Source organism: Aquarana catesbeiana, linkage group LG01 (assembly GCF_042186555.1).
Source record: "Aquarana catesbeiana isolate 2022-GZ linkage group LG01, ASM4218655v1, whole genome shotgun sequence".
Classification (NCBI taxonomy): domain Eukaryota; kingdom Metazoa; phylum Chordata; class Amphibia; order Anura; family Ranidae; genus Aquarana; species Aquarana catesbeiana.
The window spans coordinates 535,406,086-536,559,518 of record NC_133324.1 but is presented as its reverse complement, the minus strand read 5'-3'; the positions used below and the strand labels follow the sequence as shown (position 1 = coordinate 536,559,518).

Here is a 1,153,433-nt window from a genome sequence, read left to right as displayed (position 1 = left end):
TTTGCTTTTTCTTTTCTTTTTTGAAATCATTTATGATTTTGTCATGATCTCTTATCCTTAATCTAATTTTTGCAGAATAATGAAGGCATCCACTTTGTTATTCAGTTCAGCTTGACCGGGTAAATAGCCCCACCACCACCCCCGCACTTGTCACTGGGTTGTTGATTTTCAGTGTTTAGCCACGTTCACTTGTGTGTGTGTGTTTTATTATCTGTTATTCCATTCCATTTACCGCTGCACTCCCCTATCCATCCCATACACTTTCACCTAGTATCCCACCCTCACTTCCACGCTGTGTCTTTCTCCCCTCCCTTTTCTGTCCACACCTTCACTTTTTCCCTTATCATCCTTCACAATTTTCCAATCACCTGTCACTTCCTTGTCGTGCCCCTCCATATGGTCTAACATCCCCTCCCCCCCCCCCCTTCCCCCCCCCCCCTCTTTTCTGTTTGTTGTTTTTTCACCTTCCCCCCCCCCCCTCCCCCGACCCTACACTGTAGTCCCGTTTTGTCTTCTCGCTCACTTGTCCCATCCCTATGGTTTGTTGGTGCTTTTACCCTATCAACTTTTTGGTACATTTTGAGGTTGCATGGTGAATTATTGTCAGCAGGGCATTGGCTATTTTCCAGTCTTATTGCACTTCACCACACTTCTCTTATTCACTCTTTTCTTTATTCTTCTCACCCTTTTCCTCACACGCCTTTTCCTTTCCCTTCTTCCCGTTCCTCTTTTTTCCCCATGCCCCCTCTTTCCTTCCCCTTTTTCCCTTCCCCCCCCCCTCCCCTTTCTTCCCCCCCCTTCCTTTTCCCCCCCTCTCCCCTCTCCCCTTTTCCCTCCCCCTCCTTCCCTTCTTCCCCTCTCCTTTTTCCTCCATCTCTTTCACTTTCTAGCAATGCCCTCCTGCAGATCCATGGACTCATAATACAATAAGCATATTGAATTCCATGGTTGGGAAACTTTCCAACTATATGGTATGAATCAACTGACCATCCAACATTTTCCATTTTTGATTTGTAGTATTAACGTGAACCCTATCTGGGTGCGGTCCTGGACTGCCCGTCCTGCCCCCTCCCTTCCCTCCCTCTTCCATACATGGGGGGCTGGTAAGCGTGACCCCTCGTAAGGCTCATCTGGTCCGTCACTCGTCCCCGGTGGGAACTGGTCCGATACGGGGGAGACGGAGGAGTGAAGAAACAAGTGTATTCATCTTAAACATTTTGGTAATGCCAAGAATGACACTGTAGTGTCACAATTTCTGTGATAGGTAACTATACAATTTATTCAGTCGCATTATATGGGCATGCCTGCATGGTTTTTGGCACTACGGAAATTGGATGTTATGTTTGATATGTGATATATGTTACCCCCTTTCTTTTAGTGCGGACAGCCATCCTCTGAAGAAGACCCGGGAAGGGTCGAAACGCGTCAGGATTTTATATAATTATTATTGTCCCACACATATTGTATGGCCTACTGTCTTTATTAGAGGCATTTATTGTTATTCAAAACGCTTAATTGGGGAAATATAGGCTGCCCTCGTATACATTGTGTCATACATTGGTTTTCATTGCAAGTTGCTGTTTGCTGTATATGTATGCCACACTCAGTTCGTGTCCTGACTCTAACAGTCAGTATTTATCTTTATGAATTTTTCCCTTTTATCGCTATTTATATATTTTTTTGTACCAATAAAATTCAAATTTTGTAACCATCCATTGTATTCTATTGGCTGCTTTAAAGCCCCGATAGGGGGTTCTCTCTAGTTTTTTTTCATGCACTGTATGGGGTGTGCAGCCTACCTGTCTACACTCATGGGAGTGCTTTTTATTGTTGCTTGGTAACAAGAATATATTAGAACCTACCGCGACAGCCCACCTACGTGTCGCGGCTGTTGTATTTTAGTAGGAACGTGAAAGTAAGGTTACAGATGATTTCGTTGTCGGTTTTGAGGAATGTTAGTGAAAATTTACCAATGTACAGGAATGTTGTATTGCTTACCGTTCTTTGCACGTTAAAGATGAAGGATAAAGTAATAACTTTTGTTTATAAGTATCTTTTCAGATCCAAGGAGTTTCTGAAAGTGACTGGGTCGTTGTAAAGAAGCTTGATGGACGAGACCGCTGGATCCACGCCAGCCACTGCAAGAAGCTGCTCAACTACACCAAAGGATGATGAGCATCTTTGTTTATTTATATGTTTTAGTTTAGTATATTTTGGCAAGGGTAACAATGAAAAGCATCCCAACTTATTGTTTAAAGTGTATTCTCCAACTAACTAAGAAAGCGAACAGGACCAATTGTTGGGTCTACTCCGAATCTCCACCAAGCTTTAGTACCCCAGCGGTACATGCTCTATATGATGTTCATATTGGTATGAGGCGTTTTGACAAACTAGTAAGAAAAACTCCAAACAGACACTTGTCAATAGAATTTAACGATACATTTCTAGAGGGTAAAATTAGTTATAGTTTTAACAATAGCTCTGGTTCTTGACAGTTTTGGTATCAGGACAACTAGGTAGCCCACAAGTGTGCTTCAACTTTAGTTTGGTATTTATGCAGGTCTACAGCTTATAAGGTAATTCCCCCTAATGCAAGAGGTTCATGTGTCCTGGTGAAACTCGTCCCAGCATCTTATGTCGCGGCCGATCGCAAGGATCTGATAACGCAAGAGAAGGTAAGAATGGCATGGACAGCTAGAAGGGAATTGTTCACCAACCCTGACCAGGTCTGGGCATGCTTTCCTGCTTGTACAGGGTGGGGGTTTGAGCTTATGAAATGATTGAACAATTTCTCATCCAGTGTGGATAGGATGTTTAATGTAACTGTTGAAGCTACAATGAAGTTCCCACAGGAATAACAGCAGATCAAGACCCTTCTATTAAAAGATGGCCCATGATTATCTGTTGGCATCCAAGGGGGGTTTCTGTGAATTCATAGGTAAAGATTGTTGTACCTGGATCAGGGATACTAGTGACAAAGTTCAGGCCCATATCGGTTCGCGGCAGAACATGCAAACAGGCAAAAAATTTGTGCGAACACCGTTAAAGTCTATGGGACTCGAACTTGAAAAACCTAAAGTGCTCATTTTAAAGGCTAATATGCAAGTTATTGTCAAAAAAATGCTTGGGGACCTGGGTCCTGCCCCAGGGGACATGTATCAATGCAAAAAAAAGTTTTAAAAATGTTTTTTTCGGGAGCAGTGATTTTAATAATGCTTAAAGTGAAACAATAAAAGTGAAATATTCCTTTAAATATCGTGCCTGGGGGGGTGACTATAGTATACCTGTAAAGTGGCGCAATTTTCCCATGTTTAGAACAGTCCCTGCACAAAATGACATTTCTAAAGGAATAAAAGTCATTTAAAACTGCTTGCGGCTGTAATGTAATGTTGCTCCCCAGCCCATTACTAGGCCCTTTGGGTCTTGTATGGATATTAAGGGGAACCCCGCAACCAAATGTAAAAAAAAAGGCGTGGGGCCCCCAGGCCCTATATATTCTGAACAGCAGCAGTATACAGGCGGTCCCTGGGTTACAAATAAGATAGAGACTGTAGGTTTGTTCTTAAGTTGAATCTGTTTGTAATTTGGAACAGGTACATTTTGTAAGTGTAGCTCCAGCCAAAAAATCTATTTTTAAGCTTTTTGGATAACATAGGGAAGGGTTATCATCACACCTGTAACATTTGTTTTGCTGTCTGTGCCCCTGTTCAGAAGATTTCACCTCACTTTCTGTCCCAATGACAATTGGATTTAGAAAATGTTGGGTTATTAGGGAAACAAGGATTGGTGATAAAGCATCAGTGGAGACACAATTTTCCCATATTAACTCTTACAGGAGAGAATTTCCCTTCCTAGGGGTAGATTTCCTCTCACTTCCTGTTGTCTCCCTCCATTTCTAAGTAGGAGTTGTTTGTAAGTCGGACGTTCGAAAATAGGAGACCGCCTGTATATACTATACGGCCTGCCCTATACACCCTGTGGAAAATCGGGCCTTAGGTGTTGGTGGTACCAGAACACTGTAAGCCCTCACAGTTACTCTTGGTGGGAGCTGGAACAGTCCCTGCTGTGAAATATTATATCAAGAATTGTAATTATGCGCCCCTGTTAAACAGGAGCATAAAAATTGGGCCTTAGGCGGTGGTGGTGGCACAATACTGTAAAGCCTCACAGATACTTTTGTTGAGCACAGGAACAGGCCCTGCTGTGAAATATTAGATCAAAAATTGTAAATACGTGCCCTGTAATAAATAAGCTTAATATTGTAGAAAAATCTTTCAATAATGACTGATTTTGAGATGAATTTCCTTAATTATGTCTGAGTCAGCTTAAATCAAACTGTGTGTTTTATTGTACACACAAAAACTTGGAAAATACTTACAAAAATAGTACATTCATATTCATAATTAGTGTTGCTTCATATATGATCAAAAAGATTCAAGTATAGGTAATTTGTTTCAAAGATCTGAAAAGAGTTCTTAAAGTCATGTGCCTTTAAAGATGGCTGATTAACTCTATGTGTAATGAAGAATAGCTGAAGAAAGTCTGTGTACTTCTGAAGATGGATATATGTGGGAAGCAAGCGTCTTCAAGGAGCTTTATCCTTTTATAAACTCACATTCTAATTTTCGCGCCGAAAGATATACACTCCCTTTTCCTCTTCCCTCTCCTCCCTCCTTAGAGTGGGGGCCGAGAGAGTAAGTAATATGAACAGCATAAAGAAGGGGTTGTGACCTGTCCGTACCATTGTTTTTAGAGTGCTGACATGTCTCCATCCCAATTGGTATGAAAAGCGGAAAGAGAACAAAAAGCGGGACTTTGCATGAGACATGTCAGCACGTAAATAACAATTAATTGGTCAGGCTCAAATAGGGTTGGCCTGTATCCAATGCAAATCTATAATTCAGAAGTCAATGATAATAGGAAACAATGGGCGTAATCACAAAGGATTTACATCTGGTATTCATGAAAAATATCATTTTAATTCATCATTAGACATAAAAATCAATATAAAATCAAGCAATAGACATAATAAATACAAAAAATACAGTTACTGTACAGATGGTTGTTAAGATATGGGCATCCACAAGTTGTTAACTCAACGCTTTTCTTGGCTTATAACCAATCATCAGGAGTTCAGATGCGTAATAACTAAAAATAAATAAAGTAATGGGGCAGTCATTAGTCTAATGATTGATACATAGGTACTGAAAGAAACATAAACTAAGATAGTACTCACAGATTGAAAAATAACCACTACAATGGGACTGTCTGGTGGTCTGGGTCAGCAAAGTCTCCCCCAGGGTTGAGGCCAGGACCAGCCCCCAAGAAAACCAAGGGACAGAGGCAGCCGGGACACCCTACATGGCCGCCATCAAGCAAGAGAGGGAGAACCGGGCTGTGACACATGTGGAATGCTGTGAAGGGAAAGGAGAATTATGAGTGAAAGTGAAGGTATGTGAGGAAAAGCCATCCATGGCTGAGCAAACAATGGTGATTGAGCAGGGAAAGAGTGGAAAATGGAAGGAGGTACAAACTTATCAGTGAAGAGAATGTGTGCGTGTCAAATGGGTGATAATGGGATGATGAAAGCATAGATGGCAATGGACAAATAGAGGGGATTTACCTGTGAGGTGCAAGTGGTGCACAAGCCGATCATCCCAACACAGGCCAAGGCGGCATGTGGAGCGAGCCAGCCAGAGGCCGCCGCTATATACCCCGGGCGGGGGGAGTGTCCTCGCCAACGTCATGAATGGGTGTCAGTGAGGCGCGCAGGGGGGAGAGAGGGGATTCCACCCACGATATAGGAAATCGGGGTGGGCTCCTATCTCCCTGCCGCCATGACCCCAGGTGGAAAGAATCACTGAAGCCCGCAATGCAGCGTCATCAGACGCCGCATGCGGGACATGAAATCATGACGCCGATGCGTCAAGGTCACGGCCCGCCCCCACCATGGTGTGGGGTGGGTGAGGGGCCATAAACTTGGCGCATCACAACCCCAGAACTAGGACCCAATGAGACTCCAGTCCCACCTCCCATATCTAGAGTAATCAAGTGAGTAATTGAAAAACGTAAAATCAGGTAGTTAAAGCATAAGAGGTGGAAAAGTAGTATGCACTGAATTAAATCAATATGCATGGGATAATTAGCAAATAGATAGCTGATATAAGAAAACGAGAGAAAAAAGTTGTAAAAAGGGTAATAGAGTTAAAGAATATGTAAAAAAGAGAATACGGTAGATACTGAAATACGGTAGGTCAGGTCACGGTAAACGGGTGTTTTCCACCCAATACTTTGTATATGCAAAAAGAAGGTGTGGTAACCTGTCCGTACCATTGTTTTAGAGTGCTAACATGTCTCCATCCCAGCATTCCACATGTGTCACAGCCCGGTTCTCCCTCTCTTGCTTGATGGCGGCCATGTGGGGTGTCCCGGCATAGATGGCTGCCTCTGTCCCTTGGTTTTCTTGGGGGCTGGTCCTGGCCTCAACCCCGGGGGAGACTTTGCTGACCCAGACCACCAGACAGTCCCATTGTAGTGGTTATTTTTCAATCTGTGAGTACTATCTTAGTTTATGTTTCTTTCGGTACCTATGTATCAATCATTAGACTAATGGCTGCCCCATTACTTTATTTATTTTTAGTTATTACGCATCTGAACTCCTGATGATTGGTTATAAGCCAAGAAATGCGTTGAGTTAACAACTTGTGGATGGCCATATCTTAACAACCATTTGTACTGTAACTGTATTTTTTGTATTTATTATGTCTATTGATTGATTTTATATTGATTCATTTATGTCTAATGATGAATTAAAATTATATTTTTCTTGAATACCAGATGTAAATCCTTTGTGATTACGCCCATTGTTTCCTATTATCATTGACTTCTGAATTATAGATTTGCATTGGGTACAGGCCAACCCTATTTGAGCCTGACCAATTAATTGTTATTTACGTGCTGACATGTCTCATGCAAAGTCCCGCTTTTTGTTCTCTTTCCGCTTTTCAATATGAACAGCATCTCTAATTAGATTCAGACACGTGAAGAGTGGAATTCCTTCTACACAGGATGTAGATGAAATTCCATTTACACAGGAAATGGAGGGGCAGCCAGTCTACAGAAAACGCACAATTTCCATGTCAAGATATCAATTACCTTAGAAATAGAAATACCTTAGAAAAACATATATAATATTACAATGTACATCAAATATAATTAGACTACTTCTGGAATTTAAACTTAATTCAAATGTTACTTTGTGGAGATTATTAACTCAAGGTCTGCCATTCATACAATTATACTATAGGGAATTCATATTCTAAATAAAATATAATAAAGCCAATTAAAATGTAGATATTAAGAATATAACATTCCCCTCTGAAATATGAATAATAATCATATTTTCAAATTTTAATTCATCATCATCCATGTCACAAACACTCTGACTTTGATCCAATAACTCCAAATGTATTTTCATTTGTAATTGAGCCTGCAATTCCAAAACCCATTCTTCTTCCTTTAAGCTTATTTTGCAATAAATCATCTCCTTTCCTGATTTCATTTCTAATTCGATAATATAATTTTTCATTCTAAACATTAAACATAACTGGAATATAATGAATAACATAATAATAATAAAAAGAATAACTCTAGGATGTGATCAAATATTTCCTGCTGCTGTAATTATTGAAGTTTTTCCCCAAATTGATACACGATTACTGAATTTTTTCCACCAATTACTTCCTGAAAGTTCTGACCATTGATGTGATATCTCCTGCAAATTACCTTGTTCATGTTTAAACAATATTTCTGCATTCTGAAGTTCCTTAGCCAAAGCTATCAATAAGCCTTTATCCTTCTGAATTACATTTGCCTATTCTTCCCAAGGAAATTCATCTATCTGAGATATATTGTATTGTGTGGGAAGAGCACTTATATTTTTCATAAGCATATTTGTTAAATTTGTTCTAAACCTGTTAATACTTATTGCTACAATGTCTCCTTCTATACAAGACAAGCCTTGATTTAGGTTTTCTGTATTTGTAGAAGAAGAGAAAGTTTTAACCCTTTCTGTATCTGACATGATCTGAAAACAAACCTTCTTTTTATCTACACAAGTAATTAAGAAATTGTTTCAACTTTTTCTATTCTTGCTGAACATAATGTATGATTATGATAACAAGAATGAAAAATATTTTTGTCTTGATTAGGTAAACAGATAACTTTAGACTGAAATTGTAAACATGATGACAGATCTAATTGTTCTAATTCAGAATTTTCATTGTTAAATGCAAAATCTGTATACTGTAATTTATAGTATAATAATTCTGCATTGCTGACAGGTAATCCCAAGTGCAGTGATTGGAACCAAAATTTGTCCTGCTATTGGAATCATAGAAGATGTTTGAAACTGTCAGGTGTGTTTTTGACCCTAATTAGAACCCCTCCCCCACCCCCTCAAATGTTTGAAACTGTCAGGTCTGTTTTTGACCCTAATTAGAACCCCTCCCCCACCCCCTCAAATGTTTGAAACTGTCAGGTCTGTTTTTGACCCTAATTAGAACCCCTCCCCCACCCCCTCAAATGTTTGAAACTGTCAGGTGTGTTTTTGACCCTATTTAGTACCCCTCCCCCACCCCCTCAAATGTTTGAAACTGTCAGGTGTGTTTATTAACCTAATTAGTACCCCTCTCCCACCCCCTCAAATGTTTGAAACTGTCAGGTGTGTTTTTGACCCTAATTAGAACCCCTCCCCCACCCCCTCAAATGTTTGAAACTGTCAGGTGTGTTTTTGACCCTAATTAGAACCCCTCTCCCCACATTCAAATTGATCAATGGGCCATCAGAGGGGGTGAGTAATCTTATAAGTGGGCCTTATGTTTTTTAGAATAAAAATTACAAACACACATATTAATAATATTCGACTGCTGTTGTTCAATAATGTTTTTGTGTAATCTGATATCCAAGTTATGTTTAAAAGTACTTATCTTAATTTTTTTTTTTTTTTTCACTCAACAGTTTCCTTCCAGTACTCAGGAATGGCAGACTGTGTCCTCCCAGTTCGCTGACCGTTGGGACTTTCCCAACTGTGTCGGGGCGATTGATGGGAAGCATATCCGTATTGTGCCACCACCCCATTCGGGGTCTTATTTCTATAACTACAAGGGGTTCCATAGTGTAGTTTTGATGGCGGTGGTCTCGGCACATTTGGACTTTCTGTTTGTAGACGTGGGGAAGAACGGCCGGATGTCTGATGGAGGAGTCTTTGCACAGACCGAGCTGTGCCAGCGTCTCCAGACTGGTGGCCTGGGATTGCCACCTGATGACCAGAATGTGGATGGACTCCCCTCAGTTTTTATCGCTGATGAAGCGTTTGCTCTCGGCGAGCACTTGATGAGGCCGTTCCCCCAAAGGACACTCACCCATGAGAGGAGGGTATTTAATTACCGGCCGGTTCCGTTTGTTCCTCTCAGCCATAAATCTGGCGGACTATAAATTAATCATGTCATACTGGCTTGCTGCATACTCCATAATTTCTTAAGAAGACATTCAGCTACATATATGACCTCTGTTGGGCCGGACTTGTACTTGATCAACCACTGACAGGCCTGGAAATTGGCCGTATTGGCCTGGCCCCCCAAACCGCACGTCAAGTGCGTGACTGATATGTGAGTTATTTTAATGGTCGGGGGGCCATTGCTATTCAACAAGGGCTATAATTTTTCCAAAAAATAAATAAATACATTTTGGCTCAAATATATTGTTTTTCTTCTTGTTTGCATTTAGTTTTGTCTGTCTCCTAGTGCACTTGTAGTAGTGGCAAGTGTATTTACCTTTAGTTAATAAGGCCCTTTGTCACTGTAACCACACCAAAATTAGCAAAACATCTTATTGATAAATAATCAGCCACACACATTTTAGTAGTAAAAACATTTTACTGTGTGCACGTTGAAAGGTGCATTTTTTGGGAACTTTTTTTTTTTTTTTTTTTGAAGGTTTTTAAAGGCATATTTAAACAAAAATAGACCTTGTTTAAAAAATTACAATTCACAACAGTGTTTTGAAAAACATACAAAAAAATAAAAGAACCTACAAAGTTCAACATGTTAATAACGGTGCTGGTGATGTCACCCTTGTAAATCCTAAATTTTTCAGATGCTCAAAATTGTGTATTAAAAAAGGGTCAAGTCAACATGTGCTATCTCCCATCGTGGGGGAGCAATGTACGTGTTTTGTGTGTGCAATCCCTTTGTTCCTCTCACCACAAAAAAATTTTGAAGATGAAGGGGTTGCAAACACAAAACAAGTACATTGATATCCTCTGATGGAAGATAGCACATGATGACACACCGTGTGCATCAGCAAAAATATTTTTGAAGGAAAAAACTACAACAAAATTGGGAGAAGAAACAAACTTGACAAGGAAATGAAGAACACGATTGATGTTTTTAGGCAAAACTTTATTATATTCTGCCCAAAACACCAATCATGTTCTTCATTTCTTGTTGCATGGAGTCCAGGCGAATTTTCATGCTGTGAATTTGGTCACGCATTTGATCAATTTGGCCATTCCACAACATTATCTGGCCAATAAGTCTTTGGGCACTGTCTGTGCTGAATGGCTCTGCCGCTTGGCCTTCCACAACCAGAAGCTCACCTAAAATGTGTGTAACAAAAAAAAAATGGGTTAAAATATGCACGCCTAAATACATTACCTTAAGCTGGGGTGTCAGTCACTCACTTGGTGGGGTTGAAAGCTCGCACACTTCCTCCACCTCTCCTTCCTCCAGCTCGTCGGGTGGGCGTGGTCTTGGGCTGGGGGTATCTTCAGCCTCAGGCTGGTGACTTGGGGGGTCCTGGGATCCTTGGACTGTTGTCTGAGTCTTTTCCCCCTATGATAATTCAACAAAGGGTATAGTTAAAACATAGTGATATTTTAGATTTTTCGAATTAATATGAAACGTTGGTTATGAGTTGTGGACAATTGCCTTTTTTTTGTCCTCAAAAATTTAGAAGACAGGATGAACATTATCTCTGAACAACAATTCTAAACAATACACATTTTCATCCAAGTTTCACAGATGCAGACACCTCAATGATCTCCTATGTGTATTACCCCTCAAAAATTTAGTTATGGTCACAGTACACTAGTGCTCGTGAGTCCAGATGTGGAACCAGCTGCTGTGTCCTGTCCTTACATTACACTGAATCATTTTTGAAGAAGCATTATATTTTCAAACACATCTATACCACATCACCACATTTTGGGAATACGACAAATTATCAAGACCTAAATGTATGTCCAACCCTGTACCATCGTATTTGGCGAAAAAATAACGTCTTTTTCTTTCGTATCATATGTATTTTACAAAGAACGGTCTTTACAAACGATGCTGTATAAACGTAAAAAATATGGATCAGCATGCAAGTTAAGTATCTCAATAGGAAAACACAACAAGTACTTACTTTTTTTAGGCAGCTTCTTTATTCGGAAAATATTGTTCTGGCTCCCTACTTTTGATGTCAGACCACCGCTTCCTCAATTGTTCTTTCGAACGTTTAGTGCCAAATTTAGCTTCTAGAGCAGTGACAACTGAGGACATTATTTTGTCCTTACGCATATTCGGCCTTGTGTACGGTCCTTTTTTCCCATCGTAGTCCTCCCTTCTCAATATGGACACCATCTCCACAATCTCTTCAAAAGCCATGTTGGTGGCCTTATATCTCCTCCGGGATGTGGATGGTTGTGGCTCCGGGCTTTCCTCTGCGTTACTTCCACTGAATCTCTCCGCCATCTTCCTCGATATACTCCCACTGCGCAACGAAGAGTGAAGGGACGGGGACAAATCGTAACTAAAGAACGTCAGGGGCGGGCGACGCAGGCGGAGCATGACACATGCGCAGTGTATATCAAGCTATTACGATGGCCTACGTATGTCCGTGCGAAAGTAGCAAGCGTCAGAAACGAAGGTGAGATTAAACGTGGGGGTGTGTGTGTGTATATATGTGTCCCCTAGATTCTTCACAAAATAATCCTGGGAGTTCTGACTGACATTCCAGTTTTGATCTTGTGTCTTGTCTTTCAGCAAAAATGAATCCCTTTAAAGAGGCTGATTTTTTTTTTTTTTTTTGGCCAGATTTATCGATTTATATCAGGAAAACAAAAACCTGTGGGAGGTCAAACACCCACTATATTTCAATGGAGCTGTAAGGAAGGCAACACTGGGCACACTTTTAGAATTTGTGAAGACTCGAGTCCCCAAGGCAGACCTCAAGTTTGTGGACAAGAAAATTTGTATCTTGCGAAACATGTATAAGCGGGAACACAAAATCCAGGAGTCGCTCAGATCCGGAGCAGCAGCCGACCAAGTTTATGTAACCAAGTTGTGGTACTACCACAAAATGCAATTCCTGGATGACCAAACAGAAGCAAGGCAATCACTTTCGACCCTTCCCCCCCACCCTACCCTCCAGCCTTCCCTCCAGCCTTCCTCCCCACTCTTCCCTCCAGCCTTCCATCCACCTCCACCCCAGCTGAGGAGTCCCAGGAAGAACTGGGCCTTTTCAGCCTTGATGAAGTGGATGCGCCCAGCTTCAGCCAGGTAGCCTTTTTTGTGGAATTTGTGATTGTGTAAATGTTATTAATGATGTTAACGTCTAAAATTTTGAAGTGCTTCATAACAAATGACTTCATCACAAATATTAATATGTAGACATATCACTAGACAGTAGTGGCCCAAAATATACTTCTGCATAGGTGTGCGCAGCCTCTTGCATTAGGGTGTGCACCCCAAAGCTCAAATACATATGCATGTGTATATGTACTGATGGTGTCAGTAGGGCAGTGGACAGTGTCATTAGTTCTATTTTATTTTTAAATCAATTAATGTATTTTGTAACATTTTTTTGGGGGATGAAATATCAATGGTCTAAACAGGGGGGAATATGCACCACACAAGGCGATTAGAGTGTGCCTATGTACTTCAGATATTGTTGATGAGCTGGAATAATGGTGGGGTCAAATAGATAGCCTTTACTATTTGTTTATAATTATATTTGCAAGTCATGAGCTGAAAATTGTGTGTGATTGCGTAACACAAAATTACAACTATATCCCTTTTTTTGACACAGGATGACCTCAGCCAGGAGGAGGCCTTGACCAGTGGGAGATAGGAGGAGGCCTTGCCCAGTGGGAGAGAGGAGGAGGCCTTGCCCAGTAGGAGAGAGGAGGAGGCTTTGGCTGGGCCCAGTAGAAGCCACACGGAGTGTCAGGTGCCTCCCCTCCGCATTATCACCAAAAGGCCCAGAAGAATGACACAAACTGAGGAGGAATCCCTAGCCCTCATTCGTGAAGCCAGCCAAATCCTCAGCACACCACCCAATACAGAGGAGGCGTATGGGACATATATGGCCACCAGATTGCAGGAACTGGAAAAGGGGCAACGCCTCCTCTGTGAGGGTTTGATTTTTCAGGCCTATCAGAAGGGCTTGAGAGGGGAGCTTACTGCTACAACCTATCTAGCAGATGAAGCCACTCCTCCTCCTCCTCCTCCTGCCCCAAGTACACCACCAGAGGCACAGCCTCCAAGGAAGGCTGCAGCGAAGCGTGGAGGGAAGGCTGCAGAGAAGCGTGCAGGGAAGGCTCCACGGAAGACTCGAAAGTGATTGCCTGGTTTCTGTCTGGTCTGACTGTGCTCCCTAGTCGCAAGATACCAATTTTCTTGTCCTAAAACTTGATGCGTGTCCTGGGGGACAAAAGGCTTCACAGATTCCAAAAGTGTCTCCAGTGTTGCCTTCCTAATTTTTTGTTAACCAAAAAAAATGGATTTTTTAGTTACCTTACATTATTGAATATGTGTTTTGATTCCAAAACGACATTTTGTTGGGGAGTAGGCAGGTACAGGTCAAAAAGATTATGGGGTTGATTTAATAAAAGCAAATAGACCGTGCACTTTGCAAGTGCAATTGCTCTAGAGCTTAGAAAATGAGGTAAGGCTTGACTTTGCAAAGAGTACCCAATCCTGTGCAAGGAAAATTAAAAAATCAGCATTTTTGCTTGCACATGATTGGATGATGGAAGTCAGCAGAGCTTCTGCTCATTTACTAAGCTCTGGAGCAACTGCTCTTGCAGAGGGCAACTGCAAAGTGCACAGTCTTTTTCCCTTTAGTAAATCAACCCCTATGTGTGTTTTGTTCCAAAAGGCTAAATCATTTCGAAAATCAAGTGCAAAGTACTAGTGAAAAGTGCACTTTAGAAATTGCACTGCAAGTGCACTTGTTGGAAGTGCAGTCGCTGTAAATCTGAGGGGAAGAGCTGAAATGAGGGTAAGCTCTGCTGATTTTATCATACAATCATGTGCAAGAAAAAGGTTATTTTTTTTTTGTGGTTCCTTGCATGTGCCCCTCGGATCCACAGCAAAGGCACTTCAAAATGCTCTTTCTGTGCAATTCCAAGTACAATTTGCACTTGTAGTGAAAAATGAATTTGCTTTTGGAAAATAAACCCCCCTATGTCTAATTAACAAGGGACACCAACCTCATTAAGGTTCATTCAAACAACCCAAAATATTAAGGTTATTGTGGTAACTTGAAACTACAAAAATAAAATAAAAAAAAAAAAAAGTTTTGTACAATTTAGCACACATTGTAAAATAGATAGTGTTTAAATCTAAAAAAAAAGATGAGTCCAAAGTCTAATTTAATACTTTTTTTATGGAGATCTGGCTTTTAAAAAATATCATATTAGTCATGGCATGAGGATAAATCATGAACAAAGTACTTTGTGAGAACTCTGTGTGAATAAAAAGCACCAAAACAACTTAATTCCTCTTGCATTATAAAGAAAAAAAAAGCGCTGTATTAAAAGATCACAGAAGAGGAATGTGCTAGCTTCAATACGAAGGCTAGTTTTACCAGACCGAGCGCTTACATCTTCTAATTGCTTCAGAGCATGCATCAGTTTGAGTTCGTCGGACTAGCACACAGACGACCGGTTTGTCCGCTAGAAAGAAGAGTCCATCGGATAGATTTAAAACATGTTTCAAATCTAAGTCCGTCCAACTTTTGAGCAAAGTCCGCTGGAGCCCACACACGATCTAATTGTCCGTCGAAATCCAGTACGCCGGACCAAGTATGCCGTAAAGTCCAATCGTGTGTACGTGGCATAATATTTTGAAGATGTAAAATAGATGGACCCATTATATTAGCTGTTTTAATAACCATTTTTTCTAAAATTTCATTTAAATTTCTCTGTATTTTAATCCCATTATTACCCACTAAACCAGCTGTTTCAAGATCAGACTTTAAAGTATTAATATCCATACTATTTGTTATACTCCCAATTGTGCCAATCCCTCCTAAAATACCTTCAACAATACCACGCTTATTTCTCTTACGATTTCTACTATTAATTCCAAACCATCTTTCAGTATCCAATTCCATATTAACCAAATGTCCTTGACATTGTGGAAACCTTGTAGAAATTTTCCATTCTGAAACATTAAAGTTCCACAATATAATGACAAACTTTCCCTCTCTCAAAAGAGTTCTGGATTGGAAATGGTTAATTTGAAATGGATTTGCAGAAACTCTTTTCTTACCAACACATGGAGTTTTTCTAGGAGACATTACAACAACACTTGCCTTCGCACATTTCATTGGATAATTTCCTATTGATATGCAACATTCATATATACCAGAATCATTCAACAATACACTCATTTGCTGATAAACAAATGTATTATTGATCCAATTCACACTACCAAAAATTCCTTTATGAATTTAATAGTAGAACTGTGAAGAAAACTTCCCAAAAATTCACCGTACCTTCTCCAAGTTAACAATGAATCTTGAGGTAAACATATTTCTGTTTTACATATCAAATGCAAACTATCTTTATCTTCAATAATTTTTAAAGATTGTGGGAAAATATAAATTTCTGGAATAATCATGTTGACTACAGAAATACTAACTTTAACCCTTATTTGAGCTAACTTTCTTGTTACTTTAAAATCCCATGTTCTTACAGCATCCCCTTTTTCATCTCCAATTATATTTAAATGTTCTGGATCTAATATTTTTACAAAACTTTGTAATAGGTAATAATATTGCTCTGATGAGTAAAGTAGTTTCCCAGACCTTATCAGGTTATGAGTAACATCTCCAGACCAAATTGTAGCATTATTACCTTTTACAAATACTGACCAGACACTCCTTCTCAATATATTACATTCAAAAGTTCCGGTTCTGTTGTTTTAACCTATAAGATCCCTGCATTTTAACAAAATTTGTTTTAGATTCTATTTTAACGTTGACTTCAACATTATTACTATGAATTAAATATAATTCCATACAGCAATCATATTCCTGTCCTACACATACATATCCATACAATTCTTCAGCTGTATTGTTATTAACCTATCTAGAATTAATATTTCTGTCATTTGTATTAAGATCAATATCTTTATCACTTTTGTCATCTGTATTAATATCAATGTCTTGGTCTCTTTTGTTTCTGAATAATGTAATGACTTTGTTGTGTAAATCTTCAATCCTGTTAACCTCTGCATAGCTGGAACAGTTTGTGATATATTTTACCACAGATAAAATTGTCACTAGGGAAAAGATGAATCCTGTGATGATGATAAATCTTCTCTCTTTAACACTTTTCTTTTCTTGAACTGACATCTTTTCTTCTTTTTGGAATCCATGATTCCTCCAGGTTAAATTTTTATAATTCATTCCTAGGAAAAATAAAAGCAGCATCGTTTATCTCGGAATATTAAATTTGTTGTACCAATATTTTTATTTATACATGCTTTTTCACTAAATAGAGAAGTCTTTGAACTAATACTATTACCCCTTGAACATCCAAGATGTCAAATGGACCTTCTCAATTACTTTGCCATGGTCCACTTCTCCTGAAACTTTAGTTCCGCCTGTGACGTGTATCTCACCATCTCTGGGTGTGGCCTTACACGTGGCAACTCTTTAATCACCATTTTTCTTTCTGTCTAGACTTGTGCTAACAGCATCTAATTTTGATTTAAATAAACCTTTCCATTCTTAGTCATCAATCTTGATAGACCGCATATCTTGTACAAAAGATAATTTTGGTTTTAATAATAAAATAACAAAATGTTACAAGAATCAGATATATGTGTGTGAATGTAACAGCAGTTCTCATGCTGTATATGTGTCTTGTGTTTTCTGCAGAGAAAGTCTGTTGCAGCATCTGCCGGAGTGCATGTCTGCCCAAAAACTCTGTTACAAGCATTCTACTGCTAAAAAACCAAACTCCAACCCTATTCCTATTCAGGTTGGTTTAAAAGTTCCTTTTTGTCTTGTATTCCCACAGAGAGCACGGGCTTTCAATGAGTAGTATTCCCTCGCTCTAAAATTCCTAAGGGTGGGGCTATGAACTATGAGTAACCATTTAACTTATACAATACAAGTTTCTTTAAACATCTAAAACTAATACTACATATCAGTATATATACAAATTATTTCTTAATAATCTCCTAAACAAGAAACATTGTAATATAAAGAAATTATGATCTTTTAACTCAAACTTAGAAATGTGTGGAGGGACCATTTTTTTTTCATACAAGTAACTGCATGTGGCAAAATACTGTTCAAATTGTCCTGTATCATTTATAACCAAAACACTGTTGTGCAAAAGGAGCACAAAATACTAAAACGATACAATGTATGTTGATGTAATGAAATGTCATTTTCTGAATGACATTCAATACATTCTAAATAACACACTAGTATCCCTTCTCAAATCACAAGCATTGCAGTACAATACACTTCAGAGGGACAATAACAGTCATTGCTGTGTATTGCCAACAAAAGTTCATTGTGAAACACAAACGACAAAGTAATTTCTTTCTGTCATTAATTCAAAAGAAGAATACTTTGTAACTGAAAAAAAACTATACCTACAAACTGTGAATGATATGATACATGAAATCTCTGTTCTAGTCCCAAGATTTTACACATTACCTGCATGATTTTACCTATAAAATGGAATCCTCTGTCACTACTGAGGTTTGTTGATATACCCCAAACTGGAAAAACATGATTAGTCAACATCCTAGCAGTAATTAAAATATCTTTGCATACTGGAAGAATCTCAATCGAAGTTTCTGACCCTTTGATCTAGGATTCGACAAGATTTAATTACTCTGTCTACTGTCTCTTCCATTTTGTCCCAATAGAATTTCTCTTTAAGAATTTCAAACCATTTTTGCTTACCAATGTGACCTAAACTTTCATGGTTGAATTTAGTGAATTCCACCTATAGGTGTTGTGATATAACAAAATACAGAAAATTTGTCTGAGTCATGATATAAGATCCTGTTTTCACAAACAAAGGAAGATCCAATGTCACCCGATGAAGAAGAAAAGATTGACGTGTCCCTCTTTTGTTCCTCGGAAAACGAAGGAAAATCTTGTATCTGTTTTATTCACAACATTAATTTTGACCATATTCAGGTTGAAATCACTAATTCTCCATGCAAATCTGCATCCTTTGCTAATTTAATGTGTCTACTGTTCTATTGCCTACAGCTAACTCTCTGTTGTCTTAAACAAAATGTATTCAGTTGCTAATTGAGTACAAAGCTGTTAATTATCCCCCTTTTCAGGTGAACTAAACCTGTCAATGTTCCATCTGAACAAAACAAAAAATGAAAAACATAATAATCATAACAGGGAAAAATTTATAAAAAAATTAATAATCCAGAGGATTATCCTTGAAAATACTAAATATATATCAAATAAAAACCAAATTTCTGAATCTCAAATCATAGCCTTATTCAAAGCAAAGAAACATTAACCAGAAAATCCTTACCATCCATGCAGTTCATTTAAGGACTGCTAACATTGTTTTTCACAGTGTTATATGGTACATAATGATAGCTTTCCTGTCTTAATGGACTATTTGCAGTTTGCAATCTTTGCATTTGGGTCTTAAAAGGGAAATTAGTTTGATTATTATGGCCTCTATACCTCAAATTACTACACCAGCGCACAGAATACACTTCATAGCGTCTTGGTATCGTTTTCGGATAATACAACCTCTTTTGTATATCGTTATTATTAGCCATCACACAAAACCTGGCTATGCAACCCTCTCTTTTGCAAACAAAACCTTCAAGAGTTGCTTTTTCTGCATATACCTTTCTTTGAGTATATGGCGATGAAAATTTACATTTCTGTTGAATATTACTATTATTCAAATCAACAGACTTCACGCTCTCATTGTCTGAGGAAATACTAACAATAGACTCATCAAAAGTCTCCACTGTTTCAACTCCTGAATCAGCATCATTAACCCTCGCATCTAACTTTGTCACATGTTCAAGAGCATGCATCTGTGCTAAACTCTGAGCATGTGCAGAAGACTAGAAGACTGAGCGTCTAATAATTGCGCTTTAAGCAAACATATAATATTCTCCTGTTCAATCTTTTTTGAGTTAAAAAAGCAACACAACTTTCTTTTTCTTTAAACAATTCCAATAGTGCATTCATTTTATGTTCCAACTCACCTTTCTCAATCAGTAATTGTTCAATATGTAAATTCTCCTGTGTTTGTGCAATTTCTGTTACGCTTTGCCTTTGTTTTCCTGGCGTATCAAAAACCATTGCATTGAAAACAGTAACTAGCTTCATTACATTGCTTAATTTTCCCTTTGATTTAGCTAATGAGAATCTAGCCTTCTCAATTTCAACATTTGCTTGAAAACATTGATTATACATTGGCTGCCATAAATCAGCGTCAGAGACGTGATTCGCTAAACCTTTACATTCTAAATTGCTTTCGTCAGCCAATACATTTATAAAATTCATATTTAGCTACTCACCGAATATAAAACTTTTTCCGTTTTCCAGTGGACTTGAATTAAACTGTCTGTCAAGACTTCTGTATGTCTGAAATTCTCTGGTCTTTCACAATCATCAATTAATCAATTATAGGTTCTTTCAAAATTTGCGAAGTTAATTTCTGTTCATCACTTTCTGATCAACGGAAGAAAGTGGAAAAAAAACTTCTGATGATTGATACTGGCTCTGGCTAGCCAATGTAATAATGAGCTTAAAATTGTAGAAAAAGCTTTCAATAATGACTGATTGTGAGACAAATTTCCTTAATTATGTCTGAGTCAGCTTAAATCAAATTGTGTGTTTTATTGTACACACAAAAACTTGGAAAATACTTACAAAAATAGTACATTCATATTCATAATTAGTGTTGCTTCATATATGATCAAAAAGATTCAAGTATAGTTCATTTGTTTCAAAGATCTGAAAAGAGTTCTTAAAGTCATGTGCCTTTAAAGATGGCCGATTAACTCTATGTGTACTGAAGAGTAGCTGAAGAAAGTCTGTGTACTTCTGAAGATGGATGAATGTGGGAAGCAAGCATCTTCAAGGAGCTTTATCCTTTTATAAACTCACATTTTAATTTTCGCGCCAAAAGATACACATTCCCTTTTCCTCTTCCCTCTCCTCCCTCCTTAGAGTGGGGGCCGAGATAGTAAGTAATATGAACAGCATCTCTAATTAGATACAGACACATGAAGAGTGGAATTCCTTCTACACAGGATGTAGATGAAATTCCATTTACACAGGAAATGGAGGGACAGCCAGTCTACAGAAAACACACAATTTCCATGTCAAGATATCAATTACATAGGAATACCTTAGAAAAACATATATAATATTACAATGTACATCAAATATAATTAGACTACTTCTGGAATTTAAACGTAATTCAAATGTTACTTTGTGGAGATTATTAACTCAAAGTTTGCCATTCATACAATTATACTATAGGGAATTCATATTCTAAACAAAATAAAATAATGCCAATTAAAATTTAGATATTACGAATATAACATGCCCCTGTTAAACAGGGGCAGAAAAATTGGGCCTTAGGTGGTGGAGGTGGCGCAACACTGTAAAGCCTCACAGATACTTTTGTTGAACGCAGGAACAGGCCCTGCTGTGAAATATTAGATCAAAAATTGTAATTGCGTGCCCCCGTTAAATGGGCAGAAAAATTGGGCCTTAGGCAGTGGTGGTGGTGCTCTGAACAGAAAATATTCCTAGAAGCAATCATCATGAAGACTGAGGAGGAATAGGATAGTCACTCAGCATAATAGGATAGTCACTCAGCATAGGCAGTCTTCAAGGGATCCCACATCCATAGAAAAATCAATCCGTTACATCAGCATCAGGTGCTTGGTAGCTGGTGATCCAAGACTGATTCATTTTTATGAATGTGAGCCAATCAACAGAGTCTGTGGACAGGCGCACTCTGTGATTGGCTACAAAGCCTCCAGCAGCACTGAATGTGCGTTCAGAAAGAACGCTGTATATCGGGGTGGGGCGAGCGCCAAAATACCATCCCTTCTATAGGAGCACCATCCCGTAAATATATGCAAATATGTTCCTAAAAAGGTATATAGAACTGAATGGGACTTTAATTGTGCCTCTAAGAAGTATAAATAGATGAAAAACAATTAATAAAAAAAATTATTTTATATTATTCAGTATAACAACAGTTAATAATATATTACAGTCAATACGGTTGAAATAGATTCAGGGTGTGCAAATCCCCAATTTTAACAGCATTATGGCCTACGCGTTTCGTGCACGAGGCCGCTTCGTCAGGGCCTTTGAGAATGGCACAATGTGATCACGTGTAGATTCTACAAATGTAACATCAATGAATATTGCATAGATTTATAAAGTTACATCAGTGAGGGCTAGAATATAAAATATATATAGACATTGATGCATAAATTCATACAAAGGTATGTGTTTAATGAGAAATTGTTAACAATGTTTACCAAACAGATCTAGATGTTTTATAAAGTATTCAAAAGACAAATATAACTGCATTATCAGTCCACTAGGGGTGTGTATGGCGATGCTAGTCAACGTGTGAGATTAAGCAGTGATCAACTCTATACTGTTAAATGTTTAAACAGGTAATGCTGTGGTTTTATATAAGAAGGAAAAGAGAATGTGTGTATATATATAAATATGAGTCATATTATTCTATCAAAGAGTTTTTTTTCCCACTCACCCGGGAACTGTAATTGGAGGGTACCGGCTCGGCAGGACAATGTGAGGCCTTTGTGCTTGTGGGAATACTCCAACCCCAACCCTCCTCAACCGAGAGGAAAAAGGGCAGGCCCCTATATATGCAGATGAAAGAGCATGGTAAACTACATGGTTGAAAGATGATAATAGTAATAATAGACACCTCCAAAGACAAATGAAGGTGTCAACCACAACTGAGGAAAAGCAGAACAGAGTAGATGTGAGTATGTGGAGAGTGACAGGGGAGAAACAGCAAGAAAGTGAAAACTTAGGCAAGTCAAGAACGGTGGGGTGGGGGGGAAGAGGGTAAGAGGGGGAAAGAAGAAAAAGAGGGAAAGAAGAAATGGGAAAAGGGAAAAGAGTAGGGGTGGGAAAAGGGAGGGATGGGAAAGAAAACAGGGGAGAGGGAAAGAGGCAGCAGAGAGGGAAGGGGGAGGGGGGAGAGAGAAGAAGAGGGAGAAAGGGGGGGGGAGTGGGGGAGGGAGAGAAGGGGAGAGGAGGAGCGCGGGATGGGAAGGGGAAAGAGGGAGGGAGAGCAGAGGGGGGGAAAGGGGGGTGGGGAGAGAGGGAAAGACGGAAAGGTAAAAAGGTAGGGAGTGGGAAAGAAGGGAAGGGAAAGGAGGGGGGAAAGGAGGGAGAGAAGGACAGAAGGAAGGGTTAAGAAAGGGGGAGGGGGGAAGGGGAGAAGGGAAAGGGGGGAGGTAAAGGAGGGAGAGAGGGAAAAAAGGAAAGGTAAATAAGGGGGGGGAGGAGGAGAAAGAGAAAAGAGGGGGAAAAGAGAGAAAGGTGATGTAGATCAACAAACTGAATATTCATGGTACTTGCTTACCAAGTGGTTGTGTAGAGATGTACACTAAATTTAAATGAAAAATAAGAAATATAAGTGTAATCCTGGAAAACAGAAAGATTTTTGTTGCTTGGATAGTTGTTTTCCCTTTAAGGAGAAGGGGGAGTGTATCACTGAGTCTTGTGAGGACGGTCAGAGAAGAGGCATCCCAGAGTGGAAAGAAAAAGACTGATTTCACAGATTGCTGGGAATTAAATTTAAACAAGCAACCATGAGTTCATGGACAAAGGCTCCCTGAGCATATAAAAAGAAGAACTGTTACGAAGCAATGCCCAGAGTGAAGGAGAGATTTACATACCTTAAATCATGCAAAAGCCATGTCTCCTCAGCGTTCCGCATACAAACAAGCAGGTGAGCCGCTGAAGAGACACTGAGAGAGACACAGCTGCTCTAATTGTCCTGGGAGGGGTGGATCAGTGGGAGGAGATTCCTGGGGTTGTTCGAGTCGCCCGGATAGCACGGAGCTGGAGTAGGCTCCGGGGATCCGGAGGGACAGGGACAGTCCCATCCCGGTCCGTGTCCTCTCCTATTCTCTCTAGGATGTAAAAAGGGGAGGGAATGCGGGTCCCTCTCTAACACCGACTGCAATGAATTGGTCAAAGGAAGAAAAGATCCCGCAATGTAGGGAGGAGGCTGGACTTGGACGGCATAGGACGGCTTTCGAAGAGCCTGGGCTGGCGACGCTGCGCTTCTCATAAAAAAGGGGGAGACAAGCCACATAACCGCCCACCCTGTGGCGGCAAGTGGTTAATGTCCCCAGGTGGAAAAATTTATGGGAGCGCCTCTGGGGGACATGGTGAAACACCATGTCCTCGGGCAGGGAAGAGACACGAGTGAGGCCAAAAGGCCCCCCGTGCTGGGAGTCGCTCCAAAACAGGTGATCGCGCTATGCCGTCCAAGTCCCGCCTCCTCCCTACATTGCGGGATCTTTTCTTCCTTTGACCGATTCATCCAAATCGGTGTTAGAGAGGGACCCGCATCCCTCCCCTTTTTACACCCTAGAGGGAATAGGAGAGGACATGGACCGGGGTGTTTCCTGCATGCATTGCTTGGCATGCGAACCCCATGGCATCAGTGATGAGATGGGCTTATTCCTGTCCCTCCGTATCCCCGGAGCCTACTCCTGCTCCGTGCTATCCGGGCAACTCGAACAACCCCAGGAATCTTCTCCCACTGATCCACCCCTGCTGGGACAATTAGAGCAGCTGTGTCTCTCTATATAAGACACTTTGTTTCAGTGTCTCTTCAGCCGCTCATCTGCTTGTTTGTATGCGGAATGCTGAGGAGACATGCTTTTGCATGATTTTAAGGTATGTAAATCTTTCCTTCACTCTGGGCATTGCTTCGTAACATTTTTTCTTTTTATATGCTCAGGGAGCCTTTGTCCATGAACTCGTGGTTGCTTGTTTAAATTTAATCCCCAGCAATCTGTGAAATCAGTCTTTTTCTTTCCACTCTGGGATGCCTCTTCTCTGACCGTCCTCTCAAGACTCAGTGATACACTCCCCCTTCTCCTTAAAGGGAAAACAACTATCCAAGCAACAAAAATCTTTCTGTTTTCCAGGATTACACTTATATTTCTTATTTTTCATTTGAATTTAGTGTATATCTCTACACAACCACTTGGTAAGCAAGTGCCATGAATATTAAGTTTGTTGATCTACATCACCTTTCTCTATTTCTTTCTCTCTATTCCCCCTCTTTTCTCTTCCTCCTCCTCTCTCTCCTCCCACCCCTCCCTTTTTACCTTTCCTTTTTTCCCTCTCTCCCTCCTTTCCCTCCCCCCTTTCCCCCTCCTTTCCCTTCTCCCCTTCCCCCCTTTCTTTACCCTTCCTTCTGTCCTTCTCTTCCTCCTTCCCCCCCACCCCCCTCCTTTCCCTTCCCTTCTTTCCCCCTCCCCCCTTTTTACCTTTTCCGTCTTTCCCTCTCTCCCCCCTTCCCTCTCCCTCCCCCACTCCTCCTCCTCCCCTTTTCTGCATCTTTCTCCCTCTTCTTCTCTCTCCCCCTCCCCCCTTCCCTCTCTGCTCCCTCTTTCCCTCTCCCCTCCTTTTCTTTTCCCTCCCTCCCTTTTCTCATCCCCTCCTCTTTTCCCATTTCCCCTTTCCCTCTTTTTCTTCTTTCCCCCTCTTCCCCTCTTCCCCCCTACCCCACCATTCTTGACTTGCCTAAGTTTTCACTTTCTTGCTGTTTCTCCCCACATACTCACATCTACTCTGTTCTGCTTTCCTCAGTTGTGGTTGACACCTCCATTTGTCTTTGGAGGTGTCTATTATTACTATTATCATCTTTCAACCATTTAGTTTACCATGCTCTTTCATCTGCAGATATAGGTGGCCTGCCCTTTTTCCTCTCGGTTGAGGAGGGTTGGGGTTGGAGTATCCCCACGAGCACAAAGGCCTCACATTGTCCCGCCGAGCTGGTACACTCCAATTACAGTTCCCAGGTGAGTGAGAAAAAAAACCCTTTGATAGAATAATATGACTCATATTTTTATATATATATATATATATATATATATATATATATATATATATATATATATACATTCTCTTCTCCTTCTTATATAAAACCACAGCATTACCTGTTTAAACATTTAAGAGCATAGAGTTGATCACTGCTTAACCTCACACATTGACTAGCATGGCCATACACACCCCTAGTGGACTGATAATGCAGCTATATTTGTCTGTTGAATACTTTATAAAACATCTAGATCTGTTTAGTAAACATTGTTAACAATTTCTCATTACACACATACCTTTATATAAATGTATGCATCAATGTCTATATATATTTTTATATTCTAGCCCTCACTGATGTAACTTTATAAATCTATGCAATATTCATTGATACTGTATTTGTAGAATCTACACGTGATCACATTGTGCCATTCTCAAAGGCCCTGATGAAGCAGCGAGACGCGTAGGCCATAACTCGGGGATTTGCACACCCTGAATCCATTTCAACCGTATTAACTGTAATGTATTAGTAACTGTTTTTATACTGAATAAAATTAATGTATTTTTCATTAATTGTTTTTCATCTATTTGTACTTCTTAGAGGCACAATTAAAGTCTCATTCAGTTCTATATACCTTTTTAGGAACACATTTGCACAGAAAGAACGCTGATGCAGGACAGGCCAGTAGCTCAGTTGCATATTGAGCAAGCTCTGGCTAGTGGTCCATCCTCAAGACCCAGTAACCCAGTGGATGTTCTGGTGGAAAGGTCTCCAAGTCTGATTTTGCCCCTAGATATTCCTGCACCATGTAATTCAGACGCTGGCGATTGTTGCTGGAACTGATCAGACCTGGGCGCTGAGGACTGAAGAATTGTCTGAAGGCATCGGTCAGCCGGCCACCTTCTCCACCGCTCTTTCTGTGACTGAACGAAGCCTCAGCAACACATTGTCCAGCACCAGGAAATTGTAACCTCCCAGGCTCTGGAAACGCATTGCACAAACCTTTCTGCAAGGCTTCCCGAAGATGTTTCATCCTCTGCTCCCTCTGCGAAGGCTGGATAAGTTCTGCAACCTTACCCTTGTAATGTGGATCAAGAAGGGTTGCCAGCCAGTAATGATCCCTCTCCTTGATACCACGAATCCTAGGGTCCTTTCGCAGGCTTTGCAGGATCAGGGAGGCCATGCAGCGTAAGTTTGCAGAGACATTCGATCCGGAGTCCTCTGGGTCACTAAGGATCACATGATCTGCAGCCATCTCCTCCCAGCCACGTACAAGTCCATGGGTTTCTTGGAACTGTAAATGATCCCTTAAAGACTGCTGCTAAAGATGAGTGCCAGCCTCCACCTCCATGCTGACACAATCCTCCTCCTCCTCTTCTTCTTCCTGTGTGATCGGCGGGCCTGCAGGAATACTAATATCTGGATAAAGGGGGCCTTGGGAGGTAAGGAAGTCCTCCTCTTCCTCCCGCTGTTCTGCCTCAAGTGCCCTGTCCATTATTCCATAAAGCGTGTGCTCCAACAGGAAGACAAGAGGGACAGTATCACTGATGCATGCACTGTCACTGCTCACCATCCTCGTGGCCTCCTCAAATGGTGACAGGACAGTGCATGCATCCTTGATCAGTAGCCACTGACATGGCGAAAAAAAGCCAAGTTCCCCTGACGCTGTCCTGGTGCCATACTCACACAGGTACCCATTGATGGCCCTCTGCTGCGCGTGCAGCCACTGCAGCATTGTCAATGTTGAATTCCACCTGGTGGGCATGTCACAAATGAGACGGTTCTTTATTTAGATCATCTTTATTTAGACGGTTTAGCAACTGGGGTAGGGAAATTTGCCTGCTAAAATCCAATGTTGGTGTACCGCTAGCAGATTGGCCGCAAGTATTTGGGACACCTATTTCTATACCTTCATTCCTCTCAGTGCAGGTTTCTGAGAGGACTGGAGGTATAGTGGGGTTGGAGATCCCAGCTGATGAGGAGCAAGGAGAGGTCCGCCTTGTTTTTTGATGTGGGTCGTTTAAGTGCTGTTGCCAATGGACTGCATGGGAGGTCGTCATATGTCTGGTCAAGCATGTGGTGCCCAAGCGGCTGCTGTTTTGGCCACGCTTGATACGCTTCAGACATATGTTGCAAACAGCAATGGTACGATCTGCTGCACACGTGTCAGAAAAAGGCCCACACCAAAGAACTTTTCAAAATATGTGGGGAGTCAGCAGCGCCCTGCACCTGCTTAGCTCTGTGGTGTGATGCAATAGGGTGGCTGCCCTTAAGCTGCCCCCTGGAGGGCATCCTGCCTCGTTGGAGATGTGCCTCCTCCTCTTCTTCTCTTCTATCAGTCACCCAAGTAAAGTCAGTGACCTCATCATCCCCTCCCTCCTCGTCACTGGAGCAAACTTGGCAGTATGCTGCAGCTCGGGGAACATGACTGCCAGTTTCTTGACCTTCTTGGGCACCCCCTCTCTCTAGGCTCATGTTACTCCCTTCCTCAACCTGGGTACCCTCACCGGAGCCTTCAAATCGCTGTGCATCCTCCTGCAGCATGTACCCGACACTGTGGTTGAATAGTTCAGGGGACTCCTCCGTGCATGATGGTTGGGCTAGGGAAGGAGTGACTGTTGACATGGAGCCGATGGTATAGGCCGCTTTGGCAGCTGCATTGGCAGGCAAACTACTCTGATCCTGGGTGACAGAGGATGAGGAGGGCTTTGTTATCCATTCCACCAACTCTTCTGCATGTCGTGGCTCAATAACACGGCCAGCTACAGAAAAAAAGGACAAGCGTGCTCCACGGCCATGTGCTGAGGATGCACCGTGTCCACAACCAGCACTGTCGACTGTAGACACAGAGCTTGCTTGCCCTCTTTTAGTGGCCTGTGATCGTCTGCCTTTCCTTGGTGGCCTTCTGGACATGCTGTAAATTTTTGTTTAGCAAAACCACACTACACTGTATTGTGTACTGTGTACACCACCAGAAAAGTAGTAGCAAGTGCACTAGGGGTGCACGGTACTGTGTACACCAACAAAAGTGTAATAACAAATATGGGTGTACTGTATGTATTGTGTACTGTGTACACCACCAGAAAAGTAGTAGCAAGTGCACTAGGGGTGCACAGTACTGTGTACACCAACAGAAGTGTAATAACAACTATGGGTACACTGTATGTATTGTGTACACCACCAGGAAAGTAGTAGCAACTGCACCAGTTGTGTACCGTACTGTGTACACCAACAGAAGTGTAATAACAACTATGGGTGCATTGTATATATTGTGTACTGTGTACACCACAGGAAAAGTAGTAGCAACTGCCCCAGGGGTGCACGGTACTGTGTACACCAACAGAAGTGTACACCACCAGAAAAGTAGTAGCAAGTGCGCTAGGGGTGCACGGTACTGTGTACACCAACAAAAGTGTAATAACAAATATGGGTGTACTGTATGTATTGTGTACTGTGTACACCACCAGAAAAGTAGTAGCAAGTGCACTAGGAGTGCACAGTACTGTGTACACCAACAGAAGTGTAATAACAACTATGGGTACACTGTATGTATTGTGTACACCACCAGGAAAGTAGTAGCAACTGCACCAGTTGTGTACTGTACTGTGTACACCAACAGAAGTGTAATAACAACTATGGGTGCATTGTATATATTGTGTACTGTGTACACCACCGGAAAAGTAGTAGCAACTGCCCCAGGGGTGCACGGTACTGTGTACACCAACAGAAGTGTAATAACAACTATGGGTGCACTGTATATATTGTGTACTGTTTACACCACCAGAAAAGTAGTAGCAACTGCACCAGGGGTGCACAGTACTGTGTACACCAACAAAAGTGTAATAAAAACTGTGGGTGCACTGTATGTACTGTGTACACCACCAGAAAAGTTCAGCAGGGAGAGCTATTGGAGGAATCCCCCCTCCCTCCATAGATACACACATCCTGTGATATCCAAGGCAGACAGACACAATAGAACATTGGAATACAGCCCCAACCCAAACTAGCACAGCAAATAGTACACAACAGCATGAGACAACACACAATATAAGCACACACCATTATGAAGCAGTCACTATTTATAATATGGCACATACAGGGTTCCCAGAGTTTTGTGTTTTGGGGGGATATGGACTTGAATCCAAAGTAACAATACTTCCAGGGTCCCCAGGTATACAGCTCACAATGAGCACAGTTCCCCCAAATGCCAGGGCCCATAATCGGTAGGCAAGAGGCTGGCATTCATTCCCTTTCAAAAGCCTCTGTCCCGGCTAGGTCTGTCACATTTCTCCCCTTTCGGCAGGAGACTAACACAGGAGACCCCAGATGGGTTGACTCCGAAGTTAGTCAGTAGTTCCAGTCTTCTAATGCTGGTATCCACAAAGTACCCCAAACAAATTGTTCCAGAGTATTACTCACCCAGCCAACCTCTGCCTCTCTTCAGAGAACATGCCCGCCGCTGGGGAGAGGCCTGGACTGGCCCTTCTCCCTGGAGTCCTTTCAGCTGCTGGAAAAAAGACAGGGTGACTGAGCTCACTCCATCGTGCTGTTGGGGATCTGGGCCCACTGTCCAGCATCCCTGGGGTATACAGGTGGGGACTGAAGCCCCATCCACCCTTACAGAAAATTTGTCCTCTGTTAGTTGAGGGCAGAGGCCAGCAGCACTCTACCCTGTGCCAGCCCTTCTGCTGGAAATCCCACACCATCTGCTCCGGCTAACTGTTGGGGAGGGAGGCTCCCTGGAACTCTGTAGTTGTTGCTGGTGCTGGGCAGAGGTTGGTAGCACTCTGCCCGGTTGCCAGCGCTTCAGCTGGGTTGGTGTCATCATTCTGGGGCGCTGTCTGTTGTTGGAACTCCCTTTCACTGGTATTGTCTTCCAGGTGCACGAACCCTTATTGGGGAGGGAAAATGGCTGCTTCTCCTCCCTGCATCTCTGAAATCCACTGGGAAGCGATTTCCACTTTCTCACCATGAGGCTCCGGAACTGCCACAGGTGTGGGGCAGAGGTCTTGGACCCTCTGTCCGGTGACCAGCGCCTCAGCTGGGGAAGTTACTTGCAACTCCACAGATACTGCTGTTGGTGCTGGGCAGATCACACTGAAGTTTGGCCCTGATACCAGCTCTTCTGCTGGAGGCTCATCAGGTTGTTCTTCCTCAGCAGAAAAGTCTACCAAATCCCCTGTCTCTGCAACTGGTGTCTGGGGATAGAAGTTCACAGTCTCATGTCCATGGAACCCAGAAGATGCTATCAGTGCTGGGCGGAGGTTAGCAGAACTCTGCCCTGTTGTCAGCACTTCAGCTTTGGGGATGGCAATCTCCAGATTTTCCACTGCCGATTCTTCAGCCAGGGTTTCAGAGCTGTCAGCTTGTATTTCCTGATAGTTCCAGGTAAAGGGAGCACCACCCTGCTGCTGAGCAGCGTCTAGCAGCTGTCTGTAGGTGATCTCCAGCTCCTGAACGGCCAGAAACTCCAAATCTTCCTGTGCCCAGTGCCCTTTCGAGACATTTAGTCTTCGCTCTCTGTAATCCATTATTTCCTCCAAACGCCACTCCCGATCACTCCCAAAGTCAGGGTCCCTGGACAGCCTCCAAAACAACAATCCCAGGCCATCATAGTCAAAGCCTTCCATGGGGCTGTCATCCGCTGGCCACGGGCACTCTTGAGCTACATACCACCGGAGGGCTCTGTAGCTCTCGTCCAACCGCACCTCTGCCCAGATCAGCCTGCTTAACTCTGCTGTCCACTCCTGCTTTGGTTGTTCCCCCAATAACAGCATTCGTACTTCATACTGCTACCAGTACCTCACATGGATGGAGGGGAGAACTTTTCCCTGGCGTTGCTGCTCGAGAGCTAGTGCTTTCTTCCAGAGTTTGCAGCGGATAGAATCAGACCATCCCAGCAGGACCTGCTCTGATACTGGTCCTCTATGCTGTATCTGCATCTCTCGCAACCTCCTTCTGAATTCCTCTTCCATGGTGGCTGGTATCTGTACCTCTCCTTTCAGTTGGTGCTGCTGTGACTTCTGCTGCTGCAGCACCTCTTTGCTGTAGCCAATTTGCATTCACACCCGCTATAACTAGGTCTATGATCTCTGCTGTAGGGTTAGGACCATAATGTGCCAGCCTTATTTTAACAGCCCGATCAAACCATGGCTCTTCGGGTGTCCTGTCTGTTATGCTGGGCCTTTTGGTTATGTTGGGTCTTTCGGCTCTATTTCGACTAGTTCTGCGATAATGTCCCTCTTCTCACGGTTGTTGGCCGGTCGGCCCGGTTCTCCAGTAAGTCCTTGAGGGAAGAGAGCTTTAGCCGTTCATACTGTGCTTCCATTGTCCTGTGTCCTCTTGTAGCTGTCCTTCTGGGCTGTGGGAATGATCCCACTGCTTGCCACTAGTTTTAATGACACCCCGGGTATGAAAGGGGTTAAAGTCGTTTAGGACATTCCATGCCCAAACACTAAGGCAGCTACCGAACACTTCAATCAGCCGAACAAGGAACCCATACAAATAATTCTCCCCCAAGTACAAGACAAGATGCTCTGTCTTGAGCTTCAAGCTGGAATGAATCTTTATTCAAAAACATGTTATACAGATCCTACTTTAAAACACTTCCCCCCACCCCACTGGAAAACAGGGCGGGTTAAACTGTCCAATGACAATGGACACACAGGTCAGGTGTGTTTAACGTCTCATCAGTACACAGTCTTATCAGCAGGGAAAGCTGTTGGAGGAATCCCCCCTCCCTCCATAGAGATACACATCCTGTGATATCCAAGGCAGACAGACACAATAGAACATTGGCATACAGCCCCACCCCAAACTAGCACAGCAAATAGTACACAACAGTATGAGACAACACACAATATATACACACAACATTGTGAAGCAGTCACTATTTATAATATGGCACATATGGGGTTCCCAGAGTTTTGTGTTTTGGGGGGACATGGACTTGAATCCAAAGTAACATTACAACCAGGGTCCCCAGGCATACAGCTCACAACGAGCACCATTCCCCAAATGCCAGGGCCCATAATTGGTAGGCAAGAGGCTGGCATTCAGTCCCCTCCAAAAGCATCTGTCCCGACTAGGTCTGTCACAGGAACAGATATGGAAGCACCAGTGACCCTAGAGGAGCTAAAGCAGTGGCTGGGATGCCTAGCCAAAAATCACCAGGCCCGGATGGGCTCCCAGTAGAAATATATAAAAGATATGGCGAGGTATTACTCCCAGAATTGCTGAAAACATTGGGGTGGGCTTTAACCAGTGGGAGACTCCCTACCTCAATCTCGGAAGCCACCATTACCGTAATACACAAGGAGGGGAAGGACCAACTGGATGTCTCCTCCTATCGCCCAATCTCATTATTATGCACTGATATAAAAATCCTGGCTAAAGTTTTAGCAACCCGCCTAAACAGATGTATTCAAGGGCTTTATTTCCAACAGATCAACTAGCATTAACATCAGAAGAGTCTTCTTGAATCTGCAGATTCCTACTGATAACTCCGGCTCTAAGGCCATTTTGGCCTTGGACACTGCCAAGGCCTTCGACAGTCTAGAATAGGACTATCTATGGAAGGTGCTAGTGCAATTTGGGTTTGGCCCCTCTTTTATTAGATGGGTGAGGCTACTCTATAGCGAACCAAGAGTAAAAATTAAAATTAACAACGAACATTCAAATGTGTTCAAGTTGGAGAGAGGGACGAGACAGGGCTGCCCCCTGTTTCCCCTATTGTTCACACTTGCAATGGAACCCCTAGCAATTATGACTAGATCAAGGCTAGACATACAGGGGTTCCGGCACCAGTCAGTAGAGGACAGGATAGCACTGTTCACAGATGACGTCCTGTTCTTCCTTGGGGATGTTGAAACCTCGTTAAATTCAGAGATACAAATGGTTGGTGAGTTTGGGCGTCTTTCCGGTCTGGTCATCATTTGGGATAAGTCGGCTTTGTTACCGATTGACCCACTTGGCGATCAGATACTACCAGAAATTTCCCAGCTGAAAGTAGTGGCCAAGTTGAAGTATTTGGGTGTTTGGGTGTTTGGATTACGACTGATATAAATCAGTACGTTAATAACAACTTAGCCCTATTGTTACTGAAATTAAAGCAAAAGGGAGATACGTGGTGCCGATTTCCCCTATCTGTTGCAGGTCGTTGTAATCTAGTAAAGATGATATGGCTACCTCAGATATTGTATCTGCTCCACAACTCTCTGACCTGGATAGGCCAGAAGTGGTTCAAGAGAATAGAATCCCTTTTTAGGGAATTCATTTGGAAAAATGGGAAAAGCAGGGTTTGAGCCGTTTAATTCAGTTATATGAGGTAACCTCATGAAGTCATTTCTAGACCTAAGACGGGAATTTAACATATTAAACAAGGGGTTTTTTTTAAATACCTGCAGATTAGGCACGCCATTCATGTACAGTTCAGGTCTCAGTCTATGGAGTGGACCCAGATCCCCGTACTCCTAAAAATAATAAACTCAGCCTCAACTAAGGGTCTAATTTCCAAGTTGTATGCTAGTTTGGGGGATAGAATTATTAGTGGAGTGGGACCTCTTAAGAGTAGAGAGGGGTGGGAGAGAGACGTAGGGCCAATAACTATGGAACAATGGGATAAGATTTTAGAACAAGGAGCCCCTCGATTTCACCTTCGCAGAAGGTTTCTCACCTGTTCCTCAGCCACAGAGTCTATTATACCCCCCAAAAAATGTTTAAACTTGGATGGAAACAAAATGAGTGCCCCAGGTGTAAAGCGACAGGGGACCTTATCCACATGGTGTGGAGGTGTCCAAAGCTTTTCAGATATTGGGTGGAGATAACTGGTAGGATAAATAAAATCTGTAGGAGTTCATTGGAACCTGAGGCCAAGACATGCCTATTAAGGAGCTTGGAGGAAGAGTCTTGCCCGGTACTACCGTAGCAGTGCTGAGATGCCTGTTCCAAGCGAGAAAATGAATTGCACAGAAATGGCAGGGACACACTCCCCCGACTGTGGAGAATTGGATTGAAACCATTAATTCAATGGTTTGTAGTGAGAGAGTGACATATATTAGACAAAATAACCTCCGAAAGTTCGAGAGAATGTGAAGACCTTGGCTGGAGGAGATGAGGTTCCCTGTATGAGGGGATGGGGGGGAGCTGAGGTGAATCCACTCCCGCTCACCACATGTCCCCATCTCCCCCCTCCTTCTTCTTCTGTGGCCTCTTTCCTGTACTCTCTATCTGTCTGTGGAGTGGATTTTCTCTCTCTTTTCGGCTATATAGATAGACAATAGACAAGAAGACATGTATAGATGATGATTGGGTGATGTGTGGTAGGGGGGTGGGATTTGGTTGGGAGGGAGAGAGTGGGAATATAAAATAATAACAACGTTTTTGTCCTAGGTGAAATTACATGTTAATTCATGATGCTATATGTTTTTAATTTTTGCAATATGAAAAACAATAAAAAGGAAGGAATTAAAAAAAAAAAAATGTAATGGCCGTATCTTCTAAATGATTAGTCTGACATGGTCATGAACAGGTGTGACCAGATTGTGTGGACTGCAAAGAGGAAACCAAAACGCATGTAAGGTGAATAAGAATAATGTTTATTTAAGGTAAGTGATATAAATAAGTAAACACCCCAAATGCAAATAGTGCTCAACCAGCCAACAGAAACCCACAGACAACAGATAATATATACAGCCAAAGGGAAGTACCGAAATCAAACACGTTAGCCAGGCCAGGGTTATACACAGGGGATCGGCAACTGAACAAGGGCAGGATAGGAGAGGGAGATAATGGATGGAATCAGGCTTACAAGGGAACTGGAACACAGGAGCGACAGGATCAGGATGGGATCGGGTACAGGCTCAGGTGCAGGTTCAGATACAGGATACAGGTCACAGGTACAGGTAAGGGCGCAAGGAAGAAATATACCAAGGCAAACATGTGAGGGCTTGCCGGGTATTTATGGGACTGCCAGTGATTGTCCTCATGTAACACCTGAGCGCAGGGAGTGTTGTCTGCCCCATACTGCTAGGAAACACCTGCTGGTGGACCTCAGTACTGCACGCCAAATGATAGATCTTACCAGCGGAAGGACCCTTTCCTGACAGTACCCCCCTTAAAGGAGCGGCCTTCGGACGCTCCAACTAGTTTTAATTGTCCATAGTTTATGGCATCGAGCAGAACGGTGGAAGAGAGTACTTCAGGCTGGTCATCAGGCACATCCGGGCAGACAGCAAGCACTTCTGGGCAGACAGCGGCCACCTCCGGGCAGACAGCGGGCACCTCTGGGCAGACAGCGGGCTCTGGGTCATTGAGCTGGGCAGCGGGCTCCCTACTGGCAAGCTGTGTAACAGGCACTGACTCAGCAAGCAGAGTAACGGGCATCGGTTTGACAGACTGGGGAACCAATATCAAGACAACAAGCTGGAAGGCAGGCACCAAGACATCAAGCTGGAAGGCGGGCAACGAGACATCAGGCTGGAAGGCAGGCACATCAGACTGGAAAGCGGGCACATCAGACTGGAAAGCGGCCACATCAGGCTGGAAGGCAGGCACCAAGACATCAGGCTTGAAGGCAGGCACCAAGACATCAGGCTGAAAGGCAGGCACCAAGACATCAGGCTGGAGGGCAGGCACCAAGACATCAGGCTGAAAGGTAAGCTTCGAGACATAAGGCTGGAAGGCAGGCACCGAGAAAACAGGCTGGCAGGCAGGCACAGAGACAGGCTGGAAAGCGGGCACATCAGACTGGAAGGCAGGCACATCAGACTGGAAAGTGGGGACATCAGACTGGAAGGCAGGCACATCAGACTGGAAGGCGGGCACATCGGACTGGAAGGCAGGCACATTGGACTGGAAGGCAGGCACATTGGACTGGAAGGCAGGCACATCAGACTGGAAGGCAGGCACATCAGACTGGAAAGCAGGCACATTGGACTGGACTGCGGGCACCGAGATATCAGACCGGGCAGCAGGTACTGGAACTTTAGAATAGGCAGCAAACACCATGCAGAACAGCAGGTGCTGGCACACCAGGCTGAACAGCAGGTGCATCAGACTGGATAGCAGGTACTGGAACTTCAAACCGGGCAGCCGGTACTGGAACTTCAGACTGGGCAGCAGGCACAGGCCCTGGCACAACAGGCAGAACAGCAGGTACTGGCACAACAGCCTGAACAACAGGTACATCGGACTAGACAGTAGTCACTGGAGCGTCAGACTGGAACATTGACACTGTGATGTCAGGCTGAGCAGCAGCCACTGGAACCTCAAACTGGACAGCGGGCATAGGCATTGGCACAACAGGCTGAGTAGCAGACACTGGCACATCAGGCTGGGCAGCAGACAGTGGCACATCAGGCTGGGCAGCGGACAGGAACACATCAGGCTGGGCAGCGGACAGGAACACATCAGTCTGGGCAGCAGACGGTGACACATCAGGCTGGGCAGCAGACGGTGGCACATCAGGCTGGGCAGCAGACAGTGGCACATCAGGCTGGGCAGCAGACAGTGGCATATCAGGCTGGGCAGCAGACAGGAATACATCAGGCTGGACAGCGGACACTGGCACAACAGGTTGAACGGTAGGCACATCAGACTGGTCGGCAGGTATTGAAACATCCAAGTGGAACATGGACACAGGAACTTCAGATTGGGGCACAGGAACTTCAGGCGGAGACACTGGCTGGATAGCAAGCAGAGGTTTGGCAGAATCAGGTGGGTTATCAGGTTCAGCTGGAATGCAAGCAAGTTGGGTTACTGGCAGGATCGCGTGAGTGGGGAAGAACTTCCATTTCTTCTTTGGCTTAACTGCTGGAGATCTGTTGGTGGCTGTAGGACTGTAGGTAGGAGGTGAGGCATACTGAAACAAAGGGCTGGGATATGGCAAGGAAGGGGGAACAGCGGCCAGAGGAAGTTTTTGTGGGGAAGTTGCAGGTAGTAGAGAAGAGGCAGGTAGGTTAAAGGCAGGATAGGTGCAGGAAGTAGAAACAGGGTATTGATACTTGGTGGGGAGCAGGGTATATTGGACTGTAGCTGAGGTTGTTAGGGGTGATGGGAGAAAGGACATCTGAGCCGGCAGGTGTTTAGTAGCAGGTCTGGGTTGTGGAGAACTGACAGAAGCTGGGCATAACAGGTCTGAAGTACAGGTAGCACAAAAGTGGGCTCCCCCGTCTGACCAGGGACTGCACTTCATCTATACAATCTTTCAACAACTGTTTGGGACAAACCGAATAGTGCTCCAAAAAGGATGCAGAGTCATCCTCCAACAGCCATACTAAGGACGCAACCTGGTTAATGCTTAAGGGGGGAGAAAAGTCATCATGACCCTTTGGAATACAGGGCAGAGCCAGCTCTGTACACATTCCAATCAAAGGCTGAACATCCTCAGTATACTGTCCTGATCGACCACAGAGTGAGCTAAACGGATAATCTCCAGCAGCTGATCACTGGACCACCCTTTCAATGTCTGGCGGAGATATTCAGAACTCTCTGTTGCCAGCAGAGCATAATAAACAATTATATCTGAATTCATCCCAGCAGCGTGAAACAGAACCGAGACGGTTCCCCTGTGCAGCCACTTCTGGTCAAAGATGGCCTTGGTATACTGTCATGAACAGGTGTGACCAGATTGTGTGGACTGCAAAGAGGAAACCAAAACGCATGTAAGGTGAATAAGAATAATGTTTATTTAAGATAAGTGATATAAATAAGTAAACACCTCAAATACAAATAGTGCTTAACCAACCAACAGAAACCCACAGACAACAGATAATATATACAGCCAAAGGGAGGGAAGTACGGAAATCAAACGCGTTAGCCAGGCCAGGGTCATACACAGGGGATCAGCAACTGAAAAAGGGCAGGATAGGAGAGGGAGATAATGGATGGGATCAGGCTTACAAGGGAACTGGAACGCAGGAGGGACAGGATCAGGATGGGATTGGGTACAGGCTCAGGCTCAGATACAAGATACAAGATACAAGTCAGGGCACAAAGAAGAAAGATACCAAGGCAAGCATGAGAGGGCTTGCCGGGTATTTATGGGACTGCCAGTGATTGTCCTCATGTAACACCTGAGCGCAGGGAGTGTTGTCTGCTCCATACCGCTAGGATCCATCTGCTGGTGGACGTCAGTACTGTGGCCCAATGATGACATAACACCAGCAGGGAAAGACTCTCCTGACAGTTCCAAACTGCCAGGAGACACCTGCTGGTGGACCTCAGTACTGCACGCCAAATGATAGATCTTACCAGCGGACGGACCCTTTCCTGACAGATATAGAATTGTAGGTCATGATGGAACTATTTGTAACAGCTTAGTGATTATGTATGTGTTCTTCCTATGTTTGTGTGGGTTTTTTTCTTTGTGAAAAGCTAATAAAAATGATTACACAAAAAAAAGAAAAGTAGTAGCAACTGCAGCAGGGGTGCACAGTACTGTGTACACCAACAGAAGTGTAATAACTATGGGTGCACTGTATGTATTGTGTACTGTGTACACCACCAGAAAAGTAGTAGCAACTGCACTAGGGGTGCATGGTACTGTGTACACCAACAGAAGTATAATAACAACTATGGGTGCACTGTATGTATTGTGTACATCACCAGGAAAGTAGTAGCAACTGCACTAGGGGTGCACGGTATTGTGTACACCAACAGAAGTTTAATAACAACTATGGGTGCACTGTATGTATTGTGTACTGTGTACACCACCAGAAAAGTAGTAGCAAGTGCACTAGGGGTGCACGGTACTGTGTACACCAACAGTAGTGTAATAACAACTATGGGTGTACTGTATGTATTGTGTACTGTGTACACCACCAGAAAAGTAGTAGCAACTGAACTAGGAGTGCACTGTACTGTGTACACTAACAGAAGTGTAATTAACAACTATGGGTGCACTGTATGTATTGTGTACACCACCAGGAAAGTAGTAGCAACTGCACTAGGGGTGCACGGTACTGTGTACACCAACAGAAGTTTAATAACAACTATGGGTGCACTGTATGTATTGTGTACTGTGCACACCACCAGAAAAGTAGTGGCACTAGCAACTGCACTACAGGTGCATAGTACTGTGTACACCAACAGAAGTGTAATAACAACTATGGGTGTACTGTATGTATTGTGTACTGTGTACTCCACCAGAAAAGTAGTAGCAACTACACTAGGGGTGCACTGTACTGTGTACACCAACAGAAGTGTAATAACAACTATGGGTGTACTGTATTGTGTACACCACCAGGAAAGTAGTAGCAACTGCACTAGGGGTGCACGGTACTGTGTAAGCCAACAGAAGTTTAATAACAACTATGGGTGTACTGTATACACCACCAGAAAAGTTGCAACTGCACTATGGGTGCACCGTACTGTGTACTGTGTACACTGCCTGAAGTATATTAGAAAAAGTACACCAGGAACGGCCTGCAGTCAGATATAGCTAAACTAGATACAGTGGATATATATATATATATATATATATATATATATATATATATATATATATATATATATATATATATATATATATATATATATATATATATATATATATGTATATATATATATATATATATATATATAAAAGACTGTCTGTATATATATATATATGTATATATATATATATATATATATATATATATATATATATATATTGTAACGAGCCCCTTGCTCGCTCGGTTCCACCCTCCCAACACTCCTCTGCAGCTATAGAATCAGATTGCAGATCGCAACATCTGATGGTTCGGTCATCCGATGCTCTGGGACTAGAACTACAGTTATGTGCCGTTCTAATCCAGTTGTGTAGCTCAGAACAAACACCAGGCAGGCTGTATGTAAGTTCAACAAGGAATCTCTCTTTATTGACAGGAATACAGTCTCTTTTATACTCTTTTATATTACTCTAACAATACAGCTGTAACCTAATTAACCTAATTAACATGAGCTAATTAACTAATCCCTTTAGACAGCCTAGATGACTCAGACATGACCTTTAGGCCAGACTGGCCGTCTTGTAGCTCAGAAAACACAATCAACATTATCACAATAGCAGAGTTAATTAACACAAACAACAATGGGGATCTAATGACTCTTAGATCCATACTAGAGACTTATTTACAATACACATTCTAGCAGGCAACAGACAGACAGGTGCTGGAATTGACATCAGCATCTCCTAACAGTATTTGTCCCAGCATTATGAATCAGCCACTATTTCTAATATGGCAAATCCAGGGTCCCCAGAGTCTGTGTGTCCTGGGGGACCAGGACCTGAATCCACAGTAATACAACCTCAAGGGTCCCCAGGCATACAGCTCACAAAGAGCACCATTCCCCCAAATGCCAGGGCCCACGATCGATCGGCAAGAGGCTAGCATTCAGTCCCCTCCAAAAGTCTCTCTCCCGGCTATTAAATACACTGCAGCTAACTGAATAACCTGCCTGCCTGAAGTATATTAGAAAAACTACACAACAACAATATTATATATATATATATATATATATATATATATATATATATATCCATTGCATGCTAAACTGCATGAAATGGATATATATATATATATATAGATATAGATCTATATATATATAGATCTAGATCTATATCTAGATCTATATGTATATATATATATATATATATATATATATATATATATATATATATATATATATATATATAACTGTCTGTATGTGTATATATATATATATATATATATATATATATATATATATAAAATACACTTCAGCTAACTTAATAACCTGCCTGCCTGAAGTATATTAGAAACAGTACACCAGGAACGGACTGTAGTCAGATATAGCTAAACTGGATACAGTGGATATATACATACGAGACTGTCTGTATATATATATATTAAATACACTGCAGCTAACTGAATAACCTGCCTGCCTGCTCAATCTAAATGACACTCTCTCCGTCCACGCCAACAACACACTACACTGGGCCAATGTACAGGCAGCCTTATATAGTGTGGGGCATGGACTTAGTCCGCCTGAGCCATGATTGGCCAAAGGCACCCTGCCTTTGGCCAATTATGGCTCTCTTAGCTGAGGGCGCTGGGATTGGCCAAAGCATGCAGGTCATGGTGCATGCTTTGGCCAATCATCATACAGCAATGCACTGTGCTCCCACAGTACATTATGGGCCGTCACGTGCCACTCGAATTTGTTCGTTTTTTGACGAATGGGCGAACAGCCAATGTTTGAGTCAAACTCATATTCTACCCGAACAGAAAGCTCATCCCTACTGGGATTCTTTGGGGATTTTATTTTTTATTTTTCAGCAGATCATGGTTGAAGGAAGTAAGGGTATATATGCTCATGTTGTTTTTGTTTCTATTCCTTCTATATGTTGTGATGAGGCGCTACTGTTGCCTGATTGGACAAGTGAACAGAGCCCGAGCAGATGACCACATCTTCCTCTCTGAGATGAGACGCCCTGAAGCCCAACCAACGTACAAGACTTAGAGGATCCCAGACCGACTGGCCTTCATGTCCTCCTCTAAGTCATTCATACTAAGTCAAGCTGCGTTTTCCTTTTTATGGACTTAAGGACTGATTAAGAAGAAGATCAAGATTCACCAAGGGACACATGGGAGCATATGACAAAGAGGAAGGCCTGTTGTGGAAATTTTATTATGTGTGTTTTATTGATTGTCATCTGTCCCCCTCTGTCTGATTTAACCAAGGAGCACTCTAGCAGAGCGCACTTGGGTTGAGTTGGGACCAGTGGTAAAACCGTCAGTATGAAAACCTTCTCATGGGCTTGTAGACGTGTTCTCTGTGTGGGGGGCGTTTGCCAGTTTGTAAATATTGCACTGGGCTACTTGCCTTCAAATATGTATGCACATTGGAGAAGCGAAGTCCGCATAACAAGAATAACATATTATCTCTGTTGTGGCTATGCTATCCCTTTTGGATACTTAGATGCTTTAATAAGAAGACATTGCTGATGCCTTGTTAATATACTTGTACCGTATAGTGACAACAGCAGTAGTAATGTCCCTACAGATCTTCTCAAGCCTGTAAGAACAAGTAGAATGATCTTACTAGATACTGGTTACTCTGAGCAGTATTGAGTGGGCTCCATGCTGACCAAGGTGGCGGATGTGCATGCATGCGGCTGGGCGGAGAGCAGTGTACATGCTTTAAGTGGATGAGATATGTGCACTTCTCCCTCCCACTCTTGTGGATGCCCTCCCCTTTAGTGTGGTCATTTCTTGTGTGGTCATTTCCTGTGTTGTCATTTCCTGTGATGTCATTTTGCATGGAGGAAGTGATTGGCTGTTGGGGCCATGACTTCCTTTTTGTCATTTCCTTTTGTTGTCCATGAATAAAAACCAAGTGTCTGTGCTCGGGAGAGGCAGTCGAGCGATGGAGCTAAGAACATGAGGATGGTGACTATGTCCCTTTACTTGGGGAAATGCGGGAGGCACAGGATTATTGAGATGAAGTATACCAAAAGGCTGAAAGGGTGCTTAGTAGCGCAGGAGACATGGTTTGCGCATAGCGTAAAGCAAAATCTTCACATCAGTATGGGGCTTAAATCTCCACGGTCATCTTTGATATATGTGTGCATATTAATAATCCCCCCTTAAGCGCCTCTTCAGAGTAAACAATTGAAAAGTATATAAATGATCCTCATAGCTGAGATCCTCCATCACCCATATTCATTTTATTGCCCTTCACTGAACTCTTTCTAATTCAAGTAGTCGCTCCTGAAGACTAGTGACCAAAACTTAACTGCATATTCCAGATGAGCATGAACCAGCAGTAACCTTTAGCAACCAAACTGTTAGCAGTAATGATGTGCTGTAACCTCTAGAAACCAATCAGTGATTGGTACTAAGCAGTAACCTATAGCAACCAATCAGTTAGCAGTAATGATGTGCAGTATCCTCTAGCAACCAGTCAGTGAGCCTGGATCAGAGTGTGGACTAGTTCTTAATGTTTACAGTATTAAAGTAAATAAAATGTTTGCCCAGGGTCCAATCAATATTAAAGATGGCCCTGGCTACGTACAGAGTGCAGGGTTTAGGGTGCACTACGTACAGAGTGCAGGGTTCAGGGGTGCGCTATGTATGGGGTGCAGGTTGTAGGGGTGCACTATGTACAAAGTGCAGGGCTCAGAGGTGCGCTACGTACAGAGTACAGGGCTTAGGGATGCGCTATGTACAGAGTGCAGAGTTTAGGGTGCGCTACGTACAGAGTGCAGGGTTCAGGGGTGCGCTACGTATAGGGTGCAGGGTTCAGGGGTGCGCTACATACAGAGTGCAGAGTTCAGGGGTGCACTACGTACAGCGTGCAGGGTTCAGGGGTTCTCTATGTACAGAGTACAGGACTGAGGGATGTGCTACGTCCAGATTGCAGGACTTAAAGATGCGCTACGTACAGAGTGCAGGGCTTAGGGGTGTGCTACATACAAAGTGCAGTGTTTAGGAGTGTGTCATGTACAGAATTCGGGGCTTAGGGGTGCGCTACGTACAGAGTGCAGGGCTGGGGTGGCGTACTGGTACGGATCCCTGTATTTTTCCCCTGCAGCAGCTGAATGCTGAGTCCATTCGTACCAGTTGTGGTGGGGCTGCTTCAGATGGCTAGTCCAGCACTGTTCCACCACCTGACAAGGCAAAATGCATTGTCTTCTGTGCACAGCACTGTGTCATGGTGGTATGCAGCTACGGTGTGCTGAAAAAAGTACTGCATGCACTACTTTTTTCAGCACAACGCAAGGCCCCACCTCGCAGCAAACATCAGCCAATTAAACTTTATAAAATGTCTGTGAGGCCGCTGTCCTCCCCGCACGCTCACTCAGCCCGCAGCAGTGAGGAGGAGGCGCTGGGGATGCTGGCGCCGTGAGGCGATGTCGGTGCGGCCTGGAGAGTGGTAAGAGGAGAAGCCACCTATCCTTAGCAGCTGCGGGGGTCGTCCCGCATCTCTCCTGCTGGCGCCCGGAGCCTGGAAAGCGCCAGGAGCCTGGAAGCATTGGACGGAGAAGCAGCCCAGAGCGGGTCCATATGACGTAGGCTGGGGAATCCCAACAAGGTAAAGCTGCAGCTGGAGGGGGGTGGGCCGCTACAAGGCTCCATTGAAACAGGAGCAGGAAGAGGAGAGAGGAAGTGAGAGTGCCTGTATATGCCTGCATTCCCCCTGCATCCCTTCTGAACCTCCTCTGAAACGGGAGCAACAGGAAATCAGGGGAAAGACGGTAAATTATTTATGCATGTCCCTAGGAGAATGTCACTGCTGCTTGCTCATGAAATACCTGGATTTAAAATTTAAAGATTCAACTATATGTGTTACAAGATTGTAGAGACAATTCTCACAATAACAAATAATCTAAGGAGATGTGTTTGCCTAATCGCAGATGAACTGTGCAGATGAACTGTTTACATTTTTCCTCATAGTAACATATCTTTTTGAATCCTCTCTGATTCCCATGATTTATATAGGCTTAGAGGCTCCAATTAATAGTTCTTCTTGGTCACTTGGACTATATAGTGAACGCATACTATTGGGATAGAGGGGTAGAGAGGTAGGTGCGAGATAAGCCTAAGAAGAGCTGAGTACTCTAAGCTTGGGTTTGGTTGTTAACACGGGCTCAGTAATAGCCACCTACGAAGCATCTTCCCCTTAACAAACGACCAGTCAATATTTGGGCTGGCAAAGGTACATCTGCTACCCCGGTACTCAGGGTGTAAAGGAACTAGGTAGCAGTCCTGCTACAGTACTAAGTAGTAAGCAGTACTAATTAGACAGGCTCTCACCGCGGACTTCCCTGGGTCCTTGGTGAGTCCCTGTGGAGCCAACACGGAAGCCCGTGCCTACGTGGATACGGGTGGTACAACCAGCTGCATACGAGTGAAAAGGGGGGGACCTGAAGGAGCTGGCCATTATCCCTCCCACACATAATCTTTCTATGACCTTCAGGATACCCTCATAGGTTTGAATTAACACACCTGGGTAGTGTGGAGAGCCCCGAGGGTGGGAGAGATGAGGGGAAAGTCAACTAAAGGCAATAAGGGAGCTACAGCCGCACCAAGCCCAGGCGGGATCCAGCGATACATGTCCGCTGAATCCAGCATACTGGAAGAATCACAGGGAAGCCCCAGATTGGGAGCATCTTCACGCCCAGGAACAAACAGACAGAAAGGGGTAGTAGAGGAGAACAAAGGGAAAACCGCAAGACCAAGGACTAGCGGAAGCCATCAGATGAACGGCTCTGAGGCTCAGGAAGGCCCTCACGGGAGAAATGGGGATGAAGAACATTCAGCAGGAAAAAGACCCCCACTGCAGCCTGCACAGGAGGAAGCCCCACACATTAAAGAAATGCTCGCTGAGATGCTCCTGAAAATGGAGATCTCTTTGAAAAAAGATATTGCGGCTGTAAGAACAGATATCGGGCACGTGCTTAAAAGGGTGGAGGAGACGGAGGATAGATTGGCTGAACACGAGCAAAGGCTAGAGGGCATGAGTATGCAAATAAGAGACCTACAAAAGGCCAACAGAAGTCTCCTTTACAAATTAGAAGACCAGAAGAATCGCAGCCGACGCAGAAACCTACAAATCAAGGGCCTTCCGGAGAAATATTTGGTGTCAGTATTACAGCAGCTGCTAAACCCATTATTGGACAGAGAAACAACAGCCCCCCTGAAGCTAGATAGAGCCCACAGAATCGCACGACATCTCCGAAACACATCAGAGAACCCAAGAGATGTGATAATAAAGTTTCATCATGAAGAAGAAAAAGATAAAATTATGGGGAATCTGCGATGGCGGCCGGGCTTAAGCTTCAAAGGGGCAGAACTACAGGCTTATTCAGACCTGTCAGCAGAGACCCTTGCAAGAAGGAGGCTGTTGAAACCGCTGACATGCCTATTGAAAAGGACAGAAATATTCTAACAATGGGTGTTTCCAGCCTGCTTGATCGGGAAAAGGAACGGGCGAACGGCAGTGCTAAGATTCCCAGAGGACCTAGAGGACTTTTGCAGCAAGTTGGATATTGCCCACCCACCGATTCCCAGTTGGGGTGTCGAGGAGAGTATAGTACCAACGCGAAATACAATAGGGCGGAGGGATGGAAGGGGCATAACGGATAATTTAAGCCAGTATCCATGAAGCATAGCCGGGAGAAGCAGTTTAGTGCTAATGTGGGTTGGGTGGGGGGCGGGGGGCACCAGGGTGAATCGGGGGGCATCCGTGACACGAGCCCAATAGGAAATATGGGTATAGGGTGGCACCAGACCGAGGGAGACCACCCGACCCATATAATGAACAGAGGGGTCTGCCCAGCCATAATAGGTGACCTGTTCCAGACTTGGGGGGAGGGGGGTTGGAGGGAAGGGGGTCAGGCAGGAAGGGTGGGTTTAAGGGTTGGGTGTTTTTTTTTTTCTTCCCTCTCTCTCTCTCTCCTGTTGTGCCTCATGGGTCTGGCCAGACGCTCCTTCCTTGGGTGAGATATGGGAGTAGTAAACTTTGTCACGTATAATGTAAAGGGACTAAATACGAAAAAAAAGGTATAAAATCAATCAGGAATTGCAGTTTTTGGGAGCAAATGTGGTGTTTTTACAAGAAGCCTATATTACGCACTCAGGAAGGGGAGCGGCATCGCATTTGTTCCCAAAGTGGATCTATGGGGACGCAGGATCAGTACACTCAGGGGGAGCGGCCATTGGGTTTGCTAGAACAACGATGTTTGCAGAAGAGGAGCGACTGGTCGACCCAGGGGGCAGGTTTCTTTTTGTGAAGGGGAAATTGTCTGACACCTGGATCACAGTGGCGAATATCTATGCCCCTAATAGAAACCCGGAGAACTTCCTAAGGAGAGTTTTGTTGAAACTTGAGACCTTTAAAAAAGGCAAACTAATAGTCGCAGGGGACTTAAACTTAAGCATGGACCCCGAGATGGACACATCAAGGGGTGGGACAAAATCTGCCACACAAGGCGGGACACTCAAAAAAATGCTAACGCGCCTTCAGTTAATGGACGCGTGGAGGATAAGTCATCTAAAGGAATGTGATTATACTTTTTACTCTTCTGCGCATAGATCATTCTCGAGGATAGACTATATTTTAATAGAACATCAGTTGGTCCTGTATTTGAAGGCAGCAGAAATCAAAGCCATCACCCTGTCCGATCACGCACTGGTGAAAATCCAAGTAGAGATCGCCGGTGTGGTTCGGCCTAGGATGAACTGGAAACCTAACGATTCCCTTATCCAAGACCCAGACGCAGTCGTGAAAATAGTGCAGGAATTGAAAAACTACTTTGAGATAAATGATACAGAGGACATATCCAGATCCACCCTTTGGGAAGCGCACAAAACCTATATAAGAGGGATTTGGATTGCTATTGGAGCAGGGAAAAAAAAGAGAGGGGGGAAAAGTTGACAGGTTTATATAGGGACATTCAGGAATTAGAACAAAGTACAAGACCTAGGGGGCTCCCGGAAAAGCAAGAGCTAATAAAGAAAAGAAGAGATCTGGACAAGTTATTGGATAAGGAAAGGAAGTTTGCTTTTGATACGATTAATAGAGATATGTATCAAGAGGGTAATAAATCAGGAAAGTGGATGGCAAGAAGGATTAAAGAAAAAAAGAATAGGACCTTTATACCTAAAATGAGAGATGAAGCGGGGAACTTAGAATTTTCTACTCCTAAGATTGCTAGAATATTCCACTCCAATTACAGTGCCCTATACAAGGTAGGGTGGAACGAGGGGTCAAGTGAAAATAAGAAGGGAAGGATAAGGGAGTACCTGCGGGGACTAGACCTTCCCAGGGCAGCAAGGGAAGAGGTTGTACGCCTCGATACCCCTATATCTCAGGAGGAGGTAGAAAAAGCAATAAAGAACACTGCCCCGGGGAAGAGCCCGGGCCCCGACGGATACTCCATAGCTTACTACAAAAAACTCTCTGAAATCCTAGCACCCAAACTGTGTAACTATTTGAATGCCCTAGGTGAGAATGAAGAGTCCCGAGAACAGTCCCTGTTAGCCTATATTACCCTTATTTTGAAAGAAGGAAAGGACCCCACATCTCCCGGAAGCTACAGACCAATCTCGCTGTTAAACGCAGATACAAAAATCTTCGCTAAAATACTCGCAGATAGGTTGAAAGCCGGTTTGAAACAGTGGATACATAATGACCAGGTGGGATTCGTTCCCGGAAGGGAGGGGAGAGACAATTCTCTGAAAACAATTTTCCTAATGCAGGAAGCGATTAGGAGCGATATCCCAGCGGCCTTATTATCAATCGATGCCGAAAAGGCATTCAATAGAGTGGATTGGGGATTTATGGCTGAAACCCTGAAGCATCTTGGAATTGGGGAGAGGATGATGAGATGGATCCTATCACTATACAGGCATCCCAAGGCTAGAATTAGAGTAAACGGGACCCTGTCTTCTCCCCTTGAATTATTTAATGGGAAAAGACAGGGTTGCCCCCTCTCCCCGATATTGTTTATTATAACCTTGGAGCCACTCTTAGCGGAATTTCGTAAGAATGTAGACATTAAGGGAATAAGGGTTGGAGCAGGGGAGCATAAAGTAGAAGCATTTGCCGATGATTTACTGTGTTACATCACTTGTCCTAGAACAACAATCCCCATGGCACTCAAGGAATTTGAGCGCTATGGTAGATTGACAAACTTTAAAATAAATATGAGTAAGTCCGAGCTCCTAAATATTTCCTTGTCAAAAGAAGTTTATTGAGTATACAATGTTATAAAGATACATAAAGTAAGTTTACAAGGATCTATAAAGTAAGCTCATTGTTTTACAGTAGGGTTTATATAGGTAAATATCATGAAATTTCAAATATTAAACATTGGGTTCACGTAAACCTAAATTAAAGATATATATCATTTCCTTAGTTACTTTTGTAGGTATTTAAATGATTTATACCTACTATACATATTGTTTACAAGTAGAGTGTATATAGGTCAAATAAATTCTGATAATGAGCTTTAATCGTAAGGTGGAGAAAAGGAAAGAGAGAGAAGAAAAAGGGAAGAAAGGCAGAGGTATGGTCCACAAGGTTGTCCCGCTCGTCAGTTTATTATTCTTTTTAGTTCTCTTTGAAGCCTTAGAATGGGTATCTCTGTAAGTCATTTAATCTGTTACCATGGCAACAGGACAGAGTCATTGAAGTTTGACAGGAACTGTTGTTTTATCCAAGGATGCCAAAGTTTTTCAAATTTTGGAATTTGATTTTGATCGATGGCTACCATCTTAGCATGGGACATTGTATTATTCATTCTGTGAATTGTTTCTGCTAGTACCAATGTAGGAGATTTCCATGCCTTGGCCACTGTTTGTTTTGCAGCCGTTATTAGTTGGATCATAAGTTTGAATTGAGAGAGTGTTAACCATTCCGGTTTTAGATTAAGTAAAGTTAAATATGGATCTGGTTGTATTATTTTTTTAAATATTTTAGATGCAATCACGAAGACTTCCTTCCAGAAGGTTTGGATTACTGGGCACGTCCACCATATGTGTAAATATGTGCCTATTTCTGGGCATCCTCGAAAACAAAGAGCTGAGGTATTAGGTGAATATTTTGCCACTCTAGCGGGTACAAGGTACCAGCGAGTTAGGACTTTATAATTTGTCTCCAGTGCTAAGATGTTGGGTGAAGATGACTTAGATGTGAGCCATATGTTAGACCAGTCCGTGTCTTCTAAAGTTCGTCCCAGGTCCTCCTCCCAACTCTGAACGTAGGAGGGTCTATTAAGATTTGGTACTCCATATAATTGATTATAAAGTGATGAAATTGTACCTTTAGCAAATGGATCTTTTGTACAGATTGATTCAAAAATGGATAGTTGGGATAATGGTGTATCCCCCTTTAGGAATGGTGTATAGAAATTTTTGATTTGGAGATATCTAAATATCTCAGAGTTTGGTAGATCATATTTTTCTCTAAGCGATGGGAATGAAAGGAATGATTTAGATGCTATGAAGTCATTTAGTGTCTGAATGCCTGATGTTGTCCAAGCTTTAAAAGAATTTGGGTAGATCCATGCCGGATAAAAGGCCGGATTTCTGATAAAAGAAAGGAGAGGATTGTGTGGAGATTGTAACTGATATTTGGTTTTTAGTTTATCCCAGAGAGATAAGAAGTGTTTAGTTATGGGATTATGAATTTTAAAGCGGTCTTTAGGATCAAGCCATAATAAATTTGATATTAATAGAGGGTCATTTTCTGAAGCCTCTATAAATACCCATAATGGGATTTCCTGTTTTGCATGGTATTTGGACAGACTGGCCAAATGTGCCGCTCTGTAGTAGTTAGTAAAATTAGGGTATCCCAGGCCTCCTTTATTTTTGGGAAGATGTAGTGTGTGTATAGGTATACGTGGTTTAGAAGAGCCCCATATAAACGAAGTTGCTCTTTTTTGTACTATTCTCAAAAAATAGGAAGGAATTGGAATAGGGAGGACTCTGAATAGATAAAGCAATTTGGGTAGAATAGTCATTTTGATTGCATTAATCTTCCCCATCCAGGATAAAGGAAGTTGCGACCATTGTTTTATTAGATTTGTGATCTGTCTTAATACAGGAGGATAATTGGTTGAGAATAAGTCAGAATGAGAGGCTGTTAAATGAATTCCAAGATATGGGATTGATTTTTCTGCCCATGTGAATGGGAGTGCAGCCCTAGCCGGGATCAATTCCATGTTTGTGAGTGAAATATTAAGCACTAGGCATTTCTTAGGATTAATCATAAGGCCGGATAGGGCTGCAAATCCATCAAGAGCTGGTATTAAGTTAGGACCAGAGACCTGTGGTGATGATAGAAAAAGTAATATATCGTCTGCAAATATACATAATTTGTGTGTAATACCTCCTACTTCAATGCCAGTTATAGTTTGGTTTGTTCTGATATATTGGGCCATGGGTTCGAGTATAAGGGCAAATAATAAGGGAGATAATGGGCAACCCTGTCGGGTACCTCTTTCGATATTAAAGGCTTCAGATTTGTATCCAGCATATTTTATATAGGCTTTGGGTTTATTATATAATGCTTTGATCCATGTTAAAAAGTGGGGTCCAAAACCCCATTTTTGTAATGAATATTGCATATATTGCCAGGATACTGTGTCAAATGCCCTCTTAATATCGAGAGATAGAAAACATAAAGGGATTTTCCGTTTTTTAGCAATATGTGCCAATAACACTGCCCTGCGTATATTATCGCCTGCCTGTCTACTTGATCTCTATGTATTAATTTTCCTATAATGCTATAGAGGCGTTTTGCTATTATTTTTGCTAATAATTTAATATCGAGGTTTAACAGAGAGATAGGCCGATAATTCACACAGGAAGTATCATCAGAAAGGGGTTTTGGGATCATACAAACAATTGCCATTAGTGTTTCTTGCCGAAAAGAATGTCCATCTAGAAGTTTGTTAAAAGTTTCAGTGAGAATGGGAGAGAGTATTTCTGAGAATGTTTTATAGTATAAAGCCGAGTAGCCGTCTGGGCCGGGTCTTTTGTTAAGTTTTAGGTCTTTTATGGCGTTAGCAACTTCATCTATAGTTATAGGCTCATCCAAACTGCTTTTTTGATTCTGAGATAACTCAGGTAAGGTTATTTTTGAGAAGAAGGATTCAGCCTCTGTAGGATTAAATTCATTGTTTGTCTTGTATAAAGTTGCGAGATGTGAGTGAAATTTATGGACTATTTTAACTGGATTACAAGTGTAAACATTTTTTGATAATTTCAAACGTATTGGTTTGAAAGATTTGTTAGTTGAATTTAATGCCCGAGCCAAATATGTACCTGGTTTGTTTGTATTCATGTAGAAATTGTGTTTGGAGCGTTTGAGGGATTTATCAACTGACTCAGTGAGAAATAGATCGTATTCCAATCTAGATTTTTCCAGATGAGATTTTGTACTCTGAGATGGATTATCTTGAAATGATATGTAGGCTGCATTAAAATTGAGTTCTAGTTTTTTTGCTAGATTTTTGCGTTCCCGTTTAAATAGTGCCATTTGTCTTTGTATTGTACCACGCAAGACAGGCTGATGAGCTTCCCACAGTGTTATTGGGGAGATGTCTGTTGTATTATTAATTGATATGTATTCCTTTAAAGCTTGTTCAATGGCCATCTGATGTAGTGGGTGTTTGAGCATTATGTCCGGTAAGTACCACGTTGGGTCATGCGCTTTTGGTATGGCTGAGGCTATAGTAGTGTATACTGCATTATGGTCAGACCACGGAATCGGAATTATATCTGATGCAATAATTTCTGGTATCATTCCTATTGTTAGAAAAATATGATCTATTCTGGTGAAGGTTTGATGAGGGTGCGAGAAATAAGTGAATTTCTTTTTCATTGGGTTACTTTCTCTCCATGAATCTACCAGATTGTATTTGGAAAGAAGTTGAGAAAAAGGTAATCTAGAGGTTATTTTGGATGGTGTAAAAGGTGATTTATCTAGAAATGGGAGGAGGACCTGGTTTGAATCCCCACACATTATCACTGTTCCTATTTTGTGTCTATTAATCACTTGTAATATATGTGAGAGGAATGGTGTAGGTTGTTTGTTAGGAGCGTAGTAGGAAATCACCGTGATTGCTGTATCCATTATATAACCCATGAGTATCAGGTATCTACCTTCTGGGTCTTTAATTTCTGATGATAAGGTGAATGGTGTGGATCGGTGAAATGCAATTAGAGTTCCCCTTTGCTTGGTACAGGCAGAAGCCGTGTAAATTTGTTGATAAAAAGGAGAAATATATTTTGGAGTAGAATCTTTGGTGAAGTGTGTTTCTTAGAGGCATACTATGTGAGCCTTCTTGTTATGGAAAGTACGGAAGGCTTTGGTCCTTTTTTGAGGGACATTTATTCCCTGAACATTCAGGGAAAGTATATTCAGTGGTGCCATGGCAATAGATCAAATAGTTTTGACTTACTTTTTGTTATGCAGAGCTGACTGCGCAGATCAACCTGTGTGGACTGAAGAGATGAATAGATAGAAAAGAAATCAGTGAATTCTGGAGTAAAGGGTAAACAAAAAACATATGAGATTAGATGATACATTGTATAAATTATTTTTTGCAAGTAATCACAATTTACCCGTGAAAGAGAATAAATATCTCTCTCAGGGGAATAAGTGCCTTCGTCACACTCCCACATAATATGGTTGGGAGAATGAGGAGGGCTAATGGGGGTACACGGATCTTCCGCTTACAGGAGAGAAGTGCTATGTCAAAAGACATCAAAATGATGTTTCATTAGTTGGAGTGCAGAATATAGTTTTTGTTGAAATTATTTATTCCAGGGTGGTTGTATATGGTTAGTCTTGCCCTAGGCTAAATAATTCAGTTAGAAAGGTACTGTTAATAACTTTGGTATTGATGAAGATAGTTTGAATTATTTTGGGATTTTAACCCTTTTAGAGTAAACAATTACATATTTTATTCATATGTAACTGTTTAGATATGTTAACTCATAAAATTGAGGTTGTATTGCTTCAGATTAGAATAAACAAAAACATAATTCTAGGAACTAGTTAGGTAATAATATATTTGTTTTAAGAAAAAAAAAAAAAAGCTTCCATTACTTCTGGATTATTGAACATATTTGTCCTAAAAAGTAATAAATCTATTGTTATTACCTGATAATATATAACTGAACAAGAATTTCCTTATTTCACTTATATATTCTAAGGCTATATGAATCAGAAGGAAGTAATAAGAAATATAACTGGAATGTAACATGATCCCACACAGTGTGTGACTATCAGAATGCAGTTACATTCAGTTATAAATATAGTTTTTTTTATAGAGAACCATCTCTTAGTATAATAAATGAAGAGATATCAGGAATTAGGATGTCAGTCCATTGAATCTTCTTGGTCCATGGATGATGTGGCATAACGGCCTCTTTTGTGAGAATGATGATTCCCATTTTGTTCTGGAATTTTCTGGGTGCTGCCTGAAGGTGAAGATGATGCCATTCTTCTGCGTGTGGGAGTGTTGCTGCTTGTGGGTTCTGTCAGATTTAATTTTAAAAGGGTTTGTTGTAGTTCATCTGCTGATCTGCTTCTGTAAATTGTACCTTGGTAGTTAAATCTGACTGAAAAGGGGAAGCCCCATTGATACATAATGTTGTGGCGTTGCAGTTCCATTAGTTGGGGTTTCATGGATCGTCTTTTAGTAATAGTAAGTTGGGATAGGTCAGCAAAAATGTGATAATTGTGTCCTTGAAAATTAAGTTCCTTTTTTTCTCTTGCAGCAATTAGTATTTGTTCTTTCGTTCTGTAATAATGAAATTTTGTGATTATATCACGTGGGGGTCCATCTTTCTTTTTGGCTGTGAGGGCTCTGTGTACTCTGTCCAGTTCTAAACGTTCAATAGGGATATCTGGCTTTAGTTCTTTTAATAGAGCAGTAATAGTAGATTGCAGGTCTGTCACAGTTTCAGGTATTCCCCTTATGCGCAAGTTTGAACGTCTGGTTCTATTTTCGTAATCTTCGAGCTTAGTATTAAATTCTCTTTTTTTAATTGTTCCAATTCTGTTATATTTTCTTGGGTTGTAATTTCAATTTCATCCATTTTTATTTCTAAGGCTGCGGTGCGGTTTCCCAGCTCTCTTATTTCTTTGGTTAGGCTGTTTGTTATTTGGTCTGAGGTTTGTTTTAAAGCCTTATGAAGCATCTTTTCAAATTGTAATAATATTACTGGGGATACTGAGGAGGCTTGTGGAGAAGTTTGTGAGAGGATTTGTTCTGTATCTGACTCAAATGGAGAGTCTTGCTGTGACATTTTCTGTCTGTGAGAGCGCCCTGATGCTGTATCTTGTGAGGTGACTGGAGCTGCTTCAGCTGCAGTGAGTGCCTGTGAGCTCTTTGTGAGGTGATTTTTATTTCTGCCACGGTTTCCTCCCAGTACCATATTTCCTGCCCAAACTTTCACAGTTTGTTCCCTGGGGCAAAAAGGTTCAAATGGATACCTTTTGAGCCTGCAGGCTCCGCTTTGTCCTTCTCTTCTCTCCTCAGCGGTGTGGAGCTCTAACAATGCATGTCTGCTCCGCTAGGCTCCGCCTCCTGCCCCCCTCGCTCCTAAATATTTCAATCCCTAAGCGGGAGCAGAGAGCAATTCAATCTGGTCTCTCATTCGCATGGTGTGAGAGGGAATTAGAGTATTTGGGCATAAAACTACTACCCACACCGGGGGACTTGTTTGCAGCTAATTATATTCCCCTGCTTAATGAAATCAAAGACCTACTTAGTAGGATGAGATACAGAGCTTTGTCGTGGATCGGTAGGATAAATGCTATAAAAATGTTTGTGTTGCCCATGTTAATATATATCTTCCAAATGATTCCAATAGCCGTTCCCCCTTATATTTTTTGTTAAACTACAGTCTATAATTTTAAGATTTATTTGGGCACACAGGCGCCCCAGGATAGCATATGACAAACAGGGGGGGTTGGGTGCAGTGGATTTTAAAAAGTACTACCAAGCCATTATCTCTAGGATAACTGATTGGTTGTATAGCAAACATGAGAAAAGCTGGGTGAATATAGAAATAGCACTGCGCGGGGCAGACATAGAAAAACTGATATGGATCCCCCCACAATATAGGGAATTGGGAAATAGAGTTAATTTTTTGACTAGGAACACATTTAGAATTTGGGATTGGGTAAGCAAGAGATGCCACTGGGAATTTAACTCACCACTGATACCACTGATATCACTATTGAACACGGATTATTTTTTACCAGGGAAGGAGGAACACTTATATTTCACGAGATGGGCAAAAAAAAGATGCAATACAATTACAGGATGTGATGAGAGGTAACAGATTGTACACTTACACTGAAATTACGCAGGCTTGGGGGAACAAACCATTGGATAAATGGAGGTACGCCCAGATACAGCACTTTGCACGGTCACTGCCACAACCACTGAGAGGAAGAGACCAACTAAGGGTCATAGAAAGGTTATTAAGCACCCCCACTAGTGTGAAAGGAAGCATTTCTAAATTGTATAGAGTACTAAGGGGGGAAGCGAGTAAAGGGCACCCCACTTTTCTGGAGAAGTGGGAAAGGGAAATAGGAGGCTTAGAAGATGAGGCACATAGATGTAAGATTTTAAAGATGATATTCTTAACGGTAAAAGACTCTCGGTCACACAAAATGGCTTATGAGGCAATAGCGAGGTGGCACAGGACGCCCCAGAAGGTGCATGAATACGATGCTGAGGCTCCCCCAACTTGCTGGAGAGGATGTGGAAAAATTGGCACCCTCGCGCATCTTTGGTGGGAGTGCCCTAAAATCCAGGCGTATTGGGAGGAAATTATGGGTGAAATACAGCATATAACGGGGGAGCAGGTCAACAAGAACCCATGGACGTGTCTGTTTCATGATACGGAGAAAGAGATACCCCAGTATTGCAAGTCAGCAGTTCCATATCTCCTAAACGCGGCTAAAGCACTGATCCCATGTTGTTGGAAGGGGGCGGAAGCCCCAAGGTTAAGGTAATGGATAACAAGGGTAGAATGGGCAAGAAGAATGGAAGAATCAATTCATTCGATGGAGGGTCTACGAGATAAATACCTTAGGATTTGGGCAAGATGGCTTGGGTATAGGAACACGGAGAGGTATATGACAATTATGGATCCCTGAGGACTTGGGGGAGAGAGAGGGAGAGGGGGGAGGGTGGGAGGGTTTTTATTTTTTTTTTGGTGGGGGGAGGGGGTGAAAAACAAATAAATAAATATTTGTATTTTCGGCAGATAAAAAAAGTTAAGAAAAGGAAAAGGGAAGAGGGGGAAGGGAGAGGGGGGGAGGGGGAGGAAAGGAGAAGGGAAAAGGAAAGGAAGAGGGAAATAAAGAAGAAAAAACCTTTTTAAAGTTTTGTATTAATAAGAAAAAGGGAAAATAAATATTTTTCTTTTGTGCCACACTGATGCGAAAATGAGATGGGGCGCAGTTCAATGACTCAGCTGAGTTAAAATCTCTCTTAAGTCCTGCTGACGTGGTTACAATAAGAAGAAAAGAAAAAAAATAAATAAATAAATAAAATGTCTGTGTGACATTTCAATAAAATTTGTTTAACCACTTACCCACTGGGTACTTAAACCCCCTTCCTAACCAGACCAATTTTCAGTTTTCGTTGCTCTCACATTTTAAATGACAATTACTCAGTCATGCAACACTGTACCTATATGAAATGTTTGTCCTTTTTTTCACACAAATAGAGCTTTCTTTTGGTGGTATTTAAAGAAAAAAGACAGAAAATTCCATTAAAAAAATGAATTTTTCATTGTTTTTGTTATAAAATTTTGCAAATTAATAATTTTTCCTCATACATTTTGGCCCAAATTTATACTGTTACATATCTTTGGTAAAAATAATCCAAATCGGTGTATATTGTTTGGTCTTTGTGAAAGTTACAGAGTCTACAAGCTGTGGTGCCAATCTCTGAAAATTGCTCACACCTGGTGTACTGATGGCCTATCTCATTTCTTGAGACCCTAAGGCCTCATTCACATGAGGCGGACTCCGTTTCCACGGAGCCCGCCTCGGTCCGCCGGCTCAGCGGGAGATCTCTCCGTTGATCTCCGCTGAGCCGGCAGATGGCAGGTCCCTCTCTGCTCACTGAGCGGGGAGGGGCTTGTCAGGCGCCGCTGCTGCCTATGGAGGGATCGGATGAAAACGGACAACATGTCCGTTTTCATCAGATCTCACCCGATCCGAAACGCCAACGACGGATTCGGACGTAGGGCCATCCGTCTGCTTTTTGCAGATCGGACGGGGTCGGATGTCAGCGGACATGTCTCCGCTGACATCCGTCGCTCCATAGGCTAACATGGAGCGCCCGTTCAGGTCCGCCGTCAAAACTGACAGGCGGACCTGAACGGTCCGATCGTGTGAAAGGGGCCTAACAAGCCAGGAAAGTACAAATACCCCCCAAATGACCCCTTTTTGGAAAGTAGACGCTCTGATGTATTTAGTAAAAGGCATGGTGAGTTTTTTTAAGTTGTAATTTTTTTCCCACAATTCTTTGCAAAATCAAGATTTTTTTTTCTTTTTTTTTCAGTTAAATTGTTATATTAGCAGGTTATTTCTCACACACAGCATATGCATAGCACAAATTACACCCCAAAACACATTCTGCTACTCCTCCTGAGTATGGCGATACCACATGTGTGAGACTTTTACATAGCTTGGCCACATACAGAGGCGCTACATGCAGGGAGCACCATCAGGCGTTTTTGGAGCATAAATTACACATATAATTTCTTGACTACCTCTTATGCCCTGTACACATGATCGGACATTCCGACCACAAAATCCATGGGATTTTTTCCGACGGATTTTGGGCCAAACTTGTCTTGCATACACACGGTCGCACAAAGTTGTCGGAAAGTCAGATCGTTCTGAACGCGGTGACGTAAAACACGTATGTCGGGACTATAAACAGGGCAATAGCTTTCGTCTCTTAATTTATTCTGAGCATGCGTGGCACTTTGTGCGTCGGATTTGTGTACACAAGATCGGAATTTAACCGATCGGATTTTGTTGTCGGAGAATTTTATATCCTGCTCTCAAACTTTGTGTGCCGGAAATTCCGATGGAAAAAGTCCAATGGAGCCCATACATGATCGGAATTTCCTACAACACAATCCGATCGTACTTTTTCCGTCGGACCGTGTGTACAGGGCATTACACTTTTGAAGGTCCTGGAGCCCCAGGACAATGGAAACGCCCCAAAAATGACCCCATTTTGGAAAGAAAACAACACAATGTATAATCTATGAAACATAATGAGTCTTTTGCACATGTCATTTTTTCTCTACAAGTTTTTGGAAAATGTGTAAAGAAAACAAAAATGCATTTTTTACACAAAGTTGTTCATTTATACAATATTTCTAACACATAGCATGTACATACCAAAAATTACACCCCAAAATAGATTCTCCTACTCCTCCTGATTATGGCAATACCACATGTGGGAGACTTTTACACAGCCAGGCCACATAGAGAGGCCCAACATGCAGGGAGCACCATCAGGTGTTCTAGGGGCATAAATGTCAAATCTAATTTGACTATCAATTACACTTTTGTGAGGCACTCTAGTGGTATGGATGTGGCATGGATGAGAACTGATGTGGGATGGATGAGCATGAATGAGGATGGATGAGCTGTGGATGGGGATGGCTGAGTATGAATGGGATGACTGAGCATGAATGAGTATGGCTGGGTATGGCTGAGTACGGCTGGGCATGGCTGGGTATGGCTGGGTATGGCTGAGTATGGCTGGGTATGGCTGAGGATGGCTGGGTATGGCTGAGTATGGCTGGGTATAGCTGAGTATGGCTTGGTATGGCTGGGTATGGCTGAGTATGACTGAGTATAGCTGAGTATGGCTGGGTATGGCTGGGTGTGGATGGGATGGCTGAGCATGGATGGATGGATGAGTAATGCTGAGTATGGATGGATGGATGGCTGAGCATGGATGAGTATTGCTGAGTATGGATGGATGACTAAGCATGGATGGATGAGTATTGCTGAGTATGGATGGATGGCTGAGCATGGATGGATGAGTATTTCTGAGTATGGATGGATGGCTGAGTATTGCTGAGGATGGATGGACGGATGAGTATTGCTGAGGATAGATGGATGAGTATTGATGAGGACAGATGGCTAAGTATTGATGAGGATGGATGGGGATAGATGGGATGGCTGAGCATGGATGAATGGATGGCTGGATGAGGCTGCAATGTGCACAAATCAGCGCTGTGGGCACTACAGATCCAGCCCACAGCGCTGCTGCATCTGATCTTCTCCCCTCTTCCCTCTTCTCCCCCGGACATGACGCCGGTTTGTTTACAAGTGATCACTCCTTTATTTGACAGAGTGATCATGTGGTAAACGGCCACTATCAGCGCCATTTACCATGATCCGCCAGGTCTGCAGGAATGGATATTCCCGGGAGCGCGCCCCAGGGGAGTGCGATTCTAGGAGGATGTCAATGTACGCCCTCCCAGAGTTATCGACCCGCTCTGTAGCCATCATTCAGCTATGGCCCGGTCAGCAAGTGGTTAAAAAAAAAAAACGACAAGTAATAATTTTTTTTATTCTGGCTGGTGGCTCCCCTGGGCACTGCGATTTCTACCTGTACGTTGTTCCGATCTTCCTGGTTTACAACAGCTCTTGTGCCCCCTACTGCTCTGTGCTGTGGTTGGACACAGCAAGAGTCTGTCAGCAGGCCACAGCCAATGATTTTGGCTGTAACCCTGCTGATGGGTTTGGCCGACAATCAGTATGGCCAACGTCAGTATAGACTTCAACAAACAAATGATCAAGCTGTATTTAGCCTCCCGCAGAGCTAGACACTGGTACAAAAAAGTGTCTATATATTTATTTCAATTGGCTTTATGCAATGGGGGTAATTTACTAAGACGAATGCGCTGCACCGGTTCACACCTTAATTGGTGCGCCGGAAAAGTCATTGATTGAACATGCGAACCAGCTCACGCAGACGATAATAAATATGTAAACTGCAACTGGTGCTAGGGTAACTGCAGTTTTCTCATTGATAACAGCGCACGCCCAATCCAATTGGTTAACTTCATCTCATTGGATGTCTCTTGTTTGGCAATTAGTAGGTGTTCTCAGTGAATTAACTCATTTGATGCTAATATCATTCCTATTACTTCTAATATATCTTTGAAATGTGTTTTTTTCTATTTGTACCCAAATCTTTCAATACATTACAAAGAACAGAGAAGTGTTTCTAAACCCAATAAATGAATATTTTCCGATCTTGATCTTTAACCACTTCAGCCCCGAAAGAATTTACCCCCTTCCTGCCCAGAGCACTTTTTGCTATTCGGCACAGCGGCACAACTGACAATTGCGCGGTCGTGCGACGTTGCACCTGAACAAAATTGACGTCCTTTTTTTCCCACAAATAGAGCTTTCTTTTGGTGGTATTTGATCACCTCTGCGATTTTTATTTTTTGCGCTATAAACAAAATAAGAGCGACAATTTTGAATAATAAATATACCCCCAAAAATATATAAAAAACATTTTTTTCCTCAGTTTAGGCCGATACGTATTCTTCTACATATTTTTGGTAAAAAAAAAATCGCAATAAGCATTTATTGATTGGTTTGTGCAAAAGTTATAGCTTTTACAAAATAGGGGATAGTTTTATGGCATTTTTATTAATAATTTTTTTTTTACTAGTAATGGCGTCGATCAGCGATTTTTATTGTGACTGTGAGGTTATGGTGGACATGTCGGACTTTTGACACATTTTTGGGACCATTGTCATTTATACAGCAATCAGTGCTATAAAAATGCATTGATTCCTGTATAAATGACACTGGCAGTGAAGGGGTTAACCACTAGGGGGAGGGGAGGGGTTAAGTCAGTACTAGGGAGTGATTTCTAACTGTAAGGGGGATGGGCTAGCTATGTCACTACTCTGATCACTGCTCCCGATGACAGGAAGCAGAGATCAGTGACACTTGTCACTAGGCAGAACGGGGAGATGCTGTTTACATCAGCATCTCCCCGTTTGTCCTCTCCGTGAGGCGATCGCGGGTATCCCCGCGGCGATTGAGTCTGCAGGACCCGCGACCCAACTGACAAAGCTCCCGGCAGACGCGCACGCAATGGCATGGCGGGAAATTCCCAGCCATGCCATTCTGCTGACGTACATCGACGTACACCGGTCGGGAAGGGGTTAAAGGTGACCATACACTGCAATCAGTTAGAGAATTAGATTTAGTGCAAGAGCCTGTTTGATTTCCAAAATATCGAGTTGTACAGAGATTGGCCATTCAGATTGCATAGTGCATGACCATCTTAAGTGCCAAATTTGGAATGTAGATGTGCCATGACCCACTTGTATTTTCCTATTGATATCTCTTGGGCATTATACAAGGCACATGAGAACCCACTTTTTTTCAAGACATGCCTGAGTGATCAGGAATCTTCAAACTACGGCTCTAGGTATATGTTCAGGCAGCACAGTGGTGTAGTGGTTAGCACTTTCACCTAGCAGCAATAAGGGTCACTGGTTCAAATCCCGCCCATGACACCAGCTGCCTGAAGTTTGCACATTCTCACTGTGCCTGTGTGGGTTTCCTCCAGCTACTCCGGTTTCCTCTCACTTTCTAAAAGCATGCTGGTAGGTAAATTGGCCCTAATATGACAGAATGTGTGTTAGGGACCTACACAAACGCCACCCCATGTCAAAATAAAAAAAATTATTTTCTTAATTTGCAAATAAGGACCATCTCTTCCACACAGAAAAGTGAGCAGGGCATGGTGGTGGGAAGAAATTAGTAGCAGCACAAGCAACTTCCTGTAGGGGCGTGATGTCATTGCTGTATGCTGTCCGCCGCTTCCGGGAAATAGATATGCGCCACGGACACATACCTATGCGCACACAGAGTACGGCACTCACGCATCTAGCTGCAGGAATCCATATTTGGATGTAAATTAATACTAAAACAGGTGCAGATTTCCAGGACTGGACTAACAAATGTTTATAGTGCAAGGCAATGAAATCCTTTCTTCTTTTTGCTTGGGGATAGAATGCAGAGGGATTAGAAGTCTTGTCAGTTTTTGGGGATATCTGCACCCCTAATAGGGTGAAGACACCTCCCAAATTTTGTCACTTTCCCCTTCAAATTAATTCTCTTCCTGTCACATAGCCAAACAGGAAGTGAGGGTAAAACTCTACCAATACCTTTCCTTGGGGACACACAGGTCAATCTAAATAGTTTCCCCATTAGGTAAATTGCACTCTAGCATTTTGCTCTGTACACCCCAAATTATTATTAGGTATCTTGGACTTTGGGGTTTATTTACTAAAGAAAAATCCACTTTGCACTACAAGTGCAATTGGAAGTGCAGTTGCTGGAGATCCGAGGGGGACATGCAAGGAAATTTAAAAAAACACCATCTTTGCTTCTACATGATTGGATGTTAAAATCACCAGTGCTTCCCCTCAGATTTTCAGCGACTACACTTGTATTGCAGAGTGGATTTGCCTTTAATAAGCCCAAAAATACCTAAGAATTTGGGGTGTATGTTATGGATTATATGTTTCTTTAAATGCAAATCTATGGTCTATGGTCTCTGTTGTACTTCTTCCTGTGTGGTGTTTCCTGTTCCTGCTTGGTCTTTCAGTAAACATAGCTTCTGTACAGTAATGGCTTGTGCTGTCTCTTTACATATATCACATCAAACATGATGTCAGAAGATTTCTGAATCTGTGCTCTTTCTACACACTTGATGCTGAGAGCCTGCTAGTCTTGATGTGAGTGTTCTTGTAACTGATTGTGCTTCCTAACAATTGCAGTCCTGTCTTGGATGCTGAGTATTTGCAGCAAGGAAAACAGAATCATGGCAGCTAACAGCAGCATTCCACTGCCTGAGGTGATGAGAGTGAGTGGAGATGTCAGCAGTAACTGGGACAATTTCAGGGTAGAGTTTAAGGACTACTCCCTAGCCACGGGGTTAAATGAGAAGCCTGCAGCAGTGCAAGCAGCCACACTGAGGAGGGTGATGGGCAGTGAATGCCTCCATGTTTACAAGCATAATCTGAACCTCACAGAGGAGCAAAAGAGGGACACCAAAACCATTCTGGATGCATTAGAAGCTTTCTACAGACCCTCTAAAAATGTCATATATGAAAGATATGTATTTGGCTGCTGCAAGCAAGAAGACTGTGAATCAATAGATAGGTTTGTCACATGGCTAAGAGAAAAAACTGCAAGCTGTGAGTATGGCTCTCTGAGAGATGAACTTATTCATAATAAAATAGTTTTGGGTATCACCAGTGAAAGCACATGCCGCCACCTATTGAGGAAACATGATTTAGATCTACAAACAGCAATTGAGATATGTCGCACTGCAGAACTTACTGACAAACATATGAAAGCTATGGAGCAGGATAAACTGATTGACAATATCAATGCAGCCTCCAAACAACAGCAAAGCTTCAAAAACCACCAGCATACATTTCAGCACAAGGGTCACCTACACAACTCACCTGGGAGGAAGCCTGCATCATGCAAGTATTGCGGCAATGTGCATGTACGAGAGAAAGAAAGGTGTCCTACATATGGGAAAATCTGTATTGCATGTGGTAAACCAAATCACTTTGCAAGAGTGTGTCTCTCCAGTAAAATGGAAGCAAGGAAGCTGCACACAATTGAGCAAATGTCAGATCCGGAGGACGCACACCTGCTTAGCACTGATATGGTTTACTCCTCAGAATGCATTGGTGCTGTAATCACAAAGGGTAAAAAATGGTTTGTAAACCTCAGATTAAACAATATAATCCAACCCTGCCAGCTGGACTCGGGTGCAACGTGTGATGTCATGAGTATAAAGGACAAAATGAAACTGGCACCCAGAGCACCCCTTCAGCCTAGTAGCACCAAACTAAAGTTGTATTCAGGGGAACTAATGGAATCATTGGGGCTATTCCAAACAGAATGCAGCATACGTGATTGTATACACAAACTGAACTTTGAGATTGTTGACGCCGATCAGAAATCGCTATTATCCGGTTCAACTTGTGAGCGCCTTGGACTGATGCTGTTCACCATTCCTGCTGAGCTACATAATGTTGATAATCAGCCTGCAAAATCTCTGACTAGGCCACTCACAAAACAGCAAATTCTTCATGCCTACAGTGATGTGTTTGAGGGCCCGATAGTCTCTGCTCCAGGAGAGGTTCGTTTTGAACTTGATCCTACCATTCAACCTGTACTATGTGCCTATCTCCATTAAGCCACAGGTTAAAGCTCAATTAGATAAATATCAAGCTGAGGGACATCTAACTTCAGTATCAGAGTCTACAGATTGGATCAGTAACATTGTTGTTATCAGAAAGCCTAAGAAGATCAGAATATGCATTGATCCCAAGTTTCTGAATATGGCCCTGAAATGGTCACACTACTTAATGCCAACACTTGATGATATTTTGCACAAACTACCTAAAGCATGTGTCTTCACACTTGTTGATGCTAGAGATGCCTTTTTACAGTGCAAACTGGATGAAAAGGGTAGCTACATGACCATGTTCTGGACTCCTTGGGGCAGAAAGAGATGGCTTAATCTACCATTTGGAGTCTCTGTGGCACCTGAGGTATACCAGCGAAAGCAGCATGAACTATTAGGTGGTCTTCACGGAATTGAGCCAATAGCTGATGACATTCTTATAGTTGGCTGCGGTAATACAGATGAGGAGGCTGAGCATGACCATGATGAAAAGTTAATAGTGCTACTGGATCATTGTAGGCAGGTGATGCTGAGGCTTAGTGTAAAGAAATTGCAGTTCAAGGTGGAAGAAGTCCGTTTCCATGGACATATCCTGTCTTCACAAGGCTTAAAAGCTGACCCAGATAAGATTAAAGCCATTGTGGACATGCCACAGCCTGCTGATGCCAAAGTGGCTCAGAGATTTATTGGCTTTGTTACATCCCTAGCAAAATTCCTGCCACACTTCTCTGAGGTGTGTGAGCCATTTAGGCAACTTCTGGATAAAGATGCAGTTTGGCACTGGCTTCCCAAGCATGACCGGGCAGTAGAGGATATAAAATGCTTGGTCACCTCCGGACCAGTGTTGAAATACTATGATGTTGCAAAGCCTGTTATGATACAAAGTGACGCCAGTAAAAATGGTCTAGGTTGTTGCCTTTTGCAGAAAGGTCAGCCAGTTGCATATGCATCCAGAGCTCTTTCCTCAGCTGAGCAAAATTATGCTCAAATTGAGAAGGAATGTTTGCCAGCGTTTCCATCATTATCTTTATGGACGGGATTCAATTACAGCTGAAACTGATCACAAACCTCTGATAGCCATATTCAAAAAGCCCCTTTTGTGTGCTCCCAAGCGTTTGCAGAGCAACATTGCAGCATTACAACCTCAATGTTGTCTACAAGCCAGGATGTGAAATGTATATTAGCGTTACCCTGAGCAGAGCTACATCAGATAATGCGACACCTGGAGGTGAGCATGAGCACCGTACAATTTGTCTGCTGCAACAAGAACAAAATTTCTTTGCTGATATCATTTAAGCGGACTATCTTAATGTCACAGATCAGAGACCATATCAACTCATACAGCACACTAACAGTGATGCAACTTTACAAACTTTGAAGTCTATTGTTTTGAGTGGGTGGCCAGATGAAAAAGAGGCAGTACCTGGAATTGTAAGGGAATACTGGTCCTTTAGAGATGAGATCAGCATACAAAATGGTATCTTGTACAAAGGTCCAAGGGTCATCGTGCCGAAGTTACTGAGAGCAGAGATGTTATTACGCATACACTCCAGCCATATTGGTGGTGAAGCATGCTACAGACAAGCTCATGATACTCTTTAATGGCCCAACATGCATGGTGAAATCAAAGACTTTGTCAGTAATTGTCCCACCTGCAATGAATATGCCCACTTACAACAAAAAGAAACCATGATGTCACATGAAATACCTACACATCCGTGGCAGATTATCAGTATAGACTTATTCAACTACGCAGGCAAGGAATACCTGCTATTAATTGATCATTATTCAGACTTCTGGGAAATAGACCTTCTTCCCCACTGAAGCTACACTTAAGAGATGCAAGGCTCAGTTTGCACGTCATGGCCAACCAGATACAGTGATCTCCGACAATGGCCCTCAGTTTGCTAGCCTACAATTCAGAAAATTTGCCACTGAATGGGAGTTTGAGCATGTTACTTCCTCACCACTTCATCCACAGGCTAATGGCAAAGCTGAATCAGCTGTAAAGATTGTTAAAATGTATGCAAGAAAGCACAAAGTGATGGTAAAGACCCATGGAAGGCCATTTTACACCTTTTACAGAAACACTCTGTCAGGAGAGTTAGTAGACCAGACTGTGTGGACTGCACAGAGATAACCAAAAACGCATGAAAAGTGAATAGTAATGATATTTATTAAGATAGGTGATAAATAAGAAAATACAAACAGTGCACAACCAACCCAACAACAACAGTATATACAGCAAGAGGTAGTACCAGAATCACAGATGTCAGCCAGGCCAGGGTCATACACAGCAGATCAGCAGAAAGACAAGGGATGTTCCGGAAACATAAACATTAGCCAGGCCAAGGTCATACACGGGAGATCAGTAGATGAGGGACTGGGAACCAACAGGACAGGGAGAGGATGGATCGGGCTGAAGGGTAAAGGAAAGGGTACAGGAACACAGGAGGGACCGGGTCAGGATAAGAACTGAACAAGGTCAGATCCAGATTAAGGATTGGGTAACAGACGAACAAGGTCAGGGCTCAAGGAGAGAGATACCAAGGCAAGCATGTGAGGGCTTGCCGGGTATTTATGGGACTGACAATAATTGTCTTCATGCAACACCTGAGCACAGGGAGTGTTGTCTGCTCCATACTGCCAGGATCCATCCGCTGGTGGACGTCAGTACTGAGGCCAAATGATGACATAACACCAGCAGGGAAAGATTCCCCTGACAGTTCCAAACTGCCAGGAGACACCTGCTGGTGGACCTCAGTACTGCACGCCCAATGATAGATCTTACCAGCGGATGGACCCTTTCCTGACAATAACCCCCTAAAGGAGCGGCCTCCGGACGCTCCAACTAGTTTTAATTGTCCGTAGTCTATGGCATCGAGCAGAACGGTGGAAGAGAGTATTTCAGGCTGATTGTCAGGCACATCCGGGCAGACAGCTGGCACATCCAGGCAGACAGCTGGCACATCCGGGTCCAGGTTGAGCTGGGCAGCGGGCTCCCTACTGGCAAGCTGTGTAACCAGCACTGACTCGGCAAGCAGAGTAACGGGCATTGGTTTAACAGACTGGGGCACCAATATCAAGACAACAGGCTGGAAAGTGGGCACATCAGACTGGGAAGCGGGCACATCAGACTGAAAAGCGTGCACATCAGACTGGAAAGCAGGCACATCAGGCATTAAGCAGAAAGGCAAACACTGAGACAACAGTCTGGAAGGCAGGCACTGAGACAACAGTCTGGAAGGCAGGCACTGAGACAACAGGCTGGAAGGCAGGCACCGAGACAACAGGCTGGAAGGCAGGCACCGAGACAACAGGTTTGAAAGCTGGCAAATCAGGCTGGAAAGCTGGCACATCAGGCTGGAAAGCTTGCACATCAGGCTGGAAAACAAAGACATCAGACTGGAAGGCAGGCACCGAGACAACAGGCTGGAAGGCAGGCACCGAGACAACAGGTTTGAAAGCTGGCAAATCAGGCTGGAAAGCTGGCACATCAGGCTGGAAAGCTGGCACATCAGGCTGGAAAACAAAGACATCAGACTGGAAGGCAGGCACCAAGACATCAGGCTGGAAGGCAGGCATCGAGACATCAGGCTGAAAGGCAGACACCGAGACATCAGGCTGGAAGGCAGGCACTGAGACAACAGTCTGGAAAGCGGGCACATTAGACTGGAAAGCGGGCACATCAGACTGGAAAGTGGGCACACCAGACTGGGAAGCGGGCACACCAGACTGGGAATCAGGCACACCAGACTGGGAAGCGGGCACCAAGACATCAGCCCGGGCAGCAGGTACTGGAACTTCAGACTGGGCAATAGACACAGGCGCTGGCATATCAGGCAGAACAGCAGGTGCATCGGACTGGATAGTAGTCACTGGAGTGTCAGACTGGAACATGGACTCTGGGATGTCAGGCTGAACAGCAGGCACTGGGACCTCAAACTGGACAGCGGGCACAGGCATTGACACAACAGTCTGAGTAGCAGACACTGGCACATCAGGCTGGGCAGCAGACAGTGGCACATCAGGCTGGGCAGCAGACAGTGGCACATCAGGCTGGGCAGCAGACAGGAACACATCAGGCTGGGCAGCAGACAGGAACACATCAGGCTGGGCAGCAGACATGAGCACATCGGGCTGGGCAGCAGACAGGAACACATCAGGCTGGGCAGCAGACAGGAACACATCAGGCTGGGCAGCAGACAGTGGCACATCAGGCTGGGCAGCAGACAGAAGCTCATCAGCTGGGCAGCAGACAGAAGCTCATCAGGCTGGGCAGCAGACAGAGGCTCGTCAGGCTAGGCAGCAGACAGTGGCGCATCAAGCTGGGCAGCAGACAGTGGCACATCAGGCTGGGCAGCAGACAGTGGCACATCAGGTTGGGCAGCAGACAGGAACACATCAGGCTGGGCAGCAGACAGTGGCTCATCAGGCTGGGCAGCAGACAGAAGCTCATCAGGCTGGGCAGCAGACAGGAACACATCAGGCTGGGCAGCAGACAGGAGCACATCAGGCTGGGCAGCAGACAGAGGCTCATCAGGCTGGGCAGCAGACAGAGGCTCATCAGGCTGGGCAGCAGACAGAGGCACATCAGGCTGGGCAGAAGACAGTGGCACATCAGGCTGGGCAGCAGACAGTGGCACATCAGGCTGGGCAGCAGACAGTGGCACATCAGGCTGGGCAGCAGACAGGAACACATCAGGCTGGGCAGCAGACAGGAACACATCAGGCTGGGCAGCAGACATGAGCACATCGGGCTGGGCAGCAGACAGGAACACATCAGGCTGGGCAGCAGACAGGAACACATCAGGCTGGGCAGCAGACAGTGGCACATCAGGCTGGGCAGCAGACAGAAGCTCATCAGCTGGGCAGCAGACAGAAGCTCATCAGGCTGGGCAGCAGACAGAGGCTCGTCAGGCTAGGCAGCAGACAGTGGCGCATCAAGCTGGGCAGCAGACAGTGGCACATCAGGCTGGGCAGCAGACAGTGGCACATCAGGTTGGGCAGCAGACAGGAACACATCAGGCTGGGCAGCAGACAGTGGCTCATCAGGCTGGGCAGCAGACAGAAGCTCATCAGGCTGGGCAGCAGACAGGAACACATCAGGCTGGGCAGCAGACAGGAGCACATCAGGCTGGGCAGCAGACAGAGGCTCATCAGGCTGGGCAGCAGACAGAGGCTCATCAGGCTGGGCAGCAGACAGAGGCACATCAGGCTGGGCAGAAGACAGTGGCACATCAGGCTGGGCAGCAGACAGAGGCACATCAGGCTGGGCAGCAGACAGTGGCACATCAGGCTGGGCAGCAGACAGGAACACATCAAAGTGGAACATGGGCACAGGAACATCAGATTGGGGCACAGGAACTTCAGGTGGAGACACTGGCTGGATAGCAGGCAGAGGTTTGGCAGAATCGGGTGGGTTATCAAGTTTAGCTGGCATGCAAGCAGACTGGAGCAGGTTGGTTGATATGGAAGCAAGTTGGGTTACTGGCAGGATCGTGTGGGTAGGAAAGAACTTTTGTTTCTTTTTTGGTTTAGCCACCGCAGCTTTGTAGGTAATTGCAGGGCTGTAAGAAAGGGATGTAACTGGGCAAAAGGAATACCAGGGAACAGTGGCTGGAGGAGGGGTTTGTGGGATTGTTACAGGTGGAAGAGAAGAGGCGGGTGGATTGAAAGCAGGATAGGTGCAGTGAGTAGAGACTGGGTAATAGTAATTGGTGGGAAGCTGTGTATACTGGACTGTAGCTGAGGTTGCCATGGGGGACTGGAAGAAAGATTCTTGGGAAGGTAGGTGACTAATGGCGGGGCTGGATTGCTGTGGCTTAGCTAAATGCAGGAGATCTGATCATGCTTATAGCACAGGTTGAACAAAAGTTGGTTCACATACAGCCTGTCTAATCCAAGATTGTACTGAACAAATGCAATCGGATAACACCTGCTGGGAACAAGAGGAATACTGTTCATCAAAAAAAGCCGGATCATCCTCTAACAACCATACCAGGGATTCAACCTGGTCACAACTGAAAGGAGGGGAGAAATCGTCACAAAGCATGACAAGACTGGCTTTGCACATAATTGGATCAAAGGCTGAACATCCTCAAATAACATATGACCCTGATCTACTAGAGAATGGTTTCCAGCAGTTGGTCACTGGTCCAATCTTTAAGACTCTGGTGGCAATATTCACCATCCTCTGCCGCCAGCAGAGAATAATAGACAATATCATTAAAGTCCATCTTTTGGGCGCTCACCGAACCAGGATGGGTTCTCAGTGCAGCCACGTCTGGTCAGGGATGGCCTTGGTATACTGTCAGGAGCGTTAGTAGACCAGATTGTGTGGACTCTACAGAGATAACCAAAAACGCATGAAAAGTGAAAAGTAATGATATTTATTAAGATAGGTGATAAATAAGAAAATACAAACAGTGCACAACCAACCCAACAAACCCACCAACAACAACAGTATATACAGCAAGGGGTAGTACCAGAATCACAGATGTCAGCCAGGCCAGGGTCATACACAGCAGATCAGCAGAAAGACAAGGGATGTTCCGGAAACATAAACATTAGCCAGGCCAAGGTCATACATGGGAGATCAGTAGATGAGGGACTGGGAACCAACAGGACAGGGAGGGGATGGATCGGGCTGATCGGGCTGAAGGGTAAAGGAAAGGGTACAGGAACACAGGAGGGACCCCAGTACTGCACGTCCAATGATAGATCTTACCAGCCCTTTCCTGACACACTCCAACTGAAGGTATGGATAGTAGTCTGGCACAAAGACTGATGTCAAGGAGATTAAAGACCTCCTTACCAGTAGCAAATAGGCTGTTTGAACCCTCTGTCATACAAAGCATTACAGAAAAGTTAAGGATTAAGAGACAAGTGTCAAAGGCGTGATATGACACTTCGTCCAGAGATTTGCCAGAATTGAATATTGGGGAACGAATCCGTATGAAACCATTACCTGGAGTTCAAACAGGCAAAAGGTTGCACCACGCTCCTATCTTGTGGACGTTGAAGGAACTCTCTATTGCCGCAATTGAGTGGATTTGAGAGTGGCAGAGCAGCCTGAATCTCAGTATCCCGTTGATAGATCGGACTCACCCGGTATCACAAGGACATACTCACCCATTGACAGTGAGGCATGTAAAGCAGCAATGCCTCATACCAATGGCAATGACAGTTCTGGGCAAGCAAGTCTACCAGACAGCTGTCAAGTGCAGAGCATGCCAGTACGTGATGAGAGGAGCCCAGTAACTTCAAAGAGGTCTAAAGGAATCCTTGCACAAGGGCCAGTCTTCACCCGTAGTGGTAGATGTTCAAAACCACCTATGAGACTTAACCTATAGAATGTGTTATTGCTGTGTTTCTTTTGAATTTCACAATGTTCATTTATTAACACTAAAAGGGGGAGGAGATGTTATGGATGATATGTTTCTTTAAATGCAACTCTATGGTTCATCTCTGTTGTACTTCTTCCTGTGTGGTGTTTCATGTTCCTGCTGGGTCTTTCAGTAAACATGGCTTCTGTACAGTAATGGGTTGTGCTGTCTCTTTACATATATCACATCAAACAGTGTACACAACAAAGTGCTAGAGTGAAATTTGCCTAATGGGGGCACTAGTTAGATTGACCTGTGTGTGTCCAAGCAAAGACATTGGTAGGGTTTTACCCTCACTTCCTGTTTGGCTATGTGACAGGAAGGGAAGCCAATTTTAAGAAAAGGAACACAAAGCCCAACCTAAAAAAACAAGCAGGGGTTCTAACACTCACTTGGTTTCCCTCAAATGCCCACAATTAGAATAGGATTGTCTTGAGCTAGATTTTGCACAGTGTTCTAAATCAGTGCTTTTCAACCCTGTCCTCAAGTACCTCCAAAAGGCTAAGTTTGCAGGTTTTCCTTCATCTTGCCCAGGTGCTTTAAATCACAGTCAATGGCTTGGTATTTTGGAGATAAATTCCCAAAACATGTCCTGTAGGGGGTACTTGAGGACTTAGGCTGAGAACCACTGCGCTAAAATGGAAAATTTAATACTTACCACTCTGTAATTTTTCTTTCCTGGTGCCTATCCATGGCAGCATACACACAATCCATGCATATGCTACCATGAAGGCAACAGGAATATAGCTTGTAGACAAATCACACCTTTTTTGTTTTGCCATGTCAATCAGCCTAGTTAAGCTGCAGCTGGGAAATCTGTTGCATGAAAAGTAACAAAAACACATAAAACATAAAAATGATATAAAAATTTTATTGGTCAACAAAACAGGACTTGGAAAAGAGCAAGGAAAGCAAAAAACACATGTATGTTAATTTGAGACACTAACAGAATATGGTTTTTGAGGTCTGACCATTTTGCATTGTAAATTAACATGAGTTAAAAGGACTGTGCCCACAAATGGATATCCATTAAGGATTTAAACATTAGTCACAACATCTTGAGAAAGATTTTGCAAAAAAATGCAGCACAGAAAATTATATTTCAATGATTTTTATTAAAGTTTTCATAGAACAATAACAAAGATCTCGACTTTACATTGAGTATTACACAATAGCCGCAGTACATCATATATACAACTTATACTAGGAGTCCACTTCTCATGTTTTCAAAACCAATAATCCTGTACTAATATATACTGAACCTTATTTATGCTAGTGCTTGTGGTGTATAAAACATGTCCCACTGTGGTTATACCACTGTAGACCTCGTGCTATACCCTCTGACCATGTGTATGCTCCTTAATATGAGTCTCGGAGTACAGCCCCTCCCCGAGAAACACCAGCTCCCCATCTGTTGGGAGGAGTCTGGCCCCCAAGTCTCAGGGCCCCCCTCCAGACTCCATTAGGTTAGTGTCTTGCCGAGAGAAGAAAAGGGGGTAAATACTGAAAGAAGGAAAGGGAGAGGACTCAGAATTAGTGGGTATTAGAGTTGGGAAGTGGGGGTCGGGGAGAGGGGGGGGCTCCACGCTCCAGATCAGTCCTGCAAAAGGGGTCCTAGGTTGTGATTGTCCTGGGATCGTTTGTCAGGTATCTGATCCATGGATCCAATACTTTATTAAACAATTTCATTTTGTCCTGTACCATTGCAGTTAGCCTTTCATTTAACATAAGCCATGACAATTTGTGTTTAAGTTGGACAAATGGTAAGGCCGCAGACCTCCAGTTCCTTGCTATAGTAATTTTAGCTGATATGAATATAAATGTAAGAAGTCTTCTTTGATGCCTTGATGCTTCCGCTATCCTTCCACCCAGGAGTGCTTGCTTCGCAGACTTCGCCAGATTAATCTGGGTGAGGGTGTATATAAAGTTGTAGAACCTGATCCAAAATCTCCTGAACTTGGGGCATGTCCACCATATATGGCATGCTGTTCCCACCTGGCCGCATCCCCGAAAGCACTCCGGGGTGGCTCCGGGTACAAAAGTGGCCAGTCTAGCCGGTACCATATACCATCTCAATAAAACCTTATAGCTAGCCTCTATAATAGAGGTATTGGTGAGCGATCGAGAGGCTGAAATTGTTATCGAATGCCATTCTTCAAGATCCAAAGTTTCCTGAAGATCTCGTTCCCATAAAGTCATATAGTTCAGTTTAGTCAAGACATATGACAGCATCGTATATATAGCAGATATATGACCCCTGAGTTTGTCATATTGTTTACACATATGTTTCATGGGAGTCATGATTTCTAAATCACTTTTACGAGCTAGGGTTTGCATATAGTGGTGTATTTGATTGAACCTGTAATGTTCAGTATTTGGCATTTGATATTTCTCTATCAGGGTTCTTTCGGCTAGCATACCTTTGTGGTCGCAGAGGTCTGCTATCCGTATTAGGCCCTTGTTGGTCCACCATTTAAATGCGGGGGGGTGAAGCCCGGGGTAAAATCTCTATTTCTTAACCGCCTCACGCAGATATACTGCGACAGAAGGGCTCGTACAGGCAAAACCACGTACCTGTACGTTCCCCTTTAAGAGGCGGCCAGCGGGCAGGCGGACTCGATCGCCGCTGGGATACCCGTGATCGCCTCACGGGGAGGAAGAACGGGGAGATGCTAATGTAAACAGCATCTCCCCGTTCTGCCTAGTGACAGTGTCACTGGATCTCTGCTCCCTGTCATCTGAGCAGAGATCAGTCACATGTCACACACAGCCATGCCCCTCACAGTTAGAAACACGCCCCTAGGACACACTTAACCCCTACACTGCCACCTAGTGGTTAACCCCTTCTGCCACTGCATTTGTATAGCACACATAGCTGTATAAATGACAATGGTTCCAAAAATGTGTCCAAAATGTCCGATGCCTACGCCATAATGTTGCAGTCACAATAAAAATCTCTGATCGCCGCCATTAAAAAAAAAAAAATATTAATAAAAATGCCATAAAACTATCCCCTATTTTGTAAACGCTATAACTTTTGCGCAAACCGATCAATAATCGCTTATTGCGATTTTTTTTACCAAAAATATGTAGAAGAATACGTATCGACCTAAATTGAGGAAAAAAATTATTTTTATATATTTTTGGGGGATATTTATTATAGCAAATAGTAAAAAATAATGCGTTTTTCTCAAAATTGTCGCTCTTTTTTTGTTTATAGCGCAAAAAATAAAAAGCGCAGGGGTGATCAAATACCACCAAAAGAAAGCTCTATTTGTGGGGAAAAAAAGGACATCAATTTTGTTTGGGAGCCACGTCGCACGACCACACAATTGTCATTTAAAGCGACACAGTGCCGAATCACAAAAAGTGCTCTGGTCAGGAAGGGGGTAAATTCTTCAGGGGCTGAAGTGGTTAATAGAGGTGCTAGTGGATTGTGGGGGGACTTGAATTTCTGAGTCCTTAAGAGTCTATCCCAGATCTCTAGCGAGAAGGAGAGAGTAGGACATAAAATTACCAGTCTTTTTTCATTGGTAGCCACATAATATGTGAAATTGGGTTAGGGTGACAGGAATAAGATTCCATTGTCATCCATATTGCTTGGGGTTGTTGGGAGTGAAACGTAGTAAGTTGGGCCATCTGGGCCGCATTAAAATATTTCTGCAAATGAGGCAGTCCAAGTCCCCCTTTCTGTTTTGGAGTGTACATTGTGCCTTTACCCTGGGCCTCTTATCTCCCCATATAAACTGGAGAATCTTTTTTTGAAATGTCTGTAGGTCAGAGCGGACTAATGATACAGGTATAGTACGAAGCCTTCGGTAACATATTCATTTTTATCGAGTGTAGTCTGCCAAACCATGATGGGGGTGTATCTGCCATCTGGCTAGATCTTCTGTCAGCCTTTTAAATAGAGCAGGGTAGTTTTGTTTATGTAAGGATTGTATGGATGAGGTCAATCGTATTCCCAAATACGGAAGAGCTTCTGGCTCCCATATAAATTGGTGGGATCGTTCAAGCGCAGTCTGGGTGGAACTCTGCAAAGAAAGGTTCAGTGCTCTGGATTTACTGTGATTGATTTTAAGGCCCGAGATTTCTGAGAACGGTTGTAGAATAGCATATAATTTGGGAAGGGAGATGATAGGTGATGACAAGGCTAGCAAGAGGTCATCTGCAAAAAGTAAGCACTTGTGCTCTTTATCACCACAGATAATGCCCTTAACATCTGGACAGGTTCTAATCCTAATGGCCAATGGCTCTATTGCTAGGGCAAATAACAACGGGATAACGGGCATCCCTGCCTAGTTCCCCTTCCGATATCAAGTGGTTGGGATGAATATCCTCTGAGCATCAGGGACGCTGTGGGGGTTTCATACAGTGTTTGAAGGAGGGCCAGAAACTGTTCGCCAAACCCAAAGCAACGTAGCACGTCAAATAGGTAATCCCAAGATAGGGAGTCGAACGCCTTCTGGATGTCCAACAAAAGCAGCCTGCCCTGCCTAGGTCCATTATTATCCCAATCGGATGGATAGCCGAAATCAAATTTATGATTCTGCGGGTCTGGTCTGATGCTTGGCGATTTGGGACAAAACCCGCCTGGTCTGAGTGAATATATTGTAGGAGGAAAGAATTTAATCTAAGGGCTAGTACTTTAGTCATTATTTTTAGGTCCACATTAATCAGGGAGATTGGGCGGTAATTAGCGCAATCCCCATGATCCTTTCCCGGTTTTGGTAAAACATGTAGATATGCTGTATTCTCGTGTTTGGGGATTTTATTACCCCTTCTCAGGTTGTTAAAATAGGAACATAAATGGGGGACTAGGATCTCTTGATATTTTCTATAATAATGTCCTGAGAATCCAGGGGCTTTAGATGGGTGTATAGTTTTGATAGCCATCCTGATCTCTAGTTCCGTGAATGCTTTGTCCATCAGTTCAGTATGAGCTTGTGTGAGTTGGGGTAGCAGAACATCTTGAAAGAATATTGCTGCCTTGGTCTGTGAATATTTATTAGGTGGACTGCACAGTTTAACATAAAATTTATGAAATTCTCGAAGGATCAGTTCAGGATTTTGAGTGGGGTGCCCAGTGGGTAACCGCAACTTAGGTAAGGTTGTGGGGGAAGGTCGGGGTGTTAACTTCCTAGCCAGCATTGTGGTTGGTTTGTCTCCCAGTGTGTAATATTTATGTTTGGACCAACGGATATGTTTCTCCGCTCGGGTGGTCAGGCTTAAGTTTAGTGCTAGTCTTGTCCCTTGTGCCTTATGTCAGTCTGGGGGGGTCTTATGTTGTTCTTTAATTAGTTTATCTAGATTCGCTTCTAATTGCTTAATCATTTGTTCTCGGGTCCGTTTCGCTCTGGCTGCTACTTGGATTAGCTTGCCCCGTATAGTCGCTTTGTGGGCCACCCAGTTAATCGTGGGGGATGTTTCCGATGACTTATTGGTTCGGAAGTAGGCCTGCAGCTCTTTTTCTATTTCGGTGTATATGATGGGATCATTCAATAATTTTTTTAATTTAATAAAAATTTTTTTTTACTGATGTCATGTATGGGAGCAAAGGGGTATTCACCAAAAGATGGTCTATTCGGGAATAAGTGTGATGTACCTGTAAAAAGTGAGTGTAGTCCCTAACAGTGGGGTTTTTTTCCCTCCAGGAGTCAATCAGGTCATAAGAATGAAGGAGGCATGCTACTATGCTACTACCAGTTGGTGGTCGTTTGAGAAGCGTTTTGGTGGGGTTTGATTTATCCAATATCCTGTCTAGTGGTATGTTGCTGTCCCCTCCCATTATCACCTGACCCTGTACTCTGGGCATCAATATCCCAAACATTTTGCTATAGAACTGCACCTGCCCAGAATTAGGGGCGTAATATGAGATGAACAACACCAATTGGTCGCGCAAACGTCCTACTGTCATTAAATATCGGCCTTCCTTATCTTTTATTACTGTGACGGGCGTAAAGGGGGTCCGTTTTGAAAAACAAACTGCCACACCTCCCTTTTTTTCTGGACCTGAGGCTATGTAGTTGTCAGGTCACCTTGAGGCTAGATGACAGATGCACTTTGTAGGAGTCGGAAGTGCACCGCTAGGTAGTGGACCCTAGGACTGACTGCTGCGGATTGAACCCTGGGAGGCTCAGGAAGCAGGTCTACTGGATCCCACTGGGAGCTAGAGCATAGATTCCCCAGGGCACAGAGTCTAAGAGCCAGCAGGTGTTCACCAGAGCCCCTAGTGGTGAGGATGGACTGAGCTGCAGTCTGGCTCCAGGTCGCGGCCCCCAGGGTCTCACAGCTCACGCTCACGGTAGACTACAGGAGAAGATGAAGGAGGCAACAGGCTGGAACAACAAGGAATAAGCCAAATGTCAGGGCGACTAGCAGACAAGGATAAACATAACACGCCAAAGGTCAGGGTCACAAGCAGACAGGGAAAGTCGAGAACAGGCCAAAGTCAGTAACTGGAATCAGACGTAGGAAACACAGCAAGTACACACGAAAGCTAACACACAATGGTTGATCAGCACTGCTGGTTTGCAGTGCACAGGTTAATATAGGGTTCCCTGATAGGAGCTGGGGTGGAGCCATGCTAGAGGAGAGTTTATAAAAGCAGTCAGGTGAGGTCAGCTGGTCTCTAGAGATGAACACATGGAGACAGGTAAGCTGACAGACAAACTCTATTGCATAACCATGACAGTACCCCCCTCTTATGAGGCCTCACCCTCCCCCGCCTGGGCCCTGGCTTAAAGGGAAACTCCAGATGAAACCTCCTCAACAGACGAGACGCAAAGATCTCAGATGCAGTGATCCAGGACCAAACCCTTCCCAATGTACCAGGTACTGAAGAATGCCTTTATGGCGCTGGGAATCCAGAACTTTACTAACCTTGTACTTAAGATTATCCTCAGAGACCGAAACCGAGGTCGGGAGAGGACGAGAGGACTTATTGAGGGCTAAAGGCTTCTTAGGAATGGGTAAAGGCATAAGAAGACCATCAGGAGTCTGAGCAGGGTCCCCCAGACCCTTAAAGATGAGCTGGACATCCAGCACAGGATCATCTGACTGGGCAGAAGTCAGTGGATCCCTGAGATCAGGTTGGTTAGAAAGTGATGTGTCACAGAAGTCAAGCTGGATAGCTTCACTGGGCATAGGCTGAACTGGTGCAGAGGCCGACTGAACAGCATTGCCAGGTGCAGCGACCACCAGAATCCTATCACAGGGCGTAGCAATTCAGCCTGTGTGTGCGTCCAAGGGGGTCCAGGAACAGGCAAAGGTAAACAACCACGCAAACTGGAGTGAATGATCGGCTCAAGTTCACAGGTGGGCTCCTCATCCAGAGTGCCACATGACCCAGAGAGTGCCTCAGCCTGACTATTGCAGGAGACATTCCAGGAATCGCTATATGCAGCGGGAAGAGCAGGAGATACTGGGATGGTGGCAACAGGAAGTTTCTCTTTTGGGGTAACCTTGAGTAGGCAGGAAGAGGAATAGGAGGAACCCCAAGCCAGGATCCATCCAGCAGTCCAGTCAACGTGTGGAGAATGGAACCGTAACCATGGAAGACCTAAAGATATCCACTCCTGGTGGAGTGTCCCTACCGACATCTTAACAGGGAGGGTCTGGAAGCGGATAGGACCCCCTGGGAAGACAGTGCCATCAATCGCCAAGACCACCAATGGCGTTGAAAGGGGCAAAAGGGTAAGTCTCATGGAAGATGCAGTTTCCCGATCCATGAAATTGCCAGCAGCTCCGGAATCCAGATGTGCCGAGACCGTACGAGAGGAAGCGCCGACATGAAGGAACACAGAAAGAAGAAGACGAGAAGGTGAAGGTGATATTTCAGGGTCTAATGCTTCACCTTCCAGATGTATTAGCCCCGAGCGTTTTTCTGGACGAAGAGAACAAGTGTCACGAAAATGACCTTTGGCCCCACAATAGAGGCACAGACCCAGAGTTCTGCGCCTAGCGCGTTCTTCAGGAGACAACTTGGTCCAGCCCAGCTGCATAGGTTCCTCAGTGGGCAGGGGGTGCTCCTCGGATCGAAGAGAAGGGACTTGGGGCAAAGGCTGCCAAAGGAACGGGGGAGTGCTGGTGTCTTTTTTCCAGGGCCCTCTCCCGAAAGCGAATATCGATCTTGTTACACAAGGTGATGACACCGTCCAGATCAGCAGGAAGGGATCTTCCTGCTAATTCATCCTTCACTCTATCAGAGAGGCCATGTAAAAAGGTTGCAACTAGGGCCTCATTATTCCAGCTTAATTCAGCTGTGAGGATACGGAAATAAAGAGCATACTGTCCCACAGAAGTGGAGTCTTGACGGAGACGTAAAAGAGCGCTAGCCGCTGAGGAGACACAACCCGGTTCCTTGAAGATATTCCGAAAAAGTTTCAAGAAATCAGACAGGCTAGAAACCACTGGATCATTCAGTTCCCACAGAGGGGCAGCCCAAGGTAGCACCTCGCCGGACAGGAGGGTTATAATATAGGCTACTTTCGCCCGATCGGACAGGAAGTTTTGGGACTGAAGTTCAAAATGAATTGTGCACTGGCTAAGGAACCCCCTGCAAGCCTTGGAGTCCCCAGAGAACTGGGCCGGAGCTAGCAGTTGTAATGAATGTGTGGCTGTGACTGGTGCAGCAGCAGATAGCGGTTGAGGTTGTGGAACCGGGGGTCCTAATGAGGCCTGAACCTGTTCAAAACGGGATGCCAAATCCTGAAGGAATCGCATCACCTGGGTCTGATGCGATTCCTGGGTCTCAAGTCTGTGAACTAAGCCCTGCAACGGATCATCTGCGGGTAGCGGCACATCAGCAGGGTCCATGGCTGATCAAACTGTCAGGTCACCTTGAGGCTAGGTGACAGATGCACTCTGTAGGAGTCAGAAGTGCACCGCTAGGTAGTGGACCCTAGGACTGACTGCTGCGGATTGAACCCTGGGAGGTTTAGGAAGCAGGTCTACTGGATCACTAACACAGGTCCCACTGGGAGCTAGAACATAGATTCCCCAGGGCGTGGAGTCTAAGAGCCAGTAGGTGTTCACCAGAGCCTCTAGTGGTGAGGATGGACTGAGCTGCAGTCTGGCTCCAGGTCGCGGCCCCCAGGGTCTCACAGCTCACGCCCACAGTAGACTACAGGAGAAGAGGAAGGAGGCAGCAGGCTGGAACAACAAGGAACGTAAGGAATAAGCCAAATGTCAGGGCGACTAGCAGACAAGGATAAACATGAACACATGGAGACAGGTAAGCTGACAGACAAACTCTATTGCATAACCATGACAGTAGTATTGCGGGCATTTGCTATTCAGATATCGGGGGACCAAGGATTTAGAAAAGCGGGTCTCCTGCAGTAGGATTACATCTGCCTTCTGCGCATAATAAAATTGAAAAGCTTTGGTTCTTTTAGTCGGGGAGTTAAAGCCATGCACATTATGGGTGATTACCGAATAATCAGTGGGGTATGTCTTAGCCATCGTGGTAGGGCAGTGCACTCTTACCTTGTGTCACATAGTGAGTTGATGAAGCATTTGGGGTAGGTGCCATCAGCTTCCATATCGACCAGGACCAGGCTGGGAGATTGGAGCGTGGAGCCAGGGGTCGGAATGAAGGGAAGGATGAGAAGAGAAAGGGGAGAAAAAAGATTAGGTGAATAAATGAAAATTGAACATTCGGCCTCAGGCCCAAGTACTCTCTTTTGATTAACCTTATTTTGTTAGCATTATTCTGGGGTTCAACCCCGCCCGGATACAATGTCCGGAAGTGTGTGTGCGAGGGTACCCTCATCTTAAGAGGAAGGTAGTCTCGCGGTTGGGTGGCATGTATAGCCGCTCCGACCCAAATAACAGTTTTCTATAGTAAAGCAAACAGGAACTAACTATTTCTGATTCCATCCTGTAAAAAAAAAAAAAAAAAAATGTTGTGGTCTGCACCAGCTTCCCCCATTCACGAGGGCCACGAGTCCAGAGCAGGCGGCTTCCCCATCGGTTTGCCCGCCCTGGACTCACAGGCCCTGGGGGACCGAATTGTTCTGCCCCGGGGATGTGGGTACAGTACCCTATCAACCTGAAATAAAACTAGTGGTAAGTGATGAACAACAAACCAACTTTGATCATTTTAACTTTAATCTGGTGTAACCTGCACTGTCCTTGTGCAACTGGGGTGTTTATAATCTACTGTCTTTTGTAGACTGTGACCCCTCCAACTTGAAGAAACTTCGGTGAGACTTTGGCACTCTCCGTTCGGGAGAAGTGGTGGCTACCATATTCAGGTGATTTGAGAAGGTTTTCTGGCCTGCATGTTCTTTTGGTCCTGCTACAGCGGTGAGAGGGGACGATTTGCTTGATGGGAGGGGGAGGGTGCGTGTGAGTCCTGTGTGATGATTCCCAGGTTCAGCAGTAGGTCTTCTCCATCTTGGAATGTTGTGAAGAAATGAATCTTCCTTTGTAGGTGAATGACAACTTGAAGGGGAATGCCCATCAGTATTTTTATCTGTTTGCTCACCAGCTGCTGTAGTAGGGGCTTCAGGTTTCGTCGTTTTTGCACCGTAGACTGGGCTAGATCAGTGAAAAGTTGAATAGGTGCTCCAAGTAAAGACAAGTCCTGTCTGTTGCGGGAAGCAAACATCAATTTCACTTTTATGCGATAATAGTGCGGTTTGACTATGATATCACGTGGTAGGCCATCCTTCCTTGGGGCTGTTAGGGCTCGATGGATTTGATCGATCTCCATTTCATGCGTGTTAATGTCAGGAATCAGATCTTTCATTAATTCCCTCATGGCTCCTTCCAGATCAGTATGGGTTTCAGGGAGGCCCCGTATACGCACGTTGTACCTGCGGGACCGGTTTTCCAGGTCTTCGATTTTAGTATGGGCCTCTTCTAGCCAGTCCTGGAGGTCAGTAATCATGTTGGAATGCTGATTGACCTTCTTAACTGTGCTGTCCATCTTTGTTTCAATTATCTCAAACCTTTCTCCTATACTGTTTATGTCCCGTTTGAGATCAGTGGTAATTATGGAGCACGCTTTAGACAACTCCTGCTGCAGCATTATAGAAAAACGTGCGAGTAATACTGCATCTCCTGCATAATGTGCTGGCTGAGGTGCAGGGATGTCTGGGCTGGATTCACTAAAGATGATATCTGTCATTTCGGCCATATTCCTGTCCATAGAGGACACTAGGGAATCTGCAGGCCCTGGAATGTCCCTGTATGTGTCTGCCGATGGGGGCTGTGATAGGGACTCACCCTGCTGCTCTGGTGATGATTGGGAGGAGAAGGGGTCTCTGATGTGTTCTGGCTGGAACTGCTTGGCCTCCTCCTTTTGTGGGGATTTCTCCATTGCTGGATCTGTGTCTCCTTGTGTGTCTCCACGTCCCGTCACCATCTTTGATAGCGGCCTGTGTCCGGGGGAAGGCCCGGCCACTCTGTTGGTATTAGGCCGCTTATACTGCCTTTTTTTAGGCTGTCCTGTCGCCCTACGGTTCATCACCACCTCTGGATTGTGTTTCGGTAATTCGTCCCGCTGCTTGTGCTATTTTTAGCTCTTCTTTGGGGCGGAGCATGCGGAGCTCTTTCAGAGCACGTCTGACTCCGTGATCCCGCGTATGCGCACTCCACAGCACAGACAATTAAATCAAAGTGAACAACCTTCAAACGACGCACACTGACAACATCAAAAATATTTCAGGGGAAAATATCCCCCACCTAAAAAAAATACAATAAACCAAAGTAAAAAAAAAGGAAAATATATCATCTAAATATATAAACTCATGCTGATGGTGTAAAAAAAAATGGGTGTTAAAAAATGAATGAAGCTGCTATACACATAGTGCTAGACACCTGAACATAGTGATAAAATATAAATACAGTGCTCACAAACAAAAACCCATAATAAGTGATAACAAAAACATAAAGTCCATATGAAACTGTGAAGGTGCTTCACAAATAATGTGTAAAAATGCAGGGAATGCTTCACATCTGGTGTGCAGAAAGTGCAGAGAAAATTTTGCAGAAAAATTTTCAGGTGTACCCAGACACCCCCACATGTGTCCCCACTTACCAAATTACAATGATACCCAGCTTTGCAGTCTGGGAGTCAATATAGGCTTATAGCGATATCCAGAGGATGTTGCAGGATGGCAGGTTCACTGATGAGATGATAAACGATCCTTCAACGTAAATACTCAGCCATACAAAAACAGGTACCCAAAAAGGAAGGGGGGACCAATAGTGAAGTATGTTAAGACTGAAAATTTATTGCGCACAAAAGGTCATACTTACAAAAGTAAGTTAAAATCAGACATTGAAATGATCAGAGGATGCAGCAAACACCTTTATTAGCTTTCCCACGAGACCGGAAATGACATCGGTACCAGAAGGGAACCACGTCAATGCATTTCGCCCTCCCACAGGGCATCATCAAAGGACCTATCTTCCGATTGGAACTGACTGCCTTATATCACAAAAGAGATAGGTACACTCCCCCTACTCCACCAATCAGATCGGCACAGTGGCCATTTTGTTGGTTGGAAAAACGTGTCACCCCTATGGATAGAGCACACTCCATAAGAGGGACTAAACCACCATGATATTGGTTGGATAAACCTAAAAATAAACAGACGTCAGTTCCGGTGTCGTGGGAACAAGTGACAACATACTCAATCCAATGCTTTAATACATAGATAAAAATCACAAGAGGCAAAGAAATAAAAAAATGAAATAAGTGAAAATAAAAATAAAGTCATAAAGAAATAATAATGACAAATAAGAAAAAAATAAAGATAATAATAAAAAGAAAAAGAAAAGAAAAAGAAAAATAATAATAAAAAATAAAAAATAAAAGTTAAAAAAAGAATGAAAATAAAGATAAATGAAAATAAAAATAAGAATAAACAAAAAAATTTTTTATAATAATAAAAAAATAAAAATAAATGTAAATCAAAATACATATAAAAATAAAAATAAAAATAGAAATAAAAATAAAATAAGCTCCCAATGCTCTGGTGGTCCTGCCCACGTACTGAAGTCCACAAGGACAGGACAAGAGATATGTGACGTGGGTGGTCCCACATGTGATGAATTTGATCTTAAAGGACTCACCAGAGGAGTGGGATGTGAAGTCAAGTATCTTCCTTACTCTATGTTTGGATGTTCTACACATTACGCACCTCCCACAGCTGAAAAAAACAACTTGGTCCAAAAAGGTGACAGTCTTCTAGGGGGGATCAACCACATTAGGTGCCAACTTCAGCCGTAAAGTAGGAGGTTTTGTGTAGATAAACAAAGGTTTATCAAGTAGGGATTAAGTGAGATCGTTATCCTTTAACAGTAAGTGCCAGTGCTTACGAATAATTTTTTCTACTTGTCTATATTGCAGTGTAAAACCTGTCATGAAAGCATATCCAAAGTCTTTCTCATTTGCCTCTCTTTTCTTAAAAAGATTATCTCTGTTCATATTCCTTACTGAGAGCAGGGTTTTGTTCAACTCTCGTAGGGTGTAACCCTTTTCCATGAATCTATCAAAGAGTACCCTCGACTGTAAATCAAAATCTTCAATCCTGGCGCAATTGTGCCTGACTCTCATGAATTGACTCTTGGGGATGGAGCTGAGCCATCGAGGATGGTGACAACTCCCCAGAGGAACATAACCGTTACGATCAACTTCTTTAAAAAAGTTTTTGGTGGGCAATTGATGATTATCCTTAAAAATTACAAGGTCAAGGAAGTTAATACTCACACTAGTCACACTACTTTGAAAAATATTTTGGTGTTCAACTATAGAAATCCTAATAATCATTTTTCCGAAGTGTTTAGATCCCTTGTCCAACAGGACCTTGAATGTCTGCCCATTAAACATAGTAGGCGCAAAACTGACCTAGAAAGGGGGCTCAAATCTTTAGAAAAAAACAGATTGTGATCAGAAGTGCTGACAAAGGAGGTGGTCTGGTCATTCTCAACAAATGTGACTATCTAGCTGAGCTTAATAAACTTGTCTATGATGCCGAAACCTATGAAAAATTTGGGGGTAATCCCACCAACAAATTCAAAGCTAAACTCAAACGCTTGATTAAAAATGCCCATAGGGTGTAACCCAATTGGGCTGTCAGTTCCAGTTCCAATTGGAAGATGGGTCCTTTGATGACGCCCTGTGGGAGGCGAAATGCATTGACGCGGCGCCCTTCCGGTACTGACGTCATTTCCGGTTCCATGGGAACGCTAATAACGGTGTTTGCTGCATCCTCTGACTTCACACTATTGGTCCCCCCTTTCGTCTTCCTTTTTGGGTACCTGTTTTTGTATGGCTGAGTATTTACGTTGAAGGATCATTTATCATCTCATCAGTGAACCTGCTATCCTGCAACATCCTCTGGATATCGCTATAAGCCTATATTGACTCCCAGACTGCAAAGCTGGGTGTCATTGTGATTTGGTGAGTGGGGACACATGTGGGGGTGTCTGGGTACACCTGAAAATTTTTCTGCAACATTTTCTCTGCCCTTTCTGCACACCAGATGTGAAGCATTCCCTGCATTTTTACACATTATTTGTGAAGCACCTTCACAGTTTCATATGGACTTTATGTTTTTGTTATCACTTATTATGGGTTTTTGTTTGTGAGCGCTGTATTTATATTTTATCACAAAGTAAAAGAAAACTTGCTCGAAAACACATCTGTTTTGCAAAGGCATAACAAACAAAATACAAAGAGAAAATACACGTGTTACAAACTCGATAAGGACACCCAACTGTACTCTCTTGCCGGCCCCACACACAATTTTGCCTCTTTTCAGGGCAAGGTAAAGCATGCTATCTACAAGCTTTATATAACATAGGTTTGTGTGCTAATGAGGCAATTGAAAACACATGCGCAGTCCATGAAACACACAAAATGCAAGTTCACCCAGTGTAGAGACTGGACTTCAAAGTGGGTACACCTGTTAAGGATGTCCTTAAATTACTAACCCAAAAAACACACTCTCTGAGCATGCCCAGAAATATCCAAGTGCTGTTAACACACAAAAAGCACCAAAAAAAGCAAAGTCCCTGAGCATGCCCAGACCAACCCAAATGCATTTCACACACCAAAAGGCACAGGAAAAAAGCAAAGTCCCTGAGCATGCCCAGACTAACCCAAATGCAGCTAGCACAAAATAAGCCACCCCTTGTCCAAAATTAAGCAGATCATCCAGCATGTCCTTATTTAAGGTTAAGAAAAAACTGTATCAAATGCTTACCGTAATTTTCCTTTCCTGACGCCAAGATATGACAGCATACATATGACATATGATATAGTGCCGCTCCTATATCCACCCACAGGACCTGTTTAGCTCTATAAAAGTCTGACTGAGAGATACCTCCCCCATTCTCCGTATAAAGCAAAATGATCAGGAGGGAGGGTTCGTATGCTGCCATGTCTTGGTGTCAGGAAAAGAAAATTACGGTAAGTATTTGATACAATTTTCCATTTTTCCTGATGCCAGACATGGCAGCATACATATGATACATAATGAGCTTTTGAGAGGGAGGGTTTAATGCTACAAACTTAGTCTTTATTTGACAATAGACATAAAAGCTTGGATGGTTTTCCTCCCAAACTCTACTGTAGTAAGAGCTGCTGGATCCACCCTGTAGTGTTTTAAGAAGGTATGATGTGATGACCAGCTAGCTTCTTTGCAGACTGTCTGCAGAGACAATCCTGCCCATATTGCCCAAGAAGATGACATCACCAGAAGATGAGTGATGAGCTCTAACCACCTCTGGAGGATCCTTCTTGGCTCTATATGCCCAGTGAATATGTTTAACTATCAAGGCCGAGGTGGTTCTGGCTGAGGCGTCTTTCTCTTTAAATATTCATGATGAAAAAGAATGGGGGAGGTAGCTCTCAGTCTGACTTTTATAGAGCTAAACAGTTCCTGTGGGTGGATATAGGGGCGGAGCTATATCATATGTATGCTGCCATGTCTGGCGTCAGGAAAAGAAGTTTGAAATAAGTACTGGACTGCATCAAAGATGCAACAAAAACGGATCAAAAACGCACTGGAACGCATAACAAAAGCACATGCAGAAAAACATCTGGAACGCATCTGGACTGCATTTCTATGGAGTGAACTAGCCCTAAAGTAGTAATTTGGGGGGGGGGGGTTACTCTGCCTGTAAAGTGGTGCATTTGTAGCATGTATCCAAAATGCTGCTTCAAAGATGTACGGCTTTAGAGAAAACGTACAAATAGACATGGCAGCTGCAAGATTTTAACACAAAAACAAAAATAGCCTGCTCCCCCAATACTTACAAGGCCATTTGGAGCTGTAAAGGCTTAAAATGAGAACCCCCCACGTGAAAAATACCACCCCAAAATCACTAAATATTGTGCCTCTCCCACACACTAACAAACCCCTAGCCAAACACACAGCAAGCCAGCCCATAAAAGGGGGGTGTATGCTTGGGGGCAGGGGGGGCTCGGGAACCCCAAAAGTTAACCACCTTGTATACATATTCAGGGGGACAAGAGCCTCTTCCACACAACCCTAGGCTGGGGTTGTGGGGGCTGCAGACAGGGGGCTTTACGGAATGTGGAAAGCCCCTTTAAACTAGTGGGTACAAGGTGCTTTGTGGTTGGCATTGGGCTGAGCCAAACATGCCCCAAAGGCAGCCACCTATGTTGAGTGCATGTGGCCTTGTATGGTTCAGGAGGAGGTTGGGCGATCGCTCTTCTTGCCCCTTTTCTAGCCTGTTGTATGCCCTGAAAAAAGATGTGGTTTGGATTGGTGAAGGCAGCCCACAGCCTTTTGAGAATGGAGTGGAGTGTGGAGTTCCCCTTTAAAAGCAAAAGCTAGCCCATGAAAATCATATGAATTTGGGGGGGGGGGGGGACAAGAGCATTGGAGAATGTAGTGTGAAGTTCCCCTTTAAAAGCAAAAGCTAGCCCATGGAAATGAAAGGGGTTAGAGGGGCGAGACAAGAGCATTGGAGAATGGAGTGTGGAGTTCCCCTTTAAAAGCAAAAGCTAGCCCATGAAAATCATATGAATTGGGGGGGGGGGACAAGAGCATTGGAGAATGTAGTGTGAAGTTCCCCTTTAAAAGCAAAAGCTAGCCCATGGAAATCAAAGGGGTTTGAGGGGCGAGACAAGAGCATTGGAGAATGGAGTTAGATTAGCGAGAATCTTTTTACATAATTTTAACAAGGCGCATGACACATGTTGGCAACGTAACATGCTAACATGACCTGTGTGCAAATATCATTAAAAAATACATATAGGTAAACCCAGCGTAAACAAAAAATTGTCACGTTTAGAGTTGCGCCTGTTCAACCCACGCAATTGCATTTGCGTTGCCTTACATTTACTAAGATTTTGGCTGCGCAATGAACAAACGCATTTGAACGAGCGCAAGAGCCGCTTGCGCATGTGCAGTTTATAAATTGATCTCACATAGTTCTAAACGTACTTGCAGACACAGGAGGCTTGCTCAGAAAAAGTTACTTTCTCATTCTATTTTGGGCATATTTGTTACTCAGCAGTTGTTACTATACTTCCTCACATCACCCTATAATATTGGCACCTCCATCTTCTGTTAATATTGAATAGAAGATGCTGTGCGCCATGTCCATAGTGGCGCCCAGATTTTATTTTCCCATGCGCCGAGATCACTATAGTAAATGGGGATTAGTACTCTGTTACCAGAGCAAACGTTTCATAAATATTAAATTGTACTTTGCGCCTCGGCGTGCACCTCTACTGATGGCGCAAACATTTCGTAAATCAGCCCAAATGTGTTTGTTAAAAATCTACTGGAAGAACTGGATTCTTCCTTAAATTTCAGGAAGTGGCCATCTCAGCCCTTTTGTATCCAGAAGGTGCTGTTGCCCAAAGCCAAAATCCAGGGCTATCAGTTACCTGGCTGCATGAGAGGCATTTTCCAGATGTACTCCAACCTACAGTCTAATCCTTTTATGCTGTGATTGCTCTATGCAGGTTATAGCTGGAGATGGGCAGTGTCTTCCTAACAGATACCTTTACCAGGATTGTCAGTCTTCTGCAGTCCCTTATAAAGCTGTACACTCCTTACCTTCTTGCATTTCCTATGGCCAGTTTTTTTGCCAAGATATGTCACTTCATCTTTGTAGTTAGCCATCGCAAAGAAGGTAAGGTGTCAGGTAATTTTTTTTTTCAGGTGTATAGGAAGCTGACTAATAGGCACTTGCTATTAAAGTAGTTGTAAACCCTTACAGACCACTTTTTGCTACAGCCTACGGCTACAGCGCGGTCGGCTTATCCTGGGAAGGCGTCCATGGAGGTCCTCCCAGAATACTGCTCTCGCGCGCCCCCTGGGGCGCGCACCCCGAGAACTTCCGTGACCGCCAGGTCCAGAGGACCCAGAGCATCACGGATCACGGTGAACGGCCGCTGATCGCGGCCGTTTACCATGTGATCGCTCCGTCAAATGATGGAGCGATCACATGTAAACAAACCGGCGTCATGTCATGACGCTGGTTCCTCCCTCCCCTCTGTGTACCGATCGGTACAGAGGGGGAGGAGAGGGGGAGGGATCGGATGGTAGCAGCATTGTGGGCTGCATGTGTAGTACCCACAATGCTGCTCTGTGACAAATACAGTCACATCCAGCCATCCATGCATCCATGCTCAGCCATCCCTCCATACTATAATACCCTGCAATACCCCACAATACTCTGCAATACTCTGCAATACCCCACAATACTCTGCAATACTCTGCACTACTTCGCAACACCCCACAATACTCTGCAATACCCCACAATACGCTGCAATACCCTGCAATACCCCACAATACTCCGCAACACCCCACAATACTCTGCAATACCCTGCAATACCCCACAATACTCTGCAATACCCCACAATACTCTGCAATACTCTGCACTACTCCGCAACACCCCACAATACTCTGCAATACCCTGCAATACCCCGCAATACTCTGTAATACTCTGCAATACCCCGCAATACTCTGCAATACCCCGCAATACTCTGCACTACTCCGCAACACCCCACAATACTCTGCAATACCCAGCAATACCCCGCAATACTCTTCATTACCCTGCAATAGCTGCTGGTACCAGCATTCTGGTTTTGGCTGTGGCATTCTCCTAGTCTGTCTGTCCACCTGCAAGGTGATTGAGCAACCTGAAATAAGCTAGCCAAGCCTGCAGTATCATGCTTGTGATAGAGTGTGTAATACCTGAACAAGCTCCCTGTTTGTCTGCCCTTCTCTTCTAGATTGGATTTTCATATGTATGACCTCAGATCGGATATCGACTATTCTCTGAACTTTGCCTACCTTTTACCTAGACTGTCATTGAACCACTCTGCCTGTCTGTCAACCTCAAGTACTTGTTTGCTTTGCTCAGTTCATGTCTGCCCTGGTGTGGTAGCCAGGCACTATAGCATTGTGTACAAATCTGGGGACAACCAAGTACCAGTAGGCCTGCTTGCCTTATGGGCTGCTATAGGTGAAGAACACAGAAGCTAGCTTTAGTATATTACCGCCTACGTTAGGGGTAAGCATGACATGGACATACACCCAGCTATTCATGTCTCACAAACAGTCAGATGAGGCCTTGGGTGCTGGCACAGTAGTAAATCTTCTGTGCTGCAGAGCGATGGCTAGTGGAACTCCCCTTTGATTAGTTGTTTTGGACATTACGGTTTTCTGGCCAGGTTTGAACCTGCAGGGTCAGTCTATTGAAATAGGTAGAGATGTATGTGACCTGGGTGGAGAGGAAGCCCTCAACATTTCAATTAGTCTACATTCAGAACTTCTGAGAGGAATAATGTACACTTCATCTTTGTAGTTAGCCATCGCAAAGAAGGTAAGGTGTCAGGTAATTTTTTTTTTCAGGTGTATAGGAAGCTGACTAATAGGCACTTGCTATTAAAGTAGTTGTAAACCCTTACAGACCACTTTTTGCTACAGGGAAGCCTAAAATAAGGCTTACCTGTAGCTACCCAGGATATCTCCTAAACCTGCACGGTTTAGTAGACATTCCCTGTATTTGCATGTGCCGACGTCATCGGCACATGCGCACTGAAGCAATGGCACGTAGGTGCCGTTTGCTTCAGCGAGTGTGCCGTTACCGACGGCTCCCGTGCGCATGCGTGGGAGTAACATCACCGTGGCTCCGGCCAATCACAGCGCCTTTATCTTGCAGGTGTTAGTTTTTTTGTTTTTTTTCAAAGTGGGTTTACAACCACTTTAACCACATGCCAACCGGGCCATAGCCGAAAGACGGCTACAGCGCGGTCGGCTTATCCTGGGAAGGCGTCCATGGAGGTCCTCCCAGAATACTGCTCTCGCGCGCCCCCTGGGGCGCGCACCCCGAGAACTTCCGTGACCGCCAGGTCCAGAGGACCCAGAGCATCACGGATCACGGTGAACGGCCGCTGATCGCGGCCGTTTACCATGTGATCGCTCCGTCAAATGATGGAGCGATCACATGTAAACAAACCGGCGTCATGTCATGACGCTGGTTCCTCCCTCCCCTCTGTGTAATTATGGCTTACAGCTCATGAAAACCCCAAATCCACAATCTCAGAAAATTAGAATATTGTGAAAATGTGCAATATTCTAGGCTCAAAGTCCCACTCTAATCAGCTAATTAAGCCATAACACCTGCAAAGTGTTCTTGAGCCTTTAAATGGTCTCTCAGTCTGGTTTAGTAGGAATCACAATCATGGTAAAGACTGCTGACCTGACAGTTGTGCAGAAAACCATCATTGGCACCCTCCATAAGAAGGGAAAGCCTCAAAAGGTAATTGCAAAAGAAGTTGGATGTTCCCAAAGTGCTGTATCAAAGCACATTAATAAAAAAATTATATGGAAGGGAAAAGTGTGGAAGAAAAAGGTGCACACGCAGCAAGGATGACTGCAGCCTGGAGAGGATTGTCAGGAAACGGCCATTCAAAAGTGTTGGGGACTTTCACAAGGAGTGGACTGAGGCTGGAGTCAGTGCATCAAGAGCCACCACACACAGATGGATCCTGGACATGGGCTTCAAATGTCGTATTCCTCTTGTCAAGCCACTCCTGAACAACAAACAATGTCAGAAGCGTCTTACCTGGGCTAAAGAAAAACAGACCTGGTCTGTTGCTCAGTGGTCCACATCTCATTTGGAAATCAAGGACCCAGGGTATGGAGGAAGAATGGAGAGGCACACACTGCAAGATGCTTGAAGTTCAGTGTGAAGTTTCCACAGTCTGTGTTGATTTGGGTGGCCATGTCATCTGCTGGTGTTGGTCCACTGTGCTTCATTAAGTCCAGGGTCAATGCAGCCGTCTACCAGGAGATTTTGGAGCACTTAATGCTTCCTTCCGCAGACGAGCTCTATGGGGATGCTGACTTCATTTTCCAGTAGGACTTGGCACCTGCCCACACTACCAAAAGCACAAAAACCTGGTTAAATGACCATGGGATTACTCTGCTTGATTGGCCAGCAAACTCGCCTGACTTGAACCCCATAGAGAATCTATGGGGCATTGCCAAGAGAAAGATGAGAGACATGAGACCAAGCAATGCAGAAGAGCTGAAGGCTGCTATTAGAACATCCTGGTCTTTCATAACACCTCAGCAGTGCCACAGGCTGATAGCTTTCATGCCACGCTGCACTGAAGCAGTAATTGCTGCAAAAGGGGCCCAAACCAAGTACTGAGTACATATGCATGCTTATACTTTTCAGAGGTCCGATATTGTTCTATGTACAATCCTTGTTTTATTGATTGCATGTAATATTCTAATTTTCTGAGATTGTGGATTTGGGGTTTTCATGAGCTGTAAGCCATAATCCTCACAATTATGACAAATCACGGCTTGAACTATCTTGCTTTGCATGTAATGAGTCTATCTCATATATTAGTTTCACCTTTTAAGTTGTATTAGTGAAATAAGTGAACTTTTGCACGATATTCTAATTTTTTGAGTATCACCTGTACATATGAATGCTGCGGGTCCGCCGCTATTTACATATCAATGCCGCCGCTATTTACATATCAATGCCGCTATATACATGTAAACACAGGGTCTGCAGGTGTGTCATCTGTACACAACAATAGGGCAGAGCTGGGCGGCTTTAGTAACAGAGCTTCACAACCTGAGATATCAAGACACAGCACGGGACTAAAACCTCAAGGGATGAGGGACTTTAAACTGGGATAGTTGGCAAGTATGAGGCAGCTTCTTTGGGCGCCACAACAATGACAGGGCCCAGGGCAGCTGTCCCTTTTGCCCTGCCTTAAAGACGGCCCCTAATGCAATGTGGACTTGCTGCAATAGTGCAACAAACTTGTGAAGCCTGGCAAGTCTAGCAGTAGCTTAGCAAGTCATTTTCAAACTTGCAGCACAATTGCTTGTTATCTGGGTGCTAGCATCTCCTTACTAACACAAGCTGGAAAGCCCTTTCCAGAGGAGCCTGGGCAAGGCCCTGAGTGCAGTTACTGTGACAGATCAAGAAAGGTCTCACAAGCTGTATGCTTTACCTCCAGTCTGATCCATATGTAGCACCCTCTAGTGTGCCACTAGTGGTAGCGTAGGCAAATTTATGTTCTAGAAGTTTGGAGAAATTTCTAGAAAATAGAGGGCAGAGGACGGGGGGTTGATCTGCATACTTGGGAGAGCTTGGCCAATCTCCAGGCAGTGGGCCTGGCAGGGTGGCTGAGCAAGCCCTTAAATATGAATAAATCAGGCCAGCAGGGGAGTCGGATAGAAGAAGGAGACTGGCGGTGGCCCTAGAGGGGAACCCCTGGTCTGGGGGTGTGCTCTGTCTCGGGCTGGAGCTCGGAATGGCTTGCGAGGATCCTGACAGCATTACGGTTTGAAAGGAATCTTACCTAAAGAAGCAGCGGGAGCCAGGGCTGGTGCAAGGATTTTTGACACCCCAAGGCGAAACCTCATTTTGCCGTCCCCATTGGCTCCACCCCTGACTCCACCCCCTTTGCCCTGCCTATGTAACCCATGTGACCTATCTGACCATTACACTGACCCCTACACTGGCCTACCTACCTGACCCCTACACTGGCCTACCTACCTGACCTACCTACAATGACCTACTGTTGGAATTCAACATGAATTAATATCATATTTCTGGATTTTGTACATATATTTTCTTATTCCCAAGACCAGCCATGCTGACACTTGCAGTCCCACAGTTTTAAAAGGTACAGAGGAATGTGGCCCCAAACAGAATCTGCATAGCAAAAGGGCTTATCTCCAGCCCACCTGGTGTGCTAGAAGCTTCAAATAGTTTGATGACAAAGACGGCTAAGGGCGCATGGACTGCAATACTGACCCCAGAGGCCAATTATGGCAGGACAGTCAGTAATATAGGGAGGATTGTCATGTGAACACTGATTGGTCCAAAGCAAATGGGACTGGCAATGGGGGTAGTTTAAATGAGTGAGTTTTGTAAAAAGGATTGTTACAGAGAGCTTTTTCTCTTTCTTGCTGCAAAGCCTTACCATGAGGATGTCTCTCTGCCATCTTGGGACTTTGCTCTGACTGATGGCTTGGGCCTAAACTCCATGCGGCACAGAGCTCTCTCTTTCAACTTCTTGAGACCAGCCAAGGATGTGATAAGTATATTTTTGTATTGTGTTCTGATTGTAAACTATGTAACATTGTAATACCTTTTTAATACTTTTATGTTAGTTTCCTAATTCCTTGGGAAATAAATAAGACTTGATTACTTACTAAGCAGATGTGTTTGTTATATCATTGTGCTTATCAGACTCTTATAGATTAACAATTATAGGGACTAGACAAATTGATACATATATGCAATAGTTATATAGGATGTAATAGATTGTATAATATTGCATAGATTATTTCACCTACCTAACCCCTACACTACCCTACCTGACCCCCCTGACACCTACACTGACCTACATGGCCACTACACTGACCTACCTGGCCACTACACTAACACCTACACTGACCTACCTGATTCCTAATACAATGTCGGTGTTCTTCACTCACTGGGGCTCTACATGCATCCGACGACCCTGCCAGTGCCAGGAACAAACTGTGCCTCCAGCTGTTACCAGCCACTGGAGCACCCACTACTCATGCTATAGCACATGCTGCTGCTGTAGAGGAGAGGCCGAGAGGGAGAGCGGGCTCTACAAATGGCAGAGACTCCAAGAGGGAGAGACAGGCAGGTGACTGATCATAAAGGCGGCGCACAGGGGATGCGTGCTTCTGTTCTGTCGGGACACAATCCTCCAGTGCTGCGCTGCACCTCTGACAGTACTTACGGACGGGGCGGCTGCCGACTGAGTCAGTTACATTCTGCAGACAGAGGCTTCCCCTGCATACAGTCACCACCGCACCGAAAACCTACATAGCGTGGAGACCGGTGGGAGATGGAGAGTAGGGAAACCAGCAGCCTGGCTGCCTAGTTTGCCTAGTGGTAGCACCAGCCCTGGTGGGAGCATGTGAGTACATCAGCACACCTAGGTATACACAAGTGGAGAGACTGCCACATGTAGCAAGCTTTTCTGAAAGACAGAGTTGTGCTTAATCATTCCTTCCCCTTGCACTGGGGAGCAGCCAGGTGGGCAGGTGAAGAAGCAGCCAGATGGGCTGGTAGTTCCTGCAGTCAGTAGAGCTGGGATCAGTGTCTACAGTTGAGTTGGAGATACTCCGGTATGCAGCCTCCAACACTTTTTGCTACTTTTTAAGGGACTGAGAGTTCCTAGTCCTTAAAGGGTAAGTTCAAATTTGTACACTTTTTTTTTCTAATCTCCAGCTCCCCTATGCACCAATATAGCATTTATGTACTATTTTTACAAAAATATCAAAGCTTTCCATTAAATCTAGAGTCACTTACTTGTCTTGTCTAAATCCATGTTTCCAGATGTTTCCAATAGTAATAGTCTTCTTCCTGATCAGACTTTAGGTCATGATATGGGAAGTAGTTGACCAGCTGATCTCTTTAGCACACATCCTGCATCATCCACCCTCCCATTCCCAGGTGCGTGTTTTATAAATGAAATGCAATCAATCAGTGATCACCCTTCTCACTAAATACACATCAGATTACATAGTGTATGGCCATCTTTATACAAGTACATAGCAGGGAGTGGACAGAAACACTCAGCTGTCAAGCCCCATTCGCAACTCTGCATAGCACTCGCATTCCCACATTTGTTTTTTTTCTTAGGGTGGGGGGGTGGCATTTTGGAGCATTTTCACTCATCACACATAGGGCAGCCCATCCACTTGAATGGGCTGCCCTACACACAGCAATTGCCCCAAAGAAGCTTCTGAACTTTTTTTTAGAGGGGAGCTTGGTGCGTTTTAACTGTGATTTTTGGTGCAGCGCATTTTTAAAATGCAAGGAAACGCACAGATGTGAATGGAGCCATGTTGTTCTTTTGTTACTGCACCAATTTCACTTTCATGCCCCGTTCACATCTAGTATAATGGGAGCGCACATTTTGTGTCTCGTTTTTCCTGTGACATGCATAGGGCAGCCTGTTGACTTAAATTGGCTGTGCTATATGTGGTTAACCACTAGCCGACCATCCGCCGCAGTTATACTGCAGCAGGCTGCGCAAATCGCCGTAGCTGTACGTCGCTCCTTTAAGACGTCACAGCAGGGACGCGCACATGCCCGCCGCGTGTCCCCGGAGCCAATGTGCGTGTCCCCGGAGCCAATGCGCGTGTCCCCGGAGCTGATGCACGTGCCCGGTGGGCGCGATGACCACCGGGCACCTGCGATCACTCATGACAGAACGAGAACTTGGATCTGTTTGTAAAAATACACAAATCCCGGTTCTCTCAGGGAAGAAGAGACCGATCGTGTGTCCATACTGAGTATGAACACTGATCGGTCTCCTCCCCTAGTCGGTCCCATCCCCCCTACAGTTAGAACACACCTAGGGAACACAGTTAACCCCTTGATCGCCCCCTAGTGTTAACCCCTTCCCTGCCAGTGACATTTATACAGTAATCATGTGGCTATTTTTAGCTCTGATCGTTGTATAAATGTCAATGGTCCCAAAATAGTGTCAAAAGTGTCCGATCTGTCCACCGCAATGTTGCAGTCCTGATAAAAATCGCAGATCGCCGCCATTACTAGTAAAAAAAATTAATAATAATGTATCAATGGCCCCATGGGGTTGCTACGTGTTACATCATCCACAAATTTCACCCTGCTGGCCAGACATCCATTGTAAGCACACTTTCCCAGACAATGAACAGTCTCTTGCTTGTTTTTGTTCTTTTTATTAGGGGATTGAACTTGGTTGGGAAAAAGGGGCATGGGATGCCCATAGGATGAATAGTTCTTAGTAGAATAAAAGTAATTGCATCAACACGTCTTATGCCGCGTACACACTACCGGTTTTGCCACCGGAATAAACTCCGAAGGTTTCTCAGACGGCATTCCATTCAAGCGGTCTTGCCTACACACTGTCAAACCAAAGTCCGACCGTCCAGAATGCGGTGATGTACAGCACATACGACGGGACTAGAAAAAGGAAGTTCAATAGCCAGAAGCCAATAGCTTCCGTCTCGTACTTGCTTCAGAACAAGTGTCGTTTTTGGTCCGTCAGAACAGCATACAGACGAGCGTTTTCCCGATAGGAATTGGTTCCGTCGAAAATATTTAGAACATGTTCTATTTCTAGGTCCGTCAGAATTTTTGAAAAAAAAAGTCAGATGAGGCACACACACGATCGGAAAAGATGATGAAAAGCTTCCGTCTGACTTTTTCTGTCGGACATTCCGCTCGTGTGTACGCGGCTTTAGTAGAGTAAAAGTAGTTGCGTTTATACTTCTTAGTAGAAAAAAAGCATGGTTGACTCTAAACTTGACAGTCTCCTCCTCAGCACACTACTTTTGGATCACTAACTTCACTTCTCCAGCACACTACTTTGGAGCACTTGCTTCACTGTCCAAATTTAGTCTCCTGTCACACCATTAGTACATGACTAAGCCTCACTCTGAATAAGTCCTAGTGTCTTTCCTTTTAAAGGCTGGGGTCTGCAGTACCCCTTTTTTGGAAGCAACCGATTTGATTGAGAAGAATAAATGTACTTGATGGACTACTGATCCCAGCAAGTCTTATTGCAAATCCTGCCCGCAGCGACTTGACACATTAACTCCCACAGTCTCTCCCTCTGGTTCTACATCCAGCTCCCGCTCCCCTGGCATGTCTCTTCCAGAGCTTTCCACTGGCTTTTCACTCACCGGCACCTGGCCTGGATCCCTCCTGGATGACTTTCTCCAGACATGCCCCCTGCTAATCCTAGTTGGGGATTGGTCAGGGCTCCCACATGCACCCCATGTCACTCCAGCTCTCTGCCCTGCCTCCTTTCTAGGACCTTCTCCCTGGAAACAGAGGAGGCGCCCAAAAGCTGAAGCACATGTCTGTCACCTACTGCTATACTAAACCACTCCCCTGCCCCCAGATCAAAACAAACAGGCCAAGCTCACAGTATAGGCCTGCCTAAATTTACCTGCGCTGGCAGCTTACACAAAACCTACACCTAGCACCAACCTACCTAAGGTAGAGGGTGCTACAATAATAAAAATGAAATAAATCTATCCCCTATTTTGTAAACGCTATAACTTTTGCGCAAATCAATCAATATACGCTTATTGCAATTTTTTTTTTTTTTTACCAAAAATATGTAGAAGAATACATATAGGCCTAAACTGAGGAAAAAAATTGTTTTGTTTTTTTTTTTAAATTTGGGATATTTATTATAGCAAAAAGTACAAAATATTGTGTTTTTTTTTTCAAAATTGTGGGTCTTTTTTTGTTTATAGCGCAAAAAATAGAAACCGCAGAGGTGATCAAATACCACCAAAAGAAAGCTCTATTTGTGGGGAAAAAACACATAAATTTTGTTTGGGTACAACGTCGCATGTCCGCGGAATTGTCAGTGTGAGTATTACCTTCCAAGATAATTAAAAAATCAGTGTTGTCATTAAAAAGAGAGAGAAATCGTAGCTGCACACACATCCACACAATCAGACATACAAACAGCTCCAAGGATAAGGATTAGTTGAAATATTGGTTTAAAATAAACTGCATATACTACCATCCTACTTCCTATTTGAGCAATAAATTGTAGCTACGCTATGAAGAATATATAACTGTTAGCCTAATGGAATGTAGATGCATATGTTTAAGCAGGTAGGTATTGCATGGGCCATCCTATGTCCTTAATCCAAATTGAAATTGACAGTCCAGAGTTCATCTGAGGTGCTTGAGACTAGGGGCTCTCATTTACCTACAGGAGGCAAAGGTGGCTTATGATGCAGATTACAGTATCCGGTAAGTAAGGCTGTGGGGATACAAACTTCTTAGGAGGTATACTCTTTTAGAAGTTCACTGATCCATCTGATGTAGGATGGGGAGGGAGGGACACAGCAGGTGGAGTTAGAGTTGTCAGTCTACAGCTGATCAGTAGGCTCAATTGAATAATATCAATAAAAAGGTACTCTCACCCATGCATGTGTCTCCTCGTGTCTCCACCCATCCCCTCCGGTCTGAGCTCCGCTCTCGAGGTCGCCGGGTTATCTCCTCAGAGAGTTAGTCCAGGTATTGAATCAAATGTCATCCTCGCCTCAAACAGGCTTCCGGCTGTTTCGTTGCGTTTCGTTAGCCTATGACAGCTAACCTCTGAGGAAGTTAGCTGTCATTGGCTAACAAAATGCGTCAGGATTATGTCAGCACGTTCGTGATGACGGAGGGGTCGTAGCGCCAACATGAACAGCATACTGAGGCAGTGAGCCTACTGATCAGCTGTGGACTGACAACTCTAACTCCACCTGCTGTGTCCCTCCCTCCCCATCCTACATCAGATGGATCAGTGAACTTCTAAAAGAGTATACCACCTAAGAAGTTTGTATCCCCGCAGCGTTACTTACCGGACACTGTAGTCTGCATCATAAGCCACCTTTGCCTCCTGTAGCTAAATGAGAGCCCCTAGTCCCAAGCACCTCAGATGAACTCTGGACTGTCAATTTTAATTTGGATTAAGGACATAGGATGGCCCATGCAATACCTACCTGCTTAAACATATGCATCTACATTTCAATCAGCTAACAGCTATATATCCTTCATAGGGTAGCTATAATTTATTGCTCAAATAGGAAGTAGGATGGTAGTATATGCAGTTTATTGTAAACCAATATTTCAACTAATCCTTGTCCTTGGAGCTGTTTGTATGTCTGATTGTGTGGATGTGTGTGCAGCTGCAATCTCTCCCTCTTTTTAATGACAACGTTGTCTTTTTAATTATCTTGAAAGGTAATACTCAGATTGTTATTTTTGCTACTATGGTGTTTTTTCTATAATAAAATTTAATCAAATCAACCGTAGTGTGCATTACTGTGACCCCCTTGGAAGGCTTTCTCCTTCCTCTTTTCTCATATGCAGTTTATGTGGTCACATGGACTGCGCCATGCAGTTGATACTGCATCGTGAAAGGTTGAAGTAATCATTATATAATTAAGTTAGTTGTATACTTATAGAGCGGTAGATCCGGGCACCACAATATTTTTTCATGAAGTGGTTAATGGGACATTTTGGCGTTTTGTGGTTTGTGTGTTTTTTACTGTGCGTTTTGCATCATTCGCCCCTTGTTTTTTCACATGGCAAAATGCGTGTTTGCTTCTGTGTTTGGTGTGCCATTAAAAATTAATGTCACTGAAAGCGCAACTAGTAATTTTAGGTGTATAGACATGGCCATACACTATGCAATCTGATTGTATATTTGATGAGAAGGGTGATCACTGATTGATTGCATTTCATTTAAAAAACGTGCACCTGGGAATGGGACGGTGGATGATGGAGGATGTGCGCTAATGAGGTCAGCTGGTCAACTCCTTCCTGAAGAAGACATTACTAATGGAAACATCTGGAAATGTGGATTTAGACAAGAAAATTAAGTGACTCTAGATGTAATGGAAAGCTTTGATATTTTTGCAAAAAAAGTACATGAATGCTATATTGATGCATAGGGGAGCAGTAATTTAGAAAAAAAGTGCACAAAGGTGAACTTACCCTTTAAGGGGTTTTTGCATCTTTGATCATCAGAGACTGTCAGTATTTAGGAGGAGAACAGTGCAGAAGCGTGTACATAGGGAGGAAGTTGTGCCTGGTTTTGTTGCAATCAAGCTGAGCATCCCATAATTCCTATTTCCCATCCAAGTTATTACCCCTAACAAAACAACAAAAAACAAGCTCAAAGACTTTTCCTTGTTCCTGGAAAAAACATGGAAATCACTTCTTGCCTGGCTGTGCAGAAGTGGGGAACCCAGTCATTTGTGACCTCTGTGGGGGTAGTGCTACATATATACAGTGGGTCTATCGCTGAAGACAATGGCAATCATCGCAGTAATTCCCCATTGGCTAACCATGCCATGGTTCCTTTGGTACCAGGTTATCGGAACCCTGTCCCTTCTTTAAGATGAGATCTTCTGTTGCAGGGTGAAAAACTCTACCCTTGTTCATCACTTTTCCAGTTGTTTGCCCTGAGAGGAAGATATGTGGTTGTTTTTCTCTAAGCTGATATCTATAAATCCTAAAAAAGTATTTGAATAAAGCTTGTTCAATTTGGACTGTTTTGTTTTCTTCTGCTTCAGTCCTCAGGTCAGGTACATTTTGGACTTCATCTGATCTTCAGCTCTGTTAGAGGGCAGATCTCTGCAGTCCCTGTCATACCCAATGACTCCTTGGGTGAACTATCTCTTACTCGTGCAATACTTTGATGAGCAGCTGCACCTGAAACTCAAAACTCTACATGGGATTTCTACTTGCCCTGGACTTCCCTGCCAGCTCCAGATGAGATTTTCAGTCCAGCTTGGGTAAAGACTGAGCTATGAAGACAGCTTCTCTAAGATCAGAGTTTTAGGATAGGGTTAATCCTTTGGTGATCGGCAGCTCCAGGTGGGATCACCTTCAATCCAGTTGGAGAAAGGATTGAGCCATGATGACAATCTCTCTATGGGCTACATCCTCAGCCAGAAAGTTTGCCTGGACCAGGGCCTTTAGGACTCTTTGGTGGCTTGCTGCTCCAGATGGGATCTCTTTCAGTCCAGTTTTGAGTAAAAGCTTGGTCAAGAAAGCAGCCTAAGGGTTTTTTTTAAATCAGTCAGGCAGTTTGTGGAAAGAAGTGCCATAATAGAAAATGTTTACATATGGTACCTTTGTCTCAACAGCATAAAAGAAGAATTGAGAAGGGGAGGATATGGTGGACTTTAGTGGTACCATACAACAACTGAATTAAACAAACATATGTGAAATATTTTTAAATTAATTTTATTACAAAAATATACATCTTTAACAATGAAGTTTTGTTTAAAAACCGGCAATGATAATCAACAAAGCTCTAGTCCTATGGTCAAACCGGCGTGTGGCCACTAGATCATTATCACCATCTGTGTATTGATTGCTTTACATGTTTCGCAGATCACATTTACCACTACTTCAGGAGATATAATGTACATATACACAAGGATTATAAGGCGATTATCATATAACTTTGAGATAAAGAGAACATACATTAGTCAAACAGTTTATAACAATGTTACACATAACATAATATGGTGTAAAATTATAAGCACCTGCTGTGGGTGCCCCTCAAAAAAAGGGAACATCTTACCCAGAAATGCAGAGTTGCTGGAGGCCCAGAGGAGGATGGCCCACCCCGGAGGGCATGGGAGCCCCTACCAAGGCACAGGACACCAAATATAGATCTGGTAAAAACTAGATTCTGTTTTAAATGGTAATTTAGTTTGGCCAGAGTACCATAGATGGTCAGCCATATCAAATAATCATACCCCATAGTCTATTAATGGCTTATTATCCATAGAGGCAACGGTGGATAGCGCTATATACCTTTCCAACGGGTATCAATGATCTCTCTCTCTCTTAAGGTGAGATAGTACATCCAATGTATTCTTATACATTGGCACATGTGGCGATATCTGCTATATGTATTGATGTATCCATATTGTGATATATTTTGGTTCTGTTTTTGGAACACTGTGAGGAATTTCTGAACAGAGTCCCAACTTCCACTTCAATGTAGGATATACCTGTCCATGTTAAATCAGGTTAGGGAGTCTCTAAACAAGACATTTCGATGATGAGACAGTGGGTCCAGATCTTAAGATAATGAAACTGTGCTTTTATTCCATGCACTACAGTGGAGAAAAACAACACAGTTCTCGGCTACTATAAGCGAGTAAAAGTGAAAGTGTTTCTGCTGTAAAAACGTCAAGTTTAACAATATATACGTATGAATATGCATAAATTCTAGGAGTGTTATAGGTGTGATCGTATAGTTTGGTCCAATCAGCATTCATATCTTCTTAGTAGCAAGGGAACAGTTAAATGGGTGGTTAAATCATGTGATTAATAGAAAGAGAAAGAAAACATGGGCGCCGCCAGGACGGTACTGGATCAGACCAGCTAGATAAGACTGTCCATTTCTCGAAGCAAAAAGGGAGTAAACTGTTGCTTCTTATCTGGCGGTGAAGGTCATCCTAGACTGACAACTCTGTCTATAGAAGAAGCAAGAAAGTGTATTACAAATTCTTAAAGTGATAGGTATATATTTAGATAGATAGATAGATAGATAGATAGATAGATAGATAGATAGATAGATAGATAGATAGATAGATAGATAGATAGATAGATAGATAGATAGATATAACTCAACATTATCAGACCCCTATAATTCTACTAATTTCCCTCCTCTTAACCCCTATGGAGGGGTCACTACCATATCTTCCCTACCTAGTATGATACCAGAGGGTCCACAGTACTACTTCACATCTATGTGGAGTAAAGTCCTTCTTATAGGGCGTACACACGGTTGGACTTTGTTCGGACATTCCGACAACAAAATCCTAGGATTTTTTCCGACGGATGTTGGCTCAAACTTTTTTTGTCTACACACGGTTGCACAAAGTTGTCAGAATTTCCGATCGCCAACCACGCGGTCACGTACACCACGTATACGACGAGACTAGAAAAGGCCGGTTCAGAACCAAGCGCGGCACCCTTTGGGCTCCTTTTGCTAATCTCATGTTAGTAAAAGTTTGGTGAGAGACGATTCACGCTTTTTCAGACTCGTGGCTTTCAGATCGTTTTCTGCCGTTCAGTTTGTGCTTGTGGGTTTGTATCTGCTCTTCAGTGCGTGCAGCAAGTTCCGCGTGACTTTAGGTAGTCATTGTATTCTTGTTCGTTCGTTACTGTTTTTCAGGTCGCTCTTTACAGGCCTTGCTGTTCTTCAGTGCGTTCTGTTACTTCGTTCTGAGCAGCCGACCATTTTCTAGCCATGTTTCGTATGCGTACTCCTCGTAGAGTTCGTGCTGTGCGGGGACTTGGTGTTGGGGTCCTGACCTTGACAGGGTGGGGAGGAGTTCATGGACCAAGAATTGGTTGCTTCAGCGTGACCAGTTCTGTCATATGCCTTTGCTCCGTGAGATCCGTGAGAATAATCCTGATGATTTCAGGAACTTTCTCAGGATGACGGACCCCGTGTTTCACCGTCTGTTGGCTTTGCTGACCCCCTATATCAGCAGGCAGGATACCTGCATGAGGCAAGCCATCACTCCGGAGCAGAGGTTGGTCGCTACCCTGTGGTATTTGGCCACAGGGAGAAGCCTGCAGGACTTAAAGTTCTCGACAGGCATCTCCCCCCAGGCTCTGGGTATCATCATCCCAGAGACCTGTTCTGCCATCATCCAGGTCCTGCAGAAGGAGTATATGAATGTAAGATTTTTATCCTTTTATATCACATTTTATTGTATTGAATGTTTGCTAATATCTTGTATTTCTTTCCTCATTCCCTAATTACCATGATTGGAATATGCTGTGAATGTCCCCTTTGTCCTCATTCATGCAGGATTTTTATGTAATTATTATTTTAGGTCCTTCATACATATTTGCCTTCAATAACCTCCCCAGCATGGTGTCTCCTGCCCTATATTCACCTCATGTAGTCACTTAACAATGTATTTTATCAGCTCTATAGTAGTGCTTTACCCCAAACACCCCCTAAAATGTTTTGAAATGTTATTTTTGATTTAAATTCAGGCAGAGTGCCAGAGGCTTTTTTTTGTGGTGTCCCCAAATAATTTTTAGTAACCCTCACTCCCCCAACTGCTAAGTCAACTGATCCCAATTCTCTATCTATCCTCAATCATCTATCTGCTGACTTTGCCAAACCCATACACACTATACCCACCTCTTTTGTGGTCAGATGTATGGAGGAATTCCCCAAAGCATGTAGTGCAAGGGCCTGCCTGTATACTTTCCAATGGTACTGTTTAAAGTATTTGTGTCCTATTATTATCTTGACAGGTAATAGCAGAATGTCCAAATGTCCTCAAATGTGTACAATGTGTATTTATATCTTTGTATTATGACACTTCTTACCTGTCCAGTGGGCTGCCAATAGTGTAACTAAGGAGGGGCTGTTCCAAGTAATACCCATTATTTAGGCATTCATCTCTCAATGAAGTGAAGAGGGTTACCTGTCCAAGATTTCCACACACCCCCTATAATGTTAGAAATGGCCCATGGGGGGGGGGGGGATATGATAGGTGTACCTTATACTTTGGCCTTGTTAAATTCCCCTTACTAAATGCTATCTGGAGGTTGCCCCATAATGTTTGTGTCTAATCTGCTTGCCATGTTTCTGTGAAAAAATAGTAATGTTTATTGTTTTTTCCTCAACAGTTTCCTTCCACGCCACAGGAATGGCAGACTGTGGCCTCCCACTTTGCCCAGCAGTGGGACTTTCCTAACTGCGGAGGGGCAATTGATGGGAAACACGTCCACATCGTCCCACCACCCAACTCGGGGTCGTACTATTATAATTACAAGGGGTTCAATAGTATAGTGATGTTGGCGGTGGTGTCGGCTAATTACGACTTCTTGTATGTGGAAGTGGGGAAGAATGGCCGGATGTCCGATGGTGGAGTCATCGCCCAGACGGAGTTCTACAGGCGTCTCCAGAATGGCAGCTTGGACTTGCCAGCTCCAGAGGACAATGTTGAAGGACTCCCATTTGTGTTCGTTGCTGATGAAGCGTTTGCGCTGGGGACCACCTGATGCGGCCATTCCCAATGAGGACCCTCACCCCGGAACAGAGGGTTTTTAATTACCGGCTGGCCAGAGCCCGAAGAGTGGTGGAAAACACATTTGGAATCCTGGCCAACCGGTTCCGCCTATTTATGACACCCATCCATATGGCGGAGTATAAACTGAACCATATTATACTTGCGTGCTATGTTCTCCTTAACTTTTTAAGGAAACATTCGGCCAACTACGCTGGCTCAGTTGGGCCTGAGGACGGAATCATACATCAAACCACACTGACGGCGCTTGAAAGTGGCCGTCCTGGCTTGCCCTCCCTGAGTGCCCGTGATGTACGGTTACGCTACCTGGAGTTATTTGCGGGTAGGGGGGCTATCAATATGCCAGCAAATATGTGAAGCCTTTTTATAATAAAAAACAAAAAGAAAGTCTTTGTGGACATTTACTGCTTGTGTTTGTTTTAGCTGACCCTGACAGAAATGTTTTGAGTGCAGAAAATGGCGTGATTGTGTAACCTTATACAAAGCACTGTTGGCTGTTATTTACTAAATGCAAAAACACATTTCACTACAAGTGCACTTGCAACTGCACTGAAACTGCACTTGTAGTGCAAAGTGGATTTGCCCTTAGGAAATAACCCCCATTTTCTCAGAAAACAACAATTACATCACCCCAAAAGTGTTGTAGCGTTGAGACAATAATCCACACATTCTTGATTAACAATCTTTTTAATACCTGCACAATCACATGTGCATTTACCAAAGGTTTTTCAAACAAACCAACATGTTTGTTGTATAACAATTTTTGTGGTGGCATTATCAAAAATCAAAATGTCCATTTTATAGAAAACAGGCCTGTGTAAAACCAACAAGAAAGACACAAATCTTGAACTTACAAACGTCACATTTGGTCGAATTTGAAGGCAATATCAGACATGAGTATTTAGGAACTGTGTTTGATATTGCGTTCAGATGGGGGGAAATCACCCCTGGAAAAGCCAAATTTGGAAGATGCACACAAATTTCCCAATGTCAACATGTGCGACCTGCCATCACGGGGGATCAAGGGACGTGTTTTGGGGGAGAAACCTCTTCCTCTCAGCTACTTTATTATTGAGGAAGGGGTTGCACCCCCAAAACGCATCCATTGATCTCCCGTGATGGCAGATAGCACATGTTGGCACACTGTGTGCATCCTCCAAATTTGGCTTTGTCAAAAATCACAAAAAGATTTAGCACATTGTAGCACACAAAAGAAGAAATTGATTTGGAGGGGTTTTAAACTCGCCCCAAAACATCAATGATGTTTTTATATTTTGGAATAACATCATTGATGTTTTGCTTGATGATTTCCAATTGTAAATTACATCCCATGATCTCCCCAATCAGGATCTGGGCACTTTCGGATGTGAAAGGATCTGGATCCACAACATCACGATCACCTAAAAAGAGAGGAACCCCAAAATAAATTTGGTTTAAAAAAAATGCCGCCATCCATCTCTTATCTGAGCCTGTGGTTGCAGACACTCACCTGTTGTGGTGCCAATTTCCACCACGTCTTCATCCTCCTGCTCAGCTTGTGTTGGGGGGATTTCCCCTTCTTCCAGAGGGGGGGGCTCTGGTCTCCTCGGATGAGGGGTGTCCTCCGAGTCTTTTCTCCCCTATGTAAAACAAAAAAGGTATACTTAGCACACAGATATTTAATGTCAGAACTATAAAGATGAAACATTGCTTGGAAGTGGGGTACAATTGTCAATCTTAGCAGAGTTCCAAGATGTAGCTTTTTTAGTGTCCTTTGTCAAGCTGCAATACTTTACCTGTTTAGTACAAGCTTCACAGATGGAGACCCCCCTATAGTATACACTGGAGCACCTGTGTGGCCCCCCTAATAAAAATGGTGTTCTGGGGTCCCACACTAGTGCTCCAGTGTCCAGATGTGTAAACAGCTGCTCAGTGTCCTCTCCTTACACAGAATCTAGTTTGCCTTTCATTCTAGTAACAAAGCCATCTACACAACCCAATTCTTTGAAGACAAGTATAGGGCGTCAAAATGGTGGCCAAATGCATATGGGCTAAACAATGGTATTTTATAGTTGGAACGAAAAATGTTTGATCCGAACGAATAATGTGCCCATGAACATGAAAGTTGCCATTTTAAACTGTACAACAGTTCCTAAAAGCACATGGAGCAGCACGAACGTAATAAAGACAAAAAGAAAAGGAACACAGCACAACTACTTACTTTTTTGCAGCACTCTCCGGATCTTTCTGTACTGCTCGTGTTCTCGTAATTTGAGGTCCGACCACCGCTTCCTGAGCTGATCTTTCGATCGTCGTACCCCGAAATTCCGATGCAGACTCCTGACCACTTTCACCATGATCTTGGCCTTTCGGATATTGGGGTTGGGGTAAGGCCCATACTTTCCATCATAGTCGGCCTTCTTCAGGATGTCCACCATTTCCAACATCTCCCCAAAGGACATATTTGAGTCCTTAAATCTCCTTCTGGATCGGGACGTTTCAGGCTCCGGCCTTTCCTCCTCCTCCTCACTACAATTAGCACGCACCTGCTGTCTATCCACCATGTGCTCTTCCCCCACTGCGCCAAACGAAAAGGGGCGGGGAATAGACTAGAAAGAACGTAAGGGGCGGGCGGAGTTATACGCATGCGCAGTGTGTATAAAGCGTAACACACATGCGTATTACGTACGATCTGTGAGCGGAGGAAGGAGCATCGGAGACGCCGATCGTGATAACGAAGGTAAGATCTAAACTTGCGCCTATACTGCTTCGAAATGGAAGCCTATATTGTAACAAGATTAGGGGAGTTTTGCCTGACATTAGGGTTTGTCTTGTGTTGTGTCTTGCAGAGAAAATGGATGGGTTCAACGACCACAATTTCCTGCCCCTGTTCATAGACAAATACAGGGAGCTGCCCTGTCTGTGGCAAGTGAGACACCCCCATTATAATCATAAACAGAAGAGGCAGGCAGCGCTGGAGAAACTGCTGGAGTTGGTGAAGCCGGTGGTCCCCACAGCAACCATCCCTTATTTAAAAGCCAAAATTGGTGGCCTGAGGAGCACATATCTTAGGGAACGCAAGAAGGTCACAGATTCCCTGAGGTCCGGAGCTGCAGCAGATGACATTTATGTCCCCAGGCTCTGGTACTACGAGAGACTGCGATTTCTGTCAGACCACACTGAAGTCAGGGAATCCCTCTCTACTCTTCCTTCCATGCTTCCTTCCACCCCAGCTGAGGCTTCCGATGTCCAACCTGGGCCTTCCAGCCAGGAAGAAGTGGAGGAGCCCAGCTGGAGTCAGGTATAGCATTCTTCTACAGATTTCTGGGCAATAAATAAATGATGTTTACTAGATGTTATTATTGATCACTAATTGCTGATTGAAAAAAGTGTTTTACATATCAATAGACAGTAGTGGGCACCCAAAATTGGGACAAGAATGAAAACTGCTGGGCTCAGAAGGATAGTCTGTTATATTTGTTAACATTCAATTTGCAGCAGTCAGGAGGTGAAAATTGTGTGTGATTGATGAAGAAAAAACTAAAACTATGTCCCTTTTTCATACACAGGAAGACCTCAGCCAGGAGGAGGTTGTGGAATGTGGCAGTCAGGAGGAGGCGGGGATTAGTGGCAGCCAGGGAGGCGGGGATTAGTGGCAGCCAGGAGGAGGCGGGGCTAAGTGTCAGCCAAGAGAAGCCTGGGACCAGTCGCAGCCTGACTGAGTCTCAGGTCCCTCCCCTCCGCCTGCCATATAAACGAGCCAGGAAGGCCACTCCGAGTCCCATGCAGGATTCAGCGTTCAGGCTGATCCAGGAGGCTTCAGCGTCCCTCAGAGCCTTACCAACTCCTGAAGAGGCCTTTGCCTGCATGGCTGCCACCAAATTGCAGGGCATGCAGGAGGGTCAACGCAAGCTATGTGAGGACCTGCTTTATAAAGTCCTACGTAAGGGGGTGAGTGGGGAACTAACACCCAAGACCGACGTGGTTGAGTTGGACCATCCTCCTCCTCCTCCTGCTGCCACAACTCCAACACCACAGCCACTGCGTGGAAGGAGGCGTGGAAAGAAGACCAAAGAGTGATGGCCCTGGGTTCAGTCTGGTCTGACAGAAGATGCAGTCTCTCGTATGACCACAGCCTGGGGACACAGATGTCATCTGCTGCTGTTCATGATCTCTGGGACTTCTGGACCAGACTGCCCTCCCTTAGATAAGGACTCCTCAGGCCACCAATTTTGCTTAAAAATAGTTGATGTCTGCCCTGGGGGTACAAGGCTTCACCCACTTCTGCAGTTTCTCCAGCGTTGCCTCCCTCTTTGTTTAGTTGTGAGCCGTTAATAAAATTTTTTAGGTAAATTATACTCTCCTGTGTGTGTTTTCATCCAAAAAGGACAGTTTGTTGGTGACGATTCAGGTACATTTCTAAAGTACAATGAGAAATTAACAAGAGACAACAACACCAAACAATCTCCTACAGATTAAATAGAACAACATATCAATGGTGTTGTGGGAACTTGTCACAAAAAACACACACAAACATTTTCGGGAGTACAAATCAAAATCGCAAACAAAATAAAAATAAAATACAAACACAAAAAAAGAATCTACATTAAAGCCAAAAAATATATAAAAAATATACAAAAATATGTTGTCAGATGTGAGAAATCAAAATATATTGAGGGAATCCCGATAAATAGTAACGAAATAAGTTTGTGAGAAGTGTGTGTGAATATGAGCAGCAAAACTACTTAATTCTTGTCACATTATAAAGAAGAAGAGAGTGCGCTGTATTAAACCATTTTTAACATTGCTGCGTGACGAAAGTGCTGTATCCATTGCGAACGCTAAGTTTACCAGAACGAGCTGTTCCGTCTTGGAATTTCTTCTGAGCATGCGTGGCACTTTGTGCGTCGGAACAGGCCACACATGGTCGGAATTGACGCGATCGGATTTTGTTGTCGGAAAATTTTATCTCCTGCTCTCCAACTTTGTGTGTCGGAAAATCCGATGGAAAATGTCCGATGGAGCTCACACACGGTCGGAATTTCCGACAACGCGCTCCGATCGGACATTTTCCATCGGAAAATCCGACCGTGTGTACGGGGCATTAGGGTGTATGTGGATACACATCTTTACTAATTTGCATCACCCATCTCGGCATCTGACTATTTGATAACACTCTATCTCTTTCCTGGGGTCATCTTCCTCAGTTCTAACTGCCAATCCTTTAACGATGATTCCTTTGAGGACAAACAATATCTGTTGAATCCATGAAAATTTACCATTTCTAAACAAAGTGTAATCTGGGTTTGTCATATTTCCTATCATAATGTCACATTGTATACCTCTTTCCCTTACTAAACAAGGGGATATTCCCAAAGGCCTTAAGTTCTATTTAGCATAAAATGTATTTTCACAATAATAGAACATTTGTGGTATTTCTAGACATACTGGTATTTTGGGCAGCTTTGTATGGCTTAAACTCAAATTGAAAGTAAATGGGTACCAGGTGTGTGTCTTTTTTTGAACTGTCTAGCCTATGTGAACAGATCTATCAAGTATTCAAATTACTCCTTATGCCTGTTAGCATGTGTAATTTGTACAGGTGATTTTCCTCTATAGCTTTGACTGCTAAGATCCAGCAAAGGCATAACAGTAGTTTACTCATCTTTTGAAATTAGCTGTACTTTCTTGCAATGGCTGGCGTATATCCACGTCACTTTACAGCTGTAGCAGTTGTCAGGAACACTTGGTAGGGTCCTTAAAACTTTGGTCCCAAAGATACTTTCACATGTTCTTTTGCTAGGACCCAATCACCTGGCTGTAAATCATGTGTTCCAGTTACTTGCTCTGGATCTGGAATTGAATCAAAAACAAACTTGTGCATCGCAGTTAGTTGCTTGTATTAGACAATTACATAAGAAAACATAATCATTACACAATACAGCAGTCTGATGTGGAAAATACAACCCTGTCTTAGGTGGGCCCCCAAACAAAATGTCATAAGGGCTCAAGTTCTCTGACCTATAAGTAGGGGTAATCCTGATGTTGTAAAGAACCAGAAGCAACAGTTCTGGCCACTGTTTCTTTACTGACCCTTCCTCCCGTTCCTGCATTAATTTAGCTAGCCTTTCTTTAATGATTCCACTATATTTTTCTACCTTCCCTGAACTCTGAGGCCCCTTTCACACTTATACGACTTCAAAGTCGCACGATTTTACCGCGATTTCGCGGCCGTGATTTTGCCGCGATTTTACCGCGATTTGGGAGCAGTACTACTTTGCCACGTTTTTGGCATTAACAAATGAAAACATGCAGTAGTTGGTATGAATCATAAGGGGGAACTCCATGCCAAGTTTTAAATGAAAAAACCGGCGTGGGTTCCCCCCCCCGGGGCATACCAGGCCCTTAGGTCTGGTATGGATTGTAAGGGGAACCCTCTACGCCGAAAAATCGGCGTGGGGGTCCCCCCAAAATCCATACCAGACCCTTATCCGAGCACGCAGCCCGGCCGGTCAGGAATGGGGGTGGGGACGAGCTAGCGGCCCCACCCCCTCCTGGACCGTACCAGGCCGCATGCCCTCAACATGGGGGGTGGGTGCTTTGGGGCATGGGGGGCGCAGTGCGGCCCCCCCACCCCAAAGCACCTTGTCCCCTTGTTGATGAGGACAAGGGCCTCTTCCCGACAACCCTGGCCGTTGGTTGTCGGGGTCTGCGGGCGGGGGGCTTATCGGAATCTGGGAGCCCCCTTTAATAAGGGGGCCCCCAGATCCCGGCCCCCCACCCTATGTGAATGAGTATGGGGTACATGGTACCCCTACCCATTCACCTAGGGAAAAAAGCGTCAATAAAAAACACAGTACACAGGTTTTTAAAATAATTTATTAGGCAGCTCCGGGATCTTCTTCCGACTTCGGGGGTCCTCTTCCGACTTCGGGGGTCTCTCCGCCGTCTCCTCCCGGTGTCCACATCTTCTGCCGGCTCCTCCGCTATCTTCTGCAGCTCAATTGCTAGCGGTGGTCCGGACTTCTGCCTTCTTTTCTTCCAGAGATGTTGACACGACGCTCTCTCCAGCCAGAATGGTCTCTGTGCGCTCCGCAAGGGACTTATATAGGCGGTGGCCCTGCCCCCTTATGAGGTCACTGTCCCGGGGCATGCTGGGACTGTGCCGTCATAAGGGGGCGTGGTCATCACCCGGTGACCACGCCTCCTAAAACGTCACAGACCCAGCATGCCCAGGGACTGTGACGGCATAAGGGGGCGGGGTCACCGCCTATATAAGTCCCTTGCGGAGCGCACAGAGACCATTCTGGCTGGAGAGAGCGTCGTGTCAACATCTCTGGAAGAAAAGAAGAAGGCAGAAGTCCGGACCACCGCTAGCAATTGAGCTGCAGAAGATAGCGGAGGAGCCGGCAGAAGATGCGGACACCGGGAGGAGACGGCGGAGAGACCCCCGAAGTCGGAAGAGGACCCCCGAAGTCGGAAGAAGATCCCGGAGCTGCCTAATAAATTATTTTAAAAACCTGTGTACTGTGTTTTTTATTGACGCTTTTTTCCCTAGGTGAATGGGTAGGGGTACCATGTACCCCATACTCATTCACATAGGGTGGGGGGCCGGGATCTGGGGGCCCCCTTATTAAAGGGGGCTCCCAGATTCCGATAAGCCCCCCGCCCGCAGACCCCGACAACCAACGGCCAGGGTTGTCGGGAAGAGGCCCTTGTCCTCATCAACATGGGGACAAGGTGCTTTGGGGTGGGGGGGCCGCACTGCGCCCCCCATGCCCCAAAGCACCCACCCCCCATGTTGAGGGCATGCGGCCTGGTACGGTCCAGGAGGGGGTGGGGCCGCTAGCTCGTCCCCACCCCCATTCCTGACCGGCCGGGCTGCGTGCTCGGATAAGGGTCTGGTATGGATTTTGGGGGGACCCCCACGCCGATTTTTCGGCGTAGAGGGTTCCCCTTACAACCCATACCAGACCTAAGGGCCTGGTATGCCCCCGAGGGGGGGAACCCACGCCGTTTTTTTCATTTAAAACTTGGCGCGGCGTTCCCCCTCTGGATTAATACCAGACAGCTGTCAGCACTGCCTGTCGCTCATCGGGAAAGGAAAGAAAAGTTTTCCTTTCCCGAATAGCGAGGCCAGGCTTGTGCTTACAAAGTCGTACTGAAGTCGTGTCTATATTATTCAGGCACGACTTGCATGCTACTTCAGGGTTTAACATTGAGGTCTATGGAGTACAACTCGCATAGAAGTTGGACCAAAGTAGTGCAGGGACTACTTTCAAGTCGGCACGACTTAAAGTCGTGCCAATATGAATGGTAGTCATTGAAAATCATGGAGAATGACTTGTCATACGATTTTGCAGTACAAAATCGTGGGACAAGTCGTATAAGTGTGAAAGGGGCCTGAGGATGATAGGGGCATGGAAGGCCTGCTCAAATGCCAAGTCCTTGCATATAATTTGCATAATCTGTTCAGTGAAATGTGTTCCCCTGTCACTCTCTATGGTTTCAGAGACTCCAAAACGGCATATTAATTCGGAAAGGAGCTTCTTTGCTGTTGTCTTGGCATCTGCTTTAGCCACCAGGAAGGCATCTATTCAGCTTGAAAACATGTCTATACACATTAAAACATATTGATATTGGCCTGACTTGGGCAATTGGATTTAATCAATCTAAAGTCTTTGAAAAAGGAAAAGTGACTTGGCCAAATGTCTTTGTGTTACTCTGGTCTGTTTTCCTGGGTTATTTTTAGCACAGTTTATGCATCCCTCAACAAAGTCTTGACATGAATTTCTGGAGTATCGAATAAACTATCCAGCCTTGCTTATATTTCTCTCCATTGCCTTAGGGCCTACATGACTCGGGCCATGGGCTAGTTGCATGATCATCTTCTCCGTTTGAGGTCGGACACATATTCCATTTCCTTGCACAAAAGTCCTTCTTGGTTCTTCTTTGCTCTCTCCCTTTCCATGATTTCATTCCAATCAGGTGCAGATTCTTGCAATTTCTTAATCAGTCCTTTTACTTTGAGTATTTGTTCTCTTCTTTTCCTCAATCCATTAGGGCTTCTTATTCCTTTGAAAAATCAGTGATTAGGGTCAATGATTGCTTCCATTGGTGTTTCAGCAGTCTTTCTGGCAGTATGATCAGCCAACTGATTTCCTTTTCTTCCATGGTTTGTCCTCCAGTATGTGCCTTGACCTTCAGGATGGCTACTTCCTTTTGTTGTGGAAATTTTATGAAGATCTATTTTAATATGTATTGTCATAGTGTCTCCCAGTGTTAGTTCTCCCGCAACCCGCTCCCAAAGAGCTGACTGGGGCAGACTGACGCTGGTTGAGATCCGTTAGGTAGTGTAAAACTTCCTAAGGTTGTAGAGAGGTGTTTGCGGAGTGAGGATATGTCTGCCGGTGAAAGGGCCCCTGTGCAATGCACAGACGTTCATCTGGGGGGATGTGTTCGCTCTGCAAAGACATTATCGCTTTAGCGGATGTGCGCTTGTGTCACCCCTGTATGCCTGATCAACATATCTGCTCCCATCAGCAGGAATGGTAGTCATTGTTAATTGGTTGTTGTATAAATTAATTTTTCCTGTGTTGACATTCACATCCTGTGTTGTCACATCCTGTGTAGGAGGTGATTGGCTATTGGGGACAGGGTTTCCTGTGTGTGACTTCCTGTTTGTGACTTCCTTTGTGTGTGTGAATAAAAGCAAGACCCCCTGCCCAGGAGGGGGCAGTCGGGCTGAGATGAGGACGTAAGCATGGTCATGTCCGTTTACTGGGGAAATGCGGGAGACATGGGATAAGTAACATGCATTATACCATTAGACTGAAATGGGCGCTTATTATCGCAAAAGAGTATAGCAGAATATCGACGACAGTTCATTGGCGGGCCAGGACCTTAGGAGTGAACAGAACCTCCTTCACAATCGGATCAGTAGGCTGTCTGATGTGTTAGGTAGGTTCTGCTTTGCAAAAGAACAAATTTTTCATCTTTTGGTATAACGCTGGGATTTTTATTGTATGTTTGTTATGTGTAAGTAACCGTATGTTGTGTATGATTTGTCATTATTTATTGGGATTATTTGCCTCTGCTATGGGACCCATTTGATGCAATCTGGAATGTGTGTGTGACTGAGCAGTTTGTAAGTAACTGATGATTGTTTGTAAGTGCCATGAGGTTTAGCCGGGGAGGGGCAGTCAGGCTTGGCTGTCCCATCACTTACAATGGGGAAAGTTGGCTACTCCCTGTGAACAATAGCATGGGGGGAGCTCTTTTGTTTTAAGATCATGTAAGCAAGCATCACTGCTGAAATGTTATGTTCCTATGGGTTGCTGATGTGAACTTTGGGAACAAGAGTATGTTTGAGCCGTGTTATTTTGTGGTTTATGTGGCGTTGTTGTTTGATTGGAGACCCTGGATTGGCCAAGGTCCCTAGTAGTATATAGCCTAAAATGTTTGTAAGTGTTCATGTGGTGTCTCAAATGTGTAATTTTGTGGAGAGAAGTTTGTGTAGCTAGTGAAGAAATCTTGTTTTGTGCTGGTTCTGGCGAGATCAACAACTGCATTTCATGTGTTTGTGTTTTAGTGTGGCTCTTTTGTCATTGGCCATTTTGCTGTCTGCCATGCGGCCCAGCTGTCGTCTGCCATTTTCTTGTGGTCCCCGTGTGGCGGTGGCGTGATATTTGTTTGTTGCAACTACCATTTTGTGTCCGCTGTGTTTTGGATGAAATTGCTCTGCTTTTAGGCCAGATTTAAAAATGTGATTTTGGTTTGTAGAGGCGCAGTTTAAGGATTTTGTGCTGTTTGGCCTGTGGGTCATTCCAGAGTGGAAGTTGCTCCAATTCCTTTGTGTGTGTGTAGCCATGCAGTCTGGGCATCTTGTCTCTGGGCACCATTTCCTTTTGAGTGAATTTAATTGGCTGTTTTTGTACTTTTTACATACTTTTCAGTGAAAGTGTTGCGTTTTTTGTATTGAATTTTGTTTTTTATGAAATCTCTACTTTTCACTGAATTTACTAGCTTTAACTGAGTTTTTGTACTTTTAGCGGTGTGTGTTATTTTTATTTTTAATTGTTTATAGCCTGCAGTAGAAAAGAAAGGCTTTGGCTGACCTCCTTGAGCCATCTTTTTGCAGGAGTTTCAGTTTTTGGCTTTTGTTGCGCCATAGATTTTTTTTATGTCTTGATAGTCATAATATGAAATTAGGCTTCCCCTCCCCCTCCCTCTTCCTGTTCATTGATATTTAAATAAACCAGTTAGATGGGTTTTTAGAGCTGAGAAGACAGGAAGTTCTTTGCAGGTGTGCAACAGAAAGTTGGCGGGAGGAGCTTGGGGTCTTTTGACTCCTTTTTGGAAGTATGTTTCATTTTTACATTTAATTCCAGTTGTTATATACTGTAATACAGTTTTGGGTAGAGAGCAAACAGGAGGCATCCAAGTTATTGTTGTAATATCTGGGTACAGATAGAAGCCATAATATTGTTTTGAATAGTGGAGGATTTCATGGTGTTTTGTAGTTTGTCTGACAACACATTTATAAGGCTGCCGATAACCGGTTGTAAAGCATGTAAATGAGAAGAGTAGTACGCTAGCATACCGGGAGGCCGTGTAAGTTAATTGGAAACGCCGGGTGCCAGTACTGTAAAAATAGTCACTACGCAGTACTGCTCCGAAAGTTAGTGCAAGGGTGCCGTGGATGCAGGGACCATCATAAGCAATTCAAATCATTATGGGTAATGGCCGTCCATGCGTTGGAGAAAAAAAATGAGGCTCCACACCAGTCAGACAGCTGCACAGTACATGAGGTCTGGGTTTGGGGCTCCGGACATGAGACCCTTTAAAGATTGGATATGGTCAGCGGGTACAGTAAGGTGTACTCCTTTGGAAGGTACTTTTGATGTCTGGAGGTACGAGACCCCAGAATAAAAATACCTTGGAAGTAGTTCAGCTATGGCTTCAGAAATCTGTAATGAGTGGGTTGATGGATGTGTAATACACGTTTGTGTGGTTAAAATTATCATGCCTGTTTTTGAACTTTGTGTGGCTGGTCCACACAAGATGTGTGGACCAGCCCAACACTGCCCCAGTGTTTGTTCTCCCGCAACCCACTCTAAAGAGCTGACTGGGGCAAACTGACGCTGGTTGAGATCCGTTAGGTAGTGGAAAACTTCCTAAGGTTGGAGAGAGTTGTGAGGATATGTCTGCCGGCGAAAGGGCCCCTGTGCGATGCACAGAAGATCGTCTGGGGGGATGTGTTCGCTCTGCAAAGACATTATCGGTTTAGCGGATGTGCGCGCGTGTCACCCCTGTATGCCTGATCAACATATCTGATCAACATATCTGGAGTGCCATGACATACACCTGCAGATAAGCTCCCATCAGCAGGAACGGTAGTCATTGTTCATTGGTTGTTGTATAAATTCATTTTTCCTGTGTTGACATTCACATCCTGTGTTGTCACATTCTGTTTAGGAGGCGATTGGCTGTTGGGGCCAGGGTTTCCTGTTTGTGACTTCCTTTGTGTGTGTGAATAAAAGCAAGAGCCTCTGCCCAGGAGGGGGCAGTCGTGCTGAGATGAGGACGTAAGCATGGTCATGTCTGTTTACTGGGGAAATGCGGGAGACATGGGATAAGTAGCATGCATTATACCATTAGACTGAAATGGGCGCTTATTAGTGCAAAATAGTATAGCGGAATATCCACGACACTTTGGGAGGGTGACTGCTTCAAAAAGTTCTTGAACATATTTCCAGTTTTGAATTAGTTCTCTTGCAGCAGTTGTGAATCTTCTGTTCTTCCTTATGGGTCCATAATCATGGACTATTTAGAGAGCATACTTGCTATCAGTGTAGATGTTGACTGTTTGATCCTTTGCGGCCTCACAGACTCCGGTGAGTGCTACCACTTTGGCAACCTGCGCTGAAAGTGATGAAGTGAGTAATTGGGTCTGAATCACTTCCTCCAATGTTGTCACCGCATATGCCGCTCTTGGGACTCCATCTTTGTACAAGCGTGAACTGTCTACAAACAGGATGAGATCAGGATTTTTTATTTTTTTTTTAAGTTCATTGGGTTTTTCATAGTACAATTATATAGAGTACATTAGCTTAAGAGCAGTTATATATATGTATTCAATTCAACAAAGGAGGTGGAGTTCTAAGTAGGGGAGGGGGTTGGGGGAGGGGGGAGGGGAGTGGAACAGGTGAGTCCTATTTACTTATATAACAATGGTAAAGCAATGTGATACATACAAAAGTGAGAACTTATACCATAATACCTTCAGGAGTGGAAGCATAGTTTGCATATGAATGACTGGTGATCACAGATAATTGCCTAGCCATATCAATAATAGCTACGGGAGTTGCTAGTTTTAGACATAAGAGAGTCATGGACGTCAAAGAGCTGCAGGAGTCAGTGAATGTCCTATGGTGGTAGAAAAGTAGAGGGGTCGGACAGATTGGATACTTTGAGGCTGCCCAGTGAATTGGTGAGATCTCTTTTCAAATACCAGTCAGGGTAGCGGAATGGTTGCATGACTTCTTGCAAGACTTTCTGGGTTAGTGCCTTCTTCACAAGATGGCTTCACGCCATCTCGTGAAGAAGCGTGAGGTAGAACGAAAGTTCAGCGTAATAGTGTCCAGCCTCTCTAAGTAGAAGAGCAATAGCATAGCCCTTTTCACTGCCAGTAGAGTGGGTGATATTGGTGAAAATAGTCCTACAAGCAACCAAGAGACATAGATGGGCCCACTGTGGAATATTTAGGGGTCTTAATGCTGGTGAAGAGGACGCTGGTGGTGTGTAGCCAAACAAACATAGTAGACAATCTCTCGGAATCTGTGTTTTATTGATTTTGCAAATGTGGGCAAGTACAGAGTCCCAGTAGGTGGTGATGGCTGTGCAGTCCCAGAGACGGTGTAGCACCGTGGGGCGAGATAGGGAGCACCAAGGGCATTGCTCTTGGGTTGGGTCTGCTTTGTTGATGCGGAACTGGTAGTAGGCTCTGTGCATGAATTATAAATTGTGTTTCACGCCACGTTTCTGATGTAATAAGTTTGCGAACATGTCTGTATCCCTCAAGGATTTTTTCTGGCAGTTCATTGTCACCAAATAGGTTAGACCACTTTCGGAATGATTTAAGGTGGTATTTTTCTGATTGGTGTTGAATAAGATAGGAGTAAAGACTGGAGATGGAATAATCGTTTCTCTGAAGCACAGTGTCAATGAAGGACTGTTGAAAGGGATCGGATTTAGATCCACAACAAGACCTCAGATAGTCAGTTAATTGATGATAGAAGAAGGTGTGTGACAGTGGCAAGGAAAATTCCCTCGATAGGGCATGGAAAGGTTTGAACTCGCCAGGTTTGTCATGGTATATAGAGGTTACTTTCATGAGGCCCTTGGTTTGCCATTGATTAAATGCTTTGTGGAGAGTGGATGGGAGAAACATAAGGTTGCCTTGGATTGGTAGATAGCGTGAGATGCTTGATGGTAATCCCAGTAGTTTCCGTACCTCTCTCCAAGCGGTGACTGTATCTCTACTGAGTACACTTGATTTGAGGTGAGGTGGTAGAGCGTTAGGGGAAGGGCCGCCCATGCTTCCAACACCTTAACAATTTTAGTTATTAACAGGGGATAATTGAGTATATATAGGGAGGAGGGCTCACGTCCTATACGGATGCCCAGGTATGCGATATATTGGGTTGCCAGAGCAAACGGGGATAAAAGTCTCCATTTAGCAGACAACCGTGGGTGGAGTGCTAGAATTTTGCTTTTATAAAAATGTATGCGAAAGCCAGAGCTTAGTCGAAAGGCCGCATAAAGTTCTCGGAGTCTGTCCAAGTCTGTGAGGGGGGTCGGTGGAGAATAACAGTATGTCGTCTGCGAATAGAGCGGAGCGGAGAACTTGGTTACCCATGGTGATGCCACTGATCCCGTCGTGTGAGTTGAGTATTCTGGATAGGGGTTCGATGGCGATGTTGAAAAGTAAGGGTGATGGGGGCATCCCTGCCTCGTTCCCTTCGTTAAGAATATCGAGTCTGAGACGAAGTCAGGAGTGACAAGACGTGCAGTTGGCGATGCGTAAATTTGTTGTAGAAATCGCATGATTAGGCCCGAAAATCCGAGTTGTTCCATTACTCTGAACAGCCAGGACAAACTAACCTTGTCGAAGGCTTTTTCGGCATCCAGTGATATAATAGCGACGTCTTGATCAGGGTGTGTTTTAGCGTGTTCTAGTGCCATTAAAACCTTACGTATGTTTAGAGTGGCTGAGCGTCCTGGAACAAACCAGATTGGGCTGAGTGTAGTAAAGAGGGGAGTAGGGGGGGCTAGGCACGATGCAATGATTTTAGAAAAGATTTTGACATCCGCGTTAATTAGAGAAATTGGGCGGTACTAGCACGGTAATAGAGGATCTTTCTCTTTCTTGGATATAAATTTGATGTGTGCCTGTGTTCCAGTAGGGAGGTAGGGGCCCCCATCCCACATGGCTGCATAGACATGTTTCAGGGTGTCTGGAATAAAGTCATTGGTCAATTTATAGAATTCAGCCGTGTAGCCGTCTGGGCCTGGGGCTTTGGCTGATGTCATACTTTTGATTGTCAGCCAAATATCGTCAGTGTTGATAGGAGCATTAAGTTCATCTAGCTGTGCATTTTGAAGTTTGGGCAGACGGGTCTTAGCCAGGAGAGCTTCCGCAGTAGCTTGGTCAGTCTGGTCGGCTGTTTACAGTTCTGTGCAATACTCTTCAAGTAGGGTGCTGATTTCAGCAGGCGAGGTAACCAGGGAACCAGTCGGATCTCTCAGGCTAGAGATATGGGTGGGTCACCTTGGTCATAGTTTGGCTAATAGTGTGCCTGCCTTGTTACCAAACCTGTGAAAATGCAACGTAGAGTATGATATTTTAGCTGCTTCCTGTTGTTCTGCCCAAAGGTCAAATGTACGTTTAGCTTGACGCCACGTTCGTATATTATCAGGGGTGCGGTTCAGAGTTAGGTGCTCGTGTGCCAAACGTAGAGCTTCACTGGCTTGTCTGTATTGTTGCCTGGCATGTTTTTTAAATTGGGTGGTATAGGAGATGATTTTCCCCCTCAGGTAAGCTTTCCCAGCTTCCCAAAAGAGGATCGGTTCAGTGATGTGAGCTCCATTAGTGGAGGTGTATTCGTTCTATGCTTTATATAGCATGTGGCGGAAGTCTTCATTCTCTGCTAGATATGAAGGAAAGTGCCATGCGTGTGAGGGGGATGAGGGTTTAGCATGTGTCATGTGTATTACGATGGGACTGTGATCTGAAATTCTGGTGTCTGTGATTTCCAAATCGCATAGGGCAGTCATTAGTGCAGGGGAGGCAAAGAAATAATCGATGCGGGAGTTATGTGGAGGCGAAAAAAAAGTATACTCCTGATCCGTCGGGTGCATTAGACGCCATTTGTCTACATAGCGCATGGAGGTGATGGATTGTGCTAGAAGAGTTGAGTCAGGTGTTGGGGGGATAGATTTATGTGTTCTGTGAGTTGGGTTGCTTGTACGGTCTGCTAGTGTGGACATGACAGAGTTGAAGTCCCCAACCAACTAGGTGTAGGGTTTCAGGGGCAGTAAGTATCCACTACACCATGTCTTGCAAGAAGGAGGTGTCTGGAGCATAGATGTTGGTAATAGCAACTTGTTTAGTCCCTAAAGTCATGTGTAGGGTTAATTTGCAGCCTGTTGAGTCTGCCATAACATCTCTAACAATGTGTCTTAGGTTTTTGTGTATCAGAATAGCCACTCCAGCTTTACTGCCAATTGCCGGTGAGCCATACACCGAGCCTACCCACAGTTTACGAAGACATGCTAGATCATCTGCGGACAGGTGTGTCTCCTGTAGGAGGGCCACATCCATTCGGAGATGCTTCAAATGTCTAAGGATTGACATACGCTTACATGGAGAGCGAAGCCCCCTAATGTTCCATGATACAAACTTTAGGTGATTCCCATCGGTTGAAGAGGCGATGTCTTAGATAAAGTAACGTATTGGATTGGAGGCTTGCAATGGAGCCCCCCTGTAGGCAGAGCATCTGCAATCTGAGAGTCACCAAAGTATCGTAGGTCTCCTGAGGGTATAAGTACAAAACAGGTAAACACGGTCAACACACAGTCATAACTGGTATATAGAAAAAATAGCATAGCAAAATTTAGGTGAGAAAAACACCTAACACATATTAACGACTTCACTTTTTCCACATGAGGTTCAACTACCTAGCTTGACTCCCAACAGTTATTAGCTCCTCATTTGAGGGTGGGCTACGAGGAGAGGGGGAGAAGGAAGGTGGGGGAAGGGTGGTGGGCGACATGGAAGCCAGAGGGGTGGGGGTTAGGGAGGGAGCGTATCAACTCCGGACAGGAGGGCAGGTGCTAGTGGGTGAGAGCTCAGCTTATGAGTGAGTTCAAGGGGGGATCAGTGGAGCTGATTAGCAGCAGGAGCCTCTACGGCGATCTCTAGTGTGAGTAATAGAACGTCATGATGGTAGCAGAAACACAAACATTGAAATATTAAACAAAACCAAGCATAAGTAGGCTTAAAAGTAAGTTGTTCACCTTCGTGCGTTTGGACGTGGAGGATTGCTGGGTATGCTAAGGCGAACTGGATTTGGTTGTTGTGTAGAGTGGTACAGATTGGAGAGAAGGCTTTACGCTGTTTCGTCACCACCATTGAGTAGTCCGCAAAAAACAGTAGTTTTGCACCTTCAACGGACAATGAACGCGTGCGGCGGAACTTCTGCATAATGGCGTTCTTGTCAGCATAGTTGAGATATTTGACTATGACGTGACGAGGTTTGACACGACTTTCTGAGTATTGCCCAATGCGATGCACCCTTTCAATGGTGCAGGGTATGCGGAGACCCAGTTGCTCGGGAATGATCTTGGCACAGATATTTGTGAGCTGAGTAGCGGAAACTGATTCAGGGAGTCTAATTATGCGTAAATTGTTTCTTCTTGAACGATTGTCCTTTAATGGGGAGATTTGCTGCATTTCTTCTTCCATAAGTTTTAAGCAGATGTGGTCACCCTCCTCTTCGAGGTCTTCTTCTCTCTCTAGGAAAAAGCTGTCAGGATTGATTGTAGTACATCTTTTCACTTCTATTTCTCCTAATTCAAGCAGGATTGGTTCATACTTGCTCAGCCTTGCTGATGACAAATGTTTTGTCCTTGCTCTTTTCAAGATTTAATTAGCAAATTTCTTCATAACATCCGTTGTAAAGCATATCTTCGTTTTGTACAGCACCACTGGCACAGGTTGCAGCTGCAGTTTTCTTTTTGTGTTCTTGCCACGACATGGATCAAAAAATTGTACGAAGAACCCCCTAACGGGGCTTTAGAGCAGCCAATGAATACAAAATAAAATAGTCAAAATGTAATTTTATTGGTATAAAGGGTAGTATAAAACAAATAAATAGATTCTGACCTATAGAGTCAGAACATGAACTGGATTACAATATAAGATAAGCTCGCTGCGTGTCGCTCATGTGTCGCTCTTCCCCTTAGTGGAGGGGGAGGGAGGAGGGGAGTAGAGAAGCACCCGCACCTGATGAGGTAATTAATTAGCACTTCCTTTTAAGGCACCTAGTTTCAGGGGAGGCTCATTGATCCTCTCCTTACTTTGGCAGGAGCATGGATGCAACCACCGTTCTCATTGAGTGAACCTTGTGCTAATTGATCTAAGCTCTTCCGGTCCTCAGTACTAGCATCACCGTCACTCCATCTTGGGTGCAGTGTGTGCCTTTTGCTGTCCGTTTTTCCTTCTCCCCCCATGTGTGGGGGGTAATATATGCGTGATCCCTCGCAAGGCAGGTCTGGTCTATCACCCGCTCTTTGAGGAGTTGACCTGTCACTGGGGAGGCCAAAGACACAGGAGAGATTATACCCTTTTCATCATGAACACTTTGAACTATCGGGAACTCTGTGACTGTTGACAATTATCCTCTGAAGAAGACCCAGTTAGGGTCGAAACGCGCCAGATTTTCAAAAATTTATGATCCTGTTGTCAAAAATACATTGTATTGCACATTGTTCCCAATTACAGGCACTGTCCGTTGTGTTTTTTATCTGCCTTATCTTATATTGTAATCCAGTTCATGTCCTGACTCTATAGGTCAGAATCTATTTATTTGTTTTATACTACCCTTTATACCAATAAAATTACGTTTTGACTATTTTATTTTGTATTCATTGGCTGCTCTAAAGCCCTGTTAGGGGGTTCTTCGTACAATTTTTATGCATCTTTATGGAGTGTGCAGCCCATTTGTCTGTACTCATGTGAGTGTCTCTTGTTGATTATGCCACGACATGGATCTTTGTGCATCCACCAACTGGATCTATTTCATACACAGTCTGAAAGGGTTTGTGGTCAACAGGGCAGGATGAGGAGGTTCCACACCTTTTAAAAATACAGGATATACTTAAAACGTGACAACATACTTCTGGAAAGCCAGCCTCCAGGGAAAGACTGTTCAGACAAATTGGACACCTCTCAGTTGAACTTAATGCAAAGGTACTGGCACCAGTCCCATCTTTGCCTTCGTCACCATCTTTTTCTTCATGTTGCTGGTCTCTAGCATCAGATGAGCATAAACATTTGCTCCTTCAAACTGGAAAGCAAAGAGTTCTTGGCTCTCTTCATCCAAGGCGACACTGAAGAAAGCATTTGCCAGTTCTATTACGGTGTACACACATTCCTGTAGGTATGTCATTGAGCAAAGTACTAGGATTTGGGACAACAGGAGTGCCTTCCTCGATGATTTGATTGATGGCCATGTACCATTCGATATACTGGCTTTTCTCCCTTTTTGACCTTTTTCTTTACAGGAAACAATGGTGTCTGTGCTCTACTTTCTGTTTTCTTTATGACACCTGCTTCAAGTAATTCTTTTATTTGTACTCGTACACCAGTGAATTGATCTGGTGACAGTGGATACTGTGGTATGTGTGGGATTTGATCTCCTGCTTTTATATGGACTTTACCGGAGGGAAGAGACCTAATGAGTTACTTACAAGCCTATGTACAGTATACACCCAACGGAGTAGAAGTCCATGTTGGAGAATTAGATGAAGAACTTATATGTGGATTGACAGCAACTGAGTTGGAGCAAGAGATTGAAGGTAATATTCCACCTGAAATTGTTGCTCAAATACCTGATATTCTCTGGGCCAAGGGAAAATCCCGGAGGGACTTGTAGAAGTCCTACATCATATTTTCCCTTGGCCCAGAGAATATCAGGTATTTGAGCAACAATTTCAGGTGGAATATTACCTTCAATCTCTTGCTCTAATTCAGTTGCTGTCAATCCACATATAAGTTCTTCATCTAATTCTCCAACATGTACTTCTACTCCGTTGGGTGTATACTGTACATAGGCTTGTAAGTAACTTAGTAGGTCTCTTCCCAATAGGTTGCATGGTACAATGTCAGAGACAAGCAGCTTATGAAACATATTGTGGCTTCCAATTCCAATTTGTATGGGGGGTGTTTCCTTGAGAGGGGTAGATTTCCCTCCCACTCCAACTGCTAGTGGCCCAGATGTAAGGGGGATGTCTTTTGGTAGGCGGACTTTTGAATTATAGTCCGGGCAGAGCCAGAATCGACTAAGCATGAAATTTCCCGATCACTTAGTTGTGGAAAGCGTAATGTTACAAATGCGCCTTTACCATCCATCTCAGAAATGCACAAATGACCGTATATACTCGAGTATAAGCCATCCCGAGTATAAGCCGAGGCACCTAATTTACCACAAAAAACTGGGATAACTTATTGACTCGAGTATAAGCCGAGGGTGAGAAATGCAGCAGCTACTGTAATTAGAAAAGAAGGTCAACAATGCCCATCTGCAGCTGCATGCCTCCCTGTGTCCATTGCATACCTCACTGTGTCCATTGCATGCTTCCCTGTGTCCATTGCATATCTCACTGTGCAGATCTGCCTACCTCACTGTGTCCATTGCAGCCTCCCTGTGCAGATCTGCCTACCTCAAGGTGTCCATTGCAGCCTTCCTGTGCCAATCTGCATACCTGATCAGCGTGTCATGCAGTCAGACGGCGGCCAATCCAGTGTACAAAAGCCGTGCCTCCTTCTTGTCCTCATCTGTGAAAGGCAGAACACTAAGTTTCCCAGCAGTCAGTGTTCAGCCTATCACGGACATCCTCTCATCCTTGTTCGTGGGATGAGGATGAGAGGATGTCCGTGATAGGCGGAACATTGAACACTGACTCACTGCTGGGAAACTGATGTTCCCCTATCACAGACAAGGACGAGGAGGTGCGGCTTTTGTACACTGGAATGGCCACCATCTGACTGCATGACACGCTGATCAGGTAGGCAGACGGCAGTGACTCTAATATAAGCCGAGGGGGGCACTTTCAGCACAAAAAAACTGTGCTGAAAAACTCGGCTTATACTCGATTATATACGGTAACTTCTGTGTGCTCAAAAAGTTCATGCTGCTTTACTAGTCATTTATCACCATCTCCCTCTTTCTTCTGCTACGTCTCTCAGGCAATCTGCATTTTCTTATTATGGCAGTAAAGTTAGTACTCAGTCACATCCACATTTACTGTCTCTGCCATGGATTGGACACATTTAAAGTAATCAAAACATCCTCAGCCTTTTCTTGTCTCACATCCAGCAATCCTCATTAATAATTCAACAACATTCTGTCCACTTTCTTCTAGTGCAATTCACTTTCATGTTTCCCATCTACTTCTTTAAACCATCAATAACCTTCTGATTTCTCTCTTTTATAAACACACAATACTACACAGGAATGTGAAGGGGAGGGGCACCTCACTCCTTTCTTACACAAGCGCAAAGGGGGGGTGAGGAAACTACAAAAAACGAGCAGGCTTCTCTCATCAGTATTATACAATCATACATACGTAGCAGTATTTTTCTGCTTCTCAAATATTTAGATAACACTTGCATTGCCTGGTCTAATTCTCTTTTGGTAGACTTATCAGTGATATGCATTATAAAAACATTGACAGGCTCATAACTAGTTAAAGTTTCATCACGTTTCATACTTTCAAAAATCCAATATTGTACACATTTAATCCCCTTAACCAAGTCTGTCAATCTGCCATAAAAATTTACACAGAAACCCAGGTTGATCATAACTCCTTCAGGTATTGATCTGGTCCAGCCTATAATAGTCTCTGTGTCATTTCTTAACCACTGTCCATATATTTCTGTCAGAGAACCTAATTTACTTGTGACATTTTTTTTTACCTCTCCCTGCATCGAGAGGTCCACGGGAGAACCGTGCTCCCATTCTAGAGTCCTCACTCTCGAGTCTCTAACAATTTGTGGGTCGTCACCCAAAAATGTATATTATATATATATTTCACCTGGCCACACACAGTAGCCATCAAATGGCACTTATTATACTTGGCCATACAGGCCTGTACACTTGCATAGGCATTACTCACCACACAGGCTCACTATTACAGTCCTCTGGTCAGACCATCTCACAAGTCTCATAAATCTATTGACACCCCAAGCATAGAAACAAAACATCAACATTGATAATTATTATCGGCTCTATTATTTCTGCAACAGGTATAGTAAAGGAGTTATTTGGGTCAAATTGTGTAACATCAACATTACTCTAGTTTACACTTAATTTTACCTTAATCTCACCATCTCATCAACAGCATAAGACTCCTTCAGCCAATGGACCCCAGACACCGACTAATTACTCACCACGGAGGGCAGAATAAGTAAGAATAACAGTTTTACTGTGGCCACTTGTCTGCTCAACGTGAGTTTCTTGTCTCTCTGGCCGGGAGCCCACTGGACTATATCTGAGTCGACAGCACCAATCTGTTAAATCAGGTTATGGAGTCTCTAAACAAGACATTTCGATGATGAGACAGAGGGGGTCATTTACTATAGTGCCGAAAATGATCCTGCAGTCCCAGAAAATAGCGCCCAAATAAGACCAATTGAGACTTCAACTCTCAGAAAAACTGAGCGCTAATGCAAATAGAAAGCAGCGTTATTGCGGCAAAAATCCCCAGGAAACGTATCAATTGGAAAAATTTTTTTTAAAACTGCAGTTTTTTCAGGAGCAGTGATTTTAATAATGCTTAAAGTGAAACAATAAAATTTAAAAATTCTTTTAAAAATTATGCCTGGGGGGTGTCTATAGAATGCCTGTAAAGTAGCGCACCTTTCCCGTGTTTATTACTGTACCGCAGCAAAATGACATTTCTAAAGGAAAACATTTCATTCGTGGTTGTAATGAATTGCCGGTTCCCGGCAATATAGAGTTAAAATCAAAGAAAAAAATGGCATAGGGGTCCCCCCCAAATCCATACCAGAACCTTTAGGTCTGGTATGGATATTAAGGGCAACCCTGTGCCAAAATTTGAAAAAAAATGGCGTGGGGGTCCCACCAAAATACATACCAGACCCTTATCCGAGCACGCAACCTGGCGGGCCACAGGAAAAGGGGGGGACAAGAGAGCGCCCCCCTCCTCCTGAACCGTACCAGGCCACATGCCCTCAACATGGGGAGGGTGCTTTGGGGCCCCCCAAAACACCTTGTCCCCATGTTGATGGGGACAAGGGCTTCATCCCCACAACCCTTGCCCAGTGGTTGTGGGGGTATGTGGGCGGGGGGCTTATCGGAATCTGAAAGCCCCCTTTAATAAGGGGACCCCCAGATCCTGGTCCCCCCATGTGAATGGGTATGGGGTACATTGTACCCCTACACATACAAAAAATAGCCGGTTTTTGACAATACCTTTATTGTAAAATAGCTCTTCTTTCCCCGCTTCTTCCTCCATTCTTCCTTTGGTCTTCTCCATCTTCCTCCAGCTTCTTTTTCCCCCGCTTCTACCTCCGGTCTTCTCCATCTTCCTCCGGCTTCTTCTTCCCCTCGTCCGTCCTCCGGTCTTTCTCCTCCGCTGCTCCCGCTGAACATTAAAAAAAACGAACCTCCTCCAATGCTGCGATGGGGCAGAAGACGTCACTCCAGGACCCAGCCTCTTGTGACTTTACCGCATGGGGCATAATGGGTCAGTGATGTCACAAGGGGGCGTGGTCTCCAGATGACATCATCCGGCAGCCACGCCCCATAGTTATATATGAAATGTGCGCTACGGAAGCGGACAGATCGGCTGGCCGCAGTGTCGGAGGAGGTTCGTTGTTTTCATATTCAGCAGGTTGGTGGCGGGAGCGGCGGAGGAGAAAGACCGGAGGATGAAACGGGGGAAGAAGAAGCCAGAGGAAGATGGAGAAGACTGGAGGAAGAAGCGGATGAAGATGGAGGATGAAGTGGGGGAAGAAGAAGATGGAGAAGACCGAAGGAAGACCGGAGAAAGAAGCGGGGAAAGAAGAAGAGCTATTTTACAATAAAGAAACTGTCAAAAACCGTCTATTGTCTTTTGTCACATTTAACTGCTTTTTTTGGTGAATGGGTAGGGGTACAATGTACCCCTACCCATTCACATGGGGGAGTCTCCTTATTAAAGGGGGCTTCCAGATTCCGATAAGCCCCCTATCCACAGACCCCCACAACGACCGGGCAAGGGTTGCGGGGATGAGGCCCTTGTCTCCATCAATATGGGGACAAGGTGCTTTGGGGGCTACTCCAAAGCACCCTCCCCATGTTGAGGGCATGTGGCCTGGTACAGTTCAGGAGGAGGGGGGCGCTCTCTCATCCCCCTCCTCTTTTCCTGCAGCCTGCCAGGTTACATGCTTAGATAAGGGTCTGGTATGGATTTTGGGGGGACCCCCATGTAATTTTTATTTTGATGCAGGGCTCCCCTTAATATCCATTCCAGACCTGAAGGGCCTGGTATGGATTTTGGGTGGACCCCCACGCAATTTTTTTTATTTTGATGCGTGGTTCCCCTTAATATCCATACCAGGCTTGAAGGGCCTGGTATGCACTGGAGGGGGGGACCCTATGCCGTTTTTTTTTCTAGATTTTTGATTAGCCGATTTTTTGAATTCCACACCATAATATTATTGAATAATTACATAAAATTTGCACACATTTGAAGAGTTAAAATGATGGAATAAACCAAACTGATGTGCATTCACTAAATATACTGCTGAGTACAATGTATGTTTTCAGGAAGTGATACCATTGGTGGGATTAAAACCCATGGCTTTAACCTTTGAAGGTAGCAGAGCATACCACTACGCTATGGAGCTGAGCACATTCATACATAGAAAATACTATTACTAATGTTTGATTCTTTTCATTGTATACAAAAATGTTTTGCATTTGAGACATTAATATTATGGTACCAACCATGCTCATGTGCCATTGGGTAGGGATGAGCCGAACGCCCCCGATTCGGTTTGCACTAAAACTTGCGAAGGGGCCAAAAATGTATGCGAACATTGTTAAAGTCTATGGGACGCGAACATGAAAAATCCAAAGTGCTCATTTTAACCGCTTGGCATCCGCGCTATAGCCGAATGACGGCTACAGCGCGGACCTGAATTCCCGGGAGGCCGTCATATGACGGCCTCCCCTGTGCACGTGCCCTGCGCGCGCCCTACAGGGCGCGCGTGGAGCGCGCTGTGATCACCGAGTCACTGAGACTCGGGTGATCACCGATCTGTGTAAGGGGCCGGTCCCGGCCCCTTACCATGTGATCAGCTGTCAGCCAATGACAGCTGATCACATGATCAAAACAAAAGCTCTGTGATCGTTTTTTTTTTCTCCTCGCGCTGACAGTGCGAGGAGAAAAAAAAGCCGATCACCGGTTCAGCAGCAAGGGACATCGGTCCCGAAGAGGAGGAGGCAATAATGCCTCAATTGTGCCACAATTGTGCCAACAGTACCCACTGACAGTGCAACCTGACATTGCCACATCACAGTGCCCACAGTGCCCACCAGTGCCACGTATCAATGCCCATAAGTGCCACCTATCAATGCCTACAAGTGCCACCTATCAATGCCCACCATTGCCACCTAACAATGCCCACCAGTGGTGCCAATCAGTGCCACCTAGCAGTGTACAAGATCAGTGCCCATTATTGCCACCAATCAGTGCCCATCACTGCCACCCATCAGTGCCCATCACTGCCACCTATCAGTGCCCATTGGTGCCGCCTCATCAGCGTACATCAATGAAGGAGAAAAATTACCCTTTTTAAAAAATTTTATAACAAAATATAAAAAAAAATAATTTTTTTTTTTAAAAATTCGGTCTTTTTAAATTTTTTTAACAAAAAATAAAAACCGCAGAGGTGATCAAATGCCACCAAAAGAAAGCTCTATTTGTAGGAAAAAAATGATAAAAATTTCATTTGGGTACAGTGTTGCATGACCGCGCAATTGTCATTCAAAGCGCGTCAGCGCTGAAAGCTGAAAATTGGTCTGGATAGGAGGGGGGTTTAAGTGCCCGGTAAGCAAGTGGTTAAAGGCTGTATGAAAAAAGGAAGACACACATAAAAGAGATAAGAAAGGCTGCGCACCCCGGAAATTGAATTAAAGAAAAATAATTTTCCCCATGGGGCTTTAAAACAGCAATGCACATAATGAAAGGAAGTTCTTAATAGATGTATAAAAAGTTTTATCCAATATCATGGTTGGATATAGCTCTATCCTGCCGGCGGCGTCCCGTGTTCATCTCCGGACGTTTGACGGAGTGCGCATGCCTGTAAGGGCCCGGCTTGCGCACAACGTCATGACGTCACGCGCATTGCGGCGGAGATGACGACAGTGGTCGGGGCCTGTAGGCCTTCCGGGACGCCGAGGGAGCCACACAGGGGCCGCTCCATCAGCGGTTCCAGTGCCAATCCCTCTGGGTTTTTTTTTTTTTTTTTTTTTTCTTGGGGGCGGTGTGGGTGGGGGGTTTGCACTTGCACATGATTATCCCATTTGCCTGAATTTGGATATAAAGGGAGACTGGAGGCCTGATAATCAGATCATGATCTCCTACAGGCCAGGATGAATGCTACTGCTGCCAGGTTCTTTCTACACTAGAGCCCTTATTTTTGCATGATCGCCACCAAGCTTATCACATTGAACCTATCAACAAGTCCAACATTACCTCCAGCCTACACGATTTATACAACTGATAAGGTAAACTTTTTGTTATTTCACTTTTATTCCACACAGCACTCTCCTACATACACACACCATCCTACATACACACTTTCACATTTTGATTGGCTTTTCACTTTTTTAGTTCACTTTTCATTTTTGTTTTCACACAGTAGGCACCAAGCAAGCACCATGTCATGTTACCACACCATGCACCACCTCATTCACACCATTCTCCACCACACAATGCACTCCTCTCCATTCAGGCCATCGTTGTTGCTGTGTTTTTTTTTTTTTGTTTTTTTTTTTTTTTCACACACACACATCTTTTTCCCTCTTTTTCACCCATTCTATCCTTCTTATTAACCTATCCATTACAATAGTATAATAGACCTACCATACCACTGCATTGTTGGATCACACGATCATTAAATCTTATCGATTACATTTATGGAATGGAATTAACATTTCAATATATTTACATAGTAAAAATCCTATCCAACGCCAGTCTCCACATAGACAAATTGGAAACACTCAGTACATTACCAAGTTAATTATCAAACTTCCTCTAACTAATACATGGCTATTCTTGGGTTTCTGTTGCAGGTGTGGGCTCCTCCCCCTCATCTCCCCTTCCCCCCCCCTCCCGGGGGGCGCGCTAAGTGTGGCTCCTTGTAAGCCCCCTGAGGCTGGCTCTCCTGGGAGAGTGAGGGTGGCCCCCCGAGCCCTCCAGTGTTTCCATTGGCCCTCAGCACATATCCTGGACTAGAGAACACCCATTCCACCATTCAGCGGTAAAGACTCATTATCTTGGTTTAATCCAAGTGATGCACAATAATATATATATTTATCTATTTGAATTTAATTTATGTAATTCTTTTTTAGATCCAACTGTCCCCCTGAAGAGACCATATACAGGTCGAAACGCGTCGGGGCTTGCTATTTATGTAACATGTAACCTAATTATGTGTATTAATATGTGTTTGTTACTGCACTGGGGAATAAGATGTGTGTTACTGTACCAGATGATTTTCTATACTGTACTTCAAACCATGATATTGGATAAAACTTTTTATACATCTATTAAGAACTTCCTTTCATTATGTGCATTGCTGTTTTAAAGCCCCATGGGGAAAATTATTTTTCTTTAAGTGGTTAAAGGCTTATATGCAAGTTATTGCCATAAAAAGTGTATGAGGACCTGGGTCCTGCCCCAAGTGACATGTATCAATGCAAAAATTTTTTTTAAAATGGCTGTTTTTTTGGGAGCAGTGATTTTAATAATGCTTAAAGTGAAACAAAAGTGTAATATTCCTTTAAATTTCGTACCTGGGGGGTGTCTACAGTATGCCTGTAAAGTGGCGCATTTTTCCCGTGTTTAGAACAGTCTGACAGCAAAATTACATTTCTAAAGGAAGAAAAAAGTCATTTAAAAGTGCTAGCGCTAGTGCCGCTGTTCTGCCGAGAAAGTTCCTCCCGGCGGATGAGGACTCCCCTGTACTGCGCAGGCGCAGCGCTTGCGCAGTACGAGCCGCCGAAAACAGCTGAAGCTGAACAGCTGTGAGTCAGCTGTACAGGGCACCTGTAACAGGGCCGCTCGCCACGCTTCGGGCACGGCCTCGCTTCGTTCGGCATATTTTTAGTCTAACTCTAAGTCCACTTGGATGGTGGGGCTTGAACCTGGACTCAAGGCAGAATTTTTTTCAGGAGCAGTGATTTTAACCACTTCCCACCCGGCCTATAGCAGATTGACAGCCGGGCGGTGGTTCAGTTATCCTGACTGGGCGTCATGACGTCCAGCAGGATAACATGCCGCTGCACGCCCGTGGGGGCATGCATCACGGCGATCGGTGGAGCGGTGTGTCAGTCTGACACACCGCTCCACCGATCTTGGTAAAGATCTTGGAGGCTCTTTACCACTTGATCAGCCGTGTCCAATTACAATGTCAATAGGAAGAGCCGTTGATCGGCTTTTCCTCACTCGCGTCTGACAGATGTGAGTAGAGGAGAGCCGATCGGTGGCTCTCCTGACGGGGGGGTCTGCGCTGATTGTTTATCAGCGCAGCCCCCCCTCAGATGCCCGCACTAGACCACCAGGGAAGCCGCTAGGACCACCAGGGAAGCGAGCAACATGTGGATGGCCAGGTATGTACCCCGCAGGCATCCACATGTGCAAATTATGCCAGATCTGTGCCAATCAGTGCCCACAAATGGGCACTGACTGGCACCATTATATTTCCGTAATGCCCAGCAATGCCACCCATTAGTGTCATCAGTGCCACCAGTGTCATCAGTGCCACCCATCAGTGTCCATCGGTGCCACCTGTCAGTGCCCATCAGTGCCCACTCGTGCCACCTATCAGTGCCACCCATAAGTACCCATCAGTGCCACCCATAAGTACCCATCAATGCCACCTACGAGTGCCCATCAGTGCCACCTATGAGTGCCCATCAGTGCCGCATACTAGTGCCACCTATCAATGCCCATCAGTGCCACCTATCAGTGCCCATCAGTGCCGCCTATCAGTGCCCGTCAGTGCCACCTCATTGGTGCCCATCAGTGCCGCCGTATCAGTGCCCGTCAGTGCAGCCATATCAGTGCCCGTCATTGAAGAAAACGTACTTATTTACAAAAATTTTTAACAGAAACAAAGAAAAACTTGTTTTTTTTCAAAATTTTCGGTCTTTTTTTATTTGTTGCGTAAAAAATAAAAACCACAGAGGTGATCAAATACCACCAAAAGAAAGCTATATTTGTGGGAACAAAATGATAAAAAATTTGTTTGGGTACAGTGTAGCATGACCGTGCAATTGTCATTCAAATTGTGACAGCGCTGAAAGCTGATAATTGGCCTGGGCAGGAAGGTGTCTAAGTGCCTGGTATTGAAGTGGTTAATAATGCTTAAAGTGAAACAATAAAAATGAAATATTCCTTTTAATATCATGCCTGGGGGGTGTCCCTAGTATCCCTGTAAAGTAGCGCATCTTTCCCATGTTTAGAATAGTACCACAGCAAAATTACATTTCTAAAGGAAAAAAATGTCATTTAAAACTGCTCGCTGCTGTAATGTATTGTTGGATCCTGGCCATATAGATAAAAATTATTGAAAAAAAACGGCGTGAGTTCTCCCTCCAGTCCATTACCCGGCCCTTTGGGTCTGGTATGATTATTAAGTGGAACCCCGTATCAAAATAAAAAAAATTGCGTGGGGGTCCCCCCAAAATCCATACCAGCCCTTCAGGTCTGGTATGGATATTAAGGGGAACCCTGCATCAAAAAAAATTGCGTGTGGGTCCCCCCAAAATCCATACTAGACCCTTATTCAAGCACGTAACCTGGCAGGCCGCAGGAAAAGAGGAGGGGGACGAGATAGCCCCCCCTCCTCCTGAACCATACCAGGCCACATGCCCTCAACATGGGGAGGGTGCTTTGGGGTCCAAAGGCCTCATCCCCACAACCCTTGCCCGGTGGTTGTGGGGGTCTGCGGGCGGGGGGCTTATAGGAATCTGGAAGCCCCCTTTAACAAGAGGGCCCCCAGATTCCCGCCCCCCCCCCATGTGAATGGGTATCGGGTATATTGTACCCGATACCCATTCACCAAAAAAAGCAGTGAAATGTGACAAAACACAATAGCCGGTTTTTGGCAATTCCTTTATTTAAAATGTCTTCTTCTTTCCCGCTTCTTCCTCAGGTCTTCCTCTAGCTTCTTCTTCCCCCCGCTCCTTCCTCCGGTCTTCCTTTGGTTTTCTCCTTCTTCCTCCATCTTCTTCTTACCCCACTTCGTCCTCCATCTTCCTCCACTTTTCCTACGGTCTTCTCCATCTTCCTCCAGCTCTGGTCTTTCTCCTCCGCCGCTCCCACCACCGACCTGCTATGAAAATGACCCTCCTCCGACCAGTGGCGGCTGGTGAAGTTTTAGGATGGGGGGGCCAGACCCGCCCCTCCTTTTTGACCCCTCCCACTTATAAGCCCCACCCCTTATAGCATCCACCCACTCCATCCCCTGTATTCCACTTGCTTCCACCCATAGTGTCAGGAGTATACAGCTCAGGACAGCTCATCGCAGCTCATCACAGGACAGAGTATACAGCCCAGAATCACAGCAGAGTATACAGCCCAGAATCACAGCAGACTATACAGCCCAGAATCACAGCAGAGTATAGCATATAGCATTTCTCACAAAGCTTGGTATATAGCGGGAATATGCAATTAGTGGACCTCCAGCTGTTGCAGAACTACAAGTCCCATGTGGCATAGCAAGACTCTGACAGCCACAAGCATGAAACCCAGAGGCAGAGGCATGGTGGGACTTGTAGTTTTGCAACAGCTGGAGGTCCGCTAATTGCATATCCCTGGTATATAGCATATATCTACAGTCAATGATGATGGAGCAAGGTCTCTATATATAGGAAGGAAGAAGGTGTAGGTATATATAGCTGTATACACTACTACAAAGAAAATATACACACATTGTGAGTACATCTGTCTTGGGTAGTGTATAGCTATATACACCCACCTTCTTACTTCCTGTATACAGGTCAAATGTACTCACAATGTGTGTATATAGTGTATACAGCTAGCTAGCTATATATATATATATATATATATATATATATATATATATATATATATATATATATATATATATATATATATATATATATATAAAAAAGACACCTTCTCCAATGCAAATAAGTTTTACTGAATCTTCAAATGATCAAAATTGTCATGTACATCAATTGCAGCAGCTACTGTATACAGTTACGAGCATCCCTGCTCTTCCTTAGGCTGTATGGCTTTGTGTGAACCATCTATGAGTAATTCCCTCTTTTATTCAAAATCTCTAACACAGGTGGGTGTTACCCCACAGGTGTGTCCCATGCTTCCAAAATGAGAGGCACTGGGAGTAAGACATTAACCCCATATCAGTTCAAAATTGTTTTCTACTTAGGCAACTACATGCCTACACCAGCCAAATAGATTGAGAAAGAGATAAGATAAATCTTTCAACTTATACTGTCATAATCAAAACACCAATAGGTATTATATAAACATATATTATTTCATCATCTAGATCAGTGGTTCTCAACTCCAGTCCTCGGGACCCACCAACAGGCCAGATTTTAAGTATTACCTTGGGGAGATGCAGACTAGAATACTGCAATCACTGAGCAGCAAGTGATATCACCTGTAATGTATTTCAGCTATCTTGCAAACCTGGCCTGTTGGTGGGTCCTGAGGACTGGAGTTGAGAACCACTGATCTAGATAAAAGTATTTTAAGTGAAAAAAAATTGCATAAAAATGCAATGGGTATGTACTCTACAGATTCCAATCAGGACTTCATAGAACATTCATCCTTCTGATCAATTCCCACTAATTCCCATGTGTCAAGATGCGACTATCTGAAAATAGAAAATGTAAAAAGTTGCTAACTGGATCATCATAAAAACAGGTACAAATCATAATCCCTATTCATCCCATCTGGATAGAGGGATCCCAACCTGTTGATCCACCAAACCTGTCGCTGCTTAAGTCTCAGTATCCTGTCACCCCCTCTTTTGTCTCAGGGAACCTCCTCAAGCACCATGAATCTTAAATCTGAGTCCTGGTGTCCTTTCTCCAGGAAATGTCTTGATACTGGCAACCCTGGTTGTTTTAATCTAATGGTGCTGCGATGCTTTGCGATTCAGTCTTTAATCTTTTGAGTGGTTTCACCGACATACAATAGTTTGCATGGGCAGGTCAGAATATAGATCACATAGGAGGATTGGCATGTGAAAAATCCTCCAATCGTAACCTTATCTCCATTTTCAGGATGGACATACTGGTCACCTTTGAGTAAAAGCTTACATTGAATGCAACTCAAGCAGGGAAAGCACCCTTTCCTTTTCTTACCCAGGAATGTCATTTTTGATAAATTTTCCCTTGGTCTATATTTTGATCTCACCAGTGCGTCTCGCAGTGTTTTATTCCTTCTAAAGGCTTTAAATGGTGTTTGTTGAAAGACCTCGATCTGTGGATAGGAACGTTTTAAAAGGGGCCAATGTTTCTTGAGGACTCTAAAAACCTGCTCGCTATAGCTGTGAAATTGCATCAAAAACGGTAATCGTCTCGTCTGTGGTCTATGTCTCACTGAAGCTATACCCATCTCCTCCTGCTCTATCTTTTTTACTTTTTGTGAAATAATGTAATCGGGGGGGGCGTGGTCTCGGCATGGAGGAGTGAAGCCGCATATACAGAGGGCTCCCGGTCCGCGGCTCCTTACTAGCCCATCCGCACAGCTTTACCACATATTTTTTGGCTTCTCAGCACACCAGAGCAACTGAGAAGACTACACGGCAGACCTACGTGCCTCGGAACATCCATGGAGAGATTTCTCAAACCGAAGCAGCCGGCGGTATCAACCCCGGACCCTTCCAAGATGGCGCCGGGAGCGGAGGAAGGAACAGAGCTTAGCGCGCCTGCAGGACGAGGAGAAAGACATAACAACGGTAATGACATGCTGCCGTTCTCTCCGACTAGCGACCTCTCCCTCTGCCTCCCCCGCTCATTGTCCCTCACATCTTTTGATAGTCCAGGAAGGGAACCCGGTGACTCGCTCCAGTGGGCTTCACAGGACATACAGCGCTCCCAGCAGCAGAGCCTGACACTCGGTGTGCCTTTGCCTACCTCACTGCAAGCCTCCAAGAGCACTGCCCCACTTTCTCTGCCCTCACAAGAGCCTTCATCCATGCTTATTGGAGAGCAGGCACTGTGGACACTTCTACAAAAATTGCCCACCAGAGATGACCTGGACTCTGTTGCACTTAGAATGGAGGCAGCGCTCCGAGGGGAAATCACAGGGATTAAACAAACAGTAGCAGAAGTTTCCACACGAGTCGCAAATGTGGAGTTAGACACTACAACCCTTCGGCAGGATGTCACCACCATACAAGATGCGCAGGAAGCATTTATAGACCAAATCGCACAGCTGCACTTGTTGATAGACGATTTGGAGAATCGCAACCGCAGACGCAACATCAGAATCCGTGGCTTGCCTGAAGCCACTCAGCAAGCAGACCTAAAAATGACGGTGACTGCCATTTTCAATGCCTGCCTAGAGCGCCCGACAGAAACACCAATTGCCATTGACAGAGTTCACAGAACCCTCGGCCCCAGAAACACAGAGGAAGACAGACCCAGAGACGTCCTTTGTTGCTTGCATAACTACTCTATCAAAGAGGACATTCTCCAACGGGCCTGGCATAGAGGTCACATCGACTTTGACGGAGCTCAGATTTCTCTTTTGCCAGATGTCTCAAGGAGGACCCTACAGATGCGCCGATGCATGAAACCCCTGCTGGAGAGTTTTGGCGAGCAGGGAATCACCTATAAGTGGGGCCACCCTTTTCATTTGATCGCACGGAAGGGAGGTCGCTCATACGTCCTCCGACACCCCAGAGAGGTTCCCACCTTCCTCAATTCCCTTGGGTTGCCCTCATTGTCACTGCCCAACTGGCTGGCTTTCGTACTGACTCCCAACATCAATACCCCAGGGGTGGATCCTTCTGGCAGGCCACAAAGGCACCGACGCAATCGCCGATCCCAACGCAGAAGACCTCAGGCTCCTCAAGACAACGAGATATGATCCCAAGGAGTTGAATTGTTTTCTAGATGGATGACGGTCTTACATCTTGCCTGTTGTCCCTTCTGCATATGTGAGAGTTACCTAACCTTGTCTTGCTGGCTCTCCACTGGTTCAGCCAACTGGAAAATCTTTTTTCCTCAGGAGGGTAGGGAAGAAAGGGAGAAGAGAAAAAAGAAGGGAAAGAAATGGTTTTTTTTTTTTTTTTTTTGGAAAATGGCCTCCGACACAACTGATCTGACTTCCTAGTTTCTCCTTGGCCGTTGGCCTCATGGAAACGCACCATGTACCCATTGCCCTGAACTGCTGTTTCTGAGTCAAAGGGCAAAACATATAGTCCTACAGACTAGACTCACCTGAGGGTGTATGTTTGAGAAGAGACAGAATTGTGTGGCCCTATCACTACGGTCCAGAGAAAACAGGCTGTACGCACATCTGCTCTGGGCCCTCCCACCCGTTGCGTCCCTCTACTTAATCCAGAATCTCAGCACAAAATCATGGGTTTTCCTATGCCGTAATATTTTTTGCTTGTGGGTCCGCGACTGGTGGGAGAGTAATCCTTAAGATGGGACTCGGAGGAGCTGGTGAATAGTAAAAGGGTACAGTCAATGGTTTAAAGTTTAATGTTCGGGTATAACACCTGGTTGTTTATATTCAGTCCTAATGACCTCTAAGGTTGGGTGCCTACTTGGTGCTGGTGTTGTGTTGTCGGTGGTCCCCCCATTGTCCCTCCCCTCCTCTCCCCCCTCCCCCCTTTCCCCCCTCCCCCCTTTCCCTTCCCCTTTCCATTCCTTGGCCCTCCTCCCTTCCCCCATCCCCCCTCCCTTTTTTTTTTTTTTTTTTTTGTTTGTTTTGCTTTGTTCCAAATGTTAAGAAATGTTATGTTAATCTGATGGTTACAAAGTGATATCTCATATGTCTTTGTGGATCTATTGCATTTAAAAGAAGCTAAAAGCTAAACTGCGACGCCGGAAGGCATCGCTTCCCCTGAGAATTGGGTTGGGGGGGCCCTGTGCTCCGGGAGCCCGAACTCCGAAGTGCCTTACCTCTTCCCCCAATAGGCCCTAGCTGCCCAAATAGGCAGTAACCCTCCATTTGGAGATTTAGCTTTCCCTCTCCCCACCTCTCTTGTCTGCCACTTCTTTCTTTTTCTTGTTTCTAGCCTCACTTTTGTGTCCCCTCCTACCCTTTGCCTGCTCCTCTCCTATCCTAACCCGCTTTCTTCCCCCCCCTCTCCCACCCCACTAACAGTCCTAGTTGCTGGCGAGGCCCGGCGACCCGACCCGCCCTGCTCGACATGCCTCTGAAATTTGTGTCCTGGAATGTGAAGGGCCTTAACGCCCCAGAGAAGCGAACCAGCTGCCTTACGGAACTATGGAGGCAAAGACCTCAGGTAGTATTTTTGCAAGAGACCCACTTTAGGGCGAACAGCATCCCAAAACTCTACAGTAAACATTTCCCAATAGTGTACCACAGTGCTTCACCCTCCTCTAAGTCTAAAGGGACGAGTATCCTCCTGGCCAAAACTTTACCATGGCAGCTGGGGGACCTCCATGCTGATCCCGAAGGTAGATACCTTTTTGTCAAGGGTACCCTTCAGTCGCAGACATATACCTTCGCAAATCTGTATTTACCGAACGTGGACCAGCTTCCAGTGCTTGAAACATGTTTGGACGCCCTGGCGTCTTTCACAGAGGGAACTTTAGTGTTGGGGGGAGACCTTAACATCACCATGGATCCTCAAAAAGACACATCGACGGGCTCTTCAGCCCTGTCTTCTAGATCCAGGAACCGAATCAGGGAACTGTTGCATTCCCATCGATTGGTTGACATATGGCGGATTCTCCACCCACAAGAGAGGGACTTCACCTATTTCTCGGCAGCTCATAACTCATACTCCAGGATCGATCTCTTCCTGGTTTCCCACGCTACAATCCCATCTGTCTCAGGTACACAGATTGGGCATATTGCACTCTCAGACCATGCCCCGATCTCGTTGACTTTAAATTCGCAACGTTCGCCTCCCAAATCGGCCACATGGCGACTAAATGAAACCCTGATCCAAGACCCTGAAGTTAGAGCAGACATTGTACGAGAATTGGGTCTTTTCTTCGAGAGTAACAAGCAATCAGTCCCGAATCCGCTGACTATTTGGTCAACACATAAATGCTATATAAGAGGTATATTCATCAAACATGGACACAGACTCAAAGTGGCCAGGGTAAAAACGCTATCCGAATTACTCGCAAAACTCCATGACTGTGAAAGACGTCATAAAAATCACCCAGATAGGGCCACTGAGGCAGAGGTAACCAACCTTAGGGAGCAAATCAGAGAACACTCCCTATTCCATGCTAAAAATAGCCTCTTAAAAGCTCGCAGAACCTTTTATGAGTTCGGAGACAAGTGCAGCAGAACACTAGCAAATGCCATACGGACCCAATGTAACAGATCCTACATCCCCGCCTTATCCTCCACCACAGGAACTAAAATTCATGACTCTGCAGAAATGGCAGAGTCCTTCAGGGTGTTCTATGAAGCACTTTACAATTTACATTCCCACCCTTTGGAGGAACAGAACCAGAATAAACTAGAAGCCATAGAGACCTACCTTGCGGCTGCAGATCTGCCCTCTCTCAACGAGGGGGAAATAGAGCTACTATCACAGCCTATTACTGCAGACGAATTTACGAAAGCTTTGGCTGACACTCCGACAGGGAAAGCACCTGGCCCAGACGGCTTCACAATCTCTTATTACAAAAACTTCCAAACTCAACTGACAGCTCACTTTGTTACTGCCTTCAATGCAATAGTAAATAGTCATCCCATCCCGCCAGATATCCTGCAAGCCAGCATATCTGTCATCCCCAAACCTGAGAAAGACCCACTTCTGTGCGCAAGCTACAGGCCTATCTCCCTTCTTAACTGCAATTTGAAATTATTCACGAAAATTCTAGCCGAACGTATAGGCTCTGTTATACAGCGCATAATCCCACTAGACCAAGTGGGCTTTATTCGCAACAGAGAGGCTCGAGACAATACTATTAGGACAATAAATGTGGTGGCAAAAGCCAAACGCCTCAACATCCCTTTCATCCTGTTGTCTACAGATGCCGAAAAGGCGTTCGACAGGGTGAACTGGACTTTCCTCTTGGCCACCCTGCGACGCCTTGGCATGCCGGCCACCATCCTATCCTGGATATCCTCCATATACTCTTCCCCCTCCGCAACAGTAAGAGTAAATGGGACGACCTCTAGCCCCTTTAAAATAAGTAACGGTACGCGACAGGGGTGCCCACTTTCCCCGCTCCTTTTCATAATTTCCCTAGAGCCCTTATTACAACATATCAGGCTTAACCCGGACATCAGAGGACTCGAAACGAGCACCTATCATCATAAAATTGCCGCCTATGCGGACGACCTGTTATTTTACATCTCTGAACCACTTACATCTCTACCAATCTTATTATCAGCAATACGCCAATATGGGGAGTTATCGGATTTTAAAATCAACCTTCAAAAGTCAGAGGCGCTGAATGTCACCCTTACCCCAGGTTCTCGGGCTTCCCTTTGCAGCAACTTTCCCTTCCGGTGGACTTCCCAGGCCATCCAATACTTAGGCACTAAAATCCCCGCTGACATACACCTCACATATCAACTTAACTTCCAACCACTCCTGAGCGTTTTTGCCTCAGACTTAGAAAGATGGAAGGGTCTGGCGGTCTCCTGGTTTGGTAGATGCAATGTTTTAAAGATGAATATCATGCCGCGACTGCTCTACCTCTTCCAGGCACTGCCTGTTCGGATCCCACAGGGCTTCTTTCGTAGGCTACGTTCAATCTTTATTAAATATGTCTGGCAGGGCAAACCCCCAAGGCTCAAGAGAACTCTTCTACAACGGCCGAAATTCAGAGGAGGCGTTGGTCTCCCTGACCCGGCTCTATACTACACAGCAGTTCACATGAACAGAGTGGTGGATTGGTGCAGGCACGCCTCTCATAAGCTGTGGGTTGGGCTAGAACAGGATACAGTACCGTTCCCCATTGAGGGTCTGCCCTGGAGTGGATCTCACTCTTCCAGATCCTCCTCTTCCCACCCATTGATTGAGCCAACCCTACAAGAGCTTCGCAGATACTTCAAGATAGCGGAAAAGCCCAGCTATCCTTCTCCACTGACTCCCATAATTGGGCATCCGGACTTCTTACCAGGCCTCTCTGATAGATCCTTCCGGCTCCACCCAGATCGGAGTCTAGTTAGAGCCTCCTCTTTTTGTGGGCCTTCAGATTGGAGCGAACCCTCTAACATTTATCCTAACTTTAACTCCTCCACACTGGGCAGATGGAGGATCGCACAATTGTCACACTTTCTCAGATCCCTTCCAGAGATCGAAGGTTTCTGCAGACAACCCACTCCCTTTGAAGAGTTATGCCTGGGCGAGGAGCCAATACGGAAATCCCTTTCTCACTCTTACAATATATTAATGACCCATACGTCCCAACAGGACCCCCCATACCTTAAGAAGTGGGAGAGAGATCTTAACATCACGTTTACAGAAGATCAAAAGACCCGAATCCTTTTTTTCGCACATAAATCATCTTTATGTAGCAAATACCAAGAAATCACCTTCAAAATATTGACGCGATGGTACAGGACCCCTTCTGTGCTAGCGTCCATATTTCCGGGACACAGCCCCTTATGCTGGAGATGTGGAACACAAAGAGGTACAATACTTCACATTTTCTGGGAGTGCCCGGCCTTGACTCCTTTTTGGAGCCAGGTTTTGGGAATCATTCACAAACTTACTGATGTGGCCCTTCAGGATAATCCAGCAGCAATACTACTGAATCTGACTCCAATGTCCAGCAAACGCTACCGTAAATCTTTACTGAAACACCTCTTGAATGCGGCCAGGGCGTGCATCCCCAGCATGTGGAGGCAGCAATCCCCTCCGACAGTGATACAATGGTTTGGAAGGGTCTGTGATGTTCAGCGAATGGAACGCCTTACAGCTGCCCTCAGGGAAAAGGAGGAGGAACATAGCACTAGATGGACACATTGGGATCGGTTTCGCTTTTCAGATGAATACAAGGCCTATCTGTAGGCATTCAAACTCTGGTTAATTGGGGCCCACGGGTCGTCGGCCTCGCCAGAACCCCATACCCACCCCCCTTTCCCTCCTACTTCCCCACATCTGCTCCTTCTTATTTCTATCCCTTTTTACCTCTAATGACACCAACAGTGTCATCCACCCTTTCTTTCTGTTTCCCCATTATTAAGGAAAAACCCCGGATTGCAGTACCCCACTTTGGTGCCACTCCTATACCAATAGGATTGAGAACCATATTATATATAGAATACAACACTTAGATTTAATTAACCATAAGATAGTAACAAAATAATTGGCCAATAGAGATAAGCGCATATTCCCCCATGGGGAGTTTATTGTTTACTAGTTAGTCTAACTGCTTTGCTGGTACACCCCCATTGGATGTATGTTCAAAATATGTTTGGCAACTTCGGACAAAGGGTTCTCTCTTTAACATTGCTTTAAAGTACAGGCCAGAGTCGTCAAATTACGACTTCCTACTTCAATGGTAAATTTTAAGGGAACCTTTTCCGTTATCATGCCGATGTATACTTGAATTGTTCGTAAAAAACTATTAACAGAAACATACAAATAACTGCCATGTTGTACTCCTTGTCTAATTGTACATTTTGCATTCCTTAAATAAAGATTTAAAAAAAAAAAAAGAAATAATGTAATCGGGATATCCTCGTTCCTGAAATTTGTAACACATTTCCTTCATTCTTAACTTCCTCACAGTTTCATTACTGACTATTCTCCTGACCCGTAATAGTTGGCTTCTTACAATGGAGCGGAACATATGAGGGGGATGAAAGCTGTCAAACAATAATAGTTGGTTCCTATCTGTCGGCTAGATATACAAATCGGATTCCATCCGATTGTTATCAATGTAGATCCTGGTATCCAAAAATGGAACCGATTTCACCCCAATGTTAATGTTGAATTGAATCTTGTGAGAAAAATCGTTCAGCATCACATAAAAGGCAAGTAGCGATTGCATGTTGCCCTGCCATATGGCAAAAACATCATCTATGTATCGCCACCAGGTGGCGCAATGGCTCTTGAATAATTCATTCCGAAAGATATATCTGTGTTCAAAGTCATTCATAAATGTGTAGGCATATGGCGGGGCAACATTAGAATCCATTGCAACTCCTTTCACAACTATTATTGTTTGACAGCTTTCATCCCCCTCATGTGTTCCGCTCCATTGTAAGAAGCCAACTATTACGGGTCAGGAGAATAGTCAGTAATGAAACCATGAAGAAGTTAAGAATGAAGGAAATGTGTTACAAATTTCAGGAACGAGGATATCCCGATTACATTATTTCACAAGAAGTAAAAAAGATAGAGCAGGAGGAGATGGGTATAGCTTCAGTGAGACATAGACCACAGACGAGACGATTACCGTTTTTGATGCAATTTCACAGCTATAGCGAGCAGGTTTTTAGAGTCATGAAGAAACATTGGCCCCTTTTAAAACGTTCCTATCCACAGATCGAGGTCTTTCAACAAACACCATTTAAAGCCTTTAGAAGGAATAAAACGCTGCGAGATGCAATGGTGAGATCGGAATATAAAGTAGATAAGAAATACCGTGCAGGGACTTAGTAACTCTTATAGATCAAAAGCTGCAACAATCAACCGTCTAATATCTAATGGTGATAGCCAAATAGTAAAAATAAAAAGTTGCGCTAAGTTGTTGAAACGAAAAGTGGATTTCTTAAGTGAACCTAAAATAAATCCTAATTGCAAATAAATCAATGCACATCACTCAATTAAATGTGAAAATAAAAAAATCACTAAATACTTCAAAGTGTCCATAAATAGTGGTGTAGTGTGTCTTCCTTCATGTGGGAAGAGACCACTAAAACATATATATATACATAAAAATGAGTATATATAAAACAAGTCCACAATAAATCCCAGGGTCTTGATAGTGGGCTCAGTGCTTCATTGTCAGAAGAAACAGAAGACAACTCAAATGTGCAGTATAGCTCCGTATGTGATGACTCTTACCGGAGATGATGGACCCCCTTAAGAGCAGGATCAAACGAGCAGGCAGACATAGCCCTCTGCAGGGACACACAATCCTCCGGTATCTCCAGTCTCTGGTGGTCTCAGGTGTTTGGTGGGAAGTGTCACCGTATAGCTTTAAATGTTTGTCAGCTCAAACTCTCACTCTGAAAGAGAAGGCACACTCGGGCTCCAAGCCACAAGTGAGCAAAGAGAGAGAGAGACTCCGATGTATGTGTAGTAGGTAAAATAACAAGTCATTTATTGCTGACAAGTGGTAAATACAAAAATTATTACATGAAAAACAAGGATAAATAAAGCCGGCTAGCTAAACAATCAGGGTAAAAATCACCCGTGTACTGGGTTACATGCGGCGTAATAACGTGATTGCGTCAGCACAACGCACCGCCCTACATGTTTCGCAATACCTTGCGTCTTCCTGGGGCACGGGCGATGTGCTGACACATCACTCAAATAGAATCCAGCAGAAACCAAGCCTCGATTTCAGCCTGGTATCGCGTTGGCTAGAATAAAAACCAAGCCTCATTGTCGATTGGGCGCCATATTGAGCCTCGGAGAGCGCATGGACCGCAAATTGGGGCCAAGCCTCGTCATGGGATCCCATTGGAATAAACCTCCATATATATCGGCAAATAGCATGGTGTATTATGTGGATTACAACCACCTCGTTAGAAGTGTACATCTCAAAAAAGGTCCCAATTCAACGCATCCCCTGAGGGAGACACTGGCATAGAGGGAATTTCTTGTCGAAAAAATCGTTTTTTTGTTGTTATATTACAGAATAAAATCCTTAAACATATACATCGCCTCAATTCTCTTTAAATGGCCATAACATAAATAAAACGTGATGGACCTTTCAAAATGGTGTAATAATCAGGTATCATTAAGAATTATCAATTAATGCATTTATTTCTATGTCTGTATTCAAACCGTAAGGTTTGAGACACCTCATTTTATATATGCATCTCATTTCGAGCTTTGAAATAGCTCGCCTTTTAGGTCCCCCCCTCCACGGGAGTTGAAGTTTATCAATCCCTATCAGAGAGGTGCCATTCTGATTTTTTTTGGTGAACTTCCAGGTAATGTCTAGAAAAAGGATGACCTTTAAAACCTCTTCTAATATTCCCTATGTGCTTATTCAACCTGACCTGCAATGGACGTACTGTACGACCGACATAATCAAGCCCACACGGGCAGGTCAGGAGATAAACCACACAGGATGTAGAACAGGTAATAAAATACTTAATGGGAAAGACCTGATTTGTTCCCCTGGAAGTAAATTGTACAGTCTTTCTAGTCTTGATGGCATTAATGTAACAAAGGGCACACTTATTGCATTTATAAAATCCAACTAAGTTTTGAAAAAACATTGGTTTATAAATGGATGGATCGCATACAGTAGGGGCTACCAGTTGTTTATTAGGAGGGGCCCCCCTAAACACTACCTTAGGTTTATCGGGAAGTACCGAATTTAGCACATGATCATTCTTGATTATGTGCCAATGTTTGTATATAAGTTTCTTTATAGAAAAATGCTGTTGAGAATACCGTGTAACAAATGGGCAAGAAAAATTGTTATTGGGTTCGCAAGTCAGAACCACAGATTTTTCCACCAGTAAAAGATCCCGATCTAGCACTGTAACCTCTGCGATTTTATCGTCAAGTACACCCCCATCATAGCCCTTATCTTTCAGTCTGTCTCTAAGTATTCTGCTCTGAGAGTCGAAATCGTCAATTTTTGTACAATTTCTTCTCATGCAAATAAATTGGCTTTTAGGGACTGAGTCAAGCCATGAGCTGTGGTAACAGCTATCTCGGGGTATGAATGAGTTTCGGTCTGTTGTTTTAAAATAGGTGGAGGTGACCAAATTGTTACCCTCACTCTGAATAGTAAGATCTAAAAAATTAATGGTATGTTGACTGGCCTCATATTTAAATTCTATGCCTCTTTCATTGCTGTTGAGTTGAACCATGAATATCTGTAAAGACTCCAAAGTGCCATCCCAGAGGAGGAGGACGTCATCTATATAGTGTGCCCAAAGGACCAATTCCGGTCTCCTATCGGCATAGATGACGTCCTCCTCCCATTTCCCCATGAAGAGGTTGGCTAAGCTGGGGGCGAATTTCGCCCCCATGGCCACACCTCTCGTCTGGAGATAATAACTGTTACTATGCCAAAAGAAATTATGAGTAGTGGCATATTCCAGGAAGCTCATAATAAACTTTCCCTGTTTCCTAGACATGGTGGAATCCTGCTTTAGGAAATAATTCACAGAGAAAAGACCCCAGTCATGGGGAATTATAGTGTATAGAGATGTTACGTCAGCTGTAACAAGCCAAAGACCTTCTCTATACTCACAATTTTTGAGAAGATTAATAACATGTCTTGTATCTTTAACAAAGGCAGGTAAAGATCTCACCAGTGGCTGAAGAAAACCATCTATGTATTTACCCGCTCTTAAGGTTAGAGAATCGATACCACTAATGATGGGTCGACCGGGAGGATTTATTGGGTCTTTATGTATCTTGGGAAGATAATATATTATTGGGAGAAGGGAGGAGACAGGTATGAGGAAGGATTTTTCTTTTATATTGATTACACCAGACTCAAAGCCTAATTTGATAATAGACTCTAATTCCTTTTTAAACCTAGAGTGTGGGTCCGAAGGGAGCAATGAATATGTTTCCCTATCACCAACTATCTTATTCAGTTCAGCAAGGTAGTCTGATTTATCCAGAATCACAATCCCTCCCCACTTGTCCGCAGGTCTGATCACTAGCTCCTTCTGATTACATAGTTGATCTAGTCCTAACTGTAGATGTTTGGTCATTTTGGCTTGTTTAACTTTGAGGTGTTCCAAATCCCTAAGTAGTACATCTCTAAAAACCTTAATTGATGCAGACAATCCACAAGGGGGGTTGAACAGGGAGGCATTAGCAAGGCCAGAATGTCTGATCTCAGTGGAGTTGGTAACTCTAGGGTTCATAGGATTGGATAACATGTATCTTTTGATATTCAGACTTCGTGTATATTTGTAAATGTCCATGTACTGTAAGTCTCAAATTTGTTAAGAGGTCGGGGGGGGGGGGTGCAAATTTAAGGCCTTTGTCTAAGACAGAGATCTCTGCATCAGTAAGGATGACCTTACTTAGATTAAAGATTACCTGTCTATTCATTGCCTTTTCCTTTTTGCTCTTTGATCTCCGCCCCCCTCTGACTCCTCTCTGTGTTCTATAGGTTTTTGTGTTTTTTGACCACCCTGGGAAAACCCCAGTGTTGTACTGGGCGTCGGTCCTCCCACTGAGGCTGTCGTTAGGGGCCTGACTGGTAATCCCTCCTCCATGAATGGGGTGGTTGGTACCAGGGAGATCTGTCAGTTCTCCTGTCCCTATTGGGAGTGCGGTAATCCCTAAATGGTTCCTCTCTATGTGGGTAGAAATCCCTTTCATATTGCCCTTCTCTTTCCCCAAGGGGTCGGAATTTATTATGGACAGGAACTCCATATTCAGAATATTGGTCATCTGAATACTGTCTCCCTGGTCTGTCATATTGATATGGGAGGTAATCCTCCCTATATGGTTCTCTACTGTAACCACTAGGGGGGTGCCCTCCTTTCCATTGTGCATGTTCAGGATATTTTTTCTTTTTGTTTTTCTTTTTAAATCTCTGATTAGGGGATTTTGGGGGACCTTTTGTCTGAGGACCCGGTGTTCTAGGTCTGTGATGTCTTTCAGGTGATCGATAAGAAACCCTCCTCTTATTTATGGGTTGTTGGTATTGTCTGGATCCTGAATTGTGGGGATTGGTAGTATTATTCCCCACCGAATCCGGAGGGATTCCACCTGGTGTTAGGGGGGTGCCTCTGAGTGCATTAATGGTGCGGTTTCATTGAATAGTATCTTACTCTGCCAGTCAAAGACAAACCCATTTTTATAATCCCCCACATCTCTGTTGTATTTTTTTTCCTCTTTTTATTCTTTTGTTCCACCTCCTCTTTTTCAAGGAGTTTTTTAAGGTTACTAGAACATTCCTTATATTCCTCGCTGGTGATATGAGGTAGAAGTTTATCCTTAATAGATTTTATTTTGGTGTCTAACCGTGCTAGTTTACTATTCTTTCTTTCTTTTAGAAATTCTAAAAAGGCAATGCCTGCAGTATTAAAATATTTGAACCACTCTTCCAATTCCAGCTCTCCCCTTTGAGGGCTCACGCCCCATCTTAGACTGCGGGGGACCATGGCATCAGCCACGGACTGTTCAAGGAAGGCTACATCCCATTGGGTATGTATCTCTGAAATCATGAGATTTTTGAGTCTTATGAATAGACCTCCTAGGTCGCCCTCCGGTTCACTAATAGTCTCAAAAACTCCAGTTTTGCTCTCCGTCCTTGAGGAACGGTATTCAAAAACGTCCATTGTCTCGTAGTTCCCCACTATTAATATGAGGACCCTAGGCAAGGAAAAAGAATATAAGGTGCTAAGTGAGAATTAAACTGATAAAAATCGAACAAAAAAAGTGTACTCTAAAGTAGAGACAGAGTCCTACTGCTGGTATAATGATATTACAAGGCAAGGATAGTAAGTAGATAAGAAATACCGCGCAGGGACTTAGTAACTCTTATAGATCAAAAGCTGCAACAATCAACCGTCTAATATCTAATGGTGATAGCCAAATAGTAAAAATAAAAAGTTGCGCTAAGTTGTTGAAACAAAAAGTGGATTTCTTAAGTGAATCTAAAATAAATCCTAATTGCAAATAAATCAATGCACATCACTCAATTAAATATATGTGAAAATAAAAAAAATTATGCACACAAGGTCAATAAATCACTAAATACTTCAAAGTGTCCATAAATAGCGGTGTAGTGTGTCTTCCTTCATGTGAGAAGAGACCACTAAAACATATATATATATATAAATAAAAATGAGTATATATAAAACAAGTCCACAATAAATCCCAAAGTGAGGCTTGGCCCCAATTTGCGGTCCATGCGCTCTCCGAGGCTCAATATGGCGCCCAATCGACAATGAGCCTCGGTTTTTATTCTAGCCGATACGATACCAGGCTGCAATCGAGGCTTGGTTCCTGCTGGATTCTATTTGAGTGATGTGTCAGCACATCGCCCGTGCCCCAGGAAGATGCAAGGTATTGCGAAACATGTAGGGCAGTGCGTTGTGCTGACGCAATCACGCTATTACGCCGCATGTAACCCGGTACACGGGTGATTTTTACCGATTGTTTAGCTAGCCGGCTTTATCCTTGTTTTTCATGTAATAATTTTTGTATTTACCACTTGTCAGCAATAAATGACTTGTTATTTTACCTACTACACGATCGGAGTCTCTCTCTTTGCTCACTCGTGGCTTGGAGCCCGAGTGTGCCTTCTCTTTCAGAGTGAGAGTTTGAGCTGACAAGCATTTAAAGCTATACGGTGACACTTCCCACCAAACACCTGAGACCACCAGAGACTGGAGATACCGGAGGATTGTGTGTCCCTGCAGAGGGCTATGTCTGCCTGCTCGTTTGATCCTGCTCTTAAGGGGGTCCATCATCTCCGGTAAGAGTCATCACATACGGAGCTATACTGCATATTTGAGTTTCTGTTTCTTCTGACACTGAAGCACTGAGCCCACTATCAGGACCCTGGGATTTATTGTGGACTTGTTTTATATATACTCATTTTTATTTATATATATATATATATATATATATATATATATATATATATATATATATGTTTTAGTGGTCTCTACTCACATGAAGGAAGACACACTACACCGCTATTTATGGACACTTTGAAGTATTTAGTGATTTATTGACCTGATGTGCATTGATTTATTTGCAATTGGGATTTATTTTAGGTTCACTTAAGAGATCAGAATATAGACCAAGGGAAAATTTATCAAAAATGACATTCCTGGGTAAGAAAAGGAAAGGGTGCTTTCCCTGCTTGAGTTGAATTTAACGTAAGCTTTTATTCAAAGGTGACCAGTATGTCCATCCTGAAAATGGAGATAAGGTTACGATTAGAGGATTTTTCACATGCCAATCCTCCTATGTGATTTATATTCTGACCTGCCCATGCAAACTATTGTATGTCGATATTGTTGAAACCACTCAAAAGATTAAAGACCGAATCGCACAGCATCGCAGCACCATTAGATTAAAACAACCAGGGTTGCCAGTATCAAGACATTTCCTGGAGAAAGGACACCAGGACTCAGATTTAAGATTCATGGTGCTTGAGGAGGTTCCCTGAGACAAAAGAGGGGGTGACAGGATACTGAGACTTAAGCAGCGACAGGTTTGGTGGATCAACAGGTTGGGATCCCTCTATCCAGATGGGATGAATAGGGATTATGATTTGTACCTGTTTTTATGATGATCCAGTTAGAGACTTTTTACATTTTCTATTTTCAGATAGTCGCATCTTGACACATGGGAATTAGTGGGAATTGATCAGAAGGATGAATGTTCTATGAAGTCCTGATTGGAATCTGTAGAGTACATACCCATTGCATCTTTATGCGATTTTTTCACGTAAAATACTTTTATCTAGATGATGAATGAATATATGTTTATATAATACCTATTGATGTTTTGATTATGACAGTATAAGTTGAAAGATTTATCTTATCTCTTTCTCAATCTATTTGGCTGGTGTAGGCATGTAGTTGCCTAAGTAGGAAACAATTTTGAACTGATATGGGGTTAATGTCTTACTCCCAGTGCCTCTCATTTTGGAAGCATGGGACACACCTGTGGGGTAACACCCACCTGTGTTAGAGATTTTGAATAAAAGAGGGAATTACTCATAGATGGTTCACACAAAGCCATACAGCCTAAGGAAGAGCAGGGATTCTCATAACTGTATACAGTAGCTGCTGCAATTGATGTACATGACAATTTTGATCATTTGAAGATTCAGTAAAACTTATTTGCATTGGAGAAGGTGTCCCTTCGTCTATGTTAATGGATATCGGTGGAGAACGGGGAGTCCACTTTGACACTATTCCAGTCTAACACTAAGGATAAAGAAAAGGCAGTAACCCACCCAAAGTTTGAATATATATATATGTATATACACACACATATATACATACATACATACACACACATGACATCCAGGCACACAGGGGTCTCTTAATAAGAGTGCGGTCCCCCTAATCCACATGACAGGGGCTTCCCCATTGTGAGTACACTGTTCCTGCTCAGGACACACAGGCCCCCCCCATTAAATGAAGTAAAGCCCCCACACACACACACACACACACACACACATACATCCATACAGGGTCTGCTACCCCCCCATGTTCCATCACACATGTTGCATTGCTTCACCCACTCTGCACTCATGTTCACCATTGATGGTAAACAGGGATCAGTGTACACAACTGTGACAATAGGGGCCACTGGCTCTTACCCCTCTTGCTCCAGCAGAAGTTTTATTCTCCAGGCTGCACATTGTACTCCCCAGCACAACCTGGACTTCAGGGGGAGACAGGTGCAGAGCTGAGTGACAGGGCAGCAGACCAATCGGCTTCCAGCTGCATTTGGGTAAAACAGCAGCCAGCCAGACCTCCTGCTGGGAACTATGCAGATAGCAGTGTGGGAGAGACACACATTGCTGTTCTCACTTACATGAGGGAGATGAATAAAACAAGTCACAGTCACACATGCAGCCCTATTTGCTGGCGGTCCTGTAAACTTATGCCAACCCCTGCCCTGAGTTCTCTCACTGCTAGTTCAGGAAGCGCAGGTGCCGCCTCTGGCTCTCTCTCTCTCTGCAGTCTGCACAGGACCGGCCCGCTTACTCCATCCATCCATCCCCCCTGTCCTCCGAGGAGCCTCTCATGTGGCCCCCTACTGAATGGTCACTCAGTCCACCCCTGGTTCCCACGCACACACACACACCCTTACCTTCAGTGTGCCAGAGTCATACATGCAGCCTATTTGCCAGCGGTGCTGTGAACTGATGCCAACCCCTGCCCTGAGTTCTCTCACTGGTGGTTCAGGAAGTGCTGGTGCTGCCAGGCTGTCTCTGGCTCCTTCTCTCTCTGCAGTCTGCACAGGACCTGCCCACTTACTCCATCCACCCCCCCTGTCCTCAGGCTCCGAGGAGCCTCTCATGCACTCCTCTCTCTGAATCCTCCGCACGCATGCACACGCACTCCAGTCGATTCCTCCCCCTGTGACCGGGAAACCAGAAGTGATGTTAAAGCACCGCCCACTGTCCTCTCCTCTGGTGTCCTCCTGTCCCAGTCAACTCCACCCCCATAGTACAGCCCACTGTCCTCTCCTCTGGTCCCCGCCTCGCAGTCGAAGCCAATCCTAGCCACTACTAATAGCATACTGACGATTCCCAGGAGAGTGGGAGTGTGTGCAGGCGCACAGCTTGCGCCTTGCACACGCCCTTAACACGGGCAAATCAGCTTCCCAGTCTGCAATCAGCTGATTGCAGGCTGGGAAGCTTCCCATAGACAGCCGCATGTCTGGTGCATGGTCACTCTTAAAGTGACTTTCTTTTCATCTTGAGGGGGCCCAAGCGCCCCCTATGGATGGGCTGCCACTGCCTCTGACGCAGCAGCCAACCGATCTGTCCGCTTCCATAGCACACATTTCATATATAACTATGGGGCGTGGCCACCGGATGATGTCATCAGGAGACCCCACCCCCTTCTGACATCACTGACACATCATGCCCCTTGCGATAAAGTCACAAGGGGCTGGGTCGCGGAGTAACGTCATCCGCCCCATCGCAGGAAGTTCGTTTTTTGAATGTTCAGTGGGAGCGGCAGAGGAGAAAGACCAGAGGACGGACCAGGGGAAGAAGACAACATTTTTAATAAAGGAATTGTCAAAAACCAGCTATTGTCTTTTGTCACATTTCACTGCTTTTTTTGGTAAACGGGTAGGGGAACAATGTACCTGATACCCATTCCCATGGGGGGGTGGGATCTGGGGACCCCTTATTAAAGGGGGCTTCCAGATTTTGATAAGCCCTCCGCCCGCAGACCCCCATAACCAAAAAAGGGGGGTAAAAAAAAGGGGGAAAAAAAAGGGGGGAAAAAAAAAAAGGGGGAAAAAAAAAAAAGGGGGGAAAAAAAAAGGGGGGAAAAAAAAAAAAGGGGGAAAAAAAAAAAAGGGGGAAAAGGGAAACACACACACACACACACACACATTCAATAATGTACTTTTATTTTGCCAGCAGAAACAAAAATGTACGTACATTCATTTACTAGCTTAAAAATAAATAAATACATTCTACAGGATATATAGTGCTATATTTAGCAAAACAGTTAGCAATTGGATTTTAAGGGCCCTGCTCATAGGAGCTTACAGTCTAAAATTTGTCTAAACCTTACAGTGGATACAGCTTTACTTTCAGTGTATAACAGGCAACACATCACATTTTTATCTGCAAGATTATAGAAACATACTTAATAGTCATTCTTACAAAGCATTCCAACATAATATTAAAAAAGCCACATGTTCAAAATATAACACCCGCCACCACCTCACAAACGCATACATACATTGGTGACCATGTTCTGCTGGAAGCTGCATTTCTGTGTACATGATTAAGCAATGAGATCAAAGAGTAGAAGGTCAGCACATGCTCCCAAACCATGTTTGCATGGTCAGACAGGAACAATACACACGCAACATTGACAGCATGGCCACATAAACCCACATTTGATTGAAAAAATGCACAAGAATTTCAGCACACAAGCAGCCCTAGTTGGCATTTGCCAATAGACACAATATCATTCCTTCTTCCCCACAATTCACAGCAAAAAACCTGACCTTCTCAGGCCAAACAAACCCCCCTAATGCAGCCCTTTATATAAGATAGGTTGTATTGTTAGCACACTGACACACACCCAATAGAAGTACATGCCCACCAGTATCTTTCAATCTGTCTCTTCATGTATGTCTAAAGTGCTGGCACCTGATGGGCAGGAACAGTGGAACACATAATACTATTTGCAACTGTGTTAGTCCTTGGCTATGTGCATCAAATCTCCAACTACAAGCCAAAGATTGAAGCCCATTTGCATGCACATAAAGCAACAATTTTCTAAGTATATGTACCTGTACAGTGTAAACCCTACAATTTTAAATGTCCCTGGGCACGATTAGTGCTAACAAACATTAACATCAACCCCTGGCTGCAATGAGTTTCCAATCTAAAGTCCAAAACAAACTTTCTTACATTAGAGACTATTTTGACAAGAGACAAATAACATACCAGCATGTCTCTGGATTGTGATGAGATAAGTCCATAGCCATGCTCGGTTTCACAAGCAATATACAATATATTGGCCTAAGTATTGGGACGCCTGAACTGTAATGGCATCCCAGTCTTAGTCCGTAGCGTTCAAAATTCATTTGGCCCACCCTTTGCATCTATAACAGCTTCAACTCTTCTGGGAAGGCTGTCCACAAGGTTTAGAAGTGTGTCTATGGGAATGTTTGACCATTCTTCCAGAAGAGCATTTATGAGGTCAGGCACTGATGTTGGACGAGAAGGCCTGTCTCACAGTCTCCACTCTAATTCATCCCAAAAGGTGTTCTATCGGGTTGAGGTCAGGACTCTGTGCAGGCCAGTCAAGCTCCTCCACCCCAAAACCACCCATCCATGTCTTTATGAACCTTGCTTTGTGCACTGGTCCAAATCATTTGGTGGAGGGGGGATTATGATGTGGGGTTGTTTTTCAGGGGTTGGGCTTGGCCTCTTAGTTCCAGTGAAGGGAACTCTTAAGGCATCAGCATACCAAGACTTTTTGGACAATTTCATGCTCCCAACTTTGTGGGAACAGTTTTGGGATAGCCCCTTCCTGTTCCAACATGACTGCATAAAGCAAGGTCCATAAAGACATGGATGAGCGAGTTTGGGGTGGAGGAACTTGACTGGCTGCACAGAGTCCTGACCTCAACCTGATAGAACACATTTTGGCTAAATTAGAGCAGAAACCAGGCCTTCTCATTCAACATCAGTGCCTGGCCTCACAAATCCACTTCTGGAATTATGGTCAAACATTCCCATAGACCAGTGTTTCTCAACTCCAGTCCTCAAGGCGCACCAACAGGTCATGTTTTCAGGATTTCCCTCAGATGGAACAGCTGTGGTAATTACTAAGGCAGTGAAACTGATCAAATCACCTGTGTAAAATAATGGTAAGCCTGAAAACATGATCTGTTGGGGTGCCTTGAGGACTGGAGTTGAGAAACACTGCCATAGACACACTAAACCTTATGGACAGCCTCCCTAGCCTTCCCAGAAGCTGTTTCAGCTGCAAAGGGTGAGCCAAATCAATTTTTAGCCCTACGGACTAAGACTGGGCTGGCCATTAAAGTTCATGTGTGTGTAAAGGCAGGTGTCCCAATATTTTTGACTAGTGGATCTGGTAAGATTTACAATGGTGGTGGAACCCTCCTACACATAAATACTACATTTAGACATAGTTATAGGACCTGGGAGATGAGACAACTTCTCTACATGAAGCAGCATGTTTGGGAATCAAACCCAGACACTCAGGGATGCTCAGCAGAAGTTCAAACCTCTAAGGTACGGAGTTGCCACATGTGAGAACCTCCTACTAGGGATGAGCTTTGAGTTCGAGTCGAACCCATGTTCGACTTGAACATCACCTGTTCGACCGTTCGTTGAATTGCGAATGGGCCGTTCGCACCAAATTTGAGTGGCGCGTCATGGCCCATAATTCACTGCGGCATTGCTGGCTGATGATTGGCCAAGCATGCACTATGACCCGCATGCTTGGCCAATCACAGCGCCGTTTGTACAGAGAGCCGTAATTGGCCAAAGCCAAGGTGGCTTTGGCCAATTATGGCTCAGGGGGTTTAGTACATGCCCCACACTATATAAGGTCGCCTGCGTGGCGGCCTTGTGTAGTGTGTTGCGGCAGGGAGAGAGATAGACAGAGTCATTTGATTTCAGTTAGGTAGAGTAGGCAGGCGAGTCAGTTAGCTGCACTTACAGTGTATTGTGTGTGTGTATATATATATATATATAAAACGGTATTCACTATAGCGCTGGTGAGAAAATACTCCCAAAATCAAATTTATTATAGTTCCCTGAAACCAAACAGTGCCCAAACCCTTACTCTGCTAAAACCTGGAGTAGTGCACATGGAAATAATGTTTAGAGCATGACATAATTGCCTAAATGGTACTGAAATATGTGGTATATTATTTAAAGATAATCTGCTTTCAAACTGTGTGAAAAAGTGATTTCTACACTGAAATATCTCTAAAAGTCTGAGAAGTGAAAAATTCCCCTTTTGGACAACTAGGTGCCAACACAACTGAGCATGCTCAGACCTGAAAATAACTCTCATTTTAACTCAAGTGTCTTTTTTAGCCGGTGCTATAGTAAATACCAAAATGAGAGCTAATTAGAGCGTGAAGTGAAAATCTGCTCTATTTTAGTCCAAATCAAGTGTCAGCCATTGATTCTAATGGAACAATTGTAACTTTCACAAAAAAAACCTTTTAATGTTGAGATGAAATGTATCTGTATCTGTGAAATAAATTTTCCTTTGCAACATTGTTGCTTCTACTTAAAATATTTTGATTTTAAGAATACTAGAATGTGGAATGTTTTTTTCTCTTGTCACTTTCACTTGTTACTCTCAATCTCACAACAATCTTTAAGCTGTGTGAAGTTGGCACCCCTATCTCCGAAACCAAAGCAGCAGAAACTTTTATTTTTGCGGTACAAACCAGCACAAATGCGGCACAAACGAATGGCGCGTTTGTTTTTAAAATTCAGCAACGTGGGGTGCAAAGTGGGCGGGGTTTCAGCAACTATAACGCACAATATCTCCACAACCAAAGCGGCACAAACGTTTATTTTTGCGGCACAAACCAGCACAAACGCGGCACAAATGAATGGCGCGTTTGTTTTTAAAATTCAGCAATATGGGGTGCGAAGTGGGCGGGGTTTCAGCAACTGTAACGCACAATATCTCCGCAACTAAAGCGGCACAAACGTTTATTTTTGCAGCACAAACGCAGCACAAACGAATGACGCGTTTGTTTTAAAAATTCGACAATATGGGGTGCAAAGTGGGTGGGGCTTGCATTAATTGAATATTTAATATCTCAGAAACCGAACCGGCACAAACGCTCATTTTTGCGGCACAAATCAGCACAAACGCGGCACAAACGAATGGTATATTTTTATTCAGGTTTTACAAACATGGGGTGCCAACTTCACACAGCTCAACCTTTACCCAAACTCACACAGGTGTCTTTATAACAAACAAACAATACCATTGCTGATGCAAATTTAAAATGAATCACAATTTTGTGTGCTTTTTATTATTTCCAAATATTCATAATTTGAGCCCAAAAAATGTGATATGTGTACCAACATCAGAAAGCAAAATGTAACTCCCAAAAATTTGAGGGTAATATTTTACTCTCAACCACAAAAAAACACCAAATATCACAGAATAAATCAAGAAGAATAACTCTTGAGTAATGTAATTCCATCACTTGTATGTCCAAAGAAATGCAGTAGTTATGTGTTTTTATGTGTAGTTATGTGTAGGAGGTTCTCACATGTGGTAGCTCCGTGGCTTAGAGGTTAGAACTTTGAACTTCTGCTTAGTATCCCCGAGGGTCTGGGTTCAAATCCTAAACATGTTGCTTCATGTAGAGAAGTTGTCTCATCTCCCGGGTGCTGTCACTATGTCTAAATGTAGTATTTATGTGTAGGAGGGTTCCACCACCATTGTAAGTCTTTTCCAGATACACTATTAAGCCAAAAGTATTGGGACGTCTGCCTTTACACACACATGAACTTTAATGGCAGCCTAGTCTTAGTTCGTAGGGTTAAAATTTTATTTGGCCCACCCTTTGCAGCTAGAACAGCTTCTGGGAAGGCTGTCCACAAGGTTTAGTGTGCCTATGGGAATGTTTGATCATTCTTCCAGAAGTGCATTTGTGAGGCCAGGCACTGATGTTGAATGAGAAGGCCTGGCTCGCAGTCTCTACTCTAATTCAGCCAAAGGGTGTTCTATCGGGTTGAGGCCAGTCAAGTTTCTCCACCCCAAACAACCCCACATCATAATCCCCCCTCCACCAAATCATTTGGACCAGTTCACAAAGCAAGGTCCATAAAGACATGGATGAGGGAGTTTGGGGTGGTGGAACTTGACTGGCCTGGACAGAGTCCTGACCTCAACACAACAGAACACCTTGGGGATGAATTAGAGAGGAGACTGTAGGTCAGGCCTTCTCGTCCAACATCAGTGCCTGACCTCACAAATGCACTTGGAAGAATGGTCAAACATTCCCATAAACACACTCCTAAACCTTGTGGACAAGAAGAGTTGAAGCTGTTATAGCTGCAAAGGGTGGGCCAAATGAGTTTTGAACCCAATACTAATACTGGGATGCCATTACAGTTCATGTGCGTTTAAAGGCAGGCGTCCCAATACTTAGGCCAATATATTGTATATTGCTTGTGACACTGAGCATGGCTATGGACTTAGGGCTGGTTCACACCACAGAGATGCAGAGAACATGTGTAGGGCTGCCTGGTGGCTAATTGGGTAGCAGTTCTGTCTAGCAGCACCTGGGATGTTGGGTCAATTCCCCAACATGCTAATCCTTGTGTTGAAGTTTATATGTTCTCCCTGTGTGGGTTTCTCACCACAATCCAAATACATGCTGGCACTCTATTTGTCTCCTGTCGAAATAGGTTCTAATGTAAGAAAGTTAATTTTGGACTTTAGATTGGAAGCTCATTGCAGCCAGGGACTGATGTTAATGTTTATTAGCACTAATCATGCCCAGGGACTTGGACATTTTCAAATATTAGGGTTTACACTGCATGAGTACATTTGCTTAGAAAACTGTTGCTTTGTTTATGTGGATGCAAATGGACTTTGATCTTTGTCCTGTAGTTGGAGATTTGATGCACATAGCCAAGGGCTAACACAGTTGCAAATAGTATTATGTGTTCCTGCTCATCAGGTGCAATCACTTTAGACATACATGAAGAGACAGATTGAAAGATACTGGTGGGCGTGTACTTCTATTGGGTATGTCAGTGTGCTAACAATACAACCTCTCTTATATAAAGGCCTGCAGTGGGGGGAGGGGGGGTTCGTTTGGCCTAAGAAGGTCAGGTTTTTTGCTGTAATTTGTGAGGGAGAAGGAATGATATTGTGCATATTGACAAATGCCCAACTAGGGATATTTGATGAAATTCTTGTGCGTTTTTTCAATCAAAAGTGGGTTTATGTGGCCATGCTGTCAATGTTTTGCATGTATTGTTCCTGTCTGATCATGCAAACATCGTTTGGAAGCATCTGCTGACCTACTCTTTTTGATCTCGTTGTTTAATCGTGTACACTGAAATGCAGCTTCCAGCAAAACATGGTCACCAATGTATGTATGTGTGGATTGTGGGCTGGTGGTGGGTGTTATGAATAAGTCTTTTGTAATATGTTGGAATGCTTTGTAAGAATGACTGTTAAGTATGTTTCTATAATCTTGCAGATAAAAATGTGATGTGTTGCCCGTTATACAGTGAAATTAAAGCTGTGTCCACTCTAAGGTTTTGTGAAATTTTAGATTGCAAGCTTCTATGAGCAGGGCCCTTAAAATCCCATTGCTCAATGTAGCCCCATATATCCTGTCCAAATTTTTTTGAAGCTAGTAAATGAATATAATTTTTTTTTCTGCTGGTAAAATAAAAGTACACTATTGAGCTTTGTTGTGGTGTTTTTTTTCTTCGACTTTTCTTTCTCTTTAGTTTTTGTGGGTGGTGGTTTTGGGAAAGTGCAATATCTCTTATATTTTATTTCAATATGTATTTGTGCACCAAAAAACTAATCTCTTTGCCCTGGTTCACATCGAAGCTATTTTGAAATCGCGCTACTTCACTTGAAGTAGCATGATTTCAAAGTAGCAAGGTCAGCGTGATTTCAGGTGCGACTCGATAGACATCCGTGTGGCTTCATACATAAATGTCTATTGAAGTCGCACCTGAAATCGGCAAAAGTAGTGCAGGAACTACTTTAGAAAATTTGTGCGCCGCCACAAAAAAAAAATTGATTGCATCGATTGGAACAGTGCCATTGCTGCCACTAGTCATGCGATTTGATCTCTCAAATCGCATAACAAATCGCTCCAATGTAAACCCTAGGCTTCTGCACACCTGCAAGTTAATGATAAAAGGTGGAATCTATATATATATATATATATATATATATATATATATAGCTGTGGAGAATTGCAGGTAATGAATTCAGCTGGTGGATAGACAGTGTTGTATGTGGCAGCTTTAGTTCACATTGGTGCGATTTGACATGTCAAAGCGGTGACAATTGCGTGGTTTTAATTGGTGCGACTTTGGGGTGCAATTTGTATTGATATCAGTGCAGAAACCTGCACAGATGTCTCTGAAATTCCCCCTGCAGTCGGGACTGACATGCGGGAATGAAAGTGTGTGATTTCAGCTGAACGATTTCCTCCTTCTGTCAGTGTGAACCAGGGCTCAAACTGGGCTTTTTGTTTTTGTCATTCACCTGCTGCTAACCCAGGGACAAAATTTCTTATTGAACGCCTTTAAATATCATAAGTAGAAATACAAATTTGCATATCTGCAAATAAACAAAAATAATAAAATTCTAATCGTGGTTGCGATCAAATATTCGCAGCAGCGATCAAAAGAGTGTGGTTTCACATTCTGACCCAGAAATAAGTCATTGTAATAACCTGGAAGTTTCTGTGTTGGTCAGGATCTCAATCTAGGTGGACATGGCGAGGTCCCTTTTTAGCAAAGAGGAGGTGCTGCTCATTTTCCGGATAAGGGTATGATATGTACTTGTGCTTAAGCAATGTGGGGGTGGATGTGGTACTTAGATTTGGTGTGGGTGGGGTTCATTGATTTGTTTGGCATCCCTACACATTTGCTTCTGGCTCATGTGCACACATCACTTACTGCATTTGTTCTGCTGATGTAAATGCAAGTATAAATGAGAGCTCCTTTCTATTATAATATATATGACTTGTTTCACAGTTGGGCGACTTTGGACCTCCGAGTTGCTTGACAAGTTGTACCCCATGATTCTCAATGATAACTAGGGATGGGCCGAACATCCCCCCTGTTCGGTTCGCAGCAGAACATGCGAACAGACAAAAAATTTGTGCGAACACAGTTAAAGTCTATGGTACACGAACATGAATAATCAAAAGTGCTAATTTTAAAGGTTAATATGCAAGTTATTGTCATAAAAAGTGTTTGGGGACCTGGGTCCTGCCCCAGGGGACATGTATCAATGCAAAAAAGTTTTAAAAATGGCTGTTTTTTTGGGAGCAGTGATTTTAATAATGCTTAAAGTGAAACAACAAAAGTGTAATATTCCTTTAAATTTCGTACCTGGGGGGTGTCTAGAGGTATGCCTGTAAAGTGGCGCATTTCTCCCGTGTTTAGAACAGTCTGAAAGCAAAATTACATTTCTAAAGGAAGAAAAAAGTCATTTAAAAGTGCTAGCGCTAGTGCCGGTGTTCTGCCGAGAAAGTTCCCCCCCCGGCGGATAAGGACTCCCCTGTACTGCGCAGGCGCAGCGCTTGCGCAGTACGAGCCACCGAAAATAGCCAAAGCTGAACAGCTGTGAGTCAGCTGTACAGGGCGCCTGTAACAGGGCCGCTCGCCACGCTTTGGGCACGGCCTCGCTTCGTTCGGCATATTTTTAGTCTAACACTATGTCCACTTGGATGGTGGGGCTTGAACCTGGACTCAAGGCAGAATGTAGTGCGCAGGCGCCGTGTAGAGCTGACGATCAGCTGTTCAACTTCATAGACTTTAGGCAGCTCCGTAGTCGTTCCTACTGTGCATGCGCAGTACAGGGGGGTCCTTATCCGCCGGGGGAGCTTTCTTGGCCAGACACTGGCTATTAATGAATTGTCAGACCCGACAATACACATAAAAGTTCATTAATAAAAACGGCCTGTGATTCCCCCACAGTCCATTACCAGTCCCTTTGGGTCTGGTATGAATATTAAGGGGAACCCCAAACCAAAATTTAAAAAAAAATGCGTGGGGGTCCCCCCAAATTCCATACCAGGCCCTTCAGGTCTGTATTTTAAGGGGGACCCCGTGCAAAAAATTAAAAAAAAATGGCGTGGGGTCCCCCCCAAAAATCAATACCAGACCCTTATCCGAGCACGCAACCTGGCAGGCTGCAGGAAAAGAGGGGGTGACGAGAGAGCGCCCCCCCTCCTGAACCGTACCAGGCCACATGCCCTCAACATTGGGAGGGTGCTTTGGGGGTAGCCCCCCAAAGCACCTTGTCCCTATGTTGATGAGTACAAGGGCCTCATCCCCACAACCCTTTACCGGTGGTTGTGGGGGCCTGCGGGCGGGGGGCTTATCGGAATCTGAAAGCCCCCTTTAACAAGGGGACCCCCAGATCCCAGCCCCCCCGTGTGAAATGGTAAGGGGGTACAAAATTACCCCTACCATTTCACAAAAAAAATGTCAAAAATGTTAAAAATGACAAGAGACAGTTTTTGACAATTCCTTTATTTAAAGTGTTCTTTTTTCCATCTTCTATCTTCCTTCAGTTTCTTCCTCCAGCTTCTTCTGTCCGCCCCCTCTGACGTCACGGGGAAAGCCTCGGGGAAGTCCCCGTGCGTCAGAGGGGGGCGGGTCACCGGGTGGCCCCGCCCTCCATTATTTAAGAACCGGCAGAAGACAAGAAGCGTCACACAGCGGGAGCCTCCCATGGATGCGGAGAGGCCAGGGAAGAAGACGCCATGGAGGAAGATGCCGGATGAGAACACCGGAGGAAGAACCAGAACAAGGGTTGTGGGGATGAGGCCCTTGTCCCCATCAACATGGGGACAAGGTGCTTTGGGAGGCTACCCCAAAGCACCCTCCCAATGTTGAGAGCATGTGGCTTCGTATGGTTCAGGAGGGGGGGGGACTCTCTGCCCCCCCTCTTTTCCAGCGGCCTACCAGGTTGCGTGCTTGGATAAGGGTCTGGTATGGATTTTTGGGGGGACCCCACGCCATTTTTTTAAAATTTTGGCACGGGGTTCCCATTAAAATCCATACCAGACCTTAAGGGTCTGGTATGGATTTTGAGGGGGAACCCCCACACCTTTTTTTTTTTTGGCATGGGGTTCCCCTTAATATCCATACCAGATCTGAAGGGCCTGGTGTGGAATTTAGGGGGACCCCCACGCCATTTTTTTTTTAAATTTTGGTTCGGGGTTCCCCTGTGGGGAATTCCCATGCTGTTTTATCAATGAACTTTTATGTGTATTGTCGGACCGGCAATTCATTAATAGCTGCGAGTAGTTTTAAATGACTTTTTTTCCCTTTGAAATGTCATTTTGCTGTCAGACTGTTCTAAAAAGGGGAAACATGCGCCCCTTTACAGGCATACTATAGACACCCCCCAGGTACGAAATTTAAAGGAATATTACACTTTTATTGTTTCACTCTAAGCATTATTAAAATCACTGCTCCCAAAAAACGTCAGTTTTTAAAAAATGTTTTGGCATTGATACATGTCCCCTGGGGCAGGACCCGGGTCTCCAAACACTTTTTTATGGCAAAGAACTTGCATATAAGCCTTCAGTGAGAACTTTGGATTGTGCAGGTTCGAGCCCAATTAACTTCCACTATTCCAGCATCTGTGATCTGACAGGCATTATTGCCGGCAATAGCGCTGCTTTCCATTTGCATTAGCGCTGACTTTCTGAGAGTTGAAGTCTTTCTGGCCTTTTTTGAGAGTTATTTTTTGGTACTGCAGGATAATTTTTTGGCGCTATAGTAAATGACCCCCATTGTGTCTGAGTTTTATTCACTACATGTAGGAGATTAAGGACCTTTGTGGTATTATCTCTTGCTTCCCATGTAGGAACAAATCCTACCTAGTCCAAATGTGATTTGGGATATACTGTTGGATCCTGTTTGCCAAAATTTTAGTAAAAAGTTTAAGGTCTAAATTAAGTAGGGAAATCGGGCGGGAGCTTCCACAGGATGCTGGGTCCTTTTCCTCTTTCGGTATTACAGAAATATGGGCTAGCATTGTATCCTTTGTTAATGTTGCTGACGACCCAAGAGCATTAAATAATTTGACCATATATTGAGCAAGAGAAGGGAACAGGGTCTTATTATATTGAGCCGTCAGACCATTAGGACCCGGTGCCTTACCCAATTTGGTAGTTCTTACTGTTCCCTGAAGTTCTTCCATTGTTATGGGGTTTTCAAGATTATCTCTATCTGCGTCTGATAACCGGGGCATTAATGACCGTGAAAGATACAAGTCTATTTGAGCTTGAGTAGGAGGCTTAGTCTGCAGGTTATACAAAGATTTGTAAAATTCTTGAAATTCCCTAACTATATCATATGGTTTTGTAGCCTTAGGCCTATTAGATGGAACCAGATGTGGTATGCAATTCAATAATTTCTGCTCTCGTAGAGTCCTAGCCAGAAAACTCCCGCATTTGTCCCCAGACTCATACGAGAACTTACTACAACTCTGTAATGCCGCCTTAGCCTTAAAATGGAGGAGATCTGAAATTTGTATTTGTTGTTTAACACGAAGATCTTTCTCTAAAGATGGGGACAGGGTCCGTTTATGATGAACCTCCAGAGTGGCCAGTTCTTCCAGCAATAGTTTTAGCTGTTTCCGTTTAAACCTGGCCCCATGCTTAATTAACATCCCTCTGATAACTGCTTTATGTGCTTTCCAGACAATTCTTGGATCACAGTCTGGGGTATCATTGGTGGTAAAGTAAAAATCTAACTCCTTAATTACGTTTTTCCCAAATTTCCTTGATAAGCTGTCCCTGGGAGATATATTGCTTTGAGAATTACCAGGTTCCTCTCGGCCCAGATCATTTAAGGTTCCACTTCCCGCAGAAGAAGTTTTGCTGTGATGCCCCCTTGTTTCTAAAGATGTTAAACTGCAGCTTTTCTGTCCAAGCGCAGAAGCACCCTCTGCTCGCCTTAATCTGAGGTGCAAACGAGGTCAAGGCTAGAAATGCTGCTCTTATTTTCAATATGTTGGATACTTTCCCTCTAGTGGAAAGGACCATCTCCCCTGAATCCTGAACTCTCTGCAATGGGCGCTCCACCCCTGAGCGCCTGCATCGGATGTAATTATTAGACATGTGCAAGATGAAAAAATTTGTTTAGTTTAGTTTCGATTCGTTATTTAACTAAATTTGTTTAGTTAAATTCGTTGCATTCATTTTCGGGATTCGTTTAGTTTCGTATTCGAATTCTAAAAAATGCGACCGCATTCGAAAAAACTATCAAATTCGAAAAAATTCTACGGCATTCGAAAAAAAACTATCAAATTCGAAAAAAATTCTACCGCATTCGAAAAAATTTGACTGAATTTGAAAAAAGTAAACTATATATAACCATTTTGCGAAATTCAAATTTCATATAGAATGAAATCGAATTCCAATAGAAAAGATTAGAACAGAAAATAAGAATAGCATAGAAAAACAATAGAACGGAATAGAAAAAAATATATTCTATTCTATTCTAATCTTTTCTATTCAAATTTGAATTCATTCTGTACCAAATTCCAATTCCGGAAGATGTTTTATATATGTTCTATTGTTTTCTCTATTCTAGTCTTTTCTATTAGAATTCAATTTCATTCTATTTCTATATAACCATTTTCCAAAATTCGAATTTGGTATAGAATGAATTTGCATTCAAATAGAAAAGATTAGAATAAAATAGAAAAAATAGAAAAGAGTAGCTTAGAAAAACCATAGACCAGCATAGAAAAAAATAATATATATATTATATAACCATCTTCGAATTTCGTATAAAATGAATTTGAATTCAAATAGGAAGGATTAGAATACAGTAGAAAAGAATAGACTAGAAAAACAATAGAATAGACTAGAATAACATATAATATATATATTATATGTTATTCTAGTCTGTTCTATTGTTTTTCTAGTCTATTTTCTATTATTTTCTATTCTAACCTTTTCTATTCAAATTCAAATTCATTCTATACGGAAGCCATCTTCCGAAATTCGAATTTCGTCTAGAATGAATTCAAATTTCAATAGAAAAGTTTAGAATAGAATAGAAAAGAATAGCATAGAAAAACAATAGAGCAGAATAGAAAAAAATATTATCTATCTATCTATCTATCTATCTATCTATCTATCTATCTATCTATCTATCATCTTCTGAAATTCGAATTTCATATAGACTGAAATCAAATTTGAATAGAAAAGATTAGAATAGAATAGAAAATAATAGAAACGAATAGCATAGAAAACAATAGAACAGAATAGAAAAAAAATATATAATATAATTATATATAATCAGCCTGAAACGTAATCTTTGTCTGAACAGATGATTGTAACGATTTTGTTTGGAATGAGTCTACTTGCTTTGTAATCTTTTTCTAAAGATTTGATGGAATAAAGCAACACATTTTTAAGTGCAGCAACCTTTGGAACTTATAAAATTCTATTGTTTTTCTAGTCTATTATTTTCTATTATTTTCTTCTATTCTAATTCGATTTCATTCTATATGAAATTAGAATTTCTGAAAATGGTTATATATATATATATATATATATATATATATATATATATATATATATATATAAAACCATTTTCTGAAATTCAAATTTCGTATAGAATGATTTTGAATAGAAAAGATTAGAGTAGAATAGAAAATAACAGAAAACAATAGAATAGAAAAACGATAGAATAGAATACAATATATGTTTTTCTAGTTTATTCTTTTCTATTATTTTCTTTTCTACTCAAATTCGATTCAATTCTATATGCTATTCGAATTTTTAGTCTTTACTTTTCTATTCAAATTTTTTCTATTCTAATTCAAATTCATTCTATACGAAATTCAATCTTCAGAAGCCATGTTCCGAAATTCGAATTTCGTATAGAATGAATTTGAATTTGAATAGAAAAGATTATTATAGAATAGAAAATAATAGAAAAGAAAAGCACAGAAAAACAATAAAACAGAATAAAAAAAATTATATATATGTATTCTATTGCTTTATGATTTTATATTCTATTTTATTGTATTTTTTAGAAAATCGGTTTCTATTGTTTTCAAATTTGATTCGAATTTGTTTTCGAATTCGATTATGTTTTGAATTCGATTCGAATATGTTTTCGAATTCAATTCAAATTTGTTTTCGAATTTGATTCGAATTTGTTCGCTTTTTTTTCGGATTCGTTTAAATTCATTACTTTTGTAATTCGGAAATTCGGATGCATCCAAATTTCCGAATAATGAAAAATTTGTCCGAATTTCGATTCAGAACGAAACGCAATGCACATGTCTAGTAATTATGTTCCGAGAAGGAGAACCCAAATAATGGGACCAGGAGAGATTCTATAGTTTCGTCCACCAGCGTAGGCCCCTGGTCATTCGCGTCGACAACAGAATTGTCTGAGATAAATGATGTCTTTTCCATTGAGTTAGGAATCCTGTCTGGAAGTGCCTCAGATGCCAGTGAAACCACGGGACTAGCGGTATGCACGAGGACATCATGCCTATAAGGCTCAGACACTGTGGGGCTGATAAATGGGACCTCCGTGTGGTCTTTGACATTTTTTGAATAATGGAAGAATAGGAACATGGAGGTAAGCGTCCTGCAGTTCTATCCATATCAACCAATCTGCTGGTTGTATGGCTTGGATGATTGTATGCAGTGACTCCATCTTGAAACTCTCGCGATGGATGTACCTTTCGAGTTTTTTCAAATCTATTACAGGACTCCAGTCGCCTGTTTTCTTCTGCACCAGGAAGAGGGTGGAATTGAAAACCTGTAAATCGTTCTGATGGGGGGACAGGTGCTGCTGCACCTTGATGCTGAAGTGACTCCATAAACTGGTATAAGGCCAGAGCTTTTTGTGGGGAGGCCGACATCTGTGTTTCTTTGAAGGATGTGTGAGGAGGCTGCCAAGAAAAGGTTCAGAAATGACTGTAACGAATTGTTGATAGGACCCATACGTCCTGGTATCTGGCGGCCCAGACTGGGAGGAAAAACACTATAGCCAGACCCCTACTGGGGGTGTCTCCGCCCCTCTGGCGTCAAAAGGACTACCTCCCCTCCTGGGAAGTGATGAAGCTCTTGTTCCTACTGGTGCCCAAAGAGGATGTCTGAGTGCCTCTCCATGATCTTTTATTATTCTTAAAGGGGCAGGACTGCCTAAAAAGTCTCTGGAGCTTGATTGGTGCAATCGACACAAATAATTTCTCGTTCTCCGGACCTTCTTGTCCTGAGGAAGTAAGCTGGATTTTCCCCCGGTTACTTGGGAAATTGCTTTATCAAGCTTCTCGCTGAAGAGGGATATTCCATCGAAAGGAATATTGAACTAATCTTGTTTTGATGCAAGATGAGCTGTCCAGGACTTCAGCCACAGGGCTCGTTTTGCCATGACTGAATGTAGTATTGAGTTAACAGAACAACGGATCGTGTTAATGGGTGCTTCACCCACAAAATCCGCCGCCAACTTAAGCTCCTCCAGAGCTTTAATTATATTGTTCTTGGGGACATCTTGGCGGAGGGCTGTTGCTATGTTTTCCGCCCATGACCTGATAGCATTGGAAATGGGCGCTAGTGCAATGGCAGGCCTGCAAGCTGATCCTGCAGCTAGATAGCTCCTCTTGAGAACAAGATCAATTTGTCTGTCCAAGAGATCCTTAAATGATGTTGAATCCTTCATCGGTAAGGTCACGTCTTTTTGCTAGTCATACAACTGCCGCATCCACCACAGGCATTGAGCCTAAAGACTGTGTATCCATATCTGCTAAAGGATAGAATCTGGTTAAATGGGCTAAGGAAAACTTGTCTGGTTTACTCCACTCGCCTCTATAATTTCTTTGATTTCTCCCATTAACGGGAAGAAAGCTTGTTTTTGACTTCTGAGTTGGTTCTTCCGGGTCCACCCAACCAACAGCATTTTTCACCCCTCAACAAACGGCTGGGCCAAGGAAACCCTGAAAACAGATGGTTCAGATTCCTCTGAAGATTCCCAAAAGGATCCTTATGCCGCGTACACACGACCGGACTTTCCGGCAGAAAAGAATGATTCCGTCGGACATTCCGATCATGTGTGGGCTTCATTTATTTATTTCAGGTACTTATATAGCGCCGTCAATTTACGCAGCGCTTTACATATACATTGTACATTCACATCAGTCCCTACACCCTCAAGGAGCTTACAATCGAAGGTCCCTAAACTCACATTCATACATACGAGGGACATTCATCTGACTTTTTCTTTCTAAAATTCTGACGGACCTAGAAATAGAACATGTTTCAAATCTTTCCACCGGAATCAGTTCCTATTGGGAAAATCGCTCGTCTGTATGCAATTCCGGCGGACCGAAAACGACGCAAGGGCAGCTATTGGCTACTGAACTTCCTTTTTCTAGTCCCGTCGTACGTCATCGCATTCTAAACGATCGGACTTTGGTGTGATCGTGTGTAGGCAAGTCCGTTTCAGTGGAACTCCGTCGGAAAGACCGTCGGAGTCTATTCTGATGGAAAGTCCGGTCGTGTGTACGCGGCATAAGGAGAACAATGCTGTGCTTCCTGATGTAGGTAGCGGTTTACTGTGAAGGGCACGGAGTGCCGGGGTCTAGGTCTTGTGCCTGAACAGCCTGAGAAGCCGGGTGGGCGGGAATAAAGGCCACCAGTTCCGAGAAAGAATCTCTCATGGTCTGCATGAGCAGATCGACCACCTGTCGACTCTCTAGTTCTCGGTTGGCTGCGTAGTCCCTGAAACAGTCCTTACAGACCAATTTATCAGGGAGTGGTACAGCACCACATGCCCAACACTTCTTGGTTGACCTTAGAGATGGGGGTGAAGGAGAGAGACGACGCCTTTGAGACCCAGATCTTCTGGAAAATGTATGACTTGATAGTAATTCTCTCTCTGGACTGTCGTCGTTGTCATAACGTCTTGAAGACTTTCTGGACCGCTTTACGGGAACAGGGCTGAGACAAACAGTTTTTGTTTGTCAGTGGCGCACTCTTTTTTTGTATACTCACAAACGGATGGTCACATACATATTGGACATAAGAGGATCTTGGCTTTGTGACGAATGGCTCATGGCGAAAAAAATGGGCAGGAGGATCAGCTGTAGGAAGATGAAGTAAGGGAAAGAATAATAAACCATTGCAGAAGGCCAACAGAACCACTGTACCAAGAGTGAAGCAAAAGAAAAAATACTATCCTACACATACCTATTTGCTGAAGCGATTTTGGACTGCAGGGCACACACTGGATATACAGAGCAGCCCTGAGCCCAAAATGGAACCAAATATCTTTTTTCAAATATAAATTTTTATTGAATTTTTCAAAGAAAGGGAGTACAGAAAAGGTACAATACAACTGTGGCTATAATAGGCAATCAAACGTACATATTGGTCTTCAAGAAAAGGCTCAGATTCTATCTACAATGTGGGTGGCATAAAATATGATAGAAAAAAACATATTAAATCATCGTATACAATCACCCAATTTGACCATAGCCATTCCTTATCTCATATACATATATTTATCATATTGCCTTAGTCACAGGGCTGCACACATAGTCGGATTATCTGTGTCCCGACCACATTAGCAAGACCGGAGAAAAAGTCAGGTATCAAATTAACTGGAGGTAGAACCATCAGTTAAGGGAGTAAAGGATAGAGAAAGCCAGAAAAAGAGAAGGGAAGGGGGAGAGGGGGGAAGGGGTATTGTTCAACACCAGCATGATGGATGAGGTAGTGGTCTTTCAGTCGGTCAGTTTCGGTGTGACCTTTAAGAGTTTAGTAAGGTCTGCCCTTCATTGTGTGGTCTGTAAATTTTTGTATGACTGTCTCTAATGTTGTCCAAAAGTGTCGCAGTAGTGGGCAGGACCATAAGATGTGAAGGAGTGTCCCTTTGTCTGTTTGGCATCTCCAGCATCTGTCTGTTGTAGTAGGGAAGAATCTGTGTAGTAACTGAGGTGTATAATACCACCTTGCTAGGGTCTTAGTCTTGTTTCTTGTACAGATGGATGATTTTAGAGAGAATCTGATAATGTTTTGTTTTTGTATGGCAGTGAAAGTGCATTGTAGGTCACTTTCCCATTTTTGCAGGAACATCAAGTCTGTTTGTTCCACTGGGGTGTTAAGCAGAGCATATGTTTTTGAGAGTATTTCGGGTAATATCCCTTTGTCTCTGCAGTAGTCCTCAAATGTTGTCAGGTCGCGTTTGAATTGCACCGGTTCTGGTATTGAGTGTATGAAGTGATGTAATTGGATCATCTTCCAAAATGAAAGCTGGAAGCCCCCCCCCCGGTATCGCTCATCAGTGATTGGATCGAAGTCCATTGATCCCCGTCTAGATGATGTAGAGCACAGTCTTTACCCGCTGTCCAAAGTGTCTCATATTCTGATCGGTCTAGTCCAGGCAGAAACGCCAGGTTGCCTAGAATTGGGGATAGCAGGGACTGTCTCGATGTCAGGAAGGTTATATTGATCATTATGGAGACCACATGTAGCGTGGCACCTATTATAGGGTGTGTTGTCATGTCTGGAGGTAATTGATCATAGCACCAAATCGCTCCCTTTAGCACCCTACCTGGGTGCGTTCTACTTGAATCCACAATTTGGTTTGTTCATGTCTGTTCCAATCAATAATTCTCCCTAGGTGTACCGCTTGGTAATAGTGTTTTATGTCAGTAAGGACCAGTCCTCCGTAGTGTTTCGGTAGCGTCAGGTAACATTTGCGTAGTCATAGTTTTGTATGGGACCATATAAATTTTGTGAACATCGAGTGTACTCGTTTAAAGTATAGAGGTGGGATCTTAATTGGCAACGCTTGGAACGGGTAAAGAAATTTCGGGAAAATGCACATTTTGATAAGACTGCATCTGCCGAACCAAGAGCGGAGTCCTTTGTTCCACTCCTCGAGCAGCCCTCTTGTTTTAGATAACATTAGGGGGAAATTCAGTTCAAATGTGCGTGCCAGGTCACTAGGGATACTGGTTCCTAGGTAGTTAAGATGGCTGTCTGACCATTTGAAATTAAATTTCGTTTTCAGGGGAGTCAGGTTGTCAGATGTCATGTTAATGCCCATAGGTGTGGTTTTGTCAAAGTTAATTTTTAGATTAGATATGTTCCCATATCTCTTGAATTCTTTAATTAGGTTTGGGAGGGAAAATAATAGATCATCTGCATATGCAGAGATCTTGTATTGGGCCTGATCTATGGTGATTCCGGATATATCCGAGTTCCGGCGTATCGTACACAGGAAGGGTTCTAGTACTAGGGCAAAGAGAAGGGGCGACAAGGGGCAGCCCTGCCCGGTATCATTGGAAATGGTGAAGGGATCAGAGAGGACTCCATTAACTTTGACCTGGGCCGTCGGTATAGAGTAAATATTGGAGATCCAGTGTAGCATGTTCTCACCGAGTCCGTAGTGTTTGAGAACAGAGGACATAAATTCCCAACTCACCCGATCAAAGGCTTTCACAGCATCTGTGCTGAGAAAAACACATTGGGGTTGATTTACTAAAGGGAAAAAGACTGTGCACTTTGCAAAGTGCAGTTGCCCTCTGCAAGAGCAGTTGCTCCAGAGCTTAGTAAATGAGCAGAAGCTCTGCTGACTTCCATCATCCAATCATGTGCAAGCAAAAATGCTGTTTTTTTAATTTACCTTGCACAGGATTGGGTACTCTTTGCAAAGTCAAGCCATACCTCATTTACTAAGCTCTGGGGCAATTGCACTCACAGAGGGCAACTGCACTCTGCAAAGTGCACAGTCTATTTGCCTTTAGTAAATCAACCCCACTGTGTTTTGGTCACTGAAGCCCTATGTATTAAATTAAGTACCGTTGTGGTGTTGACCCTAGCCTCTCTTGAGGGAACGAAACCTACTTGGTCCAAGTGTATCAGGTCTGTCATATAATGTGATAGTCTGTTGGCCAGTATTTTAGTAAAGCGTTTGAGATCTATATTCAGAAGAGCTATAGTTCTGTAGCTGCCGCAGGCGGTTGGATCTTTTCCCTCTTTAGGTATGAGGAAGATATGTGCTCTTAAGGTATCTCTTTGTAGGTGGCCTCCCTCTGTAAGATTGATGAATAGTATGTAGGGGCCTAGTACTGGTAGGAGGATTTGATAGTATTGAAGGGTAAACCTGTCTGGGCCTGGTACCTTACCCAGTTTCTTGCTTTTGATGGCGCATTGTAGTTCCATCAACGTGATGGTTCCTCCAATACCGCTCCAGTTTCTTCTGAAAGTTTGGGGGGAATTTCTGACAAGTTGAGTCCCTTATTGCAGTGTCAATAGTACGCTGCTTCGGGAGGTTATAGCGGAAGAGTAGTAGGCCTGAAATTCATTGGCAATTTGGGTGGGCATGACTTTCCTATGTCCCGAGGATGAGATAACTTGAGCAATGTATGCGTGTAGTCTCTGTTGTCTAACTGCTTTGGCCAGAAGTTTCCCGCATTTGTTTCCTGATTCGTAGGAAAGTTTCCTACAGGATTGTAATGCCGCTTTAACCTTATATTGTAATAGATCTACTGTTTGTCTGCTGAGAGTCAGCAATTCTGTTTCTAGTGAGGTTATTGAGTTCCTCTTGTGTTTAGTTTCTAATTCATGTATCTTATGCAACAGTAGTAATAGTTGCTTTTCCCGTTCTCATTCAATATGTGCCCCGTGCTTGATCAGGACCCCCCTGATTACACACTTGTGGGCTTCCCAAAGTATCCCTGGGTCACAGTTGTCAGTGTCGTTGGTTTGAAAATATTGGTTCAGTTCTTTTGTAATATCTGTCAGCACCGTAGGGGTCTGTAGTAGGCTTTCGTTCAGCCTCCAGAACTTTGCTTTAGTCGTCGAGGTCTGTGAGAGGGTGTAGCGCATGGTAATGGGTGCGTGATCTGACCAGGTGATATTACCTATCACTGGGTCATGCGCTGCCTCTAGTTGGCCATGTGGTATCAAGAAATAATCGATGCGTGAGTATACTTTGTGGGGGGACGAAAAGAATGTGTGGTCCCTTTCCCCTGCGTGGTGAAGTCTACATATGTCTATCAGTTGGGCTTCATGGAGATCTCGAGTTATGCATTTGTGTATACTGGTTCGAAGAGATGAGGTACCGGAGGATGTGTCCACTGTTGGGCTCAGGGGTACATTAAAATCACCTCCCAGAATCAAATGCCCTTCTGCAAAATCCATCAGGAGGGTCAGTGTATTGTGTATAAAGGAATCTTGTCTGTCATTTGGTGCATAGACCGTAGCTAGTGTCACCAGCACATCTCCTATTAGCCCTTTAACGAACACATACCACCCCTCTGTGTCTACTTTAGTGTCACGGCAGGTCCAGGGTATTTTCCCTGCAAGGAGTATAGACACTCCCTTAGATTTTGCCGTTGGATTTGTGGCATGATAAGTTGTCGGAAAGTTTTTTCAGGCATGGCGGTGCGCCTGTTTTGAAGTGAGTTTCCTGTATGAACGCTATATCTGCTCTAGCTCTTTTAAGATAGTTACATAGTTACATACAGTGGGGACGGAAAGTATTCAGACCCCCTTAAATTTTTCACTCTTTGTTATATTGCAGCCATTTGCTAAAATCATTTAAGTTCATTTTTTTCCTCATTAATGTACACACAGCACCCCATATTGACAGAAAAAAATCACAGAATTGTTGACATTTTTGCAGATTTATTAAAAAAGAAAAACTGAAATATCACATGGTCCTAAGTATTCAGACCCTTTGCTGTGACACTCATATATTTAACTCAGGTGCTGTCCATTTCTTCTGATCATCCTTGAGATGGTTCTACACCTTCATTTGAGTCCAGCTGTGTTTGATTATACTGATTGGACTTGATTAGGAAAGCCACACACCTGTCTATATAAGACCTTACAGCTCACGGTGCATGTTAGAGCTAATGAGAATCATGAGGTCAAAGGAACTGCCTGAAGAGCTCAGAGACAGAATTGTGGCAAGGCACAGATAGAAAGGGGAGAGCAAGGATAGCTCTAGAAAGAGTAAAGCGGACAATATGTACTATAAATTGTCCTGTCTAGTACTAATTGTTAAGAAACAATTGTATGCAATAATTCTGCAATGAAACACTCCAGCTATCCCCGGGAAGGTGCTTTGACCTATTGGAGAGGAGGTTAGACTACGACTGGGGGAGTCCACCCGGTCTCGCTCAGCCCTCCCAGCCCTAGGTTAATACTTTGGCATGTATTACGGGAAAACAGAAAAACAACATACAATCACATATGTAAACATATGTGACCCCAGTTTTAAATCATTAATCATATATCTATTTTTAACTATTTTTAAACGTTAGGTGGGAAAACATTTTGCTCAACACTGGCGGAGCCCTTTTCCTTCATTTAAACTCTCCAACTTGGTCGGTATTTCTTACAGTCCCTTGTCGATGCCCTCCAACATTTTGTTGTGATGTGGGCCGACCCAATTTCCATAAATAGCCAGTGTGGCTGTGCCCCCCTGGAAAAGGGGACCACGCCCACCCCCACAAGGACACAACCACGTCCCCCCCGGGAAGGGAACAACAGCATCCTCCCAGGGAAGCGTGGGAGGATGCTGTTGCAACCCACGGACCTTCAGGTCCAGCCCCTGCCCCCATTGAGGGATCCCCCCCCCCTCCGCATAACCCAGTTTGAGATGACCTCTGGGCGACACCAATGGTTTCTGAATTCCACCAGTATAGCCCAGGAGGCTACTCCCATCATGCGTAGTATAACCATTAGCTTATTATCTAACATAGATCACATTACATTAACGTTGAGTTGACACACCATGAGGGGGGGGGGGGGGCTTGTGGACTCCTAGAGAGTATTTCTGAGATGTATGTGGTTAACTGTAGTTGTCCTCCTCCAACACCTCCTAGCGGGCATGGGGGGGGCAGCCATTGGTTACAGAAAACATTAAGGCTTTAAAACCTTCTTGGAGTACACTCTGACGGTCCATTTTGCCCTAGCCCCCCACGGTGATTAGACCTTCGTATGGTAGCAAAACAACCTGTATGGAACAAACAACTGTTATGCCGTGTACACACGGGCAGACTTTTCGACCAGACTAGTCCGACGGAACAAATCCGTCGGACGATCCGACCGTGTGTGGGCTTTCTTCGGACCTGCAGCAGACTTTTTCAGTCGAAAATCAGACGGACTTTAGATTTAAAACATGTTTCAAATCTTTCCGACGGATTCGAGTTCGGTTGAAAAATCCGTTCATCTGTATGCTAGTCCGACGGACGGAAACTGACGCTAGGGCAGCTATTGGCTACTGGCTATGAACTTCCTTATTTTAGTCTGGTCGTACGTCATCACGTACGAATCCGTCGGACTTTGGTGTGATCGTGTGTAGGCAAGTCCGTTCATTCGAATGTCCGTCAAAAGTCCGGCGAAAAGACCGTCGGACCATTGATGCCGAAAAGTCCGCCCGTGTCTACACAGCATTAGGTGTAAGTGGTTCTGCAAACCCGTGTCTGACCATTAGAGTCACAAGTTTTCCCCCTAAATATGTACAGACTCATGGATCATGAAACCAGGTTGTCTTGTTCACAGTATGTGAGTGTCCCCCTACACTGACACGTTTATTAACCCCCAGCTTTCCACTGATTGTGCCTTTCATGATCACCTTCGGTTCCTGAATGTATTTGTTCAGTCTGCAGTGTGACACAAAGAGAGTTCTAGTTCAGGAGTACCATTGTGGGTCATTTGAGGCTCATGTGCGGGGGGGGGATGTTTCCTTTGTGTGCCCACCCCAGGGGCCGGTTTCAGGTGTCCATAGCACCAGGCAAAATTACAAGTATGGGGATAGTTTCCGAGTCGGTTACCCATTCTTATCTCTATCTCTAATCCCCAATGTCCAACCACCTCCCACAGTCCATAACCACCCCAAGTGTCAAATCATTGGCTTGAGGTTAAACTAAGGAGCAGGGATCATGGTGAGTTTTTGTCCAGGGGGGAGTTTCCACCTTGCATAAGTGGCTTCAAATTGGGTCAAGGTGTCAGGAGGCTTCAACAGGGAAGCATAACAGGTGGGCATAACTAGGGGAGTAATGGGGATGAGGCAATAGTGGCAGTATTCAAGTATGTACAATCTCACTGCTGCGGCAGCTGCTGCTAGGTTTCCCTGGCTTCCTCTGGCGATGTGATGCGGGATCTGCGCCGGTTTCTCTATGGTCTCGGTGAGTGGGTTTAGCTTTAGCAGTGCTCTCTGCTGCAAGGTGGCTCTTGAGAGATCCAGCAGGATCTGAATGACAGCCTCATCAAATTCAATGTCTCTCACCTTCCATGCTTTCCGCAGGATGATTTCTTTGTGCACATACTGATGGACCCGGCAGATCACATCCCTCGGGCGATTTGGGTCTGCGGATCATGGCCCCAGCGCTCTGTGTATCCGGTCAAAAGACATAGTAGCCGGGAAGTTATCTCCTGCTATGTTCCTGAATATGGCTAGAGTAGTTGCTGCCAGGTCTTCTGTTCCCGTGGCTTCGAGTAAGCCCCGGAGTCACAGGTTATTCCTCCTGCTGCGATCCTCAATTTCTTCCAGGTGCAGTTGCTGGGTGAGTACTGACGCTGCTTATGTGGCCTGGGTGTCTTCCACTTGCTTCAGTCTCTTCTCCAGTGCCGTCACCGTGGCTTCTCCTGCTCCCATTCGTTCTGTCAGGGAGGAGATGTCCATGCGCACCGCCGCGATGTCTTTGCGGTGAAAGGCTTCAAGTCTGCTGGCCAGGGATTCTATGTTGGCTCTCATGACCTGCAGAGGAGCCCTCAGCTCCATGTTCGCCGTAAGGTGAGGGGTGTAAGGTGCGGGTGGGCTGAGTCCTGAGAGTCAAAGCGGAATACCACTGGTGCATCCAGGTCTCTGTCCACGCTGAGTGAAGCCATGGGTGGTATCTGTGAGTTGCACGGCATTGAACTCACATGTCCGCCAAGCCTAGTGCTATCTGCCATCTTAGGGGCCAGAGATGCCTCCTGGGAGCCGGGGAAATATTTATGAATATCTCCGCTTGCTTGTGGTCTGGGAAGTGGTTTCTTGCTGTGTTTCCCTCTGCGCTTCCCAGCAGAGTACATGCTGTTTTTTCTGAGATTTATCACTGATGTTAGGGTTGGAAAGGCCAGGACGGACCGGGAGCTCTGCAGAAACACGTCGTTACTCGGCCATGTCCAGACCACGCCCCAGAACCAAATAATAAAGACAAGAGGGGTAGGGAAAGGTTAATTGAAAGACCTGACCCCTTCCTGGCAACAGCAATTGATTTTAAAAGCTTTTCCCTAAGTTAAGATGGTGGCTGCAGCCTCACCGCCCAATGTGCCTGCGCATTAGCGGCAGGGGAAGGTTCTGTTTAGAGATTGCCTTCCGACGTGTCATTCCAGGCCACGCATGCACACTGAGCCTGAGATGTACGTTGCGTCACGCCAAGGGGAAGCCACCATGCCCCTCCGCTGCTCAGTACTCACTCCCCCTTTCCCCATTGCCCATGCAGCGGGCGGGGAACAGGACCGGAACCGCCATGGCCAACGGTAAGACTCAAAGAGTCGTGGGGGAATGAAAAGTGGGGCGGATGGCACCCTATCCTGTGATTCTGACTTGGAAAAAAAGGAAAGAACAGTACACCCGGGCCGCGCAGGTGCGGACCGGGAATAAAACTCTTAAAGGGGACAAATTTTATTTTATTTTTTATATTCTATCTTTCAGTAAGTTTTCCATCTAAACCTTGATATTTACTCTAGAACATTAAAGAAAACAAAAAACCTGACCTGACCAAAGGAAAAGGAAGCTGATCCTCCCGCCGTATCCACCAGCATTCGTTCATTCTTTGAAAATTCAGCAGACTGCACTCCTGTGAGGAAAATCTGCAAGACCCCAAAAGAGGCACAGAAGGGGTTCCCAGTCTTATTAGCGCTAATAGTGGCTCAAGAACAGGGACTGCGCACGGGAGAGGCTGAACCCTGCGGACGCTGCCGACTGCAGAGGTATGGATGTACTGCTACTCTTCACCAGTTCCAGAGGTATGAGGAAAAAAAGGAGAATGTTGGGGGAGGGGCTATGCCATTTAATTTATGCTATTCACTAGTCCTGAAGGCGGAGTAGAGGCGGAGCTCTATCACATGTATGCTGCCATGGAGGCACCAGGAAATTAATATTCTTGATATCACTAGAAAAAAAATGCCTTTTAAAATATGTTTGCCATAACTCCATCAGTATCACCAGCAAAGCAGCTTCATTATTATCCCATTAAAGAAGAAGAGAATGTGTGGTGCATTTCGACATTTCATAATTTGCCACGTCACGAATGTCAATTGTCCATTACGAACGCTAGTTTACAAAACCGACCGCTTCCGGCTCATTCCTTGCTTCCGATCATGCGTGTTTGTACTTTTGACTTTTGTGTGGCAGATTTGTGTACTGACCATATGAAAATCAGACGTCAAACTGTTGTCTGCAGAAAATCTACTAGCCTGTCATCCAACATTTGTTGGCCGAAAGTTGGACAACAATTGTCAAAAGGAGCGTACTAACGGTAAGATTTTAGGACAACAGTCTGTCAACAGACAATCCCCTGCCAACAATCGTACTGTGTGTACGAGGCTTAAGAGAGGATTATAACCCCTGTCAGATTCTTTTTCAGCATCTGTGTCCCATTGCCGAGATTTCTCTTCACATCCTGTCCCATATCAAAACAGGAAGTGAGAGGAAATCCCTGCAAATTAAAGGAATTCCTTGGAGACCACCAAGCCACCAGAACTATTGTCCCCATTGGAAAATTTCCCCTTTATTACTTTTCTGCAGACAACCCAAAATATGGGATTTTCTTTTACTTTCACTGATAATGGTAAACTGGACAAATAGAGAGGGAGAATCTCCCGAATTGGGGCACAGACAGCAATAAAAACTGACAGGCGTTCTAATTCATCTCCACTCCATCCAACGCTAAAAAAAAGGTTTTGCCTTTAGTTATACTTTAACTGTTTTTAAGGCAGCTTTGGCCGTGCACAGGTCCCCCTGCAGAACTATTGGCCCCATGTATAAATATTAGATTCAATTAAACAAAGCTTTAACATAGCGACAAATACCTTTATTTTAGTCACTGAAATCTAACTGGACTCAACTCAATTTTTTCTTTTTTTAAATAAGTATCCTAATCCTGGTGTGTCAACTATGTAAATTGAGCAGTGAATAAGTAGATCAGATGACTGAGATAGAGAGGCCAAAAATGTGTGATTTGTCATTAATAGGACTGGACCTTTCAGTTTAACATTGGGTAGGTGTCAACCCAAGCTGACTGAGCCCTGTCATCGTGATGCCCACCCTGCACTAGACATTTGCCAAAGTTGCTTTGTTGTTTGTTTGTTGTTTTATTGGGCACTGACCCCAATCAGTTTTTGGCACACATTCTATCTGAAAGTAGCCATCACCTAGCACATTATATAGCATTTTTTTATTTTTAATTGTATAAGGTTGCAAGGTCCTCCCTTTGGTTATTGTTGACTGCTTGCAATACTGTTCACTTCTGCATATAGGGAAGAACTTCTTGACCCTGAGCACTCTGCTTTGAGTTGAGGAAACAACCAGCCACGCACATGTTGCTAGAACAGTATTTTATAAAAAAATATATATTTGTAAGTGTAATTTGACGGCTATCCATTAAGTGAAATGTCTAGACACGTCCTATAAACGCCTAACATTCTAGAAGGAAATAGACTGGAAAGATAATGGACGCCTTTTTATATATTTTTACCAATTAGACTACGATAAAAATCCCACATACTACTCATCTTGCATTCTCGCTGCTGACGTCATCTAAAAGAGTCCGGCGCCAAATGCTTTAGTTGTGCGCGAAGGTCAAAGTATGTTCCTCTACAAACATGGCGGCAGCTTTATGTCAGTGCTACCGGGTGAGTAAGGATGGAAGCGACAGTTTCGCTGCTGGTTATGTTATTTTGTGTTTAATTGCTGTTTTCAAGACTTGTATTAATTTAAAGGGATTGCCGTTGAGAAGCGTTGAGCCAGTTCGGTCGAACCAACGTTAAAAAGCAAATCTGTTTTATTCTCGGTGTGTTGTGTTATACATATATTAGCATTGCGATAAAATGTTCCATTACGTAAGATTAAATGTATCCATCTTCCAGTGGGTATACACAAAGGTTTTGTATAGGTATTAGTCTCTATTCACAAGTTCAGTTAGCAGCCACTTTGGCGCACATGTGTTACATGGCATATTACCGATGTCACTGGGCAGTAAAACAACGGGCGAAGGGTGCCTGTTTTCTGGACACAGGGAAACTAGCGATTGCTATGATTCGGTAATTTAGAGAGCTGTAGACGACAACTGTGTTTTGCTTATCTTTGTTTCTGTGCGTGGTCGGCATTGTTTGGAAGCCAATAGGTTTGTGTACACCTGACAGTCACTGGCTGTGTGACTTGGACAGCATGCCGTATAGATGTTTCTTCTAGCACCTCCTCTTTGTCTATTACTTGACTGGAGTGCAGAGGTGTCAGGATTGAAGTCCGTGGTGGAGTAGATGGCCATAGCTGGACACGTTGTGTAAGGGATGTGAATAACTCAATACGGGAACGAGTTTAAATGCATATTTTGCTTATATCGTCCCCTCAGATTTTCCATTTTAATTTTCCAGTAGATGTTACCCAGACTACATAATACCGTATTTAAACATTCTGAACAAGCATTAAAAACTCCCTCACTTTTTTTTTTTCCATACAATTGTATAGAAAAGAAAAACCAAAGAATAACAGAGAAAAAATTGAAACCCTAAGAAAAAGGTTACAAGATCTGGCAGTATGGGGTAGGTAATGAAACCGGGAATAGGCAGCCAGCAGTTTCTCCTTGCTGCACAAATATAGACTGCCATAAGCCATAATATGTCACTTGCAACGCACAGGACTGCCGGTACCTACACCTGTGACTTGTATTATTGGTTTATAGCCCTTAGATCTGGTTCATCTTAGCTGCTACCCACGCTTTCCATGCATTATATCTGACCATTGCAGGAACATCAGTGTATGATGCTGTGACATACAGTTCCCTGCCCAGCTGATCCAGTCCATTTGGGGAATTAAGGAGCCCAGATGTCCACTATGAGTTGTATGGCCGTGTAAGGCCTGACACCACGGCAGTTACCTGGGACTCCTTTCAGACCCCACACACCCTGCTTTTCATTCTTGAGCTGCATAGTCAGTACCCTAGATTTATGGTATTTCAGTGTGCTTGATTTTGATGTGGCTGTACACCCGGGCATGTCCTTTAACAACGTTGTCGACTTTTAATTGTCTATTGCCTATTAACTGTGATTACAGTTTGTCTATATTTTTTTTCTATATACTGATCAATAAAGTTTTTTTTTTTTTTTTCAAGGAGAAAACACTGTCCCCTGTGCCCCACTTCTCATTCTATGTGAGTTAGTACTCCTCATCACTTGCTATAGTGCTAAATCTTACCAGTGAGAGCTCGATGCTCTGTTTTTATCTCAATTAGTAGGTAGTGAAACAGAATGCCATACGCAGGCAGTATAGTTATAGGGATATACACAATCCTTACACAATTATACAATGCTAACCAGAGGACAGCTTTGACTCGGCCATCTTTTGTGCATTGCTATCTGGGAACTGTGCAATAACTCTCTGTAATTTCCACTGAAAGACTAGACGTGCACCATTATGTGTATTACATCGCAGGACACTGGTCACTGACACTTCAGCATCCTAGTAGAACAAAATGAGTATCCCCAGATCTAAAATCAGAAACTAGACCCCTTACCAACCAGAATTGGGAAAGGGCAGAAGCAAACTAGATTATGTGAAAACTACAACCAGTCTCAAATGTACTTGAAAGTTGGCCTCCCATCTATGGATTATTATGATTATACAGGATTTATATAGCGCCAACAGTTTACGCAACACTTTACAATATAAAAGGGAGACCATACAGTTTATAATACAAGAGGATTAGAACCCCATACACACACTAAACAACTTTTGTTGTCTGATTTCCTTTTAAATTTTACCAAAACTATGTAGTGCAAGGGTCTGCCTGATTGCATACAAATTGAAATGCTTAAGGTTTGGCCTTACATTACATGGTTTAGGTAAATCTGAAGGAAAAAATCTACAGAAAATTTGTATAGTGTGTGTATCCAGCTTGAGAGGGGCCTGCTCAGAAGAGTTTTCAATCCAATAGTGTGGGGCAGGTTGTACGAAAGGTCATAACTGTGGAATGAGCTGAAGGAAGTGGTAAAAGATTAGCTGCAGGCATGATAGGCTTCCCTGAAGTGATGAGTTTTCAAGAATTGCCTGAAGGCAACTAGAGTAGGAGATAGCCGGAGTTTCAGAGGTTTGGAGAGGCTCTGTTGAAATCCTGGAGACAAGCATGGGGGGAGGAGATGAGATGAGGGAGCTTGAAAGTAGGAGGTCTTGAAAGGAGCAGAGAGGACAGTTTGGGTGATATTTGCAGACAACATTGGTGATGTAGCTCAGGGGCAGAGTTGTGAATATCTTTGTATTATGTGGTTAGTGTTTTAAATTTAATTCACTGGGCAATCGGGAGCCAGTGTAGGGATTGGCGGAGAGGGATGGCAGACACGGAGTCAGACATCCCAACCTGCAAAAACTTATTTCAGGGAGGTGGCGCTTCGCGCCGCCGCCTAACCCCCCCCCCCCAATTAAATGCAGCCTGATCAGTGCCAATTAAATGCATCCTGCTCACGCAGAGCTCAATTACAGATTTGAATATCCCGGCGGCCACTGTAGGAAAGTCCCGCCTCCTATGATACACATCACTGATTCAATGTATCATTGGATCAGTGTTCCATCTATCTAGGAGGCAGGACTTTGTTACAGTCCTCCACCTTGCACAGACTGGAATTCCCTAGCGAGGACGTCATCACATCCGTCTGCAATGCTGGGACAAGGTCATCCAGTTCCCAGGGTGAAGATGTTAAACTGTGCCCCCCCCATCATGTGTAGTAGGGGGTGGGATCCAACTTGTAGCGACACGTGTAGCACGTCTCATCAAAACATATGTAACATATAAATTTAATAGCAGTAGACATTCTATCCCGCAGTAATATATTGGGGTCACTGTGAGGAAAAATGCCTGTGTGTTGGTGTTTTCACTGGAAGGAAAAGATGCCCTGGCGTCTGTGGTATAAGTCTAAAGGTGAGTATATACAGTTAGCTCGCTTATTGTTCAGCTGGTGGGCGGAAGAGGGGGGGGGCAGGTTCTTCCCAGTCACACAAGTGAGGTGGCTAAAGGAATCCTCCCTACTGTGCCATTGTATTCTGACAGTAGGGACACCCCACCGTCAGAATACACTGATCAGTGGCTTTGGCCACTGATCAAATGTAAGTTTTCTAGCATGACCATTCGACAGAAGTCAATCTACCGATCAAATTATGTCTAACAGGAAGGGGGAAAGCAACACATTGAAATTTTGCTGCTCCCTGCTGAACTGGTTTAATTTCAATCCGTCTGTACCCACCTTTTAGGAGGACTGATGTGGTGGTATGAAGGAGGGCTGGCAACTAGGAGAGTGTGGAGCTCTGTGGGTGCATTTAACTAAAGCTTGGTACACTTTTTTTTTTTTTTTTTTTTTGTAGTGTAAATCTAAAGGTGAGTATACTTACTTAGAATGGATTTCCCCATAAGTGGTTAGCCTTTCTGCCCATGTTCTCCCTGTACCTGTGTGGGTTTTCTCCAGGTACTCCGGGTTCCTCGCACACTCCAAAGACATGCTGGAAGGTTAATTGAATGCTAAAGTTTGTTTCATAGCCAGCCTAAAATACAGATTTTTTGTAACATATTAGCAGCTACAAAGAGATATCTAAAAAAAGTTTATACTAAGTCACTGCAGAGATTTTTAGACATTTCTCAGTGACATTAAAGAATAAGTGCAACTGATCATAGGTTTTGAAATTAATTCAAGCAGACCCTAACCTCACACAAGCAAACACCTAGCCCTCAGTAAATGTCGAATAAAGATTTCTAATGATCCTGGGAAACAGAGAAGTCGTCCTGGTCTGTGCTCTCATTAGAGTTGCTGAACAGATTGACAGACAGGAAGTTTCACAAATCTAGTATTGCTGGCACTAATCCAGCTTGTTCTACAAATAAGTTTTAGCAATTCACCTTAATGGCAACTGCCATGGCTTGAATCAAGAGCATTTGAGCTGGCCTGGGGAGAGTTCTGGTTCCTGTTGGGCAGGACAGTGATCGGTGCTGCTGTGTGCAGAGTGATAAACTTTCTCTGCCAGCTCCTCCCATCTCTACTGCTGCTCAGACCTACAGGCCTCGATCCAGCCAAGCACACTTTAAAGCGGGGTTCCACCCAAATTTTAAACAATATCTGTATGTATTCTCTTCCTTGCCTAGATGCTGACATGCCGTTTAAAAAAATTAAAATCGCCGTAATTACCTTTTTATTTTTCTGTTCTTCTTTGCACTTCCTGGTTTTCCTCCCATGGGAGTAGGCGTGTTTTCTAGCCTCTCCCAGACTCCTGGGAGCTAGTCTCAGGCTTCCCAGGATGCCACTGAGCATGTGCGGGAATGAGCGGTGAATGCTGGGAGCACAGCATTCACCACATCCAGGAAATAAATGCTTGTGGGCTTCAAATGCCCACAATGAAGATGGAAACCGCCTGCAGTGAATAATATAAGTTATTTTTTCCGACGAAATCTGACACAGGCGGACATATTACACACAATATGTGAGCATGTAATGCTGAGAAGAAAAGTTTGTGAATGAACTAAAAAAAAAAAAAAAAAAGATAGGTGGACCCCCGCTTTAACTGCATCCAAACAAGGGAACGATCATTCTTCTCCTGTCTGGACACTAGCATAGTTGCAGAGAGGAGGGACACAGTGTGCACAACCTCAGCCCAGCGTGTGGGCTGTAGCAGAGTGTCGGGCATGGAGTGGTATGACAGCCAGATGATTACAATGAAGAGATCTTTAGCATGTAATGAGCATAGGGCCTGACCCCCCCCCCCCCTCCTGACAAGACCCCGCCCACCCCTCCTCTCGGCTCTGTCCTCCTGTCACTCAGCCACATACAGAGCGGCCGTACTCCATTCGGCCGTTCGGGCTGCTCTGTATGTGGCTGAAAGACAGGCTGAGCCGGGAGATTGCCCGGCACTCGACTTCTGCGACTTGTGGGAGAGTTGAGACATCTGCTGGGTGGATATGTCTGGCGGCAGCATTCATGATGGACTGAGGGGATAGCCTATGGAGAGGTAGGCCAATGAGAAGGGAGTTGCAATAGTAAAGGCGAGAGATAACAAGGGAGTGAATTAGTAGCTTGATGGTTTCATTTGTTAGAAAGGGGCCTATTTTAGAGATGTCACAGAGTTGAAGTCTACAAGCTTTTGACAACGATTGGATTTGGGGCTGAAAGGACAGGTCAGAGTCTAGGATTACACCTAGTACCCTGGCATGAGGGGAGGGATTGATTTTGATGGAAAAGTCGTGTAGAAACTGTCAGTATAGCTGGAAGTGCTCTGGGGTCTCAGCTCTCTCTACAATGAGCCATAGTACAGGCAACCACACTAAGGCTCTGTTTCCACTAGTGTGACTTGTCATGCAACTTTATATGTCCAAAGTCGCATGACAAGTCACAGCCCATTGATTTAAATGGCACCTGTTCCCATCTATGCAACTTTGAAAATCAGTGACTTTGAAAAAGTACCTGCAATGCTTTGATGCGACTTTGATCCAGAGAGTGTAAAGTTGCTTCATAGTCACACACTTAAGCTGCACTCTAGCCTTAGTGTCGGTTCACACTGCCGCGACGTGGGATCCGACTTGTCAGCCCTCAAGTCGCCCCAAGTCGTTTGACTTTGGGAATTACATTATAGTCAATGAGAGCCGTCTTAATGTACACTACTGAAGTCGCTCCGACTTCTTCAGAAAAGGTTCCTGTACTACTTCAAGGCTACTTCTAGGCGACCTGTACCCATAGAATTCAATGGAAGTCGGATCATCATCTATAGTGAAGCGACTTTACAGGAAAAAGAAAAGATCATGAGGGGGAAATCCACACCAAATTTTAAATAAAAAACCGGCATGGGTTTCCCTCGAGCCTACCAGGCCCTTAGGTCTGGTATGGATTTTAAGGGGAACCCCCTATGCCGACAAAATGGCGTGGGGGTCCCCCCAAAATCCATACCAGACCCTTATCCAAGCACGCAGGCCGGTCAGGAAAGGGGGTGGGGAAGAGCGAGCACCCCCCCTCCTGAACCGTACCAGGCCGCATGCCCTCAACATGGGGGGGTGGGTGCTTTGGGGAAGGGGGCTGCCCTGCGGCCCCCCACCCCAAAGCACCTTGTCCTCATGTTGAGGAGGACAAGGGCCTCTTCCCGACAACCCTGGCCATTGGTTGTCAGGGTCTGCGGGCGGGGGGCTTATCGGAATCGGGAAGCCCCCTTTTAATAAGGGGGCCCCCAGATCCCTGCCCCCCACCCTATGTGAATGAGTATGGGGTACATCGTACTCATGCACCTGGGGGAAAAAAGTGTCCATAAAAAAACACACTACACAGGTTTTTAAAGTAATTTATTAGGCAGCTCCGGGGGTCTTCTTCTGACTTCGGGGGTCTCTTCCGACTTCTCCGCACTCTCCGGCCTTTTCTCCCAGTGTCCGGTTCTTCTGCTCCCTGGTTCTTCTTGCGGGCTCCTCCGATATCGTCTTCATCGTCTTGTTCCCTCTTCTCTTCTGATGTTGACATGACGCTCTCTCCCGCTGTAATGCTGTGTGCGTGGTGTGCAACGACTTATATAGGCATGATGAGTGGTCACCGGGTGATGTCACCCGGTGACCCCGCACCTTATGACGTCAGTCCCAGGGCACACGGTGACCAAGCCCCATGCCTATATAAGTCGTTGCGCACACGGCATTACAGCGGGAGTGAGCGTCGTGTCAACATCGGAAGAAGAGGAGGGAACATACATACCCCATACTCATTCACATAGGATGGGGGGCCAGGGTTGTCGGGAAGAGGCCCTTGTCCTCAACATGGGGACAAGGTGCTTTTGGGGTGGGGGGCTGTGGGCTCCTCCCTTCCCCAAAGCACCCACCCCCCATGTTCAGGGCATGCGGCCTGGTACAGTTCGGGGGGGGGGGGGGGGGCGCTCGCTCGTCCCCATCCCCTTTCCTGACCGGCCGGGCTGCGTGTTTGGATAAGGGCCTGGTATGGATTTTGGGGGTGACCCCCATGATGTTTTTTCGGCGGAGGGGGGTTCCCCTTAACATCCATACCAGACCTAAGGGCCTGGTATGTTATTGGACGGGAATTCTCTCTCGCACTCGCTGCAATAGGAAAATGTGTTTTTCCTATTGCAGCGAGCGCAAAATGTACAATACCCTGTCGGCATTCTCGCGGGCAGGTACTGTATGTCACAAGAGCTGATTAGCTCTGATTGGCCACAGGCAAAGTCTCCTGTCCTGGGGGCGACTTGAAGTCGCCTCCAAGTCGCCTTGCGAAGTCGCGTTGTAAGTCGTGTTGCATCAGTGTGACCCGACCCTTAGGCTATGTTTCCACTAGTGCGACTCCAAAGCTGTGTGACTTTCAGTGCAGCTTTGATCCAACTTTACATTCTGGATCAGAGTTGCATCAAAGTAGTGCAGGCACCTTTTCAAAGTCTCATAGATAGGGGGAAAAAAATAATTTTTGACTGAACTTCCACTTAAAAGTTGAAGCCATGTAACGGTTTGTAAGAAGGGTGTCTGTGTGCAGTGAGCATAACATTCTTACCAGGCTTACCTGTTCTCTGTGTCTCTCAGGCAGCTAGTAACCAAAACGAGGCTGTACAGACAGGAAGTTATCCTTCTCTGACTAAGGATAGGAGGGATGGAGGCGGGGCTGGGCAAGACAGGGCCGGTTAGAATGAACAGTAGGCATGCCTGTGTAGGAGAGAAGGACATTTTTCAGGAAGTGAGGCAGAATTCAGATAAAAACAAATAAGGTTGTCTCTGAAGAACAGGAAGAAGCTGATTGTCTTGCTTTTTTTGTAATACCTTAGATTACGAGCATAATTCGTTCCAGAAGCATGCTTTTAATCCAAAGCACTCGTATATCAAAGCGAGTTTCCCCATAGGAACTAATCCGTTCCACAGCCACTGCTGGTCTATGCAGTACTGTATGTGGCTAGAGGTGCGGGGACACTGGTGTATGCAGCACCGCATGTGGCCAGAGGTGCAGGGGCGCCGGAGACACTCTGAAACAGAGCGTCTCAGGCACCTCTGGCCACATGCGGTATTGCACACCCCAGCGGCTTAGATCCTGCTCTTCTTGCGAGACAACGCATTGCAAAGCGAGTCAGATTTTTTTTTTTTTAGCTCTTATTGTGAAACGCTTGTAAACAGTGTTACTCGCAATCTGAGGTTCACTGTATTTTACAGTGGGGACCAAAAAAAAAAAATTGCAAATTGTTTGCTAGCACCCAGCAAGATGGAAGGACATGGATAATCCAGAGGGAATGATTGTCTAGCTTTGTCAAAGATATTTTACATATAATAGAAACATTTTAATTTTTTTACCTGACTTCCCCTTTAAGTTGTTCAGGTTGGTGAGATTCAGTGAGGGCTTTAAAGTGGAGTTCCACCCAAAAGTGGAACTTCCACTCATCAGATTCCTCCCCCCCCTCCGGTGACACAGTTGGCACCTTTCAGGGGGGAGGGGGGTACAGATACCTGTATATTACAGGTATCTGTACCCACTTCCGGCATAGATAGCCGCAGAATCTGCGGTTATTTACGCCACTTCCTGCTCCCTCCCCGCTGCCTGCTGGGAAACACACGGGTCCCAGTGGCAGCAGGGACCATCCGTATTGCGCTGCGCGACTCGCGCATGCGCAGTAGGGAACCGGGAAGTGAAGCCGCACGGCTTCACTTCCTGATTCCCTTACCGAAGATGAAGGCGGCAGCACCCGAGGACGGAGAGACGCTTCGGCCTCGGGTGCCGACATCGCGGGCGCCCTGGACAGGTTAGTGTCCATGTTTTAAAAGTCAGCAGCTGCAGTATTTGTAGCTGCTGACTTTTAAAAAATTTTTTTTCGGCGGCGCTCCGCTTTAAGTATGGGAGTGATCTGCGCATGTTTTATAGGGGAGGGAAAGATGCCACTAGAAAAGGAGAGACTGAAGATTTGAGTGAGCATAGGATAGAATAAGAGGGTGACAATTGGTTGGGTGGGCATCTGAGAAGTTTTATAACTTCTTCAATAGTAGCCAGCTCAAAAGAGGAGAGTGACTGTGCTGTTAGGCAGAGTATGTTGAGTGAGGAAGATGTACACACAGTGGAGGTGTCATCACGTATTTCATCAATCTTGTCTTTGAAATGATTGGCAATCTTTTAGGCAAAATCTTGATCGAGCGAGTGGGACAGGCACCAGCAAGGCCCAGGTAAGGGTCAGTTGTATACTGAGTTAGTGGGTAGTGAGTTAGTGGGTAGAGGGGGTGGGGGACGAAGCAGAGAGTTGAAGGATGAGAGCAGCCGATGGGGACTGGATGACAAGGTAATAATAAGAGAGACAAAGTAGGCTTGTGTGGCAGCAAGGAAGCCGAAATTGTATTTTAGGGGGGCAGATTTATATAGGGTGAAGTCCCACAGGCATTTGGTTTTACGCCATAGTTGTTCAAGAGCACAGCAATGTCTCTTGAGATTTCTCGTGTTGTCAGTTTGTCAGGGTTGTAACAGTCAGGGCCTGATTCTGCGTGTAGTTAGAAAAGCAAGGGTATTAACATTGGAGTGGGTGGAAGTGTGTGTCCATTTGTGCTCAAAAGATGAGGCTGAGCTGTAGCTGGGCTGTTAACATTGACAGGGATGTTGAAGTCACCAAGAATGACAGTGGGTATTTCAGAGGAGAGAGTGAGTAGGGTAGCCAGGCAGTGAAGTTATCAAAGCGCTATACTGGTCCAGGAGGCTGAGAAATGGGAGAAAACAGACAAATACACTGCATCTCAAAAGAAAAGGATGGAGAGGAAGGACTTGGAAGGTGCTTTGTGGGGATAGCAGGAATCCACCTTCTTTCTGTCCATTGGGTCTGGGGGAGTAAGTCCAGTGGAGGCCTCAATAGGAGAGGGCAGCAGGAGAAGCCGGGTCAAAATCTTGAAGCCATGTTTGTTATGGTGAGTATGTTAAGGTCATACACAGATGTGAGCTTGTTACAGATGGAGCGGGCATTCCAAAGCCGCATGAAATTGGGGGGCTGGTTTTAGGAAGCAGGGGGATAGAAATTAAACTGAGTGGATTGCGGCTGTTGCCAGAGGAGGAGGGATGCCGGATATGTGGTTTGCAGTTAGAAAGTGGAGGACCAAGATTTGGAGAAATGTCCCCTGAGACTAGGAGGGTGAGAAAGGTAAGATGGGAGTGGGATATGTATGAGTGCACATGTCTAATTGCCCTGGTGTTTAGGTCAGCATGTGGGTTCAGCAATTGGGAGAGGGTAGGAGTGAGGGTGGTGTGTGTGTGTGTGTGTGTGTGTGTGTGTGTGTGTGTGTGTATGCTGTGGGGTAGAGAGGATGGGTAGAGTAAGGACAATTTAAGGATAAAAGACGCCGATGTTAGAAGGAGCATGTTGGGCCCCTTTCACACTGAGGCGGCGTCGCCTATGGGGATTTTTGAGTAGCGAAGTTTGGCGCCATTCCACGAGCGTGTGCAATTTTGAAGAGTGACATGTTGGGTATCTATTTACTCAGCATAACTTCATCTTTCACATTATGCAAAAACATTGGGCTAACTTTACTGTTTTTTGTGCAAAAAAAAAAAAAAAAAAAAAAAAAAAAACTTTTTTTTTTTCCAAAAGAAGAGAGAGAAATGTCAGAATTGGCCTGGGTGCTCCAGAACGCTTGAAGTTGCTCCCTGCATGTTGGGCCTCTGTATGTGGCCATGTTGTGTAAAAGTCTCACATGTGGTATCGCCATACTCGGGAGTAATAGCAGAATGTGTTTTGGGGTGTAATTTGTGGTTTGCATATGCTGTGTGTGAGAAATAACCTAATATGACACTTTTGTGGGAAAAAAAAAAAATCTTGATACAGCGAGCGAGTGGGACAGGCACCAGCAAGGCCCAGGTAAGGGGCAGTTGTATACTGTCCTCCTTTTTACTGTGGTCTCTCTCTCTCTCTCAGCGGCCTGTCTGGGCACATGAAGCGGCTTTGGTTCTCACTGCACCTGTGGTTGGCCTCCTTGTAAAAAGGACAGGTTGTCTCACTGGGATGGTTTCTTTTTTCCTTGTTTTGTCTCACGGCAGGCCAAGAGCTCTGATCCAGTGGCAAAAAGGAAATGCCCTTCATGTAAGGCAAAACTACCTGAAGGATGATGGAAGGCCTTATGTCAAACCTGTATTGATTTGCTAGTTAAAGAATAAGCTTCTTCCGCTTGCAGCGATTTGATTGCATCCGTTAAGAAAGAACTTGATGTGACTATTCAATCATTTCGCTCTTCTCTAGCAAACTCATCCCTGAGTCAGCCAACTGCCTCTCAGGGCTCACTATTAGTCCCGAAGGTGGAGACTGAGGCATCTATTACTCAAGAGGGACATTCCCCCCCTCCCAGTCTAGAGAAGAATCTGATGAAGAGGAGGAAGGAAGGAGAAAATTTACCTTAAAAATATAAGTTGTCTTTAGAACAGGTAGCTGGCCTGTTAAAAGCAATCTATACCACACTGGGTCTGGAAGAGGGAAGAAAGGAGTTATCTCTGCATGACAAAATGTATGCAGGACTTGGCGAACAAAAAAATAGCAACGTTCCGGTACACTGTTATTTCTGAGGCTATTAAGAAAGAGTGAACAGAGCCAGAGAGAAAACCTTTCTTTCCTATAGCCTTAAAAAGGCGTTTTTTGTGGACCCAGCAGCGGTTTGGAACAAAAGTCCCAAACTAGATGCCGCTTTCTCCCAAGTCTCGAGATCAACAGATTTGGCATTCGAGGACATGGGGGTATTAAGAGATGCCATGGATAAGAGGATGGATCAGCTACTTTAAAGGGCTTGGCAATCCATCATGGGAAATCTTAAACCTGCTATGGCGACTACTGCTTTTTTCTGATGCTTTTTGGTCCTGACCTAAGCCCCGTAAACACTATCAGATTTTCTGCTGATTTTTGTCTTCAAATTTACCAAAACCATGTAGTGCAAGGGCCTGCCTGATTACATACAAATTGAAACTCCTAAGGTTTGACCTCATATTATATGGGTTTTGGTAAATCTAAAGGAAAAAATCAGCAGAAAATCTGATAGTGTGTATGGGGCTTTAGATGCAGTTCTAGATAGGGAGACTTCTTTTTATCAGCTGTCCTATTAAAAAGAAAAAACAGCCAGTTAAGCGTTTGTGGTTTTTTTTTTTTTTTCGTTCCTAAAGGGCTCAAGAACAAAGTACCAAACCCCAGGAGAAAAGAAAAAAATGGGCGTTGCAGAAGGGAAAAGAAAAGAAAAATGTCCTTTTCCATCCTCCCTGTGGCCTCTGGTAAAACGCAATGACATACTTACCAGTGGGGAGGCTTCAAAGTTTCCTCCCCCTTTGGGCCAGCGTGACAAAGTCAATATATTTTGGACATGCTGTCCCAAGGTTACAGAATGGAGTTTTTAGATCGCCCTCTAGAAAGATGCTTTGTGACAAACCTACCAAGGGATCTAACAAAGGCCCTGGCTATGAAGAACCTTTTAAAGGATCTGAGGCACCAGAGGGTCATGATACCAGTATCTCCAGAGGAACAGGGTCAGGGATTCTATTCACACATATTTCTGATAAGAAAACCATCCGGAAACTTCCGTCTAATTCTCAACCTGAAACCATTAAACAAGTCAGTCCTATCCAAAAAGTTTTGTATGGACTCAATCTTCACGGTCAAGAATAAATAAAATAGTTTGAGCAGTGTTTAGAATCGAAATTTCTGATCAATATAGTTACATTGCGTTGAACCAGAAGCTATGCGGTGGTAACAATCAGATTCTGTATTGGCTCGACATGTTGCGCGCCACATGCGCTTCTTCGGGAGCACAGAACTGAATACTGTAATGAACAATGTATTTACAGTAAATAATTCATCATGGTATAATATGGTTAGATAAGATTAGATCAACGGTGTAGTAACATAATACACATCAAAGAGGCTGCCCCTAAGACCCAAAGGAATGTGTCTGTCCTACAAAGTCCCGGCGATAATCAGGCAATGTGGGGACGTATGTAACATAGTCTGAGATTAGTAGTGAAGAGGTAGGTTAGATTACGATATGGGATACAAACTGCATGGTCAGACGGGGATGAGAGGGGAAGGGGGGAAGGAAAAGGAAAGAGAAAAGGAAAGATGAGGGGGAAGTGGGAAGGAGAAGACGACAAGGGAGAGGGGGAGAGGGAATGGAGAAAGGGGGGGAAAGGAAGGAAGGGGGGGGGGGAGGGGAAAAAGAAGGTTGCTACGTACGGGTGTTGGTATTCATGTTTAATCAAATTATGAAATTAATTGATAAAAGTGGGTGATTACTAAATATAGAGACTGGGCCAGTTGTAAAACTAGAATTGTAGGGTGTATTATACAATGTTAAAAAGTTATTAAATAGTAACATGTAATATATTTGGGTACCCCTTAATATTCCGTGTTTAAAATGATAGTCAAATTTAAAATACGCATTACACTTACCCTAAAAGGCTTTATAACTATGTCTAGTAAAAACAGCAACCTCTTAGCATATATTGGTAGCTCTCAATAGTTGGTTGACATCATCAATTTTAGTTTGATTGACAGAGGGGGATCTGGTGTCAGTCAGAGATTGACGACGGCTTGCACCGAAATTCGTATGGGACTTGTTGATTAGGATAATACTATTCCTGATCCCCAATTCTGCTGAGGCTGTCATAGAAGTAAACCCATAAGGAGAGACAAAAAGCCATGAATATAGGGTGTCTGTTAGTAGCTGGAAACAGTATCTAATAGGCAGTTATGAATCAGAGCTTACCTTATATTGCAGTTGGGGGTGATAGGTAGCAGGGGTTGACAGCGTAGAGCCACACAGCCGCCTCATAGAGAGCGACTGGTAATGTGGATTGTACAAGGGGAGACGCTGGAAGCGTCTCTTGTACATCCGCCCCGCCTGTAGTCACCAATCGGCGATGCCGACGTGACGTCATTCAGGCCGGCCGCCGACGCATGCCTCAATCTCCGGCGTCAACCGAACAGCTGACGGTGCGCCGGGGAGAGAGGAGGCAGTTGCGTCATGGTGTCCCAGCAACCGAGTACCCGAGAAGGCAACTGCGCCGGTCCCATTCCTCCGGCGCGAGCCGAACAGCTGACGGCGCGCCGAGGGGAGAGAATGCAGTCGCGTCATGGTAACCTGGCAACCAGGAACACATAGAGGCGTACTGCGCATATCTCACCCCTCGGTCAGGGCCCGGCAGCCGCCAGCTCGCTGGGGAGGGAGGGGGGGAACCCAGGCAGCCGCGTCCAAGTCGACCCAGCAACTAAGAGAACCTAGTTGCGCCAATCACCTTTAGGGTGGCGCTGGGCGGCCGCACATTGCTGAAAACATCGCCAGGCGATGCAGGGGGAGGAAACGCACCATGGTAAAGGGGCAGCATCTGGATATAAGTGTTAATATAGTAAGAATAACATATTGAATTAAAACATGGTAGTAGTTTGAAAAAGTGGCTAAATTATTGTAACAACAATCAAGGTGGAGAGACTGGCGCCAGTCAAGAAATTCCCTACTCTTCAAGAAAAAAATCATCCCCACCAATTCCCCAGTGAGATTCATCACCAAATTCTCGCAACAGCATCAGAAACTTCGGGACATACTTAGAAAACACTGGTCGATCCTCCAAGAGAACCCCATTATCAATAAATACATTGGTCCCTCCCCTCAAATTACGTTTAGACGAACCAGGTCCTTGGGTGACCAATTAACCTCAAGCCACTTTGTAACCACTCCCAAACATAAACAATCGGAATTAGGAATCTCCCAATGTGGCAAATGTTCCTTCTGCCCATGGGTCGAAGAAGGGAAATCTTTCCTACTACCAAATGGGGAAATGTGCCCAAATTTTATGCAGACTGTGACACAAAAGGAGTGGTGTATCTCATGCTATGTCAATGTGGCACGTTTTACGTAGGTAAAACTATTAGACACCTACGCTGTAGAATCAAGGACCATGTCTATTATTCAGGGGAGGGTAAAATGGTGACAGCAGTTAGTAGGCACCTCGACCTCTACCATAGGTTTAATGTCTCCCTTATTTCATTCATTGTACTAGCAGTGGTTCCAACAGATCCCAGGGGTGGAGACTGGGACAAAGTAGTTTGTCAAAAAGAAACCATGTGGATAGAACGGCTGTGTGCCACTTTTCCCCCTGGAATCAATGAGGCCCAAACCTACAAACCCTTTCTCTAAATAAGTATGATCTCATTCACCCCCCTCCTTTGGCTTTCTACACTGTCTAGCTTTTTGTCGTCCTTGTCTAACCATAAAATTATTCAATAACTCATTGTTATACACTAATAGATATAATACCTTATTTCTGCCTAGATACCATACTGTTGATTGTTCTGTCTTTTTGGCATAAGTATAAAATCATATAACAACTCATTGCTATTTATCAACATGAGTATATGCTTTGTCTTTGTTTGTTTTTTGACTGTTTATTTTCTCTCCACGTTGATTGTTACAATAATTTAGCCGCTTTTTCAAACTACTACCATGTTTTAATTCAATATGTTATTCTTACTATATTAACACTTATATCCAGATGCTGCCCCTTTACCATGGCGTGTTTCCTCCCCCTGCATCGCCTGGCGATGTTTTCAGCAATGTGCGGCCGCCCAGCGCCCCACCTTTACCCTAAGGTGATTGGCGCAACTAGGTGCTCTTAGTTGCTGGGTCGACTTGGATGCGGCTGCCTGGGTTCCCCCCCTCCCTCCCCAGTGAGCCGGCGGCTGCCGGGCCCTGACCGAGGGGTGAGATATGTGCAGTACGCCTCTATGTGTTCCTGGTTGCCAGGTTACCATGACGCGACTGCCTTCTCTCTCCTCGGCGCGCCGTCAGCTGTTCGGCTTGTGCCGGAGGAATGGGACCGGCGCAGTTGCCTTCTCGGGTACTCTGGGACACCATGACGCAACTGCCTCCTCTCTCCCCGGCGCGCCGTCAGCTGTTCGGTTGACGCCGGAGATTGAGGCATGCGCAGTATGCATCGGCGGCCGGCCTGAATGACGTCACGTCGGCATCGCCGATTGGTGACTACAGGCGGGGCGGATGTACAAGAGACGCTTCCAGCATCTCCCCTTGTACGATCCACATTACCAGTCGCTCTCTATGAGGCGGCTGTGTGGCTCTACGCTGTCAACCCCTGCTACCTATCACCCCCAACTGCAATATAAGGTAAGCTCTGATTCATAACTGCCTACTAGATACTGTTTCCAGCTACTAACAGACGCCCTATATTCATGGTTTTTTGTCTCGCCTTATGGGTTTACTTCTATGGCAGCCTCAGCAGAATTGGGGATCAGGAATAGTATTATCCTAATCTACAAGTCCCATACGAATTTCGGTGCAAGCCGTCGTCAATCTCTGACTGACACCAGATCCCCCTCTGTCAATCAAACTAAAATTGATGATGTCAACCAACTATTGAGAGCTACCAATATATGCTAAGAGGTTGCTGTTTTTACTAGACATAGTTATGAAGCCTTTTAGGGTAAGTGTAATGCGTATTTTAAATTTGACTATCATTTTAAACACGGAATATTAGGGGGTACCCAAATATATTACATGTTACTATTTAATAACTTTTTAACATTGTATAATACACCCTACAATTCTAGTTTTACAACTGGCCCAGTCTCTATATTTATTAATCACCCACTTTTATCAATTAATTTGATTAAACATGAATACCAACACTCGTACGTAGCAACCTTCCCCCCCCCCCTTTCCTTCCTTTCCCCCCTTTTTCCCCTCCTTCCCCTCCTTCCTCTTTCCCCCCTTTCCCTTTTTCCCCTCCTTCTCCATTCCCTCTCCCCCTCTCCCTTGTCTTCTCCTTCCCACTTCCCCCTCCTCTTTCCTTCCCTCTTTCATTTTCCTTCCCTTCCTTCCCCCCCTTCCCCCCTTCCCCTCTCCCCCTCTCATCCCCGTCTGACCATGCAGTTTGTATCCCATATCGTAGTCTAACCTACCTCTTCACTACTAATCTCCGACTATGTTACATACGTCCCCACATTGCCTGATTATCACCGGGACTTTGTAGGACAGACACATTCCTTTGGGTCTTAGGGGCAGCCTCTTTGATGGTTATTATGTTACTACACCGTTGATCTAATCTTATCTAACCATATTATACCATGATGAATTATTTACTGTAAATACATTGTTCATTACAGTATTCAGTTCTGTGCTCCCGAAGAAGCGCATGTGGCGCGCAACATGTCGAGCCAATACAGAATCTGATTGTTACCACCGCATAGCTTCTGGTTCAACGCAATGTAACTATATTGATCAGAATTTTCGATTCTAAACACTGCTCAAACTATTTTATTTAACCATCTAGCTATGTATGGAGTGCATAATTTGTAAAACTGTGTAACCATGAACTGAATTCTATATGTTTCTCTGTTTTATTCTTTAATATTTTCTTAATAAACCAGAATTTTAATCATATATCTAGTAATTACTGTGCCTATAAAGTCTTGAGCCCATATCTGTCCATTTTCCTCTAATCAGTCAACCTGAGGGATGCTTACCTTCATATTCCTGTAGCACCTCAGTCCCAGAAATTCCTGAGGTTTGCGGTGAATATGGGCAAAGAGATTATACATCTTCAGTTCAGGGCCCTTCACTTCGGTCTGTCGTCGGCTCCGCGTGTATTTACAAAAATAATGGTGGAAGCCCTCGCCCCTCTTCGACTCCAGGGGATAGCGGTAATCCCATATCTGGACGACCTCCTCTTCTTTGCCCCATCCATGGAAAAGTTGCAGGGGGATCTGGACAGAGCCTGCAGTCATTTGGAGTCGCTAGGATGGATAGTGAATGTTCAAAAATCGCATTTCATTCCAGCTCAGCAAGTACTTTTTCTGGGATACTTGATAAATTCGGTAGAACAAAAGATTTTTCTCCCAGAAGAGAAAAAGATCAAGGTCCAGAGGGTAGTAACGACACTTCAAACGAATCAGCTGATTTCAGTTTGAAAGGTTATGTCGGCTTTGGGAACATTAACCTCTTCTATGCCAGCCATCCAATGGGCAAGGCTGCATTTCAGGCCTCTCCAGAGGTTTCTTCTGAGAACATGGAACCACAGGACAGAGAGTCTAGATACAAAGATAAAGATCCCCACCAGAGTCAAACGTTCACTTTGGTGGTGGAAAAGTCATGTAGTACTATAAAGAGGTCTTCTTTGGTCCTTTCTGCCCTAAAAAGTGGTCACAACAGATGCCAGTATTGGGGGATGGGGGGCCCACATGGGTCAGGATTTGGCACAGGGAACGTGGTCCTAGGCCGAGGCCAAAAAATCCTCAAATTGGAGAGCACGAAAAGCGGTCACCCTAGCATTAGCTGTCTTATCTCCAAACCTCCTAGGTTGCCATGTCCAGATTTTGTCGGACAATGCCACTACCGTAGCCTACCTGAACAAACGGAGGCACAAGAAGCAGAGCTCTTCACTTGCTGTCAGTAGAGATTCTGGAGTGGGCAGGAAACCACTCACTATCTCTATCCGCAGTCCATCTCAAGGGCACGTTAAATGAAGTAGCGGATTATCTGAGTCAATAGAAGGTTCAGGAAGCAGAGTGGAGCCTGAACGCAGAGGTGTTTGCGTTGATCACCAGAACTTGAGGCCTTCCACAAGTAGACCTGTTTGCTTCAAGGCAAAACACGCAGCTCCCACAATTTTTCCCCCTTCAGAGAGATGACGGCTCTCGGGGTAGAGGCTCTGGCACATCCGTGGAATTTTCGCCTGGGGTATGCTTTTCCTCCTTTCCAGTTGATTCCACTGGTGTTGAGGAAAATACAAAAAGAGAGAGTATCAGTAATCTTGATTACTCCATTTTGGCCAAAGAGAGCTTGGTTTTCCAGGGTTCTACAGTTGGCAATCAAACCATGTTGGCATCTTCCGCTCAGTCAGAATTTGTTGATTCAGGGGCCAGTACATCATCCAGATGTAGCCAGGTTAAAGCTCACTGCCTGGTATCTGAAGAGCAATTGTTGAGAAGCAAAGGCTGTTCAGAACAGTTAATAACCACGTTACTTTCCAGTAGGAAAAAGGTAACTAGAGCTATTTACGCCAAGGTATGGAAAGTCTGTTTCTTTCTGTCATTCAGAACATAGGGATGTTAAAGACATAGTCTCAGTATTGGAGTTTTTGCAAAAAGGTGCAGTCAAAGGTCTTGCAGTCAGCACTCTTAAAGTGCAAGTGGCCGCATTAGGAGTTTATCTGGAGAGATCCTTATCTTCAGAAACTCTGATCATTAGCTTTTTCAAGGCCCTTTCCAGGTCAAGACCGGTCCCGGTGAAGCATTTTCCAAATTGGGATCTCTCTGTGGTTCTGCAAGCTCTTGCAAAAGAGCCATTACAGGCCATATCTCTAAAGAACTTAACTTTGAAAACTATTTTTCTTGTCGCAATTACTTCAGCAAGCAGGATTAGTGAACTGCACGCCCTATCGGTAAAAGAGCCCCTTTTGTCAATTTTTTTCAGCTAGGATTGTCCTTAAAGTAGATTCAGGGTTTTTGCCGAAGGTGACAAGTTTTCATAACAGGTCTCAGGAGATTATTCTCCCAACCTTTTTTGTTCTAACCCTTCGGGGGAAAAGGAAGAGCAGTTTCACAACTTATACGTGAGACGTACCCTATTACATTATTTGGAAGTAACGGGAGGTTTTAGATCTTCAGATTCATTATTCGTTCTTTTTTCTGGAAGCAAAAAAGGCCACCAGGCATCAGAGATCATTGGCTAGATGGCTTAAGACAGCTATTTCTGTAGCCTATTCTCAGATGGATCTATCTCCCCCGCTGGGAATTAGGGCTCATTCAACAAGCGCCCAAGCCACTACATGGGCAGAAAGAGCTGGTGCCACCCCAGATCAAATTTGTAAGGAGGCTACGTGGTCAAGTTACTTAACGTTTGTCCATCATTACAGACTGGATCTCCTGTCAGCAGGGGATCAGGCTTTTGACAGGTTCTGCAGGCTGTGGTCCCTCCCTAGGGGGGTAAGTCTCTATTATCCTGATCCTCTCAAGTGCTGTCCTGAAAGACGTTAAGGGAAAATTCAAGTTACTTACCGGTAACTTGTTTTCCAAGAGTCTTTCAGGACAGCAGCATCTAACCATATCTCGATTATGTGTTCCAGTTTCAAGGCCAGAGGTTCTCTACTATTGGCAATGTGTGGAAAGGAGCCTCCTTTTTAAAATTAGGTGGAAGGGGTGTTTCCTATTGGCAAGGGGAGGAGTCACTCTCTCAAGTGCTGTCCTGAAAGACTCTTGGAAAACAAGTTACCGGTAAGTCTAACTTGAATTTTCTGGTGTTAAGCAGTGCTCTAGGTACACCACTATATGACAGACGTTCATACTAGATCTGCTCAGTTCTCTTGCTGGATTTCTACAATCTGTCAGCATCAGTCATTGTTCGCAACATTTCTGTCTAGCTTTCGAGGGTAGCGTTTTTGTAGCTTTTCGTTTTTGTAGCTTTTCTGTTAGCTAGTGCTCCCATCAGGATCTGTCATGTCTACAGATCCATAAGGGCTGAGGTTTCGTTTTTAATTGTCGTCCCACAATCTTCTCGCCCATATATCATGCATGCACATTCACCATTACACCTTTACTACTACCCACCACGGTCTGTGGGTACCTCAGCCCTGAGTGTTCGTTCTTAATTACCTGTCTTGGCGCTGCAGGTTGCTCGGGCTCACTTACTGCATACACTAGGGTGGTGTTGTCATTAGGTTCACATTCACGCGCTGTTGGTCTTGTCATTTCTACACCACATCCTCATACTTGTCAGGTATGAAGGGGTGGTGTTTTTCATTTTCTCTAGTTTGTGTTTCCTTTTGATCAGGGCATGTCGCGCGTGTCGGAAGCAACGAATTCCCATTCATCTCTCCACGCCACATGGGGGTCGTGCATGGTAGCACCCCATCATTTAGGGGTGGGACCATACCTAAGTTTATAGCTAAGTTTATCGCTGGTGTACCCCTTTCCTGGCCTCAGCTGGGGGGGCAGTACTCTTCAGGTGGTTGTTCCCAACTCTGTCCCAACCTCGTCCATCCACCAGAGCAGAACATGTTTCCATGTGTGATTCTTTAACTCGGATTCATGCGGTACTTAATGCACTCTCAATGTCCATGCTACAATATCGCTAGACAGGATGGAGGTGATCATGGCCCGCTCTGCTAGAGCTGAGGTGTCAGCTGCGCCCCCGGCTCCTGCTCTTCTCAGTGCGCCTGCAGGTGATGTTGGAATTTCATTTCAGTGGCAGCTCCTTCATCTTTAGCGGGTTACCTTTAGTGTTCCTGCCCCTTTTTCATCTCTGCCTATATTAGGTAGGACATTCTGGTAGGCAAGATGTTAACCTGGCCTCTCGTCCAATAGCATCTCAGGACATTCCGAAGATCAAAGCTTTGCTTGCGGAGAGGTCTCGGTGGTGCTCAAAGCAAGGATCCCAGGCATAGCCACGAAACTTGGTGTGGCAGAATTTGTTCTGGCATTCGGTAGATTTTGTCTGTTCTGTCAGACCTGGTAGGACGGTAGAGTCAGAGCCATACTTGCATTAGGTGGTAGACTTGGTGCTCAAGCACGGCGGGTTCATTTTCTACGGTTACCATCAATTTTTGCAGCAAGGTGGCAGCCATTTGGGCATAATTCCAGGTGATGACATCTGGGAGCAATTTTGACATGCAACTTTTCTGCAGACATTTCACCAGCCAGGAATCCCCTGTGTGTGTGCCAAGTGGCAGTCATCAGCCCAACTTGGATTTTCAGTAGGCTTTTACACAGGCGTCATCACTCTCCTGTCCGTCTTTTGAATGTAGTTACTGGGCTTCAGTTGTCAGTCATGCTTTCATTGTCAATAAGTTGTTCTAGGCCAGAAGTTTCCAAGGGCTTTGCGATTTTGTCTGGTTCTTCCTCCACCTCTCTGCATGGAGGGTCGGGCCCATTAGGGTGGTCAGTGACCTTTTTTCAACCGATAGCGGTCGTTTTGTGATTTGACTGTGCCTAGCAGAAGAGCGACCAACTCTCCTAGGAAAGAGGGTGAAGCCGTGCCACATCCAATAAATCAATAACAGAAAAAAGAAGGTTCCCCTAAGTGGACTTTCCCGGCACTTGCACAAAGGTAGAATATATAGGAGAGTACAAACTAATATAAAGTATAAAAGGATATTTTTATTTAATGAAGAAATACATTTGCTAAAAACATTGTGGATAGCCTAGGTAGCAAAAACATATTACATAGTTAACATAGTTACATAAAAACAGTAAGCAATGATAAGGTATACAGAGAAACTCTTTTCAAGCCCGACGCGTTTCGGGGTGCTTAATAATTTTTCTTCAGTCCTTCTTCAGGGGCATGATTGAAAAGAGGGGTTCATCTAGATTAATTGAAAAAAGTAGTACATAAATCAGATGTTGTAAAAAAACTACCAATGGATAGCCATTTGAAGGTTAAATGATCAATTGATCACCTACCTGAAAAAGTTTCATTGGTTACTCTGAAAGAGGTTTTAAAAGACCACATGAAAAGGCAGGATGTGTTAGAAGGGGTGGTGAGCAGCTGTATTGTTGTGGGTACGGGTGCTGTTCTTGGGTGGTTAATGCTAGGTGTTGATGAGCAACATGTCTCCACAAGGAGGTATACAGATTCACCTACCCTGCCCGACCCGGACGCGCATAGGCCAAAGCGATATACTGGGGTCGAGAAAGACAACCCTAAAAACAAAAAGTTAAGGTACCATAAGAAAAAAAAAAAAAAAAAAATCCATTTTATATGCCTTGAAAAGAATTTGGGGACAGGCTAATATGGGGGGTACTTAGATAATGAAATAATCAGAGTATTTTATGTATAAACAATACTTTTAAAGGCTCATTGCAGAGGGAATATACTTAATATATGCCAATGAGTATAAATTTTATAAGGCTTGTCAAGAGCTATACAATTCAATATTTAGAACCTTTGATTGTTATTAACTCGTTTAGCATAATAGTACTGCTACCAAACAAAAATAACATGTAAAGAAATAGTACGGGGTTAAGGAGAATGTGGAAGGTGTATAGGAGGTGTATCTAGTGCTAAATTAGCAATATGTGCTGGATCTGACTTTCAAGAGACACAGATATTGCAGTCTAGAAAGCAGCAGAGAGGTAGCAGCAAGTAGGGATATAATCTCTTAGATGTAAAAATAGAAAGGACAAAGGGAGAGTATAGCCATATCCCCGAATCTAAAGGTTTGAAAGTAATAAATGAATACCTGGAGTTAGTAGTTTGTAAATTCGGCTAGCCACGCATCCCAGCATCCGGCATATGAAGCGCCATATCTGGGAATGAGTGGGGCCGGTTTAAATGGTAGACGGGCTCCAATCAGCTGGCGTTACGGAGCCCGTCATCTGGGAAGCCTCATAAAAACCCCCCGAGGCGAGGATGCGTGGCGACGCCCCTACCGCGCATGCGCAATGACGTTGGGGCGACGTCGCGCACACCTGTCCCACCGACACGGAAGTGCCTCTCCGGCGGACTGAGCATGTCCGCCGGAGTGGCAATATGGAGGCAGTGGGCGTGGATGGAAGGACGCCCTGGTACCTCCTATAACGCTGCCCTGGTATGACTCCTGGGCGGCTTTCCGTGCCGGGCAATCGCTCGGGCCACACGCACCCCGAGGAGGGCAGGGAAAGAGGAACTGAGTGGAAAGATAGAATTACATTAATACATGCTCCTAACAAGTTAGGAATTGTTTTTTACATAATTACCACCCCCAAAGAGGGCAATCATATTTAGTGTAATTTGATAGATGATTGATAATCTAGATGAACCCCTCTTTTCAATCATGCCCCTGAAGGACTGAAGAAAAAATATTAAGCACCCCGAAACGCGTCGGGCTTGAAAAGAGTTTCTCTGTATACCTTATCATTGCTTACTGTTTTTATGTAACTATGTAATATGTTTTTGCTACCTAGGATATCCACAATGTTTTTAGCAAATGTATTTCTTCATTAAATAAAAATATCCTTTTATACTTTATATTAGTTTGTACTCTCCTATATATTTGACTATGCCTATTTCATATAGTCCTAGCCTCAGTTCCTCATTCCCTCGGTTGAACGTTCGTTGAAGTATTCGTTGGTGGGTCTGGCTGTCCAGCACATTCTACAGTTAGGCAGGGGTTTTGGCTATCCAAGCTGATATTACAATGCGTTCAAACTACTTCCATCAGTCCTGCCTCTGGCAAGTTTGCGCATACTTCGGCATTGTTATTTGCCAAATACTGGCAGCAAGTGTGTGTTTGTTTGTTTTTTTTGTTTTTTTTTTGTTTTTTTTTTTTCGGAGGGTTGGCCACAGCCTATTAAGGTATATCTGGGTCCCTTCTCGTCTTGTTCTTCATGCAGGTGGACATGGCTAGGCCTGTCTTTCAAGTTCCACGTCCTGGGACAGTTTCATCAGGAGGTATTGCAAATGCGCAGCCGGAGTTTCTCAACTTAATACCAAGTAGAACTGAGGGCAAGCCGCTTGCCCCTTGCTCACTGTAGGTCATGGTTTAGGCACATCCTGGTCACAGGTGATCGATCTGGCCAATGGTTCTTATCCAGAATATTCCGAGGGCTTCTACCAAGGGTTGGAAGGTTTCATAGGTTCATGTCTCTGGTTTGCGCTGCATATTGCCTCTGCGATTTGGCCTCATCTGCCAACAATATCAAGTATCTATCAGGTGACCAGCATTTCAGGCCTCTACAAACTCCTGACAGTCTGTCCATTTTTTTTTTTTTTTTTTGCAGCTCACCCTCTCAAAGCCATGTCAAGGGGTATTTGGAGAAGTCAGGGATGTTCTCTTTTTTTTTGGCACGGCTACTAGTTACCTGCCAGGTTTATGTGGTGTTTCAGACTTCCTGTCTCCTACCCTTGGCGCAGATCCCAGTTAGTGCTCTAGGCAGTTCCCCTTTATTATGCTTACAACTTCCCAATATTTAGTAAAGATGGACAAGCCAGGGGTCCGTGGTAATATTACCACAGTAACGGATTAAAGCGTTTGTCCTCCTCTGCAATTATTCGTCAGCTCTTTTCTCCCTTTCCCCATGCATCCTCTCACTACAAGCAGTTCTTACGTCCAGGTTTACTTGCCAAATTAGGCTCAAATCCAAAACCCTTTTCTGAATATTCGTCAGGATCGGAGGCAACTTTTTGTAGGTCCCAAACAGGGGGTCCCTTCTTATATTATCAAATACATGGGGCGCTGGAGATCCTCCTGTTTTTAGCAGTTACGTATGTAAACCCCTTTTCCAAAGTCATCCGGTCATTTGCTATTTTATGGACTGATGGTTGTTGCCGGCTCTTCATTTAAAGCTTTCACATCACACCTACTTTTGTGTCTTTTTTGCCCTCCTTTTAGGCGTATTGACCAGCTAGGCCAAGGCACACCTCAGGTCTTGGTAGTTAGGGTTATCGCCTTTCCGAGTGAAGACTGACTACAACTTTAGGTAAACTGCGTTGGTGAAACTGCAACACTCATGACAGACGCTCAAGAAAGGGACATGGATTGGGAGTGGAGTCAGTCCATCCCAGCAAAGAATTACTGGTCAGCTTATAGCCAGGCCAGCAGTAAAATCCTGTGATGCCCGCTTCTGGCTATATATTGTACAAGCATAGTCGCATATTTGGTGCAGCTAGGGTGACTGTGACCCAGTAGACTCGTCAATACAACAGGGATGGGCAACCTTTTTGAGAGCTGGAGATCTACCTGAACAGCATAAAAGTAGGGGATGCACCGAATGCAAATTTTGGTGCTGAAACCAAAAAAGCAGGATGCACTTAGCCAAAAGCCGAAAATGACAGTATTTAAAAAAATATTTATTTTTATATAATTTTATAATACTCGACTTTTTAATTTAATATCAATTTAAAGTCTGGCCATCTCTTGTATCATGTTTGCAAACTCCTACTTAAACATAACACACTATTAATAGTATTAGCAAAATTTCCATTCAGTGCACCTGTAGCAGACATGATACAGGAGATGATTAGAGACTGCAGACATGATACAAGAGATCAATGCAGCCTCAGCAGGGCCTGGATCAGAGCGGTGATCTCCCGCTGTGTCGCGGAGCTGGATTTGAATTTCCCGGCTATAGTAAGTGTCTCGCCCCCTGTGATCACGTCACACTGATTCAATGTCCCGGCGTTGGATCAGTGTGCCGTCTATCACGGGGCGGGACACTGTTACTGCAGCCGAAAGGGCAATTCAGCTCCGTGACCGAGGGAGATCGCCGCTCCAAGGGGAGGAAAGGATGATAGATGACACCCCCGCAATGGATGGCACCCACCCCCTTTCGGTGCCTTTATCTGCACCTTTTTCTTTCGGCCGCATACCAAAAACACAGTTTTTGGCCGATATATCTTTCGGTGGCGAAAATTTCAGTCTACATAAGACATAAGAAATAAAAGATTCTCCTCCTCGCCCTCCTCCCGATATGTTTTCTTCTACATATTTTTGGTAAAAAAAAAATCCCAGTAAGCGTTTGGTTTGTGCAAAAGTTATAGCGTTTACAAAATGGTAGGGTTGTCCCGATACCGATACTAGTACTTGTACTCGGGCAAATGCTCCCGATGCTTCCCCGATACCTAAAAGTCAGCAGTGATCGGCGCATGGGGGAGATACAAGCTTCTCCCCCAGCGGCTTTCAGCTGCTTTAGTGACACAGCGGTGATCGCTCACCGCTGACTGTCACTGCATTATCCTCCATGCCCCCTCCTTTCCTCTGTGCCTCTCCGCTGTCCACCTCCGTTCTTCTCTCCTCCTCTGTGCCTCTCCGCTGTCCCCTCCGTTCCTCTTTCCTCCTCTGTGCCTCTCCGCTGTCCCCCTCCGTTCTTCTCTCCTCCTCTGTGCCTCTCCGCTGTCCCCTCCGTTCCTCTTTCCTCCTCTGTGCCTCTCCGCTGTCCCCCTCCGTTCTTCTCTCCTCCTCTGTGCCTCTCCGCTGTCCCCTCCGTTCCTCTTTCCTCCTCTGTGCCTCTCCGCTGTCCCCCTCCGTTCTTCTTTCCTCCTCTGTGCCTCTCCGCTGTCCCCCTCCGTTCTTCTCTCCTCCTCTGTGCCTCTCCGCTGTCCCCCTCCGTTCTTCTCTCCTCCTCTGTGCCTCTCCGCTGTCCCCCTCCGTTCCTCTTTCCTCCTCTGTGCCTCTCCGCTGTCCCCCTCCGTTCCTCTTTCCTCCTCTGTGCCTCTCCGCTGTCCCCCTCCGTTCCTCTTTCCTCCTCTGTGCCTCTCCGCTGTCCCCCTCCGTTCCTCTTTCCTCCTCTGTGCCTCTCCGCTGTCCCCCTCCGTTCCTCTTTCCTCCTCTGTGCCTCTCCGCTGTCCCCCTCCGTTCCTCTTTCCTCCTCTGTGCCTCTCCGCTGTCCCCCTCCGTTCCTCTTTCCTCCTCTGTGCCTCTCCGCTGTCCCCCTCCGTTCCTCTTTCCTCCTCTGTGCCTCTCCGCTGTCCCCCTCTGTTCCTCTTTCCTCCTCTGTGCCTCTCCGCTGTCCCCTCCGTTCCCCCCTCCTTCTCTGTCCCCCTCCGTTCTCCCCCTCCGTTCCCCCCTCCTTCTCTGTCCCCCTCCGTTCTCCCCCTCCATTCCGCCGTCGTCCTCCTCCTTCCTTTGTGAATAGACAGAGTCAGCTGACTCTGTCCATTCACATAACTGAAACATTGTAATCTCTTGTGATTACTATGTGTCAGTTTATGAATGGAGAGGAGCCGCTGTCTTCTCTCCATTCATTCTCAGTGCAGCTGAGACTGCAGAGAAAGGGACTGGGGAATCTCTATCCTCTGTCTTTCTCTGTCTCAAGGGGGAGATATCAGAGGTCTGTTAAGACCCCTGATATCTCACCAAAGCCCCCCAACAGGGCTGATTTAAAAAAAAAACACATATTGCAATAAAGAATAAAAAAAAAAATTATTGTAAAAAATAAAAATTGTAAATTAAAAAAAAAACAAAACAAAACTCACCCCCACCCCCCCCCCAAAAAAAAAAAAAAGCACTGTTAAAAAAAAAAATAAAAAAAAACACTGTCACGTGACATAAAAAAAAAGTATCGTTATTCGGTATCGGCGAGTACTTGAAAAAAAGTATCGGTACTTGTACTCGGTCCTGAAAAAGTGGTATCGGGAAAACCTACAAAATGGGGATAGTTTTTTATGGCATTTTTAGTAATAATTTTTCTCCAATCGTCTTCCAGGGCAGATAGGCTCCTTCTTCCTGCATCAGGAAACGCATTAGTCCACCATTTATAAATTTGTTAGTCTCACCTGTGTGCCTCAGTTGTTTTGTGTTTCCTCCGGATCTACAGGAGCTGCAAACGTTTGTTATTTTATCCAGTCTCTGTGCTTTCTGCAGGGGATTCCCTGACCAGCATCCCATTCAGCCCAGGGGACCTTGGGAGGGTGAGCAGGGGCAGCAATCTGAGCCTCGAGGCTCTGCCTGAAGTCTCGCCCCTACAGAGGGATATGCAACTATCCCCCCAGCTGCACCACAAGCCGTTGACATTTTTCCCCACAGCTACTGCTCCTCGATGGTGGAGGGTCATCTGGCTGAGCTGGAGCAGGAAGCAGAAAGGGCTCTCTAAACAGAGGATCCCGGTGGCCGGCCAGGTCGGATGCTTCTCCACCCTGCCCTGCGGATCCTACATGTCAGGACAGCTCCAAGGTAAGCCCGAGCACTCTGGAGTCACCTCTGTCTTTACCTCCCTACAAACCGTACAATTGCATTGTACACCGCCAACCTCACTCAGGCCCTTTGTGCTTACTTGCAGGCAAAGGCCCCAGAGGAAAAAAGGGCGCAGACCACAGCAAGGCATGCGCCCCTTGTGGTAACCGGTTTTTCCTTGAGTGAAAAAAGCCACTATGCCAAAAATGCATAAAATGGTGGCTAAGGAGTCAAAAGGCTTCCTTAAGGACATGCTTAACTCCTTCAAAAAGGAAATAAATAAAGAGCGCTATTGGGCCAATACACTCAGCAGTAGAGAAGCTGGAGGTGCCAGCAAGCTCTAGCCAAGCCAGCACCCCATCTAGTCGATTCGGATAACTCCGAACAAATCTCAGAGGGCGGCTTATGCTGGGATTCCGAGGAGGATGACTCGGCATCAGAGGGCACCCTATTTCCCTCAGAAGACATAGATAATCTTCCAAGGCTCGGTCTCATCTGGTGCAACTTGTCATGCAACTTGGGACTGCAGTGTCGCATGACAAGTCATACCCCGTGACTTCCAATGAGTACCATTCATATCTGTGCGACTTCAAAGTGGTCCCTGCACTACTTTTGGTCCCACTTTGATGCGACTTGAGGTCCATAGACCTCAAGAATACACCATGGTTTCAAGCATCAAAATCCCTGGCAAAATTGTGTCAAAAAATCGTGCGACCTTCAGGTTGCAATTGTGGAACCTAGCCCAAAGACTATAGCAGACACACAGGGTATCGAAGAGCAAAAAGCTGCAGTGCTTTCCCTGCACGACAAAATATACAAGGGGTTGCAGCCCAGAAAACCCAGGAGAAGCTCTTCATACCAGGTCAAGCGCAGGTATCTATTTGCAGAGGAAGACACCAAGACTTGGGCGAAAATGTCCCAAAGTGGATGCCTCCCTCGTGAGAGTCGCAAACAAATCCGACTTGGCTTTTGATGATGCAGAGCATGAGAAGCAGGGGTGGCGATTTTGAATCCAGCAATGGCTTCCACCTGCACAGCTCGCACCCTAGTAGCTGTCTGTCTCAACTGCAAGCGTTGCTAGGATAGGAGACACGTCAAGGGAAGAATCAGTGAGGACCATTCCCACACTAACCAGAGTGGCAGCTTTTCTAGCAAATGCATCTGCTGAAATGGGAAGATATCTTCTAGGGCCATAACCTTAGGGAAGAGAGCCCTGTGGCTGAAAGTCATAGGAGGGGTCATCGCCTTTAGAAATAGGATGTGTGGGGTCCCATTCACAGGAAATTTTCTGTTCGGGCCAGACCTGTAAACGATCCTGGACAGGACTGCAGCAAAGAACAAAGGGATCCCCCCAAGCAAAAAACAAGCAGGGGAAGGTGCCCTTTTGTCATTCCAGGCGATTTAAGCCGTTCAACAGAAGAGCGTGGGTATGCATGGCCACAATAGACTTGCAAGATGCGTACTTGTATGTACCCATAAAGAAAAGTAATCAAAGATACCTAAGGTTCACAATCCAGGGGCCGGTGGCCACCCTGCATCTGAAGTACACATCTTTTGCCTTTCGGCATCTCTTCTGTGCCCAGGATCTTCTCAAAGATTATAGCAGAAGCGCTAAAGGGCCTGAGACAGCAAGGCATAGGCGTGATACCATACCTAGACTATCTGCTGTTCATTGCAGATACAGCAAAGAACCTAAAAAACAACCTATGCGCAGGTATTTCTTATCCACAAAACCTGGGGTGGATAGTACAGAAAAATTGTAGCTGACCCCAAGCCAGAGGTGGTATACTTGGATTATATGCTAGACGCCAGAGTAACCAAAACCCTCCAGACGGAAGAAAAGAACGAGGCAGTACTAGGACTGATGTCCTCAATCCCAGCCATCACATGGGTACAGCTCCACATGAGGCCTCTACAGACTCTCACATTTGACCCAGTGGGATGGTGATCCATCATCCTTTAGAAATGTCCATTCCTGTACCTTGGTTGGTCAAACAATCTCTTCAGTGCAAGCCAACCCTGTGAGGATTACAACAGACACCAGTACCTTAGTATGGGGGATCTCTGTACACAGGGGAGATGTAATTCCAGATGGTCTCGAGCCTCCTAGTATATGAGGGGATTAAAAGCCGTAGAGGAAGCATGGAGAGCATTGCAACCAGCTATCCAGGGGAGAGATGTCCGAATTCAGTCAGACAAATGCCACAACAGTGGCATACCTGGACAGGCAAGGAGAGACCAAATCTCCTTGTTTGAGCCTGACAGAAGCAATTCTGTCATGGGTTAAGACAAACATCCAATCAACCTCGGGCATACACTTGAAGGGGACAGACAACACGTTGGCAGACTTTCTAAGTTGAAAGACCATAAAACAGACAGAGTGGTCTCTAAACCAAGCAACCTTCTTGTGGATCACGCAAACCTGGAGAGTGCCCGAGGTAGATCTGTTTGCCTCAAGGACAAATGCGAAACTGCCAAGGTTCTTCTCGCTGGATACCACAGATGGCAACATCAGAGTGTATACGTTCAATCAAAGCTGGGCACACCAGCCGTGTTATGCATTACCTCTGACCGCTCTAATATCAAAGGTGAGCCAAAGAATCATGGAAGAAAGGGCAACAGTGATACTCGGAGCACCTCACTGGCCCCAGGAAACATGGTTCAGTCACTCGAATAAACTGTCTCCAGCCGCACCAGATACAGCAAGACCTACCTGACCTCCTCTAGCGAGGGCCAGTCAACCACCCGAATCGTAAACTCATGAAGCTTTCAGCTTGGTTACTGAGAGGGTGAAGCTGCAAAAGAACTGTCGGACAGAGTGATCAACCCCATTTTAGCCAGCAGAAAACCCCATAACTAGAGTGAGAAGGAAGTTTGTCTCCTGGTACGGAAACAAACAGGTTTCCAACAGAGAATCATCCTAACGATTCGGGATTTCCTGCAGGAGGGAGCAGACTTGAACTTCTCTCGGAGCACGTCGAAGGTACAAGTGGCAGCACTCTCCCCCTGTCTGGACACCAGATTAGCAGAGGACCCATTTTTAAAGCTATTCCTGATCTCATTAAGTGGAGCCAGACCCGCTAAAGTCGGCAGAACTCCGACATGGAACCTCTCCACAGTGCTCAGAGGATTCCTCTCTCTGCCATTCGAACCACTAGAGGAGTGCTCAGTTAAAAATCTTACACTAAAAACCGCACTCTTAGTGGCCCTAGCATCAGCCAGGGGGAGTAGGTGAAAGTCTCGTTTTTTTTTTTTTTTACAAGATGGAACCCTACTAAATGGTCCTCTCGCCAAACCAAGTTTTTCTACCAAAAGTCTCTTCTACCTTTCACGGATGCAGAATGTGGTTATCACATCTCTTCCTAAGTCCATGGATAGCAGAAAAGAGACACACACCACAAACTAGACGTAATGCTCATAGCTTATCTCGAGAAAACAAAGGGCTGGCAAAGAACTGCTATGTCATTTATCCTCTATGCAGGAGTCAATAAGGCAAAGCAGGCATTGAGACTCACAATGGATAAACCTTGCCATACAGATGGCCATTTGGGGGCAAAACCTTGCCCACCCAAGTAGGGTCAAAGCCCACTTGACCAAAGCCTGGGCAACCTCAGTCGCAGAAAAGGCAGGGGCAACTCTGGAGCAGATCTGCAGGGCAGTGACATAATCAAGCTTCAGTACCTTCGTGAGACACTACCACAGCGACCAGCTGTCAAGACCAGACATTGGTCGCAAGGTGCTCCAGACCTTATCCCCATCCTAGTAAGTATTGCTTGATGCATCCTCTCAGATGCTGCCCTGAAAGGCGATTGGAGAAGGGGGCTGTGTGTGACACACTGATCACTGCTCCCGATTACAGGGAGCTGTGATCAGTGACAGTGTCACTAGGCAGAATGGGGAGATGCTTGTTTACATTAGCATTTCCCCGTTCATCCTCTCCGTGAGACGATCGCGGGTATCCCCACGGACATAGAGTCCGCGGGACCCACGATCACGCTCATGAAGCTCCCGGCTGGCGCCCGCCCGTAAGCCGCCTCTTAAAGGGCAACATACAGGTGCGTGATTCTGCCTATACTTGCCCTTCTGCCACATATCTGCGTGAGGCGGTCGGGAAGCGGTTAACTAGCAAGGCCTAACTAAATTGTAATGCTTTTACTGCTTTTATTTGTACTGTAAACATGAATAAACAAAGGACGGTGGTGGCTTCAGAATCAGTCAATCACACACATGTATATATTCAAATAGAATTACAGAAATGACGTGTGCAGAGCCATGCGGCAAGCATGCTGTGAGACAAAGTGTCTCACAATTTGAACACTACTTATATGGCTCTGAACACAATCGTGTGCACAATTCCACTGCTACCAATGACTCGAGCCGTACTCTTTCATGGCTCAGTGGGCTATCATTTTGTATGTTATGCTGTGGTTGCCATGTACGCAGATCTGCCTGCTTGGAGTGTTTAATGGAGTCGCCATGAGGTGGCCAGTCCCCTGGCGAGGCATAAGCAATCATCCCTAAAAGAGCAAACGGATCTGCCGTGTCCAAGGGAAGGTTTCCGCAGCCAATGGTCTTCCACAAACGTCTATATGTGCGAACACACTCGCATGAGCGTATTACAGCAAAACTGACACTGGGGGACATCTGACAACCATATATTAAAAATTTCCACAACAACTATTCGAGGTTGAATCTGGTAAATATCATCAGACTCGGATCAAATTTTGTTATTTTAAAGAAAAAATAAATTAGAGACTGTTTTGCCGATTTTCAGAAATCGACATTTGTCTTCGACCACAGTGATGGGAAAATTCGAAGGGGCAGAATGGGAAAACTTCTTGGTCAAAGAAATTTTCAGACAGGGTATGTGGTTTTCATTCAGAAATTACATTCATTTTAAAACTTGTTAAAAGCAAGTGAAATTTTCAAATGATATTCTTTCATTCAGCGAATGTACAAAGATTTTTAGTATGAATATTCTCGTCCGAAAATCGCCACATGTATGGCCAGTATAAGGCTCAGTTCACACCTAATGCAGTTTGCTTTTTATAATAATAAATACACCCAGAAGTTGGATATATGGGCATTTTAACTAGGAGTCAGGCATGAAGCTACACGGGGGGGGGGGGTGATATTAATCTTTTATATTAAAGTAGAACTAAAAGCTGAGACTTTTTTTTCATGGATATTGTCGTTGTAAATTTAATGCACAATACTGGTAAGTTTGTGTGGGTTTTTTTTTTTTTTTATAGAAAAAAAACTTGCTACACTTACCTGCTCTGTGTAATGGTTTTGCATAGAGCAGCCCTGATTCTCTTCATTTGGGGTCCCCGATCGACCCTTCTGGCTCCTCCCTCAGAGTGCCCCAATAGAAAGCAGCAAAGTATAGTATAGCGCTCCCCTATAGCAAGGTAAAAAAAAAGTCCTGCCTTTTAGAACCACTGACTTCCTGCCCAGAACTAAATGTCCCATTGCTCCTCACACATTCACAAGTTCTTATTGACATGTATGGATGGTGTACTGAGCTGTATGTGTGTTGCACTGTATTTCCTGATATGTAAACAAATAATACATTCTATATGCAGGTGAACGAATCGGCTGGCCGATTTTTAATCGATTATGAAAATAGTTGACAACTATTTTCGTAATCGATTAGTTGTCGATTTCATCAATTAGTTGTTTCAGCCCTAGTCCCAACAGCAGGAGGTCAGATTTTTCTGCAGTGCAATAAAGACTTTTATTCTCAGAGTTGCCAGGCTGCACAAATATAATTATACATGACATTGCCACTGACTCCAAGGTTATTTTGAGGGGACAGAAAATTTACACTGTTATACAAGCTGTACACTCACTACTTTACATTTTAGCAAAGTGTCATTTCTTCAGTGTTGTCACATGAAAAGACAGAAGATAATATTTACAAAAATGTGAGGGGTGTACTCACTTTTGTGAGATACTGTATTAAATCTTCTGCCCTTGTTTTAACTTTGGATAGTAAAACATTTTTTTTCTGCCAGTAAATGCGTTTCACAGCCCACTTCCTGTTTCGTCTGGGGAAAAAAGCCTAGGCGTATGACATCATGCACAGCTCTCACTCTCGCGAGAGTTTGCCAGGAAGGGATGGGGGATGAGTCATAAGAGGGCCAATAAGAGCTGCACAGCTGGAGGTATGCCTCTGTGTGTCTGTAAATCCAGAAATGATTGCAGCCAGACTCAGTGGAGGGAGATTTATGCAGCATATTTGGCAAGTACACAATCACAGTATATATAAAATAATAGGCAAAGTGGTTGGAGGGAAGCTTCAGAATGGCAAAGATGTTTTTATTACAAATTATGTGAGCAGACTGCAGCTCCTCTTTAAGTGGGCCTTGGAGGTTCTACGATACTACTTGCTGGGGTGCCACTTTCAACTCCTAAAAATGAAATGGATGGCCCAGGCTAAGTATCTTAATGCAAGGGTTACCTGTTTGGTTCCTGGCCCTCCAATACTTTTCGTTTAAAGTGGAGCACAGGGCTGGTTGTAACCAGAAAAATGCGGATGCCTTTTCTAGAACCCACTGTTTAATAGCTGGCGTTTGACGATTACGGTCACTGAAGGCTGACCTGGGCAGCTTGTGCTTGGACATTAGGGAGTGAATGGTTCGTCCCACTGATTGTTCAGTATATTGCATCCACCCCCAGATAATCCTCAGTCTGAGGTAAAGCTGTGGTCTCATAAGACAAATTGCAGCCCAATAGCGTAAAATGGTTTATTGGACAAGCAACATAAAAAAACCACATACACTGAGTGAATGTGTTTAAAAACTTGATAATTACAGTTCAGTCAGCTCGAGCACCGGATAAGGTAACCGCTGTCCGCTCTCAGAGATTGCAGATAGCATAAACCCCCTCTGTTCTCTCTGGCAACCTTTCTGACGCTAGTTGAACACCCTGTTCTTTTTCCCTGTTACCTTTTATAATCCAGTGCTCAAGCTGACTGAACTGTAATCATCCCGTTTTTAACACATTCACTAAGTATATGTTGGTTTTTTTTTTTTTTTTTTGTTTGTTTGGTTTTTTTTGCTATTGCTTGTCCAATAAACCGTTTTACCTGGTTACGCTATTGGGCTGCAATTTGTCTTATGAGACCACAGCTTTACCTCCTGTTGTAATATGTTCACCGATTTATGTGGGACATTATATTATTATATGTATGTACACATACAGTACAATATAAATATTGACCAGGCCAGAATTCAATTGACAATGGTTGATTTGTCCGAGCCAACTGAATTTTAACATATCAAGGACAGCTGAAAACCCTTTGATGTGTTCATCTTATGCAAGTCTACCTAGGTGTGTGAGGTATGGCCTGTTAACCTAATTGAACATTTCAAAGGGTACATTGTTTAAAGGACCATATAAGAAGTATTTATTGATGGTAATTAGACTTGAGGGGGTAACAATAAGATCAAAGAGTATTTTGGGTTGACTTAGCAGAAACTCCCTCCTAGTGTACTAGTATTTCAGGGGGGACTATTCAAGCTGGCAGTCAGTCCTGTCTGTGTGTTATTATGAAGGCACAAATCTAGGAAAAATGGGACTCTGAGCTATATACTCTCTAGAATTTTTGTCATCTGTGGACTTTGTTCTGTGTTGGAAGTCAAAGTGCATCTCTCTGGAAGAATTGGGTTGCTGCAGAAGAGTACTTACATCATCATCATCATAATTACTAATTATCTACCTACTATATATCCTATCACTACATTGGTGCCGTGACTCGGATATATAGTGGGTAGATAATTAGTCACGGCACCAATGTAGTGATAGGATATATAGTGGGTAGATAATTAATTAGTAATTATTATGATTGATCATTATGATGAGAGGAGGATTAAGGAGATTTCTCCATCAGGCTTTACACTTACCGACATCTGGTAAGTGTCGATTTCATAGGGAGCGGGATTCGTATATAGAAGATTCAGCTGTTTAAGAGTTGTCTTTTCCGCAGAGTGTGACCCTATCGACCTAATTGAACTGCATATTCTATGCTCGTTCCCTTAATCACCAACACAGTTAGTTCATATCTATCAACAAGTTGTTTTATGAGCGCTGCTTGTTTTTGTTACTTTCATGTTTGGATCTTATCTTGAAGATTCTTTAGCAGTTGCCTACAGACTGGATTTTCTTTTTTCTTATTAAATGGCCTGATTTAAATAGTATGGGAAAGACACATATAAGGAAAGGTAAAAGTGCTGCTCACCCCAATAGTACAAAATATGAGGGTTCCTCCAAAGGGGGTTTTTAGGCAGCAAGGTAAATGATTCGATCAAATAGTATGTGTGTGTGTGTGTGTGTGTGTGTGTGTGTGTGTGTGTATATTACAATTAAAACCTCTTTTTCCAAAGGGTAATAACATGATAGTTAAAATATGAGCTCTAGTAAGATAATAAGTATTCCAGATACAAAATTGCAAACAGAGAATTATACAAAAACATTGCATATCAGAATGTCAGTGGTATAAAAGCATGACGCGTTTCAACCCATATAATTATGGTCGTCTTCAGAGGATTCTTTTGCTGAAAGAGATATTATAGGTACACATGTCAAGTTTTAACAGTACATAAACCACAATATATATGGAATACAGACATGTGATATATTTACTCAACAAAAAATGTATCCCGGAAGAAGAAGCCTCCTACGTAGAGATCCCTTTAAAAGCTTTTTCATGAAAGATCCTGCCCGCTCCACAGTCAGACTGCAACCAAGAGGAAGAATAACACCTCCCAAGTATGGCTTACAAGGAGTCACGCGTATAAGTGCCCTCCAGTCGGTGCCAGGCGGGGTGAATCATCTGTAGCAGATACCCAAGTGGAAATTTAGATGGTATGTCCAAAGGAATGATGAACAAGGACCATAAAATTGCAAAACGGAGCAATAGTTTGTGTATCGATCTATCTGTGTAAGTATTAATATCTTCATGTAATATTTAAATAGTGTGTGATGTGCATAACATTGAAGTGACTATTGGAATCAAAGTGGGAGGTGAGAGGATAAGAAAGGAAAATTAATAAGAACAACGCACAAAGGTTTGTATGTGTGAGTGAGAATGGTGGAAAGAAAAAAAGAATGAAAAACCGTGAAAAGAAAAAGCTGACAGTTGAGAAAATAGTGCAAAAGAGCAATGCATATGAGGATGTGTAGTGTGGAATGGACAAAAAAGGGGGAAGAAAATATAAGGAAAGTGAGTGAAGGCGTGGAAAAGGAAATGAAAGAAAGGAGAAGCAAAAAAAAAGGAAGGGGGAATGTGGGTGAAGTGAAAGTGGAGAAAAAAGTGAAGAATGCCAAAGAATAGCAAACAGCACATGTGTGACTAGGAAGTGATCGCGATGTGGTGAGTGAAAGAAAACAATCAATTCAGTTTTACATTGTTATTAATGTGCTGAAAGCATATGTTAAAGCGATTTATACAAGCCACGTTGCTATAGCCCAGACTGAAATTGGCCTAAGAGGCTTTTAGGCTCTATGATGTAACAAAAAGAACCATCAAGTCTGTAAAAAGAAGTAAACACAATATGTAAGTTGTGTTGAAGGAGCACAAAAGGTTGGCTCAGTGTGGCAGTGTGAAACCAAATTGCTGTAGTATTCACTTAACAGGAGCTGAGAGCACGTCTGAACCGTCCTGATGGAATGATGGGGATCAACTAAGGATCCTCCATCAGTCACAGCTTATATGGGATGTTGGAATGATATTAATTATTAGGGCATGTGTCACAGGTGTGGGATCCCTCCTCCTTACCTGACCAAACATGGAGGACTCGGCCGCCAGACTGGCATGCCTTGTGTGGTTCCCCCGGTGTCCTGGAAGGCCGACTGCCCCGAAATGACATAATTTCCGTCGTAATCACGTGACGCCCTGATGTCACGCCGCACTAGCAGGGCCCCGCACGTGCGCGATCGGTAGGAAAGGCTCAGGGACGCCGCCGGCAAGGAGAAACAGTCCCCAAAGTGGCGGCCGATGGTAGTCAGCTGCCTAGTGGGGAAATAAGGGAGCACTAAAGGTGGAGACGGGCTCCCCCCCTTGCAGGGAAGACACACTAGAGGGGACTCTCGATCCAGGGGCCATGATGACCATCACAGCGGCAAGAACCTCTAAAAGGCAGAAAAGAGGGGGGGGGATATCTTTTTCATAAGGGAATATCCTTACTCATGAATATACATGTATTAACCATAAACAGGTATATTACCAGTAAATATTATTATTGTATTGGTTAAATATTCAAAACATATCAGACGGAGATATAAAAGGAGTGCGTACTGTCGACCTACTAGTGTATTCATTGATGGATGGACATTGAGGTGACCAAGAAATCAAAATACACTTTTTACCATGACATATAGTCAAATCATTGAGTCTTCCCAGAGGAAAGGCCCCTTAAGGTGGCAAAAGAAATTAGATTCATTTAACCCTGGGAAAGAGGTGGCTTGCAATCTAAAGATCCATCTTTGCTCATGTTGTAGCAAGATTATGTTCCAATCTCCGCCTCGATTGGGAATGTGAATTTGATCTAGTGCGGTGAAGGAACTATAGGCATTTTGTACTTCTGTGCAAACACAACATGCCTACCAATTGGGAGATGGTTATTGACAATCTGCATACTATACATATGTTGGGATATTCCACGGCAGAACTCCTGTTTGGTCTTGCCTATGTAGTATGCCCCGTATTCACTTACCATGAGATATACCACACCACGTGTGTGGCAATTGACAAAATGTGAAGGTTTGAAGGTCTCCCCATTGGGAAGACAAAAAACTTTTTCTCGTCGTATAAAGGGGCAAAATGAGCAAAGTCCGTCCGCATGGGAACGAGCCAAAAACTGAAGAGTGTCTTAGTCTTTTTTGTTAATTTTTGAATTTGCTTTGGACAAGCTTGTCCTTAAGCGAAGTAGCCCGTTTCAAAGTAATTGAGGGGTTAGTTGAAACAAAACTATTGACTCTAGGGTCATCTGTAATTATGGTCCAGTGTTTCTGGACTATGGTTCTAATTGCATTGTGCTGTTTTCAGAAACGAAGAACAATTCTAGTTGGATCCAAACTAGAACTGCTCTTCCCCTTCTTTTTAACCACTTCCCTACCCGGCCATAGTAAAATGACATCCACAGATGGGATCTCCCATCCTGGGTGGACGTCATATGACGGCCTGGGCTTCCCAGCCTTCTAGGGGACGCGCCCGCCGCGTTGCTCGAGACCCGGTGCGTGTGCCCGGCGGCCGCGATGTCTGCCCGGCACCCGCGATTGCCCGTTAACCGGGCCAGACCGTGGATCTGTGTGTGTGTGTGGTGTTTTTTTTTTTTTTTTTAAAATTGGGATATTTATTACAGCAAAAAGTAAAAAATACTGTTTTTTTTCAAAATTGTCGCTCTTCTTTTGTTTATAGCGCAAAAAATAAAAACAGCAGAGGTGATCAAATACCACCAAAAGAAAGCTCTATTTGTGGGGAAAAAAGGACGTCAATTTTGTTTGGGTACAATGTCGCACGAACGCGCAATTGCCGTTTAAAGTGCGACAGCGCTGAAAACTAAAAATTGGTCTAGGAAGGAAGGGGGTGAAAATGCCCTGTATTGAATCGGTTAAACAGTAAATCACATCTAGATTGCACAGCAGTTTTTTTATAAGCTTTACGCAGGCAAGATCAACTGTAGCCACGTGTTAATAGTCTAGTTTGGAGGTTGCGAGCTTCCTCCTTGAAAAGGACATCCCTTGAGCAATTCCTGCGTAACCGCAGGTACTGCCCATATGGGATGGAATTTTTCAGTGATATAGGATGAAAACTTTCCGCATGTAGCACAGTGTTCCCCGCAGTGCTTTTGCGGAACAACGTGCTAGAAAGTTTGCCCTCAAAGTTACGTCTAATCTGGACATCCAAAAAATTAATTATCCTGATCATAGGTCGTAGTGAACTTTAAGTTATGTTCATTATGATATAAAAAAACTCCAACAGCAGCTCTTCGGGTCCCTCCCAGATGACGAAGACGTCATCAATGTACTGTAGTCACGTGGAAATGTGGCTCATGTACACGATGAGGTCCTCGTCACCTAGGAGGGATTGCTCCTACTCCCCCAGGTAAAGATTGGCGTAGGCTGGGGCACAACAAGTACCCATGGCCACGCCCTGTACCTGGAGGTAGTGGGTGTCATTAAATGTAAAGAAATTTATGATGAAGAATATAGTCGAGTCCATAAATAATGAACTCGCTTAACGTTCTATCATATTTGGAACCCTGTTGGAGAATTTTTTGTATAGTAGTGATTGTTGAGGGGGATCGAACTTTACAGGGCCTCAACGTCGATGGCAGCCAAAAAAGAATTCTCCAAGAGGGTTAATCCCTCAATAGATTGTAAGAGGTGTATGGTATCCTTCAGAAAGGAGGGCATGGATAGGACAAAAGGTTGTTCCCCACTTGGCGGCCGACTACCATCGGCCGCTACTTTGGGGACGGTTTCTCCTTGCCGGCAGCATCCCTGAGCACTTCCAGACGTTTCTACCGATCTCTCGTGACGTCAGGACGTCACGTGATTACGACGGAAATTACATCATTTTGGGGCCGTCAGCCTTCCGGGACGCCAGAGGAAACCACACGAGGCATGCCAGTCTGGCGGCCGAGTCCTTCATGTTTGGTCAGGTAAGGAGGAGGGATCCCACACCTGTGACACATGCCCTAATGATTAATATCATTCCAACATCCCATGTCAGCTGTGGCTGATGGAGGATCCTTAGTTGATCCCCATCATCCCATCAGGACGGTTCAGACGTGCTCTCAGCTCCTTTTAAGTGAATACAACAGCAATTTGGTTTCACACTGCTTATGCCACACTGAGCCAATTTTTGTGCTCCTTCAATACAACTTACATATTGTGTTTACTTCTTTTTACAGACTTGATGGTTCCTTTTGTTACATACATCATAGAACCTAAAAGCCTCTTAGGCCAATTTCAGTCTGGGCTATAGCAACGTGGCTTGTATATCACGTTAACATATGCTTTCAGCAAATTAATAACAAGGTAAAACTGAATTGATTGTTTTCTTTCTTTCACTCACTACATCTCTATCACTTCCTAGTCACACGTGTGGTGTTTGTTTCTCTTTTGGTATTCTTCACGTTTTTTCACTTCACCCACATTTCCCCTTCCTTTTTTCGCTTCTCCTGCTTTCTTTCATTTCCCATTCCCTTTCCACACCTTCACTCACTTTCCTTATTTTTTTTTCTTCCCCCTTTTTTGTCCATTCCACACTAAACATCCTCATATGCATTGCTCTTTTGTACTATTTTCTCAACTTTCAGCTTTTTCTTTTCACTGTTTTTAATTCACTTTTTTTTACTTTCCACCATTCTCACTCACACATACAAACCTTTGTGCGTGTTCTTAATGTTAATTATTATTTTTTTTTCTTTCTTATCCTCTTACCTCCCCCTTTGATTCCAATTGTCACTTCAATGTTATGCACATTATTTAAATATTACATGAAGATTATATTAATAGTTACACAGTTCTTGTTTAGACCACTCTGACCTCCTCCTGTGTGTGTGTGTGTGTGTGTGTGTGTGTATTGTTCAGGCCACTGTGCTTTTGGGAACCTTAAGTGCAGCAGAAATTTTTTTGTAACCTTGGCCAGATCTGTGCCTTGCCACAATTCTGTCTCTGAGCTCTTCAGGCAGTTGCTTTGACCTCATGATTCTCATTTGCTCTGACATGCACTGTGAGCTGTAAGGTCTTGTATAGACAGGTGTGTGGCTTTCCTAATCAAGTCCAATCAGTATAATCAAACACAGCTGGACTCAAATGAAGGTGTAGAACCATCTCAAGGATGATCAGAAGAAATGGACAGCACCTGAGTTAAATATATGAGTGTCACAGCAAAGGGTCTGAATACTTAGGACCATGTGATATTTCAGTTTTTTCTTTTTTAATAAATCTGCAAAAATGTCAATTCTGTGTTTTGTCAATATGGAGTGCTGTGTACATTAATGAGGAAAAAAAATGGACCTAAATGATTTTAGCAAATGGCTGCAATATAACAAAGAGTGAAAAATTTAAGGGGGTCTGAATACTTTCCGTTCCCACTGTGTGTGTGTGTGTGTGTGTGTGTGTGTGTATATATATATATATATATATGTATATATATGTATATATATATATATATATATATATATATATATATATATATATATATATATATATATTATACTATTGCTCCGTTTTGCAATTTTATGGTCCTTTGTTCATCAATCCTATGGACATACCATCTAAGTTTCCTTGGATATCTGCTACAGGTGCGTTCCACCCTGGGGGGCACTTATACGTGTGACTCCTTGTAAGCAGTACTGAGGTGTTTTTGTCCCACTTGGTTGCTGTCTGACCGTGAACTGGCAAGATCTTTCATGAAAAGCTTTTAAGGGATCTCTATGTTGGAGGCTTCTGCCTGGATACATTTTTGGTTGGGTAACTATATCACATGGTCTGTATTCCATATATATTGTGTGTGTGTGTGTGTGTGTGTGTATATGTATATATGTGTATGTGTGTGTGTGTGTATATGTATATATATATATATATATATATATACATAGTATATGTATATAAAAAAATAATATTCTGATAACTTGCCGTGTACCCTATAATATCTTGTTTTTGACCAGAACCAAGGTCCGGTATTTTTATATCTGCCCCTGGTCAAATCAAATTGAATATAGAGTGTGCACGCCGAGGTAACTCGCGCTGAAACAGTTCAGAGTAAAATTACTTTCTGTTTATTATTTCCTTTTTTCGAGACTTATATACTATTTCATTAAGATTCGTCAGATAAGGCTGGCGTATGCAAAACCACTACATACATACATACATACATACATACATACATACATACATACATACATACATACATACATACTTTAGCTGGGTCATCCATATGAGGAAGTAGCAACTGGTCATAGCTATGTTCTTGCTTCTTCTAAAACGTTGCTGTTAACTTTTGAGTGTATTTTCGGAGCAGGTGCAATTCTTCTGTTAACTCTTGCAGTTCTCGTTCAGTTCCACAGCAAGGGAGGGGTAAGCTTTGCAGACATCTACTGGATATGTTTTTAGGTTGATAAGCAGAAGCTGATATGTCAGGCATATAAAGCACTTATATTGGAATAGACATTTCATCATGATATTCCAACCACATCCATTACAATCTCTTTCAGCAAACTAATCCTCTGAAGAAGACCCTAATTATATGGGTTGAAACACGTCAGGCTTTTATACCACTGACATTCTGATATGTAATGTTTTTGTATAATTCTCTGTTTGCAATTTTGTATCTGGAATAGTTGTTATTCTCTTGCTAGAGCTCCTATTTTAACTATCCTGCTATTACCCTTTGTATAATGCAATTAAAATGATCTTTTTCTACACTTACTATTTGACCGAATCAATTACCTTGCTGCCTAAAAACCCCATTTAGGGGCAAGTTCCCATTTTGGCCTGATTTTTAATTTTATTTCACTGTGCCCTCAAACGCTTGGTGTGTTGGCCCCTTTGCACGATTTATTTAATCTTCTAATTTTGCCTTACCTGGCTTTGAGTGGTGGTGCTGAGAGGAGAAGACAGGCTGTGAGGAAACATGCCTGCAGGACTGAAGCAGACCCAGTGAGGTCTATCTACTAGTCAGGAGGCTTATATTCGTTTGGACTTTTGCTTTTGGACTGTGTTTTCTTCCCCTTTCTCTTTGCTTTATTTGCGGAACAAATAAACATGGGTAGGAAGCCCTTAACCTTGCATACTGCTGGATTACCTTTCTGTAAATTCTTCACTTTAAGCTTATTGCCTACAATTTTATATATCGCTATTCGATAGTTTAGCAAGCACCATCTCCTACAGTTGATTCAGCTGCGGGATCGGGGCGCCACCAGTGCAGAGCTTGCTCAGGGATGGCAGCAGACAGGTGTGAGTGCATCTGCATGCACAGTGAGGCAAAGACTTTTGGAGGATGGCCTGATGTCAAGAAGGGCAGCAAAGAAGCCACTTTTTCGATTTTGGGGCGTCCGGAAAAAAAATTTCAGAAGAAAAGGTGAGCGCTATACCATCAGTCCTGTGTCAGACCATTCATGTGTGAGATTGCTTCTCAGCCAAGGGAGTGGGCTCACTCACAATTTTTCCTAAGAACACAGCCATGAATAAAGAATGGTCCAAAAACATCCTCCGAGAGCAACTTCCAAGAACAGTTTGGTGATGAACAATGCCTTTTCCAGCAGGTTGGAGCACCTTGCCATAAGGCAATAGCTAAGTGGCTTGAGGAGCAAAACCTCTAAATTGTGGGTCCATGCCCAGGAAACTCACCAGACCCTAATCCCTCCGAACTTGTGATCAATCCTTAAGAGGCGTGTGAACAAGAAAAACCCCACAAATTCTAAACAACTCCAAGTATTGATTATGTGAGAGCACTAAAAGCTGAAAATTGGTCTGGAAGAGGGTGTAAGTGCCCTGTATTGAAGTGGTTAACCTCCCTGACTGTATTCCCGAGTGTGGCTCGGGGTTAAATTTCAGCACCATTAGCGGTAACCCCACACTCGAGATTGCATTGCAGGATCCTGGTGCGGTATACTTACCTTGTCCCCAGGATCCTGCGATGTCCCCCGCTGTGTCTGCGGGCTGTGTCGTCCTCCCAAAGCCTCTCTGTGCCGGGCTCCGTTCCCTGCGAGCGTCGCAACGCACGGGGGTGGAGCCTGGCGGCAAATTAAAAAAACTGTAAAAATCATAACACACAGTACTGTAATTAGGGCTGTAACTAACGATTATTTTCATAATCGATTAGTTGGCCGATTATTGTTTTGATCGATTATTCGGTTAATAACCTTAAAAAAAAAGTGTGGTGTATAATTTAGTTAATGTGTAAAGTTTTAAAAAAAGGTAATTTATTCTTAAATATATCTATGCAGTGGTAAATATAAATAACCAACTATATGGTTAGGGAGCAAAATATTGAATCCACTCTGAGCATAACAGACAGAAGAGTCATACTGTATATACTATTAGAGGAGATATATACTGTATATACTATTAGCGGAGATATACTATACTATTAGAAGAGATATACTGTATAAACTATTAGAGGAGATATACTGTATATACTATTAGAGGATATATACTATTAAAGGGTGAATCTGGTAAATATCAGACTCGGTGATCAAATTTTTTTAATTAAAAACAAAAACAATGTCTTCCTTCAAAAAAAAATGTCATTTTTAAGAACGTTCATTCTTCATTCAGTGAAGCTACAAAGATTTTTCGTCTGAATATTCTCGTCTGAAAATTGATCCGTGCGGCCAGCATAAGGCTCAGTACACACCTATGCAGTTTGCTTTTCATCTGTTTCTGCAGGGCGTTTTGATTTTTGTGCATGTGATTTTGCTGCGATTTGCGTTTTTGCATTTTTTTGGCCAATTTGGGCAGATTAAAAAACACATATTGCTGCAAAAACGCATTACATGCTTTTCTGCAGCTTCCCTATTGAAGTATATTGAACCAAAAAAGCACCGTTTTGCGTGAACGTGTCCCATAGGAAACCATGTGAATGAACTGTAGTGCGTTTCTGCAAAAAGCACCAAAAAAAAACACATAGATGTGAACCAGGTCTAAGACGTTTAGTAACATAATGGGGTGAAAAAAACTAAAATTAGCCCTTTTATAGTACAAAAAAAGCAGATAATCACTACTGTAAGGGGTTAATTTTTGTTTAGTGTAGAACTGTGAAAGTAATATTTGCAGTAGCGATTATTTGCTCTTTTTGTACTATAAAGGGCTCATATTTTAGTTTTTTTTTTTTTAACCCCATTATGTTACTGGCCGATTAATCGATTATGAAAATAGTAATCGTATAATTTAATCGATTAGTTGTTTCAGCCCTAACTGTTATGTATGTATGTATATATATATTTTCTTTATGCCTGGAAAATTGAGATTGTCCATAGCAACCAAAAAGTGTCCCTTTACGTCAAAAGTGGCTTTAGACCAGCTAGGAAACAGCGATAGTAAATTAGAACACTTACAGAATTGAGCGATAGTGAATCGTGGGGAAATTTATGTTATTATATTATTTTTTTTAAATTATTTAGATTTATTATATTATAATTTATGATTTTGTGTTTCAAACTTCATCATACCCGGGATATCTACTAGACTCTTGGTGGACAGATTTAAGTGTGTTATTGCTAAGAATTACAGGCCTACAATATAAAACACCAAATTTCTATGCAAAATAATTGTACCGCTTTGAGACGCAAAATAGACGGAAATAATCATACTGCCAGGGAGGTTAAACTTACTGTGTGGTCATTTTGTGCTGTGTACTTTTGGGTCATTGTCATGTTGGAAGGTAAACCCATTGACAACTTTCTGGCAGAGGGCAGATTTTCCTCAAGAATTTGATTTTGTTATTTTTTTTTCTATCCTGACAAGTGCTGCGGTTCCCTGCTCCAGAGAAAAACCCAAATAGCAGGATATTACTACCTCCATGCTTTACTGTAGGAATGGTGTTATTTGGATGGTGAGCTACATTGAATTTCTGTCAGACATATTGTTTGGTGTGTAGGCCAAATGATTCAATTTTAGTCTCATCTGACCACCTTAACCACACCTTTCTGAAGATTCTGCCGTCACATGGAAAGGTTTTACGGTCAGATAAGGGGAGTGGTCTGTTTTTTGTTTTTTCCCTGACATGTTGGTGTTTTATATCTTTCATTTAGGCCCCTTTCACACGGGACGGATCCGTGTTGATCCGCCCCGTGTTTATCCGCTGCTCAGCGGGGATCGCTCCGCTTTCCCCAGCTGAGCAGGCAGATGACAGGGCGGGACCCGCACACTGTGCAGGGACCGCCCTGTCAGATCTCCGCTCTCCCCTATGGGGGATCGGAGGAACACGGACCGTCTGTCCGTGTTCCTCCGATCCGCTCTGCAGACGGATAGAAAAATAGGATTTTCTTCCGTCCGCAGAATCGGACGAGAGCGGAGCCGGACAACATCGGGTGTTAGCGGATGTACATCCGCTGACACCCGCTATCCCATAGGGATGCATGTATGTCCGTATTTCATCCGAAAACGGATGGATGAAATACGGACATACGGTCCGCATGTGTGAAAGGGGCCTTAGGTGTTATAAGTTGCACTAGTAAATACAGCTGGCTTAAACATTTGTCTGCGTTCCAGGCTGCAAAACAACGAAATGTGATTGTTTTAAAGGGGGTGATTATTTTCTATATAAACTGAAAAGCGATTTAATTTTAGGTTATGATTTCCAATATCGTCCTTGAAGGTTGAATTTTCCTTTTATACCCACTGTATATACTCACTGGCCACTTTATCAGGTACACCTGTTCAATTGCTTGGTAACGCAAATTGCTAATCAGCCAATTACATGGCAGCAACTCAATGCATTTAGAGACATCTAGACTTGGTGATGACTTGCTGAAGTACAAACCGAGCATCAGAATGGGGAAGAAAGGGGATTTAAGTGACTTTGAACGTGGCATGTTTGTTGCTGCCAGACGGGCTGGTCTGAGTATTTCAAAAACTGCTGATCTACTGGGATCTAAATGCACAACCATCTCTAGGGTTTACAGAGAATAGTCTGAAAAAGAGCAAATTGCCAGTGAGCAGAAGTTGTGTAGACAAAAATGCCTTGTTTGTCAGAGGAAAATGGGCTGACTGGTTTGAGATGATAGGCAACAGTAACTCAAATAACCACTTGTTACAACCAAGGTATGCAGAATTCCATCTCTGAATGCACAACACATTGAATCTTGAAGCAGATGGGCTACAGCAGCGGAAGACCACACCGAGTGTCACTCCTGTCTAGGGCTGAAACAACTAATCGATTAATCAACAACTAATTATTATGAAATTAATAGATTACTATTTTCATCGATTAATCGGCCAGTAACATGGGGTTAAAAAAAACTAAAACAAGCCCTTTTATAGTACAAAAAGAGCAAATCGCTACTGTAGATGTTACTTTCACAGTTCTACAGTAAAAAAATGAACCCCTTACAGTAGTGATTATCTGCTTCTTTTTTTTTTTTTTTTCTACTATAAAGGGGTAATTGAAAAAGGTCAGGAACTTTTTGTTTAACGCAAAAAAGGTGCTTTTTTTGGTTCAATATACTTTTTATTAAAAAAAAAAAAAAAAAAAAAAAATTCTATTTATTGGTTTTTCTTTTAATACAAGTAACAATACACAAAACAGCACATTAAGGTGACCAATGGACACCTTCCGTGGATGGCTAACATATTTCAGCTGTCTAGTATATTATAACAACCTAGAACTCCCCCCTCCTCCCACCCCACTACTGAAATCCCCCAACTTGAGTCACAGCTTGTTATAAAACGGATTTAGGCATAATTAATGACACCATATAGAATCTTAGTTAGACTTTATGTATTCACATCTTATATCCATGCAATTCTCTCAATAATCATAGTAACTATCGGTTTGTTCTCCTGCTATTTTCCACCATAGGCATAACATAACAAATAGGGCATATGTATGGTTATTGTGTAACATCTATAGGCCAACAGGGGTTACATCCGTCTCTCTCCCTCTACATGATCAAGGGTCTCTTTTGGTGCATATAACAAGTAATACATGTTCTCTCTTATCCCACTGTGGTGCTGGAGTTGTACAAAGTGTGCCAGACTTTATCAAATTTATTCAAGCAACCTCTCGCTTCGTAAGTGTGCTTGTAGTGGGGCAGCATAGCATTGACCAAACCCTTCCAGAATTCCACTGTTGGAGCTCCAGGCTTTTTCCAGTGTAGCAAAATGGCTTTTCTACCATAGAATAGTAAGATGTTAATCATGGTTCGCAGAGCGCGAGATGGCACTACTTCATCTACCAGGCCCAGCAAACGGACCCTTACAGTTGTCGGTATAGGTACCGACAACAGATCAGCTATACATGACGTGAGATCTGACCAAAACTTCCGGACCTGAATACAACTCCAAAAGATGTGGCCAGTATCTACCGGAGAGTAAGAACATCGCCAACATTCTGCTTGAACACCTGGAAAAATCCCAGCCAATCTTGCCGGAGTATAATAACTCCTGTGTAGAAATTTAAAGTGAATCAAGCGATCCCTTGCGGATACGAGATGTTTAAAGGGTTGTGTCCACATATCTTCCCATTCCTCCCCCTGCACATCCTGTATCTCTGCCTCCCATTTTTCCCGACATCTAGCTACTCCCTTCGGGGTACTTTTGAAAAATTCTTTATAGGATACCGATAACTGCTTTGCCAGCTCTTCACTTGATAATATTGACTCAAGGGATGAGGGCAGAGATTCCGCCCCCAACTCTCTAAACTGAACCTGAAATGCATGTCTGAGCTGTAGGAATCTAAACAGATACTGGTTTGGGAGGTCATGTCTTGATTTTAGTTGAGGAAATGTCAGCAGTTCTCCAAAGCATGTGATATCCTTTAATGTTTTTATTCCCTTAATCGCCCATATCGCTGGGTCTGGAAGGTTATAGAAGTGAGGCAGGGCTGGATTCATCCATATAGGGGCCGACTGTGAAACCCCCCCCCGTAACTGGGACTTGCCAGTCTCACCGCCACCTCCCCAGGCTTTAATTGTTGCTTTCATTGTAGTCGTCAATGGTAGGTCAGATCTGGTTCCTCTAAACAGGGAAAATCTAAGACTTTCATATGATCCCAGCTGTGCTGCCTCCAACACCGTGGGCGCATTTCCATCATCCGCCACTAACCATCTACGTGCATAAACCATTTGCCCAGCTAGGTAATATTTTTGCCAGTCCGGTAGTGCTAGTCCCTTGATCAATCGGTTCCTGCAGCGTTTTAAGACCAATTCTTGGGGGCTTGGGAGCCCAAAGAAAAGAGGATACTATGCTATCGAGTTTTTAAAAAAAAGATTTTGGGACCCATATTGGCGCATTTCTCAGGAAGTAGAGAATCACTGGGAGGAATTTCATTTTTAGCAAGCTTATTCTGCCTATTGGGGATAGCGGCAGATTCGTTCAGGCCTGGACTCTTTGCCTCAGTAACGTTATCAATGGCAATAAATTAAGGTGCATATAGTCCTGTACGTTAGGGGTGATCTTGACTCCTAAATATTTAAGGGAGGTAACCCACTGGAGCGGGAGGTCCGGGTCCGCCATGTCCCGAGCCTCCATGTCCAGAGGTAGTATAGAAGATTTGCTCCAATTCACTTTCAGGCCTGAAAATGTTGTGAAATGGTCTATGATTCCCAACGCTACCTTTAGGGAATCTCTCAGGTCACTAAGGAATAGTAGCATATCATCGGCATACAACGCTACAGTTTCTGTGATTGTGCCTACTTTAATCGTCGTTATCCTCTCTGACTCCCTGAGTGCCACTGCCAGTGGCTCCAAGGCGAGCGTGAATAGGAATGGGGACATCGGGCAACCCTGCCTTGTTCCCCTCCCCACTGTGAAGAAGTCTGAGATCCATGTGCCTAACTTAACCGCTACTTTTGGGGATTTGTAGAGCATGGAAACCCATCTCCTGAACCGCGGCCCAAATCCCATGACCTCCAGTACCTTGAGCATGTACCCCCAGTCGACAGAATCTAATGCTTTCTCAAAGTCTATTGAGACTACTACTCTGGTTTTTGGGGATTTATTCTGAATCTGTAGATGGGTAAATAGTCTCCTCAAATTGGTGTCCGTTGACTTACCCGGCATAAAGCCTGTCTGATCAATGTTGACAATGGACGGTATAATGGTGGCCAATCTAGTCGCTAGTATTTTGGTTAGGATTTTCAAATCCATGTTCAGGAGGGCAATAGGTCGATACGATGCACATTCCAGGGGATCTTTTGCCTGGCTTCAAAATGAGGACCATATATGCTTCTAGCATGGAGTCTGGTAGGGTTGCATGCTGATGGCAGTATTCTAGTAGTGTATTAATCCTAGGGGCTAGGGTCTCTACATTTATTTTATAGAAGTCCGCAGGCAGACCATCAGGCCCAGAGGCCTTATGCGGAGGAAAGGCGAAAATCGCTTGCTGGTTTTCTTTAACCGTGAGTTTAGTCTCTAATTAACTGAAATCGTTTCCTGATAATTTCGGTAAAGGTAAGTCCGTCAGGAGGGTGTTTAAATCTAATTCGTCATACTGTGGAATAGGAGCATAAAGGCAGGAAAAGAATTTAACGAATTCTTGCATAATCATTTTGGGTTCCCTAATCAAATCTCCTCCTATATTTTTAATTACCGGGATATTAACAATGGGATGATAATCAGCGACTAGCATCGCTAAGAGCTTCCCATTCTTATCTCCCTCTGCGAAAACTGTATGGGCCCTTCTAGTGAACTCAGAACGGGCCTGACCCGTGATATGCAGGGAAAGGGAGCGACGCGCCTCTAATAATGTTTTATATACTTCCCCTGAGGGAGATTTAGCATATGCTTCTTCACTGTCCTTCACCTTTGTCTCTAGGTTAACATTTTCTTCATTGTCCTGTACTCTTGCGGTTTTAATGGCTGAGATAAATTCCCCTCTAGTGACTGCTTTAAAAGCATCCCACACTGTCAGGGGATCCGCGGATTCAGGATTTACCAACCAATATGTGGTCATAGCCTCCCCTACCTGTGCCGCAACCTGATCATGCTGCAGCCAGCCAGGGGAAAGCCGCCACCCTCCCCCACTTAACCCCGATTCAAAAGACAGAAGAAGAGAAAGAGGGTTATGGTCAGTCAGGCCCCCGGCCAAATAGTCTATGTCAGTCACAAATGGTAAGATAAGGTCATTTCCGAAGGCCATATCAATCCTAGCTGCGGATCCATGGGACAGAGATACATGTGAATAAATTCTATCAAGGGGATGTTTCCATCTCCATAATTCCTTATATCCTGCCACCGACACCCATCCCACTAAACCAGCGGAAACCGCTCTATTTGGATTGGAAGAGTCCAACCCCCCCTCCAGCACGGCATTGAAATCCCCCATTATCCCTACAGGGAGATAAGAAAAAGGCGCCAACCTAGTTAGATCATATAAGATTTGACCCTGGAAAGGAGGGGGCACATATACATTTACCACCACTAGTGTCTTAAAACATATATCCATTACTACTGCCACATAACGACCCCCCGGATCTGACAGCACCTAATGGATCGTGCATGGAATGGACTTGCTAATTAGGATTGTCACTCCCCTCACAAACGTGGAGTAGGTTGAGTGCAAAGCTCTTTGAATCCATGGCCTGCCGAGGGAGAGAATCCTGGCTCCATCCAGATGTGTCTCCTGCAAGAGAACAATATGCGGCTTGTGTTGCCTAAGATATTGGAACACTGAGGCTCTTTTTAGCTTGTGGCTGAGGCCTCGAACGTTCCAAGACACTATTTTAACTTTGCTAGCCATATTTAGTTGACTTGTCAATTGTTTGCCCCCATGAAAAAAACTGCATTATGACATTCCCAGTAAATATACTATAAAGTAAAGCATGTGTATATACCATTAGCATTGTTACTATTTTAAATCGAGCTGTGACTCTAACAACAAAAAAATAAACAGAACCCACCCCTGCCATTATGCTAGAAACAAAGTCCAGCACATAAGCTTGATCCCGAAACAAAAAAACAAAAAACTTGAATTGAAATCCCACCGCCGTGGTCGAAAGTCTGGCATTTCCGTTGACGAATCCGTATCCTCATGGTTTGCTCCTAACAACAAGAACTGGAGCCTTGATGGTAAAGGTGGCTTTTTGCCATACCAAAGAATTTGCTGATAACATCATACAGTATTTTTCCCCCTGCCAATAAATTTCCCGAATCAGCGTACCTGGACCCCTCTCCCCATTTCAATCGCTGATAACGTAAGCTTCTCTCGGCCAAGTGGTACCTCAGACATGCACAGGATTGTACATGTGCGTGTGTTTGGCAACAACCTCTGTCTATGGTGCAATCTTGAACCAGGTGCTGAATGTATCACGGGGGGAGTCAAAGTGAAAGAAGAGCTTAAGTGTAAAACATCAGGTAGTATTTACCTTTACAGGCTTAAAACTTGGAATTGACTGGCTGTTAGAACTCCTTGTCCATCCATTCGCAGGCATCTTCCGGGTTTTCAAAAAATTTTACCGACCCCTTGTATTGAATTCTGAGTTTGCTGGGATATAGCATACTGTATCTTATTTCCTTTTCCCGCAGGCGTCGGCGGATCTCATTAAAGGATCTACGTTTATGTTGTGTTGCAGCTGAAAAGTCAGGGAAAAGCATTATTTTTGTATTTTCATACCGTAGGTCTTGAATTTTCCTGGCCTGTGTCAGGATCATGTCTCGATCTCGGTAGTTCAGGAATCGGACCAAGAAAGGTCTTGGGAAGGCACCTGGGGGTCTACTACCGGTGGGTACTCTATGTGCCCTCTCTACCACGTATGTAGGAGGGAGATCCTGTAATGACAGCAGCTGCTTAAACAGGAACACAGCAAATTGTGTGGTCTTGTCACCTTCAGCCCCCTCTGGCAGACCGACCACCCGGACGTTATTCCTTCTCTGCCTGTCTTCTGCGTCATCTGCTCTGCGTTGTAGTGCCTGTACCTGCTCCCAGAGTTCCGTTATGCGGCCATCATGTGTATGAGAGACATCCACATCTGACACTCTGGTCTCCACAGTGGTCAGTCTGCTCCGGATCTTGTCTAAATCATGCCTTATGAGTGTGCATTCTGAGGATAAATGATCTATCCTCCCCATTAGCTCTGCTTTACTGGCACTGATCGCTTCAAGAATGGGTCCTGTGATTGCCTCTGCATCCACCGCCATGACCGGATCCCTCTCCGGAATGCATACCGCTGTCCCCTGTGCCTGTGTCATCTTACCCGCCGTCGTTTTGGCGCTCTGATCTTTCCGGGAAGAAGACAAGATGGCGTGGACGGAGCTTCTTCCAGCGTCTCCTGCAGAGCGGGCATTCCGGGCGTCCGTGTTAGCCTTAGCGGTCTTTTTAGTGGTCGATGAGGGCATCGCTGAACTCGGGGCACCTTCACCTACACTGAGGTATGGGTTAGGAGTAGTTGGAGATACTCCAGATGGTTGGATGATGATAGGGCGACGGAGCAGTAGAGGAACGTGCTCTGCCTTGATCACATCCGGCCGGAAGTCCTTGGTTCAATATACTTCAATGGAGAAGCTTCAGAAAAGCAAATTTTTTTTTTTTTTTTTTAAGGTTAGTAACCGATTAATCGAAACAATAATCGGCCAACTAATCGATTATGAAAATAATCGTTAGTTTCAGCTTTACTCCTGTCAGCTAAGAACAGGAAACTGAGGCTACAATTTGCACAGGCTCACCAAAATTGGAAAATAGCAGATTGGAAAAACATTGCCTGGTCTGAGTCTCGATTTCAGCTGCGACATTCAGATGGTAGGAATTTGGCATAAACAACATGAAAGTGTGGATCCATCCTGCCTTGTATCAACAGTTCAGGCTGGTGGTGGTGATGTAATGGTGTGGGAGATTATTTTATATATATATATAGATATATATAGAAATTTGTAAGTTCTGTATTTAATTCTATTCTATTTTGTATGTATTGCACACTGCCATCACTGTGCACACAGCTAACAGCATTACAATTGTAATGTAATATTAATGTGATACCTACGTAATCATGTGCATAAAAACCTTCGATTGCGTCATAATAAAGCAGAACAGTTATTTGGAAAGATGCTGAGCGTATCTTTTGTGTCTGTTCCCTACTGCAGTAGTTATTAATTTGGAACCACTAATCAATATGAGGATAGGAGTTGCCTATCATCAATTTAACCGAGTCAGCATGGCGAGCCAGCCAGGAGAGGTTTCCACGTGACCCTGAGTATCCGAAACGAGGAGCTTGAGACGATCCGGGAATTTCTGATAATCAGCCGGCTGAGGTAAGCCTTTTGCTTACATTTGAATTATCAGACTTCCTTGATCGGTAAGGCATTTTAGGGACAAAGGGTACCTATTTTACTCCCCTTAATCAAAACTGTATTGATTGGTGGTTATATGTTATGTTGTCCCTGGCTATTGTCCATCGGAGTGTTATAGATAAAGGGAAGAATAGTGCTGTTCACAGGTATATATAGTACATCTGCTAGATAAAGTAGTTTAGAGGCAAGAGGGTATAGGCACATGTAGAGAAGAGAGAAGACTGGCCAGTCATTATGGGCATTGAATTAAGTAAGGGAATGAAGGGTAAGAGACCCTCAAAAATGCCCAGCGCAAAGAGGAGCGCTATATATGAACCGAAGGTGCGGTTCCGCCTATACTGAGCCCCTAGATTAATGGTTAAAGTGGACAGGGATCCACAATGGGTAACCAAGGTCCACAGGGACTAAGAATCATGCAGAGTAAACAGCTAGAGAAACAGTTATCTATGTGAGCAGGATGGATCAAGGGTGACAATAACACTAGACAGAAAGGGACGTTTTCATGTTAAGTTGTGGGATGAATTTGGGGTCAGGCACTACAACTTTTAGTCAGAAACAGAGAAATGAGAGGTAAAACAGAATACTTTATATGTTGTCAGAGAGGGAAGATGGGATGAGCACTCTGGCTGCCCGTCTGATCATAGAAGCTAGATATAAAGGATTTCTGAACAAAATAAGGAAAGCAGAATTTAGGCAGGGAAATATTAATGAGAGTTAAAGGAAAGTGAGAGAATGATATGCATGTGTTGTGTACAAATGGGAAAAATGTAAGCGATTTTAGAGAGATATTGGTGTATGTGTGTGAGAATGCTGGGACCTTTAGTTCTATTGCTTGTGTGTGTCATATACGCAGATGTGACCCCCTCCTTTGTGCTCTCCTGAAAAAAATGTGGCTGAGATGAGGTTAGTGATAAACTGGAAGGACACCATGCCAATTCCATTTTTTTTTGACAAAACATTTATAACAAAATGTGCCGGGTTAACTAATCTAATGGTAAACAATGTGATCACAATTATTTTGAATCTGTTTTCCAAACATGGTAAAATGAAGGTTACATTTAACCGTGTATTACACAAATTGATTATCCTTTTGATAGTGGAAACAGTGCATTTAAAAAAGGGAAATTAAGTAAAATTAAGTAATAATGAGTGTTCGTTTCTAATATGAGTTTAACAATTTTATTAATAATATAGATATATTGAAACTGGTTTAGACAACCTTTGGTTGGAAATGAAATCCAGGTTATTGGGGAAATTTGTAAAAATGGGATTAGTTTAGATTAAGATAACAATTTTGTAATTTTACATTTATACAATAAGCCCTTATTGAGAGAAAAAAAGATTAAGATGAGGTTGTTATTTGGAATACAGCTGCCATAATATTTAACAAAGCCAAGATGGATGGGATACATGAGAAGTTTTTCTACAAAATGAAATTTTAAGGTTTTTGATGATAACTTGATGTGCGGTCCATGATGTGAGAGTTATAATAAATACAAATTTAAATATAACAGACCCATCACATCAAGTCCACACACCCTGTTAAGATAGATGCCACCTGCAGCCAGTTGTTTTTTAGTTTTTGGTGCTTTCTGGTCCATCATACAGATTCTTGGTCCTTTTTTGTTTTATTTATTTTTATTTTTGAAATCTAAAGCAGAATGTGTGGATTGTGAAATGATGTGCCCCTTTTCCTTGTAAGTACAGTGATATAAGCAGAAGAATATTTTGGATTTATGGACATCAGGATATTATCATTTATGATAAAATTGCCAGGAAAAAGTTGTCTTTTGAAACCTGAAACTGGAGTTCTTACACAAACAGCATGATAGAAAACAAGCCATTGTAATATATTTATGCAAGCTGGACCCAGTAATGAAGGGTTCATCCCGATATTAGAGCTGCAGCTTTTATGCAAAGGTGCTATTAGACAAAGTTAGATATTGTTTTGGTCAAACATTTAATTTTTAATGGTCCGACATTCTGTGCAGCATAGATACAGCTAATAAAATGTTTGTCTAATGAAAGGTTTAAAATATGAGTTTATGTACAAATCTAACAATGAAAAATGCGTACATTTGAATCCAGCCACCTTATTGCCTCTATTGGACGGGGCTAGAGACAAAGGAAGACACGTGTTAAATTGATGGTGTAGTAATCAGCTGCTGTGAGCCCAGTGCGGGACACAGTCCCTGAAGACCCAGATATTAAATTTTTTTGTAGATTTGAGTATGCAGTTTATCACCCAGAAGGATACTCTGTATTCAAAGTCATTGGATCCTTTTTCCCCAGCTCAAGAAGCAGAGCTCCATGTTTTAGCAAAGCCTGTGAGCTATAAAAAGAGTGTATATTTATATATAGGGGTGCGCATCTTCACTGGCCTCACGATTCGATTCGATTACGATTATCAAGTCAATGATTCGATTCGATTCGGCGATGCATCACGATGCATCACGATTACAGCGCAAGTCCACAGGTGCTCATGGTTTTCATCAAAAAAAATTAAAGTAGTCAGGAGAACTCCATTTTTTTTATTCTATCTGTTCTTAAGAAAAAAAGAGACAGCAGAGGAGCTCCAGGCTCTCTTCCTAAATACTAAAGGAGATGATCAGAGACTGCGGACATGCTACAGGAGATGATCAGAGACTGCGGACATGCTACAGGAGATGATCAGAGACTGCAGACAGACATGCTACAGGAGATGATCAGAGACTGCAGACAGACATGCTACAGGAGATGATCAGAGACTGCAGACAGACATGCTACAGGAGATGATCAGAGACTGCAGACAGACATGCTACAGGAGATGATCAGAGACTGCGGACATGCTACAGGAGATGATCAGAGACTGCGGACATGCTACAGGAGATGATCAGAGACTGCGGACATGCTACAGGAGATGGTCACAGACTGCGGACATGCTACAGGAGATGGTCACAGACTGCGGACATGCTACAGGAGATGGTCACAGACTGCGGACATGCTACAGGAGATGGTCATAGACAGCGGACATGCTACAGGAGATGGTCACAGACTGCGGACATGCTACAGGAGATGGTCACAGACTGCGGACATGCTACAGGAGATGGTCAGACACTGGGGACATGGCACAGGAGATGGTCAGACACTGGGGACATGGCACAGGAGATGGTCAGACACTGCGGACATGGCACAGGAGATGGTCAGACACTGCGGACATGGCACAGGAGATGGTCAGACACTGCGGACATGGCACAGGAGATGGTCAGACACTGGGGACATGGCACAGGAGATGGTCAGACACTGGGGACATGGCACAGGAGATGGTCAGACACTGGGGACATGGCACAGGAGATGGTCAGACACTGGGGACATGGCACAGGAGATGGTCAGACACTGGGGACATGGCACAGGAGATGGTCAGACACTGGGGACATGGCACAGGAGATGGTCAGACACTGGGGACATGGCACAGGAGATGGTCAGACACTGGGGACATGGCACAGGAGATGGTCAGACACTGGGGACATGGCACAGGAGATGGTCAGACACTGGGGACATGGCACAGGAGATGGTCAGACACTGGGGACATGGCACAGGAGATGGTCAGACACTGGGGACATGGCACAGGAGATGGTCAGACACTGGGGACATGGCACAGGAGATGGTCAGACACTGGGGACATGGTACAGGAGATGGTCAGAGACTGGGGACATGGCACAGGAGATGGTCAGACAATGGGGACATGGCACAGGAGATGGTCAGTCACAGCGCCCTCCCCCCCCTCCCTACTTACATGCTGCTCTGGCAGCCTGTAATGAGCAGTGGGGCCGGTGTTCTGCCGGTTGTCACATCTCAGGATCTGCAGTGAATTCTCCCGGGAGAGCACTCCGTGCATAAAGCTGTTTTTAGTGTGTGTATATTCCGGTCATGTGACTCTCGGCCGCGCCTCCCTCCTCTCACGTCTCTCCTGATGTCAGCCCCGCCCGCCTCTCTTCCGACCTGATAGCTCCAGTCAGTGGGCGGAGCTGACACCAGGAGAGACTGAGAGGAGGGAGGCGCGGCTGAGAATCACATGACCGGATTATACACACACTAAAAACAGCTTTATGCACGGAGCGCTCTCCCGGGAGGGGGCGGGGCCAGACATCGATTTTTCGGGTCGCATGCATCGATGCCGCATCGGGGACACCCGAATCGCGATGCATCGATGCTGCGATTAATTTCAGCAGCCCTATTTATATATATATGGTCGAGATATCGAGCGCTTTTGGTTCCATTTGAAGGGCCAGAAGTTTGTTTTTACTTCGGCAGGTAAACCAATAAAGCATGCCAAGTTAATTTTATTGGCTGTTTTCAGCCTTCCAGGTTCTTGCTGAGGTAGCCATATTAACTTTCACACATGGAAGCAGACCAGGTGACTAAGGATGCTGCATTTACAGCCCCGGACACTTGATGGGTCTGTGCAACTCAGATTCCACCCTAGTTCTGGCCCAGTATAGCTGGGATTAATAATTCAACTTTAAGGACCCCAGAACGAGAAGAACAAGTGGTCCACAGGGGGCAACTTCTTATGAAACAGGACTTTGGAAAAAGGTGATCATTTATGTCTGCCAACCATTCTTTTCCCTCCAGCTTGACACATGGACCCTGTCATCAGTCACAAGCAGTTATGGCTGCCTTAGTAAATGAGCATGGGATAGAGCCAGGGTTCTCCACAGTTGTTTTTATAACATACCACTTCTTGTTTTACCTGTTACCAAAGGTGTTACCAAAAGCTGAACATCCCTTCCAGAGATTACAAAAAAAGATATATCCAGATGCCCAAGTCAGGATCTTACGAGTATGCATTTTGTCTGTATGGACATGCTTTTTGGATGTCCAGTGGCAAATGCTACTGCAAAGGCCACAGTAAAAAAATGTTATCAGAAGTAGTTTGTAAGTACAGAATCTACAGAGAGTAACAGAGGAAATCATTTTTTATAGGAGAGTCCTTACTAGAAGTTTTGAGGTTTTATCCCCCCCCCCCCCCCCCAATGTCTATAATGTAGTGGACAAAGTAGAGTAAGAAACTAGAAAACTTTTGCCTGAATGTTTTCTTATATTTTATGAAGCCCCTAAGGGGGATTTTGGACTCTCTCCCTATGGGATTTGGTTTGGGAGTGTGTTACTTGCTTATATTTTGTCTCAGCAGCTGAATTCGGATCTCACAGAGAATGCTGCTGATCTTTTAACGTTTTTGACAAACTCGTGTTTTCTCCCCAATTCCAGATCCTAAAAGTTTGGAAGGATCTAAAACTAAAGCCAGGTGACTTGTGGATTGTTAAGAGACATTTATATATAAGGAAATGTTTGGAGACTCAATACAGCATCTATTTCATGTACAGTTTTTGCAAAACTTGAAGGAAAAGTCACCTGGATCCACACCAGACACTGCAAAAATGACTAAATTAAAGAAATCTGTTTGATTTGTTTCCCTATTGTGAGCACAGTCTAGGGTACTTTTTGATTCAATTACTTTAATTGTAAGGGGATATATATATATATATATATATATATATATATATATATATATATATATATATATATATTTTATTATTATTATTTTGAAAAGTAGTTTAGCCATGTTAAAGTCATATTTTGTCTTTTGTACATTTTTCATTTTATGTAGAATTGTCTGTGTTTACATATGCTGATTAAGTCAGCATTCCCACAATTCAGCTGGAAGGCCGTTCTGGCCACAGGAGTGTACAGCCAGTACTCTGTAAATATGTCTTATCAATCATTTTGTTTTCACAATGAAAAGTAATTTTGTAATGAAAAAGTTGCTCAGCTATTATTTTCTCCACAATGGAGTTTTTTGCCTCTTTTGCCAGGACTACCTCCACCTAAGCATGTGGAGGTTCCAGGTTGAAGGTGATAGCAGGTATGGTTAGTGATCAAAATATTGAGCAAAAGAGGGGAGACTGTAATGGAAATTTGTAAGTTCTGTATATAATTGTATTCTATTTTGTATGTATTGCACACTGCCATCACTGTGCACCCAGCACTAATAATGTTTTCAGTACATGTTTACATTCTTTCGAGTCCTGATTAGAATTAGCCTGCCTATGTAACGCCCCTTGTTACCATAAACGTACAATTGTAATATTAATGTGTTACCTACGTAATCATGTGCATAAAAACCTTCATTTGCGTCATAATAAAGCAGAACAGTTGTTTGGAAAGATGCTGAGCATATCTTTTTGTGTCTGTCCGCTACTTCAGTAAAAATGTGTGTGGGTAGGGGCAGTTGGCGCTACCTGTATGGGTGTGTGTCAATTATGTGTTAGCTGTATAGTTCAAAATTACTTGTGTGTTCTCCTAATAGTGAACTTTTTAACAACAAGGTTGGTCTTTACTGGAAAAATAAATAGTTCACATTGCATTTACAAGGCATGAAATATTGCAGTGGATACAATCATGAGAGGACAATAATACAGCGGCAGTACCCAGTATATACCATTCATAGTAGAAAAACACATATCCAATCCCAACTAAGTCGTAGGCAGTGTTCTCTTCCCCCGTATTTAATAGTGCAAAAAAGGGGGAAGGATGGGAGGGGCAGCCAGAAACTCCCCATGACAAGACTAGTCGTCTTCAACATATGTGGAACAGATACATAGACGTGCCTGCATGATAGTGTTATTTACATAGGATCAGTCCATGACCTCCACACCCTCTCAAATTTTTGGGGACATCCTCTATTCATATATGTTAACTTATATAATGGTAATACGGCATTAACCGAGGCCATCCAAGACCCCATTGTGGGTGGGAGGGGGGAGGTCCACTTCAGCAATATCTCTTTTTTGGCATAAAAGAGTAATAAGGAGAGTAGAAGCTTAGTATACCTAGGTCTTTGGTCATCATCCTGTATGCCCAGCAGGGCCAGCTCTGCCGTTCTAGATAACTGCAGCTGGAGACGTATGTCTAGAAAATCGAAGATATCAGACCAATACCGAGAGAGTCTAGGACATGTCCAAAACATATGTAAGTAGGTGCTGTCTGTGGATTGGCATCTTGAGCAATTTGGGGATCTCTGCGGGTAAATTCTGTGCAGTCTCTGAGGCGTAAAGTAAATTCTATGTATGAACTTGGTCTGAGTCAATTTATCTCTGGAAGATATCACTAGTTGGTAGTTATCCTCAAAGCATTCCTCCCAAGTTTCCCTGTCCAGAGATGGGATATCGACCCTCCATTTTTCCCATAGTGCATCTATTTTTTTAGAGTCCACTCGCAGCAGCGTTAAGTATAGTGCTGAGAGAGGTTTCTGGAGGGTTTCCTGAGCTAGGAGTCCTTCCACCGCATCCACCACAAGGACAGGCGGTGTCAGGAATTGAGCCCGGAAAGCGTGTCTTAATTGATAGTAGCGGAACAGCATCCCCATAGGAAGGCCATGCCTCTCTCCTAGGTCCCGGAAAGAAAGCAGGGCCCGGAGGAGACAATATCCCTCAGTACCTTAATCCCATGACGGGCCCACAATTGTGGGTCTGGAATTGTCCTAAAATGTGGGAGGGACGGATTTCCCCATAATGGGCAGTAGGGGGACCACTTTTCCGGAGCTAAAAAACGTTTTCTAGCCACCCCCCATACTCGCAAGGTAGCCTTAGTGGGGCCCAGTAGGGCCGGGCTAGATAAGGCTCCCCGATGCACCAAATTTCCAAGCTCCTTAAAGGAACCCACAACTGCCGCCTCCAGACAGACTGCAGCATTGGCCTTAGACTGTTCAAACCACCATCTAATTGTTACCAGCATGGCCGCCCAATAGTACACTAACCAATTAGGTAGGGCCAAACCTCCACAACTGACAGGGAGTTGAAGGGTCGATCTAGCTATCCGAGGGGAGGATCCTCTCCAGAGGAAGGATCCTATGCAGGCATCTATCTCCCTGAAAAAGGATTGGGGTAACCATACAGGGCAGTTTCGAAAGGAAATATTTGAGCTTAGGTAAGTAAATCATCTTTAAAACGTTTATGCGTCCTAGCAAGTTAAGAGGGAGATCAGTCCATTTGGTGCAATGGTCTCTTAAGCGTGAGTATAGGTTGAAGATTCAGCCTTCGATAGGATTTCAGGTCGCGCGATATTTTAATGCCTAAATATGTAAATTCCTCAACCCACCGCAAAACAGGCTGTTCCCTCAATTCCCTGGCCTGTGCATCCAGGGAGAAAAGCACAGACTTCGACCAATTGATACGGATCCCCGAAAAACGTCCGAACTCATCAAAAATTTCCAGGGCCGCCTGCAGTGAAGAGTCCGCATCCTGCAAATATAGGAGGGCGTCGTCTGCGTAAAGGGATATCTTCTCCTCCAGAGGGCCAACACGAAATCCCCCAATACGGCTAGATTCACGCACCAGTGTTGCCAGTGGCTCGAGAGCCAGGGCAAACAGGCTGGGGGACAATGGGCAACCTTGCCTGGTTCCCCTCTGGAGGAGAAAGGCATCCGAAAGGGAATCATTCACCCTGATTCTAGCTCTAGGAGCTCTATACAACAAGCCCAACCAGTGGAGAAATTTGGGGCCCACCCCAAACCTACGCAGCACCTCCCATAGATACTCCCACTCCACGGAGTCAAAAGCCTTCTCTGCATCGAGAGAGGCTATGACTCTTGTGCCCGCATTATCATGAGTGGCAGCCAGGTTTAGGAAAAGACGGCGTATGTTAATGTCGGTACCCTTTCCCGGCATAAATCCAGTTTGATCTATATGAACAAGGTCCTCTATCACCGTGCCAATCCTCCTGGCCAGAATTTTAGCCAGGAGTTTGGCATCTGCGTTAATAAGAGAAATAGGCCGGTAAGAGGCACATTCTTCAGGGTCCTTGCCGGGTTTGGGCACCAACACCACAATCGCCTCAGAAAAGGAGTCCAGTAGTGTATTCAGGATGACAGACTGCTGCATCAATGACCCAAACCTAGGCGCCAGGAACTCCTGATAGACAGAATAGAATTCAATAGGAATTCCATCTGGCCCAGGGGCCTTCCCTTGCTGCATAGATCCCAGGGCTTCTTGTACATCCTCCAAGAAAATATCCTGGTCCAACTCAGCACTTTTTTCTGGTGTCAGAGAAGGAAGGGGGACCTGGTCCAGATATTGGGACAATTGTGAGCAATCAAAGGCTGCTCTAGAGGAATATAGAGTTTGGTAGAATTCCAGAAACCTCGCACTGATATCCGCCGGGGCTGTTAGAAGTCTGCCACCTACATCCTTCAGTCTACCAATGCGAGTAATGGCATGCTGTCCCCTGGCGAGCCAGGCCAACAACCTACCATTTTTATCTCCGTATTCGAATACTCGCTGTGCACTATCTAACATAGATTTCTTGGTAAGTTCAACCCTGCAGAGGGATAGTTCCCTCAAAACGTCCTGCCAGTGAACATAATGGGTCTGATCGGGATAACGTACAAATTCCGCCTCCCTCTCCCTAGACCGTTCCTCCAGTAACCACAGAGACTGCACAGACTGTCTTTTTTTAGCAGATATACGGGTCATGTATTCACCCCTCAACCAAGCCTTAAAGGCATCCCATTGTACCATGGGCCCAGCGGATTCAGCGTTGTTTATCCAAAATCCACATAATGCCTCCTGAAGTTCTTCCTGGATCTCCGGGTCCGCAATCCAGAACTTAGATAGTCTCCATATCCGCACACCCACCACTGAAGTAGGTCGGATAGTTACTGAAACAGGGGCATGGTCTGAGATACCTCGCGAGAGGATCTCTGCAGAGACCACCCTCCGTAAAAGTTCGGGGGAGGCAAAAGCCAGGTCTATGCGAGACATAGTTCGGTGCGTAGTGGAGAGGCAGGTGAACATCCTGTCAGAGGGATGAAAATGTCTCCAGAGGTCTGTCATGTGGAAAGTAGATGCCCAACGGGCAAGGTCTTGTTGCTGGGAGCCAACAGACTGCATCCTATCCATTCCTCCATCCATAGTCATATTAAAGTCTCCTATGAATAGGACATTGTTAACGTTGAACAGTGTGACTTGTTGCATCAGATTGTGAAGTAGGCCCACTTCTGCTGGGGGGGGGAGATGAATTCCCACTATGACAATGGGGTTCTCTTCAATCAGAGAGTGTAGGATAATATATTTACCCCCGGGGTCGAGGCGAACATATTGGAATTGTAGGGTCCTGTGAACTAATACACTAATACCCCTGGCATAGTTGAAATATGGAGCATGATAGTGGGAGCCAACCCATGCCCTCTTTAAACCAAGAGTGCGGGAACCAACGAGATGCGTCTCCTGTAGGATCACCACTTGTGGGTGGAGTTTACGTAGGTAATTAAGTACTAGGGATCTTTTCACTGCCGAGTTTAATCCCCTCACATTCCAAGATACCACTAAGCAATCCGGCATGACCCAGGTATAAGTATAATAAAAGGAACAAAAAAATACAAAAAAAAAAATTACAAAACCACATTTCCTCGAGTAAGGAAGCACGGCCCCAGACCCCCGGAGGGGACAAGAAACCCCCCCGAGGCCTCCGGAGACGCGCTCCACAACATCATACAATATATCCCTGCATGAGACATGCGCGTAAGGTGAAAACTTAACATAGCACATTAGACCAACCATAACCTGAAAATAAAAAAGAGTTAAATCCACTAAACAGCTCTTGTTCCCCAACAACAACCCATCCCCCCCACCCCCCACCCCGTACCCCCCGGAACATTGAGGAGCACATGAGTCCCATAACCCCAGAACAGGTAACTGGTAACTTAAGTTGAGGTCGTGCAACCAGGGCAAACCATCACAACAACCCTAGAAACAGCGGAGCAGGTGTGTGAAATCTTATCTTAGAGCCAGTGGAGTGATTTTAAAAGGAGAACAATAGTAAAATCGTTGCATTCTTCTCCTGTCCTAACAGGGGCACCTTCTTCATAGACCGTTACATTACCGTAAAATAAAAGAGTGTGGAGTACAAAAAATTTGAAAACCCCGTGAGAATAAGTAAAAAAGAAAAATAAGGAAGCAGTCCAGCATAGGCATCGGAGAGTGGTTGCAGCTTTAGGTAGGGCTTCCGCAGCACAACATTAAGGCAAATAGTACCAGAGCTGGTTCTACTAGGCCGCAATCTGGATGTTAGTATGCATTCCACCCGGCGACACCACATAGTTAGGTACATATATATGTAAGTAAGCCAGGAAAGACTACACGAGGAGGGTCAGTTCCAACAGTTCCAGGATAGCAAAAGTTAGTAGGACAGTACAGGATTGTAAAGTAATAAACTGTATGTTATCACAGGGAGACCTATGGTGGAAGGGTCTCCAGCCACCCGGATGCATCCTTAGGGGAGGTGAAGAAACGGACCATCTCACCGTCAACCACCCGCAGCTTAGCAGGGAATAGTATACTGTACTTCATCCCTCTCCTTCTCATCGCCGCCTTGACTGCGTCGAAGGAACGACGCTGCCTCTTGAGTTTCAATGGTATAGTCCGGGAACAGCAGCAATCGCACATTTTTATAGGGGAGCTCACCTGCGGCTCTGGAGGCCCTGAGTAGTTCATCCCTGTCCCGAAAATTTAGTAGGCGGAGGATGAAAGTACGTGGGGGTGAGCCCTCAGGCCCCGGTCGGGGCGGCACCCGGTGGGCTCTTTCCACCACAAAGTATGGGGAGAGCTGAGCCGTTGGCAACAAGGATCGCAGAAGTTCCTCCGCAAACAGGGCCGGGGAGCGCCCCTCCACCCCTTCTGGGAGCCCCACAATCCTAAGATTGTTTCTCCTGCTGCGGTTTTCCGCATCTTCCGCACGATACTCCAGGGCTCTCACCTTCGTCTGAAGAGTGCGGATGGAGGCATCATGATTCGTGATCGTGTCCTCCGCCTCCCCAATCCGCCTCTCAGTCTCCGAAACCCGCGACCTGATCTTGTCCAAGTCTTGTCTTATGATACCCACATTTAGCTGGATCTCCTCTATCTTTGAGGCTAAGGTAGTCTGACAGGAGGCGACGGCCGATTGGCAGGAGTTTATAGCCTCCATAAGATCTATCAGTCCCGGCGGAGTATCAGCAGGGCCTGCCTCGTGTTCAGTCTGCGACGCCATGTTGCTATGGCGCGCAGGGGATCTTATGGAGCGGGCTGTCGGGCTCTCTTCCTCCGGGATATTCAGGGGGAACTTCAATTTCTTACCCCTCTTTTGGTAGCCCGGTGTCCTGGAAGGCATCCAGATAACGCAGGGGTCTTCTAGGTCACGTAGTAAAGCAGTACGGATTAGATTAGCGGATCACACTCCGGAGAGCTCGTAAGAGACTGATTCAGTGTGTGTGAATGCGCTACCCCTATAGTAACCACCACTTGTTCTCTTCCTATTAATCCGAAGGAATTACTTACATAAAATAGAATACAAAATCATATGCATAATCTTATAGCAAACAAAAAAATAACCATATATTGTACAGTACATAAAAAATCCTTCAAACGTGCTGCCAAAAAAGTCCTTTGGTAATTAATTGTGACTGGTGTGCTCCTATGTTCCTTCAGTGATCATATGTGACTGAGTGAAAAACCTCCACCATTCAGATTGGCCACTCACCAGATGTTTAATAAAGATGCGCCTTTGGTTCATTCAAGGGATAACCACTCCACCTATGTAACACTCCTCACCGGCTAAACTTGGACTCCAATGTTCCTCATTGGAGAGCATAAGGGATAAAAAACGATCATAGCGCAATATGCTTGAACTATTTATTTAAAATTACAGGAAAAGTATCAACTCACATTTAAAAGTGCCCTCGAGCTGGCACAAAGCTTATCCAGCAGTTATGGACGGGTACTGGGCTGTTTGCATGGTCCGCCTGGTGTTGTATTGCGGCCTCCACGCTCGGCTTGCGCTCCAAGCCTCGTTCCCGTTCACGTCCGGTCACCTGATGTGAAAAAACTCCCAGCAGCCTCTACGCGTTTCGCATCATAGAATGCGTCATGCGTCCGCTCAGTCCACCATCTTGGCCACGCCCCCCCTAATAGTGAACTTTAAGTGTGTTCGGGCAAATCCGTGTAATAAAGTGTATATGTGCCCAATGGGATAAATATCCCGTACCAAAAAGTGCATCCAAATTGAACTGGTTTAGCAGCAAGGTGTGTATATGTATATGTGTGTGTGTGTGTGTGTGTATATATATATATACACACACACACACAAGTATAACAAAAAAATCACCAGTAGTATTATTAATAATTATAAATAGTAGGTGTAACTGCACACAACTTTCTACTATTGTATAAGGGGTAAACCTTATTTTACAATTCGTTCTTACAACTCCTGCAGTGGCTAATAGAAAGTCTAAGACTTTCTATTAGCCACTGCAGGAGTTGTAAGAACGAATTGTAAAATAAGGTTTACCCCTTATACAATAGTAGAAAGTTGTGTGCAGTTACACCTATTATTTATAATAATACCACTGGTGATTTTTTTGTTATACTTGTGTGTGTGTATGTATGTATGTATATATGTGTGTGTATATATATATATATATATATATATATATATATATATGTGTGTGTGTATATATATATATATATATATATGTGTGTGTATATATATATATATATATATATATATATATATATATATATAATATACATACACACCTTGCTGCTAAACCAGTTCAATTTGGATGCACTTTTTGGTACGGGATATTTATCCCATTGGGCACATATACACTTTATTACACAGATTTGCCCAAACACACTTAAAGTTCACTATTAGGAGAACACACAAGTAATTTTGAACTATACAGCTAACACATAATTGACACGCACCCATACAGGTAGCGCCAACTGCCCCTACCCACACACATTTTTACTTTTTATCTCATCCCTGAGGGGGTGAGTAAGGGGAGGCTGCAAGCCTTGGTCTGTGAGCGCGGAAATCTCAAACCTCTTTGTTTGCTACTTCAGTAGTTATTAATTTGGAACCACTAATCAATATGAGGATAGGAGTTGCCTATCATCAATTTAACCGAGTCAGCATATATGTGTATGTATGTGTGTGTATATATATGTATATATATGTGTGTGTATATATATATATATATATATATATATATATATATATATATATATATATATATATATACATACACACACACACACTTGTATACTATATCTATCCATGTATACCCCTCTCGTGGCTTTCTCCTGCTCTGTTTTTCTATTATCAGCATGATAACTTCTGCCAAGTTCTCCAACACAGGAGATAAAAACAGCCTGAATTTTGTGTCAGGGAGCTTGCTATAAATTATTAGAGAGCTAAACTATTAGGCAGAGACTTGCAGAGCTGTTTCCTTATGTGAATTGGGGGTGTGTGCCTTTCCTCCAGTCAGCTGTCTTTGCTGTATGCCCTAACTTCACACTCAGTGCTGAACAGGAAGAGACATCTGTAAAGGGATCTGCACTTTCTAAGAAAAGAATATATAAAGCTGAAGACAGCTGATATATGCATGTAAAACTTATGAAGGGAGATTTGTTTAATCTCCGTGCATCATCTGAGGCTGTTCAGTTCACTGGGTATATGTGAGGGTTTACATCCACTTTAAGTGAAAAATGGACTATGGGTTGAGACACTTCAAAAGGCTTTAGGTGTAGACATAATCCCTAATGGTGTTCTGTAGCAAGGAATCTGTACCAGCATACTGCAGTATGTCAGTTTTCTTATCTCCCTGTCTACTCAAAATAAACATTTAGAAGGTTATCCCTTTTGTGCTGAGGGAATTTGGAATGACCTATCATAAACTATAACACAATCCTTCAGTTCTCACCCATGGTTTGTAGTAATTAAACTGTGACGGGGCTTATGGAACCCAGAGAGCTCTGGAAAAACATTTTCCAGCTCCCCCTGGGCCCTTTTATGTGTAAGTTACCCTGTGTCTATTAGGGGGCAGGGGGGTGACCGAGAATCCCAGTCTGGTCTGTCCTAACCAGACTCGCAGTACAACCACACCGGACTTAGCATTTCGTTTTACCCCTGGTCTATGTGTGTGGTTTGTGTTTAACCCCTTGCCTAATTGCACTCCTGCGCAAATCGCCGTAGCTCTATGGCGGGCGCTTTAAGGAGTATAGGGGGCGCGCGCTCGCCGCTTCACGTAGGAGCCAATGCGCATGGCCGGCGGCTGTGATGGCCGCTGGCTACCCACGATTGCTCCTGAGAAGGACAGAACGGAGATCTGTCAATGTGAACAGACAAATCTCCGTTCTGTCGGGTGAGGAGACTGATCTGTTCCTACTGCTTGGGAACAACGATCGGTCTCCTCCCCCTGGCAGTCCCATCCTCCCACAGTTAAACGCTCCCTAGGACACACATTTAACCCCTTGATCGCCCCCTAGTGTTAACCCTTTCCCTGACAGTGACCTTTATACAGTAATTGGTGGCTGTTTATAGCACTGATCACTGTGTAAATGTCAATGGTCCCAAAATCGTGTCAAGTGTCTGAAAATTTATAATAAAAATGCCATAAATCTATCCCCTATTTTGTAGACGCTCTAACTTTTGTGCAAACCAATCAACATATGCTTATTGTGATTTTTCCAGAAATTTATGTGGAAGAATACATATCGGACTAAACTAAAAGGAAGAAATTTTAGTTTAGTTTTTATTAGGGCTGAAACAACTAATCGATTAATCGACAACTAATCGATTATGAAATTAATCGATTACTATTTTCATAATCGGTTAATCGGCCAGTGACATAATGGGGTTAAAAAAAACTAAAACGAGCCCTTTATAGTACAAAAAGAGCAAATAATCGCTACTGTAGATGTTACTTTCACAGTTCTACAGTAAAAAATGAACCCCTTACAGTAGTAATTATCTGCTTTTTTTTTCTTTTTTACTATAAAGGGCTAATTTTTGTTTTTTTAACCCCATTATGTTACTAAACGTCTTAGACCTCGTTCACAACTATGTGTTTTTTGGTGCTTTTTTGCAGAAGCGCACTACACTTCATTTACATGGTTTCCTATGGGACACGTTGACATCTATGCTTTTTTCAGCTGCTGCGTATTTGGAAAGGGTCAGGGACTTTTTTTTTTAACGCAAAAACGGTGCTCTTTTGGTTCAATATACTTCAATGGAGAAGCTGCAGAAAAGCATTTAATGCATTTTTGCAGCAATTTGTGTTTTTTAATCTGCCCAACAACAAATTGGCCAAAAAAACGCAAATCGCCGCAAAATCACGTGTGCAAAAATCAAAACGCACAGCAAAAAGCACAGCAGAAACAGATCAAAAGGTGTGTACAGAGCCTTATGCTGTCCACATGGATCAATTTTCAGACGAGAATATTCAGACAAAAAATCTTTGTACATTTGCTGAATGAAAGAATGTTGTTTGAAATTTTCACTTGTTTTTAACATTCTGTTTTTAAAATGAATGTAATTTCTGAACGAAAATCACATCCACTGTCTGAAAATTCCTTTGACCAAGAAGTTTTCTATTTCCAAATGTTCCCGTCACTGTGGTTGAAAATGAACCTCGACTTGACCCCACTAACGATTAGAAAATCGAACGAACGTTCTTAAAATGAAATTTTTTTTTTGAAGGAAGACATTTGATCCCTGAGTCTGAAAATATTTATCAGATTCTCCCTTTAATAGTATGTACAGTATATCTCTTCTCTAACAGTATATCTCCTCTAACAGTATATACAGTATATCTCTTCTGTCTGTTATCCTCAGAGTGGATTAGATATTTTGCTCCCTAACCATATGGTTGGTTATTTATATTTACCACTGCATAGAGATATTTCAGAATAAATTGCCTTTTTTAAAAACTTTACATATTGACTAAATTATAGCCACACTTTTTTTTTTTAAGGTTATAACCGATTAATCGATTAATCGAAACAATAATCGGCCAACTAATCGATTATGAAAATAATCGTTAGTTGCAGCCCTAGTTTTTATATATTTTTTTGGGGATATTTATTATAACAAAAAGTAAAAAATATTTTCCTTTTTTTTTCAAAATTGTCGGTCTTTTTTTGCTTATAGCACAAAAAATAAAAACTGCAGAAGTGATCAAATACCACCAAAAAGCTAAATTTTGTGGGAAAAGGACGTTCAATTTTGTTTGGGTACAGTGTCGCATGACCGCGCAATTGTCAGGAATACACAGCATGCCGTAAAATGTCTACCCAAGGCTATAGGGCAGTGATGGCGAACCTTGGCACCCCAGATGTTTTGGAACTACATTTCCCATGATGCTCAACTACACTGCAGAGTGCATGAGCATCATGGGAAATGTAGTTCCAAAACATCTGGGGTGCCAAGGTTCGCCATCACTGCTATAGGGTATTGTAAAAGCCATTCAGGCATAAGGCAAACTTTCAGGGACCTCTGTCTCACTCACAATTTTAAAATCTACTCATCGTTCATTAAATCTGACAGGGACATGACACAATATTCTGTTTGGAGAAGAAAATGCAGAACAAATCAATGTAATAGATATCGTATACAGGTAGGAGACGGCTATCTGAGAGATCCCATGTTTGGTATCTCTGCACACGAAATTCAATGCTGGACAATCTACCAGTTTCCAGAATGCAACCTGTAAATATTTGAAGATATTAAATAGGAAGTAAACACTGCTGCCTTTTTTTTTTTTTTTCCTTTCTTGTGACCTGCAAAGTAAAGTCTTAATGAGCGAGTATGTATCGCATACTAGCACATTATGTGAAACTTGCCTGCAAATGAAGCCCTCGTTGGAGGGGCAGATAGTCGTGGGGCAGGTGAGTGTCTGATTATTAAGTCAGCAGCTACACTTTTTTTGTAGCTGCTGACATTTTAAATGGATGGAACTTCGCTTTAACTAAACCCTGTGACAATCGCTTTTGACTGTTTTTTAGATTGTGGTAAGCTGAAAAATCTTTGGCTGGGAGTGTCATTGTTGCGTATGCGTGATGGCATGGTGTGAGTTGACCGGCCACTTGTCACAAGTTGGTGAAAGATGGCAGTGGTCTGACCTGCGTTTTGTCACAGAAGGCAAAGGAAAAAAAATGTTTTTTTTACAATAGCTTTTCTATGAAAAAGGATAATTGCAATGCTGCCTGTCTCACGGTCCACCAAGTGTCAATGTTATGCTGCAGTTAAATAAAATAATACATTTGATGAAATATGTTATATAAATGTGGCTAACACTGCTCTTGCTATTATTCTAGGTATGGATGCCCACTGTAAAAAATCTTGCAAATTTCTGGCACGTTGTACCTTACAGCAGTAATAACACTACTCGGATGTATTTACCTGCGCCACAGCTTAAACAGGTAAAGTGACACACAGACGCAAGAAAAATAAAGCACAAACACATTTGAACTTTGCTATAATAGACTGTATTAGTTCAATACTATCTACCATGTTGTAGCCAATTCATATACTCCTGCTTTACATCCTCCCTGATTTTCTTGTCAGTGCTGCACTCGCCTTATCCAGCCTTTCATTGCAGGTGTGCACCTTCTGTGTAATGTCAACAGAAGTGCAGGCTTCCTTTACACATTTAGTAGTCATAAAATGTTCTTTACCCTCCTAAGACCTATGTTGGCTAGCCTGTTTAAGAAAGATGTATTTACTTAACTATTTTCAGCCTGCTCCTGTCTGGTCAAGTAATCCCCCTGTGTCGGTCAGCAGCTACTGCAGGGGAGAAAGGAGAGCACTTAACAGCTTGGAATGTCTAAAGGAAAAGAAATGTAATCTCCAAATATGGAAAGGCTTCTTTATAGTAAGAGCTGTGAGAATGTGGAATGGACTCCCTCAAGATTTGGTTCTGGCCAGCTCAGTAGATTGCTTTAAAAAAGGCCTGGATTCTTTACATATTATGTACATAATATAACTGGATAATATTTATAGGTAAAGTTGATCCATGCAGTATCCGATTGCCTCTTAGGTTATCGGGAAGGAATTTGTTCCCTGCTGGAGCAAATTGGATCATGCTTTATTGGGGCGTTTTTTATTTTTATTGTTTGCCTTCCTCAATCGACTGTGACAGAACGGCAGTCTGCCTATGTAAACAAGGCATATTGCTGTTCTGTCAGTAGGGGAGGCATGGATCCTGTATTCCTGCAAAACTTTTCTTTTCACTCATGGTTAGTGTTTGGATGAAGCCATTTATTATCAATCAACTGTGTTTTTACTCTTTTTTTTTTAAATCATAATTGCAACAGAAACTGCCCAAACGGCCCTGATCAAAAGTTTACATACCCCAGTTATTAATACCGTGTTTCTTTTTCATACATCATGGGACACAGGCTAATATTCTTTACCTGCTGGGTTATACTTCATCTCCAGGTGAATGGACACTGGTAGACCAAAGGTTTATTGACAGGAAGTGAGCCCCTATATAACCCCTCCCATACAGGAAGCACTTCAGGTTTTTTTTTTTTTTTTTTACCAGTAAGCAAGGTGAATGGCACGGTTTGTTTTGAGCTCTCTGAGCTCCAGGTCTCTAGTCCCACAAATGGTTCAAAAAATGAATCGAGGGATTAACCGATCGGATCCATTTGACACAGGCTTTTATGCTTGGATAAATGGTACCCGAGCCTCGCAAAGAAGACTCTAGATCCTGCAAGGTTTTGCCTGTAATATGGATTTGGGAATAAAGGTGCAGCGCTAATAAACAGTATGGAAATGAAACCAAATGAGGATGCTTAACGTTTAAACTAGAGGTCGACCGATATATCGGCCGATATTTGGCTTTTTTAACTTAATCGGCATCGGCCGATTGTGCTGATAAAAAAAGCCGATTCAGCGGGACTTGCAAATGACTTCTGTAATAGAAGTCAATTGCAAGTTGTCTGAAGTTTTCTTCTCTCCTCCTCTGGGCAGCCAAGTCTGATGATAAGATACATTGTATCTCTTTCAGGTTCTTTTATCAATAGACTGAACTCCGTGGAGAAGTTTTCAGTTTAACCATTTAAAGACTAAATCTTTTCTGACACTTGTTGCTTACAAGTAAAAATCCTGTATTTTCTGCTAGAAAATCACTTAGAACCCCCAAACATTATATATATTTTTTTTTAGCAGAGACCCTAGGGAATAAAATAGCGGTTGTTGCAATATTTTATGTCACACGGTATTTGCGCAGCGGTCTTTCAAACGCAATTTTTTTAAAGAAAATACACTAATGAAATAAAAAAAAAAAAAAAAGCAGTAAAGTTAGCCCATTTTTTTTCGTCCAAAAGTTTTGATTACCTGTTTTTGTGTATTTAATATTTAAGATATCGTTGTTATTTTTTTTTAATCTAAATTATACATACAAGTGAACTGATTGGAGGTTTGTCTTGTTTAATAAATGTTTAAATATAAAAAATTTTCTGTATCACTTATTACTTAAGGCTGCTCTCACACTGGAGCGGGCATGCGTTGACGGTAAAACGCTGTTAATTTTAGCGGCGCTTTACCGTCATTTTAGCGGCACTATTCGGCTGCTAGCGGGGCGCTTATAACCCAGATAGCGGCCGAAGAAGGGGTTAAATGCGCCCCTGAAGCGCTGCTGCCGAAACGCTTTGCAGGCGCTTCGGCAGCGGTGCGCATTCATTTCAATGGGCAGGAGTGGTGGAGGAGCGGTATACACCGCTTCAAAGATGCTGCTTGCAGGACTTTTTTTTAACATCCTGCCAGCGCATCGCCTCAGTGTGAAAGCACTCGAGCTTTCACACAGACTGCAGGGGAGCCGTTTTACAGGCGCTATTTTTAGCCCAAAAGCGCCTGAAAAACGCCTCAGTGTGAAAGGGGTCTAACTGTTAGATTTTATGAGATGAAGGGAAAAAAAAAAAAATCGGCCTAATATATCGGCCCAAAAAAATCGGCATCATATATCGGCCATCGGCCACCGCGATTTCTAAATATCGGCTTTGGCATCGGCCAGAGAAAAACCCATATCGGTCGACCTCTAGTTTAAACGTTAACACCATATATAAACATTGAGGATAGACCATCAAATATAAAGTGCAATAATTGACATATGACAAATACATTAAATATGAAGTGCAAAAAAAAAAAAGAATATCTGAACGTAAAAGTCCACTGTAAAGAAATTGGTGACAATACACTAAAACTTTAAAAGTCTATGTGAGTCGTTCAGACTTTGCGGTGATCATACACTAATGATTGGAAGACATCAGCCAATATGATGTATTGTAAGTACACTCTCCTCCAGGGGACCCAGGTCAAATATAGAGAGGCTCCAAAGTTAATCGTGGTATGGATACATGCATAAAAGGTCAAAGGAAATAAAAAAATCACATAGTGTGAATCCACTTAACAGGAGATTTAATATAAAAATGAATGGTTACACTCACATTTAGGTAGAAATACAAACACTTCAAAAATCCAGATGGTAGGGGGCGTGGCCAGCAACCGAAGGAAATGGCCGCATAAGGAGATAGCTCCGTGCTCTCCAGCTATAACGGCCCGTACGAAGCGACTAAGAACGCCGGCAAACACAAGACACAGGTGTCTGAGAACCCCGCCAACCTCATAAAAGGGATGGGTAAGAGAAAACCCCAAGGGGGCCCCCGTAAATTGACGGACTTTTTTGGCTCTGCCAGCATGCCGATTACCCAAGATGGCGCCGCCGCTCACAGGCAGCTGCGCGCCAGGCAGACTGACACACGAGGTGACAGGAGAGACACAAGCATACCCCCATCTATCTCTCCAAACCACAGCAGCCGCTCATCCCTCTGCAATACACCTACCCACAGCCCACAAAAGGCAGCTCCCAACCGCTCCTCCACCCATACATATGCAGGAGAAAGGGAGGACTACATATCCCAGAATAGCACCACTGAGTTCTATGACCAAATCCATGAGTTCCCAACCACTGGGCAACCCCTTAGCGACACCACAATGAAGGAGATGCTGGTGTCCCTGCGGGGATCAATGCACAGAGATCTTATGGATTGTGTTTCACAATTGAAATCGGATATAACAGAAGTAGGAGAGAGAGTCAGCCATGTAGAGGACAAAATGGCAGAATTCACGACTGCTCATAACGAACTAGTGGACGCACACAGCGAGAAAGATGATGAATTAGAGGCTTTAAAAAACAAAATGGTGGACTTAGAGGACAGATCTTGCAGAAATAATATAAAATTGCGTGGGGTGGCGGAATCTGTACCTCCTTCTGACATCCGACGTTATGTTCAGCAACTGATTCAGGATCTGCTTCCCGATACACCTAATGGTGAAATTATAGTGGATCGGGCGCACAGGCTACCTAAGCCACAGCATCTACCAGATAAAATCCCACGCGACGTCATAGCTCGCATACACTTTTTCCACGTAAAGGACGACTTGATGTGGTTTGCAAGACAAAACTCCCCACTGCCCCATCCTTAAGCATCGCTATTTATGCCGACCTCTCCCAGCACACCATGCTGGCCCGGAAAAAGTTAGTGCCACTTACAAAGTTAATGCGCAAAAACCAACTTGCATACTCATGGGGCTTCCCCACTAAGCTCCTTGTTACCAAAAAAGGCCGCACATACGCCATTAGATCTCTGGAGGAAGGTCTTCAACTTACAAAAAAATGGGGTTTTCTCACAATTGATGGAGATGATGCACCTAGCACCAAAGCCCCTGGACGCATATCACCTGAATGGAAATCAAGCAATGAAACCTGACTTTGCTCATCTACTCCATATGTTAAGCCTTCTAAAGGATGTTTACTGACCTGAAACAAGGGTCGAAGCTGGACACAGAGCTTATGCTATATTATTCCCACATTGAGGATTATTTCCTTGCTTTTTTATGCTACATTTCTTGATTGTTGACGTTCTTTATTTTCTCTTTTTTATTTTACCACCGACAACTACCCATGGTCAATCTGACAACCTCATGGAATTCACTTGCTTCTCAATGCCACTACAAGCAGTTGGATGTACCTTTTCTAAGGTCATTATACCCTCAACTACAGGTACTCTTATGCATGACCATTCACTACGATTTCTAAAACTGCCTATACATAGCAATCTTTCATTCCGGATCAATGGTTCTTAACTTTGTGACTTTGAATGCTCACAGTCTCAACAGTCCCTTTTAAAAGGAGGGCCATGTGGCAACAAGCAAACCCTAAAGAGTGATGTTTTAATGCGTTCAGGAGACTCATTTTGCTCAACGGAAACACCCATTATGCATGAACAAAATGTTTCCTCAGGTCTTTACAGCCTCTGGCCCAAAGAAAAAATGCGGAGTGCTGATTGCTATTAATCAGAATGTAGCATTTCATTTGCATGATTTGATAAAAGATAAAAAAGGGAGATATATTATACTAGTTTGTGAATTAAACAATACCATGTATACTATAATGAACCTATATGCTCCGAACTGTAGACAATTACCTTTCTTGCATATTCTTGTCAAAAGGTTGACAATGTTAAGAAAGGTTTAGTACTATATTATGGTGATTTCAATTGTGTACCCAATAAGCACTTAGATTGCTCAACACGTAGCGAACTCCAATCCTTCTTACATTCATCCGACTTTTATATGATCTATGGCGTTGTCAACTCAGGGGAAAAAGATTTTACTTACTATTCAGCTCCCCACAAGTCATATTCAAGAATCGATTTATTTGCATCTGACTTGTCTATTCTTAATAATGTATTATCAGCTAAAATTCACTCAATTACTTGGTCTGTCTCGCTTTCACTTAAAGAACAAAATTCTGCGACACCAGTGCATTTGTGGCGCAATAACATATCTATACTTAATCCCAAACATAGGGACAGATTGCGTGATCAGATCAAAGATTTTTTTTTTTCCTTCATAATGATACCCCAGATACTACCATATTCACTTTGTGGTGCTCGCACAAAGCGTATAGCAGGGGCCTACTTCTCCAGGCAGCCTCAAGGGAAAAAAAGAGGAAACTACAGGTACTGACCACATTATTGACTAAACTCAAATCTCTTGAAATGCAGCATAAATCTAATCCCTCTCCTCAGGTATATTCAGTATTGATTCAAACCAGACAGGAGGTTCGATCGTACTTAATTTCAGAACATCAATTTCACCTACAGAGATTCAAGGCCACTTACTACACCCAAGGAAACAGAGCTGGCAAATTCTTAGCGGCCTACATCCGCAAGAAACAGCAAAAATCTAAACTTTCACACATTACAGATCCCACTACGTCAAAAACGGTATACCACCCCCTAGATATAGCCAATGCATTTTGCAAATACTATAAGCAACTATATAATTTAAAGTCAGATCCCAACCTACTGACATTGCGATTAACGACTTTCTTCAATCTGTCGACCTTTCTTCCCTAGACAATGAAAAGCTACACTACCTAAAGTCTGCCATCACAGATAAAGAAATCTCTCAAGCCATACAATCCCTACCTTACAATAAATCACCAGGCGCTGATGGCTTCTCAGAGTATTATAAAGCTTTCTCAAACATCCTAGTGCCATATATGAACAAACTCTTCCACAAAGCTACTACCTCTACCTCATTCCCGGAAGAAATGCTCCAAGCAGTTATAGTGGCCCTCCCAAAATCAGGGAAAAAAAACAGATGCCCCTCAATTTTCGGCCCATATTCCTTCTTAATACAGACTTAAATGTATACTCAAAAATTTTAGCTAACCGTCTAGCAGAAGTAACCCCTCACCTAATAATAAAAGCAGATAAAGTGGGATTTGTGAAAGGTAGGCAGGCCCCAGATGGAACTTGAAGAATGTTCAATCTTCTCAGTTTGTAAGGTGCCCACAGTGTTCCTGACACTTGATGCTGAAAAAGCATTCGATCGGGTTCACTGGGGGTACCTATATGCAACACAACCAGTTTGGCCTTAGGGGCCCTATTCATTCAGCCATCTCTGCATTATACACGGTCCCAACTGCACAAGTATATACTTCTAACGCCATGTCTGATAAATTCTATATAACAAATGGAACTCGCCAGGGTTGTCCCCTATCGCCACTGTTTTTTTTTTTTTTTAATTGGTGATGGAGCCCCTGGCGGAAGCTTTCGGACAAGACACCCTCATTACTGACATTAAAGTATCAGACATAGACCCTAAAATTGGATTATTTGCGGATGATGTGGTATTGACCTTAACCTCACCAGCAACTTCTCTTGATAGAACACAACAATTACTTAACGAATTTGGAAATATTTCATATTAAAAACTTATCAACCAATCCTCTATTCTTCCTATACACATTCGCAACAATAAGCTTCATATATTGAAGACTAAATTTCCCTTTCAATTGGCCACAAAATATTTGAAGTACCTAGGGATAAATCTCTCCTACCCCTCCAGCTCTGTATTCGACCATAACTACCCTGCCCTAATAAATACAATAAAGAATGACCTAGCACATATTTCGTCACACGAACTCACCTGGCTAGGGAGGATAGCCGCTTTCAAAATGAATGTATTGCCAAATATAATATATTATTTCCAAACTATTCCTATCATTTTGCCTGAACACTTCTTTACTACGGTTGACAAACTCTTAAGGAAATTTGTATGGGCTGGTAAACTAGCGAGACTCTCATACTCTATATTACAAAAACAAAGACAGGAGAGGAGGAACGGGATTTCCTAATCCTATGCAAATATTATACTGCAGCGTTACTGGACCAGGCTAAGTCATGGTTCAATCAGACAACAGATAAGTTATGGGTACAGATAGAATGAGCAATAGTCACACACAGATCTACCATCACTTCTATTAGCTACGTTAACATCTAGACCATTACATTATCCTAAATTCCCTTCTATTGACGCAATGGTGACCGCGTGGAGGACTTTAAACGTACAAATTGATAGCAGCAAATCCTTACATAAGACATCACCCTAGGTATGTACGAATATCTCATCCCCTCATTAAAAATAGATGAGAAAACTTTCCCTAAGAATACTACATATACCCAATTCATAGCCAAAAGTCCACTAATACCATTGTACGCAAATATCCAATTACACCACTACCACATCAAAAACCCAAATACCTTTGTTACCTTAAGACCAGACATATGGAACTACCTAACCACCTCCTTTATCAAACCTAAAGGACTCTCATGGTTCTACAAAAAATTGCAAAACACACACACCCAAACTAAAACTATGAGCATGTTAAACTGGGAGGGAGATCTTAAAACTAAGTTTGCTCTAACAGACTGGCTCAAAGCTACTCAATCTAACTATAATTATTCTCATTACACTAACCATTGGGACTCGTCTCTCAAAATATTATATAGAAGCTACCTAACGCCAATGAGATTATCACATATATTTTCAAACGTACTAATGACTTGTTGGAGACAATGTGGCTCTAAAGGAACGATATTTAATATATTATGGGGATGTAAGTCTGTGAAGAGTTTCTGGAACTCAGTTTTCTCTTTACTAGCAAAAATCACAGGAATCATTCTTACCCCCACACCTGCTCTGGCCCTTCTCAACTTAGGGATCGATACTGTACCCATGAAATACAGATGCATAACCATCTACATCTTGATAGCAGCACGCCTATCTATTACTTTGAAGTGGAAAACAGACAATATACCTAGCATAAATGATGTAATACAGTAAACACTCAATACCTTTTATGAAAAGTTTTTTGCATATTCGTCTAATTCAATGAAAAATTTCCAGGTTAACTGGATACCAGGGTCTTCAAGATTTCCAGAGACTCCTCATTGATAGACTGATACAGATACATTTTTAAAATGGTGGTAATTTTATGTTTGTGCTTCTTTTTTTGTTAATGTTTTATTTTTTGTTTAAAGTGGTGTTCCGGCCGAAATTATACTTTTTAAATAAAAATACCCCTATAATACACAAGCTTAATGTATTCTAGTAAAGTTAGTTTGTAAACCAAGGTCTGTTTTGTTAGTTTATAGCAGTAGTTTGTTATTTTATAAACTTACAGCAGGCCGTGGCCATCTTAAGTGTGGGCATCTGAAGCCAGACTGTATTTCTTCCTGGATCTCATCCTTGCAGATCTTGCACATGCTCAGTGCAGCACAAGCAGTGTAATAGGTTTCAGGTGGTCAGGTTTCCATAGCAATGGCAGTGTCAGAGGTAGTTGCCGCCCCTTCCCAGAAGGCATTGCAAACAGGAAATGATGCGATGGGCCGCGGCCAGGGAGGAGGAAGTGAAAAATGAATACAGCAGATATACAGTAGGTGCTGAGAAAAAAAAAATTTAAATATCCAATTCGTTTACAGTGCACAGTTTAGTGAGGGATGCTGAAGAGTTGTAAAAGTGGGTGGAACTCCACTTTAACTATGTTTACGCTTGACTAAATTTCCATCCTACTTTATTATCCTGCTCTACATCCTATTCTTTATTTCTCTTCTGAATTATATCCATATGCACCTATAATGTAGACTAACTGCAATGAAGTTTTATAGAAAACAGGCAATTGTTTTGTCACCCCAGATGCGTAGGTGTAGGGGTGGTGGGTGGATACCCTCTCCCTGGGCACAGTTTGTTCCCAGTTGGGGTGTCTGGGGGGGGGGGTTCCGCTGTCCGCCCTATATTCGACACTTGACAGTGGTTTAAAACAATCTAGTCACCTAAATTTAATTGTAAAATCTAAACTGTGATGCAGCTCTTTTCCTTGGAAACCTTCAAAAGGTAATATAATGTATGACAGCTGTATTTGTATATGGATGTATTCATTCTTTGTTTTTGTGAAAACGTTAATAAAAAAACAATGAAACACAAAAATCCAGATGGTAACGCAGTGGGAGCAGTAGGCACGACCAACGAGCTTCATCTACAAAGATATTATTATTATTATTATACAGGATTTATATAGCGCCAACAGTTTGCGCAGCGCTTTACAACATGGGGGCAGACCGTACACTTACAATACAAATCAATACAAGAGGGATCAGAGGGCCCTGTTCCTTGGAGCTTACAATCTAGAAGGGAGGGTCAAGTGGAAACAAAAGGTAACTGTTGGGGATGAGCTGATGGAAAAAAATGAAAACACATTTGTTAGGTGTGGGTAGGATGGGCTTCTCTGAAGAGAAGGGTTTTCAGGGATCGTCTGAAAGCTAATAAAGTAGGAGATAAGCGGACAGATTGGGGTAGGGCATTCCATAGGATTGGAGAGGCTTTGGAAAAGGCCTGGAGGCGAGCATGGGAGGAGGTGACAAGGGAGCTAGAGAGCAGGAGGTCTTGAGAGGAACGAAGAGAGCAAGTAGGTTGGTATTTAGAGACTAAGCTAGTGATGTAGCTGGGGGCGAAATTGTGGATGGCTTTGTGCGTAGTTGTCAGAATTTCGAATTTAATTCTTTGACCGAGCGGAAGCCAGTGGAGGGATTGACAGAGGAGTGGCAGACACAGAGCGATTTGGTAAGGTGGATGAGTCTGGCAGCGGCATTCATAATGGATTGAAGAGGTGATAGACTATGTAAAGGTAAGCCAATGAGAAGGGAGTTGCAGTAGTCGAGGCGAGAGATGACCAGCGAGTGAATTTAGAGCTTTGTTGTGTCATTGGTTAGAAAGGGGCGTATTTTGGAGATGTTGCGGAGGTTGAGGCGGCAGGATTTGGACAGTGATTGGATGTATTGCTTGAAGGAGATTTCAGAGTCTAGGACTACACCTAGAACCTTGGCATGTGGGGATGGGCTTATAGTTGTGCCATCGATTTTGACAGACAGATCAGGGGAAGAGGCATATGGGGGAGGAAAAATTTGGTTTTGGCTAGATTGAGTTTGTGGAAGTGGTGTGACATCCAGACTGATATATCTGAGAGTAAATTAGTGATACGTGAGGAGACAGAGGGAGTGAGCTGAGGGGTAGAGAAATAGATTTGGGTGTCGTCAGTGTAGAGGTGGTATTGGAAGCCATGGGAGGCTATCAGTTGACCCAGGGAGGCGGTGTAGATTGAAAATAGTAGAGGTCCAAGAACAGAACCCTGAGGGACCCCAACAGAGAAAGGGAGAGGAGGAAGTAGAGTTATAAGAAACGCTAAAGGTGCGGTTGGATAAGTAGGAAGAGGACCAGCGAAGTGTACAGTCATGGAGACCAAAGGCGTGTAGTTTTTTTTTGAGGAGGGGGTGGTCAGCCGTATCAAAGGCAGCAGAGAGGTCCAGGAGTAGGAGTACAGAATAGTGTCGATTTGGTTTTGGCCGTTAGTAGATCGTTTTAGTTTTAGGAGAGCAGTTTCTGTGGAGTGTTGAGGGCGAAATCCAGACTGAAGGGGATCAAGAAGGCCATTATCAGCGAGGTGGATGCTCAGTCGGTTGTGGACCAGGCGTTCGAGGAGTTTGGATAAGAAGGGGAGCAAGGAGATGGGGCGTAGGTTGTTAAGATTGGATGGGTCCAGTGAGGGCTTTTTAAGTATGGGTCTGACAAGTGCATGTTTTAGAGAGTTAGGGAAGATGCCAGAAGAGAGGGAGAGATTGAAGATGTGGGTTAGAGAGTGTAGCATAGGGCCAGAGGGTGAACGTAGCATTTGTAGCATTAGCAAGTAGTTTAGCAACTTAATCTGTAGTGGTGGGGTTGAAAGAGGGAAATAATAATTGTGCTTGTGGGCATGAAGTGTAAAGCGTGAAGGGTGTCGGCACAGTAGAGATCTCTGCGCGAATAGTATCAATCTTCTGTTTGAAGTGATTGGCGATCTCCTGGGCAGTGAGTGAGTTGGCGGTGGAGGACGAAGTAGAGAGTTGAAGGTGGAGAAGAGTTGACGGGGACAGGATAAGTTGCTAATGAGAGTGGTAAAATAGGTCTGCTTGGCAGAGAGGAGGCTGGAATTGTATTTTTGGATGGCAGATTTATATTGGTTGAAATCTCTCTGGGACTTAGTCTTACGCCACAGGCGCTCAAGAGCACGACTACGTTTTTTCAGACTTCTAGTATCATCTGTTTGCCAAGGTTGAAGGGGTCTGGGCTTGATTCTGTGTGTAGTGAGGGGGGTCAGTGAGTTTAGTGAGGCTAGAAGTGAAGCGTTGTACACAGAAGTGGCTAGGTTGGTGCAGAATAGGGGTGAGATTTTGTCATAGAGGTTGTTGATAGAGTAGAGAAGAGAAGGGTTGAGATGACGTAGGTTTCTGCGGGTAACTTTAAGGTGGTTGGAGGGAGAGGAGGTGAAGGAAAGAGAGAGTGAAACTAATGTGGTGATCAGAGAGAGGCAATGGATAGTTGGAGAGGTTGCATGGAGTGCAAAGGTGAGAGAACACGAGGTCAAGGATATTGCCTTCTGAGTGAGTTGGAGCATGTATCCACTGCTTCAGGTTAAAGGAGGATGTTGGGCTAAGAAGTTTGGAAGTGGAAGCAGTGTTAGTATTGATAGGGATGTTGAAGTCCCCGAGAATGATTGTGGGAATTTCAGAAGAAAGTAGGGTAGCCAGGCAGAGAAGTCTTCAAGAAAGGTTGATACTGGTCCAGGGGGCCTGTAGATCACAGCTATCCTTAGAGAAATTGGAGTGAAAAGACGAATGCAGTGTGCATCGAAAGAGGAGAGTGACAGAGAGGGAGGTGGCTGAAGTACCTGAAAGGGTGCTATGTGGGGCTAGAAGGATTCCGACACCACCTCCCTTACGTCCGCTGGATCTGGGGGAGTGAGTCCAGAGAAGACCACCATGGGATAGGGCAGCAGAAGATGCAGTGTCAGATTCGTGGAGCCAGGTTTCGGTAATGGCGAGTAGGTTAAATGAGTTGGCAATAAAGAGGTCATGGAGAGAGGGGAGTTTGTTGCAAACAGAGCGGGAGTTCCAAAGGACATAAGAGAAAGGGAGTCTGGTCTTGGGAAGAATAGAAATGGAAACTAAATTGTGTTGATTGCGGCTGCTGCCAGAGGGTGCAGGGTGATGGGTGCATGGGGTACAGTTAAATGATGGAGGCCCAGGGTTTGGGCATATATCTCCAGAGGTTAGGAGAAGCAAGAGGGTGAGGGAGGTAATATGGGAGTGGGATTTATATGAAGGGACATGCCCTAGGGTCTTGGAGATTTTTAGTGTGTGTGGATTTAGAATTAGCAGGAATTGGTGGGTGCAGTAATAAGGACAGGACAGAAATGACGGATATATATTTGAGTTGTCAAAAGCAGTGGTAGAGTATGCATGTTACAAGGAAAAAGAGCTAAAGGAGTAAACAAGTTCACCTGATGTCTGTGTGCTGTTTTTCAAAGTGTTTATCTTGTGTCCCTTCGCTTTGTGCGTTCGCTGAAGTGCAGAGTCAGAAGTGCATTCCACTTATAGAAATCGCCACTTTGAGAAAGAGCCAAGTTGCAAATGTGTAACCCCTGCAAATGCTTCCCCCAAGAGAAGCTTATATATATATATATATATATATATATATATATATATATATATATATATATATATATACATACTGATAGGGGTAGGGTGTGGGTGGATTTCAATTAGCAATCAAGAGGTTATAAAGCTTGGCTGGTTAACAGGGCAAAATTCTTAAGTCAGAAACAGACTAACAAGAGGGCACTAAAGTTAAACGGGCTGTAATTTTGGGTAAGACAAGGGAGATAATAAAGCATTGTAATATGGACATGTCTACAGACAGTTAAGTAAAAATAACATACCAGCATTATTAGACACATAAGAAAAAAGATAGCAGTGTTTCAGTTTTTGGGTGGAGTTGCAGCAGTAGGAGCATACCAGAGTTAAGAGACATAGGAGACAGTTTTCACTAATGCGATTCTAGCTGGAGTTGCAGCAGTAGGAGCATACCTGTGGGAGAACAAAGATGATATTTTCAGATCCGATAGTCAGATGAGTGATAAGTGCAGAGTCAGAAGTGCATTCCACTTATAGAAATCGCCACTTTGAGAAAGAGCCAAGTTGCAAATGTGTACCCCCTGCAAAGATATTGTCTCTCATATTGGCTGATGTCTTCCAATCATTGGTGTATGTTCACTGTGCCTTATTGAGTCATTCAATCTTGTAAGCCTCAGTGTTATTGGTGGCGGCTTCTTATATCACTTCTCACGCACTATAAATGTTTGTTTTGGAAGTTGAATTCTAGTCCAGCAAGATTTATTTATCTATCTACACTTTTTCACATGGACTTTTAGAGTTTTAGTGTATTGTTCACTAATTTCTTTACAGTGGACTTTTACGTTCCGATATTTATGGTTTTTTGCAGTTTATATTTGATGGTCTATCCTCAATTTTTACATATATATGGTGTTAACGTTTAACCTCTTCAGATCTGCTCTATAGCCGTATGACGGCTACAGTGCGGATCTGCTTTGCCGGGAGACCGTCTATTGATGTCCTCCCCTTTCAAAGCGGGCCACGCCTCCCTGAAGGGGACGTGCGCTGTGATCACCCGAGTCAATGAGACTCGGGTGATCACTGATCCGAGTAAGGGGCTGATCTCTGCTCCTTACCACATGTTTATCTGTCAGCCAATGACAGCTGATCACGTGATGTAAACAGAGGCTCGGTAATCGTTTGGCTTTTTTTCTTCTCACGCTGAAAAAAGAAAATCGCCAGCTTCTGTTTGCAGGGACATCGGTCCCAAAACGGAAGAGCCTCTGCCCACCAGTACCGCCTGCCAATGCCAGCAATCAGTGCCACAAATCAGTCTCCACAGTGCCCACCAATCAGTGCCCACAATACATCCGTGCCACCTATCAATGCCCACCAGTGGTGCCAATCAGTGCCTCATCAGTGCCACCTAGCAGTGCACTTTTTAAACAGCTTTTTTTTTTTCTTCTTCTTCCTGCTAATTAAGGGGGGTGGTTAATTGTTCACAGGTGTATAAAAGTATCTATACAAACTCCCCTAGGAGCTTTCTCCCTGATTGTGGCTTGCATGTGGATTTTGTGAACATAAGTGGAACTTTGAACTAAAGTGGAGAGTTAATAACCAGGAGTTAAGACAGGAGTCTTCTAACCTGTAAGTAACATCTTAAATTTCCTTTAAGTAATTGTATTGTAGCTGGGAAATGAGTGCTAGCAGGGTTGAAGGTTTTGCTCAGTGCACAGTGTGCCACGTGTATGCAAAATTGGTGCAACAGCTCCAGGATGGATACCGCTTTGACAGATGTGAGCAGGTTGCCCTTCTGGAAGCTCGCATTAGAGATCTGGATGAGCAAGTTGCAACACTGGGCAGAAAGGACAACCTTGAAAGGGGTCCTCTGCTCGCTGAGCAGGTGGTTAGTGGGGTTGATGTGGAGGGTGCAGGGGCAAGTCAGGATTATCAGATAGGAAGATGGGTTAATGTAGTTGGAGGGAGTGGAATGGGCTTGCAGAAAAGGAAGACCAGTCCTGTATTTGTGCATCAAAACAAATTTGCCAAGTTGGGTGAAGATGTGGAGGTGGCAGCCCTAGATGTCACTGCTACCCCTAACAGCCAGTAGAGCAGCCATCTAGTAGAGGTGGTGAGGGGAGTGCAGGTAGGCCTAGACAGTTGGTGGTTATATGGAATTCTATAATCAGAAGGACTGATAGAATAATTTGTCGCCAGGATTGCCTCAACCCAATGGTTTGCGGCCTCCCTGGTGCTAGGGTTCGGCATGTGGTGGACCGGGTGGATAAATTACTGGGAGGGGCTGGGCATGACCCAGCTGTCTTGGTCCAAGTTGGAACCAATGACAGTATACATGGAAGGTGGAGGCTCCTTAAGAATAAATTTAAAGAACTAGGCTGCAAGTTGAAGGGAGGGACCTCCAAGGTGATATTCTCTGAAATATTGCCTGTGCCATGCGCAACACAGGAAAGGCAGGGGGTAATTCGAGAGCTGAATGCATGGCTAAAGACCTGGTGTAGGGAGGATGGATTTGGGTTTCTAGAGCACTGGGCTAACTTTTCATTGGGGTGCAACCTATATGCTAAAGACGGTTTGCACTTTAATGGAAGGGGGTCTGCTGTGCTGGGGGAGAGGTTTATGGGAAGGCTGGAGGAGTATTTAAACTAGGATTGAGGGTGAACTAGAATGACAGGTCACTTAGGGGTCAGACATTAATGGAGGGTGGAATGGGGATAGATGGGTGGAGGGTTATGGCAGGTGACAAGAAATTTCCCATGTTGCAAACAGCCATTGGAAACTATAGTGCCATTTGTACTACTAAAAATATGAAAAACACCAGAGCAAAATGTAATAATGCATTAAAGTGTTTTTACACTAATGCCAGAAGTCTGCCAAGCAAAATAGGTGAGTTGGCAGCTCTGGTGCATGAGGAGAGCTATGATGTAATCGATATTGCTGAAACTTGGCTTCAATCCTCACATGACTGGGCTATTAATATTTCTGGCTATGCACTCTTTCGGAGAGACAGGGTAAAAAGGAAAGGTGGCGGGGTCTGTCTCCGTGAGAAGTGATCTCAAAGCAAGTGTGAAAGAGGACCTGGTTGATGGAGAGTGTGATGAGTATGAAGCATTATGGGTGGAACTGCATATATATAGATGGGCGTAGTTCAAAGTTATTCATTGGAGTTTGTTATAGACCACCCAATGTTAACAAGGAGGTGGAGACTCAGCTCCTTGCACAGATGGAAAGGGCTGGGACAGTGATAATGTGGGATTTTAACTACCCAGAGATTGACTGGAGTAATGGCACTGCTGTGACAGTTAAAGAGCAAACATTTATAAACCTATTACAGGACAATTTTATGGTCCAATTTATTGAGGCCCCAACTAGGAATGAATGCAGAGCTTATTACTAATGTCCAGATAAAGGAACACCTGGGTAGCAGTGATCATAACATGATTTCATTTGATGTTAACTGTAAACAAGAAATACATACCGGAAAGATAAAAACACTTAACTTCAAGAGAGCAAATTTTCCAAGGATGAGGGCTGCTCTCCAGGATATAGACTGGGAGGGAATATTTGCATTGATAAACATAGAACAGAAATGGGAATTCTTCAAAAAGACTGTTTGTTTGGGACCTCACTGCAAAGTATATTCCCATGTGCAATAAGTTTAACCCCTTCCTGCCGACCGTACGCAGATATGCGTACTCGGCTTTCTGGGGTTATACCTGGATGATGCCCGCAGCTGCAGGCATCATCCCGGTACCGTAATTTACAGCGGGCGATCGGCTACCCGAGTTTAACAACCGATGCGGCTAAAAGCCGCTCAGCTGTTATACCGGAGGAGCGGGAGGGGACATCCCCCCCCTGCGCCTCCCGCCGCTCTTACCGGGCCTCCCATGCGATCGGGAGGCCCGGTGTCCAATCGGCTGCCTCCGGCGGCTGTGGGCAGGCTGGAACGAAGCTGTGGGCGGCTTCGTTCCAGCCCTCTTAATGTAAATGCAGAAGCAACGTCATGATGTCACTTCCCGTTTACTCGGCTGCCAATGACGCCGGTTTTAAAAAAAAAAATACAGTATTCAGAATCGCCGTTTTCGGCGATCTGAATACTTTGAAGTGCAAAGGAGGGATCGGGGGACTCCATAAAGAGTACCTGTCACCACCTATTACTGTCACAAAGGATGTTTACATTCCTTGTGACAGCAATAAAAGTAAAAAAAAAAAAAATAAAAATTTTTTTTAAACACAATTTATAAAGTATAAAAATAAATAAAAAAAAAAATTTTTTTTTAAAGTGCCCCTGTCCCCGCGAGCTTGCGAAGCGAAGAAGACGCATACGGAAGTCGCGCCCGCATATGTACACGATGTGATCGTCAGAGCAAGAGCAATAATTCTAGCCCTAGACCTCCTCTGTAACTCAAACCTGGTAACCGTAAAAAATTTAAAGCGTCGCCTATGGAAATTCATAGGTACCGTAGTTTGTCGCCATTCCACGAGTGCGTGCAATTATAAAGGGTGACATGTTTGGTATCTACTCGGCGTAACATCATCTTTCTCATTATACAAAAAAATTGGGGTAACTTTACTGTTTGGATTTTTTAAAATTCATGAGTGTCCCTTTTCCAAAAATGTGCATTTAAAACACCGCTGCACAAATACCATGTGATATAAACTATTGCAACAATCTCCATTTTATTCTCTAGATTCTCTGCTAAAAAAATATATATAATGTTTGGGAACTCCAAGTAATTTTCTAGCAAAAAATACGGATTTTAACTTGTAAACCCCAAATTTCAAAAATAGGCTTAGTCATGAAAGGGTTAAAAGGCTAAAAACAAAACCTATGTGGCTCACGATCAAAGTTAAAGAAGCTATAAACAATAAGAAAAGCGCTTTTAAAAAATATAAATATGAAGGAACACTAGTGTCGTTTAAACGTTACAAAGAATTTAACAGAATATGTAAAAAGGAAATCGAGGATGCAAAAATTCAAAACGAACGACAGATTGCAAAAGATAGGACAAACCCCAAAACATTCTTTAAATATATTAATAGTAAAAAGGTCAGGTCAGAGCATGTAGGCCCTTTACAAAATAATCTAGAGTGGGGTGACTGGGGACAAAGAGAAGGCAAATTTATTAAATACTTTCTTCAGCTCTGTGTATACAAAAGAGCATGGGGGAGCTCATATCCATATTAGGGGTGGTAGTGACACAGCCCCGAATGATCCACAATGGCTCAAAAGTGATATGGTCCAGAAATATTTAGACAGAATAAAGGTGGATAAAGCACCTGGACCTGATGACATCCTCCCATGGATCCTAAAAGAATTGAGCTCTATAATTGCAAAGTCATTGTATCTAATTTTTAGGGACTCCTTAATGACGGAAATAGTATGCAGGGCGAACGTGGTGCCTATTTTTAAAAAGGGATCAAAGTCTTTACCAAGTAACTATAGACCTGTTAGTTTAACTTCTATAGTCGGGAAGATACTGGAGCATTTAATAAAATACAACATAGACGAGTTCTTGCTGGAAAAAAACATTTTAAGCAACGGACAGCATGGATTCATGAAAGACAGAAGTTGTCAGACAAACCTTATTTCTTTTTATGAAGTGGTAAGTAAAACCTTGGACAGAGGGGTGGCTGTGGACGTGGTATACTTGGCAAAAGCATTCGACACCGTTGCCCACACACGGCTCATGTGTAAGGTAAAGTCTAGAGGGTTGGAAATATCAGTTTGTAAATGGATAGAAAACTGGCTAAAACACAGAATTCAGAGAGTAGTGGTTAATGATTCTTACTCTGAATGGTCTAAGGTTATCAGTGGTGTACCCCAAGGTTCAGTGCTGGGACCCTTACTTTTTAATATCTTTATAAATGATATTGGGTCTGGGATCAAAAGTAACATTTCTGTCTTTGCAGATGACACCAAGCTATGCAGTGGAATAACGTCCTTACAGGATGTCTCCAATTTACCAGCCGACCTCAATGCACTGTCTAATTGAGCAACTATGTGGCAGATGAGGTTTAATGTTGAGAAACGTAAAGTTGTGCACTTGGGGGCTAAGAATATGCATGCATCCTACATGCTAGGGGGAGTACAACTGGGGGAATGCGTGGTGAAGGATCTGGGGGTTTTGGTAGATCATAAGCTCAATAATAGCATGCAATGCCAAGCTGCGGTTTCCAAAGCGAGCAAAGGCCTTTCTTGTATTAAGAGAGATATAGACTCCAGAGAAAGAGATATAATTTTGCCCCTGTTCAAATCATTAGTAAGACCTCCTCTGGAATATGCAGTTCAGTTTTGGGCACCAGTTCTCCAAAAGGGTGTCGGGGGAACTGTAGAAAGTGCAGAGAAGGGCAACCAAACTGATAAGAGGCATGGAGGAGCTCAGCTATGAGGAAAGATTAGAGGAACTGAATTTATTCACTCTTGAGAAGAGGAGAATAAGGGGGGATATAATCAACATGTTCAAATATAAAACTGGTCCATATAGTGAACTTGGTGTTGAATTATTCTCTTTACGGTCAACCCAGAGGACACATGGGCACTCTTTACGTCTAGAGGAAAAGAGATTTCATCTCCAAATACGCAAAGGTTTCTTCACCGTAAGAGCTGTAAAAATGTGGAATAGGCGCCCGCCAGAGGTGTTTCTGGCCAGCTCAGTAGATTGCTTTAAGAAAGGCCTGGATACTTTCCTAAATGTACATAATATAACTGGGTACTAACATTTATAGGTAAAGTTGATCCAGGGAAAATCCAGTTGCCTCTTGGGGGATCAGGAAGGATTTTTTTTCCCCCTGCTGTAGCAAATTTGAGCATGCTCTGCTGTTTTTTTTTTTGCCTTCCTCTGGATCAACTGAGGGTATAAAATTGGGTATATTGGATTGTACGTTATTTTTTATTTTATTTATCGTGTTTAAGGTTGAACTGGATGGACTTGTGTCTTTTTTTTTCTTTCTTTTTTTTTTATTTTAGCTGTCATACATAGAGAAATAAACAATTTCATTAAACCATCAATCATATGAGTTCCAACAAATCCATTCAAACTCCTTCAAACTCCAATTAACATCATTACTCCTATCTTAAATACATCTACAGAAAAAACAATAACTAGTTATTTGAGATAGTCCCCATTCTCTTTCGTTAGACCTGCTTCTCTTGTATGCCCTGACAACATACTTTACTAAGAAGAAAAACCTCTACATATCTGAAGAGGCAAAAGAAGAAAGTAAGAAGCCCCATGAGGGAAAGAATTCCTAAAAAAAAAAAAAACACTGATAGGGGAGAGGGAGTTGGAGGGGAGACGTACCGAGGAAAAGGCGAGTTTACTATACCATCATCCACGGAAGTGAGGTCACCCCCAAGGCCCCACACTCCTCTCTTTTTCAAATACTCTCAGGCGCAAAGAGGGAACTCCCTTCCTCCGAGAATTTAAATGTATTCCATTGGCCCCAAGTTTCTAAATATGTCTCCTTTCGATTTTGAGCCGATAATAGCAAATCCTCCATCCTATTAACCTCTTCAATTCATGTGACCCATGTAAGAATTGTGGGAGGGTATGTATCTCTCCACTGCTGTACGATACAAGATCTAGCCACGTTAATAAGCTGGCGCAAATTAATTTACTATGTTTCCCCCAGTATGTTTGAGACATGTAACAAAAATAGGGCTGGATCTTCTGGGGGGTTATACTCAGTAAATTTCTGTGCTATCTGCCGTATCTCCCTCCAGAAGTGCTCCAGTTTTGGGCAGGACCAAAGAAGGTGGAATAGAGTCCTTCCTCCTGACACATCCAACATTTGTCCGGGATCTCCGGAAAGAATTTATTAAGTAATGAGGGTGTACGGTACCATCTTGTCATTATTTTAAAATTCGTTTCTTGGATTCTTGTGGATATTGAAGATTTCAAAGCAAGATTTACTATCTGCCTATGTTGTGCCTGGGTGAACGTCCTGTCTAATGTCATTTCCCACTTCCTTATATATGGAGGGACATAATCCTCTTGGGGGGCAACCGGTAGTGCATACATTTGCGAGATTAAATGAGAGCAAGGCCCCGTCCCCTCACATAGTTGTTCTAAGGGTGTCAATGTTCGTTGAAATCTGTCTGGAGGTGGGAGAGTGTTAAGGAAATGTCGCAACTGGGCTCCACTCCAGAAATCAAGACAGAAATGGTCGTTGGATGAGGTTAGTTCAGGTAATGAGGGCCATGTCCCACTTGTGTCTTTTTTCAACCTGACTAACTATGCTGCCGATCAGTGCCCATCACTGCCACCCATCAGTGCCAGCTATTAGTGCCCTTCAGTGCCACCTCTCAATGCCCTTCAGTGCTGCCTATCAGTGCCCACCAATGTCACCTATTAGTGCCACCTTATCAGTGCAGCCTATCAGTGCCCATCAGTGTAGCCTCATCAGCGTACATCAATGAAGGAGAAAAATTTACCTGTTTGCAAAATTTATTAACAAAATATAAAATGGATTTGTATTTTTTTTTTTTTTTATCGTTTTTTTTAAATATTTTTAACAAAAAATGGAAAACCCAGAGGTGATCAAATACCACCAAAAGAAAGCTCTATTTGTGGGAAAAAAATGATAAATATTTCATTTGGGTACAGTGTTATATGACCGCGCAATTGTCATTCAAAGAGTGACATAGTTAAAGCTGAAAATTGGTCTGGGCAGGAGGGGGGTTTAGGTGCCCAGTAAGCAAGTGGTTAAAAGTTAAGCATCCTCATTTGGTTTCATTTCCATATTGTTAGCGCTGCACCTTTATTCCTAAATCCACTTTACTTGCAATTGTCACTTGCGGTGCTAGCAGCTGTTCTGACAGCGTGGTATTTACCACCTTTTTGCCTGTAATGTGGCCTCCGGGCGCTGGACCTTCCTCCTCCTTCCTCCTCTCTTGTGTCTGGCTGTTTTTTACCTGTATGATGGCGCACGGCGGTGCGTCATTTTGCCTTTGTTGACCATGGCGCATGTGTGTTTGCTGGTGCGCCATTGGGCTCAGCATTTTGTTTGGCGGCCATGGCGCACGCAGCTTCGCCGCACATGCGCCATTGCCTTTATCTGGGCGCGCGAAAATTTGCGGCGTACGCGAATACAGTCGCACCCATTCTCCGGGACCGCGCACGTGCATGCGCACACACGCATGGAACGTTCTGGCGCACAGTCAGCTTATTTAAGCTGCGCAGGCCAAGCATGTGGGACACAGCAGGCTCTGAACAGACACTTGCAGTGGTTAATTTTTCCTTACCCGGGCCACGTGAGTCACCAGGTGTTGCTTGGCAGGCTAAAGGTGCTTAGCAGGATTGTTGCATATGGGCTTGGTGAGCCCTATTAAAGGGTCTCCCTTCTGAGGTGTTTTAATTGCACCCAAGTGCTCTTTGTTTGCAGGCGTTTAATGTCTTCCAAAAATAGGAGTGGGACTAACACACCACAGGGAAGGGCACACCTGCGTCATCAGTAGTTCCTGATGAACCTAGTCGTATACCTAGTGTTGTATTCCCTGGAAGACCAGAGGCTCCCGGGCAATCTGAGCCGCTGCGCCTATCTGGTATTGTGCCTACAGTCAACGCTGCTGCTTCACCTTTTTATCACAAAGGATGAACTGTCCTCGGGCCCAGCCGGGTTAGAGCACAGGATCGCCAGCATGATTGCCTCCATCCCGCAGGATGGCAGGAAGCGTGACAGATTCCCCTCCCCGGAGTCTCCTCGTTTGGAGCAGGAATGGGTTGAGGATGGGGAAGAGCTTAAAGCTCAGGATTCGGGGGGTGCCCAGCAGATGAGTCTGCTTCTGAGCAATCTGGACAAGAAGATATTCACTCGATGTCTGCCTTTCAGTCGCAAAGGTTTTTGATCTTGACTCTGACCGAAATGGTTCGTTCTGCCTTTAAGTTGCCTCTTGCAGAGGTGACTGAGCCTCCCTGGTCCTCTTTGGGATCTCTGAGACCTTTTTTAGATTCTGTTGAAACAGGCGGTGTATGCTGATTGGGAACATCCTGACAGGACTTTTTTGATCCTGAAAGGTTTCCATTTTATATCCCATGGATGAAAAGTTCGTTAAAAAATGGAGCATGCCAGCCGTAGATGCAGCTGTTTTTTCCTTAAACAAGAAATTAACTTGTCCGGTAGATCACGCACCGGGCTTGAAAGACCTTGTTGACAAGAAATTAGGATTATTAAAAGCTTCCTTTTCCTTGGCCAGTTCAGCTATTCAGCCAGCTGTTGCAGCAATTAGTATTTGCCAGCCCGTAAAGGATCAGGTCAAACAGCCTGATAGGCCTAACCAGGAGGATGATCTGCCTGAAAGTAAGACAGATATTTCTCGTTTAAAAACCCAGGGACTGCTTCCTTAGATGTCTCAACGTCAGGGCGGTTCCGCTGCCATCAGGGTGCTAGGGCCAGGGGCAAGGCCGGGGCCGGAAAAGGCCCTGGGTCCAAAATTCTTCTAAACCCAGCACCAAGCCCTCCTTTTGAGGGGACGCCCCCACTCTATCGAATGGGGGAAAGGCTGCTGCACTTTGCGGACATTTGGAAAACAATTCAGGACGAGTGGGTCACCTCAATTATTTCTTGCAGTTACGAGCTGGAGTTACGAGGGATGCCCCCTTTCTAAGATCCAGCATTCCCTTGGATCCACCAAAAAAATTATTGCTTCAGGCACTACATCAAGGAGTGATTGTAGAGGTTGCGGTATCCGAAAGGGGCACAGGGTTTTACTCCAAACCTATTTATGGTTCAGAAACCAAATGGGGACACACGGCCCATTTTGGACCTAAGATCCCTGAACAAGTATCTATTAATACAGTCCTTTTGGATGGAGTCTGTCTGCTTAGTAACCTCTCTCCAGAGGGGAGTCTTTTTAGCCTCCATCGACATATAAGATGCATACTTACATGTACCAATCTTTCAGCCTTATCAGAGGTTCCTACGTTTTGCAGTAGAGGAACGTTATTTTCAGTTTGTGGTTCTACCCTTCAGGCTTGCTACAGCTCCCCGGGTTCACAAAGGTCCTAGCACCAGTACTGGGTCTTTTAAGAGCCCAAGGGATCCTGGTGCTCGGGTATCTGGAGGACCTCCTGCTCAGAGTACAGGCTCTAGAACAGAGCATAATATACACAGTGAGGTATTTGAAAAGCTTAGGCTACCTGGATACCGAAAAGTCAGCCTTGAGACCAGCTCAAAGTCTAAAATATTTAGGTCTGATTCGAAACACAGCCCAAGCAAGAGTATTCTTGCCACCTGTAAGGATCTGTGCCCTGAAGGATCAGGTACGTCAGATAAGGGGCACCAGACAACCCTCCATTCAGCTCTGTATGAGCCTTCTAGGGAGGATGGTATCCTCCGAGGCAGTGCCCTATGCCCAATTCCATTTCAGGCCTTTACAACAAGACGTCTTGTTGGCTTGGAACAGAGGAAGAAAAGCTCTGGAATTTCCAATGTGATTATCTCCTCAGGCATGCTTAAGCCTAAACTGGTGGTTGCAGGATCAGAACCTGCGAAAGGGAAAATCCTTTCTCCCGGTAACTTGGAGAGTACTGACTACAGATGCCAGTCTCTCAGGCTGGAGAGCGACCCTAGATGGTCTCACAGCTCAGAGGAAATGGTCAAGGACAGAGCAGACCCTGCCCATCAATGTCCTAGAATTACTGGCAGTCCATCTGGCCCTACGGTCCTGGACGGTGGAGCTTAAGGACTGCCCCATCAGGGTTCAGTCCGACAATGCCATGGCAGTAGCCTATATAAACCACCAAGGCGGTACCAGGAGTCGTTCAGCTCTGAAGGAGGTGAACTACATACTAGCCTGGGCAGAGGGACATGTGCCAATAATATCGGCAGTCCATATCCCGGGAGTAGAGAACTGGAAGGCAGATTATCTCAGCCGCCAGCAGATCTGCCCGGGGGAATGGTCCCTACACCCAGAGGTGTTCCAGGAAATTTGCCAACGTTGGGAATGGCCAGAGGTCGACCTACTGGCATCCAGGTTCAACAAGCTACAGCAGTTTGTGACTCGAACAAGAGATTCTCTGGCAGTTGGAGCAGATGCTCTGATAGTTCCATGGAGCCAGTACTCCCTGGTTTATGCTTTCCCTCCGATCCCTCTTCTTCCACATTTGTTGCGCAGGATTCGGAGAGAGGGGGTTCCAGTCATTCTGGTGGCACCAGCTTGGCCCAGAAGGCCCTGGTTTCCAGATATTGTGAGACTGACAATGGATGGGCCATAGACGCTTCCACGTCGCCCTGATCTACTTTCGCAAGGTCCTATATTCCACCCCAATTTACAGTCTCTAAATTTGATGGCATAGCTATTGAAGCCAGGGTGTTAAAGGACTGTGGCATCTCGGGACCAGCGGTGTCTACTCTAGTGAATGCTAGAAAATCTGTCACTAGGAAGATTTATCATGAGGTCCAGAAGACTTTTGTATTGCTTGGTGTGAAGCCAGAAAATGGCATCCTCGGAAATATATGATTGGGAGAATTACCTCTTTTCTTAGTCAGCTGCGGAAATCAAATTGGCTTTAAGTACAATCAGAGGTCAAGTTTCGGCCCTATCAGTATTGCCTTCTTTTTTCTCTGAGCCTCGTTCGGCGCAAGAGAGATGACTGCATTCTTTGGACGTTGTCTGGGCAGTCAAGGTTTATTTGTCTAGATCTGCAGAGATCCGAGGATCAGACTTTTTTTTGCTTCACCAAGAGCACCCAAGAAGGGGCAGGCAGCATTCAAAGCTTCCATTGCCAATTGGGTCCGTCAATTGGTCATTCAGGCCTATGGTCAAACATAAAGCTCCTCTCCTTTTAGGGTGAGAGCTCATTCATGTAGGAACCTCCTGGGCTTTTTGCCATCAAGTATCTGTGGCTCAGATTTGTAAGGCTGCTACCTGGTCTTCAATGCATACATTCTCAAAATTTTATCAAGTGGATGTTCGAGCAGCCGAGGATTCGGCTTTCGGCCGCAGTGTACTGCGGGCTGCCGTATAAGTTCTGATGGCTATTGTTTGGCAGGGTGTCTCCCTCCCCTCAAGGCTATTGCTCTGGGACGTCCCAGCAGGTAATGGATATTAGCTTGACTCTGTGTCCCATGATGTACTCAAAGAAAACGGAAAATTGTATACTCAACTTTCCGTAATTTTCCTTTCCTGTCGCATCTTCATGGCAGCATACACCTATGGGTTGTGGCTCCACCTCTGCAACCTGATAGGACCACGTAGCTATTAAACTCTGAGAGGGCACCCACCCCAGTATTCTCAGTATATATGGAAAGGAAAATTGCGGAAAGGTGAGTATAAAATTTTCAGTTTTTCCTGTTGTATCATGGCAGCATACACCTATGGGGAATAACTTGCAAACTGGGTGGGTATGAGCAGAAGATAAGTTTATTTACAAGGAACAGAGGTGTTGGACTGTATGATTGCTCTCCCGAATTCTACCGTGGACAGCCTAGCAGAGTCCACTTTATAATGTGAAATAAAGGTGTTCTTTGAAGACCAAGTGGCTGCTTTGCAAATGGTTTCTGAAGACACCCTGCAGTAAGCCGCCCAGGAGGTCGTCATTGCCCTTGTGGAGTGTGCCCTTAAGCCCTCAGGTATTTGTGCGTGGTTAGATGAGTAAGCTCTTTTAATGGTCTTCACCATCCATGCTGCGATGGTGCGAAAGGTCGCTGCTTGTCCTCTCCTAAAGCCATGTGGGATGACTAGGAGATTCTCCGTCTTTCTCAGGTTACTGGTTGCCGAGAGGTAGGCCAGGATATTGGTTTTTACAGCGAGTGGGTGTGGTTCACCCTGTTCTGTAGAGAGAGTGGGAAGGAATAGCTCCTGGTTAAAGTGGAAGGAAGACGATACCTTCGGGACGAAGCGATCCGATGGCTTTAAGACTACCTTGTCTGGGTAGATGGTTAGCTATGGTTCCTTTGCCAGTAGGGCCTGCATCTCCGAGACTCTTTTAGCCGATGTAATTGCTATTAGGAAGGTGACCTTAAGAGTTAGCTTCCATAGAGAGATGCCCTCCATCGGAAAGAATGGTTCATGGGATAAGGCCTCTAGCACTACCGAAAGGTCCCATGTCGGGAAGGAAGGTTTTCTAGGTGGCCTCATTTTTACTCAGGCCTTTTAGAATTGATTGACAAGGGGCTCCTGTGCCCACTTCACTCCTGTCATGGTGGACAGGGCTGACGCTTGTACTTTCAGGGTACTAGACCCAAGGCCTTTAAGCCTAGCTGGAGAAACTCAAGGATCTAAGCCACTCTTGGAGAGGATGGGTTCCAGGATTGCTGTTGTGCGACTACGAGAAACTTTTCCCAGATCCTTTTTTATAGGTATTGGTGCATTTTCTGGCTTGAAGAGTATCTACCACTTTCTGGGAGCAACCTTGGGTTAAGAACCTAGCCCTTTCAATCTCCAGGCTGTTAGGTGCAGCCTCTCCGGGAATGGGTGAAGGAGCTGTCCCTGCGAGAGTAGATCTGCTGTCATCGGGAGCGGCAGTGGCTTTGCTGTGTTCAGTTGGAGGAGTGTCGTGAACCATGGCTGTCTCGGCCAAAAGGGGAGGACTGCTATCACTGTAGACTCTGACCTCTTGAGTCTGAGTAGAAATCTTGGAATAAGGGCATCGGTGGAAAGATGTAGCCCAGACTGAAGTTCGTCATGCTGCAGACAGTTCGTGCCCTCCGCCGATGGGAAGGGAACTCTTGCCAGATACCTTTTGGCACTTCGTGTTGGTGTCGCTGCCAGGTCTATATCTGGTATTCCCCCAAGTTTTTGTTATGAGGGAAAAGACTTGGTGGTTTAAAGCCTATTCGTTGTTGAATACAAAATTCCGGCTTAGAGAGTCGGCCAGTTGGTTTTGAACTCCTGGGACATACATTGCCGTTAGTCCCGACAGGTTTAGCTGTGCCCACTCGAACTGGGCGGATTTCCTGCATCATCTCCAAAATATTTGAGACCACGTATTGTCTTGAACGGCCTTGGACTATGTAGTGATGGTAGTGTGCCCCCCAGCCTTTCATGCTAGAGTCCGAAGTAATTACTTCCTGGGGAAGGGGGACTATATGCTTGCATCTCTTCAGATTGCTCAATCTGGTCCACCACCAGAGTGAGCGTTTCACTTCTTTCTGGATCATGATTGCCTGAGACAAAGTAGCCTTTTTGCTTTTTGGATTAGACTGGGAATTTTCTCCTGAGGGAGTTCTGTTGTGTTGAGGCGGGTATCTAGTTCCACCCCCAGGAAGATCATTCTCTGGGTGGGCTGTAAGTTGCTTTTCCCCAGTTTATAATCCAGCCAAACTTTTGTAGGGTGGTGGTCAGAATGGATCGATGCAGTGGAAGGGAACCTCGATTGTCCGCAAGGAGGAGGATGTCGTCCAGGTAATGATGGACTCTTAAGCCTTGTTCCCTCAGTAAGGCTATCACTGGCAGCAAGACTTTGGTGAACGTTCTTGGGGCAGTGGAGATCCCGAACGGGAGACTTTGAAACTGGAAATGGTGATTGCCTACTGCGAAGCGGAGAAACTTTCGAAATGCAGTGTGAATGGGAATGTGCAGATAAGCGTCCTGTAAATAGACGGAAAGCATCCAATCCCCGATGTTCATGGCCTGAAGAATTGACTGTAGGCTTTCCATTTTGAATGTTTCAACTAAGATTGACCGATTGAGATTTTTTTAAGTCCAGAGCGGGACGCAGGTCCCCTGTCTTTTTCTTCACCAAGTATAATGGGGAGTAAAACCCTGTTCCCCTTTGGGATAGTGGAACTTTCACTATGGCCTCCTTCTGGATCAGACCTTGAACGTATTCTGTAAATAGCATCCTTCTCTCTCTCGAGATGCCGGTAGTCTGGTTGTACAGAATTGGTCTCTTGGTGACTGTCTCTTGAATCTCCATTTGTGCCCGAACTGGACAGTATCCACCGTCCATGTGTCCTTTATTGTTTCTGCCCAGACCTGCATGTACTTCATGAGCCTGGCCCCTACTATAGCTGGTTGGGCGGACGCACCTTCAAAAAGACTTTTGATCCCCTGTGGTAGGGGTCTTGGATTTCTGGCGCTTGAGGAATGATGACTGGGGGTTCTTCCAGTTCCTCCTATACTTTATATTTATTTTTGTTTTTTTTTCTAGAAATTTTTATTGAAATCATGTATAAGTACATGTTTATAATTTGAACAACGTATATATCATACAAGGAAACAAAAGTGTTGTTGACAAGTCATTCAGGTAATCACCTGTACCAGAGAGAGACAGGATGCACAACAGTCAGGGAGTCATAGGAGCCCAAACTCCATTTGGCACATTGGTAACGTATTTAATCGTTCTATATCTATCTGTGTATGTATATGTGTGTGTGTGTGATAGATAGATATATATATATATATATATATATATATTTTTCGGTTACCCTGCTTTGTCTGGTACATTAATGATGTCAGGGGCCCGAGTTCGAAAACTAACACGGGGAAAAAATGAGCAAGAAAATATGCATATAGACTGAAAAGAGAGGGAAAACAAGGGGAGAGCAGAACAGGGAAGGGGGAGAGAGGGACACTGTAGAGAGGAGTCTGCAGATTATATATTAACAAGTGAAAGTAATGAGTCCCTTTGCCTCTGCACCCCCCGCCCCCCCAGCCAAAGTCTTCCTGATTAAGTTTTCGTAAAATATATAAATAGTGCTCAAATCAGCACTTTGTTTAGGAGTTGGCGATTTGGAAGTAATCCCTCGTTTTTAAAATTGAGTCCAGCATGCCCATGTGCTTGTGAATTTTTGTATCCGTTCTCTTCTATTTTGGAAAGTTTGGCGAACCATTCTCTAATTGTTGGTGGGGTAATAGATCTCCAGTGTGTCGGAACACAGTCTTGCTGCCCTCCTATACTCTTTACCGGGCCTGTAAGATTTTTCCTCCCTGTATTTATCCGGGAGATTTCTCCTAGAGGCAGATGGCCTTTGTTGTCTGGGCCTTCAGTCTGAAGGGATAAGTCCCGACTTTCCGCCGGTAACTTTGGAAATGGCCGAGTCCGGCTTTTCTCTGAAAAGGTTCGTGCCATTTGAAAGGGATTTTACACCAGTTGGACTTTGAGGAGGGATCTGCCTACCAGGGTTTCAGCCAAAGCGCCCTTCTGGCCATCACTGAACTCTAACATTGCTTTTGAAGCGGATTTTATTATATTCACGGAGGCTTCTGCGACAGTCGCCTGCAAGACTAAGCTCCTGGAGGGCTGAAATTACCTTCTCCTGTTCCACCCCCTCTGTCACCAGCTTCTCGGCGTTAGAGGACCAGCTAGCGAGAGCCCTACCCACAGCTGCCAGTGCCACTGCTGGTCTACAAGCGCCACCTGCAGACAGGTAGGCTCTTTTGAGATCCAGGTCGATCTCTCTCTCCAGCAAGTCTTTAAATGTGACTGCGTCCTCTATTGTGAGTGTTGGGAGGCGCATCAGAGAGGAGTCGACTACTGGCGGTGATACTAGTGCGTTAACGTTAGGTTCTTTAACCACTTCAGCCCCGGAAGGATTTACCCCCTTCCTGACCAGAGCACTTTTTACAATTTGGCACTGCGTCGCTTTAACTGCTAATTGCGCGGTCATGCAATGCTGTAACCAAACGAAATTTGCGTCCTTTTCTTCCCACAAATAGAGCTTTCTTTTGATGGTATTTGATCACCTCTGCTGTTATTATTTTTTGCGCTATAAACGGAAAAAGACCGAAAATTTTGAAAAAAAATGATATTTTCTACTTTTTGTTATAAAAAAAATCCAATAAACTCAATTTTAGTCATACATTTAGGCCAAAATGTATTCGGCCACATGTCTTTGGTAAAAAAAATGTCAATAAGCGTATATTGGTTTGCGCAAAAGTTATAGCGTCTACAAACTAGGGTACATTTTCTGGAATTTACACAGCTTTTAGTTTATGACTGCCTATGTCATTTCATGAGGTGCTAAAATGGCAGGGAAGTACAAAACCCCCCAAATGACCCCATTTTGGAAAGTAGACACCCCAAGGAAATTGCTGAGAGGCATGTTGAACTCATTGAATATTTATTTTTTTTGTCCCAAGTGATTGAATAATGACAAAAAAAAATAAATAAAAAAAAAAAAAATTACAAAAAGTTGTCACTAAATGATATATTGCTCACACAAGCCATGGGCATATGTGAAATTACACCCCAAAATACATTCTGCTGCTTCTCCTGAGTACGGGGATACCACATGTGTGGGACTTTTTGGGAGCCTAGCCGCGTACGGGGCCCCGAAAACCAAGCACCGCCTTCAGGATTTCTAAGGGCATAAATTTTTGATTTCACTCCTCACTACCTATCACAGTTTTGAAGGCCATAAAATGCCAAGATGGCACAAAACCCCCCCAAATGACCCCATTTTGAAAGTAGACACCCCAAGCTATTTGCTGAGAGGCATGTTGAGTCCATGGAATATTTTATATTTTGACACAAGTTGCGGGAAAGTGACAATTTTCTTTTTTTTTTTTTTTTTGCACAAAGTTGTCACTAAATGATATATTGCTCAAACATGCCATGGGCATATGTGGAATTACACCCCAAAATACATTCTGCTTCTTCTCCTGAGTACGGGGATACCACATGTATGGGACTTTTTGGGAGCCTAGCCGCGTACGGGGCCCCGAAAACCAAGCACCGCCTTCAGGATTTCTAAGGGCATAAATTTTTGATTTCACTCCTCACTACCTATCACAGTTTTGAAGGCCATAAAATGCCAAGATGGCACAAAACCCCCCCAAATGACCCCATTTTGGAAAGTAGACACCCCAAGCTATTTGCTGAGAGGCATGGCGAGTATTTTGCAGCTCTCATTTGTTTTTGAAAATGAAGAAAGACAAGAAAAAACATTTTTTTTTTTTTCTTTTTTCAATTTTCAAAACTTTGTGACAAAAAGTGAGGTTTGCAAAATACTCACTATACCTCTCAGCAAATAGCTTTGGGTGTCTATTTTCCAAAATGGGGTCATTTGGGGGGGGTTTGTGCCATCTGGGCATTCCATGGCCTCCAAAACTGTGATAGGCAGTGAAGAGTGAAATCAAAAATTTACGCCCTTAGAAAGCCTGAAGGCGGTGCTTGGTTTTTGGGCTCCCGTACGCGGCTAGGCTCCCAAAAAGTCTCACACATGGGGTATCCCCGTATTCAGGAGAAGCAACAGAATGTATTTTGGGGTGTAATTTCACATATTCCCATGGCATGTTTGAGCAATATATCATTTAGTGACAACTCTGTGCAAAAAAAAAAAAAAAATTTGTCTTTTTCCCGCAACTTGTGTCACAATATAAAATATTCCATGGACTCGACATGCCTCTCAGCAAATAGCTTGGGGTGTCTACTTTCCAAAATGGGGTCATTTGGGGGGGTTTTGAACTGTCCTGGCATTTTATGCACAACATTTAGAAGCTTATGTCACACATCACCCACTCTTCTAACCACTTGAAGACAAAGCCCTTTCTGACACTTTTTGTTTACATGAAAAAATTATTTTTTTTTGCAAGAAAATTACTTTGAACCCCCAAACATATATTTTTTTAAAGCAAATGCCCTACAGATTAAAATGGTGAGTGTTTCATTTTTTTTTTTCACACAGTATTTGCGCAGCGATTTTTCAAACGCATTTTTTGGGGAAAAAACACACTTTTTAACATTTTAATGCACTAAAACACACTATATTGCCCAAATGTTTGATGAAATAAAAAAGATGATCTTAGGCCGAGTACATGGATACCAAACATGACATGCTTTAAAATTGCGCACAAACGTGCAGTGGCGACAAACTAAATACATTTTTAAAAGTCTTTAAAAGCCTTTACAGGTTACCACTTTAGATTTACAGCGGAGGTCTACTGCTAAAATTACTGCCCTCGATCTGACCTTCGCGGTGATACCTCACATGCATGGTGCAATTGCTGTTTACATTTGACGCCAGACCGACGCTTGCGTTCGCCTTTGTGCGAGAGCAGGGGGGGACAGGGGTGCTTTCTTTTTTTTTTTTTTTTCCTTATTATTTTTTTGCTTTTTTATCTTATTTTTAAACTGTTCCTTTCATTTTTTTTTTTTTTTTTAATCATTTTTATTGTTATCTCAGGGAATGTAAATATCCCCTATGATAGCAATAGGTAGTGACAGGTACTCTTTTTTGAAAAAATTGGGGTCTATTAGACCCTAGATCTCTCCTCTGCAGTCAAAGCATCTGACCACACCAAGATCGGTGTGATAAAATGCTTTCCCAATTTCCCAATGGCGCTGTTTACATCCGGCGAAATCTAAGTCATGAAATCCTCGTAGCTTCCGGTTTCTTAGGCCATAGAGATGTTTGGAGCCATTCTGGTCTCTGATCAGCTCTATGGTCAGCTGGCTGAATCACCGGCTGCATTCTCAGGTTCCCTGTTGGGACAGGAGAGCCAGAGAAAAACATGGAAGACGGTGGGGGGGGGGCATTCCCTCCCACTGCTTGTAAAAGCAGTCTAGAGGCTAATTAGCCGCTAGGATTGCTTTTACATGAAAGCCGACCGCTGGCTGAAAAGAATGATACCAAGATGATACCTAAACCTGCAGGCATCATTCTGGTATAACCACTCAAAGTCCAGCAACATACCAGTACATTGCTGGTCCTTGTTGGGCATACATTGTAAACTTTTTTTTCATGCAGCCTGTGGGCTGAACGAAAAAAAGATCTTGATCGGTGGGTATGCCCACCATTAGAATACCTCCCTTCATCCACCCACTTCTAATGATGGGCATACATGCACAGTTTTATATATGCCGAAGCATGGAGGCATCCTCCCACAAAAGGCAGGAGCAAATCGCTCCTCCACCCACTGCTGCCCCCACGCTTCGGCATATATGCTGAAGTATGTAACTGTGGTGGTTAAATCACCTCCGACAGCGCTGGAGTCACGGCTTTATGTATCGTGGGAGCAAACACTGTTGCTGTCAAGATAAATAAATCCGCGCTGCAATTGAATGGCGTACCTGCTAAGCAAATGATGGTTAACAAAAAACAAAGTAACATTACAGTATAACAGTAATACTTACCATACCTGCAAAGCAAATACAAAAAAAAAACATAGTAAAAAATAAAACATTTAACGCAACCTGTGCCTACCTAAAATATATATATGCCGAAGCATGGGGGCATCCTCCCACAAAAGGCAGGAGCAAATCGCTCCTCCACCCACTGCTGCCCCCACGCTTCAGCATATATGCTGAAGTATGCAACTGTGGTGGTGAAATCACCTCCGACGGCGCTGGAGTCACGGCTTTATGTATCGTGGGAGCAAACGCTGTTGCTGTCAAGATAAATAAATCCGCGCTGCAGCTGAATGGCGTACCCAACACATTAAACTATAAAAAAATTACATACCTGAAAAGCAAACATGATAAAACATAACAATAAAACATTGCAGAATAGAATACAGTAAAAAAGAGCAGAACAATAGAGAGAAAATAGAGAGAGAACAATAAAACGACAACTATTTTTGGTTTTTTTATTTTATATTTTTTTTGTGTATTTTTTTTTTTTTTTTTACATTTTTTTTATAACTGTAACTTTTAAAACTGTAACTGTTCCAGGTTTGGGTCTCTCAAAATGCGATGGCATCTTGGGAGACCCTGTGAAAGTGTGTCCTAGTCTGTGCAGTGCTGTACCCTATGCTAAAACTCAACTAGCGTATGGTAGCGTTCAAAACATTCACCAATGCAAAGACCAGGATTGCCAGGACAGGAGGGACAATAATACCGGGTGTCACGCCTAAATCCGCGCTTGCTGCAGACACGACATTTTCTTTGGGGGGCTCGTTGGGTAGGGGTACTCGGGATGGCATAAGGAAAATGCCTCTCATGCAGCCGACCTACTGCATTTGGTTGGGGAAGGTGAGGTGGAGCACCGTCTGGAAACAGAAGGCCTCTGACGATCTCTTCCTGGAATTTAAGGAAGGATCCAGTCCGTCCTGAAGCTCTGTATAGCACATGAGCGTTCAGCAAAGCCAATTGAAATAAGTATACAGACACTTTTTTGTACCAGCGTCTGGCCTTACGGGCAATTAGGTACGGCGCCAACAACTGGTCGTTGAGGTCCACCCCTCCCATATTTTGGTTATATTCGTGGACACAGAGGGGTTTCTCCACAACACCAGTCGCCGTAGTAATTTGGGTCGTCGTGTCTGCATGAAGGGAGGTAAGAACGAAAACATTCTTATTGTCCCTCCACTTCATAGCGAGCAAGTTATTACACTGCAAGCAGGCTCTCTCCCCCAGCCTAAGACGGGAATCTACAAGCCGCTGAGGAAAGCCCCGGCGATTAGGTCGCACGGTGCCAAATGCTCCAATTTGATGATCAAAAAGGTGACTAAAAAGTGTCACGCTCGTGTAATAATTGTCCACGTACAAGTGGTACCCCTTTCCGAATAAGGGTGACACCAAGTCCCACACTATCTTGCCAGCGCTTCCTATGTAGTCAGGGCAGTTTGTCGGCTCTACGTGACTATCTTTGCCCTCGTAAACCATAAATCTACATGTATAGCCTGTGGCCCTGTCACAGAGCTTATACATCTTAACCCCGTATCTGGCACGCTTGCTGGGAAGGTACTGTTTGAATGACAAGCGGCCAGAAAATTTAATCAGGGACTCATCAACGCAGACAACTTGATGGGGAGTAAACAAGTCTGCAAAACGTTGGTTGAAGTGGTTTACGAGGGGCCGAATTTTGTAGAGCCGATCGTATTCAGGGTCTCCACGAGGACGACAGAGTTCATTGTCGTTGAAGTGCATGAACCGCAAAATCTGCTCGTATCGTGCCCTGGTCATGGAGGCAGAGAACACGGGCATATGGTGAATTGGGTCAGTGGACCAATATGACCGCAACTCACTCTTTTTGGTTATGCCCATGTTGAGGGAAAGGCCCAGAAAGATCTTAAATTCGGAGACCGTAATCTCCAATCTCTGGCAAGGGAGGACTGGGGAATAGTGGCGATGTGTTGACCAGCGTATAAATTGCTTTGGTCCACAATAGATCTATAGAGATCTTTGGTGAAAAACAGTGAATAAAAATCCAGTGGCGTAAAATCAACTGTTTCCACCTGAATTCCGGGTTGGCCAGTGAATGGTGGCAATACGGGTGCTGCAGAAGTGGTGGGTACCCAATTCGGATTGGCGAATGCAGCAGGAAGGGCACTATGGGCACGACGGGCCTGTGTCCGTCGTCTTGGTGGCAGCGGGACCCTACAAGTGCTTGCCACCTCACCAGCTTGAACTGCACTTATGGGACTCGCCACGTCACCACGTGATACTGCAGTGCTGGATGTACGACCAGGGTGTACTAGGCCGCTGGTGCTTGCCAGTTCACCAGAAGGAATAGCGGCACTAGTACTGCTCTGCTCCATACGAGGGACCTGCGGTTCTTGCACTTCAAGGACAGAAGTTGTTCGGGGTCTGGTACGCCTGACCCTAGCAGGGACCACAACTCCGTCGTCAGAGCTATCTGTCATGGAGCCGCTGTCCTCTACAGGATCGTATTCTGAGCCTGAACTTGACAGATGAGTGACTTCCTCTTCACTATCTGTCATGCTCAGAAACGTGTAGGCCTCTTCACTAGTGTACCTTCGATTTGCCATTTTGGGCTCTAAATTTAGGGGTACACTAGTGAGACTCACAGGCAAAAAAGCTCCTGACTGTCAGCGACTGATTCAAAACGCTACCAAAAAACTGTTAGCGATCGCAGGGATCAGGCCTGACTCTGCGAACGCTGCAGTTATGTGTGCTTAGTGTTTTGTGACAGTTATCGATCGATACTGCATTTGGGTGGGCTGGGCAGGGCTGGGCCGAGGAGCAAAACGCAGGTGCTAGCAGGTATCTGGGCTGATCCCGCTAACACTGCATTTTTTTGGGGACCCTAAACTGCTGGGGAGTATAGATCTGATCGGATCAGATATCGATCCGTTCAGATACTATAGCACTAAGGGAGGTGTATGCTGCGTGCGTGGGTGTTAGCGGTACTGGCGCTAACCTGACGCTGCCTGGGGCGACGCAGACCTTATCTGACCCTAAAAACTTAACTTATATCACCGCCGGGCAATTAGGGGGTTAAACCTTTATAAGGTAATAAACGGCGGGTGCCCTAAAACTATAATAAACTATAAAAAACTACAAAAAACAAACCAACTAACCAGCGTCACCCGTAACAATTATATGGTGATCACTGGTGAAAGGGTTAACTAGGGGGCAATCAAGGGGTTAAAACCTTTATTAGGTAGTATATGGGGGTCCCTGTCGCTATAAAACACTGACGGCGAACCTATATACTTACCTCCCTAACTAGCGTCACCTGTGTCACTAATACAGCAATCAGAAAAACGATCGCTTAGTGACGCTGGCGACGGGGGGTGATCACGGGGTTAAAACTTTATTAGGGGGGTACCCTGGACCTAAGGGGGGGTACCCTAGACCTAAAGGGGGCTAACCTAACTGCCCTAACACTTATAACTGACACAAACTGACACCAATGCAATAATCAGAAAAAAAAAAACCTGCTATTGGTGTCAGTATGTGTGGGGGTACAGGGGGGTGATCAGGGGGTGACTGGGGGGTGACAGGGGGGTGACAAGTGTGCCTGCGTGTTCTACTGTTAGTGTAGTGTTGGTGCACTTACTTGGATGTCTTCTCTCCTCGGCGCCGGATCAAAAAGACCGGCTCGAGGAGAGATGACATCACTTCCTCCGCTTCTGTTTACATTCACAGAAGCCGAGAAAGCCCATCATTGGCCAGGAGCGATCGCGAGGGGGGAGCCACGAATGAGTGGCCTCCCCCTCACCTTCGATCGACCCTGACCTGAATCCGACCGCCGCTGGCACCGGGGGGGGGGGGTCCGATCGGACCCCCCACCCGCGGGCAGGCAAGGACGTACCTGTAAGTCCTTTTGCCTGCCCGTGCCATTCTGCCGACGTATATAGTTGTGCGGCGGTCGGCAAGTGGTTAAGCGGGTAGAGCTTTACTAACCTATTACTGAGACTGTTTGTTTTTTTTTCTGGAGCTTTTGCCACTCATCTTTGATTAGATCTTCAAGTTTGTCGATGAACGGGAAGGTCTCCGGGTCTTTTTTAAGGTTTGGAAAGTATTTCCTCAATTTTTTGAGTCGTCTTTTTCTTCCACCCAATCGATTGCTTCCTTCACTGATTTTACGAATGATTCAATTCGTAAGAAATCAGAGCCGGTGGATGTCTCTAGGTCATCATTATCAGATAGGGGATCCGATTTTAATTTTTTTTTTTTTTTTTTTTTTTTGAGGGAGTAGCAGAAGAGGTGCCTTGTACAGGTCTGTTGACCTCGGACCCTGCAATTTGGAGGGACGATTCTCCAGTTGGCTCCCTTGTGTCTAGCTCTTTGTCTCTGGTTGCCTCGTTGAAGCAAGTGCGACAGGTTAGCTTGCCCGGAAGCGATGTGGCGCCGTAAATCCAGCAGGAGTTCCCGGATGGACGAGGACGCTGGGTGGGAGATTTCCTGCGCGTAGGAGATTTCCTGTGATAGGAGTGACTATGCTGTGATTTTGAACGGCTTCTCCTGTGACTTGAGCGGCTTCTGCCGCGATCTGAGCGGTTTTGCCTGTGGCTTGAGCGGCTCCTTCTTGAGGGCTCCCTTCGTCTTCTTTGTGACGATCTGGAAGACCTGGTAGGGCTGTTCAAATAGACCGCATTAGTGAAAGGCTCTCTTTTTTTCCTTTTCTTCGTACTTGCCAATCATCCCCTTACCTATTAGGCTGTTGATGGTCTACCGGGGCAGCGGCCTCCATGAAAGATGATTTAACCTGACCTGGAACATATAGGTGAATCAGCATGCATATATAAGGAAGGCAGACTGAGCTGAGAAAAAGGAGCTATGGAGCATACCTGGTGGGTGGAGAGAGGAGAGAGAATGCAGAGTTACAGACCAGATAATTCAGCAATGAACAGATCGTTTCTCCCTTTGCAGAGCTCAGGAGAGAAACAGACAGACAGCGTTTTTTAAACCTGCCTCCGTCACAGCGGTGATGATGTCAGGCTCGCGCATATGCACTAGCGTTCCGTAGTGTCCGGCGCCATCTTGGAAGCTGGAAAGAGGATGCAATGGGCGAGATTCCGCTGTCCGCGCATGTGCAGAAGAGTTGAGACGCTCTGCGTTATGCGCGGAGAGGGACTACAGGGCTCAGAGGCGCTGAAAAAAGTAAGAAAAAAATGTTTTTTTATTATTTATTTATTTTTAAGTGCTCCGAAAGGGAAGGCTGGAGGCCGCTGCAGGCAGTAAACCTATTTAAGGTTTGTAAGGCGTTTTACCAACATACCCCTGAGATCATCAGAGTGGGGTTCCTTCCATTTAGTTTGTTTAGAGGCTGTACAGGTAAGGACTTCCACCCAGGAGAGGCTTGAACCTGGCTGGGGCGAGAACGGTAAGGGATGCATGTTCGGTCCTAGACAGGTGAGGGGGGAAAAAAGGAGCATATTGGGGCGGGTGCCCTCTCAGTGTTTAATAGCTACGCGGTCCTATCAGGTTGCGAAGGCGGAGCCACAACCCATAGGTGTATGCTGCCATAATGCGACAGGAAAAGGATTTTACAGGTAAGTATGATGTAAAAATCCTATTATTGCCCCCTTTAACATCAATGACAGCTTGAAGTATTTTGTGGTATTTGTGGATGAGGCTCTTTATCTTCTCAGATGGTAAAGCTGCCCATTCCTCTTGGCAAAAAGCCTCCAATTCCTGTAAATTCTTGGGCTGTCTTGCATGAACTGCATGTTTTGAGATCTCCCCAGAGTGGCTCAATGATATTGAGGTCAGGAGACTGAGATGGCCACTCCAGAACCTTCACTTTATTCTGCTGTAGCCAATGACAGGTCGACTTCGCCTTGTGTTTTGTCATGTTGGAATGTCCAAGTACGTCCCATGCGCAGCTTCCTAGCTGATGAATGCAAATTTTCCTCCAGTATTTTTTGATAACATACTGCATTCATCTTGCCAACAATTTTTACCACATTTTCTGTGCCTTTTGTAGCTCACACATCCCCAAAACATCAGCAATCCACCTCTGTACCGTTTCATCATAGACCTTGTTGACTCCTCTCCAAATGTAGCGTTTTATGGTTGTGGCCAAAAAGCTCAATTTTGGTCTCATCACTCCAAATGACTGTGCTGGAAGGTTTGAGGCTTGTCTCTGTGCTGTTTGACGTATTGTAAGTGGAATACTTTGTGGCATTTGCATAGTAAAGGCTTTCTTCTGGTGACTCCACCATGCAGCCCATCTTTCTTCAAGTGCCTCCTTATTATGCATCTTGAAACAGCCACACCACATGTTTTCAGAGTTCTGTATTTCACCTGAAGTTAATTGTGGGTTTTTCTTTGCACGCTGAACAATTTTTTTTTCCTGGCAGTTGTGGCAGAATTTCTAGTTGGTCTACCTGACCGTGTTTGGTTTCAACAGAACCCCTCATTTTCCACTTCTTGATTAGTTTGAACACTGCTGATTGGCATTCTCAATTCTTTGGATATCTTTTTATAACCCTTTCCTGTTTTATACAGTTCAACTACCTTTTCCTGCAGATCCTTTGACAATTATTTTGCTTTCCCCATGACTTAGAATCCAGAAACGTCCGTGCAGCACTGGATGAATGATGCAAGGGTCTGTCAGGAGTCCAGAAACTCCTTGACCTTTTATACTCGCATGCCACTAATTATAAGCAAACAAATCACAGGTGAGGATGGTTACCTTTTTAATAGCCATTCAAACCCCTTTGTGTCAACTTGTGTGCATGTTTTCAGGCCAAAATCACCAGGGTATGTAAACTTTTGATCAGGGTCATTTTGAGTAGTTTGTTGCCAGTGTGATTTAAAGAGTGAACACAGTTGATTGATAATAAATGGCTTCAGCCAAACACCATGAGTGAAAAATGTTTGTGTTACGTAGTTACATAGTGGGTGAGGTTGAAAAAAGACACAAGTCCATCAAGTCCAACCTATGTGTGTGATTATGTGTCAGTATTACATTATATATCCCTGTATGTTGCGGTCATTCAGGTGCTTATCTAATAGTTTCTTGAAGCTATCGATGCTCCCTGCTGAGACCACCGCCTGTGGAAGGGAATTCCACATCCTTGCTGCTCTTACAGTAAAGAACCCTCTACGTAGTTTAAGGTTAAACCTCTTTTCTTCTAATTTTAATGAGTGGCCGCGAGTCTTGTTAAACTCTCTTCTGCGAAAAAGTTTTATTTCTATTGTAGGGTCACCAATACGGTATTTGTATATCGAAATCATATCCCCTCTCAAGCGTCTCTTCTCCAGAGAGAATAAGTTCAGTGCTCGCAACCTTTCCTCATAACTAAGATCCTCCAGACCCTTTATTAGCTTTGTTGCCCTTCTTTGTACTCGCTCCATTTCCAGTACATCCTTCCTGAGGACTGGTGCCCAGAACTGGACAGCATACTCTAGGTGCGGCCGGACCAGAGTCTTGTAGCGTGGGAGAATTATTGTTTTATCTCTGGAGTTAATCCCCTTTTTAATGCATGCCAATATTCTGTTTGCTTTGTTAGCAGTAGGTTGACATTGCATGCCATTGCTGAGCCTATCATCTACTAGGACACCCAGGTCCTTTTCCATCCTAGATTCCTACAGAGGTTCTCCCCCCCAGTGTATAGATTGCATTCATATTTTTGCCACCCAAATGCATTATTTTACATTTTTCTACATTAAACCTCATTTGCCATGTAGTTGCCCACCCCATTAATTCGTTCAGATCTTTTTTCAAGGTTTCCACATCCTGCGGAGAAGTTATTGCCCTGCTTAGCTTAGTATCGTCTGCAAATACAGAGATTGAACTGTTTATCCCATCCTCCAGGTAGTTTATGAACAAATTAAATAGGATTGGTCCCAGCACAGAACCCTGGGGAACCCCACTACCCACCCCTGACCATTCCGAGTACTCCCCATTTATCACCACCCTCTGAACTCGCCCTTGTAGCCAGTTTTCAATCCATGTACTCACCCTATGGTCCATGCCAACGGACCTTATTTTGTACAGTAAACGTTTATGGGGAACTGTGTCAAATGCTTTTGCAAAATCCAGATACACCATGTCTACGGGCCTTCCTTTATCTAGATGGCAACTCCCCTCCTCATAGAACGTTAGTAGATTGGTTTGGCAAGAACGATTCTGCATGAATCCATGCTGATTACTGCTAATGATACCGTTCTTATTACTAAAATCTTGTATATAGTCCCTTGTCATCCCCTCCAAGAGTTTACATACTATTGATGTTAGGCTAACTGGTCTGTAATTCCCAGGGATGTTTTTTGGGCCCTTTTTAAATATTGGTGCTACATTGGCTTTTCTCCAATCAGCTGGTACCATTCCAGTCAGTAGACTGTGTAAAAATTAGGAACAACGGTCTGGCAATCACTTGACTGAGTTCCCCAAGTACCCTCGGATGCAAGCCATCTGGTCCCGGTGATTTATTAATGTTAAGTTTCTCAAGTCTAATTTTAATTCTTTCCTCTGTTAACCATAGAGGTGCTTCCTGTGTTGTGTCATGAGGATAAACACTGCAGTTTTGGTTTCTGAAGTTTTGTGTTATGATTCAGTTTCTCTGAAAAATGGCCAAGAAATCATAAATTCTGTCAGGGTATGTAAACTTATGAGCACAACTGTATGATTTAAAAAAAAAATTATATTCGGTTAATGCACTAACATTTAACATAAATACTCACTTACAAATGTTTTTATTTTGGTTAAAAAGTTGTTTAATGATCACACCTGTCCTGATATCCAGGTATTGGATGTCCCGCCTTGTGACTATAAAATCCCTGTTCATTGCTGGATCTGGAGCGTGTTATTTGAGGAAGGGGTTAAACCCCAAAACATGTAATCTAATACCGCTCAAGCTCAGGCACTTGCTTTGACTTTCTTCACGTTTCCTGCTCTGACCCGTATGATACATCAACTTTTGCCGATGTCTGTCTGTGGTCTGAGTGCATGACGCGGCCGGGGAGGAGTCCTGTGGTGTCCGGACACCCTGAAGCTCAGCCTCGTTCCCGCTGCTCCCCCAGAATCCATCTTTGGTCCCACCAATAACTGCAGTGACTCTGGTCACACAGTGATCGTACTTCTCAGATCGATGCAGAGCCTTTTTCCCCTTTGATACTGCCCGGCATTCTGGCTTTGTTTACCGCTCTTAGCTCCTGGAGGTTTTTTTATATCAGTCACTTCCTTCCATAGCCCTTACACCTGCGGGAGAGCCATTTCTTAACCACCTTTTTGGCCCTAGTACCGGCGGCACCATCATAGTGAGTTTGGCCTTTTCGATTGATATCTTCAATCGTACTGTGTATTGGTCATATGATTCGTCAGCAATAAACTGTTTTTAATTTTGTATGGATTTTCATCTTCATTTGATATGTTGTCACTCCCTGGATCTGATCTCCCCGATTTTTGTTTTTCTTGTCCTTATCTCATTTGGTCATTTGAGTGTGGTAGCTGCGGTCCAGTGTGACTTCCTCTTAAACTTTGGCACCTTGGTTTAACTTTTTTGCGCCTGGCTCTCTGTTGGAATATTTGTCCATTGTGCCTACAAAAGTCCCATGTTTTGGAGGGTATTTTTCATTTTCATGGCACTCTCTCAGCTCCCCACCATATATTTATTTTTTTCCCCACAAATGCAGCTTACTTTTTGTCACTTGCCGCTGTTTTTTTTTTTTTTCTACTAGAAACAAAGAACGCCCTACAGTTTAAAAAAAAACAAAAAAACAAGTGTATGTGGATATGTAACTTTTCTTGGAAACAATTGAAAAATAAATGAACAATTTTTAAGTGCAGCAACCTTTTGAATTTTATTCATATATATGAGGTCGGTGGGAAGACCTGTTTGCTGGCACTAACCTCAAACCGGGTACGGTTCTCCTCTACACTATAACAAATATTTATTCCTTGAGAACGGGCACCGGTAAGTGTTTGGAATCGTTAAAAAAATGGCTACTAGCGGCTCCTTTCCATATTCCGAAATGGATGCTTCTAAGATTTTTGCTGATACAACAGGATCAAGGGACTTCTTGACTCAATCATCTGGAATACAACTTACTTGAAAAATGGAGAAACTTACCCAAAGGGCCATTACCATGGAATTGCATGAGGTAACTTTGGCCGAATACTATAAAATGCAGATGATACCAAGGGGACTAAGAGTCCGACTGATCCCGACGTTGTTTTCACAAAATGTGGACTTTTAAAACCAAATTTGCACAAATTCTAAATAAATGTTCCTTTGACATCATGACTCTCACAGTACAGTTCCTGCAACAGGAAAGAACTACTGTTCAACAAGAGATTTCTGAGTTGGAAAAACAACTTAAACAATGCTCCCATCAGGAGGAATTGCTGGTTTTCAAAAAAGCTAATTAAGAAACTAGATGAGTTTCGTAAAAATCAGCTACGTAAAAACTAAATTGGAATGAGATTGTGAGGACTTTAATAATGATCGTGTCTATAATTGGTCTAACCCCAACTATTACCGCACTAAAACCTATAGAAAAGGCCAATGGAAACAATTCATCAACTCATCTTCTATTGCCTCTTCTGGATCGTCAACCAATGTATCCACTACTACTTTTTTACCTACAACTACGACTGAGTCCGGACCAGGAGGGGAGGCAGGAGATCCAAGAAAAGGCGTAACCAGATGAGTAACTACCAGGTGTCCGAATCGTCAGACTGTTAAGGAGAATGTGGTACATAATAGAACTTCAATTTCCTTAACTAATATTGAATTAAGGGTTTTGAATAAGGGACTGGGCTTTTGCCCTAAAGAAAGAATGAATGATTTTATTCTGAAGCAAGACCTTTATAGGTTCTGTAGATAGTTAAGATTTAAAGTGTACTTCTCAGGTCAACCTAATATTATAACTAAAGAATGTTTACCGCTATCAATTAAAAATATGGGTTTAAAATAAAAATAATACTAGAGTACCCCCCACTTCGTGATCTGCTATTGAGGTGTTCATTGAAAAGGTGGATAATGATATAAACTTTTTTAAATGATAAAAATAAAGACCATATACCTAACAATCTGAGCAGAGATGAAATTGTGGCATTGAACTCCTTGTCGGCTAGGCGCGATATAACTATCAAACCAGGCAACAAGGGGGGAGCCATTGTGGTAATTGACACCTCAAAGTATGGGTCTGAAGTGTTGAAACAGCTTACAGATGTCGGCATGTACAGGAAATTGGATATGAGCCTGGTATTTAAAGTACAAAAAAATTAAAAATGTTCTGACATCTGCTGTGAAAAATGGGATCATTGATGACGAGACTGCCAATTTCTTAACCTCTGAACATCCAATCATGCCAGTGATATATATATTTTACCAAAGATCCTATTATTCTCCCTGGGCGTCCCATCGTCTCTGGGATGGGATCGGTGACCGCTCCATTGGCACAATATCTTGACAGTTGTTAAACACCGTTGTTGTTTAATGCTAAATCATATATACGAGATACTGTCTTTTTTTTTTTTTTTTTTCCTTGATAAGGTTCAAAATATTGAGTTTTCACCGGATCCCATCTTCCTGACATGGGATGTCTCTAGTTTATATACCGTGATCCCCCCCCGTGAACTAGGAATCGAGGCATGTCGGCGGTTGTTGAATCAATCTGGGTTATATGAAAAATAACACATTGAGTTTTCCTTGGATTTACTCAATTGTATTAGATGAAAATTATTTTCTTTTTAAGGGTACTCCCTTTTTACAGCTGAGAGGGGCAGCGATGGGCTCCAGTGTTGCACCCCCATATGCAAATGCGTTCATGAACATGATTGAGACAGCTTTTATATTTGTTAATGATATGTTTTGTAAACATTGCCAGGGATGGTATATATTTGTGGAAGACATTTTTGCAGTGTGAGGTGGCGACATTGATACTCTTCTGTTATTTGATCAGTATCTTAATTATCTTGTTCCCGGTCTAAAATTTAATATTGAATCTAGCAGGATATAAATTTCTTTCCTTGATACTATGTTGAGGATTGATAATATGACAATTATGAGTGATTTATATGTTAAAACTACTGATCGGAATCAATTACTACATTTTGATAGTTTTCATCCATGTAGTATATTTAATTCTATCCCAAAGAGGCAGCTAATGAGGGTCCAAAGAATAGTCACTGATCCCCAATGTTTTAGTCTCATCAGAGACTAAATGAAATGGAGAGGAAACTTCTAAATGGAGGATATCCTGAAACATTTGTAAAAAAGGAACGGTCAAATCTGAGTATTAGGACGACCAAAAAAATCTCTTAAAAGAATCCCTTTTGTCACATATTTCATTTTCACATGTAATTTTTAAGATTATCAAAAAACATTTTAATTATTTAAGAATTTTGGAGTCCACATCACCTGTCCAATACAATCCCAACAGTGAAGCATGGTGGTGGCAGCATCATGCTGTGGGGGTGTTTTTCAGCTGCAGGGGCAGGACGACTGGTTGCAATTGAGGGAAAGATGAATGCGGCCAAGTACAGGGATATCCTGGACGAAAACCTTCTCCAGAGTGCTCAGGACCTCAGACTGGGCCGAAGGTTTCTCTGAAGGTTTACCTTCCAACAAGACAATGACAGCTAAAATAACGAAGGAGTGGCTTCACAACAACTCCGTGACTGTTCTTGAATGGCCCAGCCAGAGCCCTGACTTAAACCCAATTGAGCATCTCTGGAGAGACCTAAAAATGGCTGTCCACCAACATTTACCATCCAACCTGACAGAACTGGAGAGGATCTGCAGGGAGGAATGGCAGAGGATCCCCAAATCCATGTGTGTGAAACTTATTGCTTTCCCAAAAAGACTCATGGCTGTATTAGATCAATAGGGTGCTTCTACTAAATACTGAGCAAAGGGTCTGAATACTTAGGACCATGTGATTATTTCAGTTTTTCTTTTTTAATAAATCTGCAAAAATGTCAACAATTCTGTGTTTTTCTGTCAATATGGGGTGCTGTGTGTACAAAAAAGATGAACTCAAATGATTTTAGCAAATGACTGCAATATAACAGTGAAAAATTTAAGGGGGGCTGAATACTTTCCGTCCCCTGTGTGTGTATGTATGTATGTATGTATGCGTGTGTGTGTATATATGTGTATATGTGTGTGTGTGTGTGTGTGTGTGTGTGTATATATATATATATATATATATATATATATATATATATATATATATATATATGTAAAATTTATCGTACATCACAGGACATAGAGCACCATAGTAATTACTATGTGGGTTATAGATGAAAACTAAAAATCACAATAACCGGTAACTGCAAGTACAGTGCCAAATATCCAATAATAGTGACTGTACAACAATAGCAATTGTGCAAATAAAGTGCAGGCTAATGCAATAAACTAGCAATATATGTGCAAACAACTATTGTGCAATGATGGCAAAATAAAGTGCAAATAAAAGTCCAGGACTTCCAATAGTGCAAAACAGTTCTTTGGGCAAGTATATAGAGTCCAATGTGTAAAAACAATCTCTTATAAAGTGCAACGTAATCCATATAAGGTGCTGAATCCAGACATGCGGGACAATTCATCCGATGTAAAGTGCATGTGCCACAATCCAACTAGTATCCTCCATCCAGTGTGGGTGATAACATTTCCCCCAGCCTCTCACCTCATATATTGAATAAATGAGCCAAACTGAAAAATCCACACCGGCCGATCGGTCCCTGGCAGATCGATTCCCCGGTTACTCAGGAGCAGGGGTCTTCAAACTGCGGCCCTCCAGGTGTTCAGGAACTACAATTCCCATCATGCCTAGTCATGTCTGTGAATGTAAGAGTTTTACAATGCCTCATGGGATGTGTAGTTCTGCAACAGCTGGATGGCCGTAGTTTGAGGATCCCTGCTCAGGAGCAATCAAACTCTCAGGATGACAACGCTCAGTGACATGGAAAAAGGAAGAGGGCGGCTCCATGGTGCAGTATTTTGCTTACACTTTTAATATAATAGTAACTTACAATTGCTGTAACCGATAAACAGCATATACAAACAGGAGTCTTTCAATCTCGGCCGCTCCTGGAAGTGACATCACCACGGCTCTTTTCGCTGATGCGTTGCGTCACTGTCCATGTGATTTTCTCAAAGGGTTTAGAGCAGAGTGTACAGAGGTGACTTATAAAGCGAGTCGCTGTCATGGTAACCAACATCGCAATTAGCATGACCTAAATTACTCTCCAGATTCCTAAAAATTCCTAAACGAACCCACCTAAATGATCCTAACAGTTTCCTTGGAAATAGTTTAAAAGTTCATAACTAAAAAAACAAAAATAAATACGATCGTGGTCTCTATTGATTTGATATATATAGTACTCCATCTAGTGGCCAACTATATAATAACTCCTCAGAGCTGAAAGAACAGCGAGGGCATCTATTGGATATAATTGGTAACTGCTAAGTAAACATAACGACATCTAATGGATGTTTAAAAGAATGCAATCCACAATCCTACATTATTAATCATGTAAGGTGAAGATAGATAGATATATAGATAGATAGAGATATAGATAGAGATAGATATAGATATATATATCTATATCTATAATGATCATGGTCCCTAATAGCTTAACCTATATTGAACTCCATCTAGTGGCCAGCTCCATATTAACACTCAAAGCTGAATAAACAGTGAAGGACATCTAGTGGTTAAAGTAGATAGCTGCCAAATGAAACATATGACATCTAATGGATAATTATAAAAATGCAATCCACAATCTAACGTAATCCATATAATGAGTGGACCGCATAATACATCCCTCAAGGCAAGGAATGCAACATGGGCATCAAAAATAAATGTAATACAATTGAATATAAGGTAAACATATTAAAAGTATCAAATATTAAAATAAAAAACCCCGACATCTAATGAGCATCTATTACAAATAAAAATAATACAATCCCAAGGAACAAAGGGAGTTAAAATCAATAATTAGATGTAAAACAATTCAAATCAAACTCCACATTGTGTCCTAACAGTACTAAAGTAAGGAGCTCCATCGAGATTCAGCCTGGCTTAATTTTATAATTTTGTTGTCCCCCCCTCCAATGAGGTTTGTACTTTTCTGTCCCCCACACTAATAAAGAGGCGAGATCTCTATTATGGTACTGATCATAATGTCTGGAAAGACTGTTTTGGAAATCCATTTTTTATGTTTTGTGTATGTTCTTAGTCTTTTCCATAGCTCCCTTTTTTTTTTTTTTTTTTCTTCCAATATGTTGGATCCGACAAGGACTTTCTAGGAGATGAACCACCCCTTCAGTCTTACATGAAATGAAGTCTTTAATCTGGTACTCTCTCCCGGTGACTGAGGGTTGGGGCCCCCTGATATGTAAATTTGGCTTTTTAGGTAACACGACTCCCAGATGGCAGTCAGCTTTTATGATATTCCAGTATTTTTTACATATTTTCTCGATCTGTTTGTGCTGGATATTGTATTCCATAACCAATGGGAAACCATTCATACATTCTTTATTTTTTTTATTGAATCTTGGATTAATTTTTCCCTGTCAAGAGGAAAAATCCTTTTATTTTTTCTTTGCTGAAACTCTGTTGGTACCCTTTTTGGACAACTTTCTCCAATAAATTCTGCTGGTTCAGGGACACGTCATTCTTCAGTTTTTCCTTAACCTAATCAATTGGCCTTTGGGTATGTTGTCCAACCATGCAGCATAATGACATCTGTCCAATGGGAGGTAGCCATTCCTGTCCACCAATTTGAAATGTGTTTGTGTCACTAATCTTCCATTTTCTTTTAAGATCTCCAAATCTAAAGTTAATTTTCTCATTGCTTATTTCCCAGGTTAATTTAATATTTTTTTTAGTGTTCAGATCAAAACCAAAGTCTGTTAGACTTTCTCTATCCCCTGCCCAGATTACGATAATATCCTCAATGAATCTTTTGAATAGGAGGAGTTGCTGTGGTTTCTTATTATATAAGGCATTCTCCCATTCTGCCATATATAAATTGGCCACACTGGGCACGTATTTAGTGCCCATTGCTATACCACCGATCTGTTTGTAATAAATTTTTCTCATACCAGAAATAATTGTGGTCCAAACTATTTCAGGCAATTGACGAGAAATTTCCTTAGTGTACGCTTCAATCCACTGAGGTCTCTTAGAGCCCATTCCGTTGCTTGTATTGCCTCTTCATGATTGATTGTGTACAGCGACGCAACTGCTGTGGCAAGGTATACAGATCTATCATCAAGTTTAATATTATCCAATAGTTGTATCAAATGTTTTGTGTCTCTAAGATACGAGTTGGTTTTCCTTACTATTGGCTGCAAAAAACAGTCAATATATTCTCCAATTCTTGCTCCAACTGAGTTTATTCTGTTGACTATTGGTCTCCCCAGGGGTTTTTCTTTATTTTTATGAATCTTGGGGAGGGTATATATAATGGGAATCCTACATCCCAGGGGCTGAAGGTATCTCCCTTCTTTCTTGTTTAACAATCCTTTTGCCATACCCTTTTCTATCAAATTAGCCAATTCATCTTTAAATCTCACTATTGGGTTGCCAGGTAATTTTTGATAAGTATCTTCATCACATAATTGACGGTCCAGTTCTTCCTTATAAGCTTTCTTCGATTTTATTACTATAGCCCCTCCTTTGTCTGCTTGCCTTACTACAACATCTTTTCTCCAAGTCTTTTAATACCATTTTTTATGTCACCGGGATCATATATCTTCTTAATCTTCAAAACATGAAGATCTTTAGGACCATCCTTTAAAAATCTTCAATATGGCCTTCATTGCCAATTGGGGGGGTTGAACAGGGATTTGTTTCTCAGGTTGCTGAACTGAATCTCATTCTCCACAATATTTCTCATTATATTTTCTCCAGGTTTATTAAGCATATATTTGTTTATATGCAGACTCCTAGCAAACGTGCTAATGTCTACATAAGCATTAAATTTGTTCAGGTTCCTTTTGGGGGCAAATTTAAGGCCTTTATCCAGTACTTTAATCTCCTATTTCGTAAGTTCTGCTCCACTAATGTTTATAATCCCTTCATCAGTCTTTTTCTTCTGTTTCTTGACTCCTGCTCTGCATCCTCGCCTCAGTTTCCATTTCTTCCAGATCTGTTCTCTGACATTCTTAGTGTTCTTCTTACTCTCTCCTCCCTGTCTCTGACTTTCTGGGGATCCTGATTTCTCTTTTCTTCCAAGTTTGTGATCCGGGCTCCATCTGGTTGATTTTCTAGGTCCACTCTCCTGTTTATGACGCCTTGGAGAGTCTCGGCGTCTCCTCTCTAAAAAACTACAAGGAGTTCTATCTCGCATTTCTTTCATATCGATGTGGATGTTTCGGAGTTCTTCCACTTTCATATTGATCTCTGGGTATTCTTCCTCCATCATTACTTCTGAGATGTTCATAACGATTGTGTGTGGGAATATTATACTGATTTTCATATACTCCTCCTTGTCATTCATCATAGTGGTGTTGTCTGTCATCTCTTCTTCTATTTTCAAACTGATAGTTTTCATCCTGGGTTACATGATTTCTCCATGGTGGTGTAGGAGATCTTCTTCCATAGAACGGCTGTTGAAACGGTCACTTCCTGCTCTGGAGAGCTATTATTGGATTCTATCACAGGTTCTTCTAATATATTCTGCCACTTAAAAACAAGATCATCTTCATAATCCTTCATATCTTTGATATTTTCTTTTCTTCCTAGCAGCTGTTTCTTTGTCTTTCTGTTACATATCTCTGTGTAGTTTTTTTGACAAGGCAATGAATTCTGGGCGTTCTTTTGATGTTTCCACATTAGCTTTTAATTCAGAGATGGTTTGATCAACAGGAGAGTGGACCTCGAAGATCAACCAGACAGAGCCTGGATCACAAACTTGGAAGGAAGAAGACAGAAATCAGGATCCCCGGAAAGTCAGAGACAGGGAAGAGCAAGTAAGAAGAACACAGAGAAGAACGTCAGAACAGATCTGGAAGAAATGGAAACCGAGGCGAGGATTCAGGAGTCAAACAGAAGAAAGAGACTGATAGGAGAAGGGATTATAAACATTAGTGAAGTAGAACTTACAAAAGAGGAGATTAAAGTACTGGATAAAGGCCTCAAATTTGCCCTCAAAAGGAACCTGAACAAATATGTAATGCTTATGTAGATATTAAGTTTGCTAGGAGTCTGCATATAAAGAAATACTATTGCAATAAAAAGTATGTGAACCCTTTTGGAATGATATGGATTTCTGCACAAATTGGTCATAAAATGTGATCTGATCTTCATCTAAGTCACAACAATAGACAATCAGTCTGCTTAAACTAATAACACACAAAGAATGAAATGTTACCATGTTTTTATTGAACACACCATGTAAACATTCACAGTGCAGGTGGAAAAAGTATGTGAGCCCCTAGACTGAGATCTCCAAGAGCTAATTGGAGTGAGGTGTCAGCCAACTGGAGTCCAATCAATGAGATTGGACGTGTTGGTTACAGCTGCCCTGCCCTATAAAAAACACACACCAGTTCTGGGTTTGCTTTTCACAAGAAGCATTGCCTGATGTGAATTATGCCTCGCACAAAAGAGCTCTCAGAAGACCTACGATTAAGAATTGTTGACTTGGGGGGCGTGGCCTGACCTGGCATGAAGATGGCTGCGTAATTCAGTAGCTCCTGCTATCCGACGACCTGTCATCTGCCTATCGGTGATACAGACGCCCCTAGCTCGGATAAAACATGGGGACAGCATCCCGGAACACCTCGACCTCCCGATCCCGCTCTCCCAGGGAACAATCGGGCACCACAGGACATAATAACATCCCTGAAATGTTCCGGTCGGCTAGAGGCAATATGGCGCCTCCCCGCCACAACACCTCAGAGGCCACGATCTCCTCACAACTGGGCCCTATACCACAACCCTTGCCGTCTAGCCAGACGAACGGGAACACGACGGAGGACCGTCCCTTACCTCAGCTGAACATTCAGGACTTAAGGATGATAGCCGCAGACATCAAAGACACTCTCTCGGCCGATATCTCCGAGTTACGCATTGACATCCGCGCCCTCTCTGACAGAGTACAGGCGGCGGAACAAATGGCGGACCGTCAAGATCTGCAACTACGCAAAACAACGAGGCATGTCAATACCCACACGCTTCAAATGAGGGAAATGCAGAGACACCTCGAGGATCTTGACAACCGCGGCAGACGCCATAACTTGAGGGTCAGAGGTGTGCCCGAATCTATTGAAGGCGACCAGATTACTTGCTCTACAATCAGCCTATTCAACGGCCTTTTACGCAGACCATTGCAGACGCCTATTGAATTGGAGAGGATTCATAGGGCACTGCGGCCAAAAGGGAAAGACACTGATCCACCACGGGACATCATCTGCTGTCTCACAGACTTTCGAGTCAAAGAAGAGATACTTAAGCAGGCCAGAGGCGTACCGCAGATCGTACATGAGGGGAAGATTGTTCAAATATACCAAGACCTGTCGGGCATCACCCTCTAACATCGCCGTGACCTGAAACCCCTGCTAGATGCCCTACGCGCCAACAACATCACCTACAAATGGAAATTTCCGTTTTGCCTAGCCGCCACCTCACACGGCCGCACAGCTTACCTTAAAGTACCTGAAGATCTCCCAATTTTCTACGACACTCTGCACATACCGAGAGTGGAGGTACCCAACTGGTATGCAGAGTTTCGACGCTCCGCAGTCCGCAGAGAACACCCGCATGAGGAACCCATGGAAACCTCTAACGCCGGCCAAAGGAGAAGATCCCCTTCTATCACACCGCCTCATGGTGCACACCGTTCCAACCGCCGCGATCACAGCCCCCACTCTCCCACCTCCAGGAGAGCTAGGAGGGGACGCTGATGCTCATCCCAGTCGGTTGCGACCGTCTGGGCCCCATTGCCTATCTCTCTCCCTGGCTGGCCTTTACAATTGCTGACCCAGACGCAGCTTTTTTCACTGTTATTTTATTCCGTTATGTTTTGATTCTACGGTTTTTACTTTTTACTTTCTTCTAACACTGCCATACCAGGCTCTTTACCTCCCCGGAGCAACGTGTCAGGACTATTCAACCCATGTCCCAACCACCATGCTCGTAGGATGCTGCCACATAATGTCCCCATTCTAACCACGGAGGTCGGAAGCAGACTTGGCTTACTACAACTACCAGAATGCACCGCGCTAGCCTTCCGGTACCTGGGCATGACCTTCCAGGCAACACACCAGCTTCCGGCACCCCATACACCCGTCATCGACGCGCCGGATGCAGAGGTTAGCTGACGACCCGCTTCCAACGCTGGGCACAGTTAACTACTTACCAGACGACATTGGCGCCCACACCCGGCTCAGCGCAAGACTCCTACAGACCTGCAGTCACCCCGCTGCCCCGGACTTCTGACATCAGGGAATGATGCGCCTTGACCAGACTCTCCACGGCTCGACAACACCCTGATGCTCACTAGTGGAACTATGACATTGCATACTACACGCCCTTTTGCGCAGGGTACGGAACTAAGATGACGGTTCCGGCGCACAGTCCTACGGGATCACACCAGGCTCGTTGATGCATTCGAACTCTCCGGACTGACATATCTACCGTCCATAGCCTAACGAGTATGACACTACCTGCTTCGCCCCAGGCCCGAATCTACCTACCTCTACGGGAGATACGGAGGACTGAATTTCCCGCACCACTCAGGTACTCTGCTCTGACACCCACAGCTTATCTCCGAGGTCCTACGGTTGGCTCTACAGGACACCGCAACACTTTTATATGCGCCCCCTGCACGTTACTTACTGTATATCTTACCTCTAACCTTAACTTTTCTTTTCAAGAATTCAGTTTTGTATGTTTTGTTCTTGGGTAAGTTAATACCTCAGGTTATCTACTACAATATTTTTGTAATGTTAGTATGCAGCCTACAACAATACCGGGTACATGACATCGACTACTGTGAAGTCAGGTCTGATTGACCCCTACCCCACCATGCACCCCAACCGGTCTTCTCATGTGGCCTTACACCCAGACTCTCCAATTACAACACTAAGGGAACATAGAGACAGGCCCTGAAATCTACGGGCACCTACATAGGAAACCGAACTGGAAGACAGGACTTCAGCTTCCTACTGATAGATGCACACTTACTGAAGTGGCTGTCACGATCCCCCGACATACGTTTTAGGTACTAATATATACACTGACGCACCTCTCTTTCACAGACCCCTGCCTTGTCCCTACTCTACCACCTTACCGGATCTGTACACATTACACCGAGACTTTGACATATACCAAGCACCACCTTACTCAAACACCACTGGTCACAGGATGGCAGGCTACACCTGTCTCCATACCGCAACTACCCGCTAACCCACTTGTACCGGGTCTCCGCCAACCCCCACACAGTTGCAGTGAAGTTCACCAATCCGGACCCCACGGATTGGGGACCATCAGTGCTCTGTACCTGTCCGAATATATTATCCTAACGAGACAGCAGACTTTGTCGATCCCTCTGCTGCCTCATCGGTTTCTCCCCTGTGCCACGTTCGAAACGATTTAAGCTACTGCTGAAACTTTGAATAGCACACCTCCCCACCACATAATCCCTCAGTGTATACCCACCCCTACCCTGACGGAGGTCATGGACCCCACTGACTTAACCGCGGCGCAAGCCCCTCTACACTCCACACTCACACTGCGCTCTATGAATATAAGGGGCCTTAACACGAAAAACGGTCTCTCCTACTCACCTCTTTGCAAAAATCCAACACCCATATCGCGCTCATCCAAGAAACACACTTTAGATCTGATGCAATCCCCAAACTGCAGAACAAACACTTCCCTACTGTATATCACGCAACCAATAATGAAGACAAATCGAAAGGAGTATGCATCCTCATATCTAAACACTGCCCATTCGTCGTCACTGATGTGCATCGGACAATTTGGGGAGATTTTTGTTCCTCAAGGGCTCTCTGCAAAACAAGACCTTCACCATTGCTAACCTATACGCTCCCAATTCCAGACAAGTACCGTTCTTCCGCCATACCCTACAACTCCTCACGACTTTTAGCACGGGCAGCCTTCTAGTAGGAGGCGATTTCAACGTCCCTCTCGATCCCTCCCTCGATACATCCAATGGCACCTCATCCTCTACCTATAGGGCTTTACGTGCAATAAAAACACAATTCAGGGAACTATTACTTCATGATGCCTGGCGTACACTCCATCCCACAGATAAGGACTTTACCTTCTTCTCCCCACCACACTCCAAATACTCCAGAATAGATTATTTCTTCATCTCCCAATCCGATCTTCCCGTACTCCACAAGTCCTCAATTGAACCGATGATACTTGCGGATCATAACCCGATCTTCATAACCCTGCATGTTCCTAGTAAGACTGCCCGCTCTCGCATATGGCGCCTAGACAACTCCCTACTCAGACACCGAAATCTCCCACAAGATTTCCGAACACTTAAATAACTATTTCTCAGAAAACTGACAGGGCGACTCTGCTCCAGAAATAGTCTGGGCTGCACACAAATGTGTCATAAGAGGCACATTCTTATCACAGGCCGCGCACAGAAACAGACTAAGGAAAGCAAAATTGGAGAACCTAACCACACGGATTTCTGCTTTAGAACGTAAACACAAGGCATCTCTAGCTCTAGAAGCACTGACTGAACTGACACAACTACGAACCGAACTCTTAGACGAATTACACAACATCAAACGGAAATACATGCTTACACAAAAATGCTTTTACGAGTATGGCAACAAATCAGGGAAGATGCTGGCTAGAGCACTACAAGCGAAAAAGCGGCCCACACCATACACTCCATTGTAGACCCCTCGGGTAAAACTATGGTAAAATCTGATGACATAGCGGAACAATTCGTACGCTACTACACCAACCTGTACAACATTCGCACCCCCCAATCATCCCTCACTCTGGCAGACCGGAACGAGGCAATACATAACTTCTTATCCCAATACGCACCCTCGCCCATCTTGACCGAGGACTCCGCATCTCTAGACGTCCCCTTAACGACGGCAGAGATCACTCTTGCACTAAAACAGATGAAACCGGGTAAAAGCCCCGGCCCAGATGGGCTGACGGTCGGGTACTACAAATCATTCCCTGATATACTACTACCTCACCTGGTTACGGCCTTTAACAACCTCTCCCCTAGGACCACGGCCCCCAAAGACATATTAGAGGCCCATATCACCCTTATCCCCAAATCAGGGAAAGACGACAAATTGGTATCTAATTACCGCCCCATTTCTCTACTTAACGTAGACGTTAAATTATACGCCAAAGCCATAGCAAATCGCCTTCTACCCCTGATCCCAAATTTAATCACCACAGACCAAGCCGGTTTTGTCCCCGGCAGAGAAGCTAAAGACAATACTACCAAAGCTCTAAACATACACCATTGGCTGACTTCCACTAATACTAAGGGCTTCTTTCTATCCTTGGACGCGGAGAAGGCGTTCGACAGGGTGGCATGGGACTTTATGGAAGCTACCCTACAAGCCATAGGCCCCCAGCCGAGACTGATCAACATGATTATGATCCTTTATTCCTCCCCCACAGCTAAAGTCCGGGTGAACGGTGGACTGTCGAACGCCTTCTCCGTGTCCAACGGTACTAGACAGGGATGCCCACTATCCCCCTTGATCTTCATACTAACAATGGAACCCATGCTACGCAAAATTAGAGATAACCCTGACATCAAAGGCGTCCAAATCAATTGAACACACTACAAAGTAGCCGCATACGCGGATGATATTCTCCTTTTCCTTACAGAACCGACCACTACCATCCCGAACCTGCTTAAAGACTTTGCCCTCTTTAAATTCTTATCAAACCTACAAATAAACTTCTCCAAATCCAAGGCACTCAATATCTCACTAGCACAAGAGACGGTCACACAATGCAAACATAGTTTTCCTTTTGGATGGGAAACGCAAGCCATAAAATACCTTGGCATTAACATCCCCACCGCTTTGTCAGAATTGTTCAGGCTCAACTTTTTACCAATCCTACAAACCATCGAGAGTGACCTCCAGAAGTGGCAGGCTGGACCATTTTCATGGTTTGGAAGGATAGCTATCTTGAAAATGAACGTTCTACCTAGATTGCTCTACCTTCTCCAAACCATCCCAATACTGCTCCCGCACTCCTTCTTTGCCACGTACAAAAGGATCTGTAGAAAATTCATCTGGCTATCCAAACAGCCTAGACTGAACTGGCACAGACTGACAACCTCCAAATTACAAGGAGGATTGCAGGTTCCAGACATACAAATTTACTACCAGGTCTACCATCTTGTGGATTGGCACGTACACGGCAAAGAAAAAGACTGGGGTGCATTTGGAAAATGCTTTTACCGAGATCCCATTGAAACTCCTCCCCTGGATCAACCCAAAACTAATCCCGAAAACTGCCACTTTGAACCCCTTAATCAACTCCACTCTAATAAACTTCACAAAATCGTGCAAAATTCTTAAGATCCAACCCACATCGTGACCACTGACACCTATTGAAGATAGCCCGGAATTTCCACCGGGCATCACCATAATCCACCCAACCAAGGAACCACACAGACCCCGGCTCCTAGCGCAACAACTATTCCATCAAGGAACTCTATTACCATACACAGCTCTGATAAAAAAATTTCCAGAATATCGCATCCCCTTCTATAACTATCTGCAGATCCGTCACTTCCTGCACAGCCTCCAACACAAAGACAACATTCACAGGAAACTTACACCCTTCGAACTTCTATGCTCCAGAAACGAACCCCAAAGACACCTCATCTCGACCATTCACGCACTTTTCTCCACACATCAAAACTGATACACTGATAAATCAATGGGAGACTGACCTGAACACAAACTTAACCACAGATGACTGGAGAAATGTGCTCTACCATATTCACAAAGGGTCCGGCAACGTAGCAACACAAGAGTGCAGGTTCAAAATCTACTCAAAATGGTACAGGACTCCCGATAAAATTAACAAATTTCTACCTACTATATCCCCAAATTGCTGGAGATGTAACGCAGCCAGGGGATCCCTTCTTCACATTTGGTGGGAATGCCCGCTCATTCAATCCTATTGGGCTGAAATTCACAGCCTAATCACTCAGATCACAACATACGCCCCAGACTACACCCCAGCGCAATACTTACTTCATCATACTTCGATCCTCCAACGTGTATACAAGAAGTCGCTAACACTTCATCTCATTAATGCGGCAAACCTATGCATCCCTGTGCATTGGAGACGCACATCCCCTCCCTCGATCCCAGAGTGGATCCGGAGAGTGGACAGGATAGCTGATATAGAGAACCTCATACACCAAACTTCCGACTCACCATCCAAATACAAGGATACATGGGCATGTTGGACCCATTTCAGGAAATCGCATTCCGCATGCAGACAAACCAACCTACCTACCATCACCTCAGGAGATGACACTGGCCTGATAGCTCGTTCACACACAAACCAATAACTATACGTATCGTCCTATCCCTCCGTCTTCCCACCCCCTATCCCCCTTTCTCTGACTCGCATAAGCCCAGGCCAATTGAATAGCCTACTCCCTTCTACACGCCACCTGAATTGACATTGTGGAGTCTCGCACTCTACACGATGCACAGTACCGACATGCCCTAATATTAGGCAAATTTTAATACCTGCACTGGGCACAGTTAGTACCCTATAGGGGTGCCCAGGGATGTGGGTAGCACTATTACCGTCGGTCCAGATCTGTTACAATACCAATACCTTATATCACGTTAATATCTAAAAACTACCTTATAACCTCTTGCGAATACTATGGAATCCACTTCACATCTGGTATGCTCCCTACACATAACCAGAAAATCCCATGTAAACCAGAGGAAATGTTCTTGTTATTTCTCATTTTTGCCTTTGTAACATGAAATGTATTTGCCAACGCATTATTACTGTAGGCCTCTGTAATTCTGTTTGAAATTATCATCCACTTGATACCGTGTAGTTTACCCTTTTTATGAAACTATAAGTGGATCGTGGACTACTCCTCTTGTGTAAGTCTACCACTGTACTGAGATTTGTAAGCTATGAAAACCCAATAAATGGTTTTTTAAAAAAAAAAAAGAATTGTTGACTTGCATAAAGCTGGAAAGTGTTAAAGTATCTCCAAAAGCCTTGCTTTTCATCAGTCCACAGTAAGACAAATTTTCTATAAATGGAGAAAGTTCAGCACTGCTGCTACTCTCCCTAGAAGTGGGCGTCCTGTAAAGATGACTGCAAGAGCACAGCGCAGACTGCTCAATGAGGTGAAGAAGAATCCTAGAGTGTCAGCTAAAGACTTACAAAAGTCTCTGGCATATACTAACATCCCTGTTAGCGAATCTACGATACGTAAACCACTAAACAAGAATGGATTTCATGGGAGGATACCACAGAGGAAGCCACTGCTGTCCAAAAAAAAAAAACATTGCTGCATTATGTACTGGCAAAATATTCTGTGGACAGATGAAACCAAAGTTGAGTTGCTTGGAAGAAACACACAATACTGTGTGGAGAAAAAGAGGCACAGCACACCAACATCAAAACCTCATCCCAACTGTGAAGTATGGTGGTGGGGGCATCATGGTTTGGGGCTGCTTTGCTGCATCAGGGCCTGGATGGATTGCTATCATTGAAGGAAAAACGAATTCCCAAGTTTATCAAGACATTTTGCAGGAGAACTTAAGGCCATCTGTCCACCAGCTGAAGCTCAACAGAAGATGGGTGTTGCAACAGGACAACGACCCAAAGCATAGAAGTAAATCAAGAACAGAATGGCTTAAACAGAAGAAAATACGCCTTCTGGAGTGGCCCAGTCAGAGTCCTGAGCTCAACCCGATTGAGATGCTGTGGCATGACCTCAAGAAAGCGATTCACACCAGACATCCCAAGAATATTGCTGAACTGAAACAGTTCTGTAAAGAGGAATGGTCAAGAATTACTCCTGACCGTTGTGCATGTCTGATCTACAACTACAGGAAACGTTTGGTTGATGTTGTTGCTGCCAAAGGAGGTTCAATCAGTTAATAAATCCAAGGGTTCACATACTATTTCCACCTGCACTGTGAATGTTTACATGGTGTGTTCAATAAAAACATGGTAACATTTAATTCTTTTGTGTTGTTAGTTTTAAGCAGACTGTGATTGTCTATTGTTGTGACTTAGATGAAGATCAGATTACATTTTATGACCAATTTGTGCAGAAATACATATCATTCCAAAAGGGTTCACATACTTTTTATTGCAACTGCATATGCTTAATAAACCTGGAGAAAATATAATGAGAAATAATATTGTGGAGAATGAGATTCAGTTCAGCAACCTGAGAAACAAATCCCTGTTCAACCCCCCCAATTGGCAATGAAGTTCATATTGATTTTTTTCAAAGGATGGTCCTAAAAGTTCTTCATGATTTGAAGATTAAGAAGATGCATGATCCCGGTGACATAAAAAATGGTATTAAAAGACTTGAAGAGAGAAAAGATGTTGTAAGGCAAGCAGACAAAGGAGGGGCTATAGTAATACAATCGAAGAAAGCTTATAAGGAAGAACTGGACCGTCAATTGTGTGATGAAGATACTTATCAAAACTTACCTGGCAACCCAATAGTGAGATATAAAGATGAATTGGCTAATTTGATGGAAAAGGGTATGGCAAAAGGTGTGTGTGTGTGTGTGTGTGTGTGTGTGTATGTATATATATGTATATGTGTGTGTGTGTGTGTATGTATGTATATATGTGTATATATATATATATATATATATATATGTACATGTCTGTGTCTCTCTCTCTCTCTCTCTCTATATCTATATCTATATCTATATCTATATCTATATCTATATAGCTCTCTCATATATATATATATATATATATATATATATATATATATATATATATATATATATATATATATATATATATATATATATATATATATATATATATATATATATATACAGAGAGAGATCTAAAGATCTCTCTCTCTCTATATATATAATAATCTCCTTACAGACACAAAACATTTGATACAACTATTGGATAATAATAAACTTGATGATCTGTATACCTTGCCACAGCAGTGGCGTCGCTGTACACAATCCTCAATCATGAAGAGGCAATACAAGCAACGGAATGGGCTCTAAGAGACCTCAGTGGATTGAAGCATACACTAAGGACATTTCTCGTCAATTGCCTGAAATCGTTTGCACCACAATTATTTCTGGTATGAGAAAAAATTATTACAAACAGATCTGTGGTATAGCAATGGGCACTAAATACGTGCCCAGTGTGGCCAATTTATATATGGCCGAATGGGAGGAGAATGCCTTTATATAATAAGAAACCACAGCAACTCCTCCTATTCAAACGATTCATCGATGATGATATTGTAATCTGGGCAGGGGATAGAGAAAGTCTGATAGACTTTGGTTTTGATCTGAACACTAACAACAAAAATATTAAATTAACCTGGGAAATAAGCTATGAGAAAATACAATTTTTAAATTTGGAGATCTCAAAAGAAAATGGAAGAATGGTGACACAAACACATTTCAAAATGATGGACAGGAATGGCTACCTCCCATTGGACAGCTGTCAGTACGCTGCATGTTTGGACAACATACCCAAAGGCCAATTGGTTAGGTTAAGGAGAAACTGTAGAAAGAAGGAAGTGTTCCTTTAAACAAGCAGAATTTATTGAAGAAAGATTCACCAAAACGGGTACCAACAGTTTCAGCAAAGAAAAAATAAAGGATGTTTCCTGTCGACAGGGAAAAATTAATCCAAGATTCAATTAAAAATAAAGAATGTATGAATGGTGTCCCATTGGTTATGGATTACAATATCCAGCACAAACAGATCGAGAAATACTGGATACTGGAATATCATAAAAGCTGACTGACGTCTGGGAGTCGTGTTACCTGAAAAGCCACAGTTTACTTATCAAGGGGCCCCAACCCTCAGATTTCATTGTGAAGAATGTGTTGGCTCCACCTGAATTTTTTTTTTTTTTTTTGAAGGGAAAGGATTCTACCCCTGTAAAACCTGCTATACCTGTAGACACACGAAGGAGAGTAAGAAGAAAAAAAATGAGTTTTAAATCAGCTGTCACCGGGAGAGAGTACAAGATTAAAGACTTCATTTCATGTAAGACTGAAGGGGTGGTTTATCTCCTATCTCCCCTTGAGCAAATATAATAAACGGTAATAAATGTATCAAAACATTGGTGCAAAAAGCATGAACGTGAAGAGCTGCAATATATGATACAAGTAAATAAATTTAAATGATAAAATGAAGAAGTCCATATACATGAACACCCAAAAGTGATTTGGCAATCCAAAAATGTCCAATTATATGAAATCCCAGGTGTATGGGTCCACCACCATAAAGTGCCTGGCCGCTTACCAGAACCCCATGACCCCCCGTTACAGAGGGTCTAAATGGGCTTTGAAATCCTGCTATTCCGAACCATCAAGGAGTCAGGTGGAAGCTGGAATAGGACATCAGAAACTGTGGTGCAGATGGATGGATCCACAAGGAAAAAAGGCTCATCCCTCAACGAAGAATTATCATCATAAAGGGAAAAACAGAAGAGGGCTCAGATAGTGTAAAATCAAATGATATTTATTAAATATAGTAAACACATATAATTTGGAAAAAACATCCTCTGAAGAAAGACAGTCTGTGGCACCGGCCGGATGCGTTTCGCAAGAAAATTGTTAAATTTATTTACTTGTATCATATATTGCAGCTCATCACGTTCATGCTTTTTGCACCAATGTTTTGATACATTTATTACCGTTTTTTATATTTGCTCAAGGGGAGATTGGATCACTTTTCAAACCTTGCACCTGTTTTTTGGTTTATCATATGCACATATGTTTTCTTGCATTTTGTTCTCAATGAAGTTGGGAACACTTTTTAGTTATACACACTGTAGTTTTTTTTAAGCGCGAGTCATTATTTTCCCAATATTACATTTGTGTGTTTGTGTCACATATAGGACTCTGCAGCGCAGTTTTTTTTTCACTTTTTCCGGTTTATCTCCTAGAATGTTCTTGCCGGATCCAATATATTGAGAGAACAAAGAGGGAGCTATGGAAAAGACTAAGAGAACATACAAAAAAACATAAAAAATGGATTTCCAAAACATAGTCTTTCCAGACATTCTGATCAGTACCATAATAGGGATCCATCCTCTTTATTAGTGTGGGGGGATAGAAAAGTACAAACCTCATTGGAAGGGGGACAACAAAATTATAAAATTAAGCCAGGCTAAATCAAGATGGAGCTCCTTACTTTAGTACCGTTAGGACACAATGTGGAGTTTGATTTGAATTGTTTTATATCTAATTAACTTCCTTTGTTCCTTGGGATTTTATTATAATTTGTGTTCGTAATAGATGCTCATTACATGTCGGGGTTTAATATTAATATTTTATACTTTTAATATTTTTACCCTATATTCAATTGTATTACATTTATTTTTGATGCCCATGTTGCATTCCTTGCCTGGAGGGATGTATTATGCGGTCCACTCATTATATGGATTACGTTATATTGTGGATTGCATTTTTATAATTATCTATTAGATGTCATATGTTGAATTTGGCAGCTATCTACTTTAACCACTAGATGTCCTTCGCTGTTTATTCATTTTTGAGGAGTGTTAATATGGAGCTGGCCACTAGATGGAGTTCAATATAGGTTACGCTATTAGGGACCATGATCATGTATCTATTTTGGAGCACCTTACATTATTAATACATCCATTAGATGTCGTTAAATTGTTTATTGGCAGTTACCAATTATATCCACTAGATGCCCTCGCTGTTCTTCCAGCTCTGAGGAGTATTATAAAGTTGGCCACTAGATGGAGTACCATATAGGTCAAATCAATAGGGACCACGATCATTATTTATTTTTTTAAGTTATGAATTTTTAAACTATTTCCATAGAAACTGTTAGGACCATTAGCTAGGTGGTGGGGTTTAGGAATTTTTAGGAAGAGTAATTTAGCTCATGTTTATTGCGATGTTGATTACCATGACAGCGACTCGCTTTAGAAGTCACCTCCGTACACTCGGCTCTAAACCCTTTGAGAAAGTCACGTGGACAGTGACGCAAAGTGTCAGGGAAAAGAGCCGTGGTGACGTCCCTTCCAGGCGCGGCCGAGATCGAAAGGTTCCTGTTTGTATATGCTGTTTTTATCTGTTACATCAATTGTAAGTTACTATTAGTTATATTAAGTGTTATCAAAATACTGAACCATGGAACCCTCCTCTTCCTTTTCCATGTCACTGAGCGTTGTCATCCTGAGAGTTTGATTGCTCCTGAGTAACCCGGGGAATCGATCTGCCAGGGACCGATTGGCCAGTGTGGATTGTTCAGTTTGGCTCAATTTATTCAATATGAGATGAGAGGCTGGGGGAAACTTTATCACCCACACTGGATGGAGGATGCTAGTTGGATTGTGGCACATGCACTTTACATCGGATGAATTGTCCCGCATGTCTGGATTCAGCACCTTATATGGATTACGTTGCACTTTATAAGAGATTGTTTTTACACATTGGACTCTCTCACAAAGAACTCTTTTGAACTATTGAAAGTCCTGGACTTTTATTTGCACTTTATTTTGCCATCATTGCACAATTGTTTGCACATATATTGTTTGCTAGTTTATTGCACTAGCCTGCACTTTATTTGCACAATTGCTATTGTTGCACATTTTTTGCACAGTCACTGTTATTGGATATTTGGTAATGTACTTGTACTAGTTTTCATTTTGATTAGTAAGCGCCACATTCCCATTATTTTTCATTTATGCTTAGTGTGTGAACACCTTTTTTTGTTGGCAGCTACTTGATTAGTTTTAGATTATTTGTGGTTTGCGCATTAGTATTCCCTATACACATATGTGGGTTATAGGTCACCTTCAGGTGATGGACCCTGGCACACCCTAAACAGGAAGTTGCCTCCCTATATAACCCCTCCCATACCAGGAGCACCTCAGTTTTTTCGCCAGTGTCTAAGGTGTTGGTCACGATTGAAGATGTGCTCTGAGGAGCTCCACTGGAGGGATCCCTGCTGAATTTAAATAGCCTCCATAGACCGGATCCATCCAAAGTGCCACCGAGGCCAAGGTGGAATGTACCCGGGCCTCGTATACGAAGCACAAGGCTTTGCCTGTAACGCCTCTCCTCTCCTTGCAGGGCTGGGCCCCGGGACCCAAGGCTTTGGTTATGCTTACATTACTTAAGGTATTTTCCTGGCGGGGTGCTATTACAGGTCCAAGGGAGTGGAACCCCGATAAAAAGGAACCCAGTCCTTGAAGGTTTGCTAACGCAGCCTGACATGATGGGTGAAGGTTGGATGTGTCTGTTAATTCAGCAGAATCCTGCAGCGAGGATGAGGTAAGGGAAGAAGCCTAGAACTATAAAAGTCCACCTATGGTTTTCTTCTTTAGGGAAAAATGTTGTCATGCCTTAATTTTCCACTAGAGGGAGTATATGCACATACCTTTTAATCTGTTGTCTTCAGCACAGTGTCAGTCTGCGTGTGGCAGCAGCAGCTTGCACAGTGAGGATTCCTCTCGAGGTAAGAGATCTGCCATTCTGCATTTCTCCCGCCTGGAGGGACCAAGAGGGTTAGGGAATCAACAATGTTGTAACCCCCCCCCCCCCAGAGGTCCTGGTTTTCAGCTCCACAGGTTTTTTTTCTACCTGCTTGACATCATTGGGCTCTAACCCCCCCCCCGTTATGGGTCCGCGTGGGAGTCTTCTTTTGAAATTTTCAAACGAAGGGGGGGTGGGTTGACGGAGGGGGCGAAGCCTAGGCACGGCACCGCGTGTAGGACGTAGCATCCACGAGGAGCGCAGGGTGAAGACATTAACTGGAGCAGTCTCTCCTCGGCTGTATAGTGAGGAGAAGCAAGCCTGGCTACACTCTGGACACAGGAGTGGTGGGGGTGGTGGGGCACGTAAGGGCTGCAAATGGCCATTTCTAATATAGAAAGGAAATTTTTTCCCAGCGCTAGGCTAAACTTGTATAGCGGCATTACACTGTCAGACTATGTTCAGCGATTAGTGCATTTAAAATGGTGCCTCTGCTTTTTGTGCTTGGGACTATGCCTACCAAAAAAGACACCACAAAGACCAAAAAGGTACCAAAGATTCACCCCCAGGCGCTGGGAACTCCAGTCGTGCCTCTACACTGTCATCCTCTCCTGAAATATCAGATGTGGCAAGCCAGGGTGAGTCATTGGAACAGATTGGTGGTGCAGCTGCTTCTCACATCTCAGCCCCTGTAACGTGACTGAAGATGCCTTTTCCTCCGCCCTTTTGGGCCTGGAGGGAATATTGGAGGCTTTAATCGCATCCTCCATCCAAAAGGATAGGAAGCGTGTTAGATCCCTCTCCCCCACCTTAGACCCTTTACCAAGGGGACAGCAGGTAGAGGATGAGGTGTTACCCTCGGGCAATCAGGAGGAAAGACAAACCGATTACTCCTCTCCGTAGGAAACAATGGTGGATGAACCCTTTTCAGCCTTGCAATCTGAGAAATTGCTGGTACAGTCCCTTACGAAAATAGTTTGTTCCACTTTCAAGCTACCCCTAACGGAGTCAGCTGAAAGTTCGGTTTCTTCCTTGGGTTCCTTAAAAGCTTCAACGCCGTTGCATGCGTTTCCTGTCCATGCATTACTAGAACAGCTTATTTATGCTGAATGGGATCACCTGGATAAGCATTTTCTCCCTCCAAAGAGATTCTCGGTTCCCTATCCTATGGAGGAGGAATTCACCAAAAAATGGAATGTACCAGCAGTTGACGCTGGGTTTTCCAGTGTGAATAAAAGTCTAACTTGTCCAGTACACAATGCACAAATGCTTAAGGATCCAACAGATAAAAGGTTGGAATTCCTGTTAAAGTTCTCTTTTTCTTTGGCAGGTGCCATTACTCAGCCTGCCATCGCTGCAATAGGCATCTGTCAATCCCTAAAGGACCAATTTAGACAGGCCCTTAAAGAGGTTCCTGTACAGCAAGCCCAGGATTTGGACAAACTGCCAAGAGCATTATGTTTTGCCATAGACTCCATTAAAGATTCTATTCATCAGGCGTCCCGCCTTGCGCTTGTGCTAGTACACATGCGTAGAATCCTGTGGTTAAAAAATTGGTCAGCCAAAGCACCATGCAAAAAGCTCCTGACTGGTTTTCCTTTTCATGGGGATCGGCTATTTGGGGATGATTTGGACAAATACATCCAAACGATTTTCCAGTGGGAAAAGTACTCTTGCCAGTCAAAAGAAAGATTAAACGTCCTCCTTTTAAGCGGACTCTTCCTCCTGCACCAGGGGCATCCGCATCTAGGCAGTGGTGATGGCCCCCGCTGTCAGACTCTAGAAGGAAAACCTCAGGGTCAGGCCCAGGCTCAAAAGAAGTACTGGGGCCGGTAACCTGCAAGACAGAATTCTAAAGCCTCATTATGAAGAGGCGCCCCCCTCGCCAGGGTCATCTCCACGGTAACTCTAGGGTACAAACTGGAATTTCAGGATTTTCTCGCTTTCTGCTTTCAAACGTTCCCAAAGATCCAGGGAAAAGGCAATCTCTGTTTCGGGCACTAGACCGATTAATGACTCAGGGGGTGATCATACAAATCCCCACAGAAGAGCAAGGTTTGGGGTTTTATTCAAACCTTTACGGTACCAAAACCGAATGGAGATGTCGGACCCATTCTAGATCTAAAAAAACGAAATCCGTTCCTGAAGATCAGCTCCTTTTCGCGTGGGGTTGATCAGGTCAGTGGTTTCTGTCCTTCAAGGAGGAGAACTTCTGGCATCTATCGACATCAGGGATGCATGTCTGCATGTTCCTATACATCCTGCTCACCAAAGGTTTCTACGGTTCAAGGTAGAACAGCAGCATTTCCAGTTTGTAGCTGTGCCCTTCGGGCTAGCTACAGCACCCTGGGTGTTTACAGAAGTTCTGGCCCCACCTCTAGCCAGGTTAAGGGCACAGGGCATAACAGTCTTGACGTACCTAGATGATCTATTGCTAATAGACCAGTCGGTGGCACGTTTGGAGCAAAGTGTACGCATTACAACCAGTTACCTGGAAAGTCTAGGTTGGATTCTCAACCTAGAGAAGTCTTCCTTAAAACCACTAAAAAGGCTGGAGTACTTGGGTCTGATCATAGACACAGCCCAGAAAAGGGTGTTCTTGCCTCAGGCAAAGAGCTACGCCATAAGAGAGCTGGTGCAGATGGTCAGGTCAAAAAGAGATCCCTCCATTCGCCTTTGCATGAGGTTGTTAGGAAAAATGGCTTAATTTGAAGCGGTTCCCTATGCCCAGTTCCATTTGAGACTGTCGCAAAACAGTATCCTGTCTGCTTGGAACAAAATGGTTCAAGCTCTAGATTTGCCAATGCGGCTGTCCCCAAAGGTGTCCCAGAGCCTCAGTTGGTGCTCGGTATCCAGGAATCTGCAGAAGGAAAGAACCTTCATACCAGTTACCTGGAAAGTGGTAACGACAGATGCCAACCTTTCAGGTTGGGGAGTAGTACTGGAAAAGACAGACAGCAGTCCAAGGACAGTGGTTCAGAACCAAAAGAGCCTTGCCCATCAACATCCTAGAGATTCAGGCAGCGCATCTGGCTCTGAAGCCCTGAACATTCAGGGTACGGGATTGTCCGACAATGCCACAGCTGTGGCCTATATCAATCCGCAAGGGGGCACTAAGGGTCACGCAGCTCAGAGTGGTGGACCATATTCTAACTTGGGCAGAAAAAGATGTTCCTTGCCTATTGGCAGTCTTCATTCCTAGGAATAGAGAATTGGCAGGCGGACTACTTGAGTTGCCAGCAGTTGTTCCCTGGGGAGTGGTCCCTTCACCTCGAAATCTTTCTGGCTATATGCTTAAGATGGGAGATCCCGGATGTAGATCTTTTGGCATCCAGGTTCAACATGTAGTTGGTCAAATTTATGTCAAGGACAAGGGATCCACTGGCATGCGAGACAGATGCATGGTGACCCCATGGGGTCAGTTTTCACTGAGTTAGGCTTTTTTCCCTATTCAGTTGCTGCCACAGCTTCTTTGCAGGAGCAAGCTGGAAAGAAAGCCAGTAATTCTTGTAGCCCCACAGCATGGCCCAGAAGGTCCTGGTATGCAGAAATTGTAAAGATGGCGGTGGAGGATTCATGGTCCCTTCTACTGCGGCCAGACCTACTCTCACAGGGGCCGATATTCCATGCTACCTTACAAACTCTAAATTTGACGGTTTGGCTATTGAAGCCTACATTCTGAAGAGACGTAGTCTCTCCAGGTCAGTGATTTCTACCTTCATTAATGAAGCCGACTTCCAGAGTCATATAAGTCTGGAGGGCTTATGTTTCCTGGTGTGAATCCAAGGATTAGCACCCTCGGAAATATAGCGTAGGTAGAATTCTTGTTTTTTTCTACAAGTACAAATGAAGCTGGCCTTGAGTACTATTAAGGGCCAAGTCTCGGCTTTATCGGTCTTATTTCAAAGACCGCTTGCTTCGCATTTTTTGGTCTGGGGTTTTTATACAAGGGGTAATGCGGCTTATTCTGCCAGTTAGACCACCCTTGAACCCTTGGGACTTGAACTTACTTTTTTGTCGGTATTGCAAAAACAGCCCTTTGAACCGTTACAACATACTCCCTTGGTCCTTCTGACAAGAGAAATTGTGTTTCGGGTTGCTATACCCTCTGCAAAAGGGTATCGGAGTGGGCTGCTCTTTACTGTAAAGAAGCCATATTTAATTATTCACGAGGTCAGGTTCGTGTTAGGTCCTCATCCAAGTTTTCTGCCTAAGGTGGTTTTAGGCTTTCACCTAAACCAAGATATTGTCCTACCGTCGGTTTTTCCAAAACCATGTTCTGGGGTAGAGAACGCACTACATTGTCTTGATGTAGTAAGAGCGGTCAAGGTCTATTTAAAGACTGCTCAGGTCTGAAGGACTGAGGTCTTATTATGCTGCCAGAGGGTCCTAGGAAGGGACAGGCAGCATCAAAATCCACTATTGCTAAGTGGATTCGGCAAGTTATAATTCAGACCTAATGGTTAAAAGGTAAGATTTCACCTTTTCATGTCAAAGCGCACTCTACTAGAGCAGTTAATGTTTCTGGGGCAGTGCATCACCAAGCATCCATGGCTCAGATCTCTGCTTCAAAAAAACCTTAGAGCTAAATCGCTGTTTAACCCTTTTGGGGGGCCAGCATTACTGTATGATGATCCACATTTTTATATTCATACCTAGATTGCTTTAGAAAGCATTGCAAAGATAACTCACTGTTTAACCCTTTGGGGGCAAGGAAATCCAAAAGGTAGATCCATTTTGTCTCCTTTAACAAAATCTTATCCCAATCTCCCCTCCTATTGGATAACTCCAATCTGTAGATAATCATACATTGGAACCCTCTGATGGATGCTCCATGTGTATCCCTAAAATGTATAGCCACTGGAGACTTATCTTTTGTGGATATACTAGTAAGATGCTCCCCCTTTTTTTTACGAAATTCTCTTATAGTTTTTTTACACACCGTTGTTTTTCCCACATGGGGCAAATAATTTGATATATTATGAATGTAGTGGAACAATTCACAAATTGTTTAATTTTGTACGTCTGTTTCCCTGTAGAATCACTGAATGTATTATTCCTAATGACGTACTTGCAGATACTGCAGTGCCCACATGAATGCATGCCTGATATATGGAGTAAAGGCCAAAATGGGATTCAACTTTTCCCTATGAGTGTACTCACTGTGGACCAATGCATCCCCTATTGTTTGACTGGCCCCCCAGCCCCTCCATTTTACTTACCTGAGCCCTGGAATTTCACCCAGCAGGGACGCGCTGTCCCTCTACCTGGGGTTCTCGGCTCTTGATTGGATAGATTGATAGCAGCGCAGCCATTGGCTCCCGCTGCTGTCAATCAAAGCCAATGATGCTGGCGCCGGGGGGCGGAGCCAAGTCATACATTTGGCGGCCATGGATGCCGAACGATGGACTCAAGAGCACGCCTGCAAGGTAACTCCCCCGGGAGAGCGCTTCTCCTAGGGAATTATATGATGCGGGGAGGAGCCGCGAGAGACGCCAAGGTACCCTAGAAGACCGTGTTCTGGGCCACTCTGCAAAATGACCTGCACAATGGAGGTAAGTATGACATGTTTATTAAAAAAAAAAAAAAAAACAATCAAAGCTTTACAATCACTTTAACTATCAGATTTGGGCGGGGGCCCAATATCTGTTTTAGTCTGTTATCCAACATGAGGAGATGCCAGTATTTACCCAGCACTGTTTTCAGATGGTCCCAGTGGGTAACATAGGTGGTTACTAGTCCCATCCTATCCAGTTTCTCTTTGTCCTACTTCTCATCCTCCACCTCCAACCCCAGTATTTTTTCCCTCTTTTTCTTTAATGCTTTTAGTTTTGCCTGTCTAATAATGGAATTGGGGTACCCTCGCTTATGAAATATTTGACTCCATTCTCTATGCCCATTGTGGCTTTGAGGAGCACTGTACCCCCTGGGAGCGGGTCCATACTGGTCCCTGGCTGGTTGGCTTTTAGAGCCTTTGAGTTGGGGGGGGGGGTGGTTGTTTTGGAGAGGGTGGGCTTAGCTCTCTGCTGGGACTGCATCCCCTACCCTCGCTTGGCTTACGAGGGTGGTGTAATCTTGTCCCAGTATACAGTTTGTGAGATTTTTAGTTGAGTCTAGGTGGGGGCTTCTCGGGGAGATTATGGGGATTGTAGGGGATTCCTCTTTTTGGGAGTGTACAGTCTTTGCTTTTTGGCTATAGTTAATCTTGATTACAAGCCCCCTTATATACAGGGTGAGTACTACACCTCTTTACTAGGTGGGATTTCCATTTTTCATTCTTTTGAATACATACAGGTAGCGAGGTTTCAGAGACTGGGAGAAAGAGAACCATGTCATCTGCATAAAGTGCTGCTTTCTTCCAAACTGCCCACTGAATGTCCCGTACCTCTGTGGATGCTCTATCATCAGTGAAAATAGGCCAGGGGTTAGAGGACATCCCTGGCGGGTGCCCCTATTTGCCGGAAATAAAAATCAGATGCCATCCAATTAAGTTTAAGCTCTCGTATGAAGCCAGCACACACCTGTGCCATTAGTGTAGTTGCTTCTTAACCTCCCTGGCGGTTTTCCCGAGTGTGGCTCGGGGTTAAATTTCAGCACCATTAGCGGTATCCCCAAGCCACACTCGGGATTGCATTGCAGGATGCTGGTGCGGTGTACTTACCTTGTCCCCAGGATCCTGCGATGTCCCCCAGCTGTGTCCGTGGGCTCTTTCCTCCGCCCGAAGCCTCTCTGTGCCGGGCTCCGTTCCCTGCGAGCGTTGCGATGAACGGGGGCGAAGCCCGGCGGCAAATTCAAGAAAGTGAAAAATCATAATACAGTACACTGTAATCTTACGGATTACATTACTGTATGAAATTATTTCACATCCCTTTTGTCCCCAGTGCTTTGTCCAATGCCCTGCATGCAGTTTTATATTTTTATATATATATATATATATATATATATATATATATATATATATATAATATTATACTGTTCTTTCTGCCTAGAAAGATGAGATTGTGCATAGCAACCAAAAAGTGTCATTCTACTTCAAAAGTGGTTTTAGACCAGCTAGAAAACAGCGATGGTAAATTAGAACACTTGCAGAATTGAGCAATGGTGAATCGTGGGGAAATTCATTTTATTATTATATTATTTTTTTATAATTATTTCTATTTATTATATTATAATTTATGATTTTGTGTTTCAAACTTCATCATACACGGGATATCTACTAGACACTTGGTGGACAGATTTTAAGTGGGTTATTGCTAAGAATTACAGGCCTACAATATAAAACTCCAAATTTCTATGCAAAATAATTGTACCGCTTTGAGACGCATAAATCCTGACATAATCATACCGCCAGGGAGGCTACAAACCTTGCATAAACCCCCATTTTAAACAGTGGCATGGGCTCACCCTGCCACAGGGGGCGCCTAATATGGTACAAGCCTCAGCAGGCAATGTGGGCAGGCGTAATAACAGCCATACAGTCTTTTTTTAAAAGCGGACTTCCACCCAAAAGTGGAACTTTTGCTTTAAGCACTCCTCGCCCCCTTACATGCCACATTTGACATGTCATTTTTTTTTGGGGGGGGGGGGTGTAACGAGCCCCTTGCTCGCTCGGTTCCACTCTCCCGACACTCCTCTGCAGCTATTGAATCAGATTGCAACGTCTGATGGTTCGGTCATCCAATGCTCCGGGATTAGAACTTCAGCTATGTGCCGTTCTAACCCAGTTGTGATAGCTCAGAACAAACACCAGGCAGGCTGTATGCAAGTTCAAACAGGAACCCCTCTTTATTGACAAAATACAGGCTTTTATACACTCAAAGTGTAGGTGCAGACCTCCTGCTCATATTACTCTAACAATACAGCTGTAACCTAATTTAACATGAGCTAATTAACTAATCCCTTTAGACAGCCTAGATGACTCAGACATGACTGTTAGGCCAGACTGGCCGTCTTGTAGTTCAGAAAATCCAGTCAACATTATCACAATCAACATAGACTCTTCTTCACACAATAGCAGAGTTAATTAACACAAATAACAATGGGGATCTAATGACTCTTAGATCCCATAGTAGACTTATTTACAATACACATTTCAGCAGACAATAGACAGACAGGTGTTGGAATTTACATCAGCATTACCTAACAGTTTCTGTCCCAGCATTATGAATCAGCCACTATTCCAATATGGCAAATCCAGGGTCCCCAGAGTCAGTGTGTCCTGGGGGACCAGGACCCGAATCCACAGTAATACCATCTCAAGGGTCCCCAGGCATACAGCTCACAAAGAGCACCGTTTCCCCAAATGCAAGGGCCCCCGATCGATCGGCAAGAGGCTAGCATACAGTCCCCTCCAAAAGTCTCTCTCCCGGCTAGGTCTGTCACAGGGGTGACTAGTTTTGAGTGGGGCTTCCTGTCCTACTTCCGACAACGAGCCGCCTAGGCGGGGACTCCTCTTTCTCTAGGCGGCCCCTCCCTCTCGGCAATCTTCTGGGACATGTCACAGTTTCAATGGAGGCACCATGGAGAGGAGCGAGGCTCCGTGCGGCCGAATCGCTGGACCGTGGGACAGGTGAGTGTCTGTTTATTAAAAGTCAGAAGCTACACTTTTTGTTGCTGCTGACTTTTTTTAATAAACGAAAAAAAGCCTGGAACTCCGCTTTAAAATAAGGTGTTCTAGGTGAGTTCTGTTTTTCTTTCTACTAGGACATTGTTCTTGACTCTCACCCTATGATCCCAGTTCTTTCTCCTTGTTGATCGTGGTTCAGGTTGTGAGTCTTTCTCTGAAGGGAATTTGCTTTTTAATTCCACCTTTCTTGTTAGATCAGGTTCACCAGCTTTTCATGCTTTTATGGCCTTTTGTTTTTGTTTGTTTTTTTTTTTTGTTTTTTTTCCCCATGCCAAGACATCCCTCGCTGGTTATGTGACATTTCTTCTTGGTGCTTTTTGTTTTTTACTCCCAGTTTTGTTATGTTCTCCTTGTTAGGTGTGGGGTTTTCAACCTCATCTAGTGCTAGCTTTGGTCATTGACCTTCGGGCAGCTCTCTAGATCTGTAGGCAGTCCCAAGTTCTTGTTCATTTTGAGCCTGTTAGGGGATGTTTGCTGTTGCCCACCCTTGAGTTTGACTGCTTTTGGACATCCAGATGGTGAAGACTTCTGACTTCCCATGATGCTCAATGTATGAGAAAAAATATTTTTGTACTTGCTGTAAAATCTTTCTTGCAGTCCATTGAAGAACACAAGTCCCACTCCCTATGTTTATGTTCATGTTCTTGGTACTGCTTGCTACAAAACTGAGGCATGCTGGTTGTAGTATGACTTATCCAGGCGTCGACTAGGCATCAGTATAACACAATGGGGACTACTTTCTTCAATGGACTCTAAGTAAAAGGCCTTACAGTGAGTACAAGAATCACACCTGCTTTGGCCTGTTGGGTGCATTAGAGATCAGTTCTCATTAATAAAAATGACTGACCGACCTTTCCCTATTTCTTCTACATAACACTTTTTTTTTACACTCAGCATGTAACTTATTGAAGTAATTCAGCTCTTCTTTCTCCTTGCAGTGGCGGTACTATTCTTCTCACAGTAGACGAGGATTTCTAGCTGGGCTGCTTGATAATGTTAAGCAAGAGCTTTCAAAAAACAAAGAAATGGAGGAAAACATTAAAAAATTTCGAGAAGAAGCAAAGAAATTAGAAGAATCTGAAGCTCTGCAACATGCTCGCAAGAAATTTGTATGTTTATGTGCTTTTTGAAATGTCTATTTTTTTTAAAAAATGCTACTTTTAGAATGAACCTTACCTGGGCTAAAAAGGTTAAAGGTTTGGTACCAGTAGTGCTGAAGTGCAGATACCAAGTACCTGTGTAAGTCTTTGTATTGCCTTTGAAGCCCCCTCGAATGTCTAAAGCTGACCATACATGCATTGAATTTCAGTCTATTTGGCAACACCCAGATTGACAAAAGTTGATTTTGTCATGTTAGACTGTTGGAAATGTTTTAGCCAAACTGCAACTGCATCCAAGCAGGTGCTGGCACGGTTTGGCAATTCTGGCGGCATGCAATCCCAACTGTCAGAACAGACCTCAGTGGGAGATTTGTCAACCTGCACTGTTACAATTGATGGGGGAATCTGTTAGATTTCTTCTGTTAAGTCAGTAGGTTGAAAATAAGACATTTTAAAGTGTATGGCCAGCTTTATCCCAGGCTTTTCGTGGAATGTCCATGTCTGCTTGAATCTAGGTTAAACCTAGACATTTTAATAATTTTTTTATTTAACTGTCAGCTGACAGAACTGTAGTGCAGACATAAATTATCTGTTTAATGCAGAATCGATTTGCTGTAAATGTTTTTAAAACACCTGTCTACAGTAAAAAAAAAAAAAAAAAATATATATATATATATATAAAATATATATATATATTATAATTTTTTTTTTTTCTCTAAGTTAGACACGCATGCATATGCAAACAATCCCCAAGTTACAAACAAGATAGATTCTGTAGGTTTGTTCTTAAAGCGGTGTTCCAGTCGTTTTTAGGTTTTTATTAAAAGTCAGCAAAGTGTAGCTGCTGACTTTTAATAAACAGTCCCACAGTCCAGCGATGCGGCATTGCAAGTGTGGGCACCCGGCTGTGACAGCTTGCAGGTTCACAGCTGGGTGCGCATGCGCAAGACGCGCCTTCCCAGTGGCCGGGCAATCTTCTGGGACCGGTGACATGTCCCAGAAGATTGCAGGGAGGGAGGTGGAGGGGAGGAGTCGCCTAGGCGACGAGAGCGGCTCGGTACCTGTCAAAACTAGGTACCCGCTCTCCTCCCCAAAAAAAAAAAAATTGTTGTGTTAACAAAGATTCTTGATCAAGCTTCAGTGGAGACACCTTTTTCCCATGATAATTCTTACAGGAGTGAATTTCCCTTCCTAGGGATAGATTTCCTCTCCTATCCTGTTGTCTCCCTCCGTTTGTAAGTATGAGTCGTACGAAGGTCAGATGTATGTCACGCGGGGACTGCCTGTCTGTGTATGTGTGTGTGTATATGTATATATACCGTATTTATCGGCATATAACATGCACAGGCGTATAACACGCACATTCATTTTAAGAGGGAAGTTTCAGGAAAAAAACTTAAATTTTAAATAAGGAACTTTGAAGCAAAATAAGGGTCAGTGCCCATCTGCAGCCTCACCATTGCCATCAATGCAGCCTGATTAATGCCTATGTGCAGCCTCACCATTGCCATCAATGCAGCACCCTTACCATTGCCATCAATGCAGCAGCCTCACCATTGCCATCAGTGCAGCCTGATCGATGCCCATCTGCAGCCTAGATGGGAGAGGGAGGGGGTGGGATGAGCGCCGACAGATTACATACAGTGAGAATCTCCTATGATAGACAGAACAGTGGTCCAATGGCGGCCCAGGAGACGGGACTTCCTATTAGAGGCCGCCAAGTAAACAGGAGATTCTCACTGTATGTAATCTGATGGCACTCGTCCTGCCCCCCTCCCTGTCCCCTCCGAGGCAGCTAAAATTGAAGTATTGGCGTATAACACGCACACGCTATTTGCACCCGATTTTTATGGTGAAAAAGTGAGTGTTATACGCCAATAAATACAGTGTATGTATATATATATATATATATATATATATATATATATATATATATATATATATATATATATATATATATATATATATATATATATATATATATATATATATATATATATATATATATATGTGTGTGTGTGTGTATATATATGTATATATATATATATATATATATATATATATATATATAAATAAATAAATTCTATTAAACATGTCGCTATTTTACTAAGTAAATATATTTCTAAAGGTGCTATTGACATGAAATTTTCACCACGCGTTGCTAACGCAATACATACACACACAGTAACCAAAACAAATAAGTTCAGAAATTAAGTTGTGTAATATAATGGAATGACACAAGGAAAAAGTATTGAACACATGAAGAAAGGAAGGTGCTTAGAAAGCAATCCTGCCCCTTGCCAGTGCAGATTACCCCCTTAGCACTGACCGTACACACATATGCAGCCTCAGCTTTAAGGGGTTATAGAGCGGGCCGTTTTTCTGTTTTTGTTTTTAGAGCAGGCGGTCGGATCTTTAAGGACAACAACCGATGCGGCTAAAAGCCGCTCGGCTGTTATCCTAAAGAAGCGGGAGGGGACATCCCTTCCACCGCTCTTCCCGGGCCTCTTGTCCCACTGGGAGACTATCCACGATCCGGCACTTTCGCTGGTTAGGATGAGACTGGAACAAAGCTGTTTCAGGCTTCGTTCAAGTCTCCTATGTAAAAACACGGAAGCGACATCCCTTCCAGTTTACTTGGCGGCCAGTGGTGCCGATTTAAAAAAATTACAGTATTCAGAATCGCTGTTTTTGGCGATCTGAATACTTTGAAGTGCAAAGGAGGGATTGGGGGTCTTTTAGACCCCCAATTTCTCCATAAAGAGTACCTGTCACCACCTATTACTGTCAGCAATAAAGTGATCAGAATTACTTTTTTTTTTTAAAGTGACACTGTAAAAACAAAAAAAACAAAAATGTTTTTAAAACACCCCCCTCCCCACGAGAAAACGCATGTAAGTTGCGCACACATGTAAACGGTGTTCAAATCACACACGTGAGGTATCGCCTCGATCGTTGGAGCAAGAGCAATAATTCTAACAAAAGACCTACTCTATAACTCTAACATGGTAACCGTTACATTTTTTTTAAAGCTTCGCCTTAGGAGATTTTTAGGTACCATAGTTTGTTGCCATTCCACGAGTGTGCGCAATTTCAAAGCATGACATGTTGGGTGTCTATTTACTCGGCGTAACATCTTTCACATTATACAAAAAAATTGGGCTAACTTTACTGTTTAGTTTTTATTTAATTTATGAAAGTCTTTTTCCCCAAAAAAGTGCATTTTGAAAGACTGCTGCACAAATACCGTGTGACGTAAAATATTGCAACCATCACCATTTTATTCTCTAGGGTCTCTGCTAAAAAATAAATTAAAAAAGGTGTCTCGTTACCAAGGTGTCACACAATCATTTCATGATTGGTAAAAGCAAATGGCTCTCAAGACCTTCGCAACCTTATTGTTGCAAAACTTACTGATGGCATTGGTTAAAGAAGGATTACCAAACATCTGAACGTTTCAATGAGCACTGTTTGGGCCATAATCCGGAAGTGGAAAGAACAATTTTACCATAAACCGGCCATGACCAGGTGCTCCTCTCAAGATTTCTGACAGGGGAGTGAAAAGAATTAGAAGAGTTGTCCAAGAGCCAAGGACCATTTGTGGAGAGCTTCAGAAAGACCTGGAATTAGCAGGTACAATTGTTTCAAAGAAAACAATAAGTAATGCACTCCACTGCCATGGCTTGTATGCACGCTCACCACACAGGGCTGTAGATCATTTTTTGTTCGGGGGGGGGGGTTCAGCAGCAGGTACTAAATAAATTATTTTTAAATAAAATTGCGCCAAAATTATAAAGACTGGAATACGGAAGAACGATGTGTTGCCCCTAGTAAGCAATCGCATCCTTAATTATGTTTTTTTCTTTTTTTCAATGACAGACACAGCACTCCATTATTCAGAACCATAGGGTTACATCGCCCCCTACAGGAGTAGGACACTGGGCAGAAAAAAAGACTTGGCTACGCCTGTGGGCAGTCCTAGGTGATGTACTGGATTGGTGTCTGCCGTCGCGGATGTGGCCCACCTTCCGGGGTTGGTGGCGACACTCCCTGTCCTATCAGTTAGTGAGGTTGTTCCTCCACAACTGCAGTGGTGCACAAGAAGGTGCTGGTTGTCTCCCTTATTACATCTGTGCGGGAAACTTTAAAGATGGAGGATGTGGCTACGGCGGAGGTGCTGGTCCCCTTGGTACCCATAAACTGTCTCGCACAGCAAAAACGGTCCCTTCTCCCTCCTATTTTGGAATATTTGTTCGTATAGACTGGGAGTGTCCAAAGCGTCCCTTTGTGGTTCCAAAGACGCTTTGCTGTGAGGCACCCCTTTGTGGGGTCTCTCCTTAGAGTGGACTGCTCCACCAGTAGTGGATCCCCCTGCCTCCTAGGTTGGGTAAGGCGTCCATGATTCTGGTAGAGGAGCCTCCGACTTTTAAGGATCTGGCTGACATACCTGGAGGGGGAGCAGATTCCCTCTGCTTTCGCTGAGTTGGCGGACCAGTTGGTCTGGGGGCTGCAGTTTGTAAGCGATGCCTCTTGGACGCAGTTCCCTTGGTTGCTGAGCTCTCTGTTTTCTGCAGTGGTGCTTAGACATGTATTGGGGCTTAAGTGTTGGTCTGTGGACTGTGCTTCTAAAAAAGCTCTGACTGGGTTGCCATTTCAAGGCAGTTGTCTGTCTGGGGCTACCCTGGATGACATTAAGAGTCTCACAGGAGGGAAGTGTAAATGTCTTCCACAGTCTGAAATGGGGGGGGGGGGGAGAGCCTTGTAGCGGATGAGGTCCTTCTTAGCACACAATGGACCTAGTCTGGCGAGCCGAGCATGGCTCCCTAGACCCACGGACAAGGCCCCTTCAGCATGAAGGCGTGCCCTTGTCTATGTCCTAGTGTTCCTGCCTTGAACACCGAAAAGGGTTTCTTCCTTCCAATTGGCATCTGTCACCGGACTGTTGGCAGTTCTCCTTGGCGCTGTGCAAGCCCTGTTGCTTCAGGGTATGCTTGTCCTGGTTCCAGTGGGTACAGAAGGTCAGAATGGAGTGCATCCGCACGGTGGTGGCCTCCCTTCATCATGGGGACTTTCGGGCTTCTGTCGACATCACGAATGCTTATTTACGCACTCCAAAATGTGCCCGACACCAACACTTCCTCTATTTTAATGTGGGAAAAAAACATTTTCATCTCACGGTGTTGACTTTTGGTCTCGCCTCCACCCCTCACGTACTCAGAAAGGTGTTTGCCCCAGTTCTGGCGTGGTTACCTCAGCGGGGGATTGCGGTCCTGGGCTGCTTGGACGATCTTCTGCAAGCATAGTCCTTGGCTGCCCTGAGGGGTGCTGTAGCTCGCTATACAGACCTCAGTTTTCAGTTGGCTTCTATACTACCTGAAGTCTGCTCCGGCTCCTTCCAGAAAATTGGATTATCTGGGCCTGACTCTGGTTTCATCTCTGGCCAGAGTGTTTCTTCCTCTGGACAAACGCCAGAAGTTGAATGCTGCGTTTCAACTACTGTTGTCTTGCAGGTGGGCCTCCCTGCGGTCCTGCATGTGGGTGTTGGGCCTGATGGTATCTATCTTTGAAGCGGTTCCATTTGTGCAGTTCCATACAAGCACCTTTCAAGTGAGTTCCTGGCGTAAAGAGCCAGAGGTCTCTGGACTATCAGATTCAGCTGAGCCAGAAAATCGGGGGTCCCTGGTCTGGTGGCTTCGCTCTCCGGGATTTCGGCAGGGCACATCCTTTCTCCCCTTGTATTGGACAGTGGTCACCACCAATGCCAGTCTGTCCGGGTGGGGAGGTGTCCTGGGACTGGGTTCTGCTCAGGGTCATTGGATGCTGGAGGAATCCGGACTACCGATCGATATCCTTGGACTTCGAGCGATCAGACTATGTGTGGATCATGGAGGTCGACTTCGGGGGCTCCTGGTACGTATCCAGTCGAACAAAACCACGGCGGTGGTCTGTCAATCACCAGGGCGGAAAAAAGAGTGTATTGGCAGCCCTGACAGTAGCCAGCATCCTTCGGTGGGCAGAACGCCTTGTTCCGGCCCTCTCCGCCGTAGGCATTCTAGGAGTGGAAAAATAGCAAAAATGGCAGATGGTTGCCTCAGTCGGCTAGTGTTGGTCCACGGGGGTGGTCCCTTCACCAGGATATGTCTCCAATGGGGCACTCCCGAGGTAGACCTGTTGGCGTCCCGGCTTAACAGAACGGTACTGAGGTTTCTGGCAAGGTCACGGGCTCCTCTGGTGGACACTGCAGACGCTCTGGTGACCCCTCTCCTCCTCTCAAAATTCTGCCGCAGTTTTTGTGCAGGATCGAGGCCGAAGGGAATTCCGGTCATTCTAGTGGGCCCGAATGGTCTTGGTACGCCGACCTGGTGCGCTTGGTCGCTGACGTTCTTTGGCGACTGCCTCTCAGGGAAGTTCTACTGTCCCTAGGACTGATCTTCCATCCTGCTTCAGTCGCTGGTTTTGAAGGCCTGGCTGTTATGAGCCAGGTGCTGAAGTTACAATGCTGCTGGAGGCTAGGAAGCCTTCCTCTGGGAAGATTTACCACTGGACATGAATAGCATACATATCCTGGTCTTAAGCGCTTGCCATTTATTTTCTTTCTCGATGGCTCAGATTTCGACCTTCCTTCAAAGGGGGGTTGAGCAGAACTTGGCCTTGAGTACCATCAAGGGCCAGGTGTCGTCCCTGGCGGTTTTCTTTGGCATCCCCTGGTCTCGCACTCCCTGGTGCGTACTCTTAATCAAGGTGTTTGACATCTGCCTCCACCCTTGTGGTCGCTTTTACCACCGTGGGATCTACACTTGGTGCGTTCGGTTCTACAGGAGCCTCCTTTTGGAAATATGCAGGCTGTTCCTCTGCTTGCTCTGTCCCAGAAGGTGGCTTTTTTGGTTGCTATCGCCTCTGCTTGCAGATTGTCGGAAATGTAGACTTTTACCATGTCATACTACTTACCTAGTGATCCACAAAGATCAAGTGGTTCTTCGCCCTTGTACATTGTTCCCTCCTCTGATTCCTTTTGATTAAGTATGTTGTATTGCCTTCCCTGTTTCCCAGGTCAAAATTGTCTAAAGGATTTGCATGCCCTAGATGTGTTCGGGCGATTCAGATGTATTTGGCAGTCACAGCGCCTTTTCGGAGAATCAGACTCGCTGTTTGTGATCACGGATGGGCCAAAAAAGGGGCTGTCTGCTTCTTCTGCGACCTTTCTAAATGGATCAGACAGACAATGACTCTGGTCTATTCTGTCAGGGGTTGGGTTCCTCCTTTCCTTGTTACAGAGCATTCTACTTGGGTGCTTATTGCTTCTTGGGCCTTCCATCATCAGGCATCAGCTGCACTGGTTTGCAAGGCGGCCACTTGGTCGTCGGTGTACACTTTTACAAAATTCTGCAACTTGGATGGGCTGGCATCTGAGGATGCTTCTTTTGGCTGCAAGGTGTTTCAGGCTGCTATTTAGAGGGTTTATTCCCTCTTGAAGGGGTATTTGTTCAGGTTGGGCTCCAGTTTGTTTCTGTGTTGAGCTCCTGTTAACTGGTTGGCTTTTGTGTTTAGCCTTAGGATTTTTCGTTGTCACTGCTTTGGGATGTCCCTATGGTTCTGAATAATGGAGTGCTTTGTCTCAAGGAACGAAAGAGATAATTGGATTTTTGACTTGCCGTAAAATCCATTTCTCTGAGTTCATAGACACAGCACCCACCCCTCTAAGGAGTTTTGATGCTTCTGACACTGTTACTAAACTGAAGGCCTATAGCAGAGGGGGGGTGTATATCACCTAGGACTGCTGATAGGCGTAGCCAAGTCTTTTTTCTGCCTAGTGTCTTACTCCTGTAGGGAGCGATATAACCCTATGGTTCTGAATAATGGAGCGCTGTGTCTGTCAATGAACTCAGAGAAATGGATTTTACGGTAAGTGTAAAATCCAATTTTATCAGGTCCTTTAGGAAATCTGACCTGATTTCAGTTTTTTCCTTCTTCAAATTTTCTTCCATCTTCCAGTTTATTTTTTTCCTCCTTCCAGTTTTTATGAACGCTGTTTGCTATTGTCCAGTACTAGTGTCCAAACTGAATAGGTGCAAAATGATTGTGCTGCCTACCTACAAGGAGATGGTGCCCTTTGTACCTCCTCAGTAAGGTTGGCTGTTTTTTTTAAGTTTTACAGATAAAAAAAAGGGGGGGAAATGCACTGCCTACCACAGGATGGTGCACTGTAATAGCCAATCTTACTGGGTAGGTACAAAAGGGCAGGTACAAAAGGCACCATCTCGTGGAGGGCAGCACGCTCACTGTGTTCACATGTGCTTAATTTTCAATTAATCAAAGAATTTAAAAAAATAAATAAATAATAATAAAAAAAAAGCAATTGAACAATTACCAGCCTTGAATACACTGACTTTTCTTTAGGATAGGTTCACATCTAAGCGGGTGCGAGAAGGTGTGTAATTGCACACCTTCTTGCACTGGCAGAGAAAAAACACACTACTGCTTAGGAGATGCGCATGTTTCATGCACCTCATTCAAATTGAACCACCCCTACAATCTGCAGTGGGTGTCAGTGCTATCTTAACGACACTCCAAACAAAGGTTGCTAAACACTGTGTTTGCCCGCACCAGATCGCATTTTCAAAACGACCATGTGAACTGGCTGAATCGCACCAATGAATTGCAGGCACCTTTTTTTTAAAATCCAACCATGCAAATTAGTTCAGACACTGCGTTTGTGACCTCCTTTTGGGGAGTTGCTAACTTTGAATTGACACCTGCAGCAGATCAAAAACGGTGGGATTGCAATGCGGTGCGGGAAACGCACAGGAATCGTAGCGTTTTCTGTACCACATATGTATGAACCAGGGGTAAAACGGGGCCAAGGCATGCCACTGAGAGCAGCAGAAAGTCCAGCCTGGCTCTGGCATTGGCAGACATGTTGTGATGTCAACTGCTGTATCAGTAAGCCTGTGAGCACCACAACAAGCCTGCCAGTGCCAAGCTGGACTGTCAGTAACACCAGCAATAGAAAACTCCGCTTAGCCTCGGTCAACTGTCAGTAACACAGGCAATGCAAAATTTAACCCAGCCAGCCTCAATCACATACTTTGCCAGTTGCCACACAGAATCAGTCTCTCACTGACTCACGATTACCTAGTATGAACAGCAGAATGCCAGCAGCAGCACAGCAGTCTGAGCAGTGGTAAGTCTGAGGACACTATCTGAGACTAGGCCAGAAGAGAAAGAGGGACATACCTGGACAGGACAGTAGCAGTTCATCCATGTGGTGGGGCGGCTACACAGCACTTTAGAAGCACTCTGCGCTCCAGGGCCCAGGCAAAGCCCCTCGCCCAAGGTGGGAGTGGCACTGCAAGTCAACGGGAATACATGGTGTGCGGTGGGCAGGACTACACACACAGCTGGCTCCCACTGTACTGAGCAGGGACACCATGTATTTCATTTTAGCCCTGGGTGGGTTTGAATACCCCTGATCCCCCCTATCTATGCCCCTGTCACCACGCAAGACTCCATTGCTGAAAAAAAAGCATGTTGAAGCTCGTTTAAAATTTGTTGCACAACATTTAGACAAGCTGTGAAATACTAGGAGAATATAGTCCAATCAGATGAGACCAAAATTGAATTCTCTGGATGCCATAATACACACCATGTTTGGAGGTCAAATGACACTGCACATCACCCCAAAAAACACCATACCAACGGTGAAGTGGGAACATCATGGTGTGGGGCTGTTTTTCAGCGTACAATACTGGCAAACTTCATATGATTTGAAGGAAGGAAAAATAAGACATTTGTAATAAAAATCTGCTGTCATCTACCAGGATGATGAAGATGAAACAAGGGTGAACATTTCAGCAAGACAATCCCAAACACAAAGCCAAGGAAACTCTCAATTCAAAGAAAATAAAGCCGCTAGAATGGCCCAGCCAAATTACATGACCTTAAAGCCAATAGTAAATCAGTGGAAAGAACTAAAGATCAGAGTTCATAGAAAAGGCCCACGGAACCTTCAAGATTTGAAGACTGTGTGGAAGAATGGTCCAAAATCACACCTGAGCAATGGACGTGACTAGTTTTTCCATACAGGCAGCGTCTTGAAGCTGTGATTACCAACAAAGGATTTTGTACCAAGTATTAAATTTCATTTAGTGTGTTAAATACTTTTCCTCTGTGTCATTCCATTTTATTACCCATAAATTCATTTCTTATCATACATCACGGGACACAGAGCCATAGTAGTTACTATGTGGGTTATAGGCCACCTTCAGGTGCTGGACACTGGCACGTCCTAAGATAAAAGTGCACTCCCTATATAACCCCTCCCACTACTGGGAGTGTCTCAGTTTTTTCGCCAGTGTCTAAGGTGTTGGTTACGAGTGAAGATGTGCTGTACTGAGCTCCTCTGGAGCAATCCTTGCTGGGGCTAGGCATGGAGCCGGATCCATTCAAAGTGTCTTTTAGGCCGAATTGAATGGTACCCGGGCCTCGTATCCGAAGAAACAAGGTTTTGCCTGTAACGCTTCTCTTTTTAGAGAGCTGGACCCCGGGATCCATTACTTTTGGTAGTAAGGCCATAAAGTTTTACTGGCGGTGGTGCTATTACAGGTTTACTCAAGGATCCCCGGCTCCTGAAGGTTTAATGGAACCCACAGTGAAGGGTGAAGATTGGGTCTGTTGGTTTAACCACAGAAAACCCTGCTGCGGGAAAGGTAAGTGGAGTTTTTCTAAATAATTTTTGAATTTTCATATGAATGTCTCCTTTAAGTTAGTAAATGTTATGTCTGTCACCACTGGGGGCTGTATAGAGCACATACCTTCTCACGCTTCCTCCAGAGAGCTCACGATGTGTCCGGAGCAGCAGCTTCCATTTCCTCCAGCAGCAGCAGACCCCCGATAAGTTTTGGGGGAGTTTCCTCCCCACCAGATGCCCCCACCTGTGCTATTTGCTACCCCTCTTCAAGAGGAAGAAGCACTGAAAAAAAAAAAAACGGCACGCCCGCACTACCCGGCGGCTTCCAGGCTCTCCATGTCATTTTCTCCCCTCTGTAAGATCCCATAGGATCAGAGGCCTGCGCTCGCAGGGGAAAACTCTTTGTTTGAAAGAGAGGATGGGGGCATAGGCGACGGAGGGGGGCGGGACTTAGCGCGGCGTTGGCGTCCTCCAAAGCCCAGCGCAGGAAAGAGTGTTTTTAAAAGCACTAGTGTTATTGCTGCAAGCTGCGGAGGGACACGAGCATAGAGGGGCGTGAAAGAGGTTGGTGACAAACATTCTTTTTGACACAAGTACTATAGCATCAGGCTGAGCATTAATGGCAGCGGCAGTGGCTGACTATTGCTCAAGCAATGGATGCGATTTTCTTCTGGTAGAACTTCTGCTTTGTGCATCGGGCTATTTTCAGAAGGGGGGGTTGAATCACCCCCAAAAAAGGAGCTAAAACGGTCTCCCTCAAGCTCTGGAAATCCTACTCTTCAAATGGCATCCTCCCCTGAGGGGGTGCCTGGTCAGAGTGAGCATAGGGGCCATTAAATACTTGCAACTGTTCAACACTGCAGCCCCTGTTCATTTTACTCTTTTTTTTTTTTTTTTCCTCAGCCATGGTAGGTTTTTAAAAGAAGTTTAGCGACTTTAATTGCATCCCTGAGTGGTTAATCGCATGCCAGTATGGTCAAGATGCGACAGGTTCTCTTCCATTTTCCTAAGACCCTCAGATTCAGGAACTAGGAGCAGGAGAAGACGATTCCCTCAGGGGACCATGATGAGGCAGACTCCACCTCTTCTGAGGTGTCAGTTGCGGGAGAGTCAGCTTTCACAAGCTGTAAGATTGATGGCACAATTTCTTGCTGAATGATCCGCTCCACATTTATGTGCCCTTAACTGAGTGTTTGGGTTCGCTAAAGCCTCCTCTAGCTGTGCATGCTTTTTCCTGTCCATTCTTGTTGGGAATTTTTTTTTTGTAACTGGAGGATCACCCAGATGAGCATTATTTTCCATTCTAAAAAGTTTTCAGTCTTTATCCTATGGTAGAGAAAATTCACTAAGCAGGGTATACCAGCAATTGATGCAAATATATCCTTTGTGAGTAAGTTTGACTTGTCTGGCAGACATTACTAAAATACTTAGGGATCCAATGGATAAAAGGTTGGAATTCCTATTAAAAAAAACAAAACAAAACAAAAAAAAAACCTTTTTTCTCTGGCAGGTTGAGTGTCTCAGCCTGCGCTGACAGTAATTGGTTAATCGTTGAGAAACCAGTTTTAACAGGTGTTTAAGGTTATCCTGCTCAGCAGGTCCAGGAGGCAGCTTTATGTTTGCAGTAGTTGCTTTGACAGATTACGCCTTCGCCATTTAAGAAGCTCCTGGCTAGTCTTCCCTTTTGCGGTAAGACAACTATCTATCTGGGGATATTTTGGATGTATCCAAAGAATTTCTAGCAAAAGAAAGATACCCCTTTTGCCTTTTAAGAGAAAGAGTAAATGTGGTTTTTGTTTCAAAGCTCCTTCTGTGCCAGGGGCATCAGCCTCCAGGCAGTCACGACGGCCTCCGCCGCCAGGTTCAAAGGGTAATCCTCAGGGTTAACCCCAGGGACAAAAGAGGTCTTGAGGATGGAAGCCTACAAGATACTGTAGCCTCCTTATGAGGAGGTGCCCCCGCTTGCTCAATATGGAGAATTCTACAGTTCTCAGGGATCTGGCAGAAGAAATGTCAAGACGAACGAGGGACTTCCTCAATGGCTCCAATGTACAAACGAGTTCCAAGAGTTTCCATCTCCTTGTTTTCTCAGAGCAAATGTTCCTAAGGATACAGAGAAAAAAGAAAATTTTCTCTATAGAATTGGTCCATCTTTTGGCAAAAGTGTTCATGGTGGCCCCATGTAAGAGCAGAGATTGGGATTTGGTTAAATCCAAACGGACATTCTAGATCTTAAAAAATCTAAAATTCAATTGCTGAATATAATCTCCCCCTTTTCGCATGAAGATGCATATCTCCATATGCCTATTTCCTTGCTCATTAGTAATATTTTCTTTCAAAGTAGAAAATCTTCTTTTTCAGTGTGTAGCTCTGCATTCTGATCTAGCTGCTACACCTCGAGTGCAAGGTTCTGGCTCCTTTTCTAGCCAGATTGAGGGCCCAAGGTATAACTATTATGGTTTACCTAGTCGATCTGTTTCTTGTTAGATGACTCGGTAGACCGCTTAGACCACAAGTGTGGTCACTACATTCGACTACCTGGAATATCTAGGTTGGATTCTCAACCTATGAGGAATCATCTTTAAAACATTAAGAAAATACTTGGGTCTGATCATAGGTACACCCAGAAGAGGATATTCGTACCCCAGGCTAAGATCAGCGCCATAAAGGACTGATCTAGGTATTTGGAGCAAGATTTTTTTTCTCCTATTCAATTTTGCGTGAGGTTGTCGGGAAAGATGGTAGCTTCATTCGAGGCCGTTCTTTATGTCAATCTCATTCTAGACTGCTGCAAAGCAGGATCCTATTGGCTTGAAACTGAGAATTCAAGCTCTATATTCCCAATGTGTCTGACTCCTAAGCCTTCGGCCACATTAGCCTGATGGCCCTCGATCTCATCCGATCTTGGAGGCTAAGCAGGGTCGGGCCTGGTTAGTACTCGGATGAAAAACCACCTGGCAATACCATTTGCTTTAGGCTAGTGATGGCGACCTTGGCACCCCAGATGTTTTGGAACTACATTTCCCATGATGCTCAACTACACTGGAGAGTGCATGAGCATCATGGGAAATGTAGTTACAAAACAAATGGTGCCAAGGTTCACCATCACCGCTTTAGGCTTAGTGCGCCGGAACCTCAGTTTATGGTTAACATCCAAAAATCTGTGAAGGGGAAAATCCTTCTTTCAGTTACCTGGGAAATAGTATCAACATATGCCAACCTTTTTTTGTTCAGGTTGGGGGACAGTCCTGAAAGAGGCAGCTGTCCAGGAGAAATGGCCTTGCCCATTAACATTTTAAAAAATTCAGGCAGAACACTTGGTTCTGAGGGCCTGAACGTTCAGTTTAAGGTATTGTCCTGCTAGAAGTCAATCCGTTTATGCCACAGAAATGGCCTATATTAATCACAAAGGGGGCACAAGAAGTTGTGCTGCCCAGAACAAGGTGAATCTTATCCTATCTTGGGAAGAAAACAATGTACTTTGCCTATCGGCAGTTTTTCAGTCTAGAAATAGAAAATTGGCAGGTGGACTACTTGAGTCGCCAACAGTTTTTTCCCGGGAGAATGGTTCCTTCACCCTGATATCTTCCTGTCAATATGTCAAGGATGAGGGATCCCAGACATAGATCTGGTTGTGTCCAGGATCAACAAAAAAGACTGACAACTTTGTGTCAAGAACAAAGGATCCGTTAGCATGCAGAACGGATGCCTTGCTATTCCCGTGGAATCGGTTCTCACTGATTTGTGCATTCCCTCCTGTTCTGCCTGCATCCACAACTTCTTCACAGGTCAAGCAGGAAGGGGAAGTCATTGATTCTTGTGACCCCCAGCGGGGTCCAGGAAATATTGGTATGCAGAGATTGTAGAGATGGCAGTAGGGAACCCATGGACCCTACCTTCACGGCCAGACCTTCTCTCGCAAGGTCCGTAGTTCCATCCTACCTCACAAACGATAAATTTAACGGTTTGGCTATTGAGGCCCACGCTCTAAAGAAGCATGGGCTGTCGGGTTCGGTATTTTTCTACCTTGGTTTATGCAGAGCCAGCCTCCATGGTTCTATATAATGGAGTCTGGGAAACGCATGTCCCCTAGTGTGTGACCAGGAGCTGCACCCCAGGAAATAAGTCCAGGTAGAGTCCTTGATTTCTTTCTGCAGATGGGGTGAGAAATAAAGCTGGCCTTGAGTGCTTTCTAAGGACAGGTCTCGGCCTTATTGGTATTATTTCAGCGACCACTTGCTTCGCATTATTTGGTCCGTAACTTTATTCAGGAGTAACTTGGCTTAATCTCCGGTTAAGTAACCCCAGGACCCTTGGGACTTGAATTTAGTTTTGTCGGCATTACAAAACAGACTTTTTTTGGGCCGATACGACATATTCCCTTGGTCCTTTTTTGACAAGGAAACAATTTTTTCTGGTAACCATATCTGCTGTAAGAAGGGTATCAGTATTGGCTGCTCTTTCTTGTAAAGAGCCATATTTTTGTTCACAAAGATGAGGTAGTATTGCTTCCTCATCCTAACTTTTTACTATAGGTAGTATCAAGTTTTTATCCAAACCAGGATATTGTTCTACCGTCTTTTTTCCAGAACCCTGTTCTTTGGAAGAAAAATCACTACATTTTTTTTGATTTGGTGAGAGCAGCCAATGTCCGCTTAAAAGCTATTGCTCAGATTCAAAAAACGGATGTTTTTATTCGTGTTGCCTGAAAGTCCTAAAGGAGGACCGGCAGCATGGAAATCTACTATTCTAAATAGATTCGACAAGTAATCGTTCAGGCTCATGGTTAAAGAGGTGGATTCCACCCTCTCAAATCAACACACTCCTCTGGGGCTGTTAGTGCTTCCTGGGCAGTGCATCACCAAGCCTCCATGGCTCAAATCTGTAAAACCGCAACTTGGTCTTCAGTCTATACATTTACCAGATTCTATCAAATAGATGTAAAAGGTCATGAGGATATCACCTTTGGGCGCAGGGTACTGCAGGCTGCAGTATTAGTCCTCTAGTCTCTTATTGACCTACTTTTTGTTGTCTCTCCCTCCCTTCAGTTGGCATTGCTATGGGACATCCCACATAGTAACTACTATGGCTCTGTGTCCCGTGATGTACGATAAGAAAATAGGATTTTTAAAACAGCTTACCTGTAAAATCCTTTTCTTTGAAGTACATCACGGCACAGAGGTCCCTTCCTCCTTTGGTATACACGTGTATTGCTTTGCTACAAAACTGAGATATTCCTAGTAGTGGGAGGGGTTATATAGGAAGTACACTTTTTATCTTAGGGCGTGCCAGTGTCCATCACCTGAAGGTGGCCTATAACCCACATAGTAACTACTATGGCTCTGTGTCTCGTGATGTACTTCAAAGAAAAGGATTTTACAAGTAAGCTGTTTTAAAAATCCTATTTTCTGAACTTATTTGTTTTGGTTTCTTTGTATGTATGAATTGTTACCAACATGTGGTGAGAATTTCATGTCAATAGCACCTTTTAGAAATATATTTACCTGGAAAAATGACATGTTCAATACTTATTTTACCCGCTGTATATATTATTATGTATTTATTTATTTATACGGTTTTGCAAGTGTGGAGGCTCTTGAGCTTACAAATGTATTAAGTTCAGCTAGTCTTTTCGTTTTACCCATTTACAACAGTCTTGTCATTCTTAAGCAGGTCAGTGGGCTACAGCTAGTATGCTGGAAAGTGCCCAATGTCTACACATCTATGTGTATGGCTATACCATATGACACTGATGCATGTTCCAAAACCTGCACATATTTGGATTCCCTGTACTTTCCTGTAGAAAAATAGATTAGTGCTGATATGTTGAGTAGTATTCATTTTACAATATGCGCTACTCGCATACATTTCTTTTGCTTTTTTGCCTGTTTGCTAACCTTAAAAATAAGTTCAAGGTATTTTTAAAACCAATTACTAAATACATACACAGAACCCTGCGCAGTAATAACTGACAAGGTGTTTATGGTAGGGTGCTACACGGGTCCAGGGACGTGGACCCTAAGAAAGGGGGATCAATTCCCTGAAGGTCTGCTTAGACTTTGCCTGTCCCCGATGGGTGAAGATTTGATTTTTATTTTGTAATGGACAGATCCTGTGGTAAAAGTGTGAGTTTCCCACCCAACCCCCCCCCCCCTTCCTATTAGGATGTCCTTGAGTTAAATTGGTGATGTCTGAATCATGCCTGCAGCTACAGGCATCATTCAGATATCAATATTTGCAACCAGCGATTCCCTCACATGTAAATGCCACTCTAGCTGCTATTCAGCTGCTGGATTGCTTGTACACGCCGTGGGAGGGGATGTATGCCCCCGCCTCCCTCCAGTGCCACTCTGGACTTTCCCCTGTGATTGTGGACCTGGAGAACAGATCCAGCGGCAGAGCCGGATTACCATAGGGCTGGTTATGTCTATGACCCTGGAAGGCCAGAAGCGAAGTTCTGGCACTGGCAGACTACCCTTTAAAAAAAAAAAAAAAAACTCATGCTTTCCAGGGTAGAGGAGATGTCTGGGGTCTCATTGACCCCAGATGTCTCCATAAAGAGGACCTGTCATGCCTTATTCCTATTATAAGGGAAGTTTTACATTTTCTTGTAGTAGGACTAAAAATGATAAAAAAAAAAAGTTTTAAAGCACTCCTGTGCTCCCACGTGGAAGCAAACGCATATGTAAGTCGCACACGCATTTGAACAGTGCTTGAACCACACGTGAGGTATCGCCACAAATGTTAGCGAGTGAGCAATAATTCTAGCACAAGACCTCCTCTGTAACTCTAAACTGGTAACCTGTAAAAACGTTTAAAGCATAGCCCATGGAGATTTTTAAGTACTGAAGTTTGGTGCCATTCCACGACTGTGGACATGTTGGGTATTTATTTACTCAGCGTAACATCTTTGACATTAAACAAAAATTGGGGTACATTTTTTTTTTTTATTCATGAAAGTGTTTTATTTTTTTTTCCCAAAAAAATAGCAATGTTAAAAATTGCTGCACAAATACCATGTGACATAAATTGCAGCTATCACCATTTTATTCGCTAGGGTCTCTGCTTAACAAAAAAAAAAGTATATATATTATAGTTTTATTTATATATAATATTTGGGGGTTCTGAGTCAGTATTGAAGTGGTTAAGCTACAGTGTTCCTCCTTTTTATTATCCATTAGGGGGCAGTGGTGTACAAAGGAACTGTAAGTTCTGGTTAAGACTGCACATTCTGTCTGACTACAATTTGTTTTTGTGGATACCCTTTTATTGTATTTCTTTACACCACCCGAAAGCTCTTTTTATTGTACTGTTTTTTTTACGGGCCTCATATACTAACAGGGCATATTTTTTGTCCCTGCCTCCCGCCATTTCATGCATGTGCGACCAGTAGCATCTTGAGGGGGTGCAAACGTGCATGTGCTGCATATTATCAGAGAGGCAGAACTTGACGGCCATGATCCCGACATCGGTAAGATGACTGACAATTGGGTACAGAACTAAGAGGAAACAAGGTGATTTTACAGTTCTGATCTTGTATACAAAAGGGAAAGGACAAGCGCAACCCCCATAGTGTAGTAAATAAAGTGAGCAATATTTATTGATGATTTAAAAACGCATTGTCTTGTGCAAAGCTGATCCTGGTATAGATAGTAGCAGTGCTGGAGCAGCATCACAGAAACAAATTGGACAGGTTCTCCTTCCCTTAAAGGTTCAGGATGTGTGAGGACACTGGCAGGTAGATGGTCTCTCTGGGCAACCAGCGCACTGTTGCTTTTATGTGCCGCAGAGTCCTCTCAGCTGATTGGGTCTACTTTTTTTTTTTTTTTTAAGCAAAGGGCCCCATTGTTTATCAGCAGGCCATAGGTTGCTTCTAATCTGATGCAGAGGTGAGTGTACAATGGGGGAGGACTTCTCCTGCCTCTGTCAGTTTAGGGAAATTCTAGATGTAGCCCCTGATGCCATTTGCCCGGAGAGTCGGGGGTTTTTAGGTGAGTCTGAACCATTTTCCCTTCTCATATATTTTTAGCTAGAAGATGGTAGAAAGTTGCCATAGGGTTTCAGCAGCTGTTCTTGGAAATACCCGCCATTGTGAACCAAATGGTCAAATTAAGGCATTTTTTCTTCTCTTCTCCCCTTTCATTTAATGGGAGGAGGAGTTGGATGATGAGAGAGGCAAAAAAAAGGATAACGAGTAGGTGGGTATCAGCGCTAAAGTGAATAAAACCTATAAAATGTGAAATGGCAGCCGGCACAGTTCGTTGATCATCAAACAAGATAAAATATAGTCCAAAATGCAGCGCTTATTCAACCAGAAAGAGTTCATTCATTGAAGATGAAGAAAATATGAAGAGCCCTTCACCGCTTCCAGTGTGTGAGGAAAAACAGCGATAAACACCCAAGTGTGTGAAATCTGCTTACCAGACAATGATTTAACATGAGCATCAAATCACTAATCACAGGCAATGTGGGTGTCGCACTCCAAGTGAAACAAAGCCTCTATAGGATCAGTCATCCAATGGGAGATAATCACTATTCATATAGTTTCCCAAGTCCGGGCAGGAGTCATAGGATATCAAACCTCAGCATTTCAGCAATCCCCAAGACATAAAAGGAAAAAACAAGGCAGCAAACAATAGTGAAGCCTGTAAGGCAAAAGGAAACAACTTTATTTGTAATTCACTTAGTTATGCAGTAAAAAAAGAGAAGTATAAAATCTGCGGTTCTCAGCGTGCTTGCATCAGCCAGTCTGACATGTTTCATCCAAAGGGGATATCATTAATCAGAGGCGTGGCTAAATGATGCAAGCACGCTCTGTATATAGTAATCCAAAAATAAAATGGGCCAGGTGCCGTAGCTCATCAGAAGCATAAGTACCCGGAACTGTATGCAGAGTATGTGTGAATGGGCACCCGTGCTTGCGCGATAGGGCAACACATCCTGAGCTGAAACAAACCACTGACGTCATTCAGGGGTAACCCCGGAAATGAGAATGGCCATCATGTAGATAATAAAAACAAATAGGTGGCTGCACATGCGCACACTGACCAAACATCCTGAACGAAAAAAACAATGACCACTTCCGAGAGGCTATCTTGACGACCGGAAGTGAGGTCGTTGAGCCGCAAATCGCGGCATCTGCGTTCCAACTCGTGCATGCGCACGTCAGCCGCACTAAATAATGAGAGAAAGGCAGTGACAGCTTCCGGGAGGCTGACTCAAGGCTATCGCTGACCGGAAGTGATGTCACTGAATCGCAAACAACGGCAACTGTGCTCCACCACCTATACCGACTGCTCTAGATAAAAAGCAGGCCTGTCGACATGTTTTTACAGAAAGATGTCAGCCTGATCCACTCCCAAAAGACCTTAATTTTGGATTTACTGAGATTTGCCATGACATACAACTACTTTTGGTTCGGTGTGACACATTACCTCCAGAACCGAGGTGTTGCCATGGGTTCCAAGCTCGCACCGAGCATGGCAAACTTATTCATGGCTAAATGGGAGGAGGATGTTGTCTATGCCAACAGGAGACCGGAACTGGTCTTCTGGGGTAGATACATAGACGACACCCTCGTCCTTGGGAATGGCGACATGACATCATTGTCTTCATGCAACAGCTCAACGATAACACCTTGGGCATATCATTGGAATTTGAGATTAGTACTAGCAAGATCCACTTCTTGGATTTAAGTATTGAGATCAAGAATGGTATATTTAAAATATCTACCTACTTTAAAAGCACCAACAGGAATGGCTATATTGGGTAGGGTAGCTGCCATCACCCCCAATGGTTAAAGTCTGTACCCAAAAGTCAGTTCATATGCCTACGGCGAAACTGCACATATAAAAGAGACTATTTGGAGCAAGCATTGATTTTGAAAAATAGGTTTGTTGATAAGGGCTATTTGACAGCTGACTAGGAGTTAATAATTAGAGCCGTGGATGATATGGACAGGAATTCCTTGTTCAAAAATAAGGAAAAGATGCCACTTAGAGAGAATAATTTAATTTAAACTTTTCCATGGTCACAACTTACTCATATCAGTATTGCGACATCAAGAAAATTATGACCAAACACTGGGGGGGTGTTAAAAAAAAAAAAAAAAAAAGTTCTGGGACCCATTTTACCAGATTGCCCACAGGTCATTTTTAAAGGTATACCTCCTCTTAAACTTCAAGTGGCACCGAATATTCTGGACGCTCCCAATAGTTTCCTTCTTTCAGAAGTCCAAAGGGTATTTTTCATGTCGCAACTGTAATGTTTGCCATTTTAACAAAATTAAAGAGGAAAATTTGTCAATTCAAGTCCAATGCGAGACAGGTAGGTTATATGACATTAACACATTCATCACTTGTACTTCTTTGAATGTAGTTTATCTTTTGATTTGTTCATGCGGCCTGCAATATGTAGGTCACACTATACGGGCGATAAATGTCAGAGTTAATGAACATATTACCAATATAAAAAAGGGCTTTCCGAAACATAGTGTTTCACGACACTACCTTGAGTGCCATAAGAAAAATCCGTTTGGAACTAGTTTTTTTGCTATAGACAGATTTAATCCCCATTGGCAAGGTAGATTGGCAAAAAGGGAAATTTCTAGACTGGAAACTCGCTGGATTTACGATCTGAAAAGCTATACTCCATTTGGTATGAATGTGGATTGGGATGTGAATTGTTTTAGCAGCTAGAAAAAATTTCTTGTTTTAAAACTTTTTACCATTTGTTTTTCTTTTATTTTTTTGATATTTCATGTTTTTGGATTGCACTTCGTTCTCCCTCTTGATTGGCTGAGACACAGCAGCGGCACCATTGGCTCCGGCTGCTGTCAGTCAGCAATCTGGCCAATTGGGAGAGAAGGGTTGGGGCTCTGTGTCTGAATGGACACGGGGCTGTGACTCAGCTTGGATGCCCCCCATTACAAGCTGCTTGCTGTGGGGGCACTGAACAGGAGGGAGGGGCCAGGATCACAGAAGAGCGACCCGAGAAGAGGAGGATCCGGGCTGCTCTGTGCAAATTCACTGCAACAGCGCAGGTAAGTATAACCTGCGTATGTTTGTTTGTAAAGTCATTTTTATTTCCTATAAAAATAACAATCACTTTAAGGGGAAATGAAGATAGTTTCCACAAACACTGAGTTTGAGCTGCATGAATATTCAGCAGACTTCCCTTGTGCTTAATGTTTTTGTTGGGGATGCTTTTCAGCAAATTTGCGCTTGGGTCTTTTTGTTCATGCTCCTGTGCAAACTGTTACCCTGCAGGATTCTTTTTATCACTTTGGTAGAAGAATAAGGGTGCATCTCTTAGGACCCCTGTTTCTTCTACTTCTACTCCACAAGGCAATCATTCGCTGCTCGCAGGCTGTTGAACCTAGTACAAAGCCTTGGGGCCAGTCCTGTAGAAAATCCTGATCCACCAATCTAACATATTGAACTTTTTTTTGTTTTTTTTGTTTCAATATTTTTATTGAAGAAGAAATGGCAGGTTACAAATAATACGACGTCGAACTATACGGCATATATACTTGTAATACATCATTACCAACAAAAACAGGAACATGAACCAAAATGTTACATATATAAATTCTCTAGGATACGTACATCTGTGGAACAATGTTTAGGTCTGAAACTAAGGCATAAGGTCTGTAGCTTTTCCTAGGGACCGGGTGTTAAACCTATGCCACACGCACCCCCAACGGGAACTAACTGTGGGTGGGTGAGGTTGGTATTACCTTAGGATCATGCCTTTAACTGGCTGGTCTCTCTGTTATAGCCATCTTAGTGGTAAGTCCTATTGTTGTTATGGATAGTCAGTGTGATTTTCTTTGACTAAGATCTGTCTATGGAGATAGTGTATGTGTGTGGGGATGCAAAGACTAAAATAAAGAGGATGTTAGGAAAGGAAGGAGGGGGGAGAATTCAAGACCAGGTGTGGGGTTTGTATGTGAGGTAATATGTACCGTCCCGTCCCCCAGGCCAAGCTATGAAGATTTCAACATAATGTTATATTCTGTTTCTTTAAAATGTAACCAGCAAGCCCATGTTTTATAAAATTTAGTCGGTGTATCCCAAGCTTGATGTATTAAATCTTCCATCTCAGCTATTTTCCCTTTTCTATGGAGCCATTCAGAAGTGTTGGGAGGGGAAGTAGTCCGCCAGTGCATGGGAATGTAGAGTTTCACTGCATTTATGAGGTGTAGGGTAAGAGATTTTTTTATAGGTTGATGGTGGTATAGATGTATGGTGTAAGAGATATTGGGCCGGCGTGAAGTCTGGGGTATAGGTTGTAATCTGCGAGGTAAGTCTGTGAACTTCTGTCCAGTATGGTTGGATTAGGGGACATTCCCACCAGATGTGTAGTAGAGAGCCGTGAGTGGTGTTGCATCTCCAGCAAAGTGGAGATACATGGGGGTGGAATTTGTGAATTCCGTCTGGGGTTCTATACCACCTGGAGTATATTTTGTACCCATTCTCTTGTGCGGTTACATTTATAGATCCTTTATGAATGTGAGTATAATGTTATGCCAATCTTCTTGTGTAAGGTCTGTGGATAGTTCTCTCTCCCATTTTTGGCGTGTCGCATCTTCCATGGACGGTGTGTCGGGGAACATTAGAGAGTACATGTCTGAGATGACGTGCCTCTGAGGGCTGTGACTTGTGCATAGGGCTTCGAACGGTGTATGGTCTCTATACTAGTGGGATTGTGGAGTCGAGCTCTGTAAAAAATGTCGGATTTGGAGATATTTGAAGAAGGGTATGTCCGTGTCAGGAAGTCGGGTTAGGATGTTTTGGAAGGATAACAATTTTCTTTTATCAAAGAAGGATTCTGCTCTGATGGAACTAGGTGTAGATCTATCATCAGTGTCAAGGTTTGTGATAACTGGAACCCGGACTTTCCCCCAGGTAAGTTGGGTCAGTGGACCGGGTGAGGAGGCAATGTTCATTTTTTTACAGACTGTGCGAAAAGCCTGTAACGTGGGGCCTGTCAGGGGATGTGATCTGTTTTCCTGTGGCGTTGTGTGTGGGCTTATCCATGGCAGGTGATGAATAGGCAGGGAGGAGAACGTCCCCTCGATGTCTATCCATGCTTTAGTCCTGGAGTGTAAGTGCCAGTCTATGATTCTAGCTAAGTGGCATGACCAATAATATTTTTGTATGTCAGGGAGGCCGATTCCTCCTTTAGCTTTGGGATCACCAATTTTCTCCAGCTTATACGTGAATGTTTGTCGGCCCAAATAAATTGTAGGCAAAGCCTTTTATATGTATCAAAGAATGCCGGCGGTAGTTTAATCGGGATTGTTTGTAGTAAATAAAGGAGTCTGGGGAGGATGTTCATTTTTATAATTGCTGCTCTTCCGAACCATGAAAAAGTGCCTCTGTTCCAGTCTTGGATGTCTTTCCTTATTGTTTTCAGAATGGGGGCAAAGTTTTTAGGATAGAGGTCAATTAGGTTACATGGAAGCTGAATCCCTAAGTAGGTTATGGCTTGAGCATCCCAACCAAACGGGAAGTTGGCTTTACAAAGGGTCACTGTGGAACCTGGTAGGGATATGTTAAGGGCTTTAGATTTGGAGAAATTTATTTGGAGATTGGACAGTTTCTTGAAAAGGGAAAAGTCTTTTTTTAATAAATTGGGAAGTGTGGTAATGGGGTCTGTTAGGAATAGGAGGATGCCATCGGCGTACGCTGCAATTTTGTATTGTTTATTGGTTATTTTGACTCCTTTGATGTCCTGGTTTGACTTAATCCTGCGGAGTATGGGTTCCATTGTGAGTATAAATATGAGGGGGGATAACGGACATCCCTGTCTGGTTCCGTTCGACACGGAGAAGGCATCCGACAGAAGACCATTAACCCTGATTTTTGCAGTTGGGGATGAATAGAGGGCTAGAATGTATTTAAGCATACGTTCTTTAAACCCCAGTTTGCGTAAGACTTCCGTCATGTAGTCCTAGGCCACTCTGTCGAACGCCTTCTCCGTGTCGAGGGAAAGGAATAAACCTGGGGTGTTGGAGGATGACAGCCAGTGGTGAATATTAATGGCTTTCAGGGTATTATCCCTGGCTTCTCGACCGGGGATGAATCCCACTTGATCTAGGGAAATCAGCGAGGGGAGTAGGGGAAGTATACGATTTGCCAAAATTTTTGCGTAGCGTTTCATATCTACATTTATAAGCGAAATAGGTCTATAGTTGGAAACTATGGTAGCGTCTTTACCCGGTTTCGGTATCATCACAATGTGGGCTTCCAGAAGGTCCCTACCTGGGATGATGGTCCGATATTACCATTAGATCAATTGTAGCAGTCAGAAGTGAGTCTAAGTCACGTTGAGACAGAAAAAGGTAGTCTATCCTTGTATATTTATTGTGGGGAGGAGAATAGAATGTATAGTCTTTAGCGTTTGGGTGCAATGTGCACCACGCGTCATGTAGAGCTAGGTTGGCTAGTTGTGTTTTGATTGCACGGAGTGCACGATAGGTAATAGAGGATGCACCTGAAGATGCGTCCATGGAGGGATTGAGGGCTAAGTTGAAGTCGCCCCCAACAACCAGCAGACCCTTGGAAAATGTGGTGAGGTTTTGTAGGGTGTCGCGAAAAATGGGGACATGCTGTTTATTGGGAGCGTAGAGGTTGGCCAATGTCATAGGCTTGTTGTGCAATTTGCCCTTCAGAAAAATGTATCGTGCGTTGCTATCAATCATTGTGTCGTGGATCTGTATGGGACAATTTTTGGAGATTAGGATGGAAACTCCCTTGGATTTGGTATCTTTATTGGTGGCATGGTATACCGTTGGGTAAGATGAATTAAAAAGTTTGGGAATAGCGTCCGATCTGAAGTGTGTTTCTTGGAGAAAAAGCACATGTGCTTTGGCTTTTCTTAATAGTAGAAGTAGTTGCGATCTTTTTTCGGGGGTATTAAGTCCCCTTGTGTTTAAGGAGTATAGCTTGACCTGGGGGGGGTCACCTTTTCTAAGAAGTGGCATATCGCTATCGAGTGTTTACACAGTGTGTATGTGTAAGAAGTGTAGATGCTGTGTGAGGAAGCGAGGGGGAGGGGGTAGGTGTGGGGAGGATATGGGGGAGGGGATAGAGTAGGAGGCTGATACTCCTAAACCATAAACCGAGCAGGTCTGGGATCTAATCCAGTACCTGTATTAGGTTCGGTAAGGTACAGAGTGAGGACAAAGAGAACCTGTCTGAGAGGCCCTCTCCGGTCCAAACTGCTGTGTGGGGGTTGAGAAAGTCTACACAGGAAAGATGTAAAGTAAGATTGTGGTAAACCGCTACTTTCTATGCCAGGGACAGGTGAATGTATGCGTTTGGGAAGCGTTATTTGCGTTTTTGTCTTTTCTGTTTTTGTTTTCATAAGAATCTTTGGTGCCGGATATGTGAATGATATAGATGGATATATTTCTGATTTTGTAAGTCGGGCAGACCGTTTAGGTCAGGGAGGAAGTATTAATCCAACATAGGTGCTCAGTATTTTTATCTGCTATTCGTGTATACATTGAAGAACGGATCATTCATGGAGGTCTGGTATAATGGAATTCGAACATTTAAGTCTTGCAGAAACAAAATCAACAACTGGTAAAACAATAAAACAAACATAGCTTTGTATGTAACCGATAGCGGACCTCTGTATACTAAGAGCGTAACCTGAACAGGTGAATGTCTTGAGGGTTCTAACTCTCGTCCTTAATGTGACCATGAGCAGTAACCCCATGATCTGATGTATCTCTATTTTATATATGGGGCGAAGGGGTGTTTTCAAAGGAGTGGGGCATAAATATTCTCCCTGTTATTTGTGGTGTAAGGGGTCATAGTCGACCATGGGAGAATTATGCTATGATTCCCTCTAGCTTGTATGATATGTCTTCATCTGCTGGGTAATATATGAAGCTTGCCCTGATAGTCAGTGTTATGTGTGCGAAACAGGTCAAACTTAAGTAATAAAATGAGCTAACCTGGGCCCATGGCGTCGCAAAAAGATGGCAGTTTTTCGGGTATTCTCAGTAGTGCTGTGCGGCCGTGATAGGTAGCAGAAAGACCAAAGGGGAACTTCCATCTGTATGGTGTGGCTTTGGCGCGAAGTGTGTCTAGGAGTGGTTTCAGATCTCTTCTGTTCTGCAAGGTAATGCATTCTCTCTGCCTTTGGGTCTGAGTGCACGGTGAATGCGCTCCATATCTATGTTGGTCTGTGCTGGCCTGTCCAATATATTGTTAAATAGAGCTGTAATGGCGGCAGGAAGCTGGTCATTTTCTACTGATTCAGGCATTCCTCTGACACGGAGGTTCTGTCTTCTGCCTCTATTGTCCAAATCCTCCACATGCCTCTGTAGGTCCCTCAATTGAGTTGTGTGGGCATCCACCTTATGGGTCACTCTGCGGAGGACCGTGTGATGCTGGGCTGTAGTTTTTTCCACATCTTGTACTCTGTCAGCAATGGCGCGAATGTCAATACGCAGTTCGGCTATGGCTGCTGACAGAGTATCCTTGATGTCTGCCGCTGCCGCTCTAAGGTCTAGGAGGCTCGGGTGTTGCTGTGTGAGCACGCTGTGAGCTCCGGATTCCGATGTGAGGAGGCTAGAAGTCGCTCCAGGCAGTGGCGGTGTTGAGGTCTGTGAGGGAGTGTGGCGGGACGCCGCCATGTTGATTCTCTGTGTGCGGAACAGTTCGGGGATGCTCTGGCTCATACCGCTCTGTTGATGTCCTCTTGGTGAGCGGGAGCGTGAAGCGGAGGATGTCCGTGAAGCTGTGCCCATCTTTCGGTGTCCGGCAGTGTGGTCGGACGCTTCCCTGGAGCGGAGAGGCTGTGAAGTAGTGGGAGCTAGTCTCCTAAGCGTCCATCTTCCCGTGCAGCCAGGCCACGCCCTAACATATTGAACTTTTAAGTGCTTTTTTCAATGAAGTGGATTACCACGTTTGCAAGAAATACTGCTGTGGCAGTACCTTGATCACATATCTCTACAGGTGGTTGTGCCAGTTCTAGTGAATGATAGGTTTGCGATTACTACTCGAACCTCCTTTTCATTCAAAGAACAATGTCAAAGGACAATGGGATTCCTGTGTTTGGTTCCTTAGTATCTTAAGTTTATGTAGGTACAGTCCCAGCCCTTCCTGTCCCACTGCTTTGGCTGTGCTTGCATGGTGCGCATGAGTGCCACCCTCTGTTCATGGTATTGTTGGCCATCAAAGGTGCTGCCAACATGTCCCATTTTTTTCTCTTCACCAAAAGTTCTTGTGATTTGCAGTGGAGGACGATGCAGGGTCCTGTTGTGCGGTCTGTCCACAGCCCAAGTATTCTCGAGGGTCTTGGGACTGTTTCTTCCTGGGTACTGAGTACACAGGAAGGACCTATTCTGGGGTACTCGGAAGATATTCTGTAAATTGGGCAATTTAGTTCAGCATCGGGGACACAGCATATCTCTCACAGTACACACTCTGGGGAGATTGGCTGTATTCAGTCTCCAGAAATTGGTATTGGTGCTAACTCAGCAATTAAAATATCTTGATGCTGTCCAGGCAAGTGTAATTTCTTCTCTGGAGAAGTGCCTTGCAATAAGGAATTGGGTGGTCTCTTTGAGTTTTCCCTCAATTTGCCTCTGCATGAGAATTTTGGGGAAAGATGGTTGCCTCCATTCAGCGTGGGTATTTTTGCTCAGTTCCTTTCCAGATCTTATAGCAGAATCTTCTGTTGGCATGAAATTCTCCAATGTCCCTACACCAGGTCCGTAGACTGGTGAAAATCTTGCCTGAGGTAGGTAGGGAAATCTTTGCCTCCCTTTCATGGAAGGTGCGGAGAATGTATTCCAGCTTAACAGTTTGAGGAAGCTTTTCAGTGCAAAGAACAGCGTCTCTGCTGGAAAGTGGAATATGCTGGAACTGGAGCTATTCATGTGGTTCTCCTGCATTAGTCGGCTCAGTTGCATCAGCAGGCATCACTGAAGGTATTCTAGGTTCACTGTTGTCATTGAGGCACGCTGGAAATAGACCTGTTGATATCCAGATTTATTGAAAACCGGACAGATTTGTGGCCAGGTCCAGGAATCCTCAGGCATTTACAGTAGAACCAGTTCTCCCTGATATTTTTTTTTATTTATTTTTTTTTTTAACCTTTCCTCCATTACAGCTTTCTCCACATCTGCTTTGCAGGATCTGGGTGGAAGAAACACCGATGATTTTGATCGCTTCAGCTGGCCATGGAAAACATGGTATCCCGAGCTTCCATCCTTCCTTGCAACTGCTGGATTTGATGGCTATAAAGACCAGAGTCTTGAATAATGAGTGTTTGATGCAGTCACCCTTGCTTTTGGGAGCAGGGCGGCTGCTTCAAGGAAGATTACCACACTTCCTATGTGGCATGGTGAGAGGCTAGGAAGTCCTTCCTTGCATATGTTGTGGACAAGTTCCTGGTTTTCCTCCAGTATGGAGGACCCTGGCAGTCCTATTTCTTGGCCAATTGCTTCTCATTGTTTAGGGTGTGCCTTTGATCACAGGGTCACACATATGGTTCTTTCAGGCAGGTCACCTTTATTACCATGCAACCTCAAATTGGTGCTGTCAGAGACCACCTGTTTTGAGCCACATCAGAGACTTCCATTAGTCTTTTGGATTTAGAAGGTTCTGTGCTTGGTTGCTAGAATAATGTCAGATTGGTGGCTTTCTGTCAAGAAGCCACTAATGGTACTCCACCAAGACAAAGTGGTTCTTTGATCTTAGCTGTTCTTGTTGAAGGTGGTTGTCTTCCCATTGGATTTGCAGCATTGTTTTGCGTTCCTTTCTTCCCAGGGTTTAGTTGCGAAGAGACAAGTCCCTGAACAGGTTGGATGGGGTTCAGACTGTCAAATGTAATTGAAATGAACTGCTGCAGTTAGATTTAATATTTTTTTTTTGTCCTTCAACGGTCAAGGAAGGTCAGGCAGCTATTAAGTCGGCCATTTCCTGTTATATATTTCAACTCCTTTCTCAAGCCTATGTCTTGAAAGGTAAAGCTCCACCGTCTCTGGTTCATTCTACTAAAAGTGTTTCCTCCTGAGCTGTCAGGCTTCAGTGGCTTAGAATAAATTTATAATGGATTCCGCGCTTAGGATAGTGTGGGTTGCAGCCCCCCTTTATTGGGTTTCCAGAAGGAACTTACAGGAGTAGGTATAAAAAAATGGGGTGATTGGAGCTACCCTATAAGTGATTATTAAAAAGTGGTTTGAAGTGTTGGACTACACTCCTACACCAAATTACAAGTGAACGTACTTCCACGTAGCAGTGTAAAAAATGAATAGTGAAAAATATATTAATCCATAACTAAACGATATATATAAAAAAACATATAATGTATATGCAAAAATCTAGAAGGTGAATATGTGTTAGAATATATCTGAATAGGGCTAACTCAAATTAATAGTGGGATGTGTGCCCACCCCACCTTGTAACCCGACCAGATTTTACAAGGTTATAATTCGTTATAAGTATATGATATGATAGTGTATACACAATATTAAAGTGCAATAATATCCAACCCTTCCCATACAAATGCTAAATGTGTAAGCGTACTGTTAATAAAGTGCAGTTAGATCCGCACCTAAACAAAAATATGATAAATGTCCAATATGATAATCCAAGGTCCCAATCAAAAATAAATCTGCACATAAATAAAAAGAAAAACAAACAGAAAAAAACAAAAATGTAAGTAGTCCCAAAAAATCCAACAATGCGTGAATCAAGTGACTTCGGTGCACAGCAAATAGTGTGACTGTAGTGCTCCCCCAGTGGGTCCCCACTCACCAGACATAGTTACCCCTACAGGGGTAGTACGCATAGAGTGGGTGACTGTGAGTGGATCTCTTCCTAGGTGGCTGTACTAGCCGTGTGTTCCTCCATCGGGCTTTTCTCCTTCTTTAATCAGACTCCGAAGTGTGCTTTGTTCAGGGCTTCCCAGGTCCTTCCACAGCCACAAGCGGCATACTCCTCACAGAAAAAAAGCAAGGGGTTCCCATAGTGCAGTATTTAAAATGAAGTTTATTAAGCTAATATATAAAAAATTGGATGTTTATGACATCCACTAGCCATCATATAACCCCACACAGTGGCACTTGCTGGGCATACTAACTTAACTTACCAAGTGGTACTGTGTTTAACCAGCCTGTGGGTATTTATACATAGGTAATAGTGCTAATTGCCTCATAGAACAATAGTCTCTCCACAATATAACTAATGCCATCCCTACCCCTTTCCTATGTATAGTTCCCTCCGGGGATTTGAACATTCGGGGACCACACCCACATTCAAGCTGCTCTTTTAGGATGGGTATTTAGCAACGCTGTGAACAGTAGGATAAACATTGTGATCATTTAGAATACATGGTTTTTGGTGGCATTACATATGTGGAGAGAGAAGATAAGATTTTGTGTAATTTTCTCTTTATTCATATACACTCTTGTAGATGCTATATAATGCTGCACCTTTTCCTTTATCCTACTAATTCTGTTCCCCTTTTGTTGATCATAACTTACTATATGGGGTGAACCTCACTGATAACTATTCTTGGTAGATTACAATAATTTAATTTTAATTTTATTTTTATAATTTTATTTTTATTTTTTTCTTTAGTACATTTTTTAATTTAATGTAATCTGGTTCTGATCTGATAATGGCACTGCTGGGATTTTTTTTCATATTTTGGTTTTTCTCATATTTAGTTTTTTTTCTCATATTTTGTTTTATTTTTTTCATATTCTGATTTCATCTACCTATGTGTATACCCCTATAGATACACCTCCAGTCATCGGTAAATATACCATTAATTGTGGACACACACAATCATATAGGGCACTACCTGGGACTGTTCCAGTCCTTGTCTTACTAATTAATAGTTGGTTACCTGGCCCCGTTAGCAATATATATGGATTGACTATCTATTACTAGTCATTTTTTCTATAATTCTTGATCATCCATATTATATATTTTGGCTGCACCTTTAGCTTATATAGCAACAGTTGCTAATACCCCAGTCTTTATATTGTATTGGGTTAGAATGTAGTACCCAAGTTAACCACCCGGCCGTCTCCCCCCCTCTTTTTACTATTTTTATTCAAACCTCTTATTTTATTTGTATTTTTATTTATATAATTTTTAATTTTAATTATCCTCATTTAATTCACAGTATTCCTCAGCAGGTCCACCTATATGGTATGTTACTATATCTTGTGTGCCCCATTTATGTATATGCGCTATGGGTAATCTGTGTGTTATGCCTCGTACATGTTGTTGTCTGTTATGTCTTATGGATGAACGGACTTAAGGTATTTCACTATTGGAAGTCTGCTGGCTCGGCCGTCCGTATCCTTAGCCGTTGCTAACCGCTCATTTGTTTGCAAATGGGGGGGAGGCACCGATGTGTCCGCTCGTCCATATGAGACGTGAAGAGTGGAGTGATGGCACCACCTTTGAGAACGTCCGGTGATGAAATGCGTAAGGCGGAGCCACGCTCTTACATCACACCCGGAAGATTATTGCTTGGAATGCAGATGGTACGCACGCCACGGACCAGCTCATTGCTTACCATTTTCAATACGGTTCCTCGCTTCTGCTTACCAGCATCTGTTTTTATACAATTTTTTATATATTCGCTTAATAAACTTCATTTTAAATACTGCACTATGGGAGCCCCTTGCTTTTTTCTGTGAGGAGTATGCCACTTGTTGCTGTGGAAGGACCTGGGAAGCCCTGAACAAAGCACACTTTGGAGTCTGATTAAAGAAGGAGACAAGCCCGATGGAGGAACACACGGCTAGCACAGCCACCTAGGAGGAGATTCACTCAGTCACTCACTCTGTGCCTACTACCCCTGTAGGGGTAACTACGTCTGGTGAGTAGGGACCCACTGGGGGAGCACTACAGTCACACTATTTGCTGTGCACCGAAGTCACTTGATTCACGCAATATTGGATTTTTTGGGACTACTTACATTTTTGTTTGTTTTTTTTCTCTGGTTTTTCTATTTATTTATGTGCAAATTTATTTTTGATTGGGACCTTGGATTATCATATTGGACATTTATCATATTTTTGTTTAGGTGCGGATCTAACTGCACTTTATTAATAACAGTATGCTTACATAGTTGGCGTTTGTATGGAAAGGGTTGCATATTATTGCACTTTAATATTGTGTATACACTATCATATCATATACTTATAACGAATTATAACCTTGTAAAATCTGGTCTGGTTACAAGGTGGGGTGGGCACGCATCCCACTAATTATTTGAGTTAGCCCTTTTCAGATATATTCTAACACATATTCACCTTCTAGATTTTTGCATATACATTATGTTTTTTATATATATCTTTTAGTTATGGATTGATATATTTTTCACTATTCATTTTTTACACTGCTACGTGGAAGTACATTCACTTGTAATTTGGTGTAGGAGTGTAGTCCAACACTTCACACCACTTCTTAATAATCACTTATAGGGTAGCGCCAATCACCCCATTTTTTTATACCTTCAGTGCAAGGCTGCAACATGGTCTTTGGTTCACATTTTTATTACGTTTTACCTGGTGGATGAGCTGCTGAGCATACTGCCTTGCTCAGTGTTGTGCAGTTCTTTTTTGGGCCTGTCAGTGGTGGCTGTGTCTCACTCCTCTCATGAGCATAGTTTTAGGACATCCCTTTGAATAAGGATTATTATGGCTGCCCTGTATCTTGTGATGTACATAAAAGAAAAATGACATTTTTGTATAAACCTGTAAAAATATTTTTTTTCCCAGTACATCATGAGACAGAGATCCCTCGCCTCCATGTTGTGATCTATGGCTTTCTACAAAATGGAGGTACTTCCTGTGCTGGAGTGGTTATATAGAGGAGAACTTCCTGTCTTTTGCCAGTGTCTGGTCACCTGTAGGTGATGCTTAACCAGGAGCGTATCATGAAATCAGTGGGCTCGTGTGCAAGATTGAAAGTAGGCCCTAGGCGTGGAATTTCACCTTAAACCTAACTAGCCTTAAACATGCCCCCTCTCTCCTCCTTACACCTACGCTGACTAACCTGTGTAGAAAAGATGTATATAATTTACCGATTATCAGGTTGCTCTGGTCCACTCCTGTGTGAGTCAGTGGCAGCTGCAGAGGAGAGAGCGCTGATAATGGCCGGTAAAGCCTGGAGCGATTACATCACTCATGGGTTCCCATGTTCTGTTGTCGGCGCTCCCCCCTGTCCCCTCTGTATGGTTCTAGCTGACATGGGAGATCATGTGACTGCAAAGGAGCAGCTTGAAAATAGTTTAGTCAATATAGGTGTTAGGAGGTAGCATTTTAGTTAAAACAGTAAGACTAGTTACACTCAAAAGCTCCAGGCTCTTGCATAAATATATAAACAAATATATTATGAATTTTCTCACAAAGGTGAGTACACCCCTCACATTTTCTCAAATCGGCTTTCAGGACCACCTTGGGAGAGAACGTAGCTCTGCCCATTTTCCAGGAAACACGTGCAGCATTTTTAAGCCCTCTTCCACCATGGCCTCAGTTATTGTGTTTCCTTCGCCATGGTGGAAGCTCTGCAGGAACTGGGGGGCTACTCTCTCCAAGGGGAGGGGTATTGGCTCAACTCAGTGTGTGTTTTCCTAAGGACCATCCCAGCCCCCCCCCCAGTACGGGCGGGGGGGTGCTCTGGAGTTCCCAGCCTCTCCAGCTCCGTGAAGCAATGGCCCTCAGGAAGCTAGTGTCCTTGTGCCCGGGATCTGCGGTATGGCTCACGAGGCCAGGCGGGCGGTTGCTGGTGTAGCTTTCCCCGCACGTCGGTCCGGAGTCCTGGCCGGTGAGTGATGTCACGTTCGGTGACGCGGCTTCCTGTAGGGACGGACCTTCGATGGTTCTCATCACATGGAACGCTGAGGTTGGAGGTCCATCAGCTGGTGTTTTCGGTTCTGGCCCTCGTGAATGATGCTGGATCTGGAAGATTCAAAGCCAGGCGGCTTCTGTCAGTTCCCCGTTGGGCTTGCTGCAGAAATGGACGAGGGGCTGACAGTCCAGGCGCAAGCAAGTGCCTCAAGCACCGGCAAGGCCCAGGTAAGAGGGGTACCCACCTTCTCCTTATGGGCTGTGTATTTAGTGTTTGTGCCTCCCTGTGGGGAGCCTGCGGCTGCAGGGCTAGGGGTGACTCTGATCGGACCCTGCAGCCCGGATGGGAGTTGTTTCCTTGCTGGGCTGACACCTGAGTTGCACTATTTCCTTTTTGTTTGGTGGAGGGCTGTCTCACTAAGCGGTGATGGCTACAAGGGTGAGAAAAGCTTGGCTGAATCCTGTTTCTATTCCTTAGGTTAAATCGTCAGCAAAAGCTAAACCTCCTCCACCAGCTCAAAGGAAATGCCCATCTTGCAAGAATCCTCTCAGAGATTTGTGGCAAAAACCCATGTGCAGAACCTGTATAGCAGAGCTTGTTGAAGAGGAAACATCCCAACAATGCAATGATCTGTTTTCCTCTGTACGAGAACTTACAAACTCCTTGAGCTCAGTCAGATCTCTGCTGGTCAAAAGCCCGGAAAGCCAGGTTGAACCCAAACAAACACCATCCAGCCCCTGAGCATCCACCTCTAGGGCAGCAGAGGCTATTGACTCTTCCTTCTCTCAAGGACTTGGACGAGGAAGATGATAGCCGGGTGTCCAGGTACAAGCTATTGCTGGAGGAGGTAGATGATCTCTTAAAAGCAATCTAAACCATTCTAGAGATCCAGGAGGAAAATGTGCAATTGTCGCTACAGATGTATCATGGGTTGGATGAAACCAAACGCAGAGTGTTTCCAGGTCCACAGTGTCTTCTCTGACACAATTAAGAGAGTGGAAAGACCAAGAGAGAGGCCTTTTCTTTTCCAAAACCCTCAAAAGAAGGTTCCCCTTTGAAGAGAAGGAGGTTTGGAACAAAAAAAACCCAGAGTGGATGCCGCGTTCTCAAGTATCCCGTCGTGCGGACCTAGTTTTCGAAGATATGGGGGTACTAAAAGACGCAATGGATAAGAGGGTGGATTCCCTCCTGAAAAGAGCGTGGGATTCCACATCTTCCAGTCTCAAACACGCTATGGCTTCCACGGTTGTAGCAAGGAGCCTGGAATGTTGGATAGAAAAGCTTCAGGGTCACGTAGAGACAAGTACATCACTGCAAGACTTGCTGGAATCCTTTCCACTGATGCTGAAAGCGGTAAAGTATATGGCTGATGCTTCAGCAGAATCAGTAAAGATGTCGGTGAAATTTTCAGCACTGGTAAACTCAGCTAGGCCTGCTATTAAGCCAGATGGCTTAAGACTTGGTCTGGTGATACAGCATCAAAGATAGTTATGTGGACTGCCCTTCTCGGGCCACCTACTGTTTGGTCCAGATCTTCAGACGGTACTGGACCGAACAGCTGACAAGAAGGCATTTCCTTCCAAGAAGCAACAGCCGCTCAAAGAATTTTTGTGCTGTTCAACAGCCCCACAAAAATAGGGACCAGGACCAGAAGAACCGCTGGGTCTCCCAGAAGGGCAAGGGAAGAGGGGGAGTACTCTTCAGACCCCCCGATCAGCCCCCTAAAAACAAGTGACAATCTCATTCCAGTGGGGGGGGGGGGGGGGAATTATGTTTTTTTCACCCACAGTGGGGAAAAAACAACTACAGACCTGTTCGTAAAAAACAATCACCCAGGGGTACAGTTTGGAGTTCTCGGAAACCCCTCTGAGCAGATTCTATGTCACCAATCTTCCAAAAGACAAGGAAAAAGCTTCCGCAAATGGTGAGCCTGCTTCAGGATCTGATACAACAGGAAGTCCTTATCCAAGTTCCAAAACATCAGGAAGGTCGGGGTTTTTATTCTCACATCTTCCTAGTGAAGAAACCCTCGGGAAAGTATCGTTTGATACTGAATTTGAAGATTTTGAACAAGTCCATTCGTTATAAACCTTTCCAGATGGACACAATCTACTCGATTTCGAAACTGTTCCCAAATTTCTTTGGACCTAAGGGACACTTATCTGCATGTCCTGATAGCTCAAGCATCCCAACGGTTTCTCCGTCTACCCCTCAACTTGGGGAATTCCATATGGCACCTCCAGTTCAGAGCTCTGCCTTTCGGACTAACATCCTCCCCCGGGATCTTTACAAAAGTAATGGCGGAAGCACTGAAGCCAAGAGGCATATCCATCGTCCCGTACCTGGACGATCTATTACTTTTTGCAGATTCCAAGGGCCAGGTCCTGACAAACCTGCAGGTGACTCAGGCTCACCTCAAGAGCATAGGTGGGCTCCTAAATTTGGAAAATTCAAATCTGGAACCAGCACGGGAGTTGACGTTTTTGGGCTACACAATAAACTCTGTGCTTCAGAATGTCTTCCTTTCACAGAAGAAGATAGACGAGGTCCAATCTGCAGTAAGACAGATTCAAACCAATCTGTCTGGGTAGCTATAGCAGTGTGGGACTTCTCACGGCGTCCATTCCAGCCAGTGGGCCAGACTACGTTTTCGACCGCTCCAGATGACTATCCTTCAAAGATGGTCACACCAGGAGCCTCTAGAAACAGATCAGGATCACCTCAAATTTAACAGGAGCGCTCTGGTGCTGGTGGGATTCGACCAACCTAATAAAAGGTCTCCCCTGGGTCTTTCCCATGGACAAGCGTCTCATGACGGACGCGAGTGCCTGGGGTTGGGAAGCCCACCTGGATGGCCAGACCACACAGGGTTTCTGTTCCAAGGCAGAAGCTCGGAAGTGCTCAAATTGGGGAGAATTAAGAGCCACATTTCTCGGACTCCTATCCTTTCAACAGGTAGTCAGGGGTCAACATGTGCAGGTACTCTCGGACAATACAACAGCGGTAGCCTATGTATTGAAACAGGGAGGAACCAGGAGCAAAGGGCTCTTAGAGCTAGCCAGCCAGTTGCTCACCTGGGCAGAGCGAAATGTGGCGTCGCTGATAGAAATCTATCTGAAGGACTCCCAGAACTTGCTAGAAGATCTGCTAAGCAGAAGGAGAGTGGTAGAAGTGGAGTGGAGTCTGAACCAAGAGGTCTTCTTGAAGGTCATGGAAATTTAGGGACTACGCCAAATAGATCTGTTCGCGGGCCAGCAGAACTCAAAAGTGTGGATGTTTTTCTCACTTCACCGGGAAGATCAGGCCATAGGCATTGACGCGTTTGCCCATCCCTGGCATTATCAGCTGTGCTACACTTCCCCCACCCTCCAGCTGATACCACTGATCCTCAGGAATTATATTATACAGGTTTTATATAGCGCCAACAGTGTGCGCAGCGCTTTACAATATGAGGGCAGACATTAGTTACATTACAATTTGGTACAAGAGGAATCAGAGGGCCCTGCTCGTTAGAGCTTACAGTCTAAAAAGGAAAGGTCAATTGATACAAAACGTAATAGCTGTAGGGGGGATGAGCTGATGAAGTAAAACAGTGTTAGAAGCAGGATAAGCTTCTTTGAAGAGAAGGGTTTTTAGGGATCGCCTAAAGATGGATAGATTAGGGTACAGTCGGACAGATTGGGGTAGGGCGTTCCAAAGGATGGGAGAAGCTCTGGAAAAATCCTGGAGGCGAGCATGGGAGGAGGTGACAAGGGAGCTAGAGAGCAGGAGGTCTTGGGATGACCGAAGAGAGCAGCTTGGTTGGTATTTTGGGACTAGGTTAGTGATGTAGCTGGGGGCAGAGTAGAAGAAAACCCGAATCTGATCCTGGTCACTCCCTTCTGGTCAAAGAGGTCCTGGTTCGCGACTCTGCTAAATCTAGCTGCAAAAACTCCCTGGGAGCTACCATCCAGGAAAGATCTACTAACACAGGGGACTCTGAACCATCCGGAAGCAGATTGACTACGCCTGGTTTCTGAAAGACCTAAGAGCCAAGGGCCTGTTAGAAAAGCTAGTGAAAACCCTGCTCTCCAGTAGGAAGAAAGTGACACAGGACACGTATCTTTTCCAAGTATGGAAAAAGTTTAACTCCTGGTTCTCTTTTAGGGGGTTTCCAGGTCAAAAGTATAGTTTCAGTCCTAGAATTCCTCCATGAGGGAATGAGGAAGGGGCTGGCAGCCAGCACCCTCAAAACCCAGGTGGCGGCTCTTTCAGTTTTCTTTGAAAAGATTCAATCCAAAAAAGTGTTAATGTCCAGATTTTTTTAGGGCTCTGGCATGGAATAGACCGGTAGCCCTTAAAGTTTTTCCCAGTTGGGATTTATCCATTGTGTTGCAGGGTCTCAGGAAGCATCCTTAAAAGATTTAGTTTTTTATAGTGGCCATCACGTCAGCCAGAAGGATCAGTGAGCTTCAGGCCTTGGTGGTCATGGGACCTTATTTGACAGTTTGTTCGGATCGGGTAATCCTTCGGACAGATCCGGCATTTCTACCTGAGGTTGCCACACCTTTTCATCTCTCTCAAATAGTATTACCCACTTTCTCCGCTCCAGCTGATCCAGGAGAGGAAGCTTTCCATACACCGGATGTAAGGAAATGCCTGCTACAGTACCTAACGGTCACCAAAACATTTAGGAGATCAAATGCTCTCCATCTTCTCGGGATCCTGCAAAGGGGAAAAAGCTTCCAAGAGCACTCTAGGTAGGTGGCTTAAATGGGCACTCATAGAAGCATACCAAGATAAGGAAGAAGTACCCCCTGCAGGTATTGCTGCCCACTCTACCAGATCAATGGCAGTTTCCTGGGCCGAAAGGGCCGGTGCCACACCTGAACAAATATGCAAGGCTGCTACCTGGTCCAACTTCTCTACGTTCCTCCAGCACTATAGGTTGGACCTGCTGTCCTCCACAAATCAAGCCTTCGGCAGGAAGGTGCTGCAGGCAGTAGTTCCACCCTAGGATAAATTTCTCAGTTATCCTGTCCAAGGCTGTCCTGAAAGGCGATTTGAGAAAAACCTAGTTAGATTTACTGGTAACGGTATTTCGAAGAGCCTTTCAGGACAGCCGTTACTACCCTACCTGTTGTCTTAGACGGGTTTTAAGTATCTGTCATGGTTGTTTGGTGGTTTTCTGTGGTTTATTTTCCAGCATGTCGGAGACCACACAATAACTGAGACCATGGTGGAAGAGGAGGGTTTTTAAAAGGCTGCATGTGTTTCCTGGAAAATGGGTGGAGCTACACTCTCTCCAAGGCTGTCCTGAAAGTCTCTTAGAAATACCGTAATCGGTAAATCTAACTACTTTTTTTTGTAAATGGCTTTATTATATCGTTTCATGTGACAACACTGAAGAAATTTAACTTTGCTACAATGAAAAGTAGTGAGTGTACAGCTTGTATAACCTTTCCAGAAATCCAGCTGTGTCTTCACCCGAGCCGGTTTTTCAATCGGCTATCGGATGCTGCCGCTGCTATCTCCACAAAGGGAAACCGGCAATGAAGCTGTGCGGGAAAAGGGGGGGCCGAACTTCCAGCTAAGTTCGCCGCTCACTGAGAGGCTGAGCCAGGTGCCGGTCCAGGGTCGTGAGTGGATCCCAAACATTCAGTGGGGACGGAAAGTATTCAGACCCCCTTAAATTTTTCACTCTTTGTTATATTGCAGCAATTTGCTAAAATTGTTTAAGTTCATTTTTTTTCCTCATTAATGTACACACAGCAACCCATATTGACAGAAAAACACAGAATTGTTGACATTTTTGCAGATTTATTAGAAAAGAAAAACTGAAATATCACATGGTCCTAAATATTCAGACCCTTTGCTGTGACACTCATATATTTAACTCAGGTGCTGTCCGTTTCTTTTGATCATCCTTGAGATGGTTCTACACCTTCATTTGAGTCCAGCTGTGTTTAATTATACTGATTGGACTTGATTAGGAAAGCCACACACCTGTCTATATAAGACCTTACAGCTCACAGTGCATATCAGAGCAAATGACAATCATGAGGTCAAAGGAACTGCCTGAAGAGCTGAGAGAATTTTGGCAAGGCACAGATCTGGCCAAGGTTACAAAAAATTTCTGCTGCACTTAAGGTTCCTAAGAGCACAGTGGCCTCCATAATCCTTAAATGGAAGACGTTTGGGATGACCAGACCCCTTCCTAGAGCTGGCCGTCCAGCAAAACTGAGCTATCGGGGGACGAGAGCCTTGATGAGAGAGGTAAAGAAAGAACCCAAAGACCACTGTGGCTGAGCTCCAGAGATGCAGTCAGGAGATGGGAGAAAATTGTAGAAAGTCAACCATCACTGCAGCCCTCCACCAGTCGGGGCTTTATGGCAGAGTGGCCAGACGGAAGTGCAAGACACATGAAAGCCCGCATGGAGTTTGCTAAAAAAAAAAACACCTGAAGGACTCCAAGATGGTGAGAAATAAGATTCTCTGGTCTGATGAGACCAAGATAGAACTTTTTGGCCTTAATTCTAAGCGGTATGTGTGGAGAAAACCAGGCACTGCTCATCACCTGTCCAATACAGTCCCAACAGTGAAGCATGGTGGTGGCAGCATCATGCTGTGGGGGTGTTTTTCAGCTGCAGGGACAGGACAACTGGTTGCAATCGAGGGAAAGATGAATGCGGCCAAGTACAGGGATATCCTGGACGAAAACCTTCTCCAGGACCTCAGACTGGGCGGAAGGTTTACCGTCCAACAAGACAATGACCCTAAGCATACAGCTAAAATAACGAAGGAGTGGCTTCACAACAACTCCGTGACTGTTCTTGAATGGCCCAGCCAGAGCCCTGACTTAAGCCCAATTGAGCATCTCTGGAGAGACCTAAAAATGGCTGTCCACCAATGTTTACCATCCAACCTGACAGAACTGGAGAGGATCTGCAAGGAGGAATGGCAGAGGATCTCCAAATCCAGGTGTGAAAAACGTGTTGCATCTTTCCCAAAAAGACTCATGGCTGTATTAGATCAAAAGGGTGCTTCTACTAAATACTGAGCAAAGGGTCTGAATACTTAGGACCATGTGATATTTCAGTTTTTCTTTTCTAATAAATCTGCAAAAATGTCAACAATTCTGTGTTTTTCTGTCAATATGGGGTGCTGTGTGTACATTAATGAGGGAAAAATTGAACTTAAATGATTTTAGCAAATGGCTGCAATATAACAAAGAGTGAAAAATTTAAGGGGGTCTGAATACTTTCCGTCCCCACTGTATTGTCACAATTTTGCCCCAGCCTGGACTGGCCCTATGACGTCAGCTGACAGTGGGCTTCAGCCCACTGGGGGACTGAAAACGGGTCACAGGAATGCAGGAACTGCACTCCTGTGATCCACAGGTAAAGTACAGCCAAACAAGGATATATAAGGAAAAGAGAGGAAAAAAAAAAACAACCAGCCAAACAAGCTTTGGCTGCACTTCTGCTTTAGTGCAGTGGTTCTCAACTCCTGTCCTGAGGACCCACTAACAGGCCAGGTTTGCAAGATAACAAATACATCACAGGTGATATTTGCTGCTCAGTGAGTGCAATATTCTAGTCTGCATCTCCCCAAGGTAATACTAGGTAATAGTTAAAATCAGGCCTGTTAGTGGGTCCTGAGGATAGGAGTTAAGACCCACTGAGTTAATGTCATTAGTAATGTGCAGCAGTCAGGGGTTAATGTGCTGCTACTGCCAAAATTCACTGATGCATTAGTGACCAGTGGCAGTTAAGCAACACTTTCTGTTGCATTAGTGGCTACTGGCAGCATTTAATAACCCCCTTCATGATGGAGCATAAAGGGAGTAATTGACACTGACACTAATGCAGCACAAAGGGTTAATTAACTGCCATTGACCACTAATGCATCAGTGACTAGTGGCAGTAGCCGCACATTAACCCACATTACTAATGGCTTTAACGCCCCCCTCCGATCACTGTAAAAGCTCAAAATAACATTACACTGTTGCTATATCAACAAGTCATGTTTAGGGAAATCTGCCAGCCTGCTCCTTTTGTACAGTGCTCCCCCCCCCCCCCCCCCCCCCCCCTCGGGGCCCAAGTGCAGAGAACATCCTGCACCCATGGATGATGCACTACTGCGCATAACCTTATGTAAGGATTAATATGGCATGATTAGTATAAGAATGGGAACTGTTTTCTGTCCCTGTACCTATAAATGTTCAATTTTGCCTCCTTTTTATAAAACTCTCTAAAGAACCTCCGGATCTACTCTACCAGTGAATTGTTTGTTTGCATTCTTCCTCTTCTTTTTTTTTTTCATTTTGCAAAGCTAAATCACAGTTATACACCTTAATTCAAAGCCATCCAGAGAGATGTTATAGCACTCAAAAACATCAATACAGGTGAATGTGCATATTCATAGAATTACATGTATGAACAAAATTGCAGTGAAAATACAGTAAGGCTGTGCGCATACTAGTCTGAGTAAGATGTTCATTTTTAAAATGCTATCATGGCCAAACCAGGAGAATGGAGAATTCCAGTTAGACAAGTCTCTGCGAATTTCTGCAAGGAAAGGGGGAAAGTTGGCTGAGAAAATTCCCTTTAGAGTTCGGGTTAGCCAGATGCCTAGGTAGACAATATTCTGAGATGCCCACTTAAACGGAAAGTGTGATTTGAGTGCAGCCAGTGTTGATTCTGGGACGTTGAGTGTTGATTCTGGGACGTTGAGATTCAAGTCTTCCGAATAATTATTATTATTTATTCATTTTTTTTTTGTTAATTTTTAAATTCTACAGGTGCCCATAGATAATATCATTACATTGGAAAGTTAAATGCGGGGATTGGTGAGAGAGAATAACAGATCATCAGAATATCCTGCCAATATATGTTCACCGTCAGGTGATGGGAGGCCACAGATATTAAGGTTAGACCTTATACGACACGAGCGGTTCTAGGGCAAGGAGGGTAAGCGGATCATCTGGATCCTATAAACAAATCCTATCTATCACCCTATTATTAATCTTACCTTCTTATTGCCGGAACTCCTTATTTCACCACACCCAGATTCTGTGCAGGGAACAATGTATAAAAAAGTGACCCAACACAGATGATTAGATCTACACACTGCTTCATTTATTGGTCCTGGTGCAGCATATTTATAGTATACATTCAAGATTTAGCCCACCCATAAGATATTATCAATCCAAGCCATGCCCAACACCTCCCCCATGTACATACAGTTATTCATAGCATTTCTCCTCTGTCAATGTTCAGACAGTTTTTATAATTGCTTTTATAACAATACACATATTGTTATAATATGGCTTATGAATGTCCATAAAATTTCCAGTATACAAAATAGTCCATTATTTCACTCCTAATTTAATTTCCTAAACTTTTAAAAATACCTCCAAGGATTTAATGCTGTAGTCATCCATGTAAACAGAAGATTCTCCACCCCAAAAACTTGCCTCTTTGTAAGGACAGAACCTGACATCCACAGACAAAGTGGAACTGATGCATTGGGCTGGCACCTCGGATCTTTCTCACGGTGTTCACTGGAAGTCATCCTTTGGGTTTGTAATGGCTCCCCCTCGAGGTGTCATTCCCAGGAACATTTTTTTCAGCAGGAGTCCCCCTTTACTCATCTTTTAGGGCCTTCTTACCCATTGGAGGTGTCAAAAAGATTTTCGTGAATTCAGACAAGTCCATTAAGCATGCAGAAATAAAATGTTAGCAACAGTTTTCATTATATAGATTCAACTGAACATTTTTCTCAAATCCAGTATTACAGCAGGACTGTAAGCACTTTTAGAACCTTTTATCCTTTGGACCCAAGTGCAACCCAAGGGTCTCAGAACAGAACATTTTACCCAAGCACATATTCTGACTCAGAAGTTAGTTTCCTAATTTTATAAATGTATCGGACTATCGGCAACAAAATAAAACATTAATGAATAAGCAACATTATATTAACACTTTACAGTTGAAATTCTGGAAATTCAAAAAGTAATATATCCAAAATTCACACTGTTAACCACTTCTTCAGTACAGGGCACTTAAACACCTTCCCGCCCAGACTAATTTTCAGGTTTCAGTACTCTCACTTTGAATGACAATTACTCTGTCATGCTACATTGAATCCAAACAAAATTTGTATCATTTTTTTTCTCACAATTAGAGCTTTCTTTTGGTGGTGTTTAATCACCGCTGGTTTTTTTCTTTTTTGCGATATAAGCGAAAAAAGAGGGAAAATTTTGAAAGAAAACTTTTTTTAGTTTCTATTGTAAATTTTTTCCAAATAAGTCATTTTTCTTCATAAATTTGGGCCAAAATGTATAATGCTACATATCTTTGGTAAAAATAACCCAAATTAGTGGATATTTAGTCGTGTGTGAAAGTTATAGAGTCTACAAGTTAGGGTGCAAATCACTAAAAATTGATCACATCTGATCACACCTGATGTACTGAAGGCCTATCTTATTTCTTGAGACACTAACAATCAAGGAAAGTACAAATACCCCCCAAATGACCCCTTTTTGGAAAGTAGACAGTCCAAGGTATTTAGTAAGAGGCATGGTGAGTTTTTTGAAGTTGTAATTTTTTTCCCACAATTCTTGGGAAAATGAAGACTTTTTTTTTTTTTTTTTTTTTTTTTACACAAATTTATTGTATTGACAGGTTATTTCTTGAAAACAGCATGTGCATACTTGCAACCACACCCAAAAACACATTCTGCTACTCCTCCTGAGTATGGCGATACCTCATATGTGAGACTTTTACACCTGGCTACATACCAGTGGCCCAACATGCAGGGCACACCTCCAGGCATTCTAGGAGCAAAATTACACACATAATTTCATGACGACCTATCTCCCTTTTGAAGGCCCTGAAGCACCACGACAATGGAAACGCCCACAAGATGACCCCATTTTGGAAAGCAAACACCCCAACGTATAATCTGAGGCATAATGAGTCTTTTGAACGGTTCATTTTTTTTCCAGTTTTCAGAAAACATGGGATAAAAACGAAAACGCATTTTTTTTTCTACACAAAGTTGTCGATTTTTATTAAGATATTTTTAACAGATAGCATGTACATAGCAAAAATTACACCCCAAAATACATTCTGCTGCTCCTCCTGAGTTTAATGATGCCACATGTGTGACACTTTTACACAGCCTGGCCACTTACAGAGGCCCAACATCCAAATAGCACCTCCAGTCGTTCTAGGAGCATAAATTACACATATAATTTCATGACTACCGATCATATATTTGAAGGCCCTTCATATTTCTGACACATAACATGTACATACAAATAACAAAAGATTACCTGTGGTTTTAGTAGTGTAGTGGTTCACAGAGGAGAGCAGGCATGGATGTGGTCAGCGACAGCAAAAGCAATCGTCCAGGCAGCAATACTGTCCATAGTTAGTTCAGGCAGAGATACTGTCAAAGAAAAAACAGGAAAGGCGCCTCTTAGTAAACTGTATATTTAATAATATAATTTCATTAAAAGCACTCGCATTTAATACTTTGTTAGTCCGGTATAGGGAGCCTCAGTATAGGCATACAAGATTGCAGTCGTATTCCTCTCTTGCTGCCGGCTGGTCTGTACGGCGTAAGCTTCTGGGATTCAGTGATAATCCAGAACGAGGCTTGGACATCCGCCGAGCAGTCAATTGGGAGGCTGGGACGCTGGAACGCAAATCCAAATGTATGTACTGTACTGTCGTTAAGCGACGCGTTTCAGAGCATGCGCATTAGAGCGCGCTCCTTTCTCAAGCTAGGGAGATTACAATACATTGCAGCCTATTTAAGTGCTCTCATAGCACCGCTAATAAAAAAAAAAAAAAAAAAAGCACAGAAGGCAAAGATTTGGTGGGGCGCACTATACGCCCACTAAGGCAAAGATTTGGTGAGCACAGAAGAAAAATAGAAGGAGGGAAGGATAAACATAGTGTCCCCCGCCATTTCTGTGAACACCACGCAAAATCCACTGAAGGTCTTGAGGTATGGGTTATTGAACAAACACCAAAAAACCTACCCATAGCTGAAAGGTTCTATAGATTATGTGAAAGAGAAACCTTCTGGATTTATTCCTTGGATGCCCTAAATCCCGGCGGAATCAATGAAGAATTAGAAATATCTACCATTTTATAATAATATGCGCCACTTGCTTTATGTTTAATTATATAATAAGAATTCTGCCATATTTTCGAGCTATATTATTGAAAAATTATGCCCTGATATGAGTACTTGAGATTTGTTTTAATACTAATTTTAATAATTTTAATAATTTTATCATATATTTTTTAATTTCACTATTATCAGTGTTATACACTATGCTCACATATATGTGCCCATAGAAATATTGTCATCTCCATACACTGCATATAGGTGTTCCCTTCCCCATATAAAGCTCATTATTTTATAAGCCAATATAGTTTGCTCATACCCATCTACTATATTTGTTCAAACACCCGTAATAATATGCATAATAATACCAACAACACTCAGTCAAAAATTGATTATTTAACTTTTAATTTGATTACTACATACACAAAAACATCTCATGTATGTATATAGGAAATTAGTAATTATAAGAGATTAGTTGCATAGTATGAATATTTAGTTCTATCCCATACAAACACATAAATTATTCCATCTGCTTTTATAACCTTACATTCCTTTTATTTTCTTTGTAATTACAATTGTCTCCATTAGGCGGCGGTGCTATGAGAGCACTTAAATAGGCTGCAATGTATCGTAATCTCCCTAGCTTGAGAAAGGAGCGCCCTCTAATGCGCTTAACGACAGTACAGCACATACATTTGGATTTGCGTTCCAGTTCCCCAGCCTCCCAATTGACTGCTCGGCGGATGTCCAAGCCTCGTTCTGGATTATCACTGCATCCCGGAAGCTTACGCCGTACAGACCAGCCGGCAGCAAGAGAGGAATACGACTGTTTGACACAGGAGGACGCAATCTTGTATGCCTATACTGAGGCTCCTTATGCCGGACTAACAAAGTATTAAATGTGAGTGCTTTTAATGAAATTATATCATTAAATATACAGTTTACTAAGAGGCGCCTTTCCTGTTTTTTCTTTTGCATACCTGGAGCGGCTTCACCTCCCTTCTAAAGGCTGCCCTGCTCATAGACTGCTTGTATCTCACAGAGAGCGTATTGCTCAAAAGGACATTTTTTTGATAACATTGAGATATACTGTGAACAATGTAACCTGCGCTGCTTGTCTTTCTTTTTAAGAGATACTGTCAGCACAGCCAAAGCATTGGTCCAGGTAGCAGGCAGAGATGTCCAGGCAGAAATACTGTCTATAGTCAGTAGAGGCAGCAGGCCGAGATATGGTCAACACAGCCAAAGTATTGGTCTAGGCAGCAGAAATAAACACAGTCCATAAAGTCTTGGGTCATTACAGGCAGCGATATGGTCAGCACAGCCAAAGTATTGGTCCAGGCAGCAGGAAGGACCATCAAGCTTAGGGCCAGGGGTAGAGGCTTCTCCCACCCAAATCTCTTTGAGGCCTCCGAGCAACCAGACCCTGTTCTGGGAACACAGAAAACCAAAAACTGATTTTCTCTAGTCAGGACGCTATTCTGAAGCCCCTCACATATGTGAGACCCCTGTGTACTGAAGTAGAAGGGCAAAAGATTGGTCCAAGTGGCAGGCAATAACATGGTTGATTTAACAGGCTGAGGTCGGTGCATGTGGAAGTCAGAAACGTGGTTAAAACGGCAGGCAAAGACATTGTCCATAAACAGGCCAGGGTCAGTCAACATGGAAGGTAGAAACATGGTGGCAGGCAAATGATGCACACAGGTAACTCATATCTGATGGATGTGTAATAATTTTTGAAGCAATCACCGATACACAGGCCAGGTTGGGAGGAACATTGGGGACAATAATGACTTGTATCTCTTCTAGCTCCTCTACTTGAGTATACACAACATCGTCTTCTTCCGGATTCTGCAAGGGGAATGTTATAGGGAAAATGTTGCTTATGAAGTTGACTCACACTATCAGAGTGAATGCTTCCTGGGGCGGGTCCTTGTTGATAAATAAGGGCAGTGACAATATTTTCAATATATTTGAGGTAGGTGATGGGTTGGTTTTCGGGTGATTTTTTGATAGCAGACAAATTGAATTGAACATGGCCATATGAAACAGATGAAATGCAACTTTTTTTATACCAATAATTGGACTTGCGGGTTGGCAAATATGGTTGCAGCATCTGATCATTTTAAATCCCCCCCCCCCATACAGATTGTAGTCATGGACACATTCAGGCTTTACTACGGGGCCACGTCTTCTCTGAACTGTTGTAATATGTTGGCCGATTTATGTATAATGTTGTATTGGAGTGCCATGTTGACCAGAAATTCAGTTGAATTGTCCAAGTTAACTGAATTTTAACATAGCAAGGGGACAGCTGAAGACCCTTTGATGTGTTAAACCTAATTGAACATTTCAAAGGGTGTTCAGGTGGTATCTGTTAATCTAATTACACATATCTGAGGGGACTTGTTGATGTTGATATTCGGGAGTGCAAATTGGGGCGGTTTATGACTGCAGCTGTTCATGGCTGGGGGTTGTTGTCTGTCTGAAAGACTAAAGTATATCAAAGGCCTGAATGGAGACGGCCAATCAAATTGCTCAGCCATTCAATGTCTAGTGAATATAACATGGCGTTCAGTCTATAGTGTATAGTCTAGTCTTGTCTGTGTGGTACTATGAAGGCGCAAATCTAGAGAAAATGGGACTCTGAATTATATACTCTGTCGGATTTTTTGTCATCTGTGGACTTTGGACTTTGTTCTGTGTTGGAAGTCAAAGTGCATCTCTCTGGGAGAATTGGGTTGCTGCGGAAGAGTACTTACTAATTATCATACCCACGATACTACTATAGACCGAACGCCATGTTATATTCACTAGACATTGAATGGCTGAGCAATTTGATTGGCCGTCTCCATTCAGGCCTTTGATATACTTTTAATAATATAGGGAGCGCTAAAAGCTACAGAAAAATTGTTTTGAGAAAAAAGAAAAAAAAAACACAAAAACCAAAAAAATTATAAATGTGCTTAATTAAATAATAAAAAAATATGAATATAAAAAAGTGGCAATCACAATAGGTGAATAACCTGAAAAAAACTTAAAAAAACAATACTTTGATGACAATAGTAGTGATTAATTGTCCCAATCCAGTGAATAATTCAAAACAAAAGTGATATCTTCAAATATGTGCCAAATTCTTGCCGTTGATATAAAGAATTCCGTCACCAAAGAAGAAAGAATACACCTTGAAGTAATAGATATCTGCTTACCAGATACCAATGACCCCTTTACTTAAAAAGAGAGTCACTAGCGCTTCTACAGGATTGTACCTGCTCACATGGAAGGCTGAACAACTGGATGATGCCTTAGGCATGGATCCCTCCCGTCCCACTCATTCAAGATAAGGATATAAGGGAAACAAAGTCTCCATAGCGTAAAACCATTTAATAAAAATTAAAATAACATTGAAATAGCCAAATGGCCGCTTACATTTGTAGGTGCCTACCCGTAACGTATGTCAGGGTAAGATTGGTATCAAAGACCCGTCGCATCGCATCATGTTCGACGTGCGTTCCACCCAGTACGAAGGGACAACCAGAGGATCCGGATGTTGGAAGGCAAAAAAAGACACGTGACCACGTACCGCTCCGACGTACGTTTTTCACCAAACACCCAGCATTAATGTGGACCTGGATAAGGGATTTAAACAACTCAAACATGACACTGAAAAACAAATTAGGCAGTGGTGGGATATTGTATCCCTGGAGATGTATATAGGCAAAAATCTAACCCCCAGGAGTTTAAGATGGGATATAAGTCCCAATGATGGGGTTGAGGACTTGAGGCTACTTGATGAGTGGTATCAATTCTTCAACGCCTGTGAACAGAAACTAATGCAAATGATGGTCAGAAGGCGTGAAGCCAAAAAAGCTGTCTTGGAATCTAAAATCAAAGAACTCAAGACAACCATGGAACCATTTATGTCCTCTAAAGAGTATTCAGATAAGGCTAAGGAATTAAGTACCCATCTAGCTAAATATGATGGGGAGATTAAAGATAAAAAACTTAAAAAATATTTTAGAGACACTAAGGACTGCGAAGAAAACAGGGTATACAAATGGCAAGAAAATCTACAGTCAAACCCACCCCAAGAATCATCAGCTGAGAGGGAAGTTGAAGTACATAATACTGTAGCCAATATGGCAAAAAAAATTAAACGGGGCCCAAGCACACCCCAGAGGGCCCACAATAAAGCAGTCCACAGTCAAAACAATCACCCTAAGACAAATCCCCACCCTTATCCACCAACTTATAATTCACCCTATTGGGGATCTAATTACAATAGACCCGCCCCTTTAGATTATAGACCTCCCGACTATGGATACTATGCCAACAACCGCAACCAGTACCCACCGAGACCACCTAGGGGACAATATAGAGGTAATTTTAGAGGTAGACCGGTGCATAACCCCTATCCACATCAGGGAGGGGGGAATGGAGAGATTGGAAAGAGCAATACAGAATCCCAACCAATCCTCAACAGAGTTATATAGAAAAAGTAGAAAGAGAGGAAGAAGAGGCAGAGGGAGAAAGAAAGAGAAACAATTAAAATCTGTTATTTAATTTAACCACTATAGAATTCTCTGATTCAGAACTAGAAGTCCTGGCACAGGGACTGAAATTTGCGCCAAATAAAAATATAGACAAGTTCAATTTATTTGTAGACATTGAAAAATATATAAGAAAATTAAATATCAGAAAACACTTCTCAGGTCAAAATGTTAACCCCATAACTAAGGAGACAGAGGACCCATTTGTACACAGTACCCTGAAAAATAATTCTGTATTCAACCCTAAAAAAGGCTCTAACCACCATATCGAAGTATTTAGGACTATGGTCCAGGATGAAGTACGCCTAATAGAAATATCAAAACATCAAAATAATCAAAAAACATGGGAGGGCATCAAAAAACTGGAGGAGAACAAACAGATAGTGGTAAGACCTGCAGACAAGGGGGGAGGATTGGTAATACTAAGGAAAACTACAACAAAGAACTAACGAGACTGCTGAATGATACTACAACATATAAAAAGCTAAAATGTAACCCTACCCCACAATTAAAACAAGAACTATTAAAATGGATCACCAAAGGAACCACTAAAAAAATATTAAACCAGAAAGAAGCAGAATATCTTAATTTAACCACACCCAGAATTCCGGTACTCTACATAGTGCCAAAGATACACAAAAACAAGGAAAACCCACCAGGCCACCCAATAGTGAGTGGGATTGGCTCTCTGTACTCTAGGGTGGGGGGATACCTTGATATTTTCCTCCAGCCTCTGGTCCCACAGAGCCAATCCTATCTCAAAGATAGCCGAGAACTAATCACATTGTTACAACCCATTGTTGCTACTGATCAAACTTTATTAGTAACAATAGATATTGAGTCCCTTTATACCAATCTACGGCAAATAGATGTGTTAGAAGCAGTTAGGTGGGCTTTCACAAATAAATCCACCATAAAAAAATCACAAATCAAATTTCTGATTGAAGGACTATCTATGGCCATGGGGAACAATTACTTCTGGGCTTTAAATGATTATTATAATTAAACTGGCGGTGTAGCCATGGGAGCTTGTTATGCCCCTAGTGTGGCAAACATTACGCTAAACAAATGGGAATTAGAAACCATTTTCAAAAACAGACCCCAATCACTTTTGTTGTATAAAAGATACATCGATGATGTTATTATTCTGTGGGAGGGAACAAAGGAAAGTTTTTTGATATATTTAGAATATATGAATCTTAATAGATATAACTTAAAATTTACAGCAGAATACAGTTTAAGCAAAGTGAACTATTTAGACCTAACACTCTCCAAACAAGGTAACACCATTAGTACAAAAACTTTCTTCAAAGAAACAGACTGCAACGCCTATGTCCCTACACATAGCTGTCATCATCCGCAATGGATAGGGGCTGTACCCAAAGGGCAATATATGCGCATACGGCGAAATTGCGATAATGATTTAGACTACTTTACACAAGCAGAAATTCTTACCACTAGATTTATAGAGAAGGGCTATTCTGCCCATGTACTGGACAAACTGGTTCTACAGGTGTCAAACATGGACAGGCAATGCTTATTGGCTCCCAAACCAACAAAAGAATTTAAAGGCGATTGTGCATTCATATCGGGTTTTCATCGTCAATACAGAACAGTAGAAAGCATTTTTAAGAAATTCTGGCCAATCCTGTTAAAAGATAAAGATCTCCAGTCCTATCTACCAAAAAAAACAAAATTCATTTACCGTAGGGCCACCAGCCTTAGAAATCGAATAGCCCCCAATGTACCTGATCCACCAAAGAAACCACTTACTTTTTTAGATGGGTCTGGTTTCCATTATTGTACCAGGTGCAATGCTTGTAAAATAACTAGGAAACCGGGCTCTAAGAAAAAGAGGTCTCAATTTAAATCTGTAGTAACCCAACAACAATTTAATATTAAACCCCTTATTACATGCGATTCTGACCACGTAACTTATGTTTTGGAATGTCCGTGTTCCCTACAATACGTGGGCAGAACCACATGTCAATTAAAAGTAAGAATTAATGAACATCTTGCAAACATTAAAAATGGTTATCCTAACCATAGTGTCTCAAGACACTTTAAACTTTATCACGATAGTGATCCATCATTATGTACATTCTGTGGGATTGATAAAATCTCAAGAGATTGGAGGGGTACCCATATGAAAAGGGCAGTATCCAAAAACGAAACGTATTGGCTCTATAAGCTACAAAGTATGCAACCACATGGGATGAATATAGACCTAGATCTTAATTGTTTTTTAACTAATGATTAGTTTAGGGTACGTACTGGTTATATTATTGAATATGGTAGTGGGGTTGATTTGTTGTAATTTTTTGCCAATCCCACTAATTTTAGGTAGATATAACATTATTTGATGGGATTCTTAAAATAGGGAGTGTAGGTCCCCCAAATTGGAATATATTACTATTGGACTAGTGATTTGACCTATGAGACTCTACAGTATTTTAGCTTTTTTTATTTTTCATGCTAAATGTAAACCGAGACTGTGGCTGCATAGAAGTACAGGGTAAAATAAAGGTTTTTTTCCCTAGTAACTAAGGCACCTTAAATAACTAATTTTTATTGGATTCTCAACAACAACTATTAAATTTATTAAAGTTATTATATTTGTCAGCATGGGACATTTCCGCCTGCTTGTTAATGACCGGTAGGGGGAGCACCATATGATTACATGATAAAGTGCTAAGTAATATTACTTGCTTAGCCTTAGAAACCATTGGATCATTATGACTTATGGCCACTAGAGGGAGGTTTTGCTTCCTGGCTATTTGTGTATTCTGATCGGAAGCACAACTTTATTGATACGAGCGGAAGTTTTTTATCACTCTAGTTATACCCGCCCCTTTTTCTTCTGATATATACTCGTAACTTAGTGACCAACGTACGCTTCCCTGAAGACGTTCACAACGGAACGTACGTCGGAGCGGTACGTGGTCATGTGTCTTTTTTTGCCTTCCAACATCCGGATCCTCTGGTTGTCCCTTCGTACTGGGTGGAACGCACGCCGAACATGATGCGATGCGACGGGTCTTTGATACCAATCTTACCCTGACATACGAGCAGCCCCAGTGCCGGGTAGGCACCTACATATGTAAGCGGCCATTTGACTATTTCAATGTTATTTTAATTTTTATTAAATGGTTTTACGCTATGGAGACTTTGTTTGTTTCCCTTATATCCTTATCTTGAATGAGTGGGACGGGAGGGATCCATGCCTAAGGCATCATCCATTGTTCAGCCTTCCATGTGAGCAGGCACCATCCTGTACAAGCGCTAGCGACTCTCTTTTTAAGTAAAGGGGTCATCTGGTAAGCAGATATCTATTACTTCAAGGTGTATTCTTTCTTCTTTGGTGACGGAATTCTTTATATCAACGGCAAGAATTTGGCACATATTTGAAGATATCGCTTTTGTTTTGAATTATTCACTGGATTGGGACAATCACTACTATTGTCATCACAGTATTTTTTTTTTTTAAGTTTTTTCAGGTTATTCACCTATTGTGATTGCCACTTTTTTATATTCATATTTTTTTATTATTTAATTAAGCACATTAATCTATAATTTTTTTGGTTTTTGTGTTTTTTTTCTTTTTTCTCAAAACAATTTTTCTGTAGCTTTTAGCGCCCCCTATATTATTATTATTATTCATCTTTGATCTTTCTGTTCAAATTTGGGGAGCAGCTTGGTATATGTGTTTGTTAATTTTTACACTTTTCACTTTTGGCAATTCTGTATATGATTTTATATGAATCACTTATGTCTTTATAACTATTGAAACCACTGGCGCGGAGGTTGTTGTTTTTCTTTGATATACTTTAGTCTTTCAGACAGACAACCACCCCCAGCTGTGAACAGCTGCAGTCATAAACCACCCCAATTTGCACTCCCGCAAATCAACATCAAGTCCCCTTAGATATGTGTAATTAGATTAGATTAACAGATACCACCTGAACACCCTTTGAAATGTTCAGTTAGGTTTAATACATCAAAGGGTCTTCAGCTGTCCCCTTGCTATGTTAAAATTCAGTTAACTTGGACAATTCAATTTCTAATTTAATTATTCAACTTCTAATATTAAATGTACAGTACAAAGATGGCAATATTATGTGTTAAAATTAAGTCTTATTCTTTTGAGAATTGTGTAAAACATTTTGTCCAGATAAGTTGTTAAAATCCTAGCTGTGCATTCTGTATACACACTAGTGTCAGTCCAAAGCAATTCCAGAAATTTGCACAAATTGCCCTCAAGAATTGCACCAATGTAAGCACTGGCAACGCCTACTAAAATGATGTATTTGAGGCTCAAATGCAATGTAAAAATACCCATATTCCTTTTTTGATAAAATATATATACATGTAAATAAAGAGGAAATACCGCGCTGAAAAAATTATTTTAAATAAAATAAATGAGAAATGAAAATAAATAAGCTGCAGTTCAATTTTGTATGATATATATACAAACGCAATACACTAAAAGGAAGAAAGACTGCGCTAAAAAAAATAAAAAAAAGGAAAAAAAAAATAAAATAAGCATAATGTGACAGTCCATAGAATGTGAAATACAATGGTAAATCCCCACATAAAAGGGGATACCATCAAAAAATATCCTTTACGGAAATGGCATTCAGTGAAGTGAATCTTGATATGATTCTTTTGTGCAAAAAACACCAGTGACAGTGAACCTCCACTGTAAAGAATACGCGCTTACCAAAAGGCAATACGGTGGAGGTTCACTGTCACTGGTGTTGTTTTTTTGCACACAAGAATCATTATATCAAGATTCACTTCACTGAATGCCATTTCCGCATTATGCTTATTTTATTTATTTTTTTCCTTTTTTTTTTTTTTTTTTTGCGCAGTCTTTTTTCCTTTTAATAAATATATAAATAAATAAATAAATAATATATATATATATATATATATATATATATATATATATATATATATATATATATATATATATATATATATATATATATATATATATATATATATATATATATATATAATATACACATTTCCCTGTTGCACAAACCTGTGTGGTTCCATGTGAGAAAAGGTCTTCCCATCAAAATTTCAAAAAGTGACAATTTGGATGTTTTATTAGGAGTCATCCTTATCTCTAAGACAGCAGTTAAATATGTCTCCCATTTCACAAATGTTCCACCTGTCTCTAATCACTTCCTCTTTTTTATTGTCCTGCTAATTCTCTCTACAATGCCTGAACTCTGCGGATGACATGAAATGAAAAATTTCTACTCATTTGCTAGTGGTTTTGAGACTGTCTGTGTTACCTGTGAGGTGAAAGCTGGACCTTTGTCTGTAACTATGATTCTAGGACAGGGGTCTCCAAACTATGGCCCTCCCAGTTGTTCAGGAACTACAATTCCCATCCTGCCTAGTCATATCTGTGAATGTCAATTTTACAATGCCTCATGGGACGTGTAGTTCCGCAACAGCTGGAGGACTGTAGTTTGGAGATCCCTGTTCTAGGACAACCCCATCTGTGAATAGCTTCTTTGGGGAGGTGTTAAATGTTCTTGTTCAATGTTTCTGCAATGTTAACAAATGCTCTCTGTGTCCTATACCATACGGGTGCACTATGGTGAGGTAAAGCTTTCTTGTTCCAATATTAAATATCAGCCTGTGTGTTAGTGATCAGAAGTTCCTGCAAAAGTTGATGTCAAGCGGAGAGAGATGTTTCTGGAATTGTGGGGTTTCTAACCTGGCCAAAGAGACACTAAATTGGGATCCTAAGGGCAGTTGAGTAGCCTTTGTAGCTTCTGTCTGCCAAGGCATTTTTCAAAGCTACAGGATCATTAGAAGTGATATGAGCTTTGCATTTGAACACTGCAATAGATCTTGGCTTGTATCGAACATCCAAAAATCAGTGACTAGTGATGCTCGTGTTTTCCCTTTCCCATTTGCAGAAACGAAGCATCGTCGCTTCTAGGTGAATAATGTATCATACTATGTGCATATTTGGAATCCATGTAAATATTGGCATCTTGTCCTTTAAAAATTGACATGTCCGTGGAAGTGCAATGAGTTCGGCTGCTTGAGCGGGAGGGGCTCAGCACTATGTTAGAGAGCTGAACAATGGGATATCCTGACAAATAGGTGTTAACAGCTTCTGGCATTCCCAGCTAAAGAGTCGGACATAGTTGCCATAGTCATGGTCACAAAAAAGAGGCTTGGTTAGGAACTACTGCATATACGCAGAAAAAGCGGAAGTAAAGTGCACTACAACTTAAGCTGACATGGTGCTGTCTTATCAAACAGAAGTTTTTACAACACTAAATGTAAATAAGAGACAAAAGGGCTTAACATTAACCGGTTCCCGACCGGCTCACGTATATATACTGCTGCAGAATGGCTCTCCTGGGTGAAACCCCGTACGGGTATGGCTTTCCCTTTAAGAGCCACCAGAGGGCGCACGCCCCTGCTGCACGGCGGGGGACCCAATGCGATTGTGTGCACGAGAGCCAGCATGGGGATTTGTGTGTGTAATCACACAAATCCCTGTTCTATCAGGGGAGAGGAGACATATCGTTGTTCCTACTTAGTAGGAACAAACAATATGTCTCCTCCCCCAGTCAGTCTCATCCCCATACAGTTGGAACACATCTAGGGAATACACATTTAACCCCTTGATTGCCCCCTAGTGTTAACCCCTTCCCTACCAGTGACATTTACACAGTAATCTGTGCATATTTATAGCACTGGTTGCTGTATAAATGTCAATGGTCTCAAAAATGTGTCAAGTGTCAGATTTGTCCATCGCAATGTCAGTACTGCAAAAAATCGCAGATCATCGCAATTACTAGTAAAAAAAAAAAATGTCATAAATCTTAAAATAAAAAACCGCAGAGGTAATCAAATACCACCAAAAGAAAGCTCTTCAAACCAAAATTTAGTTTGGGTACAGCATTGCATGACAGCGTAATTGTCAGTTAAAGCGACGCAGTGCCAAATTGTAAAGTGCTCTGGTCGGGAAGGGGGTATAATCTTCCGAGGCCGAAGTGGTTAATCTAGAATGCTAACGCTTTAGTGTACTACCTTTTTTTTAAGAATCTCTCTTAATGTATGCTGTTTTCTTTGCTAAAAAAAAAAATCCTCTTTATACTTTCTATAAAACAATACACTCTATTCGAGCAAAGATATGTATTTTTGAGCATGCAACTGTATTATGCAAGCTGCACACCCAAAAATAATTCCGTTTGCAACCTTGAGACCATTCCATGCCTTTACCCTTAAGGGGTTATCAAAAACACATTAAAACATCTACTTAACAATTATACAGTTACTACTTGCAAGCATAATGAGCACTTATACGCTATATACAAATATTCATAAAGGGGAGACCTCCTTATTCCCGCATCTTTTCAATAGCACACTACCTAGAATCAATAAAATCTATAACAAGGTAATGGCACCTATCTATAATTCTCTAACTCTTATAATTGTTTTCTTATTTCATCCCTATGTGTACCAATGTATTTTATAAGTATATTGACATGTACTACAAACATATCACACAAGGGATTCCCCCTTTCATATATTATTGTACCCTTTTTTCCTTGTTCCTTAATGTTCATTCTCTTTATAAACTGTTTGCCAGTTTCACTCTCCTGAGATATTTGCCAATCAGAATATAAATACCTGTTCCTACCCCTATCTTAGAATCCACTGGTGTTTTTTTAAAGCTGAGGTACTGTAATTAACCACTTGTCGATCAGCCGCCATCATCATGCAGCGAGCTGTCTTAGCTGTACTTCGCTCCTTTAAGCGGGATAGCTGGCGCGCGCGCCTGCTGCACTGCCGGTGGGATGCTCGGGACCGGCGGTCGCGATGACCGCCGGCCCCGAGCGATCGCCGGCACGATTGGCAGAACATGGACGTGTGTGTGTAAACACAAAAATCCCTGTTCTGAAAGGAGATGCAGATCGTGAGTTTCTAATAGCTAGGAACCACGATCTGTCATCTCCTATAGTCAGTCCCCTCCCCCCTACAGTTAGAACACAGTCAGGGAACACAGTTAACCCCTTGATCGCCCCCTAGTGTTAACACCTTCCCTGCCAGTGACCTTTCTACAGAAATCAGTGCATTTTTATAGCACTGATCGCTGTATAATTGTCAATCGTCCCAAAAATGTGTCAAGTGTCCGATGTGTCCGTCATAATGTCGCAGTCACGATAAAAATCCCAGATCGCCGCCATTACTAGTAAAAGAATAATAATAAAAATTCCATAAATCTATCCCCTATTTTGTAGACGCTATAACTTTTGCGCAAACCAATCAATATACGCTTATTGCGATTTTTATTACTAAAAATATGTAGAAGAATACATATCTGCCTAAACTGAGAAAAAAATAGCTTTTATTTTAAAAAATTGGGGATTTTTTTTATAGCAAAAAGTAAAAAAAATTTTTTTTTTTTTTTTATTTCAAAATTGTCGCATTTTTTGTTAGCGCAAAAAATAAAAACCGCAGAGATGATCAAATACCACCAAAAGAAAGCTCTATTTGTGGGGAAAAAAAGGACGTCAATTTTGTTTGGGTACAGCGTTGCATGACCGTGCGATTGTCAGTTAAAGTGATCTATGTATTGTAGTGTATTGCACCAACACCACGGTAAAGAGAACCTGTCACATCGCCCCCCCACATAAAAGCTGTCACCCAACAGTCACCACATCAGTGTGTACAAAAGATATGCTGCGCTAAGGTGAAAATGTCAATCTGGAGATCATTAATGCATATGAGGTATACTGAAAATACCGCATAAGCGGCTTATCCAGCCACAGCAAGGCACCATAAAGTGCACCAGTCACCATCAGTGACTGTCACCTGTCACACATCACCCATCAGTGACCGTCATTTGTCACCAGTCGCACAGCCCATCAGAAAAAATGTCCAAAAGATTCTGTACAAGTGAGGAGGCGTTCCAGATCCTCTCCATGACTGATGAGAGCAGTGGGGAGTTCTCATCAGATTCAAATGCCAATTCTGATTGTGAATCAAATTCAGCATTTGAACCGATCGATAGTAATGGATCAGGAAATGAATCAGAGGAAGAATGGATCCCTCCTAAAAGAGCATGGCGCTCTGGAAACTAGGCAGCCACCAGCAATATACCCCAGGATCAAATTCCCAGGCCCAGTACCAGCGCTGCCGCCAGCGATAGATGCCAAAACCAATGGCCCACTACCAGCGCTGCCACCAGCAAAAGGCCACAAGAAATGCCCAGGCCCAGTACCAGCACTGCCGCAGCATCACGCCCAAATGCCCCAACTACCAGCACTGGAGTGCCACGTCCCCCAAGAGCCAGGGCCGCTACATATCCTCCAGCTGGTCTTGCCAATCCAACATGGCTGCCTTCCGACTCAGAATCAGCAAGAATTCCCCCTTTCACCGCACAGCCAGGTGTGCAGGCTACTAATCAAATTTTTCTGAAATTGATTGTTTTTATTTATTTTTGCCCAACACTTTGCTGCAACACATCGTGGACCAGACCAATTTATTTGCCCAGCAGCATATTGCCAACAACCCCTAATCATATGCCCGTCCATTTGAGTGGAAGGTTTTGACTCTGGAGGAGTTCAAAGTGTTTATGGGCCTCACCATAAACATGGGGCTTACAAAAAAAATGAAGGACTTGCCTATTGGTCCACCAACCCCATCCACCACATGCCCATTTATTCTTCCGTAATGTCCAGGTCCCGATACGAGATAATGCTCTTTCTTCATTTCAGTGACAACACCCAGTGCCCTCCCCGCAATCATCCAAATTACGATAAATTATATAAAATTCTACCACTCATTAATTTCTTTTCCCAACGATTTGCAGAACGCTGTCCCCGATAAGCATATGTGTAGATGAGTCCTTTGGTACCCTTTTCAGGCCGTCTAGGAATAAAACAATACATTCCTAGCAAAAGGGCCAAATACGGAGTGAAATTTATATAAGCTTTGCGAGAGAGTCGCGGGATATCTGTGTGCGTTCCGCATATATGAAGGAATAGATTCCCAGCTCCAGCCCCCTTAGTGCCCGGCCTACATGGGCACAACTGGTAAAATTGTATGGGACCTGGCATACCCACTGCTGAAGAAAGGTTACCACATATACCTGGATAACTTCTACACCAGCCTGCCCCTTTTCAGACACCTATACCTCGCAGAAACCCTGGCCTGTGGAACCTCCAGAAAGAATAGGAAAGGCCTCCCACAAGCCATAGTGAATAGGAAATTGTGAAGGGGAGAAATAGCAACTTTGAGATGCAACGAAGTGCTGGCCTTGAGGTGGAAGGATACCAGGAATGTGTATATGATGTCCATCATCCATGATGACACTACAGTTGAAGTTCAGAGAAGACTAGGTCCCATTGTAAAGCCAACATGTGTACAAGATTACAATCTGTACATGGGGGGGCTTCACCCCTATTTATCAATAATGAGGTCCCGATTCTGTTACAGGAAAATAACACTCTATTTAATTCGTAAAAAAGGGGATAAAATACCGCACTCTGAACAAAGTAACAAAAAACTTGAAAACAAAGCAGCAACTAACATATGAAATACACACATACAGTGGGGACGGAAAGTATTCAGACCCCCTTAAATTTTTCACTCTGTTATATTGCAGCCGTTTGCTAAAATCATTTAAGTTCATTTTTTTTCCTCATTTAATGTACACACAGCACCCCATAAGGACAGAAAAACACAGAATTGTTGACATTTTTGCAGATTTATTAAAGAAAAACTGAAATATTACATGGTCCTAAGTATTCAGACCCTTTGCTCAGTATTTAGTAGAAGCACCCTTTTGATCTAATACAGCCATAAGTCTCTTTGGGAGAGATGCAACAAGTTTTTCACACCTGGATTTGGGGATCCTCTGCCATTCCTCCTTGCAGATCCTCTCCAGTTCTGTCAGGTTGGATGGTAAACGTTGGTGGACAGCCATTTTTAAGTCTCTCCAGAGATGCTCAATTGGGTTTAAGTCGGGGCTCTGGCTGGGCCATTCAAGAACAGTCACGGAGTTGTTGTGAAACCACTCCTTCGTTATTTTAGCTGTGTGCTTGGGGTCATTGTCTTGTTGGAAGGTAAACAAAGAGTAACAAAGAGTGAAAAATTTAAGGGGGTCTGAATACTTTCCGTCCCCACTGTATATACCATCAGGTGGAAAAACAATAGCTGCGCTAAACAGTAAAAATATTTAGTGATACATCAATATGAATATAGTTAAAGGTGAGCAAAAATATGAAATGAGCAGATATAATGTTTACAAAAGACAGCCTAATCAAAGACAGGTAAAAAAAAATTTTTAATGAAAATGTATATATTGTAACAACAAAGTGATAAGGAATGAAAATATGACTTAAATGAGAATTTAACATAAAAGTCCAATGAGCTAAATGCTGGATATTATAACAAAATAGTGCAGTCTTCCATTAAGTGTAAATCACCATGAGAAATGCACGCTTACCAGAGGCAAGCAAAGAGAAGCTTGGGGCTATACACCCAGCCAGGGCCTTGTCTTGGGGGATCGGAGGTATACAACACAGAGGACACCAATCCTGGACCGGCAAACCGCTCAGATATATGAGATACCCTCAGGTAGTGTCACCAAGAAATATAAAAAAGGGGGCTTCCCATGGTGTAATACCGTTTAAATAATTTTATTAAAAAAGTAAAAAGAGCACACTTACAAGCATGGAAATGACAAAGAACATAGCCAGCCTGCCGACTTGCGAGTGCCCGTACGCTCCAAGAATCTCACGTGATGACGTCAGTGCATCCTGTCCGCCCGACGCGCGTTTCCTCATACAATGACGTTGTCTGGGGCACGGCGACGCATTTTACATAGTTACATAGTAGGTGAGGTTGAAAAAAGACACAAGTCCATCAAGTCCAACCTATGTGTGTGATTATGTGTCAGTATTACATTACATTACATATCCCTGTATGTTGCGGTCAGCATTGACACATCGCGTATAAATACACAACATTGCTAACCAACTCTATTTAATTCATTTGGCCATTTATAATGCCTTCATAATTCACACCAAATCCCCAGATAGCCCTGCCCACTTCCTAAAATTTATAGAAGTTGTCGCGTTCCTCATCTACCATCAAAGTCCCCGCCCCCCCCGAAAACTTTCACTCTGATGCTGTTAGCCGACTTCATGAACGCCACTTCCCGGACCACATTCCACCATCTGAAGCAGGCCGAAGACGCCAAAAAAGATGTCAAGTATGCAGCAACAAAAGATTTTGAAGAGATACCAGCTACCATTGTCCCCAGTGTTCCTCCGAACCCGGCCTATGCTTCAGACTATATCACACATCCCTAAAATATTACCCCATATTCTTAACCATTTCCCCATTTTCATCATCTGTGCTGACCATTTCCCATGCTTCCTCAAATAACCATGCCTCTGCCTTCCACGTGAACTGACCCTGGCCTGTTTTTTGACTATGCATCTGCCAACCATTTGGACTGCTTCCACGTGAACTGACCCTGGCCTGTTTTATCAACTACGCTATTGCCTACCACATGGACTGATCTGTTGCCCTGCTACTGTAGTACACAGGGGTCTCGCATGTGAGGGGCTCCAGAAATGTTTTTCTGAATGGAGAAAACAATTTTTTTTGTTGTCTCCGGGTTTTGTAATTTCCGGATTAGGGTCTGGAGTCCGGAGGCTTCATAGAGATTTGGGTGGGTCGAAGCCCCTACCCCTGTGCACAGGTCTTATCTGATTGCGGCCCTCAGCCTGCTGCTGACTTACTGCCGCCATCCCCCTGCCTGCAGCGTAAACTGACCACACCTCTGCCGGCTACCTGGACTATGGAAATAATTAGCTGTAGCAAGAGGTAGTATGTTTTTGAAGGGCTGGAGTGGTACAATAATGAGGGCAGGCAGGTAACGGTGTACCTGGACCAATATTATGGCTGTGCTGGCTGTCTCTGCCTGGACATTTTCTATGGACAAATGCTTTGGCTGTGCTGACGATATCCTTGTGCTGACTATAGACAATATTCCTGCCTGCTGCCTGGACCAATTCTCTCCTCTGGGGACACTACTAAAACCACTTTTTTTTTTTTTACCCTTTCCTCAATGAAATTTATTTTGGAGTGTAATTTTTGGTATGCAAATGCTATGTTTTTAGAAATATAAGGGCCTTCAAAAATAATAGGTTGTCACGAAATTAGATGTTAGATGTGTAATTTTATGCTTGTAGAACGCCTGAAGGTGCTACTTCAATGGTGGGCCTCTGTATGTGGTCAGGCTCTGTAAAAGTCTCATACATGTGGTATCGCCATACTCGGGAGGAGTAGCAGAATGTATTTTGGGGTGTCATTTTTGCTATGTACATGCTATGTGTTGGAAATATCTGTAAAAATGGACAACTTTGTGGAAAAAAATGCGTTTTCATTTTTTTTCCACATTTTCTAAAAACTTCTGGAAAAAAAAAATGAACCGTTCAAAAGACTCATTATGCCTCATAGATTATATGTTAGGGTATCTGCTTTTCAAAATGGGGTCATTTTGTGGGCGTTTCCCTTGTCCTGGTGCTCCAGGGCCTTCAAAAGTATAATAGGTGGTTGAGAAATGAGATGTTTGGGGTTGTCATTTTTGCTATGTACATGCTATGTACATAGGGTTATTTTTTTTTTTTTTTTTTTTTTTTTTTTTTTTTTTTTTTTTTTTTTTTTTGCTACTTCAGTTTTTACAATGAGAGGGTTTAAATCACCATATTTAGGTCATTTCTTCCCATTATAACATCACATCATGGTAGCAGATATAGTATTCTTATTTCCATTAAAAAAAACTTTATTTTAACATTCCAATATTATATGGGTGAACCCCAACTATTCCTTAACCCAAATAGTATCTTAATACCCCTATCCCACCTCCCCCCCACCCCCCGAATTCACCCCCCCGATTCTCCCCTCCCGCCCTGGTCCCTCGGAAGTACCTACTCTAGTATGTGCGTCCTCATATGAACTTCTCCGCATACGTCCATGTTTTTTTAAAGGCTAACCATTTCGCCCATTTTGTTCCCTCCCGGACTTCCTCTGTCTCTACCGAAAGGTCTTCAACGTCCCCGGCCTCTAAGATATAGATTCCATTGACCCTGATTAACCATTCACGAATACTTGGGCCTGCTTTCTCTTGCCATTTTTTTGGTATTAAGCTTTTGGCCATATTTAAAAGAGTGGGCGTCAAAGAGGCATTGTACTTGCCCGTCCGACCCTCCGTCCCGTGAAACAGGCATACCCAAGGATCTTCTCTGATCACGGTCCCCGTTATCTCTTGTATTGTCTTGAGTACTTCTTGCCAGAACCTTTTAATTATTGGACACTCCCACCAGAGGTTATTTTTAACAAAGATATGTAGCCATATACATTTTGGCCAAAATTTATGAAGAAATATTACTAATTAATAAAATTTTATGACAGAAACGGAGGCATTTTTTCACCAAATTTTCAGTCTTTTTTTCTAGCACAAAAAATAAACCCACTAGTGATTAAATACCACCAAAAGAAAGCTCTATGTGTGAAAAAAAGGACGCAAATTTCACATGGGTACAGTGCTGCATGACTGAGTAATTGTCATTCAAAGTGTGAGAGCGCTGAAAGCTGAAAATTGGTCTGGGCAGGAAGGGGGTGAAAGTGCCCTGTAGGCAAGTGGTTAAAGAAGTTTCCTCTTCTTTAACCCTTATCCTATCCCTCTGAACTCTGGCCGCCACTTTAGCTATAATCTTTTGTATGTTAGTTAACTCTTTACGTTTAGATCGCAAAGCTAAAACCCCTTTCTCCCATATGCACCATACCAATAAAAGTTTTTCTTTTTAACGCCTTATGTGATACCATAGATACAATTGAGATCTCCCCCTTACCTGTTATCCTGTAAGGAAAACTTAGCAGGTAATGTGAATGTATATATAAGAGCACTTACTATTCTTGCGATATCTGGGTGTGTGGAAGGGAGAATCCTAATCTATTTTTGTCCCTATTTCTGACTAAATCCCTAACTGTCTGGACTCTTTAACTTACCTACGAGCACCAATGCTACCAATGGGCGTGTACACTTTTACAGCATTACCCAAACGCTTAAGGCCAACCTGCGTACAACAATATACATGACCCAGGCTGCCACACCAAACAGTACCCAACTTCTTTGGATGCGTCTGTCCTAGTGGGGGTGTGGGGGGTGCAACCCAGGTGCAATTTAGTAGTTAATCAATTTAGTCACCTTAGCGGCCGGCCGCACCCCCTCCCAACAAAAAAATACTCAAGCGAAACAACTTTTTCTCTTTTAATAATTAACGCTCTTAACCTAGTTAGTTCCTACCAAACCTGAGTATTTAAACGCTGCCACCAAACTGATAGGATTCTTCTGGATCCTATAAACTCTAATCCTATCTATCACCTTATTATTATTCATCTTACCTTATTATTATTGCCGGCACGCCTTATTTCACCACTTCCAGATTCTGCGTAGGGAACAATGTATATAAAGGTGACCCAGCACTGATGATTAGTTCTACTCACTGTTCGATTCATTGGTCCTGGTAAAGCATAATTATAGTATACATTCAAGATCTAGCCCACCCATCGGATATTGCCAATCAAAGCCATGCCCAACACCTCCCCCATGTACATACAGCTATTCATAGCATTTCTCGACTGTCAATCTTCAGACAGTTTTTATAACTGCTTTTATAACAATACATAGGCTATCACATTACTTTGATCAAGGCGTTCGTTTTTAGACATGTGCACTGCTGAAAAATTTGTTGATTTTTGTTTCATTCGTTTTTTGTTTTTCGTTGATTCGAAAATTCGGAATTCGAAAATTTGAAAATCTGAAAATAAGAAAATCAGAAAATTCTAAATTAACTAATAACTAACTATTAAATTATAGGTTTTGGAATTTCCTTTCAAATTTAGCTGTTTCACATAACGAATACGAATTTATCCGAAGTTACAAATTATCTGAAATAACGAATGACGCATCTAAACGAACATAACGAAGTAATAATAATACATTTTTATTATTTGTTCTGGTCCATTCCTTTTAGATGCAGCATTCGTTATTTCGGATAATTTGTAACTTTGGATAAATTTGTATTTGTTGCGTTCACTAACAGCCAAATTATTTTGCATTTTTGTTCTTTTGCATTTTCGGCTTTTCATTCTTTTTTGATTTTCGAATATTAAAATTTCTGAATGAACGGAATTTATCTAAATTCATTAAACAAATTCAGGTCTAAACGAATTGTACGTGTCTATTAGCTTTGTGGTTAACACAAACCTAAACAAGACTTCTATCTTCTCAGTAGAAACATCTCTTCAGAGCAACAATATATTTAAAGGAGTATTAACCCAAAATAATAAAAATATATTAGGGGGCCCTCAACCACCTCTTTCAGACATCCCTGGCGTGTTGTACTCTTCAAATGAAACTCTGTCATTTGACTTTTTTGGAAGCCGTTGGATGGGAATGCATTGTGCGTACCCATGGGGTCATAAATTAGTCAAGACCGATCTGCCGTAGTATCGCCTGCATAAAACCCCGATCCGCTCTATCGAACGCTTTTTCAGCATCTGTAAAGAGACGCAAAGAGAGGATGTTTCTATGATGAGCCAAGTGGATGGCATTAAGGGCCCGGGTCGTATTATCTTTAGCCTCTCGGTCGGTCTGGAACGAAGCCTACTTAGTCATTGGGAATAGGCTTACCTATATAGGGCAGTAGTCTGCTGGCCAATATTTTAGTAAAGAGTTTAACATCATTGTTTAACCACTTGACAACTGGGCACTTAAACCCCCTTCCTAACCAGACCAATTTTCAGCTTTTGGTGCTCTCACATTTTGAATGACAATTACTCAGTCATGCAACACTGTATCTATATGAAATTTTTGTCCTTTTTTTCACACAAATGGAGCTTTCTTTTGGTGGTATTTAATCACCGCTGGGTTCTTTATTTTTTGCGCCGTAAAAGAAAAAAGACCGAAAAATCTGTAAAAAAATAAATTTTTCTTCATTTCTGTTATAATATTTTGCAAATTAGTAATTTTTCTTCATATATTTTGGCCAAAATTTATACCGCTACATATCTTTGGTAAAAATAACCCAAATCGGTGGATATTATTTGGTCTTTTTGAAAGTTAGAGTCCAAAAGCTATGGTGCGAATATCTGAAAATTGATCACACCTGAAGTACTGACGGCCTATCTAATTTCTTGAGACCCTAACATGCCAGAGAAGTACAAATACCCCCCAAGTGACCCCTTTTTGGAAAGAAGACATTCCAAGGTATTTAGAAAGATGCATGGCGAGTTTTTTGAAGCTGTCATTTTTTCCCACAATTCTTTGCAAAATCAAGGTGTTTTTTTTTTTTTTTACTTTTTTTTTTTTTTTTTCCACAAAATTGTCATATTAGCAGGTTATTTCTCACACACAGCTTATGCATACACAAATTACACCCCAAAACACATTCTGCTATTACTCCCGAGTACGGCGATACCACATGTGTGAGACTTTTATACAGCGTGGCCACATACAGAGGCCCAACATGCAGGGGAGCACCTTCAGGCGTTCTGGAGAACCCAGGCCAATTCTGACATTTCTCTCCTACATGTAAAAATCATCATTTATTAGCTAGAAAATTAAATAGAACCCCAAAACATTATATATGATTTTTTAGCAAAGACCCTAGAGAATACAATGGCGGTCGTTGCAACTTTTTATCTCGCACGGTATTTGCGCAGCAATTTTTTTAACGCGTTTTTTTTGGAAAAAAAACTGTTTTGTGCTTTACAAAAACCAAAACAGTAAAGTTAGCCCAATGTTTTTGCATAATGTGAAAGATGAAGTTACGCCGAGTAAGTAGATACCCAACATGTCACCTTTCAAAATTGCACGCGCTTGTGGAATGGTGTCAAACTTTGCTACTCAAAAATCCCCATAGGCGACACTTTAAAATTTTTTACTGGTTACATGTTTTGAGTTACAGAGGAGGTCTAGGGCCAAAATTATTGCTCTCGCTCTACCGATTGCAGCGATACCTCACATGTGTGGTTTGAACACCGTTTTCATATGTGGGCGGGACTTACGTATGCGTTCCCTTTTGCATGCGAGCACACAGGGACAGGGGCGCTTTAAAAAAATTTTTTTTTTTTTTTTTTATTGTTCATTTTACTTTATTTTACTTTATTTTAGTTTGATGCTTTTTTCCAAAAAAAAAAAAAAATTTTGACCACTTTTATTCCTATTACAAGGAATGTAAACATCCTTGTAATAGGAATATGGCATGACAGGTCCTCTTTACAGTGAGATATGGGGTCAATAAGACCCCACATCTCACCTCTAGGCTGGGAAGCCTGAAATAAAAAAAAAAAAAAAAAAACGATCCTGGCTTCGATCGTAGAGGTGAGTCGGTAGAAGCGCGGGAGGGGGGACATCCCCTCTTGCCACCCGTAAAAACAATCAAGCAGTGGAACAGCCGCTATGATCATTCTTATGGTGTAGGGAATCGCCAGCTGAAAAAGCTGATATTTGAATGATGCCTGTAGCTGCAGGCATCATTCAGATATCCCCGCACAAAGTCAAGGACGTTGTATGACGGCCGGCGGGCGGGAAGTGGTTAAAATGCTTTTTTTTTTTTTAACACAAAGTTGTCCATTTATACAATATTTATACCACATAGCATGTACACACCAAAAATGACACCCAGAAATAGATTCTCCTACTCCTCCTGAGTACGGCAATACCACATGTGTGAGACTTCCACAGCCTGGCCACATACAGAGGCCGAGCACGAGCATGGCTCAGCATGGCTCAGCATGGCTGGGTATGGGGGGGTATGTCGGGGCATTGCAGAGTATTGCAGGGGCATTGCAGAGTATTGCGGGGGCATTGCAGAGTATTGCGGGGGCATTGCAGAGTATTGCGGGGGCATTGCAGAGTATTGCGGGGGCATTGCAGGGTATTGCGGGGGCATTGCAGGGTAATGCGGGGGCATTGCAGGGTAATATGGGGCTTTGCAGAGTATCGTGGGGGTATTCCAGGGTAATGTGGGGCCTTTGCAGAGTATTGCACAGCATTGCAGAGTAGTGGGGATGGCTGAGCATGGATGGATGGCTGGATGTCTCTGTGCAGCGCTGTGGGCACTACACATCCAGCCCACAGCGCTGCAGCCATCCATCCATCCCCCTCTCCGCTCACAGTGTACCGATCGGTACACAGGAGGGGAGGAGAGGAACCGGCGTCATCAGATGACGCCGGTCTGTTTACATGTGATCGCGCCGTCATTTGACGGCGTGATCACATGGTAAACGGCCGCGAACAGCGGCCATTTACCGGGATCCGTGATGCGCCGGGTCCTCTGGACCCGGCGGTCACGGATGTGCTTGGGTGCGCGCCCCAGGGGGCGCTCGAGAGGGGAATTCTGGGAGGACGTCATAGTACGCCCTCCCAGAGTTATCCAACCGCCCTGCAGCCGTCATTCGGCTATGGGCCGGTTGGTAAGTGGTTAAGAGCGAAATAGGTTGGTAACTAGAGCACTGCATGGCGTCTTTTCCATCTTTGTGGGAATAGCCATGATTAACACTCTTGGGGTGTCTAAAGGGAATGAGTGGCCATTCTAAAGAACGTTAACAGCTGTTCGGAGTGGTTCAGTCAACACCAGTAATATGCCATCGAGAAGCCGTCGGGGCCCGGCGCCTTGTTTAGCTTTGATTCTTTCAAAGCTGTGTCAAATTTCTTGGGGGAGGTAGGTTTAGCTAAAGCCTGTTGGGCCTTATTTGGAAGTCTGGGTAAACTTGAACCCGGTAAATGAGCAATTTGCCTCCTTCGCTCTTCCAATGGGGGGGGGGGGGGTGGACCAATGCAGACGAGTTGTACAAAGCATTGTAGTAAGCTTTACAACTGTTGTTAGCTATTGAGTGGTGTAAACCAATTTACCTTTACCCGAATCTATACAAGGGATATACAGTTTCAATCTGACATCTCTCAATGCCTTTGCCAATAATGTATCGGGTTTGTTGCCCCATTCGTAAAAAGTCTTTTGGACTTTAACAAAATTGGCCTTTATTTTGTATGACAAAAGTTTGACCAGTTCATTACATTGAAGTTCTGAAGGGTTGCAGCTGCTAATGACTGTTTTATGGACCCTATCTGAGTAAGCAATGTCCTCACTTCCTCTGTTCCTCTGTCGCTTTTTTAACTGGGTGCCCTGTGAGATCAGGACACCCTGGATGTAACACTTGTGCATTTCACAGAGAGTTGGGCCTTATTTGGAGACGCATCCAAAATAGGGTCCAGTTTGTCACTGAGATGACTGCCCAGTATCAAAACTCCTTCTGAAAATCTAGAAAGTGTCTCCAGGAGAGATTCCAAAAATATTGTTTGGTTAGTATAAACAACACAGTAAGTGCAGCGCTAAAAAATGTGAGAGCAAAAAGGGTTCAGCTGCTTCTTCAAAAAGACATTTTCATGACTACAGTTTGGCAAAACATTTCAGTTGCTGGAAAATGTATTCCTCCAATATATAAACAAGTCTAAAGTAGAAGTTTATCCATAGAGAAAGAACGGCTGATCTGGAGGATTATAAGTTCCGGGGAGACTTCCAAATTCCCTGTGCTGGGAGAGACTGCTAGCAGCAGTCATGGTTTTTTGGTAAGCAAGCTACCTCACTTTTGGGTGTTGACCTGAATACACGTTGGTTTTGGATTTGGAAGATTGGTGTCACAGCTTTTGTTTCCTGCAATTCACTTCTTCTCCTGTGGAGGCATATTCATTTATGGATTTTCTCATTGATCACTATGGGACATTGCTTTAGTTTTCTTTTCTTTTTTTTCTTTTTTTTGGTAATTTTTTTCTTTTTTATGTGGTTTAAATTTCTGTATTTTATAATTCTACTTATTATTGTATACATCATTGTTTGAGCATTTCATCATTTTATTTATCTTAATTGATATGATATTTCACATTTTTTAGCGCTGCACTTACTGTGTTGTTTATTCTATTGGAAAGTTTTTTGGTATTGAACTTTTGGTGCTGGCTGCTTTACACTTCTATATTTATTTGCTAATTATTTAGCACAGTGTTGACCCTAGGGTCTCCTTTTTCTCCTTTTTTTTCTCTATTGTTTGGTTAGTGTTTGGAGCATATACATTAAGGAGGGAGAGATGCGGGTGCTATGGTGAGGCTGGGTATCCGGTCCTTAGTAGCAGTGGAGAGATGGCACTGAAGGCAGCACTTTGCAGAGAAAGGCGCCTCTAAGTGCAGTGGTTAAAAGATTGATTACAGGCACAATGGTATTAAAAATACTTACATTATAGTAAGAGGTCATAGGCATATAATTTTTCCTCATGCAGATCGCTGTAATCCTCATCTGTCTGGAGGTGGGGGTGGGGGGGGAGCCGTTTTGTAGCTGTCAGAGTCCCTCGTGACGTGGATTGGTGAGAAGGTGAAGAAGGGATGAGGCTGCATGGGTTCTGGAACCAAGCTGGAGTGCACGTGGCCGATGTGACATCAGGTGAAGATGGTGGGTGGTAACACGTTTCAGAGCATGCACAGCTCCTTTGTCAGACCTACACCCATGCTTGCTCATGAGAGGTGAGGGGGGGAGGTGAGAGGAGGGGTTGGTGTCTGCTGATAGGCTGGGGGAAAAGAGGGGCGGAGTGTAGCCCTGTTGATGGATGTTGGTTTCATAAAGGGCCAGAGACATGTGACATATTCAGCACATTAGATTTAGGAAGGAACACAGGGTTAGCGCAAGATTAGCACAATGTAACAGCATAATGATATGGCGTGTGTGTGTGTATATTATATTATATTATATTATGAGTGCCTGCCCGTACATACATATAGGGGGGATAGATTACTAAGTTACTAATATAAAATAAAATGAGTACATTCAGTGTTGAATGTCAAGTACATTTGATGCTGAATGGAGATTGCAATTGTCAAGTACATTCGATGAATGGGAAGAGTTTGGTACACTCGCTGTTGAGTGGGGGAAAAAAAGCATAGATATAGATATCTATATTATAGATATCGATATCTAGATCTAATAAAGAAGAGCACCTACATTGAAATAAATAAATTACCAAGTAAAAGTACCATCATCCCAAATGTCTAGTACAAAGAAAAGGGCAGGGAGTAGGGAACAGCCGCAGTTAGCTGCTTCTGTCAGCGGATGTCCCAACCCTCCACACACGAGGGGAAACAAGGGGGGACTATAGCGGTACTGAAGGTAGTCAAGAATTTGATAGAGGAAAAATGAAAATGAAAAACTAATATAATAAAATTTATATATTTTAATGAAAAACAATGTTTAAAAATTATTACAGTGTCACATACAGTCGTAATTCATAGCAAGAGCAATCTATACAACCATACGAATTGCACCCAATAGTAACAGGGGGTACATATATGACTTAGTTTCTCGACCGGTTTCGCTGTATTCACCGCTTCCTCAGGAGAGTACAGTCTAAAAAGTAACATGAAAAGCATATAATGAATACAAACAGGTCTGCAAATACATGATAGCTTCTTAATATAGTTGCAGCAAAGTCATAATGCATAAAACATTTACATACAAATTGGATACAAAAAGGGCAGGCTCACCCGTTCAGACATTCTCTGTGGGAGTGTATAGTCCCATATAATTCCCCCCGCGGCGAACACAGGGGATAGCGAACAGCCTCTGGTAAGTAAAACAATTGAATCATTGATTTATAGAAATCAATAAACCACAAGGTAAAAAGAAAAAAAAAAAAAAGTGCATTAAAGGGGTACCAGTGACATAGCTCTAGGATTAAAACCAGTGTGCAGGAGCAAAAGTAATAAGGGAGGAGGGGGGGGGGGAAGGGGGAGGAAGAGGAACTGGGGGGAAGGAAATTGGGGGGGGGGGAAGAAGGGGGGGAAAAAAAAAAGGGGGAGGGGGGGAGGGGGGGGGGAGGAGGGAAAGGGGGGAAAGGGGGAGGGGGAAGGAGTTGAGGGTCAGATAATACAGCGGGACCAGATGCTTTCAATAGTGTGAAAGGCAGGTCAACCTTGTAAGAAAAATGCACACAGGTGTTAGGAGCTACACTTACCCCTACAGCATTAGTCAGTTGAAAAGCAGATGAATTGAGATGAAGGAGAACAATGTGGTGAAGATTATATGATATACAGAGGTTGAAACAAGCCAGGCGCCTATTGGGTTAACAATGAGAGCCCACCAGGGCTGGAGCCATTAATGTGTACTGAAGAAAGTGATCAACTGCAGCGGCTGTAATTAAAGTTAATGGAGATTAACATCCATGATAGCACAAGGAGGTAGCCTAAAAATGAAAGAGATAACCCCCTGAAGTAAGCATTACCAGACCATAAAGGTAAATTGATAATGTGTCAAGCAATATCAAATTGAAGGATATTGATCCTGACTAAAAAGATTAAAATATCCAGTGACAATAGATAGGTCTGAATTAGCACTATAGACAACCCTGCACGGGGAGGTAGCAATAAGCAAAACTGATATGGACCAGGGGAAAGGCATACAAGAAAAAAGAACACCACTGGGAGCAGGAGAAAGGAACCAGGAAGGGGAAGGGGGAGAGCAAAACTTACCCAGAATGGTGGGCTTCAACTGGCGCGGCATCTGGAGGCTGTAGGCTCACACAGCGGCCGCGTCCGGCCGCTATATGAGCACCACAACCCGAAAGACAGGGACGGCGTAGCGGAGGCGGTCCCTGACGTAACCGGGTCTGCTCGCCCGCACTGCGCAGGTGCACAATGTGTGCTACTGCGCAAGCGCGCGCTCCTGTCAAAGGGAATCGGATTCCCAAACAAGGAGACGCAAGCGGCCGGGAGGCTGCCAGGGCGAGCATGTATCCGCCGAGTAGGAGAAGGACTGAGACGAACACAGCCCACAAAGTCTGAAAACGGGGGGAGGAGCCTAACCTTGAACAGCAATCTGAATAACAAGGCAATATGAAGTAAATTAAAAAGAAAAAAGAAAAACACATATAATGCATTAATAGTTAAAAGTGTAAAGATGTCAGTCAGCCACAACTCAGGGAATAAACCTCAGACAGACAGGTACTAATACTGAGACCTAAAGTAAAATAAAAAATAAAAAATAATAAAATATAAAAAAATAATAAAAAATTAAATAATAAAATTAATATAAAAAATTAATATAAAAATAAATGAATGAAATAAATAAAAGGGAACAACTAAAATGAAAAGGGGGTGAAAAGGGCAGGGGAGGGGGGGGGAGGAGGGGGAAAGGGGGGGGAGGGGGGGGAAATGGTGGGGGATGGTGGTGTGGCGGGAGGATGGGTGAAGGGAAGGGGGGAGGGGAATAGGGGGGGGAAAGGGGGAGGAGAGAGGGAGGGGGGGAGGGGAAGGGGAAAGGGGAAGAGCCAGAGGAAAGAGAAAGGGAAAGAGAAAAAAAGTAGGACAGGATCTCATAAGAAGGCCCTATAGGACACTGACTCGTTTAAGCCGGGCGGAGTGGTGGCGTTGAGTCGCTCGATCCAGAGGGACTCCCTCTGGAGTATCGAGCAATCCCAATCGCCACCCCTGGGACTGGGTTGGACCACCTCTAGTACCAGAAACTTGGCCACGGAGTTGTCAAATCTATGATAAAGGCCGATGTGTCGGCCGATGGTAGTCAATTTGCCATTTTCTGAGTCGTAGAGGTGGTCACCAATTCTCTGCCTAAGTTCCCGAATAGTTTTGCCCACATAGAAGGCTTTGCACACACACTTCATAAGGTAGATAACCCCTTTTGTAGCACAGTTAGCAAAAGTCCGTGGAACCAAAATTTCCCCATTGGGTAAGGTTACCGATCTGCTTTCAAGGACCCATGGGCACCGGGGACATTCCCCACATTGAAAGGTGCCATTGGGGCCATTCCTCACAGATTTAGTAGGGTTGTAGTGGCTGGTGGTTAGTCTATCACGTAGTGATCGAGCTCTACGGAAGACCACCTCCGGTCTCTGTCTAACATATTTAGTAAGTGTATGATGTTCGGTCAAAAGATGCCAATGTTTGGCCAAGATATTCTGAAGTACGTTATGGTGTGCAGAGTAGGTAGTAATGAATCGTACAGTCTCTGTGGGGGTAAGCGGTTTCCTATCCTTAAAGAGGAGAGAGGTTCGTGAACGTGACAAGGATTTATTATATGCTTTGCGCAAGGTGGTCGAGGAATAACCTCGTTGTAAAAGGCGGTCGCGTAGTGCTCTAGCCTGGCGTTTGAAATCGCTGTCGTGTGTGCAGTTCCTGCGTAGGCGCAGGTATTGGGCATAAGGTATGCTCTGTACCAAAGAGTTCGGGTGAGCACTTGTGGCGAACAATAAAGTATTCCCTGCGGTGGGTTTTCTATACAGGTCAGTTCCTAAAGTCCCATAAGGTTGTTTGATGATTAATAGATCTAAAAAGGGGATTTGTTCAGTCTCAATTTTGAAGGTAAATTTGAGATTTAAATCGTTGTTGTCAAGTTGACGTAGGAATTGTAGAAGTTTGTCCCTGGTACCCGACCAGACCATAAACAGGTCATCAATAAAGCGATACCATAAAAGGATATCGTTCAGAAACTCCGTGTATTGGTCATAAGCATAAATCTGTCGCTCCCAGCCACCTAAATATAGGTTTGCATATGCTGGGGCACAAGACGTCCCCATTGCGACACCCTGTATTTGTAAAAATAGTTGACCATTAAAAGTAAAATAGTTCTTAGTTAGAATGAAATACAGTAGTGTCAGTACAAACTGGTTAAGGGGCCAGGTCCTTGTGTCTTGTTCAGCTAGGAAGGATCCAGCCGTCCGTACGCCCAGCTCGTGGGGGATACTGGAGTAAAGGGCCTCAATATCGACAGCCACGAGCAGGGCGTCCGGAGGGATCTGGATACCTTCAAGGTGTTGCAGCAGGTCGGTAGTGTCTCTAATATAGGATGGGAGACTCCGGACATGGGGCATTAGAAAAGCGTCAACAAATTTACTCCCATTGTCTGTTAAAGAGCCTATCCCCGAAACTATGGGTCTTCCTGGAGGGCGGTGCACATCTTTATGAGTCTTGGGTAAGGAGTAGAAGGTGGGGGTACGGGGAAATTTGGGGACCAGGAACTCCATGGTATCTTTGTCTATGAGGCCTGAAAGGTAGGCCTCAGTGCAAAGAGCCTGGAGTTCCTGTGCAAAGGAAGATATGTGTGTGGTGGAAATGGGTCTATACCAGTGTTTGTTGTTCAGAATGGCAAAGCACATAGATTGGTATTGGTGGTTGGTCATAAGGACAATATTCCCGCCTTTGTCTGATTGGTTAATCACGATATCAGAACGTTGCTGCAAAGACCGAAGAGCTCGAATTTGACTGGGGTCTAGGTTTGGGGAAAATTCGGGCCATTTTTGTTTCTTAAGGTCACTAATTGTGGCTCGCAGGAAAGACCAGATCTCAGGGCAGGTATTCAGATCGGGGAACCTGCGGGATCGTAAACGGAAGGATTTGGGTAGGGGTGTGTGTCTGAGGGCGATAGATGGACCAGACCTGTTGGGTGCAGGGGGGGCAGGTACATGTGTCCCTGCGGAAGATTCGTTTGAGGAGGAGTGAACAGGATCCTCGCCATCCTGTGAGGCTGGGGGATCTCCAGTATCGCCCTCGTCGAACAGGAGCATCAGGTCGCGGAGCGCCCTGAATTCCTCCATAGAGAAACCTTTGGTACGCTCAGCGAGCTCACACTCCAGTCCCGTGTTGATGCGATCCTTGTCATAGATGAATCTAAAGGTTAAGTTTCGTGCAAACAAGTACAAATCCTTAATTGTTTCAGTGACCCTAAGTGCATCAAGAGGACAGAAACCCAGACCCAATTGTAGTACCGAAATTTCCTCGCTATTAAGTGTATAGGGAGTAAGGTTAATAACGTTACGATCCATATGATGTGCAGGGGGAGAATTTATTGGGACGGTGGGGGTTTGAGAACGTAGGCATCTAAATTGCTCTGTTGTTTTTTGAGGTCTAAAAAAAAGCATCCTCGTTAATTTTCGTGTATTTATTGGTCATTAAACCAGAATTTAGAATTTTTGGAATTGTGCCGTGCAGTGTGGAGTGACCAGTTGCCCCTTCCAAGGGGGTATTGGTATCATGTGTGGTTTGTGTGGGTGGTACCTGGGTAAGTTTAGGGCCTCTTTTGTCTTTTTTGGGGTTTGTGGGTGGGGTGTTACCCCCAAAGCGAAGTCTCTTACGTGAAGCGTTAAGTGCAGATGAAGTGTTGGGTTGGGTGGTGTTTAAAGAAGATACCGTGGAAGAAAGTGATGAATCTGATTCAATATCAGTTGTGAAATTTCTATTATTGGTGCGAGGGGGGCCTCGTCTACCTCGGCCTCTCCCAGGCCAACGGTAGGCCAGGCCCTCAGTGAAGGCGGCTTTATCTTTTCCAAATTTAATCTGTTTTTTGACAATAATATCCTTATTCATAATTTCCAAGCGTTCCCTAAGTTCTTTCCATTTAGTTTTGAAAATCGTATTGTCAGTCAAATGGGAGTATTCGGTATTGAGTCGCTCGATATCGTTATCAAGAAGAGTCATGTCGAGGGTATATTGGGTAATAAGTAGTCTATCTATCTACCTTATGAAGTGTGTGTGCAAAGCCTTCTATGTGGGCAAAACTATTCGGGAACTTAGGCAGAGAATTGGTGACCACCTCTACGACTCAGAAAATGGCAAATTGACTACCATCGGCCGACACATCGGCCTTTATCATAGATTTGACAACTCCGTGGCCAAGTTTCTGGTACTAGAGGTGGTCCAACCCAGTCCCAGGGGTGGCGATTGGGATCGCTCGATACTCCAGAGGGAGTCCCTCTGGATCGAGCGACTCAACGCCACCACTCCGCCCGGCTTAAACGAGTCAGTGTCCTATAGGGCCTTCTTATGAGATCCTGCCCTACTTTTTTTCTCTTTCCCTTTCTCTTTCCTCTGGCTCTTCCCCTTTCCCCTTCCCCTCCCCCCCTCCCTCTCTCTCCTCCCCCCCTCCCTCTCTCTCCTCCCCCTTTTCCCCCCCCCCCTATTCCCCTCCCCCCTTCCCTTCACCCATCCTCCCGCCACACCACCATCCCCCACCATTTCCCCCTCCCCCCCCCTTTTTCCCCCACCCCCCCTCCCCTTTTCACCCCCTTTTCATTTTAGTTGTTCCCTTTTATTTATTTCATTCATTTATTTTTATATTTTTTATATTTTATTATTTAATTTTTTATTATTTTTTTATATTTTTTTATTATTTTTTAATTTTTATAAATCCCCCCCCCCCCTCCTTCACCCCCTTCCTTTCCCCTCCCCCTTCCCCCCCCCCTTCCCCCCCCCCCCCTCCTCCCCTCCTCCCCTCCTCTTCTTCACCTTCCCTCTTTTCCCTGATTCTGCCACTTTAGGTCTCAGTATTAGTACCTGTGTGTCTGAGGTTTATTCCCTGAGTTGTGGCTGACTGACATCTTTACACTTTTAACTATTAATGCATTATATGTGTTTTTCTTTTTTCTTTTTAATTTACTTCATATTGCCTTGTTATTCAGATTGCTGTTCAAGGTTAGGCTCCTCCCCCCGTTTTCAGACTTTGTGGGCTGTGTTCGTCTCAGTCCTTCTCCTACTCGGCGGACACATGCTCTCCCTGGCAGCCTCCCGGCCGCTTGCGTCTCCTTGTTTGGGAATCCGATTCCCTTTGACAGGAGCGCGCGCTTGCGCAGTAGCACACATTGTGCACCTGCGCAGTGCGGGCGAGCAGACCCGGTTACGTCAGGGACCGCCTCCGCTACGCCGTCCCTGTCTTCCGGGTTGGGGTGCTCATATAGCGGCCGGACGCGGCCGCTGTGTGAGCCTACAGCCTCCAGATGCCGCGCCAGTTGAAGCCCACCATTCTGGGTAAGTTTTGCTCTCCCCCTTCCCCTTCCTGGTTCCTTTCTCCTGCTCCCAGTGGTGTTCTTTTTTCTTGTATGCCTTTCCCCTGGTCCATATCAGTTTTGCTTATTGCTACCTCCCCATGCAGGGTTGTCTATAGTGCTAATTCAGACCTATCTATTGTCACTGGATATTTTAATCTTTTTAGTCAGGATCAATATCCTTCAATTTGATATTGCTTGACACATTATCAATTTACCTTTATGGTCTGGTAATGCTTACTTCAGGGGGTTATCTCTTTCATTTGTAGGCTACCTCCTTGTGCTATCATGGATGTTAATCTCCATTAACTTTAATTACAGCCGCTGTAGTTGATCACTTTCTTCAGTACACATTAATGGCTCCAGCCCTGGTGGGCTCTCATTGTTAACCCAATAGGCGCCTGGCTTGTTTCAACCTCTGTATATCATATAATCTTCACCACATTGTTCTCCTTCATCTCAATTCATCTGCTTTTCAACTGACTAATGCTGTAGGGGTAAGTGTAGCTCCTAACACCTGTGTGCATTTTTCTTACAAGGTTGACCTGCCTTTCACACTATTGAAAGCATCTGTTCCCGCTGTATTATCTGACCCTCAACTCCTTCCCCCTCCCCCTTTCCCCCCTTTCCCTCCCCTCCCCCCCTCCCCCCCTCCCCCCTCCCCCTTTTTTTTTTTCCCCCCTTCTTCCTCCCCCTTTTTTCTTGACTAACTTCAGTACCGCTATAGTCCCCCCTTGTTTCCCCTCGTGTGTGGAGGGTTGGGACATCCGCTGACAGAAGCAGCTAACTGCGGCTGTTCCCTACTCCCTGCCCGATATCTAGATCTAGATATCTATATCTATCTATCTATCGATCTATCTATCGATCTATATATAGATCGATAGATAGAGATATAACCTAAGGTGATAGAGGAAGAACATTCTAGGCTTGTCTCGATACTAGTATCGGTACCGAGCATTTGCGCGAGTACTTGTACTCGCGCAAATGCTCCAATGCTTTGTCCGATACTTGGGCAGTCACAGAGGGGGGGACAGGAGCACATTAGGGGACAGAAGCACGGAGAGGGAAAGGAGGAGCATGGAGGAGGACACGGGGGGGGGGGACTGGAGGAGGACACAAGGACAGTCAAGGTTGATCGGTGCGGCGGTGAGTTAAAAACGCCGATCTCCCTGTATAGATTTCAATAAAGCAGCTGACAGACGCTTCTCCTCCTCCCCCCACGGCTTTCATGAGCATCGGTTTAAATTGTAAAAATAATTAAAAAAATAAAATAAACACACTGACACCATACAACCCAATCGCCCCCCCCCAAAAAAAAGCATTGTAAAAAAAAAAAAACTACTGACAGTCCACGCTTCATCAGTGTTGCATATTAGTGCCACTGTCACTTGACATCAAGAAAAAGTATCGGTAATGGCGAGTACTTAAAAAAAAGGATCGGTACTTGTACTGTTTTTTTTATAATACAGTTTTATTTATTTTCAAACACCTTCATTTCTACACACATTCCATTTCTTAGTTATAGCTTTTATCTACGTACATCCAGTATTTAAAAACAAACCCCCACCAAACACCACTTTTGTGTTCCCCCCCACCCCCCCACTTAATATTTAACCACTCCACGGCATACATTTAAATGTCTTCAACAAAATCACCACTACAAAATACATTTCCCCTTTCTTTTCCCCTTCATATATTCCCCCCTCACTTCCCTCCCTCCCTCCCCCCTCCTATTCTATCCCCATGCTCCTCAAGTGTTGCAAGTATCTTATTTAACCCCTGTATGGGGAGTGGGAAGGAGAAAAAAAATTTACCTCCTTCCCTCATGCCTTACACCTTCAATCCTCTCTGTGAACTTTATCCCTCTCCCAATTCTACCCGTGATACTTTCCCCCTTTGCCATTTCTCTATGTGATCTCTTCTCTGAAGGAAGTCCAGAGGGGGGGCATGGGGGTAGAGGAAAAAAGGGGGTTTCTTTTTATTTTGAACCCCCCCTTCCTCTCAAATATTAGGGATAAATGGGAAGAGTGGGAACCCTTCTCCACCCACTCCCCCACCTCTTCTACGCCAGACACATCCAAATGGGGCAAGTACACTTGAAGGGAGCGGCATGGCAAAATAAACATATCCAGTCTACTCTAGAGGTCGACCGATATGGGTTTTTCTCTGGCCAATGCCGATATTTAGAAATCGCGGTGGCCGATATAAGATGCCGATTTTTTTGGGCCGATATATTAGGCCGATTTTTTTCTTTTTTTTTTTCCCTTCATCTCATAAAATCTAACAGTTAGACCCCTTTCAAACTGGGGCGTTTTTCAGGCGCTTTTGGGCTAAAAATAGCGCCTGTAAAGTGCCTGTAAAACGGCTCCCCTGCAGTCTCAGTGTGAAAGCTCGAGTGCTTTCACACTGAGGCGATGCGCTGGCAGGATGTTTAAAAAAAGTCCTGCAAGCGGCATCTTTGGAGCGGTGTATACCGCTCCTCCACCACTCCTGCCCATTGAAATGAATGCGCACCGCTGCCGAAGCGCCTGCAAAGCGTTTCGGCAGCAGCGCTTCAGGGGCGCATTTAACCCCTTCCTCAGCTGCTAGCTGGGTTATAAGCGCCCCGCTAGCAGCCTAATAGCGCCGCTAAAACTAACAGCGTTTTACCGTCAACGCCTGCCCGCTCCAGTGTGAAAGCAGCCTTAAGTAATACAGAAAATTTTTTACATTTAAACATTTATTAAACCAAACAAACCAATCAGTTCACTTGTATGTATAATTTAGATTAAAAAAAAAATAACGATATCTTAAATATTAAATACACAAAAACAGGTAATCAAAACTTTTGGACGAAAAAAAATGGGCTAACTTTACTGCTTTTTTTAATTTCATTAGTGTATTTTTTAAAAAAAAATTGCGTTTGAAAGACCGCTGTGCAAATACCGTGTGACATAAAATATTGCAACAACCGCTATTTTATTCCCTAGGGTCTCTGCTAAAAAAAATATATATAATGTTTGGGGGTTCTAAGTGATTTTTTAGCAGAAAATACAGGATTTTTACTTGTAAGCAACAAGTGTCAGAAAATATTTAGTCTTTAAATGGTTAAACTGAGAGCTTTTACACACAGAGTTCAGCTCATTGATAAAAGAACCTGAAAAGATACAATGTATCTTCTTATCAGACTTGACAGGCTGCCCAGGGAGGAGAGAATCCTCTCCACAGATAACTTTCAGGCAACTTGCATTGACTTCTATTACAGAAGTCATTTGCAAGTCCCGCTGAAGTTATAATCGGCTTTTTTTTATCAGCACAATCGGCCGATGCCGATTAAGTAAAAAAAAAGCCAAATATCGGCCGATATATTGGCCGGCCGATATATCGGTCGACCTCTAGTCTACTCTATTATTATTATTATACAGGATTTATATAGCGCCGACAGTTTACGCAGCGCTTTACAACATTAGGGCAGACAGTACAAGTACAATACAATTCAATACAGGAGGAATCAGAGGGCCCTGCTCGTGGTGAATCTCTGGTGAATAGTATCGCCATCCTTTCCATATATCATTACATTCTTCATATTTATCTTTAATCAAATGTACCCATTTTTCGGCTTCCATTATTGTATCCACTTCCCTTTTCCAATCAGTGTGGGGCAACTAGACTGCTTCCACTACCTTGGTATCAATGCCTTTGCCGCGTTAAATGTGGGGTGATACTTCTTTTATATGCTTTATTCGAGCCTGGCATCCCATGGAACAAAAAGTGCATAACAGAAAATTCTATAGGTCTTAAAGTCAGCCTCTTGATCCATGGGGCCACTGCTTCCCAAAAATTTTTAACCTTAGGACACGTCCACCATAAATGGAGAAAGGTGCCTCTTACAGCACATCCCCTCCAACAGCAAGCATCCACCTTTGGAAACATTTGTGCTAAACGTGCTGGGGTACGATACAATCTGGTCAAAAATGTATATGCCATTTCCTGTGTATGGGAACTTATTGAGGAGCCATGGGTTATTTTAATCATCTTTTGTATTTGTAAAGCTGAGAACCTCTGTCCTATTTCTCTTTCCCATTCCCTAATATAATAGGGTGTTGATATATTTTGGGTTTTAAGTATCAATTTATACATCCTAGATAGTTAATGTTTAGCCTCTGGGTTATTTATACACCATGACTCAAAGGTAGTGAGGGAGTTTAAGGGTCTCATCAAGGACTTCCTTTTATTAAAAAAATCTACTATTTGAAAATATCTCCAGGTGGCCATTGGAATATCTCCCCAGGTCGATATAAGATCCGTTAAGGGTACTAATTTGCCCATTGGGGCTGTCCTAGCACATGTGACCCCACCATCTATACCCCAGCCTTCCAAATTTCTCCCATCCTCCCCTGGATGAAATCACGGCTATCCCTCCATTGGTGTTAGTGGCAGTATTACGGGGGCAAATTTACCCAGGACATTTAACTTGTCCCATACCAATAAAGTTGTCTTAGTCATTGGCGATATCCACTCCGACAATCCTCTATGCCCAGCCGGAATCCAGGGGGCCCCTTCTAGACTACTATCTGCTATTGTCTTCTCTAAATTTACCCAGAGTTTGAGGAGTCATGCCGCCAATTCATTTTTCATACTAAGGACATAGCTTTAAAATACATATTTATATCTGGGAGTCCTAACCCCCCCTCTGATTTATGCCTCCTTAAAATATCGTATGACAGCCTTGGGTGCTTATCTCCCCACAACAGGTTCTTTTTTATCATTGACTATTAGGATTCCTCATCCTTGAGGGCAGCAAGGCCTGTGTCTTTATACCATTGGTCTGGTTATCCACTTGTGCCCAGGAGCGTTTTTTCTCTGCTATAATTGGCGCAGACCTAAGGGTCCCTCCCCACCTTTGGAAGGACCATCACATGCCCCATTAACCACTTAAGGACCAGCCTCGTTTTGGATTTTAGGTGTTTACATGTTTTTAAAACAGGTTTTTTTGCTAGAAAATTACTTAGAACCCCCAAACATTATATATATTTTTTCTAACACCCTAGAGAATAAAATGGCGGTCATTGCAATAGATTTTTTTTGCACCGTATATGCTCAGCGGTCTTATAAGCGCTGGAAAAAATGCACTTTTTTGAATAAAAAAATTAGACAATAGTAAAGTTAGTCCATTTTTTTTTTTATATTGTGAAATATAATGTTGCACCAAGTAAATTGATACCCAACATGTCAACCTTCAAAATTGCGCCCGCTCGTGGAATGCCGTCAAACTTTTACCCTTAAAAATCTCCATAGGCAACGTTTAAAAAATTCTACAGGTTGCATGTTTTGCGTTACATAGGAGGTCTAGGGCTAGAATTATTGCTCTCGCTCTACCGATCGCGGCGATACCTCACAGGTGTGGTTTGACCACCGTTTTCATATGCGGGCGCTACTCACGTATGCGTTCCCTTCTGCGCGCGGGCTCGTCGGGATAGGGCGCTTTAAAAAAAAAATTTTTAATTTTATTTTATTTCTTTTTTCACTGTTTTAAAAAAAAAAAAAAAATTGGATCACTTTTATTCCTATTATTATTATTTATTATTATACAGGATTTATATAGCGCCAACAGTTTACATAGCGCTTTACAACTTGAGGGTAGACAGTACAAATACAATACACTTTAATACAGTAGGAATCAGAGGGCCCTGCTCCTTAGAGCTTACAATCTAAGAGGGAAGGTCAAGAGATACAAGAGGTAATAACTGTGGGTGATGTGCTGACTGAAAAGATAAATGTACAGTTGTTAGGTGGGGGCCAGATAGGCTTCTCTGAAGAGATGATTTTTTAGGGATCGTCTGAAAGTGGATAAAGTAGGGGGATTGGGGTAGAGCATTCCAGAGGATGGGAGAGGCTCTGGAGAAGTCCTGAAGGCGAGCATGGGATGAGGTGACAAGGGAGTTTGAGAGCAGGAGGTCTTGGGAGGAGCGAAGAGAACGATTAGGTTGGTATTTTGTGACTAGGTTAGAGATGTAGCTGGGGGCCAGGTTGTGGATGGCTTTGTAAGTTATGGTTAGTATCTTGAATTTAATTCGGTGACTGAGTGGCAGCCAATGGAGGGATTGGCAGAGGGGTGTAGCAGACGCTGAGCGGTTTGTGAGGTGGATGAGCCTGGCAGCAGCATTCATGATGGAATGTAAACATCCCTTGTAATAGAAAAAAGCATGACAGGTCCTCTTAAATATGAGATCTGGGGTCAAAAAGTCCTCAGATCTCATATTTGGACTTAAATGCAAAAAAAAAAAAAAAGTTGTTTAAAAAAATGACAAAATAAAATGTGCCTTTAAGACAAATGGGCAGAGCTGACGTCATGACGTCGCTTCCGCCCTCCTATGGTATGGAGACGGGTAGGGGCCATCTTAGCCTCACTCGTCTCCATACATAGGAAGTAAGACGACCCGATCGCCTCCGCCACTACCGACGGCTCCAGTAAGTGGCGGAGAGCGGCGGGAGAGGTGCCCACCCCCCTCTCTGCGAACCCGCTGCAGAGACCACCATTATCGTGTACAGAACCGCCGGCCCTAAAGATGGATACCTCGGTTGTGGTAGCAGCTGCTGCCGTTACCGAGATATCCATCTTCAAAGTAATGACGTATTTATACAGTGGCTGGTCGTTAAGTGGTTAATGCTTCGGGGGGCAATGGGCTGGACGCTGTTAGAGTTGAGGTAATCACACAGGGGGTGTATTAGAACTGAGAAAAACTTTTTATAATATATATTCGTAAAGCCGTCTGGGCCTGGACTTTTACCTAATGATAATGCCATTACTACTTTACCCAATTCCTCCACCGTTATTGGTTGCTCCATTTCCAAAAGCGCTGCTGCCGAAATAGCAGGACGCTCCGAGGCCCTTAGGTATTCTTGGCTCTTATTCAATGCCTCTCTGTCCACTGCCCCTACTGAATCCGAATCTATATTATACAAAGATTTATAATAGCGTTGAAATTCAGCTGCTTTCTTTTGGGTATCAATTATTTGTTTATTATTCGCTACTAATTTATGGACATGCCTTGCCTCCTGTTTCTGCAGTTGTCTGGCCAACAACTTTCCCCCTTTACTGCCCTGTTCGTAAAAACAATGAGCAAAATACCTTTGCTTATTTTTAACTTTCTGATCTAGACATTGAGTTAGGTTGAGTCACAGTTCCTCCAATCTATTGGCCTCCCCTGGATTTCGCCTGCTTTTGTGTTTAATCTCTAATTTATGTATGTAATCTAAGAGATTTATCATTTCCTTTTGTTTCTCCTTTCTAAGACGTGAGCCTTGTGCGATCATTTCCCCTCTAATGACCACTTTGTGAGCTTCCCATATTGCTTGGTTGGACACTTCACCCGGTATATTGATTTAAAAATATATCAGTTTATTATGCAGGGTTTCAAACACCCTTTTAACATCCAAAATTGACTCATTTAATCGCCATGTTCTTTCTTTACTACCTACCACACTCAATCGTAACCTCAAAGCTATTGGGGAGTGATCAGATACCGTGATTGATCCAATGTATCCGGCCCAAAAAGAGGAGAGAGAGAAAAAAACCCCCCACAAATTTCTTTCTTCCATAATACAAATCTGAATGTACAAAAAATAAAAAAAAATACCAATTACCTCCACTAAGGGGAAGACCACTCCCCAGAGGGCTATACCACCCCTCTCTGGATTTGTCATGCCTTCTGCCTAAATGCAGAATAAGAAGTCCCCCTTTTTGGGACCATTCTATTGGGGGAAAGATAGTAAACGATATGGTTAAGATACCCGGTTCTCCCCCGGGCTCTAGGAGAAAAAGAACAGCAGCAAAAAAGAAAAACCATGTCATAGCAACCTCTCCCCTTTTCTGCCCCCCCCCCCCACCCCAGTAATGCGCCCCCCTTCAAAAGAAAATATATTTTATCCCCCCTTCCCCTCCTTTTCTTTTCCCTTTCCCATTTTTTTTCTTTTTGCAAAAACTTAATATTTTCCTCCCTATCACCAATCTTCTTATAGCCAATTTTCCCCTAATTAGACCCAGTTCAACTTTCACATATGCCCATTTGCTGTTGAGCTTTGTCCTTCTTTATTTGTCTTCCTTCCTCTGCCTCTAATTGGGATTTGGCTCCCCCGGGCGTTGCAAGGGAGATTTAATACTGTTCATTCTCCAGTCAGGAAAGTCAACTAAAGGCAAGCCTAATATTTCTGTAAAATTTTGTAAGTCATCTTTAGATCTGAGGACTGCTGTCTTTCCATTTCGGGTGGCTGTTATACGGAAGGGGAAACCCCACCGATATTTCACATCAACAGCCCGCATAGCTTCTAATAAGGGTCGAACAGTCCTGCGTTGCATCAATGTGCGGTATGATAGGTCTGGAAACAGGGATATCTGACATCATTCATGCTCTATCATGGGATTATTAGGGACTGCTTTCATAATTGCCTCTTTCGTAGTAAACTGGTGCAATTTACATACAACATCTTGGGGTCTATCCGCACTCTGGGGGGCAAAAGATAGAGATTGGTGCACTCTATTTCAATCATCTCTGGTGCCTGGGACCCTAATACCTGGCGGAACAGACCGGTCACCGTTTGAAGCAAGTCCGTGGCCCCTTTAACCTCAGCTAATCCCCGTATGCGGATATTCTGCCTCCGGTCTCTGTTTTCCTGATCATCCGTTTAATCTAATAAAACATTTTATTTTTCTTCATGATATTTTACCGTCTCTTGAGTATCGACCACCGCCTGCTTAATATCATCTTGACTTGTCTCCAACTCCTCCACCCTATATCCCAAGGCTATTGTGTCTTCCCTGAGCCCATCAACCGTTTGCTTACATGACAGTTCAACAGCAGAAATAAGTGATTGTATGTCTGTTTTAGTGGGGAGGGCTCTCAGGTGTTCTCTGAGTTCTTTATCCAAGTTCATACTTGTTACCTCCATTTGGGATATTGCTTGGTCTAAGGGGGAGATTTGAGTCAAAGATATGGATTGTTGTATTTGTGTTTCTGTATCACCATCTCCTCTCTGGGCTAATCCCTGGCTAACAGACACCAAGTCCCAGCCAGGAATTTCACCCTCAGTCAGCAGGGAGATCCCCAGGTCTCGCTACTCTACTGCCGCCTATATCTTGCCCCCCAACTCCTCCGTCAAGCGTATTACCTGCCCCCTGCTGATCTCACTTAGGGTTCATCCCAGCAGTCAAATGGATGCACCTCGTGGACAAAACATCCCGCTCCGCCATCCCAGGTCCACACTCTGCAATGTCCTCTGCCATTACCGGGCTCCTCCGATCAAAACCTGGTGGGCCCCGGCCCTTCAATGGTGTCTCCCTCCCATACCTTTGTCCGCCTTGGCACTCAGAACCGAGCCTTGTCCCGTCATGCTCGGGCATCTTCTGGGCTGTCCTTCCTTGGTCCGCACTCTGGGGATAGATAGGCTCTCAACCCACCTGTCTGCGCCTTCCCTTTGCTAGGGGGCTGTGGGGTAGTACGCTGGTGTGTCGCCATATTAGGCTACGATCTCCTGGAAGGATGAGGGAGGGAGGGCTTTCACCGTGACTCTATGCCGCTCGTGTCTGTCAGAGCACGAAAGCTTCCGCGTGCTCACGCAGCGCGTCTTCTCTCCATACCACGCCCCCCCCCATTGATATATGTACTCGCTCTTAAAGTGGTATGGGGGGACAACCCTGGTACATTAATGTAAAATGTTGAGTATATTGGATATTAAATGGCTAATGTTAAGTACATTCTGTGTTGAATGGAAACTGTTCAGTAAATTCGTTGCTGAATGGAGAGTGGGTTTGTCAAGTACATTCGATGTTCAATGGAAAATGTTTGGTACATTCGATGTTGAATGTCAAGTTCGTTTGATGTTGAGTGAAGAAAGGAATTGTTTACAGTATTGCGTGTTGTATCTTCTATGTCCAGGTGTGTGGCAAATGCAAGGATCACGGTGGATGTTAATGATGTTTGAGGATATCGTATCTCAGTTCTAGAGTATGGTGTTGATTTCTATTCCCTCATTTATACCTCCTGGCGAGAGTATGTCCAGGGCATATATCCAGTATGTTTCCATTTTGACAGAGACGTTGAAATCTCTCTGCCTCAAGGAAACTGTCAGGGATGGATTCAATGACCCATACTTTGAGGATTCTTGATGGGATTCTGCGAAGTGTTGAATGCTATGCTCATCTTTGCCAGCTTCAATGAACCTGTGGTGTTCCCTAAAACGTTTGCGTAAGTTGCGTATCGTTCGTCCTACATAATTCAGGTTACAGGGACATGACAAGCAGTAGACTAGATATTCGGTGGAGCATGTGTAGCATTCTTTGTCCGTGGTGGACAAAACTGCGTGCGAGATGTAGTAATATGCCCAAAACATGCTCTGCCATTTCAGTATACAAGATGGCTTAAATCTGCAACTATCAAACAATGCTTAGAAGGATGCTTGCACAAGCATCTTTTTATATAGATATAGATATAGATATAGAGAGAGACAAAGACTCATAACTGTTGACCTGTGTTAACTCATGATAATGTATCTTAAAGGGTCTCTGACTTGTATAATCATATAACTATATATATTTTTATACAAATACATCATTTACTAACCACTCCCCCCTCCCCTCTTTCTGTTGGTATGTTGAACCATATATAGCTGTAACACACCTAAATAAAGGCAGACATTTTACAAATGCACAACTTGCTTCTCGTTTTCATGCTGTCTCCAGATATCTGAGGGTGCTGTTGGTGTACCTATAAGAAGGGTGGTCATCCAGAATACCTACTATTTCCTTCACGAGGCATAGAGGTTTTTTGGCACTGGTACATCCCGATGATGGAAAAGATTTGAGTGATGGGGATATATGTTTGGTGGTTGTGAGTTTACTCAGTGCTATTTTCCCTTTTATGTTGGGAGCTTTTCTGTATGAGAATTTTGGTTCCATTGGTATGCTGTCTTTCAGGTGAGGATCTTGCAGAAGTATAGGCCAGTGCTTGTTTACTATTTGTTTCATGTTTGTTGTGGAACTGGGTGGTGAAGTGGATTACTTTTGATGCATTTTCATTTCTGTCACCTTGAATGTCTGGGTTTATATATGTGGTATAAGCTTTTTCGATGCCTGAGGGTGGGGTTTCGCTCAGAATCTGGTAGTAGGATTGTTTTGTGCAGTTGTGTGTGAGAGGACAAAATTTGCTCTTAGGAATACTATTGAGCCAGTGAAGATGGTGGCAGCTGTTGTAGTGTAAGAAGGAATTTCCTGTGGTTGGTTTGCTGTAATTCTTGGCATAGATGTGGCCATTTTCGTGGTATAGGTCTAGGTCCAGGAATGCTAGGTGTGTGTTGTCTTGTACTGAGGTGAAGAGTAAGCTCATATTGTTATTGCAGTGGGAGACTAACTTCTCTTTGTTGTTGGTGTCCCCATCCCAGATGATGATTACGTTGTCACTGTAACCGTAAAAAATTTATATTGGACATGAAGGGATTATTGGCCCATATGTATTGACTCCTAGTGACCCATGGTTAGGTTTGCGTAGAAGGGAGAAAAGTTTGTTCCCATGGCCGTACCATGAGTTTGGCGATAGTAGTGGTCTTCGAACTGGAAGTAGTTGTGCATTAGAACAGTGTGGCTTCCAAGATGAACTGTGTTTGGTTTGGGTGAATGGCTGTGTCTTCTATCAGAAAATTGTGTATAGCCTGAATACCGACGTCATGGGGGATAGAGGTGTACAATGATAGGATGTCTAGGGAGAGCCAGGAGTAAGTGGGTTCCCATCGATATGGGTCTAGTAACTCGAGCAGGTGTATTCCGTCTTTGATGTAGGATTGTAAGTTACATACGAGTGGTTGCAGGAAGTAGTCCACGTATTGGGACAGTCCAGTTCTGATACTGTTCATGGTGGCTACTATGGGTCTACCTGGGGGTTGATAGTACGTTTATGTACTTTGGGTAAATTATAAAAATAAGGTGTGTGGTGTTTTTTTTTTTTTTTTACTAGGAATGATGCTTCACTTTTGGTAATAACGTGGTCTGTGAGTGCTTGGTTCACTAGGACTGTGGCTTCCATAGTGAAATCGGGTAATGGGTCGTTTGTCAGTTTCGTGTGTGTGTGTGTGAATATACCAGCAGTCTCATGGCCTCCTGAATATGTACTCACTTTTATCTTGGAGCACAATGCTACCACCTTTATCGGCTAGTCTTTCGGGGTGTGTGAGATTGTGTCTGGCATGGTGATGTGGATCTTTTTGGCACGTCAATAGTAAGTCTGAAAAGACCATGCGATATAAAATTTCTAGGCATGGTCCTTTGGATTGTGTAGAGTAGAAGTTGGACAATGGTAGTATGCTGTACTGGGTGGGGGGAGGGGGGGGGGGAGTTGATGAGATGCTGGGTGAACAGGAGGGCATCTGGTTCTGGGTCATCTGGGTTCAGGGAGGGTCAGTTTCCTTCCTGGTACAGCTCGTGTAATATTTCCAGGACAAACTCTTCATCAATGATTAGGTTGCTTGGGGGGGGACTCCTTTTTAGTGGCTTTTATGTTAAAAAAGCGTTTTACTGTTAGGTTGAGTTTGAATTTACGTCTTTAGCTGAAAAGCATTGGGTTGTATGGAGGATGCAAACATTAGGCCTCGAGTAAGAAGGGTAGTTTCATGCGGAGTGAGTTTGTGGGATGATAGGTTGAAGCTTTTTACTGTAGTTGGGGCTTTCTGGTATGTGGGCTTGGGTTTGCCTCCTCTCCCCCTGCACCCTCTCCGGTGTGTTTTTCTTTTGGTGGGTCTGGTTGGGAGGAGGCTAGGGCCTAACATAGGAGGCACAGGTAGATGTTCCTCAGCAGGAGGTAAATCGTTGGGTGTAAGGAGTGTATGGCTGTCATCCATGAGTTTACTGGTGGGTACGGAGGTGAGGCTTTCTGCTGTGTCCTCTGTGTCCTCTCTCTAGCCCTTTATGAAACCAACATCCATCAACAGGTCTACACTCCGCCCCTCTTTTCCCCCAGCATATCAACAGACACCAACCCCTCCTCTCCCTCCTCTCTCTCCTCCTCTCACGAAGGAGCTGTGCATGCTCTAAATTGCGCTACCGACACCTGATGTCCCATCAGCCATGTGCGTTCCAGCACCTGGGCTGCCTCATCGCATCTTCACCTTCTCGCCAATACACGTCACCAGGAACTCTGACAGCTGCAGGACGGCTCGCTCTTTCCCCCAAACAGATGATCATTATATGCCTATGACCTCTATCTATCTTGTAAGTGTTTTTAATCCCATTGTGCCTGTAATAAATCTTTTAACCACTGCACTTAGAGGTGCCTTTCTCTTTCCTTTATGACCCTCCGGAGCGTATACATTGGTTAAAGTCACTAGGGTATCTTCAAGGGACCCCTTTGAGAGGAGAAAATGGCCTTGGGGATCCGTCAGCATATCTTTGAATTACCAGTTAGCGTGTTTGGAGATGACGACACTGACCTCTTTTGGATTTGGAATTCGGTGAAGTACTATGGCATGCATAAGCCTAATGGGCTTTAGTGAGATTTTGCATTTTACTCGTCTGAAAATGAGTTCCCTGAAGGAAACCCACAAATCGCCCAACACACTCAACCTTTTTTCCTTAACATTCAAAGTAATTTAGTAGGTAGGTTAAAAATCTCATACATAAGAAAATGCAGCGCTAATATGATATCTGTAGAATAAACCCCGATGGATTATAAATGGATACTCAATACAGTAAACCTCCTATGTGTGAACAGTGCATATACAGTATGTGTACAAAATGTCTATGCTCTATATCGGAGAGGTCAGACAAATGACAGGAAAACTCTTCTCCCGAGATCAGTCAAACTCCTGGTGTCATAAAGTAAAGGTGATTTATTCAAAATGTACCAGTATATTTAGGGTGATCCTTGCATGCCAAAAGGATAAAGCAGAAATTGCACACTGGGATGTACAGCCCCCTTCCTAATACTTGAAATATACAGCTAAGATGCTTCTGTTGGCTGAGAAAACACTGATAGCTCCTGGTACATCATGGTACTTTATTACTAATCAGTGCCTCTTTTACAATCTGCTACCATATATAGCAAAGTGTTAGTTGAAACAAAAGACAACAGCAAGTTAATGCAATATGTGCTCAGAAGCCATTTTAAAAATCGGTCTCCAGTTTTAATAGTCACACAATAAACATTTAAAGCTTTTCTAAGATTCCCTCCTTTTGTGTGGCTTTTTTATCTCAACACATTTCGATGATAGTCCCTGTGTTATATGCACTGTTGGACTATTGTTAAGTTGAGCTTCTTGAAACTACGGTTTCAGTCAATTTTTGATAGTCCTCGAATACAGGGAATGCAGCAGCATCCACAAGTCACTAAAATGGTTAAAGCCACAGCAATAGAAATCAAACATGTGCTAAGTCCAGTCCATTTCCCGAACCAACCTTCAAGCCAGTCCGTGAATGGATCATTGATACCTGAATTTTCTGCCAGTTCATTCGATAGGGCTGTTAGTCCTTCCAGAGCTCTGGTTATGGTCTCTCCAGGAGCTGTATTGTTTAGAAATAAAAGTACAGCACATAATACCAAACGTTTTGCATACCCCCCTCTTTCAGCCAGGACCATGTCTAAAGCCACTCTATTTTGCCATGCCATTAGTGACGTAGGGGTTAATTGTTTAGCTAGGCCTTTTACTGCATCTCTAGTGTAATTTACAAATCGCTGTTGGTTATAATAAATTGATCCAGTCAACATTTTTATTTGCAGTAACCCACCAGAAAAACAGAGACTCAAACCCCGCTGCCACTTAATTCTTGGCCTTAAACTCATTCGGCACCCCTTGTGGAACTCCGATCTGGTCTATGTATACCTGGGAGTCAAATGGCCCTTTAGGGGAGATGTCCCTTCGGTATCATCTGTGATTTTTCCTCCATGGGTGTTCTGACAGGATTCTCAGGGGCATAGCTAGCTGAACCATAGAGCAATCCCCTCGGGCATTGGCCGGTATCCCAGCTCACAGCTTCTTATCCCCGCACATCCACCAGACATCAGCTCTGAGTGTCATGTTCAACCCAATCACCATTGCTCCTGTTAATCCTCTCCATACAGTAATCATCTGGCAATGATCCCAAGTCTATCCTGCCCTCATTCCCTGGGAGTGCAAAACAAGTAAAGTTACCAGGATACGCTGTGACCGCTGGAGGTATCGGAGGTCTCTGCACCTGGGGGAACAACAAATTCAATGTGTGACAGGTAGAATTTGTTTCAGGTTTATAGCTCTTATACAACCACAACATACATTTCAAACCTTCTGGATCTGTGTTGTTATCTAGTGGAAAAGGGACCGTTGCTAAATGTGGTCTGGCTCCGGCACAAACTAAGCAGTTTTCCTTTTTTAGAGTTTTAACCGTGTACCTCAACCATTCTAACCATTTGTTTTTTTTTTCTTGGTGTCCGGTTTCTAAATCTATAGCATCCTCTGCTGTGAGATTAGTAAATCTTACAACAGCTCCTACAGGTTCAATGATAGTTATGGGACTTATCAATAGATTCCCTTTCCGTTTTTGCCTCCTCATTTTTGATTTTAATACTTGATTTTACCTCTAAATAAAAATTCCCCGTAGGATCCATACCTGTGACATAGGCTGCCATGGTGAACAAACGATCATCTTGTAATTGGTGTTCCTGAAGGGTTATTAGTAATTGGTTGCAATTTCCTTTGAGTGCAGGGTGAGTTAGCAGCCTTTGTTATCCTCAATCTTTCTTTGAGAGTTTCCCCTACATTCAGTGTATAGCCCCAGTCGCTAGCTGAGGTCGTCCAGACTGCCTGGTTCCAATTCCTGCACCACCTTTGGTCAAAACTAACTATATTACATATGTATTTATCTGACCAGGTTAGCTTTTGTGCGTATTGTATATCCGGATGCTCATAGATTTGACAAAAATTAACTATGATAGTTGAGGTTTGTCCTTCCACAAAGGTCAGATTGATCGGTTTACCTGCTGCCTCCCAGTCTCTTGGACACATAATACGTGACCATTCACCCGTTTGACATCTGTATCCTGATACCGGGATCCCAGATATTCCTACCAGACCCACCAATACACCTAGGACAAAAGCTATCCCTATCATCCTGACTGGCTGTGGAGTTCCAAAGGGTAGGGGATTGGAGACTTTACCGGTTTGAGAAAATCCCTGTCTTATACAGGATCCTCCTTTGTAGCCGGACTTGGTGGACTCTCCTCAGCCTTCTGGCCCTGCTCTGCCTGTAGAACCTTCTTACAGTGGAATTGGTGGATCCATGTAGATTTCGCCGCAATTCTTACCGCAGTAGGGGTGGTTAGGACGACTTGGAAAGGACCATCCCACCTTGGGGAGTACCAATGCTTTTTCTTTGATACTTTTATTAAGACCCAATCCCCCACATGCACCTTTTCATCTTCTTGGATTGGACCTTCTGGAACAGAACAAAAATCATTAGTACGTTTTTGTTTTAACAGCCTAGACATATATTCTGCTAGTGTGTGCTCAGACTCCTCAGTAGGTGTTTCATTTGGTAATAATGGTATCTTATATGGTTTACCATGCATCATTTCAAATGGACTTAACCCTTCTTTTGTAGGTGTAGCCTGTTTCTTCCATGCAAACAAAGAAAAATGGGGTTAGATGGTGCTACCTAATAATTGAGGGCACAGAGTATAAGGAAGAAGGGGGGGCTGTACCCTAGGTTTATAATATCCCACCCTAAACAACAAGGCAGGCCCCCCTATGGGTAGGTGGGCTGCTATGCAAAGTGATCCCTATATGGGGTTAACACAAAGGTCTGACCTAGAGGTTCCTATTGAAAATATATATATATATATATATATATATATATATATATATATATATATATATACATAAATGTGAAGTAACAACATAAAATAAGAAAATTGTGTAACATTTCCTACCAATTAAAGTGATATGCTATGCAAGTGTACTACAAAGTGTCCCAATACTTTCATGTGAAGTCTGAAGTAGCAGATCGTGCATTACTTCAATCAGAAAAGTATATATATGAATATACAGTAATGTTGCATCCAAAAAATCACACAAAAAATAAGCAATATATTACAAAATAAATTATGATAAAAAAATGCAAAAAACATGAAGTGGAAAAGTGGCACAGTCCCAAAAATCAAAACACCACCAGAAAAGACGTGTGTCTGTATATGTAAAAGAAGATATGACAGTTCACGTGTAAATAGTTGTCAGGTTGTGCACATAAATATATCAGAGACCATCACAGGTGACTAAGTGCTTGCAGTATCTCCAGGTGACTTGTGTGCTCCCCCTCAAGGGTCCCCACTCACCAGATCCTGTCACCCCTACAGGGGTAATGCGCATGTAGTTACACTCTGTTTAGCCGGTTCAGCCAGGTGTCTGCTATGTAGGTCCCAAAGGCGTCCCATTTGACTCCAGATTAGATAGGCGTGACCATTCGTACATTCCTCATGGAAGAAAGAGATTGTCTCCCATAGTTTAGTAAAAATTAGACTCGTCCATTGACTAACGTTTTTTTTTTTTTAAATATAAAAAACAGCATAGAGTCCAAACAGCATATAGGTCTATAACCAGCTACAAAAGCTAGCAGCTATCAGGCCTTAGACAACAGTGCTGGTAAGAACCCAAGCCGTCAACGGAGCCACGCACACTACTTCACTTCCGGGAACTCGAGAGGGTGGAACGCAGTTGGAGCGCAGCAGGCCGCTGTTTCCCAGCTCGGGTTCTTACCAGCACTGTTGTCTAAGGCCTGATAGCCGCTAGCTTTTGTAGCTGGTTAAAGACCTATATGCTGTTTTGACTCTATGCTGTTTTTTATATTTTTTAATATATTTTAAAGAAAAATGTAATAAATGGACGAGTCTAATTTTTACTACACTATGGGAACCAATCTTTCTTCCATGAGGAATGTACTAATTGTTACGCCTATCTAATCTGGAGTCAAAAGGGACGCCTTTGGGACCTACATAGCAGAACCGGCTGAACCGGCTAAACAGAGTGTAACTACGTGCGCATTACCCCTGTAGGTGTGACAGGATCCGGCGAGTGGGGACCCTTGAGGGGGAGCACACAAGTCACCTGGAGATACTGCAAGCACTTAAAGTTACTTGTGATGGTCTCTGATATATTTATGTGCACAACCTGACAACTATTTACACATGAACTGTCATCTATCTTCTTTTACATATACAGACGCACAAATGTCTTTTCTGGTGGTGTTTTGATTTTTGGGACTGTGCCACTTTTCCACTTAATGTTTTTTGCATTTTTTTATCATAATTTATTTTGTAATATAATATTTTTTGTGTTGTTTTTTTTGGATGCAACATTTCTGTATATTCATATATACGTTTCTGATTGAAGTAATGCACGATCTGCTACTTCAGACTTCTCATGAAAGTATTGGGACACTTTATATGTACAATTGCATAGCATATCACTTTAATTGGTAGGATTATATGTTACACATTTTTCTTATTTTATGTTGCTACTTCACATTTATGTACATATATATATTCAATAGGAACCTCTAGGTCAGACCTTTGTGTTAACCCCATATAGGGGTCACTTTGCATAGCAGCCCACTTACCCATAGGGGGGCCTGCCTTGTTGTTTAGTGTGGGATATTAGATGCTTAGTTTTGTTGCATACTATACACCTAGGGTACAGCCCCCCCCCCCCCCTCCTTCCTTATACTCTGTGCCCTCAATTATTAGGTAGCGCCATCTAACCCAATTTTTCTTTATTTGCTATTACCTAGAGCCCCCTTAGGGGAGGCAGCAACCTTCTTTTTTATTATTTTTTTTATCCTAAGCGCGTTTTTTTTTTTTTCTATTTTTTTTTACATGTTTCTTCCATGGCTTTCCTCGGTTTGCTTTTTAGATTGCCATTATGTCTTTCCACCAATCCAGCTGATTGGGGATGATGGGCACAATGGTATTTCACTTGAATTCCCATAGTTTCAGTTAAATGTATTTTATTTACAAAGTGTGGTCCATTTTCCCTAGATCTTTTTGGGAATTCAAAATCTAGGAATTATGTCTCTTAGTAATGCTTTGACCCGCAGTCGGTGCGTCCACACTTCCTGTCGGGAATACCTCCATCCATTTGGTCAGGGCGTCTGATTAAATATCACATTTGTCTAGTTCAATGAAATCCATGCAAATGTGTTGGAATGGATATTGTGGCATGGGGAACTTCCCTTTTTGTGGTTTTATGCCACCTTGAGCATTGTGTTTTGCACATATTATACACTGAGAGCAAAAAGTTTTTGAGTAATTGGTAAATCCATATGCTGTGCATACTTTTTCTAACAACGCTACCATGCCCCCGCTTGACACATGAGTCACTCCATGTGTCAACACTGCAGCATATCTGAACAGTGATTTTGGTAATACAGGTATGTTTTCAGGAGACATGTAGATGTCATCAACAAATTTACATCCTTTTGCCTGCCATAATTTCTTTTCACTAGGTGGTGCTACATGTTGCATGTCTTTGAGGATTGTGTAATCTACCTGTGGTATTGCCTTGTTTTGTAAGAGTATCTGTTGTTGAGCTGCTGTTTTTGCAATTTCATCTGCTTTTCGATTTCCCTGCGATGCCGGGTCGGTATGTGTGGTATGTGCTTGACATTTGCAGATGGGTAGCTGGATCGCGTCAAGCAATTTTAGTATAAAGTCAGTATGTGAGCTGGGTTTTCCACTAGAGGTCACCATTCCCCTATTCTTCCATTGTTGTGCAAATACATGGACTGTTGAAAATGCATATTGGCTATCTGTATAGATGGTGACAGATTTGCCAGCTGAGAGCTTACAGGCCCTGGTTAATGCCACAAGTTCTGCAACCTGTGCTGAAAAATGTTTAGGTAATGGTTTAGCCTCAATAACCTTATGTTGTGTTACTACAGCGTAGCCTGTGGCACTAGTGCCATCTAGGTTTTTCTTACTTGAACTATCAACATAAATGGGGAGATTTACTAAAACTGGAGCACACAGAATCTGGTGCAGCTGAGCATGGCAGCCAATCGGCTTCTAACTTCAGCTTGTTCAAATAAGCTTTGGCAAAAAAAATCTGGAAGCTGATTGGTTTCTATGCAGAGCTGCACCAGATTTTGCATTTTCCAGCTTTAGTAAATAACCCCCAATGTGTCATGTCAGGGTTTGGTGATGGAGTATCTTTTAGGTCAGCTTTGGGTAGTACTTTTTCTGCTATAGCAGCTCTGCAGTCATGTGTTTGTCCATCAGATGGAATAGGGAGTAAGGTGGATGGATTAAGTGTAGTACATTGTTGTTTTGTTAGATGTGGTTGAGTCAGTAAGATTGTCATGCAGGATAGATGCCTTGCTGGGCTCAAATTAGATCTTTTTTGTTGTAACAATATGATTGAAACTGCATTAAGGACCTTAATGCCCTGTACACATGATCAACATTCCGTCAACAAAATCCATCAGTTTTTTTCCGACGGATGTTGATTCAAACTTGTCTTGCATACACACGGTCGCACAAAGTTGTCGGAAACTCTGAACATGGTGACGTAAAACACATATGTCGGGACTATAAACGGAGCAGTAGCCAATGGCTTTCGTCTCTTAATTTATTCTGAGCATGCCTGGCACTTTGTGCGTTGGATTTGTGTACACATGATCGGATTTTGTTGTCGGAAAATTTTATATCCTGCTCTCAAACTTTGTGTGTCGGAAATTCCGACAGAAAAAGTCCGGTGGAGCCCACACACAAATGGAATTTCCGACAACATAATCAGATCGCACTTTTTCCGTCAGAAAATCCGACCGTGTGTACAAGGCATAAGGGTTAATGGGTGGTACAAAACTATTTGATGCTGATGCTTTGATGGCCTCAGCCACTGCTACTACTGCCTGTACACAGGGTGATAATGCTCTAGCTACACTGTCTGTCTAGTTTTGTTGAATAGTATGCCACAGGTCGACCATGTTCTTGTGTCAATACTGAAGTCATGTGTCCCTCTCTGGAGTCAACAGTTTGTTCAAAGGCCTTTCTATAATTTGGTAGGGCAAGAACAGAGGGGCTTGCCAAAACCTGTTAAACGTTAACAAATGCCTCATTAGTCTCCCTATTCCACTGAATCTTGTCCTGTCTTGCCATAGGACTATCATGTATTGCTTGTATCAAGGGCATTGTCAGAAGCGAGTAGTTCGGTATCCAAGCCCTACAGAAATTAGCCATCCCTAAAAAGGACATAATTTGCTTCTTTGTGATAGGCTTGGGTACTTGGAGTATGGCAGAGATCCTAGCATCATCAAGATGCTTTCCTTCCTGAGAAAGGTTGTAACGTAGATACCTGACCGTCTCTTGCCACAATTGTAACTTTGCCTTGTTGACATTATGGCCTTGCTCGTATAAAAATTGTAACAAGGCTAATAAGTCTGACCTACAGGTCTTCCTGTCTGGGGATGCCAATAGTATGTCATCCACATACAGGAGAATTTGGCTGTTGCCCGGGGGTTGGAATTTAGCCAGGTTGGCTGACATCGCCTGTGAAAAAATGGTTGGAAATTCACAATAACCTGGGGTATTCTGGTGAATGTATACCTTTTCCCTTTGTAGGTGAACGCAAACCAAAAATTGGTGATCTGGGTGTATTAAAATACTGAAGAAAGCGTTACTTGTGTCAACCACTGAGGAAAATGTTCGGCTTTAGATCATTAAGGAGTGTGTGCGGGTCAGGTACTACCGGTGCCCTTGATATGACTGCCTGTAAGTCCTGTACCATCCTCCATCCAGTAGAAGGGGGTGCCTTTACAGGAAAGAGGAGTGTTACATGGGCTGTCAGGACATGGAACTATTACTCCTGTTTGTAAAAGAGATTTTATCACTGGAGCTTTACCTTCCTCTGCCTCCTTTTTAAGGGGATACTGTCTTTGATGGGGTCGATGGTGGGACCTTGGGGTGATTGTTATTGGCTGTACTCCTTTCATGAGACCCACATCTGCTGGCCCTGTTGACCATAAAGCCTCAGGCAACTGCCCTAAGGGGTCTTCCTGTATGGTTAAATATCATTCAGTGGATGTCTTCTAGACATGAACTGAAGGCGTGATTAGGATTTCATGACCCAAGGGGTGCTGGCAGTACACATCTTTAGACTCATTGTACCATAGTCCAGGTGTCTGTTGGGCTCCAATCTGTTAAAGCTTGGCACATTCTTACAAAGGGACCTAGATCCTTCCATGAGCAGTGGGAAGGTTTGGACAGGTGTGGGACTTCCTCTTTAAAAAGATGTTTCTGCTTTGGTGGTATACAGCATTTTGATGCACAATATCTCTCTGTTCATTCCAATAAATGTTGGTAAGTTGTAACCTGGTTTCCTTATGTGAGAAGAAATCTTTGGCAAACAAGACACTAGGCCCTGGAGTGTTTTTGAACTACATCGTACAGTGAACTAGGTTATCTGGTTGAACACTTACATACGCCTTTTCCTTCATAATATTCTGTGTGTAGGCAGTCCTTCTCCCTACCACTTGTTCAGTTCCTTTATCTTTCAAGTACATATCTTGGGAGTAATAGAAGGATTCAGCCTTGGGAATTAAAGGCTGTCCCCCTATTTTCAACTTGAAATCCTTTATCTCTTGCATGCATAGACATGCGCACGGATGACATGAGATCCCTTCCCAGCAGATTCTCAGGGCACACTGTTGACAAAATCACTCTGGTGGTTACTCCCATACCAGTCTTTGGGTCCTCTATTGTTATGTACTCAGACGGGTTCTCTAGCATCCTGTCCATTTACTCCTTGGACCAAAATGGACTTAGTTGAGTATGTTACATGGAGTACATCTTCTGGATGGATTAAGGTGCGGGAAGCCCCTGAGTCTACCAAAAATGTTATTGGTCTTCCCTCTACTTTAAGTTTCACCTGGGGTAGGCTCTTAATATAGCCTATCCTATTCAGGTGAGCTATGCATGCCGCATTCTCTAGTCATTCCGCTTTCCATTATGTCTATGTATGTTATGCCGCTGGTCCGTCAGGACAGTCCCTTGGCAAATGTCCTTGTTTTCCTCATGTCCAACAAGTTCTTTGTTCTGACCAAATTCCTTCCCATCTACCTCCTTTACCTTCTGTCCCACGTCCTTGTCCTCGTGATCCCCCTGTAAATCTGCCTGTCCCTCTTCCTCTTTTTACCACCTCAGATTTTTTTTCCACTGTAAATTTTTCTGCTTCAATGCCACTATCTTCGCTTCCTTGCACAAGAACCTTTTACTTTCACTTTCTTTTTTGCTGTCTTCATTAGATATTTATCTGAATGTAACACATCCAACACCCCTGCTGTTCTATATGTAACCATACTTTTAATAATGTAGTCTGAAATTTCAGGTTTTAAACCTGTCAGGGCTGGCTCAGCCCTTCCTTCTCTGAGCTGGCCGCTCAGCTGTCGGCTAATTGCCAGCTCTCATCTCTCTCCACAGTTAACCAGCTGTTGTGGATCTGCTTGTCAGTCTCGCCTACTTAAAGATCTCCAGCTTACTTCATTCCTGCCTTCGTCTTGGTCACATCACAAGAAACCATCTCCTGCGTTCCTGTTTAAAGACTGGCTTTGCCAACATCCCTTCTGGCTCCTTATCCTGCTTGCTGTTCCTCTACTTGGATCCCTGATTTCTGGCCTGGCTGATTACCTGATCTGGTTACCGAACTCTGGCTTGGCTGATTACCCGATCTGGTTGCTGAACTCTGGCTTGGCTGACTACCCATTCCGGTTACTGGACTCTGGCTATGCTTTGACTACGCTTACTCTATTTATTTACTTTTTTATTTTTATTAATAAACAAGTGTGATTTTACTGTACTTCTGTCTCAGTCTGGTTCATGGTTTCCGACAGTGGACGAAGGCCATGAATTCAGAAGATAGTCAATCCACTTGTTCGTAATATTTTTTCCAGATTGGATGAGCAAGATCACCGCATGGATCAGTTTGCCAAGTCGCACAACTCACCTGGAATCCCCCACTGTCGCTGCTCTTGTACAACCTGAGTTGCAGGCCGTCTCTGCTGCTGCGCCAATCTGCACCTATAAGAGGTATGTCTAGTTCCGCCCCGCTTCCCCAGCAATTTGGGGGTGATCCAGCTCAATGCAGAGGGTTTCTCAACCAAGTTGAGATATACTTTGAGATGCTGCCCCAGGCGTTTCCCACGGACAGAAGCAAAGTATCTTTGCTTTTTGAGAGAGCCTTGGCCTGGGCTAACCCTCTATGGGAGACGCAAAAACCTGTTGTCTTAAGTTACCCTGAGTTTGTGGCCTCCTTTAAAAGGGTATTTGATGAACTCCATGGCTTTGTATCAGATCCACAGGGTCGTTATGTCTTTTTAAAAGCAAAACTACATGGTGAAATGATCTTATTAATGTCACTTTACGTGCCTCCGCCATTTCAGTCCTCCAGTTTAATAGAGGGGTTTAATTTTATGGCCCTACACCCTAATGTGCCAGCGATGTGGTTGGGTGATTTTAACAATGTCTTAGTTCCAACATTAGATAGAATGACTAGCTCCTCCTCATCTAACGCCCCCCATCATCAAACGAGATTTGCCAGACTGTTACTAGACTTTAATTTGGTTGACACGTGGAGATACAGGAGCCCTCACTTCGGGCATATTCACGCTTCTCCACGTCCCACCAATCTATGTCTCGGATTGACCTAATATTAATCTCCAAAACGCTTCTCCCCAGACTAATTGATGCAGGTTTCTCTCCTAGATCATTATCAGACCATTGTCCATATTGCGTTAAACTCTCCTTGCACCACAACAGACCACCAATCTCTTGGAGACTAAACCCTTTCTGGCTGACCCTTTTTCCGGAGGAGGATGATCTCTCCTCGCAATGGACACAATTTTTTGAGACCAATGAGGGATCTGCGTCCCCTCAGTTTGGGAAACGTTTAAGAAACACGCCCGTATGATACTCACAACACATATTAACAAATTAAAGCGTTCCTCTGAAGCAGCTATTACCGCTGCTACTGAGAGTCTGCTTTCAGTGGAAAAGGCATTTACAGAAGACCCCACTCCAGAAAAGGCAAACAACCTCAAACTGTGTTCCAGAGCCACAGACCAACTCTTATACGAAAAATCCACGCACCTTCCGGAGTCATACCGCCCCATCTCTTTGCTGCAGGTTGATGTAAAAATAATAGCAAAAATCCTAGCCATGCGCCTAAATACAGTCATCTTGTCCCTAATACACGAAGACCAGGCTGGTTTTATGCCAGGGCGAAACACATCTTTTAATCTCCGTAGACTGTTTATCAATTTACAAGCAACACATGACAATCCAGGGTCCAGAATTGTCGTGGCCTTGGACACAGCCAAGGCATTCGACTCAGTCCAATGGAGATATCTCTGGACCTGCCTAGATAGATTTGGACTTGGTCCCAGATTTATAAAATGGGTCCAGGTCCTCTATCAAAACCCAGTAGCAAGAATAGTGGCAAACGGCTGGCCATCTGATCAATTTTCCTTAACTAGGGGTACAAGACATTTGATAGCTTCCCACCAAACAGAGACAGGGCCACACTCGCTTTGCAGAGAGTAGACAAAATAAAATACCTAGGAATACAAACGACTCGGGATTCATCAGAATACATAGCACATAACACCATTGATTGAAATGATCAAGCAGAAAACCCATATGGACGCGCCTTCCACTTGGTGTGACGGGCCACATTAATTTAATAAAAATGGTCCTACTACCAAAAATTTTATATATGATTTGGCACTCACCAGTATACCTGATACTTAGACACTTTAAAATAATGGAAACCCTACTCAAACCATTTGTTTGGGGTAATACTAGGCACAAACTCAATTGGCATAAGTTGAAAAACCCCACTGACCTAGCTGGACTGGCACTCCCTGACTTTAATATGTACTACCTTGCATCCCAACTCTCGCAAATTTTTCACATTGACAAAACAGACCGGAAAAGATTTTTGTATCTTGTATGTCCAAGGTGGATACAACAGACTCTGGACCCGTTACTAGAGATGGTGGGGGTGAGGGGAGGAGAAGGGTTAGGGACAGACCGCAGGTCTTTACTATATCAATATAAGAAAATCTGGGATATAGCCTCCAAAAAAACTACACATTGAATCACCAAACATTTATACTCCTCTATGGCATAATGAGTCCCTCTCTGAGTTTAGACGCATGCAGGATACCGAAGTGTGGAGCTCTGGAGGTATAGTATACTTGTTACACATAACAAACAATGGGAAATTGAAAACATTTGACACTCTAAAATCTGAATTTGCGCTACCTAATTGTATGTTTTTTAGGTAAATACAACTAAGGCATGCTTTTCGTACACAATACCCCGCAGATGACCTTACCTTAAAGGATAACCCATTAATGGCTGCCATAAAATTCCCAGACCCAAAAAAAATTATCTCCCAATTCTATGCCATGTTAACAATTCCTCAGGCAACTGTCCAAGCATATGCTTTGAAATCTAGATGGGAGGGGGAAATGGGTCCCATTGAGGATGATGAGTGGAGTGATGCGCTAGATACGTGTAAATTAGTATCCCCTAAAATATCAGACCGTTTCACCCAGATCTTCATTACGCACAAAGCCTACCTCACACCGCTTAGGATCTCGAGATACAAAAGTAGTCAATCAGCTACCTGCTCAATGTGTAACCAAGCCATAGGTACCTTCTTTCATTTAATCTGGTACTGCCCTAAGATCCAACAGTTTTGGACTCAAGTAATAAAATTCTTGCATGATACTATGGGCTCGCCCATCACGCTACAACCAAAACCGTGCCTATTAGGAATTTTTCCTGATCCAGAAATTAATAAATTTACCAAAATATTCTTACATGAATCTCTTTTCTCGGCTCGTAAGGTAATAGCCAGAGTATGGATGAGACCCACACCACCAGAATTTTCACAATGGGTGTTAGAAATAATGTTTTGCTGTATAAAAAAATAATATACTCTCAGAGGATGCCCTACTAAATATGACAAAATATGGGAGAGGTGGCTCAAATCTCCGGATACCTGTAACAATAGGATCTGAATCGCCCTGGTTTACAGATCCTACATTGGTAGTACTCCTGTTACCGATCGGGGGCCCCCCTCCCATATTATATTATATTACAAAATGTGCGTATATTGGGAAGATAGTTTCAAATACAATATAGCAACATATATACATGGTACCAGTGTAGATGTCTTACATGAACAAAATACTAAAATGAGGGATAGTTTTATGTTTTATATTCAGTTCTATATATTGAATGCGATATATGTCAAGACTTTATACTGTCTGTAATCTCCTTTATTTATTCAATAAACAGAATTTTATAAGTAAAAGGGTATTTGACGTTCCCGCACACTCCGCTTCTGCTGCTAAGTGCTTCATGTCCATTAGAGTACAAGAACTGTTGCCGACAACGCCATTGAGTTCCGTACTTTGGCAGCAGAGGTTGCTTGGAACAATGAGGCCCTCGTGGCTGCTTTTTCTCATGGTCTCTCGGATTCCATCAAGGATGAGATAGCAGCCCGAGATATACCCACTGAGCTGGAGAGCTTGATCTTGTGTGCCATCCTCATTGACTCCAGACTCAGAGAAAGACTTTCTTTTAAGGAGCGCTTGCAGAAACCTCCTGTACGTTTGCCTCCAAGCTTTGCAGTCCCACCCATGCCTCCCTCACCTCCCATGCCTCCTGGTACCGAGTCGGTAAGTGAAGGTTAACCCATGCACTTGGGCTTCTCGCGTCTCTCTGCGGATGAGAGAACCCTTAGGAGGAGGGAGAGATTGTAACTTTATTGTGGCCATGCAGGTCACTTTTTGAAGTCTTGTCCTACCCATCCTGGGAACACCCGAACCTTGAGGTCCTGTCATGGACAGACCTTAGGTGGAGTTGTGTCGTCCCCAGTTATCCAGGAGCATAAGCCCTGGTTTCGGTCACCCTTTCTTGGGCTAAGTCGTCTATCAAGATACAGGCTCTAATCGACTCTGGGGCTGCTGGCCTGTTCATTGATGCTGCCTTTGTATCAAAGCACTCGATTCCACTGCAGCTGCGTGACACTCCACTTACCATTGAGGTTCTTGATGGGAGACCTCTACAGCCTGCCCATGTGACTTATGAGAAGGTTCCATTGTCCATGGCTGTAGGGGCTCTTCACCATGAGATAATCCAATTCCAAGTGATTTCCTCTCCTAAGTTTCCGCTGGTTATTGGTTATCCTTGGTTACAGAGGCACAACCCCTCTTTTGATTGGCTCCGTGCTGAGGTTCTCTCCTGGTCACCACAATGCAGTGAAACCTGCTTCCGGAAGGTAGCCAAGGTCCTGTGTACCTCTTCGCTCTCCTCCCTGCCAGAGGAGTACCATGATTTTAGCCATGTCTTTGACAAAGGTCAAGCCGGTAGTTTGCCTCCAAACCGGCCATATGATTGCGCAATTGACCTTTAACCTGGTGCCACTCCCCCTCGTGGCCGGGTTTACCCTTTGTCAGTCTTGGAGGATAAAGCCATGAAGTAGTATGTTGCAGACACACTTTTTCTCTGGGTTTCATTCGCAAATCCTCGTCTCCTGCTGGTGCTGGTTTCTTCTTTGTGAAGAGGAGGAGCGGTGAACTGAGGCCTTGATTATAGGGGTCTCAATCGTTTCACGATTAAGAATGCCTACCTGATCCCGTTGATTACAGAGTTATTTGACCTCCTCAAGGGAGCAACGGTTTTCACTAAGCTTGATCTGAGAGGGGCTTACAAGCTCGTGAGGATTAAGGAGGGCGACGAGTGGGAAAACTGCATTTAATACCAGAACAAGCCATTATGAGTATCTCGTAATGCCTTTTGGCCTTTGTAACGCCTCGGCAGTTTTCCAGGAATTTATTAACGATGTCTTCCGAGATTTGTTGCAGTTATGTGTAGTGGTTTATCTTGATGATATCCTCATATTTTCCAAGACCCTGGAGAGCCACCATACAGATGTCTGTCGTGAAATTGAGAGAGCAATCTCTATTGTAAATTGGAGAAGTGTGAGTTCCATCGGGAACAGGTTACATTCTTGGGCTATGTCATTTCCACTGCTGGTTTTTCAATGGACCCAGTGAAACTTTTGGCAGTTCTACAGTGGCATTGACCCATGAGGTTACGTCCTCTGCAGCGTTTCCTGGGTTTTGCCAACTATTATCGGAATTTTATTCGTAACTTCTCGTCTCTGGTCAAGCCCCTGACCGATATGACCAGAAAGAACGCTAACACACAGAGTTGGTTTCCGGAGTCCATTAAGGCCTTTGAAAGTCTCAAGGCTGCCTTTGTTTCTGCTCCGGTGTTGGCACATCCTGATCCTACATTATCTTTTATCCTTGAGGTTGATGCTTCTGAGACTGGTGTTGGCACCCTTCTGTCTCAACGTCCTACCTCTGAGTAGCTGCCTGTTCCGTGTGTGCTCAGAGTAAGACTCCACGACACTTTCCAGTGGGCCTCCTACAACCCATACCCAATGGAGAGAGGCCCTGGACCCACCTGTCTATGGATTTCATTGTGGAGTTGCCCAACTCCCAAGGCAACACAGTTATCCTTATGGTGGTTGACAGGTTCTCAAAGATGTGTCATTGTATTCCACTTAAGAAGTTACCCACTTCTAAGGAACTGGCTTCCATTTTTGCTCAGGAGATCTTCCGCTTACATGGGCTACCCAAGGTGATTGTCTCGGATAGGGGTAGTCCATTTTGTGTCCCGGTTCTGGCAAGCCTTTTGTGCACAGCTGGGAATTCAGCTTGCGTTCTCCTCTGCGTATCACCCGCAGTCTAATGGGGCTGCAGAACGAGCCAATCAGTCCTTGGAGCAATTCCTTCATTGCTATATTTCTGACCATCACAACAACTGGTCAGACCTATTACCATGGGCAGAATTTGCTCACAACAGTGCCTTGAATTCTGCTTCCCAATTGTCTCAGTTTATGGCGAATTATGGTTTCCAACTTTCCATGTTGCCTGACTCGTTTATTCCGCAGAATATTCCTACGCTAGAGGAGTATCTCCGTGGTCTTCGTTCCACTTGGGCACAAGTCCAGGAGGCTTTGCGCCATGCTAATGATAGGTGCAGACTCCATGCTGACCGCAGACGCCTGCCTGCGCCTTCCTACCAGGTTGGGGACAGGGTCGGGCTGTCATGTCGCAACCTCCGACTTCCTGTTCCCTCACTGAAGTTCGCACCTCCGTTTAATGGGCCTTTCCGTATCCTTCGCAGGATTAACCCAGTGGCTTACGCGTTGGACCCTCCTCCTAGTATGCGCATCTCAAATGTGTTTCATGTCTCCTTATTGAACCGTTGGTCTGCAACCGCCTTACCACCTCAGTGGCACGTCCTCACCCTATACAGGTTGAGAACCATGAGGAGTATGAGGTACAATCCATTGTTGACTCCCGTAGGTTCCGTGGGCGCATACAGTACCTGGTGCATTGGAAGGGGTACGGTCCGGAGGAACACTCCTGGGTCTCATCCTCGGACGTACATGCTCCTGCCTTCCTCTGTGATTTCCATAGACTTTTTCCCCTCAAGCCCGGTGGTCCTCCGAGGGGGAGGGGTCGTTGAGGGGGTACTGTCAGGGCTGGCTCAGCCCGTCCTTCTCTGAGCTGGCCGCTCAGCTGTCGGTTAATTAGAGGGACTGCTTCAGCAGTCCCACTATTGTTGTTTATTTTTATTTATTTTCTATTATTATTCCGTACGTTTTTTGGCTCTGCGTCACTTCTGCATACTTTTCAGCTATTAAAACCATTAAATTTTTAAAATGTTCAACTCTTTCAGCTAACGATGGGACTAATTCTTCAACTTTTTTTGTACTATTTATACTTTTTAAAATATTAAGCTTTTTGTCACTTTTTTTTTTTTAACATTGAAGTGAATGAGAGCATGCTTCAAATCCTTAATCTTCCGCTCCCGAAAGTTTCAGCTCCTTCATACTTTCACCTACAGACGCCAAACAAACTTTAAAATGTTAACAAAATATTCAGCTATCTGGCTATATCTTTTCAGTTTGATATCTTTTACAGTTTTTGTGAAACAGCTGTTTGTTTAGTGATCATTTCAGAAAATTTTATCGATTTAAACAGAGTTTGTATTGGGCTGCTTAGAGTGGATGATGTCATAGCTAGAGCACAGAGCCTTAAAAAAATTATCTTGGTTCCTTCTCTATAAATTGCTCTCACGCCCACAAGATCTACTTGTCATTCACAACTTATACAGCAAAACGTAGGTATTTTTTTTTATAGTTTCAGTTTTGTGATATGCCTTTTACTTTTGGCTGGTTGGGCTTCCAAATGACAAGAATAATACACTTTCTTCCAATGACTGTCCTGTATAAAATTCTTCACATTTCCCAGCGAAACGCACAGCCAACTTCTTTTTTTAAATCGCTGACATGCCCACATTTTTAGGTTTATCAACATAAATTTTATAGCGATACGTTCACAAAGGCCATGTGTCTCTAACGGTGAAGTCGCTGTTTCGATAGCATGTACTGTTGTGGATTTATTAAGGCTTGTTTGAAGGGTTCTCTCACTCATTAGGTGTGGATATTAATGATCAAAAAGCTTTTCAAAAAACCTTTAAATATTCCACATCTTTCATACATTAGTGGTGGTGTTAAACTTTTTTAATGAAATTCATGTTTATTTTAAAACCATTCCTACTTTTCCAACTATTCTCACTTCAACTTTTTCTTACGGATTTAAGCTATTCATCCAGTTAGCTTTAGCAATTCAGCTATTCAGCATTCCCACTCATTTTCTCCAGGAAATGAATTTTCTAGTTGCCAGCTCTCATCTCTCTCCACAGTTAACCAGCTGTTGTGGATCTGCTCATCGTTACCGCCTACTTAAAGATCTCCAGCTCACTTCATTCCTGCCTTTGCCTTGGTCACATCACAAGAAACCATATCCTGCGTTCCTGTTTAAAGACTGGCTTTGCGGACATCCCATGGTTACTGAACTCTGGCTTGGATGACTATCCAATCTGGTTACTGGACTCTGGCTATGCTTTGACTACGCTTACTCTAATTACCTTTTTATATTAATAAATCGGTGTGATTTTACTGTACTTCTGTCTCGGTCTGGTTCATGGTTTCTGACAAAACCATTGACAAAGAATTTTCAGTTGCTGTTGATGTGCACTGTTTAGTTCTTCATTTTCTGGTAGTCCTGAGTATATTTAAAAAGTTCTCTCGATTTGTTTAAGTAGTCTCCCACACTTTCACTGCCCTCCTGCACAGTCAAGTTTATCTTCTGCCAGTCTGTTTTCTTAATCCACCGGAATGTACACCTCTGTAGCAGTGCATTTAATATATCTGTAAGATCTCCCGCATCAGGGGCAAGTGGTTGTTGGGGTTCTTTTCCTACCTGTGGGGCATAAGAGTCCCAATCTCCCTTCACTGAAGCCCAGTCAGATGTCAGAACTCTATTCAAAGCTTTTTCCATCTCTATCCCATTTAACTTGTAACTGTCTTTAGTCCCCTTATAGCTTCTACAAACTCGGCTCTAACTTCTGGTGTTTTAATATGTTCCGTAGCCTTTTGGACAACGCTTTCAGTCCATGGTCTATAAACATTCATAGGGGGGGGGTTGAGCTTGTCCGTTTGGGCCACCTGGTTGGACAGCTTGGGGTTTGGGCACCTCAACGAGTGGGTACTGTTCGGCTTCATGTGTGTTTGGCACCCCCCCTTCTACTTCCCCACCCGGTTTACCCCATAGTTATGGCTTCTGCCACTGTCTCTAACATGGACCTGTTCAATGTTGGTGCTCGGTCTGGGGCCTCTTGGAACTCTGATGAGATTGGGGAAGTAGGTTCATGGTTTTGTGGAAGGGGCATTGTCTTCAAGGGGGTTGATGTTTGGGGCCGGGTGTGAGCCGTCCTATGATTTTCAGGGAATTGGTCATTATAAGGGAGAGGTGCCCGTGGTTGTGGCCTTTGGAGAAACACAAGATTTTCATCTCTGTCCACTAGGGGCAGTTGGGTTTGGCCCTTTTGTTCTCTTTTACTGTTGGATCAATTTTTTTGCTTGCTCAAGCCAGTGCTGAGCTGCGCCCAACCCATATCGTTTTTGGTCTCGGGGTCCTAACGTCTTGATTTTATCTACCAGGTCTTGGCACCCTTTCATAGTCAGTTTATTATTGAACCCAAATTTCTTTTCCCACTTGTCACAATATTTAGTACATTTTGGATCTTTGTTATGCATGAATTTCATATCTCTTTCTAAAGGTGTCGCTGGCACACAACACAAACGGGCACATCCTGCACTCTTACATATGTTGTTGCCCATCACAATTAAGTTCCCCTGTCTCTCTAGAATAGAACACCGGTAATTCCAGTCTAGGTCTTTGACAACAGAAATGATATGCAATCAACAAGAGTCGTCAATTCAATAATCTGGGTGAACGAACACAAAAACAATTCACACCTTGATCCCCAGAGGTTGAACTCACCATAGAAAAAGTTAAGAGTCAAAGTGGTATTTGCAATACCAGACATAGAAAAACCTTCTATTACAAAAAAAAGAAGTAATTCTTGTGTTCGCTATACGATCACTTATTACATCCTCCAAGCGTTTATCACCAGGCTTACTTCTCTAGTGATCGGTATACCGTTTACTCGTACATTCCACTCTATTTTTTTTTTTTTTGTCCCAGTCAACGGGCTGCATCTATTTACCTTAGCCAACGCCCCCAATGGCTCTGTCTTAGACTATTGAAACCTCTGGATCTTACACGAGCATTTCAATATAGGTATATCACGTATTAAAACAATAACTTCCATTAACTAAACCACCAAAAAGTCAAAATTAGACCCAAAAGAGAAAGGGGAAAAAAATGACGTTACCTCTCAGACACCACGGACGACTGGATCTTACGGGTTCGGAACCGGACCTCGGGGACGGTTACAGTCAGCCTCTGTTTACGGCAATCCTAGTCGGAGGTCCTTTCAGTTTGGTGATGTGAGAAACAATACTCGCCAAGTTATTGACCAGAATGCCCTTTCCCCAGATCCAGTTGTCCGTTCCGGCTTGAAGGACCAAAATGACAGGAAAACTCTTCTCCTGAGATCAGTCAAACTCCAGGTGTCATAAAGTAAAGGTAATTTATTCAAAATATACCAGTACATTTAGGGTGATCTTTACATGCCAAAGGATAAAGCAGAAATCACACACAGTGGGGATGTACAGCCCCCTCCTAATACTTGCAATATACTGCTATGATGCTTCTATTGGCTGAGAAAATACTGATAGCTGCTGGTACATCAAGGTACATACTTTATTGCTAATCAGCACTTCTTTTACAATCTGTTACCATATATGGCATAGTGTTGAAACAAAAGACAACAGCAAGTTAATGCAACATGTGATCAGAAGCCATTTTAAAAATCAGTCTCCAGTTTTAATAGTGGCACAATAAACATTTAAAACTTTTCTCACAAATAGTCATATAGTTTGTTTTCACAATTGAATGACCGTTATCTCATGATTTTTAAACAATCATGTAAAATAAAAATATAAACGGATATAAGTTCAAAAGTGAATATTCAAAGCCCATGAACAAATGTGCATAGTGAAATGGTGACTTAAATATACTTTGTGCAGAAAAATGTTGCTAGTAGATGAACCACCACCAATAAGTACAAGGCTTACCGGAAAAGTTGAACCCAAATAGGCATATGCCTAATGAGTCAGTAAATCTTGTGGTGTAATACACCCAGGGTAACCATCATCAGCGCACACAACATCCAGTTAGGGATGTAGACTCCTATAATCCTTCAGAGCACTGCTTCCAGTGGGTTCCCACCAAAGGGGTAATGGCCAGAGGATGGATCAGAAGGTCTCTCCCAAGTGATATATTTTATAAGAAGGCGGCCACACAGCGTGATTCCATTTCAAAGAAAAAAGGACATTTTATTGTATAAAAAGGAACACTCCCATTTGTGAAGATAAAAAATCGCTTGTAATAAAAGATGTGGAATGTGACAGTGGCATCAGTGAAGCCCATTCTGACATGTTTCGTCTAAGACCTCATCTGGGATCAAATCCCCCAGATGTCTTATTAGACGAAACTCGTCGGGACGGGCCCTGCTGATGAAGTCTCGTAAGGACGTAACACGTACGGGAGGAGGACCTATCGCACAGATGTCACCCGCAGCCGTCTCCAAACGTTTATATTGCCGTTCGTTTTTTTACACTGCCATTCATTTGTATCACTGGTCAGTGCTTTTATGTCATGGCTGTTTATACTGTAGAACTCTTATTAAACGGAATATACGGAGAACACTTAGTGTGTTTGTTTCCATTTTATATCGATTCCTGGGTCCTCTGATACCACCGGTCTCACTCATCAATTGCATCTATCCCATCTGTGGATACAAGCTCATACAACCTTCTGTTAGCTCAGAGGTCCATCAGATCTGGTAAGAGTTTGGATTGGCTGGTGGAGGATTAGTCACCTTGAACATTGTCCACAGGATTCTTTGTGTATTCCCTCACGAGGTGTTTCCCATCACTGAAGAACTTAAATTATTTATTATCGCTTTTTCCTTGTATGTGTATGGACTTATACAATGCGCTGCACTTATTCTTTATTCTTACAGTTAATGCTTGATTGAGAGCGCAGACCATGACACAGAATAAAGAACTGTAGCAATACAACACTGCATAGGGAGGCCTGAGGTGGAGAGTGCATAACAATACTGCCTGGGTAAACCTACCTTCCAAAAAGACATCTGACGTCCTGTCCACCCCAAGCCCCCCAGGAACTCGTAGGCATTGAGGGTAGCTATCCAGGACCAAGAAAATGCAATACAGACCACAGGGGTCCATCTCAATACCACAAGTTCATCAAGTAACCATGCACAACTACATTTCTCCCCACTGGAGTGAGCGGGAGCCTCCCCAGCTACCTTACTGATTGCAGAGAAGCCAGATGTGAAGACCCCAAACACAGCAACTGCCAGACAAGAACAACATCAGTCAGATTAACCTATTCAACCTCTGACCCCCTCCCCCCATATCAGAAGGGGTTTGGGGAGTGAGAACAGCTGCTGTATGCCTGACAACTCATCTCTGCTCAGATCAGGGACAGGTGCCATCAAGTAAGCATGTCAGGAGAACAGAGCTTGGCTCAGCCACATATTCCAGCAGGGGACGTCAAAAGCAGATGCCCTTGGTAGATACATATGGGGGGGTAGCATCTGTCTCAAATTGAGTATTCCTGAGTAAACAATGAAAAACACAATGACCCATGACTCACTTTAGGCTACCCATCTGAGACAAACTGCCACATACTCAAAATTCATTGTCTGCTGGGCGTGAAGGATTAATTTTTTTTCCCTGTTCTGGATTGTGGCCTCTGTCGACGTTGGGGCAGTGGAATTGCCCGTGTACCTTGAGGACGGGAAAGCTCCGTGGTTAACTGGCCTGGAATTTCCAAATGCTGTATTGTGACGGGAGTCACTTTGGGCAGGGGGCCCATGGAACCCAGCTTACTTTAGAGAGGTCGGGAAACTCCTTGTTCAGCTCCCCAGCCCCCTCTAATGTGCAAGTCACCCTGTGTCTATTAGGGGCACTGAGAACCCCAGTCTGGTCTGCCCTAACCGGACACTTGGTACAATCACACGGGACTCAGCATTTTGTTACCCCGGTTATCCTGGGTACTATATATGTGGTTTGTGTGGAAGGGGTTCTTTCTAGTGGTCGACCGATATGGGTTTTTCCCTGGCCGATACCGATATTTAGAAATTGGGATGGCCGATATATGATGCCGGTTTTTGGGGGCGATATTTTAGGCCGATTTAAAAAAAACAAAAAAAAACTCACCCACTCCACTCCCTGCTTGCTCCTGTCACTCTACCACACACTTGATGTCCTCAGTACAGATGGCACTGGTTGGCTTAGGCAGGTGGCACTGATTGGCACTGGCAGGTGGCACTGGCTGGTACTAACAGATGGCACTGGCAGGTGGCACTGATTGGCAGTGGCACTGGAAGGTGGCACTGGTTTGGAACTGACATGGCACTGGTTGGCACTGGCAGGTGGCGCTGGCACGTGGCACTGATTGGCAGTGGCACTGGTAGGAACTGATTGGGAGTGGCACTGGCAGGCATTGACAGGTGGCACTGGTTTGGAACTGGCAGGTGGCACTATTGGCACTGGCAGGTGGCACTGATTGGCGTGGCACTGGCAGGTGGCACTAGTTGGAGGTGGCAAGGGCAGGCACTCGTTGGCACTGGCAGGTGGCACCGATTGGCGGTGACACTGGCACTGGTAGGTGGCACTGACAGATGGCACTGATTGGCGGTGGCACTGGCAGGTTTCACACTGAGCCGAGTAACTGTGTGTGAAACTGAAAACAGATGTCAGAATTGAGATTGTCGGGGTGGGCGGGACCCGGCCGGGGTGGGACCTATTAGCTATCGAACACCAGCCAATGATTGGGCTGCTTAAGAAAAGGGGCGGGGCCACATACACGTAGCGGCCCGTCCAGATCCAATCCCATTAGCTAGTATTTGATAGCGACCGGGTCCCGCCCACCTCCGACATCAACCTCAATTCTGACAGATCCCTCTCTCTCTCTCCTCTGTGTTACGTGTCCGTTTCACACACTCAGCGGCTCTGGCAAGCATCAAGTGCCTCGCTGAGTGTGGAGAAGGGAGGAGGAACGGCGGTCAATGTTAAATATCAGCCTAATTTTAATAATCGGCCGATGCCGATTTATCAAAAATGGCCAAATATCAGCCGATCAGTCGACCTCTAGTTCTTTCACTTGGGACAGTAATATTTATGAACAATATCCCTCAATATATGAAGATAAATAATCCCACCTTTCAAACTGCTAGAATATTGTAGGAGTGTCTCATAGACCATTGCTAGATAGTTTAAGGTGGGGTGGGGGTTGTTATGTCTTTATTGTTAAGTGTCTGTATCCCATTGTTCTATTGTTTGTCTGGCTTGGGAGCAACCTATTATGGGATGGGATGTATATGTGTATGTGGGATAGCTGCTAGAGGGGAGGGGGAGGGATTTCTCCTGCAGCCCTTCCTAAAGGCTGTGTGTGTGTGTCTTGTTATTGAATGTAATTTATCTTGCCCTGTGTCATTATGCAAAGAAGGGGATTGTCCCCTGAGTGTAAATCTAGTTGTGCTTGTGTTTTGAATAAACAGTCTTATGTTTCTTACCTACACGAATTGCTTTTAGTCTATAGCTGTGTTGGCTGCTATTTACATCTTCATCCTACACAGCGCTGTATTTCCTTTTTCTTTTTTATGTTTCTTACCACCCTAAACTGATGTCTCCACAAGTGCCTGGGTGGGCCAAGATCTTGGATCGTGCTGGTATCGTGCAAGGGAAGCTTTTACGGCGACATACTCCTCTTGAGTACTGGGTCTTTAACATTGGTGGCAAGCAGTGGGATGCTTCCTTGCTGTGAACACATCCAAACCACCACTGGGATCCAAGCCCTGGATAAGAGAAGCGGAGCAGTACAGATACCAGCAGCCATGGAAGAGGAATTTGAAAGGAGGTTGTGAGATGCGGATACAGCACAGGGGACCAGTGTTAATGCAGGTCCTGCTGGGATGCTATGATTCTGTCCGCTGGGAAGAAGGCACTAGACCACGAGCAGTGCCACCAGGGAAGAATTCTCCCCTCCATCTACTGGTACTGGTCACAGTATGAACTGCGAGTACTGTTGGGGGAACAACCGAACCATGAGTGGACATCTGAGTTAAACAGGCTGATCCAGGCAGAGATGTGGTTGGACAAGAGCTACAGAGCCCCCCTGCTGGTATGTAGCCCAAGTGTGCCTGTGGATAGGGACAACAGTGCCATGGAAGGAGGCTTTGACTACGGCGGCCTGAGACTTTTGGACTGGAGGCTGTCCAAGGACCCTAACTTTAGGAGTGATCTAGAGTTGCGTTTTGAAGGAAATCTTGGATTACAGGGACTGAAGAGTGAATGTCTCGAAGTGCTCTGGGCACAAGAAGATTTGAAACTTTTAGCTGTTCAGAAAAGGGAGCTGGAGATCGCCTGCAGGCAGCTGCTAGACTCTGCTCAGCAGCAAGTCTGGGCTCCCTTTGCCTGGGACTATGGAAAAAGTACAAGCCAAGAGTCCTAAAATCCTGGCTGAAGTGTCAGAAATGGGGCAGAGTAACTGTGTGCTTTGCCCATCCCCAGCTTTGGAAACTGAGCTCTTATGGTGGATGCAGAAAGTGTTGGCTGACCTTGACTAACCTTTTTCTGCACAGAACGAGCTTGGGTGGAGGAATGCTTCCGTCCAGCAAACAGATAAGGGTGCTGGAGATGGAGCAGCTGGCTCATCTTCCCATTTGCGATTCAAGGGCTCGGGAGAAGAGGAAGCCATCCTCACTCCCCAGCCACAGACCAGAGTATGGGTTTAATTGACTTTTTTCATTGAAGGCTCTAACACTTACTGAAATTCCATCTGACTGGCTAACAGGGCAGAGCACTGCTAGCCTCTGCCCAGCACCAGTGACATCTTCTGGGTTCCACGGATACTAGATGGTGAACCTCTATCCCCAGACACAAGTTCCAGAGACTGGGGATTTAATGGACTTTTCTGCTGAGGAAGAACCACATGGAGAGCCTCCCAGTAGAAGAGCTGGCATCAGGGCCTTCCTGAGTGACGAGGCAGTCGGCCTTTTTCCCACAACAGTGACAGGGGCATAGGATTTCCTACCAGCAGCATCTATGGAGTTATAAGAAACTTATCCAGCTGAAGCGCTGACAACCGGACAGAGGGTCCAAGACCTTTGCCCCACACCTGCGGCAGTTCCAGGGTGAGAAGAGGACGGTCACTCCCCAGCAGCAGATCAGGATCCAAGGGGAGACGTCAGCCAGAGCAGAGGAAATGGTCTTTCCTCTCCAGCGGCAGTTTCAGTCTGGGAGTGGAGGAAGCCGGCCTCCCTCCCCAACTGTTAGCCAGAGTGGATGATGCGGGGTCCCCAGCTGAAGCGCGAACAGAGCGGAATACTGCTGGCCTCTGCCCTCCACTAACAGACTATGGATTTCCTGTGGTCAGTGGAGACCGAATGGTTTCTGTGACAGACCTAGCCGGGAAAGAGACTTTTGGAGGGGACTGTATGCTAGCCTCTTGCCGATCGATCGGGGGCCCTTGCATTTGGGGGAATGGTGCTCTTTGTGAGCTGTATGCCTGGGGACCCTTGAGGTGGTATTACTGTGGATTCGGGTCCTGGTCCCCCAGGACACACAGACTCTGGGGACCCTGGATTTGCCATATTGGAATAGTGGCTGATTCATAATGCTGGGACAGATACTGTTAGGAGATGGTGATGTAAATTCCTACACCTGTCTGTTTACTGTCTGCTGAAATGTGTATTGTAAATAAGTCTACTATGGGATCTAAGAGTCATTAGATCCCCATTGTTATTTGTGTTAATTAACTCTGCTATCGTGTGAAGAAGAGTCTATGTTGATTGTGATAATGTTGATTGGATTTTCTGAACTACAAGACGGCCAGTCTGGCCTAACGGTCATGTCTGAGTCATCTAGGCTGTCTAAAGGGATTAGTTAATTAGCTCATGTTAATTAGGTTAATTAGGTTACAGCTGTACTGTTAGAGTAATATGAGCAGGAGGTCTGCACCTCCACTTTGAGTGTATAAAAGCCTGTATTTTGCAATAAAGGAGATTCCTGTTTGAACTTACATACAGCCTGCCTGGTGTTTGTTCTGAGCTATCACAACTGGGATAGAACGGCACATAGCTGAAGTTCTAATCCCGGAGCATTGGATGACCGTACCATCAGACGTTGCAATCTGATTCAATAGCTGCAGAGGAGTGTCAGGAGAGTGGAACCGAGCGAGCAAGGGGCCCGTAACAGTTTCCACTGACACAACCCCAGAAAAAGGTCTGGCATTGGAACAGGATATTAGCCTTGCTTTGCAAACACTGGGGGATTTTCATCTAGTAAATGTGCATGGGACTACAGTCTCCCCCTGTATACTCTAGGGATGCTGTGCAGTCGGTCCAGATCCTCAACAGCATGACGGAGTGAGCGCAGCAACCCTGTCTTCTCTCCAGCAGCTGAAAGGACTCCAGGGGAACGGATCAGTCTGCACTTCTCCCCAGCGTAGAGAATGTTCTTCTTCGAGAGGCAGAGGTTGGCTGAGTAACGTTCTGTTCGGCACAATTTGTTTGGGGTACTGTGTGGGTACAGGCATTGGGGAACTGGAACTACGGACTAACTTGGAAATCAACCCTTTGGGGTCTCCTTCTGTGTTAGTCTCCTGCAAAAACGGGGGATTGGGCGTGGGGGCCGTGGAACCCAGCTTACAGAAGTCAGGAAACTCCTTGTTCAGCTCCCCAGCCCCCCCTCTTATGTGTAAGTTACCCTGTGTCTATTTATGGGCACAGGGTGACCGAGAACCCCAGTCTGGTTTCCCCATACCAGACTCCCAGTACAACCACGCCAGACTCAGCATTTCATGTTATCCCTGTTATCCTGGGTTCTTTATGTGTGGTTTGTGTTGAAAGTTGAAGAGGCTCTTTCACTTGAGACAGCAAGATAAATATATGAAGATAAATAATCCCACCTTTCAGACTGCTAGAATATTGTAGGTGGGTCTTGTAGACCATTGCTTAGATAGTTTGAGGTGGGGGTTATGTGTTTATTGTCAAGTGTCTGTATCCCATTATTCTATTTGTCTGCATTTGGGAGCAACCTATTATGGGATGAATATGTGTATGTAGATTAGCTATTTGAGGGGAAGGGGGGGGGGATTTCTCATGCAGCCCTTCCTAAAGGCTGTCTGTGTGTCTCCTGTTACTGAATGTAGTTTACCCTGCCCTGTGTCATTATGCAAAGAAGGGGGGGGGGATTTCCCCAGAGTGTATATCTTCCTGCATGTGTTTGAATAAACAGTCTTTTATGTTTCTTACCACCCTACTCTGATGTCTTGACAAGTGACTGGGTGGGCTAAGGGATCACCAAAGGAAGACCAGAAGAAGTGGGGAAAGAAGACATTAATAAAGGAATTGTCAAAAACCATCTATTTTTTAACATTTTTGACACTTTTTTGGGGGAAATAGTAGGGGTACATTTGTACCCCATTACCAACTCACATGGGGGGGCGGGATCTGGGGGTCCCCTTGTTAAAGGGGCTTCCAGATTCCGATAGGCCCCCTGCCCGCAGACCGCCACAACCACCGGGCAAGGGTTGTGGGGATGAGGCCCTTACCCCAAAGTACCCTCCCCATGTTGAGGGCATGTGGCCTGGTACGGTTCAGGAGGGGGGGACGCTCTCTCATCTCCCCTCTTTTCCTGCGGCCTGCCAGGTTGCATGCTCGGATAAAGGTCTGGAATTTTTGGGGGGACTCCACGCCATTTTTTTTAAAATTTTGGCACGGGGTTCCCCTTTAAAATGTCTGGTATGGATTTTGAGGGGGGCCCCCACGCCATTTTAAAAAAATTTTGGCGTGGTGTTCCCCTTAATATCCGTACCAGACCTGAAGGGCCTGGTATGGAATTTGGGGGGACCCCCACGCATTTTTTTTTTTTTTTTTTTTTGGTTTGGGGTTCCCCTGTGGGGGAATCCCATGCTGTTTTTATCAATGAACTTCTATGTGTATTGCCGGACCGACAATTCATTATAGCCACGAGTACTTTTAAATTACTTTTTTTCCTTTTAGAAATGTAGTTTTGCTGTCAGACTGTTATAAACACGGGAAACATGCGCCACTTTACAGGCATACTATAGACACCCCCAGGTACGCAATTTAAAGGAATATTACACTTTTATTATTTCACTTTAAGCATTATTAAAATTACTGTTCCTGAAAAAACGCCTGTTTTTAAAACTTTTTGCATTGATACATGTCCCCAAACACTTTAAGACAATACCATGCATATAAGCCTTTAAAATTAGCACTTTTGATTTTTCATATTCGTGTCCCATAGACTTTAACGGTGTTCGCGTGTTCGAACAAATTTTCCCCCTTCGTCTTTTAGGACAGCCACCATGAGAGATAGTCTCCTCCTCTTCCTCTAGGAAACACTGCGCCAGCCCATAAATTCTTACTTCCCCCTGCCAGACCTCAGTATTAGTGTTTCCTCTGGTGGGGAGACACTGTGCAAGGAACCGGGCCACTCAGGGTGACTGTGGCTGTTTATATTTTTTGGAGCCTGTAATGGGAGCAGGGGCTTCCTTGGTGCATGGGGGGGACTTACCCCTCGTTCTGTTGCCACCACTTCCTAGCCGAGCGCGGCTTCAGGCTGTGGGGGTTCCCTATCGCGGCTACAGGCCGCAGCATGCAAGCGTTCGCCTTTCCTGTATACTATACAGACCGCTCTCTTTTTTTCTTTTTTGGAACTAAGCGGGCCGGACGACGTCATTTCCGGCGGAAGGGCGAATGCTTGCCTTTGACCCGCGGCTTCCGGTTCGCGGAGCTGATAGGGAAGCCACGCACAGGCTGGAGACGAGTCTGGGACGCGCACAGGTAGCGTGGGACTCGGTAGTAGCAACCACCTGCAAGTCATGTCGGAAGCAGATGCTCAGCCAACGGACACTACCTCCAGCCTTCCTAAGGTAAGAGTGCCCTGGGGAAGAGTACTCTTTATCTAGGATTGTCCCTCCATGTATAGTTCCTGTCATGGGGGGGCAGACACCCTGGGTGGTCAGGGGGAGGGAGGCTCAGATCCCCACATATTAAGGAGGGTCTAGTGCACTCCCAGGGTTGTATCCTTGTTTTAAAAAAAAAAGTGACAAAATGTTTGTTTTTTCCTTTTCATGTATTTCAGAAAGCTACAGAGAAGTCTAAGTCTACACATAGCTCTAAGAAGAGGTGTGCCTCTTGCAGGGACACATTAGGGGAAGCATGGACAAAGGTCTTGTGTAGGGAGTGCATAGACTCCCTTGTTAAAGAGAGGGACTCTGAACAGGAGTCAGGACTTGCAGCCTCGGTAAAGGAGCTCTCGTCCACCTTTTCTTCATTTAAAGCCTTATTTGAAAGGTTTCAGCCTCCCATTAGTCCAGCTCCCCAGGATACAACCCCGCCTCAGGCTCAGGGCTCTGCTCTTGCCCAACCTGCAACTTCAGTTAGCGCAGAGGAAGCTCCAGGGCCTTCCGGAGTGGAACAAAGACAGCCAGACAGTTCCTCCTCCGATTCCCAGGATGGTTCAGAGGGGGAGGACCAGGACGGGGAGTCCAGGAAATCCTCCAGATATAAATTATCCCTGGAAGAGGTAGAGGACCTCTTAGGGGCTATTTATACAACCCTCGGTATTCAGGAGGACAGGAAAACCCTGACCCTTCATGACCAAATGTACAGGGGCTTGGGGGAACAAAGGAGAAAAGTTTTTCCAGTACACGAGGTACTGGTTGAAACTATTAAAAAGGAGTGGCAAGATCCCGAAAGGAAACCCTTTTTTTCTAGATCCTTAAAAAGGAGATTTCCGTTCTCGGATGATCCTGCATCTATCTGGAATAAAAATCCCAAGTTAGATGCCGCCTTCTCCCAGGTTTCCAGAGACACAGACCTGGCATTTGAGGACATGGGGGCCCTGGTGGATGTCATGGATAAGAGAATAGACTCTCTCCTCAAAAAGACTTGGGATTCAACAATTGGTAACTTAAAACCTGAGTTGGCTGTCACAGTAGTGGCTCACAATCTGGAGCACTGGCTCTCTAAGATCCAAGAGCATATTGAAGCTGGAACGGCAAAAGAAACCATTCTATCTTCTTTCCCTACGATTCTACGGGGTATCGCCTACATAGCTGATGCCTCGGCAGAATCAGTCCGTATGTCAGCCAGATCAGCGGCTCTGGCCAATTCGGCCAGGAGAGCCCTCTGGCTAAAAACTTGGCCGGGCGATAGCGCCTCTAAGGTCAAGTTGTGCGGGATACCGTTAACGGGAGACCTTCTCTTCAGCCCAGGGTTAGAGACCGTCTTGGAACCGCACAGCAGACAGGAAGAAATCCTTCCCAGTTAAGCGGAAAACCCCTACACAAACAAAGAAGGGGTTTCATCCGCAAAAACGTAAAGAAACTCCAAAGCCGGAAGGGCAAAAGAAATTTTGGGGTCAAAAAGGCAAGGGCAGGGGAGGGGCGATTTTTCGCCCTCCTGAACAGCCCCGTAAAAGCCAATGACTCCCCAACCACGGTGGGGGGAAGACTGGGGGCCTTCCTCCCACAGTGGGAGGCAGTATCCCCCAATCGCTTTATCCTAGGGGTTATAAGAAGGGGGTACCGTATCGAATTCACAAATCCTCCTCCACGGAGATTTCTTATCACGCACCTACCCAGGTGTACGGCAAAAGCCGAGGCTCTGTTGGAAGCACTAAGAGATCTGGTAGATCAAAATGTGGTTCTCAGAGTTCCAAGGGCCGAGGAGGGAGAGGGTTTCTATTCACACATCTTCGTAGTGAGGAAACCCACAGGGAAATTCAGACTGATTCTGAATTTAAAGCCCCTGAACATGTCAGTGACATACAGAAGATTCCGTATGGAGACAATTTTCACAGTCAGAGCCCTGTTGCCCCACAACTGCTTTATGGTATCGCTGGACCCAAGGGACGCGTATCTACACGTTCCTATAACAGAAGCCTCGCAGAGGTTTCTTCGGCTAGCAGTAGACGTACAACGGTACATCTACAGTTTCAGGCGCTGCCTTTCGGGCTATCCTCCTCGCCCCGCATTTTCACCAAGGTCTTGGCGGAGGTGATGGCCTTTCTTCTGCTCCAGGGAATATCAGTGATAGCATATCTGGAGGACCTGCTCCTATTTGCAGCGTGTCCACTGCAGTTAGTCAGAGATCTAGAACTAACAAAGAGGGTTCTTACAGGTCTAGGGTGGCTAATGAACTTGGAGAAATCCAGTTTGATTCCCTCTCAGCTCATCACGTACTTAGGCTATCTGTTGGACTCAACGCTACTGAGAGTGTTTCTTCCAGCAGAAAAAGTACAAAAACTGGACAGGGCAGTGGCTGTTCTCCAGTGCAGCAGTCAGGTCTCCATAAGAGTTCTGATGTCGGCCCTGGGACTATTAACCGCTACCCTCCCAGCAGTGCAATGGGCAGGTCTGCACTTTCGTCCCTTACAGTCCTTTGTCCTAAGGGTGTGGGATCACAGTCAGAAAGATCTGGACACCTTGGTACATATTCCACCCCAAGTAAAGAGATCCCTCTGGTGGAGGAAGGTCTCAAACTTGTCGCAGGGTCGTCTGTGGTTCATCCCAGTTTCTCAGGTGGTAACCACAGACGCAAGCGGCAAAGGTTGGGGGGCACATCTGGGTTCCCTTTTAGCACAGGGCACCTGGGAGGGCGACGAACTAAGAAGGTCGTCCAATTGGAAGGAACTGAGGGCAATCAGGCTAGCACTCAGGTTCTTCAAAAAGGAGCTACAGGGCCACCATGTTCAGGTGCGGTCGGACAACTCATCCGCCGTGGCCTATGTAAACAAACAGGGCGGCACGAGAAGCGGAGTCCTGTTGGCCTTAGCATCAGACATTCTGAACTGGGCCGAGACTCACACTCTCTCACTCTCAGCAGTCTTCCTGGGAGGAGAAAAGAATGTGATAGACTTTCTCAGCCGAACCAAACTGAGAGAGGGCGATTGGATCCTCAACCAGGAGGTTTTCAATCTCATTTCAGAGAAATGGGGTCCTCCAGAAGTAGATCTGTTCGCGTCAAGAAACAACACAAAAGCCCCTTGTTTTTTCTCCCTAAACAGAGGGGAGGGAGCACGAGGGGTCGACGCATTGATCCAGAACTGGCATTTCAGAATCTGCTATGCCTTCCCGCCCCCGGCGTTATTACCGGCAGTTCTCAGGAAGTTCCACTGGGAAAACACGTCTAGTAGCACCACATTGGCCAAAGAGGGCTTGGTTCTCAGTACTCAAGCAGCTAGCGGTCGAACCTCCCTTATTCCTGCCACCTCGAGAGGTTCTTCTCTCTCAGGGCCCAGTCCTCTGTCCACAGGTACACCAATGGCAGTTAGCGGCCTGGCTACTGAGGAGGTTATGCTAAGAGCTAGGGGTTTTTCTGAGAAATTAATCTCCACCCTCCTCAACAGCAGGAAGAAGGAAACATGCCAGATCTATAAAAAGGTCTGGGTACGTTTTAATGAATGGTGTGCAGAAGGCTCCTTTGCGGTACACAGTCCCACAGCTGTTTTGGAATTCCTTCAGTGCGGGGCAGATAGGGGTTTATCCATAAGTACCCTTAAAGGTCAGGTGTCAGCACTCAGTGCTTATTTAGAAAAGCATCTGGCCACCAACCCATGGGTGGTCAGATTCTTTAAGGCTCTGTCTAGACAGAGACCGGTTTAAGGCCCTCCCTTTCCCAAGTGGGACCTATCTTTAGTTTTACAGGGCCTGACGGGAACCCCCTTTGAACCTTTAGAAGGATGTCTACTAAAGGATCTTACGTTAAAAACTGTTTTTTTGGTAGCAGTGACAACTGCCAGGAGAGTCAGTGAGATTGAGGCCTTATCTGTTAGACCTCCTTTTTGCGTTATTTTTCCAGATCGGATCATCTTCAAGACTGATCCAGCATTTTTACCTAAGGTGGCTTCTGGTTTGCACAGAAGTCAGGAGGTAGTTCTACCCTCATTTCGGGGGAAAGGGAATTAAAATTTCATTCTTTGGACGTAAGGAGATGTATCCTATAGTACCTAGAGCTGACCAAGATGTTTAGAAAGTCAGACTCTTTTTGTTTTGTTTTCTGGGGCCAGAAAAGGATGCAAAGCGTCTCGATGCACTATTGCCAGATGGCTCAGAGTAACCATTGGCCAGGCCTATACATTAGCAGGGAAAGAAATATTAATGGGTATAAGGGCACACTCTACCAGAGCTATGGCAGCTTCTCAGGCAGAAAAGGCTGCAGCAATGCCAGAGCAAATATGCAGGGCTGCAACATGGTCCAGCTATTCCACTTTCGTAAAGCACTACAGAGTGGACCTGGTGTCGGCTAGTGAGCAAGCCTTTGGGCGAAAGGTATTGCAAGGTGTAGTCCCACCCTAACTGGTAAGTGCTCGTTCATCCTCTCATGGTGGCTGTCCTGAAAGACGAAGGGGGAAAATTAAAGTTAAGTACCGGTAACGTCTTTTCCAGTAGTCTTTCAGGACAGCCCTACTTACCCACCCAAAATTTTGGGGTGTCTTATAAAAGACCAGAACGCAGCATGATAATGATATGGGATAGTATGTTATTAATGTGTTCTTGTGTCTCCCCAGCTGACCGGAGGTAATCTTGGAATATACTGAGGTCTGGCAGGGGGAAGTAAGAATTTATGGGCTGGCGCAGTGTTTCCTAGAGGAAGAGGAGGAGACTATCTCTCATGGTGGCTGTCCTGAAAGACTACTGGAAAAGACGTTACCGGTACGTAACTTTAATTTTTTGCCTGTTCGCATGTTCTGGTTCGAACCGAACGGGGGGGTGTTCGGAATATAATCAAAGTCAGTGCTGCTACCCATACATCACATAGAAAACAGAGCTCCACAGTCGCTGGCTGAGTAGAGAAATGAGGAAAAGATGATCCACACTCCGGTGATTGCTCCTAAAATATGTTGTATTTATTGTCAAGCCACAGTGACCAAATGCAAATGAGACAGTTGACGCGTTTCAGCCTATAAGGTTAGTCATAGCCCATTTTAACGGTGTTCGCGTGTTTGAACAAATTTTTTGCCTGTTCACATGTTCTGGTGCAAACCGAACAGGGGGGGGGGTGTTCGGCCCATCCCTAATCTGGATGTTATTTCTACGACTGCAGTTTTCTACATCATCAAGTTGTAGATGGTACAGGGTCTGGAGCTGGATTGCGTGAGAGACTTCCAACATAGACAAGCTAGTGTCCATCTCATCTCTGGTGGATTACAAAGTTGTCACCCGAGAGGTAGTCTGTGCAGCATCCTAGTAGAGATGGGTAAAATGGCACTGCCAAAACTGTTAATTAGAATGTGTGTGTGTGTATAGTGTTTTACATAGTGTCCTCTGCGTGTTTAGTGAAAGCGATGATCCATGTACGCTAATAAACATCATGTGTGCAAATCAAACCAAATAAAAAATGTGAAAAAATATATATAAATAAAAAACATAAATGGCAAAAATAAAAAGTATATGTGAATTGCAAAAGTGCAAAAAAATTTAGTTATTTCAGTTCATCAATTGGAATAAATTCCCATAAATATTATACCAAAAACGCAGTCCACAAAATAAATTAAATCTGTATTCTTAAAGTTGTGATTTCCAAAGTGACTTGTGCATGAATCTGATGCAATTTCCAGTGTAAAAGCTGTGATCCATTTGTCCTCCCCTCCTGGTTCCACACTCGCCAAAAGGATGTACCCCTGCAGGGGTAATGCGCATTTAAGCAGAGTTGCCTCTAATCTCAGTGCCAGTGTTGATTCCTCTTCCCCGATAATCCCAGTTGTGTGGTAGGTTCACATATGGAAAGCATTAGCACTCATAGCTCAAGTCCGTAAAAAGTTGTGAGTTCAATCAAAGCAGTGTAAAACTGATAAAAGCCGCACTAACACTAGTGCAGGACGATCAGTACTAGAACCTCTGGGGGAATCTAGGATGAAAAAGAACCTGGGGGTCCTAGTAAATGACAGGCTCAGCAATGGCAGGCAATGCTAAGCTGCTGCAAGCAAACTGAATATTGGCATGCATTAAAAAGGGGATCAACTCCAGAGATAAAACAATAATTCTCCCACTCTACAAGACTCTGGTCCGGCCACACCTGGAATATGCCATCCAGTTCTGGGCACCAGTCCTCAGGAAGGATGTGCAGGAACTGGAGAGAGTCCAGAGATGGGCAACAAAACTAATAAAGGGACTGTAGGACCTTAGCTTTGAGGAAAGGTTACGAGCACTGAACTTGTTCTCTCTGGAGAGGAGACACTTGAGAGGGGATATAATTTCAATGTACAAATACTGGTGACCCCACAATGGGGATAAAACTTTTCCGCAAAACTGAATTTAATAAGACACACCGCCATTCACTAAAATTAAAAGAAAAGCGGTTTATTTTAAATTGCGTAGAGGGTTCTTTACTGTAAGAGCCGTTAGGATGTGGAGTTCCCTTCCACGGGCAGTGGTTTCAGCGGGGAGCCTCGATTAGTTTTTTTAAAATTATTAGATAAGCACCTGAACGACCGCAACATATAGGGATAGACAATGTAATGCCCACATGAAATCGCACGCACAGGTTGGACTTGTCTTTTTTTCAACCTTGCATACCTTGTAACTATAGTATCAGTCCAGTGTCTGGGACGCCGTGCGTTCCACACAAAAGTTCAAAACCGGAAGTGATGTAATTGCGCACCAATCTCCGACTTGCGCGTTTCGTTATGGAAGCAGTGCCATCTTGGTGCACCTCACGTCTTAAATACTATGCAGTTACCATGTCAACAGGTCACGCTCTTCACCAGTTTGTTAATAATGCAGGGATCAAACGTAGTCCCTTAACAGGCTTGAACTCTATATCCGCAGTCTTATAAAGAAATGAAATAGACTTCCTACTCTCAAGCTCCCTCGTCTGCAGGATTTCTCCAGAGCCTCTCCCATCCTCTGGAACTTGCTACCTCAACCTGTCCGGCTATCCCCTACTTTTGCTACCTTCAGGCGAAAACGCATCTCTTCTGGAAAGCCTATCACGTCTCCAACTAATCTTTTACCACTTGCATCAGCTCATTCCCCACAGTTACCACCTTTTGTACCACCTGCCCCATCCTATTAGATTGTAAGCTCTTCTGAGCAGGGCTCTCTTAATCCTCTTGTATTTTATTATATTATAACTGTATTGTCTCCCTTTTTATATTGTAAAGCGCTGTGTAAACTGTTGGCGCTATATAAATCCTGTATAATAATAATAATAATATTTTATATACCACGTAAGTAACAGAGCCCAATCGATATCATTGGATCCCTAGATGAATTAATTAGCTTCCTATTATAAATGTATAACAAACATGAGTGCGCCTCCAGTGGCCATGTGAGTTGTTGACAGGCAGTTTTCACTACGCAGTTACTCAATAGTTATTGCATTGTAGATATTATATGGTAAAAGTCACATATATTCAACGCCTATATATATATTTTTTCACACTTTTTATTTGGTTTGATTTGCACATATGTTAGCGTACATGGATCATCGCTTTCACTGGACACGCAGTGGACGCTATGATGTTAAACACTATAAATATTTTAATTAACAGTTTTGGCAGTGCCATTTTACCCCTTCCCATCTCTACTTGTATAATAACTCCACCTAGTAAAATTCTTGGGGGTAGTCAGCAGCCACGAGCATCTCCTGATACTTACCTTGGTGCAGCATCCTGCCTAATTTCCTTCAATTCCCTATTCAAGGTGTCACCTCTCTGTGTGCATCCTTGAGACAACCGTATAATGAGTGTTTCTCCTGGGCAGTCTCAGGGTCAGTTGCAGCAGATTCTTTAGCAGCAGGAGGGAGTAACTTCCCTTGTGTGTCCTGCACCGGCGCAGTGTTGGATCCCGCCAGCGGTGGCCTCTCCGAAGGACCATGGGCAGAAAAAAGCTGTCATATTTGTGCAGCTTGGATCCCTGGCATGTCCCTGTGTCCTCCTGCACCTCGACGTAAGCGTGGAGAGCAGGTGCCTGCCGGCTGAGATAGTGGGAATCATCATGGAGCTCATGGAAATTGCAGCTTCACAGCCATGATCAAGCCCCCCCCCCCCCCATCTGCATTCTTTTGTTGTTGCCCTGGACCTTCAATACTGTAGGGAATTAGAGGTCCAGGTTACTGTGGAGGATGTACAACATACCATAACCTCCTTTAGTCTCAGAAGACCCTTGGTCTTCTGACAGAATTCTTTAAACCCAGATATTAAACATTGGTGGCCATTTACCATCATTATGAAGGTTGGGCAGGAAAGAGCTTCTGAGTGGTGGCCTCTTGATGAAAAAATATTTGATTCAGTCGAATTGAAGTTTTAAGCCAAAGAGGCAGTATGTGGAGTTGTGGTTAGCTTGTTTGAAAATAAACTCTCTCTTTCCTGATAATACCTTGTTTTACCTCATGGATATAACCACCGCATTGTTAGCTGCCTTCTCAGGTAACAGAAGAAATTGTAATAGATCTATTGTTTTTGCCGGACCCTTGTACTCCTTCATGGTTAGAAATACCCACTTTTTCAGGTCTCGCAATTTGCTTACCTTGGAATTGCAATACAACATAAACTTTCTCGATAAAGATCTGACACTTTGCACCCCCTACTTTGCCAGTTAACCCTGAAACATGGATATCTCTACCAGTAAACCAGGTGGGAAGGGTTGTCCTTCCTCACAAAATTTCTTTATTTTTTTTTTTTAGCCAAACCGCTGCTTAACCACTTCAGCCCCGGACCATTATGCTGCCTAAGGACCAGAGGACTTTTTCCAATTTGGCACTGCGTCGCTTTAACTGCTAATTGCGCGGTCATGCAATGCTGTACCCAAACGAAATTTGTGTCCTTTTCTTCCCACAAATAGAGCTTTCTTTTGATGGTATTTGATCACCTCTGCGGTTTTTATTTTTTGCGCTATAAACGGAAAAAGACCGAAAATTTTGAAAAAAAGTGATATTTTCTACATTTTGTTATAAAAAAAATCCAATAAACTCAATTTTAGTCATACTTTTAGGCCAAAATGTATTCGGCCACATGTCTTTGGTAAAAAAAATGTCAATAAGCGTATATTTATTGGTTTGCGCAAAAGTTATAGCGTCTACAAGCTAGGGTACATTTTCTGGAATTTACACAGCTTTTAGTTTATGACATTTCTTGAGGTGCTAAAATGGCAGGGCAGTACAACCCCCCCCCAAATGACCCCATTTTGGAAAGTAGACACCCCAAGGAAATTGCGGAGAGGCATGTTGAGCCCATTGAATATTAATTTTTTTTGTCCCAAGTGATTGAATGACAAAAAAAAAAAAAAAATTACAAAAAGTTGTCACTAAATGATATATTGCTCACACAGGCCATAGGCATATGTGGAATTGCACCCCAAAATACATTCAGCTGCTTCTCCTGAGTACGGGGATACCACATGTGTGGGACTTTTTGGGAGCCTAGCCGCGTACGGGGCCCCGAAAACCAATCACTACCTTCAGGATTTCTAAGGGCGTAAATGTTTGATTTCACTCCTCACTACCTATCACAATTTTGAAGGCCATAAAATGCCCAAATGGCACAAACCCCCCCCCCCCCAAATGACCCCATTTTGGAAAGTAGACACACCAAGCTATTTGCTGAGAGGCATGTTCAGTCCATGGAATATTTTGTATTTTGATACAAGTTGCGGGAAAGTGACAAATTTTTTTTTTTTTTTTTGCACAAAGTTGTCACTAAATGATATATTGCTCACACAGGCCATGGGCATATGTGGAATTGCACCTCAAAATACATTTAGCTGCTTCTCCTGAGTATGGGGATACCACATGTGTGGGACTTTTTGGGAGCCTAGCTGCGTACGGGGCCCCGAAAACCAATCACCGCCTTCAGGATTTCTAAGGGTGTAAATTTTTGATTTCACTCTTCACTGCCTATCACAGTTTCGGAGGCCATGGAATGCCCAGGTGGCACAAAACCCCCCCAAATGACCCCATTTTGGAAAGTAGACACCCCAAGCTATTTGCTGAGAGGCATGGTGAGTATTTTGCAACTCTCATTTGTTTTTGAAAATGAAGAAAGACAAGAAAAAACTTTTTTTTTTTCAATTTTCAAAACTTTGTGACAAAAATTGAGGTCTGCAAAATACTCACTATACCACTCAGCAAATAGCTTGGGGTGTCTACTTTCCAAAATGGGGTCATTTGGGGGGGTTTTGTGCCACCTGGGCATTCCATGGCCTCCGAAACTGTGATAGGCAGTGAAGAGTGAAATCAAAAATTTACGCCCTTAGAAAGCCTGAAGGCAGTGCTTGGTTTTCGGGGTCCCGTACGTGACTAGGCTCCCAAAAAGTCACACATGTGGTATCCCCGTACTCCGGAGAAGCAACAGAATGTATTTTGGGGTAAAATTTCACATATTCCCATGGCATGTTTGAGCAATATATCATTTAGTGACAACTTTGTGCAAAAAAAAAAAAAAATGGTCTTTCCCGCAACTTGTTTCACAATATAACATATTCCATGGACTCGACATGCCTCTCAGCAAATAGCTTGGGGTGTCTACTTTCCAAAATGGGGTCATTTGGGGGGGGTTTTGAACTGTCCTGGCATTTTATGCACAACATTTAGAAGCTTATGTCACACATCACCCACTCTTCTAACCACTTGAAGACAAAGTCCTTTCTGACACTTTGTTTACATGAAAAAATTATTTTTTTTGCAAGAAAATTACTTTGAACCCCCAAACATTATATATATTTTTAAAGCAAATGCCCTACAGATTAAAATGGTGGGTGTTTCATTTTTTTTTCACACAGTATTTGCGCAGCGATTTTTCAAACGCATTTTTTGGGGGAAAAACACACTTTTTTAAATTTTAATGCACTAAAACACACTATATTGCCCAAATGTTTGATGAAATAAAAAAGATGATCTTAGGCCGAGTACATGGATACCAAACATGACATGCTTTAAAATTGCGCACAAACGTGCAGTGGCGACAAACTAAATACATTTTTAAAGCCTTTACAGGTTACCACTTTAGATTTACAGAGGAGGTCTACTGCTAAAATTACTGCCCTCGATCTAACGTTCGCGGTGACACCTCACATGCATGGTGCAATTGCTGTTTACATTTGACGCCAGACCGACGCTTGCGTTCGCCTTTGCGCGAGAGCAGGGGGGGACAGGGGTGCTTCTTTTTTTTTTTTTTTGCTTTTTTATCTTATTTTTAAACTGTTCCTTTGATTTTTTTTTTTTTTTTTTTAAATCATTTTTATTATCTCAGGGAATGTAAATATCCCCCATGATAGCAATAGGTAGTGACAGGTACTCTTTTTTGAAAAAATTGGGGTCTATTAGACCTTAGATTTCTCCTCTGCCCTCAAAGCATCTGACCACACCAAGATCAGTGTGATAAAATGCTTTCCCAATTTCCCAATGGCGCTGTTTACATCCGGCGAAATCTAAGTCATGAAATGCTCGTAGCTTCCGGTTTCTTAGGCCATAGAGATGTTTGGAGCCACTCTGGTCTCTGATCAGCTCTATGGTCAGCTGGCTGAATGACCGGCTGCATTCTCAGGTTCCCTGTGGAGACAGGAGAGCCAGAGAAAAACACAGAAGACGGTGGGGGGGGGCATTCCCTCCCACTGCTTGTAAAAGCAGTCTAGAGGCTAATTAGCCACTAGGATTGCTTTTATATGAAAGCCGACCGCTGGCAAGATACCTAAACCTGCAGGCATCATTCTGGTATATGAATGAATGAATGATTTATAAAGCGCTGCAAATGCGAACTGAATCGCCTCAAGGCGCTGGATGCATTCTCTGATGTCCACTTCTCAGAAAAGGAAGGTCTTTAGTTTTTTTTCTGAAGGCCTGGTGGTTTTCTTCCATGCGGATGTTGGTAGGAAGAGCGTTCCATAGTCGAGGTCCTTGGACTGCGAATCTTCGTTCTCCCTTTGCTTTGTAGCGGTATTTGGGAATGGTAAGGAGGTTTTGGTTAGCTGATCGAAGACTGCGATTCGGTGTATAGTGTTTTATTTTCTCGCGGAGATATGGTGGGGCGTTTCCTTGTACGCATTTGTGGGTGAGGCAGAGGGTCTTGAATGTGATCCGTTTCTTCACCGTTAGCCAGTGTAGGCTCTTTAGGGAGGGGGAGATGGATTCCCAGGGTTTTTTTCCTGTTAACAGTCTTGCCGCCGTGTTTTGGATGAGTTGTAAGCGCGCAAGCTGATATTGGGGTAGTCCTACGTATAACCACTCAAAGTCATGAATGGCGTACCTGAAGACAAAAAAATGGTTAACAATAAAACACAGTAAACGGTAAACTATAAAAAAAATTGCATACCTGAAAAGCAAACATGATAAAACATAATAACAATAAAACATTGCAGAATAGAATACAATAAAAAAGAGCAGAACAATAGAGAGAGAATATAGAGAGAGAGAGAACAAAAAAAAACTATTTTTTTTATTTTATATATATATATATGTAGTGTATGGTAGCGTTCAAAACATTCACCAATGCAAAGACCAGGATTGTCAGGACAGGAGGGACAATAATAGCGGGTGTCACGCCTAAATCCGCACTTGCTGCAGACACGACATCTTTTTTGGGGGAGTTAGTTTGGTAGGGGTACTCGGGAGGACATAAAGAAAATGCCTCTCATGCAGCCGACTGCATTTGGCTGGGGATGTGAATGGGGGAAGTACGGGCGCTGCAGAAGTAGTGGGTTCCCAATTAGGATTGGCGAATGCAGCAGGAAGGGCATTATGGGCACGACGGGCCTGTGTTTGTCTTCTTCTTGGTGGCAGTGGGACACTACTTGTGCTTGCCACCTCACCAGCTTGAACTGCATTTATGGGACTCGCCACGTCACCAAGTGTTACTGCAGTGCTGGTTTGACTACGACCAGGGTGTACTAGGCCGCTGGTGCTTGCCAGTTCACCAAAACGCAGCCAAAAAAACTTTTAGCAATTGCAGGGATCAGGCCTGATTCTGCGAACGCTGCAGTTATGCGTTTAGTGTTTTGTGACAGTGATCGATCGATACTGCACTTGGGTGGGGTGTGCCGGGCCGGACGGAGGGGAAAACGCACGTGCTAACAGGTATCTGGGCTGATCCCCCCCCCAACACTGCGTTTTTGGGAACCCTAAACTGCTGGGGATGCTAGTATAGATCTGATCAGATCAGATATTGATCCGTTCAGATACTATACCACTAAGGGAGGTGTACGGTGCGTGCGTGGGTGTTAGCGGTACTGGCGCTAACCTGACGCTGCCTGGGGCTGGTGCTCGCCAGTTCACCAAAACGCTACCAAAAAAACTGTTAGCGATCGCAGGGATCGGGCCTGACTCTGCGAATGCTGCAGTTATGTGTTCAGTGTTTTGTAAGTTACAGTGATTGATCGATACTGCACTTGGGTGGGCTGGGCTGGGCCGGGTGGAGGGGCAAAACGCAGGTGCTAGCAGGTATCTGGGCTGATCCCGCTAACACTGCGTTTTTTGGAACCCTAAACTGCTGGGGACACTAGTATAGATCTGATCGGATCAGATATCGATCCGTTCAGATACTATACCACTAAGTGAGGCGTATGCTGCGTGCGTGGGTGTTAGCGGTACTGGAGCTAATCTGACGCTGCCTGGGGCGACGCATATCACCGCCGGGCAATCAGGGGGCTAAACCTTTATTCGGTAATAAACTGCGGGTTCCCTGACACTATAAAAAAATAAACAAACTAACCAGCGTCACCCGTAACAGTTATACGGTGATCAGTGGTGAAAGGGTTAACTAGGGGGCCATCAAGGGGTTAAAACATTTATTAGGTAGTATATGGGGGTCCCTGACGCTATAAAACGCTGACGGCGAACCTAAATATTTACGCCCCTAACTAGCGTCACCAGCGACACTAATACAGCGATCAGAAAAATGATCGCTTAGCGACACTGGGCTAATACTAACTGCCCTACCACAGTAACTGTCACAAACTGACACCATGCAGTAATCAGAAAAAAAAAAACCAAAACAAAAAAAACTGCTTGGTGTCAGTGTGACAGGGAGGGGGGGAGGGGTGATTGGGGGTTGATCGGGGGGGGGGATCGGGGGTGTTTTGTGTGCCTGGCATATTCTACTGTCAGGTGTAGTGTTTGTGCACTCACATTGATGTCTTCTCTCCTCGGTGCCGGAACGGAAAATACCGAGCCGAGGAGAGATGACATCATTTCCTTTGCTGCTGTTTAGCATACAGCAGCAAAGGAATGTTCTGATTGGCCGGCGGCGATCGCGAGGGGGGGGCCACGAATGGATGGCCTCCCCCTCACCTCCGATCGCCGGGGGACAAAAGAGGACCGCCTCGGGCACCGGGGGGGTCCGATCGGACCCCCCACCCGCGGGAGGCAGATCACGTATATGTATGTGATTCTGCCTGCCCGTGCCGCCTTGCCGATGTACATCGGCGTGAGGCGGTCCTCAAGTGGTTAATTTGACCTAATTGAATGGTGTTATCTCTTTCTTCAAATGGGCTGGGGGTACACCTAGACTTGCTAAGGGTATTCTACAGTTACTTTTGTCTAGGGGTGGTTTAGCGCTCCCCTGTTTTTCGGATGTGTTATTGGGCAATGGCATCTATTATTTGGAACTGCCAACTGGAAAAAAGTTTCAGCCTTTTAAAAGCTAGAAGTCTGATACTGTCACTTTTTGGAAAATTGAGTGCAGAGGGCCCTGATTTTTTCCTCTACTGTATTCTGGCTCAGCAATAGCGTGAAGTCTTTGATCTCCTTTTTTGCTTTTAGATGAGAAAGGCTGTTTTGAATCATGAGTATCTGTCAGATAATGTGTTTTTTTTTTTGTTGTTTTTTTTTTAATCTTTCTTCACAAATTTTTGAATTTTTACATACAGTATCAAAAATCAACATTTCCTCCCGAGGCCCACCCCCTTCCACTACCTTCGCCCCCTTGCGTGGGGTATTATATAATACACATAATATAAGTATTGCCTAGGTGGGGATTGGCAACTCGTAGAGGGCCAGTCCGATATTCTGTTTAGGTCTGGCTACTCGCCCTTCCGCTACACCCACCCGACTCAACCAACCACTCGTTCCCCTCAGACATTCATCCTTCAGGCTCTCATAGTCAGTTTTCTTTTGGGTCACTACCCAACATATTAGTGTTTTTCTACACCAGTAAGGTTTACATGTCAATCCCTCTTGTTTCCACCAAGGTTTGCAAAGCATTTCATATTTCTTTAGCGCCCCTTGCTTTATATATACCACTTTGTCTTTAAGGATTACCGCATTTATACTATTCAGCCATTCCTCACTGGATGGAGGCAACACCGAATGCCATCTCCGGGCGATCAGGTTCCTTGCTTAAAATAGACATCTCATAACTGCTACCTGCCGACCTCCTGGTATTCCCACTCCCTCCAGAAAAACCTGACGCGTGTTTCGCGAGATCATTGCTTGCTTATCAGGGGTGGATGCGGATGAGATGTATCTAAATAGACAAAAAGATGTGTCACGGTGGTAAATGTAAGAACAATGGCAGAATGGGCCAGAGCAAAACGGCCCAATACTTACCAATGAACGAAACCAGAGTTTCCATTGCTGAACCCCCAAATGGACGGCAGCAGCCAGAGTATGGCACGGGAGCTGAGGCGGAGGAGGCGGACACGGGTGCCCCCAGGTCAGATGACAGGCGGCAGACGTGCCATAGGTGAAGGTGAATGGTCCTAATTGTCTCAGTATGTAACTTGATAGATATCAGCTGTAAACATAGATGTATATGTCTCAATGATTTGCCAAATTTAGTAAGATGAACAAGTCATATAATGTAATAATATTTTTGTATGAGAGCATGTGTACTCTAGCATAAGTATATATGTCAAGCCTTACTAAATAAACAGAGTAGAAAAAAGTTGTACAATTATTTGTATAGAAACATATGTGGAATAACCTGATCCAATAATGGAGCAGACATAGAGACTAAGGATGAGCTCTGGCGTGTTCGCACACTCCACGTGCCGAGCCCGCCAGGAAGTCTCAGCCATGTCTCACCCCTGACTTATATCCCCGAAGGGGTCCGGTCCGCTCTGCCCCCAACGCCATGCGTGGATGGATTGGTGCGCCGACGCAGGGGCGCAGCTGCCAATGGGAGTACGCATGCACAGTGGACTCCTGACCATCCAGCATGACAAACTGCAGTGCTGCTGGGTGACAGGGCAACCGTGGAAGTCACCCAATGGGTGTAGGAGCATAGCGCCGATATGCCGGTGGTCCCTCCACAAAATCCATAGGACGGGGGGGGGACGGCAGGAGACAAAAATCTCCCTTAGCATATCGCAGCTCCCATGCCAGACAAAAACCGCTAGAGGAGACAGCAAAGGAAACATGGTCTCTGTCTGCTCCATTATTGGATCAGGTTAGTCCAAATATTTTTCTATACAAATAATTGTACAACTTTTGTCTACTCTGCTTATTTAGTAAGGCTTGACATATATACTTATGCTAGAGTACACATGCTCTCATTAAAAATATTATTACATTATTTAACTTAATGTTCATCTTACTAAATTTGGCAAATCATTGCGACATATACATCTGTTTACAGCTGATATCTATCAAGTTATATACTGAGACAATTAGGACCATTCACCTTGTACAAAATTATATATAAACCTCTAAAGGAATTTTTAGGGCAATGAAATTTAATCAAATTTTTGAATAAAAGAATATTTATTTATACCAATAGATTCTTAGAAAATATAAAAATACAAAAATTACATTAATGGTGCAAAGACAAAATTACATGAATAACAATTCCTGGGTTCAAGAAAAGCTTGTGTGTACAGCAAGTCGCATTACAGTGTAACATGGACTAAAAAATAAGAGTATATAAAGGAAAGTGATGTATCGCACTACCCGGTAGAGTCACTACAGACGATACCGTAGAGTAGTGGATTCCAACGCGTTTCAACAAATACAGTCTTCTTCAGGGAAATACATCACAATCTAAAAAGATTCAGAGATGTTAATATTACTTTTTGTAACTATATGTATCCATGCATTTTCCACATTGTGAAAATATCACAAAGACTTACATCCTCTCAGAACATCTCATGGATGGGTGTAATCTCCCATGGTAAGGATCAAAGGTCCCAAACCCTCAGGGGTTAAAGAGTCTATTACTACATGACGGCTGGATGAAGGAATTTGATCCAAATCTTTGGCGTTTCCAGCATCAAATAACTGATAGCTGTCAAAAAATAGGGCATAGTCAGTGACAAGTGCTGATGAGGTGGGGGAGGAGAGGGGGGGGTCCCGCGGTCGGCGGCCATATTAGAAAAGGGCCGTGCCCAAACGTGAATGTCCCTGCCTGCAGCACCATCTGCATGGGGGAAAAAAAGAATACAATTCCACCCATGACAAATAGGACCTAATTAAAGACCCCCAGATTTGGTTAAGTCAAATTAAAATAAAATAAAGTAAAATAAAATGAATATTAATTAGGCATAGTGTTGGATATCTCATATATGGATGGTGGGCAGGTGAAGTTCAATATAAGTTGGGATTCTAATTTACAAATAACAACCATAAGCCCCCCAAAGCCTCATGATGGAAGAAATGGGAGGGGGGGGGGGCTGGGACTAATAACCACCGACACAGAAGCCACCACCTGGTAAGGCTGGGGGAATATGGCAGGCCCCAGTGTATTGAACAATGGGGCCCCCCTGTGTCGGGTAGATATAGGACATGTGGGAAAAACATCCCCCCCGTTTTTTTAGGGTTTAGAGAGGGACTGTTGGCTCCTACATGGTACACCTCAGAGATGCAAGAGGGGATAGCTGGGTGTGGAAGATGACCAAAAGGATACATATCGGTGGTGATGAAAATAACAATAATAATAACATAAATAACAACGCAAAAGAATTACCTTTAAATCATGCCATTTCAGAGGAACCTAGAGATACTGTCTCAAAAGAGAGAGTTCTCTAGTGGCATGATCTGCTGAATACAAATTCTAATTTAATCACTTATTACGCAGTATTATAGAAACCCCCAAAAGTAGAAAAAGTCTCTATCTCATGCTCAAATGCAGGTAGAGGGTTCGTGAGAGATAACCCACAGAGAGAGTAGATTATTTCTGACATGGATGAATGGATAGTGGCAGAGGGGGGAAGGGAAGGGAGAGAGGGAGGAGGGGAAAGAAGAAAAAGGGGGGTGAAAATAGGGGGGAGTGAAAAAGGAAGGGGGAAAAAAGGGGGGGTTGGCACAATGTTTTTTCTTTGTTTCTAGTCCTTTTTTCTCGATCCGAAGCCCTCCAAAAAGGGCCTAAAACTCTCAGTTTCGTTTAAACCAGGGGGGGTAGTGGCCCTAAGGTGCCTGATCCAGCGCATCTCGCGCTGGAGCAGGACCTTGTTCCAATCTCCCCCCCCGATTGGTATATGAAGTCTATCCAAGACGGTGAAATTTACTTTGGGCATTCTATAATTATGATGTTTAGCCACGTGTCTGCCTAATGGTAAGTAGAGTTTGCCAATGCCCATGCTGTGCATGTGCTTTTCAACCTATGCCATGTCTGCCGCCTAGCATCCCCCCTGGGGGTACCCCTGTCCATCTTCTCCCCCTCAGCTCCCGTGCCATACTCTGGCTGCTGTCGTCCATTTGGAGGTTCAGCGATGGAAACTCTGCTTTCAGCTTTCATTCATTGGTAAGTATTGGGCCGTTTTGCTCTGGCCCATTCTGCCATTGTTCTTACATTTACCACTGTGACACATCTTTTTGTCCATTTAGATACATCTCACCCACATCCACCCCTGATGAGCGAGCAATGATCTTGTGAAACGCGCGTCGGGTTTTCTGATGCGTGCATTTGTATATACTGCATTGTATAACATTTGTATCAACTTTATTCTCCATTATGTGCAAATCCATTGGCTGAGCTAATATGCTATATTATCCATGTATGTACATTCATTTTAATAAACATTTATACTGCTATTACTCTTGTTAGTGGCTAACACTGACCACCTCATTTAAAGTCCCATGGCGACTCTCCTTTTTTTGTATATATTTTTGAGATTAGGCCCTTTCCTGTCTCTGAGTTGATTACTTTTTGAAGTTCAGGGATTTTACTCCATTCTAAAGTCCTTCCTCTAAACTGTTCCCTCAGAGCATGCCTAACCTGTAGGTATCTAAAAAAAAAAAAAAAAAAAAAATTATTCAGAAGGGAATATTGGGCGCTCAGGTCCTAGAAAGTTTTCAGGGATCCATCTACGTATAACTAGGAGATTTTATTCCATACCTCTTCCATTCCCTTACTACCCCGATCTTCTGTAATTCTCCCAATTTGCTATTCTCCCACAGAGGGGTATACTCTGTAAGACCACCATACTTCAGTATTAGTTTCACTGTGTCCCATACTCTCATCATAAGGTTCAGGGTAGGTAGTCCTGAAGGGAAGGATCCTGCCTCCAGGACTTCAACTATTGAGTCATGTGGGGTGTTTTGTAGGAGCCTCTTCCTTCCTGCTTCTTGGCCTACTAAGTTACAACCCCCTATATGCTGGATTTGTGACGCCAGGAAATAGCTAAATGGGTGTGAAAGAGCTACTCCTCCTTCCTGTTTCTCAAGCTGCAGAGTACTTAACCGAATTTTTGCAGGGCCACCCTTCCAAATCATTTCCCTAAACAGCGTATCTATCCTTTGAAACCACTTTTTGTACAGCCATATTGGAGAATTATGTAATACATAGAGGAGCTGCGGCATCCAGATCATTTTAATGAAATTACGACCAGCCACAGATAATGGCAGGCATTTCCACACTTTTATTTTGCTCCTGAATTTTGCCAACAGCTGGTCAATGTTGTCTGAGGTATAGGATTGGGGGTCTCTGGAAATGTTTATACCCAGGTATTTAAATTTGTTCACCACTGGGATCTGGGCCACCCTCAGGCAAAGGGTCCCCCAAGGAATCTACAGGCAACAAACAAGATTTTACCCAGTTTATCTTTAACCTGGAAATTTGACCGAAGGTATTAATAATGTTCATAGCTTTCCGAGGGGACTCCTGCATGTCTCCCAGAAACAGCAATCGGTCATCTGCATATAGTGCGAGATTTTCCTCATGATCACCTCTTCTGAAGCCCCTCACCTGTTCAGAGGCTCTGAGAGCAATAGCCAGAGGCTCAATTGCAATGGCAATGAGGAGGGGTGACAGGGGACAGCCCTGTCTCATCCCCCTCCCCAATCCGAATTTGTTGGACTGTTCATTATTTACATTTACTCTGGCCTCTCGATTTTTATAAAGCATTTTAACCCAGTTAATAAACCCTGGTCCGAGCTGAGCTGCCTCCATAGTCTTCCAATGGTACCGCCATTCTAGGGTATCGAAGGCCTTGGCGGCGTCCAGCAAAAGAATAGCTCTCTCCCCACCCTCGTCCGTAGGGACCTGTAAATTCAAATATAGCAGCCTTATATTTGTACTAGTTGTTGTTCCGGGTATGAAGCCCATCTGATCGAGGTGGATGAGTTTTGATATAACTTTGTTCAGCCTAGCCACCAAGGCCTTTGCAAGAATTTTCATGTCTGTATTCAATAGGGCAATAGGCCTATATGAGGCAACATCAAGTGGATCTTTATAATAAATTATAAAGAGTGGGTATGATGGCGCTACCTCTAAGTTTTAAACTGGGACAGCCTAAAGTTTTAGTGGCTCCTTATACGTTGTTTATAAAATGTTAAACATATAGGAAAGTGTTTCCCCTTATGTTAAGAATATCGCTTCAACAAATAAGTATGTGCCGCTGAATTTATGCTGCGGATATGTACCAAACGCTCAAGTGTCACACAAGATAAACTGGTCCTACAGCATCTGGTAGTGAAGCCAGAGGCTATATTCCCTAGAGTGCATTTATTGGACCATATATCGTATGCTATATTCCTGTATTAAATCTGTGACCATATCAAGCGTAAGAATACGACCTCAAGATAGCTTATTACGGGTGTGACTACCATAGAATGCATACAGATTATACCACCCTACTCAAATGCCATAAGTAAGGACTAAAGCTTGCATATATATACAGCTAAAAATAATAGCACAGAAAATACAGCAATAATATTTCGGGCATATTATAACAGTCCCATAAGTTAAAAGAACAAAAAGATTCCCAATGGTGACTTTGGTGCTGCAACAATTTTGTCTGGTGACTCTCGTGCTCCCCCTGTTGGTTGCTTACTCACCAGCTCCCAGAACCCCGACGGGTATTGCGCCTGTAATGTAGTTTGCTGGGTTGTTTCCCTTGTTGCTTCCTCTGGTGGATGCTAATTATGCAATCAGCTCCCCACGTCACACATCAGGGTAATGCAATTATGCTGAAAAACGGGCCGCTTTGCCGCTATATTTATATTGGATGTTTCCTGTGCTTCTTACTTTGTAAGGATGTTGCTTCCCCTCATAAATTGAGAAAAAAGAGCTTCCATGGTGTGATAAAGTATGAGACTTTATTTAAAACTTAAGTACCCTCAAGTCAGGGACTCCGCAAATGGACAAAAAAATTTTCAGGTAAATAAACAGCAAAAAATGACAAAAATAAAAAAATAAAAAGTGGTTAGAAGTGGTTAGAAGTAAAGATTAAAAAGTCCGGGCACTAGATGCAAACTAAGTCCAGATGGAGTAGGACAGCATTAGTTGCCAGACGTAAACCAAGATAAAAATGTCCCTCCTGGAAAGCATAAACAGTGAGGTGGGGGGTAATAGTGCCCCAGCCGCTAACTGCGTCCTCCTCTCTCGTATGCCTTGGAGCTGACTAGCATCAAGTGGATCTTTACCCTCCTTATGTATGGTAATTATGGTAGACTCCATCATTGATGGGGGAGGAGCACCCTTTACCATCGAGCAGTTCAGTACCCTCAACTACTCGGGAAGCAGAACCCTCCCATAATGCCGATATATTTCGGCTGGGAGGCCGTCTGCGCCCGGGGATTTCTAGTTCGCCATCTTGTTAATCATCTGCTGCAGCTCCTCTAGCGTGATGGGGCAAGCTAACTCATCTCTATCCATCTCAGTGAAGGAGGGAAGATTCAAGTCCCTGAAGAAACTGTCCATTCCATCCCTCCTCTCATTCTGGCAAGATCTATACAGGTGCTCATAATATTCTTTAAATTTGCCCACTATCTCTGGGGTATAAGCGGACACTCTTCCATCCTCTGTAGTAATTATAGGTACCACCGAGGTGGGAGAATTTGCCCTAACCAGTTGGGCCAGCATGCGTCCCACCGTTTCCCCTTCTCCAAAGGCCACTTGTCTCTGGAAAAGGTGCTTGTTCTCTATCTTCCGGAGAGTCACTAACCGGTAATTGTTTTGCTCCTCTATCCAGTTCCTGAGTGTATCGGGTTGTTAATATAGGGTTCTTCTGCTATTGTTACTCTCCCCCCCATTAGTCTCTCCCAATCCTTAGTCTGTTTTACATTTTTGAAATCTGTTGTATCATTAGGCCTCTTAAAAAGGCCTTCGTAGAGTCCCATACTATTCCCTCTGAGGCAGTCCCGCGGTTCAGGTTAATAAACTCACATAGGGGAAATAGAATTTAATTTGGGTCTCCCATCAGTGCGATCCAGAAGGGGCTTAACCTCCACCCCCCTGGATGATTGCGCTCCCCGAACTCTAGTGATACTGTCACCAGGGAATGGTCCGACAGGCCCCTTGGTTTGTAGTTCACATTTAATCAGGGGCAGCATCTCCTCGTTCCCCCAAGACTAAATCAATCCTGGAGAGCATGGAGTGTGTCCTAGAAAAGCATGAGTACTGTCGGGTCTCCGGGTTCTGAATTCTCCAGATACCTCTCAATCCGGTTTCTTCCAGAAAGTTAGATAGCCGGCTGTCCTCTACACTACCTGTTTGTGATGCGGTCTGTTACCATATTAAAATCCCCCGTCACTATCACCGGTACCCCAGGCTTGTCCAAAACAAAGTCTATGAGCCCACAGAGGATTGAGACATCAAAGGGGGGAGGGAGGTATACATTTGCCAGTACACAAAGCCTATCTTCAATCCTGCAATACAGGAAAATAAATCGCCGTAATTTGTCTATTTTGGACTGTATAAAAGAAAAAGCCACCCGGATCTAATAAAGATACTCACCCCTCTAGAATAAGAGGTGTGGAATTGTGTACTGCAATCTCTCCACCTCAATTGAGGGATGGAGGTTTTACTGAGGTGAGTCTCTTGTAAACAAAGGATAGCTACCTCATATGTTTTTGCAATCAGAAGAACTGCTGCTTTTTTCTCTGAAACTCCTAATCCCGGACATTCCATGAACACAAAGTGAGTTTTTTAAGGTGCGTGCTTTTAACCATAAACAAAAAATTTCTGTGAACCACATAACCTATACCTTTTGATCATTAATGTACTATAGTTGTGCCATAGTTGTGTCAGTTTAGTGACCCCATATTGCCTAACCTCATGTCTGTAATTAAGTTCAAGCACTCTAGTGTAGCAAAAATACCACTTATTCCACCCATGCATCATTCTCGCCTGCCCACTAGGCCTGTTTGGTGGTATCCCAATGCAACCGTTACATATTCCAGTGATTTTAAATGTTATTAATATCTTTGAATTAATCTTCTTACACTCTTCCCTCCCTAACCCTCCCCTCCCCCTGTCCAACCACCAACTAAACAAACAACCAGAATAAACAAAACATAAAACAAAAAACACACATGGAGAAAACTCTTCGCCACACCCCTTGGCACCAAGGGGTAGTATGCTCATTGTTCCCTCCCATCTACCCCCTCCCCTCTCCTCCTCTCCCCCTACATGGGCAACCTTGTGTTTTATAGTGTAGTCTAAATTGAACCACAATGTTAATGGTTTTCCAGGGTAATAGATTGTGCTAAAATCTCCTCTTATGAGTTGCAATCCAATTTTCCACTTTCTCCGGGGTATCAAAAAACACCGTCTCCCCCAGGGCGTTTATTCGTAGTCTTGCCGAGTATAACAGCTCATAGTTCACTTTTAGTTGTTGCAATTGGCGTTTAACTTCTCCAAACTTGGCCCTTCGTTTTTGTAAGTCAAGGGAGAAGTCGGGGTACATGAAGACCCGATTCCCAATATACAGGATATTGCCCATTTCTCTGGCCTTGTTTAATATAGTCCCTTTATCCTGATAGTGAAATAATTTTACCATGAGAGATAGGAGGGGCGCCCGGTTGAAGGGATCTAGAGGGGACCCTGTGGGCTCTCTCCAATGCAAAAAAGGGTGAAAGACTGGTCTCCAAACAGATCTTTAAACCAGTTTTCCAGGAATACAGTGGGGTCTGATCCCTCACTACGTTCGGGAAGCCCCACTATCCGTACATTCTTCCTACGCATCCTATTCTCCATTTTGTCGATCTTACCCTGATAACTAACCAGTTGTTCCTTTTATAGAGCGCATTTCTTGTTTGATAGGGCTCAGATCATCTCCACTGAGCTAACCCTCCCCTCAAGAGCGGTCGTCCTTTCCCGTACTTTTTGCATATCATGCCTAACAAAAGATCGTTCTTCCCGTACAGTGTTGAGCTGGACAGACATTTCATTTATGGAGACTTTGCAGAAGTTAATCGCCTGCAATTTTTCTGTTAATGAGGGTTCTACTCCCCCCCCCCGTATTTCCGTACTTAATGAAGGCTTTGGTCGCCCTAGAGCGTCCTCCATCCCTTCGCTCATTGAACCTCCTGTAGGGGGAATGACCCCCTTCGTGGGGGTTACCTGGCCCTGTCCCAGGCTTTTTCTTGTGGGGTTAGCCCCAGACTTTGGTCTGGACAACATACTGGCGTGTTGGGTCTGTTGGATGTTTTTTGGGGGGGTCTGTCCCTGTGGGTGCGAACATTCCTTTAATCTGGCTGCTGCTGCCTGGCTCACCTTGGAGGTGCGCTGAGATGGCATACTCGCTTAAAGTTAATGTACGGGAGTGAAAGTGTATCTCAATCCCATTTTCCCCTCCTCTGCCATCCTCGGGGCCAGGCTAAGTGGACTCAAACGAGGAGAAGGGAGAAAAGGACAGGAGGCAGGGGGGGAAAAGGGGACCGGGAAGTACCCAAAAAAAAAGGGAAAAAATGAGAGAGGGGAGTAAAGTCTGTCCCCCTCTGAGAAATTACACTATACAAACTTAGTCTCTTAATTTCAATCCATAGGGTAAAAGAAAAAAAAAAATCCTGGCTCTAGGCATAAAAAAAATGAAAATTTCTCACCAAAGCTGATCACATGTCCTGGTATTGCAGGGGATAACGTGAGCACCTTCCTCTGTTCCGCTGTGTGGGGCAAAGAAATTTGTCAAGCGGGGTTGGGGCCTCTCACTCCACCGTCGTCATTCCCCTCTATAATATGTGTTCCTTAGAGTGAGGATGGGGTCGGCGGCGGCACTCCACCGGTCCAGTCTGATATTCAGGAGAAACAAGGGGGGGGGAACTGGGATCCCCCACACCACTCCGATGCCTCCCACCTACAGCAGAAAAAGTCCGTCAGGGACACACCGTCACCATCCACCATCCCCGCTCTCCAGGGCAGCATCTTCTGGGCTACGGGCTTTACAGGATCTAGTCCCGGAAGTCACCCAGGTGGAACAGACATCCACCGCTCATCGGCTCCCAGGCAGTTAGGCAGCCCACAGCATCCCCGACCAGTGGATGGAAGCAGGGGTAGGAGGAATAGAGGCGAGCTCTCACACGCTCACATCAGCGTCCATGTCCGCATCCACTTGCGGTCACCGCACCCAGATAATGTTCTAATTATGTTTTTACCTCCCCTCGGGTCAGCTTGTGTTTCTTTTGAGTAGTTTTCCAAGACAGCTGCTTATACCTTGCACCTCTACTTTTTCTTTTCTTGTTATGGACCAGGAACTGTTTTCAGGAATTCTTAAAGATTGTATGGTATCCCTCCCTTGTTTTGTCTGTTTTTCCTTAATGTGTTCAGATATTTAATTTTTTTTTACCCTGCGTGATGGAGGCTTTTTTTTATTGCCGATTGCTGAAGTATAGAAGCCATATCTTACACTGTGTTGGTGTGGTTGTAAACCCCTAAATATACACAGTGAAGTAGCTAGACTCCGGTGATGCACGGTGAGGTAAAACCCTCTTTAATAAGTTGTACCTGTTTATCTGCCCTCTCTTCTGTGGATCATTCTAAAACAGTGGTCGTCAACCCTGTCCTCAGGGCCCACTAACAGGCCAGGTTTTATGTATTACCTTGGAGAGATGCAGACTAGAATACTGCAATCACTTAGCAGCAAATGATATCACCTGTGATGTATTTCAGTTATCTTGCAAACCTGGCCTGTTAGTGGGCCCTGAGGACAGGGTTGATGACCACTGTTCTAAAACGCACAGATCAAAAAAAAATGTTCTCAGCAGTAGCAGCAGGGGGTGGGGATCTGACATCACACACACTGCATAGCAGGGATGTATGTAGTTGGTCCGGTTGGTGAAAACAACACCCCTAAGTTAGACACCTCATCCCAATAAAGATATATGCAGCAAGAAAGAGTAATGCCGCGTACACACGGTCGGACTTTCCGGCATACTTGGTCCGGCGGACCAGAGTGTGCTGGACAATCCGCCCGTGTGTAGGCACCGGCGGACTTTTCCGGCGGACTTTTTCCCAAAAGCCCGCCGGACCTAGATTTGAAGAAAGTTCTAAATCTTTCCGCCGGACTCAGTTTCGGGCGGAAAGTCCGCTCGTGTGTGTGCTGGTCCGACGGAAAGCCCGCTCGTGTGTAGGCTGGTCCGACGGACCAGATACAACACGAGGGCAGGGTATTGCATCTCACGCTCGCTGCAATAGGAAAAACAAATTTTCCTATTGCGGCGAGCGCGGGGCATACCAGGCCCTTAGGTCTGGTATGGATTATAAAGGGAAGCCCCTACGCCGAAAAAAACGGCGTGGGGTCCCCCCTAAAATCCATACCAGACCCCGATCTGAGCACGCAGCCTGGCCGGTCAGGAAAGGGGGTGGGGACGAGCGAGCGCCCCCCCCCTCCTGAACCGTACCAGGCCGCATGCCCTCAACATGGGGGTGGGTGCTTTGGGGGAGGGGGGCGCCCTGCGCCCCCCCCCCCAAAGCACCTTGTCCCCATGTTGATGAGGACAAGGGCCTCTTCCCGACAACCCTGGCCGTTGGTTGTCGGGGTCTGCGGGCGGGGGCTTATCGGAATCTGGGAGCCCCCTTTAATAAGGGGGCCCCCAGATCCCGGCCCCCCACCCTATGTAAATGAGTATGGGGTACATGGTACCCCTACCCATTTACCTAGGAAAAAAGTGTAAGTAATAAAACACACTACACAGGTTTTTAAAATATTTTATTAAACAGCTCCGGGGGGGGGGATCTTCCTCCGGCTTCGGGGGTCTTCTTCCGGCTTCGGGGGTCCCTCCGCTTCATCTTCTCCCGGCGTCCGGTTGGTTCTTCTCCGCTCTCTTCTCCCGGTGTTCCTGTTCTTCGGCCGGCTCCTCTGCTGTCTTCAATTAGCTCTCTTGCCAGCAGAGGTCCGGACTTCTGGGCTTCTGGGCTTCTGGGCTTCTTCTCTTCTTTTCTCCAGATGTTGACACGACGCTCTCTCCTGCTGGACTGCTCTCCGAGGGCTGCGTTGTGACTTATATAGGCGGAGACCCCGCCCCCTTTTGATGTCACAGTCCCTGGGCATGCTGGGACTGTGACGTTTTAGGGGGCGTGGTCACTGGGTGATGTTGACCACGCCCCCTAAAACGTCACAGTCCCAGCATGCCCAGGGACTGTGACATCAAAAGGGGGCGGGGTCTCCGCCTATATAAGTCACAACGCAGCCCTCGGAGAGCAGTCCAGCAGGAGAGAGCGTCGTGTCAACATCTGGAGAAGAGAAGAGAAGAAGCCCAGAAGCCCAGAAGTCCGGACCTCTGCTGGCAAGAGAGCTAATTGAAGACAGCAGAGGAGCCGGCCGAAGAACAGGAACACCGGGAGAAGAGAGCGGAGAAGAACCAACCGGACGCCGGGAGAAGATGAAGCGGAGGGACCCCCGAAGCCGGAAGAAGACCCCCGAAGCCGGAGGAAGATCCCCCCCCCCCCCGGAGCTGTTTAATAAAATATTTTAAAAACCTGTGTAGTGTGTTTTATTACTTACACTTTTTTCCTAGGTAAATGGGTAGGGGTACCATGTACCCCATACTCATTTACATAGGGTGGGGGGCCGGGATCTGGGGGCCCCCTTATTAAAGGGGGCTCTCAGATTCCGATAAGCCCCCGCCCGCAGACCCCGACAACCAACGGCCAGGGTTGTCGGGAAGAGGCCCTTGTCCTCATCAACATGGGGACAAGGTGCTTTGGGGGGGGGGGCGCAGGGCGCCCCCCTCCCCCAAAGCACCCACCCCCATGTTGAGGGCATGCGGCCTGGTACGGTTCAGGAGGGGGGGGGCGCTCGCTCGTCCCCACCCCCTTTCCTGACCGGCCAGGCTGCGTGCTCGGATCGGGGTCTGGTATGGATTTTAGGGGGACCCCACGCCGTTTTTTCGGCGTAGCGGGGTTCCCCTTTATAATCCATACCAGACCTAAGGGCCTGGTATGCCCCGCGACGGGGCTAGTAAGGTGTCAATCTCGCCGATAAAAGCGGCAAGATTGACATCCTTTTCTAGTCCCGTCGCACCTGAGTCACGTTCAAAATGAACGGACTTGTCCGTGTGTGGGCAAGTCCGTTCATTCTGAAAGTCCGCCGGAACTCCGACGAAAGTCCGTCGGAAAGACGGGCGGACTTAGCCCGCCGGAAAGTCCCGGCGTGTGTGGGCAAGTCCGTCCGTTTTAAAGTCCGGCGCACCTGGCGGACAAAGTCCGTCGGAAAGTGTGCCGGACCAAGTAGGATAGAAAGTCCGCTCGTGTGTACGCGGCATAAGGGGATTTTTGTGGTGCCAAATACAGGAAGACAAGATTAACTTTTGTCAGTTAAAATGAAGCATAATTTTATTAACATGGCATAATTAAAAGAACATGCTGTTTTAGAGCAATGTGAAAATACAAATGTTAGGTGGTCAAAAATAAACAGGTAAATGTTGAATCGCAGATGGAGATATTGCACACTAGTCCGACATGTTTCGCTACTTAGCTTCCTCAGGGGATGTGCAAGATTTTATTGAGACCACTAAACGAATGAGAAAACAAGGTTGTAACAAAGGTCTAAAAATATACAATCAAAATGTAAGTACTGAATTTAAATATGAGCTTGATTGCCAAAAAAAAGGGGAACATGGGTATGGACACTTACCCTATACATTGATAGCACCCGTGAACCACCAGGCCGGGCCCCAGACAACGCCCCAAAGGACCTGATCCATGGGAATCAATTTGGCGCAGCCATAGAAGGCTGATAGGGGGACACTAGGAGAATAGTAAATTTTCATAGAGTTAAACTAGTGAAGGGATAACTAAATGTAAAGAAGCAAAGGGAGGGACAAATGTCTCATGGGATAAATACTCACACAGATTGTATTTGTTAGTCTAGTTGTCTATGAAGAGAGTACACTTAAATGAATCTAAAAAGGAGCTCTATAAACTCGGCTGCAAAGGCAGACTGGAAAAATAAGTAGAAAAGTTTATTATATATGGGTCATGCTTGAAATTGGTGGAATATAAGCGAAAAAAAAAGTTGTGTAAAATATGATTAGAATGAAAGTGCTCAGGAAAGGTAAGGGTGACCAGGGATAGTAATCAGAAAACGAGTCCAAAAACCTGACACTGTAAGAGTCATTACTTAATATTCATGTCAACATCAACAATTTAGACGCATATTAACAAGATTTTGTCCACTCCTCTCTGCAGACCCCACTGCAAGTAAATACATAAATAAGGCTCCCGAAATCACTTTTAGACGAGCTCCCTCTTTAAGGGATCGATTGGTTCAAAGTCACTTCGAAACCATACAATCCATCTCAAAACAAATGAACTGTGGTAGCTTCCCTTGCGATGCATGCGATGTATGTGAATATGTTGATGCAAAAACCAAACTTAAACTACCTAACGGTAGATGGCATTCCATTCAGTTTAGAGTCACCTGCCAGACACCGGGCGTTATATATCTTGCTCAGTGTCTGTGCGGTGGCTTCTATATAGGCAAAACAAAAAGACAATTTTTTAAACGTATACGAGACCATATCAAACCTATAAGGAAAAATAAAATGGATACCGCCATCAGCCGGCATGTTGGCATACATCACAACTTCAATCCGCAATTTATCAAATTTTCTGCACTTGAGCATATCCCCCAGACTCTCGCGGTGGCAGCGTTGATTGCATCCTGCTACAACTAGAGGCTCGTTGGATTTACAATCTGAAAGCCACAACCTTCCCTGGCTTTAACAAAAGCCTGAGCTTTAAGTCCTTTCTTTAATCCCTGAATGCTTATTTTGGCCCCTTCCTCCATTCCCCCCTAGGTTGTTTTCCATGTTTGTATTTCTATTTCCTTCCCACCCTTTTCCCTCCCTTTCTTCCTTCCCTTTCTTCCTTCCCTTTTCCTCCTTCCAATTTCCCCTCCCCCAGCCCAGCCCCCCCTTTCCCTCCCCCTCTCCCATCCCAGTCCCCCTCCCTTTTCCCCTGGATAAACTGTCTATTCGTACTTTTAATTTTTTATTGCTCTAGATTTATTTATTTGGAATTTAACTCATTATTACTTTATTCACAATGTATAAAAAAAAAAAAATTTCTTGATGGAATACGTGTGCTACTGTCTGATTTATTTTCAGCGTACAAAAAAAAATTTTTTTTTTCTTTGATATATTATTTGTGTCACTGTTTTATGTACAACCTCTGTAAATGAACTTGGTTGCCTATTGGACACTTAGTCGATTGGTGCAATTTGTGTACCTGCTCCGCTATCCCTATATCTGTTTTATTGCATCCCTTTCCCCGATCCATCCCTGACGGCCCTTCTCTTTTGTCCCCAATCCACACCGACCCTGGGTATTATCTCTGGCGGGCCATACGGACGCACAGGGCTTGGCTTATTCATCATGTAGCAGGCCCCTTTCTGCGCCGGGTACCCTTCTTTTGACCCTGGATGGCCTCGGCCATCCAGGGTCATATCCCCTCTCCAACATCGCTGCACACCTTGGCAGTGCGGCAGCTGGGTTGGAACTGTTCTGTGCGTGCCCTTCCGCTGGACGTGCCTGACTCCTCCCCCCCGCACAGCCTCCTGTTCACTGTAGTTAGAGGCTGTAGGCTGCCCGCGCGCATGCGCACAGGCGTCTCTACGTCTGCCTCGAGCCGGCGACGTCACACGCTGGCTCGTCGAAGGGCTGATTTAAACCGGCCTGCTTGGCTGTCATTTCAGCCAGAGCCGGAGGGAGACACTCACACTGTGGCCATCTTCTGACATGTAAGCTACTATATAGTTTGACTGGACACTATACATTTGCAAGTCTACACTCCTAGCCTTGTTCCTTATTTTTCCTCATTCATCTGTTCACTGGTTCTTCACCTACTTTCCTCATCATTGGTGTTTTCACCCTTCATCCCCAGGATTCTTACTATGGGTGTTTTCCCTACTTCCTTAACTCACACGGTATCCTTCTATTTTAAGGTATTTTGTTGTGGAGTGCTTCTCCTCCCCCCATCTATTTTATTACTTCATTGCTTGTGTTTACCCAGCAATATTCTTTTCTGATTATTATCCCGGGTCACCCTTACCTTTCCTGAGTATCTTCATTCTAATCATATTTTACATGACTTTTATTTTCGCTTATATTCCACCAATTTCAAGCATGACCCATATATAATAAAAAACTTTTCTACTTATTTTTCCAGTCTGCCTTTGCAGCCGAGTTTATAGAGCTCCTTTTCAGATTCATTTAAGTGTACTCTCTTCATAGACAACTAGACTAACAAATAAACTCTGTGTGAGTATTTACCCCATGAGACATTTGTCCCTCCCTTTGCTTCTTTACATTTAGTTATCCCTTCACTAGTTTAATTCTATGAAAATTTACTATTCTCCTAGTGTCCCCCTTTCAGCCTTCTATGGCTGCGCCAAATTGATTCCCGTGGATCAGGTCCTTTGGGGCGTTGTCTGAGGTCCGGCCTGGTGGTTCACGGGTGCTATCAATGTATAGGGTAAGTGTCCATACCCATGTTCCCCTTCTTTTTTTTTGGCAACCAAGCTCATATTTAAATTCAATACTCTGTATTTACATTTTAATTGTATATTGTTAGACCTTTGTTACAACCTTGTTTTCTCATTCGTTTAGTGGTCTCAATAAAATCTTGCACATCCCCTGAGGAAGCTAAGTAGCGAAACATGTCGGGCTAGTGTGCAATATCTCCATCTGCGATTCACCATTTACCTGTTTATTTTTGACCACCTAACATTTGTATTTTCACATTGCTCTAAAACGGCATGTTCTTTAAATTATGCTATGTTAATAAAATTATGCTTCATTTTAACTGACAAAAGTTAATCTTGTCTTCCTGTATTTGGCACCGCAAAAATCCCCTTACTCTTTCTCGCTGCATAGCAGGGATGTCGAACTCCATTTAATCGCAGGCTGCATCAGCATTATTGTCCTCCAAAGAGCTAGTTGAATCTGTAAGACCAGATGTCCAGAGCACCCCACTCCCCCTTAAATCACATGTCAAGAACCTCACCCCCACTATCAGAAGTAGAGCCCTTATGCCACAGTGCACCCCCCTTACCATGTGCTGCTGCCAGGAAGAATTTGGGCTCAGAGCTGAGAATTAGAAAATGCAGGTTCTGGAGGAGGGCTCGAGTCAGCTGCCAAAGTCTACTGATTTGGGGAGGTGGCACCAAGGGGGTGTTGCAGCTGCACAGAGAAGCCCAGAATCTGGTTGAGGAGTTCTGTCCTTAATGTTGCTGGCTGTGGAGACCAGGTGGGGTTGGAGACGAGAGGGGTGCCACAGCTGCAAGGGAGGGCCACATGAAATGGCCTGGTGGGCCAGGTTTGGCTCGCGGGTTTTATTTGACACGTGTTGTACAGCATAGGGCACAGTTTATCTGACAGCTGATTGGAGGAAAGGGACACAACCCCATCTACAGAGGCTTACAGGCTAATGGAAACATACAAAGTTGAGGCTCTGGGTCACTTGCTGTGGGCTGGAGGGGGTGGGGGAGTGAGCGGTCTTCCTTTGGGCTGTTGTGTCAGGAAAAGCGGTCAGAAGTGTCTCATGCAGATAGCAGAGAAAATAGGATCAAAGAGGAGCCACAGTCAGTGCTGTGGATTCAGCACACTGTACACTGTAGTGGGATGTGCTTTGTTCATATTTTATGTCTAAAGTTTTAAAAGCAAGGTATACACCGATTTTTCTCTTTTCTTCAACCAGTGGGTTGAATGGCCAAAAACTTGCAGATCCCTTCATCCTCACCATGCCATTGTATTCTGGCAGCAGGGACTTTCCCCACTCCCCGCCCACCTTGTCAGAAGTCACAGATCTAATACTGGTTTTCCAGCATGACCGTTCTATAGTCAGTTGTTAGATCGGCTTCTGTTAGACAGCAGTACAAACCGAGTGAAATTCATCCAGAACCTTTTTTTTCAGTCTGATTTTACCAGCCTTACAATAAACTAAGACTATGCCTAATTTTTCCTAGCTCTAAACAGTTGCATTTGGATGTGTTTTGTGATGCATTTTGTTGCATTTTTTGGTACTTTATTTATTTTTATTTTTTTTTACAGAAAACGATAGAATCAGAAACAATGAAGACATCAGAAGTGTTTCGAAAGAAGTTTGGAGAGCTTTCAGACACCATGAAGGAGGTAATGATCTTGCAGAATTTGTGTGCTATTACCAATTTTTTTTTTTTTATGGCGAGTTAAATAGAGAAAATAGTTAACAATACTTGTAAATTAGTTTATCATTTGGTTGATTAATTTGCAGACCAAAATATATTAAAATATAAATATGTATAATGTATATAAATGGACAAGGTCATCCAGTACCCCCTCGCCCATGCAGGAACAGAGAAAAGGGTTTTTAGGGGTTAAAACAGGCATTGAAGAATCAATATAATGACTCCATACCACTTGCCATCTGCAAAGCTGTCCACCGTAAATTGTTATATACAGTCCCTAAGAAATGGAAGAAGCTAAGGGGCGCTGGGGGGAGGGGGGGTTCTGAGGAGGTAAAGGGGGATGGGAAGAGGGTCTAGGACTGTGTTGTCCTACCCATTCTCTGTGTACTCACAGTTCACGCATCAGTCTCAGTGTGGCACACAGTGGGAGTGAAGGCAGCTTCTCCTCATTCCCATCTCATCGCAGATGAAGCTTCCCCCAGAGGCACTGCTAGGATTGTAAGAGACCTGGGGCACCCCAAGGAGAGCAATGATGCAATGGATGTGGACAAACTATATTAATAGCAGGAGGAGCTGAAGAGGCATTTTTTTTTTTTTAATCTGAAAGATTTTATTGAACATAAGAACTCTCCAGTGTACAGACCTTAAACAGCATGGCATACAATTCATAGCTCAAACATCGGAAAGTAAAATACAATACAATGTCACCCCCTCATGCACGTTCCTCAGTCAAAACCCAGCCGTAGACTGCAACAATCATATCCCTGAGCAGAATAGTATTACACATCTGGACATTGTAATAGTCTCATCTGTATAAGTTGCCTGGGACTCAGACCTGGTGTGTTAAGCCACAGTTTCTGAAACTTGCCCATACAGCCCCTGTGCTGATATATGTAGCGTTTAAGAAGGGGCGTATCTCCCATGTGAGTCACCCAAGATTTCCATAACAGAATTAATTTGCGGGTCTGAAATAAAGGCTCTTCTAAACAAAACTCTAGTCATTTTCTCCAAGATCTCATCCCCTAAAATGCCTAGCAAACAGAATTTTGGTTCTAGAGGTACTTTAGTCTGCAACACTCTGTTAAGGGTGGATAGAACCCTAGCCCAGTACTGATGTTACTTTGGGCAACGCCAGAGGAGATGAATGAGATGCCCTCTACTACAGCTAAAACACAGTGGGTTACTGATCTTGCCCATTTTATGAAGCCTGAGTGGAGTGTAATGCGCTCTCAAAATATAAAGTTGTGACAATTTCTGTGAAACATTCAAGGAGCGTATGGTCACCGACTGGAGTGCCTCCTCTCATTGATCACCTTTCAGTGAACCTACATTCTGTTCCCATTGAACAATCCCTTTTATGGGGGGATCTTTAAGGAAACTATTTTTTTTTCTTTTTTTTTTTTTTTTTTTATCTTTATTCTTTATTCAATTTTTAAGATTTTTACAGATTCCATAAATACAGATCAAGTAAACATTACCTTATCTACCAGACTAAGGCTAATAATTACACAGGGGTGGAAGTTCAAAAAGTAAACAGAAAAATAAGAATAACAATCAGAAAAATGGGTAGGCTCCACCCTAAGCCCCCCTTCTACACCCTTTTCCAATATTATAAAAAGTTAGTGTTGACACCTTAATCCCCCCCCCCTTTACCCCCCCCTCCTTTACAAAAATACTCATGTTTAAATTCCTGTGACAGGTTTATCAAATTATTTTTATATTACCTATAGTTTACCACATTGTGATTGGCTGACTATTCCCATTTAATTAGTGTTTCCTTTCCCTTACAACTATACTAATTGATTTTCCAGTTTTATTATGCTTTTACACTCTATTCGGGTGGCCCATTTTTTCCAGCCAAGGCTTCCACATCTTATTGAATTCCTTAAGATTGCCTCTCTTTGTATACACTACTCTTTCTCTACAGAGGGTTTCGTTTAGAGCCCTTGCACACTGGGGTGGTTTGCAGGCGCTATTGCGCTAATAATAGCGCCTGCAAACCGCCCCGAAAGTGCCGCTACTTTCATTCCAGTGTGCAAGCCCCGAGGGCTTGCACACTGGAGCGATGCGCTGGCAGGACGGTAAAAAAAGTCCTGCTAGCAGCATCTTCGGAGCGGTGAAGGAGCGGTGTGTATACCGCTCCTTTACCGCTCCTGCCCATTGAAATCAATGGGACGGCGCGGCTATACCGCCGGCAAAGCGCCTCTGCAGAGGCGCTTTGCGGTGGTATTTAACCCTTTCTCGGCCGCTAGCGGGGGTAAAACCGCCCCGCTAGCGGCCGCATACCGACGGTAAAACGCCGCTAATAATAGCAGCGTTTTACCGCCGACGCCGCCCCAGTGTGCAAGGGCTCTTACTGTGCCAGTCCAGTCTCTTACTGTGGGGGATGTCTTTGATTGCCATCTTAATGTGATCATTTTTCTAGCTTGGAACAAGCATCTCAGAATTGCTACTGTGGTGCTCTTCTTTTTTTTTTTTTTTTTTTTTTTTTTTTTTTTCTAATTCTTTAAGTAAAGTTCACACAAACGTGGGAAAAATAGTAATCCGAGCCGACCAGCAGAAGCAACTCATAATACATACATAGTCTGAAAGAATACATCAGTCAAATAGTCACATTCCATGTCGTTAAACATTGCAAATGGATAACTATTATGTCCAAACCACTCTGTCTGAACTTCATTTTTCAAAACAGCCAAACAGTCGAAGACCCAATGAAACAAAAAAAGGGGAGGGGGGGCTTTCAAACGATGGACCAGGGACAGTGCCCAAATCATCATCAGTAAGTTGCTTGATAATGTCCCTCACTTGGGACCAAAACCTTTTCAGTTTGACAGGACCAGAATGTGTGCAACATGGTACCCTCAGGCTCCATTCACACCTGAGCTTTTTGTAGCCTGAAGCTACAAAATGCTGGAGGGGAAAAAAATCATTTATTCTCTATGGAGATGGTTCACATCTCCGCTCCAAAACGCCTGACGCTCAAACAAGTTTTGGAGCTTCTTTTTAGGTGTTTTCCTTTATACATTGGGGACCCTTTGACCTGTACAAAATCGTGGCAAAAATGCGGGACAACGCGGTCAAAATCACGGTAAAAATGCGCGATTTTCTGCCTGAAAATGAAGCGCTCAGGTGTGATTGCAGCCTTAGCCTCTCTGCAATGCCAACAGGTGTTCACCGCATTGGGATAGATTTTTTTTTTCAAGAGAGACGGAACCTTATACCAACGGGTAAGGATCTTATAATTCAACTCTTGATATGTACTGGCCATTGAGGCGTAATAGGCAAAATAGTGAATATGTTCTCATTGGTCATCGGAGAATGAAGAGCCCAAGTCTCTTTCCCATTTCAGCAGAAACCCTGGCACGAAGTCATCGAGAGGTCGACTAAGCAATTTATATGCCTCAGAGACCCCATAGGTGGAGGGGTTTTATTCCAGACAAAGGTTTTCCAACTGAATAGTAGCCTCCCTGGCGGTTTTCCCGAGTGTGGCTCGGGGTTAAAATTCAGGACCATTAGCGGTAACCCCGATCCACACTCGGGATTACATCGCAGGATCCTGGTGTGGCTTTACTTACCTTGTCCCCAGGGTCCTGCGATGTCCCCCACTGTGTCTGTGGGCTCCGTCCTCCTCCGAAGCCTCTCCGTGCCAGGCTCCGTTCCCTGCGAGCAGCGCGACGCACGGGGGCGGAGCCTGGCGGGAAATTCAAAAAAGTGTAAAATCATAACACATACAGTACTGTAATCTTACAGATCTTACAATCTTACAGATTACAGTACTGTATGAAATTATTTCACATCCCTTTTGTCCCCAGTGCTTTGTCCTATGCCCTGCATGCAGTTTTATGTTATATATACTGTTCTTTCTGCCTGGAAACTGGAGATTGTCCATAGCAACCAAAAAGTGTCCCTTTACATCAAAAGTGGCTTTAGACCAGCTAGAAAACAGCGATAGTAAATTAGAACACTTGCAGAATTGAGCGATAGTGAATCGTGGGGAAATTTATTTTATTATTACATTTTTTTTTTTTTAATTATTTATTTTTATTCATTATATTATAATTTATGTATTTGTGTTTCAAACTTTATCATACCCGGGATATCTACTAGACTCTTGTTTGGACAGATTTAAGTGTGTTATTGTTAAGAATTACAGACCTACAATATAAAACGCCAAATTTCCATGCAAAATAATTGTACCCCTTTCAGCACCTAAAATCCGAAATAATCATACCGCCAGGGAGGTTAAAGCAGGATACCCCCCCACATAGTACATGGGTAAGAAAATGAGTGAGTTGCTACATTCGCCAGGGATCTGGCATTGGGTCGAACATCGACTGCAGCTCTGCTGTGGTTTTAACGGAGACTCAACGAGAAAGTAAGGCCTGGGGGAAACGCTGGGTTACCCTGTATCAGAAAGTGTGCAGGTAATCCCTCGCTCCGATCTAGAAAAATGACGACCTTGATGTATGACTCTTTGTAACGGAATATCAGAACATGAATGTTCGATCATTACACACGCCTTGGTTCCTCCATCTCTACACCATGCTAACACCCTGGCCAGATGAACGGCCTGGTAATATCGAATTAGTTCTAGAAAGGTCATCCCTCCAGTCAGTTTAGATCAGGCCAGATAAGAATGGGAGAGGCGCGGATGTTCACCCAAAAAAATTTTACGAAAGCACCACAAACGGATTTTAGAAAGTGGTGGGGACAACTATAGGCAAAAAGATTATTTGAAAGAAATATAGTAGCCTGGGCATGATAATTTTAAGACTGGCATTCTGACCCATCCATGTGTATGAACCCGTGTGCCATCTGACCAAATCTGCAGTAAGGGCACAAAGCATGGGTGGAAAAGGCGCTGCAAATATCTTATCTACAGAGGAGGTCAGTTTCACCCCAAATATGTAAGATGAGAGGTTGCCCAGAGGAAAGAAAATGACAAACGGAGCGCCAGAGCACGTGCAAAGGGGGAATAATATTGAGCATTTCGTATTTATGTATGTTAATCTTGAAATGCGAGAGAGCACCATACTAACTAAACTCATCGAGGAGGTTGGGTAACGTAGTTTATGGAAACATAATAAAGAACAACATGTTATCCGCAAACGCGGCAACTTTCTGTTCTGATTTGGCAACCGGAAAGCCATTTACGTCCACGTTGTGCCATATGTGCTGTAAAAATGGCTCCAAAGTCGAGATTTGTCTAAGGCGACAAGGGACAACGTTGTTTGGTAACATTGGTCAATGGGAAGTAGGCGAAGGGTGCCTCGTTGGCCCTAACTGCCACAGATGGGGTGGCTTATATGGCTTCTATCCATTTACTGAAAGCCTGTCCGACATTGATATGGTTTAGCGTCTCCTTCAGGAATATCCAGTCCAATGCTTTCTCCGTATCAGAAGCAAGTAGGCATAGAGGTAGTTTTAAAAAATGAGCGAGATTTACAGTTGTGCTCATAAGTTTATATACCCTGGCAGAATTGATGATTTCTTGGCCATTTTTCAGAGAATATGAATGATAACATAAACTTTTCTTTCACTCATGGTTAGTGTTTGGCTGAAGCCATTTATAATCAATCAACTGTGTTTACTCTTTTTTTTAATCATAATGAAAACAAACTACCCATTTGTGGATGAGGCTCTTTATCTTCTCAGATGGTAATGCTGCCCATTCCTCTTTGCAAAAAAGCCTCCAGTTCCTGTAAATACTTGGGCTGTCTTGCATGAACTGCACGTTTGAGATCTCCCCAGAGTGGCTCAATGATATTGAGGTCAGGAGACTGAGATGGTCACTCCAGAACCTTCACTTTATTCTGCTGTAGCCAATGACAGGTCGACTTGGCCTTGTGTTTTTGGATGATTGTCATGTTGGAATGTCCAAGTACGTCCCATGCGCAGCTTCCTGGCTGATGAATGCAAATGTTCCTCCAGTATTTTTTTATAACATACTTGCATTCATCTTGCCATCAATTTTGACCAAATTTCCTGTGCCTTTGTAGCTCACTCATCCCCAGAACATCAGCGATCCACCTCTGTTTCACACAGAAGGAATGGTGTACCTTTCCTCATAGGCCTTGTTGACTCCTCTCCAAAAGTAATGTTTATGGTTGTGGCCAAAAAACTAAATTTTGGTCTTATCACTCCAAATGACTTTGGGCCAGAAGGTTTGAGGCTTGTCTGTCCTGTTTGGCGTATTGTAAGCTGGATACTTTGTGGGATTTGCGTAGTAATGGCTTTCTTCTGGGAACTTGATCATGCAGCCCATCTTTCTTCAAGTGCCTCCTTAATGTGCATCTTGAAACAGCCACACCACATGTTTTCAGAGAGTCCTGTATTTCATCTGAAGTTATTTGTGGGTTTTTCTTTGCATCCCAAACTATTTTCTTGGCAGTTGTGGCTGAATTTTAGGTTGGTCTAACCGACCTTGGTTTGGTTTCAACAGAACCCCTAATTTTCCACTTCTTGATTTAGTTTTTGAACACTGCTGATTTGCATTATCAATTCCCTGGATATCTTTTTATATCCCTTTCCTGTTGTATACAGTTCAACTACCTTTTCCCGCAGATCCTTTGACAATTCTTTTGCTTTCCCCATGACTTGGAATCCAGAAACGTCAGTGAAGCACTGGATGAAAGATGCAAGGGCCTGTCAGGAGTCCAGAAACTCATTGACCTTTTTATACACGGACACTACACACAAGCAAACCGATCACAGGTGAGGATGGTTACCTTTTAATAGCCATTCAAACCACTTTGTGTCAACTTGTGTGCATGTTATCAAGCCAAAATCCCCAGGGTATGTAAACTTTTGATCAGGGTCATTTGGCTAGTTTCTGTTGTGATTAAGATTTAAAAAGGGTAAACACAGTTGATAATAAATGGCTTCAGCCAAACACTAACCATGAGTGAAAAAAGTTTTTGTGTTACGATTCATAGTCTCTGAAAAATGGCCAAGAAATCATAAATTCTGCCAGGGTATGTAAACTTATGAGCACAACTGTATATTGTCCAGCACCCTTGTATTGTCTTTCGCCTCCTTGGTAGACATAAAGCCAACCTGATCTGAGTGGTTGATATTCTGAAGGCGAGGTAAAAGTCTAGATGCTAGCATCCGTGTGAAGATCTTCAGGTCAACATTTAACAAGGATATGGGCTGGTAATTCATACATTGAGCCAGGTCCTTACCTTCCTTAGGGATCACAGTAATGTGTGCCCTCAAGGTGTCAACTGGCAAGGGCTGATATTCCAAAAGAGAATTAAACACCTCTACGAATCTAGGGGCTAGAATTGGCGCAAATGCTTTTATAGTAAGCCGCCCTGTAGCCCTCTGGGCCTGAGGCTTTGTGACAGCCTTTTAAATTTTCATCCGTCGAAATGGGAACATTAAAGGAACTCCGCTATGTCTTCATAAATTTAAGGAGGCCTGACGCAACGAGGTAGACTTGTACTTGTTTCCTGGTGTCTAATTGTTCAGGAGACATTGGAGTCGATAAATTGTATAAAGAGGAATAGTATTCCTGAAAACGTGTGATATCTGTCCCCTGTCTCAGAATCAATATGCGGAATATATCTTTTGAGCGAAACATCACGCAGCAATTGGGCTAGAAGCTTGCACGGTGTCTAGCCTTCTTTTCTTCGGTTCTGTCCCCTTTTGAATCAACTTGCCACTCCATGATACATTTATGGGTTTCCCATAAGGTCAGGGGAGTGATATCGTCTGCAGCATTGTTGGAAAAGATTTGCATCAAAGCTAAGGCAAGGTCCTTCTGAAGTGGGCCTTCTTTTATCAAGCAGTCATTGAGTTTCCATGTCCAAGATTTGGAACATGAAACTCCAAGACAAAGGTCAAGAATAGATGGGGCATGGTCAGAAACAGTCTGTGTGCCTATGGACGTACAGCCCCTGGAAGAAGGGTCTAGGATACCATCACATAGTCGATCCGGGAATAACTGTCATGTGAGGATGAGTAAAATGTATAATCATGATCATTAGGGTGGTGGATCCGCCACACATCCACCAGGCATGTTGAAGGAAGGGCTTTTTTCACCCAACGAAGATACGGATAAGACAAATGCGTAGTCAACCTGGAGGCATCCAGCAGAGGGTCGAGGGCCATGTAAAAATCGCCTCCCAATATCGGTTCACCCTCCATAAAACCTTGCAAAGCATTGAGGATTTCCTCCAAGCAGCTTAACTGAGCCCGATTGGTTAAGTAAATAGAAGCTAACGTGATTCTGCGGCCGGCCAGATCTCCTTTATGAAATACATAGTGGCCTTCCTGATCACATTTCTGGTCCATGAGGGTCCAAACAACTGGTATGGAAAGCGGGATACTCACCCCTCAGTCTTAGAAGTGGGGGCCGTACTGTGGTATCCCAGTGGATAGCGCAAGTTACTAAGTTTTGGTACCTTGCCATACTGAAAATGGGTCTTTTGGATGAACGCGACTTATGCTCGCATGCGCCTAAGTTCACACAGATTTGTGATGCGCTTGTCAGGAATAATCAATCCTTTGACATTCATAGTTACACATCATAAGATGGACATGAGTACTGGTCAACACCGCCGTAAAAGAAGGAAGTGGAGGAGAGGTGACTAGAGGAAAGGGTTAGGGAAAGAGAAAAAAATAGTTTTTATATGAAAATACTATAGTGGCTCCAAAATTAGCCTACCCATCTCTGTTAGCCCCTCTGGGAATTATCCAAGAAGGGACAACATGAGGAGGCAAAAGCCTATGTGGGAAAAATAGAACACAACTACGGATGTGTAGAGGTGCTCTTGAATAGTTAAACAAGCAAAAACATTGTAAAACGCCGGCATCCAGCATTCCTAGGGTATAAAGGCAGATATAACAACCCCCTGGCAGCATTACCCATCTTAGCTACAAGTGGGAAGGGGAGACACAGAGAGGATGGGAAAAGTCTCTGCCTCTCCATGAGCCCCACGCTCAGACCCAGGTGTCTGTTTATAAACTCCCCCCTACAGCACCTGCAGTAGAGATCATGGCAATGGCCTGCCAGCCGGTGTTTCGGCAGATTCGGTGACCTGTCAGAATTTAATGGAAGTGACGTTTCGTCATCGACATCTTGCTACACCCGCACTCTTCCACAGTAAGGATACAGTGAGAAGGTGGCAATCTGACATCTTGTTCCACCCACCGGAGTCTGGCATTTCGTACTTATTTTTACCACTATATGGAGCTTATATAGTGACATTTAGTGTTTTTTAATCCATCTGAATGTTATGTTGAATTGTAAAAGCAGCGGCAAGCCTGCTGATCTCACAGGTTTGCTAATCTGACAGAACACCGCTGCTTTTACAGTTCAACATCAAAACAGTCATACGGATTTCCAAATACTGTATTTCACTATATAAGCTCCGTTTAGTGGTAAAAATAAGTGTGAAATGCCAGATGTTCACTTGCCCCCTTCTTACTGTATCTCTACTGTGGACGACTGCGGGTCGTAGCAAGATGGCGGCAAGGGAACGGCACTTCAGTTTCAAAATCTGACGGCTCCCCTAATCTGATGAAACACCGGCGCTGCTCTAGAATCCAAGTAGGTACAGCATCAGACTAAATCGCCCCTTAAAACCCTAGGGGCTAAGCAAGAGGCCCACACCAGAAGATCTAACAATGGCCCTGGTCCAGCACTCCCGCTCCACCCCCAAGGTCCCTGATCCCTCCCAAGAGAGCCCCAGTAAAACTCCAAGGGGAACACCAACTACACAACTAAGGGAGACAACACATGCCCAGAGGACAGAATCCTACTGGAAAACTACCCAAAACATTTAAACATAAATGAGCCTCCCAAAGGGCCAATTGTCCGTCGTATAAGACTGCCAGGTAGAACTTTACAGCTGGTAACCAAAAACCTGTACCCTGAAGGTTTATGAACCAAGGCCTGGGCAACGTACATATTTGAACTCCGAGTTAACAAGAGGTCCGAGGCACCCATAGGGGGCTGAGCCGGAGTTCAAGATCAGAAGATTCTGGGAAGTCTCCAGTAGGGAATTGGCTTTTATAATTGGCCGGCGTGGCTCGACAGGCCATTGGAAGAGCGATCTTCATCTCATCCTCAGACAAGAACAGGGGGACATGTTTACATGTAAAAAAAAATAAAAAACATAAGGAGCTGCGCTTAAACAAATAAAAAAATAAATATAAAAAAAGTGCAATTGAATATGATCAATCGGATGAATCAGTCCAATCGAATTAAGAAACAAATCACAAAAAATGACTCCAAACAGTGCAAATAAGTAAACCTAAATGGTAAATAAATTAGTCCACAGTCCTTGAAATTTCCAGGAAACGTTTGATAAGATACCATGTGAAACAATTTTCAGTGATTTCTTTATAAAACAACAAACATGTATCCACCACCACATAGGGTGCAAGCTTACCAGCTGCACAAGCTGTCTGAGCTTGTGGCTAATACCCAGCCAGGGCCTTTGATCTTCCCAGCACCTCCGGTGACCGATAAGTCAAACGTTCCTGGAGACTTGGCGTGTATATCCAGCGGTCAGCCCAACTACCGATGATCTCTAAATTATAAGAGGTCATCTAAAGCATGAGGTAAGAAAATGCCCGATGCTTGGCCACATCCTGTTTGTCTCCCGACCTCCAAGATGGATGGATCCGACAGCTCCAGGCTCAGCTTCACAACACCGCTCACTCTGGACTTTGACTCCACACTGAAAGTGTACTCCACAGCGTCCCAGCACAGCTTGCCTCACTCAGGATGATCCCTGTGCTTCACTCAGGTGTGTGTGTGCAGGATAAGGAAACACAGAAAGAGAGCTCATCGCGAGATCATGCTTACATGTGGTGCAGACGTCTCCCAAATCACCCAGAATAGGGGCTCAAAGTACCCAGCATCTAGTAGGTATGATGCAAAAGATAATTGGTACTGATCAGGTTTTAGGCAAAAGCAGAGCACCTGCAGGCCCAGAAAGGGAAGAGGGGGGTAAGCTCACATTTCACTTGCATAGGGAACCCTGATGCTTGTTCCGTGAGGCATTACGTAATGGGTTTCTTCTTGGGAAGGTCCTGGGCCAAGCTCCATGACTGTCCAATCGGGAAAGGAATGGTTGGAATCTCCAGCCTGGTAAACAACTCTGGCAGCATGCGGAGTGTGGCCCCTTTATCACACAATGGAATGAGTAACCCCAGCTGTACATGACATCTTCGCGTAGCTTTTCTAGGAGTGGCTTCAGAGTGCGATGCATTTGCAGGGTGTATCTGCAGAGGTCAGACAGGATTTGAATTGAAGCAGCATCAAAATCTATCGGTCCCAGATGCCATGCCTTTCTGAGAATTTCTTCCTTTATGACATAAAAATGCACTCTACACAAGGTGTCTCCTGGCCTACCATCCGCTGAAGGAGTAAGAACCTTGAATCTGGTGAACCCTGTCTAATTCCAGATCTTCTGGGTCTTTGCCCAAGCCCCTATTCAAAATGGCTGTAACTGTGGATCGGAGCACTCTGGGAGATGTAGCCTCAGGTATTATACCCATTAGTTTCAGGGTGTCTCCTGCTCCTGTTTTCTAAATTGTCTTGCTGGAGATGCAGAGTGTACAGGTGTTGCATATGTATGGACATCTGAGCCTCCATAGCAGCCAGTCTTTGGTCCACTGTAGTCTGGTTGGACTCCAGGGTGTCAATTTGTATGGATACAGTATGCAGGAAGTCCTTAACCTCCCCTAAGCTCATTCCTGAGTACTTGCTGTAGAGTATGGGTCAAGTGGTCCTCATCTGTCTTAGTTGAGACTGTAGACAGGCTATAGCTTCAGGGTCTGCTAGCAATGCCGAGAAGCCAGGTGTTGCTAACCGAGTCAGCTATATGGGGACTTGTAGGGCCTGCTGCAGGGAGCCTCCCCCAGTGCCAGGGAGGCTGGGGAGAAGGGCTCTTGCAGATATGACATGTCAGTGGCGGAACGACTGCTCCAGAGGCAGGGAAGCTTGTGGAGTGAAAAGGTCCGAGAGTTGCGGGGCCCGCGCCGGGAGTCTGCGGAGTCTTTTTGTTGCCTTTTGGCATAGTTGGGTGCTTGTGGAAGGTCTGTCTTTGCGGTTGGACTGAACAGAGCTCTAGGGGTATGCTTCCTCACTGCACCATTGCGTGGCCATGCCCCAAGGAAATTATTTTATACTATAGTATATGCTATACATGCTATAGCATTGTGAAATTAAACTTTTAGTGCAATCAACTGTTTGGATCAAATTATAAATAGGGCGTAAGTGATTGATCCCATCCTCCCGCATTGCCCTGAGCTTTGACAGCATGTTGTAATTGCATGTATTAATAGTAGTAGTAGGGGGCAAAGGAAAACGTTTCTGAAGTTTGGTAAAGGAAAGCTATCTCCTGTACTGAAAAATGTGAAAGGTGAGTCACCCCAAAGCTTACCACCTAGCACCCTGCTGCAGTTTTGACAATTCAACATAGGTGTTATTATTCCATATAGAACTATAGATAGGAAGCTCCAGCATACACTGCAGTAGTTTTGACTTGTTCCAGATTTTATAAATGAGGTTATGTGTCGGCATTTGTTAAGCGTATGAAACTCCTGAGATTCCAGGCTGTCTGGGATGGAATTGGCCTTTAGTGCAAAAAAACATAAGGCGATTGGTTGATCCGACATGAGGGGAGGTTTCAGATATAGGAGAAAACATGGAGCCTATTAAATGCTGTAGTTGGGCCGCAACATAGTAAAGCCAGGGGTTAGTAAGTGCCAACCCCCTCCATCTTTGGGGTATTTGCAACTGTTCTAGCGTAATCCTAGGGGGGGGTGATTGTTTCAGAGGAAGGAACCTAAAAAAGGGAGTTAACTAGTCTTAAACTGTTTTAGTGGAATCCCAACCGGGGAGTTGTGGAGTAGATAGAGTAGTAGTGGCATAAGTATAATTGTGTTCATGCAGACAGCTTAAGTTTATTCCATATGATAATCCTGTCCCTCAAACGCACCCAGTAAAGGATGAAGATTGAGTCAGCAATACTCAGTAATGGTAGGGGTTATATATAGTGCCTTGAAAAAGTACAGTGGATATAAAAAGTCTACAGCCCCTGTTAAAATGTCAGTATTCTGTGATGTAAAAAAATGAGACAAAGATAAAATCATTTCAGAACCTTTTTCCATCTTTAATGTGACCTATAAACTGTACAACTCGGTTAAACGACACACTGAAATCTTTTAGGTGGAGAAAAGTAAAAATAAAATATGGTTGCATAAGTGTGCACTCCCTTATACTAATACTTTTTGAAGCCCCTTTTGATTTTATTACAGCACTCAGTCTTTTTGGGTAGGAGTCTATCAGCATGGCACATGTTGACTTGGCAAAATTTGCCCACTCTTCTTTGCAAAAACACTCCAAATCTGTCAGATTGCGAGGGCATCTCCTGTGCACAGCCCTCCTCAGATCACACCACAGATTTTCAATCAAATTCAGGTCTGGACTCTGGCTGGGCCATTCTAAAACTTTAATCTTCTTCTGGTGAAGCCATTCCTTTGGATTGATTTGGATGTATGCTTTGGGTCGTTGTCATGCTGAAAAAAGTTCCTCTTCATGTTCAGATTTCTAGCAGAAACCTGAAGACTTTGTGCCTACCAGCTTTGCACATCTAGAGTGACATTTTTGCCCATTCTTTGCAAAATAGCTCAAGCTCTGTTAGATTGGATGGAGAGCATATTTCAAGTTTTACCACAGATTCTCAATTGGATTTAGGTCTGGGCTTTGACTCGGCCATTCTAACACATGAATATGCTTTGATCTATCATTCCATTGTAGCTCTGGCTGTATGTTTAGGGTTGTTGTCCTGCTGGAAGGTGAACCTCCGCCCCAGTCTCAAGTCTTTTGCAGACTAACAGGTTTTCTTCTAAGATTGCCCTCCATCCATCTTCCCATGAACTCTGACCAGCTTCCCTCTCCCTACTGAAGAAAAGCATCCCCACAACATGATGTTGCCACCACCATGTTTCACGGTGGGGAAGGTGTGTTCAGGGTTATGTGCAGTGTTACACAAACCCAAAAAGACTTGCAGCTGTAATTGCAGCAAAAGGTGGTTCTACAAAGTATTGGGTGAATACAAATGCACGCCACACTTTTCACATATTTATTTGTAAAAAATTTTGAAAACCATTTATCATTTTTCTCCACTTCACAATTATGTGCCATTTTGCATTGGTCTAGCACATAAAATCCCAATAAAATACATTTACGTTTTTGGTTGTAACATGACAAATGTGGAAAACTTCAAGGTGTATGTATACTTTTTCAAAGCGCTGTAAATGCCAAGGTATTTTGAAGAAAGTCTTAATAAATGAATACCTGTAAGGATAATGGCCACATGTCTTAAGTAAGGCCTTTCCTTTGTTTCAACATTTGCGCCTAGATTCACCACTCCCATATCACCTCCCACACTGCTATGAGGCTGAGCTGTAATATGAGTTTTCTTCTCTGGCTAGCTTAATTAACATCAGACAGGCTGTGAGGAGAGCTGAGGGGCATATTGTAAGGGCATATTCCACATAGTGAGTTAGAGAAAAACAAGATATACATTACATAGGATACTTTTTAAGAAAATATAAACTTGAAACCATCAATCATTATTATGTCTAGACAGGCTTTCTAGAATTTAGTCCAGAGATTTAATCCAGATTAGAGCTGCACGATTCTAGCTAAAATGAGAATCACAATTTTCTTTACCATACCTCATGGGACACAGAGTGAGGCTAATATTCATTACCTACTGGGTTATACTTAATCACTAGTGTACCACTAAATTTAGAGCCCAAATGGCAAATCGAAGGTACACTAGTGAAGAGGCCTACACGTTTCTGAGCATGACAGATAGTGAAGAGGAAGTCACTCATCTGTCAGATTCAGGCTCAGAATACGATCCTATAGACGACAGCGGCTCCATGACAGATAGCTCTGGCGACTGAGTTGTGGTCCCTGCCAAGGTCAGGCGTACCAGACCCCAAACTACTTCTTCTGTCCTTGATGTGCAAGAACCGCAGGGCTCTCATATGGAGCAGAGCAGTACTAGCGCCGCTATTCCTTCTGGTGAACTGGCAAGCACCAGCGGCCTAGTACACCCTGGTCATACATCCAGCACTGCTGTATCATGTGGTGACGTGGCGAGTCCCATAAGTGCAGTTCAAGCTGGCTAGGTGGCAAGCACAAGTAGTGTCCCACTGCCACCAAGAAGACGAACACAGGCCCGTCGTGCCCATAGTGCCCTTCCTGCTGCATTCGCCAATCCTAATTGGGAACCCACCACTTCTGCAGCACCCTTACTTCCATTCACTGGCCAACCCGGCATTCAGGTGGAAACAGTTGATTTTACACCACTTTTATTTTTATTCACTGTTTTTCACCGAAGATCTTTATAGATCTATTGTGGACCAAAGCAATTTGTACGTTGGTCAACACATCGCCACTATTCCCCAGTCCTCCCTTGCCAGAGATTGGAGACCAATTACGGTCTCCTAATTTAAGCTCTTTCTGTGTAATAAATAGCTTAATAGTGTATAAAAAGCTTTCAATAATGATGATTGTTTGTGAGACGAATTTTCTTAATTATGTCTGAGTCAGCTTAAATCAAACTGTGTGTTTTATTGTACACACATAAACTTGGAAAATACTTACAAAAATAGTACATTCATATTCAGAATTAGTGTTTCATATATGATCAAAAATATTCAAGTATAGTAAATTTGTTTCAAAGATCTGAAAAGAGTTCTTAAAGTCATTAGACCATGTGCATTTTCCTTTGTCTTGATTTCTTAAAATGGCCGAAAAACTTCATGTGTTCTGTGTGCAGTGGTGTTGATCTGAAGGCAGCCAAAGATGGCTTTTTCCTTCTGTCTATATGAAATCAGCCTTTCCAAAATTCGCGCCCAAACACAAACCCCTCCCATACACTCCCCTTTCTCCTCCTTTTACAATGGTGGGGGCTAGATTATATATCTGAGCTCTCAACATCTGCTTTAACTTAAACAAACCTTCTAAACATGAAACAGGATATGTAGGAGAGAGACGTTCAGACTACACATCAGACCACTTAAAACAAAAACATCTTTCAAACAGCATATACGATTACATAGGAATATTTTGAAACCATACATATATTATTTACAAACTCCATCAAAATCCTGACAGGTTCTAGACTTGCAATCTCCGTTAATGAGTTGTCATCTGGATGTTATTAACTCAAAGTCTGCCATTCATACAATTGTAGAGAATGCATATTCTTTTTATTAAAATTTTAGATATTAAGAATATAACATTCTGGGCCTTTCCCTCAACATGGGCATAACTAAAAAGAGTGAGTTGCGGTCATATTGGTCCACTGACCCAATTCACCATATGCCCTTGTTCTCTGCCTCCATGACCAGGGCACGATACGAGCAGATCTTGCGGTTCATGCACTAAAACAAAAATGAACTCTGTCGTCCTCGTGGAGACCTTGAATACGATTGGCTCTACAAAATTCGGCCCCTCGTAAACCACTTCAACCAACGTTTTGCAGACTTGTTTACTCCACATCAAGTTGTCTGCGTTGATGAGTCCCTGATTAAATTTTCTGGCCGCTTGTCATTCAAACAGTACCTTCCCAGCAAGCGTGCCAGATATGGGGTCAAGATGTATAAGCTCTGTGACAGGGTCACAGGCTATACATGTGGTTTTATGGTTTACGAGGGCAAAGATAGTCACATAGAGCCCACAAACTGCCCTGACTACATAGGAAGCGCTGGAAAGATTGTGTGGGACTTGGTGTCACCCTTATTCGGAAAGGGGTACCATTTATATGTGGACAATTATTACACGAGCGTGCCACTTTTTAGTCACCTTTTTGATCATCAAATTGGAGCATGTGGCACCGTGCGATCTAATCGCCAGGGCTTTCCCCAGCGGCTTGTCTATTCCCATCTTAGGCTCTGGGAGAGAGCCTGCTTGCAGTGTAATAATTTGCTCGCTATGAAGTGGAGGGACAATAAGAATGTTTTCGTTCTTACCTCCCTTCATGCAGACACGACGGTCCAAATTCCTACGGCGACTGGTGTTGTGAAGAAACCCCTCGGTGTCCACGAATGTAACCTTAACATGGGAGGGGTGGACTTCAATGACCAGTTGGCGCCGTACCTAGTTGCCCGTAGGGCCAGACGCTGGTACAAAAAAGTGTCTGTATACTTATTTCAATTGGCTTTGCTGAATGCTCATGTGCTATACAGAGCTTCAGGACAGACTGGATCCTTCCTTAAATTCCAGGAAGAGATCGTCAGAGTCCTTCTGTTTCCAGACGGTGCTCCACCTCACCTTCCCCAACCAAATGCAGTAAGCCGGCTGCATGAGAGGCATTTTCCTTATGTCCTCCTGAGTACCCCTACCCAACGAGCCCCCCAAAGAAAATTTTGTGTCTGCAGAAAGCGTAGATATAGGCGTGACACCCGCTATTATTGTCCCTCCTGTCCTGGCAATCCTGGTCTTTGCATTGGTGAATGTTGTGAGCACTACCATACACTAGTTGAGTTTTAGCGTAGGGTACAGCATTGCACAGACTAGGACACACTTTCACAGGGTCTCCCAAGATGCCACAAACCTGGAAGCGGTTACAGTTAAAGTTAGTTATAAAAATAAAGTAAAAAACAAAAAAATACACAAAAAAAATATAAAAAAAAAAAAAAAAATAGTTTTATTCTCTCTCTCTCTATTCTCTCTCTATTGTTCTGCTCTTTTTTACTGTATTCTATTCTGCAATGTTTTATTGTTATGTTTTATCATGTTTGCTTTTCAGGTATGTAATTTTTTATACTTTACTGTTTAGTGTGTTTTATTGTGAACCATTTTGTTTTCAGGTACGCCATTCAGCTGCAGCGTGGATTTATTTATCTTGACAGCAACAGCGTTTGCTCCCATGATACATAAAGCCGTGACTCCAGCACTGTCAGAGGTGATTTCACCACCATAGTTATACTTCAGCATATATGCCGAAGCGTGGGGGCAGCAGTCGGCGGAGGAGCGATTTGCTTCTACCTTTTGCGGGAGGATGCCCCCATGCTTCGGCATATATAAACGGTGCATATATGCCCATCATTAGAAGTGGGTGGATGAAGGGAGGTATTCTAATGGTGGGCATATCCACCGATCAATCTCTCTTTTTCGTTCAGCCCACAGGCTGCATGAAAAAAAAAGTTTACAATATATGCCCAACAAGGACCAGCAAGGTACTGGTATGTTGCTGGACTTTAAGTGGTTATACCAGAATGATGCCTGCAGGTTTAGGTATCATCTTGGTATCATTCTTTTCAGCCAGCGGTCGGCTTTCATGTAAAAGCAATCCTAGCAGCTAATTAGCCTCTAGACTGCTTTTACAAGCAGTGGGAGGGAATGCCCCCCTCTCCCACCGTCTTCCATGTTCTTCTCTGGCTCTCCTGTCCCAACAGGGAACCTGAGAATGCAGCCGTTGATTTGGCCAGCTGACCATAGAGCTGATCAGAGACCAGAATGGCTCCAATCATCTCTATGGCCTAAGAAACCTGAAGCTACGAGCATTTTATGACTTAGATTTCGCTGGATGTAAACAGCGCCATTGGGAAAGCATTTTATCACACCGATCTTGGTGTGGTCAGATGCTTTGAGGGCAGAGGAGAGATCTAGGGTCTAATAGACCCCAATTTTTTCAAAAAAGAGTACCTGTCACTACCTATTGCTATCATAGGGGATATTTACATTCCCTGAGATAACAATAAAAATGCTAAAAAAAAAAAAAAAAAAATGAAAGGAACAGTTTAAAATAAGATAAAGGAAAAAAAAAAAAAAAAGCACCCCTGTCCCCCCCGCTCTCGCGCGAAGTCGAACGTAAGCGTCGGTCTGGCGTCAAATGTAAACAGCAATTGCACCATGCATGTGAGGTATCACCGAGAAGGTCAGATCGAAGGCAGTCATTTTAGCAGTAGACCTCCTCTGTAAATCTAAAGTGGTAACCTGTAAAGGCTTTTAAAAATGTACTTAGTTTGTCGCCACTGCACGTTTGTGCGCAATTTTAAAGCATGTCGTGTTTGGTATCCATTAACTCGGCCTAAGATCATCATTTTTATTTCATCAAACATTTGGGCAATATAGTGTGTTTTAGTGCATTAAAATTTTAAAAAGTGTGTTTTTTCCAAAAAAATGCGTTTAAAAAATCGCTGCGCAAATACTGTGTGAAAAAAAAAATGAAACGCCCACCATTTTAATCTGTAGGGCCTTTGCTTTAAAAAAAAATATATAATGTTTGGGGGTTCAAAGTAATTTTCTTGCAAAAAAAAAAAATGTTCATGTAAACAAAAAGTGTCAGAAAGGGCTTTGTCTTCAAGTGGTTAGAAGAGTGGGTGATGTTTGACATAAGCTTCTAAATGTTGTGCATAAAATGCCAGGACAGTTCAAACCATCCCCAAATGACCCCATTTTGGAAGACACCCCAAGCTATTTGCTGAGAGGCATGTCGAGTCCATGGAATATTTATATTGTGACACAAGTTGCGGGAAAAAGACAATTTTTTTTCTTGCACAAAATTGTCACTAAATGATATATTGCTCAAACATGCCATGGGAATATGTGAAATTACACCCCATAATACATTCTGTTGCTTCTCCTGAGTTCGGGGATACCACATGTGAGACTTTTTGGGAGCCTAGCTGCGTACGGGACCCCGAAAACTAAGCACCGCCTTCAGGCTTTCTAAGGGTGTACATTTTTGATTTCACTCTTCACTGCCTATCACAGTTTTGGAGGCCATGGAATGCCCAGATGGCACACCCCCCCCCAAATGACCCCATTTTGGAAAGTAGACACCCCAAGCTATTTGCTGAGAGGCATGGCGAGTATTTTGCAGACCTCACTTTTTGTCACACAGTTTTGAAAATTGAAAAAAGAAAAAAAAAAAAAAAAAAATTTTTCTTGTCTTTCTTCATTTTCAAAAACAAATGAGAGCTGCAAAATACTCACCATGCCTCTCAGCAAATAGCTTGGGGTGTCTACTTTACAAAATTTAGTGACAACTTTGTGCAAAAAAAAAAAAAGTTTGTCATTTTCCCGCAACTCTTGTCAAAATATAAAATATTCCATGGACTCCCACATGCCACTCAGCAAATAGCTTGGGGTGTCTACTTTCCAAAATGGGGTCATTTGGGGGGGGGGTTTGTGCCATCTTGGCATTTTATGGCCTTCAAAACTGTGATGGGTAGTGAGGGTTGAAATCAAAAATTTACGCCCTTAGAAATCCAGAAGGCGGTGCTTGGTTTTCTAAGCCCCGTATGCGGCTAGGCTCCCAAAAAGTCCCACGCATGTGGTATCCCCGTTCTCAGGAGAAGCAGCAGAATGTATTTTGGAGTGTAATTCCACATATGCTCATGGCATGTTTGAGCAATATATCATTTAGTGACAGCTTTTTGGAAAAAAAAAAAAAAAATTTTTTTTATCATTATTCAATCACTTGGGACAAAAAAATGTAATATTCAATGGGCTTAACATGCCTCTCAGCAATTTCCTTGGGGTGTCTACTTTCCAAAATGGGGTCATTTGGGGGGGGGGGGTTGTACTGCCCTGCCATTTTAGCACCTCAAGAAATGAGATAGGCAGTCATAAACTAAAAGCTGTGTAAATTCCAGACAATGTACCCTAGTTTGTAGAAGCTATAACTTTTGCGCAAACCAATAAATATACGCGTATTGACATTTTTTTTACCAAAGACATGTGGCTGAATACATTTTGACCTAAATGTATGACTAAAATTGAGTTTATTGAATTTTTTTTATAACAAAAGTTGAAAATAACTTTTTTTTTTCAAAATTTTTGGTCTTTTTCCATTTATAGCGCAAAAAATAAAAACCACAGAGGTGAACAAATACCATCAAAAGAAAGCTCTATTTGTGGGAAGAAAAGGACGCAAATTTCGTTTGGGTACAGCATTCCATGACCACGCAATTAGCAGAAAAAAGTGCTCTGGTCAGGAAGGGGGTAAATCCTTCTGGGGCTGAAGTGGTTAAGCAGACTGTGATTGTCTATTGTGACTTAGATGAAGATCAGATCACATTTTATGACCAATTTGTGCAGAAATCCATATCATTCCAAAAGGGTTCACATACTTTTTATTGCAACTGTATCTGCCCCTGAAGCCCCTGAAGTATTGCTGTACATTGTATCATACTCACTTAGCTACTTCTGCTCCTGGTGGGACTGATATATAAGATGGTAATAACCCATTGATTCTCATTGATCCCTGTATTTATAATTTCAGCTCTCAACTTTTTTTTTTTTTTTGTGGGCCTCTAGAGTACAATACTCAACCTTACCAGTTTAGCGGCTCTGATGAACTTAATACGTGACACTTGGCACCTCTTTCTTTTTTTTTTCTTTTTTAACCTCAGTTCAATATATTTAAGACATCAGCAATCCTTCAGCAATTTTAATGAATGGTATTAATATACTAATATAATTAAAATCCGTCTTGAGATTGTGTATGGAAAAGTTGCACTGAATTGAATTTTGAACTTTATGATTTGCAGGTAATTTCATGCATTTTATGCCTGAGTTTATAACTCCAGAGGAAACCATTCCTTTAGTTTTAATTGTGGATATACCATCGCACTCTTGTATCCTCCTTGGGCTTAATTGACCTTCCCTTTCTTCAGTTGCTGAATACTTGCAAAGGGGGAAAGAAAAGGGAGAAAAAAAAAAGGAAAAACACAGGCCCGTTTGCAGGTATGGCAGCAATAAGAAGAGGAGAGTATCAAAAACAGCTGGAGAACGCAGGGATGCAACAATTACGCTTCTCAAAGGCAAAGAACTACCAGCAAGCATCTGTGGCAGCCGCAGTAAAATTGGAGCGCTATGTTCATAACCCGGTTCAGACTCCAGCAAAAGGGGCTCGTAGACCAAAGCGCAACAGGGTGCTATGCCAGACAGAAAAAGCCATGGTCAGTCTGCAGTAACAGCAACACCTGTCTTAACAACAAAAACAGTAATAAGAGTTCAGGGCCGATTGAACAAAATATAGAAGCACCACCCATCCCTAAAGAAATAACATTAAAGGACATATTTCTGGCTGTGAATGCATGTAAGGGCTCATTAAAAGAACTATGTGACCAGCTGAAGGGAGTGAAGGAGGACCTGATACTGGTCAGACAAGATTTACAAAAAACAGCAGAAAGAACAGCCCTGGAAGGGAGGATAAGCCAGATAGAAGATTATACATACCCATTAAAAATGCGGTTATAAATAAGAAAGAACAGATGAGCAGATATGCGTCGAAAATGGATGAGATGGAGAACAGACTCTGCAGGGATAATGTGAGGGTCCTAATCCCATAGAGTTTCTGGAAAAATGATTCATTGAACTCTTTGGAAGAGAGGCATTCTCAACAATGTTTTCAATTGAAAGAGCACAAAGTACAGCAAAATCACACTTGTTTGTTAATAAAAATAAAAAGGTAAATAGAGTAAGCATAGTCAAAGCATAGCCAGAGTCCAGTAACCACATTGAGTAGTCAGCCAAGCCAGAGTTCAGTAACCAGATCAGGTAATCAGCCAGGCCAGAAGTCAGGGATCCAAGTAGAGGAACAGCAAGCAGGGTAAGGAGCCAGAAGGGATGGCAGCAAAGCCAGTCTTTAAACAGGAACGCAGGAGATGGTTTCTTGTGATGTGACCAAGGCGAAGACAGGAATGACGTGAGCTGGAGATCTTTAAGTAGGCCGGACTAACGAGCAGATCCACAACAGCTAGTTAACTGTGGAGACGAGAGCTGGCAATTAGCCGACAGCTGAGAGGCCAGCTCAGAGAAGGAAGGGCTGAGCCAGCCCTGACATTACCCCCCCTCCTCAACGATCCCTCCCCCTCGGAGGACCACCGGGCTTGAGGGTAAACGTCTATGGAAATCATGGAGGAGGGCAGGAGCATGTACGTCCGAGGATGAGACCCAGGAGCGTTCCTCCGGACCGTACCCCTTCCAATGCACCAGGTACTGTATGCGCCCACGGAACCTACAGGAGTCAACAATGGACTGTACCTCATACTCATGGTTCTCAACCTGTATAGGGTAAGGAGGTGGCACCGAGGTGGTAAAGTGGTTGCAGACCAACGGTTTCAATAAGGAGACAAACACATTTGAGATGCGCATACTAGGAGGAAGGTCCAACGCGTAAGCCACTGGGTTAATCCTGCGAAGGATACGGAAGGGCCCAATAATCCGAGGTGCGAACTTCAGTGAGGAAACACAAAGTCGGAAGTTGCGAGATGTCAGCCAGACCCTGTCCCCAACCTGGAAGGAAGGCGCAGGCAGGCGTCTGTGGTCAGCATGGAGTCTGTACCTATCATTAGCATGACGCAAAGCCTCCTGGACTTGTGTCTAAGTGGAATGAAGATCACGGAGATGCTTCTCTAGCGCAGGAATACTCTGCGGAGCAAATGAGTCAGGCAACATGGAAGGTTGGAAACCATAGTTCACCATAAACTGAGACAATCGGGAAGCAGAATTTAAGGCACTGTTGTGAGCAAACTCTGCCCATGGTAATAGGTCTGACCAGTTGTTGTGATGGTCTGAAATATAGCAGCGCAGGAATTGCTCCAAGGACTGATTGGCTCGTTCTGCAGCCCCGTTAGACTGCGGGTGATACGCAGAGGAGAAAGCAAGCTGAATTCCCAGCTGTGCAGAAAAGGCTCGCCAGAACCGGGACACAAACTGACAACCCCTGTCCGAGATCATCACCTTGGGTAGCCCATGTAAGCGAAATATCTCCCGAGCAAAAATGGAGATCCAGTTCCTTAGAAGTGGGTAACACAATGACACATCTTTGAGAACCTGTCAACCACCATAAGGATAACTGTGTTGCCTTGGGAGTTGGGCAACTCCACAATGAAATACATAGACAGATGGGTCCAGGGCCTCTCTCCATTGGGTATAGGTTGTAGGAGGCCCACTGGAAGGTGTGGAGTCTTACTCTGAGCACACATGGAACAGGCAGCTACGAAGGCAGTTACATCATCACGTAGACTAGGTCAACAGAATTGTTGGGAAATGGCCCAAACGAGTTGATTCTTACCAGGGTGGCCAGCTGCCTTGGGAGAATATTAAGTCTGGAGCACGGCAGTACGGAGACACTCTTCGACAAAGCAGCGGTCACAAGGTTTCTCAGGAGGAGCATGGACCTGAGCAGCAAGAATTTTGTCACCCAATGGAGAAGTAAGACTGGTGCGAACCGTAGCCAGAATCAGGAGGAATCATAGGAACCGACTCCAACTTGGAAGTGGAGGAAAATTGTTGTGACAAGGCGTCAGCCCTTACATTCTTAGTACCGGGTAAGAATGAGACAATGTAATTGAAACTTGACAAGAAAAGAGCCCATCGCGGCCTTCTGGGAGAGAGACGTTTAGCCTCAGACAAGAATGTGAGATTCTTATGGTCAGTAAGAATAAGAACCGGCACAGTGGTACCTTCGAGGAGATGTATGAATTCTTTCAGGGCTAAAATGATCACTAACAGCTCTCTGTCACCAATCTCGTAATTGCACTTGGCAGGTGAAATTTTTTGGAAAAGTAGCCACAAGGCTGCATAGCAATCTGAGGTAGGACATTAAGACAGAAGGGCGCCAACACCAGTCTCAGAAGCATCAACCTCAAGGATAAAAGGTAACGTAGGCTCAGGATGTGCCAACACAGGAGCAGAAAAAGGACAGCCTCGAGACTTTCAAAGGCCTTAATGGACTCCGAAGACCAACTCTGTGGGTTACCAATCTCTCTGGTCATATCGGTCAGGGGCTTGACCAGAGACGAAGTTACGAATAAACTTCCGATTAATAGTTGGCGAAACACAGCAGAGGACATAACCCGACAGGTCGAGGCCACTGTAGGACTGCCGAAAGTTTCTCTGGGTCCATCGAAAAACCAGCAGTGGAAATGACATAGCCCAGGAATTTAACCTGTTCCCGATGGAACTCACACTTCTTCAGTTTACAATAGAGCTTGTTCTCTCCTTATTTCTGAAGCACAGGACAGACGTGTGGTGGCTCTCCAGGGACTTGGAAAATGAGGATATCATCGAGATAAACCACCACCACATAACTGCAACAAATCTCAGAGGACATCGTTAATAAATTCCTGGAAAACTGCCGGGGCGCTACAAAGGCCAAAAGGCATTACGAGATGCTCATAATGGCCTGTTCTGGTATTAAACGCAGTTTTCCACTCGTCGCTCTCCTTAATCCTCACAAGATTGTAAGCCCCTCTCAGATCAAGCTTAGTGAAAACTGTTGCTCCCTTAAGGCGGTCAAATAACTCCATAATTAACGGAATCGGGTAGGCATTCTTAATCGTGAAACGATTGAGACCCCTATAATCAATACAAGGTCTCAGTTCACCGCTCCTCTTCTTCACAAAGAAGAAACCAGCACCAGCAGGAGACGAGAACTTGCAGATGAAACCCCAAGAAAGTGCGTCTGCAACATACTCCTCCATGGCTTTATCCTCCAAGACCGACAAAGGGTAAATCCGGCCACGAAGGGGAGTGGCACCAGGTTGAAGGTCAATTGTGCAATCATGCAGCCGGTGTGGAGGCAAACTACCGGCTTGACCTTTGTCAAAGACCTCGCTAAAATCACGGTACTCCTCTGGCAGGGAGTAGAGTGAAGAGGTATACAGGACCTTGGCTACCTTCTGGAAGCATATTTCACTGCATTGTGGTGACCAGGAGAGAACCTCAGCACGGAGCCAATCAAGAGGGGTTGTGCCTCTGTAACCAAGGATAACCAATAACCAGCGGAAACTTAGGAGAGGAAATCACTTGGAATTGGATTATCTCATGGTGAAGAGCCCCTACGGCCATGGACAACGGATCCGTCTCATGAGCCACATGGGCTGTAGAGGTCTCCCGTCAAGAGCCTCAATGGCAAGTGGAGTGTCAAGCAGCTGCAGTGGAATCGAGAGCTTTGATACAAAGGCAGTATCAATGAACAGGCCAGCAGCCCCAGAGTCGATTAGAGCCTGTATCTCGATAGATGACTTAGGCCAAGAAAGGATGACCGAAACCAGGGGCTTATCCCTCTGGATAACTGGGGACGACACAACACCACCTAAGGTCTGTCCATGACAGGACCTCAAGGTTCAGGTGTTCCCTGGACGGGTAGGACAAGACTTCAAAAAGTGACCTGCCTGGCCACAATAAAGGCACAATCTCTCCCTCCTCCTAAAGGCTCTCATCCGCAGAGAGACTCGTGAAGCCCAGGTGCGTGGGTTCATCTTCACTGACCGACTCGGTACCGGGAGGTGAGGGAGGCACGGGTGGGACTGCAAAGCTCGGAGGCAAACGTACAGGAGGCTTCCGCAAGCGCTCCTTAAGAGAGTCTTTCTCTGAGTTTGGAGTCAATGATGATGGCAAACGAGATCAAGTTCTCCAGCTCAGTGGGTATATCTCGGGCTGCTATCTCATCCTTGATGGAATCTGAGGGACCATGAGAAAAAGCAGCCATGAGGGCCTCATTGTTCCAAGCATCCTCTGCTGCCAGAGTACGGAACTCAATGGCGTAGTCGGCAACAGTTCTCGTACTCTGATGGACATGAGGCACTTGGCAGCAGAAGCGGAGCGTGCGGGAACGTCAAATACCCTTTTTAAAGGAGGCCACAAACTCAGGTTAACTCAAGACAACAGGTTTTTGCGTCTCCCATAAAAGGTTAGCCCAGGCCAAGGCCAAAGCAAAGATATCACAAACTTTGCTTCTGTCTGTGGGAAACGCCTGGGGCAGCATCTCAAAGTATATTTCAACTTGGTTGAGAAACCCTCTGCATTGAACTGGATCGCCCCCAAATCACTGGGGAAGCGGGGCGGAACCAGACATACCTCTTATAGAGTTAATCCTTCAGGCGGGTGCCTGCACAGAGACTAGCGCAGCAGCAGGGACGGCTGGCAACTCAAGTTGTACCGGAGCAGCCACAGTGGGGGATTCCAGATGAGCCGTGCGACTCGGGAGCATTTGTAAAGCCATGGCAAACTGATCCATGCGGTGATCTTGCTCATCCAATCTGGAAAAAATATTACCAACAAGTGGATTGACTGTATTTTCTGAATTTATGGCCTTCGCCTACTGTCAGAAACCAGACCGAGACAGAAGTACAGTAAAATTACACTTGTTTATTATTAAAAAGGTAAATAGAGTAAGCGTAGTCAAAGCATAGCCAGAGTCCAGTAACCAGATCAGGTAGTCAGCCAAGCCAGAGTTCAGTAACCAGATCAGGTAATCAGCCAAGCCAGAGTTCAGTAACCGTAACAGAGCTGGCAATTAGCTGACAGCTGAGCGGCCAGCTCAGAGAAGGGAGGGCTGAGTCAGCCCTGACAGATATCCTAGGCCACTTTTGGTGAAAGTTCTTAATTATAAAGATGAAGTGACGCTGCCATGGAAGGCAAGGGAGGTGGAAAATATTTCTTTCAATGGCACAAAGATATCACTATACTCAGATTTCTCGCTGGAACTGCAGAGGGGTAGAGCTGAGTTCATGCAGATTAAACGTACTTTACAAAAATTTAAGTTGACATATACTTTGCTCTACCCAGCATGGCTACGTGTAGCAGCGCTGGGCGGAACCCAGATTTTTGAATCCCTGGCTAGAGTGGGGATATGGCTGGAAGAGAACAAGGAAAAGTTGCAAATAAATTGAAGGGAGGATGGAGGGGGAGAGCAAAGGAGGGAAATGGTTATAATGTGTGAATTTGTGGGGGGGGGGGCACATGAGTGGATATTGGCTCTTTTCAAATGAGTGAGAAGGGGGCATGGCTTAAAAAAAATATTTTATTTTATGTTTTGTTGATAGTGAGGGAGATGAATGGGAGAGAACATGAGGAACAAGTGATGTGGGAAACGGTTACAAAAAAGACCCTTAGGGTACACCTAGATAGATAGTGGGGGGGAGAGGAGTTTGGGTGGATTGGAGGGGGGGGGGGGGGGGAATAGAGGAACAGTTCACTTAGAGGAGAAATGTAGATTGAATGAAAGATTAATAACTAAGTACACATTAGAAGAGAATATAATAGTGAATTGCACTCAGTGGTTGTAATACAATACACAGGGGATCAATGCTAGTAATAGAGGATGTTTGAAATTCACATGAGGTTATTTTTGAATTTATATCTGTTTCTTTTGGTAGTTGTGATAAAAATAACAAAAGGTAATACAAAAGAGAAATATGCACAGGGGTCTCAATACAGAACCAAAGGTAGTAATGTACAGATTAGATATGTATTTTACACAAATTTTATTTTTGAATAGGTATTTCTGACAGCCTTTTATATTCCCCCCACCTTCATATGCAGGCTAAAACGCTTAACATAGGATCCTGGATTGTCAGGGACTGGGTACACTGGTTAAAAAAGCAGCACTATTTTTCATGTTGGAAAGATATGGAGTAGAGCTTGTCTGTCTGCAGGAAACACACCTAACAAAACATACAATCCAACAATTAAAGAATAGAAAATATCAACTTCAGTACCATTCGGTATACTCCTCTTATTCTAGAGGGGTAAGTGTTATGGTGAGAGCAGGGGTGACTTTTTCCTGCAGACAGACCAGCATAGATGAAAATGGCTGTTACATTCTGTTCTCAATTGAGCACTAAAGAAAAATATATGTGGCAAATATCTATATCCCTCCACCTTTCCACCTTTTAAAATGGATGTTATATTTAAATTAAATGAATTCATGCTGGATAAGGAAGATGTACCGGTCATAGTAGTAGGAGACTTCAACGAGGTCTTAGATAAAAAGGTTGGTTAGGTTTCCTGTTTTGATACACTCAGAGTTCACAGAGAAGAGCCGTTTGAGCCAATTCCTGGAGGAAACAGGGCAAATAGACATGTGGAGAGCGTGGAATCCGGGCGTCCAGCAATATTCTTGCTACTCAAGCTCGTATTCTATGCTCTCCAGGATAGATATGGCTATGGGAAATGGCAGAGCGTTGCAAATTATAGAAAATATATTATACTTACCAAGAGGGGTATCCAATTATTTACCTATGGTGCTTACATTGAACCTAGGGGGGAAAAGAGCTCAGAGAGCGTTGAAAATAAGTCTATACTGGTTTGAATTAATAAAGAAAACAGATGAGGTCCTGCCTAAATTGAGAGAATTTTTAGAGTTTAATGAAGGTACGGTGGCTGCTGGGATGCTTTGTGATACCTTGAAGGTATACCTCAGAGGTATTTTGATTCAGCAGGTTGCTAAATTTAACCGGTTCAATACCGGGCAATTTCACCCCCTTCCTTCCCAGGCCAATTTTTAGTTTTCAGCACTGTCGCACTTTGAACGTCAATTGCGCGGTTGTGCGACGTTGTACCCAAAAGAAATTGACGTCCTTTTTTTCACCACAAATAGAGCTTTTTTTTGGTGGTATTTGATCACCTCTGCGGTTTTTATTTTTTGCGCTATAAACAAAAGAAGAGCGACAATTTTGAAAAAAACACAATATTTTTTACTTTTTGCTATAATAAATATCCCAATTTTTTTTTTTAAAAACACATTTTTTCCTCAGTTTTGGCCGATACGTATTCTTCTACATATTTTTGGTAAAAAAAATCGCAATAACCGTATATTGATTGGTTTGCGCAAAAGTTATAGCGTCTACAAAATACGGGATAGATTTATGGCATTTTTTAAAAAAAAATATTTTTTTATTTTTTTAGCGGCGATCGCGATTTTTTTTGGTGACTGCGACATTATGGCGGACACATCGGACACTTTTGACACATTTTTGGGACCAATCACATTTATACAGCGATCAATGCTATAAAATTGCATTGATTACTGTGTAAATGTGACAGGCAGTGAAGGGGTTAACCATTAGGGGGCGGGGAGGGGTTAATATGTTTCCTAGGGAATGATTCTAACTGAAGGGGGAGGGGACGCACTAGGGGAGGAGACCGATCTGTGTTCCTCTGTTCTGGGAACACAGATAGCTCTCCTCAGAGCTGACAGGCTGTGGATCTGTGTGTTTACACACACAGATCCACATGCCGGCCCGGTTAACGGGCAATCGTGGGTGCCCGGCGGACATTGCGGCCGCCGGGCACACGCACCGGGTCCCGAGGAACGCGGCGGGCACGCGCGCGCGCCCCCTAGACGGCCGGGAATCCCAGGACGTCATATGACGTCCACCCAGGATGGGAGATCCCATCTGTGGACGTCATATGACTATGGGCGGGTAGGGAAGTGGTTAATAGAGAATCCAGGGAATGGAAGGAAAATATTCGAAGAGAGGTGTTAAGGGCCGAAAATAATTACGTAACTGATCGGTCCCCAGGGAAGAAAAAAATATGGTTAGACAAACAACAAAAATATAAAATAGCAATTGCAAGGAAAGTTGAGAGTAGACGACTCTTCCAGAGGCAATGTGCCTTTGGAGAGGGTGAAAGCGTAGGAAGAATGTTGGCGCAACTTGTGACGTCTGATTCTCCCCCCTCTATCATGTCTACTATTAGGTTAATAGGAGGAGAGATTAGTGGATACATTTAGTGTCTATTATAAAAAAATGTATACATCGCAGAGGATGGGGAGGAGGGAGTAATGGAGGATTTCTTGGGAAAATTGGAGATACCGACCATTACGCAAGGGGAAAGAAATGAATTGGAAACCCCAATAACTCTTGTAGAACTTCAACAGTCTGAACGACTACAGGGTGGTCGGTGTGTTTTAGGCTCTAGGTGCTGCAGGAGGTGTCTGTGGAAGGGATGCAGTCTATCATTCGGCCATACAGAGTGTCACACGATACAAAGCCACAACTAAACCCAGAATATCAGGTAATCTGCAGAAAGCCGAGCAACATGGTACTATGCTGGAAAAAAAACTGAGTTTAGCGTTAATGTAAACAAATAACTGCAGGTATTTTGAATAATGGAAAAAGAATAAAAGTAACTGCACTAAGATAAAACTAAATAAATGGCTGGGGAACTTGTTTCCAACTATTCAATTGCTCGGGAGCTGCAATTCTCATGTATAACATTAATAGAAAAAGGAAAATGGGGAAAAAATTAGAATCGCGCTACCCATAAGATTCTAAACTAGAATCAAACAGTAACATAAATGAACCACCTATTGTTCAAATGTTGTAAAAGAATCCTGTGTATAACATGACAATGAATAAAAAATAAAAAATGTGATGAGGGTCAAAATGGATGCAAGTCCACAATAAAATTAATCGATGATAACCAAAAAAAATGAGTATGTCCATAAATGATGAATTAATGAAAATGAACATCAATAATAGTGAAATAACACATAAAAAGTCCATAGGTGCACAAAATAAATTAATCGAAAATTTAAAAATCAAAACATTGTGAACAAATAAAAACACACCATTGCACTGTGAGATAAAAGTCCATAAAAATGTGAACAAGCTGTCCTCAAACTCTATGAGCAGGAAACTGTGTTGAATCCACCACCAAATCAGCAGGAATAAACTCTTACCAGATCACCATGATCCCCCATAACAGAGGATCAAGGAATGCATGTAATGAATCACAACCCAGCTCCAAAAGACAGCAGGCACAATCATGGATTCTGGGCAACCACCTTACGACCAATCAGACCACCACATGGATAGCGTGGTACATAAAAAATATAAATGCTCCATATAGTGTAAAACCTTATTACTGTATTTATTGGCGTATAACACTCACTTTTTCACCATGAAAATTGAGTGCAAATAGTGCGTGCTTGTTATACGCCAATACTTAAATTTTAGCTGCCTCAGAGGGGACGCGGGGCGGGACGAGCGCCGTCAGATTAAATACAGTGAGAATCTCCTGTTTACTTGGCAGCCTCTGTAATAGGAAGTCCCGTCTCCTGGGACGCCATTGGACCACTGTTCTGTCTATCATAGGAGATTCTCACTGTATGTAATCTGTCGGTGCTCGTCCCACCCCCCTCCCTGTCCCCTCTAGGCTGCAGATGGGCATCAATCAGGCTGCATTGATGACAATGGTGAGGCTGCTGCATTGATGGCAATGGTGAGGCTGCTGCATTGATGGCAATGGTGAGGCTGCTGCATTGATGGCAATGGTGAGGCTGCATTGATGTGGACTGATGAGGCTGCATTGATGGCACTTGTGAGGCTGCAGATGGGCATTCCTTATTTAAAATATAAGTTTTTTTCCTGAAACTTCCCTCTTAAAATGAATGTGCGTGTTATACGCCTGTGCGTGTAATACGCCGATAAATACGGTATTTATTGTTTAAAAGAAAGTAGTACAATTACAATGTTGCAGTTAAAAAGAGCCTGAAGTCTGATGCGCCGGCTGGAGCACAAGCTAACAACCCGTCCTTCTGGGTAAACGAATGGAGCATGAAGTGATGTCAGCGTGTTGCTCCGCCCTACGCGTTTCATAATAACTTACAACATCCAGCGGCACGGGCGGCGCACTGCGTCACCTCTACTTATACAGGAAATAGTGCACCAAGCCTCGTTCTGAGCCGCCACGCACATGCGCAGTAGCGTAAATTAGTGTCCATCGTGCTGTCAGTCTACCTAGACCCTCTGCATACGAACACCAATAATAGCTCAAAACCGAAACTTGGCCATCTGAAAGTTAGTCCGCGACCGAGCCAAAATGGCTCGGACATAAGACCAGCTAAAATTGGAAATATATTCAAAATGGGTATGGGATAATGTCATATAACACACACACCGGCAATACATCCAATGTGTGTGAAGGTGACAAACTCAGCACTGCGGCAGAGCGATACCCAGTAGACAGTATGAAAATTTGTCCAACCCACAAAAATGGACCAAAGTAACCTGGTTACTTAATAAAATAAGGAGTGAATTAATAATAATACATATAATTCGTAAAAAAACAAAAAATATATTCAACTGGAATAACAGGTTAAAAACCTGAATTCATCTACTATGGATAATACTGTAAGTCCATGAGGTGTGAGGTATCTACATTTAAGCCAAAAGGTACATAAGTTTTGAGTCGGTATATCCAAGCCATTTCTTGTTTGGCGATCTCCCTAACCAATGAGCTGCCTGTCCAATGGGGCTTATACTTGTCTATTCTATTCCCATATAGAGTGTATTGGAGGGGTCCCTATGATGCACCTCATCATAATGTCTGGAAACTGGTTCTTAACCCTAGAGTGGGTTATGGCTAGTTACAGCGGATGTAACCTCGCTCTACACTATTATTCCCTACCAACTGGGTTTGGAGGCAGTTAAGCTATATTTGGTGAGGGACTCTGGATTGGTCCCACCGGGGATTGATTTTATTATGGAGTTGTTAAAGTATGCTGCTACCCACAATTATTTTTTGTTTGACCAACAGTTCTATCACCAAGATAGGGGTGTAGCTATGGGGGCTAATTACGCCCCGAGCTTGGCCAATTTATTTATGCCCAAGTGGGAGGAGGATGTCATCGATGCCCAAAATAGACCAGAGGTGGTCTTATGGCCTAGATATATCGATGACGTCGTCCTCCTATGGGATGGTAGCGAGTCAGATCTGCTGGACTTTATGGCACTCCTCATTGAAAACAATAGGGGCATCAAATTTAACTTTGAATAATGAAAAGTGTATACTGCGCTGTGACCCCGCAATCCAGCAGCCGGCACGGCTGTAAACAAAGAGCTAAGTAGGTAGAAAATAAATAAGTGCAGCGCTATGATTGCAAAAAAAGGGAAAAATTGTATGCGATTCAAACATATATGTGACAAAATGACACAAATTCTAACATAGTAGATGTGAATGGATATTAAGCAATGTGCTAATATAGTGACTGCACTACACACAAATTTTTTTGATTGAAAATGTATACTTTATTTTGCAAGAAAATATACAAAAAAACAAATACTTAAACAGGGTACGTTCCAATCTGTACTGCGACGCAGCGCAAAAATACACTACATAACAATACATTGCCAAGCATACAAATAAATTACATTCATCCTGCGGTATGATGCCTAATGTGTTGTGCAGAGTAATAATACCCCGAAACATCACGTCATGCATGACGCCGCATTACCCTGAAAGCATTACTTCAAAAACGTCACAAAAGTTGGGTCATACAGTCTAATAACATTCAAATGGGCAACAGGTGTACTGGGAAGGGTGGAGAAGGTGGGGTAGGGGAGGGAGAAAAGAGTTCACAGGCCCGAAGCTTTATTTGAACTGCCAAAGGATACACGAGGGGGAGGGGAAATCTTCAGACCTCCTCTTCCTCCTTGAGGTCCATCAAGTGGTAGTCTCTGAGCAGACTGTGGACCAGTCTGTGACAGTCCTCGATGGACATCCTCTCCCGCTGGTGGATGAGGCGCTTTCTGGCGCACCACAAAGCATCCTTAAAGCAACACAGCACCCGCCAGGCACCGTCAATGTCCTCCTGTGAATGAGTTCCGCAGAAGAGTCCGTTCAACACACCAAAGTGTGTGATAGCAGTCTTTGAGTTCAGGTTCCAAGGCCCTCAACAGGTCCTGTGCAAAGGGACACTCCCAGAAAACACGCAGAGCAGTTTCCTCCTGGATGATGTAAAAGGGGCAGTGCCTGTATCTGCACAGGTTTCTGCCATGCATGAATGTCCTGAGTGGCTGCCCCCCTTGGATTGCCATCCATGCCAGATCTTTGTGCCTGTTGGTGAGACTCTTTGAAGAAACATTCCTCCAGACCACTTTACAAGTGGATGAAGGGAGGCCTGGAACAGTCTCAACAATGTCCGATGCTCTAATCAACTTGTGGATAGTTTTTGGCTTCCACAAGTCGGGTTCCACTCCATGTAGCCCCAGCTCCTTAAAAAACTTGAAGGTGTCCAAGTAGTACCAAGGGGTGTCCCAGTTGTAGGGGATGGAGCTGTCCCATTTGTCCCATCCAAGGGTCCTCCAAAGAGGCAGGAGGAAAAAACGGGACATGGAGTTACCACCAGAGTCCACAGTTTTGTCAACCAATGTCCTGCGGATGCAGTTACAAGCAAAGCACACCCTCAGTAGGGTAGCGATGTCGGGCACGCCCTTACCGCCTTTGAGGGGTTCCTTGAACATAACTGCCCGCTTCACTCTGTCCATTTTGGAGCTCCAGATGAAGTGAAACACCGCCCTGGTGATGGCCTTACAGGTGTTAACCCGGGGGGACCAGGCCTAGGCAAGGTACTGCAACACAGGGAGGATCTCGCTGCGGAGTACCAGTGTTTTACCTTTGATGGTGAGTTCTCTGAGGCTCCAAAGTCCAAACTTCTGTCGCATCTTTGACAGTCTTTCCTCCCAGGACTTCAGGGCTGCGCCCTCAGCTCCAAACCAGACCCCAAGGATTTTGATGAAGTCTGTCTTGATGCTGAAAGGAATGGGTGCAGAAGAAGGCAGGAACCACTTTCCGACTTCTGACTTCCCGCAGTTGACCTTTGCCCCTGAAGCTTGGCCGAAGTCCTCACAGTTCTGGGTGAGTGTGTCAATGGAGCGCCGATCAGCACAGAACACGTCACGTCGTCCATGTAGAGTGAGCACTTGACCTCCCGTCTGTCCGGTCCTGGTGTGGTGATCCCTCTGATCTCTGGGTTCCGTCTGATGCTTCGGGCGAAGAGCTCTATACAACAAACAAAAAGCAGAGGTTAGAGAGGGCAGCCTTGTCTGACCCCAGACAAGATTGGAAAGGGGTTAGTTTTCCAGCCATTTTCCAGCACCAAACTAGAAATGTCAGTATACATTATATCCACATATGAACAAAACATTTCCCCAAGACCAAACCTGCGCAGAGATCTGCACATAAACTCGTGGGAGACACGGTCAAAGGCCTTCTCCTGGTCAAGACTGACCAGGGCCGCGTGCACACGGCGACCATGAATGTACTGGACCGTGTCCCGGACAAGCGCCAGGCTGTCTGCAATCCTGCGACCAGGAATGCCGCAAGTCTGATCCGGGTAGATGATCTGGCCGATGACAGACTTCAGCCTGTTGGCCAGGACCTTGGCGAGGATTTTGTAGTCCACATTCAGAAGAGAGATCGGACGCCAATTTTTAAGATCCAATCTCTCCCCCTTCCGCTTATACAAAATCGTGATCATCCCCTCCCTCAGTGACGGAGGCATTCTGCCCTCCACCACCATCTCCTCGTACAGCTCGAGCAGGTCTGGATCCACGAGATCCCACAGTGCTACATAGAGCTCAACTGGGAGACCATCGCAGCCCGGGGTCCTGCCTCGCCCTAAAGGATTTAGCGGCAGAGTGCAGCTCCTCCAACACCAAGGGGGCTTTGACGGTTGATGAACCTGCAGGATCAATTTGGTTGGAGATACCTGACAGGAACCTGTTGGCCGCCTGTGTGCCCGTTTCTTTCGGGGAGTAGAGGTTGGTGTAGTAGTCGCTGACCACTTGCATCACAGCCTTCTTCCCCTTCTGGAGTGTTCCGGTCTCGTCACGCGGCTCTGACGAGGGTGTGTGTCCTGAGTGAAGTTTCCTGAAAAAGAAAGAATTACACTTCTCACCTTTCTCAAGATTCTCCACCTTGGCACGGAAGACAATGTGCCTGGATTCTTCCTCGAAGTGTCCTTTCAGGCTCTTCTTGGTGTCCCCCAGGTCCTGCCTAACGTCCCAGCCACAGTGATGAAGGTCCTGCAGGGACTGCAACTGACGCTGCAGTCTCCTGAGTTCCCTCCTCCTGGCACACACACGCTGGCGTCCCCTTGCCTGAAAGAAGCTATGCAGCTTAACCTTCACAAACTCCCACCAATCACTTACCCTTCCGAAGAATCTCTTTTCTTCCGTCCAGGTGGCATAGGCCTCCCGGAGTTCCCCCATCAATTCCTCGTTTTCCAGCAGGGTTCTATTCAGCTTCTAGGAACCCGGTCCGCGGGCGAAGCCCTCGCCCAGGTCACCCCGAAAGTGAATAGCCCTGTGGTCAGAGAAAAAGCAGGGGACCATGGAGAACTTACGATGCTTGACTGTTCTTGAAGTGAGCACGAAGTCAATCCTGGAACGCACAGATCCAGCACCACGGGTCAGCACCACGAATAGTTCACGGTCCCTTTCCCTATGGATCCCACGGCGTCCTGCAAGGAGGCCTCCGAGATTATCTCCTTGAGCAGCCTAGAAGTAGCATCAAGTTTTGCGTATATGCTGGAGCTACGCCCATCCTCGATCGGACAGTTAAAATCATCGCCGATCACTACTGTTCTGGTGGTGACGAGTTGGGTCCGCAGGGTCTGGAAAAGTTCCAGCCGCCCATTCTTGTCTGGGGGGGGCGTACACGTTGATGAGCCTAACTGGCTCTTCCACCCACAAGCCGTCTATGACCAAAAGACGGCCACAGACTAGCTCATGGATAGAGTCAACCGTGAAGCACCCACCCCTGACCAGAATGGCTACTCCTGCAGACTTGCAATGGCCACCCCCTGACCAGTAGGAGGGACCAAGGGTCCACTGGGAGGACAGATGAGTGTACCTCCTCAAGGGAGGAAGGGCGCACTCCTGAAGCATGTAGACATCACTCTGCTGACTTGAAAGAAAGGTCAGGACCACTTGCCTTCTAGATGTATCCTTGATACACCTCACATTCATGGAAAAGATTGAGATCTCAGCCATAATGAAAAAGGGTATGAGGGTCTAGTTAGCAAGGGTCCGAACTTACCTCCCTGGAGGGGGGGTGGCTCTTCCGTTGCGTCTTCTGCCTGTCCTGTGTTCTGGGCCAGGCCCAGCTCCTCCAGGACAGACTCCATCATCTGCTGGCTGATGTGGACGTTGGGGGGGTCATGCTCGGGGTCGACCACGATCTCCTCCTCCTCTCCTGCAGACTCTAGGTCCTCCATTACTTGCTCTGGTCCATCGCTGTCTCGTTGGACCCCGTTGGGCCGTTTGGTGGAGGTGGCAGGTTCCTAAGCTGTTGGGCGCTCTGGCTTCCGTTTCCGGCTTCCTTTTGGGCCACTTTTGGGGGTGAAGGGGGGTGGGAGGGTGGGGAAGTCCTCCAGGGAGGACAGGTTCGGGGGGGAGGGGTTCCTCTGGCACAGAGGGGGTGGGTGGGGGTGTGCTAAAGGCAGGGGGTGGGGCAGGGGCACGAGGTGGGCAGGGGGAGCGGGAGTGGACTTACCTGTGGCCTTTCAAGGTTCCTTTGGTTTCTTTGGTTTTTCTGGCAACTTCCTCCCGGATGGCTTACCCTGGATCAGGGTTCCAGCATAGGCCCGGGTCCTCTGGGGGCAGTGTCTGAAGACCTGCTCTGCCAATCCGCAAAGGTTGCAGGCTTTGGACCTCGGACAGTCCTTGGTCTCGTGGCCTGTAACCCTACAGAACTTGCAAGCAAGCTCTGTACAATCCTTACCTATGTGTCCCGGCTGCCCACACTTGTTACAGTTGTAGGGTATTCCAGGGTAGTATAGGATTCCTGCGGATGATCCCAGGGAGAAGAAAGGCTGCAGGTGCTGGATGTCCCCCCGAAGGGTCTTTCCTCAGTTTGCAGAGCACAGACCACTTACCTATCCAGAAGCCGTTGGCATCGAAGATTTGGATTGGGTCCTTCACCATGGTGCAGAACCTCTGGAGGTAGGTGGCTATGTCCTTTCCACTGGTATGGGGGTTCCTCATGGCCACTGTCGCCCGCTTTTCGTCCCGTGTTATGGGGTAGTTCGCAGTGAACTTCCGGAAAGGGGATTCAGGGCCACTGGTCTTCACCATCTCCCAGTATCTTCTGCAGACCTGAAATGACACAAAAGTAATAAAGAATATACCTCTTGTGAAGGCCTGCACAGAAAGCGTCTCCGCTTTGCTGAACCCCTGTTCCAGAATCCTCTTCTTTCCGAACATCTCCGGGGTCATGTCAGGGACTCCTTCGTCCACCTCCTTCAGCTGCAGCACGACCGTCTGCTTCATCCAAGGCTCCAGTGCTGGGAGCCCGTTTGCAGGCTGGTCTGGCTTGGCTGGTCCTGGTCGGCTGGTGCCGGCTGGGGTAGGGGCGGGGGTTGAGGCAGCGGCATTCCCGGGCTCGGAGGAAGTGGCTGGAACGGGGTCCTTCTTCTCCTTGCTGGTCTTCCTGACGCTCTTCCCCATCGTCAAGGAGTTGGATGTCGCTTCAGGTGTTCTTAGGCATCTTCCTTCTGGTTCCTTGACGTCTTCGCTCTTTTCGTAGCCTTTACAAAGGCTCTAGCATCTACTGCTCGGAGGTAGTAATGCGGAATGGGGGAGGAGGAAAGGCCGCATTCTCGTTCCCTGTGGGGGCTAAGCCTCTAACCCAATAGCAGCAGGTAGGTGAAGCTGAATTTAATAAACGATCCTACCAGGCCGAGCAATGGGTACCCCACAAAGACCAATTGGCTTGGATAGGTGCAAGTGGTTCTCAACGTCCTAGCTGTGAAGCAGAGACACCCCTAAGGGCTAAAGTCGATACTACACTTGATCTTAGCCAAAAGGCCGAGAAGCCTTCCACCCTTCCGGACCTTCCGCTAACATCGCCTCATGCTTTTACATGCTGTATCAATTTCTTCCAAATGTGAGTGTTGAATTTATATTTTTAATAAACCACCTCCTTTTTAAACGGTATCACGCTATGTCAGCCCCCTTTTTCTATTACATGATACCCTTCCTGTGACAATAAGTTTTCATGCTCCCCGAGACTCCTGGAGCCGCCAGCTAACATCATGACCGTCTAAGGCTGATCGACTGACGGAGTTCCAGGATCTGCTGTCCCCCATTGGGTGGTTTGAACCCAACAAGCCCTGTTGACTTGGGTGGTATATGCCCCGCCAAGTCAATATTATCTGGTAAGCCTCCTCCCTCTTTCACGGTGGTGGTGTTTGCTTTCATTTTTTCACTCCAAGGTTCCCAGGAATGCCAGGAACTTCCCACATGTGTATTGGATCACAATCCTAATTGGACTGTATTTCATCATTTCGTTCAACTTGGACATTTGTGTGTAGTGCAGTCACTATATTAGCACATTGCTTAATATCCATTCACATCTATTATGTTAGAATTTGTGTCATTTTGTCACATATGTTTGAATCACATACAATTTTTCCCTTTTTTTTTTTTTTTTTGCAATCATAGCGCTGCACTTATTTATTTTCTATCAAATTTAAGTTTGAAGCGAGTTTGGAGGAAATTAATTTCTTGGACCTGACAATCACAGTTAAAGAGGAGAGATTTATCATGTCTACTTATTTTAAGTCGACGGATAGAAACTTACATATCTTCAGACAGTTGCCATTATGAACCCTGGCTTAGAGCTGTCCCTTATGGCCGGTGCACGCGTTTGAGGCGCAACTGCACTGAAGTCGAGGTTTTTGACAATCAGGCAGCTGTCCTCGCCACCAGATTTATAGAAAAGGGCTATGATCTGCTAATATTGTCCCAAACTGTGAAGATGGTAAGGGATATGGACAGATTGTCACTTTTGGCAGACAAACCATGCCAGATGATGGATGATAAAATGTCCCTGCCGTTTTATTACAATGTTTTCGGTGCAACACCAGAGTATTATAAGAACCATTCAGTTTCCAGACATTATGATGAGGTGCATCATATGGACCCCTCCAATGCACGCTACAGGTATATGGGGATAGACAAGTACAAGCCCCATTGGATAGGCAGCTCATTGGTTAGGGCGATCTCCAAACAAGAAATGGCTTGTATATACCAACTCAAAACTACCTTTGGCTTAAATGTTAATGCATTTATCAATAACGCCTAATTTGCATTTTTCTTTTGGATAGCTGCATTTATGTTTTGTCTGTGGTTTCCTTGCTGTCATTTCTTCATCCTATACAACCATGTTGTGATCAACCATCTTTCCGAAATAGGCGGGTACCTCTGGTCATTACTTATAATCTGTATGCACCATCCGTTTTATATATATATATATATATATATATATATATATATATATATATGTGTATGTATGTATATATATATATGTATATATTGTTTTGTGAACTGTATTATTGACCTTCGTTTTGAGCCCTCACACCTCATGGACTTATTATCCATAGTAGATGAATTCAGGTTTTTAACCTGTTATTCTAGTTGAATATATTTTTAGTTTTTTATGAATTATATGTATTTTTATTAACTCCTTATTTTATTAAGTAACCAGGTTACTTTGGTCCACTTGTGTGGGTTGGACAATTTTCATACTGTCCACTGAGTGTCGCTCTGCCTCAGTGCTGAGTTTGTCACCTTTACACACATTGGATGTATTTCCAGTTTGTGTGTGTGTGATATGACATTATCCCATACCAATTTTAGCTTGTCTTATGTCGCGGACTAACTTTTAGATGACCAAGTTTCGGTTTTGAGCTATTTTTGGTGTTTGTGCTGTAAAGGATATGATTAAGAGCTTCAATCGAGCTCAAAGGTTATCTGCTGCTGTCTCTATTTGGAAAGTGTGGCTATGCATGCATATAAAAGTAAGACTCTCTGAGACACGCTCAGCACCGTTACTTTTTACACTTCTGAATTATTCAAGGCGGTGCTAATGTTTTATACACAAAAATACGTCATTGCTATGTTAGTCTAATAGGTACATCTCATTGGTTAAGATAGAAAAGAAGATGGAGAATCTTCATAACGAGGTTTGGCTGTCCTTGGTTTTATCTTCAGTTCCGCGTTCCTCTGATGTGTGAGATGTAGGGGGTACCCGCCATCTTGAGAAAATATAGGAACAGAGCAAACCTGTATACTTATATAATGAGTAAGGAGAAAAATATGTATGCACATAAGAAAATAGACATTTTCAGAATATTATTATTATTATCTACATCACATTCCTTCACAGTCCCCCCTAAAATGGCTATTTTCTCTTTTCTGTCCCTAACACTAAAGGTCCTACTTTGGCCTGGCCCTTCTCCTCAGCAACTCTTTTAGGCTGTATATAGAATTGGGCAGCAACTGTTCACTACCCCCCTCGATACAGCTGGAGAGGTGCAGTCAGGCGCTATCTATCCCTAAAACCCTATAGGATTGTGAGGTTATGGACAGGGAGTGACTGTAGAGGAGTGAAGGGTTTGTCATCTTCCATCATAAGGGGGTCCTCTTCTTCTTGGTGGAGAAAAGTAGGTGTGCTATTGTCTACAGCCTTGCTGATTAACTTTTTTACAAAAGGTAGAATACAGCATACAATCAGGGCTAAAAGAACCAGGATTATTAATACTGTTACCCCTATCTGGGCGAGCACCTTCTGCCACCCACTCATCCAGCTAAAGTATTGATCCCATGGGTCTGTGATACCTGAGTTCTTCTTTAACTCTAATGACACATCTTCTAATTTCTTTATAACTAGAGTAACCTTACCATTTGGGCCAGTAATATCAGGAATGTAGGTGCAGCAGGTTCCCGTTTTTTCCTATGATTTTACAAAACACCTCCTTTCCCAGCTAGCACCATGTCTAAGTCCATCGGGTCCTGGAATGTCATGTAGGAAGCGGGGGGCTAACTGGTCAGCAATTCCCTGGAAGGCATCTTTAGTGTAATTTACAAATCTCTGTTGGTTATAGTATGTGTAGTTAATCCAATCTACATTCTTGTTGACAGTTATTATGGGGATCAAAGACTCAAAACCAGCTTTTACCTGGTCCCTGGCTTTAAATTCATCAGGGACCCCCCTTGTAACCCCTATGGCATCTATATATATGTCATGGAACGTCCCACACTCCGCTTGAGTGCTTCCGTCATATACCACTTCCTCCCAGTCTGTATACAGATATCCCAACCTCTCTGAGCACAAACAAGGCGACACTTGCTTGTTGCTACCAAGAACTCACCTTATTCAGAACCAGAATACAGTCTTATATACACAGGAGAAGATTACTCTAACAATACAAACATAACCTAATTAACATGAGCTAATTATCTAATCCTTTATACAGCCTAGGTGACTGAGACATGACCTTTCGCCCAGACTTGTGGTCCCCGAGCTTCACACAGTTAATTAACACAATAGCAGTCGTCCCGTCTCCTACATTGTATAGAGGACAATGTCATTAGCTCATTCAATTAACGTAAACACAGGTTGATGACGCCAGCATCTCCTCACAGGATGTGTCCCAACAGAATGAATCCATTGAAAATCCAGGGCCCATAATCAAAAGGCAACAGGCTTGCATACAGTCCTCTCCAACAGCCTCTGTCCCGGCTAGGTCTGTGACATTTCTCCCCTTTCGGCAGGAGACTAACACAGGAGGAGACCCCAGACGGGTTGACTCCGAAGTTAGTCCATAGTTCCAGTCCTCTACTGCCTGTACCCACACAGTACCCCAAACAAATTGTTCCAAACAGAGCATTACTCACCCAGCCAACCTCTGCCTCTCTCAGAGAACATATCTGCCGCTGGGGAGAGGCCTGGACTGGCTCTTCTCCCTGGAATCCTTTCTGCCGCTGGAGAGAAGACAGGGTGTCTGGGCTCACTCTGTCATGCTGTTGGGCATCGGGGCCCACTGCCCACCATCCCTGGGGTATACAGGTGGAGACTGAAGTCCCATCCACCTTCACAGGAAATCCATCCTCTGTTAGTTGAGGGCAGAGTCCAGCAGTCCTCGGCCCTGTTGCCAGCCCTTCTGCTGGAAACCCCACACCATCTGTTCCGGCTAACTGTTGGAGAGGGAGGCCGACTGCCCCGCCTCCCTGGAAATCTGTAGTTGTTGCCGGTGCTGGGCAGAGGTTGGTAGCACTCTGCCCTGTTGCCAGCACTTCTGCTGGGGACTCCGCATCCTCTGCTCCGGCTAACTGTTGGGGCAGGAGGCTGGCTTCCTCCACTCCCAAACTGTGTAGCTGCCATTGGGGAGGTGAGCCAGCTGCTTCCTTTTCGATTCTCTCATCTGGCTGCTGGGATGACATGTCGATGGTACTGTCTCCCAGGTACACGGATCTTTGCTGGGGAGGAAAGCCCACTTCCTCCACCCTGGCCAACTGTTGGGGAGGGACAACACACACCTCCTCTCCCTTCTCCCCCTGTATCTGCTGCTGGGAAGTGATTGCCACCTTCTCACCCTGAGCCTCCGAAACTGCCACAGGTGTGAGGCAGAGGTCTTGGACCCTCTGTTCAGTTACCAGATCTTCAGCTGGAGAAGTTTGTTTTAACTCCATAGATGCTGCTGGCAGAAAATCACATGTCCCTGTCAGTGTTGTGGGGGAAAGGCCGACTACCTCTTCTCTCAAGAAGGCCGAAGCCACTGTTGGTGCTGGGCAGAACACAGTGAACTTTGGCCCTGATAGCAGCTCTTCTGCTGGAGGCTCATCAGGTTGTTTTTCCTCAGCAGAAAAGTCTATCAAATCCCATGTCTCTGCAACTGATGTCTGGGGATAGAGGTTCACCATCTCCTGTCCATGGAACCTAGAAGATGCTATCATTTCTGGGCAGAGGTTAGCAGAGCTCTGCCCTGTTGTCAGCACTTCAGGTTTGGGGACGGCAGTCTCCGGATTTTCCACTGCCGATTCTCTGGCATGCTGCTGAACTTGTTCTAGCAGTTTCCTGGATGCCCTTTCCAGATGCTGTTCCTTCCTTAGCAAATGGTCCAGGTTTGAGCTCTGAGACCCCTGCAAGACCGAGCATAGACTCTCTATAGTCTCTCAGGTCCTCAAGGTCAGGTTCCCCTTCATCGCCAAACATAAAAAGATCTGTAAGGTTCTCCCACAGCAATCCAGGGCCGCCAAAGTCATATCCCTCCGGAGAGCATTCTGTTGTCTCCCCTAAATATCCCTCCTCTGCGTGCCATTGCAGAGCCCGATAATGATTGTCCAGCTCTATCTCCTGCTGGACCAACCTGTCCAACTCAGTCACCCATTGCTCCTGGGGCTGCTCTCCCAGGAATGCCATCCGCAATGCCCGTTGGTCACTGGCCCGTTGCTCTTGGGTTGGAAAGCACTTGCCCAGTTTTATACCAGCGAGACGGAGGGCTGCAATCCAGAACTCCACCCGAATCAGCTGCCTGAGCTCCAGGTATTCATCCTCAGACACAGTCCTGGTGTACGTTGAAAGGATGATCCGCAGCAGCCCCGGGAATTCTGATGCCAGGTCCATATCTCCGCTGGGGTGACTGAAGTCTGCTATGCTGATCTTGGATCCAGTTGGAGGTTTGGATGTCCCAGACTTCAGGAAGCTTTCCCGCTGCTTGCCACCAATGTCACGGAACGTCCCACACTCCGCTTGAGTGCTTCCGTCATATACCACTTCCTCCCAGTCTGTATACAGATATCCCAACCTCTCTGAGCACAAACAAGGCGACACTTGCTTGTTGCTACCAAGAACTCACTTTATTCAGAACCAGAATACAGTCTTATATACACAGGAGAAGATTACTCTAACAATACAAACATAACCTAATTAACATGAGCTAATTATCTAATCCTTTATACAGCCTAGGTGACTGAGACATTACCTTTCGCCCAGACTTGTGGTCCCCGAGCTTCACACAGTTAATTAACACAATAGCAGTCGTCCCGTCTCCTACATTGTATAGAGGACAATGTCATTAGCTCATTCAATTAACGTAAACACAGGTTGATGACACCAGCATCTCCTCACAGGATGTGTCCCAACAGAATGAATCCATTGAAAATCCAGGGCCCATAATCAAAAGGCAACAGGCTTGCATACAGTCCTCTCCAACAGCCTCTGTCCCGGCTAGGTCTGTGACAGTATACAAGAGGGTCAAAGCTTCCGGAGAGAGCTGCTCGCTTCCTCCTCTGACTGTGTGCTGGGTCAGTGTATGTATCAGGGGTATCTTCGGTTAGGATATGTGGGGCACAATGACCTTTGCAAAAGCACATTCACCGGTCCAGATTCCCTCTAATCTGGTCCTGATTTTTAAATTTCCACAGATCCAATACACATCACCAAGGGACTGGACCCGGTTTAATACCTGTCTTCTGCAAAGTCATTCTGCTCATCAGGGGCTTTCTATTTTCATCTTTTTTTGTCTAATACACTCTGTGGTCGCCCAGTCTGGCCCTGTGTTCCAACCCACTGGCCCCCACTGGAACCACAACTCTGTCCCCAGTAACTGTCTGTGCGGCATACATATGTCCTTACCATCAGGGATATCACTGTACCAATGGCATCACCATGAAGGGTCAAACGGACAAGGTACTATGTCACAGTAATCTAAGGTAAAGGTGGTCACATGTGTACCTGAAGAGTTATACCAAAACGTAATTATGTTATCATTTTTGTGATGGCCTCCTCCTGGGCCCCCCCCCCAGATCAAACAGGAAAAGGATATGCAGCACCCGAAAACACGCTCTCCTGCAGTGATAAGCTTGCATTCAGGTGTTCTTCCTGGCCAGCTTGACTGAGGTGTCAGCAAAACTTGAAATGGACCATCATATCTTGGCTCAAGGATCTCCAGACAGTTGTTGGTGTGTTCCTGTATCTAATTCAGGATCTGGAATGGAAGAAAACACCTGGAGATGCATTCAGGTTAATTCTCGTGATAATGTGGTTACATAATTAGTCAACACATCAGAGTGCAACTGTTGTGGAAAGTAACAACCAAGTCTGGGAGCTGAACCAAACAAAATTTCATAAGGGAATAGGGCATGTTTCCCCCGGGGGTGTGTCTGACACTGAACAGGGCAATGGGCAAACTGTCTGGCCAACTCATGTTAGTCTCTTGGGCCATCTTTAACATCCTGTTTTTAGTGTCCCATTTATCCTTTCTACCTTCTCGCTACTTTGAGGGTGGTATGGGGTGTGTAGTGCCAACTGAACCCCCAGTGCTGCCTAAATCTCTTTTGTAAGGGTTGCTGTGAAGGCTGGTCCCTGATCTCTCAATATCACCTCTGGGACCCCAAATCTACATACTATCTCACTCAGTTTCTTAGCTGTGGTCCTGGCAGTTATGACCACTTCCACTAGGGCTTATTCGAACCTGCCACTTCTTGGCACTTGAGAATGATCAATTTGCATCCTCTGGAATGGGGTATAGGGCTTTTGCCAGGTGCTTCTTCTGTGTCTTTTTTTCTGTACATCCTGGGTTACATTTGGTGCTGATAATGCATGATCTGCAGAAGTAACTCTTGGTGCAACACTTGTTGATAAGAGTTCATAAAAGTCTTTGTCAAGTAGGCAGCTTCATGTGCCCATTGCACCATGGCTGGGTACATACTCCTGGGTAGACAAGGCTTCTTGTTGCATTCGAATAGTCCATTCCTGAGAGTTGCTCCTCTCCGTTTCCAGCTTTCCTTCTCATCCGGACTTGCTGTTTCCTGTAGTTCTTTTAGATAAACTCTGTCCACTGGGAGAGTCTGTAAGGTAAGCACGGGGTGGTCTTCTTCTACCACCCTGCTGTCCACTTCCCGTGGACCACTAGCTTTCTGTTTCGCAGCTGAATTGGCTAGATGATTGCCTCGAGCTTCCTTTGCGTTCATTTTGTCGTGTGCTTTTACTCAGAATAGTCACTTGGGTTGGGAGAAGCAAGGCATCCATCAAGTTTTCACAGGTGTTCCTGCAGCCGGCAGGAATCCTCTGTCCTTCCAGATAACACCATAATCGTGGGCAATGCTGAAAGCATATCTTGAGTCCATATGAATGTTGACTCTTTTTCCCTCTGCCCATTTACATGCTGTAGTAAACACTTGCAGCTCTGCCTCCTGTGCAGACATCACCGGTGGTAAGGCTTCAGCATGTAGAACAGTGTTTTCAGTGGTGACCGTGTGTCCTGTGCGGTATTTGCCACGTTCTTCAGCAAACATAAATTGTTAGGTCTGAATTCTGAATCCTGCAGGGGTATTTCACTCACAGGGGGAGATGCGTTGTTTCCAACCGTATTAGTTCGATGCAGTCATGGGGTGACAAGACTCTACTCCTCCTCCTCCTTCCCCCCCCCCCCTCGAGAAGTGGAAGAAGGGTGGTAGGGTTCAGTGTTTGACAACTTAATAGAGTAATGCTGTCCAGTAGGAGGGAACACAGGAGTCTCAAGTGTCTGGTAGTGGACAAGTGTTTCGGCTGGATCTTGGTTGAATATGGCAACAACGTCATGGGGAGCAAGCAGAACGAGGCAGTGTTCGAGGACCAAGTTCAAAGTTTTGTCAAGCAAGGCTTGTGTAGCAAAGCCAGCTCGCAGACACAATAGGCCTCCCATTGCTACCGCATCCAGCTGACAGGAATAATATCCTATGGGGCGTAGGCTGATGCCGTGTGATTGGGTGAGTACACCTGCAGCATGTCCCAGACATTCAGATACGAAGAGCTTGAGCGTTTTGTTGTAGTCTGGGAGCCCTAGCGTCGGAGGTGGCGCACTTAAGGGGCCTCAAACTTAGATATTTCTTCAGGAGACATCTGGAAGGGGTCTGATTGCAGAGCATCAGTAGGAAGGCTTCTAGAATCCATTCTCCGCACTAGGAAATTAGTCCAAGGAAGGCATGAAGGGACTTCTGGCCTTGTGGCATTGGGATATCAGAGATTACTTGCACCCTGTCCTCAGTGGGGTGTCTTGTCCCATGGGACAAACAGTGTCCAAGGAAAATGACAGGTGTTGAGCACCACTGCAATTTGGGCCTTGAGGCTCTGCACCCCTGGTTGGCAAGATAGCACAACAGGCTTTCTGAGGTGACTTCAACAGGGGGTAAGTCAGCTGCACAAAGGAGAAGGTCATCAACATGTTGGAAGAGAATCACTTCCGGGTGTTCCACTTGTCATGTGTCAAGGATGATAGCCATAGCTTTTGCAAACTGGCTTGGAAAGTTCTGTGCCCCTTGTGGCACAACTGTTTAGGTATGTTGCTGTTTCTTTCCGTGGATGAATGCAAAAAGATACCAGCAGGAGGGGTGAGGGTGGACACTGAAGAAAGCCTTTGTAAGGTCCACCTCTGTGAGGTACTTTGCAGTCAGAGGCATCCGCCGCAGGTACCTGGTTCTCCTTTAGGGGTTCTCTTCTTGGGGTTATTGTGGTTTCTGGGGCAATGATGCACCCTCTTTTAGCTTGACTGAAACTGGTGGCACCTTTAAGTGACCGTTGTCTTCCGGTCCTGTGGACCATAGGCACGCAGGGATTCTGTCAAGTACTTCCTGCGGTATTGAACTTGAAGTTATTGCTTCATGAAGTGTCATCAGGAGAGGCAGAGAACACAAAGCAGATCATTCCCCCTTCAGGCGTGTACATGATTGAGGCCTGTAGTCTGGACAACACATCAGTTCCTAGTAGATTCAAGGGACATGTAGAGGACACCACGAATCTGGCAAGCAAATCAGGAAATGTCCCCACTTGGAGTGGCTCAGTAAGTGGACTGGAGTGGGGCACCCCCCATTCCCACTCAGGAAACGTGTGTGTGTGTGTCTTTTTTTATGGTGGGAGAAGTTCTGATCATCAAAGGCCTGTATGAGTCTAACATGATACTTCTTCAGACTCCCCTTTATCTTGGGTAATATCTTGGATTGTGGTGGTCTGATCCGTCAACTTCTCCTTTGCCCAGTCGTGGAGTTGTGCACAGAACTCCACGCCTGAGGTGTAAGAAGTGGCACTTGTCAGGCAGGCATCATTGAAGGCCGTCTGCATGACTGGCCAAAAGACATGTCCTGCTTTGATTTGGCATAGGCTGATCAAGTCTCTCCAGGCAGCTGAGTAAGTTTCTTGTATCTGCACTATCCTGTGGTAGAAGGGAATTGGCTGCTTCTCTGGGTCAGGCAGACTTGTCACTAAGGCCACTGCTTGTGATGGAGTAAAAGCGACATACATCACTGGTGCCCCTTCTGGTAACCGAGACTGTTGGGGCGGGGGCTGGCAAGGGGCACTGTTTACAGTTGCCAGCATCTGTTTGAGATCCTCTCGGAACTGAGTCCGGAGCCGGATTGGGGGTTAAATCAGTGGGTGGCCTTGCTGCCTGTTGTTGGGCTTCCCACTCAGATGCTTCTTCATCATTAACATATCCAGCCTGGGAATGTGATGCTTCCGTATTGGGGAAGACAGGTGTGTGGTATGAACCATCCTGGTTTAAAACAGGGAGGGCTGGGTACAGGCTGTGTTTAAGCTTATTGGGTGTACCAAGATGGCCGCCGGCAGGAAGTGCACTGGGCTGGGTAGAAAGTGAAGGCATGGGTGCACTAAGATGGCCGCCGGGCTGAGTTGTCACAGTGGGTCATGCTTGGGCGGTGAGAAGGGAGTGGTTGTTAGGCAGAGTGCTGTCCCTCCCCTCCTTTTGTTTCAAGTTCCAACGTAGCACGGTGGTTCACATATCATCAATTCTGTGATACACATACATAATACAATTGCCATTCTTCTTAACTTCCTTTATCCAATTTTCTTTATCACACAGGATTTTTCTCCCTGTTTCTTTAGCAACATAACTTTCGCCACTTCGTTCAACTTTAACTATTTCAACATCTTCTCTCCTCTTCACAATATCACATTCTTCACAATATCACATTCCTTTCTCTGTTTCTCAGCTAATGGCTTGAGAGGAGAATACGTACAACTAAGGGGTTAATAATCTTCTCACTGCTCCTTATCAACAAATTCCTTGGGTGGGGGCACATAAGGCTGCACTCCTAGCTGCTACTGTCTGCTATAAACCTGTAATGTACGGTTAATCTCAGAACAAGAACAAACACGTCAGGGGTAGTAGGGAGCAACGGCCCACGACCCAACAGATCCCCCGGGCAGCCCCCCCACCGACCTTAACCAGTCCCCACCCCAACCCCTCTCGTGCATAGCAAACAGTAAACCACAAATACACTCACGACAGGACATTACACCTGCCACTCTTCGAACTGCAAAATTTCAGCAGGCTAAGGTAAACCACAGGGGCAGACAACTCCCCTTTTAACCCGTTTATAGTCGTCTGTTACACCTACCCACAGAGGCCGACAGCTCGTCTGGGGGTGAGACTTCTGTAACACTTTCAGACTGCAAAGCCAGCAGCTGAGTTAACCCTCAAAGGTCCAACAAACCTTGAGTAACCCGTCTATAACCGTCTGCTACAAGGAAACACCTCATCCCAGAGGCCGACAGCTCATCTGGGGATGAGAACACACATACACACATGTAGCACTTTTAGACTGCTGAGTTTCGTAGCCCAAAGAATGGCAGACAGTGAACAAAAAATACAGTCAGCAGAAACCCATTGGCAGGTTCGTTAAAACAGCCTCAGGCGAGGTAATGATTCCTGCCTCTAAGACAGTCTCAGCATACCGACAGAATCCAGCCGTCAACCAAAAGATAAGAAAGCCGTACTGTGGTAAGTATATAAAAAAGACTTACCGTACTGTTAGGGCTGCGCAAACCCCCTCTTATCTATCAGTTAACTCTCGAATCCTTAGCGCGGTCTGATTCGACTGTAGCCTGAAGCTCCCGGGTTTCGGCACCAGCTGTAAAGGATATGATTAAGAGCTTCAATGGAGCTCAAAGGTTATCTGCTGCTGTCTCTAATTGGAAAGTGTGGCTATGCATGCATATAAAAGTAAGACTCTCTGAGACACGCTCAGCACCGTTACTTTTTACACTTCTGATTTATTCAAGGCGGTGCTAATGTTTTATACACAAAAATATGTCATTGCTATGTTAGTCTAATAGGTACATCTCATTGGTTAAGATAGAAAAGAAGATGGAGAATCTTCATAACGAGGTTTGGCTGTCCTTGGTTTTATCTTCAGTTCCGCGTTCTTCTAATGTGTGGGATGTAGGGGGTACCCGCCATTTTGAGAAAATATAGGAGCAAACCTGTATACTTATATAATGAGTAAGGAGAAAAATATGTATGCACGTAAGAAAATAGACATTTTCAGAATATTATTATTATCTACATCACATTCCTTCACAGTATGCAAAGGGTCTTGATAGACTCTGACAGCACGATGGACACTAATTTACGCTACCGCGCATGTCCGTGGGTGTGTGGCAGCTCCGAACGAGGCATGGTGCGCTATTTTCTGTATAAGTAGAGGTGACGCAGTGCGCCGCCTGTGCCCCTGGACCACGTAAGTTATTATGAAATGCGTAGGGCGGAGCGTCGCGCTGACGTCACCTCATGCTCCATTAGTTTACCCAGAAGGACGGGTTGTCTGCTTGTGCTCCGGCCGGCGTATCAGACTTCAGGCTCTTTTTTTTTTTATATAATCTTTAAGAATATTTTCATTTAACAACATACAGATAGAAAAGGTATAAATTATGTTACATAGACGGCCTTTTTGGGGTACACTTTTCACAGAAAGAAAACATAACACACATTGAGGGATCGTTTCAGAGGGATGTATGATCATCATCTCACTATAGCATCTTATGAATTCACACATCTATGGATCTCCCCTACAGTCCCCTCCGGGATATCACTGAGGAGGATTAAAACCTTCAATCAAGAGCAGGGATCACATAGCGATCCGAGGTACCAAGGCCCAACAAAGAAATCAAAAACATAGATCAAGATGAGAATGAAAACAAAATAAACTGTAAACAAAAAGTAAAAGGGGGTGCTACACCTTTTAGCATGGTAAACCAACTTAAGCTGTGCTAGCTTTGTCAAAACTCTTCTGCACTTTTGCTCTCCAGTCAGTACCGCACCGGAACCCCCACATCCCAACCCCAACAATCAGGTGGGGCCGTCGTCTGCGAGGGTCCCGGGACGGATAACACTGCCGGACTGGTATATTGTGTCCAGGTAGCCCATATTGAATAAAACTTCTCATATCTGTCTTTTTCGCCATCCATTCCTCCGCAGCCATGATATTATTGACTAAAGTTATCCATTCAGTGCAGGTAGGTACCTGAGGCTTCTTCCAATATATTGGGATTAGCCTTCGGGCCGCATTAAGCAGATCGACTTACAGTATTGGCCGAGAGGAATGGTAGGGAAATGCAGTAGGGACTCCATGGGGGAGTCTGGGAGCTCCAGGTCCAAAATGATTTTGACCTGAGCGTGAATATCCAGCCAGTAAGGTCTTAATTTGGGACACTCCCACCAGATGTGGAGGAATGAGCCTCTAAGGCCACATTCTCTCCAGCATGTGGCTGAAAGACGGGTATATCTTGGCAAGTTTGGAAGGGACCCTATACCATCTGGTTAGGACTTTATAGCTATTCTCTTGCATTTTTGTGTCTACTGTGCTGGAGTGTGTGAGGCTATAAAGATGGTCCAGCTGAGGTCAGTAAAAACGTGCTGAAGGTCCCTCTCCAAATCCCTAATAAATCCCGGCTTTCCTTCATTGTGCATGGATTGCAGTAAGTCATTTAGTACCGATATTGCGTGGGGGATAGCAGAGGTTGACATAGGTGCTTGAAGGGTGATGCCAGAGTGGGAAAGTGAACTCCACGGGGTAGACTATTAATGAAATGCTGGAGCTGTCTATAACGCCACTCGTCCATTGGAAAGGTGCCATATTGTTACCTTAGTGTCGCCAACGGCAGCAAGCCTTGGTCTTGGACAAATCTACCACATCTGGACTCTCCATCAGCCGCCCACGCCCGAAAAAAGGACAGATGCTCCCCTGAATTAAACCAGGGGAAGCCACCCAGTGGTGCCAGAGGGGAAGTCGGCGGAGCAAGCCTTCCCCTCCTATTCAAAGCATCCCAGATTGTCAGGGCATGGGAGGCCATGGGAGAAACCAGCATTGAAAAACCCTTGCACTCCCGTGGAACCCAGGGGGCATGCGACAGGTTCCGGCCCGCTAGGAATTTGTCAAATGGCACCCAAAGTTTCAAGGTGATACCAGTCTAGAATGCGCTGTAAAGCTATAGCTTCATAATATCTGCGGACCACTGGGACCCCCAAACCCCCTCTTGCTTTAGGGCGCTGTATTGTGCGGAGGGCCAGCCTAGGGCATTTCCCACTCCAAATATATTGTATAAACATGCTGTTGAGGGTTGAGAAGAAAGTCCTAGGCAAGGTGATAGGCACCATCTGCGGAAGAACCGGATACGGGGCAGCACATTCATTTTAAGGACACTGACTCGGCCCATCCAAGAAAAAGCAGATCGGTCCCATTTTTTTAGGTCTACTCTGATAGTGGAAAGCAATGGCCCGTAGTTACACGCGTAAAGCTGGGAGCAGCTTGCTGACAAGTATATCCCTAGGTATTTCAAGGAGGTTTGACACCATGTAAATGAGAAGGCAGTCTGCAGCTGTGTACGTAAACCCAGGGAAACATTCAGGGATAGAATCTCTGACTTGTAATTTATCTTGAAATTGGACAGAAGGTTGAATTCTTAGTTCTGCCATGATGTTTCACTGCCCTCATATATGTCCAGTCTACCCTGTCAAATGCCTTCTCGGCATCAGTGGAAAGCAAAAGACAGGGGTGGGTCTTAGCCTGAGATTCCACCCAATGGATCAATTGGAGCACTCTATTTGAGTTGTCCCTTGCCTCCCTTCCCATTATGAACTCCGTTTGGTCAGGGTATATGACCGTTGGGAGGAGCGGCTTAAGTCTATTGGCCAAGATTTTCGCCAAAATCTTCACATCGGTGTTCAGAAGTGATATAGGCCTATAGTTCCCCGGCATGGTGTGATCTTTCCCTTCCTTCGGGAGGACTGTGATATGTGCCATCAACGCCTCACTAGGCATTGCTGTGCCAGAGGCCAATGATGTAAAGTAGGCACACATGGGCCTAGACAGCACCTCAGAATATTTTTTGTAATAGGCATTTGTGTAGCCGTCGGGGCCAGGACTCTTCTCATTAGGAAAGTCTTTGATCACTGCCTCAATTTCCAGTATAGAGATGGGTGCATCCAGCTGCTCGTCAATAGAGGCCGCTAGCTGTGGGGATTGGGCCTCTGTGAGGTATTGTAGGATGCGGTCGGTCCGCTGGGACTCCGCATATCTCGTTAAAGTACCCGGGAGTTGATATAGTTGGGCATAATAATCCCTGAAAGTGTTCACTATTTTTGAGGAGTGAATGACAGATGTTCGGTGTTCAGGCTCTTTAACTGCAACATTGTAAGTGTACTACTTTCTTTTAACCGGTTCAATACAGGGCATTTTCACCCCCTTCCTTCCCTGGCCAATTTTTAGTTTTCAGCGCTGTCGCACTTTAAACGACAATTGCACGGTCGTGCAACGTTGTACCCAAAAAAAATTGACGTCCTTTTTTCCGCACAAATAGAGCTTTCTTTTGGTGGTATTTGATCGCCTCTGCGGTTTTTATTTTTTGCGCTATAAACAAAAGAGGAGCGACAATTTTGAAAAAAACACTATTTTTTACTTTTTGCTATAATAAATATCCTAATTCTTTTTTTAAAAAAACTAATTTTTTCCTCAGTTTCGGCCGATACGTATTCTTCTACATATTTTTGGTAAAAAAAAATCGCAATAAGCGTATATTGATTGGTTTGCGCAAAAGTTATAGCGTCTACAAAATACGGGATAGATTTATGGCATTTTTAAAAAAATATATATTTATTTATTTTTTTAGCGGCGATCGCAATTTTTTTTCGTGACTGTGACATTATGGCGGACATATCGGACACTTTTGACACATTTTTGGGACCATTCACATATATACAGCGATCAATGCTATAAAATTGCATTGATTGCTGTGTAAATGTGACAGGCAGTGAAGGGGTTAACCACTAGGGGGCGGGGAGGGGTTAATATGTTTCCTAGGGAATGCTTCTAACTGTAGGGGGCGGGGACGTACAAGGGGAGGAGACCGATCAGTGTTCCTCTGTTCTCGGAACACAGATCGGTCTCCTCTCACCTGACAGGCTGTGGATCTGTGTGTTTACACACACAGATCCACGGTCCGGCCCCGTTAACGGGCAATCGTGTGTGCCCGGCGGACATCGCGGCCGCTTGGCACACGCACCGGGTCCCGAGCAGCGCGGCGGGCATGCGCGCGCGCCCCCTTGACGGCCGGGAATCCCAGGACATCATATGACGTCCACCGAGGATGGGAGATCCCATCCCAGGACGTCATATCACTATAGCTGGGTAGGGAAGTGGTTAAACAATAAATAATCATAAGGTTTTACACTATATGGAGTGTTTATATTTTTTATGTACCACGCTATCCATGTGGTGGTCTGATTGGCCGTGAGGTGGTTTGCCCAGAATCCATGATTGCGCCTGCTGTCTTTTGGAGCCGGGTTGTGATTCATTACATGCATTCCTTGAATTCCTGCTGATTTGGTGGTGGATTCAACACAGTTTCCTGCTCATAGAGTTTGAGGACGGATTGTTCACATTTTTATGGACTTTTATCTCACAGTGCAATGGTGTATTTTAACACATTTTTTATTTTTTATAAATTGTCACGTTATACACAGGATTATTTTACAACATTTGAACAATAGGTGGTTCATATATGTTACTGTTTGATTTTAATTTAGAATCTTATGGGTAGCGCAATTCCCATTTTTTCCCATTTTGAATAATCAAATTAAATGATTTAAAGCTGAACAGCTGCAATTTTGCATTGCCACAATATAACTGTTTTAAGCTGCAGCAGCTGTCTTAAGTCCACCTTTATTTCCAGTGTAATTGACTTCATGTTTTAAAGCGCTGCACAAACTTGGCGATATATAAATCCTGTATAATAATAATCAATCCCCTCTCCCCCTTATTTGTACTGTCATTGCTCACCTCACAGCTATTAGCTTTCTCTGCCATCAATCATTTTATCCTCGAGCATGAAATGCATTTCTTTAGACATGCATGCTGCAGTCTGTAGATTGGATGGTATTGTACACTGGTCAGCCATAATATTATGACCACTGAGAGATAAAGTGAGTAACATTGATTATCTTGTGGCAATAGCATCTGAAAGTGGGTGGGATATATTGGACAGCAGACGAATATGTTGTCCCTGAAGTTAAAGTGTTAAAAGCAGAAAAATAGGCATGTGTAAGGATTTTTAGCAAAAACTGAAGGAAAACTGGTGAACCTAGCGACAGGATCATGGACAACCAAGGCTGTGAAGGCTGCCCATGCAATCTGATCCAGTAGAAGAGCTACTGTAGCTCAAATTACTGAAAAAGTAATGTTGGATCGAATAAAAAGGTGTCAGAACACACGTGCATCCCAGTTTTTTGCGTGTGTGTGGCTGCGTTGCAGCAGACCAGTAAGTGTGCCCATGCTGACCTGTGTCCACAGCCAAAAGCGCCTGCAATGGACACATGAGCATCAGAACTGCACTGCAGGAGCAGTGGAAGAACGTAGCCTGGTTCTATGAATTTAAGAATGATTTGAGGAACACAACAAGAAGTTTATGTTGACTTGGTCTCCAAAATCTCCAGTTCTCAGTTCAACTAAGCATCTGTGGGATGTGCTTGAAAAACCAATTCTGATCCATGGAGGCCCCACCTCACATGGCTTAAAGGATTTGCTACTGATGGCTTGATGCCTGATACCACAGCATACCCTCGGAGGTCTAGAGTCCATGCCTCGACAGGTTATGGCGGGTGGTCATAATGTTATGGCTGTCTGGTGTATGTCTACATAACATTTTAACTTTAAAAAAGTATGAATATATTATATACATGAAAAATAAAAGTAAAAGAGAATATTCCCGCTCTGCTTAGAATAGCAAGGATACAATCCTAGTTGCAGCAAACACAGAATGGATCAACCAAAAAAAAAGGGTAATAAAATCGAAATCAATATGTGATGTTGCGCTCTAGGTGGTGCCTAAATTAATAGCATACAGAATATTCTTATTCATACACCTATGCCAAAGGGCAATACAATATAAAGTTCAAGTGCTACAAGTAGTGGATAGTGACAAACAGATAATACGTGAAAACCAATATAAGAATGGAATACATATATATATATAATTCATGAGTTGAAGTTCTTGATAATTTATAAAAAAAAGTCCTTATAGCAGTGAACTTGGATAGTGGCTTCTATACCAAAAGCAGTTAGTGCAAATCCAAAGAAAGTTATTGGTGACAAGGAATCTTCAGTGTAAATTTGTGCAAGGTGGTCCCTTACCTTACTGCCGTAAGGTAACGGCATACAAAAATATCAGAATAACAAAGGTAATCCAAATTCCTGCCACAGCCGGTAAGGGTTTTCTTTTACCTCAACGGTGGATAGGAGGGAGAGAGCTCCATGTCCAGTATAATGTATAGGAGGGAAGGAGAAATGGATGTCCAAATCGTGAAGTATGTTTAAAAAAAGTGTGTGTTATTTAAAACAAGGAGCAGAATGTACTCACATTTAAAATAGATGAGCAAAACACAGCACCATGAGCGGCGAGCTCACAACCTGACGTCACTTCCGGTGCCTAACTGTTTCGAAACGTAGCGTCACGATCAGATCCCTGATGAATTCACGTGAACTTGATGCTGCACGTCAGAACAGATAGGTACCGGAAGTGATGTCAGGTTGCGAGCTCGTGGTGCTGTGTTTTGCTTGTCTATTTTAAATGTGAGTACATTCGGCTCCTTGTTTTAAATAAAACGCACTTTAAACATAATTCACGATTTGGACATCCATTTCTCCTTCCCTCCTATTCATTATACTGGACCTGGAGCTCTCTCCCACCTATCCACCGTTGAGGTACTTGAAAGAAAACCCTTACCAGCTGTGGCAGGAATTTGGATTACCTTTGTCATTGTGATATATTGTGATGTGTAATTTACACTGAAGATTCCTTATGACCAAGTCACCAATAACTTTCTTTGGATTTGTACTAACTGCTATTTGGTATAGTAGCCACTATCTCAGTTCACTGCTATAAGGACTTTTTTTTTATATATATAATCAATAGGGTTGCACCAATACAAGTATCGGTGCCGATACCGAGTATTTGCACAAGTATCGGTACTCGTGCAAACGCACCGATCCTTTCAGGCTAGGTTCTTTGAGCTGTCTCCCCAGTGTTAAAGAAGTCCGGTAATTGGAGCTGCCAAAAAAAAAAAAAAAGTAGCCGGCAATGTTTATTAACAACATTGCTCTTCCCTGAAACACTAAAATAAAAAGAAACATTGTTTCTTTTTGTATATTTCTGTTTCTTCATCTACAGATCAAAGAGATGAACAAATGTTCCTCTGTTTAACCTCTTAATAACCCTTAATTTACTCTAATCCGCCTTAATTAACTCCCTATTCACCTCCATTTAATTATTTTCTTCCTTTATTTCTTTTGTTCACGTCTATTTTATAAACGATAAACAATTAAAACTTTTTTTTTTTTGTTTGCTTTGTTAGTGAATATTTTTACACATATATATTAACATATATTTACACATTTCACATTAAAAAAGCGTTAAATTTAAAAAAAAAATCAATTTATTTCATTTGTAATAAACTTTTCAATGCTTTGTACCATTGCTGACAGCTGAAGTTAAAACAAAACAGTTCCGGTAGGTATCGGTAATTGGTATCGGCGAGTACTAAAAAAAAAGTATCGGTACTTGTACTCATTTAAAAAAAAAAATGGTATCGGTGCATCCCTAATTATCAAGAACTTCACTCATGAATTATATATATATATATATATATATATATATATATATATATATATAATATATATATATATATATATATGTGTGTGTATTCCATTCTTATATTGGTTTTTATATAATATATACTGTATCTGTTTGTCACTATCCACTATTTGTAGCACTTGCACTTTATATTGATTGCCCTTTGGCATTTTATGTGTCTGAATAAGGATATTCTGTATGCTATTAATTTAGGCACCACCTAGAGCACAACATCACATATTGATCTTGATATTATATAACATGCTTTGCAATGTTAATGCTTATTTTTGTACCTAATCTTGGTTTATTTTTTGTTTACAGAGCTTAGATGACGTTACCAGGAGTGATTTTGGCCGCAAGATTCGAGAAGGGGTTGAGGAAGCAGCCAAAACTGCCAAACATTCAGCTGAGTCAGTTACAAAAGGAGGGGAAAAGCTTGGAAAGACAGCTGCATTTAAAGTAATTTCTCAGGTAATGCAAACAAAGAATTGTTTTCAGTTATCGATGTGTATTTGTAAAACCCTGGTGAGTTCAGGCACATTTTTTATATTATTCAAAACTTTGCCAGCAGCCTTCTCTTAGATTGAATACGTCTGACATAGCATCATTTTGTTTTCTTAACAATTATGCAGTGCTATTTACAGTATGCCACAAAAGTGAGTACACCCCTCACGTTTTTGTAAATATTTTATTATGTCTTTTTACGTGACAACACTGAAGAAATTACACTTTGCTACAATGTAAAGTAGTGAGTGTACAGCTTGTATAACAGTGTAAATTTGCGGTCCCCTCAAAATAACTCACACAGCCATTAATGTGTAAACCGCTGGCAAAAGTTAGTACACACCTAAGTGAAAATGTCCAAATTGAGTCCTCTTCCACTCCTCCATGATGACATCAGAGCTTGTGGATGTTAGAGACCTTGCGCTCCTCCACCTTCCGTTGGAGGATGCCCCAGAGATGCTTAATAGATCTGGAGACATGCTTGGCCAGTCCATCACCTTTACCCTCAGCTTCTTTAGCAAGCAGTGGTCGTCTTGGAGGTGTGTTTGGGGTCGTTATGTTGGAATATTGCCCTGCGGCCCAGTCTCCGAAGCGAGAGGGGGATTATGCTCTGCTTCAGTATGTCACAGTACATGTTGGTATCCATGGTTGCCTCGAACTGCAGCTCCCCAGTGCTGGCAGCACTCATGCAGCCCCAGACCATGACACTCCCACCACCATGCTTGACTGTAGGCAAGACACACTTGTCTTTTTATTCCTCACCTGATTGCCGCCACACACGCTTGACACCATCTGAACCAAATACATTTATCTTGGTCTCATCTGACCACAGGACATGGTTCCAGCAATCCATGTCCTTAGTCTGCTTGTCTTCAGCAAACTGTGGGCTTTCTTGTCATCATCTTTAGAAGAGGCTTCCTTCTGGGACGACAGCCATACAGACCAATTTGATGCATTGTGCGGCGTATGGTCTGAGCACTGACAGGCTGACCCCCCTCACCCCTTCAGCCTCTGCAGGAATGCTAGCAGCACTCATACGTCTATTTCCTAAAGACAATCTCTGGATATGACGCTGAACACCTGCACTCAACTTCTTAAGTCGACCATCGAGGCCTGTTCTGAGTGGAACCTGTCCTGTTAAACTGCTGTATGGTTTGGCCACGTGCTGCAGCTCAGTTTCAGAGTCTTGACAATCTTCTTATAGCCTAGGCCATCTTTATGTAGAGCAACAATTCTTTTTTTCTGATCCTCAGAGTTCTTCGCCATGAGGTGCCATGTTGAACATCCAGTGACCAGTATGAGAGAGTGAGAGCGATAACACGATATTTAACACACCTGAGACCTTGTAACACTAACGAGTCACATGACACTGGGGAGGGAAAATGGCTAATTGGGCCCAATTTGGACATTTTCACTTGGGAGTGTACTCACTTTTGTTGCCAGTGGTTTAGACATTAATGGCTGTGTGAGTTATTTTGAGGGGAGAGCAAATTTACACTGTTATACAAAAGCTGTGCACTCACTACTTTGTAGCAAAGTGTAATTTCTACAGTGTTTGTCCCATGAAAATTTATAATAAAAAAATGTTTACAAAAATGTGAGGAGTGTACTCACTTTTGTGAGATACTGTATATCAACAAACAAGGAGGTACAAGAGCTGCAGATCTAATGGAGATTGCAAATAACCTTTTAAAATAAGTGGAAAAAAACCTAGCGTTGCTATCTGCTGTACATCTGAAAAGGGAACTGAACATCCTAGCAGATTGTCTAAACAGGAGGAAGATCTCTGACAGAATGGAGCCTGAATCAGACTGCTTTTGAGCAGATTTTAGAAAAATGAGGAAAGCCTCTGATCAATTTATTTGCTACAAAAGAAAACGGGAAGGTGGAACGCTTCCTTTTCTTATAGAAGGACCCGTTCAGTATGGGCTTGAATGCCATATCTCAGTCTTGGAGAGAGTACCTATTCCACTGCAAAAGTAATTTTAATTGCTCCCTACTAGCCCAAGAGAGCATGGTTATGGGGTTGCTCAAGCAGAGCGTGACAGACCCCTGGAGACTTTCCTGCACACTGAAGGGTTAACTAATTTAATATTATGAATAATATTTCAGGCTGTAGTGTGCTACTTTAGGTTTTGCTTGGAAGCTGTTTGTTCTAAGCATATTTTAGAAAGTTATAAAAGTGAAACTTAAGGAACTTATAAATTCAAGAAAAGCCTAGCAGCGAGACAACCAGAGGTAGCTGTCTAATAGAAAATGTTAGTTTAAGACTATTCTATAAATCATGAATAATTAATATGTTATAGTATGTGTATCGTTATGATTGGTTAAATGAATAAAGGAGGTTTTCTCCTTATAGTAAAGGAAATATGTCATTTGACATGCACTCATCATAATATGCATTAGGCCCCTTTCACACTGGGACGGGGGCGGCGTCGGCAGTAAAAGCGGCGCTTTACTGTTGTATTTGCGGAGGTATTCAGCCGCTAGCAGGGCGCTTTTAACCCCCACTAGCGGCCGAGAAAGGGTTAAAACTACCCGCATAGTGCTGCTGCAGCAGCGCTTTGCCGACGGTATAGCCGCGCTGCCCCATTGATTTCAATAGGCAGGAGCTGTGGAGGAGCAGTGTGGAAAAGAAAATCCAGTAACTATAGATTCCGGACATGGAATCTTTCCATTGTGTTGCTGGGTTTCTGCAAAGAGCCCTTCGAGCCGCTGGAAGACCGTTCAAGATATTAACCCTGAAAACAGTTCTCTTGGTGGCTCTTTTCTCTGCTAAAAGTCAGCGAGATCTAGGCGCACTCAATTGTGGAACCTTTGTTTTATCCTTCAAGACCAGTTTATTTAGTCTCTAGATCCAGCTTTCTTAAGCCCCGTACACATTGGCCGAATGCCGGGTGACATCAACCGGTTCAATAAAAACCGGCCAACATTCAGCCTGTGTATGTCAATCGGTCCAACAGAAGCCAGGCTCCTGATCAGCGCTCTCAGCCAGTGGTTGAGAATGCTGATCGAAATGTTCTGGTGGGTAAGGGAAGCCATCCCCTGTCAGCCCTACGAAAAAAAAATACTGTCAGTGTGTACCAGGCTTTAGCCAAAGTGGCATCGGATTTTCATTGGTCTGAGGAAATTAACCACTTTCCGGACGCCAATCTGTTATAGGCCGGGCGGGAAGTGGCTCTGTTATCCTGACTGGACGTCATATGACGTCATATACTTTTGGAAACAAAAGTATTTTTGTGCTTTCCTGTAATGCTTTTGTTTGAGTCCATTGAGGGACACAGCTGCCTCACCTCATATGTTAGTAGCATTATTCTTGTACTTCTAACTACAAATGGAAGCTTGCTGGAGGTGTCATATAGGCTATAAGGGCTGGCTTACATTTTGTTTCCTAGAGGTCCAGTTCACCTAAGGGTCGCGCTACATACACATGGTTACTGAGTAAGTTCTTATGTCCTTCAATAGTCTCTTAGATTTGTACACACACACATTCCATTTTGTTGAGTAGTCCTTTTATGTTTATGTGATATATTGTATGAAAAAAGAAACAAAGCTTTCATATTTTTTTTTTTTTTTTAGGGAGTTGAAACTGTAAAGAGAGAAATTGATGAAAGTGTTTTAGTACAAACGGGGCCTTATCGTCCACCTTCCAGATTAAGAAAGAGGAGTGAATATTCTGTAGATGAATCCAAAGAAGAAAAGATTTTTGAAGCAAATAAGTATGCATTGATATTTGTGTATGCATTATGTGAAGCTGTGAACCTTTCCAGGAAGGTAGAGAGGGCCACATTGTCAAGCAGTGAACAGAAAGTTGTTTGTTGAAACGGAAATTTATTACATATATATATATAGCTGTATATATTACCCTAAAACATATTGAAAGCATTTTTGCCCAAGTTACTGAGCTCTATTTGTAACCTAACTGTTGTAACGATATGTATGATGGCTAATAATTAGTATTATGCCACCATATAACTAATAGTATAATCCAAGAAAATTTTCCCACAGCAATTTGGTTCTCCAGTGAGACATTTGGTCCCAGAACAGATGACAAAGTCCTGCAGAGTATTTGTACATATTACAATGATCAAAAGCCCTCAAAATCCCATTCAAAATACTCAGACCTCATGGCCAGCCTAGATCTAGATTCTGTACTTGGGTAGCTTCCATGGATGCAATAATGTGTGCTCTAATCAAGACCTGTGCTTTCATGATGATAGTTTTAACAGCTAAAGCTTCCCTCTGAAATGCCAGTGCCTGAAACTGCAGGGGCTTCTGATTGACTGACCAAATGCTGCTGTTCTTAAATAACTAGGCATTTCACAACAATTAAGGCCAGCTACAGTGTTTTCGACCCTCGTTACCCAGGACAGAAATCAATTGAACATTTGACCAATTAACATTTTTCTACAGTTTATTTTTTTGCGTAGAATTAGCATAGGAAAAGTTTGCCAACTATCAATCTTGCTGTATTTCCTTTTAATGTGTAAATGGACAAATGGACTGCTACATGTCTATGCATGTCATGTACATCAGGAATTAAAAAAATAATTGTGTGTATATAGATATACAGGTAGATATTTGGGCAGTCCCTGAGTTACCTTCATCGGACCTACAGTGGGGACGGATAGTATTCAGAACCCCTTAAATTTTCACTTTTTGTTATATTGCAGCCGTTTGCTAAAATCATTTACGTTAATTTTTTCCACATTAATGTACACACAGCACCCCATATTGACAGAAAAACACAGAATTGACATTTTTGCAGATTTATTAAAAAAGAAAAACTGAAATATGACATGGTCCTAAGTATTCAGACCCTTTGCTGTAACACTCATATGTTTAACTCAGGTGCTGTCCATTTCTTCTGATCATCCTTGAGATGGTTCTACACCTTCATTTGAGTCCAGCTGTGTTTGATTATACTGATTGGACTTGATTAGGAAAGCCACACACCTGTCTATATAAGATCTTACAGCTCACAGTGCATGTCAGAGCAAATGAGAATCATGAGGTCAAAGTAACTGCCTGAAGAGCTCAGAGACAGAATTGTGGCAAGGCACAGATCTGGCCAAGGTTACAAAAAAAAATTCTGCTGCACTTAAGGTTCCTAAGAGCACAGTGGCCTCCATAATCCTTAAATGGAAGACGTTTGGGACGACCAGAGCCCTTCCTAGAGCTGGCCGTCCGGCCGAACTGAGCTATCGGGGGAGAAGAGCCTTGGTGAGAGAGGTCAAGAAGAACCCAAAGATCACTGTGGCTGAGCTCCAGAGATGCAGTCGAGAGATGGGAGAAGGTTGTAGAAAGTCAACCATCACTGCAGCCCTCCACCAGTCGGGCTTTATGGCAGAGTGGCCCGACGGAAGCCTCTCCTCAGTGCAAGACACATGAAAGCCCGCGTGGAGTTTGCTAAAAAAAAAAACACCTGAAGGACTCCAAGATGGTGAGAAATAAGATTCTGTGGTCTGATGAGACCAAGATAGAACTTTTTGGCCTTAATTCTAAGCGATATGTGTGGAGAAAACCACTCACTGCTCATCAACTGTCCAATACGGTCCCAACAGTGAAGCATGGTGGTGGCAGCATCATGCTGTGGGGGTGTTTTTCAGCTGCAGGGACAGAACTGGTTGCAATTGAGGGAAAGATGAATGCGGCCAAGTACAGGGATATCCTGGACGAAAACCTTCTCCAGAGTGCTCAGGACCTCAGACTGGACCGAAGGTTTACCTTCCAACAAGACAATGACCCTAAGCACACAGCTAAAATAACAAAGGAGTGGCTTCACAATAACACCGTGACTGTTCTTGAATGGCCCAGCCAGAGCCCTGACTTAAGCCCAATTGAGTATCTCTGGAGAGACCTAAAAATAGCTGTCCACCAACGTTTACCATCCAACCTGACAGAACTGGAGAGGATCTGCAAGGAGGAATGGCAAAGGATCTCCAAATCCAGGTGTGAAAAACTTGTTGCATCTTTCCCAAAAAGACTCGTGGCTGTATTAGATCAAAACCTGCAATATACTATACTAGCCCTTTAACCACTTTAATACAGGGCACTTTCACCCCCTTCTTGCCCAGGCCAACTTTCAGCTTTCAACGCTGTCACACTGACAATTGCGCGGTCATGCAACGCTGTACCAAAACAAAATTTTTATCATATTCTTCCCACAAATAAATATTTCTTTTGGCGGTATTTGATCACCACTGGGTTTTATTTTTTGCTAAACGAATTAAAAAAGACTGACATTTTTGAAGAAAAAAAAAAGTTTTCTTAATTTTTCTGTTGTAACATTATGTTTTCTCCTTAACTGATGGGCACTGATGGGGCTGCACTAATGGGCACTGATGTGGCACTAATATGCAGCACTATGGTGGCGCGGGTGGCACTGATTGACAGCTGTGGTGGCCACCTCTGATGGGGGCTGCGCTGATAATGCGATGATTATCAGCGCAGACCCTCCATCTTCTTTCGGGAGAGCCGCCGATCGGCTCTCCCTGTCAACGCGAACCGAGAAAAGCCGAATCCCCGCACTTCCTGGTTACCGCTGTGATTGGTCACAGCTGATCATGTGGTTAAGAGCCTACGTCATAGGCTATTTACCATGATTGGAGATGCGGTGTGTCGGAGCGACACACAGCGTCACTGATCGCCGCACTGCGCGCCACCGGGCACGCCTGAGCGGCTTCTTCTGCTGGACGTCATACGACTCCCAGTCAGGATAACAAAGCCACATTGCGGATGTCAATCTGCAATAGGACGGGGCGGCAAGTGGTTAGCGAACCCTAAAACGAAACCTCTAAAATTACCCTTAACATGTATTTTTTCAGAACAGTTTCAACTTAACCTGTCTTTCAAATGTAATTTAACCACTTGCCGACCACCTAACTGGATATTTACGTCATTACTTTGACGTTAAAAATACTGGGGTTATGGCTGCAGCTAGATGCCCATAACCCTGGTGTTTTCTTCTCCCTCAGGCAGCCAGCTTTCAGATAAGTGATCCCAGTGGCGGATTCCCGGCAGGATCGCTTTTAGAAGCGGAGGGAGAGGTGGCCCCTCCCACAGCTTCCGTTTGTTTCCCGGGCGTACCGAACGGTGAGCCCGGGAACCATCCGGCGTCTGCAGTGTTTTTTCCCCATAGAGATGAGTGATGGCAAGCTGGCCACCGCTCATCTCTATGCCCTTGGAGGACCCGAGCGACGTCATGACTTTCAGTTCTCGGACCATGTAAAAGGTTTTTTTTTTGTTTTTGTTTTTTTTGTTTTTTTTTCTTAAAACAAAAGATAAACCCTCCCCATCCCCCCCCCCCCCCCCCAGATCTCTCCATAAAAAGGACCTGTCATGCTGTATTGTTGCAAGGGATGTTTACATTCCTTGCGATAGCAATAAAAGTGATGAAAAATCTATTTTTTAAAGGGACCATGTAAAATCTATAAAAATTTTAATAATTTAAAAAAACATTTAAAGCACCCCGTCCCTGTTCTCATGCGCAGTAGTGAACGCATTCCTAGGTCACGCCCACATATGTTAGCGGTATTTGCACCACACGTGAAGTATCGCCGCAATAATTCTAGCACTAGACCTCCTCTGTAACTCTAATCTAAAGTGTCCCCTATGGAGATTTATGAGTACTGTAGTTCGGTGCCATTCCACGAGCACGCACAATTGACATGTTGGGTATCTATTTACTCGGTGTAACACCATTTTTCATATCGTACAAAAAAGTGGGGTATATATTATGTGTGTTTTTTTTTTTTTAATTCATTGTGTATTTTTTCCCCAAAAAATTACGTTTGAAAAACTGCGTGACAAAAAATTGCAACGCTATTTTATTCTCTAGGGTCTCTGATAAAAAAAACATATAATGTTTGGGGGTTCTAAGTAATTTTCTAGCAAAAAATAGATTGACTTGTAAAAAACAAATGTCAGAAAAAGGCTGGGTCCCTAAGTAGTTAACCTGTCCTTAATACTCCTGTAAACACATTCTAACTTTAACAACTTCAGTACTGGGCACTTTCACCCCCTTCCTGCCCAGGACAATTTTCAGCTGTCGCACTTTCAATGACAAGTGCGCGGTCATGCAACGCTTTACCCAATTGCAATTTTTATCATTGTTTGGAGACCGTTTTCTTTTGGTGGTATTCAATCGCCACTGTTTTTTCGTTTTTTAGCAAAAAAAAAAAAAAAGACTAGGTGGCACTGATGGGCAGGCACTGAAAGTCATCACTGATGGTCACTGATAGGCTGATTGGCATCACTGGTCACTGATTGGCATCAATGAGGGGCACTGATTGGCATCAATGAGGAGCATTGATTGGCATCAATGAGGAGCACTGATTGGCAATGCTACTGGTTACTGACTGGCATCACTGAAGGGCACTGTTAGGGCTGTACTGATAATCAGGGCCCTAATTATCTGTGCAGGTCTCTCCTGTGAGGAAATGCCGGGGATTTGCTCTCCTCACCTCACACGCTGTCAGTGTGAGGAGAGGAAAGCCCATAACCAGCATTTCATTGTTAACATGTGATCAACTGTATTTGGACACAGCTGATCACATGGGTAAAGAGCCACGTCATATGCTCTTTACCAAGATCCAGGATGTGCCCGTGTCCCAGGGACACAGCTCTCCCACCCTCAGCGAGAGTTGGGCAACATCATATGATGTCGTCCCAGAACAACAGAACCACCCCCGCCGTCATTTCCTTATATGGTGGGCGGGAGGTGGGTAATTTAGCCACTTGACCTCCAAAAGGTTTTACCCCCTTCCTCACCAGGGCATTTTTTTGCTATTCAACACTGCGCTAATTTAACTGGTAATTGTGCGGTCATGCAACGCTGTACCCAAACTAAGTTTATGTCCTTTTTTTTCGCACAAGTAGAGCTTTCTTTTGGTGATATTTGATCACCACTGGGTTTTTTATTTTTGTGGCATAAATGGAAAAAAAGACATTTTTCAATAAACTAAAATTTCTTTAAATTTAGGCCAAAATGTGTTCTGCTACATGTATTTGGTAAATATTGGTTTGTGTGAAAGTTATAACGTCTACAAACTATGGTACTGTGTGTGTGTGTGTGTATATATATATATGTATGTATGTGTGTGTGTATATATATATATATATATATATATATATATATATATATATATATATATATATATATATATATATATATATATAGTGTATACTGGAATTTATGCAGCTTTTACTTTCTGACTGCCTAACACGTTTCTTGAGGCGCTAAAATGCCATGATAGTAAAACACCCCCCCCTTTCCCAAATTACCCCTTTTTTTAGAAAGTAGACATCCCAAGCTATTTGCTGAGAGCATGTTGAGTCCATGGAAGATTTTATTTTTTGCCACAAATTTTGGAAATTTACAAAAAAAAGTTTGATATTTATTTTTGTTTACACAAAGTTGTCACTTATATATTGCATACACATTAAATGGGTATATGTGGAATAACACCCAAAAATATATTCTGCTATATGTCCTGGGTATGAAGATACCACATATGAGAGACTTTTTGGCAGCCTAACCACCTCTATGTTCTCCATGGACCACCTGTCAGGCTTTCAAGGTGTTTGTTTCCTCATGTCAGTTCCTCACCGCCTATCACAGTTTCGGAGGCCCTGAAATGCCAGGATAGTACAAACCCCCCTTCCCCCAAATGACCCCTTTTTGTAAATTATATACTTTAGGTACTTTAAGGAATTTGATACGAGGCATGGTGATTATTTTGCAGATCTTATTTTTAGTCTCAAGGTTTTGAAAATTGATTCATGAAAAGAAAAAAATACAATTGTGTTTTCTTCATTTTCCAAAATCTCGTGGCAACAATTGAGATCTGCAAAATACTCACCATGCCTCTTAGTAAATACCTTGGGGTGTCCACTTTCCAAAACTGGGTAATTTGAGATGTGTGTTTTTTACTATCCTGGCCAGAGAGAGATATAATTTTGCCCCTGTACAAATCATTAGCAAGACCTCATCTGGAATATGCAGTTCAGTTTTGGGCACCAGTTGGTGTTGGTTGTGGAATAGACTACCTCCAGAGGTAGTTCTGGCAAGCTCTGTAGAGCTTGGATTCTTTACTAAATGTACATAATATAACTGGGTACTAACATCTATAAGTAAAGTTGATCCAGTTGCCTCTCGGGGGATCAGGAAGGATTTTTTTCCCCTGCTATAGCAAATAGGAGCATGCTTTGCTGGGGTTTTTCGCCTTCCTCTGGATCAACGGTGGGTAAAGGATTGTGTATATGGGATTATATTTATTTTTTGTTGCTGAACTAGATGGACTTGTGTCTTTTTTAACAACCTGACTATGTAACTATTTCAGGGTCTCCGAAACTGTAATAGGTAGTCAGGAACTTTAATGAGAAATTATTGCCCTTTAAAAGCCTGAAGGTGCTTGTTGGATTTTGGGGTCCTGTACTTGGCTAGACTGCCAAAAAATCTCACATGTGGAATCCACATACTCGGGAGAAATAGCAGAATATGTTTTTGGGGTATAATTCCACATATGCACATGGCATGTGTGAGAAATATCTTAAGTGACAACTTTGCGTAAAAAATAAATAAAATGTAAATAAAAACTTGAGGTAAAAAATTTAAATCTCTCATGCGCTCAATATGCCTCTCAACAAATACCTTGGGGTGTCAACTTTCCAAAAAGGGGTCATTTGGGGGGTGTTTGAACTGTCCTGGCATATATATTAGATTTGACTAATCTGTCTCTCGTCCGACCTCGACGATAGGAGGGTAAAGGAGGAAACTGGAATTCCTGCACTGACGGATAACTATCATACAGGATAGACCAGAGTTTTTTTTTATGTTATAAACCTTAGTGGAATAAGGATGGAATTGTGAGATGAAAGGGTGATGTCGAGTATTAATATGTGTAGGTCGGACGATAGATTAGTCAAATCTGATCAATACCATCCTCCCTCACCTCTTACCGCATTTCTGGGACCACTCAATTTTGGCTCTTTTCCCTGCTCTGCTGCATTTGATGCAACAGTATGATAAAAGGGAAATCCTTTTCCCATCCACGTAAAGGGTATAATATTGATATTAAGAATCATTATACTTGTCAATCATCTTACGTTATATACATAATAAAGTGCCCTTGTGGGTTATTATATGTGGGAGAAACCACTCAAAAAGTCAAAGATAGGATTGCCAGACACAAGTATTCTATTAGAGACAAATTAGATAAACTACCTTTAGTCAGGCATTTTTTAGAGAAGGGACATACTGTTTCTCAATTAAGGATATAGATGGTATATCTAAGAATAGATGTGGCGGGAATAGAGAATTGGGTGGAAAATTAAAACTGCGCTATTTTGGAAAAACTAGAGCAGCTACATATAAATGTGACTAAAATTTTGTAAACACGAGGTGAGTGGAAATGTAGCGCTAATGAGGGCTGTGTGAAACAGCTACATGGTCTAACAAAATGTTAAAAAATAGAGAATTAACCTTTAAAAAACGGGAGGTACAATGGATACATCGTTTAAATACATTATTGCCCAATGGATTAACCACTTAACAACCGTGCTATAGCCGAATGACGGCTACAGTGAGGCTCGATAATTCTGGGAAGGCGTACATTGACGTCCTCCCAGAATCTTGCTTCCTGGGGCGCGCACCCGGGAATATCCATCACGGTAAAATGACCGCTGACAGCGACCGTTTACCACATGATCACTCTGTCAAATGACGGAGCGGTCACTTGTAAACAGACCGCCGTCCATCCTCAGCCAGCCAGCCGTCCATCCTCAGCCAGCCAGCCAGCCAGCCAGCCAGCCAGCCGTCCATCCTCAGCCAGCCAGCCGTCCATCCTCAGCCAGCCAGCCGTCCATCCTCAGCCAGCCAGCCGTCCATCCTCAGCCAGCCAGCCGTCCATCCTCAGCCAGCCAGCCGTCCATCCTCAGCCAGCCAGCCGTCCATCCTCAGCCAGCCAGCCGTCCATCCTCAGCCAGCCAGCCGTCCATCCTCAGCCAGCCAGCCGTCCATCCTCAGCCAGCCAGCCGTCCATCCTCAGCCAGCCAGCCGTCCATCCTCAGCCAGCCAGCCGTCCATCCTCAGCCAGCCAGCCGTCGGTCCATCCTCAGCCAGCCAGCCAGCCGTCGGTCCATCCTCAGCCAGCCAGCCAGCCGTCGGTCCATCCTCAGCCAGCCAGCCAGCCGTCGGTCCATCCTCAGCCAGCCAGCCAGCCGTCGGTCCATCCTCAGCCAGCCAGCCAGCCGTCGGTCCATCCTCAGCCAGCCAGCCAGCCGTCGGTCCATCCTCAGCCAGCCAGCCAGCCGTCGGTCCATCCTCAGCCAGCCAGCCAGCCGTCGGTCCATCCTCAGCCAGCCAGCCAGCCGTCGGTCCATCCTCAGCCAGCCAGCCAGCCGTCGGTCCATCCTCAGCCAGCCAGCCAGCCGTCGGTCCATCCTCAGCCAGCCAGCCAGCCGTCGGTCCATCCTCAGCCAGCCAGCCAGCCGTCGGTCCATCCTCAGCCAGCCAGCCAGCCGTCGGTCCATCCTCAGCCAGCCAGCCAGCCGTCGGTCCATCCTCAGCCAGCCAGCCAGCCGTCGGTCCATCCTCAGCCAGCCAGCCAGCCGTCGGTCCATCCTCAGCCAGCCAGCCAGCCGTCGGTCCATCCTCAGCCAGCCAGCCAGCCGTCGGTCCGTCCATCCTCAGCCAGCCAGCCAGCCGTCGGTCCGTCCATCCTCAGCCAGCCAGCCATCCTCAGCCAGCCGTCGGTCCGTCCATCCTCAGCCAGCCAGCCGTCGGTCCGTCCATCCTCAGCCAGCCAGCCGTCGGTCCGTCCATCCTCAGCCAGCCAGCCGTCGGTCCGTCCATCCTCAGCCAGCCAGCCGTCGGTCCGTCCATCCTCAGCCAGCCAGCCGTCGGTCCGTCCATCCTCAGCCAGCCAGCCGTCGGTCCGTCCATCCTCAGCCAGCCAGCCGTCGGTCCGTCCATCCTCAGCCAGCCAGCCGTCGGTCCGTCCATCCTCAGCCAGCCAGCCGTCGGTCCGTCCATCCTCAGCCAGCCAGCCGTCGGTCCGTCCATCCTCAGCCAGCCAGCCGTCGGTCCGTCCATCCTCAGCCAGCCAGCCGTCGGTCCGTCCATCCTCAGCCAGCCAGCCGTCGGTCCGTCCATCCTCAGCCAGCCAGCCGTCGGTCCGTCCATCCTCAGCCAGCCAGCCGTCGGTCCGTCCATCCTCAGCCAGCCAGCCGTCGGTCCGTCCATCCTCAGCCAGCCAGCCGTCGGTCCGTCCATCCTCAGCCAGCCAGCCGTCGGTCCGTCCATCCTCAGCCAGCCAGCCGTCGGTCCGTCCATCCTCAGCCAGCCAGCCGTCGGTCCGTCCATCCTCAGCCAGCCAGCCGTCGGTCCGTCCATCCTCAGCCAGCCAGCCGTCGGTCCGTCCATCCTCAGCCAGCCAGCCGTCGGTCCGTCCATCCTCAGCCAGCCAGCCGTCGGTCCGTCCTCAGCCAGCCAGCCAGCCGTCGGTCCGTCCTCAGCCAGCCAGCCAGCCGTCGGTCCGTCCTCAGCCAGCCAGCCAGCCGTCGGTCCGTCCTCAGCCAGCCAGCCAGCCGTCGGTCCGTCCTCAGCCAGCCAGCCAGCCGTCGGTCCGTCCTCAGCCAGCCAGCCAGCCGTCGGTCCGTCCTCAGCCAGCCAGCCAGCCGTCGGTCCGTCCTCAGCCAGCCAGCCAGCCGTCGGTCCGTCCTCAGCCAGCCAGCCAGCCAGCCGTCGGTCCATCCTCAGCCAGCCAGCCAGCCGTCGGTCCATCCTCAGCCAGCCAGCCGTCGGTCCATCCTCAGCCAGCCAGCCGTCGGTCCATCCTCAGCCAGCCAGCCAGCCGTCGGTCCATCCTCAGCCAGCCAGCCAGCCGTCGGTCCATCCTCAGCCAGCCAGCCAGCCGTCGGTCCATCCTCAGCCAGCCAGCCAGCCGTCGGTCCATCCTCAGCCTTCCTCAGCCATCCCCATTCATGCTCAGCCGTGCCACTAGAGTGCCTCACAAAAGTGTAATGGGTAGTCAAATTGGATTTGAAACTTATGTTCCTAGAACACCTGACGGTGCTCCCTGCATGTTGGGCCTCTCTATGTGGCCAGGCTGTGTAAAAGTCTCCCACATGTGGTATCTATTTTGGGGTGTAATTTTTGGTATGTACATGCTATGTGTTAGAAATATTGTATAAATGGACAACTTTGTGTAAAAAAAAAAAAAAAAAAAAAAAAAGCATTTTCATTTTCTTTACACATTTTCCAAAAACTTGTAGAAAAAAATGACATGTTCAAAGGACTCATTGTGCCTCATAGATTATGCGTTGGGTTGTTTTCTTTCCAAAATTGGGTCATTTTTTTAGGCATTTCCATTGTCCTGGTGCTCCAGGGCCTTCAAAAGTGTAAGAGGTAGTCAAGAAATTATATGTGTATTTAAGCTCCAAGAACGCCTGATGGTGCTCCCTGCATGTTGGGCCTCTGTATGTGGCCGCACTGTGTAAAAGTCTCACACATGTAGTATCGCCGTACTCAGGATGAGTAGTAGAATGTGTTTTGGGGTGTAATTTGTGCTATGCTTATGCTGTGTGGGAGAAATAACCTGCTAATATAACAATTTTGTGAAAAAGAAAAAAAAAATCTTGATTTTTGCAAAGAATTGTGGGAAAAAATTACAACTTCAAAAAACTCACCATGCATCTTTCTAAATATCTTGGAATGTCTTCTTTCCAAAAAGGGGTCATTTGGGGGGTATTTGTACTTTTCTGGCATGTTAGGGTCTCAAGAAATGAGATAGACCGTCAGTACATCAGGTGTGATCAATTTTCAGAGATTGGCACCATAGCTTGTGGACTCTATAACTTTCACAAAGACCAAATAATATACACCGATTTGGGTTATTTTTACCAATGATATGTAGCAGTATAAACTTTGGCCAAAATTTATGAAGAAAAATTATTAATTTGCAAAATTTTATAACAGAAACAAAGAAAAATGCATTTTTTTACAGAATTTTCGGTCTTTTTTCTTTTATAGTGCAAAAAATAAAAATTAAATACCACCAAAAGAAAGCTTTATTTGTGTGAAAAAAGGCCAAAAATTTCATATAGGTACAGTGTTGCATTAAAGAGTAATTGTCATTCAAAATGTGAGAGCACCGAAAGCTGAAAATTGGTCTGGTTAGGAAGGGGGTTTAAGTGCCCAGTGGATAAGTGGTTAAATTATGATTTTTGATTTATATTTATTTCTTTAATTTATTCTTGCTCTACTTTTTTTTTCTTCCCTTTTTGTATAAATTCACAAAAATGATGATTTATTATTGTTTAATATAGCTGATTATATATATATATATATATATATATATATATATATATATATATATATATATATATATATATATATATATATATATATATATATATATATATATATATATATATATATTTATATATATATATATATTCACTATGTGTTTGTTCTTCTTTAGTGCATATCGAATGTAATGAGAAAAGTGATAGCACCTGATGACCCATGATTCCACATATGTCTACATGGTTTTTTTCTATTTTGTTAATTAACCCTATTGGCATGGATTGACTGACTGATCCCATCTGAGAGAAGAGTGTGTGTGTGTATGTGTATATATATATATTTGTAAAGATCACCATTATTGTATGTGTCTTGTTCTGAAGAAGGGCGTTATCTGTACAGCACGAAACCGTCATGCATTTGACACTGAATGGAATTTAAATTGATGTCTTTTCTAATAAATTTTAAGTGCAGCAATCCCAATTGATTTATTTTTTTTTATATATATGGCCTGTGGAAGGGCCATATATAGCACTGCTACATTGGATCGTGTGCACTCCACCCTCAACATTTGTTAAATATAATATAGTGGTGTAGTGGATAGCACTCCTGCCTAGCAGTAAAAAGTGTCGCTGGTTCAAATCCCAACTAAGACACTACCTGCCTGGAGTTTGCATGTTCTCCCTGTGCCCGCGTGGGTTTCCTACAGGTACTCCGGTTTCCTCCCACACTCCAAAAAAGACATGCTGGTAGGTTAATTGGCTTCTGTCTAAATTGGTCCTAGTATATGAATGTGAGTTAGGGATATTAGATTGTAAGCTCCTTGAGGGTAGGGAGTGATGTGAATGTACAATGTATATGTAAAGCGCTGCGTAAATTGACAGCGCTTTATAAGTACCTTTTAATAATATAATATACAGTGGGGCAAAAAAGTATTTAGTCAGCCACCAATTGTGCAAGTTCTCCCACGTAAAAAGATGAGTGAGGCCTGTAATTGTCATCATAGGTATACCTCAACTATGAGAGACAAAATATGGAAACAAATCCAATCACATTCTCTGATTTGGAAAGAATTTATTTGCAAATTATGGTGGAAAATAAGTATTTGGGCAATATCAAAAGTTCATCTCAATACTTTGTTATATATCCTTTGTTGGCAATGACAGAGGTCAAACGTTTTTTGTAAATCTTCACAAGGTTGTCACACAATGTTGCTGGTATGTTGGCCCATTCCTTCATGCAGATCTCCTCTAGAGCAGTGATGTTTTGGGGCTGTCGCTGGGCAACACGGACTTTCAACTCCCTCCAAAGGTCTTCTATGGGGTTGAGATCTGGAGACTGGCTAGGCCACTCCAGGGCCTTGGAATGCTTCTTACGAAGCCACTCCTTCGTTGCCCGGGCGGTGTGTTTGGGATCATTGTCATGCTGAAAGGACCCAGCCACGTTTTATCTTCAATGCCCTTGCTGATGGGAGGAGGTTTGCTCTCAAAATCTCACGATACATGGCCCCATTCATTCTTTCATGTACACGGATCAGTCGTTCTGTTCCCTTTGCAGAGAAACAGCCCCAAAGCATGATGTTGCCACCCCCATGCTTCACAGTAGGTATGGTGTTCTTTGGTTGCAACTCAGCATTCTCTCTCCTCCAAACACGACGAGTTGTGTTTCTACCAAACAGTTCTACTTTGGTTTCATCTGACCAAATGACATTCTCCAAATCCTCTTCTGGATCATCCAAATGCTCTCTAGCAAACCTTAGACGGGCCCAGACATGTACTGGCTTAAGCAGGGGGACACGTCTGGCACTGCAGGATCTGAATCCCTGGCAGGGTAGTGTTACTGATGGTAGCCTTTGTTATGTTGGTCCCAGCTCTCTGCAGGTCATTCACTAGGTCCCCCCCGTGTGGTTCTGGGATTTTTGCTCACCGTTCTTGTGATCATTTTGACCCCACGGGGTGAGATCTTGCGTGGAGCCCCAGATCGAGGGAGATTATCAGTGGTCTTGTATGTCTTCCATTTTCTAATTATTGCTCCCACAGTTGATTTCTTCACACCAAGCTGCTTGCCTATTGCATATTCAGTCTTCCCAGCCTGGTACAGGTCTACACTTTTGTTTCTGGTGTCCATCGACAGCTCTTTGGTCTTCACCATAGTGGAGTTTGGAGTGTGACTGTTTGAGGTTGTGGACAGGTGTCTTTTATACTGATAACAAGTTCAAACAGGTGCCATTAATACAGGTAATGAGTGGGGGACAGAGGAGCCTCTTAAAGAAGATACAGGTCTGTAAGAGCCAGAAATCTTGCTTGTTTGTAGATGACCAAATACTTATTTTCCACCATAATTTGCAAATAAATTCTTTCAAAAATAAGACAATGTGATTGTCTGGATTTGTTTCCACATGTTGTTTCTCATACTTGAGGTATACCTATGATGACAATTACAGGCCTCTCATCTTTTTAAGTGGGAGAACTTGCACAATTGGTGGTTGACTAAATACTTTTTTGCCCTACTGTAAATAAATATAAATATACATTTTTCTTTATCGTACATCATGGGACACAGAGCCTTAAGTAATTAATGGGTTATGGGCCACCTTCAGGTGTTGACACTGGTATACCCAATCAAGGAAGTTCACTCCCTATATAACCCCTCCTCCTTCCAGGAGCACATCAGTTTTTTCGCCAGTGTCTAAGGTGTTGGTCATGAGTGAAAATGTGCTCTGAGGAGCTCCAGGAGGGATCCATGCAGGTTTTAAAAAACCTCCACAACCGGATCCATCCACGCCACTGCGGCCACAGGATGGTACCCGGGCCTCGCATAAGAATGAGGTTTTGCCTGTAACGCTTCTCTTTGAAGGCTGGACCCTAGGAACCAGGACTCTTTTTGGTCTTGCTACATTACCTAAAGTTGTCCTGAGGGGTATTATACAGGTCCAAAGGACCCTTTAAAAATGTCACCTCTAGAGGGAGTATATTACACTTACATTGTTCAGTGCCTTTTTTAGCAGCTGTGTGTCCAGATATAGCAGCAGGTGTGGTCCCAGCAGCCGGAGGGGGGGTACTTAATTGAACAGATGGTGTTCCTCTTCTGAGGGATCTAAAGGGGGTACAGCAGTAGTTTATGAACATACAAAAACAGCCATTTGCATTTTTTTGTATAAAGTGAAGTCTTCCTTTAAAACTGGGAGCCAAACAAACACTGCTGACATAAATTCCCCTCCCCCTCCCCTCCTGGAGAGCTTCCACTGTTTGTATTATCAGACTTGCTCTTGTTGAGCCTGGACAGGCATTCAGCCCCTGTATAGCATTGCAGACTCTAAAAGTCTGGCGGCCGGCGCCGCCTCCTCCCCCTCGGGCCTGCATCTGCAGACCCAAATGCTGTCCTCACGCGCGGACTAGTGTTATTTTTAAAACAAGGAGGGGGGTGGGTATTGCAGAGGGGCGTGGCTCACAGATAGGCGGCGCCGTGTGCGGGACGTCACTTCCACATGGAGCACACGGGCGCATACACTAGGGTGGAAGACGCTGAGGACGCCTAATCAGGTTCTCACCTGAGGCTTAACAGCTCTCAGTTCATATGCTGAAGACAGAAGTCTGTCACACTAAGGAACACAGGAGCGCTGGGCATGTAAAGGTGTGTAAGGCATTTCCAGTACAGGAAATATGGTTACTCAGCATCAAAGGGCTGATCCTTATGGTGACATTGTTTTTTGCTAAAACTATTCACCAAATACCATAATTTTTTTTTTCTTAAAGTGCCTCTGCTGTTGTGCTTAGCACCATGACTTCCAGAGCTACCACAAAGGTACCAAGGATTCCACCCCTAGGCGCTGGAAACTCCAGTCATGCCTCCACACTGTCATCCTCTCCAGGGATACCTGACATGGCAAGCCAGGGTGAGTCATTGGAAGCAATTGGTGGTGCAACTGCTTCTCACACTTAAGCCCCTATATATGTGACTGAAGATGCATTTTCCTCTGCCCTGCAGGGCTTAGAAGGAAGATTAGCGGCTTTGATTGCATCCTCCATCCAAGAGGATAGGAAGCGCGCTAGATCCCCCTCCCCCACCTCAAACCCCTTTTTCCAAAGGAACAGTGGGCACAGGATGAGGTATTACCCTCAGGTGATCACGGGGAAAAACCAAGCCTAATTTTCCTCTGCGGAGGAAACAGTTGAACCTTATGCAACCTTGCAACACAATCTGACAGATTGATGATACAAACTCTTACAGAGATGGTTCAGTCCACTTTTTATGCTACTCCTAACAGTCAGCTCAAAGTTCGGTCCCTTCCCTGGGTTTTTAAAAAAAAAAAACTTTTAAAGCCTTTTTCATGCATTTCTAGAAGGGCTTATTTATGCTGAATAGCATCATCCGGATAAGCATTTTTTCCCTCCCAAAGAGTTTCTCAGTTCTCTATCATGGAGGAAAAATTCACAAAGGATGGAAAGTACCAGCAATAGACGCTACGATTTCCAGCATCAATAAAGATGCACAAATACTTAAGGATCCAACAGCTAAGAAGTTGGAATTTTTTGTTAAAATCCTCCTACCAAAGGCGCTATGTTTTGCCATAGACGCCATAAAAGACTCTATCCACCAAGCGTCCCGCCTTGCGCTTGTGCTGAAACACATGCGTAGGACCCTGTGGTTAAAAAGTTGGTCAGACGAAGCATCTTGCAAAAAGGCTTCTGACTAGTTTACTTTTTCATTGGGGAAGATTTGACCAAATACATCCAAATGATTTCTAGACAGAAAGGTACTCTTTTGTCCAAAAGAAGGTATAAACTTCCTTTTATTTAAACTGAGGGAGGGGTTTGGGTTCCTGGAGGACTGGGCCGACTTCTCGGTAACCGGTACTATAGAAGGGACGGACTGCACCTAAATGAGGAGGGTGCAGATCTGCTGGGAATGAAGATGGCCAAAAAGTTAGAGGGGTTTTTAAACTAGCCGATGGGGGGGAGGGTCCAGAGACAGAGATAGCCAGCGCGGAAGATATTCAAGAGGGTAGTATTGGGGGCATTAGTGATAGGTTAACCAAAGCACAAAAACACAAGGTAAGTATAGTAGCAAGTCCTAGTTGCAATCTCGAAACACCCAATACGAGGACAACATGCGACCGGTCTAAACTATGTGGCATGTTCACCAATGCCAGGAGCATGGCGGACAAGATGGGTGAACTAGAGATACTGTTGTACAAGGAGGATTTGGATTTTGTGGGAATTTCAGAGACCTGGTTCAACAGCTCTCATGATTGGCTGGCAAACATTCAAGGGTATACCCTATACCGCAAGGATAGAGAGGGTAAAAGAGGGGGAGGGGTATGCCTATATATCAAGAATAATGTACAAGCGAATGTGAGAGATGACATCACTGAGGGAGCTAGAGAGGAGGTGGAATCCTTACGGGTAGAGCTCCAAAGGGATGAAGCTAAGGGGAAAATAATACTGGGAGTATGCTATAGGCCCCCTAACCTGAGGGAGGAAGTGGAGACGGATCTCCTATCACAAATTGGATTAGCAGCAAGGATGGGAAGTGTTATCATAATGGGGGATTTTAATTATCCAGACATAGACTGGGCGGAGGGAACCGCGCATTCATTTAAGGCTCGCCAGTTCCTTAATGTCTTGCAGGACAATTTTATGGGTCAGATGGTAGACGCACCAACTAGAAATAAAACATTACTGGATCTACTGATTACCAACAATACAGACCTGATCACGGATGTGGAAATACGGGGCAATTTAGGTAACAGTGATCACAGGTCAATTAGTTTCAGTATAAATCACACAAATAGGAAACATGAAGGGAACACAAAGACACTGAATTTCAAAAGAGCCAACTTCCCTAAACTACAAACCTTGCTAAAAGGCATAAATTGGGATAAAATATTAGGAACAAAGAATACGGAGGAGAGATGGGTTTGCTTTAAGAGCATATTAAATAAGGGCATTAGCCAATGTATCCCATTGGGTAATAAATTTAAAAGAGCGAACACAAATCCTGGATGGCTTAGCTCCAATGTAAAAATGCATATAAAAGCAAAGGAGAAGGCCTTCAAAAAATACAAGGTTGAGGGATCATCCTCAGCATTCAGACTTTATAAAGAATGCAACAAGAAATGTAAGGGTGCAGTTAGGACGGCTAAGATAGAACATGAAAGACACATAGCGGAGGAGAGCAAAAAAAAATCCCAAGAAATTCTTTAAGTATGTAAACAGTAAAAAAGAGAGGACAGACCATATTGGCCCCATAAAGAATGAGGAAGGACATCTGGTTACAAAGGATGGGGAGATGGCGAAGGTATTGAATTTATTCTTCTCCTCAGTCTTCACGAGTGAATCGGGGGGCTTCATTAACCAAAACTGCAGTGTTTATCCTCATGACACACCACAGGAAGCACCTCCATGGTTAACAGAGGACAGAATTAAAATTAGACTTGAGAAACTTAACATTAATAAATCACCGGGACCAGATGGCTTGCATCCGAGGGTACTTAGGGAACTCAGTCAAGTGATTGCCAGACCGTTGTTCCTAATTTTTACAGACAGTCTATTGACTGGAATGGTACCAGCTGATTGGAGAAAAGCCAATGTAGCACCAATATTTAAAAAGGGCCCAAAATACATCCCTGGGAATTACAGACCAGTTAGCCTAACATCAATAGTATGTAAACTCTTGGAAAGGATGATAAGGGACTATATACAAGATTTTAGTAATAAGAACGATATCATTAGCAGTAATCAGCATGGATTCATGAAGAATTGTTCTTGACAAACCAATCTATTAACCTTCTATGAGGAGGTGAGTTGCCATCTAGATAAAGGAAGGCCCGTAGATGTGGTGTATCTGGATTTTGCAAAAGCATTTGACACAGTTCCCCATAAACGTTTACTGTACAAAATAAGGTCCGTTGGCATGGACCATAGGGTGAGTACATGGATTGAAAACTGGCTACAAGGACGAGTTCAGAGGGTGGTGATAAATGGGGAGTACTCAGAATGGTCAGGGGTGGGTAGTGGGGTTCCCCAGGGTTCTGTGCTGGGACCAATCCTATTTAATTTGTTTATAAACGACTTTGAGGATGGGATAAACAGTTCAATCTCTGTATTTGCAGATGATACTAAGCTAAGCAGGGTGTGGAAACCTTGCAAAAAGACCTGAACAAATGAATGGGGTGGGTGACTACATGGCAAATGAGGTTCAATGTAGAAAAATGTAAAATAATGCATTTGGGTGGCAAAAATATGAATGCAATCTATACACTGGGGGGAGAACCTCTGGGGGAATCTAGGATGGAAAAGGACCTGGGGGTCCTAGTAGATGATAGGCTCAGCAATGGCATGCAATGCCAAGCTGCTGCTAATAAAGCAAACAGAATATTGGCAAAGGGGGATCAACGCAAGAGATAAAACGATAATTCTCCCACTCTACAAGGCTCTGGTCCGGCCGCACCTGGAGTATGCTGTCCAGTTCTGGGCACCAGTCCTCAGGAAGGATGTACTGGAAATGGAGCGAGTACAAAGAAGGGCAACAAAGCTAATAAAGGGTATGGAGGATCTTAGTTATGAGGAAAGGTTGCAAGCACTGAACTTATTCTATCTGGAGAAGAGACGCTTGAGAGGGGATATGATTTCAATTTACAAATACTGTACTGGTGACCCCACAATAGGGATAAAACTTTTTCGCAGAAGAGAGTTTAATAAGACTCGTGGCCACTCATTACAATTAGAAGAAAAGAGGTTTAACCTTAAACTACGTAGAGGGTTCTTTACTGTAAGAGCGGCAAGGATGTGGAATTCCCTTCCACGGGCGGTGGTCTCAGCAGGGAGCATTGATAGCTTCAAGAAACTATTAGATAATCACCTGAATGACCGCAACATACAGGGATATACAATGTCATACTGACACATAATCACACAGATAGGTTGGACTTGATGGACTTGTGTCTTTTTTCAACCTCACCTACTATGTAACTATGTGACTCCTTCCCCTGCGCCAGGGGCAGCTACCTCTAGGCAGTGGGGACAGCCTCCACCGTCAGACTCTAAGAGGAAAAAACATTCAGCCCCTGTATACATGATTGAAAATGCGTTTTTCCTCCGCCCTGCAGGGCCTAGAAGGAAAATTAGCGACTTTAACTGCATCCTCTATCTAAGGATAGGAAGCGTGTTAGATACCCCTTCCCCACCTTAGATCCCTTATCAAGGGAACAGTGGGTAGAGGATGAAGGGTTACCCTCAGGTGATCAGGAAGAAAGGCAAACCGATTACTCCTCTGCCAATGAGACAACTGGAGTTGAACCTTTTTTCAGCCTCGCAATCTGAGAGATTGCTGGTACAAATCTCTTACAGAGATGGTTCGTGCTGCTTTCAAGCTACCTCTAGTAGAGACAGCTGATAGTTCTGTTTTTTCTTAGGTTCCTTAAAACCTTCACTGCTTTTTTTCATGTGTTTCCTGAACATGTACAGATCCACGCAGAAATTCAACAGATCCATTCTAGATCTAAAAGAATCTAAATCAGTTCCTGAGGATCCGCTCCTTCCTATGGAGTTGATCAGTTCAGTAGTTTCTATCCTACAAGGAGAAAAACTTCTGGCGTCTATCGGCATCAGAGATGCATATCTGCATGTCCATATATTTCCCGCTCACCAAAGGTTCTGCGTTTCGAAGTAGAATAGCAGCATTTCAGTTTATAGCCTTGCCCTTCGGGCGAGCTACAGCACCCCGAGTGTTCACAAAAGTGCTATCCCCACCTCTAGCCAGGTCAAGGGCACAGGGCTTAAACAGTCTTGGCATACCTAGACGATCTATTGCTAATAGACCAATCGGTGTTTGGAGTAAGGTGTACGCATTACAACCAGTTACATGGAAAAGTCTGGGTTACGTTCTCAACCTAGTGAGGTCTCCCTTAAAACTGCTAAAAAGCTGGAGTATTTGGGTCTGATCATATGATACAGCCCAGAAAAAGGGTGTTCTTGCCAGGCAAAAAAAAGCAACTCCATAAGAGAGTTGGTGCGGATGGTCAGGTCAGAAGGAGATCCCTCCATTCACCTTTTGCATGAGGTTGTTAGAAAGGATCGTGGCTTTATTCGACGCAGTTCCCTATGCCCAGTTCCATTCCATTCCATATCCATTTGTTGCAAAACAGTATTCTATCTGCTAACAAGACGATCCAAGCTTTGGACTTGCCAGTGCGGCTGTCCCCACAAAGCCTTAATTGGTGGGTACTAACCAGAATCTGCTGAAAGGAAAATGCTTCAGACCTGTTATCTGGAAAGCGGTAATGACAGATGTCAGCCTTTCAGGCTGGGGGGCAGTACTAAAGAAGACAACTGTCCAAGGACAGTGGTCAAGAAGCGGAAGAGCCTTGCCCATCAACATCCTAGAGATTCGGGCAGTGCGTCTGGCTCTAAAGACCTGGACTTTCAGGTTAAGGGATTGTCCTGTCAGGATCCAATCCATCAATGCCACGGCTGTGGCCTATATCAATCACCAAGGGGGCAACAAGAGTCTCTCAGCGCAGAGAGAGGTGAACCATATTCTAACTTGGGCAGAAAGAAATATTCCGTGTCCATCAGCAGTCTTCATTCCGGGAATAGAGAATTGGCAACTACTTAAGTCGCCAGCAGTTATTCCCAGGGGAATGGTTTCTTCACTCCGACATATTTTCGGGCTGTTTGTCAAAGATAGGGGACTCCGGACGTAGATCTTCTAGCGTCCAGTTCAACATAAAGTTAGTCAACTTTGTATCCACAACAAAGGATCCATTCGCATGCAGAACAGATGTGTTGGTGATACCGTAGGATCAGCTTTCACTGATCTATGCATTTCCCCCTATTCAATTGCTGCCTCGACTTCTTTGCAGGATCAAGCTGAAAAGAGAACCGGTAATTCTGGCAGCACCAGCATGGCCCAGAAGGTCATGGTATGCAGAAATCGTAAAGATGGCAGTGGAGGATCCATGGTCCCTTCCACTAAGGCCAGACCTGCTCTCACAGGGGCCGATATTCCATCCTACTTTACGAACGCTAAATTTAACGGCCTGGCTATTGAAACCCACATTCTAAGGAAACGTGGGCTTTCCGGGTCAGTTATCTCTACTTTGAATAATACAAGGAAACAACTTCCAGAACTATACATTATAGAGACTGGAAGGCTTATGTTTCCTGGTGTTAATCCAAGGGTTGACACCTTTGGAGATATATCATAGGCAGAATTCTTGCCTTTCTACAATTAGGCGTAGAGATGAAGTTGGCCTTGAGTACTATTAAGGGCCAAGTCTCAGCCTGATCGATTTTATTTCAAAAACCGCATTCTTAGTCTGGGGTTTTATACAAGGGGTGATGTGGATTAGTACGCCAGTTAAATCACCTTTAAGCTCTTGGAACTTGAATTTAGTTTTGTCAGTGTTACAAAAACAACCATTTGAACTGATACATATTCCCTTAGTCCTTCTGACAAGGAAGCTGATATTTTTAGTTGCTATATCCTCAGCAAGCAGGTTTTCAGAATTGGCTGCTCTTTCTTGTAAAGAGCCATATTTGATTACTCATGAGGACAGAGTGGCGTTACGCCCTCGTCCAGGCTTTTGCCAAAAGTGGTTTCAGGTTTTCACCTGAACCAAGATATTGTCCTGCCATCGTTTTTTCCAAAACCATGTTCCAGGGAAGAAAAGTCACTACATTGTCTTGATGTGAGAGCAGTGAGAATCTATTTAAAGACAACTGCTCAGATTTTTAAGACTGGTGTCTTATGTATTCTGCCAGAGCATCCTAAGAAGGGACAGGCAGCGTCAAAATCCACTGTCGCTAAGTGGATTCAACAAGTTATAATTTAAACTTAAATTAAGGGGTACGATCCCCCCTTTTCAAGTTAAGGCGCACTCTAACAGTGCAGTTAGTGCTTCTTGGGCAGTGCGTCACCAGGCCTCCATGGCTCAGATCTGTAAGGCCGCAACTTGGTCTTCAGTGCATACATTCACAAATTTTATCAGGTGGATGTAAGGAGGTATGAGGATATCGCCTTTGGACGCAGTATGCTGCAGGCAGCAGTAAAAGTCCTCAAGTCTGGGGGTACCCTGCGGGTTGTCTCTCCCTCCCCTCAAGTAGCATTGCTATGGGAGTCCCATTAGGTAATTAGGTAATGACTTAAGGCTCTGTGTCCCATGATGTACGATAAAGAAAATAGGATTTTTATTACAGCTTACCTGTAAAATCCTTTTCTTGGACTGGAGTACATCATGGGACACACTCCCCTCTTTTGGGATTCAAGTATATTGCTTTGCTACAAAAACTGATGTGCTCCTGGAAGGAGGAGGGGTTATATAGGGAGTGAATTTCCTTGATTGAGTAATTGCTTAAGGCTCTGTGTCCCATGATGTACTCCAAAAAAAGGATTTTGCAGGTAAGCTGTAATAAAAATCCAAATTTTTTTTGCTAGAAAATTGCTTTGAACATTCAAACATTTTATAATATTTAAAGCAGATGCTTTGGGTGATTAAAATGGTGGGTGTTGCAAATTTTTATGTAACACAGTATTTGTGCAGCCGTTTTTCAAATGCAAAAAAAACACACTTTTGAATTCTAATGCACAAAAACACAATATATTGCCCAATTATTTGGTGATATATAAAAGATGGTCTTATGCCAAGTAAATGAATACCAAACATGACCTGCTTTAAAATTGCGCACGCCCGTGCAACTGATAAACGATGTACATTTTAATATCCATAGGTGATGCTTTAAAAGCCTTTACAGGTTACAGCTTTAGATTTACTCAGACGGCTCAGTGCTAGAATTACTGCTCTCGATCTGACATTTGCGGTGATACCTCACATGCATGGTGCAATCGCTATTTACGTACCTACCATAGACTGATGCTTACGTTCTCCTATGTGTGTGAGCATGGCGGGATGGGGGGGTTCTTTAACCACTTGAAGACCAAGCCTTTTTGGAACTTTTTGTTTAAAAGTTTAAATCAGTATTTTTTGCTAGAAACCCCCAAACATTATATATATATATATAATATATATATACCGTATTTATCGGCATATAACACGCACTTTTTTCCCCTGAAAATTGGGAAAATCGTGGGTGCGTGTTATAGGCCGATCCCCGCCAATTTTGTGTGATCGGAGCGATCGTGGCTATTGCCGCGATCGGAGCAATCGCGGCTATTGCCGCGATCGCCGCCGACATACACAGCCGTGTGTAAATTCAAATATTGCGCAGAGACTGCAGGGACTCGGCGGAGCCGAGATACACATACCCGAGAGTCCTCGGCTTTTCTCGGCGCCGCTTACAGTCCCGCCATTGAACCTGTGTGATGTCCATCATAGGGCAGGACTGTAAGTGGCGCCGAGAAAAGCCGAGGACTCTCGGGTATGTGTATCTCGGCTCTGCCGAGTCCCTGCAGTCTCGGCGCCATATTTGAATTTACACACGGCTGTGTATGTCGGCGGCGATCACACAAGGCTGCACTGGGGCAAAGCTGCACTGGGGCAAGGCTGCACTGACATGGCTGCACTGGGGCAAAGCTGCACTGACAAGGCTGCAGTGGACACTGGGGCAAGGCTGCACTGACAATTCTGCACTGGGGCAAAGCTGCACTGACAAGGCTGCAATAGACACTGGAGCAAGGCTGCACTGACAAGGCTGCAGATGGACACCGATAACGCTGCATTGATGGGCATTTTAATGTAAGTTTTTCTTCCTTAAACTTTACTCCTAAAAGTTTTTTTCCTTAAAATTCCCTCCTAAACTTGGGGTGCGTGTTATACGCCGATAAATACGGTATATATATATATATATATATATATATATATATATATATCATTTTTTTTTCCTGAGACCATAAGGGATGGGGTGCTTTACATTTTTTTTTTTTTTTTTTTTTCTTATTTTGCTTTTTATTTTTACACAGTCCCTTTTATTTATACAAGGGATAAATTTATATTAATTTATATTTATTTTATATATATATATATACATTGGAGCAAAAAAGATTGTCAGCCACCTATTGTTCTCCCACTTAAAAAGATGAGAGAGGCCTGTAATTGTCATCATATGTATACCTCAACTATGAGAGACAAAATGTGGTAACAAATCCAGACATTCACATTTTTTTTTTAAAGAATTTATTTGCAAATTATGTTGGAAAATAAGTATTTGGTCAATATCAAAAGTTCATCTCAATACTTTATGGTATATATCCTTTGTTGGCAATGACAGAGGTCAAACGTTTTCTGTAAGTCTTCACAAGGTTGTCACACACTGTTGCTGGTATGTTGGGCCATTCCTCCATTCAGATCTCCTCTAGAGCAGTGATGTTTTGGGGCTGTCGCTGGGCAACATGGACTTTCAACTCCCTCCAAAGGTTTTCTATGGGGTTGAGCTCTGGAGACTGGCTTGGCCACTCCAGGACCTTGAAATACTTCTTATGAAGCCACTCCTTCATTGCCCGGGCGGTGTGTTTGGGATCATTGTCATGCTGAAAGACCCAGCCACATTTCATCTTCAATGCCCTTGCTGATGGGAGGAGGTTTGCTCTCAAAATCTCATGATACATGGCCCTATTCATTCTTTCATGTACATGGATCAGTTGTCCTGTTCCCTTTGCAGAGAAACAGCCCCAAAGCATGATGTTGCCACCCCCATGCTTCACAGTAGGTATGGTGTTCTTTGGTTGCAACTCCTCCAAACACGACGAGTTGTGTTTCTATCAAACAGTTCTACTTTGGTTTCATCTGACCATATGACATTCTCCCAATCCTCTTCTGGATCATCCAAATGCTCTCTAGCAAACCGCAGACGGGCTCAGACATGTACTGGCTTAAGCAGGGGGACATGTCTGGCACTGCAGGATCTGAGGCCCTGGCGGCGTAGTGTGTTACTGATGGTAGCCTTTGTTACGTTGGTCCCAGCTCTCTGCAGGTCATTCACTAGGTCCCCCTGTGTGGTTCTGGGATTTTTGCTCACTGTTCTTGTGATCATTTTGACCCCACGGGGTGAGATCTTGCGTGGAGCCCCGGATCGAGGGAGATTATCAGTGGTCTTGTATGTCTTCCATTTTCTAATTATTGCTCCCACAGTTGATTTCTTCACACCAAGCTGCTTGCCTATTGCAGATTCAGTCTTCCCAGCCTGGTGTAGGTCTACAATTTTGTTTCTGGTGTCCATCGACAGCTCTTTGGTCTTCACCATAGTGGAGTTTGGAGTGTGACTGTATGAGGTTGTGGACGGGTGTCTTTTATACTGATAACAAGTTCACACAGGTGCCATTAATACAGGTAATGAGTGGAGGACAGAGGAACCTCTTAAAGAAGAAGATACAGGTCTGTGAGAGCCAGAAATCTTGCTTGTTTGTAGGTGAACAAATACTTATTTTCCACCATAATTTGCCAATAAATTCTTTCAAAAATCAGATAATGTGATAGTCTGGATTTGTTTCCCCATTTTGTCTCTCATAGTTGAGGTATACCTATGATGACAATTACAGGCCTCTTATCTTTTTAAGTGGGAGAACTTGCACAATTGTTGGCTGACTAAATACTTTCTTACTCCACTGTGTGTGTGTGTATATATATATATATATATATATATATATATATGTGTATGTATGTGTATATATATATATATATATATCTCTCTAAAAAGGTAAATGAGAGATTTGGGGTTTTTTGACCCCAGATCGCTCTATAAAGGAGGATCTATCATCCTTATTTTTGTTACAAGGAAGATTTACAAACATTCCTTGTAATAGGAATAATAGTGATTTAAAAAAAAAAGGGACTGTGTAAAAATAAACAGTAAAATAATAAAAAAAAAAAAAGTAAAGCACCCCATCCCTTTGTGCGCGCGCAGAAGTTAAAAAATATATGTGTGTATTTTTTTTTTTTTTTTTTTTGTATAATCTCTATTGAAGAAATCTTTTACAATGCAATGGTAGAGAATAATACATAGACCAGAAATAAAGTATGCGTGTCCCTCATTCCAATCACCAATTCTCTATCAGTTCCCAACCATCTGTAACACTTGAAAAACATGCAGGTTACATTACAAAAAAAGACAACAGTAAGAGATAAAGTTCATACATCATAATAAAATGCATATTTCATTATGATGTACCTTGATTACCCCGGTGGGGTAATCAAGGTACATCATAATGAAATATGCATTTACACAGTATAAAGTGGTTAATGCTCTATATCCAAGTATGTGCAATAGTTCTGGACGCATCAATATTGAAAAGGCAAGAAAAAGAAATACAGTAGCGACCCCATAGAAAGGGGAGGAAACAACTGAGTTCATAGGGTTGAAGTTACTCCAAGAATTAATAAACTGATGGACATGTATTAAAAAGCAAAGATCAGTACATCGTCTGGGAGTGAATATTAAGTAGGTATTTGTACATTTACAATATTAAGTGCTTGGGTTCCCCAAGGTTTTTACATATGGATTCAAATGGTGTTATAGAATCATGTGGGCGTATTTAAGGCACTAGTTTCTGTTAAAAAAAAATGGCTCAAATGTCTGTGGCTGAGAGGGCGGCGATGCACGTGTGACGTCCGCACGGGGGAGGAGCCTAGTTCCGGCTCCGGGGGTGGTGTGGAGACGGAACGCCCAAGAGCCTTGGAGATGCCATGCGGGGTGACAGCCCGCGGGACGCCCGGACGAGAGCGAGTGTGCGGCTGCCCGATCGCCCAACTCTTTCCCCTCTGCCGAAGCTGCGGAAGCGGTGTTGGGAGTATCCCCTCGGGCTCACTGACTGGCGAGAGCCGAGATAGGTCAGCGGTGATTTCCCCCTTCTCTGAAGCCTGGTTCCCTGGGATGTTGTGGACAAGTAAGGTTGGCGGGAGCTAATGAGTCCCGGTCTGTGGGCTCACGGGCTGGAGCGGCTGCTTACATCAAGATCCCGGTGCCTAAGCCTCATGACAGGCAGCAACTAAAATAAAGCAAATACAGCCAAGTACTGATTGGCGACGGTGTCCTGAGAAGGAGGAAGCAAGGTATGGGAAGCTCTGCAGTTTTATATTTAATCATTAACATTCCACATATAAGAACTGTTGGTATCTGATTCTGGGCTGCCTGCTGGGAGATAGTGAGGCCAGGAGGATACAAGTTGTCAGGACTACCACATGTACACTGTTATATGCCTTGTTATGGAAGGGGTTGAATGAAAACAGAGGTTCCCCCTGATCCTCCCTCCCGAATATAAGCTGTGAGCATGAGGTCATCAGTGTGCAAGACAATTAACACGGCCAAATTGAAAAAGCGACATCAATGTATGGTCTGGGGCTGAATCTTTCAATTAAATCTGTGTAAACAGGGATCAAAACCTAAAAGATTAGTGACGCTGTGCTCTTGCTCTGCAGCTCCCTCTGTGACTGTTTGATTTACCTCTTCTATCTGCCTTCCTTCCCCGATTAGTTACTGTTACCACGCAGGGTGCTCCCTCTCCCTTCCCTGCGTATGATCTTACAACACGGGGGACCACAGGTGTGGGCAACCAGCGAGGGGAAAAAGGAGAATAAAAATAAAAATTGGTTGCAAGAAGTATTCAACTGCAGCGCATATAACCGACTGGGCAGGGACAAGGAAGACGGCCCGCACTACATATAGACTTTCTGTGAGCTGCGAGCCTCTTGGCTCTATGGTACGGGGCGGGAAGGAGATTCCCGAATAGCGAAGTACTTAGAGGCAGCGACTCTGATTTCCCTTACTCATTTACTTATTACAAGGGGCGAATTGTGGATAGGGAGAGGAAGCATGAGAGGTCGCTCATCAAGAACGGAACCCCAGAACACAAGAGAGAGCTTAAATACCAGCTCTATACAAAAATATTTAAAAGAAGCAAGCACAAAGAGCCCGGGAATGGAGGCGAAACAACTAGGAACGAAGGATAAGAAGAAAGATCAACAAACAAAAGGGGGGACAGAACCCGAGAAGAGTTTGATTCAGAGGGTGCGTCCGCCTGGAGTGCTGTTGATGAACAAAGAATAAAGGCCCTGGTACCAAGTAAAACGGACCTGAGCGAAATGTTCACTAAATTTGAAAACGCGATAAAAGCTGAGATTTTAAATGTCCGTTCGGACATGGGACACCTCCGCCGGGTGGAGGAAGTAGAAGAGGCCTCAGGAATTCAAGCCAAAGAAATCTCGGACTTTAAAGAACAAGTCAGGAAAATGCAGAATGAAAATTGTATGCTGGCGTTCAGATTAGAAGAACAGGAGAACCAGAGCCGGCGGCAAAATCTGCACATCAGATTCATCCCGGAACAACAAAATGAGGATCTGGGAGAGAAGATGAGAAAGATATTCAACCCTATCCTGGGAAGGCGAGAAGAAGAGGTCCTTAGGATCGATAGGGTAGATAGAATAAGGAAGCCCCCCAATATAAAGCAAAATATCCCAAGAGACGTCATCGTCAAATTTCACTTGTTTGAGGATAAAGAAAGAATCTGGAAGAACCTAAAGGGGGGCCCCCCCAATAAGTCTTGAAAATAAAAATTTGCAGATATTTTCAGACCTCTCAGCAGGAACTCTGGCGCGGAGAACACAGATAAGACCAATCCTCGATCAACTCAGGAGGGCAAAACTAAAATATGGTTGGGGGTTCCCAACATCCTTGATAGTTACAAAGGATGGCAGATCATACAGAATGAGATTCCTGGAAGAGATGCAGGACTTCTGTAACAGTCTGGGTATACCCATCCCTGATATGTTATAAAAAAGGAAGAGAATGCGGGGGGGACTCAGGGGTAGGGGGGGTGTTTCATGGTTTTTTTTTTTTTTCTCCTCCCCCCTCAGAAGACGTCTACCCTGGGAGGCATAAGGAACAATGTTACTGGACTCAAGCTGCGTTAAGACAAGACTCGGGGATTAGGAGGGGACGGTCATCTGAGGACTTTCCCTAATAGTATATGGTTTATGCAGGTGGGGGAGGTGTGGTGGCGGGGGTGAGTTGCCAGGTCAGGGCGCTCTGAATCTTTGCCTCCTGCACCACTCCCTCTCTAGGGAGGGGAGGGTGCTGGATGCCGGTGCTGGAGTTCCGCCCTGGGGGAGGAGCTACGCAGTTTGGAATGGGAGGACTTCCATACGTGCGGGCTCGGGCGAATTTCCAGCCTGAGGGGGGGTGGGAGGAGGGGGGAGGAGGGGGGAGGGGAGCGGGGTTGGGAAGGGGTCTCTGCAGGACGAGCTCTAGGGGAGCAGGGGCAGGGGAGAACGGCCGGTTTATCAGACATGCTTGAGCTCAAATTCATATCATACAATGTAAAAGGGTTAAACTCGCCCACGAAAAGACATAAAATATTAAGGGAACTATTCCACCTGTGTGGGGACATAGTTTTCCTGCAGGAGACCCATTTGACCCTAGATACTAGAATCAGGCTAACGGTTTTCCTGGGACAAGTTTTGAGGAAGCTGTCGGAATTTGGGGAGGGGGAGGTAGTTCTGGCAGGGGACTTAAACTTTTGCCTCGACCCTGATCTGGATGCTACGTCCCGTGCTCGGGGGATAAAGAAGGTGTCGTTAGGGTCAATCAGGCGGAAGCTGCTTCGCAGCCAGTTAATGGATGTGTGGAGACTGCAACACGCTAAAGAGAGAGATTTCACCTTCTTCTCCCCTGTACACAGGACTTACTCCAGATTAGATTACATCTTTGTAGACCACAGCTTACTGGAGTGGGTTGAGGAAACTAGAATAGAAATAACGTCCCTTTCAGACCATTCCCCGTTCACGATGAGGGTGAAGATCCCAGAAGTGCTGGGGCGGCCCTTCTCGTGGAAGCTGAATGAAGGTTTGTTGAAGGATCCCAAAGTAGTAGAGAGGATTCAGGAGGAAGTGGACTTCTTCTTTAAATCAAATGACACGGGTGAGGTGTCTCCCTCTATTTTATGGGAATCACACAAAGCCTACATAAGGGGGATCTTCATTTTAATAGGAGCAGGGCTAAAAGGGAAGAAAGGGTAAAGATGATAGAGGAAATTTTTTCCCTGGAGCAGGCACATAAAAAGGCAAAGGGGCAGAACCAGGACTGCTATCGCCTATTGGTCGCCAAAAGGGAGGAGCTGAGGGACATGATGGAACAAGAGGCCAAAAGATCTATCAATATAATAACTAGGGACAACTATCATTGGGCGAACAAGTCTAGTAAACACACGGCCAGATTAATAAGGAAAAAAAGAGGTCGGAACTTTATTGATAAAATACATAACAAAAGAGGTGAGGCAATAGTGACCAGCGGAGGTATGGCAGAGGAGTTCAAAAAGTTCTACGCCGCCCTTTACACCATTGGACAACAGGGTGTGGAGGACAGAGCCCGGATAGACAGGGGCGTGGAATTTCTAAAAGGAGCAGGACTAGTAGGGCTGCCCGCTGAGGACAGCTCCTTCCTGGACAAGCCCATCGAGGAGGAGGAAATTCTGGCCGCCTTGAGAGACTCCCCGAAGGGTAAGAGCCCAGGCCCGGATGGTTTCACCACCATCTATTTAGAGAAAATGAAACATATTTTGGTCCCTAGGCCCTGCCACTACTGGAACGAACTAGGAGCCAGCTGTGGAATGGAAGGAGAGGCACTGACCGCCACGATTACCCTGATTCTGAAAGAGGGGAAGGATGCTAGGCTGTGCTCAAGCTATAGACATATTTCCCTGCTGAATGCAGATGTTAAATTATACGTGAAAGTGTTGGCCAATAGACTGAAAGAAAAAATGACCATCCTGGTGCATCCGGACCAGGCTGGTTTTGTTCCCGGTAGACAGTGCAGGGACAATGGGGTACGGGCGGTGCTTCTGTCGGAATTCTGTAAATGTGGTGGGCCCCCAGCTCTATTCCTGTCAGTGGACGCCGAAAAAGCGTTCGACAGGGTAGACTGGGGGTTCATGATGAATACTCTGGAGGCCTTGGGGTTTGGCCCGAGGTTCATTTCATGGGTCAGAATACTGTACAGCAGCCCTACGGCTGCTGTAAGAGTAAATGGGGCCATCTCAAAACCCTTTAGGATGGTAAACGGAACTAGGCAGGGCTGCCCTCTCTCCCCCCTCTTGTTCGTCCTGTCTCTCGAACCTCTACTGGCCTCTATTCGTAACAGTCCTGACTGCAGCGGTGTGAAGGTAGGAACTGAGGAACACAAACTTGCGGCATTTGCCGACGATGTTCTGTTCTTCATTACAAACCCTAGAATAACCCTTCCAAATGTGCTCCGGATCCTTTGAAGATATGGAGATGTTTCAAACTTTAAAATAAACCCTAGGAAGTCTGAGATTCTAAACATCAACCTGGGCAAGCAAGAAGACCACCTAGCCTCAGTATTCCCCTTTCCTTGGAAAAAGGAAATGAGGTACCTGGGGAATAAATTAGCCAATACTTTCAAAAAATTGTTTCTAAAAAATTATATCCCGTTGTTGGATGAGATTAGGCAAGAAGCGAGAAGAATACGTTCTAGGCCCCTCTCATGGTTTGGGCGAGTAAATGCGGTCAAAATGATTTTAACACCCAAGCTTCTGTATAAATTCCAGTTGCTACCTATCCCTTTACCCAGGTATTTCTTTAGAGCTTTATGGAGCTTAATAGGGGAAGCTGTCTGGGGTGGCAAAAAACCACGTATCTCCTACACAATACTGAGTAGGGGAAAAAAAAAAGGCGGACTGGCTTTACCAGATTTCAACAAGTACTACATATCTGTAGTGCTTTCACGGGTCACTGATTGGGTTAAAAAAGGGTCGGAGAAGCGGTGGGTTAATATTGAGCACTTTTTGAGTTAACACTAACCTTGGGCACTTATTATGGAACCCTCCAAAATTTAGAGCACTAACACTAGAGTACTAACACGTCCTCGTTGACTCATAACACTTTTAAATATTGGGACTTGATACATACTCAGCACAAATGGTCACACAATTCACCACTGATATATATGAAAAACAATTTATTTTTTGAACCCGGGAAGAGGGAGGTGGGAGAGAATTGGCTTAAAGATGATTCTATTCAACTAAAAAATTTTATTAGCAAGGGGAGAATTCGCACATTCACTGAATTAAGGAGTGAGTCAGAGTTATGGGTGATGGATGGATGGAGGTACCTTCAGCTCTCTCATTTTATTGATAAGTTACCGAAACCACTTAGAAGTGTGGAGGAGCTTAGACTGTTCGAGCAGCTTTGTATGAAGGAGCAAACAGGCGGTGTTATAGCTCAAATCTATAGGATATTGGGAGCAGAGCTGGAGCTGGAGGTGCCCCCATCAAAAGGTGGGAGCAGGAATTAGGGTCACAATCTAGTAAAGTTATGATAGATAAGATTTTGAGGCTGGTTCATTACCTAGCATTAGACACTAGGAGAACGGAAATTCGCTATAAATGTCTTGCGAGATGGTACGCCACCCCAGACAGGGTAAGCAAAATGGATAGGGCGAAGGTCAATACTTGCTGGAGGGGGGGTGTACAAGTTTGGGAACAATGGCCCATATCTGGTGGGAGTGCCCCATTATCAAAACATATTGGAAAAAAATGTTATCACTGATAAAGGAGATCACTGGGATAGTAATAGTGGAGGATCCGTCGGTTTGCCTCTTTCATGGGACTATGGTGCCGGTAAAGAGTTATAAATCCTCTCTGGTCCCCATAATGTTAGATGTAGCCAAGAGACAGATTGCTTCGAATTGGCTGGATTCATCAAGCCCCAACACACGAGATTGGCTCCTTTGCCTAAATGAAATATATATTGTTGAGTGTTTAGATGAGGGGGGTGTTGAACCTGATGAAGAGGAGGAACATACGGGGAAATGGGCAGGTTGGATTAAATTTAAAAAGACCTGGCATTATCTAAAGGAGATTATAAATACGGCATAATAAGGTAGGAATTCTTCTGAGAGTTGTGAGACCCAGATGGAGGGTGATCCCAGTGAGCAGTATCCTGCAGGGTGGGGTGGGCTGGGGGATTGCGTGGGTGGGGGGGATGGGGGGGAGGTGGGAGTGGGGGAAAACTATTTTTATACCATTGTGGATTTGTACTATGGAATGTTCCCGGTGGAATATTATTTTGTTATGAAAAATGATTAAAAAAAAAAAGTCTGTGGTGCCAAGTGTCCATGGGAAATGCCCGATAGGAACGTTGGAGCCCATCCAAAGATAAGAGTTGTCCTGTGGGACTAATTTTAAACAAGTAGAGTCCCTGTCCCTACTCCAAGTTTTAAAGAAGGTGATGTCCTCGCTAGGCGGGGAGCCAAGGGAAACCTAGCGGTGCTAAAGGTGAGGTAGGCAGGGACAATTCACCTTGTCTAGTAAACTGGTCCCAGACCTTTACCCGCCGACCGTACGCAGATGTGCGTACTCGGCTTTCGGGGTTTATACCGGGATGATGCCCGCAGCTGCAGGCATCATCCCGGTACCGTTGTTTCGAGCTGGCGATCGGCTATCCGTATATAACAACCGATGCGGCTAAAAGCCGCTCGGCTGTTGTACCGGAGTAGCTTTTAGACCCCCGATCCCTCCATAAAAAGTACCTGTCACCACCTATTACTGTCACAAGGGATGTTTACATTCCTTGTGACAGCAATAAAAGTAAAAAAAAAACATTTTTTTTTTAAACACAATTTATAAGTATAAAAATAAATAAAAAAAAAAAAAAAACATTTTAAAGTGTCCCCGCGAGCTCGCGCAGCGAATAAAATGCATACGGAAGTCGCGCCTGCATATGTAAACATTGTTCAAACCACACATCTGAGGTATCGTCAGAGCGAGAGCAATAATTCTAGCCCTAGACCTCCTCTAACTCTAACCTGGTAACCGTAAAAAAAATTTAAAGCGTCGCCTATGGAAATTCATAGCTATCATAGTTTGTCGCCATTCCACGAGTGCGTGCAATTATAAAGCGTGACATGTTTGGTATCTATTTACTCGGCGTAACATCATCTTTCACATTCTACAAAAAAATTGGGGTAACTTTACTGTTTGGATTTTTTAAAATTTATGAAAATGTCCCTTTTCCAAAAATTTACGTTTAAAACACCGCTGCACAAATATTGTGTGATATAAAATATTGCAACAATCTCCATTTTATTCTCTAGATTCTCTGCTAAAAAAAAAAAAATATATATATATATATATATATATATATATATATATATATATATATATAATGTTTGGGGGTTCTAAGTAATTTTCTAGCAAAACATATGGATTTTAACTTGTAAACACCAAATTTCAAAAATAGGCTTAGTCATGAAAGGGTTAAAGTATATACTATAAGTAGGGACGTCCAGCTAGAAAGCCCTTTGGCTACATTTGGAATCCACGGTACCCTGCTAGGTTCCTGCCCGCTATAGATTTCTCTAAAGTTACTCAAATCTTCTTTTGCATGATGACACCAGTTAAGCATATGGACTAGAGCCGTGGCGTTTTAATATAAGGAGATATTAGGTACACCGAGGCTCCATTCTCCTTACATCTGCGAAGCATAAAGTATGCTAATCTAGGATGCTTCCCCTGCCAAATAAAGGACATAAACAACATACGTAACCATCTGACAAACATAGGTAGCAGACGCATGGGTATTGTGGAAAGTAAGTACAAAACTCTCAGCAGCACTGACATTTTAAATGCATTAATGCATCCTAGCCATCTGAGGGTAGTTGCATGCCAGGTTTTTAAATCTTTCTACTGTCTGTAATGGGTTACCATAATTTGCAGAGTACAACTTAAGGTCTGTGGATATTTGCATGCCCAAATAAGGCAGAGTTAGCTTTTTTCCAAGTGAATGGGAAGTTTGCTTTAAGCTGCGATATTAGATTTGGTAAACACATAATCAGGGGAATTTCATATTTCCCATAGTTGATGCTAAAATTAGAACGATATATTAGAAAGATATAAGTATCTATGAAATTTTGCTTGTAAGATCGGGAGGGTCGTAAAAGGGAATATGTTTTCGGCATATGCAGATACTTTGTTTTCTAGAACCAATCTGAACTCCTTTTTAATATCCTTGTTTTGTCTGATTTTCCATAGAAAGGGCTCCAGCACCAGGGCAAATAGGAGCGGGGACAGTGGACATCCATTCCCGTTGCGAATGCTCAGCGACTCAGATAGGGTCTCATTTACTTTCACCCTAGTTTCAGGGTCATGGTAAATGGCCGAAATCCACCCCATCATTTTCTCACCTAGGCCTAATTTAAGCATGGTCTCCTCCATGAACAGCCAGTCCAATGCCTTTTCGGCAACTGTTGACAAAATTAAACATGGGAGATGGTCAGGGCTGAGTCAGTTCAGTGAGGAATATTAAGGGCTCTGAATGTGTTATCATGAGCCTCCCTGCCCATTATAAACCCCGTTTGATCAGGGTGAATGACCGTGGAGAGGAGATCCTGCAGTCTGGTAGCTAGAAGTTTAGAGAAAATTTTGGTATTCAAATTCGACAGAAAGATATGTTGATAATTCTGGCAATATAGCGGCTCTTTCCCAGGTTTGGCTATTACCCCAATATGGGCCAGTAATTCCTCCTTAGGGAGTTGTCGGTAGCGATTGCATTGAAATAGGCACACAGAAGCTCTATCAAGAGGTACACCAACCTCTTGTAATAGGTATTAGAGAAACCATCCAAGCCTGGGCTCTTGCTATTAGGGAGATTTGAAATTACTGAGGCAACCTCTAAGGGGTTGAAAGGACTTTCCAGTACTGTAATTACCACCTCAGGTAGCAAAGGGAACTCCACCTCCTGCAGGTATTGTTGTATCAAGGTCTGCTGCCTGTTAACCTGGGATGGGGTAGGTGGGGATTTAAGGTTATGTGAACAAATAAATATGTGTCACCAGCGCAAACAATATTTTCCTTACACTTTGAGTTGCTGCATTCAAAAAAAAACCCATTAAGTGAAAAAATTTAGTAATGTGTGTTGAATGCGCTACTCTATTTACAATACACCACTCCGTTTAGCATTGTGTGCTAAACGTTTAACATATACCTTAATTAGTGTCTCCATAATTAAGTATAGAACAGTATAGCACAAAATTCAAAATGTTCCAGCATATGAAACAAATTTCCACCTTGCTGTGCAATAAATGTGAATTTCAATAAAAATAAAAAATAAAAATAAATCCAAAAAATCAAAAACAATCAAAAAAATTTATATCACAAAAAATATACTACAATAAATAGTGTCCAAAGTCCATGTGCAAAGTGCAGTGTGTAATGACTTCAGAAATAGTTGTGCGACCTTTCTTTAGATGTACATTTGTTATCCATGATTTATCGTGATATGATCACCATTCATTATGTTTTACCTACATTGATTACTTGTAATTACTTGGGAATGTAGGTAAAACATAATGAATTGAGTGTGAGCATAGACCCTGAGTTAAGATGGAGGTTGCACAACTTCCGGTATAATTCAATATAAAAGGGGTGACAAACCAATCACAAGCAGCTTCCTGATGACGCATACTATGATGCGAAACGTGTAGAGGCTGCTGGGAGAGATTTTGTCACGTGATTACGCTACGTCTGGTTTTGACGAGAACGAGGGGTGAAGCGCAAGCCGAGTGCAGACGAATCTCATACCGCACACCAGTAATCACGCCATTACTACACCCATCCTTAACCGCTGGAATAGCTTAGTGCTGGCTTGAGGGCACTTTTAAATGTGAGTTTGAATTTACTTCTTTTATTTAGCTAAATAAACAGCTTTTTTAAACATATTGCGCAATGATTGCTGTTTATATATTTCCCATGAGAACTAAGGCTCATATGTAGCGCACTGGGGACAACATATATACAATCCAGGTGGAGTGGTTATCCCTATTAATGAACCGAAGGCCAATTCATATGGTGGTGGTTTGTCACGGAAGTGGTGATTATGTCACGATAAATCATGGATAACAAATGTACATCTAAAGAAAGGTCGCACAACTATTTCTGAAGTCATTACACACTGCACTTTGCATGTGGACTTTGGACACTATTTATTGTAGTATATTTTTTGTGATATAAATTTTTTTGATTGTTTTTGGATTTTTTTATTTTTGTTTTTATTGAAATTCACATTTATTCAATAATTTTTTGCACATCAAGGTGGAAATTTGTTTCATATGCTGGAACATTTTGAATTTTGTGCTATACTGTTCTATACACTGTTAATTATGGAGACACTATTCAATTAAGGTATATGTTAAACGTTTAGGATGTTTGTGCGCACACAATGCTAAACGGAGTGGTGTATTGTAAATAGAGTAGCGCATTCAACACACATATTACTACATTTTTTCACTTAAGGGGATTTAAGGTTATATAAGGAGCTAAAATTTGACCTGATTTTGCCTGCAATATGAGTAAAGTCTACAACCTGTGCTGTACAATTAGCCTATTAACATGAGTAAAAGCCTGAAAAAACAGCCACTTCCAGCGCTAAGGGGTCTTCTGAAGTGAGCATGGGCATAATAACATAATTTATTCTCAGATTTCCTTTCAAGACATTCAGACAGTCTGGCCCTCAAATCCGTAAGTTTCGTCAGGTCAGTCGGTTGCAAGCAACTTTGTGCGTTCATTCGGAGCACTCGTATCTCACCAACCAGATCAGTAGTTTCAACCTCTCGAACTACCACCTTATGACTCTCCCATACTGCTTGCGTGGGCACCTCGTCAGTGGAATTCAGTTCAAAAGATGTTTTAGTGGATGATTTAAGATCCATGTAGATAGCGTTATGTAGCAAAGACTAGTTTAAACACCAGGTCCACACAGGGCAGTGCGTGGTTGAGGGTCGCAGAGTCAGACACTGGGGCATGGTCAGAAATAGTGATTTAGTCAATATTGGTGCCACTGAGCCTGCTGAGATAGTATTGGTCAACATAGAGGTGATCTATCCTTGAATAGGAGTTGAACAGTGGACTAATAGCTGTAGTCTCTAGCAGAGGGGTTAGTGACTCTCCAGCAGTCCACTAGGTGTAAGTCCTGCAAGAGTTTGCGGAAGTGTTTTAGAGCTCTGAAAAAGATGACATCCCTGAGGAGGTGTCCAGCTGAGGGTCAGGAGGGAGGTCTCCTTAAAGTGTAGTTCCACCCATTTAAAATTCAGCAGCTACAAAAGTAGTAATCAGACGCTCACCTGTCCCACAGTCCAGCGATGCAGGTGCAGGAAGCCCTGCTCCTCTCCGAGGCGCCAGCATTCTAATGCCCTGTACACACGATCGGACATTCTGACAAAATCCATGGATTTTTTTCCGACGGATGTTGGCTCAAACTTGTTTTGCATACACACAGTCGCACAAAGTTGTCGGAATTTCCAATCGCCAAGAACGCGGTCACGTACACCACGTACGACGAGACTAGAAAAGGGCAGGTCCGAACCAAGCGCAGCACCCTTTGGGCTCCTTTTGCTAATTTTGTGTTAGTAAAAGTTTGGTGAGAGACGATTCGCGCTTTTTCAGACTCGTGGCTTTCAGATCATTTTCTGCTGTTCAGTTTGTGCTTGTGGGTTTGTATCTGCTCTTCAGTGCGTGCAGCGAGTTACGCGTGACTCTATCATTGTGTTCTTGTTCGTTCGTTACTGTTTTTCAGGTCGCTCTTCACAGGCCTTGCTGTTCTTCAGTGCGTTCTGTTACTTCGTTCTGAGCAGCCGACCATTTTCTAGCCATGTTGCGTATACGTACTCCTCGTAGAGTTCGTGCTGTGCGGGGGCTTGGTGTTGAGGTCCTTACCTTGACACAAGTCCAGTCCATGAACAGGGTGGGGAGGAGTTCATGGACCAAGAATTGGTTGCTCCAGCGTGACCAGTTCTGTCATATGCCTTTGCTCCGTGAGAATAATCCTGATGATTTCAGGAACTTTCTCCGGATGACGGACCCCGTATTTCACAGTTTGTTGGCTTTGCTGACCCCTTATATTAGCAGGCAGGATACCAGCATGAGGCAAGCCATCACTCCGGAGCAGAGGCTAGTGGCCACCCTGCGGTACTTGGCGACGGGGAGAAGCCTGCAGGACCTCAAGTTCTCGACAGGCATCTCCCCCTAGGCTCTGGGGATCATTATCCCAGAGACCTGTTCTGCCATCATCCAGGTCCTGCAGAAGGAGTATATTAAGGTAAGTTTTTTATCCTTTAACATCACATTTTATTGTATTTAATGTTAATGTATTGTATTTCTTTCCTCATTCCCTAATTACCATGATTGGAATATGCTGTGAATGTCCCCTTTGTCCTCATGCATGCTGGATTTTTAGGTAATTTTTTTGTGTCCTTCATACATATTTGCCTTCACTTACCTCCCCAGCATGCTCTCCTGGGCCTATATTCACCTCGTGTAGTCATTTAACAATGTATTTTGTCAGCTCCATAGTAGTGCTTTACCCTAAATACCCCCTAAAATGTTTAAAAATGTGATTTGTGCTTAAAATTCAGCCAGAGTGCCAAAGGCTTTTTGTTTGGGGTCCCCAAATCAGTTGGAACCCTCCCTCCACCCAACTGCTAAGTCAGCTGATACCAATTCTCTATCCTTAATCATCTATCTGCTGACTTTGCCAAACCCATACACACTATACCCATCTCTTTTATGGTCAGATGTATGGATGAATTCCCCAAAGCATGTAGTGCAAGGGCCTGCCTGTATACTTTCAAATGGTACTGTTTAAAGTTTTTGTATCCTATTATTATCTGGATAGGTAATAGCAGAATGTCCAAATGTGCTCAAATGTGTACAGTGTGTATTTATATCTTTGTATTATGACACTTCTTACCTGTCCAGTGGGCTGTCAATAGTGTAACTAAGGAGGGGCTGGCCAAAGTAATACACATTATTTAGGCATTCATCTCTCAATGAAGTGGAGAGGGTTACCTGTCCAAGAGCTCCCCCCTATAATGTTAGAAATGACCCGTGAGAGGGGGGAGGGGAATCTGATAGGTAGACCTTATACCTTGGTCTCCACAGTTTCCTTCCAACCCACAGGAATGGCAGACTGTGGCCTCCCACTTTGCCCAGTGGTGGGACTTTCCTAACTGCGGAGGGGCAATTGATGGGAAAACACGTCCACATTGTCCCACCACCCAACTTGGGGTCATACTATTACAACTATAAGGGGTTTAATAATATTGTGATGTTGGCAATGGTGTCGGCTACTTATGAGTTCCTGTATGTGGACATGCGGAAGAATGGCCGGATGTCTGATGGTGGAGTCATCGCCCAGACAGAGTTCTACAGGCATCTCCAGAATGGCAGCTTGGACTTGCCACCTCCAGAAGACAATGTGGAAGGACTCCCATTCGTCTTCGTTGCGGATGAAGCGTTTGAGCTGGGGGATCATCTAATGTGGCCATTCCTGATGAGGACCCTCACCCCGGACCAGAGGGTTTTTAATTACCGGCTGGCCAGAGCCAGAAGAGTGGTGGAGAACACATTTGGAATCATGGCCAGCCAGTTCCGCCTATTTCTTACACCCATACACATGGCGGAGTACAAACTGAATCATATCATCCTGGCGTGCTGTGTTCTACACAACTTTTTACGGCAAAATTCTGCCAACTATGCTGGCTCAGTTGGGCCTGAGGCCAGAATTCCTAATGAACCAACCCTGACGGCACTTGAAAGTGGCCGTCCTGGCTTGCCCCCCCTGAGTGCCCGTGAGGTCCGTCTAAGATACCTTGAATACTTTGCGGGTAGGGGGGCCATCAATATGCCAATGTCTGAAACATTTTTCAAATAAAAAAATCATTTTAAATACTAAAATATTTGGTGACATTTACTGCTTGTGTTTCTTTTAACGACCCTGACAGAAATGTGGTGAGGCCTGAAAATGGCGTGATTGTGTAACATTACAAAGCACTGTTGTGTGTTATTTACTAAAGGCAAAGACACTTTGCACTACAAGTGCACTTGAAACTGCACTTGTAGTGCAAAGTGGATTTGCCCTTAGGAAATAACCCCCATTGTCACAGAAAACACCAATTAGAGCACAACGAAAGTTTTAGAGCGTTGAAACAATAATCCACACCTTGATTATCAATCTTTTTAATACCAGCACAATCACATGTGCATTTGTAAATGGTTTTTAAAACAAACCAACGTGTTTGTTGTATAACAATTTTTTGGGTCACATTAGAAAAAGTAGAAATGTTCATTTAATATAAAACAGGCATGTTTAAAACCAACAAGAAAGACACAACTCTGGAACTTACAAAGTTCAACTTTTGTAGAACTTGAAGGCAATATCAGACATGAGTATTTACAAACTGTATTTGATATTGCGTTCAGATGGGGTGAAGTCACCCCAGGAAAAGCCAAATTTTGAAGATGCACACAAATTGCCGAATGTCAACATGTGCTAGCTGCCATCATGGGGGATCAATGGACGTGTTTTGGGGGGTGCAACCCCTTCCTCCCAGCTACTTTATTATTGAGGAAGGGGTTGCACCCCCAAAATGCGTCCATTGATCTCCCGTGATGGCAGATAGCACATGTTGACACAGTGTGTGCATCTTCAAAATTTGGCTTTTCGCAAATATGTAAAAAAATGTTTGAAATTTTTAGATCACAAAAAGCACAAAAAAACGAAGGGATTTGGAGGGGTTTTAAACTCTCCCTAAAACATCAGTGATGTTCTTCATTTTTTTTTTTTTTTTTGAACATGATGTTTTTCTGGATGTTTTCCAAGTCTCTATTACACCCCATGATCTCCCCGATCGGGATCTGTGCACTTTCAGAGGTGAAATGATCTGGATCCACAACATCATGAGCACCTAAAAAGATAGAAACAAAAACACACCATGTATTATAAATATGCCGCATCCATCTCTTGAGCCTGTGGTCGCAGACACTCACCTGTTTTGACAATTTCCACCACGTCTCCTTCCTCCTCCTCCTCATGTTGTCTTTGTGGGATTTCCCCTTCTTCCTGAGGTGAGGGGTCTGTGGTCTCCTCTGATGAGGGGTGTCCTCCGCGTCTTTTATCCCCTATGTAAAAAAAAATAGGTATACTTAGCACACAGATATTTCATGGCAGAAATAGAAATATGAAACATTGTTTGGAAGTGGGGTACAATTGTCTCTTTTTGACAGAGTTCCAAGATGAAGAAATATTTTGTCCTTTGTCAAGCTTGAATACTTACCTGTTTTGTACAAGCTTCACAGATGGAGACACCCCTATAGTATACACTGGAGCACCTGTGTGGGCCCCCTAATAAAAAGGGTGTTCTGGTGTCCCACACTAGTGCTCCAGCGTCCAGATGTGAAAACTGCTGCTGAGTGTCCTCTCCTTACACAGAATCTAGTTTGCATTTCATTCTAGTTACAAACCCATCTACACCACCAAATTATTTTAAGACAAGTAGGCCAAAAAAAATGTATTAAAATGCATATGGCCAAAACAATGCTGTTTTCTAGGCCGAACGAACAATGTTTCATACGAACGAATAATGTGCCCATGAACATCAAAGTTGCCATTTTAAACTGGACAACAGTTAAGAAAAGCACATGGAGCAGCACGAAGGTAATAAACATAAAGAATAGGAACACAGGACAACTACTTACTTTTTTGCAGCACTCTCCTGATCCTTCTGTACTGCTCATGCTCCCTTAATTTCAGGTCTGACCACCGCTTCCTGAGTTAATCCTTGGATCGTCGTACCCCGAAATTCCGGTGCAGACTCTTGACCACTTTTGCCATGATCTTGGCCTTTCTGACATTGGGGTTGGGGTAAGGTCCATACTTCCCGTCATAGTCGGCCTTCTTCAGGATGTTGACCATCTCCAACATCTCCCCAAAGGACATATTTGATGCCTTAAATCATCTCCTTCTGGATCGGGACGTTTCAGGCTCCAGGTTTTCCTCCTCCTCCTCTTTGTTGGTGTAATTATCAGACACCTGCTGTGTCTCCGCCATGTGCTCTTCCCCCACTGCGACAAACGAGAAGGGGCGGGGAATAGACTAGAAAGAACGTCAGGGGCAGGCAGAGTTTCATGCATGCGCAGTGTCTATAAAGCGTAACATGTGTGCATAGTACGTATGATCTGTGAGCGGAGGAAGGAGTAACGGAGGCGCCGATCGTGATAGCGAAGGTAAGATTTAACGTTGGGCCTATACTGCTTCTAGATTGAGGCCTGTATTTGCACAAGTTTAGAAGACTTTAGGCTGACATTAGGGTTTGTGTTGTGTTGTGTCTTGCAGTTAAAATGGATATCTTGATCTATGACTTTATGCCAATCTTCATAGATATGTTCAGGGAGCTGCCTTGTCTGTGGCAGATAAACCACCCTGATTATAAGAACCAAACAAAGCGGAAGGCAGCGCAGGATAAATTGCTGCTATTTGTGAAGCCGGTGATCCCCACGGCAGACATCACCTATTTGAAGATCCTAATTGATGGCCTGGGGAGCACTTATCTAAGGGAGCACAAGAAGGTCCAGGATTCCCAGAGATCCGGAGCTGCAGATGACATTTATCTCCCCAGGCTGTGGTACTATGACAGACTGCATTTTCTGGCAGGTCAGACTGAACCCAGGCCAGCACTCTCCACTCTTCCTTCCACGCTTCCTTCCCCCTCAGCTGAGGCTTCTGACGCCAAACCTGGGCCTTCCAGGCAGCAACATGTGGAGGAGCCCAGCTGGAGCCAGGTATAGCATTCTTCTAAGTATTTCTGGTTGTTCAGTCAATGATGTTAAATATGTTAGTTTGGAGTACTAATTTAGGATTGTTATGAAGCAAAAACTAAAACCATGTCCCTTTTTCATACACAGGGAAGTCTCAGCCAGGAGGTGGCTGGGCCAAGCAGGCTGCCCGATACCCAGGTCCCTCCCCTCCGCCTTCAAAGACAAAGTGTCAGGAAGAGGAGTAACCTGGAGGAGGCTGCAATAGGCCTATTTTGGAAGGCTACTGAGGCCCTCAGAACACCACACAGTGTGGAGGAGGACTTTGCTGGCATAACTGCATGCAAAATGATGCAGATGGAGGAGGGCCAACGACTCCTATGTGAGTTTTTAATTTTGGAAGCTCTAAATAACGGGTTGAGGGGCCAACTCACTTGTGCAACCCACATTTGTCACCTCACCCATAGTCCTCCTCCTCCTCCAGGTCCTACTCCTCCTCCTGCCACATCTCCAACACCAGAGCCACAGCCGGGAAGGAAGCATGGAAGGAAGACCAGAGAGTGATGACCTGGGTTCAGTCTGGTCTGGCAAAATATGCAGGCTCTTGTATGACCACAGCCTGGGAACATACATGTCATCTGCTGCTTTCATGATCTCTGGGACTTCTGGACCAGACCGCACTCCCTTAGATATGGACTCCTCAGGCCACCAATTTTGCAGGAAAATAATTGATGTCTGCCCTGGGGGTCAAAGGCTTCGCCAATTTCTGCTGTTTCTCCAGCGTTGCCTCCCTCTTTGGTTCTGAGCCCCTAATAAAGGAATTTTTGGTTCAATTATACTTGCCTATGTGTGTTTTCCTTCAAAAAGGACAGTTTGTTTGTGAGGAGGCAGGTACATTTAAAAAATAAAATGTGAAATTAACAAGACACCAACACCAAACAATCTCCTTGAGATTAAATAATACAAGATAATAATGGTGTTGTGGTAACTTGACACACAAAACACACAAAAATATTCTGGAGTAAAAAAAATAAAAAAAACATCAGCCTTGAAAAAAATACAAACCCAACAAAAAATAATATATGTGAGAAATCGAAATATATTGATGAAATCACAAGAAATAATAAAGAAAGAAGTTTGTGAGAAGTCTGTGTAAATATGAGCAGCAAAACTACTTCATTCTTCTTGCATTATAGACAAGAAGAGAGTGCGCTGTATTAAACAATTTTAAACATTGCAGCCTGACGAAAGTGCTCTATCCATTCCGAATGCTAATTTTACCAGACCGAGCTGTTCCGTCTCGGAATTTCTTCTGAGCATGCGTGGCACTTTGTGCGTCGGAATTGTCCACACACGGCCAGAATTGACGCGATCAGATTTTGTTGTCGGAAAATTTTATAGCCTGCTCTTAAAGTTTTGTGTGTCGGAAAATCCGATGGAAAATGTCCAATGGAGCCCACACACGGTCGGAATTTCCGACGACAAGCTTCGATCGAACATTTTCCGTCGGAAAATCCGACCGTGTGTACGGGGCATAACTGTGGGCGCCCGGCTGTGGCTTCACAGTGGGGCGTGCACTGCACATTCACGAGCTGCTGAGCCAGGGGAGGAAGTGGGAGCTGGGTGCCTCTAAAAACAGGGTACCTGCTCCTCCCGCCAAAAAAATGACATGTCAGGGGGTCACCTGCACTTAAAGTGGAAGTTCCATTTTTGGGTGGAACTCCGCTTTAAACTCAAGCAGCTTCTAAAGCACACTAGATAGAAAATTGATAGCATGGGAGTTTGGCTAAAGTAAATATCTCGCCATGAATAGTACCCTTAAGGAATATATATCTACCCTCTGCATCCAGAACCTGGGAGATAACGAAAGGGCATGAAGAAAATTAAAAATTAAAAATTTACTATTGCCTGAGAACAGGAAGTGATGTCAGACTTTGTTCCAGTCCTTCAAGGGCATAGAGATGAGTTGCGGCGATCTTGGCCTCACCCTTCATACCCAGCTACCGATAGCATTGCATCGCTCCCGGACTTTACCCATTTCTTATATATAGTGCCAAACAGCCCCGGTCCGTTTTTGATGGGTACCGCCTGGGGTATAATTTGGATTAATCAGTGTTGGTGGCATAGAGGAGAAAAGCAGGTTGTGAGGGAACATGTCTGCAGGACTGGAGCAGACCCAGTATTGACTAGCCAGGAGGCTCAAAACTATCTGCTGAACATTTATGTTTTGGGAATGTGTTTTCTTTTACCCCTGTGTGGGAATCCTTTTGTGTTGTGCATGCTGACCAATAAACACCGGCTGGAAGCTCTTAACCTTACATGCGGCTTGGTTCACCTCTCTGAGCAGTCTCCACTTGAAGCTGAATCCTACAATTGTTTACCGATGCGGGCACTCCCTCTACTGATCCTCGCTTAAAGGCACGTTTGCTGGCTATGCTGTGTACTTGTTAGAAAAAAAAAAACTGCTTTGAGATAAGCTGTGTAAACCATGTATCAGTGGGGTTAAAGGGACTGTGTAATTGTGAATCTTAAACATGGAGGACCTGATCAGGGCTTTAATCCAAAGTAATGCTGCACAGCTAGAAACTAATGCCCTGTACACACGGTCGGATTTTCAGACGGAAAAAGTGCGATCGGATTGTGTTGATGGAAATTCCGATCGTGTGTGGGCTCCATCGGACTTTTTCCGTCGGAATTTCCAACACACAAAGTTTGAGAGCAGGCTATAAAATTTTCCGACAACAAAATCCGATTGATTAAATTCCAGTCGTGTGTGCACAAATCCGACGCACAAAGTGCCACTTATGCTCAGAATAACTTAAGAGACTAAAGCTATTGGCTACTGCCCCGTTTATAGTCCCAACATGTGTTTTTTACGTCACCACATTCAGAACGATCGGATTTTCGGACTTTGTGCGACCGTGTATATGCAAGACAAGTTTGAGCCAACATCCGTCGGAAAAAATCCATGGATTTTGTTGTCGGAATGTCCAATCGTGTGTACAGGGCGTAATAGAATGTTGGCTGCGTGATGGTATCCTGTCAAAATGGACCAAAATGTCTGGGGAATGTTTCCAACACCTTGTTGAATCTACGCCACAAAGAATATAGGCAGTTCTGAAGGCAAAAGGGGTCCAGCCCGGTACTAGCAAGGTGTGCCTAATAAAGTGGCAGGTGAGTGTGTGTATACACAGTATCTCACAAGTGAGTACACCCCTCACATTTTTGTAAATATTTTATTATATCTTTTCATGTGACAACACTGAAGAAATTACACTTTGCTACAATGTAAAGTAGTGAGTGTACAGCTTGTATAACAGTGTAAATTTGCTGTCCCCTCAAAATAACTCAACACACAGCCATTAAGGTCTAAACCGCTGGCAACAAAAGTGAGTACACTTCTAAGTGAAAATGTCCAAATTTTGTGTGGCCACCATTATTTTCCAGCACTGTCTTAACCCTCTTGGGCATGGAGTTCACCAGAACTTCACAGGTTGCCACCGGAGTCCTCTTCCACTCCTCCATGACGACATCACGGATGTCATGTTTAAGATACCAGATTGAGATGATCTGAGCTTTGTGACATGGTGCATTATCCTACTGGAAGTAGCCATCAGAAGATGGGTCCACTGTAGTCATAAAGGGATAGACATTGTCAGGAAGAATACTTAGGTAGGCAGTGGCATTTTAACAATGCTCAAATGCCCAAAGTGTGTCAAGAAAATATCCCCCACACCATTACACCACCACCAGTCTGACAAGGCAGGATGGATCCATGCTTTCATGGATCTGACCCTACTACTTGAATGTCGCAGCTGAAATCGAGACTCATCAGACCACCAGGTTTTTTTCCAGTCTATTTTCCATTTTTGGTGAGCCTTTGCGAATTGTAGCCTCAGTTTCCTGTTAGCTGACAGGAGTGGCACCCGGTGTGGTCTGCTACTGCTGTAGCCCGTCTGCTTCTAGGTTTGATGTGTTGTGCATTCAGAGATGGTATTCTGCATACCTTGATTGTAATGAGTGGTTATTTGAGTTACTGATGCCTTTATCTCGATCCAGTCTGCCCATTCTCCTCTGGTATTTTCCTCCACACAACTCCCTGGATATTTCTCTTTTTCGGACCATTTTCTGTAAACCCTAGAGATGGTTGTGTGTGACAATCCCAGTAGATCAGCAGTTTTCTTCCCCATTTTGATGCTTGGTTTAAACTTCAGCAAGTTGTCTTCACATCTAGATGTCTATGTGCATCGAGTTGCTGCCATGTGATTGGCTGGTTAGCAATTTGTGTTACCAAGCAATTGAACCGGTGTACCTAATAAAGTGGCGTGTGTGTATGTGTAATATATATATTTTTTTTTTTTAATAGTTTGTAGGCTCTCTAAATTTCACACAGACTAAATAATATACACTGTTTTGGGTTCTTTTTACTAAGTAGCAGAATAAATTTTGGCCTAAATTTACGAAAAAGATGATTTTTCCAAAAAAAAAAAAAATCAGTGTTGATTAAATATCACCAAAAGAAAGCTCTGTTTTATAAAAATGCTAAAAATTTAATTTGGTGTTGCATGGCTGAGTAATTGCCATTCAAAGTGTGACCGCGCTAAAAGCTGAAAATTGGCCTAGTCTTGAAGGGGGTGAGAATGTGAGCACTTGGTTAAGATTTCTTCATGGCAATGAAAGAGATTATACCTTTTTCTCCCAACCACAACAATCCTACTCCAGAATTAATTTTTTCCTAAGTGATACAATTGCTCTACAACATTTAACAAAGACAGTTTGGCCTTAACAGATAGTTGAATCTTGCTACAGTTTATACAGAAATAATCTGATATCACTTCACACAAATACTTCCGTGTGGAGGTTGAACTTTTCTCTGCTTAGGAACACACATTACAAAGATCAAATCAAACATGAAATACTTTCCTTTTTTCAAAGTAACGCTACTGAAGGTGTTGATTTCCTGTTATGGAATATGCATAAAGCTTTAACGAGAGGTATAATTTATTAAATTGTGGGCATTTGAAAAAAGAGGAAATCCAGAGAAATCTCTGCTGTATTGTCAAATCCAACCTCTTGAATGATGCCACAAACATGTTGATGTGAAAATGTTCGAAATACTTTAAGGCTTAATGTACCCGGGACGTTTTACAACCTCCTCTGAACGATTTAACTTGACAGACATTTAAAAACATCAGTTTTGCCGCATTTACATTACGTTTGCATTTTTTAGGAGTGTTTAAAAAAAAAAAAAAAAAACAAGCTTGTTACAGGCATATGGCGTTTCAAATGCCTCTGAACATCTGTCCTGAACGCATTTTTTTGCTTTCCAAAAAATGCTTCTAAACTCAACTGCCTAGAAATTACTATAAACAACCCTGTGTACATGTACTGATAAGATAACATAGAGGAGCATTCAGGGGCAGCTGAAAAAAATGCCCAACTGCTCCTAAACGTCTGTTTACCAGCAAAAGTGTACATGAAGCCTAATGCCGCCTACACATGAGCGGACTTTACAGCAGACTTTGCCCGGTGGACTTTTCGACGGACTTTACAACGGACTTTCCGAATGAACAGACTTGCCTACACACAATCAACCAAATTCCGTCGATTTCGTACGTGATGACGTACGACCGGACTAAAATAAGGAAGTTCATAGCCAGTAGCCAATAGCTGCCCTAGCGTGGCTTTTTGTCCGTCGAACTAGAATACAGATGATCGGACTTTTCGAGCGGACTCGAGTCCGTCGGATAGATTTGAAACATGTTTCAAATCTAAGTCCGTCCAACTTTTGAGAAAACAAAGTCCGCTGGAGCCCACACACGATCGAATTGTCCGAAATCCCGTTCGCCGGGCAAAGTCTGCCGTAAAGTCTGCTCGTGTGTACGCGGCGTTACTGTTTCCCACCCGACCACTGCATATAAACAGCGCTTCCTCCTCCTGAGTGGATGTTCCTGAATGTCCTTCAGAAGGAGCAGGATCACGTAGCCCCAGTGCACTCTTGTCCCCTGGACACGCCACATCTCGGTTCGGCAGGAGGGCTCTGTGATTGGCCCTCCTGATCACATGATGGCTGTGTTCAATCACAGCCATCATGTGATGTAAACACAGCCGTTGTAACGGCGATCGGCTCTGCTTCTCCTCACACAGAGCCTGTCAGTGAGGAGGAGAGCGGATCTGTACTGCAAGCTGAGGATTGGTGTGTATGAACTGTTTTTTACAGCTTTTTACACACTGATCACCCAGCTAGTGTCCCCAAACAGTGTCCTGTCTGTGTCCCCAACACCATGAAAAAACCTGTCTCAGTAAACATATGTCCTACTGATTATCTGCCGCATCTGTCCTATTGAGCATCTGCCCTACTGAGCATCTGCCACATCTGTCTCACGGAGCATCTGCAGCATCTGTCTCACTGAGCATCTGGCCCACTGGACATCTGCCGCATCTGGACATCTGGCCCGCTGGACATCTGCCGCATCTGGCCCGCTGGACATCTGCCCCACTGGACATCTGCCGCATCTGTCCCACTGAACATCTGGCGCACATCTGTGATCATCTGGTACATCTGTCGCATCTGTGTGTGATCTGGCGCACATCTGTCCGTGATCATCTGCCACATCTGTCCGTGACCATCTGGCACACATTTGATGCACATCTGTGGTCGCCTGACGCACATCTGTCTGTTGTCGCCTGGCGCACATCTGTCTGTTGTCGCCTGGCGCACATCTGTCTGTTGTCGCCTGGCGCACATCTGTCTGTGGTCGCCCGGCACACATCTGTCTGTGGTCGCCCGGCGCACATCTGTCTGTGGTCGCCCGGCGCACAACTGTCTGTGGTCGTCTGGCGCACAACTGTCTGTGGTCGTCTGGCGCACAACTGTCTGTGGTCGTCTGGCGCACAACTGTCTGTGGTCGTCTGGCGCACAACTGTCTGTGGTCGTCTGGCGCACAACTGTCTGTGGTCGTCTGGCGCACAACTGTCTGTGGTCGTCTGGCGCACAACTGTCTGTGGTCGTCTGGCGCACAACTGTCTGTGGTCGTCTGGCGCACAACTGTCTGTGGTCGTCTGTGACCCCACCTCACAAGAGCACATTGGACACAGTACTGTGGTCATTTTTGTACCTGGCTATTTGAAGAGTCAGATAAGAGCGATGTAGAATATATAATTGAGTAAGACAAGCGTCCAAAGCATTGCTCCATTCCTCATCCTCCATTGCGCTAAAATCTTTCTCCCACCTCGGTTTAGCTCATAGGCTAATTTGGATGAAGGAGGGAGAAGTAGCGTATTATAGAAAATGGAGATACATTTTTTTGGGGTCCAAGCTTTTGACTACTTCGATGATTGGATTACTGTACAGTCAAGTTGAGGAATTACAGCAGGAAATTGATACTGAAAGGCATGTTGTACTTGTAGGTATCTGAAAAACATATGATTTGGCAATTCGTGGTCTGCCTTCAGCAAATGTTTTCAGGTTACAGTTTGCCAGAAGGTGGGATAAATAATACACTCCCTTAATACTCTATATATCCGGGTCCAGAATCAAGCCAAACTCAGAGTGTAGTATTATGCCATAAGGGAGTGAATTCATGTTAATGGGGTAAATTGAGCATGTCAGACACTACATTCCCATACACGCCTATAGTGATATAGCAGATATTGGCGATCACCTACAACCTCAGCTCCCCTAGCTCCACCTGCAATAGCAGTAAAGGGATCTGCGGATGGATGTGACCATTTGGGGCACAAAAAAAAAAACCTTAATTTATCAGTTTTGTCGATGTGGAATAAATGAGACAGCTGAGCTGCTAATGTTAAGGTCTGGGAGAGTCGCCCCTCCAAGATCAGTAGGGTTTTTCAGCTTCCGCCAGGGCAGCTTGTGTCTGTTCGTACTCCATATAAATGGCTTGAGTAGTGCCTACAAAGATTTAAAATGTTTAAAGGGTAAATATACTGGCAAGTGCCAGACTATGTTGAGTATTTTAGGTAATAGTACCATTTTCACAAGATTTATGCGACCCATCACCCCTAGGTAAACTGTCCCAAATTTCAATTTTGTTCTTAATCCTAACAAACAGGGGTTTTATATTAAGATATAGTCTGCTGGAAAGATAGTAATTTGCACTCCTAGGTACTTAATTTGGCTAACTCTTTGCAGAGGGAGATTAGCCTGATCTCCCGGTGGTGGGAAATTGTTCAAGTGGAGTATTTGAGACTTGTCCCAATAAATTCTTAGACCAGAGAAAAGCCCAAATTGCTCTGAGTCAGAGCTGTTGACAGAGGCGTGCCAGAGTCGGTAAGGTATAATAGTGTGTCATCCGCGTACATGCTTATCTTTTCTATCAGGGGACTTCCCTGCAAGCCAGAAATGTCAGGGTGTGAACGTATTGTCATCGTTCGTTGTTCAGTGGCAAGGGAGACGAGGGACAACCTTGGCGGAAGTCCACCCATTTGCCAAGAACCTGGCCACCGGAGCCTGATATAATAATTGTACCCATTTCATAAATTTTCGGCCAAACCTGTAGTTTTCTAAACATTTCCAGAGATAGCACCACTCGACCGAATCAAATGCCTTAGCTGTGTCTAGGGCAACAACTACTCTGGAGCCAGTATTTTCCTGTTGAGTCTGGAGATTTATGTAAAGTCTTCACAGGTTGAAAGAATTAAAGCCTGACTGGTCCTCTTGTATGAGAGTGAGAATCACTTTGTTGAGATGGACAGCAAGGATCTGGCAAGGATTTTAACGTCCACTTGCAAAAGGTAAATGGAGCGATATGACCCGGAAGGCCCGGGTCTTTACCAGTTTTTGGTATTAAAACTATTAACTCCCCTCTCATAGATGGGGGTAGGGTTGAAGTTTCAAAAATATGGTTTAAAAAGGGGAAGTAATTTTGGTGTCAATTCAGAGTAGAAAATAAAATTCTATGGGCAAGCCGTCTAAACCTGGTGACTTAGAGCGGGAGAATGTAGCTATTGCTTCTGCTGTCTGTCATCAGTGGTGCCTCTAGTAGTGCAGTGTGCTCCTCTGTAAGTCGGGGAAATTGGATATTTTCAAAAAACGACTGCATTAAGGTCGTATCATCTGTGACCGTAAAGGTATATAAATTTGCAAAAAAAAAGTCTCTAAATTTGGCACTTACCTGACTGAGTTCTGTCACAGGGTCTTCCGTAGGAGAGCTCAGTGTGATCACAACTGGTGGTCTATATTCACAGCATACCTGATAGGCTAATGCCGCGTACACACGGTCGGACTTTTCGTCTACAAAAGTCCAACGGACGCTGACGGACTAAAGCTGGCTGGTAATCCGATCGTGTGTGGGCTTCTCCGGACTTTCAACGGACTTTTTCAGCCTCAAATCCGACGGACTTTAGATTTGAAACATGCTTCAAATCTTTCCGACGAACTCGAGTCCGGTCGAAAAATCCACTCGTCTGTATGCTAGTCTGACGGACAAAAACCCACGCTAGGGCAGCTATTGGCTACTGGCTATCAACTTCCTTATTTTAGTCCGGTGTACGTCATCACGTAAGAATTCGACGGACTTTTGTGTGATCGTGTGTAGGCAAGTCTGTTCGTTAGAAAGTCCGCCGCAAGTCCGTCGAAAGTCTGTCGGACAGGCTGTCGGACTTTTGTAGCTGAAAAGTCCGACCGTGTGTACGCCCCATAAGAGTTTATCTGCTCTTTCCCTGTGCTCAAAATGTTTTTGTTTATGAAAGAAAAGTTTTTGCCTAGCCTTCTTATATTGCATGTTTTCAACTACCCTGGTTTGTAGTTGAAGGTTAATGGCCCTAGTAGCAGAGGGTTCCGTAATAAAATGCTTTTTCTGCAGAAGAGAGATCCATAATGGCCTAAGTCAGAGCTGTCTCTGAGGTGGTTCTCAATTTGGCTATAAGCGGAATTAATACAGATCTGGTATGAATTTTAAATGCGTCCCACACTGCAGAGAAAGGGGCAGAGTTGTCTGCCAAAAAAATCTCCAATCCGCAGTGAGCTCATACTCTTCAGTCAGAAGGGATTTAGGTGCCACGTGACTGGAGGGCAGTTGTGTTGTAACCTTAGAGTGACCCAGAATGGACTGTGGTCAGAGAGTAATCTAGGAAAGAACCCCACCTTCGTTAAGTCTAGGCAGAAAAATTTGGGAGAACAGAATATAGTCAATACGAGACAAAGAGTGGTGAGAAGGGGAGAAACAGGAAAAAGGCTTTTGATGTAGGATGCTTGTATCTCCAGGTATCAACTAAATTAAAATCAGCTAGGAGGCTGGCAAAGTGTGTAGTTTGAGCAGGGGGGTTAAGAGGGCAAAGTCGTATACAACTTGTCTAAGCTGGGGTTTAGAGTAGTATTTAAATCGCCCAGCCAGATGGCTGGTACTGTAGGGTGATGTGCCATAAAGCTAAAATCCTCAGTTAATACCGTAGAATTAAACGGTGGAGGTATGTAGAACACCAGTAGCAAGATCGGTTTGCCAAATAGATTAGCATTTAAAAACGCTTATCTGCCTAAGGGGTCTACTTGAGATCTCCGGGGGTTCAAAATGAGCAGATTTGGCTATTAGAATGTAAACTTCTCTAGAGTGGGTGATATAGGTTGAATGGTATGCCCACCCAATCCAAGGACGTTTGACGGCCATCTGGAGACGGTCCTCAACATGTGTCTCCACTAGTACTAAAATATCTTCAACGTTTTTTCGGAAAGATAGCAGACATCTTTACCTTGTCCCTCATACCATGGACGTTCCACATGAGCAGCTTTAGAGAGGCCATGGGTCAAACAATTGGGAAATGGAGAAAATGGCTGAATTTTGGTCTGGGAAAGAAGGGGGTATTGAGGTAGTTAAAGCCTACACCATAAGTTAGGGTTCTGTTTAATCAACATGAATTCATGCTTAAAGCTCAATTCCAGGAATTCAGCCACTTTGTAAAACTCTAGGCTGCAAGTCCAAGGAGGTGCACAACATCTGCCGAACTTCTCTCTTACATCTAACAGGTTTATTTCTCTGCTGGAGAGAGACTCCGGGATCTGAGAGGAGAGAAGCACACAAAGCAGCTATGCATGGCCTTCCCCTCTGCTGCCCATTCACAGCAGCCTTGGTATTTTGTGAATGTGTTCACATAATACCAAGGCTTCTGTGAATAGGCAGGAGGAGGGTAGGGGTAGACATAGCTACAGTGACTCTACTGTTGAAGATGTAGCGATCAGTAGGATCAGCGTCCGGCCCCCAAAAATGCAGCAAAAACGTCTTCTTGGAGTACTATAAACCTGTCAGATATAATTAAGAGATAAGCTCAGGAGATGTCGTGCACTTCCTTGGACGTAACTCGGTGTGCCTTCAAATTTTACAAAGGAGCTGAATTCATGGAATAGAGCTTTAAAAAAAATGAAATTCACTTTCTATACCAAAGCCAATGAGGCCAGTTCATTTTTAGAAACCGTTCAAGCAACAACCGCTAAAAACCAAAATTGCGTTTTGGTCCAATTAATTGAGACGTAGCCTAACTAATCTTTTAACTCTTTTAACAAATCTTATGCTTCCCTTTTTATAATTGTAAAGGATTCCCCTGAATTTTCTTCACCCACTGATGCACAGATTTTAACCACTGCACCCCCTGGAAGGATCTACCCCCTTCCTGACCAGGCCAGTTTTTGCGCTACGGCACTGCGTCATTTTAATGGACGATTGCACGGTCGCGCAATGCTGTACCCAAACAAAATTTTTTTTTTTTTTCCCCCACGAGTAGAGCTTTCTTTTGGTGGTGTTTGATTACCTCTGCGTTTTTTGATTTTTGTGCTGAAAACAAAATGACAATTTTGAAGAAAAAAAAACTATTTTACTTTTTGCTATATCCCCAATTTTAAAAAATAAAAATGTCTTCCTCAGTTTAGGCCGATATATACTCTTCTACATAATTTTGGTAAAATATCGCAATAAGCGTATATTGATTGGTTTGCGCAAAAGTTATAGCGTCTACAAAATAGGGGTACATTTATGGCATTTTTATTTAATTTTTACTAGTAATGGCGGCGATCTGCGATTTTTATCATGACTGCGACATTGCGGTGGACAGATCGGACACTTTTTTGGGACCTTTGACATTTATACAGTAATCGGAGATATGAGTAGCCACTGATTTACTGTATAAATGTCACTGGCAGGGCAGGGGTTAACACTAGGGGCAACAAGGTGTTAAATGTGTTCCCTCAGCATGTTCTAACTGGGGGGGAGACCGTTCATTGTTCCTATATACTAGGAGCACACGATCTGTCTCCTCTCCCCTGCCAGAACGTGGATGTGTGTGTGTTTACACACACACATCCACATTCTGGCTCTGTCGAGTGATCACGGGTGCCCAGTGGACATCGCGGCCGCCGGGCACGCGCATCGGCTAATTAGTGACGTGGCGCGTGCCCCCTATACCCCTTGTCTCTGTGCTGTTTGGCATATTGTAAGCGGGATACTTTGTGGCATTTGTGTAGTAATGGCTTTCTTCTGGCAACTCGACCATGCAGCCCATCTTTCTTCAAGTGCCTCCTTATTGTGCATCTTGAAACACCACACCACGTGTTTTCAGAGAGTCCTGTATTTCACCTGAAGTTATTTGTGGGTTTTTCTTTGCATCGCGAACAATTTTACTGGCAGTTGTGGCTGAAATTTCAGTTGGTCTACCTGATCGTAGTTTGGTTTCAACAGAACCCCTCATTTTCCACTTATTGATTAGAGTTTGAACACTGCTGATTGGCATTGTCAATTCCTTGGATATCTTTTTATATCCCTTTCCTGTTTTATACAGTTCAACTACCTTTTCCCGCAGATCCTTTGACAATTCTTTTGCTTTCCCCATGACTCAGAATCCAGAAACGTCAGTGCAGCACTGGATGAAAGATGCAAGGGTCTGTCAGGAGTCCATAAACTCATTGACCTTTTATACACACACACACTAATTACAAGCAAACGGATCACAGGTGAGGATGGTTACCTTTTTAACCACTTCAGCCCTGGAAGATTAGGCTGCTCAATGACCAAGCACTTTTTACAATTTGGCACTGCACTGCTTTAACTGGTAATTGTGCGGTCATGCAATGTTGTACTCAAACGAAATTTGCGTCCTTTTTTTCACACAAATTAGTGCTTTCTTTTGATGGTATTTGATTGCATTTGCGATATTATTTATTTATTTTTGTTTATGTTTTGCGATATAAACGGAAAAAGACTGAAAATTTTGAAAAAAATTATATTTTCTACTTTTTGTTATAAAAAAAAATCCAATAAACTCAATTTCAGTCCTACATTTAGGCCAAAATGTATTCATCCACATGACTTTGTTAAAAAAAAATGTCAATAAGCGTATATTGGTTTGCGCAAAAGTTATAGCGTCTACAAACTATGGTACATTTTCTGGAATTTACGTGCCAAAATGGCAGGGCAGTACAAACCCCCCCCCCCCAAATGACCCCATTTTGGAAAATAGACACCCCAAGGAAATTGCTGAGAGGCTTGTTGAGACCATTGAATATTTTATTTTCTTGTCAGAAGTGATTGAAAAATGACAAAAAAAAAATTACACAAAGTTGTCGCTAAATGATATATTGCTCAAACATGCCATGGACATATGTGGAATTACACTCCAAAGTACATTTTGCTGCTTCTCCTGAGTACGGGGATACCACATGTGTGAGACTTTTTGAGAGCCTAGTCATGTACAGGACCCTGAAAGCCAATCCTAGCCTTCAGGCTTTCTAAGGGTGTAAAATGGTGATTTTACTTCTCACTACCTATCACAGTTACGGAGGCCCCAAAATGTCCAGAAAGCACAAACACCCCCCCCCCAAACGACCCCATTTTGGAAAGTAGACACCCCAAGGTATTTGGGTATTTGCTAAGAGGCATAGTGAGTATTTTGCAGCTCTCATTTGTTTTTAAAAATGAAGAAAGAAAAGAAGAATTTTTTTTTTTTCTTTTTTCAATTTTCAAAAGTTTGTGACAAAAAGCGAGATCTGCAAAATACTCAACATGCCTCTCAGCAAATGGCTTGGGGTGTCTACTTTCCAAAATGGGGTCATTTGGGGGGGGGTCTTGTGCTATCTGGGCATTTCATGGCCTCCAAAACTGTGATAGGCGGTGAGGAGTGAAACCAAAAATTTACGCCCTTAGCCTAAAGGCGGTGATTGGTTTTCGGGGTCCTGTACATGGTTAGGCTCCCAAAAAGTCTCACACAAGTGGTATCCCCGTACTCAGGAGAAGCAACAGAATATATTTTGGGGTGTAATTTCACATATGCCCATGGCATGTTTGAGCAATATATCATTTAGTGACAACTTTCTGTAAAAAAAAAAAAACAGAAAAAAAAAGAAACTTGTGGCAAAATGTAAAACATTCCATGGACTCAACAATTACCTTGAAGTGTTTTCTTTCCCAAATGGGGTCATTTGGGGGAGTTTGGTGCTATCTTGACATTTCATGGCATCCAAAACTGTGATAGGTAGTGAGGAAGTGAAATCACCATTTTACGCCCCTTAGAAAGCCTGAATGCGGTGCTTAGTTTTCGGGGTCCTGTAGACGGCTAGGCTCCCAAAAAGTCCCACACATGTGGTATCCCCGTACTCAGAAGAAGCAGTAGAATGTATTTTGGGGTGTAATTTCACATTAAAAATACAAAATTTGTAATTTTTCCTCAACTTGTGGCAAAATATAAAATATTCCATGGACTCCACTTTCCAAAAAGGGGTCATTTGGGGAGTTTTGAACTGTCCTGGCATTTTATGCACAACATTTAGAAGCTTATGTCGCACATCACCCAGTCTTCTTTTTTTATTTAATTAGTTTTTATTGAAAGAAAAACAGGGAAAAGATTACAGTCTACAAAGTATTTACCAAGTATTGTATAAAGCAAGGTCGAAATCCGGCCAAAAAGCCCCAATAATATGTTATTAACTTAACAGAAGACCGGTTATCATACGCTATAAGTATTGCATTATATTGTGCTAATAACTGATGTCGGCCACCGTCAGGTGGTGTATATAGCAAAGACCATTCCATGGGGGGCCACCAGAGAATATCCTATTACAATATACACCTCGGTATGAGGAAAGAAAAGAAACAAGAAAAAAAAAAAGGGTAAAAAATATGAGGGAGAAAAGAAAAAGGATAGAGTAGTTGCAGAGAGCCAGAGATGTGAGGAGGGAAAAGGGTAGGGTTAGGGGGAGGAAGGGGGGGGGGTCTGCCTCGGTCCACACTCCCTAGCATGTTAAGGCTAACAGAAGACACGTTATACCTTCATTTATTTACCTTTTGACATGATTTCTGCGTAAGCAGTGGTGTATTTAAAGGCGAACCAGCAGGACCATATTTTCTTTACCCGATCTGATTTATCCCTAAGGGAGTATGTGAGGTCTTCCATGTAGTATGTGTGATCTACTTCCAGTAGCCATTGGCGAAGTGATGGAATGGGTGGTTGTTTCCAAAAACGTGGAATTAATGCTTTTGCAGCATTAAGTAAATGTGGCGTTATTGATTTTTTTATATGCTCCTGCTGGTGAGCCTGTACAGTGAAGCAGTACAACCAATGGGTCATTGGGTATTTCAAAACCCTGAATCTCTTTTATCCAATATAAGATAGTTAGCCAGTATGGGCGAATGTATGGGCAGAACCACCATACGTGGGCGTGTGTGGCCTTCTCGCCACATCCCCGCCAGCATAAAGGAGAAGACAATGGAAAAGTCTTATGGAGCACTGCTGGGGTATAATGCCATCTAGTAAGCAATTTGTAGTTCACCTCCGCTGTTTTGGATGCAGTTGCGGATGTATGGGCCATTAGTAGGATAGTAGATCTCTGTGCCTCTGATATTTCCTTATGGAGATCTTTTTCCCAATTGGCAAGAAAAGAAGGTTGTCCTGTGGGTGATAAAGACTGTAATGCCTGATAGAAGTGAGAGATTGGTTTCACGACAGGTTGGTCATCCAAAAAGGCTCCCTCTATAGGCGTGAGCTCTGACGTAGTCCGAAACGGTTTTGGGATAGAGTCAACAAAAGCTTTCAATTGGCGGTATTTCCAGTGTTCCAAAGGCCAGGGTGTGGAGTGATAGTGTGGACAAATGCACAATGCCCATCGGAGTGGTAACCTGGTGTAGAAGAGGTGTGTTACCCATGTTCCAGCTGAAGGATCTAGGTTTCATGTTACCGGGTGGAAAATAATCATGGCCAGTAAGTGGCATAAGAGGTGAGTTGTATTGCCATTTATGTAATTTACTTAGGTAGTCCCATACCATGAGGGTTGAATGTGTGAGCGGAGATGTAGTTGCGGCAAGAGACCTGTATTTCTTAGGAATCCAAACTTGGGTTGAGAGATTTGATTGGCTTAATGACATTTCAAGGTGAACCCATAACTTGGAGTCCTTGTGGTACTTCCAATCAGAAATTCTATTCAAAATTATAGCTAGGAAATATTGCTTAACATTAGGCAGTGCTAAGCCCCCTTGGCATTTGGATCTTACCAAGAGGACCCTGGCCAATCTGGGACGCTTTCTGTTCCATACATATTTGCTTATGAGTGTGCTGATCAGTGTGAAGAATCCTGCAGGGATTCCAAGGGGTATCATCTGGAGCATAAATAGCAACCTGGGTAGGACATTCATTTTTATAACACTAATCCTCCCCAGCCACGAGTGCACCAGTTGGGTCCATTTTTGTAAATCTGATCTGATTGTATTAAGAAGGGGTATGAAGTTAGTGCGAAATCACGGTGATGTGCGCATGCAAAGTTTCAGGTCTTAGGGTCTCTCCAGCAGAGTTCGCATTTGCATATGAGGTCAGGCGGAGCAGTAAAATATCTGCGAACGTTCTATAGTAGGAGACTGTGAAGCCATCTGGCCTAGGTGCTTTGCCCTTGGCCATGGCCTTCAATGCAATGCCAAACTCTGAGGCAGTAAACTCCCCGTCCAAAGCATCTAAAGTGTCTGATGGTAGTATGGGTAAGTTGGCCTGTGAGAGATAATCGTGTACCAGGGTCTTCCGTGTTTCACGGTCTGTCACTGTGTTTTGAACGTGGTACAAGTGTTGATAGAATGTTTGAAATTCTTTGGCTATAGCTGACGTTTCGTGTACTAAATGGTCAGATGACATTTTTTTGATTTTATCTATGAAGGAGGCGGTTTTTTTCTCTTGTAACGATCGTGCCAATAGCCATCCAGGTTTATTACCCCACTCATGAAAACGCTGTGCCACTACGCGTGCGTGTCGTTTATGCTCCATATGGAGTAGGGCCTTGAGTTCCTCCCTCTTTAAAGTGTGAAGTACTGCTTGTGCTTGACTGGCTTTGTGTTGCTGTTCGAGGACACTGATATCTCGTATCAGTTCCATTTGTTGATGTGTGTGTTCTCTCTTTTTCCTGGAACCAAGTTCAATAAGTTTACCGCGTATATGGGCCTTGTGGGCTTCCCAAAGTACCCCAGGGGATGTGTCCGGGTGCGTGTTTTCTTTAAAATATAAATTCAATTCTTCACCAATCATTTTTTTGTCAATATCTTCATCAATAAGAGTATCATTAAGTTTCCAATTTGTAATTCTACGGGGCATTGATGGAATTGTAAGTTTGAGTGTAATCGGGGCATGGTCCGCTATGGGGGATGATTCATTCTCGGCTTTAATAACAAGCGATAGGTGGTGATGATCTATGAAGAGGTCTATTCTAGAATAGCTGTGATGAATATGTGAATAATGAGTGTAATCTCTCTCTTTTGGATGTGTAATCCGCCAAACATCCATCAACTGTGAGTCAAATAGACGTCTACGTATGTATAACAGACATTTTTGTGAGATGCAAGATTTACCTTGGGAAGTGTCTATGCTGGGCTCTAAAGGAGTATTAAAGTCTCCGGCTAGGATGACACAGCCGCGTGCAAAGTTGCGTAATTTTTTAAGAGTGGAGGTAATAAAACCGGCTTGGTCACAGTTAGGTGCATATAAAGTTGCTAGTGTACATAACATGCCGCCCAGGTTGCCCCTAAGGAACAGAAAGCGTCCAGTAGGGTCACTAAGCATGGATTCCATTTTAAAGGATACCCCTCCGCGGAACCCAATAGCCACTCCCTTGGCTTTGTGAATCTCTGATAAGCTGTAATACCAGACAGGATATCGTGGCGAAAAAAGTTTTACAGAGATGGTATGTGTGAGGTGGGTCTCCTGCAGAAAGACTATGTCACCACGCAGACGATCCAGCTCCCTATAAAGATTGTGTCTCTTACCTGGGGCATGGAGACCCTTCACATTTAGGGATAGTAAGTTCACTGTGGCCATGGGGATCCGCAGAGGAGCACCGCACACAATCTAATTCCAAGGAGTGGGACCTGAGGCAGTGGGGGGCGACAGCAAGAGGGGGGCAGGAGAGGGGAGGAAGAGTGGGTAGAGCAAGAAGGAGAGCAAATGAAAAGAGAAAACCTACAGTTAGCATTTTGTAATAAGTTTTGCACAAGCCATGTTAAATCATGGTCAACATGTGCACGCATTTGACTGCAGTGAAGAGGAGGGGTAGCCGTGCAGACCAGCATCCCTGCGCCCTCTGCCCGTAAAGGGCTCGAGGCACAAGAACGCCGAGCCACCTGGCGCCCCTCGTGGGGGGAGCGGACCGTCGCAGCCATCGGACAACCTCTACCAAACGTGGAGAGTCAGTCATCCCATGACCCTGGCGCCGATCTGTCGAACAACAAAAGAGACAACAAAAAAAATTTTTTGAAAAACCTCACAGGGACTTAGTCCCATTTAAACATTTAGTATACGGTATCATAGTAAATGCGAAGAAAGTGCATAAATCAGAGAACTTTTTAACGTAAAAAAGTGAAAAGTAAAAAAGAAAAAAAGGAGAAAAATTGCAGTTCCTGATGCTTGGGGTAAGGTACCCAGATTATGTCCGAACACCCTTGTGTGATTAATGACCCACATGTAGTCAATAGCTCTAGCTATACCGCAACATGGTATACATTAGGTGTGGTTATAAAGGAGTGTTATACTTGCGGTTCGAGATGAACAGGAGCATCAGGCCAAAGAAGTTGTAGCAAAGAGAAAACATAAACTGCCAGGGGTTCCAATTAACATGGTTGGAATGGGGAGCCATTCGCCGAGGAGCGGCGTTTACGCTCAACTTTCTGCCATCTTGCTTCTGTGTTGCCAGGTAGGGGTGGGATTGTGTCTTGCCATCCTGGAAGTTCTGGAGGTGAGATGTTGATATCCATGCAGAATTTATCCAGGTCTTCCGGGAACCTTAGAACTGCTGTCTTCCCATCCCTGTGAGCGATTAGAGCCGCTGGAAAACCCCATTGGTAGTTGATTGAAGCTGTGCGTAGCTTTTCGGTTAAAGGCCGCAGGGCTCTGTGACGTTCCAGCGTCTCCCTGGCCAGATCGGGGAAAAAAGAGAGTAATGCGCCATCAAAGTCCAGGGATTTAGCATCTCTAGCCTTTTGCATGATCAGTTCCTTCTCCTCAAAATAGTGAACTCTGCATATCACATCACGCGGAGTATCTGTCGCGAAGTTGCGGGGCCAAAGTGCCCTGTGCACCCAGTCTATTTTTAACGGCCTAGCAGGCCGTTAAAAATACCTCGTACGGATGGAAGGAGGTCTTCATCCCCGGTGGCTTCGGGAAGGCCCCTGATGCGGATGTTGTTCCGCCGATTACGGTTCTCCTGGTCCTCGATCTTATACAAGGCCATCCTGTGTGCTATGGCGAGTGGATGTCTGCAGGTGCCTAATGGCGGATGCGTGCCTATCCAGGCGCTGCTCCGATTCCTCTACTCTGTCCAATACCTGGGAGAGGTCTGCCCGGACTGCGGATACCTCCTTCTTGATTGCTCGTTCCAGCCCCAGTAGCATAGCCACTAACTCCGTCTTAGTAGGGAGTCCGCCTACCAGGGCCGCCACATCGGAGCGTCGTGACAGGCTCTCCTCTCCCTCCGAGCCCGCGGAAGAAGCCGGAGAGTGGCGTCTGTGTTCGGGCCTGTGGTGGGAGGCAGAGCCAACCCCGAGGCTCGCCCCGCGTGGTGAGTGGCCTAGGTCATCTGTGTCTTGTTGGTCCTCCGGCTCGGCCAGGAAGCGTTTTATGGAGCCCACCAATGCGCCTTTTTTCGGCAGGGATTTGCCCGATCTCTTACGCATCTCTCCCGGTGAGTTAATGTTGCTTGAAGTGCAGATTAAAGCAGTAATAGCGAGATCGGCGCCGGAGCTCAAGGGAGAAGCGTCCTCACCGCTGCATGCCGAGACCACGCCCCCATCACCCAGTCTTCTAACCACTTGAAGACAAAGTCCTTTCTGACACTTTTTGTTTACATGAACATTTTTTTTTTGCAAGAAAATTGCTTTGAACCCTCAAACATTATATATTTTTTTAAAGCAAAGGCCCTACAGATAAAAATGGTGGGTGTTGCAATTTTTTTTTCACACAGTATTTGCGCTGCGATTTTTCAAACGCAATTTTTTGGGAAAAGACACTTTTTTTTTATATTAATGCACTAAAATACACTATTGCCCAAATGTTTGATGAAATAAAAAAGATGATCTCATGCCGAGTACATGGATACCGTGCAGCAGCGACAAACTACATACATTTTTAAAAGTCTTTACAGGTTACCACTTTAGATTTACAGAGGTCTACTGCTAAAATTACTGCCCTCGATCTGACCTTCACGGTGATACCTCACATGCATGGTGCAATTGCCGTTTACATATGACACCAGACTGACGCTTACGATTGCCTTTGCACGGTACTTAAAATTCTTTTCTTGAGAATAGCAGGAAAAGGTGGACTTATGTGTAAAGTGGAATGAAGTCTGCCAGTCCGCCCTCAAACTCCTCTCCTAGATCTGCGGACCATGTCCTAGTGTATGCTGGCAAGTCATCGTGTGAGTGCATGTATTAAAACAGTAAAGGGAAGAAAGTAGATGTTTAGGCAACTCATGGAGGGAACACAGCCATTCAGTATAAGGGTGATGGATATGGGAGGAAAGATACAGCTGTTTTACAAAGGCGGACAAATGGAGTGTAGTGAGCCAGTCCTGTAATCCCTCAGGGGCAAACGGGGTTCCCTGTTGAGGTTGAACAAACTTAGTCAGCCTCGGCAATGCAGAACGCAATAATGAACAACGGTAGGGACTCCCATACCCTGGGGGAAGGCGGGGTTATCAAATAGTGGAGTGAGGGGGGAGGGGGTCTGAAGATAAAACCGAGCATAACCTCCTCTTGTGTACCATAATCTAAGGGCTGCTAACTTTAATGGGGAGGAAGGGGTTAAGCAGTGGAGATCACTATTGTAGCCCCACAAAGGGGGTCGATGTTCCAGGTCTTGTTCAACCATGATAGAAGCCTTTTGTGAATGGGCGCAGGAACCACTCCAGAATGCATGCCTTGATGGCAGCTTTATAGTAGAGTTCATAACCCGGTAAACCTGCTCCTCCTTGGAGCTTAGGAAAGACCTCAAGGAGATAAAAGATTTAGGGACCAAAATAGGTATAGTTTGCATAGTTTGTAGCAAATATAACAATTTGGGCAGGGTATCCATCTTCAGGGTGTTAATGCGGCCAAAGCAGGGAGAAGAAGAGCCCCCCAGGAATCCAAGTCCTAATACGTGAGAGGAGAGGAACATAGTTCAAGGTATATAGATCAGACAAATTGGAAGGGATTGTAACCACCAAGTAAGAAATACCCCTAGCCTGCCATTGAAAAGAGAAATTAGAGCGGAGTAAGGACATCATAGAAGTTGGTAAAGACACGATAAGGGCTTCTGTTTTGGAGAAATTGAGTTTAAAGTTGCTGAAAGACCCAAATTGCTGAAATACAGAAAAAAAAGTGAGGGCAGGGGAGGTATGGGGGTGTTGAATATAGACCAAAAGGTTGTCTGCCTAAAGAGATAGTTTGTGGTGAGAAGAGGATGTGTGAATGCCCTGTATAGATTTGTTCTGTCAGATGGCACTTGCCATGTTTTACGATAACAAATAAGAGAGGTGAAAGGGGCATTCCAAATGTCGAACGGGTCCGAAGATGTACCATTCATCACAACGGAAGCAGAAGGCTGAGAGTAGTAAGTGCCAGACATCTACCAAGTTAGGAGTGTAAATGTGACTTGGTGCGTGCCAGTGAAGAGGAGGGTAGGGATGAATTACCAGAAGACGTATCCGCCGACGAGGAGAGGGCAATGTTAAGATCACCACCCACAAAGCATCCGCCAGCAAAGGAAGACAATCTGGTGAGAATGGAGGAGAGAAAATGAGCCTGATCCTGGTTAGGAGCATAGACATTGGCCACTGTGAAAAGAAAATTGTTATATTTCAGTTTAAGGAATATATAACGGCCAGCATCATCAATAAGGGAATCTAGAACCTCGGGATTAAAGGATTTATGAAACGCAGTGGAGACCCCCTTAGTTTTAAATTGTGGGTTAGAACTGTGAAACCAGGTGGTATAGTAACGGTTACGTAGGACCAGTACGGAAATGCGTTTCCTGCAGGAGTAGTATGTTTGAGCATATTTTATGGAAATTATATAAAATCTGTCTCCGCTTCTCCGGTGTATTAAACCCTCTACAATTAAAAGTTGATAGGTTTACAGGACAATTAACCGCCATGATACAGGGTATAGATTGGGGGAGGGGGGATATGGGAAACTAAGGAGAGTGAGCCTCTCTTGAACCCAGACAACCCAGCAAGACACGGGAAAGGGGAAGAGTATAGGGGTAGGAGGAAAAAGTGTGGAGAAAAAGGGAAAGCTAGGAAGAGAAAAAAATGCATACCAATCCCTGTCTCCGGGTTCCAAAAAAATTGAGTAGGAGAGATGTAGTAAAAAAAAAAAAGAAAGTAGGCAGACAAAAAAAAAATAAATAAAAAGGCCACTAGGTGGCTCCATAAGATGAATAATGAAAAAATCCATAATACATATGACAATCTAGCTCAGCAAAAAACTGCATAATCGGGCACTGAAAGGCCTAATGGGGGGACACGGAAGATGCACAGCTCCCAAACCCCACGACCCACAGGGTAAATTAATAATAATAAAAAAAGGGGAAAAAATAGTCACAGTATGGTAGGCCAGGGAAACTCTAACAAGGTCAATAAAAGTATCAAATTAAGGCCACGGGGAAGCGCAGACAAAAATGTAGATACTGATAGGGCATAACATGTATAAGCAATACAAGTAAGACACAACTTCCAAAAGTGAGTTTTGATAGTCCCATCTACGAAAACCTATAAAACTGCTTATATGGCTGGAACATTAAATCCAAGTCATTGGACGGGTGCAAGTAAGATAAAAATATAAATGGAAGAGGCAAAACAAGATGTTACAAAGTAGGTCAAAAGAACTCCAGTGGTAGAGGAAGAACAAATTCCTGAGAGAGCGCAAGAGTAGCTTCTGAGCAAGGGAGTTAATTAACCACTTCAGCCTTGGAAGGATTTACCCCCTTCCTGACCAGAGCACTTTTTCCCATACGGCACTGCGTCACTTTAACTGACAATTGCATGGTCGTGCGACGATGTACCCAAACAAAATTGACGTCCTTTTTTTCTCACAAATAGAGCTTTCTTTTGGTGGTATTTGATCATCTCTGCGGTTTTTATCTTTTGCGCTATAAGCAAACGACAATTTTGAAAAAAACACAATATTTTGTACTCTTTGCTATAATAAATATCCCCAATTTTTTTTTTTTTTTTAAAAAGCAAATTTTTTTTCTCAGTTTAGGCCGATATGTATTCTTCTACATATTTTTGGTAATAAAAATCGCAAAAAGCGTATATTGATTGGTTTGCGCAAAAGTTATGGCATCTACAAAATAGGGAATAGATTTATGGCATTTTTATTAATTTTTTTTTTTTTTACTAGTAATGGCGGCTATCTGCGATTTTTATCGTGACTGACATTATGGCAGACACAACGGACACTTTTGACACATTTTTGGGATGATTGACAATTATACAGCGATCAGTGCTATAAAAATGCACTGATTACTGTATAACTGTCACTGGCAGGGAAGGGGTTAACACTAGGGGGCGATCAAGGGGTTAACTGTGCGTTCTAACTGTAGGCGGAGGGGACTGACTAGAGGGGATGACAGATCGTGGTTCCTAGCTATTAGGAACTCACGATCTGTCTCTCCTCACAGAACAGGGATTTGTGTGTTGACACACTCCCGTCCCCGTTCTGCCTCTCGTGGCCATTGGCCACGAGCATCGACACCCCTGCAGTGCAGTAGGTGCGTGGGCGCCTGCTATCTCGCTTTAAGGAGCCGACGTATAGCTACGACGGCTCACGGCGGCTGGTCGGCAACCGGTTAAAGGGCTCCCCACAGATAAATCGGTAATTCGGGGCCTTCTGAGAAGAGTATCTGTATCTTCGCTTTCGGCCCTGATTCTGCCACTGTGGAGCAAATGGTAATCCAGGGGCAGTTAGAGTGAATGGCCAGTCAGGCAGGGAAACTGAAAACTGAAACGGAAGTTCCAGAGTGCTGAGGAAAGCTGGTGAATCTCCTAAGGTGCACAACAAAGCTGTTTTCCCCTCATGATTTACCCGAAGATGAAAAGGGAAACGCCACTGATATTTAATCTTGGTTTCAGAGCTTTTCACATAGCCAGGGCTTGATGGGAAAGATCACGAACGGAGCATGACAGGGGTGTCATTAAAGAGTATAGTATCTTGAGTGCTAGCAGCATATTGGCTTCCTTAACCATGTAGAAATGTGCCCTGCAGAGGGTATCACGCACATAGGAGGGATCTGGATTCTACGGACCGGAGGTCCTATTGACACAGTCCTACTCAATGTGATCCTCTTTAGGCTTTTGAAGTAATTGGTTAAAGATGGCGGTCACGGCCGCATGTAAATCTTTGGGTTCCACAGATTTAGGCAATCCACTAATTCTGATGATGCGGCGATTCCTGTTTTCTATGTTATCCTGTTGGTAGGAAAGTTGTTGCAGCATAACAGTATGGGTATTGAAGATTTCCTTATGAGATTGCACAGCACTACAGAGCCCATCCGTGGTATTTTCTATATCTTCTATATATGCCCCAATGTCCATTTTTAAGCTCAGCTCTGCCTGTAGGTTTTTTTCAATCCTTCTGACAGTGTTTAAAGTCTGCTTTGGTAGGCAGAGACCTGATATAACTGTGCAGGGACTTCAGCTGTGATTCCATATCCCAACCATCCCCAGAGCCTAGGGAAGCATTTGAGTGACTCCTGGAGCGCCTAGAGGAGCGATCCTGGCCGTCAGGAGATGTATGGCAGGCACGAGAGCTCACCTGCATGTCCAAGGTCGACTCGGAGCAGGCCAGGGAAGGAGGCTCCATCTTGGATATCAGCTGGCTCTTGGCCACGGATGAGGATCGGGTGTCCTAAATCACCTCCTGGGCGACTTCTACCTGTGCCCTTCTAAACCTTCGGCGGGGTCCTCCCCATAGAGGTGATGAGAGCGGGGTTTCTCAGTGATTAAGAGCCCTGTATAGCCACAAGGTCCGGGAGCTGAGGGAGAGCCTTCCTACAGCTCCATGCGGCAAGCCACGCCCCCTGAACTTCTGATTTAAATTGCTGTGCCAAAGAGAGTATATCGGCATGTATTTCTTAAAGAGACCAACATGTCCTTAAGAGTGGTATCTAGGACTGGCTGGTTGTTGGTAGGGAAAGCTGAAATAGATTCATGTAGTTCTCGGGGGTCATCAAGGGAGAATTCTGGGGCACTCACCACCTCTGTGGCAGGCCTGGTAGGAGACCGCTTCTGTCTAGGTTTAGCAGGGCTGGAGGTGTTGGAAGAGGGCTCCTTTGCCCCAACTGCTGCAAGGTGTTCTTCCCTCGTGGCTGCCCATGCTGTGTCAATGGGAAGCAGCCGCTGCCAAATTGGCTGCAGGAGCAGAGCAGTGTTGAGAGAGTCTGTCATGCGGCCTGGCCAATTTCTGTTTGCGAGACATATTCAGGTGAGTAGCCTGAAGGTCTAGGGTAATAGCCTCCGGTTTATCACTGTTGTGCAGAGCTAACTGCTTAAGCGGCCATCTTCTTTGCACGCTGGATCTTACCCCCCCTTGCTCATTAAAATTTTAGATGTAAGGAATTATCCCAAACTACATTCTCTTGGGCAGGGTGAATAGCTCATAGTAAAAATATTCATACTGCCCCATATACTTCATCTATTTTGGACTATACCATTTCCATTATTATCTTACATTAAAAACCCTCAAAAACTTGCTTACAAATTTAATCTGGCAATATAAGAGCTTGAGTTAATGGGCACTTTTTATATGCTCCTAAATTTCAGGCAGAGTGGGAGTGCTAGATTTGCAGCATACTACAGAGCTTCAATCTTGGATCACACTCAACACTGGTGGAATCCAGAGACAAGCGATGGATACAAATCAAACAGCAAGCCTTCTCTACAAATCTGCCATCTCTACTTGTAGCTGCGATAGTGACTCACAGTGAATAGATATTATCTGGATACTATCAATGCAGCACTATGTGCATGGCTTTTTATCTTAAAACCTCCTTTAGACAGTCACTCTAAGATTAATAGCGTCATACTCCTGTTGTTCCCATCATAGGCATGCACACAAGTGTGCTGGGTGTGCCCGGGCACACCTTGTGTTCATGCCTATGATAGGAACAACAGGAATATGATGCTATTAATCTTAGAGTGACTGTCTAAAGGAATTTTTAAGATAAAGGGCATCCTAGGCGGATGCCTAATCACCCCAAGCACTCAGTCACTGGTCATGTCTAAATACAGAATCCTCTCTGAGCGGCTGCACTGAACCATCCACGCCATTCCCAGGAACAACTGCTGTTAATACATATACAGGCAAGGGGGGGTGGCATTGCTAGTGCCAGGCATTGCTCTGTTGCAATGATCGGCTCTAACTGCAGCTGTTCTGGCTGACTGCGACGCCTCAGCTGAGGAAGCTTCCACTAGGCTCCTCCTCAGCAATAAGTACAAAAGTAAACAGTCACTTCCCGTGCTAAGAGCTCTTCCTAAGTGTGGAAACACAAGGACAGCGGTGATCCCACAAACCTAGGCGGATGCCTTCTTCAGACGGGGTGGTCCGGTGGTACTACAAAGACAGACAAAAATAAAAGGCGCGCGCACACCTAGTGCATTACTAAAAATATTTAATCGGGAAGTAAAATCAATAAAGAATGGATACTCACAAGATGTCAATTGGACGTGAGCCATAAAAACACACTGCTAAACAGGAGGGACATGGATATGCCAAATAACAGGGTGTACCACTGATGCGTTTTGGGGGTGCACCCCCTTCAGAGCTAGGCTAGCTCTAAATAAGGGGGTAGGCCCCCAAAACGCATCAGCTGTACTGTTATATGGCACATCTATGTCCCTCCTGTTCAGCACTGTGTGTTTTTATGGCTCATATCCAATTGACATCTTGTGAGTATCCATTTTTTTTGCTTTCCGTTTTAAACATTTTCGGTAATGCACTAGGTGTGCGCACCTTCTATTTGTGTCTGTCTTTGATGTCCTCCTCGGCTCCAACCTGTCTCAAAACAGCTCAAGGAGGAAGCTAGGAGGAAGAACATCTCCCACCCCACATTGAGCTGCGTTGTATCTGAGGTCTGTAATGGGAAAGGATATTTTTTTATGGCTTTTGTACAGCTAGGGGGAGGGGAGAATTGTGATGGCAGGAGAAGAGAATTTTTGGTGGATGGGGGGGGTTTAGGGGGAGCTTGTGATATAATTGAGATGCCAGTCTCATCGAAGGGGGTGGGAGGAGAGCTCTGCGCACCCCTGAACCTGGCACTCTGCGCACCCCTGAACCCTGCACTCTGCATGTAGCGCCCTCCTGAACCCTGCACTGTGCAGGTAGCGCCCTCCAGAACCCTGCACTGTGCAGGTAGCGCCCTCCAGAACCCTGCACTGTGCAGATAGCGCCCTCCAGAACCCTGCACTGTGCAGGTAGCGCCCTCCAGAACCCTGCACTGTGCAGGTAGCGCCCTCCAGAACCCTGCACTGTGCAGGTAGCGCCCTCCAGAACCCTGCACTGTGCAGGTAGCGCCCTCCAGAACCCTGCACTGTGCAGGTAGCGCCCTCCAGAACCCTGCACTGTGCAGGTAGCGCCCTCCAGAACCCTGCACTGTGCAGGTAGCGCCCTCCAGAACCCTGCACTGTGCAGGTAGCGCCCTCCAGAACCCTGCACTGTGCAGGTAGCGCCCTCCAGAACCCTGCACTGTGCAGGTAGCGCCCTCCTGAACCCTGCACTGTGCAGGTAGCGCCCTCCTGAACCATGCACTGTGCAGGTAGCGCCCTCCTGAACCATGCACTGTGCAGGTAGCGCCCTCCTGAACCATGCACTGTGTAGGTAGCGTCCTCCTGAACCCTGCACGTAGAGCACTCCTGAACTCTGCATTCTGTATGTACTACACTTATGGTATTTATTGCCCCTTTAAGGCCCTCCTACACTTAGTGCAACTTGGCCACACCCACCATTTGCTCACTCTCCTGCCCCCACCCAAGAAACAGTGGGGGGCATGGTTGAGTTCCTGCACCTATTCTTGGAGGGTAAAAAAGCCCCCCGTGTGTGTGCTGTATGTACAGTGCCTTGAAAAATTATTCATACCCCTTGAAATTTTCCACATTTTGTCATGTTACAACCAAAAACGTAAATGTGTTTTATTGGGATTTTATGTAATAGACCAACACAAAGTGGCAAATAAGTGTGAAGTGGAAGGAAAATGATGCATGGTTTTCAAAGGTTTTTACAAATATTTGAAAAGTGTGGCGTGCATTTGTATTCAGCCACCTTTACTCTGATACTCCTAACTAAAATCTAGTGGAACCAATTGCCTTCAAAAGTCACCTAATTTAGTAAATAGAGTCCACCTGTGTGTAATTTTAATCTCAGTATAAATACAGCTGTTATGCAAAGCCCTCAGGGGTTTGTTACAGAACATTAGTGAGCAAACAGCATTATGAAGGCAAGGGTACACACCAGATAGGTCAGGGATAAAGTTGTGGAGAAATGTAAAGCATAGTTAGGTTATAAAAAAAAAAAATATCCCAAGCTTTGAACGTCTCACAGAGCACTCTTCAATCCATCTTCCAAAAATGGAAAGAGTATGGCACAACTGCAAACCTACCAAGATTGGCCATCCACCTAAACTGACAGGCCAGGCAAGGAGAGCATTAATCAGAGAAGCATCCAAGAGGCCCATGGTAACTCTGAAGGAGCTGCAGAGATCTGTAGCTCAGGTGGGAGAATCTGTTCACAGGACAACTATTAGTCATGCACTCCACAAATCTGGCCTTTATGGACAAGTGGCAAGAAGAAAGCCATTGTTGAAAGAAAGCCATAAGAAGTCCTGTTTGCAAGAAGCCACGTGGGGTACACAGCAAACATGTGGAAGAAGGTGCTCTGGTCAGATGAGACCAAAACTAAACTTTTTGGCATTAAAGCAAAACGCTATGTATGGCAGAAAACTTAACGCTGCACATTACCCTGAACACACCATCCCCACCCATGGAACATGGTGGTGGCAGCAGCATGTTGTGGGGATGCTTTTCTTCAGCAGGGACAGGGAAGCTGGTCAGAGTTGATGGGAAGATGGATGGAGCCAAATACAGAAAAATCTTAGAAAAAAAAAACCTGTTAGTCTGCAAAAGACTTGAGACTGGGGGAAGAGGTTCACTTTCCAGCAGGACGCTTTTTTTTTTTTTTTTTTATCTTGGTGCATTGTGCAATACAATTTAATAACCCAAAACAATATTCCAAATCTAAATATCATTGTCACAGTGATTGTGTGGCACTAACGTTCCTAGAAAGATAAGGTCGATAAACTTTACGAAACCCTTTTAATTAGACCTAGCTGCTTGTTCAGGGACAGTAATAAAAAAACCTCAAGCAAAAAATACAAGACAGCCTTGAATATTGAGACCAGTTATCTCAATGAGACTGTTATAGTAGCTCATATAGGAAGCCAATAGAATCAAACCTCATCACACAATGAGTTTCTGTTAAAATAGGACAACGACCCTAAAGATACAGCCAGAGCTACAATGGAATGGTTTAGATCAAAGCAAATTCATGTGTTTAGAATGGCCCATTCAAAGTCCAGACCTAAATCCAATTGAGAATCTGTGGCAAGACTTGAAAATTGCTGTTTTACAGATGATCTCCAGCCAATCTGACAGAGCTTGAGCTTTTTTGCAAAGAAGAATGGGTAAAAATTATTTTGTAGTATAGTGTCCCATAGAAAATGTTGATTCTGAAAAGAAAGTAATGGGGGGGGGGTAAAAATAAAAAACTAAAATAATGTGGTTGCATAAGTGTGCACACCCTCTTTTATAACTGGGGATGTAGCTGTGTTCAGAATTAAGCAATCACATTCCAACTCATGTTAAAAAGGAGTCAGTACACACCTGCCAGGGCCGCCATCAGGGGGGTACAGCCGCCACAACTGTAAGGGGCCCGCCCGGGCCAGAAGAAGGCAGGACGGGTGAAGGGGAGCAGTGCTGTGCATTAAAGAAACTATTTCACAGCTTTTGCTGTTCTCGTGTCACTGAGCTCAGACATCGAGCTTTTTACTGCCACCTCTGTCTACTATGTTTATGTGCACCCCTCGTGTGATTTGTACTGTGCTTCTCAGCAACATGTCAGCTTTGTGAAAATGGGCTGGGACTAGGTAGGAAGACCTTTACAAGTAGGGGCTGTGAGGAAAAGGGAGGGGAGGTGTTTGTGTACAGGGAGAGGCTAGAGTCTTGTGTGTTTACAGGCTTTTGTATGTGAGGGGCTGCCATATATATACAGGTTTACAGGTTTGTGTATGTGAGGGGCTGGCATATATACAGGTGTGTGTGGGGGGGGGGGCAGGCATATATATATGTAAAATATAGGTGTGGGGGTGGGGCACTGACATATATACAGGTGTGTGTGTGGGGGCACTGACATATATACAGGTGTGTGGGGGGGGGGGCACTGACATATATACAGGTGTGTGGGGGAGGGGGGGCTGACATATATACAGGTGTGTGGGGGGGTGAAGCCCTGACATATATACAGGTGTGAGGGGGGCTGACACGTATACAGGATTGCGGGGGGTGCTGAGTGCGTACAGGTGAGGTGGCCGGTGTGCGGATTCAATTGGATGGCCCGTGGGCAAGCCCTGGGGAATGTTGGTGTTCGGCTCGGGGGGGGCCCAGCCCTAAAGCTGTGTAAGGGGCCCAAAAATTTCTTATGGCTGCCCTGACACCTGCCATCATTTAAAGTGCCTCTGATTACCAAAAATAAAGTTCAGCTGTTCTAGTAGGTCTTCCCTGACATTTTCTTGGTCACATCCTACAACAAAAGCCATGGTCCGCAGAAAGCTTCCAAAGCATCAGAGGGATCTCCTTGTTAAAAGGTATCAGGAGAAGGGTACAAAAGAATTCCCAAGGCATTAGATATGCCATGGAGCACAGTGAAGACCGTCATCATCAAGTGGTGAAAATATGGCATAACAGTGACATTACCAAGAACTGTACGTTCTTCAAAAATCGATGAAAAGATGAGAAGAAAGGGACGCTGCCAAGAGGCCTACAGCAACATTAAAGGAGCTTCGGGAATATCTGACAAGTACTGGCTGTGTGGTACATGTGACAACACTCCCCCGTATTATTTCATATGTCTGGGCTATGGGGTAGAGTGGCAAGACATATAGTGGGAACGGAAAGTATTCAGACCCCCTTAAATTTTTCACTCTTTGTTATATTGTAGCCATTTGCTAAAATCATTTAAGTTCATTTTTTTCCTCATTAATGTACACACAGCACCCCATATTGACAGAAAAACACAGAATTGTTGACATTTTTGCAGATTTATTAAAAAAGAAAAACTGAAATATCACATGGTCCTAAGTATTAAGACCCTTTGCTCAGTGTTTAGCGCCCTTTTGATCTAATACAGCCATGAGGCTTTTTGGGAAAGATGCAACAAGTTTTTCACACCTGGATTTTGGGGATCCTCTGTCATTCTTTCTTGCAGATCCTCTCCAGTTCTGTCAGGTTGGATGGTAAGCGTTGGTGGACAGCCATTTTTAGGTCTCTCCAGAGATGCTCAATTGGGTTTAAGTCAGGGCTCTGGCTGGGCCTTCAAGAACAGTCACGGAGTTGTTGTGAAGCCACTCCTTCATTATTTTAGCTGTGTGCTTAGGGTCATTGTCTTGTTGGAAGGTAAACCTTCGGCCCAGTCTGAGGTCCTGAACACTCTGGAGAAGGTTTCCATCCAGGATATCCCTGTACTTGGCCGCATTCATCTTTCCCTTGATTGCAACCAGTCGTCCTGTCCCTGCAGCTGAAAAACAGCCCCACAGCATGATGCTGCCACCACCATGCTTCACTGTTAGGACTGTAGTGGACAGGTGATGAGCAATGCCTGATTTTCTCCACACATACCGCTTAGAATTAAGGCCAAAAAGTTCTATCTTGGTCTCATCAGACCAGAGAATCTTATTTCTCACCATCTTGGAATCCTTCAGGTTTTTTTTTTTTAGCAAACTCCATGCAGGCTTTCATGTGTCTTGCACTGAGGAGAGGCTTCCATTGGGCCATTCTGCCATAATGCCCCGACTGGTGGAGGGCTGCAGTGATGGTTGACTTTCTACAACTTTCTCCCATCTCCCGACTGCGTCTCTGGAGCTCAGCCACAGTGATCTTTTTGTTCTTCTTTATCTCTCTCACCAGGGCTCTTCTCCCCCTTTAGCTCAGTTTGGCCAGACGGCCAGCTCTAGGAAGGGTTCTGGTTGTCCCAAACGTCTTCCATTTAAGGATTATGGAGGCCACTGTGCTCTTAGGAACATTAAGTGCAGCAGAATTTTTTTAGTAACCTTGGCCAGATCTGTGCCTTGCCACAATTCTGTCTCTGAGCTCTTCAGGCAGTTCCTTTTGACCTCATGATTCTCATTTGCTCTGACATGCACTGTGAGCTGTAAGGTCTTATATAGACAGGTGTGTGGCTTTCCTAATCAAGTCCAATCAGTATAATCAAACACAGCTGGACTCGAAGGTGTAGAACCATCTCAAGGATGATCAGAAGAAATGGACAGCACCTGAGTTAAATATGAGTGTCATGGCAAAGGGTCTGAATACTTAGGACCATGTGATATTTCAGTTTTTCTTTTTTAATCTGCAAAAATGTCAACAATTCTGTGTTTTTCAGTCAATATGGGGTGCTGTGTGTACATTAATGAGGAAAAAAATGAACTTAAATGATTTTAGCAAATGGCTGCAATATAACAAAGAGTGAAAAATGTAAGGGGGGTCTGAATACTTTCCGTCCCCGCTGTACATATGTCACATACACAAACCTGTAAACACACAAGGCTCTGGCCCCTCCCTGTACACATACAACCCCCTTCCTTTTCTTACAAAGAAATCCAAGCCCAGCTAAATTTTGCAAAAACACATCTGAAGTCTCCAAAAAGCATGTGGAAAACTGTTATGGTCTGACGAAACTAAGGTTGAACTTTTTGGCCATAATTCCAAAAGATATGTTTGGTGCAAAAACACTGCACATCACCAAAAGAACACCGTGCCCACAGTAAAGCATAGTGGTGGCAGCATCGTGCTTCGGGGCTGTTTTTCTTCGGCTGAAGCAGGGACCTTAGTCAAGGTAGAGGGAGTTATGAACAGTTCCAAATAACAGTCAATATTGGCAGACTTCGGCTATAAAGAGCATGGAGAGGAACTTCATCTTTCAGCATGACAATGACCCAAAGCATACATCCAAATCAACAAAGTTATGGCTTCACCAGAAGAAGGTTAAAGTTTTGGAATGGCCCAACCAGAGCCCAAACCTTAATCTGATTGAAAATCTGTTGGGTGATCTGAAAAGGGCTGTGCACAGGAGATGCCCTCGCAATCTGACAGATTTGGAGTGTTTTTGCAAAGAAGAGTGGACAAATATTGCCAAGTCAAGATGTGCTATGCTGATGGACCCTTACCCAAAAAGACTGAGTGTAATAAAATCAAAAGGTGCTTAACCAAAGTATTAATTTGAGGGTGTGCACACTTTTGCAACCATATTTTAGTTTTTTTATTTTTACTTCCCTCCATCTAAAAGTTTTCAGTTTGTTCAACTGATTTGTAAAGTTTTATAGGTCACATTAAAGGTGGAAAGGTGAAAAAAAATTCTGAAAAGATTTATCTTTGTCTTATTTTTTTTACATCACAAAAACCTGACATTGTAACAGGGTTGTTTAGACTTTTTATATCCACTGTATGTGTGTGTGTGTGTGTGTGTGTGTATATATATATATATATATATATATATAAAGTATCTCACAAAAATGAGTACAACCCTCACATTTTTTATATTATATCTTTTCATGTGACAACACTGAAGAAATGACACTTTGCTACAATGTAGAGTGTGCACAGCTTGTATAACAGTGTAAATTTGCTGTCCCCTTAAAATAACTCAACACACAGCCATTAATGTCTAAACTGTTGGCAACAATTTGAGTACACCCCTAAGGGAAAATGTCCAAATTGGGCCCAAAGTGTCAATATTTTGTGTGGCCACCATTATTTTTCAGCACTGCCTTAACCCTCTTTGGCATGGAGTTCACCAGTGCTTCACAGGTTGCAACTGGAGTCCTCTTCCACTCCTCCATGATGACATCACGGAGCTGGTGGATGTTGGAGACCTTGCGCTCCTCCGTCTTCCACTTGAGGATACCCCACAGATGCTCAATAGGGTTTAGGTCTGGAGACATCCTTTGTCAATCCATCATGCTTTGCTGCAGTATATCACAGTACATGTTGGCATTCATGGTTCCCTCAATCAACTGTAGCTATCCAGTGCCGACAGCGCTCATGCAGCCCCAGACCAGGACACTCCCACCACCATGCTTGACTGTAGGCAAGACACACTTGTCTTTGTACTCCTCACCTGGTTGCCGCCACAAACACTTGACACCATCTGATCCAAATAAGTTTCTTGTTCTCATCAGACCACAGGTCATGGTTCCAGTAATCCACGTCCTTAGTCTGCTTGTCTTCAGCAAACTGTTTGTGGGCTTTCTTGTGCATCATCTTTAGAAGAGGCTTCCTTCTGGGAAGACAGCCATGCAGACCAGTTTGATGCAGTGTGCGGCGTATGGTCTGAGCACTGACAGGCTGCCCCCCAACCGCTTCAACCTCTGCAGCAATGCTGGCAGCACTCATACGTCTTTTTCCCAAAGACAACCTCTGGGTATGACGCTGAGCATGTGCACTCAACTTCTTTGGTTGACCATGGCGAGGCCTGTTCTGAGTGGAACCTGTCCAGTTAAACCACTGTATGGTCTTGGCCACCTAGCCATTTTCTCTCCCAGTGTCATGTGGCCCTGATTGTGCTACAAGATCTCAAGTGTTAATGGGAAGTAGGTGCGTTAAATTTGCTTTCATCGCTGTCACTTTCTCATACTGGTCACTGGAAGTTCAACATGGCACCTCATGGCAAAGTCTCTGAGGATCTGAAAAAAAGAATTGTTGCTCTACATAAAGATGGCCTAAGCTATAAGAAGATTGCCAAGACCCTGAAACTGACCTGCAGCGCGGTGGCCAAGACCATACAGCGGTTTAACAGGACAGATTATACTCAGAACAGGCCTCGCCATGGTCAACCAAAGAAGCTGAGTGCACATGCTCAGCGTCACTTCATCAATTTGGTCTGCATGGCTGTCATCCCAGAAGGAAGACTCTTCTAAAGATGATGCACAAGAAAGCCCGCAAACAGTTTGCTGAAGACAAGCAGACTGGGGACATGTATTACTGGAACCATGTCCTGTGGTCTGATGAGACCAAGATAAACTTATTTGGTTCAGATGGTGTCAAGCGTGTGTGGCAGCAACCAGGTGAGGAGTACAAAGACAAGAGTGTCTTGCCTACAGTCAAGCATGGTGATGGGAGTGTCATGGTCTGGGGCTGCATGAGTGCTGCCGGCACTGGGGAGCTACAGTTCATTGAGGGAACCATGAATGCCAACGTGTACTGTGACATACTGAAGCAGAGCATGATCCCCTCCCTTTAGAGACTGGGCAGCAGGGCAGTATTCCAACATAACGACCCCAAACACACCTCCAAGACGACCACTGCCTTGCTAAAGAAGCTGAGGGTGAAGTTGATGGACTGGCCAAGCGTGTCTCCAAACCTAAACCCTATTAAGTATCTGTGGGGCATCCTCAAATGGAAGGTGGAGGAGCGCAAGGTCGCTAACATCTACCAGCTCCGTGATGTCGTCATGGAGGAGTGGAAGAGGACTCCAGTGGTGACCTGTAAAGCTCTGGTGAACTCCATACCCAAGATGGTTAAGGCAATGCTGGAACATAATGGAGGCCACACAAAATATTGACACTTTGGGTCCAATTCAGACATTTTCAATTAGGGGTGTACTCACTTTTGTTTCCAGCGGTTTAGACATTAATGGATGTATGTTGAGTTTTTTTGAGGTGACAGCAAATTTACACTGTTATACAATAAGTTCACCTTTGGTAACATTACATGTTACACCCATATTTAGGTTGTAACATGTTATTGTAAAGCACCTGGTTGATAAGTTGAGCTGGGAATTATGGTTTTGTTTGACATGCGTGGCTCTTCTATGTGCTCTTTGCTGTGAAGGCCACTTATAGGTGGGGGCAGTGGCCTTTTGTTTGTACTGTTGGAATACTGGTGAGGAGATGCACCGGACACCATTGCTGCCATTGCGCTATATGCTGGGTGTCCAGTGTGCCCCTGTGCCGAGTGGGCTCCCTCCAGGCTCATCTGCTCTCCATCTGTTATTATGCATGTGCTTCTACTGTGGAGGCTCTATAGCGTAAGGACTGCAGATAATACTGGGGTTCCGTAAAGTGGCTCTGCAGCTTACACATGTATTTGCAAATGTGTGCAATCTAAACTCCTGTTTTTAATGTATACTGTTAGACAGGATAATTCAGTTGGTTGCAGGCTGGTTGGTAAGTTGAGCTGGGAATTTTCTTTAGTTTTGTTTACCATAGAACACTGTTCTTACCCCCTTGATCCCTCATTGTGACAGCGGGCAGGGCATCTACAGTCAGCATTCAAAAGCAACACAGCTGTGCGGGACTCCAGCCACCGGGCTGCGTCATTTATTCACAGTTTCCTGTGAATGAATTAACTATAAGTACCATCTGCCCTTGTGGCAGACGGCTTGTAGTTCTCTGTGAACTGTGGGGGCGCTGGCGAGTACTCTCCCATGTCATTGATTCTTCCTGCTCTGCGGTCTGGTAGGCCATGGACAATGCAAATTTCTTTCCTGCAACAATGGGACAGGGGAATCCCTCCTACTGATACATTATCATTCTCCCCCGCTGGGAGATGATAGTGATTATTAGTGGCTATAGCAGCCTCTAGCTATAATCGCAAGTAAATCGGGCAGGCTGATTGTACCCAAGTTGATCGATCAATTTAGTACATTCAGCCTGCCTATACACGATTTGAATGGTCTATGGCCAGCCTAACTGTCTGCCTTTATGGGAGGTATGGGCAGACAGGTGACAGAGTTGCCAGAATCCTGGCATGTGACCTCCTATATTGGAACTTTTTTTTTCTTTTTTTTTCTCGAATCGTCTTCCAGGGCAGCATCTGAAAGGCTGCTCCTCCCTGAAACAGGAAACACATTAGTCCACCATTATAAATTTCACAGTCTTACCTGCGTGCCTCAGATGTTTGTGTTTCCTCCAGACCCATGGGAGCTGCAAAAGAAACCTTTGTTATTTTACCTGTCTCTGTGCTAGTTGCAGGAGACCCCCTACAAGCATCCAATCCAGCCCAGCAGGCCTTGGGAGCAGATTTGAGCAAATTTGAGCAAACTTGCTCTGCCTGAGATTTCACCCCTAAAGAGGGGTCTGCAATCATCCCCCCAAGCTGCAATAATGCACTGACATTTTCCCCATGCCGCCTTGCCATGCTGAAGAAGGGACGTACGGCAGTTTCCATGTGGTGTTTATTTTCCCCGATGTCAAGGACGCAATGTGGCAGAGGTAGTGGGTACTATGATGCCTTACCCCTTGACCGCCGTGCGAACGGGTAGGTGTCTCACAGTTTCCATTTTTTCCTTTTCTGCTCTGGGGTGGATAATGTCCACGCCCGCCCAATTACCTCTGTTACCTCCGCGTTCCGTGTCCTCCGCACCCTGCAGAACAAGCCTGCTTCTTTCATCGTGGAGGCTCTGCGGGGTGTACCAAGATGACGCTGGAAAATTGTCACTTCCGGTCATACGGTTCTGGTCGGCGGCCATTTTCCCGGAGTCTGAAGACTTCCAGGAGATACAGAGTGGAACACTTCCGGTGACATGACTTCCGGGAGGCGGGAATTAAAAAAAAAAAATATATATATATATATATATATATATATATATATATATATATATATATATATATATATATATATATATATATATATATTGCAGCAGAGATTCCCCCCTCCCTAATGGACACCAGCAGCAGCGGCATGTGCAGGTATATCCACCAACTTGCACTGGGTCAGCTGGGGGTGGGGCCGGAGCCTAAGCAGGAAGCAGTTAAAAAGGCCCCTCTAAGCAGAGGATCCTGGTGGCTTACCGTGTCTGACGCTTCTCCACCCTGCCCTGCAGATCCTGCAAGCCAGGACAGCTCCAAGGTAAGCCAGAATACTCCAGAGTCACCTCTGTCTTAACCTCACTACGAAACAGCCTACTTACAGGCAGTTTTTAACCGCCTACCTCACGGAGACCTTTTTGTGCTTGATTTCAGGCAAGGACCCCAGAGGAAAGGCAAGTGAAAAGCAACAAAGCATGTGCTTCGTGCAGCCACCGGTTTTCACCTGAATGGAAAAAACCCCTATGTCAAAAATGTATAGACAAGATGGTGGCCAAAGAATCGCAAGGTTATCTGAAAAATCTGCTCAACTCTTTTTCAAAAAAGAAATAAAGAGCACCATGGCGCCCCACTATGCTCAGCTATTGAGAAGTTGGAAGCGCCAACTAGTGCCTGTCAGACCAGTACCCCGTCTACCAGCGGGACATGCGTTCCTTCAGGGAACAGACAGAACAAGAGGAGGATTCGGACTAATCCGAACAATCCAAATCGGAGGATGGACTTTGCTCAGACTCTGAGGAAGATGCGGTTTCAGAGGGCAACTTATTTCTCTCAGAAGATACGGATAGCCTTCTAAAAGCCATAGCCAACACGCTAGGTATTAAAGAACAAAAAGCCGCAGAGCTCGCAATACATGACAAGATGTAAAAAGGGCTACAACCCAGGAAACCTAGAACATTCCCTGTACACCAAACTCTTAAAGATATCGTCAAAAAAGAGTGGGAAGACCCAGAGAAAAAATTCTTCATACCAGCCAGTCAAGCGCAGATATACGTTTGCAGAGACAGACACCAAAACCTGGGCTAAATGCCCCAAAGTGGATGCCTCTCTGGCAAAAGTTACAAATAAATCTGACTTGGCCTTTGACGACGCGGGTACCTTAAGCGACCCCATGGGCAAGAAAATAGAAGCTCTTTTAAAGAAGGCCTGGGAAGCAGGGGCTGTGAATCTGAATCCAGCAATAGCTTCCACCTGCACAGCCCAGACCTTGCTAATCTGTTTAACCCAGCTTCAGGAACTACTGGAGAGTGACACACCTAGGGAAGAATTTATAAAAACCATCCCTACACTAACCAGAGCGGCAGCTTTTCTAGCAGATGCCTCAGCTGAAACAGTCAGAATATCTTCAAGGGCCACAGCGCTACTCAACTCAGCCCGAAGAGCCCTGTGGCTGAAATCTTGGGGGGGTGATATCTCTTCCAAGAACAGACTGTGCGGAATTCCGTTCACTGGAGACCTACTTTTCGGGCCTGAACTAGAAACTCTATTAGACAGGACCGCAGCAAAGAACAAGGGTTTTCCCCAAACCAAAAAAACAAGGGAAGGCGCCCTTTCGGCAATTCAAAAAATTCAACAAGCCGGGAGCAAAGAAGCGCTGAGGACAACAAAACAAAAAAGGCCAGGGTGAATTCACCCTCAAGCCTCCTAACCCAAAGAACAAAAAACAATGACTGTCACCAGGTGGGGGGCAGACTCACAGCTTTTTCCCCACCAATGGATGGAAGCAACAAAAAACAAATTCATCATACGCACCATAATGGATGGCTACGCGATAGAATTTTCCGCCCGTCCCCCCAACCAAGTACCTTACCATGCTACCAAAGGACGACGATGGAGCAAAGGCCTTTTTAGAGTCTCTGGAGAATCTACTGGATCAGAAAGTGATTCGCCATGTACCTCAAGAAGAAGAACAAAGGGGTGTTTATTCCCATGTCTTTGCAAAGAAAAAACCGTCAGGCAAGCTAAGGCTCATACTGAACCTCAAGCCACTCAATAGAGGAATAAAATATAAAAAATTCAGAATGGAGTCTATTTACTCGATCAGAAACATCCTATCACGGGAGACATTTATGGCGACAGTAGACCTACAGGATGCCTACCTACATGTCCCCATAAAGGAGAATCATCAAAGAGGTTCGCAATACAAGGGACAGCAACCACTCTGCACCTGCAATATACAGCTCTCCCTTTCGGCATCTCTTAAGCTCCCAGAATCTTCTCAAAATAATGGCAGAAGCGCTAAAAGGTCTAAGACAACAAGGCATTGGCATAATACCATACTTAGACGATCTACTGTTCTTTGCAGATTCAGCAGAGGCCCTCGAACAACCAACACAGGCTGTATCTATCTGCAAAACCTATCAGTGCAAAACCTGGGATGGATAGTGAATGCAGAAAAATCACAGATGACCCCAAGCCAGAGAGTGGTATATTTGGGCTATGTACTGGACTCCAGACTAACCAAAACCTTCCTAACAGAAGAAAACAACAAAAAAAACACACAGGCAGTAACCTCTCTAAGAGGGACTAAACCCATTACAATCAGACAAGGAATGGCCGTACTAGGGCTGATGACGTCTTTAATACCAGCCATCACCTGGGTGCAGATTCACATGAGACTTCTACAGAATTAAAATTCTGTCCCAGTGGGATGGCAGCCACTCATCCCTAGACAAGTCCATTCCTGTTCCGACCACAGTCAAACAAACACTCCAATGGTGGCTCAATCCGCTTCGATACATCGAAGGACGCAAATGGGCTCAATCTGACCCAGTCAGGATCACCACCGATGCCAGCGCCCTAGGCTGGGGGGGCACACATGGAGGGCCTCTGTACACAGGGAAAATGGAGCTCCAAATGGTCCCAAGCCTCCTCAAACATGAGAGCTAAAAGCTGTGGGGGAAGCATTAAAAGTGTTCAAACCAGCAATACAGGGGAGAGACGTAAAGGTACAATCGGACAAAGCCACAACTGTGGCAATACCTAAACAGGCAAGGTGGGACAAAGTCCCGAAGCTTGATGAGGCTGACGGAGACAATCCTACTATGGGCAGAATCAAACATCAGGTCAATATCAGGTATCCATCTGAAAGGAACAGACAATACGCTGGCAGACTTCCTGAGCCGGAAGACCATAAAACAGACGGAGTGGTCACTGAACCAAACGACCTTCGCGCAAATCACTCAAAAGTGGGGGGTACCCGAGGTAGATCTGTTCGCCTCCAAAGTGAACGCAAAATCACCAACATTCTTCTCTCTGGATCCCACAGATGACAGCAGCGGAGTAGATGCCTTCAGCCAAAGCTGGGGATGGCAACTGTGTTATGCATTCCCTCCAACTGCCATAATACCAAGAGTGATTAAAAAAATAAAGGCAGAGAGAGCAACAGTGATACTAATAGCACCACTCTGGCCCCAAAGGGCATGGTTCAGCCACTTGAAAAACCTCAGCATCCAACCTCAACTGACACTGACGGACCAGGCCAGATCTCTTATCACAGGGCCCAGTCAACCACCTGAACCACAGAATGCTGAAGCTTTCGGCTTGGTTACTGAAAGGGTAAGACTTCAGAAAAAAGGACTGTCAGACAAAGTGATCAGTACCATCCTAGACAGCAGGAAGCCCGTGACTAGGGCAATCTACGAGAAAGTGAGGAAAAAGTTTGTCTCCTGGAACAAAAACAAACTGATTTCCAACAGAGGGATAATCCCAACAATTCTGGATTTCCTACAAGATGGAGCAGACAAAAACATCTCTCCAGGCACACTCAAGGTACAAGTGGCAGCACTCATTCATGGACACCAGACTCGCAGAGGATGCTCTGATAAAACGATTCCTAATGTCACTTATAAGAGCTAGATCAGCCGAATATAAATAGAACTCCAACTTGGGACATGTCCACAGTGCTTAGAGGGTTTCTCTCCCCTCCATTTGAACCGATGGAAGATAGCAAAGACAAAAACCTCACTCTAAAAACTGCACTTCATGTGGCCCTAGTATCAGCCAGAAGAGTGAGCGAAATCCAAGCCCTGTTTATAATGGAACCATACTGCCTAATACATTTAGACAAAATAATTCTCTCACCAGACCCGGCCTTTCTACCCAAGGTCTCTTCAACGTTCCATAGAACCCAAAATATCATCATCCCTTCGCTTCCAGCACTATGGACAGCAAAAAAAAGAGACACTTACAACAAACTTGATGTAAGAAACACACTCATAACATACTTTGAAAGCACGAAGGATTGGCGAAGAACGACCTCTCTTTTGTCCTCTGTGCGGGAGTCAACAAAGGGAAACGGGCATCCAAGAATACCATCAGCAGATGGATAAGAATGGCCATACAGATGACCTATGAGGCACAAAACCTCACTTCGTCAGGCGGGATCAGCGCACACACAACCAGAGCCTGGCAACCTCGGTCGCAGAGAAAGCAGGGGCAGGAGCAGATCTGCAGGGCAGCGACATGGTCAAGCTTCAGTACCTTCGCAAGACACTACCGTATAGACCAGCTGTCTGTCCAAGACCAGGATTTTGGTCGCAGAGGTTCACCAGTCTCTCTCCACACCCTAGTAAGTATTGCTTGATACATCATCTCGGATGCTGCCCTGGAAGACGATTCAAGAAAATAGTTTGGTACCTGCTAACTCTTTTTCTAAGAAGTCGTCCAGGGCAGCACTAGTTCCCGCCCTTAAAACGACAAATACCAGGTACAACGGGGGAGCTTTTAAGCTTACTGAGATTTCCTTCGGGGTTTTAATACAATTGAGACACACAGGTAAGACTGTGAAATTTATAATGGTGGACTAATGTGTTTCCTGTTTCAGAGAGGAGGAGCCTATCTCTCGGATGCTGCCCTGGAAGACTTCTTAGAAAAAGAGATCCCAGTTACCTAACTCTATTTTTTTATTTTAATATCCTAAATTCTTTACCCTACAACTTTTCCCTACCTACTTCTTTTTTTTTCCCCTACCGCTTTTCTACCCCTATTTCCTCTCTACAACTTTAACTCTGTTTTTAAGCCCTGGTTCACACTGGTGCGATTTGACATATCCTAATCGATGCGACGCCGCATTAATTTCAAAATGTACTTTCTGTACTACCTTTTACGATTTCAGAATGCGATTTCCATTGACATCTGTGCAGAAACCCACACAGATGTCTTTGAAATCGCAGCTGAAATCGGGACTGACATGCGGGAGTGAAATTGTGTGAGTTCAGCTGAACTCGCATGGCTTCATTCCCGCAGCTTAGTGTGAACCTGGGCTTATACAGATTATACTGTATACTATGTACACTCTGATTCTAATTTGTCAGTTAAACCTCAATTTGTATATTTTTCTCTATTTTAGTTTTCTGACACACCAGCTGTTTTGTATACTGTACTAGTACTGTATGTACTCTGTTAAACTGAAATAAAGATTGATAGTAAAAAACAAAATTAAACCATACATGTTGCAATCTGCTTGTACAATCTCATACAATCAAAAAACAATATTGTGCAAGAGCCTGCACTGAGAGGACTTATGGTCCTGGAGGTTAATGTGTTTAGGTGGGCACTCACAGTACATATATTTGGTAACTCTAATTGATGGGGCATATGCGTAAGAAGGGTGGGGGTTATGAGTATGGTAGTTTTTATTTTTTTTAAAAGACTTGTCTTTAAAAATGTGCTAATTTTTTTTTTTTTTTTTTTGACTGTTTATTTTATTACTCCTATTTCAGGGAAGCACTGGGAGTTGTACTGCATAAGGATTCTAAGTGGCACCAACAATGGAAAGATTTCAAAGACAACAATGCAGTATTTAACAGTAAGTAAAAACAAAATTGTATAATATTTTGGAAGTATGCATGAAAGATAAGTTTCCTATTCATGGTTTACAACTGGGTGCTAAATAAACATTGTATTAGTAATTTTATTTAGCTGATTTGTTGTTTAAACAGTAGACAGCTTGTATATGTATGTCCTCAAAAAACTCCACGCCTTTGGTCTCCTTGACTGTAATCTTCGCTGGTTCTCATCCTAATTATCCAACCACACTCTTTAGCATTACTTATAATTCTACTTTCTCTGTCTAGGTCCCCCAGGGTTCTGTACTTGACTTCTCTCCTATTCTCCACCTACACCTGCTCCCTGGGTCAGGTAATGGCTTTCAACACCATCTCTACGCTGACGACACCCAAGTTAATTCTCTTTACTCCTCAGCTCACTCTTTTTAGTCTCCTCATGTATCACTAATTTACTAACAGACACCTGGATGTCAAACCACTTCCTCAAACTCAATCTGTCCAAAACCGAGCTCATAATATTTCCTCCCCCACGTGCCTCTTCTCTTGATCTGTCAAGATCGATGGCACAACTGTCACCCTGTCCCCAAATGCCAAGTATCTAGGTGTAATCCTGGACTCTGAAGTCTTTGTTCGGCCCCACATCCAATCACTGTCCAAATCTTGCCGCCGCCTCAACCGACGTAGCATCTCCAAAATACACCCCTTTCTAATCGGTGACACAAGTAAGCTCCTCCAAATACCAACCTAATCATTCTCTTCGTTCCTCCCAAGATTTCTAGCTCCCTTGTCTCCAGGACTTTTCCTGATCTCCCATCCTATGGAACCAGCTCATCCCCCACAGATATTACCCTTTGTATTAGTTGACCCTCCCTCCTAGATTGTAAGCTGTGAGCAGGGCCCTCTGGTTTCTCCTCCTATTAAATTGTATTGTAACTGTACTGTCTGCCCTCATGCGCAAACTGTCGATGCTATATAAATCATGTATAATAATAATAAGTACTTCTGTCTTGCTATCTTTCGCACTGCAGTGCTCAGTGAGACAGGGAAGAGCAGCACTTGCAGCCAACTAGACTCTTCTGCATGCACACCTTTTGATAGAGAACATGCAGACAGGAGGGGAAAGCAGAGTAAGCAGGGTTGATGACTTTTCAGAATGTTGCAGTTTCTTCATTGCCCTATCAGCAGCCTCTAACAAAGAAAGCGGTGTCGCTCTGTGTGACAGAGGTGTATAAATCAAGCAAGTGACTATACAGGTTTGTTCACAAAAAGCTTTTATTGAAAGCAATATACCATACAAAGTACCATAAAACACAGTTTCTTAAACATCAACAGATACGTTGGAATACAGGAATGAAAATGAACCAGATGCCATATTGGCAGGATCAGTAATTAAGATCAGAAAGTGGAGAAAAGCTCAGTTCTAATGCTCCTCAGATATGCTAACAGAGTATGTCAAGAATCCACAGAAGTAAGCTCTTGTGTTAGCAAGTGACATGGTGTGATGCCTAAGCACCAGACGTTTTTTCCCCAGCACTCCTGACGGTGGTGATGGACTTTGCTTCATGCAGGTGTCAGGTCATGACCCCTAGGTTCACCCTGCTGTAAGGTGCAAGCAAACATGGGAGTGAGTAAAAGAACAGACTGACAGAGATGAAGTTTCAGAAAACAGGCAAAATGCCTGGGCACGCAGCAGACAAGCAATTCAAGAGACAGCCACAATCTATACACGGGATCAATCAAAGTAAGCATACAGGATGGGGAGTAGCAAGACGGAACTCAGATAACGTATCCGTCCTTCTGGGACACAAGGGGACACATGACGTCAGCATGTGGTTTCTACCTACGCGCTTCGTCAGAGATGGGCGACGACAAAACAGGTAGGGCGGAGCGAAACGCTGACTTCACCTATCTCCTTGTGTCTCGGAAGGACGGTTTGTTCTGGTTGTGTGCCGGCCAGCACACCAGACTTGAGGCTTTCATTTTACTTGTAACATGCAAGTGCATTACTTTATTTTTAAATAAACTTTATAAAAGGTTTTACGCCATATGGAGGTTTTGTTGTTTTCGGTAATCCATCTATCCATGTGAGTGAGTGGGCGCCCTGCGAATAGGGGAACAATTTCGTTGGGAGAAAGACCCAGACTGCGTTTGAGCTAAACGCGCTGTTTGATCCCCTGTAACGGGGGATCACCTGGAGCTGGTAAGCAGCAAACCTTACTATTTGGTGGCGGACTCTTCACGAGGTGACTAATGGCGGTTTCTATCATCAGCAATCATCAACACTCATAGTTAGAATCACTGGCGGACTTTTTATAGATTGCTATGCTTCTATATCTGATGGACTGATCTATAGAATTATAATTTTTTTAGCGCAATTCTATTACAAGGAATATTTACATTCCTTGTAATAGGAATAAAAGTGATCCAAAATTTTTTTTAAAGAGAAAGTGTAAAAATAAAAAAAATTAAGTAAAATAAACAATACATTTTTTTTTTTTTTTTTTTTTTAAGCGCCCCCGTCCCCATGTGCTCACGCACAGAAGCAAACGCACACGTAAGTTGCGCCCCCATATGTTAACGCTGTTCAAAGCACTCATGTGAGGTATCGCCACGTGCGCTAGAGCAAGAGCACCAATTCTAGCACTAGACCTCCTCTAACGCTAAACTGGTAACGTGTAAAAAAATTGAAAGCGTCACCTATGGAGATTTTTAAGTACCAAAGTTTGGCGCCATTCCACAAGTGTGTGCAATTTTTAAAGCATGACATGTTGGGTATTAATTTACACGGTGTAACATCATCTTTCACATTATACAAAAAAATTGGGCTAACTTTACTGTTTTATTTTTTTATTCATGAAACAATTTTTTTTCCAAGCAAAACACGTTTGAAAAATTGTTATGCAAATACCGTGTGAAATAAAAAGTTGCAACGACCGCCATTTTATTTCCTAGGTCATCTGCTAAAAAAACATATAATGTTTGGGGGTTCTGAGTAATTTTCTAGCAAAAAAATAATTTTTACATGTAGGAGAGGAGTGCCAGAAAAGACCCGGTATAGAAGTGGTTAAATGATTTTTTTTTTTTTTTTTTTAAATCCTGCTCAAAATATACTGACAATGACCCAAACACTAACCCTGGCCCTAACCTAGATCTTAGTTTCAGGGTCTTGGCAATCTTCTTATAGCCTAGGCTATATTTATGTGGACAGAGTATAACAAGTAATTCTGTGCTACCCAAATAGTAAGTAGCTAACACAGCCAATAGGATATAAGCATAGAACAAAAACAGAATAAGTGTAGCGCTAATATGACAAATAACCATATGTTATATAGTGTGAAGACCATTAGGTTCCTCAAATCAGCACATCAAAATGTGTGGGGGGGACATAAAAAGTATATCAATAGATAATAAAGTCCTCAAGAAATGTATCATGTAAAATGTTGGGATGAGAGTCTTCAATATGCTGTTGTGCCAGTACCTGCAGATGCTACAGTATGTAGGAGCACTTCAGATCTAGATCTAATTTTCACACTAGAGCCTCCTTGAATGTGACATGTCTTGCCAGCTACATTCATGATGCATCCATCCTCAGAGGAGACTGCAGCAGGTTGACCTTTAGCTTTTTCAGGGGGATGCCCAAAATCTGACTTGTATCCTGATCAAAATCTATGCAGACTGGGGGGTTGCCATATTTCATTTTGCAGAAATATACAATGCCGCAGATTGAAAATGAAAGAGTCTCACTCTTCTTACTGATCCTGCTGAAATAAAGCTCATCTGAAAGCTTACACCATCACACAGATTATCCTTGGATCTTTTCCCACCTTTCACGGCACACCATCAACCATTCAGGATTCAAGCTTGTTTGACCCAATTGAACGTACATTTTATTGGGTTCAAACGTTCCGGTAAGCCTCCTCATTGTTGCTTTAATATGAAGTCTCACATATAGTTACATAGTTACATAGTTAGTAAGGTTGAATAAAGACACCAGTCCATCCAGTTCAACCTGAGTGAGTGTGTGTCTACAACCCTGACCCTTGTTCCTAACCCTGTACATCGCACACTCACATCAGTCCCTACCCTCAATCAAAGGTCCCCATTCATATACTAGGGCCAATTTTGGACAGAAGCCAATTAACCTACCATCATGTCTTTGGAGTGTGGGAGGAAACCGGAGTACCCGGAGGAAACCCACGCAGGCACAGGGAGAACATGCAAACTCCAGGCAGGTAGTGTCGTGGTTGGGATTCGAACCAGCGACCCTTTTTACTGCTAGGCGAGAGTGCTAACCACTGCACCACTGTGCCGCCCAGGTATACATATATTGAGGACTCTCTTCCTAACATTTTACATGATACATTTCTTGAGGACTTTATTATCTATTGATATACTTTTTATGTCCCCCCCCACACATTTTGATGTGCTGATTTGAGGAACCTAATGGTCTTCACACTATATAACATATGGTTATTTGTCATATTAGCGCTACGCTTATTCTGTTTTTCATTTTTATGTAGAGCAACAATTCTTTTTTTCAGATCCTCAGAGTTCTTTGCCATGAGGTGCCATATTAAACTCCCAGTGACCAGTATGAGAGAGTGAGAGCGATAACACTAAATTTAACACACCTGCTCCCCATTCACACCCGAGACCTTGTAACACTAACAAGTCACATGACATCGGGGAGGGGAAATGGCTAATTGGGTCCAATTTGGACATTTCCTCTTAGGGATGTACTCACTTTTGTTGCCAGTGGTTTAGACATTAATGGCTGTGTTGAGTTTTTTTGAGGAGACAGCAAATTTACACTGTTATACAAGCTGTACACTCACTTCTTTACCTTGTAGCAAAGTGTAATTTCTTTAGTTTTTGCCACATGAAAAGATAATAAAATATTTACAAAACTGTGAAGGGTGTACTCCCTTTTGTGAGATACTGTATGCATACTGTCAGTAGGAAGGGGTTAAAAGAAATAAAATCTTGAACATCCCTATCCTTTTCTGACAAGATCTACAATATTGTATACCTACAATAAAGTTTCTAGGATTAAAATCATCCCAGAAATTGTGTTTTTGTTCCCGATTGAGTATGCCCATAAGAGCAAGGACTAACAGTAACATACATACATGCGCACACACTCACTGTACATACATACAGTGCCTTGCAAAAGTATTCACCCCCTTGGCTTTTTACCTATTTTGTTACAGCCTTTAGTTCAATGTTTTTTTAATCTGAATTATATGTGATGGATCAGAACACAATAGTCTAAGTCGGTGAAGTAAAATTAGAAAAATATATACATAAAACTATTTTTCAGAAATAAAAAACTGATAATTGACATGTAATCACCCCCTTTGTTATGAAGCCCATAAAAAGCTCTGGTGCAACCAATTACCTTCAGAAGTCACATAATTAGTGAAATGATGTCCACCTGTGTGCAATCTAAGTGTCACATGATCTGTCATTACATATACACACCTTTTTGAAAGGCCCCAGAGGCTGCAACACCTAAGCAAGAGGCCCTACCACTTCCTTGTGATCCGGAACAGTGATCTCTGTCATGTTTCAGTAAGCCCACCCCCCTACAGTTAGAACACGCTGAGGGAACACACTTAACCCCTTGATCGCCCCCTAGTGTTAACCCCTTCCCTGACAGTGTCTTTTTTACATTGATCAGTGCATTATTTTTAGCACTGATCAATGTAATAATGTCACTGGTCCCCAAAAAGTGTAATTTGGGGTCAGATTTGTCCCGCTAAAAATTGCAGATCACCACCATTACCAGTAAAAATAATTAAAAAGTCCCTAAATCTATCCGTAGTTTGTAGACGCGATAACTTTTGCCCAAACCAATCCCTATACGCCTATTGCGATTTTTTTTTTTTTTTTTTTTTCAAGAATATGTAGAAGAAAATATATTGGCGTAAGCTGCTGAAAAAATTATTTTTTTTATATATTTTTTGGGATATGTATTCTAGCAGAAAGTTAGAAATATTTTTTATTTTTCTTCTAAATTCATTTTTTTGTTTATAGCGCAAAAAATAAAAGCCGCAAAGGTGATCAAGTACCATCAAAAGAAAGCTCTATTTGTGGGGAAAAAAAGGACGTCAATTTTGTTTGGGTACAGCATTGCACGACCACGCAATTGTCCGTTAAAGCGACACAGTGCCGTATTGCAAAAAATGCTCTGGTCACTAAGGGGGTAAAACCCTCCAGGCTAAAGTGGTTAAACTGCAAGTTCAGGGGGCGTGGCTTGGCAATGGCTGGGTAAAGACGTGTGCTGAAGGAGCTCCCGGCCTGACCCGACCTTTACCGGCCAAAAAGACAAACCTCACTACATGTGGGCATGGCATGAGCACCCCTAAACTCTACAGGACAAGATTGACAACACGAGGGACCCGAATCCTGACACCCCAACTCTGTATCCAGCGATATTTCAGAGGCAGACAAGAACCATCGCCGGGCGCCATTGTGACCGCACCGCGTGCAGCTCGTGCAGAGAGATATTACCATGTCGCAGGCATCCACCCCTACACTCTCTCCAGATCCAGACCAACCCACTGGGACCCCGGCCGCATTCCGATCGAAGGCAGCAGGCCCTTCACAAAGCCAAATCCACCTGGATGACGATCTCCGCACCATGCTCCAGGCCCTCCACACGAGGGCAGACATAGAAGCCCTAATCCAGCGTGTGGAGGAAGCCCACAGCAGGCACATACAGGAGGTAAAAACAGAGCTACACACGATCACTAACCGTGTGACCGCTGGAGAGACTTTGACCTCCGCCTTGGAGACCCAGGTGCTGGCTTTAGAACGGGCGCATGAATCTCATATGGAAGTCCAAAAGATGCAGCTCCACTTAGAAGAAATGGAAGACCGTAGCCGCCGCAGTAACCTGTGGCTGCAGGGGATCCCAGAAGCTACGGGCCCTGAAGACCTTGCGGAGACAGTTACAGCCATAATCCATAGACTAATGGAGACCCCACCACCCACCTTGGAAATTGACAGGGTACATTGTACTCTGGGCCCAAAATCCACAGACCCCGCAAGACCCCGCGATGTACTATGTCGTCTGCACCGTTATGCCCAAAAGGAGATTATTCTACGCAGCGCCTGGGAAAAGGGTGACATCGAATTTGACGGATCACACATCCAGATACTCCCGGACATCTCCAGAGCCACACTGCAACGCCGCGCTATGTTGAAACCGGCACTGGAAGCAGCTAAGCGGCATGGCTGCATATACAGATGGGGTTATCCCCTGGCGGTAATATTCCATTCATATCAAACTTCGTTCACACTGCGCACGCCAGCAGACCTCCCAGCTTTTTTCACCTTTCTGGGAGCCGATCTGGTTCAAGTGCCAAATTGGCTAATAAAGATAACGAGACCGAGCCAATCGGGCCCGACTATGAGCAGGCCCAAGCAGCCTGCCCGCTCTCAGAGACAACGGGGACGCCCTCGAGCCTCAACTAACAGGTCACGTGAGTCATAATTATATTACATTTCTAGTCACTAAAAAACAACCTGCAGGAATTGGCATCATGACACTTTCCATGATAAGCCCCACAGACTGATACCCACCTGGCGCCTAACACTTCCAGACTGCCAACCTGAAACCCCCACACTATAACCCGGCAGAGGAATGGTGTCTTCATGCTTTGAACTGGTTGGAACACCCCACTACTTTACCAATACCTCCCCCTTGCTCTACATTATGAGACGACCGTGCCGTCCCCTGGATGACTGTGCCGTCCTCTGGAACGAGACGCAATCACCTAAAACATTTCTCGGGGGCTCCGGGATACAGAGGGGGCCATGTTACTGTTGCTATATTTTCTTGGCTTTGTTTTTGTTATTCAGTTGCCCTGTGCTGTACCCCACGGAGCGACGGGGATGGAGACGGGATAACCCCCACCCTCCGCCCACCCGGCAGGACATGAACTGATGCGTTTCAGAGGTTTCCTCACCCCGAACACTATGTCTACACCTACTTCATCAGAGGTTTGCTAGCCCACAATGGGTTGTCTGTCTGTGTAATCTAGACTAGCAAACACTGACTCACTGGAAAAAGCCAGATTATGTTACACAACAGATAGCTACGTGCTCCAGGACCTTAACTCTTACATCCTCACAACCTAACTGCTACCACAAGTATAGTCAGAGCTCTACCCGGATGGTTGGTAAGGATACACTGCCCCTGGTACCAGCGGGTGACCACAGATGTATGATATCTACCATGATACGCATATGAGTGTTTTGTAAGGGTAGGGCGGACAATAAAATGTTGAGAGGAGACCCTCCTAACGCACGAGCTAGCGCCACACTCTTAGGGAATTCCCTGGGAGTGTGGCCATGCAGTGTCACGGGGTGAGGGGATGCGTAGTCTCAGTGGGTTACGAGAGACATGGTGTGTTCAAACCAGACATCGCGGGGTGAAGGGGGAGGTGAGACATCAAGGACGGATGGGGGTGACTAATCACGTCCCTCCCTTTTCCGACAGTTCTTTTCCCACGGGTTGGCCTTTGTCATTTGCTGGGGAGTGATTCGGTGGAAATGCTGACTTTGATCTGGAGGGGTAAACCTGGGAGTGGAAGCTTACATGGGGGATGATTTTGTTGTATGACCAACCTGCATATTTACTATGTCCCTTATACTGTTTGTTATAGATAGTAGTAATTGTTCTGTAAGACCTTTCAGTTCATTGGGCCCCAAACCTCTCCAAAGTATATAACCTGTACCACCAGATGACTAATAACTGCCCACTCCCACATACACAAGATGGGCCGGGGGGGGGTCCGGATGGACCCGGGAGCCTCCCAAGACCCTTGCTGAACACACTCCCACCTAGGCCTACGCTCATTACTCAGGCCTCCCTGAAGAGCGTATAAGCAACATTTTGCTAATACTTTAGATTCTATAAAACACATCTAGAGGGCTACACACCCTCTTTCTTCCCTCTTTCCTACTCTCTCTTTTTCACACCCTTACTGCTTTCCCCCCTCCCAACGTCTTCACTCCCCACCCCCCCATGATCATGAACGAACTTCACATTGTCACTTTAATCGCAAAAGGACTCAACGTCCCTGAAAAGCGACGGATGCTACAAAATGACATGAAACGCATGAAAGCAGACATTGTTCTGTTGCAGGAGATGCACTTCCGGGAAAATGCCTTCCCTATCCTAAAAAAATAGATACTACCCGACGGTATACCACTCCACGTATTCAAAGGCCAAATCTAGAGGAGTATCCATCCAGATTTCAGCTAAGATCCCCTGGTCCCTGATTTGATATAAAAATGGACCCGATGGGAAGGTTTTTATTCCTTAAGGGCATGATAGGAGACGTAAGGGTGATTATAGCCAACCTCTACGCCCCAAACTGTCAACAAGATACCTTCATCAAAATACACCTGAAATTACTTCAAGATTTCTCAGAAGGCCAGCTCATTCTAGGTGGCGATCTTAATATCCCCCTGCTCCCTACAGAAGACACCTCGATGGGGATTTCTTCCACCCCCCGAGGCACACGCAAAGTAATACATTCAGCTCTTCACGCTGCACAACTGATAGATGCCTGGCGTCTCTTCCACCATGGTGAACGGGATTATATATTTTATCCCCGCCCACACAACATGTACTCACATATAGATTACTTCTTAATACCACACGGCCAGCTACAGGCAGTCAGGGGCACCACTATAGGTTCCATCACATGGTCAGACCATGCCCTAGTCACGATGCCATATGCTCTGACTGACTTTCACAGGGGACAAAGGAAGCCATGGAGACTTAACGAGAGCCTCCTGCAAGACCCGGAGGTACTGGCCGATGTGGTAAGGGAAATAACACATTATTTTCAAGCTAATGACTCCACAGACAGTGACATAAGCCTAGTATGGGAAGCTCACAAGGCAGTGATCCATGGCACTCTCATAAAAGATGGGGCAAGACTTAAAAAACTAAGGACAGCGCAAATGACCTCACTAATTAACAAATTACAGATGCTAGAAGCTACACGCACAGACCCCGACTAGACAACTGGGAGTTGAACTTGCCACGATACGCACGCAGATTACAAAACTGCTCCACTTTAAAGCTAAGGCGGCACTGCAAATTTCCCCCAAAAAAGTGTACAAATCAGGAAATAAATGTGGTAGACTGCTAGCACAATCCTTACAAGCTCAAAAGTTAGCATCCTATATACCATACGTAAACTCCCCCCCACAGGCCAAAAAGCGACTCTACCCCAACAAATTTATTATTATGAGATGCTATATAACCTGTCCAAGACAAAGCCAACTCCAGAGCATATGGCAGAATACTTAACTAACTCCCTAATGCCCACCCTGTCAGCTGAAACACGCGATCTTTTGGAAGAACCAATTACACTGCCTGAAGTGCAATTGGCAATAGGCAGCACCAAACCAGGAAAAGCCCCAGGCCCAGACGGCCTCACAATTCAATACTACAAAGCATTACTACCATCCCTAGGAAGTCATTTGATAAAGTTGTTTAACAACCTTAGCGAAGGGGGTATGTTCCATAGCTCCACGCTGCAAGCCCAGATATCGGTCATTCCTAAAGAAGGAAAAGACCTGACCCAATGCGGGAGTTACCATCCAATCTCCCTACTCAACACCGACCTCGAGTTGTTTACCAAAATAATAGCCTCCAGACTGAAACTGCACCTTCCCCACTTAATACATTTAGACCAAGTGGGATTTGTACCAACCAGGGAGGCACGAGACAACACCATCAAAGTCCTGAACCTGCTTCACACGGCCAATCTTAAAAAAACACCAATTGTCTTCATAAGCACCGACACTGAAAAAGCGTTCGACCGCGTGAACTGGCTGGTCTTTTATGTTTGAAACGCTTCGACACGTGGGGGTAGGCAGCAACATGATGAGATGGATAATGGCAGTTTATACAACACCGACAGCTAGGGTCAGGGCCAATGGAGTGACATCAGACCTGTTCCCAATCACCAACGGGACAAGGCAGGGGTGCCCTCTCTCACCCCTCCTCTTTGCACTATCCCTCGAACCCTTTCTGTGCCTCATCAGATTAAACCCAAACATCTCGGGAATAATGATAAACCAATCCCAATATAAAGTGTCCGCATACGCAGATGACCTTATGTTCTCAATCACGAAACCAACAATATCCCTCCCGAACCTGCTAAGGGAATTTGATTTATACGGAACCCTCTCCAACTTGAAGATCAACCTTACCAAATCAGAGGCGATGGGTGTAGGAATACCACAATCATGGCTTATACATCTCCAATCCAGCTTTAACCTGAAATGGACAAATACGGCCCTGAAGTATCTAGGTACACAAATCCCCCAAACACTCTTAAGACTCTATGAATTAAATTTTCCACCACTACTGAAAACTGTCAAAATACTACTAAACAATTGGTGCACGGGTCTACACTCCTGGTTGGGGTGCTGCAACATATTAAAAATGACCATACTCCCAAAATTTCTCTACCCTATGCAGGCCTTGCCGTAAACATACCTGCAACCTATTTCAGAAAAGTGCAGTCGACATTCACGGAATTTGTATGGGCCGAACAAAGACCACGGCTTACAAACAAAATTACATGTCCTCCCCAAACAATTTGGTGGCCTAGCACTACCAGATGTCCGTGCCTATTATCAGGCAGTGCATCTGGGGAGGCTAATAGATTGGTGTCGTCACCAAGAGACCAAACTCTGGACCCATCTAGAACAAAACCGAAGTGTAGTCCCTCTCCGGAGAGCTCCGTGGTGTCACTCAGCCGTGCCGGCAGAGGTTAGGCGCCACCCACTAATAGGAAACACAATACAAATCTGTGCTCGGCTTCTCTCTCGGGCAACCCTATCCTAATCAAACTCCCCTCTATATCCAATTTTGGGAAACCCGCTGTTTACACCAGGTTTACGGGATGCGATCTTTGGGGGCCTAGTTGAATCGGGTCTACACCAAGCCTCCCACTTTAGCTCTGGAGGGCGTCGGAAAACAACTACAGAACTTTCTGATCCCATGGGCCCGTTTCGCCTGGACTTCCTGAGATCGCTTCAGTTGAACCATTTCCTTAACTCCATCCAACCTCCCACGAGTGGTGATCAACCACTCACCGCCTTTTGAAGATCTATGTTCGACCTTGGGGGTACTACCACACACGCTCTCCCTGACCTACAACCTCTTAAATACACCCCAAACAGATTTTTTGCCACCGGGCTTACTTAAGTGGGAGAAAGAACCAGACCATAGTTTTAACACAACCAAGAGACAACAAATCCTTAGATTTACGCACAAATCTTCTATATGCGCCAAAACTCAGGAGACAAATTACAAAATTTTATCTCGATGGTACAGAACCCTAGCACTGTTACACAAATTCTTCCCGACGACATCTGACCTCTGTTGGCATTGCCAAACAGAAAAAGGGACACTGTTGCATGTTTTCTGGTCGTGTCCTAGACTGATGAACTTTTGGCAAACAATCCGGGAGACGGTACAGAAATTCACAGACCACAACATCACTGATGACCCAGCATTCTTCCTCCATGTATCAAACATTCCCACAAAGACATACAAAAATTCTGTGATCCGACACCTAGACGCAGCTAAAGCCTGTATTCCATTGCATTGGAAATCCCCAATTCCACCAACCAAAGATCTATGGATCAAAAAAGTAGAGGAAATAAAAAAAATGGAAGACCTCATTCACACCGCACAAAACAGACAAGAGAAGTTTTCCAAAACATGGCAGCTGTGAAACATATTCATATACTCAACTGAGGGCCAGGCTCTGAGAGAACCTACAGTAGATAATTGAATACCCACAACACAAGTTAAATCCCCAAACTCTGCATACAGGACAAAGTATTACAGATGCACCCCTGACCCGTCTCCCCCAAGCACTCCATGATCACGGGGAACACTTTCTCCACCCCCCTCCCCCCTTTCTCTCACTTCTCCTCCTATCACTCTTTCTTTCTTCCCCTGCCGTAGGACACTCCTACACTACTTGAGAAAAAAGGAAAAAGAAGGGACGGAGCTCATGGGACCGTACTATCCTAACACACCGCACGTTAGGAAGCACATATGTCCTCCTCCAATTTGGAGGGATGCTCGATAATACCATACATGCTTCCCAGATGTAACCACAGTATCGCCGCAAAGCGAGCGAGAATAATACTTGAACAAAATTTCAAACTGTGCCTACCATGATGTAAACATTTTTTTTTAACAACAATGTCCATTAAGTCATGTAGGTGTGTTACGAAATCTGTTAGATGACGATATACTGTATTATGTATCATTTTGTATTATATTGGTCCATGTGGGCCCCTTTCCTGTTACAAATAAAAAAAAAAAAAAAAAAAAAATAAACTGCAAGTTCAGACTGACGTGGGCTTAAACCGCTCCACATTGAGTCTAATCATCCCACAACACTGACATACACGCATAAACGCACATACAGTACATACATACATATACTCACACAAATGCATTTAGAAATAAATAAAAGGTTGGTGCTAACTCAAATATACATATAACTTGAACATTTAGTGCATAATAAATAACCACACCAATAAAATAAGAAAAGTCCTCAATAGGAAACACAAGCACCAAAAAAAGTCTGTGTAATAACAGGTACTCTTAATTAGCCATGATTCACCTTCACACATGTGGAAGAAATAGACTCACCAGATGGCTAAATCAGATTCTTTGGCAGGTATAATGCATCCCTTGATATATACTTGTGCTCCTAGAACAATATAGCTCAGTTAAAGCAAAAAGAATCATAGGGCAATATGCTTTAATGTAAACCAAGTGGTAAAGTGCTCACTTACATTATAAGGTGCTAATGTGCTAGCACCAACATGTACAGAGACCACGTTTCCCCATGTCTCAGCGTGCGTTCCACCACAGCAAAAACCGGAACCCGTCGTACCGGAAGTGACATCAGCATTGGCAAGCGCGCAGCCTCAATGCATTTCGTGATCAACACGTCCTCAGGAAGCTGTTGACAGGACATGTTGATCATGAAATGCATTGAGGCTGCGCGCTCTCCCATGATTTAGCCATCTGGTGAGTCTGTATTTCTCCCACACAAGTGAAGGTGAATCATGGCTAATTAAGAGTACCTGTTGTTGTTAGACTTTTTTTCCTATTGAGGACTTTTCTTATTTTATTGGTGTGGTTACTTATTATGCACTAAATGTTCAAGTTATATATATATTTGAGTTGGCGCCAACCTTTTATTTATTTCCAAATGGTTTGTTAAGTATTTATTCACTTGTAAAGGGGTAGCTCTACTCACTATTTATATTGTTTGGCACCATTTCTTTATTTAAATATCTCACACGCATGCATACACAACCACATATATACAATATCTCACAAAAGTGCGTACACCCCTCACATTTTTGTAAATATTTTATTATTACTTTTCATGTGACAACACTGAAGAAATTACTTTGCTAAAATGTAAAGTAGTGAGTGTACAGCTTGTATAACAGTGTAAATTTGCTGTCCCCTCAAAATAACGCAACACACAGCCATTAATGTCTAAATCGCTGGCAACAAAAATGAGTACACCCCTAAGTGAAAATGCCCAAATAGGGCCCAAAGTGTCTATTTTGTGCGGCCAGCATTATTTTCCAGCACTGCCTTAACCCTCTTGGGCATGGAGTTCACCAGAGCTTCACAGGTTGCCACTGGAGTCTTCCACTCCTCCATGACGACATCACGAAGCTGGTGGATGTTAGAGACCTTGCGTTCCTCCAACTTCCTTTTGAGGATGCCCCACAGCTGCTCAATAGGGTTTAGGTGTGGCGACATCCTTGGCCAGTCAATCACCTTTACCCTCAGCTTCTTTAGCAAGGCAGTAGTCATCTTGGAAGTGTTTGGGGTCGTAATCGTGCTGAAATACTGGCCTGCGGCCCAGTCTTCAAAGGGAGGGGATCATGCTCTGCTTCAGTATGTCACAGTACATGTTGGCATCCATGGTTCCCTCAATGAACTGTAGCTCCCCAGTGCCTGCAGCACTCATGCAGCCCCAGACCATGACACTCCCATCACCATGCTTGATTGTAGGCAAGACGCACTTGTCTTTTTTTCCTCACCTGGTTGCCACCACACATGCTTGACACCATCTGAAGCAAATACAGTTATCTTGGTCTCATCAGGCCACAGGACATGGTTCCAGCAATCCATGTCCTTAGTCTGCTTGTCTTCAGCAAACTGTGGGCTTTTTTGTGCATCATCTTTAGAAGAGGCTCCTTTCTGGGACGACAGCCATACAGACCAATTTGATGCATTATGCGGCATATGGTCTGAGTACTGACAGGCTGACCCCCCTCACCCCTTCAACCTCTGCAGCAATTATAGCAGCACTCATACGTCTATTTCCTAAAGACAATCTCTGGATATGACGCTGAGCACCTGCACTCAACTTCTTTAGTGGACCATGGCGAGGCCTGTTCTGAGTGGAACCTGTCCTGTTAAACCGCTGTATGGTTTGGCCACTGTGCTGCAGCTCAGTTTCAGGGTCTTGGCAATCTTCTTAAAGCCTAGGCCAACTTTATGTAGTGCAGCAATTCTTTGCCATGAGGTGCCATGTTGAACTTCCAGTAACCAGTATGAGAGAGTGAGAGCGATAACACCAAATTTAACACACCTGCTCCCCATTCACACCTGAGACCTTGTAACACTAACGAGTCACATAACACCGGGGAGGGGAAAATGGCTAATTGGGCCCAATTTGGGCATTTTCACTTAGGGGTGTACTCACTTTTGTTGCCAGTGGTTTAGACATTAATGGCTGTGTGTTGAGTTATTTTTAGGGGACAGCAAATTTACACTGCTATACAGGCTGTACACTCACTACTTTACATTATAGCAAAGTGTCATTTCTTTAGTGTTGTCACATGAAAAGATATAATAAAATATTTACAAAAATGTGAGGGGTGTACTCACTTTTGTGAGATACTGTACATAGCCTTTTGAAAAACTACAGCTTACTGTACCTGGCTGACCAGTGTTTGGTATATGCACCTCCAAGTAATATGCCTGTGTAAACAATACTGTATGGAAGGGAAACAGGGCAGGTCAGAACTCAGGAAACGGCTTTCTCGGTGCACAGCTCTGCCCACTCCAGCTCTGCAGTTCTGTGTTTAAAGACAGTTAACTGTTGAGGCTGTACTAGAATACTAGAAAAATAGCGGTTGCCTTCCCCTGATTGCTGCACCTTTCAAGACTAGACGGTACCTCCTCCCCTGCTGACTGAAGTAGTAAGTGACGCTAGTTTCACATCTATAGTGGCAGAGCCTAATGCAAGTTTATCATGGGGCACTAGGGCAGTGCCCAGGGAGCCCCATGCCTGAAAACAGGCCTGTTTCTATCCATTGGAAAAGAGTTCACAAAGACATGGTCTATCCCTGTGGTTAATCCTGCTGTTTCTATCTTAAATAAACGTCTCATTGTACCTACTGAAGATTTTCCTCCTTTCAAACATCTGCAGATAGAAAGTTTGAGATGCTCTTAAAGACTCTAATACTCTTGCATGCCAATCCTTGCAACCAGCAATTGCTGCAATTTCAGTATGTTAGACTGCAGCTAACTGGACTAGGGCAATTAATAAACATGACTCCTGTTTTTCAGGATCATGTTTCAACAGCGATTACAGTGCTTCCCGTCTGCTCTGTTTTGTTGTGTAGATGCCCCCCCCCCCCCTCCAGAGCCTTTACCACCTCAAAATGCTGCACATCTAACTGCTTTTAATGGCAGGCATCACTCTACCTTGTCAAAACTTTTTTCAAGATGTATATTGCATTATTCTCCGCCTTGCAGCACTCTGTGCTTCCTTGAGATCTCAACGTGGTTCTCTCTGCCCTGCAGAAATCCCCTTTGACCCCATCAGGGATGTTCATTTAGAAGATCTCTCCTGCAAAGTATACATTTTGGTTGCTGTCACATTGATTTTTTTTTTTTTTTTTTGGCCATGACCATCCTTTTTTCCTAATATGTTATCAACCTTTCATCTCAGTGAGCACATAGTCCTACCATAGTATGTGTGTGTCACCGGCGCACAACCAATATTTACCGATTACTTTAATAGTGATTACCTTAGCTGCTGCATCCAAAAAAAACTCTCATAAAAATAGATTACAGATGCTATGTGTGTGAATGCGCTGCTCCCATCTAAATACGCTTATATCCTATCCATAAAGTGCAAACTTATTCCATATACAACATGGATCCATATAGAATCATTACATTAAAAATTAAATTATATCAAAAATTATATTAAAAAAATCCAAAAATTCAACAGTTCAATGATGTGTGTCACATTTGTGGCAAAGTCTCCCAGTGATGTATTCAAATCTTCTATCAATTGCCGTGATTGGCGTGCTCTTGTGCTAATTCAATGTACTAGTGACTTAGTGCTCCACCACCACCTGTGAGATTGGCCACTCACCAGATGTTTCTTTAAAACTACACCTTTGGTTCATTCATAGGGATAACCACTCCACTCAAAGGGAACTTCTTCAACAGTTATGATTGGACCTTAGTATTCCTCATAAAACATGAATAAAACGATCATCGCGCAATACCGTTTAAACTGTTTATTTGTAAAAAACAAATAAAAACTGTGCACTCACATTTATATGTGCCCTTGAGCCGGCACCAAGCTATTCCAACAGTTAGGGACGGGTAGGTATAGCAGTCTAGTTCGCCTATTGTGTGCTGTGCGACCTCCGTTCCTCCCCTCGTACCCGTTCGCGTCTTCACCAACCACGTTCGTACTTGATCACGTGGGTGTGTATCTCCCAGCAGCCAAAGGTGTAGTTTTAAAGAAACATCTGGTGAGTGGCCAATCTCACAGGTGGTGGTGGAGCACTAAGTCACTAGTACATTGAATTAGCACAAGAGCACGCCAATCACGGCAATTGATAGAAGATTTGAATACATCACTGGGAGACTTTGCCACAAATGTGACACACATCATTGAACTGTTGAATTTTTGGATTTTTTTAATATAATTTTTGATATAATTTAATTTTTAATGTAATGATTCTATATGGATCCATGTTGTATATGGAATAAGTTTGCACTTTATGGATAGGATATAAGCGTATTTAGATGGGAGCAGCGCATTCACACACATAACATAGTCCTACCATGGATGCCCTGCTCAAAAGCATCCTAAAGAAATTGCTCTTCATTGCCTGAACATACTGTAGTCAGAGCCATTAGAGTCTAACTTAAAGTGGTTGTAAACTTTGGACATTAAATATTACCAACGCATATTCCTCTATAGTGTGTACTTGTCTCAATTAAGAGCTCTAAGTGTCTTTTCTGTCTGCTGCTCTATCAGCGCGAGTCACTTTTTTCAAGTTTTCTTGACACCAAGAGAAAAAAGTGATGGGGAGGGATCTCCAACAGATTGACAGCCTCAGCTCTGTTCATGTGAGCTGTACAGAGGGGTGTTTCTCTCCCTTCCAATTAGATCTCAGAGCTCCCCTCACTGAGCTCTGCAGAGTGTAATTTCAGCTCTTTGCCCCCTTTTTCTAAACTATCAGACTGTAGATACAGGTACAACTTATGTAGGAGGATTGTTTCATCTGTGTAATACCTGAGGCCAGTCACTTCACTGGGTATATGTGAGGGTTTACAACCCCTTTAAAGCTACAGCTTCGATCAGAGAGTTGGATTCCCTGTATGTCCTACTTTCAGGATTTGCAAAGGACCCTGCTTCCAAGTGATTGTGGGATGGATTAGAAATCTGATTGCTAGAGCTTACCCTCTAGGACAAATCTCCTCCTGCACTTTTACACACCTATTCCCCAAGATTGGTGAGAATCTCCTGGGTATTTTAGCACCAGGCTTCAGAAACCCAGCTATGTAAGACGACCGCCTGGTCATCTGTTCATACCTTTGCAAAGTTCTACCAGGTGGATGTCCAGACTTCTGCGGATGTAGCTTTTGACTGCAAGGTTCTTGCAGTGGCTTACATTTAGGTCCTTGTGAGCCTTGTTGTTGGGCCTGTTGCCACAGTTCTGTTTGCCTAGTTGTAGTAGTTGTTGAATTTGCTAACATATACAGAAAATTCATAAGGAACTTCTGTAAGGTAATAACACCAATTACACAGCCAACAAGGAAAGGTATGCCTTTTGTGTGGTCGTTGAAGGTACAGGTTGCTTTTAGTAACCTAAAGACTTTATTTCTGCCACCAATATTGGTACAGCCTGATTCTGAACTATCGTGGAAGTGGATGCTTCAGACTCGGCCATGGGAGCTATCATATTTCAGTGAAGAGGAGAAAAGATGCAGCTTCATCCTTGTGCATATTTCTCTAGCTTCATGTCTTTAGCTGAAAAGAATTATGACATTGGGATTAAGAAATTGCTGGCAATAAAGGAAGCTTTTTTCTGAATGAAGGCATCTGCTGGAAGGAGCTAATCATCCTGCAACTGTTCTCATCGATCATAAAAATCTAGAATGAATTTGTTCTTTTGAGAGATTGACTTCTGCAAGCATGTTGATTGGTGTTCCTTTCCAGGTTCAATTATATTGTTTTGACCTGTGTCAAGGAACGGTAAGTAGTACACTAAAAACATATTATAAGCCCGACCCTCAAGGTACTGCTTACCTTATTAATAAGTCAGAAAAAGTGAAACAATACTAACATATGAGGATTGGATACCCTCAAAAACGATAGAATCATACTGAAAAAGGGGGGGGGGGGGGAGAAGGAGGGCATGGGAGCTCATGGTAGGTAGAACATATCCATGGAACTTCACTCATCATACAAGCATTATTAGCAAAACAGATTTATTGATGTCAAAGTTAAGAAAAGGACATTAAAAACAACATACATACATAGCATTGGAGCTATAAAAAACAAAAGGACCATCTTTGCATAGGTGGTGTAATTCCACCCAGGTTTCAATACAGCTGGGATTATATCCCCAGGTCTGATGACCTATGAAGAGTGACCCTAGTGTTGAATGAAGGTTGAACTAGAAATCAAAGAGCTAGGATGAATAAAGTCAAACCACAAGGTTGGTAGAACTATGAAGGAATATCAATAGTTCTCCCGATCTGCATTGGAAAACTGTGGACAAGTGGATGATATGTTGAAGTATAGAATGACTGTGATGAAAGGGGAAGCCTTGCTGGGTAACAGTGGTCAAGAGGAGGTATACAAGTGGGATGGTGTATGTGTTTAGATGTCCAGTAAGGTGATGTGTGGCTCGCTGGAACCATAAATAGGTGAACACAGTCCTCCTTAACCTCCCTCTCACTGTACCAATCAGAGTCCCTTTGTGACTTGCTCTCAAACCCCAAATGAGACAGCCATATGAAGAGGTAGATTTCCAAAAGGTGATAGTCCTTTCCAAAAAATGAGAGGTATACTTATCAGCTTGTGATCAAGTCCACAGATGCAAAGTCCCAGGGTATGTTCCTCCCTTATCTTTGAAAACAACAGCTTTGTAAAGTATATGATACCATAGATGGGTCAAAAGCTTGTAGTCCAGAGATGGGCCGCGTTTCAGCGCTCCGGTGTCTTGCTTCTGCATCTGACACAGAAAGCAGGACTCGGCCCCGGCACCCAAGTCATTGGATTTGATTGACAGCAGTGGGAGCCAATGGCTGCGCTGCTATCAATCTTTAAAGTCAGGACATGAGACACCGGCTGGAGCTGGTGTGCTCATTCCCGTTGTAGCATCCTTAGCCAGTTCCCGCCAAGCCTATAACAAAATGGCGACTGGGCAGGCCTCTTGTTACTCCGGGTGGATGTCCTATGACAACCTCCCAGATAGCATGGGGCCGCACAGCAGTGCGATCTGTCACCGGCTGCATCCACTGGACACAGCCGCTTGCTACCGGTACCATGTGACCGCGGTGACCAATCACTGCAGGTCACATGACAGTGGTAAACAATGGATGGCTTCCTTTATGCTATCCATTGTGTACAATTGTTGCTAGCTGTGATTGGTCAGTGTGATCACATGGTACAGACAGGGCCAATTACAGCTTATCTGTACCATGTGATTAGCCCTGGCCAATCACAGCTAAACAAAACAATCAGTGTTTCAGTAAATTGCTTGCTTATAGCAGTGTACAGTAATGCACTGCTGCAAGCAATCATAAAAAAATCCTGATCACTTCCCCAGAGTAGTACAATGTTACTATGGTAACATTTATATTGCTCGGGTCACAGTGGGGTTTATTTACTAAAGCTAGAGAGGGCAAAATCACAATTCTGCAGAGAAACCAACCAGTTTCCAGGTTTTAGTGCTAGCGTGAAATTAAACAAGCTGAGGTTAGAAGCTGATTGGTTTCTCTGCAGAATTGTGACAAATTTTACCCTCTAGCTTTAGTAAATAAACCCCATTGTGTTAAAAAAAAATGTAAAAAAAGAGAAAAAAAAATGAAAAGAATTTGAATGAAATGTGGACTTTTTTTTTTTTTTGTAATTTCTTAATTTTCAAAAAAATTATGACAAGATTACAACTTCAAAAAACTTGCCATGCCTCTTACTCTACACCTAGTACCCTGGCATGAGGGGAGGGATTGATGGTTGCATTATTGATTTTGATGGAAAAGTCATGCAGGGGGGAATATTACCAGCTCGGTTTTAGAGAGATTTAGTTTAAGGAAGTGGTGTGACATACATGCTGATTAGGAATGAGCCGAACACCCCCCTGTTTGGTTTGCACCAGAACATGCGAACAGGCAAAAAATTAGTTTGAACATGTGAACACCGTTAAAGTCTATGGGACTCGAACATGAATAATCAAAAGTGCTAATTTTAAAGGCTTATATGCAAGTTATTGTCATAAAAAGTGTTTGGGGACCTGGGTCCTTCCCCAGGGGACATAGATAAATGCAAAAAAAAGTTTTAAAAATGGCCGTTTTTTCAGGGGCGTAGTGATTTTAATAATGCTTAAAGTGAAACAATAAAAGTGTAATATTCCTTTAAATTTCGTACCTGGGGGGTGTCTATAGTATGCCTGTAAAGGGGCGCATGTTTCCCGTGTTTAGAACAGTCTGACAGCAAAATGACATTTCAAAGGAAAAAAAGTAATTTAAAAGTACTTGCGGCTATATGAATTGTCTGTCTGACAATACACATATAAGTTCATTGATAAAAACTGCATGGGATTTCCCCACAGGGGAACCCCGAACCAAAATTTTTTTTAAAATGGCGTGGGGGTCCCCCTAAATTCCATACCAGGCCCTTCAGGTCTGGTATGGATATTAAGGGGAACCCTGCACCAAAATTTTTTTTTTAAAAAGGCGTGGGGTCCCCCCAAAAATCCACACCAGACCCTTATCCAAGCATGCAACCTGGCAGGCCACAGGAAAAGAGGGGGGGCGAGAGAGCGCCCCCCCCGAACCGTACCAGGCCACATGCCCTCAACATTGGGAGGGTGCTTTGAGGTCTCCCCAAAGCACCTTGTCCCCATGTTGATGAGGACAAGGGCCTCATCCCCACAACCCTTGCCCGGTGGTTGTGGGGGTCTGCGGGTGGGGGACTTATCGGAATCTGAAAGCCCCCTTTAACAAGGGGACCCCCAGATCCCGCCCCCCCTGTGTGAAATGGTAAGAGGGTACAAAAGTACCCCTACCATTTCACAAAAAAAGTGTCAAAAAGGTTAAAAATGACAAGAGACAGTTTTTGACAATTCCTTTATTTAAATGCTTCTTCTTTCTTCTATCTTCATTTATCTATCTTCCTTCGGTTTCTTCCTCCATCTTCTTCTTCTTCTGGTTCTTCCTCCGGTGTTCTCGTCCGGCATCTTCCTCCGTGGCGTCTTCTTCCCTTCTTTGTTCTCGGGCCGCTCCGCATCCATGATGGGAGGCTCCCACTGTGTGACGCTTCTCGTCTTCTGATGGTTCTTAAATAGCGGAGGGCGGGGCCACCCGGTTACACCGCCCCCCTCTGATGCCCCCTCTGACGTCACAGGGAAAGCCTCAGGGAAGTCCCTGCGCGTCAGAGGGGGGCGGGGTCACCGGGTGGCCCCACCCTCCGTTATTTAAGAACCGTCAGAAGACGAGAAGCGTCACACAGCGGGAGCCTCCCATCATGGATGCGGAGCGGCTCGAGAACAAAGAAGGGAAGAAGACGCCGCGGAGGAAGATGCCGGACGAGAACACTGGAGGAAGAACCAGAAGAAGAAGAAACCGAAGGAAGATAGAAGAAAGAAGATAGAAAAAGCATTTAAATAAAGGAATTGTCAAAAACTGTCTCGTCATTTTTAACATTTTTGACACTTTTTGTGAAATGGTAGGAAAGTACCCCCTTACCATTTCACACGGGGGGGCGGGATCTGGGGGTCCCCTTGTTAAACGGGGCTTCCAGATTCCGATAAGTCCCCCGCCCGCAGACCCCCACAACCACCGGGCAAGGGTTGTGGGGATGAGGCCCTTGTCCTCATCAACATGGGGACAAGGTGCTTTGGGGGGACCCCAAAGCACCCTCCCAATGTTGAGGGCATGTGGCCTGGTACGGAGGAGGGGGGGGGCGCTCTCTCGTCCCCCCCTCTTTTCCTGCGGCCTGCCAGGTTGCATGCTCGGATAAGGGTCTGGAATTGATTTATGAGGGGACCCCACGCCATTTTATTTTTTTTTAAATTTTGGAGCAGGGTTCCCCTAAAATCCATAGCAGACCTGAAGGGTCTGCTATGGATTTTAAGGGGGACCCCCACGCCAATTTTTAAAAAAATTTTGGTTCGGGGTTCCTCTGTGGGGAAATCCCATGCCGTTTTTTTATTTTTATCAATGAACTTATGTGTATTGTTGGACCGACAATTCATATAGCCGCGAGTACTTTTAAATTACTTTTTTTTTCTTTTGAAATGTCATTTTGCTGTCAGACTGTTCTAAACACGGGAAACATGCGCCCCTTTACAGGCATACTATAGACACCCCCCAGGTACAAAATTTAAAGGAATATTACACTTTTATTGTTTCACTTTAAGCATTATTAAAATCACTGCTCACGAAAAAACGGCCGTTTTTAAAACTTTTTTTTGCATTGATCCATGTCCCCTGGGGCAGGACCCAGGTCCCCAAACACTTTTTATGACAATACCATGCATATAAGCCTGTAAAATTAGCACTTTTGATTTCTCCCATAGACTTTTAAAGGGTGTTCCGCGGCTTTGGAATTTGCCGCGAACACCCCAAATTGTTCGCTGTTCGGCGAACTTGCGAACAGCCGATGTTCGAGTCGAGCATGAGTTCGACTCGAACTCGAAGCTCATCCCTGATGCTGATCTGTCAGTTATTAAGTAAGTAATGCGAGAGGAAACTGAAGGAGTGAGGTGAGGAGTAGACAGATTTGGGTGTCATCAGCGTATAGATGGTATTGGAAGCCGTATACATAAGAAATGTAAGGTCATGTATATCCATAAACAACCCAAGTAGGTCAGTACCTGGAAGCTACTTTTGTGTAGCTGGGTCTCTCATAGACACAGCTCAAACTTCAAAATGGAAGACCTATCCCTCTGCGTCAGCAGAGAGAAGTCTGTGGTCAACCCCCAGAGATCTAAAAAAACAAAAAAGGACAAAGGAGGGACCTCAGAAAACCAGGGGTAATTTATAAAAAATAGCTACAGTGCCTTGCAAAAGTATTCACCACCCTTGGCGTTTTACCTATTTTGTTACATTACAGCCTTTGGTTCAATGTTTTTTTAATATGAATTATATGTGATGGATCAGAACACAATAGTCTAAGTTGGTGAAGTAAAATTAGAAAAATATATACATAAAACTATTTTTCAGTAATAAAAAAATAATTGGCCTGTGCGTATGTATTCATCCCCTTTGTTTTGAAGCCCATAAAAAGCTCTAGTGCAACCAATTACCTTCAGAAGTCACATAATTAGTAAAATGATGTCCACCTGTGTGCAATCTAAGTGTCACATGATCTGTCATTACATATACACACCTTTTTGAAAGGCAAGAGAGGCACCACTAACCAAACTCTGCCATGAAGACCAAGGAACTCTCCAAACAAGTAAGGGACAATGTTGTTGAGAAGTACAAGTCAGGGTTAGGTTATAAAAAAAGTCCAAATCTTTGATCCCTAGGAGCACCATCAAATCTTTCATAACCAAATGGAAAGAACATGGCATAACAGCAAACCTGCCAAGAGGCGCACCAAAACTCACGGACCGGGCAAGAAGGGCATTAATCAGAGAGGCAGCGCAGAGATCTAAGGTAACACTGGAGGAGCTGCAGAGTTCCACAGCAGAGACTGGAGTATCTGTACATAGGACGACAATAAGCCGTACGCTCCATAGAGTTGGGCTTTATGGCAGAGTGGCCAGAAGAAAGCCATTACTGTACAAAAAACAAAATGGCATGTTTTGAGTTTGCGAAAAGGCATGTGGGAGACTCCCACAATGTATGGAGGAAGGTGCTCTGGTCTGTTGAGACTAAAATTGAACTTTTTGGCCATCAAAGAAAATGCTATGTCTGGCGCAAATCCATCACATCACCCAAAGAACACCATCCCCACAGTGAAACATGGTGATGGTAGCATCATGCTGTGGGGATGTTTTTCAGCAGTCGGGACTGGGAAACTGGTCAGAGTTGAGGGAAAGATGGATGGTGCTAAATACAGGGATATTCTTGAGCAAAACCTGTACCACTCTGTGTGTGATTTGGGGGTAGGACGGTGGTTCACCTTCCAGCAACACAATGACCCCAAACACACTGCTAAAGCAACACTTGAGTGGTTTAAGGGGAAACATGTAAATGTGTTGGAGCTGCCTATTCAAAGCCCAGACCTCAATCCAATAGAAAATCTGTGGTCTGACTTAATTGCTGTTTAGAAGCGCAAACCATCCAACTTGAAGGAGCTGGAGCAGTTTTGCAAGGAGGAATGGGCAAAAATCCCAGTGGTAAGATGTGGCAAGCTCATAGAGACTTATCCAAAGCGACTTGGAGCTGTGATAGCTGCAAAAGATGGCTCTACAAAGTATTGACTTTAGGGGGGTGAATAGTTATACACATTGACTTTTTTTGTTGTTTTGTCCTAATATGTTTGCTTCACAATCAAAAAAAAAATCTTCAAAGTTGGGGGCATGTTCTGTAAATTAAATGATGCAAATCCTCAAACAATCCATGTTAATTCCAGGTTGTGAGGCAACAAAACACGAAAAATGCCCAAGGGGGTGAATACTTTTGCAAGGCACTGTATATAAAATCCGTGTCTGTAGCCTGATCTTACCAATCTGTGTCTGTTCAGTTGAGCTGCATGATTCTGGCTAAAATGAGAATCACAAATTTTTTGGCTTAGAATAAAGATCACAATTCTCTCACGATTCTCGCAGCGTAACATCTTTCACATTATACAAAAAAATTGGGCTCATTTTACTGTTTTTTTTTTTTTTTTTAATTCATTAAAGTGTATTTTTTCCAAAGAAATTGTGTTTTAACCACTTACCCACTGGGCACTTGAACCCCCTTCCTAACCAGACCAATTTCCAGCTTTTGGTGCTCTCACATTTTGAATGACAATTACTCAGTCATACAACACTGTACCCATATGAAATGTTTTTTCACACAAATAGAGCTTTCTTTTGGTGGTATTTAATCACCGTTAGGTTTTTTTATTTTTTGCGCTATAAAAGAAAAAAGACTGAAAATTCTGGAAAAAAATGAATTTTTCTTGGTTTCTGTTATAAAATTTAGCAAATTAGTAATTTTTCTTCATACATTTTGGCCAAAATTTATACTGCTATATATCTTTGGTAAAAATAAGTACAAATTGGTGTATATTTGGTCTTTGTGAAAGTTAGAGTCCACAAGCTATGGTGCCAATATCTGAAAATTGATCACACCTGAAGTACTGAAGGCCTATCTAATTTCTTGAGACCCTAACATTCCAGAAAAGTACAAATACCCCCCAAATGACCCCTTTTTGGAAAGAAGACATTCCAAGGTATTTACCAAGATGCATGGTGAGTTTTTTGAAGTTGTCATTTTTCCCCACAATTCTTTGCAAAATCAAGATTTTTTTTTTCTTTTTTTTTTTTTTTTCACAAAATTGTCATATTAGCAGGTTATTTCTCACACACAGTAATATGCATACCACAAATTACACCCCAAAACATATTCTGCTATTACTCCTGAGTATTACGATACCACATGTGTGAGACTTTTACAGTGTGGCCACATACAGAGGCCCAACATGCGGGGAGCACCTTCAGGCGTCCTGGAGCACCCAGGCCAATTCTGACATTTCTCTCCAACATAAAAAATCATAATTTATTTGCTAGAAAATTACATAGAACCCCAAAACATTATATATGTTTTTTTTTAGCAAAGACCCTAGAGAATACAATGGCGGTCGTTGCAACTTTTTATCTCGCACGGTATTTGCACAACAATTTTTTGAACGCGTCTTTTGGGAAAAAAAACAGTAAAGTTTATTACTTTATTTATTTTAGTTTGACACTTTTTTCCAAAAAAAACATATTTTGATCACTTTTATTCCTTTTACAAGGAATGTAAACATCCCTTGTAATAGGAATATGGCATGACAGGTCCTCTTTACAGTGAGATATGGGGTCAATAAGACCCCACATCTCACCTCTAGGCTGGGAAGCCTGAAATAAAAATTAAAAAAAAAAAAGACCCTGGCTTCGATCGTAGTGGTGAGTCCATAGAAGCACCGGAGGGCAGCTGAAGGGGGGGACATCCCCTCTTGTCTCCTGTAAGAACGATCAAGCAGTGGAACAGCCGCTATGGTCGTTCTTATGGTGTAGGGAATCGCCGGCTGAAAAAGCTGATATCTGATAGCTGCAGGCATCATTCAGATATCCCTGCACAAAGTCAAGGACATCATATGACGGCGTGCAGGAAGTGGTTAAAATGCATTTTTTTTTAACACAAAGTTGTCCATTTATACAATATTTCTAACACATAGCATGTACATACCAAAAATGACACCCCAAAATAGATTCTCCTACTCCTGAGTACGGCGATATCACATGTGTAAGACTTCCACAGCCTGGCCACATACAGAGGCCGAGTATGACTGAGCATGGCAGGGTATTGCCGAGTATGGCTGGGTATCACTGAGTATTGCAGAGAGTCTGGCGGGGTATTGCAGAGAGTCTGGCGGGGCATTGCGGGGTATTTCAGAGTATGGCTGAGCATGGATGGATGGCTGGATGTGACTGCGATTGTCAAAGAGCAACGCTGTGGGCACTATAGATCCAGCCCACAGCACTGCTGCCATCCGATCTCTCCTCTCACACTGTACTGATTGGTACAAAGAGGGGAGAGAGGAACCGGGGTTATGACATGACGCCAGTTTGTTTACAAGTGATGGAGCGATCACGTGGTAAACGGCCACGATGGGCGGCCGTTTACTGTGATCCTTGATGTGCCGGGTCCGGTCACCGATGTGTTCGGGTGCACGGCCCAAGGGAGAGCGGGATTCTGGGAGGATGTCACTGTACACCCTTCCAGAGTTATGCAACCGCCCTGTAGCTGTCATTGGGCTATGGGCCGGTTGGCAAGTGGTTAAAAGACTGCTGCGCAAATACAGTGTGACACAAAATATTGCAAAAACCACCATTTTATTCTCTAGGGTCTCTGCTAAAAGAAAAATATATGTTTGGGGCTTCCAAGTAATTTTCTAGCAAAAAATACTGATTTTTACTTGTAAGTAAAAAGTGTCAGAAAAAGGTTTAGTCTTTAAGTGGTTAAACTGACCTCATTTACAGACCGAAGTTCATTCCTTTGATCCAAAGAACTACATGTTACAGTGTTTCTCTTTTAAACTTGGCAGGCTGCCTGGATTATTTTTTTTGTGTCAGCTGTCAAAGGTGAACAGAGAACTCTCTGCGCTTGCTACATAGAATCGGGAAGTGCTGTTTTAAGATCATGAGGAGAGTTAAAACACAATCTTGATTCTTTAACGAATAATCGTGCAGCTCTACTGTTCAGCAATATCCCCAGGCTGCCTCTGTGATCTCACAGCAGTGATATACACTGCAAACCTCTTTATATTCATAGGGGAATAGGCCCTGTCATGTGTCTGCACAGGGACAGTCAATGGGGAGCAGGCATGCACCAAAATCAAAGTTGACAGTTGTGGGCCAAATTATAACTAGCAGGTTGATTGGAGACTGCTGTCTTCAATATCCTCCATCAGAGAGGATGTCACCACCGGTGTGTAATGGCGCACGTGGCAAAGTCACATCCAGAAATGGAGACGGCACGACTGACATGATGGTCAAGGGCAGCACAGTTGGGAGGAGATGGCGCCGACATGCTTGGAGAAAGAAAGGCGGAGAGAGTTCCCACCAGCCTGTTAGGGAAAGGAAATGATCCATCAACGAGAATGGACATATCCAAAACTCAGCTTTGCCCCCCCCCCCCGGTGGAAACCAGAGGGGGCTATACATGCCGGGTGCAGGGAACACCAGAAAACTTGTAATGGCTGTTAACAACAAAAAACAACATTCCAGCCACGGGCAAAAAATGGCAAAGATGTTGACCCTTACTTCTGGGGGACCTCCAACATTTACATATGCAACGTAGTGTAATTCTGTATGTCAAAATAAAATGTGTGGACAAGGAGAAAATAAAATAGTAAGATGCAAGGAAAAGGAGAATGATAAAGGAGGGAAGGAATTCACATATATGTTCTGAACGTCTGGACTATAAACCCTCCAGAAAAATTCTTACTTATTATCTCATTGAGCCCTAAGGGCTTGGTAGCCCCAAACTTGTGAAATTCACATAAGATGTTCTGAGCGTCCGGAGGAGAAACCCTCCAGAAGAGGTCTTAAGCTTATCTCATTGAGCCCCATGGGCTTAGTAGCCCCAAGTTTGTGTATCCAGTGGGTTTCTTTTTGAAGTAAAGTTTTGTTCCAGTCTCCACCTCTGGGGTCCGGTGAGTGTGAGTCAAGAGCCCAGAAGAGGAGAGGTGGAACATGGTAGTTGTGTGAATTGATCATGTGTCTCCCTATGGTTGAGTATATATCCCCTGAATTTGCTGCTTTTAATTCTACGCCAAAATTATTGTTTAGTCTTTCCTATATAGAAAGCCTCACAGGGGAAATCTATTATGTAGAATACCTCTAGGGTATGGCAGGTGACCTGTTTGGGTCTAAGTTTCTGGCCATTAAGGAACTCTTGTTAGTGACTTGTATCGAAAGCCATCTGGTGGCAATACTATACTCAAAGCTAATAGTTTCCATTCACAACCGCTACTATGTTCCATTCCGTACTCCTAGTATCTGAGACTACGATGCAATTATAGTGACAATACCAATTTAAAGTAGTAGCCAATTATTTAAAGAATTGCCTTCTTGAGCGAGGGTACTCCCAGTCATGCATGCGTAAGGTATATACAGTAACAGGGCTTTCCTTCAATACTATACCCAATTATTATTTTTTAAAACTAAATTCGACCCCATGATAATGCTGGTCAGTCTTTAAGAATTATCATTCCGTACAATTCTCAACACAAACTCTTAAAAAAACAAGTCTCTAAATATTGGCACTTATTACAAGCTGATTTCAGAATTGCCCAGAATCCCCCCTGTCCCTCTGTTCACCTACAGGAGGCCACCCTCGATTAGGGATAAACTGGTTTCAAGTATGTTTAGATCTTCTACTTTCCTGCCAACTCACCCTCGAGGAACCCAGGAATTTGGATCCTGCCAATGGTGCAATTTTGTCAGGTCATCTAGATCACACTCTCCCTAGTGGCGAGAAATTTAGATCCAAACATAATTCTGCCATACCCTGGGGGTAGTCTACAAATTAGATTGCCCCTGTGAGGCTTTCTATATACGGAAGACCAAATGAAAATTTTGACGTAGAATTAAAGAGCATGTAAAAGCAGCAAATTCAGGGGATATATACTCAGCCATAGGGAGGCACGTTATCAGTTCACACAACTACCATGTTCCACCTCTCCTCTTCTGGGCTCTTGACTCGCACTCGCCGGACCCTAGAGGGTGGAGACTGGAATGAATCTTTACTTCAAAAAGAAGCCCTCAGGACTCAATACTGAAGTAGGCTTGCTATAGACCTTTTCTGGAGGCTTTCTCCTCCGGACACTCAGAACATCTTATGTAAATTTTACAAGCTTGGGGCTACTAGGCCCTTAGGGGCTCAATGAGTTAATAAGTTAATAGACTTTTTCTGGAGGGTTTCTTCTCCGGACGTTAACATCTATGTGAATTCCTTCCTCCCTTTCCTCTTTATTTCTTCTTTTTTTTTTTTTTTTTCTTTCTTTCGTTTTTCCTTTTGCTTGCAAACATTTTTTCTTTTCTCCTTGTCCACACATTTTATTTTGGCATACAGAACTACACTATGTTGCATATGTAAATGTTGGAGGTCTCTCAGAAGTAAGGGTTAAAATCTTTCCAATTTTTTGCCCTTGGCTGGAATGTTGTTGTTTTTTTTTGTTCACAGCCATTACAAGCTTTCCGGTGGTTTTTGGACATGTCCATTCTCTTTGGATCATTTCCTTTCCCTGACAGGCTCGTGGGAATTCTCTCAGCCTTTCTTTCTCCAAGTATGCCGGCGCCATTTTATTTGTGTATACTTACTTCTGTATGTATTCTAGAGATTCTTCTGATGTGCTAACTGGCATCCGCCCAAGGAAGACTTAATTAGTCAAAACACATCAGAGCGCTGGATTTATGCAATCAGGATCATCACATCATGTCTCATGGTTTATTACCATTTATTACCATTTACTGCTCAATGATATGTGGTATTTTTATGGTAATATGCTTTTTCAACTTTCCCCTAGATTGTTTTTCTTGGTCATTTTAATGATATCCCAATACCTGATTTTATCGATATGTGTCTTATATTTTGTGGGTATCAAAGTCCCTCCCTTTTCCCCATTTTCTTCCTTGTGCATGCGCATTTCTGTGAGCCAAATGTCTGATAAACATTCTGACACTGCCCCCCCCCCCCCCTTAAGGGCAGCCTCTGGATGCCCACCAAGGTCCGTTTCTCAGGGTGAAGTCTGAAGTAGGCTTGCACCAACTGTGAGGCATGCACATTAGAAGACGGCTCCCAGGAATTATCCTCTGGACGTAGCGTTTCCATTTAATGAGGAACTGGGTTTGACCCCCCTTTTCCTGCAATCCAGGATAGCTTCAACCTCATTCTTCATTACCCTCCACAAGCAGGGGAGCTGGAGTCTTTGGTTCCCGATCAGGAAACAGATTGGAAACCGTTTAAATAAAGACGTGGGGGCATGACCGGATGTTGCTGTGAGCAGACATGTGTGGCTTGGCTCCTACCTCGGCTCCTAGAGTACCCTGTTAGTTGCGCCCGAGGTGGGGAGGTGTCAGGGCTGGGCTCAGCCCTTCCTTCTCAAAGCTGGCCGCTCAGCTGTTGGCTAATTGCCAGCTCCTTTCTCTCCACAGTGACTCACCTGTTGAGGATATCCTGCTCATCAGTCCTGCCTACTTAAGTCGTCCAGCCCAGATGATCTCTGCCTTTGCCTTGGTTACATCTCTAGAGACATTTTCCTTTGTTCCTGTTAAAGACTTGCTTGGTTGACATTCCTTCTAGCTCCAGATCCTGCTTGCTGTTCTCCTAAGCTCATCTCTGGCTCCCTGATGTTTTGGCTTGTCTATCTGTTCAGGTTCCTGAACTCTGGCTATGTTTTGACTACGTTTACTCTGTTTACCTTTTATTATTTTTATTAAAAAAGTGTGATTTAACTGTACTTCTGATTCATGGAGGTAAATTTACCTGACGGAGAGTGAGCTGGTCCGGCTTAGATGCAGTGGTCCCTTGGAGAGGAGAGACTCAAGGGGCTGCTGCGTGTGGTTTCCCAGCGAGGCGTCGAATCAGCTATAACCGGAAGCATGTGGACCAGTCGCATGGGGTTTTGACTCCAGCCTAAGACCCTAGAGAACCCAGTCAGCAGTGTGCTGGGGCGGGGGAGAGATCAGCCTGACAGAGAGCAGTCAGCCTGGTACAGCAGCAACGGCCCCTCGTGGGATAAGTTGGAGAAGAGAGACGCCGGGGCTGATGTGCTGTCTTCCAGGGTCTGGGACAAGCTGTAAAGCCCCAGGTGACACAAGCTGTACACCCCGCGATGACATGGAAGAGGTGGCGCAGTAGGGTGGCACCAGTACCTAACCATCACGGGCTGCCAAGGAAAAGGAGTCAGGTGGCGGGAAAGCTTGAGTCATTCGCTCATACCCCAGGCCAGACACCTACAAAAGAAGAGCAGCAGACGCTACTGCTGCAATCAAAGGCACAGATGGGGGTCCCCTCAGTGAGAAAAAGTCAAGGCCAAGCAATGACGGCATCTGGGATGGACCCTGCAGGAGACAGAACTGTGGAGGAAGATACCCTGGGGCTATCTCCTAGAGCTGGATTCTCAACAGAAGGAGAATCGTCCCTGAGAGAAGTTCTGCAAACAGTCAACGCCTGTAAGTTTTCCCTCGGTAAATTGATTGATCAATTTAAAAGCATAAGGGAAGAGTTATCCCTTGTGAGGCATGATCTACAAAAAGTATGGGAACGGACAACCACTTTGGAGGGGAGGATCAGCTTAGTGGAGGATTACCTGAATCCATTAAAGCAAGAGATCAGATCTATAAGTGAAAAAGTGAATACTTGTGTCCAAAATGGATGACATGTAGAATAGAATGCGCTGGAATAACGTGAGGATTGTGGGTCTCCCTGAGCGGAGTGAGGGCCCAAATCCCATAGCTTTTTTTGAGAACTGGTTTAAAAAAAACATTTGGAAAAGATACTTTCTCACCATTTTTTGCGATTTGAAAGGACGCATAGGGTACCCTCCAGGCCTCCTTTACCAGGGGTCAATCCAGGTCTCTTCTCATAAAAATGCTTTATTACAAGGACAAAGTTGTTATACTTCAAAAGGCCAGATAAATGGCAAATATTCTTTACAATGGAGTCAGGATCTCCGCGTATCTAGACTTTTTGCCAGAATTGCAAAAATGGTGGGTCAAGTTCACAGAAATCAAGCGGAGGCTGCAGAAAGCAAAAATTACCTATGCTTTGTTATATCCTGCAAGACTGCGGGTGTCTGCCTGGGGGAGTTTTTGGGGTGGCAGGGTTGCTAGAAGCCAACAATAAAAGTTATAGACTAGCTGAAAATGTTTTTGGGCCTGCTCCTGGCAATTGGGCTGTATAGCTGACTGACTAATCGATTTCTTTTTTTTGAATATACTTGGTGAAGGATGGGGGGGAGCTGCACTAGGTTAAAAGGAACACTGTGTGTGTGGTTCCCTAACACAAGAGTTTAAGGTTATTCTATTTTTTGTCGTCTTTTTTTCTTCACCCCCCACCTCCTTACCTCCTTACTCTCCTTGTTTTTGAGGTGGGAGGGAGGGACAGAGGACTAAAAAAGACGTATATATCGGGGGCGGATCCAGAGTCTAGTCTCGGAAGGGGCACTGCCATAAAATAAGGTGTTGCTTACAGAACAGTATTTAACATATCATACAGTCCTAACCTTGTTTAAAACAGTGACGCTGTTTTAAAGTGTTGCATGCATCCCCATGCCGGCATCCTATTTATTTGTATTCTGACACATGGCTGCACTGACACAGCCACTATATCCCAATTTGTCTTTCCTTTTTTTTTTTTTTGAGTGGCACCTGCACAGCAAACAAGCCCAACCAAGGGCCAATAATAGTATGAAGAAAGGGAGGAGGGGAGAGTAAAGTCTATTTTTTTTTTCTTACTTGGCTCATATACTGTATATGGAATATGACACACTTGAATTGTTTTTTCTATGCAGTCTAAAATGCTAAACATATACTGGGGGAATTTTCGGGGGTTGGGGGATCCAGTCAAGAGAGTTGCGGTTTTTTTTTTATACACAAAGTGGGTACAAGGCGGGGATACTCTGCTTGCAGGAGACTCACCTCATCAAGGCTACTACGTCTGGATGCAATACCACTCTGTTCATACCTCTTGAAAGGTGAGCATACTGGTCGGAACGGGGGTGACATTTACCCGCAGACAGAGTAGTATAGACGAACATGGTCGCTATATCTTTTTGCAGTGCTCTATAGAAAATAAGATGTGGGTTTTGGCTAATTCATACATTCCACCACCTTTTAAAACAGAAATTTTGTACAAACTAATGGAGTTCATTTTAGATAAGCCAGATATACCTGTGATAGTAGTAGGGGATTTCAACACCGTTATGGACAGGAGTATGGATAGGTTCTCATTGGGGTCGTCGAAGGGTATTGTGCCTGGCAGCCAGCTGTCTCAATTTCTAGGGGAGGCAGGATTGGTGGATAACTGGTGGAATTTGAAATCCAGGTGTCCAGCAATATTCCTGTTTCTCCAGAACTCACTCCACGCTCTCTAGAATTGATCTAGCCCTGGGTAATGAGAATGAATTGCAGTTGGTAGGGAAGGTAAACTATATGCCGAGAGGCCTCTTAGATCACTCCCCATTGGTGTTGTCGGTAGGCCTGAGGGGGGATCGCTGCCCAGGCGAATGGAAAATGAGTCCCTTCTGGATGGAGTTGATGAGAGGACCGGTAAAGGTGCTAGCGTCATTGAAAGCGTTTGTCGGGTTAAATACGGGGATGACCTCAGAGGTAGTATGGGATGCCCTTAAGGATTTTCTCTGGGGTATATTGATACAAGCATCCAAAATTAAGAGGCAGACTAAGGACCGAGAGAAATCTTTCGGGGAGAGGGTGGCAATGGCTGACCCGACACCAGATATGTTAAGGGACTGGTCCTAAAAACAGCAGGCATATAAAGTCTTGATCAGGAAGGAGGAGAACAAACTTCTTTTCCAGAGCCTTTGGGGAGGGACATATGTTAGCCCTATTAGCCAAGTCAAACTCGCCTTCTTCTGTTCTCTCCACGATTGAGACGGCTGGGGGGTAGGGTATCTGTATATATACGTCACAGCTAAAAGGTACGGAGGGGGAGATGGGGACAGTTTTTGGGGTTTCCTGCCCTTTCCGGGGGGGGGGGGGACTGGATACCCTGATAACCCTGGAAGAACTACAACAGACAGTAGCAGCTATGGCAAATCAGAAATTCCCAGGGCCCAATGGCCTGCCAGTGGAAGCCTACAAGCGGTATGGGGGAGCAGCTCTTGAAGGTTGTAAACTGGATGGCTGCAGAGAGGATATTACCCCCTCTATCATGGAAACCACCATAGTTGTGCTACCTAAGGAAGGGAAAGACACACTTAAGGCATCCTCCTATAGACCCATCTCTCTATTATGCACGAGTGTAAAAATTCCTGTGAAAGTACTAGCCGTCAGGTTAAATATATTATTAATAAACTTGTACACCCTGACTAGACGGGATTTATACCAGATAGGTCCACTAGCATGAATATAGGGGGGTATATTTAAACTTGCAAATTTTGACAGTTGATGAGGGTTCAAGGGCCATCCTGTCACTCAATGCCGTTAAGGCTTTTGATAGCCTGAAATGGGAAATCTGTGGCAAGTTTTAGCGGAGTTCTGATTTGACCCCTCCTTCATAAATTGGATTACCCGCTAGCCGACCAGCCGCCGCAGTTAAACTGTGGCAGTTTGGCACGGCTGCGCAAATCGCCATAGGTGTACGTCGCTCCTTTAAGATGTCACAGCAGGCACGTACGCCGCGTGTCCCCGGAGCCGGTGCGTGGCGAGCGTGATGTCCGCTGGGCACCCACAATCACTCGTGACAGAGCGAGAACGGGGGTGTGTGTGTAAATGCACAAATCCCGGTTCTCTCAGGGGAGAGGAGACAGATCGTGTGTTCATACTAAGTATTATAAATAATGTACTAAAGCGTTGATATGTGAAATGTGTTTGTAGAGGTAGATTATGTGCAATAAAATAATTGAAAAATTATGCAAAAAAAATTGTGCAAAAAAAAATCCCAAAAGAAATAGGATATAGGCGAATAATAGGAAATATCCAAATAATTAAGCCGCACCCATGTAAAAAGTGTTCTGATGACACTACAATATGAATGAATCTAATAAAAAAAATAGTGCGCTAAAATTAACTTCCTATTAGAATATGACAATTGACCATATCGTATAATAAATTCCATGAATAAATCCAAGAGTATATGTAAAACACATGCCTTTAGAGCTGCGTGCTTGGTCTTTTTTATTAGATTCATACTAAGTATTAACACCGATCGGTCTCCTCCCCTAGTCAGTCCCATCCCACTACAGTTAGAACACACTGAGGGATCACAGTTAACCCCTTGATCGCCCCCTAGTGTTAACCCCTTCTTTGCCAGTGACATTTATACAGTAATCAGTGGCTATTTTTAGCTCCGATCGCTGTATAAATGTTAATGGTCCCAAAATAGTGTCAAAAGTATCCGATCTGTCCCCCGCAATGCCGCAGTCCTGATAAGAATTGCAGATCACCGCCATTACTAGTAAAAAAAAAAATTAAAAAAATGACATAAATCTATCCCCTATTTTGTAGACGCTATAACTTTTGTGCAAACCAATCAATATTTGCTTATTGCGATTTTTTTTTTTTTTACCAAAAATATGTAGAATATATATCTGCCTAAACTGATGAAGAATTTTTTTGGGGGGGGACGATATAGCAAAAAGTACAAAATATTGTGGGGTTTTTTTTTTTCAAATTTGTCTTTTTTTGTTTATAGCGCAAAAAATAAAAAACGCAGAGGTGATCAAATACCGCCAAAAGAAAGCTCTATTTGTGGGGAAAAACGATATACATTTTTCCTTTGGGTACAACATCGCACGACCAAGCAGTTGTCAGTTAAAGCGACGCAGTACCATATCGCAAAAAAATGGCCTGGTCAGGAAGGGGCAAATCCTTCCGGGGCTGAAGTGGTTAAAGTATTATGTAAAACACTGGAAGCAAAAGTGAGAGTGAATAACGAATACTCCCAAAAAGTTCTGATTGACGAGGGGGACGAGACATGGGTGTCCCCTATCACCCCTGCTCTTCACCTTCACGATGGAACCCTTGGTGACGGCTAAAAGGACCTCTTCAGAAGTGCAAGGTTTTCGGAGGGAAACGGGAGGTAAAGATTGCACTATATGCAGACATGTACTGCGGTTTTGGGGACATACCTAAGCCTCGCTGATGGCAAAAATAAAAGTAATTAAGTTCGGGCGATTTTCTGGGTTGACTATAAATTGGGGAAAATCAGCACTCCTACCAGTAGATTCCCTAGAGAAGCCTCTGCCACCGTAGGTCTCCCAACTTGAGGTAGTGGATAAAATGAAATATCTGGAAATATATCTGATGAGGTATCCCAAACATTTCATTAATATCATATTTCCACTTTTAGCCAACTTTAAGCGGAAAAATAAGATCTGCCGTCGACTCCCCTTATCGATAGCAGGGCGGTGTAACCTAATTAAAATGCTATGGATGCCGCAACTTTTTTATGTGTTGCAGAATTCCCCGATATGGATGTATAAAAAGTGGTTTAAAAAAATTTACACAATTTTTAGAGAGCTGAGAGAATACGTTTGCGCACATTACAACTACAAAAAGACGAAGGAGGTTTAGCAATGCCTCACCCATGGAATTACTTTTTGGCGGCACAGTTGCAGCACATAGGGCAGTGGTTCTCAACCTGAAGGTCGAATGACGGTTTGCCAGGGGTCACCGTATCCTGGACTGTTCCTGAAGCCCGCACCGCCCTCCCAGCCTTTTCGCGGCTGCCCAGCAGGGCTGTCCCTGGAGCCTGTGGTTGCCCAGCTGGGCTGTTCCCGGAGCCCGTGCCCGCCCATTCAGTTCACGGCATGGGTGGGGGCAGAGACTAGAGGTCAGCTGACTGGTGAGGAATGTGAAGTGGGAGGGGCTGGAGGAGACCCTATCTCCTGATTTCGGCATAGGTTTCAATGGTGCGAGACACCACAGAGCTAGATACACAGGAAAGCTGGAGACACAGTGAATAACACTACCTGTGATTAGAGTCGCCATTAAAAGTCCCCACTACAGTTCTCAGGACAGCAGATGACCTTGATCAAGAGCACCTAAGTTGGCTGATCAGAACTCCCCCCAACACTGCCACTGATCCCACTCCCCACCAGCACTGCCACTCCTCCCAACTTCCCACCAGCACTGCCACTCATCCCATTCATCCCCACCAAGGAGTAAGAGAAGGAATAAAAATAGAGAATACATGGTAGGGAGAGGAAAAATGGGGGAGGAACAAAGAAAAAGGGAGAGAAAGAATAAAGCCTCGTACACACTATCTGATTGTTGGCCAACAAAACTGTGGACTTTTATCCGAAGGGGGTTGGCCCAAACTTGTCTTGCATACACACGGCCACAGAATTGTTGGCCAACAATTACGAATGTAGTGACGTACTACGTTGTTTTTCAGCTCTTTAGCACCACCCGTTGGGCTCCTTCTGCTAATTTCGTGTTAGTAGAAGTTTGGTGAGTGTTGATTCGCACTTTTCATTTCGTGCTTTTCAGTTCGTTTCCGAACGGCCGTTCGTCAACCAGACATGTTGCGGAATCGGAGGATATAACGTGTTATTTATTAATGGCCTTGGAGTTATTGCTTTGACATTATTTTTTTGGTTGAATAATGATTAGATTTGGTATATTTTCTATATTTTTGGATGCATAGAATGCACTTTTTGGTTAAGTTCTATTGGCAGATAGAATGTCTAATTTTATTTGTTTTCTTTTTTTAATGCACAATAAAAAAATTGCGTAGAATAATACTTGGCTATGTGTTTCACTTCAAATGACATTTTGGGAGTAGGCAGTTACATTTTAAAAAACACAATGTAATATTAACAAGGGACACCAACCTAGTTGTATCTTTGATCTTAAAATCTACAGGATAATAGTATTGTGGTAACTTGCCCAAATTAAAAAAAAAAAAAAAAAAAGCATAAAAATATTATTCTTTATCTCTAGGAAAAAAAAGCCTTTAAAAATTAGTTTACAATAACTCCATCAGTATCACCAGCAAAGCAGCTTCATTATTATCCCATTAAAGAAGAAGAGAACCTGCTAGCCAACAATTGTCCGATGGAGCATACACACGGTCGGATTTTCCGCCAACTGCCTGTCATCGAACCGGAAAGTCCAGTCGTGTGTACGCGTCTTAAGGAAGTGCACAAGAAACGCGGCTAGAGAGAGGGATGGGGAAAAAAACAAGAAATTAGGATAGAGAGAGATAAAAGTTAAGAAAGGAGAACAAAGAGAGAGTGGTACATCCCAAAATGTACCATAAGGGGTTTTAATACTGTACGAGTGGAAGGGACTTGGAGTGCTAAATGTCCGTGGGTTAGGGATGCAAATTTCTGGTCTTGCCTTGGGTGCTGACAACCCACACTTCGAAAATAATTTTACTGTTAGGGGTCCCCACAACTTGGAAAATTTTATCAAGGGGTTACGGCACTAGAGGGTTAAGAACCACTGACATAGGGGGAAGTAGAGCAGGAGGGAGAGATGCAGGGAGGGGCTTGATGGTTTCGAACACACCCCATAACACGGCAGTGGAGGCAGATTCCTTCTTTAGGTGCCCCAAGCTGTTATTGATTGTGAAAGTATGGGACACTGTAAAGGATCTATTGGCATACCAGGGTTTTTTTACAGAGTATACTCCTCTCTTGGACAATAAAAACCTGGGAGAACTTCAGGCGATGGGGAAAATCAAAGAGTGGGAGAGGTGTGGGATGAACCGCCTTGCTCATATATGAATAGGATTCTGAAATTGTTTCAGGAACTCAGTGAAGAATACGTTATTCCAAAATGGTCCTTTTTTTTTTTTTACAAGTTAGGCACGCTCTTGAAACGCAGTTTAAGGAAAAGGTGTTAGAATGGAGTGAGATTTCTCTTCTCTGAAAAGTAATCAATGCGAGTACTTCTAAGGGATTAATCTCTAGTCTATACTTACCCATATGCAAGGGGGCCTTAGACGAGACGGGAGCTCCCCCTAGTATGAGGAGGTGGGAGGAGGTCTTAAAGAGTATAACTGGGGAGCAGTGGAGGCACATACTGGAACTAGGCCCATTGGTGTTGTCTCCCTCACAGAGAGTGTCAGATTTATTCTTGTTACAAAGTGTATTATACTCCTAAAAGGCTGTTTTTATTTGGACGGAGATCAGATGCCAACTGTCCGAAGTGTAGAAACACAGGAGAGGATCTCATACATATGGTTTGAAGGTGCCACACTGGAATTGGAAGGAGGTTCTTGACACTATAAATCTGGGTTTTGGGACATCATTAAGCTTAGACGCAAAGCTATTTGTGCTGGCATATGTAGAGGGGGAAGGGGACCCCGGCTACAGACAAACTGCAATGTTTGTTCCAGGCAAGAAAACTGATTGCACAGAGATGGTAGTCGGTATTACCCCTGACCTGTAGAGAGTGGACCCAGACTATGAATGAAACCATATGGAAGGATAGGTCCGTTTATATTAAATGGGGATGTGTAAAGAAATAAAATGATTTAGAAACCCTGGCTGGAGGCTAAGGGATACCCTAGAGCATTGGGGCATAATAGGTAAAGCAGGTAGGCCACTAGTATGCAACAAGGAAACTCAATATACAGGTGGGGAAAAAAAGTTCGGAAGGTGGGGAAAAAAAACTTAAATAATAGCAGATATTTTTCTTTTCTTTTTAAAGAAGATTATTGGGTGAGGTATGATGCATTAAAATGGAAAAAGTGTTGAAGGTTTGGATGTGAGGGGGAGGGGTTAATTAAGTGTGAGTGGGGGATATTAGGTTTATATAGTTTTAGCGAAGTACAACTGGTTTGATATTGAGTTAAGGATGTTTGTGGGAAGCAAGGGAACACGCACAATGGCACATTGATGAACTACATATATACAGTATCTCACAAAAGTGCGTACACCCCTCACATTTTTGTAAATATTTTATCATACCTTTTCATGTGACAACACTGAAGAAATGACACTTTGCTACAATGTAAAGTAGTGAGTGTACAGCTTGTATAACAGTGTAAATTTGCTGTCCCCTCAAAATAACTCAACACACAGCCATTAATGTCTAAACCGCTGGCAACAAAAGTGAGTAAACCCCCTAAGTGAAAATGTCCAAATTGGGCCCAATTTAGCCATTTGGTTCAGATGGTGTCAAGCATGTGTGGTGGCAGCCAGGTGAGGAGTACAAAGACAAGTGTGTCGTGCCTACAGTCAAGCATGGTGGTGGGAGTGTCATGGTCTGGGGCTGTATGAATGCTGCAGGCACTGGGAGCTACAGTTCATTGAGGGGACCATAAATGCCAACATATACTGTGACATACTGAAGCAGAGCATGAACCCCTCCCTTCAGAGACTGGGCCACAGGGCAGTATTCCAACATAAGGTCCCCAAACACACCTCCAAGATGACCACTGCCTTGCTAAAGAAGCTGAGGGTGATGGACTGGCCTAGCATGTCACCAGACCTAAACCCTATTGAGCATCTGTGGGGCATGCTCAAACGGAAAGTGGAGGTGTGCAAGGTCTCTTACATCCACCAGCTCCGTGTTGTCGTCATGGAGGAATGGAAGAGGACTCCAGTGGCAACCTGTGAAGCCCTGGTGAACTCCATGCCCAAGAGGGTTAAGGCAGTGCTGGAAAATAATGGTGACCACAAAAAATATTGACACTTTGGGCCCAATTTGTACATTTTCACTTTTGTTGCCAGCGATTTAGACATTAATGACTGTGTATTGAGTTATTTTGAGGGGACCGCAAATTTACACTGTTAAGCCTCTTTCACACGGGCAGCTGTTCTGCCGCTGTTGAAAGCATGTTTTGTTATTTTGAAATTCCAAGACTCCAGGCACATCGATCACTTGCAGTTGTACATTGCGATTAGTGTTTACATACAGCTGCGTTTAGCTGCAGTGGAAGATTCTTGCCATTTTTGATGTGCTTCCTGTTTTTCTTTCCTTGTTGCCGCATCTATCCGCTGGTGAAATAGTACACTGCGATTACCTGCGGTTATGTACATATAGCTGCGTTAAATCGGTCCTGGACACAGTCAAATTCATTTTTTCTAACAAAACCCAATGTGACGAAACCGTTGCTAAACGCGGTGTGTGAATGGGGCCATAGGAAAGCATTGTGTGAGTTTAGGAGCGGTAGATAACTTCATCTATTCGCAGCTAAAAGCTGAATTCTATCCCCCCGTGTGAAAGGGGCCTTATACAAGCTGTACACTCACTATTTTACATTGTAGCAAAGTGTAATTTTTTCAGTGTTGTCACGTGAAAAGATATATAATAAAATATTTACAAAAATGTGAGGGGTGTACTCGCTTTTGAGATACTGTACATACACATAACCACTAACATACATGTTAGTGGTTGTGGAGTGTGCGGGTACACACACACACTCATCCACATAAAAAAACACCCACACACTCTTATACACACATGCATATAGCCTCTTTAAAATTCACACATTTACTCTACATGGGTAACGTTCTCTTTTTTGGGCAGATTTACAGCCAAGCCTGGTAGATGTTAGTAGACAAAACAAGTCAGGACTACAGCTTTCTCTTCATCCTCTGACCTTTGTATGCTGGGAGAGTCAGTGATCAGCACTGCGGATTGCATCACATCTTCTGACAAACGTATGTTTGGGGCAATATCTCCCGCATACCCTTCCTGCCCTTCCTTCCCCCCTACTGAAACTCGGGCTGGTTTTTAATGTAATTACTAACTTCAGCTAGAAAATCAGCTCTTGACGGTTTATGTGCCTTAGACCCCTTTCACACTGGGGCGTTTTTCAGGCGCTTTTGGGCTAAAAATGGCGCTTGTAAAGTGCCTGAAAAATGCCTCCCCTGCAGCACCCTTGTGAGAGTCCGAGTGCTTTCACACTGGAGCAGTGCGCTTGCAGGACATTAGAAAAAGTCCTGTAAGCAGCATCTTTCAGGGGGTGGGGGAGCGGTGTATACACCGCCCCTGCCATTGGAATCAGTGGGCACTGCTGCCGAAGCACCTGCAAAACGCTTCAGCACCAGCGATTTGCGGGCGCTTTTTTTTTTTATCAAATAACATTTTATTATAGCATTTGCATTACAAAAGTACATAATATATGTGAAACAATAAGAGGAAAGAATACACGACAAAGAATGTATATATGCCAGGTTTTTCCTCTACTCTTTCTTTTTGGTTTCTTCTTCTATTTTGCTTAGAACTATGCAAATCACTAAAACACTCAAAATAAAGTGGAAGGATAGAAAGAGAGGGAGGGAAAGGAAGAAATGAAAAGAAAAGAGAAGAAAGAGTGTTGCTATATTTCGTTTACTTGATTATGGTGGATCCTCTCGAAGATGCCACAACTCCCAAACTTTATTATGTGCTTCCAGCCTGTCCTGTAGTCGGGCCGTCATCTTCTCCATCAACTCCACATCTTTAATTCTAGCGTATAAGGCTTCAGAAGTGGGGGGAAGGGTTTTTTTCCAATGTAGTGCAATAAGACAACGTGCCGCTGTGAGAATATGGCATGTGAGTTTTTTGTAAGGTGCGGGGACCTTTAACTGTGAGATTCCTAAGAGGAAGAATTTGGGGGCCAGGGGAATCTGTATCTCTAATAAGCGAGTCAGTAGTTGCTGAACCGTATCCCAGAAAGGGGTAATCAGTGGGCAGTCCCAATAAATGTGGAGGAGGGTCCCTCTGTTTTTTTGACATCGCCAACAGCGATCGGAGCTAGAGGGGTATATGGCGTGAAGAATATCTGGAGTCATGTACCAGTAAAGGAGGATTTTGTAGGTATTTTCCTTGTATAGGGTGCATAGAGAGCTTTTTGCTGCCTGGGTCCATATCGTCTGCCATTGCTCCATGGAAAGTTCCTCGTTGAGGGCTTTCTCCCACTTGATCATGTAAACATGTTTACCTTTAGTTTCTAGTGGGTAAGCATTTAGTATTTTGTAAATGTCAGAGATTAACCCCTTCTGGGCCGTGCCCGCCAGGATTAGATTTTCAAAAGATGATGGGGGAGAACTGTAGGTCAGGAGATATGGACATGGCATAGTGACGTATTTGCAGGTAGCTGTAAAAGGCTTGATGTGGTAGATCAAATTTGGTCCGGAGGTCAGAGTAGGACAGTAGCTTGCGGGATCTAGGGTCTACCAGGGCTCCATAGTGGAAAAGATTCCGTGACGCCCATGGGTGGGACATCTGGTGAGTGAGACTATCTGGGATTTTGGGGTTATAGACAAATGACGTTAGGACTGATTTTTCTGAGGACAGTGTATAAGAGCGGGATAGCTTGTTCCACAAACGTCTGAGCTGAGTCATAGGCCCTAATAATCGCTCGGGGGGCACCTCTGCATTCGCACTCCATAGTAGACTGTTTGGGTGTGTCGGGGCTAACCATATTTTTTCAATCTCTGTCCATCTTTAATAAGACCTTTGAGTGAACCATGATGCTATTGCACGAAGTTGGGCAGCTTGATAATATTTGACAAGGTTGGGAAAGGCAAGGCCTCCATCTGAGCGCGCCGCCATCATTACTGATTGAGGGATTCTGTGTTTTTTTATAATTCCAAGTAAATTTAAAGAGGTCAGACTGGAGTTTACTCAGGTGTTTATGTGGGACAGGAATAGGTAGTGTTTGGAAGAGATAGAGTAGTTTCGGGAGGATCGTCATCTTAATCGATGCGATCCGGCCTAACAGGGAAATGTGGTGTTTTTTTCCAATTTTTTAGCAGGGTTCTGATGGAGAGCAGGGGGGGGGGGGGGGGAGTTCTCCTGGTATAGGGTGTTAAATTTTGGAGTGATGTGTCCTCCTAGGTATTTCAAGGAGGTAGTTTTCCAGTGGTAGCTGAAATTAGCCTTTAAGTGTGTCGTTTCCTTGTCTGAGATATTGATTGGAAGGGCCTCTGACTTAGATGTATTAATTTTATAGCCCGATAGGGCTCCATATCGGTCAAGCTCTGCGTGTAGGTTTGGAAGGGAAATTCTAGGTTGGGTCAATGTTAGGATCACGTCGTCAGCGAACAGTGAGATCTTAAACTCCCGATCTCTGACTGATATTCCCTGGATATTCTGGTTGCTTCGGATGGAGGCCGCCAGGGGTTCAACACATAGTGGGAATAGTAATGGTGATAGTGGGCATCCCTGGCGAGTGCCGTTAGCGATCGAGAAAGCAGGAGAAAGGGCAAAGGGAGTCCTGACCTGGGCAGAGGGTTTGGAATAAAGGTGTTGTATGGCTCTCATGAAAGGTCCTCGGAACCCAGCATGCTGTAGTGTTGCGAATAGGAAGGGCCACCCAAGGTGGTCAAAGGCCTTTTCGGCATCTAGGCTAAGCAATAAGGATTCTGATTTCTCCCTATTCGCCACATCTATCAGATCAATCACCTTCCTAGTATTGTCCCCCGCTTGTCTGAGGGGGACAAAGCCCACCTGGTCCTTATGGATAAGGGATGGGAGGATCATATTCAGACGGATTGATAACAATTTTTAAAAATGTTTAGGTCCGAGTTCAGTAAAGCGATAGGTCTGTAGTTGGCACACAGGGTGGGGTCCTTGTCTGGTTTGGGGAACAAGGTGATGAATGAACGTTGCATATCTGACGGGATGGGGGAGTCTCGATAAAAGGCATTGAAAAGTTTGCACATATGCGGTAGTAGGATGGGGAGAAAGGCCTTATAATATTCATAAGGTAGTCCATCCGGGGCTTTGTGGGATGGGAGTGTTTTAATGGTCTGTTCTATTTCTTCTTCGGTGATTGGCATATTTAAGGTTGCTAGATCAGAGGTTTGGAGCTGTGAGACTCCACTCTGTGTGAGGTAATGTTGCTTGCGTTGGTGCAGGTCGGGAGGGAGGGGATTACTAGGAATGTTAGGGTTGTTATAGAGGTCCTGGTAATAGTCTGCAAAAGTATTGGCTATGTCTTTGGGGTGGGATAATAGGGAACCTAGTTTGTTCTTAATCTGGTGTGGTGTGGACATGTGTGAGCTATCTCGTAGTTTTTTCGCTAGTAGGGAATGAGCTTTATTGCCCTTGTCGTAGTACATTTGTCTAAGCCTGATTATGGCCTTTTCTACCCGCCCCATGGCTAGGTCACTCAGAGTTGTTCGCAAATGTATGATTTTCTTAAGAAGGGGTAGGGTGGGAGATTTTTGCAGTTGACATTCTAATGTTCTAAGTTCTTTTTCCGTTTGAAGTTTTGTGATCTGGGCTTCTTTTTTCATGGCAGATGATAATGCTATACACCTGCCTCGAATTGCTGCCTTGTGGGCTTCCCATAATGTGGGAGTGGATATGTCAGGAGTATTGTTTTCTGCAAAATAATAATTTAAGGCGGATACTAGTTCCATTTGCGATGGGGGGTGTTGGAGAAGAAATGTATTTAGTTTCCAGTTGTAGGGTCTACAGTTGGGGGGTCCCAGTTCCAACTTAAGTATGATAGGTGCATGGTCAGACCATGAAATTGGGAGTATCTGTGCATCTCGTGTATTTCTAAGCGTGCGATTATTTACAAAGAAGTAGTCGATACGTGGATGTGTCTGGTGGGGGGCTGAATAAAAAGTATATTGCCTATCGCCAGGATGGAGAGCTCTCCAGGCGTCAAAGAGAGCGTATCTTCTAGAGAGTTTGCGGAAAAGCTTCGAGTCTCGTAGGGCTCGAGCCGGTGTCGCCCCGGGGCTCACCGCCTGGCGATCCATTGTGGTTGAATGGGTTAGATTAAAGTCACCTCCCACTACTAGCATCTCGTGTTCAGATTTATGCCCCGTACACACGGTCGGATTTTCCGATGGAAAATGTCCGATCGGAGCGTGTTGTCGGAAATTCCGACCGTGTGTGGGCTCCATCGGACATTTTCCATCAGATTTTCCGACACACAAAGTTGGACAGCAGGAGATAAAATTTTCCGACAACAAAATCCGATCGCGTCAATTCCGACCATGTGTGGCCTGTTTCGACGCACAAAGTGCCACGCATGCTCAGAAGAAATTCCGAGACGGGACAGCTCATTCTGGTAAACTTAGCGTTCGCAATGGATATAGCACTTTCGTCACGCTGCAATGTTAAAAATGGTTTAATACAGCGCACTCTCTTCTTCTTTATAATGTGACAAGAATTAAGTAGTTTTGCTGCTCATATTCACACACACTTCTCACAAAATTTTATTTGTTTTTTTTTATTGGGATTTCCTGAATATATTGTTATCTGACAGTTTTTTAACTTTTTTTTTTTTTTTTTTTTTTTTGGATTTTAAGCCTTTTTTTTTCTTTAATGTTTGGATTTTTTTTAAAGGCTGATCTTTGTTCAATGTTATTTTTATTTTTACTCCAGAATATTTTTGTGTGTGTTTTGTGTGTCAAGTTACCCCAACACCATTGATATCTTTTATTATTTAATCTCAAGGAGATTGTTTGGTGTTGGTGTCCCTTGTTCATTTCACGTTGTATATTTGAAATGTACCTGAATCCTCACAAACAAACTGTCCTTTTTGAAGTAAAACACATAGGAGAGTATAATTCAAAACAAAAATCCTTTATTAAGGGCTCAGAACCAAACAAAGAGGAAGGCAACACTGGATCATCAGGAGAAATTAGCGAAGCCTGGGACCCCCAGGGCAGACATCAATTCTTCAACATCAAAATTGGTGGCCTGAGGAGTCCATATGTAAGGGAGGGCAGTCTGGTCCAGAATTCGCAGAGATCCGGATAGCAGCAGATGACATCTGTGTCCCCAGGCTGTGGTACCACAAGAGGCTGCATTTTTTGGCCGACCAGACTGAACCCAGGCCAATCACTGTCTGGTCTTCCTGCCACGCTTCCTTCCGGGCTGTGGCTGTGCAGTTGGAGATGTGGCAGGAGGAGGAGTAGGACCTGGAGGAGAGGGAGGACGAGGAGGAGGACCTGCAGGAGGAGGAGGAGGAGGACCATCGCAAAGGTGTGTCTGAGCTGTCATTTGGCCCCTCATACCTTTGTTAAGAGCCTCCAATATGAGCGCCTCACACATGGCTTGTTGGCCCTCCTCCATCCTCTGCATTTTATATGCAATGACGGCAGCAATGTCCTCCTCCACGGTCTGTCGTGCTCCCAGGACCTCTGGAGTCCTCCGGTAGCCTCCTCTAGGGCACTCCTCCTACTGCCACTTTCTCTTTTCAGGGGGGGTGGAGGGACCTGCAGATCAGCCAGCCTTCTCGGCCCGGCCACCTCCTGGCTGAGACTTCCCTGTGTATGAAAAAGGGACATGGTTTTAGTTGTTGCTTCATCAATCCCAATCATAAATTAGTACTCCAAACTAACATCTAGTTAACATCATTGATTGTACAAGCAGAAATATTTAGAGGAATGCTATACCTGGCTCAATCTGGGCTCCTCCACATGTGGCCTGGAAGGCCCAGGTTGGGCGTCAGAAGCCTCAGCCGGGGGAGAAGGAAGCGTGGAAGGAAGACTGGAGAGGATGGCCTGGGTTCAGTCTGGCCTGCCAGAAAATGTAGCCTGTCGTAGTACAACATCCTGGGGACATAGATGTCATCTGCTGCTCCGGATCTCTGTGAATCCAGGACTTTCTTGCGCTCCCTTAGATATGTGCTCCTCAGGCAACCAATTAATATCTTTAAATAGGTGATGTCTGCCGTGGGGATCACCTGCTTCACAATTTCACACAATTGCTCCAGTGCTGCCTTCCTCTTTGCTTGGTTCTTGAAATGGGGGTGTTTAATCTCCCACAGACAGGGCAGCTCCCTTAGCATCTCTACGAATACTGACATGAAGTCATTATCTTTGAGTAGCATATCCATGTTCACTGCAAGACACAACACAAGACAAAGCCTAATGTCAGACAAAACTCTCCTAATCTTGTTACAATATAGGCTTCAATCTAGAAGCAGTATAGGCACAAGTTTGTCTCTTACCTTCGTTCTTACGATCGGCGCGTCCAATGCTCCTTCCTCCGCTCACAGATTGCACGTAATACGCACGCGTGTTACGCTTTATACACACTGCGCATGCATGTAACTCCGCCCGCCCCTGACGTTCTTTCTATTCTATTCCCCGCCCCTTTTCGTTTGGCGCAGTGGGGGAAGAGCACATGGCGGAGTCACAGCAGGTGTGTGCTAATTGCAGGAACGAGGAGGAGGAAAGCCCGGATCCGGACACGTCCCGATCCAGAAGGAGACGTTTTAAGGCCACAAATATGTCCTTTGGGGAGATGTTGGAGATGGTCGACATCATGAGGAAGTCTGACTATGACGGGAAGTATGGGCCTTACCCCAACCCCAATATACGAAAGGCCAAGATCATGGCGAAAGTGGTCAGGAGTCTTCTGAGGAATTTCGGGGTCCGAAGATTGAAAGATCAGCTCCGGAAGCGGTGGTCGGACCTGAAATTGAGAGAGCCAGAGCAGTACCGAAAGATCCGGAGAGTGCTACAAAAAAGTAAGTAGTTGTGCTGTGTTCCTATTCTTTCTGTCTTTATTCCGTTCGTTCTGCTCCATATGCTTTTATTAATTGTAACGTTTAAAAGGGCAACTTTAATGTTCATGGGCCCATTATTTGTTCGTATCAAACATTTTTCTTTCGGCCTCTAAAACACCATTGTTTAGGCCATATGCATTTTCCCACATTTTTTTGGGGCCTACTTGGGTGCCAAATATTTGTTTGTGTAGATGGGTTTGGTACTAGAATGAAATGCAAACTAGATTGTGTGTAAGGGGAGGACACTGAGCAGCTGTTTTCACATCTGGACACTGGAGCACTAGTGTGGGACCCCAGAACACCATTTTTATTAGGGGGGGCACACAGGTGCTCCAGTGTATAATATAGGGGGGGTCTCCATCTGTGAAGTTTCTACAAAACAGGTAAAGTATTGCAGCTTGACAAAGGGCAATAAAAAAAATACATCTTGGAACTCGGCTAAAATAGACAATTGTACCCCACTTCCAAGCAATGTTTCCTATTTCTAGTTCTACCATCAAATATCTGTGTGCTAATTATACCATTTTTGTTTTACATAGGGGAGAAAAGACTCGGAGGACACCCCTCATCCGAGGTGACCACAGACCCCCCACCTATGGAAGAAGGTGAAATACCCCTAAATGAAGAAGAGTAGGAGGAAGAAGAAGATGTGGTGGAGATTGGCACCACAACAGGTGAGTGTCTGCGACCACAGACTCAGGTAAGAGATGGATGGTGGCAGATTTTTGATACCTGTTTTTGTTTTCTTTATCTCTTTTTAGGTGATCGTGATGTGAGGGATCCAGAACGTTTTACATCAGAAAGTGCCCAGATCCTGATCGGGGAGATCATGGGGTGTAATCTCGAATTGCACAACATACAGCAAAAAATCAATGATGTTATTAAAAAAAATAACATCATTGATGTTTTGGGGCGAATTTAAAACCCCACAAAATATATTTTTGGGATTGTGGTCCAATCTTTTAAATCTTTTTTCAATGTTTTGAAAAGCCAAATTTGGAGGATGCACACAGTGTGCCAACATGTGCTATCTGCCATCACGGGAGATCAATGGACGCGTTTTGGGGGTGCAACCCCTTCCTCAATTATAAAGTAGCGTTGAGGAAGGGCTTGCTCCCCCAAAACACGTCCCTTGATCCCCCCTGATGGCAGATAGCACATGTTGACATTCGTAAATTTGTGTGCATCTTCCAAATTTGGCTTTTCCAGGGGTGATTTCCCCCCATCTAAACGCAATATCAAACCCAGTTCCTAAATACTGATGTCTGATATAGCCTTCAGGTTTTACCTAATGTGAACTTTGTAAGTTCAAGTTTTTTGTCTTTCTTGTTGGTTTTACACAGGCCTGTTTTATCTGAAATGGACATTTCGATTTTTGATAATGCTACTGCAAAAATTGTTATACAACAACATGTTGGTTTGTTTTAAAAACCTTTGATAAATGCACATGTGATTGTGCAGGTATAAAAAAGTGGCTTACTCAAGAATGTGTGGATTATTGTCTCAACACTACAACACTTTTGGGGTGATGTAATTGCTGTTTTATGCAAAAATGGGGGTTATTTCCTAAGGGCAAATCCTCTTTGCACTACAAGTGCAGTTTCAGTGCAGTTGCAAGTGCTCTTGTAGTGAAATGTGTTTTTGCATTTAGGAAATAACAACCAACAGTGCTTTGTATAAGGTTACACAATCACGCCATTTTCTGCACTCAAAACATTTATGTCAGGGTCAGCTAAAACAAACACAAGCAGTAAATGTCCACAAAGAATTTCTTTTTTTTTTTTTTATTATAAAAAGGCTTCACATATTGTCTGGCATATTGATAGCCCCCCTACCCGCAAAGAACTCCAGGTAGCGTAACCGGATATCACGGGCACTCAGGGAGGGCAAGCCAGGACGGCCACTTTCAAGCGCCGTCAGTGTGGTTTGATGTAGGATTCCAGCCTCAGGCCCAACTGAGCCAGCATAGTTGGCCGAATGTTTCCTTAAAAAGTTATGGAGAACACAGCACGCCAGTATAATATGGTTCAGTTTATACTCCGCCATATGGATGGGTGTCAGAAATAGTCGGAACCGGCTGGCCAGGATTCCAAATGTGTTCTCCACCACTCTTCGGCTCTGGCCAGCCGGTAATTAAAAACCCTCTGTTCCGGGGTGAGGGTCCTCATTGGGAATGGCCGCATCAGGTGGTCCCCCAGCGCAAACGCTTCATCAGCAACGAACACGAATGGGAGTCCTTCCACATTGTCCTCTGGAGCTGGCAAGTCCAAGCTGCCATTCTGGAGATGCCTGTAGATCTCCGTCTGGGCGATGACTCCACCATCGGACATCCGGCCATTCTTCCCCACGTCCACATACAAGAAGTCGTAATTAGCCGACACCACCGCCAACATCACTATACTATTAAACCCCTTGTAATTATAATAGTACGACCCCGAGTTGGGTGGTGGGACGATGTGGACGTGTTTCCCATCAATTGCCCCTCCGCAGTTAGGAAAGTCCCACCGCTGGGCAAAGTGGGAGGCCACAGTCTGCCATTCCTGTGGCGTGGAAGGAAACTGTTGAGGAAAAAACAATAAACATTACTATTTTTACTCTGAAACATGGCAAGCAGATTATACACAAACATTATGGGGCAACCTCCAGATAGCATTTATTAAGGGGAATTTAACAACGCCAAAGTATAAGGTACACCTATCATATTCCCCCTCCCCCCCTCTCATGGGCCATTTGTAACATTATAGGGGGTGTGTGGAAATCTTGGACCTTCACTTCATTGAGAGATGAATGCCTAAATACAGGGTATTACTTTGAACAGACCCTCCTTAGTTACACTATTGGCAGCCCACTGGACAGGTAAGAAGTGTCATAATACAAAGATATAAATACACACTGTACACATTTGAGGACATTTGGACATTCTGCTATTACCTGTCAAGATAATAATAGGATACAAAAACTTTAAACAGTACCATTTGAAAGTATACAGGCAGGCCCTTGCACTACATGCTTTGGGGAATTCATCCATAAATCTGACCAGTAAATAGGTGGGTATAGTGTGTATGGGTTTGGCAAAGTCAGCAGATAGATGATTAAGGATAGATAGAGAATTGGGATCAGCTGACTTAGCAGTTGGGGGGAGGGAGGGTTACTAAAAATTATTTGGGGACACCGCAAAAAAAAGCCTCTGGCACTTTGCCTGAATTTAAATCAAAAATAACATTTCCAAACATTTTAGGGGGTGTTTGGGGTAAAGCACTACTATGGAGCAGATAAAATACATTGTTAAGTGACTACATGAGGTGAATATAGGCCAGGAGACACCATGCTGGGGAGGTTAGTGAAGGGCAAATATGTGTGAAGGACCTAAAATAATAATTACATAAAAATCCAGCATGCATGAGGACAAAGGGGACATTCACAGCATATTACAATCATGGTAATTAGGGAATGAGGAAAGAAATACAAGATATTATCAAACATTCAATACAATAAAATGTGATAAAAAAAGGATAAAAATCTTACCTTCATATACTCCTTCTGCAGGACCTGGATGATGGCAGAACAGGTCTCTGGGATAATGATCCCCAGAGCCTGGGGGGAGATGCCTGTCGAGAACTTCAAGTCCTGCAGGCTTCTCCCTGTGGCCAAATACCGCAAGGTAGCGACCAACCTCTGCTCCGGAGTGATGGCTTGCCTCATGCAGGTATCCTGCCTGCTAATATAGGGGGTCAGCGAAGCCAACAAACGGTGAAACACGGGGTCCGTCATCCTGAGAAAGTTCCTGAAATCATCAGGATTATTCTCACGGATCTCACAGAGCAAAGGCATATGAGAGAACTGGTCACGCTGAAGCAACCAATTCTTGGTCCATGAACTCCTCCCCACCCTGTTCATGGACTGGACTTGTGTCAAGGTCAGGACCCCAACACCAAGCCCCCGCACAGCACGAACTCTACGAGGAGTACGCATATGAAACATGGCTAGAAAACGGTCGGCTGCTCCGAACGAAGTAACAGAACACACTGAAGAACAGCAAGGCCTGTGAAGAGCGACCTGAAAAACAGTAACGAACGAACAAGAATACAATGACTACCTAAAGTCACGCGGAACTTGCTTGCACGCACTGAAGAGCAGATACAAACCCACAAGCATAAACTGAACGGCAGAAAACGATCTGAAAGCCACGAGTCTGAAAAAGCGCAAATCGTCTCTCACCAAACTTTTACTAACACGAGATTAGCAAAAGGAGCCCAAAGGGTGCCGCGCTTGGTTCTGAACCGGCCTTTTCTAGTCTCGTCGTACGTGGTGTACGTGACCGCGTGGTTGGCGATCGGAAATTCCGACAACTTTGTGCGACCGTGTGTAGACAAAACAAGTTTGAGCCAACATCTGTCGGAAAAAATCCTAGGATTTTTTTGTCGGAATGTCCGAACAAAGTCCGACCGTGTGTACGCCCTATTAGAGAGGCGAGTGAATACTTTGGACAGGAAGTTATACTGTTTAATGTTAGGGGCATAGAGGGCACAAAGGGTAATTGCTTGTTGTTGCCACTGTCCTCGGAGGATAACAAAGTGGCCGTGTGGGTCGCTGTAGTGGGCTGCACAGGTGAAGGGGGCTCCATTTTTAATGAGGATTGCGACCCCTGCTCTTTTATGCAACCCTGAGGAGTGGTATATTTGGGAATATTGTTTAGAGGCGAATGTAAATGAACCCTCCTTGTCAAAATGCGTCTCTTGAACAAAAATAATATCCGCTCCAGATTGTCTAAACTCCCTCAATGCCAAGTGTCTTTTTTTATTGGAGTTGAGGCCATGGACGTTTAAGGATAGGATCTTAGCCATGATACCAGGTGAAAGGGGGAGGATGCCTTACCTGATGTGGAGGAGAGGTTTCGGAGTTGTGGATCACTGATGTGCATACTTCGAGAGGAGAGCCATTTGAACTCCACAGGTTGTGTAGCGAGTCATATGGTGATGTAGAGGCAGAGGGTAAGAAGAAAAGTGAGAGAGAAGATGAAAAGAAAAGGAGATAGTTAGTACATATTAAACATTTATAAATTCGCACAACTGATATCTCTTGACCTTGAGAGGCTAAAGGGCCTAGGTCGATACGGGATTCCAGGGATCCTCCCGACAAAGGTCCCGAAGGGCCCGTCAGTCGGATGCACTGGAGCCCAAAATTGGTCATATATAACACAAACTGCAGAATGGCCGTAACTTCTAACATTTAACCAAAAAAGGGGGGTGGATAGGAATGAGATTTCCTACTCTCTCGAGTCTCTACCGAGACATGCCCATTTGGTAGACTAAAGTGTAAAACTAGGGCACAAGGAGGGGGGGACTAAGTATGCTATACTGTCCAGGGCCAAGTCACCAGTGGTAACTGATGGAGGAACAATCCATCAATAAGTAATTTGAGGTGTAGTCATAGCCACTAGGGTCAGCCATTCCTGTGCTTGGCACTCTTGCGGGACGCATCTCTGTTCCGGGATCTGTTGGAAGATAGGACCTTCTGCCATGTTGTGGGTGGTGTTGGCGGGGTGGTAATAAGATCCCAATCCGGGAGTCGAGGGACGGAGATTCCGATGATTTCACAGAAGGTTTCAATGTCCTCCGGGTATCTTAAAGTTGCAGATTTGCCTTGGTTTTTGGCTGTGAGGCTGAAAGGGAATCCCCAACGGTAGGTAGTAATTTCGTCTTGCAAGACGCATAGCAATGGCTGGAGAAGTCTACGTTTTTGTAGTGTGATCCATGAGAGATCTGGGTATAGCTGTACTTGTGCGTCTTTGTATGTCACTTTGCGTGCTAGCCGAGCTTGCCTCATGATGTCCTCTTTCAGGGGATAGGAGTTAATCCTGCAAATAATGTCCCTCGGTTGCGAGGTGCCGCCCTTGGGGCGAAGTGCTCGGTGGGCTCTGTCCATTTCAATAAAGTTGGTAACGGGTTCGCCCAAAAGATTATTAAACGTCCTGTAAAATATGTTGAATGTCCTCTGGGCCTTCGACTTCTAGTATCCCCCTCTCTCGTATGTTGTTTCTGCGACCCCTGTTATCTAAATCCTCCATATGTCGCTGCATATCTCTTAACATAGTGTGGTGGTCTGCTCCTTGGAGTTGGGTTCTATGGACTGCCAGTTTAGTCTCTTGGATTTCTTCTTCAGCCATTTCCATCCTGTCTGTTAAGTGTTTAAGGCCTGATTGAAGCACTTGTATTTCCGAGCGACATGTGGATTTTACATCTTCTATCAGTTGTCTAAAGTCCTCCTTAGTGGGCATTGCCTGTAAGTATGTTTGCCATTGTGGGGGTGCCGATTGGGGGTGGATTGATTCCAGGGTCCCCTGCTCTGAAGTTATGCAGGGTGGTAGAGGTTGATTGCTAATGGTACTGAGGCCTGTGGCCTGGTGCGCAAATCTTGGTGGGGGAGTCCCACGGTTCACTCCAAGATGGATTTTAACAAGGGCAGAGGGGCCCTTGTTTTATCCATCCTCTGGGGATGGGGGTCTGGTGTGCACACTTTGTTAGCATATGTGATCTGTAACACTGTCCGTTCTGCGAGTGGACTGGTGGTCCGTGAGGGGGCTAGTCTCTGGGTTTTGGAGGGTGGTGAGCCAGGTTCCAAGCGGCCGGAGGGCGTTGGGGTCAGCGCAGGCTCCGGTGGTATCTGGTTAGCCGGGTACATAGGGTCTGGCAGGGCCGGAAAGTCCACAGAGAAATCTGAGGGGGTTGGGGAGCTTGGCTCAGTGCCCTGGATGCATGGATCCGATGCTGTTCTCAGCAGGCAAGGGAACGCCGCTGAGCATTGTGTATATTGCTGGGAGGGGAGGCCCAGCATGGCGTCCTGTAACGCTTGCGGCGCTGCCCCGTGGGAGGCGGATACGGGATGAGGACTCACCATTCCCGGTTGAGGGGGCTCGACTGTGGTGCTCAGCGGGGCTGGTTCGCGGTCTGGAAGTGTCCCCTGAGGCGAGTGAGGCGGTGTGGGGATCCGAGCGGTGCTCCGAGAGTAGGCCGCAGGAGTGTCCGGCGCCATCTTGGACGCTCCGGTGAGAGGCATGTCCGTCAGTGGAAAATAGGACCGGAGGTCCGTAGGGGTTCCTGGCGGGGGTAACGATGATCCCCTGGCTGCTGCGGATATAGTGGCCCTGGATCTGCCCATGTGAAGGCGGCGAAGCGTCCCCTGTGCGCTGTTTGATCACGGGCTGAGAGAGAGCAGGTGAATCAGGCTGCCATCCAGAGCGGCTTCCGGTCACGCCCCCCTTGCGGGCGCTTTTAACCCTTTATTTGGCCACTAGCAGGGATTAATAGCGCCCCGCTAGCGGCGAAAAAGCGCCGCTATTACAGTTATTAAAATTAGCTACGCTTTACCGCTAATTCCCCCCCCCCCCCCCCCCCCGCCCCAGTGTAAAAGTAGCTTCACTGTTGGCTTGTTAATGTGTTGGGTGGCCTTGCTGACCAATTGTAAGGTTCCAGAGGCAGATAATTCACCTACTTCCTTATTGAAGTCAGTATTTACATGTTGAAACACTTTTTTTTTATATTGCTTGCAAAATAGAATTTTATGTAACTACATCTTTGCTTTTGAAAGTGAGTGCATGTAAGTTCTTTTGCATGTTGCGGTAACTGCATGCACAACTTACATAAACTGCTAATGATATATTTCTTGTGCAGGGTTTTTCGAAATGAAGATGAAATATGATGAAAGCGACAATGCATTTATCAGAGCTTCACGTGCCATTACTGACAAAGTTGGTGATCTAATGGGTAAATACATTTTATTTTATTGCTTGTTGGTCTCAAAATTAGATTTTTACTATTTTCCTCTAGAAATTTTCCACTGTCATAATCCCCCTCATCAAAACATACTGTATGTGTGAATAATCCTATTTTATGAAAGGGAAGAGTTAATACCGTGCTGATCCATGAATGTGTTAAAGCAGCCAGCACACCTTCAGCTATGACTAAGCACCAGTAAGGGATGTGAAACGCATCAGCTGATTCATCCACTGTCCTTGATTGCTGTATGGACTGACTTATTCAATAAAGAAATTTTTCACTGGGGTGCGGCTGTCGGATTTCCTCTATTGCATGTGAGCACTAGTGCCGGTGAGAAACTAGCTACCCATGAGAAAGCCGCTACCCGGCCTACTGCGCATGCGCGATGCGCTCCACGGCAGCGATGCGTTCCACACATGTGATGGGTAGTGGTTTTCTGGTAGAACGTATCATCAGATTTTGACCACACTGCGCATGCGCAGCGGGATTGCGCACCAGATGACAATTAAAGAGGTATATGAACAGCAGATGACATATAGTGGGGACGGAAAGTGTTCAGACCCCCTTAAATTTTTCACTTTATCTTGCAGCCATTTGCTAAAATGATTTAAGTTAATTTTTTTCCTCATTAATGTACACACAGCACCCCATATTGACAGAAAAACACAGAATTGTTGACATTTTTGCAGATTTATTAAAAAAGAAAAACGGAAATATCACATGTTCCTAAGTGTTCAGACCCTTTGCTGTGACACTCCTATATTTAACTCAGGTGCTGTCCATTTCTTCTGATCATCCTTGAGATGGTTCTACACTTCATTTGAGTCCAGCTGTGTTTGATTATACTGATTGGACTTGATTAAGAAAGCCACACACCTGTCTATATACCGTAAGACCTTACAGCTCACAGTGCATGTCAGAGCAAATGAGAATCATGAGGTCAAAGGAACTGCCTGAAGAGCTCAAAGACAGAATTGTGGCAAGGCACAGATCTGGCCAAGGTTACAAAAAAATTTCTGCTGCACTTAAGGTTCCTAAGTGCAGCACAGTGGCCTCCATAATTCTTAAATGGAAGACGTTTGGGACGACCAGAACCCTTCCTAGAGTTGGCCGTCCGGCTAAACTGAGCTATCGGGTGAGAAGAGCCTTGGTGAGAGAGGTAAAGAAGAACCCAAAGATCACTATGACTGAGCTCCAGAGATGCAGTTGGGAGATGGGAGAAAGTTGTAGAAAGTCAACCATTACTGCAGCCCTCCACCAGTCGGGGCTTAATGGCAGAGTGGCCTGACAGAAGCCTCTCCTCAGTGCAAGACACGTGAAAGTCCGCATGGAGTTTGCTAAAAAAAACACCTGAAGGACTCCCAGATGGTGAGAAATAAGATTTTTTGGTCTGATGAGACCAAGTCAGAACTTTTTGGCCTTCATTCTAAGCGGTATGTGTGGAGAAAACCAGGCACTGCTCATCACCTGTCCAATACAGTCCCAACAGTGAAGCATGGTGGTGGCAGCATCATGTTGTGGGGGTGTTTTTTCAGCTGCAGGGACAGGACGACTAGTTGCAATCGAGGGAAAGATGAATGCGGCCAAGTACAGGGATATCCTGGACGAAAAGCTTCTCCAGAGTGCTCAGGACCTCAGATTGGGCCGAAGGTTTACCTTCCAACAAGACAATGACCCTAAGCACACAGCTAAAATAACGAAGGAGTGGCTTCACATCAACTCAGTGACTGTTCTTGAATGGCCCAGCCAGAGCGCTGTCTTAAGCCCAATTGAGCATCTCTGGAGAGACCTAAAAATGTCTGTCCACCAACATTTACCATCCAACATGACAGAACTGGAGAGGATCTGCAAGGAGGAATGGCAGAGGATCCCCAAATCCAGGTGTGAAAAACTTGTTGCATCTTTCCTAAAAAGGCTCATGGCTGTATTAGATCAAAAGGGTGCTTCTACTAAATACTGAGCAAAGGGTCTGAATACTTAGGACCGTGTGATGTTTCAGTTTTTCTTTTTTAATAAATCTGCAAAAATGTCAACAATTCTGTATTTTTCTGTCAATATGGGGTGCTTTGTGTACATTAACGAGGAAAAAAATGAACTTAAATGATTTTAGCAAATGGCTGCAATATAACAGTGAAAAATGTAAGGGGGTCTGAATACTTTCCGTCCCCACTGTATGTGAACGATTGCAATAGAGAACATGACATGACAATTAAAGAATGAAATGTTTCCACCCTGCCTGCCCTGTCTCCTGTGTGCCAACCTCACCACCCTGCCTGCCATGTCTCCTGTGTGCCAACCTCACCGCTCTGCCTGCCCTGTCTCCTGTGTGCCAACCTCACCGCCCTGCCTGCCATGTCTCCTTTGTGCCAACCTCACCGCTCTGTGTGCTCCTCCATGGGGGACTCCTCTGTGTGCTCCCCCTACATGTCCGCATTCTCTGACCACCTCCTGTATCCTGTGTGCAGCCTCTAACCATCTCTTATATCATGCCCACATCAGAGTTCCGGCATTCCCCTTTACATCAGAGTCTGCAAGATTCCCCCTTACAGTGCAAGGGAACTCTGACGTAAAGGGGAATGCTGCAGAGCATGATCTAAGGTGGGAATCTGATTTAAGGGGTGCTCTGGTCACCAGAGACCACCTTATATCAGAGTCCACTGCATTCCCCTTTACATCAGAGTTCCCACTTACATCAGGGTCTGCAGCATTGCCTTTTACATCAGTGTTCCCCTTTACATCAATGTTCCACTTTACATCAGGGTTCGCAGAGTTCCCCCTTGCACTGTAAGATTAAAAGGGATAGAGGCCGGCCATAAGAAACCTGCAGTCCACCACCCGCACACTTGCAATAGCCCATAGAATGGCTTTATACAAGATCGAAGATCAGGAAAACCGTAACAGGCGTAACAATATTCGCAGTAGAGGACTGCCTGAAGCGACTGGGGATGAAGATCTCCTCCCATCCATCCGTCTGATCTTTAATGGCATGTTGGGCCAGGCCGCTGACTACCCTCTAAAAATTGACCGGGTTCACAGGGCCCTCAGACCCCGCAACCTCTCCTCAGACACCCCCCGCGATGTCATATGCCGAGTTCATTATTATGATGAAAAAAGAAAAAGGACTTATTATGAAAAAAGCCAAGGAAGCTGCATCACTGGACTTTGATGGCGCCATTCTGTCTTTCTACCCAGACCTGGCCAGGGAAACCTTGGAACGGCGCAGCGCCCTGCGTCCCCTGACGGAGAAGCTGCGAGCTGCTTCTATTAAATACAGATGGGGCTTTCCAGCGGCGTTGATTGCAAGCAGAGATGGTAAGACGGCGATCTTACGGTTCCCAGAGGACCTTGAGAAGTTTTGCATGGATGTCAACATAATACCGCCTGAACTACCCGGCTGGCAAGAGGCTATCCCGGCTCTGCCCAGTAACTCAGAGCCTAGATGGCAGAAAGTGGACCGCAAGCACCGAACCTCCCCTGCTGGGAGTTCACCCCTGGGGGATTAGTTTCTAACCAAAATGGCCTTGCCCACTCCATTCACTTTACCTGCCTGTACCAGAGCAATGTGGCCCATAAGTATCGCCTCTTTCTTCCTCTGTTTGTTTTTTGGACTTTTTATTCATATTTTTTTATGCTTCAGCCTCCACCCTGAGTACCTGGCTGGGGGCACAGACTCTGATGCACCTCACCACGCTGTCAGGGCTGTATAGGATGATAGACATGCTCTGATCCGAACATTATCATCTTTCTTTTTCCTTTTTCCTATGGTCTGATATTATATTTTATTTTTCTTTTTTTTTTTTTTTTTTTTTCCAATATCCTAGACCATTTTACGTTTAACGTTTTAAGGTTCTGCTATTTAACGTTGATGTTTATGGGTTATGGACCAAGTGTCGCTCTCTGAGTATATGTTACAACACTTAAACAATATACCGAGTGCTTTTTATTAGCATCACTTTTTATTTTCAGATGTGGTGCTGGAGTCGGAGCTTCGGGACGATGCGCACGCCTACCCAGCGTCCGCGTTTGGATGCCTGGAACTCCTTACTCCCCCAACATAGGGTGCGGCGTGGCCTCATGCCCTCACGGTCCTGTCCCCAACAGGGGTGTGGGTGTTGGGCGTCGTCTGCACCCTCTCCATGCACGGTAGTTTTCTGCGTGCACATGTTGACCACCTTTTTATGTGGTCGTTTTTTTCTACTTATCAATGTTGTTCTTTTTTGTTCCTCTTTTTCATGCTTTCTCTTTTTCTCTTTACTACTCTATTCCTTCTTTTCCTTCCCTCCCCCCTCCCACCCCTACTTCTCTCCTAACCTTTTTTTCCCCACCTCAGGTCCATTTCATTGAGAAGATATGTCAGCTGAATCCTCCTCCTTCTCCCCATGGGTACGGTAAAACTTATTTCATTTAATGTACGAGGTCTTTATGCTCCAGGGAAAAGACATAATTTATATAGAGAGCTGAGTCGCCTACATGGAGATATTATTTTTCTACAGGAGACTCACCTCACACATACTACTAGTGTGAAGTTATTCTCCAAAAGGTATCCTACTTGGTATTATAGTCTTTCTGACATACATAAAGCAAAAGGTGTGGCCATTGGGCTTAGCTGCAATACGGCGTTTAAATTGGATAAGATGTTATGTGACCCTATGGGCCGTTTTCTGTTCCTTAAGGGCAGCCTGGGTAGTATGCCATGCACTCTAGTAAACCTCTATGCTCCTAATAGAGATCAGGCAGGATTCTTGACCACCACCTTGAAAAAACTGAGGGATTTCGCTCAAGGGTGCGTTCTCCTAGCTGGAGATTTTAATGTTCCTTTGGAACCGTGCATAGACACGTCTAAAGGGAGATCTAGTATTTCACATAATCGATTGTCGTTTATACGTAAGCGATTACAAGACTCCCAACTAATGGATGTTTGGAGGATTATGCACCCAGGGACGAAAGATTATACCCACTTCTCCCACGTTCATCACACGTACTCCAGGCTCGATTATTTCTTTATAGATCACCATCACCTTTCACTACTCAACAACACTCACATAGAATCCTCCCCTATGTCTGACCATTCCCCGATTTCGCTTGAACTAAAAATCCCGTCATTTCCCCTTAGGGCCACTAATTGGAAACTTAACGAATCCCTTATAATTGAGGACATAGACAGAAAACAAATAGCAGATGACTTAGCACTTTACTTTAAGGAAAACACCCACTCAGACATAACACCAGGAATACTTTGGGAAGCCCATAAGGCCCATATAAGAGGTAAACTAATGGAATTGGGAGCCCGGAAAAAAAAAGAACGTTTATTCCAACAAGCTCAGCTACTTAGAGAAATTGAGGCCCTGGAGATACAGCATAAAGCAAGCTTAACACAAGCCATACTAACTACTCTGACTACAAAAAGGGAGGAGCTGAAAGCACTATTTCACACTGAGCAGAAACATCACGCACGCATAGTAGCACAACGCTTCTATGAATGGGGAAACAAACCGAGTAGGCTCCTAGCCCGGTCATTGCAACAAAAGAAATCAGCATCTTTTATAGCAAAAATAAAAGGTCCCTCAGATACTCTGCTGTATGATACCTCTGCCATAGCGAGAGAATTCAGAGAATTTTAACACCTATACCATGTCCAAAACACTATAACAGATCAGGCCACCAAATCCACTCTTATTAGAAATTACCTAGAAAAAGCCAATCTACCTAAACTGCCCCCTGACTCCCTGGCTAACTTAGAGGGAAAGATCACTGTTTCTGAATTACGTGTTGCATTGAAAGATATGGCTACTGGGAAGGCTCCTGGCCCTGACGGGTTTACGATAGCTTACTACCGAGCATTTGAAGACATTTTATTACCTCACTTATCTTGCGATGCCAACACTACTTCGGATGGTGGTATCCTCAGATCCGAGACTATACATGCGCATATTACCATAATCCCTAAAGCGGGAAAAGACCCAACCAATTGCGGAAGTTATCGGTCTATCTCATTACTGAACATAGATGCTAAATTGTATGCCAAAACGATTTCAAATAGACTTCTTCCCTTGCTCCCTCAGTGGGTATCTAATGAACAAACTGGCTTCATCCCTGGTAGGGAGGCTGGGGACAACTCCTTACGCACCCTCTCTTTAATTGCACATGTCCGCGGGTCCTCCCAGTCCACCCTGTTACTGCCCACAGATGCCGAAAAGGCATTCGACAGGGTGGACTGGGACTATCTTATGGCAACGTTGGCACATCTCGGCATAGGCCCTTACCTTCTGTCACGGATTACCGCCCTCTATAATCACCCTACTGCGCAGTTGCGCATAAATGGCACTCTCAGTGACTCATTCACCCTACATAATTGCACCCGAAAGGGATGTCCTCTTTCACCTATTTTGTTTGCCCTCTCCTTGGAACCATTTTTGGCAACAGTGCGACAGAACCCTTCTATACGTGGTATCCCTATAGGTGACTTTGAACATAAATATATATTTTATATACAACAACCCTTGATTTCCCTACCTAACCTTATGTCTGAATTCTCAGCGTTTAGCGCCATATCCAATTTTAAAATTAATATGTTAAAATCTGAAATCCTCAATGTCTCAATCCCGGCCCAGAATGTAGAAAGCCTGAAACAGTCCTTTCCTTTCTGCTGGCAGACTGATAAAATGAAATATCTAGGCATATACCTCACTCCGAACCTGTCAGACCTTTTTCGTCATAACTTTCTGCCCCTACTAAATCAGATTAAATCAGATTTACAAAAGTGGTCTCAAATTGCTCACACGTGGCTAGGGAGAATTGGAGTGGTAAAAATGAATATACTACCCAGGTTGCTTTTCCTATTTCAAATGATACCCTTTGGTATACCGGTAGGCTTTTTTGGGGTTGTTAGTTCCTTAATTGGCCTTTATGTATGGAACAGAAGGCGACCTAGACTTGCTAGATCCCTTCTCACTAGATCTAAAAGGGATGGGGGCTTAGCCCTCCCAGATTTGAAAAGATATTTTTTGGCAACTGTATTGAGTAGAATCTCTGACTGGAAGTACCACAAAAATTCTAAACTATGGGTAAAACTGGAATGTGAACTTGGTGGCTCTGATCTTTTTACGCAAATATGGATACCCAAGAGATATAGGAGTATATCTTAAACCGTATCTCCACTCACTCGTTCTACCCTAATGATATGGGACTCGCTCTGCAAAGCACATAAATGGTCATACAACTCACCACTTTTACCTCTAACCAGCCACAATTATTTCCCACCGGGGAACATGGACCCCAAGACACACTCTTGGTCTTTTGGATCATTTTCTCAATTGCATCACGTAACCACCCGGGTATTTTGCCGCTAAATAAAATTGCACATCTTTCTACAGTGACGCCCATGGTCCATTGGAAGTATCGCCAATTGGCAGCTTTCATCCACTCTCTCCCAAAACCTCTACGGTCCATTTCGGAACTGACACCCCTTGAATCAGCTTTTACTGAAGATCAACCTGTGGAGAAACCCGTTTCTTACTTTTATCAAGCCTTGCACAGTTTAGCCCCCTCAAAAGATCCGACTTTCCTTAATAAATGGGAAAAAGATCTACATAAAGATTTACTACCGGAACAAAAAGCTATAATTCTCACAATGACCCATGCATCTTCCGGGGCATCTAAAACAGCAGAGGTAAATTATAAGCTGCTCACGAGATGGCATTACACTCCTGTCATGCTTCATAAAACCTTTCCTCAAACATCACCTCTGTGCTGGAGAGGATGCGGGGAACATGCATCACATGCTCATATTTGGTGGTTTTGCCCTTTAATACGCCCCTATTGGCTGTCCATTCTTTACTGGATTAATGAGATTCAAGGTACTGAGATTCCTAATGACCCATGGATTGTATTGTTACATTGTACAGACAAACCAGTGGTATCATATAAAAAATCTATAACGCCACACCTCCTTAATGCTGCAAAAGCTCTCATCCCTCGCTTTTGGAAACAACCGAACATACCTTCCATACGTCATTGGCTAATGGAAGTGGATCGTTTATACTATATGGAAGATCTTACTCTCTCTCTTAGACAAAAATCTGACTTAGCGAAAAAAATATAGTCCCCCTGGTTTGCCTTTAAATATACAACCGCCTATGCGGAAATTATGTCTTCAACCAAATAGCTGGCTCCTGACAACATTTATTGCATAATAGAATCTGGACCGAGGTGCTTACACCCCCCCCTCCCCCACCCTAACCTCCCCTCCTCTCCGTCTTCCTTTCTTCTAGTACCCTTTTTTCTTTCTTTCCTACTTAAAGTATCTATGTTATTTTGTTTATACAATAATATTTCTCAGGGAAGATTGTCTCACCTTTATGTGATATATGATTCACAGATTTTTCATGTTATGCAGCGGATAACTATTGTGTGTCTCTGCTCCAGATTGGAGTTATAGTTAATATTTCTTTATATGTGTACCTTTCTACATTCACATTTTTATTTATCTACTGATTGTCTACGACACTAAAGTGTATTGTTCTTCTCTAAACTGTATATGATACTGTTCATGTCATATTCTTTAATTCTTTAATAAAAACTAATTAAACAAAAGGGATAGAGGCCCAGAGACATGTCCAGGGTACAGAGAGGATATATGGGTTAGACTAGGAAGGATGGAGGCCTGGGCGCACAGAGGAGGCCTCCATCCCTTCTAATCTAACCCATGTATCCTCTGTGTACCCTGGACATGTCTCCGGGCCTCCATCCCTTCTAATAAAACCCATGTATTCTCTGTGTACCCTGGACATGTCTCCGGGCCTCCATCGCTTCTAATCTAACCAATGTATCCTCTGTGTTCCCTGGACATGTCTCTGGGCCTCTATCCCTTTTAATCTTGCAGTGCACGGGGGAACTCTGCGAACACTGATGTAAAGGGCAATGCTGCAGACCCTGATGTATGTGGGAACTCTGTAAAGGGGAATGCAGTGGACTCTGATATAAGGTGGTCTCTGGTGACCAGAGCACCCCTTACATCAGGGTCCCCCCTTAGATGATGCTCTGCAGCATTCCCCTTTACGTCAGAGTTTCCTTGCACTGTAAGGGGGAATCCTGCACTCTCTGATGTAAAGGGGAATACTGGGAACTCTGATGTGGGGGGAGACTCTTGTGACCAGAGACCACCTTCTGCAGAGTGAATGCACTAAGGTAACGGGGGTTACTGATACAAGGGGAAACCTTTATATCAGTGCCCCCTTACATTATTGTTTTAACTCCCCCCTTACATCAGTAATGCCCCCCCGACTGGCTTGATGGGGCTGTCACTGACCTCCTCTCATTTGCACCGGGCAGGGCTCAGACGGCACTAGGTTGGCGGCTCTGGTTTTATCCTATAGTCTCATCTCCACAGTCCACACACGTCTGACTCCTCCCATAATCCCCATCCCGGCGGCACTCTCACTCTTGATTCCTCTCCAGACTCCCTATCAGAGACTGCAGACATGAGAAAAGACAAGAGCTGGTTATAGGCTGCAGACATGGTACAGGAGGTGATCAGAGGATGCACACAGGATACGGGAGGTGGACAGAGGATGCGCACAGGATACGGGAGGTGGACATAGGATGCGCACAGGATACGGGAGGTGGACATAGGATGCGCACAGGATATGGGAGGTGGACATAGGATGCGCACAGGATACGGGAGGTGACAGAGGATGCGCACAGGATACGGGAGATGACAGAGGATGCGCACAGGATACGGGCGGTGGACAGAGGATGCGCACAGGATACAGGAGGTGGACAGAGGATGCGCACAGGATACGGGAGGTGGACAGGGGATGCGCACAGGATACGGGAGGTGTCCAGGGGATGCGCACAGGATACGGGAGGAGGACAGGGGATGCGCACAGGATACAGGAGGTGGACAGGGGAAGCACAGTATACAGGAGGTGGACAGAGGATGCGCACAGGATACAGGAGGTGGTCAGAGAATGCGAAATGGTACAGGAGGTCGTCAGAGTATGCAGACATGTAGATGGATCATGCAGAGGGGTCCCCCATGTAGGGGAGCGCACGGCGGGGTCCCCCATGTAGGGGAGCGCACGGCGGGGTCCCCCATGTAGGGGAGCGCACGGCGGGGTCCCCCATGTAGGGGAGCGCACGGCGGGGTCCCCCATGTAGGGGAGCGCACGGCGGGGTCCCCCATGTAGGGGAGCGCACGGCGGGGTCCCCCATTTAGGGGGAGCACACAGAGGGGTGAAGTCCTGATAAGAGGTGTCAAGGGAGGGCCCTTGCACAGGACACATGGCAGGCAGGATGGTGAGGTTGGCACACGCAGGAGACATGGCAGGCAGGGCTGTGAGGTTGGCACACAGGAGACATGGCAGGCAGGGCGGTGAGGTTGGCACACAGGACACATGAACACACATCAGGCAGGCAGGGTGGAAACATCTGATTCTTTTATTGTCATGTCATGTTCTCTATTGCAATCGTTCATATATGTCATGAATACGTTCTATCAGAAAGCGGCTACCCATCACACATAATGTGCGGAACGCATCGCGGCTGTGAAATGCATTGTGGAACGCATCGTGCATGTGTAGTAGGCCATGGATGCACTGGACATTTTTTCTTGACTTTTATATATATTTTTTCTATATATTCTGTTTGATATCAGTACATGTTCAACACTGTTTATGATGGACACAATAATCACATAGGCACTTTTTAGTGCTTGGTTCACTTTTCAGATTGCACTGTAGCCATACAGGTTTGTTCATTTATTAGTGCTGCGCATAACTTTTTCCACTGAATACAAATAATCCAACCTAACCATACAGTACAGGACACCGCCTGGATATTAATAGACCCTGGATTATGCCTACTTTGGCTATGTGCAAACCCTCAACATAGTCAAATGTGATTCTCTGTCAGTCTCACCATGCCCTGAAGAGACCTACAATGTCTAAAAGAACATTCCCCATTCATGAATCATTGGTGATTTTTATCCAGTGGAAAAAAAGTTCACTAAAATGTGGACTGTGAAGTTGGTAGACCCTGCCATGTCTTTCTTAAACCTCTTTCTTTGCCTATTGAAGACATTCTGTCATTGAAAGACTGCTGAAAAAATATTTGAGACACTCTTAAAGGTTCTTAACCCTGCAGGTACAGCTCTGCAACTGGCTTTTGCAAGACCACAGCTTTTTTGACTAAGGCAACGTACAGCCAACAGGCTCTTGTCTTTGGGACTGAACTTTAGCAGAGCATCTACAAAACGTGCCCCCCACCTTGCATCATTGTCTAGTATGCACTAGAAGAACAAGTCATGACACAAATTTCCAGAAGGGCTTTCATCTCTGTCCATATTAGAAGAATCTTATGGCTAAACACCTGGTCAGTTATAGCTTCCTGTAAACTATTCCCCACACTTATGTTCTTTGAAGGAGGATGTCTGTTTGGTGAGGCAGTTAACGCATTCTTCAAAGATCTCACAGGGGAAATGTCCTTCCACAGCGAAAGACTTTTTTACTTTCAAAGATTTTTATTTATTTAATACAAGAAAATGAAATATACCATTTTCCAGAAATGTAGATAAAAACCGTTGTGATTACATTAAAAAAGGATGTCAAGTATGAGTAAGAAAATCAACCAGGATTTGACATAGTAATTCCTGACAACCCCTCCTACATTTTGGTTAGTGTAGCGGGATCTTTGGGGAAAGCACTCCCAGCACCCCACGTGGGTACATACTGTGCCCGGGGGCCTCCCGCCATTAACCCAGGAAGAAGCGAAAAGCCTTCAGGAGGGTAGTTATGCACTGGAACCAAACTATGGAGCATAGCGAGAATTACAGATTGTCGTACTCTCATTTAGATGTCAAACCCGTATGATCTCTTGGTTTGATCAAATGGACTACAGTGCAGGAGGAAAGGGAAAGAAAAGAGAATAGTTGATCTAGAGAAGAGAAAGGATGAAGAGGAAGAGCCAATTAACAGGAAGGGAGATATAGACTAAACAAAATCAAATGTTTGTCGGACCTGAGCTCCAGGTATGAAAGAGATGCCTACGTGCAGGACCCAAGGTTCCTAGATGGTTTCAAATGTCGAAACTGTATCTGTTAAGATGCTAGCCAATTTCTTCTGGGACATAAGCCATGAGATCTTACACTTGGCTGCTATGAAGAAGACCTTGGGTTGTTTCCATGCCTTAGCTATGGTCAGCTTGGCACCTAGAAGCATAAAATGGATCAATTTGCGGTTGGCTTTGGAAATCTTTGGAAGGTTCGAGTTCAGGAGAGCGATGACTGGGTTTCTTGGGAGTTGGTAATTTTTCACTTTTTGAATCAAGGTGAACATCTTGTTCCAGAACGTCCTAATTCTGGGACATTCCCACCAAATGTGGGCTATTGAGCCTATGAGTTGGCAACCACGATAACACTGAGGGTTTGCTGAGGGAAAAATGGTAACCAGCTTTGAGGGGGTAAGGTACCATCTGGTCATTACTTTAAGGCTAGCTTCAATGAAGGAGACGTTCTTAATCCCTTTATAGGACCTAGAGAAGGTGGTCTGCCACCTCTCTAAATCCCAATGAATTTGGAGGTCATTTTCAAGCCAATATATAAGGTGATTTGCAAGGCGGGTGAGCAAGCGACTGGCAGATAATAGAGATTTCACCCCTCTGATCCATGGCTTATACACACCATTGTTCATGAGGTGTGATTTTGGGAGGGGACGGTTTACTTTTCCATATCTTATGGATATGGATTTGTTGGAATCTGAATTGATCCGAGGTTGGAATTTCATGCTTCTGAACACAGTAGCTCTGGGAAATTGGTCCCGAGGGAGTGAAGAAATGGCCAATGCTATACAACCCCTTGTCCATTTAAAAGATTTAACATCTAGACCAGGGGTAAAGTCTGGATTGTGAAAGATATGTTCAAGGGGCAGGCGTTCAGAGGTCAGTGAGGTCTCTGATCTCATTTTGTCCCAGAGAGTCAGGGTTTGTGATAGGATGGGCGATCTTTGGAGGGGACCCATAATAATCTATGTAGGTGGGGTCTGCCTGTCTATTTGAACCCAGTCAGGTTTTTCAAGTTTGGAGTAAATGGTAGATATTTGAGCTATTCTTGCTGCTTGAAAATACCACAACAAGCAGGGCAACCTACCCCGTGTCCTAGGCTGGAATAGGATTTTTTGGGGTATCCTGTGGCCTGAACCTCCCCAGATGAATTTAGTGACTTTGCTTTGGAAAGATTTTAAATGACCCTTCTTTATGTTGATTGGGAGGGATCTGAATAGGTAAAGCAGTCTAGGGAAAAGCATCATTTTTATGGAGTGTATTCTACCTAGCCAGGATAGCCCCCCCCCCCCCCCCCAGCCCAGTTTTTCAGGTCAGATTCTAGTTTCTGGTACATGGGTGGGAAGTTTGACGAGTACAAGTGTTCTATTTTGGCCATGAGAGTGATCCCCAAGTACTTAATACAGGAGTCGCTCCTTTCGAACTTGTATGAGCTTTTCAATGATGTGACCATCTCTGGTTTAAGAGAAATGTTTAGAGGTTGGGATTTAGAGTAGTTTACCCGGAGGCCCAAGACAGCTGTGAAATCATTCAATAATTTGCAGTGATTGGGAAGAGTTGTGATCGGTGAAGTAATTGAAGAATGTAGTCGGCGAATAATTTGCATTTATGGGTTTGGGAACCGCAAGTTACCCCTTGGATATTGGGGTTGGAGCATATATCGATTGCTAAGGATTCAATAGCAATTGCAAAAATTAAGGGGGACAGTGGGTAGCCCTGTCTAGTGCCTTTAGCTATACTTAAGGGTTTTGAGTAATGTCCCTGGAGGCGTATCAGAGCCTTCGGGAGGAGTAGAGGGTGTGGAGAATCCCCATGAAGCACTGGCCAAATCCCCAGCACTCCATGTGGGTAAAAATATAAGGCCAGGCAAAGCCTTATGAAAATCCAAAGAGAGCAGCATTCCTTCTTGTGTGGGGCCCTTATCCCGGTTAGATTGTAGTAGGGAAATGTCTATTACCCTTCTGATTTAGTCCGACCCCTGTCCACTTGGGATGAAGCCCACTTGGTCCTTGTCGACGTATCGGCTTATGAAGGAAGCTAGGCGATTGGCAAGAATTTTTGTTAGAATCTTTAGGTCGTTGGAAGATCTATAGTTCCCTACTTCCTGTTTTTTATCGGGTTTGAGTATAACTGTTAGGTAGGCAGTGTTGTGTTGAGGGTCTTAGGGGGTGCCTTGGGTTTTCGCGTTGAAAAATGTTGCCATGTAGGGGGCGAGAGTACCGGCAAAAGCCTTTTAATAGGGTACTAAAAGACCATCAGGTTCAGGAGCTGATCCCTTTTTAAGTTCTTTTATGACCTCCAGTATCTCCTCAACCGAAAAGGCTGCTTCTAACAAATTTTTGTGTTCGGTAGATAAGGTAGGCAAGGGAAGGTCCTTCAGAAAATTAGAAATTACTGGACACTTGTCTGTGGAGGTTGTGCTGTAGAGCTTAGTGTAGAAGTCATGGAAGGCTTTGAGTATTTTGTTTGGATTGGCTGTAGGGGGTTGTCCTGTTATACTAATTTTGGGGAGGGTGTGAGCGTGATCCCGAGGTGAAAGCTTTGAGGATAACATAGAGCCAAGAAAGAGAGAAAAGTATTGTTGCGCTACTAAAAAAATGTTTTCTCTTAAAAGTGTAAATCAGCAGCCAGCATCACCAGTATGATAACCGTATACAAAATGTGATAAATAAATAAATGCAGCGCTAAGTGTCATTAACCATGCGTTTTTCTGTGGTTAAACAAACGTATAATCAAACATGCGTTTTCGGTGATTATACAAACATATAATCAAACATATCACCTTTCATAGGTAATAAGGATGTTCATCCGAAAAAATGTGATGGTGATTCAAAAAATATAAGTGAAAATAAACAACAAATTATAAGTGCAGTGTCCACACACATGAATCATCTAATTAGAATATTATATATCACCCTACATCACAGCAGTGTATAGTGGTATATAAAGGAATAAAGTCCATACATAAAAAAACTCTAGCGATAACGCTGTGCAAACTGTGGCACTGATGAGATCCCGTAGTGATTGTTACATCTGGTGGGCAATCTTCCTGCATACAGATTTCATATAGAAATAGTAAGGTGGATGCGCTTACCAGAAGGGATGGACACTCTCACCGTACGGCGGGGTGTCATAAGGGCTTGTGGATCCAGATGATCCTATGGGTGTTCACTGGAAACTCGGTGAGGCGTGCCAATGGACAGTACCGGAAATTGCATACACAGCGACTTCAGAGACAAGGTAGACTGTAGGTCATCGGATGGATGGATGGATTCACCTCTACCAATACGCTGGTGGCCGAAAGGATGTAGTTCTCACCACGTCACAATGTCATCCACATAGGTAAAAAAAGGGAATCTCCACATGGTGCATGAACCGATAAAAGCAGGTTTATTTGAAATCATCAGCGGTACAGCAGACGTTTCACAAGCATCAGATAAAAAAGTTGAACAAGTGATCACAAATTGAATAAAAATAGGATTGGAAATTAGCGTGGCAACAGAGTAACAGCAGTCAGCAACCTGACATGTTTCGGACGATTGTCCATCTACAGGGGCATATAGCTGGATATCTGAAACCACGCTGTACATATAGCCATAATAATACATCTAATAGTAGTCAGCTGTGTGACTCTTGTCTCATGGCCGCTACTCGGCCAATCAGAGACAGGCAACCGTGTCTACCATAACACAGACCATCTGTGTAAAGCACTCCCCAAGCTTCCTCTCAGCCAATCAAAGACCGGCATCAGGTACCTGTCATCTCACAGGACACATGACCACCGCGGGTCACGTGACACCTCCGACCAATCACCGCTTCTCGGGCCGGATCATGTGCCTTTCCCAGAAGGAATTCTGGTTAATGGAGGCTACAGGGATATAATCATCTAGTGCACTTAATGATGACGTCATCGCACAGCCACGGCTGCGCTCCAAACCTCTCTCTCAGTTCAACCAACCGAGAGAGAGGGGATAGGGCAGGAGGAGGACTAATTCCACCTGACTGTCTCCAATCTATGTCATTGCACAAGCCGGATCAGCGCTCCTCTCCTGGTTACTTCCTGTGTCACCAGAAGCACCAATGGATTACTAATAGGCACAGGGGACACCAATGACATAAAAAAATAATACTAAAATTGCTATAAAAAATATTGTAAATATTAAAAATTGTAAGGCTGAGCACCGCAACCATTTGAATGGCTCTCTTTTATAGAAACATAGATTATATTAATTATGTAAATATGTCAACCTTACAGTACATTCATATATCAAAATAGCCCGTTGTTTCCAAATCACCCCTCAACAGGAAACAACAAGTAATCCGTGGACATTTCATTATCACTATTTCTAAAATGTCCCAGATCTATGGTTATAAAATGGAAAAGGAAAGGAAAAAATAAAAATAAAAAAACCTCGATATTCGATATTAGATCTTATATACCATCTTATATACCATCTTATATACCAACCCACAAACTTCCATATTCATGAGACCCTATGGAGGACTTGTCGGACGGCCCCGGAGGTAAACACAACCCGGGATCGTACGAACAAGAACTGTAAATACCACCGAAAAACCTCTGTAAGGACTTTAAGACTTATTGATAAATGCATTCACATCCCATTCAACGTTTAACCCATAAGGGGAATAGCTCTTTAACTGGAAGATCCAGAAGGTTTCCAGCTTAGACACTCCTCTCATGCGTGGGCCACCCCTCCAGTGTGGAACAAACCTTTCTATAATCTGAAATTTAGTACCTCTGGGGTCCCTATCGTGGAACTGAAGGAAATGGCGAGGTACGCTGTGGTTGGTACGCCCCAGTTTGATGGCAGTAATGTGTTCGTTAACCCTAGTACTGAATGTTCTAATTGTCCGTCCTACATATTGTTTATTACATGAACATGTAATAAGATACACTATGTAACGTGTGGCACACGTCACAAAGTGTTTCAGATGGTAAATAGTTGAAGTCACTGTGGATTGGAATGTCTCAGATTTTTTTCTCAAGAGATTGTGCGCGCATACGTTGCACCTCTTGCAGGGATGGTAACCCTTCATTTCAGGAAAGAACGAAGGTTTGACAGGGGCCTCAATCACATTATGTGCAATACGGTTTCTTAGAGAGGGAGCTCCTCTAAACGTAACACTGGCTCTAGGGGGAAGGACCGGGCCCAAAATGGGATCGTTTGTCAGAACATCCCAATGACGGTTCAAGATATGTTTTATACATTTATGCTGGACCGAGAATTGTGTAAATAGCGACCATTTAAACTTGTCATCTGGAAGAAGTTTTGGTTTTTCCATGATGAGTGTCTCTCGATCAATAGACAATATTCTACTAATCTCCTGGTCAATCATAGATGGTTGGTAGCTCTTTTCAATAAAGCGTTCTTTTAAGAACTGAGCTTGTTTAGTAAAGTCAAGGGGATTAGTGCAGTTTCTGCGAATACGCAGTAGTTGACTGCGTGGGACCGAATCTAGCCATGGACCGTAATGGCAGATATAGCCGTTTCTGTCCGTAGGTTTGAAAAACGTGCTGGTGACGAACTGACGGTCTGCTATAGAAATCTCCAAGTCAAGAAAATGAATAGAGGTTGTGCTCAGTTCGTATGTGAGAACTATACCCCTATCATTGTTATTAAGGGTCGTCATGAAATCGTGGAGGGTTTCCTCGTCTCCTTTCCATAGGAGGAGGATGTCGTCTATATACCTGGCCCAAAGACAGACCTCTGGTCGCCGTAACGGATAGACGACATCCTCCTCCCACAGAGCCATAAATAGGTTGGCGAGGCTGGGGGAAAATTTTGCCCCCATTGCCACGCCCTTCCTCTGCAAGAAAAATTGATTGTCATACCAAAAATAGTTTGATTGTGTGGCAAAACGAAGGAGGTCCATGACAAAAGATTGCTGTCTTGGTGGGATGTTTCTACTTATTGACAGGTAGTGCTTTACAGCAGCCCATCCCAGTGAGTGTGGAATGCAGGTGTACAGACTAGTAACGTCCGCCGTAACCAAGATGAGATCATCGTGGTAATCGATGGATTTGAGGCGACGAATAGTGTCACCCGTATCTTTGAGATATGACTGGACGTTACAGACTAGAGGCTGGAGGAAGAAGTCTATATAGCAGCCTATCCTAGAGGTTATAGAATCTATGCCACTTATAACGGGTCTCCCTGGGGGCCTGGTTGCATTTTTGTGTATTTTCGGGAGGTAGTACATCACTGGTATCCGGGGGCCTACCGGAACCAGGAATTCCTTTTCCTTTTTGTTTAAAATACCCTGTCGAAACCCTGAATCTACTAAATCTGTTAAACGTTTTTTGAAAACTCTAGTAGGATCTTGGGCGAGGGCCGTATATGTTTTGTCATCACTCAAAATGTGACACATTTCCAAATGGTAATCCTTTTTGTCAAGGATCACCAGACCCCCACCCTTATCCGCAGGACGGATCACTATGTCTTTATGTTCGCATAAAGACTTTAAACCAATTTTAATATTGGGATGATCAAAAGGTTGTTTTAATGGTAATCTTTCCAGATCCTTATTTACCAAATCGAAAAAAACTTTGATCGATGGGGCAGTAGCCCCTGGAGGGTTGAAGAGAGAGGGATTTGCTAATCCCGAATGTAGGATCGACAGATTACTTTCTGCCATGTTGCCAACGTCTTCCACTCTGGGGGCAACAGGATTGGCTAGAAAGTAACGCTGAATATTCAATCTCCTTTTAAATTTTTGCATATCCATAAAGGTCCCAAATCGGCTCAATCCTTTAGATGGGGCGAACTTGAGACCTTTATCCAATATGTGGAGTTCCGCATTAGACAAGGATTTCTGGCTGATTAAAGATTCCGCTAGATTTCAGTATCGCCTTCTTTTTCCGGGCCCTCCATCCCCCTCGGGAGCCTCGTTTGTGCTTGCTCTTCGTTTTGGGCCTGGAGAGCCCCTGGGAAAATCCTCGGGGTGTGGAAGGTTAGGATACGAGTTGTTATAAGTATATGGTGATCTATCATATTGTGTATATTCATTTTCCCTATGGCTGCGTTGTGTATTGTAGTGATTACCATAGGATTCCTCTCGAAGAGGTGAAAACCTGTTGTATGTCCTAACGGGAGTACGATAAGAATATTGCTGTTCTGGATAGTTTCTGGCATAGTAATCATAACGGGGTGATCTATCTTTTGTAGATGGACCTGAATGTTTATAGTTCTCATTCCTACCACGAGAAGACCTTCTACCTCTCCGTGTACCACCTCTTCCTCTGAGGATATTGGTTATTATTTTTAGGGGGGTGGTTCGGAGTCTGGTCTTGTGCGTTAGGTCTGTTAAGATTCCTCGGAGTCTTAGGATAGTCTTTGTTCCTTACATCGGTACGTGTGGTGTTCAGTGGAGGGGCTGTGAGAGCCTCTCCTGTAGTGGGGTCCGGGGGGGGGGGGGGGGGGGGAGTATCTATCCCCATCTGACCTGGGACCTCCGCAGATGGGTTACTATCCTTTTTTTGCCAGGTAAACACCAGGTTATTTCTATAATCGGAAATGTCACGGGTATACTTCTTTTGTTTCTTTGTACGTTGCTCTCTTTCCTCCTTTTCCAATTGATTTTTCAGATTGGCTGAGAGGGAGATGTACTCAGAATTGGTTTTGTGAGGAAGGAGTTTTTCTTTCAGGTCCTTGATTTCCCTGTCGATCTGGGATAATTTGCTCCTCTTTTTATCGACCAGGAACCCAAGGTCGCTATTTACACAATTCTCGGTCCAGCATAAATGTATAAAACGTATCTTGAACCGTCATGGGGATGTTCTGACAAACGATCCCATTTTGGGCCCAGTCCTTCCCCCTAGAGCCAGTGTTACGTTTAGAGGAGCTCCCTCTCTAAGAAACCGTATTGCACATAATGTGATTGAGGCCCCTGTCAAACCTTCATTCTTTCCTGAAACGAAGGGTTACCATCCCTGCAAGAGGTGCAACGTATGCGCGCACAATCTTTTGAGAAAAAAATCTGAGACATTCCAATCCACAGTGACTTCAACTATTTACCATCTGAAACACTTTGTGACGTGTGCCACACGTTACATAGTGTATCTTATTACATGTTCATGTAATAAACAATATGTAGGACAGACAATTAGAACATTCAGTACTAGGGTTAACGAACACATTACTGCCATCAAACTGGGGCGTACCAACCACAGCGTACCTCGCCATTTCCTTCAGTTCCACGATAGGGACCCCAGAGGTACTAAATTTCAGATTATAGAAAGGTTTGTTCCACACTGGAGGGGTGGCCCACGCATGAGAGGAGTGTCTAAGCTGGAAACCCTCTGGATCTTCCCAGTTAAAGAGCTATGCCCCTTATGGGTTAAACGTTGAATGGGATGTGAATGCATTTATCAATAAGTCTTAAAGTCCTTACAGAGGTTTTTCGGTGGTATTTAAAGTTCTTGTTCGTACGATCCCAGGTTGTGTTTACCCCCGGGGCCGTCCGACAAGTCCTCCATAGGGTCTCGTGAATATGGAAGTTTGTGGGTTGGTATATAAGATGGTATATAAGATCTAATATCTAGGTTTTTTTATTTTTTATTTTTTCCTTTCCTTTTCCATTTTATAACCACAGACCTGGGACATTTTAGAAATAGTGATAATGAAATGTCCACGGATTACTTGTTGTTTCCTGTTGAGGGGTAATTTGGAAACAACGGGCTATTTTGATATATGAATGTACTGTAAGGTTGATATATTTACATTATTAATATAATCTATGTTTCTGTAAAAGAGAGCCAGTCAAATGGTTGCGGTGCTCAGTCTTACCATTTTTAATATTTTCAATATTTTTTATAGCAATTTTAGTATTATTTTTATTGTCATTGGTGTCCCCTGTGCCTATTAGTAATCCATTGGTGCTTCTGGTGACACAGGAAGTAACCAGGAGAGGAGCGCTGATTCGGCTTGTGCAATGACATAGTTTGGAGACAGTCAGGTGGAATTAGTCCCCCTCCTGCCCTATCCCCTCTCTCTCGGTTGGTTGAACTGAGAGAGAGGTTTGGAGCGCAGCCATGGCCGTGCGATGACGTCATCATTAAGTGCACTAGATGATTATATCCCTGTAGCCTCCATTAACCAGAATTCCTTCTGGGAAAGTCACATGATCCGGCCCGAGAAGCAGTGATTGGTCGGAGGTGTCACGTGACCCACAGTGGTCATGTGTCCTGTGAGATGACAGGTACCTGATGCCGGTCTTTGATTGGCTGAGAGGAAGCTTGGGGAGTGCTTTACACAGATGGTCTGTGTTATGGTAGACACGGTTGCCTGTCTCTGATTGGCCGAGTAGCGGCCATGAGACAAGAGTCACACAGCTGACTACTATTAGATGTATTATTATGGCTATATGTACAGCGTGGTTTCAGATATCCAGCTATATGCCCCTGTAGATGGACAATCGTCTGAAACATGTCAGGTTGCTGACTGCTGTTACTCTGTTACCACGCTAATTTCCAATCCTATTTTTATTCAACTTGTGATCACTTGTTCAACTTTTTTATCTGATGCTTGTGAAACGTCTGCTGTACCGCTGATGATTTCAAATAAACCTGCTTTTATCGGTTCATGCACCATGTGGAGATTCCCTTTTTTTCCCTATGTGGATGACATTGTGACGTGGTGAGAACTACATCCTTTCGGCCACCAGCGTATTGGGAGAGGTGAATCCATCCATCCATCCGATGACCTACAGTCTACCTTGTCTCTGAAGTCGCTGTGTATGCAATTTCCGGTACTGTCCATTGGCACGCCTCACCGAGTTTCCAGTGAACACCCATAGGATCATCTGGATCCACAAGTCCTTATGACACCCCGCCGTACGGTGAGAGTGTCCATCCCTTCTGGTAAGCGCATCCACCTTACTATTTCTATATGAAATCTGTATGCAGGAAGATTGCCCACCAGATGTAACAATCACTACGGGATCTCATCAGTGCCACAGTTTGCACAGCGTTATCGCTAGAGTTTTTTATGTATGGACTTTATTCCTTTATATATCACTATACACTGCTGTGATGTAGGGCGATATATATTATTCTAATTAGATGATTCATGTGTGTAGACACTGCACTTATAATTTGTTGTTTATTTTCACTTATATTTTTTGAATCACCATCACATTTTTTCAGATGAACATCCTTATTACCTGTGAAAGGTGATATGTTTGATTATATGTTTGTATAATCACTGAAAACGCATGTTTGATTATACGTTTGTCTAACATAGAGCCAATTTTGTCTTTCTGAGAGTAGAATTTGGCCCCATTCCAGTGAATGTGTTTCTCCACTAAGTTGCTAAGTTCTTTTGAGGCATTAGTTGGGTTTTTCTTATGTTTGGTCTTTAGGGTTGCAAAGGTCTTTTCTAATTTAATGTCCATCTGCCGCTCTCTCTTGATTTGGGTTGCCAGTTGGATTATTTTGCCTCCAATGGTCACTTTGTGGGCTGCCCACAAGGTCTCTGGGAAAATACCGTCAACGTCATTCAATTGAAAGTATTTCTTTAAAGAGTCATCTATTTCCTTAGTTTACACTGAGGATCCACACTTTTAGTCGCCAGTGCAATAAAGGTTGTCTTTTAAGGGTGTTATGTAGGCAGAGTGTTACCATTGAGTGATCTGACCAGACTGTATCTGGCTGGGCAATTCTTGGGCGGACGGAATGAGACTTGGGGGAAAATAGGATATGGTCGATCCTGGCATACGACTGGTGGGGGCAGGAATAGTGAGTATAGTCTCGTTTAGAGGGGTTCAATTCCCTCCAAATGTCTGCAAGGTCTTGTGAGTTAAGGAGTTTGGCTATTTTAAGACTCTCCTTAGTGGGGCGGGTTAACTGGGCTGTAGGGGGTCTGGACTTATCTAGACCCTGGTCAAAAGCGATGTTTGAATCTCCTCCAAAGATGACTGTGCCCTCCAAGAGGGGGTTTAGGGTTTTGAAGAGAGACTGGAAGAATTTAGTCTATCCCTTATTAGGGGTATAGTAGGATACTATGGAGTATAAATGTCCCTCCATAGTACCCTTTACTAGGAGAAATCTCCCCTCCGGGTCTCTGTAGTCCACAATCCGGGAGAATTTACTGTGCTTAATAAGATTGCTACCCCCTTGGTCTTGTTTACTGCATTCGCTAAGTAAAATGTTGGGTAATAGGCGTGGAGTAATTAGAGGTTGTATTGGGCCGGGAAGTGTGTCACTTAAAGCATAACTATGTCTAGTTTGAGAGAGTGATAGTTTTTAAATGCTTTCCTCTGTTTCCCAGGGGAGTTTAGACCCTGAGCATTATGTGTAGCGATCCTGAAATTTTTCCTTTTGGGTTTACATTAGCCATGAGAACAGAGGGGTGGAATTCTGTCAACACTACTGTCACTTACCCACTGCCGCCGTCTTCCATTTGAAATAGATCTATGTGTAGGATGGGTTTTGATCCGGAGCTGGCACAGGGCACAACCTGGAGATTGGATAGAAAAGGATAGATTTAGAGAAAGAGAAAAGCAGATATATAGACAAAATAAGGAAAAGCGTCTTCTAGGAAGACTAATCGGGTTTGGCGTAGGACACTCCTGCCAAACTCCTACCCAAAAAAATCATCTGCCCCATAAGGAGGGCCGACAACCCATCTCACAGAAACAGGGAAGCTGCTACTATGGGATAGGTGGAGGCGCAAGACCCCGATGTCAATGTGAAACAGTAAAAAAAAAATAAATAAATAACATGATAAATAGGAAACATAGGGGAAAAAAATCCCCAGGACCATATCTGGGGTGTCTCCCTCCCCTCCCCAATTGGGGGGGGGAGGCCCCCTCAAAGTGCACAAAACGTGCTTAAGGCACTGAGATTACCTGTTTAGGACCCTGAGTGCCTGTAGAATTACTATCCCCCAGGCCACGGGAAAACCTGACTTCCTGGTGCCCCTGGAGCCTCGCTCGAGAGGGGCCGGGAGAGCCCAAGGTAAGCGCTCTAAACATTTCGTTTTCTAGGACCATGGAGAGAGCATATCATCACTGAAAACACTTAGTGATTCTTTATTTTCTAAAGTTATCCTCATTGTCTTGTCCTATAACTTGCTTGTAATGCGCAACTGGAGGAAAACTTGGAATACATAAAAGGGGGAAAAACCAATTTGGCCATGTAGGTTAGAAGCGAATGGCTCCAACATCAGGTAGAACCACTTTCATGGGAAAAGGAAAAAGTAGGGCATATGTTGATTCGGGTTGCAGTCTTAAGGAGGCCTATTGTCTTTGGATCTTTTGGTCTTTCCTTTGTTCCAGACAGGGGAGACTGGGCTTGCTGGGGGAGGACGCTTGGATGAGCCCACGGAGGAGTTGGTAAAGTCCATGGTTGCTTCCTGTGAGATGAGCTTGAGGTTCAGTAGGATCTTTTCACCATCCAGCAAGTTTGAGAGAGTGTGTCTTGCCCTTCAGTGTGAATTTCACAGAAAATGGGAAGGCCCATCAATATTTAATGTCCTGTTGTGTGAGGACTGTCAGGAAATGTTTGAAAGATCTCCGTTTGAAATGTTGTGGGAGAGAGGTCTGCGAAAATTTGTATTTGAAGGCCCTGGCACGTCACCTTTGGCTTGGAGCGTGATTGACGCATGACTTTTTATGGCATAGAAGTGTGGTTTCACAACTATGTCCCTAGGGGATCCATAATTTCTGGGGGGGTCCCAGGGCACTGTGAGCTCTGTCCAACTCCAGGTGGTGAAGAGGGGTATTGGGGATTAAATCCTTGATGGACTGCTGGGGAAATGTCCGTGATGGTCTCAGGAAGGCCCCAGATTCTGAAATTGTATCTTCTGGACCTATTTTCCAAATCATCAGTTCTGGAAAGGGCTGTTTCCAGCTGATCCTGTATGACCTGAATGTGGGCTGAATTCTGATTGGTTCTGGATACTGTGATGTCCAGTTAATTTTTTATGGCCCCTATTCTGGAAAACAGGTTCTGAAAATCAGATTTAATGTCCCTTGTGATTTTAGCCACCGTGTTGGTTAGCCCCCTCTCTAGGAGGTCAGAGAGCTTAAGGAATAGGTCCGCTGATGGTGTCGAAGCGTCCTGGCCTGGGAAACCTGGGGATGGGGGTCACAGGAAGATGAGTTTGGGAAGGCCCGACTGGAGAAAGCGTATAGTCCTCCATGGAGCAGCCCAGCAAAGACTCTGTGGGGGCTGGTGAGGGAGCCAGGGCGAGCTGGGTACTCCCATGGATCACCGGGGTGTAGATGAGGGTTGCTGGGGATAAGACTTGCCTCTGATCCAGGGATCCCTCTGTGTAGGCCGCGTGTGGCTATTCTGCTGCAGTGGTGGTGGCCATCTTGGTACACCCACCCCGCGTTGAGCTATCAAATTGCACCCCAAGATCGTGTCTGGCAGCTGGTCTGGACATCCAGGAGTGTGCATGGGATTTTTAGGGGCTAGGGTGCCCCGTTGTCAGTCCTGGGTGGCTGTGAGCGGAACTATGTGCGCCGCTGGTCTGGGGTGATGTGGAGCTCCAGGCTTAAGCGACCATCTTGGAGCTTCCGCACATGCAACACAAGACTTTTAAACCCCCCTCCTCAAATTGAAGAATGTCCCATCTCACTACTCGGCTTAGTCTTCAAAGCCAAAACTTGAAGGCTGAAGTGTGAGTGCTACCCTTGCAGAGGTCCAAGCACCCCTGAAGTTGGTGACAGGGAGTGCAAGGCTCAAAGAAGCATGGGTACTGGTTAGGCTAGTAGTGCTTGACTGGTTGGTGCATCCACGGGATGGCAGAGCACAAAGGGCACCAGGGTGGAGGAGCAGGTTGTATACAGCAGCTGGTCACTTATGGTATGTGCAGAATCAGGTTGGTAAGCAGGTACTGAAAGTAGGTGAGTGTGGTCTAGGTCCAAGCGGAGATCATACAGGGAAGGAGAACAAGATGAAAGGTCAGGATCCAAAGCTAAGATCATGCACAGAAGTCCAGAGGGCAAGGCAAAACTGTAAGCAGGATGCAGGCTAAAGTCATACACAGTGGGAGGTCAAACAGAAGACCACACGGGAGCAGAAAATCATCCAGCAACTTCGCATGGCAGCTCACTACCTTAAATAGGGCATTTAAAGCCAGTTGCATGATCATGTGCATGCACGTCAACGTGTGCACTGTGCATCTACACACATTTCACTGCAACGAGCGCCCATGCAAGATACTGGTGGAAGTGTGCACACCTCAGTGCTGAGTTATACCCTGACAATGCCTCCCATCCTGATGGGCAGCCTCCAGATACCTATTCAAACTAACTTATCTGCGTGTTTGTTAGCAAAATCTTGTAGGAGCCTGTGGGTGCTCTTTTTCAGAGGTTCAGGTCGGTCCAGATCTTTACTAAATTGTACTTAAAGGGCTTATATAAAATGTATATTATGTATATAAAATATAGTTATCAGAGAGGGTGATGAATGGAAGACAGCGTTCTCAACACGTTTTGGGCACTTTATGTACCTTGTAAGGATGTTTGGTCTCTGTAATGCCTCAGCCACTTTCCTACCTTTTTGTAAACATCTTAAAAGAATATCTTGACCTCTTCCTAATTATATATTCTTGAGGATGTCCTGATCTTCTGAGCTTCACTAGAGTTACACCAACTCATGTCAAAAAGGTGTTGACCATATTAAGACAGCACGGACTGTACGTCAAGGCTGAAAGTGACCAATTACACTTACCGGTGACGGTATTTTTGGAAAGTCTTCCAGGGCGGCACCCTGAGAGATGACTGGTCCCACCTGACAGGAAACACAATCAACAAAGAGGTTAAAACTCCCGCCCCTCCCTGTGCTCCTCAGTTGTGAAAAAGTATTGACCCACACCAGTGCACGAGAGTGAAACGCCTCAAAACTCCATACACAAACATACCAAAAGAGCGGGTGGGAAATAGGCTTGCCGTCCTGTAAGACTTCCCAGAAACAACGTTACCGGTAAGTGTAACTGGTCATTTTCTCAAGTCGTCTTCCAGGACAGCACCCTGAGAGAAAGAGCAAGTATCTCAGGCCTACCTTAGGGTGGGACAGCAGCTTGTAGGATCTTCCTACCAAACGCCAGATCCTGAGGTGACAGCAACTCCACCCTGTAGTGTCTCGGGAAGGTTCTCTGGCTTGTCCATGTAGCTGCTCTTCATATTTGCTCCACAGATGCTCTGGCCCTTTCTGCCCAAGAGGTTGCCAGAGACAGAGTAGAATGTGCTTTAAGGTCATTCGGGGCTGCCCTACAAGCCTGATCATAGGTTAAAGTAATAGTCTGCTTGATCCATCATGCTATGGATACTTTAGAGGCTTGCTGACCCTTCTTGTGGCCAGAAAAAATAGCTAATAAATGACTGGACCTTCTAAACTCTCTTACTTTATCCAAATAAGCCAACAGACAACGTCTGACATCTAAACAATGAAAGGAACTTTCTATCTCATTCTGAGGATTGGTGCAAAATGAAGGAAGAACAATCTCTTGAGTTCTGTAGAAATTAGAAGCTACCTTTGGGAGATACAGGGGGTCCTGCCTGAGTACAACCCTGTCATCAAATAATAGAAAAATAGGGTCTTTTATTGACAGAGCCTGAATGTCGCTTATCCTCCTGGCCGTTGTAACTGCTAGTAGGAAGGCTCTTTAGGGTAAGCAACTTAAGAGGGATAAGAGCTAATGGCTCAAATGGTGCCCTGGTTAGGGCTTCCAAGACTAACGTAAGGTCCCGGGGCGGAAACTTGCACATCTGTACTGGTGACAGTCTATCTCTGGCTGACAAGAGAAAATCCAGGATGGCAGGGATCTCCTGTTGGGAAGTCCCCTTCGCCTGACACCAGTGCGAAAAGACTCCCCAGACATTTGCGTAAATACACCTGGTAACCGGCTTCGAAGGGTGTCGATTACTCTCTCAGAACACCCCCTCTTTCGCAGGCTCTCCCTTTCATCTGGGTGGCAGACTGGGCCCTGAAGGGAGAAAGTCCTGCCGATCCGGAAGACGCTAGGAGGGAGCTATGGATCAATTTCCCAGGGAAGGGAACCAGGTCTTCTTGGGCCACCATGGGGCAATCAGAATCAGTCTGCCCTCTGACAGACTTAGCTTCTGCAGTATCCTCGGGATCAGAACTAAGGGGGAAAGGCATATGCCAAGCGGAAGTCCCAAACTTGGGCAGCGCGTCTACCTCCTCTGAACCCCTCGAGAGAGAAAGTGAGAAGAATCTCTTCACTGTTCTGTTCCCTCTGCGGGCAAAGAGATTGATCTCTGGGTTGCCAAAGTGCCAGCACACAAGGGAGAATACTTTGGGGTTCAATTCCCACTCACCCTGGTGAATCAGCCCATCAACTGAGGTAGTCCGCTTCGACATTGTATGCCCCCTTTATATGTAGTGCTGAGATGGAAGGGATTCTCTGCTCTGCCCACTCGAGGAGCTCCAGAGGTCAGAAGAGCACGAGACCTGGTGCCTCCCTGATGATTCAGGAATGCCACCGTGGTTGCGTTGTCAGAAAGGATCTGGACCTCCCGGCCCCTCATTCTTTCCTCGAAGGCCCTTAAGGCCTCTCTTGCCACCAAGAGTTCACGAAAGTTAGAGGAAGCGCTCCTCTGACTCTGGTTCCAGGCGCCCTCGGCTCGAAGTTCCTCTAAGTGGGCTCCCCAACCCCAGGCACTTTAATCCATTATTACCCTGATGGGTTGTAGTTGAGCCCAAAGGTGGCCCTCCCGCAACCTCTGAGGATAGAGCCACCACTGTAGAGACTCCTTTACCCTTGCTGGAATGGGAACCTTGTCGTCCAGCGTTCCTCTTTTCCTGTCCCAGGAGGATAGGAGGAATTGCTGGAGAGTCCTGGAATGGAGCTGAGCCCATAGGACCGCTGGGATACAGGATGTCATCAGCCTGAGAACTCTCATGACCCTTCTGTAAGAGACCTCTTCTACGTCTAGAAGGGACGCTACTGCTGAAATAAGGCCCTCTACCTCCCCCTGGGGCAAAACAAGCTTCTGGTCTGGGCAGGAACCAGCGAGGATTTTTCCTGGCTGATGATCCACCCCAGGGACTGCAAGGTACTCACTACCTTGGCCAGGTCGGAGAGAAGATGATCTTGATTCTGGTTGTCAGGGGATCAGCGTTACTCCTTGGAGATGAAGGAATGCAACCACCTCTGCCAGGATCTTTGTAAATACTCTGACTGGCTGCCAGTCCAAAGGGTAGGGCAGAAAACTGCCAGTGCTGCACTCCCTGCTCTGAGGGGATCGCGAACATTAGAAAGGCCTGGTGCTCTGGAAAAATAGGGACGTGCATCCTTCAAGTCTATCGTTATCATAAATCCGTCCTTCAGAAGGTGCCTTCTGAGAGTATAGATGCTTTCCATGCAGAATCTTTTGTACCGCAGGGAGGTATTTAACTTCCTAGATTTATTATGAGGCGGTACTTTCCCGGGGGCTTTGGGACTACGAAGATGTGGGAATAAAATCCCTGCCCGCACTGTCTTGCTGGTACTGTCACTATGACCCCCTGCTCTGCCAGCTGTCTGACACTGTATAAGAGACCCACTGCTTTCTGAGGGTCCCTGGGTAAGTGGGTTAAAAGGAAACTTGGGGGAGGTGAGGAGAGAAACTCCAGTCTGTAGCCCTCTCACAATCTGAAGGATGTGGGGATAACGGTACCTTCCTTTTTTTTATCTCTAATGATTCTTAGCCTGGGGGCCTCGAAAAAAAATTCCCCTGTCCTCCTTGGGTTTAATGAAAAATGTCTTGCCTTTCTCTGTAGACCTAGTAAGGGCCTGATCCAACCCAGTGCCGAAGAGCAGGGAACCCTCAAATGGAAGACCACACAACCGAGTCTTAGAAGTGCTGTCCCCATCCCAGGTCTTAACCCACAAGGCTCTCCTTGCGGAATTCAAAAGGGCACCAGTCTTGGCGGTTGTAGGCACCGTCTTGACTGAAGCATCTGCCAGGTAGGCTACTGCCCTACCAATTACCTCTAAAGAGTCCAAGCCCATAGCCGCTGCATTGGCTTCCCAGGCCTTGCGCAAGAGGGTCTCGGCTCGTCTATCCATCTGGTCCCTGATGTTGCCTGCATCCTCAAATGAGAGGTCGGATTGCTTGGACACCTGAGCCAGGGAAGCATCTAATCTAGGTTCTTCAAGAATCTCTCTTCCTCCTTGAAGAGGCACCTACGTTTCCGCGTTTTAAACTTCAAAAGTTCTCTTTCAGGCTCCTTCCACTCCCTCAGGATGATATCCTTAAGGGCCCAATGGACCGGGAGGACCTTGGATTGGGGCTTAACCAAGCCTTTATACATCCTATCTTGTGCGGACAGCTGTGCTGCGTGCTCCTGAATCTCTTCTGACGCATACACTGCCCTAAGAAGGCCCTCCATATCATCAGCGGCAAAGATATGTCTGCCTGGTCTGGAATGCTCCTCCTCCTGACTGTCCTCAATGCCTTCATCAGAACCACTCTGATCGGAGGATTCAGCCTCCTCCTCCTCAGAATCCTGAGAGGGGAGAGGTTTCAGGGGTTCTGGGCGCCTGTCTGCTACCCTCTGCTCGGTTAGAGGGGCGCTCCTGGGAGGAAGAACCCTCTCTGCTAGTATGAGGTTCAGGGTCCCTAGATTTGAGGGTTCCTTTGAAAGCTTTAAGGGTCGTCAGCATCTCTGACTAAACGGAGTGAAAGTCTTTCATAACCTGAGAGGTTTCTTTCCCCGCTAGCTTGTGGATACACTTGTAACAAAAAGGTTTAGCGTGATCCTGAGGTAATTTATCATTACAGTATGTGCATCTCTTAGAGCGGGAAGGGGCTTTGGGATGGCTGGCGACCACCTGGGCAGTACCATCCTCCCCTATAAGAGACACATATGCAAGTTAGAATGCAATGCTCCCCTTGCTATGTCCCGCAGGAGTAAGAGTCGGGGTCCCCCTCCCCCATCATTACCCCTGCCAGCTTAGATCGACTCGCCCCCTGTGGTCTCTTCTAATGCTGCGGCCACAGGAAGTGACCCGGGGAGGTGTGGCGACATCATTTCCAGCGCTAGGGAGGAAGCCAAGTCATTCCTCTTCCTGTCACCAGCAAGATGGCGCTGAATCCTCTCAGCTCAGCCGAACGGCGCTAGCTCTCACTGCCAGCCGCCCACGGGACCTTCTGCAGGAGTGCCTGGAGTCGGGGGTATGCCGTACCCGGCACCCCGAGGGAGACCTGACCGGCGCCCCCCCCTGCTGAACGGACGCCTGCCAGGTAAGAGGGGAGGAACAGGAAAATGGTCCCTGAAGTTCTGGGTACCCCACTGTACCCAGGGTCCTTCAGCTCTCAGGGGGGCTCTTCCCAAAATTGCTGCCCCCCCTGAGAAAGTGGGGAGACCCCCCCAATGAAGGGCAAGCCCTACTGGACCCAAAGACTGAACAAGCCTGCGGCCCGGCTCCCAGGGAGAGACCACCAGCCCACAGCTTCTGGTCTATAAGAAAAAAAACAAACGGTTTTGCTGTAAGAAAACACAATCAAGAACTGAGGAGCACAGGGAGGGGCGGGGGTTTTAACCTCTTTGTTGATTGTGTTTCCTGTCAGGTGGGACCAGTCATCTTCCAGGGTGCCATCCTGGAAGACGACTTGAGAAAAATGCAAATTTGAGAAACAATCTATCCAGTTCCTGGGGGTAATCTTTTCCATGGACAGGATCACCATGGATCCCCAAGAAGTATCAGCCAATCTTGAATAGCCAGTTACCACTGACAAGAAGGGCATCAAAAAATTTTTGTTGGCTTTGTTTATTTCTACCACAAGTTCATGAAAGACTTTTCAGCTAATTTTGCCCTAGTCACACGACTTACACACCAGCACCCGAAGTTCCACTGGTCTCCAGAGTCCCAATTGGCTTTCGAAAAGTTAACTTATTTACCTCAGCTCCAGTGCTCTAACACCTTGACCTGTACAGAAGTGGATGCATCTGAAACAGCAACTGGAGCAATACACTCACAGCACCAATGCCTGAAGGCCATACTCCATCCTGCGGCTCTCTCTTCTCAGAAGATAAGTCAAGCTGAAATAAATGTCAGTTATTGAGAGTTACTTGCAATTAACTCTGCACTGAAGGAATGGAGGTATCTACTGGATTGGGCGCTGCATTCTAGGTCTTTTTTGTGGCCTAACTTGAACCAGGACTGTAGGGGCTATGTAAAAACTTTCACAATCTGCCTCCACAGTAAGGGTGTCAAGGTCAAAGCATGGGGACTAATGAAATCTTTGCCTGGCCCAAGCTGCCCATGGAAAATGATCTCCATTGACTTGATTGTGAACCTACCTCCCTCAGAGAGAACAAGAAAATACCCTCCAATTGGAGGGTATACAGTGGCATTTGGATGTCATCATTCTGTCTCTAAGGTTTTTTGGTAGCCCCATTTAATGCTGCCACTGTATATATGTGTATAAGCCATCCTTTTTAACCATTTATATCATTTTACCCTGATGTACAATAAATATAATTTTTTTTACATATTTACATTTGTGCCTTTGGAGATCTTTTGTCTGATGTGCCTACAATAGTGCCTTCCCGTAGGAGGGTATTCTCTCGTTATGTTCATACTGGGATGTTGGCACTTGTATAGCTCACCACCATGGATCCAAGTCTTTACCAAGTAACTATAGACCTGTTAGTTTAACTTCTATAGTTGGGAAGATACTAGAGAGTTTAATAAAAGAACCACATAGACGAGTTCTTGCTGGAAAAAAAAAATTTTAAGCAACAGACAGCATGGATTCATGAAACCAGTAATTGTCAAACCTGATTTCTTTTTATGAGGAGATCAGTAAAACCTTGGACAGAGGGGTGGCTGTGGATGTGGTATACCTGGATTTTGCAAAGGCGTTTGACACAATTTCCCCACGCACGGCTCATGTGTAAGGTAAAGTTTACAGGCTTAGAAAGATCAATTTGTAAATGTATAGAAAACTGTCTAAAAGACAGTATTCAGAGAGTAGTGGTCAATGACTCTTACTCTGGTCTAGGGCAGGGATCTCCAAACGACGGCCCTCCAGCTGTTGTGGAACTACATGTCCCATGAGACATTGTAAAACTCTGACATTCACAGACATGACAAGGCATGGGAATTGTAGTTCCTGAACATCTGGAGGGCCATAATTTGGAGACCCATGGTCTAGGGTTATCAGTGGTGTACCCCAAGGTTCAGTGCTGGGACACTTACTTTTTAAGATCTTTATAAATTATATAGGGTCTAGGATTAAAAGTAACTTTTCTGTATTTGCACATGACACTAAGCTATGCAGTGGAATAACGTCCTTACAGGATGTCTCCAATTTACAAACCAACCTCAATGCACTGTCTAATTGGGCAACTAAGTGGCTAATGAGGTTTAATGTTGATAAATGTAAAGTTAAGCACTTGGGGGCTAAGAATATGCATGCATCATACATACTAGGGGGAGTAAAACTGGGGGAATCAATGGTGGATAAGGATCTGGGGGTTTTTGGTAGATCAAAAGCTCAATAATTGCATGCAGTGCCAAGCTGCGGTTTCCAAAGTGAGAAAAGTCCTTTCTTGTATTAAGAGAGGTATGGACTCCACAGAGGGAGATATAATTTTGCCCCTGTATAAATCATTAGTAAGACCTCATCTGGAATATGCAGTTCAGTTTTGGGCACCAGTTCTCAAAAAGGATATCAGCGAACTGGAGAAAGTGCGGAGAAGGGCAACCAGACTGATAAAAGGCATGGAGGAGCTCCGCTATGAAAAAAGATTAGAGCAGGCATGTCCAAAGTCCGGCCTGTGGGCCAATTGTGGCCCGTGTTCCGTTTTAATATGGCCCCACTGGTAATTTGGATATACATATCTTTTGTGGCCCCCAACGCATCCCCGAGCGCCGCTCCGGACTAAGGATGAGCTTGGGCGTGTTCACAACTCCACGTGCCCGAGCCTGCCAGGAAGCTTACAGCGCGTATCGCTAATCACAGGCACTGAGACATTTCCGGTCCTCAGCTGCAGAGATCGGGAAATGTCTCAGTAATATATATGTCTCCAAATAACACGCCCAAGCTCATCCTTAGACACTTAACCACACACAGCAGTGTGCAGGCACTTTTTTTTACAATTGAGATGAATACATTGTAAAATCTCAGTTAATGTCAGTTAGTCTAAATCAGTTATAAATATATTGTCATGGATCGCCAGTAATACCTTCATGCCCTGTCTGTCTGCTTACCTGGTCTGTGTGTCAGCCTTCGGCCTGCACTCACACATGCATGGTTAAGTAATCTTCCCTCAGCGTGGCTCCACCCTAGCCTCTATAGGATACACTATTTAACACTATGCTGTCCAAGCCTGCCTTGCCTAAGCAATATTGTGTTTTGATTTCCTGTTTCCTGCTTGCTGTGTGCTCTACGTCTGTTTCTGTTACCGATCTTTGCTTGTTCTTCGACTGTCCCTGCCTGCTTGTTACCCTGACCTTTGACGTGTTCTTTGTTTATCCTTGTCTGCTAGTTGCCCCAACCTTTTGCTTATCTCTTGACTATCCCTTGTTGTACTGGGCTGCTGCTTCCTCTCTATCCTCCTGTAGCCTACTGTGAGCGTGAGCTGGGAGACCCTGGGGGGTCGCGACCGGGAGCCAGTTGCAGCGCAGTCCATCCTCACCACTAGAGGCTCTGGTGAAAACCTGCTGGTTCTTGGATTCCGCGCCCTGGGGGATCTTATGCTCTAGCTCCCGGTGGGATCTGTGTTGGTACTCCAGTGGACCTGCTTTTCTGAACCATCCCAGAGTTCCATCCGCAGCAGTCAGCCATAGGGTCCACTATCTTAGTCACTGCAAAGCAGAGCTGAAGATGCAGAAGACAGGCAGAGGAGGAATAATGTGAGGGTGTTAGGCCTGCCAGAGGGGGCTGAGGGTTCCCAAACTACTTCCTTTGCGGAACAGTTTTTTAAGCAGTTGCTGGATTTGGGTGAGCTCCCTCCTACCTATGTGGCGGAACGAGCCCATCGGGTGCCCACTGGCAGGCGTCCTCCGGGGGAATCCCCCCGTCCATTCCTGGTGAAGTTCCTGAATTATAGAGATCGTGACATGATCCTAGCTGCCTCAAGAAAACACCCTGAGCTAAAGTTTGAAAACGCCAAAGTGATGCTCTTCCCTGACTTTTCAGCGGAGACTCAGGAAAAGGAACTGATTTAATGATGTAAGGAAGAGACTAAGGGAGAAAAACATCCAGTACAGTATGCTCTATCCCAGCAAGCTGCGGGTTCAACATAATGGCGCAGTAAAGTTTTTTTGACAATCCGAGTGATGCGAGCGAATGGCTGGACCGGAACCCTTGAGATTGGCTAGAGGCTGGCTAAGTACATAGCTTACTCTTTTGCACCTGTTGTGCCTTGAACTGTATTCACATTGATTAGGTCACTTCTTAATAGTCACGGGCAATACCGGATGGTAGGGTCTGTCCTCTCAGGATTACTTCTATTTTTCCGATTGGTCCTTTTTTTTCTGCTTTTGTCTCCTTTTGTTCCCTTTTTTTTTTTTTTAATACCCTGCATAACTTGAGATATATTCCGGAGACCCTGATATTAACTCTGATTGTACTGAACTTAAGGAGTTATTTGTCTAGTTGCCACTAAATGGCACTATCCATACAAGATTGGATGTCCCTAGTCATATTGCTTCCCTTTTTTTTTTCTTTCTTTATGTCCATTTTTAATGCTCCTTGCTCCTTTTATTGTTTAGTGATGTGGAGTTTACAGGAATCACAGGAAACTACTACTTGTTCTGTTGGACACCCTCGCAGACGTTTGTTCTTCCAACACCTTTCCAATTTTTGGGTTGTTTTTTTTGGGACCAAAAGCTACATACTGGACATGGTTTGGTTTAGTTCTGGTGTAATGGCTAGGGGGGTATGTTATAGTTTAGATTTTTGTAAGGGGGTTACTATTTGCTCAGTTCTCGGCTCTCCCTTGGTATGGGCAGCCCTCCTCTTCGGGGTGGGGCCCCTTGCCTCACAGTACACTTATAAGGATTACCGGCTGGGGATGGCGGGCTTCCACATTGCAATGATTTTGCCCTGTGACTATGGCTAATCCAATTAAATTGGTTTCATGGAATGTACGAGGCCTGAATAGTAAATTTAAGAGGGCATCAGTGTTCCAGTATCTCAAACAAGCCAGGCCGCATGTTGTCCTTCTACAGGAGACTCACCTGGATGGAAGCAGGATACTTGCCCTGTGTAGACCCTGGATTCAACAGGCTTTTCATGCCACTTACTCAACTTATGCGAGGAGGGTGTCCATCCTTATTAGTAAATCTGTTCCATGCACCATCCATCAGGTGATCTCAGATTCGGGGGGACAATATGTGGCCTTGGTCTTGGATATCTGTTACTGTGAAATGTTGTTGAATGTCTATCTACCACCTCCAGTTAATGTGCAATGCTTGTATGATTTGTTAGTCAAACTGACCCCTCATGCTCATCTCCCGCTTTTAATCATGGGGGATTTCAATGCTACTTTGGATACACTGGACTCCTCCAACCCTGGGAGGTTCGGCCAGGATCGACTTTGCATTTGGTAGTCCGGTGATGATGTCACATGTGAAGGATATTGCGTACCTGGTGGGGGGCTTGTCAGATCATAACCCACTTTCTCTCTCCCTGGCCCTTCCCGCAGGGGGGGTCAAGGGGTTGGAAACTTTCGCCAGGTTGGCTACAAAATGATCGGATAACTACTCACCTTAAGGACTCGGTTACAAACTATTGGGTGACAAATCTGGAGACTGCTGACCCCCCGATAGTATGGGATGCATTTAAGGCGGTGATCAGGGTGGAATGCATTTCAGCCATAAAGAAAGAAAGGGTGGAACAGAATCCTGAGGTTCAATTGTTGAAAAACGGAGAAAGGGAATGCGCGGAAAATAACGCCAACAGTCCTTCAGGATCTTCCTACGTTGAACTGTTGGAAGCCAGGAGGTTGCTCACACAATAATTTGGCGCATACGGAGGCGAAGCATAGGACAGAAACACAGTTTGCGGAGGGTGACAAAAATGGGAAGCTCCTTGCCAGGCTGGTGGCAGACTCTCACCAACTTGCAAACATCCCAGTTATCTGACATAAGGATGGGGGACAGGCTACTGACCCAATAGACATAATGACTGAGTTTCAGGACTTTTTTTCTACCCTGTATGCACCTATTCCTCAATATGACCGGTCGGCCTTGGAGGACTTGTTGGGGGGTCTCCTGCTTCCGAGGCTTTCTGACACTGATCGGGAGGTGGAGATCACTAATACGGAAATCGAATTGGCGATTTTTGCGTTTCCCCCGCATAGGGCCCCAGGCCCGGAGGGGTTTCCAGTGGACTTTTATAAGACCTACGCAGATCAGATAGCACCCAGACTTACAACACTATTAGCTTACTGTATACAGCATCAGCAATTACCTGCATCAATGCTAGACACTTATATGATTCTACTTCCCAAACCAGGAAAAGACTCTTTAGAATGCTCATCTTATAGACCAATTGCCTTACTAAACATGGATTTGAAAATCCTAATGAAGGTTCTAGCAAAAAGACTGGAGGGTATTATTTCCTCCCTGGTGGATATAGATCAGACGGGGTTTATGCCCGGTAAGTCAACAGACACCAACCTAAGAAGGCTTTTTACTCACTTGCAGCTCCCCAATTTCGACACCCCTACCAGGGTTGTAGTATCTATCAACATTGAAAAAGCTTTCGACTCTATTGACTGGCAATACATGCTGACGGTACTGGAAAAAATGGGATTTGGCCCGACCTTTAGGGGGTGGATATCGCAACTACATAACCCAAGGACGACAGTCCGCATAGGAATTCACACTTCCCTATTTTTCCACATTGGCAGGGGCACTCGACAGCGATGCCCCCTGTCACCTTTTTTGTTTGCCCTCCTGATGGAACCGCTTGCGGTTGCGTTAAGAACTGCTGGTGAGGTTAAGGCAATCAGGGTGGGGACTATAGACGAAAACCTGGCACTCTATTCTGACGACATGGTGCTGTTTCTGCGAGACCCAAGGGAGTCACTGGAGGCGGCTTTACACATTATGAATTAGTTTTCTCAGTATTCCGGGTTGAAAGTCAATTGGTCTAAATCGTCTATTTTACCTCTAGATGCTGGGGCCAGGGACATTGCTGACCTGGCCCTGCCATTGAAGTGGGTGTCGCAGATCACGTATTTAGGGGTCAAGATTACGGCGGATGTGGCAGAGTACATGCCCCTTAATCTGGCTCTGCTCCTAATATTTTTAAAGCAAAAGGTCCAGGCCTGGCAAAAACTCCCTTTGTCGCTTATAGGACGGGTTAACCTATTGAAAATGAAAATTCTCCCAGTCATATTATATTTTTTGCGAAATGCTCCCATTTGGATTCCCAAGTCCTTTTTTAAAAAACTAGACGGTCTCACTAGCTCGTTTCTGTGGGCTCCTAAACAGCCTAGAATAGGACTGAAAGTCTTACAGGAACCATGGGGGGAGGGTGGTCTGGCCCTACCAGATTGGCAGAAATATTATATAGCGGGACAAATGGTGGTTGTGCATAGGTGGCTAACCTCAGATGATGGGGACTCGGCCACGGTCCTGGAAGCGGCACACCTGGGCTCTTATGAGTCCCTGCGGTTGACTATCAATAGAGGAATCAAGATGGACCTTCCTCTAACTGCTTCTATGAAGGCCACGATTAAGGCGTGGGAGGAGGCAGTTGGAATGGCATGTCCTAGTTACCGGGGTCTATCTCCCTCCACTCTTTTGTGGATGAACCCTAAATTGTCACATTTCTACTCATTCGAAGATCCCATGGGCTGGGTGACCAGGGGAATCAAAACTCTCAAGGACATTACTATGGGAATTGCTAACGTTGATCAGCTTAAAGCTAGACATGATCTAACTAACTCACAATACTTTAGGTTTCTTCAGCTGCGCCATGCGTTTCAATCGCAATTTAAAAACAAAACTATAGAATCTTTTCCCTCGGACCTCGAAAATTTGCTAACAGAAGACCTTCCCAAGGCACTCTGTTACATACAAACAGTTGTTCAAAAATAGGCCGAAGGCAGTTCACAAGTGTAGAGAAAGATGGGAGGCTGAGGTCCCAGACATTCAGGGAGAGGACTGGGATGACGTGGGCACAGCCGTTTCAACATCTGGTTGCAGCTAGGGACAGACTGATTCATTTTAAGTTCTTGCATAGGATTTACTACATGCCAGCTAGGCTGGCGTCTATTTACCCAACAGTACAGGCGGAATGCTGGAGATGCTCTTTTGCTCCGGCAGCAGCTGAACATATATTTTGGAGCTGCCCTCAGATTAAACAATTTTGGTCTGAGGTCACATCCTGTATATCAGAGGTACTAATGACTCCTGTCCTGGTGACGATAAGGGTATGCCTCCTGGGTTTGGTGGAAGAGGTGGTCCCGTCTCGGGCCCATAGAACTCTCCTAAGCATCCTCTTGTTCTATGGTAGGAAGGCCGTTTTGTTGAGATGGCGCAAATCGGGAGCACCTGATTTGCTCTTCTGGAAGGGGCTGGTCAATTCTATGATGCCACACTACAAATCGACGTATCTTTCTAGAGGCTGCGGAAAGAAATTTGATAGAGTATGGTAGGCATGGTACAACTCTGACCTGACTGTAAATTAGCACCTGCACATGGGGGAAGACTGAAATAAGTCTCTTTATACCCAGTGGTTTAGCTGAATGATTTGGGGCTCCCCCTTGGGAGTCTAGTCACAGTGGATAATGAGGCAAAATTTGCTGTATCCAGAGGACATATAGAGAATTAATGGAGAGGGAACTGAGCAAAGTGGTTGGTGGGGGGTGGAGGGAGGGAGTGAACTTTTACATTTTTATGTTAGTTGGTAACATTACTGTCAGTTAGACAGGACATGTCTATGTAAATGTACCTGTTTATGTTGGCTTACACCGACTCAGTGGTGAGCTGAGTCGGTAATGTTATACGTTGTTGTTACGGTGTTGTTAAAAACAAAAATAATTTTTCAAAAAGAAAAGGCCACAAGCTCTTTCTTAGGAAGTTACAGGCAGTTCATTAGGAATTACTCTTCATTGCTGCGGCTATTATCGCCTTGACCAAGAAGGGTGCGAAGGAGTGGCCCCCTGAAGCTGTCTCTGCGTTTCATGACATTGTTTCTTGACCTTTTGTTGAGGCAACCTAACCTTGGGGATCCATTTTTTATTGAAGTGGACGCTTCCTCGACTGGGGTGGGAGCTGTGCTTCTTCAATCCTTTGAGCGCAAACGTCAACCATGTTTTTTTTTTCTCCAAAAAAATTCTCAGGCAGAGAAAAATTATGCTGTTGGTGATTGGGAACTTCTTGCGATTTAAATTAGTATTGGAGGAGTGGTGTCATCTCTTTGGAGGGTTCCCCGCACTCCATAACAATTTTCACTGACCATAAAAATTTGCAGTACTTAAAGAATGCAAACGACTGAATCCCAGACAGGCCAGGTGGAATCTTTTCTTTTCCTGTTTCAATTTTTCTATTGCGTACAAACCTGGTTCCTGCAACAGTCGGGCTGATGCACTCTCTAGGTCTTTTGACATTCAGGATGAGGAGCACACCTCCGAACCTGAGTCGATCATTCCTACCTCATGTGTTCTTGCCCATTCTACCCTGGCACTTTTAAAAAGGTTATCATTTTTATGGCAGCAGCTAGCTGCCATAACCCCGGTGTCCTCTTCCTCAGTGAGCGGTCCGCTTTCAGATAAAAGTGGTCTCAGCGGCGGATTCGCCATGAGATCACTTTTATCAACAGCGGGAGAGGGCCCCTCCCGGTACCCTCCGCTGCTTACCTGAGCTGCCGGCAGCGGCGTAGGTGATCAGATCCCTGTTAGGTATGGAATTGAAAGAGGGGAAGATGGCCCCCACCTGTCTCCATACCATTGCAGGGCGGAAGTGACGTGAAAACGTCACTTCTGCCCATAGCTCTTAAAGGGACTTTTTTTTTAATTGCATTCTAGTGTGTTCGCTGGTTCAAATCCCAACCACGACACTACTTTCCTCTGGGTAGTCCGGTTTCCTCCCATACTCCCAAAGACATGCTGGTAGGTTAATTGGCTTCTGTCTAAATTGGCCCTAGTATATGAATGTTAGTTAGGGACCTTAGATTGTATGCTCCTTGAGGGTAGGGACCGATGTAAGTGTATATGTAAAGTGCTGCGTAAATTGACGGCGATATATAAGTACCTTAACCGCTTCCCAACTGCAGATATACTGCGGCAGAAGGGCACGTACAGGCAGAATCACGTACCTGTACGTTGCCCGTTAAGAGGTGGCTTGTGCGCCCACCGGTAGCTCAGTGAGTGTGATAGCGGGTCCTGCGGACTCTGTCCGTGGGGATACCCGCGATCGTCTCACGGAGAGGAAGAACGGGAAAATGCTAATGTAAACAAGCATTTCCCCGTTCTGCCTAATGACACTGATCACCGCTCCCTGTATTCGGGAGCGGTGATCAGTGTCGTGTCACACACAGCCCACCCCCCCCCCCCACAGTTAGAATAACTCCCTAGGACACACTTAACCCCTACAGCGCCACCTAGTGGTTAACCCCTTCACTGCCATTCACATTTACACAGTAATCAATGCATTTTTAATTGCACTGATCGCTGTATAAATGTGAATGGTCCCAAAATTGCGCCAAAAGTGTCCGACCTGGTCGCCATAATGTAGCAATCACGATAAAAATCGCTGATCGCCGCCATTAAAAAAAAAAAAAATGTATTAATGAAAATGCCATAAAACTATCCCCTATTTTGTAGACGCTATAACTTTTGCACAAACCAATCAATAAACGCTTATTGCGTTTTTTGTTTTTTTTTTTCTTTACCAAAAATATGTAGAAGAATACATATCGGCCTAAACTGAGAAAAAAAATGTTTTTTTATGTATTTTTTGGGGATATTTATTATAGCAAAAAGTAAAAAATATAGCGTTTTTTTCAAACTTGACGCTCTTTTTTTGTTTATAGCGCAAAAAATAAAAACCACAGAGGTGATCAAATACCACCAAAAGAAAGCTCTATTTGTGGGGGAATAAAAAGGACGTCAATTTTGTTTGGGAGCCACGTTGCACTGACAATTGTCAGTTAAAGCGACACAGTGCCGAATCGCAAAAAGTTCTCTGGTCTTTGGCCAGCCAAATGGTCCGGGGCTTAAGTGGTTAAATAATAATTATAATATTACAAGGGATGTTTACCTTGTAATAGGAATAAAGGTGACACAATTTTTTTAAACGGACAGTGTAAAAATAAAGTAAAATAAATAAGAAAAAAATAAAAAGTTAACGCATGCCGAACTAACTCAAAACATGCAACCTGTAGATTTTTTTTTAAATGTTCTCTATGGAGATTTATAATGGTAAAAGTTTGTCACCATTCCAGCGGGCGCAATTTTGAAGCGTGACATGTTGGATATCAATTTACTTGGTGTAACATCATCTTTCACAATATAAAAAAAAATGAGGCTAACTTTTTGTTTTATTTTTTAATGCAAAAAAGTTGGGCTAACTTTACTGTTCTAATTTTTAATGCAAAAAAGTGTATTTTTTCCCAACAAAAGACCGCTGCGCAAATATGGTGTGACAAAGTATTGCAACGACCGCCATTTTATTTTCTAGGGTGTTAGAACCCCCAAACATTATATATATATTTTTTTCTAAGTAATTTTCTAGCAAAAAAAAAATGTTTTTAACTTGTAAACACCAAATCTCAGAGGCTCGGCAAACCACTTCAATACAATACAGGGCATTTTTACCCCCTTCCTGCTCTGGCAAATTTTCAGTTTTCAGCGCTGTAACATTTTGAATGACAATTGCGCGGTCGCGCAACAGTGTACCCAAATTACATTTTAATAATTTTTTTCCCCACAAATAGCGCTTTCTTTTGGTGGTATTTGATCACCTCTGCGGGTTTTATTTTTTGCGCTATAAACCAAAAAAGTCAGACAATTTTGAAAAAAACACTATTTTTTACTTTTTGCTATAATATTCCAATTTAAAAAAAAAAAACATTTTTTTCCTCAGTTTAGGCCAATATGTATTCTTCTACATATTTCTGGTAAAAAAAAATCGCAATAAGCGTATATTGATTGGATTGTGCAAAAGTTATAGCGCCTACAAAATAGGTTGATTTATGGCTTTTTTTTTTTTTACTAATATTGGTGGTGCGATTTTTATCGGGAGTGCGACTTTGTGGCGGACACATCGGAAACTTTTGACACTATTTTGAGACCATTGACAATTATACAGCGATCAATGCTATAAATATGCACTGATTACTGTGTAAATGTCACTGGCATGCAAGGGGTAACACTAGGGGGCGATCAAGGGGTTAAATGTGTTACCTAGAGAGTGATTCACTGGGGGGGGAGGGAACTGACTAGGGAAGGAGACTGATCGGTATGCCTATACACCAGGTACACACGATCGGTCTCCTCTCCCCTGACAGGATGTGGATCTGTGTGTTTACACACACAGATCCACATTCCTGCTCTGTAACGAGCAATCGCGGGTGCCCGGCAGATATCGCGGATGTCGGGCACACGCATCAGGCTCCAGAGTGACGCAGCGGGCACGCGCGCCCCCTACAATGTAGGGAGGCCGAGGATGTCATATGACAATGGCTGGGATGGGAAGTGGTTAAGTGGACTAGATTAAGGCTTGTCATGTCTGTGCCCAGTCCAAGTCCTCCACACAAGCTCCTACTGGTCATCTCTTGCCTTTGCCCATTCCTAAGGAGCCTTGGTCTCACATTGCCATGGACTTCATCACCAATCTTCCACCTTCTGAGAAGAATACGGTCATTTGGGTGGTAATTGATCGATTCTCCAAGATGGCCCATTTTGTTCCTGTTCCTGGTCTCCCTTCTGCTCCTGCCTTGGTTCCTATTTTTGTTTGTGAGATTTTCTGCCTTTGAGTCCCTTCCCATGTTGTTTCGGACAGGGGTGTTCAGTTTACTTCTCGCTTTTGGAGAACCTTTTGCAAATCCCTCAACATTACCTTGGATTTTAAAACCTTTTACCATCCTCAATCCAATGATCAGACTGAGAGGGTTAATCAGGAATTGGAGGTCTTTCTCCATACCTTGGTCTTGGCTCATCACGATGATTGGGCATCACTACTCCCGTGGGCAGAGTTCTCTCACAATAATCATGTCAACGTCAGTTCTCAGAAGACAATCTTTGTCACTGTTTATGGAAGACATCCTCAGCTCCCTTTTCTTATGACCTGTTCTTCCGACATCCCAGCTTTGGCTACCGTTCAGGAATCATTCAATTCCATGTGGGTTGACGTTCATGGTTCCCTCCCGAGCAGCTGCCAACAAATTCAAGGATTTTGCTGACTGTCGCCAGGTGTAAGCCACCTCTTCTACAACCAGGAGACAAAGTCTGGCTTTACACCAGAAACATTAGACTCCGGGTTCCTTCTCTGAAATTTGCCCCGAGATTCATTGGTCTTTACAATATCATTTCAAAGCTGAATCCTGTTTGTTTTAAACTCCAGATCCCTAAAAGCCTCAGGATCTCAAACTCCTTTCATGTATCCCTTCTGAAACCTTTAGTTCTCAATAAGTTCTCCCGTCCTCTCCCTACCTTGGCTCCAGTCTCTGAGGATGATCAGGAGTAGGAGGTTAGTCAAAATTTGGATTCTCGCTTCTGTAAAGGTGGTGTTCAATATCTCATGTATTGGAAAGGTCTTGGATTCCTGCATTTGAAATCTTCGTTCCTCGTCTTCTGAGGAAGTTCCATTTGAAGTTCCCCTCCAAGCCTGGTCCCAAGCGGGAGAGGCCTCGTAAGAGGGGTGGTACTGTTATGAATCGACAGTAATACCTGGCTGTCTGCTTACCTGGTCTGTGTGTCAGCCTTGGGCCTGCACTCTCACACCTGCATGGTTAAGTAATCTTCCCTCAGCGTGGCTCCACCCTAGCCTCTACAGGATACACTATTTAACACTGTACTGTCCAAGCCTGCCCTGCCCCGAGCAATATTTTGTTTGGTTTACGGTCTCCTCCTTGCCGTGTGCTCTACGTCTGTTTCTGTTACCGATGTTGGCTTGTTCTTTGACCACCCCTGCCTGCCTGTTACCCTGACCTTTGGTGTGTTCTCTGCTTATCCTTGTGTGCTAGTTTCCCCGACCTTTGGCTTAGCTCCTGACTATCCCTTGTTGTCCTGGGCTGCTGCTTCCTCTCTATCCTGCTGTAGCCTACCGTGAGCGTGAGCTTGGAGACCCTGGGGGGCTGCGATCTGGAGCCAGTTGCAGCGCAGGCCATCCTCACCACTAGAGGCTGTGGTGAACACCTGCTGGCTGTTAGACTCCGCGCCGTGGGGAATCTTATGCTCTAGCTCCCAGTGGGATCCGTGTTCGTGTTCCATTGGTCCTGCTTTTCTGAACCACCCAGAGTTCCATCCATAGCGGTGCACTCTTGACCCCAACAGTGTGCATCTGTCACCTGGCCTCAGGTGACCTGACAGACATTCAAAATGCTTTTCTAAATATTCCCATTTACCCGCCCCATCAGTGCTTTGTGCACTTTTCAGTAGGAGACAAACGCTTCCAATTTGTTGCTCTGCAATTTGGCCTATAGTCTGCAACCAGAGTATTCACAGAGGTACTCACATCCCTTCTGGCCCCTTTTAAGAACGTGGTGCATTCAGGTAACATAGCACCTATATGACCACCTTCTGCAGGACTCCTCTTGCCTTCAGCTATCTGCAAATGTCCAAAAGTCTATTCAGATATTTCAGACTTTTGTTTGTTTAATCAACCTTCAAAAATCTGTCTTCCAATCTTCCCTTAATCTAAAAATTTTAGGCATCACTCAGTTAAGTCTTCCTTACTAAAGGCAAACTCTTCCTTATCAGATCCCATGCTCAGAACTTACGTTCAAAGAGACATCCTAAGTGAGATTTTCTAAAAGAGTTCTGGGCCTCACAGTGCCCTCATTTGAGGCATGTTTCATTCACCCAATTTTATTCAAGGCCTCTCCCACTGTCCTGTACCTGATAGAGCCTAATACGATGAAGAAGGCCTCTCTTAACCTCTGACTTGGGGCTCTTGATAGAGTAAACAGGTAGCTCAGGAGTGCAGAGTGGCATGAGTGCCTGATGGTCTTGCTAGTCTCAGTGGTGGACAAGATCTTCCGATCAACCAGCGGATGGTCGTCAGCAAACAGAGATGCCATGTAGCAGCCAATGAACAGGCTAGCACTGGAGGCAGCAAGCAGGTGAACCACAGGCAGGTAGCAGACAAATGGAGAACGGGCACCAGTGGGTAACAGACAGATGCTTGCAGTTTGGAAATCCAATAATGACTGGAACATAGACAGGGTCAGAAGAACTGAGTCATACACAGGCAGACGGATCAGGTACAGATGATAAAGCAGGTGCAAAGTCATGGTACAAGCAAGGTCAGTAACATCAGAAGAGTAGCAGTAATAGGCACAGGTGGAAGCAAGGTCAGGGACAAGCCGGGGCGATGCAGGTGGAGTTCAGGAGTAGTCAAGGCAAGCCAGGTCAATAACTGGAGACAGATGCAGAGTAACAGGTTGTAGATGAGCACAGGGACGCTGTTGACAAGGCAACACTGGTCCTGAGTACTGACCCAGTTTAAATAGTCCATTGGCACCAATATCTGTTACAAGGTGTGCATGCGCATTTTGTATGTGCACGTAAAGAGCCATGAACAGGAATATGCCTGAGGGAGCCATCTTGTCTGCTGGCATACCCTTCCTGACACCCACGCAACATCTTGTTGGCCTGGAACAAACTTGCTCCTTCTCTCAACCTCCCTATGCTTCTCTCAAGAGGAGCAAGGGACTAGCTTGGTGGATTTCTAATCCAGCCTTGACAATGGGAAATGGTATTTCTACCACACCCATGAAGGATAATAACCGATACTAGCCCCACAGGCTGGGGAAGGAGTGTTCCAATCTCTTACAGTTCAGGGAACATGGTCACCCAGGTAAGCCCAGCCTTCCATCAACATCGTGGAGCTCAGAGCAGTAAAACTAGTTCATCACTGGACTCTCTTCTTTGGGGACACCTGATCAAGGTACAATCAGACAATTCCCCGGCTGTGGCCTATATCAGTCACCAGGAGAGTACCAGTAGTCAGGTAGCATTAACGACTTTAGCCCCGGAAGGATTTACCTCCTTCCTGACCAAGCCCTTTTTTGCGATACGGCACTGCGTCACTTTGACAATTGCGCGGTTGAGCGACTTTGTACCCAAACAAAATTCACATCCTTTTTTCCCACAAATAGAGCTTTCTTTTGGTGGTATTTGATCACCTCTGCGGTTTTTATCTTTTGAGCTATAAACAAAAACAAACCGTCAATTTTGAAAAAAAAGCAATATTTTTTACTTTTTGCTATAATAAATATCCCCCAAAAATATATAAAAAAACAAATTTCTTCTTCAGTTTTGGCCAATATGTATTCTTCTACATATTTTTGGTAAAAATCACAATAAGCGTATATTGATTGGTTTTCGCAAAAGTTATCGCAACTACAAAATGGGGGATAGGTTTATGGCATTTTTATAAAAAATTTTTTCTAGTAGTAATGGCAGCGATCTGCAATTTTTATCATGACTACGACATTGTGGCGGACAGATCAGACACTTTTGACATTATTTTGGGACCATTGACATTTATACAGTGCTCAGTGCTATACAAATCCACTGATTACTTTGTAAATGTCGCTATCAGGGAAGGGGATAAAAACACTAAGGGGCGATCAAGGGGTTCAGTGTGTTCCCTCAGCGTGTTCTATCTGTAGGGGGTAAGGGCTCACTACAACATGACAGAGATCACTGCTCCCAATCACTGGGAGCAGTAGATCCCTGTTATGTTGCTAGACAGAACAGGTAAAAATGCCTTGTTTACATAGGCATCTCCCCATTCTGCCTCATTGTGCCACGATCACCGGCGGACACAGAGTCCGCGGGTACGCTCCCGTGGCGCGTGTGCGTGCCGGCTATATATATTGTGTAGTGAAGTAGCGCTAATATAGCACGTCAACAAAAAAAAAAAAAAGGAATTTCTCAGATGCTCATGGCAAATATAAACTCATATAAAAGTGTTTAAAGTCCTAAAAAGCGCATCCCATAATATATGTCTGAGCAATAATGCAATGAAATCCAGTAAAGTGTATCACATAAAACTAAACTAAAAGTAAATTGTTTCCCAGGAGTAATCAGCATCCAAAAAAATCAGGTGACTCAGAGATGATCAGTTCCAAAGTGAAAAATATAAATCAGAGTAGAAAAAGGGGATAAGGACAGGTGAAAGAGTCCAAATTAAAGATGTAAGATGGTAAAAATGGTGAACAACCAGCCTGTTGAAGCTTTCAAGGGATCACTGCAGATTTTGTCCGGTCTCCACGGTCTTTTCCTAGAAGAGAGTTTTCTCCCAATCCTATAGGTGGGGCAACAGTAAACGACCAGCCTGTTGTTGAAGCTTTCCTCACAAGGTCCAAGGGATCGCTGTAACTTTTTTCTCCGGTCTTCACGGTCCTATCCTAGAAAAAAGCTTCTCCCAATTCGCAAGGTAGAAGATAAAAAGGAAGGCTCTCCATAGTGTAGTAGGTTTAAAAGTTCAAAAGTAATTTATTAAAAAAAATCTAAACTCCTTTACAATAAAAATGGCAGCAGCAGACCAGACAGCAAAAAAAGTGTCTAACAAATGAAAAGACTTCCGGTCACGGCCGTAACCGGAAGTGACATCACCAAGCTCCTCCCAACTAGTTGTGTCACAACATACGTGACTTCATCAAGACCCTACTACACTAAGTTACAGCGATCCCTTGGACCTTGTGAGGAAAGCTTCAACAAAGGCTGGTCGTTTACTGTTGCCCCACCTTGGATTGGGAGAAAACTTTCTTCTAGGAAAAGACCGTGGAGACTGGAGCTGCACGATTCTGGCCAAAATGAAAATCACAATTTTTTTGCTTAGAATAAAAAGATCACGATTCTCTCACGATTCTCGCGACATAAAATCTTTCACACTATACAAAAAAAAATGGGCTAACTTTACTGGTTAGATTTTTTTTTTTTTTTAACTCATTAAAGTAATTTTTTTCCAAAAAAATTGCATTTAAAAGACCGCTGCGCAAATTCAGTGTGACATAAAATATTGCAACAAACACCATTTTATTCTCTAGGGTGTCTACTAAAAAAATATATATGTTTGGGGGTTCCAAGTAATTTTCTAGCAAAAAAAATGATTTTAACTTGAAACCAAAAAATGTCAGAAAAAGGTTTAGTGTGTAAGTGGTAAACTTTTTTCACTTACACATGAAGTCTATTCCATTGACAAATTGTTATTACGTTTATACTTAAGTTCAACTGATAAAGAATGTTTTGTTTCTTGGCAGACTGCCCATTTTTTCTCTTCCTTTCTTTTGAGGGCTGTGGCTTCAGAAGAGCAGAGAGAATCATTTGCATAGAAAGAATTGTGAAACACTTTAGTCAAGATCACGATAACGATTCTTGACGATTAATCACGATAACGATTCTTGACGATTAATCACGATAACAATTCTTGACGATTAATTGTGCAGCTCTAGTGGAGACCGGACAAAATCTGTAGTGATCCCTTGAAAGCTGTGAGGAAAGCTTTAACAGGCTGGGTCGTTCACTGTTGCCCCATTAGACCCGTTGGGGTCTATTTATAAGGTGAGAGGCTAGCACTACTGGGGGAGGATTGCAGAAAGACATGTTTTCCATCTTACATCTTTAATTTGGACTCTTTCACCTGTCCTTATCCTCCTTTTCTACTCTGATTTATATTTTTCACTTTGGAACTGATCATTTCTCTGAGTCACCTGATTTTTTTGGATGCTGATTACTCCTGGGAAACAATTTACTTTTAGTTTAGTTTTATGTGATACACTTTACTGGATTTCATTGCATTATTGCTCAGACACATATTATGGGATGCACTTTTTAGGACTTTGAACACTTTTATATGAGTTTATATTTGCCTTGAGCATCTGAGAAATTCCATTTTTTTTTTTTTTTTTTTTACATGCTATGTTAGCGCTACTTCACTACACGATATACATTTCTAGAGCAGTTGGTTACACTATAGAAGTTTAGCTGCTTTTTTCATTTAGCACTTTATATGTATGCACTTAATTAGCACTTTATTTGAATTGATACACTGTTGGTAGTGCATTAGTACTTTGCCATATCCGTGCGTGCCGGCTAGCTGCCGATGACGGAGTGACGTACGGGTACGACGTTTTGCGCACCCGTGCCACTTTGCCGACATATATCGGCGTGAGCCGGTCGGCAAGTAGTTAAAGAAAGTTAGTATGAATATTTAATGGGCAGAAGAACACTGTCCAACATTTTTTTGCTGTTCACATCCCAGGGGTTGATAACTGGAAGGTGGATAATCTCAGTCATCGCTGCCTAGATTTAGTGGTATGGGTCCTTCATTCCATTATCTTCAATCTCCCTTGGCAGAAATGGGGGGCTCAAGATGTGGACATCCTGGCCTCCAGGTTCAACAACAAGTTATCCCTGTTTGTAGCCAAAGATCCTCTAGCACTGACATTGGATGTTTGAGAAATCCCCTAGACTCTGTTCCATATTTGCCTTTCCTCCAGTGAGGATTTAGATTCAACTGCAAAATAGAGCAGGAGGATAAGCCACTGGTTCTCATTGTACAAAACTGGCCCAGAAGAACCTGGTGCAAAGACATGCTCAAACTTTTGGAAAATGATATCTAGCCTCTTCTAAAGATGTCAGACCTTCTGTCTAAGGGCCCCATTTTCTTTCCAATCATTTTTAATGCATTCTTATAGAGAAGAAAAACAAAATATAACAAAACAGTTTAATTTGACAAAATGTCACATTATAAGTTATAGTGATAAGTACATCACTTTCAAAAAGAACAAAATATATTGTACCTTTTAAAATATCTAAATATTAAGCCCTCTCATCTCTCTCTACTGGTTAGAGAGGCCTTCAAAAGCAAAAAAGGATCTAATGACAAACATACCTCCTGCATAGGGTCCAGAGACCAAGGTGGAAGATGTCCTTTCCATTTCCATTTTTTCTATTGAATTTCAAGAGTATACAATTAAAAGTTAGAAGAAAGAGCAACAATAAAGAATAACTAGTAGTGTTGTACTTGTAGTATAGCAAAATCACGTCAAGTAGAGCTCAGGTACAGTCAGAAAGACTTTGTCTGCATGTTGTAGTAGAGTCTCTTGATATTAGTCTAGCATTCTTTGCCCTAGTATGTACTGTACCTTGTGTAATGGATTACCATTACACAAAGTACAGTACATAATAGGGCAAGGAATGCTAGACTAACATCAGTAAGAGGTTGTACGGACAAATTCCTCATGGAGACATATGTCTACAATTAACATCCCTTATACGAACTGTGTAACATCCATAGCTTCCAAACAGAGGCAAATATATGGATCGTTTTTTAAGTGCATACATGCTTTCCAGAGAACCGCTTTGGTTAACATCAAGGACAACATCTGATGTATTAGGAGCTGTTAAGGATTTCCAACATCTCGTTATGTTGCGTTTAGCAGACAGAAGGATGTAAATGACAAGAGTTCTGGCTTCTATGGGTATGGATTCAATGTTCAGATGTAAGAGTGCCATGCTAACATTTGGAGAGACAGGTAGAGGGGTGAATTCAGATATCAATTTGGAAATGTGGTTCCAATAGGATGTAACAGAAGGGCAGAACCACAGAATATGTATTGGGGAGCCGATTGAGCCACATTGGCGCCCGACCGTTGGCTAATGCGTCCAGGAACATTTTACAAAGTTTACAATGTGTAAGATACCACCTGCGAAGTGTTTTTTGGAACAACTGCCAGTGGTCAGTGTACAATGATGCTTTATAAGTCGTTCTGATGGCCTTTTGCCACACGACATCAGGAAATGTGTAACCTAGGTCTCTTTTCCACTTGCAAATAGTAGCTGTCTTAATGAAGTGAAGTTGTGAGAACCACTAATAGACTTATAAAAGGATATGCCCATTATGAGCAAAGTATGTGCCTCCAAGGGGATAGCTTTCCTTTTAATAAGATGATATATTTGAATATTGTGGTAATATTCAGTGGCTAGGTGATTACATTTAGGTTGAAGAGCAGAGAACAGGAGCATGGAGTCCCCATCTATTATGTCCTTGATGCAATGGACATTTGCTTGTTCCCAAACATTTAGCTTCAGGTGAGGTATGTAATGCTGTAGGAATGTAATTGGTAAGAGGATAATATGATCTGTGGTCTGGGAGTGGAAGTTAGTAGCCAAGGTGCGAATAGCGTGAATTGTGACTTGGATGGCTGAAAATGGAAATTCAAGGGTTGGTTTTCTGGTTAAGGCTGCTAGTAGTTTGTTTTTGCAGTTGGTAGAGATGTAGTTTCCAGGAGTGACCAAAGTTTATCACTGTCGGTACTCCACCAGTATTTGGTGTGGTCTAATAATGTGGCTAGGTAGTATTGGTAAAGGTTGGAGACGGGCCACCCACCAGAACATTTTTTCCCATAATGTGAAAGGCACATCTGGGTTTGCTACCATTCCATATGAAGCTAGTAAGCACATAATAAAGTTTGTTGAAATATCTTTGGTGGATACGTATGGTGCAGAAAGGGTAGAGAAGTTTAGGAAATGTAGTCGTCTTAAAGACTGCTATTCTTTCTATTGATATTTCTGTGATGTTGAGTTTGCCTAATTCTGTGGATAGATTATCCAAAAAAGGTTTAGAATTTAGGATGAGGAGTTTTGCTGAGGGTGAGGGGATGTGGATACCCAAATATTTAATATGGGAAGGCTCCCATGAATATGGTACATCTGATTGGATGGACCGTTGAAGTTGGGGTGAAATATTAAGGCCCAATATATCTAATTTGGTATCCTTCATTTTGTAGTAGGATAAGGTGCCAAATCGTGGCAGTTCCAAAACGTCTTGCAGGACAATTTCATGGGTCAGATGGTAAACGCACCAACTAGAAACAATGCGTTGCTAGACCTACTGATTACCAACAATACAGACCTGATTGCGGATGTGGAAATATGGGGCAATTTAGGAAACGGCGATCACAGGTCAATTAGTTTCAGTATAAATCACACTAATAGGAAACATAAGGGGAATACAAAGCCACTGCATTTCAGAAGAGCCAACTTCCCATAAAGAATGATGAAGGTAATCTGGTTACTAAGGATGGAGAGATGGAGAAGGTATTGAATTTATTCGTCTCCTCAGTTTTCACAAGGGAATCGGGGGGCTGCAGTAACCAAAACTGCAATGTTTATCCTCATGACACATCACAGGAAGCACCCTCAGGGCTAACAGAGGACAGAATTAGAAATAGACTTGAAAAACTTAACATTAATAAGTCACCGGGACCAGATGGCTTGCACCCGAGGGTCCTTAAGGAACTCAGTCAAGTAATTGCCAGACCATTGTTCCTAATTTTTACGAACAGTCTACTGACTGGAATGATACTAGCTGATTGGAGAAAAGCCAAGGTAGCACCAATATTTAAAAAAGGGCCAAGATACATCCCTGGGAATTACAGACCAGTTAGTCTGACATCAATTGTATGCAAGCTCTGTGGATGTTGAGGGACTATATGCAAGATTTTAGTAATGACAACGGTATCATTAGCAGTAATCAGCATGGATTCATAAAGAATCATTCTTGCCAAACCAAAACAATCTATTTCCTTCTATGAGGAGGTGAGCTGCCATCTGGATAAAGGAAGGCTGTAGACGTGGTGTATCTGGATTTTGCAAAAGCATTTGATACAGTTCCCCATAAATGTTTGCTGTTTTAAAGTAAGGTCAGTTGGCATGGACCATAGGGAGAGTACGTGGATTGAAAACGGGATACAGGGGTGAGTTCAGAGGGTAGTGATAAATGGGGAGTACTCGGAATGGGCAGGGGTGGAATTTGGGTCCCTCAGGGTTCTGTTCTGTGACCAATCCTAATTAATGTATTCATAAATGACCTGGAGGCTGGGATAAACGGTTCAATCTCTGTATTTGCAGATGATACTAAGCTAAGCAGGGCAATAACTTCTCCACAGGATGTGGAAACCCTGCAAAAGGATCTGAACAAATAAATGTTGTGGGCAACTAAATGGCAAATGAGGTTTAATGTGGAAAAATGTAAAATAATGCATTTGGGTGGCAGAAATATGAATGCAATCTACTCACTGGGGGGAGAACATCTGGGGGAATCTAGGATGGAAAAGGACCTGGGGGTCCTAGTAGATGACAAGCTCAGCAATGGCATTCAATGCCAATCTGCTGTAAGCATAGTAAACAGAATATTGTCATTCATTAAAAAAGGGATTAACTCCACAGATAAAACAATAATTCTCCCACTCTACAACAATACTCTGGTCCGGCCGCACCTGGAGTCCAGTTCCTGTCCAGTTATGGGCACCAGTCCTCAGGAAGGATGTGCTGAAATTGGAGAGAGTTCAGAGAAGGGCAACAGAACTAATAAAGGGACTGGAGGAAAGGTTACAAACACTGAACTTGTTCTCTTTGGAGAAGATATGCTTGAGAGGGGATATGATTTCAAAGTACAAATATCGTACTGGTGACCCCACAATAGGGATAAAACTTTTCCGCATAAGGGAGTTTAATAAGACACCCGACCATTCACTAAAATAAGAAGAAAATCGGTTTAACCTTAAACTGCGTAGAGGGTTCTTTACTGTAAGAGCGGTAAGGGTGCGGAATTCCCTTGCACAGGCAGTGCTTTCAGCGGGGGAGCATCAATAATTTCAAAAAACTGTTAGATAAGCACCTGGACGACCACAACATACACTGATATACAATGTAATACTGACCAAAAAACACAAACTTAGGTTGGACTTGAGTCTTTTTTCAACCTCGCCTACTATGTAACTATGTGATAGAAGATCTTGAACTACTGGTAAGGAGCAGAGCGGAGGATTAATACCACATCATCTGCAAAAAGGCCTATTTTATTAACTATATGGCCAAACTGCCTGTGATTTGAGATGCAGTTCTGACGAGTGCACTAGCGGTTCCATAACCAGTGCCAAGATGAGTGGTAATAATGGACAACCTTGCCTGGTACCGTTGGTAATAGAGAATGCCGAGGATAGTGATCCAGAGGAGTACACCCTGGCAGCAGGGCATGTGATGGCAGAGTATTGGGCCTTGGAATCCAAACTTCTGCAGTACTGCTTTAAGGTAACCCCAGTGCAGTCAGTCAAATGCTTTCCAATATCAAGAAAAGCGCTGGTGTCTTATGAAGCTCTATATATTTAAGCAGGTGAAGCATGCGATGAGTAGCATCCAGTGCTTGCCATCATTTAACAAACCCAACTTAATCCGGGTGGATCAGGGAGGGAAGTAAGTCCAACAGCGAAGGGCTAATGTTTTCACATTAATTTTCAAGTCTGATTTCAAGAGTGTGATGTGTCTATAGTTGCAGGGCAAGAAAGAAATCTTTGTGTTTGGGGATCGTGGTGACTACCACTTGTAGCGGAAATGACCAGTGTTCATAGCTTCATTAAATATACTCGCTAAATGGGGGGCTAGAATATTATCTTTTTTTTTTTTTTTTTATAATATTCATTGGGGAAACCGTCAGCACCTGAAGCTTTAGAGAGAGGGAGGCTGCAAATAACTTTTGTGATGGACCCCGTACTTTAAGAGGAGTATGTCCGCCACATAAGCTTCCCTTGCCCTATAACATAATACCAGATCCTGTAGCTCACCCAGTCACTTGTCAAGACAAAGCGCAGGGTGGCGCAAAACATCAAACTGTTGAAACACAGGCACAAAGAGATATACATTCTGGGACAATCCCCCCCTTGCCTAATGAACTGTACATTCACTAACATGAGCTATAGGTACAGTCAAACTTTTCAACAAATAATTCAATCAGTAACTGGGCACATAGACAGCTTTATCAGCAGGAAGGACCATTGGAGAAATCCCCCCCCCCCCAGCAACTAATAGCTGACAGTGATTTCATTAACCCGTAAGCTAATCCACATAAACATATAACATCCCACAATAGATCCATAACAAGTTAAAGTGGTCACAAGGTTAAACTTATCTACAAGAGATGCTAAGACAGACCGAAACAACAGAACAATGGGAATGACCTACTTAAAGCGGGGTTCCACCCAAATTTTGAACATTATCTCTATGCATTCTCTTCCTTGCCTAGATGCTGACATGCTGTGTAAAAAAATTTAAATCGCCGTAATTACCTTTTTTTTAATCTTCTTAGCACTTCCTGGTTTTCCTCCCATGGGAGTAGGCGTGTTTCTAGCTTCTCCCAGACCTCCCACAGTCCCCTGGGAGCTAGTCTCAGGCTTCCCAGCATGCATTGTGCAACAGCGTCATCACAACATCTCGGTGAATGCTGGGAGCACAGCATTCACCGCATCCAGGAAATACATGCTTGTGGGCTTCAAATGCCCACAATGAAGATGGAAACCGCCTTCAGTGAATTTTATAAGTTATTCTTTACAACGAAATTGGACACAGGCGGACTTATTACACAGAACATGTGAGTAGATAATCATGAGAAGAAAAGTTTGTGAATGAACTCCAAAAAAAAAAAAAATGATAGGTGGACCCCCGCTTTAACAATAAACATATAACAAACCCCACCTCAGTCTATTCAGCAAAAAAGTTTTCAACAGTCTGAGACAAACCCCTACAATATTCCAGCAGTCTGAAAAGGTGGCATTTCTCTTCATATATTAAGGGATATTGTTGGTAAATATTTCTGTCCCATTTGAAGTAATCCAAACCATGCTCTCAGCGGCCATTAAGTAGTTGTCCATCATTTTCTCAGTCATCCTGTGCCCCTAATAGACACAGCGTAACTTATACAAAAGAGGGGCCTAGGGAGCTGAAAAAGGCATTTCCCGACCTCTCTAAGGTAAGCTGGGATCCACAAGCCCCCTCCCCACCCAAAGTGACTCCTGTCACAAACTTTGATATTTCCACAGCAGTGAAAGGGTGAGAAAGAAGTTCTCTGTTCTTCAGGAAGGAACGGTAATGATAAATTACTTAAAAAAATATTTTTTTGCTAGTTCGCGGGCTGTGAGTATTTGAGTCTTGTAAGTTTATATAAATCAGAGTAGTAGTTCCTAAAAAACTTCACCTGTGCCAGCAGGATCATAGATTTTGGCATTGTCACAAGGATTTTTTAGATAGGGCATTCGATTAATTTTTATGCTTGGGACATTTGGCTGAATAGGAGCCGACTTTGCTGTTTTAAAGCATTTCTACTTGCTTTAAGAGCTTTAGCATATTTCTCGTGGTTGTATAGTAAAAAGTCTTGTAAAGTCTTATAGAGAGTTCGTTTACTAGAGTTAGCGGAACAGGGGTCCCGCTTGTTGGCCTCTTCAGTTTCTCGTAGTGATTGATTTAACAGATCAAATTGTTGGGATCTGCGTTTTTTTTTCCCCCGAGCTTCTACTTGAATCAATATGCCCCTGAGATATGCCTTATGGGCGGTCCACAGTGAGAACTTTTTTATATCACTGGTGTCCTTAAGCTCGAAATATGAGTTAAGATCCTTTGTGATTTGTTGGCTGTGGTCAGGGCCAGAAGGGAGGTATGTATTTGGCCTCCAAAGGGGAGTGCCCTTTGATCTGTGTTAGGGCTTGTTCATACTAAGTTACGGTCTCAATAGAAGAAGAGGCTACAATTGGGAGGGTCCATCTGTCAACTACAAAATATTTATTCTCAGGTAAGATCGGCGAAATGTGGAAAAAAAAGAATAGTGTCTCACAGCACTGTGCTGGCATCGCCAAACATCAAACAGATCAGGTTTTTGAAAAAACACATTTAGACCCCTTTCACACTGGGGTGTTTTTCAGGTGCTTTTGGACTAAAAATAGCACCTGAAAAACAGCTCCCCTGCAGCCCCAGTGTGAGAGCCTGTGCAGGACGTTAGAAAAAGTCCTGCAAGCAGCATCTTTCAGACGGTGCCAGAGCGGTGACTACACCGCTCCTCCACTGCCCCTGCCATTGGAATCAATTGGCACCGCTGCCAAAGCGCTTGCAAAGCGCTTCGGCAGCAGCGCTTTGTGGGCGATGTTAGCCCTAGCGGCTAAAATTGCTTTACCGGTAACGCCCCCCACCCCAGTGTGAAACTGCTCTTAAGCATGTTGAGGGTGGGCGTGGCCAAGATGGAGACCTGAGTGGACGTCTGAGCCGGAGCTCCACTGCTGTATCAGGCTAATTCCCTGCGATCCGCTCAGTATCCCAGCCATCCGACTGCAGCTGACACCCACATGCGCCGCAGGTCATCGGGGGCGGCTACAGCAAGGGGTAAGAGGATTAATTTTCCCCCATACCGGAGGAGACTGTCCCGGCCCCTGCTGATGGTGTGGAGACACGCGCGCGCTCCACAACCAACATGGCGTCCCAGACAGAGCGGAGCGTTCAGCCCCCCTCACCCCAGCCAGGACTAGCTGAGGTCCTGGCCGCCATTGCAAACTGCCAGACCTCTATAACCACCCTGACGTTTAAAGTGGATTCCGTGCAGCTGGATGTGGGGCTGTTTAGACAGGACATGGACAAGGTGAGGTCCCGGCTGTCCTCTGCTGAACAGCGCCTGTGCCAGACAGAAGATACAGTGGCTGAGCATACCAGCAGCCTCCGGTCCCTGCAAACTAAAATACGAGCCCTGGTATACAAGGCTGAGGATGCTGAGAATCGCAATAGGAGAAACAATCTCTGCATCGTGGGCCTTGCAGTGGGGATGGAGGGTCCCCACCCTACTGAATTTGTGGAACAGTTTCTGCATACCCATTTGCCCCGAACCCAATTCTCACCCTTCTATGCTATGGAAAGGGCCCGCCGCATCCCACCTAAACCTGGGCCTATAGGGACACCACTCCACACATTCATCCTCAAATTCCTCAATTTCAGGGACAGGGATGAGGTGCTCCGTGCTGCACGGCTATAGAAGGACCTTAATTACCAAAACACCAAGCTCCTTATTTTTCCCGATTATTCGGTGGAGACCCAAAAGCTGAGGTGATCGTTTGATCACGTTAAGGCGGCTATGCGCACACGTGGAATCTGGTATAGTGTCCTATTCCCAGGCTGACTGAGGGTCCAAGATGGTGAGACCACCAGATTCTTCACCTCACCTAGAGATGCATCTACCTGGTTGGATTTGCTGCCTCCGCACAGCTTAGATTGGATTCCTTACTGATTTATACTTCCCAGCTGTGGGTTGGGGTACATCTGTGTCCTACCCATGGAATCCTGGTTGCTGCCCTGTACAGCATGTTACTTCTCATCATCTACATTGGAGTTTCAGCAAGTTAGCTTTGCACCTGTTGTGCATGCCTTGTTCCTGTTCAGCAACCCACTAAAGATATGTGCCCCTGGTTAGCCCAGGTGTTTTCTGAAAGTAATTTTTTTTCTATTTTTCACCTTCTCTGCCTTATTTACTCCAATACTAAAGGCCCAAGTACACTGTCTACTAGCAGATCCACATTACATCCTGGTGGGCATTATTGCAGGGTTTGTGTTCTGAGTAAAAGGGGGGGTGGATGGGGATTTCATCTGCTTGTCTGCAGGCTGCCATTCCCTGTCCTCCCAATGTTGTGGCCACTGGCCAAATCTAGTGGTCATGTGAGTGACTGCTTCTGATATCAATCCCCAGGGACATTTAACATTTACTTTTTTCTCCAGTACAGGTTGTTCTGGGGGACAGTTATTGGGGTTGCACACCCGTGTTTCCTGTGCTAAGGGGAACTGTACTCTTATCCTGAACAGGTCTATTGCACCTACTGTGTCTTATTGCTCCTGCCTTGCATTTTTTTTAATTTTTTCTTCATGCAGGGAAAGCCTGATTTTTCACTCATTCTTCTTAATCCTGGCATAATGGAGACTCAACTCTCTCCTTTCATTGCAACTGGCGAACTAAATCCACTACAAACTACACCCACTGGTCCCTGCCTCTCATCATTGCGTGTTATATGGTTGTGGGAATAAGCATTCCCTTGGTTGGGGTGGGGGTGGATAGGGATAATGGTTTGGGTTTTGTATAAGTTTAAGTTTGTGTGTGTGTAAGTTTTCAAGGTGTTTTGTTCTGTCTCTATGCTTCTACCTCAGACATTAGCTTGGTTAAATGCTATACTATTCTGCTGATCTGTAATATGCTTGTGCACTATATACCTGTTTTCACCTCCTTGGGGGCTGGGTTGCTTACCCTGTGTTGATGCCTCATCTTTCTGATGTCTCAGCTTAGGGTGATATCCTGGAACGTCAGGGGCCTGAACTCTGCTGTTAAACGATCTCTGTTGTTCCGTTTCCTTCAAAAACACAACCCACATATTTAATATAACACATATATGTAACAACGCAAGTTCTGCAAGAGACGCATCTACAGACCCCTAGGTATATAGTCATTCACGCCCATATATATGATGAGACAGTGGTGCTGGTAGGTGTATATATTCCTCCTCCCACCTCAGTCCAGGTTTTACACCATATTATGCAACTGGTGGTTCAATTCGACAGTAACATGATTTATTTCATGGGGGATTTTAATATGGTCCCATGTGCGGCCGTTGATAGGCTGCACTCCTCGGCTGGTGACCCCCCCAACCTCCGGCTGTGGGCTGACACTTATGCCCTTACAGATGTCTGGAGGCACATGTACCCAAACACGAGAGAGTTCACCTGTCATTCAGCTACAACATAAGACCCGGTGTAGGATAGACCTGGTTTTTGCATCTAGAACCGCTTTGCAGTATATTTGGGGCATGTCTATGCTTCCCAGGGGCTTCTCTGACCATGCCCCGGTGTGCCTCTCCCTTGCTCTGACTATTCCCCCTGAGTCTAGACTATGGAGACTGTCTAGATTCTGGGTAAATGATGAAAGACTGCAGGAGCTGTTGACGGCTTCTATTTGTAACTATTGGACAGACAACCAAGATACTACCTCCCTACCTGTGCTGTGGGACTCCTTTAAATCATGGGCGAGGGGGGAATACATCTCTAGCATTACACTCCTCCAGAGGGAAGCTGACCTGTCCCTGGAGGAGATGGAGGGGAAGGTGACAAGGTTAGAGGCAGCTTATGTGCAGGCCCCAGATGCTGACCGTTATGGGAGTGGCAGTGGGCTCTACGGGAATTGTCTCCTCTTATGCCGTGTACACACAGTCGGATTTTCCGACAACAAATGTTTGATGGGAGCTCGTTGTCGGAATTTCCCACTGTGTGTAGGCTCCATCGGACATTTTCCATCTGAATTTCTGACAAACAAAATGTGTACACAATTCTGACACTCAAAGTTCCACGCATGCTCTGAATCAATTACAAGACGGAAGCGCTCAGTCTGGTGAAACTAGCGTTTGTAATGGAGATAACACAATCATCACGCTGCAGATTTTAAAATCTTTTAATGCAGAACATTCTCTTCTTCTTTATAATGCTAGAATAATGAAGTTGCTTTGCTGCTGAAAACCTGATTTCTTTATTATTTCTCGTGATCTCATGAATAATTTTTAATTTTTTTTTTTATCCAGATCTCCTATTATTTTTTTTTCATAGTGATCTCCATCATTTTTTCTTTCGTTTTGTGTCAAGTTACCACAACACTATTATTATCTTGTAATTTTTAACCTCAGGGAGGTTGGTGTTGGTGTCCGTTGTTGATTTGACATTGTATTTTTGAAATGTACCTGCCTACTCGCAAACAAACTGTCCTTTTTGAAGTAAAACACATAGGCAAGTATTTGTGAAAAATAGTCATTTATTATGGGTCATAACAAAATAAAGAGGAAGGGAACGCTGGAGAAACTGGTGAAATTTGCGAAGCCTTTGTACCCCAGGGCAGTCATCAATTATTTTACAGTCAAAATTGTTGGCCTGAGAAGTCCTTATAATAGTGAGCACAATCCGGTCCAGGACTACAAGAGATCAGGAACTGCAGCAGATGACATATCTGTCCCCAGGCTGTGGTCTTACCACAGCCTGCATCTTTTGTCAGACCAGACTGAACCCAGGCCATCACTTCCTTGTCTTCCTTCCACACTTCCTTCCAGGCTATGGCTCTGGTGTTGTAGTTGTGGCAGGAAGTGGAGGAGGAGGGCCATGGTTGAACTCACAAACGTGGCTTTGGCTTGTGAGTTCATCCCTCAACCCCTTATTTAGGGCTTGTAACATAACTTCCTCACATAAGAGGCGTTGGTGCTCCTCCATTTCCTGCATTTTGCCGGCTGCCATGTAGGCATAGTCTTGATTATGGGGGGGGGTTCTGAGGGCTGCAGTAGCCTTCCGAAATAGGCCAAGTGCTGCCTCCTCCAGGTTACTCCTCTTCCTGGGACTTTTTTTTTGGAAGGCAGAGGGGAGGGACCTGGGATTCGGGCAGGCTACTGGGCCCCGCCACCTCCTGGCTGCCACTTACCTTCGCCACCTCCTGGCTACCACTTACCCCCGCCACCTCCTGGCTGCCACTTACCCCCGCCACCTCCTGGCTGCCACTTACCCCCGCCACCTCCTGGCTGCCACTTACCCCCGCCACCTCCTGGCTGCCACTTGCCCCCGCCACCTCCTGGCTGCCACTTGCCCCCGCCACCTCCTGGCTGCCACTTGCCCCCGCCACCTCCTGGCTGCCACTTGCCCCCGCCACCTCCTGGCTGCCACTTCCCCCCGCCACCTCCTGGCTGAGACTTTCCTGTGTATGAAAAAGGAACATAGTTTTAGTTTTTGGTTCATCAATCACACACAATTTTCAGCTCATGACTGTTGCAAATTGAATGTTAATAAATAGAAAAGACTATAATTCTGACCCCAGCATTTTTCATTCTTGTCACAATCATTTGTGGCCACTACTGTCTATTGATATGTAAAACACTTTGTAAAATCAGAAATTACTGATCAATAATAACATGTAGTTAACATCATTATTGATTTGACTAGAAATATGTTGAACAATGCTATACCTGGCTCAAGCTGGGCTCCTTCACTTCTTCCTGGCTGTAAGGCCCAGGTTGGACGTTGGAAGCCTCAGCCGAGGTGGAAGGAAGCCTTGAAGGAAGATTGGAGAGTGCTGGCCTGGGGTCAGTCTGGCCTGCCAGAAAATGCAGTCTGTCATAGTACCACAGCCTGGGTACATAAATGTCATCTGCTGCAGCTCCTGATCTCTGGGAATCCTGGACCTTCTTGAGCTCCCTATTATAAGTGCTCCTTATGCCACCAATTAGGGCCTTCAAATAGGGGATGTCTGCCGTGGGGATCACCGGCTTCACAAATTCCAGCAATTGATCCAGCGCTGCCTTCCTCTTTGGTTTATTGTATATAAAAGGGGTGGTTTACCTGGCACAGTCAGGGCAGCTCCCTGTACATACAGTAGGTGACCGCGATATTGTGTCAATCTCGCCGCTTTTCTCGGCGAGATTTGACACCTACGAGACCCGTCGCGGGAGCCAGCGCCGAGATGGCTCACTCATCGGGAGGGGAAAACTTTTTTTTTTTTTTTTTCCTTTCGCGATGAGAGACAGGCAGTGCTGACAGCTGTCTGGTATAAATCCTGAGGGGGAATGCCACGCCAAATTTTAAATGAAAAAACTGGCGTGGGTTCCCCTCCAGGGGCATACCAGGCCCTTAGGTCTGGTATGGATTGTAAGGGGAACCCCCTACGCCGAAGAATTGGCATGGGTGTCCCCCCAAAATCCATACCAGACCCTTATCCGAGCACGCAGCCCGGCCAGTAAGGAAAGGGGGTGGGGACGAGGGAGCACCCCCCCTCCTAAACCGTACCAGGCCGCATGACCTCAACGTGGGGGGGTTGGTGCCTTGGGGTAGGGGGCGCCCTGCGGGCCCCCCATCTCAAAGCACCTTGCCCCCATGTTGATGAGGACAAGGGCCTCTTCCCGACAACCCTGGCCGTTGGTTGTCGGGGTCTGCGGGCGGGGGGCTTATCGGAATCCGGGAGCCCCCTTTAATAAGGGGGCCCCCAGATCCTGGCCCCCCACCCTATGTGAATGAGTATGGGGTACATGGTACCCCTACCCATTCACCTAGGAAAATAAAGTGTTAATAAAAAAAACACACCACACAGGTTTTAAAAGAAATTTATTAGGCAGCTCCAGAGGGGTCTCTTCCGACTTCGGGGGTCTTCTTCCGACTTCTCCCGGTGTTCCGCCTCTTCTCCCAGGCCCCTCAGCTATCTTCTTCCAGCTCTCTTCTTCCAGCTCTCTTGCTAGCGGGGGCCCGGTCTGCTGCTGCTGTCCGGTTCTTCTCCCGTATCTTCTGCCGGACTCCCCCGCCATCTTCTTCCAGCTCTATTGCTAGCGGGGGACCTGGTCTGCTGCGCTGTTTTGTCCCCTCTTCCCTTCTTCTCTTCTTCTGATGTTGACACGACGCTCACTCCTGCTGGAATGGTGTGTCCGAGCTGCGGAGCCATTTATATAGGCAGTGACCCCCCCTTGTGATGTCACAGTCCCAGCATGCGCAGGAACTCTGGGGTCACGCCCCCTTATGGTATCCCATACTCATTCACATAGGGTGGGGGGCCGGGATCTGGGGGCCCCCTTATTAAAGGGGCTCCCGGATTCCGATAAGCCCCCAGACCCCGACAACCAATGGCCAGGGTTGTCGGGAAGAGGCCCTTGTCCTCATCAACATGGGGGCAAGGTGCTTTGGGGTGGGGGGGCTCGCAAGCGCGGGCGTTCCCCCTCAGGATTCATACCAGACACCTGTCAGCACTGCCTGTCGCTCATCGCGAAAGGAAAAAAAGTTTTCCTTTCCCGATGAGTGAGCCAGCGTGACATGCACAGTACCCTGACGCCGAGAACCAGCGCAATGGGATCACGCTGGAAACACAATCTCGCGGTCAGGTACTGTATCAAGGAATATGGGGATAAAGTCCTCATTATTGAATAGATCCATTTTCTCTGCAAGACACAAGACAAACCCTATTGTCAGGCTAAACTCTCCTAATCTCGTCCCAGTATAGGCCTCAATCTAGAAGCAGTATAGGCCACTGATTAGGCAGAACAAAAACTGCGCTTTAGGATGCGTGTATAGGGTCAGAAATTAAGGTTGCTGCCTCCCTTACACAAGGTACCTGGTGGGGTACTATGTAGAAGTATGAGAATAAAGGATTGGGTATATTGGCGCTACCTAAAAAGATATCATATATTAATCAATATATTTAAATACTGGGATAGCCTATAATTTGGCACCCCCTACTTATAGTTGTAAATCTAAGAGGTATGCAGTATATACAAGCCCCCCTTATTTACAATATGGGTAGTGCCACAACCGCTAAGTAGGTTCGTTTCCAATGCTCATATGCTCAAAAGATTATGATAGGCAACAAGTGTCGCACAGTTTACTGGATCCTACTGCATCTGGAAAAGGGGCCAGAAACTGGATTCCATATAGTGCATTTACTAAGAACCATATACCAATACGGTGATGTATGTATATATACTACTATCCTAATCTGATACGTTACATATAATCATCATAGATTACAATTGCATAGACCAAAAACTACTCAATAGCCCAGGAAACAACAGCAATTAGATTTTCAACAAATATTGTAACAGTCCTATATATTGATGTTAAATGACTCATGCAGATTCCCACAGGTGACTTGGTGCTGCAATAATTTGTCTGGTGACTCTCGTGCTCCCCCTTTGGTTGCTTACTCACCAGCTCCCAGAACCCCAACAGGGGTATAACGCTTATGGTGTGATACGCTGGGTTACTTCCATCTGATAGATCCTTATGTTGTAATCAGCTCCCCAAGCCCCCCAGCGGGGTAATCCACCTGTGTTGGGAGATGGATCGCCTTGCTGCCAGGTATTATGCTGGATGTCTCCTGTGCTTTTGAATCCTTGAAGATATTGCTTCCACTCATATATTTAGGAAAAAAAGAGCTTCCATAGCGTAATAACGTATGGCCACTTTATTTAAAAAACACATCTAAACCAGCAACCCTGATCTTATAAAAGGAAAATTTCCAAAATTAAAAATGACAAAAAAATATACTAAATAAAAATAAATAGTAAAAAGTCCCAATCAAACAAAAATTGAAAGAGAAAATAAGTAAATCTACCAAGTCCAGGCACTAATTATGTATTTCTGTCCAGATGGATTAGGACAGCAATGATTGCCAGGCAGAGTACAAATTACAATTAAATGTATAAGAAAGGTCCCTCCAAACAGGCATATGGAGCGCAATGAAGGTGTAAGGCTACCAGCTGCTAAGCAGCGTCCTCCTCTCTCCTATGCCGTGGAGCAGACTGACAGAGCGTGATGCCGTTGTGCGCGCTTCATCACATGACGTCCTCAGCAACGGTGTCACACTCTTCCCTCTGCTAAGTTTTATAGGAGGAGAGCGCGTTCATCTTTAGCCTACCCCTCAATATTCCGGGGCTCGTTTTCAATATATTTCCTATGGACTCAATTTGAGATGTATGTAATACAGGAAATTCTCCTATTAGTTACATAGTGAAAATTGGATGTTCAATTTGCATATCCAATTGATTATGAAAATTCATGAAAGCGCTCTCCATTAACACAGAGACAATTCACTCATTTCATTAATACTAAACGGAACTCCCCCTGCTGGTTCAAAGTAAAACAGCAAGTGTGTTGATTCAGTGTACAATACCTTTGGAGAAAGGTTTCTGAACAATATCACATACAGAATATTTTAGCAACCGGCTTGAACATAGGTCCTAAGATACAGGTATATCCCCAACATCTACCATTTTACCAACACATATTTCTTTTATATGCGTGCTCTAGTTTATCTATAAAAAATGTGTATTTATAAAAATTAATTGACCATAAATAATATAATATGTCAGGAAACCCGACTTTTCATAAGTGAAAGATATATATATATATATATATATATATATATATATATATACATACACAGTGACACCCTACCCTCATATATGCATGTGTCATAAAAAATTTTTTTAGTTATATACAAATTAAATTAATAGTATTATCTCGTGCTTATATTCCCCTATGATAATGTTTAAAGGTGAACACGTAGCATCTTGCAGAGTTGTAAAACTCTATACCATGTGTATTCTAAAGAAATCCCGCATAAAGGGGAACTTAAATCCATAGACTCTATAGTGATATTAAACACTCTTAAATTGTGATTACTAAGTGTCATATTTCATACTGGACCACCCATAATGTATAGGTGTATGAATACCTCTACTTAGGTGTGAATATTATATACCCTAATAAGTGATTAAAGTGCGAACTATAGAATAAGTGATTGGATAGTGTATCGGTATTATCTCTATAAATACCGCAAAAACTTTATTAGATGTGTTTATATAGGGATTATATTACCTTATATGTGGGGAAAGGCCAACCATACAGGGGAGGTGTTATATATATAACCATCCCCTGAGGTAAGGGGTACACAGTGGCCCCCCATATTACAGAAGTAAGGGTAAACAGGGTTTGAATATTTTAGGGTCGGTGTATCCCCTGGGTGCCCCCTAGGTTAAAGGTTATCTTATATTCCCACAGTGTGATGACGGTAACCAAGACTTGAATATATCAAGATTCAGCTATGAAGCAGTTCAGATCTATATCTAGGTTGAGGCCCCTAGGCGCCAGGGACCTCAACCTATATATCCAAACCGTTTCATTCTGTGAAATGAGGGTGGTTTTGTTTCCTCCTCTCCAATGGTCTTTTATGGAATCAATGCCATAGAAAATTAGCCCTGATGGGTCTCTTCTATGTACTTGGTCAAAATGACGTGACAAATTGTTTTTGGGGAAGCCTTTCTTTATATTATTGATATGCTCACGTATACATACATGTAGGGGCCGAGTGGTTCTCCCTACATACTGGAGGTGGCAAGGGCATTCGATGACATACGTAACGTGAGTACTATGGCAAGTGATCAGGTTCCTGATTTTGTATTCTCTCTGATCAACCCTCGATTTAAAGGTTTCCCTCCTCCTGGGTACTTTCTTACTAACCCTACAGGGTAAGCATCTCTGGCATTTATAAAAGCCTTTTAGATTAGGAAAAATTTCTATCTGTTTGGGGGGATTGGTGACATTGTGGACCAGGTGATCACGAAGATTAGGGGCTCTTCTATAAACAAATTTTGGTTTGTTGGGTAGAATCTTGGCTAGCACTCTGTCCTCCTTGAGGATAGGCCAATATTTCCTAACGATTTTTTCTAAACTTTTGTATTGACTGTTGAACCCTGTTATAAAACAGAAAACAGAAGAACTGATTATCAACACCTGAACCAATATGGAACCCCACGTACACCAAGATTCAATATACCCACGCATAATCCATATTCTGTACTGAGGGAGCGTAATTACCCCCCCTATGAGAGAAGGAATGAAGACCGGGGAGGCTTTCAACAGAGACAGAACTATGAAGAGGAAAGGGTTTTTCCCAGGGGAGGCCCAAGAGACAGACCACCAGGGAAATGGAAGGCCCGAGTCCCCTACAGGAACCAGATGTGGAGAGGGAGTATTATGAACAGAGAAGGCTATGGAGGGCCAAGGGACGATCGTCTGCAAGGAGAATATCAAGATCAGAGAACATATGGATACCCCAGGAAAGAGTGGGACAACCAACGTGGGGGGAATGCAGTACCTACCCAGAGATCCACCGGAGGAAGAAGAAGACCAGAGGAACAAGAAGGGGGAGAAAGAAAAAGGAGAAGGGAATATTAGGTAAGGGTATATACAATCTCAGCAAAGTCCAATTCACCCAAGAGGAAATGAAGATCCTGGATTTAGGATTGAAGTACGCACCAGAAAAACCCTTGGATGAGTTTCAAACATATATAGACCTCAAAAAATTCATGAGGAAACTTAATCTAAAGAAACATTTTGCTGAGAATGAAGATACACGAACAAGCATGGAATCGATCTACATACATACCCAACTCAAGAATAAATCGATCTTTAATCCAAATACCCCAGGTAACCAATGTTTGGCAGCATTTGAAAAAATGGTGGAAGAAGATGTAAGAAAAGTACAAAAGAATAACAACCATAAAGCCAAAAAAATTTGGAAAACAATCAGGGCATTGAGCAAGAAGAAAGAGGTGGTCATACGACCGGCAGATAAGGGGGGAGGACTGGTGATCCTCGATAAGGAAGACTATGAGGAGGAAATGAACAATTTGTTACAGGTGGAGAATACATACAAGAAATTAGTAACCCCAAGAAGATATATATGAAGAAGCTAAAGGCCTTTGTGAAAAAAGGGAAAGATAGTGGAATACTCAACACCCAGGAAGCTGAATACCTTGTATCCAACTCTACCAAGACCCCTGTTATCTACTACACACCCAAGATTCATAAAAGGCTGGAGAAGCCCCCTGGAAGACCCATAGTTAGTGGGATAAACTCTATCTTTTCAAGACTGGGTGAATACTTAGACAAATTTTTAAAACCTTTGGTATGTAAGGGCAAATCGTATTTACGTGATAGCTCACAACTTTTGCAAGACCTACAAGTAATTAGTGGAGCTCAGAATTACATGCTTGCTACAATTGACGTGAATTCTCTCTACACCAGCATTGTGCAAAAAGACGGCTTACATGCTGTAGAAAAAGCCTTACATGAACACACAGAGATGAGACCATCACAAATCAACTTCATACTGGAGGGCCTAGAATTAGCAATGAGTTGTAACTAATTCTGGCATAATAACAACTACTATGTCCAACAGAAAGGAGTCGCAATGGGGGCACGCTACGCACCAAGCGTAGCTAACCTCCTCATGAATATGTGGGAGGAGGAGTATGTATACACAGGAAACAACCCCCACCTCAAGTTCTATTGGAGGTACATTGACGACCTGTTTATAATCTGGGAGGGAACGCCAGAGGAGTTCGAACAGTTTCTAAATAACCTCAATAATAATAGATATGGGCTCACTTTTACTGGTAAATGCAATCATCAACAAATTGAATACTTAGATATAGTGATCTTCAAGAATGGAGATAGATTGCATACTAAAACGTATTTTAAGGCCACTGACAAAAATGGGTACATACCGATTACAAGCTGCCACCATCCACAATGGAAGGGAAATATCCTTAAAGGGCAACTCTTAAGATTACGCAGAAACTGTGACAACATCGAGGATTTTCTGGTCCAAGCAGATGGGTTGATTGAACAATTCTGTGAAAAAGGCTACAAGAAAGACGAACTGATAAAAGTAAAAACCGTTGTAGCAAGTATGAATAGAAGGCAACTACTCACGAAAAATATAAGAAAAAATAAACCAAAGGACATAGCATTTATAACAGGGTTCAACAGTCAATATAAAAGTTTAGAAAAAATCGTTAGGAAATATTGGCCTATCCTCAAGGAGGACAGAGTGCTAGCCAAGATTCTACCCAACAAACCAAAATTTGTTTATAGAAGAGCCCCTAATCTTCGTGATCACCTGGTCCACAATGTCACCAATCCCCCCAAACAGATAGAAATTTTTCCTAATCTAAAAGGCTTTTATAAATGCCAGAGATGCTTACCCTGTAGGGTTAGTAAGAAAGTACCCAGGAGGAGGGAAACCTTTAAATCGAGGGTTGATCAGAGAGAATACAAAATCAGGAACCTGATCACTTGCCATAGTACTCACGTTACGTATGTCATCTAATGCCCTTGCCACCTCCAGTATGTAGGGAGAACCACTCGGCCCCTACATGTACGTATACGTGAGCATATCAATAATATAAAGAAAGGCTTCCCCAAACACAATTTGTCACGTCATTTTGACCAAATACATAGAAGAGACCCATCAGGGCTAATTTTCTATGGCATTGATTCCATAAAAGACCATTGGAGAGGAGGAAACAAAACCACCCTCATTTCACAGAATGAAACGGTTTGGATATATAGGTTGAGATCCCTGGCGCCTAGGGGCCTCAACCTAGATATAGATCTGAACTGCTTCATAGCTGAATCTTGATATATTCAAGTCTTGGTTACCGTCATCACACTGTGGGAATATAAGATAACCTTTAACCTAGGGGGCACCCAGGGGATACACCGACCCTAAAATATTCAAACCCTGTTTACCCTTACTTCTGTAATATGGGGGGCCACTGTGTACCCCTTACCTCAGGGGATGGTTATATATATAACACCTCCCCTGTATGGTTGGCCTTTCCCCACATATAAGGTAATATAATCCCTATATAAACACATCTAATAAAGTTTTTGCGGTATTTATAGAGATAATACCGATACACTATCCAATCACTTATTCTATAGTTCGCACTTTAATCACTTATTAGGGTATATAATATTCACACCTAAGTAGAGGTATTCATACACCTATACATTATGGGTGGTCCAGTATGAAATATGACACTTAGTAATCACAATTTAAGAGTGTTTAATATCACTATAGAGTCTATGGATTTAAGTTCCCCTTTATGCGGGATTTCTTTAGAATACACATGGTATAGAGTTTTACAACTCTGCAAGATGCTACGTGTTCACCTTTAAACATTATCATAGGGGAATATAAGCACGAGATAACACTATTAATTTAATTTGTATATAACTAAAAAAAATTTTTATGACACATGCATATATGAGGGTAGGGTGTCACTGTGTATGTGTATATATATATATATATATATATATATATATATATATATATATATATATATATATCTTTCACTTATGAAAAGTCGGGTTTCCTGACATATTATATTATTTATGGTCAATTAATTTTTATAAATACACATTTTTTATAGATAAACTAGAGCACGCATATAAAAGAAATATGTGTTGGTAATATGGTAGATGTTGGGGATATACCTGTATCTTAGGACCTATGTTCAAGCCGGTTGCTAAAATATTCTGTATGTGATATTGTTCAGAAACCTTTCTCCAAAGGTATTGTACACTGAATCAACACACTTGCTGTTTTACTTTGAACCAGCAGGGGGAGTTCCGTTTAGTATTAATGAAATGAGTGAATTGTCTCTGTGTTAATGGAGAGCGCTTTCATGAATTTTCATAATCAATTGGATATGCAAATTGAACATCCAATTTTCACTATGTAACTAATAGGAGAATTTCCTGTATTACATACATCTCAAATTGAGTCCATAGGAAATATATTGAAAACGAGCCCCGGAATATTGAGGGGTAGGCTAAAGATGAACGCGCTCTCCTCCTATAAAACTTAGCAGAGGGAAGAGTGTGACACCGTTGCTGAGGACGTCATGTGACGAAGCGCGCACAACGGCATCACGCTCCGTCAGTCTGCTCCACGGCATAGGAGAGAGGAGGACGCTGCTTAGCAGCTGGTAGCCTTACACCTTCATTGCGCTCCATATGCCTGTTTGGAGGGACCTTTCTTATACATTTAATTGTAATTTGTACTCTGCCTGGCAATCATTGCTGTCCTAATCCATCTGGACAAGAAATACATAATTAGTGCCTGGACTTGGTAGATTTACTTATTTTCTCTTTCAATTTTTGTTTGATTGGGACTTTTTACTATTTATTTTTATTTTTATTTAGTATATTTTTTTGTCATTTTTAATTTTGGAAATTTTCCTTTTATAAGATCAGCGTAGCTGGTTTAGATGTGTTTTTTAAATAAAGTGGCCATACGTTATTACGCTATGGAAGCTCTTTTTTTCCTAAATATATGAGTGGAAGCAATATCTTCAAGGATTCAAAAGCACAGGAGACATCCAGCATAATACCTGGCAGCAAGGCGATCCATCTCCCAACACAGGTGGATTACCCCGCTGGGGGGCTTGGGGAGCTGATTACAACATAAGGATCTATCAGATGGAAGTAACCCAGCGTATCACACCATAAGCGTTATACCCCTGTTGGGGTTCTGGGAGCTGGTGAGTAAGCAACCAAAGGGGAGCACGAGAGTCACCTGACAAATTATTGCAGCACCAAGTCACCTGTGGGAATCTGCATGAGTCATTTAACATCAATATATGGGACTGTTACAATATTTGTTGAAAATCTAATTGCTGTTGTTTCCTGGGCTATTGAGTAGTTTTTGGTCTATGCAATTGTAATCTATGATGATTATATGTAACGTATCAGATTAGGATAGTAGTATATATACATACATCACCGTATTGGTATATGGTTCTTAGTAAATGCACTATATGGAATCCAGTTTCTGGCCCCTTTTCCAGATGCAGTAGGATCCAGTAAACTGTGCGACACTTGTTGCCTATCATAATCTTTTGAGCATATGAGCATTGGAAACGAACCTACTTAGCGGTTGTGGCACTACCCGTATTGTAAATAAGGGGGGCTTGTATATACTGCATACCTCTTAGATTTACAACTATAAGTAGGGGGTGCCAAATTATAGGCTATCCCAGTATTTAAATATATTGATTAATATATGATATCTTTTTAGGTAGCGCCAATATACCCAATCCAGTATAGGCCACTGATGCACCAAGTTAAACTTGTACCTTCGTTAGAACGATTGGCTCTTCCGCTACATCTTCCTCCGCTCACAGATCGTACGTACAATGCACGCGTGTTATGCTTTATATACACTGCGCATGCGTAAAACTCCGCCCGCCCCTGACGTTCTTTCTAGTCTATTCCCCGCCCCTTGTCTTTTGGCGCAGTGGGAGAGCACATGGCGGAGAAGGAGCAAGTGTATGCAGACAGCAGCAGCGACGAAAGGCCGGAGCCACGAACGTCCTGATCCCAGAGGCCTCAATATGTTCTTTGTGGAGATGGTGGACATCTTGAAGAGGGCTGACTATGATGGAAAGCATGGACCTTACCAAAACCCAAATGTCAGAAAGGCCAAGATCATGACTAAAGTTATGAAAAGTCTGCACAGGAATTTTGGGGTACGACGATCCAAGGATCAATTGAGGAAATGCTGGTCAGACCTGAAATTGAGGGAGCAGGATCAGTACAGAAAGATCAAGAGAGTTCTTCAAAAAAGTAAGTAGTTGTCGTGTGTTCCTATTATTATTACTTGCATGCTGCTCCATAGGCTTTTCTTTACTGTTGTAAAGGTTAAAATGGGAAGTTTCAGGTTCGTGGGCACAGTAATCTTTCGTAGTAAACATCATTTGTTCACCCACTAATACGGTGTTTTTGGCAGATCCAGGTTAACTACATTTGTTCAGGCCTATTTGTATTAAAAGAAGTTTATGACATTGTTGTCTAGATGGGTTTGTACTAGAATGGAATGCAAACTTGATTTAGTGTAAAGAGAGGACACTCAGCAACTGTTTACACATCTGGACGCAGGAGCACTAGTGTGGGACACCAGAACAAACTTTTTAGGGTGTCCCACACAGGTGCTCCAGTGGATACCTGGGGTGTCTCCATGTGTGAAAATTGTACAAAAAAGGTAAGTATTCCAGCTTTATAAAGGGAAAAAAGTAATGTCTTCAGCTTGTAATTCTGCCAAAAAAGGCAATTGTACGACACTTCCAAGCAATGTTTCATATTACTATTTCTCGACTCAAATATCTGTGTGCTAATTATACCTTTTTTTTTTTTTTTTTTTTTTTTTTATTCAAATAGGGGAGAAAAGACTTGGGACATCTGAGGACACCAGGTACCCCCACCTCCTAAAGAAGAACAAATCTCGACACCACAACCAGAAGATGTGGAGGAAGGAGAGGTTTATGAAGTGGGTGAAATAGTGACCACAACAGGTGAGTGTCTGAGACCACAGCTTCAGGTAATATATGGATGCCTGCAATACATGGTGTGTGTTTTTATTTTAGGTGATGTGGATGTTGTGGAAGAAGAATCTCATTTCACAAGTGCAAGTGCACACGTCCTCATCGGGGAGATCATGGTGTGCAATCGTGATTTACAGAAGATCAAGGAAGACATTAATGATGTGGAAAAAGACTCAAAAACATCATTGATGTTTTAGGCAGAATCTAAAACACCCCAGAATTCTTCTAGTTTGTTTGGATTTTTATTATTTTCACACATTTTAAATATTTTTTAGAAAACCAAATTTTGACAATGCACAAAGATGCAACATGTGCTATCTGCCATCACGGGATATCGAGGTACGCGTTTTGGGGGTGCACCCCTTCCTCGCAGCTAAAGTAGATGAGAGGAAGGGGTTGCACCCCCGAAACACGTCCATTGATCCCCCATGATGGGAGCTAGCACATGTTGACATTAGGCATGGGATCAGGAGGGAAATCCCCATTTTGACTCTGTGTGCTTCTTCAAAATTTGACTTTCACAGGGGTGACATCTCCCCATCTGATGAAGGCAATATCAACACAGTTTGGACATACTAATGTCTGATATTGCCTTCACTTTCTCAAAGTTGAACTTTGTAAGTTCCTGGGTTGTGTATTGTTTTATAGTTTTAAACATGCCTGTTTTAATACAAAAAGGCTATTTGTACTGTCAAAAACAACAATGTTATTACTAAAATATGTTGGTTTGTTCAAAAACCCTTTTCTAACGCACATGTGAATGTGCACAGAGTAAAAAGTTTTCTACTCAACGTGTGGCTTCTTCTATCAATGCTCAATATCATTTTTCTGAGTAAGTTGGTGTTTACACTGAAATGGGGGTTATTTACTAAAGGCAAATCCACTTTGCACTACAAGTGCACTTTCGGTGAAGTTTCAAGTGCACTTTTGGAGTGCAAAGTGGATTTTCCTTTAGTAAATAACTCCCACGGTGCTTTAAAATTTGCCACAATCAGACCATTTTCGTGACTCACCAAAATGAATTCATGGTGCTGGAAATGATGAATATTTTTATCAATAATGCATTACATACGTTAACAAAAACAAGGTGTGTGTGTGTAGCAGACCCACAACATAATAATAGTTCGCTGAAGAAGAGATTGTCACCACATGTATCAAATTACGTTTGCACTATTGATGAAAATGACCAAAAAAAAAGCCCTTTGGAGAACCTAGGAGACAGCTAAAAGAAACACAAGCAGTAAATCAAAGGAAATATTATTTGTTTAACTAAAAACATTTATTCTTAAAATGTTTATTAAACATTTTCTGGCATATCAATGGCCCCCCTACCTGCAATGTACTCCATATATTTTATACGGACCTCGTGTGCGATTTGGAGGGTCAAGCACTGAAAATCAGATACAAACACAAACTGAAGAGCAGTAACGATTGGAAAAGCATGAGGCTGAAAAACGTGAATCATCTCTCACCAAATTTCTACTAACACGAGATTAGCAGAAGGAGCCCAAAGGGTGGTGCACTGGCTCTTGAACTTCCCTTGTGCCATCGTACTTGTTGTACGTCACTGCGTTCTTAACATTCAGAAGTTCTGACAAGATTTGTGTGACCGTGTGTATGCAATACAAGTTTGAACCAACATCCGTCGGGAAAAAAAACATGGATTTTGTTGTCAGAATGTGCGATCGTGTGTACGCGGCATTAGAGTGGCTCAGACTGACAAGGCCCTCCTGTACTCGGCCCAAAAGGTGTTTGAGTTTGGGGGGAAGAATGGGAAACTGCTGGCCTGGCTGGCTAAGGGAGACATCCAGGCCACCTCTATTGGCTGTATTAAGGACAAAGATGACCACATACTAACAGCGCCCGACCGTATTAATGCTCGTTTTCTACAATGTTTCCTGCACCTGTACTCCTCCCGGTCTGATTTCTCGCCTTCCGATCTCTCCGCATTCCTTGATCCTATCTCTTTTCCAACGTTGGCAGCGGTGGATAGGGAGAGGCTGGACGCGGACATCACCCTGGAGGAGGTACAATTGGCCATAGGACGGTTGAGGGGTAGTAAAGGCCCCGGGTACAGATGGCTTGCCATCTGAATTATATAGCAATTTCATGGAACTTCTTGTACCTAAATTGACCGCCCTTATTTCAGACTATGGTTCCCTGGAAGAGCTGCCTGACACTTTGAAGGAAGCCGTGGTTGTGTTGGTTCCCAAACCCGGCAAGGACCCACAGGACTGTGCGGCATATAGACCAATATCCCTACTAAATGTGGATGCAAAAATTTTTGCGAAGGTCCTAGCTAGTCTGTTCTCCCGGGTAATTGAGGACCTGGTTGATGTTGACCAGACTGCTTTTATGCCGGGGAAGGGAATCGACAAACATCAGGCGACTCTATTTAAACCTGTCTGTCCCCCAGGACAATCAAGGCTCCAGAGTTATTGCCCCATTAGATGCCGAAAAGGCATTTGACTCCGTAGAATGGTCCTATCTTTAGGATGTCCTTCAGCGATTCGGGTTTGGCCCCAAATTTATACATGGGATCAAACTATTATACAATGCTCCTAGAGCGAGGGTCCATACAAACAACTGGCTTTTCCACCCCTTTTAGCCTATTTTGTGGCAGGGATGCCCGCTCTCCCCCAGTCTGTTTGCCCTGGCACTGGAGCCCCTGGCCATTTTGATCAGGTCCACTCCGGATGTTGTGGGCCTTCGGCTGGGGAAGTTGGAGGAGCGGTTGTCCTTGTATGTGGACGACGCATTGCTGTATCTTAATGATGCTGGCCCCCTGTTATTAGCTGCCCTACGTATTTTTGATGAGTTTGGTACCTTCTCGGGTATTAGAATAAACTGGTCCAAGTCGGTTCTGTCCCCCATGGATGCAAATGCTGTAAGGACAGCTGCCTCCTCCCCCTTGCGGAGGGTGGAGGAATTCCGTTTCTTGGGCATCATAGGGACAAAACACCTTGCTGAATATATGGATAAGAACCTTCTCCCTCTGCTGACAACTCTGAAAGTTAAATGTACCTCCTGGGCCCACCTGCCACTTAATCTACTGGGATGGATAAATCTCCTTTAAAATGGTCTTACTGCCTAAATTTAACTATTTTTACTGGAACTGTCTGATCTGGGTCCCGGTTTATTTCTTTAAAGAAATTGAACAATACATGGGGTCTTTCCTCTGGCATGAGGCGTCCCCAGATTGGCACACTCTACTCTGTGGCTTTCGGCTCACCTGGGGGGCCTGGCCTTGCCCAATTTTAAGGTCTACTATTGGGCTGCGATGTTGGTAAGCCCAGTGGTGGTTCATGGGCTCGAGATCGAACGCGGCCACCTGTTTGGAGGCAGGCAGTTTTGGCTTCCTGGCTGATCTACACAATTTTGCATACAGAGGCCCAAAGGCGTACACACAGGTTCCTGGTCCAACGAGAGCCACCTGGAGGGTGTGGGTAGCTGCCAGACGTAGGTTTGTACATCCCAATCACTTGGTCACTGGTTGGACCAAGTCACTGGTCCAACCGCTTTGGGTTAATCCCAGCTTGCAACAGTTCCGTACCCTGCCTGATCCCAAGTCTGGGCCAAGCAAAAGGTATTGTCACCCTGGAAGATGTTATGCATCAGGGAGTTTTACTTCCAATGAATGACTTGCTTCACAAATTTCAACTGCCCCAATGGATGCGGTTTAGATATCTTCAACTGCGACATGCCGTTAGAGCACATTTTCCCCAGCCGCCGCTCCTCCAGGCCGACCCTATTGAGGACTTAGTCTCCCCCGGTGATTTAGAAAAAACCCTTATCAACCTTATACAGTGGGGCAAAAAAGTATTTAGTCAGCCACCAATTGTGCAAGTTCTCCCACTTAAAAAAGATGAGAGGCCTGTAATTGTCGTCATAGGTATACCTCAACTATGAGAGACAAAATGTGGAAACAAATCCAGACAATCACATTGTCTGATTTGGAAAGAATTTATTTGCAAATTATGGTGGAAAATAAGTATTTGGTCAATATCAAAAGTTCATCTCAATACTTTGTTATATATCCTTTGTTGGCAATGACAGAGGTCAAACGTTTTCTGTAAGTCTTCACAAGGTTGTCACACACTGTTGCTGGTATGTTGGCCCATTCCATTCCTCCATGCAGATCTCCTCTAGAGCAGTGATGTTTTGGGGCTGTCGCTGGGCAACACGGACTTTCAACTCCCTCCAAAGGTTTTCTATGGGGTTGAGATCTGGAGACTGGCTAGGCCACTCCAGGACCTTGAAATGCTTCTTACGAAGCCACTCCTTCGTTGCTGTGTGTTTGGGATCATTGTCATGCCGAAAGACCCAGCCACGTTTCATCTTCAATGCCCTTGCTGATGGGAGGAGGTTCGCACTCAAAATCTCACGATACATAGCCCCATTCATTCTTTCATGTACACGGATCAGTCATCCTGTTCCTGTTGGAGAGACAGCCCCAAAGCATGATGTTGCCACCCCCATGCTTCACAGTAGGTATGGTGTTCTTTGGTTGCAACTCAGCATTCTCTCTCCTCCAAACATTACGAGTTGTGTTTCTACCAAACAGTTCTACTTTGGTTTCATCTGACCATATGACATTCTCCCAATCCTCTTCTGGATCATCCAAATGCTCTCTAGCAAACCTCAGACGGGCCCGGACATGTTTTGGCTTAAGCAGGGGGACACGTCTGGCACTGCAAGATCTGAGTCCCTTGCGGCGTAGTGTGTTACTGATGGTAGCCTTTGTTACGTTGGTCCCAGCTCTCTGCAGGTCATTCACTTGGTCCTCCCGTGTGGTTCTGAGATTTTTGCTCACCGTTCTTGTGATCATTTTGACCCAACGGGATGAGATCTTGCGTGGAGCCCGAGATCGAGGGAGATCATCAGTGGTCTTGTATGTCTTTCATTTTCTAATTATTGCTGCCACAATTGATTTCTTCACACCAAGCTGCTTGCCTATTGCAGATTGTCTTCCCAGCCTGGTGCAGGTTGACAATTTTGTTTCTGGTGTCCTTCGACAGCTCTTTGGTCTTCACCATAGTGGAGTTTGGCGTGTGACTGTTTGAGGTTGTGGACAGGTGTCTTTTATACTGATAACAAGTTCAAACAGGTGCCATTAATACAGGTAACGAGTGGAGGACAGAGGAGCCTCTTAAAGAAGAAGACTGTCTGTGAGAGCCAGAAATCTTGCTTGTTTGTAGGTGACCGGGTGACTTATTTTCCACCATAATTTGCAAATAAATTGTTTCAAAAATCAGACAATCTGATTGTCTGGATTTGTTTCCACATTTTGTCTCTCATAGTTGAGGTATACCTATGATGACAATTACAGGCCTCTCTCATCGGTTTAAGTGGGAGAACTTGCACAATTGGTGGCCAACTAGATACTTTTTTGCCCCACTGTATACTGCGCTTCTGGGCACTGACTCCCCTAAGATGGAGGGGCTGTGGAGGGTGTGGCAGAGTGATATATACCGTCACTGGACAGGAAGGACTGGGATGACTGCTTGGAACAGGGACCCAGGTTGGTAATCTCCTCTAGGGATAAGCTTATTCAGGTTCAGTTCCTACACAGGGTATATTACACTCCTCAGAAATGACATCCTATTTTCCCGGACCGAGACCTGATATGCCCCAAGTGCAGGTTACAAGTGGCGTCTTTCATATGTTCTGGGAATGCCCGATTATAACATAATTTTGGTCAGAGGTCTTTGGCGAAATTAATCTTAGGCTACAGTTGTCCCTTCCAGTTACACCCGAGTTGGCTCTACCAGGGGTTCATGATGATGCGCAGCGTTCCCATCACTTGAAACTGCTGATATCCTACCTCCTGTTTTATGCAAAGAAGGAGATTCTCCTGAAGTGGATATCCATCTTGCCCCTTCTCTCTCCTCCTGGTAAGCCTTGATAGATACAGCCCTGCCCATGTATAGATTGACCTACATTAATAGAGGCTGTCAAAGGAAATATGACAAAGTGTGGGCTCCATGGGCAAGCACATAGAGGCATGAAGGGAGGGGGATGTGTAAATGCATTAGCCATAAGTTTATTTCTCCTGCTCAATCCTGCAGCTGTTTTCTCCGATTGCCATCGTATGCTTAATCAATTACGGTTGTGTATTGTCCTATTTTCTGTATGATATCCAAGCATTTTGTAAGGCTTTGTTCTAAGCTAATCTGTATGCTCTGTCTTGCCCGTTTTGACAACAATAAAGCACCTTTGTTTTGTAAAAAAAGATTTAGCTGTGGTGTCTATTGAAGAATCTATAATAGAGTTGAAGTCTCCTCCTATGATCAAGTGGCCTTGACAGCAAAGGTTAATTTATTTAAAGAGTTTTCTCAGAAAGGTGGTCTGTTTCACATTGGGACCATATAGGTTAACCACACATCATCTATTTCACAAACCAATATAATAAATCTACCATTGCTATCAAGTAGAGAGGATTTAAGAGAATTTTTGAGAGCAATCAATATTGCCTGCTTTCTTCTTGTCCGTATTTGCCATAAATATTTCTGGGAAGTGTTTGAGAGCATTGCGGTGGGGCCCGCTTGAGAAAATTAGTTTCCTGAAGGAAGACGACAGCTCCATGGAAACACTGGATCTCTTTTTGTAGTGCGAATGTGGACTGTTTCACATTCTGGCTTTTCTACATTTGGAGCTTCATGCCTGACACAGATGGTACTAGCTCAAATAGCAGTTGGTGAATGGAGTCATGAAGTAGCGGCTGTGTGACTGTTTCAGGGATGCTGCAAAACTTTATATTATTACGGCGTGACCGATCTTTGAGATCAACTAGTTTGGTCGTTATTCTTTTAACTACTTACGGACCTCCCGTCGTCATTGTACGTCGACTGTTTGATGTTGAATACCGTTGTTATGGCAGCAGATAGCTGCCATAACCCCGGTATCTTTTTAAAGAGCAGGCAGTCCGCTTTCAGATAAAAGTGGTCTCTGCGGCGGATTCGCAGCGAGATCACTTGGCGGCGGGAGAGGTTCCCGCCATTCCCTGGTGGTATCTGCTGATTACCAGAGCTGTCGGTAGCGGTGGAGACGATTGGGTCCTTTCCCCTCTGAGGCATGGAGTCGAATGAGGGAAAGATGGCCCCCACTCAGCTCCATACCATTGGATGACGGAAGTGACGTCACACGTCACTTCCACCCGATGGTCTTGAAGGGGAATTTTTTTTTTATTGAAAAAAATACTTTTTTTTTATTATTATTATTGCTTTTAAGTGTAAATGTGAGATCTGAGGTCTTTTTGACCCCAGGTCTCACATTAAAGAGGTCCTGTCATGTTTACATTCCTTGTAATAGGAATAAAAGTGGCCCAATTTTTTTTTTTTTTTAAAGGATAGTGTAAAAATAAGTAAAATAATTAAGGAAAAAAAAATGTAAAGCACCCCGTCCCGCCAAGCTTGCGCGCAGAAGCGAAGGCATATATGTAAGTCGCACTCGCATATGAAAACTGTCAAGCCACACTTGAGGGATCGCCGTGATCGTTAGAGCGAGAGCAATAATTCTAGCCCAAGACTTCCTTTGTAACTCAAAACTGGTAACCTGTAGAAATTTTCAAACGTCGCCTATGGAGTTTTTTTTTAGAGTCAAAGTTTGCCATTCCACGAATTTTGAAGCATGACTTGTTGGGTATCAATTTGCTCGGCGTAACATTATCTTTCACAATATAGCAAAAATCAGGCTAACTTTACTGTTGTCTATAAAACCAGTCAGGTGAGAGTCAGCTGGTCTTTAGAGATGAGCACATGGAGACAGGTAAGCTGACAGACAAAACTCTATTGTCTGTTTTTTTTTTTTTACTAACATTACTTCAGTTTGAAGGGTGTTGTAGCTGGTGATTATATCCTGTAAGCTGCTTTTTCTCATTCTTTACAAAGACATGGCGATCTTAAACCTTTATTTACCTATAGGTAGTATTGGTCTTCCCTCTTCTAATCCTAAGGAGTTTGACCTTCATTACTTGAACATTGTGAAGGAGGTCAGGATCTACTTGTCTTCCACTGCTCCCTTTTGTAAAATGACTCATTGTTATTACAGAGGGTTCTCTCTGGGTTATAGCCCAGATATATTCTATTAGGGTTTAGGAGCCCCTGTTGCCTGCCACCTTTTACTCTACCAGAGCAATAGATGCCTTTTAGCATTCACATTTTGTCTCCCAGGTGTACAAGGCTGCTATATGCTCCTTAGGTCACGTGTTTAAAAAGCTCAACTGTCAGCTGATGGCAGTTCTAAGTACAAGATCTTACTGTGTCTTCTTTTTAGGGACTACAGAGGTCTGCTGTCACTCCCAAATAATGCTGGAAGAAAAAAATATTATTTTTTGCTCTCTGTAAAAATCTTTTTTTTTACTATTTTGTAAGACTAATTTATATGCTATTTCCTGTGAAAATTCATGATAACTTTTTCTTATACTGTATAAGAATGTTGATATTGTATAGCTTAGGATTAGGCTTTTGACACTCGCAATGGTGCAGAAACTGTACCCAATGAGAGGTAAGCACTGTTAGGTTATAGTCATTTTTAGTCAGTAGTAATATGTTGAACCCCATTTTTGAAGAATCTTTTCTAAAAAGTGCATGGAAGTTATGAATATGCAAAACCGATAATATTGCACACTTTCCTTAGTCCTTTTAATTCTTAGTCTGTCTCTTTTCCAGGTGGAATGTTTTCCAAGACAGAAATGTCAGAGGTACTGACAGAAATTCTGAAGGTTGATCCAAACTTTGACAAAGATAAGTTCTTGAAACTATGTGAGAAGGACATAATACCAAACATATTAGAGGTATAACCATACTCTTTCTCCACCTTTCCTAATTTTGCACTCCACTGTAAAATTAAAATGGTTGTATATTCTCTCATGTACCCAGTGAAGTGAATAGCTTCAGGTGATACACAGAGATAAAACAAATCCTCCTACATAGGTTTTACCTATTTATCTGCAGTATTCTTTTCCAAGGAGGCGTGGGTGGAGAGCTGCAGTTGGTGTGTGAGCTGATTGGAGTAAAGGGACATGCCCCCCTCTCCACACACTGCACAAGAACAAAGGAAGGATACAGAGCTGTGTTCTGAATATACAAGCTATGTGCTGAGCTCCCTCCCCCATCACAAATGTATCTCTTGTGTTAGGAAAACTTCTTAGGACTGATTAATGCTGATAACAGAGGAATGAAGCACCAGAGAGAAATGACACTTGAGCTTTGGAGATGGACAAGTAAACGCTACATATATACAGTATGTGCTTTGTTCAGATTTCATGACTGAGGTTTACAACCACTTTTAAAAAATCCCAAAGAATCATATATAAAAATGCATGTACAGAAATCTTTAAAAACATACTCTATTATATCAGCTGCTAAGTAAAATTAACTTACATTGAAAAAAAAAAAACAATGTGCATGTACAGTAGGCACGCATGACCTTTTTCTCCCCGACCACAAAATAAAGAATAAAATTACTTGCAGTCTCATGCATTTTAACAATAGTGGGCATACGCGCAGTATGCACACAGAACATTTACATTTTTTTTTTAACGCCTTTTACTCCTGGCAGAAAAAAGCAGCTTAAAGTCCCAAAAGCTGCATATTACATATGCGTTTAGGTACGTCAAGCATTTACAGTATGGTTTACATTGGCCAGAATATTCTGGCAAGTGTAATGAATGGACACCCAAGCGCGAATTGCATTTACACACATTTTCACCTGCCAAAAAGCTCCTCTTCTGAACACACTGGTGATGGTTTTTTTTTTTTTTTTTTTTTGCCAGCCTGTAAACTCCTAGGTTTGCATGGACACACAGGCTAACAAAGGCGCTTTTATTAAGCCCTGTGTTCCTTGAGGCCTTAGTGTGAAATGCTATAATAGTGCATCAGTCCTTAAAGTGACTAATCTTCCCAAAGAGCAGTGTATTCTCCACTTGGGTATTCATGAAGTTAATTTTTTCATACAAACACCACCTTTACCTACACATCAGTGGAAATGCACTTGCTGCATGTTTTTTTTTTCCCTTGTAGATCTTAATTTCATTTGTACTTGGAGTCTCCTTATGGATTGTTTTAGGAAAGGAAGAAGACACGGAAAATTGACCTGGGGTGTGCCATGGTCACGTGGTCAGTATGCCTAAAGGAGGTCATACCCAAGTATAAAATTAAAATGTAAAGTAAAAGAAAGAAAGGGAATGGGTGGGTGGGATGCGTTAGCCACCATCGAAAGGGAAGGAGGGACGGAGGGCAGGCTTTATGCAGCCCAACTCCTCCTACAAACACAGGCTGACCTGCGGTCAGCCTTACACTTGTACTCAGAGTCTCCTTATGGATTGTTTTAGGAAAGGAAGAAGACACAGAAAATTGACCTGGGGTGTGCCGTGGTCAGTATGCCTAAAAGGGGGCAAAAATAAAGACAGTAGGATGAAGCTATCAAAGATTTATTGCAAAAACTGAAATGTAACGTTTAAGCAAGATGACTTCCATCTACCTAATTTTTTGATCACATGAACAGGGACCCCTTGGCAGGAAGCTGCGGAAGCTGCCCCAATTCTGAAAGAATGGTCCAAATATGCTTTGAAAGCCAAACCCAAATTGGACAGTAGGGTGCGGCAATGATGCTTGAACTGAGCTGTAGAGAGGGGAGCACTAGGGAAAGGCAATAGTGGACTATCCCTAGTCCTGTCCGCTGTTGCCCTCACGAGCTGGTCTAAGACCAAAACCCGGGCACCATGCATGTCAGGCTACCAATGTGAGTAGAGAAATTATCTTAGCATGAGTCATGTGAGAACAGATGAGGAGACTTGCCACCGTACAAGCTAAATAGAAACGACCATCTCAATCTGTATGTACCTATAAATTTGATAGGTAGTGCTACAGTGGTAATGCCATGACCTAATCGTGAAGATGTGACGCTAACAAGAATGTGACAACAGAAATTAACGTGAGAACCAAATGCCGGGAAGTATGTGTAGAAACTTAACAAGTCCGCTTCGTGGCACCCCTGAAACCTAGTAGACCCCCAAACGTAAACTCAAGCCCGAAGAGCCTGAATGTGCTCAGCCCAAATGACATAAGTAGTGAAATGTGTCTGCATGACAAAATCTAAACGTAAGCAGCGTAGAACTCATGAGGAGACTTGCCACTGTACAAGCCAATTAAAAACGATCATCTCAATCCATTTGACACCCATAGACGTGATGGGTAATACTACAGGGTGTATGGCCGTGAGACCCAAGGTGTAAGAAACGACATGTACTGTGAAATGGTAAAACAAGAAACCAACCTGGAATTAACTGATTCGGGAAGAAAACAAAACAAAATAACTGAGGATATGTTGAACCGTAGTTAACACCACTATGGAAAGAAAACAAAACACAAAGCTACCACTTAGAAACCACGCTTATGTACCAATGAGTCAGGTTTGAGAAATGAAAATAACCACCCCTGAAAATCCGTTGAGAGGAAAACAAACGATACATACCTGAAAAAAGGCTGAAACTGCAAAATAACACTTGAGTCCTGTTGTGTAGAAAACCAACTCTGGAAAAGGGACATAAGCATACAAAACTACCACTCAGTATGAATACGTACATGTATGTGACTAATCTAGGACCATGATTCTTCTACACTATATATGCCGTGAAGACATGCGTGCTCATATGACCCCTTGCCCTGGAAAATGGGGTGCCCCGCTGGCCGTATCCTGGAATGTAATCATACTAAAACCACAATACCGTGACAGCAGCAGGAGTGTGAGACTTGGTGCCTAAGTGGGACCTGAACCAATTAAAAATGTGAGAAACTTCTCCCCTGAAATGAAAAAAAAATACCCCCTGAAATATGTAAACACCCCTGCAGCAGAGCCCCCCCCCCGTGCCTGTACAGCCCAGGCCGAGCTGACCGGCATCTGCTCTGAAACAAACACTCCCCAACAAAGTAACCCACCCGAAACAGCCTTCCCAACCCCCCCTTTAAGCCCTTGTAACTGGGTGCACCTGCTGACACCCCAGGGAAACAAGTGGAACCAGCAGTGCCTTAACCAAAGTGTGCTGTGCAAGCAAAAAAAAATCCTTTCAAGTTTATCATGGCAGCAGTACCTGTGATAGTGATGAAAACAGTGTCCAGCCCATGAGCCCAAAGTATGATGGTATCGGAAATTTGGTAGTGACATAATAGCAGTAGTAATGACACTGATGGTGAAACAGTAACCGCAGTAGAAATTACATAAATGGTGTGCCAGTATGTAGCAGGAAACTATAGTAGAGCAATGACATGAAAACATGGGTAGTGCCGTGGAACGTGTGGCAGTAATATCCTCCATGAAAGCAAATGCCCTAACCAAGGACCGGAGGGAAGAACATCCCCCCCTTACCTGCCCCATCACGTAATGAAGCCTCCAACCGAACAGTGAGGACACCGCTGTCCTACACAAGAGAGGAGAGGGGTGGAAGCGACCGCACAGTATCCTCGAAAAAACAGAAGTGATGTCAGGAAATAGTCGCCCCGAAATTATGCTCATACGTGAGCCACCGTCGACAGGGAAGGAGGGCAGGCTTTATGCAGCCCAACGCCTCCTACAAACACAGGCTGACCTGCCTCAGCCTTACACTAATTCCCACAGATCCCTCCCCCTTGCATCATAGTCCTCAATGATTCCCTATTACACCTGGATCCCTAGAGATATTAAATCAGGGTCCTCAGAGTCCCCCCCACATACACATTAGGGTCCCCAGAGTCTCCTCGCATTACAGCAAGGTCCCCAGAGTCCTCCCCTCCTTACACTAGGGTCCCCCAGAGCTCCCCCTCACCCCCATTGAATTATGGTCCCCAGAGTCCCACCCTTGCATTTAATCAGGGTCCCCAGAGTTCCCCCCCACCCACATTCAATCAGAGTCCCCTACCCCCCGTTACAGCAGGGTCCCTTACTTCTCAGCATAGCAGGCAGCTACAGAACAGGTGGAAGGTGGGACAGAGCAGGTCTGGAGGAGGAATTTGTCTTCTCTGAATGCTGGGCCAGGTGGTCCTAGCAACTAACCACTAGAGCTGGGAGTGGTGGTTGGTGGAACCTATGTTAGAGTGAAAACACAGGATATTCCACCCACTGCACTGTATTTTCATGGACAGTTCTCCTGTCCTTGGGCATTTACAAACAGGAGAAATCAGGTGTTTTTTTTTTACAAACTGTCAATCAAATAAGAACGGTTGGCAACCCTGGGTGAGTGCTACGTTTCGGCTGAAAAAAGCCCTTTTTATAACAAGCAGGAAAATAGGTTTTTAAAAAAGCCTTCACTGACCTCTCTAGCTGCTTGTTCTGTGAAGTAATTCATTCTCGGAGATCACAACAAAGACTCTAAAGTAATAGTAGAAGCTACACACATGCAGACCTGTGACCAACTAGACTGATAAACTTTGGCTTGGTTTGAAGAAGAGGCCGCCAAATGCATATCCATTAAGATGAAGGCTGGAGGCGTATTTAAACTAGGATTGAGGGGGGAGGGTGAATTAGATTATAATAGGTCAGACAGGGGTCAGCCCCTATTGGTTGGTGGAATGGGGAAAGATGGGGGAGGGTTATGGCAGATGATATGAGGGTTCCCGTGTTACAAACATTCATTGGAAATGGGTACTAGTTGCACTAAAACAAAAAATATGCAACATATGTGTGCAAAATGTGACAATGAATTAGTGTTCACCAATGCCAGAAGCCTACCAAGCAAAATAGGTGAGAGAAGATCTGGTGCACAAGGAGAACTATTATTTAATTGGTATTGCTGAATCTTGGCTTCATTCTTAACATGACTGGGCTAATAATATTCCTGGCTATGCTCTCTTTTGGAAAGGCAGAGTAAAACGGAGGGGTGGTGGTATCTGTCTCTATGTGAGAAGTGATCTCAAAGTGAGTGTGAAAGAGGACCTAGTTGATGGAGAGTGTGAGGAGTCTGAAGCATTATGGTTGGAACTGTACATGGGTGTGCGTACTACAAAGGTTATCATTGGAATTTGTTATAGACATCCTAGTGTTAATGAGAAGGTGGAGAACAGCTCCTTGCACAGGTGGAAAGGGCTGGGACAGTGATAATGGAGGATTTTAACTACCTGGAAATCGACTAGAGTAATGGCACTGCTGGGACAGTTAAAGAGCAAAAATTTATAAACCAAGACAATTTTATGCTCGAATTTGTGACCCCAACTAGGAATGATGCTCTGCTGGACCCGGTAATCTCAAACCATGCATAACTTATTACCAATATTCATATAAAAGAATATCTGGGTAGCAGTGACCATAAAATGATTTAATTGAATTTAATGTTAGCTGTAAGCAACAAACACGCAGGAAAGATAAACACACTTAACCTTAAGAGAGCAAATCTACCAAAGATGAGGGCTGCTCTCCAAGACTTAGACTGGAAGGAAATATTGGTATCGATGAACAAAACTGGGAATTCTTTAAAAAGACTATATGCAAAGTATATTCCCATGGGCAATAAGTTTAAAAGGCTAAAAATAAAACCTATGTGGCTCACACCCAAAGTTAAAAAAAAGCTATAAATAATAAGAAAAGAGCTTTTAAAAAATGTAACAATGAAGGAACACTACCATCGTTTAAATGTTACAAAGAATATAAAAGAATGTGATAAAAGGAAAAAAGGACAAAAAAATTCAAAACGAATGACAGATTCAAAAGCTAGTAGGACAAACCCCAAAAAATCTTCAAATATATTAATAGTAAAAAGGTCAGGTCTGAGCATGTAGGCCCTTTACAAAATAATCTAGAGTGGGTAACTGGGGACAAAGAGAAGGTAAATTTATTAAATACTTTCCTCAGCTCTGTGTATACAAAGGAGCATGGGGGAGCTCATGTCCATGATGGGGATGGTATTGACACAGACCCAAATGAACAACAATGGCTCAAATGTGATATGGTCCAGAAATATTTAGACAGAATAAATGTGGATAAAGCACCTGGACCAAATGGCATCCACCCACTGATCCTAAAATAATTGAGCTCTGTCATTTCAAAGCCATTGTTTCAAATTTTTAGGGACTTGTTAATGACTGGTATGGTACCACTGGATTGGCGTAGGGCCAATGTGCTTATATTTAAAAAGGCATTAAAAGTCTTTACCAAATAATTATAAACCTGTTAGTTTAACTTCTATAGTTGGGAATACACTGGAGAGTTTAATAAAAGACCGCATACATGAGTTCTTGTTGGAAAAAATATTTTAGGCAACAGACAGCATGGATTTATTAAAGACAGAAGTTGCCAAACTATCCCGATTTCTTTTTGTGGAGGTAAGTAAACTCTTGGACAGAGGGGTGGCTACAGACGTAATATACTTGAATTTTGCAAAAGCGTTTGACACAGTTCCCCACACACGACTAATGTGTAAGGTAAAGTCTACAGGCTTGCAAAGATCAGTTTGTAAAAGGATAGAAAACTGGCTAAAAAAATCTAATTCAGAGAGTAGTGATTAATGATTCTTACTCTGAATGGTCTAAGGCAGGGGTAGGCAACCTCGGCACTCCAGCTGTGGTGAAACGACAAATCCCATCATGCCTCTGCCTCTAGGAGCCATGCCTGTGATTGTCAGGGTCTTGCAATGTCTCATGGGACTTGTAGTTTCATCACAGCTGGAGGGCCGAGGTTGCCTACCCCGGGTCTAAGATTATCAGTGGGGTACCCCATTGTACGGTTCGGTGTTAGGACCCTTTTTGATATGTTTCTAAATGATATAGGATCTGGGATTGTATAGGAGTACAGGGGATAATGGGACTGTAAAGGGGGATGGGGATGATTGACCTCTACAGGGGATGGGGATGATTGAACTTTACAGGGGATGGTGGGACTGTACAGGGGATGTATAGGAGTACAGGGGATGAGGATGATGGGATTGTATAGGAGTACAGGGTATGGGGATGATGGGACTTTACAGGGGATGTATAGGAGTACAGGAGATGGGGATAATGAGACTGTAAAGGGGATGAGATGATGGGACTGTAAAGGGGTTCGGGAGATGGAGAAGATGGGACTGTACAGGGGATGGGGATGATGGGATTGTATAGGAGTACAGGGAATGGGGATGATGGGCCTGTATAGGAGTACAGGGGATGGGGATGATGGGGCTGTATAGGAGTACAGGGGATGGGGATGACGGGACTGTATAGGAGTACAGGGGATGACGGGACTGTATAGGAGTACAGGGGATGACGGGACTGTATAGGAGTACAGGGGATGGAGATGACGGGACTGTATAGGAGTACAGGGGATGGAGATGACGGGACTGTATAGGAGTACAGGGGATGGGGATGACGGGACTGTATAGGAGTACAGGGGATGGGGATGATGGGATTGTATAGGCGTACAGGGGATGGGGATGATGGGAATTTACAGGGGATAAAGGGGCTGCATAGGAGTACAGGGGATGGGGATGATGGGACTGTATAGGAGTACAGGGGATGGGGATGATGGGATTGTATAGGAGTACAGGGGATGATGGGATTGTATAGGAGTACAGGGGATGGGGATGATGGGACTGTAAAGGGGTACAGGGGATGGAGATGATGGGACTGTATAGGAGTATGGGGGATGGGGATGATGGGACTGTATAGGAGTACAGGGGATGGGGATAATGGGACTGTATAGGCGTACAGGGGATGGGGATGATGGGACTTTACAGGGGATAAAGGGGCTGCATAGGAGTACAGGGGATGGGACTGTACAGGGGATGTATAAGAGTACAGGGGGTGGGGATGATGGGACTGTATAGGAGTACAGGGGATTGGGATGATGGGACTGTATAGGAGTACAGGGATAATGGGACTGTATATGAGTATAGGGGATGGTGATGATGGGATTGTATAGGAGTACAGGGGATGGGAATGATGGGACTGTACAGGGGATAGGGACGTATAGGAGTACAGGGGATGGGGATGATAGGATTGTATAGGAGTACAGGGGATGATGGGACTCTATAGGAGTACAGGGGATGGGGATGATGAGATTGTATAGGTATACAGTGGATGGGGATGATGGGACTGTAAAGTGGTACAGGGGATGGAGATGATGGGACTGTATAGGAGTACGGGGGATGGGGATGATGGGACTGTAAAGGGGTTCGGGGGATGGAGATGGGACTGTACAGGGAATGGGGATGTAAAGGAGTACAGGGGGTGGGGATGATGGGATTGTATAGGTGTACAGGGGATGGGGATGATGGGACTGTATAGGAGTACAGGGGATTGGGATGATGGGATTGTATAGGGGATAATGGGACTGTATAGGAGTACGGGCGATGGGGATGATGGAACTTTACAGGGGATGGGGGATGATGGGACTGGACAGGAGATGGGGGATAATGGGACTGTACAGGGGATGGGGATGATGGGACTGTAAAGGAGTACAGAGGATGGAGATAAGGGGATTGTATAGGAGTACATGGAATAATGGGACTGTAAAGGGGTATGGGGGATGATGGGACTGTACAGGAGATAGGGATGTATAGGAGCACAGGGGATGGGGATGATGGGATTGTATAGGAGTACAGGGGATGATGGGACTGTAAAGGGGGATGGGGATGATTGAACTTTACAGGGAATGGTGGGACTGTACAGGGGATGGGGATGATGGGATTATATAGAGTACAGGGGATGGTAATGATGAGATTGTATAGGAGTACAGGGGATGGGGATGATGGGACTGTATAGGAGTACAGGGGATGGGAATGATGGGACTGTATAGGAGTACAGGGGATGAGGATGATGGGACTGTATAGGAGTACAGGGGATGAGGATGATGGGACTGTATAGGAGTACAGGGAATGGGGATGATGGGACTGTATAGGAGTACAGGGGATGGGGATGATGGGACTGTATAGGAGTACAGGGGATGGGGATGATGGGACTTTACAGGGGATGTACAGGAGATGGGGATAATGAGACTGTAAAGGGGATGAGATGATGGGACTGTAAAGGGGTTCGGGAGATGGAGAAGATGGGACTGTACAGGGGTGGAGATGTATAGCAGTACAGGGGATGGGGATGATGGGATTGTATCGGAGTACAGGGGATGGGGATGATGGGATTGTATAGGAGTACAGGGGATGACAGGACTGTATAGGAGTACAGGGGATGACAGGACTGTATAGGAGTACAGGGGATGACAGGACTGTATAGGAGTACAGGGGATGACGGGACTGTCTAGGAGTACAGGGGATGGGAATGACGGGACTGTATAAGAGTACAAGGGATGGGGATAATGGGACTGTATAGGAGTACCGGGGGTGGGGATGATGGGATTGTATAGGAGTACAGGGGGTGGGGATGATGGGATTGTATAGGAGTACAGGAGGTGGGGATGATGGGATTGTATAGGAGTACAGGGGGTGGGGATGAAGGGATTATATAGGAGTACAGGGGATAAAGGGGCTGCATAGGAGAACAGGGGATGGGACTGTACAGGGGATGTATAGGAGTACAGGGGATGATGGGACTGTATATGAGTACAGGGGATTGAGATGATGGGATTGTATAGGCGTGCAGGGGATAATGGTACTGTATAGGAGTAAGGGGATGATGGGACTTTATAGGAGTACGGGGGATGGGGATGATGGGTTTGTATAGGCATACAGTGGATGGGGATGATGGGACTGTATAGGAGTACAGGGGATTGGGATGATGGGATTGTATAGGGGATAATGGGACTGTATAGGAGTACGGGCGATGGGGATGATGGAACTTTACAGGGGATGGGGGATGATGGGACTGGACAGGAGATGGGGGATAATGGGACTGTACAGGAGATGGGGATGATGGGACTGTAAAGGAGTACAGAGGATGGAGATAAGGGGATTGTATAGGAGTACATGGAATAATGGGACTGTAAAGGGGTATGGGGGATGATGGGACTGTACAGGAGATAGGGATGTATAGGAGCACAGGGGATGGGGATGATGGGATTGTATAGGAGTACAGGGGATGATGGGACTGTAAAGGGGGTTGGGGATGATTGAACTTTACAGGGAATGGTGGGACACTGTACAGGGGATGGGGATGATGGGATTATATAGAGTACAGGGGATGGTAATGATGAGATTGTATAGGAGTACAGGGGATGGGGATGATGGGACTGTATAGGAGTACAGGGGATGGGAATGATGGGACTGTATAGGAGTACAGGGGATGGGGATGATGGGACTGTATAGGAGTACAGGGGATGGGGATGATGGGACTGTATAGGAGTACGGGGGATGGGGATGATGGGACTGTATAGGAGTACAGGGGATGGGGATGATGGGACTGTATAGGAGTACAGGGGATGACGGGACTGTATAGGAGTACAGGGGACGGAGATGACGGGACTGTATAGGAGTACAGGGGATGGGGATAATGGGACTGTATAGGAGTAAAGGGGATGGGGATGATGGGACTTTACAGGGGATGTATAGGAGTACAGGAGATGGGGATAATGAGACTGTAAAGGGGATGAGATGATGGGACTGTAAAGGGGTTCGGGAGATGGAGAAGATGGGACTGTACAGGGGGTGGAGATGTATAGCAGTACAGGGGATGGGGATGATGGGATTGTATCGGAGTACAGGGGATGGGGATGATGGGATTGTATAGAGTACAGGGGATGGGGATGATGGGATTGTATAGGAGTACAGGGGATGACAGGACTGTCTAGGAGTACAGGGGATGGGAATGACGGGACTGTCTAGGAGTACAGGGGATGGGAATGACGGGACTGTCTAGGAGTACAGGGGATGGGAATGACGGGACTGTCTAGGAGTACAGGGGATGGGAATGACGGGACTGTCTAGGAGTACAGGGGATGGGAATGACGGGACTGTCTAGGAGTACAGGGGATGGGAATGACGGAACTGTCTAGGAGTACAGGGGATGGGAATGACGGGACTGTATAGGAGTACAGGGGATGGGGATAATGGGACTGTATAGGCGTACAGGGGATGGGGATGATGGGACTTTACAGAGGATGTATAGGCGTACAGGGGATGGGGATAATGAGACTGTAAAGGGGATGAGATGATGGGACTGTAAAGGGGTTCGGGAGATGAAGATGGGACTGTATAGGAGTACAGGGGATGATGGGACTGTATAGGCGTACAGGGGGTGGGGATGATGGGACTGTATAGGAGTACAGGGGATGACGGGACTGTACAGGGGATGACAGGACTGTATAGGAGTACAGGGGATGACGGGACTGTATAGGAGTACAGGGGATGACGGGACTGTATAGGAGTACAGGGGATGACGGGACTGTATAGGAGTACAGGGGGTGGGGATGACGGGACTGTATAGGAGTACAGGGGATGACGGGACTGTATAGGAGTACAGGGGATGACGGGACTGTATAGAAGTACAGGGGATGACGGGACTGTATAGAAGTACAGGGGATGACGGGACTGTACAGGGGATGACGGGACTGTATAGGAGTACAGGGGATGACGGGACTGTATAGGAGTACAGGGGATGACGGGACTGTATAGGAGTACAGGGGATGGGGATGACAAGATTGTATAGGAGTACAGGGGATGGGAATGACAGGACTTTACAGGGGATAAAGGGGCTGCATAGGAGTACAAGGGATGGGACTGTACAGGGGATGTATAGGAGTACAGGGGATGGGGATAATGGGACTGTATAGGAGTACAGGGGATGGGGATGATGGGATTGTATAGGTGTACAGGGGATGGGGATGATGGGACTTTACAGGGGATGTATAGGCGCACAGGGGATGGGGATAATGAGACTGTAAAGGGGATGAGGATAATGAGACTGTAAAGGGGATGAGATGATGGGACTGTAAAGGGGTTCGGGAGATGGAGAAGATGGGACTGTATAGGAGTACAGGGGATGGGGATGACGGGACTGTATAGGAGTACAGGGGATGGGGATGATGGGACTGTATAGGAGTACAGGGGATGGGGATGACGGGACTGTATAGGAGTACAGGGGATGGGGATGACGGGACTGTATAGGCGTGCAGGGGATAATGGGACTGTATAGGAGTACAGGGGGTGGGGATGATGGGACTTTATAGGGGATGGTTATGATGGGACTGTATAGGAGTACAGGGGATGGGGATGGGATTGTATAGGAGTACAGGGGATGATGGGATTGTATAGGCGTACAGGGGATGATGGGATTGTATAGGAGTACAGGGGATGATGGGACTGTATAGGAGTACAGGGGATGGGGATGATGGGACTGTATAGGAGTACAGGGGATGGGGATGACGGGACTGTATAGGAGAACAGGGGATATGGATGACGGGATTGTATAGGAGTACAAGGGATGGGGGTAATGGGACTGTATAGGAGTACAGGGGATGGGGATGATGGGACTTTACAGGGGATGTACAGGAGGTGGGGATAATGAGACTGTAAAGGGGATGAGATGATGGGACTGTAACAGGGATCGGAAGATGGGACTGTACAGGGGATGGAGATGTATAGGAGTACAGGGGGTGGGGATGATGGGATTGTATAGGAGTACAGGGGGTGGGGATGATGGGATTGTATAGGAGTACAGGGGGTGGGGATGAAGGGATTATATAGGAGAACAGGGGATGGGACTGTACAGGGGATGTATAGGAGTACAGGGGATGATGGGACTGTATATGAGTACAGGGGATTGAGATGATGGGATTGTATAGGCGTGCAGGGGATAATGGTACTGTATAGGAGTAAGGGGATGATGGGACTTTATAGGAGTACGGGGGATGGGGATGATGGGTTTGTATAGGCATACAGTGGATGGGGATGATGGGACTGTAAAGGGGTACAGGGGATGGAGATGATGGGACTGTAAAGGGGTTCGGGGATGGAGATGGGACTTTACAGGGAATGGGGATGTATAGGTGTACAGGGGATGGGGATGATGGGATTGTATAGGAGTACAGGGGATAATAGGGCTGTATAGGAGTACGAGGGATGGGGATGATAGGACTGTACAGGGGATGTGGATGATGGGACTGTATAGGAGTACAGAGGATGGGAATAAGGGGATTGTATAGGAGTACATGGAATAATGGGACTGTAAAGTAGTATGAGGGATGGGGATGATGGGACTGTACAGGAGATAGGGATGTATAGGAGCGATGGGGATGATAGGGATGTATAGGAGCGATGGGGATGATGGGATTGTATAGGAGCACAGGGGATGGGGATGATGGGATTGTATAGGAGTACAAGGGATGGGGATGATGAGATTGTATAAGAGTACAGGGGATCATGGGATTGTATAGGAGTACAGGGGATGTTAGGATTGTATAGGAGTACAGGGGATGATGGGACAGTGCAGGGGATGTATAGGAGTACAGGGGATTGGGATGATGGGATTGTATAGGCGTACAGGGGATAATGGGACTGTATAGGAGTACGGGGGATGATGGAACTTTACAGGGGATAGGGATGATGGAACTTTACAGGGGATGGGGAGTGATGGGACTGTACAGGGGATGTGGGATGATGGGACTGTACAGGGGATGGGGATGATGGGACTGTATGGGGGATGATGGGACTGTACAGGGGATGGGGGATGATGGGACTGTACAGGGGATGGGGGATGATGGGACTGTACAGGGGATGGGGGATGATGGGACTGTACAGGGGATGGGGGATGATGGGACTGTACAGGAGTACAGAGGATGGGGATAAGGGGATTGTATAGGAGTACATGGAATAATGGGACTGTAAAGGGGTATGAGGGATGGGGATGATGTGACTGTACAGGGGATAGGGATGTATAGGAGCACAGGGGAAGGGGATGATGGGATTGTATAGGAGTACAGGGGATGGGGGTGATGGTATTGTATAGGAGTACAGGAGATGGGATTGTATAGGAGTACAGGAGATGGGATTGTATAGGAGTACAGGAGATGGGATTGTATAGGAGTACAGGAGATGGGATTGTATAGGAGTACAAGGGATGGGGATGATGGGATTGTATAGAAGTACAGGGGATGGGGATGATGGGATTGTATAGGAGTACAGGGGATGGGGATGATGGGATTGTATAGGAGTACAGGGGATGGGGATGATGGGATTGTATAGGAGTACAGGGGATGGGGATGATGGGATTGTATAAGAGTACAGGGGGTGATGGGATTGTATAGGAGTACAGGGGATGGGGGTGATGGGATTGTATAGGAGTACAGGAGATGAGATTGTATAGGAGAACAGGGGATGGGGATGATGGGATTGTATAGGAGCACGTATGGGGATGATGGGATTGTATATGAGTACAGGGGATGGGGATGATGAGATTGTATAGGAGTACAGGGGATGGTACAGTATAGGAGTACAAGGGATGGGGATGATGGGATTGTATAGGAGTACAGGGGATAATGTAACTAAAGGGGGATGGGGATGATGGGACTGTATAGGGGATGGGGCTGTATAGGAGTACATGTGATGGGGATGACAGGACTGTATAGGAGTACAACGGATGGGGCTGACGGGACTGTATAGGAGTACATGGGATGATGGGAATGACATCAGTGGCATTGGAGTGTTGGGGGGTGGGATAGGATCAGTGACAGATGGATGATTTGTATGTACAATAAAGGAGACTTTGGGGAAAAAATAGGGTCACTTTAGATGTGGGGGAGTTGTCATCTGCACGCCTCCCATGTACTGTACACAGGCATGCTCTCTACACATAGCACTGTGTTCATTTCCAAGAACAGACACAGGGTACGGGTTACTATGCTCCTTACCATGTCTCCTCTTCTGAAATTACGTGGTGCTATGTGTTGAAATCTTACCTGTGTTCAGTGACTCTCCCCCCTCCCCTCATTGGCTGGAGGAGACGCTGATACAGACTTTGAGTGAGGGTAGGGGGGATTCAGAGGACACAGGAACATCAAAGCCCAGGGGAAAGGAGAGCTTGCAGATAACAGCCAGGGAAAAGTGAGAAACACTTCACTGCTTGTGTCACGCTGTCTCTGCTTCCGGGTTTTAGCTGGGGACATGCTGCCATGGAAACGGAGGCATGTGAAGAGTGTGCTCATTCTAGATAGCAGCTTGGGTGTGCACCTCTTCACCAAGCACACCCACATGTCCAAGAGAGGGAGGGAGTGAAGGAGGGGTTGGATTGTGGAGGTGTATTCCCCCCCCGGAAACTTGAACTGAGAGAGAACCATTAGAGACTGCTTTTGGACTCTTCAAAAGACTATTCTGCAAAAACTAAAGGGCTGAGGAAAGAAATGCAATGCAAGTATGAGGGTAGCATGTACTACCTATTTTTGCATTCCCATACTTCTCCTTTAAACAGCAAGCTCACCACTAGTCTTCGGCCCATACAATGGTTAGGCTCTCACAAAGTAAGTGTGCAAGGCAGGCCACACAGTGGGTTATCAGTCTGTGTCTCAGAGCTTCCTCTTGCTGCACAGCTTGTGAGTCTCTCTCTTCCACTGACTTCCTTGACACAGTTACTGATTTCCCTCCCTGTTGCCTTTCAAACCTCCGTCACCTGGGACTTAACTCCTTCAGGGCCAGAGTCCTGGTAGTCAGGATTTCAAGGCCCCCCCCAAATCTCTTTGAACCTTCAAAATCCTGGGTCCCTAATATAAATGTAACAATCCAGAGTGTCCTGAAAGTCAGTCCTCTCCAGCCAAACTTAACCGGGACACCTCACCCTGCATAGGTGAGAACCCGTGAGTACCGCAAAAGTTCTGAAACTGTCCCCCTTAAAGGGGCCACCTCTCAAATATCGGGGGAGTGTACCTGCCATCCAGGACACATTCCCGATGTCCTGTACAGTGGACAGCCATGTCTTGGTAGGTTTGCAGTTGTGCCATACTCTTTCCATTTTTAGATGATGGATTGAACAGTGCCCTGTGAGATGTTTAAAGCTGGAGATATTTTTTTATAACCTAACCCCTGCTTTAAACTTCTCTACAACTTTATCCCCGACTTGTCTGGTGTGTGTTCCTTGGTCTTCATGATGCTGTTTGTTCACTAAAGTTCTCTAACAGTCCTCTGAGGGCTTCAAAGAACAGCTGTATTTATACTTAGATTAACCACTTAAAGACCAGGCCTATTTTTCAAACTTGTTTACAAGTTAAAATCTATTTTTTTGCTAAAAAATTAGTTAGAACCCCCAAACATTATATTGTTTTTTTCTAACACCCTAGAGAATAAAATGGCGGTCGTTGCAATACTTTCTGTCACCGTATTTGTGCAACGGTCCTACAAGCGCACTTTTTTTTAATAAAAAATACACATTTTTGAATTAAAAAATAAGACAATAGTAAAGTTAGTCCATTTTTTTTATATTGTGAAAGATGTTACGCCGAATAAATTGATACCCAACATGTCACGCTTCAAAATTGCGCCCGCTAGTGGAATGGCGACAAACTTTTATCCTCAAAATTCTTCAAGTTTAAAAAATTCTACTGGTTGCATGTTTTGAGTTACAGAGGAGGTCTAGGACTAGAATTATTGCTCTCGCTCTAACGATCATGGTGATACCTCACATGTGTGGTTTTAACACAGTTTTCATATGCGGACTCTATTCATGTATGCGTTCACTTCTGCATGTGAGCTCAGCGGGACGGGGCGCGTTAAAATTTTTTTTTCTTTCTTTTCCTTTTTTTTACACTGTTGTTTAAAAAAAAATTCACTTTTATTCCTTTTACAAGGAATGTAAGCATCCCTGGTAATAGAAAAAAAGCACGGCAGGACCTCTTAAACATGAGATCTGATGTCAAAAAAACTTTGGATCTCATATTTACAGTAAAATGCAATAAACAAAAATGTTTTAAAAAATCCCCCCAAAAAATGTCCCTTTAAGAGCTATGGGAGGAAGTGACGTTTTGACGTTGCTTCCGCCCTGCAATGGTATGGAGCCGGGTGGGGGCCATTTTCCCCTCACTCGGCTCCATGCCAAGCAGGGGACAGGATCTGATCGCCTCCGCCGGCAGAGGGCACCGGAGCGTGGCGGGAGGGGCCCTCTTCCGCCACTGATAAGTGATCTTGCGGAAAATCCGTCGCTGAGACCACTTTTTTCTGAAAGTGGACCGCCCACTGAAGAAGTGAACACTGGGGTTATGGCAGCTAGCCATATGACGGTGGGCGGTCCGTAAGTCGTTAATTTACAGACAGGTGGACACTAATTTCGTGATTTCTGAAGGCAATTGGTTCCACTAGATTTTAGTTAGGGTATCAGCGTAAAGGGGACCGAATACAAATGTACGTTACACTTTTCAGATATTTATTTGTAAAAAATGTTGAAAATGTATAATTTCTCTTTCGTTCTTTGACAAACACAGCACTTCCTTATTCAGAACCATAGGTTATACTGCCCCCCAAAGGAGTAGGACACTAGGCAGAAATAAGACTTGGCTACGCGTATGGGCAGTCCTAGGTGGTATACACCCCCCTCTCTGCTATAGGCCTTCCGTTTTTTTTCTGCCTAGTCAGGAGTAAGTACAGTACCTAGTTCTCTGCTTGGATCTCTAGTCCTGGCAATGTTTTTTTTTTTATTTTTTTTTTTCCTTTTTGACCTACAATCAATTGCCGGGCTGGGCGACAGGCTGGACACTTGATCCAGTGGTCTCCCCAGTCTGGCCAGCAAGCGCGTGCAGACTGCAGCTACGCGCTAGGTCGACCGTGACATAGCCCCATTGGACATATACAGTAGACGGTTTTTCCTCTTAAGTGGGATTTTAAAGGGCGGAGGTCTCAAAAAAGTATAACAAAAAGTATAAAAAATTATCAAGATTTTTATTATATCGAAGGTTTAAAAGTAGAACATATGCTAGAGTGAGAACAATGAATAAAAACAACAATGGATGCCAGAATTTACAAATAATGAAAAATACAACCAGGATAAACACGACAGGTCAACAGAGCTACACAGAACCCCACAGAGGCTGTATCAGCAAGGAGCCAATTGACAGTGCAGGCCCAACGCGTTTCGAGGTTTTTTGTAAGGATTGCGACCTCTTCTTCAGGGGGTGGAGGTAAGGTGTATATCTGTCATGCTATTGCACGGTCAATATTATATGGCATCCACTTTAGACGAGGGGAAGGGGGAGAATGGTAAACCACCGGGGCCCAGATCCGAATACCAGCGCCGCTGCCGTAAAACCAAGACCGCCAGCAGGTCAGGACCAGACACAAAGGGCGTCACGTCCGTCAGCTGTGTTGACAGACAGGGGCTGGCCTTGCGAGTTTAACGTCTCGCGAGGTCACATACGACCTGGTCTCGGCCCGAGTCGCAGCGTCCCTCATGGCCCACAGCCCCCTACTTTGGCGAGGAGGTTCTGTCTGGAGCGGTGCCTGCCCGGTTCTTGGTATGGTGAGTACATGTCCCCCTCTCCCCTTGGGGGTTTTTGCGGCTGACGCGGGCCCCTCCCCGGGTCGGTTGGTCCTGCGGATTACCCTCTGTCCCCTGCACCCTCTCTCCCTGTGGTGGATGGTCCCTGAAGGTCCCCTGGTAGAACCCCCCTCCATATGGGGTAGTGTGGTGCCGTGGTTGATCCTGGGGGATGGTGTAGAGTACTGGTGGTCAGGGGGTGCGCACTGCCGGGTGCTGTAAGCACAGCAGGGGGGTGGGAAAGGCACTGGGTCCCCCGGGGGTCCAGTGCCCTGATCCCCTCTTCTTCAGGTGGCTTTCTTGGTGGGCTGCAGAGTTCCCTCCTGGGTCCTTGGTAGCCTTGTGAGCGCGGTCGGCGGCCATTTTGCTGTAGCTGGCATCTTTTCCCCTAGTGCCTGCTGGCTTCCTATGGCCGGCAGCCATGTTATGGTGGATACTGTGCTCAGGCTTCCTATGGCCGGCCGCCATGTCTGTGTAGCACAGGATGGCATTTTTAGCATGCGGGAGCTCCTCCTTTACCCCGGTGCTGACTCGTGGGTTATCTTCTCCCTCAGATACCACTTGTGTGCAGGACTACATCTGAGGCAGCAAGTGCTACGCTGGTGGGGTGGTGAGCCTGGTGGGGTCCCTTCCTCTCTCTGCTGCAGGCTGTGGGGTGTCCTGGTGATCTGGTGCCGCTACCGGCATGGGGGATGTCCCATAGCATTGGTTGCTCTTGGTGTGGTGGGGCCCCTTCTTCCCCTATGGAGTCTCAGGAACATGTTTCCCCACCTGACCCCCTCTCAGAGGCTGCAGGTCCCTCCAGGTCCCAGCCATCCGTTGACGCACTGACGGCGGTCCTGGAGTCCTTTGTGTCCCGGGTGGAATTGGCTCTTGGGCGGCGAACTAGCAAGAACCGTCCCCCGCCTTCCCCTGCTTCATCTGTTCCGTCAGATCATGAATCTGATTTGGCCGCTGTGGACGGGGCCCACCCTGCGGGGTTTGCGGCCGCGCTCCTGGATTTTTCAGACAGTGAGGATGATTCCTCTGCCCTGGTGGCTGCGCACGAGAAGGCGCTGGTGGACGCACTGATTGCATCTGTGCGGGAAACTTTAAAAATGGTGGATGCAGCTATGGCCTAGGTGCCGGTCCCTTTTGGCACTCACAAAGCACTTTCACACGGTGAAAGTGTTCTCTTATCTCTCCTATTTTGACAAATTTGTCTATAAAGAATGGGAACGTCCCTTTGCGGTCCCAAAGCGCTTCACTGTGCGTTATCCCTTTGAGGAGAGTCTTCTCAAGAAGTGGACGACTCCACCCGTGGCGGATCCCTTGGTTTCTCGATTTGAACAAAGACACCATGATTCCGGTTGAAGTCTCTCCAGCTTTTAAAGATCCAGATGACAGGAAGGCGTAGTCTCTAAGCCTCACTATGTTCACTATTGTGGCTTCAGCCAGTCTTAGCCATTGCCCTGGTGTCTCAAACGCTGACGTGGGCGAAGCTGTTGCGCCGTGATCAGTTTCCTCCTGCCTTCACTGAATTGGCGGAGCAGTTGGTCCAGGGGCTGCAGTTTGTCTGCGATGCCTCTTTGGACGCAGCTCCCTTGCGTTCTAAGCTGTCTGTGGTGGTGCTTCGGTGCGTATAGTGTTGCGCTGCGGACCAGGCCTCTAAAAAAACCCTAACTGATCTGCCTTTTCAAGGCGATCGTTTGGGGCCACTCTGGATGATATCATTAAGAGTGTCACAGGGGGGAAGAGTACCTTTCTTCCACAGTTTCTCGCCCCTGAGGTTGAGCCTTAAGACCCAGCGGCGACGAACGAAGGGATGGATGTGACGCGGTTCACGCATGCGGTCCGCACGTCCGCATCTGGTCTAGGCCGGATGGGGGTATTTAAGGCTGCTGGTCCCAGCTATTAGACGCTGCTGGAACCCAGGGACACATACATGCTGTCACTAAATTCCAGCTAATTATTTGAAACCTTTGACTATGGAAAAACCATTATTATATACCTATGCTGCTGCTCTGATATAGGCTGCTGCCATCTCAGAGAACATATCGAGCATCTCTTGCCATGTCAATGTAATTCTAAACTACTCTTGCTGTTATTGTAAGTGTTTTGTCCGTTTTTTGAATAGTCTTTATTTTTATATTTTTCTCTTTTTTTTTTTTTTTTTCTGGTTACTCGGATAGTCTTATCAATAAGAACTGGTGGTTTTAGACACCATTCATCCCCTGGTATTGAGTCCACTGCAGAAATTTGTTTTTGTAAGTTGACCCTTTTTTTTATCTGGTTTTTCATATTCTATTTTGGAGACTTGTTTATATTTTTGATATTTAAACTAAATTTGACACACTTTATTACCTTTCTTTTAGTCGGTCCTTGAATGCCCCCTATGGTCACCCTTAGCATATGGTTCTCTAGATGCAGATAGAAGCCCGTGACCCTTTAGTGATTTGACCATATTTCAAGAGGTAAAGGTAAGGTGTTCTGCCCCAATAATAGACATGCAAATGTATAGATTGAAGTTGTTATGTAATACAAATTTGAAGAATTATGTATGCAATATACAGTGGGGACGGAAAGTATTCAGACCCCCTTAAATGTTTCACTCTTTGTTATATTGCAGCCATTTGCTAAAATCATTTAAGTTAATTTTTTTCCTCATTAATGTACACACAGCACCCCATATTGTCAGAAAAACACAGAATTGTTGACATTTTTGAAGATTTATTAAAAAAGAAAAACTGAAATATCAGATAATCCTAAGTATTCAGACCCTTTGCTCAGTATTTAGTAGAAGCACCCTTTTGATCTAATACAGCCATAAGTCTTTTTTGGAAAGATGCAACAAGTTTTTCAAACCTGGATTTGGGGATCCTCTGCCATTCCTCCTTGCAGATCCTCTGCAGTTCTGTCAGGTTGGATGGTAAACGTTGGTGGACAGCCATTTTTAGGTCTCGCCAAAGATGCTCAATTGGGTTTAAGTCAGGGCTCTGGCTGGGCCATTCAAGAACAGTCTAGGAGTTGTTGTGAAGCCACTCCTTCCTTATTTTAGCTGTGTGCTTAGGGTCATGTCTTGTTGGAAGGTAAACCTTCAGCCCAGTCTGAGGTCCTGAGCACTCTAGAGAAGGTTTTCGTCCAGGATATCCCTGTACTTGTCTGCATTCATCTTTCCCTCGATTGCAACCAGTCGTCCTGTCCCTGCAGCTGAAAAACACCCCCACAGCATGATGCTGCCACCATCATGCTTCTCTGTTGGGACTGTATTGGGCAGGTGATGAGCAGTGCCTGGTTTTCTCCACACATACCGCTTAGAATTAAGGCCAAAAAGTTCTATCTTGGTCTCATCAGACAAAAGAATCTTATTTCTCACCATCTTGGAGTCTTATATAGACAGGTGTGTGGCTTTCCTAATCAAGTATAATCAAACACAGCTGGACTCAAATGAAGGTGTAGAACCAGCTCAAGGATGATCAGAAGAAATGGAGAGCACCTGAGTTAAATATGAGTGTCACAGCAAAAGGTCTGAATACTTAGGACCATGTGATATTTCAGTTTTTCTTTTTTAATAAATCTGCAAAAATGTAAACAATTCTGTGTTTTTCTGTCAATATGGGGTGCTAAATGATTTTAGCAAATGGCTGCAATATAACAAAGAGTGAAAAATGTAAGGGGGTCTGAATACTTTCCGTCCCCACTGTATGGTCTTAAATTAATTGTTGATGTAATCATTATACCTTGTACCTCTTGTTGGGCAGCATCCCCTGAAGAAGCCCGATATATGGGTGAAACATGTTGGGAACTCCATCTCTAAATGCTTTGTCCATGAAATCCTGTTGATCTGTACTTGCCAATTGTTGTGTTTTAACAATTTTTTATTTTTTTCTAAAATATTATAGTTACTATTTAAATCAATTTGCACCTTAAAAATCCCAATCCCTCCTCCTAAGTTCAACTAATTAAGGGATGTGGTGCTATTACCAAGTTGATTTGTCCATGATCAAAAAACTCTTCTTCCTTTCTTCCACAGTCTAAACAGGGGAAGGAGCCACATCGCAAGCGTGGTCCTTCTCGGCGCACAGTTTTTTTCATCCCTCTGGGTCCGCTGACAAGGGCTCAGTCTTTCAAGCCCCCCTCGGGAGGTTCCAAGTGACCCTAGTCGGGCAAACCGAGAGCGGGTTTCTCCAGACCCCCAGATAAGGCCCCTTTGGCATGAAGGGGCGCCCTCACCCGCATTCCGGGTGGAAGGATGGCTTCGTTGGTTTCCGGGCCCGTTGACGTCTGATAAAAGACATATCTGTCCACTAAGTGATTGGTTACAAGATCGAGTTCCAGACTTGCCCCCAAGCAGATTTTTTCCTTCCAATCTGCATCTGTCTCTGGACCGCTTGTTAGCCCTCTGGAGCGAGGTACAAGACTTGTTGCTTCAGGGGGTGATTTTCCGGGTGTCGGAACGTTTCCAGGCCTTTTATTCAAATCTGTTTATGGTCCCAAAAAACGAGGGTATGGTACGTCCAATTCTGAACCTCAAGGCCCTAAACCACTTTTTGCAGGTTCGGAAGTTCAGAATGGAGTCCATTCGCTCGGTAGTGGCATCCCTTCATCAGGTGCCTTTCTTGCCTCCATCGACATCAAGGATGCCTACCTGCACATTCCGATTATTGCACAACACCAGCGATTCTTCCGCTTTGCTGTGGGAGAGGAGCATTATCAGTTTGTGGTGTTAACCTTTGGTCTCGGCTCCACTCCTCGGGTCTTCACAAAAGTGTTGGCCCCCGGTACTGGTGTTGCTGCGCCAGCGGGGAATTTCTGTTCTGGGCTATCTAGACGTCCTTCTGCAAGCGGAGTCACCTAGTACCCTGAGGGGCGACGTGGAGATCGCTATTCAGACTCTGGCAGATTTTGGGTAGCTGATAAACTACCAGAAGTCTGCACTGATCCCAGCTCAGAAATTGGATTATCTGGGTCTGACTCTGGATTCCGCTCTGGTCAGAGTGTTCCTTCCGTTGGACAAACTCCAGAAGTTACAAGCGGCGACTCACTTACTGCTGTCCAGCACGTGGGTCTCCCTGCGGACTTGCATGCGGGTGCTGGTCCTGATGGTATCTACTTACGAGGTGGTCCCGTTTGCTCAATTCCATATGAGACCCCTGCAAAAAGAGATCCTGTTAAAATGGGACAAATGTCCAGGATCTCTGGACAATCCGATTCGGCTGAGCCAAGAAACCAAGGGGTCCCTGATCTGGTGGCTTATTTCCCCGGCTCTTTGGCAGGGAAAAATCCTTTCTCCCTCTGTACTGGACGGTGGTCACCACCGATGCCAGTATGTCCGGGTGGGGAGGAGTCCTGGGCCTGAGCTCTGCTCAGGGACACTGGAGGAATCTAGGCTACTTGCCAACATCTTGGAACTCCGGGCGATCAGACTCTGTCTGGATCACTGGACGGATCGACTTCAGGACTTCAGTTGGACAATGCCATGGCGGTGGCCTATGTCAACCGCCATCGAGGAGCAAGGAGTGTGTTAGCAGGCCTTGAAGTAGCCGGCATTCTCTGGTGGGCAGAGCGCTCCGTCCCGGCCATCTCTGCCGTCCCCATTCCAGGGGTGGACAACTGGCAGGCGGATTACCTCAGTCGACAGGTGTTGGACCAAGAGGAGTGGTCCCTTTATCAGGATGTGTTTCAACAGATATGCCTGCGCTGGGGCACTCCAGAGGTAGATCTGTTGGCATGCCAGGATCAACAGAAAGGTGCAGTGGTTTGTGGCCAGGTCTTGGGATCCTCTGGCAAAGACCACGTACACTCTGGTGGCCCTGTGGGACCAGTATCGTCTGGTCTACGCCTTTCCTCCTCTCAAGCTTCTGCCGCAGCTGTTACGCAGGATCGAGGCCGAAGGAATTCGGATCATTCTAGTGGCCCCGGACTGGCCTCGTTGCAGATGCCCCCTGACGGCTGCCTCTCAGAGAGGATCTGCTATCCCAAGGACCGATCTTCCACCCTGCTTTACCGTCGCTTACTTTAACGGCCTGCCTGTTGAAAGCCAGGTGCTGAAGGATAGAGGCTTACCTCCGTCTGTGATTCAGACACTACTCAAAGCTAGGAAGTCTACTTCCAGGAAGATATATCATCGGACATTGAAAGCGTACGTTTCATGGTGTGAGTCGGTGGTTCACCCACGTTCCTTTTTGGTGGCTCGGATTTTGACTTTTCTTCAACGGGCATTGAAAAGAACTTGGCCTTGAGTACTATCAAGGGCCAGGTGTCGGCTTTGGCGGTTTTATTTCAACGTCCCCTAGCTTTGCATTCCCTGGTGCGCACCTTTTATTCGGGGGTTTGACATTGTGACTCCACCAGTGCGATCCCCTCTGCCACCGTGGGACTTGAATCTGGTGCTTTCGGTTCTACAGAAGCCTCCTTTTGAAAATATTCCAGAAATTCCCCTGCTCACTCTGTCACAGAAGGTGACCTTCTTGGTGGCTATCACTTCTGCTCATAGGGTGTTGGAATTGGCGGCGTTATCCTGTCATACGCCCTACCTTGTGATTCACAAAGACAAGGTGGTTCTTTGTCCTTGTCCTTCGTTCCTTCCAAAGGTTGTTTCCGATTTCTATTTGAATGAGGACATTGTGTTGCCTTCCCTGTGTCCCAGGCCACAACATCCGAGGGAATTTGCCTTGCACGCCCTGGATGTGGTTTGGGTGGTCAGGGTGTATTTCCCTGCCACTGAGTCCTTTCGGAGGTCAGACTCCCTCTTCGTGATCACAGACAGGCCAAAGAAGGGGCTGTCTGCTTCCTCTGCAACCATTTCTAGATGGATCAGACAGATGGTGACTCAGGCCTATTCTATCAGGAGTCTGGTTCCTCCCTTCCCGGTGAAGGCGCACTCTACTCTTCCATCATCAGGCATCAGTGACGCAAGGGATGGGATTTTTGACTTGCTGTAAAATCCATTTCTCTGAGTTCATTGACAGACACAGCACCCACCCCTCTATGGAGTTTTAATGCTTCTGACACTGCTTGTTACAAAGCTGAAGGCCTATAGCAGAGAGTGGGTGTATACCACCTAGGACTGCCCATAGGCGTAGCTAAGTCTTTTTTCTGCCTAGTGTCCTACTCCTGTAGGGGGTGGTATAACTTATGGTTCTGAATAAGGAAGCGCTGTGTCTGTCAATGAATGGGTTTTACGGTAAGTCAAAAATTCAATTTCTCCTTCAACTTCACAATTATGTGACACTGTGTGTTGGTCTATCACATAAAATCCCAATAAAATACATTCACATTTTTGGTTGTAACATGACAAAATGTTGAAAATGTCTAGGGGTATGAATACTTTTTCAAGGCACTGTATACTGCACACCAGACGCACCAAGCGCATTGGTTGAACTAGAAGTACACTTTATTGTGCATTCCTTGTGGCAAAATACCTAAGTACAGTCAAGTACATAAAGATTCTTTGCTTTTTGCTTCCCTGCCTTGTAAGTCCTTTTCAGTTGTAATCTTTTAGGACTGGCAGAAGAAAAACTGGTGAACTAAAAAGGATTGCAAACAGCAATATCTTTGATTGTAATCTGCATAGTCGTACAGTCATCTCTGCATACTCCTAAATTTGTATGGTCCCTGCTCCCTGCCACTCCCTGATGCTGATGCCATTTCTTTCACCCATATTCCGATAAATCAAATTCTTTTCCCAGACAGTACAAGAACATGTATTTTCAAGCATTCTTTGTTTAGGAACCTGAAACTTCCAACTGTTTAAATGTCCTATGCTTTTTATGCTTGGTGACTGATTGCTCAGAATACCTAAAACTGCTTTGTTTGAATGGTTTAACCCATTAATTTTGCTCTAACAGTGGTGACCTGATTGCCTATTTATGGGGACAGACTAATCCTAATAAGTAGGGGGGAGTGATCTGAAATTGCTCTTGGAAAGTAAGATACCTCTAGCACCCTATTTAGAAGATCGGGGGACAATAAACCCAGATCAATCCGAGAGAGGGACTTAAAGGTAAAGGAGTAACATGGGAATTCTTGTGCCTGCAGGTACCTACGACTCCAACAGTCTTCCAGGTTATACTTAGTTTCACATGTAACTAAAGGTGAGGAACATAGAGACTCAGACTGAAACTTGTCCAGGACAGGAGAAAGCACCACATTAAAGTCTCCCGCAACAATCAATGGTCCTTCCGCCACCTGAAGTACCCGGGCCATAACAGTGTCCCAAAACATGATCGTAAATGGAGGAGGTACAGAAAGTGCCACAAAAGTAGAAGAATAATTTTGAAGGAAAGCTATTACATAGTGACCAAATGGGTCCGTGATACTAGTCGTAATAGAGCAACGACTTGGCTATCAGTATAGTAACGCGTCATGCATAGTTTGAGTAAGTAGAGTGCAATGTATGTGCCACAAATACCCTTTTAAGAGCCATCACTTTAGACCCAACTAGATGCGTCTCCAGGAAAAAGATCAGATGGGGCTTATGTTTTTGTACATAATTACACACCAAAGACCTCTTGATTTTTTTAATTTAAAGCCCTGACATTCCAGGAGAGCACTGTTAGAGTGTAACGCCATGGCATACATAAGTTAATAGGACAGAGGACCACTAGGGGTACAAAAACCTGGGAGGATCAGGGTGGCCCTGGGTCATGCAACTCTAATTGGAGAGATGGTGCTAAGCATCTTGAAAACCTAGATAGTACCATAGTCACCAGCAACAAAAATAAAAACAAAACATGAAGAATAAAGCCCTGCAAATAATCCAACCCACCGGCTCATAATCCCCAACTGATTATGTGCTTGTACCCCAAACTAAAATGTCAAAAAGAGGGAGGGGGTGAAATTACACTTTCATCCGAGAGATGAAAGTGGAGGAATAAGTCACTAGACAAGGTTTTCCAGTCCCTGGCCAGCAACAAGGATAGTATAGCCAGTGCTGCAATACAACAGTCATTTCAGGAGCCTGGCAGATGCATGAGCATGTTTTATAGAAATAGAAGTAGAGCTGATAATAAAGTGAAACAACAACCTTCAACAACCGTGCAATAGTATAGCACAGCAACAGGACAGGGATGATTACAGAGAAAGCAACAGATCCTTTACGACTTTCCTACTTTGGACGCGGAGGAGCCCCTGGGGCAGGGTGGGGGGGAGGGGGCAGAGGGATCCTGTGGACTCTCTCTATGGCAAATAAGGGAGAGAAGGTATCCGTGCCCAGCATGATCTTCATCCATTCTATAGGGAAGTCCTCAGGATTCTTCCCTTCAGATCCCTCCGTGAACCCCAGAAATCTGAGGTTATTCCAACACAGTCTGTCCTCCATATCCCTTATCTTCATTGCCTGTGTTCGCTGTTCTGCTTGTATATCTCGAACTGCTGCAGACATAAATCTTCCACTGTACTAATCCTCTGCTCAGTGTTGGTCACTCTGTGCCTCAGCTTATGGACACCCTGAGGGTGTCAATCTGTGTGAACAGAGATGCATGACACAATTTAATGGTCGCCATGATTTGGGAGAGCATCAGCTGCTGCAGCTGTGCTAGGGGGGTCTGTCTCCCCCTGATTCACATCCCCTGACTCACCGGAGGTAGGGACATGAGAGTCCGGTCCTCTCCTCATTCAACAGAATCCTGAGGCGCCGCGGGAGCCATCTTGGGCAAGATGGGCGAAACGAGCCTGCTTCTCCTCGGGGGCGACAGGGAGATCCTTCTCATACTTCACCATCCTCAGTCTGGCCAGAAGGATGAGCACCTCTTCCAATGCAATTTGGGACAAAAAAGGCAGAGCTGGATAGGCAGGATAGTCTGTAGGAGATTGGGCCAGAGACAGAGCTCAGAGAAGGATCTGCTTACCTGTGTGCAGTTAGACACGCCCCCTCCAGACAAATATCTTTAAAGGGGCTGTGAAGGTTCATTTAAAAAAATAAAATAAATAACAAACATGTCACCCTTCTCTGTGTAAGGGTTTTGCACAGAGGGGCCCTAAACCTCCTCTTCTAGGGTCCCCCAGTGGCACTCCTGGCTCCTCCTCTTCTCGAGTGCCCCCACGGAGACCCACATTCCCTGGGGGCAGGCGTGCTCCCGAGTCCTGCTGTTGTGTCCATTGACACAAGACATCAGGACTCGGCCCCGCCCCCCGGCTCCTGTGTCACTGGCTTTGACAGCAGCGGGAGCCAATGCTCCTGCTGCTATCAATCCAGCCAATGAGGACCCGAGACAGAGGCTGGGGCTGCTCTACTCATCCCCATCACTGAAATGATTGGATTCAGGTAAGTAAAACGGGGGCTCTGGGGGGCTGCTGCACTACAAAGGGTTTTTCACCTTAATGCATAGAGAATGCATTAGGGTGAAAAACCTTGAGGGTTTACAACCCCTTTAATCAATGAAGCTATTAAAATTTTTGCAAGGATTTTGGCTGAGAAGCCCTACATGCCTAATTGGCTAGAGAAAGATGAAGTGGGCTTTGTCCCTGGGAGGAAAGCAAGGGACAATGTAATAAGAACTATACTTTTAATGCATTGAGCCAAAACAAAAGGAAAGAAACCAGTACTTTTTCTATCAGTTGATGCCAAAAAGGCCTTCAAAAGATTGGATTGGGAGTATATGCTTTCGACACTACGTTATGTTGGCTTAGACCCATGTATGTATAAGTGGCATTATACTCCAATCCAACAGCCCAAGTATGGGTAAACGGGACCTTGTAGGAGCCCTTCGCGCTTTATAATGGTACACCCCAGGGATGCCCACTTTTCCCTTGTTGCACTATATTTAGAACTATAGCAACTATATGGGCAAACCAAGAAATTGAGGGTTTAGAGATAGCCGGACAAGAACATAAGGTGTCCGCATTTGCGGATGACATGATGTTATATGTATCCAACCCGTCACAAACACTCCCAAATATTCATGCAAAACTCAAAAGGTATGGGGAATTTTCAAACTTAAGGCTCGGTTCACACTGGAACCGGCTGCGGATCGCACAGGAATGGTGTGCATCCCTGTTCTCTGGTTCAGGGAGGAATCAGGGCCGAACCTCTGCCTGAATTCGGCCCTGAAACGGAGCCAAAGACGCACAGCGTTTCTGTGCAGTGCGGTCACATTCTCCTGCCATGCGAATTGGACACCTGCATGCAATTTGCATAGCCTAAAGGTTGTCGTGCTTATGAGAATGTTTCTGCGCGATAATTACGAATGAGTAATTTTTAAACAATAATATTTTTAAGATACAGGATCAATCAATATGAACACAGACTAAAAACGAGATTTATTCCTACAAAATAGTTATATGTATTGGTTGACAAATACTCTACATAAAATCAAGAAAATTAATTGAAACACCCGCTATTGGTGGTGCTGTACTTTTTAAATGACACAAAAATGAGAAAACTTCCCGGTAGAGTCAATAAAAGTGCATTTATAGGACGATTAGACAAACCGTCTGTATTTCACAAATTCAACCATTACTATACTGCAGGTAAGTAAGTAAAGATCAACAGCGTGAAATAAAATAGACGCCTGCTATGTCAACAAAAAGAAAAATTACAAAAATTGTAATGTAAAAATGAAGCTAAAGAAAAATCTACGAATTGGTTATCGCCTCGCGGGAAATAGCTATCCGACTGTTTAAATATAATCAATATATTTTCAAATAAAACCAAATTAATATAAGGTAGATTAATACAATATAATTACCCTTCCCAAAATAGCTGCTGGCCTAAAATGGTCGTTACCTGAGTTCCAAGATGGGGTCTGCTTAAGGCAGAGCTGTGTCTTGCATTCTTAAAGTTTTTAGAGTATAAGGCATCAATGAATCTTCATGAATGTGGGTGGGGTTATGAGTATGTTGAGTTTATAAGAATGTATAAAGTTGATGGATGAAGTGTGTATGTCTGTTTGAGTTTATGGTCAGTGGTCTTAAATACCACTTTGAACAATGGGCTCATAAAGATTTTCATAACCCTAGCACAGAAGGTGAAACCTAAGCACCCCCTGAAGGAGTGCGATTCCTCTAGCGGGACTTTTTTCACGGGGTTACCTCTAATAAAGTAGAAAGTAGTAGAAGTTTATAGTTTTTGTATAAAAGTATTGTAGTTTATTAATTTAGCATCTAAAAATCATTACACATGACCTAACCATATATACAATAAAATGGATGCATGTAAATGGGAAAAAGTAATTCTACAAATAGATGACCAAATGCAATGATACAGGTAGTAAAGAACCAGTGATCATAGAACCCGACGTTTCGAGGTCAGCAAAAGGGGTTGACCTCTTCTTCAGGGGTAACAACAATTGGTCAAAATGGATATTTCATCTAGAAAATTAACAAAAAGCAGAGCAAACATAAATGGATGAATATCTCAGGCATTCACAGCAGGAGGCAGTAGAGAGCATCTAGTTTACATTATAAAGGTCAATAGACATTAACATATGTAACATCTTTAGTAAGTTCCAGGCATATACATGCAGGGATTTTATACTGACCCCTTAAGATTCATATAAGCACTCCCAGGGACATTATCAGCATCCAATGCGAATCAAGAATTTGCCGCCCGTCAAGGCCACACAGGGATCACAGAACCGAGGCTCAAGGAGATAGGGAAAATACCAGGTGAATCACAGGAAAAAGAACCAGGGTGGACTGAGGTTGCTTCACAAAGGATATCCCCAATATAAGAACAGACACAGTCCTCCCCTCACTGCGAAGGCTTGAGACAGCCTGTTTGATGGAGTTAGAGGGTGGGGGGTACAATCCTGCTGCAATGAAAATATTTCAATGAGAGTCTTAAAAAGAGAGCCTAGTATAAATACAATACTATTCTCAGAATTGTAAGGAGTATTGGGGTTAGCAGATTCACCCGAGATTGTAAATATAGAACATATATAACACGTACCTAAAAACTGGGGATAAAAGGAACCAGATCATGGGTCCCAATTTCAGCAGCAGGAAGTATTTGAATAATACCCCAGAATCAAAATGGGCAGGAGTCCAAGGAAATATGCAGGTTCCCTGGTTGGGTGTGAGTACGCATAAGTCTGCAGATTATAAAACGCATCAGGGAAATATTATAGGTAAGTAAACGGTTAACCGTCTGTAAAATTTCCAAACATCCCAACCAGAGGGGGTCCATGCATTTACCTGCCTGTCTCAGCTTCCTCCAAGCACGTCTGTGTGGTGTCAGTAGCAGCTGAATAATGCAGTGCTGGAGGAGTTTAAATGTGTGTTTAATTGCAGTGGGTGGGGATGTCCAATCAGCAGCCTGATTGGCTGAACCATGAGTATGGGGCGGTCACAAGTTTTTTGTTTTTTTTGTTTTTTTAGGGAAGACGTGAGATGTCTGTCTAGGATATCCCCCGGGCAGAGCGACGCATAGCGTCATCCCCACTAAACACTCCCTGGAGTGAAAGCATCCACAGCAGGGAGGGGATGGACATGTATAACAGCGCTGTGCTCGGCGGGGAGTGGAGCCAGCGCGACGTGGAGGATTCCCCCATGCGTCTAGAAGTCCCGCAGCGCAGAGCTGGCGTGCCCGTTGTCATGGAGATCCATGACACAGACTGCCAGAGAGAGGGGGGTTTCCGGGAGCGCTCTGAAGGGAGCGCTCCTCGGTCTCCCCCGGGTGCGCTGAGTGAGCTAACAACACAGCCCAGGCCTGGATGAATGGAAGGGAAAGGAGTGAAAGTGATTGGATAAATGGTAAGAGGGGAAGAAAGGAAAAAAAAAAAAAAGAGAAGAAAAACAACCCAGAAATAGGGGACACAGACATACAAAAAAGGGTGTAAAGAAGGAAGTAACAGTGAATGGAGAAGTGACAGCAGAAAGTAAACAGGGGAGGAAAGAAGAGAAAATCCAGGTAGGAGGAGAAGGAGGGAGAATCCTCCTAGGAAAGGGAGGAGAAGAAAAGCAAAGAAGGAAGAGGTAAAAAGAGAATGAATATAAGAACACCGATACTTGATGGATCTCCGTGTGGTCGGGAGGGACGGTCCCACTGGATCAGAAAAGGTCCTGAAATGATAGGAAGGAGTTGTTCCATTATATATTTTAAACAGTATATTATATCACAGGCTAAACAGGAATAACATGTTCAAAATAGAAATATATCTATAATCTTATTAGTTTTTATGTCCTATCAATTTCAAAGACCATCCCTGGCCAGGGGCATATTCCCAGAGTGTATGTATTTATCCAGTCACGTGAGAGTACGAGATTACTAGTGGGTAAAAAATAATCAATAAACAAGGAATACAGATAGTCCAGGTAGGCAAAGGACTACCTCAATTTAAATAAAAGGGGGGGGGATCCTATTGTAGAGGTTCCCATTCAGATCCTCCTGAGGAGAAACCCTCCAGGAAGGGTCTGAAGAGGTGGTTGCATTGAGGCCAGGTGGCATAGTCGCATTCAAGCAAAAAATCCACCTTTGTTCGGCCTGCATTAATATTTTGTTAGTGTCGCCTCCTCTAATACCAGGGTGTATTCTGTCTAGAATCAGGAAGGAAATCTTCGGAGTGATTCCTTCATGTAGGTCTCTCACATGTCTTCCCAGGGGGAGGCTTGGATTACTGGTCTGCATGGATAGGATGTGTCGATAGGCGCGTCGCCAAAAGGGCTGAATAGTTTTGCCCACATAGAAACAAAAGCAGTTACATAAAAGTAGGTAGACTACATTAGCTGTTTGGCAATTCGCATAGTGTTTAGGGCAGTAACGTTCGCCATTTGGGAGTGTTATATTGTGCGTGGTGTTCATAAAGCGGCAGTAGTTGCACCCCCCACAAGTAAATGTACCTGGGTATTTGCACGGATCCTGGTGTCCAGAATCGTGGTATTCACTGGACACCAGGTAATCCTTGAGAGATCTGGCTCTTTTGAATGTAAAGACCGGTGTTTGCTCACATATGGGCCTATAGTGGGGTCCATTGAAAGAAGATGCCAATACTTATTGGCAATTTTTTTGAACGTTTCGTGCTGGTTGCAGTATTTGGTTATAATCGAGATTGGATTCTTCTTGATATTTTTAGAAGATGGATTGTAAAGCAATTCTTTCCTGGGTTTCACTACTGCCCGATTGTAGGCCTTTTTGAGGCATGATTTAGAGTAACCCCGCAGTAATAGTCTCTCCCTCAGGAGATCAGCCTCTCTTCTAAAGGTTGTGTCATCTGTGCAATTTCTGCGTGTCCTCAAGTACTGACTGAAAGGGATGGATGCAATTAGGGGTGTTGGATGAAAGCTGCTAGCATGTAATATAGTATTGCCCGCTGTTGGCTTCCTGTATATACTACTGCTGATACGTCCCCTGTCATCTTTATGGATGGTTACATCCAAGAAAGTTATGGAAGAATTGTCAAAAGTCATTGTAAAACTCAAATTGAAATTATTTGTGTTCAAACATTCTAAGAAAGGTTCCAGTTGATCTTGTGGGCCGTCCCAAACAAGGAAGACATCATCGATGAATCTGAGCCATAGGCTCAGATTCATCATGAAAGGAGCCAGCTCCTCGGATTGGTTAATCATGCGCTCTCACTCCCCCAGGTACAGGTTGGCATACGATGGGGCACACGAGGTCCCCATCGCTACCCCCTGCACCTGGAGGAAGTGGGAGCCATTGAAAGTGAAGTGGTTATGTTGTAGGATATAGTCCAAGGAATCCAGCAAAAAATCGCCCATTTTGGGATTAAGTCTATTATCTTGTAAGATGACCTAGTCTCCCCATAGACGCTGCTTTACTTTATTAATTATTTTACTTTCACTTTATAATTTTCACCATGACTAACTACGCAGGGAAAAATTGGGACAACACCATGTCTGGCTTATACAAAAATTTCTCTGAAAAGGAACAGAAAGATTCGGAGCTATCTCAGATTTTCACAAATCTTAGAAGACTCCTAGAAAAGAAATCGACAAATCATTGGCACATACACTTCTTTCAACTCTACATAAAGAACAATATTAATCCTTTTGGTCTACGGATCCAGATCTTCCCTACAATGGAACATGTGGACCCGTCTTTTAAACAAGCCTGGGAAAGCAAATTATCAGCTTGCTCACAGGAAATGATGGTCCTCCTAATAGAGGAATATAGAGGGATTATTAAACAAACCGATAAGGAACTGGAGTCCCTCTATGCTCTTCTGGCTCCATTTAAAACTCACACTTCTTTTGTCCAATTGGACAATGATTTAAACGCACATCTTGAGCAGTTTAACAGAAATATACTGATAAAAAAGGAAAGTAAATTCCTACGGGATCGCACTGCGTTCTCTGAACATAAAGCATACAATTGGAAGACTAATCAAACAAGACCCAAGTCTAATTTCAGGACCAAGTCGCGTTTTAATGAGTCTGACCTGTCAGACGCTTCCTCAGTATCCTCATACTCTGTGGGAGGGCAATCTAGACCTTACAGATCATCAAAAAAATCCAAACGGGGCTCAAACGGAAGTGGGTCCAACGGAAAATATCCCAAAAAACGTATTATGGACACCCATAATACTCCTTCCCAACAACAGGGCCCTCCAGGAACCCACAATAAAAACCCAACAACGAGAAATACGGCACCTCCAACTTCCCAACAAGAGATCACTTCCCTCTTTCCTAAATTAATGACTACAGGTACCACTGCAACACTGCCGAGTATAACTCATAAGCGCGGTGGAGCAACGGGCGGTAACAACACCGGTCCACTATGACATGGGAATGGAGGTGACAGGGCCTCGGAGACATCTGATCAAGATTTAAATGTTCTAAATGTGGTAAATTTATCCACATATGAACTTTCTCACACTGAACTACAAGTCCTCTCACGGGGACTAAGTTTTTGCCCCAATCAAAATATCAACAAATTCGAAGCCATAAAAGACCTCCAATTGTTTGCACGCAAACTGATCCTTAAACAGATGTACTCTAAGTCAGTGGAGAAAAAGAACAACAGTGGCGCCACTCTAAGTGCAGTATTAAAAACGAATTTTAATATATCTTTAAAATCTGGTACTCACAAAGGTACATGTAAACAAGCGTGTAGAGTAAGATTGATAGTGCCAGGTGTCCCAAATGAGTTGTCCAGTCATATCATGCGGTGGCGTTGTGACAGGCTGCGCTGCAGGATGTTCGCTGTGTCCTGCCGCTGGAACGCACTGTTTGCGATCCGGGGGACGGAGTCACTTCCGGGTCCGTGCAGGGATAAACTTGATTGGCAGACTGATAGGCATAGGCGACGCGTTTGCGGAGCTACGCTCCTTCCTCAGGCCAGCGGCAGGACACAGCGAACATCCTGCAGCGCAGCCTGTCACAACGCCACCGCATGATATGACTGGACAACTCATTTGGGACACCTGGCACTATCAATCTTACTCTACACGCTTGTTTACATGTACCTTTGTGAGTACCAGATTTTAAAGATATATTAAAATTCGTTTTTAATACTGCACTTAGAGTGGCGCCACTGTTGTTCTTTTTCTCCAGCATCCAGAGGATTGCTTCATCCTTATCCACAGGGCTGCCTTCTACAGTTGCTTCCCATGGACTTTAATTTAACTCACTCAATTTAGTTTTATTTGGACTTTAGCAGCTCAGAGTCTGCTTGTTTATAGCTCTTACAATTTACCAATTATTTTTTGTGAAAATACCTTTCAGCAGTTATCCTCTCTGTAATATAGCTATATATATATATATATATATATATATATATATATATGTTTTTTGGGGTTCCAACTGTTTTATATTGGTTGATTGCAGCGCTCACATGTACATATTGTGTACTCTAAGTCAGTCCCGGCTCAACCTAACTTTGAGTCACAGGAACTGAAAGCCCTAGACACTTTAGTCAGCCTACTGGAAGAGAACGAATCCCCTGACCTGATCGACCAGATCGATCTAGAACACCTGTTGGGTCGTTTTGACCATACGGAACCTCCCCCCACGCCAAAATTTTAAAAGAAATCCGACAGATTTCCTCCTCTGAACACCAATTCTAACGTTCTAGCGTTTGTTAAATTGGTAGGAAAGGAGATCTGTAAGATTAGAACCAACATCAATGAAGGCGATAATCTATCGAATGACGAAAGGGTCGCTCTCAAAAAACTACATGATCATCCACACATAACAATAAAGCCCTCCGATAAGGGGGGCAATATTGTTATTATGGACAACACACAATATGTGGAGATGTGCATGAAAATCCTTGAAAATAAAAAATGGTACTGTAAGATCCAAGCTAATAAGATTATTAAGTTCAATCAGGAATTTTACTCCCTAGTAGATCTCGCCTTCGAACAACAGGTGATCAGCAAATCAGAATGGGAATTTATTAGAATTAAACAACCAAAGATCCCAACCTTTTATGCTCTACCGAAATTGCATAAATGTGTAAAACGACCAACAGGCAGACCTATATTGTCGGGGAACGGCTCAATAACAGAGAACCTCAGTTCCTTCATTGATGGGCATCTTCGCCCATTTGTGACCAATCTTCCCAGTTACTTACGCGACACTCCCCACTTACTCCAGATCTTGGATGGAATGACCATTCCCCCCACGTCGATTTTGGTGGCAATCGACGTGGAGGCCTTATACAGCTCGATTCCCCATAGCAAGGGCTTAAGCTGTATTCGACAGGTCATCTTACAAGATAATAGACTTAATCCCAAAATGGGCGATTTTTTGCTGGATTCCTTGGACTATATGCTACAACATAACCACTTCACTTTCAATGGCTCCCACTTCCTCCAGGTGCAGGGGGTAGCGATGGGGACCTCGAGTGCCCCATCGTATGCCAACCTGTACCTGGGGGAGTGGGAGCGCATGATTAACCAATCCGAGGAGCTGGCTCCTTTCATGATGAATGTGAGCCTATGGCTCAGATTCATCGATGATGTCTTCCTTGTTTGGGACGGCCCACAAGATCAACTGGAACCTTTCTTAGAATGTTTGAACACAAATAATTTCAATTTGAGTTTTACAATGACTTTTGACAATTCTTCCATAACTTTCTTGGATGTAACCATCCATAAAGATGACAGGGGGCGTATCAGCAGTAGTTTATACAGGAAGCCAACAGCGGGCAATACTAAAATGCTAGCAGCTTTCATCCAACACCCCTAATTGCATCCATCCCTTTCAGTCAGTACTTGAGGACACGCAGAAATTGCACAGATGACACAACCATTAGAAGAGAGGCTGATCTCCTGAGGGAGAGACTATTACTGCGGGGTTACTCTAAATCATGCCTCAAAAAGGCCTACAATCGGGCAGTAGTGAAACCCAGGAAATAATTGCTTTACAATCCATCCTCTAAAAATATCAAGAAGAATCCAATTTCGATTATAACCAAATACTGCAACCAGCACGAAACCTTCAAAAAAATTGCCAATAAGTATTGGCATCTTCTTTCAATGGACCCCACTATAGGCCCATATGTGAGCAAACATCCGGTCTTTACATTCAAAAGAGCCAGATCTCTCAAGGATTACCTGGTGTCCAGTGAATACCACGATTCCGGACACCAGGATCCGTGCAAATACCCAGGTACATTTACTTGTGGGGGGGTGCGACTACTGCCGCTTTATGAACACCACGCACAATATAACACTCCCAAATGGTGAACGTTACCGCCCTAAACACTATGCGAATTGCCAAACAGCTAATGTAGTCTACCTACTTTTATGTAACTGCTTTTGTTTCTATGTGGGCAAAACTATTCAGCCCTTTTGGCGACGCGCCTATCGACACATCCTATCCATGCAGACCAGTAATCCAAGCCTCCCCCTGGGAAGACATGTGAGAGACCTACATGAAGGAATCACTCCGAAGATTTCCTTCCTGATTCTAGACAGAATACACCCTGGTATTAGAGGAGGCGACACTAACAAAATATTAATGCAGGCCGAACAAAGGTGGATTTTTCCCTTGAATGCGACTATGCCACCTGGCCTCAATGCAACCACCTTCTTCAGACCCTTCCTGGAGGGTTTCTCCTCAGGAGGATCTGAATGGGAACCTCTACAATAGGATCGCCCCCCCCCCTTTTATTTAAATTGAGGTAGTCCTTTGCCTACCTGGACTATCTGTATTCCTTGTTTATTGATTATTATTTTTTACCCACTATAGTAATCTCGTACTCTCACGTGACTGGATAAATACATACACTCTGGGAATATGCCCCTGGCCAGGGATGGTCTTTGAAATTGATAGGACATAAAAACTAATAAGATTATAGATATATTTCTTTTTTGAACATGTTATTCCTGTTTAGCCTGTGATATAATATACTGTTTAAAATATATAATGGAACAACTCCTTCCTATCATTTCAGGACCTTTTCTGATCCAGTGGGACCGTCCCTCCCGACCACACGGAGATCCATCAAGTATCGGTGTTCTTATATTCATTCTCTTTTTACCTCTTCCTTCTTTGCTTTTCTCCTCCTCCCTTTCCTAGGAGGATTCTCCCTCCTTCTCCTCCTACATGACTGCATTTTCTCTTCTTTCCTCCCCTGTTTACTTTCTGCTGTTACTTCCTTCTTTACACCCTTTTTTGTATGTCTGTGTCCCCTATTTCTGGGTTGTTTTTCTTCTTTTTTTTTTTTTTTTCTTTCTTCCCCTCTTACCATTTATCCAATCACTTTCACTCCTTTCCCTTCCATCCATCCAGGCCTGGGCTGTGTTGTTAGCTCACTCAGCGCACCCGGGGGAGACCGAGGAGCGATCCCTTCAGAGCGCTCCCGGAACCCCCCCCTCTCTCTGGCAGTCTGTGTCATGGATCTCCACGTCAACGGGCACGCCAGCTCTGCGCTGCGGGACTTCTAGACGCATGGGGGAATCCTCCACGTCGCGCTGGCTCCACCCCCCGCTGAGCACAGCGCTGTTATACATGTCCATCCTCTCCCTGCTGTGGATGCTTTCACTCCAGGGAGTGTTTCGTGGGGATGACGCTATGCGTCGCTCTGCCTGGGGGATATCCTAGACAGACATCTCACGTCTTCCCTAAAATAGAAAAAAAAACAAAAAACTTGTGACCGCCCCATACTCATGGTTCAGCCAATCAGGCTGCTGATTGGACATCCCCACCCACTGCAATTAAACACACATTTAAACTCCTCCAGCACTGCATTAATCAGCTGCTACTGACACCACACAGGCGTGCTTGGAGGAAGCTGAGACAGGCAGGTAAATCCATGGACCCCCTCTGGTTGGGATGTTTGGAAATTTTACAGACGGTTAACCGTTTACTTACCTATAATATTTCCCTGATGTGTTTTATAATCTGCAGACTTATGCGTACTCACACCCAACCAGGGAACCTGCATATTTCCTTGGACTCCTGCCCATTTTGATTCTGGGGTATTATTCAAATACTTCCTGCTGCTGAAATTGGGACCCATGATCTGGTTCCTTTTATCCTCAGTTTTTAGGTACGTGTTATATATGTTCTATATTTACAATCTCGGGTGAATCTGCTAACCCCAATACTCCTTACAATTCTGAGAATAGTATTGTATTTATACTAGGCTCTCTTTTTAAGACTCTCCTTGAAATATTTTCATTGCAGCAGGATTGTACCCCCCACCCTCTAACTCCATCAAACAGGCTGTACCAAGCCTTCGCAGTGAGGGGAGGACACTGTCTGTTCTCATATTGGGGATATCCTTTGTGAAGCAACCTCAGTCCACCCTGGTTCTTTTTCCTGTGATTCACCTGGTATTTTCCCTATCTCCTTGAGCCTCGGTTCTGTGATCCCTGTGTGGCCTTGACGGGCGGCAAATTCTTGATTCGCATTGGATGCTGATAATGTCCCTGGGAGTGCTTATATGAATCTTAAGGGGTCAGTATGAAATCCCTGCATGTATATGCCTGGAACTTACTAAAGATGTAACATATGTTAATGTCTATTGACCTTTATAATGTAAACTAGATGCTCTCTACTGCCTCCTGCTGTGAATGCCTGAGATATTCATCCATTTATGTTTGCTCTGCTTTTTGTTAATTTTCTAGATGAAATATCCATTTTGACCAATTGTCGTTACCCCTGAAGAAGAGGTCAACCCCTTTTGCTTACCTCGAAACGTCGGGTTCTATGATCATTGGTTCTTTACTACCTGTATCATTGCATTTGGTCATTTATTTGTAGAATTACTTTTTCCCATTTACATGCATCCATTTTATTGTATATATGGTTAGGTCATGTGTAATGACTTTTAGATGCTAAATTAATAAACTACAATACTTTTATACAAAAACTATAAACTTCTACTACTTTCTACTTTATTAGAGGTAACCCCGTGAAAAAAGTCCCGCTAGAGGAATCGCACTCCTTCAGGGGGTGCTTAGGTTTGGCAAAAATTGGGATGGGGGCTTACCTCTAGAAAAATATACAGTGCCTACTGGGATGACACCTCCCTCCTTTCTAGCACAGAAGGTGGAACTTAATTTCCATTGGTGGAGGTAGATAATCATTTACCTTCCTGGAAATCCTTTTATGTGAATTGTCACTGCTTCTTTTAACCACCAAGAGTAGAATTATTTAACCTGAAATATTTATAAGTGATATTTTGTAAAAAGTGTTCATATCATCATAATGTATATCTAACTGTAAAGTGTTAGTATATCTAGAATATTTAGGAGCTCTGGTAACCAGTACAATGTGAGGGTGCAATTTTACACATTAATATCCCACCAAATTATTGAATATGAACCCTTTGAGTGGGGTAATAAGATGACTGAGAACCATGGGGCTAAGTTTTGCCTGACTATGTCTCCATCCCCTGCTCGCCCCCTACACACACACTCTTCTCTTCCCCACCCCTTTTTATTTTATTTTTTCACTAGGATCTCAGAGTAGTGTAATCAATAATTAATAAATAATTCACAATTTTTAGGTATTTGTTTTTTTTTTTTTTTAATGGTAATAAAGGGGAAGTGTTTTAGTTTCTAGTAAGTTTACTGGTTGGAGATTTAGGGGGAGGGAATGGATATTTTTGATAGATGGAACCAGGGAGATTTCCAGTAGCGGTTCCCCCTGGTTCTTCCTTCTTACACTAGTAAATATTGTTTTCACCTTTTTTCTTTTCCCTTTTTTTTGTGTGGAACCGTGAGAGAATCTTGTAACTATGTATATTAAGGGGTATTCAAAATGTTTTGTAGTATGCATATTCTAGGAATGTTACATTTATATTACATTTATATGTGATTTTGTTATGTCTTGTAATGTTTTTTTCTAAAGTAAAATTAATAAAAAGATTTTAAAACCAGAAGGGCCCACAAGTTCTCAATAGCGTTTAGGTCAGGTAAGTAAGGGGGCCATGTTGTTATTCTTATATCTTTATGGCTTTTACTAGCTGGCCACGTAGTGGAGTACTTCGATGCATGTAATGGAGTATTGTCCTGCACAAATATCATGGTCTTCTTGAAAGATGCAGACTTTTTCCTGCACCACTGCTTGAAGTGTCTTCTAAAAACTGGCAGTAGGTTTAGGAGTTGATTTTGAATCCATCTTCAACCCTAAAAGGTCCAACTAGCTAATTTTTAATTCCAACCCATACCAGTACCCCATCTCCACCTTGCTGGCGTTGAAGTGGAGCTCTGTGCCCATTACTGATCCAGCCACAGGCCCATCCATCTAGTCTGTCAAGAGTGGCTCATTTCATTCGTCCATAAAACCTTTGAAAAATCTGTCTTTAGATATCTCTTGGCCCAGTCTTGACGTTTTAACTTATGGGTCTTGTTCAGTGGTGGTTGGGTTTCAGCCTTCTTTATCTTGGCCATGTCTCTGAGCACTGAACACCTTGTACTTCTGGGCAATCCAGGTAGGTTGCAGTTCTGGAGGATAATGGGTTCCTGGTAGCTTCATGTTTGATTCTCCTCCAATCTTTGCCAGTTAATTTTGCTGCATCCCTCTGAAAGACTTTTTACATTTCAAAGTCCGTTAAATTTTTTTTTATTTTGTCTGAGGAAAAGAAGCTGCCTAATAATTATGCACACCTTGATATAGGGTGTTGATCCCCTTAGGCCACACTCTCCCTCATTACACAAATACACATCACCTGATATGCTTAAATCCAATAAGCATTCAAGTTTATACAGCTTATAGTTGGACAATATGCATAAAAATGACTTCACTGTGGTTGTAAGGTGTATGAGAACCTGCTGCAGCAATCCATCCCACGATCAATTCCCTGTACAAGCATCTGTGCAAGCTCAAAGGCCTTGGCTGGGCTATAGCCACATGCCTGGTTTGCTTGCCTTCTGGTAAGCAAGTTTTTCTGTGCCTCACATCACTGCCCAGGCTGGGGGTTGCTGAGACACATGGCTCAGCTAGTATGGCGAGAGACTGGTGTGCTGACACAGACCCACAGGAAGATCCAGGTTCTGCAGCTAGTGCCCAGGGAGAGAGAGATACTGTTTTGAATACTCTGCCTAAACCTGAATCTGAATATACCCTTGCATGTGTAGCCGACAGCAGACAACAGTTATCTGGCACTGCAGACTTACCCTCTACCTTCTTAGACTGTCTCTGTATTTCCCTAGTGCTGGGCTCGGATTACATGCATCATACTCCTGAGCCAAGCAGACCACATTGTGGGAACCATAGTCTCCTGAACAGACATCAATGATCTGAAGAACTAATCATGAACTACACCTCCCAGCAAGCCATCTGCCCCAGGGACAGAACTATTGGAGAGGCTATAAAGGGATTGGCTCACCAGGCCCAACCTCTCTTGCTTTCCGGGTCCCATCACGTAAACACACACCCCCCCTTCCCTACTGTGCGAAAGCACTGCAGCCTACCACGCGGCAACATGGTGCTCCCAGGTCCGACCCAGGCGGGTCAGATGCTGCTTGCTACACGAGGGGCACCACTGCAGCATCACTGTAAATAGCAGGACCAGACGACTTACTGTTCCAGCAGCCAGACCGCCATCTCAGCCCCTTCGCAGAAGGAAGAATCGTCTTGGATCGTTCTTCAGGAAGTTTCTACACAGTTCTCCAGATTGGTGAGAGGGCACCTCCCCACAAATCCAATACCAGCCACTAGCATATCTCACAGGACACTGTATACAGACACCTTATACCCAGATCGCCCTAAGGATTACTACTGGTCAGACTCAGCTGCTCTGCCTTGACTGCCTATCACTGTGCCACATTTAGAATTCTCGTTTCTTTGAGCTCCAACTGCCAGTGAAGATAATCACAAGGCCTTGCATTCTGAACACTGCTATTTTATCGCTATTTAAAGGGTACACACCACTAGTACCTGTATTACTACATCTCTCATTAGGATAAAAGGTGTAATAGGCTGGAGTTCCCCTTTAGCAGTGGTATTATAGACAGCAACCGGTAGCCTTTATTTTAGAGATCTATTCATTTATTGTCTGTTTCTGTGTGGATTGATATTATGTATCTGTCATTTCAAACTGTCATTTAATTGCTTTGGGGACTTTTTTAACAGAGTCTGTTTATCCATGACATGGCTGACTAATACCTTGTTACAACACTGTCCTCTTGATTAAGTAGAATCTGAGAGAGCTAACCAATCTTCATTGTTTCTGTGTGTTGTTTAAAGGTATACACAACATGTCTTAAGGCGGCGCAGACAAACATGCAATTCTAAGCAAACCCCAAGGGGGCAGTGCTACACATGTTATGGTTAGGTTATGATCCATGCTTGTCAAACTGCTTTGATAGACTCAGTTAAATTTAATTTATGCATTCTGCGACATGATCTCCAAAAAATCCACACCAGAACGACTACAGCAGAACAGCATAATTATTCATTGCAGGCTGAGGTCCACTCTATGCATACCAACCTCCCCCGCCACTCTTCTAAACTGAGGGACTTGGCTTCAGACGCAATAACCTCTGCTTTGTTGGATTCCCTGAGGGATCGAAGGGCAGAGAGTCAGAGCCTTTTATGGAAAATTGGCTCAAATCCTTACTGAATCCTGACATGCTCTTTCCTTTATTCCCTATTAAAAGAGAGCATTGTGTGCTACTCCGGCCATTGCCCTAGTCCTCCGCCCCCCTCCGCATCCTCTTCAGGTCAACATCCTCTACTACCAAGATACAGAAAAAATGCTGCGGGCTGCACGTACACTCTGGGATTTGACATACAATGTCTACAACATCTTCATTTTTCCTGACTTCTCTGCTGCTAGTCAAAAGCAACAAGCTGCATTCACTGCAGTCAAGCACAGGCTCCGTGATAAAAGTCTGCAATATAGCATGCTTTACCCTGCAAAACTCTGGGTCGTTAGCAATGGAAAGTTCTTTACTTCTCCAGAAGATGCTTCCAACTGGCTTAATACCTTGAAATTAACTACCTTTGGCTTCATGCCTTGAGGTTGCCTTGTGGATATCGCCACCTTAGTCCGACGCTGTTCGAGAGGGACACTTCTCAGGATCTTTCTTCTACTTGCTGTGCTGCGTGTATATGGTTAAATGGCGCTACCCATGCAATATGCAATTATGCAATAACTTTGTATAACTTCTTTGTTTGGAACATTTCCCCAATTTCTTCGGTGGTGGTCTTGTTTTCTAGGTTTGTCACCTGTTGGTGGTCTTTTGTGCGCTTCCATGGACACACCCCTTGACAGTTATTATAGTTTTTGGAGAAAGCCCGCTGTTGGTTTGACAGGAGACGGGAGGGTTGGGGATGTTTTATTCGTTTGTGGTTAGTGTTTACCTGTCTAATTATTCTTGTACTCTGGTTGGCTTGTACACCTATTGTTAGCACATCTCGGTCACGCATGGCTCTCTGAATATTCTATTTCTTACTTTACAGTCAGTATGACTCTTAGCATTTTGGCCTGAAATGTTAGGGGCCTAAACTCCAAGATCAAGCGGTAGATGGTGTTTGACCAAATTAAACGATCCAAACCCTAGATTCTATTTCTCCAAGAAACACCTCCCCGGCTCTACTTTAATGGCATTAAAGCATCTCATGAACTTGCACGCCTTTCATGCCACCTATTCCATTTACTCCCAAGGTGCGTTGATTCTTATTACCAAATCAATCTTGGTTAAAATTGAGGAGACTGTTACTTAATTGTAGTTCTCAGCTGTTACTTAATTGTAGTACTCTGTTATTTGGATACTTTTTTTTTTGTTTAAATTTTCCAAAACAGGGCCATTCTGGCATACCCTGGCCAATTGGTGCACATAGCCATGTGCATAACAGCATACATCTCACCGTGCACCTCAAAACTAAAACCTATATAGCTATAAATAAAGAACCAAAACCACAAATTCTGTAAATTCGGTACCCAGGTTTCACATGGTAGGATGATGGTAGGAGATATCTTTTCCCATGGAGCTATTCTTCCCTCCCATCTGTCTGAGCTGGTTGTAATGGGAACGTTTAGGATTAAGTGTGATCACTTGACCTCTGGACTCACCCCACCACTCGCATGGACCTCAGCACTCAACAGGGCCAGGTAATTATGGAGTGAATCTAGCCAGGGTGATTCCCCATTAGCTGATCATCCGTCAGACTCTGAGTCCGTCCACAAGTGCCAAACTTTTTCATATTTTTTGGGGCATCCTTGGGACAAATATGTTGCTTTATAGAGGGGTATCATTATATTGATTAATATTTTCCATGATGACAGGATAGGGGGGATTGGCTAACTTTCATTTTAGTACTATGGCTTTCCTCGCGTAAAATAATAGGATACTTATTAGAGTGCAGGTTGCGTTAGCTAACGCCAGGTGTTCCACACGGCCAAGGAGGCAGACGCTGATTGTCAGAGAAATAGGTATAGTAGTTATTCCATGGATATATTGAGTTACCTCCCTCCAATACTCTTGAACCTGTGGGCAATCCCAGAATATATGCAGAAAGCCTGCAGGAGTGCAAGAGCATCTCCACCAAGCAGCTGATGAAGTTGGGTAAATGCGGTGAAGGCGTTGGGGTGTATAGTATATTCTGTGTAGGATTATTTCCGCCAAGAAGCTGCTTCCCAAGTCCTTGAACACTAGACCAATGGATCTGGCTATAGAAACCCCAAGGACCAGACAACACCAGTCTTAAGTACACCAGAAAATGAACTGCTTTATTTTTAGAAACACACTAAATTTATTCAGCAAACCATCAGATAAGGGCTACTCCCATTATCTCAGACAAAGGTCACCTTAGTCCTATTATAACAATGACCTCCTTGGACAGTCCGGCTCCCCCCATAGGACTAACTTGCATAAGAAGCCACAAGCAATTAGTGACCAGCTCTGGATAACTTAAGAACATATTATAACACAGAGTTCTCCAGGCCATGGTTCTCCTGCAGTCCAAAGTCCAGGACAATACCCCCCCCGTTCCACAGTACTGCACACCCGGCTAGATCAAATACAGGTCAGCTTGGGGATGTTCGGGAGCTATAGTACAATCAAAGTTCAGTTTGCCGCAAAAGTCCATCTGCGTTGCCATTTTGCCGGCCCAGCCTGTACTGCACAGTAAAGTTGTAGGGCTGCAGGGCAAGACTCTATCTCAATAAGCGTCCATTTGCCCCCGGATACTCGATTTAACCAGATCAAAGGGTTGTGGTTCATGAGCACCGTGAAGGATCGTCCATAGAGATACGGCTGAAGTTTTTTCAAGGCCCACACCAGTGCCAAACATTCTTTTTCTATGGCTGCATACCCCACCTCCCAGGGTAGTAGCTTGCGACTGATGTAGGCAACAGGGTGCTCACTGCCGTCGGCTCCCACTTGGCTTAGCACTGCTCCCAAACCGAAGGTGGAAGCATCTGTATGTACACAAAAACGTTTGGGTCAGGAGCTGCCAAAACTGGGGCAGAAACCAAAGCATTTTTCAGGCACTGGGAAGCATTTTCACACTCTGGGGACCACAGGACCTGGCGGGGAAGATTCTTTCTGGTCAAGTCAGTCAGGGGTTTAGCTATCATGCTATAGTCTGGAACAAACCTAGTATCAAAACTATAGTATCCTGCAGTGTCTAGGAATGCCAAGACCTGGGTTTTCATCCGGGGGGTGGGCTGGTTGGCAACGGCTGCTAACTTTAGCTGGTTCAGCACGCTGTTGCCCACGGCCTACCCGTTGCCCGAGTTATTGAACCACGGACATCCCTATGCTACATTTCTCTGGCTTTGTTAGTCCCACAGTCCTGATGCAGTCCAACACAGTACCCAGGTGGAGTAGATGTTCCTCCCAGGTATTGCTGTAGGTCGCAATGTCATCCAGGTATGCACAGGCATAATCCTGAAGGCCATCGAGGAGTTGATCTACCATCCTCTGGAACATCGCCGGAGCATTTTTCATTCCAAATGACATGACCTTAGACTGGTACAAGCCAAAGGGGGTGATGAATGCTGACTTTGAAACAGATTCCGGTTCCAGAGGACTCTGCCAGTACCCTTTGCATAGGTCAAGGGTAGTTAGGAAATTACCTCGGGCGATGAGGTCTAACAGTTCATCGACCCGGGGTAGACGTTAGTCGTTTAGTTGGCGGTAATCTATGCAGAAGCGGGTAGTACCATCCCGCTTTGGCACTAACACTACTAGAGATGCCCAGGGGCTGTTGGAGGGCTCAGTGACTTCTAAATCCATCATGTCCTTTATCTCCTGCCTCATACCCTCTCTCACTGACTCAGGTACCCGGTAAGCCGCATGCCGGATAGGTGGCTGTCCCGGGGTTTCCACTCGGTGCACTGTTATAGTAGTGTATCCAGGCTTGGTGGAAAACATTTCCTGCTGCTCCAGCCCTAGCTCCAATTCTAACCTCACTGTCTCTACACCTGCTCTGTCCCCATCTCTCACCGGTAGCTCTGGCAGGGGGAGGTTCTCGGAATCTTCCCTGGCTGGAGCACATATGGCAGTTGTCTCCTCAGGCCTCTCTTGGTACGCTTTGAGCATGTTCACATGGAAGGTCCGACAGACTTTCATTTGAGCACTTAGCTACCAGGTAGGTAGTGTCACATATTTGCTGCACTACCTTGTAGGGTCCCTGCCAAGAGGCCTGTAATTTGTCCGACTTGGTAGGCTTGAGGGCAAGAACTTTCTGCCCTACAGCCAAGGTGCGATTCCGGGTGGTACGATCATACCACTGCTTCTGCCACCCCTGTGCGAACAGGAGGTGTGGCAGAAATTTCTCCCAATCCCGATGAGAAGTTGCGAACGTCCGCAGCAAATGCTTTAGCGTTCCATTGAATCGCTTACATAGTCCATTAGTCTGGGGGTGGTAGGGAGAGCTGTGTATAGGCTTAATGCCACAGAGCTTCCACAGCTGCTGGGTTAGGTCCCCAGTAAACTGAGTCCTATGGTCTGAGATAATCTCCTGAGGGAAACCCACCCTGGCAAGGATTCAGAGCAGGGCCTCCATTACTGTCTCTGCATGGATGTTTGTCAGAGGAACTGCCTCCGGGTAACGAGTAGCATAATCCACCACCGTCAAGATATATCCCTTCCCAGAGGGACTGGGTCGGGGTAATGGTCCTACGAGGTCTACGGCTATTCGGCTAAAGGGCTCAAGGGCTCAGCTATGATCGGTAGGAGGTACAAAGAAGCTTTAGATTGGTTGCCCTTCTTTCCCACATGCTGACAAGTATCACAGGTACGGCAATACTGTCTAATATCCCCAGTTATCCCTGGCCAGAAGAATAGCTGAGTCAAATGGTGAACAGTTTTGGTCACTCCAACGTGACCAGATAGGGGAATGTCATATCCGATTCCAAGCAGGTCACGCCGATATTTCTGCGCCACGACCAGCTGTTTGAGCACTGGATGAGATCCCTTCCCTTCGGTCACCCGATAAAGTAATTCCCGATCCCACTCTATCCGTTCCCTTTCTAATCCCCCGGGGTCCATCCCTGCCCTCTCCCGGTAGCTAACGTCGAGTAAGATAGTAGTTCCCGGGTGAAGTTACTCGGGGTAGCTCAGGTAAAGGGTGGTACAGTCTGGTCGGGGTTAGGGAAGTTAGGCCTCACCTGGGTCCCATCATCGTGTACCTCCTCCGCTCGCCTTGCTTGCTGCCGGGTGGTCACAGGAAAGGCTTCTGGGGATAAATCCACATGGAAAGATAAAGAAAGATGTCCCAAATCATTTCCAAGTAAAACATTGCAGGTATATCTCTCATAACTCCAACTTCCACGTCTCTGTATCCCAAGCCCCAATCCATATGCACTTGGGCAGTAGGGATGCGTAAAACTTTGCCTCCAGCCACTCGCACAGCTATGGACCTCCCGGTTTTCCCAGTCATTGTAACCATCCTGGGTTGCACCAAAGTAATAGTAGCTCCGCTGTCCCTGAGTCCTTGGGTGGGTCACCCATTCACCCATAGAGCCTGTCGGTGATGCCTGCGATTGTCATCGGCAGCAGCTTGTATTGGGTTCACCTCATGGCGTAGCCCAAATTCCTCTTCACCCCAGCCAGTTGAGGTAGATGGTGGGGCGGCTTCCAGGTAATGAGCAGCCGCTCGGTCTGGGCCCGGGGCAGCACGGTTCCATGAAGTGACGTTGACATTTCGAGGACAGTTAGCTCTTTGGTGTCCCATTTGATTACACCCATAACAGCGAGGCCCGGTCTTCTTGATGGGTATAGCTGGTCAGGCCATTGCAGGGAGGGGGCGACTGACTGGGTGGCTGGATCTGGGCAGGTGCTGGCGGTGGTCTGGAGATGCCGCGAGGCTCCGGTTGGTTGAATATTCGGGTATCCATATTCTGGTCGGCTAGTTCCACTGCTTTGACTACCGTCAAGGGCTTTTGGTCTTGGACCCACTGGCGAACTTCAATAGGGGATTGGTTGTAAAACTGTTCCAGTAGGATCAGTTGGGCAGCATCCGCTAAGGTAGTTGCCTGAAAGCCAGAGAACCATACCGATCGGGACATCTGATGAGCCCATTCCGTATAGGGCTGGCCCTCTTTCCATTGTAGGCTGCGAAATTTGGACCTATGAGCTTCGGGGTGATTGCGTATCTTGCCAGCAGTCGCTCCTTAAATCGCTCGTAGTCTTTTTTGTCTTCCCCAGGTATGGTTTCAAAAGCATCCAGTGCTCGACCAGACAGTTTGCTGAAGAGGATGGTGACCCAGTCAGTTTTGTCAATTTCCCTTGAGATCGCACTGGGTCTCGAAGACATGCAGGTACCGGTCGATTTCCTCCACCCCATCCTGGAAGGGTTGAAAGACTACGTAGGGAAGTTTCTTGCGGCTACCCCTTTCTGCAGCTGTCCATAGGGGGCGCCGCCCCCCCTCCAGGCAGTCACAAGAAAAAAAATGTAAAAAAAAAAAAAACTTTTTTTTAAAGCTGGCCCTTTAAAAAAATAAATACAAAAAAAGGTCCTTAAGTGCACTGTGTTTGGACGCCGGACACAGTGCACTTATGGGAAGCGCCGAGTAGCTTCTGCCCGGCGCTAGTATCTATTACTATGGCTGGGCGGTTTGATTGACATCTGAGTATGATGTCACTTACTGTTTCTCTCTCCAATTGCGCCCAGGAGAGAGAAACATGTATGGAAGTATGAGAAGAACGTAGCTCTCCACAGGAGACACAGCTGGAGAGGACAACACACAGCAAGGTGGGGTTTGATGGTGACACACGCTGCTGCAATTTGGTGACACACGCTGCTGCAATTTGGTGACACGCTGCTGCAATTTGGTGACACATGCTGCTGCAATTTGGTGACACACGCTGCTGCAATTTGGTGACACGCGCTGCTGCAATTTGGTGACACGCGCTGCTGCAATTTGATGACACGCGCTGCTGCAATTTGGTGACACACGCTGCTGCAATTTGGTGGTGACACACGCTGCTGCAATTTGGTGGTGACACGCTGCTGCAATTTGGTGGTGACACGCTGCTGCAATTTGGTGGTGACACACGCTGCTGCAATTTGGTGGTGACACATTCCGCTGCAATTTGGTGGGACACAGGCTGCATTTTATGTGACACAGGCTGCATGTAAGGAGGGACTCCGCTGGGAGCACCTGATGTAAGGAGGGACTCCGCTGGGGTCACCTGGTGGCAGGCGACGTGTCTAGTGACACGCTCAGGGCTCCCACTGATTTTGCATTATGGTGAGTTGAATGATTTCATTTTATATTACAATGTAATAATAGAAATAATGCGCTTCAATCATCCTGACACCATAACAACCATGGTGCCGGGATGATTGAAGCGCTAACACCAGGTGTTTGGAGTATTTTTATCTGCTGATTGTTAAACTTTCTAGAATACACACATTTCTATTGTTGTGTAGGATCTGGGCCTGCTATCCCTCCATCCCTCTCTCCCTCCATCCCTCGTTCATCTCAGACACTAACCACACCACCTTAGAGCCAGGCTAACTAGTTTGCTGAAACCACGCCCATTTTCACCAAGTGGGAGGGGTCAAAAAGGAAGGGCGGGGCCTGGCGCCCTCCCCAATCCTAAAACTTCAGCCGCCACTGTCTCCAGGCCATGGTTCTCCTGCAGCCCAATGTCTGTGACAAGTGCGGGTTGCTTTAGCTAACGCCAGGTGTTCCACAAGACCGAGGAGGCAGACGCTGATTGTCAGAGGAATAGGTATGGTAGTTAACCCATGGATAAATTGAGTCACCTCCCTCCAATACTCTTGAACCTGTGGGCAATATATGCAGGAAGCCTACAGGAGTGCCAGAGCATCTCCAGGAAGCAGGTGATGAGGTTGGGTAAATGCAGTGAAGGCGTTGGGCGTATAATATATTCTGTGTAGGATTTTGAATTGGATCAGCTTGTCCCTAGTTGCAACTAGTGGCTGAAGCGGGTAATTCCACATGTCTTCCCAGGCTTCACTGTCCAGTTCCTGCACCTCCGACCGCCACAGATCACGCAACCCATCCAATCCAACCTGAATGGATGGCAGCAGTGCTCTGTATATTGGAGATAGTGGCTTTGAGAGTTCAGCATCGTTTAGTAGTTTCAAGATCATCATGCTCCATCCAAAGTTGAACAGATTTAAATTGTGAGTCAAAGGCGTGACGGAGCTGCAGGAACCTGAAGAAAGAATTCGGAGAATTTGTTTTTCAGTCTGTCAAAAGTGAGCAACCCAGAACCATCACAGATATCCTTCAAGGATTTGATGCCCCTGCCGGCCCATAATCCCGGCTCTTGTAGAGAGTGAAATTTCCTCAGCCTGGGATTACACCTGAACAGTGTATTAGGGGACCATATGGCTTTCACCAGGTTAGGTTTTATTACCACCGCGTGCCAAGCCCTGATGACCGCTTTCATAGCCTATTTTAAAAGTATCGGAGAACTCCCCTTCCCCCTATACAGGCAGTCCCCAAGTTACGAACACCCTAGTTACGAACGACTCCTACTTATGAACGGCCTCAAATACCGGCCACTTGTGCTCCACGTGGGTCCTGGATACCTTTTGAGCACTTCCAAACACATCCCACACTGCCGTACTACGCCCCAGATAACATAACAAGCGCCCGGAACATCCCGCATCCATGCACAGGCGGCAGTTACAATTATGAACGTGGTGTTCTGACCCGAAGTTACACTTACAAATGTAGCGTTGCGACTTACGAACAACTTCGACTTACGAACAAACCTATAGTCCCTATTGTGTTCGTAATCCGGGGACTGCCTGTAAAGGGCGTTACGAAGGGCCTCATAAGATCCCAAATGTGCCACCTCTAGGACTACTGACGCACTGGTATTGTTTGAGACCAACCATTTGTGGGCATGAGTGAGCATTGCTGCCAAGTAGTACGTGTGGAAGTCAGGGCAGTCAAGTCCCCCCTGTGTCCAGGGCCTGTGTAGAATTTTCTTGCTAAATCTGGCTGGATGTGTTTGCCACGAGACGGAAGCCACTAGGGAATCTAATTGTTTGAAAAGGGTTTTAGGTATCCAGTGCCCTAAAATATACAATAGAACCGGAAGCAATTTTATTTTAGTTAAATTTTTCCTATAAGGCTTAGTGGGAGTTTTGACTAGATTTACACCACTGCAGCACCGGGGACAAATTAAGTTTACTGAAATCCTGAGTGTTGGGAGAGATATTGATCCCTAGGTATTTAATGGTACTTGCCCATTGCAGAGGTAAATTAGGATTACTCAGTTGCTCCGCCCCTGGATCTGTGGGAAGAATTAGTAACTTGCTCCAGTTGGTGTGGAGGTCAGAAAGAATTGCCAAGTGATCCAGGATCTGGAGTGCTGGAGAAAGTGAAGGGCCAGGGTCTTGCAAAAAAAAAAGGATTAGATCATCAGCATATAATGCTAGTTTCTCGACTATTGAGCCGACCCAGATCCCAGACACCTCAGCTAACTTCTGAAGGGCCTCCACCAAGGGCTCCATCACCAGGGCAAACAGATCATGGGACAGAGGACACCCCTGTCTCGTCCTTCTCCTAATTGGGAAGGAGGGCGAAAGTTTGCAGTTCAATTTAATATAGGTCATAGGGGACTTGTAAAGTAGACCAATCCCTTTCCAGAAGGTTGGGGTGAAGCCGAAACCCCCAAGAACCTGCATCATGTATGACCATCTGACTGTGTCGAAGGCCTTCTCTATGTTGAGGGCTACCATGGCCTGAGAGGCGCCCTCCTCGGTTGGGAGCTGGAGATGGGTCAAGACTCATCTAAGATTTATGTCCGTAGACTTGCCAGGCATAAAGCCGGCAATACAAGGGACGGCAGCACCTGCATAATCCTATTGGCTAGCACCTTGATAAGTATCTTTAGGTAGTAATTCAGTAATGATATGGGCCTATAGGATGAACAAAAAAGGGGGTCCTTCCCTGGTTTGGGTAGCAGGCAAAATACCCCCCCCCCCAATATTTCAAGTATGGCTGCAACCGGGATAGGGTTCGGATTGTCATATAGTTTGCTATAGAAAAGATGAAATTCCCTCAGTATACCCTCAGGGTCTGTAGTTTGACCACCCATGGAAGTTTGGAGTCAAGGTTCTGCCACCAGGTTGGCCAATAGTTTACCATTCTTGTCCCCTGATTCAAAAAGTTTGGCAGCAAGCTTCCACGTATCAGATTGCACCAGCGGGGTATAACAGCATTAAAGCTCTCCTCGCTTGGGCTAGGGATAAATAGTTTTCAGGTGTGGGATGCTCCTTGAAGAGCTCCAATGCCATTTTTTTTGTCTTGTTCCAATTGAGTGGTCTGTGTTGCAAAACCAGATCTCACAGCATTAATAACGGAGACATACTCCCCTCGGGCATGAGCCTTGCCTGCCTCCCAGACCACTTCAAGGGGTGTGAAAAGAGCTTCTGTTAAAAAATCCACCATTTGGTGACAACAATGAATCTGTCTATTATGTAAATGTTTCGTTGAACCTTATGTATACAATGTTTTAATATATGTTGTTTTCAAATAAAAAAACTTTTTTATCTTTAATATATACCCTCTTACTATCTAATTTCTTACAAGTGCCATTAAAGTCCACTTAGGGGAATTTCATCTTTATATAGACCACTTCAAGGGAAGATGAATGCTTATTCAGGTTTCCAGTATTCTGTAAGATTGGGTCCCACCACCTCCTGGATTTGAGGATTGTCTATCCAATGTGATGCCAACATCCAGCATCCCGGATAACGGGAGGCTCCAAGGGTCAAACATAACTCTAATGGAGAGTGATCCGAGAGACCTGCCAGAAGGTATGACGCCGCCCCAACATGTGATAGAGTTGAAGGAGACCCAAACAACAAATCCTATGCATGATCCCGGTTTATGTGTGGCTGAGATGCGAATAAGTCCTGTCATTCGGATGCTTCCACCGCCAAAGCTATTGAAGATTGAATCTGTCTGCCCATAGTACCAGTTCAGGGTGGGCAGATCTAAGAGGGTTAGTAGTGTCTTTAGTATGGTCTAGAATGGCATTAAAGTCGTCCCATTCCCCCCCCCCGACTATAATTTTGTGGACCTGGAAGGGGGCGAGTTTTGTGAAAATGGTATACAGGACAGTGAAATCAAACTGAGGAGGGATATACACGTTAACCATCGCCCAGCGCTGAGCATACATTTCAAGAATTAAAATAACATAACGTCCCCCAGGATCAAGGAAAACTTGTTCCACCGAGCAAGGTAGTGACTTGCTCAGTAGAATGGTCGCCCCCCCTTGCATAGGAGTATGTGGCACGAAACCCGTTTAACCTCTTAAGAGCTAAGATCTTACTGCTGATGAGGTGAGTTTCTTGCAGAAACAGAATGTGAGATTTATGAGACTGCAAGATCTTTTCACTTTGTTGTTCAGAGCTCTGATATTCCAAGAGATCAACTTCAGATCCGTACCCATTTAAGAAAGAAAATTTTAGTGACATTAGGAGCCTAGAAGGCCCATACCCAAATGTGTCCTGCCATGGGCAGAGGTAGTCCAGGTATGTTGCCGTCCTGATATTCTGGGGGGAAGAAGAAGAAAAACAAAAAAAAGGAAAAAACACAGAAAAGCAGTGTAAGAAACCTGGGTAAACTTGGTAACCTATTAAAGGTATATGTAACTCCCTACTTGCCTGACAAAACCCCAACTGTCATCAAAGCAGTTTGAATCCCAAAACTTGATAGTAGATACTGCCTACTTAAAGCGGAGTTCTGCTTAAAAAAAAAAAAAATTAAAAGTCAGCAGCTACAAATACTGCAGCTGCTGACAGGGTCCAGCAATGCGAGCCAACGAAGCCCCGCTCGTCTCCCTCTCCTCTCTGCGGCACCGGCATTGTCATTGTGGGCGCCCGGCTATGACTTAACAGCCAGGCACACGCTGTGCATGAGCGAGCCACGCGGTGTGCTGTGACTAGCCGGGCAATCATCTGGAACCTGTGACGTGTCCCAGATGATTGCCCGGCCAGTCACAGCGCACTGCACGGCTCACTCATGCGCAGTGTGTGCCTGGAACACGGAGCCCCAGGAGGAAGTGGGAGCTGGAACCCTCTAAAAAGAGGGTTTCTGCTCCCCCCCCCCAAAAAAATGACATGCCAAATGTGGCATGTCAGGGGGTCACCTTCCCTTAAAGCGGAAGTTCCATTTTTGGGTGGAACTCCGCTTTAAGGTTTAGAGTTCCAGGGGGATTCCCAGCTCATGTTCAACCTATTACAGCAGGCGAGATTGGGGGGACATGTCTTCCATCACAGTAAAAGGGACCGGGCAATAATTTCTCCAGGTAGATGGAGAGCACCAGGTCTTCAACTTCTTAGAAAACAAACAAACCATGGGGGTCAAATGGGGATCACGTGTTGAGGTGCCTCTTGAGGTACGCTAGTGCACAGCAAGGATCATGACTGTACTGTCCCGAGATGGCGGGGCTGACTCCTCCATCACCGGAATCTCCCCAGGACCCAGCTCCAATTCATTCAGCAAGGCCTGGAGTTGTCCGACCAGTATAGGATCTGGCTGCGGTGAAGGGGGCAGCCTTGGAATTCTTCTTCCCCGTCTTTGAGGAGGGGGTCATCTGATGAGTCTCCAAAGGGGACCCCTATAGAGGAAAAGCGCTCATTCCAGAACAGCGACCAGGAAGAGCCCTGGAAGAGCACAGTCTGGGCAGGCAGTCAGTGGTCACCAGCAGCCCCCCACCTGGCAAAAACACCCTGGCAGAGACAATTCAATAAGGATGATGGGCGGGGAGTACAAGGTAGGGAACCTTCCAAGGCAGGGGGGCAGAGGCAGAAGAATGGCAGAGACACCAGGCCCCAGGACACGACAGCTGGCCCACACGAGCAGTCTCTGCTGGACAGGAGGTGGATGGATGATGAGGAAGATGGGAGTAGCAGAATCCGTGCTCCCAAGTCCAGGGCAGCCCAGCCGCGGCGCACTCCCAGCGGGGATCGGCAGGCTCCACTAGGCCACGAGCAGTCCCAGCGGCTCAGAAGATCACCAGATCGTGGCAGGCAGGTGGAGGGGCAGGCAGTAGGCTGGATGGGAGTCCCTTACCTCACTGCCAAGCTGGGATCCGCTAGTTCCAGGAGGGTTCAGGCCGGCAAGATGGTGGCGGCCGCTGGTGTGTGCTGTCTATGGCACTCTGGACGACCACGGGCAGAACCTCTGCATAATACTGGCCCAGGACTCAGCAGAGGACAGAAAGGAAAAGGTAGTCAGATTAGTAGGTCTTTTTCGGGCAATTAGCTGCATGGATGGCAAAGGATTAACTGTAGGATTCCCGGAGCTCCTCTCTAACACGTCCGCCGCCGCTCACATGCAGACACGCCCACCCGTTATTTGGATACTTCCTATACGCTGGTGACTATTTATCCCCTCTATTTGATCTTACTAGATTGCTGCAATGTACTCACAGAATACTTCAGATTACTAAGGGACTATAGCTGGGGACTTTAATAATATTCTACACATTGCTCTAGAAAGGGTAGGGGGAGCTTATGCCCCTTCTACTGCTTTGAAGGAGTGGGTGGAGCGCTATGAGCTGATCGAAATATGGCGTCTGAGACACCCTGATCGTACAGAATAATCCTGTCCCTCTCATGGGCCTCTGTCCAGGCTCAACATGTTCTTTACCAAGTCTGACACCCCGAGCAGAGTTCTGGATATCCAATATTTACCTAAAACAATCTCTGACCATGCCCCTTTGGTGCTGCAACTTTGGGTGACACCGCCTGTTGGCCTGCGCACTTGACGTATGAGCCCTTTCTGGCTTTTAGGTCCTATGATATGAACCTTTATTGGCAGAATAATCAGAAGGTCTCAATGTCAAATGGGATGCCTTTAAGGACAAATGAGAGGTTCTGGTGTACGTGACCTCAAAAAGGCAAACTATTCTAAATTGTCTACTCTGTGTCAAACAGTTTTTGATTTGTAATCCCAATATACTTCTGATCCCACCCCATCACATTACCAACAGTGGCAAGCTGCGCAAAGAAAGTGTGCCTTAAAACTCACTGTTAAGTCGCTTGCTTTATCAAGCACAACATATTTTTGAAAAAAGGATCAAGAACTGTAAATTATTGGCTTATCTGCCTAAACCCGTTCATGAGCCTTTTTTCAATTTTATACTATATTGTATACCTCCTGATTTCATCATACACCAGAGAATGTACTAGGGTATCTAACCCAGATACGGTCTCCCCACTCTGTCTTTAAAAGACAGAGTATCTGGAAAGTCCTATGACTACGGAGGAAATTGAAAAGACCCTAGGACGTTTTGCCAAACATAAAACACTGGTCCTAGATGGATTACCAATTGAGTGATACATAGCTCATAAGGAGTATGTAGTGCCCTGCCAATGTATCCTTTAAGAATCCATTCTGGAAGCAAAAGCCCTACCGGCTTCTATGTTGGAGGCACCAATTGTGCTTATTCCACAACCTAGTAAGGACCTTCAGTACTGTGAAATGATCCGCCCAATATCTTTGATAAACACTGATCTCAAGATCCTCCCTAAAATCCTTGCCACTCGAATAAATTCCATTATATCCTCCCTGGTAAAATCTGATCAGACTGGTTTTATTCCTGTTAGGTCCACCCATATTAATCTGCAGAGGCTGTTCGCCACTTAGCTGGTCTCCCTAGAGCCTTGATGGCCTTAGATACCCACAAGGCGTTTGACCCCTTTGAATGGCCATATTTATTTTAGGTTTGGGGACACTTTTATTATGTGGGTGAAGATCTTATCTTACCCTAGGCACGTGTAAGGGTTAATGATTGTATTTCTCCTCCCTTCTCTATAAAAAGGGGCACTCGGCAAGGGTGCCCGCTTTCACCCCTGCTGTTCACCCTCACCATTGCACCATTAGCAGAGATTCTTCGGACTTTCTCTTTGATAAGGGGTATCCAGGTGTGCTCGTTAGAGGAAAAAAGTATCCTTATACAGGGACGATATGTTGCTGTATCTTTGTAGCCCACAGCGTAGCGTTGCAATGGTATTGGACTTGGTCCAGCATTTTGGACAGTATTCAGGGTTCAAGGTCAATTGGATAAAGTCCTGTATATTCCGCATAGATTCCCCTCCATTTACTACCTGCTTGCCTTTTACGGACCTCTTCTAAGTTTAGGTATCTGGGTATAGAGGTACAGTTACCATTATCTCAGTTTTATCATAATAATTTGTTACCATGTATCTTCTTTGTCGCACTAAGACATCACATTGGGTCACACTTCCTCTTAGCCTGATGGGCCGTGTAAATTTATTTAAACATTTTTTTTTACCCACATTTTTATCTATGCTTGCTAATGCTCCACTCTATATATCAAAGCAAATATTTTAAGAAATTAATGCAATCCTTTCCATTTTTTTCTTTGGTATCCTAAGATGCCCAGAATCTCTTTGGAGACTTCACAGCTCCTTCTCTCCAAAGGAGTTTTAGCACTCCCCAACCTCTGATTTTATCATTATGCAGCCCATTTGGTCTAGGTACATTGGTGGTTGTTTCCACAACTTAACAGTACAGCTACTGCAGTTGAAGCTGCTATAGTCCCTTCATATGAAACTCTAGCCAATCTCATACATAGAAGATCCCTCAATACTACCAGTAGCACCACAATCCTAAAAACATCTCTGCGGGTGTATAATCAATGTCTGACCTTGGTGGCTGATGTAAATCATATCTCCTCTCCCAACCAGCCTCTTTGGTGTAAACCCCAGTTTACTTCATTTTCTTGATCTGTCTGGGGGTATGCTGTGGACAAGACGGGGTCTGGTGTATTTACACCAACTATACCAGAAGGGTACCTTAAAGTCCTTCTCACAGTTGCAATGGGAGTTGAGAATTTCTGCTAGGTGGCATTTCAGGTACCTACAGCTTAGACATGTGGCAGAGGCACAGCTAGGGCTTCAGAATGTACGTCTCTGCAACGCCAAACTAGAACAGGCACTCCTTCAACCAAACCATACATGGCTTATTTTCACGTTCTACATGCTTCTCATAGATAGGCCATCACCGCGGCTCCTCAAAGTGCAGTCCAGGTGGTATACAGATATTTCCTGACCTCTCTCCTGAGAACTGGCAGGAGCTGTTTAACTCATGGCACAGTTATCTCTGCTAAGGACAAACTTATCCAATTGTGGTACTTGCATAGAACATACTACACGCCACTGTGATTATTTCACATGCATAATCGTGACATCCCTGTATGCCATAAATGTAACAGAGACTGGGGACTTCCTGTGAATGGTCTGGGCCTGTGATAAGGTTAGACCATTTCGGTCAGCAGTTAACATGTTTCTTGCTGATTGTTTTGATTTCCCTAACGTGTAGCCGTAAATGGTGTCTGCTGGGCTTTTTTGAAGACTAATGCCCTGTACACGCGGGCGGACTTTTCGGCAACAAAGGTTCGACAGTCTTTCCGACGGACTTACTAACCAACGGACTTGCCTACACACGATCACACCAAAGTCCGACGGATTCGTACGTAATGACGTACGACCAGACTAAATCAAGGAAGTTGATAGCCAATAGCTGCCGTCGGACTAGCATACAGACGAGCGGATTTTTGGACCGGACTCGAGTCCGTTGGACAAATTTGAAACATGTTCCAAATCTAAAGTCCATCAAATTTTCGACCAAAAAGTCCGCTGCAGGTCCGATGGAGCCCACACACGGTCGGATTGTCCGCTGGATTCGGTCCGTCGGACCAGTCCGGTCGAAAAGTCCGCTTGTGTGTACGCGGCATTAGACATTTCTGCTAAGGCTAAACAATTACTTAGATCCTTACCATACTATGCTAGGAAAACCATAGCCTAGCAGTGTATTCACTCTAAAGCCTCGTACACACGATCGGATTTTCTGACAGGAATTGTGTGATGACAAGCTGTTGGCGGAAAATCCAACCGTTTGTACGCTCCATCGGACAATTGTTGTCGGATTTTCCGCCGACAAATGTTGGATGGCAGGCTTTAAAATTTTCCGCAGACAACGGTCTGTTGTCGGATTTTCCAAGCTTTTGTATACAAGTCCGTCGGACAAAAGTCCAAAGTACAAACACACATGCTCGGAAGCAAGGATGAGCCAGAAACGGTCGATCTTGTAAACTAGCGTTCGTAATGGAGAATTTACGTTCGTGGCAAGTTATGAAATCTCGAAATACAGCACACATTCTCTTCTTCTTTAATGGGATAATAATGAAGCTGCTTTGCTGGTGATACTGATGGAGTTATGGCAAACAAATTTTCAAAGGCTTTTTTTTCTAGTGATATCAAGAATATTATTATGCTTGTTTGTTTTTTTTTTTGTTTTTTGGTGCAAGTTATCACAGCACCATTATCCCGTAGTTTTTAAGATCAAAGATACAAGCATGTTGTTGTTCCTTGTTAATTTTGCATTATATTTTTTAAAATGTAACTGCCTACTCCCAAAATGTCATTTGAAGTCAAACACACAGCCAAGTATTATTCTCCACAATTTGTTTATTGTGCATTAAGAGAAGAAAACAAATAAAATTAGACATGCTATCTGCCAATAGAACTTAACTAAAAAGTGCATTCTTTGCATCCAAAAATATAGTAAATATAACAAATCAAATCATTATTATTCAACCAAAAAATAAAATAAAAGCAGGGGTCAGTCATCCGGAGATAATTCCGAAAATCATCTGGATTATTCTCCTGGAGCTCCAGCAGCAAAGGCATATGACATAATTGGTCATGATTAATAAAGCCACCAATTTTTGGTCCAAGAAATCCTCCTCCTCCTGTGACTGGACTTGGGTCAAAGCAATAACTCAAAGGCCAATTATAATAAGACGTTTTCTCCTCCGATTCCGCAACATGGCTGGTTGACAAATGGACGTTCAGAAACGAACAGAAAACTGCAAACTGAAAAGCGCGAATCAACACTCACCAAACGTCTACTAACACAAAATTAGCAGGAGGAGCACGAAGGGTGGCGCCTGACAATTTAACTTCCTCTTTTTTGGCTCGTAGTACGTCACTACGTTCGTGTTTGTTGGCCAAAAATTGTGTGCCATTTGTATGCAAGACAAGTTTTGGGCCACCGCCCTTCGGACAAAAGTCCGAGGCTTTGTCTGCGGAAAATCCGGTCGTGTGTATGAGGCTTAAGCCTTTACATATTGGCATGTGGAAAAAGCATGTTAACCAGAACTTGCCTTTGTACAAACTGACATATGAGGTCAGTTGCTGTACAACTTCGGTGATAATAAAGTGCTTTGAGAGACTGGTGTTAAAATGTATTAAAGCAGGCTTGGGGGCGTGGCATGGACATAGCGGCATGAAGAAGTTTCCTGCTGAAGCTCCCGACTCTCAACTGGCCCTATACCACTAAAATGCCAGCTATTGCTTGCCATGAGCTACCCTATACATAGGAAAGCCGGGGGATCCACCAAGGCTGCCTCCTCTGCTGTGATCAGCTGGTTCTTCCCGGGGAATCCAAGATCTCCAACCTCATCTCTGGCTGCTGAGCCTTGTGGCACCCTGTGGCCTACTGAACATCAACTGCCTACATCTATGGCCGTGTTACACCTGCTGGTGCCCAGTTCCCTAGCAGGGATCCTCACAACAGCCCTCTTTCAGCCAGGGCCCTTTCTCACAACCCCTGTAGGATGATGCCGACATTAGTTCCCTGCTCCGGGCACTCCCCACAAAGGCTGACATTGAGGCGCTGGGGCACCGATTAGAAGAACAGCAGCGCCGGGACTTCCAACATCTTGGACACCTGTTTATCCCAGGAAGAGACCGCGGTGTCCGCTCTGGAGCTCCATGTAGCTATTCCGGAACAGGGACACACTTCCCATCAGGATCAAATGGCAGCGTTAGAGCTCCACACTGAGGATCTGGAAAACCAGAGCCGTCGAAACAACCTGCGGCATCGGGGTCTGCTGGAGGCAACAGGTACTGAAAACCTGACAGTCACGATTACAGCAATTCTAAACAAAGTTTTGGAAGCTGGTCCCCCGAACAACTTGGAATTTGACAGGGTGCATAGGGCGCTGGGTCCCAAGCCGACTGATCCTGACCGCCCGAGAGATGTGATCTGCCGGCTCCATCATTACACGCAAAAGGAACAAGTCCTCGGGAACGCCTGGTCAAAGGGTCCCATTGACTTCGATGGGGCCAGAATCGCTAGTCTGCCTGATGTCTCCAGGGGAACCTTACAGAGAACAGCTATGCTGAAACCACTGCTAGAGAAGCTGCGCCACCGTAAACTTACAGGTGGGGTTTCCCCCTGCAGCTAACTGTCCGTAAAGGGAGCTCCTCCTTCCAGCTGAGACACCATGCAGACTTACCAGACCTCTTCTCCTTCCTCGACATAGATCCGATCCCACTAACGAACTGATTGTTTCCGTTCCCAGTCGGGATCTGCGTGCTGCTGCACAGGGACCCCGCTCTGGCCTGCCCCGCTGCATTCCAAGATGGAGGAGAGAGGACCAAGTTCCAGCTCCGATAGATGCGCCAGAGATTTAATGAACTCAAAGCAATGCTCGTGAGTATCCTGCCGGGGGTTTCTGAGAAGACTTTGGTTTGCTTGCTAGACTTTGTAGCTCATAACGTGTGGATCAACATAGACTCTGTTATACAACTGCTTACAGACTGCCTGAATTGCCACTGGGCTTGATATGCCCCCCACACCCAGGGTCCCCTCTGTTTATTCATTTGATCCACGCTCCGCTTGCCTGCCGGCAGGCTGAGCGATTCGGTGGCCTTTGCCAAAGTCACTGTTCCTGGGGCGGCTATTTGCACCCTCATTACAACCTCTTGACAAGGGGCGAACAAAACGGTCTTTTATGTTTTGGTGGGGAGTTTCCCAGGCCTCAATGTTTCTCAGGATGACAGACTGCCTGCTTTCACTTCAGCCTGTCTTCCAGTAGTGAGATAGGAGGACATCGGAGAAAATGGTAGGGACTTGGGCTTAACAGCCCGCTTTCGTTCTCAACAGGTGGTCTGTGCCGCGATAGAACTACCATGGAACTCAAAGGATTTGGGATGTGGGACAGCACTGGATTATATGTTTTATCATAAGATTATGTTGCTCTATAGTTTACTATGGGTCACGGGGGCAGGTTTCTGGATAAGCTGCTGGGTGGAGACTAGTGGCCTGCTTCCCTCTCCCCTTTTCCCCCTCCTACCTCTTATACCCTCCTACCACTGGTCTTCCGCCAGGCAGTCTTTTTCAGATAACCGGCTACTCTGATTCCATGTTCACCTCGTGATACTGCTCACTAAGCTGACAACTACAAAAGAAGCTTGGAAGCTGTGACTTGGTGGATACCTGTCTCTGCATTTGTTCTTGCTAACCCCACTTAGGGGCACAGGAGCTGATGAAGAACATTTACAACGAGTAATCCTATGCAACGTATGAAGAATGTTCGATCAGGTGTAGTTTGAGCACAGTCTTCTATCGCCTTGCTTACTGTCGGGCGCTATCTGGAAAAGCTATGCTCTAAAACATGACTGGGAGTAATATTACTATCTTTTCGGAGAGTGTACTTATTATTTGACACATGCCTACAAGTTTGCCCATTCCTGTAGTATATTGCATAAATTGCAGCTGAAAAGTAAAGTAGATCTCCCCATAGAAGTTAGAGGGGTCTCTGTTAGTGTTATCTTATATTTGTTTCTGGGTCATGACTCTCTACCTGCTTTCTGAATGGTTGAGATGGTAGAGTGTACATCACCTGGCTGTTGGCTTATAGGCTTTTGTTTTTTTTTGTTTTTGTGTACATTTGGGTTAGGAAGGCATAGGGAGTCTCTGCTCTCTGCTGTGCTCAACCTCTCCTCCACACCGCACCCTACTTTTTTTGCCTTTCTATTGTTTTCCTTTTTTGTTTTCTTTAACTGTTCAGTGCTACTGGGGTGCTTTGAGATTTTCTCAGTGTTAGGTCTCGTGTACTGCAGTAGCAGCCTTTGGTTGCTTGCCTATATATTTCCTCTCCCACCTCTTCTGCTTACCACTCTCTTTTCTTTTACCTTTGTACTATTATTCCTCCCCCCCTTTTTCCCCTTTCTCTTTTTTTTTTTTTTTTTCTCCCCCACTCCTCCGCCACCCTCTACGATGGCCATTGGTGAAACGGAACCCATTCGTCTGGTCTCGTTTAATGTTAAGGGGCTGAACACCCCGGAGAAACGTTCAATGGTTCGCCTTTGCTTTCTTCAGGAGACCCGCTTTCCTAAACTCCATGATCGCATTTTCCAGATGACTTTTCGTGGTTGTTTTCCTGATTTCAAATCCAGGGGGGTTTCTATATTGCTACATAACGCAGTTCTCTGGTCCTTCACAGATAGATGGTGTGATGCAGAGGGCAGAGCTCTCTTCGTCAAAGGATGGTCACTCTAGTGAACTTGTATTTTCTCAACTCAAACCAGATTTTCTTTTCTGGATCCAGTCCTTGCTAAATTAAGTGACTTTGCGGAGGGAGTGGTGATCGTTGGTGGGGATATGAACTTCACAATGGACCCACTTGTAGAAAAGCCTTCCACATCTCCTATATAGCGCGGAAACGCCTGAAGAAATTATTCTACGCCTTACACTTGGTTGATGTGTGGCGTGCGCTTCACCCAAACCACCGGGACTATACCTTCTATTCTCACCCTCACTATTCATACTCCCGAGCTGACCTCTTCATGCTCCCTCAATCACTCCTGTCCAATGTCCACTCTGCCCTCATCGGATCGATCACTTTCTCGCATCACGCCCCGGACGTGGTATATGTGGACTTGTTGTCTCCAGACCGTAAGCCGTGGATGTGGAAGCTTAAAGGGGCTGTAAACCCTTGAGATTTTTCACCTTAATGCATTCTATGCATTAACCACATGCTGACCGGGCCAAAGCCGAAAGATAGCTACAGTGCCGTCTGCTTATTCTGGGAGGGCGTCCATGGACGTCCTCAGAGTCTCGCGCGCTCCCTGGGGCGCGCCAGTGACTTTCGGGTCCTCCAGACCTGGTGCGTCACAGAACGGGGTAAAGAATCAATGACAGCAGCCCTTTACCACGTGATCGCTCCGTCCAATGATGGAGCGATCACTTGTCAACAAACTGGAGCTTGTCCGGTGCAGCTCCTCCCCTCTCCTCGCACCGATCAGTACAGTGTGTGAGAAGAGGGGGGAGCCGGGTGCAGCAGCACTGTGGGCTGTCTCTGGAGTGCCCACTGTGCTGATCTGTGCCCATCAATTCATTCATCCCTGGCTCATTCATGCCTCACATGTCCCCATACATGCTTATCCATGCCTCACATGTGCCCATACATGCCTCACATGTCCCCATCCATGCTCATCCATGCCTCACATGTGGCCATCCATGCCTCACATGTGGCCATCCATGCTCCATCCCTGTCTCATCCATGCTCAATCCGTGCTCATCCGTGCTCCATCCATCCCTGGCTCATACGTGCTCCATCCATGCCTGGCTCATCTGTGCTCAATCCATGCTGCATGCCTGGCTCATCCATGCTCATCCATCTGTGCTCATCCATCCCTGGCTCATCCATGCTCCATCCATTCGTGCCCATCCATGCCTCACATGTGCCCATCCATGCTCCATCCCTGTCTCATCCATGCTCAATCCGTGCTCCATCCGTGCTCATCCGTGCTCCATCTATCCCTGGCTCATACGTGCTCCATCCATCCCTGGCTCTTCCATGCTCAATCCGTGCTCATCCATCCCTGGCTCATCCATGCTCCATCCATCCCTGGCTCTTCCATGCTCAATCCGTGCTCATCCATCCCTGGCTCATCCATGCTCCATCCATCCTGGCTCATCCATGCTCCATTCATCCATGCTCCATCCATCTGTGCTCATCCATGCTCCATCCATCTGTGCTCATCCATGCTCCATCCATCTGTGCTCATCCATGCTCCATCCATCCCTGGCTCATCCGTGCTCCATCCATCCCTGGCTCATCCGTGCTCCATCCATCCCTGGCTCACCCTTGCGTCATCCGTGCTCATCCATGCCCATCCATGGCTCATTCATGCTCGTCCTTGCCACAGCCATGCCACATCAGTCTTCATCCCTGCCACATCAGTGCTCATCCGTGCCACATCCATGCCACATCAGTTCTTATCCATGCCGCATCCTTGCCACTACAGTGCCCATCAGTGTCTCACAAAAGTGTAGTAGGTAGTCAAATTAGTTTTGAAATGTATGTCCCTGCATGTTGGGCCTCTGTATGTGGCCAGGCTGTGTAAAAGTCTCCCACATGTGGTATCGCCATACTCAGAAGGAGTAGCAGATCATATTTTGGGGTGTCATTTTTGCTATGTACATGCTATGTGTTAGAAATATCTTATAAATGGACAACTTTCTGTAAAAAAAAAGTGTTTTCATTTTCTTTCCACGTTCTCCAAAAACTTGTGGAAAAACATGACATGTTCAAAAGACTCATGCCTCATAGAATATAAGTTGGGGTGTTTACGTTCCAAAATGGGGTCATTTTGTGGACGTTTCCATTGTCCTGGTGCTCCAGGGCCTTCAAAAGTGTAAGAGGTAGTCAAAAAATGAAATATGTAATTTATATCCCTAGAACACCTGACGTTGCTCCCTGCATGTTGGGCCTCTGTATGTGGCCACGCTGTGTAAAAGTCTCACACGTGTTATATCGCCATACTCGGGAGGAGTAGTAGAATGTGTTTTGGGGTATAATTTGTGGTATGCATATGCTGTGTGTGAGAAACAACCCGTTAATATGACAATTCTGTGGAAAAAAAAGAAAAAAAAATCATGTTGCAAAGAATTGTGGGAAAAAATTACAACTTCATAAAACTCACAATGCCTCTTACTAAATACCTTGGATTGTCTGCTTTCCAAAAATGGGTCATTTGGGGGGTATTTGTACTTTCCTGGCTTGTTAGTGTCTCAAGAAATGAGATGGGCCGTCAGTACATCAGGTTTGATCAGTTGAGATAAATTTTCAGTGATTGGCACCATAGCTTGTAGAAGATATGTAGCAGTATAAATTTTGGCCAAAATTTATGGAAAAAAATGACTAATTTGTAATGTTATAACAAAACAAAACAAAGAAAAATGCTTTTTTTTTTTTACAAATTTTTCAGTCTTTTTTTATTCATAGCACAAAAAATAAAAAGCCCAGTGGTGATCAAATACCACCAAACGAAAGCTCTATTTGTGTGGAAAAAAAGGACAAAAAAATCATATGGGTAGCATGTTGCCTGACTAATTGTCAATCAAAATTTGAGAGCACTGAAAGCTGAAAATTGGTCTGGTTAGGAAGGGGGTTTAAGTGCCCAGTAGTTAAGGTGAAAAACCTCCTGTGATGCAGCAGACCCCCTCTTGTAATTACCTGAACCCGGTCTTTTCAGCGACGGGGGCGAGCACATCAGCTCCAGCGGTTGTCTCTGGTCCTGATTGGATAGATTGGTGCCAACTGCACAGAGGAGGTAAGTATGACATGTTATTTTTAAAAAAACTAAGCTTTACATATCCTTTAATGATTCCCTGATTCAAAATCCATCGGTCATTGAAGTTTTCAAGGAGCTGCGGGTGTTCTTTTCCTCAAATGTGAACCCTGAAGACTCACCAATGATGATTTGGGAGGCCCATAAGGCTTATTTTAGAGGTATCTTGATCAAAATTGGCACGCACCTTGAAGAAAGGACTAAGCAAATTGCGGATTTGCTGAGTAAAATTAGCGCCTTTAGAGTCAGTCCATAAAAAAACATTGGCCAAAGCCACCCTAGCAGATCTTACAGTTTTGAGAGAGCAGCTTCGCTCCCTGGCGATGGTGAGGGCGAAAACCACTCTTGTCAAATGCAGACATTCTTTCTATGAACATAGCAATAAATGTGGTAAGCTTCTGGCACAGGCTCTCAGAACCCAACAGGCCCGTACATTTGTCCCAGAACTCCTGGATGAAACCCAAAGTTTCTGCAACTGAAGAACTATTTCAAAAGTATTATATATGGCGATATTTCAAAAGTATTATACATCTCTTTATAACCTTCCCAGTTCTAAGCCGTCTACTGAGGAAGCCGCCAGATGGCCTGCCATCAAGGCGTACCAGCAAGGTTCGTGCCTTTCCCGTCCGTCGGAGGACGAGTTGACAGCTCTGGAGGAACCCCTGTCAGCAGGAAAAATGGCTCTGGCCATTTCTCGTACGAAAACTGGTAGGACCCCTGGCCCAGACAATGCTCTCTGCTTTATTTTAGAACTTTTGAAGATCTCCTGACCTCACATTCTTTGTCTGCTTACAATGAAGCGGGCAATGGAGCGATCTTTCCAAATGATACACTCCGGGCGCACATTACAGTGATTGCTAAAGAAGGAAAGGATCCACTACAATGCCAAAACTATCACCCAATTTCACTTCTAAACAGTGACCTCAAACTATTCACTAAAATCCTTGCGATGCACCTCCTGGAGTTGAGCCCTAAACTGATCCATTCAGATCAAGTGGGCTTTGTCCCAACTAGAGAAGCCCGGGACAACACGATCAAAGCCATTAATCTGATCTTTGCTGCACACGTCCGGAAAGTCCCTATGCTGCTTTTGTCTACAGATGCAGAAAAAGCATTTGATAGGATACATTGGACTTTTCTGACTGAAACCCTACCTAGGGCATATTGGCTTTGATCAGCGGTTGATGAATTGGATACATGCAATATATTCTCGTCCGTCTGCATTGACACATCTCTTTTGGGATCGCTAATGGGACTCGCCAGGGGTGTCCCCTCTGCCCTCTCCCTTCTGATGTTCATTTTGGCTCTGGAGCCCTTTCTGCGATCAGTCAGAAATAATTTGGACATCACGGGTCTACATCTTGCTCCGACCGTATCTCCTTAAGTCACATTGTATAATGATGACTTGCTGTTTTTCCTGTCCAACCCTCTGGTGGCCCTTCCCAATCTAATGTCTGAACTGAAGACATATGAGGAACTCTCCTCCTTCTTTAATATCAACTTTCAAAACTCTAAGACGTTAGATATATCCATGTCAGCCTCCTTGAAGGCCCTGCTTCAGATGGACTTCCCCTTTAAATGGGCAGCCTCCCATATAAAATATCTTGGTAGCTATCTGCCGAGAAGAGTAGAGGATATCTATGCCTTAAACTTCCCACCTTTTTTGACGGCCATCAAAAAAGATCTACTGACATGGCAATCTGGTCTGTTCTCTTGGTTTGGATGTTGCAGTATTATTAAAGGGGTTGTAAAGGTTTGTTTTTTTTTTTTTTTTTTTTTTTAAATAACAAACATGTTATACTTACCTCCACCGTGCAGCTCGTTTTGCACAGTGTCCCCGAACCTGGTCTTCTGGGGTCCCTCGGCTGTCTCAGTTCCTCCCCGCAAGAACTAAACACCTTCATGCGAGCTCTCTCGCATGGTGTTTACTTCTTGCGGGCGCGCTCCCGTGTTACAGCCAGCAGCTATAGCCGCTGACTGTATCACTGGGCCCCGACCCCCGGTGCGCCTCGTCATTGGATGTGATTGACAGCAGCGCGAGCCAATGGCTGCGCTGCTTTCAATCCATCCACTCTAGCCAATCAACAGCCAGGCTGAGCGGTGAAGAGGAAATCGGGGGCGAGTGCAGCAGGTGAACGGGCTCAGGTAAGTAAAATGGGGTGGCTGGGTGGGCCGGTATTGTCGGATGTTTTTTCACCTTAATGCATAGGATGCATTAAGGTGAAAAAACTTGAACCTTTACAACCCCTTTAAGCTGAACGCCCTTCCGATCCACGTTCCGTCCTTCCTGTGTCCGGTCAATCACAAGCTTTTGTCCAATTCTTATGGGCTCAGTCAATCAATACTGCACCTACCGAAATTATTGGAGGGAATGGCTTTACCGGATGTCACCCTCTTTCACGCAGCATACCATATGAAGAGGGTATTGGACTGGCATATTCATGGCCCTCTTAAACAGTGGGTAGTGTGTGGGTAGTGAGCCGACACTGGTGGAGTTTCCATTAGACTCCGCTCCATGGTGCCAATCAGGCCTACTTGCCTCGGTTTTTGAGCACCCTATTGTGGGAGAGACTTGGCAGACTTGTTCTAAGATCTCTAGGACCTCCCATATTGCCCTGATACCTTCACCGCTCACGCTTATTGTGGGAAATCCAGCCTTTGGTCCCTGGGTCTATGACCCTAGCTTCCAAAGACTGAAATCCGCAGGTTTTTTTTAGGCTTGGCCTTTCATAGTGAACAGATGCTGGCTTTCTAGACAGCAAATTATGGATGGCCCATCTTTTGAAAGTTTGCCGTTTTTGGCCTTTTAGAACACGTCTCACTCAATTCGAGCTTTTATGCCAAGAGCAATCTCCGTTACGTCATGTGGTGTCTCTGACCTATCAATTGCTGGTGTCCCCGCCACTGTCCTTCAGGCCGTCATATATTTCCAAGTGGGAAGGGGACTTGGGATTGAGCTATTCAGACAAACCGGTTGGGAGAATCATGTTCACCTACAAAACTTCCATCTGTGCTAAACGCCAGAAATCTAATTTCAAGGTGTTGACATGCTGGTATCATACACCTGTTAAGATCCATAAGATGTTCCCTCATTGCACGGACTTATGCTGGAGGTGTGGAGAGGAGACTGGCTCACTTCTCCATGTCCTCTGGTCCTATCGACTTCTTCAGGCATACTGGACAGACGTCCATCGTATTATCCAAAAATTCACTGACTGTGTTGCCAAGAGACCCCACTCTTCTCCTTCTGCATCATCACCGTTTCTCTGAAAAGGTCTATAGACGCTCCATCTTACCATTACTGATCGCCGCGGCAAAGAGTTTGGTCTCTACATGTGTAAGTTTGCCTCTTTGAGCGAAATGTACCAGTCCCGCTGTGTTTGCAGAGCAAAAAAAAAAGAGTGATTTGTCCCACCCTGGATATCATCTTTTTGAATTGCTACCATCTGACAGGCGATTTAGAAACATTAGGGTGAATACAAATTGACTTAGGGAAAGCTTTTTCCTGAGCGCTAATAAGTCCATGACTGAAGTATTAGTCAATTAGTCGCATGAACTTGGTACCTGTTGCTATAGCGGTTCTTTTTCTTCTCTTTCTTATTTATAGAGGTGTATGGTAATATGTGAGTGTAATGTTGTTTTTTTTAACCACTTGCGGACCGCCCACCGTACATTTACTACGGCAGGGCGGCCACACTGTGCCAGATCACATACCTAGTACGTGATCTTACACATCTGGGTTTGGGGCATGCCACCGACGACCCATTCCTGCTGTGATTCTACACAGTGGGAGCCCAGTCGGGTACCGTGAACTCGATGTCCGCCGACACCTGCCGATTACACAGGGCACAGCAGAACAACAATCTGCCTATGTAAACAAGGAAGATTGTCGTTCTGTCAGAAGGGAAGGCACAGATTCTGTGTTCTTTGCGTTCACCTAGTCAAAGCACCTCCCCACAGTGAGTAAGCACAACCTAGGCACTCAGTTAACCCTTTGATCAGCTCTGATGTTAATCCCTTCCCTGCCAGTAGTACAGTGACAGTGCATATTTTTTAGCACTGATCACTGTATTAGTGTCACTGGTCCCCAAAAAGTGTCAATGTGTCAGGTGTCTGATTTATCTGCTGCAATATTGCAGTCCCGCTATAAGTCGCTGATCGCTATTACTAGTAAAAAAAAATACATAAAATAAATAAAAATATCCCATACTTTAACTTTTGCACAAATCAATCAATATTTGGTTATTGGGGTTTTCTACCAAAAATATGTAGCAGAATACATATTGGTCTAAATTGATGAAGAAATTTATATTTTTTATGGGATATGTTTTATAGCAGACAGCAAAAAAAATATATATATATTTTGTTTTGTTTTTTGTTTATAGCGTAAAAAATAAAAACCTGGGTACAGTGTCGCATGACCATGCAATTGTCAGCTAAAGTAACGCAGTGCCATATCCTAAAAAATGGTCTGGTCAGGAAGGGGGTAAAACCACCTGGAGCTCAAGTGGTTATTGTTATAAATTGTGAGGAGTTTCTTTTACAAAGTAATTTCATTTTAACTTGTTTCCAATGACAAAGTATTTTATCTCATCTTGGCGAACTATAAAGTAATTTCTCCGTGGTACTTTGTGCCTTCCAGGATAGCCAGGATTTACCCTGATGTTTCTCGTATGTGCTTCAGAGGCTGTTGCAAGGAGGGCACTGTGTTCCATGTATAGTGGACTTGCCGCAAAGTTGACGGTTCTGGACCAGAGTTTTGATATTTATTCATACGGTTACACATGTGAACATCTCCAAATCTGCAATAATGGCACTTCTGAACGAACCTATGCAGGGAGTACCTGGGGGAATGCAATCTCTCGTATTCTATATGTTCCTTAGCGATGAAAAACTGTGATGAATCATGTTGCATGAGAAAATAGCCAGCATTCTTAACGACACACAGCCCAAGTCTGAAAAAAACACTTGGACTCCCTGGCTGAATTATTGCGTAGGTTCAGCACAAGCAGTTTGAGACAGGGGCAGAAGAGGGCTGGCTCTCCCATCTTAATCTTCTTTTCCTTCTCTTTTTTCCACATTGTTTTACTGCACGGCTCATTATTTTCCCTGATTGATCTTGAACCTTGCTTTTTTACTTCTGGTCAGAAGTGTAGACTACCATATGTGAATAGTGAGCACCCAACTATAATAAGACAGTTTATTTATATCTGGATGCTCAGCATTGTTGTTGCTATAATAATAATTGTTTAGATTAGTTTTACTCGGCGCCAAATCCATTGAGATTTAGAATTAATAATACTTAATCCATCTGCCTTCTTTTAGGGTGGTAACTTGTTAATGGGTCCTCAGAGAATTCTTGGATATGCTCTTCTATGCCTTTTTTTCTTGATTTCTTTATTGTTTTTTATTACTATTTTACTTTTCATTTTATGGCAGTATTCTGTATCCCTGTTTTACTTATCAGTATTGCAAACTGGTCGGTGTATTTCGTTTTTTTTTATTTTCACTTAGAAAATAATAAAAATATTGTAACAGAAAAAAATGCATTTAGAAATGTTTTAACCCCCTACATCCTGCTGTAGACCTTTTACTGCCACCCATTTATTTTATGAACTGCAAAATCCTATGCAAAAGCTACACTCCATCCACAACTGACAGGGCCTGTATGTCACATAATGTACTGCTATTCAGCTGCAGTGCCTAGCAATGGGCAGTACACAAAGCCTTCAGGTGAGCTCTGGTCCCTTTGCAGAAAAATGCATACAGGTAGTATTTTTCCGTACTGCTCAGACTCTGTTGCAGCGTTATGCTTGTGTTTATGTAGCAAGGTTACTTTGCAGTATAAGCAAGGAAACGGAGACCTCTGCAGTGTATAAATGTGCTTTTACTGAACAAAAATGCTGTACATACAAAACCATTACTAATATTAGGAATACAAATGAAGACTGACAGATATATCAAGCAAGATGTAAGTAAATAGTGTACTCCCAGTGAGCCCATCCCCCTAGGAAACACTTAACCCTTTGATCACCACTAGTGTTAACCCCTTCCCTGCCAGTGTCATTTATACAGTGACCAGTGCATTTATATAGCACTGATCACTGTATTTGTGTCACTGGTCACCAAAAAGTGTCACTTAGGGTCAGATTTGTCTCCACAATCTCGCTAAAAATTGCAGATTAGTAAAAATAGTAAAAAAATTACTGTTTATATTGCTTTTTTTTCTAAATTGTCGCTCTTTTTTTGTTTATAGCGCAAAAACTAAAAACTGCAGAGGTGATCAAATACCACCAAAAGAAAGCTCTATTTGTGGGGAAAAAAGGACATCAATTTTGTTTGGGTACAACGTCGCACGACTGCACAATTGTCAGTTAAAGTGACGCAGTCCCGTATCGCAAAAAATGGCCTGGTCATTGAGGGGGTAAATCCTTCTGGGACTGAATTGGTTAACCACTTCAGCCCCGGAAGAATTTACCCCCTTCCTGACCAAGCCCTTTTTGCGATACGGCACTGCGTCGCTTTAACTGACAGTTGCGAGGTCGTTCGACGTTTTACCCTAAAAAAATTGACTTCCTTTTTTTCCCCAAATAGAGCTTTCTTTTGGTGGTATTTAATCACCTCCTGCAGTTTTTATTTTTTGCGCTATAAACAAAAAAGAGCGAACATTATGAAAAAAAAAGAAATATTTTTTACTTTTTGCTATAATAAATATGCCAAAAAAATATATATAAAAAAAAAAAATCCTTCTTCAGTTTAGGCCAATATGTATTCTACATATTTTTGGTAAAAAAAAATCGCAATAAGCGTATATTGATTGGTTTGCGCAAAAGTTATGGCGTCTACAAAATAGGGGACAGATTTATGGCATTTTTGTTATAATTTTTTTTTTTTTATTAGTAATGGCGGCGATCTGCAATTTGTTATTGTTATTGTGACTGCAACATTGCAGCAGACAGATCAGACACTTTTGACACTGTTTTGGGACCATTGGCATTTATACAGCTATGGTCCGGCGGACATCAAATCCACGAGACCCGCGGGCACGCCCGCCCGGCTGATGGCGCAGCGAAGTACAGGCACATTGTTTTGCGCACCTGTACCACTTTGCAGACGTATATTGGCGTGAGACGGTCAGCAAGTGGTTAAAGACTGCCCAGCTGTCAGTGTAGATAGTAACATGGGAAGAAGGATCCTTCTTAAGAGTAATCTCTTTGGCTTTCAACTCTGCATACTGACTGGACTCTCCAATTTCGGTCTCCTGCAGGACTGTGTCTGTACTTGGATTGTAGGATGCTGCTGTCCATTGGCGCTCAGATGAGGTAACTATGGCTGGACCATCGGTGAACAATGCTGACTCTTTCATGTCTTCTGACAAAGGGTGGAGGCTCTTGAATGGGGGATGACTGCAGCACAGGAATTTCGTCTCCTGGCTGGGTGCTAGTAAAAGTAACAAGCCCTGCCAACGGTTTTAAAATGTCTCTGCCATCCCCAGCTACAATACCCCCTTTTTCTTGAAGGTACCACTTCCATTTCATCAGTGTCTGGTTCTGAGCTGCAGCTGCCCTTAGTGGTCAGTCCATCTCTCATCCATCCTGCTATTGGCAATGCAGTATGGATTGTGACTGTGTCCTTTCCTGTAATGGTCTCTACATGTTGAAGTGCTGTGTAGCCCTTAAACAGGTACTTGTCTAGGGGCATGCATCTCTTCTGTGCCCCTGTCAGTTGTTTGGACCAAAATCCAATGGGTATTGCTCTCTGTCCTTTCTTTTTCATTTGGCTGCCACAGACTCCAAGATATGGTACCATCCTGCTTCCAGCTGAAATGGTACTCTTGTCTCACGGGTCCCAATTCCTGATGCTGCAAAATGGCTGCTTCAGCAGCCAGAAATGCAGTCCACTGCTCTGAACCTCATGAGAACTTAGTCTTTTTCCTGGTGACATTGTATATAGGCCTCAGGATCAGTCCAAGATGTGGGATGAACGATCTCCAGAATCCCAACTCTAATGAACTTCTGTGCCTCCTTTTTGGTAGTAGGGGCAACAGCACCTGGATAGTTTGCACAACTGAGAAATTGTTCAATCATTTCAATAGTTCAATCCCCCCTTGTAAAAGCAGGAAACCATGCCCAGACTTGGTCGGAGTTGGTGAACAATTCCCTTCTAGCTCTTCCTGCTTTTCTTACCTTCTCTCGCGCCATCAGATCCCCACGATCGCCCATGACATAAGATGCTGGGACGAGTTTCACCAGGACACATGAACCTCTTGCATTAGGGGGAATTACCTTAATCTGTAGAACCGCATAAGAAGTAGTAGGGGCCTCTTAGAGCCGCACAAGAGGAATTTCTCCGATGCTTACAGGCTCTGAGTAGTATCAGAATAGACTGGGAGATTTCTCCCTCAGTTTGAACGTCACACTCTTCCTACCAACAGATGTAATCTGGTCTAGAGGTGTTATTACAAACGCCAGGGGGGTTTATTGGTAAGATTAACTTTTATATCTTCTTTACAGGTGTTGGTTCCCACAAAATGATCCCCTTTACCAAAACTAAAGTTGCACACTTGTGGGCTACCTAGTTGTCCCGATACACATACTTGTGTAGCAATACGGACTATCAGCATAAAACACCATACCTTTGGGTGTCTCTAGACATCGCTTGTTCTCTCAGTAATCAGTGACCTTGTATCTGTGTGCCCAACAGAGTGGATTGTGGGGTGAATAGTTCTTCCTCAGATAATCGCTTTGCAACAATGTACCCTAAGACTACACATCCCAGGGATCCTTGCTGCAACATGAAGATTGCCTGGAGTTGCTATAAAGGGAGCCGAATGCGCGCGTGGAGCTCTCTTCCTCCTGGGCCTGACACAAGACGGACCTCTCCGTGTAACAGGGAGAGAGGTCGCGGCCTACCACACGGAGTCCTATTTCCAACCCGAGGCCTAAAGGGCCTAGCTCTGTTACCCACTGTCGGACATCCTGTCATCAACACTACTCAGATCACCTGCCTGTCGGTGTGGGTGCGTGTGCCAAGCTTCATTTCGGAAGACCGAAACAGCAGATCTGCTGCACAAGTGTCGCTACACGGGTTCCAGTCCTGAAGACATCGGAACGAACTGGTTGTTGGTGAGAGGGCAAATAGCTCAACCTTTTATCTATCCATTGCCATTATTACAGAGACACTGTGCACAGACATCTTTACCCCAAGAACACTTCATTACATTGCATGAACACTGTGCTCAGACACCTTTAGATCTTCCACCCTAGAAACTTACTGCTTCATCAAAACCCAAACGTATTAGTTAACAAGCTCCAACTAGCTAGTGAAGAACATCAGATCTGCAACGTGGAACTTTCTTTGCTGCTACTTAGAGGGCCCTCCCCTATACTATTTCGTGATAGACCTGCTTTTACCTCTTATAGCATAGACTGCCCAGATTACATCTTTCTCTGTGTGGCAGCATAAGTAGTTAACTGAAACCTTCATAAGGGAGTGTACAGAGCCTTGCAAAAGTATTCACCCCCTTGGCATTTTTCATGTTTTGTTGCCTTACAACCTGGAATTAACATGGATTGTTTGAGGATTTATACATTTAATTTACATAACATGCCCACAACTTTGAAACTTTGACTTTTTTTTCTATTGTGAAGCAAACAACAAATAGGAAAAAATAACAGAAAAAGTCAATGTGCATAACTATTCACCCCCCTAAAGTCAATACTTTGTAGAGCCACCTTTTGTGGCTATCACAGCTCCAAGTCGCTTTGGATAAGTCTCCTATGAACTTGCCACATCTTACCACTGGGATTTTTGCCCATTCCTCCTTGCAAAACTGCTCCAGCTCCTTCAAGTTGGATGGTTTGCGCTTGTGAACAGCAATCTTTAACCACTTGCTGATGGCTGGCCGTCATATGACGTCTTGGGCTTTGTGGGGGGATATCTGAATGATGCCTACAGCTACAGGCATCATTCAGATATTGGCTTTTGCAGCCGGTGATTCCCTATACCATAAGAACAATCATAGTGGCTGGGACGTCCCCTCCTGCCGCCCTCCGGTGCTTCTACCAACTCACCGCTGCAATCGGTGAGTCGGAGAACAGATCCCCGGGTGTTCACCATAGAGATTTCCAGCAGACCAGATAGTCGCCGGAGTCTCTATGATCGTCGGAGGCCAGGCGCGATGTTATGACATCACGCCCAGCCTCTTCAGTCAAACGGATGGTGCCGCTTCGGCTGGGAAGCCGAGATCGTTTTATTTTTTTTTTATTTCAGGCTTCCCAGCCTAGAAGTGAGATGTGGGGTCTTATTGACCCCACATCTCACTGTAAAGAGGACCGATCATGCCATATTCCTATTACAAGGGATGTTTACATTTCTTGTAATAGGAATAAAAGTGATAATTTTTTTTAAAGTGTTAAACTAAAAAATGTAAAGTAAAATTAACAATACATTTTTTTTCTTTTTTCAAGTGCCCCTGTCCCCGTGTGCTCGCACGCAGAAGCGAACGCTTACGTAAGTCCCGCCCACATATGTAAACGGTGTTCAAACCACACATGTGAGGTGTCGTCATGAACATTAGAGCGAGAGCAATAATTCTAGCCCTAGACCTCCTCTGTAACTCAAAATATGTAACCAGTAAAAAATTTTAAAGCTTGGCATATGGGGATTTTTAAGTACCGAAGTTTGGCGCCGTTCCACGAGCATGTGCAATTTTGAAGCATGACATGTTGGGTATCTATTTACTTGGCATAACTTCATCGTTCACAATATGCAAAAATATTGGGCTAACTATACTGTTTTTTTTTCTTAAGGATGAAACTGTTTTTTTTCCAAAAAAAACACGTTTGAAAAATTGCTGCGCAAATACCATGCGAGATAAAAAGTTGCAATGGCTGCCATTGTATTCTCTAGGGTCTTTGCTAAAAAAAAGACATATATAATGTTTGGGGGTTCTATGTAATTTTCTAGCAAAAAAATGATTGTAGGAGAGAAATGTCAGAATTTGGCTGGTTGGTAAGTCTGACCACAGATTTGCTATTGGACTGAGGTCTGGACTTTGACTAGGCCATTCCAACACATTTACATGTTTCCCCTTAAACCACTCAAGTGTTGCTTTAGCAGTGTGTTTGGGGTCATTGTCCTGCTGGAAGGTGAACCTTCGTCCTAGCCTCAAATCACACACAGAGTGGTACAGGTTTTGCTCAAGAATATCCGTGTATTTAGCACCATCCATCTTTCCCTCAACTCTGACCAGTTTCCCAGTCCTGACTGCTGAAAAACATCCCCACAGCATGATGCTGTCACTACCATTTTTCACTGTGGGGATTGTGTTCTTTGGGTGATGTGATGTGTTGGGTTTGCGCCAGACATAACGTTTTCTTTGGCCAAAAAGTTAAATTTTAGTCATACATTTTGGGAGTCTCCCACATGCCTTTTGTTTTTTGCTGAAAGTAATGACTTTCTTCTGGCCCCTCTGGGTTTTTCATTTTTTTGATAAAATTTAAAAAGACCGATTTAAAAAAAAAAAAAAAAAAAATACAAAACCGTTTTATATTTTGTTAAATTATGCAAACCGGTAATTATTCTCCTTTATTTATATACGCTGGTGAGGCTACGCTGGTGAGGCTACGCTGGTAGGCTGCACTGATAGACTGCACTGAAGAAGGACATTGATAGGTGGCACTAATAGCTGGCACTGATGGGTGGCAGTGATGGGCACTGATCGGCACTGGTAGGTGACACTGATTTGCAGCACTGCTAGGTGGCACTGAATGGCACCACTGGTGGACATTGATAGGTGGCAATTGTGGGCACTGATAGGTGGCACTGATGTACTGTGGGCACTGATTGGTGGGAACTGATTCGTGGCACTGATTGCTGGCATTGGCGGGCAGTACTGGTGGGCACGGAGACTCTTCCTCTTCGGGACCGATGTTCCTGCAAACAGAAGCCGGCGATTACCTTTTTTTCTTCTCACGCTGTCAGCGTGAGAAAAAAAAAAAATAAGATTACCGAGCCTCTGTTTTGGCTGACAGCTGATCACGTGGTAAGGGGCCAGGACCAGCCCCTCACTCGGATCTGTGATCACCCGAGTCTCATTGACTTGGGTGATCACAGCGCGTGCCCCCTTCAGGGGGGCGTGGCCAGCTTTGAAAGGGGAGGACGTCAATAGATGGCCTCCCGGCAAAGCAGATCCGCGCTGTAGCCGTCATTCTGCTATAGAGAGGATCTGAACAGGTTAAAGGTGCAATAAAAATGTTCTTGATTTAAAAAAAAAAATAGGTAGAAATATTTGTCATGGAGTTATTGTCTAGTTACTAGACACTGGTAAATTTGGTCTTGCAACAATGATCTATCATGAAAGGGTTAAAGCAGCATTTGTATTCCTAATAAATTTGCTTTGGTGCATTTTTTTAAAGGTATATGTGGCTATATGTATTTTTGTAATATATTTGATTGATCCTTCTTTTTTTTTTTTTTTCTAGGCTATGATCAGAGGTGATCTTGATGTTCTTAAAGACTGGTGTTATGAAGCAGTAAGTGTGGAATTTTACAAATATTTAAAGGGCAACTCCACTTTTGTAGGGAAAAATAGCAAATAAAGAAAACATATATCCTGTAGAATTGCGATACAATCATATTGTAATTGAATGTTATTAAAAATTACCTTTCTTTTTTAATCTGCAGCTGCTGTAATTGTCTATAAATGCAATGCAATATGGCTACATGGAGTTAACTGTTCTGTACACAGAATGTGAACTGACTACTCCCCAGAAACATAATTACCCGCTTGTGTGATTGGCTCACCAATTTACCCAGAAGTCTGCCTAAGATACAAGTCAGATTTCAGGCATCCCCTGCAACAAACATTTTATTTTTGGTGAGATATTTCCAATAGGAACACGTCTAAAGGGATGCAGGCCCAGCAGCTTTCCTCATTAGTGCCCTGCAGGTGCCACAGCTAACTGAAAATATGTAACCACTCCCATCAGCACAGACAAACACACTTGTATTTCTTCGGAATAACAAGAGGTAGGACTCTGCAGCAAAGGTTGTTATCCTTGCAATGTACATATATCACTCGGGGGGGGGGGGGGGATGTTTTGTTCTCAACAAAAGTGGAGTTACGCTTTAAAAGATCAGTCCAACCTAAACTTAACTTAACTTTTTCAGTATACTAAGGGAAGGTATAAGTAACTGCTACATTTCCCTGCTCTCTGGCGCTCTAGAGCAGTGGTCCCTAAACCGTGGCCCTTTGCTTACTTTTATCAGGCCCTCAGGGCATTATTTCATTCACTAGTACCAACAATGGGGCATATTCCCCCCCGACCCCAATGAAGAAGCACAATTCCTACTTTCTCCCAGTGACACCAACAATTAGTCCCAATGATGGGACACAATTTCTCCCAGTAGCACCAACTATAGGGCACAATTCCTCCCACTGACACCAAAGATGGGGCACTTTTTTCCCACTGATTTAGCAACATTTTCTACTCCCAATGGCCACAGTCTGGCCTGCCAAAAGTCTAAAGGATAGTAAACTGACCCTTTTGTTTAGAAAGTTTTGAGACCCCTGTTCTGGAGGAAAGGGAGACAAAGACATTGGATGCTTTTAATCAAATTGTCTTTTATAGTTGACTATGCTACTGAGTTACTAGTTTAATCGGTTCCGACCAGCTCACATACTTTTACTGCTGCAAAATGGCTCTCCTGGGTGAAATCCCACACGGGTACGACTTTGCCCAAGAGAGCCGCCAGAGGGCAACCGCTGCTGAAGGTGCCCGCTGCACAGCAGGGCACCCAGTGCGTGTGGCCGGCGGGCACAATCGCCACCGGCCACGAGAGCCAGCACGGAGATTTGTGTGTGTAAACACACAAATCTCTGTGCTGTCAGGGGAGAGGAGACAGATTGGGGGTTCCTAGTAAGTAGGAAAAACGATATGTCTCCTCCCCTAGTCAGTCCTATCCCCATACAGTTAGAACACGCTGAGGGAACACACATTTGACCCCTTGATCGCCCCCTAGTGTTAACCCCTTCCCTGCCAGTGACATTTACACAGTAATCAGTATATATTTATAGCATTGATCGCTGTATTAAATGTCAATGGTCCCAAAAATGTGTCAAGTGTCCGATCTGTCTGTCGCAATACCGCTAAAACTTGCAGATCACTGCCATTACTAGTAAAAAAAATTAAAATGTCATAAATCTTTCCCATAGTTTGTAGATGCTATAATTATTGCGCAAACCAATCAGTATACGCTTATTGTGATTTTTTTTTTTTTTTTTTTTTTTTTTTTTTTTACCAAAAATATGTAGAAGAATACATATTAGCCTAAACTGATAAAGAAATTTAGTTTTTTGTTTTTTTTAAATGTGGGGGATATTTATTATAGTAAAAAGTAAAAAATATTGTTTTTCTTTTCAAAATTGTTGCTCCTTTTTTGTTTATAGCGCAAAAAATAAAAACCACAAGAAAGCTCTATTTGTGGGAAAAAAAGGACACAAAATTAGTTTGGGTACAGCATTGCATGACCGCGCAATTGTCAGTTAAAGCGACACCGTGCCAAATTGTAAAAAGTGCTCTGGTCAGGAAGGCGGTAAAATCTTCTGGGGCTGAAGTGGGTAAAGTGGAAATTTTGGCTTTCCAAAAAGCACACCATGCGGTCCCATATAGGTAAAGCAGCATAGTGTGCTAACCCTACCTACCATCCATGGCCCCTTTCTGCTTATACAATGAGGTCCACAATTGCATTTAGAAAATATTTCCTAAAACCTTCTGCAGCCAGTCATGACTTTGTTCCAAATTATTGTAGGGACAGAACAGCTGTTGGCATCAGCACCCCCTAGTGCCAAGGGAGGGAGCACAGGCCTATTTTTATGGGCCACATACACATAATACACACAGTGTGTACGCTCTTTTTTTGCAGCCGCTGCACTCCTCGCAGGCAACAGGCGTGAGTATAGGTACTGCAGCATTTTTAACCACTTGCCTACCGGGCACTTACACCCCCTTCCTGACCAAGCCATTTTTCAGCTTTCAGCGCTGTCGCACTTTGAATGACAATTGCGCGGTCGTGCTACACTGTACCCAAACAAATTTTTTATAATTTTCTTCACACAAATAGAGCTTTCTTTTGGTGGTATTTAATCACTGCTGGGTTTTTTATTTTTTACAAGAAAAAAAAAGAACCAACGATTTTGAAAAAAAAAAAAAAAAAAGTTTTTTACTTTTTTTCTGTCAGTAAATTTTGTGACTTAGTGATTTTTCGCCTTCACTGATGTGCACTGATGAGGCGGCACTGATGGGCACTGATAGGCTGAACTGGTGGGCATTGATGAGGTGCCACTTATGGGCACTGATGAGGAGGCACTAATATGCCGCACTTATGGGCACTAATAGGTGGTACTGGTGGGCACTGATAGGCAGCGCTGGGGGGCACGGATAGGCGGCACGGCTAGGCAGTACCGATGGGCACAGCATTGATGGGCAGCACTGACTGGCTTCGCTAATGGGCACTGGTAGCACTTGTGGGCAGTGGTGGGCACTGATTGCTGCCACTGGTGGGCATTAATTGCTGGCAATAGTGGGCACTGATTGGTGACACTGTATTGCTTTATTGTAATCAGGGCACTGATGATCAGTGCCCTGTTTACATTCCTAGATGTCCCCCTGCGTAGAGATGCCGCTGATCGGCTCTCCTCGCCACACACTCTGTCAGTGTGAGGCGAGGAGAGCCAAGTACCGGCATCTCCTTGTTTACATGTGACCAGCTGTGATTGGACACAGCCGATCACATGGTTAAAGAGCCGTGGACGCGGCTATTTACAGAGATCGGGGTCGTGCTGCGTCCTTGCAACACGTCGCGAGAACGGCCGTTCTGGGACGCCCGCCGTCATATGTCATCCCAGTCATTTGACGGTGGGCAGTCGGCAAGCAGTTAAAGATCTGCTGGCTTATCGGGGGAGGTTGCAATGAGTTGTATGCCACCTTGTGGATTACTCTGCACCATATGTATCCAAAACCAAAAGTCTAGTGTTCAAGCACCAGAAGTATATTGATAGCTATATTCTTAGCACTCAGAAAAAAAGAAATTGTAAATAATGGAGAATGAGGTGGCATACACCTTGTCAAACATAACATGTCTAAAGTCAGCAGATTTTTCCTTGGGTTCCTCTTTAAGTTGTTTACATTGTTCCTGAAGCACTAAAGTTTTTAGATATTTGTGCTGCAGATATTATCACTTGCTGATGTTCGTGCCATATTTATACTTTAACCACTTACCTACCTGAAAACGGTTAGGGACGAGTGTGATCTGTCCCAGTCTTTGTATAACAATGGCATGCCTCCATCCCTAATTGGTTGAGAAAAAAGGAGAGGAATTGTGACTTTAGATGAAGCATGTCAGAGGGTACATATCTAATTGTTTAGTGTACAATTAGATTAAATTTATCTTAATGCAATGTCACAATCTCCTAGGGGTGGTCCATGATATTAAATATACATCAATAATTAATAATATATACTGAATAGTTTAATCATAAAAGATTTACATAATATTCATATAAAAGTATTTAATATAGTAAATGGACATGGTTGGTACAGTCGATGCAAAATATTCAAACGAACATAGTTGATACAGTTAATACAAGGGTCAATAAATGAGAATACAGATAGTATAATTGTATAAGAATTACTAAAGCGCTGATGTGAGTGATGGTATCAAATTGTGACCCAAACATTATATTAAGATGAACAAATGATAGTGACTGCTATTATTGTGTTATGTGCTGATATCACAAAAAAGTGAATATATAAAAAAAAAGTTAATAAAGCGCTACCATTACCCTTAATATAGCCCAGTGCTTCAATAAATAATGTGATCCAATAAAGAATGCGATCCTATAAAAAAATAAACTAATCATATATATGTGTCCAGTAAACTACACTAGTTTAATTACTGTTCTTCCAAAATGCTTGTAGATTTCTGGAGATACTGGGAAAGACGCAAATACCACTCATTTGTAAGATAAAACACAAAAGGACAACGATACCCAAATGATCAGGTGTCTCTGATGTTCACATGTGGTGGATTGCTTTCAAACCTTCATTGCTTTCAATCCTTCATAGATCGATATTGCTCAAACAAAAGAAAGGACATACCTCATTGCGCAAATAAACTAAAAATGACATGTGCGTAATACAACACAGTTGCACTCACACATGCCCCGCAATAAGATCGCATTTAAGAAGGTCAGTTGCATATATTCAGAAACAATCTCCTCACTTAGCTGTTCCTGCTCACACAGCACTGGGGTTACTGGCTCCTCTGGTATCTCCAGAAATCTACAAGCATTTTGGAAGAACAGTAATTTATATCTAGTGTGGTTTACTGGACACAGATATATGATTCGTTTATAGGATTACATTCTTTATTGGATCACTTTTTTTTATATATTCACAGATAATATAATAATTCACATGATATATTAGACGATAAATGATACTGATCATAATTTAGGCACCCTCTAGTTGGAAACTACACGTTTCATGGCTTGTAACCATGGAGTCAGATGCATGTATATACTAAAAAATTGGAGTAATGAAACATCTGTTAGTATATGAAAACCTCTAAATATAAATATTTTGTTAGCAGACATAGACCTTTAGGCTAGTGCATATGCACTTGGTCGCGATTTTTTTTTCCCTGTTGCGATCTTGAAAAAAGCGTTTCACGATTCTTGCTATGCAAAGAATTCTCTCTGCTCTTCTGAAGCCACAGCCATCAAATGAAAGGAAGAAAAAAAACGGCCAGTGTGCCAAGAATCAACATTCTTTAGCAGTGAAACATAACTATAAACATTGTAACAATTTGTCAATGGAATAGACTTCATGTAAAAGTGAGGAAAGTTTAACCACTTAAACACTAAACCTTTTTCTGACATTTGGTTTCAAGTTAAAATCTTTTTTTTTTTTTTTTTTTTTTTTGCTAGAAAATTACTTAGAGCCCCCAAACATTATATATATTTTTTAGTAGAGACCCTAGAGAATAAAATGGTGGTTGTTGCAATATTTTATGTCGCACTGTATTTGCGCAGCGGTCTTTCAAATACAATTTTTTTGGAAAAAATTACTTTACTGGTTAATTTTTTTTTTTTTTTTTTAATTCATTAAAGTTAGCCCAATTTTTTTGTATAATGTGAAAGATTTTACGTCGCGAGAATTGAGAGCATCATTTTTTTTTTATTCTAAGCAAAAAAATTGTGATTCTCATTTTGGCCAGAATCGTGCAGCTCTACTACACTCTCACCTTTTTGGTGGAATGAATATATATAGATGCATTACTTATCATTTACACTTGTATCACTCATCACATATTTTACACATCCTTTTTCACATTTCTACCCAATCATTTGTTTTCTTTCAGAACTGGGTGCATGTCCAAGCGTACATATCCATCACAATGTGGTAATGTGTTGGGGCGGTCCGGCTTGTTTCCTGGCTGTTGCGCTTCCCTGGTCCTTATTTTGGCCTCTGGGGGGTGTTTTCTGCCTCAACCCCGGGTGAGACTACTCAATCTAGGCTACCGTTAAAATCCTATTTAGGAGCTGTGATTAGCGTGTGTGTGTTGATTTGTAAGTATCATTGAAACCGACTGTTTATCTCCCCCTATTTAGAGGGTTTCATATACTAACAGAGGTTTCATTACTCCAATTTTCTCTTTCGTTTATCGACAGACACAGCGCCTCCTTAATTTTGACCATTGGGTTATATCGCCTCTGCAGGAGTAGGACTAGGCAGAACAAAAAAAACCTGGCTACGCCCATGGGCTGTCCTCAGTCAGTTCCCCTCCCTGCTCTAAGTATTCAGTTTATTTTTGTCTAGTCAGGAGTAAGGACCTAGCTCCTTGCTGGGATCTTTTGGTCCTAGCAAAGCCTCAATGAACAGATGCTGGCCCGTGAGTTAAACGTCTCGCAGAATCGCATATGAACGGGCTCTGGTCCAAGTCGCAGAGGTCCCTTGGCCGACAGCCCCCCACTTCGGTGGTTTGTTCTGTCTGAGGGTCACCCGCACCATGGATCGGTAAGTACAGTCCCCCTTTGTGCGGTTTGGGATGGACGCGGGTACCCTTCAGGGATGGTCGGACCTGCCTGCAGGATCCCTCCTCTCATCCTAAAGTCCCTTGGTTAAACTGGGCTTCCCCCTCACCCCACGGTTTGGACATGTCCAGACGAAGTACAGGTCTTAGTGTATGAAACGAGTCAACATATGCCAATGCTAGCATACCCCCGTACTCCTCGATGATCTCCCACATGGGTTAACAAGGTATATTTTTACCATCTACGCCGAAGGGCTGGACTTTGAATATTCCACCTGGTATCCACTCATAGGCCACTGTAGCCTTGCCTTACTGGTGTTGAACCGAAAGTGCTTTCCATATTCTTCCGAGTAAACTGACAGCCAAACGACCATGGATTATGGTCACGGCAAACGTGCGGTCTATACAGCTATCACCAAGGACAATTGCAACAACGTATACACACAGTGAAAGTTCATCTCCGCTTTGGAGCTCTGGCACAACAGTGTTGCCTCCATCCTTGACTATGACAAAGCGCTGATGCGCGAAACGCGTCGTCAAGGCAACTCTTCCACAGTGGTCTGATCCAGCAACATGCCATGGTGACCATCTATCCACCCTTGGGACCTCTACATTGCCAAGCATTAGCGGCATTCATCACCTTTTGTGCTGGCTTCTTTATTCCCTTCCTTTACCTCACTTTGCACTGCTGCATCCCCCAAGTGACACCATTCAACACAGAGGCGTTTCATCTCTGAGGGGACACAGACCGGCACATCAGTGGTGCAGTGTCTTACCAGCTGACACTCCAGCGGCTCTCCTTTGGAACGGCCTCCCAGCTAGGCTGACGTCATCGCCCAGTACCAGACGGAGCCTCGGCTCGCTCTCCTTTCTCACGGTGTAGTGGTTGTCTCCCTCCACGCCGCACACACAGAACGGCATTCCGGAGCCGGTGAGTCATCCTTTCAGGGCTCGCACCCTACATCCAGCGGGGATCCTGCGGGTCTCCTGAGTGCCTTCATACCTGGGTCTCCCCTCTCCCCCCCAACTCATCACAGTTTGGGACCATGTAGTTGGATGGATCTCCCGTTTTATATTCTTGTTGCTTGATAGACAGTGTGTCGCATACTTAAGTTCTTAATGATTGTTTTCAAGTACTGTGTATCCATGGGACTGCCTTTATTAAATTAATCAGTTTTTACTTCTGGCCGTTGCAGTTTGACTTTGTGATATCCAGAGCGCTGGGCTATTTTTGTTTCTGACTTCCACTTGAATTATGACATTGTGTTGCCGTCCTTGTGTCCCAAGCCTGCTCTTCCCAAGTAATTTGCTTTGTATACCTTGGATGTGGTTTGTGCAATTCGGGTGTATCTGGCAGCCACTGAGTCCTTCCAGAAGTCAGACTCACTTTTTTTGGTTACACAGGGACCAAGGAAAAGGCTGGCCGCTTCTTCAGCTACCATCTCCAGATGGATCAGACTGACTGTGACTCAGGCCTATTCTATTAAAGGCGGGGTTCCTCCTTTCCCTGTCACGGTGCATTCTACTCGGGCGCTTAGTACTTCTTGGGCCTTCCGTCATCAAGCATCAATATCACAGGTTTGCAAGGTGGCCACTTGGTCGTCAGTGCATACCTTCACCAAATTCTATAAAGTAGATATTTTGGCATCTGAGGATGCTTCTTCTGGGCGCAAGGTTTTGCAGGCTGCTGTTTAAGAGGGGTGTTCCCTCTTGAGGGGTGTTTTTTCTTTAAAAGAAAAAAAGTATTTCAGATGGGGCTCTTGTGACCCAGTTAAGGCTCCTGTGTCCTGGTTAGGGCTCTTGTGGTTAGCCTTGGGTTATTTTGCCCACCCATCGTTTTTCTTTGGCATTGCTTTTGGATGCCCCAATAGCCAGGTGTTTTTTTTGTTCTGCCTAGTCCTACTCCTACAGAGGCGATATAATCCAATGGTCAAGAGGCGCTGTGTCCGTCGATGAACTCAGAGAAATGGATTTTACGGTGAGTATAAAAATCCAATTTTTTAGTATATACGTGCATCTGACTCCTGCTGTGTCAGGGCTGGCTCAGCTGTCGGCTAATTGCCAGCTGTCATCTCTCTCCACAGTTAACCAGCTGTTGTGGATCTGCTCGTCAGTCCCGCCTACTTAAAGATCTCCATCTCACTTCATTCCTGCTTTCGCCTTGGTCACATCAGAAGAAATCTCCTGTGTTCCTGTTTAAAGACTGGCTTTGCTGACATCCCTTCTGGCTCCTTATCCTGCTTGCTGTTCCTCTACATGAATCCCTGACTTCTAGCCTGGCTGATTACCCGATCTGGTTACTGAACTCTGGCTTGGCTGACTACCCAATCTGGTTACTGGACTCTGGCTATGCTTTGACTACGCTTACTCTATTTACCTTTTTATTTTTATTAATAAACAAGTGTGATTTTACTGTACTTCTGTCTCGGTCTGGTTCATGGTTTCTGACAGTAGGGGAAGGCCATGAATTCAGAAGATAGTCAATCCACTTGTCGGTAATATTTTTTCCAGATTGGATGAGCAAGATCACCGCATGGATCAGTTTGCCATGGCGTTGCAAACGCTCCTGAGTCGCACGGCTCACCTGGAATCCCCCACTGTGGCTGCTCTGGTACATTCTGAGTTGCAGGCCGTCCCTGCTGCGGCGCCAGTCTCTGTGCAGGCCCCCGCCTTGAGTATTACCTCTATAAGAGGTATGTCTGGTTCCGCCCCGCTTCCCCAGCGATTTGGGGATGATCCAGTTCAATGCAGAGGGTTTCTCAACCAAGTTGAGATATACTTTGAGATGCTGCCCCAGGCGTTTCCCACGGACAGAAGCAAAGTAAGGTTTGTGATATCTTTGCTTTCTGGGCTAACCCTCTATGGGAGACGCAAAAACCTGTTGTCTTGAGTTACCTTGAGTTTGTGGCCTCCTTTAAAAGGGTATTTCACGTTCCGCTCCGCTTCTGCCAGCCAAGTGCCTCATGTCAATCAGAGTACGAAAACTGTTGCCGACTACGCCATTGAGTTCCGTACTCTGGCAGCAGAGGTTGCTTGGAACAATGAGGCCCTCGTGGCTGCTTTTTCTCATGGTCTCTCAGATTCCATCAAGGATGAGATAGCAGACTTCCGGCCAGATGTGATCGAGGCAGCACGCGTTCCTCTGCAGCTCCGTATCCCTGTCATCATCCGATATACTGGAGTGATTAGAATTTTTCCTTGACTCTACCATAGGGTAGGTGAAGGCGCCCTGATCATAGCGATAACCTCTTCAGCCTCCAAAAGGGCTCCTAAGGCACACACGGACCCTCGGTATACCCGCTCCACTAAGGATGCTGTGAGAGGCCCCGCCCCCGCCGTCTTGTCTTCCTCGCCAAAGTAGCGGCGGTAAAGATGGCGCAGGGGGCAGCCGGAATGGATCTGGAGGGAGACCCGGTCCTGGCTGTGGATGCTGCTGCAATTACAGGGCCTATACTAGAAGCCATTAGTGCCAGCAAAGCGGAGTTGATGGGGCACATTAACCACCTGTCCTCTGAATGCACATTAATAAGGCATGACCTAGACAAGATCCGGGGCTGCCTGACCACGGTGGAGACAAGGGTTTCAGATGTGGAGGATATTTCTCATACCCATGATGCCCATATATCTGAACTCCGGGAACAGGTTCAGGCCTTACAGCGCAGAGCAGATGACGCAGAAGACCGACAAAGGAGGAACAATGTCCGGGTGGTGGGGCTGCCAGAGGGGGCTGAGGGTAACAAACCCACGCAGTTTGCAGAGCTCCTGTTTAAACAACTGCTGTCTCTACAAGATCTGCCCCCTACTTATGTGGTGGAGAGAGCGCACAGGGTACCCACTGGCAGCAGACCCCCGGGCGCCTTTCCGCCACCTTTCCTAGTTCGTTTCTTAAATTACCAGGACCGAGACATGATCCTGACGCAAGCCAGGAAGATTCAAGAACTGCGCCATGAAAACGCACGAATAATGCTATTTCCAGACTTCTCGGTTGCAACGCAATATAAACGACGATCCTTTAATGAGGTCCGCAGACGCCTGAGGGAGAAGGAGATCAAATATAGCATGCTTTATCCCAGCAAGCTCAGGATCCAATACAAGGGGTCGGTGAAATTCTTTGAAAACCCAGAGGAAGCTTGCGAATGGATGGACAAGGAATTTTAACAGCCCTTCAGCTTCAGGGTCCATACCTGGGAAGGTAATCGCTGTTCTATTTTGTTCTGTTAGTATTTTTTTTTCTTTGACCATTTTTATCTACATTCTTCTCCTGTCATAATGACCTAAAATGGAGTCTTGCTCATGGACACTTACTAAGCATGCCTGTGTTGAAGAGTACTTTTTTATACGTCCTGGATATTATTGGAATTATCTGCTATCTATTTTTCTCCTTTGCTATGAGGGGGATGTCAAGGAGGAACAAGGGTCTGCCAACGGATAGGATTATAATGTCTTGTGACGAGAGTAAAGTGCTGCTGGCAAGCTCGAGTCAGATCTCACTGGTTCATGAGGGATGCCGGTTCCTCTATTATACAAATTTGTGAACCTTCCTCACTGATAAGATTATTTTATTTTATTTTTAGTGCACTTTCCTTGTGCACTCAATGTTCTCTTTATACAATATGGCTCCAGTTTATGTTGTTTGGAGCAAGCATAGAGGATATGGACTCATCTACAGAAATGCCGGACTTTCGATTAAGGCAGCGGGATTTCATCACGTTTTTTGTTTTTGTGTTTAGGGACTGAGCTATATGCCGGACTGAAAAGTTTTGTTTCTGGCATACTGGCAGAGGAGGGTTTATTATTTTTTTCTAGAGTCATAGCTCAATCTACTGTATTAAGGTTAATCATAGTTTATATATCATTTGGGCTTTATGGTGCTATTGCTGGGGATACCCTAATTATACAACCATCCTTGTGGGATATGATTGGTAGGAAAGACAAAGATGATGGATGACGTTAAAATAGTGTCTTGGAACGTTCGAGGCCTTAATCACAGGCTTAAAAGGGCCTCAGTGTTCCAATACCTTAAACAATGCAAACCACATATCGTCTTCCTGCAGGAGACACACCTAGATGGCAGCAGGATCCTCTCCTTGCGCAAACCGTGGATTCAACCGTGGATTCAACCGTGGACTCAAAGAGCTTTACACTCGACTTACTCCACGTTTGCAAGGGTCTCTATCCTAATTAAGTCCATTCCTTGCTCGATTCATCTGGTGCTCTCGGATCCGGGAGGTAGATATGTGGCGGTTGTAATGAATATTTGCTTCAAGAAAATTGTGGTGGTGAATGTATATGTGCCCCCCCCCACTTCCAGGGACAGATTCTGTATGGTCTACTAACTAGGATTGCACCATATTCCCATCTTCCTGTGGTAGTGATGGGGGATTTCAACGCCGTCCTAGATGTGGCGCTGGACTCCTCTAATCCGAACAGAGGGGGATCTGCTGGTCTGTCGAGTTGGGTGTCAGTGACAGGATTTAGGGAATTGTGGCGATGGAAACAACCGGCGGACAGATGTTATTCTCATGTGTCTCAGGCTCATGGATCCTCGGCTAGGATTGACTTGGACTTCGGAAATGACCTTGTCCTACCATTTGTGACAGACATCAATTACTTGGCTGGGGGACTAACTGACCATAACCCTCTTTCTCTCACTCTCTTTGGCGTTGGGGGCGAGAAGGGGGGGGGTGGAGACTTTCCCCTAGTTGGCTACAGCATGATCAGGTTGCTGCCCAACTGGAGAATGCTATTAAAACATATTGGGCATCCAATACTGATACAGCAGATCCCCCAATAGTGTGGGATGCCTTCAAAGCAGTAACTAGAGGAGAATGTATCTCAGCCATTAAGACTGCGCGAGTACAAGATAATGAGGAAAACGAGAATTTGCAGCGGCGGGAGAGGGAATGTGCAGAAGCATATGCAAGATCCCCCACAGGGGTCTTATATGGATCTCTGTTAGAGGCACGCCGCTCCCTGTCCTTACATATTATGGGCCAGGCCCGCTCTGAAATTACAAAAAAGGCTCACACAGTGTTTGCAGAGGGGGACAAGAATGGGAAATTTTTGGCGATGCTAGTTTCGGATTATCATCCAATCACTAATATTCCGTTAATTAGGAATTCGGGGGGAGACCTGATTAGTGAACCCAAACTTATCATGGAAGAATTTGTTAATTTCTTCTCTTCCCTCTATGCCCCCATTCCACCATATGACAAATCGAAGTTAGACTCCCTCTTACTAGATCTGCCAATTCCGAAGCTGTCAGAGAATGATATCAGTTTTTTGGATGCTAAAATTACAGTTAAAGAAATACATCAGGCGATTTTTGCCTTTCCTCCGCACAAGGCCCCTGGGCCAGATGGTATCCCTGCAGACTTTTACAAGGTAAATGCAGAGATTCTAGCCCCCAGGATTAATTTGCTATTAGAATATTGCCAAGAGCATGACACCTTACCGGATTCTATGTTAGAGGCCTATATGGTTCTTTTATTAAAACCAGGAAAGGATCCCTTGGAATGTGCATCATATCGACCTATAGCCCTGTTGAACATGGATTTAAAAATTTTAACCAAAATACTGGCAGTTAGATTGGCTTCTGTTATACCCTCTATAGTTAACATTGATCAGACGGGCTTTATGCCGGGTAAGTCAAGCGACACAAATCTGAGGAGACTGTTCACCCACTTGCAAATTCAGTCAGAAAACACTAAAACCAGAATAGTAGTCTCCATAGACTTTGAGAAAGCATTTGATTCCGTGGATTGGGGGTACATGCTCAAGGTATTGGAGGTTATGGGTTATGGGCCACAGTTCAGGAGATGGATTTCCATGGCATATAAATCCCCGAGAGTAGCAGTCAGGTTGGGCTCATCGGTCTCCAACTATTTTGAGGTGTTGCCCGCTGTCCCCATTCTTGTTTGCCCTCGCCCTGGAACCCTTGGCGGTGGGCACTCAGGTCGTCTGAGATGATACAGTCCATCAAGGTAGGCACAATAGCAGAATCTCTAGCATTATATGCTGATGATATGCTACTTTTTCTTAGTGACCCGGAAGACTCCCTTAAAACAGCTCTGGGGATTATAGAGCACTTCGCCAAATTTTCAGGATTGAAAGTAAATTGGAACAAATCTTCTATTTTACCCCTAGACACTGAAGCCAAAGACAAGGCCGACCCGAACTTACCACTTCAGTGGGTTACGTCCCTAAAATATCTAGGAATCAAGATTACAGCTAATATACAGGATTACATGCCCCTAAATCTATTACCACTGCTAGCACTATTGAAACAAAAAGTTCAGTCTTGGACCAAATTGCCGTTATCCCTGATAGGTAGGATAAGTTTGCTCAAAATGAAATTTCTCCCAGTGATCATTTACTTTCTGAGACATGCACCAATATGGGTCCCAAAATCATATTTTAAAAAGATTGATAGTATTGTTTCTTCTTTTCTTTGGGCTCCTAAACCCCCTAGAATAGGCATTAAAATATTGCAAGAACCGGGAGATCAGGGGGGACTGGCGTTACCAGACTGGCAGAAATATTATTTAGTGGGGCAAATGGTTTTTGCTCGTAGATGGCGGAGGACAGAGATGCGGCCACGGTATTGGAGGCGGCTCATCTGGGGTCCTACGAAAGTCTCAGATTTGCCCTGTTTAGGGGACATAGGTCTGACTTACCTTTGAAGGCGACAATGAAGGCTACAATCAGGGCATGGGAGACAGAGGTAAAACTGGCATGTCCTAGTTATGGGGGGGTATCACCATCAGCTCCTCTGTGGATGAACCCAGCTCTACCCCATTTTTATAACTTTCCGTACCCTATGGTATGGGCAGTTAGGGGAGTGAAAACACTGAAGGATATTACATGTTTTGGAGAATTGCTGACCTTTTCCCATCTAAAATCAAGACATGACCTTCCGAATTCATATTTATTTAGATTCCTACAGGTTAGACATGCCTTTCAGATGCAGTTTCGAGAGATGAGGGTAGAATCCTTGCCCTTGTCTCTGGAATCGTTATTGTCAGGTGAGGAATTAGCAAAACCTCTCTCGGTATCATATAAAGAATTTTTCAAAAACACCCCACAGGCGGTCGTCAGGTGTAGAGAAAAATGGGAGGCAGATATCCCTGATGTACAGGGGGAGGACAGGGATGAGTTATGGACGCAACCATTTAAACATCTGGTGTCAGCCAGGGATAGGTTGATTAAGTTTAAATTTTTGCACAGGAGCCATTATACTCCAGCTAGGCTGGATAAGACCTTTCCCAATACCTCTGCAGAATGTTGGAGGTGTTCTCACTCTCCGGCAGACGCTGACCACATTTTTTGGCACTGTCAACAGATTCAACGGTTTTGGTCAGATGTCACCTCATGTATCTCAGAATTATTGATGGTACCAATACCGTTGACTGTAAAGGTTTGTCTATTGGGTCTCGTAGATGAAGTGGTGCCATCCCGTGCTTTGCGGACCATGCTCAACATTCTATTATTCTATGAGAGGAAAGCTATTTGATTACATTGGAAGAAGCCGGGGGCACCAAAAGTGGCCTTCTGGAAGGCACTAGTAAACGCCATGCTACCCTACTATAAGTCTACGTACGAAGCCAGGGGCTGTATGAAAAAATTTGATAAGGTGTGGGACACTTGGTATAAATCTAGTAATACGTTTGGATAGAGAAGAGAATGTAAATTGTGTTAATGAATTCCAATAGGAAACCTAACACCCAAAGGAAGGAGAGGCTGTTTTTTCATCTCTTGTCCTCTTCCTAAAATAAGATATCTATATTTCTTTCTTTATTGATTTACTGTATTAATTGTTCCACCCCGGCAAGTCAATAGGATCACTATGTTTCATACAATTGCAATGTGTGCCTAAATATAATATGCAATTTTCTATAGCTTAATTGACATTGTCCATTAGATATTAACAAATTGAAGAATCCTTCTTTAGGAGCTGTGACTCAAGGTTGGGAAGTAGTGCTAAGGGGAGGGAGGGAAGGGAAGGGGGTTTTTTGTTAGACAGTTGAACTATGTTAGGCAAGTTGGACCAGGCCATCTTGGCCATATTCGGACGGTGTCTATATGACACGTCTGAGTGCTGTATATTTTTGTGTGTTTGTAAAAAAGAAAACCAATAAACAGAATTTAAAAAAAAAAAGAGGATGAGAGATACCCACTGAGCTGGAGAGCTTGATCTCATTTACCATCCTCATTGACTCCAGACTCAGAGAAAGACTTTCTCTTAAGGAGCTTTTGCGGAAGCCTTCTGTACGTTTGCCTCCGAGCTTTGCAGTCCCACCCGTGCCTTCCTCACCTCCCATGCCTCCTGGTACCGAGTCGGTCAGTGAAGAAGAACCCATGAACTTGGGCTTCACGCGCCTCTCTGCGGATGAGAGAGCCTTTAGGAGGAGGGAGAGATTGTGCCTTTATTGTGGCCAGACGGGTCACTTTTTGAAGTCTTGTCCCACCCGTCCTGGGAACACCCGAACCTTGAGGTCCTGTCATGGACAGACCTTAGGTGGTGGTGTGTCGTCCCTAGTTATCCAGAAGGATAAGCCCCTGGTGTCGTCTATCGAGATACAGGCTCTAATTGACTCTGGGGCTGCAGGCCTGTTCATTGATGCTGCCTTTGTATCAAAGCACTCAATTCCACTGGAGCTGCGTGACACTCCACTTGCCATTGAGGCTCTTGACGGGAGACCTCTGCAGCCTGCCTATGCTACTCATGAGACGGTTCCATTTTCCATGGCCGTAGGGGCTCTTCACCATAAGATAATCCAATTCCAAGTGATTTCCTCTCCTAAGTTTCCGCTGGTTATTGGTTACAAAGGCACAACCCCTCTTTTGATTGGCTCAGTGCTGAGGTTCTCTCCTGGTCACCACAATGCAGTGAAACATGCTTCCGGAAGGTAGCCAAGGTTCTGTGTACCTCTTCACTCTCCTCCCTGCCAGAGGAGTACCATGATTTTAGCGATGTCTTTGACAAAGGTCAAGCCGGTAGTTTGCCTCCACACCGGCCGTATGATTGCGCAATTGACCTTCAACCTGGTGCCACTCCCCCTCATGGCTGGGTTTACCCTTTGTCGGTCTTGGAGGATAAAGCCATGGAGGAGTATGTTGCAGACACACTTTCTCGGGGTTTCATCAAAAAAGTTGGAAGACCCGTCAAAGACAAATCACAGCAATCGTAGGGTAGTAGTTCACATCTGTGAGCCCTTCCCTTTCCCTGTCAACAGAGGAAAGAGGAATTAATGCATTAAAGTTTTCATGAATTCCAATTTACTATATGGGTCACAACAGCAGATGCAGATAACATTTTTTAATCCTTTCACCTCCCCACCTCTCTTTCATGTCTGATCTTCATATGTTAATCCTTCACAGTAACCCAATCATCTTCACAGTAACCCAATCAAGATCTTTGCTTTATCCACTTAAGGACCGCCCACTGCATATACACTGCGGCAGGGCAGCCCTATTGCGCGAAACGACGTACCAGTACGTCTTTTCATGCAGGAGTTACTGCAGGCGCGTGAACATTTCTGGAGGTGTGCCCACTGCACGGTGGGGGAGCCAATGCGCAGGTCTGGCAGCCACGTCTGCCGGCCACCCGCGATCGCTCCTCAGAGAGGCAGAACAGGGATCTGCCTCTGTAAACAAAGCAGATCCCCATTCTGACAGGGGAGTACAGAGAGATCGTCTATTCATAGTGATCAGGAACAGCGATCTCTCTGTACTAGCAGTCAGTCCACTCCCCCACAGTTAGAAACACCTCATCTGCAAATCCTTGTCTCCTACTGGTGCTGGTTTTTTCTTTGTGAAGAAGAAGAGCGGTGAACTGAGACCTTGTATTGATTATAGGGGTCTCAATCGTTTCACGATTAAGAATGTCTACCCGATCCCATTGATTACAGAGTTATTTGACCGCCTCAAGGGAGCAACGGTTTTCACTAAGCTTGATCTGAGAGGGGCTTACAATCTTGTGAGGATTAGGAAGGGCGACGAGTGGAAAACTGCGTTTAATACCAGAACAGGCCATTATGAGTATCTCGTAATGCCTTTTGGCCTTTGTAACGCCCCGGCAGTTTTCCAGGAATTTATTAACGATATCTCCCGAGATTTGTTTCAGTTATGTGTGGTGGGTTTATCTTGATGATAGCCTCATATTTTCCAAGTCCTTGGAGAGCCACCACACAGATATCTGTCGTGTGCTTCAGAAATTAAGAGAGAACAATCTCTATTGTAAACAGGAGAAGTGTGAGTTCCATCGGGAACAGGTTAAATTCCAGAAAGAACGGTAACCCTCAGAGTTGGTCTCTGGAGTCCATTAAGGCCTTTCAAAGTCTCAAGGCTGCCTTTGTTTCTGCTCCTGTGTTGGCACATCCTGATCCTAAGTTAACTTTTATCCTTGAGGTTAATGCTTCTGAGACTGGTGTTGGCGCCCTTCTGTCTCAATGTCCTACCTCTGAGAGTGCTATGCATCCTTGTGGCTACTTTTCCAAGAAATTGTCACCTGCAGAGTGCAATTACGAGATTGGTGACAGAGAGCTGTTGGCAATCATTTTAGCCCTGAAAGAATGGAGACATCTCGAAGGTACCACTGTGCAGGTTCTCATTCTTACTGACCATAAGAATCTCACATTCTTGTCTGAGGCTAAACGCTTCTCTCCCAGAAGGGCACGATGGGCTCTTTTCTTGTCAAGTTTCAATTACATTGTCTCATTGTTTTCCAGTATTAAGAATGTAAGGGCTGACTCCTTGTCATGACAATTTTCCTCCACTTCCAAGTTGGAGTCGCTTCTGGTTCCTATGATTCCTCCTGATCGTATTCTGGCTACGGTTCGCACCAGTCTTACTTCTCCTTTGGGTGACAAAATTCTTGCTGCTCAGGTCGATGCTCCTCCTGCGAAACCTTGTGACCGCTGCTTTGTCCCAGAATGTCTCCGTACTGCCGTGCTCCAGACTTAACATTCTCCCAAGGCAGCTGGCCATCCTGGTAAGAATCAACTCGTTTGGGCCATTTCCCAACAATTCTGGTGGCCCAGTCTACGTGCTGATGTAGCTGCCTGTTCCGTGTGTGCTCAGAGTAAGACTCCATGACACCTTCCAGTGGGCCTCCTACAACCTATACCCAATGGAGAGAGGCCCTGGACCCACCTGTCTATGGATTTCATTGTGGAGTTGCCCAACTCCCAAGGCAACACAGTTATCCTTATGGTGGTTGACCGGTTCTCAAAGATGTGTCGTCGTATTCCACTTAAGAAGTTGCCCACTTCTAAGGAACTGGCTTCCATTTTTGCTCGGGAGATCTTTCGCTTACATGGACTACCCAAGGTGATTGTCTCGGACAGGGGTAGTTAGTTTGTGTCCGGGTTCTGGCGAGCCTTTTGTGCACAGCTGGGAATTCAGCTTGCTTTCTCCTCTGCGTATCACCCGCAGTCTAATGGGGCCGCAGAACGAGCCAATCAGTCATTGGAGCAATTCCTACGTTGCTATATTTCTGACCATCACAACAACTAGTCAGACCTATTACCGTGGGCAGAGTTTGCTCAAAACAGTGCCTTGAATTCTGCTTCCCGATTGTCTCCATTTATGGCGAATTATGGTTTCCAACCTACCGTCATGTGAATTATCCTTATATTATCTGCATCCTCATTTATTGACTCTTGTATTAACTGTATCAATTATTTTCATTGTTTGATTATTTTGCATTGACTGTACAAACCATGTCCATTGAGTAACAATATTAAATACTTTTATATGAATATTATTATGTAAATCTTTTATGATTACACTATTCAGTATATATTATTAATTATTGATGTATATTTAATATCATGGACCAATAAGTAAGCAATAAGTTAAATTATATCTAGTTGTACACTAAACAATTAGATATCATTTAGATGGACATACAAAGGAGAGGGATTTTCACGGTGCAAATAAATTAAGCATACGGAAAAGCTGTATATCTTTTCTCTTTTTTTTAAAAAAACAGTTTATTGTTTACATTTAAAAAAACACATATATTGTATAGAGTGACAGACATATTCCTTTTGGGATTAAAATTAAAACAAGGTGGTCAAAATTACGGAATGACAGGAAAAAATGTACACTACAAGTTCACAGATGGTAATTATTGCATACTAGCCCGACATGTGTCGCATTTGTCGCTTTTTCAAGGGATATGCAACTGTATAGTGAGTCATCCAATACTTTTAGTAATTCTACGGAAAATGGAAAAAAGAAAAGTTTTTGTATACACACATAGATAATTTTCGATATTGATACAACATTAAATATCATGAGAAAGCACGTGTTGTCACTCTGAAGTGTCCATGAAGGCTTACCCCCGAAGTTGACCCTATAAATTCTCGTCAGAACCGGCATATACAGACGCAACCAAGCATGACAGCAAGGAGGCTTAATTGCAACCACAGGGAGCAGTAAGGAGAAGCTGTTATGTGGATAATAAATATTCAGTGTCAGGGAGAAATATTATTATACAAAGAGTTAATTAAATTTAAGAAAAAATCAAAAATAGAAATCAATCAATTGACACACCGAGGGTTAATTAGAGCTGCAACTAAGGATAAGGTGGTCAGCGATAATAGTGAAATGATGATTGCCAGGAAAATTTGAATAATGGATATATTAAAGCTAAGGAATGAAATAAGAGCAAAAGATATTGTCACTACACAGAAAAATTGCTGGGCTAGATAATGTTAATTTAAAGAAATGTATAGACAAATAGTGAGAGTCTATACATGTGGCATAATGATATAATTAGGCTCGAGGTACAGAGATTTACTGGGTGTGACAGCCAAGGGTATATATGCACAGTTATGACTCAGCAAGAGTTCAATAAATGAATAAGGAACAGAAAATATATAGGCATAAGTGTAAGGCAGGGTATGGTGTTCGACACCAGTCACTTACCCTGCCCAAATCTTGGCTTGCATCCTCCGGCGCTGGCAGACATAGCTGTCAGATATGCCGGTTTATATACTGCTCCCCAACGAGCCGGCGTGTGACGTCGCCGGCTCGATGCGGACGTGATGGCGCCAGTGCGCATGCCCGAGGGACCGAAAACCCCGTCCAAACTTCAAGTCCCACAGGGCAACGCGCCGGCGGAGGGAGCCGACATGCGCACTGCTGCGCACGGCGGCTCCTCCCGCACAGGAGCCGCGTCACGGGGTGAAGGGGGCGGGGGGAGGGTTCCGAAGATGCCCTACGATGGAACCGGTTCAACGGGGATGCACGGCGCGAGGTGGGCACATCTCAGGGATGTGCCCCGGGCGTCCGTGTGGATGCGACAGCCCCCTCTCCGCTGTTGCAGCAAAGACTGGGCTGAAAGCGGTCCGACCAAGATGGGCCAAAGGGGTAGCCGATCGAGTAGGAAGGGACCACAGACCTTCCAATCTCGATCGGCACTTCCAGGGGGACAACACGTTTACATATAGGTCAAAATATGGTTGCATTGAAGCAGAATTACATACTAAAACCTGGTTACACATCAATACATGTTAAATCAAACCGTACAAAATATATTACAGAATATATTATAGAAAGTAAATACATTTATAATAGAAACAGGTCATTTGTTATAAATGACATGGGGGGAAAATGAAGGGAGGGGGGAAGGGAGACTGAGTGGGCAAGGAAAATGGGTGTCAGATGGACAATGACGCCAAGGAATGTTGCATGGGCAGCTAACATTCAGAGGAAGGGCCTGTAACTAAGGCTCTCGTTCAGGCCCGGGAAATGAGTGGCTTGGAGAGCATAAATCCAGCGGGCTTCAAGCTGGAGCAGTGTCCGATCGACACTGCCCCCTCTTTCGTCCAGCGGGGCATGCTCCAAAGCACAGAACTTGATGGTTCTAGGGTTAAAGTTATGGTACAGACCTACATGCCTGGCAATAGCTGTATCCATTTGTTTTTTCAGGATGGGTTTTATGTGGTCTCTAATTCGTTTGTAGAATGGTCGTTTCGTTTTGCCGACATAAAAGCCACCGCAAATGCATTGAGCTAAATAGATTATACCCGGAGTTTGGCAGGTGGCATTGAATTTAATTGAGTGCCACTGTCCATTAGGAAGTAGAAACTGTGACGTGTTTTCTACATAACGGCAAATGTCACATTTACCGCATGGAGAAATACCTGTGTGAGAAGATTTTTTATTTTTTAAGGTATCTTGGAAGTGACTGTGGACTAAACGGTCCTTCAATGAGGGAACCCATCTATAGGTTATTTCAGGGAATGGATTGATATGTTTGTTGACTACTGAGTCAGCAGATAAAAGAGGCCAAAATTTGGTTATGATATTCCTAATTTCTCTATGTTGGCTAGAGTAGCGGGTGATCAGTCTTACCGTATCGGATTTTTTGGGGGGTTTGGTTGAAAATAGTAACGAATCTCTATTTTGTATTTTGACCCTATTGTATGCCCTTTTGAGGCATGAGTGACTATATCCACGGGATAGTAATCTTTTGTACAGGTCTTTGGCTGCTGTCTGAAAATCTACGTCCTTGCTGCAGTTTCGTCTTAAGCGCAAATACTGGCTATAGGGAATGCTCTTCAGCAAGGGGCCTGGGTGTGAACTATCCGCGTGGAGAATAGTATTCCCAGCCGAAGGTTTTCTAAAAAGTGACGAGTCTAATTTTCCATTGGCGTCAATGGAAATAGTGAGATCAAGGAAGTTAATCGCAGTTGTACTATGTTCCATAGTGAAACAAAGATTAAAGTTGTTAATAGAGATCAATCTAAAGAATTCTTTCAAATCTGTTTCTGACCCAGACCAGAATAACAACACGTCGTCTATGTAGCGATACCAGGAAACGACCTTTTCCAATAGATGGGTCAGGTCGTCCCTGGAAAAAAGATCTTTTTCCCACCCCCCCAGGTACAGGTTGGCATACAATGGAGCACATTTGGTCCCCATCGCAACCCCCTGCACCTGGAGGTAGTGGGAAGAGTTGAACATGAAGACGTTATGTCTCAGTATGTAGTTGAGAAGTTCCAGAACAAATTCATTATATTTCTCAAATGGAGGACCTCTCTCATGTAGATGGTTACTCACAATTTCGATGCCCTCACTATGGGGAATAGTGTTGTATAGACTTTCAATGTCCAGTGCAACTAAATAGGTGCCTGGTGGAAGTGAGATACCTTCGATGGTTCTTAGTAGATCTATGGTGTCTTTGATGTAGGAAAAGAGAGAGGTAACATGGGGATGTAAATAGCTGTCTACCAGACTGCTGGCAACCAGATATTATGGGACGTCCTGGAGGTTCCAGGATGGATTTGTGTACCTTTGGTAAGGCGTAAAAAGTAGGGATTCGTGGGTCCCTTACATTGAGGTAGTCCCACGTGTTCTTGTCTATGATACCTTTATGATATGCCTTAAAAATGATGTTATAGTATTCAGTATTGAAATTTTGTATTAAAGTTCTGGAAATAGGGCGGTACCAGTCTCGATTGGATAAAATCTTATTGCACATATTGATGCATTGGGATGTATCCATGATAACTAAATTCCCGCCTTTGTCGGCAGGTTTAATTATTATCTTTTGGTTAGATTCAAGAGATTTGATGGCGGCTTTTTGATTTGCATTTAAATTAGAGGATACGGGAGAACGAAAGTTAGACTCTTCAATTGCTTGAGAAGTTTGTGTGACAAATGCCCAGATGTTAGGATTAGTGCTTAAGAGAGGAAAATTCCTTGACTTCGGTTTATAGGACTGTGGGGGGGGGAACGACACACCAGCGACCGACAACTCCGGCAGATGCAAGCAACCAGAGACGTCGTCGTCCGTGTGTCCCTCCTCCCAAAGTGCCACCAGGTCCTCATAGGCTTGTTGTTCCTCCATATTGATCCGGAGGTTGGATGTTGGATGATCAGATGTTGCTTGCATCTGCCGGAGTTGTCGGTCGCTGGTGTGTCGTTCCCCCCCCCACAGTCCTATAAACCGAAGTCAAGGAATTTTCCTCTCTTAAGCACTAATCCTAACATCTGGGCATTTGTCACACAAACTTCTCAAGCAATTGAAGAGTCTAACTTTCGTCCTCCCGTATCCTCTAATTTAAATGCAAATCAAAAAGCCGCCATCAAATCTCTTGAATCTAACCAAAAGATAATTAAACCTGCCGACAAAGGCGGGAATTTAGTTATCATGGATACCTCCCAATGTATCAATATGTGCAATAAGATTTTATCCAATCGAGACTGGTACCACCCTATTTCCAGAACTTTAATACAAAATTTCAATACTTAATACTATAACATCATTTTTAAGGCATATCATAAAGGTATCATAGACAAGAACACGTGGGACTACCTCAATGTAAGGGACCCACGAATCCCTACTTTTTACGCCTTACCAAAGGTACACAAATCCATCCTGGAACCTCCAGGACGTCCCATAATATCTGGTTGCCTATGTCTAACGGAAAACGCCAGCAGTCTGGTAGACAGCTATTTACATCCCCATGTTACCTCTCTCTTTTCCTACATCAAAGACACCATAGATCTACTAAGAACCATCAAAGGTATCTCACTTCCACCAGGCACCTATTTAGTTGCACTGGACATTGAAAGTCTATACAACACTATTCCCCATAGTGAGGGCATCGAAATTGTGAGTAACCATCTACATGAGAGAGGTCCTCCATTTGAGAAATATAATGAATTTGTTCTGGAACTTCTCAACTACATACTGAGACATAACGTCTTCATGTTCAACTCTTCCCACTACCTCCAGGTGCATGGGGTTGCGATGGGGACCAAATGTGCTCCATCGTATGCCAACCTGTACCTGGGGGGGTGGGAAAAAGATCTTTTTTCCAGGGACGACCTGACCCATCTATTGGAAAAGGTCGTTTCCTGGTATCGCTACATAGACGACGTGTTGTTATTCTGGTCTGGGTCAGAAACAGATTTGAAAGAATTCTTTAGATTGATCTCTATTAACAACTTTAATCTTTGTTTCACTATGGAACATAATACAACTGCGATTAACTTCCTTGATCTCACTATTTCCATTGACGCCAATGTAAAATTAGACTCGTCACTTTTTAGAAAACCTTCGGCTGGGAATACTATTCTCCACGCGGATAGTTCACACCCAGGCCCCCTGCTGAAGAGCATTCCCTATAGCCAGTATTTGCGCTTAAGACGCAACTGCAGCAAGGACGTAGATTTTCAGACAGCAGCCAAAGACCTGTACAAAAGATTACTATCCCGTGGATATAGTCACTCATGCCTCAAAAGGGCATACAATAGGGTCAAAATACAAAATAGAGATTCGTTACTATTTTCAACCAAACCCCCCAAAAAATCCGATACGGCAAGACTGATCACCCGCTACTCTAGCCAACATAGAGAAATTAGGAATATCATAACCAAATTTTGGCCTCTTTTATCTGCTGACTCAGTAGTCAGCAAACATATCAATCCATTCCCTGAAATAACCTATAGACGGGTTCCCTCATTGAAGGACCGTTTAGTCCACAGTCACTTCCAAGATACCTTAAAAAATAAAAAATCTACTCACACAGGTATTTCTCCATGCGGTAAATGTGACATTTGCCGTTATGTAGAAAACACGTCTCAGTTTCTACTTCCTAATGGACAGTGGCACTCAATTAAATTCAATGCCACCTGCCAAACTCCGGGTATAATCTATTTAGCTCAATGCATTTGCGGTGGCTTTTATGTCGGCAAAACGAAACGACCATTCTACAAACGAATTAGAGACCACATAAAACCCATCCTGAAAAAACAAATGGATACAGCTATTGCCAGGCATGTGGGTCTGTACCATAACTTTAACCCTAGAACCATCAAGTTCTGTGCTTTGGAGCATGTCCCGCTGGACGAAAGAGGGGGCAGTGTCGATCTGACACTGCTCCAGCTTGAAGCCCGCTGGATTTATGCTCTCCAAGCCACTCATTTCCCGGGCCTGAACGAGAGCCTTAGTTACAGGCCCTTCCTCTGAATGTTAGCTGCCCATGCAACATTCCTTGGCGTCATTGTCCATCTGACACCCATTTTCCTTGCCCACTCAGTCTCCCTTCCCCCCTCCCTTCATTTTCCCCCCATGTCATTTATAACAAATGACCTGTTTCTATTATAAATGTATTTACTTTCTATAATATATTCTGTAATATATTTTGTACGGTTTGATTTAACATGTATTGATGTGTAACCAGGTTTTAGTATGTAATTCTGCTTCAATGCAACCATATTTTGACCTATATGTAAACGTGTTGTCCCCCTGGAAGTGCCGATCGAGATTGGAAGGTCTGTGGTCCCTTCCTACTCGATCGGCTACCCCTTTGGCCCATCTTGGTCGGACCGCTTTCAGCCCAGTCTTTGCTGCAACAGCGGAGAGGGGGCTGTCGCATCCACACGGACGCCCGGGGCACATCCCTGAGATGTGCCCACCTCGCGCCGTGCATCCCCGTTGAACCGGTTCCATCGTAGGGCATCTAAGGAACCCTCCCCCCGCCCCCTTCACCCCGTGACGCGGCTCCTGTGCGGGAGGAGCCGCCGTGCGCGGCAGTGCGCATGTCGGCTCCCTCCGCCGGCGCGTTGCCCTGTGGGACTTGAAGTTTGGACGGGGTTCTCGGTCCCTCGGGCATGCGCACTGGCGCCATCACGTCCGCATCGAGCCGGCGACGTCACACGCCGGCTCGTTGGGGAGCAGTATATAAACGGCATATCTGACAGCTATGTTCTGACGAGAATTTATAGGGTCAACTTTGGGGGTAAGCCTTCATGGACACTTCAGAGTGACAACACGTGCTTTCTCATGATATTTAATGTTGTATCAATATCGAAAATTATCTATGTGTGTATACAAAAACTTTTCTTTTTTCCATTTTCCGTAGAATTACTAAAAGTATTGGATGACTCACTGTACAGTTGCATATCCCTTGAAAAAGCGACAAATGCGAAACATGTCGGGCTAGTATGCAATAATTACCATCTGTGAACTTGTAGTGTACATTTTTTCCTGTCATTCCGTAATTTTGACCACCTTGTTTTAATTTTAATCCCAAAAGGAATATGTCTCTCACACTTTACAATATATGTGTTTTTTTAAATGTAAACAATAAACTGTTTTTTTTAAAAAAAGAGACAAGATATACAGCTTTTCCGTATGCTTAATTTATTTGCACCGTGAAAATCCCTCTCCTTTGTATGTCCATCTAAATTAAATTTTTGCTTAGGGATGTGGTGCCTACTTATGAGGGTGTTTTTCCCATATTTGGAACCAAAACCCCAAACAACCTAAACAATTAGATATGTGTACCCTCTGACATGCCTCATCTAAAGTTCCAATTCCTATCCTTTTCTGTCTACCTGAAAACAGTCTTGCAGAAAAAAAGTTGGAAGACCCGTCAAAGACAAATCACAGCAATCGTAGGGTAGTAGTTCACATCTGTGAGCCCTTCCCTTTCACTGTCAACAGAGGAAAGAGGAATTAATGCATTAAAGTGTTCATGAATTCCAATTTACTATATGGGTCACAACAGCAGATGCAGATAACATTTTTTAATCCTTTCACCTCCCCACCTCTCTTATATGTCTGATCTTCATATGTTAATCCTTCACAGTAACCCAATCATCTTCACAGTAACCCAATCAAGATCTTTGCTTTATCCACTTAAGGACCACCCACTGCATATACACTGCGGCAGGGCAGCCCTATTGCGCGAAACGACGTACCAGTACGTCTTTTCATGCAGGAGTTTCTGCAGGCACGTGAACATTTCTGGAGGTGTGCCCACTGCACGGTGGGGGAGCCAATGCGCAGGTCCGGCAGCCACGTCTGCCGGCCACCCGCGATCGCTCCTCAGAGAGGCAGAACAGGGATCTGCCTCTGTAAACAAAGCAGATCCCCATTCTGACGGGAGTACAGAGAGATCGTCTATTCATAGTGATCAGGAACAGCGATCTCTCTGTACTCGCAGTCAGTCCACTCCCCCACAGTTAGAAACACCTCCCTAGGACGCACTTAACCCCTTTGATCGCTCCTAGTGTTAACCCCTTCCCTGCCAGTGTCATTTGTAGCGTGATCAGTGCATATTTTTAGCTCTGATTACTGTAATAATGTCACTGGTCCCCAAAAAAGTGTCCGATCTGTCCGCCGCAATGTTGAAGTCCCGCTAAAAATCACTGATCACCGCCATTACTAGTAAAAAAAAAAAAAGTAATAAGAGTAATAATAAAAATTGCATAAATCTATCCCCTATTTTGTAGACGCTATAACTTTTGCGCAAACCAATCAATATACGCTTTTTGCATTTTTTTTCTTTAAAATATAAAGAATACATATTGTCCTAAACTGATGAATACATTTTTATTTTTTTGGATATGTATTATAGCAAAGTAAAAATGTCTTTTTTTTTTTTTTTTTTCAAAATTGTCTTTTTTTGTTTGTAGCTCTAAAAATAAAAAACGCAGAGGTGATCAAATACCACCAAAAGAAAGCTCTATTTGTGGGAAAAAAGGACATCAATTTTATTTGGGGACAGCGTCACACGCCAGCGCAATTGTCAAAGAAACGCAGTTGCCGTATCGAAAAAAATGGCCTGGTCATTAAAATGTAAGTTCACCTTTACCGAAAAATCTGTAAGGTGAACTTACACAGGAACCCCTCCCCCCCCCCCAGTCCCCCTGTCCTTGACTGCGGAAATCTCCTATTATGAGCCCCGGTATGTCCGCGTCAGGAGTCTGGGGCTTAGAAATCCCCTCGTCATCCACGCGTCTTCTTCATAGCTGACAGGACGGGCTATGCGGCTGCTGATTGGTCGGCGCTGACCAATTAGAATGCTCCGAAACATCCCTCCTGACGAGGTACATTTTGGACTTTCAGCTGAGGAGATTTTAAGGCCCCGGACTCCAGACGTGAATATACTGGGGCTCAGAACAGGAGATTACCACGGTACAGATCAGCGGGTGACCGGGGGGGTCCTGTGTAAGTTCACCTTACAGATTTTTCTGTAAGGGTGAACTTTACCCTTTAAAGTGATTGTAAACCCTCCTTCCTGACTTTTAACTATAGGTAAGCCTAGAATAAGGCTTACCTATAGGTAGTGGAAATATCTCCTAGACGTGCACTGTTTAGGAGATATTTCACTTGTAGCGCTCCGACGATGTAATCGGCGCATGCGCTGTGAAGAAACGAACCTACGTGACGTTTCTAGCCCCAGCATGTGTCATTACTGACGGCTCCCAAGCGCATGCGCGGGAGTGACGTCACTCGGCTCTGGCCAGTCAGAGCCGGAGTCCGCGGACCCCGGAAGGAAGAGGGGCGAAGCCTGCACAGGGGACAGCGATGGATTTTTTTTGCAGGTGTCACATAATGGGCTAGTATGCGACACATACTAGCCCATTATGCTTTTAAATTGCAGGCTTTGCAGGAAGCAAAAGAGGAAGTAAAACCCACCAGGGTTTACTTCCTCTTTAAGGGGGTAAATTATTCCAGTCCTTAAGTGGTTAACCACTTAATACCAGAATATTTCTTCATTTCCAGACAGTTGTGGCAAAAAATTAGATCACCTTGGAGGGGGTGATTTATTTTAACTGAAACCAAGGGAATCAGGTTTAATGGGAGGAGTTAGTCAAAATATCACAGCACAGGAAACTGAACAATGTCCTGGTAATGAGTGCTAACAGATAATGAAGGCTAACCGATACACATCATGGATCTGTATCAAAGGTTTGGAGAAATTACATCATAGATGCTTTTCAGTGCAGCGTTTTTAGGGTTTCAGGACCTCTTTGTCACTCGAGAGGTGGAGAGCAACATTGGGGTCAATTCACTAACATTTACCACATGCAATAATGCATTCACGTGACTCATTTGTGTAAGGTATCGCATGCAGTATATAAAGTTCAATTCATCCAAAAAAATAAAGATTTTGCGCTAAACAACGTCCGGGGAAAAAAAACGTTAAATATCGTCAAAAATCGTGCGGTAAGCTGTTAAGTCCAATTCATTAGCGGAACAGAAAGTTAAAAAAACGCCATATTTACCACCAAGGTTTTGCTAGCTGTAACCAATGTGGTATTTCCTGCTTGAGAAGAGAGTTTTGGGTTAGCAGTATTACCAGCGATGGAGGTTTTTTGATGCAATTTATTGCAATTTAACCTGCTCAGAAGGCATCTGAGGAGGAGAAGGGTTGTGGTGATGGCTCCACAAGATTTTGCGGAAAGGACCCTGGATGATTTTACAGAGGGTGAAGCTCTTCGGACGTTCTGGCTGACCAAGGAGCTGTTCCTTATGCTGTATGTGAGGCTATGGCTAGTACTGGAGTCCACCACCTAGAGGAGTCATGCTATACCGGGCATTAGCAAGTTGCTCACCATGCTCCATTTCCTTAGCAAGGCTTCCTACCAGATGGTGGCCAGGGATGTTGTTGGCATGTCACAGGCATTCTTTTACCGAATCCTTGGACGAGTGCTTCAGTGATTCTGTGCAATTGCGTCCATCTATATCTACATGGGATCAGATTAAAGGTGGATTCTACAGTATGGCGTCCATAGCCAATGTGCAGTGGATAGCACCCATGTCCCTCTCTTTCCACCCAGCCACAAGGAGCATATTTACATGAACCACAAGGGCTACCATTTGATGAACATCTAGGTGGTGTGTGACAGCTAGATGTTGATCCGGAATGTGGCAACTGGATTCCCCGACTCAGTCCATGATGCCCATATCCTCCTCCAGTCTCAGCTCTATGAGAATTTTGAAAAGGGAACATTCAATCGTGGCTGGCTACTCGGTAAGTAGTGTAAAATCCTCATATGTTTTTATGCATGCATGTTTATTATTTACATACCTGTAAGATAATTTTATGTCTCACCTCTGCAACGATCCTTACCCGTGACTCTTCAGTAATGTGCATGTCTTTCCAAATCTGCCAAACTCTCTATTTTTAGTGGGAATGCTTCAGCGGTCCCACTATTCGTATTTGTTTTTTTATTTATTAGTGGAAATGCTTCAGCAGTCCCACTATTGTTGTTTGTTTTTATTTATTTTTAATTTTATTATTCCGTACGTTTTTTGGCTCTGCGTAACTTCTGCATACTTTCAGCTATTAAAGCCATTCAACTTTTAAAAAGTTCAGCTCTTTCAGCTGATGATGGGACTTCTTCAACTTTTTTTCTACTATTTACTATTTTATACTTTTTAAAATATTAAGCTTTTTAACACTTTTTTTTAACATTGAAGTGGATGAGAGCATGCTTCCATTACTTAAAAAATTCTTCCGCTCCCAAAAGTTTCAGCTCCTTCATACTTTCAATTACAGACGCCAAACTTTAAAATGTTCACAAAATATTCAGCTGTCTGGCTATATCTTTTCAGTTTGATATCTTTTACAGTTTTTGTGAAAAAGCTGTTTGTTTAGTGATCATTTCAGGAAATTTAATTTTAAAGGCTTTTGTTGCCATGGTTACCAAAGCTTCTCATACACAGTGATGGGCGGTGGGGGAGGTGGCTGGAGCATCTCTGCTCTGGAGGGGACAGACACACCATGTACTGAATTATAATAGAGAATTACGATTGGGCAATTTTGATGGGGCAGTTTTGATGGTGGCAATATGATGGGGCAGTTTTGATGGGGGCCGTTTTGATGGTGGCAATATGATGGGGCAAATTTGATGGGGGCCGTTTTGATGGGGCAATATAATGGGGAAGTTTTGATGTATAAAATTCTTCACATTTCCCAGCGAAACGCACAGCCAACTTCTTTTTTAAATGGCTGACATGCCCACATTTTTAAGTTTATCAACATAAATTTTATAGCGATACGTTCACAAAGGCCGTGTGTCTCTAACGGTGAAGTCGCTGTTTCCATAGCATGTACTGTTGTGGATTTATTAAGGCTTGTTTGAAGGATTCTCTCACACTGTCTCTCACTCAGGCAGCAAGCAGATAGTGAGGAGATGTTTTTTACAGTGTGTTCAAGGGACAGACAGCTAGAAGATAGGGAGATGCTATTCAGCATTCCCATGCATTTTCTCCAGGAAATGCATTTTCTAGTTAGTGGGATTGCTTCAGCAGTCCCACTATTGTTCGTTTTTATTTTTAATTTCAATATTATTCCGTACGTTTTTGGCTCTGCGTAACTTCTGCATACTTTCAGCTATTAATGCCATTCAACTTTTAAAATGTTCAACTCTTTCAGCTAATGATGGAACTTTTTTTCTATTTATACTTTTTAAAATATTAAGCTTTTTAACACTTTTTTTTAACATTGAAGTCAATGAGAGCATGCTTCAAATCCTTAAAATCTTCTTCCGCTCCCAAAAGTTTAGCTCCTTCATACTTTCACCTACAGAAGCCAAACAAACTTTAAAATGTTCACAAAATATTCAGCTATCTGGCTATATCTTTTCAGTTTGATATCTTTTACAGTTTTTGTGAAAAAGCTGTTTGTTTAGTGATCATTTCAGGAAATGTTTTCGATTAAACAGAGTGTACTGGGCTGCTTTTGTTGCCATGGTTACCAAAGCTTCTGTTATACACAATGATGGGCGGTGGGGGAGGCGGCTGGAGCATCTCAGCTCTGATTACAGAGCCCGTGGGAGGGGACAGACACGTCATGTACTGATTTATAATAGAGGAATATGATGGGGCAATTCTGATGGGGCAGTTTTGATGGCAATATGATGGGGCAGTTTTGATGGGGCAATTCTGATGGGGCAGTTTTGATGGTGGCAATATGATGGGACAGTTTTGATGGGGGCCGTTTTAGCAATTCAGCATTCCCACACATTTTCTCCAGGAAATGCATTTAGTTAGTGGGAATGCTTCAGCAGTCCCACTATTGTTGTTTATTTTCTTATTTATTAGTGGGACTGCTGCAGCTATTAAAACCATTCAACTTTTAAAATGTTCATCTCTTTTAGCTGATGGGACTTTTTCAACTTTTTTCTATTATTTATACTTTTTAAAATATTAAGCTTTTTAACACTTTTTTTAACATTGAAGTCAATGAGAGCATGCTTCAAATCCTTAAAATCCACCATGTACTGATTTATAATGAATATGATGGGGCAGTTTTGATGGGGCAGTTTTGATGGGGCAGTTTTGATGGTGGCAATATAATGGGGCAGTTTTGATGGGGGCAGTCTTGATGGGGGCCGTTTTAGCAATTCAGCATTCCCACGCATTTTCTCCAGGAAATGCATTTTCTAGTTAGTGTTATTCGTTTTTGTTTTTATCTAATAATATTTACTTTCAGCTATTAAAACCATTCAACTTTTAAAATGTTCATCTCTTTCAGCTGATGGGACTTATTCAACTTTTTTTTCTACTATTTATACTTTTTAAAATATTAAGCTTTTTAACACTTTTTTTTAACATTGAAGTCAACGAGAGCATGCTTCAAATCCTTAAAATCTTCTTCCGCTCCCAAAAGTTTCAGCTCCTTCATACTTTCACCTACAGACGCCAAACAAACTTTAAAATGTTCACCAAATATTCAGCTATCTGGCTATATCTTTTCAGTTTGATATCTTTTACAGTTTTTGTGAAAAGCTGTTTAGTGGTCGTTTCAGGAAATGTTATCGATTAAACAGTGTACTGGGCTGCTTTTGTTGCCATGGTTACCAAAGCTTCTGTTACACACAGTGATGGGCGGTGGGGGAGGGGGGTGGAGCATCTCAGCTCTGATTACAGAGCCCGGGGGGGGGGACAGACACATCATGTACTAATTTATAATAGAGGAATATGATGGGGCAATTCTGATGGGGCAGTTTTGATGGCAATATGATGGGGCAGTTTTGATGGGGCAATTCTGATGGGGCAGTTTTGATGGTGGCAATATGATGGGACAGTTTTGATGGTGGCAATGATTGTCAATTCGGATGGGAGCAGTTTTGATGGGGCAATTCGGATGGGAGCAGTTTTGATGGTGGCAATATGATGGGGCAGTTTTGATTGGGCAATTCTGATGGGGGCAATTTTGATGGGGGCAATTTTGATGGGGCAATTATGACTGTGGCAATATGATGGGGCAATTTTGATGGGGCAGTTTGATAGGGACAGTTTTGATGGGGCAATATGATGGGGGTAGTTTTGATGGTGGCAATATGATGGGGCTGTTTTGATGGGGGCCGTTTTGATGGTGGCAATATGATGGGGCAAATTTGATGGGGGCCGTTTTGATGGGGCAATATGATGGGGAAGTTTTGATGTATAAAATTCTTCACATTTCCCAGCGAAACGCACGGCCAACTTTTTTTAAATCGCTGACATGCCCGCATTTTTAAGTTTATCAACATAAATTTTATACTGATACATTCACAAAGGCCACGTGCCTCTGACTGTGAAGTCGTGCGTTTCCATAGCATGTACTGTTGTGGATTTATTAAGCCTTGTTTGAAGGGTTCTCTCACTGTCTCTCACTCAGGCAGCTAGCAGATAGTGAGGAGATGTTTTTTACAGTGTGTTCAGGGGACAGGCAGCTAGCAGATAGGGAGATGCTATTCAGCATTCCCACGCATATTCCCCAGGAAATGCATTTTCTAGTTTTTATTAATTAGTGGGAATGCTTTAGCAGTCCCACTATTGTTATTCGTTTTTATTTATTTAGTGGGAGTGCTTTAGCAGTCCCACTATTGTTATTCGTTTTTATTTATTTTTATTTCTTTAATTTTATTATGCTGTACGTTTTTTGGCTCTGCGTAACTTCTGCATACTTTTAGATATTAAAACCATTCAACTTTTAAAATGTTCATTTCTTTTCAGCTGATGATGGGACTTTTTTTCTACTATTTATACTTTTTAAAATATTACGCTTTTTAACACTTTTTTTTAACATTGAAGTCAATGAGAGCATGCTTCAAATCCTTAAAATCTTCTTCCGCTCCAAAAAGTTTCAGCTCCTTCATACTTTCACCTACAGACGCCAAACAAACTTTAAAATGTTCACAAAATATTCAGCTGTCTGGCTATATCTTTTCAGTTTGATATCTTTTAGTTTTTGTAAAAAAGCTGTTTGGTCATTTCAGGAAATTTTAGCTATTAAACAGAGTGTACTGGGCTGCTTTTGTTGCCATGGTTACCAAAGCTTCTGTTATACACAGTGATGGGCAGTGGGGGACGTGGCTGGAGCATCTCAGCTCTGACAGAGCCCGGGGGAGGGGACAGACACACCATGTACTGATTTATAGAGGAATATGATGGGGCAGTTTTGATGGGGCAGTTCTGATGGTGGCAAAATGATGGAGCAATTTGATGGGGCAATTCTAATGGAGAAGTTTTGATGGTGGCAATATGATGGGGCAGTTTTGATGGTGGCAATATGATGGGGCAGCTTTGATGGGGCAGTTTTGATGGTGGCAATATGATGGGGCAGTTTTGATGGGACAATTTTGATAGTGGCAATATGATGGTGGCAATATGATGGGGCAGTTTTGATGGTGGCAATATGATGGGGCAGTTTTGATGGTGGCAATATGATGGGGAAGATTTGATGGGGCAATTCTGATGTGGCAGTTTTGATGGTGGCAGTTTTGATGGTGGCAGTTTTGATGGTGGCAATATGATGGGAGCAGTTTTGATGGTGGCAATTTGATGGGGCAATTCTGATGGGGCAGTTTTGATGGTGGCAATATGATGGGGGCAGTTTTGATGGGGGCAATTCTGATGGGGCAGTTTTGATGGTGGCAATATGATGGGGCAATTTTGATGGCAATATGATGGGGGTAGTTTTGATGGGGGCCATTTTAGCAATTCAGCTATTCAGCATTCCCACGCATTTTCCCCAGGAAATGCATTTTCTAGTTTATTTTTAATTAGTGGGACTGCTTTAGCAGTCCCACTATTGTTATTCGATTTTATTAGTGGGACTGCTTTAGCAGTCCCACTATTATTCGATTTTATTAGTGGGAATGCTTTAGCAGTCCCACTATTGTTATTAGTGGGAATGCTTTAGCAGTCCCACTATTGTTATTCAATTTTATTTATTTTTATTATTTAATTTTATTCCGTACGTTTTTTGGCTCTACGTAACTTCTGCATACTTTTAGCTATTAAAACCATTCAACTATTAAAATGTTCGTCTCTTTCAGCTGATGAGACTTTTTCAACTTTTTTCTGCTATTTATACTTTTTAAAATATTAAGCTTTTTAACACTTTTTTTAACATTGAAGTCAACGAGAGCATGCTTGAAATCCTTAAAATCTTCTTCCGCTCCCAAAAGTTTCAGCTCCTTCATACTTTCACCTACAGACGCCAAACAAACTTTAACCACTTCAGCCCCGGAAGGATTTACCCCCTTCCTGACCAGAGCACTTTTTACAGTTCGGCACTGCGTCGTTTTAACTGCTAATTGCGCGGTCATGCAATGCTGTACCCAAACGAAATTTGCGTCCTTTTCTTCCCACAAATAGAGCTTTCTTTTGATGGTATTTGATCACCTCTGCCGTTTTTATTTTTTGCGCTATAAACGGAAAAAGACTGAAAATTTTGAAAAAAAATGATATTTTCTACTTTTTGTTATAAAAAAAATCCAATAAACTAAATTTTAGTCAAACATTTAGGCCAAAATGTATTCGGCCACATGTCTTTGGTAAAAAAAATGTCAATAAGCGTATATTTATTGGTTTGCGCAAAAGTTATAGCGTCTACAAACTAGGGTACATTTTCTGGAATTTACACAGCTTTTAGTTTATGACTGCCTATGTCATTTCTTGAGGTGCTAAAATGGCAGGGCAGTACAAACCCCCCCCAAATGACCCCATTTTGGAAAGTAGACACCCCAAGGAAATTGCTGAGAGGCATGTTGAGCCCATTGAATATTTATTTTTTTTGTCCCAAGTGATTGAATAATGACAAAAAAAAAAAAAAAATTTACAAAAAGTTGTCACTAAATGATATATTGCTCACATAGGCCATGGGCGTATGTGGAATTGCACCCCAAAATACATTCAGCTGCTTCTCCTGAGTACGGGGATACCACATGTGTGGCACTTTTTGGGAGCCTAGCCGCGTACGGGGCCCCGAAAACCCAGCACCACCTTCAGGATTTCTAAGGGCATACATTTTTGATTTCACTCCTCACTACCTATCACAGTTTTGAAGGCCATAAAATGCCAAGATGGCACAAACCTCCCCCAAATGACCCCATTTTGGAAAGTAGACACCCCAAGCTATTTGCTGAGAGGCATGGTGAGTATTTTGCAGCTCTCATTTGTTTTTGAAAATGAAGAAAGACCAGAAAAAAATTTTTTTTTTTTTCTTTTTTCAATTTTCAAAACCTTGTGACAAAAAGTGAGGTCTGCAAAATACTCACTATACCTCTCAGCAAATAGCTTGGGGTGTCTACTTTCCAAAATGGGGTCATTTGGGGGGGTTTTGTGCCACCTGGGCTTTCCATGGCCTCCGAAACTGTGATAGGCAGTGAAGAGTGAAATCAAAAATTTACGGCCTTAGAAAGCCTGAAGGCGGTTCTTGGTTTTTGGGGTCCCGTACGCGGCTAGGCTCCCAAAAAGTCCCACACATGTGGTATCCCCGTACTCAGGAGAAGCAACAGAATTTATTTTGGGGTGTAATTTCACAAATCCCCATGGCATGTTTGAGCAATATAACATTTAGTGACAACTTTGTGCAAAAAAAAAAAAAAAAAAAAAAAAATTTGTCTCTTTCCCGCAACTTGTGTCACAATATAAAATATTCCATGGACTCGACATGCCTCTCAGCAAATAGCTTGGGGTGTCTACTTTCCAAAATGGGGTCATTTGGGGGGGTTTGAACTGTCCTGGCATTTTATGCACAACATTTAGAAGCTTACGTCACACATCACCCACTCTTCTAACCACTTGAAGACAAAGCCCTTTCTGACACTTTTTGATTACATGAAAAAATTTTTTTTTTTTGCAAGAAAATTACTTTGAACCCCCAAACATTATATATTATTTTAAAGCAAATGCCCTACAGATTAAAATGGTGGGTGTTTCATTTTTTTTTTTCACACAGTAATTGCGCAGCGATTTTTCAAACGCATTTTTTGTGGAAAAAACACACTTTTTTAAATTTTAATGCACTAAAACACACTATATTGCCCAAATGTTTGATGAAATAAAAAAGATGATCTTAGGCCGAGTACATGGATACCAAACATGACATGCTTTACAATTGCGCACAAACGTGCAGTGGCAACAAAATTAATACATTTTTAAAAGCCTTTAAAAGCCTTTACAGGTTACCACTTTAGATTTACAGAGGAGGTCTACTGCTAAAATTACTGCCCTCGATCTGACCTTCGCGGTGATACCTTACATGCATGGTGCAATTGCTGTTTACATTTGACGCCAGACCGACGCTTGCGTTCGCCTTAGCGCGAGAGCAGGGGGGACAGGGGTGCTTTTTTTTTTTTTTTTTTTTTTTTTTTTTCTTTATTATTTTTTTACTTTTTTATCTTATTTTTAAACTGTTCCTTTCATATTTTTTTTTAAATCATTTTTATTGTTATCTCAGGGAATGTAAATATCCCCTATGATAGCAATAGGTAGTGACAGGTACTCTTTTTTGAAAAAATTGGGGTCTATTAGACCCTAGATTTCTCCTCTGCCCTCAAAGCATCTGACCACACCAAGATCGGTGTGATAAAATGCTTTCCCAATTTCCCAATGGCGCTGTTTACATCCGGCGAAATCTAAGTCCTAAAATGCTCGTAGCTTCCGGTTTCTTAGGCCATAGAGATGTTTGAGGCCACTCTGGTCTCTGATCAGCTCTATGGTCAGCTGGCTGAATCACCGGCTGCATTCTCAGGTTCCCTGTTGAGACAGGAGAGCCAGAGAAAAACACGGAAGACGGTGGGGGGGGGCATTCCCTCCCACTGCTTGTAAAAGCAGTCTAGAGGCTAATTAGCCGCTAGGATTGCTTTTACATGAAAGCCGACCGCTGGCTGAAAAGAATGATACCAAGATGATACCTAAACCTGCAGGCATCATTCTGGTATAACCACTCAAAGTCGTGAATGGCGTACCTGAAGACAAAAAAATGGTTAACAATAAAGCACAGTAAACGGTAAAGTATAAAAAATTGCATACCTGAAAAGCAAACATGATAAAACATAATAACAATAAAACATTGCAGAATAGAATACAGTAAAAAAGAGCAGGACACCAGAGAGAGAATAGAGAGAGAGAGAACAATAAAACGACAACTATTTTGTGTTTTTTTTTTTTTTTTTACACTTTTTTTTTGTAACTGTAACTTTTATAACTGTAACCGGTTCCAGGTTCGGGTCTCTCAAAATGCGATGGCATCTTGGGAGACCCTGTGAAAGTGTGCCTAGTCTGTGGAATGCTGTACCCTACGCTAATACTCAACTAGTGAATGGTAGTGTTCAAAACATTCACCAATGCAAAGACCAGGATTATCAGGACAGGAGGGACAATAATAGCGGGTGTCACGCCTATATCCGCGTTTGCTGCAGACACATCTTTTTTGGGGGGGTTCGTTGGGTAGGGGTACTCGGGAGGACATATAAATGCCTCTCATGCAGCCGACTGCATTTGGTTGGGGATGTGAATGGGGGAAATACGGGCGCTGCAGAAGTGGTGGGTTCCCAATTAGGATTGGCGAATGCAGCAGGAAGGGCATTATGGGCACGACGGGCCTGTGTTTGTCTTTTTGGTGGCAGCGCGACACTACTTGTGCTTGCCACCTCACCAGCTTGAACTGCACTTATGGGACTCGCCACGTCACCAAGTGTTACTGCAGTGCTGGATGTATGACTACGACCGGGGTGTACTAGGCCGCTGGCGCTTGCCAGTTCACCAAAACGCTACAAAAAAAAGTGACAGTGATCGATCGATACTGCACTTGGGTGGGCTGGGCTGGGCCGGGCGGAGGGGCAAAACGCAGGTGCTAGCAGGTATCTGGGCTGATCCCACTAACACTGCGTTTTTGGGAACCCTAAACTGCTGGGGACGCTAGTATAGATCTGATCGGATCAGATATTGATCCGATCAGATACTATACCACTAAGGGAGGTGTACGGTGCGTGCGTGGGTGTTAGTGGTACTGGCGCTAATCTGACGCTGCCTGGGGCTGGTGCTTGCCAGTTCACCAAAATGCTACCAAAAAAACTGTTAGCGATCGCAGGGATCGGGCCTGACTCTGCGAACGCTGCAGTTATGCGTTTAGTGTTTTGTAAGTGACAGTGATCGATCGATACTGCACTTGGGTGGGCTGGGCGGAGGGGCAAAACGCAGGTGCTAGCAGGTATCTGGGCTGATCCCGCTAACACTGCGTTTTTGGGAACCCTAATCTGCTGGGGACGCTAGTATAGATCTGATCGGATCAGATATTGATGCGTTCAGATACTATACCACTAAGGGATGTGTACGGTGCGTGTACGGTGCGTGCGTGGGTGTTCGCGGTACTGGCGCTAATCTGACGCTGCCTGGGGCGACGCATATCACCGCCGGGCAATCAAGGGGCTAAACCTTTATTCGGTAATAAACGGCGGGTGCCCTGACACTAAAAAAAATAAACGAACTAACCAGCGTCACCCGTAACAGTTATACGGTGATCAGTGGTGAAAGGGTTAACTAGGGGGCAATCAAGGGGTTAAAACATTTATTAGGTAGTATATGGGGGTCCCTGTCGCTATAAAACGCTGACAGCGAACCTAAATATTTACGTTCCTAACTAGCGTCACCAGCGACACTAATACAGCGATCAGAAAAATGATCGCTTAGCGACACTGGTGACAGGGGGTGATCAAGGGGTTAAAACTTTATTAGGGGGGGTTAGGGGGGTACCCTAGACCTACAGGGGGCTAATACTAACTGTCCTACCACTGCTAACTGTCACAAACTGACACTATGCAGTAATCAGGAAAAAAACAAAACAAAACAAAAAAACCTGCTTGGTGTCAGTTTGTGACAGGGGGGGGTGATTGGGGGGGGGATCGGGGGGCGATCGGGGGTGTTTAGTGTGCCTGGCATGTTCTACTGTGTTGTGTGTGTGTGTTGGTGCACTTACATGTCATCTCTCCTCGGTGCTGGAACGGAAACTGGCCAGCCGAGGAGAGATGACATCACATCCTCTGCCTCTGTGTACTATACAGAGGCAGGGGATGTTTCTCATTGGCTGGGAGCGATCGCGAGGGGGGGGCCACGATCGGATGGCCTCCCCCTCGTCTCTCAACTCTCCCAGCCAAACGCCGACCGCCGATGGCACCGGGGGGGGGTCCGATCGGACCCCCCGCCCGCGGGAAGGCAATCACGTACCAGGTACGTGATTTTGCCTGCCCGTGCCGCTCTGCTCACGTATATATGCGTGAGGCGGTCGGCAAGTGGTTAAAATGTTCACAAAATATTCAGCTATCTGGCTATTTCTTTTCAGTTTGATATCTTTTACAGTTTTTGTGAAAAAGCTGTTTGTTTAGTGGTCATTTCAGGAAATTTAAGCTATTAGAGTGTACTGTGTTGCTTTTGTTGCCATGGCTACCAAAGCTTCTGTTATACACAGGGGGGAGGTGGCTGGAGCATCTCAGCTCTGATTACAGAGCCCGGGGGAGGGGACAGACACACCATGTACTGATTTATAATTGAGGAATATGATGGGGCAGTTTTGATGGTGGCAATATGATGGGGCAGTTTTGCTAGAGCAATTCTGTTGGGGCAGTTTTGATGGGGCAGTTTTGATGGTGGCAATATGATGGGGCAGTTTTGATGGTGGCAATATGATGGGGCAATTCTGATGGGGCAATTCTGATGTGGCAGTTTTGATGGGGACAATATTAATGGGGCAGTTTTGATAGCAATATGATGGTGGCAATATGATGGGGTAATTCCAATGGGGCAGTTTTGATGGGGTAATTCCAATGGGGCAGTTTTGATGGGGTAATTACAATGGGGCAGTTTTGATGGTGTCAATATGATGGGGCAATTCTTATGGGGCAGTTTTGATGGGGCAGTTTTGATGGGGCAGTTTTGATGGGGCAGTTTTGATGGGGCAATTCTGATGGGGACAATTTTGATGGGGACAATTTTGATTGGGCAGTTCTGATGGGGCAGTTTTGATGGTGGTAATATGATGGGGACAATTTTAATGGAGCAGTTTTAAAGGTGCCAATATGATGGGGCAGTTTTGATGGGGCAGTTTTGATGGGGCAATTCTGATGGTGGCAATATGATGGGGCAGTTTTGATGGGACAATTCTGATGGGGCAGTTTTGATGGCAATATGATGGGGGCAGTTTTGATGGCGGCTGTTTTAGCAATTCAGCTATTCAGCATTCTTACGCATTTTTCCCAGGAAATGCATTTTCTAGTTTTATTTATTATTCCGTACGTTTTTTGGCTCTGCGTAACTTCTGCATACTTTTAGCTATTAAAACCATGCAACTATTAAAACGTTTGTCTCTTTCAGCTGATGATGGGACTTTTTCAACTTTTTTTCTACCATTTATACTTTTTAAAATATTAAGCTTTTTATCACTTTTTTTTAACATTGAAGTCTATGGGAGCATGCTTCAGATCCTTAAAATCTTCTTCCGCTCCCAAAAGTTTCAGCTCCTTCATACTTTCACCTACAGACGCCAAACAAACTTTAAAATGTTCACAAAATATTCAGCTATCTGGCTATATCTTTTCAGTTTGATATCTTTTACAGTTTTTGTGAAAAAGCTGTTTGTTTAGTGATCAGTTCAGGAAATTTCATTTTAAATTAGGGCAACCAGGCTTTTGTTGCCATGGTTACCAAAGCTTCTTATACACAGTGATGGGCGGTGGGGGAGGCAGCTGGAGCATCTCTGATTACATACAGAGCCCGGGGGAGGGGACAGACACACCATGTACTGATTTATAATAGAGGAATATGATGGGGCAGTTTTGATGGTGGCAATATAATGGGGCCGTTTTGGGGGCAATTTTGATGAGGGCCGTTTTGATGGTGGCAATATGATGGGCAGTTTTAATGGGGCAGTTTTGATGGAGGCAATTTTGATGGTGGCAATATGATGGGGCAAATTTGATGGGGGCCGTTTTGATGGGGCCATTTTGACTGTGGCAATTTTGATGGGGCAGTTTTGATGGTCCCAATATGTTGGGGTAGTTTTGATGGGGCAGTTAGGACTGTGGCAATATGATGGGGGCAATTTTGTTGGGGGCCGTTTTGATGGGGCAATATGATGTGGCCGTTTTGATGGTGGCAATATGATGGGGCAAATTTGGGGGCCGTTTTGATGGTGGCAGTATGATGGTGGCAGTATGATGGGGCAGTTTTGATGGTGGCAGTTTTGATGGTGGCAATATGATGGGGCAGTTATGACTGTGGCAGTATGATGGGGGCAGTTTTCATGGGGGCGATATGATGGGGCAGTTTTGATGGTGGCAATATGATGGGGAAGTTTTGATGGTGGCAATGTGATGGGGCAATTTTGATAGGGGCAATTTTTATGGTGGCAATATGATGGAGGCCGTTTTGACTGCGATTTTGATGGGTGCAGTTTTGATGGGGCAGTTTTGATGGTGGCAATAGGATGGGGCAGTTTTGATGCTGGCAGTATGATGGGGCAAATTTGATGGGGGCAGTTTTGATGGTTGCAATATGATGGGGCACATTTAATGGGGGCCATTTTGATGGGGCAGTTTGATGGGGGCCGTTTTGATGGCAGCTTTGACGGTGGCAATTTTGATGGGGGCAGTTTTGATGGTGCCAATATGATGGGGCAGTTTTGATGGTGGCAATATGATGAGGCAGTTTTGATGGTGGCCATATGATGAGGCAGTTTTGATGGTGGCAGTATGATGGGGGCAGTTTTGATGGTGGCAATATGGGGCCGTTTTGATGGGGCAGTTTTGATGGTGGCAATATAATGGGCAGTTTTGATGGTGGCAATATAATGGGCAGTTTTGATGGTCGCAATATGATGGGGCAGTTTTGATGGTTGTAATATGATGGGGCAGTTTTGATGGGGGCAATATGATGGGGCTGTTTTGATGGGGGGCAATATGATGGGGCTGTTTTGATGGGGGGCAATATGATGGGGCAGTTTTGATGGGGGCAATATGATGGGGCAGTTCTGATGTGGGCCGTTTTGATGGAGGCCGTTTTGATGGGGCAATATGATGGGGCCCTTTTGATGGGGCAATATGATGGGGCCCTTTTGATGGGGCAATATGATGGGGCCAATATGATAGGGCAGTTTCAATGGTGGCAATATGATGGGCAGTTTTGATGGGGCAGTTTTGATGGTGGCAATATGATGGGGAAGTTTTGATGGGGCAATCTTGATGGGGTCATCTCTGCTGGAGCATCTCTGATTACATACAGAGCCCGGGGGAGGGGACAGACACACCATATACTGATTTATAATAGATGAATATGATGGGGCAGTTTTGATGGTGGCAATATGATGGGGCCGTTTTGAAGGCAAATTGATGGGGGCCATTTTGATGGGGGCCATTTTGATGGGGGCAATATGGGCAGTTTTGATGGGGGCAATATGATGGGGTAGTTTTGATGGTTGCAATATGATGGCGCAGTTTTAATGGGGCAGTTTTGACGGGGGCAGTTTTGATGGGGCAGTTTGATGGGGGCCATTTTGACTGTGGCAATTTTGATGGGGGCCGTTTTGACTGTGGCAATTTTGATGGGGGCCGTTTTGATGGTCCCAATATGATGGGGTAGTTTTCATGGGGCAGTTATGACTGTGGTAATATGATGTGGCCGTTTTGATGGTGGCAATATGGGGCAAATTTTGGGGCCGTTTTGATGGGGGCAATATGATGGGGCAGTTTTGATGGTGGCAATTTTGATGGGGCAATATGATGGAGGCCGTTTTGACTGCGATTTTGATGGGTGCAGTTTTGATGGGGCTGTTTTGATGGTGGCAATAGGATGGGGCAGTTTTGATGGTGGCAATATGATGGGGGCAAATTTAATGGGGGCAGTTTTGATGGTTGCAGTATGATGGGGCAAATTTAATGGGGGCCGTTTTGATGGGGCAGTTTGATGGAGGCCGTTTTGATGGCAGCTTTGACGGTGACAATTTTGATGGGGGCAGTTTTGATGGTGCAATTATGATGGGGCAGTTATGACTGTGGCAATATGATGGGGCGGTTTGATAGGGGCAGTTTTGATGGGTGCAATATGATGGGCAGTTTTGATGGGGCAGTTTTGATTATGGCAATATGATGGGGCAAGTTTGGGGGCCGTTTTGATGGGGCAATATGATGGGCAGTTTTGATGGTGGCAATATGATGGGGCCGTTTTTATGGTGGCAATATGATGGGGCAGCTATGACTGTGACAATATGATGGGGCAGTTTTGATGGTGGCAGTATGATGGTGGCAGTTTTGATGGTGGCAATATGATGGGGCAGATTTGATGGTGACGATATGATGGGGCAATTTTGATGGGACAGCTTTGACAGCGATTTTGATGGGTGCAGTTTTGATTGGGCAGTTTTGACGGTGGCAATATGATGGGGGTCGTTTTGATGGTAGCAATATGATGGGGCAGTTTTGATGGTGGCAATATGATGGGGCAGTTTTGATGGTGGCAATATGATGGGGCAGTTTTGATGGTGGCAATATAATGGGGCAGTTTTGATGGTGGCAATATAATGGGGCAAATTTGATGGGGGCAGTTGTGACTGTGGCACTTTTTGATGGGGGCCATTTTGATGGGGGCTGTTTTGATGGGGCAGTTATGACTGTGGCAATATGATGGGGCAGTTTTGATGGGGCCAATATGATCGGGCAGTTTTGATGGTGGCAATTTGTTGGGGCTGTTTTGATGGGGCAATATGATGGGGGCCGTTTTGATGGTGGCAATATGATGGGGCAATTTTTATGGGGGCAGTTTTGATGGGGCAATATGATGGGGGCAGTTTTGATGGGGCAATATGATGGGGCAGTTTTGGTGGGGGCAATATGATGGGGCAGTTTTGACGGTGGCAATTTTTGATGGGGCAGTTATGACTGAGACAATATGATGGGGCAGTTTTGATGGTGTCAACATGATAGGACAATTTTGATGGGGGCAGTTTTGATGGTGGCAATATGGTGGGGCCAATCTGATGGGGCCGTTTTGATGATGGCAATGTGATGGGCAATCTTGATGGAGGCCGTTTTGATGGTGGCAATATGATAGTGCAGTTTTGATGGGGGCCGTTTTGATGGTGGCAATGTGATGGGGCAGTTTTGATGGTGTCAATAGGATGGGGCATTTTTGATGGTGGCAATATGATGGGGGCAGTTTTGATGGTGTCAATATGATGGGGCAGTTTTGATGGGGCACTTTTGATGGTGGCAATATGATGGGGCACTTTTGATGGTGGCAATATGATGGGGCCAATCTGATGGGACAGTTTTGATGGGGGCAATATGATGGGGCCGTTTTGATGGCAATATGATGGGGCCGTTTTGATGATGGCAATATGATCGGCAGTTTTGATGGCGGCAATATGATCGGGCAATCTTGATGGAGGCCGTTTTGATGGTGGCAATATGATGGTGCCGTTTTGATGGTGGCAATATGATGGGACCGTTTTGATGGTGGCAATATGATGGGGCCGTTTTGATGGTGGCAATATGATGGGGCCGTTTTGATGGTGGCAATATGATGGGACAGTTTTGATGGGGCAGTTTTGATGGTGTCAATATGATGGGGCAGTTTTGACGGTGGCAATTTTGAAAATGGCAATTTTGATGGGGGCCGTTTTGATGGGGGCCGTTTTGATGGGGCAGTTATGACTGTGGCAATATGATGGGGCAGTTTGATAGGGGCAATTTTGATGCAACCGTTTTGATTGGGCAATATGATGGAGGCAGATTTGATGGGGGCCGTTTTGATGGGGCAATATGATGGGCCAGTTTTGATGGTGGCAATATGATGGGGCAGGTTCGATGGGGCAGGTTCGATGGGGCCAATATGATAGGGCAGTTTCGATGGGGCAAATATGATAGGGCAGTTTCGATGGGGCCAATATGATGGGGCAGTTTTGATGGGGGCAATATGATGATGCTGTTTTGATGGGGGCAATATGATGATGCAGTTTTGATGGGGCAGCTTTGACGGTGGCAATATGATGGGGGCAGTTTTGATGGTGTCAATATGATGGGGCAGTTTTGATGGGGCACTTTTGATGGTGGCAATATGATGGGGCACTTTTGATGGTGGCAATATGATGGGGCCAATCTGATGGGACAGTTTTGATGGGGGCAATATGATGGGGCCGTTTTGATGGCAATATGATGGGGCCGTTTTGATGATGGCAATATGATCGGCAGTTTTGATGGCGGCAATATGATCGGGCAATCTTGATGGAGGCCGTTTTGATGGTGGCAATATGATGGTGCCGTTTTGATGGTGGCAATATGATGGGACCGTTTTGATGGTGGCAATATGATGGGGCCGTTTTGATGGTGGCAATATGATGGGGCCGTTTTGATGGTGGCAATATGATGGGACAGTTTTGATGGGGCAGTTTTGATGGTGTCAATATGATGGGGCAGTTTTGACGGTGGCAATTTTGAAAATGGCAATTTTGATGGGGGCCGTTTTGATGGGGGCCGTTTTGATGGGGCAGTTATGACTGTGGCAATATGATGGGGCAGTTTGATAGGGGCAATTTTGATGCAACCGTTTTGATTGGGCAATATGATGGAGGCAGATTTGATGGGGGCCGTTTTGATGGGGCAATATGATGGGCCAGTTTTGATGGTGGCAATATGATGGGGCAGGTTCGATGGGGCAGGTTCGATGGGGCCAATATGATAGGGCAGTTTCGATGGGGCAAATATGATAGGGCAGTTTCGATGGGGCCAATATGATGGGGCAGTTTTGATGGGGGCAATATGATGATGCTGTTTTGATGGGGGCAATATGATGATGCAGTTTTGATGGGGCAGCTTTGACGGTGGCAATATGATGGGGCCGTTTTGATGGTGGCAATATGATGGGGCAGTTTTGATGGTGGCAATATGATGGGGCATTTTTTATGGGGGCAGTTTTGATGGGGGCAATATGATGATGCCGTTTTGATGGGGGCAATATGATGATGCCGTTTTGATGGGGGCAATATGATGATGCCGTTTTGATGGGGCAGCTTTGACGGTGGCAATATGATGGGGCCGTTTTGATGGTGGCAATATGATGGGGCAGTTTTGATGGTGGCAATATGATGGGGCAGTTTTGATGGTGGCAATATGATGGGGCAGTTTTGATGGGGCAATATGATGGGACAGTTTGATGGGGCAGTTTTTGATGGGGGGGCGTTTTGATGGGGCAGTTATGACTGTGGCAATATGATGGGGCAGTTTTAATGGTGTCAACATGATGGGGCAAATTTGATGGGGCAGCTTTTATGGCAGTTTTGATGGTGGCAAGATGATGGGGCAGTTTTAATGGTGCCAATATGATGGTGGCAGTTTTGATGGGGGCCGTTTTAATGGTGGCAATATGATGGGCAGTTTTGATGGTGGCAATATGATGGGGCAATTTTTATGGGGGCAGTTTTGATGGGGCAATATGATGGGGGCCGTTTTGATGGTGGCAATATGATGGGGCAGTTTTGATGGTGGAAATATGATGGGGCAGTTTTGATAGTGGCAATATGATGGGGCAGTTTTGATGGTGGCAATATGATGGGGCAGTTTTGATGGTGGCAATATGATGGGGCAGTTTTGATGGTGGCAATATGATGGGGCAGTTTTGATGGTGGCAATATGATGGGGCAGTTTTGATGGTGGCAATATGATGGGGCAAATTTGATGGGGGCAGTTTTGACGGTGGCACTTTTTGATGGAGGCCATTTTGATGGGGGCTGCTTTGATGGGGCAGTTATGACTGTGGCAATATGATCAAGCAGTTTTGATGGGGCCAATATGATCAAGCAGTTTTGATGGTGGCAATTTGTTGGGGCCGTTTTGATGGGGCAATATGATGGGGGCCGTTTTGATGGTGGCAATATGATGGGGCAATTTTTATGGGGGCAGTTTTGATGGGGCAATATGATGGGGGCAGTTTTGGTGGGGGCAATATGATGGGGCAGTTTTGACGGTGGCAATTTTTGATGGGGCAGTTATGACTGTGACAATATGATGGGGCAGTTTTGATGGTGTCAACATGATGGGACAATTTTGATGGGGGCAGTTTTGACGGTGGCACTTTTTGATGGGGGCCGTTTTGATGGGGGCCGTTTTGATGGGGGCCGTTTTGATGGGGCAGTTATGACTGTGGCAATATGATGGGGCAGTTTTGATGGGGCCAATATGTTTGGGCAGTTTTGATGGTGGCAATATGATGGGGGCTGTTTTAATGGTGGCAATATGATAGGCAGTTTTGATGGGGCATTTTTGATGGCAATATAATGGAGCAGTTTTGATGGGGGCAATATGATGGGGTAGTTTTGATGGTGTCAATATGATGGGGCATTTTTGATGGGGCAGTTTTGACGGTGGCAATATGATGGGGCAGTTTTGATGGTGGCAATATGGTGGGGCCAATATGATGGGGCCGTTTTGATGATGGCAATGTGATGGGCAATCTTGATGGAGGCCGTTTTGATGGTGGCAATATGATGGTGCAGTTTTGATGGGGGCCGTTTTGATGGTGGCAATGTGATGGGGCAGTTTTGATGGTGTCAATAGGATGGGGCATTTTTGATGGTGGCAATATGATGGGGGCAGTTTTGATGGTGTCAATATGATGGGGCACTTTTGATGGTGGCAATATGATGGGGCAGTTTTGATGGTGTCAATATGATGGGGCAGTTTTGATGGTGTCAATATGATGGGGCAGTTTTGATGGTGTCAATATGATGGGGCAGTTTTGATGGTGTCAATATGATGGGGCAGTTTTGATGGGGGCCATTTTGATGGTGGCAATGTGATGGGGCACTTTTGATGGTGGCAATCTGATGGGACAGTTTTGATGGGGGCAATATGAGGGGGCAGTTTTGATGGCGGCAATATGATCGGGCAATCTTGATGGAGGCCGTTTTGATGGTGGCAATATGATGGGGCAGTTTTGATGGGGGCAATATGATGGGGCAGTTTTGATGGGGGCAATATGATGGGGCAGTTTTGACGGTGGCAATTTTGAAAATGGCAATTTTGATGGGGGCTGTTTTGATGGGGCAGTTATGTCTGTGGCAATATGATGGGGCAATTTTGATGAGGGCAGTTTGATAGGGGCAATTTTGATGGGACCGTTTTGATTGGGCAATATGATGGGGCAATATGATTGGGAAGTTTTGGTATAAAATTCTTCACCTTTCCCAGCGAAACGCACAGCCAACTTCTTTTTTAAATCGCTGACATGCCCACATTTTTAAATTTATCAACATAAATTTTTGATGGTGGCAATATGGTGGGGCCAATCTGATGGGGCCGTTTTGATGATGGCAATATGGTGGGGCCAATCTGATGGGGCTGTTTTGATGATGGCAATGTGATGGGCAATCTTGATGGAGGCCGTTTTGATGGTGGCAATATGATGGTGCAGTTTTGATGGGGGCCGTTTTGATGGTGGCAATGTGATGGGGCAGTTTTGATGGTGTCAATAGGATGGGGCATTTTTGATGGTGGCAATATGATGGGGGCAGTTTTGATGGTGGCAATATGATGGGGCCAATATGATTGGACAGTTTTGATGGGGCAATATGATGGGGCAGTTTTGATGGTGTCAATATGATGGGGCAGTTTTGATGGTGTCAATATGATGGGGCAGTTTTGATGGTGTCAATATGATGGGGCAGTTTTGATGGTGTCAATATGATGGGGCAGTTTTGATGGGGGCCATTTTGATGGTGGCAATATGATGGGGCACTTTTGATGGTGGCAATATGATGGGGCCAATCTGATGGGACAGTTTTGATGGGGCCAATATGATGGGGGCAATATGATGGGGCAGTTTTGACGGCAATATGATGGGGCAGTTTTGATGTTACCGTTTTGATGATGGCAATATGATGGGCAGATTTGATGGCGGCAATGTGATCTGGCAATTTTGATGGGGGCCGTTTTGATGGTGGCAATATGATGGGGCCGTTTTGATGGTGGCAATATGATGGGGCAGTTTTGATGGGGGCAATATGATGGGGCAGTTTTGATGGGGGCAATATGATGGGGCAGTTTTGACGGTGGCAATTTTAAAAATGGCAATTTTGATGGGGGCCGTTTTGATGGGGCAGTTATGTCTGTGCCAATATGATGGGGCAATTTTGATGGGGGCAGTTTGATAGGGGCAATATGATGGAGGCAGATTTGATGGGGGCCGTTTTGATGGGGCAATATGATTGGGAAGTTTTGGTATAAAATTCTTCACCTTTCCCAGCGAAACGCACAGCCAACTTCTTTTCTTAAACCGCTGACATGCCCACTTTTTTAAATTTATCAACATAAATTTTATACCGATACGTTCACAAAGGCCGTGTGTCTCTAACGGTGAAGTCGCTGTTTCCATAGCATGTACTGTTGTGGATTTATTAAGGCTTGTTTGAAGGGTTCTCTCACTGTCTCTCACTCATTAGGTGTGGGGATTAATGATCAAAAATCTTTTAAAAAAAAACCTTTAAATATTCCAGATCTTTCATACATTGGTGGTGGTAAACTTTTTTAATGAAATTCATGTTTATTTTAAAACCATTCTTACTTTTCCAACTATTCTCACTTCTTTCAACTTTTTCTTAAAGATTTCAGCTATTCATCCAGCTATTCAGCATTCCCACACATTTTCTCCAAGAAATGCATTTTCTAGTTTTATCTTTATTTCTATGCTCTGTGTTTTGGCAAACGTGTTTTTACAAATGTAATGCAACATCAGCCTTTTTTTCACTTAGGTGTTTCCGTAATACCCTTACTTGTCCTGGCTTTTCACACCCATCTTATATTGCACCTCTTGTGCCCATCGAGGTACAATGCAGCCCACTCCAGAACCCAAATTGTCACTGAACGGACCTTCAGTGTGCTGAAGAGCAGTTTCTGCATCCCGTTTTCTGGAGGGTTCCTGAGATATGCTCTGGAGAAAGTGGGATGCAGCAGCCCAGGAACATGTCCCCCACATTCTCCAGAGCATATCTCAGCATCACCTGGCATGCTGGACTGCTGCAGGACATTGACGTGGAGCTGATGGAGGATAAAAAACACATATTCACACCCAAGGTGTCTCAAAATCCTCGAGGAAACACATATTGGCAGCAGTTGATTAAGCAGTACTTCACCTGGTGAGTTGCATTTTTTAGATATGACATTGTACATGTCTGGTAAAGTGTACATTTTCAAAGCTTCAAACTTACCCCTATGTACCCTGTGCACCTTTTCATAGCATGCACGTGGTTTAGGTATTTTCTTTGTTTTTTTTTTTGGGGGGGGGGGGTTGGTTAAGACAATGGTAATTAGTAGCACACTGCCTCAACTTTTATGTCTGATGCCAACATCCGTTATTGCACAGAACACATTTTACACTTAATAATATAAAATGAATAGAATAATTTAATTTACATTTGTACATAGAAGAGCCGGCACCACTGGAAATTCAGTCTTCAATTTTATTGTTGCCTTATGACCATGATAAAAAGAACACGCAGGCGCGTTTTGGCATGCAGGCCTTGTTCACAGCGTGTGAACAAGGCCTGTGTGCCAAAATTCGGCTGCGTGTTCTTTTTATTATGGCCATAAGATAACAATAAAATTGAAGACTGAATTTACAGTGGTGCCTGCTATTCTATGTACATTTGTGGTTCATTTCGTTTTCTGTTCAGAGCGGTGTGATTTTGTGTTGCATTCAATAAATTACATTGTCCTTTCCATTTCTGTATGTGGATGACGGCCCTGTAAATATTTTAATTAAAAAAAATCGAAATACCTTTTTCCTAATTGGAAAAGAAAATTAATAGAAGACAATAAAATGATCAAAATAATATATATATATGTGTGCCCCTGGAAGACGTGATGATGTCACGAAACGCGTGGGGCGGAGCCAAACGACGCGCTGACGTCCCCTCCAATCTGTGCTGTATTCCAGTAGGACGGGTTTGTCCGTGTTTCCTGTGGCCAAGGAACCGAACTTCAGGCTGTTTTATATTTCGGATTTTGTAAGTGTTCATTTACGTATATTATTTTTAATAGATCTTGATGGTTTTACGCTATGTGAGCTCCTTTCTGTGTTTTATGGTGAACCTCTGCCACGAGTTTTGCTGCTGCTATTGCTGACGGTGTGATGACCTCTAGTGGATGCTGACACAAGTCCTTACAACCTGTTTAAAGTTTACCTGCTTGCTGTGATCCTCTGTGGTGGGGGGTCATGGCTATCCGGTAAGAAGTAACCCCCCTCATTCTCGGTGGTGGATCTTCCTCTGTTGTCACGGATTATTATTTATCACTCGGACTTTTCTTGATCATTTATGGGTGTTTTGAAGTTACTACTTTATTTATTTGTTTTTTTCATTCAATGGGACACTATTGTGGATTACATGCAGGTGTTCTCTGCAGTTATCCTCTTCCACATGATTTTTTCATTTATGTGTTGTATGTCATATGCACATTTTATTAGCGCAATTCTTTTATTTTTCTCTATCTATCTATCTATCTATCTATCTATCTATCTATCTATCTATCTATGGATAGATAGATAGATATATATATATAGATATATATAGATATATATATAATATAGATATATTTTATTATATCGGCTTAAATTTGCTGTCCCCTCAAAATAACTCAACACAGCCATTAATGTCTAAACCACTGGCAAGAAAAGTGAGTACACCCCTAAGTGAAAATGTCCAAATTGGGCCAAAGTGTCAATATTTTGTGTGGTCACCATTATTTTCCAGCACTGCCTTAACCCTCTTGGGCATGAAGTTCACCAGAGCTTCACAGGGTGCCACTGGAGTCCTCTTCCACTCCTCCATGATGACATCACAGAACTGGTGGATGTTAGAGACCTTGCGCTCATCCACCTTCCATTTGAGGATGCCCCACAGATGCTCAATAGGGTTTAGGTCTGGAGATATGCTTGGCCAGTCCATCACCTTTTACCCTCAGCTTCTTTAGCAAGGCAGTGGTCGTCTTGGAGGTGTGTTTGGGGTCATTATCATGTTGGAATACTGCCCAAAGGGAGGGGATCGTACTCTATTTCAGTATGTCACAGTAAATGTTGGCATTCCTGGTTCACTCAATGAACTGTAGCTCCCCAGTGCTGGCAGCACTTATGCAGCCCCAGACCATGACACTCCCACCACCATGCTTGACTGTAGGCAAGACACACTTGTCTTTGTACTCCTCACCTGGTTGCCTCCACACACGCTTGACACCATCTGAACCAAATAAGTTTATCTTGGTCTCATCAGACCACAGAACATGGTTCTTTCTTTAGAAGAGGCATCCTTCTGGGACGAAAGCCATGCAGACCAATTTGGTCTGAGCACTGACAGGCTGGCCCCTTACCACTTCAACCTCTGCAGCAATGCTGGCAGCACTCATATGTCTATTTCCCAAAGACAACCTCTGGATATGACTTTGAGCATGTGCACTTAACTTCTTTGGTCGACCATGGTGAGGCCTGTTCTGAGTGGAACCTGTCCTGTTAAACCGCTGTATGGTCTTGGCCACTGCGCTGCAGCTCAGTTCCAGGGTCTTGGCAATCTTCTTGTAGCCTAGGCCATCTTTATGTAGAGCAACAATTCTTTTTTTCAGATCCTCAGAGAGTTCTTTGCCTTGAGGTGCCATGTTGAACTTCCAGTGACCAGTATGAGAGTGAGAGGGATAACACCAAATTTAACACACCTGCTCCCCATTCACACCTGAGACCTTGTAACATTAACGAGTTGCATGACACCAGGGAGTTAAAATGGCGTGCTCCTGTCTGATGCCTTGGTACCTCTCTGCCCGCTAACTGCTGACTCTGGCTATTCTGACTACGCTTCTGTCTCCTGTTTGACTTCATGTTACCTCTAAGTGGACACAGTGTACTGCTGTCTCAAGATTGCAGATAGCTTCGGCAAGCCACGTATCCTGAACCTGCAAGCCTGATCGAGTGCCCCTTTAACCTCGGCTGATCTACCCGGCATCGTGACAGTTCCTGACCTGATGTTCTGGCTGAATCACAGAGCCTACAAATCCTGCCACAAGCTCTGCAACCAACACCTACAGGCACTCGTGTTCCTCATGTCCCTTGGCACAATTGTTCCACTCTCAGTAGGGTGTGGGCTGGAGATAAAAGAGAGGCCAACCTTATCATTTCAGTCTCCTACCAGGTACGTGACAACTACCCAAAGAAAGGGGAACAGAAGACCCACTGGAAGGAGCCTAATTCTACCCACAGAAGACCCACTGAAAGGGGCCTAATCCTACTCACAAGACCCACTGAAAGGGGCCTAATCCTACTCACAAGACCCACTGAAAGGGGCCTAATCCTACTCACAAGACCCACTGAAAGGGGCCTAATCCTACTCACAAGACCCACTGAAAGGGGCCTAATCCTACCCACTAGACCCACTGAAAGGAGCCTAAATCTACCCACAAAAGACCCACTAAAAGGGGCCTATATATACCCACAAAAGATCCACTAAAACGGGCTTAATCCCACCCACAAAAGACAGGAAATGACACTATTCCACCCACAGAAAGGGGCACCATTCTACTCACAGAAACGGATACCATTCTACCCAAAGAAAGGTGCACTATTCTACTCTCAGAAGACCCATAAAAGGGGGCACTATTCCACCCACGGAAGACCCACAGAAAGGGGAACAATAGTACACACAGTAAGGGGCACTATTTCACCAACTGAAGACCCACTGAAAGGGGGTAAATTCTACACACAGAAGAGCGACAGGAAGGGGCACTATTCCACCCACAGAAAGGGGCACTATTCCACCAACAGAAGACCCACTGAAAGGGGCCTAATTCTACCCACAGAAGACCCATAGGAAGGGGCACTATTCTATCCACAGAAAGGGTCACCATTCTACCCACAGAAGACCCACTGAAAGGGGTACAATACTACCCAAAGGGGCACTATTCTACCCACAGAAGATCCACAAAAAGGGGCACTATTCCACCCACAGAAATTGGTACAATACTCTCCACAGAAAGGGCCACTATTCCGCTCACAGAAGACACACAGAAATGTGGCATTATACATCCAGAGTACACAAGTATTGTTCCTTAACCATTTCCCTAACAACCTATTATGGAATGACGTCTGCAAGGTGGCTCAGTTATCCTGACGGTGGGTCTGCGCTGATAATCAGCACATTGATGATCAGCGCAGCCTCCATCAGAGGTGCCCACCACAGCTGCCAATCAGTGCCCATCAGATGCCGATTGGTGCCAATCAGTGCCCATCAGTAATGCCGGTCAGTGCCCATCACAGATGCCAATCAGTGCCCATCAGTAATGCCTGTCAGTGCCTCCTCATCAATTCTGCCTGTCAGTGCCCATCAGTGGTGCATATCACTGCCGCATGTTAGTGCCTCATCAGTGCTACCTTATCAGTACCACCTCATCAGTGATTGTCTGTGAAGGAGAAAACACAATTTTCTAACAGAAAAACTTTTTTTTTCAAAAATTTCGGTCTTTGTTTCACAAAAAAAAAGTGCTTAAATACCACCAAAAGAAAGCTCTATTTGTGGGAAAGAATGATAAAGATGTAATATGGGTACAGCGTTGCATGAGCACGCAATTGTCATTCAAAGTGCGACAGTGCTGAAAATTGGTCTGGACAGAAAGGGGGTAAAAGTGCCCTGTATTGAAGTGATTAAAATTAAACCAAAAGGCATGACATGAAGTGCAAATATATTTCAAACATTGGCTGAAATTGAACATGAACAACTTTTTTATAAAAATAAAATCATTTTAAGTGAACATTGTTTAGAATAGAGCAACAATGGAGTATGTCAAACATGACAATTACTCCAGATTGATTTTACCCCTTGAAGTGGCCACTGTAATACTTTAGGTCAGGCGTTTCCAAACTTTCTAAACAAAGGGCCGGTTTATTCTTCTTCAGACTCTAGGAGGTCTGGGCCACATTTAATATTAGGAGGAGGAATAGTGCCCCATCGTGGTTATCATAGGGAGGAATAGGGACCCATTAATGGTATCAGTGGGAGAAATGGTGCCCTGTTGCTGCATTTTAATAACAAGTCACACTTGGCTAGGAAATCTAAAAATAATTAAAAATTGGAAAGAAATTAAAAAAACTGCCAAGTGCTCCTCAGTTTTCACAATATTAACATCAGCAGCAGCAGCACAGAACTGGGCCAAAACCAGAGAAGAATCCAGTACAGTGCAGATCAAACTGCTCTAGTAGGCCATACATTTAGGAAAAACACATTTTTATGAATGTATGGGAGGATGAAGTGACAAAACATTTTGGAAAGAGTGGACCCCAGCTTACCTGCAATTTTCAGTCAAAAAAGTTCCACCTGAAAAAGACACAGCTTGGATTTCCAAGCATCATGTTAAGTAGACATATATTTAAAACCGGCCACATAAAAATATTCTTTGTGACAATAGAAATAAACATTCTCAGGATAACAACAACAAAAAAAAGGACCCAAAAATAAAGGCTTTACCGCAAGGAGAGATTTTTAAAACCTGAATCATTCTTATTACTGCCTGGAATAATGCTTCTGACAGTAGGGACAACCCGTTCTAGACTGCCTTAACAAAGCAATTTTTCCCTTACAATACTCAGAAGTGGTGGTTTGAAAATCTTTTACAAAAACATTTATATGCTTGAGCTGATCTATTATACAAAATTATTTTCAAGCATTTCCCCATGTCTCTTCTGAGCTTGGTGAAAACATTGGCTTTGTTCCTGATCAAATAGTAACTGTTCCCTGTCTAGAGTTCTAGTTCTGCAGATGGTACGGCTTCTCCTCCTCTCTGCTGTCTGCTCTCTTGGTATTGAATGAACTGTGATGGCCTCTGTACTTGTGCTTTGTGTCATCAAAACATCATCTTGCACTGCGTTTTCATCCTCGATCAGTGTTGTAGAAGAAAACGGTGCAACTACTTCATTGTCAGACATGTCTTGTTGCAAGTCTTCCCTGTCGGAATAAAGCAACAATGGGCCTGAATCACAATTGGAACCTATAAACGAAAATGTCATGTTAGGCATTTGACAATGATACTCATTATTTTTATTCAAGACACTTGTATATTTCCAACCATTCTCCAACTGATCCCCCCCCCCAAAAAAAAAAAAAATTAAGGAAAAATCAGGTTTGGTTATTGTTAGATTTCTGCCTCAAAAACAAATCAAGTTGTTTTCTACTGTCCCAGGAAATTTTTTTTCTGATATGTAGACAAACTTTAGAATTACCTACTCCAGTGTTAAATCCAGTTATGCACAATTGTTTTTTTACCATACAAACAATTCTGGGTGTACTGTACCTGCAGCTGTCCCACGTTGTCTTCTAAATAGTGTACTTGCGTAATAAAAATTTGTATGCTACTGGTGCAAGTCACAACAATGAGATTAATAAACAAAATACCCAGCATTACTCACCTTTTCTTTGACTGGAGGTATCAATTCCTTTCCCAATTCCTGAAACTGTGTCTTGATCAATGAATGGCATCAGAAGCTCCTCATAGTCTGTAAATTCAACAAATTTGGCTATCCCTGAACCAGTTTTCTTTCTGCAAAGAATGTTAAAAAACTGTCATTAAAATCACATACAAAAAAAAACCCAAACAAAAAAAAGGGAAAGGATTACACTTTTTTAGCCCTTTTGTACAAAGTTAAAATGCATTTCCGGTATTTACATACCTTTCTTTATTATTAATGGAGATTTTCTTCTTTATTATCCCCTTTATAGCTTGATAAAGTTTTCAAACATTTGATAGTCTTCTGCCACTGCTTTCTTTTCGATGCAGACTCTGTCTTCAACATTTTGGTGCCCCTTAATTTGTCAAACACAGGCACAAGATGCTCGATAATTGCTAGATTTTCTCCATGTGTAAACTTGAAATTTCAGAAACGTCCCTCCTTTTTCTTTGGTGCCGTTTTCTGCAAGAGCAAGCTCCTTCCCTCTAGACTGACACTGCTGTTACACTCCAATCTCCTTTTTTGTAATTTTCTTCATGTACCTCCCTGCGCCCTTATCTTGACTGCTGTCACTGCCCTCTTATGTGATTTGTATGTTTTTTCTTAAGTTCATTGTCAATTTCTGTGCTGCTGCCATAACCCTAAGAAAGATAAAATGGTTAATGTTTTGCATTCCACTACTTTTGGGTGGCACGAATACAGTAATGTTCACTTAACAATCTATTCTTTCTTACAGATGATCCTGTTCGGACCACACTCCCCTCCTCTGTCCTGGAGGAGAAATCTTGCTTCACATATGTCCAGTTAAAAAATAATGAAGAATACATGTTAGTATTCAAAATTTAAAGTTAGGATGACACATTTGTTATACTTGCATTTGTTGTTTTCTGTTTGCCCAACTGAGCTGGTTTCTCTACACCAGTTTCAGATATCCTGGGAACCTGTGTTAAGCACTTCACCTCCGGAAGATTTTCAGTGTAGTGGGGGAGGTGCTTTAGTGGAAGACCTGGATCGGTGTTTCTGCTTTAGAGAAACCCAGGATCCATGCCTTCTGTACTCACAGAACAAGCAATCTGTCTTGTTTACATAGGCAGACTGGCATTCTGTCAGTGTACCGAAACAATCAGCGGGTGCCGGCAGACATCGAGCCCGCTGGACCCGCTGTGAAAAATCACAGCAGCAGCGTGGCCCACAACCTGGAATCGCAGAAACACGTATATACGTGATTCTGCACAGCACACCACACTGTAGCAGTAAATCTGCTATGGGGCAGTCAGAAATTGGTTAAAATACGATAAGTATACAGTTTACTTTCCATTACATTCAAATACCTTTTGATTCTACAAAAGAAAATTGACCTGAGAGAGAGACAGGGGAGGGAATGGGGATTGTGCAAAGTTTACCTTCACCATTGGAAGAAGAAGATTCTTGTCTCGGTCGTGTGCAAGACCTTGAAGACGGAAATAAAATTGGTTATTATCCCAAAAAATGTGTATTTGGTCACAATACTTACCATTAAATTCTGTACCTTGACTGTACTGCCTAGCATCTCCAAATCAATACTTGTAGACTGTTGCATCTGTAAAAAAAAAAAAAAAAAAAAAAGAAGTGGGTTACATTTATAGATCATTAATAATAGCAGAGTATGCAGTGCATGGAGGGTGCACCAGTGCACATTCTTGTGCACGCATACATACGCCAACATTATGGAAGTACATGCAGAGTTTGCTAGAGGTGGCGTGCATAGTGGATGCAGTTTTGCTGCAATGGTGCATAGCAGTGATGTGCATGCTGGAAGCAGTATTGCTGCAATGGTGCATGCAGAGTTTGCTAGCGGTGGTGTACAAGGTGGATGTTTTATGCAGAGCTTGCAAGTAGAGAGCGTGCATGCAGTATGGAAATTATGGCATTTAAAAGGATGTTTTATGCAGAGCTTGCTGGAGTAGGCAGTGATGGTGTACAAATATTTCATGCAGAGCTTGCAAGCAGAGAGTATGCTGGAGTAGACTGTGATGGTATACAAATGTTTCATGCAGAGCGTGCTGGAGTAGGCAGTGATGGTGTAGAAAGTGCATGTTTTATGCAGAGCTTGCAATTTACCATGCATTCTACCAAATCCACCATGTTTGGCTTCTCCTCCTGTCCTGTCTGTCGCTCGATTAGGCCTGATATAGTGGCGCAAGTTTTACACCAACTGCTCAATGCTCACAGAACTCTCACCTCTATGACGTGAATAATCAGCCTCAAGGACACATACAGATGCTAACAGTATCCGACTTCCAGGCTACAGGCTCCAATGCATCGCTATGGGCTCCGGTTCACATACAGAGATGGAATAGATAAATGCTTCCCATAGTGTAATAAGTTTTAACAATCGATGGTTTATTGAAAGACAAGTGAATGCTTACATCAAAAGCTATTAAACGCGATGAGATAAAAACAACGGCGTTCCAACGCCTCACATCACTTCCGGTCCGCGACTCACTCCGGCTATGTCACGTGACTTCATGAACACATTTATATACTGGGGACAGGAAGTTAAGTGGCCATTTTCTTGAAGTCAATGTCTAAACTACCATCGCGGCCATTTTCTTGTATACTCAAGTAATTAAAGTGAGTAAAATAGAAGACACTGAGAGACAACAGCGTGGACATTTTCTTGTGGTCTACATATATTCCGCCGGCCATTTACAAATTTAAAATTGATAAAAAAATATATATATATATATATATATAAATATATATATATATATATATAAAATACTAAAATATAAATGCATAGCATTAACGGTGCCGCACACCGGAAATGAAGTGTGAGGCATGGCATAATACCAAGAGTGAATAGTGAGATACAGTCACTTGGTAATACCTAATCAAAATTAAAAATTGATTAAAAAACAGTTCAGATCAAACTCAACGTTCAAGCCTTCTGAAATGAGATTCCTCAAAGTGTGTATCTATCTGGATTCCTTCCGACGTATGGTTCTCACCTTATGGCTCCCTCTCCATGATCTACTATATTTTTCAATGCCCCAAAGCTGTAGATGTGTAGGATCTTTGTTGTGTACTTGTGTGAATTGTCTCGATACACTATGTTTGGGGAAACCATTCACACTGTTTTGAACATGTTCCTTCACTCTAGTTTTTAATGCTCTTTTTGTTCTTCCAACATACTGTAACAACAGTACGGTATGTTGGAAGAACAAAAAGAGCTTTAAAGAGAAGGTTGTTGTCAGTGAGGTAGCAACTCATACAGTTCTGGACAAGGCATTCAAGAAGCTTGGAGGCAAGCGGGAGAAGGGTCTTAAGTTATTCAAACAGGTGGGGTCCAGTGAGGGTTTCTTAAGTATGGGGGTTAACCAGTGGTAACAAGACTGAAGGAGGAAAGTTTTGAGTGTGATGTCCATATATCAAACCATTGTCTCACAACCCATTCATACTTGGCTTTTTTTGAACATGGCTTTGCTGAGAACTACAAATACAAGATCTTGTCCATAATATACTTAGTTATAAGCCAAATTAAAGAATTCTACATTTACCAAAAAATAAGATGATATCCTGTGTTTGTGTGCACTATAATTAACTCGTGTTTTTTTTTTTTTTTTTTTTTTTTTTACTGAAACTGTTCTACTGTGGCAGAATGGCACGGGCAGGCAAATCGCCGTAATGTTATGGCGGCCGCGGCGATTGGATTTGATCCAGAACTAATCAATTCCCAGGCCAATGAAATCTGACCTGGACCTGGTGATCGCTCCTGGTGAATGAGATCCTTCCCCTGCATGTGTAAGTGTAAACACAGCAGGGGAAGTGGGGAAGTGATGTCATCTCTCCTTGTGTCGGTCTTTTCCATTCAAGACCGAGGAGAGAGAATATCTCACAGTAAATGCACCAACACTACACTGACACCAGTTCACGTAGGTACACTTGCCACCGCCCAGTTAACCCCTTCACCTCCCCGTTAACCCTTTCACCCCCCCAGTTAACCCTTTCACCCCCCCAGTTAACCCTTTCACCCACTGTCACTGTGTCACCCAGTGCAGTGTTCAGATTCTTTTTTTGATCACTGTACTGGTGTCATTAGTGACACTAATCAGTATTAGGGTAATTATTGGTAGGCCCAGATAGGTCTAGGGCCCCCCCATAAAGGTTTAACCCCTTGATCACCCCGTCACCAGTGATCACTGTATTAGGTGTAACGGGTGATGCTGTTTAGCTATATTTTTTTTATAGTGTCAGGGCACCCGCCGTATATTACCCAATAAAGGTTTAACCCCCTGATCACCCGGCTGGTGACATCAGTTAGGTTTTAGAGTCAGTCACGGTCTGCGTCGCCCCAGGCAGCGTCAGATAAGTGCACACACCATACACCTCCCTTAGTAGTATAGTGTCTGAACAGATCAATATCTGATCAGAACTATATTAGCGTCCCCAGCAGTTTAGGGTTCCCAAAAAGGCAGTGTTAGCGGGATCAGCCCAGATACCTGCTAGCACCTACGTTTAGCACTTCCGCCCAGCCTAGCCCACCCAAGTGCAGTATCAATTGATCACTGTCACTTACAAAACACAACACGCATAACTGCAGCGTTCGTAGAGTCAGGGCTGATCCCTGCGAATGCTAACAGTTTTTTTGGTAGCGTTTGAATCAGTCGCTGACAGTCAGATTCTTTTTTTACTTGTGAGTCTCACTACTGTACCAGTAAATTTAGAGACCAAAATGTCAAATCAAAGGTACAGTAGTGAAGAGGCCTACACGTTTCTGAGCATGACAGATAGTGAAGAGGAAGTCACTCATCTGTCAGATTCAGGCTCAGAATACGAACCTGTGGACAGCAGCTTCACCCTGACAGATAGCTCTGACGACGGAGTTGTGGTCCCTGCCAAGGTCAGGCGTACCAGACCCCGTTCTTCTGCTGTCTTTGAGGTGCAAGAACCGCAGGGCTCTCGTATGAAGCAGAAAGCCAGTACTAGTGCCGCTCATCCTGGTGAACTGGCAAGCACCAGCGGCCTAGTACATCCTGGTCATACATCCAGCACTGCAGTATCACGTGGTGACGTGGCGAGTCCCATAAGTGCAGTTCAAGTTGGCGAGAAGGCTAGCACAAATAGTGTCCCACTGTGACCAAGAAGAAGACAAAGACAGGCCCGTCGAGCCCATAGTGCCCTTCCTGCTGCATTTGCCAATCCTATTTGGGAGCCCACCACTCCTGCAGCACCCGTACTTCCCCCATTCACTGGCCAACCCGAAATTCAGGTGGAGACAGTTGATTTTACGTCACTTGATTTTTATTCACTGTTTTTCACCAAAGATTTCTATAGATCTATTGTGGACCAAAGCAATTTATATGCTGGTCAATTCATTGCCGCTAATCCCCAGCTGACCCTTGCTAGAGAATGGAAACTAATTACGGTTTCTGAATTTAAGACCTTCCTGGGCCTATCCCTCCTCATGGGCATAACTAAAAAGAGTGAGTTGCGGTCATATTGGTCCACTGACCCAATTCACCATATGCTCAGTCATTTGCTCGCTGTGGAGGGATAATAAGAATGTTTGCGTTCTGTCCTCCCTTCACGCAGACACGACGGTCCAAATTCCTACGGCGACTGGTGTTGTGGAGAAACCCCTCTGTGTCCACGAATATAACCTTAATATGGGAGGGGTGGACCTCAACGACCAGTTGTTGGCGCCGTACCCAATTGCCCGTAAGGCCAGACGCTGGTACAAAAAAGTGTCTGTATACTTATTTCAATTGGCTCTGCTGAATGCTTATGTGCTATACAAAGCTTCAGGATGAACTGGATTCTTCCTTAAATTCCAGGAAACGATCATCACGGCCCTTCTGTTTCCAGACAGTCCTGTGGCCCAACTTCCCAATCCAAATGCAGTAAGCCGGCTGCATGAGAGTCATTTTCCGCATGTCCTCTCTGGTACCCCTACCCAAAGAAACTCCCAAAGAAGATGTTGTGTCTGTAGAAAGCGCGGATATAGGCGTGACACCCACTTGTATTGTCCCTCCTGTCCTGACCATCCTGGTCTTTGCATTGGTGACTGTTTTGAATGCTACCACACACTAGTGCAGTATTAGCGTAGGGTACAGCATTGCACAGTCCTAGGCATACTACCACAGGGTCTTGAAAGATGTGATGGCATCGCATTTTGAGAGACCCTAATCTGGAACGTTTACAGTTTATATAAAAGTGAAAAAAAAAAATAAAACACACAAAAAAAATTAAAAAGCCAAAAATAGTTGTGGTTTTATTTTCCTTCTCTCTATTGTTCTCTCTATTGTCTGCTCTTTTGTTATTTCTCTTTTGTTACTGTATTTTAGAACTGTAATGTTTTATTTTTACAATGTTTTATTGTATTTGCTTTTCAGGTATGGTAAGTCTTACTGTTATACGGTTATTGTTAACCAACATTTGCTTAGCAGGTGTGCCATTCAGCTGCAGCATGGGTATATTTATTCTGACAGCAACAGCAATTGCTCCCGCGATGCATAAAGCCGTGACTCCAGCGCTGTAGGAAGTGATTTCACCACCAAAAAGAGCATATATGCCGAAGCATGGGGGCAGGGGTGGAGGAGCAATTTGCTCCTAACATTAGTATGGGGATACCACGTGTGTGAGACTTTTTGGGAGCCTAGCTGCGTACAGGACCTCAAAAACCAATCTCTAAAGGCGAAAAATTGTGATTTTACTCCTCACTACCTATCACGGTTCCAGGGGCACTGATAGGTCCAAATAGCACAAATGACCCCGTTTTGGAAAGTAGACACCCCAAGGTATTTGCTAAGAGGCATGTTGAGTATTTTGTCGCTCTCATTTATTTTTGAAAATGAAGAAAGAAAAGAAAAATTTGTTTTTTTTTTGTTTTTGTTTTTTTTTTCTTTTTTAAATTTTGAAAACTTTGTGACAAAAAGCGAGATCTGCAAAATACTCAACATGCCTCAGCAAATAGCTTGGGGTGTCTACTTTCCAAAATGGGTCATTTGGGGGGGGGGGGGTTGTGCTATCTGGGCATTTCATGGCCTCTGAAACTGTGATAGGCAGTGAGGAGTGAAATCAAAAATTTACGCCCTTAGAAAGCCTGAAGTATTTTGGGGTGTAATTTCACATATGCCCATGGCATGTTTGAGCAATATATCATTTAGTGACAACTTTGTGCAAAAAAAATGTTTTTAATTTTCCCGCAACTTGTGGCAAAATATGAAATATTCCATTGGCTCAACATGCCTATCATTAAATAGCTTGGGATGTCTACTTTCTAAAATAGGGTCATTTGGTGGGGGGGGGGGTTGTGCTATCTTGGCATTTTATGGCCTTCAAAACTGTGATTGGTGGTGAGGTGTGAAATCAAAAATTTATGCCCTTAGAAATCCTGAAGGCGGTGCTTGGTTTTCGGGGTCCTGTACGCGGCTAGACTCCCAAAAAGTCTCACACATGAGAGAAGAAGCAGAATGTATTTTGGGGTGTAATTCCACATATAACCATGGCACGTGTGAGCAATATATCATTTGGTGACAACTTTGCGTAATGTTGTTTTATTTTTGTTTTGTTTTGTCATTTTTCAATCACTTGTGAAAAAAAAAAGAAAATTATTCAGTGGGCTCAACATGCCTCTCAGCAATTTCCTTGGGGTGTCTACTTTCCAAAATGGGGTCATTTGGGGGGGGGGGGTTGTACTGCCCTGCCATTTTAGCACCTCAAGAAATGAGATAGGCAGTCATAAACTAAAAGCTGCGTAAATTCCAGAAAATGTACCCTAGTTTGTAGACACTATAACTTTTGCGCAAACCAATAAATATACGCTTATTTACTTTTTTTACCAGACATGTGGCTGAATACATTTTAGCCTAAATGTATGACTAAAATTGAGTTTATTGGATTTTTTTTATAACACAAGTTAGAAAATATCTTTTTTTTTTTTTTTTCAAAATTTTCATTTTTTTTCCGTTTATATCGCAAAAAATAAAAATCGCAGAGGCAATCAAATACCATCAAAAGAAAGCTCTATTTGTGGGAAAGAAAAGGACGCAAATTTTGTTTGGGTACAGCATTGCATGACCGCGCAATTACTAGTTAACCACTTACCGACCGCCGCACGACGATGTACATCCAAACTTTGGCGGCGGATATCGTTGTTATGGCAGCAGCTAACCCCGGTATCCCCGTTTTCGTGCGGCGGCCGGCTTTCAGATAAAAGTGGTCCCTGCGGCGGATTCGCCGCAAGATCACTTTTATCGGTGGCGGGAGAGGGCCCCCCACCGCGATCCGGTGCCCTCCGCTGCTTACCAGAGCCGGCGATCGCATCCTCCTCCGTGGTGTGTCTGGAGACGAGTGAGGCTAAGATGGCGCCCACTCGTCTCCATGACACTGCTGGGCGGAAGCAACGTCAAAACGTCACTTCTGTCCACGCCTCCTCTTAAAGGCACATTTTTTCAAATGTCATTTTTTTAAATGACTTTTTTTTTTTTTTTAATTGCATTTTAGTGTAAATATGAGATTTGAGGTCTTTTTGACCCCAGATCTCATATTTAAGAGGTCCTGCCATGCTTTTTTGTATTACAAGGGATGTTTACATTCCTTGTAATAGGAATAAAAGTGACACCATTTTTGTTTTTAAAACAGTGTAAAAATAAATAAAATGTTGTAAAATAAATAATAAAAATTAAAAAAAAATTTTAAACCCCCCCCCCGTCCCGACGAGCTCGCGCGCTGAAGCGAATGCATACGCGAGTAGCGCCCGCATATGAATACGGTGGTCAAACCACACATGTGAGGTATCTCAGTGACCGGTAGAGCGAGAGCAATAATTCTAGCCCTAGACCTCCTCTGTACCACAAAATATGCAACCTGTAGAATTTTTTAAACGTCGCCTATGGAGATTTTTGAGGGTAAAAATTTGACGCAATTTTCAAGCGTGACATGTTGGGTATCAATTTACTTGGCGTAACATTATATTTCACAATATAAAAAAAATTGGGCTAACTTTACTGTTGTCTATTTTTTTATTCAAAAAAGTGAATTTTTTCCAAAAAAAGTGCACTTTTAAGACCGCTGCGCAAATACGGTGCAAAACAAAGTATTGCAACATCCGCCATTTTATTCTGTAGGATGTTAGAAGAAAAACCATATATAAAAGTTTGGGGGTTCAAATTTATTTTCTAGCAAAAAAACCTGTTTTAAACATGTAAACACCTAAAATCCAAAACGTGGCTGGTCCTTAAGTGGTTAAAGAAGCACGGTGCCAAATTGTAAAAAGTGCTCCAGTCATTGAGCAGCCAAATCCTCCGGGGCTGAAATTTTTAAATGCTCCAAACTGTACCCAACCCAAAGTGACATCTGAGCTATTACTTCCCATGTGAGCAGGAAGAACAGATTTCTAGGCAGCCTGTGCACAAGTAGTAGGGCGGTGATTGATCCTGGTGCAGTGTTGGGCTCAGTGTGTAGCTCTTCTCTATTTTGACTGTTGTTAGTCCCTAAATCACAGGTCACTGCGCTATACCTCTGGCAACTTTTGCTGCTTATGCCTTAGAGCAGGGACAGCTTGGCAACCTAGTGCTTCAACTCTCTTCTCTCACCTTTGCTACATCCTTCTGCCACTGCAAGGGCTGAGGTTGAAAGCTTGTATCTGGAGCCACATGCAAAGTGAACAGGTCTACACAAAGTAACAATACTACATATATAAAACATACAAAAGTGTGCTTAAGAGCAAATGGTATGTCAATCCACAGCGAAATCAAGAAAAATGCTCTGGAGATGCAAATCTAACGTTGGTGGTTAACGGTTCTAATCCCGTCCAGGGTCAATGAAACAAGGAAGGACTTATATCAAAATCTCATGGGTAGGGATGAGCCGAACACCCCCCTGTTCGGTTCGCACCAGAACATGCGAACAAGAAAAAAGTTCGCACGAACACCGTTAAAGTCTATGGGACACGAACATGAATAATCAAAAGTGCTAATTTTAAAGGCTTATATGCAAGTTATTGTCATAAAAAGTGTTTGGGGACCCGGGTCCTGCCCCAGGGGACATGGATCAATGCAAAAAAAAGTTTTTAAAACGGCTGTTTTTTCAGGAGCAGTGATTTTAATAATGCTTAAAGTCAAACAATAAAAGTGTAATATCCCTTTAAATTTCATAGCTGGGGGGTGTCTATAGTATGCCTGTAAAGGGGCGCATGTTTCCCGTGTTTAGAACAGTCTGACAGCAAAATGACATTTGGAAGGAAAAAACCCATTTAAAACTACCCGCGGCTATTGCATTGCCGACAATACACATAGAAGTTCATTGATAAAAACGGCATGGGAATTCCCTACAGGGAAACCCCGAACCAAAATTTAAAAAAAAAATGACGTGGGAGTCATATTACACTTTTATTGTTTGACTTTAAGCATTATTAAAATCACTGCTCCTGAAAAAAGGGCAGTTTTTAAAACTTTTTTTTGCATTGATCCATGTCCCCTGGGGCAGGACCCGGGTCCCCAAACACTTTTTATGACAATAACTTGCATATAAGCCTTTAAAATTAGCACTTTTGATTTCTCCCATAGACTTTTAAAGGGTGTTTTGCGGCATTCGAATTTGCCGCGAACACCCCAAATTGTTCGCTGTTCGCTAACATGGAGATATGAGTAAAAGGCCCTACTAAGAGGACAATACTTAAATAAGCACTATGTCACACTATGTGTAACTGATAAGGAAAAAATGTGACCATCTGGGTACAACTGAGTACTAACAATAAAGAAACCGCATTCTTGACATGATATCAGAGATTTGTGTCTGGAGGGATTGCAAGTAATGTAAAATTTGTTGTAGCGGAAAGTGTTCTAAAGAGGGCATCTCAAGTGTTGGACAAAATAAGAGGTATGACATATGCCCATGTGATCTAAGGAGTGTCCTATACAATATAACCATTTATTCAAAATGTATTTTGCTACATTTCTTTGGAAATAACCCAAATCCGTGTATATTATTTAGTCTGTAGGAAAGTTATACAGTCCAAAGTTATACATACAAACTATGGTATACAGTGGGGAAGGAAAGTATTCAGACCCCCTTAAATTTTTCACCCTTTGTTATATTGCAGCCATTTGCTAAAATCATTTAAGTTCGTTTTTTTTTCCTCATTAATGTACACACAGCACCCCATATTGACAGAAAAACACAGAATTGTTGACATTTTTTCAGATTTATTAAAAAAGAAAAACTGAAATATCACATGGTTATATTGATTGGACTTGATTAGGAAAGCCACACACCTGTCTATATAAGACCTTACAGCTCACAGTGCATGTCAGAATAAATGAGAATCATGAGGTCAAAAGAACTGCCTGAAGAGCTCAGAGACAGAATTGTGGCAAGGCACAGATCCGGCCAAGTGTACAAAAAAAATTTCTGCTGCACTTAAGGTTCCTAAGAGCACAGTGGCCTCCATAATCCTTAAATGGAGGACTTTGGGACAACCAGAACCCTTCCTAGAGCTGGCTGTCTGGCCAAACTGAGCTATCGGGGGAGAAGAGCCTTGGTGAGAGAGGTAAAGAAGAACCCAAAGATCACTGTGGCTGAGCTCCAAAGATGCAGTCGGGAGATGGGAGAAACTTGTAGACAGTCAACTATCACTGCAGCCCTCCACCAGTCGGGGCTTTATGGCAGAGTGGCCCGACGGAAGCCTCTCAGTGCAAGACACATGAAAGCCCGCATGGAGTTTGCTAAAAAAAAAACACCTGAAGGACTCCAAGATGGTGAAAAATAAGATTCTCTGGTCTGAGGAGACCAAAATAAAACTTTTTGGCCTTAATTCTAAGCGGTATGTGTGGAGAAAACCAGGCACTGCTCATCACCTGTCCAATACAGTCCCAACAGTGAAGCATGGTAGTGGCAGCATCATGCTGTGGGGGTGTTTTTCAGCTGCAGGGACAGGACGACTGGTTGCAATCAAGGGAAGGATGAATGCAGCCAAGTACAGGGATATCCTGGATGAAAACCTTCTCCAGAGTGCTCAGGACCTCAGACTGTGCCGAAGGTTTACCTTCCAACAAGACAATGACCCTAAGCACACAGTTAAAATAACAAAGGAGTGGCTTCACAACAACTCCATGACTGTTCTTGAATGGCCGAGCCAGAGCCCTGACTTAACCACTTGACGACCGCCTCACGCCGATGTACGTCGGCAAAGTGGCACGGACAGGCAAAATCACGTACAGGGTACGTGATTTGCCTTCCGCGGGTGGGGGGTCCGATCGGACCCCCCCCGGTGCCCGAGGCGGTCGTCTTTTGTCCAGCGGCGATCGGTGATGAGGGGGAGACCATCCGTTCGTGGCCCCCCCCTCGCGATCGCCGCCGGCCAATGAAAACACTCCTTTGCTGCTGTATGCTAAACAGCAGCAAAGGAAGTGATGTCATCTCCCCTCGGGTCGGTATTTTCCGTTCCGGCCCGAGGAGAGAAGACATCTATGTGAGTGCACCAACACACACACACACAGTAGAACATGCCAGGCACACAAAACACCCCGATCCCCCCCCCGATCGCCCCCCGATCCCCCCCCCCCCCCTGTCACAAACTGACACCAGCAGTTTTTTTTTTTTTTTTTTTTTTTTTTTTTCTGATTACTGCATAGTGTCAGTTTGTGACAGTTACAGTGTTGGGACAGTGAGTATTACCCCCCTTTAGGTCTAGGGTACCCCCCTAACCCCCCCTAATAAAGTTTTAACCCCTTGATCACCCCCTGTCACCAGTGTCACTAAGCGATCATTTTTCTGATCACTGTATTAGTGTCGCTGGTGACGCTAGTTAGTGAGGTAAATATTTAGGTTCGCCGTCAGCGTTTTATAGCGTCAGGGACCCCCATATACTACCTAATAAATGTTTTAACCCCTTGATTGCCCCCTAGTTAACCCTTTCACCACTGATCACCGTATAACCGTTACGGATGACGCTGGTTAGTTTGTTTATTTTTTATAGTGTCAGGGCACCCGCCGTTTATTACCAAATAAAGGTTTAGCCCCCTGATCGCCCGGCGGTGATATGCGTCGCCCCAGGCAGCGTCAGATTAGCGCCAGTACCGCTAACACCCACGCATGCAGCATACGCCTCCCTTAGTGGTATAGTATCTGATCGGATCAATATCTGATCCGATCAGATCTATACTAGCGTCCCCAGCAGTTTAGGGTTCCCAAAAACGCAGTGTTAGCGGGATCAGCCCAGATACCTGCTAGCACCTGCGTTTTGTGCCTCCGCCCAGCCCACCCAAGTGCAGTATCGATCGATCACTGTCATTACAAAACACTAAACGCATAACTGCAGCGTTCGCAGAGTCAGGCCTGATCCCTGCGATCGCTAACAGTTTTTTTGGTAGCATTTTGGTGAACTGGCAAGCACCAGCCCCAGGCGTCAGGTTAGCGCCAGTACCGCTAACACCCACGCACGCACCGTACACCTCCCTTAGTGGTATAGTATCTGAACGGATCAATATCTGATCCGATCAGATCTATACTAGCGTCCCCAGCAGTTTAGGGTTCCCAAAAACGCAGTGTTAGCGGAATCAGCCCAGATACCTGCTAGCACCTGCGTTTTGCCCCTCCGCCCGGCCCAGCCCAGCCCACCCAAGTGCAGTATCGATCGATCACTGACACTTACAAAACACTAAACGCATAACTGCAGCGTTCGCAGAGTCAGGCCTGATCCCTGCGATCGCTAACAGTTTTTTTTTGTAGCGTTTTGGTGAACTGGCAAGCACCAGCCCCAGGCAGCGTCAGGTTAGCGCCAGTACCACTAACACCCACGCACGCAGCATACGCCTCCCTTAGTGGTATAGTATCTGAACGGATCAATATCTGATCCGATCAGATCTATACTAGCGTCACCAGCAGTTTAGGGTTCCCAAAAACGCAGTGTTAGCGGGATCAGCCCAGATACCTGCTAGCACCTGCGTTTTGCCCCTCCGCCCGGCCCGGCCCAGCCCACCCAAGTGCAGTATCGATCGATCACTGACACTTACAAAACACTAAACGCATAACTGCAGCGTTCGCAGAGTCAGGCCTGATCCCTGCGATCGCTAACGTTTTATGGTAGCGTTTTGGTGAACTGGCAAGTGCCAGCGGCCTAGTACACCCCGGTCGTAGTCAAACCAGCACTGCAGTAACACTTGGTGACGTGGCGAGTCCCATAAGTGCAGTTCAAGCTGGTGAGGTGGCAAGCACAAGTAGTGTCCCGCTGCCACCAAAAAGACAAACACAGGCCCATCGTGCCCATAGTGCCCTTCCTGCTGCATTCGCCAATCCTAATTGGGAACCCACCGCTTCTGCAGCGCCCGTACTTCCCCCATTCACATCCCCAACCAAATGCAGTCGGCTGCATGAGAGGCATTTTTATGTCCTCCCGAGTACCCCTACCCAACGAACCCCCCAAAAAAGATGTCGTGTCTGCAGCAAGCGCGGATATAGGCGTGACACCCGCTATTATTGTCCCTCCTGTCCTGACAATCCTGGTCTTTGCATTGGTGAATGTTTTGAACGCTACCATTCACTAGTTGAGTATTAGCGTAGGGTACAGCATTGCACAGACTAGGCACACTTTCACAGGGTCTCCCAAGATGCCATCGCATTTTGAGAGACCCGAACCTGGAACCGGTTACCGTTATAAAAGTTAGTTACAAAAAAAGTGTAAAAAAAAAAAAAAATATGAAATAAAAAAAAATAGTTGTTGTTTTATTGTTCTCTCTCTCTCTATTCTCTCTCTCTATTGTTCTGCTCTTTTTTACTGTATTCTATTCTGCAATGTTTTATTGTTATTGTTATTGTTATTATGTTTTATCATGTTTGTTTTTCAGGTATGTAATTATTTATACTTTACTGTTTACTGTGCTTTATTGTTAACCATTGTTAACCATTTTTTTGTCTTCAGGTACGCCATTCACGACTTTGAGTGGTTATACCAGAATGATGCCTGCAGGTTTAGGTATCATCTTGGTATCATTCTTTTCAGCCAGCGGTCGGCTTTCATGTAAAAGCAATCCTAGCGGCTAATTAGCCTCTAGACTGCTTTTACAAGCCGTGGGAGGGAATGCCCCCCCCCCCCCCACCGTCTTCCGTGTTTTTCTCTGGCTCTCCTGTCTCAACAGGGAACCTGAGAATGCAGCCGGTGATTCAGCCAGCTGACCATAGAGCTGATCAGAGACCAGAGTGGCTCCAAACATCTCTATGGCCTAAGAAACCGGAAGCTACGAGTATTTCATGACTTAGATTTCGCCAGATGTAAATAGCGCCATTGGGAAATTGGGGAAGCATTTTATCACACCGATCTTGGTGTGGTCAGATGCTTTGAGGGCAGAGGAGAGATCTAGGGTCTAATAGACCACAATTTTTTCAAAAAAGAGTACCTGTCACTACCTATTGCTATCATAGGGGATATTTACATTCCCCGAGATAACAATAAAAATGATTAAAAAAAAAAATATGAAAGGAACAGTTTAAAATTAAGATTAAAAAAGCAAAAAAATAATAAAGAAAAAAAAAACAAAAAAAAAAAACACCCCTGTCGCCCCCTGCTCTCGCGCTAAGGCGAACGCAAGCGGCGGTCTGTCGTCAAACATAAACAGCAATTGCACCATGCATGTGAGGTATCACCGCGAAGGCCAGATCGAGTGCAGTAATTTTTCCAGTAGACCTCCTCTGTAAATCTAAAGTGGTAACCTGTAAAGGCTTTTGAAGGCTTTTAAACATGTATTTATTTTGTTGCCACTGCACGTTTGTGCGCAATTTTAAAGCATGTCATGTTTGGTATCCATGTACTCGGCCTAAGATCATCTTTTTTATTTCATCAAACATTTGGGCAATATAGCGTGTTTTAGTGCATTAAAATTAAAAAAAGTGTGTTTTTTCCCCAAAAAATGCGTTTGAAAAATCGCTGCGCAATTACTGTGTGAAAAAAAAAAATGAAACACCCACCATTTTAATCTGTAGGGCATTTGCTTTAAAAAAATATATAATGTTTGGGGGTTCAAAGTAATTTTTTTGCAAAAAAAAAAAACTTTTTCATGTAAACAATAAGTGTCAGAAAGGGCTTTGTCTTCAAGTGGTTAGAAGAGTGGGTGATGTGTGACATAAGCTTCTAAATGTTGTGCATAAAATGCCAGGACAGTTCAAAACCCCCCCAAATGACCCCATTTTGGAAAGTAGACACCCCAAGCTATTTGCTGAGAGGCATGTCGAGTCCATGGAATATTTTATATTGCGACACAAGTTGCGGGAAAGAGACAAATTTTTTTTTTTTTTTTTTTTTTTTTTGCACAAAGTTGTCACTAAATGATATATTGCTCAAACATGCCATGGAAATATGTGAAATTACACCCCAAAATACATTCTGCTGCTTCTTCTGAGTACGGGGATACCACATGTGTGAGACTTTTTGGGAGCCTAGCCGCGTACGGGACCCCGAAAACCAAGCACCGCCTTCAGGCTTTCTAAGGGCGTGAATTTTTGATTTCACTCTTCACTGCCTATCACAGTTTCGGAGGCCATGGAATGCCCAGGTGGCACAAAACCCCCCCAAATGACCCCATTTTGGAAAGTAGACACCCCAAGCTATTTGCTGAGAGGTATAGTGAGTATTTTGCAGACCTCACTTTTTGTCACAAAGTTTTGAAAATTGAAAAAAGAAAAAAAAAAAATGTTTTTTCTTGTCTTTCTTCATTTTCAAAAACAAATGAGAGCTGCAAAATACTCACCATGCCTTTCAGCAAATAGCTTGGGGTGTCTACTTTCCAAAATGGGGTCATTTGGGGGGGTTTTGTGCCACCTGGGCATTCCATGGCCTCCGAAACTGTGATAGGCAGTAAAGAGTGAAATCAAAAATTTTCACCCTTAGAAATCCTGAAGGCAGTGATTGGTTTTCGGGGTCCAGTACGCGGCTAGGCTCCCAAAAAGTCCCACACATGTGGTATCCCCATACTCAGGAGAAGCAGCTAAATGTATTTTGGGGTGCAATTCCACATATGCCCATGGCCTGTGTGAGCAATATATCATTTAGTGACAACTTTATGAAAAAAAAAAAAAAAAAAAAAAAAAAGTGTCACTTTCCCGCAACTTGTGTCAAAATATAAAATATTCCATGGACTCAATATGCCTCTCAGCAAATAGCTTGGGGTGTCTACTTTCCAAAATGGGGTCATTTTGGGGGGTTTTGTGCCACCTGGGCATTCCATGGCCTCCGAAACTGTGATAGGCAGTGAAGAGTGAAAGCAAAAATTTACACCCTTAGAAATCCTGAAGGCGGTGATTGGTTTTCGGGGCCCCGTACGCGGCTAGGCTCCCAAAAAGTCCCACACATGTGGTATCCCCATACTCAGGAGAAGCAGCTAAATGTATTTTGGGGTGCAATTCCACATAGGCCCATGGCCTGTGTGAGCAATATATCATTTAGTGACGACTTTTTGTAAATATTTTTTTTTTTTTTTTTTTTTGTCATTTTTCAATCACTTGGGACAAAAAAAATAAATATTCAATGGGTTCAACATGCCTCTCAGCAATTTCCTTGGGGTGTCTACTTTCCAAAATGGGGTCATTTGGGGGGGGTTTTGTACTGCCCTGCCATTTTAGCACCTCAAGAAATGAGATAGGCAGTCATAAACTAAAAGCTGTGTAAATTCCAGAAAATGTACCCTAGTTTGTAGACGCTATAACTTTTGCGCAAACCAATAAATATACGCTTATTGACATTTTTTTTACCAAAGACATGTGGCCGAATACATTTTGGCCTAAATGTATGACTAAAATTTAGTTTATTGGATTTTTTTTATAACAAAAAGTAGAAAATATCATTTTTTTTCAAAATTTTCGGTCTTTTTCCGTTTATAGCGCAAAAAATAAAAACCGCAGAGGTGATCAAATACCATCAAAAGAAAGCTCTATTTGTGGGAAGAAAAGGACGCAAATTTCGTTTGGGTACAGCATTGCATGACCGCGCAATTAGCAGTTAAAGCGACGCAGTGCCAAATTGGAAAAAGACCTCTGGTCCTTAGGCAGCATAATGGTCCGGGGCTCAAGTGGTTAAACCCAACTGAGCATCTCTGGAGAGACCTAAAAATGGCTGTCCACCAACGTTTACCATCCAACCTGACAGAACTGGAGAGGAGGAATGGCAGAGGATCCCTAAATCCAGGTGTGAAAAACTTGTTGCATCTTTCCCAAAAAGACTCATGGCTGTATTAGCTTAAAAGGGTGCTTCTACTAAATACTGAGCAAAGGGTCTGAATACTTAGGACTATGTGATATTTCAGTTTTTCTTTTTTAATAAATCTGCAAACATGTCAACAATTCTGTGTTTTTCTGTCAATATGGGGTGCTGTGTGTACATTAATGAGGAAAAATGAACTTAAATGATTTTAGCAAATGGCTGCAATATAACAAACAGTGAAAAATGTAAGGGGGTCTGAATACTTTCTGACCCCACTGTATATCTGAAAATTGATCAATCCTAATGTACTGATAGACTATATCATTTCTTGAGGACCAAAACTGTCAGGACAGTACAGATATCCCCCAAATTACCCCTTTTTTGAATGTAGATGGTCCAAGGTGTTTACTAAGAGGCTTGGCGAGTTTTTTGAAGTTGTCATTTTTTGGAAAATGAAGAAATTTAAAAAAAAATGTTTTATTGTTATCCATGAGATGGATAAACAAAGCCCGGTGTTCTGCTTGACTAAGATTATTCTTGCGGGGGGCAGATGTAGTGGACAAACTCTCCTGAAGCACTAATCCCTCTCAATCACATTCTGAAAAGAGTCAATTGCACGAATTCTAGTCTGTACTCAATAGAAATATTTAATTACCCCTATATGTCTTATCAGTGGATGCACCATAAGTGCCACTCATTGATTCAGTGTCTAATTTGTCAAGGACAGATTTGGTTGTTACTCAAAAGAGGAAAAAGTGCACTCGGGAGATGGTTCATTATCAACAGGAGTGGTAGAGATAGAATTATCTAGAAAGTGTTTTTTCTTTCAGGGGGGAGGGGGGTGCAGATACCTGTCTAATACAGGTATCTGCAGCCACTTCCGGGCTTAGACAGCAGCAGAATATCTGCAGATGCCCCCCCCCCGTTGTGTTCCCAGCACACAACGGGGACCAGTACAGAAGTGCAGCGCGACTCGCGCATGCGCAGTAGGGATGTGGGCAGTGAAGCTACAGCGCTTCACTTCCCGATTCCCTGACCGAGGATGGCAGTGGGGGCAGCCGAGAGCCGAACGATTGATCGGCTTCGGTTGCCGACATCGCTGGACCCTGGGACAGGTAAGTGTCCATTTATTAAAAGTCAGCAGCTGCAGTATTTGTAGCTGCTGCCTTTTAATATTTTTTTTTAGGGTGCAGCTCCTCTTTAAGGTGTTTTTATAGATACATTTTTAGATGGAACTGCTATGTTAGGTGAGATAATTAATTATATTATTATTTATTATAAAGAGTTTAATTGTCTTGGTATGAAATAATAATGGAATTGGAAATGAGATCAATACACTAAAAAAAGGACTTCAAGAAGTCAGCCAAAGCCTGTAGTGAAACTATAGCAAGTTTTTCACAAGGCTTGGAACAACATACCATGTGAGCACGTTCAAAAACTTTATGCAAGTACCCAAGAGAATTGTTGCTGTGCTAAAATCAAAGGGTGGTCACTCTAAATTTAGATTAATTTTTTTTTCCATTCACTGTACTTTTCAAGAAACAGCCCAGAAACTATGTGTCTGTATTTTTAAATGCTTTTGCTTTACAGCATTTATTCACAAGTGCCTAAACTTATGCAGAATACTTTATATTACTGCCTAGGCGGTTTTATTATTAACATTAAGAATGAGAGCATATGATATTTACAAGCTGTTTTTTTATTTAGACATTTTGTCAGTTGGCACACCCTATTCAGCAAGCCAAATCCATGGGCCTACAAGTTCACTCCAGGATCCTGGATATTGACAACATTGATGTAAGTGTTAGTTTTTGTGTTTTATAGACATATATCCATTTTTCATTTGAAATTGTACAAATCACTAAATGTTGCATTGATGCATGTTTTTCAGCTGGCAATGGGAAAGATGATGGAACAAGGTCCAGTTCTCATTATAACATTCCAGGCTCAAACCGTCATGGTTCTCAAAAATCAGTTAGGAGTGGTTGTGGAAGGAGACCAGGCAAGTGTAACTTAACTTTTAGCATAGACTTAAAGGTCAAAATGTAGTAGGAAGTTCTTGTAGATACATTAGTTAAGACAATTCCAGTCTTCACAGGCATTTAAAAATGTAATGTCTAGATGTCTAACATGATATTTTAAATACACTTTACTCATTTAGGTTAGTACCCATATGTTGCTCAAAACGGGTGCCCACGCGATCCTGTGATGGCTGTGATCCTCAGATACAGCCCATTATAGATCAGGATATGGGTGCTGTGATTGGCCCTCCCGATCCTATGATGGCTGTGTCCAATCACAGCCTTCACAGAGTAAACAGACACATGTCTCTTTCAGTTCTCCTAACTGAGCTCAGTGTGGAGGGAGGGGTGGGGGAGCGGGGGGCTTCTGCAGCCTGTGTTGACAGCTCTTTGTGTAAGGGATGATTTTACACAGAGAGCCATCACAGATCACGCAGACTGCAGCCCTCCCCACACAATACACCAAGCACCATTGTCCCTGTTCCATAAACATCTGTCCAAGTGTCCCCATGAACATCTGCACAAAACATCTGTCAATGTCCTAACAACATCTGAACCAGTGCACAAAAACATCTGCAATAGTGTTCCATTGCAACATCAATATCTGTCAGTGTCGGTCGGTGGACAATCAACATCTGTCAAAGTGTACAAGTGCACAGAAACATCTGTCAGTGTACCAGTGTCCCACCAATAAATAAAAAAATTTAAGCGCCCCTGTGTTTGCGTGCAAAGACGAGCACACGCATTGGTCCCGTACGCATACGTAAACAAAAGTTGCACCATACATGTGAGGTATCGCTGCGGATGTCAAAGCAAGAGCAATAATTCTAGCCCCAGACCTCCTATGTAACTCTAAACTGGTAACCAAGAAAGGCTTATAAAGCGCCTATAGAGATGCTTAAATACGGAAGTTTGGCGCCATTTCACAATTGTGCACAATTTAAAAGCGTGACATGTTTGGTATGTGTTTACCTGGCGCAACACCATATTTTATATCTTACCAAAAATATAGGTATTGTCTTTATGCATTGAAATTCATTAAAATGTATTTATGCTTTAGTGTGTAAAATTGTGTTTGGAAAACTGCTGCACAAAAACCCTGCAACAGAAAAATTGGCAAAACCCACCATTTTGTTCTCTAGGGCCTCTGCTACAAAAATATATAATGTTTGGAGATTCTAACTAATTTTCTAGCAGAAATACAGATTTTTACTTGCAAACAAAAAGTGTTTGAAAAATGCCTGGTCTTAAAGTGGATAATGCCTGAAGCTACTCCTTGGATGTTACTCCTCTCTATGTGATTAGACTGTGAGAATCTCACACATGTGGTATCGCCATACTCAAGAGTAGAAGAATGTGTTTTGGGGTGTAGTTGCAAGTATGCCTATGCTGTGTGTGAGAAATAACTTGTTAATATGACATTTTTGTGAAAAAAAAATAATAATTTCTTCACTTTCCAAAGAATTGTGGGGAAAAAATTACAACTTCTTTAAAAAAGTCACCATGCTTCTTACTAAATACTTCGGATGGTCTACTTTCCAGGGGGTTTTTGTACTGTCTTGGCATATTAGGACCTCAAGAAATGAGATAGGCTGTCAGTACATCAGGTGTGATCAATTTTCAATGATTTTTACCATAGCTTGCAGACTATAACTTTCACACAGACCAAAAAATATACACTGATTTGGGTTATTTTTACCAAAGAAATGGAGCAGTATAAATTTGTCAAAATTTATGAAGAAAAAATACTTATTTGCAAAATTTTAAAACAAACTAAGAAAAACGCCTTTTTTTTAAAAAACTATTTTCTGTCTTTTTTGATTTGTAGCATAAAAAAATAAAAAACCCAGTGATGATTTAAATACCAACAAAAGAAAGCTGTGTGAAAAAAGTTATAAAAATTTCATATGGGTAGTGTTGCATGAGTAATTATGCAAAATGCGACAGCACTGAAAGCTGCCCTGGACAGCAAGAGGGTGAAAGTGCCCAGTATTGAGATGGGTAAAGATGAGTTCCAGTTATGGCATATATTTTTTATAGTTACATTGGTCCAGCTTAGACCAATGTAACTGTTTATATAACATATCTGGACAATAAGCCTGGCAGCTGGAAATCACTGGAGTAGACACCGCCACTCCAGTGGTCTCCACTTGACTCAGAGTCCCATGCTGAGCAGCTAGCCTGATACATTCTTAGCACAGGAGGTCAGCCACTCAGCACCATTTAACACTTTCCGACCCGGCCTGTAGTAAAACGCCGGAGGGCCTGGAGTGCTGTTGTTCTAGGACGACATCATATGACATTATCCCAGGACGCTCCGCCTGCAGGGGCTATGCAATGGCATGATCTATTACCAGCTGTGTCCACTGGCCAATGACTGATCACTGCACCGGCCTCCTACTAGTGACCAATCACAGCAGATCACATGACAATTGTAAACAATGGATGGCTTCCTTTCATGCCATCCATTGTATACAATTGTGTTGCTAGCTGTGGTTGGTCACAGCGATCACATGATACAGACAGGCCAATCAGCCCATCTGTACCATGTGATTAGCTTTGATCAATCACAGCTAATCACAACAAAAGATGAATGAACCAGTTTCATTCAGTAAAAATGGTTGCTTATACCAATGAAATTCAAATTTTTTGTAGTTGATCCAAAAAAAGATAGGTCCTCATAGATCCTCAATTCTGAGAGTAGGTTTGGGAGAGCAACTAGAGGATTGGACAGAAAAAATAACAAGTCATCCACATAAGCTGCAACCTTTGGAGCCAACGCTGATACTAGTAATGTCAGGGTTGTTTCTGACAGAGCGTAAAAAGGTTTCAAGGGTCAAGATGAATATCAAGGGAGAAAGAGGACACCCCTGTCAGGTCCCATTAATGATTCCGAAGGAAGAAGAAAGATGACCATTCACCTTCACTTGGGCAGATGGTCAAGAATAAAGCGCATTAATCCAATGCATCATTCATTGACCCAGCCCAATATGTTTGAGTCTCTGTCAGAAAAACCCAGTTTACCCTGTCAAATGTCTTTTCGGCATCTGTCAACAGAACCAACATAGAAATCTTCCGAACATGGATGGCATGGATCAAGTTGATAGCTTTTATCGTGTTGTCCCGGGCTTCTTTCGTTGGGACAAAGCCCACCTGGTCAGAATGGACCAGCTGAGGGATCGACTCAATAAGGCGCATCGCAAGAATTTTGGTGAACAGTTTAAAGTCAGTGTTCAGGAGCGAAATCGGGCGATAATTTTTACAGTGCAACGGGTCCTTACCTTCCTTCGCGATCACTTGATATGGGCTTGAATTGTGTCTTCTGGAAAGGCCGCCCCCGTTCACGCATCATTATACGCTGAAAGGAAATGTGGAGTCAGTAGGTCCGCAAAGGTTCTATAGTATAGCAGGGAATACTCGTCTGGACCCAGAGCTTTGCCCGTTTTCATGCTAGACATGGCCAAAGCCAGCTCCTCTGCAGAAATAGGTTCCTTTTTAAAAAATCCTTTTCAAATCTTCATCCGAAAGGTGAGGACGGCTCGAGTTCTGTAGGTAAACCACCCTATTGGGGACATCAGTAGCGGGCTCCTGATGAAGGTTGTAAAGGGAAGTGTAATATCTTTAGAATATTTTATCTATTCCCTCTGTTGCATGAACCTTATGTTGAGTTTTGTCAAGAAGCTCCAGGACAAATGTGCAAGCTTGTTGGGCTCTAAGCGCGTATGCCAGAATTTTGCCGCATTTGTTGCTATGTTCATAAAATGAACGTCTACATTTAGCTAACATAGCTTTGGCTCTATCCATTGGAAGGGAGCTGAGTTGGTTTCGCAAATCTAAGTTCTACTATAGTGTCTTTAGCCAACGATTCTTTGTGTGTCACTTCCAGTGTACAAATCTTCTCTATAATATCTACAATTTGGCTCTTAAGGCATGACCCGATCCTAATAAGGGTTCCCCTGATGTAACCCTTCTGTGCCTCAAATATTGGGTGCACTGTCGGAAGTCACAGTAGAAAAGAAGAATAATCTAAATTCTCTGGAAACCACCTCAGCAACGGACGATGTTTGGAGCAGGGAGTCGTTAAGCTTCCGCATCCATGGTTTGGGGGCCGAGGAGTCTGTCCACAGAAACCATTGCATGGGCCGAAAAAGTGATTGGACTAATGAATGCCGACGTAACCTTTGATAAGCGTGTTTGAGGCAGCAAGAAGAGGTCAATTCTAGTGTGCGAGTCATGGGGGTGAGAGTGAAAGGTATAGTCCTGTTGATTCGGATAAAGTATACGCAGATGTCAACCAGGTGGAAAGCTTGAAAGTTCTTCACGCGTTTCAACGCTGCGTAAGAGACATGGGAAGCGTCCCTAGAGGCATCCAAAACCCGATCCAACGTGAGATTCATGTCACCCCATACTATCGCTGCACCCTCTGCGAATTCACCCAGTTTGGCCAAAACCAATTCCAGAAAGGAAATCTGATTTGAGTTTGGGAAATATAAGTTCTTTAAGGTCACCAAAGTACAGCTGATAGTCCCCTTCACAAATGGAGCGCGGCCCTCTGCATCACACCACTGATTCCGCAAAGCCCAGGGAATCAAGTTACGTAACAAAATGCTAACTCCCTTAGATTTGGAATCGGAAGAGCAACCACGATAGACCATTGGGAAAAAACTATCGCAAAATTTAGGTATTCTGTCAGCATGAAACTGAGTCTCCTGAAGGAAATGGAGATGAGCCTTCATGTGTTTCAGGTTAGAAAGTACCAAAAAGCTTTTTTCGGGGTGTTCATCCCCTTCACATAGACACTAAATGGATAGACTCCTTTTTATCAGTAGCCATAGCTAAGGATGGTGGTTGAGAGGGGAGGGGAAAGAGGGAAGAGAAAAAAAAAAGCGAACACCTGTAGTGCTGCTAACTTAGGAACGCAAACCTAAGAAGCCATTGGCGTAAACGAGAAAAAATTATCAAAGCACCCTGGCAACCTAGCAATAGGCAATAAAACACGTGCCTATAGGGTTCAACACTATGTGGGGAAGGAGTCGGACACAGCAGGCATCCAAGGCTCCCTATTCCAACCTAAGCCCAGTAACATAAACAGGGAACATAGTGCAACTGTAATTAGACAGCCAGGCAATATAGACACTGCCAGTGCCGTGGGAGCGCAGAGCAGGCAGTGTGCAATGGCCCAGATACATAGAAATATTAAAACATCTATCCACCCCAAGCAGCAAGGTCGAAGCTCCTGCAATACAATAAGATGCCATGAAGGAGCAGACGAACAACCTAGACTATAAACCCCAAATATGGTAGAAATGGCCCAGAGTACCCAGAAAGGGAGGAGGGGGTGGAATAAAAAAGAGCAGACACCTTGCAGGCACCTTGCAAGCGAAAAGCAGGTAAATGTAAAAACAAAATAACATAGAGATAAAATGTAATACCCCCATCCCAGCATAGTGAGCCGTCAGCATGGTGATTCACAACACCCCCCATCCAATAAGAGGTTCAGCAGAGCAGGTCATTCAGGTCCCAGCCGTGGGTGCAGGTGGTATAGGTGCAGCATGCAGATTCTGCTACGGTTCCCCTAATGCAAAAGAGCACTCGCTGGTATCAGCCATAGTTATCACAGTCAGCCTTGTGGGCAACCCATGGAGGCCGGGTAGCTGTGTGGGGGTAAGCTCCCGGAGGATAGCAGAATGTCAAACAAGGGGATCATGATGGTAAAGGGGGCAAAGTAACAAGCAAGCACCTTGCCTGTTAGACAGCTTTTAGAGCATAGTGTGTTCCAGCAAGTTCTAGCTAGCATAGTCTGTCATTAGGTCCAATTCAACCATGGCCCCAAAGGCATACTATTCACGGCCACACAGCGAAACAGTCACGGCTCCAAAGCATCAACTGGAGCAGGGGTCCGGTCTTCTCTTCTCTGTCTAGGCGTGCAGCGTCGTAAACCGGACCAGGAGGCATGGGCAAATGAACAGCAATCTCGACCAGGTAACTCGCACAACCAGTCCAGTATTAGCTCCAGATCCAGAAACTTGAAGAGGTCTGGTAGGTCATCATGCTGTCGAAGTAGGAAAGATGCGGCCTCTTTATGGACGGTCAGCTGCAGGGGAAAGCCCCAGCGATAGGTTCCTTTTCTCTGGCGCAGTTTCTCCAACAAGGGTTTCAGCATTGCCCTCCTTTGCAAAGTGGCCCTTGAAATATCCGGCATAATGGCAATCCGTGCCCCATCAAAGTCTATCTGACTCTTTAGCCATGCACTGCGGAGGATCATTTCCTTCTGCGAGTACCTGTGTAGACGGCAGATTACATCTCTAGGACGGTCTGGGTCAGCGGATTTGGGGCTAAGCGCCCTATGTATCCTGTCAAATTCCAGGGCAGTCAGAGGGCTGGAGTCTAGCACATTATGGAAGATCGCCGTAACCATATTGACATGGAGAATTCTCTATACGCTATGCGTAATTCATGTCTCCTGCGCCAATAAGCGCCCTTTCAGCATTTTGGTATAATGCATCTTAGTACGACCCTGTTTCTTATATCTTCCCAAGTAATACAGACATGACCACCATTCTTAGAACCTCAGCTCCACAGCTCGACTGTCCTCTGGAGAGCCTGAGTTTTGTTTGTTGTTAGGAGATGCTGTCTGTTGCCTGCTAGAATGTGTATTGTAAATAAGTCTCTAGTATGGGATCTAAGAGTCATTAGATCCCCATTGTTTGTGTTAATTAACTCTGCTATTGTGATAATGTTGATTAGGTTTTCTGAGCTACAAGACGGCCAGTCTGGCCTAAAGGTCATGTCTGAGTCATCTAGGCTGTCTAAAGGGATTAGTTAATTAGCCCATGTTAATTGGGTTAATTAGGTTACAGGTGTATTGTTAGAGTAATATGAGCAGGAGGTCTGCACCTCCTCTTTTACTGTATAAAAGAGACTGTATTCCTGTCAATAAAGGGAGATTCCTGTTTGAACTTACATACAGCCTGCCTGGTGTTTGTTCTGAGCTACACAACTGGATTAGAACGGCACATAGCTGTAGTTCTAGTCCTGGAGCATCGGATGACCGAACCATCAGATGTTGTGATCTGCAATCTGATTCTATAGCTGCAGAGGAGTGTCGGGAGAGTGGAACCGAGCGAGCAAGGGGCTCGTTACATGCGACTTCTGAAGGTAATTGGTTCCACTAGATTTTAGTTAGGGGTATCAGAGTAAAGGGGGCTGAATGCAAATGTATGCCACACTTTTCAGATATTTATTTGTAAAACATTTTGAAAACCAGTTATTTTCCTTCCACTTCAAAATTATGTACCACTTTGTGTTGGTCTATCACATAAAATACATTCATATTTTTGGCTGTAACATAATAAAATGTGGAACATTTCAAGGGGTATGAATACTTTTTCAAGGCACTGTAGGTTTTATTTTTATCCTTTTAAACTTATTGCCCATGGGAATATACTGTGCATTGAGTTTGCCTACAGTCTTTTTGAAGAATTCCCATTTCTGTTCTGTGTTCATCTATGCCAATATTCCCTCCCAGTCTAATTCTTGGAGAGCAGCCCTCATCCTTTGAAAATCTGCTCTCTAATCCCGCACAAACGCTATTGCTTTTCTCGTCGGAAAAAGATACGATGGCTTTTCCGACGGGATTCCACTCAAGCTTGCCTTGCATACACACGGTCACACAAAAATTCGCTGAAATTATGACCGTCAAGAACGCAGTGACGTACAACTCTACGATGAGCCGAGAAAATGAAGTTCAATGCTTCCGAGCATGCGTCCAATTGGTTCCGAGCATGCATAGAGGTTTTGCACGCCACAGACGATCGCATTTTCGGATAGGAACTTTTCCCGACCGAAAAATTGAGAGCATGCTCTCAATCTTTTGCTGGCTGGAATTCCACCAGCAAAAGACCGATGGAGCATACACACGGTCACATTTTCCGATGAAAAACTCTCATCGGTCTTTTGCGGGCCGAAATTCCAATCGTGTGTACGCGGCATTAAAGTGTTTTTTGCTTGCAGCTAACATTAAATTAAATCATGTTATGGTCAGTGCTACCCAGATGTTCTTTTATTATGAACATTGGTATTAAGCTCTGCATGGTTCGAGATTAACAGGTCCAGCAGAGTCGGGGCCTCAATAAACTGAACCATAAAATTGTCTTGTAATGGGTTTATACATTTTTTGCCCTTTAACTGTCCCAGCAGTTGCCATTGCTCCAGTCAATTTCTGGGTAGTTAAAATCCCCCATTATAATCCCTGTCCCAGCCCTTGAAGCCCTTTCTATCTGTGCAAGGAGCTGTGTCTCCACCTCCTCAATAACACTAGGAGGTCTATAACAAACTCCAATACTAAACTTTGTAGATCGCACACCCATGTACAGTTTCAGCCATAATGCTCTAAACTCATCACACTCTCCATCAACTAGGTCCTCTTTCACACTCACTTTGAAATCACATCTTACATAGAGACAGAAGCCACCACCCCTCTGTTTTACCCTGTCTTTCCGAAAGAGAGCATAGCCAGGAATATTATTAGACCAGTCTTGTGAAGAATGAAGACATACAACAGGCAGCAACCCAGCAGAACGGTGCACTCCCAGATCCTCCTGTGTTTTTTTTTTTTATCGTGGGAACTGCAGCTTTTACAAGCCCTCTCCTTACCTACAACTACCTGATGTGATATATATCTGGGAGGCCTTGGTGTCTGTTTGCTGCCCGCCTGATCTTTATCAGATACATTTCTATCTTGATCGCTTTCAGCGACCCACTGACTAAGTCCACCTGTGGTAACATTTTTTCTTTTTGACATTTATTTGAACCTCTAGCTCCTGAAGAAGCGTTCCTTGTCAACGTAAAACATGTAGAGCAATTGGAGAATACACCACTTTGGAATACCAGACCTGAAGTGCTCCCCTAATCTCAACCCTTTAGGGGAAGTTTACCCTTTTCCTTTACTTAGATTATGAATTAATTGTATATCAATATATGGGAATACATAGTAAACTGCAGGATAGGATCCTCAATGGTGTTATTATATGTGTTGTATGCCTATATCCGATGTGTTATTAACAATGTTTTGTCTATGCCCTTTGTTTTTTTTTTTTTTTGTACGCTATTAATAAAATTCAATCTTTTTATATACCTTTTGTAGTCCAGTACAGTTGTGCCTTTAAAGTCCCAAAAAATTTTTAGTTTCTTGTGAAGAATGAAGCCAAGATTCAGCAATACCAATTAAATCATAGTCCTCCTTGTGTGCCAAAGCTTTCAACTCACCTATTTTGCTTGGCAGGCTTCTGGTATTGGAGAATAAACACTTTAAATAATTGTCACATTTTGCACACTCACTTTGTATATTTTTTATTTTAGTACAAAAAGTACCATTTCCAGAGGTTGTTTGTAACATAGGAACCGTCATATCACCTGCCATAGCCAATAGGGGCTGACCCCTGTCTCACTGGTCTGCCCCATTATAATCTAATTCATCCTCCCCCTCAGTCCTAGTTTAAATACTCCTCCTGCCTTCCCATGAACCTCTCCCCCAGCACAGCAGACCCCCTTTCATTTAGGTGCAAACCTTCTTTAGCATATAGGTTGTACCCCAATGAAAAGTCAGCCCAGTGCTCTCAAACCCAAATTCTCCCTCCTTACACCAGGTCTTTAGCCATGCATTCAGCTCTCTAATCTCCCCCTGTATTTCCCGTGTTGCGTATGGCACAGGCAAGATTTTAGAGAATATAACCTTGGAGGTCCTTTCCTTCAACTTGCAGCTTAGTTCTTTAAATTGGTTCTTAGCCACTTCCAGACCGCCCACCATGTATATTCGTTGCTACTTTGACGATAATAAAAATATTTTTATATAAAACACATACACACAGTGGGTATAAAAAAATCTACACACCCCTGTTAAAATGTCAGGTTTCTGTGTTGTAAGAAAAGGAGACAAATATAAATAATTTCAGAACTTTTCTCACCGTCTTTTAGGTGGAGTGAAATAGAAAAATAAATAAATAATATGATTGCATAAGTGTGCACACCCTTAAACTAATACTTTGTTGAAACACCTTTTGTTTTTATTACAGCACTCAGTGTTTTTGGGTATGAGTCTATCAGTATGACACATCTTGACTTGGCAATATTTGCCCACACTTCTGTGAGGGCATCTCCTGTGCAAAGCCCTCTTCAGATCACCCCACAGATTTTCAATCAGATTCAGATCTGGTTAGATTAAGATTCAATCAGATTCAGGTCTGAGCTCTACCTGGGCTATTCCAAAACTTTAAACTTTAATCTTCTTCTGGTAAAGCCATTCCTTTGTTGATTTGGATGTAGGCTTTTGGGCGTTGTCATGCTGAAAGATGAAGTTCCTTTTCATGTTCAGCTTTCTAGCAGAGGCCTGAAGGTTTTGTGCCAATATTGGCAGGTATTTAGAACTGTTCATAATTCCCTCTACCTTGAATAAGGCCTCTGTTCCAGCTGAAGAAAAACAGCCCCAAAGCATGATGCTGCCACCATGATGCTTCACAGTGGGTATGATGTTCTTTTAGTGATGTGCAATGTTGTTTTTGTGCCAAACATATATTTTGGAATTATGGCCAAAAAGTTCAACCTTGTTTTTTTCATCAGACCAAAACACATTTTCCCACATGCTTTTGGGAGACTTCAGATGTGTTTTGGCAAAATTTAGCCAGGCTTGGATGTTTTTTTTCTTATAAGAAAAGGCTTCCATCTTGCCACTCTACCTCATAGCTCAGACATGTGAAGAATACGGGAGATTGTTGTCACATGTACCACACAGCCAGTACTTGCCACATATTCCTGCAGCTTATTTAATGTTGCTGTAGGCCTCTCGGCAGCCTGCCTGATCAGTTTTCTTCTTGTCTTTTCATCAATTTTGGAGGGATGTCCAGTTCTTGGTAATGTCACTGTTGTGCCATATCTTCTCCACTTGATGACGGTCTTCACTCGGTTCTATGGTATATCTAATGCCTTGGAAATTCTTTTGTACCCTTCTGACTGATGCCTTTTAACAATGAGATCCCTCTGATGCTTTGAAAGCTCTCTGTGGACCATGGCTTTTGCTGTAGGATGCGACTAAGAAAATGTCAGGAAAGACCTACTAGAACAGCTGAACTTTATTTGGGGTTAATCCGAGACATTTTAAATGATAGCAGGTGTGTACTGACTCCTATTTAACATGAGTTGGAATGTGATTGCTTAATTCTGAACACAGATACATCCCCAGTTATAAGAGGGTGTGCACACTTATGCAACCACATTATTTTAGTTTTTTTATTGTTACTGCCCCCCCTAAAATATTTACTTTTGTTTTCCAACTGAGTTGTACAGTTTATAGCTCACATTAAAGGTGGAAAAAGTTCTGAAAAGATTTATTTTTGTCTCGTTTTTTTACATCACAGAAACCTGACATTTTAACAGGGATGTGTAGACTTTTTATACCCACTGTGTGTGTGTGTGTGTGTGTATATATCTCACAAAAGTGAGTTACACCCCTCACATTTTTGTAAATATTTTATTTTATCTTTTCATGTGACAACACTGAAGAATTTACACTTTGCTGCAATGTAAAGTAGTGAGTGTACAGCTTGTATAACAGTGTAACAGTGTAAATTTGCTGTCCCCTCAAAATAATTCAACACAAAGCCATTAACAACTTCAATACAGGGCAGTTATAAAACCTTCCTGCCCAGACGAATTTTCAGCTTTCAGCACTCTCACACTTTGAATGACCATTACTCAGTCATGCTACACTGTACCCAAACAAACAGAGCTTTCTTTTGGTGGTATTTATCACCGCTGGGTTTTTTATTTTTTGTAATATAAACGAAAAAATTGAGATTTTGAAAAAAAAACACCTTGCAAAGAAAATTTTCTTCATAAATTTGGGCCAAATTTTATACTGCTACGTGGCTTTAGTAAAAATAACCCAAATTAGTGTATATTACTTAGTCTCTGTAAAAGTAACTTGTGTATAAATACCCCCCCAAATGACCCGGTTTTGGAAAGTAGACCTTCCAATGTATTTAGCTTACTAAATACCATAGGCATGGTGAGTTTTTTCAAGTTGTAATTTTTTTCCCACAATTCTTGTGAAAATGAAGAAATGTATTTTGTTTTTATTTTTTTACACAAAATTGTCATAACAAATTATTTCTCTCACATAAATACTTGCAATGACACCCCAAAATACATTCTGCTCTTCCTCCTGAGTATAGCGATACCACATGTGTGAGACTTTTACACAGCCTGGCCACATACAAAGCCCAACATCCAAGTAGCACCTCCAGGCGTTCTAGGAGCAGAAATTACACGTCTCATTTGACAACCTATACTTTTGAAGGCCCTGGAGCACCAGGATAATGGAAACACCCACAAAATGACTGCTTTTTGGAAAGCTAACACCCCAATGTATAATCTATGAGGCATACTGACTCTTTTGAATGGTTACATTTTTTCCAGAAGTTTTTGGAAAATGTGGGGGAAAAAATGAAACCGCATTTTTTTTTTTTTTTAAACAAAAAGTTGTCCATTTATAGGATATTTCCAACACATAGCATGTACATAGCAAAAATGACACCCCAAAATATATTCTGCTACTTCTTCTAAATATGGCGATACCACATGTGTGAGACTTACACAGCCTGGCCACATACAGAGGGAAGCCCAACATCCAAGTAGCACCTCTAGGAGTTCTAGGCGCATAAATTACACACATAAATTCCTGCCAACCTATCACATTGTTGAAGGCCCTTCATATTTCTAACACACAGCATGTACTGTACATACCAATTACAAACCAAAATACATTCTGCTGAGCAAAGGGTAAAGAAAAGATTACCTGCGGTTTTAGTAGTGCAGTGGTCCACAGAGGAGAGCATTGGTTCAGGCAGCAGGCAGGAACGTGGATAGCGACAGCAAAACAGCCAGCAGGCAGGAATACTGTCCATAGTCAGTACAGGTAGAGATGTTGTCAGCACAGCAAAAGGATCATCCGTGCAGCATGCAGGAATACTGTCCATAGTTAGTACAGGCAGCAGGCAGAGATATGGTCTCAGTACAGCCAAAGTATTGTTCCAGGTGACAGGCACATGGTCCATAAAGTCCTGGGTCAGTGCAGACAGAGATATTGTCACCACAGCCAAAGTATTTGTCCAGGCAGCAGGCAGGACCATCAAGCTTAGGGCCTCGATCAGGAAAGAATGGGGACAGGGGTAGAGGCTTCTTCCACCCAAATCTCTTTGAAGCCTCCGGACAACCAGACCCTTTTCTGGGAACACAGAAAACCAAAAACTGTTTTTCTCAACTCAGAACACTCTTCCCCTCACATATGTGAGACCCCTGTGTAGCAGGGTGAAAGATCAGTCCAAGCGGCAGGCAAAAACATGGTAAACAGGCCGAGGTCAGTGCAGGTAAAAGGCAGAGACGGTAGGCAGAGGCATAGTTGATAGTCCAGGGTCAGTTCACGTGATAGGCAGAAACATGGTGGATAAACAATGCAGACAGCAGGCAGGAGCGTAGTCGATAAACAGACCAGGGTCATTTCACATGGAAGGCAATGATATGGTTGGTTGAGGCACCAGGGAAATAATCAGGACAGGAATTGAAAACAGGGAAATGGCAGTCTATTAGAAATATGGGCTAATAGTTTACAAGAGTGTGATAGCATCTGAAGCATTCTCTGATGTAAAGGTCAGGTTGGGAGGGACATTGAGGACAATGGAAACTGGTGTCTTTCCTTTCCTCTTTTGGTGCACACCCAACATTTTTTTGGGAGTCTTCTTCCGGTTGCTGATGGTGGAATATGGTCAGGAAAATGACGCTCATATAGTCTGCTGACACAATCAGAGCGAATGCTTTCTGGGGGGGGGGGGGGTCCTTGTTGATAGATCAGGGCAGTGACAATGTCTTCAATAAACTTTAGGAAGATGGGTGTTTCCGTCGATTTTTGATAGATAAAAGCATTATACATGGTCAAATGAGAAAAGTAAATTGTGACTTTTTTTTTATACCAGAAAAGGGATTTTTGTGTTGATAGATAGGGCTGCAACATTTGATCATTTAAATCCCCCCTCCCCCCCAATGAATTTATTGTACTCGTGGATACAGGAAGGCTTTCGAACGGGAGCGCGTCTTCTGCGAAGTTCCACCAAGGTGTCATTGTGGATGGTGGACATGACGTACACATCTTTCCCATACCTCCACTTTACAGCCAACACTTCCTTGTTCCTCCAGCTTGTCGATTCCCCCCTTTGTAGCCTTGTGGTGAATAGACTCTGTGGGAAACCCTTTGTTTTTTCTTGCTGTACCACAAACCAAAGTATTCTTCAGGTATAGGTGGCGGAAAAGGGGCAAACTAGTATAATTGTCCAAATAAATGTGATACCCCTTTTGCAAGAGTGGGAATGGCAACTCCCAGACAATTTTCCTGCTTATTCCCATGTACGGTGGACACTCAGGGGCCTGGAGCTGGGAGTCTTTGCCTTCGTACACGCGAAAGGCATGCACATATCCGGTGGAGCTTTCACAGAGCTTGTTGAGCTTCAATCCGTACCTCGCCGTCTTACTGGGGATATACTGCTTGATTCCCAGCCTGCCTGTGAAATGGACCAGGGATTCGTCCTCAGATGTTCTGGTCGGGTATATAAAGTTCAGCAAACCTCTTGGAGAGAAAATCAATTAGGGGGCGAATTTTATATAATTTATCAAGATCTGGGTCATTTCGGGAGGGGGCAGCCCTGTGAGTTTTCACTGAAATTCAGGAAGTGCATTATAATTTCATATCGGGACCTGGACATGACAGATGAAAAAATTGGCATGTGGTGGATAGGGTTGGTAGACCAATATGCATGCACTTCATTTTTTTTTTTTGTAAGCCCCATGTTGAGAGTTAGGCCTAAAAACTATTTAAGCTCCTCCACTGTTGGGTGTCTCCATTCAAAAGGGGCGGCCATAGCTTGAGCTGGGGTTGTTTTCTATGAATTGTTGGGCAAAAAGATTGGTTTGGTCCACATTGCATGGAATTAATTCGTCAGGGAAAAATTAATTTAAAAAATCCATTTCAGAAAAACCTTCAGTGTTGACCTGCACACCTGACTGTTCTGTGAAAGGGGGGATTGTGGCTGACCCTGTGCTAGAAGGCATCCGGAAGCTGGGTTTGGGCCCTAATTCTTTGACGTGAAATTGATTGGACTCTTTACCATGTGACCAATTGATGGGTCACACGGTAAAGAGCCAATTTCATTGTCTCTTTACCCTGATCTGGGCTGGGCTTTGTCCGAGAGAAAAGCCTCAACCGCGATCGCCGCGCTGCGGGGGGCATGCTGATCTGCATAGTGACTGGCTGTGATTGGTTGCAACGTAAAGGGCCAATTTCATTGGCTCGTTACCTTGATCGGGGAGGGGCTGTGTCCCGAGGGACACGCCCGATCCACGATCGCCGTTCCCCGGGGGCCCGCAGTAGTGGCGGGAAGCCGAGGACGTCATATGACTATGGCTGGGTATTGAAGTGGTTAATGTTTAAATCGCTGGCAACAAAAGTGAAAATGTTCAAATTGGGCCCAAAGTGTCAATATTTTGTGTGACCACCATTATTTGCCAGCAGTGCCTTAACCCTCTTGGGCATGGAGTTCACCAGAGCTTCACAGGTTGCTAATGAAGTCCTCTTCCACTCTTCCATGATGGCATCACAGAGTTGGTGGATGTTAGAGACCTTGTGCTCTGCCACCTTCCGTTTAAGGATGCCCCACAGATGCTCAATAGGGGTTTAGGTTTGGACACATGCTTGGCCAGTCCATTACCTTTACCCTCAGCTTCTTTAGCAAGGCCATGGTTGTCTTGGAGGTGTTTGGGGTCGTTCTCATGTTGGAATGCTGCCCTGCGGCCCAGTCTCCGAAGGGAGGGGTTCTTGCTCTGCTTCAGTATGTCACAGTACATGTTGGCATTCATAGTTCCCACAATGAACTGCAGCTACCCAGTGCAGGCAGCACTCGTGCAACCCCAGACCATGACACTCCCACAACCAAGCTTGACTATAGGCAAGACACACTTGTCTTTGTACTTCTCATTTGGTTGCCGCCATACACGCTTGACACCATCTGAACCAAATATGTTTATCTTGGCCTCATCAGACCACAGGACATGGTTTCAGTAATCCATGTCCTTGGTCTGCTTGTCTTCAGCAAACTATTTGTGGGCTTTCTTGTGCATCCTCTGTAGAAGAGGCTTCCTTCTGGGATGACAGCCATGCAGACCAATTTGATGCAGTGTGCAGCGTATGGTCTGAGCACTGACAGGTTGACCCCCCCCACCCTTTCAACCTCTGCAGCGGTGCTGGCAGCACTCATACATCTATTTCCCAAAGACAACCTCTGGATATGATGCTGAGCACAAGCACTCAACTTCTTTGGTCAACCATGGTTAGGCCTGTTCTGAATGGAACCTGTCCTGTTAAACCGCTGTATGGTCTTGGCCACCGTGCTGCAGCTTAGTTTCAGGGTCTTGGTAATCTTCTTATAGCCTAGGCCATCTTTATGTACATGCACTCCGAGGTTTAGCCGAACAACTAGAGGCCGCTTCACATATGACCTTCCAAAACCGTATGACCTTAGACATGGTCCTAGCTGAAAAGGGGGTGTGTGTAAGATGTTACCTGAAATGAATACATGCTGTACTTATATCCCAGATAACACAGGCCCAAATGGTAAAGTGACTTTAGCCATCCAGAAACTTGAGGATTTGTCCAAAGAATTAAGGAAGAATTCAGGGCTCTCCAACCCCTGGGACCAGTACTTCACCTGGATCAAAGGGGGAAGGCAGGGGGTTTTAACACAGATAGGAATAGCCATTCTGATAATTCTAGTGACCCTAGCTGTCATGGTCTGCTGTGTTCTTCCCTGCTTTAAGAAGTGTGTAGAAAAAGTTGTTGACCAATCCATTCCCATGTTTGTGAACCAAGAAATACCAGATGATGATGAAGATTATGTAAGGCTTGATGATTATGTGTTGCGCTCCGTTAGTCACCTCTCCCTGAGATGCAACACCATAGGATTACAGGGACAGACAGCACCTGATTGCCCCTCCAAGCTGTATCGAGGGGGGTCGTGAGTCAGTCACTGCTCTTCTCTATATACAGCTGAAAAGAGTTGCAGAGGAGAATGGGCCATGGGAGTGAGTAGGACTTTTAGAATGAGGGACAGTTTGAAGTAGACAGTTTCAAGGGGGAACTGTAATGGATGTGATTAAAGGAATCATGAAACGTCTATTCCAATGTATATACTGTATATGAGTACATGTTTTATATATCTATCAGCTTCTACGCTTATAAGCCTTAAAAACAATATTCAGTAGAATAAAAGCTTGCCTCTCTCCTACTGTGGCAGGACTGCAAGAGTTAACAGAGAAGTTCGCGCCTGCTTCCCAGAATACATTCAGAATATAACAACATAACACAAGAAGCAATAAATGCTGCAAGAACAAAATTTACTTCCTTAAATGTGCACCAGCTAAAACCCAAAACTTTGTCACGTTCCTTGCACTATATGTATTTTTGCACTTGTGGTTTTCATGTGATAGTCTATCTGACGTATCTGGGCACTTAAACCCCCCTCCTGTCCAGACCAATTTTCAGCTTTCGGTGCTCTCACACTTTGAATGACAATTACTCAGTCATGCAACACTGTACCCAAATTATTTTTTTGTCCTTTTTTCCAAACAAATAGAGCTTTCTTTTGGTGGTATATGATCACCTCTGGGTTTTTTATTTTTTGCGCTATAAATGAAGAAAGACCGAAAATTTTGAGAAAAAAATAATTTTTCTTAATTTCTGTGATAAAATTTTGCAAATTAGTAATTTTTCTTCATAAATTTTGGCCACAATTTATACTGCTACATATCTTTGGTAAAAATAACCCAAAATTAGTGGAAATTATTTGGTCTGTGTGAAAGTTTTAGAGTCTATAAGCTATGGTGCAAATCATAAAAAATGTATCACATCTGATGTACTGGTGGCCTATCTCATTTCTTGAGACCCTAACAAGCCAGGAAAGTACAAATGCCCCCCCCTCAAATGACCCCTTTTTGGAAAGTAGACATTTCAAGGTATTTAGTAAGAGGCATGGTGAGTTATTTGAAGTTGTAATTTTTTCCCACAATTCTTTGCAATATTAAGATTTTTATTTTATTTTTTCACAAAATTGTCATTGTAATAGCTTATTCCTCTCACATGGCATGTGCATACCACAAATGACACCCCAAAATACATTCTGCTACTCCTGAGTATAATGATACCACATGTGTGGGATTTTTTCACTGCCTGGCCACATACAGAGGCCCAACATGCAGGGAACTCCATCAGGTGTTCTAGGAGCATAAATTACACATCTCTTTTCTCAACCACCTATTACACTTTTGAAGGCCCTGGAGCACCAGGACAATGGAAACACCCACAAAATGACACCATTTTGGAAAGCTTACACCCCAACGTATAATATATGAGGCATAGTGAGTCTATTGAACGGTTCATTTTTTTCCAGAAGTTTTTAGAAAATGTGGAGAAAAAAAAAATGAAAACGCATTTTTTTTTTTTACACAAAGTTGTCAGTTTTCAAGATATTTCCAACACATAGCATTTAGATAGCAAAAATTACACCCCAAAATACATTCTGCTACTCCTCCTGAGTATTACGATACCACGTGTGTGGGACTTTTTCACTGCCTGGCCACATACAGAGGCCCAACATGCAGGGAGCACGATCAGGTGTTCTAGGAGCAAAAACTACACATCTCATTTCTCAACCACCTATTACGCTTTTGAAGGCCCTGGAGCACCAGAACAATGGAAACACCCACAAAATTTCCCCATTTTGGAAAGCGAACACCCCAACGTATAATCTATGAAGCATAATGAGTCTTTTGAACGGTTCATTTTTTTCCAGAAGTTTTTGTAAAATGTGGGGGAAAAAATGAAAACATATTTTTTTTTTTTTTTACACAAAGTTGTCAGTTTATAAGATATCTCCAACACATAGCATTTAGATAGCAAAAATGACACCCCAAAATACATTCTGCTACTCCAGAGTATGGCGATACCACATACAGAGATCCAACATGCAAGGAACACAGTCAGGTGTTCCAGGTACATATAGCATGCACATACCAAGAATTACACCCCAAAACACATGCTGAGCAAAGCCTAAACAAAAGATTACCTGTGGTTGTAGTAGCGCACTTGTACACAGGAGGATAGCACTGATCCAGGCAGCAGGCAGGGACTTGGTCAGCAATGGCAAACACAATTGTCCAGGCAGCAGGCAAGGATACTGTCCATATACAGTCCAGGGTTAGTGCAGGCAGAGATATTGTCAGAAGTGCCAAAAATTATTGGTCCTGGTAGTAGGCAGGAACATGTGGTGTGGTCAGTGCAACAGGCAGAGACATAATGGCAGTAAGTCCTACAGGCAGCAGGCAGAAGTAGGGCCTCGTTCAGGACAGAATGGGAACAGGGGTAGAGGCTTCTCCCACCCAAATCTCTTTGAAGCCTCCGAGTCTCCAGACCCTAATCTAGGAATGAGAAAACAAAAAAAAATTTTCTTCATCCAGAAAAACAATTCTGGAGCCCCTCACATATGTGAGACCTCTGTGTTGAATCCCACTAGTCCAGTTGCAGGGTACAAGATCAGTCCAAGAGGCAGGCAAACATCATGGTCAAACAGTCCAAGGTCAGTTCCAGATCAGGCAGAGGTATGTACAGAATTGTTAGGCAGAAGCATGGTCAAATAACAGTCCAGGGTCAGTTCCAGATCAGGCAGCGGTATGTACAGAATCGGCAGGCAGAAGCGTGGTCAAATAACAAGCCAGGGTCAGTTACAGAGCAGGCAGTGGCATAAGGTGTGTGAAGGCAGGAACTGAGGATTACGTTTACCATACCTCACTAATAATTTATTGAAGTATGATAACGGCGAAAACATTCACCTATGCAGAGGCTTGGTTCGGAAGGACATTAGGCACAGTAATAAGATGTGTCTCTTCTGACTCCTGCTCTGGTACACACCTTACATTTTTTTGACGTTGTTGGCCTATTGGTCTGGGAGGGAGTCTATCAGGAAAGTGGCGTTCGGAGAGTCGACTAAGAACATCTGATCGGATGTTTTCTGGTGGGCTGTTCGGGAATATAAGGGCAGTGTAAATTTCCTCCTGGTAGCCAAGTTTGGGGTTTTGGGTGGAGTTGCGGTAAATTACATATGAGTAAATGGCCAATTGAAAAAAAGAAATTGCAACTTTTTTATACCAATGGTATGTCCCTCTTGTGGCAAGTTAAGGTTCCAACATTTAGTCATTGAAGTCGACTCCCCCCATGAACAAATTATATTCATAAACGCATTTTGGTTTTTGGATGGGGCCATTTCTACTAGGGATTTCCACGAAGGTATCATTGTAGATTGAAGACAACATGTAGATATCCCTTCTGTCCCTCCACTTCACTGCCAAAATCTCCTTGTTCCGCAGACTTGCCGTTTCTCTTTTCCTCAACCTCTTATTGACAAGACTTTGAGGAAAGCCCTTTTTCTTTTTACGGTGCCACATGCTGGCGTCTTCTTTCGGTGAAGGTTGTGGAACAGGGGCAGAGATGTGTAGAAGTTGTCTACATACAGGTGGTAGCCTTTCTCCAGTAGGGGGTATATGAGGTCCCAAACAATTTTCCTGCTTGATCCCAAGTAGTCTGGGCAATTAGGGGGTTGCAGCTGGGTGTTCTTCCCTTCGTACACTTTGAAGGCATACATGTACCCTGTGACTCGGTCACATCATTTGTATACCTTCACCCCATAGCGGGCCCTTTTGCTGGGAATAAATTGTTTGATTTTAAGCCTGCCACTAAATTTAACAAGGGACTCATCCACACATATGCGTTGGTCCGGGGTAAACAGCTAAGGGAATACTTCAGAAAAATAATTTAGAAGTGGCTGAATTTTGAAAAGCCTGTCATAATTTGGGTCATTTCAGGGAGGGCAGTGGGTGTTATCATTGAAATGAAGGAACCTCATTATCATTTGGTATCTGGTTCTGGGCATTACCTTGGAGAAGATTGGCACGTGGTGGATGGGGTGGGTTGACCAATAGGAATTCAAGGTGTTTTTTTGGTCAGTCCCATACAAAATGTGAGGCCTAAAAAAACCTTCAAATCCTCCACCGTTAGGTCTCTCCACTTGTAGGGATGGGCATAATAAGACGTTGGATTATTTAAAATAAATTGCTGTGCATAAAGGTTGCACTGTGCCACAATTGTAGATAACATGTCCTCTGTAAAAATTAAATAAAAAAAATTGATTGGGGAAAAATTTTCCGTGTCCACCTAGACTCCTGGCTGGGCAGTGAAAGGGGGAATGTTGGCTTCTCCTAAATTAGGAGAAAGCCACAAGGGGTTCTGAAGGGCATAGGGAAGGCTGGCATGGGTCCTTGACCTTGGCCTTTCTTGCTGAGGTACTGCGGTGCTGGTGGATGCCACTGCCTCCTCACTAGAACGCCTTCGTTTGGTGGGCCGAATATCTTCCTCCTCTGAGTCACTCAGTGTTCCACTACCGAGGACTGTCTCATAATTTAAGTCCGACTCAGAATCGAAGTTTGAAATGGAATCCGAACAAGAGAGCTCCCCATCGCTCTCATTGGCCTGGGAAAGTATCTGGTACGCCTCCTCGGCACAAAAGCCTCTTTTGGACATGCTTGCTGGTGGTGATGCGACCACACAAGTGTGTGGTAAGCCTGCACTGATGAGGCGGCACTGATGAGCACAGATAGGCTCAGGTGGCTGAGGTGGCACAGAGGGGCACTGATGAGGTGGAACGGATGTGCGCTGATGAGGCGGCACTGATGAGGCTGCACAGATGTGCACTGATTACACAGATGTGCACTGATGAGGTGGCACTGATGAGGCGGCACAGATGGGCACTGATGAAGCTGCACAGATGGGCACTGATTTATGGCACAGATATGCACTGATGAGGTGGCACTGATGAGATGGGCACTGAGGTGGCACAGGTGGGCACTGATGAGGCGGAACAGATGTGCACTGATTGCACAGATGTGCACTGATGAGGTGGCACAGATGTGCACTGATTACACAGATTGGCACTGATGAGGTGGCACTGATGAGGCAGCACAGATGGGCACTGATGAAGCTGCACAGATGGGCACTGATTGATTGCACAGATGTGCACTGAGGTGGCACTGATTTATGGCACAGATATGCACTGAGGTGGCACTGATGAGATGGCACAGATGGGCACTGATGAGGCGGCACAGATGGGCACTGATGAGGCGGCACAGATGGGCACTGATGAGGTGGCACAGGTGGGCACTGATTACAAAGATGTGCACAGATGTCCGGACACTGATCACCAATGGCACAGGTGGGCACTGATTGGCACAGATCCCACTGTACTGATAGGGCACTGTTTGGGCACTTCTTTATCACTGTAAAAAAAAATTTTCACTCAATGGAGCACTGAAGGCACAGATCGCTGCAGATATCCTCTCTCTCCTCACACGCGGTCTCTGTGTGAGGAGAGAGAGCCAGCAATGAGAGATGATCTCATATGTTTACATTTGAGATCATCTCTCATTGGCACCGCCGATCGCGCTGTAAACGGCCGCTGTGATTGGCCATTTACAGCGATCTGTGACTGGCTGTGTCCAAGGGACACGGCCAGCACAGAATTTCCCCGATGCGCACTCGTGAGCGCGCACGGGGAAAGGGGAGGACATCCTATGATGGCCTCCTGGAAATTGAGGTCCGCGCTGTAGCCGTCATTTGGCTATGGCCCAGACCTCAAGTGGTTAATGGAATTGTATAAAAGTCTTGCTAAGCGGAAATATTAAACAGAAAGTAATTTGACTCTGAACTAAGCAGTCTCAGTGTGAGCTTACTTGAAGCATGCATGCTTTTGTATTCAACAATCTGATCAGGGGTTGATATAATAATATCAGAACTTTTGTTCTGAATCCAAAACATTGTCACATGAAAATATATAATAAAATATTTACAAAAATGAGAGGGGTGTACTCACTTTTGTGAGATACTGTGTGTGTGTATGTATGTGTGTATGTGTGTATATATATATATATATATATATATATATATATATATATATATATATATATACACACACACACACACACACACACCCCATAAATGAGTACCCCAACAGATACGTATATGAGAAAACCTTAACTTTGCTTTCAGAATCAACATTTTCTATGGGACACTATACTACAAAATACTCCCACAATTGTGGGCCATTGCAACCAAGATTTGTTAATTTGCACACACATTTTTCCTAATAATTTCATGAGCTCCCGACCTTCTCCCGGCTAGCTAAGCCCATTATGCTCAACTACATGAGGCATGTACTCAAAGAAGAGGAGGACAAAGGGGGAAATCTAAGGCAACAAAGAAGGGTGAGCCTGAAGGGAGCTATAGAACAATTTTTAATACAGCCCCGGCTAACCTCCCCTGCTCCCAAGATGGCGGAACCGCGTTGGGAGACGTGCGAGGCCCAAGCTCAGAAAGGCCGGTCGGCATCCCCTGCTGCTTCGGTGTAATCAGGCTCTTACTCTGACACCCCCGCCGCCCTGCAATCGGGATCCCAGAACCCAATACCCAGTTCGGAGTATCAGAGGAGACGCGGAACTATGGGCACTTCTTAAAGCCCTCCCAACCAAAGCTGACAGAGTCCCTTATCGGCCGCCTGGAGGCACAGCACCACAAGGACATTCAAGTAGTAAGGGGAGAACTGGGATCCCTATATCCACTAGACTGACTGCGGGAGAGACATCAGTGTCAGACCTTGAGCGGTGGGTGTCCACACTAGAACACCTACAAGATGCCCACATAGATGCTGCGACGATGCTGCAACTGCACCTAGAAGAAATGGAAGACCAGAGCAGGAGAAATAATCTCCGCCTATGAGGTCTCCCAGAGGCGACAGGACCAGAGGACCTAGCCGCCATGGCTACAGAAATCTTCTGCAGACTCCCGGGTGACACGCTTCCCCCGAGACCCCCCCCCCCAGTTTTTCTCCCCGGTTAGATTCTACATTCCTACTCTGAGCCCGGAGAGGCTCTCCCAGAGACTCTACCCAATATGTCCCGCTATCAGGACTTAAGTGTGGCCGACCCCCTCCCTGACAGCTGTCTCCGAGACTTTAGACAACTGGAGTGCCGTCCCCCTTTTCCCCCACCCCGACCCCCAGAAGTTACAGATAACGGGGAAGCCACACAGCTTAACTTGCACTTTTCTATGCCATCCCCGCGTCCTTGGCAGTAAGCAGAGCACAGAGGCCCCCCTCCTTCCGACGAACAAGAGCCACCAAACAAGTTGAAGAATCTACTTGGATTCTGAACACGATTGACTGTGTTGGCCAGGAGATATGATTAGAAGGAGACTGCTCTTGGTGACCATGCTGGGAAGCGTGGGGAGGGACGGGGATTTTTGCCGGAGACACTTGGAAGGCGTCTGCCACCTCCCAGTTCCGGGGATGAGGGGGTCTGACTCCCTGTGTATATTGAACGGGGTCGGGCCCTTTGTTCCCCCAGTTAAACCTGACTTTTCACTGTTGCCTTTGGTTATGCACTTTTACTCTTTACAGTATTACAGGGGATGCAGATGTACTCTGTCTGAAATATCCAGGAGGAGTTGATATAAGCACTGATGTTAGATGACCCCTGGATGTTTAAACGAGGTTGTATGCCCAGTGAGGCAGGAACATGCATGCATGCATACATATATATGGGAGGCTCTAGCGCCAGCAGGTGTTGAGGCTGATGTGACAATATAATATCGTGGCTTGGGGTCTCTGGGTGCAGCGAATTATCTGCGCCGGGCCCCCTGATACCCAGTGGGCGCTGAGCGGTACCGCACGCGGACCTCGGGTTGGTGTGCCCTTCTCTCTCCCCCCCGTGATCCACAGGGGACATAGGGGCATGGGGACCCCGAGAGTCGGGTGCAACGAGCCAAGTGACTCTAGCTCCACTAGGTTGCTTGGGCGGGATGGGGTGGGAGCACCCCCTCGCAGTCCACTCCAGCTACTCCCCCACATAGGCCAGCACATCCCTCGTCCGGGCTCGGTCAAGATGTGCTTGTGCAAGCCTACTGCTTGCTATTGTTAGTTGTTCCTTCCACCCTCCTGCCCCTCTGTGGTTCACTTATTCTTCCTTCCCCCTCACCTGTAGGTCTTTTTCAGTTCACGCTGTGCTCCATCAAGTAGAGATTTGATTGTAAAAGCCACTATAGAGATGTCTTATAATTCCTGCACAGCTGAACACCTTTCCTGACACCCCTCCTCTCCCCCCCCCCACCCCGTGTGTCCACCCTGCCAGATCCACCACTTCTCCCCTGTAACCCTGGTTGAGGATGGTCGGTCTAAAAATACTCAATAAATGCGAAGGGCCTGAACACACCGGAGAAACAACGTATGCTGATGAATGACTTAAAACGAGCCTTCATTCAAGAAACTCACTTTAAAGAGGACCGGCTTCCAGTCCTCAAAAACAGATTCTTTCCCCTAACCTATCATTCTACTAACACAACTAAATCTAGAGGAGCTTCTATACTTCTATCTAGTAGACTACCATCGAGACTCCATGGTGGATGAGGAGGGATGATTTACGTTATATACAAGTATAGATTACTTCCTCATTCCCCACGGCCAACTCCATGTGGTTAAGAACTCCTCCATTGGCCATAGGATGTGGTCTGCCCATTCCCCCTATAGTATTGACCTATGCACTTTCAAACAACCCCTCTCACAGAACTCGCTTTGGCGTCTAAACGAAAGCCTCCTACAGAGACCAGAGATCCTGGAGGAGATAAAAAGGGAACTAAAATTATACTTTCAAACTAACACTACAGCAGACTGCGCCGTGGAAGTCGTGTGGGAGGCTCACAAGGCGGTCATTAGGGGTATTTTTATAAAACATGGCGCTCGCATTAAAAAAGAGAGAGAGAAACCGTTAGAGCTACTTCTCGCCAAACTCCACACTACTGAGTCACAACATAAAAGTTCCCCTGGTCCCCTCCTAGAGGCTGAACTCGCATCCCTCCGCAACCAAATCAATGACCTCCTTAGCTATAGGGCTAAGGCAGGAAAATCCTTTGCTAGAGCGGTCAGACATTAAAATGCAAACCTACATCCCTCACTTCAAGACTCTGACTGATACGAAGGTCAGCTTACGGAACCAAGTTGCTAAAACTTTTAGAGACTATTACAAGACTCTGTATAATTTACCGGCCCCGCCCAGAGCGCAAACCATGATTACCTATCCTCCACCCAGATCCCTACACTGACCCTAGACAGTATAGCTGAACTTGACTTCCCGATCATACCGAGTCTTAGCCCCCATATGGTGACTCTCTAAAATTACCTAGGGAAAACGGCAGCCTTCTCCAGTGATACACTACGAGCACATATCACGGTTATCCCTAAGGAGGGTAAAGATTGGACAGCATGCAGTAGCTACAGACCCATCTCCCTTCTGAACACCGATCTTAAGCTGTTTACCAAGATTTTAGCGACCCGACTAGTCTGTCATCTGCAAACTCTGATCCACCTAGACCAAGTGGGCTTTATCCCCACTAGGGAAGCTGGGACAGTACAACTAAAGAACTGAATCTGATACATGTAACTGACCAGACCCATACACCCTCCATCTTAATAAATTCTGATGTGGAAAAGGCTTTCGACCGGGTCAACTGGAACTATGTTCACAGTTCTTAGACACATAGGGCTAGGGGAGACTAGGAATAAATGAATTGCACAAATCTATTCAACCCCTACTGCACAGGTCAAAACGAATGGAATACTTTTGGATCCCCTATCAATTACGAACAGGACTAGACAAGGCTGCCCGCTGTCACCACTCCTTTTTGCCCTATCAGAGCCGTTGTAAAGTTAGAACTAACCCAGACATCCAAGGCCTCGCAGTTGGAGACACCCAATACAAAGTCTCCGCATATGCAGTTGATTTACTTTTCTCCCTAATGAACCCATCTACCGTGGACATCTACTGCCCTGAAATACCTGGGCACTTTCGTCCCAGCTGACCTAACCCATACCTTTAACCTGAACTTCCCACCTCTACTGATTAAAACCCGGACCTTACTAGAATCATGGGCAAATGTAACCTTATCAAGATGTGCATTCTACCCAAGTTCCTGTACCTGCTACTGCCAATCTCAATCCCAACGCTGTTTTTTACCCAGTTCAATAAATTCATATGGGGCAAATAGGAAACCTTGTTTACCCCGCACCCTATTATCCCTTCCTAAGCTTAACTAAGGTTTTGCAGTTCCAGATGTGCAGAAATTTTATCAAGCCACACAGGGAGCTGCATTTCATTGATGGTATCATGAATTCACAGATGTGTCACGCCTTGACCGGGAATCGATCCTGGGACCTGGTGTTCTTGGGACGGTTCCCTACTGCCGAGCCACTGGGGAACCTCTTCCATACTAGAGTCCTTGTTACTTGATGCTGCTTGCTTATGGATTCTGGCTCCACGCTGTGGCCAGCTGTAGGCAGGCACCTAATCTTGTGACCTATAAGTAGTCATTTCCCCCTTCCCCAGTCCTTTCCGTAGTATAGGTTCCATTTCCTGCTTGTTGGTGTTTGATATATTGTACTTCTGATTGCTGACTTCTGCTTGTTCCCAACTTCGCTTCTTGGATTACTCCTTTGAATTACGCTGATCGCTGTTGCCGACCCTGGCTGTTCCCGACACCACCAGGTGGCCTCTCTTGAAGGACAACTGTTGGGAGAGTAGGCCAATCGTGTGCAGTCATTGGAGGAGAAATTAGCTGCTATCCTTTGTCTACTGCGCATGGTTCTTGTCCTGCTACATCTAGTAACCAAGAGTCTGGGGCTAGGGAACCGGTTGTCGTGTCTAACCCCCAGGGCTCTCCCGCTCCTAAGATACCTCTCCCTGAGAAGTATGATGGGAACCCTTTGGATAGCAGGGAATTTATCAACCACTACCAGTTGTATTTTAGAAATAGTTACATAGTAGGTGAGGTTGAAAAAAGACAAGTCCATCAAATCCATCATATGTGTGTGATTATATGTCAGTATTACATTGTATATCTCTGTATGTTGTGGTCGTTCAGGTGCTTATCTAATAGTTTTTTTAAACTATCGATGCTCCCGGCTGAGACCACCGCCTTCTCCTTCACCTCCACATCCTTGCCGCTCTTATGCCCTGTACACACGATCGGACATTGATCGGACATTCCGACAACAAAATCCATGGATTTTTTCCGAAGGATGTTGGCTCAAACTTGTCTTACATACACACAGTCACACAAAGTTATCGGAAAATCCGATCGTTCTGAACGCGGTGATGTAAAAAACGTACGTCGGGACTATAGATGGGGCAGTAGCCAATAGCTTTTGTCTCTTAATTTATTCTGAGCATGTGTGGCACGTTGTGCGTCGGATTTGTGTACACACGATCGGAATTTCCAACAACGGATTTTGTTGTCGGAAAATTTTATAGCAAGCTCTCAAACTTTGTGTGTGGGAAATTCCTATGGAAAATGTGTGCTGGAGCCTACACACGGTCGGAATTTCCGACAACAAGGTCCTATCACACATTTTCCAGCGGAAAATCCTATCGTGTGTACAGGGCATAGCAGTAAAGAACCCTCTACTCTACTAAACTACCCTCTAGTTTAAGGTTAAACCTCTTTTCTTCTAAATTTAATGAGTGGCCATGTGTCTTGTTAAACTCCCTTCCGCGAAAAAGTTTTATTCCTATTGTGGGGTCACCAGTATGGTATTTGTAAATTGAAATCGTATCCCTTCTCAAGCGTCTCTTCTCCAGAGAGAATAAGTTCAGTGCTCACAACCTTTCCTCATAACTAATATCCTTCTTCTGTGTTTGCCTCTGCTCAAGCCAAAGTGACATTTATTATCTCCTTGCTAAAGGGAAGAGCTTTGTCCTGGGTGTCCCCCCTTCTTAAGAAAGATTCTCCTATACTTACCGACTACCACACGTTCATGAAAACCTTTGAGAAAATATTTGACGTTCCTGGCAGAGTATCTGCGGCCGAGTCCAGCATTCTCGATTTACATCAGGGTAAACGCATGGTAGCCTCTTGTGCCATAGAATTCCACATGCTAGCGGCAGAGACTACCTTGGATAATTGTGCCCTTAAGGCTGTCTTCCCTAGAGGTCTTGCAGAATGCATTAAGGACGAGTTAACTTACCATGAGGTCCCAGTGGCCCTGGAGGATTTTATCAATTTATGTATCATGGTGGGCACCCGCTTCTCGGAACGCACAGTTACAGGGCACCAGTGACAATTTATTCCTCACAGACTTTGTGCTAAATCTCCCCCTCGGCAATCACTAGTCCCTTCTGTCGGGTCTGGATGTAGGGGCTGTGCGTTTGTCTGATAGTGAACATACCAAATGAAGGAACCTAGGCCTCTGTCTATATTGTGGGAAGCCAGGTCACGTCCTGTGTTCTTGTCCAGCTTAGTGGATGATCAAAGAGTCCCATTGGGCCGTGCTGTTTTGAATCCTCCTTAGTAGAGACTTTTAGTCCCAATATCTTTGTCCTAGATTGATATGATAAGTGCTGTTTTACTGTAGCGTTTATAGAATCGGGTACTGGTGGTGTATTTCTCGATGCAGCGCTGGTTAAGACCCTTCAAATTCCGACTGTTCCTAAAGACCCACAGCTCTGTGTAACCACTCTTGGCGGAGACCTGGTGATGAACTTATCACTCACGAATCAAAGCCTCTTTCCATCCTGTTGGGTGCTCTGCATTTTGAAGTTTTATCATTTGACATCATTCCATTTCCTAAACACACAGTAATTATCGGGTTTCCTTGGTTATGTAGCCGGTCAATTGATTGGTCCTCTGTTCAAATTTCTGCCAAGTCAACTGTCTCCAAAAGGTAGTACGTGAGGATGTGTCCATTCATATGGTGACTACAGACCCTGAATTACCTGAAGTCTATGCCGATTTTTCTGATGTGTTTTCTGAAAAAGAAGCGGAGGGCCTCCCTCCCCACCGCCCTTATGACTGCGCTATTGAATTGCTTCCTGGTGCTCCCCTACCTAAAGGGAGAACGAGAACCTATCCTCTCAGCCTTGCGGAGACTAAGGCTTCCTCCTCTCCTGTGGGGGCAGGGTTCTTTTTTGTGGAGAAGAAAGATGGAGGACTTAGGCCCTGCATTGACTTCAGAGCTCTCAATCATATTACTGTAAAAAATAAAAAATCTCATTCCTCTCCCTTTAATCACCGAGCTGTTTGACCGTGTGCAAGAGTCCAGGATCTTTACTAAACTGGACCTTCATTCGGCCTACAATCTCATTAGAATCAAAGCAGGAGACAAATGGAAGATAGCTTTTAATACTCAAAGGGGCCATTATGAGTGTCGCATGATGCCATTTGGTCTTTGCAATGCCCCCACTGTTTTCCAAGAGTTTGTGAATGACATTTTCAGTGAACTACTCGATTCTTTTGTTGTTGTCTACTTGGACGATATATACGCATTCACTCTAAAGATATGAAACATCATTTTTGCCATGTTCGCACTGTCCTCCAACGTTTACGAGATCATAGGTTGTACGCCAAACTTTCCAAGTGCTCCTTTGAACTGCCTGAAATTCTATTCTTGGGTTATATTATTTCATCCGAAGTATTGCAGTTGGATTCCAAAAAGCTCGATGCCCTCTTACTGTGGCCCAGACCCTCCACTTTGAAAGAAGTTCAGTGATTCATTGGTTTCTGTAACTACTATTGGAAGTTCATCAAGAATTTTTCCAAAGTTCTGGCTCTAAGAGAGGGACCGGTTGCTCTTAGTGGTCTCCAGAAGCTTTGTAAGTGTTCGATCTTCTAAAGTCTGCCTTTTGCTCCCTTCCTATACTCAAATCTGCTCAATTTTTTCTGGAGGTGGATGCCTCCAAAGTAGGTGCCGGAGCAGTGTTATCCCAACGACAACCTACTTCCAATAAACTTCATCCGGTTGCCTTCTTCAAGAAATTCTCTGTCGAAGACCAAAACTACGACATAGGCAATAGGGAGCTCTTGGCTGTAAAGCTAGCATTCTCCGAATGGAGACACTTAGCCGGGACGGAACTTCCTGTTGTGGTTCAGACTGACCATAATAACCTGACTTACTTGGGGAAAGCTCAAAGACTAAATTCCAGTCAAGCCCGTTGGGCACTTTTCTTCTCTTGGTTTAACTTTGTGGTAACTTACATTCAGGGCACCAAGAACACCATGGCCAATGCCTTGTCTCGGCAATTCCCTTGTGAGAATCTGCAAGTACCTCTAGATCATATTATTCCTCCTGAACGAACAAATTCTTGCTCAACTGGATATGATCCTACAAAGGAACTTGTTGGCTGCAAAATCTCAGGCACCTTCTAGTCATTCAGTTCCAGCTAATACTTTGTTCTGAGAACTACGTAAAGAAGTTTTGCAATGGGCCCATGAGCAGAAAATATCCGGACACCCTGGTATCAGACAAACCTTACGCTTGAAATCCCTGGTTTGGTGTCCTACCCTAATGTGACGGTCTTTGTTAGAGCTTGTACAGTTTGTGAGGTCATCAAAATGCCTCGATCTGTTCCACAAGGTCTATTGCAACCGTTACCTGTTCCTCGTGCTCCCTGGACCCATATTAGCATGGATTTTATTGTGGACTTGCCCACCTTCAGTGAGAATACTGTCATCTGGGTGGTGGTAGACCGGTTTTCGAAGTTAGCCCACTTTGTTCCCATGCCTGCGCTACCTTCTGCCCCTAGCTTGGCTCTTTCCTTTATTAAAAATGTCATCCGGTTACATGGTATTTCTGTCGATATTGTTAGCGATAGAGGCCCTCAATTCAGATCTTCGTTCTGAAAGGCTGTTGGCAAACATCTGGGGTTCAAGAATTTCCTGTCTTCTGGATACCACCCCCAATCTAATGGCCAGACAGGGCCAGGGCAAATCAAGATTTGGAGAGATATCTTAGGGCTTATGTTAATGCAGAACATCACAACTGGTGGGAGATGTTACCTCTAGCTGAATTAGCGCACAATTCGCTTTGGCACTCCTCTTTAAAATGTTCTCCTTTCCAAGCTGCCTTTGGGTATCAAATAAAACAAGAAAACATGCGCTCATAATCAGTGTACAAAGCGGGTCGCATTGAAGCGATCCAAATCAATACAAGTGAATTAGTGTGCAAAACGGATCCTATTGAAGCGATCCAAATCAATACAAATAAATTAAAATCAAATATTTGGAACAAACATCAATCAAAAAGCCATCAATAGATGATCTAAAATGAAATATGTACTGGTGTGCTTAAAACCATATATCTATAAACAGCTTAAAACTTCCCACACTAAATATGTTGTTACATTAACTAGTCCTCAAGTGTAAAAAAGTTTCTCAGCAGTGAAAAGGGTGGAGGTAGTCCATAGAATGGATGACAGAAGGAAAAGTTCCATAAGTAAGTATCCGCTTCATGAAAGCAAAGGAGGGCATCCACGATCCATCAGGTCAAAAGCAACACAGATAGATGGAGAGGGAGGGAAACTCTCACAGAATCCAAAGATAATAAAAAGATGGACCCTTACCCTCAATGGTGGACCTCCCTTCTGGCGAGGTCTTATGTGCAAGCAGACTTAGCCTTCTGCGGGGACTGTGGGTAGATGGTATCCAAATCCGCAACTTGCCCAGCAAAGAGGCAAGATTGTGTGTGTGGGGCCGGCAAGAGAGTACATTTGTGGAAATCAACACCTGAACCTTAAACAAGTGTTTGTTTGCTGTTTCACTAAAGGAAGAGAGGACAGCTTTCTGGAGTGTTACCCAGGTGGAGATCACAGAAGCCGGCAGGCAAATGCAACAAGCCTTTTAGATCTCTATAATCTGAGATCCAACAGATTCGTGGGCTTATCAACCCTCCTCAGGTGGACGAGTTGGTTCACGCCAGGTCGGAGACGCAGGGCACATCAGCGGATTTGGATACCATCTACCCACAGTCCCCGCAGAGGGCTAAGTCTGCTTGCACGTAAGACCTCGCCAGAAGGGAGGTCCACCATTGAGGGTAAGGGTCCATCTTTTTATTATCTTTGGATTCTGTCAGAGTTTCGTTTGTACACTGCCTCCCTCCATCTATCTGTGTGGCTTTTGACCTGATGGATCGTGGATGCCCTCCTTTGCTTTCATGAAGCGGATACTTATGGAACTTTTCCTTCTGTCATCCATTCTATGGACTACCTCCACCCTTTTCACTGCTGAGAAACTTTTTTACACTTGAGGACTGGTTAATGTAACAACATATTTAGTGTGGGAAGTTTTAAGCTGTTTATAGATATATGGTTTTAAGCACACCAGTACATATTTCATTTTAGATCATCTATTGATGGCTTTTTGATTGAAGTTTGTTCCAAATATTTGATTTTAATTTATTTGTATTGATTTGGATCGCTTCAATAGGATCCATTTTGCACACTAATTCACTTGTATTGATTTGGATCGCTTCAATACGACCCGCTTTGTATACTGATTATGAGCGCACGTTTTCTTTTATTTGGCTTAATTTACACAGATATTGGTGTTTCATCCATGCAGCTATAGTCTTGGATATATTTAATGTTTTAGCGCGGTTTTATTTTTTATTTATGCCTTTGGGTATCAGCCCAGGGTTTTTCCTTTTCAACCTTTGCTGGTAGTGGTCTTAGATTTATTGGATCTTTTCATATTCTGTCTAGTCAACCCAGTGGCTTAAAAACTACACTTGCCCCCTCACCTTAGAATTCCCACTACGTTTCACATATCCTTACTTTTACAAGAATAGGTTCTCTCTACCCTCTAGACGTCCTTCTCCTGTCTCGGTGGATGACTATCAGAAATATGAAGTTAGTAAAATTGTGGATTCCCAACGTAAGGGTAGACAACTACAGTGTTTGGTGGTCTGGAAAGGCTACTCTTTTGCAGAAAGGACTTGGGTGCCTGCTCGTGTTGTTCATGCCCCACGGTTGGTCAAGTCATTCCACAATAGGCATCCATCCAAGCCTAAATAGGACAGAGGCATCTTTGTGTTGATTCCTGGTCAAGGCATGATGCGGGGGAATCAATCCTGGGACCTGGTGTTCTTGGGACAGTTCCCTACTGCCTGAGCCACTAGGGAACTTCTTTCAGAGTAGAGCCCTTGTTACCCAATGCTGCTTGCTTATAGATTCTGGCTCCACCCTGTGGCCAGCTGTAGGCAATCACCTAATCTTGTGACCTATAAATAGGCACTTCCTGATCCTAGTATAGGTTCAATTTCCTGCCTGTTGGTATTTGATATATTGTATTTCTGGTTGCTGACTTCTGCTTGTTCCCAACTTCGCTTCTTGGATTATGCTGATCGTTGTTGTCGACCCTGCCTGTTTCCGGCGCCGCTTTCTGGTTCGCCCCTGTGGACTTCTGCCTTGGTTCGCTGACGTGGATCATTTTGGATTCCCTTTCTTCTGCCTGGTTCCTAACTTCGGCCACTACTAACCGTGATTTACTTGCTGGTTGTTCCTTGATCTAGTCTGTTTCCACTTCCCATTGTAGTCCCTATTTCTGGCTGCAGGATCCCAACCGTGCCTGCACCTGGTACTGGGATAAGAAGACTACTGGTCAAGAAACCGGAGTGACGGTTGGAATCTCCTGGCAGGCCTGACAAGATGTATTGCTCTATATTGAAAGAGGAGATGCTACCATCACTCTGTGCCCTTGGTCATCGTGCATTTTTCCAACATGACAATGATCCAAAACACATATCTAAGGCCACTGTTGCATTTCTGAAGAAGAACCAGTTGAAAGTCATTCAGTGACCAAGTATGTCTCCTGATCTGAACCCAATCGGTGAACACCTATGGGGAAATCTGAAGAGACAAGTTGATCATCATTCTCCATCCAGCATCCAGGCTCTAAAACAGATCATTCCTGAAGAATGTAAAAAGATAAATGTTGCAATATGTCGCCACTTGTTCATTCCATGCCTAGAAGACTTGGTCCCGTCCATTATTGTCAGTGGAAAGAATCGTAACCCTTCATTGGTGTCAGTGGGAGGAATTGTTGGTGTCAGTGGAAGGAACAGTCCACATTTTTGGTGTTAGTGGAAAGAACAGTGACCCCGTCAGTGGGAGGAAAAATTACAAATCACTGGTGTCAGTGAAAGGAATAGTCCCCATTGGTGTCAGAGGGAGGAATTCTACCCCATTATTGGTGTCAGTTGAAAGACGAATAAAGGGTCTTTTATTGGTGTCAGTGGGAGTAATAGTGACCTATCATTATAGGTCATACAAAATTTCTACATGTAGTAGTTTTTGTTGTGGGGTGTATTCATTTTTGCATCAACTAATTTGAGTAAAACTGAAGATTTTGTAATCCAAGTTATATGCTAAGCTAAGCTTACTTTCATGTAATAATCTAAAAACAAATGTTCTATAAAACTCAGTTTTGCCAAAATTTGGAAATTGTTCTTGTGTTCATTGAAATATTGATTCAAATCTTACTTTTTATTTTCACTGACTTTTCAAAAGAGGTGTACTCATTTATGCTGAGCACTGTAGGTAACAGAAACCTAGCAAACTAATAGTACAATATAGGAAGCAAGATTAACCGGGGCTATGCAAGAAAAAGGGGGAATCAGGACTGGTTACAGGAACAAAGCAAGCAGTAAGGGAACAGAATGAAGGATAAGTGCAAGAGCAAGATGGATCTGGCAGCAAGCAAGATATTCCAAACACTGACACGATTTGCAATAGCAGAGGTGGGACTTAAGTGCCCTCCCAGCAGCAGGGGCCAGGTGGAACTGATTGTAAGAACCTGTTGGCTGCTGGGAGACCTGCTGGTGGTCACTGGAACTACAGCTTTCAGCTCAGAGAACAACCGTGCCAGCGGCAGGTGAACCGGTAGTGATACTTGATGCTGCCCATGCCTTCTGTACCTGTACCTTTAGCTTCTATCCTGGGTACACTCCTGACTTGTCAACCACGCTGCCTGCAACATTGACCCACGTGACACCCTGTGTCCTCACCTCACTTGTCATGACAACCAGGGCTTTTGGACAAGAACTGCAAGAGAAACCCCCTCTTCAGCTTGATCTCCACCAGGCATGTGACCATATCACTCAGCCGGATGTGAGAGACCAAAACGGGGGTTCCGTCAATTAAGGCATTATGCCAGCAAAATTGCCTCCCTTCTCCAGGCAGTGAAGAATCTACAGGAGGGGTATTTTCAGCTAGAAAAGCTGCATGATTTTCAGCTAGAAAAGCTGCATAGCTGCTACACCTTCGTTTACTACAGTGCTGTGAAAAAGTATTTGCCCCTTCCTGTTTTTCTTTTTTTGCATATTTGTCACACCTAAATGATTTTGAGCAAACAAATTTTAATATTACACAAAGATAACCTGAGCAAATATAAAATGCCGTTTTTGAATAATTTTCTATATTAAGGGAAAAAAACTGTCAAAACCTGCCTGGCCCTATGTAAATAAAAAGTAATTGCCATCCGCCCCCTCCTCTTGCTAAATCATGAATTAACTGTGATCAATTTTTTTGGAAAGCTGGCGTTAAATTTCACTTGCTACACCCAGGCCTGATTACTGCCAGACCTGCTGAATCAAGAAATCACTTAAATAGAAGACATTCAAAAACAGATGCGAGACAAAGTAATTGACATTTATTATTCCAGTATCCATCTGGAAAGGGTTACAATGTCATTTCTAAAGCCTCATACACACGATCGGATTGTTGGCCAACAAATTTTGTCCGAAGGGCGTTGGCCCAAACTTGTCTTGCATACACACGGCCACACAATTGTTGGCCAACAATTATGAAGGTAGTGACGTACTACGTGTTTTTTTCAGCTCCTTAGCTCCACCCTTTGGGCTCCTTCTGCTAATTTCGTGTTAGTAGATGTTTGGTGAGTGTTGATTCGCACCTTTCATTTTGCGCTTTTCAGTTAGTTTCTGAACGGCCGTTCGTCAACCAGCCATATTGCAGAATCGGAGGAGATAATTTGTTATTTATTATTGGCCTTGGAATTATTGCTTTAACATTATTTTTTTGGTTGAATAATGATTTGATTTGGTATATTTTCTATAGTTTTGGATGCATAGAATGCACTTTTTGGTTAAGTTCTATTGGCAGATAGCATGTCTTTAAAATTTTAATTTTTTGTATGCACAATAAAAAAATTGTGGCGAATAATACTTGGCTATGTGTTTTACTTCAAATGACAGTATGGGAGTAGACAGTTACATTTTAAAAAATACAACTTAAAATTGATAAGAGACACCAACATAGTTGTATCTGTGATCTTAAAAACTACAGGATAATGGTGTTGTGGTAACTTGCCCAAATAAAAAAAAAAAAAGTATAATAATTATTATTCTTGATATCACTAGACAAAGCCTTTGTAAATTTGTTTGCAATAACTCCATCAGTATCACCAGCAAAGCAGCTTCATTATTATCCCATTGAGAAGAGCATTGTGCGCTGCATTTGGAGATTTCATAATTTGCCATGTCAAAGTGTTAATTCTCCATTACAAACGCTAGTTTACAAGACCGACCGCTTCTGACTCGTCCTTGCTTTTGAGCATGCGTATTTGTACTTTGGACATTTGTCCGACGGACTTGTGTACACACGCTTGGAAAATCCGACAACACACATTTGTCCGCGGAAAATTTGAAAACCTGCTAGCCAACATTTGTCCGCGGAAAGTCCGACAACAATTGTCCGATGGAGCATACACACGGTCGGATTTACCGCCAACAGCCTGTCATCGGACATTTGCCGTCGGAATAAAACAATCGTGTGTTATGCGGCTTAAGGCTTTGGGATTCCAGCGAAATACAGTGAGAGCCAACATCCACAAATGTAGAGAACTTGGAACAGTGGTGGACCTTCTACCTAAATGACTCCAAGAGCACAACAACGACTCATCCAGGAGGTCATAAAAAACCTATAAAAACAGCTAAAGAACTGTCTCAGTTAAGGTCAGTCTTGTATACCTGATTCAACAACAAGAAAAAGACTGGGCAAAAATAGCATCCATGAGAGAATTCCAAGATGAAAGCCACTGCTGATCAAAAAGAACCCAAAGGCTCATCTCATTTACCAAAAAATAATCTTGATTATCCCCAATTGATCTGTGAAATGATGAGACAAAAGTTGAACTTTTTGGAAGGTGTGTTTCACGATACATCTGATGTAAAACTAACACAACATTTCATAAACAGAACATCATACCAATAATCAAACATGGTAGTTTGATGGTCTGGGGCTGCTTAACAGCTGCAGGACCTGAGCGACTTGTTAAAATTAATGGAACCATGAATTCAGAAAACACTGAAGGAGAATGTACAGTATCAGTTCATGACCTCAAGTGTGACAAATATGCAAAAAAAAAAGTAAGGGGGCAAATAATTTTTCACACCACTGTAGATACCAAATATGTCAAGATTTAAAATTGTGCATGCCTGTGAAATTATGATAAACTAAAATTATCCATAGGTAATGCTTTAATGATATTACAGGTTATCAGTTAAGTGTGAACTATGGTGCTAGAACTATTGCTCTTAGGCCCCATTAACACTTGTGCGACTTGTCATGCAACCCCAAAGTTGCATGACAAGTCGCAACCCATGTTTCCCAATGAGTACTGTTCATATCTGTGCGACTTAAAGTCGCAGCGACTTTAAAGTAGTTCTTGCACTACTTTGGTCTGACTTTACTGCAACTTTTAAAGGGTTTACATTGAAGTCTATGGCCCTCAAGTCGCATGAAAGTTGCAACTTCATGATATGCATGCGGCTTGTGTGCAACTTGTAATTCATTAAGATGATCCACACAACCAGTTGCCGCTCTTAAAAGTCTTAATGTTTATTGAAAAACCACAGTCTACAAATGCAGATAAAACGCATCAGCGTTTCAGCCTACAAGGTCTTATTCATAACTACATTAAAGCACAGAAGGTTTTGAAATAGTATCACTAAATGCCATAGACTCCACCCATCAATAGCCTTAATTGATTGCAAATGAAGAAAAAGGGAGTTTGGGGACTTTGAATGAGACTAAGGACATTGTGGAGGAGATTAGTAGAAAGCGTATTTAATGACATGTAAAGATATAAAATTCATAAAATAATACAAAAGTATATGGCAAATATATATGACATATAACTCCACATGTACAGAAAAAAAAACGTAAATTTATAAATATATATCAACTTGGTAACACATGGTATAAAAATCTTCATAAATCGATTATGTAAATGCATATTGGTACAATCATCATAAGGCAATACATTGGAAGCAGGTAGGTAATATGAAATAGTGTAAACATGATTGCTGTGCACAATGAACTTAGGATAAATACTGGTGTAGGCATGTAACTGCAGTGCCTGACGCGTTTCGTGTGTAGACACTCATCAGGGGAAGAAGTTCAAAGATATCTATAAAAGATAGATGAATTAAGCTCATGTGACACTAAACATAACAGCAATGGGCAGTTGTGCTGATCCTGAATACTTACAGGTGATTCGATAAAAATTTGTATGGTAGAGCATGGTGAGTGAGGGCCAGGGCCAGAGGGTAGTCAGTCCCGGGAGCTGAGGCAATATAAGGCAGCAGGGCACACAGACAGAGGTCTACACAGGTAGCCAATCTAATCAAGAGATCCAAGGTAGTGAGTCATGACTGTCAAAGAGTCTGAAAATGAGGTGTCACTATACTGCAAAGGATAATGGAAAGTGAAACAAAACCAAGTGAACAAGCAAATTGGAAAATAGTGCACATAGTGATAGGTAAAGGATACCAGTTGACAATAGTAAGGAAATAAAGAAAAAAATCTGCGAATGCCTGAGAGACAGTCCCATATCACCAAGACAAGTGAGGAAGGGAAGGGAAAAAGAAAAGAGTAATTGAGTAGCCCAATGAAATGGGTAACAGCATGTTTACCTAGTGGAGTAAACCGAATGCAAGTTCGTCTGTGCCATAGAGCTTCTGAGGTGTGTGGCGAGGGAGGCTGTGTGCAGGGAGACGTCATATGTACGCCCCGCGTGCACGCCGGCTATTGCCAGCACTACGTCAGCACGTGGTATATGGGGAGGGGCCCCGACTCCGGCGGTAAACACCGCCCGCGAACAAGGCACCCGGCCACCTCGGCTAGCTGGAAAAGACTCGCGCCTCACGCAGAGACGCCTGCACGGCGTCCCATGTGAGGCACAGCAACGTAGCGCCGATGCGACGTGGGCGCCCGCCCACCCCCTGAACAGCCAATGGCCCCAGACAGGGCGGCAGGTAGAGGGGGATGGGAGGACACACAGAGCGCATCTCCGCTCCCAGGCAAAAGACAACAAAACGGCCCAGATGGTGGGGCAACCTACACTCACAGATAAATAGTGATGACATGCAACAGGTGCTGCCTAATAGATTTGGACATATTGATAATGTCCCAAGTTATAAAGCTACAGATGTGGTGCATGGCCCCATCCAAGCCTATAGAACCTCACATACAGCTGGCAGGGGAACACTCCAGTCCAATAGCCTCCATCCCTAATATGCAATAAACGAGGGGAGAATTGTGGGACTTTAAGCACACATGCTATGTGCCTCCATCCCGGATTCATGAAACAAAGAAAAAGGGAGTTTGGGACTTTGAATGAGACTAAGGACATTGTGGAGGAGATTAGTAGCAAGCGTATTTAATGACATGTAGAGATGTAAAATTCATAAAATACAGAAGTATATGGCAAATATGTATGACATATAACTCCACGTGTACAGAAAACACATAAATGTATAAATACTGTATATATCAACTTGGTAACACATAGTATAAAAATGTTCATAAATTATGTAAATTCATATTGGTACAATCATCATAAGGCAGTACATTGCAAGCATTTAGGCAATATGAAATAGTGTAAATAAATTGATTGCAAATGATCAACCAGAAAGAGGGAAGCCTTAACAACTGCAGGGTGGTTCCAGGTGTATGTTACTAAACTTTGCAGACAATATGATACAATAATGTACTAACATGTACAATAAAAAAGAAACAAATCAATTAGTCTCTGTTGGGGAAGGTGAAGCAGATGTATAAAAATGTCATAACATCCACAAAGAGAACACCAGGGAGAGAGGGCAATTAATGTAAATGTAAATCCAAATCCCACCTCAGGTTTAACCCATGAGTTGATCTTGTATTCAATTTAAAGATCCACCATGCCTCTCTCCCCAAGAGCCTTCTCTCTCTGTCACCTCCCCTGGATGAACAAGACAACCTTTCTATTCCCTTAAACTAGAATGAGGAAAGGCCGCCTTGATGGCAATCCCTAAGGTGATGTGCTGCATTGGAAATGTGCCTGACATTTGGATTATGGTGTCACAATAGCATTCCCCTATTTGGGTTCTTGGGGTGCGTGTGGTTCAACCCACATACTGTAGGCTGCACAAAGTGCAAGTAATAAGGTAAACTACAAAACTTGTACCACAGTTAATATATTGTTTCATAGTGAATTTCCCTCCTGTTGCTGTGGAAACAAAAGTCTTACCCGACAAATTTAAATGGCAGTACCTACAAGTTTTGATGTTGCAAGGATAATTCCCTGGATATGACAGCAAGGTGGGTTGGCATTTGCTGGTAGAGAAGAAAAGACTAGGTGATAAAAAAAAAAAAAATCCTAATGTTGGTGCTAGTCTGCTGGAAAAACGGCAACCTGCTTAAATTTTTGTATATAAACATTTTGTCAGTGTAGAGAATAGGAGCATTCTTTTTTAATATCTTCATTACCGTATTTATCAGCGTATAACACGCACCTTAACTTTAAGTTTCAGGAAAAAAACTTTCCACAGACCCCCTGCATAATACATAGCCACAGACCCCTTTCATTATAAAGCCCCCCCCCCGCACTCCCGCACTCCTGGGACAGCGCTGCCAGCATACTCTACAGTTGAGAAAACATCACTGCCAGCCTCTTCTCATACACCGCTCCTCCTGTGTCACTCTCATTGTAAATCAAAGCTTCTAAATACCTCCATTAACGCTGCTCTTTCATGGACCTGGTCTTGTGACTGCTCTCCTTTTATTGACGATCATGTGTCCGCTCTCCAATCAAAAGCTACACTCGAGGAGGAGGCAGAGCGGGCGGAGGAAAACAGCCAGAACGATGTGGCGTTAATTGAGTGATTTAAACGCTTAGATTTGCATTGAGAGTGACAGAGGAGGAGCGGTATATGAGAAGGGGTTGGCAGTAATGTTTTCTGAACTTTAAAGTATGCTGTCAGTGGGGAAACTGCAGCTGATGAGTCATCAGTTGTTAAGGACGCGGCGGACGGCTTTCCGGCCCGCTTCTTAACAACCAGCTATTCTTCACACAGAGTTCGAATCAGTCGATCGATTTTTGACCAATTCGAACTCCAATCATTCTGATCATTTGGAATTTGTTGGAAAATAAAGAAACTAAACAATTTTTTTTCCATTCTGCATATGTCTAACGACTTAGTAGAACACAAACAAAAATGATCAAATTGGGCAAAGCCAAAGTCGTAACAAAATCATACTCGTCCGAAGTCGCATCAAGTCGCAGGGTAAAGTTGCAATGGAATTGCATGATTTTTAAGTCACACAAGTATAAATGGACTCTAACATTCGCGACATGCATGCTGGATCTACTTTCACATTTGCATTTGCGTGCAAGCACTGGGGGATGGGGATGCTTTTTTTTTTTTTTTTTTTATTTGTTAAATTTTTTTATTCTTGTCACACTTTTTTTTTACATACTGTCACCAGAGCAGTGCAATCACTATGGTGACAAAAAAAAATAGTGTATATATTTCTTACTTTTTCCATACTGTCATTAGAGCAAGTAAAGTGTCACTATGGTGACATTGTACTGCTTTGGTGGTAATTAGAGACAACAGCTGGCTATGCTGACCTACAGGGAGGATTTACTAAAACTTGAGCGTGCCATATCTGATGCAGCTCTGCATAGTACCCATAGGCGTGCGCACAGGGTGTGCCCAGGCACACCCTAATCCCCCCATGCGCATTAATGTTATCGTTCTGTGTAGCAACAGGAACATGAGAAAGATCTCCCTCTTACCGGCTCTGCCATAAGAGAAGTGTTTATCCTTTTCTCTTTCACCGCGCCAGCAGGGAGATCAATGTGCCGGAGTCATATATATGTAGATACATACACATGCATGTGTGTTTGAGCTTAAGGGTGCACACCCTAATGCATTAGGCTGCTCACACCTATGATAGTACCCCATAATACCTCTGTAGGTCAGCGTAGCCAGCTGTCTCTTCAGCTTCCAGGTTTTATTGTCATAGCTTAAACAAGCTAAAATTAGAAGCCAATTGGCTACCATATACAGCTGCACCAGATTCTGAGTGCAGCAGTTTTAGTAAATCTCCCCCAATGTGTCATCAGAACAGCCAGCCATTGTACATGATCACCACCACAGCAGTGTAATATCACCAGACCAGTACAGCCAGTCACGGTCTCCCCAATCACCACCACACCAGTCACCATAAGTTATCGTTAACATGTACAATTCTCCCTGGAGAGCGATCCTGGCTTGGGTTGCTATTCAGAGAGCATTTGACAAGAGGTGAGAAGATGTTGTATGGCCTGCTTTAACCCCTTGGACCCCACACAGGCACTCCATTCACTTGAATAGGTTGCGATCCGCGAGTGCTACACCTGCCAAAAGTGACATGGGGTCTAATTCCTGCCACAGCTGCAAAGTACTGCAGCCATGCCATGTGTACACCCCTGGCTGTGCAGCTAAAGGGGGTAGCCGCTGGTGGGCAGTAAAGCCTTAGCTCAATCGCAAGGTTTTACTGCCATCCCAAACTCACAGGTGAACAAGCCCTAATAGAGGAAATAACTCAAAGTAATTTATGCCCCTAGAATGCCTGAAGGTGCTCCTTGATGACTGGGCCTTTCTCTATGTATTCTGGGGTGTAACTCGAACTATGCCTATGGTGTTCGTTATGTACGTGTACAATGGCTGGCTTTTCCAAAATCTTGTGGCAAAAAAATTAAGTCTTCAAAACTCCATGCCTGTTAGAACATACCTTTGGGTGTTTGCTTTTCAAAATCTGGTCATTTTGTGGGTGTTTCTGCTGTCCTGGTGCTCCAAAAATGGGATAGGTAGTCAGGAAATTAGATGTGTAATTTATGCCCCTTGAACAACTAAAGTTGTTTCTTGGATTGTGGACCTCTCTGTGGCCAGGCTATATAAAAGTTTCACACGTGGTATCACCTCCCATACTTAGGGTATAATCCTAAGTACGCCTATGCTATTTGTTAGAAATAACTTGACACGTTATGTAAAAAAAAATATTTTTATTTTCTTTCCAGCATTTTCCAAAGACTTGTAACAATAAATTGACATTTTCCTCTTTGGTCTGCTGCGATGGTATTCTAAGAGGGATCGTTTCCTCATTCTTTAGTTCACTGCTTGCGATGGCTAAGCTATCTAGTATGTGCACTATGTATAGCCACTGAAGGGAGCCCCATATCTGTTTTTCATAGTGTCCAAATCTCCTAAATGCAGCAGTATAAACACAGGTAGAATATTATAATACTGTGTCCTCCAGTAAACTACTAGGAAAATGTTGCTTCTATCTTCCTCCTTTTTACCTAACATTACCATAGCTGACAGTTAGGCAGTCGTGGTTATTGATGAAAAAGCATATGGAAACTTCCAGTTCGAGTGCCGCGATTAAAGGGAGCAGGGTGCCGCAGTTTCAGCATAGCCTGCCATAAAATCTGCTTATAAATCCCCAGGACGGCCCGTGTTCAGCCAGCACCCACCTGCGCTGTGCAGCGCACTGCTATACGGGGCGGTACCCTACATCTGCCTGCTCCCGCTCAGTCTATCTCCTGTTGCCTTTCTGGCACAGTGGCGGCTCCAGATCCCAAGATGGCCAGCAGGACTGAGCCAGCAACTGACAGAGCCAGCCAACAATCCCCTGAACCCATTGAGACCGATCACCAGGATTCTCATGAATCCTGGTGATCAGTCTCAATGTATGTATTACTTTACCTAATACATCAGTCATGCATTTTTGTTAACTGTAATGGTTTATTCAGCTCCACATAAGTGTGTCCTCTTCTTTCTTTCTTATCTTTATTGGCTATTATATTGACCATTTCGATCAGTGAGTGGGAAATATAGCTTTTACTGTATGTCTTATTCAAGGATCAGTAGGTACCAACTTAAGGTCCCTGTAAACAATGTCTAATATTGGAAAGGCTGCATCATAACATATTGCCATCCTATTAGTGTTGTGGGGATAAGATGGCAATGCCCCATTGTAATTTATATGTATGGAATGGAACGGTTGTGAGGCTGAGGTGTGGGTCCATACCCCATTCCAGGGGAAGAATATGTAGTGGAGTAGCGTGTTAAGTTGGTTCCAGGCTATTATCATGACTCATGTTTGGGAGATATATATAAGTAGATGGAAATAATTTTTGAAGTATATTGATTTGTGATAGGCAGTACTAGGAAATGGTGAATACTGATGAGAAATGTGCCTTTCTGTCATGGAATGTAAAGGGAATAGGGACGAGTTTAAAGAGGGCCCAGAGAGATAGATATAGAGATATATGCGCCGTAGGGCGCACGCAAAAATATGTTTACAGGTGTCAGAAACCATGAATTAGACCAAGACAGAAGTGCAGTTAAAAATTACACTTAATAATAATAGTAAAAGGTAAACAGAGCAACATAGTCAAATCATAGCCAGAGTTCGGTAACTGTAACGGATAGTCAGACAAGTCAGGGTGCCAAAGATTAGTGTACTTCAAGCAGGCCAGGAAATCATGAAACCGGAGAATCAACGTAGTGGAACAACAAGCAGGTTCAGGAACGTGAAGGGACGTCAGCCAAGCAAGTCTTCAATTGGTACACAGGGGAGAGTCTCTGGATGTGTTGACCAAGACGAAGGCAGAGAGGGACTGAACTGAACAGCTTAAGTAACCAGCAGGACTGACTAACAGGATATCATCATCATCATCAGGTGAGTCACTGTGGAAAAGATTGGAGCTGGCAATTAACTAACAGCTGAGCGGCCTGCTCTGAGAAGGAAGGGATGAGCCCAGCCCTGACAACAGGAAATGCATATGACTAAAGAACGAATGAATGATCTTAAAAAAAACATGGATACAGTGATGCCACTCCTATCACACATCATATTCAAGGGGAGTCTCGATGGTGCATCGGTCAGTAGCATGGGAGAGTATTTGGTTAAATGTGACCCAGAAGGTCGATATGTAATTGTGTTTGCTAAGTTGTACTTGCTACCTTTTGTGATAATGGGCATCTACAATCCTCCACCTGCTACTTTACGTGTAGTAAAAGATGCAGTAATGTTTCTGACACAAAATCCAGATGCCTAGGTTATATGTATGGGAGATTTTAATATGTGGCTAGACCCTATAATAGATAAACATGGAATAACCCCACAGAAGAAAAAAAGTAGGAGTGGGTATTTTGGGGAAATTAGTAGAGGAGGTGGGGTGGATAGATATTGGCGGGCTAAAAGCCCAGATCATAGATAATACAGGGGGTCCCCTAGTTACAAACATCCGACTTACAAACGACTCCTACTTACAAACGGAGGGAGACAACAGGAAGTGAGAGGAAATCTACCCCTAGGAAGGGAAATTCACTCCTGTAAGAGCTATTATGGGGAAAAGGTACCTCCACTGATGCTTTATCACCAAGGGTTGTTTCCACAACAACCCAAAATTTTCAGAATCCAATTGTTATTGGGACAGAAAGTGAGGTGAAATCTTCTGAACAGAGGCACAGACAGCAAAACAAACATTACAGGAGTGTTAACCCTTCCCTATGCTATCCAAAAAGCTTAAAAATAGTTTTTTTGGCTGGAGCTACACTTAAAAAATTTACCTGTTCCGACTTACAAACAAATTCAACTTAAGAACAAACCTACAGTCCCTAACTTGTTTGTAACCCGGGGACCCCCTGTACTCATGTGCATCTATGGGGAAAGGGTCACTCTCCCGAATAAACTCAGTATTGGGTAATGATAAGACACTACCGTTGGTGCAGTCGATTACATATCTTACCCGAGGAGTGTCAGATCATTCCCCGTTGCTATTTGAACTGGCCGTAGGTCTAAGAGGAGGACAGCCAGGGTGTCTAATACACCCTTATTGGTTGTCGCAGATAGGGATTAACATTTGAATACCAGATCAGTTGAGAATTTATCTGGAAGCCCAATGGATGGTAATTTTTGGGATGCACTCAAGGCATACCTAAGGGGAGCTTTGGGATCTACAATAGCATATATCAAGAAAACTAATAGGCAAGAGGAGGAAGAATTATCTGAAAAATGTGTGCAAGCGTAGATAGAATATATAGGAGATCCATCAAAAAGTAATAAAGGTGGGGGAAGGAATTTTTTTTTCAGAAATCAGAAAAATTGTGAACAAGGAAATCAAGCTGGTAAATTGTTAGCTCATATAATCAAACAATCAACAATGGCGGTATCTAAAGTTAGAAATAGAGATGGGGAGCTGGTATATGCGATAGATGAGATAATTAAATGTTTCCATGAGTGTTATGTCTCCTATGTCAGGATTCCATTGGAGGCATATATTCGATATATATCAATATCTTAGCGCCAGTTCTAACTATAATGTATACAGAAGCCTTCATGCGGGGGTCTTTGTCAGGGTTAATGTATGAGGCCATGGTGGTGCTCATCCCAAAACCAGATAAAGGTCTAAGTGAATGTGCCTCTTCTTATAGTCCAATTTTGCTGCCTAATAGTGATTATAAAATACTGGCAAAGATTTTAGCGGGAAGGCTTAATGTCGGAAATGACATGTGAAAACCATAATTGAATGTAGCTGTGTAAGATAAACGTTTTGTACCTTTTTATGAGGTTTTATCCTGTCATCACATGTCTGCATCGTCCTCCTTCAGCTCTCTCTCCCTCTAGAGGGGACGTGTCCAACTAGTAAGTGGGCAGGCAGCGTCTGATGTCGCACACAACAGGGTTGTACATTCCCTGTCTGCATAGCAGTCTCCTATATGTGTATTCCACACAGCCTGCAGCTCTCCTCCCCCTCTGTAATCACTTGCCGGCCAACTCCTCTCTCCTGTCCTGCAGCTGATCTCCATTCCACCTTACACAGTGCCTAAACATACACTGGATTCTGATAATAGCCTGCAGCCCTCCCCCATCTCCAATCACTTGCAATCCAGCTCTTTCTTCAACTCCTGTAGACCAATGGCGTCTCTAGGGGGGGCCCTGACCCCCCCCCAACATTATGCTGTGCCCCCCCCCAATTAAAAAAAAATATATATTTTTTTTTTTTACAAAAATGCAATGTCTAAGAGGGAGAGCGTCCCCAGTCAGCTCCTGCGGGTGATTCCTTCCCCCTCCCTCTGCTTGCTGACACTGCATAATGCGAGCACTCACACAACCACTGCTGCCCGATCTGCTCCTTTCCCTGCAACCTTATTGGCAGGGAGAAGAGCGAGTTGCAGGAAGGACTCTCAGTTACTGAAAAAACAGACTGATTTCTCCCATTCTTAGGACAGGAGAACCAGCCTGTAAATTCCAAGAGATGCCAGACCAGCGCTGTCAATAGCAGGAGCAGGACAGTAAGAGGAGGCTGGGGAACCCCACAGTGGCAGAACATCAGGGCCCGGTGGCAAGACAACCTTTGCAACCCTGATAGTTCTACCACTGCTTTGGACCCTTATATTTTCTTGGTATGCTGGTGACATATATCTCGTTTTTTGCCACCCTGGGGGGGCCCCAATACAGTAGGAAGGGAGCTCACTGCAGAACATGTGAAAGGGCCGTTGTGGGATCGTAGTAAAGGGCCTCAGGATATATATATATATATATATATATATATATATATATATATATTTGCATTTTATAGTTGCCCCCCTACTTTTGTCCCTGTCCCCCCATGTGCCCCCCCTAAATATGAAAGCTGGAGATGCCACTGCTGTAGATCTCCCCCTCACATAGTGCCGTAATTACACTCACTCCAGCTGAGAGTCTGGCCAGTCTGCAGGTCCTCCCTTATCTGTAACAAGGGCTTCAATCTCTTCCTGTAGCCTTTCTCACACACAGTATAAACACACTTTCTACACTTTACAACTGCTTCTAACTGATCCTAATCCATCTGGAGGGGAGATGTGTGATTACGGGCTGACAGCTCAGACACAGGAGAAGAACATTCCTGGTGTATGCACTGTAGTGAGTCTCCACTGTCTATGAGCAGAGCAGGGCTGGGAGGGGGCGTGGCACTACACAGACAGTAGCTAGAGGATGCCGAGCGTAGGTTCGGACCCTCAAGATCTCCTAGCTGGCACGCAAGGAACACAAACTGACCACAGTATCGGGGGTATGCCATCATGGCTAACATGGTCAGTTTAAAACAGGAACTTGGAACTGTCAGAATGAGCAGGTATTTTTCAGCAACCTGCTTAATAAAAAAAAAAAAAAGTTAGACAACACATGAATCAGCAGGCATAATAGAAAGTATATATGGATTTTTCTAGGGTTTACAAACGCTTTAACAACGTTATTTTATCTATCGTCCATAGCTATCAAACTATGGACGATAGATAAAATAATGCCAGGAAAGTTGACGTCAAATAACATAAGAACAACACAGTTGACGGCACATATGAAGGAATATATTTGAGTGCCCTGGCATCTTTAGATATAGCCAAGTCATTTGACTCTACTGAATGGTTTTATCTACAGAAATCGTTAGATCATTTTGGTTTTGGTGAAAGATTTAGAAAATAACCATAATCTATAGTCAACCATGTTCAACACTCCTGGTGAACAGATTAATGTCACCTACAGTACAATAAGCTTAGATAGAGGGACAAGACAGGAATGTCCACTATCTTTCTATCTTTTTGCTATAGCAATAGAGACGCTGGCCTTGAGGTTTAGGAAATCAGAGGAATATAAGGGAATAGCATTGGGAAACAAGATGGAGGTCATCGGTCATTATGCGGATGATATAATATTGTATATGGGAGACACACAGAATTCCTTAATGAAAGCAATGAAATTTAATATGTTTGGGAAATATTCAGGATTAAAAAATCAATTGGCAGAAAAACGTTTTAATGCCACTTAGACGAGATATACAGAGGAACGAGGACCTATATCCCTTGTTGAAAATAGTGAACTCATTTAAATATTTTGGTATACAAATTACTTTGGATCCGGAAGAGTCACTGGTGATGAATGCAAACCCTCTACTGGAACAAATTAAATGTAAGTTAAGCATATGGTCAAAGCTACCGCTATCGGTGGCAGAAAGAATACATTTAATTAAGACAGTAACGTTACCCAAAGATTTAAATACATTTTCACATTCCTCAGTAGTTATACCTAAATTTAAAAAGGTAAACTCACAATTTATATGGGCTAATGGTAGATCTAAATTTAAAAATAACATGACAAGGACCGAAAAACCAAGAAAAACCAAGCAGGGATGGCACGTCCAGATATATATCAGCTACAGACATGGATAAGACAGGAAAGAGATGGAGGAGTGGAAAATTACTTATTAGAAATTCTTCAGGTGGATGATTTAGTGGTAGGATTGGAGGCTACCTAAAGTTAGAGAAGTCCAGCCTGAGCTCTTTTTGTTGGGTTTCTCCTATGGGTCCTAGGAGTGCAAACCATTTTGCACTCCTGTGACCCGTTTTCAGCAGAAAGCGGTCTGAAGTCCGCTCTCTGCTGATGTCACTGCGAATCAGTCCAGGCACCGCGTCATCAAGACAAGTCTGGATCCGCCAGGTGCCTGGACTGATGCCTGTCTCAGCCTGAGACGGCCACTCCCTGCCCTCCACAGCTCAGCACTCCAGTGAGCATGGAGGAGCAGAGAGGAGAGCTACTGACAGGGAGCTGAGAGAACTGATCCATCGGCAGGTGTTCGATTCTCAGTGCAGAGACGCCGAGGGACAGATGCAGCATCAATCCGATGCTGCATCCACCTAGGTAAGTATGATGGGTTAAAAAAAAAACCCATACTTCTCTGTAAAAAAGATTCTCATTTTTACACGAGTGGTATGGAAAGAAGCAGGGTCGGTCCGTCCATTAAGGCACATGGGCGCCGCCCCCCATTCACACCGCTGCTAAGAGATTTTAGGGACATTCCTCAGGAAATTTCCATCTGGAATAATTCAGCATATGAACAACTAAATGGAAATTTAGATGGAAACTTCTGGAGAGGTTGCATTAGAGCAGTTACAGTGGGGACGGAAAGTATTCACACCCCCTTAAATTTTTCACTCTGTTATATTGCAGCCATTTGCTAAAATCATTTAAGTTCATTTTTTCCTCATTAATGTACACACAGCACCCCATATTGACAGAAAAACACAGAATTGTTGACATTTTTGCAGATTTATTTAAAAAGAAAAACTGACATATCACATAGTCCTAAGTATTCAGGCCCTTTGCTCAGAATTTAGTAGAGGCACCCTTTTGATCTAATACAGCCATGAGTCTTTTTGGGAAAGATGCAACAAGTTTTTCACACCTGGATTTGGGGATCCTCTGCCATTCCTCCTTGCAGATCCTCTCCAGTTCTGTCAGGTTGGATGGTAAACGTTGGTGGACTCCAGAGATGCTCAATTGGGTTTAAGTCAGGGCTCTGGCTGGGCCATTCAAGAACAGTCACGGAGTTGTGAAGCCACTCCTTCATTATTTTAGCTGTGTGCTTAGGGTCATTGTCTTGTTGGAAGGTAAACCTTCGGCCCAGTCTGAGGTCCTGAGCACTCTGGAGAAGGTTTTCGTCCAGGATATTCCTGTACTTGGCCGCATTCATCTTTCCCTCAATTGCAACCAGTCGTCCTGTCCCTGCAGCTGGAAAACACCGCCACAGCATGATGCTGCCACCACCATGCTTCACTGTTGGGACTGTATTGGACAGGTGATGAGCAGTGCCTGGTTTTCTCCACACATACCACTTAGAATTAAGGCCAAAAAGTTCTATCTTGGTCTCATAAGACCAGAGAATCTTATTTCTCACCATCTTGGACTCCATGCGGGCTTTCATGTGTCTTGCACTGAGGAGAGGCTTCCATCGGGCCACTCTGCCATAAAGCCCCGACTGATGGAGGGCTGCAGTGATGGTTGACTTTCTACAACTTTCTCCCATCTCCCGACTGCATCTCTGGAGCTCAGCCACAGTGATCTTTGGTACCTCCCTCACCAAGGGTCTTCTCCCCCGATAGCTCAGTTTGGCCAGACGGCCAGCTCTAGGAAGGGTTCTGGTCGTCCCAAACGTCTTCCATTTAAGGATTATGGAGGCCACTGTGCTCTTAGGAACCTTAAGTGCAGCAGAAATTTTTTTGTAAGCTTGGCCAGATCTGTGCCTTGCCACAATTCTGTCTCTGAGCTTTTCAGGCAGTTCCATGGAACCTCATGATTCTCATTTGTTCTGACATGCACTGTGAGCTGTAAGGTCTTATATAGACATATATTCGTTCGAACACGCGAACACCGTTAAAGTCTATGGGACTCGAACATGAATAATCAAAAGTGCTAATTTTAAAGGCTTATATGCAAGTTATTGTAATAAAAAGTGTTTGGGGACCTGGGTCCTGCCCCAGGGGACATGGATCAATGCAAAAATAAGTTTTAAAAATGGCCGTTTTTTCGGGCTCAGTGATTTTAATAATGCTTAAAGTGAAAAAATAAAAGTGTAATCCTTTAAATTTCGTACCTGGGGGGTGTCTATAGTATGTCTGTAAAGGGGTGCATGTTTCCCGTGTTTAGAACAGTCTGACAGCAAAATGACATTTCAAAGGAAAAAAAGTCATTTCAAACTACTCGCGGCTTATTAATGAATTGTCGGTCCGACAATACACATAAAAGTTCATTGATAAAAACGGCATGGAAATTCCCCACAGGGGAACCCCAAACCAAAATTTAAAAAAAAAATGGCGTGGGGGTCCCCCTAAATTCCATACCAGGCCCTTCAAGTCTGGTATGGATATTAAGGGGAACCTGCACCAAAATGAAAAAAAAATGTCGTGGGGTCCCTCCAAAAATCCATACCAGACCCTTATCTGAGCACGCAACCTGGCAGGCCGCAGGAAAAGAGGGGGGACAAGAGAGCGCCCCCCCCTCCTGAACCGTACCAGGCCACACGCCCTCAATATTGGGAGGGTGCTTTGGGGAGGGTGCTTTCGGGCCGCTCCGCATCCATGATGGGAGGCTCCCGCTGTGTGACGCTTCTCGTCTTCTGACGGTTCTTAAATAACGGATGGCGGGGCCACCTGGTGACCCCACCCCCTCTGACACACGGGGACTTTCCTGTGGCATTCCCCGTGATGTCAGAGGGGGGCGGGGTCACCTGTGGTGACCCCGCCCCCTCTGACATCATGGGGAATGCCACAGGGAAGTCCCCGTGCGTCAGAGGGGGGCAGGGTCACCGGGTGGCCCCGCCCTCCGTTATTTAAGAACCGTCAGAAGACGAGAAGCGTCACACAGCGGGAGCCTCCCATCATGGATGCGGAGCGGCCCGAGAAGAAGGGAAGAAGACGCTGCGGAGGAAGATGCCGGAGGAATAACCAGGAGAAGAAGAAGATGGAGGAAGAAACCGAAGAAAAATAAAAGAAAGAAGATGGAAAAAAGAAGACTTTAAATAAAGGAATTTTCAAAAACTGTCTCTTGTCATTTTTAACATTTTTGACAGTCCACTTGTTAAAGGGGGCTTCCAGATTCCGATAAGCCCCCCACCCGCAGACCCCCACAACCACCAGGCAAGGGTTGTGGGGATGAGGCCCTTGTCCCCATCAACATGGGGACAAGGTGCTTTGGGGTAGCACCCAAAGCACCCTCCCAATGTTGAGGGCATGTGGCCTGGTACGGTTCAGGAGGGGGGGTGCTCTCTAGTCCCCCCTCTTTTCCTGCGACCTGCCAGGTTGCGTGCTCGAATAAGGGTCTGGTATGGATCTTTGGGGGGATCCCACACCATTATTTTTTTTTTTTTTAATTTTGGCCGGGGTTCCCCTTAATATCCATACCAGACCTGAAGGGCCTGGTATGGAATTTAGGTGGACCCCCACGCCATTTTTTTTAAATTTTGGTTCAGGGTTCCCCTGTGGGGAAATCCCATGCCATTTTTATCAATTAACTTTTATGTGTATTGTCGAACTGACAATTCATTAATAGCCGTGAGTAGTTTTAAATGACTTTTTTTCCTTTGAGATGTCATTTTGCTGTCAGACTGTTCTAAACATGGGAAACATGCGCCCCTTTACAGGCATACTAAAGACACCACCCAGGTACAAAATTTAAAGGAATATTACACTTTTATTGTTTGACTTTAAGCATTATTAAAATCACTGCTCCCGAAAAAACGGCCATTTTTAAAACTTTTTTTTTGCATTGATCCATGTCCCCTGGGCAGGATCCAGGTCCCCAAACTCTTTTTATGACAATACCATGCATATAAGCCTTTAAAATGAGCACTTTTGATTTCTCCCATTGACTTTTAAAGGGTGTTCCGCGGCTTTGGAATTTGCCGCGAACACCCCAAATTATTCGGCGAACAGCCGATGTTCGAGTCGAACATGAGTTCGACTCGAAGCTCATCCCCACTTAGGACCATGTGATATTTCAGTTTTTGTTTTCAATAAATCTGCAAAAATGTCAACAATTCTGTGTTTTTCTGTCAATATGGGGTGCTATGTGTACATTAATGAGTGAAAAAATGAACTTAAATGATTTTAGCAAATGGCTGCAATATAACAGAGTGAAAAATTTAAGGGGGTCTGAATACTTAACGTCCCCACTGTATATGAACATGCGAACATTTGAATATCCTAATAAACATGCTATCTCACATGTTCTTTTATAAATAGTTAAAATATTCTTTTATAAATATTTAAAACTAAGACATGCTTTGCATGCACAATTTGGTAAACAAAATTTGCCCCGTTTATAGCAAGTCTGAAGTCACAGAGGCCGAAAGGATTGATCACAATGCTGTACTCATTCCTATTACAAGCTAGAATAGAGAACCATTGAAAGTAAGGGATAGATGGCAGGTTTTGATTTCAGAAATGACAGATAAGAAATGGGAGGAGATATGTCCCCCGCATTTGGTGGTATCACCAATAGATAATAAGATGACACAACTGTATATAATACACCAGATATATCTTAGCCCTACTAGATTATATCAAATGGGTAGAAGGTCAACGTTGCAATGAGGATCAGGATGAGGCAGATTTCTGCCATTTGATTTGGTAATGTAAAGAGGTAATAGGATATGAGTCAACGTAGTTGAAGGAAGATGGTTGGACTATGCCAGGGGATAGCTCAGATAAGTTTTCCAATCCTTAATCAACATATATTAAAAAAGAAGGGGAAAGGGGGGAATACCCTTTCTCCAAATAGATGGGATTTTTGGAGGAAAGTACTGAGTTCAGTAGGTGAAGATCAAGCAAGTTTGATAAAAAATTGACAATCTTTATTGAGACATAATTAAAAATAGAAATAATTAAAATAGAATAATAAAAATAGAAATAATTAAAAATAGAAATGTCAACACATATACAGACATATGACCATCCAGTAGTAGATTTCAGAATTCATACGTGACTAACAGCCGTTAGTATGATTTTTTTTTTGTGGTGATCCACAAAGATGAAGTGGTTCTTCGCCCTTGTCCATGGTTCCCTCCTCATTCCTTTTGATTAAAGGCATTGTATTGCCTTCCCTGTGTCCCAGGTCAAAATGTCCTAAAGGGATTTACCTTACATGCCCTGGATGTGTTTGGGGCCATTCGGGTGTATTTGGCAGTCACAGGGCCTTTTCGGAGATCAGACTCAGTTTGTGATCACAGATGGGCCAAAAAGGGGGCTGTCTGCTTCTTCTGCGACCTTTTCTAGATGGCTCAGACAGACAACGATTCTGGTCTATTCTATCAGGGATTGGGTTCCTCCTTTCCCTGTTACGGTGCATTCTACTTGGCTGCTTATTGCTTCTGGGGCCTTCCACCATTGGGCGTTAGCTGCGCTGGTTTGCAAGGCGGCCACTTGGTCGTTGGTATACACTTTCACAAAATTCTAGAACGTGTCTGTGCTGGCATCTGAGGATGCTTTTTTTGGCCGCAAGGTGTTGCAGGCTGCAGTTTAGAGGGTCTATTCCCTCTTGAAGGGGTCTTGTTCAGGTTGGGCTCCAGTTTGTTTCTGTGTTGAGCTCCTTGTTACCTGGTTGGCTCTTGTGTTAGCCTTAGGATTTTTTGTTGTCCTACCCCTCATGTTTGGCACTGCTTTGGGACGTCCCTATGATTATGAATAAGGAAGCGCTATGTCTGTCAATGAGTGAATGAGAAAATTGAATTTTTGACTTGCAGTAAAATCCGTTTCTCTGAGTTCGGATTTTACAGCAGCACCGACCCCTCTATGGAGTTTTTAATGCTTCTAACACCGCTTGGGACAAAACTGAACTGAGGGGGGGGGTGTATATCACCTAGGACTGCCCATGGGCACAGCCAAGTCTTTTTCTGCCTAGTGTCCTGTAGGGGGTGATATAACCCTATGGTTCTGAATAAGGAAGCACTGTCTGTCGAACTCAGAGAAACACATTTTACGGGAAGTCAAAAATCCTATTTTTTTTTTATACCAAGCAACAGGTAAGTGCAGTGTATTCTGGATGAGAATAACCAAGAAGGGATTGTATTCTTGTCAATAATTCAGTGTATTTAGTGTCTTTGTTGGATAATGATCTTGATCCAACAGAAAGGTACCGAGGTTTGTGGGAAGGTCACGGAATCCTCTGGCTGACGCCACAGACGCTCTGGTGGTCCCCGTGGGGCCAGTATCGTCTGATTTATGCCTTACTTTCTCTCAAGCTTCTTCCATGGCTTCTGCGCAGGATCGAGGCCGAAGGGATTCCGGTCATTCTGGTGGTTCTGGACTGGCCTCGCCAGTCTTGGTACCTCGAGCAGGTGCACTTGGTCACCGACATCCCTTGGAGTCTTCCTCTCAGGGAGGACCTGCTGTCCCAAGAGCCGATCTTCCATCCTGCTTTGCAGTTCCTGGCGGTTGAAAGCCAGGTGTTGAAGGATAGAGGTTTGCCTGGGTCAGTGATCTTGACACTGCTGAAGACTCGGAAGTCTACCTCTAGAAAGATTTGCGATCGTACGTGGAAGGCGTACATTTCGTGGTGTGAGTTCATTGGTGCTCCCTCGTTCCTTTTTGGTGGCTTGGATTTTTACCTTCCGTCAACGAGGTGTTGAGCAGAAGTTGGTCTTGAGTACCATCAAGGGCCAGTTGTCTGCCTTGGCGGTCTTCTTTTGGCGACCCCTAGCCACGCATTCCTTGGTGCATTCTTTTATTTAAGGCGTTCGACACCTGACTCCGCCAGTGCGGTCTCCTCTACCGCCGTGGGGATTTGAACTTGGTGCTCTGTTCTCCAAAAGTCTCCCATTGAAAATATTCGGGAGATGCCCCTGCTTACGCTGTCTCCGAAGGTAGCTTAGTTTGGTGGCCATCGCCTCTGCTTGCAGGGTTCGGAACTAGCGGTGTTATCTTGTCATATCCCCTATATGGTGGTCCACAAAGATAAGGTGGTTCTTCATCCACACCCGTCGTTCCTACCCAAGGTGCTCTCTGACTGCCTTTTGAATGAAGACATTGTGTTGCCTTCCTTGTGTCCCAGGTCCACTCATCCCAAGGAATTTGTGTTGCATGCCCTTGATGTAGTTTGGGCAATTTGGGGGTATCTGGCAGCCACAGAGTTTTTTCGGAGGTCAGACTCACGGTTTGTGATCACGGACGGGCCAAGGAAGAGGTAGCGTATCCAGATGGATTAATAAAGAAAGGGGGTTTTAAATAAAATTGTTTAAGATTGTAAAAGTCTATCCAGTCATTCCCCCTGGCCTGAGCATGTCACCTATAAGGTAGTGAATGAAGAAAGGGGGAGGTAAAAACAGTGACCAAATGCAAACAGTACTTCAGTTTTTTGGAGTAAATTGGGTAAGGGGTGAATAAGTTAGTAAGCAGAAGTAACCAAAATGGCGGAAAGCGAACTTCCGGTTTCACAGAAAGCCGATTGGTAAAACAAAATATAATAAGGGCATAAATACCTTAAGCAATATGCTGACGCATGAGTGATGCAAAATGCGTAGAGGCTAGTGAGTAACGCCAACGTCACATCCTGTCCCTAACCCGCACGAAACCGAGGCTTGCACCGCATGCCGAATCCTGGAGACAGAACAGCGGACATAGGCCTCACTCAGAATGCTGGATAGACTCAGTGCCGGTCTAAAGGCTCCATATCATGTGAGTGCATATTTGATACACGTTTTAAAGAAAAATAAAGTAAGGAATGTTGCGCAATGATGGCCGTTTTCTATGAGGATTTAAGATCATTGAAAGGTGGAGATTTTTGGAATGAATATTGCTACAACCCCTGGGAAACCCGTGGCATATTTCTACAAAAGAAACAACTGATCTAGGCATATATTGAGGCGTTTTGATTGTTTCCTGGTGAGTGCAAATTTTGGAAGGTAGTGGTGCATCACGAATTGGTGGAATATATAAACACGGATTTGAAACTTGAGCACGTGGGCTAAACTATTTGTGAAAAGGAACATCACTGGGACTTTTGTTATTTAGATCATCTTTAATAATTTTTTCCCTGTGGTTACAATTTGTGGGGATATACTTTTTTGTGCATATTTTATGTTCATTGTATGTGCTTAATTTAACCACTTCCTTCCCCACCCATAGTCATATGACATCTGCAGATGGGATCTCCCATCCTGGGTGGGTGTCATATGACGCCCTCGGCTTCCCGGTGGTATAGGGGGCGCGTGCGCCCACCTCGTCACCGAGGAGCCGGTGTGCGTGCCTGGCGGCCGCAATGTCCGCCGGGCACCCTCAAACGCTCGTGACAGAGCAGGAACATGGCTCTGTGTGTAAACACACAAATCGACACAAATGCCATAAATCAATAACCTAATTTGTAGGCGCTGTAACTTTTGCGCAAACCAATTAATATACGCTTATTTCAATTATTTTTTTGTACCAAAAATATGTAGAATAGATATTGGCATAAAACCTAGAAAAAAAAACTTTTTTGCAAAAAAAAATTGGGGATATTTATTATAGCAAAAATTTAAAAAAGTGTGTTTTTTTTTTTTTTTTTTTTTTTTTTTTTTAATCGTCGCTCTTTTTTTGTTTATAGCGCAAAAATAAAAACCGCAGGAAGCTCTATTTGTGGGGGAAAAAATTATAAAAATTTAATTTGGGTACAGTGTTGCATGACTGAGCAATTGTCATTCAAAATGTTACAGCGCTGAAAGCTTCCTGGGCAGGAAGGGGGTGAAAATGCCCTGTATTGAAGTGGTTAATGAAAGACATGTACACAGTATTCACTGTCACAGATACAAATATTAAATTTGGGGTTAGCGCAGTTATTCAATATAATTTTATGCCACATAGTGGGGAATTTATAACTGCAGCAAATCCTACACATTTTTTTATTTTGTTTGATTTTTGCGCTGGTGACACTATATACACAAGGAAAGGGCTGTCCGCTTCTTCTGCAACCATTTCCAGGTGGATCAGAGAGACTGAGTCAGGCCTGTTCTATCAAGGGTCAGGTTCCTCCTTTCCTGGTAACCACGCACTCTACTCGGGTGCTTAGTACTTCTTTGGCCTTCCGGTGTCAGTGGCGCAGGTTTGCAAGGCGGCCACTTGGTCGTCGGTGCACATTTTCACTAAAAAAAAAGTGGGTGTGTTTGACATCTGCGGATGCTTCTTTTTGCCACAAGGTTTTGCAGACTGCTGTTTAGAGGGTCTGTTCCCTCTTTGGGGGTGTATTGTTTAGGTTGGGCTCCAGTTTTTTGTTGCGCTCCTGTTACCCATTTGGCTTTTTGTGTTTTAGTCTTTGGAATTTTTTTTGTTGTCCCACCCCTCGGTTTGGCACTGCTTGGGGACGTCCCTATGGTTCTGAATATGAAGCGCTTTGTCTGTCAATTAACGAGCGAGAATAGGATTTTTGTACTTACCTTAAAATATATTTCTCTGAGTTCTTTGATGGACACAGCACCCACCACTCTATGGAGCTTTAATACTTTTGACACTGCTTGTTACTAAACTGAAGTCCTATAGCAGAGAGGGAGATGTATACCATCTAGGACTGCCTATAGGCGTAGCCAAGTCTCTTTTCTGCCTAGTGTCCTACTCCTGTAGGGGGCAATATAATGCTAAGGTTCTGAATTGGTGTCCATCAAAAAACTCAAAGAAATGGATTTTACGGTAAGTACAAAAATCCTATTTTTTTATAATTATGTGTACTTTCATTATGTAATAGAGTATTTTTAAAAAAATAATACATTCTAATAGAATGATGACTTTTTGGCTTCTTTTGTCGTAAAAGCTGCCACAGTATTTTTATTTGTATTTTAATCCTAATGCATTAAACTTTTTTTTTTTCTGTCTTTCTAGGATAAAGTTTTGCGCAATGTGTACGTGTGGGCACTCTGCAGAGATCAAGATGAGCTTAATCCTTATGCAGCATGGAGATTATTAGATATGTCCTCTTCTGCCTCTGAACAAATCCTCTGAAAATTTGCAACTTGCTAAAATTAAACTGTGTTCCTATTTAAAGATGATATTTGGACTAAACCCAATGTATATTCTAATTTCAATAAAAGAACTCCTGAAGTGAAAGTAGCTTCAATTTTCTGGTGGAGAAAACCATAATGGTTGTTTTCCTCCACCAGCAAATGATATCCCAACAAACTGTCCTGTTTGAAATATTCTTATGAATAATTGCAAAGGCAAAACTTTTTTTCTTCTTCAGTTTTCTAGTAAATAAACCCTTCAGTTTATTTTTTTTGCTATCTGTGTTAATTTTTATTGTTTGTCCTTCTCTGGATGGAGAGACCCCCCCTTGCTTCCTGTCCTAGAGATGCAAGAGTAAAAGGATATTTCTTTAGAGTGAAGGGAATGGTTTTTGCAGTGACCCCTTTGGAAGCTTTATTCTCACCTCTTGTTCTGGTGACAGTTGTAAAATCACTTTCTGTACTGGAGACAATGTCTCTATTTGTCCTAGAGTGTGAATTGACCCACATAGTACACAGACAACCATAAAAAACATATCAGGTGATCCAAGCCTTCCCTACCAAAAAAAGTTTAAAGGTTTTGGCTATACATGCACATTTGTTTCCCATTTCCTATGTAGTAATGACAAAGCTGACATTGCATGTTTTCATAAATATCATACATATGAAAATACTCATAAGCATTTACCGTGTGAATTAACAGTAAATACAGTAAAAACACTGAGTTAAAGTGACTGTAAATCATACATAATCACTTGTCACTGAGCGATTTAAAGCGGGGGTTCACCCACACCGCCAAAAAAAAAAAAATATTAAAAGCCAGCAGCTACAAATACTGCAGCTGCTGACTTTTAATACATGGCCACTTACCTGTTCCAGGGTCCAGCGATGTCAGCAGGGGAAGCCGAGAACCCGCTCGGTTCTTGGCAGCTGCCGCCGCCATCCTAGGTGAGGGAATCAGGCAGTGAAGCGTTGCGGCTTCACTTCCCGGTTCCCTACTGCGCATGTGCGAGTCGCGCTGCGCTTTCCAAGTGGTCCCCGCTCTCTCCTGGGAGCTGTGTGTTCCCAGCAGACAGCGCGGTGGGGACGGGAAGAGGCATAGACTCCCATGGGAGTCTATTCCGGAAGTGGGTGCAAATACCTGTCTTAGACAGGTATCTGCACCCCCTCCCCCCTGAAAGGTGCCAAATGTGACACCGGAGGGGGGGAGGGTTCCGAAAAGCGGAAGTTCCATTTTTGTGTGGAACTCTGCTTTAACATAAATTAGTAATTTTGAATTGTATGAATGAACAGTCCATTAAACAAGCGTGAAGGCTCAGTGGGATTTTACACTAGTATGAAAGGATTGACTTAAAAAATCATCCACCACACTCCCCTTTAGATGTGCACTCTCCAAATGAAGGTGCTTTGCACTCTCATGCTGGGCAAATACACGACAACCCACAAAGTGTTAAATCATCCATCTATATCCAATCTTGAAAGTAGATCTCATGGAAAATTCACATATAAAGAAACAAAGTGCTCCAATAGTGCATTATCGTTTGAAAGTTTATTCCAATAAGGCTTCAAACATTACACTCACATGGAATCAAATAAATGAGGGCATGTAGTAAATCCGCTGCAGCAGCAAGGAACTGGCATGACATGGTCACAGCGGACCAGCGTGTGTGAACGGTGTGTCTCACCCACACAAAAATCATAACCCTTGGAACATCACTTCCGGTATTGTGTCCAACATCACTAATGGTTGCTGTACAACCAAGTCCTGACAAGTTTTGTAATCATGACTTCTTCCCAGGATTGGCTGTATGGCACAGCTACCTCCCTTTTATAATTTCCCATATGTTAATGGTGGTGACTATCATTCAGCGCATGCGCTAGCTCCATGTGCCCGCAACCATGATATGCACAGTCTTGCTCCGCTCATGTTGTGGGATAGATAATATGTTGATCTATGATAACACTAATAACATGAAAGACAACACAAAACCAAAGCTACTCTGTCACTGATTGTAGCTAATAATGTAAATTAGCTGTATATATTATAAACGTTATACTTACTATAACAATGCACTAACAAAAGGAATATATAAATATTAGAAAACTGAGGAACCCATTCCTAACTAAATCATGACTTAAATTAAAAGAAATTACTTATGAAACAGTTGAGAGCCAGCTCAATATTTAACCCTCTAGGGGTTAAACTTTTTAATAGAAAAATCCACTGTGATAAGTCCCTAACTCGATTGGAGCCCCTCCGCGATGGAAATAGTCAATCCATCCCACGAAATTGCAGTAGTGTGGGATCTTGATTGTTCTCCCTAAAGTGAAGGGACACACTATGCTTATTAAACCCTCTCTTTATATTGGCTACATGTTTGGCAATGCAAATTTTGAGGAGATTTTTAGTCCTCCCCACATAATACAACCAACATGGACACCACAACAAAATGAACCACATGTGAGCTATTGTATGTGATCAATTCATCTCTAGAGAATGATTCATCATCAATATTAGTAGTGCTAGATATGGCCCCATTACTATTTTTTACTGTTCCACATAAAATGCATTTTCTACACAGATAAAAACCTTTTAAATCAATTAGTATTTTTTTGTTGGCCAGGTGGATCTAAAATATTTCTTACCACCTGGTCACCAACATTTGGAGCCTTTCTATATTCTATATAACCTAGGAAGATTTGGAAGGACCGGACCTAAATCCCTATCCATACAAAGAATATACCAATATTTTTTTTTAAATTCTTCAATTTCCATATGTTGGTAATGAAAATTCTAAATAAATCCCCACTAATGTTGGTCAGAAGGTGGCTGTTGATCCTTTTACCAATGCATTGGGTTCTGGGTATGTTGGCTACTTCATTAATTGCTTTATCTAGAATATCCTCCCTATAACCTTTGTAAAAATTTCTCTTTAAGAACATTCGCCTGCAAGATAAAGTCTTCCTGTTTAGTGTAGTTACATCTCACCCTCAACATTTGACCTTTTTGGTATATTCCTAATCCAAGGTGGGTGATGTCCACTTTTAATTGATAAATTAAACTGGGATTCATGTATCTTTTTTCTTTATAATTAATAGCTTTAGTTCTAAAGCCCAGCTTAACTAAAGAGTTCAACTGGGTTTTATATAATGCCGTTGGCTCACCCACCAATCTTTTATATGTGGATCCTTCTCCGTCATATAAAAATGGTGAGCGATCCAACGAAATCATATAAAACCCAGTTGAACTCTTTAGTTCAACTGGGCTTTAAAACTAAAGCTATTATAAAGAAAAAAGATATCTGAATCCCAGTGCATATAGAATTCCTGTAATCTATACATTACCTAATATTCATAAGAATTCTCAACTACCTCCTGCACGGCCAATTGTTAATGGCATAGGTTCGGTCACATAGAGGCTGGGAGACTACTTCCTACTACTTCCACATCGAGGCTGGGAGACTACTACAAGTATATAAACAAAAAAGTCAGTGCTACTACCCATACATCACATAGAAAGCAGAGATCCCGGGTGCTCGATCCACAGTTGCTGGCTGAATAGGGAAATGAGGAAAAGATGATCCACACTCCGGTGATTGCTCTTTAAAAGTGTAATAATTATTGACAAGCCACAGTGCCCAAACGCAAATGAGAACAGTTGACGCATTTCAGCCTATAAGGCCTTAGTCATAACCACATTACAGACATGAAACTTTGAAAAAAAAAATTGTAGCTCCAAGGATCACTGGCTCCACCCATTAATTGTCTTAATTGACTACAGGCAATTATCCAAAAAAGGGGAATCGGCTATACTGCATATTGGGTGATCCATATGCCACTATTTGTCACACACCTTACAGTAATAATAAGTATGCATGCACTAATGCACATATACATGATTAAAAAACACCATGAAATACAAAAAGCATTAGATACAAAAAGTAAAAAATAAATAATAATCCAGATATGTGAAAAAGACACCAGAGGAGGAAAAGAGAGAGGAGGCTCTGGGGAGAGGCATGCTTAATGTAAGTGCAAATCCAGATCCCACCTCAGGTTTAACCCCTGAGGCGATCTAGTTTTTAAAGGGGGATTCCATCCCTGAAAAAAATAAATTAAAAGTCAGCAGCTACAAACACTGTAGCTGCTGACTTTAAATAAAAACTTACCTGTCCTGGGTGCCCGCAATGTCGGTCGCCCGAGGCCAACCTGTCCCTCGGCTCTCAGGTCCCGGCACCGCCATCCTAAGTAAGGAGACCGTGATTTGGGCAATGGGTGCTCCAACACTGTCATGTTTGGGTAGGCTGTTTCTCTTGTTTTGGTTTCATAGACTTCATGTTCTCTATGCAATGTTATGACAATATGCGGTAGAAAATGTTGTATTTATTTATATTTTTTCTAATCTTGTATTTCACCATACAGTAAGAGCTTGTCCCACGAGTCGCCCTTGACGAAGGGACGGTCAGTTTCAGTCCCGAAACGTGTAGGCCTTCGTGGAAGACATTACAAGCATCTTTATCCAATGCACATCTGTACAGCTGTGTTTCAGCTTTTTATTGTGTTCACTGTGTTAAGTTTATTAACTAATATTTTGTATACATATATACATTTTTCTATGGAATAACATTGTTTTTACATTACGATGTTGCCGTTAAAGTCTCACAACCTTATTTGGGGGTATTTTTTTCAGCCATCCTAAGTAAGGTAAACAGGCAGTGGAGCCTTGTGGCTTCACTGCCAATTTCCTACTGCGCACGCGCGAGCGGCGCTCTGTGAATGGCCCCGTGGTGTTCTGGGAACACACACAGTTCCCAGAAGACAACGGGGCCGCTCACCGAGGAGCAGAACACACCCCGGAATAAGAAGAGGCAGATTAGGAAAACTGCCTAGCAACAAGGGTTTCGGTAAGTTTTAAAAAAAAAATAAACACATTTTTTTTTTTTTTTTTTTTTTTTAGGATTTTTCATGCAATTTTTTTTTTTTTTTTAGGGTGGCCCTCCACTTTAATCTAAAAATCCACCATGCTTCTCTCCCCAGTAGCCTTCTCTCCTTGTCTCTCTCCTAGACACTTTTCAGGCTGTAATAGAGGTTGAATTGATACAACTGAAACAACATAGCTCAACATCTAGAAAAACTAATGTCTCAAAGCAAGAGAAAGAGGCTCTACAGCAATTAAAAGTCAATAAAGGGTTAGTGATAAAGGAAGCAGATAAGGGAGGAGCAGTGGTGGTGATGACTAGGGAACAATATAGATCTGAAGCCATTAGACAGCTCAGTGATAGTGACACATATGGACCCCTGTCTAACAACCCCACTACTGTTTTTCAATCAACTCTTTTAAAACATTTACAGTTGGGCTTTAGTATGAGAGTTCTGTCATCCAAAACTGCTGAGTATCTCTATGTGGATAAACCTGTGGTGCCGGTATTCCATCATCTCCCTAAAATTCATAAACTTGATCGTCCCATTCAGAGATGACCAATTGTGGCTGGAATTGGCTCTTTATTTGAGTGTTTGGGAGAATGGGTAGACCGGCACCTACAGCCTTTGGTATACAGATTGCCCGGCTACATCAGAGATACGAGCACAGTCCTATCCCATATCACATCTGTCAAATGGATATCCACCTATGTGTGGGCTACACTGGACATGAGGTCACTCTATTCGCCGATCCCCCACAGCGCTGGATTGCAGGCTATCCAATATCATCTTCAACGCTACAGCTCCTACTCTCAGGAGCTACAGGAGTTTATTCTGTTGAGCGTTGAGCTTTTATTAAAGCATAATTATTTTTTATTTGATGGCGCATATTATGTCCTGCGCTGTGGGGCGTCGATGGGTGCTAGATTCTCACCGTCCATGGCGAACCTCTACATGGGTTGGTGGGAGGAACAAGTTTTGTTAGGTAGATTGTTTGGTATGGTCGTTTCATCGATGACCTCGTGATGGTGTGGGATGGTGACATTATGGGACTGCATGAATTTTTGAAATTTCTGAATGATCAGTTAAATCTACATTTTTCAATTGAGCATGATGTTTCCAGTATCAACTTTTTAGACATCACCCTAAAGGGCGATCCAACTACAGGTGATGTTTCAACATGCACCTATAGGAAACCTTGCTCTGGTAACACTACACTTTTTGCAACCAGTTGTCATCCATCCCACACCATCAATGCCATCCCTTATGGGGAGTTTATTTAAGCTAAACGTAACTGTTCAATAAACTCAACCTTTGAACTAGAATTTAGGGTATTCCATCAGCGCTTATTGGACCGAGGTTGTAACAAATCTGTTATATACCAAGGTCTAGAAAGGGTTTTGATGATGGACAGAGAATAATTATGGTCAGATAAGCCTAAAACTGAGAGAGAGCATAAAAATAATAACAAACCTCATCAAACTTACAACTTTAGAAATAGAAAAAGGGGTAAACCCATTACATTTGTAACCACATTTTCCCAAGAATATAATCAAATAGTCAGAATAATAAAAAAGAATCTGCCAATATTACATACAGATAAAGATTTATATGGAATTCTGCAAGCAGGTTGCCTTTTTTTCTAGCCGACGTGTGCCCACACTGGGAACTGCACTATCACCTAGTCTATTTTCATCCAAACAATGCCAACCCACCTGGCTCTCCTATCCTGGAAGTTACTCTTGTAATATAAAAACCTGTAGGTACTGTAACTTGTGTGATCTGGGTAAAACATTTGTTGCCACAGCTACAGGTGAAGAGTTTACTATACAGCAATACATCAACTGTGGCACAAACTATGTAATTTACCTGATCACCTGTATTTCATGCAGCCTCCAATATGTAGGCTGTACCACACGTCCTTTGAGAGCCCGTATAGGGGAACACTACTGTGACACAATTAACCCAAATGCTAGAAATATTTTGAATGCAACGCGTCACTTTAGGGAATGTCACCAGGGTGATCTCTCCTCTTTCCGCTTTAGAGGAATAGAACGGTTGTCTCACTCGCCCAGAGGAGGTGACAGGGAGAGAAGGCTACTGGGGAGAGAAGCATGGTGGATTTTTAGATTAAAAACTAGATCGCCTCAGGGGTTAAACCTGAGGTGGGATCTGGATTTGCACTTACATTAACTACTTGCCGACCGCCTCACGCAGATATACTGCGGCAGAATGGCACGGGCAGGCAAAGTAACGTATGGGTATGTTACTTGCCTCCCGCGGGCAGGGGGTCCGATCGGACCACCCCGGGTGCCCGAGGCGGTCGGCTTCTGTCCCCGAGCGATCTGTGCTGAGGGGGAGGCCATCAATTCGTGGCCACCCCCTCGCGATCGCTCCCAGCCAATGGCAATCTTCCTCTGCTGCTGTATAGTAAACAAGTAAGTGATGTCATCGCTCCTCGGCTCGGTATTTTCCATTCCGGCGCCGAGGAGAGAAGACATCGATGTGAGTGCACAACACACACACATACAGTAAAACACACCAGGCACACTTTACACCCCCTGATCACCCCCCGTCACAGTGACACCAAGCAGTTTTTGTTTTTTTTTCTGATTACTGCATTGGTGTCAGTTTGTGACAGTGTGGTAGGGCAGTTAGTGTTAGCCCCCTTTAGGTCTAGGATACCCCCCTAATAAAGTTTTAACCCCTTGATCACCCCCCGTCGCCAGTGTCACTAAGCAATCGTTTTTCTGATCGCTGTTATAGTGTCACTGGTGACGCTAGTTAGGGAGGTAAATATATAGGTTCGCTGTCAGCATTTTATAGCATCAGGGACCCCCATATACTACCTAATAAAGGTTTTAACCCCTTGATTGCCCCCTAGTTAACCCTTTCACCAGTGATCACCGTATAAGTGTTACAGGTGACGCTGGTTAGTTAGTTTATTTTTTATAGTGTCAGGGCACCCGCCGTTTATTACCTAATAAAGGTTTAGCCCGCTGATCGCCCGGCAGTGATATAACTTAGGTTTTAGGGTCAGATAGGGTCTGCGTCGCCCCAGGCAGCGTCAGGTTAGCGCCAGTACCGCTAACACCCACGCACGCAGCATATACCTCCCTTAGTGGTATAGTATCTGAATGGATCACTATCTGATCCAATCAGATCTGTACTAGCATCCCCAGCAGTTTAGGGTTTCCCAAAAACGCAGTGTTAGCAGGATCAGCCCAGATACCTGCTAGCACCTGCGTTTTGCCCCTCCGCCCGGCCCACCCCAGCCCACCCCAGCCCACCCCAGCCCACCCAAGTGTAGTATCAATAGATCACTGTCACTTACAAAACACTAAACACACATAACTGCAGCGTTCGCAGAGTCAGGCCTGATTCCTGCGATTGCTAACAGTTTTTTTGGTAGCGTTTTGGTGAACTGGCAAGCACCAGCCCCAGGCAGTATCAGGTTAGTGCCAGTAGCGCTAGCACCCACGCACGCACCGTACACCTCCCTTAGTGGTATTGTATCTGAACGGATCAATATCTGATCCGATCAGATCTATACTAGCGTCCCCAGCAGTTTAGGGTTCCCAAAAACGCAGTGTTAGTGGGATCAGCCCAGATACCTGCTAGCACCTGCGTTTTGCCCCTCCGCCCAGCCCACCCAAGTTGCAGTATCGATCGATCACTATCACTTACAAAACACTAAACGCATAACTGCAGCATTCGCAGAGTCAGGCCTGATCTCTGCGATCGCTAATAGTTTTTTTGGTAGCGTTTTGGTGAACTGGCAAGCACCAGCAGCCTAGTACACCCCGGTCATGGTCAAAGCAGCACTGCAGTAACACTTGGTGACGTGGTGAGTCCCATAAGTGCAGTTCAAGCTGGTGAGGTGGCAAGCACAAGTAGTGTCCCGCTGCCACCAAGAAGACAAACGTGCCCATAATGCCCTTCCTGCTGCATTCGCCAATCCTAAGTGGGAACCCACCACTTCTGCAGCACCCGTACTTACCCCATTCACATCCCCAACCAAATGCAGTCGGCTGCATGAGAGGCATTTTCTTTGTGTCCTCCCGAGTACCCCTACCCAACGAACCCCCCCAAAAAGATGTTGTGTCTGCAGCAAGCGCGGATATAGGCGTGACACCCGCTATTATTGTCCCTCCTGTTCTGACAATCCTGGTCTTTGCATTGGTGAATGTTTTAAACGCTACCATTCACTAGTTGAGTATTAGCGTAGGGTACAGCATTGCACAGACTAGGCACATTTTCACAAGATCTCCCAAGATGCCATCGCATTTTGAGAGACCCGAACCTGGAACCGGTTACAGTTATAAAAGTTACAGTTACAAAAAAGTGTAAAAAAAAAAAAAAAAAAACACAAAAAATATATAAAATAAAAAAATAGTTGTCGTTTTATTGTTCTCTCTCTCTCTATTCTCTCTCTATTGTTCTGCTCTGTTTTACTGTGTTCTATTCTGCAATGTTTTATTTTTATTATGTTTTATCATGTTTGCTTTTCAGGTATGCAATTTTTTATACTTTACTGTTTACTGTGTCAGCTGCAGTGCGGATTTATTTATCTTGACAGCAACAGCGTTTGCTCCCACGATATATAAAGCCGCGACTCCAGCGGAGATGATATATGCCGAAGCATGGGGGCAGCAGGGGCAGAGGAGCGATTTGCTCCTAACTTTTGGGGCGGATGCACCCATGCTTCGGCATATATAAATAGTGCATGTATGCCCATCATTAGAAGTGGGTGGATGAAGGGAGGTATTCTAATGGTAGGCATACCCACTGATCAATCTCTTTTTTTCGTTCAGCCCACAGGCTGCATGAAAAAAAAGATTACAATATACGCCCAACAAGGACCAGCAACGTACTGGTATGTTGCTGGACTTTGAGTGGTTATACCAGAATGATGCCTGCAGGTTTAGGTATCATCTTGGTATCATTCTTTTCAGCCAGTGGTCGGCTTTCATGTAAAAGCAATCCTAGCGGCTAATTAGCCTCTAGACTGCTTTTACAAGCAGTGGGAGGGAATGACCCCCCCCCACCGTCTTCCATGTTTTTCTCTAGCTCTCCTGTCCCAACTGGGAACCTGAGAATGCAGCTGGTGATTCAGCCAGCTGACCATAGAGCTGATCTGAGAACAGAGTGGCTCCAAACATCTCTATGGCCTAAGAAACCGGAAGCTACAAGCATTTCATGACTTAGATTTCGCCGGATGTAAACAGCGCCATTGGGAAAGCATTTTATCGCACCGATCTTGGTGTGGTCAGATGCTTTGAGGGCAGAGGAGAGATCTAGGGTCTATTAGACCCCAATTTTTTCAAAAAAGAGTACCTGTCACTACCTATTGCTATCATAGGGGATATTTACATTCCCTGAGATAACAATAAAAATGATAAAAAAAAAAAAAATGAAAGGAACAGTTTAAAAATAAGATAAAAAAGCAAAAAAATAATAAAGAAAAAAAAAAAAAAGCACCCCTGTCCCCCCCTGCTCTCGCACAAAGGCGAACACAAGCGTCGGTCTGGCGTCAAATGTAAACAGCAATTGCACCATGCATGTGAGGTATCACCGCGAAGGTCAGATCAAGGGCAGTAATTTTAGCAGTAGACCTCCTCTAAAGTGGTAACCTGTAAAGGCTTTTAAAAATGTATTTAGTTTGTCACCACTGCACGTTTGTGCGCAATTTTAAAGCATGTCATGTTTGGTATCCATGTACTCGGCCTAAGATCATCTTTTTTATTTCATCAAACATTTGGGCAATATAGTGTGTTTTAGTGCATTAAAATTTTAAAAAGTGTGTTTTTTCCCCTGCGCAAATACTGTGTGGAAAAAAAAACGAAACACCCACCATTTTAATCTGTAGGGCATTTGCTTTAAAAAAAATATATAATGTTTGGGGGTTCAAAGTAATTTTCTTGCAAAAAAAAAATAATTTTTTCATGTAAACAAAAAGTGTCAGAAAGGGCTTTGTCTTCAAGTGGTTAGAAGAGTGGGTGATGTGTGACATAAGCTTCTAAATGTTGTGCATAAAATGCCAGGACAGTTCACACCCCCCCAAATGACCCCATTTTGGAAAGTAGACACCCCAAGCTATTTGCTGAGAGGCATGTATTTTATATTGTGACACAAGTTGCAAGAAAAAGACAAATTTTTTTTTTTTTTTTTTGCACAAAGTTGTCACTAAATGATATATTGCTCAAACATGCCATGGGAATATGTGAAATTACACCCCAAAATACATTCTGTTGCTTCTCCTGAGTACGGGGATACCACATGTGTGAGACTTTTTGGGAGCCTAGCTGCGTACGGGACCCCGAAATCCAAGCACCGCCTTCAGGCTTTCTAAGGGCGTAAATTATTGATTTCACGCTTCACTGCCTATCACAGTTTCGGAGGCCATGGAATGACCAGGTGGCACAACCCCCCCAAATGACCCTATTTTGGAAAGTAGACACCCCAAGCTATTTGCTGAGAGGTATAGTGAGTATTTTGCAGACCTCACTTTTTGTCACAAAGTTTTGAAAATTGAAAAAAAAAAATATATATCTTTTTCTTGTCTTTCTTCATTTTCAAATACAAATGAGAGCTGCAAAATACTCACCATGCCTCTCAGCAAATAGCTTGGGGTGTCTGCTTTCCAAAATGAGGTCATTTGGGGGGGGGGGGTTGTGCTATCTGGGCATTTTATGGCCTTCAAAACTGTGATAGGTAGTGAGGAGTGAAATCAAAAATTTACGCCCTTAGAAATCCTGAAGGCGGTGATTGGTTTTCGTGGCCCTGTACGCGCTAGGCTCCCAAAAAGTCCCACACATGTGGTATCCCCATACTCAGGAGAAGCAGCTAAATGTATTTTGGGGTGCAATTCCACATATGCCCATGGCCTGTGTGAGCAATGTATCATTTAGTGACAACTTTTTGTAATTTTTTTTTTGTCATTCAATCACTTGGGACAAAAAAAAGGACTATTCAATGGGCTCAACATGCCTCTCAGCAATTTCCTTGGGGTGTCTACTTTCCAAAATGGGGTCATTTGGGGGGGGTTACTTCCCTGCCATTTTAGCACCTCAAGAAATGACATAGGCAGTCATAAGCTAAAAGCTGTGTAAATTCCAGAAAATGTACCCTAGTTTGTAGGCGCTATAACTTTTGCGCAAACCAATAAATATACCCTTATTGACATTTTTTTTACCAAAGACGTGGCCGAATGCATTTTGGCCTAAATGTATGACTAAAATTGAGTTTATTGGATTTTTTTTATAACAAAAAGTAGAAAATATCATTTTTTTTTTCAAAATTTTCGGTCTTTTTCCATTTATAGCGCAAAAAATAAAAACCGCAGAGGTGATCAAATACCATCAAAAGAAAGCTCTATTTGTGGGAAGAAAAGGACGCAAATTTCGTTTGGGTACAGCATTGCATGACCGCGCAATTAGCAGTTAAAGTGACGCAGTGCCAAATTGTAAAAAGTGCTCTGGTCAGGAAGGGGGTAAATCCTTCCGGGGCTGAAGTGGTTAAGCGAGCCTCCTCTCTCTTTCTCTTTTCCTCCTCTGGTGTCTTTTTCACATACCTGGATTATTTTTATTTTTTACTTTTTGTATCTAATGCTTTTTGTATTTCATGGTGTGTTTTAATCATGTATATGTGCATTAGTGCATGCATAAGTGTGTGCACATGTACTTATTATCACTGTAAGGTGTGTGACAAATAGTGGCATACATATGGATCACCCAATATGCAGTATAGCTGATTCCCCTTTTTTGGATAATCGTCTGTAGTCAATTAAGACAATTAATGGGTGGAGCCAGTGATCCTTGGAGCTACTATTTATTTTCAAAGTTTCATGTCTGTAATGTGGTTATGACTAAGGCCTTATAGGCTGAAATGCGTCAACTGTTCTCATTTGCGTTTGGTCACTGTGGCTTGTCAGTAAATATTACACTTTTTAAGAGCAATCACTGGAGTGCGGATCATTTTTTCCTCATTAGACTACTACAAGTTCCTCCAGCCACGTGTAAGAGCTACAAAAGTCTATTTGAAAGATACTACGGATCTTCTGCAGTCACTGGAAAAGTTGAGACTGGACTAGAACACACCCATTCATTTAGTGACTGCATTATCCAGCATGATGATGCTTTATTGGCCTTAAACTGGGCTCTGAGTAAAAGGGATGATATCCCACATACTCAAATGTTTTTTGGGGAAGGCACTGGACGTCTGCATTTCACATAATTATTTTTGGTATCATGGACATTTTTATTCCCAGCAGCTTGGCATAGCTATGGGCCATTTTGTGCTCAACCTAGCCAATCTGTTTATGGCTGAATGGGAAGATAGACATGTCTTTAATAGACAGACATATACCTCAATTGAGGTTCTATCGAAGATTTATTGATGACCTAATTGTTTCAGAGGGATCAAGGGAGTCTGCACTAGAATTTATATCTCACTTAAACCGCAATGACAAACAATAAAAAAATAGATTACCAAGTAAGTGACAACACACTTTAAGCCAATGGATCAGAATAGCTATTTATAAAATTAAAAGTGCACATCAGCCAGCTTGGATTAGGAATATACCGAAAGGTCAAATGCTGAGGGTGAGACGTAACTGCACTAAACAAGAAGATTTTATCTTGACGGCGAATGTTCTTAAAGATACATTACCTATAAAAATGTTATAGGGAGGATGTTCTGGATAAAACAATTAATGAAGTAACCAATACACCCAGAACCCAATGCCTTGTTAAAAAGGATCAACAGCCAACATCAGTGGGAATTTATTACCAACAGGGAAATTGAAGAAATAAAATATATATATATATATAGGTATATTCTTTGTATGGATACGGATTTAGGTCCGGTCCTTCCGAATCTTTCTAGGTTTATATATAGAAAGGCTCCAGATTTTGGGAACCAGGTGGTAAGAAAGATTTTAGATCAACCAATAGAAATGAATTGAAAACTTTCATATACAGAATCCTTTACCCACAGTGGATCCAGGAGAAGGCAAAAAAACAAGTTTAAAGCACTGAAATAATTTTTTAGAAAAATTCTTGATTCCCTTAGGCAATTCGATATTCCCTGAATCAACTAGTTCTGGTGTTATTACTTATAAATTTTAATAGCCAGTTATATTCTGTGCATTTCAGAATGCCTCCATCTTTTTTCTACAATCATCTATGCTTATTTAGCTGACTGTAAAGCTACCCAGTCACTTCCATGGGTGCTTCATTTGGGTCTATAGGTGACATTAGGGGATTAATAGACCCCTTATGTCTCCTTAAAGAGGACCTAACTTTTTTTTCTTTATGAATAAAGTTGTATTCCTTTTTCAAATATACAAGTACATTGCAGAAGAAAAGGCCTCATCAAGGTGTTTCAAATGAGAATATAAATACAGAGATCAAATGTCATTCTATAGTCATTCTGGAGCCATGAAACCAAAAGATCACACGGAGAAAAACCACTTAGAATTGTGGATATACTGAAAAATAAAAAAGTGAACCCCAAAATGGAGAACATATAAAGTAGAAGTAACCAACTTCATTCGATAGGTGGGTTGAGAGGTCTCCGTAATGGTTTTGGATGGTAATCATCAACTCTTGCATATCTGATATGGAATATCTGTCTAAAGATAAAATGCTGATGGCTAAAGAGGACAAAGCGTGAAAAGAGTGAGAAAAGTAGTTGGGGGGGGGGGGGGGACACGAATGTGGGTAAGGGACACACCACCCGATACATGAAGAATCCTTAATCAAGAGAAAGCAGTTTGAAACTGGAGAGTCTGAAAAGAATATCTAGATAGACGATATGTGGCCATGTAGACAGAAATTTGTCATGATGATGTGCTATATCAGTGCTTCCAGGCACTATTTATGAGTGAGTTTGTCAATTAATTCAGTGATCGTGGGGGGTATCAACCGATTTCCAGTGCTTTGCAATCTCATTCCTGGCCGCAATTAGGAAGAAACGCAATGGCCCTTTTTTGGTTCAGAAATGGAACCCATGAGTAAGGAGAGGAGGGTAATTGATGGTGTATGGGAGTCTGCATCAGCATTGTAGATAGGAAAAATGCATGCCCAAAAACTGTATGGGCTTGCATTCCCACCAGGTGTGGAGCATGGATCCCAATGAGTGATCACATCTGCAGCAGTTCGGCTAGATTGTTTTATACATTTTGTGGAGCAGCGTTGGGTAGCGGTACCACCGCATGAATATTCTGTAGCTCTTTTCTTTAGGGCCGATCCTGGCCGGGGTGCACAGGGTGCAGTGCACCCAGGCGCCACAGAGGAGGCGCTGAAGTGCCAGAGTGCTCCCCTCCCTCCTCCTCTCCTTGTCCATAGGCGGCTCTCTCCGCCGGTCACCGCCACTGCCGCCGCTGTGCCCATCCCCCTCCCTCCTCCTGTCAGAGGAGGAGAGCGAGACAGCCGGAGACTGGAGCGGCTGTCTCTGTGTTCAGAGAGAGACCAGCCTCGGCCGCACAGTGACATCACGGGGGGGGGCGGTCTGAGCCGACGTGTTCCACTTCTCCTGTGTGTAACTCCGAGTCCTGCCTGCTGCCCAAGCTTGACATGCTCTGTTCTCCACCCGGGCGGCGCGGCTGCACACCATCCTCTCTTCTCCAGCTGCCGCCCGGGTGTTTTTAATTAGCCTAATGGAGGGGGGGTCTGTACTAATGTGGGGGGGTGATTTGTCCTGGGGGGTCTGTACTAATGTGGGGGGGGATTTGTCTGGGGGGTCTAAACTAATGTGGGGGGGTGGTTTGTCCTGGGGGGTCTATACTAATGTAGGGGGGGTGATTTGTCCGGGGGGTCTGTACTAATGTAGGGGGGATGATTTGTCCTGGGGGGTCTAAACTAATGTAGGGGGAGGTGATTTATCCTGGGTGGGTCTATACTAATGTAGGGGGGGCGATTTGTCCTGGGGTCTAAACTAATGTACGGGGGATGTGATTTGTCCTGGGGGGTCTGTACTAATGTAGGGGGGTGGTTTGTCCTGAGGGGGTCTGAACTAATGAGGGGGGTGATTTGTCCTGGGGGGTCTAAACTAATGGGGGGTTTGTCCTGGGGGGTCTGTACTAATGGAGGGGGGTGGTTTGTCCTGGGGGGTCTGTACTAATGGAAGGGGGGTGGTTTGTCCTGGGGGTCTGTACTAATGGAGCGGGGTGGTTTGTCCTGGGGGGTCTGTACTAAGGGAGGGGGGTGGTTTGTCCTGGGGGGGTCTGTACTAAGGGGGGTGGTTTGTCCTGGGGGTCTGTATTAATGTAGGGGGGTGGTTTGTCTGCGGGGGTGTGTACTAATGGAAGGGGGCAGGTGGTTTGTCGCGGGGTCTGTACTAATGGAGGGGGGTGGTTTGTCCTGGGGGGTCTGTACTAATGGAGGGAGGGTAGTTTGTTCTGGGAGTCTGTACTAATGTAGGGGGGTGGTTTGTCCTGGGGGGGTCTGTACTAATGGAGGGGGGTGGTTTGTCCTGAGGGGGGTCTGTACTAATGGAGGGGGTGGTTTGTCCTGGGGGAGTCTGTACTAATGGAGGGGGGTGGTTTGTTCTGGGGGTTCTGTACTAATGGAGGGGGGGGTGGTTCTGTACTAATGGAGGGGGGGTGGTTTGTCCTGAGGGGGGTCTATTCTGATAAAGGGGGGTGTTTTGTCCTGGTGGGTCTATTATGATAAAGGGGGGTGTTTATACTTAGTGGTGGGTCTGTACTGAAGGAGGGGTTTATACTTAGTGGGGGTCTGCACTGATGAAGGGGGGTCTATACTTAGTGGAGGGGGGTCTGTACTGAGGGGCAACTATAGTTGGTGGAGGGGGTGATACCATGTTTTACCGCACCGGGTGACACCAACCCTAGTAACGCCACTGCAGCCGCGGGTTCTTGTTTCCCCTCTCCCTCTCCTCCTTGTGTGCGCTGCTGTACTAGTAAGCGGCACACTGTTTCTTCCCCCGCCTTCATATCGGCCAGGGAAGAAAAAAAAGGAGCAAAGAAGAGGACTGTGGGACATGTAGTCCCAAGGACTGGCAAGCCCCACTGTAACACAGAAACTGCAGCCCACACAGCAGGCTCAGCTGAATGGGAGAGAGAGAGCCAGGAGCCCGGGGAAAGCTTTCAGGGAAGTACACCCAGGACTCCAGAGGGAGAGCACAGTGCTGAGAGAACACCATCAGAGAGAGAACCCCGCAGGGGCACCACCAGAGGGAAAGCCACACAGCCTAGCGCCTTTCCTGATGGAGAAAGGAATGGAGTCATTGCCAGAATATAGATCTGGGCTCTACCCAGCAGAGTCACCATGGGCAATTCAGCGTGAGCTAACTCCTGATCAGAGGAACCGTTGTTGCTGTATCGCTGGGTCAGGTGAGAGGGCCGATCGGCCATTATTTACTAACGTCCATAGGAACTGCAGTCTCTGACCATCTCTTGTAACATGTCTGCAGTCTCTGATCATCTCTTGTAACATGTCTGCAGTCTCTGACCATCTCTTGTAACATGTCTGCAGTCTCTGACCATCTCTTGTAACATGTCTGCAGTCTCTGACCATCTCTTGTAACATGTCTGCAGTCTCTGACCATCTCTTGTTTCATGTCTGCAGTCTCTGACCATCTCCTGTAGTATGTCTGAGCGTCTCCTGTAGTATGTCTGCAGTCTCTGACCGTCTCCTGTAGTATGTCTGCAGTCTCTGACCGTCTCCTGTACTATGTCTGCAGTCTCTGACCGTCTCCTGTACTATGTCTGCAGTGTCTGACCATCTCCTGTATTATATTCCCAGTCTCTGACCATCTCCTGTAATATGTCCGCATTCTCTGACCATCTGCTGTAATATGTCCGCATTCTCTGACCATCTCTTGTAACATGTCTGCAGTCTGACCATCTCTTGTATCATGTCTGCAGTCTCTGACCATCTCCTGTACTATGTCTGCAGTTTCTGACCGTCTCCTGTATTATATCTCCAGTCTCTGACCGTCTCCTGTAGTATGTCTGCAGTCTCTGATCATCTCTTGTATCATGTCTGCAGTCTCTGACCATCTCCTGTACTATGTTTGCAGTCTCTGACCGTCTCCTGTATTATTTCTCCAGTCTCTGGCCATCTCCTGCACTATGTCTGCAGTCTCTGATCATCTCCTGTACTATGTCTGCAGTCTCTGACCATCTCCTGTACTATGTCTGCAGTCTCTGACCATCTCCTGTACTATGTCTGCAGTCTCTGACCATCTCCTGTACTATGTCTGCAGTCTCTGACCATCTTCTGTATTATCTCTGCAGTCTCTGACCATCTCCTGTACTATGTCTGGGGGCTCTTTCTAACAGATTCTCTAACAGAAGCCCTCTCTGTGTGCATCAGAGAGACTCCCCTCCAGGTCTCATTAGTGTACGCTCTTCCTGTGTTTTCTTTATTGTTAAAAGATCATGGGAGGATCCTAGGGTAACGAAGAGTTCTTAGGGGAACATCTCTGTGTTTGAATTGTTGCCATAGAAACATTTGTAAAGGGGAGGAGTTGATAAGATGACCACGCCCACGTGGGGGGCGCCAGAAATATTTCTGCACCCAGGCGTCTGTGACCCTAGGATTGGCCCTGCTTTTCTTGCACTGCTACAGAAATACAGGATTTATGCGTAAGCTTAAAGACCTTGACGAGGTCAGCACCTGAAAATACAATTTCTCTTTCGTTCGTTGACAGACACAAAGCTTCCTTATTCAGAAGGATAGGGTTATACCTAGTGTTTTTCCCCTAAAGCGGAAGGACACTAGGCAGAAAAAAAGACTTGGCTATGCCTATGGGCAGTCCTAGGTGGTATACACCCCCCTCTCTGCTATAGGCTTTCAGTTTTTTTCTGCCTCTTTTTCTGAATTTTTTTTCAGTGAGACCTACAACTGCTGGGCGACAGGCTGGACACTAGATCCAGTGGTCTCCCCAGTCTGGCCTGCGAGCGCATGCAGACCACAGCTAAGTGCTGGGTCGGCCACGACATAGCCCCACTGGATGGGGGCTGGCCCTGCAAGTTAAGTCTCGCAAAGTCGCATACGACCGGGTCTCGGCCCGAGTCCCAGCATCCCTCATGGCCAACAGCCCCCTCACTTTGGTGGCAAGGAGGTTCCCGCCCGGTTCCTGGTACGGTGAGTACATGTCCCCCTCTCCCCTTGGTGGGTTTGTGGCGAATGCAGGCTTCTCTTCTTCCCTTCCACCTCTCTCCCTGGGGTGGATGGACCCCCTCCAAATGGGGTAGTGTGGTGCCATGGTTAGTCCTGGGGTGATGGTGTAGAGGGTACTGGTGGGCAGGAGGTGCGCACCGCTGGGTGCTGTGCTTATCGGGGGGGAGGAAGACACTGGGCCCCTCTTCTTCAGGTGGCTTTTTTTGCTGGGCTACAGTGATCCCTCCTGGGTCCTTGGTAGCCTCGTGCACGCAGCCAGCGGACATTTTGCCGTAGCCAGTGCCCTTTCCCCTAGTGCCTGCTGACTTCCTATGGCTGGCGGCCATGTTTGCGTAGCCCGACGGCCATGATACGGTGGATAGTGTGCTCATGCACGGCGGCCATTGCTGTAAAGCCCAGGACGGCATTTTTAGCAGGTGGGAGCTCCTATCTGGATACCACATTACTGGTTCCAGCGTATAGACTCACAGTTCAGGGCTCATTTGGAGAGGTGGAGTGGCTTGCATTAAATTTGCCACTCTGCAGTTTCCTAAAGATCAGAGTGGATTGGCTGTCCCACAACTACTGTAACTGGGCTACTTTGCAGCCCAATTACAACACTTTACAGGCTGGGATCTAACTACAGCTGCAGATTCTTTCAGGGGTCTGTCTGCTACTTAGTTCCGACACGAGTTACACAGCATTATCCCATATGGAAATGGGTTTCCCTATGTTCCCATCTCACTGTCCCACAGTTCGGCTGTTGATGAAAATTTGGAGAAGTGTCAAGCATAGATTAGGCTTAACTGGGTTCTTCGTCAGATGCCTATTTTGCAGAACCATTTTTTTTTTAATTTGGCTAAGGTTGTTAAACACCCAATGTGGGAAAGGGCGGAGATTAGATACATCACCCAAATGCTAAATAATTAATGAAAGCATATATTCAGCTAATACAGGAGTTTCCGAGGTTGAAGGGCCATCACTATTAATATATGCAGCTACATCATGCTATGCGGTGCCAGAGTACACATGCTAATTTGAAGTTAGAGGACTCCACGTTCTTGGAATCCATATATACTGATCCCAAGAAAAAGGGTATAATCTCTCGAATCTATACACATCTCTTATCACATATTCAAGCCCTTGACCTTTGCCCTGCCGGGAGGGATGGGAGAGAGATGTCAGTCCCATTGGTGGTGAACAGCGGGATCAAATTTTTGGGGTGGGACCTCTGGTGTCGGTGTCCTGCGGTACAGAGACTGTCACACCTGTTTATATTGCACCGAGTATATCGCACACCAGTACAGCTAAATAAATGGGGTAGAAGAGAGACTTCCATATGTCCTTAATGTCAGACATGCTGTCCTTCATCAACATGCTCGGAGATTCCCAAGCTTGTGAGATATTGGAATCAAGTTATCACAAAAATTAACAAAATATATCAAGTTCAACTGGCTGTGGACCCGCTAACGTGTCTGTTGGGAAGTATCATTGACGAACTGTATCCCCCTTCGGTGTACATTGCCCTCACAAGACTTATACCTAGATAGGAAACTGATTGACCGGCTTTGGCTTTTGGCACATATCCCAAAGGAGGCACAGTGCTTATCCTTGTACGAGAAAGGAACACCTATTATCATAGGAACTCACCAAAAATAATCTCACCAAAAAATTCTGGCAGAGCTGGTTAAATTCCCCAGAGGTGGAACCCCTGCAGCTGGTTCTGGACAGATTACTGCTGGGCTAGATAACGTCCTGAACTGGCTCCAGCTGAGTGATAATATGGGACTGTTTGCAACCTGAATGCGATGTTATGCCTTATGAGATATTTGACAGTGACATGTTGGAATTAGGATTTCTTTTAAACAAAGTACCGTATTTTTCACTCCATAAGACGCACCTGATCATAAGACGCACCTAGGTTTTAGAGGAGGAAAACAAGAAAAAAAATATTCTGAACCAAATGGTGTACTAAAATATTGCCACAAATACAGCCTGACCATTGCCATAGAAATGCAGTTTGACCATTGCCATTAATGCAGCCTGACCTGTGCCATTGCTCAGGCTGCTCGGTCTTCTCAGCGGGTATCAGGCCCAGCCAGGAGATCGCCTGGCGCTTGCGGGGGCCTGGGATGTCTGTCTTCCGGTCTAGCATGGTGACAGGGGCGGTGGCGGCACGGGCAGTGCCTGTCGTATATTTGCACCAAAGGACGCAGAGACATTTTCCCCCATATTTTTGGGGAAAAAAGTGTGTCTTATGGTCCAAAAAATACGGTAATTGATGTTAACTTCTAGCTGTTTTTCTTCTATTTTGTTTATTTGTTTACCCTTCTTTGATAGCGTATTGAACATAAGGTAATATGCAATGCCTGTTGTTCATTTGATAAGCTAGTCGGCTATGCAGTTATTATAATTCATTTTCCATTATGATGATTACATCTCCAGGTTTTTTTTTTTTTTTTTTTTTTTATGGACTGTATGCCTTTCAGTTGTACCAAGTAATGCCTTGTGTTCTACTCAATAAAATTCTATTTTATTGATTTAAAAAAAAAATTAGGCTGGTTCTCTCCAAGGGTTTACTGGAAACAATGAAGAAAGAAATGTTTGTAGCAATGCAATCTTTACAAACTAACATAGCAGGCACCCACCACCAGCGCTACTCCGGTTACACTTGCACAGCTCCCAGAGATCTTCCCTCAGGAGCAGGGTACTTTGGAAGAGTTGGGAGAAAGTTCTAACTCTGACACAAAATCAGAGGAAGGAGAACTAAAAGAGGAAAAAGTGACTAAATTTCAGTGATTCCTGTTTCCCTCAGAAGACACAGAGGGATTACTGGAGGCCATTTATGATACATTGAGCTTAGGAGTGGAAGAGAATAAGGATCAATTATACGCAGGTCTGCAACAAAACAAGCTAAGACCTTTCCAATCCAAGTCATGGGCGGCACAGTGGTGTGGTGGGTAGCACTTTCGCCTAGCAGTAAGAAGGGTCGCTGGTTCGACTCCCAACCTTGACACTACCTGCCTGGAGTTTGCATGTTCTCCCTGTGCCTGCTTGGGTTTCCTCCGGGTACTCCGGTTTCCTCCCACACTCCAAAGACATGCTGGCAGGTTAATTGGATACTGTCTAAATTGTCCCTAGTATGTATGAATGAGTTAGGGACCTTAGATTGTAAGCTCCTTGGGGGTAGGGATTGATGTGAATTGTACAATGTATATGTAAAGCGCTGCGTAAATTGACAGCGCTATATAAGTACCTGAAATAAATAAAAATGAAAAAAAAAAGACATGATTCTCAGGGAATGGAAAGAACCGAAAAAGAAAATCATTTTTATTTTCCCCAAAAATGTAAAGATACAATTTTCTTTTAAAGAGGAGCAAATGGAAATTTGTTCTTCTTGTGGGACTTTAAAAGGAGAACCTACTCTGAAGTAATAAGGAGTATGAGGAGTATGATGTTTGCAATGAAACGTGTTATTGTGTATAGACCTAAACAAATCTACAATACACAGGGTGGATGTACAGGGAAATACAGGATGCGTACTACAGACAAAAAATTGCAATACAGTTACAGATATTCACAATCATACAACTCCGGTACATATGGAACACACATATGGGGAGTACCTGATTCGTTTCGAGATATACTCTTCTTCAGGGGTGTCTGATTGGAATCAGCACAAACAGAGGTATGTCTATGATTAAAGAGACAGTTATGAGCCAAATGTGAAACATTAAACAATCATAGTCAACATGAGAAAAGGTGTGACTATTGTGAAAACAATTGATAACGGTAAGTACTGACTTACTGCTAGTATTGCTTGGGGGAATATATCTATTACTGCATCCATTTAAAAACATTCAAGGAAAACGTTGGGACATATCACCACTGAACACTGAATGTGTGCTTTCTCCTGGTCCAGGTTGGGCAGGCCGTGTGAACCGTATCCCAGTAGAGCCACCAGGGGGGTATTCCCCAACAGAGGCCGTCAAAAAACACCACTGGGTGTGATAGAAGGTCCTGGAGTGAAACTCCAATCTGCAAAGGAAAGGGGGGTATGGGAGGGTCAGGGCGAGGCTGTATACACGCCTGAGGGGATCCTAGGGCCACGAGTGGCACTCATCCCACGTGCATGTGTAATTGTGTACAACTAAATGACAAAAACGCATGAATGAATGAGAAAGAAAGGAAATAAAAGGGCAGAGGATACCTGGAGGTGGTGGTTGATGCCGTATGGGCAGGATCCTGTTCGGTCTATAAGGAGAGCCGGCACTGGGAGGAGGGGGCCCTTGCAATTGCCCACTGAGGCAGGGCCTGACACCCAGGCAGAGTGAAGCCCGGTGTGGGGGAGGTCACTGGTGGGGGCAGGGTAAGCAGGACTGCCTCACACCGAGAGTACAAGCAGGGAGGCTCTCCAGAGGCACCAAAGGATGGGTGCCTAGCCCAGGGTCCAACCAGGGGGGGCACGGGGTATCCAGCCTGGAAGACAATGTAAGAGTAAGGTTCAGGCATAGAGAGATGGGATAAGGTGGATCTAGGTCTGGGGCTGCCCAGTGGCAGACACCAGATGGCAGTACATGGGGAAGAGTTTTACCTGATGCAGGTCCTAGGAGAGGTGCGGTGTCAGGGAGCAGAAGTGCAGACATGAGAGGAGCCTAGGAGTAAATGATGAGTAGGTGTGTTCAAATAGGGTGGCCTGGCTCACGATAGGTCGCAAGCGTGCCCAATGGGTGTAAGGTAGACGCCCCCCGAGCCTGGGGTGCGCGCATTGGCCCCCATGGAGACCGCGGCCAAAGTGTGTGTAGGTACAGGTCAAAAAGACTATGGGGTTGACTTAAGAAAAGCAAATAGACTGTGCACTTTGCAGAGGGCAGTTGCCCCTGCAAGTGCAATTGCTCCAGAGCTTAGAAAATGAGGTAAGGCTTGACTTTGCAAAAAGTACCCAATCCTGTGCAAGGAAAATTCAAAAATCAGCATTTTTGCTTGCACATGATTGGATGATGGAAATCAGCAGAGCTTCTGCTCATTTACTAAGCTCTGGAGCAACTGCTCTTGCAGAGGGCAACTGCACTTTGCAAAGTGCACAGTCTTTTTCCCTTTAGTAAATCAACCCCTATGTGTGTTTTTTCCAAAAGGCAAAATCATTTCTAAAATCAAGTGCAAAGTACTAATGAAAAGTGCACTTTAGAAATTGCACTGCAAGTGCACTTGTTGGAAGTGCAGTCGCTGAAAATCTGAGGGGAAGAGCTGAAATGAGGGGAAGCTCTGCTGATTTTATCATACAATCATGTGCAAGAAAAAGTTTTTTTTTCCGGGGGGTTCCTTGCATGTGCCCCTCGGATCCACAGCGAAGGCACTTCAAAATGCTTTTTCTGTGCAATTCCAAGTAGAATTTGCACTTGTAGTGAAAAATGAATTTGCCTTTGGAAAATAAACCCCCCTATGTCTAATTAACAAGGGATACCAACCTCATTAAGGGTCATTAAAACAACACAAAATATTAAGGTTATTGTGGTAACTTGAAACTACAAAAATAAAAAAAAAATAAAAATGTTTGTATAATTTAGCACACATTGTAAAATAGATAGTGTTTAAATTAAAAAAAAAATGAGTCCAAAATCTAATACTTTATGGAGATCTGGCTTTTTAAAAATATCATATTAGTCATGGCATGAGGATAAATCATGAAGAAAGTACTTTGTGAGAACTCTGTGAATAAAAAGCAACCAAACAACTTCATTCCTCTTGCAATATAAAGAAAAAAAAAACGCCGTATTAAAAGATCACAGAAGAGGAATGTGCTAGCTTCAATACGAAGGCTAGTTTTACCAGACCGAGCGCTTCCGTCTTGTAATTGCTTCAGAGCATGCGTCAGTTTGAGTTCGTCAGACTAGCACACAGACGACCGGTTTGTCCGCTAGAAAGAAGAGTCCGTCGGATAGATTTAAAACAGTTTCAAATCTAAGTCCGTCCAACTTTTGAGCAAACAAAGTCCGCTTGAGCCCACACACGATCGAATTGTCCAACGAAATCCAGTACGCCGGACCAAGTCTGCCATATAGTCTGCTCTTGTGTACGCGGCATTAGTCTAACCTCTTCATTTGACCTGAAGCAATGGGTACAGGCTTCTACTCACTCTGTTGGCAACACCCTTGACCTTGTATTCTCCTACCTATGCACTCCATGCAACTTCTCAAACAATCCTTTTCCTCTCTCCGTCCATCACCTTATTAGTTTCTCTCTCCCCCTGTCTTCCACCACCTTTCCCTCCAATAGCCTTACCATCACCCGTAGAAACTTTCGCAACTCCTCTCTCCTCTATTCTGCTACTGACCACCTCTATGACAAAATCTCTCCCCTGTCCTGCCCCAACCAAGCCACCTCCATCTACAACAAATCCCTGTCCTCCACCCTGGACAAGCTCACTCCCCTCACTACACGCAGAATCAGGCCTCGACCCCTACAACCCTGGCAAACAGATGACACTAAAATTCTCAAAAAACGTAGTCACGCTCTTGAGCGTCTGTAGCACAAGACTAAGTCTCGCAAAGACTTCAACCAATACAAATCTGCCCTCCAAAAATACTATTCTTTCCTCCACACTGCCAAGCAAACCTATTTTACAGCTCTTATTAACACCTTTTCATCCAGTCCCCGTAAACTCTTCTCTACCTTCAACTCTCTACTTTGTCCTCCACCGCCTCCACCCACTGACTTACTCACTGCCCTGGAGATCGCTAATTACTTCAAAAACAAGATTGATACAATCCATGATGAAATCTCCACTCTACAGGTATCTCCCCCAGCTAAGACCCCATGTCAACAGGTACAACTGACACTCCCCCTATTCAAATCGGCTACTACAGATGAAGTTGCTAAACTCCTTTCTATCGCCCACCTAACCACCTGTCCCCTGGACCCTATTCCCTCTCAAATGCTACGGTCGCCCTCTGACCCCATTCTGCACTCTCTAACCCACATCTTCAATCTCTCCCTCACCTCTGGCATCTTCCCCAATGCTCTAAAACATGCACTGGTCACTCCCATACTTAAAAAGCCGTCCTTGGATCCTACCAATCTTAACAACCTACGCCCTATCTCCTTGCTCCCCTTTTCCTCTAAACTACTTGAGTGCCTGGTTTACAACCAACTGAGTGACCACCTCATTAAAAACAACCTTCTTGATCCCCTTCAATCTGGATTTCGCCCTCAACACTCCACAGAAACTGCTCACAAATGACCTACTAACTGCAAAAACCAACGGACACTATTCTGTACTCCTACTTCTGGATCTTTCAGCTGCCTTTGACATGGTTGACCACCCCCTCCTCTTCAAAAAACTTTACTCCCTCGGTCTCCATGACTGTGCTCTTCAGTGGCTCTCATCCTACCTATCCCAACGCACATTCAGTGTCACTTACAATTCTACTTCCTCCACTCCTCTTCCCTTCTCTGTTGGGGTCCCCCAAGGTTCTGTTCTTGGACCTCTTGTATTTTCAATCTACACCTCTTCCCTGGGTCAGCTGATAGCCTCTCATGGCTTTCATTATCATTTCTATGCTGACGACACAAATCTATCTCTCCACCCCTCAACTCACTCCATCAGGCTCCTCACGCATCACTAACTTACTAACCGACATATCTGTATGGATGTCACACCACTTCCTCAAACTCAACTTGTCCAAAACCAAGCTTATAATATTTCCTCCCCCACGTGCCTTTTCCCCTGACTTCTCTGTCAAGAGCAATGGCAAAACCATCCACCCGTCCCCACATGTCAGGGTGCTAGGTGTTATCCTGGACTCTGAACTTTCCTTTCGGCCCCACATCCAATCACTTTCCAAAGCTTGCCGCCTCAACCTCCGCAACATCTCTAAACTACGTCCCTTTCTAACCAATAAAAAAACCACAAAGCTCCTGATTCACTCCCTGGTTATCTCTCGCCTCGACTACTGCAACTCCCTCCTCATTGGCTTATCTTTAAATAGACTATCCCCCCTTCAGTCCATCATGAATGCTGCTGCCAGACTCATCCACCTTACAAACCGCTCAGTGTCTGCTACCCCTCTCTGCCAATCCCTCCACTGGCTACCACTCACCCAACTAATTAAATTCAAAATACTAACAATAAGTCACAAAGCCATCCACAACTCTGCCCCCAGCTACATCACTAGCCTAGTCTCAAAATACCAACCTAATCGCCATCTCTGTTCCTCCCAAGACCTTCTGCTCTCTAGCTCCCTCATCACCTCTTCCCATATCCGCCTCCAGGACTTCTCCCGAGCCTCGCCCATCCTCTGGAATTCGCTACCCCAATCTGTCAGACTGTCTCCAAATTTATCTACCTTTAGGCGATCCCTGAAAACTTTCCTCTTCAGAGAAGCCTATCTTGCCTCCATCTAACAACTGCACTATTTTCTCCATTAGCTCATCCCCCACAGCTATTACCCTTTTGTATAACTTGACCCTCCCTCCTAGATTGTAAGCTCTAACGAGCAGGGCCCTCTGATTCCTCCTGTATTGAATTGTATTGTACTTGTATTGTCTGTCCTAATGTTGTAAAGCGCTGCGTAAACTGTCGGCGCTATATAAATCCTGTATAATAATAATAATAATAAATAATCTCCTCCGCGCATACCGGTGTGCACGCGATCGAGGAGTATGAAGCAAAATTTGGGGCAGATGCCCTCACGTACACTGGGGACATTTCGGCCAAGTGGTAAGTTGGGGTTACAGGTCTGCATGGCTGTGATGTGTCTGTAGGCCCTGCGCCAGAACTCCTGAATGGTTTTCCCTACATAAAAGCTGGTGCATTCACATGTGAGCAGGTAAACTACCCCACATGTTTTGCAGTTGGTGTAATGTCTGGGTTTGAAGGGTTCGCCATTGGGCAAAGTAACGTTTTTGGAGGTGTTAAGAAATCTGCAGTAGTTGCATCCACCGCACGTGAAGGTGCCTTTGTTTTTGCAGATGTTACGTTTGCCCCCCCCCCCCTTTGAATTCACTACAGACCAGCTGGTCTTGAAGGGATCCAGCCCGCCTGTAGGTGAATGCCGGGGTAGTGGGTACAAAAGGACCAATGGAGGGGTCCATGGTGAGCATATGCCAGTATTTGGATACAACTCTCTTAATTGCCGCATGTTGGTTGGAAAACCTCATTATGATAGAAATGGGTTTGGACTTTGGTTTTTTGGTTGAGGGATTGTACATCCTGAAAATCCTAGAAAGTGACATCCTGAGAGATGAAATTCTGGACGCCTTTTTATGCTTAACAAAGCGGTAGCTTACATCATAGATGCTTCAACAGAATCAGTTAAATTTATGACTAGATCAACAGCACTTAAAATGAAGCTAGGAGAGTGATTTGGCTCAAATCATGGTGTGGGGATGTCACTTCTAAGTCAAGGTTGTGCTCGCTTCCTTTTTCAGGGGAACTCCTGTTTGGTAAAGAACTGGAGTCGGTCCTAGAGATGACTGCAGACAGGAATAAGGGTTTCCCTATTCTACACACAACAAACAAACAAAAAAAGAATTTTCATTCCGTCAAGCAGCCACAAGTTAAAGATCCTAGAAAACCGGATCAAAACAAAAATTGGCAACACAACCATGGGAGTGGGAGAAAGGGATTTCTTTTCAACCCAACCCAGCCAAAGGATAAACCCCAGTGACTCTCCTCACCTGGTGGGCAAGAAACCTTCCTTGCGCCATGGCAATCAATCACGAGCAGCAAATTCATCCCGGACCTCATTGATGTTGGGTACAGGATTGAATTCCGCGACAGACCCCCAAACAGATTTTGCCTGACGACACTTCCAAGAGATGAAACAAAGTCCTCAGCTATGACAGCTCTGTTACAAGACGTGCTGCAGCAAAAGGCGATAAGCTTGATTCCACAGTTTCAAGCAGAAGGCGACTTTTTCTCCCACATATTTTTGAGGAAAATTCAGATTAATTCTGAACTTGAAAAAAGTCAATGCTTTTGTGAGGTACAAGAAGTTCAAGATAAAATCTATCTATACAGTAAGGGAACTTCTGTCTCCCAAGGCGTTCATGATCTCCCTTGACTTGCGGACGCTTACCTCCATATCCTGATCCAAACTGAATCAAAAAGATTCCTAAGATTTGCGTTAAAAAGCTCAGGAAAGATGCTGTTCTTCCAGTGCAACATGCGCCCCTTTTTTGGCCTTTCCTCAGCCCTTCACATTTTTAACACAGGCCTTATTGGTGTTAGGAAAGGAAGGCATACAGATCATACCTTATCTGGATGATCGCCTGATCTTTGGGGACTCAGCGGAAGAAGTAGACAGTATCTAATTTAACGATCAACCATCTTCAGAACTTTAGGGTGGTTAATAAACCTGGAAAAATTTCAACTCCAGCCAGCCCACAAACTGACGCTCCTATGCTATGTGATCAATTCTACAGTGAGCAAAATGTTTCTCACGGAGGAGAAAATCCTAACTCTAACATCAGCAATATCAGCTCTTTGTCAGAATCCACAATAAAATATCTGATGAGGGTCTTAGGCCTGATGATGGCATCTATTCCCGGAGTTCTGTGGGCTCGTTTTCACATGCGCCACCTTCAAAACTTCATGCTCTGGTGGAAGTTCCTCAATCAGTGAAAAAATCATTAAGATGGTGGCTAGACGTAGAGAACCTATCAATAGGCCATCTATGATCTCAGCCTCGGTTGTAGTAACTACAGGTGCAAGTGCGTAAGCTTGGGGAGCACACCTACAGGGTCATTGGGCCCAAGGAGCATGTGCACCGCAGATGGACAACGCCTCATCCAATGCATAAGAGTTAGGAGCAGTCTTTACCAGCAGTAATGAAATATGTTAAAAAGCGTGAGGCACATATACAAACTGTTGTAATTCCTACACCGTTCACCTGATTTGGATGTAAATACCTTCAAATTAAAGCTGAAAGTCTGCAGTTAAAGCACATCTTGTTTGTTTCATTTCAAATCCATTGTGGCGGTGTATAGAGCCAAAAAGATTAGAATTGTGTCGATGTCCCAATATTTATGGACCTGACTATCTTTTTTCCCTTTTTTTTTTTTTCATGTAGTGTCCATTTTGGTTTATGTGATTCTGTTTGGATAATTTGTTTGTATTGTTTTAATGTTTTCATATAAAAATAATCTGATTAAAAAAAAAGAGCAGTCTTGGAAACTCTAGTTGCATTCAAGGTTCCTCCAAGAGGCAAACATATTCAAGTACTTTCAGACAACATAATCACAGTCTGTTACATCAACAAGCAAGGCGGCACAAGAGCCGTAGGACTGATGGAGATAGCAGGTGACCTTTTGTCCTGGGCAGAAAGGAACCTGGCATCTCTTTCGGCTGTGCATTTATACTTGATGTGATTGTAGCTGTATTAGTGCAATTTTGACAGAGAAAATTGAGTACTGTCCGTGATACTTTTTTTTATTTGCACTGACATACAATTTTTCAGGACAAGCTTTCGTGATGTGTCCCCTTCTTCAAGGTCCAAGCAGTACTGATTCACAAATTTTTAAGCAGAATGTTAGAAAAACAAAACACAGCTCTGAGGGAAAGGAGAGAAGAAAAAAAAAATAAAGAAAAAAACAAACACATACAAATCAAATTTATTACCATTGATTTGTATGTGTTTGTTTCTTTTTTTTTTTTCCTCTCTCCTTTCCCTCAGAAATGTGTTTTGTTTTGTTTTCTAACATTCTGCTTAAAAATTTGTGAATCAGTACTGCTTGGACCTTGAACAAGGGGATACACCCCGAAAGCTTGTCCTGAAAAATTGTATGTCAGTGCAAATTAAAAAAAAGTACTCCGTGAGGACAGTACTCAATTTTCAGCTGTGCATTTAAAAGGAGAAATAAACACTCTGGTAGGAGGAAAATAGCGCAGACAGAATGGTCCCTGAATTAAGCAATCTTCGATCAAATCTGTATAAAATGGGGAACACCCAGCTGGTGAGACGCCTGGAGGCAGAATACATAGCCAATTCAGGGGAGGGCTCCCGCGAGGCATGGATATCCGCTCAGGATGCAATTAATAGAATTGACGCCTCCAAAGCTGACAGAAAAAAGTTCTTTAATAAAATGGCCTTTTATGAGGAAGGGGAACAGACGGGCAAGCTCCTGGCCAAAATAGTGCACTTACAACAATTATCCCTATCTATTGGGGCCCTGCACAATAAATTGGGAAGAGTGGTGAATACCCCTGACTTGGTTTTGCAGGAATTGGTAGACTTTTATTTGGAACTCTATCAATCCAAACAGACACATACACTAGAGGAGGTACGGGAGTTCCTACAGGGGATAGAGCTTACCGTGTTTAACGGAATCCCAGGTCGAGTCTCTAGAAACTCCCATCACTATATCACTATTGAGGAGATACTGATAGCAACCAACTCCTTTCCCAACTCCAAGGCGCCCGGGGATGATGGTCCACAGCCTTTAATCTTCGCCGGCTATTCCTCAACATACAATCTCATGCAGAAAACTCTGGAGATAGGGCGTTGATGTCTCTTTACGTCCACAGGGCATTTGATAGCATTGAGTGGCAATATCTCTGGGCCACTCTGACGAAATTTGGGTTTGGACCCGTATTCCTATCCTGGGTACAACTCCTATACAATTCCCCTTTGGCGGTAATTAGAGATGCAGACCGGGTATTTCCCCCCCTTCCCACTTCATAGAGAGACTCAACAGGGCTGTCCCCTTTACTTTTTGCCATTGCCATAGAGCCTATGGCAGCCCTAGTGCGCTCCAATCCTTAACTGACTTTAAATATAGACAGATACATGAAAAACGTATGCTTTACGCCGATGACGCCATGTTGCTATTGGGAGATACGTCGGGGTCCCTGGGGGAGGCTATATCGGTTGATAAAAAATTTGGGTCGTTCTCGGGCCTAGTTATTGGAACAAATCCACGATCATGATGTTGGACTCTACATTCACACAGGGCCCCACACTGCAGGATATCCCAGTATCAACAAAATTTAAATACTTCAGTGTTTGGGTCACGCCACAGCCCTGCGAGTACGTATCTCCTAATCTCTCCCCATTATTAGGCCGGATCAGGGACAAATCTAAAATATGGTCAAAATTAAAAATGTCACTGGCAGGCAGAGTAAACCTCACCAAAGATTTTCATGCCGCAACTTTTTTTTTTTTTCAAATAACGTTTTTTATTATTATTTCGTTTTTGCAGTACATTATGCATTAACAATTATTAAATGTAACAGTAGTACAAAAGTGCAAATTTTGTGTATACAGTGTTGGTAAACAATTGCTATGTTCCAATATTAAAGCTTTTCAAAATGCCAACTGAGTGTCATCGTCTGCCATTTAATATATCTATTGGCAAGTTTATAACCTTAATGTGATTGCAAAGTCATGACTTAGTTATCTATGACTATAAAAATCACAGGTTTACATAACATAGAGAAGTAGAAGTGGATAGTAGAAAGAGAGGAAAATAGAGGGGGGGGGGTATAGTAGATATATCAACGGTGGTGTTACCTGGTCATGGTGGGTCCTCCCGGAGGTGCCATAGCTCCCAGACCCAGTCTATCTTGTATTCTGGCTGTCATCTTCTCCATCACCTCTATATCCTTTATTCTAGCATACAGATCCTCAGCAGAGGGGGGGAAGAACGCTTCCAGTGTAGTGCTATAAGGCATCTTGCCGCCGTTAGTATATGACGTACCAGTTTTTTATATGGGGTGGGGAGTTTAAGCGGCGATAGGCCCAATAGGAAGAATTTTGGGGTTGCCTGGACCTGTGTGTCCAAGAGGCGAGCCAGTAATTGTTGGACTGTGGACCAGTAAGGAGTTAACAATGGGCAGCTCCAATATATATGTAGGAAGGTGCCCCTTGCTCCTTGGCATCTCCAGCATCTATCGGAACTATTGGGAAAGATGGCATGGAGAACGTCTGGAGTCATATACCACAGCAAGAGAATTTTATAGGAGTTTTCTTTGTATAAAGAGCATAATGAGCTCTTTGCTGTTTGATTCCATATTATCTGCCATTGCGAGATAGGGAGTTTCTCACCGAGGATCCCCTCCCACTTAGTCATATACAAGTGTTTACCCTGGCCATCCTCTGAAAAGACGTTCAGGATCCTGTATATGCTTGATATAAGCCCCTTCTGGTTGTTGCCTGCCAAGATTGTGGTTTCAAACGGTGATGGTGGTGAAAATTGTAGGGTGGGTGTTATAGTAAGTGCATAGTGCCGAATTTGCAAATACCCATAGAATGCCTGTCTGGGGAGGTCATGTTTGTTTTGTAGTTCGGCGAATGGCAATAATTTCCTTGTTCTGGGGTCCACCAGGTTCCCAAAGTGGAATAAATTCCGGGACGTACAGTGATGTGACATTTGGTAAGTTAGACTATCCGGCACTTTGGGGTTACAGATGAAAGAGGTCAGGAGCGATCTATCCGATGAGAGAACATGTTTGGGGGCCAGAGTGCGCCAGATCCGCCTCAAATGGGACATGGGACCCAGCATACGTTCAGGGACTAAGTCCGCATTCGCACTCCACAACAGGTTATTTGGATATATGGAAGCAAGCCATAAATTTTTCAATTTCAGTCCATTTATTGTAAGATTTGTGGGTGTACCAGGAAGCTATTGCTCACAATTGAGCTGCGTAATAATATTTAATAATATTAGGGAATGCTAATCCCCCCTCATTGCGGGACGCCATCAGCACCGACCTCGGGACCCTGTGTCTTTTGTAATTCCATGTATAATGCAATAAGTCGGATTGGAGTTTTTTCAGTTGGGCAATCGGGATTGGTATGGGTAGTGTTTGAAAGAGGTCTAAAAGCCTCGGAAGGATAGTCATTTTTATTGAGGCTATTCGACCCAGTAGAGAGATGTGGTGTTTTTTCCATTGAGTCAGTGAGGTTCTTATAGATCGGAACAGTGATGGGAAATTTTCTTGGTATAGGGTATTGAATTTGGGTGTGATAAATGTACCTAAATACTTCAGGGGATTCGTTTTCCATGTGAATGGAAAGTTAGATTTTAAGAGTGAGATCTCCGTAGGAGGGATATTGAATGGGAGGGCCTCCGATTTTGATGCGTTTATCTTATACCCTGAGAGAGCACGAAAGCGGTTTAGTTCTGTTTGCAAAATCGGGAGAGTAATATGAGGTTGAGTTAATGTGAGTATGATATCGTCCGCGAAGAGGGAGATTTTAAACTCCCTTCCTCTAACCGATATTCCCCGTATATCCGGGTTACTTCTGATGGATGCGGCTAGGGGTTCAACGCAAAGTGCAAATAGCAGGGGCGAGAGTGGGCACCTCTGTCTGGTCCCATTCGCCACTGAAAATGCCGGGGATAGTGCAAAGGGGGTCCTGACTTGGGATGATGGGCCGGTGTATAAGTTTCTGATAGCTTGTAAGAAAGGGCCCCGAAATCCCATGAATTGTAAGGTGGCAAACAAAGGGCCATCCTAAGCGATCAAACGCTTTTTCTGCGTCTAAACTAAGCAACAATGCCACCTGGTGCTCTCTATTCGCCACCTCCACTAGATCTATAACCTTTCTGGTATTGTCGCTGGCCTGTCGCAGCGGGACGAACCCCACCTGGTCTTTATGGACCAATGAGGGGAGAATCTGGTTTAGGCGGTTGGAAAGTAGTTTGGTGAAAATTTTAAGGTCAGAATTCAGTAATGCAATGGGTCTGTAACTTGCGCAGAGGGAAGGGTCTTTGTCTGGTTTAGGAATTAAGGTGATAAAAGAACGTTGCATGTCCGGAGGTATGGGGGCGTCGTGAAGAAAGGCATGAAAGACCTTACACAAATGTGGGAGCAATATGGGGAGAAACGTCTTGTAGTATTCATCAAGAAACTACGACAACCCCCTATCGGGGTTTTAAAGCAGCCAATAAAATTCAGCAAGGGTAGTCAAAAAAGGTTGATTTTATTAATACAAAAATTTGTATAAAAATAGATAAATGGCTTCTGACAATTCAAGTCAGGACATGAACTGAATACAGCATAAAAATTGCAACAAACAATATTCGTAGTTAGAAGCAATACAAGGTACAATGTATTATGAAACAGCCAAGGTTTCTTCAAATGTTGAATCCTTATGACATTGCAAAAAAGCAGGGCCTGTGAATGAGAGCAATGTACAGTACAGTATATGGGACAACAAGAATATTATATATTAATCCTGACGCGTTTCGACCCTCACTGGGTCTTCTTCAGAGGATGGGTTGTCCACTGTGGAAATGTAAACATATATCGAACACAGCATAAGACTCATTAATAGCAAACCCATGTGCATGCAGTGTAACATATTTACGTAAATTCCATAGTTATCTATCACAGGTTTCCTGACAGTATAGAGTATTTAAAGAAAAATAGTTCCTCCTAGGTCCTCCGTCTCCCCCGTATCGGGTCGGCTCCCCATAGGGCAGATGGACAACCAAATGTGCCTTACGAGGGATCACGTCTGCATACCCCCACATGTGCAGGGGAGGGAAGGGACTGCGAATGGCCAGAAGCTGCACCCAGATAAATTCACGTAGGTACTAGAAACAAGGTAAAAGGTGAGGAGTCAATTAACTCCTCCAAATGGTTGAAAATTGCCCTATCGTGGAGCAATATGATGGGTCTACAGGGAAACACATACAGAAAAAAAAAAAAAAAATTGAATGTGGGTGCTAAAGAAGTGACCAGCTGGGTGTGAAGCAATGGTGAAGGTGTGTGGCAATTTTGAACAGACAGGCAGCAAAAGCCCTGACGACCATCAAGGACCATATGATCGTAGGAGTATTGAGTGGAAAGCAATGGGGCAACAGCTCAAACAAACCACCAATGGTAGTGAGTAATAGGGAAAAAAAGACCAACCAAGGTTGGATGGAAGGGGGAAGGGGAGGGGGGGACAAATAGGACACAGACAGATAACAATTAAACACGCACATGGTGGCATTAAAACATGACTCCACCAATTTTTTGATGCTTACTTACTGAGTGGTGTGCATAGGATCTCTGTGGCTGGGGATGACCCATAGCCAACCGTGATCAGTGCATTGTACTATACCTGCCATTATCACCTAAAAAATCCAAAAAATAAATAAATATTTTTTAAAGAAATATAGTTGGCCCTGCTTTAGTGCAGTATGACTCAGATAATACACTTGAACAAAGCAAAGAAAAAGAAAAAGAAAACAAATTTTATGGTGCAAAGTATAAGCCTATGTGGATATATAAAGAACTATGAACTGTTTTCAGGCTGAATTCATCAAAGGGTAGGATATTTAGAGGTCTAAAACATATTTGTTGTGTTCCATTTCCCATATATAACGTTGTACATCATATGCAAAAGTTTATTGGAAGTGGTCGTGATTAGCGATGTTGATCGCATAAGGGGAAATCCAGGCAGGAATGGATGTTAGGGAGTTGAACTGCTAATTAGAGTATATATTAAAAAAGACAATGATGGGATGGAAAAAAAAAAAAAAAGGATGGTAATGTACTTTTTAATACGTCTCCACAGAACATTGTGGGACGTCGAAAAATGAAAATGGGAATGAAGTTACTATAAATTCAATTGAATAAAGTCAAATAATTTATTTAAATTTATTTAAATTAAATTAAACAAAACTGAATTAAATTAGAATAAATTGAACCGAATTGAAATTAAAATTGGTAAAAAAAAAAAAAAAAGGGGGGGGGATTCCTTCCCATGCATTCATTGTGTCTTTCCAGATGAGAACCCTTGCAGAAAAGGGGCGAACGAAATTGATTCGTTAAGGCCCGGTGGAGAGGTGGCCTGTAACTGGAATATCCATCTCTGCTCTTTTTGCAGCAGAGACTTGTTCCAGTCGCTGCCTCTCATATTTTGTAAAGGGCCACAAAGGTCATCCTTGGGACCCTATAGTTGTGTTTAAAAATAATGTGCCTCCCAATTGGAAGATACGGGTTCCCCACCTCCATACTGTAGACATGTTGAGAAATGCGTTTCCAAAATTCCTGCCTGGTCTTTCCCACATAATACGCACCACACTCACATTCCATCAGGTATACTATTCCACGGAAGTGGCAGTTCACAAATTGTGTGGGTGTAAATGTCTTACCATTTGGAAGGACAAAGATTTTATCTTTTTTAATAAGTGAACAATATGAACAATGTCCACAGGGGAAAGAACCCACTATGGAACAATGCCTCAATCTCCTATTCTCATTGATGTCTTCGCTCTTAACGAGCTTGTCCCGTAGTGACATAGCTCTTTTGTATGTTATAGTCGGTTTTTCCAGAACGAAATCACGCAATTTGGGGTCATCCGTGAGGATGCTCCAATGGCGCTCTATAATCTTTTTGATAGCCTGATGTTGTCGAGAGAAACGCATGATGATCCAGGTAAGGTTGGATTCAGGGCTTTTTGAGGGTTTGGATCTAAAAAGCAGCTGGGGTGTGGGATGTTCTATGGCTCGATTGTATGCTTTTTTAAGGCACGATCGGCTGTAGCCCCTTGCTAACAGTCGATTCTGAAGTCCCTCAGCTTCTTTTTTAAACAGGAAATCATTCGAACAGTTGTGCCGAAGGCGCAAATATTCTCCATAAGGGATAGAGTTCTTTAGTGGAGTGAGATGGAAACTGCCCGAGTGGAGGACTGTATTCCCGGCAGTTGTCTTCCGAAACAAAGTACTGGAAAGATTTCTTTCCGCAGTAACTGAAATGGAGACATCCAAAAAGGTGACGCTGTGGGGGTCATGGGTCATCGTAAAACTCAAGTTGCGGTCATTCACATTAATCCGATTAAAGAATTCAACTAATTTGGTCTCAGGTCCCTCCCAGACGACGAAGACGTCGTCAATATACCTCAGCCATTTGGTCATATGGCTGGTGTATATGACAAGGTCCCCATCGCTGAAGAGGGACTTCTCCCACTCCCCCAGGTACAGGTTGGCGTAAGAGGGGGCACAACAGGTCCCCATAGCCACACCCTGTACCTGGAGGTAGTGGGAGTTGTCAAAGCAAAAATAATTGTGGTGCAGTATATAGTGCAGACCATTCAGAATAAACCTGACCAGTGCAGGATCTTTGCACAGCAGCCAAAGGCCCTTTGCACAGCAGCCAAACCCTGAAGATGGGGGATGCTGCTGTACAGCGCCTCAACGTCAATGGTCACCAGGATAGCATTGTCTGGTATCTTAAGATCATTGATGAGTTGTAGGAATTGTATTGTATCCTTAACAAAGGAGGGCAAAGACAGAACGGGAGGTTGCAAGTGTGCATCTATGACTCGACTTAGGTTTTCTGATATAGCTCCGTTGCCGGAGACAATGGGGCGACCAGTAAGTTTGGCAGAATTTTTATGAATCTTGGGTAGACTATAGAACGTAGCCACCTTAGGATGTGGAGTCCTAACAAATTCATAAATGTTCTTAGTAATTTCACCTCTAAAGAATGCACGATCAACCATGCTATAGAAGATGGAATTATATTGATTGATGTTCAGAGCTGAGATTACTTTGTACCATTTTTTGTTCTTTAGAATATCTAGACACATTGAGACGTAGTCGTCATTATTCATGACGACCGCATTGCCCCCTTTGTCCGAAGGTTTTATTACAATTTTAGAGTTTTTTGTGAGGCGCTGGAGGGCCAGATCTTCGTCGTGTGAAAGGTTAGCCGGTTTTGATTTGGTTTGTGGTAGTTGGCATATATCACGAATGGTCTGTCTTAAAAACACTGCTACATTGGGATTAATGTTTGAAGAAGGGAATGTAGTGGAGGCCTTTTTAAACATTACTAGGGGATTTGGAGTCGATTTGTCCACCTCCTGCAGTAAGGCGTCCAAATCAATTTGATCTATTATATCCACCGTATTGTTTTCTTGGTAAAGGAGAGTTAAGTCTCGTAAGGCCTTGCATTCCTTTAAACTATAGGGGGACCCATCCACAGCGTCAACCTCGGGATCTTCCTTAGCATGCAGGTATTTTAGTAATAACCTGCGTGCAAAGAGTTGTAGGTCAGTAATTGTTTCAAAGACGTCGAAATTTTGTTCAGGACAAAAGGTAAGTCCACGGGATAACATAGTTGTATCTCACTTGATGATAAGTTAATGGAGGATAGATTAACCACACTTAGGTGGTTTGTTGAATCCGCACCACAAAGGGGTCCAAACCTTTGCCTATTTTGTTGGTTTGTGGGGAACCAGGTCCCCGAGCTGAGTTTAAAGCTTTTTGTGGAGCTGCTTTATTAGAGCCTGCAGATGGAATAAGTTGTTGGGGTTCCTGTGCCAATGAGATGTTGCTATTGCGTTCAAGGGGCACTGTCCTACCCACCTCAGCAATCTGTTCTTTGGTTGCTGTATGGCCAGATAGAGCATCTTGGGAGTCTGATTGTGTGGGGGCAGTGTCCATCGCTCGTTTTTTAGAGTCGTGTTCAGGGGAATTCCTGAAACTACGGTCTCTTTTTGTTGTGCTTTACTGCGCGCTTGGCTCTGTTGTGAAGAATTTTTTAATACAGATTCGGAATCCGAAGGTCTCCGAGATTTTAAAGTCTGAATGTTGTTTTTGTTTTTGAGTTCCCGACGTGGGTGATTATTCAATGGGGACCTATAATTGTTCCATCTGTAGGCATGGCCCTCCAAAAAAGCATGTTTGTCTCTCCAAAATTGCGTTTCCTTGTTGTGTAAGATTTTTTTGTTAAAGGTCGAGAGATTTTCTTCCAGTAAAGTCTGGGATTCAGAAAACAGGGGGTGTTGACCATATTCGGTCAATGCTTGTTCCAATTTGTTGATAGCACCGTCTAGGACGACAATTTGTTTGTTGTACTCCCTGGACAGGATAGACATCATCTCCCTGGAGCACAACTTGAGATTGGCCTCCCATTCGGCTTTACACTCATCACTTATTAGATCAACGTTTGGAAAAATCTGGACACGTAGTCCATAGGGATTGATCTGTTCCTCGAGGTATCTGCCAAAACTCTTGACGTGCCAAAAGAGGGCAGATTTCCTCTTGAGTATCTTAGTTAACTTTTGAAATAGTGATGTAATGGACAAAGTTTTTTGGTCTCCCTGTTCGAAGGAGTTCTCATATTGAGTCATTAAGTTGGCCCAATCAGCCACTGTAAATTTACTCATCCTAAATACAAGGTCACAATCTTTGATGGCTAAAATAGGTATTACAGAGACAGGATGGAGAAAAAGAAAAAACCATATACCAAAATCATATGCAGCGCCTAAAAATCAGTTCACAGTTCATGTCTAAACTCGAGTGTCGGGAAACGGGGGAAGTGTGTTTAACCACCCAAAAAAAAAGAAAAGAAAAGGACAGCAAGGGACACTCATAGGAGTGTAGACAAATGGGCTGCGCACCCCATAAAGTGCATAAAGAAACTACGACAACCCCCTATCGGGGCTTTAAAGCAACCAATAAAATTCAGCAAGGGTAGTTAAAAAAGGTTGATTTTATTAATACAAAAATTTGTATAAAATAGATAAATGGCTTCTGACAATTCAAGTCAGGACATGAACTGAATACAGCATAAAAATTGCAACAAACAATATTCGTAGTTAGAAGCAATACAAGGTACAATGTATTATGAAACAGCCAAGGTTTCTTCAAATGTTGAATCCTTATGACATTGCAAAAAAGCAGGGCCTGTGAATGAGAGCAGTGTACAGTACAGTATATGGGACAACAAGAATATTATATATTAATCCTGACGCGTTTCGACCCTCACTGGGTCTTCTTCAGAGGATGGGTTGTCCACTGTGGAAATGTAAACATATATCGAACACAGCATAAGACTCAATAATAGCAAACCCATGTGCATGCAGTGTAACATATTTACGTAAATTCCATAGTTACCTATCACAGGTTTCCTGACAGTATAGAGTATTTAAAGAAAAATAGTTCCTCCTAGGTCTTCCGTCTCCCCCGTAAACTCCCTTCCTCTAACCGATATTCCCCGTATATCCGGGTTACTTCTGATGGATGCAGCTAGGGGTTCAACGCAAAGTGCAAATAGCAGGGGCGAGAGTGGGCACCCCTGCCTGGTCCCATTCGCCACTGAAAATGCCGGGGATAGTGCAAAGGGGGTCCTGACTTGGGATGATGGGCCGGTGTATAAGTGTCTGATAGCTTGTAAGAAAGGGCCCCGAAATCCCATGAATTGTAAGGTGGCAAACAGAAAGGGCCATCCTAAGCGATCAAACGCTTTTTGTGCGTCTAAACTAAGCAACAATGCCGCCCGGTGCTCTCTATTCGCCACCTCCACTAGATCTATAACCTTTCTGGTATTGTCGCTGGCCTGTCGCAGCGGGATGAACCCCACCTGGTCTTTATGGACCAATGAGGGGAGAATCTGGTTTAGGCGGTTGGAAAGTAGTTTGGTGAAAATTTTAAGGTCAGAATTCAGTAATGCAATGGGTCTGTAACTTGCGCAGAGGGAAGGGTCTTTGGTTTAGGAATTAAGGTGATAAAAAAAGTTGCATGTCTGGAGGTATGGGGGCGTCGTGAAGAAAGGCATGAAAGACCTTACACAAATGTGGGAGCAATATGGGGAGAAACGTCTTGTAGTATTCATATGGGAATCCGTCTGGTCCTGGGGCTTTATGAGATGGGAGGGATTTAATGGTCATTTCTATTTCCTCGTCAGTAATCTGTGTATTCAATGTCAGTAGGTCGAAGGGTGTTAAATGGGGAATTCCACTGCGTTCTAAGTATTCTCGCATTTTGTGGGATAAGTCTGGCAAAGGGGGATTGCTAGGTATTTCTGGGTTATTGTATAAGTGTTTATAGAAATCTGCAAAGACATGAGCAATCTCTTTAGGGTGGGAGACTATATGCCCTGACTTGTTTTTAATCTGGCGTGGTGTCTGCATGTGAAATTTGTCACGCAGTTTGTTAGCTAAGAGGGAGTGCGCTTTGTTTCCCTTGTCGTAGAATAATTGCTCTAAAGCAATTAGAAAAATGCTTTTTCTACCTGGCCTAGGGCAAATCCCTTCAAAATTGATCGAAGGCTAATAACCTTCCGAAGGATGGGTATGGAGGGGGTGATTTGGAGTTTATGTTCAGACACTCTAAGATCCTGTTCAGTTTTTGTCTTTGCGGCTAGGGAGTCTTTTTTCATTGCGGAAGACAAGGCTATACATTTACCGTGTAGGACCGCCTTATGGGCTTCCCAGAGGGTGGTTGGTGATATGTCCGGAGTGTTATTTTCAATGAAGTAGTGTTTTAGGGTGGTATTTAGTTCAACTTGGGAGGGGAGATGTTGAAGAAAAAATGTGTTAAGCCTCCAGTTATAGGATTTACGGTTAGGATTATCTAGTTCTAACTCTAGTAGAATTGGGGCATGATCCGACCACGAGATGGGGAGTATTTGGGCTTTTCGTGTAAGTCTGAGCGTATGGTTGTTAACAAAAAAGTAATCTATTCGGGAGTGTGTGCAGTGGGGGGCGGAATAAAATGTGTACTGCCGATCCCCTGGGTGAAGGACCCTCTAGGCATCAAAGAGCGCATATCGTCTGGAGATTTGTCGAAACAATCTAGAGTCCCGGAGAACACCTGATGGAGATACCCAGGGGCCCACCACCTGACGATCGACGGTTGCTGATTGAATGAGATTAAAAACTCCCCTCACCACCAAAACCCCGGGGTCTGACTTAAAGATACGCGTATATACTTTGGAGAGAAAGTTATATTGTTTAGTGTTAGGTGCATATATATTGTGCACAGCGTAATAGGTTGTGTATGCCAGTGCCCTTGTAAAATGACAAAGTGGTCAGAGTAATGGTTTGCGCAGGAGAAGGGGGTTCCCTTTTTGAATAATATAGCCACTCCTGCTTTTTTTTTGAGTACTAGATGAGAGGTACACCTGTGGAAAATATCTGGAGGCGAATGCGAACGAGCCCTCTTTATTGAAATGTGTCTCTTGTACCAGTATAACATCAGCTCCCGACTGTCTGAACTCCCGCAGTGCCAAATGCCTTTTTCTGTTAGAGTTCAGGCCGTGGACATTTAGGGATAGTAACTTTGCCATCTAATTACGTGTAGACAGGTGTATATCTGCTTACCTAGTGATGGAGCACCAGGGCCTGAGGTCAATAGACCTGGAGCCGACACCCCCCGGGAGGAAACCAGGACCTTTCACCCGCACCGCTGCATGAAGTTGATTCCTATGAAAAGGGAGAGAAGAGGGAAAAAGTTGGGGAAGAAGAAGGTGATTAAGTAAAACCAAGTGGTAACAGAACGCACACATTATCAAACTATAAATGGCCAATAGGCCTAAGTTACACGGAATCCCAAGTGTCCGTCTGCCGCCAGTCCAATTGGGGTGGCCGGGAGGGGTCACCCGGGGGTCCGTAACCAATGTGGTAATATAAAACACTTATATAAATCCCTGAACTAAAAATCAGGAGGGGGGGGGAAGGGGTGAACGGTAAAGTGTTTACTCTCTCGGAGCTCGATCATAGCAAGCCCTTAGTAGCGATGTAAACTGTGGCGTAGGGGCAATTTGGGGGGTACTGAACTATTATGTTTGACCAATTTTTGAGTCCCGGGCATGAGAAGTCAGTACGTTGATATAATCACGTCCTGTAGATAGATGTGGACTGTAGTAGAGCGGTAATATTGATCAATTCCTGAGTTTGGCAGGCTTGCGAGGTGCTTCTGGGTTCCGGGGCCGGTTAGAGGAAGGTACTTTCTGCCAGACTGTAGGCAGTGATGGAGTAATGGCTACTAAGTCCCAGTCTGGTAGCTGTGGGGGTTGAATTTCCAGGGTGTTGCAAAATACTCGGAGGTATTCGGGGTATCTAAGTACCACGGAGGTTCCCTGTTGCTTTGCTGTGAGGGTGAAGGGGAAACCCCATCTATAGGGAATTGCTTTGGTTTGCAGTATGTGCAGTAACGGTTGAAGAAGTCTGCGTTTTTGCAGGGTGATCCAGGACAGATCAGGGTAGAGCTGTATTTGTGCTCCAGCAAGGACAATTTTACGAGCTATCCGTGCTTGTCTCATGATAGATTCTTTGAGGGGATAGGAGGTGATTCTGCATATAACATCTCTCGGTTTCGATGCAGGTCCTTTAGGTCGCAATGCCCGGTGAGCTCTGTCCGTTTCTATGTGCTTCGCAGTGGGTTCTCCCAATAAGTTGTTAAAGATAGATTGCAGGGTGGTTTGCAGGTCTTCGTTGCCTTCTGGCTCTGGAATACCTCTTATTCAGATGTTGTTGCGGCGCCCCCTGTTGTCCAGGTCCTCTATGTGCCTTTGCATGTCTCTGAGGAGAGGACGATGTTCCGCTCCTTGCAGCTGTGTTCTATGGACTGCTAACTTGGTTTCTTGGATCTCTTCCTCCGCCATTTCTACTCTGTCCGCCAAATGTTTAAGTCCCGTTTGGAGAACCTGAATTTCTGTGCAACAGGTTGATTTTACATCCTCTATGAGTTGTTTAAAGTCCTGTTTGGTGGGCATTGCCTGAAAATAAGTGTGCCATGGGGGTGGCATGTGTTGGTCTTGTATAGGGCCCAAGTGATGGCTTGGTGAGGTTGGGGCTGGCGGAGGAGAGCGTGGGCTAAGTGATCCCGCTTCAGACGATCGGTGGGACCTGGGAGCTGGAGGATCCCACGGCTCGGACCACATCAAGGCCTGTGGCAGCTGGGGGGGTCTCTCATGGTGGATATCTGTAGAGGAGCATGGAGGGGTATGTTGTGCGTATGTGGGGTTGATAGAAGGCAGCTGTTTAGAGACACTAGTGTCCCTGGATCTGGAGAGTCTTTGTGTCTTAGGTGGGGGGGGAGGACGCTGCCATAGCCCACAGTGTCCCATCCTCTCCCCCTGATGTATGATGCAGCTCCACTGATGGGTGAGCGGGGCCTGGTAGTGGTGGAAAGTCCTGTGAAAGGGCCGAGGGTGTTGGGGACAGAGGAGTCTGATCCTGGAGATAGGGGTCTGAAGCCGCCCGTAGCAGCCTCGGAAATGCCGCCGAGCACTGTGTATAGTGCTGTAAGGAGATGTGTAGCTCGGATGGCTGCGGCGCGCGTGTCTGCCGGGCCTGGGGGTCGGGGAGGGTGGATGGACTCACCGCTCCCATGTGTGTAGCTGGGGACACCGAGCCTGTCACCGCTGGAGAGGATCCCATGTGCGATCGCTGCTGTGTGAGCTGCGGCGGCTGGTCTTGTGGAGATATCCGTCCTCCATGTGCCTGTGTGATCGGTGGCATCTTGTCTCCTCCGGCCAGGGTGCTCTCTGGTTGCGAAAAGAAAGTACGGAGGTCCGTGGAGGTCCCCGGTGGGGGTTGGGATGTGCCCCTGTACTTTGAGGATCGGGTGGTCCGCGATCTGCCCATGTGGGTATGTTTGTTCGTCCCCAATATTGCCTTAGTTGCTGCGGGCTGCTGGAGCTAAGGGATCAAGCGTCCATTAAGGTCGGCTTCCGGTCACACCCCCCCATGCCGCAACTTTTGTACATCCTGCATAACACCCCTATTGTAGTCCCACTTAAAATATTTAGAGTCATATATTCCCTGTTTCGGTCTTTCCACTGGCTTAATAAGCCCCCTAGAATTATTATTATTATTCAGGATTTATATAGCGCCAACAATTTATGCAGCACTTTACAATATAAAAGGGAGACAATACAGTTATAGTACAATAAAATACAAGAGGATTAAGAGGGCCCTGCTCAGAAGAGCTTACAATCTAATAGGGTGGGGCAGGTGGTACAAAAGGTTGTAACTGTGGGGAATGAGCTGATGGAAGTGGTAAAAGATTAGTTAAAGACGTGATGAGCTTTCCTGAAGAGATGAGTTTTCAGGGATCACCTGAAGGTAGCAAGAGTAGGGGATAGCCGGACAGGTGGAGGTAGCGAGTTCCAGAGGATGGGAGAGGCTCTGGAGAAATCCTGGAGACGAGCATGAGAGGAGGAGAAGAGAGAGCTTGAGAGGAGGAGACGAGAGAGCTTGAGAGTAGGAGGTCTTGAGAAGAGCGGAGAGGACGATTTGGGTGATATTTGGAGACAAGATTGGTGATGTAGCTCGGGGCAGAGTTGTGAATGGCTTTGTATGTTGTGGTTAGTATTTTGAATTTAATTCGCTGGGTGATTGGGAGCTAATGTAGGGATTGGAGGAGAGGGTTGGAAGACACTGAGCGGTTGGTAAGTTAGTAATGCGAGAGGAGACTGAAGGAGTGAGGATTAGACAGATAGATTTGGGTGTCATCGGCGTATAAGTGGTATTGGAAGCCGTGGGCAGTTATCAAGTGACCAAGGGAGGAGGTGTAGATAGAGAAGAGAAGGGGTCCAAGAACAGAGCCTTGGGGTACCCCCACAGAAAGGGGCAATGGAGAGGAGGAGACAGAGTTGTAGGTGACACTGAAGGAACGCTGTGATAGATAGGCAGAGAACCAGGATAGAGCAGAATCTCGGAGGCCAAGGGAATGTATTTTATTGAGAAGGAGCGGGTGGTCAACAGTATCAAAGGCCGCAGAAAGGTCAAGTACTAGGAGTATGGAGTACTGGCTGTTGGTTTTAGCAGTTAGTAAATCGTTAGTGAGTTTTAATAAGGCACTTTCCGTGGAGTAATGTGAGCGAAAGCCAGACTATAAGGAGTCAAGAAGGTTATTTTCACTGAGGTAGGAGCTAAGACGGTTGTAGACTAAGTGTTCTAGAAGTTTAGAGGTGAATGGGAGCAATGAGATGGGTCTTAAGTTGCTCAGATTGGTGGGGTCCAGTGAGGGCTTTTTAAGTATGGGAGGGATTTGCGCATACTTTAGAGGGGAGGGAAAGGTGCCACTAGAGAGGGATAGATTGAAGATGTGAGTGAGGGAGCATAGGATAGAAGAAGAGGGTGACAGTAGTAGTTGAGGTTTTGTAACCTCTTCAGTAGTAGCCAATTCAAAAGAGGAGAGTGTTGAATGTGCTGTTAGGCAAGGTATGTTGTACGCACAGTGGAGCTGTCCTCAGGAATTGCATCAATCTTGTCTTTGAAGTGATTGGCAATCTCTTGGGCAATGAGTGAGTTAGTGTGTAGAGGGGAAGGGGGATGAAGCAGAGAGCTAAAGGTTGAGAAGAGCCGACGGGGACTGGATGACAAAGTATTAATAAGAGAGACAAAGTAGGCTTGTTTAGCAGAATGGAGGCAATGTCTCTTGAGATTTCTAGTGTTGTCAGTTTGCCAGGGTTGTAACGGTCGGAGCCTGATTCTGCATGTGGTTAGAGAAGCAAGTGCATCTAGTGATGATGAGAGCAAACTGTTGTAGATAGAGGTGGCCAGGTCAGGACAGGACAGGGGAGAGATTGTCATAAAGGTGGGTCAGTAGCAGAACAGAGAAGAGAGGGTTAAAGTGGCGAAAGTTCCTACAAGTAATTGTTTGCTGCTTGGAGGGATGGGTGGTTGGAGGCAAGGATAGAGTGAAACTAATGAGGTTGTGATCAGAGAGAGGAAAGGGGGGGTTGGTGAGATGGGAGAATACAAGGTCAAGGGTACAGTGGTGCAAAAAAGTATTTAGTCAGCCACAATTGTGCAAGTTCTCCCACTTAAAAAGATGAGAGAGGCCTGTAATTGTCATCATATACCTCAACTATGAGAGACAAAATGTGGAAACAAATCCAGACAATCACATTGTCTGATTTTTGAAAGAATTTATTCGCAAATTATGGTGGAAAATAAGTATTTGGTCAATATCAAAAGTTCATCTCAATACTTTGTTATATATCCTTTGTTGGCAATGACAGAGGTCAAACGTTTTCTGTAAGTCTTCACAAGGTTGTCACACACTGTTGCTGGCATGTTGGCCCATTCCTCCACGCAGATCTCCTCTAGAGCAGTGATGTTTTGGGGCTGTCGCTGGGCAACACGGACTTTCAACTCCCTCCAAAGGTTTTCTATGGGGTTGAGATCTGGAGACTGGCTAGGCCACTCCAGGACCTTGAAATGCTTCTTACGAAGCCATTCCTTCGTTGCCCGGGTGGTGTGTTTGGGATCATTGTCATGCTGAAAGACCCAGCTACATTTCATCTTCAATGCCCTTGCTGATGGGAGGAAGTTTGCACTCAAAATCTCATGATACATGGCCCCATTCATTCTTTCATGTACACGGATCAGTCGTCCTGTTCCCTTTGCAGAGAAACAGCCCCAAAGCATGATGTTGCCACCCCCATGCTTCACAGTAGGTATGGTGTTCTTTGGTTGCAACTCGGCATTCTCTCTCCTCCAAACAGGACGAGTTGTGTTTCTACCAAACAGTTCTACTTTGGTTTCATCTGACCATATGACATTCTCCCAGTCCTCTTCTGGATCATCCAAATGCTCTCTAGCAAACCTCAGACAGGCCTGGACATGTACTGGCTTAAGCAGGGGGACACGTCTGGCACTGCAGGATCTGAGTCCCTGGCAGCATAGTGTGTTACTGATGCTAGCCTTTGTTACGTTGTTCCCAGCTCTCTACAGGTCATTCACTAGGTCTCCCTGTATGGTTCTGGGATTTTTGCTCACCGTTCTAGTGATCATTTTGACCCCATGGGGTGAGATCTTGCGTGGAGCCCCAGATCAAGGGAGATTATCAGTGGTCTTGTATTTTCTAATTATTGCTCCCACAGTTGATTTCTTCACACCAAGCTGCTTGCCTATTGCAGATTTAGTCTTCCCAGCCTGGTGCAGGTCTACAATTTTGTTTCTGGTGTCCTTCACCATAGTGGAGTTTGGAGTGTGACTGTTTGAGGTTGTGGACAGGTGTTTTTTATACTGATAACAAGTTCAAACAGGTGCCATTAATACAGGTAATGAGTGGAGGACAGAGGAGCCTCTTAAAGAAGAAGATACGGGTCTGTGAGAGCCAGAAATCTTGCTTGTTTGTAGGTGACCAAATACTTATTTTCCACCATAATTTGCAAATAAATTCTTTCAAAAATCAGACAATGTGATTGTCTGGATTTGTTTACACATTTTGTCTCTCATAGTTGAGTTATACCTATGATGACAATTACAGGCCTCTCTTATCTTTTTAACTGGGAGAACTTGCACAATTAGTGGCTGACTAAATACTTTTTGCCCCACTGTATTACCATTGGAGTGAGTGGAAGTATGTGTCCATTGCATTAGGTCAAAAGATGAGGTTAAGCCGAGAAGTTTAGCTGTAGTTGGGCTGTTAACATTGACAGGAATGTTGAAGTCACCAAGAATGATAGTGGATATTTCAGAGGAGAGAAAGTAGGGTGGCCAGGCAGCAAAGTCATCAAGAAAGCACGATACCATTCCAGGATGCCTATAAATTGCTGCAATCCTCAGAGAAATGGGAGAAAACAGACGAATACACTGCATCTCAAAAGAAGAGAGGGAAGGACAGGAAGGACTTGGAAGGTGCTTTGTGGGGATAGAAGGAATCCAACTCCACCTCCTTTCTGTCTGTTGGGTCTGGGGGAGTGAGTCCAATGGAGACCACCATGGGAGAGGGCAGCAGGAGAAGCTGAGTCAAAATTTTGAAGCCAGGTTTCTGTTATGGCGAGTATGTTAAAGCCAAGAAAGATGAAAAGGTCGTGTACAGATGTTAGCTTGTTACAGATGGAGCGAGCGTTCCAAAGGGCGCATGAGATTGGTGGGCTGCTTTGAGGAAGCAGGGGGATAGAAATTAAACTGAGTGGATTGCGGTGGTTGCCAGAGGAGGAGGGATATTGGATATGTGGCTTACAGTTGGAAAATGGTGGACCAGGATTAGGAGAAATGTCACCTGAGACTAGGAGAAGGAGGAGGGTGAGGAAGGCAAGATGGGAGTGGGATGTGCATGAGCGCACGTGTCTAGTGGCCCTGGTGCTTATGTCAGCATGTGGGTGCAGCAAATGCAGGAGATGATGGGTGCAGTAGTAGGGAGAGGGTAGGAGCAGCTCCAGAAACCTAAAGACGCAGGAGGGTTGGCCCTTCCCAACCCATGGTTATATTAATTGGCCGCCCAGCTACAACATATTGCCCGAGCCATACCCAGTGGGTCTGATACAAGGGGAGGAGGTGAAGATCCTACAACTGCCCTTTTACAGCATATCACGGGCTCACACAGTGTGGTCACGGGGCTCGAAGCTCTATCATTTGCCAAGTCAAACAAGCTCTTTCCCACATATGCATTGATCCAAAAAATTTTGAATAAAACTCGCCAACTACAGGATATCAATAGCTTTACAGGGCACAGCCCTATATGGAACAATCAGTTTTAGTTTTACGGGGAGTTGCTTCTTCTGACTTGTGCGGAGCGATGGAAACGGCATGATGTTACCCACTTGGTTAACAATTTTTCTAATGGCAGTCTGCTCTCTTTTGCAGAGCTGCAGGAAAATTTGGGTTACCCCAATCAATGTATTTCCCTTATATACAGCTAAGACATGCTGTCAAGGCACAGGCAGGAAATAAGCTTTGGATATAATCCCCCGTCCCAATCTTTCACTACATGACAGAGGTGTCCTACTTTAAGGATTTCATGTCTAGATCATACGCTATGCTACTATCCATATTTTTAACAGGCTTTCCCACTAAAGTGACATCCCCATGGGAAATGGACGGGGTGCATTTGAGGAGAACCAATGGGCGGAGGCCCTACAGGCAATACAAGGGTGCTCAATTAATGCGGCCCAACTACTGTCACAAATATATAGTGTGTTGAGGGTTCACCTCACACCTGTTAGGCTGCATAAGATGGGCGTCAGTGAAAATGCTAATTGCACCAGGTGCGCTAGAGACCACGGGGACCTCATTCACTTATTGTGGCGGCGCCCCAAGTTACATCTCTACTGGAGGGGGGGTTCTCAAAACCATAAATGAAGTATTCATGGTCAAGGTCCCACAGGACCCTAAAGTATGTATCCTTGGTATTCTGGACGATCTCCCAATTGAAGACAACCCAAAAAAGGCCATTGGTAGAGCTCTTTTCCAAGCCCGTAAACTTATCCTCCAACATTGGTAGGCAACTGACCCTCCTAAGTTACGGGAATGGATAGCTCAGATGGGAGCCACATCACGATTAGAAACGTATATATTTCAACACAGGGGCCGACCAGGAAAATTTGACCTCTTATGGGCTCCTTGGTTGAATACCCCAGGACTATCCCCGCTAGAATTGGTAATGGACAGATTGCTTCTTTAAGATATGTGATGGTGGGTCAGGGGTGAAATGTATAATTGTATGAAGACAGATAATTGTACAGGAATAACTAGGTGAAAAAATGTTGAGGCCTAGTTGGCCATATACCTACGGTGTGTCAGAGTGTGTCAGATTGTGAGAAACTAATTCATTTATTCTCCAATGTTACACTGGAATGACAATTTTCTTTGAACATGTGTGTTACCTTTTATATCAATAAAAATCCTTTTTTGAGAAAAAAAAAACCACCAGAAATCGACCTGTTTGCAACCCAGGTAAACAGGAAAGTAGACAAGTTTTTTTCCCTGCAGAGGGATGGGCATGGATGCCCTATCTCAATCTTGGGGGAAAACTCTGGTCTATGCATTTCCTCCATAATTCAAAAGATTCCATTTTCAGCAGCAAAGGTTATCCTCATTGCCCTCTACTGGCCCAGGAGAGCATGGTTCACCAGGCTGCTCAAACTGAGTGTAGTGGACCCCTGGAAGCTCCCTCGCTCCCCTGACCTCATCCATCAAGGAGTGTTAAAGATGAAAGAAAAAAGTGCAGCGCTAAAATGCAATAAGATTAAATGTGAATTGAACTAGCACTAAAAAGACATGTGAGTGACAAGGATTGGATGAATGTGTACCAATATTAAAGTGCATAAGTACCCAACATATCACAGATGCAAAATCAATTGCTGGTGACACTAAAAATAAACATAGGCAAAAATCAATGAGCCATGAGACTCTACTAAAGATGGAAAGTCCTCCAACATCAGCAAATAAAGTTCATAAGAAAAACTGTGCAAAAGTGAATAATTGGATGTAGAAATCTGAGAAAAAGTCTGTTCAATGAAGACAGTGATGGATCATCAGGGATAGCACGTCTGCTGCCCAGGGGTAGGGGTAGGTACTCTTACCAGAGGAAGTGGACTCACATGCCAGCGGCAGTGAATCAGACAAGCTTGGGAATAGACAGGAACTCTGGCAAACCGTCACTGGAGATCCAAATGCCAAGGGTCTCGTCCAGCTACCATTTCTTCAGTTCGGGGATCAAGGAGTGTTAACGCATCCAGCTGTTGACCAGTTTTCATGTAGCAGTCCTTTCTAATTTTTTTGATGTGTCTGGCAGACCACTGAACTGATTAAAAGATTTTTTTTACGGCCATAGGTTGCAAGGCCAAGCCAAAAGTTTTCCGATTTCCTTCCTGGGATCTCTCAATTGTTCTACAAAAGCTTCTGTAAAGAAGCTGAACCTCTGTAAAGAAGTTGAACCTTTGGAAGAGTCTTCTACCAGACTACTAAAGCCGCGTACACACGAGTGGAATGTCCAACAGAAAAAGTCCGACGGAAGCTTTTCATCGTCTATTCCGATCGTGTGCATGCCTCATCGGACTTTTTTTTAGAAAATTCTGACGGACCTAGAAATGGAACATGTTCTAAATATTTCCGACGGAATCAATTACTATCTGGAAAACCGCTCGTTTGTATGCTGTTCCGACGGACCAAAAACGACGCATGCTCTGAAGCAAGTACGAGACGGAAGCTATTGGCTACTGGCTATTGAACTTCCTTTTTCTAGTCCCATCATACGTGTTGTACATCACCTTGTTCTGGATGTCGCACTTTGGTGTGACCGTTTGTATGCAAGACCGCTTGAGTGGAATTCCGTCTGAGTTCTGTCAGAGAAACCTTCGGAGTTTATTCCGACGGCAAAACCGGTCCTGTGTATGCGGCATAACTCTGAAAACAGCGCTCCTAGTAGCCTTAAGCCCCATACACACGATCAGAAAATGTATGAAAAATACCGCTTTTGAAGCGGTCATACGATAATCTGATTGTTAGCACAGAGCTTTCGAGAGGCAATCATCCGATATTATCCGATCGGACATACAAAAATTTTTTTTTCGTACGATACCACATCGTACGTTTTTCTTTTAATCACTACAGTTGTCATTCGAAAATGCAATATAATTACACTACAACACATTACATCACTTCTGATTTTTTTATTCTGTTGTACGAGAATTTTCTTAACGTTAGTAAACTCTTCATTTTTGAAATGCAATTAGCATGCAAAAAAAATGGACGATCATTCGTTCGATAATCTCATCGCGTGTACCAGGCATTCCTTTCAGCCAGAAGAATCAGTGAGCTCCAGGCGCTCTCAATTGCAGAGCCTTATTGTATCATCTTTCCCGACAAAATACTCTTAACCTTGGATCCTGCTTTCCTGCCTCGTTCAGAAGCAATTATCATTCCGTCTTTTTGTAATGAGCCCAGACATGATAAAGAAGTAAAGTTCAATAAAGTTGATGTCAGGAGGTGCCTAATTGCCTACATAGAACATACTAAGGATTTGCGATTCTCCTCTAGTCTTTTCATGCAGTTTTCCGGAGCTAACAAAGGGAAGAATGCTTATAAAAACACAATTGCTCGATGGATGAAGCTGGCGATCTCTGAAGCTTATCTTGCATCTGCAATATCGCCTCCTTCTAATTTAAAAGCACACTCCACAATGTTGATGGCGATCCCATAGGAAGAACGGGCAGGAGCTTCCCCTATCCAGATCTGTAAGGCAGCCACCTGGTCCAGCTACCAAACCTTCATTAAGCATTACCGGTTGGATCTGCAGTCTAGCATGGATCAGGTGGTTCCTTTTTGGTCCTCTCTCATAGCCGTCCTGGAAGATGACTTGGGAAAACAGAGTTATTACCTGTTAACTCGCTTTCCAGGAATCTTCCAAGACAGCGCCAGTTCCCACCCTGAAATGTATGTATTAAGTGTACATGTTATGGGTATAACTGTTACATTTGTAGATATTGCCTACGGTCATCTGTTATACCTCAGGGTATACTGTGGTGCATGCCTTAAATAATGTGGATCATGTGTTTTCTGTGCTAGGTGGGAGGAGCCTCCCTCTCGTAGCTATCCTGGAAGATTCTGGATCAGGTGGTTCCTTTTTGGTCCTCTCTCGTAGCCATCCTGGAAGATGACTTGGGAAAACAGAGTTATTACCTGTTAACTCGCTTTCCAGGAATCTTCCAAGACAGCGCCAATTCCCAGTAGTCTGGTAGAAGACTCTTCCAAAGGTTCAAAAGATTCTTTACAGAAGCTTTTGTAGAACAATTGAGAGATCCCAGGAAGGAAATCGGAAAACTTTTGGCTTGGCCTTGCAACCTATGGCCGTAAAAAAAAATCTTTTAATCAGTTCAGTGTTCTGCCAGACATATCAAAAAAATTAGAAAGGACTGCTACATGAAAACTGGTCAACAGCTGGATGCGTTAACACTCCTTGATCCCCGGACTGAAGAAGTGGTAGCTGGACGAGACCCTTGGCACATTGCATTTGGATCTCCAGTGACGGTTTGCCAGAGTTCCTGTCTATTCCCAAGCTTGTCTGACTCACTGCCACTGGCATGTGAGTCCACTTCCTCTGGTAAGACGCGCTATCCCTGATGATCCATCACTGTCTTCATTGAACAGACTTTTTCTCAGATTTCTACATCCAATTATTCACTTTTGCACAGTTTTTCTTATGAACTTTATTTGCTGATGTTGGAGGACTTTCCATCTTTAGTAGAGTCTCATGGCTCATTGATTTTTGCCTATGTTTATTTTTAGTGTCACCAGCAATTGATTTTGCATCTGTGATATGTTGGGTACTTATGTACTTTAATATTGGTACACATTCATCCAATCCTTGTCACTCGCATGTCTTTTTAGTGCTAGTTCAATTCACATTTAATCTTATTGCATTTTAGCACTGCACTTTTTTCTTTCATCTTTAACACTCCTTGATGGATGAGGTCTGGGGAGCGAGGGAGCTTCCAGGGGTCCGCTACACTCAGTTTGAGCAGCCTGGTGAACCATGCTCTCCTGGGCCAGTAGGGGGCAATGAGGATAACCTTTGCTGCTGAAAATGGAATCTTTTGAATTACGGAGGAAATGCATAGACCAGAGTTTTCCCCCAAGATTGAGATAGGGCATCCATGCCCATCCCTCTGCAGGGAAAAAACTTGTCTACTTTCCTGTTTACCTGGGTTGCAAACAGGTCGATTTCTGGTGTTTTTTTTTTTCTCAAAAAAGGATTTTTATTGATATAAAAGGTAACACACATGTTCAAAGAAAATTGTCATTCCAGTGTAACATTGGAGAATAAATGAATTAGTTTCTCTTACATACCACAATCTGACACACCGTAGGTATATGGCCAACTAGGCCTCAACATTTTTTCACCTAGTTATTCCTGTACAATTATCTGTCTTCATACAATTATACATTTCACCCCTGACCCACCATCACATATCTTAAAGAAGCAATCTATCCATTACCAATTCTAGCGGGATAGTCCAAGGAGCCCATAAGAGGTCAAATTTTCCATAAGAGGTCAAATTTTCCTGGTCGGCCCCTGTGTTGAAATATATACGTTTCTAATCGTGATGTGGCTCCCATCTGAGCTATCCATTCCCGTAACTTAGGAGGGTCAGTTGCCTACCAATGTTGGAGGATAAGTTTACGGGCTTGGAAAAGAGCTCTACCAATGGCCTTTTTTGGGTTGTCTTCAATTGGGAGATCGTCCAGAATACCAAGGATACATACTTTAGGGTCCTGTGGGACCTTGACCATGAATACTTCATTTATGGTTTTGAGAACCCCCCTCCAGTAGAGATGTAACTTAGGGGCCTTGCTCTCACACCTGTGTGTTTGAGTAATCTTCTCTCAGCGTGGCTCCACCCCAGCCTCTAAAAGAAAACACTATTTAACCCTGTGCACTGCAAGCCAGCCTTGCCTGAGCAACAGTTGTGTTTAGGCTTCTGTGTGGCGTCCTGCTGTATGTTTATCTCTGACTTCCGTGTATTGACCTTGGCGTGTTCTTCTTACCATCCCTGTCTGCTAGTTGCCCCAACCTTGGCTTGTTCACCTGACTATCCTGTGTTTAACCCTGTACTGCTGCTTCCGCTCTGTCCACCAGAGCTAGTCCGTGAGCATAAGCTGAGGGACCCCGGGGCCGCGACCTGGAGTGAGCTGCAGCAAAATCCATCCTCACCACGAGAGGCTCTAGTGAAAACCTGCTGGCTCCTAGATTCTGTGCCCTGGGGAATCTTGCGCTCTAACTCCCTGTTTGGTCTGTGGCGATGTTCAGGTGGAGCTGCTTTCCTGAACCACCCAGAGCTGCGGATGCAGCAGTCAGCCGAAGGGTCTAAAACCTTAGCAGTGTGCTCCTAATCCCAGCAGTGTGCATCTGTCACCTGGCCTCAGGTGACCTGACATGATACTGTGCTGATATCGCAGAGATAATAAAACCTAGATTAGGAAACATTGTATCCAGCACTTTTTAAATATACACTAAAAGTGTTTTTAGAAAAATATAAATGTATTTTATACATTTAAGTGTAGTATGTATTTAAGTGTAGTGTTTTTTTTCAGTAATAAAATAGATTATTCCATAGCACTTGAATAGTGTTAAGGCTGTTGCTGATTGAGACCAATTATGAGTTAATTTATGAACAATGCATTAATATCATAAACTACAGTTTGTAAACTTATAACACATTATTGATCTATGTGTTTTGCAGAATAACCTGCTTCCTCAAGGCCAGGATCACTCAGGAACACTCTTATGTTGGAAAAAATGACAGTGTTGTCTCATAATCTAACTACATGCAAAAACATACCTGTAATATATGAAAACAGGTCACATAAGTAACACCGAAAAGCCTTAATAGAATAGAAGTTTAACCACTTCTTTACTGACGTACCTATATAAATGTCATATTTGCAAGTAGTTACTACCAGGGTCATGGTTGCAGATGTAGCCATGATCCTCGTATTGTTTTTAGCCAGTGACTGGCTCTCTTAATGACTTTTACATCACTCCAAAAGTCCCTCCTAATCAGGAGCCAAAAGGCTGACCCCCTAATTGACACTCATTACTCCTTACAAAGGTCCAAAGACCAAGACATATTAAAGAGGAAGACTCTAACTACCAAGTATAATTATATGCTTAGACTTCCAAAGGAATACAAGCATTATCAGCGCTACACAAACTGTATGAAAGGTCCTTATAAAAAGTCTTTAAACACATGCACCCTGTGAGTCATAAATTAGATCAAAGGCAGACTGAATAAGGTTGCTGATGATCCAGGTCTAATCCTTGAATCCCATCACCACACCTTGTGGAACACCGCTCCCTGTGGATATTGAACTCACCAGATCTTAAAGAGGAACTGTAGTCTGCTCACATAATTTGTAATAAAAACATCTTTGCCATTCTGAAGCTTCCCTCCAACCACTTTGCATATTATTTTATATATACTGTGATTCTGTACTTGCCAAATATGCTGCAGAAATCTCCCTCCACTGAGTCTGGCTGCATCCATTTTAACTGTGGGCAGCTGAAGCTGCTACCTGTTCACTTCCTGGATTTACACAAACACACAGAGGCACACCTCCAGCTCTGCAGCCCTGATTGGCCCTCTTTATGACTCATCCCCCCTCCCTTCATGGCAAACTCTCACAAGAGTGAGAGAGAGCTGTGCATGATGTCATAAGCCTAGGCTTTTTACCAGACAAGAAACAGTAAGTGAACTGTATAAGGTATTTACTGGCAAAAATGTTTCACTATCCACAGTTAAAACAACAAGGGCAGAAAATTTAATAGATGGAAGGTTGAAAAAAAGGACTAAAGTTCCGCTTTAACCAGTTCCCGACCAGCTCATGCAGATATACTGCGACACAATGGCTCTCCTGGGCGAAATCCTATATGGGTACGTCCTTCCCTTTTTTGGCCACCAGAGGGCACGCGCCCACCAGCCGCATGGCGGGGGACCCGGTGCGCATGGCCGGCGGGCACACAAATCCCTGTTCTGTCAGGGGAGAGGAGACATGTCGTTTGTTCCTAGTATGTAGGAACAGCGATATGTCTCCTCTCCTACTCAGTCCTATCCCCATACAGTTAGAAAACACTGAGGGAACACACATTTAACCCCTGGATGGCCCCCTAGTGTTAATCCCCTCACTACCAGTGACATTTACACAGTAATCAGTGTATTTTTATAGCACTGATCATTGTAAAAATGTCACTGGTCCCAAAACCATGTCAAAAGTGTCCGATCTGTCCGTCGCAATGTCGCAGTAAAAATCACAGATCGCCGCCATTACTAGTAAAAAAAAATAATAAAAATGCCATAAATCTTTCCCATAGTTTGTAGACACTATAACTTTTATGCAAACCAATCAATATACGCTTATTGCGGGGTTTTTTTACCAAAAATATGTAGAATAATATATATTGGCCTAAACTGATGAAGAAATGTGTTTTTTTTTTTTTTTAAATGAGGATATTTATTATAGCAAAAAGTAAAAAATATAGTTTTTTTTTCAAAATTGTCAGTCTTTTTTTGTTTAAATGCAAAAAACAAAAACTGCAGAGGTGATCAAATACCACCAGAAGAAAGCTCTATTTGTGGAAAAAAAAGGACGCAAATTTTATTTGGCTGAAGCATTGCATGACAGCGCAATTGTCAGTTAAAGCGACGCAGTGCCAAATTGTAAAAAGTGCTCTGGTCAGGAAGGGGGGTAAGATCTTCCGCGGCTGAAGTGGTTAAGTTAAACTGCACCTCAAGTGCAATGCCAATTGTTCCAAAGGATCCTCCCTCGTCACCAGATCAAGGTGACATTAGTGACCCCCCCAGACTGGCCTGGCGGCGCTGTCACTGATCTTCTCTCAGGTGCACCTTGCAGGGATCAGTCGGCTCCAGCTTGGTGGCTCTGGTTTTACTATAGTCTCCTCTCCACAATCCACACACATCTGATTTCTCCCATGATCCCCATCCCGGCGGTGCTCCCATTCTTGACTCCTCTCCAGACTCCCTCAGAGACTGCAGACATGATATAAGACAAGAGATGGTCAGAGGTTGCAAACCTGATACAAGAGATGGTTAGAGGCTGTGGGCATAGTACAGGAGATGGTTAGAGGCTGTGGGCATAGTACAGGAGATGTCAAGATGTCAGAGGCTGTGGGCATGGTACAGGAGATGGTCAGAGACTTAGGACATGATACTAAAAATTTTAAGAGAATGTAGACCTGATACAGGAGATGGTCAGAGACTGCGGACATGATACAAGACATGGTCAGAGACTGTGGACATGATACATGAGATCAATGCAGCCTCACCAGTGCCCCTCAATGCAGTCTCACTGTGCCCATCAATGCAGCCTCACTGTACCTATCATTGCAGCCTCACTGTGCCCATCATTGCAGCCTCACTGTGCCCATCATTGCCGCCTCACTGTGCCTATCATTGCCGCCTCACCGTGCCCATCATTGCCACCTCACCGTGCCCATCATTGCCACCTCACCGTGCCCATCATTGCCGCCTCACCGTGCCCATCATTGCAGCCTCACTGTAGCCTCACCGTGCCCATCATTGCCGCCTTACCGTGCCCTCATTGCATCCTCCCTCACCATCATTGCAGCCTTACCATGCCCTCATTGCAGCCTCCCTCACCATCATTGCAGCCTTACTCTGCCCTCATTGCAGCCTCACCAGTCAGTGCGTGCATTACGCACAGTGGGCATCTCCCACTGTGTCACGGAGCTGAGTGTGAACAGTTCGGCCGTGCTGTGATAAAAGTCCCACCCTCAGAACACTGTGTCTATCACACGAGCTGGTCTAGGAGGAGGGCGGGACTTTTATCACAGCGTGGCCGAACTTTTCACACTCAGCTCCGTGACACAGTGGTCTCCCGCTGTGTGACAAGTAGGCAGGAGGAGGGGGAGGAGGAGGGAGGGGAGCACTGCAGCCACAGCATAGATCAAAGTGGCCCCAGGGCAGGCAGCCTACTGGGAAATGCCAGTCTGCCCTGTATGAGCGCTGGGGGAAAGTGGATACTTGCAATTTACTGTGACTGTTTACTTTTATTTTATAGTATTAACTACCAAGTATGTTCAACTCCTAAGAGATTGGAAGACGTTTAAGACAAATGACTGGTCTATCGTGGTATTGTATCATGGCCGCCCTGGGAGATGACAACTGGTTCTCCATATTGTTTCCAAAAGATGGTCTTTAGAAGTCTGCATAATCGCCATGGCCCTCTGGGATCGAAGAAAATGTATGGCTTCGTTCAAGACAGTTTCTATTGGCCCAAGATGTGAGATACTGTGACTAGTCTATGTAGACTTTGCCTCAGATGCTTTCAGAGAAAAGCCCTGCCACTTCCAGTGGGGCATTTAGAGTTTGGGCCCTATGGACTTAGTGTAGACTTTTCCCTGCACTGACAATGATTCGAGAGGAATTGTAAATGTACTGGTGGTGACTAAGTGTTGGGTGAACAGTTCGAGCCGAACAACGGAATTTGCAGGCAGCTCACCGGGATGTTTGCCTGCCGAGCAACCCACAATGCACTATGCATATAGTTTAGTCTTTATCTGTGTGTGACTATGAAGGCGCAGATTTAGGAAAAATGGCACTCTAAGTTATATTTACTCTGTTGGATTTTTGTCATCTGTGGACTTTGGACTTTGTTCTGTGTTGGAAGTCAATAAAGTGCATCTCTCTGGAAGAATTGAGTTGCTGCAGAAGAGTACTTACATCATCATTATATTAACTACTAATTAATTATCATACCCACTATACATCATATCACTACATCCGTCATTCTTTCCTGACCTGCCAGGGAAACCCTGGAGTGCCGCAGAGCCTTGAAACCCCTAACTGAAAAGTTACGTACAGCCTCCATCAACTATCGGTGGGGTTTCCCTGCTGCCTTGATTGCAAACAGGGATGGCAAGACAGCTATCCTCCGCTTTCCGGAGCACTTGGAAAAGTTCTGCATGTATGTCAGCATCACCCCGCCATAACTCCCCGGCTGGCAAGACACCATTCCTCCGATCCCCAACAATAACTCGGCAGGACGTTGGCAAAAGGTAGACCAGAGACAGCGATCTGCCACCCGTGTTCTTCTACACAGATGGGGTGAATTCCGAGGTGAATCACTGGTGACCTCCATGTGACGACTTGTTCTATACCTACATTTCACAAATATACTGCAGATGACTGGTGTCAGTCACCCCTCCCGTCTTATTTACACAGGTTTGACCTTTATAATGGAGCCCTAGACCCAGATTGTTAACAGGTTGTTTCTGTATTGAGGGTTTTTTATTCTGCTAGTGCACTGTTGCTGAATGCATACTGCCGGAGCCGAACCCCTGTTTTGTTTTGTACTTTCAAATGCCCGGTGCTACCAACCCCCCCCTTTGTGGGGTGACGGGTGGCCCTATGCCCACGTGTGGCTACCCCCTTTGGGATGGTGCGCCCATGGGTGTCAGGACTCACGTGCGCCCTGCATATGCACCGCAGATATTTGCGTGCAAGACATGCACACTTTCAAGAATGGCTTAAAGTTTCAGATCCCATGTTGGTATCTATTGACTGGTTCTTTCTGCTATACTTTCTCTACCCCCTCTTTCTCTCTCCCTCTCTTCTTCCACTCCCCCTTCTCCCGTTTTCCCCCTGCCTCAGATCCAGCTTCATCAGAGGAATGAGCTGAAGGAGTCTACCTGTCGAACCCAATGGCCACAGTGAACCTGTTATCCCTCAACGTTCGGGGACTCCACACCCCTGGTAAGAGACATAACCTATTTAGAGAACTGACCCGTCTGTAGAGGGACATTGTCTTCCTGCAAGAGACCCATCTCACTCAAACCACAACAGTAAAACTCTTCTCCCTGTATCTGTAATACCCCACATGGTATTACAGTTTGTCTGATGTTCGCAAGGCAAAAGGAGTGGCCATTGGGTTCCATAGGGATACCTCTTTTATAGTTGATACTAAGTTATGTGACCCATTGGGTCAATATTTGTTTCTACGAGGCAGCCTGGGCAATATGCCATGCACTTTAGCTACCATTTACTCCCCCAACCATAACCAAACAAGTTATATTGCGGCCACCCTCACCAAATTACGAGATTTTGCCCGTGGATGCATTTTACTGGCAGGGGATTTTAATACCCCCCTAGAACCCCTCATTGATACCTCACAGGGTAGTTCCTGTATCTCCCACAAACGCTTAACGTTAATCCGTAAACGATTACAAGACAATCAACTTATGGATATCTGAAGGATAATGCACCCATGGGTAAAAGACTTTACACACTACTCGCACCTACACCAACCCTACTCAAGGATTTGTTGTAATATGTTGGTAGATTTATGTGGGATTTTATATTATTATTAATATATATATATATATATATATATATATATATATATATATATATATATATATACACACACACATACAGTACAAGATTGACCAGGCCAGGAAGGGGTGAGTGAAACAGGCCACGTTGGTATCTGTTAATCTGATTACACATATCAAAGGGGACTTGTTGATGTTAATAAGCAAAAATGCAAATTAGGGCAATTTATGACTGCACAGCTGCAGTCATAAACTGCCCTAATTTGCTAGGGGTCATTGTCTGATCAAAGGCCTAAATGGAAAAGGACAATCAAATCTAGTGAATATAACATGGCGTTCAGTCTATAGTTTGGTCTTTATCTGTGTGTGACTATGAAGGCACAGATCTAGGAAAAATGGGACTTTGAGTTATATTTACTCTGTTGGATTTTTGTCATCTGTGGACTTTGGACTTTGTTCTGTGTTGGAAGTCAATAAAGTGCATCTCTCTGGAAGAATTGGGTTGCTGCGGAAGAGTACTTACATCATCATTATAATAACTACTAATTAATTATCATACCCACTATACTATATCACTACATTGGTGCCGTTCAAATGACCAGAAGAGCATTTTTAGACTTAGTAACAGAAGTCGGTGGTGACAACAATGCTGTGAGGTGGACAGAAGTCTGATGAAGAACCAGGAGCTGTGCTGTGACTCTAATATCTGGTTGTGACATAAGTGAGTCTGATCTACAAAATTAAACAAATTGGGAACCCCAGAATTATTCTCTGGAGACTGGAAACAAAAAAAGGGACTGTGTCGTGTACCAGAAGACCTGAACTGGAAGCTGAAGGAGTAACTAATGCGGTGAGTAAAATATTTCTTTTTTTTTTAATCATTAGTAATATAGTCAAAATGCTTACTCAGTGTGAAGCTAGTATCAGTTCTGATAAAGTTAACAGATGGGTATTAAAATTTATTAAGCACCGTGTCGGTCCTTATGAAATTCCAGAAAAATGTAAGCAGACGTGGACTATGATGAAGGAATTTTTAGAGAAAAATGTCTTTGATAGCAAAATTTCAGAAAGTAAAAGAAAAGGTTGTATTATACAGGGCTTATTATCTTGCTGTTTAACAATGGAAAGTTATTTTAAGGGTAAGGTTGAGGAAATTACCCAGTTACAGAATGCAGTTGATAATAGCAACAATGCCATTGGGGGAGCTTTGCTTGAGAAATCTAAATGTTGTGATGAATTGAGAGATTAAAATTAAGAATTATGGAATTAGAGAAGAGATCTCAGGAATGCAGATATGCATCAAATCTTGGATTCAGCAATCTGCAGCAAAATACAAACTTTCTATCAACTGAAACAGAACCTCATATTAAATCTGATAATTCATTGCCAGCTGCACCCACTGTGACCACCACAGTTTATAATAATAATAATAATACAGGTGAAGTTCAGTTTGTAATGAAGCCTTTGAAAGCAAAGGAATTAGATGCAATTCTTAAAGAAATAGGAATGATTCCTTGCCATGATTTAAACAGATTTTTAAAATGGTTTTGTGACTTGCAAAATGTCAGAGATGTGTACAGTCTAAACCCATCTGTTTTAGAAAAAGTCATACAACATTCTTTAGGAAGTGGTCTTTAGGTGAGAATTAAACAAATCTGTATTCAGCCTCTGAGGACAAAGGACATATTACTGGAATTATTATGTGTTTTGTATGGTGTATGTTCTGATGTTACTATTCATTATTGGTCGGTAATAATCTTGCATTTGAGCGTGGGGGGTTGATACATATGAGTATGTTTCTAGATGCTTTGCATGAAGATATCAAACAAAATATTTTATTAGTTACCCCAAATCCTCATGATTTAAAAGACGTATTGTTGAGAGCAGACCATTTATGGAGAAAGTCAAATAAGCAGGCTGTCAAAATTGATTTAGCCAAATTGTTTAGCACAAATACTGAACCTAAAGATCAAAAGATAATATCTTATGATAACACCCAGAGAGGAGACACCGGGTCAAATATAGGTGATATTAATATGAAAAACAGAGCTGACCAAAATAATAATAAGAAAAGGTCCAAGACCTGGATACCATTTTCTCAGTTAAAACAGAAATATGACCACCTGAAGATTGAGTATGACAAGATGAGAGGGGAACGTGATAAATTATTAGAGCAGTTGAAGGGGGTACAGGATGTACATTCTCCAGATCTGTTTTTGAATGCAAATGACACTTCTCTAGCAGTGGGGGTGAATTAGCTTCAAACTGTAAATGTGTAAATAGTGCTTTGTTTTAACTTCAAACAACATTTAAGGACCTTGCTAATGAGTTTTTGTTGAAGAGTTTTTTGTCTTTCAGATATTTGTCCGGAGATGCTCGCTTGCATGTGAATAGCAGAAGCACTAGAAGTATTTGACATTGCTGGCTAGTGAGAAACGCTGAATAGACAATATGGGGGTCATACTATAGAGCTGCGGCGCTAATTGCCGCTAATTAACGCTAAAACGGTATTCACTATAGCTCTGGTGAGAAAATACTCCCAAAATCGAATTTACTATAGTCCCCTGAAACCAAATAGCACCCAAACCCTTACTCTGTTAAAACCTGGAGTAGTGCACTTGGAAATAATGTTTAGAGCATGATATAATTGTCTAAATTGTATTGAAATATGCAGTATATTATTTGAAGATAATCTGCTTTTAAACTGTGTGAAAAAGTGATTTCTACACCGAAATATCTTTAAAAGTCTGAGAAGTGAAAAATTCCCCATTTTGGACAACTAGGTGCCAACACAACTGAGCATGCTCAGACCTGAAAATAACTCTCATTTTAACTCAAGTGTCTTTTTTAGCCGGCGCTATAGTAAATACCAAAATGAGAGCTAATTAGAGAGCATTTTTTTGAAGTGAAAATCTGCTCTATTTTAGTCCAAATCAAGTATTAGCCATTGATTCTAATGGAACAATTCTAACTTTCACAAAAAAAACCTTTTGATGTTGAGATGAAATGTATCTTTCTGTGAAATAAATTTTTCTTTGCAACATTTGTTGCTTCTACTTGGTAAAATATATTTTTCTCTGTCACTTGTTACTCTCAATCTCACAACAATCCTTACCCAAACTCACACAGGTGTCTTAATAATCCACAAACAATACCATTGCTGCTGCAAATTTAAAATGAATCACAATTTTTTGTGCTTTTTATTATTTCCAAATATTCATAATTTGAGCCCAAAAAATGTGATATGTGTACCAACATCAGATAACAAAATGTAATTCCCCAAAATTTGAGTGTAATATTCTACTCTCAACCACAAAAAAACACCAAATAACAGAATAAATCAAGAAGAATAACTCTTGAGTAATGTAATTCCATCACTTGTATGTCCAAAGAAATGCAGTATTTATGTGCATTTATGTGTAGGAGGTTCCCACACGTGGCAGCTCCGTGGCTTAGAGGTTAGAACTTCTGCTTAGTATCCCTGAGGGTCTGGGTTCAAATACCATACAAGAACATATTTGGGGGGCACACCATACAATGCATTTAAATTCAAGATGGTGCTGCTGTAAGACCTATAAACAGTACAAAATATTTTACAGCGCACACATACAAGAATGACATTTCCTGCAGGGCTAGTTAAAAACACCTGAACATATTCAAAAAATACGGGGGTTTGGTCACACTATATGGTCATATAGTGCTAAGCCCACTTACTGCGACAAAGTACCCCGAATTAGTGGGTCCTACACTAGTAATAGAATGGAAGATCCTCTGTCTCAACCATGGGAGCTGAACTCCTCTATGTGGGAGAACTGAAAGGGATACATCCTAATCACTGGTGGCCACTAAATAGGAGGTAATGAGGAGGGGGAGGGATGCTCCAGCCCAAAAACCTGGTCAGGGCCTATTACAACATACAAGAACATATTTGGGGGGCACACCATACAATGCATTTAAATTCAAGATGGTGCTGCTGTAAGACCTATAAGCAGTACAACATATTTTACAGCGCACACATACAAGAATGACATTTCCTGCAGGGCTAGTTAAAAACACCTGAACATATTAAAAAAATACGGGGGTTTGGTCACACTATATGGTCATATAGTGCTAAGCCCAAAGTACCCCGAATTAGTAGGTCCTACACTAGTAATAGAATGGAAGATCCTCTGTCTCAACCATGGGAGCTGAACTCCTCTATGTGGGAGAACTGAAAGGCAGGCGTCCCAATACTTAGGCCAATATATTGTATATTGCTTGTGACACTGAGCATGGCTATGAACTTAGGGCTGGTTCACACCACAGAGATGCAGAGAACATGTGTGGGGTTGTCTGGTGGCTAAGTGTCTGTCTAGCAGCACCTGGGATGTTGGTTCAATTCCCCAACATGCTAATCCTTGTGTTGAAGTTTATATGTTCTCCCTGTGTGGGTTTCTCACCACAATCCAAAGACATGCTGGCATCTTATTTGTCTCCTGTCGAAATAGGTTCTAATGTAAGAAAGTTAATTTTGGACTTTAGATTGGAAGCTCATTGCAGCCAGGGACTGATGTTAATGTTTATTAGCACTAATCATGCCCAGGGACTTGGACATTTCAAATTTTCGGGTTTACACTGCACGGGTACATATGCTTAGAAAACTGTTGCTTTGTTTCTGTGGATGCAAATGTACTTTGATCTTTGTCCTGTAGTTGGAGATTTGATGCACATAGCCAAGGGCTAACACAGTTGCGAATACTATTATGTGTTCCTGCTCATCAGGTGCAATCACTTTAGACATACATGAAGAGACAGATTGAAAGATACTGGTGGGCGTGTACTTCTAGTCGGTGTGCTAACAATACAACCTCAATACAACAATACAACCAATACGAACCCCCCTACTGCAGGCTTTTATATAAGAATATAAAAGCCTGCAGTAGGGGGGTTCGTTTGGCCTGAGAAGGTCAGGTTTTTTGCTGTTATTTGTGGGGGAGAAGGAATGATATTGTGCATATTGACAAATGCCCAACTAGGGAGAGTTGATGAAATTCTTGTACATTTTTACAATCAAAAGTGGGTTCATGTGGCCATGCTGTCAATGTTGTGCGTGTATTGTTCCTGTTTTAACTGGAAACATCGTTTGGAAGCATCTGCTGACCTACTCTTTTTGATCTAGTTGTTTAATCGTGTACACCGAAATGCAGCTTCCAGCAGAACATGGTCACCAATGTATGTATGTGTGGATTGTGGGCTGGTGGTGGGTGTTTTGAATAAGTCTTTTGTAATATTATGTTGGAATTCTTTGTAAGAATGACTGTTGTTTATATAAGTATGTTTCTATAATCTTGCAGATAAAAATGTGATGTGTTGCCCATTATACACTGAAATTAAAGCTGTGTCCACTCTAAGGATTTGTCAAATTTTAGATTGTTAAGCTCCTATGAGCAGGGCCCTTAAAATCCCTTTGCCAAATGTAGCATGATAAAAATATCATCCTGTCCAAATTTTTTTGAAGCTAGTAAATGAATGTAATTGCTGGTAAAATAAAAGTACATTATTGAGCTTTGTTGTGGTGTTTTTTTCTTCTACCTTTCTTTCTCTTTAGTTTTTGTGGGTGGTGGTTTTGGGAAAGTGCAATATCTCTTATATTTTATTTCAATATGTATTTGTGCACCAAAAAACGAATCTCTTTGCCCTGGTTCACATTGATGCTACTTTGAAATTGCGCTACTTCACTTGAAGTAACACGATTTCAAAGTAGCAAGGTCAGCGTGATTTCAGGTGCGACTTGATAGACATCCGTGTAGCTTCATACACAAATGTCTATTGAAGTCGCACCTGAAATCAGCAAAAGTAGTGCAAGAACTACTTTAGCAAATTGGTGCAGCGCCACAAAAAATGTTGCATCGATTGCTGCCAATAGTCATGCGATTTGATCTCTCAAATCACATGACAAATTGCTCCAATGTAAACCTAGGCTTCTGCACACCTGCAAGTTAATGATAAAGGTGAAATCTTTATATATAACAGCTGTGGAGAATTGCAGGTAATGAATTCAGATGGTGGATAGGCAGTGTTGTATGTGTCAGCTTTAGTTCACATTGGTGCGATTTGACATGTCAAAGCGGTGAAAATTGCACTATTTTAATTGGTGCGACTTTGGGGTGCAATTTGTATTGATATCAGTGCAGAAACCTGCACAGATGTCTCTGAAATTCCCCCTGCAGTCGGAACTGACATGCGGGAATGAAAGTGTGTGATTTCAGCTGAACAATTTCCTCCCTCTGTTAGTGTAAGCCAGGGCTCAAACGGGGACTTTTGTTTTGTCATTCACCTGCTGCTAATCCAGGGACACCATTTCTTATCGAACGCCTTTAAATATCATAAGTAGAAATACAAATTTGCATATCTGCAAATAAACAAAAATAATAAAATTCTAATCGTGGTTGCGATCAAATATTCGCAGCAGCGATCAAAAGAGTGTGGTTTCGCATTCTGACCCAGAAAAAAGTCATTGTAATCACCCGGAAGTTCCTGTGCTGGTCAGGATCTCCATCTAGGTGGACATGGCAAGGTCCCTCTTTAGCAAAGAGGAGATGCTGCTCATTTTCCAGATAAGGTATGATATGTACTTGTGCTTAATCAATGCTGGGGTGGATGTGGTAGTTAGATTTGGTGTGGGTGGGGTTCATTGATTTGTTTGGCATCCCCACACATTTGCTTCTGGCCCATGTGCACACATCACTTCCTGCATTTGTTCTGCTGATGTAAATGCAAGTATAAATGAGAGCTCCTTTATATTAAAATATATATGACTTGTTTCTCAGTTGGGCGACTTTGGACCTCTGAGTTGCTTGACAAGTTGTACCCCATGATTCTCAATGATAACTAGGGATGGGCCGAACATCCCCCCTGTTCGAGTCGCAGCAGAACATGCAAACAGATAAAAAATTTGTGCGAACACCGTTAAAGTCTATGGGACACGAACATGAATAATCAAAAGTGCTAATTTTAAAGGTTAATATACAAGTTATCATAAAAAGTGTTTGGGGACCCGGGTCCTGCCCCAGGAGACATGCATCAATGCAAAAAAAGTTTTAAAAATGGCTGTTTTTTCGGGAGCAGTGATTTTAATAATGCTTAAAGTGAAACAATAAAAGTGTAATATTTCTTTAAATTTCGTACCTGGGGGTCTCTATAGAATGCCTGTAAAGGGGCGCATGTTTCCCGTGTTTAGAACAGTCTGACAGCAAAATGACATTTCAAAGGAAAAAAAGTCATTTAAAAGTACTTGCGGCTATTAATGAATTGCCGGTCCGACAATACACATAAAAGTTCATTGATAAAAACGGCATGGGAATTCCCCACAGGGGAACCCCGAACCAAATTTTTTTTAAATGGCATGGGGGGTCCCCCTAAATTCCATACCAGGCCCTTTAGGGGAACCCCGGCTAAAATTTAAAAAAAATGGTGTGGGGTCCCCCCAAAAATCTATACCAGACCCTTATCCGAGCATGCAACCTGGCAGGCCACAGGAAAAGAGGGGGGATGAGAGAGCGGCCCCCCTCCTGAACCGTACCAGGTCACATGCCCTCAACATTGGGAGAGTGCTTTGGGGTAGCCCCCCAAAACACCTTGTCCCTATGTTGATGGGGACAAGGGCCTCATCCCCACAACCCTTGCCCGGTGGTTGTGGGGGTCTGTGGTCTGGGGGCTTATCGGAATCTGGAAGCCCCCTTTAACAAGGGGACCCCCAGATCCCAGCCCTCCCCCCTGTGTGAAATGGTAAGGGGGTACAAAAGTACCCCCGAATGAGGTAGTTGAATGAGGTATAGTGACTGCGCTTAGGACAGATGTAAAGGTATGCAGCCCCCCTAAAGAAACTCCCCAAGGTGTTTCGAATATAAATATATATGTATGAATGGGGTAATGGCGCTCCCTGACGAGTAGTTGGGCAGGTGAGTAATATAGGGTACCAATAATAATTGGAATCAATATACAAACTACACGGCGAGTAGCCCCACCTGGGTGAGTTGCATAAATAGATAAATGCCAAACAACTGCGGAGTGACAAATCTCCCTCCACGTTCGTGAGTGTGCAAATAAAGGATTTGGAAATAAATCTTCAAAATTAATGTAAATTAATAGTGATTGTGTTGGTAGAGATACCTGCTACACATGCTCAGGACCTTCCTGGGAAATCCATCTACCACGCCAGCAGGGAGATCGTAAAGATTACCGTTATATGCGAATTACCCCTTTGGGGTGAATGGATCTGGTGAGTGGGGATCCTTGAGGGGGAGCACTAAGTCACCAAGGACGTTGAATACACTGAAGTCACAACTTAAAGTTATTTTCATGTTTATTCCTGGGTTGCTTATTCACCGCAAGATTTTCTTCACAATTACGGACTGGTTAATATTTGCGGACTGCTCATATACACTTTTTAAGTGATTAAAATATTAATTAAGGTTTCTATGTCTTTGTTTAATGCACTTTGTTTAATGCACGTTTGAGGATTTATAATTTGGCAGAAGCCTAATGTGTGCTTGGGTGTTCAAGTAACATACATTTAACTGTAAAGTTATGTAATGGTTTATTGGTACCAATGTTCTTTGAGGTATCAACACTTGGTTTAGGCACATAGTATTATATGTTTGGAGTGTGCACATGCTTATGAGTGACATACTTAATTAAGCACCATTCACGGTTGCACTTACACGGATTATGTTTAAAAAGGGTAGGTATCTCTACTAACACAATCACTATAAATTTACATTAATTTCAAAGATTTATTTATTTCCAAATCCTTTATTTGCACACTGACGAACGTGGAGGGAGATTTGTCACTCCGCGGTTGTTTGGCATTTATCTATTTATGCAACTCACCCAGGCGGGGCTACTCGCCGTGTAGTTTGATTCCAATTATTATTGGTACCCTATATTACTCGCCTGCCCAACTACTCGTCAGGGAGCGCCATTACCCCATTCATACATATATATTACAAAAGTACCCCTACCATTTCACAAAAAAAGTGTCAAAAATGTTAAAAATGACAAGAGACAGTTTTTGACAAATCCTTTTAAATGCTTCTTCTATTTTCTATCTTCTATCTTCCTTCGGTTTCTTCCTCCATCTTCTTCTTCTGGTTCTTCCTCCGCTGTTCTCATCCGGCATCTTCCTCCGTGGCGTCTTCCCTTCTTCTCCTCGGGCCGCTCCGCATCCACCATGATGGGAGGATCCCGCTGTGTGACACTTCTCGTCTTCTGAAGGTTCTTAAATAATGGAGGGCAGGGCCACCCGGTGACCCCGCCCCCTCTGACGTCACAGGGAATGCCACAGGGAAGTCTCCGTGTGTCAGAGGGAGGCGGGGTCACCGGGTGGCCCCACCCTCCATTATTTTAGAACCGTCAGAAGACGAGAAGCGTCACACAGCGGGAGCCTCCAATCATGGTAGATGCGGAGCGGCCCGAGGAGAAGAAGGGAAGAAGACGCCGAGGACGAAGATGCTGGACAAGAACACCGGAGGAAGAACCAGAAGAAGAAGATGGAGGAAGAAACCGAAGGAAGATAGAAGCATTTAAATAAAGGAATTGTCAAAAACTGTCTTGTCATTTTTAACACTTTTTTTGTGACATTGTAGGGGTAAAGTACCCCCTTACCATTTCACACAGGGGGGAGGGCCAGTATCTGGGGGTCCCCTTGTTAAAGGGGGCTTCCAGATTCTGATAAGCCCCCTGCCCGCAAACCCCCACAACCACCGGGCAAGGGTTGTGGGGATGAGGCCCTCAAAGGGTTGTGGGGATGAGGCTACCCCAAAGCACCCTCCCAATGTTGAGGGCATGTGGCCTGGTACGGTTCAGGAGGGGGGGCGCTCTCTCGTCCCCCCCTCTTTTCCTGCGGCCTGCCAGGTTGCGTGCTCGGATAAGGGTCTGGTATGGATTTTTGGGAGGACCCCACGCCATTTTTTTGTTTAAATTTTGGCGCGGGGTTCCCCTTAAAATCCATACCAGACCTGAAGGGTCTGGTATAGATTTTGAGGGGGACCCCACGCCATTTTTTTTTTTTAAATTTTGGTTCGGGGTTCCCCTGTGGGGAATTTCCATGCCGTTTTTATCAATGAACTTTTATGTGTATTGTCGGACCGGCAATTCATTAATAGCCGCGAGTACTTTTAAATGACTTTTTTCCTTTGAAATGTCATTTTGCTGTCAGACTGTTCTAAACACGGGAAACATGCGCCCCTTTACAGGCATACTATAGACACCCCCAGGTACGAAATTTAAAGGAATATTACATTTTTATTGTTTCATTCTAAGCATTATTAAAATCACTGCTCCCGAAAAAACGTCCGTTTTTAAAAAAAATGTTTGCATTGATACATGTCCCCTGGGGCAGGACCCGGGTCTCCAAACACTTTTTATGGCAAAGAACTTGCATATAAGCATATAAGTGAGAACTTTGGATTTTGCAGGTTTGAGCCCCATTGACCTCCACTATTCCAGCATATGTGATCTGAGAGGCATTATTGCCGCAATAGCGCTGCTTTCCATTTGCATTAGCGCTGACTTTCTGAGAGTTGAAGTCTTTCTGGCTTTTTTTGAGAGTTATTTTTTGGTACTGCAGGATAATTTTTTGGCGCTATAGTAAATGACCCCCTATATCACTATATAAGGAATTATAAAGAATTCATGGACTCTCTCAATATTCCTCAAGCAATGGATCTTTTTCTTTTTTCTTCCCTAAATTTAAATTTTTTTCCCTTTTCCTGATATGTTTTGCTTTTCATTTTTTATTTTCATTATGTTTTTTTTTACTTTATCTTAAAATCAAAGAGAATCATTTAAAACTAAAATAATTTTCATAACATCTTACATAATACATATTGATCAATATATTTGACATTTAAAGTGAGATGCTGCACAATGGCTTGGCATAGCATAAATTACTGGGTGTCTGCGTATTTGTATACTTAGACTGAGTAGAATAGTATGTTGGGTGGTTTTCCTAAATTTATAAGAGGGGTGAGTGAAATTCATCACTCTAGTCATGATTTGAACTTTGTTGAATCAGTTGTTTGCTGAAGGCTATGACATATATGGATGAAAAAGAACTTTCTACCTTTCATGGCAAAAATACTGGCAAGAATTTCCACTGCCGCCTTGCCTGGACACATGATCTGATAAACACGGATGTCAAGCTGATACTATCTAAACCATCTTGTGGTCCCATTCATGTGTAATTATGGACTGAATGATCCAAGTAACTGCTCTATTGGAGGCAATGTGGGGTCAGCCTACAGCAAATTACAAAAAAAAATATTGTGTCTGGCAATCAACAAATTCTGGTACTTGACAGGTACACAACAGGTCATCATTGCTCAAATATGAAATGGAAAGAAGCAGATGTGAATTGTAAAATGCTTGCAAGATGGACTACAGCTTTAAGCTCATGAATGTCAAGTGCAAGGAAATAATTTGCAGCACAGAGTTTTTACTGCCGTATCCAAACCTTTTGACCTTGAAAGTGAGAGCTGGTACATTGATGGTTCTTCTTGCTATAAAGATGAAAGTAGAATGTTTGTGTAAAAGCATCTTTAAAAATGAAACGCTTGAGCCTGGAGATGAGAGATTCCTAGACTTATGTGGATTGGAGCTCCCAGAGCATACCAAGTTTACTTTCAGTGAGATGGTGAGAGATGTGAGGAAGTCAGACCGAAGAATGGACTGTGACATCAGCTCGTCTTTGCGCAATATTCAAGATCTTGATGTGATATAATAAGGCCTAACAGCTATATGGGCCACTGACGTTTACCAAATCCTTTTCCAGTCATAGTCTAAAAGTTATATTATCTAATAACTGTTTCATGGTGATATTTTAGAGGCTGGTGAAGAGAGATGTAACCAGTTTCAACTTTATATTTTATATGAGCCATTGTATAGCATCCAATACCTCAAATCGTAATGATATGTTTGTTGCTTGATTTATGGGTCAGTTTTGGGAGTTCAAACTGACCCAAGTGTGGGTATATGTTGGTAGATTTATGTAGGATTTTATAATATATATATATATATATATATATACACACACAGTACAAGATTGACTAGGCCAGGAAGTGGTGAGTGAAACAGGCCACAGGCTGTTAATCTAATTACACATATCAAAGGGGACTTGATGCAAATTAGGGCAGTTTATGACTGCAGCTGTTCACGGCTAGGGGTCATTGTCTGAAAGGCAGAAGCATATCAAAGGCCTAAATGGAAACGGCCAATCAAATTGCTCAGCCATTTAGTGTCTAGTGAATATAACATGGTGTTCAGTCTATGGTTTAGTCTTTATCTGTGTGTGACTATGAAGGCGCAGATCTAGGAAAAATGTGACTTTAAGTTATATTTACTCTGTTGGATTTTTGTCATCTGTGGACTTTGTTCTGTGTTGGAAGTCAATAAAGTGCATCTCTCTGGAAGAATTGGGTTGCTGCGGAAGAGTACTTACATCATCATTATAATAACTACTAAATAATTATCATACCCACTATACATCATATCAATACAGGATTGACTACTTTTTTATTGACCACCATCACTTAGCCCTACCAATAAGTTCTCATATCGAGACCTCCCCAATATCGGACCATGCCTCGATCAGTTTAAACCTGAGAATTGCCTCCCTGCCCCTAAAAACAGTGAACTGGAAACTTAATGACAATCTCATTCTTGAAGAAATTGACAAAAGTCAGATAGAAAAGGAACTATCCCTTTACTTAAAAAACACAAGCCCAGACATATCGCCAGGGGTGCCCTGGGAAGCGCACAAGGTGCACATAAGGGGGAGGCTTATTGAACTAGGCTCTTGGAAGAAAAAGGAGAGGACACACCAACAGACGACCCTTCTCCGGGAAATAAGCTCCCTGGAGAGGAAGCATAAAACATTACAATCCCAGTCGCTCTTTAAATCACTGACTTTGAAGAGGGAGGAACTTAGAGCCCTCTTCCACTTAGAACAAAAACAAGAATTCCGCGGTGTTGCCCAAAAATTGCACAAATGGGGAAACAAACCTGGCAGACTTTTGGCTTGCTCATTACAACAACAAAAAATCTGCAGCATTCATAGCTAAAATTAAGACACCCGCTGACACCTTGGCTTATGAGACATCGGATATAGCTAAAGAGTTCTGCTCCTTTTCAACAGCTCTATCACGTACAGCACACCGTGACAGACAAAGACACTAGAGCTAAATCCAAGAATACCTTACACAAGCTAACCTACCCAAAATACCCACTGCTTCTCTTGAAACTCTGGAAGGTGCATTCACCACTTCAGAACTACGAGTAGCACTTAAAGCTATGGCTAACGGCAAAGCCCCAGGCCCAGATGGTCTGACAGTAACATACTACCATACGTTTATATCCCACGTTTGACTTTATATGCTAACTCGGTCTCTGCGGGAGCAGCTCTCCATCCTGAAACACTTCACACCCACATTACCGTACTCCCTAAGCTGGGAAAAGACCCTAGTAATTGTAGAAGCTATAGACTCATTTCATTGCTGAACATAGATGCCAAATTGTATGCCAAAGTTATTGCAAACAGACCCATCCCCCTAATACCCCAATGGGTCTCTAGAGACCAAACCGGATTTATCCAGGGAAGAGAAGCCGGGGACAACTCCCTTTGTACCCTATCTTTGATATCCTATGTACGCAGATCTTCCTAGCCCACCCTCCTGCTGTCCACGGATGCTGAAAAAGCATTTGACAGGGTGGACTGGGAATTTCTGATGGCAACCCTGTCACACCTAGGAATCATCCCTTCTCTTCTGGGTCGGATCTCAGCTCTCTACAATCTCCCCACGGCACAACTGAGCATAAATGGCACTTTAAGTGATCCCTTTACACTTCATAATGACACTCGCCAGGGGTGTCCCCTCTCCCCCATCCTATTCGCCCTCTCCCTAGAACCATTCCTATCTACAATAAGACACAACCCTAACATCCATGGAATCACCATAGGCAACACAGAACATAAATACGCGGCCTACGCGGATAACATTCTGTTTTGTGTACAACAACCTCTCATATCTCTCCCTAACTTAATGTCGGCCTTTACAACATTCGGCACTATTTCCAACTTCAAAATAAACATGTCAAAATCCGAAATACTAAATATCTCCATCCCTTACGCGAGTGTCACTTGCTTGAAACCGTCTTTCCCGTTTAGTTGGCAAAATCGCTCGATGAAATATTTAGGTATCTTCCTCACCCCTAAACTAACCTCTTTATTTCATGCAAACTTCATACTCCTACTGAACAAGATAAGGGCTGACCTACATAAGTGGATCCAACTCGCACACTCATGGTTGGGGAGAATAAGTGTTGTGAAGATGAACATATTGCCCAGGCTGCTATTTCTGTTCCAGATGATCCCATATAGAATCCCTCCTGAATTCCTCAAACTGATACAATCGATAATCTGCAAATACGCCTGGAAATGTAACTGACCTAGAGTCGCCAGAAACTTGCTCACTAGATTTAAACGTGATGGGGGACTAGCCCTACCAGACATTAAGGGTTATTTCTTAGCGGTAGTATTGAGTAGACTGGGAATACCACAAAGACTATAAGTTATGGGTGGCCCTTGAATCTGAACTTAGTGGTGTGGACCTATTCCCTAGAATATGGATACCCAAGAAATTTAGGAATCTGTCCACATCCACCTCACCTCTCACGTGGTGCACCTTTATGATATGGGAATCCCTGTGCAAAACACACAAATGATCACATAACTCTCCCCTTATGCAACTATCTGGACATGGACCCTAAATCCCACTCTCTGAGCTGATCTATGACCCTCCTGCATCAAGTAACATCTAACACAGGCATTCTACCTCTCACGTCCCTACTGCCGTCCGCGATGAGGCAGGCATCCTATCCCTACACCCTACCCCCCACCCCTTCTTTTACACTTCTGCCCCCCACTAAAAGAATTTCCTCCTTTTTCTGCTATTCGCTATTTTTAACATTTTTTACAATTTTAATGAGATACGGTATAATATAGGCTATATAGTAGCTATCTGTCTAGATGCTGGTAGCAATACTGGGTTTCTTCTACATGTTTGCCTAGTTTCTTTAGCTACAGCAGCAGCACCTTAGTAGGTGTAAATTACCAGGGACTTCTTGAGATAACCGCATTAGGGGTTTGGTTCTGTAGGATTAGCTTTTTCTTTTCTCTGTTTTTTAGTGCAGAGGGTGTAGTGCCCAGAGAAGCACAGGTTGCCAGATGGATTCAGGAGAGAATAGCTTGTGGTCACCGGCAGAATACTGGGTGATGCAGGAAACACAGCTGAGCCAAAGTCTCTAGGAATCCTCAGTAATACTTGGCAAGGTGTGCACAAGGGATGGTAGTGGAAGCCAGGCCAGGGGTCAAACACAGTAGATCCAGCAGGAGGAAGAGGCAGGTTGCAGGAACGGAGATAAGCCAAAGGTCTGGTACAGGAAGGCAGGCAGGAACAGATAACTGTAGCAGAGTCCGTGATACAAGTCGGGATCAGGTACTGGAGAAGGCAACAAGTCGGTAAAGCAAGCCAGGGGGTCAAACCAGGCGAGCAGATCACAGGTCAGGAACAAGCCGGGTCACAACAGGAAATCCAAAAAGTAATAGCACAGAGGCTCAGGAACACAGGAAGGCTGACGAAAATCCAGCAATGAGATGGGTTCAGCAGCAGTCTTATATAAGCCAGCAAGTGGCCGCAACTGTCACGTTCGCCAATTGGCGCTTCTGCGCGTGCATGTTCGCCTGTTGGCTCTGGTGCGAATATGCTTGTGCTCGTTCGTACCTCTTGCATTAGTGCGCACGGCAATGTGTCAGAAGCAACCATTACCAGTACTGGCACTATTGACAGTTCTCCTACGGTAATTTCCCTGACAGCTGGGTTTTTTATTTTTTTACAAAAAAAGCAAAGAAAAAAATGATAATTTTGAAAAAAAAAAAAAAAAAAACTGTTTTTCTTAGTTTCTGTCAGTAAATTTTGTAAATTAGTAATTTTTCTTCTTCACTGATGTGCACTGATGAGGCTGCACTTATGAGCACTGATATGTGGCACTGGTGGGCACTGATAGGTGGCACTGGGCACTGACAGGCAGCTTTGATGGGCAGCACTGATAGCCAGCAGACTGGCATCACTAATGGGCATATATTGCTGGCACTGGTGGGTACTGATTGCTGACGCTTTATTGTAATCAGGGCACTGATGATCAGTGCCCTGATTACCTGTCTTGCTGTCCCCTGCGAGGAGATGCCGGTTATCGGCTCTGCTCGCCACACACTCTGTTAGTGTGGGGCGATGAGAGCCGATTACCTGCACTTCCGTGTTTACATGTGACCGGCTGTGTTGGCAGAGCCAGCGGCTCTTTACAGAGATTGGAGCCACACCGTCCCCCGCCACTGCACTGCCCATGGGAGCGGCCGTTCGGGTGCGCCGCCATATGACGTCCACCTAGAGCGAGAGCCGCACCGTCCCTCCGTCATTTGGCGGTGGGCGGGAGACAAGTGGTTAAATGCCATTTTTTTTCTTTATAGATGTCAGTTTTGCTGCAGCAGGTTCTATACACGGTACAGATGTGCCACAGGCAGCCTAAGGAACTAGGCACTATATTTAAAGGGGTTGTAAAGTTATTATTTTTTTTTTTTTTAAATAACAAACATGTTATACTTACCTTCACTGTGCAGCTCGTTCTGCACAGAGTGGCCCCGAACCTGGTCTTCTGGGGTCCCTCGGCGGCTGTTTCAGCTCCTCCCCGCAAGCATTTACCACCTTCATGCGAGCTCCCTCGCACGGTGGTGAGTGCTTGCGGGCGCGCTCCCGTGATACAGCCGGCGGCTATAGCCGCTCGCTGTATCACTCGGCCCCGCCCCCCGGCGCGCCGCGTCATCGGATGTGATTGACAGCAGCGCGAGCCAATGGCTGCGCTGCTTTCAATCCATCCACTGCAGCCAATCAGCGACCAGGCTGAGCTGCAATGAAGATGACGAGCACGAGCAGCGAAGATTCGAGGCGTCAGGTAAGTAAAACGGGGGGCCTGGGGGCGGCGGTACTGTCAAAAGTTTTTTCACCTTAATGCATAGAATGCATTAAGGTGAAAAAATTTTTACCTTTACAACCCCTTTAAAGTGTTTGTTAACCAGCTCATACAAATGTACATAATCCTGCTGGTTCCCTAATCACAGGCGCTCCTGTCTCTGCGTTTTATGAAAAAAAATCCCATATTTACCGGATTTCAGAGCGGTTCCCCGTGATCACGTTACGGGCTGGCTCTCTCCTTTGCCCGGCTGACAGATTCAGTGGGCGGGGCCCAGATTCCCCCGCTGACAGCAGCCAGGACGCGAGGAGGACAGGAGAGCGAGAGCCGGCCAGTCACATGACCACGGGGAGCTGCTCTGAAATACAGTAAAAGGAGGCATTTTTTAAAATTTAACACAGAGGCAGGAGCACTTGTTATTGGAGAACCAGCAGGAATATATACATTTTTAGGAACAGCGATCTATCTGTACTCCCAGCCAGTCCACTCCCCCCACAGTTAGAAACACCTCCCTAGGACACACTTAACCCCTTGATCGCCCCCTAGTGTTAACCCCTTCTTTGCCAGTGTCATTTATACAGTAATCCGTGCATTTTTATAGCACTGATTGCTGTATAACTGTCACTGGTCCCAAAAAAAGTGTCAAAAGTGTCCAATCTGTCTGTTGCAGCTAAAACTAACTGATCACCACAATTACTAGTAAAAAAATAATAATAATAAAAATGCCATAAATCTATCCCCTATTTTGTAGATGCTATAACTTTTCAATCAATATACGTTTATTGCGATTTTTGAATATGCAGAATTGGCCTAAACTGATGAAGAAATTCTTTTTACTTTTTTGGGGGGGATATTTATTATAGCAAAAATATTGTTTTTTTTTTTCCAAAATTGGCAGTCTTTTTTTGTTCATAGCGCAAAAAATAAAAACCGCAGAGGTGATCAAATACCACCAAAAGAAAGCTCTATTTGTTGGAAAAAAAAGGACATAAATTTTGTTTGGATATAACGTTGCACGACCACGCAGTTGTCAGTTTCCAACGCTGTGCCGTATCGCAAAATTGGCCTGATGATAATCCTTCTGGGGCGGAAGTGGTTAAAGGAATTTTTATTTTTTATTGTTTTTACTAAAGTCATTAAAATCACTGCTCCTTTAAAAGTTTTTTTGCATTGGTACATGTCCCCAAGGGAGGTAGCCGGGCCCCTAAACCATTTTTATGGCCAATAACTTGCATATAAGTCTTCAAAATGGGGACTTTTGAGTTTTCAAGTTCGGGTCCCATACACTTCAGTAGGGTTCATTGTTTGGGTCTGAACTTTTGCGATGTTCGAGAGTTCTGGCGCCAGCTGAACCGGGGGGTGTTTGGCCATTACTAATTGTTAATGGCCTACACACAGACATAAACATTAACAAACTTGTCTTCCTTGATCTTTACGATTTCTTTCAAGTCTGACCACACCACCTGCACTCCACAATGCTTTGCGAATTTGCCAATCACCTCCCTTTGAACTGCATAAAATTAACATAGCAAAGTCATTAGCTACAGTCAGGTCCATAAATATTGGGACATTGACACAATTCTAAACTTTTTGACGCTATACAACCACCACAATGGATTTGAAATGAAACGAACAAAATGTGCTTTAACTTCAGAGTTTCAGCTTTAATTTGAGGGTATTTACATCCAAATCAGGTGAACGGTGTAGGAATTACAACAGTTTGTACATGTGCCTCCCACTTTTTAAGGGACCAAAAGTAATAGGACAATTGGCTGTTCAGCTGTTCCATGGCCAGGGTTGTGTGTTATTCCGTCATTATCCTATTTACAAGGAGCAGATAAAAGGTCCAGAGTTCATTTCAAGTGTGCTATTTGCATTTGGAATCTGTTGCTGTCAACTCTCAATATGAGATTTGGGTGGCAAAAATATGAATGCAATCTATACACTGGGGGGAGAACCTCTGGGGGAATCTAGGATGGAAAAGGACTTGGGGGTCCTAGTGGATGATAGGCTCAGCAATGGCATGCAATGCCAAGCTGCTGCTAATAAAGCAAACAGAATATTGGCATGCATTAAAAGGGGGATCAACTGCAGAGATAAAACGATAATTCTCCCGCTCTACAAGACTCTGGTCCGGCCGCACCTGGAGTATGCTGTCCAGTTCTGGGCACCAGTCCTCAGGAGGGACGTACTGGAAATGGAGCGAGTACAAAGAAGGGCAACAAAGCTAATAAAGGGTCTGGAGGATCTTAGTTATGAGGAAAGGTTGCGAGCACTGAACTTATTCTCTCTGGAGAAGAGACGCTTGAGAGGGGATATGATTTCAATTTACAAATACTGTACTGGTGACCCCACAATAGGGATAAAACTTTTTTGCAGAAGAGAGTTTAATAAGACTCGTGGCCACTCATTACAATTAGAAGAAAAGAGGTTTAACCTTAAACTACGTAGAGGGTTCTTTACTGTAAGAGCGGCAAGGATGTGGAATTCCCTTCCACAGGCGGTGGTCTCAGCGGGGAGCATTGATAGCTTCAAGAAACTATTAGATAATCACCTGAATGACCGCAATATACAGGGATATGTAATGTAATACTGACACATAATCACACACATAGGTTGGACTTGATGGACTTGTGTCTTTTTTCAACCTCACCTACTATGTAACTATGTAACTATGAGATCCAAAAAGCTGTCACTATCAGTGAAGCAAGCCATCATTAGGCTGAAAAAACAATACAAACCCATCAGAAACATTAGGTGTGGCCAAATCAACTGTTTGGAACATCCTTAAAAAGAAAGAACGCGGGGGACTTCGGGCCGGATGTGATCGGGGCAGCACGCATACCTCGGTAGCTCCGTTTATCCTGTTCTCATCCGACACCTGGGAGCATATTTAGTTGTGCTTCGAGTCTATTTTGAAAAAGGGGAGAGAATCCGGACACTGAGGATGATTTCCTCTGCCTCAAAGAAGGCTTCAAAAGGGCAGAAAGAACAGCGGCAGACGCGCTCCACGAAGGACACAGCGGGAGACTCCGCCCCGCCATCTTGTCTTCCCAGCCAAAAGAGCAGCACACCAGATCATCAGCGGCTGCTAAGATGGCACAGGCACAGGGATCGGAGGAGAATGGAAAGGAGACAGAGTCAGTGGAGGACCCGACTCTCACAATGGATCCAGACGTGATAACCAGACCGATCCTGGAAGCTATAAATACAAGTAAGGCGGAACTTATGGGGCGCATAGATCATCTCTCCTCTGAGTGCACTCTGATACGGCATGATCTAGACAAGATCAGAGGCCACCTGACTATGGTGGAGACCAGATTGTCAGGGGTGGAAGATGTCTCTCATACTCAGGGTGCCCAACTATCAGAGCTCCGTGACCAGGTCCGTTCCCTGCAGCGTAGGGCGGACGATGCCAAGGACAGGCAGCGGAGGAATAACATCAGAGTGGTAGGGTTACCGGAGGGAGCGGAGGGTAACAAGCCCACTCGGTTCACGGAGCTTTTATTCAAGCAATTGCTATTGCTGCAAGATATGCCCCCTACATACAGTATGTGGTTGAAAGGGCGCACAGGGTCACCATGGGTAACAGACCCCCAGGAGCTTATCCTAGACCCTTTCTGGTTAGGTTCTTAAACTATCGCGATCGGGACATGATTCTATCTGAATCCAGGAAGCACCCCGAACTACGCCACGAGAATGCACGTGTGATGTTATTTCCAGACTTCTTGGCTGCAATCCAGCAGCAATGGCGCTCATTTAATGATGTGCGTAAACGCCTGAGGGAAAAGGAGATTAATTATAGTATGCTATACCCTAGCAGGCTGAGGGTCCAATGTAAAGGGACAGTAACGTTCTTTGACACCCCAGAAGAAGCAAGTGCATGGATCGATAGAGAACTTTAATAATATCCGTAATGACCCCAGAGTGGGAATAATTACACTCTCTGTTGCACATGTTGTGCCCTAATGTTTGCCGTTAAAGACTTGTACTTTTTGAGCCTATTGAGTAATTATTTCTACTCCGGATGAAATCTGGTTTGGTCAGCGAAATGGGGTGGCTGGAAGACCAACTCCTTTCAGTCCCTTCTATGATGCTTTGAGAACTCTTTGGCATTCTGGAAGCTGCACGTACAGGGATTGATTGAGTTCTTTGAGACACTGCCTAATGGCCAAGTGCGGGGATGCTGGGGTTTACTGTTGCACTGGTTGTGCCAGGAAGAACTCGTATTTTTTTTAGATTATTGCACACTTATTCCTGGAAAGGACGCACTCTGGCTGGGCCACTAGGAGTCGGCTTGAAGATTATTACTTTTATTTCTTCCCCTTTCCTTATTTTCCTTTGGCCCCCTATAAGAAGCTGTTGGAGAAAGTCACTTTTTGAGTTACTTTGCTGTAATTTAGTCTGCTGATCATTCATCCCTTTCTACTGCTCCACGTACCCTCTATCGGGAGCGAAGTGAGGTTATGCAGTATCAGTCAACGAACTGCCGAACTTTCAATTGCAACAGCGGGATTTCACCGCAATGTTCCAGTTTTGTTTAGGGATTAAGCTATATACCAGTACTTTATTGTTGGGGGTTGTTTACGGTATAAAGCAGGGGAGGGGGTTCTCGTGGTCACAGCACATAAGGCTGACATCAGCACGCATATTATTCTTTCAGGTCTCTATACATGTGCAACTTTTGCAGAGGGTGGGAAACTGTTGATATTACTGTGTTGGGATAGAACAAATAGATTACATGTCAATGGCGGGTGATGTTAAGATCATATCGTGGAATGTTAGGGGGCTCAGTCATAAAGTTAAGAGGGCCTCAATATTTCACTATTTGAAACAAACTAAGCCGCATGTCGTCCTCCTGCAGGAGACACACCTAGATGGCAGCAGGGTTCTAGCATTACGGAAACCATGGATCCAAAGGGCCTTGCATTCCACATACTCCTCCTTTGCCAGGGGGGTGTCCATCTTAATTAGTAGAGCCCTCCCTTGCTCAATCCATCAAGTGCTCTCTGACCTGGGGGGGTAGATATGTGGCAGTGGTGATAGAAATAGGTTCTCGAAAATTATTGTTGGTTAACATATATATACCCCCTCCTTTTCAAATTCAATTACTATACGATTTAATGGTTAGGATAGCATCATTCGTTCATCTTCCTATGGTTTTGATGGGGGACTTCAATGTCGTCTTAGATTCGGCGCTGGACTCCTCTAATCCAAACAGAATGGGTTCCTTTGATTTAAACAACTGGGCTTCTGTGGGTCTGAGAGAATTGTGGTGTTGGAAGCACCCGGCAGATAGATGCTTCTCCCATATATCGACTGCCCACAGATCCTTAGCCAGGATAGATCTCGCTTTGGAGAATGACTCCCTCTTGTCGTTTGTGTCAGACATAGCATATCTACCCGGGGGATTATCAGATCATAACCCTCTTTCCATTACTCTGACTTTTCCGACGGGGGCGAGGAGGGGGGGGTGGAGGCTCTCCCCTGGTTGGTTGCAACATGAGCAAGTATCGACCCAATTAGCGAAATCCACTAAGTTATATTGGTCCATTAACGCTAACTCAGCGGGACCCCGGGTGGTGTGGGATGCTATTAAAGCAGTCACTAGGGGGAAGGTTGTTTCGGCCATTAAAGCTGCTTGAATACATGATAACGAGGAACTAGAAATTCTGCAGCGGAAGGAGAGGGAATGTGCAGAGGCACATGCGGGTTCCCCTACGGGGGCCTCGTATGCGGCTCTTTTAGAGGCACGTTGCCTATTACATGTTGCAAGTCAGACTAGGTTGGAGATGCAGAAAACAGCTCATACTATCTTTGCGGAAGGTGATAAGAACGGGAAGCTCCTGGCCATGTTAGTTGCAGACTATCACCCGGTCGCAAATATCACGGTTATCAAAGATAGGGGAGGAACTCTGGTCACAGATCCCCGGCTCATTATGCAGGGGTTTGTGGCCTTTTTCTCGTCCCTATATTCCCCCATCCCAACCTACAATGAGTCAGCATTAGATTCCTTACTAGGGGAGTTGTCAATTCCGAAAATAACGGAGCAGGCTAGCCTGTTACTCGATGCCGTAATCACGGCGAAGGAAATCCAGAAAGCAATTTTTGCCTTCCACCCCAACAAGGCCCCGGGTCCGGATGGATTCCCGGCGGACTTCTATAAGTCCAACGTGGAGTTATTGGCCCCCAGGTTGAACTTGCTTCTAGAGCACTGCCTGGAGAGTGGTACCCTGCCTGATTCTATGCTAGAGGCCTATATGGTCCTCTTGCTTAAACTGGGTAAGGATCTGGCTGAGTGTGCTTCTTATCACCCCATAGCTCTTTTAAATATGGATTTGAAGATTTTGACCAAAGTATTGGCTTTTAGGTTAGCAAATGTGTTCCAATCCTTAGTTAACATCGATCTAGGGCAAAACCTGTTTAGGTTTTATGCCGGGAAAATCTACCGACACGAACCTGAGGAGACTCTTCACCCACTTACAGCTCCACCCAATGGACTCCAGGATTAGAATAGTAGTCTCGATAGATATCGAGAAAGCATTCGACTCTGACGACTGGATCTATATGTTCAAAGTCCTGGAGTCCATGGGTTTTGGGTCGCGGTATAGGAAGTGGATATCCATGCTTTATAGCCAACCCAAGGTGGCTATACGAATGGGATCTGCGGTATCTGACTTCTTTGAGGTAGGCAGGGGCACCCGCTATCCCCATTCCTCTTTGCCCTCGCCATGGAACCGCTTGCGGTTGCACTTAGGTCATCCAGGCCATTAAACTGGGCACGATAAATGAGTCTCTGGCATTATACGCGGATGATATGTTGTTGTTCCTTAATGACCCGGGTAAGTCACTGCAGGAGGCATTAGGTATTTTTGACACTTTTGCAAAATTTTACAGGTTAAAGGTAAACTGGAGCAAGTCCTCCATTCTTCCCCTAGATGTAGAGGCTAAACAAATGGCTGACCCCAGCCTTCCATTACAATGGGTAACGTCCCTAAAATACTTAGGTATTAAGCTCACTGCAAACGTACTTGACTATATGTCCCTTAACTTACTCCTGTTATTAACGTTGCTTAAACAAAAAGTCCAGGCCTGGATAAAACTACCACTGTCCTTGATAGGTAGGATCAGCTTGCTCAAAATGAAGATTCTCCCCGTAATCCTTTACTTCCTACGACATTCACCCATATGGATACCAAAATCTCATTTTAAAAAACTTGATAGCATTATCACCTCCTTTTTGTGGGCGCCCAAATCCCTAAGAATAGGTATTAAAGTCCTGCAGGAAACTGGGGATCGGGGAGGGTTAGCGGTGCCAGACTGGCAGAAATATTACCTGGCGGGTCAGATGGTGGATGCTCATAGATGGCTCAGAGGATGGAGATGCGGCTACAGTGCTGGAGGCAGCACATTTAGGATCGTATGAAAGCTTAAAGGTGGCTTTGTTTCGGGGTACTAAATCAGACCTACCATTGACGTTGTCAATGAAGGCTACGATCAGCGCATGGGAGGTATCGGTTAAGCTGCATACCCTAGTTATGTGGGAGTGTCCCCATCTACTCCTCTTTGGATGAACCCCAAACTACCCCATTTTTATAGTATGCCAGACCCGATGATTTGGGCAATTAAGGGGATAAAAACATTAAAGGACATCACTTCCTTCGGGGATCTAATGTCCTTCCCCCAACTTAAATGACGACATGACCTTGAAAATTCATATTTCTTTAGGTTTCTTCAACTCCAACACGCTTTCCAGACGCAGTTCAGAGAGTTGAGGGTAGAATCTCTGCCTTCGGGTCTTGAAACACTGCTGTCAGATGAAGATCTAGTCAAGCCCCTATCAGTGACATACAAGGAATTCTTCAAGAAAACGCCACTGGCAATCTCCAGGTGCAGAGAGAAATGGGCGGCAGAGGTTCCTGAAATATAGGGGGAGGACTGGGACGAGGTATGGACACAGCCTTTTAAACATTTGGTTTCAGCCAGAGATAGACTGATTCAGTTTAAATTTTTGCATAGAAGCTATTACACTCCGGCTAGACTAGCAAAGATTTTTCACACTGTCTCTGATGAGTGCTGGAGATGCTTCCACTTGCCGGCTGATGCTGAACACATATTTTGGAAATGTCCCATGGTGCAACAATTTTGGTTGTATAGCACCATGGGACATTTCCTCTTGTATAGTGGAACTTCTGGTAGTATCCATACCGATGACTGTGAGGGTCTATTTGCTTGGACTGGTGGACGAGGTGGTGCTGTCTCTGGCCCTGAGAACCCTTCTCAATATCTTACTGTTTTACGGGAGGAAAGAATTTTTACAAGGAAAAGAGAGTGGGACATAGGGGACAGTGGCTGATGTTGGCCCCATAATGTTCACACCCTAAAATGGCTGGACTATACCGGTACAGGTAAACGATGATAGACAGAATGTATAAAAGGAATTTATTACAAAAAGGAAATACATGGTATACAGATTAAAATGCAAAAACAGAAATTCAAAGATCACCAAAGAATATCTGTAAATTACAAAATATTGACTGGTCTGGTTCTCGACTAGTTTCGCGATATTATCGCTTCCTCAGGAGGACCAATCTATAAGACAAATAATATAATGCAATACAAGCAAAAACAATATACAGTACACTACAAGTAGTGATCTTAGAAACAGCATGTAGAAAGGGGAAAGAATAAGACATAATTACTAGTTCGGCTTACCCTATAATTGGGTGATCATGTGCGGCACCGGGCCACCCAAACAACTCTCCCCCGCGGCGGACAAGGGGGATAGTTTAGAGCCCTCTAAGTAAAAAGCATAGCGTAAGTGGGGGGCTACAGAGATAGCTGGTGAAAGGATACAATGGATTTAGCCAACCACATATTGAGGGAGCGGAAAGGGAGGGGAGGGAGGGCCAAGGGAAAAAGGGGGAAGGAAAATGGGGGGAGGGGGAGGGGGGAGGGGGGGAAAGGGAGGGGGGGAAGAGGAGGGAGAAAGGGGAAGCGGGAAGGGAGGAGGGAAGGAGGGTAAGGGTAATGGAACATGGGAAGGGGAAGGGGGGGGAGGGGGGGGACTGGGAGGGACACCAGGGGAGGGGGTAGTGGAGGGAAGGGAAAAAAGGGGGGTAGGGGACAGGGTGAGGAGGAGCAGACAATGCACAGGAACAAGGAGGGTAGAGGGAGGGGGGGGAAGGGGAACAAACAAGAGGGATTACACTGGGCTAATAAACAATAGAAGCGTGTGATGTGGCTTACCATAATGGTTGGAACGAAGGGTAATACATATGCTAGCCACGAAAAGACTTGCGATGGCGTGGGGGTCGGGTGGCCCGTAATGAGCAGGAGAACCAACCAATTCCAAGCACTGGGGCATCATGGAGGGTACAATGTGTGGAAGTCCACCACTAAGGGTAGATAACCACAGGGTTGCATGGCAGTCTGTCAATAAATAGTATCAAATGTAACATGAGATACAGGATAAAATCCAAGTGAAGGTATCTAAAATCGATAGCGTCGGGTAGAGGATAGTATCCAAGGTAAGAGAACATAACGTACCTATAGATGTACACCAGTGAGGTGTTGAAGGCCTCCGTTCCATCCCAGCCCCACGTCAGCAGTCTATCATGGGGAGAGCTCAGATGCTCACTCACAGGCCCGAGGGCCCATTAAGTGAGCTCCCCAACCCGGAGACGCCCACGACGCCGCCAGCCGGCAAGCGTCTGACGTCACCGGGTCAGTTTCTCCGCACTGCGCAGGTGCGCAGACCTCGCTACTGCGCAAGCGCGTTCAAGGCGAGCCCGTGGGTAGGAAACCCTGGGCTCCGCAAGGACAAGCAGGAGACGAACACCAGGGCGTCTTCTCCTGCCAGGAGAAACACATGTCCGCCGCTTGGAAAGGCACAGGCAGCCACGGACCACACAGGGCACCTAGGGTCAGCCGAACAAAATAAACAAAAACATTAAACATCATGACAAAAAATGGTAATAAATAAATAGCAGTATGTGTAAAAGAAATAAGAGTGGCAGTAAATTGCCACCCAATCCATTAAGGTGTTGGTAAACACAAACGGGACTTGGTCCCCATAGATGGCACTACAAACAGAGGGGGGGCAGCATTGGCTACTAAGAGACCTGGTTGAGAGATGAGAGCATTAATCAGTTGGGGCTACCTGTTGGTGAGTGATAGGAGTGAGAATAAGGACAGGGAACAGGGAGGGGGGAAAGGGGTGTGGGGGGAGGGGGTGTAGGGGGAGGAGGGGGTTTTAAGGATGTGCCAATGAAAGATGAAATGTGTGTTGTAAATGAATAGAAGTGATGCGGTGAAGAGTGGTAAGGGAATGGATAAAAATTATACATGGTTGATTGGTAGTAACAGATAATAAAATAAAAAACGTGAGCATGTGTAAAACAGTGGATCTGAGTACAACGTAGTAGGGATAGAAATCTGAAGGTAATGGTGACAACCAACAGCGAGGAAGCCATGGTAGATGGATGGGAAGAATGGAATAAATCCTAACAATAATTAGATTAGGGGTTAGATGACTTGAGGGCAGGGAACTCCATAGGGTGTCAAACTACATAATATAATATTCTAGGCTAGAAAGGGGTAATCGCAGAAGGGCGATGATGTAGCAATGATAGGATTAGGTTACAATGGGCCAACATGGGTAAAGGTCAGCTACGGATTAGGGGTATGGATAACACAATAATCACACTGGACCGGAGATTAAACGGTCCAAGTAGCACATACTCTTGGGTAAAGGGTAGTGAATATAGACTGACCAAACCCCATTCATGGCAATAATAGTTGTAATGTTAAAGGTTTGAGTTGAAACATGGTATAGTGGGGTAAATGTGAAGGAACGTCTGGCTGTATGGAACTTAACCTGCGTGGTCAGTAATAGGGCTGCTCCCATGTGTGGTCCATCTAAAGGAGGGGGCCAAACTCCGACGTAATGGGATAATTAATAAACAAAAAGGTAATCTAAGTTAGGAATTAGAGGCACTCAAGGGGAAAAAAGAAAACGGGTGTGTTATCCACCCAATGAATATGCACAAATTGTGAGTATAGCCTCAAATAATAAGGGTAATAAAATTTAAACCGTACCATCATCCAAATTAATATGTACAAGGAAAAGACAGTGGGACATAGGGGACAGTGGCTGATGTTGGCCCCATAATGTTCACACCCTAAAATGGCTGGACTATACCGGTACAGGTAAACGATGACAGACAGAATGTATAAAAGGAATTTATTACAAAAAGGAAATACATGGTATACAGATTAAAATGCAAAAACAGAAATTCAAAGATCACCAAAGAATATCTGTAAATTACAAAATATTGACTGGTCTGGTTCTCGACTAGTTTCGCGATATTATCGCTTCCTCAGGAGGACCAATCTATAAGACAAATAATATAATGCAATACAAGCAAAAACAATATACAGTACACTACAAGTAGTGATCTTAGAAACAGCATGTAGAAAGGGGAAAGAATAAGACATAATTACTAGTTCGGCTTACCCTATAATTGGGTGATCATGTGCGGCACCGGGCCACCCAAACAACTCTCCCCCGCGGCGGACAAGGGGGATAGTTTAGAGCCCTCTAAGTAAAAAGCATAGCGTAAGTGGGGGGCTACAGAGATAGCTGGTGAAAGGATACAATGGATTTAGCCAACCACATATTGAGGGAGCAGAAAGGGAGGGGAGGGAGGGCCAAGGGAAAAAGGGGGAAGGAAAATGGGGGGAGGGGGAGGGGGGGGAAGAGGAGGGAGAAAGGGGAAGCGGGAAGGGAGGAGGGAAGGAGGGTAAGGGTAATGGAACATGGGAAGGGGAAGGGGGGGAGAAAGGGAGGGGGGAGGGGGGGGGGACTGGGAGGGACACCAGGGGAGGGGGTAGTGGAGGGAAGGGAAAAAAGGGGGGTAGGGGACAGGGTGAGGAGGAGCAGACAATGCACAGGAACAAGGAGGGTAGAGGGAGGGGGGGAAGGGGAACAAACAAGAGGGATTACACTGGGCTAATAAACAATAGAAGCGTGTGATGTGGCTTACCATAATGGTTGGAACGAAGGGTAATACATATGCTAGCCACGAAAAGACTTGCGACGGCGTGGGGGTCGGGTGGCCCGTAATGAGCAGGAGAACCAACCAATTCCAAGCACTGGGGCATCATGGAGGGTACAATGTGTGGAAGTCCACCACTAAGGGTAGATAACCACAGGGTTGCATGGCAGTCTGTCAATAAATAGTATCAAATGTAACATGAGATACAGGATAAAATCCAAGTGAAGGTATCTAAAATCGATAGCGTCGGGTAGAGGATAGTATCCAAGGTAAGAGAACATAACGTACCTATAGATGTACACCAGTGAGGTGTTGAAGGCCTCCGTTCCATCCCAGCCCCACGTCAGCAGTCTATCATGGGGAGAGCTCAGATGCTCACTCACAGGCCCGAGGGCCCATTAAGTGAGCTCCCCAACCCGGAGACGCCCACGACGCCGCCAGCCGGCAAGCGTCTGACGTCACCGGGTCAGTTTCTCCGCACTGCACAGGTGCGCAGACCGCGCTACTGCGCTAGCGCGTTCAAGGCGAGCCCGTGGGTAGGAAAAAGAATTTTTGTTAAACTGGAAAAAAACGGGGTCTCCGGATGTGATTTTTTGGAAGGGCCTGGTAAACACCATGTTACCCTATTATAGAGCTACTTATGAGGCTAGGGGTTGTAATAAAAAGTTTGACAAAGTCTGGCAAGCATGGTACAAAACCAGTGATACAGCAGGATAGGAATTTGTGTATGGTAAACTTCATGATATATTCCAGGGAGGTTAAGATACCTTAGAATTGGTATAGGATGAGGGTAAATTTTTCTGACAAGTAATGTGTGTATTAAATAACATCTGAAGATACTCTTTCTCCTTTTATATCCGGGATGGGTTAAATTATTGGTTTTCCAACAAATCACAGGTGTTAAAGAAATAGTGTGAGACTTCTACTTTATAATGAGCTGTGACCACAAGGGGCGCCCAAATCCCCAAGAATAGGTATTAAAGTCCTGCAGTAAACTGGGGATCGGGAAGGGGGGGTGGGTTGTAGGGTAGGGGTGTTGATGTAATTAAATGCATAAGCTAGATAGCGGAGTTTGTTAGTCAGGATAGTTTTTTTGTTTTTTGTTTTTTTTGGGCCATGTTCGGCCTGAATGTGGACAATGTCTGTTGACGTGTCCAATGTTTTATGTCATATTCTTAAATTTAATAAACAGAATTTTCAAAAAAAAAAAAAGAAAGAAAGAAAGAACGCACCGGTGAGCTCAGCAACACCAAAAGACCCGGAAGACCACGGAAAACAACTGTGGTGGATGGCTGAAGAATTCTTTCCCTGGTGAAGAAAACACCCTTCACAACAGTTGGCCAGATCAAGAACACTCTCCAGGAGGTAGGTGTATGTGTATCAAAGTCAACAATCAAGAGAAGACTTCACCAGAGTGAATACAGAGGGTTCACCACAGGATGCAAACCATGGGTGAGCCGCAAAAACAGGAAGGCCAGATTAAACAACATCTAAAAAAGCCTTCACGGTTCTGGAACAACATCCTATGGACAGATCAGACCAAGATCAACTTGTACCAGAGTGATGGGAAGAGAAGAGTATAGAGAAGGAAAGGAACTGCTCATGATCCAAAGCATACCACCTCATCAGTGAAGAATGGTGGTGGTAGTGTCATGGCGTGGGCTATATATGGCTGCGAATGGAACTGGTTCTCTTGTATTTATTGATGATGTGACTGCTGACAAAAGCATCAGGATGAATTCTGAAGTGTTTCGGGCAATATTATCTGCTCATTTTCAGCAAAAGAACTCATTGGACGGCGCTTCACAGTGCAGATGGACAATGACCCGAAGCATACTGCGAAAGCAACCAAAGAATTTTTTAAGGGAAAGAAGTGGAATGTTATGCAATGGCCAAGTCAATCACCTTACCTGAATCTGATTGAGCATGCATTTCACTTGCTGAAGACAAAACTGAAGGGAAAATGCCCCAAAAACAAGCAGGAACTGAGGACAGTTGCAGTAGAGGCCTGGCAGAGCATCACCAGGGATGAAACCCAGCGTCTAGTGATGTCTATGCGTTCCAGACTTCAGGCTGTAATTGACTGCAAAGGATTTGCAACCAAGTATTAAAAAGTGAAAGTTTGATGGATGATTGTTAATCTGTCCCATTACTTTTGGTTCCTTAAAAAGTGGGAGGCACATACAAACTGTTATAATTCCTACAACATTCACCTGATTTGGATGTAAATACCCTAGAAATTAAAGCTGAAAGACTGCAGTTAAAGCACATCCTGTTTGTTTCATTTCGAATCCACTGTGGTGGTGTATAGAGCCAAAAAGATTAGAATTGTGTCGATGTCCCAATATTTATGGACCTGACTGTATCCTTTTGTTATGTAGAATATAGCTGGTTTGGTCAGACCCTGGTCTGGTCAATATCGCAGCCATAATACTGTATGTGTGTGTCACATATATACAGCTGGTAAAATAAGTATTGAACACGTCACCATTTTTCTAGGTAAATATATTTCTGTTTAAATTCTTTTTATTCAATTTAGAAAAGACATAACAATACAAAACAATCAAAAACACAGGTAGTATTGCTAAAAAAAGGAAAGGATAATAATAAAATAAAAGTGCCAAGGGATTCCATATACCCCACAATATACATATAATTACCAGCATGAAATACATAGAAAGAAGAAAGAGGTATAAGACAAATAGGGGGAAGGGGACCCCCTTTAAAACATAGATACCTTTTCTGGTCTTCCTCCCAACTGTGGTCTAAAGTCCACCCAATCTCTTCATCTAGTCCCTAACCCCCCCCAAGTAATAGAGAGAAAAAAAAACATAAACCTATTATTATTATTATTATTTATAATAATTAAGAGCCAGGGAGACACCTATGTGGCTACCTTTCTGATTCTACCCGTCACTTCCCATACTGTGCTCTCATATTCTTCCACCCATTCCAGCCCATTTTGGGTATTCAGTGAACATATTACCTATACCCGATTTAAGACCCCTTTCACAATGCGGGCGTTAGTGGTAAAGCGTCGCTGGTTTTAGCGGCGCTTTTTCGCTGTTATAGCGGCGCTTTTTTGTGGCCGCTAGCGGGGCACTTTTAACCCCCGCTAGTGGCTGAGGAAAGGGTTAATAGCATCCGTTTTGTGGCGCTGCCCATTTATTTCAATGGACAGGGGTGGTGGAGGGAGTGGTGTATACAACGCTCCCGCACCGCCCTAAAGATGCTGCTTGCAGGACTTTTCCTGTTCTGCAAGCACACCACCCCAGTGTGAAAGCACTCGAGCTTGCACACTGGGGTGGCTTGAGAGGCGCTTTTCAGGCTCTATTTTTAGCTCTAAAGTGCCCCAGTGGAAAAGGGGTCTAAGTGAGATGGAAGAGACCCTGCACACTCCTAAGTTTCCAACCTGTGACCTCACACACAAAAAAGCACCCCACAAAAATCAGAAGCAAAACCGTAAAAAAAATAAAATAAATAATATGTGAGCTATTTGCTGTTGACCAGGGAGAACTTCCTATTGCTACCGCCCCTAATCTACCCTGGACATACCCTGTTCCCTTATCCATCCCCCAATCCCACACACCCTTACCCTCACCTCACCCATTCAAGCCCGATAATGGTATACTATCTCAGTGAGCAAAATCATAGTTACATAGTTACATAGTAGGTGAGGTTGAAAAAAGACACAAGTCCAACCTATGTGTGTGATTATGTGTCAGTATTACATTGTATATCCCTGTATGTTGCGGTCATTCAGGTGATTATCTAATAGTTTCTTGAAGCTATCAATGCTCCCCACTGAGACCACCGCCTGTGGAAAGGAATTCCACATCCTTGCCGCTCTTACAGTAAAGAACCCTTTGCGTAGTTTAAGGTTAAACCTCTTTTCTTCTAATTGTAATGAGTGGCCATGAGTCTTATTAAACTCTCTTCTGCGAAAAAGTTTTATCCCTATTGTGGGGTCACCAGTACAGTATTTGTAAATTGAAATCATATCCCCTCTCAAGCGTCTCTTCTCCAGAGAGAATAAGTTCAGTGCTCGCAACCTTTCCTCATAACTAAGATCCTCCAGACCCTTTATTAGCTTTGTTGCCCTTCTTTGTACTCGCTCCATTTCCAGTACATCCTTCCTGAGGACTGGTGCCCAGAACTGGACAGCATACTCCAGGTGCGGCTGGACCAGAGCCTTTCAAGTTTCTGTGGAAGAGAAGAAAAAAAGGGGGGAGAGGAGGAGGAAAAAAAGGAAGACACATATCTTTTTAACATATTTTTAACAGAAAATTTCCTCCGTCTCACCCTCCCTCCTCTCTCTCAATTACATTCTCATTACCAATACATCTTATATAAACTGAGGATTGTTTGAATGCAAACCAACTTATTCAAAATTTCATACAACCTGGAGAAGAGTCATTTTGCAGGTGTATTAATTCCTCCATTAATCTAGTACTATCTATTTCTCTAAGCCAATCCATCATAGTTGGTATTTTCTTTGACTTCCAATATTTTGGGATTAGTATTTTTGCTGCATTCAACAGGAATGGAATAATAGACGTTCTATATTTTTCCCTTGGTTCACCTGGGGCATGAAATAGACATTGCCAAGGGTCTTGCCCAACTTCAGAATTGCTGATCATCTTGATTATATTCAAGACTTGGTGGCAATGCCACCATATATGGGCACGCGTTCCTTTGCCACCACACTCCCTCCAACACAGGGATGACACATCTGGGTTAATCTTGTGTAATTTTGGTGGAACATAGTACCATTTACAGTGGGGACGGAAAGTATTCCGGACCCCCTTAAATTTTTCACTCTGTTATATTGCAGCCATTTGCTAAAATCATTTAAGTTCATTTTTTTTCCTCATTAATGTACACACAGCAACCCATATTGACAGAAAAACACAGAATTGTTGACATTTTTGTAGATTTATTAAAAAAGAAAAACTGAAATATCACATGGTCCTAAGTATTCAGACCCTTTGCTGTGACACTCATATTTAACTCAGGTGCTGTCCATTTCTTCTGATCATCCTTGAGATGGTTCTACACCTTCATTTGAGTCCAGCTGTGTTTGATCATACTGATTGGACTTGATTAGGAAAGCCACACACCTGTCTATATAAGACCTTACAGCTCACAGTGCATGTCAGAGCAAATGAGAATCATGAGGTCAAAGGAACTGCCTGAAGAGCTCAGAGACAGAATTGTGGCAAGGCACAGATCTGGCCAAGGTTACAGAAAAATTTCTGCTGCACTTAAGGTTCCTAAGAGCACAGTGGCCTCCATAATCCTTAAATGGAAGACGTTTGGGATGACCAGAACCCTTCTTTGAGCTGGCCGTCCGGCCAAACTGAGCTATCGGGGGAGAATAGCCTTGGTGAGAGAGGTAAAGAAGAACCCAAAGATCACTATGGCTAGCTCCAGAGATGCAGTCGGGAGATGGGAGAAAGTTGTAGAAAGTCAACCATCACTGCAGCCCTCCACCAGTCAGGAAGCCTCTCCTCAGTGCAAGACCCATGAAAGCCTTCATGGAGTTTGCTAAAAAAAAAAAAAACCCAGAAGGACTCCAAGATGGTGAGAAATAAGATTCTCTGGTCTGATGAGACCAAGATAGAACTTTTTGGCCTTAATTCTAAGCGGAACGTGTGGAGAAATGCAGGCACTGCACATCAGCTGTCCAATACAGTCCCAACAGTGAAGCATGGTGGTGGCAGCATCATGCTGTGGGGGTGTTTTTCAGCTGCAGGGACAGGACAACTGGTTGCAATCAAGGAAAAGATGATTGCAGCCAAGTACAGGGATATCCCGGACGAAAACCTTCTCCAGAGTGCTCAGGACCTTAGACTGGGCCAAAGGTTTACCTTCCAACAAGACAATGACCCTAAGCACACAGCTAAAATAACGAAGGAGTGGCTTCACAACAACTCCGTGACTGTTCTTGAATGGCCCAGCTAGAGCCCTGACTTAAACCCAATTGAGCATCTCTGGAGAGACCTAAAAATGGCTGTCCACCAACGTTTACCATCCAACCTGACAGAACTGGAGAGGATCTGCAAGGAGGAATGGCAGAGGATCCCCAAATCCAGGTGTGAAAAACTTGTTGCATCTTTCCCAAAAAGACTCATGGCTGTATTAGATCAAAAGGGTGTGTAGCAATAACTCTTGGTGGAGCTGCTGGTTTAAGCGGGCTTGTTACCTTCAATCTCCTTCCCTCTGTTTCACCGGAACCGGGTCTAGGGTTAGGTTGAGTTTACCTCTGGACGACACACGCACCAACACTTGAGTACGTTTTCAATGCTTTATTAAACCATCAACGAAGGAAGTAGCAGACAAGAGGCAGAAGGAGAACTGCAGAGGAAAACTCAAATACCTTTTTAGTAAGATTCTTGACAAATGTCCTTGGGGTTGGATATTTCAATAGAATGCACTCCCTTGGTGGAACACACTCCTTGCACGCCTGGATAGGCCTCTCTCACTAGCCTAGCAGCACGAACAAAAGTCTCTGCCACAGACTTATTTGGGATAAACCCGTACGATCCTCTGCCACAGGATGTATTGGTTTTCTTGTGGTGAATGTCAGTCACAGTGCTTGAACCTTTAAGCCAACCCGGCAACACTATGCTGTAAAATTACTTTAGGATACGTCCTCCAACCGAGTCACCAGGCCCCTCTCCAGACCAGCACGTTGCATGATCCTTCCATGACGGGTCCTCCCCTGGGATCTTCTCGGTTGTCCAGCTTCCTCCCTTTGGATAGACAGCTCAGGACCATTCCTCGGCCGCTGTGGTAGGCCCCAGACAAGCTTCTGGGCCCACCCCTGCGCCACAGCAACGTGGGCCTCCGGAACGGAGGACCACGAGATAGCTCTCTAACGCATACCTGTAGGCCAGGAGGGCCAGCAGGTGGCTGTAAAACGAACCTCAAAATCTGGCGTCTGTCCCATAAATACCCTCGCCCAGAATGCAACTCAGAGGACCACCTCCACCGAGTTGTCTCCGGGATAGAAGAGCATCCATACGCTTAGACATGTTGCCTTTCCAACACTAGCCAGCGGAAACAGCGACACCCACGGCTCAGTATGGAAACACACGCAACGTCAGCCAAGCTGAAACAGAGGCAAATCTAACCTTCCTAACGAACAATTTACTAAATTTACCTATCAGATGGTAGATCGCATATCTACCAGCGCTACATACTCCCCCGACTATAGTAGACGTTGTCCCCAACGTCTGTCCAAAACACAATGACAGTAACTCCCAAGCCTGGGAGTAGGTATTTGAGCTTTTAATAACTTGGATAGACAAAGAGAGAAAGAAAGACAGTGGAAAGATATTATAAAACTTACATCTATAAAACATTATGTTCACATCCGCAAACAAAACCATACTATGATTGTACATAACCTCACTATCTATCTAGCTGAAAACCCTCGCAGCTTGATAGGAGATCCAATAATTCCTGAAAAGGAAAACTTATTAAACACACACACATGCTGTACAATATCAGGAGCAAAGCCTCATTATTAGAGAAAATGAGCCTCTATTCCCATCATCTAGTATCAAAAAAAAGAAAAAATCTTAAGGAGTCCATCCCTGTATACTCTCTTTAAATGGAAAAGTCCAGCTAGCGAAGAGTCTTTGAATTTGAAGACGTCAAGATGAACATTATGTTTTGATCACGAAGATCTCTATACACTGATACTAACTAACCCAAAGTTCTTTTGTCCAGAGTCACCAATAAAACCGGGGAGCTGGCAATGTCAGTGTCTTTCCCGTTTTATCCACTGTGGTAATGAAACAGACAACGTCATCTTTTCCGGGCCTGCAGATGACCACTTTGTCAGCATAGATGTGCCGACCGAAGTTCCAGTGCATAAAACATCCATTAAAACGTTCATCCATTTTAACAGAACATCCAGTCTTTCGGAAAGGCTTAGGCACAGACAAATAGTCCCAAACAGCTTCACTGTACCAAAGTTTCCGGTTAAGTTCAATCACTTGCATTATATCCTGAGGCACATAAGGGAACTCCAAACCATACTCTGCAGCTACACGCTTGTTTAAAATTCTCTGCAAACGTGCAAGTTTGGGCAAAGATCTGTCCTTCCCTATACCAGGCGGCACACAGGAATCCAATGATTTGCTCACCATAGACCCAGCCGGTGTCTGCAGTGAACCAGCAACCTTCGACAAAGTCTCGGCAGCAGCACTGTGCGGCTCCACACAGGGTGACGTCTTCCCAGAACTCAGGGCTGTCCATTCAGGGAAGGTCATAGCAGAGGCGACATTTTCACCTTGTGACCACAACAGCTCTTGTGACAGTCTCAAATAAGGCATCATCACCGGAAAGATCCGACATGGATTCTATTTCCGAATCTCCCAACTCTTCCGCTGGCAGATATTTATTTACAGTCCCAGATACATTCCCCATCAGTGGACTTTGGTAGCTCCGGTTCAGGTAACCTCTGGGGTAGGCCTCGACCACGGCCGCGGGAAGCCTTCACATATCCCACCTTCCTTTGAGCAGGTACAACAGGAGTAGGTGTAGTGGACGCAGAAATCACAGTAATGTCCCCTGATGAGACAACAGCAGCAGAGTCTCTCTCCGGAACACTGTCAGTAACAACAGGCGAAGTGACGGCCTGCCGTTCTCTCTCTGTAGTAGTAGCAGCTTCTACTGTGGTGATACCGGTTTCCCAATCCATTCGATAAGCATGGGGCAACGTGGTAGGTTGCTCCACCACAAACAAGTACTCTCCACATTGCGGACATCGGCCAAATGGACGAAGATGCACGGCCAGTCCTTCACATCGTTGGCAGATCATGCCCAGTCCCTCAATATCTCCTGAGGTGTACAGAACAAACCTCCCCTGCGGCTTCAACCAAACTCCAGTATCCATAAGCAGGGCTCCGGTCAACACAGTATTCAACACGGTGCTTGCAGGAAACATTATCGGTCCCATAATTGGCTGCATCGCCGGAAAAGACATGGCCACACTCTGATCTTCTCAGCACGATCACGAGGCCTCTCTCTTCCTCTGGCGCCAAACACATACACGCGTCCCATGCGGTATCAAGTAGGGTAGGCTCCTCCCACTTGTTCTTCTGATCTTGTAGTTCCCGGGCCGTCACTGGTGCCCGCCGTCTACGCACTCAGAAATAAAGTCCTGCAGTTTAACCCCTTCTCTTCCTGTAAGATTTTTTTTTTTTTTTTTCAAAGTCCAGTTCTCACCATAAACTCCCGATGAAACACTTCTCTGGGTTGCGAGAATTGACGGTCAACAAATCCTGGACGACGCCCCCACATGTAGCAATAACTCTCGGTGGAGCTGCTGGTTTAAGCGGGCTTGTTACCTTCACTCTCCTTCCCTCTGTTTCACCGGCACAGGGTCTAGGGTTCCGTTGAATTACCTCTGGACGACACACGCACCAACACTTGAGTACGTTTTCAATGCTTTATTAAACCATCAACGAAGGAAGTAGCAGGAAAGAGGCAGAAGGAGAACTGCAGAGGAAAACTCAAATACCTTTTCAGTAAGATTCTTGACAAATGTCCTTGGGGTTGGAGATTTTAGTAGAATGCACTCCCTTGGTGGAACACATTCCTTGCACGCCTGGATAGGCCTCTCTCACTAGCCTAGCAGCCAGTACATAGCACAAACAAAAGTCTCTGCCACAGACTTATTTGGGATAAACCCGTACGATCCTCTGCCACAGGATGTATTGGTTTTCTTGTGGTGAATGTCAGTCACAGTGCTTGAACCTTTAAGCCAACCCGGCAACACTATGCTGTATAATTACTTTAGGATACGTCCTCCAACCGAATCACCAGGCCCCTCTCCAGACCAGCACATTGCATGATCCTTTCATGACGGGTCCTCCCCTGGGATCTACTCGGTTGTCCAGCTTCCTCCCTTTGGATAGACAGCTCAGGACCATTCCTCGGCCGCTGTGGTAGGCCCCAGACAAGCTTCTGGGCCCACCCCTATGCCACAGCAACGCGGGCCTCCGGAACGGAGGACCACGAGATAGCTCTCTAAGGCAAATCTAACCTTCCTAACGAACAAGTTACTAAATTTACCTATCAGATGGTAGATCGCAAATCTACCAGCGCTACAGGTACTTCTACTAAATACTGAGCAAAGGGTCCGAATACTTAGGACCATGTAATATTTCAGTTTTTCTTTTTTAATAAATCTGCAAAAATGTCAACAATTCTGTGTTTTTCTGTCAATATGGGGTTCTGTGTGTACATTAATGAGGAAAAAAAATTAACAAATGATTTTAGCAAATGGCTGCAATATAACAAAGAGTGAAAAATTTACTAACTACCCACTGTAGTTAGCAGTTTATAATTCATTTCTTTTATTATATATAGAAATATATATATCTATATATCTATAGATATATCTATAGATATATAGATATATATATATTTATAAAATCTATAACTTTTATGTTTTAAAGCTTATGGGAGGGGTTGATAAAGTAGGCATCCCTGAAACGTACCATTGAAAAGCGCAAAAGACTGCAACAGGGTCCCATTCACCAGTATTTGAGCCATTGGTCTGGAGAACAATGCCTCCATCCACTTATACATATGCAGACCCAAGCCAACATATCAGTGTTGAGAGCATATAATCCCAGTCCAGTCAAAAGTCTTTTCGGCATCAATTGATAGAAAAGGTACTGGGTTCTTTCCTTTTCTAGCTCCGTTCATTAGGAGAAGAGTTCTCAACACATTATCCATTGCTTCCCTCCCAAGGATAAAGCCTACTTGGTCTTTCTCTATCCAATCTGACAGAAAAGGTTCTCAATCTCTGAGAGAGTTTTTTGCATATACAGTAATTTAATATCTTCATTAATTAAAAATATTGGCCTGTAGCTAGAGCACAATGTTGAATCTTTCCCTTTCTTGAGAAGAAGTGATATACTGTATATAGGTCCCTAAAGCTTTGCCAACCCTCCCCCCCCCCCCCCCCGATAGAAGTATGTCAGAAAATGAGGTATTGGAATCCCTCTAAACAAAAGTGAGGATATTACTAATTTATACACTTTTTCATGCAATCTTTATTTTTATTTTTTCATCATTTTATCTTTTCATTTTTTGTTTTTATTTTTATTTATATTTAATTTTCTTTTTCTTTATTATTTTTTTCCATTCGCATTTACATTTTATTTTCAATCTACCAAACTATTTATTTCAACTACATCCCTAAATTTTCAAATGTAAAATAAACATTTATAATTTTTTCATATATCTATTACATACACTCAATTACATCCTTCTTTAACTATCCATTCATTGGTTCAACTGCTTTATTCTAGATATATATTATTATTTTTATTAATATACTTATATTTATTTAGTTTTTACTTTTGTTTACTTTGATTACTACTTTCCACACGTGCATATATCCATCTAAAACAGTTTTTACCAAAATCTGTGTGCCACATCATATGACGTCCACCCAGAAAGAGAGTCACGCTGTCCCTCTGTCATTTTGACGTTGGGCGGGTGGCAAATGGTTTAAATGTCACTTTTTTTCTTTATAGATGTTGGTTTTGCTGTAGCAGGTTCTACACACAATATAGATGTGCCGCAAGCAGACTAAGGGGACCACCCAGACACTATAATCCTGCTGGTTCCCTAATGACAGGCGCTCCTGTCTCTGTGTTTTATTAAAAAAAAAGTCTTATTTACCGGATTTAAGATCGGTCACTGGCTGGCTGTCACCTCTGCCCGGCTGACAGATGCAGTGGGCGGGGCCGAGATTCCACCACTGACGGCAGCCGGGACGCGAGGAGGACAAGAGAGCGAGAGCCGGCCAATCACATGACTGCGGGGAGCCGCTCTGAAATACAGTAAAGGAGGCAATTTTTAAAATTAAACACAGAGGCAGGAGCACCTGTTATTAGGGAACCAGCAGTGTTAAATACATTTTAAACAGTTATGAGAGCAGCAGGAGCTGAGGGGTTGGGCACTGTAGCTGTTAACATAACATGAAGAAATTAATTATTCCAGCGCTACCTGTGGCTATAGGGATGAGGATACTAGTTGCAGCAAACACCCGATTGGTCAACCAAAACCAACAAAATAAACAGGATAAAAATCAATAATTGGTGTTGCGCTCTAAGTAATAACTAAAATAACAGTAATATATAGAAAGTGTTGTGGGGACCAAAGTAAATAGATCAATAAGATCAAATCCTAAATTCTGATCAAACAATGGTAAAATAATGCAATAAAGTGACAATGTGCAAAAATTACAATAAAGTGTCCAAGATGCACAAATAACTGAAAATATATGACATAAATGTGCAAAATAGCTAGTGTCAAAATAATTCCTCCAATAACGTGAAATAATAAATATCATACATCCACAAATCACAAAAATGTGAATAAATCCCCCCAAAAATATATATATGAATGATGATGATAAATGTAGCATTATTTATCATCATTCATATATATATATATATATATATATATATATATATATATATATATGGGGGGGATTTATTTACATTTCTATATGCGCGAGATCACTTTATTCAACTTTATCAGTTATAGTGTTTGTGATACGCTTAGATTTTGCTGCATTTGATTTACTATTTATCACTTCTATTCTGCCACTAGTCACATTTTAATTACTCTCAGTAGTGCAAGAGACACATCCACATCTTTAGCCAGACTAAAGCCGAAAGCCAGACTGTAAGGGGTCAAGAAGGTTATTTTCACTGAGGTAGGAGCTAAGACGGTTGTAGACTAAGCGTTCTAGAAGTTTAGAGGTGAATGGGAGCAATGAGATGGGTCTTAAGTTGTTCAGGTTGGTAGGGTCCAGTGAGGGCTTTTTAAGTATGGGAGTGTTCTGCGTATGTTTTAGAGGGGAGGGGAAGGTGCCACTAGAGAGGGAGAGATTGAAGATGTGAGTGAGGGAGCATAGGATAGAAGAGGGGAACCGTAGTAGTTGTGAGGGAACAGAATCCAAGGGACAATTGGTTAGGTGGGTATCTGAGAAAAGTTTTGTAACCTCCTCAGTAGTAGCCAATTCAAAAGAGGAGAGTGTTGAATGTGCTGCTAGGCAAAGGTATGTTGGGTGGTGAAGACATACGCACAGTGGAGCTGTCCTCACGAATTGCATCAATCTTGTCTTTGAAGTGAATGGCAATTTCTTGGGCAGTGAGTGAATTAGTGGGTAGAGGGGGTGGGGGACGAAGCAGAGAGTTAAAGGTTGAGAAGAGCCGACGGGGACTGGATGACAAGGAATTAATAAGAGAGACAAAGTATGCTTGTTTGGCAGCATGGAGGCAGGAATTGTATTTTAGAAGGGCAGATTTATATAGGGTGAAGTCTTGCAGGCATTTGGTTTTACGCCACAGTCGTTCAAGAGCACGGCAATGTCTCTTGAGATTTCTAGTGTTGTCAGTTTGCCAGGGTTGTAACGGTCGGGCCTGATTCTGCGTGTGGTTAGAGGAGCAAGTGCATCTAGTGATGATGAGAGTGAACTGTTTTAGACAGAGGTGGCCAGGTCAGGACAGGACAGGGGAGAGATTATGTCACAATAGTAGAATAGAGAAAAGAAGGGTTAAAGTGGCGAAGGTTTCTACAATTAATTGTTTAATGCTTGGAGGGATGGGTGGTTGGAGACAAGGATACAGTGAAAATAATGAGGTTGTGATCAGAGAGAGGAAAGGGGGTGTTGGCGAGGTTGCCAGGGTTGCAGAGATGGGAGAATACAAGGTCAAGGGTATTACCATTGGAGTGAGTGGAAGTATGTGTCCATTGGGTTAGGTCAAAAGATTAGGTTAAGTCAAGAAGTTTATCTGTAGTTGGGCTGTTAACATTGACAGGAATGTTGAAGTCACCAAGAATGGTGGGTATTTGAGAGAAGAGAAAGTAGGGTAGCCAGGCAGCAAAGTCATCAAGATTGGTAGGGTCCAGTGAGGGCTTTTTAAGTATGGGAGTGTTCTGTGTATGTTTTAGAGGGGAGGGGAAGGTACCACTAGAGAGGGAGAGATTGAAGATGTGAGTGAGGGAGCATAGGATAGAAGAAGAGGGTAACCGTAGTAGTTGTGAGGGAACAGGATCCAAGGGACAATTGGTTAGGTGGAGAGAGGAAAGGGGGTGTCGGCGAGGTTGCCAGGGTTGCAGAGATGGGAGAATACAAGGTCAAGGGTATTACCATTGGAGTGAGTGGAAGTATGTGTCCATTGGGTTAGGTCAAAAGATTAGGTTAAGTCAAGAAGTTTATCTGTAGTTGGGCTGTTAACATTGACAGGAATGTTGAAGTCACCAAGATTGGTGGGTATTTGAGAGAAGAGAAAGTAGGGTAGCCAGGCAGCAAAGTCATCAAGAAAGCTGCAATCCTCAGGGAAATGGGAGAAAACAAACGAATACAGTGCATCTCAAAAGAAGAGAGGGATAGAGAGGGAGGGACAGGAAGGACTTGGAAGGTGCTTTGTGGGGATAGAAAGAAGCCAACTCCACCTCCTTACTGTCTGTTGGGTCTGGGGGAGTGAGTCCACCATGGTAGAGGGCAGCGGGAGAAGCTGAGTCAAGATTTTGAAGCCAGGTTTCTGTTATGGCGAGTATGTTAAAGCTATGAGAGATGAAGAGGTCATGTACAAATGTTAGCTTGTTACAGATGGAGCGGGCGTTCCAAAGGGCACATGAGATTGGTGGGCTGCTTAGAGGAAGCAGGGGGATAGAAATTAACTGAGTGGATTGCAGTGGTTGCCAGAGGGGGAGTGGTATTGGATATGTGGCTTGAAGTTGGAAAATGGCGGACCAGGATTAGGAGAAATGTCACCTGAGATTAGAAGGAGGAGGGCGAGGAAGGCAGGATGGAAGTGGGATGTGCATGAGCGCACGTGTCTAGTGGTCCCGGTGTTTATGTCAGCATGTGGTGATATGTGCATGCTGCAGGGAAGAGAGGAGGGGTAGAGTAAAGATAATTTGAGGATAGAAGACACCAATGTGAGAAGGAAGAGAATAAGGAGCATGTTAGTAGATAGAGAGTGGGAAACTAACTTTATATAAAATAAATGTCAAAAGCTGGTTTGCTTGTCGTCTTGCAGAGTGGAGCAGAGTTCTTCTTGTATCTTCATCCAGCTTTAGTTATCCTGCTTTTGTTAAACTAGGTCGGCGAAACTGCACATCACTTGTGACAGAGCCACTCAGGGCAGAGCCGTTATGTCGGCTCCTTGCCCCTGTCTGCGCCACCCAATAGGCTGCTTACAGCAACGTCAGTTCAGTAGAGATGTACAGATGGATAGAAGACATTTCTCAGCAAATAGCTTGAACTGTCTTCTTTCCAAAATTGGGTCATTTGGTGGGGTTTTGTGTTATCTTGACATTTCATGGCCTCCAAAACTGTGATAGGTTGTGAGGAAGTGAAATCACCATTTTACGCCCTTAGAAAGCCTGAAGGCGGTGCTTGGTTTTCGAGGTCCTGTACACGGCTATGCTCCCAAAAAGTCTCACACATGTGATATCACTGTACTCAGGAGAAGCAGCAGAATGTATTTTGGGGTAAAATTTCACAAATGCCCATTGCATGTTTGAGCAATATATCATTTAGTAAAGACTTTGTGCAAAAATATAAATAAAAAATAATTGTAATTTTCCTGCAACTTGTGACAAAATATAAAATATTGCATGGTCTCAACATGCCTATCAGCAAAAAGCTTGGGGTGTCTACTTTACAAAAAGGGGTCATTGGGGGGGTGTTTGAATTGTCCTGGCATTTTATGCACAACATTTAGAAGCTTATGCCACACATCACCTACTCTTCTAACCACTTGAAGACAAAGCCCTGACACTTTTTTTTTTTAATATTTTTTTTGCAAGAAAATTACTTTTAACCCCCAAACATTATATATTTATTTAAAGAAAAGGCCCTACAGATTAAAATGGTGGGTTTGCAATTTTTCTTTTTACACAGTATTTGTGCAGCAATTTTTCAAACGAAATTTTTTGGAAAAAAAAACACACTTTTTTAATTTTAATGCACTAAAACACACAATATTGCCCAAATGTTTGATGAAATAAAAAAGATGATCTTATGCGGAGTACATGGATACCAAACATGACATGCTTTAAAATTGCGCACAAACGGCGAGAAGCTACATACATTTTTAAAAGCCTTTACAGATTACCACTTTAGAAGAGGTCTACTGCTAAAATGACTGCCCTCAATCTGACCTTCGTGGTGATACCTCACATGCATGGTGCAATTGCTGTTTACATATGACACCAGACCAATGCTTGCGTTCGCCTTTGCGTGTAAGCACGGGGGGACAAGGGTGCTTTTTTTATTTTTTTGCTTTTTTTATTGTATTTTTAAACTGTTCCTTTCATATTTTTTTTTATCATTTTTATTGTTATCTCAGGGAATGTAAATATCTCCTACGATAGCAATAGTTAGTGACAGGTACTCATTTTTGAAAAAAGTGGTGTCTATTAAACCCTAAATCTCTGCCCTCAAAGCATCTGACCACAGTAAGATCGTTGTGATAAAATGCTTTGCCAATTTCCCAATGGTGCTGTTTATATCCGGCGAAACCTAAGTCATAAAATACTCGTAGCTTCCTGTTTCTTAGGCCATAGAGATGATTGGAGCCGTTCTTGTCTCTGATCAACTCTATGGTCAGCTGGAGGAACCACTGGCTGCATTCTTGGGTTCCCTGTTGGGACAGGAGAGCACGAGAAATCCATGGAAGACAGTGGGAGGGGGGGAATGTCCCCTCCCACTGCCTGTAAAAACAGTCTAGAGGCTAATTAGCCACTAGGATTGCTTTTACATGAAAGCCGACCACTGGCTGAAAAGAATGATACCAAGATGTCACATAAACCTGCAGGCATCATTCTGGTATAACCACTCAAATCCAGCAAGATACCAGTACGTCTCTGGTCCTTGTTGTGAATACATTGTAATGTTCCTTTTTTCATGCAGCCTGTGGGCTGCATGAAAAAAAGATTGATCGGTGGGGATGCCCACCATTAGAATACCACCCTTCATCCACCCACTTCTAATGATGGGCACCTTTTTTTTTTTTTTTAACTGTGGTGGTGAAATCACCTCCTAAATAAACCCGTGCTGCAGCTGAATAGCGTACCTGCTAAGCAAATGATGGTTAACAATAAAACAAAGTAACATTACATTATAACAGTAAGACTTACCATACCTGCAAAGCAAATACAAGAAAACATAGTAAAAATAAAACATTGCAATTTTTGCCTAAAAAATATATGCCGAAGCATGGGGGCAATCCGCCCCTAATGTTAGGAGCAAATTGCTCCTCCACCCCTGCCCCCATGCTTCGGCATATATGCTCTTTTTTTTAACTGTGGTGGTGAAATCACCTCTGACAGCACTGGAGTCATGGCTTTATGCTCATGGGAGCAAACACTGTTGCTGTCAAGATAAATAAACCTGTTCTGCAGCTGAATGGTGTACCTGCTAAGCAAATGATGGTTAACAATAAAACAAAGTAACATTACAGTATAACAGTAAGACTTACCATACCTGCAAAGCAAATACAATAAACCATAGTAGAAATAAAACAATGCAATCTGTGCCTAAAAAATATATGCCAGGGCAATCCACCCCTAATGTTAGGAGCAAATCGCTCCTCCACCCCTGCCCCCATGTTTTCTTTTTTTTTGTTTTTTAACTGTTGTGGTGAAATCACCTCCGACAGTGCTGGAGTCACGGCTTTAATATTGTGGGTGCAAACGCTGTTGCTGTCAGAATAAATAAACCCGTGCTGTAGCTGAATGGCGTACCTGCTAAGCAAATGATGCTTAACAATAAAATAAACATTACAGTATAACATACCATACCTGCAAAGCAAATACAATAAAACATAGTAAAAATAAAACAGAGAGAGAACGATAGATATAGAACAATAGTGAGCGGTCAGAGAGCGAACATAAGAGAGAGAACAATAGAGAGAGAGAAGAAAAATAAAACCATAACTATTTTTGGCTTTTTTATTTTTCTTGTTTTTTTTGTTTTTTTTTTCACTTTTATAAAAACTGTAAACTGAACGTTGCAGATTAAGGTCTCTCAAAATGTGATGGCCATCACATCTTTCGAGACCCTCTGTACGTGTGCCTAGGACTGTGTAGTGCTGTACCCTCAGCTATTACTCAACTAGTGTGTGGTAGCGTTTGAAACAGTCACCAATGCAGAGACCAGGTTGGTCAGGACAGACGGGACAATAAAAGTGGGTGTCACGCCTAAATCGGCGTTCTCTGCAGACACAACATCTTCTTTGGGGTGGTCTTTGGGTAGGGGTACCAGGGAGGACATAATGCCTCTCATGCAGCCGGCTCACTGCATTTGCGTGGGGAAGGTGGGCCATTGTATTCGTGGACACAGAGGGGTCTCTCCACAACACCGGTCACCGTAGAAAGTTGGACTGTAGTATCTGCGTGAAGGGAGGACAGAACGAAAACATTCCGTGAATCCCTCCACTTCACTGCTAACAAATTATTAAACTTCAAGCAGGCTCTCTCCCCCGCGCCCCCCCCCCCCCCCCCCCCAAGTCTAATTCGTGATTCTACATATCATTAGGGGAAGCCCCGGCGATTAGATTGCACGGTGCCACATGCGCCAATTCCATAATCAAAAAGGTGACTAAAAAGTGGCACGCTTGTGTAATAATTGTCCATGTACAAGTGTTACCCCTTTCTGAATAAAAATTATTAAAAAAAGAAGAGAAACCAATCAATGAAGAAATCTTGACAACTCTTACCACATCCCAAGGATAATTGAAAAAATAGGAAAAAATGCCCCCAGGGTATGGTACGGGTAAGAGAAATGTCAAAATGTAAGAGACAAAAAGTACTAAAAATGTATAAATTTTATTCAATAAGTAAATACAAAGTGATATGAACAATAAACATCTAAAAACATATGAATGGGACATATGAATGGGACACATAATTAGAACATAACAGCTGCTAAATGTTGAGACACACAGAATTTCAAACATAAAGTCGAATGTAGGTAGTGGTCGCAACAAATCCCAACATGTTTCGGAACAAAGGCCAAAAAGGGGCTAGATTAATAATATGTTAATTTCCTTCCTCAGGGGTTAAATGGAAGCGTGCTGATATAGTTCTATTGGAGAGAAATACAGTATACCTGGCATGTTGCAGCAAACCACTTTCTGCACAGCCAGGACATCCGTTCTACCCTCTACATGTGTAGAGTATTGGTGGTTTAAGGTATTATGGTTTAAGACCCCAGGAAGGTCTTAAATTCGGAAACCCTAATTGGTTTCCAATCTCTGGCAAGAGTCAGCTGGGGATTAGCGGCGATGAATTGACCAGCGTACAAATTGCTTTGGTCCACAATAGATCTACAGTGAAAAACAGTGAATAAAAATCAAGTGACGTAAAATCAACTGTTTCCACCTGAAGTCGGGTTGGCCAGTGAATGAGGGAAGTACAGGTGCTGCAAAAGTGGTAGGCTCCCAATTAGGATTGGTGAATGCAGCAGGAAGGGCACTATGGGCTTGATGGGCCTGTCTTTGTCTTGGTGGCAGCGGGACACTACTCGTGCTAGCCACCTCGCCAGCTTGAACTGCACTTATGGGACTCGCCACGTCACCAAATGCTACTGCAGTGCTGGATGTACGACTAGGATGTACTAGGCCGCTGGTGCTTGCCAGTTCACCAGAAGGATGAGCGGCACTAGTATTGGCTCTCTGCTCCATTAGAGAGCCCTGCGGTTCTTGCACCTCAACGACAGAAGAAGAACGGGTTCTGGTACGCCTGACCTTGGCAGGGACCACAATTCCGTCGTCAGAGCTGTCTGTCAGGGTGCCACTGCTGTCTACAGGTTCGTATTCTGAGCCTGAATCTGACAGATGAGTGACTTCCTCTTCACTATCTGTCATGCTCAGAAATGTGTAGGCCTCTTCACTACTGCTACTTCGATTTGACATTTTGGTCTCTAAATTTACTGCTACAGTAGTGAGACTCACAGGAAAAAAAGCTCCTGACTATCAGCGACTGCTTCAAACGCTGCAAAAAAACTGTTAGCGTTCGCAGGGATCAGGCCTGACTCTGCAAACGCTGCAGTTATGTGTGTTGTGTTTTGTAAGTGCCAGTGATCGATTGATACTGCACTTGGGTGGGCTGGGCTGGGGGGAGGGGCTAAACGCAGGTGCTAGCAGGTATCTGGGCTGATCCCGCTAACACTGCATTTTTGGGAACCCTAAACTGCTGGGGACGCTAGAATAGATCTGATCAGATCAGATATCGATCCGTTCAGACACTATACTACTAAGGGAGGTGTATGGTGCGTGTGTGGGTGTTACTGGCACTAATCTGATGCTGCCTGGGGCGACGCAGACCCTGACTGACACTAAAACCTAACTGATCTCACCCGCCAGGTGATCAGGGGGTTAAACCTTTATTTAGATAAAATATGGCGGGTGCCCTGACGTTATAAAAAATAAACTAGCTAACCAGAGTCACCCGTGACACTTATACAGTGATCAATGGTGACAGGGGGTGATCAAGGGGTTAAAACTTTATTAGGGGGGTTAAGGGGGTCCCTAGACCTATCTGGGCCTACACTAAGTACCCTAACATTGATTTTCGTCACTAATGACACCGGTACAGCGATCAAAAAAAAATCTGAACTCTGCACTGGGTGACACAGTGACAGGGGGTGAAGGGGTTAACGGGGGGGGGGGGGGTGGCAAGTGTACCTATGTGGACTGGTGTGAGTGTAGTGTTACTGTGAGATGTTCTCTCTCCTCGGTCTGGAACGGAAAAGACCGACACGAGGAGAGATGACATCACTTCCCCTTCTGTGTTTACACTTACACATGCAGGGGAAGGATCTCATTCGCCAGGAGCAATCACCAGGTCCAGGCCAGATTTCATTGGCCTGGGCCTGGGGATTGATCGGTTCTGGATCGAATCTGATCGTCGCGGCCACCGAGGGGGGGTGCGCGCGCACCCCCCGCCGGCCGCACACGCGACTTATAGCTATGACGCTTCGCACAGCCGGGCCAACCAGCCACTATATAACTGTGGTGGCTGGTCCAGAACCATTTAATGTGAGTACCAACTGGCTGTTATTTTTAATAAATAAATTCAAGTTTCAACATACTTCACGATCTGGGCCCCCTCCTTTTCTTCCCTGTATACATCGTTACTGGATCTGGAAATCTTCCCCTTTTTTCATGCAATGCCTAACTGCACAAAGGAGAAACCCCCAGCTATCTACTACAGGAGTCTGGATTTCGCTGGGTGCTATTTTAATTCCTCACGCTGTTACCTTACAGTGGTAAAGTAAGGGGCTAATCCACACAAAGGTGTAATTGCACTGAAGAAAACAACCATCAAGTTCCTGTTCACATTTAGGGATGAGCTTCGTGTTCGAGTCGAACCCATGTTCGACTCGAACATCGCGTGTTTGGTCGTTCGCCGAATTACGAACGATATGGGCCGTTCACGCCAAATTCGAGTGGCGCGTCACGGCCCATAATTCACTGTGGCATCGCAGTGCATTGCTGGCTGATGATTGGCCAAGCATGCACTATGACCCGCATGCTTGGCCAATCACAGCGCTGTCTGTACAGAGAGCCGTAATTGGCCAAAGCCAGGGTGGCTTTGGCCAATTATGGCTCAGGGGGTTTAGTACACGCCCCACACTATATAAGGCCGCCTGCACGGCGGCCCTGTGTAGCGTGTTCCGGCGTTGAGAGAGAGATAGAGAGATAGATAGAGAGAAAGAGACAGCGTCACTTGATTTAAGTTGGAGTAGGCAGGCGAGTCAGTTAGCTGCACTTACAGTGTATTGTGTATAATATATATATATATATATATATATATATATATATATACACACACACACATCCTACGTGTTGTGTATATATATATATATATATATATATATATATATATATTATATATATATATATATATATATATATATATATATATATATATATATACACAGTATATTTATTACACACTGTATTCAGTTTAGCTAGATCTGTTCCTGTTATTCTCTTCCTACTACTGAAAGGCAGGCAGGTGTTTTTACAGTATTTACAGCTACCTGAAGAAAATTGCTGGTGTTCTTCTGATCCTATTAGCTACAGTATTTACAGTTAGTGTAGTGTGTCCTCTGCACAGTGTGCACCTAAAGCTACCTGAAGAAAATTAGTGGTGTTCTTTTGATCCTATTAATACCACAGGCAGGCAGCTACAGTATTTACAGTTAGTGTAGTGCGTCCTATTAGTACAGTACCGCAGGCAGCTGCAGTATTTACAACTTAGTGTAGTGCGTCCTCTGCACAGTGTGCACCTAAAGCTACCTGAAGAAAATTAGTGGTGTTCTGATCCTATTAGTACAGTACCGCAGGCAGCTGTAGTATTTACAAGTTAGTGTAGTGCGTCCTCTGCACAGTGTGCACCTAAAGCTACCTGAAGAAAATTAGTGGTGTTCTTCTGATCCTATTAGTACAGTACCGCAGGCAGCTGCAGTATTTACAAGTTAGTGTAGTGCGTCCTCTGCACAGTGTGCACCTAAAGCTAAATGAAGAAAATTAGTGGTGTTCTTTTGATCCTATTAATACCACAGGCAGGCAGCTACAGTATTTACAGTTAGTGTAGTGCATCCTATTAGTACAGTACCGCAGGCAGCTGCAGTATTTACAAGTTAATTTAGTGCGTCCTCTGCACAGTGTGCACCTAAAGCTACCTAAACACAATTAGTGGTGTTCTTCTAATCCTTTTACTACAATACCGCAGGCAGCTGCAGTATTTACAAGTTAGTGTAGTGCGTTCTCTGCACAGTGTGCACCTAAAGCTACCTGAAGAAAATTAGTGGTGTTCTTCTGATCCTATTACTACAATACCGCAGGCAGCTGCAGTATTTACAAGTTAGTGTAGTGCGTTCTCTGCACAGTGTGCACCTAAAGCTACCTGAAGAAAATTAGTGGTGTTCTTCTGATCCTATTAGTACAGTACCGCAGGCAGCTGTAGTATTTACAAGTTAGTGTAGTGCGTCCTCTGCACAGTGTGCACCTAAAGCTACCTGAAGAAAATTAGTGGTATTCTTCTGATCCTATTAGTACAGTACCGCAGGCAGCTGCAGTATTTACAATTTAGTGTAGTGCGTCCCCTAAACAGAGTGCACCTAAAGCTACCTGAAGAAAATTAGTGGTGTTATTCTGATCCTATTAATACCACAGGCAAGCAGCTACAGTATTTACAGTTAGTGCAGTGCGTTCTCTGCACAGTGTGCACCTAAAGCTACATGGAGACAATTGCTGTTGTTCTGCTCCTATTAATACCACAGGCAAGCAGCTACAGTATTTACAGTTAGTGTAGTGCGTCCTCTGCACAGTGTGCACCTAAAGCTACCCGGAGACAATTGCTGTTGTTCTGCTCCTATTAATACCGCAGGCAGCTACAGTATTTACAGTTAGTGTACTGTGTCCTCTGCACAGTGTGCACCTAAAGCTACCTGAAGAAAATTAGTGGTGTTCTTCTGATCCTATATTAATACCACAGGCAGGCAGCTACAGTATTTACAGTTAGTGTACTGTGTCCTCTGCGCAGTGTGCACCTAAAGCTACCTGAAGAAAATTAATGGTGTTCTTCTGATCCTATTAATACCACAGGCAGACAGCTACAGTATTTACAGTTAGTGTAGTGCGTCCTCTGCACAGTGTGCACCTAAAGCTACTTGGAGACAATTGCTGTTGTTCTGCTCCTATTAATACCACAGGCAGGCAGCTACAGTATTTACAGTTAGTGTACTGTGTCCTCTGCACAGTGTGCACCTAAAGCTACCTGAAGAAAATTGGTGGTGTTCTTCTGATCCTATATTAATACCACAGGCAGACAACTATAGTATTTACAGTTGGTGTACTGTGTGTCAGGTCACCTTGAGGCTAGGTGACAAATGCACACGTTGGGATCAGGAGTGCACCGCAAGGCAGTGGACCCTACGGCTGACTGCTGCGGATGGGAGTCCGGGTGGTAAGGAAGGCAGGGCCGCTGGAACACCAACACGGATCCCACCGGGGTTAGAGAGTAGGATTCCCTGGGATGCGGAGTCTAAGAGCCAGCAGGTGTTCACCAGAGCCTCTAGTGGTGAGGATGGACTGGGCTGCAACTGGCTCCAGGTCGCGACCCCCAGGGTCCCCCAGCTCACACCCATAGTAGGCAACAGGAGGATAGGGATAGTAAAGAAATAAGCCAAGGTCAGGGCCACAAGCAAACAAGGACAACAGAGTTCACGCCAAGGTTCAGGGTCACAGGCAAACGGATAGTCGGGGACACGCCAAAGGTCAGGGTCACAAGCAGACAGGAATAGTTCAGAACACGCCAAGGTCAGTAACAGAAACAAACGTAGAGCACACGGCAGGCAGGAACAGGAAGCCAAAACACACAAAGGTTGATCAGCAGGGCTGGCCTGCAGTGCAGAGGTTAATATAGAGTTCTCTGATAGAAGCTGGGGTGGAGCCATGCTAGAGAAGAGTTAATAAAAGCAGTCCGGTGAGAGTCAGCTGGTCTTTAGAGATGAACACATGGAGACAGGTAAGCTGACAGACAAAACTCTATTGCATAACCATGACACTGTGTCCTCTGCACAGTGTGCACCTAAAGCTACCTGAAGAAAATTGGTGGTGTTCTGATCCTATATTAATACCACAGGCAGGCAGCTACAGTATTTACAGTTAGTGTACTGCGTCCTCTGCACAGTGTGCACCTAAAGCTAAATGAAGAAAACTGCTGTTCTGATCCTTTTAATACCACAGGCAGGCAGTTACAGTATTTACAGTTAGTATACTGCGTCCTCTGCACAGTGTGCACATAAAGCTACCTGAAGACAATTGCTGGTGTTCTCATACTAATAATACTACAGGCAGGCAGTTGATTCTGCTAGCTGCAGTATCAGTATATATATACATCCAAACTTTGTGCAGCTACATCTCACTGCAGGCCATTAGTATGTCTGGAAGGCCAACAAGGAGAGGCAGACAGTCACAAGCCAATAAAAGAGGGCAAGCAGGCTCTGTGTCTAGAGGCAACAAGGCTGGTCATGGAGATGGTGCATCCTCATCAGCACGCGGCCCTGGGACACGCTTGTCCTTTTTTTCGGCAGCTGGCCGTGTTGAGCCACAACATGCGGAAGACTTGGTAGAGTGGATGACCAAGCCGTCCTCATTCTCTCATTCTCTCTCACCCAGGCTCAGGGTACTTTGGCAAAGCAGCTACCAACGTGGCCTCTTCCCTCGGCTCAGTGGCATCAGTCACTCCTTCCCTAGCCCCACCATGTCCTCCTGAGGAGTCCGCCGAACTGTTTGACCACAGTGTTGGTCAGGAGGATGCCCAGCGTTTTGAAGGCTCCGATGATGGTATCCAACTAGAGGAAGACAGTAACGTGAGCCCAGAGACAGGGGGTGCCCAAGAAAGACAGCAATCTGGCAGTCATGTTCCCCCAGCTGCAGCATACTGCCAGCTTTGCTCCAGTGATGAGGAGGGAGGGGATGATGAGGTCACTGACTCCACATGGGTGCCTGATAGGAGAGAGGAGGAGGAGGAGGAGGAAGAGGCACATCACCAACGAGGCAGGATGCACTCCAGGGGCCAGCTTAAGGACAGCACACCGCAGAGCTACGCATGTGCAGGGCGCTGCTGTCTCTGTGCATTATTCCAAAAGTTCTTTGGTGTGGGCCTTTTTTGAGACGAGTGCATCAGATCCCACCGCTGCTATTTGCAACATATGTCTCAAGCGTATCTCACGTGGCCAAAACATCTCCGGCTTGGGAACCATATGCTTGACCAGACATATGTTGACCTGCCATGCAGTTCGTTGGCAAGCGTACCTAAAAGACCCACACCAAAGAACAAAGCGGACCTCTCCTTGCTCCTCATCAGCTGGGATCTCCAACCCCACTATACCTTCAGTCCTCTCAGACCTACACTGAGAGGAATGAAGGTGTAGAATTAGGTGTGTCACAGCCAAGTACTTGGGGGCAATCTGCTATCAGTACACCGACATCAGTTTGTACCAGGCAAATTTCCCTGCCCCAGCTGCTGCACCGCCGAAAGAAGTTCGCTCCCAGCCATCCACATGCCCAGCGGTTGAATGCTAGCATGGCTAAGTTGCTAGCACTTCAACTGCTGCCTTTTCAGTTGGTAGACTCTGCCCCCTTCCGTGAGTTTGTGGAATGTGCGGTTCCTCAGTGGCAGGTTCCCAAATGCCACTTTTTCTCACGGAAGGCGATTACGGCTCTCTACCGGCATGTGGAAGGCAATGTCTTGGCCTCGCTGGACAGGGCGGTCAGCGGTAAGGTGCATATTACCGCTGACTCATGGTCCAGCAGGCATGGACAGGGATGTTACCTATCTTTCACTGCGCACTGGGTGACTCTTCTGGCAGCTGGGAAGGATGCAGGACATGGTGCAGTAGTGTTGGAGGTTGTTCCGCCACCATGCCTCCAAAACACTACTAGTGGTGATTCTGCCACACCTCTCTCCTCCACCCCCTTCTCTTCTTCTTCCTCCATGGCCTCTTCCTGTGTTGATTTGTCTTCGGAACCAGCGGTGCTCTGGAGGCGTTCAAGGGGATACGCAGGCCAAAAGATGCCATGCGGTGCTTGAGCTGGCGTGCTTGGGGGACAGGAGCCACACTGGGGCAGAGATTCTGTCAGCTCTGCAGTGGCAGGTTCACAGGTGGTTGACGCCACGCCAGCTTAAGGCAGGTATGGTGGTTTGCGACAATGGCACCAACCTCCTCTCCGTCCTCCGACAGGGACAACTGACCCATGTGCCCTGTTTGGCTCACGTCCTTAACTTGGTGGTGCAGCAGTTCTTGGGCAGGTACCTGGGCTTGCGTGATGCCCTGAGGCAGGCCAGGAAAGTCTGTGTGCATTTCCGCAGGTCATATAATGCCAGTGCTCAGCTGGCTGACCTCCAAAAGGAGTTTAACCTGCCCAAGAACCGCCTACCAGGTGGAACTCATTGTTGGCCATGCTACAGCGGATGCACACGCAGCAGAGGGCCATCAATGAGTACCTGTGCGACTATGGCACCAGGACAGGGTCAGGGGAGCTTGGTTTTTTTCCCCACACCAGTGGGCCATGATCAGGGATGCATGCACTGTCCTGTCACCATTTGAGGAGGCCACGAAGATGGTGAGCAGTGACAGTGCATGCATCAGTGACACTGTCCCCCTTGTCCACCTGTTGGAGCACACGCTGCGTGGAATAATGGACAGGACACTTGAGGCAGAACAGAGGCAGGAAGAGGAGGACTTCCTTAGCTCTCAAGGCCCCCTTTATCCAGACAATGTTCCTGCGTGCCCGCCGATCACACAGGAAGAGGACGAGGAGGAGGAGGAAGAGGTTTGTGTCAGCATGGAGGTGGAGCCTGGCACTCAGCATCAGCAGCAGTCTTCAAGGGATCATTTACAGTCCCAAGAAACCCATGGACTTGTACGTGGCTGGGAGGAGGTGGCTGCGGATCATGTCCTCCTTAGTGACCCAGAGGACTCTGGACCGAATGCCTCAGCAAACCTATGCTGCATGGCCTCCCTGATCCTGCAAAGCCTGCAGAAGGATCCTTGTATTCGTGGTATCAATACTGGCTGGCAACCCTCCTTGATCCACGTTACAAGGGTAAGGTTGCGGACCTTATCTTGCTGTCACAGAGGGAGCAGAGGATGAAACATCTTCGGGAGGCCTTGCAGAAAGGTCTGTGCAACGCGTTCCCAGAGACTGGGAGGTTACAAACTCCTGTATCTGCACAACGTGTTGCTGAGGCTTTGGTCAGTCAAAGAAGGAGCGGTGGAGAAGGTGGCCGTCTGACCGATGCGTTCAGACAATTTTTTAGTCCGCAGCCCCAAGGTATGATCAGTTCCAGCAACCATCGCCAGCGTCTGTTTTACATGGTGCAGGAATACCTATTGGTAAGATCAGACTCGGACACCTTTCCCACCGAAAATCCTTTGGGTTACTGGGTCTTGAGGATGGATCACTGACCAGAGCTTGCACAGTATGCAATTGAGCTACTGGCCTGTCCTGCATCCAGCATTCTTTCGCACATTCAGTGCTGCTGGAGGTTTTTTAACCGATCACAGGGTGCGCCTGTCCACCGACTCGGTCGATCGACTGACCTTCATAAAAATTAATCTGTCTTGGATCACCACCAGCAAACCAAGCACCTGATGCTGATGTAACCGAATAATTTTTTTTGAAATGTCGGATCCCTTCAAGACTGCCTATGCTGATGCTGAGTGACTATCCTGTTATGCTGAGTGACTATCCTCTTCCTCCTCAATGATCATGCTGATAGCTTGTAAGAATATTTTTGGTTCTGGGCGCGCCACCAGTGGCTAAGGCCCAATTTTTCAGCCCCTGTTTAACAGGGGCGTGTAATTACAATTTTTGATGCAATATTTTGCAAGGAGGGTTTGTTGCTGCACTCAACTAGAGTATTTGTGAGGGGTTGCAGTGTTGTGGCACCAGCACCAGTGCCTAAGGCCCAATTTTTCAGCCCCTGTTTAACAGGGGCATGTAATTACAATTTTTGATGTAATACTTTGCAGCAGGGCTCGTTCCTGCGCTCCAACTAGCGTATCTGTGAGGGGTTGCAGTGTTGTGGCACCAGTGCCTAAGGCCCAATTTTTCTGCCCCTGTTCAACAGGTGCATGTAATTACAATTCTTGATCTAATATTTCACAGTGGGGCCTGTTCCAGCTCCCACCAACTGTGAGGACTTACAGTGTTGTGGCAACACCAACACCTAAGGCCCCAATTTCTGCAGAGTATATAGGGCAGGCCCCTACTTTCAAACATCCAACTTACAAACGACTCCTACTTGCAAACGGAAGGAGACAACAGGAAGTTAGATGAAATCTACCCCTAGGAAGGGAAATTCTCTCCTGTAAGAGTTAATATGGGAAAACAAGTCTCCTCTCCACTGATGCTTTATCACCAATCCTTGTTTCACTAAAAACCCCAAATTGTCAAAAAACATTTGTCATTGTGACAGAAAGTGAGGTAAAATCTTCTGAAGAGGTGCACAGACAGCAAAAGAAATGTCACAGGGGTGATAACCCTTACCTATGTTTTCCAAAAAGCTTAAAAATAGATTTTTTGGCTGGAGCTACACTTCAAAAATGTACCAGTTCAAAATTACAAACAGATTCTACTTAACAACAAACCTACAGTCCCTGTCTTGTTTGCACCGCCTGTATACTGCTGTTCAGAGGGCCTGGGGCCCCATGCCTTTCCTTTTTTTAATTTGGGTGAGGGGGTCCCCTTAATATCCATACAAGACCCAAAGGGCCTGGTAATGGACTGGGGGGGGGTACCCATGCCGTTTGTCTCACTGATTTTCATCCATATTACCGGGACCAGACATTTCGTTAAAGCCGTAAGCAGTTTTAACTGACTTTTATTACTTTAAAAATGTCATTTTGTGCAGGGACTGTTCTAAGCACGGGAAACACGCACCACTTTACAGGCATACTATAGACACCACCCAGGTACGATATTAAAAGGAACATTTCACTTTTTTTTCCACTTTAAGCATCATTAAAATCACTGCTCCCGAAAAAAGTCAGTTTTTAAAACTTTTTTTTGCATTGATACATGTCCCCTGGGGCAGGACCCGGGTCCCCAAACCCTTTTTAGGACAATACCATGCAAATTAGCACTTTTGATTTCGAACGTTCAAGTCCCATAGACTGAACATTGACGTTCGTGTGAATTTTTGGTCTGTTCGCAGGTTCTGGTGCGAACCAAACCGGGGGATGTTCAGTTCATCCCTATTCACATTCTCTGCACAGAGTGCTAACTGGAGCAGCACTTCAAAGCTTCAGTTCAGGACACAGTTTTATATTTGGACATTTGTAATTGTTAGCACCTTATTATTACTCGATTTGAAGATTATATGTCACTTCTGTCACTTTCATCACTTGCACTTTATATATTCGTATGTATTTACTGTATGTTTAGTGATTGTCTATACCATTGTATGATCAGAATTTAGGATTTTGATCTTATATGTGTCCACTTTCTATTTACTTTGGTTCCCACAAGACTTCCTATATATTACTGTTATTTTAGTTATTATATAAAGAAAAAAAAATATAAAAAGAAAAAAGAACTTTTGCGCTAACCAGACAAATTAGATAAAATAAAATATTAGATGCAGCTGCTAGTGTTAGTCAAAAAAATACAAAATACCCTAATACAATACATATATAGTGACAAGCGCGCATCCTGACACAGTGTGTATTATACAGTGTGTGTAAATCCTTAGTGTTTTGAACCCTATAGGTGTGATATTGAATAATAAATATCCAAAATAATTTATGTGAAAAAAAATTATTGAAGAATTTGTTATAGTTCCGCTAAATATTGAATTACCATGCTCCAAACAATATTGTGAAAATAATAAAGTAAAAAATGTTGGTATAGTGACACCAGCCACAATGTTGCTAAAAAAACTTTTGGTCAGCAACAATGTAGCATCCACTCATTACTCAAAATAATATTGTGAACATCATATGGTGAAATATAGTGGTATAGTGACACCAGCCACAGTGTTGCAAAAAGACTCTTTGGTCAGCAACAATGTAGTATTCACTCCACACCTCAAAAATAGTGCTAGAAAAAATATTCTGTCAGTGAGAACTTCTTCCCCCTGAATATCCTGTGTAGGATTTAAACAACAAAAAAAATATGTATTCAAACTCAGTCCTCATAGAAATATATATTATGCTGATGATGAAATAAATCTTCTACTGGAATACAGTGATGATCTTCCTATTCAGAAAATATAGTAGAAGAGGCCGCTTACCGGATCAGATGGATCTCTGGTTAGGGAGATCAAACAAGCTTGTTGCATTAGCCTGCCGGCTTCCCTGATTATCACCTGGATGTCAGTTGTAAGATCTTCATCCACTATACCCAGTCCACAGAACAGGTATCCTCTGTTTTTGGTGTACAGGATTTCCACAACTCCAGAATGATTTTAAATCTTTGAATTATCCATAGTATAGCCAAACACCTCAGTGGGAACAAAGCGGGAGAAACTCCATAGTGCAGATGTGTATTTCAAAAAATGTATTTTAAAAAACTTTTTCACAGTCACTTCAACAAATTCCACTGCAGTTGATCACAGCAATGACACACAGCACTCTAGGAACCGCAAATCAACAACTTTAAAAGTGCACAGCAAACGGGAACCAGATAAAAAACAGCTAAAAAACAGCTAAAAAGTTCAACTGCAAATTTTAGCAGACATGCAGCGAGAGAGCAAACCGACTGACTGCATGGGGAAAAAACTAAAAAAACGTGATGGCGTCACAGCCTCTAGCTCCACCCGACATGTTTCCCCTAAACAGGCTTCCACTGGGAACGGAGACATGGCTGTATATTGACACATCACGTTTATATACTCACAAGGCAGGAGAGACACCGGAAGTAACATTTCCACACTTCCTTCTTGTTGTCACTTAATATGTGGTCATTTTCTTTCCGGATTTACTTTAAAAACTAAAAAATTATTATACTTCATCATCCCATATGAGGAAAAAGGGAAGATGAAACTGGAGGTTACTATTAGAAAAAAAGAAAAAATATTTTTCCTCAAAAAACACTTTTTCTGGAAAAAACCTCATTTTTTAAAAACTCTTTTTTTATATACTCTTTTTTAAGGGGGTTACCACAAGTAGACTTTTACACATATATATATATATATATATACGCACATCTAGGTATATTGGCGTTCTTGATTTGCGTTTCAACTTATTATATATACATATAAATTTATTACATTTTTCATAGGGGTTATTTTGTCCTAAGGTTATGCAGCAGTCTAACCAAAAAGAGGACTCTACTCCCTTAATACATTAATTCATTGTTATATAAAATTATCAACAATTGCAACACTTTAAAGGGGAAAACATCTAAATTCTTAAAAAAACGAGAAGCTACAGGCTGGTTGGACAACAGTTGGAGGATTTCCCCATCACCACTGATCTTGTCTTCAAGGTCTCCAATAAAAAAAAACGAAAGCTGCATCACAATCATCCTCATGGGCCCCTCTAACTGAACTTTGCTGAATGTTTATCTGGAGGTATCTCTATGATTAACTATACATACCCAGATATATGTGCACAATTCCACCAGGACTCTTGTTGGGCCCTTTGCTCAAAATACCTGTTTATACAGTATATTGGATACATGTACTATTGTTAATCTTTACTCATATAAAGCTTATATTATTTCCACAGTGGTGTGCATCTATAAGCGTATGGTTAATTTTTTTTTCCAAATAACATTTTTCTATTATTGTTTGTATTTGCAATACAATAATCCACAAGTTTAAAGGTACAGATCGTACTGTTGCATCATTTCTGTTAGACATTTACTCGCAACTATTTGCAATATGCTCAAAGACAGTAGTAGTTACGTATCTAGCGTTGTCACATCGTTGTATATGCATCATGGTTTCATTCAATAACATGTATCAACTAGTGTAAAGTGATGAGAGTCACAAGAGTACTCAAAGTGAAGGGAAAGGAAAGGGATAGGGGAAGAACAAAGTAAGAGGTCATCGGAATAGCTCTTCTACATGATCATGGTGGGTCCTCCCGAAGGTACCACAGCTCCCAGACTTTATTATGAGCCTCCAGTCTGTCCTGTATCCTAGCAGTCATTTTCTCCATCAATTCCACATCTTTAATTCTGGTGAATAGGGCCTCGGGGGGGGGGGGGGCGCCTTTTCCAATTTAGGGCTATGAGACAGCGTGCAGCCGTGAGGATGTGGCGTAATAGTTTTTTAAAGGGTGTGGGAATCTTCAGTGGTGATAAGCCTAATAGAAAAAAATTTGGAGTCGTGGGGAGCGGTATCTCAAGAAGACGAGCCAACAACTGTTGGACTGTGTTCCAAAAAGAGTTGATTAGTGGGCAGCTCCTGTAAATAAGGAGAAGGGTACCTTTATCTCCCTGACAGCGCCAACAGCAGTCGGAGCTAGTAGGATAGAATTTCCTCATTTAGAGCTTTCTCCCATCTGATCATATAGGTGTGTTTGCCCTGCACTCCTAAGGGGTAGGCATTTAGTACTGTATCTTGTATATATCGTAAATTAGGCCCTTCTGGGCAGCGCCTGCTAGAATTAAATTTTCAAAAGGGGTTGGGGGGGAGAATTGCAAGTTAGGGGCTATAGTTAGAGCGTAGTGGCAGATTTGCAGATACTCGTAAAACACCTGGCGAGGCAGATGGAATTTGGTCTGAAGTTCAGCAAAAGGCAACAATTTGCGTGATCTAGGGTCCACTAGGTTCCCAAAGTGAAATAGATTCCGCAATGTCCACAGCGAGGACATCCGGTGGGTGAGGCTATCTGGCACCTTGGAATTGCAGACAAACAAGGTCAGAAGCGATATTTCTGATGACAGCCCATGGGGGTGCGACAATTTGCACCAGAGCCGCCGAAGTTAGGACATGGAGCCTAGCAAGCAGTCAGGGGTTACCTCCGCATTCGCACTCCAAAGAAGGTTATTTGGGTGTACCGGGAAAAGCCATATCTTTCCGACTTCTGTCCATTTGTTGTAGGATCGTTGGGTAAACCATTGCACTTAACTGGGTCGCCTGATAGTATTTGATAGGGCTGGGGAATGCAAGGCCCTCGTCCGAGCGTGCTGCCATTAGTACCGACCGAGGTATTCTATGTGTTTTGTAGTTCCAGATATATTGGAGCAAGTCGGACTGGAGCTTTCTCAAGTGGTTGTAGGGAACAGGTATGGGCAGTGTTTGGAAGAGGTATAAAAGTTTTGGGAGGATCGTCATTTTAACTGAGGCAATCCGCCCTGGGAGGGAGATATGCAGTAGCAGGGTTCTGCAGTAGCGGAAAAGGGGGGGGGGAGTTTTCCTTGTATAGGGTGGTGAATTTTGGGGGGGGATGTGTACTTCAAGTACTTCAAGGCAGTTAGTTTCCAACTGTAGGAGAAGTTGGCCTTCAAGTGGGCAATCTCCGCTTCGGGAATATTAATTGGAAGGGCCTCTGATTTAGATGCATTCATTTTATATCCCGAGAGGGCTCCATAAAAGGTCAAGTTCTGTGTGTAAGTTCGGGAGGGAAATTCTGGGTTGAGTCAGTGTGAGGATAATGTAGTCGGCAAACAGTGAAATGTTAATAACTCCCTACCCCTGACCGATATGCCCCGAACATCTGGATTATCGCAGATAGAGGCAGCTAAGGGTTCAACACATAGTGCAAATAGCAGGGGTGAAAGTAGGCATCCCTGCCGGGTGCCATTAGCCACTGGGAAAGAGGAGGAAAAGGCAAAGGGAGTCCTAACTTGAGATGAAGGGTTGGAGTAGAGGTGTCGGATGGCTCAGAGGAAAGGCCCTCAAAACCCAACGTGGTGTAGCGTGGCGAACAGGAAGGGCCACCCAAGGCGGTCAAAGGTCTTTTCGGCATCCAAGCTAAATAGCAAGGAGTTCTCCCTGTTCGCCATGTCAACCAGATCGATCACCTTTCTGGTGGCCAAAGCCTACCTGATCTTTGTGGATAAGAGAGGGGAGGACTACATTCAGACAAATTGAGAGTAGTTTTGTGAAGATTTTAAGGTCCGAGTTCAAAAGGGCAATGGGTCTGTAGTTGGCATACATGGGCTTCCCAAAGTATGGGGAGGGATATGTCAGGGGTGTTATTTTCCGCGAAGTAGAATTTTACAGTGGAGTCCATTTCCGAAGGAATGTGTTTAGCTTCCAGTTGTAGGGCCTACGGTTGGGGGTACCTAGGTCTAGTGTAAGCAGGATAGGGGTCTGGTCAGACCATGAGATCGGGAGTATCTGTGCTCTGCGTGTTATTCTAAGTGTGGGGCTATTGACAAAGAAGTAGTCTATGCGGGAGTGTGCGAGATGGGGGGCCGAGTAAAAGGTAAACTGTCGGTCACCAGGGTGGAGAACCCTCCAGGTATCAAAGAGAGCATAACGCCTGGAAAGTTGTCAAAAGATCTTCAAGTCCCTAAGAGCTCAAGGTGGGGTTCACCACATGACGATTCGCAGTTGCAGATTGGGTTAATTTAAAGTCGCCCCCCACCACCAAGAATCCATGATCTGACCGAAAGAGGCGGGCATATACCTTGGACAGGAACCTGAGTTGTTTGATATTCAGGGCATACATGGCACAAAAAGTGACCGCTTGTGTTTGCCATAGGCCTCAGGTGATAATGAAGTGGCCATGGGGGTCGTTCAGAGCAGCTAAACGGAGACCCATGTTTGATAAGTATGGCAACTCCAGCTCGCTTATGGGGTCCAGAGGAGAGATAGACCTGGGGATAATGTTTGGAGGCAAATGTGAAGGAACCCCCCTTATCAAAGTGTGTTTTCTGAACCAAGATAACATCAGCACCCGACTGCCTAAATTCCCTTAGTGCCAGATGCCTCTTTCTATTGGAGTTTAGGCCGTGGACATTCAGAGACAAGATCTTAGCCATGGTGTCGGGTAAAAGCAAGGGGGGGGTGCTTACCCGATGTGGTTGTGCAGTTTCTACAGGCTAGAGACCAGGAGCGGGCACCTTTCAGGAGGAGATCCAGGCAGACCCCACGAGCCGCGTGGGGAGCCAGACGATGACGGAAGAGAAGAGAGGAGAGGGGGAGGCTGAAAAAGAGAGAAAGGATTAAAACAAAGAAACATTGAGAGCATTGAGCAAACATTTTCACAAGACCTTAAGAGGCTAACAGGCCTAGGTCAGTATGGTTTCCCAGGAATCCTCCCAACCCGGGTCCAAAGGGATAGGTCAGGGGGATACAAGGAAGCCCAAAATTGGTCAAATGAAACAAGAAAACTGCAGTCAACTTTAGTCAATTAACCAGGGGGGGTGGTTGGTGAGTAAGAGGAAACTCTTACTCTCAGGTCTCATCCGAGACATGCCCATGAGGTAAACTGAGGACTAAAACTGGGGCGGGGAGGGACTGAAAGCTAAATAGTGTTCACCAGCCGTAATCGGATGGTAAATCATTTAATGAGCAGGTACCATGGGAAAGAGGGTAAGTATAGTTCAGTCGTTTCTGTGTTTGGTGGCTTTGCGGGATGTGTCCGTGCTCCGAGGGCGGTTAGGTGGGGGGACCTTCTGCCAGACTGTGGGAGGCAGAGGTGGAGGTGGCATGGCCACAAGATCCCAGGGAGTTGAGGGGGAGGGATCCCCAGGACATCACAAAAGGCAGCTAGATCTTCCGTGTATCGCAGGGCGGCAGATTTGCCCTGGTGTTTAGCTGTGAGGGTGAAGGGGAACCCCCAGTGGTAGGGAATGTTCTCGTCTTGCAGAGTGCGCAGTAGGGGTTGAAGAAGGAGGGTGATCCATGAAAGATCTGGGTATAGCTGAATTTGGTCATCTTCGAATGTCACTTTTCGTGCTAGGCGAGCCTGCTGCATAATTTCCTCTTTCAGGAGGTAGGAGCTGATCCTACAGATGATATCTCTTGGCTTGGAGGTGGAGCCCTTAGGGCGTAGGGCTCGGTGGGCTCTGTCCATTTCAATATGTTTAGCAGGGGGCTCGCCTAGCAGGTTATTGAACAAGGTCTGCAATGTAGACTGTAGATCCTCGGAGCCCTCAGATTCTGGAACTCCTCTCACTCGGATGTTGTTTCTGCTCCCCCTGTTGTCCAGGTCCTCAACGTGCCGTCTCTAAGCAAGGACCGGCGGTCGGCACCCTGAAGTTGGGGCCTGTGGACTGCCATCTTTGTTTCCTGTATCTCTTGTTTGGCCATTTCCTCTCTGTCTGCCAGGTGTTTGAGGCCTGATTGGAGTACCTGAATCTCTGAGCGGCAGGTGGATTTCACATCTTCTATCAGCTGCTTGAAGTCCTCTTTAGTTGGCATCGCCTGCAAATAGGAGTGCCACTGGGAGGGCATGGGGTGCACTGTTTGTGGCGGTAGTGGTTTTAAGTCCGGCGTGATGATGCCAGGGTAAGGGTGTGAGTGTATTGTTGGTGGGTCCCATGGCTCACACCAGGCCCTCACAGTGTGTCCCCCAGGCAGAGAAAGAGCAGGGGAGCAGGGGAGCCGGGCCATCTGTACATAGGTGGCCAACTGTTCAGCATGGGCTCTGGAAGAGCTAGGGTCTCGAGAGGGAGACATTCTCTGTGCTTTAGGGGGCGGTGCAGGAGCGGAGTCACCGGGGGGCTGCATGGATCTTTGCAGGCTCAGGCAGTGGATGGATGCAGGGGTACATAGGGCCTGGGAGGGCTGGAAAGTCCTCAGAGAAGTCTGAGGATGCAGGGGATCTGGGATCTGTCCCGTGGACACAGGGATCTGACGCCGTCCTTGGCAGTCTCGGGAATTGTGTACTGTTGAGGGAGGAGGCCAGACATGGCGAGGCCTCAGGGGAGGTGGACTGGTAGGGGGGACTCACCGCTCCCAAGTGTGAAGAGGAATCCACGGCACCCATCGCAGCTAGTGGGGAACCTGTGGGGGGTCCGGTTCTTCGAGTGGGCTGAGGGGGAGAGCTGGATCTCCATCCAGGCCGGAGAGCGGGAGGTGAAGGCGTCCTGCGCCATCTTGTCAGCTCTGCCTGGTGGCATGTCTGTCGGCGGGAAGAAGGACCAGAGGTCTGTGGAAGAGCACGGTGGGGGTTGTGATGATCCCTGGGCTTTAGTCGATCGGACAGTCCTGGATCTGCCCATGAAAATGTGGTGGATAGTCCCCAAAAGTGCCTGTTCGTTACAGGCTGAGAGAGAGCAGGGAGATGGCACCCATACAGGACGGCTTTCGCTCACGTCCCTCTATGGTTAATTTTTATACTGATTGTAGTAGTTCCACTGGTGCTGATTACTTTGATTAGATTACTGGTTAGTATCCCAGGAAGAATATCTTTGAAGCACATTTCATCGCATTATCCTTTTTTTTGGGTATTTTTTTATAATTAATGTAAACATTGGAAAAACTTTTCCAATCTGTCTGGCACTGTTTTAGTCTGTGAAGGGTTTGGAACTTGATCCTATTTTTGATATATTTTCCTTACTTGGGATTATGCTGCAGGTGCTGTTTTTTTGTTCCTTCTAAGGGTGTCCAAAGTGTGGCTTCTTGTAAGGCCTCCTGGGCTGTTGTCCTTTCCTGGGGAGGCGAGGATCATGGAGTCTTCCGGATCACTCAATGAAGCTTTAAATTTCTGGTTATGAGATTGTTCATTCCATTTTTCAGTGGTAAATATATTATTGCTGTATACATAGAAGTTAGTGTATGATGAAATGTACTGAAATGTCCTGAGTTGTTTTGATGTATTTCCTCAGAGCAAACTATCCCCCCTGAAGAAGACCATGACTGTACAGGTCAAAATGTGTCTGGGTTTTATTATGGCTAACAATTTGTAATGAAATTGTCATTTTGTATTTTGTCCATTACTATACTTGGAAAATGTACTGATTTGGTAACCAGAGCTCATATTTTAATGGAACATGACATTTAATATCATTTTGATAATGTATTTTATTTTTTAAAATGTTTTTTGCTTTCTACTATATTGCTGCTAAAAAAAAAAAAAAAAAAAACTTGGGGGAACCCTCCCATATCACGTTTCCTCTGTTCATGGGGGGGGGGGGCTGTCCTCAGTGGAGGCACTGCCAGCTTTATCATCGGATTTACTTTTCCACTTAGTGAAGGTTCTAATTCTCTTATTTAACTACAGGTTTAGGGGAGGATCATTTCTCATACCCCCCCCCCCAAAAAAAAAGAGAGCTACAGGTATATGTATTTAAAAAGAAAAAAAAACTTAATTTATTGAAAAAATTGCACATACAGGCACCCAGCACCACAAAAAGTTGCTAAAAGAAAGAGAAGAGCACAATGTTAGCCTTTCTCCAAAAAATCTTAGTAACACTGACTTCCAGCCCAAACAGGGGTAGTAACAAGAACAGAGGGGTGGTTTTGACTTTAAATAGAAGGTAACTAAGATATAGGGTAAGGCTAAATTTAGAAGAGAGTCACTGGTGTCTTGTGTGTCCAGCCAGGGTTCCCAGAGTCTAGTAAACTTCCCTGGGCACCCACTCGCCTCATAAGTTAGCTTATAAAGTGGGAGGTTCTGATTAAACATTTCCACAAACCAAGGTGCAGGAGGTCATAACATATCCAGTATAATACAATTGTCTTCCTGGCGTAATAGAGAATCGTGCTAAAGAACAGTCGGTTCAATATCATCAAATACCCTGAGAAGACACCACTTAGGGCTACAAACATTGGGGAGATCAAAATGAACTGAAATAAATGCAGTAATCTAAGACCAAAATTCATAAATTCTCCTGGTTCTGACCCACATTTATAGCATGTGGGGTTGGCGATTTGCGCATAAGAAATAAATTATTAGGTGTATAATACGTTCTTTGTAAGTATCTCAATTGTATGAGCTTGTCCCTGGCAGTGATTACGATATCGGCATATGAGGCATACACCTCCTTCCAGTCATCTTGAGAGAGGTCCGGGATATCAACCAGCCACCTGTCTTGTACTTTAGTTTGCTGGGCGGAAAGTCTGCCTAGTAGTAAAGAGTACTAAGTAGAAATAAGTTGTATATGATTCGATGAAAGAAGTGCACCCTCCAGTTTAGAATTACTTAAACGCCCCTCCCGGAGTCCCAGCTGTGCTTCTGCCAGGTGGCGTAATTGTAAGTACCTGAAGTGCCACCCCAGGGGGATATGTAGTTTTTTCTGCAAGTGTATAAAAGTTTTAAATACACCCCCTTGATATAATTTTAAAAAATTGATTAAACCATACCTAGCCCAATGCAAACTATCTGGTAGGTTGTAGAAGTGTGGCAAACAGGGATTAAACCATAACAGCTGCTTAAGGGAACAGAGGTGCTTGGCTTCATCTAAAATATTTAAGCAGTGGTTATAAATCCACAGAGAGATCTTTAGAGTTACCGTCCCTGTTAAGTGTTCTTCTATAAATAAGATTACACAAAGTCTCAAATGAGTAGACCACCGCTGTTTCAGCCACAGTGGCTGCATTGCTCTGTGGGAAAAGCCACCAGCAGATATAAAGCAATTGGGCAGCATATTAATAGAGACACAAATTAGGCAATGCCAGACCCCCCTGGAGACCAGGAGCTGCAAAATCTCCAAACAGAAAGTCTGGGTAGCTTAGGGTGCCAAAGGAAGGTAGTGAGAAGTGAGTAAATTTCCTGGAAGTGGTGTTTGGAAATATATACCAGGGAATTAGCAAGAGTATAAAAACAAGAGCTTTTTTTTTTTTTGAAAATGGGTTTATTAGGATTTAAAAAAAAAATTATATCCAGGACAGACAAAAGCACCTTCACGGGGTAATACAATATATAACAGGAAATATTGAGAGGTATATATGTATTACATAATAACAGGAAATAAAAGGTAAGCATTGTTAACATCAGCTAGGTGTGAAGGACAGGACTGGACTTTACCATTGAAACGCAGATTTGATGCAGATCAAATAGGAAAAACAGGTTACAGGCTGGGTTTGGGAACATATTCTGCAGTATCAAAGAAAAAAGGGAATATGTGGAACTTTGAATGAGACGCAACGGGGGATATTGCGCCTCCATCCCTGGTTACTTCTATACTGTGGTGATGGGCTTACGTTAGATGACATTTCTTTTTATTTATACCAATATGGTAAGAAACCACTTACTTTATTGTATGCAATATAGAAACTCCACCCACAGCTACATCAAGATTTTTCCATACACACTTTTTGGGGGGACTGCGTGTGTGCTCCTAGTTCATGCTTGGGTCCTTTCCTCAGCTCCCGTGCTGGACATATTTATCTGGCTGACCTCCAGCAGGTGGTATCGCATAGTCTCAGTATCAGTTCTTATGTGAGTACTTTCAGTTATGGCCGTTTATCTGTTCATCATCATCCTTAATCCCTCCACCCCCCCCAGTCTGTGTTTATATCAAACTATAATGGCGATTTTTATCCCCTTTTTAGTATATCGATGCACTTGCTCCTGATGAGTGGAAAGAAGTCCATGAAACCTTGTCAAGCTTATTTTGATGTATCCATTTCATATTTATGATTCTAGATGGTTATATTGCTTTACCACCCTGATATAATGTTATGTCTACTCCATTTGGGGGACTGTGATGTACAATATTTACTTTCTGTGTCATGTTGGTTACTATACGCAATATGTATGTTGATACTTTGTATTTTATATGCCAGTGTACTATATGGGTTTATATGGGTTGATCCATGCCCTATTTTTGGTCTAATAAAGAATATAATGTTTTACATATGTACATGGTTTTGTCTGGCTCTACCCCACTCTTTTTTGCATAACATATGCTGCAGGGTAAATAACCAGGGGACTAAAGGAGAGGAACGTAAGGGGCTTCTGAGCCACTAGAATCTCAGACTCTGAGCTTGCCCAGTCAGTTGGTTAGGTCAGCTCGTAGGTACGTCAGTGTAATGGAAGGGCTCTATGTGTGAAGACATTTCTTCAGGCGAGAAAGAGCATGCCATGAACTGGCGCCATCTGGCTATGAAGTGACGCATGGACTGGAATTTTTGGGTGATAGTGTCCAGTTTCTCCAGGAGGAACAGTGATCTGAGTAGAAATTGGACGCTATCACCCAAAAAATTCCAGGCCATGCATCACTTCATAGTCAGGTCAAGCACTCGCTTGATTCACTGCAGATCATTTCGGTTGGGTGGGATGTATCCATGCTTGCATGAGAGTCCTGCGCGCCACGAAGAGACAAACATGAACTGGGGCAGGATCTGGGAACGTGAAAGTGGGTTTGGCATGTTTTCAGAGCCAAAGATGCATAGCAAGGGTATCTTTAGGCACCGAGACCTGGGGAACTTGAGTAACATAGTTGAGGACTCGAACCCAGAAGAAGGAAGTTGCTTGGCATTCCCATAACCTATCGAACAATGTTGGCCGAGGAGTGGCACACCTGGGGCAGGAGGATTGAGAAGGATTTGCAGGGTTATGGCGAAAAAGATAGTAGGCTTGATGAGCGATCTTAAATTATGTTTCATGCCAAGTTTCATAAATTGTCAGTTAGCGAACCTTCTGATACTCTACTAATATCAGCGACAGTGTAGTTTCATTGCCACGAACAGATATCCATTAACAAAATTGATAATTATCAATTTTGTTAATACAGACTTATGAAATAAAAAGTATTTAAAGAACAGATATCCAAGGTTTGAAGGGTGCTAGACGATATTTAGAGGCTTCAAGCGTGAGGAGATTGGAATAGACATCTGAGATGGAGTATTGATGCCGGCTAAGTAGTGTTTCGATGAATGAGCCTTGAAGAGGATTGTGGCATTGGTTGAAGCAAGTTTTCAGATAGTGGGGAGAGAGTATTGAGTGGATATTTCTGAAAAGGGTCTGAAGGAGAAATATGCATTGTCCAAGACGTCAACGGCAGTCGTGAAGCCGCTAGTAGACCATTGAGCAAATGCTTTATGTTCTATAGAGGGCAGAAACATAGGATTACCCTGTATAGGCAAGTAGCGGGAGATGGTGGAGGGCAAACCAAGGAGTCTATGCACTTCTCTCCAAGCTATGATGGTGTCTCTAATTAGTAAATTTGATTTTAGGCAAGCAGGAAGCGAATGTAGCTTGGAATGAAGGACAGCCTGGAGATTGAATGGAGACACCAGGGCGCCCTCCAGCATATAGTTGGTATAGCGGAATTTCCTAGATAACCAGTCAAGACCTTGACTTAAAAGACCTGCAAGATTGTAAAACCATAAATTGGGTAGCCATGCCCCACCTTCACTCTTAGGAAGAGATAGTTTTTGTAGTGCAATACAGGGTCATTTGCAGCGCTAGAGAAAGGCAAGCAAGGCCTTATGGATTTTTTGGTCATCAGAGTGCTTTAATAGGATAGGGAGAGTTTGCATAGGTTAAAGTAGCCTAGCGAAGGATATCATTTTAAAGAGGTGACATCTTCCAAATAGTGAGAGAGGAAGGGCAGCCCAGGCTTCCAACTCCTGTACAATCTTATTGATTAATGGGGAATAGTTAAGGTGATACAATTGCCTATGCATATAACCAGATAAGTGATATACTGTTTAGCAATCAGAAAAGGGGACGAGGTAGACCACCTGGAGGACACAGATGGGTTGAGGGCTAGAACCTCGCTTTTATCAAAGTTAATCCGAAGTCCAGAACATAGACGAAAGGTCGCAAGCACACTCTGTAGCTTGGAAAAGTCAGATGAGGGATCAGTGGAGAAAAGCAATATATCATTGGCAAACAAGGCCGAGCAAAAGGTTTGATTGCCAACCGTGACACCGCTAATCCCCGAGGGGGAGTTCGAAACTCTATAAAGTGGTTCTATAGCAATATTAAAGAGGAGGGAAGAGAGGGGGCACCTCTGTCTTGTACCATTGGCGAAAGGTATACTCGACAAGATGAAATCTGAGGTGATAAGTCGGGCTGTGGGAGAGGCATGCATCTTTTGAACAAAATTCAGTATTGGAACTGACATGCTGAACGCTCTCATGACCATAAACAGCCAAGAAATCCTACTGTATCAAAGTGTATTGTATTTATACTGTCTACCCTCAAGCTGTAAAGCGCTACATAAACTGTTGGCGCTATATAAATCCTGTATAATAATAATAATAATAAAAAAAGAAAAGTTGATGTTGTCAAAGGTTTTTTGGCGTCAAGCGAGATGATAGCTTCATCCTGGTCAGAGCAGGCTCTGGCATGTTCAAGAGAGCTAACAGAACTTTTCATATGTTAAGGGTGGGCGAGCGGCCCGGGACAAATCCTGACTGAGCTTAATGGAGAATGGGGGGGGGGAGCCAAGCTAGCCGAGTCGCGAGGATCTTAGATAGAATTTAGTCTATAAGAACCAGGGAGTAAAGGGTATTTTCCTATTTTGGCTAAAAGCTTAATGTGAGCTTGCGAGCCAGATGGAAGGTATTGTCCTGCAGCCCACATTTCCTCATAAACGCGATGTAATGTTTCCGTGATAAAGTCTGTCGTCAATTTGTAAAATTCCACAGTAAAGCCATCAGGTCCTGGAGCTTTCCCCGCTGGCAATGATTTGATCCTGAGGCAAACATTGAGCGTATCTAGTTGGGCCTGGGAAAGCGTAGAGAGATGGATTCCTTCAAGTAGCGAGTTCGCCACAGCAACATTGATAGGGTCTTCTGCATAAAATGAGGTGTAGTAATTGGTGAGAAGGGTGTTAATCTCAGAGGGCACATTGACATTAGAGCCAGAAGGGAGAGAGCCAGAAGGGTATTGAATGGCTCCTATATGGGTTGGAGGATGTTGGCCAGAGCATAGCCTCGCCAAAAGCCTACCCACCTTATTGCCATAGTTGTGCATTTGGATAGTTGAGTGAGATTGGGTAATTGCCTATGATCAAAAGCGCATTTGGCTGCTTGCCAGGCTTTAATATTGGCAGAGGTTCGAGTCAGGACACGATGGGTGGAATGGAAAAAATCGCTGGCTTGTTGATACTTAAGACAGGATTGTTTTTTGAATTGGGTAGAGTAGGAAATAATGTGCCCCCTGTGAAAAGCCTTCCCAGCTTCCCAAACTAAATTACGGGTAGTAAGATGGGTGCTGTTAGTCTCAATATACTCTGCCCAGGTTCACTGTAAGGTGCGTTTAAAATCTTCATGGTCAGCAAGGTAGGAGGCAAAAACACCAAATGTTTAGAGGTCAAGGTGATTTGAACCCAGACAGCTGCAGACTAATTGGGGAATGATCAGAGATTACCATATCCTCTATATCAGAGGAGTTCACTAGGGGGAGCAGGGCCGAGGAGCAGAAAAAGGTAGTCTATATGGGAGAAGGAGTCGTATGGGGGGGGAGAAAGTTTACTCAAGGTCGACGGGATGAGAAATACGCCATACATCAGCAGGGCCAGTGCTACCACTAGGCAAACTAGGCAGCTGCCTAGGGTGCACTGCTGCCTAGGATGCCCGGCCACTGGTGTTCCTACTCTCTTCTCTCTGCAGCAAGCAACTAAGTCTCAGCTTCAGTAGGCAGCCGCTGCTCCGTTCGCACATAGTGTCAGAGGCACAACGGCAGCGGAGGACTGTGTCTGTGTCCCGACTCCTGAATGAATGGAAGCAAGCAAACATTCATTGATGGGCCCTGGTGAGGCTGCATTTGATGGGCGCTGGTGATGCTGCATTTGATTGGTGCTTCATTAAAAAGGCGGGGTATACATGGGCAGGGCAAAGGGGGTGGAGCCAAGGGGTGGCAGCAAAATGAGGTTTCGTCTAGGGTGTCAAAAATCCTTGCACCAGCCCTGTACTGGTAAGGTGAAGCGTAGAGACCGAGTGAGCAAGCATAGTGGGGTCAGCAGTTTAAAAAGGTCTCCGTTGAGGTCGGTGAAGTCCTGAAGTGCGAACCTCGGAGAGATACATAACCAAATTAAAGAGGCCCCCCCCAGGACATGGCAAGATTCCGGGATGAGCAAAGCTCAGGATACCAAGTCCTGAAAAAAACCTTATCCAGGAGAGTTGACGGCATAAACAATGGAGATAGCTATGTCACGAGAGGCAATTGTTAAATGAAGAGTGAGTCTGTAACCTTTTGAGTCTGTCTTAACAGAGTGAACTGTGTGCTGAAGATTTTTGTGGATCAATATAGCAACTCCCACCTTGCGTCCTATAGCTGGAGAACCATAAACCTTGCCTACCCACAGTTTACAAAGACAAGAGAGGTCATCTGCTGCTAGATGTCTCTCCTGGAGGACAGCAACATCAGCCTGCAGGCGTTTAAGATGTCAAAGTACAGTATCTGCATACATTTATTAGGGGAACGGAGCCCCTTAACATTCCATGAAATTACCTTCAAGTGATCCCCAGTATTCGAAGAGGCCATGACCATCGCAATGGTAAGTAACAAGACAGCCCAGGAGAGGGCAACACAGCGCTGGGCATCGCCCCGACGAATCCTGCATCACTGTATCTGTGGTAGAATCTTGTCAAAAGAAAGGAGAGCAGAACACATACTATCAAGTAAAACAAGAGAAACGAGGAGGGCAAGCCCCCAATAAACCAATCGGGACTTCACCTTTTTCCATAGGGAGTATGGAAAATCGCACCTGCCTGTACGTGTATTCTCTATGGTACTAGCATAGAGGGGAGAAGGGGGGGATAGGAGTGAAGGAGTTTAAGGGTACTCCAGGTACGTGACAGACCATCAAAGGGTTACTATGGCAAACCACCGAAGACCCCCGGTACTGTGAGACACTTTCAAATGAACACGAGATACAAGGAGTACGTTCAAAGAAAATGCCTGCCTTTTTTGGGCGGGTATACAGTTTATATTAATATCAACTTACCAATCACAATAGGGGAGGGAGGAGTGGTTAGTAAAGGAATATATTGCATATCATTAATATCATGAATATAATTACACAAGTCAGTGATTATATGGTTATGCAGGTCTATAACCCCTAACACATAGCCAACATAAGGTTACAAAGAGTGAATAGGCCATCTGGCCATGACTAATAAGTCATGCTTTCCTGTCCCAGAAGAACAGCCAGACTAGACCACTATATATAATATAATATAAATAAATAAATATATAAATAAATATATAAATAAATAAATATATATATATTACGTATTTATCGGCGTATAACACGCACATTAATTTTAAGAGGGAAATTTCAGGAAAAAAACTTAAATTTTAAATAAGGAACTTTGAAGCAAAATAAAGGTCAGTGCCTATCTTCTGCAGCCTCACCATTCCCATCAATGCAGCCTGATCAATGCCCATCTGCAGCCTCACAAGTGCCATCAGTACAGCTTCGCCATTGCCATCAATGCAGCAGCCTTGCCATTGCCTTCAATGCAGCAGCCTCACCATTTCCTTCAATGCAGCAGCCTCACCATTGCCTTCAATGCAGCAGCCTCACCATTGCCTTCAATGCAGCAGCCTCACCATTGCCTTCAATGCAGCAGCCTCACCATTGCCTTCAATGCAGCAGCTTCACCATTGCCTTCAATGCAGCCTGATCGATGCCCATCTGCAGCAAGTGGGGACAGGGAGGGGGGCGGGATGAGTGGCGACAGATTACATGCAGTGAGAATCCTATGATAGACAGAACAGTGGTCCAATGGCGGCCCAGGAGACGGGACTTCCTATTACAGAGGCCGCCAAGTAAACAGGAGATTCTCACTGCATGTAATCTGACGGTGCTCGTCCCGCCCCACTCCCTGTCCCCTCTGAGGCAGCTAAAATTTAAGTATTGGCGTATAACACGCACATGCTATTTGCACCCAATTTTCAAGGTGAAAAAGTAAGTGTTATACAATAAATACAGGAGATGGAGAGAGAGAGGGAGAGAGAGAGGGAGGGGGAGGGAGAGAGAGGGAGGGGGAGGGGGAGAGGGGGAGGGGGAGAGGGGGAGGGGGAGGGGGAGAGGGGGAGAGGGGGAGGGGGAGAGGGGGAGGGGGAGGGAGAGGGAGAGGGAGAGAGAGAATGAATGCTTGGGCAAGCTGGCAAGCTGTTTTGGTGTGTGCTCTTGCAAAATGCAGTTACAAAGCTGGAAATACAGAATAAGCTAGAATATAAAGTCTGAGACCCTCTGGACAAGATGGAGTCACAGTGGTTTGGTCATATTACTACAATCCCCTCTGTAATTCATGAAGGTGACTTACTTCTTCTCATTGTGACATACTCACCTTGGTGACCATAATAAGAGTTGATGTACATCTTATTAGCTGCAGCTGGGTCGGGAAATCGAGTACCTCGGGAAATCATGCACATAACAAACTTGAAGCAGTAATGCAATAAGCAGAATCATTACAATAAACATAGCAATATCCTTGATCCAGGAAAAAAAAACTCTACTGAAACCAAACCCTCCCACGTTACCAAGGGGGTTCCAAGTCTTAGCAAGGTCCCTTGCTTCTACCTGTAGTTTGTTAACCTCCTTACTGTGCTGAGCAGTTATGACAAAATAATCGGGCACCTCCATTGGTGGAGGTGTGTAGTGTATCCAGGTGCAACACTCATAATCCTTTGTTACCTCGCATAACCCTGTGAGTGCTGCGCTCATGCTTTCGGTGGGCAAGTCATGAAGCTCTAGCTGCTTTCTTATTGCCCTAGTTTCTAGGTTAAGGCTGGTAATGTCAACAGAATTCTTATCTAGTATTTCATCCAAAATCCCAGAGTAATTATTTAGCCTTTTCATCATGTCAACCCCATCCGGTTCCAGAGGGGAACCATGCCAAGGCCATGTCCTTTTCCAAAAACAATGACCTGGCATAACGGTGTTCGAGGAGGTATCTGGGATGAACACCAGCCTTGAGCAACTGACTTCCCTCACTGTCTCTGAGAATTCCCATTATCGGGACTAATGAAGCTAGGTAACACCATCCCTGGGGATCACTAGGAATCCATGTCCTTCCGCAACAAATGTATGTGCTGTTGCCCAAGGCTAGTGGCTGTCTGCTAAGGACTTGTTGGGTACCTTCAGAGAATCCTGCAAGGGCAAGCTCCGAGAGTAGTTTTGCAATCTCAGTATGGGGGTCAGGGGTATTTATGAAGGTATATATGGTGTGATTTAGGGCACAACCTGAGGTGTCAAAAACTGTGAAGTGATCTGAGGACATAGAGAAGTTGATTCTAGTGTGACTGCATGCTCCCCCACCTTTTGATCAGTTACCCAATCTAAAACACCAATCAGGGAAATTACTCCTTCCCATGGCTTGGAAGGTGAGAGGACTGTTCTCTAGTGTCACCTGCACTCTGATGAGAGTAATGGGGGGTGTTCCGTTTAGAAAGGGGGTGATATTCAGGGGTACAGCCATAAGGGGAATACGGGATATGCTAGGATGCAATATAATAGAAATATTCCTGCGCTACCCAATTGGAAAAAGAAAGAAAGAGGAAAAAATGAAAGTTGGAGAAAACGTATGCGACTGGACAGCTGCACACACCGATAAAGGGCCAAAGCACAAACCCAAAATAAACAGAAATAGAAGAGGGGGAGGGGGTGCTGCGCTAGCCAGAAAAACAAACTGCTGTAAATCTCCGTATGTAATCAATTAAACTGTATGCTGATATCCCATAATGCATAAAATCGCATATTGAACAAAAACGCATACGTGTGATGTCATCGATCACGTGACTTCTTCAGGGGATCATACGTCACGCGTAGGGACGGAATAGGCTTTTTCACACTGCTGGAAGCATAACGAGCTCGCTGCTCGTAGGAGAAAGGATTTGTTCATACATTGTTTAATGTGAGTACATTCACTTATGTTTCTAAATAAAGCGCCACCTTGTTAAAAACTTACTTCACTATCCAGTACCTTTGTCCTTCATACCCGTTTTTTACATACACCTGAGATGTGGAGGCTGAGTTAGGACCCGCGCTGGTCCAGGACCCCAGCTAGGACTATAGCTATTTGAACCCAGCTGCCCAAGGATCACTCAACGCCGCCAAGCGTGGAGATAGGGACGGGACTGAGGCTCAGGACTCTGCGGTTTAGCTACTATTTTGCAGTTGACCTAGCACCGCTAGGTAAGGGGCCACTACCTACACTAGTGTATTATGCACGAAGAGGACACAGAGTGAATTGCATCCCAGACACCCCACTGTCGTTTACTTGAGCACTAAGACTTTTTTGTGCACTTGAAGACATTAGCACATTGCACTTTAAGTTGCTGCACTTATTGGCATGTCATTTACTGTTCTAATTGCAGATTAAGCACAGTATTTTAGGATCATCACTGTTGGGACATTGTATGATTATTATACCACTTATCACTTTATCATTTATTTTTTTGGATTGATCTGTTTGAATAGAGATGTTTAGGTCACCATAGCACCGGCACTTTATATCTTATGTTTTGCACAATTATTAAGGATGCATTTTTGATTTTTATTTATATGAATTGAATGTGTTTTGTATATACTCACTTTTCATTATTATTTATATGAAGATGTCTCTGCACATTGCTCTTTGTTGACACAAGATCTTTATATATCCCTTATTTTTTTCACAAGGTTTTTAGTTTGAACACAAACCTATGCATTTTTATTCATTATGCGATTTTTTGTATTATGGGATATCAGCATACAGTTTAATTGATTACATACAGAGATTTACAGCAGTTTGTTTTTCTGGCTGGCGCAGCACCCCCTCCCCCTCTTCTATGCTAGGATGCAGTTTACTACATATCCAACATTTGTCATATCCTGATTTCTGAGCATAACTATATTTAAAATTTAAGTAACAACATGTTTTCTGTGAGACTATCAGTTTTAGTTCCCTTCTATGTCTAGTATGTGTGTTATCAGTGGTGTTATGGAGTGGGCCACATATGACTCTAAGGGCCTCCAGATCTTCAGGATGATAAATACAGTGAGTTATGATCCATGTTAGTAGGAATACCATCAAATCAGTATGAGCAGGAGGCCCAAGACCTTCCCAGAAGTCTGTGGTGAAATAAGCAGGGTCATCTTTTTCAGAGACTTGATCACCTGCTTCCCTCACTATTCGAGGACTTGTATCACCTGCTTTGCCTCTCTGTACTTTGTCTTGCTTCTTAGGTGTTTGGTTCACCTTCTTCACACGTCTGGCATGGATCCAAGCCTGCTGTCCCTTTACCAAGATGGCTGTTCGGGTCACCGCGATCACTGTAGTTGGGGGTCCAAACCGGTACTCTTGCTTATTGGTACGATTCAAGGACTGGACCACCACGATATCTCCCACCTGGAACGGGTGAGTTGGTTCCTGTAAAGAAAAAGGAGAGATGCGAGCGACACGTTTTTCAACTCTCTCCAAGGTTTCAATCAATTTCTTAACATACTCTTCCTGTATAAGATCAAGATCCCCTCTTTCTAACATTAGGGGCTGTCTGGCCCATGGGGTGGGGAAAGGCCTACCCATCAAGACTTCAAATGGGGAGAAACCTGTGGCTCTGCAGGGAGTCATTCTTACCTCTGTTAGGACTGCAGGCAGTACCTTTTTCCATCTGTTGAAAGTTCCTCCTGTGGCCTTCCTGATATTATCTTTAAGAGTCCTATTCATTCTTTCTACTATGCCTGAACTCTGTGGGTGGTATGAGATGTGAAACTTCCAGTCAATCTTCAGTGTTTTCACTAAATCTTGACACACTTTGGCTATAAAGGCAGGACCATTATCTGACTTCATTTGCAGAGGGCAACCCCACCAGAGGATTACCTCTCGGGCAAGGATTCTGACCACTGTCTGTGCATCTTCCCTTGCGGTAACGAACACTTCCGGCCATCGTGAGAACATGTCTACTATCACAAGCAAATATTGCTGTTTCTCACCTAATTTGGGCATGTGTGTAAAATCAATCTGAAGATGAGTGAACAGTGTGGACGGGTAAATAAGGTGTTCATGTTTCACTTTGTGTGGATTCTTTGGATTGTTCCTAAAGCATGTAATGCATCTTGCAACAAATGATTTCACTAATGAAGGAAGTCCCGGAATGAAAAAATCTTTGTCCAGTAATTCACATGTCATCTGCCAGCCTCTGTGTCCCACCCCATGATATTGTGAGATAAATAAAAGGTGTGCTAGCTACAGGTATGCATGGCTTCCCCTCATGGCAGATGAGTCCTGATTCAGGGCTCTTCTTCACTCCTGATATGTTCCATTGATGTCCTGTGGGGTGGCATGTACCTGGAGGTCAGATAGGGTCTGGTCAGGAAAGGGGCATCTGTATTGTGGCCACTTGCCTGCTAGCTACTTTCTTTAGCTATTTTACCTGCCAGTGCATTTCCCCTAGCAATGGCATCCTGCTCTCCTGTGTGGGCTCTGCAATGTAGGATGGCTATTGATTTTGGAAGTTGTATTGTCTCTAAAAGACTCGTAACCAAAGTTGGAATGTGAGATGGATTTACCATCGGCTGCTATGTAACCCCTCTTTTTCCAAATAAATCCAAAATCGTGTGCAGCACCAAATGCATATTTGGAATCAGTGTATATGTTCACATCTCGTTCTACAAAGAGCTGGCAAGCTCTTGTGAGTGTGATCAGTTCTGCTGCCTGGGCTGACTGAAAAGGAACTGAGTTTGCTTCTAATATTACATCAGGCAGCTGAACTACAGCATGCCCTGCATGATATGTGGTGTCATTTGGTCTTGAACAAGAACCGTCTACAAATACATTTTGTGCATTAGAGAGAGCGATTGAAGACATTTAGGATAGGAGCGGGACCAGAGTTGGCCGATGCATATTTTATCTCAAGTTTTGGGTTGGACAGCAAAATCACCTCATAGCCACTCAGCCTCTGAGCTGACATATGTTGAGTGTGAATGTTCTTTGGTAGAATGGAAACATTGTGGGTAGTGTGCATAGGTGTGCGCAGCCTATTGCATTAGGGTGTGCACCCCAAAGCTCAAACCCACATCCATGTGTGTGTCTACATTCTGTACAGTATATATGGTCCAGGCACATTGATCTCCCTGCAGGCACAGTGAAAGAGAAATGCGTAAGCACTTCTCTTATGCCAGAGCCAGTAAGAGGGGAAACTGTTCCCATCCCCACTGCCAAAAAAGAGAGCAATAATGCTAATGCGCACTGATTAGGGTGTGCCCAGGCACAGCTGACACATCCTGTGCGCACGCCTATGGTAGTGTGTAATGTAGTTGCATGACCTAGAGTGAATGAAGTAGCCATTTCCACAACCAGGATGCCAAAGTCCGGAGACATGCCGGCATGCCCTGTACCGACATCGGTACTACCCGTGAGAAAAAAATGCAATAGGGCGAAGTTTACCCCCATGCTCTTGCGCTAGGACTCCCGCCATCGCTTTACAATTGTCTCTTGCAAATAAATGAAACATCTTTCCTTACACAGTGTAGTAATCGATATAATTATTAATATTATATCTGCGTATTAATTTGTCTAGTCCCTATCATTGGTTGGTCTACTAAACTCTGAGCACATGCTATTGTTAATATCACAATAATACCAGGTTAGCTATGAAACCAAACACACGGTGCTGCTAGTAAAACAATATCTTATTTTATTTCCCAAGGAGTTAGGAAACTATCATAAAAGTACTAAAAGGGTATTACAATGTTACATAGCTTACAATCAGAACACACTTTACTAACAGCACATCTCTACAACATATAACAACAATGAAATATCAAAGATACTTATCACACATGGTTTCTTCTGCGGGTTCTGGATGATAAAAGGGGTTTGGGCCTCATGGAATATAGGCCCAAGCCCTCGGTCAGAGCAAGGTCCCAAGATAGCATAGGGAGACCCTTACAGCAGGCATCTCAGCAACCAAGAGGGGGAACAAAAAGCCTGTGTCTTCCTTTCATTCAAACATACACGCCCACTCGTAGCCACCCCCATTTGCCTTTTATCCAATATACATTGCCGAGGAGGTATCCCTCCCAAATGTCTGCCCATTCTCCAGGAAGCATGGTATATTGTCCACCAGGGCCAGCGTCTCTATTAGCCCTGTGTCAGATCTTCAATAGACATCTTGGCAGCAGTGGTCTCTTTGAAATTTGTACTCACACATGTCACAGCAGGTGGGCTTGAGCCAAGGCATTGTTCTTCTGATCACAAAGCTTTGATGTGTTTCATTCCTACCTGGCTGTG

The 1,153,433-nt window shown here is 44.1% G+C and overlaps 1 protein-coding gene across 4 annotated transcripts; it reads left to right on the top strand.

Annotated features, from left to right (window-relative positions):
• Window positions 1-186,294: 186,294 nt before the first annotated feature.
• TIMM44 (translocase of inner mitochondrial membrane 44) lies at window positions 186,295-1,008,653 on the top strand. 4 transcript variants are annotated; one of them, XM_073594815.1, is made up of 14 exons: window positions 186,407-186,433; window positions 187,269-187,342; window positions 260,518-260,622; window positions 336,839-337,009; window positions 494,454-494,534; window positions 554,214-554,363; window positions 557,976-558,115; window positions 646,329-646,414; window positions 704,460-704,552; window positions 788,000-788,124; window positions 869,347-869,397; window positions 947,389-947,478; window positions 947,573-947,683; window positions 1,008,263-1,008,653. In XM_073594815.1, the coding sequence occupies exons 3-14, from the start codon at window positions 260,524-260,526 to the stop codon at window positions 1,008,380-1,008,382; spliced, it is 1,317 nt and encodes a 438-aa protein (XP_073450916.1). In that variant the 5' UTR covers window positions 186,407-186,433; window positions 187,269-187,342; window positions 260,518-260,523; the 3' UTR covers window positions 1,008,383-1,008,653. The 4 variants fall into 4 exon arrangements, with proteins under 4 accessions (XP_073450915.1, XP_073450932.1, XP_073450924.1 ...); XM_073594814.1 differs by lacking the exon at window positions 187,269-187,342 and having other exon boundaries at window positions 186,295-186,433; XM_073594831.1 differs by lacking the exons at window positions 187,269-187,342; window positions 336,839-337,009 and having other exon boundaries at window positions 186,295-186,433.
• The last annotated feature ends 144,780 nt before the right edge of the window (window positions 1,008,654-1,153,433 follow it).

Excerpts from the sequence above, each read along its gene's own strand:
- TIMM44 (XM_073594814.1), top strand. The coding sequence starts at position 186,404 with ATGGCGGCAGCTTTATGTCAGTGCTACCGG. Across the intron at positions 494,535-554,213 it reads TTTCAGACACCATGAAGGAG|AGCTTAGATGACGTTACCAG; the intron begins GTAATGATCTTG and ends TTTTGTTTACAG. Across the intron at positions 869,398-947,388 it reads AAGACTGGTGTTATGAAGCA|ACATTTTGTCAGTTGGCACA; the intron begins GTAAGTGTGGAA and ends TTTTTTATTTAG.